Source organism: Typopeltis vanoorti, chromosome 19, assembly GCF_054136105.1.
Source record: "Typopeltis vanoorti isolate ZY-2024b chromosome 19, IOZ_Tvanoo_1.0, whole genome shotgun sequence".
NCBI classification, from domain to species: domain Eukaryota; kingdom Metazoa; phylum Arthropoda; class Arachnida; order Uropygi; family Thelyphonidae; genus Typopeltis; species Typopeltis vanoorti.
In genome coordinates this window covers 88,226,835-89,277,499 of record NC_143567.1, presented here as the reverse complement: position 1 = coordinate 89,277,499, position 1,050,665 = coordinate 88,226,835, and the positions used below count along the sequence as shown (strand labels likewise).

Genomic DNA, 1,050,665 nt, shown 5'->3' with positions numbered 1-1,050,665 from the left:
GGAGGTGTCAGCTAGTGCCTGAGTCAAGGCCAGCGCATGCTGGCCTTAATAGCACAATCCACACGCAAAGTGAGGAGTGCCTGATTTTCAAACATGTTTGAACTTGTGGCAGCATTTAAAACCATTCCAGGTTCATATTAATTTTGATAATTTTTTTACGGAACAGAACATAGTTTGGGAAAAGCTGCTGTAAGATATCTACATCACCTTTATCAACTATTGCCCTCTCTACTTTTGTATTATCGGCAAACAACTGAATAGCCACTTCGATTCTTCCATTATATCATTAATGTACAAATTAAAGAGTAACGGTCGTAGTACAGAGCTCTGGGGCACTCTACTAGTCACACTCATTCTCCTTGATTCCACTCCACGATACACCACCTTCTCATGTTTGTCTATCAGCCACTCCCCATATCCGTTCCCATTTGCTTCAACTTACGTAATAGTTTTCCATGCTGTATTCTGTCAAATGTCTTTGCAAAGTCCAGCAGTATCATGGTGTAGTCATTTCCTTCATCAAATTTTGCTATCACCTTATTATATAATGTGAATAAATTACTGACCTACCTTTAACAAAGCAATGCTTTTAACTATCACATTTCTATCCACCCATTCCTGAATTAATTAGTTTAATATTGGTGAGACCATCCAGGAAGTTTCTATGCTTATCGCAAGATCTAATTCATGCTCCTTTAGCTGTCTTCCAAATAAGAAAATATTAGTTTCTAGTGATTGATATTCCTCTGAATCAGGTTGGTGTGCTTGCAGCTGTTGCTTTAGTTCATGCAATTTCTCCCGTCCACTGAGACTTTACTTCTGCGTGAAGATCTTACGTTTGTTTATGCCAAAATCACAACCATCACTCGATGATTGGTTGTGATTTTGGTATATTACTATTGACAGCACTGATTTAGGTCCTTGAGCTGATTAAGTAATTTGTATCCTTTAATATCTTGTTGTTGAATATCTCTTATACTCCACCTGTATGTTTTCTGTGCTGTCTAGGAATGGGGATGTGTAGAACTGAGTTGTGATGGGAGACGTGAGATGCATCTTACTAAGGGCATGATGATAGTATCTGTCAAAATTGCTTGATATAGAGATTTGGTAAGGCAGCCCTTGCCTCCCTAGGATACTTTTTTTGTGTACGTGGATTTTGCTGTATGAATAAATCAGTGAGTTCGTGGTTATCGATAATTTTTTAGACAAATGGAACCAAAGTTTGGCAGTGCTTTTGACATTGACGTTGATCAAATGTTGTGTCCAGAGTTCAATTACAGTCTCTTGCAACTATGTCATGATCATCATTGACATTGATATGTGATTTTTGGGTGAAGTGCAGAAATTGAATTGCCAACTGTTCATCCTCACATATTTATATTTTATTTCTTGGATCGATGTAGTAGTCGGCGTTTTGATTAAGACATAAATTGCACACCCAGGAAAGGTATCGATATTTTGTAACTTTAGTGATGTTTTGTAGTGAGTGTCGATAGTTTTTATTTATTCGTATGGAGTTTCCTCCCCGTCCCTATTGGGGAAAGTTTAGCCCCCTCATGGGGGGTTAAGTATTTATGGCTGTAGAACCGTGTATGTTCATGGGGCCGATTTGCCTGCTTGGGGGTTGAAAAATGCCAGATAAACTGGCGGAAAAGACCCTACTACCTGCGCACAAGAGCCATAGCCAAGGCTAACTTAGCTATGGCTGAGGAAGACCCTCAAATGCCTCACGTTTTCGACGGGAATCGAACCCGGGACACTCCTTCCCCAGTCATATGGTTGAGAAGCGCACAGAAACTAGGCTAACCGCGCGGACAGTGTCCATAGTGACTCCTCATCAATACAGTTGTGTATGACAGGTCGTGATGCAAAATATGGCCATTGCTTTCACTAATTGGAAGATTTCTGTATGCAGTTAAAGTTCATTTCTTCAGCATTACTATTTTTGGAGAGTGTCAAAAATATGCTGTATGCTTAGCCTATTTCATTGTTGTGAGATGCATCTTCGGGCATTTAGCGACAGAAGGGTTATTGGAACGCTCATGATCTTTAGAATTTTTATTTTTATTTTTTTTAACTTGAGGCACTTATGGCTAGTTACACTGTCGTTGGGATTCTAGTCCCTTGATTAAGTAGTAGATCCATTTCACGGTTTATATTCCCTTTCTCCCCCGGCCAGAAGTTTCTCAACCATTCCAGTTATCACTGTTTGCAGTGCAGTTTAATGATTTCAGTGTAGTCGATGCTCTGAGCAATTTTTGTGATAAGCCTCAAACTTTCTCGAGAAAGCTGCTCTGCTGATAGCGACCCTCCTGTATGTGGGAGAACAGCATATCTGATTCCTCCTCGTCATCTGAGGATTCGAGGTGATCGAGCTCATCATCGCCCCTCTGCTGGAGTGATGAAACATACTTGAGTACAGCGTTTCGGCTGTGCAAGAGTGTTGGCGCGTTTTGGGCTATTTTATATATTTTTCTTATATCCTGCCTGCACCCCTTCCGTTGTTGTTTGGGGGATCACGGTTGTTTGATTATGCGTTAATAGGACGTGCGGTAGCTTTACCGGCGGAAGAGATTTGAAGTGGGGATATTTAAAACAACTATATTTGCATAGGAAGAAGAAACTACTTACCAAACAACACAAGTAGTTTCTCCTGATTGCGCAATGCAGTTCTAGGTGGCTTTTTCAAGAGATTCTATACAACAAAATTCAAATTCATGTTATATTCTGCAATCCAGGAGAGAGCACTGTTTGGGATCCGTTCTACATTAAATCTGTGTGTGTGTGTGTGTGTGTGTGTGTGTGTGTGTGTGTGTGTGTGTGTGTGTGTGTGTGTGTGTGTGCGTGAGAGAGAGAGAGAGAACAAAGTTTTTTTTTTTAAATGCAAGTATATTTCTTTTTTGATTTTTGCTATTATGTTGGTGTTTGAGGAGTTAAAGAGCAGGAATTGAATTATTTAAAAGAGTGTTTGGTGACTTCTAAGAGCAGACGTTTTAAAACCCACTATATTTTATCGATGTGGGCCAAGGATTTTTAAGGCCTCGCTCTCTGACCAAAAGGCTGCATATTCGAATCCCGCTGTGGGCATGGATGTTTGTCATTTCCTGTGAAAATACTAGTGGTGGTGGTGATGGACGATAGATGGCGTTGGTGTAGATCAGTGGTTCTCAAAGTAGGCGGTACCGCCACCTTGGAGGTGCTGGAACGATTCAGGGAGCAGCAGTGTCCTCATGAGCAAAAGGTGGGGTGGTGAATTGAAGTAAGGGAGCAGTGAAAGCATAAAGGACAAAAATTAGGTGCTGAAAAAAATCTATCATCAAAAATTTTGATTATATAATCTTGTGTAACGTAAGTAAAGATCGTAATGGTTGCTTTGTTTTTCAAGGAAATGTAGAAAATACAATTTACAGTCGATCGGCGTTGAAGTCCGACAACAGGTCTTAACAAGCAAAGTGTTGGCGGGCGCGCACTTTCAAGTGATCAGGATTTTACAAGTCCAGTACACATCAGCATGAACATGTTATGACTTGTTCATTGTATAATACTATAAATACGTGAGGCGTATGAAATCAGTTTTAGACTGTTTCTGAATTATGTGACAAGTAGGTAGCAATTTGATGTAATGCATAAAACTTTCTGTGCATAGTCGGTACCTTACTTACAAAAATACTTACATACAAAGCAAATTATGTTGTTCCAATAAAACAGTAGGTTTCACGTGAATATTTTTATACCTTTTCTTGTAAAAATAATTTGATTTAGATAGGGAGAAATTGCATTATATCAATTTTGTAAATGTAAATGTAACTTTTTTTACAGATAATATCATGGCTGAACCCAAGAAGAAATGTAGACAATATAATATCAAATATTTGAAATAAAGCTTTATCCAGTCGCTTACATATAAAACTTACCAGTGTAGGTATTCTTTCTGGGAAATTTTCCATGTTACTCCTCTAAGTAAACTGTTATTTTTTCAAATAATTCCCCACATTGGTTTACTCCTACTTTTCCCAAACCTGCTTCCTTCAACAGCTTAACAGCAGATGAATGCATATCGCCAGGATTAGGAGACAGCCAGCAACGTCCAAAAAGTTATGTCGGAATTTTCCTCCTATAGTATTCTTCATATATTGGTTTTTATAACATATCAGTAATGTCCTAAGATTTGAGTAAAAAGCCCATGGCATTGCAGAAAAGGGGCACACCTAAACGAATGTAGGCTACATAGCCATAAAAATACATTACCAATGTGCCTGGTTTACCAAAAAGTTTTTTTTTTAATGAATCTATGACGCCTTCAAACTAAAAGAACATTTGACAAAAGTTCATGTTGATAAAAAAAAGATAAGGATTTATCGTATTTACCGCATTTTTCAAACAAGTAAAGAAAATTTTTTTGAAACAACCAACATTGGCAGGTATGTTTTCAGCAACATCCAAACTAGCGCGCCTCTTTCAGCATTTTCTTACTGATTACTAAATCGGAAAACCCCATAATGTTCGTGAAGAACTAATCCTACCAGCTGTTAGTGAGGTCATACGCATTGTACTGCCAAGCCAGCCTCTGATATTATCAAGAAAATTCCTTTGAGTAATAATACAGTGTAACGAAGAATGGATGAAATGGCCCAGGATGTTGAAGACTCATTATGTGAGTATTTAAGAACAATCCAGCTCTCTATACAACTTGATGAGTCTACTTTACCAGGATACGAAGCCTCACATTTAGCTTATCTACGATACATAAAAGAAGAAAAAATTTGCTAACTGCCATTTATTCGCAGTCAGCAATCGATTTTTCATGCTTTGGAAGAGTTTTTTTTAAAGAAAAGAAATACCTCTGAATAACATCTTGTCAGTTGCTACCGATGGTGCTCCAGCGATGGTAAGGCGCTATCACGGTTTTTTTGCATATTTCAAAGAGGCGGTGCCAAATGGATTCACTGTACACTGTGTGATTCATCGTCATCATTTAGTTGCCAAATACCTGAGTGATCGCCAATACAGGTCATTACATTATGTAATTACATAGCAGACATTTATTACTGTCTTAATTACATTATGTAATTACAGTCGACAAAATCAAAAGTCGTTCATTGAATGACAGATTGTTTGGACAACTTTGTATTGAAAACGATGAAGAATTCAATCACTTGCTGTTCCATAAAGAAGTTCGTTGGCTATCAAAGGGTGCCTGTTGGAATCGATTTTATAAATTCTTTGATTTAATGCTACAGTTTTTAGAAAACAGTGATGATTCTTTTACGAGCCAACTTGATTAATTTCAAAAGTGACATACCTTATTTGACCGACTTGTATAACACATTTAATAAAACAGATCTACAGCTCCAAGAAGATGAGCCGAATTTTATAAAAACAAAAGAGTTTGTGCCAAAACTTGTCCTATACAAATGAAACATAGGACGAGGAGAATTCAGCCAGTTTCCAAATATAACAGTATGAAAATGTGATGAAGACCTTTTCAGCTATTACTAGCACTTGGAGGCTCTCCATTGTGATTTCAACCAACAATTTAAAGATATTCTTGAAATGAAAATATCCGATAAAGTTTTGGACCTGTTTTCGAGTACAAACACAGAAGAATCTTTTCAATTACAAGACGAACTGATAGAAGTAACATCCAATGAGGAATTGAAATTAAAATTAAAAAACAGGTACCAACAGTTCTGGTTGATACTTGGCACACACACACACACACACACACACACACACACACACACACACACACTTGGTCGTCTTCCGTTCTGGCTGACAGGTCCTAAGTCGATCTTGTCATAAGTGGCCATATATTTTATAACCTTTCTAATCTTTTTATCATCTTTATAATTTATTTTTATAATCTTTTAAATTTACAATTATGTATATTGTACATAATGTGTAAAATAATACTGTACTGTAAACATAAAAATACAATCTAAAATTAATGTAAAAATTAATACAAATGAAATTTACAAAATCAGGTTTTAATCTTTGCTTGTGCTGGGTTGTGGATCGTCAGGGTCATGTTCTTGGGTTGAGGTAGGAGATGTTCTCTTGATGAGGAACACGCTGAGCTTTGTTTGAACAGTTTGTTTCTTTTTTTCTTCATATACCTCACGATAACAACGCACAGCTTCTTGAATGATACGTTCAACCTTTGTGAATCGTTCGACATTAGGGTCCATTGCTTCGAAACTGGCGAGAGCTTTATTCAGTTGCGAAAAAGAATCTGATAAACTCTTTGCAGTGAATTTCTTTTCTGGTTCCTCTTCTTCCTCTCTCGCTTTTTCTTCTGACACTCTCTGTGCTCCCAATTCAATCAACTCTTCATCCAAAAGTTCTTTTATTTCACAATTTAGCAACTCCTCTACGTCTTCTATTTTACATTCTAATCTAAGATTTTTTGCAAGTTTAACTATTTTTTCTGTAAACACTTCCAGTTCCTCTCCTTTTCAAATCCTTCAAATGTATTCGCATAACATTTTAGACACTTTTTCCAAACTCCCGACATACAATTCTTTGTTCGTGCAAGCTCCAGATAAGATAAGTATCATTTTCAGTTATCGATACAAATTACTTAACATTGTGTAGCTTTGTTTTGTTTGCCTTGCGTATTTTAGTGCGTCTATTTTTGGTGTTATAACGTTTAATTTGACAAAACACGTTACAGATAAATATGGCACCTGTGCGTAGGAAAATGGCGGCCAGTAATGAAGGTTCGCCATCGTTATCAAAGAACGGTAGCATAAAAGAAATGAGTCAGTGTACTAGCTGTGAAATGTACGCTTTGCGGAGTGTGGTTAGATGATGATCAAGGATTGAATGTGTGCAGAAAATGTAGGGAGAATGCGGAATTGAAGTGTATTTCGGATCGTGAGTGTGATATTTTTGTCAACCTTCAGAATGAAGGAAATAGGGATATGACAAGAAACGGCAAGGTTGTACATGAAAATTGTGAGAGTGTGAATGTAGAAAGTGTGAATGATAGTATAAATGGTTTCTCAGAGAACAAAAAAGATGAGATAGATGCATTGAGTGAGATCGCGTTGTTGAATAGTGCGATAGAAAGAGCAAAACAGCAGCTAGAGTGCATGAACAAAAGTAGACTGAATGAACCAACCAATAATAAAAGGTATGACAAGAAAAATAGACGTATGAATGTGAACATGAACAAAATGAAGGATAGAGTGCTGTATGGAGACTCGTTAGTACGAGGTGTGTTAGTAGAGGATTTGACAAAATCGTCCCAACCTGGTGCGACCATAAAGGTCGTAACTGCGTCTATTAGAGAGCAAAAGGAAAGGGTGAAAGAAATGATTGTTGTGGCAGGTACGAATGATTTGAAAGGAGATAAAATGGAAATGATAGAAGACCTGAATGAATTGTTTGAGGTAGCAAAAGAAAAGAGTGAGAGAGTTAGAATGATTAGTCTTTTGCCACGGTATGACAGTGAAATGTTTAAAAGGAGGGCTATAATTGCAAATGACTTTATGCGTGGGTTATGTATGACGAGTGGTGTGGAATTTGTGGATGTGTGGAGTGAGTTTGATGGGCGAAAGGATCTATATAAGATGGATGGATTGCATTTGAATGGTTACGGTGTAAGAAGACTTGAGAAAATGTTGCTGAATGTAGTGGATGTGCAAATTCAGGGAAACTAGATTTGTTAGGGGGGGGGGTAGAGATACAGTCCTTATGGAGGCAGTTGAATGTAAGAATGAATATATATGCCAGAGCAAATAAGGACAATAAATCAGAGTGGGATAGTTAATGTAAGGCATCAAGGTAGGGTTGGGGCTAATGGGGATCTTAAATTCATGTACACTAATACTAGGAGTATTAGGAACAAGAAGGAAGAGTTTTTGGCCATGGTTGGCACTTCCAGACCACAGGTTATAGGTATTAGTGAAACATGACTGACTGTAGATGATATAACTAGTGGGATTGAATGTGATGGGTATAGTGTGTTCAGGAATGACAGAGAGAATAAAATGGGGGGAGGAGTATTGTTGATGATAGCTGATGAGCTACAGCCAAGGAGAATAGAAGTTGAATTGCAGGATAGAGAAAAGAGCACATTTGAGGCCATTTGGTGTGAGATTGTGGCTAGCAGAACTAAATATACAATTTGGTGCTGCTATAGACCAGGTGATGGAAAAGATGGTGGTGACAGTATGCACAAGCAAATAGAAGAAATGGGTGGAAGGAGGGTGATTATTATGGGAGATTTCAACTATGGTCGCATTGATTGGAGTGAGAAGAGGACACACGGGAGGAAGGGATTGGATTTTATGCGGTTATTAAGGGATAACTATCTGCGACAGCATGTAATGGAAAATACTAGGGGTCAGAGAGTGCTTGACCTAGTAATTACATCTGAGGATTTGGCTGTAACAAATATGACCACATTGCCACCAATCGGTGAGAGTGATCATAGGGTCTTAACTTGGGAGGTGGTTAAAGGTGTAGAATTTTCAATTAAGACAGGGTACATGTGGAATTATCGGGCGGGAAAGTATGACAAGCTTAGGAGTTTGATTGGTTCAGTGCCAGAAAAGGCATAATGAAGGAAGAGGATATCTGTTAGAAAGTAATTTAATGAGAGCGCGAGTTCACTCGCAGCAAATCAGAGATAGCTGGCCCAAGACTCTCACAAATTATAAGCGTAAACCGATGAAGAGACCGGCAATCAAGTGCTGCCATCTCGTGGTCCACAACCCTAACAGGATATGTTATTTTCTGAAATAGTGTGTGTTCTACGGTCAATTTTCTCGAGTTTACGGGACGAAAAAACCCGCTTGCCCGTGCCATACATCGACTGACTCGGAAACCAGTGCCTATCTCCGGGCAGCCTAGCGCATGCAAACGTTACATTCATTGAGATACACAGGTCTTCATCATCTCAAAAATCAGAACAGTATTCTTGTGTTGCGTCGAATTTGTACCTTGAGCAGGAAAAAAAAAACGAGGAACGTTTTTAAGAATGGGGTGTTATGAATGAGGAGAAAAAGAGAATATGATGCTATCTTTTGGGAAACGATGTATTTCGTGAGGAAAGTTTGAATATTGTTAAAGTTAGGTAGGGGAAAAGGTTGTTCTTGAAGTAAATAAGGACAATAGTTTTTGAGCACTGAAGTTGATAATTAAAAAAAACTTGTAGCTTAAAAATAACTACAACATTAAAAAATGAAAGAAGGAATGCGTTGCACGTGCTATTAGACAAATGAAGGATATAATTTTAAGTCGCTTAAACGTCAGTTATTTATTGAAGAGAGCGTGGGAGAAAATAGCAAGTCCTATCAAAATCTGGATTTGGTAGGAAATTGTTAAAAAAGGTCGCCATCCAAATGACCAATATTGAAAAAACCGGAGTGGAAACTTCGCCCAGTTACAGAGATCCAGGGTAATAAAATGGCAGTCTACTATGCAATCCTTTAAGGTATACCTGAAGAAATGCCCTGGAATAACAAAAGTGATCACATGATTGTGTTTAAATATGAATTTTATGATTACTTCTGTCTAGAAGAAATAAATTTTGCCTACCAGAGAATTATAGATTAAGGTTTGAATCCACAAATCGTAATCTATAATTCTATAATGGTATATGGATTTTAAAATATCAAGAACAGACATGCTTCCTTGTAGAGCAGATGCAAAATAAGAAAGATTATAATGATGGGGTAGGAATGGGGGATGGTAAGCATTGAACACAATCGGTATGGTAGCATTTTGAATGGAACTCTTTTTGGTATCCAAATAATTCAGAATTTTCCAATTCTCCTTATGCTTTGGCCAAAGAAGCAATTATAGGCGATTCTTTTGTAGTGTTTATAGTATTTATTCTATTATTTGTAGTACATTTTACAATAATACCGAAACTATTTATTGTATATTTTACTCTCATGCTGGAATTATGCCAGACTACTGATGAGAATACCATCTTTACTGCAATAGTATGTTACTGAATAGAAGGATATCAACTATGCATGGGAAGTTATCCCTAGATCCAAGAACAAATAGGGTGGGAGTGAAATGGATGTGCCACTAATTAAGCAAGATATGCATAAGAAAAGATGAGGTGTGTAGCTCAGTGGAAGTGGCAGTTGCATCCTCTGCGCTAGGCCGCACGAAAATAGACTATGGTTCGAGTCTAATCGCCGAATGGAGGAACTTTTTCTAAGCCTTTCTTGACTGGTTCCCCGACTGAGTTCATCTCTGACACGAGCGAGCAGGATTTTTCTCCTGGAAACTCAGGTTTTTCATCCCATAAACTCAAGAAAATGGACTGTAGAACCCACATTATTTCAGACATTAACATATCCTTTTAGGGTTAGGTACCAAGAGATGGCAGCACTTGTTTGCCGTTCTCTTCATCGGTGGCTGCCTATAATTAGTGATAGACATGGGCAAGCTATCTCTGATTGGCTACCGGTGAAGATTAAACTGCTTACTCAGTCTCCAAAAGCTAGATAGGATTAAAAGGCCTCGCCTATTCTCTATAAGGGAATAAAAGGTGTTAGCTTATTATTTTAGTTTTATTTATTATTACGATAATAGGGAAAGAATATCTTGAAAATTAGAAGACGTGAGTTATGAAATTAATCCACGCAGTTAGCTGAGTGGCTGTGCACTGCACAACCATATGCCCGGAAAGGAGTGTCCTGGGTTCGATTTCCATCGCTGACGTGAGGAGCCTTCTCAGACGTACCCGAGTTAGCCGGTCTTGGGCGTGGAAGCAAGACTTTTCCTCCCACAAGCAGGCAAACCAGTCTTGAGAACATAACGTTTCTACAGACATAGGATACACTGGGAGGCCTAGAGCCAACCACCTTATCCTCATATAATAGTTGCAGTTATAGGGAAGAGAAACACTCAACACCATAAAGGTAAAAGAGGGGAAAAGATTAAGCAAGAAGGAGTTATGAAATTTATAAATGGTAGACCAGAAAAGTTAAAAGTATTGTACTGAAAGATAAATTGGAATATTGTGTAGGCTAAGAGCAACTTAAAGGAATTTTATCTGTATGCTGCAAAAAAGAAAAAAATTGAATGTGAAAATAACTTTAATTAATGCTGACAGTAGCCTTTTGTCAAAAGCAGGTGAGATATTTTAAATAATTATGTTCATTTCGCTAAGATCTATCTACCAGGTGCATGTAACATGATGCACTATTCTTACACTACACTGGATGAAGAAATAGAGGTGAATGACAATGAGATTCAAGGGCGGTTGCATAACCTAGATATCAGTTCAGCAACAGAACTGGATGGGATGTTGGCACGTATGATAAAAGAAATCTTCAACCGAAATAACTTGGCCCTTGATATGTTTGTATAATTTGTATTTTTGCTCAGGAAAGATCGCACAGGGGAAATAATATATGATAATCCCATTGCACAAGATAATCCCATCCCATTGCACAAGAGTGGTGCAAAGACTGATGTGTCCTACTATCGACCTAACATATCAGTATCTCTGGAGTGACTGTGAAGATTTTAGAAAAGTTATTGTATCTGCATACAAAAATTGGCTGAGAGACAAGCTACACTTCGCAAAGAATACAATGGGTGCACTAAAGGCAGGTCATGTTTTAGCAATTTCCTCATATTTTATAATAATATTATGGATGAGATAGATGGACAGAATGGTTTCAGTATGATACTGTTAAACTTTGTTAAGTCAATTGAAAGGAAGGCTAACAGTATTATACTACATGAAAGGCTGTTGCATAAACTAGAGAATATAGGATTGGAATATATACTGTATATAGTATTGACTGTCTGCGCGGTTAGTCTAGTGGCTGTGCGCTTTGCAATCATATGCCTGGGGAAAGGAGTGTCCTAGGTTCGATTCCCGTCGGTGACGTGAGTAGCTGAAGGATCTTCCTCAGTCATAGCCAAGTTAGCCGGTCTTGGGTGTGGACAGTAGGGTTTTTTCCCTAGTTTATCCTGAGATTTTTCATCCCGCAAAGCAGGCAAACCGGCATTGAGAACTCAGCACTACAGGACATAGGATACACCGGAGAATAGGGCTGACCACCTTATCCTGTAAACGGTTTGAGGTCCAATGAGTAATAAACCCTTGATACCGCAAGGTAAAAGAGGGTAAAAGGAAGATGATATGAGATGAGATACTATTGACTTGGATAAGTGAGTAGTAGAGTGACAGGTATTAGAAAGTGTTATGTGTGAGGTGGTGTGTGGATCTGTTGATTAATAGCATACACTAGGGTCAGTAGCTGGAGTATTCTTGTTTAATCTGTACATTAATGATATTAGAACAGACAGAGATGATCATGTGTTTGCTAATGCTACCATACAAAACGATTTTAATCGGCTGGAATTGTGGGCAAATGATATTACCTATCACTTGAAAATTACTAAGTGTAAAGTCATGCAGTTTGGAGCAGAGATTTCCATAGGATATTCAAATTGTGGATTATGTTACAAGTAACGGATGGGGGCTAGGGATCAGAAAACTGATTTTTTTAAGATCATATTGCAAAAATTGCAAACACATCCCATATGATTATTGCGATGTTACCTCTTTACCAGCCCTTGAAACGACCGCACGTAGACTACAATGTGCAGATTGTCTTCTGCTTTCAGATGGAATTAAAGAGGCTGTAGAAAGTGTACAAAGAAAACATCGGGATTAAGCAACGTAGTTACAGTTTGAAAGCAATTGATAACAGGCCTGTTCCATACCAGGGTGCAATAAACCCAGGCAGAATATTTTAGGGGTGGTATAATCGAACACGTTCATAAAATTTATTTGAATATACATTCCACTTAATGTGCAGTATAATAAAATGATTCGTAACGTGTTATTGTATTTCGAGATCTTTTAATTTTTAATGGAAGCGGAAGGGACACAAAAACTTTGCACCCAGACGGCGCAAATCCACGGAATGGCCCTGATAGATAATAATTAGGAGGGATGAGTTGATAGACGTCTATAAAATTCTGAAATGATGCTATAGATTATCGGTGATGAAATTGTTGCTTTTCATATGATAGGTGTGGAGAGGACAAGAGGGCGCCCATGGAAGTTGTATGTGTGTGTAAGGGGAATTAAAAAATGGTGCACAAGATCTTCGTTCACAGAGCAGTGAGCGAGTGGAACAGTTTGCCTGGTGAATGAATCAGTGCATCTAATGTGAATGAGTTTAAGTGAAGGTCCACATCTTCACTTAAACTCATTGTCATCTGGGGGAGGGGGTGATTTATGGCCTCTCTCTTGATGACTCCTTGACTCCTGGAGGTCTCTGATGATGATGATAATAACAACAACAATAATAATAACGAGAAGCCTTTGAGTCTGAAATCTCATCCCAGAAAGTTCACATTAAGTGTTGTTCCACAGTACAGGGTGTGGATGTGAAGGATGTCCTGTAGATATCTTTTACCACAGTGTGTAACCCCATCTGTGAATTTCAGAGGTGGCAGGGTGATGTATGGTCATGGTTTATCTGGTTTGACCTCTGATCTATGTTTGCGGGATATATGAATATTCTGGAAAATGCAATTCATCCTACTTGTGGCGTTTCTATGGAAATGACGATTTTCTTTCAGCAAGACAATGCACCGTGTTACGAGGCTGTTGTAACTGCGTGAATTATGGACATGCATGCACCATATTTGACTGGCAGCCTCCACAGAACCCTGACTCAACCCTACTAAACATTTGTGGGATGAACCGGAGCATCAGGTGAGATCAGGGGACACGCACTCCACAACAATCCAGGACCTCATCACATACGCACAAGAAAAATGGTCCAAATTTCCCATTGATCACTATCATACACTTGTAGCATACCCCGTAAGATTGTTATAGTCATCGTAGCAAAAGGAAGTCCTATATCTTGGGGGGGGGGGATGCTATGTTTTGAGATAAGATATCTTTGAATTTTCCCAGGGTGACACACATCTGTCATTGTCGTCTGTGGGAATTCTTAGGGTATGTCGTGATGGCGGGTGGGATTAGATTTTTCTGAATAATTAATTATATACTGGTGTCACTCAAACATACGTTTTTTTTTTTTTTAATTTTTTATTTTATTTTATATAGATGGTTGTACTAATTTTCCAATACATTTGGGGTATTTGTTTCCTGTTAAAGAGTGGGTATTCTTAGAGTAACTCGTGATGGCGGCAGTCTTTCGAGCTTTTCTGAATAATTAATTATATACTGATGTCACTCAAACACACATACTTTTTTTTTTTTTCCATTCCTCATCTGTATTTTCTTCTATATTCATATTCTAATCAAGTTCATATTTTATTCATAATTCATCCGAATATTTTGATTTGTCTAAATTAAGATCATAAAGTTCAATAAATAAATAAATAAATAAATGAACAAATCGTATGTGAATTCACGACGATTTCAAATGGGTGGGGGGGGGGGGGGGTGGGGGGGGGGGGGGGTGGGGGGGGGGGGGGGTGGGGGGGGGGGGGGGTGGGGGGGGGGGGGGGTGGGGGGGGGGGGGGGTGGGGGGGGGGGGGGGTGGGGGGGGGGGGGGGTGGGGGGGGGGGGGGGTGGGGGGGGGGGGGGGTGGGGGGGGGGGGGGGTGGGGGGGGGGGGGGGTGGGGGGGGGGGGGGGTGGGGGGGGGGGGGGGTGGGGGGGGGGGGGGGTGGGGGGGGGGGGGGGTGGGGGGGGGGGGGGGTGGGGGGGGGGGGGGGTGGGGGGGGGGGGGGGTGGGGGGGGGGGGGGGTGGGGGGGGGGGGGGGTGGGGGGGGGGGGGGGTGGGGGGGGGGGGGGGTGGGGGGGGGGGGGGGTGGGGGGGGGGGGGGGTGGGGGGGGGGGGGGGTGGGGGGGGGGGGGGGTGGGGGGGGGGGGGGGTGGGGGGGGGGGGGGGTGGGGGGGGGGGGGGGTGGGGGGGGGGGGGGGCAAAACAATAACGTCACTTATTTACAACTAACAAATGACGTCACTTATCTACATCTCATAACAAACATTCGCGTCACGATTCCTTATCTTATCTTGATCTTGATCTTGTCAGAAGTGACCACCAATCACGACACGATTTCGTATCCACTAATATCATCCTTTCCATTCAAAACAACAACGTCACTTATTTACAAATAACAAATGACGACTTTTATTTACAAATAAAAAATGACGTCACTTATCTATATCTGAAAACAACACACACCCACGTCACCATTCCTTATCTTATCTTGATCTTCATCTTGTCAGAATTGCACCACCAATCACAACACGAATCCTTATCTCTACCATCACCCATAATCCCATACGCGAACCAAAACACAAGAACTGAAGCCAGTGACACATATGCCCACAGGGAAATTCCAAACATTCCACACCCATGAAGCCATGCACACAATGACGTCATCAACCAATCACGTCACGATTCCTTATCTTATCTTGATCTTGTCAGAACCGTCACCCCTACTACTTCGATTGCATCAAACTCAGTGACGGCTGATGAGAAGACGATAATTTGTCCATCGATCTTCTAAAAGTCAGGGCTACAAGAGTACCGTTGGCTCCATTTTGGAATAAAAGGTGTTAGACGACTAACATTATGATTCGAATAGCAGTCTTTATTTCTAATTGAATGCTCTTCAAGACAATAATGTAAATTATATCTGTAGCAATAATTTAGACTTGGTAAACATAAGAATCTTGCATTTTCCCTATTTTCATGACTTTCCTTTATAAATGATTGATTTTACTACCAAATGTAATAACTTCCCAATGGTTCAAACAGTTCCAAGAAGTGGTGCTTGTCAAGACCAATCGTTTCAATTCATATATTTCAATGATACCAGGTTATTTTTCAATACAAATGTATTCTTGTAAAACTGATATAACTCCTACAGAGCTGTTTGAATCAAGCTGCATCTCATACTCCCAAATACTGATTGCTCTAAGTGACTTAGTTGAGAAAGGACGATATAATTACAGAGATTGAATGTAAGGAATAGTCTGTTTTCAGTGATGAGGCACAAATTAGGAAAAGGAGGTGATGTTACTAACTATAAAACTGCAAGAAAAAAAAGCAAAGCAGATGGGAGTTATCGAAAACTTGATGCCTGTGTAGCTCAGTGGAAGTGGCGTTGGCCGTCTACAGCTAGACAACACGAAGGAAGAGCATCGCAAATTTATCGTAGACTAGAACTTCTACTAGGCCTTTTTTCGATCGGTTTCTGAGTTAGTCGATCTCTGGCAGAGATAAGCAGGTTTTTTCTCCCGGAAACTCGTTTTTCGTCCTGTAAACTCAAGAAAAACGACCATAGAACCCACACTGTTTTCAGACATTAAAACATAGTGGTAGGATCAGGGCCGCATGTACCATAAGGCGCAAGCTGGGGCCTCACTCTCTGTGGGGCCACATTTTAAAACTTTATATTTAAACAAAAATTTGAAAATTCGCCGAAAAATTTCTTCTATATTTCAGTAAAGTGAAAGAACATAAAGTTGTCTTGTTCCGTTGGAGGGATTTGAAAAATAAAAGACAGCAAATTTACTATTGCTAAACAGATTCATTGCAAAGGCTGATCTCTGGTCATTTCACGGTTGATTATTTTCGCACATGTGTAATTCGTTTTTATTTTTGGGAAGAGACACGATAAATTTTGAAGCAAAAAAGAAATAAACCAAAAAGGATCAAATATCGTAGGATAGTCAAGGAAATTCCATGTAACCAGTGGTGAGCTATAAGGGGCTCGAGCGAGCCCTTTGTTAAATTTTTCTCAAATTTGCGAGCCCCTTGTTGTTCTAGTTTACTTTTTTTTTTTTTTTAATTTTTTTTTTTTTGAAACATATTAAGCAACAAACTCATACGGTAACCTAACAGAAATTAATCTATTCAGCAGTGATTAGATTATTTGGAATTATTGTTTCAACTTCTCTATAACGAATGAGCCAAGTTTGAAAATAATATAAGCGCATGCGCTATCTTTACCCTTCTCCCTTCTAGTAGCCAATCAAATGTTTTATAAAATATTATAAAAGTTTTCATTCTTATTATATTTTAATAAGTAAAAAATGTTTTTCTTATGTAAGATAAATTAACACAGTTGATTGTGTGCAAATATTTCATGTTTAGATCATGAAATATTTGTTTAAAAATGATAACCTTTAAAGGTTGATTGTCCTCTCATACTTTTTGATTGGAATTTGTACACAAGCTGTATTTTATGGAATAGGAAGTATGGGGGGATTAAGAATGACAAAGTATGAGAATGACAGAAGTGAATATGTGCATGGAATAAATAGTGCAGAAATAGATACACACATATTGCTGAGTGATATACTAAAGAATGTGAGAGAGGTTCAGGAACAAAAACAAGCATCAGTGGGAGTAAACGATGTCAAGTTAAGAAGAAGCAGAAAAGATGTTGTGCTGTATGGGAATTCTATAATAAAGGGTGTGAAGGATGGTAGAGTAATTAAAGCGTGTTATCCAGGGCCAAAGATTAAGAATATAACTAGGGCTGTGAAATTGCAGAAAGATAGAGTGAGTGAGATTATTGCAGTTATAGGGACGAATGATCTACGTAGCGAAAGATTTTCTGTAAGACGAGATTTGAAGAATTTAATGATTGCAATGAATGCAAAGAGTGAGAGTGGAAAGATCATGAGTGTGCTACCACGATTTGATTGTGATGAAATGAACAGAAGAGCAATTATAGTAAATGGAATGGTGTCCTGATTAAGGTTTTGCAAAGAAATGAAACTGAATATTCATTTTATGAATGTCTGGGATGAGTTTGATAAAAGGAAGGAGTATTTTAAGAGAGATAGTTTGCACTTAAATGGATTAGGAGCTTGGCATTTAGAACATTTATTGATAAAGGACAGAGTAAAGGGTCATAAACAGGGAAATGGGATTTGCTAGGGAGGCAGGTGATAGAGTTAGCTGTAAATAGTACCGGGGTCATTAATCGTTGTGAAACTGGGATTAATTGTTCGCAGAATGTTAATAGTATACAGAGTGGGGTAATTCGCACACAGGGATATTATGGGAGGAAGGGAGTATTGCAGTTTATACCAATGCTCGAAGTATTAAGAATAAGTGTGAAGAATTTTTGTCATTACTTAGTGCAACATGGCCAAAAATTATAGGAATTAGCGAAACTTGGTTAACCAAGAATGATATAGTTATTGGGATTGAATGTAAGGGGTACAGTATTTTCAGGCAGGACAGAGATGACAGAATGGGGAGAGGGGTTTTATTAATGATAGACGAAACATTAAAGCCAAAAAAGATAGAAGTACCTCACTGTGACAGGTATGTAGAGGGCAGGTCATTAGAGGCTGTTTGGTGTGAGATAGAGATTAACAAGGCGAAATATGTAATTGGTTGTTGCTGTAATCCAAGGGGAATAAGGGAGAATGTAGATAGCATGTATTGGCAAATTAGCACGATGAGTAAAGGTCAAGTAATTATTATGGGGGATTTTAACTTTGGGGACATAGATTGGGGGAAGGAATGGTCACAAGGAACAAAGGAAATGGAGTTTATACAATTGTTAAGAGATAATTACCTGAGACAGCATGTGATGGAAGGGACAAGAGATTCTAGAGTGTTAGATCTGGTCATAACATCGGAGAACATATCAATAAGTAATTTAGTTACAATGTCTCCACTTGGGGAAAGCGATCATGTGGTCTTGACCTGGGAGATTGAAAGACGTACTGAATATTCTATTAAGAATGGGTATATATGAAATTACGAGGATGGTGATTATGGCAAGCTGAGAAGTCAGCTTTCAGCTGTATTATGGTATGAGAAATTCAAGGGGAGAGATGTTGATGGTGCGTGGGAGATTCTCAAGGAGTATTTGAAGAAAGCTGTATCAGACTGTATTCCCAGAGTCAGAAGGAGAAATCAAGTAGGAGTAAAATGGATGACTAATACTATTAAACAAGAGTTGCAGATAAAGAAAAGGTTGTGGAAGACATATAAAGAAAAAGGTGATGAGCGTTCCAATGAGCAATATAAGGTACAGGCAAAGAGAGTAACCTGTATGGTAAGGAAAGCCAAAGCTAATTATGAGAGGAAGCTAGCTGATGAATCCAAAAGAAACCCTAGAGAGTTCTTTCGCTATGTGGCTAGTAAAAGGAAGAATATCCATGGAAAGATTACTTTAAAAAGTGTTGATGGTAAGGAAATTACTGAAGCTAGTCAAATAGTTGAGTTGCTTAGTGATCATTTCGCAAAAGTGTACCATCTTCGTAGTGATAGTGCAGTGTCAGATGTGCCATTGACTGATGAGAGTATAGAAATAGATGAAATTGAGGTGCTTAATATATTAAAGAACCTTAATGCTAACACTGCCATTGGGTTAGATGGCATATCGGCCCATGTGTTACGAGAATGTGCAAGAGAATTAGCAACTCCTCTAACCAGGATGTTTAATTTAAGCCTCAGTTCTGGTAAAGTGCCAATAGAGTGGAAAGAGGAGAAAATAGTTCCATTGCACAAGGGAGGCTCTAAGACTGATGTTGCAAATTATAGACCAATCAATATATCTGGAGTGGTGGTTAAGATTTTGGAGAAATTAGTTAAAATTAGAATTCAGGACTGGGTGGACTAATAATGTAACTAATATTTTACTAGACCCTGTCAACTAGAGCCTGTGTAGCTCAGTGGATGTGGCGTTTGCACACCACCGCGCTAGGCCGCATGAAGGAAGTCTTGGTTTCGAGTCTAGTCGGCGACTAGAGGAAATTTTTCTAAGCCTTTGTTCGACCGGTTCCCGAGTTAGTCGATCTCTGGCACGGGCAAGCAGGTTTTTCCTCCCGGAAACTCGGGTTTTTCGTCCTGTAAACTCAAGAAAATCGACCGTAGAACCCACATTATTTCAGACATTAAATATATTGTGTTAGGGTTAGAGACCACGAGATGGCGGCACATTTGAGCCGTCTCTCTTCACTGCGTACCGCTTAATTAGTGATAGCCTTGGGCCATCTGTCTCTGATTGGGTACCAGTGGAGATTGAACTGCCCACTCAGTCTCCAAAAGTTAGATAGGGCTAAATGGCCTCGCCTACTCCCGTATATACGGGAATAAAAAGGCGTTAGCTGATTTTTTTTTTTTTTTAGCTGACTGGGTGGACAGCAATATTATACTTTATAAGGGGCAACATGGTTTTGTGAAGGGTAGGTCTTGCCTAAGTAATTTGCTTACGTTCTATAATAAAGTAACAGTGGAGTTGGATAAAGGAAATCCTTACTCAGTGATACTGCTTGACTTTGCAAAGGCTTTTGACAGGATTCCACATGGAACTCTGTTACATATATTAGAGCAAATGGGTTTGGATCCGAAGATGGTGATTTGGATTAAAGGATGGCTGGCGGACAGATATCAAAGAGTGGTTTACGGTGGAGCTGAGTCCAGGAAAAGGCAAGTGACTAGTGGTGTACCTCAGGGCTCAGTTCTTGGTCCTCTATTGTTTAATTTGTACATCAATGATATTGGAAATACCTTGAATGGAAATATCCACTTGTTTGCTGATGATGCAAAATTGGGAAGAGCGATAATCAATTCAAATGATGTGGATATTTTACAGGATGACTTAAATAGGCTAACGCTATGGACTGAGGTAAATGGCTGTCAGTTCAACGTGGCTAAGTGTAAGGTGATGCACTTCGGGAGGATGACATCGCATGCTGTTTACTATATTAACGGAACTGAACTGCAGGAAATTGATGAGACAAGAGACTTGGGAGTTATTGTGGACAGAGAACTTAAGTTTAAAGGGCATATTGCTAAGATTGCCAAAACATCACATCAAATTACATGGTTGTTGAGGAACACACTGACAAGCAGGGATAGGGAAGTTATTGTTCCACTCTATAAGGCATTAATAAGGCCGCATTTGGACTATTGTGCACAGATCTGGTCGCCAGGATTTCTTGGTGATGCGGAAGTGGTAGAGAGGATTCAGAGGCGGGTTACAAAGATTGTTGCAGGTCTGTTGGATGTTCCCTATGAGGTTAGATTGATGATCTGTGGGCTCCAAAAACTAGCTGATAGACGTAGGAGAGGAGATATGATAGAGGTATTTAAATTGTTAAAGGGATTTTACAGGATTGATACTGATGATATTCTTAAGACCAATGCAGGATGTGAGAGAACGAGGGGCCATCCCTGGAGATTGTGTAAGAGTGTGGTTAACAAGGGTGTTAGGACTAGATTTTTTACTTGGAACTTTGCCAGAACTGGTTGTGAATGCTTCAACTGTGAATGAATTTAAGGGGAGGTATGACAGGTATTGTGTAAATAATGGTTAGTGTGTCAATGTCGGGTCTCCCGCGATGAGTATTTTGACTCCATGGAGACACCGTTAAAATAATAATAATAACAGTTTGTGTGTGAAATACGGCCTTTTTTATTTCTTTTTTTGCTCGACGGTGCGAGACCTTTGTTAAAATTTGCATAGCTCACCACTGCATGTAACACAGTACACGTAAAGAAAAGTGACACAAAGGTCGCTCCTCCACAGTTAATTCGTTAAAGAGCTCTAACATCGCCGTTCAGGGATTAACGGTGTGTGTGTGGGGGGGGGGGAGAATTGCATCGCACATCATAACACTGAATGCAATAAGAGCATCATGCCTTACATAAGAACAATTTCACTGCTCGTAACATAAAAGAATCTACCATGGTCACATGTTCACAAAGCACACGCAATGAGAATCAAAGATTGGTACTATCTCATACTGCCTGCCAGCCTGGTTGGCATATTCGCTCTCCAGTCAAAAGGCTTTGGGTTTGAATCCTCCTGTGGGCATGGATGTTTGATTGTCTGTGAAAATACTAGTGGTGGTGGGCAGTAGGTGGAGTTGATATAGATGATTCGGTTTGCTGTAGTTAGTGGATTGAGTGGTGGAGACAGTTGTAGAGTAGGTGTCCTCCCTCCATTAGTCTTTGGATTCCTTGGAGGCATTACGTAATAATATTAATATTTGGAAATCGTTTATTAGATCTTTCTGCACACATTACTGAACAATAGTTAATTCCTGCAAGCTCCCATGTTACATATAGTTATTTTCAACTTATAACGGTTCCTACATAATTTTTTTTCGTATTTTAGTAATGTTATGGTTGGTGTTATCCTTTTATAGTATTTTGTTTTGCTTGCCCTAGCCCAGAGGAAGTCACAAGCACCTGTGGCAAAACTTGTGGATTATTTTTATACTGTCATGACTAAAAATAAACCCATACTCTTTCCTTTTTATAACTGATTTTTATCAGTCAAAAGTAACATAATCAACATATTTAAGGTTTAATTTTGGCAAATACAAGTGTTAGGAATAATTACTTTCCCCACGTTTTACCTTCGTATTAAGGTCATCATCTAGAGTATGCGCATGCCCACACAAAAACAAGCAGCTATATTACATTTCAAACAGTATGCCATAAGGCAATGATTTGATCAACTATTATTCTACTGGTCTTACTTCTAGTGAAGAAAAAAAATTACATCAAACCTATATCCTATTTATAACATCATCAGAGAACAAGTTCATATACTTTTAATATACATACAGCAAAATTGGTGACCTAATCAATAATTTGACTTATATTAATTTTAATTAATTCTTAGATCAAAACGTTATGCGAATAGAATACGTGCCATCCATACATGTTCTTGGGATTTTTTGACCATTATTGTTGAGATTAAGGTGGTTGATATGAATTTCTCATACCATATGTTGGCAGGGGCGCACCAGCCATATTGTGCAATGTGTGCGACACACACAGGTGCCAGGATAGTAAAGGTGCCAAAGAGGAAGAAATACTTTTAAAAAAAAACGTTTTTTTAAAGTGATTTTTTTATTCGAGGGGGGGGGATAAGGGCGCCAACTAAAGTTTTGCACACAGGTGCTGGACGCTGGATACTGGCTACTACTGGGCATAGGGGCGCCAACTAAAGTTTTGCACAAAGGCGCTGGACACTACTGGCGCACCCCTGTATGTTGGTATGGTGATGTAAGCACCAGGTGCCTTTCCAGTCAGTTCTATGTAGAGTATTCAGTGCATGATAAGATTTACCATAGTTATTAAATTTAATGTGCCGCTTATGTTCCTTTTTTCAGATAGGAATTGTGCGTCCTGTTTCACGTATATATATATATACACACACAGAGCAAATTACAAGTGCAGTGAATACGATTCCTCCACTGACCCACTCTGGAATATGTGGATGAGTTAAATAAGTTCTTTAAATTTTGCAGGACATTTACAAGTGGCATTAAGGTTGTATTATTATTAAAATCTCCATGGAGTTCAAAGAAGACTCATCATGGGAGATCCTACTGTTACAGTTTATCAATGATTTATCTCATCCATCCCACCAGGATGGGTAGAGTCCCCTAATGAGGGGCTTATGACGAATTTTTGTTTAATGCAACTGATTCACCACTAGTTGCCGCATCACCTAAGAACAGTATTCACAACTAAGTGTCCATGTGTTCATGGGGGCGATTTGCCTGTTCTGGGGGATGAAAACTCCGAGTTTCCGGGTTGAACCCCCGGAAACTCGGATTCCATATGAGACCGGCTAACTCATCTTTCATTGAGAGACCAGATAAAGGTTCTCATGCCACGGATGGGAACCCCAGGTCTTTCCAACCCAAAGGGCTTCATCTATACCAGTGGTCGATATCGACCCCTAGGGGTCGATAGAAAAATATAAGCATCAATTGTATGGGTAATATTTAATTCGGTTAACTTGGATTACCTCCATCCTGAATGACAACGCAATTAAGAGTGAATCGTGGAAACAGTGACATGAATAGGACCTGTAAGATGGAGCAAGGTCATGAAAATAGTTATGGAGGCCAATCATGTAGGCCAAAATGACGTATTTATCAATAAGCGGATGTCGATGGCGCGGCGGGAGAGAGAATGCAACACGTGCGTGGTTGCTTATTTACTTACACTTACACGCATTGGATCCCATTCTAATTTTTGCGCATCGACATACAAGTGAGCGTTCATGTTCTAAAATTCATAAACATACATATAATTCAATCGTTATTCATTCACGAACTAAACTTCGCTATGTTGAAGAGTTGAGCAGGGCTGGTAGTTTTGTACATCCTATATATACCTATAGGAAGATTGTATTATTGTTATTTTGTTATCTAGATTAAATTTTATATATTATTTATCCCTCCTATCAAATATATAATGTTAAGAAGGACGTCAAAAACGTATCCCTTTGACGTTAAGCCAATATAATAATATATACTATATTATACATACAGTACAAGAAACACAGTAACTATAAAATAAACAATCTAAAAAGTCACATAAGCGTCTTTTTTTTTGCTTGTCCTATTATAATTACGTAATAGTAAAATAGAGGGGATCGATAAGTCGAAGGTCAAAAAAGGTTGGCGACCCCTGATCTATACCGACTCCACGGTTTATCATACTGCACCTTAAATATGTTCATTGTCTCTGCACTTCCCACAATCTCAGGCAATGCATTCCAATCAAGCACCACTCTCCGTGCAAAAAAACCTGCTCCCTACACCCTTACTTATCACTCCTTATACAACTTCCAGGGATGACCTCTTGTTCTCTCCCTATCTTCACCCATTCTATGCAAAAACCTCCCTGACATTAATCTGGTAATAACCTCTTAACAGCTTATATGCCTCTATCATATCCCCTCTCCTCCTCACCAATTTCTGCAAATTGCATTTTCTCAATCTGTTTGTTTTCGTACTCAACATTTCAAAGACCAGAAACCACCTTAGTCAGTAGTCTCTGGACTTTTTCCAAAACATTTTTGCAAAAACCAGGTGACCAAATCTGTGCACAGTGATCCACATGTGGCCTGATCAAAGCTGTATACCAGGGAACCGTAATATCCTTACTCCTACAAGTCAGTATCCTACGCATCATTCCCATTATCTGCTGTAGTGTCCTCACAATTTTAGCAAATATGTCCACAAAATTTCAGGTCCTTGTCCACAAGCACTCCCAGATCTCTCCTCTCCTCTACCTCTTTCAAGATATTGAGAGTTTATTTTTCACTTGTTAGACTATAATAAGTTTAGTTTAATCCTTTATCCAAGTGTGAGCAAACAAAGTTTGCACCTGAAAGTATCTTCAGGACTGAGCTAAGGTGGTGCAACACCAAGGCAACTCATGGTAAAGGTGGAGAAAGCTATCATCACTCCTATCTCAGTATCTGCCATAATACAAAGCATATCTTAATGCATAGCATTAAGTGTTAGCTACACAGAGCATTAAGGGAAGGGCCACCACTCATACCAGTTTCGACCTTTATTGAGGTCTCATCAGTGGGAGCCAGGCCCAGTAGTGGAGACACTAAGGCAGAAGCTATGAAAGGTCATCCCCCACCTATAGGAGTTGCTAAAAGGTGTTCAACCTTATTATTAAATTACTCCGGATTCAGAGAAAGATGTTGAGAGTTTATTTTTCACTTGATTGGACTATAATAAGTTTAGTTTAATCCTTTATCCAAGTGTGTACAAAGTTTGCGCCTGAAAGTATCTTCATGACTGAGCTAAGGTGGTGCAACACCAAGGCAACTCGTGGCAAAGGTGGAGAAAGCTATCATCACTCCTATCTCAGTATCTCCCATAATACAAAGCACATCTCCTTGCGGATATGTGTAATGCTATGCATTAAGGTAAGGGCCACTACCCATTGTTAGATCCTGAATGGACAAATTTTAAGAAATTATTCATTCAAAATCTAACATGAGAATTCTAGCTAACATAGATAATATCTGCTCACCAGCAGAAAGTTCTGATTTGTTGTATAGGAAATTGTGCAATAATATATGAAATGTATCAGAAATATTTTGTAGTCAAAAACTAAACTGGAGAATTATCAGATTAATGGTCATTTTGTAAAAGGGAAATAGTAGTTAAATTTTGTCCTATTAAGCTGTCTAAAACTTCATAAATCGACACAGTAAAGAGCACCAGTGCAAAGGTTGTGTCTGAGATGCACATGTCAGCCATAATGCTGTAGGGTACTGCATACATGGAGGATGACGCAAGCGCACTTCCCTAGAAGACAGCACCTAACGGCAGTAAGGAAATTGAGGATCATCTTGAGGGCATAAAAATTAACGGTTGTGCGAAAAAGGAGGGAGAGAATATAAGGCAATACCTGCGATATTGCGGGGCTTTTTGTTCCTGATTTCATGTCGAGGATTCCTGACCAGTGGACGGAGAAAGGACGAGCCAGGGTCCTATGATGTTAGACAGCGGGCAGTCCTTCTGAGTATGCTGAGCAAGATCCCAAGATGAGCTGCATGCGAATCATCGGCCTATACAGAAAATGTGGCAGTCGCTGGAAGCCCCATTCAAGAACCAAGGAGCGGAGATAACCCTCAGTCGAGGCAGTAATAAGTTCGAGTCTGGAAAAATGTAGAAGGGACGACGTAGCCATAAGCCAGGTGCAGAAACAACTGATCGAAGGATGACCCGAACAACACGGGGCAGTTAACCGACCTTTGGGTAATGTAAAGACCTTTACTATATGTTTTGAAAGAGATAAAAATTAATGTTAGATTAAGTTATGTGGACAATCCATAGACTCTGATAAGAATTCGTAATTTGAGACCGCAAAATTCTGTTGAACAAAGACAAGTCAGGAATGAATCTATATAGTTGCATGTGACTGAAATTATATGTGTATTTGTATTTTGTGGATGACCTTTACCAGATAGTAACAAGTTGTATAAAATGTCTTTAAGAGTAACATGCATAAGAGAATTGATTTAGAGTAATATCGTCATTTAGTTCTATTGTTTTGTGTGATTAGCATTGTGATCTGAGTGCATTTTGATTAATTTAGCATTGTGTAACTAGCTTAGCATGAGATATTAACCTAGTAAGAGATTTGGAAGTCTTAGTATTTTAATCCAATTCTTGTTGTAATTGTCACTAGATCCAATAAACATGTTTTGTTGCATATACCTGACTCATGCCTGAATTCGAGAATTCAAATTACCACTTATTATTATTATTATTACCATGGGCTACTCCAGGAGTCCTTAGACTCATCGAGGGAGGCCCTAAACATCATGTTCACACAGCTGTTCAACATTCTCACAGTATCTATCATACCTTGCCTTGAACTCGCTCACTGTCATAGCACCCACAACAGACTCTGGCAGCTTATTCCACTCATTTACCACTCTAAAAGTAAAGAACCCAGCTCTAACACCCCTGCTAACCACGCTCTTGCCCAGCTTCCATGGGTGTCCCCTAGTTCTCCCACCACCAGTCCTGATCTCAAAAATATCATCTGAATTAATCCTATAGAATCCTTTTAGCAATTTGAATGTCTCAATCATATCTCCCCTTTTTCGCCTATCAACTAGTTTCTGCAACCCACAAATCTTCAACCTGTTCTCATATGGTGCATTCCATAGACCTGCTATCATCTTAGTCACTCGCCTCTGGATCCTCTCAACCTCCTCCCCATCAAGAAGGAACCTTATAAAAATTAGAACCATAGCGGGAGGGAATTTGATGAATATGTTTAAGTAATAGATCATTGGCCACGATTGCAATTAGTACCGATATCTATTTAGTGTGTGTTACAGTGAATACCTATCAATCTAGGAATATTCCCTGAACCTGAATTAAATCATGTTATAGGATACTGGCTGGCGCAGCAATAAAATATAAATTTGCCAGTATCCGAAAAGGAATCATTCCAAGGTAGAGTCGAGTTAGGCATGCATAAAGAAGTATATAAAAGAGGAGATTGTATGAATAAAAGGTATATAGTTAAGTTAATAGAAACAAAGACAATAGAAATAAAGAAAAATAAGATAATCATAAGATATAACACCATACTGGTTTGTGGGAGCCAGGCCCAGTAGTGAAGACACCAAGGCAGAAGCAATGAGAGGTCATCCCCACCTATAGGAGTTGCCAAAAGGTGTACAACCTTATTAAATTACTCCGGATTCAGAGAAAGATGTTGAGAGTTTATTTTTCACTTGGTTAGACTATAATAAGTTTAGTTTAATCCTTTATCCAAGTGTGAGTAAACAAAGTTTGCACCTGAAAGTATCTTCAGGACTGAGCTAAGGTGGTGCAACACCAAGGCAACTTGTGGTAAAGGTGGAGAAAGCTATCACCACTCCTATCTCAGTATCTCCCATAATGCAAAGCACATCTCCTTGCGGATATGTGTATTGCTATGCATTAAGGCAGGGCCACTACCCATACCGGTTTCAACCTTTATTGAGGTGTATTTAAGTAAAGACCTCTCTAAAAATTAGGCGATCCCGAAAGATCGCCCAACTTAGCATTGCTCCACTCAGTGATAGGCCCACCCTGTCACCAAGAACTTCTTAGCGTTGGCTCTACCCAGTGGTAGGCTCACCCCACCACCAGCCAGAGCCATAATTTCAGCAGTGGCCTTACTCAGAGACAGGCAAAAACCTATCCCAAGCAGAGCCTCTCATATGTCTCTTCAGTGGGAGCCAGGCTCAGTAGTGGAGACACCAAGGCAGAAGCAATGAGAGGTCATCCCCACCTATAGGAGTTGCCAAAAGGTGTATAACCTTATTATTAAATAACTCTGGATTCAGAGAAAGATGTTGAGGGTTTATTTTTCACTTGGTTAGACTATAATAAGTTTAGTTTAATCCTTTATCCAAGTGTGAGCAAAGTTTGCACCTGAAAGTATCTTCAGGACTGAGCTAAGGTGGTGCAACACCAAGGCAACTCACAGCAAAGGTGGAGAAAGCTATCATCACTCCTAGGTGGGGATGACCACTCATTGGTTCTGCCTTGGTGTCTCCACTACTGGGCCTGGCTCCCATTGATGAGACCTCAATAAAGGTCGAAACCGGTATGGGTAGTGGCCCTTGCCTTATGGGGATATGTGTAATGCATAGCATTACACATATCCCCAAGGAGATGTGCTTTGCATTATGGGAGATGCTGAGACAGGAGTGATGATAGCTTTCTCCACTTTTGCCATGAGTTGCCTTGGTGTTGCACCACCTTAGCTCAGTCCTGAAGATACTTTCAGGTGCAAACTTTGTTTGCTCACACTTGGATAAAGGATTAAACTAAACTTATTATAGTCTAACCAAGTGAAAAATAAACTCTCAACATCTTTCTCTGAATCTGGAGTAATTTAATAAGGTTGTACACCTTTTGGCAACTCCTATAGGTGGGGATGACCTCTCATTGCTTCTGCCTTGGTGTCTCCATTACTGGGCCTGGCTCCCACTGATGAGACCTCAATAAAGGGCGAAACCAGTATGGGTAGTGGCCCTTGCCTTAATGCATAGCATTACACATATCCGCAAAGAGATGTGCTTTGCATTATGGAAGATACTGAGATAGGAGTGATGATAGCTTTCTCCACCTTTGCCACGAGTTACCTTGGTGTTGCACCACCTTAGCTCAGTCCTGAAGATACTTTCAGGCGCAAACTTTGTTTGCTCACGCTTGGATAAAGGATTAAACTAAACTTATTATCTTTCAAGATATTTCCACTGATTGTGTACTTTACATCTTTACTTCCCAAATTTCAAAACTTTCTGTTTACTTATTAAAATAAGTAAACAGAGAATACTTATTGCTAAAACAGTCTTCCTTTAACAAACTCATGCTGACCACCAGAGTATTTTTCTGTTGTCAACACAATTCTGAATCTTGGTCTAACTAACCTCTCTTACACTTTATCCATGACTCCAGACACACATACTGGCCTATAATCAAAGCCTTTGCCTTATCACCTTCCTTTTAAATCAGAACAATTTTACCCTCTTTCCACTCCTTTGGAACTTGGCCCAGTGCAAGACTCATGCTAAAAACTAATGTAAAAGCTGCTAACCTCCTGAAACATTCCTTCAAAACACATGGTGATATGGCATCAAGTCCTACAGCCTTATTCACATCAAGTTTATTCAATTACTCATTTGTTCTGCTCACTTACAGTTCCTCCTCCTTTTTCACTGCATTCAAGTTCTGCAGGATGTTACATTCACAAGAATGAAATACTTTCATAAACTGCTCATTAAATACCTTAACTATATCCTCCACACGAGTTATCATTCCTCCATTTTCACCAATCAATGCCATCCTTCAATAATTATTCTTTCTTCTATTGGCCATATATCGAAAAATTTCCCTATGATTTTTTTAGCTGTATTAACTAACTGCTGCTCATACTGCACTTTTGCTACTCTTATCAAGCGAGTCGCCTTCCTCACCTGCTCTCTGAACTTTTCATGCAATTGATTGTATGAGAATACCTGCTTCCAGATTGCATATCTTACCTCTAGATTCATCAACTTCACACCTGCTCTATTTACCCTTTTGACCATTGGAATACATTTGATATTGCTTACCAAATAGTTCTTGAGTAGTGCACAAGCAGCACTGATATCCTTCTCATCCAGTACCTATTTCCAATTTATTGCTACAAGCTGTTTCCTGAGCTTTTCATAATTACCAGCCTTATAATTCCACACGAATCCCTTTCTAACAGACAACCTCAAATGACTAGTCACCCTACAATGATCACTGTCATCACCAACTGGTGAAAGATTTGACATTCCATTTATTTCATTCGATGAGTTGATCAAATCTAATACCCTTGATCCTCGTATGCCCTCTGTTACGTACTGTCTAAGGTAAATGTCTCTTAAAAACTTCAGAAATTCATTTTCTTTGCTGCCAGATGCAGTCTTTTGATTCCAATTCATATTATCATAATTAAAGTCACTCATGATGATCACTTGTTTCTTGCTAGCCAGGCTAATTTGCCTACACATTTCCTTCTCATTATCCTCCATATTACTAGGTCTAGCATCCCCAACTGAACATTTCATCCTGTTTACCTCTACTTTACACCATACTGCCTCAAAACTGCAGCCACTATTTGCACCTTAGATGGGCACAAGTCATTTGCTACCATCAATGGTGCTCCTCCTTCCTTTCTTTCCTGTATGTCTTCATGAAAAACATATCCGTTCATCTCTATTCCTGTCAGGATGTCATCCTCATCTATCCATGTCTCGCTTATACCTACAATTTTGGGGCAAATAAACTCAATCAATGCAACAATTTAATTCTCCTTATTTTGAATACTTCTGGCATTAGTAAATAAACATAAGAAATTATTTTTGGTTCTACAAGTCAATGTGATTAACATAACGCTTAGGTTAAATTATTGATTAGGCCACCAATTTTGCTGTATTAAAAGTAAACGAATTTGTACTCTGATGATGTTATAAACAGGATATAACTTTGATGTAGTGTTTTTTTTTTTTTTTTTTTTTTTTTCCCCCACAGGAGTTTAGGCAAGTAGAATAACAGTTGATCAAATCAATGCCACTTTGGCATACAGTCTCAAATGTAATATAGCTTGTCTTTGTATGTATCTAAAGTTTCTCTTTCTAGATATCTTTGATATACTATTCATATTCATTGCCCTTCTTCAAGGGTCCCTACATATGTTGAGAATACACTAACAACTCTATCCCTTGCATTTTTGAACTTAAACTATCTCTAATCTTACCTCTAGATTCATCAACTTCACACCTACTCTATTTACCATTTTGACCTTTGGAATACATTCTGATATTGGTTACACCAAATAGTTCCTAAGTAGTGCACAAGCAGCATTGATATCCTTCTCATCCAGTACCTATTTCCAATTTATTGCTACAAGCTGTTTCCTGAGCTTTTCATAATCACTAGCCTTATATAACAAAACAGACCTCAGGGGTCTGTTTTGGGGCCATTACTGTTTAACTTGTATATTAACGATATAGGTGAAGTTTTGGATGGAGATATTCAGTTATTTGCAGATGATGCAAAATTGGGACAAACCATGAAGTGTAGTGAAGATGTTGTGGCTTTACAAGAAGACTTGAATAAATTGAGTGATTGGGCACAGAAATGGAGATGTGAGTTCAATGTTGCAAAATGTAAGGTTTTAAAATTTGGAAAACAAAGATGGGATACAGAATTTATGCTTAGTGAGGATATATTGTTGGAGGTGGAAGAAATAAGAGATCTGGGGGTGATAGTGGATAAGGACTTCAAATTTAGAGGACACATAGCCAAAATTGTGACGACAACACAAAGGCTTCTGGGAATGATGCAGAGGACACCGACGTGTAGAAGTAGGGAGATTCTTGTTCTGTTGTATACGGCTTTGATTAGGCCACACATGGACTATTATGCCCAGATTTGGTCACCTGATTTTCAGGATGAAGAGATGTTGGAAAGGGTTCAAAGGCAATTGAATACAGTAGTTTCTGACCTGTGGAATGTCGAGTATGAGGAAAGATTGAGAAGATGTAATTTGCAGAGTTCTGGTGGACAGGAGGAAGAGGGGAGATATGATAGAGACCTACAAGTTGGTATGGGATTGTTATAGGATCAACTGGAGAAGTTTTACAGAAAATAGTGGGAGATCGGGGGAGAACCAGAGGCCATCCCTGGAGACTGTATAAAGTGGGAGTGAGGGACAGGTTTTTTTTTTTGTGCAGAGCTGTAAATGATTGGAATGCCTTGCCTGAGAGTGTGGTGTCTGCAAGGAGTTTGAATGTGTTCAAGGCACGGTATGATGAGCTGTGTGTGTGATAAAAGGACCTCCCAGATGAGTCTTTGACTCCATGAGGTCTTGGGATAGTAATAATAATAATCATAACACTCAAATCCCAAGCTACCTCATTTACACTCCCCCTTCATATCATTTGCACAAAGCAAATGATTAGGGAGGGGAATTGTGAATGAAATAATGCAGATGAATTAAACAGCATAGTCAATTCATCCGTGCTTCTCCCCTCAGTCACATCTTTTCATCAATTCAATCACATCTTTCACCATCTGCTCTATGTTTATATCCTTAGCAAATGAATGTATTTTAGTGCTTCGTTGCCCTCCACTATATGGTCTTTTAAGCTTCTCCTATGAGAAGGACTTTTCCTTTTCCCACTTTCAACAGCCAATCTCATTCTGCACCCACCTTAATTCATTGCTCACTCTCCTCCATTCAAATCATTCATTCCTCAATTCTTCCTTTTTTCCATTGTATAATTACCCAAATAGGAACTGGGTGAATGAATATCAGTGCAATCATATGCATACAGGTTACAAGAAGGATTCATCAATAAATGAAAGACACATAAATAAAGAGGTGCTGTATATTTTAAAATAATTTATTTTCATTCAAATTTAATTATATTCTGTCCAATATTATGGAGAACACTAATCTTATAATTTATTTGAATCAGCAATCTTTGGAATAGGAAAAATACAGAATAATGGTTTTTATGCTCATTTCTGCACTGGTTATTTTTGCTTAATGGGCCTGACAACTGACAGTGGTCTACCACATAATAAAGACTGCTATATTAACAAGTCTGCTCATTTGCTTCTGCTGGAAATCACCTTAGTAGGGATTATGAGACTAAATTAGGTTGCTGCACTATCATCTAAATATTCACCTTGTCTTCCTTAATGGCTTATCATTGAGGTAGTTTATAACCCTAATGCAATCAATGACGAGGTCATTAATCCCATCTGTAATTTATAAAATGCAAGTTCTCAGCTTATACTTTCGACTTTGCAGGGACTTTCATCACTGGAATTGGCAAGGAAGAAACCAGGTAGTGCATAATCTGTCAAATATACTGCATTAATAATGTTTGTCTCATCTTTAAAAAAAAAAAAATAGGCTCAATGGCTTATTAATGCTATGATATAAATTAAAAGCTGACAAATTATTATTTAGGTAAACCATAACATATTCAAAATTAAAAATACTAGGCAGATATTTGCACCTCTCACTGTATAGAAATTTTGCCATAATTTCTCTCCCCCCTACCCACCTAGTTTCTGTAATAGTTGACTGCAGCATTAATTAGACCTAGCTCCATTTTCAATAAACATATCAATGCTAAATAAGATATTTCTCTTCTATTTCTATGATGAGATTTTTATAAGAAAATAAAAATCTCATGATATTTATAGTACTAGTTAGCTGAATGGTCCGTGTATCTGCTCTCCAGCCAAAAGGCTGCAGGTTCGAATCCTGCCATGGGCATGCATGTTTGTGACTGTCAAAAGCAGTGATGATTTGCAGTAGACGCAGCTGATGATGGTGGTTTGTTGTAGTTGATGGATTGAGTGGCAGAGATAAAGAGTTGTAGAGCAGGTGCCCTCCCTCGATGAGTCTCTGGACACCCTAGAGGTGTTACATAATAATAATAAAATTTATAAAATTTAGAAACTAAAACAGATGACTAAGCTTAAGAGATACCTTTTGCAAATGATAATTTTATTATATTTTTATTTCATGAAAGAATTTTTCACGAAAATCATTAAAATTACATACATAAAAGTATGTAATTTTAACGAGTTTCATAAAAAGTTACATAAAAGTAGGATTTATCAATAAATGAAGAGCATAAATAAAACGATGTTGTATATTTGAAAATACTTTTTCATTCTAGTTTAATTATATTTTAAAACTGTCCTTTTTTATTATTTTTTGTAAAAAGAACTGTAGTGATCCATCAGTAACAATGTTTGAACTATTATCCGATACATGCAAATAACAGAAGAATACTATTATTCAATTACAATATTTAAAAACTGTACAAATGCATGGGAATGTTTATAACGTTACTTATTCAACTATAATTTCTTATCAGTCATATAAATGCATGCTTTCTTAATTCATAAAAATATGTGGATATCTCTGTGGAGAAAATACATTTGTTAAGAATACATGACCAATTCCTACCAAATAATATACATCTTATGTAAGGTGTTGGAAGCTTATTTTGCACTTGGTTTATAATAAATTTAGTCATCGTCATCATGCGTACAAGGATTTAGGCCTAGCATGGCCTGTTCCGGGCTTAGAAGTCATCGCTGAATCGTTTAAGAGAACGTCCTGGTTTTCTTTTTCCTAATGGCTTGTTTTGGTAATCTTTCTGTTTTCATTCTTTGAACATGCTCGATCCATTTATGTTTATATTTTTTAATTTTTTCTATTACTGCTTCTTGGTTTAATTCTTTCATAATTTCTTTGTTTCTTTTGTGATCAAATAGGGTATACTTTGCAGTTTTTCTCATAAACTTCATTTCTGCTGTTATTAATCTTTGTTTGTCTTTTTGTTTTATTGTCCAGATTTTGCTTCCATACATTAAGACTGGTAGAGCTAATGTACTGTATACTTTTAGTCTGGTTTATTTTTGAACTAGGTTTGGTTTAAATATAGAGTTAATCACACCTGTTATTTTTAGATATTTTGCAATTTTTACGTTTATATCTTTTTCATTTTCATATGTGATCATACATCCTGGGTAGGTAGTTAAATGAAATTCACCTGTTATATAATAAATTTAGTTTAATCCTTTATCCAAGTGTAGGCAAACAAAGTTTGCACCTGAAAATATCTTCAGGACTGAGGCAAGGTGGTACATCTGTTGGCAACTCGTAGCAAAGGTGGACCAAGCTCTTATCTCTCCTTGTCTTAGTATCTCCCATACTGCAAAGCACATCTCCTTGCAGACATGTATAATGCTATGCATTAAGGGAGGGACAACTACTCAGGCCGGTTTCGACCTTTATTGAGGTCTCGTCAGTGGGAGGCAGACCCAGAAGTGGTGACACCAAGGCAGAAGCAATGGAGGGGTCATATTTACCTATACGAGTTGCCACTGGGTGTACCACCTTATTATTAAATTACTCTGGCTTTAGAGAAAGATGTTGGAAGTTTATTACTTGGTTAGACTATAATAAATTTTGTTTAATCCTTTATCCAAATGTAGGCAAACAAAGTTTGTGACTGAAAATATCTTCAGGACTGAGGCAAGGTGGTACATCTGTTGGCAACTCATAGCAAAGGTGGACCAAGCTCTTATCTCTCCTTGTCTTAGTATCTCCCATAATGCAAAGCACATCTCCTTGCAGACATGTATAATTATTATCATCATTACGGGCAACTTGAGGGAGTCCTTAGACTCATCGAGTTGCCGTAGACCTCATCACAACTATTCAACATTCATACAGCATCTATCATACCTCGCCTTAAACTCATTCACTGTCACAGCATCCACCACAGACTCTGGCAGCCCATTCCACTCATTCACCACTCTAAAAGTAAAGAACCCAGCTCTAGCACCCTTACTAACCACACTTTTGCCCAGCTTCCATGGATGTCCCCTAGTCCTCCCACAACCAGACCTGTTCTCAAAAATATCTTCTGAATTAATTTTATAGAAACCCTTCAGTAATTTGAATGTCTCAATCATATCTCCCCTCCTCTGCCTATCAACCAATTTTTGCAACCCAGAAATCCTCAACCTGTTCTCATAAAGTTCATTCCACAGACCTGCTATCTTGGTCACTCACCTCTAGATCCTCTCAACCTCCTCCCCATCAAGAAGAAACCTAGGTGACCAAATCTGGGCACAGTAGTCGAGATGGGGTCTTATCAAGGCTCGATACAGAGGAACAATAACATGCTTGTCTCTGCTTGTCAACGTATTCTTCAGCAACCAAGTGATTTGACGAGGTGATTTGGCCACTTTTGCAATGTGCCCCCTAAACTTCAACTCCTTATCCACCAACACTCCTAAATCTCGTGCCTCATCAATTTCCTGGAGTACAGTTCCACCAATGTAGTAAATTGCTCATCTTTTCACCCCAACATGTATAACCTTACATTTTGCCACATTAATTTGACATCCATTCTCCTTAGCTTAGAACTCCAATCTATCCAAATCATCCTGCAAAATTTTGACATCATCTGCATTCACTATTGTACTACACAACTTTGCATCATCCACAAACAAATGAACTGTTCCTCTTAGATCCCTCCCTATGTCGTTAATGAACAAATTAAACAGCAGTGGTCCAAGAACAGAACCCTGCGGCACACCACTAGTCACAGGCCATCTTTTGGACTCTACTCCCGAATAAACTACTCTCTGATATCTCTCCGTCAACCACCCTCCTATCCATCTCACCAACCCTATATCCATCCCCATATGCTGCATTTTACTGATTAGAATCCCATGTGGTATCCTGTCAAAGGCCTTAGCAAGGTCCAGTAGAATCACTGTAAACCCATTACCCTTATCCAGTTCAGCCGTCACTGTGTTATAATACGTGAGCAAATTACTGAGGCATGACCTACCCTTCACAAAACCATGCTATCTCTGATACAGTATCCCATTTTCATGTATCCAATTTGTATTTTCCTCTTGACTATTTTCTCCAAGACCTTGATAACGATTCCTGTTATGTTGATTGGCCGGCAATTTTCAACAGCAGCCTTGGAACCACCTTTATGCAGCAGAACTATTTTCCCCTCTTTCCTCCCTTTTGGGACTGACCCAGACCCGAGGCTCAAATTAAACAAAATGGTCAAGGGCACTGACAATTCTTTACCCGCTTCACATACGACACGAGCTGGTATACCATCCAATCCCACAGATGTATTGACATTGAGGTTCTGTAATAGACTATTTACCTCTACTTCATTCATCACGAATTCAGTATAAGCTGTTGGTTCTTCCATTCCTGCAATGTCACCACCTGGATGATATACTCTTGCAAAGTGCTCGCTCAGTAATTCCACAATATCGACTGATTCGGTTACCACCCTACCTTCAGCATTTTTTAAAATCATTCTGCCATGAACATTTTTCCTTTTACTTGCAACATATTGAAAAAACCATTTGGGATTCTCTTTAGCCTGCATGGCGAATTTTCTTTCATAATCTACTTTTGCTTTTCTTACCACCCTTGTTGCCTTCCTGGCCTGAGCTTTATACTGTTCCTGCACCTGTTGGTCACCTTTCTCCTTAAATTCCCTCCACAATTGTTTCTTTTTTTGCAGCTCAAGCTTAATAGTGTTATTCATTCCATTTAACCCCTACTTGATTTATTATTCGGACTCTTGGTATACAGTCAACCATTGCCTCCTGAAAACACTTCTTAACCACCTCCCATGCACTATCAACATCCAGCCCTTGCAGTTTTATATGTTATGGCACTGAGCCAAGCACACTCCTAAGCTTGTCATACTTACCAGCCTGGTAATTTCACATGTACCCTGTCTTAATTGTAAATTCCACTCCTTCAGCCACCTCCCAAGTCATGACCTTATGATCACTCTCACCAGTTGGTGGCAACATAGTCTTATTCGTTACAGCCACATTCTCAGATGCAATTACTAGGTCAAGCACTCTCTGCCCCCTAGTATTTTCCCCTACATGCTGTCGCAGATAGTTGTCCCTTAATAACCCCATAAAATCCTGAAGATATTTTCAGGACTGAGGCAAGGTGGTACATCTGTTGGCAACTCATAGCAAAGGTGGACCAAGCTCTTATCTCTCCTTATCTTAGTATCTCCCATAATGCAAAGCACATCTCCTTGCGGATATGTATAATGCTGTGCATTAAGAATTGCCCTGTGGCAACTCGTATAGGTAAATATGACCTCTCCATTGCTTCTGCCTTGGTGTCACCACTTCTGAGACTGCCTCCCACTGACGAGACATCAATAAAGGTCGAAACCGGTTTGGGTAGTGACCCTTCCCTTAATGCATAGCATTATACATGTCTGCAAGGAGATGCACTTTGCATTATGGGAGATACTACGACAAGGAGAGACGACAGCTTGGTCCACCTTTGCTATGAGTTGCCAACAGATGTACCACCTTGCCTCAGTCCTGAAGATATTTTCAGGTGCAAACTTTGTTTGCCTACACTTGGATAAAGAATTAAACTAAATTTATTATTATCTCATGTAAGGAAATTACTATATATTGCTATATATAAATATGAATATCAGCTATATTGACTCAGTATCTACAATGGATATGTTCATATTATTTACTCACTGAATTCCGAGAATTAGAAAAACAAATTAATCTCACAAACAACATGTTTTGTCGGAATGCCGATTTCTTCAGGTGTGAGAACATTAAAAGCAAACACAAAAAACACTGTACACTACAATAACAGACTATAAACTGAAATTAAGTTTGAACTGAAGCTACAGTTCGGGTTAAAGTTCTATTGTTAGGCATATGCGAGCATGTGACTTCACGAGTGCACCAGTATCTGATGGCAGAGCTATGTGAGTCTAGAAAACTATAACTAAAGTTACCTGTTTATGTGAGAAGAATCTAGGATAATTTCTTTGGATTCAACTGTGCAGCGTTCTACTTCATTATCGCTTGATATTGTATTCCAGTCTATTTCGTGTTGATGGCCTTCATTATTTGTGTTCACTGAGAACAGGACATGGCTTGAGAGGGTGCTTGGTCTGGTTCTACTATAAGTGATGTCTCTCTGATGTTCTTCGAGATGCAGGAGGATGGATTCTCAGTTTGGCCATAATATGGCTTCCCGCAGTCACATGATTTTATATACACCTAGAAACTGAAGATGGTTGTGAGCCTGTTTTGGTTGGCTTAGAATTGAATTGAGTTTAGGAAGAGTGGAAAAGCTTGTTTTTATATTACATTTTTTTTAAATTTTTCTTAGTTTCTGGGAGTGCGAGCTGATAAGGTCCGGAGACACAGAACAACCCCAAGGGTTGTCCTGTGTCTCTGTGTTGTTTTAAGGACGGTGGTGTTTATTGATGGTTTTTGGAGAGTAGTAGCCATTATTTGTGAAGGTTCTTTTGAGATGTTGTAGTTAATTTTTCAGCTCCTCCTCATCTTACAATACAGACCTGGCACGATGAGCCAGAGTAGAGATGATACCTAACTTCTGTGCTGGATAGTGGCGTGAGGATGCATGCAGGTATCTATCCATGTGTGTTGATTTTCTGAAGATTGCGATTTTTAAGGAGTCAGACATCTTAGTAAGTTTGATGTCTAGAAACGGCAGAGATCCATTTTCATCAATTTCAATGGTAAACTTGATGTCTGGGTGGAAGTTGTTTAAATGATTTAGAAAGATGTGAAGATTATCCATACCATATTCCCAAATAAGAAATATGTCATCGATGTAATGGAGCCAGATTTTAGGTTTAAGTGTAGCAGTAGAGATGATATTTTCTTCGAAATCCTCAAAAATATGTTGGCTAGTATTGGAGACGGAGGGCTGCCCATTGCTAATCCCTTATTTTGTTTATAAATTTTTTCTTCAAACTTAAAGTAGCCTGAATTAATACAATGTGACAGCAGAGCAAACATCTTTTTTGAGATCTTGTTACTTAAAATATTGAGAACCTCTTGGGTTGGAACATTTGTAAAGAGTGCCACTACATCAAAGTTCACCATAATATCTGAATTATTGAGCTTTAATATTTTAATTTTAGAGATGAAGTCTTGAATTTTTAATGTAAGAAGGAGATTTTCCTGTAAAACCTTTTAAGGAGGATGCTAAATATTTTGATAACTTATATGTAGGTGAGTCAATACTATCAACAATTGGCCTTAGTGGATAATTTTCTTTATGTACCTTTGGAAGGCCTTATAATCTGGGGATAAGTAAATGTAGAGAACGAAGGGAAAGGAGTATGTTTCTTGGTAGTTCAATGATCTTTATTAGAAGGTTGTTGGTTCTATTATGTATCTCTCTCTCTCTCTAGCTCCGAGTATGTATCTAACTCTAATACGACAGCTGCATTACCTTTGTCAGCTTGGAAGATGATAACATCTTTGTTCTTCGTAAGATTTTTAATGGCCAGTCTTTCACCAGGAGAAATGTTGTCAACTGGGGATTTTGCATTGTTGATCGCAAAAATGGCTTCCATGTGAAGTAAATTCGCCTCTGCAGTAGCTTTCTCTATTTTAGTGAGAAACAATTCTCTAGGGATTGATTTAGGTGAAAGGACAAAATTGAGACCTTTTGAGAGAATATGTTCTTCTTCAGGACTAAGAATATATGACGATTTTTTTATCACTAATTTTTTGAAGCCTTCATGATGATTGTTAGGGGCGGATCGTTCTTGCGATGATTTGAGTGAATTAAATTTCCTAATTAGCTTACATTTATTAATTTAATTTTTTAACGATACTTGTGACAATGATTAGATACATTATGTAATACATTATCTAATCATTACATTTATTAATGTTCTGAGATCTTGAGGCCCGACGTGTGCTTATCTCTTGAATGTAGTTCCATAACACGTAGTCCTAAGGATATCGCTAATTGGTTTTCTAAAGATGATTTTTTTCGTAAAGAGAAAAGCTAAATTGCGTTTGGTATCGCCAATTCTTTCTGATAAAAGTTCTACTTTTGCTTTTTTTGTAAATTCTGTGTGCCCTTTCTGTCATTATGACTTATTGTAGGAATTTCGGAATGATAGAAAAGAACTTACAATGTCTAAAGAAGATAAGTCTGTTAATAAAAAGTCCAATGCTTCTAAGGGTCTTCTGATAAGCTTTTATAAGTTGGATTTTATCCTCATCATAAGGGAGATGATTATCAGCTATACTGACTCGGTATGTAGATATGTTCATATTATTTACTGACTGAATTCCGAGAATTAAAAAGACAAATTAATTTAATCTAACACACAATATGTTTTGTCGGAATGCAGACTTCTTCAGGCATGAGAACATTAAAAGCAAACACAAAAAACGCTGTAAAGAAACATTGTACACTACAATAACAGACTATGAACTGAAGCTATAGTCCAGGCTAAAGTTCTATGAGCGCGTGACTTCACGAGTGTGCCATTATCTGATGGCAGAGCTATGTGAGTCTGGCAAACTATAACTAAGGTTACTGTTTCTGTGAGAAGAATCCAGGATAATTTCTTTGGATTAAACTATGCGGCATTCTACTTCATCGTGAAATATATGAATGTTTGATGTTGTATTCCAGTCTATTTCATGTTCATGGCCTTCATTATTTGTGTTCACTGAGAACAGGACATGGCTTGAGAGAGTGCTTTCTCTGGTTCTACAATAAGCAATGTCTCTCTGATGTTCTTCGAGACACAGGAGGACTTCTCAGTTTGGCCATAATATGGCTTCCCACAGTCACATATGATTTTATATACACCTGGAAACTGAAGATGGTTGTGAGCCTGTTTTGGTTGGTTTAGAATTGACCTGAGTTTAGGAAAGTGGAAAAGCACATTTTTATATTAAATTTTTTCAAAATTCTTCTTAGTCTCCAGGAGAGCGAGCTGATGTGATGTAAAGAGATATAACCCTTGGGGTTGTCTTGTGTCTGTGTTGTTTTGAGGATAGTGGTATAGTTGTTTATTGATGGTTTTTGAATAGCCATTATTTGTGAAGGTTCTTTTGAGATGTTATAGTTCATTTTTCAGCTCCTCCTCATCTGACAATACAGACCTGGCACGATGAGCCAGAGTGGATATGATACCTAACTTCTGTGCTGGATAGTGGTGTGAGGATGCATGCAGGTATCTATCCGTGTGTGTTGATTTTCTGAAGATCGAGATTTTTAAGGAGTCAGACATCTTAGTAAGTTTGATGTCTAGAAACGGCAGATATCCATTTTCTTCAATTTCGATGGTAAACTTGATGTCTGGATGGAAGTTTGATGGATGACATATTCCTTATTTGGGAATACGGTATATCTTCACATCTTTTTAAATCACTTGAACAACTTGGTTCGCCGCGTGGTTAGCGTATCATTCTCCAGCCAAAGAGCTGCAGGTTCAAATCCCGCAGTGGGCATGGATGTTTGTGATTGTCTGTGGAAATAGTAACGGTGGTGGTTGGCAGTAGACGACGTTGGTGTAGTTGCAGTCAATTGGTGGATTGAGTGGTGGAGACAGAGTTGTAGAGCAGGCGCCCTACCTCGATGAGTCTTTGGACTCCCTGGAGATGTCAAATAATAATAACAACAATAATAAAATAAAACTCATTTTAAATTCGAGTACATAATGTGTACATATGAATTACTTATAAACTGAACAATCTGATATTATATATGATTTGTACAGTTGACTTTCTCTCTTGCTATAACAAACTCATGGGGATCACAGGAATGGCTTGTTATAACAAAATACCAACAAAATTTCCTATGGGGTTTTGTTGGAACTTTTCAGCAATTTGTTACAGTGAGTGAGTTTATTATAATGGTGCTTGCTATACTGATAGTTGACTGCAAATGACTCAGCATATAAAAGGATATCCATCTTCCACTATATATATTGTGCTAACCATCTGAATGCTTCACCATATCCTTGCCTTTTCAGCACACTACACATAAACAGTTCCAAAGGTCGGCCAGTAAGCTGAGATCTTGGGATTTTACCCTATAAAGAATTTCATCAAAACAATAAATTGAAAAGTAATTGTCAATATAATAATGTAAAAATCATGTGAGTAAATGTTGTTTCATCAAAATATAATTTGTACATGAGTAAAACCAATCAAATTTCACTACAGCAAATACTATTATCACAAACTCCCTAACTACAAATTACTGAAAGTACTTGTTAATCCAATAGCATCAATGTCATTCTAAAGGAAAAATACAAATGCCACCTTTCCATTGCAACAAATCCATTTTCATTCCTTCTTGAGTCTGCTCTTGTGAAGTTGAATATAAACACATGAGGATATTGGAAGGCTAAGCAGCCTTCCAATATCCTCGTTCTTCAGCCTTATATTCAATTATTTCCTTTGGTAGACTTTCATTTTACATTCATTGTATTTTATTTTTCAATTCTTTTGATATTATTTCATTTCAACATTTATGCCTTTACAGTTGACTCACTACAGCAAACTCATGGACCATAGGAATGGTTTGTTATGCTGGACAGTTTGCTATAGTGAATTTTTTTTTTTAGCATGGCTGTAGCTATGCTGTACTGGTTGGGACTTATCAGTAGTTTATTAGTAAGTTTTTTATTATTATCTTTTTTATAGCATAGTTTGTTATAGTGATGACCGACTGTATCTCCAATTATTTCCTCATTTTGCATTTTATCCATTTTTTATACTTCCTTTCACTGCTATAAGAACTTTCATTTCCACTGCTTGCATTCTGATGTCTTCTCCATTCTAATCAACTTTCTGAGTCATAAAATATTGTTGGTATTACTTTTATTGTAAAATTTTGTTTCTTTTGCTTTGCTGTTACTTATTCCTATAGTACCACAGACTGCTTGAAAACTAATTAACTACATTATTATTAAAATCCAATGATATATCACGTCATCGCAAATGCTGGAAAGCTCACTACAGCAAATCAGATAGAAAAACTCTATTGTTTTCCCACAAACAATACTTTTTTGTAAGCCCAAACATGAAGTTTACTATGCTTTTGTCTCCTACAAATATGCTTCCAACTTGCATACTTACTTCCATTTACAGTTAAATATGCGTAAAAGGGTAGTCGGTGTCTGCTGTGAGTGATTTGCCAGTCAATGCATTCAAGGAGACTACATGGAGATTTCTGTGCCATAATTTCAGTTCAAGAATAAGAATTAAACTTTGAGCATGAGAAATTAGAAATTTCTGAAATAACTATCTCACAAGTATATGTTATGTATTTACAACAGTTATGTATTTACTACACACTTTAAAACTTTGTACATTTGCAGATAGCTACTCAAATGATTTTGTGTTTGCTTTCAAATAAAAGCTGAAAGCAGAGATCTGCAAAAAAAAAAAGACACATTACAAAAGAATTTAAGTGGAATTCACAGGAAGCCCAGTTTAATACACTGTGTTTTTCCATAACTGATGATTTTGAAAGCAGCCTTGAGTTTGTGCTAATCTGTTTACATGAGAAAAATTACCAATGTTTAGAACCTCATACAAATGCGTGTTGTAGCATACAAACACAAATGAAATTTATGCTGATGAAAAATGCAAGTGTTCTATTCAAGGAAGCTATGAGAAAGAGATATATATATATATATATATATATATATATATATATATATATATATATATATATCTACATGCTTATGAAACTATATGCATCATTTCTACAGATCCACTTGACCAATTTTGTTTTAAACGTTAACACAAGTTGTATAGATGACACCAGCAAATTCCAAGTATTAAAAGTTTAATCTCGATTACAGCAAGCTTGCAATTTTTTACGTATTGCATCGTATTAATACGATGCATTTTTCCAATAGAAGAAAAGTTTGGAAACTTAACTGATCTATTTATTTTGCCAAATGACTCAAGAATCACAACATCTACACATTAAAAAAACACAATAACCACAGTAATAAACTTTAATAAAAAGCAGATATTTTGTACTGTATGTAGAAACAACAAGCAATTCAAAGAATAGGAATACAAGATAAATACAACAATTGGTTTACCAATTAAAAATAATTCATTGCTACATGCCAGAGAAATGATATCTAAAAAAAACTTTTTGACATTAAATAAAGTGAGAATATCCCAAACTTTTGGTAGAGAGAGAGAGAGACAATTATTCCAATTCAGGTTAGGGTGGTGTAAAAGGCCTTCATAACTGAAACGTTAAACCTTCTTTGAAAGGAATTCATTAAAACCGCTTTTAGGGACAAGATGAACTTCATCCCTGAGGATACTGTGTTTAGTATTGTATCAATACTAAATTCTTTCACATATTGTCATTGCCTATGGCAGATCAAAGTTTTGAGGTTTCAAGTATTCAATGTAGTATTCCCATCCAAGTGCCATCTCCTATGGCATTTGAATGGGAATACTACAGGAGTTGCTTATATAGTGAAACCTATAGAGTATCCATAACTATAGAATAACACATATAATATTTCGTCTTATGTCTCATGTCATCATCAGTACACTAATCGAACAACAGGAATTGAATTCAAAAAAGAGTAGTGCGCATGCTTAAATTGGAATCCCTCTACATATACAGTCATGTGTTCATGGATTAAACCTAATGGGCTGAAATTAAATTAAAATATTAATTTAATCCTCAACTGTATTAAATGAATTTAATACAGTTGAGGAAGACAACTTCCCAAAGTTTAGGAATAGTCAGACACTTGTTCCGATTAAGATTAGGTCTATGAAATAAAGCTTCAGCACTTTCTTTATATAAACATTCATGTTTATATATGGATCTATGTAGCAGCTTAGTGTTTTGTCATTGGATCCTGTGGTTAACATTTTCAATTCCATGTTGTGCAAGGTCAGATTTGTGAGATTTGAGAAGACAGATTATGGTCTTGATGTTCAGAGATATGAGATGTGGCTATTAAATAACGAGACTAGTTGCAAAAATGCGATTTATTATTATAACTATACAACTTAATTGTTATCCACTTCAACATACTCCCCTCCTCTATCTATAGACCGTTGCATATGTATTTTCCATTGTTGGAAGCAGTGCTGCAAGTCATCAGGTGTTATCTGCTTCAGTAGTGCTGCCATTTTCTCCTTTACCTCATCCACTGACTGAAAATGGATTTGCTTCAATGTGGATTTGAACTTTGGAAAAAGGAAAAGTTCCATGGAGATAAGTCTGGCAAGTAAGGTGGATGGTCCAACACTAGGATCTTATCTCTTACAGATTATCTGTACATATCTCTTACAGTATCTGTACTTATCAAGTACAGATACTGCTTTACAGACACTGTGAGCTGGAGTGTTGTCCTGATGGAGAATCCAAGCGTTGTTGTTCCACAAATCAGGTCTCTTCTTCCTCACTTGTTCTCTCAGCTTGGCCAGAACCTCAAGGTAACAATGTTGGTTAACTGTCTGACCCTCTGGTACCTATTCAACCATTACCATGCCATTGATATATAAAAAAAAAAAAAAAAACGATCAGCATTGCCTTCAGTTTTGACTTGCTCATACTTGCTATTTTCATTCTCAGTGAAGCGGGAATTTTCGATTGTCTCTTTGTTTCTGGATCGTACTCGACTTAGCTCCATGCAACTTTTACCTTTTCAGTCAGTGGATGAGGTAAAGGAGAAAACGGCAGCGCTACTGAAGCAGATAACACCTGATACTTGCAACAATGGAAAATTCGTATTTGCAGCGGTGTATAGATAGAGGAAGGGAGTATGTTGAAGGGGATAACAATTAAGTCATTCCCTTCAACAAAGAAATCACTTATTGATGATGTCTTTTTTTTTCGGGATGAAGAAACAAAGTAGAAACTTAAATGCTAGCATGGGCATTCTCATTTATATAAAGTTCACAAAGCAAATATTCCATTACATCTTGTGGTGGACTGCATTGGCTTTCCTTGCTACAAAAATGTTGAACACCTTTCTAAATTACTTTTAGTGTTTGTGAGAAAGTCCTCTTCATTTATCAAGAATACTTCATATTTCAGAGCAAAATATCAGAGCTTTGTCCTGGGAAGGTGATCTCCTTTTCAGCTTAGATATTGTGTGTTTATTCTCAAATGTTCCCTTATATAAAACAATTTCTTCAAGCAGGACTTTCTAGTAAGCATTGTAAGCCTACTTGACTTTGTCTTTCAACTATAGTTACATTTCATGCCAGAATAAGCTTTACCAACAAACTGAGGGTATATATCTATGGATAGTACTCTTTTTCCTACACTTGCTAACTTCATGAAACGGTTCAAACAACGGATACTGAACAGCATTTTTCCTAAACCATCCTTATGGTACAGATATGTAGATGATATTCTTGCAGTCTGGCATAGTACCTTTACAGATCTACAAGAGTTTATCATAAAATCAGTCCATCATATACAGTTCACTCGAGGTAGAAAAGGATAATTGGATTCCCTTTTTAGATCTCCTTTTACATCATCAACCAGATTGTAGCTTTCATTTCTCAGTGTTTGGGAAGAAAACCCATACTGGACTTTAAATTAATGCTCTTTCACCTTCTTTGGAAGAAGATTAAGGGTCTTCATAAAAATAATTATCTGATGAATGCTTATATAAAGAAAGCTGTGAAACCTTGCTGTATCATCCAAATCTAAAGTGATAAAATGAATTTATCCCTTTTATGGGAAATAGTACTTATCTATCCACAACAAGGTCTGGAATTATTATTATTATTATTATTATTATTATTAATGATCTCTTGTTAAAGTTACATTTTATTAGGACCTTGATATATTTATTGTGTGTGTGTGTGGTTCACATGTTTGCATTGTTAAATCTTCTGGTTTATGCTATAGTTATTAAATTTGAGAGTCATGCTGAAGATGCCCCTGCAACTAGGGTAAAAATTCTATGCCAATAAAAATTATGTAAATAAAACCTTTATTACATTTAATTAACAACTTAAATATAGACTATATCTTGCTCCATATGAAGCTCCATTTACACCATATAATTGTAGCCTCTGGAACATCATTTTTCTTGGCACTCAGTTGTGTACAATTTCTGGATCTACAAAACATAAATACAGATTAATATTCCCATGATTTCTCATAAAATAGACATTTGATCCTGAAAGCCCTTATTTGGGCTGAATTCAGCTGCCTCTTCCAAGTTTCACTTTAATTTTTTTTAGCCTCTTCCCACGTAAGTTTGCATAAATCTTGCATTTCCCTATTGAAACATTAAGCAAGGTAATTCATCTATAATTCTCACATTCAATTTCATTTCCTGTTTGATTGGTGAATATTATCTAAGCTCTATGGTTATTTGGAATTTTACCTTCTAACCAAATTCTCAATTATGTGAAGCCACTGCAACTTTTATACCTCTATATTTGAGAATTTCTAATTGCATATCATCTACTCCTGCTTTCCATATTTCCAGTTCTTTCTCAAGAAATTATGTCCTCCTGATTACATTCATCACATATATATTATATCACTCTTCTGTTTGTTTCATTTAACAATCTTTTGAAAGATTGTTAAATGATATCAAGAATGTTAAAAAATTGTTAAAAGATATCCAGAATGTCTTGATCTTTCGTTTAAGTTCTCTCTCTTTTCTATTTCCGATTCCTTTTATACAATAGCTTCCAGAACATTTTGATAATTTCCTGATATTCAATTTTCTATATTCTTACCAAAGTCTTCCTATGACTTGTTTAGCTATCTTATATTTTTCTTATATAGCTTTCTTACATTTTTCTCTGTATTCTCTCAGGGCACATACTGATATACCTGCTAAAGTAAATCAGCATGTGCTGATATTCTGATATTCGTTGTTTATTTTTTCAAGACTAACTTTTTAAGCTCACTATAACATTAGAATTTTCATATCCTTGTAAAGAATTTCATCATATGCTTCCTTGACTGAATCAGTCAATATTTTCTTTAGTCTGCCAATGAGTCACTGAGGTTTGGTTCTTGCTTTCAAGCTTTCATTTTTTTTTCTTGAATATTATTTGTATAACCGAGTCTATCATTCACCATTGAAAGCTACCTAACTTTATTTCTTCATATTTTCCTTTTCAATATGCATGCATTTTTTATCCTGTTCAAAACTATCGTCATAGTTTATTCACAATATGATATAATGTGAAAAGGAAAAAGAGATTTACATCAAAAATTAAAGATTGTAAATTATGGTCTTCCAAGTCTCTCTATCTTGAGCTAACTGGTAGATGTCAGATGGAGTTTTACAGTTCAGTCTATTAATAGCTTCACAGATGTATTGCCCAAATTGTTTGCATGGGCTTTCTCTATGACAATTGCCATCTTCTGGTTTGTACTGGATGAGGGATTCCAAAAAGGGTGAAACTTCAGGATGTCTGAGTTGATGTCCAAGTCATCTCAGTTGTAATTTTTTGACTATACTGACAGGTGGATCTTGCTTAGCCAGATTTAGCACAGTGGAGTTAGTGACATAGTCCATCCAAGCGTATCAAAGGATCAGTCTGAGACATGTAATTCCAAAGGAGTTAATTAGATCTGGAGTTTTTTTGGTGCTTATTGTCCAGGTTTGAGAACCATACAAAAAAGATGGATCTATTGGTTGCATGGTATAGTCTTAATTTGGTCTTTAATGATATTAATGATTTCCAGATTGGGAGGAGTTTGTTATAGAAGACTAGAGCCAGCTGTTTACGTATGTGATGATCATTCAAATCCCTGTATATTTGTGTTCTGAACCAGCATGAAGATATCACTATCAACCATAACATAACTAATAAGATTTTTTATTTCTTGCATTATCTCTCCATGTGAATCTATGTACGAGAGTTGTAAATGAAGTAGTGGCAACACTGTCAGGAGATGTAGCTGATAACTCAAATGTTACTTTTGACAGATAGAGGCACTAGTTGTATGTACTATACTGTACATATGCACAAGGTGGCAATGTCCATTCTAACAAGTGTCCTTCTGTAGAGAAGCGGTTAAAGTCAACATTCACTGTGCAATGCTATAAAGTATGTTCACAAGATTAAAACCACAATCCTGGATCAAGGTCTAGGTTGCACATGGTAAAACTGCAAGTGACTGTTATTGTGGCCTTAGGGAAGCTATGGTCACAGTTCCCCTACCGTACCGAAATGTCGCAAGATGGGTCAGTGTATTGCATGCAGGAAAAAATCACCCGGATGATAAATGCCATAGAGGACAACCTGATATTTCAGAAGAACATCTTGAGCTTGTTCGGGGACACCTTGCAGTTGATCGTCAATGGAGAGGCTCAGTATGTGCAAAATTTCAGCTCAATGGGTTCTGCATCACTTGATTGAGATACAAAAATGGCACAAGTATGCAGCTGCTGGCCTCCATCTGAAATGATATGAAAATAAGAGAGATGCATTCCTGGATTGTATCATAACTATTGATGAAACTTAAGGGCTTATGAGCCTGAATTCAAGAGACAAACAAATGGTGTCATTCAGGAACACCCCCATCCAAAAAAGCTTTGCCAGGAACCCAGCAAAGTTAAAGTCATGCTGATAGCCACTGATGATATTCAAGGTGTAATTCTTCATCATGCTGTGCTCCATGGGCAAACTGTTAATGCACAGACTATCGACAATTTCTGAAACACCATTTGCATCCAGCTTTATGGAGAAAGTGCTCAACTTTTATTTGCTTTAAAACTTTCTTACATGTTATTCTTTTCAATATGAAATGCAGTTTTATCCTGCTCAAGACTAAATAGTGATCACTTCCAATTTCAAATCCTCTGTACACTCTGGTGTCCTGCACCAGGGGAAAAACATCACTTTCAACAATAACATAGTCAATGAGACTTTTCTTATTCCTTGCCTCTTCTCTCCATGTGAATTTGTGCACATTTTTATGTTGGAACATGGTGTTAGTAATAACCAGTCCATGTCCTGAGCAGAAATTCAACAGGTATTTGCCATTATTATTATTATTAGGTTTGCTCTTTTCTCCAAATTTTCCCAAAATATTTTTGTATGTCTCACAATCATTTCCTACTCTGCTATTTAGATCCCCAACAAGGACCAACTTTTCCTTTTTCATTGTGTCAGTTGCTTTTTCTAAAGCATCAAAAAATTCCTCCACTTCTACCTTAGTAGAACCTTCTGTGGGACCACAGGCACAAATAAGTCTCATTGTCCAATTCCCCATTCTGCCCACATCACTCTACTTGAGACTGCCTGCCATTTAAGAAGATTAGCCTCATATTTTGTGTTGAATACTATGGCTACTCCTTCTTTTCCTTGATTGTTATTGCAATATAACATTTTATATTTATTGCTCAGAAAGATCTCACCAGTTTTTGTCTTTTTAGTTTCAGTCACCCCTATTATGTCGATATGGTACTTACTAATTCCTCAGCTAGCTCCATTTCTTTGCCATTCAGGCTTCTTATGTTGATAGTACCAATCTTAAACTCTGGTGATGTTGAGTTGGGGTGTGTTTTCAGATTTTTCCAGTAGCTGACTTTTCGCTGTTCGCCCTGGTTCCCTGGCAAAAACAATGGGGGCCTTGTTTAACTGGGCGATGCCCCAGTCAGCATGAAATTTTGTCATGCTGTACCATCATTTTTATTTTGGTTTAACCAATAAGAATACAATTTGGTCGCTAAATCCCAAATTGCTAGCCCATCCTCATTTGTTCAGTATCCAGGTAGATACCCAACAGGGTGCACCACGAGAAGGTGAGGATTGGACATTAGGTCAGAAGCCCTGGTCGGTTCTCGGCATTCCTTTAAAGGCTATGTGGAGGTCTTCTCTCAGTTATACAGCTTTGACCCTTAGGTGAAAAAGAAATTATTCATATTTGTTAATAGGTATAATGATTCATGCATTGATAACGAAGAAGCAGCAAATCGATACAATTGCTTCACAGTAGCGTAGCCTATACACTATTTAATGAATCATTATAAAATTATTTTATTCTAATTAAATAAATTTAACTAATTAATTTAAAAACAGTTAATTTTATGCAATGATGATTTAATACTGCATCTTTACATTTGTTTATATTTCTCTCAACAGCGAATGGCGCCATGAATGGTCTGTAATTGTTTGTGTGCATAAGTTTTGATAAATTTTAACTTTTTATAATAGATCTGTGTATATTTTATGGTAGTAAATGATAAAATAGACTAGTATCTACATATTTCATGAATTCATAGCATACTCAACTCTTTCTTAACTCTCAGCCCATGTCAGTGAGACTTTTTGTCCAACCAAAAACTATTAGTTGTAATATCTTTTAGGATTGGACGGGTAGCACCATCTGTGATAGCGGTCAAAAAACTTTAGGCCGAGCACTACAATGTAGGCTGGTAGTCTGTTAGTTTCAGTTTGTCCTTTCAGGTGTAAAGAGGCCTCGAAGTTGCTGAAAGACAAAAACGTCCCACCAACATGAGCAACGGGTGTCAAATGAAATATTAGTTTGTGCTCTTTTTCATTTTTTTACTGTGTCCGGTGATATTTTTGTGCAAAAATTACTAAGAAGGGTGAGGTAAGTGTTAAAAAAAATTTTTACAATAATTTTTTGAGAACTGCTCATTTTTCGAAATTTTTAGCTCCAAAAATGGCTCTTCGCAATTCAAATGAGATTGTTTATTCTCTCTGCGAGCATGAGCCCATTGTCGAGAGCAAGGTGTCCAAAGAAGAAAATAGAGTAGAAGAAGATGAACACTTAAAAACAAGAAGAAGATGATAATTTTTCCACCGACGAAGAAGATGAAGAGAACTTTGAGCAGACAGTTACTCCAACTGTGGGACGAAGACCTTATATTCGAGGTAGAAATGGTCACAAGTGGTCTTTAAATACCCTGGAAACACATGGTCATCGATCATTGGATATTCAAATGTATTTTCGGTCTCTATCAGGAGATGTTAAATATTCGCTGTCCATTAGACGCATGATATTTTGAACATTATTGTTTTGCATACTAATCAAAACATTCGATCTGTTGCGAGTAACGTAAATGATACATTTTGAATGAATATTTTTATTAAATAAATCATGTAAATAAAAAATCATGCATTTATACCATTTTTTTTTACCTTTTTACAATTGCTGTAAAATTAGCAACTTTCAATTGCAAAAATAATTATTGTAATTTAAAGATACGATTTTGTCATTAATTTTGTGTTAATGTACATACATTTACCTACAAAACTTAAAAAAAAACAAGGGTTTTGGTCTATTACAAGTGTAGATATGAATTTTTAAAATTTTGCAGTCTTTTTTGCACTTTTCTGATGCTTATTTGTTTAAACAATTATTTAAATAATTTGTATTAACAATATGCTCTGTGAACACCAGCTTAATTATTCAATAAAAATATCATTTAATAAGCTCTGGACGCAAAAGTCACACTGACATGGTTTACGTTGATCGAAAACAGTGACATGGGCTGAGGAGGTTATTTTTTTTCAATATTTCTAGGCTACGCAGTTCATCTGCGAGTTTTTCAAATTGTCGTAAATCTCCAAAATATTTTCTGGTGTATTCATTGAAAAAATCTGCGTATAAGTGGATCCGTGCAGTTCAAATTCCTATTGTTCAAGGGTCAACTGTATTTTGTTTACAAGATATATAAAAATGAATTTTACTTTGGAAGTATGTACGAAAAAAAAAATTAAGTTATATCTACTTCAAAATGCAACAGGTCAATCCTAGCAGTAAATTTATTTATTACTGGAAATATTTGCAATATTTTATTTTTTCATATCAGTGCAATAGAACATGCTATTTTATTCAGATCTTTTCACTTCACTAGTAAGAATGAGGATGCTTGTCATGTTACAGTTTTATGAAAAAAATTGCATTTTTTTCATAAACTGTTCTCAGCGCTAGGATTACTTCCCTTGTTCCCTGAATATAAAAAAAACTGGTCATTGCCAATATACCCTTCAGCCTTCTTTGTTAGTCATTTTTGCATAATTTTTAGTAGTATTTTCGAAGCATGTAATATTAAGCTTATTGTTCGATGATTTTCACACTTGTTTGCATTATTTGCTTTAGAAATGGGTATGATAGAGCATTGTGTAAAGCCTTTGGGAATGATCTCCATTTCATATATATTCTTTATCATCTTGAAAAATTATGACTTAGTTAAGTTTCCTGAATATTTTATTAATTCTGAGGGGATTTTATCAATGCCTGGTGCCTTGTTAGCCGACAATTCATTTAGCACTCATTCAAATTTATCTTTTAATATAGTTGGACCAATTTCTTCCACATCAAGTCCTATTTCATCTTCTATAGCCTTGGCATCTAGATCTTTTTCACTATATAGATCTTCTAAGTACTCCTTCCATCTTTACGAAATTTCTTCCTTATCTATAAGTATGTTCCCCTGTTTATTTTTGATAATTGTGCTTCTTGTCTTGTTTTGCTGGTTTATTCCTTTTATAAAGTTATAAGCCTTATCGATTCTCCAAGTCTTTATTAAATCTTCTATTTCTTTACATTTCTCTATACACCATTGTTCTTTTGCTTCTTTACACTTTCTATTTATCATATTTTTTATATGTTTATATTTGTCTTTGCTTTCTTCATTTAGGGAGGTTTTCTACAATAGAAGAAACATTTTTACCAGTAAAGGACTTGGCATCCAGCTCAAAAAAAAAAAAAGACTAGTGAAAACAAGTATATGGAGCATTGCATTATATGGTTGTCAGGCTTGGATGCTAACAAAACAAGACATCAAAAAGTTGGAGACTTTTGAACTTTGGTGTTGGAGAAAGATGATGAAAATTAGTTGGACAGAAAGAAAAAGTAATGAAGAAGTTTTAATATAGTTCATGAAGAGCAGTTACTAAAGAACCACATCAATAAGAAAAAAAGCCTGTTTGGACGCCATCTGAGGCATGGGGGACTGATTACAGAAATAATGGAGGGAACTGTAGAACAACAATGGCCTCTTGTTCTAATCCACCTCTCCCATTCTGTGAAAAATCTCTTTCATGTCAACCTGATAACAATCCCTGACTAGCTTGTATGTCTCAATTATACCCCATCCCTTCTTCCTATTCATGAGGCTCTGCAACCTACATTCTCTCAATCTGTCCTCCTACTCCACATTCCAAAGACCACTGACCAGCTTTGTGAATCTTCTCTGGACCCTTTCAAACATATCCTCATCACCATGAAAACCCAGTGACCAAATCTGTGCATAATAATAATCCATATGCAGCCTGATCAAGACCTCATATGGGAAAAAAAAAAAAAAAAAAAAAAAAAAAAAAAAAAAAAGCGAGTTTCTTTCTCCTTCTGTCTTACTACTAAAAACAATATATGATATCAGGCCTAGATATCAAAATATATATGTTTATGTCTATCTTCAATTATATACGGTTCCTTACATAACTGAAGAAAATAGACAGCTACATACATGGAACTGTGTTTCTTGTTTTCAGTAACAGACTTTGAGACAAAACTATGAACATGAATTAATCTAGTTAAGTGTTCTCTAGAGCATTATTACACTTTATTATTATTATTATATTATAGTCAGGAACCCATTGAGGGAGGCCACATACTACACGCATCAGCTATCATACTTATTCTTGAATTCATTCACATTGCTTGCACTCAAAACATCCAATGGCAATCCATTCTGATCATGCACCCTGTGAGAGAAAAATCTAGCCCCCCCCCCCTTCTTAGCAGCATTCATTCTCAGCTTCCAAGGATGCCCTATTGTCCTTTCCCCATCCTCCATAAATTGAAATCCTGTATGACCCTTTCAGAAGTTTGTAAGTCTCAATCATATCTCCCCTCTTTCTCCTGTTTGCTAGTGTCGGCAAACAGGAGAAAGAGGGGTGTAACGAGTTCAGTGGAATGGGATCGGTTGCTGGATGGGAAGCATTTAAATAATACTTAAATGGTGCAATATTAGAATGTGTCCCAAGAGTTCGAAGAATAAACAGGGTAGGAGTCAAATGGATGTGTAATTGTATAAAGCAAGAGATTTGTAAGAAAAGGATGATATGGGATAAATAATAGTCAGTGCTTCTTATTAATGCTATTTCAAACTGTCATTCACTTCACTTTGCATCTATACCCTGGTCAACAGATAGTCTTCTGAACAGTTTATAACCTATAAGGAATGCAGAGAATGAACCAGAGCTTCTGATTTGGTATCCGAGTAGATAGTAACACGCTGCACCACCTCCATGGTGCACCATGTTACTATCTACTCAGATACCAAATGAATGAGGATGGGATTGGCAGCCATATAGAAGACAAAACTGGATTCTATATGGGCTGAAACTCCACAAACATTTTAATGATACAATGCAATCAGATAATGTTATGGAGCATCAAGTTATAAAAGGTTCCTGCTGTTTCTATTAGGAAAGTAAACAATAAAAAGTTGCTGCAGCAGACTCAACAGAATTCAAAATATATACTTTTAATCAGAAGTATCAATGGAAAAGAGATGAAATTATAAGAATTACAGGAATACAATGACAAATAAACTGGTGTTACTGAGAAAAAGACAGGAGAGATATTTCTTAATATCTATAAGATGATTTTTTTTCAGGAAACAGTAATAAGGATAAAGGAGATAATAGTTATAGCATTCATGTTTATACATGAAGACAGCTATTTAAGTGAGTTATGTGGACAAATTTCAAAATGAGAAAGTGGACAATGTGACTTATTTGTGTCTAAGGATCCACAGAAGGTTCTAGTGGAGAAGTAGTAAAGGGATTTTTCAAGCCATCAGAGAAGAGCCAACATAAAAATGAAATCTAAGTAGGATATGAATTCCAGATGTAGAAATGTTTGGATAAAATGGTAGGGCTAATAATAATAGCAAAATCTGATAAATTGTTGTTAAGGACATGGATTGGTCACTACTAACACCATCTTCCAACATGAAAATGTGATATAAATTTACATGGGGAAATAATACTTAGGTTGCATTAATGACTATGCTGTTGCTGCTGTTGTTGATACTCATCATCATCAAATTCCTGCCATGTACCCTCAAGGGGTGTACAGGATATGATAGTACTAGATGAAAAATTTACATCATTACTAACTTCCTATCTACAATTTTCCTCCAAATCAGTCTGTTACTTGTCAAGACTCCAACATTATCAGGTCTTATATTTCTAATCAATCCATCTACTGTACTGTATCAATCCATCTATATCTTGGTCTTCCTCTGGGTCGTTTCCCTGCCAACCTGGCAGAGAACACTTTGAGGAAAGATTAGAATACTAATCTTTCCTTGCCCATTCTGTTTAAGTGACCATATCACCTGAGATTAGCTCTCTGATTAGTTGTTGATACTAAAGATCACAAATGATACAAATATGAGAATTCTAAGAAATATTAAGAACACGAACAGATAATATCAGTAGCAATAATCAAGCGCACACAGGGGATATGATATAGAATGTAACCGCAACTAATGTTAAATAAAATAAGCCTATCTGAGTGAAGAAAAAATACTAAGGTTTTGAGAAGAGTCAGTTCAACAGCTCTCAAAGTTCACACCCAAGAACTGTCAGTGGATTATCTGAAGTGACTGAAACCAGTCAGTTGGATGCATCAAATTGCAAGGTTTCAGAATTGCACTCCTAGTCCATCCAGGATACTTACGTGCAATAGTTTCATAACCTTCTGTGTGTGCGCGCATCATGTTAGAAAAGACTGAAAACCAAAATATGAGAATTCTAAGAAATATTAGGGATATGTACAGATGATATCAATAGCAAGAATCAATTCCGGATATATTCATTTTTTATAACTTGATGCATTGATATGTAGTAATGTATGAGCTGAGCTAATCTAGATAGTACTGTCACTTAAACAAAACTGTAATTAAAAGGTTAGCAAACTAAGTATTTGAAGCAAAAAAGCATTTAAATACCCAGAGGAAAAATGAAAGAGATGGGTTGATACAATTAAGAGTTAGGAGTACTTAAAATTTCCCACAGTCTTCTGATCCCCATGGAAATACCTATATAATAATAATAATAATAATAAAATTTAATCTAATCAAATTAGAGAACTGACAAATATATCAATTTGGAAGAAATTTGTTGATTAGAAACTATTCATAAGGCTACACTAATAACATCTAGTATACATCTTGAGGATAATATACATGCCAGAAAATAATGAACTAATTCTTACACACAGAAATAAATTAATCTGACCACTGTGTTTCAACACTGTACATTTACCAGAACAAATAATTTAGACTGGGGTGAAGGTATCTTAAAACAAGGCTCCTATGAATGAGATAATATATTATTTCGAACTCTTGAAGTTAAACAAGATGTAATATACAAAGAATTTATGTTTATCACCAATCAATAAAATGTGATTCAGGAATATTAGAACTTTGGCTTTTCTAGAGGGGGGTGCATAAGGGTCAAAGCTGTATAACTGAGAGGAGACCTCCACATAGTCTTTAAAGGAATGCCGAGAACCGACAAGAGCTTCTTACCTAATGTCCAATCCTCACCTTCTCATGGTGCACCCTGTTGAGTATCTACCTGGATACTGAACGAACGAGGATGGGCTGAAAATTTGGGATTTAGCCAACAAATTGTATTCTTATTGGTTAAACCAAAATAAAAAATGATGGTATAACATGAAAAAATTTCATGCCGGCTGGGGCATCGCCCAGTTAAACAAGGCCCACGTTGTTTTCACCAGGGAACCAGGGCGAACAGCGAAAAGTCAGCTACTGGAACAAATCTGAAAACAAACCCCAACTCAACATCACCAGAGTTAAAGATCGGTACTATCAACGTAAGAAGCCTGAATGGCAAAGAAATGGAGCTAGCTGAGGAATTAGATAAGTATCAGATCGACATAATAGGGGTGACTGAAACGAAAAAGACAAAAACTGGTGAGATCTTTCTGAGCAATAAATACAAAATGTTATATTTAGGCAATGACAATCAAGGAAAAGTAGGAGTAGTCATAGTATTCAACACAAAATATCACGCTAATCTTCTTGAATGGCAGGCAGTCTCAAGTAGAGTGATGTGGGCAAATATGAAAATGGGGAACTGGACAATGAGCCTTATTTGTGCCTATGGTCCCACAGAAGGTTCTAAGGTAGAAGTGGAGGAACATTTTGATGCTTTAGAAAAAGCAACTGACACAATGAAAAAGGAAAAGTTTGTATTTGTTACGGATCTAAATAGCAGAGTATAAAATGATTGTCAGACATACAAAAATATTTTGGGAAAATTTGGAGAAAAGAGCAAAGCTAATAATAATGGCAAATACCTGTTGGATTTCTACTCAGGACATGGACTGGTTATTACTAACACCAAGTTCCAACATAAAAATGTGCACAAATTCACATAGAGAGAAGAGGCAAGGAATAAGAAAAGTCTCATTGACTATGTTATTGTTGATAGTGATGTTTTCTCCCTGCAGGACACCAGAGTGTATAGAGGATTTGAAATTGGAAGCGATCACTATTTAGTCTTGAGCAGGTTAAAATTGAATTTCATATTTAAAAGAATAACATCTAAGAAAGTTTTAAAGCGAATAAAAGTTGAGCAGCTCTCAGATGTGAACTGTAGACTAACATACACAAAGATTATTGAAGAAAAAATGAAAGAGTTTGAGAACAGGAACCAAACCTTGGAGATTCAGGTGGCAAGCCTTGAAGAAAACCCTGATTGATTCAGTCAGAGAGGCATGTGGCGAGGTTGTCTGCAAGGATAGAAAAATCAGGACTCCATGGTGGACACAGGAAGTTAAAGAGGCAGTGAAGGAAAAGAGGAAATCATATCAAAAGTTCCTGGCAAATAAGTCAGCTTTTGTTCTTAGAGAATACACAGACAAATGTAAGAAAGCGAAACACTGTGTAAAACTAGCTAAACAAAAGTCATGGGAGGACTTTGGCAAGAACATAGAAAATAAATATCAAGTAGGTAGAAAGTTATTCTGGAGGTTGTCGAAGAAGCTTAGAAATGTAGGAAAGAGTGCTGTAAAAGGAGTTAGAGATGATAAAGATGACATGAAAACAGGAGAAAAAGATATCCTTGAAAAATGGAGTAATTACTTCGAAAAATTGCTAAATGAAACAAGCAGTGATAGCACAGGGTAAAAAAAACTCAACAGACATACATTCAGGAATACATATCCATACTTGAAGTAGAAAAAGCCATCAAAGGCTTGAAATGTGGAAAGGCAGCAGGAGTAGATCATATTCGACCAGAAATGGTGAAGTATGGTGGTATAAAAGTCTTACAGTGGCTGCACTGCAAAGTTCAGAAAGCCTGGATAGAGGGACGAATTCCCGATAATTGGAGTAGAGCTCTAATAGTGCCCATATATAAAAAGGGAAATAAAACTGAATGTGAGAATTACAGAGGTATTTCCGTACTGAGTGTTCCTGGCAAGATCTATACTTTTATATCTCAAGTATACTTGAGAAACGGTTGAGAAGAATTGTGGAAGAAAAGCTTGGTGAAGAACAAGCTGGATTCAAGACAAATAGAGGCTGTCAGGATCAGATCTTCACTTTATGACAAATAGCTGAGAAGTCATGGGAATATAACAAAGATCTGTATTTAAGTTTTGTCAATCTGGAAAAGGCATATGACAAGGTGCCAAGAGAGAAGCTATTCAATACACTACAGTTATATGGTTCAATGGAAAATTATATCAAGCAATACTTTGTCTTTATTTGAGTTGTAAGGCAGCAGTTAGAATTAAAGGATGTACAGGAAGATGGTTTAATGTTAAATCTGGTGTTCAATCTGGAAAAGGCATATGACAAGGTGCCAAGAGAGAAGCTATTCAATACGCTACAGTTATATGGTTCAATGGAAAATTATATCAAGCAATACTTTGTCTTTATTTGAGTTGTAAGGCAGCAGTTAGAATTGAAGGATGTACAGGAAGATGGTTTAATGTTAAAACTGGTGTGAGACAAGGATGTACATTATCCCCTCTGTACATTATCCCATATAGATAATGTGATCCATTATCTATATGGATCACATTATGAAGGAAAGTGGTATTAAACATGATATCAGAATTGGAGATGTTAATGTCAGCTCTTTGCTTTATGCGGATGATGTTATACTTCTAAATAAATCCGCTACAAGTTTGCAAGATTCCCTGACTAAATTGAATAACTGTTGTAATAGATATGGTATGAAGGTCAGCATTAAAAAGACAAAGACAATGAAAATAGGTAGAATTGTTGAAAATGTCAACTGTGTTGTGTACGGGGAACCTGTGGAACAAGTAAAACATTTCAGCTACTTTGGCATGATTTTTAGTGAAGATGGTAAATTAAATATGGAAATAGACAATAGAATCAACAAAGCTGGTATGGTAGGAAGTCAATTGAATAAATTCATATGGAATAAGACAGAAATTAGTCAGAACACTAAATTAGCTGTATACAAGACAGTGTTCAAGCCAGTTTTAACTTATGGATCTGAGAGCTGGGTCAGAAGTAAAACACTTGACCAAAGACTAGAGACCGCAGATATGAGAGTCCTGAGAAAGATTAGAGACGTGAACAGATGGCATCAATGCAATAGCATATTAAAAATGAAGATATTAAGGAAAGAACTTGACATTGTCGACATCCAGGAATGCATTAGCAGAGAAAATCTCAGGTGGTATGATCACTTAAACAGAATGGGCAAGGAAAGATTAGCAAAACAAGTGTTCTCTGCCAAGCAGGAAAATGACCCAGAGGAAGACCAAGATATAGGTGGGTTGATATGGTACAAAGTGCCTTAGACGATAGAAATATAAGATCTGATAATGTTGGAGTTTTGACAAGTAACAGAATGATTTGGAGGAAAATTGTAGATAGGAAGTTGGTAATGATGTAAATTTTTCATGTAGTACTATCATATCCTGTACACCCCTTGAGGGTACATGTCAGGAATTTGATGATGGCTTTTCTAGAGCAATTTCTTATGTGTGAATGGCTATTTATTGTCTACAATCAATCAAAAATAAAATTTGTTTAATTATAAATAGTCAAATTTCTTGTTTTCAGAACAGTCTCTTGTAATTAAAAGAGCTGGTATTCTGAGAAGAATACCAACTGTAATTAAAATACCTTTAATACCAGAATAACTCTCATCTCTTTTAGAAAATTATTCTGTAGTTTATTAAACATTTACATACACAGAAACAAAGTTCTTCTTCTAGATTATTACCTTTCCTGTAGTTAAACCAGCCAAAGAAAAAAAAGTTCTCAGTTCTTCTTCACTTACTGCTCCAGGTCGATCTATTTTATTTCCCAAAATTAATACTGGACAGTTCATCAACTGCTCATCTGTAAGGAGACTCTGAAATATTTTTGAATAATTTTAAAAGATAAGTTGTTTTATTTCTGTTTTATAATAAACTTCTACTTTTTTTTCTGTTACTCCCTTTAAAAGGGAGAGTATTCCAATAATATGTAGTTCTCAAAGAGGGAACATTTTTTTAGGCAATTTGACATTTTTATAACACTTCCCATTAGCATTATTATCTTTCACAAAAACTACATGTTCCAACTCTAGTACTGATTTAAATTTTGGTTTCCCATGTAAATTATTCACACTTGAGCAATTCCGAAATACAGACTGGTTTCTTTAAACAATAAATTACATGTAATAAATTTAGTTTAATCCTTTACCCAAGTGTATGCAAACAAAGTTTGTGCTTGAAGTATCTTCAGGACTAAGGCAACTCGTAGTAAAAGTGGCCAAGCTCTCATCTCCTTGCGGACATGTATAATACTAAGCATTAAGGGAAGGGTCACTACCCAGACCGGTTTCGACTTTTATTGAGGTCTCATCAGTGGGAGTCAGACCCAAAAGTGGTGATACTAAGACAGAAGCAATGGAGAGGTCATATTTACTTATACGAGTTGCCAAAAGGTGTACCACCTTATTATTAATTTACTCTGGATTTAGAGAAAGATGTTGGAAGTTTATTTTTCACTTGGTTAGACTATAATAAATTTAGTTTAATCCTTTACCCAAGTGTATGCAAACAACGTTTGCGCCTGAAGTATCATCAGGACTGAGGCAACTCGTAGTAAAGGTGGCCCAAGTGCTGATATGCTTTGCATTATGGCAGATACTGAAACAAGGAGTGATGAGAGCTTGGTCCACCTTTACTACGAGTTGCCTTAGTCCTGAAGATACTTCAGGTGCAAACTTTGTTGCATACACTTGGATAAAGGATTAAACTAAATTTATTATAGTCTAACCAAGTGGAAAATAAACTTCCAACATCTTTCTCTAAATCCAGAGTAATTTAATAATAAGGTGGTACACCTTTTGGCAACTCGTATAGGTAAATATGATCTCTCCATTACTTTTGCCTTAGTATCACCACTTTTGGGTCTGGCTCCCACTGATGAGACCTCAACAAAGGTCGAAACTGGTCTAGGTAGTGGCCCTTCCCTTAATGCATAGCATTATACATGTCCACAAGGAGATGTGTTTTGCATTATGGGAGATACTGAGACAAGGAGTGATGAGAGCTTGGTCCACCTTTACTATGAGTTGCCTCAGTCCTGAAGATGCTTGAGGTGCAAACTTTGTTTGCATACACTTGGGTAAAGGATTACACTAAATTTATTATAGTCTAACCAAGTGGAAAATAAACTTCCGAAATAAATTACACGATAACCACAGTAATTACCTTTAATGAAATGAAAGTACAGATATTTCATACTGAAAATGACAGTACATCATCATCAGTGTGTAGAAACAAGCAAATCAAAGGAACGGGAATACAAGGCACATACAGCAGTCGGTGGTTTATCAATTAATTTCTAGCAATTGCCATTGCTAGAAATTAATATTAATAAATAATATGATTAATAGGTATTATTTCTGGAAAAATTTATAATCGGCTAAATAGCCATAAAAATAATATTAAAATATTATTAAAAACTATTTTTGATGGTTACATAAGATACTAAGATAAGATAAAAGATAAGAGAGACAATCGTTCCAATTCAGATTTACATTCAGGTTTTTACATTGGCCAAATCTGCATTAGAACGATTGTCTCTCTTCCAAAAGTTTGGGAGATTCTTATCTTTTGTAACCATCAAAAATATTTTTTAATAATATTTTAATAATAATATTTATTAATATTAATTTCTAGCACATGGCAACAGTTTTTAATTGGTAAACGACGCTGCTATATGTATCTTGTATTCCCGTTCCTTTGATTTGCTTATTTCTACACACTGATCATGTGCTGCTTTCAGTACAAAATATCTGTACTTTAATTTCATTAAAGTTAATTACTGTAGTTATCGTGTAATTTATTATTTATAGTCATGCCACAGGTACCTTTAAAGTAGAGTGGTTCTTTACCTTATTTACCTTCAACAGTTGCAATTTTTTAACAACAGAAATAGTAGTAGTCTAACTGAAAAATTATTATTGAAAAATAAAAAATAAATGAAGTTTTTCAAAACCATTCTGAAATTGCATGAGTAAAATGAAGTCATCAGCAGGAATTTTAATATTACAAGTTTTATTACTTGTAAACATAACACAAACTTGTATGTAATCAATTTTGTTTACTTTTTGTATACATATTTATATATATACTGACACACACACACACACACACACACACACACACACACACACACACACACACAAACAAAATAATGCAAAAGCTATAGCACATTAGTGCTTTGAGTGAACAAGAGACTAACAGGAAAGAAGGAATTTATTCATGTTTCTTGAACAGAAGGTTGTAGTCTTTGGGAAAGACAGAGTGAGGGATGCTATTCAAGAATAAAAGGCAGATGGAATTGGTTCAGTGATGTACTATTAATACACATTAATGTGCTATTCCATTATAATCTTTTTTGTATATGGCGCACTTGAAAAAAAATTTGCATTTACTACACCAGTGAAAATATATCCTACATAATATCCTTTGTAGAAGGATATCAACTTGCAAGGAATAAGTATGTCGGTGAAATTTTCTTATTAATTAATCAAACCTTACAGATTCAATGGTACTGTTGTTAAGCAATATTATCTTGAATGAATGATGCAGTTCCATAGTGAGGAATATGCCTTATGATACATTAGCATACTTTCAACAGATTAGTGCATCTACTGGATTATGGGCAGTTTCAAATCAAGATCTTTCCAATTAATAAGCATGTATGAATTATTCTGAATGTACTGTGGAAGTGGTCACATGAGAATCATAAGTATCATGTATAGTAGCAAACAAATTAATCCGAACACTCACATTTTAAAGAAAAAGTTTTATTTCACAAGAAAATAAGTAAAAAAATTAAACTCCAACTTTACCAAATAATTCATATGTGCTTCTCTGTTCCTAATAAGCTCATTAATTCTCTTAGGTATGGACTCTACCAACATAGAACACATTTTTCTTATTTCTGCATCTCAAAACCATACTTTTATAATGGATTGTATTAAATTATCGTTTATATCACAATTTCATTTTCTAAGTCTCTTTTTCACTATGGCCCACAAATTTACCTGGCCACTAAAGTAATTGGATGTAATTTTTGAGGAACTCTAACTTTTTTTGAAATGTGGCATGGAGTGAGATCCTGTTGGAAGATGAGTTCTTTGTCTTTCTGGATGTGGGATCACTCTTTTCTCCAAAATTTTTATGTATTGGTCATTTTTCATCATAACATTAAACAGGCACAAGTGATCCTGGGACCATCATGGGTAAATCAACCCCAGAACACTTAGCTAGGTGTTTAGGAGCTTGATGAAGGTGGGGAGGAGGGACTTCTCAGCCACTGATTTGCAAACATAGGGTACCTTGGACAAAAAAATGGTTCTCATCTGAGAATATGACTTTCTTCCACTTCTCATCAGTCCACTCTTTGTACACTTTTGCCCACTGGAGCCTCTTTTACTACATAGCCTTCGTCAACAGTTATTTATTTTTTGGGCTGTGGGCAGTCCTCTCTGCTTCCAACAATCTTCAATGGACTGTCATGTCAGAACATTAATCCTATTAGCTGCAAAGTCTCCATTTAAGTCTACGGCAGACAATCTTGGATTTATTTTGTTTTTTTTAACTAGTAAATGATTTTGAGTAAGTGTAGTTTTCCTTTTTCGCCCACATTTTCCTTTACTGTCAGAAGAAAAGGTACCTGTCTCCCTAAACCTCTTTAAAATCGCATCAACAATACCCAAACCACAACACATTCATTGTCAATTTGTTGTTGAGTCATGGATGCGTCCTGAGAAAGAGTACATATTTTTGAACACTTAATTGGAGATGTGTCCATTTTATAGCTACATAAAATAAATACGAGGGTGGTCTGAAAAGTTCTCGGCCTCGACCATAGATGGCAACACTAGTGGCAAGATTTTTTTTTTCTAAGTTGGTACATCTGTCATAAGCATCCATGTGAAATTGCAAGTCATTCTATCAAGTAGTTTGTTTTGTACTCTGAAGCAAAAGTTGTCTGTATCCCTTGAAATGAATAAAATTGAGTATCGTGCAGTTATAAAATTCTTTGTAAAAGAAGGTTTAACGTCAAAAGAAATTCATTCGAAGTTCAAAAAAGTTTATGGGCACTCTTCTCCTTCATTTTCAACAATTAAGAAATGGGCTGCTGAGTTTAAACGTGGGCGCACCAGCATTGAAGATGATCCACGTGAAGGAGGTCCAAAAAGTGTAACACCACCAGAAATCATTGATCAAGTGCACGATATGATATTGGATGATGGCAAGTCAAAATGTGTGTAATGGCCAAGGCTATAGGCATTTCAAAAGAACGTGTAGGATATATTTTACATGAAGAATTGCAAATGAAAAAGCTTTGCGCAAGATGGGTGGCGCGGTTGCTCACAGCAGATCAAAAACGCACTCACGTGAGATTTTCATGTGAGTGCGTTTTTGATCTGCTGTGAGCAATCAAAAATCTCTGAACAGTGCTTGGAGCATTTTAACAAGAATAGAACTGATTCTGTGCATCGATTTATTACTATGGATGAGACTTGGATTCACCTTTACACACCAGAATTCAAACAGCAGTCAAAACAGTGGACAGAAGCCGGTTGTTCAGCGCCAAAGAAGACAAAGTCAGTTCCATCAGCAGGAAAGGTCATGGCATAGGTGTTTTGGGATGCTAAAGGCAGTTTGTTTATTAATTATCTTGAAAAGGGTAAAACAATAAGCAACTGGGGAATATTATTCCAATCTTTTAACTAGACTAGACAAAAAAATTCGTGAGAAAAGACCAGGTTTGAAGAAGAAAAAAATCATCTTTCATCAGGACAATGCACCTGCCCACAAAGGTGTTTTGGCAATGGGGAAATTAAGGGATCTGCATTATGAATTGTTGGAACATCCACCCTATTCCTCAGATTTGGCTCCCTCTGACTTCTATCTCTTCCCAAAACAAACTCTTCCTTGCCGGTCAGTGTTTTTCTTTGAATCAAGAGGTGATTGCAGCTGTAGAGGGTTATTTTGCAGATCTTACTGAGAACCACTACAGGTAAGGAATAATGGCACTGGAGCATCGCTAGAATAAATGTATTAGTCTTAAGGGAGATTATGTTGAAAAATAAAAATAATTTTGAAATTATAAATTCGTTTTTTCATTGTTAAGGCCAAGAAAAACTTTTTAGACCACCCTCATAGGCCAAGAAAAAGACTGATCGAGATATTTCACATTCTTAGACAAAGAAAAATAAGATTAAAGATATATAACCAACAGACCAATTTAGAAACAAACTGCTGAGAAATCTTGTTAATGCAATCTAGGACTATGACGTTGTCGGGCTAGCATACAAATTATTTTGCTGTAAACAAATCACAATTTAAGTTTTTTGACAAGTACTCCCATAAGGGTGCATTCTACCAAAACATTCTAGGAAAGAAGTCTCTCTAATTCAATCATCATAATACTTTGATTTCAAGTGCATGCATGATGAACTTGAAGCAGCCTTACCTTTCTCTTTGTGTTCAGAAGCTTTGCTTAAAACTGCTCATATGGTTGATTCACCCATTCTTGTGTTCTTGTCCTATCTTTGCGTTGGACTCACCTTGTTCATCTATTTTTCTTTATTATTTCAAATTTTTCTTCCAATGAGATTACTTTTTGAACGATTTTTACACTTCCACTTTTTTGCTCACTAATTCTTTTACTCAAGATAAAAAGGTTGGGAAAATACTTTAAAATAAAAACAAGTAAGGAAAACAATTGCAAAGGAGGCACAAGATATGATCATCAAAATGCCATGTAATTAGTAGACGACATAAATTTTGACAGTAAATTTCGAACAACATATTGTACATGGAAATAGTGTAGTATGTCATTAAAAAATAAATGTCATCATCATCATACGTATCAAGGATTTAGGCCTAGTATGGCCTGTTCCAGCCTTAGAAGTCATCGTTGAATCGTTTAAGAGGACGTCCTGGTTTTCTTTTTCCTAATGGCTTGTTTTGGTAATCTTTCTGTTTTCATTCTTTGCACATGTTCCATCCATCTATGTTTATATTTTTTAATTTTTTCAATTACTGGTTCTTGGTTTAATTCTTTCATAATATCTTCGTTTCTTTTGTGATCAAATAGGGTATACTTTGCAGTTTTTCTCATAAACTTCATTTCTGCTGTTGTTAATCTTTGTTTGTCTTTTTGTTTTATTGTCCAGATTTCGCTTCCATACATTAAGACCGGGTTAATTACATTAGGTAGGGCTAATGTATTGTATACTTTTAGCCTGGTTTGTTTTTGAACTAGGTTTAGTTTAAATATAGAGTTAATTACTCCTGTTATTTTTAAATATTTTGCAATTTTTATGTTTATATCTTTTTCATTTTCATAAGTGATCATACATCCTAGGTAGTTAAATGAATTCACCTGTTCTAAGATCTTATCATACCATAATCTTTGGATATCTCATTTAGATTTAAAATAGCTTTCTGTAAGTTATCTTCAGAATTTGTAATTATTATTTGGTCATCTGCAAAGAGGAGAGTGTTTAAGTTAACTGTAGGTGAAAGTTTAATTCCTTGATGTAAATTTTTACTCCATTTTATTATTATTTCATTTAAGTAGACATTAAAAAGAGTTGCTGAGAGGGGACATCCCTGTCGGACCCCTTGGTTTATCTCTCTTGTATATGATAGCTCATGATTTAACCTTATTTGTATTTGATTATTTTCATATATACTTGTGACAGCTTTTAGGATATTATTTGGTATTTGTCTTTCTTTTAATATGTTAAATAATATGTTTATTATAATATGTGTATTATAATTTAGAAACACATGTTTAGAATATGTGTTTCTAAATTATATTCTCTTCTTTTCTCTATTATTAATTTTAGGCAGAAGGCTGGGTCTATACATGATCGTCCTTTTCTAAATCCATTTTGTACCTCTAGAATAAAGTTTTCGGAATATTTCATTAGTTTGTTATTTAAGATTCTGCTGTATATTTTGTAACATGAATTTAGTATACTGATACCGCTATAGTTTTTAGGGTCATCTCTATTACCTTTCTTAACGATAGGAATCACAAATTGCTTTTTTCCATTCTATTGGGGGGATATCAGTTGAGTAAATTTTATTTAAAAATAATAAGAGTCTTCCTTTGAATCTTGTTCCTGCGTATTTATATAGTTCTGAACCTAGCTTATCTTCTCCAGGTGATTTTCCGTTTCTTGTTTCTTTCAGGCTGATTTCTAATTCTTCTTCAGTTATTTCCTTTTCATTTTTGTTAATTGTTTGCCAGTTGTCTTTTTTAAAATATTTGTCTGTCCACAGTTCTGTGTAGTAATTTAGAAATTCTTCTAATTTCAATTCAGTGTTTAATTTTATGTTTTCTTTGGTATCTGCATTTAGGTCTTTCAAAATCTTATATACATTGGGTCTTATTTTATATAAATCATGTTCTAAATTAGAAACAAATTTATTCCATGATTCTCTATGTCTTTTTCTGACTTCTCTTTTAGCTATGACTTATTCTTTTATATTCTATTTCACCTTCTAATCTTTTACTGCTTAACCATTTGTGATAGGCTTCGTTTTTCTTTTTGATTATTTCTTTGATTGTATCATCCCAGATCTTCAGTTTTTTTTCTTTTATTGAATTTTTTGGTCTTTCCTAAGCTTTCATTTGCTGCTGCATTTAGTATCGTTTTTATATTAAGCCATTCTATTTCTATTTCTTCATTTTGTTTTATTTTATCTAGATACTGGTTAATTCTTTGCTCATATAGCCATTGTACATTTGTGTCATTCAATAGTCTAGTTTTATAAACAAATGTTTCAATTTTTCTTTCTGTTCTTGTTACTTGTATCCATTTAGGTGGTAATTCTTAATTTTATTTTAACAAGGAAGTGGTCACTGCTTATTTCATATCCTCTGTGAACTCTAACATCTAGTGAAAATTTTGATGTCTTTTCATTTAATATGAAGTAATCTAATATTGATTTTCATCCTCTTGCTGCCCAAGTATATTTATGTATGTCTTTATGTTTATAGAAGGAATTCATTATTTTTAGGTTATTATAAACTACAAAGTCAATCAATTTTTTTACCATTTCTGTTTAGAGTGTGTTCTCCACGTATTCCTATATTATTATTATTAATTTTCGTGTTTCCAATTCTTGCATTTAAGTCTCCTGCTAAAATTATGTAATCATTTTTATTTATTTTATTATATATGTTTTGTAGCTGATTATAAAAATCAATATTATCCTGTTCTCTTCCTTCTTCTGGGGCATATAAACCAATTATTGTTAAATAGCCTCTATCTATTTTTATTCTAGCTTCTATTATTCTTTCATTCCATAATTTATAATGTTTTAACTGTTTTGAAAGGGAGTTATGAATCCAAATCATGACTCCTGCTTGTGCTCTTTGGTCTCTGTCGACTCCACTGTATATCACATTAAAATTTTCAGTTCTCATAATTCCTTTTAATTTCTTTTTTGTTTCAGTGATTACTGCTATTTTAAAATTTCTTTCATTTGATAACTGGTCTAATTCTATTTCTTTATATGCTATTCCTCTTACATTCCAGTTTGCTATGTGTATTATATTTTGTCGTTCCCATTTTCGTTTTCCCTTTTCCATTCCAGGGTCGTTTCCCACAGATTCAATCCGATTATCTTTTTCTGTCAGCTTACAAGTATGGTTATGTTCTCCACGTCAGGGAACTAGCCTGATGATGGAATAGTTCAGTGGTAGGGCTGCTACCTTAAGGCTTCTGAACTCGCCTTCTTACGAATTTAAACCCATAGGAGGAATAGGGTATATTGAAGGGGAAAGGGTAGATTATAGAAGAAATATAGTAAGGTTTATAGAGATGACATAGTTGTAAGGCCAGAAATGAAAAGACCACATGGCTCTCGAGTACTCTAATAGCACAAGGGTCATAAAGTAAGAAGAGTTGGCTGATAAGGCCTTATAGAGGAAAGATTAAAGTAAGTGGGTCTTCCTCAAAGTAGAAGAAGGAGAGGATAGATCCAGCTAGGGGTCCATGGGAGTGCCGCTTCCCTTACAATCAAGATGATTGCCCCTTATGGCCCTGTTGGTCCACGAGTCCTTATTCAGTATATTCGGACCACCCCACCATATATATATATATACACACACACGCACGCGCATGTACACATACACACACATGGTGGGCTCCCCTATCCACCACCCAGGGGACGCGCTCTCTAGGGGTTACAGGGTCCCCCGAGAGGGAAAAAATAACTGTTAAACGTTTTAATTCATTAACTAAATTATTTCATTCTGGTGAGCGATTTTTTTAAAATAGTTAGCCATAAAAAATGTATATATAGAAAATTTTTATAATCTGTAATATTTATTTTTAAGATGTATGTAAGTGCACTAATCGAATTTGGGTATAGAAAAAAAAATGACGCATTAATCAAAAACACACTAATTGGAGGCACGTTAATCGAGGGATTGCTGTAGTCTTATATTTTTCAAATGAAAGTAATCCTGGTTGTAGCTTGATCAATGTTTCAAGTCATTATCCTGCTGAAAAATCCAGTCTTTTAGCATATTTCTTTTTGCATAAGGTAGCATTTTCTTATCTAAATTCATGATAAATAAAACAATCCATGGTGCCTTCGATATGGTGTAATGGGCTTACACCTTTACGAGGTGTGGGCCCATTATGCCTCTTACTTTACCACAGTTACTTGATATCTGGAATTGTTCATTTGATTTTGGGGATGTCAACATACTGAATTCCATCAGATGAAATTGAATTAAATTTGCTTAGACCATTCAGTAACTGTCCAGTTAGAATGAATCAGCAAAATTTCATCAGGTCTTTGTATTCTTTGCAGAAAGAAGTGGCTTCTTATTAAGTCGACAATCTAATAAACCTTGTTCTGTCATATGTCATTTTACAGTTGAAATGTATACTTAGTCCATAATTTTCACATAATTCTATGTTAATAGCTGTAGCATGCTTTTGAGGATCTTACATGTATAATCCTTTAATAAGTTTTTTTCCTTGCTAGTCATTTTAATGGATGCCCTTGTTCAATTTTATTGTTTACATCTCCTCCAACCTTATGAAGTTGGTTCCAAACATTTACGAGTTGCTGCAATATGCCAAAATCATATGCAACATTTGCTTGTGTGCATTATTTTTGCAAAGCATAAATTACAGCTTAAGTCTGCAGAGTATTCTTTAGTCTTTGGGATGGTTTATTAATAATTAATATTCTTAAACTTATAGTAACTAATATTATATGCATTAAAAACAATATTTTCATAGATAAAATGTTAATAATACCTTGTCAAAATATTTACAAACCCAACAAATAATGAAAACTCAGAAAAACATGTAAACATAAGTTTCAGCACTAAACTACTCGTACTATAAATACTTCCAAACAAATTACAAATATGACTGACAGGGTCATTGTTTACAACTATAGTCTGAAGGATCTGAGGTCATATATTAGTTTGTTAAAATACTTTTGAGTTCTACTGTGTGTGTCAAAAAAAACCAAACACTTCTATCAGCAGTTGTTTCATAACTGCTAATAATGTTAATATGGATTAGTCACATGCATCATCTGATATATTAAGTGTGAAATGTTCATTCTCGGTCAAGGCCTTTAAATGGGTAATGGCATAATGGAGGTCTGATAATAATTACACAAATGTACAAGAGACTTCCATGTCATGTTGTATATGGCCCTAGTTCCTGTTTAAGTGCCAGGTGATCCTACCACCTCCAAGGCTCCCTTAAACACCTTCAAAGAAGTCTTCCAGACCATCATGGCAGGACCTTAAAACATTTCCTAATGTTCCAAGAAAACATTCAGTGAGGCCACTACTTTTGTTCTTCCTTGTTTTATGGATTTCAACACTTCTTCTGGTATGTATGACACAAACTGTGCTGTAGGAACATAAAATCCTGTATACTCCAGGACATTTTTCAAAAGGAACACTTTATCTTGAAACAACCAATGCAAGACAAGAAATGGTATCTTCATAGATTTATTTTTGCAGAAATTGTAAGAGTCAGTTTCTCAGAGAAGAGTAATTTCGTTACTACTTTTTTTAAGTAGGTAAAATAGAAGATTCATCTTTTCTTCTTCTTTTTTTTTTTATAAATTTATTCTTGTAGCACAGTTCTTTAAGATTGTGATAATTCCTAATTTTTTGTTGAGGATGATGAAATCAGCTGACATGGAGATATATCTCCATAACAGCTGGATTTCTAGAGACTTGTAACAATGGTCCTTGCCTTCTGTTATTGTTATATTAGAGAATTTAAAAATGGAAGTTCTTTATACTTTTTCAATATTCAGAGTAAACTTCACTTGAAAACAATTTTCTTTAAGGAAACTAGGTCTTGTTAAGTATGTTTCCAAAAAAAAAAATATTATCCATGTATTGCAACAGATGTAGTTTTAAGGCAACTTGTGATTAAACTTCAAATTTTTCAGCATATAAATTTGCAACAGGAAGCCCATTGTTAAACCATATTTCTGGTAATATTTTCAGTTCTAAGCAAAGAAAGATACTGAAGGCTGTGGTTGAAAATATTTGTGTTGAAAATATCAGAAGGGAAAAATATCTTAGTTTGTTAAAATACTTTTGAGTTCTACTGTGTGTGTGTCAAAAAATCCCAAACGCTTCTATCAGCAGTTGTTACGTAACTGCTAATAATGTTAATATGGATTAGTCACATGCATCATCTGATATATTAAGTGTGAAATGTTCACACTTAATATGATGTCCATTAATCTCTCTACAAGATGAGCAGTTTTTTAATGAAAAGGTTTGAGTGTTCAATATGGTTCGCAAGAAGCTTGGATAAATATTTAGAGAAGTGGTAGAACTTATGCCATCACCTGCTGAACAAAGAGGAATATCAAGCTTCATGTATTAGGCACACCACATGACCTAGGAGCAACAGGATGTCATCATAATTAATCCTATAGAAATCAACTGTATGTGAGGTAAGATCATTGATCCTAACATGTGAAGTAGATCACAATCTGTTTTTAAGTGAAACAGTGATAGCACAGATGAGATTTTGGCATCACAATCAAATGCCATTTAAGATAAATGTAGAATTTTCTTTATCTTTTTAGGATGATTATGTCTTGATTATTACACTAACTTTTAAGGGATTCCCCTTTCTAATACAGTAATATAATACTGCTTTCATGAGACACAAGTAATAAGGAGGACGCAGTAATTAATCTAGTGTTTAAAGCCTCTTCTAAAAATTTAGTGGCTCCTATAGTAGCCATGATATCTACTTTTGGAATGTGAAGAGGAGTAACTGCAAATCCAAAATTTTTACTTCAAGTTTTTATGTGGTTATGTTAGTCTCAACAGGGTCTCCCCTGTTGTGAGTAAATATAAATCATCAGTAGCTAACGCCTATGTTGTTCCCGTATAGGGAGTAGGCGGGGCTGTTTACCCTATCTAACTGCGTAAACACAGTGAAATGAAACTACAAGATCAACAGAAATTACAACTGAAGAACTTACTCAGATTTATTCTAAAAAAATAATGAACTGTGCTTCAACATGTTTCACTGTTTACTAATGGCGTCATCGGGGAGATAAACTTACTAGAAAATGCACACAAAAAAATCTGAACACTTCTATCAGTGATACTGCTGTTATTTCAAAATGGCTACTGATTTATTTATTTATTTAGCGTATGGCTCACACATGAAAAGTTACATTACATTAATCCTTAATATATATGTACAATAATAAGACATAATACAGTCATAAAAGAGACACTCAAGAATCAAGAATAGGCTACAGCTGAATGTCTAGGTTGATTATCCAGTCAGCTGCACTTGGTGTAGCATGGATGAAGTCTGACAGGTTTCCACTGTATGCACGTTGAACACATTCTGCTGTAATATGATTAATTGTCTGGTGGGGCAGTCGCACCTGGGTGAGGCAATCATGCCTCATTTGTAAAGGTGGTCTGCACATCTGCCATGGGTGGCGTGGATTCGGTTAAGGGCAGACCAAGTTTTCTGCAGTAGGTCAAAACCCGAAGGTATCTGTGTTGGGTTCACTAATTCATGGAAGATCCATGTTGAAGTGTTACACCAGGACTCTTTCCACTTCTCCTTCATGTTGAAACTTGTCTCTGCAAGATTTTTTGCTGTTAAGATTGAGGGTGCCTTGACTTTAGCCTGTTTATTTCTAGGGGTTGGATGTCTTCATGGATTGGAAGATTTTGGATTTCCATGATTTTGCTGTATTCATGTAGAAGAAAGTTGGATGTGTGGAGGTGGGATGCTGCTTAGCACTGGGAGCCAGTAGGTTGGGATTGATTTTACAGTTCCAGAAATAAGGTGCATAGTGGTGTTAAGCTGGGCATCAACCAAATACACATGGGTGCTGTTCAGCCATACGGGTGAGCAGTATTCAGCTGTAGAGTAAACGAGGCCAAGAGCAGTGCAGCGAAGCGTTGTTGCTGAGGCACCCCAAGTTTTTCCACATAGTTTTTGCAGTATGTTGTTTCTTGTTTTTTAGCTTGGATGCTGTGTTAATGAGATGTGGCTTAAAAGACAGTGTTCAATCCAGAGTGACACCCAGATATTTTGGGAATCTGTTTGTAGCATAGCAGTTTGTGGTTGAAGTAGACCATGAGTTCTTTGTTAGCCTGGTTATTGTTCAGGTGGAAGCATGAAACTTCTGTTTTGCTAGGATTTGGGCGTAATCTCCATTTGCTGAAGTATTCATCTAGGACTGCAAGGTCGTTTGTTAGTGTATCTTCCATTGTAGTAAAATTGGTGTGTCTGGTGGCTAGAGCAATGTCATCAGCGTAGCAAAATGTCTTGGAGGCTGTATTAGGCAAATCTGCGATGTATAAGATAAAAAGGAGGGGAGCCAGAACAGACCCTTGTGGTAGTCCATTATCCAGTGTTCTTTGTTTACTTTTTTTTTTCATCCATACACACTCGGAACAGGCGGTTGCTTAGCATGTTATCGATTAGTTTTGCTATTGTTCTGCATGGGACTGCACAGAGCAACTTGCAGACTGTGCCATGCCTCCAGACTGTATCATAAGCTGCAGTAAGATCTACAAAAGCTACAGCTGTTTTCCGGCATTACTGAAAAAATCACTCCTCTCTAAGAAATGAACCTGTATGATTGCAAAAAAGATAAAGGTACCATTTCCTTGCTCCTACATTAGCAGTTTTTTTTTTTTTTTTTAAAACACTGCTCCCACCCCATGAAAAGTTATTTGCAACCTATAGCACATTTTGTATTGTGAGTGGGTTAAGGATTTTTTATATATATACATATATTTATCAATTTTCTCTCTATATTTTTTTTCTATTTTTAATTTATTTTTTATATAGTTGGGAAACCCTGCTCTAGAGACCAAGCATGGAACATTTTCTTATATAGTGCAATTTCTAAATTAAGTCAATATTAGAGAATGCTTTTAAACCTGTTCACACCTGAATTTTCCAGGTTTGCTAAAGCACATCCTTACGAAAAATATCCTGGAGTATGGAAGAATTCATGAACCTGTAAACAAAGCTTATGTACAGAAAGAAATTTTGAATTCTATATAATAAGAAAAGGGCACCAGGATGATGGTAAACATAACAAGAAAGATAAAGGAAGCATCAATGCACTTCTCAGAAAATAATGAAATGAAATGGTCCTCTCTCTCTCTCTAGATGTCTTTATATGGAAGTCGATCTCTTTAAGGATGTTTAAGGAATTCTCGAAGGTGATGTGATCGCATGGCCCTTTAAACACTATATACATTTGGAAGTCTTCATTCATGTAACCTAAAAGATCTCCATTATGTCAATACCAAATTAAAGACCTTGCATAAGTATAAATGTTTCACATTTGATTTGTCAATTGCATGATTAATCCTTTTAATATTAGCCATTTTTTCAAAATGGTTGCCATTAGAAGTGGTCAGGTTTTTTGAATGTTCTCTAGTATGTTTATCTTCCTGACAAATCTGTTAACTATTGTCCTTATAGTTTGGTTTCAATAGTTCACTTTTTATCATACTTCCACATTAATATTCAGTGTCTATTTAGCATGAAACATAAAAAACAACTGTTTAGCATAACTTAATGATAAAAATCTGTTACATACATGTAGTTCTGCTCTAGACTCTGGCAGTCTGTCTCGATCACAGGCATCAATTAAAAATACAATAGCATCTATAGCTGGGAAGTAATCTTTCCACACTCTTCTTGCTAAAAGCAACATTACTCAAAATTAATAATCTAAATGGATGCTTTTTTTACTTCATTTCAAGCAAGATATTTCTATCAACTTAATTCAATATCAGTTATTTATCTAATCAATAAATAATGGTAAGCAATGAATTTATCCTAAATCAGGGTGCCAGATGTGTTTCTTTGGTGCTCAATTCACAAATCACCCAAATATTTTCATGGAATTCATAGTTTAGAATAATGTGCAATTTAATGATCATTGATTAGGATTCATGAAATACTTATGAACACCATAAATGAAAAGTGACCTAAGAGTTTGGTTTGGCATTTAATGTTTTTATAATATATTTTCATTTTTAGTATCTGTAAAACAAATGATCAGAATATAATAGACAAAAAAAAAAAAAAAAAATAGACACTAAAAGGCTTCAATTTGTTAAGATAGTAAATATAAATGACGATATTTGCCACTAGAGAGTTTATGCAAATAAACCTTCACCATAGGAATACTCTGCCCAGGAGCCCATGTAATCAACTTTATTAGTGCACTGAGTAGGTTTCACCAGCCTGATAGCTGCTTCAAGCTGTTAGCTCTCATCAGACTAGGCAGAAATCTATGGGGGCAAGAACCCTCTGTTCAAATACCACAGCAAACACTTGTTTTTATTCATTTTGGTGTAAAATAATGAAAGATATCAAATATCATCATTTATATCAGATGTTTTATTACACCAATTTAAGTACATGTTCTTAGAAAAAAATAATATATAATATATAAATTGCCTAAGTGAATTTTGTTTTACAACAAAATTCACTTAGTCTTGTTGTTTTGAGGTGAGCAGTTAAAATAGTTAAATTTGAGAACTTTTACATCACAGATCAAACTCAGGCATACAGCCAAAGCATTCAAAGTGAAAAGGTCAGAATACTGTGAAAAAAGAGAGCTGCATTTGAATAATTCAAAAACTTCAAGACCCGGAACATCACTCCTAAAGACTAATTCCATTCTACGTGAAAACTTAAGACTTAATTCAAAGACACTTGCCAAACTAATGAAGCTGAGCTAGCTAATACGCTACTAGTTTGAAGTTGTTGAAACATTCTGTGTGAACTGATACCAGAATAAAATCATCATCATGTTGACCCCCAAAAAAAAGAAGGAAATATATTCTTGTTGTTTGGAAAATTATATTATTCTCAATTACTGAAGAGGGTACATGCTGTTCTGCATGAGCACTATTCAGCACAAATTATTATCATTTGTATCAGAGTAAAGAATTTATGGAGACACAACACACGTTAGAATAATTACTTTACTTAACATTAGGAAAGTAACATTCAACGTTTCAACTTCTGTATTGAGGTCATCATCAAGAAAAATCCAAATGTATAAGATACAAGCTACATGACACTGCACTAGACAAAAGTAAAATGAATCTAAATGCTTGTTGATCTTTTAACATAGCCTGACCTCTTGTCAGAAAAAAATAAAAATAAATAAAATAAAATAAAATAAATAAATAAATACAATAAAATTAAAATAAATAAATACAATAAAATTAAAATAAATAAAATAAAATAAATAAATAAATACAATAAAATTAAAATAAATAAAATAAAAAAATTAAAATACAAATGAATTAAAAATGGAACAACATTAAACATTTCTAAAGTCCTCTCTGTGATTTTCTTCTAGTTGTTCTGTTGTGGTTGCTATAAGGGTTGCAGATGGGTCCTCCACATTCTTGGAATGATTAATCCATCATTTTTGTTCACGTTTGGATAATGTTTTAGCACTTCACAAGCTTCTTTGAATTCTCTATCAAACCAGGTTTTGGTGTGGTGTAGGGACTTGGTGCCTTTCCAGTCAATCCTGTGGCATGTTTGGAGTGCATGGTCTGATAGGCCTGTTTTACCATAGTGGAGGTATTTAATGTGTCATTTGTGTTCGTCTTTTCTGATTGGGATAGTGCATTGGATTTTGTATACCCTTGGATGGGCCAGGTATGGAAGAGGATCTTCCAAACAACACAAACGTATCCAATTCACCATCGAAATCAAAAACAACAACTCTCTTCCTTTTCTAGACACACTCGTCACACGTCTTCCCTCAGGCTGTCTCTCCTTCGCAGTCTGCCACAAACCTACACACACGGGCCAATATATACATAAAAATTCATCCCACCATCCAACACAAAAACTAGGAGTCAAAAGCACCCTCAAACACAGAGCCCTAACAATTTGCTCTAATGAACAAGTTCTGAACTAAGAATTCGAAATCATAAACCTAATATTTATAAAAAATACAATAAAAAAATGGTTCACAAAATGCTCCATAAAAATACCACTAAAAACAAAAAAATTACAACAATACTATAGCCATACCCTATATAAGAGGCATTTCAGAAAAAATAGACAGAACACTAAGAGCTAAGAAATTTACTTAGCTCTTCCAAAGATCCTCTTCCATACCTGGCCAACCCAGGGGTATACAAAAATCCAATGCACCTGTAACCTACCTTACATAGGGAAAACAGGATACACTATCCCAATCAGAAAAGACGAACACAAACGACACATTAATATAGATGATATAGCTAGTGGGATTGAATGTGATGGGTAGAGTGTGTTCCGGAATGACAGGGAGAATAAAATGGAGGGAGGAGTATTGTTGATGATAGCTGATGAGCTGCATCCAAGGAGAATAGAAGTTGAATTGCAGGATAGAGAAAAGAGCACATTTGAGGCCATTTGGTGTGAGATTGTGGCTAGCAGAACTAAATATACAATTGGGTACTGCTATAGACCAGGTGATGGAAAAGATGGTGGTGACAGTATGCACAAGCAAATAGAAGAAATGAGTGGAAGGAGGGTGATTATTATGGGAGATTTCAACTATGGTCGCATTGATTGGAGTGAGGAGAGGACACACGGGACAAAGGAATTGGATTTTATGCGGTTATTAAGGGATAACTATCTACGACAGCATGTAATCGAAAATACTAGGGGTCAGAGAGTGCTTGACCTAGTAATCACATCTGAGGATTTGGCTGTAACAAATATGACCACATTGCCACCAATGGCCTATGATCACTCTCACCGATTGCCATCAATTGGTGAGAGTGATCATAGGGTCTTGACTTGGGAGGTGGCTAAAGGTGTAAAATTTTCAATTAAGACAGGGTACATGTGGAATTATCGGGCTGGAAAGTATGACAAGCTTAGGAGTTTGATTGGTTCAGTGCCATGGCATGTACAACTGCAAGGACTAGAAGTCGACAGTGCATGGGAGGTAGTTAAGAAGTGTTTGCATGAAGCAATGGCTGATTGTATACCTAGAGTCCGAATAATAAATCAACTAGGGGTTAAATGGATGAATAACACAATTAAGCTTGAGCTGCAAAAAAAGAAACAACTATGGAGGGAATTTAAGGAGAAAGGTGACCGGCAGGCACACGAATGGTATAAAGCACAGGCCAGAAGGGTAACGAGTGTGGTAAGAAAAGCAAAAAAGGATTACGAAAGAACATTGGCCATGCAGGCTAAAGAGAATCCTAAATAGTTTTTTAGATATGTAGCAAGTAAAAGGAAAAATGTACATGGCAGAATGATTTTAAAGAATGCCGATGGTAGGGAGGTAACTGAATCAGTTGATATAGTTGAGTTACTGAGTGAGCACTTTGCAAGAATATTGGGATTGTGGGATTGGATGGTATACCAGCTCGTGTTGTACGAGAAGCAGCTAAAGAATTGTCAGTATCCTTGACCATTTTGTTTAATTTGAATCTCGGGTCTGGGTTAGTCCCGAGGGGGTGGAAAGAGGGGAAAATAGTTCCACTGCATAAAGATGGTTCCAAGACTGCTGTTGTAAATTACCGACCAATTAGCATATCAGGAATCATTGTCAAGGTCTTAGAGAAATTAGTCAAGAAAAGAATACAGGATTGGATAGATGAAAATCGGATATTGTATGGGGGAGAACATGGTTTTGTGAAGGGTAGATCATGCCTCAGTAACTTGCTCACGTTTTATAACACTGACGGCTGAACTGGATAGGGGTAATGGGTTTACAGTAATACTACTGGACCTTGCCAAGGCCTTTGACAGGATACCACATAGAACCCTAATCAGTAAACTGGAGCAGATGGGGATAGATATAGGGTTGGTGAGATGGATAGGAGGGTGGTTGAAGGAGAGATACCAGAGAGTGGTTTATTCAAGAGTGAAGTCTAAAAGACGGCTTGTGACTAGTGGAGTGTCACAGGGCTCTGTTCTTGGACCATTGCTTTTCAATTTGTTCATCAATGATATAGGAAAGGATTCGAGAGGAAGTGTTCGCTTGTTTGCTGATGATGCAAAGTTGGGTAGAACAATTATGAGTGTACAGGATGTCAAAATTTTACAGGATGATTTGGATAGTTTGGAAGACTGAGCTAAGAAAAATGGATATCAATTTAATGTGCCAAAGTGTAAGGTTATGCACTTTGGGGTGAAAAGAATAGCAGCAGTATATCGCATTGGTGGAACCGTACTCCAGGAGATTGATGAGGCCAGGGATTTGGGAGTGTTGGTGGATAGGGAATTGAAGTTTGGGTGGCACATTTCAAAAGTGACTAAAACAACTCACCAAATCACTTGGCTTCTGAAAAATACTTTAACATGCAGAGACAAACAAGTTGTTGTTCCTCTGTATCGAGCCTTGATAAGACCCCATCTGGACTACTGTGCCCAATTATGGGCACCAGGGTTTCTTCGTGATGGGGAGGAAGTGGAGAGGATCCAGAGACGAGTGACCAAGATGATCGCAGGTCTGTGGAATGAACCTTATGAGAATAGGTTGAAGATTTGTGGGTTGCAGAAATTGGTCGATAGGCAAAGGAGGGGTGATATGATTGAGACATTCAAATTACTGAAGGGTTTCTATAAGATTAATCCAGAAGATATTTTTGAAAATATGACTGGTGGTGGGAGGACTAGAGGCCATGAATGGAAGCTGGGCAAGAGCGTGGTTGACAAGGGTGTTAGAGCTAGGTTTTTTACTTGGAGAGTAGTGAATGAGTGGAATAAGCTTCCAGAGTCTGTTGTGAGTGCTACGACCGTGACTGAGTTCAAAGCAAGGTATGATAAATACTGTGTGAATGTCGAATAGTTGTTCTTGACATGATGTTATGGCCTCCCTCGATGAGTCTGTCGACTCCTTGGAGTTGCCTGGAACAATAATAATAATAAATAATAATAATAATTAATACTTCCACTATGGTAAAAGGAGCCTATCAGACCAATCACTCCAAACATGCCACAGAACTGATTGGAAAGGCACCAAGTCCCTACACCACACCAAAACCTGGTTTGAGAGAAAATTCAAAGCTTGTGAAATGCTAAAACATTATTCAAACCTGAACAAAAATGACAGTAATCATTCCAAGAATGTGGAGGACTCATCTGCAACCCTTATAGCAACTAGAACAAGCCCAGAAGAAAATCACAATACAAGAGGACTTTAGAAATGTTTAATGTAGTTCCATTTTTAATTTTTAATTTTATTTATTTAAATTTTATTGTATTATTTATTTATTTATTTATTTTTTTATCGCAAGAGGTCAGGCTAGGTTAAAAGATTAACAAGCTTTAGATTCATTTTACTTTTGTATAGTGCAGTGCCATGTAGCTTGTATCTTATACATATGTATTTTTCCTGATGATGACCTCGATACAGAGGTTGAAACGTCGAATCTTACTTTACATTGCGAAACATTACAAAGATCCCCCACACCAGCTATCATACCCTCTCTTAAATTCAGTTAGATGCATTCACCACTTCAAAAGGCAAACTGTTCCACTCACTGCTCTGAGGAAGAGAGAGAGAAATTAGTTTTCACTCCTTTCTTAACTGTACACAAATTTAACTTGGACAGATGTCTCCTGTTTTCTTCCACCTTTCATTAAAAAAAATTTTTTTTAAATTCCATCAACCAGTTCCCAATAATACTTTTTCAAAAGTTTATAAGGCTATCATATCACCTTTCTTTTTCTTATTTATCAGTCTCTTCAGTCCATGTACACTCCAATCTGTCCTTATATAATCTATATTCCATAGTCCAAATATCATTTTTGTAACTCTTCTTGATGAAAAATATTTAATTAAGATAGATTAACTACAAACATTTTGATTCACGTGTTGTAGATCTTTGTCAATTTGTTTCAACTGATCTTACAATTGAAACAAATTGAATTAATTTTGGAACTACTATTATTCCTTTTCACAGTCAAACTATTGCTCACTTTCTCCTGATTTTAACACTTATGTTGAGAGAGTTGTTGAAATTATTCTTACTGGAATGAAGGCCTTCTTTCTCCACTCTTCAAAATTTCAACCAACTGTCTAAGTCAATTTCATCAGAAATATATCAGAATATTAAATAACCTAGATTTAAGGAATGGGAGGGGGGGAGGGATCTCCTAATGATATATCCCCAGTTGTACTACATTGAGGTAAAGATGGATTAAGTTCTGATCACTTTCCTTAGTATTTCCCATAAATGTAAAACACATCTCCTAGGAGATGTATGATGTTATACAGTATGGGTGGGGGTCACTACCCAGACCAGTTTCAACCTTTATTTACGTTTTACATTTTGGGAAATACTAAGGAAAATGATCAGAACTTAATCCATCTTTACCACCAGTTGCCTTGGTGTTGCACCACCAGCACCATAAGTCTTGAACCACGTTCAGGTGCAAACTCGACTTACTTGTCTGTTTGCTTACTTGGGAAAAAGGATTAAAACCAAGGTTATAAAATTACTTGGTATCTTTAATATATATTATACCCAAGGTAAAAAACTTTTCACATCTTTCTCTCATCCGGAGATTCTTAATTAATAAGATCAAAGCACCTTGTGGCAACTTGCATAGGTAAAATTGATAAGCTCTGTATTACTTAAACCTTGGCTCTATTTCAGGATCTGCCTACTCACTGATGAGACCTCGATAAAAGTTGAAACTGGTCTGGGTAGTGACCCCCACCTATAATGTATAACATCATACATCTCCTAGGAGATGTGTTTTACATTTATGGGAAATACTAAGGAAAGTGATCAGAACTTAATCCATCTTTACCACGAGTTGCTTTGGTGTTGCATCACCAAGAGTTGCCTTAGTGTTGCACCACCACCACCATAAGTCTTGAACCATGTTCAGGTGCAAACTTGACTTACTTGTCTGTTTGCTTACTTGGGAAAAAGGACTAAAACTAATTGGTATCTTTAACATATAAACCAGTACATCATCATCTCTATACTCTTTTATACTCAGCTGGCATATATCTCACAGACAGAAGTAAGCCTATATTCAACCCATTCCTCAAAAAAACAAAGATAAAAGTCTGCAGTCATGCTACTGACCTACTATGCTCATCTTGATCCTCTCTAAAGTAATGAAGTCACTGACAATTAACTTTTTCACCACTCAGAGTACCCACCAGTTGATCAATGGCACTCCAAATCAACAACAAATCTCCTTGCCCATCTCCAACTATACATCATGTGGCACAGAAAGATTCAGCAAAACTTGTGCTGTCACACTGACAATTCCAAAGCAACTGATCAGGTCTGGCATTAAGGTTTGCTCAGCAAATTACTATTCTTTTGTTTACCTTCCACTCTCTTTCTTGGTTCATAGACAATTTTCTCTCTAGATGATCACTGTATCATTGCAGGAGGTTTTCTATCTAGATTTTCCCACCAATGCAAAAGTACCAGGGTTCCATCACCCCTAACCTCCATTTCTTATACATAACCCTCTCACCGACCAATAACACTATCCACTATCTACACTTTCACTGATTACTGTACATTCCATGTACATTTTATTCATTCTATATAAATAATACCTAGACAGCTGAAAATTATCTAATTAAGACAGATTAACTACAAGCATTTTGGTTCACGTATTGTAGATCATTGTCAGTGTAATACAAATAAAAAACTAAGCAATAATGAAGGTATATGGAATCCCTCCTTATAAGCAATCGTGAGACAGCCAGGTAAAAAACTGATACTATTTTGTACTATGAGATGATATAAACTGGGTTTAATAGGTTGGAGGTTTTTGATTCATAATGTTAGCCTAATAGTTTTGCCATCTGACTAGTGGCTTCGTCTGGGCAAGATAACTCTATACAAAACAGCTTAAATTACAACCAATACATAACCAAATGGATGAAAAATATCAAATTCATATGAAACATTACAAGAACACATGGAGCGCATGTATGTTAGCAGATGGTCAGTCATTGTTTAGCAGGTGCATCCTGTAACTGGCTGTGAAGATGAACTCTGATGTGCTGGGCGATCTTATGAGTGATTTCCAGCTGTCACCAAGCATCATCCCTTGGTTTCTGTTTAGGCTACCTCCTGAATGGATCACTACTGCAGCTTCTTTTATTGAGTGGGAGGTGTAGTCCTCTTCTATGTACAGCATAGTACTTTTATTCCATTCAATAATGTGGTTTGTATTTGAAAGCTAAACCAGAATTGTTTTCTCTATTGTTGTTAACATCTCCAACATGTTCCTTTTTTCTTATTTCTAAACTTCTAGAAGTTTGTCCTATGTAAATCAATCCGCAAGAACATGGGATGTTGTAAACTCCAGGGTGTTTGTAGAACTAGGTCTTGTCTTTTGGTGCTAACATATTGGGAATAGTCGTTATTGATTTGAAAGCAACTCGGATGTTATGACGGCTTAGCAGGTTGACAATTCTTTGTGAAACTGTGCCAGCAAAAGGAATGGAAATAGAGATCCTATAATAAGTTTCTTGGATTTGCTGTTGGGAGGGGTGAAGAAAAGAATCCTTTTTATTGATTTTTTTGGGTAACCATTGTTTGTTAATGTTTTGAGAATAAGATCTAATTCATATTTTAAAACTCTGTCATCTTTTATAATAAATCATAAGAGATGACAGAAACTCATTACAGGACCTCTGTTTCCATTCCTTTTGCTGGACAATTTCACAAAGAATTGCAATCCGTGTTCTTGCGGATTGAATTACATAGGACAAACCTAGAAGTTTAGAAATAAGAAGAAAGGAATATATCGGAGATGTTAGCAACAATAGAAAAGACAATTCTGGTTTAGCTTTCCATTTTTCCCAAAACAAACCACAATATTGAATGGAATAAAAGTACTTCATTATTGCTTAGCAAAAATTTTGCACAAATAATTTTGGAGTGAATTAAGAGTAAAATAGAAAAAGAAATTAATGAAGGACAGTTTGGTTTCTGAACCAACAGAGGAACTAGAGAGGCTATAACTTCTTTAAGAATTATTGGGGAGAAAACACTAAAGCATGGTGAAAAGGTGTTTTTGGGGTTTCTAGATTTTGAAAATGCTTAAGGGGTGCTTAAGGGTCAAAGCTGTATAACTGAGAGGAGACCTCCACATAGCCTTTAAAGGAATGCGGAGAACCGACCAGGGCTTCTGAATTAATGTCCAATCCTCACCTCATCGTGGTGCAACCTGTTGGGTATCTACCTGGATAGTGAATGAACGAGGATGGGCTGGCAATTGGGATTTAGCCGAACAAATTGTATTCTTATTGGCTTAAACAAATATACAAAATGATGGTACAACAGGACAAAATTTCATGTTGGCTGGGGTGTCGCCCGGTTAAACACGGGGAACCAAGGCGAAGAGCGAAAAGTCAGCTACTGGAACAAATCTGAAAGCACGCCCCAACTCAACATCACCAGAGTTAAAGATCGGTACTATCAACATAAGAAGCCTGAATGGCAAAGAAATGGAGCTAGCTGAAGAAATAGATAAGTACCAGATCGACATAATAGGGGTGACTAAAACTAAAAAGACAAATACTGGTGACATCTTACTGAGCAATAAATACAAAATGTCATATTCAGGAAATGACAATCAAGGGAAAGAAGGAGTAGCCATAGTATTCAACACAAAATACGAGTCTAATCTTCTTGAATGGCAGGCAGTCTCAAGTAGAGTGATGTGGGCTAATATCAGAATGGGGAATTGGACAATGAGACTTATTTGTGCCTATGGTCCCACAGAAGGTTATACTAAGAAGTGGAGGAATTTTTTTTTGCTTTTTCTAAAGCATCAAAAAATTCATCTGACACAATGAAAAAGGAAAAGTAGGTCTTTGTTGGGGATCTAAATAACAGAGTAGGAAATGATTGTCAGACATACAAAAAAAATATTTTGGGAAAATTTGAAGAAAAAGAGCAAAGCTAATAATAATGGCAAATACCTGTTGGATTTCTGCTCAGGACATGGACTGGTTATTACTAACACTATGTTCCAACATAAAAATGTGCACAAATTCACATGGAGAGAAGAAGCAAGGAATAAGAAAAGTCTCATTGACTATGTTATTGTTGATAGTGATGTTTTCTCCCTGGTGCAGAATACCAGAGTGTACAGAAGATTTGAAATTGGAAGTGATAACTATTTATTCTTGAGAATAACATGTAAGAAAGTTTTAAAGCGAATAAAAGTTGAGCAGCTCTCAGATGTGAACTGTAGACTAACATACACAAAGATTATTGAAGAAAAAATGAAAGAGTTTGAGAACAAGAACTAAACCTTGGAGATTCAGTGGCAAGCCTTGAAGAAAACCCTGATTGATTCAGCCAGAGAGGCATGTGATGAGGTTGTCTGCAAGGATAGAAAACTCAGAACTCCATGGTGGACACAGGAAGTTAAAGAGGCAGTGAAGGAAAGAAGAAAGCATATTAAAAGTTCCTGGCAAATAAGACAGCTTTTGCTCTTAGAGAATACAGAGACAAATGTAAAAAAACGAAACACTGTGTAAAACTCACTAAACAAAAGTCATGGGAGGACTTTGGCAAGAACATAGAAAATAAATATCGAGAAGGTGGTATGATATTCTGGAGGTTGTTGAAGAAGCTTAGGAATGGAGGAAAGAGTGCTGTAAAAGGAGTTAGAGATGATAAAGGTGACATGAAAACGAGAGAAAAAGATATCCTTGAAGTATGGAGTAATTACTTTGAAAAACTGCTAAACGAAACAAGCAGTGATGACAGCACAGTGGTAAAAAAACACTGACCAGGCATGCAGTCAGGAATATATATCCATACTTGAAGTAGAAAAAGCCATCAAAGGCTTGAAATGTGGAAAGGCAGCAGGAGTAGATGATATTCGACAGAATACTCTACTCCTGCTGCCTTTATATACAGAAATGCTGAAGTATGGGGGTATAAGAGTCTTACAGTGGCTGCACTGCATAGTTCAGGAAGCCTGGACAGAGGGATGAATTCCTGATGACTGGAGTAGAGATCTCATAGTACCCATATATGAAAAGGGAAATAAAACTGAATGTGAGAATTACAGAGGTATTTCCCTACTGAGTGTTCCTGGCAAGATCTATGCAAGTATACTTGAGAACCAGTTGAGAAGAATTGAGGAAAAAAAGCTAGGTGAAGAACAAGCTGAGATCAGGTCAAATAGAGGATGTCAGGATCAGATCTTCACTTTACGACAAATAGTTGAGAAAGCATGGGAATATAACAAAGATCTCTATTTAAGTTTTGTCGATCTGGAAAAGGCATATGACAAAGTGCCAAGAGAGAAGCTATTCAATACACTACAGTTATATGGTGTCAATGGAAAATTATATCAAGTAATATTTAGTCTTTATTTGAGTTGTAAGTCAGCAGTTAGAACTGAAGGCAGTACAGGAAGATGGTTTAATGTTAAATCTGGTGTGAGACAAGGACGTGCATTATCCTCTCTGTTATTCATTATCTATATGAATCACATTATGAAGGAAAGTGGTATTAAACATGATATCAGAATTGGAGATGTTAATGTCAGCTCTTTGCTTTATGCTGACAATGTTATACTTCTAAATAAATCTGCTACAAGTTTGCAAGATTCCCTGACTAAATTGAATAACTGTTGTAACAGATATGGTATGAAGGTCAAAAACAATGAAAATAGGTAGAAATGTTGAAAATGTCAACTGTGGTGTGAACGGGGAACCTGTGGAACAAGTAAAACATTTCAGCTACTTAGGCATGATTTTTAGTGAAGATGGTAAATTAAATATGGAAATAGACAACAGAATCAACAAAGCTGGTATGGTAGGAAGCCAATTGAATAAATTCATATGGAATAAGAGAGAAATTAGTCGGAACACTAAACTAGCTGTATACAAGACAGTCTTCAAACCAGTTTTAACTTATGGATCTGAGAGCTGGGTCAGAAGTAAAACACTTGACCAAAGACTAGAGACTGCAGATATGAGAGTCCTGAGAAAAATTAGAGGTGTGAACAGATGGCATCAATGGCAATATCATATTAAAAATGAGTATATTAGGAAAGAATTTGACATTGTCAGCATCCAGGAATGCGTTAGCAGAGCTAATCTCAGGTGGTATGGTCACTTAAACAGAATGGGCAAGAAAAGATTAGCAAAACAGGTGTTCTCTGCCAGGTTGGCAGGAAAACGACCCAGAGGAAGACCAAGATATAGGTGGATTGATACGGTTAAAAGTGCCTTAGATCATAGAAATATAAGATCTGATAATGTTGGAGTCTTGACAAGTAACAGACTGATTTGGAGGAAAATTGTAGATAGGAAGTTAGTAATGATATAAATTTTTCATGTAGTACTATCATATCCTGTACATGCCTTGAGGTTACATGTCAGGAATTTGATGATGATGAGATTTTGAAAAGGCATTTGAAACAGTGAAACATAAAAGACTTTTTGATATTCTAAAACTAAGGATTAACAGAAGACCAATATAATGATAATGGACAGAAAAATAGGAGATAATGCAAAGATAAGATGTGGAGGAAAGATTTTAGAAGTGGAAAGATTTCAATATTTAGGTAGTTGGATCTCAGAGAAAGGAACTTCAGAGTTGGACATTAGAAATAGAGTAGAATAGGTAAAGCTAAATTGTCATTTACAGAAATAAAGAGAATTTTAATAAATAACAATATTAAAATAGGTGTGAGAACTGGAATAGATAAAGCAACAGTTTGGAGTATTGCAAGTTATGGAAGTGAGTCATGGACACTCAGAAACAGAGATATGGAAAGAATTAATGCATTGGAAATGTGGTGTTATATAATGATGGTGTAGATTAGCTATACAGAGAGAATATCAAATCAAGAAGTTTTAAGAAGAGTTGGGATGGAAAGAACACTGCTTGAAAACATTATACAAAGAAAGACTAGATTTGCAGGATATCTTCTGAGAGGTTCCTCAGGACATCTGACAAGAACTATATTACAAGGGAAAGTTGAAGGGAAGAGAAGATATGAAGGTCAACCAAAGAGTGGTTTAATGACACTGTGGAATGAACTGCTTTAAGAATGGTGGAGGCAACAGACCGAGAGAAATGGAGAAGAGCTGCTCATCTGCTGCAACCCTCTTTTTAGAGGATGCTACCAGACGACGATGCCATCCTTTATGGTTTAGAAATGGATTGTGTCAAGTGGGAGAGTGACAGCTCAGTTCTCCACATAGAGAATCATGTACTTCCATGAAGACTCAGTGATATTATCAATACCTACAGTTCAAGTACATCTCCAGCCTCTCATCACACCCTACTTGCTTTTTATTTTATTTATATGTGAGTTTCACTCACGAAAGGTTAAAAGCCTGTAGTACATTAGTACCAGTGTCATAAGGATTTTTCTCTTATTTTTAATTCATTTTAGATATTTTTTTTTGTGTTTGTATTTTTTTTACACTGTATGGAAATTGAACATGGGACTTTTTCATATCACTTCACACCTGCAATAAGCAGGGTGATAATCTCACACTGGGTGATGAAATTCATCTCTCACCTAAAGACAATCAGAAATATCTACAGGGTGTCCCAAAATTCACACAAGATTTAAATTTAGCGTCATTTGTGCGGTAAAGTGTTGCCAACAAGAAAAAAAAGACAGCGTGACAGCTGACAGTTCAGGGTTATTAAAAATGGAGCACTACACGAAAGAACAACGCATTTTCATTGTTGAGCAATATTTTAAAAATAATGAAGGTTTGGCAGTTACAGTTCGCAATTTTCATACAAAATATGGGCAGAATAGTGATTTAACTTCATCAACTGTGAAAAGATTAATTAAAAAATTCAAGGAAGCTGGATCAATTACTGATCTTATACACTCTGGCCATCCTTCAACAAGTCATTCAACAGAAAACATCGAAGCAGTTCGTGAGAGTGTTGCTGAGAGTCCAGGAACCTCAATTTGGCACCGTGGTCTTGAATTGGGCATTTCGTGAAGCTCTCTACAGCGTATTCTCACGAAAGATTTGCATCTTTATGCTTACAAAGTTCAATTGACTGAAGAACTGAAGTGTACTGACCACACACAGCGAAGAGAGTTCGTTGAATGGATTATGGAACAACAACAAGTGAATGCTTATTTTTCGAACAAAATCATCTTCGGCGATGAGGCTCATTTTCATCTTGATGGCTTCATTAATCGACAAAATTGTCGCATTTGGGGTTTAGAAAATCCACGAGTGATTGTTGAGAAACAAATGCATCCACAACGTGTCACTGTTTGGTGCAGATTTTCGGCTAGAGGCATCATTGGTCCATTCTTCTTCGAAAATTAATGGTGCTCGCTATCGCGACATGATAATCCAGTTTTTTGTGTGCCTAAATTGCAAGATATGGATGTGGACAACGTGGTTTCAACAAGACGGTGCCACATGCCATACAGCCTGAGAAACAATTCAATTACTGCATGAGTCTTTGGGGTTTTTTGAAGGTTTATGCCAACAAGCCCACGACCACCCACGTCTTGAAGGAGGAAATTGAGCGCTGTATCAACGAAATTCAGCCACATTTATGCAAAACGGTCATGGAAAATTTCGACAAAAGAGTGCGTATGTGCCAGCAAAACCGTGGAGGCCATTTACCCGATATGCTATTCCATGCATAACCCTATACTGTATACTTTATGAATCAATAAGAAATTACAATTTTTAATTAGAAACCTGTGTTTTCTATCAAAATTACTTCTTGCGTGAATTTTGGGATACCCTGTATGTCCATAGTGGGATTCAAATCTGCAGCCTATTGGAGAATGGATCCTCTAACTACTCAGCCAACAAATGATAACATATTGTAGGATACTCGATAATTTTTTTTTAAGAGAAAAAACTTACTGAGTATCCTACAATATGTTATGAAAGTTTTTTCTCTTAAAAAATAAATAAAACCTTGCAAAGGTTTTTTTCATATGTATTAAGTAGTTCATCCCTCTCTCTCTTTCCATGCACTGCCCAGGAAACCAAGACTCTTTACAAGCACTGTAACAAAATAGTTCTGTTCTGAAAATGCTAAGGAAATTTGTCATTTAATATATCACATTCTATTGTTAAAGCATTAATCTGATTGAACAGTAATATATTGTGAATTATTGTAGTAGTGACTGTGTTAACTTATATTAAAGGAAGAAGAGGAGTCCAATAATCATTTTCAATGAAAATTAGTCAAATTGCAGCACCATCGCCTTATAATGTTGTATTATAAGGCGAAAACACATTCATATAAGCTAGTGGAAAAGTGTCCTTTGAATTTTCCATGTTACAAATAAAGATATTATAAAGGAAATTGGCATATTAACTTTCGATAATATGTGAACAGAAATAATCTGAAGTAAACAAATATGAGAGGAAATATTAGCAAAAACAGGTATTTGATGGTAGCAAAAAAAAAGACTGAGAAAGACCAAGATCTAGGTGGACTGATCACTCAGTAGCACCTTAAAAGATTGAATGGTAACAATAATGGAGTACTCTGACAATACTGGAGTATGCTGAAATAACAGATTAATTTGGAAACTGTTGATAAGAAGCTAGTAATGATGTAAACTTAATTGGGTGGTATTATCATGGTATCCAACAAGCCTTGAGGGAGCAAAGCAAGAATCTGATCATGTTTCCAGTAATAATATATTCTGCCTGCATCTATCAATGATTGGCACATGGTAGTCAATATATATTTCCATTCTTGATGATGCAACATGATGCATATGAAAATTTCAAAAGAAAGAAAAAAAAAGATATAATTTCAAAGAAAACACAATCAGATTATATATAATTGTGGTATTCCAGATCCTAAAAGTCTTTCACAGATGCACAACTGTGTTATGTTGAAATAAGGAATCTGTTTTCTTTCTTTTCGGAATTTCAAACATATATTTTAAAAACAAAATCATCAATAATAGTATCTTCAAACAAACAAATAAAAGTAATAATGGCTATGAGGAACAATTGCAACATACCCTGATGATGGCCTCCAAGATCAAATGTAGTAAATCTCATGTTGCCAATGGATAATTCTTCAGAAGCTAAACATTAAAAATTTATGTACAGCTTATCCAATTAAAAGGTTAATTAAGAAAATTAAAAATATAATAATAATGAAATGGCATGATTAAATTTGGCTAAGTACTTCCAACCAAAATGTAAAAAAAAATATATATATATATATATGATATAACTGATCGACTAGGCTGAGAGACATATTTCTGAAACAGATTAAATGACTAGAAGCTGAGAGATAAAAACAGAAACAGTATTTTAAGCAAACCACACAACTAATTTCATCTTCTTAGAAGACTTCATCAGATGCATAACATGAGAGAAATACCAACAAACATTGCGAGAGAAAATCTGTACATTAAAATGCTGACATATTAACATTTGAAGGGATTCTGTGTATCTCTTCATTGTTGGGCACGTGCACGCATTCCAGACCTCGTGAACACCAAAGTTGGATAGCAGTACAATAACAGTTCAAGAGATAATAACTGAGGTTAGTGTTGAAATGTACTGGATTGAAGACAATTTCTTTAGATTCTACAATTTGTCTTTCCAGTTCATTATAGCATCGAAAGTTGTTTTCCAATTTGTTCCACATGAGTGGGTGTGTGATAGTGTGTCATTAGCATCAGCAGAATTAAGGACGTGGTTAGATAAAGTGCTGGCTCTAGTTCTGTCACATAATGTCTCTTACGTTCTTCTAGACATAACTCAATGGATTTTTCAGTCTGGCCAAAATAAGGCATGTTGTAGTTGCACCAAACAATTTATGTAATCCATTTTTATAATTAATAATGCAAAACCTCCTACAGAGAATCTCTCTCCAGTAGAACGTCAAGCAGTAAAAAAGCTACAAAAAAACAAAGATATAATAATTCTACCTGCAGATAAAGGCAACTCAACTGTCATCCTGGATACTAAGTAATATAATAACAAAATATTCAATTATTACAAACAGATATGCTACTTGTGACAGAGATCCAACTCATGAACTCTATAACCATACCAACCTTATGAGAACCACTACAGAGTTTTCTAGAAATATTCAATTGTCTCTTTGTTCACTTCATTCTTTAACCTCCCAATTATGTGGATTACCAAAAATTCATAAAGAAAATACTCCACTTAGACCTACTGTGGAAGGCATTGATTCTTCTACATATAATCTCTCAAAATATTTAGCCAAATCTTTAAAATGCTTATTTGGGTCGACCTCCTCTTTCCTCAAAAATTCTGTAGATTTTGTTTTGAGTGTCAAGGATTTACACATTCAAAGAGAGGAAATTCAAAAAGAGGCTAGTTTTGATGTCATTTCCCTCTTCACAAATGTGCCTACAGAAGAAGTTCTAACTCTCAAAGGATAAATTATCGAAAAAAGTAATGTCTTTATTAACCCATTGTATTAATTCTAGTGATTTCCAGTTTAAAGACACTATTTACAAATAGAACTTTGGCTTAGCCATGGGTAACCCTTTATCTCTCATACTGGTGAATTTATATTTAGAATCTTTGAGAAAAAAGTTATATCTCTTCATTCCCATCGAAACCTAGGTTGTGGAAGAGATATATAGATGACATTTTCCTTATCTGGAGTCATGGTCTTGATTCCTTAAAGAATTTCTTAGACCATCTTAACAGTCAACACCCTAAAATCCAATTTACTGTAGAATTAGATTGATGGCTCTCTCCTGTTCATAGATGTCAAACTCACTTGTGTATCTGAAAAGTTGAAGATCTCCATTTACAGAAAACTTATTCACACCAATAGATAACTCCATGCACAGTCCCATCACTATCTGGCTCAAAAACTTGGCATTATCTGTATGCTAGGCAAATGTGATTACTCCCTCCTCTGTGAAGAAGAGGATAACAATGAAGAACTTCAGTTTCTTTTTACAACCTTTCAGCAAAATGGTTATTCAAAACAAACAGTTAGAAAGCTACTATTCAATACACCTCCTCACAATATCGAAGATAGAAATAATTAAAAAGGCTACATATCCCTACCATATATCAGTTCTATTTCACCTAAGTTAGCTGAAGTTCTCAAAAAATTTAATATCTGGACTTCTTTTAATGCTCTACCCAAACTCCGTTCCTTACTTAGTATGCCCAAACAAAACATAACTTAAAGTATCCTGGCATTTACCGTGTTTGGAGCTGGTGCAACTACAACATGTCTTATTTTGGACAGACTGAAAAATCCATAGAGTTATGTCTAGAAGTACATAAGAGACATCTCATATGACAAACTAGAGCCAGGGCTTTGTTTAACCACGTCCTCAATTCTGCTGATGCTAATGACAAACTATCACTCATCCAGTCATGTGAAACAAATTGGAAAACAACTTTCGATGCTATAATGAAAACTGGAAAGACAAATTGTAGAATCTAAAGAAATCAACCTCAATCCGGTACATTTCAACACTAACCTCAGTTATTATCTCTTGGACTGTTATTGTGCTGCTATCCAACTTTGGCATTTATGAGGCCTTGAACATGTGCACATGCCCAACAATGAAGAGATACATAGAACGTCTTGAAATGTTATTTCATTATACATTAGTGTTTTAATGTATAGATTTGCTCTCACAGTGTTTGTTGGTATTTCTCTCATATTATGTATCCAATGAAGTCTTCTAAAAAGATGAAACTAGTTGGTTGTGCGGTTTACTTAAAATAAAATAGTGTTTCTATTTTTATCTCTCAGCTTCTAGTCATTTAACCTGTTTCAAAAAAAAAAAAAAAAAAAAAATGGTTTCCATATAGGCATGTAACTGCCAATACCAATCCTCTTCAATTCCCTGAGCACAGTGCAGTGAGATATGGGTTGGAACAGCCTTCATTAAATGTTTTAGTCAATTGCTGCACACAAAGAAAGTTCTGTTTGTCCATACAAGCCTTCTCAGACAATGACATATATGCTATATAAGTAACATTTATGTACACCTGCATAAAGGTTTCTCATTCAGTGACCAGTGTGTGTGTGTGTGTGTGTGTGTGTACACACACACACACACACACAAGCTACTTTTCATTTCAAACAGCATGCCAAAGTGACAATGATTTGATCAACCATTATTCTAATGGTCTGACCTCTAGCAAGAAAAAAACTATGTCAAAGCTATATCCTATTTATAACATCGTCAGAGAACAAATTCACATTAATACCTTTAATACAGCAATAGTAGTGTTTTAATAACTTAATATTAATGTTCGTTAAAAATAAGGCTAATATCCTGTAGTACTATAGTACAAATTTATAATGAACTCTTAAAACAAAGGAAACATCCACAAGGAGACGTGTTTTGCATTATGGGAGATACTGAGATAGGAATGATGTTAGCTTGCTCCACCTTTGCAACGAGTTGCCCAGTGTTGTACTACCTTACCCAGTCCCGAAGATATTTTCTTGCTCACACTTGGATAAAGGATTAAACTAAATTTATTATAGTCTAATCAAGTGAAAAATAAACTTTCAACATCTTTCTCTAAATCCAGAGTAATTTAATAAAAAGGTGGCACACCTTTTGGCAACTTGTATAGCTAGAGATGACCTTGCTATTGTTTCTGCCTGGTATCTCCACGTCTGGGCCTGGCTCCCACTGAAGAGACCTCAATAAAGGTCGAAACTAGTCTGGGTAGTGGCCCTCCCCTTAATGCATAACATTATACATATCCGCAAGGAGATGTGTTTTGCATTATGGGAGATACTGAGATAGGAGTGATGTTAGCTTGCTCCACCTTTGCAACGGGTTGCCCGGTGTTGCACTACCTTACCCCAGTCCTGAAGATACTTTCAGGCGCAAACTTTGTATGCTCACACTTGGATAAAGGATTAAACTAAATTTATTATATGATTATGTGTGTAAAATATGTGCCATCCATATCCTTGGGATTTTTAGACCATCATTATTGTTAAGATTAGCATCATGGTAAGAATTTCACAGGTATCCTTAAATTTGCAATCATATTATGTTCTGGTGTGATGTAATGAACTGAGTTCATTACATCACACTGAGGCCACATGTGGATCGAGAATCTGATTTGATTATCTCATCAAAAGATATCATCATCAGAAGATAAGGCAGGTGATTATTGCCAACTCAGGTGGCAGCTTACAACGATATCATGGAATGAGGAATTGCATGGGAAGAAAATCAATGCTGCTTGGTCTCCACTCAGGAAGTAACTGGCAGAGGCAATGACTAAGTGTATTGTAAAGGTCAGGAGATTAAATAAGGCAGGTGTAAAATGGATGACTGAAGAGGCGAAGAATGCAATCTGAAAAAAAAAAAAAAAAAAAAAAAAAAAGGAATTGTAGAGCAGCACAAGATGAGTAGAGATAATCAGCTACTTTTTCTTCTGCAGCTTCTCCCACTTAAGTGGGGTCACTGTTTGTTATGAGTCTCCTCCACACCTTCCTGTCTTGGGCCGTCACCACATCCAAGTTCTTCATCTTCAAGTCCTCTTCTACCAGCTCCCTCCATCTCTTCTTTGGCCGCCCACGCTTCCGCCTTCCTTGCACATCCATCTGCATGACCCTTCTTCCCACATATTCGTCCTCCCTCCTCATCACATGACCAAACCATCTCAACCTTGCCTCCTGTATTTTCGCTCCTAAGTTCGTAACTTTCACTGTTCCCCTGACATAGTCATTTCTCAGACGATCCTTTCTGGTCACACCGCACATCCACCTAAGCATTCTCATCTCTGCTACTTCCATCCTGCTGATGTTATTTTTCCTCAGGGCCACAGTTTCTATAGCATATGTCATAGCTGGCCTCACTACTGTCCTATAAATTTTGCCTTTAAGATTGATCGGCACCCTCTTATCGCATAACACTCCAGCCATCTCCCTCCAGTTTCTCCAACCTGCTTGTATCCTGCATCCCACTTCCTTCTCAGCTCCTCCATCTTCTTCCACTGTTGAACCTAAGTATCTAAAGTCTCTCACCTTCCTGATGACATTTCCTTCCAGCTCCAGATCTGTCTCCTGGCCACCGCCCACTGCGCAACACATATACTCTGTCTTACTTCTGCTCAGTCTCATACCTCTCTCTTCCAGTACTTTTCTCCATCTTTCCAGTTTAGTTTCCACTTCTTCTCTTGAATCTACACACAGCAAGATGTCATCTGCATACAACATTGTCCAAGGTGCATCTTCTCTCACCTCCTCTGTTACCACCTCCATCACAATATTAAACAGAAACGGACTTAATGCTGACCCTTGATGCAAGCCAACTGTTACTTGAAAACTTTCTGTCTGTCCCAAACAGGTGTCCAAACACTTGTCTTCACATTTCTGTACATTTCCCGCACCAACCTGACATATTTCTCCAGCACTTTCTTCTCCCTCAGACACCTCCAGACTTCTTGCCTTGGCACTCTATCGTATGCTTTCTCCAGATCAATAAATACCAGATGTAGCTCCCTTTGTTTCTCTCGATATTTTTCCACCATCTGTTGTAACCCAAAGATAGCATCTGTTGTTGATCTACCAGGCATGAAGCCAAATTGTTCCTTTGCAATCTCCACCTCCTCAGTCAATCTACCATCAAGAACCCTTTCTAGGATCTTCATTGTGTGGGACATCAACTTTATTCCTCTGTAATTTTTACAGTCTTGTGCATCCCCTTTACCCTTGTAGATGAGAACAAGAGTACTCTCCCTCCATTCCTCGGGTATATTTTCCTGTTGGCAAACTTTCATGAACAGGTCCCACAGCAGGTCAATTCCCTCTTCCTCCAGTGCCTTCCATGCCTCCACTGGAATTCTGTCAGGGCCCACCGCTTTTCCATTCCTCATCCTCTTCATGGCCTCCGTCACTTCCATTCTACTGATGTTCTGCACCATCCCCTCAGAAGGCTGCCCATCTCCTCTGTGAGTCCTTGCATTTTCCTCATTCAAAAGTCCCTCAAAGTATATTTTCCATCTGTTTCTTATGTCCACATCCCTCCATAATACTCTTCCTTCAGCATCTTTGATCTGCCTCACATGTAAGATGTCCTTAGCTGCTTTATTTCTACATTTCGCTAGTTGGTAAATTTTTCTCTGTCCTTCCTTTGTTTCTAATTGATCATACAGATCTTGATATGCCATGGCCTTCGCCTGTGCCACAACTCTCTTGGCTTCTTGCTTTCTCTCTTTGTACACCTTTCTGACCTCTTCCACTCTTGACTCATCCCACTTCTGCTTTGCCTTCCTCTTAGCTGTCACTGCCACTTGTACATCATTATTCCACCACCAACCCTCCTTCTGCTCACTAATCTTTCCAGATGTCTCACCAAGCACCTCGATTGCACAGCTCAGGATTACTTTTGAATTATGTTTCCACCAATCTTGTACACTTTCCAGTCCATCCGAAATCCTCTCTAACACTCTCTCCCTAAATCGATTCCTCACGCTCTCCTCTTTTAAGCGAAACCACTTAATTGTCTTCATCCCATGGCAACCAGAAGTTCTTATCTTCGATCTTATTTTAAAGTATGCACACAGCAGTCGGTGTTGTTGTGCTACTTGATCTGTTGGAATTACTTTACAATTTGTCACAACCTTAAGATGTTTTCTTCTAGTAAAAAATGTAGTCAATTTGTGAGCTGTTGTTACCACTTCTAAATGTTATCAAATGTTCTTCCCTCTTGAAGAAAAACGAGTTCACAGTTGCCGGATCAAATGCTACTGCAAAGTCCACAACCCTTTCTCCTTCCTGGTTCATCATTCCCACTCCGTGGCCACCATGCACCCTTTCACAGTCTCTATTCTGTCTTCCTATGTGCCCGTTCAAGTCTCCTCCGACAATCACCATCTCATTTTCTTCCAATTCCCTCATTTCTTCATCTAACACGTTCCAGAACTCATCTTTTTCCTCTGCTGTACAACCAACTTGCGGGGCATATACACATAATACGACCACCTGCTCTTCTCCAAGACCCAATTTCATTCGCATGATCCTGTCGTTCCTTCTACCCACGTCCAGTACTTCACGCTTCATTCTGCCACACACCACAATTCCTACACCATTTCTTCCCTTGTTATTTGCTCCAGAGTAGAACAATTTATATCCATCTCCCAGTTCCTTTGCCTTTCCCCCTTGTCTCCTGCACACATAAAATGTCCAACTTCCTCTTCCTCATCATGTCTGCCACCTCTCTTCCCCTTCCAGTCATGCTTCCAATATTCAGTGTTCCCACGCGCAACATCCTCTCCACCTGCTGGGCTCGCTTCTTTAACCGCACCCGCCCTTGATGCGGTAGCCCTCGTCCACTTCTCACAGCTGTAGGGCGATGTGGCTGCGTGTCGCTTAAGGGGTACGCCCTAGCCCTTATATCATTTTCTCTTCGACTCATAATCATGGTTTTTAATTTATAATCATAATTCATAATCATAATCATAATCATACTCTCTGAAAACACAACCATCCGTCTGGATGGTTGTGTTTTCAAAGAGCTCCCGAAAGCTAAGTACAATTTTGAGTAAAAATTAGAATATAGGTTAAAATCATAACGTAATATTGCCTAATTTTGGTAGCTTGTTGTGTCTGTGGGATTTTGGTGTGAATTACGTTATTTAATTTAGTATATAATATTACGTTTCATAGATTTGAATATGGCGGCAATGCAACGTAAGATAATGGCATCCAAAAATACGACGGCATTGTACAAAAACTATAATGTGAGAGAGTTTGTCCAATGTGATGTGTGTGGGATGTATGCATTCCCGAATGAGGCTGGAATTTGGATTGAAAGTAATAGTGGTGGGAGAATGTGTAGAAAGTGTAAGCAAAGTGAGGAGTTGAAGAAAGCCAGAATTGCCAGAATGCGAGTGAAAATAGTGGCTTGATAGAGAATTGCGATGTACAAGATTGCAATGAGAGCGGTGATCTAAGAAAGAGTGAAAGCAACCATACTGAGAGAGAAAATGGTTTAGATGATAAAAATAATGAGGAATTATTTGTAGGAAGTGAGATCGCTAGGTTGCGCGTAGTGATACAAAATGTGGGGGGGGGTGGGGGGGGGGGGGGGTGGGGGGGGGGGGGGGTGGGGGGGGGGGGGGGTGGGGGGGGGGGGGGGTGGGGGGGGGGGGGGGTGGGGGGGGGGGGGGGTGGGGGGGGGGGGGGGTGGGGGGGGGGGGGGGTGGGGGGGGGGGGGGGTGGGGGGGGGGGGGGGTGGGGGGGGGGGGGGGTGGGGGGGGGGGGGGGTGGGGGGGGGGGGGGGTGGGGGGGGGGGGGGGTGGGGGGGGGGGGGGGTGGGGGGGGGGGGGGGTGGGGGGGGGGGGGGGTGGGGGGGGGGGGGGGTGGGGGGGGGGGGGGGTGGGGGGGGGGGGGGGTGGGGGGGGGGGGGGGTGGGGGGGGGGGGGGGTGGGGGGGGGGGGGGGTGGGGGGGGGGGGGGGTGGGGGGGGGGGGGGGTGGGGGGGGGGGGGGGTGGGGGGGGGGGGGGGTGGGGGGGGGGGGGGGTGGGGGGGGGGGGGGGTGGGGGGGGGGGGGGGTGGGGGGGGTGTTTAACCACGTCCTCAATTCTGCTGATGCTAATGACAAACTATCACTCATCCAGTCATGTGAAACAAATTGGAAAACAACTTTCGATGCTATAATGAAAACTGGAAAGACAAATTGTAGAATCTAAAGAAATCAACCTCAATCCGGTACATTTCAACACTAACCTCAGTTATTATCTCTTGGACTGTTATTGTGCTGCTATCCAACTTTGGCATTTATGAGGCCTTGAACATGTGCACATGCCCAACAATGAAGAGATACATAGAACGTCTTGAAATGTTATTTCATTATACATTAGTGTTTTAATGTATAGATTTGCTCTCACAGTGTTTGTTGGTATTTCTCTCATATTATGTATCCAATGAAGTCTTCTAAAAAGATGAAACTAGTTGGTTGTGCGGTTTACTTAAAATAAAATAGTGTTTCTATTTTTATCTCTCAGCTTCTAGTCATTTAACCTGTTTCAAAAAAAAAAAAAAAAAAAAATGGTTTCCATATAGGCATGTAACTGCCAATACCAATCCTCTTCAATTCCCTGAGCACAGTGCAGTGAGATATGGGTTGGAACAGCCTTCATTAAATGTTTTAGTCAATTGCTGCACACAAAGAAAGTTCTGTTTGTCCATACAAGCCTTCTCAGACAATGACATATATGCTATATAAGTAACATTTATGTACACCTGCATAAAGGTTTCTCATTCAGTGACCAGTGTGTGTGTGTGTGTGTGTGTGTGTGTGTACACACACACACACACACACAAGCTACTTTTCATTTCAAACAGCATGCCAAAGTGACAATGATTTGATCAACCATTATTCTAATGGTCTGACCTCTAGCAAGAAAAAAACTATGTCAAAGCTATATCCTATTTATAACATCGTCAGAGAACAAATTCACATTAATACCTTTAATACAGCAATAGTAGTGTTTTAATAACTTAATATTAATGTTCGTTAAAAATAAGGCTAATATCCTGTAGTACTATAGTACAAATTTATAATGAACTCTTAAAACAAAGGAAACATCCACAAGGAGACGTGTTTTGCATTATGGGAGATACTGAGATAGGAATGATGTTAGCTTGCTCCACCTTTGCAACGAGTTGCCCAGTGTTGTACTACCTTACCCAGTCCCGAAGATATTTTCTTGCTCACACTTGGATAAAGGATTAAACTAAATTTATTATAGTCTAATCAAGTGAAAAATAAACTTTCAACATCTTTCTCTAAATCCAGAGTAATTTAATAAAAAGGTGGCACACCTTTTGGCAACTTGTATAGCTAGAGATGACCTTGCTATTGTTTCTGCCTGGTATCTCCACGTCTGGGCCTGGCTCCCACTGAAGAGACCTCAATAAAGGTCGAAACTAGTCTGGGTAGTGGCCCTCCCCTTAATGCATAACATTATACATATCCGCAAGGAGATGTGTTTTGCATTATGGGAGATACTGAGATAGGAGTGATGTTAGCTTGCTCCACCTTTGCAACGGGTTGCCCGGTGTTGCACTACCTTACCCCAGTCCTGAAGATACTTTCAGGCGCAAACTTTGTATGCTCACACTTGGATAAAGGATTAAACTAAATTTATTATATGATTATGTGTGTAAAATATGTGCCATCCATATCCTTGGGATTTTTAGACCATCATTATTGTTAAGATTAGCATCATGGTAAGAATTTCACAGGTATCCTTAAATTTGCAATCATATTATGTTCTGGTGTGATGTAATGAACTGAGTTCATTACATCACACTGAGGCCACATGTGGATCGAGAATCTGATTTGATTATCTCATCAAAAGATATCATCATCAGAAGATAAGGCAGGTGATTATTGCCAACTCAGGTGGCAGCTTACAACGATATCATGGAATGAGGAATTGCATGGGAAGAAAATCAATGCTGCTTGGTCTCCACTCAGGAAGTAACTGGCAGAGGCAATGACTAAGTGTATTGTAAAGGTCAGGAGATTAAATAAGGCAGGTGTAAAATGGATGACTGAAGAGGCGAAGAATGCAATCTGAAAAAAAAAAAAAAAAAAAAAAAAAAAGGAATTGTAGAGCAGCACAAGATGAGTAGAGATAATCAGCTACTTTTTCTTCTGCAGCTTCTCCCACTTAAGTGGGGTCACTGTTTGTTATGAGTCTCCTCCACACCTTCCTGTCTTGGGCCGTCACCACATCCAAGTTCTTCATCTTCAAGTCCTCTTCTACCAGCTCCCTCCATCTCTTCTTTGGCCGCCCACGCTTCCGCCTTCCTTGCACATCCATCTGCATGACCCTTCTTCCCACATATTCGTCCTCCCTCCTCATCACATGACCAAACCATCTCAACCTTGCCTCCTGTATTTTCGCTCCTAAGTTCGTAACTTTCACTGTTCCCCTGACATAGTCATTTCTCAGACGATCCTTTCTGGTCACACCGCACATCCACCTAAGCATTCTCATCTCTGCTACTTCCATCCTGCTGATGTTATTTTTCCTCAGGGCCACAGTTTCTATAGCATATGTCATAGCTGGCCTCACTACTGTCCTATAAATTTTGCCTTTAAGATTGATCGGCACCCTCTTATCGCATAACACTCCAGCCATCTCCCTCCAGTTTCTCCAACCTGCTTGTATCCTGCATCCCACTTCCTTCTCAGCTCCTCCATCTTCTTCCACTGTTGAACCTAAGTATCTAAAGTCTCTCACCTTCCTGATGACATTTCCTTCCAGCTCCAGATCTGTCTCCTGGCCACCGCCCACTGCGCAACACATATACTCTGTCTTACTTCTGCTCAGTCTCATACCTCTCTCTTCCAGTACTTTTCTCCATCTTTCCAGTTTAGTTTCCACTTCTTCTCTTGAATCTACACACAGCAAGATGTCATCTGCATACAACATTGTCCAAGGTGCATCTTCTCTCACCTCCTCTGTTACCACCTCCATCACAATATTAAACAGAAACGGACTTAATGCTGACCCTTGATGCAAGCCAACTGTTACTTGAAAACTTTCTGTCTGTCCCAAACAGGTGTCCAAACACTTGTCTTCACATTTCTGTACATTTCCCGCACCAACCTGACATATTTCTCCAGCACTTTCTTCTCCCTCAGACACCTCCAGACTTCTTGCCTTGGCACTCTATCGTATGCTTTCTCCAGATCAATAAATACCAGATGTAGCTCCCTTTGTTTCTCTCGATATTTTTCCACCATCTGTTGTAACCCAAAGATAGCATCTGTTGTTGATCTACCAGGCATGAAGCCAAATTGTTCCTTTGCAATCTCCACCTCCTCAGTCAATCTACCATCAAGAACCCTTTCTAGGATCTTCATTGTGTGGGACATCAACTTTATTCCTCTGTAATTTTTACAGTCTTGTGCATCCCCTTTACCCTTGTAGATGAGAACAAGAGTACTCTCCCTCCATTCCTCGGGTATATTTTCCTGTTGGCAAACTTTCATGAACAGGTCCCACAGCAGGTCAATTCCCTCTTCCTCCAGTGCCTTCCATGCCTCCACTGGAATTCTGTCAGGGCCCACCGCTTTTCCATTCCTCATCCTCTTCATGGCCTCCGTCACTTCCATTCTACTGATGTTCTGCACCATCCCCTCAGAAGGCTGCCCATCTCCTCTGTGAGTCCTTGCATTTTCCTCATTCAAAAGTCCCTCAAAGTATATTTTCCATCTGTTTCTTATGTCCACATCCCTCCATAATACTCTTCCTTCAGCATCTTTGATCTGCCTCACATGTAAGATGTCCTTAGCTGCTTTATTTCTACATTTCGCTAGTTGGTAAATTTTTCTCTGTCCTTCCTTTGTTTCTAATTGATCATACAGATCTTGATATGCCATGGCCTTCGCCTGTGCCACAACTCTCTTGGCTTCTTGCTTTCTCTCTTTGTACACCTTTCTGACCTCTTCCACTCTTGACTCATCCCACTTCTGCTTTGCCTTCCTCTTAGCTGTCACTGCCACTTGTACATCATTATTCCACCACCAACCCTCCTTCTGCTCACTAATCTTTCCAGATGTCTCACCAAGCACCTCGATTGCACAGCTCAGGATTACTTTTGAATTATGTTTCCACCAATCTTGTACACTTTCCAGTCCATCCGAAATCCTCTCTAACACTCTCTCCCTAAATCGATTCCTCACGCTCTCCTCTTTTAAGCGAAACCACTTAATTGTCTTCATCCCATGGCAACCAGAAGTTCTTATCTTCGATCTTATTTTAAAGTATGCACACAGCAGTCGGTGTTGTTGTGCTACTTGATCTGTTGGAATTACTTTACAATTTGTCACAACCTTAAGATGTTTTCTTCTAGTAAAAAATGTAGTCAATTTGTGAGCTGTTGTTACCACTTCTAAATGTTATCAAATGTTCTTCCCTCTTGAAGAAAAACGAGTTCACAGTTGCCGGATCAAATGCTACTGCAAAGTCCACAACCCTTTCTCCTTCCTGGTTCATCATTCCCACTCCGTGGCCACCATGCACCCTTTCACAGTCTCTATTCTGTCTTCCTATGTGCCCGTTCAAGTCTCCTCCGACAATCACCATCTCATTTTCTTCCAATTCCCTCATTTCTTCATCTAACACGTTCCAGAACTCATCTTTTTCCTCTGCTGTACAACCAACTTGCGGGGCATATACACATAATACGACCACCTGCTCTTCTCCAAGACCCAATTTCATTCGCATGATCCTGTCGTTCCTTCTACCCACGTCCAGTACTTCACGCTTCATTCTGCCACACACCACAATTCCTACACCATTTCTTCCCTTGTTATTTGCTCCAGAGTAGAACAATTTATATCCATCTCCCAGTTCCTTTGCCTTTCCCCCTTGTCTCCTGCACACATAAAATGTCCAACTTCCTCTTCCTCATCATGTCTGCCACCTCTCTTCCCCTTCCAGTCATGCTTCCAATATTCAGTGTTCCCACGCGCAACATCCTCTCCACCTGCTGGGCTCGCTTCTTTAACCGCACCCGCCCTTGATGCGGTAGCCCTCGTCCACTTCTCACAGCTGTAGGGCGATGTGGCTGCGTGTCGCTTAAGGGGTACGCCCTAGCCCTTATATCATTTTCTCTTCGACTCATAATCATGGTTTTTAATTTATAATCATAATTCATAATCATAATCATAATCATACTCTCTGAAAACACAACCATCCGTCTGGATGGTTGTGTTTTCAAAGAGCTCCCGAAAGCTAAGTACAATTTTGAGTAAAAATTAGAATATAGGTTAAAATCATAACGTAATATTGCCTAATTTTGGTAGCTTGTTGTGTCTGTGGGATTTTGGTGTGAATTACGTTATTTAATTTAGTATATAATATTACGTTTCATAGATTTGAATATGGCGGCAATGCAACGTAAGATAATGGCATCCAAAAATACGACGGCATTGTACAAAAACTATAATGTGAGAGAGTTTGTCCAATGTGATGTGTGTGGGATGTATGCATTCCCGAATGAGGCTGGAATTTGGATTGAAAGTAATAGTGGTGGGAGAATGTGTAGAAAGTGTAAGCAAAGTGAGGAGTTGAAGAAAGCCAGAATTGCCAGAATGCGAGTGAAAATAGTGGCTTGATAGAGAATTGCGATGTACAAGATTGCAATGAGAGCGGTGATCTAAGAAAGAGTGAAAGCAACCATACTGAGAGAGAAAATGGTTTAGATGATAAAAATAATGAGGAATTATTTGTAGGAAGTGAGATCGCTAGGTTGCGCGTAGTGATACAAAATGCGCAGCAGCAATTAGAGCACTTGCAAAACTCTTTCCAGAGTGATTCGGATAACGTAAAAAAACAGTGCAAGAATGAGAGAGTTTCTGAAATGAAGGAAAGAGTGTTGTATGGTGACTCGTTATTAAGAGGGGTGATAGATGGCAGTGTAACTAAATCGTACTTACCGGGTGCGAAATTTAAGGATGTAAGCGAGAGTATTAGAGTGCAAAAACAGAGGGTGAAAGAATTAATAATTGTGGCAGGTACTAATGAATTGAAAGGTGATAAATTTTTTATGAGAGAGGACTTGAAAGTATTGTTAAAGGTAGCGAAAGAAAAGAGTGACAGAGTTAGAATGGTTAGTCTGTTGCCAGGGTATGACAGAGAGGAGTTTAGGAGGAGGGCCATAATTGCAAATGACATTATGCGTAGGTTATGCAGATGGTGTGGTGTGGAATTCGTGGACGTGTGGAATGAGTTTGAAGGGCGAAAGGACTTATACAAGATGGATGGCCTGCATTTGAATGAACTTGGTGTGCGGAGACTGGAAAGAGTGTTGCTGAATGAAGTGAAAATGGATGTGCAAAACCAGGGAAACTAGAACTACCAAGGAGGGGGGGGAATGGATATGCAGACATCAGTGAGACAGATGAGTGTAAGAATGTATATAATGTACCCGAGCCAGCACTAAGGACAAAAAATGGGAATGGGTCATTTAGAATAACGTATCAATATAGGGATGGGACTAAGGGATCACTGCATTTCATGTATACTAATGCCAGGAGTATTAGGAACAAGAAGGAAGAATTTTTGGCCTTGATTGGCTCTTCCTGGCTACAGGTCATTGGCATTAGTGAAACATGGCTGACGGAAGAAGATATAGTTAGTGGGATAGAATGTGTAGGTTATAGTGTGTTTAGGAAGGACAGAGAGAATAAAATGGGGGGAGGGGTATTATTGATGATAGCTGATGAACTGCAGCCAAGGAGAATTGAAGTTGTATCGCAGGATAGTGAAAGGAGCTCATTTGAGGCTATTTGGTGTGAGATTGAGACTGGCAGAATAAAATATACAGTTGGGTGCTGCTATAGACCAGGTGATGGAATAGATGGTGGAGATAGTATTCATAAATAGATGGATGAAATGAGTAGAAGGAGAGTAATTATTATGGGTGATTTCAACTATGGTAACATTGATTGGAAGGAGGAGAGGACACATGTGAGGAAGGAAATGGATTTTATTCAGTTATTAAGGGATAACTATCTGAGACAGCATGTAATTGAAAATACTAGGGGTGTGAGAGTGCTTGACCTGGTAATAGCATCTGAGAATTTGACTGTAATGAATATGACCATGTTGCCGCCTATTGGTGAGAGTGATCATAAGGTCTTGACCTGGGAGGTGGCTAAAGGTGTGGAATTTTCGATTAAGACAGGGTATATGTGGAATTACCGTGCTGGCAAGAATGACAAGCTTAGGAGATTGCTTGGATCAGTGCCATGGCATGTACAACTGCAAGTGCTGGACGTCGATAGAGCATGGGAAGTGGTCAAGGAGCATTTACAGGAGGTAATGGCTGATTGTATACCTAGGGTCCGAATAGTAAAACAAGTAGGGGTTAAATGGATGAATAACACCATTAAGCTTGAGCTGCAAAAAAAGAAACAACTGTGGAGGGAATTTAAAGAAAGGGGTGACCTGCAGGCACACGAACGGTATAAAGTGCAGGCCAGAAAGGTAACGAGTGTGGTAAAAAAAGCAAAAGCGGATTATGAAAGGAAACTAGCTTGGCAAGCAAAAGAGAATCCAAAACAGTTCTTTCAATATGCTGCAAGCAAGAAAAAAACTGTACACGGTAAAATGATTTTAAGGAATGACGATGGTAAGGAGGTCACTGAATCAGTCGATATAGTGGAGTTACTGAGCGCGCACTTTGCAAAAGCATATCATCCAGGTGGTGACATTGAAAAAATGAAGGAACCATTAGTTTATATGGGAATAGTGATGAATGAAGTGGAGGTGACTAGTCTATTACAGAACCTTAATGTGAACACATCTGTGGGATTGGATGGTATACCGTCACAGGTCTTGCGTGAAGCGGCTAAAGAATTATCAGTGCCCTTGACCATGTTGTTTAATCTGATTCTCAGGTCTGGCTTAGTCCCGAAGGTGTGGAAAGAGGGGAAAATAGTTTCACTGCATAAAGGAGGATCCAAGACTACGGTTGCAAATTACCGACCGATCAGCATATCAGGAGTCATCGTCAAGGTCTTAGAGAAAGTAGTCAAGGGAAAAATACAGGAATGGATTGATGAAAATGAGATACTATATGGGGGACAGCATGGCTTTGTGATGGGTAGATCATGCCTCAGTAACTTGCTCAAGTTTTATAACAAGGTGACGGCTGAACTGGATAAGGGAAATGGGTTTACAGTAATACTGCTGGACCTGGCAAAGGCGTTTGACAGGATACCACATGGAATACTAATCCGTAAACTACAACATATGGGAATGGATATAGGGTTGGTGAGGTGGATAGGTGGTTGGTTGATGGAGAGATATCAAAGAGTAGTTTATTCAGGAGTAGAGTTCAAAAGATGGCCTGTGACTAGTGGTGTGCCGCAGGGTTCTGTTCTTGGACCACTGCGGTTTAATTTGTTCATTAACGATATAGGGAAGGATCTAAGTGGAACAATTCATTTGTTCGCTGATGATGCAAAGTTGGGTAGGGCAATAGTGAATGCAGAAGATGTCAAAGTCTTGTAGGATGACTTAGATAGATTGGAGTTCTGGGCTAAGGAGAATGGATGTCAATTTAATGTGACAAAATGTAAGGTTATGCATTTTGGGGTGAAAAGATTAGCAGCAGTATACCACATTGGTGGAACTGTACTCCAAGAGATTGATGAGACCATGGACTTGGGAGTGTTGGTGGATAGGGAGATGAAGTTTACGGGGCACACTGCAAAAGTAGCTAAATCAGCTCATCAACTCACTTGGATGTTGAAAAATACCTTGACAAGCAGAGACAAGCAAGTTATTGTACCTCTGTACCGAGCCTTGATAAGACCTCATCTCGACTACTGTGCCCAGATTTGGTCACCTCGGTTCCTTCTTGATGGGGAGGAGGTGGAGAGGATCCAGAGGCGAGTGGCTAAGATGATAACAGGTCTATGGAATGAACCATATGAGAACAGGTTGAAGATTTGTGGGTTGCAGAAATTAGTTGATAGGCAGAAAAGGGGAGATATGATTGAGACATTCAAATTGCTAAAGGGATTCTATAGGATTAATTCAGAGGATATTTTTGAGATCAGGACTGGTGGTGGGAGAACTAGGGGACACCTATGGAAGCTGGGCAAGAGTGTTGTTAGCAGGGGTGTTAGAGCTGGGTTCTTTACTTTTAGAGTGGTAAATGAGTGGAATAAGCTGCCAGAGTCTGTTGTGGGTGCTATGACGGTGAATGAGTTCAAGACAAGGTATGATAGATACTGTGAGAATGTAATCGCATAGTTGTGTGGACATGATGTTTTGGGCCTCCCTCGATGAGTCTAAGGACTCCTGGAGTCGCCCGAAATAATAATAATAATAATAGTTTGAGTTGGCACTGAAGTTTTCCAACCGGATGCCCTTCCTGACATCAACCCTCGCATTTATCCAGGCTTGGGACCAGCACCTATTGAGGCTAGCTTGCCTCCTTCGGTGGCTGCATAAGACGAAATGACTTAGCAAGATAGGAAAGACTCGCCCCTAGCCCTCGAATACTCTAATAGCATCAGGGGGAAGGAGCAAGGAGAGGAGAAAGAAGCAAAGAACGAAGAGGAGGGACCAGTCTACAGAATAATATAACAGATATATATTACATGAAGTAAGGCATGGTCCAGCATCAGGTACCTTGGGTTTGCCATGCCCGTACTCACTAAAGTGAGCCCTTGAGGATAATCAGCTACATGAGGAGTAAAGAGAGCAAGCATGGAAGGTGATTCACTTAGGAAGGGAAGCAAAAGTGCAGTGTAAGCAACAGCTAGAAATTGACACTAAAAGAAATTCTAGGGAGTTATTTTTGATATGTGGCAAGTAGAAGGAAAAATGATTATGGGAGGATGATGATGGTCAGTGATAATGGGAGGATGATAAACACTGAGGAGGACATAGTAGATGTGTTTAATGAGCAGTTCATTAAAGTATTCCATCCTTGTGATTGTAACATAATGCAGACCCTGAGAGCAGTGGGAATGGGGAAGAACCAATGATGGTGAGTGAGCAGGAGGTGTATATAAGGAATTGAGTAAACTTGATGTCAACAAGGCCATAGGACTTGATGGTATATATCTCCACCTCAAAATTTCCCTCGAATATTTCCCTTAAGACACGTGGTGTCTTGAGGGAAATGTTCCAGGGAGTTAACAGCTTTAGTTTACATTTTTAACATGAGTCTTAGATTAGCCCAGGTTCAAAAGAAGTGCAAAGGTGGTAAAATTGTGATAAGTGATAAGGCTTTGAATTATGGCCAATCTGCTTGTCTGGAGTTGTGATCAAAGTGTTAGAGAAGCTAGCAAGGACAAGGTTTCAGAACTGGGTTGACAGCAGTAGGATTATCTTTAATGGACAGAAAATGGGTATGCTAAAAGAAGATAGTGTTTTAACATTCTATTTACTTATTATAATAAGGTGATGAATACGGAGGGGTGCATATACAGTAGTATATTTAGATTTTGCAAAAGCTTTCAAATTGCCAAATGACAAACTAATAGTTAAATTAGAACAGATAGGGGTTAGATAGTAGATTAGTGAATTAGATTAGAGACTGGCTGTCTGATAGGTATCAGCAGGTTATTTATGGGGAATGACATCCCAGAAGAGGAAAGTTACTAGTGGAGTGCCCCAAGAGTCTTTTTAAGTGCCATTATTGTTTAATTTGCATGTAAATGTCTCGTAGACAAGCTTATACGTTGGTTATGCATTACTAAATCACTTAAGGAATTGACAACGTACATAAGAATATAAATTAAATTACATTTTAATAAATATTTCCGATATTTCGGCAATGTCATGTTGCCATCTTCAAAAGGAACTTCCAAAAAAGGCACGTATACGTAGGCACTAACTACAACACAGTAACTGAAAATGAAGTGATGAAGCTATTGTTCTCCTAAAAGTCCTGATGGTGCCCCCCCTAGTAGGCTATGTAGGTGTTCTTGGCCATTGGGCTGAAGGTCTGCTGATGTAAGCCTCCTAAATTTAGGGCAGTCTCATGCAGCCAAATTTGTTAAGGTTTGGAGAGTTTCTTAGGGCTGAAGTAGATTCCATGAACAGTCTTTCGAATTTGAACTTGCTACGGTATATTACTGTAGCTTTCTTCCACCGTATTCTGTGGTGTGTATTCAGAGCATGGTCTGCAAGATTAGAGTGGCTGTACTTGTGAAACCGGATGTAGTCCTTGTGTTCCAAAATTCTGATATTTGCTTTCCTGCCTGTTGGCCAAAGTAAGACAGTTTACAGCTGCAAGGGACCTGGTATACACCAGGTAGGTCTAGGGAAAGTGACTGGTCTTTAGTGGAGTGGATAAGGGATGCCAATTTTCTGTATGGTCTGTAACAGGAGGTCAAGTCATGTTTTTTTAAGAACTTGGTAATATTTTCCGTGGTGCCTCGGATGTAGGGAATGGTGATGGATTTAGAGTAATCATTGTTGTGAAGTGGGGGGGGGGGGTTGTAGTTTGTTGGTTCAATATTTTTTGGATTTTTTTTGGGGGGGGGTAACCATTGGCTGAGAAAGTGTTGAGGATGTGATTTAGTTCAGTGTTTAGGGCCTTGTCGTTAGAACAGATTAGTTTAGCCCTGTTGTATAGTGTTTTCACCACTCCATATTGTTGTGAGGGGGGGGGGGAGATTGTTAGTGAATGTACTTGCCTGTATAAGTGGGCTTTCTATAAACTGGGAAAACCAAGGCAAGTTGCCTGCCAGCCTGATGCCTCGGCCCTAAGAAACTCTTCAAGCCTCAAGAAATTTGGCTGCATGAGACTGCCCCAAATTTGGGAGGCTTACATCAGCAGACCTTCAGCCCAACGGCCAAGAACACCTACATAGCCCGCTAGGGGGCACCATCAGGACTTTTAGAAGAACAATAGCTTCATCACATCATTCTCAGTTACTGTGTTGTAGTGCCTATGTGCACGTGCCTTTTTTGTAAGTTCCTTTTGAAGATGGCAACGTGACGTTGTCGAAATATCGGAAATATTTATTAAAGTATATTCTTATGTACGTTGTCAATTCCTTAAGTGATTTAGTAATGCATGTAAATGATATTGGAAAGGACTTAAATGGTGACATCTTGTTTGCAGATGACACAAAGTTGAGGAAAATTATGAGAAGTAGAGCAGATGTTGTAGTCTTGCAAGAGGACCTAAATAGATGGCCTAAATGGGCGAGAGTGTGGGGATATCAGTTTAATGTTGCAAGGTGTAAGTTTTAAAATTTTGGGAGCAAAGATGTGATGCAGAGTATAGGATTGGTGGGGATATTTTGGAGGAGGTGGAGAAGATGAATGATTTGGTGGTTGTGTTGGAGAGGGACTTGAAATTTCATGGACATTTTGCTAAAATTGTGAGCACGGCACAGTGGATTATGGATATGATGTCGAGAACACTGACGTGTAGAAGTAAGGATGTTTTGAATTCACTGTATTAGACTTTCAGCAAGCTGCACATGAACAGATTTGGACAAGCTTCATACTGTGCACAGATTTGGTTGCCAGGTTTTCAAAAGGATGATGAGATGTTGGAAAAGGTTCAGAGACGATTCGCTAAGTTGGTTTCTGGTCTCTGAAATATCAGAGACCAGATTGAGATAAGTTGGAAAGGGATAATTACCAGATTAACGCGGATGAGATTTTTCAGAGAACATCTGGAGATGGGGGGGATAACAAAAGACCATCTCTGGAAGCTGTATAAAGTGGGTGTGAGCAAGGGGATGAGGAGTAGACTTATTGCATGGAGGACAGTGTGTGATTGGAATGCATTGCTTGAGAGTGTGGTGATTGCAGGGACAGCATATGCATTTAAGTCAAGATATGATGAGCTGTGCATGTGAGAGTGGGACCTCCCACGTTGAGTCTCTTGATTCCATGGAGGTTGATGATGATGATGATACTGCCTGGAAAACTATTACAATATCGGAGCAAATGGGAATGAATGTGAAATTGGTAGCATTGATAAGGGAGGTGGCTGACAGACTGACAGCAGAGTAGTATATGGTGGAGTAACTCTAGAAAATGGTGACTAGTGGAGTACCTCAGGGTTCTGTGCTAGGGCCACTACTCTTTAATTTTCATATTAATTATTAATGATATAAGGGACAGCAAATGATAAGTTGGTAAGGGATAATTACTAGATTAGTATTATTAAATCATCAGAGATTTAAGGTGGGGAGATATTCAATTGTTTACTGATTATGCAAAACTGTGGAGGCAGTAACTGATAAAGATGATATAGATATCCAGCAGGATGATTTAACTAAATTGGCATTGTGGTCAAAGGATAATGACTGTCATTTTAATATTGCACAATGTAAGGTTATTTCAAGTTGAAAAAGTTACATACTGTGTATCACATTGATGGTATTGGATTGCAGGAGACTGATGAGGCTATGGGGGTAATGGTGGACAGGGAATTGAAGTTCAGAGGATATATTGCAATTCCTCTCAAGGATTCAGAGGATTCCTCTGAATCCTTGAGAGGAATTCTCCCTATAAAGATAGGTTGAAGGTGTATAGGTTGCAAAGTTTGCAACCTATTGCAAACCTTGGGGCAGATAATTTGCTTGTTGAAATTATCAGAGCTACTGGCAGTTTAGGATTGAATCATTAAATATCATCTTCTTTCTTCTGCTATCTTTAGAATGATCACGAGAAAGCAGATGATACTTAACAAATGAAGCAAGGCAATTAGTGTTCCAGTATATAAAGGAAATTCAAAGTGGGAATGTAGTAACTATACATACATACATACATATATATATGTGTGTGTGCTTCCAGGAACATTGACTCGGTTGTATTGATACATTTTTATAAAGAGATTTAATGATTAATACCAAGAATAATTGTAAGGCTTTAATGATACAAAACACTACTAGTTTCGGCTTTTGACAGCCTTCTTCAGGTGTCTTCTAAAAACAGGAAACAACAATAAAAACATTGAAGTTTAAAACTGATTCACAGTCGAACTTGAATATGACAATTCCCTACCATTGCTGGATATAAAACTTTCACGCTGCTCTGTAAAATTTAGAATCTCAACGTATAGAAAACCTACACAAACTAATAGATATCTTTACAGTCAGTCCCATCATTTTCCTCCACAAAAAACTTGGAACTATTTCTACCTTGGGACATAGAGCATGCTCTTTTCTGAATGATCCAGATGAACTTCAAAAAGAAATTAATTACCTCTCACATGTCTTTAGACAAAATGGATATTCTGATAAAATCATTAAACTTAAAAATTTGCTCGGTGGTAAAAAATTTTCTTCGAATGAGAATATCATCAAGGCTGTCAATGACTATTTTGCACAATTTTAAAAATCCTACTTTTTAGATGGGATGAAAAAATTGGAAACTCGCTGGACCAAATGTGTAGACCTCGATGGAGACTATGTTGAGAAATAAAGGTGATTTTTTCCAAAAAAAAATGTGTTTAACTTATTTTTTTACCAAACTTTTCAAACAACCCTCGTACTTTCCTACTATCCATATCCTAATTTTTGCCCAAATTGTCCTGAGTTTTATTTCCCTTCTTTGTATTCTGCTTGCTTCACCTTTTGTTCAATAAGATGAAATGGAAAAAAAAACACCTTCCTTCTATTAATTTGAAGGTTGCACTTCAGTGGGACTTTACTATCCCCCAATAGACTGTACTGTTAAAGAATCTTTGGCATAACAAAATCCTCCTTGATATCTCCTGATCTGAACATAACCACTAGAAAGTATGTTTTTCAAATAAGATTTTACTCTTCTTCAACAGTTGTCCACTAATCTAACCTGTAACTGTACATTTTCATTACAATTTAAAATCATTCTCTCATTCTCCCTTCTATTAATAAGTAACCCATAATTTTGTCTCCCCCTGTTCATTTGTCCAGCTTTTTTAGTTCTTCTGAATGTATCAAGATCACCATATCATCTATAAACACAGGTGGTATCATCTGCATTCCTCATTTTTGATCACTAACAGTATCTGACACTGTGGATCACATCAACAAACAGCAAACCAAATTATCGACTCTCACTTCTTTTACTATAACTCTTTTTGAAACTTTTCCAGCCTTTTTTTCATTGAACCCAATCAGTTTTTTTTTTTTCCAAATCATGAAATGTTACAAATAAGCATTTTCTAAATTCTTCTTTCTACTCCTTTATAGTAAGAATCAAATCAACAGTGTTGATCTGTTTGTTGTTGTTATGTTCCATCGAGTCATTTTTGACTCCTGATGATTCTATGAACATACATTCTCCATTCAGATCTGTCCCTGGCCATATCTTTCAGAATTTCTGGGTGCATTCCAGTTGCTTCTTTAACTCCATCCACCCATCTAATTCTGGGTCTTCCTTTTCTTCTACTTCCATCAACTTTAGCAAGCATCATCATCTTCTCCAAATTGTCATTTGTTCTCATATTTCCAAAGTATGACCATTTTTGCTTGATGATCATAGCTTCGAGAGAGCAATCTGGTTTTATTTTGTCTATCACTGATTTATTCGTTTGCTTTGCAGTCTATGGTATTCTTAGTAAGCGTCTCCAAACCCATAATTCAAATGCATCTATCTTCCTTCTTTTACTCTTTCTCAGAGTCCAACTTTCACATCCATACAGTACCACGGGGAATACTATTGCTTTCATGATTCTGGTTTTTGTTGTGAGACTAATATCTTTAAAGATCTTGCTTAAATTTGTCATTTCTTTCTTTCCGAGAATAATCTAACTTCTTCCATCTTTATCAATTCTAGATCCTAGGAGCACAAAATTGTTAAATACTTCCATATTCTCCTCATCTACTTCAAAATCATTAAGTTCAATGTGTTGCCATAACGTTTTTCTTTTTGAGGTTAAGTTTAAGGCCATATTTAGCACTTTCTTCTTTAACTTTCATAATAAGTTCCTCCAAATCTTCTTTGCATTCTGCTAGCAAGGTGGTATCATCTGCGTACCTCAAATTATTAATATTTCTTCCACCAATTTTAATTCCAACTGAAGACTCCTCCAGCCCTGCCATTCTTAAAATGTATTTGCTGTACAAGTTAAACAGGTATGGAGATAAAATACATCCTTGTTGCACCCCTTATTGTGAAATATTCAGTTTCTCCAAGATCTGTTTGGACAGTAGCTTCTTGTTCATAATAAAGATTTCTCAGAAGGATAATGAAATGCTCTGGTACTCCCATTGTTCATTCCTTGTCTCAGTATCTCATTCCTTGTATCAGTATCAAGATCTCATTCCTTGTCTCAGTATCTCCCATAATGCAAAGCACATCTCCTTACAGACATGTATAATGCTATGCATTAAAGGGAAGGGCCACTACCCAGACCGGTTTTGACCTTTATTGAGGTCTCATCAGTGGGAGCTAGACCAGAAGTGGTGATACTAGTATAGGTGATATTACTTCTCCATTGCAGAAGCAATGGAGAAGTAATATTTACCTATACGAGTTGCCAAAAGGTGTACCACCTTATTATTAAATAACTCTGTATTTAGAGAAAGATGTTGGAAGTTTATTTTCCACTTGGTTAGACTATAATAAATTTAGTTTAATCCTTTATCCAAGTGTAAGCAAACAAAGTTTGCACCTGAAGTATCTGCAGGATTGAGGCAACTCGTGAGGCAACTACAAATTGCCTCACAGTGACCATCACTTTCCCAGCTTACAAAACGGTCTTTGCTGTTTTGTAAGCTGGGAAGCTTACAAAAACAGCAAAGCTCTTTCACTGGGCATTGTTCACTGTTTTGACTGATACTTGGACTCAGGTGTGTAGTGGTGGATCCAAGTTTCATCTACAGTTATGAATTTGCAGGATTTTTTGCGTTGATTTGTGACTCTAGATTAAACTTGGATCCACTACTACACGTCTGAGTCCAAGCAGTAGTCAAAACAGTGGACAATGCCGAGTGAAAGAGCACCGAAAAAAGCAAATATATACCCATTCAATTGAGATTGTAGGAATCTCAACTGAACGGGTGTATAATATCCTGCACAAAAAAATTGCACATGAAAAAGCTGTGAGCGCGATGGGTGCCAAACACTGTGTTGAAATGTCTTTTCACACGCGTTTTTGATCGACAGTCAACAATCGCTGCACTCATCGCGCACACAGCTTTTTCATGTGCAATGTTTTGTGCAGGATATTATACACCCGTTCAGTTGAGATGCCCGCAATCTCATGCACTTTCACTCGCCGGTCTTCCATAAAGATACCATGGATTTTGTCAATTATTTGCTTCACAGTGACCTCAGTTGGGCGTCCAGAGTGTGCTTCATCTTCGATGGACTTACAACCACGTTTAAACTCATTTATCTAAAAATAAATAGTCTTTAATGATGGTGCCGAGTCCCCATGAATTGCATGTAACTCGGCTTTAATCTGTGCGGCCATCCACTTCTTCAAATAAAAGTGTTTTATCACTGCACGAAACTCGTTTTTCTCCATTTTTATGAAAAATGTGAACATGGTCATTTTAAATGTTTGCCAAATGAGAACTATACATCACATGTGGCTAAAATTTTGCCAGGGATCAAGAAAAAGATGATATGTGCCAACACTGGTATGAATGTACAAATTGTGTTGCCATCTATTGGAAATTTACCAAACTTTTCAAATAATCCTCGTATTAGAACTAGAAAGTGCTTGTAATTAGAACTAGAAGAAATGCTTGTAAATTCCTGTTTGGAATGGTCTATAAAGAGAACGAATTCAGAAAGAGTACTAGTGTCCCAGTACTAGGAAAAAGAAGAAGCATGAAATGAAAATTGAAGGGAAAAGGTCTCAAGGAATGTATCAGAAAAATTGGGGAGACCAGAAAAGAAAAAAAAAAATTAAATAATAATAATAATAATAAAACAAATAAATAATGAAATAAATAAAATGCCTTCATAAAAAATCTTTATGAAGAAAAAACATGGAAGGGTCAAAAGAAATGTAAAATCCTATCTGCCAGAAATGACAGTTTCTTGGAGGTATTGATGGGAATGATTATGTTATACAATGTTAATTTGTTTTTCCTCATCCATGGACAAACTTAAGTAAATACTCATACATAAACCTTAAAAATTATAATTACAAGAGACTTACTGATATTTATTCACAAGCATTACAATAAGCAGAGTTTGTATGTTGCTGAGCTTTAAAACAAAAACTCTGAAAACTTAATTCTTTGCTTTCTTATTCATTCTAGTCAGTAGAAAAAATAACTCGGACATTTTCATATTATTAACATATAATTTAACTTATGAAACCTACTAAATCTGAAATATTATTGCACTGACCTTAATATACAGCCAACTCTCACTATTAGCAAATAACATAACAAACTCACTCACTATAATAAGCTACCAAAAGGTCATAGCTACTGTAAATCTCCACTGCCACAAATACTAGTTGGTTGAAAATTTCTTCAGAAAATTCACTATAATTACTGATGTACCTATGAATTTGCTACAGTGAGAAGCAACTGTAAATATTTGAAATTTTCTGCTTGCTACTTTTAATGTGTAAAAATCTTAATGAAATATTAGCAGATAGCTATTTCAGTCATACCAAAGGTGGGAAGAGTAATGCTAGGACTTTTGAAGGTACTGTTAATAAACACATGCACCTATTAGTATTATACCACTCTCATATGAAACACAACCTTGATATTTAGTCATACTTACTTGGAAATTAAGCAATGTGCTGAATCTTAAATTCCCACTTCAGTAAAAAATGAAGTTATGTCACAGAAAGGTCACATTCAAGCAAGAGCTGTTTACCACGTATATTTGCAGTCTTACAGCATGCAAGGGGTAACAGCATGCAGTAAAAGTGATCAAGACTATGCACTGCAAGAACAAACATAAGTATTATTATCTATTACTGTTAATAAGCAGACAAAGCTTGAATACCTTAAAAAGCTGCTGCATGTCGATCATTTCAAATTGTATGTTAAATCAGATTCATTTATGAAAATGAAAGTGTAAAAAAAAAACCGGGCATATAGAAAATCATTATTCTTCTATAATAAACACAAAAGTGTCTTGCAGGACATCAAACTGATTATTAAAATTAATAATTACATTAAAGGTTCTAACAACAATGATGCTCAAATTTAGTCATCTGATATAGGAAGAAATACTGAGTAATCCTTGTGGCAGACAAGCTGAAATAATATCAGGAGTATCAAATACAAGTTATAAATATAAGCTGTTGTTGCAGAGCTTAGCGAACAAGGGAGAAAAATTATGTGTAGCAGAGACCCAAAATAGTAAAAGAAGTTTGCTGAATTAATACAAGGGAGATTTTTTTTAAATACTAGTAACAGGTGAAAAGAGTTAGAACCAGGTACTGTTCTTAAAAGTTGAGTAATGGTGTGTTTGCTAGGGGAAAAAAACTACAAAGGAAATTATTTACATATACTAAAAAAAGGTGGAATGCAGAGAAGATAGTGAGTACACATTACACAATGTCAACTATGATCACAGGATTAATATATGTCTGTTAACTGTCTGTTTTTATACTTATTACTGAGGTCTAACAGTTTTGCAGAAAAGAGGAAAATGGGGAGGGGGAATTTCAGATGCCAGGAAGGAAATAAATTGCTATCATGATGTGGATATCCTTTCAGGAATAAAATGAAGATCATGAGCCAAACAGTAAAGAGAAGCCTTCCATACTTTTCTCATCATCATCAAATTCCTGCTATGTACCCTCAAGGGGTGTACAGGATATGACAGTACTACATGAAAAAATTACATCATTACTAACTACCTATCTACAATTTTCCTCCAAATCAGTCTGTTACTTGTCAAGACTCCAACATTATCAGATCTTATATTTCTATCGTCTAAGGCACTTTGTACCGTATCAATCCACCTATATCTTGGTCTTCCTCTGGGTAGTTTTCCCGCCAACCTGGCAGAGAACACTTGTTTTGCTAATCTCTCCTCTCCCATTCTATTTAAGTGACCATACCACCTGAGATTAGCTCTGCTAATGCATTCCTGGATGCTGAAAATGTCAAGTTCTTTCCTAATATCCTCGTTTTTCATATGATATTGCCATTGATGCAATCTGTTCATGCCTCTAATCTTTCTCAGGACTCTCATATCTGCAGTCTCTAGTCTTTGGTCAAGTGTTTTACTTCTAACCCAGCTCTCAGATCCATAAGTTAAAACTGGTTTGAACACTGTCTTGTATACAGCTAATTTAGTGTTCTGACTAATTTCTCTCTTATTCCATATGAATTTATTCAATTGACTTCCCACCATACCAGCTTTGCTGATTCTGTTGTCTATTTCTATATTTAATTTACCATCTTCACTAAAAATTGTGCCTAAGTAGCTGAAATGTTTTACTTGCTCCACAGGTTCTCCATTCACAACACAGTTGACATTTTCAATGATTCTGCCTATTTTCATTGTCTTTGTCTTTTTATTGCTGACCTTCATACCATATCTATTACAACAGCTATTCAATTTAGTCAGAGAATCTTGCAGACTTGTAGCAGATTTATTTAGAAGTATAACATCATCCGCATAAAGCAAAGAGCTGACATTAACATCTCCAATTTTGATATCAGGTTTAATACCACTTTCCTTCATAATGTGATCCATATAGATAATGAATAACAGAGGGGATAATGTACATTCTTGTCTCACACCAGATTTAACATTAAACCATCTTCCTGTACTTCCTTCAATTCTAACTGCTGACTTACAACTCAAATAAAGATAAGTATTGCTTGATATAATGCCCCATTGACACCATATAACTGCAGCGTATTGAATAGCTTCTCTCTTGGCACCTTGTCATATGCCTTTTCCAAATCGACAAAACTTAAATACAGATCTTTGTTATATTCCCATGCTTTCTCGACTATTTGTCGTAAAGTGAAGATCTGATCCTGACAGCCTCTATTTGGCCTGAATCCAGCTTGTTCTTCATCAAGCTTTTCTTCCACAATTCTTCTCAACCGTTTCTCAAGTATACTGGCATAGATCTTGCCAGGAACACTCAGTAGGGAAATACCACTGTAATTCTCACATTTAGTTTTATTTCCCTTTTTATATATGGGTACTATGAGAGCTCTACTCCAATCATCGGGAATTCGTCCCTCTGTCCAGGCTTTCTGAACTATGCAGTGCAGCCACTGTAAGACTTTTATACCACCATACTTCAGCATTTCTGGTCGAATATCATCTACTCCTGCTGCCTTTCCACATTTCAAGCCTTTGATGGCTTCAAGTATGGATATGTATTCCTGACTGCATGCCTGGTCAGTGTTTTTTATCACTGTGCTGTCATCACTGCTTGTTTCATTTAGCAGTTTTTCAAAGTAATTACTCCATACTTCAAGGATATCTTTTTCTCCTGTTTTCATGTCACCTTTATCATCTCTAACTTCTTTTACAGCACTCTTTCCTCCATTCCTAAGCTTCTTCAACAACCTCCAGAATATTTTGCCACCTTCTTGATATTTATTTTCTATATTCTTGTCAAAGTCCTCCCATGACTTTTGTTTAACTAGTTTTACACACTGTTTAGCTTTCTTACATTTGTCTCTGTATTCTGTAAGAGTAAAAGCTGACTTATTTGCCAGGAACGTTTGATATGCTTTCTTCTTTTCCTTCACTGCCTCTTTAACTTCCTGTGTCCACCAGGGAGTTCTAATTTTTTTATCCTTGCACACAACCTCACCACATGCCTCTCTGGCAGAATCAATCAATGTTTTCTTCAGAGTTTGCCACTGAATCTCCAAGGTTTGATTCCTGTTCTCAAACTCTTTCATTTTCTTTTCAATAATCTTTCTGTATTTTAGTCTACAGTTCACATCTGAGAGCTGCTCAACTTTTATTCGCTTTAAAACTTTCTTACATGTTATTCTTTTCAATATGAAATTCAATTTTATCCTGCTCAAGACTAAATAGTGATCACTTCCAATTTCAAATCCTCTGTACACTCTGGTGTCCTGCATCAGGGAGAAGACATCACTATCAACAATAACATAGTCAATGAGACTTTTCTTATTCCTCGCCTCTTCTCTCCATGTGAATTTGTGCACATTTTTATGTTGGAACATGGTGTTAGTAATAACCAGTCCATGTCCTGAGCAGAAATCCAACAGATATTTGCCATTATTATTAGCTTTGCTCTTTTCTCCAAATTTTCCAAAAATATTTTTGTATGTCTCGCAATCATTTCCTACTCTGCTATTTAGATCCCCAACAAGGACCAACTTTTCCTTTTTCATTGTGTCAGTTGCTTTTTCTAGAGCGTTCAAAAAATTCCTCCACTTCTACCTTAGTAGAACCTTCTGTGGGACCATAGGCACAAATAAGTCTCATTGTCCAGTTCCCCATTCTCATATTTGCCCACATTACTCTACTTGAGACTGACTGCCATTCAAGAAGATTAGCCTCGTATTTTGTGTTGAATACTATGGCTACTCCTTCTTTTCCTTGATTATGTATACTTTTCTCATGTATTTATATATGTGGATGGCACTTCAACTCAGAACTCCTCCTTTCAAGTTGCAAAGAATATACTAATGGGGGGTCTTACAAATTTTGACAGCTACTTTAAACTGGTGCTTACAACTAAATTTGCAGAAAACTGAAGTCAGCTATCCATTTAAATAACATCAATCAAACTATGCTCCTAAGTCTATTTAGAAATAGCATGGTAAAGTACAATAGAATTCCAAAATATCTTGGTGAGACTCGTGACATATTCTTAAAATTCGAACATCACTTGACAGATTGCTGGCAAATTAAAAACTTGCAGTAACATCTTGTACATACTATCAGCTCTTCATAGGGTATAGGTGCTAGTATATTTTTGAACAACAGCTTTGACATTAGTGTTTTTTCCTAAAGCAGAATACTGTTCTTCAGTGTGCTCACACCTCACTGATTGATGTTCATCTCAACCAAGCCAAGAGATTTATCTCTGGGACAATAAGATTGACATCAAATTACTTGCTTCCAACACTTAGTAATATTTCTCCTTCTATATTATGGAGAAAAACGACTTTAGGTAATCTGTGGAATAAAATTATTAAAAACACTGACTTGGCCATACACACATAAATATCTGTTAAAGAAAAGTAAAATAAGGATCTAGTTGTTGCTTTTTTTTTTATTTCCATGAATTTTTCAAATATCTATTTTAAAATAAGAACTGATCCTTGCATTTTCTATTTGGTATGAACACAGCTTGTTTAGATTTTTTGTATGTTTGTTTGCATCTTTACTTACTTCCATCCATCCATCAGATTTCTCACACAGAAAGTCATTTGTTTTTTCTTCTTTTTTTTTTTTCTGAGATAAGATTGACATTAACTTTGGTTTCTCTATTAAAATAGCAAGGGTGCCAAACAGTTTGCTGGGAGCAGTGATTTTATCAGTTGTTCATTGACCCCACACAAGAATTCACATGACTTGTAACACAACAGTGTAATGTGTGGGAAGGAATCCAATAACATGTTTTTTGAAAAGCTAGATTGTATTCATTGGGAAAAACTGTATGGGAGACAGCTGTTCCAAAGAACAGAGGTAGGTGGAACGAAGAAAGAAGAAGATGATAGGTTGGTCCGATGTGTCTAAAGTTGGGCTGTGTAGGGATGTGGACCAGCAGCTACTCTGGTTCTTACATGATTAGAGGAAAGTGGAAATGTGGTAGCATCCAGTTCAGTGGAGTAGCACCCATGAAAGTACTTATAAAAAGGCACCACGAATGCCTATGGGGAAGAGGACAAAATGGACCCCCCCCTCGAGTAAAAAAACTTGACCTACCTCCGTATGAGACTGGCTAACTCACCTTTGGTTCAAAGAGACCAGATGAAGGTTCCTCGTGTCATGGATGTTCCTCCATCTCCACAACTTAACCAAAGGGCTTCGTTTATACTAACTGAGCTATGGAGGCTCTCAATTTAGGAAGTATTAAAATGTGAGGAATTCAAAAAGCCTCAAATGAACTAGAAACCTGAAAATTATAAAACACTAAATGATATCAACTTATAACAATGTACCACTTGTATCAATGCTTAGAGAGAGAGAAAGAGAGAGAGAGAGAGAGAGAGAGAGAGAGAGAGACTGAGAATAATGATATTATATGTAAAGGAGAAGGAGGGAAGGTGACTATTAATATTTATTTATTATTATGGGCTACTCCATGGAGTCCTTGGACTCATCGAGGGGAGGCCCTGAATACCATGCCAAGCACTATCCAACATTCGTACAACATCTACCATACTTTACTTTGAACTCATTCACAGTCATGGCATCCACAACAAACTCTGACAACCTATTCCACTCATTCACCACTCTCCAAGCAAAAAATCTAGTCTTAACACCCCTTGCTCAGTTTCCAAAGATGGCCACCTAATTCTTCCACTGCCAGACATGTTCTGAAAAATTTCCTCTGTATTAATCTTGCAAAAAAACCTTCAGTAATTTGTCTCTCAATCATATCACACCCCTTTTTTTTGCCTTTAAACCAATTTCTGTAAGCCATATCTCTTCAACCTGTCCTCATAAGGTTCATTCCATAGGCTTAATACCATCTTGGTCACTCGCCTCTGGATCATCTCCTCCTTGTCCACAAGAAACTAAAGGTCACCAGATCTGCATGCAGTAGTCAAGATGGTTCTTACCAAGGCTCTAAAAAGAGGTTTGTCTCTGCTCATCAGGATATTCTTTAGTAACCAAGTAATCTGATAAGCTGCTTTAGCCACTTTTGCAATATGCCCCCTAAACTTTAATTCCCTATCCACTAACAATCTCAAATTCCTAGATATATCAATTTCCTGAAATACAGTTGCATCAATGTGGTATATAGCTGGTAGCGGCCGAATGGTTAGCATATCCGCTCTCCAGCCAAAAGGCTGCGGGTTCGAATCCCGCCGTAGGCATGAATGTTTGTGACTGTCGGTTGAAAAAAACTAGTGGTGGTAGTTGGCGGTAGATGGTGTTGGTGTAGTTGCGACCAGTTGGTGGATTGAATGGTGGAGACAGAGTTGTAGAACAGGTGCCCCTCCCTCAATGAGTCTTTGCACTCCCTGGAGGTGTCAAATAATAATAATCTTTTCATTCCCAAATGCATAATCTTATACTTCATCATCATCATCATCAAATTCCTGCATTGTACTCTCAAGGGGGTGTACAGGATATGATAGTACTACATGAAAAAAATTACATCATTATTAATTTCCTATCTACAATTTTCCTCCAAATCAGTCTGTTACTTGTCAAGACTCCAACATTATCAGATCTTATATTTCTATCATCTAAGGCACTTTGTACCATATCAATCCACCTATATCTTGGTCTTCCTCTGGGTCGTTTTGCTGCCAACCTGGCATAGAACACTTGTTTTGCTAATCTTTCTTTGCCCATTCTGTTTAAGTGACCATACCACCTGAGATTAGCTCTGCTAACGCATTCCTGGATGCTGACAATGTCAAGTTCTTTCCTAATATCCTCGTTTTTCATATGATATTGCCATTGATGCCATCTGTTCATGCCTATAATCTTTCTCAGGAATCTCATATCTATGGTCTCTAGTCTTTGGTCAAGTGTTTTACTTCTGACCCAGCTCTCAGATCCATAAGTTAAAACTGGTTTGAACACTGTCTTGTATACAGCTAATTTAGTGTTCCGACTAATTTCTCTCTTATTCCATATGAATTTATTCAATTGACTTCCCACCATACCAGCTTTGCTGATTCTGTTGTCTATTTCTATATTTAATTTACCATCTTCAGTAAAAATCTTGCCTAAATAGCTGAAATGTTTTATTGTTCCACAGGTTCTCCATTCACAACACAGTTGACATTTTCAATGATTCTGCCTATTTTCATTGTCTTTGTCTTTTTATTGCTGACCTTCAATACCATATCAATTATAACAGTTATTCAATTTAGTCAGAGAATCTTGTAGCGGATTTATTTAGAAGTATAATATCATCTGCATAAAGCAAAGAGCTGACATTAACATCTCCAATTTTGATATCATGTTTAATACCACTTTCCTTCATAATGTGATCCATATAGATAATGAATAACAGAGGGTATAATGTACATCCTTGTCTCACACCAGATTTAACATTAAACCATCTTCATGTACTTTCTTCAATTCTAACTGCTGACTTACAACTCAAATAAAGACTACGTATTGCTTGATATAATGCCCCACTGACACCATATAACTGCAGCGTATTGAATAGCTTCTCTCTTGGCACCTTGTCATATGCCTTTTCCAAATCGACAAAACTTAAATACAGATCTTTGTTATATTCCCATGATTTGTCGTAAAGTGAAGATCTGATCCTGACTGCCTCTATTTGGTCTGAACCCAGCTTGTTCTTCACCAAGCTTTTCTTCCACAATTCTTCTCAACCGTTTCTCAAGTATACTTGCATAGATCTTTCCAGGAACACTCAGTAGGGAAATACCTTTGTAATTCTCACATGCAGTTTTATTTCCCTTTTTATATATGGGTACAATGAGAACTCTACTCCAATCATCTGGAATTCGTCCCTCTGTCCAGGCTTTCTGAACTATGCAGTGCAGCCACTGTAAGACTCTTATACCACCATACTTCAACATTTCTGGTCGAATATCATCTACTCCTGCTGTCTTTCCACATTTCAAGCCTTTAATGGCTTTTTCTACTTGAAGTATGGATATGTATTCCTGACTGCATGCCTGGTCAGTTTTTTACCACTGTGCTGTCATCACTGCTTGTTTCATTTAGCAGTTTTTCAAAGTAATTACTCCATACTTCAAGGATATCTTTTTCTCCCATTTTCATGTAACCTTTATCATCTCTAACTCCTTTTACAGCACTCTTTCCTCCATTCCTAAGCTTCTTCAACAACCTCCAGAATATTTTGCGACCTTCTTGATATTTATTTTCTATATTCTTGCCAAAGTCCTCCCATGACTTTTGTTTAGCTAGTTTTACACACTGTTTAGCTTTCTTACATTTTCTCTGTATTCTGTAAGAGTAAAAGCTGACTTATTTGACAGGAACTTTTATATGCTTTCTTCTTTTCCTTCACTGCCTCTTTAACTTCCTGTGTCCACCAGGGAGTTCTGATTTTTTTTATCCTTACAGACAACCTTGCCACATGCCTCTCTGGCAGAATCAATCAATGTTTTCTTCAGAGTTTGCCACTGAATCTCCAAGTTTTGATTCCTGTTCTCAAACTCTTTCATTTTTTCTTCAATAATCTTTGTGTATTTTAGTCTACAGTTCACATCTGAGAGCTGCTCAACTTTTATTCGCTTTAAAACTTTCTTACATGTCATTCTTTTCAATATGAAATTCAATTTTATCTTGCTCAGGACTAAATAGTGATCACTTCCAATTTCAAATCCTCTGTACACTCTGGTGTCCTGCACCAGGGAGAAAATATCACTATCAACAATAACATAGTGAATGAGACTTTTCTTATTCCTCGCCTCTTCTCTCCATGTGAATTTGTGCACATTTTTATGTTGGAACATGGTGTTAGTAATAACCACTCCATGTCTTGAGCAGATATTCAACAGGTATTTGCCATTATTATTAGCTTTGCTCTTTTCTCCAAATTTTCCCAAAATATTTTTGTATGTCTGACAATCATTTCCTAATCTGCTATTTAGATCCCCAACAAGGACCAACTTTTCCTTTTTCATTGTGTCAGTTGCTTTTTCTAAAGCATCAAAAAAAAAATTCCTCCACTTCTACCTTAGGAGAACCTTCTGTGGTACCATAGACACAAATAAGTCTCATTGTGCAGTTCCCCATTCTGATATTTGCTCACATCGCTCTACTTGAAATTGTCTGCCATTCAAGAAGATTAGTCTCGTATTTATTGTTGAATACTATGGCTACTCCTTTTCCTTGATTGTCATTGCCTGAATATAACATTTTATACTTATTGCTCAGAAAGATCTCACCAGTTTTGGTCTTTTTTGTTTCAGTCACCCCTATTATGTCGATCTGAGCAATAAATACAATTTTTTCCCTCTTTCCACCCCTTGGTGGAAAGGGGAAAATAGTTCCATTGTATATTGGAGGTTCCAAGACTGATGTAGCAAATTACTGACTCAGCATATCAGGAGTTGTAGTCAAGGTACTGAAGAAGTTGGTCAAGAGCAAAATACAGGAATGGAAAGATAGAAATAGGATACCATATGGGGGGGGGGGACAAGGTTTTGTGAAGGGTAAGTTGTGCATCACTTGTTCATGTTTTTTTATACAGTGACAGCTGGGTTCGATAAAGGTAATGGGTTTAGAGCGATACGGCTGGATTTTGTGAAAGCTTTTGACATGACACTGCAGGAATTCTAATCAGTTAATTGCAGCAAATGGGGATGGTTATGAAGTTCGTGAAGTGGATAAGAAGATGGCAGATGGAAATATCAGAGAGTAGTTTATTCAGGAGTAGAGTAGAGCACCAGTACAAGGCCTATGTCTAGTGTCATGCCACAGGGCTGTGTTCTTGGGGCACTACTATTTAACTTGTTCATTAACGATATAACAAAGGATCTGAGAGGAACTATTCAGTTGTTTGCTGACGATGCAAAATTGGGTATAGCAATAGTTAATATGGATGATGATAAAATTTTGTAGGATGATTTGGATAGACCAGCAGTCTGGAAAAGGAGAATGGTTGTCAGTTTAATGTGGCAAAGTACAACTCAACATCACCAGAGTTAAAGATCGGTACTATCAATGTAAGAAGCCTGAATGGCTTCTTACATTGATAGTACCGATCTTTTTACATTGATAGTACCGATTCTTACATTGATTTATATGATGATAAAATTTTGTAGGATGATTTGGATAGACCAGCAGTCTGGAAAAGGAGAATGTTTGTCAGTTTAATGTGGCAAAGTACAACTCAACATCACCAGAGTTAAAGATCGGTACTATCAATGTAAGAAGCCTGAATGGCAAAGAGGGGAAAAATTGTTCCACACTGAGTCAAAACTCTAATTAAACAATATGGTCAAAGGCACTGCCAATTCCATAACACCTCTCATAAAGCTCGAGCTAGTATACTATCTAATCCCATAGCTATATTCACATCAAGGTTCTGTAATATGCTTTACACTTCCAGTTCATTTGCCTCAGTTTCTATGTAAGCCTTTGCCTCTCTTGTTACTACAATGTCTCCACTTGGGTGATATACTCTTGCAAAGTGCTCACTTAGTAATTCTACTATTTTGCTTAATTCAGTTACCTCTCTACCACTGGCATTCATTAAAATCATTCTGCTATAAACATTCCTCCTTTTACTTGCAACATACCAAAAGAACTCTTTGGGATTATCTTTGGCCAGCACTGCTAATTTCCTTTCATACTCTGCTTTTGCCTTTCTTACCACACTGGTTACCCTTCTTGCCTGTGCTTTGAAGAAAAACAGATCTTCATCTATGGATGGAAGCATGAGTGCTATTTTATGGGACACACATTATGCCATAATGCATGAAGTTACTAACTCCTCTGATATCACAAAAAAATAAATGCAATAACATTGTGGATAAAATAAATAATCCAATAAAAACAATACCATTAAAAAAAAAAAATTCAACCGAAATAAAATTTCCATATTCACTTCGACACTGGCTTTGATGCAAACATAGAAGATATGCACCACCACCACTTAGATATCCAGGGTTGACTTCTTATTTCTCAATACCTTAACTTAAAGACACAACATATGCCTGTTTCAACTGCCCACTACATGATTCCTTCCACAACAAGAACAGCACTTATGCATTCCACAGTAGAGAACTACCCACTGGTTTGGCATTTCTGATTTTCATTTCCTCAACAAGACATGATTTCGAAAATCATGTCTTGTTTCTTTCTGATTATCATAAATGAATTAAGTTAATCATTAAAAATTTATTTAATTTCACACAGACAAAAAAAAGTGATGTTCCTGTTTTTTTCTATAAAATTCTCATAAAAAAGTAAGAATGAGTAAATTATTATTTTATATGTATCTGAAAAATAACAAAAAAAATGTATTTAATTATTAAAACTACGAAAAAAGTATATACAGTAAAACTCCTTTTTTAGACTTTTCAGGGAACTGATGGAAAAAAGTGTAAATAGCAGGAAATGTAAAAAAACATTAAAAAAAGGCTTAAAGATGACTTACTGCTAGTATGTGAGTCTACATACTAGATTACAAAATTTACTAACTGAAAATAAATGAATTTACAATTACTTACATTTATCTATTTAAAAAAAATCTCAATTGTTGATTGTTTTTGCTTTTCGTTGTTTTTTTTTTTTTGACATAGCACCAGATTGCTTTGCATTGAGTTCAATCCTTGACCTGTTTTTTACTATCGTGTTCAAAGTGGACATGGAGAGTCCAAGATCTTTTGCTAAATGCACACGTGTTCTGGCATGACAATCTACACGTCACAGAATTGCCATCTTTTCTTCTACCAAAATACATTTTCTGTCTTTTTTCTCCATGTTACTAACATGGATAATCCACCACCGCAACTTGAACAACTTTCACACACTAAATTACGTAGCAGAAATTCTGCAATATCAATTCGTACTGTGATTGAAAAATCACGGTATCGCTCATCACTAGATTACTGCTGCAAGCGTGCAAGTCACCGTGATGGCGGAAATGAAACTACACCTGAAAGCAATGCCATCTGGGAACAGAAATGCGCAGATTTCTGCAGAAATCAATTCGAAAATCAGTATTGCCACCCGAGAAAAAAACGCAAATCACGGGAAATAACGTCCACATCAAGTTGTTAATGGCGGGAAAACAATATATCGTAAGAATAGGCCTTCAGACGGGACCAACAGAAAATGACTTAAATGGCGGGAAAACATAAATTGCGAGAATGTAAAAATGGGGCTTTACTGTACTTTGTTTTTTTTTTAATCAAGTGCTTCAAGGTGCAAACTTACGAGAAAAATCTGGACTAACAGATTCAATAGAAGAACCCTGCAGAGAGACTTCTTCACTAGTTCAAATGAATATATGAGGATGTGCTGAAAAGTTGTGATAATCACCATGAAAGAATTGAGATAGAACCATGTAACTTACACATTATTCTACATATTCCCCACAAGGTGTTTTACACTTGTAACAATGCTGCTGCATCATTTGCAATCTTCTGAGAAAAAATAGTCTTTCCCTTGTTGCCCAAACAAGGTGCAACAAGGTTTCCTTAAATTCCGAAATTTAAGTGTTTCCTTAAATTTGGGAATAGGAAACGGCCAGATGGTGTCACATTTGGCAAATGGGTGAGGCAGAATTGAAAGCCCAAGTTATGTATTGTCTGTTGGGTTTCATGAGCAGTGTGAATAGGTGCATTGTCCTACAAAAGCAACACACCTCTGCTCAGTTTCTTGTACCATATTTCTTTCAGTACTCCCTTCAAATTCCTTCAGAGCTGTTGAATAAATTTGCTCCTCACCTTTTTTTTTTTTTTTTTTTTGAGGTACTTGGTAAGGATTACACCATCCATATCCAAAAAGTATAATGGCAACCTTCCTTGCTAACTTTTCAGAAGTTAGCAAGGAAGAACCTTTGTGTCTCCACTCCGTTGACTGGTCTCTTGGTCATAGTAATGAACCATGTTTCGCCAACATTCACAAAACAAGCCAAAAAATTTGCACTTGATTTCTCAAAATGACCCCAAATCCCTTAAGATGACAGTACATGTTCTCTCTTTTGGTCAGCATTCAAACATTTGGAGACCCACTTCACTTAGAGCTTCTGTATGTCCAGATGTTGGTGGATAATGACCCCAACTCGTTCTCTGGATATGCCCAGAGTCTTTGCAATGTTTTTGATCAGTATTTGTCTATCGTCGAAGGATCATGGAATGAATGCACTGCATTCATGTTTTCAGGTGTGATCGCTGTGGAAGATCTTTCTGACCTGAGGGTATCTGTTGTCTCAGGATGCCCAGTTTTAAACTTGGACACCCATCTGTTAGATATGCTGGGGCATAATCCCCTAACGACTCACACAAAGTTTGGTGAATCTCAGGTGTAGAATTTTCTTTCAGCACAAAAAACTTGATGACACAAAAAAAAAAAAAAGAAAAGAAAAGCCCACACCTCTGTGTCTTCAAATTTCTTCAAAGCCTCTGACATGTCTTCTTATATATTCTAAAAGAAAAAGAACAAACATCTTGGAAAAAGGAAAATCCAGAGATTTCCCTTTTCTGGAAATCACTATTATCTCATCATTCTCACTTCAGTTCTCTCAAAAATAATCAACTAATCTCATTGCCAACTGGAGGCAATCATTCTACTCAGCAACTGACCCTAGCATGGATTCTACTATTATGAATGGAGCCTATGCTTAGAATATCTCCTAGACCACACTGCTCATCACTAAATGCAAGTCATGGAAACATTTGAAGAAAGATTGTAGTCTCTTCTGTAGTTCCAAAACATTCTATCATTAAAGCATGCTTAGCAAACTATCTTCCATTCGCTTTAAATGAATGGCCAATTTCCTCTCCAGACGATAATTTTTATCTTCAGATTTTCTGCTCAATGGTAGGGTTCAATACTTTCTCCTGTCTTCTTCCTCCTATACATAAATGACCCGCCAATGCCTTCCATTCCTCTTCATTTGACAAATAAATACTACATTATATCATACTTCCATGGTTTTTCCCTAGAAGACATAACTGTTCATTTTTAGATGAGAAGAACAATTATATGAAGTATTCATCCACATTATCGTTATAAAAAACAGGAACAAAATTAAAGAGATGTAAAGAAACTACTACTAATAATAATAATTAGATTATCATTATTAACACCAGAACATCATAGAGTCAAAAGACTCATCACAAAAGGTGCATACACTATTGCGTGCAAATAGCTCGCAATATTTTAACTCACACCATATTTTAAACTCATTCAACGTGTCCCCATTTACTACACTCTCAGACCTGCATGCCAAGAGACAGCCAGGAACATGAGTTAAGTATGTTTAGTCTGTTAACTGTGTGTATTCATCAGCTGGTTTCTGTGTTTTGCAAGAGAGGAAGCCCCAGGTTAACAGGATGAGAAAAATCCTTGCATCATCTATGAGACTAACTTTAAGTTTCTATAACAGTTCCTTAAATCCTAGGATATAAGAAGTTATTATAAGAACTTTTCCCAAACAAGAGGTAAGTGGTTCTTTTAAGAATGTGCCATTTCTGTATAGCAATGCTTTGAGCAACCCAGATTCATAATAATGCTTACTTCTTAGAAGCATTATAATGGATATTTTATCTGTTGATTAATTTTAACGGTATAGATGAGAACAGACTAATAAGAAAATAGCTATTTATTAACTGATTACTGATATTCCACTGGTATCCTATCCAGTATCTTCAGAGCAAAAACAGTTTGTCACAGTATGCGAAACAACAAAAACAATCTGTTATAACAATGGGACTAGTTTGAACAACACAAAGACTAAAGTGTCCTAATTAAGTGCCATCTACGTTGAAAAAAACAGAGAGAGAGAGAAAGCAGGTATTAATTTCTTAAGATGACTGTTTCCCAAATCTTTGGCAAATTTATACAGCCATACTTGTTGAGGTTTGGGGTATGTTTCGAGGCTTCTGTTGATTCCAGAAACAACTTCTCTGACTTATAAAAGCTTCTGTGCAGCACTTTTGTTTTTTTTCTAATTGATCCTGTGTGCTGGGGTATCTAAAGCATGGTTTGCTAGACCTGACTTGCCACAGCAATAGTGCTGGATATATTTTTTTTTATGTTCACTCTGAGGTGGACATCCACAGTTCTTCCTGTCTGTCCATAGTAAGCTCAACACACGAACAGGGCACTTCATAGACTCCAGGATGTAATAAAGAAGAGCTTCTGTTCTTCAATATTTAATCTAATTATTAAAAGTGGTTTGAGAAAACAGTTGGAAAGAGCTCCATGTTTGGTCTCAATAGCAAGATTTCCAGGTAATTTAATCTGTGGTAGACTTATTAATCTCCTATAGGTTCAAAATGTTTTGTGTGGGAAAGACAGATGTCTTAAAACTTCGTGTTTCTTTTATACCACACCAATTAAGGTAACAAGATATACAGTGACAATATCTGTTAGAGTACTGGGTTCCTGTATGTTGATAAGGTATTGTGATTAAAAGTGAAAAACCATAACATCCAAGAAAATTTTAAAGTATACAATTATAAATTGTTTAAACAGACACATAAGACTGCACAAAGCAACTGTAACCACCCACTGCACCTCTAGCATACAAAATTGCCAATAAACCAAAATACAATTTCGTGCTTTTCAATTTTGAACCATAAGTCCAATACATTTCAAATTAGAGACATTATAATGAACTCAAAATCTTGAAATAAATGCAAAAGTAAATGAATTTTGTTAATTCGCAAGGAATTTAAAAATTTACTAAAAATGCATCTCAAAGGCAACAGTATTATTTTAATGTATAAATTTTATGTAAAATAAATTTCATTTTAAGGATAAAAGTGAAACTGTTAGAAATAAGTATTATTAATAATTATATTGATCATTAGTGACATCAAAATTTTATTCTAATATTTTCTGAATTAAGTTTTTTGGGAATTAATAATGAAGAGTAGATACAGATTTATTTATGTACTGTACACAAGTTACTCTTAATTATAAAAAATGAAATAAAATAAATACATTATAAAAATTTATTATAATAATAAGGGTGATGCTTTAATCATACTTACTTGGATGGAGTGTAGGAACTGGCTGAACCAATCTATCATCCTTAAGAACACTAAGTAATGTAGTTTTTCCTGCATTATCTAGTCCAAGGAATATCATTTTTGCCTTCTTATGATAAAGGCCTAAAATTATTTAAAAATTCTTTGTTTAAAAAATCTCCTATAAATCTATTTTCAAAACACAACTTATTCACAAGAAATGATCTAATAAAATTCGCAAAATGTAAAGCACCAAAAATACCAAAAAAAGTATATTAAATAATAATTACTATTATTGCTAAGGTATCTCCATGGGGTTTGAAGATTCATAACAGGCAGATTATGCTGACCATTATTTGCATAACACATCACTTGCTTCTCCTTTGCACACTCATAACTGATTTTGGCAATCCATTTTGCCACTTTCCAGGAAAAGCAAAAAAAAAAAAACAGTCCTCATGTACTTGCTAACCATACACACACACACGTCATTTCCAAAAATGACCTTTTATTCTCTCTCTTGTCATGTAGTGAAAATTTTCTTCTGCATCAGTACAATAAAATCCCTTTAGTAACTTATGTATTATCATGACTGTTCTTTTCTACCTACCAACTCAACTTTTCAACCCACAAACATTCAATTTATCTTCATATAAAGCATTCCATACACCTATCAATATCTTTGTCACTCAATCTCTAGATCTTCTGCACCACTTCATCTCTCAAGAAATCCAGGTAAACTAGATCTGCGCACAGGAGTAGAGATGTAGCTGTATCAAAGTATATCTTCATCAGTGTTCTATATTTGAGTAATCAAATGAGCTACTTTGACTACTTCTGCAATACACTCGCTAAATTAACTTCCTATTCACAATCATCCCCAAATCCTTATCCTCAATTTCTTGCACTCTAGTTCCATCAACGTAGTGCACAGCTTATAATTTTTCCATCCCAAAATTGAGAAGAATAGAGGAAATAGCTAATAATGATAATCCCAGACTTTACAAAGGGATTCAACAGGATACTGATATAACTCTTAAATAAATTAGAGAAAAAAAGGGATAGATATAAAGCTGGTGATATGGATAAGAGGGCAGGTGATGGAAAGACATCAGACTTGATAGTCTTAGTTAGAAGGGTGGATAGCATCTCTGCTTCCCAGCCAACAGGCAGTGGTAGATGATGGACTGAAGGCTGATGTATGTCTATCATTTACCTGTTGGCTGATGGACAGACAAAAAAATTATATATTAATTATTTTTTATTATATAATTCTTTATATAATATAGAAATTATAAATATTATACAGAAATTATTTTTAATTCTTTACCAGAGTATGAGCAAACAAAGTTTGAATGTGATGTATCTTCACCGCCAGCTATCTATATATAGAGGCTTCTGACTTCACATCAAACTGCCTTAGTATCAGTATAATTTCTTGTCAAACAATTTACTTATGACCAATTGAAAAAAAAAACTTGCTATAAGACATCAAACATTGCTTGGCTGATTTGAATTCCAAAGTGGGCACACTGAGGGTAGATGAACTGATCACCCATTTTGAAACCGTTACCACTATCCTGTTAACTGGAGGTCTGAAACCACTTGAAAATGTTTCATATTAGACATCTAGAACAAGGTTTCTGGATTATCACGTTTAGTCCTACCACAGTACTAATGTACAAAAGACCCATCCTTTCTTAGTTGGAAGCCACATAAAAAAACAGTCAATTTATTAGAAAAAGTGAGTAAATTACTAAAGCAAGAATTTTTCTTCTTTGTCCATCTTGTCAAATAACAGGTTGAGTCGAGTCCCATATGAAATCTTTGCCATCTGGCTCTATCTCTAGCAATTTCTGTCATCTCTCTGAAGCTCAATAATTGAGACCTTTCCTTCAAAGACTGTAGTCAAGTTCTGTTTGGTCTACCTCTTGATCATCTGCTTCCAATGATTCCATTCAAGACTATATTTGGTAATCACTGAAAGGACATTCTCCAGAGGAGTCCAAACCATCTTAACTGCTGTTTAAATTAATAGCTATCATATCTTCTCTATAGTTTAATTCATGTCTGACTTGCTAATTTGCTTTGTGTTCAGACCAGTGAGTCTTATTTATTTTTCTTAAGCATTTCATTTTGAATGCTCTGATTTTCTGTATTTCATTCTGATTGAGTCTCCATGCCTCAGATCAATAAGTTGCTGTAAGTATAATAATGATTTTATAGAGTTTTAGTTTGAGTCTTTTTAAAATGCTGTTATTTTTCCATATTTTGTTTAATTTGTATTTTACTGTTTCTTTGTTGTCGAGGTTGTGAGTATTGAGACTGCCAAGATATGTAAATTGCTTTACTTCTTCAAGTATATGATCTTCTAAATTTAATTAAATATTTTCCTCAACTCTTCCTACTTTTAATGGTTTTAGTTTTGCTTAGATTGATTTTCATTCCAAAAGTTGCACTCTTCATTTAAAATTCATGGTTTTTTCCCAATTGTGCTTTAGATTCTACAAGAATAATAATATCATCTGCATATTTAATGTGGTCGATATTCATGCCATTTATTTATATACTGGTTCTTCAGCTACAGATTTCCGCATTTTTTCGAGATGGTAAATAAATTTGGCGAGAGTGGACAACTCTGCATAACTCCTTTTTCTACTTTGAATTTGTCTGCTTTTATTTAATTAAATTTGTGAGTTGCTTTGGTATCTTTATAATAATTCATAATAAAGGTTTGTATTTCTGCATCTAACATCATAGATTTTAAGATGTTTATCATTTTGTTCCTGTCAATGGAATCAAATGCTTGTTTGAAGTCAATAAAACTGCAGTATATATAAAAAAATTAAAGTGTATATATATATATATATATATATATATATATATGGGAATAAATTTTTAATTTAGGTATATTGTATATTAGGATAACCAAGCAATTTTATATGCTTGGTTATTTTAGCTCCTAATCCCAAGTATGCAAACAATTAAGTTTGCGCCTGAAACAAAGTTCAAGTCTAAAGATGGTACAACACCAGGGCAACTCATTGTAAAGGTGGTTAAAGCTTTGATCACTATTCTTAGTATTTTCCCATAATGTAAAGCACATCTCACTAGAAGATGTATACTGCAATGCATTATGGGTGGGGTCACTACCCAGACCGGTTTCGACCTTTTTTGAGGTCTCCTCAGTGAGTAGCTAGACCCTAAATACCAAGGTTTTAGTAATACAAAGCCTTATCAACATTACCTATATAAGTTGCAACAAGGTGTATTAAGTTTTAATAAAAATCTCTGGAGGAGATATTGATGGGAATAAATTTTTAACTTAGGTATATTGTATATTAGGATAACCAAGCAATTTTATATGCTTGGTTATTTTAGCTCCTAATCCCAAGTATGCAAACAATTAAGTTTGCGCCTGAAACAAAGTTCAAGTCTAAAGATGGTACAACACCAGGGCAACTCATTGTAAAGGTGGTTAAAGCTTTGATCACTATTCTTAGTATTTTCCCATAATGTAAAGCACATCTCACTAGAAGATGTATACTGCAATGCATTATGGGTGGGGTCACTACCCAGACCGGTTTCGACCTTTTTTGAGGTCTCCTCAGTGAGTAGCTAGACCCTAAATACCAAGGTTTTAGTAATACAAAGCCTTATCAACTTTACCTATATAAGTTGCAACAAGATGTATTAAGTTTTAATAAAAATCTCTGGAGGAGATATTGATGGGAATAAATTTTTAACTTAGGTATATTGTATATTAGGATTAGGAGCTAAAATAACCAAGCATATAAAATTGCTTGGTTATCCTAATATACAATATACCTAAGTTAAAAATTTATTCCCATCAATATCTCCTCCAGAGATTTTTATTAAAACTTAATACACCTTGTTGCAACTTATATAGGTAAAGTTGATAAGGCTTTGTATTACTAAAACCTTGGTATTTAGGGTCTAGCTACTCACTGAGGAGACCTCAAAAAAGGTCGAAACCGGTCTGGGTAGTGACCCCACCCATAATGCATTGCAGTATACATCTTCTAGTGAGATGTGCTTTACATTATGGGAAAATACTAAGAATAGTGATCAAAGCTTTAACCACCTTTACAATGAGTTGCCCTGGTGTTGTACCATCTTTAGACTTGAACTTTGTTTCAGGCGCAAACTTAATTGTTTGCATACTTGGGATTAGGAGCTAAAATAACCAAGCATATAAAATTGCTTGGTTATATATATATAACAATTTGTAGTATTAACTCGGAATTGGGATATGTTCATATTTGTATATACTGACTATAACCGAGACTAGAATAACAATTAAATTTATTCAAAACGCAACATTTTTCATCGGATTTTCCGACTTCTTCAGGTGTGGAAACACAGAAAGCAAATAGACACTATAAGAAACATTGTATCACACATGGAACTCTAATCAGTAAACTGGAGCAGATGGGGATGGATATAGGGTTGGTGAGATGGATAGGAGGGTGGTTGATGGAGAGATGCCAGAGAGTGGTTTATTCAGGAGTGGAGTCCAAAAGACGGCTTGTGACTAGTGGTGTGCAGCAGGGTTGTGTTCTTGGACCACCACTTTTCAATTTGTTCATTAACGATATAGGAAAGGATCTGAGAGGAAGTGTTCACTTGTTTGCTGATGATGCAAAGTTGGGTAGAGCAATTGTGAGTGCACAGGATGCCAAAATTTTGCAGGAGATGATTTGGATAGTTTGGAGGACTGGGCTAGGGAAAATGGATGTCAATTTAATGTGTCAAAGTGTAAGGTTATGCATTTTGGAGTGAAAAGATTAGCAGCAGTATATCACATTGGTGTAACTGTACTCCAGGAGATTGATGAGGCCAGGGATTTGGGAGTGTTGGTGGATAGAGAGTTGAAGTTTAGGGGACACATTGCAAAAGTGGCTAAATCAGCTCATCAAATCACTTGGTTACTGAAAAATACTTTAACAAGCAGAGACAAACAGGTTATGCAGGTTATTGTTCCTCTATATCGAGCCCTGATAAGACCCCATCTGGACTACTGTGGCCAGATATGGGTGCAGGGTTTCTTCTTGATAGAGAGGAGGTGGAGAGGATCCAGAGCCAAGTGACCAAGATGGTGGCAGGTCTGTGGAATGAACCTTATGAGAACAGATTGAAGATTTGTGGGTTGCAAAAATTGGTTGATAGGCAGAAAAGGGGTGATATGATTGAGACATTCAAATTACTGAAGGGTTTCTATAAGATCAATCCAGAAGATATTTTTGAGAATAGGACTGGTGGTGAGAGGACTAGGGACCATACATGGAAGCTGGGCAAGGTTAACAAGGGTGTTAGAGCTAGGTTTTTTTACTTGGAGAGTGGTAAATGAGTGGAATAAGCTGCCAGAGTCTGTTGTGGGTGCTGTGACCGTGAATGAGTTTAAGGCGAGGTATGATAGATACTGTGTGAATGTCGAATAGTTGTTATTGACATGATGTTAGGGCCTCCCTCGATGAGTCTGTCAACTCCTTGGAGTTGCCCGAAATAATAATAATAATAACAACGAGTATTATAAAATTCAGTTAGCTTTGAACTGTAGCTGCAGTCCGTGTTGAAGTAATATTCTTAGGCAGCTGTGTGCGTCTGATTTCACGAGTGTGCCAATATCAGATAGCAGAGCTGAAAGAGTCCGGTAGATTATAGCTAAGGTTATTATTTATGTGATGAGGGTCCATAATTTCCTTAGACTCGACTAAGCGGTGCTCCATCTCGTCACGGCATATATGAAGGTTTGAAGTTGTTGTCCAATTTATCTCATGTTGATAGCCTTCATCATTTGTGTTTACTGAAAACAGTACATGGCTTGACAAGGCACTTGCTCTAGTTCTTTTGTAGGCAATGTCCCTCTGGTGTTCTTCCAGACGTAGAAGGATGGATTTTTCAGTTTGGCCATAGAATTGCTTCCCGCAGTCACAGATGATTTTGTATACTCCTGGGAATTGTAGATGGTTGTGAGCTTGTTTGTATTTGCTTAAAATCGATCTTAGTTTAGGAAGAGTAGAGATACAGGTTTTTATGTTGAACTTTCGTAAAATTCTGCTTAGTTTTGTGGAGGGCGAGCTGATGTATGGTAAGGAGATATAACTTTTGGGGTTGTCTTGTGTTTCTGAGTTGTTTTGATGGCGGTGGTATAGATGCTTATTAATAGTTTTCGACGAGTAGCCATTACTTATGAAGGTTCTTTGTAGATGTTGTAGTTCATTTTTTAGCTCTTCATCATAATTTACAGCAGTACAAAAATAGGCAAAAAGGGATTATTATACAATATGCATGGATGAAAATTAAATTTAGCAATGTAATATAAACAGAATTACTAGAAGGTACACAAACAGACAAGGTGTCCTACAGCACTACATGATTAGTCAAAAAATAAAGTAGTAAACAAAATGCATACACAAAATTTATGTTAAGCAATGCAGTATCTACATATAAACAAAATTACTGCAGAGGTTGCAGCAGTACATAAATAGATAACAGTACAGGTTAACATATGTATATACAAAACAAGTCAAGGAAAGCAATATCTACATATAGTAAGATTACAACATTCATTATTATACTAATACTTAAAGAGTCAGAAAGGAATTATTATACAGCATATATGCATAAAATTTATGTTTAGCATTATGGTATTTACATATTAACAAAATTACAGCAGGGTGACACAAATATATGATAATACATAATTGGTCAAATTTAACCTAATTAATAATATGTATTAACCTAATGAATAATTTGACTATAAATAAATTTATAGTCAAATGTGTTTGTACAAATTAATTCTTTCTAAAAAATTAAAACCATCATGCAATTTGCCTGAGTCCTAGAATAGCGATTGAGCATAATATGATGCCAGAGGTAATGTAAGTACTCTGTCAGTGAATGCATAAGAAGTATATGTACTGTGTGAATAATGTTTAGCACAATAATGTATATGTACTGTGTGAATAATGTTTTGAACTCAAATAGAGTTCATAGAGTTCAAATGCTTTAAAACAAGCATTTGAACTCTATGGAGATGCCAGTATAAGAATAAAAGAAAAGATTATCCAGAATAATCCACATCATCCTTTTTAGTATAAGCTATACAAAGTTTATATAAAAATGCAAAAATACATTTGAAATTAAGAGAAGAAAAGGAAAATAATCAAAGAATAAGGCAGGAATATCAAGTCTTTTCAACACACACACATCAAATTGTAAAACAATAAAACAAGTTATCCAGTTAATAATAATTGCTGTATATAAATGATTAGACCGTATTAAAAAAAATGATAAAGATGATCAACAACTGGGTCATGACTGTACTGTGTTAAACAAGGCAGTCAATAATAAAATAAAATAAAAATTCATGGCATTTAGAAGCAAAGACCATATCAGATAAAAAATAATCATAGATAAGAAAAAAAAGTGATTGAATCTATTTATTTAGGAGACAAATTATAGATGAAATAAATCTTCACACCAATTAAAAGACACTGCATAAGCATTAAAAAATGAATAAAGATATCAGAAGAGACATGTATATATTTAGATGCTCAGTTTAAATGAAGAGATCAAGAAATATAAAATGGAAAGAACATTTATTGCATGGAAAGCTTCTTTTCACTAACTATGGAAGAGGCTAAAGGAAAGAGGGAGATGTGAACCAATTGCAAAATGCAAAGAACGATAAAGATATTATAGGTAAATGCCTAATCTTAATGAGAAGAAATTAAAAGTGCTTTCAAATTCTGCATATAAATCCTGCTAAAGAGTCCTCCCACAATGGCATTTCTTAAAGTAAATTAAAGAATAAAGAAATAAAGAAAACATCAAAATCATTTAATTTACCATTTCTTATATAAACTAAATGATATTTACCTAGATAACTCAAGATTCCAGTGAACCAGCTTACAAGGAACATATTTTTTTCTGAAAAATAAGAAATAAATTAGTAATTCCTCATTTATTTATATTTAGTTATTCATTTTTTCTTAATTATAATTAGACAAAATATAACAATATAAAAAGTATTACGTATATCACATAAATATGAAAAGTCAATATATGATTATATTTAACAACAGTAACTTATTTTGATCAGTTAAATATGTAGAAGAGACAGTCATTCAATCATACCATATATAAAATAAACATTCATAGAAACACAATAGTTGGGAAGATCACTTGAGGTGCTTAATAAGAGAAATGGGAAATATGCATACCGCATACTTTTATACACAGTATATATAAAAATACAAATGAAATGAGACATTAAATGTCTACTATAGATATTCCTATGGGCAGTGTTTGAAGGAAAGTGGAGAAACAGTTTTGGCCAGGGTCTGTTCTAGAGATCTTGGCCAAAACTATTCCTCCACTTTCCCTCAAACCCATAAACACTTGAGCAGCTGCTGATAAACACTCATTCATTGTTCAGCTCTAAACATACCAAACAAACTTCTTGTCCCCCTCCCCTTTCTTCATACCTGCTATCTTCATTCTTCATGTTATGGTTCTATGGGACAGTCTTTCCAACACCGTTTCTCTAACATACACCTTCTAGTTGTTCAAAAAACATAAGATGCCTTCCTTCTTGACCACTTACCCACATATGGCACTGGAGTGCCGTAGGTTTCACAACTTTTGTGCATTGGACTAATATATATCATCATCATCATCAAATTCCTGATATGTACCCTAAAGGGGGGTGTACAGTATATATATAAATTTTTAAGAAATCATATTTAATACCAAACACAAACAATACTTGCACACAGAAACTTTAATAGCCTTAAAGTAAGTAATGAACCACAAACCTTAAGAAATGGGAAGACCTAGCTAGAGAAGACAGAAGTGAAAGTGAAGAAAAGGGACAAAAAAGTGTTTGAGGGAAAAGACTAAGGAATGCAATGAATATGTGGCAATTTTATGATTCAGGAAGTGTAGAATAGAATGTTATATACTGGTGTCTAAAAGCTAAGGACAAACTCCATTTTTACTTGTATGTGAAAAACTTTTCATGACTACAGCTAAATGTGGATATAAATTTATTGCCAGCAAACTAATAAATTACATAACACAAAAATTGCATTATAAATTTCATACAAATTAATATGCAATATGAGAGCAGACTTTAAAGTATTGTTAAAGGTAGCTAAAGAAAAGAGTGACAGAGTTAGGATGGTAAGTCTGTTGCAGGTATGACAGAGAGGAGTTTAGGAGGAGGACCATAATTGCAAATGACTTTATGCGCAGGTTATGCAGACAGTGTGGTATGGAATTCGTGGATGTGTGGAATGAGTTTGATGAGCGAAAGGATTTATACAAGATGGATGGCCTGCATTTGAATGGATTTGGTGTGCGGAGACTGGAAAAAGTGTTGCTGAATGAAGTGAAAATGGATGTGCAGAACCAGGGAAACTAGAACTACCAAGGAGGGGGGGGGAGAATGGATATGCGGACATCAGTGAGACAGTTGAGTGTAAGAATGTATATAATGTACCCGAGCCAGTACTAAGGGCAAGAAATTGGAATGGGATAGTTAGAATAACTATCAAGATAGGGGTGGGACAAAGGGACCTCTGCATTTCACATATACTAATGCCAGGAGTATTAGGAACAATGAGGAAGAATTTTTGGCCTTGATTGGCTCTTCCTGGCCACAGGTTATTGGCATTAGTGAAACATGGCTGACGGAAGATGATATAGTTGGTGGGATAGAATGTGTAGGTTATTGTGTGTTTAGGAGGGACAGAGAGAATAAAATGGGGGGGGGGGAGTGTTATTGATGATAGCTAATGAACTGCAGCCAAGGAGAATTGAAGTTGTATTGCAGGATAGCGAAAAGAGCTTATTTGAGGATATTTGGTGTGAGATTGAGACTGGCAAAACAAAATATATAGTTGGGTGCTGCTATAGACCAGGTGATGGAATAGATGGAGGAGATAGTATGCATAAACAAATTGATGAAATGAGTGGAAGGAGGGTAATTATTATGGGGGATTTCAACTATGGTAACATTGATTGGAAGGAGGAGAGGACAGGAAATGGATTTTATTCAATTAATAAGGGATAACTATCTGAGACAGCATGTAAGTGAAAATACTAGGGATTTGAGAGTGCTTGACCTGGTAATAGCATCTGAGAATTTGACTGTAATGAATATGACCATGTTGCCACCTATTAGTGTGAGTGATCATATGGTCTTGACCTGAGAGGTGACTGAAGGTGTGGAATTTTCGATTAAGACAGGGTGTAGGTGGAATTACCGTGCTAGCAAGTATGACAAGCTTAGGAGATTGCTTGAATCAGTGCCATGGCATGTAAAACTGCAAGGGCTGGATGTCGATAGAGCATGGATGTCGATAGAGGTTATGGCTGATTGTATGCCTAGGGTCCGAATAGTAAAACAAGTAGGGGTTAAATGGATGAATAACACAATTAAGCTTGAGCTGCAAAAAAAAGAAACAACTGCGGAGGGACACGAACGGTATAAAGCGCAGGCAAGAAGGGTAACGAATGTGTTAAAAAAAGCAAAAGCAGATTATGAAAGGAAAAAACTAGCTATGCAAGCTAAAGAGAATCCCAAACAGTTCTTTCAATATGCTGCAAGCAAAAAAAAAACTGTACACGGCAGAATGATTTTAAGGAATGACGATATTAAGGAGGTCACTGAATCAGTCGATATAGTGGAATTACTGAGCAAGCACTTTGCAAAGGGTATATCAGCCAGGTGGTGACATTGAAAAAATGAAGGAACCATTAGTTTATATGGGAATTGTGATGAATGAAGTGGAGGTGGTGAATAGTCTATTACAGAACCTTAATGTGAATACATCTGTGGCATGGGTCTTATGTGAAGCAGCTAAAGAATTATCAGTGCCCTTGATCATGTTGTTTAATCTGAGTCTTGGGTCTGGTTTAGTCCAAGGTGTAGAAAGAGGGGAAAATAGTTCCACTGCATAAAGGAGGATCCAAGACTACGGTTGCAAATTACTGACCGATCAGCATATCAGGGGTCGTCGTCAAGATCTTGAAGAAAGTAGTCAAGGGAAAAATACAGGAATGGATTGATGATAATGAGATACTGTATGGGGGACAGCATGGCTTTGTGAAGGGTAGATCATGCCTCAGTAACTTGCTCAAGTTTTATAACACAGTGACGGCTGAACTGGATAAGGGTGATGGGTTTACAGTGATACTGCTGGACCTGGCTAAGGCCTTTGACAGGATACCACATGAAATTCTAATCCGTAAATTGCAACATATGGGAATGGATATAGGATTGGTGAGATGGATAGGTGGGTGGTTGATGGAGAGATATCAGAGAGTAGTTTATTCAGGAGTAGAGTCCAAAAGACGGCCTGTGACTAGTGGTGTGTCGCAGGGTTCTGTTCTTGGACCACTGCTGTTTAATTTGTTCATTAACGACATAGGGAGGGATCTAAGAGGAACAGTTCATTTGTTTGCTGATGATGCAAAGTTAGGTAGGGCAATAGTGAATGCAGAAGATGTCAAAATCTTGCAGGAAGACTTGGATAGATTGGAGTTCTGGGCTAAGGAGAATGGATGTCAATTTAATGTGGCAAAATGTAAGGTTATGCATTTTGGGGTGAAAAGATTAGTAGTATACCACATTGGTGGAACTGTACTCCATGAGATTGATGAGGCCAGGGACTTGGAAGCATTGGTGGATAGGGGGAAGAAGTTCAGGGGGCTCATTGCAAAAGTGGCTAAATCAGCTCATCAACACACTTGGTTGTTGAAAAATACTTTGACAAGCAAGTTATTGTACCTCTGTACCAAGCCTTGATAAGACCTCATCTCGACAACTGTGCCCAAATTTGGTCACCTCGGTTTCTTCTTGATGGGGAGGAGGTGGAGAGGATCCAGAGGCGAGTGACCAAGATGATAGCAGGTCTATGGAATGAACCTTATGAGAACAGGTTGAAGATTTGTGGGTTACAGAAATTAGTTGATAGGCGGAAAAGGGGAAATATGATTGAGACATTCAAATTGCTAAAAGGATTCTATAGGATTAATTCAGAGGATATTTTTGAGATCAGTACTGGTGTTGGGAGATCTAGGGGGACATCTATGGAAGCTGAGCAAGAGTGTGGTTGGCAAGGGTGTTAGAGCTGGGTTCTTTACTTTTAGAGTGGTAAATGAGTGGAATAAGCTGCCAGAGTCTGTTGTGGGTGCTATGACAGTGAATGAGTTCAAGGCAAGGTATGATAGACTGTGAGAATGTCGAATAGTTGTATGGACATGATGTTTAGGGCCTCCCTCAATGAGTCTAAGGACTCCCTGGAGTCACCCGTAATAATAATAAATAATAATAATAACAATAATAATATGTTTTTGCAAAAGTTACAAATTTCCTAGGGACATAGTTAAGGAATTAATGTACAGTGCTTACAGAAAACTATGCAGAGAGACATTTCAGTATGGAATATGTCTGCCCCAAACTGTGATGAAGCTCTCACAACATTGTACCATGCTTAGCACCAAGTGATTCAGGAGTTGAGGCAAACTGGTCAACTCCTACTTCAGAGTAAGGATAATGCTTTGTTTGTTTTCTGGACAGGAATTTCGAGCCACAATGCATCTCCCCATTGCATTCCAAATGTGTTCTATGGGGTTGAGATCCAGGGAGTGTGCTGACTACTTGATTCAATTAATATCCTTGTCTCCAGAAGTATCTCCACTGCTCATGTATGATGTGGTGTGGCATTATCATCCATAAAAATGAATTCTTCACCTACGGAACAATCAAACATGACGTTAAAGAACGTGGTTGCAATATTGTTCACTAGTCATAGTCCTTTTCTCCAGAACTTTTATTCGGTGCATTCATTAAACATAATACCTCTCCACACTATGAACCCAGCACCACCATATCTATTCCTTTCAAGAACATTCTTGTGATGGTAAGTAATACTACTTTCATGTCAGATCAAGAGTCATCTAGAATTGTAGGAAAGACCAAAATGACTCATCTGTAAAGAGTACATTAGCTCATTGATGTCTTGTCCAATTTTTATATACAAACACCACTGAAAACGTGCGCTCATGGATAAAGGGATGCAGACTACAGGCCTTCAGGCATATAGGTCTACTTGTCACAGAGTATTGCCACAGTTTTTAGAGATACTTGTGTACCTGTGCAAGCTGATCTGCTGTGATGCACTGATTACATTTTATTGTTATAACCAAAACTCTGTCTTTATGCTCTATGATAGAGTGAGGGCAACTTCTTAGCAAACATGTGGAACACATTCCATTGGTTTGAAATGCTGTCTAAAGCCTGGATACAATGCTTGAGATTCCAAACTCTCTGACAATATCAATAATTCTGTGGCCTTCAAGCTTTCCAAAATCATCCAGATGATGTTTTTGAGACATTTCAAAACATCCAGGTTTGCAATTTTATTCCTTCATGAAAAGAGCTCTCTTCAAACACAATTTGCTGAGTACAGCCTTTTGCCTTTTATCCTGTTGAGTGCTAACACGTAACCCCTTTGCACGTGATTCAAAAAATTGGATATGTACCAGCTTTCTACTTGAAATCATCAGTTATACAAATTGCCACATGTTGATTCATCTGAATTTGTTGTATCTTCAGAAATTGAGTTCATCCATAGGTTTTGGACACCAACATAGGAATATTTGCTTGGGAGAATTTTCTTGGTCACTGCTTTGTAACCACTACATAAGATAAAAACTGCCCAAGAGGCTGTACGTTTGCCTTTTATTAGTGTTTTTTTGGTTAAGTTTCAGTGGCATAACAGCTGATTCAAGCTGTTATGTCACTGAATTAAAGCTGAAGTAAAGAAATGACTATGCATTCCATGTATTTTATTTCACCAGCTATCGGTAACTTGATTCAGGATGAGGGAAAAGGTAGAAAGTTGAATTAAGAATTAACAATGAACAGTGTAATAGGTGAAAATATCAGTTGTAATGGATGGTTTTGATATTAATCAGTGACAGGCGAAAGGAAGAGAGTGACTAGGGAGGTCGAGTAGAGGTCAGCTGATGGAAAGGACAGAGTACAAAAGCAAGTTGGGAGAATGAGAAAAAACAAAGACAAAAAGAGAGAGAGAGAGAGGAGGAGGGAAATCAAAAGATGAGAAAGAGAGAGCTCAAGCAAGTGAAATAGAGATGAGAGGAGAAAAAAGTGGACAAGTAAGAGAAGAAGTAAAAGTGAGGGAAAGGGACAAAAATTGTTTATGGGAGAGACTGTGAGGAGTGCAATGAATGTATGAAGATTCTATGATTCAGGATGTGTAGAATATAATATTACAGAAATGTTGGTTTGGGAAAACAAACAATGAGGTGAGGAGAGGATTGGAATATTGGTGAGATGATAGTGATAGATGATACATAGACTTGAAAGAAAATATGAATGAGCAAAATATTTGAGAGCAATAAAAAAAATGAAGATTAAGCAGGAAGAATAATGTGTTACCTCCACACAGTATTGCAGAACTGAGAAATGATAGAGAATGTGTAGGAAGAGGTTTAGAATATGTTGATATCTGGAGCATATTTGATGACAGAAGAGGTATGGCTGTATGCAAGAGAAGGTAACTGCATCTGAAGAAGAAAGAATGCAGGCATCTGCCTCAACTGTTTTCTGAGCAAGAATGAACATTAAGATATGAAAATTAAAGTTACCAAAGCGGAAAGTAACAGGAACTCATGTAAGGACTGTAGTTTGGATGATGGGAGATTGTATCATATATCACAGAACTAAGCAAAGACTCAGGAGAGGAATAATAGCTAATGGGACTAAAAGGAATGCGGCTTTTTCTATATGCAAATAGCAGAGTAACAAGAAACAAGTATGAAACTAATCAGAGAACCATAAAAAGGAGTATTTTATAATAATATTCTTGTATAACAACATAATGCATTATCACAATGATCTAATGTGATATCAGTGATCATAGGCCAAGTGGTCTATTCCAGTCTCATGCAAGAACTTAGTCAAATTCTTTATTATTATTATTACTAATACGGGTATCTCCATGGAGTTAGTAGACTCATCGCAGGAGACCCAAACTATCAAAACAATATCTATCATATCTCTTCTTGAATTCATTTACAGACGAAGAACTCACAACTGAGTCAGGCAATACATCCCACCCACTCACCATAAGGCAATGCATTCCACCCCTCCAAGGCAAAAAAACTCATTCTCATACCCTTGTTAACCACACTTTCCCTTAATTTCCAGGGATGAACTTTTGTTCTTTCATCACTATCACACAGCTGAAACATTTCCCCTGCATCAATCTTATAAAACCTTTTAGTAATTTAGATGTTTCTATCATATCCCCTCTTCTCTGCCTATCAACCAAACTCTGCAATCCACAAGCTCTCAATCTATCAATGCAGGGAGCATTTTTTACATCACTCACCAACTTAGTCATTCTCCTCTGAATCCTCTCCACAACCTCCTCATCTCGAAGGAATCCAGGTGATCACACTTGAGAACAGTAATCCAAATGTGGAAGTATCACCGCCTTATAAAGGGGAATAAGAACCTCTTTATCTCTGGATGTTAGTGTGTTCCTCAATAACCAAGTAATCCTATGTGCAATCTTTAACACCTTAGCAATGTGTCCCCTGAACTTCATCTCCCTATCCACCAACACCCCCTAAGTCCCTAGCCTCATCAATCTCTTGGAGTACCTTTCCATCAATGTAGTACACATTGATGTATACAAATCCCAAAATGCATACTTTACACTTTTCCACATTGAACTGATATCCATTACCTTTTGTCCATTTTGCCAGCTTATTTAAATCATCCTGCAAACTCTCAACATCAGCTTGATTTTTTATTGCGCTACCCAACTTTGCATCATCAGCAAACAACTGAATTTCTCCATTTAAGCCATTTCCTATATCATTTATACACAAATTAAACAACAATGGCCCAAGCACAGAGCCCTGAGGCACACCACTGTTCACCTGCCTCATCCTGGACTCTGCTCTTCCATACATCATCTTCTGGTATCTCTCCCTTAGCCATTCTCCTATCTATATCACCAGTTTAGTATCCATCCCCCATCTGCTCTAATTTGCACAAGAGTATTCCATGGGGTATCCTGTCAAAAGCTTTAGCAAAACCAGAAATACCACTGTGTAGCTATTTCCTTTGTCCAACTCAGATGTCATTCTATAATAAAAAGTTAATTGCTAAGGCAGGATCGACCTTTAACAAAACCATGTTGGCCTCTATAGAGTATCATATCCTGATCCACCCATTCTTGAATTTTGTCTTTAACCAACTTTTCCAATACTTTTACCACCACTCCTGAGATGGTGATTGGTCTGTAATTAACTACCACAGTTTTAGAGCCACCCTTATGCAAAGGAACCACTTTGCCTTCCTTCCAATCTCCAGGGACCATATATCACTTCACCATACCAGAGTTCAAACTCAAGTTAAATAACCAAGTAAGAGGCATTGACAATTCCTTTGCATGTTGACGCAACACTGGAGCTGATATTCCATCTAAACCTACAGCAGTGTTTGCATTTAAATTTTGCAATATACTAAGTACTTATGATTTCTTAACTTCAATTCCATTAGTTTTTGCTACAGGTACAGAGATATCCTCACTTGGCTGATAGACTTTTGAAAAGTGATCACTTAGTAGCTCTACTATTCCATCTGAATTTGTCACCTCAATACCATCAGCACCCACTAAAGTTATCTTTCCAAAGTCATTCTTCCTTTTACTTGCCACACAGCAGAAGAACTCTTTGGAATTACCCTTGATCTCCTTGGTTAAGGTCTTCTCATAATCTGATTTAGTTTTTCTTACAATGCTGGTAGTCTTCCTAGCTTGAGCCTTGTACTGCTCATGGATGTACTGATCGCCTTTCTCCTTGTAAATTCTCCATAACATTTTCTTTTTTTGCAGATCAAGCTTGATACCACTACTCATCCATCTAACGCCTACCTTGTTTGTCTTCCTGACCATGGGGACACAATCTGATATTGCCTTCCTCAGATACCTGCTGATTTTATCCTATGCACTGCAAACATTTTCTGCCACAGGACAGCTGCAAGCTCACTCTGAAGCTTGTTATAACTGCCTAACCTGTAGTTCTGTATGTTCCCCTTCTTAAGAGAGAAATCCACAAATTTTGCAACCTCCCAAGTCAATACCATATGATCGCTCTCACCAATTGGAGGTAACGATGACACCTTACTTATGCATACATCCTCTGAACCAATGACCAGGTCCAACACACTTGCACCACATGTCCCTTCAGTTAATTTCCAGAACCTCCTTACTGAGCACTTCCAAATCCTCTTGCAGAAGATGAAGGTCACTTTTCATTTTCATGAACTCCTGCCGTAGTTCTTCCGATACGGTCCCGACATCTGCTTCCATTCCTAATCACTCCAGCCTATCATGCCACTTCTCACATATGTCGACATTTTTATTCTTCTCATTTAGCCAAACAATCCACAGATCCTTCATTCTTCGGCGCATACATGTAGCAGTTTCTGCAATGCATCCATTGCAAAAAATCTAATGCAGAACCAGACTTTCGTATAGAAGTCCTCCAAGCCGCTGACCTACGTTTCTTGTTGGACGCCATCTTTAGATGCTGAAGTAGTGAAACAGCAGCGAAAACGCAATATATACAACAGAGTTTCAAACAATAACACCACTGAAGGACACTTGTATCCAACTGAAGCACAACTGCAGCACAATTTGAGACAAAAAAACCCACACTATACTTTAATTTAAAAAGATATTTTCTAGCATAACTCAACACGACCACCACGTTCACTAGCGACACTCACTTTTTTTTTCTATTTATTTTATAAATAGGAATAGAATTTGAATCTATACAGCAATTCCAATAGCCTGCTGTTGTCCAATAGACATTCTATCCATTTTTTACTTATGTAATAATTTATTACACATCTTAATAATAATAATAATGCTAAAGTCGTTTAATATTACTTGAGGGTGGTGAACGACCCACCACCCTCACTGGACATGACTGTAGGGTGTGACAAAAGATATATAAAAATCACCATTTGTTAGCTGGCATGTTGAATGTGGAATTCTGAGCATCAATTGAAACACAAATCTGCACAAAAAATATTCAGAACCGATGCTCACAACATGGGTTTCCATCATAGAACTGCAACATGCAAGCACATTACCCAGAGCAACAAGCAGTGTCATCTTCAGTGGTGCAAAAGCATGTACAATGGGATGTGGAAGTTTGGAAAGCTGCGTTATGGAGCAACAAATCATTCTACACCCTCTACTGAGCAGATTGATGGGTGTGGCGGATGACTGGTGAACGTCTCTTACCAGAGCGTGTGACCCCAGCTATGAAATTCTGAGGTAGTGATGTGACGGTATGATCCTGGTTTGGCCTTGTACATCTGTTTACGGTGCCATGACCATTGAACTCTGAGAGGTATCTGAACATTCTTGACAATGCAATGTTTCCTATTTTGTGGCATTTCTACAGTGCTGACTATTCTTTTCCAGCAGGACAATGTACTGTGTCATAAGTTTGCTGTAATTGTCGTTTGTGGACATGAATGTCACCACACTTGACTGGTTTCCACAGATCTCAATCATAGTGAACATCTGTGAAATGAATTGGAGCATTGAGTAGGTCAAGGGACATCTTCCCCCATAACATTCCAGGACCTCATTAAGTTGTTTTTGCATTTATACACATATATTAAAAAGTGAGAATATGTCCTGACACTCCTCTTGATATGTCTTTCCATTTTGATCTGTTCTAATTTGAGTGCTATTTTATTTCTTGTATACGAGGGTGATCTGAAAAGTTCTTGGCCTCGACCATAGATGGCAACACTATCGGCAAGATTTATTATTCTAAGTTAGTACATCTGTCATAAGCATCCATGTGAAATTGCAAGTCATTCTATCATGTAGTTTGTTTTATACAGCTGTCTGAAGCAAAATTGTCTGTATCCCTTGAAATGGATAAAATTGAGTATTGTGCAGTTATAAAATTCTTTGTAAAAGAAGCTTTAACACCAAAAGAAATTCATTCAAAGTTCATAAAAGTTTATGGGCACTCTTCTCCTTCATTTTCGACAATTAAGAAATGGGCAGCCAAGTTGAAACATGGGAGTACCAGCCGTGAAGATGATCCACCTGAAATATATCCAAAAAGTTACTACTATCATTACCACCAGAAATCATTGATCAAGTGCACGATATGGTATTGGATGACTGGCAAGTCAAAGTGCATGCAACTGCCAAGACTAAAGGCATTTCAAAAGAACTTGTAGGATATATTTTGCATGAAGAATTGTAAATGAAAAAGCTTTGCGCAAGATGGGTGCCTCGCTTGCTCACAGCAGATCAAAAACACACTCACATGAAAATCTCTGAACACTGCTTGGAGCATTTTAACAAGAATAGAACTGATTCTGTGCATCGATTTATTACTATGGATGAGACTTGGATTCACCTTTACACACCAGAATCCAAACAGCAGTCAAAACAGTGGAAGACGCCGGTTGTTCAGCGTCAAAGAAGACAAAGTCAGTTCCATCAGCAGGAAAGGTCATGGCATAGGTGTTTTGGGATGCTAAAGGCAGTTTGTTTATTAATTATCTTGAAAAGGGTAAAACAATAACCAACCGGGAAATGTTATTCCGATCTTTTAACCAGACTAGATGAAAAAATTCATGAGAAAAGACCACCTGGTTTGCAGAAGAAAAATAATAATCTTTCATCAGGACAATACACCTGCCCACAAAAGTGTTTTGGCAATGAGAAAATTAAGGGATCTGCACTATGAATTGTTGGAACATCCACCCTATTCCCCAGATTTGGCTCCCTCTGATTTCTCTCTCTTCCCAAAACTAAAACTCTTCCTCGCTGGTCAGCGTTTTTCTTGGAATCAAGAGGTGATTGCAGCTGTAGAGGGGTATTTTGCAGATCTTACTGAGAATCTACAAGTATTATAAATTCATTTTTTCATTGTTAGGCCGAGAACTTTTCAGAGCACCGTCATATATATATTTCTTGAATAGTTAAGAATAACTTTCATATATTTAAATCAGCCAATATTTTAAACATTTCTACATCTGTTAATTTTACTATAGGCTTTTTCATATTCAATAAAGACCATCCATATTTCTTTTTGAAATTCTCTTTCAATAATTAATTTTTTGGTAAAAATTAAGCCAACGTAAGTCTGGCCTTCTCAGAATCTAGTTTGTCCCCTACAATATTGTTTAGGCTATTTGGTTTTTAATATAATTATTATTATTTGACACCTCCAGGGAGTCTTGGGACTCCCTGGAGGTGTCAAATAACAATAATTATCGAGGGAGAGTGTGCCAACAGCATCGAACAATTGATTCCCTTCCAACTACTAACTGCGCTCAAACTTGCTTAACTTTTTTGTGTGAGCCATTAGTAGCAGAGGCTCTACCAATCGACCAACCTGCATATATCTTGTAACTTGCATTTAATAGGCTAATTCCAAATAGTCATTGCAGTCATCTTTATTTCCTTTTTATTATAAAACATATAACTAGTGCTAATTATAAACAATGTATGTAATAAAATCCTTCAACATAACATTAATACATAGTTATAAATCAAAATAATGCATACATTTCTGGGCAAGTGAGTGTTACAAAACAGAGAAACTAAAATTGCAAGGGGGGGGGGGAATATAGCAAGGATGATCTCATGTAGAGATACAACATACATACATATATATATATATATACAGGGTGTTCGGGATAAATTTGACAGTTTCGTAAGGAAAAAGAAAATCTTCTTTGTATCTATTAAATTTAATGAATTGACAAAAAAACATTACAGGCAGAGTTAATTACAATACTATCAACAAGATTTACTCAAAATAACCACCATTAGCATCGATCACAGCTTCAATTCTGCTTCGGAACCTCGAACAAGCTGATGCTACAGTCTCCCTGGGAAGGGCCGCAAAAACTGTTTTAATTTTATCCATTAACTGGGCTTTTGTATTACTGGAAGTGCGATTGGTGTCTTTTTCAACTGCGCCCCATACAAAATAATCCATGGGGTTAAGGTCTGGGGAGTTTGGAGGCCAAACATTTGGACTGGTGAAGTCGTAGAAATTTTCAGACAACCATTTTTGACTTTTCCCAGAGGTGTGGCAAGGGGCCGAATCCTGCTGCCATACATACGGCCTACCATTGGCTACCCTTGTTATCCAGGGCTTGACTACAGTTAGCAACTCCACGAACAAAGCCCGAATTCCAATGCCAGGGTTCTTCAACACCTGTTCCTGCAGATTTGCGAGGAATTCTGCTGTACGAACGCAATCAGATCGTCTGCTAGGGATCTTTCTTCTTGCTACATCCTCGTAGTCACCATTGCAAGTCTCTAGTTCATGCCTGATTGTTTTTACTGTATTCAGGGAGCATTGGGCAGCAGTCGTAATATCCTTATTTTGATGGCGGGCACGAATCATCATGATACAAGTTATTCTCTTCCATGATTCAGGTGGGTTCCAGCTATCCATCCTTTCTGACATCTTGTATATGAATGAAGAAGGGTCCAAACTTTTAAATGAAGAGAAGTGTGTGTTAATACATGTAACTTATGGAAAAATATAATTAATTATAAATATGTCAAATTTATCCCGAACACCCTGTATATATATATATATATATATATATATATATATATAACTGCCTTGTTTTTGTTTGTTATTTTCATCGCTGAACAAAAGCAAAACAAGTTCTATTTTTTTCCCCTTTGAACTGCGGACTAAATTACATGGGATTCATCTGTTTTGATCCCAGTTACAGAATCTTGTTGAGTGATATAATAAAAAAAAATCAAGAAAATTCAAAACAAATTCTTTCATTAAGTGTGACAAAAACACTAACAAACATAAAAATTATCACATTTTTTTCAGCATTAAATTTTGTGAAGTTATGCAAAGACTACTCTACCATATTAAGAGTAATAACTTTAATTTCCTGATATTTCAATCCTCACATTAAGGTCATCCATCATCTGGAGTACACACATACACACACATAAATACACACAAAGAGAAACAAGTTGGGAACATTGGGGGGAAGTTATTACTGTTAGCATAGTAGTTTCCATAATTTTTATTATGGAAACTATTTTAATTTTAATAGTGTCTAAGCATAATTAAAATCATTAGAGGCGATTACAATATGCCAAGATTCCATCAAATAATGGCTGACTTTCAGTGGATGAATCATTACTGAATACTATCAGTGCATTTCAGGATATTATATATAGAGTAGGATGGCATCTTTAATTCTGGCCAACTCTTAGGACCACACTGCTGCAACTGACATCACAATGGATTATACATGCTATGGTTCCACATAACGCTTTGATTGGACATTATTTGTATGAATATAATACATGAATTATTACTGGATGCAGATGGAATTGCCTGATTTTTAAGGGGATGCAAATAAAGTGGAAAGGGTTCAGAGAAAAGCAACCAAGGAAGTGTTAAGTCTCCAAAATGCTGATATGAGGACAGACTGAGGGAATACATTTACAGAGCACTGTGGATAAAGAATGCCTGAGTAGGGCTACTCCCAGATGGTATAAAGTCACTTAATTACAGTGGGAGAGGCAAGGTTAATTAAACAGGTGATCAAGCCCAGGATAGCAGGGAACAATGCCAGATGACTGAGAGCTGAGTTGTATGATGCAGTTAGTAATGCCTTAGATCAGCCTTTTGCAAAATGTGGTCCATGAACTACTAGCAGGCAGCAAAAGAATTTTATTAATAAATATATATATATTTTTTAAATCTTAGTTTGCAAACTTTCATATACAGTTCAAAATACAATATATTAAACATTCTATTAATTAAAATGTTTTTACATAATTCATACAAATTCAAAATCGTAACATGCATAATATTTCCCACATGCTGTACATCTCAACCTGTTGTGTACCACTGTATGCTCACAATACTGCACTGGTGAAAGGAACACAGTGCAGTATTCATTATGAACAACTTGTTGCTATGCACATGCTAGATGCCCTTAAAACAGTTATGAATGCAGTAAAAATTTTGTAAACTAAATAAAGGATTGTATTTTGAATGAAGGTATTATTAAAATCTTGTATGCAGAAATGGGCAGCAAACACGTGCAATTTTTATTTCATACTGAAGTTCGCTGGCTATTTCCAGAGCCATACTTACACTTTTCCTGAGGCAGGTACAGCCAGAGACACTAGAGTGCTCTGGGACCCCACCTCATTGTTTGGGGCCCTTAAATTGGCCCTAATTTTTTTTTTTTTTTTGTGGGGGGGGGGGTTGCAGCTAGGGCCTCATACACCTGTGCATAAGTATAATCCTGGCTATTTCGTGAAAAGAGTTCTACCTGTTTCTTTGAATTGTGAGACAAGATCAAAATCTACCTTTGAGATAGTGAAAGTCAAATATTTTACCTCTCCAATCGCATGCATGATTTCTCCTGGCTTGCCCAACTGGCATACCCAGTTGATATTTTCAGCATTTTCAATGGTTTGAATCTTGCATTGCATGTTACCATTTTATTTTAATATTCAAGATGAAGTAAGAGCAACTGGCACAAAATGGAACTATGACAGAAATACTTCATCAACAGAGATTTTAGAATTTCACAATGCTGGATAAAATATAAAAAAAAATAAAAAATTATTATCTGATTATCTAAGACTTGAAATGGCACTACAGAGCTATGTGAGCAATTTAAAAAATATTTTCCAGAACCAGAAACAGGATTTCAGTGGATCAGGAATCCTTTTATGTGGATGGCATACATAAAAAAAATATCAAGGTATGCTTTCATCAAACAAGATAGATAACTTACAGAACTGGCTAGAAACATGCCACTAAAGAGAAGTTTGATGTAACTCTTATCCAGCTCCACATTTAGGGGAAATCCACTAAATGTGGAGCTGGATAAGAGAGAACAGAACTCTCCACCTTGGAACCCCCCCCCCCACACACACACACAAAAAAAGCAGTACCATTCTTAACATCAATATATGTAAACTTAATACCTTGAATGTTTTAACTTGAATAAATGATTAAATACTTTACAAGTGTCTCCCTTTGGTATAATTCACAATATATCCCATTCCTATCCTAATTTTCCTCCTACTTCATTGTCTGCTGAAAAATATTAAGGTTATATATGTTATGGCAACCACTCTTTGTAATTAGGTGTAGCATAAATAAGGCTCATCTCTGGTGGTAGAATATGACTATCAGTATGGAGCTAGTTAGAAAGGGCCAGAAAAGTTTAAGAAACTCTGCCTTAGATAACCAAAATGTAAGATCTGAAAATACTGGAAGTTCTAATAAGCAACAGATTAATTTGGAAGAAAATCATTTATAGAAAGTTAGTAATATATATTTAACCATGTGGTAATTATTTAATATCCTGTACAGCTTTGAATGTGCATATCAGGAATTATGTACATTAGTATGTAACCCACCTATAGCATGTTAGTACCATGGGTAGTTTAAGATTATTTTTTTTTCTATTTTTATTAATTTTCTTTTCTTTTCTTTTTTTTTTTTGGTTATTCACTTTTTACCTGGTCCAGAAATCCTGCTCCAGAAACCAAACATGGAATATTTTCAAGCTGCCAGTTAACAGGCTGGTCTCACACCAAGCGATGAAATTCGTCTACCACCTAAAGACAATATATATATACCCCTGGCAGGATTCAAACCTGCAACCTATTGGTTGGAGAGCAGTACATACAGTAACCACTCCAACTAGGCTGGCAAGTCATGAGGCTGAGAGACATAAAATCAGAATAAAATACTTTGGAAATATAAAAGTCATGATTGTTGTGTGGTGTGAGGGATTGTAGAAAAGAAGTAAAAAGAATGCCATGATACAACACAAATAAATAAAACAGCTGGTACTGACTTTTCGTACTGTAAAAAGTATTTATTGTAAAAGTTGATGTGGCTACACTACCATTTGTCCAAAAAAAAAAAAAAAAAAAGTTATATCTAATATACATAAAGAAATTCCATAATGCATTCGCAGGCAGTCAATTAGAAACACAAGCAATAAGTGATGAACTGTATTTCTGTAAGGGCACAATGAAGAATTGACATTTATGACCAGATACCCTTTTACTAGTATATGACATGGTGTGGCTACCTCACATACACAAATACCATTCCTTGAAATGTCTGGCGTTCAGTACACAAAATGTTGCTTAAACTTTTACTGTCTAGCAAGTCCACAGAGCGGAATAACTACTGTCTAGTTATTCCATTCTCAAGGAAATAACACTTAATTATTCCTTGGATGATGATTGTTGGGAGGGGGAGGATGGGTTAACCATTTAACAACCCGCCTTCTTAAATGCCAATTTAAGAGTGCTACTGCTCGAAAATATATTATTTATTTTGCACTATAACCTTCAAACATAAGCTTATATAGTATCAGATAACAATTAAGTTTCTACAGAATCAGTTTCTTTTCGATGAGAATAGGAGGCCATTCTCTTTTTGAAATAACTATAATAGCATCTGTGATCAACTCAAATAATCAAAATGAGTATTAAATTTATAAAAAAAAATGCAGGAACTAATTAAACATTGTCAATAACTATTAAGTATCACTATTTAATTAAACGCAAAGAATACTGAGAAAATTCGTGAGAAGGACAATATAAACATCCCCTCACATAAGCGAAGTGAGAAATATTCACACACCTCACTAAACCTAATTTTTTGAATCGATTAACAAATTCAGCATCCCAGATTCTTCAAATACTCAAATTGACTAAGTTGCGCATGAGCACAAAAGTTCTTAAAGCCCCGATTCCCATATAATTCCTGGACTGTAAAATGTCTAATTATAATTATTGCAATTTAAGAATACAGCCTGCAAAGAACACATGTTATTATTATTATACATTATCGCCTCACCTACTCCTTATAAGGGAATAAAAGGCATTAGCTGATTTTAGTATTATTATTATTACATATGAAGGCACCTCCATGGAGTCAGTTTTATCACGGGAGGTCCAATTTAAAAACATTAATCAACAATTATCAATATCTGTCATATTTTGCATTATTTAAAGAATCTTAAATTATATTTTGCAAGAAATTATTTTCTTCTTTCCATCTTTAATTTATTGAAGCATGAGCTAATAAACATTTCTACGTGAAATAACTTCTCGACTAGAAGGCATATACCTACTGTACTTGTACAGTATATGCATTTTCTAGCGACACTGACCAATGTCTACAATATCATTCCATAAAGTTGTTCACTGATAAAGCAATCACGACAGCTTCAGGCAACCAAATCCATTCAGTTTATTCCAGAAGCTATAATCTTGATTTTTTTCTTTATATAAGTGTAAGCAAACAAACTTTGCACTTGAAGTATCTTCAGGACTGGAGCAAAGGTGGACTGACTTCATATCACTTGCCTTAGAATCCCATAATGCAAAGCACATCTCCTTGCAGACATGCATACTGCTATGCATTATGAGAAGGGTCACTACTCAGACCGGTTTCGAACTTTATTGAGGTCTCTTCAGTGGGAGCCAGACCCAGAGGTGATACCAAGGTTGAAGCAATGCAGAAGTCATATTTCCATATACGAGTTCCCAAAAGGTGTCACACCTTATTATTAAATTATATAGTCTAGAAAATGAAATTGAAAAAACTTCCCACATTTTTCTCTAATCCAGAGTAATTTAATAATAAGGTGTGACAGGGCTTAAAAACGGCCTTGCCTACTCCCTATACTGGAACAAAAAAAGGCGTTAGCTGATTTTTGATGATTTTGACCTTTTGGCAACTCGTATATCAATATATACGAGTTGCCAAAACTCGTATATGAAGCAATGCAGAAGTCATTGCTTCAACCTTGGTATCACCTCTGGGTCTGGCTCCCACTGAAGAAACCTCAATAAAGGTCGAAACCGGTCTGGGTAGTGACCCTTCTCATAATGCATTGCAGCATGTATGTCTGCAAGGAGATGTGCTTTGCATTATGGGATACTAAGGCAAGTGATATGAAGTCAGTCCACCTTTGCCACGAGTTGCCCCAGTCCTGAGGATACTTCAGGCGCAAACTTTGTTTGCTAATACTTGGATAAATGATTAAACTAGATATATAATTTATAGTCTAATCAAGTGTAAAAACTTCCAACTTTATTTTTCCAGCCAGTCATGTGTGAAATTATAAAATTTCTTCAGCAGCTACTGTATGTATAAAATCCCTTTAGTAGCTTGTATGCTTTTGCCATATGTAAAACTTTTTAACTCACTAACCTAACTATCTCATAGGAAACACTCTACAACTCAGCTAAATTTTGGTCTCCCGTCATATCCTCATCACCATTCTTAATCTCAAGAAATCTAAGCAATCGAATCTGAGTGCACAATACTCAAGATTTAACAACAGCCTCATTTATACGAATCAGTCTCATTCTTAGCATCCAAGTGATCTTTTTCAAGATAGTTTGCTCACCTCACAAAAATAGGCACAATAGCCATAAAAATTAATAATTTGCTCACTTTTGCAAAGTATATCCTCTAAACTATCTGTTCTCATTACCCAAAGATCCCCAGCCTCAGGCCAGCAAATAATAATAATAAAAATAAAAATAAAAAATAAATAAATAAATAAATAAAATAATAATAATAATAATAATAATAATAATAATAAAATGAACATCAAATTAAAATGAATATGATGAAGGTTCTTAAGTAAAGCCAGATGCTGCAAATGTCTGGATCTGATGTATCAAGAAATCACTTTCTGAATTACTGTGAATCTTGTCTAGGCCATTCAGAACTTTTATCAAGTCTCTTTCAGATGGAAGCGAGTTAGCTAGTCTCGGATGAGCCTGTGTAGCTCAGTAGAAGTGGCGTTTGCACTCTACGACGTTTGACCGGACGACGAAAGCCTATGGTTCGAATCTAGTCGCCGACTAGAGGAACATTTTCTAAGCCTTTTCTCCACCGATTCCCGAGTCAGTCGATTTTTGGCACGGGCAAGCGGGTAAACTCAAGAAAATCGACTGTAGAAACCACACTATTTTCAGACATTAAAAATATTGTGTTAGGGTTAGGAACCGCGAGCTGGCGGCACTTGTTAGCCGCCTTCTTCACTCCGTACCGAATAATTAGGAATAGCTTTGGGCCAGCTATCTCTGATTGGTTACCAGTGGAGATTGAACTGCCCACTCAGTCTCCGAAAGTTAGATAGGACTAAAATGGCCTTGCCTACTCCCTATGTGGAAACAAAAAGGCGTTAGCTGATTTTTTTCTTTTGAACTGTCCATATTTTTGAAACGTATAGTAGAGTAGGAGTGGTCATTAATTTATAAAATTTAGTTCAGTTTCTCGTCTTGTTTTCTTGTTGTTCCACAGATGTCCTGAAATTACTTCATTCTTTCAACTATATCTTTATCTTGTAGATATGATAATATGCAGCTTAAATAATTAGACTCTGTCGTTCTATTATTTTATTTTCTATAACTATTATTGATCTAATATGATCTCGACCTTTAAGTGCCATGACTTTTGTTTTCTTTTGTGAAATATTTAAATTGCATCATTCGCTTATTTTGTTTAATTCACAAACTAATTTTGGATGGTCATCTTCACGGTCTTGTAATATAATCTGATCATCTGCATAAAGCATTGTATTGATAACAGTTCTTCTAGTTAACTGGACACCTTGTTTTATTGGTGTTTTCCTTATTTCAATAATCAGATTATTATATGATTTATTTCAATCTCTTCTGTTAATTTATTACCTGTAACTGTATTTTTCTATCATTATATAAATCTCGTACAGCTTCTATAAAACCTAATGGCGATCTATGTTTATTCATTGTATTCCATAGTTTTTCTCTTGCAATCTAAAAAGGCCATATCAGTCTCTAAATTAAATTCTTATCTTTTTTATCACTAATTTATTTTAGTACATAAATATTGTCTATACATGATCTTCCATGACTAAAACCATTTCGTTCTTCTGAAAGTAGATTGTTCGCAATATTTCAAAGTCTTTCATCCAGAATTTTACTGTAAATTTTGTAAGCTGTATTGAATAAACTTATTCCTCTGTAATTTCCACAATAATCTCTATCTACTTAATTAAATATGTATAAAACCTTAGTTTTAACCAATCCGATGGAACTTCATATAACGTCCAACAGTTTATTATTATTATTATTATTATTATTATTATTATTATTATTATTATTATTATTATTATTATTATTATTATTATTATTATTATTATTATAGTATCAAAAGCCACAATAGTATCAAATACATTATAAAAACAATATACAGACTCCCAGATAATAATCCACTCAGTTTTCTTCACGAGTTAGAAACATGGCTAAGCGGCATCGAACCCCGTACAACACACAGGCTCATCCTAATAGGAACTATTAACATAAATACGCTTGACCACACTTCTTCAACCACTAACACATATCTAGATATACTAAGTCAGAACAACATAAACCCTACCATTAACTCCCTAACAAGAGAAGAAATACTCAATATCTCACTAACGAAATCGCGCATTGATCATACCGACATACGGGCTCCCATCCATACATATACATCATCAGTAATTAACGTCAAAATTGCCGATCACTACTTTGTCTCAACTTCGTTTTATTACGTTTCCAACCCCCCCCCCTCCCACTACCACAAAAGTCGACAAAACTCGATCATACTAAAGAGCATTGTCGATAACCAAGTAAAAAATACAGACTGGAATTCCCTACTTAAAATAAATGATCCTGTAACATTATACGAGAATTTTCAACTAAAGTTCACAGAAATATACAAAAAAGCAAGAAAACCTACACAGTTTTCTTGCTTTTTTGCAAGCAAAGGCGACAAACAGACAACAATCCATGAATAAATGATGACTTGCTAAATACTATTAATGTAAAAGAAAATCTATGGAAAAAACTTAAACAAGTCACCCAGTAGCACACATTTACAAACCATATACAAAAAATCAATTAACAACAAATATTCGTAGGGCAAAAAGACGCTACTACTTTCAAAAATTCATGGAATATAACGACAACATTAAGCAAACATGGGCTACACTCAACGAATTAGTAACTCGAAAAAAAGAAAACTTAAGCACAAGATTTTATTGCAAAAAGCTTCGGTCAGGACACAAACCAATGGAACTAGCAGACTCATTCAACCATGCTTTCACAAACAACATCACACAACTCGAAAAAGAGAAACTACCAACGATCAATAAAAAACTACCGACACAAAGTCAACCACAAACGATGTATTTTCCACCCGTAACAAAACAGGAACTGAAAGAAGCGATCCTACAACTAAAACCAAAGACCACTCCAGGAATAGACAAAATAAGACTCACAGACCTTATAACACACTTTGAACCAATAAATCCAATACTTTTGAAACTCGTGAACATAATATTCGACACAGGCATTATTCCACAACAACTAAAAACTGCAGTAATTACGCCAATGTACAAACACGGCAAAAGAAACGATACTAGAACCACAGACCAATAGCTGCACTACTAGTCATCTCAAAAATTCTAGAAAAAATAACACACACCAGACTACAGAACTATTTACAGAAGTACAATATCATCTCACAAAACCAATACTGCTTTCAGAAAACAAAAAGTACCATTACTTTATTAGAAGACATCGCCGACACAATAAACAAAGCTCTCGACAAAAACAAGTACGCCGTCCTTATACTGCTGGACCTAACCAAAGCATTTGACACACTTGAATATAACATACTACTCACCAAACTATACTCAATAGGTATAAGAGGAATACTGCATACATGGTTCAAGAACTACCTCTCAAACAGAACACAAGTGAAAAAAATAGGTACATGTTACAGTCGGAGTATACAAATAATACCCGGTGTACCTCAAGGTGCCATATTATCACCCACTCTATTCAACATATACATTAACGATGTTCATAACATATCCATAAGAAGTCAAATATTTCAATACGCAGATGATACTGCACTAGTAACAATGCACACAGACATTAACACAGCTCTCTGCAAAGTATAACAAGACCTAAACGAAATCACAATATACTTCCACCAAAACGCAATTCTAATCAACGGCACCAAAACACAGATGTTGATAATACACAACCCAAGAATCATACGCCCCGCATCACTATCGATACATTGTCACACATACCGCTACATTAACAACAAAAATACCTGCCAATGTTCCGAAATCAAACCTGTAACACACGCCAAATACCTCGGTCTCTATATAGATTCCCACCTTAAATGGACAAAACATATAGAATACCTACACACCAAACTCCGGATCATCGCAGCAAAACTCTTCCAAGTTAAAGACATTATTCCATTCAACATAAAAAAAAAAACTCCTATATCACGGTATCTGCGAATCCCTACTCAGATACGAAATAACAGTCTATGCAAATACATCAAACAGCCACCTAACAAAATTAGAAACACTACACAGGAAAATCGTGTCAACATTGATCTGGACACCTTACACGCAACAACCAATATCCGACAAGCACATGGCGATACACAGAATTCTGAGCATTAAAAACCTGAAACACTACAAGTCATTAACAAGGAATTACTTCAACATCACCTATCGAAACAACAGAGACACATATCGTATAACACGACCTACAACAACTCTCTACATCCCCGCACCCTTCAACAACGCATACTAAGGTTATTAGTGACGCTGTAAGTATCCAGAAGAATGGATCAAACGAGTTGATTGTATTGGCTGGTACAAATTATTCGAAAGGTTAAAAATATGCAATAATAGAAGATATGAAAGGATTGATAGTGGAAGTGAGTATGAATAACAAGAAAGTAAAGTTTGTGGGTCTGTTGCCTCGGTATGATAGGGCAGAACCAAGAAGAAAGGCCATTATTGCCAATGACTTAAAGCGAATATTGTGCAGGAGGGAATGGTGTGCAGCTTATTGATATATGGAGTGAGTTTGATGTACAAAAAGGCTTGTACATGCCTGACGGATTGCATCTGAATGGCTTGGAAATTAGATGGTTGGGGAATATTTTGTATAGTGAGAGTGTGGTAGTGCAAAACCAAGGAAACTAAACTGTTGATGGAATCTACCATGTGTCTCCATCCCCCAGTGATAAATTACCATAGGTACAGTAATGATTATGCAATGCCTCACAAGATTTTTCAGGTCCCCAATTTAAATGGGTTGGTAATGACTTTACACAAGGGTAACTATGGGTAGAAATGGACATTGAAATGCATGTACATGAATGCAAAAAAAGGTTGGTCGATTGGTAGAGCCTCTGCTACTATGGCTCAGCAAAAAGTTAAGCAAGTTTTAACGTGGTTAGTAGTTAGAAGGGATACGATCGTTCGATGCTACGCACACTCTCATTCGATGACCGCACCAGGGACCACCTTGTTTCGAATCTAGTGGGACTATTAGAAGAAATTTTTCTAAGCTTTTTTTTCGACCGTTTACCGAGTTAATACATCTCTGGCAAGGGCAAGCGGGTTTTTTCTCCCGGAAACTCAAGAAAATCGACCGTAGAACCCACATTATTTCAGACATTAAATATATTGTGTTAGGGTTAGGGAGCACAAGATGGCGGCACTTGTTAAGCCGTCTCTCTTCACTGCATACCGCTTAATAAGTGATAGCCTTGGGCCAGTTCTCTCTAATTGGGTACCAGTGGAGATTGAACTGCCCATTCAGTCTCTAAAAGTTACAAAAGTTAGAAAGGGCTGAAACGGCTTTTACTACTCTCTATACGGGAATAAAAAAAGGCATTAGGTGATTTTTATAATAATAATAATAATAATAATAATAATAATAATAATAAAGGTGAGGTAATTTTGGAATTGGTAAGCTCAACTTCGCCAAACATTATAGTATCAGTGAAACTTGGTTGACTGAAAATGATTTTCAATGCAGAGATAGAATGTAAAGGGTTTGATATTTTCAGTGATGATAAAAGGAACAGGATAGGGGGGGAGGTATTGCTCATGATAGCTGCAGAATTACCACCACCAAAATTTGAAGTTACAGCGGATATTAACTCTGAAGGAGATTGTTCATTTGAGGCTGGCTGGTGGGAGATATAGGCAAATAGGACGAATTACGTCGTTGGGTGCTACTATAGACCATGGAATCCATAGGAAGATGCAGATTCCCTGTATCAGCAAATGAGCACAATGAGTGAGTGTAGGCCGAATAATTGTTATGGAAGACCTTAACTATGGGGACAACGATTCAAGGGAGAAATGGTGGTATAGTATGATGAAAGTGGGATTTATACAGTTGCTCAGGAATAATTACATGAAACAACATGTTACACAGAGAGAGCGAGAGAGAGAGAGAGAGTAAAGGATTTGGGGGGGGGGGTTGGATCTGATAATATCATCAGAAGATGTATCCATAGCCAAGGTCGACACTAAATCTCAAATTGGAGAGATTGATCATTTTGTCGTGTTCTGGGAAGTTTCCAGGTACGCTGAGTTCTCTGTTAAGAAGCGGTGTCTGTCCGATTATAACCCGAGTGATTATGAGAGACTGAAGAGTCATCTTGTAACAGTGCCATGGCTTGAGAAGATACAAGGAAGTAATCAGACTGCATACTCAAGTCCAGGAGGATAAACCAAATTGGAATTAAGTGGATGAGTAAGGATATAAAGCAAGAGCCGCAAAAACAGTGAACATTGAGGAGGAAATATAGGGTAAAAGTCATCAGTATACTCGTCAGCAGTGGCTCCATGACACAGGTAGTAAACTGCAGACCAATGAACAAGTGGTTGCTGCGTGTTGGAAAAGTTGGTGAAAGGTAAAATACAACAGTGGATGCTTCCAACTCTATAGTTGGAAGCATGGCTTTGTAAAAGGTAGGTCTTGTCTTAGTAACCTTTTCATATTTTATAATAAAGTGACACAGAATTAGATAATGATAATGATCAAACCATGATAATGCTCGACATTCCCCAGAGATTTGACAGGATACCACAAGTTATAAACAATTACAAAAACTGGAGAGGATGGGAACAGTATGAGGCTAATAGCATGGATAGGGGTTGGCATACGGACATACACTAGAGAGTCGTGCATGGTCGAATGGGGTCTAGGGTAATAATGGAGACTAGTGGAGTGCCTCAGGGTTCCATACTAGTGCTATTACTCTTTAATTTGTATATCAATGACATAGCGAAATATTTAAGAGGGTATGTTCATTTCTTTGCAATGTAGATTGATTTAAATAAATTAGCATTGGGGGAAAAGGATAATGATTGTCAATATAATATTACAAAATTTAAGGTTATGCCATTCGGTTTGAAAACGTTGTGCATGGTGTATCATACAAAAGGTATTAGTTTGGAGGAAATTGATGAGGCTAAAGACTTGGGAATAATGGTGGACAAAGAGTTGCAGTTCAGAGAGTATATTGCAAAAGTTGATAAAATTCCTAAACCCAAAGAAATTATTATATTAGTTGGTACACATGATTTGAGAAGCGAGAAGTATTCTACGAGTGAGGATGTAAAGAAGTTGTTAAAAGAGGCAAAACTGAAGAGCGAAATTGAAGATCGTAAATCTCCTACCATGCTGTGATAGAGGCGAAATCAGTAGTGCAGCATTGATGGCCAATAAGTCAGTGCATGGATTGCCCATAAATAATGATGTAGAATATGTGAATTTGTGGTCTCTATTTGACAGAAAGAAGAATTTGTACAATGCTGATGGATTGCATCTAAATGATTTTGCTGTTAGATGTCTGGAGAGAGCTTTTGTTCACTGAGCATGCTGAAGTGCCAATTCAGGAAAACTAAGCAATTAGGGTGGATGCAAGGGAGTTTGTCTGAGGAGCTCCCATAAAGCGAGTGAGTGCGAGAATGACAATGTGACGAATTTAGTCTCTCAAGCAAAAATACTGAATAGCTTAGTCAATTCAGAAAATAAATGTAGGTGGGGAGCAAAAGGGATGCTTCAATTTCTATTTTCTAATGCCAGAAGTATCAGGAACAAGAGAAAGGAGTTTTTGGCATGGGTTAGTGCAACCTCTCCAAAGTTATAGGCATTAGTTGTACTTGGCTATCAGCAGATGAGGTAGTTACAGAGATTGATTTTTGTGAGGATTTAGTAATTTCAGTAAAGATAGGCAAGATATGTTTGAGCAGGAGCACTGATGATAGTAGTAAGTGAATTGCAACCATAATAACGAATAGGATGCAGACTCGAGGATGGCTGTTCATTTGAAGCAATCTGGTGTCAGATTAATTCAATTATGACATAATATTCAGTTGGTCGTTGCTATAGGTCCTAGTGTTTCACACACGATCTGGAAGACATGCTTCGCCAAATTAGTATGATGTATACAAGTCGAGTTATTATTATAGGGGGAATTCAATTATGGAGATAAAGACCGGAAGGAAGAAAGATCGCACGGGAGGAAGAAAATATAATTTAGACACTTGCCTGTTAATTACTTAAGGCAATAAGTGTGGAAGCAGACTAGGAGTGGAAGAGTATGGAAGCTGGCCATAGGTTAGGAATTGTTATTCACAACCAACGTGAAAACTTTGCCTCCAATTGGTGTAGTCGACATGCGGTATTGACTTGGAAGATTGTAAAACACGAGGAATATTCTATCAAGAATGGGTATTTGCGGAATTACAAGGAATATGATTAGGATATGTTTAAGAAGAAACTTAAATCTGTAACATGGAATAAAACACTGCAGGGTAAGGATGTTTTAGTGCATGGGATATAGGTAAGGTTCCTCTAGAGCAAAGGTCTTCAGCCTTTCAGACAGTGCGGGCAGCATTAAAAATTTCAATGAAGCGCGCGGGCAACTAAGCTATACTGCACTATTTAGAATTGTAAGATACTTACCAGATTCACAAGGAACGATGTGCATTTCATATTTTACATAAAATCCCTAAAAAAAGCAAACTCAGCTTTAAGAGCGTTCATGATAAGTAAATACAATCAATACTTGAAAAATCTTAACTTAATGAAGAAAACGTTCATTTTTACAATGTCAATGGGCAACTTGGCAGTGGATTTCCTTGACCAGCTTGTCGATGTTGGCATCAATGTTTGAAGTAGCTATGCTCAGAGCATTCTCGAGATGTTTGTCCGTATTATGATTTATTGTCTTCGACTTCACGTGCGTCATTCTGGAGAAGAACTGCTCACATAAGTATGTGCTTCCTAACAAAGCACACATCTTCGAAGCATGCCGGCGAAGATTAGGGAATGCGTCCTCAGAAATGTGGTCTTTGTAAAATGTAAGCAAGAGGATATTGAATAATTTTTATCTTAAAGAAGAGTTATTTTGGAGTTCAAGCAGCTCCATTTGTATACTGAGCTTGGCATTTCGGCAGAATTGACTCTGAATGGCATTGAAAATAAATATAAAGAAGGCTGTTCATTACGAAAATCAGTAAATCTCTCCCCTCGAACTCAATTCGTAATACAGCTAATTTTGTAGCGTATTCATCAAGAAACGAACAGTTGGACTCAGTGAGAAGATAAAAATGAGTTACCACTTTTCAATAAAAACCTGACAAGAATCACTTGATTTACGCTTTTTATTCGTAGACGCCATAGTGATGAATGTTAAACCCCAAAATATGATCCAAAATGCCCGTGTAACGGTTATTTTCCACTGAATATGGCTCACCCTAATGAAAAAACGTCTGGCAATATAAAACAACAATAAGCTATTGGAGTAGAGCTCTCATAGTACCAATATATAAAAAGGGAAATAAAACTGAATGTGAGAATTACAGAGGTATTTCCCTACTGAGTGTTCCTGGCAAGATCTATGCAAGTATACTTGAGAAACGGTTGAGAGAAATTGTGGAAGAAAAGCTTGGTGAAGAACAAGCTGGATTCAGGCCAAATAGAGGCTGTCAGGATCAGATCTTCACTTTACGACAAATAGTCGAGAAAGCATGGGAATATAACAAAGACCTGTATTTAAGTTTTGTCGATTTGGAAAAGGCATATGACAAGGTGCCAAGAGAGAAGCTATTTAGTACGCTGCAGTTATTTGGTGTTAATGGGGCATTATATCAAGCAATACTTAGTCTTTATTTAAGTTGTAAGTTAGCAGTTAGAATTGAAGGAAGTACAGGAAGATGGTTTAATGTTAAATCTAGTGTGAGATAAGGATGTACACTATCTCCTCTGTTATTCATTATCTATATGGATCACATTATAAAGGAAAGTGGTATTAAACATGATATCAAAATTGGAGATGTTAATGTCAGCTCTTTCCTTTATGCGGATGATGTTATATTCTAAATAAATCTGCTACAAGTCTGCAAGAGTCTCTGTCTAAATCGAATAGCTGTTGTAATAGATATGGTATGAAGGTCAGCAATAAAAAGACAAAGACAATGAAAATAGGCAGAGTCATTGAAAATGTCAACTGTTCTGAATGGAGAACCTGTGGAACAAGTAAAACATTTCAGCTACTTAGGCACGATTTTTACTGAAGATGGTAAATTAAATATAGAAATAGACAACAGAATCAGGAAAGCTGGTATGGTGGAAAGTCAGTTGAATAAATTTATATGGAATAAGAGAGAAATTAGTCTAAACACTAAATTAGCTGTATACAAGACAGTTTTCAAGGCAATTTCAACTCATGGATCTGAGACCTGGGTCAGAAGTAAAACACATGACCAAAGACTAGAGACCACAGATATGAGAGTCCTGAGAAAGATTATAGGCGTGAACAGATGGCATCAATGGCAATATCATATTAAAAACGAGGATATTAGGAAAGAACGTGACATTGTCAACATCCAGGAATGCGTTAGCAGAGCTAATCTCAGGTGGTATGGTCACTTAAACAAAATGGGCGAGGAAAGATTAGCAAAACAAGTGTTCTCTGCCAGGTTGGCAGCAAAACGACCCAGAGGAAGACCAAGATATATGTGGATTGATGCGGTACAAAGTGCCTTAGACGATAGAAATATGAGATCTGATAATGTTGAGGTCTTGACAAGTAACAGACTGATTTGGAGGAAAATTGTAGATAGGAAGGTAGTAATGATGTTATTTTTGTCATGTAGTACTATCATATCCTGTACACCCCTTGAATGTACGTGGCAGGAATTTGATGATGATGATAATTTCTTGGACGTTGAAATTCGCCATAACAAGTAAAGTAACAAAATTATTACTTCTCTTTATAAGGCTATGATTCGGCCACATCTTGACTGCTGTGCAATGATTTGGTCATCTGGGTTTCTTGGGGAACAAGGGTTGGTCGAAACGATCCAAAAACAAGTGTCCAAGATGGTGATATTTCTGTGGAATGAATGCACCATCCCTATAAAGGTAGGTTGAACGTTTGTGGGTTACAAAGTTTAGTTGAGAGGCGGAAAAGAATTTGCATTATAGAAACTTTTAAGATACTAAGGGGATTTCATAAAATTGATGCAAGTGAAAATTTTCAATATTATTATTATTATTATTATTATTATTATCTGGGACCACCAAGAAGTCCAGGAACACCAGCTGTCATAGCTTCCATTAAATTCCTTCACACTATGCTCTCACTCTAAAGCAAACTCATTCTGCTCTATGAGAGAAAATCATAGCTCTTACCGTTTCTTGACTGGGAACAAACTTACCTTTCATGGATGCCCCTGTGTTCTTTTCCCACCTTCCATATATAAACAAACATTTCATCAGACGATATCCTATAATACCCATTAAAAATTTATAGACCTCTGTCATATCACCCCCTCCCTCTTCCTCCTGTTAACCAAAGTCTATATTTGACATACTTGTCATCTGTCTTCATAGTCTAAAATCACATAATCTGCATATAATCTTTGTAACTCTCTTTTGCAGGCTTTCCTCAGTTTATTTTTATCCCCTTTGAATTCGGGAGATCAAATTTGTGCACAACAATCCAGATGTGGTCTTATCATAGCCTTATAATGAGGCAAAATTTCCTCCTTATTCTTACATGTCAAGGTTCACTTAAACATATATCGCAATTATCCTCGGAGTTGTATTTGCAACTTTTGCAATCTGCCTTTTGATCTTCAAATTCCTATCCACCAATAACCAAGATCCCTTGCCTCCTCAATTTCTTGTGGCATAACCGCGCTAATAGAATATGCCACTCGAAATCTAATCACGCCAAAGTGCATAACTTTACACTAACTAATTAACATTAAACTGATAGTCATTTTCGTTTGTCCAAATTTCGAGCCTTTTCAAATCGTTTTGTAAGTGGTGAATATCAGTAGCATTCCTTATTGCCCTGTCTATCTTCGCATCATCGGCAAACAATTGCACATCTGATGTTAGATCTTTCCTGATGTCATTAATGTATAGATTGAGCAATATTGGCCCAAGGACTGAACTCTGAGGTACACCATTGTTCACCTTAAATCTGGCAGATTCACACAGTATCCCACATTTTGATACCTCTCTGTCAATCATCCCCTGATCCAAGTCAAGAGTTTATATTCCAATAGAGTACCACACTTCCGACACTAGAGTATCATCTGCTTTCAATAAAGTTATTCTTTCACATTCATTCTTTCTTTTGCTTGCCTCATAAAGATAAAATTCGTTTGGATTGGCTTGCATGGCCAATTTCTTTTCATACTCCGATTTAGCTTTCCGCACAATACTCGTTACTTTTCTGGCTTGAGCTTTATATACTTAATAACTCCTCTTTCTCTTATTCTCACGATATTCTTTCCACATCAACTTCTTCTTGTGGATCTCTTGTTTAATAAGATTGTGCATCCAATTCACTCCTAACTGATGTTTTCTTCGAACAGTAGGAATACCTTCAGATACCATCTCATTTAAGCACTTTTTCAAAGATTTCCATGCATTGCTGACATTTTCACATTTAGTAACTGATACCAATGGGACTAAAGATAGTATTCTCCTAAGCTGATCATGATATCCAGCTTTGTAATTGAATATGCAACCTTTTCTATTCGGAACATCAATACAATTAAATACTTCCCAAGAAAGCGCAGTATGATCAATAACACCAACTGGTGGTAAAATAGCCATATTCTTAACAGAGACCCCCTTCTGACGCGATGATTACATCCAACACTTTTTGTCTTCTAGTTCCTTCTTTCACATGCTGCTTGAGAAAGTTTTCTAGCAACAATTCAATAAATTCCTCTTCTTTCTTATCATGAGATTTCTCGTTTACACAAGCAATATTTGAAAAATTAAAGTCACCCATAATGATGACTTGTTTGGTAGTGATATATATGACAAACAGTCAGTGAACTGGAAACCATCCCTATAAGTTGCGGAAGAGTGCAGTATGCCAACCTGATTTTTTGCGTGGAGAGTGGTGAGTGAGTTGAATGGATTGCCGGAATTGGTTGTGAATTCCCTGACGTTGAGTTGATTCCAAAAGAGGTATGATAGGATTTAGTGGTGCATCCAGAGGGGGACAAAGGAGCTCTGGAACTCGCAAAGGAAAAGGGAAAAAAAAAAAAAACTAGAAAATATTCCAAAAATGTTTTCCTAATTAAAATTCATTTTTTTTTATGTTGTGTTGTGTCTTATATTTTTATGCTACTTATGAATTAGCGGTCACATAAGGTGGGTATATCCTATAGCTCTCGGCAATCACGGCCGCTGTGAACACAAGGCGAACGAAGTAGTGCTCGCGCGTACCGAGCGCTAAAATTATCTTCATCCATTTATCTCGGCTCACTCCCCCCCCCCCCAACCCCAGATTAAATCCCGAGTGCTCCATTGATATGATCTGAGTATATGATTGTTGATTTGAGTCTCCAGCGACTCCTTCGCGATGCCGTAAATAATAATAATAATAATAATAATAATAATAATAATAATAATAATAATAATAATAATAATAATAACATATCTTCTGTTTCCTTTGTATGTTTTTGAAGTATTGATTTGTTTGCCATTTGTTTTCTTTTTAAACTGGCAGCCATTTAGTTTAACCCCTGAATTGCCTATCGTTTCTGATTTCTAAATCATATACATACTAGATTAGGAGTGATCACATATCTGTGACCAAATAATATAGCTATGGGAAATAAAAGACATCAGCAGATACGTAGATATACAGCATATATCTTCCGCTAATATTTATTTATGATTAATCTCAGCCTCCCCCCTCCTACATAGCTGATATTCTTGGGGCAGGTGGTAAAGGTAGAAATACACATAACTGTTTATTACTTCCCGTTTACACATGTAAAAGATAAATTTGCCTACGCGCGTTATATTCGTTTCTGCTTTAGCAATTGCACGTGGTGAGATGTTCTATAGTACAGTTTTTATCATAGCAGCAGTTTGAATAGTAATGTTTGCTGTTGATTTCATGTTGAAGTCAACGGCTTCATACCTTCTAATTATAGTTTTGTAAACATCCCTTAGTTCCTTCTATAATGTTCGTTTTTTTTCCCCTAAGATTATCTTTCAGAGAGCAGTTTTTAATAATTGAACACCAGTTATCATATTTATGTTAAATTTCTTTACTCTTTTTTTGGGGGGAGTGGGGAAAATGCCCAAGCGAAAAGCATCATCAAAAAATCCAAACAGCGATATTTGCGATTTTCTATTAGGTTAGTTACCTCTAATATTTTTTAAAGTTTCTTTGTGATAAGGTATGTTTATTGTTTGTGTTGTCACAATGGCATTAAAAGTTGCAAAAAGGCTATTGTTTTAATGTGACCAATTGCTTTTTTTTTTTTTTTTTTCAGTGCTACTTCCGTTATCTTCGAATACCCTTTAATAACAGATTGATGGATTTTGTGCAGTAGTTGAGAAAACTATTTGTAATTTCGTTGTAGTATACTTTTATATCTATTTTTATTTGTATAAAAAACAAAGACAATTTATAAAGTACCTTGATATTTTTTCGAAATTTGTTTCCATTTCCTCCCCCCTTCCCCTGCTATAGACTGCATAGCGTTCTTCCCTTTTGTAACGCTTGAATCAAATTTGGATAACTAGAGTAATCTGTAATATATTATACAAAGATTCTACAATCTAAGTAATCCAAGCACTGGCGATTAAAACGGTTTTTTTTTTTTTTTTTTTTACTTGGAAAAATTTTACTACTTTTATAACCAACCATTTCCTAGGAAACAAAAATATCAGTATAAGATTTCATTTTATATAAAAACTGAATATTATAAACGTGATTATTTTCGTAATATTTAACATTAAATGTGAAGCAATAAATATATTAAAGTTGTAATTTCACAAAAAAAAAGACAGTTTGAACTTAAAAAAAACAAAAAAAACACTAACTATTAGAAAGTTTTTGGAAGTTTATTTTGCACTTGGTTAGACTATAATAAATTTAGTTTAATCCTTTATCCAAGTGTAGGCAAATAAAGCTTGTGCCCGAAAATATCTTCAGGACTGAGGCAAAGTGGTGCATTTGTTGGCAACTCGTAGCAAAGGTGGACCAAGCTCTCATCACTCCTTGTCTTAGTATCTCCCATAATGCAAAGCACATCTCCTTGCAGACATGTATAATGCTATGTTAAGGGAAGGGCAACTACCCAGACCAGTTTCGACCTTTATTGAGGTCTCATCAGTGGGAGACAGACCCACCTTTGCTACAAGTTGCCAACAAATGCACCACCTTGCCTCAGTTCTGAAGATATTTTCAGGTGCAAACTTTGTTTGCCTACACTTGGATAAAGGATTAAACTAAATTTATTATAGTCTAACCAAGTGCAAAATAAACTTCCAACCTCAGTCCTGAAGATATTTTCAGGTGCAAACTTTATTTGCCTACACTTGGATAAAGGATTAAACTAAATTTATTATTAATTAGAAATTTTAATGGTGGGGATGCACTATTTGCCTCCATTTAACTTGTCTTTTCTGCTTGTGAAATATGAAAGATCTTTAAACACCAGGTCTGTGCTTTCTTACTCAGAACACCTTTATATAACATTTATGGATGTTTTTTTTCTCTCTCTCTCTCTCTCTCTCTCCCTCCCATTCTCTTCTGTTAGAGAATTTTCAGATGATCTATCAATAGCCACATTAGCTACTCTGCCTCTAATTGGGGAAAATGACCATACAAGCTTGTTCAGAGAGATTGTTAAACCTGTTGAATTCTTTGTCAAGAAAGAGTTTATGTTGAACCCCAAAGCTTATAATTATGACAGACTTAGGAGGCATCTAAGAGCAGTGCCATGTGGTTTAGGAAGCTAAAGGAAAGAATATCAGTGCACGCGCGTGTGTGTGTGTGGTAAGTAGTCAGGGCTTTTTAGAGAAGCCACAGACTGTATGGCCATGGTCATTAGGATAAACAAAGTGGGAATTAAGCAGTGATATCTGCAAAGAAAGAAATAAAAATAAATAAAATAAAACATTATGGAGGGAATATAAAGAACAGGGTAATCATATTATTATTATTTGACACCTCCAGGGAGTACATAGTCATCGAGGGAGGGCACCTGCTCTACAACTCTCTCCACCATTCAATCCACCAACTACAACTAACCGCAGCTACACCAATGCTGTCTACCGCCGACCACCACCACTAGTTTTTCCACAGACGATCACACCCATTCATGCCCATGGTGGGATTCAAACCTGCAGCCTTTTGGCTTGAGAGCAGATACACTAACCACTTGGCCAGCCAGGCCGGCGCCTAGCTGGTTGAGTGGGTGTAATATTTGTGAGCAGTCAAAGAATGTTGACTGGTATGGTGAGAAAGGCTAAATCAGGTTTAGAGAAAATTAGCTAAGCAGGAAATGGTTATGAAGGAAATAAGGAAATGGAAATGGTTATTCCATTGTATTAAACACAGGTTAAGAAATATCTTGACTGCTGGCAGATTTGATCATCTGGATTTAAATAAATGGAAACAATTCACTAGTTATATATATTTAGGAGTCATCAAAACCCTGCGCTACCAGTGGCATACCCTAGGATTTTGTTCTTGGGTCCTTGCTGTTTAACTTGTTTGTAAATGATATATCATGTGGACTGACTGGGGATCTTCAGTTGTTTGCTGATGATGCAAAGCTGGAGAGAATTATAAGTAGCACTGCTGATTTTAATTTCCTTCAAGAAAATTTTAGTAGACTTTTGATATGGACAGAGCAATGAGGTTGTAGTTTTGATGTTAATAAGCTGCAAGGTATTGTATTTTGGAGTGCAGAAATATAAAGCTCTGTACTATATTGATGGTGCTGTACAGCAGGAAGTAGATAAGATTCGAGATTTGGGAGTGATAGTTGTCAGTAGACTGAAGTTTAGGGAGCATGTTACAAGTGTTGCAAAGACTACACATCATAGTGCCACTATGATAAGGAAGTAGTTTTGCCCCTGTATGAAGCACTGGTTAGGCCACACTTGTACTATTGTGCTCAGATTAGGTCATCTGGTTTTCAGTATGATGTGGAGACATTGGAGATGATCCAAAGATGAGTGATTAAGACAATATCAGGACTTTGGAATACTGGCTATAGAGAGAGGTTGAAGAAATGGTGAGTGCAGAGTTTGGTGGATAGGAGGAAAACAGGTGATATGATAGAGATGTTTAAGTTAGTGAGAGGATGTTATTGGATTAATCAGAGAGGATTATAAAAAAAGAGTAGAAGGTGAGAGGGAAGAACCAGAGGCCATCCTTGAAAATCATGTAAGAGTGAGGTAAAGAGGGGTGTGAGGAGTAGATTTTTTTATGTGGAGAATTTTCAGTGAATGGAATGCATTACCAGAATATGTTGTTAATGCAAGGAGTGTTAAGGATTTTTAGATTTAGTATAATAAATATGTTGTCAGTTGAATGGACCTCTCACAATGAGTCTGCTGACTAAATGGAGGGTGTAATAATAATAATAAATCTATGGGATAATACTTCTGACACATTTTCTCAATCAATTCTTGTTGCCGGTACCCTATAGAACTGGTATTATATATATTACTTGTGATTTGTTTCCATTTTGTCATATATCATTAAATCCAGGTGATCAAATCTGCTTAGCAGTCAAGATATTTCTTGATCTGTGTTTAATACAATGGAATAGCCATTTCCTTATTGCAACCTGTCAGTTTCTTTATTGCTGTTGCAATAGTATTGTGTCATCTTTAGTGATGCCATTTGTTTTTTTGAATTTTGATTCTTTATCCTCTCTCTCATCCCTCTATTTCTTGCTTTCCACACATTACCCTGTGGTCTTACCAATATTATTATTATTACCCAAGCCCCCATGGAGTCAAAGACTCATCTGGGAGGTCCTTTTATCATACACATAGCTCATCATACCGTGCTTTAAACACACTCAAATTCTCTGCAGACACCACACTCTCAGGCAAGGCATTCCAATCATTCACAGCTCTACATGAAAAAACTTGCTTCTCACTCCCCTACTCATGCCCTCTTTATACAGTTTCCAGGGATGACCTGTGGTTCTCCCACTATTTTCTGTAGAACCTCTCCAGCATTGATCCTATAACAATTCCTTACTAACTTGTAGGTCTCTATCATATCTCCCCTCTTCCTCCTGTCCACCAGACTCTGCAAATTGCATCTTCTCAATCTTTTCTCATACTTGACATTCCAGAGGTTAGAAGCTACCTTAGTCAGTTGCCTCTGGCCCCTTTCCAACATCTCTTCGCCCTTCTGAAAACCAGGTGACCAAATCTGGGCACAATAGTCCATGTGTGGCTTAATCAAAGCCTTATACAATGGAACAAGAATCTCCCTACTTCTACACGTCAGTGTCCTCTGCATCATTCCCAGAAGCTTTTGTGTTGTCTTCACAATTTTGTCTATGTGTTCCCTAAATTTTAAATCCACTATCACCCCCAGATCTGTTATTTCCTCCACCTTGGACAATATATCCTCACCAAGCATAAATTTTGCATCCAATCTTGGTTTTCAAAAATTTTAAAACCTTACATTTTGCAACATTGAACTCACATTCTCATTCCCAATCACTCAATTTATTCAAGTCTTCTTGCAAGGCCACAACATCTTCTCTACTCTTCGTGGTTCATCCCAACTTTGTATCATCTGCAAACAACTGAATATCTCCATCGAAATCTTCACCAATATCATCAATATACAAGTTAAACAGTAATGGCCCTGAAACAGACCCCACGAGGTACACTAGTGACTTTCCTTTTCCTGGATATCTCCCCCCCCCCCATACACAACTTGTTGATACCTGTCAGATAGCCAGTCTCCAATCTACCTTAGTCAGTCAAGGTATTCTCAATCTACTTTAGTCAGTCGAAGTGCATATCCTGTCTCCAGCCAAAATGCTGCAGGTTCGAATCCTGCCGTGAGCATGGATGTTTGTGATTGTCTGTGAAAATACGAGTAGTTAATGGTGTTGGGTGTTGGTTATTATCAATTGAGTGGTGGAGACATAGATTTGTAGAGTAAGTGCCCTCCCTTGATGAGTCTCTGCACTAATCTAATATCCAACCCCACCCGCTCTAGTTCAATGATCAAACTTATCATGCGGTAATCTAAGTATATTACTGTGTATCCTTCTCCTCTGTCCAAGGAAGCAGCCATCTTATTGTAATAAATAAGTAGATTACTAAAACATGATCTCCCTTTAGCAAATCCATGCTGTCCATCAAAGATAATACCATTGTTGTTAACCCAATTCTGGGTCCTGGTTCTCACAAACTTCTCCAACAACTTAACTGCACAGTTGGAGAAGCTTGTGACAGATAGGCCTAGTTTGATGCTTGCATTCTATCACCTCCTTTATGAAGTGGCACAATCTTGCCCTCTTTCCACTCCTTAGGAACTTTACTCAGTGCAAGACTCGTATTAAAAAAATATGTCAAGGCCGCCGTGAACTCCCTGGCGCATTCCTTCAGAATACATGGTGATATATTATCAAGTCCCACAGCCTTATTAACATCTAGTTTGTTCAACTCTTCATACACCTCTTGCCATTAAGTATCTCCACCACACCTTCTGCAACAACTGTCTTTATACCATTTTTTCCAATCAATGTCATCCTTCCATAATCATTCTTTCTTTTGCTGGCTACATATCAAAAGAACTCCTTAGGATTCTTTTTGGCTTCATAGCTAACTGCTGTTCATACCTCACTTTAGCTACCCTCACCAACCAAGTCACCTGCCTTACCTGGTCTTTGTAATCCTCATGGAATTGGTTATTTCCAATTCTCTTATGCTGCCTCCATAACCCTTTTTCTCGGTATCGCATGCTTAATCTCTTTATTCATCCATTTTGCATCTACCTTATTTAACCTTCTTACCTGTTGAAAGGTTTTCCACTTGGTTATACTATACATGCCGGCCTGGTTGGCCGAGGGGTTAGTGTTTCCTCTCTCCAGCCAAAAGGCAGCAGGTTCAAATCCTGCTGTGGGCATGGATGTTTGTGATTGTCTGTGAAAATACTAGTAGTTAGTTGTGGTGGGCGGTGAATGGTGTAATTGGTGGATTGAGTGGTGGAGACATAGATTTGTAGAGTAAGTGCCCTCCCTTGACGAGTCTTTGGACTCCCTGGAAGTGTCACGTAATAATAATAATAAAGGTTGGTCAATTGGTAGAGCCTCTGCTACTAATGGCTTGCAAAAAAAAAAGTTAAGTAAGTTTGAGTGCAGTTAGTTGGAAGGGGATCAATTGTTCAGTGCTGTTGGCATACTCTTCTTCAATGAGTCTTTGGACTCCCTGGAGGTGTCACATAATAATAATAATAAATTAAAGATGGAAAGAAAATTATATTCTTTGTTTAATCCTTTATCCAAGTGTAAGCAAACAAGGGAAAATCTTTCAACATCTATCTCTAATCCAGAGTATTTTAGTAACATGGTGTGACACCTTTTGGCTACTTGTATATGGAAATATGACTTCTGCATTTCTTCAACCTTGGTGTCACTTTGGGGTCTGGCTCCCACTGAGGAGACCTCATTAAGGTCAAAACTGGTGACAGTCAGGATAGTGACTCTTCCCATAATGCATAACATTTTACATGCTTGCATGGATATGTGCTTTGCATTATGGGATGCTTAAGGCAAGTGATGTGAAGTCATTAGTCTCTATATTCGAGTTGCCCAGTTGTGAAGTTACTTAATGAACAAACTTTGTTTTCTTAAACATGGATAAAGGATTAAACCAAGAATATAATTTCATGGCATCTTTAATTTATTTTTATATCCTCTTGAAAGATATAGATTTTTTTTTCTTTTCGACTACTCATTTTTGCATTATTGTCAAGCAATTGCATATCTGCTCCCATTAAATCATTTGCCATATCATCAGTATAGAAGCTGAATAGCATTTTATCTTGTTATGCTTCGTTTGTCAGTTTTTCTGACACAGTACCTGTTTCCTGTCATAGTACACAATATTTTGGTATCTGTTGATGATTATCTGATATTCATATACTTGGCAGCTTAACCTGAATGGAATGGTGTTGGTTACTTGAATGGATAGATGAATGGAAGGTTAACAGTTATATTTTTGATGGACAATATGCTTGCATTATTAACAAGTTTTGAAAAAAGTGGAGAAATAAGTGCTGCTTCACATGAACAATACCCATGGAAATAGATGTGAAAAACACAATACTAAAGAAAGGGAGAGATCTATTATAGAAAATCAATGTGAGAAAGTTCATTAATTAATTAATTAACTTGATCTTTCATGGAAAGAAAGAATTTTTTGGTTAAGGCTCAATCCCAAATATGGGGAGAAGCATTTTATATTAGAATGGAGATGTTATATTTTTGCATAGCAAATAGTTTTTATTGTGAGAGAAGTAATGCCTGAAACAATACATAAAACTTGTTTTATCTGTGTCTTATTATCCACCAGACTTACTGATGTGGATACTAAGACAGCCATAAATGTAACATCTTTACATTCAGAGAATGAAATGCTACTTAAATGTTATGAGATACAACTCAGATTTTCTGTAATTTATTTATAAACAATCTTATTTGTTATAAAAGTTCAACATGATTCCTTCCACTGTACATGTATTGAGTCTATTTATCCTTTTATTATTATTATTATTCAGGCCTCCATGGAGTCAAAAAGACTCATCGTGGGAGGTCCCCCCCTAAGAAACACAAAGTCTATTATACCACTCCTTAAACTCATTGACCGTTCTTGCTCTCACCACTCCATCAGGCAATGCATTCCATGGTTCAACCACCCTCCATGCGAAGAAACCACTCCTCACCCTCTTGCTCCAGTTGAGGAATTATTGCCAAATTCCATCTTCATGAAACACTTCTGTATTGAAAAGTTGTCCATTTAATATAGTTTTCTTTCAGCAAAAAAAAAAATCTAGCGGGTGCTATAGTAGGAGAGCAGGGTTAGGTACATTGCTATGAGATTTTTTCTATTGTACTATGCATTAAACTCATTCACTGGTTGCACTCTTATCACTCTATCAAACAATGCATTCCATGGTCTAGCCATTCTCCATGCAAAAAATCCACCTCTTACTCACTTTGATTTGCAATTTCTAAGGTGTGGCCTCATGCTCTTCTTTCTTCCCTTTGTTCTGCAATATAAAAGGTCTCCCCCAGTATCATTCTTGTAACTGCCTCTCAACATTTTAAATGTATCAGTCATATCACTTTGTATTCCATTCACCAAACTCTGAAGTTTGCATACCCTAAGTCTTTTCTCATAACTAATATTGTACAGCTCTGATATCAGTTTTTGTTATTCACCTCTGTTTCTCCAATGTTAATTTATTCCCTTTAAATCCACGTGGCTATATCTGAGCACAACAATCCAGTGATTGTTGTATAAAAGGCTCTAATGAGCCTTTATAGAATCACCAACAGAATCAACACTCTTTTATCTCTGTTGGTTGGCATCCTACTCAGTATTGCAATGATCCTGTGGATTATCTTCACTACCTTCACAATGTCTCCTGAACTTCAAATTTCTGTCAATCATCATTCCGAGATTCCCTGCATCTTTTACTTCTAGTTTTAGTCCCCCCCTCCCATCCCAATAGGGATGCCATTTTCTATCAATTGACCTCAGATTTTAAGATCTTGCATTTCATTGCATTAAACTGATATCTCCTTTCATTTGTCAACTTGTCCAGCTTACTCAAATCCTCCTGAAGGGCCACATCGGCACTATCACTAATAACTCTTCCCAACTTCATTTCATCTGCAAACATCTGAATATCCCCTGCAATACTCAGCATCAGTGACACAAAGGTTAAACATTACAGAGCCCTGTGGAATCTCTACTAGTGACATTTTCCCTTGATACTGCTCCTTTATACATAACTCTCTGCTATCTATCAGACAGCCAATCTCCAATCCAGTTCACTAACCTGATGGAATTGCAACTTAAATATCACCTTATCAGGGTGCTTAAGAGATAAAGCTATATAACTGAGAGGAGACCTCCACATAGCCTTCAAAGGAATGCGGAGAGCTGACCAGGGCTTCTGACCTAATGTCCAATCCTCACCTTCTTGTGGTGCACCCTGTTAGGTATCTACCTGGATTTTGAATGGATGAGGATGGGCTGGCAATTTGGGATTTCGCCGACCAAATTGTATTCTTATTGGCTTAAACCAATATTTCAAATGATGGTGCATGACAGAATTTCATGCCGGCTAGGGCATCGCCTGGTTAAATAAGGCTCCTGTTCTTTTTGCGAAGAAACCAGGACAAACAGCGAAAAGTCAGCTACTGGAACAAATCCTAAAACTTACCCCAACATCACCAGAGTTCAAGATCGATACTATCAACATAAGAAGCCTGAATGACAAAGAAATGAAGCTAGCTGAGGAATTGGATAAGTACCAGATCGAAATAATAGGGGTGACTGAAACAAAAAAGATAAAAGCTGTTGAAATCTTTCCGAGCAATAGATACAAAATGTGATATTCAGGCAATGACAATCAAGGAAAAGAAGGAGTAGCCATAGTATTCAACACTAAATACGAGGCTAATCTTCTTAAATGGCAGGTAGTCTCAAGTACAGTGATGTAAGCAAATATGACAATGGGGAACTGGATAATGAGACTTATTTGTACCTATTGTCCCACAGAAGGTTCTACTAAGGTAGAAGCAGAGGAATTTTTTGAGGCTTTAGAGAAAGTGACTGACACAATGAAAAAGGAAAAGTTGGTCCTTGTTGGGGGATCTAAACAGCAGAGTAGGAAATGATTGTCAGACACATAAACATATTTTGGGAAAATTTGAAGAAAAGAGCAAAGCTAATAATAATGGCAAATACCTGTTGGATTTTTCCTCAGGACATGGACTGGTTATTACTAACACCATGTTTCAACATAAAAATGTGCACAAATTCACATGGAGAGAAGAGGCAAGGAAAAAGAGAAGTCTCATTGACTATTATTGTTGATAGTGATGTTTTCCCACTGGTGCAGGACACCAGAGTGTACAGAGGATTTGAAATTGGAAGTGATCATCATTTATTCTTGAGCACAATAAAATTGAATTTCATATTGAAAAGAAGAACATGTAAGAAACTTTTAAAGAGAATAAAAGCTGAGCAGCTCTCAGATGTGAACTGTAGACTAAAATACACAAATATTATTCAAGAAAAAATGAAAGCGTTTGAGAGATGAGTGTTTTCTTCAGTAGCAAGCCCTGAAGAAAATACTGATTCAGGCAGAGAGGCATGTGGTGAGGTTGTGCGCAAGGATAGAAAAATCAGAACTCCATTGTCGACACAGAAAGTTAAAGAGGCAGTGAAGGAAAAGAAGAAAGCATATCAAAAGTTCCTGAAGAGCACAAGCTGAAATAAGTCAGCTTGTGCTCTTAGAGAATACAGAGACAAATGTAAGAAAGCTAAACACTGTTTAAAACTGACTAAACAAAAGTCATGGGAGGACTTTGGCAAGAACATAGAAAATAAATATCAAGAAGTTGCAAGATATTCTGGAGGTTGTTGAAGAAGCTCAGAAATGGAGGAAAGAGTGCTGTAAATGGAATTAGAGATGATAAAGGTGACATGAAAACAGGTGAAAAAGATACTTCGAAAAACTGCTAAATGAAACAAGCAGTGATGATAGCATGGCGGTAAAAAACACTGACCAGGCATGCAGTCAGGAATACATATCCATACTTGAAGTAGAAAGAGCCATCAAATGCCTGAAATGTGGAAAGGCATCAGGAGTAGATGATATTTGACCAGAAATGCTCAAGTATAAAAGAAATTCATACAGTGGCTGCACTGCATAGTTCAGAAGGCCTGGACAGAGGACGAATTCCAGATGATTGGAGCAGAACTCTCATAGTACCCATATATAAAAAGGGAAATAAAACTGAATGTGAGAATTACAGAGGCATTTCACTACTGAGTGTTCCTGGTAAGATATATGCAAGTATACTTGAGGAACGGTTGAGAAGGATTATGGAAGAGATACTTGGTGAAGAAGAAGCTGGATTCAGGTGAAATAGAGACTGTCAGGATCAGATTTTCACTTTACAACTGGAGGCCTGGACAGAGGGATGGATTTTTTTTTGTTATATTCCCATTGAAAAATCATGGGAATCTAACAAAGATCTGTATTTAAGTTTTGTAGATCTGGAAAAGGCATGTCATAAGGTGCCAAGAGAGAAGCTATCCCAAAATGCTATATTGTGTTAATGGGGCATTATATCAAGCAATACTTAGTCTTTATTTGAGTTGTAAGTCAGCAGTTAGAATTGAAGGAAGTACAGGAAGATAGTTTAATGTTAAATCTGGAGTCAGATTGTATGAAGGTCAGCATTAAAAATACAAAGACAATGGAAATAGGTAGAAACATTGAAATTATCAACTGCATTGTGAATGGAGAACTTATAGATAAAACATTTCAGCTACTTAGGGAATGATTTTTAGTGAAGATGGTAAGTTAAATATGGAAATAGACAACAGAATCAACAAAGCTGCTATGGTTGGAAGTCAACTGAATAAACTGGTATGGAATAAGAGAGAAATTAGCTGTATACAAGATAGTGTTTAAACCAATTTTAACTTATGGATCTGGAAGCCAGGTTAGAAGTAAAACACTTGTCCAAAGATGAGGGACTGCAGATATGAAAGTCCTGAGAAAGATTAGGGGCATGAACAGAGTGATTGATTAAGGAAGGTGTGAGCAGGGGATTGAGGAGTAGGTTTTTTTCATGCAGAGTTGTGAATGATTGGAATGCCTTGCCTGAGGGTGTGGTGTCTGCAGAGAATTTGAACGTGTTTAAAGCACGTGATGATGAGCTGTGTGTATTATAAAAGGACCTCCCAGATGAGTCTTTGACTCCATGAGGTCTTGGGTAATAAAATAATAATAATAATGAAATTGGATCATTTGGCATTGTATGTGAACAGCATTATTTATCGAGTTTAAAATAATGTGCTTCTAGTACTACAGTGCAGTCTTGGCATAAACATTCAGTGAAGATCTGTCTGTTATGATGTTTGTAAAATCACTGTTTTGAAGTACTGAATAAAATGCATTTATAACCATACTATTTGCAATAAGTACAACTTCTCAAAGAAGCGGAATTGATCATGATCCATGGATGAACTGTTGTTAGATACTTGCACATCCTGATGGATGTAGGTACATATTATTCATAAATGAATTGATGATTACTTGAAATAATATGAATAACTAATAATGAGCATTTATGGGCTGGTGAAAATCCTTGTGATAGCTGGAATTAATTTCCAATTCGAGTTTTCAGTAAATGTGTGGTGTGGTCTTTTGTAATTAGTTAATAGAACATTAGTTAATATAACATTAGTCATTTCAGTGCAGAAATAGTTTTGCATTTTAGCATTTTGGAGGGTGCTCCTTTCTTGACATAATAGCACATGTTTTTCCACACGATTATGTACTACTGTAATTTTTCCAGTATGCTCCTGATTATTTAAATCAGGCATCCACATCCCAGTCATTAGTTTGGTCTATTTTAACCAATTATATCCACATCACCACATGTCTTAAGGGAATCTTCCAGAGCATTAGCATCATCTTGCTAAACCTACCTGTTTTGTTAAATGGAGGTCGTGTTTTACCAACCTGATTGTGTACTATAACAAGGTTACAAATGTATTGGACAAGGGAGATGCATATAAAGTAGTATACTTAGATTTTGCAAAGCTGTTGATAGATTTTGAAATAATAAATTTAGTTTAATCCTTTATCCAAGTGTGAGCAAACAAAGTTTGCGCCTGAAAATATCTTCAGGACTGAGGTAAGGTGGTGTAATACCGGGCAACTCGTAGCAAAGGTAGACCAAACTATCATCACTACTATCTCTGTTAGATAGTAATGATAGATTGACTATGTGTATAACTTTTGATAGATTGACACACCACAAGTTGGTAACTAAACTGGAGTACATGGGATGGGATGATAGAATAGTGAGTTGTTGTATAGACAACTGGCTCCCAGATAGGTATAAGCAAGTTGGTATGGGAGAGCAGTGTCCCACTGTACATTACTTTGTATATTAATGATAGTGGGATGGGTTTGACTGGTGATATACAATTGTTTATTTTGGTATACACAACAGATGTTGTGGCCTTACAAGAAGAATAATATATTGTCTGAGTGGGCAACAGTATGGAACTGTCACTTTGTAACACTTGAAATTTGGTAGGCAACAATGGGATTCAAAGTATACACTTGGTGGGGAAATTTTGGAGGAAGTTGAGAAGACAAGATGGTGTTTATGGTGATGAAGATATATTGGAAGGGGTCCAGAGAAGACTGACTAAGCTTATAATTGTTCTTTGGGATGGGATATGAATACAGATTGAGGGAATGCAGTTTGCAAAGCCTTGTGAATAGGAGGAAGAGAGGGGATATGATTGAGACATTTAAGTTGGTAAAGGGTTGTTACCAGATTAATGTGGAAAAATTTTTTTATAGAAATGGGAGAAGGGGATAAAACAAGGGGACACACCTGGAAGCTGTATTATAAGGATAGTGTGAGTATGGGCATAAGGAGCAGGTTCTTTGCATGGAGAGTGGTTGGTGAGTGGAATGCATTGCTTAACATTGTGGTGAATGCAAACACATTGAATAAGTTTAAAGCAGTTTGATGGGCTTTGTGTATAACAGTGTGTGTACCTCCCATGATGAGAGTTGTTTGACTCCTTGGAGGTCTGGTTATAATAATAGTGATCTGTTCAAAGTTATTTCTCCTCCTACTGACCACTTAGTTGAAAGACCTCCTTGATATTCTCATTTTGTATTCTAATTTTTCTCTCCGTATTATATTAGTCACTTTCCTATTCCAGAAAGAATCTTCCTGTTGAGAAATTGATAATTCATTCTTTTGCTTGTAGGCTGTATAAGAGTAAGAAAACATTGAAAAATCCAACACCTTTTTTACATCAAATTTAAATGATGCAAGAAACTAAAGTAAAAAGTAAAAAAAGAGAGAGATTAAAGTGAAAATCAGACTATGAAATTAAAGTGAAAAACCAAGTAATAAACAAAATTATTGCTTTGCAAAGTTTTAAAAGTTTGATTAGTATATAACAATGTGAGTTTTTAATTTTTATTACAGAAATAGCAGAGTATGAAAAGAACGTAAGCAGGAACATTTATAAATACAATGCTTATGTTAAAGCTGCAACTGTGCTGTCACAGCATCCTGTTCGCATAAAAAGTGGAGCTGAAGCCAGAAAACTGGTACAGTAATTTTAATTTTACTGATTAACTTGAATCTGTGTAGAGAATGTTTTAAGATTTTCATTTAAACTTTGTTATATACCACTCTCCAACCAACAGGCAGTGAATTTGAATCCTGCTCGGAGCATGGATGTTTGTGATTTTCTTTAGATGGGAGATGAATTTAATCACCTTGTGTGAGACTACCACCCTTCTTATTGGAGGCCTGAAATGACTTGAAAACATTCCATGTTTGGTATCTAAAGGGGTTCCAGACTATGTAAAAAATAAATTATAAATAAAAAATATATATATATAATTTGATAAAACAGAAAAAAATCCTTAGCGCATCCACTGTCCAAAATGTACCATCATCACCAAATTCCTGACGTAGCAAAAGGGGGTGTACAGGATATGATAGTACTACATGAAAAATTTATGTCACCACTAACTTTCTATCTCCAATTTTCCTCCAAATCAATCTGTTACCTGTCAAGACTCCAACATTATCAGATCTTATATTTTTGCCTTCTGAGGCACTTTTTACTGTATCAATCCACCTATATCTTGGTCTTCCTCTGGATCTTTTTCCTGCCAACTTGGCAGAGAACACTTGTTTTACTAATCTTTCCTTTCCCATTCTGTTCCATACCATCTGAGATTAGCTCTGCTAACACATTCCTGGATGCTAACAATGTCAAGTTCTTTCCTGATATCCTCGTTTTTAATATGATATTGCCATTGATGCCATCTGTTCACACCCCTAATCTTTCTCGGGACTCTCATATCTGCGGTCTCTAGTCTTTGGTCAAGGATTTTATGTCTAACCCAGCTCTCAGATCCATAAGTTAAAATTGCCTTGAACACTGTCTTGTATACAGCTAATTTAGTGTTTAGACTAATTTCTCTCTTATTCCATATAAATTTATTCAGTTAACTTCCTTCCATACCAGCTTTGTTGATTCTGTTGTCTATTTCCATATATAATTTACCATCTTCACTAAAAATTGTGTCTAAGCAGCTGAAATGTTTTACTTATTTTATAGGTTCTCCATTCACAATGCAGTTGATATTTTCAATGCTTCTGTCTATTTTCATTGTCTTTGTCTTGTTATTGTTGATCTTCATACCATAACTATTACAACCGTTATTCAACTTAGTCAGGGAATCTTGCAAACTTGTAGTGGATTTATTTAGAAGTATAACATCATCCGCATAAAGCAAAGAGCTGACATTAGCATCTCCAATTTTGATATCAGGTTTAATGCCACTTTCCTTCATAATGTGATCCATATAGATAATGGATAACAGAGGGGATAATATACATCCTTGTCTCACACCAGATTTAACATTAAACCATCTTCCTGTACATCCTTCAATTCTAACTGCATAAAATATACCATAGGTTTGCAAATAACCTTTTGTGGGTGAGAGCAACATTAAAAAAAAAACGCTAATTAATACTGTAATAGCTATTTTTTACATTTGGCATTGTTGACTCCTTCAAAAACAACAATAGAAGTCAATGCAATAACTCTCTGCTTCTAAAGAATAGATCTACATATTATTCACAACAGAAATGCAAGAATACACTGCTTCAAATCAGTATTTTAGTTTTAAAACTGAACCGATTTGTGAAAAATTAACCCAATACCCCATAAAGGATTATGATCCTTAATGTAAAACCAATTAAGGATCATAATCCTTTACGGGGTATTGGGTTATAGGAAGAAACTAAAATAGATTTATATACATCACATAAAATGTGTGTGTGTGTGAACGCACATTCTTAGGTACATATGAAAACAGTCCTTTTGGTCTTTACATTCTGCATATTTGTGGTGTAGGTTAGACTCAAATGTTGAACATTTTGAAGTCACGTGAAACATCTTATGTGATACTGTGACCATACTTACTATGATTAAACTATTGGAAGATTGTTGTGTTGAATTGCACACATACCGATTCTTGTTATGGTATAATAGTTGGAGTCTAACTGTCATTGCAAGTATTATTGTTATAATCCAGTTCCTAAGAATCATTGCTGATTCTTTCTGCATATCTTCCTTACTAATCATTCTTATTCCAGGAGTGATCCTTTGTTCATACCAGTCATGCTTCCTCTGTTGTTTCCTCCTGTCATGTATTGAAAAATTATTTCTTACATATATCTTATAAACCCCATAGTAATTTGTATTTCTACAATATTATTGTTTTCCTCTTATCAACCAAATCTTGTACTATGTAAACTTTCAGTCTGCTATATAGAAGCATTTCACTCTCCATTTTAGTCACTGGCATCTGCATCCTCCACTACCCCCTCATCCCCAGAAAACCCAAACAGTCTGTCAAAATCAGAACAATAGTCTATTGTTGTATCCAAGTCTTAAAAAGTGATAACTTTCCTCTCTCTATTTGATAATACCTTTTATATCATCCAAGCAATTCTTTGTGCTATTTTGCCCACTTTTTACACGCTCAAACATACTTAACTGAGCCATTGGTAGAGCCTCTGCTACTAATGGCTCAGTTAAGTATGTTTGAGCGCGGTTAGTAGTTGGAAGGGGACCAATCGTTCGATGCTGTCGGCACACTCTCCCTCGATGAGTCTTTGGACTCCCTGGAGGTGTCAAAATAATAATAATAATAATAATAATAATAATAATTAACTGAAATTCAACTTCTTATCCACCCACACATCTCTAGCCTCATTGTTTCTTGCAGTGTAAGGACGGTTGTAATCTTTTTAACCAAAAATGCATAATATGACACATTGAACTGGCAGCCATTATGCCTGATACATATCAGCCTACTTCATTTACTATTGCCCTCTTTAGTTTAGTATTAGCAGATGACTGAATATTTTCCCCTTCATAATGTCATTAATGTGCAACTTAAAAATAGCAACATATAGAAGCTTAGGCACTGGTGGCATGGTGTAGTGTTCTGTGTATAGCAAATTAAGTTTCAAGTCCAAGGAATTTTATAGATTCAAGGATGCACAAGGGGGTGCTTAAGGGTCAGAGCTATGTAACTAAGAGGAGACCTCCACATAGTCTTTAAAGGAATGCGGAGAACCGGCCAGGGCTTCTGACCTAATGTCCAATCCTCACCTTCTCGTGGTGCACCCTGTTGGGTATATGCTTGGATACTGAACGAATGAGGATGGGCTGGCAATTTGGGATTTAGCCGACCAAATTGTATTCTTATTGGTTAAACCAAAATAAAAATTGATGGTACAACAAGACAAAATTTCATGCCGGCTGGGTCGTTGTCTGGTTAAACAAGGTCCCCGTTGTTTTTGCCAGGGAACCAGGGCGAACAGCGAAAAGTCAGCTACTGGAACAAATCTGAAACACACCCCAACTCAACATCACCAGAGTTAAAGATCGGTACTATCAACATAAGAAGCCTGAATGGCAAAGAAATGGAGCTAGCTGAGGAATTAGATAAGTACCAGATCGACATAATAGGGGTGGCTGAAACAAAAAAGACAAAAACTGGTGAGATCTTTTTGAGCAATAAATACAAAATGTTATATTCAGGCAATGACAGTCAAGGAAAAGGAGTAGTCATGGTATTCAACACAAAATACGACGCTAATCTTCTTGAATGGCAGGCAGTCTCAAGTAGAGTGATGTGGGCAAATATGAGAATGGGGAACTGGACAATGAGACTTATTTGTCCTATGGTCCCACAGAAGGTTCCACTAAGGTAGAAGTGGAGGAACATTTTGATGCTTTAGAAAAAGCAACTGATACAATGAAAAAGGAAAAGTTGGTCATTGTTGGGGATCTAAATAGCAGAGTAGGAAATGATTGTCAGACATGCAAAAATATTTTGGAAAATTTGGAGAAAAGAGCAAAGCTAATAATGATGGCAAATACCTGTTGGATTTCTGCTCAGGACATGGACTGGTTATTACTAACACCATGTTCCACCATAAAAATGTGCACAAATTCACATGGAGAGAAGAGGCAAGGAATAAGAAAAGTCTCATTGACTATGTTATTGTTGATAGTGATGTTTTCTCCCTGGTGCAGGTCACCAGAGTGTACAGAGGATTTGAAATTGGAAGTGATCACTAATTTGTCTTGAGTAGGATAAAACTGAATTTCATATTGAAAAGAATAACATGTAAGAAAGTTTTAAAGCGAATAAAAGTTGAGCAGTTCTCAGATGTGAACTGTAGACTAAAATACACAAAGATTATTGAAGAAAAAATGAAAGAGTTTGAGAACAAGAACCAAACCTTGGAGATTCAGTGGCAGACCTTGAAGAAAACCCTGATTGATTCAGCCAGAGAGGCATGTGGTGAGGTTGTCTGCAAAGATAGAAAAATCAGAACTCTATGGTGGACACAGGAAGTTAAAGAGGCAGTGAAGGAAAAGAAGAAAGCATATCAAACGTTCCTGGCAAATAAGTCAGCTTGTGCTCTTAGAGAATACAGAGACAAATGTAAGAAAGCTAAGCACTGTGTAAAACTAGCTAAACAAAAGTCATGGAAAGACTTTGGCAAGAACATAGAAAATAAATATCAAGACGCTGGTAAGATATTCTGGAGGTTGTTGAAGAAGCTTAGAAATGGAAGAAAGAGTGCTGTAAAAGGATAATAAATTTAGTTTAATCCTTTATCCAAGTGTCAGCAAACAAAGTTTGCACCTGAAAGTATCTTCAGGACTGGGGTAAGGTGGTACAACACCAGGGCAATTCCTTGCAAAGGTGGAGCAAGATACCAACATTCCTATCTCTGTATCTCCCATAATACAAAACACATCTCCTTGCAGATATGTCTAATGTTATGCATTAAGGGAAGGGCCACTACCCAGACTAGTTTCGACCTTTATTGAGGTCTCTTCAGTGGGAGCCAGGCCCAAGTGGAGACACCAGGCAGAAGCATTAGCAAGGTCATCTCCACCTATCCTTTGCAAGGAGTTGCCCTGATGTTGTACCACCTTACCCCAGTCCTGAAGATACTTTCAGGTGCAAACTTTGTTTGCTCACACTTGGATAAAGGATTAAACTAAATTTATTATACTCTAACCAAGTGAAAAATAAACTTTCAACATCTTGCTATAAAAGGAGTTAGAGATGATAAAGGTTACATGAAAATGGGAGAAAAAGATATTCTTGAAGTATGGAGTAATTACTTTGAAAAACTGCTAAATGAAACAAGCAGTGATGACAGCAGAGTGGTAAAAAAACACTGACTAGGCATGCAGTCAGGAATACATATCCATACTTGAAGTAGAAAAAGCCATCAAAGGCTTGAAATGTGGAAAGGCAGCAGGAGTAGATGATATTCGACCAGAAATGCTCAAGTATGGTGGTAAAAGAATCTTACAGTGGCTACACTGTATAGTTCAGAAAGCCTGGACAGGAGGACGAATTCCCGATGATTGGTGTAGAGCTCTCATTGTACCCATATATAAAAAGGGAAATAAAACTGGATGTGAGAATTACAGAGGTATTTCCCCACTGAGTGTTCCTGGCAAGATCTATGCAAGTATACTTGAGAAATGGTTGAGAAGAATTGTGGAAGAAAAGCTTGATGAAGAACAAGCTGGATTCAGGGCAAATAGAGTCTGTCAGGATCAGATCTTCACTTTACAACAAATAGTCGAGAAAGCATGGGAATATAACAAAGACCTGTATTTAAGTTTTGCCGATCTGGAAAAGGCATATGCAAGGTGCCAAGAGAGAAACTATTCAATATGCTACAGTTATATGGTGTCAATGAGGCATTATATCAAGCAATACTTAGTCTTTATTTGAGTTGTTAGTCAGTAGTTAGAATTCAAGGAAGTACGGGAAGATGGTTTAATGTTAAATCTGGTGTGAGACAAGGATGTACACTATCTCCTCTGTTATTCATTATCTATATGGATCACATTATGAAGGAAAGTGGTATTAAATATGATATCAAAATTGGAGATGCTAATGTCAGCTCTTTGCTGTATGCAGATGATGTTATAATTCTAAATAAATCCGCTACAAGTCAGCAAGATTCTCTGACTAAATTGAATAACTGTTGTAATAGATATGGTATGAAGGTCAGCAATAAAAAGACAAAGACAATGAAAATAGGCAGAATCATTGAAAATGTCAACTGTTGTGAATGGAGAACCTGTGGAACAAGAAAAACATTTCAGCTACTTAGGCACGATTTTTAGTGAAGATGGTAAATTAAATATAGAAATAGACAACGTAATCAGAAAATCTGGTATGGTGGGAAGTCAATTGAATAAATTCATATGGAATGAGGGAAATTAGTCAGAACTAAATTAGCTATATACAAGACAGTGTTCAAACCAATTTTAACTTATGGATCTGAGAGGTGGGTCAGAAGTAAACACTTGACCAAAGACTAGAGACTGCAGATATGAGAGTCCTGAGAAAAATTAGAGGCATGAACAGATGGCATTAATGGCAGTATCATATTAAAAATGAGAATATTAAGAAAGAACTTGACATTGTCAGCATCCAGGAATGCTTTAGCAGAGCTAATCTCAGGTGGTATGGTCACTTAAACAGAATGGGCGAAGAAAGATTAGCAAAACAAGTGTTCTCTGCCAGGTTGGCAGCAGAGGAAGACCAAGATATAGATGGATTGATACGATACAAAGTGCTTTAGACGATAGAAATATAAGATCTGATAATGTTGGAGTTTTGACAAGTAACAGACTGATTTGGAGGAAAATTTTAGATAGGAACTTAGTAATGATGTAATTTTTTTCATATAGTACTATTATATCATGTACACCCTTTGAGGGTACATGGCAGAAATTTGATGATGATGAGGATGCACAAGAGCATGATGGCCATATTTGCAGATGTACCCTGGATATAGGGGATGGAAATACAGTTGACCGTTGAACAACACAGGGTGGTGGTGGTGGTGGTTGGGGACGCTGACCCCCGCATTGTTCGCAAATCCACATGTAACTTTTGACTCCCTAAAATCTTAACTACTAATTGCCTACTGTTGACTGCAAGCCTCTCCAATAACATCTCTTCTGGTTCCCATCTGCCATATGGCCGCGGGAGGGTAGCTATATGCTACCATTCTAGGGAGAGATGATTATGAGGAAGGTGGTTTCCCGTTGCCTTCCTTGCCGTAAGTATTTATGACTGTAACCTGTGTGTTCACGGGGCCAGTTTGAATGCTTGCGGGATGAAAAACCCCAGATAAACTGGTGGAAAAAACCCTGCTGCCCACGCCCAAGACCGGCTAACTTGGCTATGGCTGAGGAAGATCCTTAAGCTCCTCACGTCGTGGACGGGAATCGAACCTAGGACACTCCTTCCCCAGGCATATGGTTACGAAGCGCAAAGCCACTAGGCTAACCTAGCGGACTCCAATAACATAAATAGTCGATAAACAGATATTTTGTATGTTATATATAATATATACTGTATTCTTACAATAAAGTAAGCTAGAAAAAAGAAAATCATAAGGAAGAGAAAATATATTTACAGTACCTCCATCAATATTGTCTTATATGATGCAAAGCAGCATAGATGTTATATGTATTACTAGCGCTAGACATCAAAAATGAAATAATGTGAAAAATAATATTTATTTACAGGTATAATGATTCATGCCATGATCAACAAAAAAGCAGCAATACGATTGCTTTATGGTAGCCTAGTACAATCGATACTATTGTTTCGTGGTAGCCTAGCCTATACACTAATAAATGAATCGTTACACAATTTTGATTTTATTCTAAATAAATAAATTTAATAATTAATTAACAATAGTTAATTTTATACAGTGATGATTTAATACTGCATCTTTACGTTTGCTTACGTTTCTTTCGACTGTGAATGGTGCTTATGTTTTGATAAATCCTAACTTTTTATAATAGATTTGTGTTATTTTTATGGTAGTAAATGATAAAGTAGACTAGTATCTATATATATTTTATGCATTCATGATATGCTTAACTCTTTCTTAATTTTTTTGATATTTCTAGGCTATGCCGTTTGTCTGCGAGTTTTTCAAATTATCACAAAAATTTTCCAATATATTTATTGAAAAAAAATCTGCATATAAGTGGACCCATTCAGTTCAAACATGCTTTCTTCAAGGGCCAGCTGTATATTATTTGATCAACAATATCCAGATGCCCTTTTGTAGTAGGGGATATATAGCTATATATATCACAATAATGACTGATACAGGTATAAAAGGAAGCAAACAGTCTTTTAATCTTTATAGACAAACATTAACATCAAAATGGTTATATTGAATAGCTCTGACTTTCAATTTGGCACTATCATAGGATGCCTCCTTTTGTTATAGCTCAGGTTGGGAAATTTCTGCCCATCTCATCAGACTATTCCTGTACAGACCTTGTTTCGTGGACAAGAGCATTGTCATTTGGATACAGAAAAAGGCCTTCACCAAACTGTTGCGATAAAGTTGGAAGCACAGAATTTTTAGAATGTCATTATAGGCCTCAGCTTTAAGATTCCCTCTCAATGTAACTAGGGAAGGCCCAGTCCAAACCATGAAAAACAGTCCCAGATCATGACACCTCCTTCACCAAATTTCACATTTGCTGTGTGTGTGTGTGTGCGCGCCTTGATCAACTGTAAGCGATGATATTGTGAAGCAGAAATGTGTATCACAATCGCAACCTGATAGGCCACATAACATAAAATCAAATAGTGGGACTGCCGAGTGCTGAAGTTTTTTGGTGCCACTGTGTGGCACCAAAAAATTGCCTGTCCTCAGTTGAAACATTTGCTTCCAAGTTCCAACTTGCCTCTTCAAGTAACACCCAGCACCACAACTATTCATCAGGAACTGAAGAATATGGGTTTCCATGGCTGTACACAAGCCTAACATCAGCAAGAGCAGTGGCAAGTGTTGCATGAAGTGGTATAAAGCTTGTTGCCATTGGTCTCTGGAGCAGTGTAAACACATTCTCTAATGTGATGAATCATGCTTCACCACTTGGGCATTCCACTGAAGGAGTCTGGGTTTGGCAGTTGTCATTATTGAGGTCAGTCACTGATATCATGGAATTTTCCCCAGCAATCAAAATCTAGTGGAAAGCCTTCCCAGAAGACTGAAGGCTGTTATAGCAGGGTAGCAAAGGATGGACTAATTTCCTATTAATGCCTTTCATATTAAAGTGAGAGTTGAGATGAGCAGGCTTCCAGATATTTTTGATCAGGTAATGTAGTTTTGCGTTGATCTTCCATGTTATTTGTGCTAGCAATGGTGCTACCTTTGCTGATTCCATAAAAAAGATGTCCAAGTTTGTATTTGCTGCAGTGACGAACATTAGTTTATTCTCATTTGATTCTGTGTAAGGTGTCCAAGTCATGGTCAGCTAAATCTGACTGACTATAGTGTGGTGGCAGGTAATATTTCATGTGGTATACAAGATGGATGCTGCAGATTTTCCAGTTTTTCCATAATACAAGAAGTTATAAGAACACACATACATATACACACCTTGAACAGAGAGAGGAGGGAGTTGATCAGGTAAGAGATCAGGAAAGCAGGTAAGAGCAACTAACTTCATATGAGGATTGAAGGCAGTGCAGTAATTATATTTCTTTTAAAGTTTCTTTAAAGAAATATATTCTTTATTCAGTATTCCCTTCCTGACACCTTAACTTAAAAATGTTTTCCTCCCTTACATAACTGATCTCATCAATTTTGCTTCCCATACCAGCATACTAGTTACTTCACTTGAAAGGATACCAATTATAAACAATTAGAGGGCACACTAGTAGGTTCCTAGCTAATTTTTTATGGAACATTTAAAAAAGAAAACATGATCTTGATATTGCTGTTCTCAAACCTTCTGTCTGTCACAGATACATCGGTAATGTGTTTTCCACTTGGGTCAGTCACAGTAGGCTCTTTCCTCCTCTGTATCTTCAGCCAACAACCTAGAATCCAGTTCACTATAGAAATAAAAATTATAATAGTCTTTCTTTTTGAGATACTTTAATCATGTCTTCCCAACTGCACTCTTTCTTTCTCAATTTGCAGAAAATCTGCCACACTGATACATTCACAAATTTTCTCATCATCACTGCTCCCAACAGCATAGTATCATAAAAAAACTTGTTGACAGCCACCAACTTCTGTTGACATGAGCCTTTCCTCACAGCTGAGCAATTCTTTATTCACTGTAACATCCTAATCTAGTGGCTGCAATACCAAAAATAAATAGTAATTAATAAATAATACATGCATACATCTTCAAGGCCCACCTTTCCTAATTGGATTGTGGGGACAGCAGCTTCAAGAGGAACTTCCAATGGTCACGGTCCTCTGCCACCAAGCTCAGGTGTTCTGGTGGGACTCCCAAACATCTCCACCCAAGGTTTTGGATATAATCTATCCAGTGAGTCCTTGGCCTTCCACGTGGCCTCCCACCCTCTGACTTGGCAGAGGGGCCTACTGGGGGGGAGCCTTTCTTGTGGCATTCTGACCAGGTGCCTGTACCAACGTAACTGTGATCTCTCAACATGGAGAAGCAATGGTCGAGTATTGAGGGTTTCCCGAATTGCAGAGCTTCTGACTCTGTCGAGTCTTGTCAGCCCTGCAACCCCTCGAAGGAACCTCATTTCAGCCGCTTGGATTCCTGTCTGCATTCTTTCAGGGACTGTATTGAAGACAGCCAGCTTTGCCTTCTGGCTTACTCCCACTTCAATACTACTGAACGGCCAAGCTCCTGCAATATTGCACTTGCTGAGCCAATACGAGTATCTAGCTCTACGTCCCACTTTCCATCATTCGTGAATATGGACCCAAGGTATTAAAACTTCTCCACCTGCCTCAGTGGAACTCCACTCACATGTAGAGTGCACTGGAATGGTTGTCTTGAGACCACAAATGTTTCAGTTTTGGCCACACTGATCTTCATTCTGGTGTCTGCACAAACAGCTACAAACCTATCCAGGGTCCACTGGAGGTCATCTGTTGAAGAGCTAAGCAGAACTAGGTCATCTGCAAAAAGCAGACGTCCAATGCTACATCTTCCAATTCTGACACAGTCACTGTTTTAGCCATGCCTATCAATCCAGTCCATAAATATTATGAAAAGGAGGGGTGACTGAACACACCCTTGGCAGAGGCCAATGGAGACTGAAAGATTCAGACTTTGTGGTGCTTATCCTGACACAAAATTCTGGGCATTCATACAGGGACTTGATGGCAGCTAATAGTTGGCCATCCACTCCATACTCCTGTACTACTTGCCAAAGCTTATCCTGAGGAACCCAGTCATATGCCTTCTCCAAGTCCACAAAATGTGTAGACATTCTTGGCATATTCCCAAGATTTCTCGAAGACTTGCCTTAAAGTGAAGATTTGGTCAGTTGTTCTTCCTGTAACTTTGACTCAACTATGCTCCTGCACCTTCTTTCCAATCACCTAGCATATATTTTCCCAGGCAGGCTGAGAAGAGAGATACCATGATAGTTGCTGCAATCTCTCTGCTTTCCCTTCTTGACGACTGATATTATTATGCCTGTCTGCCATTGCTTTGGTGCTCACCCAGATATCCAAGCAGCCTGACACACTTGAGTCAGCCAAAGAACGCTGTCTCGATTTAAGGCTTTTAGCATTTCGGGCCAAATTTCATCATCACTAGCAGCCTTGCCTGATTTTAGCTATTTTATTGCTAAATGGATGTCTTCTGCTGTGAGACTAGTCATCGCCCTGAACTGCACCTCTTGGATGTCCACAACTGCTGGGCCACCTGGGTTAAGAAGGCTCTCAAAGTATTTCCTCCATCTGTGGAGGATATCCTTCTCGGTTGTTAAAAGTGCACCATCAGAGGCCTTAATTGCCCTTGCTGTGCACGATTTCCTCCCTCGAAGGCAACGGATGGTCTGCCAGAATACTTTGTTTGCATTTGCATAGGATGAGTCTAATCCTTCTCCAAAGGATTCCCAAGCTTTCTGCTTTGCTGTCTTTACTGCCTCAGCAGCAGCAGCTTTTCGTGCCTCAGTGTAGTGGAAACGCATCTCAGGTGACCTGACCCTAAGCCATGTTAGGTAGGCCTCCTTTTTTACCCAGACAGCTTTTTGGACCTCTTGGTTCCACCAAGGTGTCCTTTTCTTACTGCCCGTCGCCATGTGATCTGCTTTCTGCCACAGCATGAGAGTGCAGAGGCAGTGACAGCAGTTCTGAACAGCTCCCACTCCTCCTCATCTGCAGTATGCTTGGGAATCTCTTTGAACCTGGAGGAAATGTCATCTGTAAAATTCTTCCTCACAGCCTCATTTTCCAATGCCTCCCATTTCACGTGGTATAGCTGCCTAGGTTTACCAGCATTGATGGTAGCATCTGGTTTCTGAAGCCATAGAGTGCAGACAACAAAGTGGTGGTCAGTTGACAGTTCTGCCCCTCTCTTCACACGAACGTCCAGCACTAAGGAAAATAGGTCTGCTGAGACTATAAATAAGTCAGACCTTTGTTCAAGTGTATCCCTGTACCAGGTATACTTATGGACTTCTCGGTGCTGGAAGAAGGTATTCATTATGGACAAGCTGTTAGTACAGCAGAAGTCCAATAATTTCAACCCATTTGCATTAAGGTTAGGGTCTCCATTCCTCCCAACCACACCCATCCACGTCTGGTCATCTGTTCCCACATGTGCATTGAAGTCTCCCATTAGTAGGACTGATTCCAGGTCTGCCACCCTGTCAAAAGCAGCATCCACTTCCTCTAGGAAAGCAGAATATTCTGACTCCAGATTAGGTGCATAGGCTTGCACCACAACCAAGTCGTGGTTTTTCATCTGGAGCCTTAACATACAGATTATATCAACTTCTGTTACAACCAGGCTTTTGCCACAGCTGAACACTCCTTTATTCACTGTACCATCCTAATTTAGTGGCTATGATGCAAAAAAAAAAAAAAATCTTCCCTTCACCTCACATTCCTCTCAGCATTCAGGATTACAGTAATGCTAGCACTATTCTCTGTATCCATAGCACCTAAGACAAATAAACCAAATAAATGTAAAAGACTCGCCGGCCTATAAGAAGCACCCCTTTTTTTGTACACATTTTTTAGGAAAAAAACTTTATCACTGAATATTATAATGAATTTAGTATTTCAAATATGAAGTAATGAATAGTTCTTATCATTTTCTTAGTTGGGGAGGCCCGAAATGTCTCTCTGCAGTCCTGTTTTCATGTTCTTTAACATACGCAATCACACATAGCTTGTATGCAATATTGTAGCAATGCCGATGTTTTTCAGCCATAATTTACCAAGAAATTTAGAGAAAATTAGCGGCAAAAATTTATCACCCATTCACAACAACCGTGACAACAATTAGAAAGTTTAAACCAGGGGTGGCCAACCTTTTATAGTTCATGCGTCAATTTTTTCATTTTTTTGTTATGACGTGCCATACAAACTTATACCACTTTTCAGCCCTTTTAAAATATGGTAATATGGATATGTTTAATAGTTATGCATAAAATGATTTATTATATATATGGTAATATAGACACTTTTAGCACTTTTAAATAAAAGGATTTCATATAAAGACAAGATAAACACTAATTATTTTATTGAGACTTTTGAAATTGCTTTGCTTTTGCTAAGAAAGCATCAAACAGTTTTTCAAATTTGAATCAGTCAGTCGCGACAGTAGTTTGTTCTTAATCATTTTCATTGATGAAAATGCTTGTTCGCTTCTGTATGTAGTTCCAAAACAACAGATATAAACTCTGAGCAAATTTCTCAGTTCTGGAAAATGTTCACGGGGCAATGATCGCCAGAAATTAATTATATCAGAAACATCTGGGAGTGATGGAAGTTCATTAAATTTCATATTCAATAAAGAATTGGTTTTGAGATCAATAAGTTCCATTTGTATGTTACTAGGCATCTTCAAGATTTTTTGTTCAGTAAGTGAAAAGGGATTTATAAATGCAAGTATGCAGTCTTCTTCTTCTTCGGCAAAGTTGCTAAAACGACTGTTAAAGGACTCTTGCAATAATCTGAGTTTCTCAGTATATTCTGTAAAGTTGCCATTATCTTCAACAGATTCACTATGTTCTTTTAAATGTGGAAATTGACTTAAATCCCCATTTTCTAACTGTGAGATGAAGAGTTTTAATTTCATTTTGAATGCACTGATGTCATTTACTAAGCTAGGAAACAATTTGTTTCCTAGCTTAGTAAATTACCAGCCACCTCAATGATAGTTTCCTATCATTGAGGTGGCTGGTAACATCAACTAAAAATGCTAAATCAAATAGCCATTTCTCATTGCACAACAAGACTTTTTCCTCATGCAGCTCATCCTTCTCTTCCAGAAAATTACAAACACTTTCTTTCAGCTCCCAAAATCTACTGAGAACTTGTCCTTCAGAAAGCTAGTGCACCTCACAATGAAGGATGGAATCACCATATTCCATATCTAGCAGTTCACAATATTCTCTGAATTCTCTTCTGTTTAACCCTCTTGCTCTAATTTTATTCATACACTTTACAACTGGTATCATAACATGCTTCAAATTTAGAGTTTTTCCACATAGAGATTCTTCATGTATAATACAGTGATACTTTAGTAGAGAACGACCTAAAAACCTTTCAAGCGAAACTCTACCTACCATTGATGGTGCTCCATCAGTGCACACACTGATGCGCTTACTAGAATCTAGTTGTTGATTTTCTAGACATGACTTTACTTTGTCAAATATGTCTGACCCTCTGGTTTTTCCATGAAGTGACTCAAAACTGATAAGTTCTTCAAAGATGTTAAAATTACCATCAATTCCTCTTATTAAAAATGCTTAATTGGGCTACATCACATATGTCAGTGGATTCGTCCAAGGTTAAAGAAAAAGAACAAACATGGTCTTTCAATTGCTCAGTAACATCATGGGAAAGTTCTTTGATGCGTCTTGTAATTGTTTGCCTGGAGAGAGCAATTTCGTTTCCTTTTCTTTCAACATTCTTATCACCAGGACATTTTGCAAATTTTTCGAGACAGGGCTTAACAACTTCTTCTCCATCAGGGAAAGGCTTGTTTTTTTATTAGCTTCGAACTTATTTTTAGCTACAAATCCATTTAGATGCAAACCATCCTTCTCGTATAAGTCCTTTTGCCCATCAAACTCACTCCACACCACTCCTCCTGCATAACCTGTGCATAGAGTCATTCACAATTATGGCCCTCCTTCTCAACTCTACTCTTTCATACTGTGGCAACAGACTAATTATCTTAACTCTCTCACTTTCCTTTTGCTACCTTTAGTAATTCTTTCAAGTTCTCTCTCATAGCAAATTTTTCACCTTTTAAATCATAGGTTCACAAACTTTTTTGGGCCACCACCCAATTTGTAAGACATAAATTTTGTAATGCCACCCATTATATAAATTATATAAAATTGGGTTTATTTTTGTACAAATCAATTAGAAAAGTGGTTTTATATATTTTATATGTATTTTGAAATGAAATATAATGAATATATTTGCTACTGTAAACATAACCTATTATACACACATATATACATGCTCTATTTTCTTATTGACATAGAAAATTGACATCTATTTCTATTTGATATGGTAAATTTTCAAATGATTAAATAATTGAAATAGAAAATTGATAAAAAAAATAATCGTGTAAGATGGGCATAAGATGAATTAAAATGCAATATTTAAATTTTAAATGATTATCTAATCGCAAAATCACAAAAATAATTAATTTTTAAATATATTAATTTCCTCTATAAAGAGCCACCAACCGCCTGAACGCCCCAAATGCTTCTGATCCCACTATAGCCCCCTCCCAGAAGGCTTTAGCGCCCACTTTGGGAACCTATGTTTTAAATCATTCATTCCGGCCACTACTATCATTTCTTTCACCCTATGCTTCTCTGCTCTAATAGCATCACCTACATTATTAATTTTTTCCCCCCGAAAGCACTATTTTGTCAAACTCTCATCTATTACACCTTTTACTACTGAATCACTATATAACATTTGCTCCTTAATTTTTCTTTCACTCATGATCATGTTCTCATTTATCATATCACGCACTTGCTTCTTTTTGTTAACTGATCCACTCGGTAGACATTTTTGTAATCGCTTCAGCTGCCTCTTCACCCTATGTATCACTCAGTGTAACCAAGCTATCTCCCTCATTGCAGCTAACTCTTCGTTTTTTTTTATCAGTCAAAACATTCTCTTTCTATATACTTTTGCTATCAACTGTATCACTTTTAAACTCGCTCTCTATGCTATCTGGCATTACATCACAATTTTCTAATTTTGATGTAATGCCTGACTTTCATCCACTACATCAATCTCGTGACCTAAGACACATTTCAGATCCTCGCTTTCATGACACTTTCGACACACTTTCCCACTACTATCGCTCTCAAACCAAACTCCAGCCGCTCTCGGCAAAGCATACATTCCACAGACCTTACACTGGACGTCCATTTGGTTAAATTCTTCAAACAAATATGGCGATTTGGACACCATTGCTGTTCCTTGCTTTGGTGCCATGTGCTACACTACGTATCTACCACATCTTATCAAAATACTAAATTAACAGTATTTAAAGCAAACTTTTTAACCAAAACTAATTAACTCTGCAATATATTCTAATTCTAGCACAATTATTAAACTATTCAAGCATGTATGTTAAAGAGACTATGCAAGATGTTACTATGAATGTTGACAATATTGCCTGCTCCAAACATAACAGCATCCCTCCATGTTGGATTTGCACTCTATCTTGCAACCTCTCATTTGCCAGCTACAGAAATTTCATACTCCATCTGTCTACCTGCATTGTTTAATGCACACAGAACAGCCCATTCTGATTTCTTTGCCCATCTATACTGATGGTTCAAGAACTGACACTTGTGTTGTGGCTCTGCTGCTGCTGTGCTTCCTGACATTACTATCTCCAACCAGATACCACTTGATTGCAGCAATTATACAGCAGAGTTGCATGCCATTCATTTTGCACTTGTTCAAATAAAAGAAAACCACTACCAAAAAGGTGTAATTTATACAGACTCATTAGTTTTTTACATGCTATCTCCTCTTCAGTGTATAATCAACATCCACCGCTGTGAGGTGGTATACCTGTTGTACAAAATGAAGATCCTTAATTTGAATGTCTGGTTGTGCTGGATTCCCAGCCACATTGGAATTAAGGGAAACGAGACTGTAGATGTAGCTGCTTGATCAGCTCATACATATTCATGTACTGTTTGACAGTACCTTATACAGACTAGTTTATAATATCAAACCTAATTTCCCAGTGGCAGTCATCATGGCAGGAAACAATACTGACAAACACAATTACATGGTATTAATCTTGAACCTAAACCAAAATAACTTAAGAATGGAAAGACAAAAACTGAAAAAAAAAAAATAAAATAAAATAAAATAAATATAAATATTGCAAATGAAAGAAGAATTTCAGATAAATTTGGAAAAATACATTAAAAAATAGACCCAGTTTCGAATATTGAAAATTTATCTGGGAATTTGAAAAGAGCAAAAATAGACTAATTAAAAACTAAAGATGCAATAGAAAAAAGAAGAAACATGAAGTAAGGTGCACATAGTGTAAGAAACAAAGAATATACTCAACTTTGCAAAAAATCAGGAAAAAGATAAGAAAAGATATAAGACATTCCAATGCAAAAATGATAAGAACAGCAATAGAAAATAGCAGCAGTATAAAGAAACAAGAAAATTGCTTGATAATGCAGGTAATCTTTATATGACAAGTATAAAAGATGAAAATGGACTACTGATTATAAACAGAACAACCATGTTGGAGATTATAGCTAAATTTTATAAAGAATTTTATACAAATAAAGGGAAAGTAATAGAGAACAACAATAGAGAAAAGGATACTGAAAACTATAATCAGTATACAGTCAAAGATGAAGTAAAACATGCACTTGCAAAAATGAAAGATGGAAAGGCACCTGGACTTGATGGAATACTAATAGAAGTTTTAAAAATGGAGGAGACGTCTTGCACATAAAACTAGCAGAATTTTATGCCAAATGTTTAAGAACAGGAGGAACCCTTAAAAGTTGGAATACTGAAAAAATCATCCTTCTGTATAAGAAAGGTGATAAAACTGACATAAGAAATTATTTTATTATTATTATATCACACCTCCAGGGAGTCCAAAGACTCATCGAGGGAGGGGCATCAACTCTACAACTCTTTGTCTCACTACTCCACTAACTTTCATCATTTAACACCAATGCCATCTACCACCATTAGTGCTTTCACATACAATCACAAACATCCATGCCCACGGCAGGATTTGAACCCACAGCCTTTTAGCTGGAGAGTGAATACGCTAACCACTTGGCTAACTAGGCCGGCCTAATTAATTATAGACCTGTAACCCTTTTACTTTCTGTAAACATAAGCTGTTTACAGAAATTATAGATGGTAGAATAAGCAGTATATTGCATTTTCATAAGCCAAAAGAACAAGCAAGTTTCAGAACATCCATCTCAGCTTTAGTCTTTTACAAGCCTTAAATCTGGTAATAGAAAAAAACAACAACAAAAAATTACAATATACCAATTTCTTTGTCATTCATAGATTATGGAAAAGCCTTTGAATTAATAGACCTGTGTAAAATGCTTGAAGCTTTAAAACATATAGTAATAGATGATATTTATATGAGAGAGACTTATCACTAATACTCTATCTCACAAAATTATTTGCTACAGTCCTTGAATATGCTATGAGAAAACTGAACTGCAAGAAAAGAGGACTGAATATTGATGGAGAATACTTAAGCAGTCTATGATATCATTCTAATATCTGCATCAACAAAAGAACTAGAACAGATGATCACTGAATTAAATTAAGTAAGTCAGGATATAGGCCTACAAATAAATATGGATAAATCAAAAATAATGTATGGTGGAAATACTTTAGAACAAAGCAAATTGAAATAAATCAAAGACAGATTGAAATAGTGAATTCATACAATATCTAGGATAAATCATTATAAACAACCATAAATTATATATTTAGTTTAATCCTTTATCCAAGTGTAAGCAAACAAAGTTTACGCCTGAAGTATCTTCAGGACTCGGGCAACTCGTGGCAAAGGTGGACTGACTTCACATCACTTGCCTTAGTATCCCATAATGCAAAGCACATTTCCTTGTGGACATGTATATTGCTATGCATTATGGGAATGTCACTACCCAGACCAGTTTCGACCTTTATTGAGGTCTCTTCACTGGTAGCCAGACTCAGAGGTGATTGTATAGCATTATACATGTCTGCAAGGAGATGTGCTTTGCATTATGGGATACTAAGGCAAGTGATGTGAAGTCAGTCCACCTTTGCCACGAGTTGCCCCAGTCCTGAAGATACTTCCAGCGCCAACTTTGTGTGCTTTACACTTGGATTAAGCTAAATATATAATTTATAGCCTAATCAAGTGAAAAAACTTCAAACAACCATAAACCTTGATGAAAATGAAATTTCAGCTAGAATAACAGCAGGATGTAAAGTTTATAACCATTATAGAGAGATATTTAAAAGCAATTTACCAAACTGCCTAAAAAGAAAGATCTACAACCAGTGTGTACTCTCAATAATGACCTATAGCAATGAAACCTGAAGTCTGACTGAAAAACGCCTAGAGAAACTGAAAACAACAATAAAGAAACATGGAAAGAACTATTTGGGGAATTAACCTGGTTAGATAAAAAGAATAATACTTGGATAAGGAATCAAATAAAGATAATGGACATTATGTTAGTAATAAAATGCAACAGATGGCACTGGACAGGATATAAGAATGTCTGACAACAGATGGAGAAAGAGACTAACAGAATGAACACCAAGAACTGGTTATTGGAAACTAGACCTGTGGTAAGATGGGACAATGAACTAACAAGATGCTGTCAGCATTTATGGGGGGAGAGATGTGTAAAACTGGTTAAAATGGAAGCAGCATGGAGAGGCATTTGTCCAGCAGTGGACTGAGGAAAGCTGTTGATGATGATGATTAAGCCTATAATTAAGCATTGGCTGTCTAGTCAGTGTAGAAACAGGAGAAAGGAAGTTGTTCTTGCTAGCCCTGCATAGGTTACAGTCATCTTACACATTCTTGTTTACTGAAATCTGATGACCCACCTGTGTGTGAAAAATGTAACACGCATTTGTCTTATTCTGGTGGGGTACCAGCACTTCACATGAGAAAATAATGAATTTTTTTACCTATCTAACCGAGCCATATACATACAAATATACACCCAGGGAGATGTGATCAGATTCAGACAAATTCCATGACATTATTAACTTTTTTTTACAAAGGATTAATTCATACAAACATATTTGATTATAAATTTTATTTAGCTGTAAATACTGCAATGCTTAACTTAATTTATGTACATACATATTATTTATTAATTTATTCCTGACTATTTATTAAGACTGTGTACTGTTGTAACCATCACTATGGCGTAATATGACCTTTGCTGGCCTTTTGCCAATAAACCGTAAACCAATCAACCAATCTTTAAATAGTTATGCTATTTCACTGCAGAGAATGTCAGATGCCAATAAACATAAAGCTCATAACTCAAATGGTGTGCCTCTACTATATGTAAAGCATATGATTGAAATTAGTATATATTTTAAAGGGTAATGAAATTGTAGTGGCCTTCATGCCTTAAAAAAAATAAGTTTTGTAATTTCCTCGATTTTTTGTCACATCTTCAACAGTATGTGCACTGTTGAAGATGCACCTGGCATCTTCAACATGCACACACTGTTGAAGATGCCAAGAACATGTGAAATTTATCATGCATATGGATCACTGATGGGCTGCACAACATACAGTTACTCTAGCCAAGCTAACTTTACTTACACACAGTGTGGCTTGTTTCTGTAAGCAAGTATCTGAGCAGCAGGTGTATCATCTCCTTGGTGTGAAGTGGATGTGGGCAACACAGGATATTTAGTGGGGTGTTGCTACAGACCAAGGAGCACAGAAGGTGGGGACCAGGAGATGTTGAGACAGTTGAGCGTGGCAAGTGCAAAAAGAACGATTGTTATGGGAGATTTTAACTACAGGAAGATGCATGTAGCAATAAGGGAATGAATTTCTAGAATTCTTGAGGGACAAATGCCTTAGGCAACATGTAACAGATGGAACAAGAGGTTCAAGAGTTTTTGATTTGGTTATAGCATCAGAAGAACTGATAATAACTGAGATGACATCTCTCCCACCAGTTGGAGAGAGTGACCATATCGTTTTGACTTGGAAAATGAATAGACATGCAGGAGTATCAAAGAGACGGGAACGTATGTGGAATTATAAAGCAGGTGATTATAATAGTCGTCATTGTGATTATAAAGACATCAACTTGGGGAAGTTTCGTGGAGGGAGGAATTGGAAGGCTGGGATATCATTAGTGCGTGGGAAATTGTGAAAGAATATTTGTTAGCAGCAATAGTAAGTTGTTTACCATGAGTGAAGAAGAGGAGACACAATTTGGAGTAAAGTGGATGACAAACAATATTAAACAGGAACTACATGTGAAAAAGAGGCTATGGAAGAGATATAAGGAGACAGGTGAAGAGAAGATGCATGAAGAATATAAGACACAGGCCAGAAGAGTGACTAGTATGGTAAGGAAGGCGAAACTGGAATATGAAAAAAGATTGGCCCTTAGATCCAAGGAAAATCCTAGGGAATTTTTTAGCTATGTGGTCAGTAGGAGGAGAAATGACTGTGGAAGAATGACATTGTGGGATAAAAATGGGAATAGAGTGACTGATGCAGAGGACATAATGGAATTGTTCAACGAACACTTTATTGGAGTATTTCATTCTGGAGGAGTCAATTTGAATACTACAGGGATAGAGCAGTTTAGAGATGCAGGAGGAGAGTGTGCTCTAAATACTGAGTACTCTGGATGTCAGTAAAGCTGTGGGACTGGATGGTATTTCACCACAAGTTTTAAGAGAATGTGCTAAGGAACTGACAGTGCCCTTGACCTGGCTTTTCAATGAAAGTCTAGCTGTGGGAAAGGTGCCCAGGGAATGGAAGGAAGGTAAGATAGTGCCATTGCATAAGGGCGGTAGCAGACTGGAAGTGTCTAATTATAGGCCAGTTTGTGTGTCATCAGTAGTTAGTAAGATCTTGGAGAAAGTAGTGAGGGACCATATACAGCATTGGGCAGATGAGGATAATGTTATCAGTGAGAGTCAACATGGATTTGTGAAGAGGCGCTCTTGTTTTAGCAATATGCTAACCTTTTATGTTACAAGAGCATTAGATGAGGGAAAGGCATATATTGCCATTTTCCTAGACTTAGCAAAGGCATTTGACAGGGTGCCACATGATAAGCTGATATTCAGGTTGCAGCACATGGGTCTGGATGTCAGATTGGTCAACTAGATTCAGGATTGGCTGTCCGATAAGTATCAGAGAGTTGTGTATGGTGGAGCAATATCAAAGAGGTAGAAGATTACAAGTGGGGTTCCACAGGGCTCAGTACTGGGACCTATATTGTTTAACCTTTATATCAATGACATCGTCTGTGGAGTGCAAGGGGATATTCGGTTGTTTGCGGATGATGCGAAGCTGGGAAGGGTTATTGGTAATAGTGCAGATGTGGTAGTCCTGCAAGAGGATTTGAATAAGCTAGATAAATGGGCAAATGAATAGGGGTGTCAGTTTAATGCAGCAGAACGTAAGGTCTTGATGTTTGGGACACATCAGTGGGATGCTGCATACTCTATGGGAGGAGTTAAACTGGAGGAAGTAGGAGAGACAAGAGATCTGGGTTTGACGATCGATAGAAACCTGAAATTTAGGGGACATATTGCAAAGGTAGTGAAGGTAACACAGAGGATTGCTGCAATAATGAGAAGGACACTGACCTACAGAGATAAAATGGTTATCAGTCCATTGTATAAGACTCTGATCAGACCACACTTTTGACTATTGTTCTCAGATCTGGTCCCCAGGATTTGAAGGGGATAAATTAATTGTGGAAAAGGTACAAAGGCGGATAACAAAGATGGTGTCGAGACTGTACAATGTTAGTTATGAGCATCGGCTGAGGGGGTGTGGACTGCAGATTTGGTGAATAGAAGAAGGAGAGGTGATATGATTGAGACTTTTAAACTGTTGAGAAGTGGTTACAGGGTTGACACTGGGGAGTTCTTTCGCTTGGTCGAACAGCAGTAAGGAGTCATGACAAGGGGCCATCCCTTGAAGTTATGAAGGGAAACTGTGAGAAAGAGGATGAGGAGTGGTTTCTTTGCACGGAGGGTGGTTGAACCATGGAATGCATTTGCCTGATGGAGTGGTGAGAGCGAGAATGGTCAATGAGTTTAAGGAGTGGTATGATAGACTATGTGTTTCCTAGGAGAGACCTCCCTCAATGAGTCTTGATAGACTTGTGTTTCTTAGAAAGGACCTCCCACAATGAGTCTTTTGACTCCATGGAGGCCTGAATAATAATAATAATTAAAAATGATACTTTTGCAGTAAAGTTCATCAGATATTCCAAGTGATAGATGATAACATCACCTGGTGAAACATTACTATTTTGCTAATAGGAGGCCTGAAGTGGCTGTTGTGAATGTTTTATCTTCAGAACATGGTCTCTGTTTCCCCTGGATTTCTGTTCAGGACATGGATTAGTCATTACTACACCACGCTCCAACATAAAGATGTGCACACATTCACATGGATAGAAGACTGGAGGAATAAAAAAAAAGTCTTGTCTACGTTATTCTTGCTAGTGATATTGCTATATATATATATATATATATATATATATACACACACACACACACGGAGGCTGTTCAATAAGTTATAAGACTATATTTATACAGAAAACAGATTACCTTTAATCGTCATCATTTACATGGTCTTTTTCGAAGTAATGAGACGTGATGCATTTGTCCCAACGTTGCATCCACTTCTTAAACACATGTGAAAATCCGTTTTTTGAGAGTTCTTTCAAAACCGTCTCTGCAGCTTTTACACATGCTTTGTTGCTTTCGAAATGGCGGCCTCTTAGTGGTTTCTTGAGCTGAGGAAACAGCCAGAAATCGCATGGTGCGAGATCAGGACTGTATGGAGGGTGTGGTAGGATAGCTATGTTGTTCTTCTGCAAAACGTCCACTACTCAACCAGCAATATGTGGCCTTGCATTATCGTGGTACAATAAGCCATTCTTCAGCAATGGACGCTTCCTTTTGACGTGCTGTACCATTGTCCGTAAAACATCCACATAGTATGAGCCATTTACAGTATTCCCGGGTTCTACAGTGTGTGTTGGTAAACAATGCCTTCGTAGTCAAAAAACATTATGGTCATAACTTTACCAGCCGATTTTATAGTTTTTGCTTTCTTGGGGGTAGGCGAAGATGGATGCTTCCATTCACTGCTTTGTTGTTTCATTGTAGGGTAATAGTGATACAACCAAGCTTCATCTGCTGTAATGATGCGTTTTAAGAAGTTGTCGCCTTCTTGTTCCAGTCTTTCTTTCCATTCTGTGCACACATCTGCTGCATTTGCTCTGGTGTCAAGAGTTTGGGAATCCATCAGGTGCAAACATGTTTCAGTCCCAAATGTTCAGCCATGATTGAGTGAACACACATTTCCCACTGAAATATTCAGGACAACATGCAGCTGGCGTACTGTAATTCTGCAATCCTCCTTGATGATAATTGCTGCTGTGTTGATCATTGTCTCTGTGATGGACATTGAAGGAGGTCTTCCCTCACATTCAAGATCTTCCACATTTTGCCTTCCTTCCTTAAAAGTTTTATGCCAGCGAAAAACACTTGCCCTTGACATTGCTTCATCGTGGAAAGCTTCGCATATCATGTTAAAAGTGTCCGATGCCGATTTTTGCGAACGCACACAAAATTTTAATCGCATAAAGTTGTTCCAAGGACGCTTCCATTTCAATGACTGGTCGCGGCTCGTAGCGCACCAAAACAAGTTTGCATTTAGTTGCGTGACACTCTGGCACATCAGCCCGTATACGCCATCTATCAACCTCTTTTGTTAATACAGACAGCAACATTTCTTTATTCTACAGAAATTAATATTGTGATGAGTGGTTTCGCGATAGTAAAATTAGTCTTATTACTTATTGAACAGCCCTCGTATATATAATGTCATTCCATTTGGTCCTTATGTTTTTAATGTCTTCCCTTGTCATCTTGCCTTTTCAGGCTCAACAAAATTTAAATGTAGATTTGTTTTCATAAATCTACAATTCATACAAAATCTTAAATTTATTCACAGGTCTTGCACTTAGTGTGTGTTCTGAGTGTAAGGACTGTGAATAAATTCTAATCACCTACTCCCACTCTTTAACCCCCTTGCTGGCTGAGGTGGATGAAATAGTGAGACCAAATTGTACTTCTTATCCATGTTTTTCAATAGGTATTACAGAATTGTAACCAGATTTAGCTAAACGTCTATAGACATCATGGTTGTTTGGGGGATTAAACCCCCTAGTCATCCCACATGTAATGATGTTAATTTCTCGCTGGCTTAATGGTATTTATGCAAAATTTGTCTCTTCAGCTGGACCATTTTAATGCCAAATTAGATAAACAGAATTATGTCTACTAGGTTCAGTTGTTATGATAATCCAGTGATGTCACTAAGGATGTTATTATGAATTGCACTCTTTCTATGATTGTCTATAATCATTTCCTTATTTATTGTACATGAAGATCATCATATCCATACTTAAATTATTTGTACATTATCAATAATTCTGAACTTTTTATGAATAACTGATAACTAAGAAATGACTAAGAATTTAATATGTTATCTAATTCCTTCTTTTAGAAAGGTATTGGAGAAAAGATTTCAAAAAAAATAGATGAGTATCTTAAAACTGGAAAAGTTCACAAGGTGGAAAAGGTAAAATAATAAACAATAGCGATTTTTCTTAAAGTTAACGTAGTTATACTTTTTTAAAAATATTTAGATAACGCACTGTGTAATTAAGATGAAATGAAATTTAACATGTTATAGCAATACATCACTGAAATATTCAGGAATTAAAACAAATATACAAATAAGAAAACACGCCAAAATATTGCAAAATATACTGTAGAAATAGTAAGGACAATGCATAAAATTATTGTGACAATCAAGAGATGATAGCAAAGGTGTGAAATTCTTCTTTTTGATTAAGAAATACTATGCTGCATTAGGATTCCTGCTTATGGAAGGCATTACAGTAGACACTAAAGCTGTTGTCAGAGCTATTGTCAAACCGCTGTATCAACCTTGATATGTTTACACATCCATAAATACATGCATGTAAAGTGCTCACTGAAATCAAAATAACATTTGGATATCATTAGAATAACATGGATACAAAGCCAAAAGTAATTGATATACAGTAAACTACAGTTTATCAGACCTTCAAAAAAAACTATCCTTCAATTGATTGATCTTGCTGACTCAACTGACTTCTGGTGGAGACCCTTGTAATATGGCCATTTGGGTTTTAAATGCATAAGCGAGAGAGGGATATGACAATATACAAGTTTTTTTTCCCCCTTTTTCTTTGTAATGCAAAGTCTGAATGATATTATTATTATTAATATCTGACCTCCATTGGGTCAAAGGAATCATCGCAGGACGTCTGTACTCTCTCATGCCAACAGATCATCAAACCGTGCCGTGAACCTATTCATAGTTTCTGCACGCGCCACACTTTTAGGTACTGCATTCCACTCACCAATCGCTCTCCATGCAAAAAACCTACTTCTCACTTCCCTGCTCACACCCTCGTTATACAATTTCCATGGATGGCTTCTAGTTCTATGCTTGCCTCCCTCTACTCTATGAAATATCTTCTCCCCATTAATTTGGTACACCAACTCATATGTCTCAATCATATCCAGTTCACGAGGCCCTGTTAATTGCATTCTCTCAATCTCTTTTTTTATGACATTTCATAAAATTGATACTAACTTAGTAGGCCTTCTCTGGACCTTCTCCAATACTTCCCTGAAAACCAGGTGAAAAAAATCTGTGCACAGTAGTTCATATGTGATCTGATCAAAGTCTTGTACAAGGGAACGATAACCTCTTTGCTTCTGCATGTCCTCATCATTATTGCCACAATCTGTTGGGATGTTCTTACAATTTTAGCATTATGATCCCTCAATTTCAGGTCTGTCCACCATCATGCCCAGATTTCTCATCTCCATCTCCCCCAAAATTTCTCCATCATGTGTATACTCTGCATCCCAACCTTGCCTACCAAATTTCAAGACCTTGCACTTTGCTTGCAACATTAAATTGATAGCTCTACTCATTTGCCCACTCACATAGTCTATTTAGATCCTCCTGCAATGCCACGATGTCTGCTCTACTTCTCATAGCCCTTCCCAACTTTGCATCATTGGCAAACAGCTGCACGTTTCCAGTTAAGCCAGTCCCAATGTAATTAAAATACAAGTTAAACGATAACGGTTCCAAAGCAGATCCTTGTTGCACTCCACTAGTAACCCTTCCCTGTTTAGGATACTACTTCTTCATATGAAGCAGGTTGTATATGAAGGGATACTACTCCTTCATATACAACCTGCTGATACTTAGTAAACTATCAGCTATCTAACTTTCTAGTCTGTTATCTAATCCCATCTGTTTCAGTTTAGCTACTACCTTGTTGTGTGGCAGTATCAAAGACCTTTGAAAAATCCAAGTATATCACTGTATATGTATCTCCTTTATCAAGTGAATTTGCCAGCTTGTTATAATACTGTAATAAATAAGCTGTCTTCTGCATTATTTGCTTATTATATAATGTGATATCTTTACTCTATCTTTATTCTAATTTTTACTATTTAGCAATGCGTGCTTTCTCTCTCATAACCTTACTCACTTACTCTACTGCGTATTATGTTTATCCACCTTCTGTATTTATTAGTCGTATGCCTATGAACACACTGAAAAATTTATTTGTAAGACTGTGCCATCAGTATGTCAATTATTCGGCATAAGATTCAATAAAACGTCTGGTAGATTTCTCTTTCTAACGTAAATTCCTTCAACAAGGTTTATATAAACAGTCGTGGTTCTTAAGTAACTAAATTGCACTTTTATTGCCTTAATTGTTTCCTGCTCACAAGTCTGATTATTTTTAGAAACAGTGCAGTTGTAAAAGAAAGAATCAGGCAGCACTCTTTTAACAAATAATTAAAACACATTTATTTACATCGATATGAAATATACATGAATTAAACAATTGGGAGATTGCTTTCTCTATCCATTTATAAAATCTTTAGCATGAGATTAGAACCCTTTTACTTTAACACTAAATAATCTCTTTAACTCAAAAACTTATTTACTCTCTGCTTACAATTTCAACTTATTAAACTCTTAGTTTACTCGCAAAGAGGTTAGCTAGTGCTCTATTAAGTTATTTTTACAATTTTGATATCAACTTCCAATGCGTTTCCAAACTGCCAATTGAATCTCTTAAGGACACTTCTTATTACTATTAAAGAAATTCTTAATAGTCCATCTATAACATATTATAAGAGGAATTGTACAAAATTATGGAACTTACAAAGGCTCTGTATCACACATTCAGTCAAAAGTCTTGCACAAAAAGTTCTGTGGCAATTCTTTCATCTCAGATCTCGAGCTTCCTTCAGGAAAGTATCTTGTCGGGAAACTAGTGGGCTGTATCCTGCGGTACTCATACAGCTCTGGCAAAAGGTTTTTCTCCCACGGGGAAAAGAAAAAACTTCCGAGCGAAGCTGCTTCGGGTAATTTACATCTACATCGGCCTTTCTCCTTCTTGGGCTCGCCTGGATGACTGGCTCCTTTATCTGCCATCTCCAATAGCTCTAATTGCTTCCTCCAATACCTGTAACTGCTGCCAACTCGCTCTTTTGACTCTTGAATGGGACCCCCCCCCCCTCTTCTCGGCAACTGGACCTGGACACTCCTCTTAGTAACTGGGGGCCTTGCCTCTCCTCCTTCTCTGCTGCCACTGCTCTGGTTCTGACTTCTGATGATTCTCTGCTGATGACTCGAAGCCCCTTATGCTCGACTCTGTCCCTTTTTATTATGCCTTCTCTGAGACTTTGCACGTAGGGTTGTAACCCCCAAAGAATTCGGCATGGCTCTTTCATCTTTTAATTAAGGGGATCCAAATCCCTTGTTGTTCAACTACCAGTAAGCAAAACTCTAAGATCGAGAACTACGAATCTATGAGTTTCATATACACCGAAAAACTATCGGCGAATCCAAGTGTAAATGACCACTTGGTAGTACAACACCAAGGCAACTCGAAGCAAATTGAAATCAAATCGAAATCAACTCGAAGATCACTGATGAGACCTCAAAAAAGGTTGAAACCGGTCTGGGTAGTGACCTCTCCTCATAATGTAATTACAGTATTACATCCCCTAGGGGCTGTGTTTTTACATTATGAGAAAATATCAAGGATAGTGAGGGAGCTTGCTCCACCTTTGCTTCGAGTTGCCTTGGTGTTGTACTACCAAGTGGTCATTTACACTTGGATTCGCCGATAGTTTTTCGGTGTATATGAAACTCATAGATTCGTAGTTCTCGATCTTAGAGTTTTGCTTACTGGCAGTTGAACAACAAGGGATTTGTATTCCCTTAATTATTATTAAGGATGCCAGAAAAATAGCCATTTGGCTTTCAATTCTTTCATCTTCTTTTAAGTTCAACTCGCTCTTTTTGTTCTCGTCTGTGCACCCTTTTAATCGTAAGTTGCCGGCCAGCAGAAAGTTGTTTGAACCATTCAGACTGACTTTGGAGGTGTTTATGTGCAGAGCTTGTAAGCACTTTCTCATACACAAAAATTGTAAACAACCTTTTTTATATTGTCCTCATATAGAGCTATTACATAAAGTTCTGGCGGCAAAAACATTGCCTTTGTTTTTGTCATTCTAAAATATTCTTGTTAAAGGAGTAAATACAGTTAAATTCCATAGGGTTATTTACAAAAATATCTAGCATAAAATATACAGAGACAAATAGGGTTATTTTTACAACATTCTCATGGGACTTGACCTATGTAAAAATCAATGTAAAGCGCTTTGGTATTTTTAAGCTACATTGAGTTTTTACAATATGTAAGCAGATAGCTGAAATATGACCTACCCCGTTACAAACCTATGCTGACCATAATAAAGAAATACTACTGTTATCAACCCACTCCTGAATCCAATCTCTGATACCTTAACAACCCCAGACACACAGATAGACCTATAATTTGCAACCTTAGTGTTATCACCCCTCCCCATTACGAAGTGGAACAATTTTTCTCACCCTCCATTCCTTTGGGACTCGCCCTGTTGCAAGCTCATGTTAAACAGTTGTGCCAAAGGCACCATTAATTCTTCATATACTTTCTGCTGCTCATTCACCATCAGTCCCTCCTCTGTCATACCTTTTACACTCCAGCTTCTCCTGAGTTTACCATCACTAGGATGAAATACATTGATAAATTGATCATTGAATAATTCAATTATATCCTCAGCATTAGTTATCGATCTGCCAGTGTCATCAACTAGTAACATCCTTTCATAGTCATTTTTCCTTCTATGTTCCACATATTGAAAGAAGTCTAGGATTTTTCTCATCTTGATTGGCTAACTCCTTCTCATATTGCATTTTGCTGCTTTTATTATTGTTATACGGACATATTCATGGAGTCTGAAGACTCATTGTGGGAGACTCAAACTATTCACACAATTTATCATACCTCTCCTTGAATCCATTAACAACAGACGAAGTGCAAACAACTAATTCTAGCAACCCATTCCATTCATTCACAACTCATCTCATCATCTTCTCATCTTCTTTATACCCTCTTTTACCTTGCGGTGTCGAGGGTCCATTGATCATCGGACCTCACTCCGTTTACAGGATAAGGTGGGCAGCCCTATGCCCCGGTGTATCCTATGGCCTGTAGTGTTAAGTTCTCAAGGCTAGTTTGCCTGCTTTGCGGGATGAAAAACCCCAGAATAAACTGGGGAAAAAACCCTGCTGTCCACGCCCAAGACTGGCTAACTTGGCTATGGCTGAGGAAGATCCTTCAGCTCCTCACGTCACTGACGGGAATCGAACCTAGGACACTCCTTTCCCCAGGCATATGGTTGCGAAGCGCAAAGCCACTAGGCGCAAAAAACCTTTCACAACTCTAAAGCAAAAAATCTAGTCCTCATGCCCTTAATAACCAAACCGTTTACTCAACTTCCAGGGGAAAGTTGAGTAAACGGTTTGGTTTAAAAAGTTGACCTTGTGTCTGTCCTCTCTAGCCAAATGCAACATTTCCCATTCATCAATCCTATAAAATCCTTTAACTTGAATGGTTCATCATATCCCCTCTTTTTGCCTATCACAACTTCTGCTGTCCACACACCCTCAATCTAGTCATAGGGAATGTTCTACAGGCTGCTCACCATCCGGGTTGTTCACTTCTGAAACCTCTGCACAACTTCCTCATTCCCAGGAGACCAGACTTGAGAACAGTAATCCAGATGTGGATGTATCAGGGCCTTAATAACACCTTCCTTATTGCTACTTGGTGGTGTGTTCTTCAATGGCCAAGTAATCTTATGAGCAACCTTAGCAATATGTCCTCTAAACAAATAGTAGCAGATGAGTAGATTATGTCACCAGTGTGGGCATTGAGTATATTGAAAGTTCTAGGTCAGATGTGATATGCAAGTGGATGTATCTGCTGCAGTGACACCCTTTAACTCTATGGATACCTAAAATAATCGTTCCATGTTGGAAAATCATAGAAAGGACATCACAAAGCATCGGTGGCAAGGAAGAAAAATGTGAACCTGGAGTTATGCAACATACAGCAGGACATGTGTGGAGGATGAGAACGATTGAAAGCAGTAGTAAGTGGGGAGGGGGAGGTCCTCTTATGCTAAATATTTTTTGAAAAGTTATCTTGATATCAAATTACCATTATTATATTTTTATGATGTTCACATAGTAGCCATTTCTACAAAGTAGTTTAACTGATTGGTTTACCTGAAAAGCTTAAAAATATAAACCAGTATTTCTTATTTTTAGAAGAAAACCTTAGTCATACCAAGCATCATTTTTTTTTCTCCTGTATATTTACAATGTTTAAGGAATATCAACACACTTCTCTAGCGTACACAGAAAAATGATGCATGTCCTTTGGTTGGGAAGGTTTGAGTTCATATCCTTAAAGAACAATACAAGAGCTTTTTTTTTTTTTCTCGACTGGGGGTTGCTAAACTTTTTTCTCCCCACAGATTTGAGTTTTTCCTTGCACAAAATTGAACAGTAAAATTTAATCATGCAGTTGACAAGCACAGTTATTTGCCTCCTGGTTTTATTTTTAATTTCAAACATTGTTCTCTTCCCTCCCTACCACTACATACATTGAACAAATGACAGAACTGGTTTTTGTATCTTTGTTCTTCAGTCAGCTTAGAACTCTAATTTAATTTTTGTATTTTGATTTGCTCAGATTCGTGCCAACAAGGATAATGAAACACTGAATGTTTTAACAAGAGTATCAGGAATAGGGTAAGCATTTGTTATTTGAATAATTTACATTATTACTATTTATTTATATTGAAAATAAAAAAAAAAATAATTGTTGGTTAGCAGTGATTTGCTAAAATTGTTATTTATAAAAAAAAAATTTTACGAATCCAAAGGGTTTCATGTCACCCTTGACATATTTGTTTAAGAAGCATTTTGCAATTATATAGGCCAGTCTATCTGGAGTATTGGTAAAGGTGTAAAAGAGGTTGTGAGGGCCTAGCATCCAGAATTCGATTGATAACAGCAAAATTTTCTGTGATGGTCAGCATAGGTTTCGTAAGTGGAGGTCACATTTTAGCAACCTGCTACAATAGTGTCGTGACGACTCTTTTCTGTCGTGTTCTAATTCTATCTAGTTTCAAGTCACTTTTATGAATAATACAACTAATTACGAAATGATCACCGATCCAAAAGTAGGGAAATTTATATTTATACTGCGCCACCCTATTCTTAGATTAGTCTATATAATAGTAGGATCAGTTCTAAATTAAGTTAACAGTCATCTCATTAGGCCGAATCATCTATTATCATTTTTACTTGGGGTTCCCGCAAGATTCGAATATTTATGAACGGTGCAATAATAAGGAATTCAGGCAAACACAATATTTAGATCATCAAAATAAAACATTTAATATATGATATGGTCAACAAATACAAGAACTCTATTTTAAAATGGAACTATACAATTAACTTAACACATCTTCTTAGGTCACTGATGCTAATTCAATGTTCTAACTTTCATATACTATTCACAGTCTCAAAAACACAAATCTTCTTATCTCAAGTTAATATAACAATTTCACACTTATTCAGTCTTCACAAATCTATCAGCTCAATGTTTATATTCACAGCAGGCAATAAACTACGTAAGCTATATTCCAAGCAAATATATTCCCGGACCTTGAGCATCGGAGGTATATTACAGTTAATGCTAGAATAGAGAAACTTATACAACTACTCTTACCAGACAAATTCTTGAATACATCAAATTATTGAGAGAGCAATTATGAATTAACTTAATTAACATTAGCGGAACACACATAACAAATATTCTCCATAGTTTAAACTGTATTACTGTAAGTCGCACTTCACTATTCCAAACAACTGTAATTAGGTACTAATATCTTTTCCTGTTCACTTTTCTCCAAGTAACCAATATAACTTTTTCCTAGGGCAACATAGAATTTAATCGTAATCCAGATTAACTAGAACTAATCAGAATTTTCGCATTGACTGTCCAGTTTCCTTTTATCTGATTACGGTATCAACCTTTCTTCATAACAACAGCAGATTTCGCTTATAACATTAAACTTTATGTTTCACTACTTATAGGTTCACTTCCGAACACTATACTCATAAATCTCTGCCCTGAGGATTATATAATCTTGGTTCCGCAAAACTCTCTCCTCACTCCTTAATAATAATTCTTCTCTTCCTCTCTATCTTATCTATGACCTTCCTTCTTCTTTACCCTTTTTCTCTAACTTCTATATGACCTTCACTCCCACCTTACGTTCGAACGCCACGCTCTCTTCACTCGTGGTTGTTTACGCGTGCGTCTCCATGACAACAGACTAAACGTAAACATTTCGCTAATGTAATGTATGCTCTGTTACTACTACATTTGTGATTACATAACATTAAATATTTTACAAATAAGAACAACATAATATTTAAGCTACTTCATCAACCTTTCGATTACGTATACAGTTAAATATAAAATAACACTTTACGTTACATCATATATATTTGGTTATACAAAATTCTATACACTTTATTATTTTATAAATTAATAATAGGTCAGGGTTTGAATAAATATTTAATTAGTAATTCCTAATTAAGGAATAATAAATAATTTTATATAAGTCATGATTAATATTTAATAAGCAATGTTAAATGTGAATGAAAAATAATAAATTACATAACATAGCTTCATTCACAATTTAACATAGGCTCACCCTTTCTTTAAAAAATTTTTATTATAAGAAAAATTTTTCTTTTGACACTAGGCTCCTTTTTTTTAAAAAATCTGGATTACATATTTCCTTTTCGATTTCTCAAGTAATACCAAGTTTTACTGAAACTTGGTTCCTTATTATGATTTGTGCCTTTATTCTCTTTCACATTATCAACAATTCTCTTATTACTATTATCATCAATTTCTGTATGTCTTCTAAGTTTGTAGTATAGGATTCTCTTCTTTGAATTAAATTCACGTTCTCCATTATTAGAATTAAGTTTTTGTTGTCCCACAACTTGGTGGTTTGTTCTATGATATAGATTAGACATTTTACCAAAATTGACTTCAACCTTTAGTTTACTATTAGTGGTAACTTCTGATTTGGGTTTTGTCACTACTACTTTTTGCTCATCAGTAAGAAGAGGAGTATCAGATTGAATGTGTACATGAGAGTTATTACCACTATCTCTATTAGATGATTGATTCACAGCTGATTTTTCTTCAGTAGATGGTCCTGATTGAAGTGGCAATCTAAGCTGTTTTGTTTGATACTTAGACTTATCATAATTATGAATTTCATTTCTTCTAGTATATCTCCTTTTGTTCATCAGGGTTATTTCCTCCTTAGAAAAGTCACAAGAAAATTTATATCTTGCTAAGAAGTTTGTTCCCAAGATAATGTGAGAACTTAGATTGGAAGTAGTGGGGACAACAAGTAGGTCTTGCCACACGTACAGTCCAAATTCTGGCAGGTATATTCTTGCTCGAAGCTTTTCATATGCCACAAAGTTTGAGTCTGAGAGAGAAGTAATCCTCGCAGGTTGTCTCAGCTTGGCAGTGCTCTTCCACAGTTTGTTCTTTAATGTTAGGAAATAATCCATCCTGATGGTAGAGGCATTGCATCCTGTATCTAATAAGACGTCACATTTAGAGCCCAGGATATCACCTCTAATTCTCATCATTCTCTCATTAGATGTTTGATAATTCTGAATTCTTTTATTTCTTCTGTGGGGTTTGTATCCAAACTTTGAGTTCCATCTGTTATTAGAGTAGTTTCCCTTGTTATAGAAACAATTCCTGGCATAATGTCCAATTTTGTTGCAATTGTAACACTTAAGAGGATTTCTTTGCTTTGTCTCTGTCTTGGATTGAGGGATAGCAGACATTTGTTGTCTAACATCATTTAATCCTCGGATTACCTCATCTAGGCTACTTAAAATAGGTTGACTTTGTTTTTCAACCTCATGCTTGATCATCTCATCAATTTTATTTGTAGTGTGGTTTTGATTTTCTTGAGACTTCAGAGTAATAGCTGATAACTGTCTCACAACTTCATTAAGACTATCCATTATAGGCTGATTTAACTTACTCACTTCCTGGTGAATTAAAGTTTTTACTTCTGTCATCAGTTTCCTGTCCAATTGCTCTTTACTCTCTGTCACGTAGTTTACACTACTTGAATTTTCTCCAGTATTCTTTGCTTTTCCCTTTTCAGCTTTACTTCTCTTTTCTATTTCTGATTGGTTGAATGAACTATCAGTTATAGTCACGACATTCACAAGACTTGTATTGGTTGAGGGATAAAGGTCACCTAGTATTTGTTCTTTTTCCTTAACACTTTTGAGACACTCTTCTAAAGTAGAAATTTTCTTCTTATATGCTGTTTCTCTCAATTCTTGCCTAAGACCTTGCCTAAATTGTTGGAACACAGCCCAATCTAAGTGAGGTTTATCTTCACCAGTAACATTCAAACTGTTGGCCAATGTTAACAACCGATTGTGAAAATCAGTAACAGTTTCTTTATCCTTTTGAACAATTTTCTGCAATTTCCATAAGTTAGGACCTACACTTCTAAGTTTACAAAATTGAGACAATAAAGTTTCTTTAAATTTAGAGTACTCAAAAGTTTCTCGAAGTATTGGAGAAGAATGCAAAAATGTTTTTGCTTTACCTACTAATTTACTTCTAATCAGAACTAGCAGTTGAAAATCAGTCCAACCTGCAATTTCTCTAAGCTTTTCAACATAGGTAAAGAAAAATAGTACATCATCTGATTCTTCACCTGAATATTGGGGAAAAACCTGTTGCGGGTTTACCGTACGAAAGAATTCACTGTCATTCATTTCAGAGCTTGATGTGACAGCCATAGTGATTAATAAATTACTATCTCAATTAATTCAATCTTTTTACTTTAAAATTAATTTTTATCTTTGCCTGAGTCCAAATTATAACCAGTTCACTGTGATTTAATTATTTCACTTCCTAAAATTTCAGGGAGTAATTCTACGATTATTATCACTAAACTTAAATTCAATTTCTTATCTTATAGTTGTTAAACTTAATTCCTACCTATTAAATCACATCCTGCCGACTGCGCCATTTGTCGTGACGACCTTTTCTGTCGTGTTCTAAATTACCATCTAGATTCAAGTCACTTTTATAATTAAAATAACCAATTGCGAAGTGATCACCGATCCAAAAGTAGGGAAATTTATATTTATACTGCGCCACCCTATTCTTAGATTAGTCTATATAAATAGTAGGATCAATTCTAAATTAGGTTAGCAGTCATCTCATTAGGCCGAATTATTTATTATCATTTTTACTTGGGGTTCCCGCAAGATTCGAATATTTATGAACGGTGCAATAAAAAGGAATTCAGGCAAACACAATATTTAGATCAACAAAATAAAACATTTAATATATGATATGGTCAACAAATACAAGAACTCTATTTTAAAATGGAACTATACAATTAACTTAACACATCTTCTTAGGTCACTGATGCTAATTCAATGTTCTAACTTTCATATACTATTCACAGTCTCAAAAACACAAATCTTCTTATTTCAAGTTAATATAACAATTTCACACTTATTCAGTCTTCACAAATCTATCAGCTCAATGTTTATATTCACAGCAGGCAATAAACTACGTAAGCTATATTCCAAGCAAATATATTCCCGGACCTTGAGCATCGGAGGTATATTACAGTTAATGCTAGAATAGAGAAACTTATACAACTACTCTTACCAGACAAATTCTTGAATACATCAAATTATTGAGAGAGCAATTATGAATTAACTTAATTAACATTAGCGGAACACACATAACAAATATTCTCCATAGTTTAAACTGTATTACTGTAAGTCGCACTTCACTATTCCAAACAACTGTAATTAGGTACTAATATCTTTTCCTGTTCACTTTTCTCCAAGTAACCAATATAACTTTTTCCTAGGGCAACATAGAATTTAATCGTAATCCAGATTAACTAGAACTAATCAGAATTTTCGCATTGACTGTCCAGTTTCCTTTTATCTGATTACGGTATCAACCTTTCTTCATAACAACAGCAGATTTCGCTTATAACATTAAACTTTATGTTTCACTACTTATAGGTTCACTTCCGAACACTATACTCATAAATCTCTGCCCTGAGGATTATATAATCTTGGTTCCGCAAAACTCTCTCCTCACTCCTTAATAATAATTCTTCTCTTCCTCTCTATCTTATCTATGACCTTCCTTCTTCTTTACCCTTTTTCTCTAACTTCTATATGACCTTCACTCCCACCTTACGTTCGAACGCCACGCTCTCTTCACTCGTGGTTGTTTACGCGTGCGTCTCCATGACAACAGACTAAACGTAAACATTTCGCTAATGTAATGTATGCTCTGTTACTACTACATTTGTGATTACATAACATTAAATATTTTACAAATAAGAACAACATAATATTTAAGCTACTTCATCAACCTTTCGATTACGTATACAGTTAAATATAAAATAACACTTTACGTTACATCATATATATTTGGTTATACAAAATTCTATACACTTTATTATTTTATAAATTAATAATAGGTCAGGGTTTGAATAAATATTTAATTAGTAATTCCTAATTAAGGAATAATAAATAATTTTATATAAGTCATGATTAATATTTAATAAGCAATGTTAAATGTGAATGAAAAATAATAAATTACATAACATAGCTTCATTCACAATTTAACAATAGGTAGCAAAGAAGAGGTGTGGCTATTAAATAATGAGACTGGTTGCAAAAATATGGTTTGTTATTACAATTGTATGACTTAATCGTTACCCCTTCAACATACTCCCCTCTATCTATACACTGTTGCATACGAATTTTCCATTGTTGGAAGTAGTGCTGCAAGCCATCAGGTGTTATCTGCTTCAGTAGTGTTGCATTTTCTCCTTTACCTCATCCATCATGGAACAGCTGACAGTGGTGCTGGACTTACAGGAGAAGATCATCACATGTGACGAGATGTGATTTTCCAATATGATCCAGAAACAAAGAGACAGTTGATGCACTGGAAAACTCGCATGTCACCAAGAATGAAAAAAGCAAGAATGAGCAAGTTAAAACTGAAGGCAATGCTTGTCGTTGTTTTTTTTTTTTTTTTTTTATATCAATGGTGTGGTAATGGTTGAATGGGTACCAGAGGGTCACGTAGTCAACCAACATTATTACCTTGAGGTTCTGGCCAAGCTGAGAGAATGAGTGAGGAAGGAGACCCGATCTGTGGAAGGACAACGCTTGGATTCTCCATCAAGACAACGCTCCAGCCCACAGTCTGTAAGCAGTATCTGGCTGATAAGAAGATTCCAGTGTTGGACCATCCACCTTACTCGCTGGACTTACTCCATGCAACTTTTACCTTTTTCCAAAGTTGAAATCTGCACTGAAGGGCACCCATTTTCAGTCAGTGGATGAGGTAAGGGAGAAAATGGCAGCCCTACTGAAGCAGATAACATCTGATGACTTGCAACACTGCTTTCAACAATGGAAAATTTGTATGCAATGGTGTATAGATAGAGGGGAGTATGTTGAAGGGGATAACAATTAAGTTGTACAATTGTAGTAACAAACCTCATTTTTGTAACCAGTCTCGTTATTTAATAGCCACACCTCATATATTGGACAAAGGGGATGCATATCCAGTTGTATATTTATATTTTGCAAAAACATTTGATACATTTTCACATGTTAATTAATTGTGATGGATGCAGTTAAATGATATATTAATGAGTAGGAGGAGATTGGTCATATCACCATCTTTTAAATGGGATAGTAGTAGCCACATTAAAAAGTGGAGTGATATTCCTTATCCCAGATAAATAATATCACTACTTGGGTGCCTCAGAGATCTGTTTTGCGACTGTTATTCAAGTTAAATGTTAATGATACATATCATCATTAATATTCTGATATGTACCCCCAAGGGGGTGTTGTCATTACTATGACAGTGATACATGATCAAGTTTACATTATTATTAATCTCTTATCAATGGTTTTCCTCTATATCAATCTATTACTTGTGAGTATTCCAATATTGTTATATCTAACATTTTGTGCTTCTAAGGCACTTCTGACTGAATCGATCTACCTTGGTCTTTCTTTGGGTCTCTTTCCTACCATCTTGGAATCAAGCACCTGTTTTGCTAACCTTTCTTCATCTATTTTATTTAAGTGGCCATACTACCTTAGATTAGCAATACTGACACATTCTTGAAGGCTAATAATATCAAGTTCATTTCTAATATCTTAATTTTTAATATGATTCTGCCATTGATGTCATTGTTTCATTCTTTAATTTTTCTCAGAATCCTCATATCTGTGGTTTCTTGTCCTTGATCAAGTGCTTTATTTCTAACCCAACTCTCAGATCCATAACTTAAAACTGATTTAAACAGTCTTGTATATTGCTAGTTTGGTGTTTTGGCTAATTTCTTTCATATTCCATATAAATTTATTCAGCTGGCTACCCACCATATCAGCTTTGCTTATTCTGTTGTCTATTTCCAGATTTAACCTGCCATCTTCACTAAAAACTGTGCCTAAGTAGCTGAAATATTTTTCTTTTTCAATAGGCTCTCCATTCAGAATGCAGCTGAAGTTTTCTATGCTCCTGTCTATTTTCATAGTTTTCGTCTTTTTATTGCTGATTTTCATGCCAAATTTGTTACAGCTGTTATTCAATTTAGTTAGTGAATCCTGGAAACTTGCACTAGATGTATTATTTAGGAGACACCATCATCTGCATAAAGCAAAGAGCTACGTTTGACATCTTTAATTCTAATATTAGGCTTGATGCATAATGTGATCCATATAAATGATGAATAAGAGTGGAGATAATGTGCATCCTTGTCTTACTCCTGATTTTACATCAAACCAGCTTCCTGTATTTTCTTCAATTCTAACTGCTGACATACAACTTAAATATAGACTATGTATTGCTCTGTATAATGTTGCATTCACCCCATATAATTGTAGTGTTTTGAAAAGCTTTTCTCTGGGCACCTTGTCATATGCCTTTTCCAGATCTACAAAATTTAAGTGCAGATCTTGTCATATTCCCACAGTTTCTCAATTATTTGTCTTAAAGTGAAAATCTGATCTCTATTTGGCCTGAACCCAACTTGTTCTTCTCCCAGTTTCTCTTCCACAATCTTTCTCAACCTCTTGTATGCAAGTATGCTTGCATCAATCTTACCTGGAACATTCAGTAGGGAAATTCCTCTGTAATTATCACATTCAGTTTTATTCCCTTTTTATAGATGATGGGTACTATGAGAGCTCGTCAGCTGGAACCTTCTGACCAGGCCCTCTGAATTATGCAGTGTAGCCACTGCAAATCTTTATACCTCCATACTTAAGCATTTCTGGTCAAATATCTACTCCAGTTGCCTTTCCACATTTTAAGTTTTTGATGTCTTTTTCTATCTCAAGTATTGATATGTACTCCTCTTTTGCATTCGTCTTGAAAATTTTCTAGTATGATTCTGTCACTGCTTGGTTGGTTTAACTGTCTTTCAAAGTAATTACTACTTCAGACATCCAGGATATCCTTCTTCAGTTTTCATGTCATCTTTGATTCTTTTACACTACTCTTTCCTCCATTTCTGAATTTCTTCAATACCCTCCATAACATTTTTGCCACCTTCCTGATAATTATTTTATTATAATGATACATATTTGTATCATTAACATATGTGTTACTTACAATTGTTTTGTTTACAGATGATGCAAAGTTGGGGAGATCTGTGAAGAGTGGAACATGTCGTGATTCACAAGAGGATTTGAATTCATTCTTTGTGTGTTCAAATGAGTGAGACTAACAGTTCAGTGTTGTAGTTAGGTTTTGAAATTTGAAAAGGAAGGATGGGATGCAGTGTATATACCTGGTGAGGATATCTTGAAAGAGGTCAGTGAGATATGGGACCTGAGACAGTAGTATACAAGGACCTGATATTTGAGAACTACATATTGTTAGAATTGTAATTAATAATTAAACTGCAGAGCAGGGAATGAATACCAGACATCTAGTAATGTGCTTGAGAAAATTTGCAGAAAATGACAAAGCTAATTACTAGTCATTACTAATGGTACCCATGGTATACTAGTCATTACTAAGACCATGTCTCAACATAAAGATGTGCACAAATTCACATGGAGAGGAGAGGAGACACAAGGAAAAAAAGTTTCATTGACCACTATTGTTGATAGTGATATCTTCATACTTCTTCAGGATACAAGAGCATATAGGGGATTTAAAATAGGAAGTGATCACTATTTGGTTGTGAGGCAGGATAAAAGTGAATAGTATAAAAGAAAAGAGCAGCTTGTAGAGATTAATTGTAGACTCAAATACACAAATACTAATAGAGAAAAAAAAAATGAGGGTTTAAAAACAATACCAAGCTTTAGATAATTGGTGGAAACCTCTGAAGAAAACATTGATTCAGGTAGCAAGGCCTGTGGTAAGGCTGTTTGCAAGGATACAAAACTCTGAACTGAAAAATATTGGAGAATCTGAACTTCATGGTGAACTCAAGAAGTTAAAGAGACAGTCCTAGAAAAGACGGCATATCAGAAGTTCCTATCAAGTAAGTCTGGAGATGCCCTGAAAGAATATAGAAAAAAAATGTGAGAAAGCTAAATTGTGTATAAAAGTAGCTAAAAAATCATGAAAGTGGCAAACTGTTCTGTAGGCTATTCAAAAAAGTTAGAAATGAATGAATGAAAGAGTACTGTAAAAGGAGTCACTGATAATAAAGGGCACATGAAAACTGAAGATAAAGATATTCTGGATTTCTGGAGTAATTGTTTTGAGCGATTGTTAAATGAAAAGGATAGTGACAGAACAATAGCCAAGACTATTCAGGAGTCTATTAGTTATATATATCAGGAATATATATCAGCACATGAGATAGAAAAAGTCATCAGACACCTGAAATGTGGAAAAGTAGCTAGAGTAGTTGATATTCAACCATAAATGTTGAAATATGAAGACTTCTTGAAAGTTATTATATTTGAAAGTAGAATTCTAGAAAATTGGAGTAGAGCTCTAATAGTACCTATCTATAAAAAGGAAATAAAACTGAATGTGAAAAGTATAAAGGAATTTTCCTACTGAGTATTGTATTCCAGGTAAAATTTATTTATGCGTAGTTGAGAAGAGGATAAAAAAAACTGTGTGAAGGAAATTTGGAGAACATTCTTGGTTCAGACCAAATAGTAGTATGTGTAGAAAGTTTTTTTGCTTGGTTACAAAATATTATTATACTTGCTTAGAAATTGTATTCTTATTCAATCCTTTACCCAAGTGTAGAGCTCTTGACCTCACAACAGTTCCTATCCCATAATGCCAAGCACACTTTCTTTTGGATCCAAATATTGTTATGCAGTATGGGAGGGTCACTATCCAGACTGGTTTCAACTTTTATTGAGGTCTTATCAGTGGGAGCCAGACCCAGAAAGATAACAAAATTGAATTAATACAGATTCCATATATTATCCATATACAAATAGCAAACAGGTGTATCAACATAGTATTATAATACTCTAGATCAGAGATAGGAGTAGAAAAATGGTTACAAAGTAAATGATGCTTGCCAAGAAATTATATTCTTTTGTTTAATTCTTTCTGTAAGCAAACAGTTTGCTTGAAGTATTTTCAAGAGGTGACCACATTATGCATATCAGTATACAGTTCCGATACAACTAAAAGGAAAAACTTTGTTTGCTTACACTTGGGTAAAGGATTAAAGAAGAGTAGAATTTCTTGGCAGGCCAAACAGTAGTTGTCAAGATCAGATTTTCACTTTAAGATAGGTAGTTGAGAAATAATGGATCTTATTTAAGTTTTTGTAGATTGAAATAAGCATTCAACAGAATGCCAAAAGAAAAGTTGTAGCTGTAAGTCAGCAGTTAGAATTAAAGGAGGCTGAGGAAAATGATTTGATGTAAAATCAAGTGTGATATGCAGCTGAAGTATAGACTATGTATTACTCAACACATAAAGTATAGATACATGATCTGCATGAAGTAAAAAGCTATTTTGTATATCTCCAATTTTGATATCTGATTTGATGATGCTACTTTCTTTCATGATGTGATCCATCTCCACTCTTATTCATCATCTATATGGATCATGTCATGCAAGAAAGTGGCATCAAGCCTGGTATCAAAATTGGAGATATTATTACTTTATGCAGATAATATTATACTCTTAAATAAATTTGGTGTAAGTCCTCAGGATTCTTTGAATAGACTGAATAACTCCTGTAACAAACTTGATATGAAAATCAACACAGACAAAAAAAAACATAAATAGGCAGGAGCACGTGAAAACATAACTGCATTCCTGAATGGAGTACTTATGTAACAAGTAAAATATTTCAGCTATTTAGTACAGTCTTTAGTGAATATATGCAAATTAAATATGGAAATAGACAAGAGAATAAGCAAATGGTGGAAGCAAGTTGAACAAATTTATATGGAAGTGAGAAAATTTGTCAAAACACTAAACTAGCAGTAGACAAGATTGTGCAAACCAATTTTAACTTATGGATTTGAGTTAGAAAGTAGTTCACAAAATTTAACAGTGACAGATATAAGAGTTTTGAAGGATCAGCAAGTGGCATCAGTGGTAGCATCATATTAAAAATAATGATATTAGGAAATAATTTAACATTGTTAGCATTTAGGAATGTGTAAGAACTGTTCTAGTATGTCACTTAAACAGAATGGGAGAGAGGAAAGGTTATCAAAATCGGTGTTTGTTGCCAAGATGGGTAGGAAAAGATAGAGGAAAACTAAGATCTAAGTTATTTCATACAGTTAGAAGTATCATAAAGGACTGAATTATAAGATCTGACAATATTGTCAGATCTTATAATTCAGTCATTTGGAGGGATATCTTTGATAGAAGGTTAATAATAATGTAACCTTAAACATGTAGTGCTCACTTTGACTAATACACGGGGATTTTATAAAAACACTTTATAAAATATGATCTAATTTACTAATAGATTTCTGCACACAGAAATCTATTAGTAAATTAGATTTTGGAATTTCTGAAGATAACAAAAGATAGATAAAATGTCATGACTTGTTATTCTTTCTTTTGTTTTGTTTTACTAGGTTTCTTGTTCATATAGTATATCTTATTTTGGACAGACAGCAAAAGGTAATTTCAAGAGAAACCTAAGATTACATTATATTTTGTTAGGATAAACAAAAGAGCTCTCAACAAGCTTTTGGCACTATGCGTGGACTTGTTAATAAAGCCAAAATATTATATAAAAGTAAATTCTGTTATGACTATTTAAAGACCTTTGCAAGGCAAATGTACCGTTTCTGAAGAAAAACAACTGGATGTCAATCTAAGCTTTGGGAGACTTTTTTTTTTTTTTTTTTTTAAAAAATCAGCTAACGCCTTTTTATTCCCGTATACGGGGAGTAGGCGAGGCCATTTAGCCCTATCTAACTTTTGGAGACTGAGTGGGCAGTTCAATCTCCACTGGTACCAATCAGAGATAGATGGCCCAAGGCTATCACTAATTTAGCGGTACTTAGTGAAGAGAGACGGCTCAAATGTGCCGCCATCTTGTGGTCCCTAACCCTAACACAATATATTTAATGTCTGAAATAATGTGGGTTCTACGGTCGATTTTCTTGAGTTTACAGGACGAAAAACCCGAGTTTCCGGGAGGAAAAACCTGCTTGCCCGTGCCAGAGATCGACTAACTCGGGAACCGGTCGAAAAAAGGCTTAGAAAAATTTCCTCTAGTCGCCGACTAGACTCGAAACCAAGTCTTCCTTCGTGCGGCCAACCGCCGTGGTTGGCAAATGCCACATCCACTGAGCTACACGGGCTCTTTTTTTTTTTAATAAAAGCAAAATATGTAATTGTAGTTGTCCATTGCTACTTTCTGCCACTTCTCATTTTGTTCCAAGCATATTGTATTTTTTTTCTTTTTAATTTAAATATGCTCTGAAGATGCAGTAGTTATTATTCTGAAGTGTTAGTGAACAGTATTAAATAGCACATTTATTTTTTACCTTGTAGATTGTTAGGTTCAACTAAAAGTATTATTTCAATTGAAGTGTTAGTGAACAGTATTAAATAGCACATTTATTTTTTACCTTGTAGATTGTTAGGTTCAACTAAAAGTATTATTTCAATTGAAGTGTTAGTGAACAGTATTAAATAGCACATTTATTTTTTACCTTGTAGATTGTTAGTTTCAACTAAAAGTAATCACAATCACGCATTTCTTTCTTTCTCCATAGCAAATCTTCACATCTCTGCTAAAATGCAGCTCATATGATATTTTTCAAAAGGTTACATATTTCATGTGATAATTAATGAAAATTTAAAAATAATAAAATAATTTTTTTTACTATTTCAATGGATACCTGCTTTCCCACATTGTCTTAGTAACAGACAGTGGGTTCAAATTACTTGGCCTTTCATTATTCAAACTTTTAACTTCTAGAATTGATTAATATATATATGTGTGTATATGTATTAATATTGTTGGATCGTACTTCCTTGTTTTTGATCTGCCATCTTGTTTTAACTCTGTCCTTAAACAAGTAATAAGTTGTTGGTTGATTACTAATTTAAATATAGAGAAATATATATTTTTAGACTGTGCCACTCTATATCTAGATTAGTCTAATGAAATGTAGTGAAACCAAGCATCAACTAATTTTATATCAATATTATTTCTTATGTAGACAGAGTTTATCTCTTATGTTTGAAGCTCCCACTAGGTCCGATAATTTCATGAAGGGTGCAGTAAAGGAGATTCAGACAAACACAATTTTAAAATCATCAAAACAAAACATTTAATTCTGGGTTATAAATTATACATATAAACTCAATTCTGAGAACAAGATAATATAAATGTCTTAGCTTAACTGGTCACAACATCTTAAAGATTCGGTCTATGGGCATTCTGCTATCAGACTTATAGCTTTCACAATATTAAAATAACTTTTAATAGAGATCAATATCACAAAATCTCTTAGTAACAAATTTTACTATTATCACACAGTCAGTAAAGTCTCAATACATTAATGGTGGCAACAACTGCTTCATGAGTATACACTTTCATACTTCATACTTCGGCTGATTTCATCAAAAAACGTTAAAGTTAATGTGGGGAATAACAGGAGGAATTACACATATATCTCTGCACTGAAGTAACATAAAATTGGACGGGTCTTACTGGATAAATCCTTTGCTCATCAATTTCACTATGGGCACACTTTATAACTATATTTACTTAGCACACTATGACAACACTATTTAGAATAAATCTTCTCAACGATAACTGAACTATTTATGGTTGCACTTCACATGTATAGACATACTTGGATAAAGGATAATGCTCATTCCTTCTTTAACACTATTCGACCAATTCAGCTCTCTGTTAAAGTTCCATGAAACTAATGGAACACGTAGTAATTCTTTAACTTCTAGAATTATTCTCAGTTGCCTATTACTTTCCCGGTCCTTAAATAGTCCAATTACAGCACTAAAGTTCTAGGCACAACAATCCTTTGCATTCACTTTGCTGCCTCTCAGTATTCTCCTCGTCTGTCTGTGTTATACTCAGTGCTCTCAGTTTCCCAGAATGGTCAGTCCTGAAAAAGAGAAGACCCCTTATTTTCTCTGCTCTCAGCTTATATACCTCCCTTCTCTCCCCCCCCCCCCCCCCAAATTTTTCTCACCTTCTAGCTTATGTCAATTCTTTCTCTGCAGTTCAATACCATATCTTGCGATCCAAGCACGTGCTAGCTATTTCTAGCCTGTCTCCATAGTAACAAACAAAATAAAATAAAAACAGAAATATTGCGTAACATGATACCTTTTACATACTGGTAGTGATAAATAAAAAATTAAAATATTATAATTCACATAAGGCATATTAAACTTATATATACAATTCCTCATAATATTAAATTTGGAATAATCAAAATAAACAGAATAATATTTCAATACAAGCTCCTATTATTGCTAACACATATTTTAGATTAATTAATAAAATTTATTAAATAAACTCAAGGCAATTACATGAATAATAATTTACAATCATGGGATTAATATCAAATAATTTTTACAAGTATAGCCTTTGGTATGGTGGATTAAGTTGGATTCTGTAAGGAATATTAATAATTTAAATTTCTCCTTAATCAGAATCCAACAATATGTCTACATTTTATATATATATCATCATCATCATCATCAAATTCCTGCCATGTACCCTCAAGGGGTGTACAGGATATGACAGTACTACATGAAAAAATTACATCATTACTAACTTCCTATCTACAATTTTCCTCCAAATCAGTCTGTTACTTGTCAAGACTCCAACATTATCAGATCTTATATTTTTATCATCTAAGGCACTTTGTACCGTATCAATCCACCTATATCTTGGTCTTCCTCTGGGTCATTTTCCTGCCAACCTGGCAGAGAACACTTGTTTTGCTAATCTTTCCTCTCCCATTCTATTTAAGTGACCATACCATCTGAGATTAGCTCTGCTAACGCATTCCTGGATGCTGACAATGTCAAGTTCTTTTCTAATATCCTCATTTTTAATATGATATTGCCATTGATGCCATCTGTTCACGCCTCTAATCTTTCTCAGGACTCTCATATCTGCGGTCTCTAGTCTTTGGTCAAGTGTTTTACTTCTGACCCAGCTCTCAGATCCATAAGTTAAAATTGGTTTGAACACAGTCTTGTATACAGCTAATTTAGTGTTCCGACTAAATAAAAAATGATGGTACAACATGACAAAATTTTATATATATATATATATATATTATGTAGAAATCAGTAATGTACATATTTCATAAAAAGTTGACATTAATCAAAATTGTTTTTCTTTACCGATATTTTTAGTCCAGCAGCAGCAAAGAAACTTGCAAAACATGGAATTAAAACTATTGCAGGTAATGTTGTTATCAAGTTTTAAACATTTTTTTCAGTTTAAAGTTTTGTGTTAACTTTATTTTTAAAGCAGAAAGCACTAAGGTATGCCTGTTATTGAGAAAAGAATTAAAACAATGTTCCTTTTATTTAAGGCAATAAAAGGTTCCCCACTTCTCACTCTAGTAATCCACTATTTTGATTGTGTTAGGGGATAATTTTTTTATTTGAAGGTTTGTTAACTTGAAGGAATGTTGCATGCATTGCAGGAAATCATCAATCCTGGGGCTAAGGAATTTTTTTTTGTACATTATTATTAAATTAAAATATAATCACTGAATCTTTCAGTTGGTTTCTTCTTCATTTTAAATAGTAAATAGTAACATTTTTGGCATCATAGATTTCTCATAAGTTAACAAAAGAAGGTAGCAGTTAGAATCTAGACAAAACTCACATAATTAGCAAGGATAGAGTTATACAAAACAAACTGTATTAAACAAAAATTGTAGTTCCCTCTTGTTACATTTAGTCTGTTTCTGAGAAAAAGTGAAATGAAAAAAAAAAAATGTAAAACCTCATTTCTTTTGCATTGTTCTGAAAGAAATTACAGTAAGTATTTCATTCGATCTGCTATAAAAATTTCACTAAACCCATCTGCCAGCTTCCAGTGAATTAGAACAACAGGATTGATAATAGCATCACATTCCACACTGGTCATTATTTCCAAAACTGGTAATATTTTAGGAACAATAGCAAAATTATGATCCCGACTGAGTGCACTGATTGCATCTTCTGAGAGCGGCATCAAAGTGAGATTCACTACTATGTGTTCTTGACATAGTCCATAGTTGGTTACAAAGTATTTCACTATCAAAAGGCTTCATATTTTTTCAAATGATGGTTCTTCACGTTTTCAAATTCTTTAGTTGCAGCATTTTTCAGAGATGATATAGAGAATAAACCATAGTTCTGGATTTAGGATTTCAGAAAGCTCTTCCCATAATGCAGTAATGGCACCATTGATTTTTGCTGGTTCGATGCAGGTGCTGCCAGTCCATCCTTGGATTAATGCTTAGCTCCCCTGCACATAAATGTGTGCTGAATGGAGCTTCTATCTGAATCTTAGACAGTGAGTAATGGTATTAGTGTCTCAGCATCTTTTTAGGGAAGCAGATTGAGTTATGACAATTTCACTTTCTCATTGACATGCATCATGTGCAATTATTTCTCCATGCAGAATGTATATATGGAAATTTTTATACATAGTCTGCTTGTAGGTTTTTCCCTACCATGTAAAATAGTCAGAGCGTATGATTATATGCATGATAAAAGTGAATATGGCTGATGTGTCAGGAGGATAGAAAGTATAAATGAGTTCTGAGGTTTCTTTTAGGAGTATGTTAGTGAGTAGGGAGGCTGTATCAAAACTGAACATGTCAGTATCTTGGAGGATCATATCTGACAAACAAGATTTGAAGTGCACAGAGTTTTAACATGGGAGGAGGTGTGACCTATAATGAGATTGAGAGCTCTTGGGCTAAATGCTGTCCACTATGGTTCTCAAAGGTATGTTCTGTTTGGGTGTTTGTTTACCCATAAATTCAGAGTGACCTATGATTATATGTGCATTTCAAATCTTGTTTGTCAGATATGATCTTCAGATCTCAGAGATATTAACATCATGGTCAGTTTTCATGTATCCTCCCTATTCATTAATGTTCCCCTGAAAGAAACTTTAGAGCTCCATACTCTCATCCTCCCAACATGTCTGCCTTATTGACTTTTGTCGTGTACTCCAGATATTTTACATTGCAGGAAAAACCTACATGCAGGTTGAAGGCAAGTTGAAGGTCCCCTCCCCTGGAACACTTTGAAAATACTGCCCCAAATTCTGTCCCTCACAAACTCACAATATAGCTGTGCTGAGTTGACATGTTCTCCATTTGGTTACATAGCAGAGATATGTTAGAAACAGTTTTAGCACACCTTAACAGCTAATACCTGAGGATCTGTTTTGCCATTGAAAAGGAAAAGAATTGTCTGCCCCTTCTTTGACACTAATTACTTGTCTACCCAGTGGTTCCTTATCCTTTTGTGTACAGAAAACTTAACTGCACTGGGGAAGGTACACCCATCACCTATTGCATCACCACTCCTCCAAGCAGTATGGTGTTATCAAAAATTTAACTGACAAAGCTAGAACCATCTGCTTGAACCACACTAGCCTCTCCACAGAAATCAATTACACTGAGAACAGTTTTTTAGCTAATGGCTTCTACTTCACAAAATCAACAGAACTCTCCACCCTTTCACTTCCTTTGCCTGCATGCACATATCATATGGTACTGTTTTCCCTGATGATGATGGCAATTTGACTTTGCAAAAAAATAATAGGAAGTATAAATCAAAGTTATTGTAATTAATATTCAGTATACATTGTAATTTCCTCAAAAAGTACAGTTATGAATAGCCAACATAATAAGCCTTCAGCAGAATTTTTCAAGCTATTTCAGGCCTCTAATGAGTGGGGCGATTAAATTCATATCCAACCAAGTCACAAACATCCATGTCCATGGTGGAATTCAAACCCATAGCCTATTGGCTGGAGAGCAGATATGCTAACCACTCAGGCAACCAAGCTGGCAATAGCACAGTTGCATAGCATGTTATTTTCATTTTCCTGTATGTTTTACCCTAGCATAAATATTGCATATCAGACTATATATGAGGATAAGTTAGATGGGTGAGTAGTATCATTAAGTAGAAGCTGGAAAAAAAAAAAATGTTGTTGAGGATACATAAAGAAAGAGTTGATCAACAAGCTCATGAGCAACATAGAGTAATGGCAAGAAAGGTGCCCAGCATGGTAAGGAAAGCAAAATCAGATTATGAGAAGAAATCAACTGAAATCATAGTTTTTTCCATTGTGTTGCAAGTAAAAGGCAGACTGACTGTGGAAAAACAACTTTAGTGAGTTCTGATGGTAGTAAGATGACAAAGAAGACAAAATATTTGAGTTTCTGAGTGATCACTTTGCAAAGGTCTGTCATCCAGGTGAAGATGTTGCTGTGATAGGAATTGATATGAGAATACAGGTTGATGAGTTGGAAGTGCTTAGGATATTGCAGAATATTAATGCAAATATAGCCATAGGATTAAATGGGTTATCAACTCTCATATTAGAAGCATGTGCAAAGGAAGTATTGTCTCTGATTAGGATGTTTAACCTAAATTTCAGCTCTGGTAAAGTCCCAAGGGTATGGAAAGTGGGGAAAAATAGTTCTGTTGAATAAAGAAGGCTCCAAGAATGAGATAGCATATTATAGAGTTTTATTTTAGATACTTTGAAGATTTTGAAAAGAGAATACCCTGAAAAGAAATAGAGGAAATTAAGGTAAAGATTAATTCTCTGTAATGAGTCTCAGAGCAACATGTAGATGTCGTTTTCTAGTGTAATACTGTCATAGGATGAATCAGATATTGTGAAAATCTAACACAATTAAATAATTCATGACTAGTTCTGATCAACGTGTTTTTTAAATTAATTTATTATTTGTCTCTCTAGTTCACATTTTATCAGTGTTGACACATTGATCTTCTAAAGCACTCCTAACTGTATCAGTCCACTTGGTATTGTCTCTGACTAGGCTGTTTAACCTAGATTTCAGCTCTGATAACATTCCAAGGGTGTTAAAGATGTGAAAATAGTTCTGTTGAATAAAGAAGGCTCCAAGAATGAGATAGAAAATTATAGAACAGTTGTTATCTAGGAGTTGTGGAAAAGCTAGTGGAAAAGTTAAAGACAGAACTCACAAACTGATGGATAAGAATACGCTGCTCTTTGGGGGAGCAGAGAGAAGCATAGACTCTCTGAAGGGTAGATCATGCCTTAGTGATTTATTCACTTTTTATATTAGAGTGACAGTTCAGTTGGATAAAGGAAGTGACCAAATGGAACTCTATTACATAAAGAAGTAATAATTCTCCTTTATAAGGTTTTGATATTGCCACATTTGAATTACTGTGCACAAGTCTGGTCACTTGGATTCTTGAGATGTGGAAGTGGTGGATAAGGGTGGAGAGGATCCAGTAGTGAGTGAACAAGATGGTGAGTGGTTATAGAATGCTACCTATGATAATAGAGAGTGTTTATGGGCTACAGAAGCTGGCTGATAAACAGAAAAAGAGGGAATATGATAGAAATGTTTAAGATGAAACAAGTGGTGAAATTTTTCAGCCCTTGACTAGAAGGAAGCAGAACAGAGATCATCCCTGGAAGTTCAGTAAAAGTATGGTGTTAGGAAAGGTATGAGAACTAGATTTTTTTCACTTAGAGAATGGTTGAATGATTGGAATGAGGTTCCAGAGTCTATTGTTAGAGCTTTGTCTGTAAAATGCATTGAGAAGTACTGATATATGAATAGTGGGGGTCTCCTGTGACGAGTCTTTGGACTCCATTAAGGTTTCCTTGTAATAATAATAACCCCTTCCATTGAGTTCACTGTCACCGAGTCTGTCTTCCACTGATGAGATCTGAATAAAGGATGAAACTAGTTTGTTAGATGTCCTCACACCATGCAGGAAAGATATTTTTTCTATGGTTCTATATATAGGATATTTAAGAAAATTCCAGGAACTTTTTATACAGTCATCTGTTTTTATTTTTATACAAATAGTCATAAATGTGGTTCACATATATACCCATGTATCTAGGATATTATATAGATAAAAAGAAGATAACTTCTTGTCAAATATATGTCACTTCTTACAGAAACAAATGAAATAGTTTGTTATAGTGTATATTTTTTGAGTGAGCTCTTATTTCCTTTATAATATATTTGAGTTTGCAAGACTTATTTTTATTGTGGCAATTTGCTATAATCATTATTGAATTTCCGAGGGAAAGGAGTAATAATAGTCAATGTATTTAAAATAAGGGACACTCCTAAACAAAAACAGGCTATAATAGCCGTAATTATAATAATAGTGTATATTTTATTTATTTATTTATTTTGTATGATGATACAATGGCCGTGAGCCCCCTTTTAGGGAAAGGTATGGCACCATCTCAATCCCACCTATTTTTTTCTGGGCTTGGGACCGGCATAGCTGATGAATCAGGCCTATGGCTGGGTCTTAAGTATTCTTGACTATAATCCATGTGTGTTCATGGGGGCCAGTATGCTTTGTTCTGAGGGATGAAACACCCGAGTTTCAGGTGGAAAAAAAAAAAAACAACCACCCCTACCACCACATGAGACCGGCTAACTCAGCTTTCATCAAAAAAGACCAGATAAAGGTTCCTCGCATCACAGATGGGAATTGAACCCAGGTCTTTCTGACCAAAGGCCTTCATCTATGCCAACTGAGCTCTTATTTCCTTTATAATATCTTCGAGTTTGCAAGACCTATTTTTATTGTGGCAGTTTGCTATAATCATTATTGAATTTCCGAGGGAAAGGAGTGCATTTTTTTTTAAGCATCAAAATGAATGTTTTAAAAGCACAATCCCCCCCCCCTTTCCAGTGCAAATTTCTGTATAGCAATTTTTATTTGAAAGAAAATAATATTAATAGTGATTAATGTCTTACATTTCAGATTTAAGAAAACATCAACATTTGCTTAATCACCATCAGAAAATTGGCTTGAAGTAAGTTCTTAAGTTTTTTAGTTTGCTCTTCTGATTTTTCTCATAATGAATATAAAATAAATGGTTTTTGATGCCTTATGAAAAACTTAATTTCCCATATTTGCTTTAATTAGTGAATGTTGGTTCTTATTTTTATTTTAGATACTTCGAAGATTTTGAAAAGAGAATACCCAGAGATGAAATAGAGGAATTTAAGGTAATTAACTTTGTACTATAGTGGTTAGGATATGTTCTCAGGACAACACATAGATTTCGTTTTCTAGTATAATACTGTCATGGGGAGTGAACCTGATATTGTGAAAGTCTAACAAAAGTAAATATTTCATGATCTACTTTTTATTTAACCCCTAACATACAAAGACGTCTCTGACACGTCTTTTGTTTATTGCTCCAAAATTGATTTTGAATTTTGGTTTCACATATAAATACAACCAAATATAGACTCTAGACAATCTTGTGCCTATTTCCTTTCAGCCAAGAAAAGTTGCCAACGGCATGTATCGGCTATTTCATTTGCGTTTGCACAAATTCATCATTATTTTTCAAATAATGATGAATTAAAATCATTTTTCAAATAAAAATTCATCATTATTTTTCAAATAATGATGAATTTGATCCAGCAAATCGCCCTTGCCCAAAACTCACCCAAAAAATTGGCAGAAAAACGACCGCTTTCTGATTTTTAATTGGTACGTTAAAGGGTTAAGTGATTTATTATTTTTCTCTCTCATTTGATCATTGTTTATGCATTGACTGTCTAAAGCACTCCTAATTATATCAGCTCACCTGTATCTTTTGTCTTCCTCCAGATTTTTTTTCTTTCATTGTTGCCTCATATGTTTACTTTGCTAATCTTTCATCTTCCATTCTTTTTAAATGGCCATATCATTCTAGATTACCTCACCTTATATATTCCTGAATATTAATGTCATGTTCTTTTATATTTTCATTTTTAATATTCTTCTGGGAGTGCTTAAGGGTCAAAGCTGAATAACTGAGAGGAGAAATCCACATATCCTTTAAAGGAATGTGGAGAACCGACCAGGGCTTCTGACCTAATGTCCAATCCTTACCTTCTTGTGGTGCACCCTGGTAGGTTACCTGAATACTGAACGAACAAGGATGGTCTGGCAATTTGGGATTTAGCCAACAGAAATGTATTCTTATTGGTTTAAACCAAAATATAAAATGGTGGTACAACATGACAGATAATAATAAATTTAGTTTAATCCTTTATCCAAGTGTAGGCAAACAAACTTTGCGCCTGAAAATACCTTCAGGACTGAGTCAAGGTGGTACATTTGTTGGCAACTCGTAGCAAAGATGGACCAAGCTCTCATCTCTTCTTGTCTTAGTATCTCCCATAATGCAAAGCACATCTCCTTTTGCAGACACTTGGTTAACCACTCGGCCAGGCTGGCTTGCTGAGTTGTAAGTCAGCAGTTAGAATTGAAGGAAGTACAAGAAGATAGTTTAATGTTAAATCTGCATGTCAGACAAGGATGTACGTTATCCCCTCTGTTATTTATTATCTATATGGATCACATTATGAAGGAAAGTGGTATTAAGCCTGTATCAAAATTGGAGATGTTAATCTCGGCTCTTTACTCTATGCAGATGATGATATACTTCTTAATAAATCTGTTATAAGTCTGCAAGATTCTCTGACTGATTTGAATAACTCTTGTAATAGATTTGGTATGAAGGTCAGCAATAACATGACAAAGACAATGAAAATAAGCAAAAGCATCGAAAATATCAACTGCATTGTGAATGGAGAACCTATAGAACAAGTAAAACATTTCAGCTACTTAGGCACGATTTTTAGTGAAGATGGTAAATTAAATATAGAAATAGTCAACAGAATCATGAAAGCTGGTATGGTAGGAACTCAACTGAATAAATTTATATGGAATAAGAGAGAAATTAATCAAAACACTAAATTAGCTGTATACAGCTAATTGGTTTGACAAATTGGTTTGAACACGACAGTGTTCAAACCAATTTTAACTTATGGATCTGAGAGCTGGGTTAGAAATAAAACACTTGACCAAAGACTAGAGACCACAGATATGAGTCCTGAGAAAGATTAGGGGCGTGAACAGATGGCATCAATGGCAATATCATATAAAAAACGAGTATATTAGGAAAGAACTTAATATTGTTAGCATCCAGGAATGTGTTAGCAGAGCTAATCTCAGGTAGAATGGTCACTTAAACAGAATGGGAGATGGAAGATTACCAAAACAAGAGTTCTTTGCTTGGTTGGCAGGAAAAAGATCCAGAGGAAGACCAAGATATAGGTGGATTGATACAGTAAAAAGTGCCTTAGAAGACAGAAATATAAGATCTGATAATGATGAAGTATTGACAGGTAACAGATTGATTTGGAGGAAAGTTGTAGATAGGAAGTTAGTAATGGTGTAAGTTTTTCATGCAGTACTATCATATCCTGTACCCCTTGAGGGTACATATCAGGAATTTGATGATGATATTGTTCTGCCATTAATGCTATCTGTTTGACCTTCTGATTTTTCTCAAACTCATAGTTGCAGTCTCCAGTCAATGTTTTCTTTTTTACCCTTCTTTCATCTGTTTATATTAAAATTTGTTTGAACACTGTGGTCTTGTGTATTGCCAGTTCTGACTTTAATTTTCCTCTTGCTTCATATATATATATAGACTCATTTGACTTTTCACTTAGAATTTTTTTTTTATTATTATCTGTTCTGTTTTGACACCAGAGAAGAGTAAAATAACACTGGCAAAGTACAGTGTTATTTTAGTAACCTAACATTCTCATATAGTGTGGATGTTAGGTTCCATAGAAATGCTGCATTATATAAATCACGTTATGTGAGACTCAGATCACACAAAAAAAAGTAGGTTAGGTTCTGAAATCTTTTTATTTAAAGATTATATAAACAATTACGTATCCAACAAAAGTATATTTTTATTTAATTCAGGTAATTCATGTAAGTTAAGAAAACATATGAACTTTGAAACAAATACATAGTATAAAATTATAAAAAATTATAAATTGTACGTAAGCTTCATTGCATATAATGCATAAATGTGTTAGGCAAAATAAAATAAAGTGTATGTTTTAATCGTCATCACTCTTCAAAACTAACATTTTGTAGATGTTCTTTATTTACAAGTGGCCGGACGTCGTCATCACTTTAAATCTCTCGGACACCATTTGTATAATTCTCATTGCATATTTAAGCTGAATTAGTTATCAAGAAGTCAGTAATAAGACCTTGCTTTCCACTATGCTGCAATTTTTTTTATTAAGCTCATGATACTGAGCTAAACAAATATCCAATTGTCTCATGAATTTTCCGGAGAGCTCCATTGAGAGATCATTATCCATAAAATAATTTTCTCCAAGTTCAATCCTTCTGCTGATTTCTTTAAACTAAATTCTTTCACAGATTCATCACAATCAGAAACTTTGGCAGAACTTTCCCTGTTGTTTGGTTCAACGTCATCTATTAATTGTACCAGCTTCTCATTTAAATCTATTTCCCCATCAATTAATTCACTAATTTTGTTTTCAACAATATCGCAAAAGCGCTCTGAGTGGCCATTACTATAAAAATAAATTTTTTACCCAAAAAAAAGCATTACATATTGTATGTAACTCACCAAAAAATAAAGTGCTTAGCTTAGATTAACACACTTATGATTTTTAATGCACTTTCCTGGCAGAAAATGAAGACAACAATAAGCACTTTATATGGTAAACAATTGACGTACATGTGTGCTAAAGGGTATTTCCCCTAATATATCGCTACTTATAACTACATGCGTGATACGGGCAGACACAAATTTAACGAAGATAAAATTTGATTTTTAAGTCACGCGTTGAAAAATATATGAAAAGATAAAGGATTACTGTAGTTTGTAGATCTTCTTATATCGAAACCGTGTTGTATAAGTACTGCATTCAACAAAGGATGCTACAATTTGTAGACCACGTTGTATAAGTACCACATTATGTGAGGGTTACCTGTATTATGTTATTTTGGAAATTTTCTGTCTTCAATTAGTGTGCCTGCATCACCTGAATAGTTAAAATGTGTATACCATTCTATAGATTAATTAACTATTGCTAATTGTAATTGTTTTCATTTTTCTGCCTATTTTCTTAGTCTTTTTATTGGTGATTTTCATACCAAGTTTTACAGCAAAATTGGCTAAAGATTATTGAAGTCTTTCAGCAGATTTGTTTAATAGGGTAATCTACATACATAGAGAACTAAGCTTAATTTCTCCAATTTGAATATCATATTTATTACCACCACTTTCCTTTGTGATGTGATTCATATTGATTACGAATAACAGTGAAGGTAATGTACCACACTACAAAGAATGAAATAATCTGAACAAAATCATATGTTGGCAGCATGCAAAAGTTTAGAAATATAAATAAAAAAAATTAATAAAAAAAAAAAAATAAATGTATAGGATGGCAAAATAAAAATAGTATTTGAAAAAAAAAAAAAAACAACTAATATTGAATAAGGTAAAACTGGGTGTAATAGCCATTTTTTTCTTCATTAAAATTGACAGATATTGAACTATATGAACATCAAGGTAATTTACACAAACTTATTTCATAACCTCAGGTTGTGAAACATAATTACAAATTAAATCATATTTCAGGTTAACTGTTAGAATGATAACAATCAGAACAAGGCACTGATCAGAACTAATGCATTCTTCTGCATGCATCCATTTTCCATATTGTTATAGTAATTGTCGGAAAAGTTGGAATCAAGTATTTGGAGGGAAATTTTAAGATAAATAAGTAATAGTAATAACAAAAGAGCAGGATTTCACTCATCTGTTTAATAGAAACAAACTTCAGTATATTTACTGACTGTTATTGATAGCATCTTCAGAAAGTTGACCAGTCTAGAGAAATGTACAGAAAAGCTCTGAGATCTCCTAACAATTATGGATTGTTAGGAGATCTCAACTTAACATTCTTGTTAGGATGGATAATCCATCCTAACAAGAATGGATTATCTGAGTAATGTGGCATATCAGCTATAAGCTGTTCATTATTGTGAATAGCTTTTAGATGGTTCTTAGTGTAATGGAAGTCTGATATGTTACATAGGTGTAAGAGACTTCCAGATATCATGTAAAATTAGGCCCTGATTCCTGTTTAAGATGACTTGAGAGCATGAATATTTCTTCATGAATAAAGTTTTCAACAGCAGGTTGATCATATGGAGCAAGTTGTTGGCCTCTATCCCCTCCCCCCAAACCCTTAAAAATTGTGATCAAATGAACCTCAAGGTATTCCAGTTAGTAAATCAACATTCATTAAGCCAAAACAAACATATTTTCCAAGATGTATTTATTAAATCACTTAAGGAATTGAACAACGTAGATATGATTATAAATTAAATTACACTTTAATAAATATTTCCGATATTCCGGCAACGTCACGTTGCCATCTTCAAAAGGAACTTACAAAAAAAAAAAAAGGCATGTGCACGTAGGCACTACAACATAGTAACTGAGAATGAAGCTATTGTTCTTCTAAAAGTCCTGATGCAGGTTAAGTAGGCGTTCTTGGCTGTTGGGCTGAAGGTCTGCTGATGTAAGCCTCCTAAATGTGGGGCAGTTGCATACAACCAAATTTGTTGAGGTTTGGAGAGTTTCTTAGGACTGAGGCTAATTCCATAAATAGTCTTTCAAATTTGTATTTGCTACAGTTTATTACTGTAGTTTTCTTCCACCATATTCTGTGGCGTGTATCCAGAGCATGGTCTGCAAGACCAGAATGGCTGTACTTGTGAAAACGGATGTAGTCCTTGTGTTCAGAAATTCTGATATTCGCTGTCCTGCCTGTTTGGCCAAAGTAAGACAGTTTACAGCTGCAAGGGACCTGGTATACACCAGGTAGGTCTAGGGGAAGTGGTTGGTCTTTAGTGGAGCGGGTAAGGGGTGCCAATTTTCTGTATGGCCTGTAACAGGAGGTCAGGTCATGTTTTTTTAAGAATTTGGTAATTTTTTCCGAGGTGTCTCGGATGTAGGGAATGGTGATGGATTTAGAGTAATCCTTGTTGTGGAGGGGGGGGGGGTAGGTGGAATGTGGTTTGTAGGTTTAATATTTTTTTGGATTTTTTTTTTTTTTGGGGGGGGGGGGGTAGCCATTGGCTGAGAAAGTGTTGAGGATGTGATTTAGTTCAGTGTTTAGGGCCATATCGTTAGAACGGATTAGTTTAGCCCTGTTGTATAGTGTTTTCACCACTCCATATTGTTGTGGTGGGGGGGGGGGGGGGTTGTTGGTGAATGTATCTGCCTGTATGGGTGGGTTTTCTATAAACTGAGAAAACCAAGGTTCCATCAGGCTGGTGGGTGACTAGTGTGTCTAGGAAAGGGAGGCTGTTGTTTTCCTCTTTTTCCAGGGTGAACTTGATTCTGGGGTGTTGGTTATTTAAGTGTGTTATGAAGGAGAGGAGTGTTTCAGAGCCATGTGGCCAAATAGCGAACACATCATCAACGTAGTGAAGCCACATGGTTGGTTTTTGTGGGGCAGAGGCTAAGGCTTTTTCTTCAAAGGTCACCATAAAGAAATTGGCCAAGGGTGGGGAGAGTGGTGAATCCATGGCTGTCTCTTCTATTTGTTTGTAGAATTTTCTGCCAAATGAAATAGCCTGAGTTCATTGTGAACTGAAATAGGGCTGAGATATCAGGAAAAAATTTAGCTTGGATTAGCTCTAAAATTTCCTTGAGTGGGACATTTGTGAATAAGGAGGAGACGTCAAAGCTGACCATTATGTCAGTATGTTGGAGTGTAAGGTTTTCTCTGCTGGCTTTGAAGTGGGCTGAGTTTTATACGTGTGATGCCAGTATAGTGTGTGAGCTCTTTGGCCAAATGTTTAGCTAATTTGTATGTGGGGGGGAATCAATGCCATCCACTATGGGACGTAGTGGCACATTTTCTTTATGTATTTTTGGGAGTCCGTAAATATGGGGGGGGGTATGGAGTTAAATGGTTTTAATTTGTTAGTGATTTCTGCAGGCCAAGAAGTGACCTTCTTAAGGAACCTGTGAAGTTTTCTAATTTATGAGTTGGTGGGATTGTATTTGACAGGGAGGTAAGTAGCCCAATCGAATAGAAGAGCATTAAGCTTACCTGTGTAGTCCTTTTGGTTAAGTACTACAGTTGCATTTCCCTTGTCTGCTTTGGTGATAACTAATTCTTTATTATTCCTCATTTCCTGTAGAGCTTTATATTCCTTGTTGGATATGTTGGTTTTTGGTGGTCTTGCTTTGGAGAGGACACAAGCTACATCCAGTCTTAGACTGTTGGCGATTTGATGTGGAAGGTGGTGGATTCTGCATTCGATCTGGATCATAATATCCTCACTAGGTATTTTTCTGGGAGCAATGGCGAAGTTGTGGCCACGTGAAAGCGCATTGAGTGCTTCAGGCTTCAGAGTGACTGAAGAAAGGTTGATTACAATGTTGGTAGGAAGTTTTGGATTGACGGTAGAGTTCTTTTTTAATTTTTCGAATTTTTTCATCTGTCGGCCTTGTATTTTTTCAAATTCTTTGTCTGCAGCGATACACGAGACGTCATGTAAAATTGACCAAAGCTTGTGATTTAAAGTGCACAAAAGCTCTTCTATGAAGGCACGAATAGCTTCGTTAATGTCCGCTCAGAGAATATTCGGAAATATTTCCGAAATATCAGAAATATTTATTAAAGTGTAATTTAATTTATATTCTTATCTACATTGTTCAATTCTTTAAGTGATTTAATAATGCATAACCAACGTATAAGCCTGTCTACGAGATTCAAGATGTTTTATTTCAATGCTATATAGTAAATTTCAAAACAAAGGATATTGCAGAGGTCCTTAATCACATTCTCTGTACATGTACCTGGAATCAGTCCAGTTTTGAGGCTATTTTGTGCAATTTTTTTAACACAAAGCATCTTTGAGAGCTGCCGTCAATGAATCAGGAGTGCAGATCTTCTTCCACCTTTAGGCGACTTCCTTGGTTTACCGTACTCTTCAGTTAGCTGGTGAAATACCTGTAACCCGAAGTTTAGCTGCTGAGGTTTTTTCCCAGTTTTCACCAGAAATAGATTGACAGAAATGTTAAATGTCAAGCAGATGAAAAAAAAGTTTTATATACCATTTATTGATTTTCTCATGGTTTTGTAGAAACTCATTTACATGACACTTATTTTCAATCCAATTTACAATCAGGGTAAGTAATTTTTTTGCCCCTCTGTCGATATCATCTGTATTGACCATAACATTCTTATGAAATGAAGTCAACATAAGCACATTACATTTGTCATGCCATTTTGCAGACAGAGTTCATCACAAATCATTGATTTGTGTTCTCTTTTTATTTTTCCACAAAACTGAGGCTTTTTTTTTTTTTTTCCAATTTGCCATAACTATCACATATACACCTGTTCTTTCAGCCAAGTATTTAAAAAAATAAATAAATAATGCCCTTTATCCAATAGTGTATTATAACACTACCAGACACTAAAGCCATTGTTTATAACTTCTGGGGCAGAATCAGTATAAACAATAATGTCTAATATATAGTTTGTCTTCATGGTTATGAAGGAAAAAAACACTTATTCTAAAACATTGTCTTTTAGAAGGATCAGTATTTATGCATTGAACTTCTAAAGCACTTCTAACTGAAGATGAATTGCTTAAACTTTAGTATGCCCTTCCAAATAATCATACTTTCATCAGTACATATAGGTTTCTAAATGGGTAAAACATTCTGCAATTTTTTTTATTTTACCAAAAATTGGCATTGAAAGTAATGAGTGGGTTAACAAGTAGATTTTATTTACATGTGCTATCAGTATCATCAAACAAAAAAAAACAAATACAGTTCCTGAAATGTGCTTCTTATCCACTTCTTTATTTTCTCTTTATTTGGATTTCTCTTTTACCTCAGTGATTTTCATGATGAAATCAATACTTATTACTCGTAGTAGCAGTGTTTTTTTTACAAGTTCACTGTCAAAAAAAAAAGCTTGAAGTAGTCACTCTCAGTTGACTCTTCACTAATATTGATGCCAATTTTGTTGCATCAAAATCAGGTTGTTTCTAAACAAATATACTTTTTTTTTCAAGGCCCATTCAGTCTTTATTTTCTTGTTTTTTGGGCTGCAAAACTTCCTTGTCATTTTCATTATTAGAGAACAAAAACGCTGTCATCTGATTCACAGAAACTTGCATGGTTATCAGCAATGTTGCCATCATTGGCAGCTGCATAGCTATTGACATTATTGTTGTTGACACCTGCATGGTATCAGTAACATTGTCACTGATACCATGCAGGTGCCAGTAACATTGTCATTGGTCATTTCATTGTCATCAATAACTCCATTGTTGACAACTTTCCCTGCATTGTCAACATTTTTAGCTATCAAACACATCACTTATTCAGAATCACTTCTTATTATCTGAGTTTTGTTCATTTTTCTCTGAATCCAAATTGCCATAATTAGACCTCCAGTCCAGTCAAAATTACAATTTCCTCAGTACTAGGGGCAGTATTTTTTGGTGGACTTCTTTTAGACTACTTTCACAATCACAGAAAATTGGTCATTCTGAATTTTCACAATGACCAGTATACATTTAATGTATACATTTAATTACATGTAAAAGCTAATTTTATAATCATTCACAATGCTTAATGCTTGAACATTTTTATGCCTGATATTCCAAATGATTTTCATATTTTAATTCATGCTATGATGTTATAATTTTCAAAAAATAACTAGTGCTTTCAGAAGTTTTTTTTTTAATATTTTTGTAATATGGTCAACTTCTCAAAAATGCCATCAGTAGTAGTTAACAAAACATGCTGAAGTTTGTTTTTTTATTAAATAAAGTATGTTTAGGGATCTTATAAATGACTTGCAGACATCATTTAAGATCCTGAAGTGTTCATTCTTTCTTACTTATTTCAAAACTCTTGCTTGTCTGACCTATATTCAGAAGATCACAGGAACAGGGATTTCTGTAAACAACTGGATATTTAAGGAAGAAGTTATTGTCTTTTGGAAGTCTAAGGAGGCTTCAGATTGGAATAGGCTTGTAAACAAACTACGACATGATTTTTGAGTACGGTAACAATCCTGAGATAAAGATTCATGATGTATAGGTTTGAAACAGTCTCTTTACTGATTATTAAAGTTTTAGCAAGGAAGAGTATTGAAGATAGTTGTTGGCCAAGTGATTAACAGATCTACTCTGCAACCAACAGGATGTGGGTTTAAATCCTGCTGTAGACATGAATATTTTCTTTAGTTTTAAAAAGGGAATACCGTGAGTAGACATAATTATAAAATTAATAACAGAAAAACTCACGTAAAAAGATTATTTAATAGTATAATTTTCACCTGTGTGTCACAGACATCTTCAGTACATTTTAAGCTTAAATTAAACAATAACTGACAATTCCAAAAAAAGCTCCACCTAAGTAGCTAATGTAAGATAACTAAAAAGGTCAATAAAATTTCCTAATTAAAAAAAAAAAAAATTATATATACAATAAAAAGTTGGGAAAGATTAGCTGATTTATAAAGTACTATTTCCCATAAAGGGGATAGACATAAACCATCGGATCTGTTTAAGTTTGGAGAGTAAAGTAAAGTTTCTCATGTTTCTTTATAAAGCCGTTCCATTAGGAAACGACTTTTGTGAAGGACTCTTGTCTTTTTTCAATGAACTCTATGTCTAGTGAAGATGGCAAGTTCAGACTGTTCAGGTTTAAGGTATTAAATATAAGACTGGTGTTCTTCTAGCCGAATAGAGGCAGATCTTCCTGTTTGTCCGAAATAAGACAATCCACAAGAGCAAGGAATCTGGTAGACACCTGGAAAATTAAGGTATGGAAGCTTGTCCTTAGGAGAAGTGAGAAAGGTGGAGATTTTTCTGAATGGTCGAAGGGCAACAAAAATATTCAGTGGTTTTAAATCTTTTGCTATACGTTCACTGATGCCTTGTACATAAGGGATAGGAATGCGCATTATTTCTTCTGTATTTGAAGAGGAAGACATATTAAAACTACTCAAAGCTCTTTTGATGAAGGAATTCTTATATCCATTAGATAGAAAGGAAGCAGTAATATATTGCAGTTCTTTCTGTAAAAGATCGGCTGAAGAACAAAAGGAGTGAGTCTGATGAACCAGTGTTTTAATAGTTCCTGCCTTTTGACTGGGATGGTGATGAGATTCAGCATGGACATAATGGCCTGTATGAGTCTTCTTTCTATAGACTAAGAAATGTAAGTTACCATCCTAGTTGGCAAAGAATTAGAAGATCTAAAAAGGCTAACTGCTTATTTGATTCTACTTCTAGAGTAAACTGGATCCTTGGATGACGTGCATTTAACTTAGAGAGAAACTGTCGAAGTTCATCAAAAGAGCCATTCCATATAGCAAAAATGTCATCGACATATCTGAACCAATGAGTAGGTCTTGGAGAAATGTTGTCAAAGATGCATTGTTCAAAATGTTCCATAAAGAAGTTGGAGATAGCAGGAGAAAGAGGATTGCCCATTGCTGTTCCTTCAATTTGTTGATACAACTTATTTTTAAAGGAAAAATAACCAGAATGTATTACAAAATCAAATATTTTTACAATGTCTGAAAGAAATTCCTGTTTCAGTAATTCAATGCTTTCAGATAAAGGAACATTTGTAAATAAAGAGACAACATCTAAACTGATCATGATATCTGAAACGTCCAAAAGAAGATTTGAAATTTTATTTTTGAAATCCAAAGTATTTTTTTATATAAGTATCAGTTCTTCTAGTTGAAGAAGTGAATAAATTTGATAAAAATTTTGAAATTTTGTAAGTGGGACAACCTATACAATCTACAACTGGCCTCAATGGATTGCCTGGTTTATGAACTTTTGGAAGACCATACAATCTAGGTGGACAACCGAAGAAGGTTTAATTTTTTTTTAGAATCTGTTTCAATGACTGAAACTTTTAACACTATATTGCGCATATCTTCGAATTCTTACCTAAAGGTCTTTAATGATTCTCGTGATAAGTTAAAACGTAAGTTTTAATCACTGGCCAGCCTGCCTAGATCCAGTACTAATGTTATTAATAAAGATAAAGTAGTCATCAATGTTTCCGGACGTCCACTAACAGACAGTGAATGTTTTGTTTTATCAAAAGGACATGATTTCTCCGTTGCGCCTAATAAGGTGCCTCTGATGGATTTTTTTTTTTCATAACATAGACAGACGTATTCGATCCTTATCCCAAAAAAACAGCCAACAGGTTACGTTTTGAATGTGCGAAAATTCTTTTTAACGCCAAGCCTCCTCGTCCTAACCTTTCTTACTCTGAGTTTAAAACTTTGAAATTATTGAAGAAGAATAATAATTTAATTATTACAAAAATTGACAAAGGGAAGGCTGTAGTTATTCATGATAGGAAGGAATTTGAGAGAAAAATGTCTCTATTACTCCACTGCTATTCAACTTATAGGCCTCTTACATCGGATCCTACCGGGAGTCAATTGAAGAAATTTAATTCTCTCATAGATAATGTATATACATGGGATGAAGATCAAAAGAAAAAACTTAAAACCTTCTGTTGTCCACCTAGATTGTATGATCTTCCGAAAGTTCATAAACCAGGCATTCCATTGAGGCCAGTTGTAGACTGTATAGGTTGTCCCACTGCACAACTAGAAGAACTGATACGTATATAAAAAATACTTTGGATTTCAAAAATAAAATTTTAAATCTTCTTTTGGATGTTTCGGATATCATGATCAGTTTAAATGTTGTCTCTTTATTTACAAATGTTCCTTTATCTGATAGCATTGAATTACTGCAACAGGAATTTCCTTCAGACATTGTAAAAATATTTGATTTTGTAATACATTCTGGTTATTTTTCCTTTAAAAATAAGTTATCAACAAACTGAAGGAACAGCAATGGACAATCCTCTTTCTCCTGCTATCTCCAACTTCTTTATGGAACATTTTGAATAACGTATCTTTGACAACATTTCTCCAAGACCTACTCATTGGTTCAAATATGTCGATGACATTTTTGCTATATGGAATGGCTCTTTTGATGAACTTCAACAGTTTCTCTCTAAATTAAATGCACTTCATCCAAGGATCCAGTTTACTCTAGAAGTAGAATCAAATAAGCAGTTAGCCTTTTTAGATCTTCTAATTCTTCACCAACCAGATGGTAATCTACATTTCTTAGTCTATAGAAAGAAGACTCATACAGGCCATTATGTCCATGCTGAATCTCATCACCATCCCAGTCTAAAGGCAGGAACTATTAAAACACTGGTTCATCAGACTCACTCCTTTTGTTCTTCAGCCGATCTTTTACAGAAAGAACTGCAATATATTACTGCTTCCTTTCTATCTAATGGATATAAGAATTCCTTCATCAAAAGAGCTTTGAGTAGTTTTAATATGTCTTCCTCTTCAAATACAGAAGAAATTCTTATTTCGGACAAACAGGAAGATCTGCCTCTATTCAGCTAGAAGAACACCAGCCTTATATTCAGTACTTTAAACCTGAACAGTCTGGACTTGCAGAACATGCCATCTTCACTAGACATGGAGTTCATTGGAAAAAGACAAAAGTCCTTCACAAAAGTTGTTTCCTGATGGAACGGCTTTATAAAGAAACATAAGAAACTTTACTTCACTCTCCAAACTTAAACAGATCCGATGGTTTACGTCTATCCCCTTTATGGGAGATAGTACTTTATAAATCAGCTAATCTTTCCTAACTTTTTATTGTATATATAATTTTTTTTTTTTTTAATTAGGAAATTTTATTGACCTTTTTAGTTATCTTACATTAGCTGCTTAGGTGGCGCTTTTTTGGAATTGTCAGTTATTGTTTAATTTAAGCTTAAAATGTACTGAAGATGTCTGTGACACACAGGCAAAAATTATACTATTAAATAATCTTTTTACATGAGTTTTTCCGTTATTAATTTTATAAATATTTTCTTTAGTTGGAGGGCGAACTTTATTGCCTGGTATGAAGTTATCACTCTTCTTATTGGAGGTCTGAAGCGGCTTGAAAAAGTTCCATGTTTGGTCTTAGAGTAGAACCAGACTATGTAGAAAAAAATTAATAAAAAATACAAAAAATATTAATTAAAAAAAAGGGAAAAAAATAAACTTTTGACCACCCACAGTACGAATGTACTATAGGTTTGCAAAAAAAGTATTTCAAGGGCGGGAACCACATAAAAAATTCTGGATGGTGTTATTGGAATATCTATTAAGGATGAAATGACAGAGCAGGGACTGCTGTTCTTTAAATTTATCTTCATTTTTTTCAGAGATTAGAACATCAAGAAAGGATAATAGTTTTTCCTTCATTCTCTTATATGCATTTTATTTTTGAATGGATAAATTGAGAGAATAAAGAAAGTTATTTCAGAGACATATGTTTCCAAAGAACAAATATGTTGTTAACATATCTACCAGATGGCAGGTTTTGCTTCAAAGTTATCCACAAACAGATCTGTAGCAGTAGGTTTTGTCTTGTTAGGGAGGTAATGGAGACTCTTCATAGCTAGGCAATACATTATTTGTAAGAAAAGGTCATTCAATTTGAAGAAACTGGAGTTGAGACAGTGCATGAATAAGTTTTGTGACATCAAAAGAAGTAGAATTTGATATGACCAAGTAATTATTTTAAAGATACATTAGTGTAAAGAGAGAGATTAGATCTAAGCATGCAAGGATGTCAGATGATGATATAGAAATATCAGATAGTTTCTGAACAAAATGGTTGGGTTCTTGATTAAAATCAGAATGGCTATTTTATTTATTTGTTATAAATAAATAAAGTAGAGGAGCTTACAATTATAATCTCTCCTACTTACTTTCTGAACATACATAAGATGTTTGGATAATAAAATAAATCTTATTCAATTTGGAATGACTTCTAATGGGACTATATTGATCAAGTACATATAATAAACAACTATGTTTCACCAACTAAGGCTGTTGGCATCTTCAGGGTACATAACTGATGTAAGGCACTAAAAAGTAAAAAACTGTTACAAACTATAATCAACCGATTCCAATTATATTAGACAAAGAACAGAGCGCATACAATACGTGCATAAAGCGTGCATGATCCCACTTGTTGTTATTTAGAAACGTTCTATAGTTGGCACTGTAATTCAGTTCTGGTGAGTTAAGAGATCTAATAGGGGTCTTCCAGATCACAGGCAAGATTATTCCTTGGTTCCTGTTAAGGTTTTGTATACAGCAGGCAACTGCTGTGGCTTCTTTAAAAATTTGGGAGCGGAAGTCCTCTTCTATGTAAGAAATTGTGCTTCTATCCCACTCTATGATATGGTTCGTTCTTGAGAAATGAAAAGCTAACCCCGATTTTTCTTCTCTGTTATTATTGACGTCACCAATGTGTTCTTTTGCTTAATTTCAAGGCTCCTTGATGTCTGGCTGATGTAATTCAAGCCGCACGAGCAGGGTATGTTGTAAACTCCAGCATATTTGAAGAAAGGATGGCTATCTTTTGGAGATCTTAAGAATTGCCTAATCGTTTCTGTAGGTTTAAAGGTCACTCTTATTTTGTGTGGTCTAAGGAGTCTTGCAATCTTATTCGAAACTGTCCCTAAGTATGGAATGACGATGGTAGAAATATAACGTATGTCATCTTGTTGTCTTTGTGGGGGGTCAGAGAAAAGTATCTTGTGGACGAGTCTTTGAGGAAATCCATTCACAGTAAGGTTGTTAGATATCAGGGATAGTTCTTCCTGGAGGTCTTGTTGATCTGTTGTAAGGAGAGAGGCATGGTTCTTCAGCATGTGTACAATGCTAAGTTTATGAGAAATGTGGTGGGAGGAAGTGAAATATAAATAACGTCCTGTATTAGTAGGTTTGCAGTAAACTGAGAGGTTGATACCACTTGTTAGCTTCTTAATTAAAATGTCCAGAAATGGTAATTGGTTATCTTTTTCAAGTTCTAGAGTGAATTTGATTGTGTGATGTAAAGAGTTGGTCTTGTTTAGAAAGTCTAACAGGTCCTTTTTTGTGTGGTTCTGAACAATAAAGATATCGTCCACGTATCTCCACCATACTGTGGGTTTAGGGTCTACTAGAGATAAGATTTTACTTTCAAAATCCTCCATAAAGAGAGCAGCACAAGATGGAGAGAGGGGGCTACCCATTGCAAGGCCAGTCAATTGCTGACATATGGTTTTATTCCACATGAAAAAGTTTGATGTTAAATAATGACGGAACAGAGAAGTAATATCTTGTGGGAGCAAACTTCCCAAAATGTTGATCACTTCCTCCACAAAGATGTTAGTGAATAGAGACGTACCATCCAGGCTGGCGAGTAGATCTGTATTGGAGATTGAGATATTGTTCAGTTTCTCTACGAAATGTTGCAAATTTCATATATAAGTATCCGAATTATGGATGCGTGGTTTGAGGAGGCCTGCCAGGTGTTTAGATAACCGATAAGTGGGCGAATTGATCCCATCTACAATCGGGCATAGTGGTATTCCATTTTTGTGTACTTTAGGAGCACAATATAGTCTTGATGTAAGTGGATGCATAGATTTCAGTCTTTGTTATAAGTCTATAGGCCAGTTCACCATGTGACGTATTAAATCGTTGGTGTCATTGTGATTCTTTAGTGATGGATCTGTGACTAGGACATGGTAGGTTGATGTATCCGATAGTAAGCTGTTAATCTTATCTTCATAATCACTGGTGTTTAAAATCACTGTGTAATTTCCCTTATCTGCCTTTAATATTAGTATAAATATACTATATATAATATACCTTTAATATACCAGATTTCTTTTAAGCCAAATAGATTTGGAATGTTATCAGATTTATGACGATATCTCTAGTACTTTAGAGCAAGATATATGGTCACTATTAGCTATGATAAAGCCTTTACAACAAAATAAACCAAATAAAAACAATTCAATGATCTTTATACAAAACGTTTTAAGTCAAAACCTTCTCTACCAGATAACAAAATTATTTTTAATTTATCGGATCATGTATTAACAAAACCAGAGATCAGTATACTTAAAAAAAGATTTCAATTTTGCAATAACACCTGATCATGTCCCTAAAGTGGATATCATTTGTAATAGAAAAAACGGCAGTCTCGTCATTACCAGAACCCATAGCTAATGATATTAGATTAAAAAGTAGTATCATCTTCCAGAACTCCTAACAAAAACATCACTCCTCTGGAAAAAAGAACATTGTATAGTTTGATGAAAAAGAAAGACATTATCATATTAAAGACAGACAAGGGAAATTCCACAGTGATTTTAAAGTGAGACAGAAGCACAATTCCTTACATAGAGGAGGACTTCTGCTCCCGAATTTTTAAAGAAGCTACAGCAGTTGCCTGCTGTATACAAAACCTTAACAGGAACCAAGGAATAATCTTGCTCGTGATCTGGAAGACCCCTATTAGATCTCTTAACTCATCAGAACTGAATTGCAGTGCCAACTATAGAACGTTCCTAAATAACAACAAGCGAGATCATGCACGCTCTATGCATGTATTGTACGCGTTCTGTTTTTTGTCTAATATAATTGAAATCGGTTGATTATAGTTTGTAACAGTTTTTTACTTTTTAGTGCATTACATCTGTTATCTACCCTTAAGATGCTAACAGCCTTAGTTGGTGAAACATAGTTGTTTATTATATGTACTTGATCAATATAGTCCCATTAGAAGTCATTCCAGAGCTTTTTTTGGTCAGGAAAATTAAACGTTTCTTATTCAATCTGCTCATCTGCATTATTCACAGGTCTATTGCCTTTCAGCATCTGAGATATTTATCACTATTTTTTGCCATCCATTTCAGTCCATTGTTAGGTGAAACAACTTTTATAAACTCTCTTCACATCATCATCTAGCCACTCTCTTCTGGTTTTTCCTCTTCTGTTTATGCTATCCCTTCTTCCAACCAATGTTTTGTTCTTTCTGAGGTCATCCATCCTTCAGATATGTCCAGAAAGGCCGAGTTTTATTCTGATTATTTTGTGCATTAGATTATCATTGATTATCATTTTCAGTTTACTTCTCTGTAGAGTTTTCATTTGTAAACTTTTGCATCCATCCAGTTTTCTATAATATGTTCTTTTAAATGCCAGGATTAATTAGCCTGTCTTCTATTCACTAATAGAAGATAAAGAAAAATAAACTTATCTTTAAAGGATGGATAGGCAGTTAAACAGCTAGAGGAAAATAAATTGAAATGAAGGGCAATAGCAAAAAGAAAGAAGAACAGATATATTGGAACATTGTTTAGCATATTTTGAAATGATATATCTAGATTAAGACCCTAATACCTATAATATATTAAAACATATTAAAAGGTAACTGCAAATGTAAGCCAATGAAATAAGTTTATGCTTGATGGATATCTTGGTCTTCTCCCATCACCTCTTATCCTATGCACTATTTCCCCTCCATCTGTCTGATAGGATCCTCTCTCATCAACTTATCTTAGTATTAACAATGCCCTTTGGTGGGAAAGATCTGGATTTGAATCTCATTTAGGATAGCAAGAATCTTTACAAGAGCTTTTCAACTGAATGTGAGTTAACCAGTCATATATAGAGATGGCAGGGTTCTTCTCCCAGAAATTCATGCTTTTCTTCCTCCACTAAAGAGGTAAAGCAGCCAGAAGAACACATGCAATTAATAAACATATATATAATAAACTAGACTTATAGCCTTAGTTGCTTTGGCTATAATTTCAAAGCAACAGTCACCAAGTGATATATCCAAGTGATATCATTTCTCCTCTTATCTCACAATCTTTGGGAAAAGCACATTCTCCCAATTTACCCTCATATTAAACATTCACAGTGCCAATACTAACCTCCGAACTTCTCCCTGTTTTCTTGACTGTGTGTGTGTATGTATCATGTTTTTTTTTTTTTTTTCCATTATGCAGCAAATTTCTAAATACCTTTTACAACTTTTGTAGTGTGTTTACTGATTCTCTATTGACAACCTACACCCAAGTTTCACTAAATATAATATATCTCATTCCTTCTTCTATGGCCAGAGTGCATGACTTTGCACTTTTGAATATTGAACTTGTATCACTATTTATTACCCCATGGTACCAACCTATTCAAATCTTCTTGCAGCAACATCATACTTGAGCTGTACCAATTCAGCATCATCTGAAATCATGAAATCAATTGAATATTTCCTCTTAGATTTTCAGTTATATCATCAGTGTATAAATTAAACAACACTTGTCCCATAACAAAAATCCTGTGATATGTTACTCCCCCCCCCCCTTGGGACATCTTTTCCGATACAACTGGCCAATAACTTCTATCATCCAACTATCCCTGAATCCACTGTACTAGTTGACCATCCATGCCTTTTCCCCTCAATTTCAAAAATAATTTGTCAGTCAGTATTTTATCAAACACTTGCAAAATATAGAAAAATCACTGTGTAAGTTTTTCCTCTAATACAACAATATTAGAGAGGAGATACATCAGTCTTTGCACCACTGTGCATCCTATTATAAAATTCTGTGAATATAACTAACCTATTGAAATAACACCTCCACACTAATAAACCCTACTTCTCTCTCAAAAAAAATTCCTGTTTTCATCCATACACAGTATTGTATTCTGTATGTAACTTGCCTCACCACTGTACATTAATCACAACTACCGTGTAGTTTGTGTTGCTGACTCCAGGAGTATACAGGTTTTGTCCCATGATATGTATTGTTTGTTAGAAATAGGGAAACATCTAAAAAATACTTAAACATGACATTGGAACGTGTCTCTAGAATTTGAAGAATAAATAGAATAGGAGTGAAATGGATGTGTAATCTTATAAAACAAGATATTCATAAGGTCAGTTATTATGAAAATCATAAGAAGCAGGCCAGAAGAGTTAAAACTGTTCTACAGAAAGCTAACTATGAAAAGAAACTGGCTTTACAAGCTAAAGGAAACCCTTTTTGGATGAAAAATTTTTTTTTTCATCCAGCAAAGAGGTAGCAGTGAGATCGGCGCTGCATAAGCCAGGTTAGCAGCTTTTAGTAACAATCTCTTCTTTCATTGGTCACACATATACTATCTGCAGTCAGCAGACTTATATCGTTATGCTGCAAATAAAAGGAATGAATATGAAAGAATAACTCTGATGAATGCAGATAGTATGTGTGATCAATGCAGAAGAGATTGTTACTAATGAGTGCCCATTTTGCTAAAACTTGCTAACCTGATGTATGCAGCACCTCACTGCTACTTCTTTGCTGGATGAAAAAACTTAAGTGTATAAGGAAGAGGTACTAGACCTGTTACACAAACTGAATAAGAATGCAGCAATAGGGGCTGATGGAATATCAGTATAAATGCTAAAAGTGTATTCTGCTGAACTGGCTATTCCTTTGCCGAGGCAATATAATTTGAGCCTCAGAACAGGGAAGATTCCATAGGAGCAGAAAGAATGTATGATAATTGCATTGTACAAGAGTGGTGCAAAGACTGATATCTATTTATCTCTGGCTAACTATCAGTATCTCTGGAGTGTTGGTGAAGATTTTGGAAAAGTTAGTAAGAACTCTTATACAGAAATGGGTTGACAGAGAATCTGCACTTTGCAATGAACAGCATAAGTTTACTAAGGGAAAGTCATGTTTCAGCAACTTGTTGACATTCTATCATATACTTTTAGACTTGCTAAGGCTTTTGACAGGATACAGACAGCATAGAAGACAGTTGTCTAAATTGGAAAATATGGAATTAAATTATAAAATATTAGCATGGGTAAGATATAATAGTAATTGCTATTCAGTCTTTACATTATTATTATTATTATCATCATCATTATTATGTGACACCTCCAAGGAGCCCAAAGACCCACCGAGAGAGAGAGAGAGAGAGGGGGCACCTACTCTACAACTCTCTGTCTCCACCACACAGTCCACCAACTGCTGCAGAAAACTGCAGCTACCATCATCTACACCAACACCATCTACTGCCACCCACTAGTATTTTACTGACAATCACAAACATCCATGCCCACAGCAGATTTAGAATCCATAGCCTTTTGGCTGGAGCGCAGATACACTAACCACTCAGCCAACCAGGTCAGTCTTTACATTAATGACATTGGGAAGAATTTGACAAGTGACATATAGCTACTTGCTAATAATGCAAAGTAAGTAGGGTAATCAGGAATGTGACTGATATGTATTACTTGCAGAATGATATCCATATTCTGGAATTTTGGGCATGTGAAAATGACTCATTTCAGCGTTGTAAATAAAGTCGTGCACTCGGGTGTAATGTTGTGGATTGCAATGTTTATTTTGTTGGGATTATGCTAGAAGAAACTGCTAGAAGAGGCTAGCATCTTGTAGTTTTAGTAGATGGGAAGTTGAAGTTCAAGGGACATATAGCAAAGATTGCAAATACAACTCAAAAGATAATTGCAGTTTTGAAAGAACCTTAACATATGAGGATAAGGAAGTAATTTTGCCTCTTTATAAAACCTTAATACCACCTTATTTGGACTGTTGTGCACAGTTCTGGTCTTCTAATTCCTGTGGTGATGCTGATAAATTGAAGAGAGTTCAAAGGACAATGTTAAAGATGATATCAGGATTGTGGAATACTGATTATGAAGACCAATTGAGTGTTTTTTGACTGTAGACACTAGCAAACAGGAGAAAGAGGGATGACATGATAGACATACGAACTTCTAAAATGGTCATACAGGATGCCAGCAGATGGAATTTTTCATTTTATGGTAGATGGCAAGAGGAGGAGAGGGCATCCATGGAAGTGAAGAATGAATGCAGTGAAGAAAGGGGGAAGGTGAGCTAGATTTTTCTCTCATTCAGTGATACATGAATGGATTTCTTTTGGAGGTTGTGAGTACAAGTGGTGTGAATGAATTCATGAAAAGGTATGACAGCTGGTGCTGCTGCTATGTTGGACTTACTCGATGAGTTCCTGACTTCCTGGAAGTCTTTCCTTAACAATAATAATTCTTTATTATGAAGTTGAACTGTTTTTTCCTTGTACTTTTCAGGACTGTTCTTGTAACTAAACTCTTACTAAAAATAGTCAAGTTAAAAGCATCACCAGCTCCATCACATGCAACAGTATAGGCTGTCAGTTAGAACTTCGGGTTCCAGAGTTCTAACTGACAATGACCTTTCACAGTCAGTCTTTATTTGTCTTCTCACTTTGTTGCTTGAATGTACAGGCAGAGTATATATTTTTGGACAAGAAGATGTATTGGTGTCCAAAGCAAAATATTGATCTAATAGTTTACTAACTAAATAAAGTTACTTAGTTAATTGTTATCCCTGGACATGTTTCCATCTGAACAGTAACATTGAGTGATAATCAATGTCTAAGCATCCATATTAGATTAAAAATGATGATATTAGGAAGACATTACTATTCAACTATGTGTGAGCAGAAGTAATCGGAGTGGTATGGTAGTTAAACAGAATGGGAGAGGAAATGTTAGTAAAACAAATGTTTGATTTCAGGATAATAGGGAAAAAAGCTCTAAAGCAGGGATGCATAGCATATGGTCCATGGGCTGGTTGTAGCCCATTCAGTGATTCAATATATAGCCCTCATCTTAAATTGAATAAATAGAAGAAAAAATATTTGTATCGATATTAAATGATTTAAAAAAATCAGTAGTTCCATGTATTTTTATTGTTGATGTAAATAAACATTTTTATTTAATTGAAATCAAATTAAATGTACTTATTGTTGATTCAAAAAAAAAATGTAATGCATCACATTAAAATGCTATATGCAACAAACATATCTATTGAACCCTATGTACATTTTCTTTTTCCCTAAAAATGTAAATTTTAAAAAATGCAAGTGTAACAGCTTATGGCAGCATTTAACTTGGGCACCCCTGCTCTTGAGGATGACCAATATCTAAGTGGATTGATAAAATTATTAATGGCTTGGAAGACTAAAACTAGATTTTGCTATTGGAGACCTAATTAATAACATATTGATGTGAAAGAAAAGTTTACAGGATGCTAATAATAATGTAAAACATAATTCATTTATACTGTTTTAGTAGGTGGTTGTGCATTCCTTGAGGACATGTATCAAGATATGATGATACTTATCTGACAGCATTAGAATTTTCTAACATGTAATATCAAAATCTCCAAGCAAAAAAATATTTTTTGCTTGGAGAGTAGTGAATGAGTGGAATAGGTTGCCAGAGTTGGTTGTGGATGCCATGACTGTGAATGAGTTCAAAGCAAAGTATGATAGATACTATGCAAATGTTGGATAGTTTTTGACACAATGTTTAGGGCCTTCCTCGATAAGTAAGAACTCCCTGAAGTTGCCCATACTAATAATGATTTACCGTCATCATTCATGTATTTTAATAATGCACCTTTATGCAGTAAAATTTGCATTTAAATTTCGAAAACATGGATGCTCTTCTGGTGGTGGTGGTGGGGGGGAGTTTAAGCACACCATTATCAGTTTTTTATTAATTCAATTTTTATGAAATATAAATATTTCCAGTCCTTCTTTTATCTTGGTAAAAAAAAAAAAGCCAATTTTTGGTATTTCTTTTATGTATTTTGATAGTGTACTTAATTCAGTATAATTTCACTGTATCTTTCTCAACAGCAAAAAAAAAAAAAAAAAAAAAAAAAAAAAAAAAAACATACATTTTTTGCAAAATACAGTTAAATAGTTGTTTTAAATAATCACAAGAGCAAAAATAACAAAAAAAAACAGTAGTGATGTGCAAAACAGTTGCCATTGTTCTTTTGATGATTTAATTGATTCCTGTGTTTTTGAAGAAATTATATTTTGCCTTATTGATTGCAGATAATTCATCTGTTTCAGATAACAGATGAATTATATATACTAGATTGTATTAAAGTAAAGTGAAAATTAATGGTTATTATAAGGATTTAAAACAGATTAAAACATGCTTAAGGAAAAAACAAACTGCTTTTTATTAATTGAAAACTTAAAGCTAATATTGTTCTATGATTAGCATTTGCTACCCTGGTGGGCTTAGTAGTTAGAATACCACTCTTCCACCAACAGTCCATGGGTTCGAATCCAACTGTGAGCATGGATATTTGTGATTGTTTTTAGGTGAGAGATGAATTTTATTGTGTGGTGCAAGACCACCATACTGCTTATGTGGAGGCCTGAAGCGGCTGGACTATTTTACATAGTTCAGCCACTTCAGGATTATGTAAAATAGTCCTGAAGTTTCTTTCAGGACTATTTTCTATGTAAAAAATAAATCAAATATATATATATATATATATATATATATATATATAGTAAAAAAAACACCCAAAGTTAAATGTACTATTGGTCTACAAAAAACCTTTCATGGGTGAGAATCATATAAAAAATAATAAAAATATATGACTAATTATAAAAAAAATATATACAATATCAGATCATTTAGATCAGGTGCGGCCAACTTCATTCTATATGAGGGCCAATATATGATTAGTGGTAGCATCACAAGCTGCACACTTTTAGACAGAACTTAAATAAAAATAAATACTGCATTTTTTCGAGGAAATAGTTATATGTATTGAATTACTATATTTGTTAAATCATTTTACTACTGGGAGAACAATATAAAATACTTGATTGATTTAAATATAAGTTATTAAATTTAATTACATATTTCTGGTTTTTTACATGTAACACAACTTGATGAGAACACTGTGGGCGTTCATGTGTGGCAACAAGTTCATCAAAGTCTGTTTTCAACGATGATGACAATTTTACATACTTGTCCAACGTATTCTTGGTATTTAGTGGCATGGTGCTGTATTGAGTGCCGTTTGAGGTTATATTCCTTGTGCACAGACAATACTTGCAAACACACAAGGCACTGTGGTTTGTTGTCGTAATTGTTTATAAACAGAAATTCATTTTCCCATTTCTCTTGAAATGACCTGTTTTCTTCACAGATCTTACGTTTCTTACTCATAGTACACAAAGGCTGAAGTAACTGGCCAGGTGATATAAACTGCAACAATAACACTGTTAACTGTGAAACTGATCACTGTAACCAGAGCAGAGCAAGTGACTTTCAATGATGCGTTACTCTGGAGTGCATAAAATGTACCACTACTACTACAACTGGCATAGAGAAGCAGTAGATTTTATAAATTGAGTAATCTTTTTAAAGCAATTTTGATTTTGTATTGAGAATATAAATTGTTTCCATCATCAGAAATAATGAATATAACTAGTATATCAAACAGAAAATCTGCGGTTGAAACTAATAGCTAAATTGAAAATATATATAATTTAATATAATTTTTATCCTGCCACAGGCCACACAAAATCATGTTACGGGCTGCATGCAGCCTGCTGTTGGCCACCTATGATTTAGATAATCATGTTTAAAATGAAAAGTCATATTTCAATTTCAGATTTCAAAAAAAAAAAAAAAGATACAGCAGAAGATGTTAAGAACAACAGTGTGTTAATTGTTATACTAGGGAAAATATTAGGTTCTAAGATTTTAATGAACATCACTTTTTTTCTTTAAACTTGTTTTTAAAGAAAAAAATCCATTTTAAATCTTTATAATATGCAAAGCTTAAAATGTAGAAGGCTTTTTTTTCCCCATTGATGATGGTTTTATTGATGCAGTCAGAGCAAATGTTGAACCTAAAAAGGATGAAAGAAATTAGAAATATTATAAAATAATATCAGATTAATATCAGTTTCCTGAAATTAAATCTTTTCACTTTAATTTAAAAAAAAAAAAAACATAAAATGAGAGAGTTTCAGAGCAGGAACCAAACCTTGAAGATTCAGTGGCAAATCCTGAAGAAAACATTCATTGATCTGGCCAGAGAGGCATGTGGTGAGGTTGTTTGCAAGGATGGATAGAAAAATCAGAACTCCATGGTGGATACAGGAAGTTAAAGAGGCAGTGAAGGAAAAGAATAAAGCATATCAAAAGTTCCTGACAAATAAGTCAGCTTGTGCTCCTAGAGAATACAGAGACAAATGTAAGAAAGCTACACACTGTGTAAAACTAGCTAAACAAAAATCATGGGAGGACTTTGGCACGAACATAGAAAATAAATATCAAGAAGGTGCAAGATATTCTGGAGGTTGTTGAAAAAGCTCAGAAATAGAGGAAAGAATGCTGTAAAAAGATTTAGAGATGATAAAGGTGACATGAAAACTGGAGAAAAAGATATCCTTGATGTATGAAGTAATTACTGTGAAAAATTGCTAAATGAAACAATCAGTGACAGCACAGTGGTAAAAAAACACCCAACAGGCATGCAAACAGGAATATATATATTATTATTCATATTATTATTATTCCTGACACCTCAAAGAAGTCCGAAGACTCATCGCGGGAGGGTACCTACAACTGTCTCACCCACTACTATGAATCGTCTCAATCAACACCATCTACCGTCCACCTCCACCACCACCACAACTGGTATTCTATGTCTGTAAATTGCGTGTGTTCTGAAGGGCCGATTTGTCTGTATGCGGGATGAAAAACCAGAGTTTCTGGGAGAAAAAACCCTGCTACCTCCGTATGAGATCGGCTAACTCACCTTCGATTGAAATCGTCCAGATAAAGATTCCTCCCGTCGCGATGAGAATCGAACTTAGGCCTATTATATCCATATACTTAAAGTAGAAAAAGCCTGAAATGTGGAAAGGCAAGTGGAGCAGATGATGTTTGACCAGATATGCTGAAGTATGGAGGTATAAAAGTCTTACAGTGGCTGCACTGCATAGTTCAGAAGGCCTCAACAGAGGAACGAATTCCAGATGATTGGAGTAGAAATCTCATAGTACCCATATATAATAAGGAAATAGAGGTATTTCTCTACTGAGTGTTCCTGGTAGGATTTATGCAAGTATACTTGAGAAACATTCAGAAGGATTGCAGAAAGGAAGCTTGGTGAAGAACAATCTAGATTTAGGCCAAATAGAGGATGTCAGTATCAGATTTCAAATTAAGACAAATAGTTGAGAAATCATGGGAATATAACAAAGATCTGTATTTAAGTTTTGTAGATTTGGAAAAGCATATGACAAGGTGCCAAGAGGAAAAGCTATTCAAAACACAACAGTTGTATGGTGCCAATGGGGCATTATATCAAACAATACTTTGTCGTTATTTGAGTTGTAAGTCAGCAGTTAGAATTGAAGGAAGTACAAGAAGATGGTTTGATGTTAAATCTGGTATCACACAAGAATGTACATTATCCCCTCTGTTGTTCATTATCTATATGGATCACATTATGAAGGAAAGTGGCATTAAACCTGATATCAAAATTGGATATGTTAATCTCAGCAATTTACTTTATGCAGTTGATGTTATACTTTTAAATAAAAGTATAACATCAACTATTGAATAACTGTTGTAATAGATTTAGTATGAAGGTGAGCAATAACAAGACAATGAAAATAGGCAGAAGCATTGAAAATATCAACTGCAATGTTAATGGAGAATCTATAGAACAAGTAAAACATTACCTAAGCACAATTTTTAGTGAAGATGGTAAATTAAATATGCAAATAGACAACAGAATCAATAACACTGGTATGGTAGGAAGTCAACTGAATAAATTTATTTATATGGAATAATAGAGAAATTAGTCAAAATGCTAAATTATCTGTATACAAGACTATGTTCAAGCCACTTTTAACCTATGGATCTGAGAGCTGGGTCAGAAATATAACACTTGACCAAAGACTAGAGACCACAGATATGAAAGTCCTGAGAAAGATTAAGGGTTAACAAATGGCATCAGTGGCAATATCATATTAAAAACGAGGATTATTAGGAAATAACTTGACATTGTCAGCATCCAGGAATGCGTTAGCAGAACTTATCTCAGGTGGTATGGCCACTTAAACAGAATAAGAGAGAAAAGATTAGCAAAACAAGTGTTCTCCTCCAGGTTGGGAGGAAAACGACCCAGAGGAAGACCAAGAGATAGGTGGATTGATATGGTAAAAAGTGCCTTAGAAGATAGAAATATAAGATCTGATAATGTTGGAGTCTTGACAGGTAACAGATTGATTTGGAGGAAAATTGTAGATAGGAAGTTAGTGGTGACGTAAGTTTTTCTTGTAGTACTATCATATCCTCTAAACCCCTTGAGGGAACATGTCAGGAATAATTTAGTGTTCCAACTAATTTCTCTCTTATTCCATATGAATTTATTCAGTTGACTTCCTACCATACCAGCTTTGTTGATTCTGTTGTCTATTTCCATATTTAATTTGCCATCTTCACTAAAAAGAGTGCTCAAGTAGCTGAAATGTTTTACTTGTTCCACAGGTTTCTCCGTTCACAACACAGTTGACATTTTCAATGCTTCTACCTATTTTCATTGTCTTAGACTTGTTATTGCTGACCTTCATACCATATCTATTACAGCAGCTAATCAATTTAGTCAGGGAATCTTGCAGACTTGTAGCAGATTTATTTAGAAGTATAACATCGTCTGCATAAAGCAAAGAGTTGATATTAACATCTCCAATTTTGATATCTGGTTTAATACCTTTCCTTCATAATGTGATCCATATCGATAATGAATAACAGAGGTGATAACGTACATCCTTGTCTGACACCAAATTTCACATTAAACCATCTTCCTGTACTGCCTTCAGTTCTAACTGCTGACTTACAACTCAAATAAAGACTAAATATTACTTGATATAATTTTCCATTGACACCATACAACTGTAGCGTTTTGAATAGCTTCTCTCTTGACACATTGTCATATGCTTTTTCCAGATCTACAAAACTGAAATACAGATCTTCTTTATATTCCCACTATTTCTCAACAATTTGTCGAAAAGTGAAGATCTGATCCTGACAGCCTCTATTTGTCCTGAATCCAGCTTGTTCTTCACCAAGCTTTTCTTCCACAATTCTTCTCAACCATTTCTCAAGTATACTTGCATAAATCTTACGAGGAACACTGAGTAGGGAAATACCTCTGAAATTCTCGCATTCAGTTTTATTTCCCTTTTTATATATGGGTATACTATGAGAGCTCTACTCCAATCATTGGTAATTCGTCCCTCTGTCCTGACCTTCTGAACTATGCAATGCAAACACTGTAAGACTTTTGTACCTCTATACTTGAGTATTTCTGGTCTAATATCATCTACTCCTGCTGCCTTTCCACATTTCAAGCCTTTGATGGCTTTTTCTACTTCAAGTATGGATGTGTATTCCTGACTGTATGCCTTATGAGTGTTTTTTGTTGTTGCTTGTTTCATTTAGCAGTTTTTTGAAGTAATTACTCCATACTTCAAGGATATCTTTTTTTTTCTCCCATTTTCATTCACCTTTATCATCTCTAACTCCTTTTACACCACTCTTTCCTCCATTTCTAAGCTTCTTCAACACCACCAGAATATTTGCTACCTTATTGATATTTATTTTCTATGTTCTTGCCAAAGTCCTCCCAAGACTTGTTTAGCTAGTTTTACATAGTGTTTAGCTTTCTTACATTTGTCTCTGTATTCTCTAAGAGCTCAAGCTGACTTATTTGCCAGGAACTTTGTTATGCTTTCTTCTTTTCCTTCACTGCCTTTTTAACTTCTTGTGTCCACCATGGAGTTCTGAGTTTTCTATCCTTGCAGACAACCTCACCACATGCCTCTCTGGCTGAATCAATGAGGGTTTTCTTCAAGGCTTGCCACTGAATCTCCAAGGTTTGATTCCTTTTCTCAAACTCTTTCATTTTTTCTTCAATAAGCTTTGTGTATTTTAGTCTACAGTTCACATCCGAGAGCTGCTCAACTTTTATTCGCTTTAAAACTTTCTTACATGTTATTCTTTTCAATATGAAATTCAGTTTTATCCTACTCAAGACTAAATAGTGATCACTTCCAATTTCAAATCCTCTGTACACTCTGGTGTTCTGCACCAGGGAGAAAACGACACTATCAACAATAACATAGTCAATGAGACTTTTCTTATTCCTTGCCTCTTCTCTCCATGTGAATTTGTGCACATTTTTATGGTGGAATAAGGTGTTAGTAATAACCCTCCATGTCCTGAGCAGAAATCCAACCGGTATTTGCCATTATTATTAGCTTTGCTCTTTTCTTCAAATTTTCCCAAAATATTTTTGTATGTCTGACAATCATTTCCTACTCTGCTATTTAGATCCCCAACAAGGACCAACTTTTTCTTTTTCATTGTGTCAGTTGCTTTTTCTAAAGCATCAAAAAATTCCCCCACTTCTACCTTAGTAGAACCTTCTGTGGGACCACAGGCATAAATAAGTCTCATTGTGCAGTTCCCTATTCTGATATTTGCCTACATCGGTCTACTTGAAATTGCCTGCCATTCAAGAAGATTAGTCTCGTATTTATTGTTGAATACTATGGCTACTCCTTCTTTTCCTTGATTGTCATTGCCTGAATATAACATTTTATATTTCTTGCTCAGAAAGAGCTTACCAGTTTTGGTCTTTTTTTTTCAGTCACCCCTGTTATGTTGGTATGGTACTTATCTAATTCCTCAGCTAGCTCCATTTCTTTGCCATTCAGGCTTCTTATGTTGAGTACCGATCTTTAACTCTGGTGATGTTGAGTTGGGGGTGTGATTTCAGATTTGTTCCAGTAGCTGATTTTTCACTGTTTGCCCTGGTTTCCTGGCAAAAAAGAAACTGGGGCTTTGTTTAACTGGACGACGCCCCAGCCGGCATGAAATTCTATCATGTTGTATCATCATTTAATATTATGTTTTAAACCAATAAGAATACAGGTTTGGTCAGCTGAATCCGAAATTGCCAGCCCATCCTCGTTCGTTCAGTATCCAGGTAGATACCTAACAGGGTGCACCATGAGAAGGTGACGATTGGACATCAGGTCAGAAGCCCTGGTCGGTTCTCTGCATTTCTTTAAAGGCTATTTGACATTCTCTTCTCAGTTATACAGCTTTGAGCACCCCATAAAGGGATACTGTATTACAAATTTATTTACATTTGTTTGTTTATTACAGTATAACTAAATATGTGCACAATGTTTGCATATTGGTTATATATTTAGATTATAATAAATAAGCCTAGAAACTTTGAGGATTATCTTTGTATCAATGAGAATATTAGATAACTGCTAGTATTCGGAAGCAATATACTTTTATCCCACTTTGGCTGTGGCCCGCATATCTAAAGTGGCATAAACAATAATTCTGACCTGTTTAATAATTTTTCTCATTGGTAAAAAAAATTTCATGCTAAATATTAGGTGATTATTAAAAATATCCACAATGTATTTTATACATTTGAAAGGCTTAAAGAATTACTTTTATAAATTTCAACTTTTTTTAACATAAATTTTTAATATTGCATAGAGAATTGCATGATCTATATTTTCTCTTGCATTTCAGAAAATAATAATGAAAGAATGCAAGAAACTGGATAAAAAGTATGTTGTGACTATATGTGGTAGCTATAGACGAGGTGAGTTTAATTTAAACATATTTTTTTAAATCAGAATTGACCAAAAGTTGTAACTAGTAGATACATACATATACAGTTTTAAATTTTTGGGTGTCATCTAATGTTAATTCATCTCACTCAGAACAGAAATTATTTTTAGTTGTGACTTTGTCACCATTCTTAGTTCTCATTTTAGGAATATTGAATGAATAATCACAAGGTATTTCATTTGATAAATGAATGCAAGAAATGTTAGCAAATGATGAGAACTTTTTACCTAATTTTTTATATCATATGGGGAAAAATAAAATCATGGCATTGAAATGTGATTATATGGTCATAAATATTGGGACATTAACTGTTTTATTATGAAACATACTGATATACATATTCTTGTCACATGTTGGGTGTACTGCTGTATGCCAACTTGTTTAGCTGAGTGGTTAGCATATTCACTCTCCAAGTGAATTTGCAGTAGCTGTGATTTCAAATCCCACTATCAGCATATGTTTTGTGAATGTCTTTTAAATGGATACAAATTTTCCATTGCCTAGTAAGTGACTACTGCCACCCTTATTTGCAATTCTGAAGTGGCTTAAAAAAGATTATTTTTTGTTCTGTAGAACAGGGTTTCCTGATTATTTAACTCTTTGTCCACCCACAGTACTAGCAGTAATGTAAGTCAACAACCTTTTGTGAGTGTGGATTCACATTAAAATAATAATAATAATAATAATAAGGCAAATAGATACACTCCTAGAGTTAATTATTATGCTAGAGAAGAAATGGATTATTTCTTCTTTAGCATAATTTTCAGTATTATTGTAGAATGCTCTATCAGTGGCCTATCAGTTTAGCATGGATAATAAACTGCATCACCCAAAATCAAGGATGATGAGTAAATTCCTAATGAGTGACTTCTATGACTAGAGATATAGGCAGCCTTGGTTGTTGAGCTGAAAGACATTATAAAATTAATTTCCTAAACTTTGTTAATGCCATAAAGTATCAATTTACTCAATGTGCTTCATTGCTGTTGCTGCTGTGAATCATTGAAGCACACTGACTTTAAAAATGTGTCGTTTATGTTCCTTTTGTCTGATAGGAATTGTGTGTCCTGTTTCCCCTATATGTGGTAGATTACAGGTGCAATAAATACGGTATACTCCAGGGTGGGTCAGCGGAGGGAGTGGGTCTTTGGATGAGTTCAGTAAGCTTTTTAATTTTGCAGGAGGTTTAAAGGTGGCTTTGCGGTTGTATTTCTGTAGTATTCTGTTTATTTTATCTGATGTCCCTTTAATGTAAGGAATGGTTATAGTTTTATTATATTCTGGTTTATCTTTGTTTTTTATTGAGGTCTTGTAGAGAATTTTAATAGTGTTTTAATAGTGGCTGTAACCATTTTTTAGGAAAGTATTGCGCTGAAAGACGAATTTAAAGTTATCAGCAATACAATACCATTTCCAAAAAAATGGTTACCTGTAATCTACCATACATAGGGGAAACAGGACACAATTCCTATCAGACAAAAGGAACATAAATAACACATTAAATATAACTATGGTGAAGCTGGCCTTTCTGATCATGCCCTGAACACTTTACATAGAATTGACTGGAAAAACACCAGTTGTTTTACATCACACCAAAACATGGTATGAATGCCAATTTAAGGAAGCCTTTGAGATTCTTATCAACCACCCAATCTGAACCAATAATGATGGTCTAAAAATCCCAAGCATATGGAAGGCACATATTCTATCCATGGAACCTTTCTTCCTAAGAGCTAACTATAAACAGGACTGTAGATAATCCAGAATTTTAAATCTACTATAACAACTGTCATGCTAAAAATAGGACCTCATTGTTACTGTAAGAAAACTCTCAATATGAGAGAATGTTTCTCCCATGTTATCTTAAATAGAATTTAGCTTTGATGTAGTTTCTAAATATTATTTAGAAACTACATCAAACTAATTAATTTTTAATTTTATCTGTATTTTTTTTCTCACTAGAGGTCATGCCAGTAGAATAACCGGTGATCGAATCATTGTTTCTTTAGCTTACTATGTGAAATGTAACTCAGCTTGTCCTTGTATATTTGTATATACTCCAGATAATGACCTTAATATTGAGGTTGAAATGTTAGGAAAATTAAAATAGTTATTTATAACACGTTTGTAAAGTCCATAATTTCTAAAATGAATGCTGATCACCATGCAACACTAAAAGAAAACCATTCCTTGTTTGTTCAGTACCTAGTGGATACATGCTAACAGGGCACACCACGTGAAGGTCAAGATTGGACTGAATTTCTACAGTCCAAATACTCCAATATGGAAGTCATCTTCCTCATGGATTTCAACATCCATGACTCAAACTGGCTTACTCGATCTAATTCCGCTAACCAAGCAGGCAAAGATGTCAAGATATTTACTATTAATAATGCCCTAACACAGATGATCTAGCTACCCACCAGAATAATAGACAGTTCTCACCATCCTGTCAACATTTGAAACTTCTTAACAAACTTTCCTTCAAATATACTGTAAATGTCAGTTCTCTTCTTGGTAACTTGGACCATAACCTTGTCAAAATTTCCTTTGTTATGGAACATTCTTCACTCAGTCATTCTTAGTCTAGTTATCCAGCATTATTACAAGGATGTTGGGTTGAAAAATAAATACATTTATTTAATTACTAAGAAAGAGCCATACAGCTTCATTTTGGCAATGTAAAATACATTGTCAAATACATATTTTTCTAGGAAAAGCAGATATTAAAAGATCCAACTTATTTCAAAGCTTGAATGTTTGTAGAAACGTTGCCAGTTCGAAAAAAAAAATGCACTAATAAAAGGCAAACATGTGGATGCTTGGGCATCAATCGTTTTCTTTTAAGTAGTGCAAACTAAGGTAACTCTTATGCCGAAGACTGTATTCTTGTAATCTCTCAGGTCAAAATTTATGAAACTTTCATGACTTTCTACAAACTTTCTGCTTTGAAATAATGTCAGATCTTTAATAACCACTTTTCCTATGTACATATATTTAGTTTATTTACTGAAATAAGAGCAACAGGCTTCACTTCGGCAAAGTTAAATTATTAAAAATTATTTGGATATTGAATATCACATTATTTCTTAGCCGAATAAGAAACTCAAAGATAGGAAATGTAATGTAAGAGTTTCATGCCAAATATAGAAAACTATATAATAAAGATCGGCAAGTCAAAGCATAAGCCAACACCTGGTAGTGCAATGCTAGGGCGACTCATGGTAAAGGTGGAGTAAGCTTTGATCACAGGTTCTTAGTATTTTCCCATAATGTAAAACACAGCTCCTAGGAGATGTATTACTGTTCTACATTATGAGAGAAGGTCACTACTCAGACCAGTTTCGACCTTTTTTTTTTTTTTTTTGAGGTCTCATCAGTGAGTAGGTAGACCTAGATGTAATACTAAGGTTTCAATGGTCAGAACTTATATATTTACTGTACGAGTTGCCAAAAAAGGTGCACAAATACAATTACTGAAATAAGAGCCAACAGGCTTCACTTCGGCAAAGTTTAATTATTCAAAATTAAGTGGATATTGAATACCACATTATTTCTTAGCCGAAATGTGGTATTCATTTGTTCTGCATAAAGAGTTGTTCTGTAGTTAAAGATTGCAGTCCTTCAGGATTTGTTTTGAAACAGATGTAATTCTGCTTACTAGTGATTGTGCTGCACCTATGGAAAAATTAGGAAAATTGTCAGCCTTTCAACAGTTATGTTACAAGCATGAACTTCATCTTACTGTGATAAGTGTATTATGTTAATTGAAAGGCAGCAATAGTAATGAGAGTCGCAATGAAGATGATGTTGAATATGAATACAGTGACGAAGAAAACAATGAATTAGATTTTAATGATGTGGAATATGCTTTACAGGATGATGTTTCCCTGGCAATACCTAGTATAAGAAAAATTGTTGTTTAAATATTCTCCAACAAGAAATTTTATTTTACAAAAAAGAAGTAATGAAGAGTGAAAAAAGAGTTACAAGTCATATTAGACGGCAAAACACCTTGGAGTATGTTAAAAGTTTGATTTTAAGAATTTAAGGAGTTTTTAGATTCCTCTTTTGTAATTTGGAAAATGAAATTCTGTTTTGAGTATGAAACTTTTAAAAGAAACTAAACAGAAAAACAAAATTTTAGTATTAATTCTTCTTCTTCAGCTTATCCCACTTAAGTATGATCGCTGTTTTTAATTAGTCTCCTCCGCATTCTCCTATCTTGGGTTGTAACCACATCCACGATCTTCATCCTTAAGTCTTCCTTCACCAGTTCCCTCCATCTCCCTCCATTAATTATTAAATATCTGAATTACTGAAATTGTTTAAACAAGGTTAATGATGAGTTACTATGGCAAATAAAAATGAAATTGTGATATCTGCGAAATCAATAACAGAATGATTTTCATAAAACGTTTACTTCAGCAAAAGAGTTTGAAACAGAAAACAAATATGAATGAAGAAATGGGAAATTATGAACTTCGAGAATTAGAAGTGGATTTAAACACTATTAGATGCGTTATAACAATTAGACCAATGTTGCAACCCAAAATGAAAAATTTTCTACTTCAGATTTATTTGTGACTAAGCAAAGTTCCTGACTTTCTGACTTTTTTAGCCCATACACATGAGATTGGTTAATCAACCTGTAGTACATTGGTAGTGGGTTGGGAAAGGAGAAACATTTACATTTGATTTAAAAGCCTCTATATTGCATTCCTTGGCAAACACATCCAGGGGTGGAGGAGAGACTGTTCCGAAATACAGCAGTAGCAGGAATGAAGGAGGAGGAAAAGTAACTTGTTCTGTGGATTTCATGGTGTACTGTGAAAGGATGTTGGGTGGCAGCTGTATGTGTTCCAACAGGCTTAGTACTGAGTTGGGGAATTATTGATGCTATTTCAGATTAACATTTGCCATGGAAATATTTATAGAATAAATGTATGTTGAAAGTGAGGGGAGTGAGTTGGTAAGAGAGTGGTCATTTATATTTATCAATCTAATTGCTCTCTGTATTGAGTCAAGCATTTTGAGGGAGCTTTTAGGAACCCCACTCCAAATGTGAGAGCAATATTCGATAGCTGGGCAGATTTGTTAACAGCTGTTTAGAGGTGAAATAACATCTTGAGTGAAAGAGAAATCCTAGTTATTTGGAAGCTGAGGATGCAATGGTTGTGATGTGTTTATGCTGGGAGAGGCCTGATGTCATTGTAACTCCAAGAAGAGAAATCTCATCTTGTCTGGAAATTTGAGTGGTATCAAAAATAATACTGGTAGAAAATGGTTCTTTTTTTGTGAGAAATAAGACAGAACTGGGTTTTATTAGCATTGAAGTTGACGAGGTTATCTGAGCCCCATTGGAGGATGGCTTGGAGGTCAGAATTGAGGGCAGTGGTGGTTGATGTTCTATAGGTTGAAGTAAGTTGTGTAGAGTAAGCTTTGTCAAGTGAAAGGGGGGAGTACAATGTGCTGTCATCTGCAAAACTGTGTATTGGGTTGGAGGTCATTGGTGAGAGAACAGAACCTTGTGGAACCCCATCATTAATTGAATAGTGAGAGGATAAGGAACCAGCCACCATCACACATAATGTGCATCCAGACAGAAAGCTGGTAGTCCACCTGCAGAATTCCTGAGACAGACCAAATAAAGGGAGTTTGCTTAGTAGGCCTTTGAGCCAGACCCAGTCAAAAGCTCTGGAGATATCAAGTGCAACCACTTGAGATTCACCAAACTTCTCCATGGTATTTGTCCAGAGATGGGTGATATATGTAAGTAGATCTCCTGTTGATTGGTAGTGACAGAAACCATACTGGTGGTCATTTATTAACTGGATGCCTTTGAGATAGGGTGGGAGTTGGGAATTGATAGTTCTCTCCATTACTTCAGATAGAACTTAGGTGAGTGAGATAGAGTGGCAGTTTGATGGCAGTGATTTGTTGCCCTTCTTGGGAATGGGTTGAATATAGGTCAATTTCTAGACTGCAGGATAGATACAAGTGGAGTAAGAGTATATACAGGCAACATAGGATAGGAGTTAGTATTGGTGTACAAACCTTCAGGACAATTTGGAGGAATGACCATCAGGGCCAGGAGACTTTTGTGTCTAATTTGGACAATATTTTTCTGATCTCTTTCTGGCAAAAGGATAGGGAGCATTGTATTTTGGACATCTGGAATGGTTGGGGAGGAGGGGGGGGGCATTTACCATTGTCAGTTATGCATGCATTGGAGGCAAAGTGTGAAGCCAGGATATTGGATTTTTCTGTGGGTGATGATGATGCAATAGAACTATCTGTATATGATAGAGGTGGGAATAGTGTTGGGCAAAAGTTACGGCCAATTGCTTTGACAAGAGACCAAAAGGGTCAGCAGCCATTTTGGACAGGCCGTAAGTTTCCTGCTTCACTAGCTCTCTTTCAGACTCTGTTTTGGAAGCATTGATAATTTTCTTGTGGCTATTTCGGGTCAGCCCAAAATAGACACAAGAAGTCCTTGAAGTAAGCCAGTTGTGGTAGTTGTGGTATGCTTGATTTTTTTATTTGTACAGCATTGGCGCATGTTTTGGAGAACTAGAATTTAGTTAGGGGATGACAGTTCAGAGTAGTGTGGTGGAATGTATGTTTCTATGCCAGTAAGGATTACTTCGGGGATATGTTCGGTGCATATGTTTGTTGGAAGGCTGGAAACAATAGTCCAACCATGGGAAGAAGACATTAGACACGGAGGCTGTCCCACTTGCACTGTTATAATGCCAAACTGAGGAGATTTGTGGTCTGAATTACTTAGGTGATCCACTACATTCACTGTTTATTTGGAAGGGTTACCGGTGAGGAGGAGATCTAGGGTGTTTTGCAAGTGATTATCTGGTATTCTGGTTGGCATGTGAACAATTTGTGATGGCAAATGTTTTAGCATCTCTGCTTTCTAGACCTGCAACAGGAGGAGGAAAGCCAGTTGGTGTTGTGGACATTAAAATCTCCTAGGATGATGATTTCACTGGTAGGGAAGTTAGACTGGAGAAAAATCAATTTTTCATCATCATCATCAAATTCCTGACATTTACCCTCAAGGGGTATACAGGTACTATGATAGTACTTGTACACTCTGTACATGTGATATGATAGTACTACATGAAAAATTTACATCATTACTAACTTCCTACCTACAATTTTCTGCCAAATCAATCTGTTGCCTGTCAAAGCTACAACATTGTCAGATCTTGTATTTATATATCTGTCTTCTAATGCACTTTTAACCGTATCAATCCACCTATATCTTGGTCTTCCTCTGGATCTTTTTCCTGCCAACCTGGCAGAGAACACTTGTTTGTCTAATCTTTCCTCGATCATTCTGTTTAAGTGACCATACTACCTGAGATTAGCTCTGCTAACACATTCTGGATGCTGACAATGTTAAGTTCTTTCCTAATATCCTCGTTTTTAATATGATACTGCCATTGATGCCATCTGTTCACGCCTATAATCTTTCTCAGGACTCTCATATCTGCGGTCTCTAGTCTTTGGTCAAGTGTTTTACTTCTGACCCAGCTCTCAGATCCATAAGTTAAAATCGGTTTGAACACTGTTTTGTATACAGCTAATTTAGTGTTTTGACTAATTTCTCTCTCTTAGTCCATATGAATTTATTCAGTTGATTTCCTACCATACCAGCTTTGATTCTGTTGTCTATTTCCATATTTAATTTACCATCTTCACTAAAAATCGTGCCTAAGTAGATGAAATGTTTTACTTGTTCTATAGGTTCTCCATTCACAACAGCTGACATTTTCAATGCTTCTGCCTATTTTCATTATCTTTGTCTTGTTATTGCTGACCTTCATACCACATCTATCACAACAGTTATTCAATTTAATCAGGAAATCTTGCAGACTTGTAGCGGATTTATTTAGATGTATAACTTCTTCTGCATAAAGCAAGGAGCTGATATTGATATCTCCAATTTTGATATCAAGTTTAATACCACTTCATAATATAATCCATATAGGTAATGAATAACAGAGGTGATAATGTACATCCTTGTCTCACACCAGATTTAACATTAAACCATCTCCCTGTACTTCTTTCAATTCTAACTGCTGACTTACAACTCAAATAAAGACTAAGTATTGCTTGATATAATGATCCGCTGACACCATACAACTGTAGCGTTTTTGAATAGCTTCTCTCTTGGCACCTTGTCATGTGCTTTTTCAGATCTACAAAACTTAAATACAGATCTTTGTTATATTTCCATGATTTCTCAACTATTTGTCTTAATGTGAAATCTAATCCTGACAGCCTCTATTTGGCCTAAATCCAGCTTGTTCTTCACCAAGCTTCAATTCCATAATCCTTCTGAATGTTTCTCAAGTATACTTGCATAAATCTTACCAGGAACACTCAGTAGAGAAATACCTCTGTAATTCTCACATTCCGTTTTATTTCCCTTTTTATATATGGGTACTATGAGAACTCTGCTCCAATCATCTGTAATTCGTCCTTCTGTCCAGGCCTTTGAACTATGCAGTGTAGCCACTGTAAGACTTTTATACCTCCATGCTTGAGCATTTCTGGTCTAGTATCATCTACTCTAGCTGCTTTCCACATTTCAGACTTTTGATGGCTTTTTCTACTTCAAGCATGGACATGTATTCCTGATTGCATGCCTGGTATGTGTTTTTTATCACTGTGCTGTCATCACTACTAGTTTCATTTAGCAATTTTTCGAAGTAAATACTCCATACTTCAAGGATATCTTTTTCTCCAGTTTTCATATCACTTTTATCATCTCTTACATTTCTCTAACCTTTTACAGCACTCTTTTCTCCATTTCTGAGCTTCTTCAACAACCTCCAGAATATCTTGCCACCTTCTTGATATTTATTTTCTATGTTCTTACCAAAGTCTTCCCATGACCTTTGTTTAGCTAGTTCTACACAGTGTTTAGCTTTCTTACATAGTCTCTGTATTCTCTAAGAGCACAAGCTGACTTATTGGCCAGGAATTTTTTATATGCTTTCTTCTTTTCCTTCACTACCTTTTTAACTTCCTGTGTCCACCAGGGAGTTCTGATGTTTCTATCCTTGCAGACAACCTCACCACATGCCTCTCTGGCTGAATCAATCAATGTTTTCTTCATAGCTTGCCACTGAATCTCCAAGGTTTGATTACTGTTCTCAAACTCTTTCATTTTTTCTTGTATAATGTTTGTATATTTTAGTCTCTTTTATTCTATTCTATTTTAGTCACGTCTGAGAGCTGCTCAACTTTTATTCGCTTTAAAACTTTCTTACATGTTATTCTTTTCAATATGAAATTCATTTTTATCCTACTCAAGACTAAATAGATCACTTCCAATTTCAAATCCTCTGTACACTCTGGTGTCCTGCACCAGTGAGAAAACATCACTATGAACAATAACTTAGTCAATGAGACTTTTCTTATTCCTTGCCTCTTCTCTCCATGTGAATTTGTGCACATTTTTATGTTGGAACATGGTGTTAGTAATAACCAATCCATGTCCTGAGCAGAAATTCAACAGGTATTTGCCATTATTATTAGCTTTGCTCTTTTCTCCAAATTTTCCCAAAATATTTTTGTATGTCTGACAATCATTTCCTACTCTGCTATTTAGATCCCCAACAAGGACCAACTTTTCCTTTTTCATTGTGTCAGTTGCTTTTTCTAAAGCATCAAAAAAAAAATTCCCCCACTTCTACCTTAGGAGAACCTTCTGTGGTACCATAGACACAAATAAGTCTCATTGTGCAGTTCCCCATTCTGATATTTGCCCACATTGCTCTACTTGAAATTGTCTGCCATTCAGGAAGATTAGTCTCGTATTTATTGTTGAATACTATGGCTACTCCTTTTCCTTGATTGTCATTGCCTGAATATAACATTTTATACTTATTGCTCAGAAATAGCTTACCAGTTTTGGTCTTTTTTTGTTTCAATAACCCCTATTATGTTGGTCTGGTACTTATCTAATTCCTCAGCTAGCTCCATTTCTTTGCCATTCAGGCTTCTTATGTTGATAGTACCGATCTTTAACTCTGGTGATGTTGAGTTTGGGTGTGATTTCAGATTTATTCCAGTAGCTGATTTTTCCCTGTTTGCCCTGGTTCCCTGGCAAAAAAGAAACGTGGGCCTTGTTTTACAGTGTGATGTCCCAGCCAGCATGAAATTCTATCATGTTGTATCATCATTTAATATGTGTTAAACCAATAAGAAGGCAATTTTGTCGGCTAAATCCCAAATTGGCAGCCCATTCTCGTTCGTTCAGTATCCAGGTAGATACCTAACAGGGTGCACCATGAGAAGGTGAGGATTGGACATTAGGTCAGAAGCCCTGGTCGGTTCTCCACATTCTTTTAAAGGCTATGTGGAGGTCTCCTCTCAGTTATACAGCTTTGACCATAAATCACCCCAAAATCAATTTTTAAGGAAAGGAAATTAAAGAGCTCAAAGTGGTTGGTGGCTTTAGCAGTGATAGACAGCAAATGAATTTGACTGAGTGGGGAAGGGAGATTTTCAACTAAAGGATGTCAAAGTTGGGAAATTCTAGGTTGGGTGCTCTCTGGCAAGGTATGTCAGAGCAGATATATGCACAGATGTCACCTTTGGGTCAAAAACAGTTAGTGTGTATAGTTTGGAAAGTGACTGAGCAATTAACACTGTTTTTTTTTTAAAATTCTGTTTTCACAAAATGTAAATGTTAAATCTTGATTCTAACTAGTTTTAAGTTATGTAAATCTTGATAGTAGTAAAATATAATAATATATTTTATTATTTTGTTTACAATATTAATATATATTGTGAATTTCTGAGATTTTAATCTAAAATTTAAACTCTTCGTTTTTCAACAAATGTATAATGTTACCTATCAGTATGCTGTACCAGTATAGGGTTTTTACAATCATGAAACTTTGAATCATAATATTACGTATAGTGTTTTATTGCTAGATTAAACACAAAAACTCTCATTTGAAAGAAATTATGAATATTACATATAAAGTAAAGTGTTTGGAATTCTTAAACTGCAATTTCCCATTCTCAATTCCTGAAAATTAAAAAAATGCTGGGAATTTAGAAACTATATATGCAGACTTTGGTGATAGGAATAACTAACCTGTCATTACCAAATTAAAAGAGGTTACACTACTTCATTGAAATAGGACACTGTGCCCAATTTGTTGAGTAAGATGGAATAGAAAATCAAGTAAAGAATGATGAAACTTTTGAAAGTTCTGTGTATCCCATTTGATGTTCAACATGATGCTCTAAATAGAGCAAAATCAACAAAAGATAAACATAAATGTTTTGCTTCTCTGTTTCCAGGGCTATTTTTTTCTCTTTAAATGTTTTATAGCATTTCTCCTGTGCTGTCTCTGTAATTTTCTTTATTTTGCTTTCCTTGTATTTACTGTCCAACCTCAGATGCGAGATTCCTCGACACTTCTGCGCATGGCAGAAGAAGGCAAATCCATTCTGATAATAGGATAATCAGTGTCTTTCATGAGATGAGTATTTATTATTATATGTTGGACAAAAAAAGCTTTTTCTTTTATGAAAATTCTAGTTTTTAAAGTAGTAACTATTTTACTTGTACAACAGATGGAAAATTGTACGTATAAAGCACGTGATTTCGCGTGTTGATGATGAATCTGTATATTGCCTTATTCCTTTCTCCACTTTAACATGAATTAACTCTTCTTGGCAATCTGCCAGCCAGGATTCTCACATCTGTGGTCGAACAGTATCCTGATTGTTCTTGCATTCTAAGTTAACTTAACATTCATTCCCCCCCACCATAACCCCCCCCTCCAGAAAACCCAAGCTCATCAATCTACTTACCAGTTTTCAGCTATATATAATACTTGTCGTTGCCTTTGGTTTTGTCTTTTGCACTAATCAGAGAATGTTCAGCTGCTGTTATTTCCTGATTGTAATAGACTTATAGGAGCTGAAGGAATTGCTATAGCAGAAAGTTTTCTGTAGTGAATATCTGGAATATTTGGAAACCATCTGGGATGTAATGGTTCTTTGGCCATAAGTTTTTTTGGAAATTTGTTATACTGAGTAAGATCACTTTCGCTTAATATAGCACATATACCTTGATGCAGTACATGTGTTTTAGTGGAAACAGATTGTATATATTGTGTCAGAAGTATTTTAAAAGTGAGTGCCAGAAGTGTGAAGTGAGCAAGGAAGTAAAATAGTGGAATGGTAAAAGTTATTGCTGGAATGCAAGAATGCATGAGTGTTGTCAAGATTGTATATGTAATTACAGTGCTAACCAGTGCAGTATACATTGGCCACTGTTCTTTAATTTGTACATTAATGATATAAGAAATGATGTGAAGAGAAATATCCAGTTATTTGTTGCCGATGCAAATCTTAGTAAAGCTATAGTTAGTAAAGGTGATGTAGATATCTTGCAAGATGATTTCAATAGACTGACAATCTGGCAAGGGTGAGAATATTATCCACTTGGGATGAAAAGATTACAAGCTGGGTACCACACCATCAGAACTGAACTACAGAAAATTGATATGCAAGGGATTTTAGAGATGATAGTGGGCAGACAGAGTTAACTTTAGAAGGCATGTTGCAAAAAATGGTTAAAATGGTCATCAGATTATTTGTAGTTGAAAGAACACACTGACAACCAAAGAGAAGATGATAATTATCCTTCTCTTATAAGGCTTCGATACAGCCACATTTGAGCTATTGCAAATGGATCTGGTTACTGGTTCTTTGGTAATGAAGAAGTGGTGTACTGAATCCAAAGGCAAGTGACCAAATGCTGACAGGTTTATGGAATGCTCTCTACAAGGATAGATTGAAGGTCTGCTGTCTATTAAATTGATAGGTACAAAAAATTAGAATAGGATAGAAACATATAAGTTACTAAAGGGTTTTATAGGGTTGATGCTGAAGAAAATTTTCAGTACATGATATAAAGAGAAAGAACAGTTGGTCACCTATGTGAATAGTGTAAGAGTGTGTTTAGCAAAGTCAGGTGGACTAGATTTTTTTGTTTGGAGAGTGGTGTATCAGTGGAATGTCAGGAGCAGCTAATGAGTGCTTTGTCATTGAATGAGTTCAAAGAGAACTGTGATAACTGATGATAATATATGATGATTTATGGTTTTTTAATGGTGCAAGGACAGCAAAGGTCATACTGCATCATATCAAAGTTACAGCAGCACAAAAGGTAGGACAATCACAAACATCTGTGCTTACAACGGGATTTGAACCCGCAAACCTGTTTCATTGGAGAGTTGGTATGCTAACCACTCGACCGACCAGACTGGCACTGTGATAAGTATTGTATGAGTAATGGTCAGTATTAGCCATTACTTATACAGTGGTATGAGTAATGGCCAGAAGATTCACTGCATGGTGCAGTGAGTCTTCTGGCTCCACAGTGAAGCTTGAATAGTAACCATGATATTTGACTTTGTTCCCTCCTTTTAAAAAATTCATGGAGAGTGATTTTCTTGCCTGTTAATAAATCTAAGCTAATGATAATCATAACATATAGATTCTAATAAAGTAGTTAATATTGGTAAAATGTATGTTTATTATTATACATTTCAATAATTTATAAAAATTATAATATAAGAAGTTGTAAAACTTATTAATATATTGATGAATGCATAATTTTCTGTGGTTTAGCAGGTCTATAGTTTTTGTTATTGAGACCACATGTTTTAAGATAATGAGTTTAATAAAATATAACCCTGCAGGTTTCTTAAGTTGTCAGATTTACATTATCAGGGGTATTAGCAAAAGTTGTACAGAAAAGAGACTATAAACAACTAATTATTACATGTTATCAGAACTTTACAATTCATACATATAAATAACCAGAATAAAAACATTCAATTAATTACTGTATATGTGTTGGAACAATACTAGTTGCTGCTGTCACATTCTGTAGTATCGCACATATTGCATCCTAGGTCCGCAGCTGCTAGATTTTTAATGAAAACAGACCATGCTTGGTGTAGGATTAAGGTGTTATATTCCATCGAGTCGTTTTCGACTCCTGGTGATTCTATGAACATACATTCTCCATTCAAATTTGTCCCTGGCCATATCTTTCAGAATTTCCAGGTGCATTCCAGTTGCTTCTTTAACTCCATCCACCCATTTATTTCTTGGTCTTCCTGTTCTCCTACTTCCATCAACTTTAGCAAGCATCATCTTCTCCAGACTGTTATTTGCTTGTATAATATGTCCAAAGTATGACAATTTTTGCTTGATGATCATAACTTCGAGGGAGCAATCTGGCTTTATTCTATCTATCACTGATTTATTGGTTTGCTTTGCAGTCCATGGTATTCTTAGTAAGCAACCCCAAACTAGTAGTATAATTGCATCTATCTTCCTTCTTTCACTCTTTCTCAAGGTCCAACTTTCACATCCATACAGTACCACAGTGAATACCATTGCTTTCACAATTCTGATTTTTGTTGCGAGGCTAATATCTTTATCTTTAAAGATCTTGCTTCAATTTGTCATTGCTTTCTTTCCGAGTAATAATCTTCTAACTTCTTCAGTAAATACCCATCTTTATCAATTCGGGATCCTAGGAGCACAAAATTGTTAACTACTACCATTTTCTCCTCATCTACTTCAAAATCATTAAGTTCACATGTTGCCATAACTTTTGTCTTTTTGAGGTTAAGTTTATGGCCATATTTAGCACTCTCTTCTTTAACTTTCATAATAAGTTCTTCCAAATCTTCTTTGCATTCTGCCTAGCAAGGTGGTATCATCTGCATACCTCAAATTATTAATATTTCTTCCACCAATTTTAATTCCAACTGAAGACTCTTCCAGCCCTGCCATTCTTAAAATGTATTTGCTGTACAAGTTAAACTGGTATGGAGATAAAATACATCCTTGTCACACCCCTTTCACTATTGTGAAATATTCAGTTTCTCCAAGATCTGTTCAGACAGTAGCTTCTTGTTCATAATAAATTCCTCAGAAAGATAATGAAATGCTCTGGTACTCCCATTGTTCTTAACACATTTCACAGTTTCACATGATCTACAGAGTCAAAAGCCTTACTATAGTCAAGGAAACAAAGGTAGACATTCTTTTGATATTCTTGTGCTCTTTCTATTATCCATCTCACATTGGCCATCTGATCTCTTGTTCCTTTTCCTTTTTGAAATCTTGCCTGTTCATCTGGAATCTCTTTCTTCCTGAATGGTTCCAGTCTTTTCTGAATGATCTTAAGCAAGAGTTTACTTGCATGAGAAATCAGTGCTATAGTTCTGTAATTTTTGCACTCTCTTGCATTGCCTTTCTTCAATAAAGGTATCAAAGCCATGTAGTTGTGATCCAAATTTGCTGACATAGAGCTAAAATTTTAACTGCCTCTTCTCCCAGGGCTTTGAGCAGCAGGTATTCCATTCCCTCCTTGTGTTTTCTTACTGGATAGCTGTTGCATTGCCCACCTCACTTCACTCTCCAGTCGTACAGGCTCCTGTGTATAATCCAGCTCTTTAAATTTCTCAGTAATTTTGGAGTTCTTTCTGTAAAGGGCTTCTGTATACTCTTTCCATCTTTCTTTGATGTCTGCAGCTTCTGTAAGATATCCTTTGTGTTTACTTTTCAAAATTGTCACCTTGACACTAAACCTCCCTGTCAGTTCCCTGATCTTTTTGAAAAGATCTCTTGTTTTTCCTTTCTTGTTTTGGTCTTCTATTTGTTGGCATTCCTGGTTAAAGTATTTTTCCTTGTCTCTTCTGGCTTGTCGTTGAAACTCTGCATTCAAATGCCGCATTTTCTGCAAATTTCCTGTGGTCTTCATTTTCCTCCTTTCCTCAGCAGTGTTGATGGCATCTTCTGACAGCTATTTAAACTTCTTCTTACAAACTGTTGTAATATTCCTTTTTGCTTCTGTTTTAATTATATCTCTAATCTCTTCCCATAGTTCATCTGGTTCTCTTTCACACAAATTAAGTATGTTGAATCTGTTCTGTATACTAATATTGTATTCAGCCGGTAAGTTTCCAAGATCATATCTGATCGACATTTGTGATGTTTTCAGTTTCTGAATTTCACATGTATCTTTCATGGTCTGTTCTACAGTCTGCACCTGGAAAAATCTTGAAAGTCTTGACAGACTGAATTGCACTTCTCCATCTTCTTTGTCCAAGTATATAGTCAATTTGATTTCTGTATTGCCCATCAGGTGATATCCATGTGTACAATCTCCGTTTGTGCTGTTTAAAGCAAGTGTTAGCAACGAATAACGAATTCTCTGCACAAAACTCAATTAGTCTCTTCCCTGCTGTGTTGCGAATGCCTAAACCAAAACGACCTGTTATTCCTCAGTTTCTCCCACTTTTGCATTCCAATCTCTGATAAGTAGCCATAAATCTCACTTTGGTGTTGCATTTATCACTTCTTATAACTTGCCATAAAATTCTTCTGTCTTCTTCTGGTGCCTCTGTAGTGGGTGCATAACCTGTATGATGGTCATATTCATTGGATGTCCACTGACTTTGAGAGAAATGATTCTGTCACTCATTGGATTATAACCTAATGCATATCTAGCCATCTTTTTCTTAAGTAAGAAAGAGACTCCATTTTTACGACTTGTCTCATGTCCTGAGTAATACACACCATATAGTCCCATGACTGAAAGTGACCCATTCCTGTCCATTCTAAGGTCACTTATTCCCAATATATCCAGCTTTTTGCACTCCATTTCCATCTTTATTATTTCCAGCTTACCTTGGTTCATACATTAGTCACTGCAAGAGGGCTACACGGTGTGTAGTGTTTTCAGAGAGCTCCCGAAAGCTAAGTATAATTTTGAGTGAAAATTAGAATATAGATTGAAATCATAACGTAATATTGACTAATTTTGGTAGCTTGTTGTGTCTGTGTGTTTTTGGTGTGAATTCCGTTTTATTTAATTTAGTATTTTAATGATACGTTTCGTAGAATAACACATGGCACCAATGCGACGTAAGATAATGGCGTCCAAAAATACGATGCCTTTGTTCAAAAACTGTAATTTGAGGGAGTTTGTCCAATGTGATGTGTGTGGGATGTATACATTCCCGAATGAGGCTGGAGTTTGGATTGAAAGTGATAGTGGTGGAAGAATGTGCAGAAAGTAAGCAAAGTGAGGAGTTGAGGTATGTGTCAGGTTGTGAGATAATTATGGTTGAAGAAAGCCAGAATGCTAGTGAAAATAGTGGCTTGAAATTGCGATGTTGTACAAGATGGGAATGAGAGTGGTGATCAAAGAAAGAGTGAAAGCAACTATACAGAGAGAGAAAATGGTTTAAGTGAAAAAAATGAGGAATTATTTGTAGGCAGTGAGATCGCTAGGTTGCGCGCAGTGATACAAAATGCGCAGCGGCAATTAGAGCACCTGCAAAACTCTTTCCAGAGTGATTCGGCTAACGTAAATAAACAAGTGTTTGAAAGGAAAAATAAGCATAAGAGTGGGAGATGTTCTGAAATGAAGGAAAGAGTGTTATATAGTGACTCGTTATTAAGAGGAGTGATAGATGGGATTTTAACTAAATCGTACTTACCGGGTGCGAAATTTAAGGATGTACGTGAGAGTATTAGAGTGCAAAAACAGAGGATGACAGAAATGATAGCAGTGGCCGGAATGAATGATTTAAAAGGTGAAAAATTTGCTATGAGAGAGAACTTGAAAGAATTACTAGAGGTAGCAAAAGGAAAGAGTGAGAGAGTTAAGATAGTTAGTCTGTTGCCACGGTATGACAGAGTAGAGTTGAGAAGGATGGCCATAATTGCAAATGACATTATGCACAGGTTATGCAGACGGTGTGGTGTGGAATGAGTTTGATGGGCAAAAGGATTTATACAAGGATGGATGGCCTGCATTTGAATGGATTTGGTGTGCGGAGACTGGAAAAAGTGTTGCTGAATGAAGTGAAAATGGATGTGCAGAACCAGGGAAACCAGAACTACCAAGGAGGGGGGGGGGAGGGGGTATGCGGACATCAGTGAGACAGTTGAGTGTAAGAATGTATATAATGTACCCGAGCCAGTACTAAGGACAAAAAATCTGAATGGGATAGTTAGAATAACGCATCAAGATAGGGGTGAGACAAAGAGACCTCTGGATTTCATGTATACTAATGCCAGGATTATTAGGAACAAGAAGGAAGAATTTTGGGCCTTGATTGGCTCTTCCTGGCCACAGGTTATTGGCATTAGTGAAACATGACTGACGGAAGATGATATAGTTAGTGGGATAGAATGTGTAGGTTATAGTGTGTTTAGGAGGGACAGAGAGAATAAAATGGGGGGAGGGGTGTTATTGATGATAGCTGATGAATTGCAGCCAAGGAGAATTGAAGTTGTATCGCAGGATAGTGAAAAGAGCTCATTTGAGGCTATTTGGTGTGAGATTGAGACTGGCAGAACAAAATATACAGTTGGGTGCTGCTATAGACCAGGTGATGGAATAGATGGTGGAGATAGTATTCATAAATAGATGGATGAAATGAGTAGAAGGAGAGTAATTATTATGGGTGATTTCAACTATGGTAACATTGATTGGAAGGAGGAGAGGACACATGTGAGGAAGGAAATGGATTTTATTCAGTTATTAAGGGATAACTATCTGAGACAGCATGTAAGTGAAAATACTAGGGGTGTGAGAGTGCTTGACCTGGTAATAACATCTGAGAATTTGACTGTAATGAATATGACCATGTTGCCACCTATTGGTGAGAGTGATCATATGGTCTTGACCTGGGAGGTGGCTAAAGGTGTGGAATTTACAATTAAGACAGGGTATATGTGGAATTACCGTGCTGGCAAGTATGACAAGCTTAGGAGATTGCTTGGATCAGTGCCATGGCATGTACAACTGCAAGGGCTGGATGTCGATAGAGCATGGGAAGTGGTCAAGGAGCATTTACAGGGGGTTATGGCTGATTGTATACCTAGGGTCCGAATAGTAAAACAAGTTGGGGTTAAATGGATGAATTACACCATTAAGCTTGAGCTGCAAAAAAAAGAAACAACTGTGGAGGGAATTTAAGGAAAGAGGTGACCTGCAGGCACATGAACGGTATAAAGTGCAGGCCAGAAAGGTAATGAGTGTGGTAAAAAAAGCAAAAGTGGATTATGAAAGGAAACTAGCTATGCAAGCTAAAGAGAATCCAAAAAAGTTCTTTCAATATGCTGCAAGCAAAAAAAAACTGTACACGGCAAAATGATTTTAAGGAATGATGATGGTAAGGAGGTCACTGAATCAGTCAATATAGTGGAGTTACTGAGCGAGCACTTTGCAAAAGTATATCATCCAGGTGGTGACATTGAAAAAATGAAGGAACCGTTAGTTTATACGGGAATTGTGATGAATGAAGTGGAGGTGAATAGTCTATTACAGAACCTTAATGTGAATACATCTGTGGGATTGGATGATATACTGGCACGGATCTTGTGTGAAGCTACTAAAGAATTATCAGTGCCCTTGACCATGTTGTTTAATCTGAGTCTCGGGTCTGGTTTAGTCCCGAAGGTGTGGAAAGAGGGGAAAATAGTTCCACTGCATAAAGGAGGATCCAAGACTACTGTTGCAAATTACCGACTGATCAGCATATCAGGAGTCTTTGTCAAGGTCTTGGAGAAAGTATTCAAGGGAAAAATACAGGAACGGATTGATGAAAATGAGATACTATATGGGGGACAGCATGGCTTTGTGATGGGTAGATCATGCCTCAGTAACTTGCTCAAGTTTTATAACACAGTGACGGCTGAACTGGATAAGGGTAATGGGTTTACAGTGATACTGCTGGACCTGGCTAAGGCATTTGACAGGATACCACATGGAATTCAAATCTAAACTACAACATATGGGAATGGATATAGGGGTTGGTGAGATGGATAGGTGGATGGTTGATGGAGAGATATCAAAGAGTAGTTTATTCAGGAGTAGAGTCCAAAAGATGGCCTGTGACTAGTGGTGTGCTGCAGGGTTCTGTTCTTGGATCACTGCTGTTTAATTTGTTCATTAACGACATAGGGAGGGATCTAAGAGGAACAGTTCATTTGTTTGCTGATGATGCAAAGTTAGGTAGGGCAATAGTGAATGCAGAAGATGTCAAAATCTTGCAGGAAGACTTGGATAGATTGGAGTTCTGGGCTAAGGAGAATGGATGTCAATTTAATGTGGCAAAATGTAAGGTTATGCATTTTGGGGTGAAAAGATTAGCAGTAGTATACCACATTGGTGGAACTGTACTCCAGGAGATTGATGAAGCCAGGGACTTGGGAGTGTTGGTGGATAGGGATGAAGTTTAGGGGGCACATTGCAAAAGTAGCTAAATCAGCTCATCAACTCACTTGGTTGTTAAAAAATACCTTGAAGAGCAGAGACAAGCAAGTTATTGTACCTCTGTACCGAGCCTTGATAAGACCTCATCTCGACTACTGTGTCCATATTTGGTCACCTAGGTTCCTTCTTGATGGGGAGGAGGCAGAGATGATCCAGAGGCGAGTGACTAAGATGATAGCAGGTCTAGCGAATGAACCATATGAGAACAGGTTGACGATTTGTGGGCTGCAGAAATTAGTTGATAAGCGGAATAGGAGAGATATGATTGAGACATTCAAATTGCTAAAGGGGGATTTCTATAGGATTAATTCAGAGGATATTTTTGAGATCAGGATTGGTGGTGGGAAAACTAGGGGATACCTATGGAAGCTGGGCAAGAGTGTGGTTAGCAGGGGTGTTAGAGCTGGGTTCTTTACTTTTAGAGTGGTAAATGAGTGGAATAAGCTGCCAGAGTCTGTTGTGGGGACGGTGAGTGAGTTCAAGGCAAGGTATGATAGATACTGTGAGAATGTCGTATAGTTGTGTGGACATGATGTTTAGGGCCTCCCTCGATGAGTCTAAGGACTCCCTGGAGTTGCCCGTAGTAATAGTAATACTTCTAACATTCTAAGTATGTTGTGGTTTCCTTGTGAAACAGGGACCCTCCCTTTTCCATCTAGCAACTTCCGTGACCAAGCTTCCTTCCAGGTTTGACCTGGACACAAGATAAAAGCTAGTTCTACTTGTGGAAGCCCTCTGTTCTTCCCCAGTTGCACGTTTGGATGCCTTCAGGCCCTGGGGGTGGGGGTCTTACCATCCAGCACCATATTGTACTTTCTCATTTTTGGCATGTTCATAGAATGTTCTTGGCAAGGTACAGAAGTGGTTTGCCATTGTCTTCCTCTTGAATATTTTTCGACTTTCCAGTCTAGATCCGTACTGTTCTGTGAAAGCAGGGCACCTCTGGAAAGATGTGATTCTTCGCCATGCAGTATGGTCTTGATAAAGGAGAGGCTAGGTCTCTGTATTAGAGATGAATTGAGCATATCTTTACCCTGGAATAATTCCCAGTAAGGAAATTATTCCTTATCCCCGATTAAGGTGTAACATACTTGATTTTTGTTATATTTTATTAAACTCGTTAATTATCTTAACTAGAAACTATCTTACACATATTAATATGTATTAGCAGAATTGTATGAGGAGAAAGGAGTGCAGTTTGTTAATGTGTGAAATGAGTTTGAAGAACAAAGTGAACTGTATAGGAGTGACAGACTGCATTTGAGTGGTTTTGGTGTGAGTCGCTTGGAGAGACAGCTGCTGGAAGGTAGAGAAGTGAGTGTAGAGAATGAATCTGATGAAGTGCAAAACGATGTGGACAAATGGGAGAGTAAGACAGGAGAAATTGAAGAGGTGGTTATGAATGAAGAAGTGAGCGGCATGAGAATAGAGAATGAAAGAACAGGTGTGCAAGACAGGAAAATGGGGAGGCTCAGGGTAGACAGAGGAACACAGCATGAGAAAGGTAGATGCTCCAAGAGGATGTGAATGCATGTGTACACAAAAAGGGAAAGGGATGACCTGGGATCAGGGAAAAACAGGTGTCAGACAAGAATGGTTCATACTTCTAACATTCCAAGTTCCAATGTTGTGGTTTCTTGTGAAACAGGGTGCCTCCCTTTTCCAACCAGCAACATCCGTGACCTGGACCCCATCTGTTATTCATTATCTATATGGATCATATTATGAAGGAAAGTGGTATTAAGCCTGATCAAAATTGGAGATGTTAATCTCAGCTCTTTTCTTTATGTAGATGATGTTATACTTCTAAATAAATCTGTTACAAGTCTGCAAGATTCCCTGACCAAATTGAGTAACTGTTGTAATAGATATGGTATGAAGGTCAGCAATAATAAGACAATGAAAATAATCAGGATAGTTGAAAATGTCAACTGCATTGTAAACGGAGAACCTGTGGAACAAGTAAAATATTTCGGCTACTTAGGCACAATTTTTAGTGAAGATGGTAAATTAAATATGGAAATAGACAGCAGAATCAACAAAGCTGGCATGGAAAGAAGTCAACTAAATAAATTGATATGGAATAAGAGAGAAATTAGTCAAAACACTAAATTAGCTGTATACAAGACAGTGTTCAAGGTAATTTTAACTTATGGATCTGAGAGCTGAGTCAGAAGTAAAACACTTGAACCAAAAACTAGAGACTGCAGATATGAGAGACCTGCAAAAGATTAGGGCCATGAACAGATGGCATCAGTGGCAATATCATATTAAAACGAGGATATTAGGAAAGAGCTTGACATTATCAGCATCCACGAATGCATTAGCAGAGCTAATCTTCGGTAGAATATTAATTAAATCGAATGGGAGAGGAAAGATTAGCAAAACAAGTTTTCTCTGCCAGTTCGGCAGGAAAAAGACCCATATGAAGACCAAGGTATAAGTGGATTGATACAGTAAAAAAAAGTGCTTTAGAAAACAGAAGTGTAAGAGCTGATAATGCTTAAGTCTTGACAGGTAACAGCATGATTTGGAGGAAAATTGTAGATAGGAAGTTAGTGATGATATAAATTTTTCATGTAGTAAGTACTATCATATCTTATACACTTCTTGAGGGTACATGTCAAGAATTTGATGATGATATGGAAAAAAGAAATGCCTTCAGTTAATCATAGAAGTCGCATCAAATAAGTGGTATCAGTGGAAATAGCTTCAGATCCAGGAATAAACTGCTGTGTTTGTATACAAATGCTAGAAGTGTAAGAAACAAGGCAAATGAAACAGTTGCATTAATTGAGTCTGTTCATCCAAAAATTGTTGGAATAAGTGAGACATGGTTGGATGAGGACGACATTCTGACAGGAATAGTATGATGTTTTTTGTGAGGATAGAAAGGGTAAAAAGGGAGGGGGAGTGCTATTGATGATAGAGAAAGAGTTATCCTTACAAAGTAGAGATACAAGAGGGAAATAGTGCCAGTTGTTTTGAGGCAGTATGATGTGAGATAGAAGTCAATAGAATGAAATACTTAGTTGGATGTTGTTATAGAACTAGTAATGTGGATGGTAGTGACTATGAAATGTATAATCAAATTAGCCAAGCAAATAAGAAAAGGATGATCATTATGGGCAATTTTAATTATGGCAAAATAGACTGAGATGATGAGATAGCAACTGGAAGTAAAGAAAATGAGTTTCTTGAGTTTTTGGGGGACAACTACCTTAGACAGTATGTAACAGAAGGCACACGAGGATTGAGGGTCTTGGATTTGATCATCTCATCAGAGGATGTAATTATAAATGAGGTGTCAAATCACCCTCCAGTTGATGAGAGTGATCACAAAGTGATTACCTGGGTAGTTGCCAGCAATGTGAGGACCTCTGTGAGAAAAAGGTATATGTGGAACTGCAAGGCTGGTGATTATGAGGATCTCAGGAGAGATCTTGCAGGTGAAGCATGGAATGAGGAGTTAGCTGAAAAAGAAATTAATGCAGCTTGGGGGATATTCAAGAACTAAGTAGAAGCAATGTCCAAATTTATTCCAGGGGTCAAAAGGTTAAATAAGGTAGGTGTGAAATGGATGAATGAAGAGATTAAGCATGCAATACAGGGGAAAAAAGGCATTATGGTGGCAGCATAAGAGGAGTGGTAATAACCAATTCCATGAGGATTACAGAGATCAGGCAAGGAGGGTGACTTGGTTGCTAAGGGTAGCAAAAGTGAAGTATGAGCAGCAGTTAGCTAATGAAACCAAAAAAAAAAATCCTAGGAAATTTTTTCGATATGTAGCCAGCAAAAAAAAAAAAAAGGATTATGGAAGGATGACACTGATTGGAGAAAATGGTATGAGAACAACTGCTGTGGAAGATATAGTGGAGATGCTTAATGAGCAGTTAATAAAGGTCTCTCATTCTTATGAATGTGACATCATGGAGAAATTGAGTGCAGTTGATGATGGGGAGGAGAGACTGACTGTAAGTGGGCAAGAGGTATGGAGAATTGAGTAAACTTGATGTTAATAAGGCTGTGAGACTTGATAATATATTGCCATGTATTCTGAAGGAATGTGCCAGGGAGTTGACATCTGCCTTGACATATATTTTTAATATGAGTCTTGCAATAGGTTGAGTTCCAAAGGAGTGGAAGGAGAGCAAGATTGTGCCGCTTCATAAGGGAAGTGATAGAACTCAAATTTCAAATTATAGCCCTATCTGTGTGTCAGGTGTTGTGGTTGAGTTGTTGGAGAAGCTGGTGAGAACTAGGATCCAGAATTGGGTTGACAAATGGTAAGTTGATAAACTAGAGCAGATGTGGTTTGATATTAAATTAGTTCATTGAATTGGAGACTTGCTAGCTGATAGATATCAGAAAATTGTGTGTGTGTCGGGGGGGGATTTCCCAGAAGAGCACATTGACTAGTAGTGGTGTGCCTCAGTAGTCTGTTTTAGGGCCATTGATGTTTAATCTGTATATTAATGATATTGGTGAAGATTTGAATGGGGATATTCAGTTGTTTGCAGATGATGCAAAGTTGGGACGAATTATGAAGAGTAGAGAAGATGTTGTGGCCTTACAAGAAATCTTGAATAAATTGAGTGAATGGGCACGAGAATGGAGATATGAGTTTAATGTTGCAAAATGAAGGTTTTAAAATTTGGGAAACAAAGATGGGATGTAGAATTTACACTTCATGGAGATATATCATTCGAGGTGGAGGAAATAAGCGATCTTGTGATGTTATTGGATAAGGATCTGAAATTTAGGGACACATTTCCAAAATTGTAGGACAAAACAAACAATTCTGGGAATAATGCAGAGGACACTGACCTGTAGAAGTAAAAAGATCTCATTCCATTGTATAGAGCTTTGATTAGGGCACACATGGACTACTGTGCACAGATTTGGTCACCTGGTTTTCAAAGGACAGAGATGTTGGAAAGAGTCATAGAGCAACTGACTAAGGTAGTTTCTGATCTCTAGAATGTCGAATATGAGGAAAAGTTGAGAAGATGCAATTGGCAGAGTCTAGTGAATATGAGGAAAAGGGTGATATGATAGAGACCTACTAGTTAGTAAGGGGTTGTTATAGGATTAATGTTGGAGAGGTTTTACAGGTTTATCAAGAAATAGAAAACAATGACAAACCTCACAAAACTGGAGATATCAATATACAGGAAAGTAAAGAAGAAATAGTAATGGAAGATTTTGAAAAAGAATTTAAAAAAATCAAGAAATAGAAAAAGCCTAGGCTTAGATGGAATATGCATTGAAATTTTTAAATATGCAGACAATAGCTTAAAATAAAACCTACTTAAACTCTTCAATAATTTCAATGCTAATTCACAGTTGGAAGAAAGACTACAAATATACAATAGGATTAATGGCATATTTAAAAGAAATTTTGGAAAACAAATGACTAAAGAATCTCAATCAAAATTACGTAATATGTAATTTTAATTGAGATTCTTTAGATATGTAATATGACCTCTAAAACATCTCAAATTTGAAAGTGAAACTTGGATTCTAAAACAAAAAAAACTGACAAAGATTGGAAGCAGCACAGATGAAGTTTCTGAGACCTCTCCTGGGACTCACTAGATTAGATAAAAAAAAAAAAAGAGAAAAACACAGCATTAAGAGAATGATTACATACAAAAACATACAAGAAATAGAAGAATCCCAGCAAAATTAGCTACACCACAGAGAAAGAATGGGATTCCTAAACTAGCACTAGAATATAAACCCTACAGGAAGAAGAGATTGTGGATGTCCAAGATTAAGATGGAAAGATCAACCTCATCTGCAGAGCAGGAACAGGACATAAAAAGCCTATACCTAAATTGTTCAGATGACAAAGTTTTACAGAAAATGGTGGGAGATCAGGGGAGAACCAGAGGTCATCCCTAGAAGCTGTATAAGGAGGGAGTGAGAAGCAGGTTTTTTGCATGCAGAGTTGTGAATGATTGGAATGCTTTGCCCGAGAGTGGTGTCTGCAGAGAATTTGAGGCACGGTATGATGAGCTGTGTGTATGGCAAAAGGACCTCCTAGACGAGTCTTTGACTCCATGAGATCATGAGATAATAATAATAATATCTTGTTTAGGTCTTCCATCCAGTGGTGATATTGATATTTTACTCACCCATCCTACCTATACTTCAGAGAAGAAGAATAGTGTGAGTATATGTTTTAAGAATATCATGACCTTGTAATCAATAGTAAATTTTAAAATAAACTTTTGAGATTTAGCATTAATTATATGTAGTTAATTTGTGTGGCAAAATTTTTTGCATTATGTAGTGCTGAATCCATCCTTAATTATCTCGAATATTTTTTATGATGAATTGTGTTAATTATATCATGTCAATGTTGTAAGATTGAAGAGCAAGTCCATTTGATATGAAGTAATATGACAGCTGATTTTAATTTCCTTGGTGTCTTGATAAGATTTAAAATCAATACTATAATCAGCTAACGCCTTTTTATTCCCGTATACGGGGAGTAGGTGAGACAATTTAGCCCTATCTAACTTTTGGAGACCGAGTGGGCAGTTTAATCTCCAGTGGTACCCAATCAGAGATAGATGGCCCAAGGCTATCACTAATTAAGCAGTACACAGTGAAGAGAGATGGCGCAACGTGCTGCCATCTCGCGGTCCCTAACACAATATATTTAATGTCTGAAATAATGTGGGTTCTGTGGTCGATTTTCTTGAGTTTCCGGGATGAAAAACCCGAGTTTCCGGGAGAAAAAACCCACTTGCCCATGCCAGAGATTGACTAACTTGGGAACCGGTCGAAAATAGGCTTAGATAAATTTCCTCTAGTTGCCAACTAGAATCGAAAGCAAGTCTTCCTTCATGCGGTTAAGCGCACATATTTCAACATCAAATTCCTGATATGATAGTACTGCATGAAAAACTTACACCATTACCAACTTCCTATCTACAATTCTCCTCCAAATCAATCTGTTACCTGTCAAGACTCCAACATTATCAGATCTTATATTTCTATCTTCTAAGGCACTTTTTACTGTATGAATCCACCTATATCTTGGTCTTCCTCTGGGTCTTTTTCCTGTCAACCTGGCAAAGAACACTTGTTTTGGTAATCTTTCCTCCCCTATTCTGTTTAAGTGACCATACCACCTGAGATTAGCTCTGCTAACACATTCCTGGATGCTAACAATATTAAGTTCTTTCCTAATATCCTCGTTTTTAATATGACATCGCCACTGATGCTATTTGTTCACCCCTCTAATCTTTCTCAGGACTCTCATATCTGTGGTCTCTAGCCTTTGGTCAAGTGCTTTATTTCTAACCCAGCTCTCGATTCTGTAGGTTAAAATTGGTTTGAACACTGTCTTGTATATATACAGCTAATTTAGTGTTTTGAATAATTTCTCTCTTATTCCAAAAAAAATCTATTTTTGGAACAAGAAACAGTTCAGTTTGCCAATCGAAGTCGTCAAGTAACTAATGCACTACTATCTTAGCATCATTGATTTGCAGCCAACAATCTGTGGGTCAAATCTGCAGTGGCACAGATGTTTGTGAATGTCTTTATGTGATTCAATTTTTGTTATTTTGATTATTGAATGTCTCAAGTATGATGCCATGACAAAGACCATTCTTATTGGACAGAATCCCAGATTACTTAACCATTGAGCACGTGGCGGTGAATTTGAGCTGTGCAGAAGAAAGTGATTTTTAATCGGTGAATAGTCCTCTTTTTAGCCCGTTTTTCTACGTTTTTGAGTGCTAAATTGTTTCTCTGAATACGAGTGTACTTCAGTGGTTGTTTTTTGGAAGTTAGTTGCTGTCGCGATATAATATATTTTGGTACCGTCGGAATCGAACGCGTAACGGTGGAAGACAAAACAAAGCTAAGTTACTGTATTTAGTTATATTTCATTTTATTTAATTATATTTAGTACTTAAATGTTCTGATGTTTGTACTTTTTTTTCCTCTTATTTATTAATTGAATAATTATTAAAGATTATGCTACTCGGCAGTAAGGAATGATGGTGGATTCAGCAGCAGTCGCAAGTGGCGTAACGCCAAGTCCTCCGCCATTTAAGAACTCAATTATTAGCAATATCATAAGGGACCTTGTGGCATGCAGTACTTGCGGCGTGTATGTGTCTCGGGAATTACATATGTGGCTTGTTAAAGAGAGTTGAGAGCGTATGTGTGCAAAATGCAGGCAGTTGGAGGAAATAAGTACATTAGATATATCGATATCCGACTTTGTTGCTCCAGGAACAGGGAATCAATGTAGGAAGACAAGTAGTGTGATAGGAGAGAATGAGAAAATAATAGTTGATAGCGTGGAAGGTGTGAGTGACTGTGAAAGTTTAGGAGATGGTTTTGTTTGGGAGAGTGAATTTAGATTAAGAGTGACTGACCTGCAGAGGGAGATAGATGAGTTGAAAGAGGAGGTGGAATGTCTTGTGAATGAGAGCAGAAGTATGAAAGATAAGATTAGGAGAATGGAAGAGATAAATGCAAGGCGAATCAGAGTATGAGAGAGAGGTATGGGGGTGCTAGAAGAGGAGAGAATGGAAACAGTAGAAGAGAGGGAATGAGAGAGAGGTATGGGAATGCTAGAAGACGAGAGGATGGAAACAGTAGTAGGAGAGACACAATGAGAGAGGGATATGGAAGTGCTAGAAGTGGAGAAAATGGAAACAGTAGGAGAGAGGGAATGAGAGAGATGTATGGGAGTGCTAGAAGATGAGAAAATGGAAACAGTAGAAGAGAGAGGTATGGGAGTGCTAGAAGAGGAGAGAATGGAAACAGTAGAAGAGAGAGGTATGGGAATGAAAGAAGAGGAGAGAATGGAAACAATAGGAGCGAGGGAATGGTAAGAGGGATAATGTATGGCGACTTAATGATCCGTGGTGTTCAAGATAGGATGCATGAGGAGTGTTTGCCAGGAGGAACAATAGAAAGGGTGGCTATGGTAATTAAGAGAGGTGAAAGGGTGGATGAGATGATTGTGATGGTAGGAACGAATGACTTGAGTGGTAATGTAAGTCGGGCAGTGAGAGATATGAGATTTTTGCTTGAGACTGTACGGAAGAAGAGAGAGAGAGGAAAAATAGTGTGTGTGTTGCCTAGGTATGATAATGATGAGCTGAGCAGAAGAGCGGTGATATTGAATGGCATAATAGCAAGAATGTGTGACAAGAGAGGACTGGTATATGTGGATGCTTGGAGTGCGTTTGAGGAAAGAGAGGAATTGTATGCGAGAGACCGTTTACATTTGAATGAGGAAGGACGTAGGCATCTGGAGAGATTGCTGTTCTGAACGAGTCAGTGTGTCCCAGGGAGGATGATAGCAGGGGTGGCCTCTTGTGGGAATGGATACTTGGGAGAAGGGAGACAATGTCAGGTAACACTGAGACCAGTGGAGTCTAGAAGGGATAATGCTGGGTATAGAAACAATGGCATTTATATGCTTTATACTAATGCCAGGAGCATCCGGAATAAGGGAGAGGAATTGGTGGCGCAGATAGCATCAGCCTGGCCAAAAATTATTGCGATCACTGAGATGTGGTTGACAGAAGGGGATATAACAACAGGAATAGAAGTCGCTGGATATAGCATTTTTCTTCAGGATAGGAGGGGAAAGCGTGGTAGTGGGGTACTGCTTATGCTAAGTGATGACCTATGTCCTCTAAGAGTGGAGAATTTGGAAGGAAGTGAGACAAATGATTTTGAGAGCGTGTGGTGTGAGGTAGAGGTAGGCAAGAGAGGATATTTAGTGGGGTGTTGCTACAGACCCAGGAGCACAGAGGATGGGGACCAGGAGATGTTTAGACAGCTAAGTTTGGCAAGTGCAAGAAGAATGATTGTTATGGGAGATTTTAACTTCAGTAGTATAAATTGGAGAGAGGAAGATGCATGTAGCAATAGGGGAATGGAATTTCTAGAATTTTTGATGGACAAATGTCTTAGGCAAAATGTAACAGAGGGAACAAGAGGTTCAGAAGTTTTGGATTTGGTTATAGCTTGATAATAACTGAGTTGACGTCTCTCCCACTAGTTGGAGAGAGTGACCATATGGTTTTGACTTGGACAATGAATAGACATGCAGGAGTATCAAAGAGACGGGAACGTATGTGAAATTATAAGGCAGGTGATTATACTAGTTTAAGACGTCAACTTGGGGAAGTTTCATGGAGGGAGGAATTAGAAGGCCGGGATATCATTAGCGCGTGGGAAATTATGAAAGAATATTTGTTAGCAGCAATGGTAAGTTGTATACCACTAGTGAACAAGAGGACACAATTTGGAGTAAAGTGGATGACAAACAATATTAAACAGGAATTGCATGCGAAAAAGAGGCTGTGGAAGAGATATAAGGAGACAGGTGAAGAGATGCATGAGGAATATAAGACACAGGCCAGAAGAGTGACTAGTGTGGTAAGGAAAGCGAAACTGAATATGAGAGGAGATTGGCCCTAAGATCCAAAGAAAATCCTAGGGAATTTTTTAGCTACGTGTCCAGTAGGAGGAGAAATGACTGTGGAAGAATGATATTGTGGGATAAAAATGGGAATAGAGTGACTGATGCAGAGGACATAGTGGAATTGTTCAATGAACACTTTATTGGAGTATTTCATCCTAGAGGAGTCAGTTTTAATGCTAGAGGGATAGGACTGGTTCGAGGTCTGGAGGTACAGGAGGTACATCCAGAGTACTCAGTATATTTCAGATACTGAGTACTCTGGATGTCAGTAAAGCTGTGGGACTGGATGGTATTTAACCACGAGTTTTGAGAGAATGTGCTAGGGAATTGACAGTGCCTTTAATGTGGCTTTTCAATGAAAGTCTGGCTTTGGCAAAGGTGCCCAGGGAATGGAAGGAAGGTAAGATAGTGCCATTGCATAAGGGTGGTAACAGACTGGAAGTGTCTAATTATAGGCCAGTCTGTGTGTCATCAGTAGTTGTTAAGATCTTGGAGAAAGTAGTGAGGGACCGTATACAGCATTGGGCAGATGAGGGTAATGTTATCTGTGAGAATCAACATGGATTTGTGAAAGGACGCTCTTGTTTTAGCAATATGCTAGCCATTTATAATAAAGTTACAAGAACATTAGATGAGGGAAAGGCATATTCTGCAATTTTCTTAGACTTGGCGAAGGCATTTGACAGGGTGCCACATGATAAGCTGATATTTAAGTTGCAGCACATGGGTCTGGATGTCAGATTGATCAACTGGATTCAGGATTGGCTGTCTGATACGTATCAGAGAGTTGTGTATGGTGGAGCAGTTTCCAGGAGGCAGAGGGTTACAAGTGGGGTCCCACAGGGCTCAGTACTAGGACCTATATTGTTTAACCTTTATATCAATGACGTAGCCAGTGGATTGCAGGGGGATATTCAGTTGTTTGCGGATGATGCGAAGCTGGGAAGGATTATTAGTAATAGTGCAGATGTGGTAGCCCTGCAAGAGGATTTAAATAAGCTAAATAGATGGGCAAATGAATGGGGGTGTCAGTTTAATGCAGCAAAATGTAAGATCTTGAGGTTTGGGAAACATCGATGGGATGCTGCATACTCTATGGGAGGAGTTATACTGGAGGAAGTAGGGGAGACGAGATCTGGGGTTGATGATTGATAGAAACCTGAAGTTTAGGGGACATATTGCAAAGGTGGTGAAGGTAACACAGAGGATTGCTGCTATTATGAGAAGGACGCTGACCTGCAGAGATAAAAGGGTTATCATTCCGTTGTATAAGTCTCTGATCAGACCACACTTGGACTATTGTTCTCAGATTTGGTCCCCAGGATTTGAAGGGGATAAATTAACTGTGGAAAGGATACAAAGACGGATGACAAAGATGGTTTCAGGACTGTGCAAGGATAGTTATGAGGTTCAGCTGAGAGAATGTGGACTGCAGAGTTTGGTGGATAGAAGAAGGAGAGGTGATATGATTGAGACTTTTAAACTGTTGAGAGGTGGTTACAGGGTTGACACTGGGGAATTCTTTCGCTTGGTTGAACAGCGGGAAGGAGTGATGACAAGAGGCCATCCCTGGAAGTTACGAAAGGAAACTGTGAGCAAGAGGGTAAGGAGTGGTTTCTTTGTGTGGAGGGTGGTTGAGCCATGGAATGCATTGCCTGATGGAGTGGTGGGAGCGAGAACGGTCAGTGAGTTTAAAGAGTGGTATGATAGACTTTGTGTTTCTCGGGGGGGGGGGACCTCCCCTCGATGAGTCTTGACAGACTTTATGTCTTAGGAAGGACCTCCCTCGAAGAGTCTTTTGACTCCTTGGAGGCCTGAATAATAATAATAATAATAATTCTCACTTCATGGGATTATCAATATATATACACACTTCTTGGAATGAAGCCAACAGATACCATAGTGTGAGGAACAAACAGCCATAATGCCTACCTTAATAAGATGTAGGACATCCTTTCATAGTGATGATCCCGGCAATCTTATGGGGAGGGGCATACTTTTCACAACTTACAACAGTGATCAATGGAAATTTTGGACCGTTCTTCCTGCAGGCATATAATGAGGCCCTGGACTGTTGTGGGGCAGATGTTCCTTGACCTCACCCAATGCTCCAGTTCATCCCACAGATGTTCAGGAGTTGATCAGAACTTTGTGGATGCCAGTCAAGTGTGGTTTGTGGACATGAATTTATTTATTACTGACCATTGTCTCTTGCTGAAAGAGACAATGGTCAGTTCTGTAGAAACACCACAAAGTAGGAAGCATTGCATTTGTCCAGGATGTTTAGATACCTCTCTGAGTTCAGTGTTTGTGCCACCACAAAGGCTAAAGGCCAAAACAGAAAAACAGGACCATGCCATCACACTGCTACCTCCAAATTTCATAGTTGGGATTATGTACTCTAGTAAGAGACGTTCACTGAGCACCTGCCACACCCACACTTCTTGATATGCTCGGTAGAGGTTATAGCATGATTAGTCACTCCAGAACGCAGCTTTATATATATATCAGTGGCATTGCATGCCCATTTAGGTTGGGTGTGCTGTAGTGTGGCTTATGCAACTTGTGTTACAAAATTCACATCAAATTGACCATATGGTGAAAGTTTTAAGAGTGCATAGCAGTACATCAGTGCTCATTTTAATTAGTTCAATGTAGTTAATTGTAGGATAACTTTGAATACTTTAATTTATCAATTAATATAATTTAAAATTTGGAAGCAAGGAGATCAAATGAACAATAGATATGCTTCACACGTGCTGTTCACGTAAGAAACAGTGGGTTTACACTTAGTGGTGAGATTAGATTATCATTGACAAATATTAGAGTGAGACACAGATAATTTGAATTTTGATACAGTTTTTAAATACATCCATATAATATGCACATAAATCACACGTGCTGTTCATGTGTGATTTCTGTGGCATTGCATGCCCATTTAGGTTGGATGTGCTGTAGTGTGGCTTATGCAACATGTGTTACAAAATTCACATCAAATTGACCATATGATGAAAGTTTTAAGAGTGCATATAATATGCACAGAAATCAGAAAAAGTAATCATTTGGGAAATTATTTTACTTGATTGAATGAAAGAAAGGCTGAAATAACTTGTTTTACTAATTTCTTACCAAGTTCCAACATCCTTTGACTATAATCATACAATCCGCAAAAGCTCTGACAGAAAATGAGACATTCAGTACATCATCAACAATGTTTCACGTTGTAAATATGGACAAAAAAATTATAAATTATTTATATATTATAAATGTATTTTGATATAAAAATATAAAAAATATATATTTATATGAAGTGTGAACTGTCATATACATGTCGGTTCACACTTCATGCATGCCAAATGCATGAAACTCGGAAATCAAAAACATCATCTCATGTCAACATTTGATTAGTTTATTTCATACAATAACCAGTCTCAGCCACTAAAGACTTCATGCTATTGTCTTAGCGCACACCTGCCTCACCTTCTGGGCTATTTAAAACCACTGGAACACTAAGAATTTGACATCCACCGCCATCTGCATATCTGTTTAAAGGGCCCAAAGGTGTCCATATTTGTTACTGAATACCCAGGCTATTAACACAATTGCAATACAATGTTTACTCAATGAAATGTCCTCTTCATACCATTAGTATATTGTGTTTAATTTTATTAATAATGCAAAAAGCCAGGAAACAATTAGGGAGTCTAATTAATTTCTTACATTTATATTTATATTGTTTTTATATTAATAGGAATGAAAATAATGATATGATAGTTCCATTCTACAATGGCGATGCAAAAACTGATGTCTTACTACTGACCTGTCAGTATCTCTGTAGCAGATTTTAGAAATTAGTAAGATCTTACAGAAATGGGTTGACAGGCAACCTATGCTTTGCAAGGAACAGCATCAATTTACTAAAAGGAGATCATGTTTTAGCAATTTGCTCATACTTTATAATATTTCTTTATAATTCTTATACAGTATTAAAGGATTGCTTAACAGCTGAGGCACTCACATAATTGTATTATGTCAGTTAATTGCAAATATTTTCCACCTTGTCTTGTGCTGAGTTGGATAAAGGGAATGGATACACTGGGTTTTGCTAAGTCATTTGATATGAACCTACATCAAAGGCTGTTGCATAAACTTGAGAATATAGGATTGAAATATAAACTGTTAACTTGGGTAAGTGGGAGGGGGTTGAAGGACTGGCATCAAAGAAGGTGGTATATGGGATGGGTATGGATCTGTTAGATTTAAGGTGACCAGCAGTGTTCCCTAGGATCACTCCTTGGACCACTGTTGACGTTAATGACATCAGGAAGGATCTAACAGACGTTCAGTTGTTTGCCGATGATGCAAAGATAAGCAGAGCATTCAGGGTGGTGCTAATATCCTCAAGCATTTATGCAATGAATTGAATAGGGCAAAAAATTTAGGCAAATGATAATTGGCTATCAGTTCAATATTAGTAAGTGGAAAGTTATGCATTTTGGTGTGATAAGATTTCCAACGGCATATTATGATGTTTTCTTTGGTTAGAAAGATCAGCTGAAAGTGAATTATCTGGTCTGATATGGGACCCCCTCTCTCTCTCTCTCTCTCTCTCTCTCTCTCTCACACACACACACACACACAAGACAAGGTGGAAAATATTTGCAATTAACTGACATAATACAATTATGTGAGTGCCTCAGCTGTTAAGCAATCCTTTAATACTGTATAAGAATTATAAAGAAATATTACAAAGAATCCTACCTATTACAATTAGCAAATTAGAATAAATTATATTAGTTTAATCCTTTAAAGCACAAACAAACAAGTTTGTGAAAAATCTTCATGACTAGGCAACTTCTATGTGGTGGTTGCTTTGTAACTAAGCAGAAAACTATAACTGTCTCTCCAATTCCAGGGTATTTTAATATTAAACTTAGTAATTATGAACTAAGTCCTTTAAAGTTCATTATAATTACTATACTGCTCAAAACAATTAGGGGATATTTTGGTTTTCTTGTAAATTATAAAGTTATAAAAATAATTTACAAATGTAACACATTTATTAATTATATGAAGAGCCGAAGGCTTCAATTCGGCGACATGAACTTATTTAAGTTAACGGATATTATATCCCATATTGTTTCTTAGCCGAATAAGAAACTCAAAGAGTTTCGTGCCGAACATAGAAACTGTATAAAGTTCGGCAATTCCAAGCGTAAACAAATACTGGATAGTGCAACACCTGACCCATTTGGTAGTGCAAACTGAGGCAACTCATAGTAAGGGCGGAGCAAGCTCCGATCACTATTCTTGGTATTTACCCATAATGTGAACTTAGCTCCTAGGAGCTAAGTTCACATTATGGGTAAATACCAAGAATAATGGGTAGTGACCTTCTCTCATAATGTAGAACAGTAATACAGTTCACATTATGGGTAAATACTAAGAATAATGGGTAGTGACCTTGAGTCTCAATAGATCGCAGTATGGTGGCTGCTCTTCTAAGCACGACACCCAGACCAGTACCTAGGTTGTCTGCGGACGATTTGGTGCCCACACGTCACACCTGAATAGTGCGGCATAGGAAGCAGCTGCCGCATAGTCTCAACGGCTGCCTTGATGCTTCCATTCTAGTGGCCTCATCGCCAGAGCGATTACACCGTGACGGTATGAAAACAACTCTGGCTAGCGCTGCTTTTTAACGCACAAGGCATGAACGGTATCGTTGCAGTGGCTAGAGGGGATTCTGACTTAGAGGCGTTCACTCATAATTCCCACGGATGGTAACTTCGCACCGTTGGTCACTCGACCTTAGCACATGTACCAAGTATCCGAACCTGCGGTTCCTCTCGTACTGAGCAGGATTACTATCGCAACGACTGGTCATCAGTAGGGAAAACTAACCTGTAATCTTTATCATCAGGTTATACTTTCTTACAGTATACAATTGCACCAACATTGAGTTTCATCAATCACACAAGTAACACATTTAATTTAAAATATTCTTAATATACAACAGTGTAGAACACGCAACTGCATACAAAATCATGTTAGGACTTGTGGAAATGTATCAGTCGTATTAGCATGTGGGAGTGGGGTATAAAAGCATGGCTTGTTATGCTCACTTCCACAGTGCATAATTATCACTTCAATTGTAAACTTGTGTCACCTACCACCCATTATTTTGTTAAAAATGGCAGAGTAACATGATATCCTGGAATCCATGGCTTGGAGAAGCCATTGGTCGATTTGAAGCTGGACAAACACAAGTTGTTGCTCAAGCATGTTGTGTATCTCAAAGTGTAATTTTGCAACTTTGGAATAGCTTTCTGGAGACAGGAAATGTTTGCTGAAGACTAGGTTAAGGTCGCCCATCACCAACAACTCCAACATACAATCAATATTTGTCATTATTTGCCAGAAGAAATTGAACGTTTAATGCAACACAACTTAGAAGCGAACTTGCCGCATCAACAGGGAGGCTAGTATCGACACAGACCATACGAAATCGTCTTGATGCCATACATTTATATGCTCAAAGACCAATGGTTTGCATTCCACTTACTGGAAATCACAAAAGAGCCAGAAAAATTTGGGCACAGGAACACTGCAATTGGACAAATGAGGATTGGGCTCATGTACTTTTTAGTGGCGAGTCCAGGTTCCGTCTGCAGCCAGATAACCAACTTATCTTGATATGGTGTGAAAATGGAAAATAAATCATCCACAGTTTGTTCGTGAAAGACTCCAACATCAAGGTGGGAGTTTGATGGTATGGGCTGGAATAAGTATAGGTGGCCATACTGATCTCTGTTTTATCAGAAATGGTTCCTTAACAGCCGAAAGGTATTGCGGTGAGATTTTGGAATCTATAGTATGTCCATATGCTGCTGCAGTTGGCCAAGAATTCATTTTAATGGATGACAATGCTTGTTTACACCATGCAAATTTGGTACAAAAGTGGTTTGAGGAAGAAGGTATTGAACGAAAAGACTGGCCTGCCTGTTCACCGGATTGTAATTAATCGAACATGCCTAGGATACTTTAGGTAGGTGCGTTTCTGCTCGACTGGTGCCACCACGATTGCTTCAAGAGCTCAAAATTGCTCTCATAGAAGAGTGGGGAAATATCCCACAAGCAGTGCTTGATCATCTTATCTGGTCCATGCAATCAAAATGTACCACTGTTAATGGAGACCATATGCCCAAAAAATGAACAAAAGCGTTTTTGGCTATTCTTGTTGTTATTCTTGTTACAATTATTTCACGCTAAAATGTATAATTTGTTAAATTTTAATAAATATCGATTATTTAAACCATATCTCATCAATTACACTCTGCCCATAAGTAAGAAATATTTATTCGTGTATAAAGTAACCAATAATTATAATTATTTGCAGAAATTTATAATTATCTGACAGAAACTAAAATATCCCCTAATTGTTTTGAGCAGTGTATAATGTAAAGAGTCTTTCAGGACTTCCTTTTGTAATTATTTTTAGCACTTTTGCTCTTAAACGCCCCCCAGTTGGAGAGTGCTTAAGAGCCAAAGCTGGATAATTTGCAGGACATTCCCACATAGCCTTTTAAGGCAGGTATTTAACTAGATAATGAACGGATGAGAATGGGCTGGCAGTTTAGGATTTAGCTGACCAAATTGTATCCCTATTGGCTTAAACCAAAATAAGAATAATTTCATGACAGCTGAGGCATTGCCAGCTAAACAAGTTCCCCATTCGTTTTGCCAGGGAACCAGGGCAAACAGCTATTGGAAAAAACCCAACTCAGCATTATCAGAAGATCTGATAATATTGGATTCTTGACAGATAACATTTCATTTTTAGTAAGATTATCGATAGGAAGTTAGTAATGATGTAACCTTTTCATGCAAGTATTATCCTAATATCCTGTATATTCCTTATGGATGCATATCAGAAATTTGATGATGCATACATTTTTTTTTTTTTTTTTTTTAATTATGTAATTTTTGACATAGAGCTTTGGTTTCAAAGTGATACACAGCCTTCACTACATGCACTTGTTGGCCTAGTAGACAGAGTGGTTAACATACCCCTCTCCAGCCAGCAAGCTTTGGGTTTGAATCCTGCCACAAATATGGGTGATGATTGTGATTTTCATTACATGAGAGATAAATTTCATTTCTCAATGTGAGATCATCACTTCATATTTTGGAGGCCAGAAGTGGCTTGAAAAAGTTCCACATTTTGACCCATGGGTGGAAGTAGTTTTTTTTTTTCTAGTGTTAGTTGAGACACTATCACTAGATAAAGACACTATCACTAGGACACCTCTACAGTACACTATCTGTATACTGTAGAAGTGTTCACAATGGACACCTCTACAGTATACAGAACTTCAACACGTTCATCGCCAATCACGCGATATCGCGTGATGCGAGTTCTCACCTGTCGGCCGATCACGCGTTATCACATGGATGTCGCTATCAAGTTTCTAAGCGGAATAGTATAGTGGCCACAGTGAAACGCCGCGTAATATTTATATTGGCCACTAGGGAAGGGATCGACTTTCGTGGAGTGGGGATGGACGCCAGCCATTGTGTATTGTTTATGTTAGCCAGTGCGCACAGTGGTGGTGTTCGGACAAGGCGACGACGCGACGATTTTGTTTAGTTATTCGTTGATTTAGTGTGCTTGAAGGTTGGTTTTTATTTATTTTGAGTATTGTTTTTTTTTTTTTTTTTTTAGTAAGTTCCCTATAAATGTTGATTTTTGATAATTATTTTTTTCTATTTGTGTGTTATTTTTAAAAATTCTATGTGATTATAAAAGACTGATAATTAAAGTTATAATTATTATATTTAAATGTTTTTTATTTGTAAAATATATAACTTATTTGACCGGATTACATATCACGTGATATCGCGTAATAGATATTTAGAGTACATAAATCCTATGTACATAATAATAAAAGCATATAAATAATATATTTAACTTATTTTGAGCACAATAAAAACTAAATAAAAAAATAAAAAAAATTTGGCCACCACACGAAATTCCAATTTTCAGCTTGGCAATGAACGTGTTAACCCATTCAGCATGATTTTTGGGATTTTTCCTATTTAAGTGTAGCTATGCAGTTACCAGATGTCTCAAACAGCCTGTTTCTCAAAACAGCCTTTGGCATGTGTTAGAGAACTGTTGTGGAGTATCTCTGGTTTATAAGGTGATATTTGTGTGAATTGCTAGCTTTTAATAGATGAATCTAATGTAGAAAAAACTGAAGATCTGGGATGATACAATGAAAGAAATGATCAAAAAGAAAAAGAAAAAAGAAGCCTATCACAAATGGTTAAGCAGTAAAAGATTAGGGATTGTAGCCGTTGGCTAAGAACGTATGGCGCAGGTAGTGGAGTTCAGTGGTCAGAGCTGTATCGTTAGAACAAATGGCTCTGGCTCTGTGTGTAAGTGTTTTTAAAATGCCGTACTGTTGGACCGGATGATGATGTGATTGTTTATGTAGGTATCTTCCTGTGTGTGTGTGTGTGTGGGCTTTCTGTAAATAGAAAAAGATAGTGATCCATCTGAAAGGCGGGTGACTTTTAGCTATGGCTCTTATTCTTAAAAGAATAAGAGCCATAGCTAAAAGAAAAGTCAGAAAAAGACATAGAGAATCATGGAACAAATTTGTTTCTAATTTAGAACATGATTTATATAAAATAAGACCCAATGTATATAAAATTTTGAAACACTCAAATGTAGATACCAAAGAAAACATAAAATTAAACACTGAATTGAAATTAGAAGAATTTCTAAATTACTACACAGAATTGTGGACAGACAAATATTTTAAAAAAGACAACTGGCAAACAATTAACGAAAAGGAAAAGGAAATAACTAAAGAAGAATTAGAAATCAGCCTGAAAGAAACGAGAAACGGAAAATCACTTGGAGAAGATAAACTAGGTTCAGAACTCATGACTTATTTTTCACGGTATTAACAACATCACAAACATGCCGTGACAACGATATTATTCCATCTTTTCTGAAATTCAAAGAAAAGTTGCAGTCGGCAAAGGCACATCGTATTTATCGACGGGTGAGTTTAGCGCATCTTCGAGAACAAATCGCCGCTACTCGCATAGAGCTTAGTAAGCTAAACAGCTCTATCACAGCTCTACAACAAGAACTAATAAACGTGTTAAATCCTGAAATATGGACTGTCCTACAGCAGATCTCCGAAGTTGCAGCAAAAAAAGAATTCACAAAAGTAAAAAGCAAACACCTAAAGAAATTTGAACTACTACAACAGCACCAACATACGAAGTCCGACCACAACTTCGACGAGACCACGTGGTAGTAAACCTATCGTCAGAAACACTCACTGAAGAAGCCAAGAACGCTCTCAGTTTAGGACATAACTTTGCTGTCGCGCCCAAACAAATTCCTGAACTCGAAATTATGATGAAAGCAGAATGGGGTATCCACGATCTTCCGCCAGCAATGGCCAATAACGTGCCACTAGACATAGCAAGTATTACAAACAAGGCTAAGCCTTGTTTATAATACTTGCTATGTCTCCAAAAAGCAATATGCCACGTAAGCAAATAACTGCCCTAAAAAGTTATATAATAATCAAAATTTTATTATTACAAAAGCCGATAAAGGAAATGCAACAGTTATCATGAATAAAGAAAAAATGCAAGATCTCATATGTGACAGTTCCGCATATCAAATTATACATCAAGACCCTACGATGTTGCAAAAGAGTCATCAGGAAAATAAAACCAATTCATGTTAAAACACCCCGTATTTATGGATTATCAAAAATCCACAAAACTAATATTCCCCTTCGCCCCATAGTTGATAGCATAGATAGTCCCACATATAAACTGGCCCGGCATTTAGCTAAGTCGCTTGCCCCCTCTTACTGGCAACTCCTCTACTTTTGTAAAAAAATTATCCATTTCAAAACACTGGTTAAAAATCTAATCCTAAAAAATTCAGACATAATGGTTAGTTTCGATGTCACCTCCCTATTTACCAATGTACCACTTATAGACACTCTTGATTTAATCAAGTCTAAATTTCCCCCCAGATATTTTTGAATTATTTCAATTTACCATGAATGCAGGTTACTTTACATGGGGGGGGGATTCTACAAACATATTAATGGTACTGCTATGGGTTCCCCCCCTCTCTCCCCCGTTAGCATATTTTTACATGGAACCCTTTGAAAACAAAGTACTTACCACAGCTACATACAAGCCACAAGTGTGGTTGCGCTATATAGATGATGTGTTTGCCATCTGGCCCCATGGACAAGATACTTTGGATGCTTTTGTCACCTACCTAAACAGCCAACACCCCAAAATTCACTTCACAGTAGAAAAAGAATCAAATAACTGTTTACCATTTCTTGACACATTAGTCACCCGCCTTTCAGATGGATCACTATCTTTTTCTATTTACAGAAAGCCCACACACACACACAGGAAGATACCTACATAAACAATCACATCATCATCCGGTCCAACAGTACGGCATTTTAAAAACACTTACACACAGAGCCAGAGCCATTTGTTCTAACGATACAGCTCTGACCACTGAACTCCACTACCTGCGCCATACGTTCTTAGCCAACGGCTACAATCCCTACAAAATAGATAAAATACTACATAGGCCCATTACTCGGCCCTCCCCTAATACACAAGAATACAACATGACCATTTCTATTCCCTATTTCCAGAGGTACATCGGAAAAGATAGCCAAAGTATTGTTGAAACATGGCCTTCGCACCACCTTCAAACCTCATGTCAAGCTGGCAACTCTGATCCGCTCGCCAAAGGATAAACTTCACCCTTTAGCACACCCAGGAGTGTATGAAGTTCCATGTGACTGTGACTTGGCCTATTATGGGCAAACAGGAAGATCAGTGAACATCTGCCTGGAAGAACATGAAAGATACATTCGCTACTATTACTATGGCAAGTCGGGACTGGCAGACCACGCTTTGGACACTCCTTCACACAGGATTAGATGGAGGAAAACGAATGTGCTATTTAGGAGTCATTATAGATCTGAAAGATTATTTTTTGAGTCAGCAATGGCTTTGAAGAATTCTCCCAACCTTAACAAATATTCTTCTTCTGCAGCTTCTCCCACTTAAGTGGGGTCACTGTTTGTTATGAGTCTCCTCCACACCTTCCTGTCTTGGGCTGTCACCACATCCAAGTTCTTCATCTTCAAGTCCTCTTCTACCAGCTCCCTCCATCTCTTCTTTGGCCGCCCACGCTTCCGCCTTCCTTGCACATCCATCTGCATGACCCTTCTTCCCACATATTCGTCCTCCCTCTTCATCACATGACCAAACCATCTCAATCTTGCCTCCTGTATTTTCGCTCCTAAGTTCATAACTTTCACTGTTCCCCTGACATAATCATTTCTCAGATGATCCTTTCTGGTCACACCGCACATCCACCTAAGCATTCTCATCTCTGCTACTTCCATCCTGCTAATGTTATTTTTCCTCAGGGCCACAGTTTCTATAGCATATGTCATAGCTGGCCTCACTACTGTACTATAAATTTTGCCTTTCATATTGATCGGCACCCTCTTATCACATAACACTCCAGCCATCTCCCTCCAGTTCCTCCAACCTGCTTGCATCCTGCATCCCACTTCCTTCTCACCTCCTCCATCTTCTTCCACTGTCGAACCTAAGTATCTAAAGTCTCTCACCTTCCTGATGACATTTCCTTCCAGCTCCAGGTCTGTCTCCTGGCCACCGCCCACTGCGCAACACATATACTCTGTCTTACTTCTGCTCAGTCTCATACCTCTCTCTTCCAGTACTTTTCTCCATCTTTCCAGTTTAGTTTCCGCTTCTTCTCTTGAATCTACACACAGCAAGATGTCATCTGCATACAACATTGTCCAAGGTGCATCTTCTCTCACCTCCTCTGTTACCACCTCCATCACAATATTAAACAGAAACGGACTTAATGCTGACCCTTGATGCAAGCCAACTGTTACTTGAAAACTTTCTGTCTGTCCCAAACAGGTCCGAACACTTGTCTTCACATTTCTGTACATTTCCTGCACCAATCTGACATATTTCTCCGGCACCTTCTTCTCCCTCAGACACCCCCAGACTTCTTGCCTTGGCACTCTATCGTATGCTTTCTCCAGATCAATAAATACCAGATGTAGCTCCCTTTGTTTCTCTCGATATTTTTCCATCATCTGTCGTAACCCAAAGATAGCATCTGTTGTTGATCTACCAGGCATGAAGCCAAATTGTTCCTTTGCAATCTCCACCTCCTCCCTCAATCTACCATCAAGAACCCTTTCTAGGATCTTCATTGTGTGGGACATCAACTTTATTCCTCTGTAATTTTTACAGTCTTGTGCATCCCCTTTACCCTTGTAGATGGGAACAAGAGTACTCTCCCTCCATTCCTCGGGTATATTTTCCTGTTGGCAAACTTTCATGAACAGGTCCCACAGCAGGTCAATTCCCTCTCCCCCCAGTGCCTTCCATGCCTCCACTGGAATTCTGTCGGGGACCACCGCTTTTCCATTCCTCATCCTCTTCATGGCCTCCGTCACTTCCATTCTACTGATGTTCTGCACCATCCCCTCAGAAGGCTGCCCATCTCCTCTGTGAGTCCTTGCATTTTCCTCATTCAGAAGTCCCTCAAAGTATATTTTCCATCTGTTTCTTATGTCCACATCCCTCCATAATACTCTTCCTTCAGCATCTTTGATCTGCCTCACATGTAAGATGTCCTTAGCTGCTTTATTTCTACATTTCGCTAGTTGGTAAATTTTTCTCTGTCTTTCCTTTGTTTCTAATTGATCATACAGATTTTGATATGCCATGGCCTTCGCCTGTGCCACAACTCTCTTGGCTTAACAAATATGGTTGCATTAATTTGCCAAAAATTTGGGAGACGGTTATCCTAAGAAAAACTCCTGGATAACTGCTTTTTTTTTTTTTTTTTTTTTTTTTTTTTTTCATTAGAGGGCGCCAAAAATAGGACTTTAGATCTTTTGTCTTTTGCAATTATATTGTTTCACTCACTCACTGTCACGTTTACATGTGTGTTGTGCTCTGATGGTGCCGAGTTGAAAATCAGCGAAATATTAGCGTTAATAAAACATCTTTGTTGATAAAAGTATTTGTGGTGTTGTTAATACCATGAAAAATAAGTCATGAATTACCATCAACGCCTAAGCTTATCTGTTAGATAGGTTCAGAACTATATAAATATGCAGGAACAAGATTCAAAGAAAGACTCTTATTATTTTTAAACAAAATTTATTCAACTGGTATCCTCCCAATAGAATGGAAAAAAGCAATTGTGATTCCTATCTTTAAAAAAGGTAATAGAGATGACCCTAAAAACTATAGAGGTATCAGTATACTAAATTCCGTTTACAAAATATATAGCAGAATCTTAAATAGCAAACTAATGAAATATTCCGAAAACTTTATTTTAGAAGTACAGAATGGATTTAGAAAAGGACGATCATGTATAGACCCGGCCTTTTGCCTAAAATTAATAATAGAGAAAAGAAGAGAATACAATTTAGAAACACATATTGCATTTATTGACTTTGAAAAAGCATTTGACAAAGTTAAAAGAAACATATTATTTAACATATTAAAAGAATGACAAATACCAAATAATATCCTAAAAGCTATCACAAGTATAATAACAAGTATATATGAAAATAATCAAATACAAATAAAATTAAATCACGAGCTATCATATACGAGAGAGATAAACCAAGGGGTCTGACAGGGATATCCCCTCTCAGCAACTCTTTTTAATATCTACTTAAATGAAATAGTAATAAAATAGAATAAAAATTTACATCAAGGAATTAAACTTTCTCCTACAGTAAACGTAAACACTCTCCTCTTTGCTGACAACAACCAAATGATAATTACAAATTCTGAAGATAAACTACAGAAAGCTATTTTAGATCTAAATGAGATATCCAAAGATTATGGAATGATAATATCAACAGAAAAATCAAAAACTATGGCCTTTAAAGGACAAGATCCAGCAAGAACTAAAATAATAATACATAACAAGATCTTAGAACAGGTGAATTCATTTAACTACCTAGGATTTACGATCACATATGAAAATGAAAAAGATATAAACATAACAATTGCAAAATATTTAAAAATAACAGGTGTAATTAACTCTATATTTAAACCAAACTTAGTTCAAAAACAAACCAGACTAAAAGTATACAATACATTAGCCCTACCAGTCTTAATGTATGAAAGCGAAATCTGGACAATAAAACAAAAAGACAAAGATTAACAATAGCAGAAATGAAGTTTATGAGAAAAACTTCCAAGTATACCCTATTTGATAACAAAAAAAGAAATGAAGAAATTATGAAAGAATTAAACCAAGAATCAGTAATGGAAAAAATTAAAAAATATAAACATAAATGGATGGAACACGTTCAAAGAACAGAATGAAAACAGAAAGATTACCAAAACAAGCCTTAAAGTACAAGCCATTAGGGAAAAAAAAAACCAGGACGTCCTCTTAAACGATTCAACGATGACCTCTAAGACCGGAATAGGCCTAAATTCTTGATACGCATGATGATGATCTAATGTAGAGGAAGATTTTAATAAGTAAGATCTGTCTGTATGTTACATTTCAGTTTAAGTGCTAGCAGTAAAATTTATTGTGATTCAATCAATGGTAAGAGGGATTAAAAATATTTTATACAGGTTAGATTGCATGTATATCACTCGAGTGTGTTTACTTGGGGATAGAGTAAGTGGTTTAAATATAAACTTATATATAAAGGAAATAACACAAATTCTGAGGCATTAATGTTAATGGAATGAATGATCTAAAACACAGATTACTTAGAAGACTAAAGGCAGATTTATTGGCACTTATATGAATGCTAAATCAAGAGTTTAGAAAGGTTAATTTAATGCTCACATTTGCAATAGGAATCCATTGTCAGAGCAATAGCAGCTAATTAAATAGTAGGTTATGCACTTCACCTGATTGTAGCTTTTTTAATTTATAGAATCATGAATTCACCTGACTGTAGCTCAGTCAGTATATAGATGAAGCCCTTTGATTAGAAAGACCTGGATTTGATTCCCGTGAGTGAAGTGAGGAACCTTTATCTGGTCTCTTTTGATGAAAGGTGAGTTAGCTAGTCATATGGAGGTAGAGGTTTTTTCACCCAGAAACTCAGGTTTTTTTTGTTCCTCAGAACCAGAGGTCTTGTTTAACACACATGGTTACTGTCATGAGTATTGCCCTTATGGGATGCAGCAAGGAGTGACGAACTAGCACCATTAAAATTCTACATGAACCCCTCATTAGGAGGGACTACCGATCCTGAAGGGATGGATGAGATTAATCAATCAATCACTGAGTGCTAAATGAATGAGGATGGACTGGCAATTTGGGAATTAGCCGACTAAACTGTACTCTCTCTTTGCTTAAACCAAAAATAAACATGATGGTACAATATGATGAGATTTCATGTCATCTGGCTAAACAAGACTCCTGCTGTTTTTATAGGGGAAACAGTGAAACATCAGCTCTTGGAACAAATTCCAATTCAACATCTAGAAGAACAACAAACTCAACCTCAAAAACTTCAAAAGAACTGAAGATAGAAACCAACAACATAAGGAATTCAGTGGAAAGGAAATTGAACTTACATAAGAGCTGGAAAAGTATGATGTGGATTTTAATTGGTGTTATTGAGACAAAGAAGACTAATTAGGTAAGATCCTACTAAATTATAAGTATAGTATGTTATATTCGAGTAATAATGATCAAGAAAAAGGAAGGAAGCGACATTCAAACAACAAACACGAAGATAAACTCCTTGATTAGAAGCTCATTTCTAGTAGAGATTTTTGTGAACAAACTTCAATACTGGGAAATGGACAATGAAACGTTCCTTCTTATGATCCCACAGAAGGAAGAAGTGGAGGAATTTTTCAAGTCAATGAGAACAAGCAATTGAAATAAAGAAAATAGAAAAGGTAGTCATTATTGGAGATCTAAACAGCAGAGTAGGAAACAAATGGCACCAGACATATAGAAAAGTTTTGGAGAAAAGGACAATGCTGATAATGGAAGTACTTGCTGGATTCCCTCAGGGGAGCCTGAACTTGCTAGAGCTCATCCCCAGTTGGTGGATAGAGGAATGCCTCTCAGATACGAGTGGTAGAAGGGAAACAAAATACCTCCTGTGGACTAGCAGACAATAGCAGCATCAGATCCATAATGGGTGGCTGCAAACAGCATGCTCCCCATGTTAAGGAGCAGCTGAAAGAACCATTATGGTTGGTCAGATGATTATTAATGTCCTGACTATAAAAACAAAACATGATTGGAATCTGGTGAAATATGAAAGTGCAAAGGAAAAAAAAATACAACATGCTGGCTGGGACGTTGCCCAGATACGCAAGGTCTGCATATCCAACTGAGTGATTGGCGTTGGATTGACAGGTTAGCTGCCTAAAGAAGTGCAATAAAATTAAAACCAGCAAAAGACAGGCTATCAGTAGGAATCTGTTCTTTATGGACTCCTCAAAAAACTAGACTTACTTTGCAAGGAGATGCACAGGATAGAATCCAGGGCAATGAAAGTGGAAGAATCATCTGGTCTCAGAATAGTATAAAACATGAGGCTGGAGTTGGATTTCTTCTCAGTAAAAGAGAAGTCTATAAACCAGTAAATGAAATAATTTTTATTTTTATATATTATTATACAGTACCTCCATAGAGACTAGAGACTCATCATGAGAGATCCAAACTAACACTCGAAACTAATTCTGGAAATCCATTCCATTCAGTCACCACTCTCCATGCAAAAATTGTAGTCCACACACACACACACACACACATACACCTCTAATAACCATACCTTACACAACTTCCATGTATGACCCCTAGTTCTCTGAGTATTAGTCATATATTGGAAAATTTTATTTTTTATCAATTTCATAAAACTCCTTTAATATCTTATAAGTTTCTTTCATGTCCCCTCCTTTGTGCCTATCAACCAAACTTGAAATGCGGAAGCGGTGGGACCTCCACACACCTTCAACCTATCCTCATAGGAACATTCCACAGACCTGTCACTGCTCTCCGAATTCCCTCTGCCACCTGCTGATCCACAAGAAAAACAGGTAACCAAATCTGTGCACGGTAGTTTGACCCGAATCATAGCCTTATAAAGAGGGATAATAACTTCCCTATCTTTACTTGTTAGCATGTTTTTAACATCCAAGTCATTCTTTGAGCTAGTTTACCAACTTTTGCAATATGCCCTCTGAACTTTAACTTTCTGTTCACCATTATCCCAAAGTCCCTAGCCTCATCAATTTCCTGCAATCTGGTACCATTAATACGATACCACGTGTAACCTCTAACCCAGCGGTGGCCAACCTATGGCACATGTGCCAAAAGTGGCGCATTGCATGATTAGAAGTAGCGCACTGAATCCCAGAGAAAAATTTAAAAAAATGTTGTATACGATTTATATATATATAAACACATAATTTACCTACCACTGAATTCTAGAGTGCGCACTTATTATACTTGTTTGATCTTGAAGCAACAGGCACTAGCAAATGCTGACATGCTCACCAGTTACTCAATCGGTTTACAGCTGACTCTCGTCATAACGTTCGATGAACTTCTGATTCGATGTGAGTGAACAATTCTGTGTTTTCGAACTTATGTTTTTATTAACAGTTCTTTAAGTAAAAGGTAAGATTTCTGTTTTTATGAAGGCTTAATATAGTTCTGTAAATTTAAAAATAATTTTTTTCACTTTGAACGCGTATGTCAAGTTCTTGCCCGCTCCCTTAATTTGCTGATACTGAAACCTGCAATTATTCGGTGTATTTGCATGTGTGTGTTTTTATGTTTTTTTTTTTAATACAATATCTTTCCTTTTTATTTACGTATAGTAGATTTATTCCTAAAATTTAACTGATCATCAGCAAAGCTTTCGTAATGAGGATGTTTGGGTTGTGTGTGTGATTTCCAGCTGATCGACTCTTTTATGGCAGGAAGGATCTCATATTTCATTGGACATAATATATTACAAGAGAGAGATGAAAACACTCTATGAAAATATATATATATAATATTTTTAAACTTATAGAACTGCATTAGGCCTTCATGAAAACAGGAATCTTAAACTTGTAGAACTGTTTTTGAATGTTCATAATGTTTAAAACCATAAAATAATTTAAATAAATTATTTAATAATAAGCTTTACTTTTTGAAATAATTTTTTTTACAGTCAGTTACCCATTACTTTGCAAAAGAAAATGAGCAGAAGAAAAACAGAAGGTGATAGCAAACACCAGTTTAATGAACTGTGGGAAAATTAGTTCTTATTTAAGCACTCTCTCTCGGATAATAGAAGACATGATCTTAACAGACACTATAGAAAACATCAAGCTGAATTAGAAGAAAAACTGAAGTTAGTTCCTGGGTCTGAGTTGCAGAAAGAATAGGTGGTTAAGAAAAAGGAAGACATAAAAAAGAGACAAAATATATTTGTGAAACGAAGTTGTGAAAATGTGATGCTGGAGGCATTTTATGAAATTGCCTTTGTGTTGGCTAAAAAACACAAGCCTTTCTCTTGATAGAGAGGAAGTTATTAAGCCCTGTCTCGAAAAATTTGCAAAATGTCTTGGTGATAAGAATGTTGTAAGAAAAGTAAACCAAATTGCTCTGTCCAAGCAAACAATTACAAGATTCATTGAAGAACTTTCCCATGATGTTACTGAGCAATTGAAAGACCATGTTTGGTCTTTTTCTTTAGCCTTGGACGAATCTACTGACATATGTGATGTAGCCCAATTAAGCATTTTTATAAGAGGAATTGATGGTAATTTTAACATCTTTGAAGAATTTATCAGTCTTGAGTCACTTCATGGAAAAAACAGAGGGTCAGACATATTTGACAAAGTAAAGTCATGTCTAGAAAATCAACAACTAGATTCTAGTAAGCTCATCAGTGTGTGCACTGATGGAGCACCGTCAATGATAGGTAGAGTTTCTGGGACTGTAACTTTACTTGAAAGGTTTTTAGGTCGTTCTCTACTAAAGTATCACTGTATTATACATGAAGAATTTCTGTGTGGAAAAACTCTAAATTTGAGGCATGTTATGATACCAGTTGTAAAGTGCATGAATAAAATTAGAGCAAGAGGGTTAAACAGAAGAGAATTCAGAGACTATTGTGAACTGCTAGATATGGAATATGGTGATCTCATCCTTCATTGTGAGGTGTGCTGGCTTTCTAAAGGACAAGTTCTCAGTAGATTTTGGAAGCTGAAAGAAAGTGTTTGTAATTTTCTGGAAGAGAAGGATGAGCTGCATGAGGAAAAAGCCCTGTTGTATGATGAGAAATGGCTATTTGATTTAGCATTTTTAGTTGATGTTACCAGCCACCTCAATTATCTAAATTTGAAACTGCAGGACAAGAACAAATTGCTTCCTAGCTTAGTAAATGACATCAGTGCATTCAAAATGAAATAAAACTGTCAATTTCCACATTTAAAAGAACATAGTGAATCTGTTGAAAATAATGGCAACTTTACAGAATATACTGAGAAACTCAGATTATTGCAAGAGTCCTTTAACAGTCGTTTTAGCAACTTTGCCGAAGAAGAAGAAGACTGCATACTTGCATTTATAAATCCCTTTTCACTTACTGAACAAAAAATCTTGAAGATGCCTAGTAACATACAAATGGAACTTATTGATCTCAGAACCAATTCTTTATTGAAAATGAAATTTAATAAACTTCCATCACTCCCAGATGCTTCTGATATAATTAATTTCTGGCAATCATTGCCCTGTGAACATTTTCCAGAACTGAGAAAATTTGCTCAGAGTTATATCTGTCATTTTGGAACTACCTACAGATGCGAACAAGCATTTTCATAAATGAAAATGATTAAGAACAAACTACTGTCGCGACTGACTGATTCAAATTTGAAAAACTATTTGATGCTTTCTGTAACTGATTTAACTCCCAACATTACAAGTTTAGCAAAAGCAAAGCAATTTCAAAAGTCAATAAAATAATTAATGTTTATCTTGTCTTTATATGAAATTATTTTATTTAAAAGTGCTAAAAGTGTCTATATTACCATATATATAATAAATCATTTTATTCATAACTGTTAAATATATCCATATTACCATATTTTAAAAGCGCTGAAAAGTGGTATAAGTTTGTATGGCGCATCTTAACTAAAAAATGAAAAAATTGATGCATGAACTATAAAAGGTTGGCCACCCCTGCTCTAACCTGAAGTGCATAACTTTACATTTTGCAACATTAAATTGATAATTATTATCCTTTTCCCACAATGCCAATTTATTTAAAGCATCCTGCAGGATGTCTACATTGCCTTCATTGACTATTGCTTTCCTGTTTTGTATCATCAACAAATAACTGAATATCCCACCTTTAATCTTTCCCTATATTGATATACAAATTAAAGAGTAATGGCCCTAGTACAGAACTCTGAGGTACTCCACTGGTCAACCTCATTATCCTAGATTCCACTTTATCATATACTACTGCTGTTTTGTCTTGATGCAAGAACCATGATCCACTTTGCCATTGCTCCTGGCGTTTTTAGCAGATTTTTTTTCTTTTATACAAACCTCTTTGTAGAATGCATAGTTGACTGCTTGACTCTATGGAATAAATTTGTAATGGCCACACCTCAAAAAAAAAAAAAATTTGATATTTGACCACATGTGACTTTTTTTTTTTTTGTTCAGAAAAGTTCTTTGTTATCCTTTGAGATAACTGAGCCTTCATCTGTAGGTCAGAGTCATAAACCCACATCTTGTCACCTCTGATAAGATGTGGGTTTATAGTGAAACCTCCTGAAGAAATTTGGATCCTGAACAACACAATCTTTGAGCTCCTGACAAACTGCAACTCGATGAACTTCTTGGTCCGGAGTCAAAAAGGCTTTGCACAAACATTACAGCACTCCTCATTTCCAAATCTTTCATCAGAATTTGGTCTCAGGCTCTGAGATTCCTGTTTCACATGCTAGCTCTCAGACAGTAATTAATTGCTTGTTGATGACCTTTTGTGCAAACACAAGCCACCAAATTGTGGTTACAGGATGTTGATCATTGTCCAGAACAAGGGCAATCTTCATTTGAAGCTTGACCTTCTTTAAACCTTTTGAGTGGCTTCAAGTATCATCCACAAAAGTTGTTTTAAGCATGTAATAAGTTTCTATAGCTTTTTTTTTTGCTAAGTTTAATGCAAAACTTAATGCGTGCACACACACACATTGTTAATTCCTAACATCAGGATGCTCAAAAAGAAAAAAATTCATGTTCATTCATCAAAACACTGTGGGTGACTTGATATGACACAATGATTTCAGGTTGTTTTGTCATGTTAACACATCTGTATACCTATCTGCGTTCAAAACAATATGCTAGCATGTTCAGTTTCTTTATAATAATTGTCCGAGAACTTTTTGAATACCTCTTATGCATAACTAGACATTATTATACATAACCTGCAGTATGTCCTTGGGCCCACAACCGTCTCCATTCTGTTTTGTTACCTAAGAGACCAGATTCTGCATTTTTGCTAGATTTCATACTCATGCACATAAATACTTACCTGTACTCCCCAATAGCTTCAGTTTTCCTGATTTTTTTTGAGAAAGCATATAATCATTGAGAGTTTTTGCATACTTAATACAGAATACCTTCTCAAGACACCTAACTCCAAATCTGCTTAATTCTAATCCATCAGTCTTATATAACTCCTTCCTATCAAATTGAGTTCAAAGATCTACATCTGCTCACCATTCCTTCTGCATGATCTACATATTGACTCATTTCAATCACGATCCTCCTCCTTCTCAACTTGACTGTATTACAGTGTGGTAGTAGACTCACAGACTTCACTCTCTTACTTTTCCATGTCATTGAAAATGGTTTCTGATTTTTATTCTCCCACACTTTGCTAGTATTATCCATGCCATGTTATAACTTCTAGAATTCTTTTAATATTGACTTGTCTTCTCCTTCAGCTGCCATGAAACATTATTGGAACATCAGCTTATGGTACTTTTTCTAACAGTTTATGATGGCATTCTGATTCACTGGATGAATCAGTCAGGTGATGTTCAGAAACTAAAATTTCGCTTTTTTGACCCCTCGGAAATATCCAAGGTCTAAACTATTAAAAAAAATGCCTTTGCCAAGTTCTTAGTTGTTTTCATTCCGCTGCTGACATAAAATAATTAACCAATGTTCAGAATTTCACAAGTCACCCATGGCTTTCAGTTATTGAAACTTAATTGCATTCTTCAGTGCTTTCAGTTCTCTGAATAATTGATAAATTCAGAGTGGCTTTATTTTGAGGCATTTGATCCCAACATCAACATTAGACAATCATCCAGTGCATTGTATCTTGGCAAATGAGTTCTTGCTTACCTTTTATAATGTATACTCTAGGGGCATCTTTTCCAGAAGAGACCAGTTTTGTATAAGCTGAACACTTGGGAATGTGAATAATTTTGGATAAGTTCATAATTTCTCTCAAATTTGTTAACCACATCTTTATGCTGATGCTGCCTTTCAGTGTCTTGTAATTGGTTTGATCGATTTTCTATTTTTAAAATTCCTACCTTCTATGATTCTTGTGTAGAGGCTTAAGTGCTGTGAGGACGTTATGTTGGAGGTTTAATGGATTTTTTACAACACTCAAAAAGAATTAAAATAGAATTTAATACTTCCTATATTTCGTCCTAGTCACTAGGACATCTACGGGGATTACAAAGACAATTAATGTAACATGCACACAAAAATTTACAATACTAAGCCCAACCACGTGGGTGACAATAAAGTCCTATCTAGGTGGAGCGCCCTCTAAGGGCAGTAGTAGGTGGCCTGGAATGTAAGGTGGGACCTCTGGTGATGACTGTTTCCCAAATCTTCGGAAGCTTAATGCAACCGTATTTGTTAAGATTTGGTTGGTTTCTGAGAGCTGCTGCTGCTTCTAAGAAAAGTCTCGCTTTCTTGAATTTGCTGTGGTGGAGCATGGTGGTTTTCTTCCATGATACTCTGTGGGTGGTGTCCAAAACATGGTCAGCCAAGCCTGAATGGCCATAGTTGTGTTTAACGATGTACGACTTGTGTTCCTCCAGGCGGATGGATGCTGATCTGCCTGTCTGTCCAAAGTACGCAAGCTTACAGGAACAGGGTACTTTGTAAACTCCAGGCAGAGAGAGAGGAGGGAACTGATCTTTCGTAGAACGGATAAGGGTAGCCAGTTTGCGGTAGGGCTTATATGCTGTGTGTAGGTTATACTTTTTTAGTATCTTGGTTATTTTTCCCGAAGTGCCACGGATGTAGGGTATGGTGATGGCATTTTTAAATTCTTGCTGACGAGAGGGACGGGGAATGGGGGAGGAATTGATTATTTTTTTGATGCTGTGTTCGCTGTAGCCATTGGAGAGGAAAGTTCTGTGTATGTGGTTAAGCTCAGTAGTGAGGGAAGTTCCACTGGAACAAAGATTGTGGGCTCTCTTGGTAAGGGTTTTAATGATGCCATATTGTTGTGAGGGGTGGTGGTGGGAGAGTTTGTGAATGTACAGGGTGTTCGGGATAAATTTGACAGTTTCGTAAGGAAAAAGAAAATCTTCTTTGTATCTATTAAATTTAATGAATTGACAAAAAAACATTACAGGCAGAGTTAATTACAATACTATCAACAAGATTTACTCAAAATAACCACCATTAGCATCGATCACAGCTTCAATTCTGCTTCGGAACCTCGAACAAGCTGATGCTACAGTCTCCCTGGGAAGGGCCGCAAAAACTGTTTTAATTTTATCCATTAACTGGGCTTTTGTATTACTGGAAGTGCGATTGGTGTCTTTTTCAACTGCGCCCCATACAAAATAATCCATGGGGTTAAGGTCTGGGGAGTTTGGAGGCCAAACATTTGGACTGGTGAAGTCGTAGAAATTTTCAGACAACCATTTTTGACTTTTCCCAGAGGTGTGGCAAGGGGCCGAATCCTGCTGCCATACATACGGCCTACCATTGGCTACCCTTGTTATCCAGGGCTTGACTACAGTTAGCAACTCCACGAACAAAGCCCGAATTCCAATGCCAGGGTTCTTCAACACCTGTTCCTGCAGATTTGCGAGGAATTCTGCTGTACGAACGCAATCAGATCGTCTGCTAGGGATCTTTCTTCTTGCTACATCCTCGTAGTCACCATTGCAAGTCTCTAGTTCATGCCTGATTGTTTTTACTGTATTCAGGGAGCATTGGGCAGCAGTCGTAATATCCTTATTTTGATGGCGGGCACGAATCATCATGATACAAGTTATTCTCTTCCATGATTCAGGTGGGTTCCAGCTATCCATCCTTTCTGACATCTTGTATATGAATGAAGAAGGGTCCAAACTTTTAAATGAAGAGAAGTGTGTGTTAATACATGTAACTTACGGAAAAATATAATTAATTATAAATATGTCAAATTTATCCCGAACACCCTGTATCTGCCTGTGTGTGTGGGTTTTCTGTATACAGTGAAGGCAAGTGTATCATTAGGCAGGCACGTGACTAAGGTGTCTAGGAAGGGTAAACAATTGTTCTTTTCCTTTTCCATAGTAAACTGGATTCTTGGATGTAGGCTATTGAGATGACCGAGGAAGGAGTCTAACGTGTCTGGGCCATGGGGCCAAATAGAGAACACATCATCTACATATCTTAGCCAGATAGAAGGTTTGAGTGGGGCTGAGTCGTCTATTTGGCCCCATGGCCCAGATAGACGACTAGGTGAGCAGATGTAGATCTTTGAACTCAATTTGATAGGAAGGAGTTATATAAGACTGATGGATTAGAATTAAGCAGATTTGGAGTTAGGTGTCTTGAGAAGGTATTCTGTATTAAGTATGCAAAAACTCTCAATGATTATATGCTTTCTCAAAAAAAATCAGGAAAACTGAAGCTATTGGGGAGTACAGGTAAGTATTTATGTGCATGAGTATGAAATCTAGCAAAAATGCAGAATCTGGTCTCTTAGGTAACAAAACAGAATGGAGACGGTTGTGGGCCCAAGGACATACTGCAGGCTATGTATAATAATGTCTAGTTATGCATAAGAGGTATTCAAAAAGTTCTCGGACAATTATTATAAAGAAACTGAACATGCTAGCATATTGTTTTGAACGCAGATAGGTATACAGATGTGTTAACATGACAAAACAACCTGAAATCATTGTGTCATATCAAGTCACCCACAGTGTTTTGATGAATGAACATGAATTTTTTTCTTTTTGAGCATCCTGATGTTAGGAATTAACAATGTGTGTGTGTGCACGCATTAAGTTTTGCATTAAACTTAGCAAAAAAAAAGCTATAGAAACTTATTACATGCTTAAAACAACTTTTGTGGATGATACTTGAAGCCACTCAAAAGGTTTAAAGAAGGTCAAGCTTCAAATGAAGATTGCCCTTGTTCTGGACAATGATCAACATCCTGTAACCACAATTTGGTGGCTTGTGTTTGCACAAAAGGTCATCAACAAGCAATTAATTACTGTCTGAGAGCTAGCATGTGAAACAGGAATCTCAGAGCCTGAGACCAAATACCGAGGAAGGAGTCTAACGTGTCTGGGCCATGGGGCCAAATAGAGAACACATCATCTACATATCTTAGCCAGATAGAAGGTTTGAGTGGGGCTGAGTCGTCTATTTGGCCCCATGGCCCAGACACGTTAGACTCCTTCCTCGGTCATCTCAATAGCCTACATCCAAGAATCCAGTTTACTATGGAAAAGGAAAAGAACAATTGTTTACCCTTCCTAGACACCTTAGTCACGCGCCTGCCTAATGATACACTTGCCTTCACTGTTTACAGAAAACCCACACACACAGGCAGATACATTCACAAACTCTCCCACCACTACCCCTCACAACAATATGGCATCATTAAAACCCTTACCAAGAGAGCCCACAATCTTTGTTCCAGTGGAACCGCCCTCACTACTGAGCTTAACCACATACACAGAACTTTCCTCTCCAATGGCTACAGCGAACACAGCATCAAAAAAATAATCAATTCCTCCCCCGTTCCCCATCCCTCTCGTCAACAAGAATTTAAAAATGCCATCACCATACCCTACATCCGTGGCACTTCGGAAAAAATAGCCAAGATACTAAAAAAGTATAACCTACACACAGCATATAAGCCCTACCGCAAACTGGCTACCCTTATCCGTTCTACGAAAGATCAGCTCCCTCCTCTCTCTCTGCCTGGAGTTTACAAAGTACCCTGTTCCTGTAAGCTTGCGTACTTTGGACAGACAGGCAGATCAGCATCCATCCGCCTGGAGGAACACAAGTCGTACATCGTTAAACACAACTATGGCCATTCAGGCTTGGCTGACCATGTTTTGAACACCACCCACAGAGTATTATGGAAGAAAACCACCATGCTCCACCACAGCAAATTCAAGAAAGCGAGACTTTTCTTAGAAGCAGCAGCAGCTCTCAGAAACGAACCAAATCTTAACAAATACGGTTGCATTAAGCTTCCGAAGATTTGGGAAACAGTCATCACCAGAGGTCCCACCTTACATTCCAGGCCACCTACTACTGCCCTTAGAGGGTGCTCCACCTAGATAGGACTTTATTGTCACCCACATGGTTGGGCTTAGTATTGTAAGTTTTTGTGTGCATGTTACATTAATTGTCTTTGTAATCCCCGTAGATGTCCTAGTGACTAGGACGAAATATGGGAAGTATTAAATTCTATTTTAATTCTTTTTGAGTGTTGTAAAAAAGCCATTAAACCTCCAACATAACTACCTTCTATGACTTAATTTAAACTTGCATGTGCAACTTGGATCTTCTTTTTTCAGATCAGAAAATATGACCAGCTCCTTCTCACAAATAATTTCTGCTGACATATCTGTATCTTTTTCATGTCTGTCTGCAAACCGCTTCAGCAGTTTCTTTTCAGGAAGAATAAAATCCTCCTTAGCTTAACTGCTTTTATGCTGCTTTGTTCATGCTATGAAAGTTATAAAAGAAGAAAGAAACACTTTTATTTCTTTATAAATAAAGAAATGCAAATATAAAGAAATATGCAACCTGATGTTTTTTTTAATGTATTTTTTTTTGTTTTAATTTTCACACTTCAGTAAGGATGTAGTCTGTTTTAAAATAAGTTTTGAGATGGTTTATATTCTGTTCAGTAATTTTAAAGTTTTTTATTTGTTACATTTCTTATAGGGAAATTACTTGAAAAACGTTGTAAATCAGTTAATGGAGATTGATTTTATAACAGATATCATGTCGATGGGAGCTGTGAAATTTATGGTAAGTTTCTAGAAAACAGCTGAACCCTGCTGATTTGAATTCATGAGATATTAAATGTGTTTGCATTTTTTTGAGATGCATGCCATTTAGGTCTAAATGTGTTACTTTTGTATCTTTTGGTTAACTTTTATATGAGAGAGGGGAAAACAACTAACCAACTGATGGAATTTTTTATATCACTCGCTGCACATGAGAGGCTGAATGCTCGGCAGGGTCAAAAGAAAAGTTGTATGTTGATGTACTTTTTGAAGCTGGACCATCTTATGGGAAAGGCTGTTCTGCAGGACAGAGGTAGAAGAAATGAATGATGACTGGGAGCAGTAAGTTTATCTGAAATAGGGGGGATGATGAATGCTAGTTCTGCTGAAAAGCACCTATAAAAATATCTGTAGAAAACAATATGAAACTGATCATCTCTAAGACAGTGATTGGAGAAAGTAACTAAGAGAAGGGTTGTCAGTTAGCTGAACTGTCCTTTTCCTGGATCACATGAAGAATTTTTAGGATGATTTTTAGTGCACCACCCCAAATGTGAGAACAGCATTCAAAGGTTGGATTTGGTATTTGTACATCGTCAAAAGCTGGATATTGGCATTTTGAGTAAAAAAGGATACTAAGTTTTTTGCAACTTGACGATGCTATAGAAATGAGGTGTGTGTGTGTGTGTGTGTGTGTGTGTGTGTGTGTGTGTGTGTGTGTGTGTGTGTGTGTGTGTGTGTGTGTGTCAAAAAGGGTTATAGGTACAGAGTCAGAGTGATAATAGAGAACCAATCTTGACTATTATTATCAAAAGTGAGGGGAAAAACCAAAGTATTTTGTGAGAAAAAAGATGAAATTATGTTTTCGAAACATTGCCTTCACTTTATCAAGTGACTTAAGCTTCACAATTAGTGCTCTAAATGCTGATCTCCATATACTATCATTTAATAGAGTGAAGGCAATGTTTTGCTGTATGAGTAGGAATAATAGAGAGTAGTGAGAGAAGATTGTTTATGCATATAAGTAAGAGACAGATGAAATAACAGGGTGCTGAGAAATACCTGACACATACATTAGTAGGAAGATCTGAAGACAAACCCTCCACTATTGCATTCATTGAATGATTTGAGAGAAAACTAATGATACAATTAAAAAAAAAGGTGGAAGGTAGACCATAAGATGGTCATTTGCTGAACAGTCCTTGATGACAGACCCCATCACATGCTTTGGTAATGTTTGAAAGGAACAGTACAAGTGTTCTCCAAACTTTTCATGGTACATATCTAGAGTTAGGAGACAACAGGTGGAAGGCAAGAAGATTTGCTGTGGATCTTGACTAGTGGAATCCATATTGGTGGTCGCTGATTACTTGACAGTTATTTGAGATAATGTTGACTTTAATTTATGACATTATGTGACTCTCACACATGAAAGGTTATAAACTAACCTATAGTACATTTGTACTGTGGGTAAAAAGGTTTTTTTTTATCAATTTTATATATTTTTCTGTATTTTTTTTAAATTTATTTTTAAACCCAGATCCCTTACTCTAGAGCATGAACATAGAACTTTTTCAGCCACTTCAGACCTTCAGTAAGTAGGGTGGTGGTCTCACAACTGGTGGTGAAATTCATCTCCACCTAAAGACCACAAACATTCATGTCCAAGAGCGATTTGAACCTGCATCCTGTTGGTTGGAGAGCAGATATGCTAACCACTTTGACAACCGGATTGATAATTTCTTCTCCATGAGAACACTTAAAGTGAGAGCAATAAGCCAATAGTTTGATTGTAGATACATCTCATTCTCCTTCCCCCCCTTTTTTTTTCCCCTTTGTTGGAATTGACTACATATGGGCTTGCTTCATAGAAGATGAAGATGGAACTCCTATCACGATTAACCAGAAAATAGTTGATAGATGGAAATGTTACGCAACCAAACTTTTTCAAAAGACCCTCAACTGACCGATGATATTTTGGACGGAATTTTGCCAGGAGGTTCGGAGGAAGGAGATTACCCAATATTAAAAGAAGTTATTGCAGCAGTTAGCTCCTCAAAAATAGGGAAATCACCAGGAAGTGATGGTGTCACAGTGGAACTGATATGCGAAGGATACATCATCGTAAACACCTTGCTAAATTTATTCCAGGACATATGGAACACAGAGACTTGGCCCTCTGATTGGCAGACTTCTGTCCTTGTACCTATTCCTAAAAAGAGAAACAGCAATAAATGTAGCAACTATAGAACAATGAGCCTTATTAGTCATCCAAGCAAAATCCTGTTTAAAAATACTATTGTCAAGAATCGAAAAGAAAATAGAAAGCAGACTATCAGATGAACAAGCAGGTTTCCGGAAGTCCAGAAGTACAATTGACCATGTTTTTACAATACACATACTAGGAGAAAAATACATAGAACATAACAAAATAATCTGTCACAACTTTTTAGACCTTCAAAAAGCTTTTGACTCAATATGGCACGAGGCATTATGGAAAATTTTAGAACATTATGGTATTGACAACAAAATCATTAGGATTATTAAATCTCTTTATTCCTCATCTGATATGAGAATTGAAATTAAAAATTACAGCAGTGAACCGTTCCGGGCAGAATGGGAGGGTAAGACAGGGATGCATCTTGTCCCCTATTCTTTTTAATTGTTTTCTGGAATATGTCCTAGATGAAGCTCTTTATGCACTGGAATAGTAGTTGGCAGACTAAGAATAAATAACTTGCGTTTTGCTGATGATATCGATCTTCTGGCAGAAAGTGAAGAAGAATTACAAGGGATAACCAGTCATGTTTTTGGAACATTAAAAAAATATGGATTATACATAAACCTACAAAAAACAAAAACAATGATAACCTCAAAATCAGACATTGAATTTTTAAAGATACAAATTGGCAATAAGCAAATTGAGAATGTAAAGAAGTTCACTTATCTAGGAAGCACGTTGAGTCAAGATGGTCGTTCAAAAACTGACATTAAATACCGAATTGCTAAGGCAACCGTGGCCCTACAGAAGTTAAAACCATTGTGGGGAAATAACAGAATAGCAATCACAACCAGACTAAGACTAATTGACACCTTGGTGAATTCTGTCCTTTTGTATGGTTGTGAGGCCTGGACTTTATTGAAGGAAGATGAGAGGACACTCCTGTCTTTCGAAATGAAAACTTACAGAAGACTTTTGAGAATTCCCTATACTGCTCACGAAACCAATGAAAATGTCCGAAAACTGATTGATTCAATAGATGGGAGAAAAAGGGAAAATATTCTGACAGTCATCAAAAGAAGACAGATGAAATGGTTCAGGTATGTGGAGAGGACTAATGGCATTCCAAAGCAAGCACTAGAAGGAATCATTCCATGATCAAGGGTTAGGGGCCGACCTCGATTAAAATGGACAGATTCCTCCCTTTCTCAATTGACATCAAGAACAAGAGACTGAGACGACTGGAGGAGGCCAGCAAAGAGTATCACCTACCAGCCATGAATGACCTAATGGTTCATTTAGGACTACGGGAGAAGAAGGGCTTGCTTCTATGGTAAATGCTAGTTGAGTATAACAGAATATTAACATCCTTGAGCACAATCAGTGGAATACTATCAACATGGGAATCCTTTTTGGTATCTAGGCTGTTCAAGATGCTTCTTATGTATTTTTGGTAGAATGCCACAGGAGGCATGAAATGCATTGTTTAAGTTATAGTTGGAAGTGATACACCATGGTCATCTATGCAGGAATTGAATGAGAAAAATTATGCTAGGAGGTCTGTTATCTTTAGATGATGTTGCGATAGTTCCATCCGAGTGAGAGAGAGAGTGAGGGAGGAGAGCATGAACATATATGGATAGAAATTGCACCTAATAGCCTTTGCAAGGGACCAGAAAAGGATGGCTCTGCATTTGTGTGTGTGTGTGTGTGCATGAGATGAGTTTTTCATTTATTTCTTTTTTATTGGCTTTGTTAATGATTGTTTGCAGTTCTTTTGGGTTTCAGTTACAGCTGCAAAGCTGGAGTTTTTGTCTAAAGCAACTTACAATATAATATTTATCTCTTGGACTGCCTTTGTACTGTACACTTCTTAGAAAACCATGGTTTGGATATTGGAAAAATTTGGAAAATATGAAGACACTCATTACATTGTGGATAATTTGTTAACATTATTATTATTAATATCTGACCTCTATGGAGTCAGACTCATTGTGGGAGGTATACACTATTGCACACAGTGCTTATCCAACTATGCCCTAAACTGATTCAGTGTCTACATTCACACTCAGGCAAAGCATTCTACTTACTAACCACTCTCCATGCAAAGAACCTTCTGCTCACACCTTCCTTATACACTTTCCAGTGATGGCCTCTTGTTCTACCTCCTCTCCCATTCTATGAAAAATCTCTTCCATGTCAACCTGATAACAACCCCTGACTAGCTTATATCTTTCAGTCATATCCCTTCTCCTCCTGTTCACAAAGCTGTGCAATTTACATTCCCTTAATCTGTTCTCATACTCCACAATCCAAAGACCAACTCACTTTTGTGAATCTTCTCTGGAACCTTTCTAACATATCCTCACATTTTGGCCTATAATTAGTAGCCACATCCTTATCACCACCTTTATTCAGTGGAACAATTTTACCTTCTTTCTACTCCCTTGGAATCTGTGCTGTTGTAAGATTCTTATTAAATAGGCATGCCAATGTTACTGCCAATTCCCTGGAACACTTGGTTAAAATGTGTAGTGATATGTCATCACATCCTGTCATCTTGATAGGATGTGATGACATATCACTATTGACCATATAACCATATCACTATTGACATCATGGTTATTTATTTTCTCAAATGCCTCCTGCTCACTCCCAATTAAGCCATCCTCTCCTATATCCTCTACACTTAAGTTCCTCATGATTCCATTCTGATGAGGATGAAACACCCGTATAAATTGATCACAGAATACCTCAACAATGTCTTCTGCAGCAGTTATCATTCTACCATTTTCATCCATTAATTGATAAATATTTATTTTTTAATTTTCTATTTATTTTTATATAATAAATATATATTATATAAATGTTTAATATTTATTTTTTAATTATAAATATTCATTAATATTTAACATTAACATCCATTAATATCATAATCATTCTTCCTTCTACTTGCCGCATCTCTAAAAAAAAAAACTTTGCCTAAATTCCTAATTTCTGCTCATACTGACTTTTGTTTTCCTTACTGAGTCACTCTCCTGGCTTGTTCTTTATACTCTTTGTGTAACTGATTATTATCATTATTCATTTTATACTGCCTCCAAAGTGTCTTCTTCCAGATTTCATACTTAAACCACGCATTCATCCATTTTACACCTACCTTATTCAACCTTTTGGCTTTCAGAAAATATTCACACATTGATGCTGTTACATATTTCTTTGTCAGTTCCCAAGCATCATTTATTTCCTTTCCGCTCAACTCCTCATTCGACACTAATAGCTCCAAGCTATCTTTTAAGTTTATCATAATCACCAGCTTCCTACTTCCGTAAATATCCTTTCCTCACGGAAGTTTACATTTGGCTAGCCACAATCACCTTAGTGATCATGAAGTGATCACTCTCATAACTGGAGGAAATCACCTTTATCCTCTGATGAAATGAATCAGATCTAAAACTTCCAATCCTCACATGTCCTCCTTTACATCTTTCCTGAGATAGTTATCTCTCAAGAACTCAAGAAATTCATTTTCCTTATTCTCATATGCTTTCTCTTCATTCCAATCTATGCTGCCATAATTAACACAATACCACAATACTTACCCTTCCTTTGTTCACTAATCCAAGTTGTTTATACATTTCATCATCACCCTCCACATTTCCTGGTCTATAACAACATTGCACAAATTATGTCTTCCTGTCTACTTCCACTTTACACCACACTGCCTCATAACCTTTGCCACTGTTTCCTTCTTTCATGTCTACCTTATGTGGACACGATTCCCCTGCTATCATCAGCAGCACTCTCCTCCCTTCTTGTCCTTTCTATCCTCTTGAAAAATACTGTATCCTTCTATTTCTATTCTAATTAGAATATCATCTTCTTCAACCATGTTTCATTTATTCCAATGATTTTGGGCAAATAAACTCAATCAGTGAAACTATTTAATCTCCCTTATTTCTGATACTTCTGGCATTTGCAAAGAAACACAGCAGTTCATTTTAGGTCTATAACTAGTACTATCTGAGCCACTTGTTGGTTGTGAATTCCAACCAACTTGCCCTTTTCCAATCACCTTTATCACAACTTAACACATATCCACTGTCTCAGCTTCCCCATCCACATCGCAATATACTCTATCTCCATACATTCACTGCTACTTTCATCATCCACTCTCCCTGTTCACCTGTGCTCCCCCCCCAATTTCCCTGTTCTTGCATTCCTGTTCTCTCACACTCTATTACTGTTTCCACTGCTAGGCATTTGTCTCTCTTCTATACCACTCTCCTGATCTTTCACTTCATCTCTTGCTTGCATCACACACACACTGTACTTCCATCTAGCAGCAGTTTCCCAATGGCACTCATTCCAAAGCCATTAAAATGCAGTCCATCACATATATATAATTCCATTCTTCCCTCAAACATATGCCATAAACTGTACTCCCTTCTCCTCATAGCTCTGCTAGCATACATACCTCGGCAATACACTGGACAACCTTTCCCACTATACTATTATCTTTCACCCTTCTCAAAAACCTTGATATTCACACTTACATTCTCCTTATGTCCACTTAAATCATTTGTCCTCACAACCATGACCAATTATCTTGTTCATTCTTCCTCCTGGTTAACCTTATGGACTCTCTCATTAACTAATCCTCTAACAATGGAATCGTCATACAATACTATCCTGGAATCACTCATCACCTTTTTTATCCTTTTTTCTTTCAATCTATTCTTTTGAACATTTTCATTGGTTTCCAGTAAATGTCTAATATCACTCCACATATTCCTCGTTTCATTTTCAGTAACTCTTTATCAAATCTTGAATTCCAAAATTTTCACTCTGTCGCACCCATAGTCTCACTACCCCTTGTTCTGCTGCACTTTACTTCCATTTCCTCATTCATACTTATTTTCAGTCCCTTATCACTAACTTTCATTTCTACATTCTTGCATTGTTTTATGCCCCCAATTTCACTAGCTTTCATTCTATTTCTTTCATTTACACTAGCTTTTATTTCTTCAGTCTGTTTCGCATTCATTAACTCGTGGTCTAATAATATATTGCACTTCCTACAAATCCACACTTTCTCTCGTCTCCTATTCACCCTCTTCACAAACACATCTCTCACATTCCACCATGCATACATATTACACTTTCACCATCAAAACATTTTTGAAAATTCTATGTTGTTAATGCTACTTGAGTTGCACCAGTCATTGCCTGCATGGTGGAACTTGTGAGTACTGCCATTGTGTTCTGTTTAAAGAAGTCAATTTCAATTAATAAATCATACAGAAAACAATAACTTATCAAAAATAAACAGTACTACACTAAAATTCAAGCAATATTGCCAATTATTACTCAAAAGAGCACTTATCTTTTCCAGAACTCTTTTCTAACATCACCATATGGTCCTCTAGTGACCAAATATCAGTGGCAAGTTGCAACAAGCATCTGGATATGAAAATATAAATGATAGTTTAACCATGGAAAGGAGTTGTAAAAGTTAGATCATTGCATTTGGCACTGTTTGGCCAAAGGATAACAGATTGTGAATAATTGAAGACAAGGTGTTCTACTAGAGATGAACTTCTGTTTCTGAATTACAGAGTGGAGAGGTCACTTCAGCATTGTACCTGGAAAGAGAACTGGTCAGGAAAAATTCTGGAATGGAAAGGATTGTCGAATATTCTGATTAGTAGATGAAAAGTTTGCTTTAGGTCACTGCTTACAGCAGTGCTTCAGCCTCACTTCCATGTTTATTCTGTGGAATTGGAAAAAGGGAGCCAGTTGGAGTTGTGAACACATTAAAGTTACCAAGGAAAATAACTTCACTGGTTGGATAGTTGGATGATGTTAAATCAGGTTTCAGGGATAAGAAGTCATAGAGCTTAAAATGATTTTCAGAATTGGAGAAGTAGAGACAGCAGATGAATGTTGCATAATTCTTTAATTCTTCTTCTTCTATGGTTCTTAACGCGTCTGTAGGTGCTCATAACTGCCCAAGATAAGTATCTTTTGAATTTTGTAACCATGAATCCAGGATAAGGTAGTTAACCCTATTCCTACAAGTCTACTTTGTATGTAAATTGTGTGTGTGTGTGTTCTCCTGGCTAGTTTACCTGTATGTGGGATGAAAATCTTGAGCTTCTGGGAGGAAAAAATCCACCTCCATATGAGACTGGCTAACTCACCTTCAGTTGAAAAACCCTGATAAACATTCTTTGCATCCTAGATTGGATTTGACCCCAGGTCTTTCCATTCAAAGGGTTTCATCAAAACTGACTGAGCTACAGAAGCTTTGAATTCTGTATAATGTGGCATTGGAAATCTTAAGCCACAAAAGGCAAAAAAAAAAAGAGGAGATCCAAGATTAAGCATCCTCTGGAAGGAATATCACATGTAATCATATGGTGGGAAGGAATTAGAGCATAGTTTGGAGATTTAGGGTCAACTCTAGTCATTGTTGCATCGATTTGGAGTTAGGTTAAAAACAGATTTAAAATGTCTGTAGGTGATGGTGCACATCATTCAAGTCTGTGTTTATGTCAGAGACATTATTGAAGTGGATAAGGAAGAGATTTTTTATAAGTTTTTTTTTTAATTTTGTGAGGAAAGTTTGTATCTGTTTTGAGTTTTACTGTTATGTTAAGAAGTGAAGAGAAAAAGAGCTGGGAGCACATGCAGTGTGAGAAAATAACTATCACCCACATAGATAGTATGTAGTCTCCATGCCATAATGTAGCCTCAGATTGTCTGTAGCACAATTGGAACATTGAGGAATAATTGTATGGGCTATTTTGTCTTGACAAGAGAAATCTTTGTGGGTAAGGTCAGTTGAGGGTTAGTTTGCTGATCTCATACAGAGATAGTAATAATTTTTTCTTCCTAGGAACTTGGGTTTTTCATCCTGTTTATAAGGCAGATCAACCAGAGAACATAAACAATTCACAGACAAAAAATGCTGTTGGTGGTGACAATGTGTGTAGATGAGGATGGAATAGATGGTGGGTTGAATGGATGTATCCTGCTATAATGAGTCATTGGCCTCATTGGAGGTGTGACTTAATATGATAGTAATAATAGTGCATGTGTCTCTTGCCAGGTGTAGATGACAGTGGAATTGTGTGTCAGCTAATCAGGAAACCCCTAAACATGTTTATATCAGGTTTAAGCTTATACTGTGTTGTGGCCAGCCTGTGGAACTGTTTTACAACACTGTACCTTGAAAATGGAGGAGGCTGGCATGAAATTTGGCATGCTCTTAAGGGTACCATTCAAACTGCAGGTTTGAATTTGGGGGGGGGGGAGCAGAATCAGGAATCCCTTCTTTGAGAACCAACCCTAGCATTATCTCTTTTGGCTTTGCTTCCATCATTCAAGGTGGTGCTCCATTATGTAATGAAGGTTATCTACTGTCTAGTAGAAGTAGTTGGCATTTCTTTCAGCAACAGAAATGTCTTTGGCAGAGTGCATACTCGCTAATAGCACCAGTGTCCCCCTTGGGTGGTAATGTGCCACATCTTGAGAAAATAGGATTGACTTGACCAGAAGAGGCTGTTTATTGAATGTCAGAGGCCCATTAGTACTTTATTGTTTACCGGTAGGCATTGTGGCAAAACTGTTTATCAATTATTAAATGTTAATGAAATAAATATTCATTAACACTACTAAAACGTTTATCAAAATTAGTGTGGTCTTCTCTAAAAATAGCATAATTTTTGAAAAGGCACTTTTGCCAGTGTTGCTTAATGTCTAGTATACTATGTTAGTGTGTTATTTCATTGCCATGGAGAAAAAGTACCACTACTTCAGAGAGTTATTTCATTAAATTCACTAAATTTGTCACAGATATTTTGCAGAAGTAACAGAAAGATTGGTAATTGAAATTTCAAATTCGAATAGTTTCAAACTGTCATCATCAAATTCTTCATGTGTGTCCTCACTGGATTACTGCATTAGTACTACACAATACTAATATTACTAACTACTAATGTGCAATTTTCTCCAGATTAGTCTGTTATTAGTCGGGACCACTATTCTCTAATTTTTGCCAGCCCACATATGTACGAAAAACATTTTGTGCACAAGTTTCCAGTCTCAGACTTAATGTATGTGCTAATGCAATGTTTCTTATAATAATGTTACCCTTTTTTCATCTAGCTGTAACATGCAAAATTGCAAGCACTAAATTAATTCACTTAAATTCACTTAGCTGCAAATATCCATCACCATTTGTATGAGTTCAAGTGACTATACTGTCTAGACAGTAGATAGACACTCTAAACAAATATACTACTGAAACTTGCTGACATCAGTAACTGTTCACTAATGTTGCAGGCTAAAAGTAACTAATTAGAGTTGTATTGTTTGAATGGGCTAGAGTAGTGGAGTATTGCAGTGGAGACATTGGAGTAATTACCCAATGTAATTACCCAATTATATAATGAGTATGACTTATCATATAATTAGTTTTTATAGTATTTCAAAAAGTATTAGCTGTAAATTAGAAATTCTGAAAGGAAAAAATTTGTGTGTGTGCAGTACCATGCATGCACACTGGTCATATAAAAAAAAAAAAAAAAAAAAAAAAAAAAACTCCCTCTAAGCTTCTAAGCTGTTCACACACAAGCACACAGCTTAGAGGGAGAATTGGTTGGGACTCCAATAATGCCATAGGATGAGTAGCGGCCCTTTCCCCAGATGCTGTGTTCTAAGAGGTGCTATTTGTAGTTATGAAGGTTTTTTTTTTTTTTTTTTTAATATTATTATTACAGGTGCCAGCTCTGTTCTCTGTCCCAGGTGCCAATTTATCATGCTATGGTGCTGATTGCCAGATCACACTATTTTGGCCTTCTAAGACACTTCTGATAGACACTTCTGTCAGTCTACCTAAATCTTGACCTTCTTTTGGGTCTTTTAGAAAGCCATGAAATACCTGTTTGTTTACCTGTCTCTTACCATTTCTGTTTAAAAGACCACACCACCTTATATTAGGTCTGCTTACATATTCTTGAATGCTAACAGTGTCGAGTTCTTTTTTTAATATCTTCATTTTTCACCCATTATGCAGTTGATGCCATCTGTTTTATATGAGAAATATGTTTTGTCAAGTGTCATCTCCATCTAGGAGGTTAGCTATTATGGATCTCCAATTATTTCTCTCCTGGTCTATTCTTTTGCTCTCTGCATGGTTCAGGGGCTCAGCTAGTGCTTTACATTTTGAACCATGTGTGTTGCTCTTGTCCTTTCTTTCACTTGCCTTCAATTCTTCTCTCTAATAAATCTTTTTGAAGCCTTTCATATCTGACAATATGACACATATATGATATTTTTCTTTTTTGTGTGTTTTTTATTAGTACCCATCATATCCAAAATGTCTTTATTTCTCTTATTCTGAATCCACAAAGTCTTCTATGCTCTTCTATATGTCCACATCTTAAAAGCATCAATTCTTCTACTGTCTTCCTTGTTTTTTCTCCATACTTCTGAGAAAAGAGAAAAGTAGACCAAATAAAGCATTTGAACTACTTTTCTTTGTGGAGCAGAAACATGGGCAATAAACAAGAGAAATGAGAATGGAAAATACCAAGAATAGCGATCAGAACATGACCGCCTTTGCTGCGAGTTGCCCGAGATTGTACTACGTACTAGGACTACTTGCATTAGCTCACGCTAGTAATTATTATTATTATTTGACACCTCCAGGGAGTCCAAAGACTCATCGAGGGAGAGTGTGCCAACAGCATCGAACGATTGGCCTCCCTTCCAACTACTAACCGCGCTCAAACTTACTTAACTGAGCCATTAGTAGCAGAGGCTCTACCAATCGACCAATCGCCGATACTTTTATAGTTTACTATATTCGGCATGAAACCCTCTGATTCCAATCTTTGAGTTTCTTATTCAGTTTTAAAACAATGTGGGATTTAATATCCCCTTAATTTAAATAATGTTTATATTGCCGAAATGAAGCATATTGGCTCTTTATATTTAAGTAACTTAATGGTTGCACCTTTTTGACAACTCGGATAGCAGAGTATATAAGTTATTTTTGCTATACCCTTTGGTATTTATTTGGTCTAGCTACTCACTGATGAAGTCTCAATAAAGGCTGAAACCGGTAGTGACCTCCCACCATAATATAATAACAGCATGCATTTCCTAGGAAATGTGTTTTTACATTATGGAAAATACCAAGAATAGCGATCAGAACTTTACCACCTTTGCTGCGAGTTGCTCGAGATTGTACTACGTACTAGGACTGCTTGCATTAGCTCATGCTAGTAATCACCGATACTTTTATAGTGTACTATGTTCGGCATGAAACTCTCCAGTTCCAATCTTTGAGTTTATTATTCGGTTTTAAAACAATGTGGGATTTAATATCCCCTTAATTTAAATAAGAGAAGTGAGTTCTGCATTAATTTTCAGAAGTGCATTATGCACTTCTGAATGGAAGAGTGCTGTTCATTATGGGATGTTAAAACAATTGGAATGAAGTCATCAGTCTCTGCATACAAGTAGCCTAGTCTTGAAGATATCACTCTCAACATACACATGCTGGCTACTGAAATTAGAAATCTTTATGCAGATGTGCAAAAATACTTGGTCACATGCATCTTGTGTTGTAGGCAACTATTTAAAAATGCTGCTGATCACAATGAGAAAAACAAAGGAACTTTTGGAATTTTATAAAGAACTTATTGTGAGTGCTTGTCTGGCTAGAGCAGTGATGCCGAACCTTTTTACCCAGGTGTGCCAAACATCTTTTTTTTTTTTAAATATTGACGTTGTTGATGTGCCACTTGCATACATTCATTATAAATTTAACTACATAATCATAGATGGTGACTTATACATATCATATTAGGCTATTTATTTAATAGGACATTGATATAAAATCTATGAATTCATATTATACAATTAATTTAATAAAGTGAAATTACAAACTTACATTACATTTAATGACTTTTCTGTTGCTGAGTACTGGAAGAAAGTTGCTTTATAGAAGGGCTATAGTGTGTACATTTTAATGCTACACAGGCAGCGCTCATATCATTGCTCAATCTATTTCTCCCTTTCGATTTGATATTATTTAAGGCAGAAAATAGAGTTTCACAAGAGTTTGTAGAAGAGAAAATTGTTAGAAGAGCTTTAGCTCTAACTACAAAATAAAATAGAAATAGGCTAACTATAAAATATAATCCTTTCAATGAACCGAAACCTACCTTCGCCTTAACTGAGAGCGATCTTACACGATTTATCGCAGTTTTTTCATCAGAATACCAATATTTTTCAACATCCAATTTGTGTCACCTGAAACCATCAAGCGTGTCAGTGCTGACACGCGTGTCATAGGTTAGCCATCACTGGGCTAGAGCCACAATTTTGAAAACAGCAGAGCTGACTGGTTTCTCAAAAGGTGAGATATTTCTGGTGTTTAATCAGTGGAAAAGTAACCTATATTGCTTATCTAAGAGGCATAACTGTGGTCCTAAGATAGTCTGTCAGGAACAAGATCTTTATTTTCTGAGAAGACTTGTATGGACAAACAGAACTTCCTCTATGCAGCAATTGACCAAATCATTTAATGAAGGCTCTTCCTGATCCATATCTCACCGAACTGTGCACAAGGAATTGAAGAGGATCAGTTGCATGCAAATAAGGAAACCACTGATTTCTATAAAGAACTGGAAAGTTTGTGTACAGTGGTGTCAGGAACAATGAGACTGGAAAAAATTTGTGATCTGACGAGTCACGGTACGCCCTGTTTTGTACTGATGGTAGGCAGAGAGTTTGGTGGGAGAGCCCCTTGAAGCAATGAGCCCAAGTTGCCTTGTAAACACAACTCAAGGTTCTGGAGGTGGTGTGAGGCATATTCTGTTGATATGGAATAGGTCTCCGGATATTGCTAGAAAATCGGGTGTTGTCCAAGAAACATTAAATCATTGCTGCTGAAGCCCATCCTGCAATGTTGACTTTTTATTCAGCAGATGACATTTTTATATCATGGACGCCAATGCTACCTGTTCATCGCACAAGAATTGTTCAGTAGTGGTTCAGTGAGCATGACAGCGACTTTCTCTATCTTACTTGGCCACTGCAAAGCCCTGGTCTGAACCCCATTGAGACTGTATGGGACATGTTAGAAAAGCAGATCTGGGAGCAGAGTTCTCTTCCATCAAATCTGGATCAGGTAAGGGACTGTCTGGTGGATGCTTGGTATGTTGCAGACATAGATGCGATCCAGCACCTTATGGAATCTGTTTGGGTTAAAGGAGATATAACATGGTATTAAATAAAAGTTTTTAATTCAGTGGCCAGTATCTGTAGCAAAATCTTTCTATTTCTTGTGTTGTGTTCATCTTTCCACTTGAATTTGTGCATAGCTGTATGTCGGAACATGTTAGTAATGACTAGTCCATATCTTGAAAAGAAATCCAGCAGTTATTTGCCTTTATTAGCTTTGCTGTTTTTCTCCAAATTTTTCCAAAACATTTCTGTATATCTAGTATTCTCTTCTTGGTAAACCTAATATTTATTTTGTCAATGCATGTTTGTCAGATAGTGCAGGAATTTTCATTGTTGAACCAGTCCTAAGTAATATTGTTGAAGGAATCTTGCATGAACTAGTCTAATATAATTTTATTTGAGGTGATAATAATAAGAATTCCGTTTTCCTTTTATTCACCTCAATTGGATCATTTTTATTGGTAAAATGATTCAGAGTAATGTAAGACTTCTTTCCTGGCATGATGAAATATGATCTTTAAAATCATTCTTAAAACTTGTTTTTTTTTTGCTTCGGCCATTTTAATCAAGTAAAATTAGGCGAAATAAAGTTATGATAATGAATCTTTTCACAAGAATGCTTTTCTAAAAAGCATCTTTTTACTAAGTATTAATGTTGGCACATCAAAAAAAAAAAAAAAAGAAAAAGAAAGAAAAGGAAAAATCCAATGTCAGTTAAGAAGTGCTTTTCATTGCATTGCATTGTTTACTGATATTTTTTACATCATTAAAAAAAATGTATAAATACATTCATATAATCACTTCTAATATGCATAAGTGAATACTACTAAAGTGGAAATTGCCTCATTGATAGCATCTGTTCCTTCTTTTTAATAGGGAGTGTGCCACCTGGAAGATACGGCTAAAAAGAGAAAGCATCCTTTTCGAAGGATTGATATAAGGTAATATAGTATTAATACTAATGAGTGTAAAAGGAATGGAGTTATAGAAAACAGGTTAGAAATTTTATAACATAGTTAATGTTTGAAACTTTTTTAAACAAATTGACTCTCCTTTCAACATGCACTGGATTGGAAATAAAAAGTCCAAAAATATCATCAATTTCCTGATATGTACACCAAAGGGGTGCTCAGGTTGTTATGACAGCAGTACATGATTCATTTTACATTATTATTAATCTCCTATCACCAATTTTCTTCCAATTCAATCTGTTACTTGTGAGCACTCCAATATTATCATATTAAACATTTCAGGCTTCCTAGGCACTTCTGACTTAATCATTTCACATAGATCTTGGTCTTCCTCTGGGTCTTTTTCTTACCATCTTGGCACCAAACATCTGTTTTGCTAAATATTCCTCACCTATTCTATTTAAATGGCTATACCATTTTAGATTGACTCTCTCACACCTTCATCATCAAATTCCTGACATATACCCTTAAGGAGCATACAGGATATGATAGTACATGTGAAAAATTTACACCATTACTAACTTCTTTTCTACAATTTTCCTTCAAATCAGTTTGTTACCTGTCAAGACTTCAGCATTATCAGATCTTACACTTCTGTCTTCTAAGGCACTTTTTACTATTTCAATCCACCTATATCTTGGTCTTCATCTGGGTCTTTTTCCTGCCGAACTGGCAGAGAACACTTGTTTTGCCTCTCCCATTCTATTTAATTAATATTCCATCTAAGATTAGCTCTGGTAATGCATTCCTGGATGATGACAATGTCAAGCTCTTTCCTAATATCCTCGTTTTTAATATGATATTGCCATTGATGCCATCTGTTCATGCCTCTAATCTTTCACAGGCCTCTCATATCTATGGTCTCTAGTCTTTGGTTCAAGTGTTTTACTTCTGACCCAGCTCTCAGATCCATAAGTTAAAATTGGTTTGAACACTGTCTTGTACACAGCTAATTTAGTGTTTTGACTAATTTCTCTCTATCCCATATAAATTTATTAAGTTGACTTCCTACCATACCAACTTTGTTGATTCTGTTGTCTATTTCCATATTTAATTTACCATCTTCACTAAAAATCGTACCTAAGTAGCTGAAATGTTTTACTTGTTCTATAGGTTCTCCATTTGCAATGCAGTTGATATTTTCAATGCTTTTGTCTTGTTATTGCTGACCTTCATACCAAATCTATTACAAGGGTTATTCAATTTAGTCAGGGAATTTTGCAGACTTGTAGCGGATTTATTTAGAAGTATAACATCATCTGCATAGAGTAAAGAGCTGAGATTAACATCTCCAATTTTGATATTAGATTTAATATCACTTTCCTTCATAATGTTATCCATATAGATAATAAATAACAGAGGGGATAACGTACATCCTTGTCTGACACCAAATTTAACATTAAACCATCTTCCTGTATTAAGTATTGCTTGATATAATGCACCATTGATACCATATAACTGTAACTTTTTGAATAGCTTCTCACTTGACTCATTGCCTGTAATTTTCACTTTCAGTTTTATTTCCCTTTTCATATATGGGTACTATGAGAGCTCTACTCCAATCATCTGGAATTCATCCCTCTTTATAACCTTGCAGACAACCTCACCACATGCCTCTCTGGCTGAATCAATCAGTGTTCTCTTCAGGGCTTGCCACTGAATCTCCAAGGTTTGGTTCCTGTTCTCAATAACTTTCATTTTTTTCTTTAATAATGTTTGTGTATTTTAGTCTACAGTTCACATCTGAGAGCTGCTCAACTTTTACTCGCTTTAAAACTTTCTTACATGTTATTCTTTTCAATATGAAATTCAATTTTATCGTGCCCAAGACAAAATGGCGATCACTTCTAGTTTCAAATTCTCTGTACACTCTGGTGTCCTGCACCAGGGAAAAAACATTACTATCAACAATAACATAGTCAGTGAGACTTTTCTTATTCCTTGCTTCTTCCCTGCATGTGAATTTGTGTACATTTTTATGTTGGAACATTATGTTAGTAATAACCAGTCCATGTCCTGAGCAGAAATCCAAGAAGTATTTGCCATTGTTATTAGCTTTGCTCTTTTCTCCAAATTTTCCAAAATATTTTTACATGTATGACAATCATTTCCTACTCTGTTATTTAGATCTGCAAAAAGGACCAACTTTTCGTTTTTCATTGTGTCAGTTGCTTTCTCTAAAGCCTAAAAAATCCCTTCACTTCTTCCTTAGTAGAACCTTCTGTGTGACCATAGGCACAAATAAGTCTCATTGTCCAGTTCCCCATTCTGATATTTGCCCACATCACTGTACTCGAGACTGCCTGCCATTCAAGAAGATTAGCCTGATATTTAGTGTTCAATATTATGGCTACTTCGTTTTTTCCTTGATTGTCATTGCCTGAATATAACATTTTGTATTTATTGCTCAGAAAGATCTCGCCAGTTTTTGTCTCTTTTGTTTCAGTCACCCCTATTATGTCGATGTCGATCTGGTACTTATCTAATTCCTCAGCTAGTTCCATTTCTTTGCCATTCAGGCTTCTTATGTTGATAGTACCAATCTTTAACTCTGGTGATGTTGAGTTGGGGTACGTTTTCTGATTTGTTCCAGTAGCTGACTTTTCGCTGTTTGCCCTGGATCCCTGGCGAAAATAACGGGGGCCTTGTTTATACGGGCAATGCTCCAGCCATCATGAAATTCTGTCATGTTGTACCTTCATTTTATATTTTGGTTTAAGCCAATAAGAATACAATTTGGTCTGTTAAATCCCAAATTGCCAGCCCATCCTTGTTCATTCAGTATCCAATTAGATACCTAACAGGGTGCACCACGAGAAAGGGAGGATTGGATTAGTTCAGAAGCCCTGGTCAGTTCTCCACATTCCTTTAAAGACTATGTTGAGGTCTTCTCTCAGTTATATAGCTTTGACCCTTAAGAACCCCCTGCTCACATGTTATTGAATACTAATAATGTCAAGTTTCTTTCTAATACCTTCATTTTTAATATAATTCTAGCATTGATGCTATCTGTTCAGGCCCCTATTTTTTTCTAATAACACTTATATCCATGGTCTCCAATCTTTGATCAAGGTCTTTATTATTTCTTACCCAACTCTGAGAGTTGGGTTAGAAATGAACCACTTTATTCTGTAACTTAACACTGTCTTGTATATTGCTAGTTTGGCATTGTGGCTAATTTCTCTCTTATTCCATATAAATTTATTCAGCTGGCTATCTGCCATACCAACTTTGCTTATTCTGTTGTCTTGTACCAGATTTAGTGTGCTATCTTTACTAAAAACTGATCCTTTGTTCCTTTTAGTGATCAAAACAGCAGAGTAGGAAATGATTGCCATATAGAAATGTTTTGGGAAAATTTGGAGAAAAGAGCAAAACTAATAATAATCGTTAGCGCCTGCTGGATTTCTTTTCAGGATATGAACTAGTTATTACTCACCGCATGTTCTAACATAAAAACATGCACAAATTTACATGGAGAGAAGATGCAAGAAATAAGAAAAGCCTAATTGAGTTATATTATAGTTGATGTTTTCCCACTAGTTCAGGAAACAAGAGTATACAGAGAACTTGAAATAGAAAGCGATCGCTATTTAGTTTTGAACAGGATAGAATTTAATTATTTCTCTTATTAATAGGGAAATACCTCTATATTTACTCTTCTCTTCAATATGAAAATATTGAAGAGAAGAGTTTAAGAAAGTTTTAAAGTGAATTAAAGTTGTACAGCTATCAGAGGTGAACTATTGACACAAACATTATTCAAAAAAAAAATTAAAAGGTTAGAAAACAAGAAGCAAATGTTGGAGATTCAGAGACAAACCTTGAAGAAAATATTGATTGATTGATTCGGTCAGAGGGACATTTGGTGAGATTGCCTGTAAGGATAGAAAAATCAGAACTCCATGGTGGACTCAGGAGTTTAAAGGAGCAGTCACGAAAAAGAACATATATTGATTGTTCCTGGCAAGTAAGTTGGCTTGTGCTCTTAGAGAATGCAGAGAAAAATGAAAGAAAGTGAAGCATTATGTAAAACTAGCTGAATAAAAGTCATGAGAAGACTTTGGTAAGAGCATAGAAAATAAATACCAGGAAGGTGGGGAAAATATTCTGGAGGCTATTGAAAAAGCTTAGAAATAGAGGAAATATTGTAAAAGAAATCGGAGATGACAAAGGTGACATGAAAACTGAAGATAAAGATATTCTAGATGTCTGGAGTAATTACCCTGAAAGATTGCTAAATGAACCAAGCAGTGTTATGCATGGTGGTAGAAAATACCCAACAGGAATGCAGTCAGGAATACATTATTATTATTATTATTATTATTATTACGGGTATCTCCATGGAGTCAGTAGACTCATCGCGGGAGACCCAAACTAGCAAAACAATATCTGTCATATCTCTTCTTGAATTCATTTACAGACGAAGAGCTCACAACTAAGTCAGGCAATGAATTCCACTCATTCACCACCCTCCAGGCAAAAAACCTTGTTCTGACACCTTTGTTAACCACACTCTTCTTTAATTTCCAGAGATGACCTCTTGTTCTTCCATCACTATCACACAGCTGAAACATTTCCCCTGCATCAATCCTATAAAAACCTTTTAGTAATTTGAATGTTTCTATCATATCACCTCTTCTTCGCCTATCAACCAATCTCTGCAATCCACAAGCTCTCAATCTATCAATGTAGGGAGTATTTTTTATATCACTCACCAACTTGGTCACTCTTCTCTGAACCCTCTCCACAGCCTCCTGATCTCCAAGGAATCCAGGTGACCAGACCTGAGCACAGTAATCCAAATGTGGAAGTATCAATGCTTTATAAAGGGGAATAATAACCTCTTTATCTCTGGATGTCAGTGTGTTCCTTAACAACCAAGTAATCCTATGTGCAATCTTGGACACCTTAGCAATGTGTCCTCTGAACTTCATCTCCCTATCTACCAATACCCCTAAGTCCCTAGCCTCATCAATCTCTTGGAGTACCTTTCCATCGATGTAGTACACAGCTGGTAATCTTTTAATCCCAAAATGCATGACTTTACACTTTTCCACATTGAACTGACATCCATTTTCTTTTGCCCATTTTACCAGCTTATTTAAATCCTCCTGCAAACTTTCAACATCAGCTTGATTTTTTATTGCACTACACAACTTTGCATCATCAGCAAACAACTGAATATCTCCCTTTAAGCCGTTTCCTATATCATTTATATACAAATTAAACAACATTGGCCCAAGCACAGAGCCCTGAGGTACACCACTGGTCACCTGCCTCATTCTGGACTCGGCTCCTCCATACACCACCTTATGGTATCGCTCCCTGAGCCATTCTCCTATCCATATCACCAATTTAATATCCATTCCCATCTGCTCCAATTTGCGTAACAGTGTTCTATGGGGTATCCTGTCAAAAGCCTTAGCAAAATCCAGAAGTACCACTGTGTAGCCAGTTCCTTTGTCCAACTTGGATGTTATTCTATTATGAATAGTTAATAGATTGCTAAGGCAGGATCTACCTTTAACAAAACCATGTTGGCCTCTATAGAGTATCATATCCTGATCCACCCATTCTTGAATTTTGTCTTTAACCAACTTTTCCAATACTTTTACCACTACTCCTGAGATGGTGATTGGTCTGTAATTCAATACCGCAGTTTTAGAGCCACCCTTATGCAAAGGAACCACTTTGCCTAACTTCCACTCCCTAGGGACCATACCAGAGTTCAAACTTAAATTAAATATCCAGGTAAGAGGGGTTGACAATTCATTTGCACATTCACGCAACACCCGAGCTGATATTCCATCTAAGCCTACCGCAGTGTTTGCATTTAAGTTTTGCAATATATTTAATACCTCTGATTCTTTAGCTTCAATTCTCACATTAGGTATTGCTATAGGTATAGAGATATCCTCACTTGGGTGATAGACTTTTGAGAAGTGATCACTCAGTAACTCGACTATTACATCTGATTTTGTCACCTCAATACCATCAGCACCCACTAAGGTTATCCTTCCGAAGTCATTCTTCCTCTTACTTGCCACATAGCGGAAGAACTCTTTGGGATTACCCTTGATCTCTTTGGCTAAGGTCTTCTCATAATATGATTTAGCTTTTCTTACTATGCTGGTAACCTTCCTAGCTTGAGCCTTGTACTGCTCATGGGTGTCCTGATCGCCCTTCTCCTTGTAAATTCTCCATAACATTTTCTTTTTTTGCAGTTCAAGCTTGATACTACTGCTCATCCATCTAATGCCTGCCTTGTTTGACCTCCTGACCATAGGGACACAATCTGATATTGCTTTCCTCAGATACCCGCTGATTTTATCCCAAGCACTGCTAACATCTTTCCCTTGCAATATGTTTTGCCATGGGATGGCTGCAAGCTCACTCCGAAGCTTGTTATAATTGCCTAACCTGTAGTTCCGTACATACCCCTTCTTAATAGAAAAATCCACAGATTTTGCAACCTCCCAAGTCAATACCACATGATCGCTTTCACCAACTGGAGGTAACGAGGACACCTTACTTATGCATATAACCTCTGAACCAATAACCAGGTCCAACACTCTCACACCACGTGTCCCTTCAGTTACGTGCTGTTTCAAGTAATTATCTCGTAGAAGATGTATGAACTCCATTTCCTTTTTGCTACGTGATATTTCCTCCTTCCAATTGATATCACCATAATTAAAATCCCCCATAATAATCACTAAGCCTTCACTCATTGCACTAAGTTGCTGATGCATGAATTCAATATCTTCCCCCGTACTCCCTGGCCTATAGCAGCATCCAACTCTATATTTGGTTGCGTTGGTCACTATTTCGCACCAGACTGCCTCAAATGAACTCTCATTCACATGTCTATCATCATGATATACTACTTTCTTTGGCTGCAACACATCGGCTATCATCAACAGTACTCCTCCTCCTGTTCTATCTTCTCTATCCTCCCTGAAAATACTGTACCCTTCACATTCAATTCCAGTGACCACATCTTCTGCTGACAGCCAAGTTTCACTAATGCCTACAACTTTTGGTGAGATTTCACTGACTAATGCCAAAAATTCTTCTCTCTTATTTTACATATTCATATTACATATTCATACATTCATATTACATATTCATACTTGAGTAGAAAAAGCCATCAAGGCAGCTGAAGTAAATGAAATTCAACCTGAAATGCTCAAATATGGAGATATAAAAAGTTTTATAATAGCAGCACAGCATAATTCAGGCCTAATCAGAGGTTTGAATTCTGGATGATTGCAATAGGGCTTCTCATAGTACCCATCTATTAAAAAGGAAATAAAATTGAATGTGAGAATTAAAGAGGTATTTGCTTACTAAGTGTTCCAAGTAACATTTATGCAAGTATACTTGAGAAATGGCAAAATAAAATTGTGGAAGGGAAGCTTGCTGAAGAACAAACTGGATTCAGGCCAAATAAAGGTTGTCAGGATCAGATTTTTACTTTAAGACAAGTAGTTGAGAAATCTTGGGAATGTAACAAGCATTTGTATTTAAGTCTCATAGATCTTGAAAAAGGCATATGACAAAGTGCCAAGATGAAGACCTACATCTTCTTGTAAGTCATAGGAGATGGTTTCATGTTAAATCAGGTGTGTGTGCAAGGATGCACATTATCATCATCATCAAATTCCTGCATGTACCCTCAAGGGGTGTAACCTCAAGCATGTAACCTCAAGGTACAGGATATGATAGTACTACATGAAAAAAAATTACTCACACCAGCTGCCACACCTGTTCTTGAATTCATTCACACTACTTGCACGTAGCATGTTTTATGATATTCGCCATACGAAATAATTTGTTTCTTTTTAGTAGAAACAACATGAGAAACAACAAAGCTGATTCTTGCTTTGTTGTTTCTCATTTTGCTCCTTAACTTTCTTATCCTCCCTATGTTCCTTTAAATACTACTTAATTGTGTGCAACTTCCATGTCTTTAATCTGCTTTAACTTTGCAATATCAGAGGATATTAAATTATTTTTAATATCCTCTTTAGCGAGACAAGACTTCTTGTTTTTGACTTCGCTGTTCTTGTGTTTTCACTTGCGTGTTTATGGTGCCATTTTAGAGCTTTATTTTAGTATTGCAATATCTCATAAAAATAGGTTATAAATAAACTAAGTCCTCTAAAATCTATGCTAATATACTATAAAACATTAATATACTTATTTTCTAAGGAAAAAAATGATACAATATAAGAGGAAATCGCCAATTTTAAGTGAGTGCTTTGTTTTTATTCTGTTAAGATAAAAGCTTCTTTCAAATATCAGCTGTGAGAAATTTTGTTATCATTACTTACATATATTGCACTGCACACCAGGTCCAGAAACAGGTAGATGATTATCTTTATCAATGAAGTGAAAACTGTTCGCATAACTTTTGCTTCAAATATATTCTTTTGTCTTTGACAAGAAAGCTGAAATACCAGTACAAGATTCATTACTAAACACCACAAGAAAACAAACTTCATGTCAGACTTAATGTTTTGTTGTTATAATATTCTTCCAAGGAATTTTCCTTCTTTTTTAATTTAGATGCACTCGTTATATCTTAGTTGAAGATGATGCATATCGATTCCCTGTGTATTGTTTTATGTCCAGTTTATAAAGTGCACACACCATATTTTATGCTTACAGGACATCAACCGACTCAGCACCATTTCTTCTTTTGAAGTGCATCAACAGAATCATCCTCTATAATGCTTGCTAAATAATTTATATCAAATATTAATTTAGCAAAGACTGCATAAATGTTTTTGATCATTCATCTGTGATCTGATGATAACAGCACCATGTTCAATAATTTTTCCTTTTTGTCCCATCCATAATATAATGGTCAGCTAAGACTTATTTTCTGTATTCAATTATCTCTCATCAAAGTGTTAGACTTTTTTAAACCAGGATAGAAAATCTTGTCCTAGTTTCCTGAGTGGATGTCTCTACTCTCCATCAAACATGCTTTGCATTTAAATCTCTGTCATCTGTGGTTGTGAAAGTATTTAGGTAATAGGTGATTTTCATTATTTGATGTGAAACCATTACTCTGCTTATTGTCTTGAAGTGATTTGAAAAGTATCGTATTTGTTCTCTAGAGTAACACATTGGATTATGCAATAACTTGTAGTCAGTCATGCACTAAACTCATTTTAAAATATATGATAAGTTTACAACCTTTTGTGGATTCTATTTCCAAGCACACACAAAAAAAAAGTTTTTAATTATTATTATTTTCTTATTTTTTATAGATTATTTCCACAGGATCAGTATTATTGTGGTGTCCTCTATTTTACTGGAAGTGATGTGTTTAATCAACGGATGAGAGCTCATGCTCTCGAACAAGGATATACCTTAAATGAATACTGCCTACGACGTTTGGGAAGCACAGGTAAGTGGTTTGTCTTCTATGTTTCTAATTCCAATTACAAAATACTAAAATAAAAATAAAAATTACACTAAAAACTTGCATATGATTTAGATGATATAATAACAATGAATTAAAGGGCAACCTAAATAACATAAAAAAATCGGTAAGTCAGAAGGAAAAGATGTGATAAACTACAAGCTATATAAATTTGCTGGGAATAAATTTGATTCAGAGATTAAGTTTTAAGTTGTTTTTTTTATTTATTTATTTTTTATTTGACCAATACATGAAAGGTCACACAAGACCTATAGTAGCAGATTGGTGCCATGTGTGAGCAAGAGGATAAGAAGAAAAGAGGAATTTTTTTTTTTTTTTTTTTTTTTTTTTTTAACAACTGAGTTTGGAAGATAGGATGGGGGAGGCTGTTCCAAAGAACAGAAGTAGATGGAATGAAAGAGGAGACAAAAGTTGTTCAGTGAGCTTCAGGCTGGACTGGAAAATGGTATTGGGTAGCAGTAGTTCTTGTTCTTATGATTTTGGAGGCAAGTGAAGGAACAATAGTGACCAATTCAGCAGAGCACGGTCGATGAAAGTATCTGTAGAAGAGGCAGAAGGAGAAACTGAAGATCTATGAGGGGATTGAAGTGGATATGTAAGAGAGGGGTCATTAAATAACTGAATTGTCCTCTTCCAGATAGAATTTGAGTGATCTTAGAGAGGATGTTGAAGCACTACTCCAAATATGTGAGCAATATCCATGGTTGGACAGACATACAAGTGAACAAATATTATTATTATTATTACGGGTATCTCCATGGAGTCAGTAGACTCATTGCGGGAGACCCAAACTAGCAAAACAATATCTGTCATATCTCTTCTTGAATTCATTTACAGACGAAGAGCTCACAACTAAGTCAGGCAATGAATTCCATTCATTCACCACCCTCTGGGCAAAAAACCTTGCCCAGAGGGTGGTTTCTGACACCCTTGTTAACCACACTGTTCTTTAATTTCCAGGGATGACCTCTTGTTCTTCCATCACTATCACACAGCTGAAACATTTCCCCTACATCAATCCTATAAAAACCTTTCAGTAATTTAAATGTTTCTATCATATCCCCTCTTCTCCGCCTATCAACCAATTTCTGCAATCCACAAGCTCTCAATCTATCAATGTAAGAAGCATTTTTTACATCACTCACCAACTTGGTCACTCTTCTCTAAACCCTCTCCACAGCCTCCTCATCTCCAAGGAATCCAGGTGGCCAGACCTGAGCACAGTAATCCAAATGTGGAAGTATCAATGCTTTATAAAGGGGAATAATAACCTCTTTATCTCTGGATTTGTCAGTGTGTTCCTCAACAACCAAGTAATTCTATGTGCAATCTTGGACACCTTAGCAATGTGTCCTCTGAACTTCATCTCCCTATCTACCAACACCCCTAAGCCCCTAGCCTCATTAATCTCTTGGAGTACTGTTCCATCAATGTAGTACACAGCTGGTAATCTTTTAATCCCAAAATGCATGACTTTACACTTTTCCACATTGAACTGACATCCAATATCTTTTGTCCATTCTACCATCTTATTTAAATCATCCTGCAAACTTTCAACATCAGCTTGATTTTTTATTGCGCTACCCAACTTCAGTTGTTTGCATCATCAGCAAACAACTGAATATCTCCCTGTAAGCCATTTCCTATATCATTTATATACAAATTAAACAACAATGGCCCAAGCACAGAGCCCTGAGGCACACCACTGGTCACCTGCCTCATTCTGGACTCGGCTCCTTCATACACCACCTTATGGTATCTCTCCCTGAGCCATTCTCCTATCCATATCACCAATTTGGTATCCATTTCCATCTGCTCCAATTTGCGTTACAGTGTTCCATGGGGTATCCTGTCAAAATACCAATAGATAGATTAAAATAACTTGCACAGCTTGCACGTTTAATAAAAATTATATAGAATTTTATTCAAAAACTCCATTATATTTCATCCAGTGTTATGTGGACATCATCATAGAGACAGATCATTAACTATGTTCAAAATACAAATCACAAGAATGAGTCATAAATCATATGTATGACTTCTGCTCATGTCTCAGTCACAGCCAAAGTATATGGTATTAGACTATGAGAGTCCAAAGGAACAATTGTAAAAAGTTTGCATAGATAAAAAATAATTTTAAATAATTATTAATTAAAAACAACAAAAAATCAACTTATGGACTATTACTTATTATGGAAATTGCCCGAACTTTATTCGGGCAAGTTCAGATGATTTTGTAGCATTTCGCATGTTTCAAGGAAAAGATGATCAAATTTGAACTTGCCCGAATGAAGTTTTGTCAGGTTCCAAAGAACTCTATGTCTTGGGTCTAGTGTCAATAGTGTGAGAAGCAAGGCCAGACTTGTCAGATTCCAAGTCTGGCCTTGTTTCTTTGGAATTTAGATACCAAAAATATAATGTAGTTTTGTTGTTCTTCAGTTCTAATCCAGGCAGAATGACCAGTCTGTCCAAAATTGCAAAGGTGATGCAAGCAGGGTACTTGATAGACACCTGGTAAGGAAAGGGATGACAATGCATCCTTTAGAATTTGAAGGAAGCATATAGATTGAATTTATGAAGAATCCTACCTATTTGTTCTGAGGTTTCTTTAAGGTAGGGTATTGAAATTCTTTTCACATTGGATTGTAGTCTGGTAGAAGGATAATAATTATCAATAATTTTTTTAATGGTAGTTTTGTCATCTTTGCTATTTTGGATAGACTGGCCATTCTACCTTCATTAAATTGAAGAACTTCAAGATTATATTACAATTTTGAAATCTGACAAGTCTGGTCTTGCTTCTCATGCTGTTAACACTAGGCATAGAGATCTTTGGAACCAGACAAGACTTCTTCAATCCAGCAAGTTCAAATTTGTCATCTTTTCCTTGAAACACATGGGAAATACAGGTATCCCTTGATTAATGCAATTAATTAATCCCTCGATATTAACTGCGGGTGCTTAAGGGTCAAACCTGCATAACTGAGAGGAGACCTCCACATAGCTTTTAAAGGAATGCGGAGAACCGACCAGGGCTTCTGACCTAATGTCCAATCCTCACTTTCTCGTGGTGCACCCTGTTGGGTATCTACCTAGATGCTGAACGAACGAGGATGGGCTAGCAATTTGGGATTTAGCTGACCAAATTGTATTCTTATTGGTTTAAACCAATATACAAAATGATGATACAACATGACAAAATTTCATGCCTGCTGGGGTGTTGCCCCGGTTACACAAGGCCCGCCCGTTGTTTTCGCCAGGGAACCAGGGCGAACAGCAAAAAGTCAGCTACTGGAGCAAATCTGAAAGCAGACCCCAACTCAACATCACCAGAGTTAAAGATCGGTACTGTCAACATAAGAAGCCTGAATGGCAAAGTAATGGAGCTAGCTGAGGAATTAGATAAGTACCAGATCTACATAATACGGGTGACTGAAACAAAAAAGACAAAAAACCTGGTGAGATCTTTCTGAGCTATAAATACAAAATGTTATATTCAGGCAATCAAGGAAAAGGAGTAGCCATAGTATTCAACACAAAATATGAGGCTGATCTTCATGAATGGCAGACAGTCTCAAGTAGAGTGATGTGAGCAAATATCAGAATGGGGAATTGGACAATGAGATTTATTTGTGCCTATGGTCCCACAGAAGGTTCTACTAAGGTAGAAGTAGAGGAATTTTTTGATGCTTTAGAAAAAGCAACTGACACAATGAAAAAGGAAAAGTTGGTCCTTGTTGGGGATCTAAATAGCAGAGTAGGAAATGATTGTGAGACATACAAAAATATTTTGGGAAAATTTGGAGAAAAGAGCAAAGCTAATAATAATGGCAAATACCTGTTGGATTTCTGCTCAGGACATGGAGTGGTTATTACTAGTACCATGTTCCAACACAAATTCACATGGAGAGAAGAGGCAAGGAATAAGAAAAGTCCCATTGACTGTGTTATTGTTGATAGTGATGTTTTCTCCCTGGTGCAGGACACCAGAGTGTACAGAGGATTTGAAATTGGAAGTGATCACTATTTAGTCTTGAGCAGGATAAAACTGAATTTCATATTGAAAAGAATAACATGTAAGAAACTTTTAAAGTGAATAAAAGTTGAGCAGCTCTCAGATGTGAACTGTAGACTAAATACACAAAGCTTATTGAAAAAAAAATGAAAGAGTTTGAGAACAGGAACCAAACCTTGGAGATTCAGTGGCAAGCCTTGATTCAGCCAGAGAGGTATATGGTGAGGTTGTCTGCAAGGATAGAAAAATCAGAACTCCATGGTGGACACAGAAAGTTAAAGAGACAGTGAAGGAAAAGAAGAAAGCATATCAAAAGTTCCTGGCAAATAAGTCAGCGCTTGTGCTCTTAGAGAATACAGAGACAAATGTAAGAAAGCTAAACACTGTGCTAAACTAGCTAAACAAAAGTCATGCGTGAACTTTGGCAAGAACATAAAAAATAAATATCAAGAATGTGGTGGAGGTTGTTGAAGAAGCTTAGAAATGGAGGAAAGAGTGCTGTAAAAGTAGTTAGAGATGATAAAGGTGACATGAAAACGGGAGAAAAAGATATCCTTGAAGTATGGAGTAATTACTTCGAAAAATTGCTAAATGAAACAAGCAGTGATAGCACAGTGGTAAAAAAACACTCAACAGGCAGACAGTCAGGAATACATATCCATACTTGATGTAGAAAAAGATATCAAATGCTTGAAAAGTGGAAAGGCAGCAGGAGTAGATGATATTCGACCAGAAATGCTGAAGTATGGTGGTATAAAAGTCTTGCAGTTGCTGTAATGCATAGTTCAAATGGCCTGGACAGAGGGACGAATTCCCAATGATTGGAGTAGAGCTCTCATAGTACCCATATATATGAAAAGGGAAATAAAACTGGATGTGAGAATTACAGAGGTATTTCCCTACTGAGTGTTCCTGGCAAGATCTATGCAAGTATACTTGAGAAACGGTTGAGAAGAATTGTGGAAGACAATCTATGTGAAGAACAAGCTGGATGCAGGCTAAATAGAGGCTGTCAGGATCAGATCTTCACTTTATGACAGATAGTTGAGAAATCATGGGAATGTAACAAAGATCTGTATTTAAGTTTTGTCAATCTGGAAAAGGCATATGACAAGGTGCCAAGAGAGAAGCTATTCAATACGCTACAGTTATATGGGGTCAATGGGGCATTATATCAAGCAATATTTAATCTCTATTTGAGTTGTAAGTCAGCAGTTAGACTTGAAGGAAGTACAGGAAGATGGTTTAATGTTAAATCTGGTGTGAGATAAGGATGTACATTATCCCCTCTGTTATTCATTATCTATATGGATCACATTATGAAGGAATGTGGTATTAAACCTGATATCAGAATTGGAGATGTTAATGTCAGCTCTTTGATTTATGCGGACGATGTTATACTTCGAAATAAATCCACTACAAGTCTGTAAGATTCGCTGACTAAATTGAATAACTGTTGTAATAGATATGATATGAAAGCCAGCAATAAAAATACAAAGACAATGAAAATAGGTAGAATCGTTGAAAATGTCAACTGTGTTGTGAATGGAGAACTTGTGAAACAAGTAAAACATTTCAGCTACTTAGGCACGATTTTTAGTGAAGATGGTAAATGAAATATGGAAATAGACAACAGAATTAACAAAGCTGGTATGGTAGGAAGTCAATTGAATTAATTCATATGGAATAAGAGAGAAATTAGTTGGAAGAACATTAAATTAGCTGTATACACGACAGTGTTTAAACCAGTTTTAACTTATGGATATGAGAGCTGGATCAGAAGTAAAACACTTGACCAAAGACTGGAGACTGCAGATATGTGAGTTCTGAGAAAGATTAGAGGCATGAACAGATGACATCAATGGCAATATCATATTAAAAACGAGGTTATTAGGAAAGAACTTGATATTGTCAGCATCCAGGAATGCATTAGCAGAGCTAATCTCAGGTGGTATGGACAGAGGACTTAAACAGAATGGACGAGGAAAGATTAGCAAAACAAATATTCTCTGCCAGGTTGGCAGGAAAATGACCCAGAGGAAGACCGAGATATGGGTATTGATACAGTACAAAGTGCCTTAGACAATAGAATGTAAGATCTGATAATGTTGGAGTCTTGACAAGTAACAGACTAATTTGGAGAAAAATTGTAGATAGGAAGTTAATAATGATGTAAATTTTTCATGTAGTACTATCATATCCTGTACACCCCTTGATGGTACATGTCAGGAATTCGATGATGATATTACTGCGTATATCAAAATTCCGTTAATGAAATATAATAATCAATGGTAAAAATTGCAATTCGTCCATGATCGATTACTGTATTAATAATTTGTTTTATATGGTACCCATTTAAGAAAGATAAAAATGAATGCAAAGTAATTGTTTAATAAATGTTTGTACCTACATTAGTTATTGCAATTTTTTATCAAAAAAAGTTATCAAAAGTCGTTCAAACAGTTTGTTTTTTTCTTATTGGGATAAATTCTAATAACAAGCAAAATGACTCTCTAGACTACAGCAAACAAGCATTTTTCAATTAACATCTGGATCCACATCCATTACTTGCTGCTTAAGCGATCCTAAACTGTGAAATATTCCATCCAGTTCTTTGATTATTATCTCCCTTGGAACCTCTTCTTCACATTCCATTTGTTCATTGTCATCATATGCATGTTTTTGTTCAATTTCAAGAAGATCGTTGTCACTGAAATCTTTTGAATTTGAATTCAGTAATTCTTAACATCTTCTGCATCAATCTACACCATCAAAACCAAGGTCTTCACCAATTGCAACAATTTCTTCAACCACTTTCTTCACAGGATTTTGAAAATCCACCTAAGTATTAGCACATTCTGGCAAAAGGTTTTTCCAAACACCTCTCATGCAGCTACAAGATGCTTGCTCCCACAAATCATCAATGCTTTCAATTGTGTGTTTAATGTTAAAATTTTTCCAAAATTCTTGGAGTGCAATCGCATTTTCTCCCGTTGTTGTTTCTATTGCCTTTGAGAATGTCTTTTTAAGAAAATAGGCTTTGAAAGTTGCAATGATGCCCATTGCCATGGGTTGTAGCAATGATGTCGTATTTGGTGGAAAAAATAAAACTTTCACATTCTCATATGGATCATTAAGTGAATTTGGATAATGACCAGGTGCATTATCTAAAAGCAAAAGAGCTTTGAAAGCTAAGTTATTTCTCTTGCAATAAGCTTCAACTGCTGGACAAAAATAAGACTTAAACCAATCTTTGAATAGACTTCTGATTTGACCACCAAATTACAGGTAAAGAGTTCTTGTTATATTATCCTTTTAAAGCCTTTGGGGTCTGAGTTCGATAGACAAGCAGCGACTTCAATTTAAAATCTCCAATAGCATTCCCTCCAAGCATTACAGGTAAGCGATCTTTTGATACTTTATAGCCAGGCTGCACTGCTTCTTTTTTTGATATAAAAGTTCTAGATGGCATTTTTTTTCCACTTGAGGCCAGTTTCATCTAGATTAAAAATTTGATGGTGATCGTAATCATTTTCTTCGATAATTTTCTGCAGCTCAGCAGGAAATTTCTGCAGGAAATTTAGATGCAGCATCTTCATCGGCACTTGCAGCTTCACTTGTTATTTTCACCTTCTTTAGTCCAGTCCTACATTTAAAATTTTCAAGCCAGCATTTGCTAGCTGCGAATTTTGAATTGCTGCTTTATATTTAGTCTCTTTAAGTCTTGAAAAGAGGCTTAGAGCTTTGGCCGTGATATTATAGTCACTAATTAGAATTCTCTTTTGATTGCAGTCTTCTAGCCAAATAATCAACAGATCTTCCATTTTAACCATTATGGCACTTTGATTATGTGTGTTGCATACTTGCAGATGTAGATGCAACTTTGCCTTGCTCGCAATACTAATCAGCTTTGGATAAAATAGTTTGTACTGCAGACTTGTTAAAACCAAATTCGCTTGCAGTCCTACTTTCATGCTCACGACTTTCTTTCTTTCTCTTGGCCAGGAAACACTCCCCAAGGCTTGCATGTTTTTACTTGGTAAATTTAAAGGTGCATCAATTAAAACTCTTGCCACATATATAAAGGGATTGTCGCAATTAATTTCGCTTCATTAATGAAATCCAGCGTTAAGCAAGGGATACTTGTATTATGAAATCATCTGAATCTGAACCGATCAGACTGCATACCAATATTCACGTAGGGAAGTGATCACTTTTAATTGTTCATAAGTTGTTGTTTTTTTAATTAATAATTATTTTGAATTATTCTGGTGGAATATTATTATTATTTATACGGATACTCCACAGAGTCAAGACTCATCGTGGGAGACTTGCACTATCCATTAACACAATGCCTCTGGCAATCCATTCCACTCATTCACCACTCTCCAAGTAATGAACCTAGTCCACACAGCCTTACTAACTACACTCTTAGATAACTTCCAAGTGTGACCCCCCCCCTTGTTTTTTTCCTACTACCCATGTATTGTTATTGATCCTAAATTATAAGTGACACATAGAGAAGACAGCAGCAAAAACGCAAACACGTAATAATATTCTGCGCTGATTAACATCATATCAGTGGGATGCAAATCCACAAGTACTGCACCTCTGCACTGACACTCTGCTTTTCGACAGCCAAGTATGCTAGCCCTGTTTGGGAAAGATCATCACGTGTCAAAATTATTGATAAGGTTCTTAATGAAACATGTCGGCACATTACCTGCTGCCTTAAGCCTACAAAAATTGACCATCTATACTTGCTGTCTGGTATTGCACCTCGTCACATCAGAAGGACTACACAGAGTAGATATGAGTGGAAACAACTAAGTGATGAACGGCATCCTTTGTATGGACATGTTACAGTACATAAGAGGCTAAGATCAAGGAGAAGTTTTATTCACTGGAACCATTGGTTGATTGCATAAAAGCTACAAGGTCAACAATGTGGCAAGAACAATCTCTAGAGGCTCTAAACTTAAACGAATCTCTTCCTTCCGGCTTACATCTTGACTGGCAAAGATGGAAGACATTCTGCCCATTCTGGAATGAATAGACTTCATTCCAGAATGGGCAGATCAAAGCAGAATATGGCCAGATGGGGCTACACAGACAATGACAGCTGCTCATGTGGTGAAACACAAACCATGGATCATCTTCTGCAATGCTGCTTAATAGATATTAATAATATATGTACCCAAGAAGATTTAATGCAGTGTAATGAAACAGCTTTAAAGTATATTAATCACTAGATGAGTGAAATTTGACAGTTTATGTTTTTGTGTAATATTTTATGCAAGTGGCATTTTGGTCTCTTAATGTATGCTCTTAATCCCAATTTTTTTAATGCCTATTTCTTTAAATGTATGCTTTTAATCATTTATATGTATGCTTTTACATTTTCTGTAGTTCTCACACAAAATAAAATAGTTGAGAACAAAAGCACTTCATATTTTTTCTTTTCATTTTGTTCAGATATTTGCAGTAATTGTGTTATAATTTTTAGGTGTGAAACTTCATAAAATTTACAGGAACAAATTAGGTTGTTTACATAGATGAAGGTGTTTGCCTGTTTTGCTTAGATGATTTGCTTAATACTGTTATTTTCTTTAACTGCGTTTCATGCTTTTATTTTTTTGTTTTATATTTTATCGTGTGATATTTTGCTTTTTTGATTTTTTTTTTTTACCCCTTGAAATTTGTTTGGCTGCATGTGTTTGGTCGCCTGCTTATCGTGTTGTCACAAGGCTGAAGTCAGTGGTGTGGAATAAGTCACATGACTATTAAGTAGTTCACATGATTTTCTGGAATTCTCAGTTATTGGGGAGAATCCAGCCTCTGAGACTTGAACCAGTACTGCATACACTATTGCAGTAGTTACTTCCAGGAGGAGTGTCCTAGTTTCGATTCCCATCGACGATGAGGAGCTTAAGGATCTTCCTCAGCCATAGCCAAGTTAGCAGGTTTTGGGCATGGACAGCAGGGTTTTTTCACAAGTTTATCTGGGTTTTTTTTATCCCGCAAGCAGGCAAACCGTCCCCGTGAACACACAGGCTACAGTCATATGATATAGTACGGTGAGGAAAGCAATGGGAAACCACCTTGCTTAATTCATTTCCCCTAGTATGGTAGCATATAGCTATCCCCACCAGCTGTATGGCTGAGAGAAGAGAATAGAATAGAACTATATGAATCACTTTATGAAGAAAATTGCATGAGACCTAATGTCAAACTTGAAGATATTCAAGTTAGTTCTATTTTATGCAGATAATGGGAAAATCAGCAATAAAAAGAGAGAAACTATAAAAAAAAATAAGTAGAAACATGGACTACATTCTCAGTGAAGAACCTACAGAGCAAATAAAATATTTCAGTGATTTAGGAACAACTTTTAGCAAAAAAAAAAAAAAAAGACAAATTAAATATTGAAATAAATAGATAAGCAAAGCTAGTATTGGGCTTAGCCAACAGATTAACTTTATATGGATTAAGGAGAGATATTAATCTTCCCACTAAACTAGCAATATATAGACAGTGTTCAAACCAACTTAACTTATGAATCACAAATATCATTTTAAATTATAGGATCAAAGTTGGATTAGAAATAAAATAGCTGAGTAAACATATGCTAGAAAACATTTTTGAGATTGGAGAAAAATTAGAGAAGCAAATGGATGGCATAGATTGCAAAATCAATTTTGCTCGTATTTCCTTTCCTATTCTGTTTAAACCAACCATCTAAGGTGACACTGTTGGTCATTTAGAAGAGGATGGGTTAGCAAAATAGGTGTTTGGTGCAAGGATAATAGGAAAAGACCATGAGAGAGACAAAAAGATCTCAGTATACTGATGTAAATAGATGTGCCTTGGATGATCAAAATATAAGATATACCATTATATATGGGTCCTAACAAAAGGCTAATTTGGAAGAAAATTATAAGAAGGTAGTAATAATGTAAACTCAGTCATCTTGTACTATTACAATATCCTGTACATCTCCTGATGCACCAGATATATATATATATATATGGTGATGATGGAAAATGTTATAAAAAATGTCAAAAGTATGCCAACTTAAAACATATAAAAATCATAAACAAGACATAATATCTTAAATTTAATTAAATTCAAGTTTTTTTCAGAGAAACATCATCACAATGCTAAATATGGATACAGACCTTATGATCTGTTCTAGCCTCATTTTTAATCTAATAGCATCTTTTGAAGTCTACTCGGCTTCTCTTCCCAATTGGTTTATATTGTATTAACCATACTACCGGCCAAGACGTATATATACGTCCAGGTTATCGTGGATGCGAAATGCATATTAAAATTGTAATACAATTGATATTACATTGAAATATACGATGGATACGAAGCATATGAGGATGCGTATTTGATCCATAATGGCTGGTAAGGTGGTTAACTGAAGACTTTGCAGCAAGAAAAATAAAAAAAAAAAAACATTTTTCAACTTGAAACATTTTACCAGTATGCATAATCTACATTTCAATACACATTTGAGCACTATTATTAAGGTAATATTTATTTTCCTCAGAGCTGGATGAATTTTCAAAATCTGGAGCTGTCCCCTGCCTTTTTTTTTTTTTTTTTGCTAAATTGCATAAAAATATGTTAATCTGAAATAAATAAAAGAAGTAACAAAATTATTTATTGCTACTAGGGAATATAACAGAAAATATCAAACAATACCATTTAACAAATTACAATGAAATATTTACAAGAATTCATGAATAGTAATCTCAAAGTTGTAGGGTGCATGTACTATGATCATTATAACTCTGCACTGGCTTATTGAAGATGTCTCATTCTTACACCGATCTTTCAATGATTTTTTTTTACATAGAGTGAACCTATAACTCAATTTTTGACCAAAACTGGAGCTGACTCTTTTTTGCAGCAAAATCTTCATTTTTTTAGGATATCAGGTTAGCCATTTGGTTTACATGTTCTATCCAATTTTATTTATATCTATTTAGTTTTTCTTCTATTGATTTTATTTTTAGTTCTTTTAAAATATTTTCATTCCTTTTTTCATCTGATAACGTGTATTTTGTGGTTCTCGTGAATCTCATTTTGCTTGTTTTTATTCTTTTTTTATCTTGTTTATTTATCAACTGCATATAATAATGCAGGTATTGCTAATGTATTTAAGCATGTTTCTTTTTATAGAAGATTTGGCTTCAGAGATCTATTTAGCAGACCTATAACTTGTAAAAGTTTTGTCATTTTTAACTTGATGTCTTTTTCTCTTTCACATGATATTTCACATCCAAGATTAAAAGTATTCATCTGTTCCATTATTATTATTAAACTATTTTACTTCTAACTGGATTTTGTCCACAAAATGCATTATTTTATCTTTATCTATAGATATTTTCATTCCAAACTATTCTATTATAATGTTTAAATTATATATTTCTCTTTGTAAATTGTCTTCCTTATTTGATATTATTCTGGGAAATTTTTATACCATTTTATACCTGGTATTTCATTAATATAAATATTAAAGCTTTGGAGATTGCCTGGTTTATAGATTTCTTTTCAGATATATTTTTAATTTATTTTTATTTCATTATCTTTTGTAATAATATCTTCTATCCTTTAATTTTAATATTATTGATATTATTTTGTTATTTATTATTATTTAACATCCGACTGCTCCTTTGTAATGTCTTTTTCTTATCAGTCGTAATACCGAGTTTATCGTCATTGCTTGAGCTTAGTTCTTCATGCACAAAACTTGTAATTATTCTTAATCCTTTTAATCTATAATTTTTCCCTCCCCCCTCTCAAAGTCGTAGGTATGCTATTTCATGTGCTCGAAGTGTAGACACAAGAAAAGCTTCTGGCTGGAACCAATTCCTTTATCTACCTTGCTGTATTTTTCCTGCATTGATCCTTAAAAATTTATTTTTTGTTTTGACTGTGCCATTAAGGATTGCATAAGAGAATTGTTTTTCTTTCCTTCAGATGCAAGAGAAACATTCAGAAACATTCACGAAAATTATCTCTTAGATTAACTCTAGTTCAAGCAACTCCTAAATCTTATTATCAGTCCGTCGTGGTTATTGCTATTCTCAGGACACACAGGTTCTATATTTTTTTATGAGATAGTGTATTGATAAGACAAGATTTGGCAAGCTATTAACAAAACAAACATGTTTATTCATTCTAAGACAAATAAATTACAAAATTTAAACTGCACATATCAAGTGTCTGGTTCTGACTAATTCAACTAGATAATAATGAAGACAATACAAATCATGTGTCTAATTCTCCATACGATCATATAAGCATTTTTGCTTAACCTTTAAGACAAAAATAATATATATTCACATAACTTTTCAGACACGTGGATAGACTTAAAGACACTAACTTAACTCGCACTATAAACAGGAAAAAGTTAAAGCTTAATCCACATTCAATTTCTTTGCATTGCACAACATTAGCAAATTCCTTAAAACTATATATATATATATATATATATATATATATACACTGCTTATTCACATTCAAACAGAAGTACGGCTTTTCGACTTCTCTAATACTGTCTATGTTAATAGAAAATAGAACCAATTCGTCGCTTAAATTTTACAATCTAGGAATTTTACATAAATCATCTTACTTACAATCTTGCCAGCTGTTATGTATAGTCCTAGATCCTAGGGCACGTTCCGCTTCTTCCGAAAAATTTCCGATTTGGTACTAGTTTCCAACAGCAATTATACAGCACACATAGATCATCAAAGAACCATACGGTAGAATATCTCGAAAGGACCATCTCTGCTGCTATCTAACTTCCCATCATCGTCGGACTACTTGCTGGCAGGAACGTGACTCTCCCCGTCCTCGGAAAAAGCTTGGCACAGGAACCATCTCAAAGTGAGAGCAAGAGAGCCCTTTGGCCCCTTAATCTCTGCCTTTTAGCTTACTCTCCCAGCCCTTGGACCTTCTTCAAATTAAGTCCCCCGGATTTGCTGGAGAGTTTTTCTCCGCCACCCACGCTATCATTGAGTTTTGGCAGGAAAACTCGTAATCCGGTGACCTTTGCTAGCCTTAGGTCTATCTGCCTAATCCTGTTTGAGCTTATTCTTTTGTTTTAACAATTCTAGTGGCTCTTATTTAAAATAGTCTAACATTTGTTACCAGATCTAATACAGCAAAGTGAGTTATTACATTAATTTAATTATAAGTATTTTATGTAAATTTTATTTCCCATGTAAAATTGAAATTAAAAAAAAATTACTTCTGATTTTACACTTTGTATATGTTCATATAATGTGTGTGTTATTTAGGAATGTTATTAGGAATGTTTATTCTTTGTAATATATCAAACAATGCCTTTTTATTCTATCAAATGCTTTCAAAAGCTATAAACAAAAGGTGAATTTATAAATTAAATTCTCTTCTTTACTCTATAAGCAGTTTTCAACAAAAAGCTGTATCCATTGTTGGGAGTCATTTTCTAAGTCCATTTTGACATAGTTTTTCCCTGTATCTTTTCAGTTTTTCACTAATTATTCTACTATATATTTTATAGCATGTATTCAATAGCCTAACATCTGTCATTAGTAGGTTTTCTTTTATCCTTATTTTAAATATAGATATTACCATATTTGTATACCACTCTATTGGTATTTAAATAGTTTTAATGGAACATGCACTAGACATATTAAAATAATTTTCATGGTTTACACAAAATTTATAACAAAAATTATATAGAATGTGTAACAAAAATATTATATAGAATTTTATTCAGAAACTGTAATATATTTCATACAATGTTATGTGGAAATCATCAGGGAGACAAACTGCAAATTACATTCAAAACATGAATCACAAGAATGAGTCATAAATCATATACAGGGTGTTCGGGGTAAATTTGACAGTTTCGTAAGGAAAAAGAAAATCTTCTTTGTATCTATTAAATTTAATGAATTGACAAAAAAACATTACAGGCAGAGTTAATTACAATACTATCAACAAGATTTACTCAAAATAACCACCATTAGCATCGATCACAGCTTCAATTCTGCTTCGGAACCTCAAACAAGCTGATGCTACAGTCTCCCTGGGAAGGGCCGCAAAAACTGTTTTAATTTTATCCATTAACTGGGCTTTTGGTATTACTGGAAGTGCGATTGGTGTCTTTTTCAACTGCGCCCCATACAAAATAATCCATGGGGTTAAGGTCTGGGGAGTTTGGAGGCCAAACATTTGGACTGGTGAAGTCGTAGAAATTTTCAGACAACCATTTTTGACTTTTCCCAGAGGTGTGGCAAGGGGCCGAATCCTGCTGCCATACATACGGCCTACCATTGGCTACCCTTGTTATCCAGGGCTTGACTACAGTTAGCAACTCCACGAACAAAGCCCGAATTCCAATGCCAGGGTTCTTCAACACCTGTTCCTGCAGATTTGTGAGGAATTCTGCTGTACGAACGCAATCAGATCGTCTGCTAGGGATCTTTCTTCTTGCTACATCCTCGTAGTCACCATTGCAAGTCTCTAGTTCATGCCTGATTGTTTTTACTGTATTCAGGGAGCATTGGGCAGCAGTCGTAATATCCTTATTTTGATGGTGGGCACGAATCATCATGATACAAGTTATTCTCTTCCATGATTCAGGTGGGTTCCAGCTATCCATCCTTTCTGACATCTTGTATATGAATGAAGAAGGGTCCAAACTTTTAAATGAAGAGAAGTGTGTGTTAATACATGTAACTTACGGAAAAATATAATTAATTATAAATATGTCAAATTTATCCCGAACACCCTGTATATATATTAGCTTGTGTCTTGTTTGCAGCCGAAATATATGATATGGGAAAGGCAAATAGTTGATAAAGATGATATAGATATCTTGTAGGATAATATAAATAAATTGGCAGTCTGAGCAAAGGACAATGGTTGTTAATTTAATGTTGTAAAATGCAATGCACTTTGGGATGAAAAGATTAAATACTTTATATCATATTGATGGTACTAGATTACAGCAAATTGATGAGACTAGCGATCTGCAGGTGATGGTGGATAGAGATCTGAAATTCAGAGGACATATTGCAAAAGATGGCAGAATAGCTCAGTGGATTACTTGAATGTTGATAAACACATTGACAAGCAAAGATAGGGAGGTTATTATCCCTCTTTATAGGACTATGATTTGGTACATGTTGACTACTGTGCATAGATTTGGTCATTTGCATTTGTAGAGGACCGAAAGGTTGTGGAGAAGATTCAGAGACAAGTGAGCAAGCTTGTGATAGGTCTGTGGAATATACCCTATCATGATACATTGAAGGTGTGTGGGTTTCAGAGTTTAGCAAACAGGCAGAAGAGAGGGGATATGATAGAAACTTATAAGTTACTAAAGGGATTCTATAAGATTGACACAAAAGAAATTTTTCAATACATGGGTAGCAGGAAGAAAACAAGGGTCGCAATTGGAAGTTATCTAAGAGTGTAGTTAGTAATAATCGTTCTAACTACTAAGAGTTAATAGTTAAATGTCTATTAAATAGAATAGTTTTTCCCCTAATTTCAGCTTGCACATCAGCTGCAGTCTCCCTCACCCTGCCTGGTGTTGACCAGATACCTAGAATTGCAAGCTGTGCTACTAGGATCAAATAGGTATAACTGACAATATCAGAAATCAACAAGCACAAGGACTACATCCACCTTGCATTTGCAGGCTGTTCTCTATGGTCAAATAGGTATGACAGCCAATATCAGAAATTACCAAGCACAAGGACTACATCCAGCTCCAACACTGTGCCACTCAGGAGTCACCATGTTTTTGTACACCTTACTCCACCATACTAAGTATAAATGTGAGGGACTATTCCTAGAATCTGCTTTGGCTTTAAAAAAAACTATCCAAACTTCAACAGTTTGGAGGCATTCCTACTTCCCTCAAATTTCCTGGTTTGATTACCTCAGAGCATCAGCTCAAAAGTCAAAAACACCCATTTTAGTCCACTGAAGAGGGACTAAATTGGGTGTTCTTTTCCTCCCCCTTGACACAACAAGGGGAGGAAAGAGTAGGCACTATTTAGGACTTGCTCATTTTTGGTTCCCCTACTTTCAGTCTGTGTGTTGTTTGCTGATGATGGCAGTTTGATTTTCCTGAAATATTAGAAGTATGAAGCAAATTATTCTAACTAACATTTATTCTACATTGTAATATCCTCCTAAAAACTGTAGCCTAGATGCTTTTCAATTGTTTTCTCAGTTGCCATCACTAACATCACATCATTTGCCCTGTTCCATCTGCCTGTGTTTTGGAGCCAGTTATAATTCATAAAACTCACTAACAGTTAATGTGTTGACATAAAAGGGTTTTGACTTTTGAGGGAAAGGCCTATAATTCTAAGTTACAACTTTATTAGTTGTAACATTTCACTATTAGTTTTGCACGCATGTGTGTGCGCGCGTGCACACACACACATACCTTTTTTGTACAATTCTTTGGAAGAATTTGTTAGATATTAAACAAGAAACTTTTACTGTATCAAAGCTAGAATTTCATCAATAATTTTAAGGTGGTTTGAATGATGGATGTGTGATGACATATGTACTTAGCTGGAATTATCATATTTCAAAACATAATATGCAAAACATAAGATCTGAATTAGATTCGTGATAGATGATGACCAGATGTTATGTGTGATAATGCCTTGATTTTTATTCTATCGAGCAGATGTGCATAGTATTTCTGTTTTCACAAAAAAAAAATTTCACAGGTTATTTTATTATTTAACATAATCAAATTCCTGATGTGTACCCTCAGGGTTGTATAAGATACCCTTTTCCCCCCCCTCTCCCAAGGGTGGTCTACACCATTAAAAGTTTTACCATTTCAGGAATAAGATTGTTACAGTTAATGGATAACTGTAGTACTTTTTGCTTTATCTTATCTGCGAGGTTAAGTTTAGTCCACAGCAATGTTTCCTCTAAGCTGTTCGCATGTGCGCAAAGCAAAAATATGCACACACTAGATTTTCAAGATGAAATTAAAATTTATTAATTAAAGAAGTTCCACCTAAACATTAACCTATAAATTCTTTAAAAAATACGGTAACTCAGCAATGCTGAAGCCTATAACCTCGCATTTTTTATTACATTCTCGAAGTTGCACAAAACTTATAAATTATTAACAGTAACCCTATTTGAGGCAAGCGATTTGATGCCAAAGTGAAAGGGGTGTGGCATTAATGTGTAATTTTTAAGTAGCATATAGAATGGTGCGTGGTTTGTTTACATCTCATGCCTGACTCATGGAAAATTCCCAAACATGATTGGCTGATCAAATTAGTTCAAGATCATGACAAATTAAAACAATGGTTTCATAATTTTAATAAAAATAATTAAATACTTTTAAAAACTTAAATTAGAGTACAATTAAAAATATTGTAGTGTTTCAAAATTCTCTAATTTTTAAAAGGAATTTTAAAATAGTAGACTAAATAATAACATTCGTGTACATGCATTGAGATAGAACCAAGTTAATTAAATCTAGCCTCTAGGCATATCTTTTAGCTCTTGTGTTGTCCTCGGCAGTGTTTGGTGTTGGTTCAGCTTTTGCCTTGCCAAGTTATTCAGTGAATAGTGTACATTTGTAAATTTATAAAAACAATAAAAAACATTCTTCAAATAACAAAATTGCAAAAAACTGATGCAAATGTCAAATTCAAAGGAAGCAAAAGGTGTGAAGCGAAAACAAACTGCTAGCTGCTTTAAAAGTGAATGGTTGGATGAAATAGTGAAAACTGCTATGCTAAAAGCTCATGAGTTGATAAACATTCAGCTGCGTGAAATATTTATGTATGATGCTACAATTGGTGTTGTTTGTATTTATTGTCGTGATGCAAAGGTTGCTGGGGATTTTGCTAATGGGAAGAAGTTTGATGTCACTTGGAAGTTGGACTTTTTGAAATGCCATTTGACAAGTAAAATACATCTGGATGGTGTACACAAACTTAGGCAACAAAATTGTTCATTGCCAGCTACAGGAGTACTGCGTATGCTACGTTAAAGTTCAGATGGCTGAGAGAGAAAACGATCAAACCCAGAGCAGATTCAAGTTCTTATTGACAGTGTCTTATTAGTTGTTAAGATGAATAACTCTTTACTTTCAGTTCAACATATTAATGAACATATGGAAAAGTATGTTCAACTTCCAGACAGCTGGCGAAGCAAAAATTATACATTTGAATTTCTGGAAACAATCAATTTAATTGTTGAAAATGACATGTTTGAGCAAATTGCATCTGCAAATTTCCACACCTTAACGATTGATGAAAGCACTGATATAACTGTTAACAAATGTCTCATTCTCTATTTTAAGTTTAGACCTAAAGATTGTAATGAATATAAAACATATTTTGGTGGAATAATTCAGTTGCAGGCATGTGATGCCTCCTCCATTGTGTTAGCTATTAAACAGTTTTATCAAGAAAAGAAACTTGATCTCCAAAAAATGGTGATGTTTACTTCTGATGGAGCCACATTGATGCTAGGCAAAGTTAATGGTGTCGCTGCAAAACTTAAATTAGAAGTTACACATCTTGTCCAGCAACACTGTGTAACTCACCGTGAGGATCTGGAGATCTGTGATACATGGAAGGAAATTAAACTAATCAGAGATATTGATACATTAATGAGAACATTGTACACACTCTTTTCTTGTTCCACAGTGAAAAAACATGAATTTAAAGAAATTGTCAAGGCATCTGAAAATGAAGCTATTGCCTTCAGACCTCTCAATGAAATGCGGTGGCTATCCAGACATTTTGCATTACAGGCAATAATAAGAAACTATGAGGGACTGATCACATATTTTGAAAAAGACAAATCAAATGATCCTGTGGTTAATTATTGTCATAATAAATTAACTAACGTGACATTCAAAGTAGCTGTTAATGTTTTAAGTGATATTTTTGAAAGAAATGGCTTCCCTGTGCAAAATCTTATAAAGGAGTAACCTTACACCACTAGACAGTCATAATTTTACCAGAGGAAAGATTTAACAAAATCAGGAATCAGTATTTAGAAGGTGACGCTTGCTGGCGTGACAGAGTAAATGCTTTACTTAAACAAGAAGAGACTGAACCAGTAGATACTAGGCCCCTGTTAAATTTTATAAATTGTTTATGTGCACATTTAGAGGACAGATTCCCTGAGAATGAGATACAAGAATGGTCAGTGTTTGATATCTCCTCTATTTCACATTGTGATTTCTCATTTGGTAGTGAACATGTTAATGCCCTTTGTCTTAAATATCATGATTTTCTGGATGATACTACAAAAATAATTAGTCAGTTTAATGATTCAAATTTTCTGTACAAGAAAAAATTAAATGCAAAATGATATCAAATTTTACACAAATGGTTGTATTTGCTCTTCAAAACGAGCAGTTTTGTGATTTGGCAAAGTTGATGGATATTAGAGGAACCTTCCTTGCATCTAGTGCAGACTGTAAGCGAGGTTTTAGTCTAATGAATCAAATAAAAAACCAACTTAGAAACTGTTTAGGAGAATGTCATTTGGATATGCCAATGAGAGTGAAAAGTTACCAATTATATGGAAATTCAATTAATTTAGATAGTGTGTATAAAGAGTGGGTGAATGCCAAAGACAGGAGAGAGAAAAAATAAAGAGGTAGAAGCTAGAACTAAACAAGATGAGAATTAGTAACGGACTTAATATGAATGTTTAACAAGGTGAGAATTAGTAATGGGAATATTTTATTATGTATGTTTAGAGTTATTTGCAAAGTTAGAAAATTTAATTAAAGGCAATCAGTCACTAGTGTTATCTTTTTTTTTACTTTATTTCTTACTTCTAATCAGATCAATATTAAATACATATAAAATAGTTATGTTAGCTCTGTGATTTATATCACACAACTTACTTGGTGATGGTAATAATACATACAGTCGAGTCCTGCCCAAGGCTTGTGAATCGTGATTTCCGACTGTTTACTGGGGGAGGCTACTGTCATGTGTGGGAACACGGCAGGGAGTTGGGGTGACCTGGTTGACGTCCCATTGACACCAGAAGGTAAAGAGTGAACTAAAATCTTTTAACTTTTTTGCTTAAATGATCAGTATGGTGACTCGTATGGGTGCGCCATACTTTTCAAAAGAAGGCAAATTTTGCGCACACTCACAGCAAAAAATTAGAGAGAACATTGGTCCACAGCCTATCTCAGTGTTCAGTACACCATCACTAAAGTTAATAATATTAACCACAGTATGTAACGTAATAGATTTACTCATCTTCTTTTCACTGGAAACAATACTATCCTTACTTTCAATTTTATTGGCTGTTACTAACAGCAATGAATTAAAATAATAATTATAAATAGTTTATAATTCAGAGTAAAACACCAAAAACAAAGAGATGTAGTAAGCAATGATGTTGTAAATAAATAGTTCATGAAAACTACACATCAGTTTATTCACAGGAGCATCATGTCATCAAAACAGTCATTGAGCAAATGCAGCTTCATATAAATGATGATTGGTCATAATTAAAAAGTATTGTATGAGTGGATCATCGTAAGGCAGGATATTCCTGTAATTTATGACTGCTTAGAACAAAGGTCATGTGGTTAGGATATGTGCCATCCATATTCTTGAGATTTTTAGACCATTATTATTGTTGAGATTAGGGCAGTCAATTAGAATTTCTCAGGCCTGCTTAAATTTGCACTCGCACCACATTTTGGTGTGATCTAATGAACGGGTGCATTTCTAGTGAGTTCTGTGTAGAGTATCCAGGGTATGATCACAAAGACCAGATTTATCCTAGTTATTAAATTTAATGTGTCACTTATATTCCTTTTGCCAGGTAGGAATTATACGTCTAGTTTTGTCTCTATAAGGCAGGTGATAGGTACATTGAGCACGGTATACTCCAGGTAGATTAGGGGAAGAAGATGATCCTTCTAGCAGTGGAATAAGTTCTTTAATTTTTCAGGAGTTATATGTGGCATTAAAATGGTATCTGTGCAGTATTCTGTTTATCTGATATCCCTTTAATTTATCGAATGGCTACAGTTTTTTTTTTTATGTCATTTATTTTTATTATTAGGCACAGTCTTATGAGAAATTTTTGTCATAGTATTTTTAGTACTTTAAATTCAAGAACTTCTTCAAACTTATTCAAACAAAAAACATCATATTTTGTCCACATCGTGAGGAAATAGCAAATACCAACTTCTACAAACTATTTTGGTAGGAAGAATTAATGGCAAAGGAGCTAGAGAAAGAAAAAGAATATCTTGATTTGACAACCTCATGAAGTGGACAGGAAAGAGCAGCATACAACTGCTCAGATTAACGCAAGAACACAGTTTGTTCACCAAGATGGTTGCTGACCTTCGATAGAAGATAGTACCATAAGAAGAAGATTCAACTTCTCAGAGGATCCCCTTCCTTCCTTGGCCCACCTGGAGCATACTCATCTAGCTCTTTATAGGTAAAACTGGATGCACAGTTCCTGTCTGGAAAAATGTAAAGCTATAAACTTTACATTTTTCGTTTATTAATTTTGTTTATTTACATTTATTAATTCATCAAAATTAATAACTATGATATGATAAATCTTTTTCTGAACACCCACTCTAATCTCAATAGTAATAATGATTTAAAATCTCAAGAATATGGATGGCATATATTTTATCCACATAATCTTTTGTTCCAAGAGATTATTATAAATTATAATTAGGTCTGTAGTGCTCCAGGATCTTAGCCTTAATATGACAAACTTGTGTTAAATTATTAGTTAGGCCACCTCTGTTGTATTAAAAGATAATACGAATTTTGCTTCTGTGAAGAAAAGACATGCTGGTAATGTGTTTTCTGGTATTTTTCCACACACAAAAAAAAATATATATTATTATCTAACACCTCCATTGAGTCCATAGACTCATTGAGGGAAGGCACCTACTCTACAACTCTTCACCAACCATAACTAACTGCAACTACACCAACGCTATCTACCGCCAACCACCACCACCACTAGCATTTTCACAGAAAAACATCCATGCCTATGGCAGGATTCGAACCCGCAGCCTTTTGGCTGGAGAGCGGATACGCTAACCACTTGGTCAACCAGCCTGGCATATATCGCATAGAATAAGAAACTATTTTTTTTTTAATTTTCTTGACTAGTTTCATGAAAATTCTTTTGTTTCACTTCATCAGTATAATTACATGAACAAACTAAAAACATTTCAGAAACAAACGGGTCTTTACTGTTTTTGGATACAATAATTGAGGTATCTGAACAAACTGCATTCAACTTTATAATCTATAGGAAGACTACAAACATAGCACGTTACCTATATGGCACATCCCATCATCACCAAACACAAAAAATAGGTATCATCCATTCCTTAATGCAATAGGGCTTACAGAATTTCCACTAACATAGAAAAAAAACTGAACCAAGAGCTGCAATACCAGAGTTCAATCCTACCAAAAAATGAATACAATAGAACATTAATAAAAAGAAATTCTACTTCAACCTCTAAAACAATCAGATGAACAAAAAGAATCAAGACTTTAGAAAAACAGTAATTCTCCCATATATATACAACAGTCACAGACAAAATAGCAAGGTTTCTTTGCCAACAAAATTTAAAAGCCACTTTCTACCCAATCAAGAATTCTGATCACCTGAAACCTCCTAACCCGTACATCTGCCACTTATAAAACAGATTTCTACAAGATCAGTTGTAGTTGTGGTTTATACTACATAGGACAGACAGGCAGATCTGGAGAGGTACACCAATCGGAACATTTCAACAACATGGAGAACAAAAGACGAAACAAATCGGGACTGGCAGCATATACATGATAACTAATAATTAAGGAATTGACAGCGTACACTAGAAATATAAATTAAATAAACTTAATATATACTTTCCGATATTTCAGCAAATGTCACGTTGGCGTCTTCTTGGGAACTTATTACAAAGACAAGTGCACACAAGTACTACATAACAGCAAATGAGAACTGAAGCTAGGAAGCTAACATTTTCCTAAAGTCCTGATAGTGTCCCCTGGTGGGCTATATTGGTAGTTCTTGGCCTTTGGGCTGAAGTTCTGATAAATGTTTCCTAAATTTGGGGCAGTCTCATGCATCCAAATTTGTTGAGGTTTGGCATGTTCCTAAGGGCTGAGGCTGATTCCATGAATAGTCTTTCATATTTGAACTTGCTGCAGTGTATTACTGTAACTTTCTTCCATCTTATTCTGTGGCGAGTATCCAGAGCATGGTCTGCAAGCCCAGAGTGGCTGTACTTGTGATATCGAATGTAATCCTTGTGTTCTGAGATTCTGATATTTGCTGTCCTGCCTGTTTGGCCAAAGTAGGACAGTTTACAGCTGCAAGGGACCTGGTACACCAGGTAGTTACGTAATAATTATTATTATTATTATTAAACAAGACCTCATGGAGTCAAAGACTCATCTAGGAGGTCCTTTTATCTCACACACATCTCATCATATCGGGTCTTAAACACATTCAAACTCCTTGCAGACACCACACTCTCAGGCAAGGCATTCCAATCATTCACAACTCTGCACGAAAAAAACCTGCCTCTCACTCCCCTACTCACACCCTCTTTATACAGTTTCCAGGGATGACCTCTGGTTCTCCCCTGATCTCCCACTATTCTCTGTAGAACTTCTCCACCATTGATCCTATAACAACCCGTTACCAACTTGTAGGTCTCTATCATATCTCCCCTCTTCCTTCTCTCCACTAGACTCTGCAAATTACATCTTTTCAATCTTTCCTCATACTCGACATTCCAGAGGTCAGAAACTACCTTAGTCAGTCGCCTTTGGACCCTTTCCAACATCTCTTCATCCTTCTGAAAACCAGGTGACCAAATCTGGGCACAATAGTCCATGTGTGGCCTAATCAAAGCCTTATACAATGGAACAAGAATCTCCCTACTTCTACACGTCAGTGTCCTCCTCATCATTCCCAGAAGTCTTTGTTGTCTTCACAATTTTGGCGATGTGTCCCCTAAATTTTAGATCCTTATCCACTATCACTCCCAGATCTCTTATTTCCTCTACTTCCAACAATATATTCTCACCAAGCATAAATTCTGCATCCCATCTTTGTTTTCCAAATTTTAAAACCTTACATTTTGCAACATTGAACTCACATCCCCATTTCCGTGCCCAATCACTCAATTTATTCAAGTCTTATTGCAAGGCCACAACATCTTCACTAATCTTTATGGTTCGTCCCAACTTTGCATCATCTGCAAACAACTGAATATCTCCATTCAAATCTTCACCAATATCATTAATATACAAGTTAAATAGTAATGGCCCTAAAACAGATCCCTGAGGCACTCCACTAGTGACTTTCCTTTTCCTGGATATTGCACCTCCATACACAACTTGTTGATACCTATCAGATAGCCAGTCTCCAATCCAATGCACTAATCTAATATCCAACCCCATCTGCTCTAGTTTGACTGTCAACTTACCATGAGGTACTCTATCAAAAGCTTTTGCGAAATCCAAGTATATTACTGTGTATCCTTCTCCTCTGTCCAAGGAAGCAGTCACTTTATTGTAATAAGTAAGGAGATTACTAAAACACAACCTCCCTTTAGCAAATCCATGCTGTCCATCAAAGATTATACCATTGTTGTCAACCCAACTCTGGATCCTAGTTCTCACAAGCTTCTCCAACAACTTAACCACAACACCTGACACACAGATAGGCCTATAGTTTGATGCTTGAGTTCGATCACCTCCTTTATGAAGTGGCACAATCTTGCTCTCCTTCCACTCTTTAGGGACTTGACCAAGTGCAAGACTCGTATTAAAAAAATATGTCAAGGCAGGTGTCAACTCTCTGGCACATTCCTTCAGAATACGCGGTGATATATTATCAAGTCCCACAGCCTTATTTACATCTAGTTTACTCAACTCCCCAAACACCTCTTGCTCACTTACAGTCAGTCTCTCCTCCCCATCATCAACTGCTCTTAATCTCTCCATGAAGTCACATTCACAAGATTGAAAGATCTTTATGAACTGCTCATTAAGTATCTCCACCACACATTCTGCAACAGCTGTCTTTATACCATTTCCTCCAATCAATGTCATCCTTCCATAATCATTCTTTCTTTTGCTGGCTACATATCGAAAGAACTCCCTAGGATTCTTTTTAGCTTCATTAGCTAACTGCTGTTCATACCTCTCTTTAGCTACTCTCACCAACCAAGTCACTCTCCTTGCCTGGTCTTTGTAGAACTCATGAAATTGGTTACTTCCACTTCTCTTATGCTGCCTCCACAATGCCCTTTTTCTCTGTATTGCATGCTTAATCTCTTTATTCATCCATCTCACACCTAACTTATTTAACCTTCTCACCCGTGGTATACATTTAGACATTGCATCCGCTAAATATTTTTTGAAAATCCCCCAAGCTGCATTGATCTCTTTTCCAGCTAACTCCTCATTCCATGCTACACCTGCAAGCTGTCTCCTGAGCTCTTCATAATCACCCCCCTTGTAGTTCCACATATACCCTTTTTTCACAGGGGTCCTTGCACTGCTGGCAACCACCCAAGTAATCACCTCATGGTCACTTTCACCAATTGGTGGATGATTTGATACCTCATTGATAATTACATCCTCCGATGAGATGACCAAATCCAAGACCCTTAATCCTCGTGTGCCCTCTGTTACATACTGTCTGAGGTAGTTATCCCTCAAAAACTCAAGAAACTCATTTTCTTTACTTCCAGTTGCTATCTCTTCATTCCAGTCTATATTGCCATAATTAAAATCACCCATAATGATCACCCTTTTCTTATTTGCTTGGCTTATTTGACTATACATTTCACTATCACCACCATCCACATTACCAGGTCTATAACAACATCCCACCAAGTATTTGATTCTATTCACCTCTATCTCACACCATACTGCCTCAAAACCACTGGCCCCATTTCCCTCTTGCATCTCTGCCTTGTATGGACATAACTCTTTCTCTATCATCAATAGCACTCTCCCTTCCTTTTTACCCCTTCTATCCTCACGAAACACATCATACCTTTCCATCTCTATTCCTGTCAGGACATCATCCTCATCCAACCATGTCTCACTTATTCTGACAATCTCTGGGTGCACAGACGTAATTAGTGCAACCATTTCATCCGCCTTGTTTCTTATACTTCTAGCATTGGTATACAAACACAACAACTCATTTCTGGATCTACAGCTAGTTCCACTGATACCACTCACTATATGTGATCTCTCCATACTGGACTGGGGCCATTTCCCTTTCTGCTTCTTCATTTTAGAACCCTTTGCAATTCCATCTGTTTCCTTTTGATCCCTGATCATCCCATTACTTTCCTGCCTACACATTCTCTCACCTCCTCTTGGAGCATCCACCTTTCTCACGCTGTGTATCCCTGTCCACCCTGAGCCTCCCCGTTTCCCTGCTCCTCTTGCACACCCATTCTCTCATTTTCTATACTCATACCACTCACTTCCACATTCATTTCCACTCCTTCAATCTCTCCTGTCTTACTCTCCTGCTCTTCCACATCACTCCCCCTCTCGATCTGATTCATTCTCTCTATTCACTTCTCTACCTTCCAGCAGCAGTCTCTCCAAGCGACTCACACCATAACCACTCAAATGCAGTCCATCACTCCCATACAGCTCACTTCGTCCCTCAAACTCATTCCACACATTAACAAACTGTACTCCCATCTCCTCACACATTTCAGCCAGAATATCATTCATAATCCTTGCTCTCTGCCTCATTTCACCACAATCATACCTAGGCAACACACTGACCACCCTTCCTGTCACACTATTCTCCTTTATCTTTCCAAGCAGTCTCCTGACATTCATTTTGACATGCTCTTTGTTCTCTCTCAAATCATTCGTACCAATTAATACAATTAACTCTTTTGCTCGTTCCCGCCTCATATTCAATGCCTCAATCACTCCACTCATTTTACCGCCTGGAAAACATACCTTGTGCATTTTATCCTCTAGCACACCTTTAATAATGGAGTCGCCATACAACGCCACTCGCTCATCATTTGTTAACTCTTTCATGCCATCATGATTTATTTTAATAGTTTTGACCTGAATTCTCTTAATTTCATTCCGCATCCATTTCATTTCTTGCTTCATCCAATCCAATTCACCTTCTGAACCTCGCGACACATTCACTCTATCATTAAATCTTTCTAACTTTCTAACTCTCGACCCCCTCTTCTCACTTTCCCTCTCATTCATCCTTCTTTGTTTCTGTACTTTCGGTCCAACATACGTCCAACTTTCACTATCATTCTTCTCACTTTCACATATCTTTCTTTGTTTCCGTACTTTCGGACTAACATGCGTCCAACTTTCGCTATCATTCTTCTCACTTTCACATATCTTTCTTTGTTTCCGTACTTTCGGACTAACATGCGTCCAACTTTCGCTATCATTCTTCTCACTTTCACATATCTTTCTTTGTTTCCTTACTTTCGGACTAACATGCGTCCAACTTTCGCTATCATTCTTCTCACTTTTACTGTCATTCATCTTTCTTTGGTTCAGTACTTTCGTTCCAACATGCGTCCAACTTTCGCCATCAGTCATTCTTTTTTCACTATCATTCATTCTTTCGATTTTTTTTACTTGCGATTTCTGCACCACGCCATTTCTACTTTCATTCGTTCTCTCAATTTTGTTTCTTTCTGCCTCACTTTCGTCCCTTTTAATATCTGTTACGGTTGTCAAATCGCTCTTTTTCTTTTTTCCTGATTTTTTAACATTTTTTCGCCTGTCTTCCTCGCCATCCTTCTCTTTCAAACGTGCACTCGCGACACAATCGGTACTAGCACTTTCTGTCATCAACTTCATATTCGCATTCATCAATTCCTCGTTCAGATCACATTTCGCACACACCCTTCTTCCATCCGCACTAAACATCCACAAATCATTTATGTAATCGAAGGAATACATATAACAGACCTCACACTTAACGAACCGACTGAAATCCAAATTAAAATCATGGAATGACAATGCCGCCGCCATTTTTTTTTTTTTCTCTGCAGGTTACTAGGTCTAATATTAACGTTTTCGTATTTAGTTTAAGCAAGAAAAAAAAAACCCACACTAATAATATCGGTAGCGTACAACGTTTACAGCCGCTCTTACTTAAACAATTAAGCATATATACTTAATTATTCCTAGTAAAACTTATCTGAATCAGGAGCTCTTCAAAACACGTTCGTAGCGCTTGACCCACTAGCGCCCCCCTCAAGGGGAAGTGGTTGGTCTTTAGTGGAGCGGATAAGGGATGCCAATTTTACTATGTGGTCTGTAACAGGTGGTCAAGTCATGTTTTTTTAAAATTTTGTTGATTTTTTTCTGAAGTGCCTTGGATGTAGGGAATGGTGATGGATTTAGAGTAATCTTTTTTGTGAAGGGGAGGGGATGGTGGGGGTTGTAGGTTAAGTATTTTTTGGATTCTTTTGGGGGGGGTAGCCATTGGCCGAGAAAGTGTCACAGATGTGATTTAGTTCAGTGGTTAGGGCTTGATTCCTTAATTCCTTAATTATTAGTTGTCATGTATAATCAGCGTATAAGCCTCTCAACAAGAATAAAGGCAGCATATACAACTAAAACAAAACATCAAGTAGTATGGCAACAACCAAAGTGCCCCACATAGATTACCATTTTTTCTTAAGAGCATTCAAAGAATCAGCTGAAATGATGAAACATCATCCTCTATAGTGCAGTAAAAAAACAAGGGATGATTTGATATCATATTTGGTCTTTTAATTCATCACATCACACTCATATCTACAAGTAGTATACAGAAACCCATAAAAGAGCAGCCAGCATAACAGTGAATGCATAATTTCCATTGTTATCTATGTTCAGTGTTACTTGTTTCTATTTTTTTAGTTCTAGATAATTCATGTAATTATCCTGATGAAGTGAAACAAAAGAATTTTCATGAAACTTCTTAAGCTTTCATGAACCATTAAGGTTCTTAACTGCCCTTAGACTTGCAACCACAACTCCATCAGTTGAGGATAAGGTAGTTAGCCCTATGCCTCCCAGTGGGTGCTATTTCTGTAGATGCATGTGTTCACGGGGCCAGTTTGCCTGTTCTGAGGGACGAAAAACCTGAGTTTCTGAGAGAAAAAACTCGCCACCTCTGTATGAGACCAGCTAACTAACCTTTAGTCGAAGGAGACCAGATAAAGGTTCCTCACGTCATTGACTGGAATCGAACCCAGGTCTTTCTGACCAAAGGGCTTTGTCTATACTGACTGAGCTACAGATTCTCCATTTCATGAAACTAGTCAAGAAGATTTAAGAAAAAGTTTCTTATTATATGTGATATTTTTTTTTTTTATGGAAAAATACCAGAAAACATATTCCTATCATAATATGAATTTGTTCTCTGGCCATGTGAAACTATGATATAGCTTTGAAGTAGGTTTTTTTTTTTTGGTAGAGGTCAGTCCAGTAGAATAACAGTTGATCAAATTAGTGTCACTTTGGTATACTGTTGAATTGTAATGTGGCTTGTCCATGTATACTCCGTATGATGACCTTAATAACATTGAAATTTGGGAAATTAATTATTTTTCACATAGCAGTAATCTCCATAATTTTATCAGAACGAATGATGATCACTGTGTAACTTTAAAAGAAAAGTTTAATGTCACTGTCCTTCATGATATGACCTGTATAGATGATAAGTAACTGTGGGGATAATGTATAGATTTATACATTATCAGGTGAGAGATAATGCACCCTTATCTCTCACCTGATTTAACATAAAACCACCTGCTTGTATCTCCTTCATCTCTAACTGCTGACTTATACCTGAAATATAGACTTATACCTGTAAGTAATATCCCACTTACACGACATAACTGTAGCATTCTTTTCTCTTGGCACCTTGTCATATGCCTTTTCCACATCTACAAAACTTAAACACATTCTTATTATATTCCCATGATTTCACAAGTATTTGTCTCAAAGTAAAAATCTGATGCTGACAACCTCTGTTTGGCATGAAAGGTACTTTTTAGGAAATAGAAATTTAATTATGTTAGGGGAGAATATGAATAAGATATTGAAGGTTATCCTGATACTAATTATGCATCATGTTCACAATCAGATAACATGGATTGAAATAGTTGTTAACCTCACAATTCAAATACACAGTAAAGGAGGAGATTAAGAAAATTCAGTAAGACAAAACCTAATCACACTAGAAATTCCACCAATCCAAAAGCACATCTGAAGTACTTCACATTTCTTTAACATAAATATCAATTTCTTATTGGGCAAATCACAAATGACAATTATACATGGTTACAAAACCAAAACTACTAAAATGTTTAAAGGCAATCTAAATTATTTAAAATATTTTTTAAATTAGAATAATGAAATTGTTAAAAGATTTATAAGTTATGACTATTTTACATTCTGACTAGGCCTTATGAATTATGCAGTGTAGCGAAAGTAAAACTTTTATACCTCCATGTTTGAGCACTTTATTGTCGAATATAATCAATTCCAGCTGCCTTTCCACATTTCAGGTTTTAAGTGGCTCTTTCTACCCTCAAGTAGTGATATATATATATATATATATATATATATATACACACACACACACACACTTACTCCTGAATGTATTCCTGTTAAGAATTTTTTACTCTCGTCTTGTCACTGTCTGTTTCATTGAACTGTCACTCAAACTAAGCACTCCAGACATCCAGAATATCCTTAGCTTCCGTTATGTCTCCATAACAGAATTTCTAAGCTTTTTCATTAGCTCCAGAATATTTTGCCACCTTCTTGATATTTATTTCTGTATTCTTACCAAAGTTTTCCTGTGGCTTTTGTTTATCTAGTTTTATATAGTGCTTTGTTTTTTTACATCTTTCTCTGTATTCTCAAAGAGCTCAAGTTACTTTACTTGCCAATAACTTTTAATATGCTTTCTACTTTTTCTTAACTTCCCAAGTCCACCATGGAGTTCTGATTTTTCTATCCTTGCATACAATCTCATCACATGCCCCCCCTTCCTCTCTGGCTGAGTCGTTTTTTTCAGGAGTTGATAATAATTCAAGATGTGGTTCTTGTTTTCCAGAACCAAAATTTTACTATCATTTCTTCTTAGTCTTTGTTTTAATAGTGTTTATGTATTCTTTTTTTTTTTTTTTGGAATATACTTCCTATGAGAAGAACCAACGGAAGCCATCCCACTTGGTTCATTGTAGTGACAAAAGTCACAAGGGAGTGGCATTAATATTAATAAATGCAAGATGATACACTTTGGGGTGCAGAGATATAAGACTATATACTATATTCGTGGAGCTGTACTTCAGGTGAATGAGATTCAGAATCTTGGGGTGATGGTATACAGTGGACTAAAGTTTCGAGGGCACATTGCAAGTATTGCAAAGACTGCACATCATATTGTTGCTGTGATAAAAAAAAAAGTAAATTGACATGTTGGGATAAGGAGGTGGTGGTGGTGCTTCTATATAATGCATTGATCTGACCATGCATAGACTATTGTGCTCAGATTAGGTCACCTGGTTTTCATTGTGATGTGGAAACACTAAAGAGGGTCCAAGGACAAGTGACCAAAGTGATACCAGGACTCTGAAATGTTGGTTATGAGGAGCAGAGGGAATATGGATTGCAGAGTTTGATAGATAGGAGGAAAAGAGGAGATATGATAAGTCTTCGAGTTAGTTAAGGGATTCTACAAGATTTATACAGAAGGAAATGCTGTTATTATTACACGACACCTCCAGGGAGTCCAATGACTCATTGAGGGAGGGCACCTGTTCTACAACTCTTATCTCCACCACTCATCCACAACTGACTGCAACTACACCAATGTCATCTACCAATTAATTGACTCATAATTAACAAGCCTGGAATAATTAACATCCCTGGAAGATGTCATAATTAACATCTTCCGGGGATGGCCTCTCATTCTTCCTCGTTCAGATATGGTGAAGGAGGATGAGAGGAGTAGATTTTTTACGTGGAGAGTTGCTGATAAGTGGATGCATTTTCTGGAGTGCATTGTGTATGCAGGGAGTGTAAATAAACTCAAAAAATTAATAATGATAGACATGTTGCTGGTTAAGTGGGCCTCCCATGATGAGTCTGACTCCATGGAGGTTATTACTGAAATAATAATAAACTGAGCATCTAAGTCTTGGTTCCAAATAAATGCTGCAAGGTAGCAAAGAAAAAATTCAGCATATCAGAAGTAGTGCAAGACAAAAACTTCAACTTCATTCTTAGTCTATGCTGATGCTTGCAACAGCTGCAAGCATCAGCATAGACTAATAGCATTCATAGTCTAAATTCATAGCATTCTTGTGATGATGATGATGCAACATTTGTCCTTTTGAAAAGACCTGGGTTCAAACTGAGAACTCTTTATAAAGAGTTCTTTGCATCCTATAAAGGGTTTTCAGCAGAGCTGATGTTGCTACTGCAGCTTCTTTATGAGAAATCCAAAGTTTTACAAATTAATCTTTTTAGTTTAAACTTTTTGTCATTGGTTTTAAAATTCCTCTCTATGTTCATGTATTTTTTACACTTGTTGCTGTCCTGTATCCACCATTTTAAATTGCATACTCTCTGAGCTCCAATCAAGTCTTTAGTCAAGTTTTCATACCCATACCTTTAAGTAGGTGTGTTAATTAATATTATTCTTTCTAAACCTTATTAAATTCCAACTGTTTAAACCTAGTCATTTAGAAATGCAAGTATTTCTCCACTCCATTTCTAAATATAGCTTAGCTTTTTCTTTCATATTGTAAACATTTTAGGAGAAATTGGGATGCAATACTTATATTAAAAGAGAAATATGTAAATGCATAATTTTTTCTAAGTTTCTATCACTATAGAATTTAACCAAATATCTCTGAAAGCAAAATACTTATTAACAGAAAGAGTAAGTTTACTTAAGTGGGAGATGTTAAATCCCGTTTTATTTTATAGCCGGGTACGAAATTAGGGTCGAAATCCATCGACATCCATAGAGTTTCAATCCCGAAAAGAACTATCAGCGGAACCAAGTGTAAATGATCACTTGGATAGTGCAACACCAGGGCAACTCCATGCAAAGGTGGAGCAAGTTCCCTCACTAACTTTAATATTCTTTCATAATGTAAAACCCAGCTCCTAAGAGATGGGATTTAAAATAAAACAGGATTTAACATCTCCCTCTTAATTAACAAATTCGCTGGTAAAATAGCCTTTCGGCTTATTATCTTTGTAGAGTAAGTTTACATTTGCAGTCCCTAATTGCTGGTATATAAAAAAAAAAAGCATTTGTAAATAAACAACCTAAATTTTGTAACTATTATCTGTATAGTGTAGTCTGAAACAAGTGATATTTCTTTTTCATTTTGTAGTATAATAATATGCAAGCTTTTATCTAATATTTAACTAATTCTGTTATAAAACGTCTAACTGAAGCTTCTTTTCAGGAACTCCTGGTGAGCCACTACCTGTAACATGTGAAGAAGATATTTTTGAATATATTGATTTCCCTTATGTATCTCCAAATCAGAGGATTGCCTAAATTCTTTTGAACCAGCATGGAACTCAGATTAGAGAAAAAGAAAATATTTATGTAATTTTAAGATTAATTCTGCATTTACCGTATTACTTGCTGCTGCTGTTACTATTCTTCTTTTTTTTTTTATTCCAAAATTGTTGTTTCACATAATACTTAAATAATGAATTGGAAATTTATTTCTTGAAAGAATTAAATAGCTCACTCTTATTTACAAATTAAGCAACATTGTTAAATAGTTTATATGAAATGTGTGTTAAATGTATTAAATAATATTGTAAATTTTTTTTTATTTGGTATTTAAATATTCACTGTTATATCATCTGTGAATTTTTCATAGTATTTATTTTTTTTATTTTGTTATTCGTACTTCGACATGTACATTGCACCTTTTATTATAAGCTAGGCGTTACATTTTATATTGCTTATTTTTTAAACCGTGTTATTCATTGCAAACTGATTACAAACTAACAAATCTGCTTTTGTTAATAACAGCTGTGCTGTTTATTAACAAAACATGCTGGGATCCAGTATACTGAGTATTATGCAGCATACCATGTGATTGTTTATAGACTAATAGCATAAATAAAACTTGAGGTGTTATGTTTTAAGGATTCTGAGATTTTTATATCATGTAAATAATTTTCAGTTTGTGTCAAAGTTAAAACCGAAACACAAACTCCATCAAATTATATCACCACCATACGTACATTATTTTCATCTTTAAACAAAGAAAATTCTTTGACTATACATACATACTGTATATTATCGTGTATAATAAGAAAAATTTATTGTTAAAATTTATGGTCTAAAGTTAGGGGTTTCGCATTATATATGCAGATCTTAAAAAATATAACCTTTCATTAGACTTGCACACACAACATATACTACCTAATGCCTATGCAACCAAATCTACGGAGGCTGTTCAATAAGTTATAAGACTATATTTATACAGTAAACAGATTACCTTTAATCGTCATCATTTACATGGTATTTTTCGAAGTAACTACCGTGAGACGTGATGCATTTGTCTCAACGTTGCATCCACTTCTTAAACACGTGTGAAAGTCCGTTTTTTGAGAGTTCTTTCAAAACTGCCTCCGCAGCTTTTACACGTGCTTTGTTGCTTTCGAAATGGCGGCCTCTTAGTGGTTACTTGAGCTGAGGAAACAGTCAGAAATCGCACGGTGCGAGATCAGGACTGTATGGAGGGTGTGGTAGGATATCTATGTTTTTCTTCTGCAAAACGTCCACTACACCATCAGCAATATGTGGCCCTGCATTATCGTGGTGCAATAAGAAGCCATTCTTCAGCAATGGACGCTTCCTTTTGATGTGCTGTACCATTGTCCGTAAAACATCCGCATAGTATGAACCGTTTACAGTATTCCCAGGTTCTACAGCATGTTAGTAAATAATGCCTTCGTAGTCAAAAAACATTACGGTCATAACTTTACCAGCCTATTTTACAGTATTTGCTTTCTTGGGGTTAGGCGAAGACGGATGCTTCCATTTACTGTTTTGTTGTAGAGTCATAGTGATACAACCAAGCTTCATCTGCTGTAATGATGCGTTTTAAGAAGTTGTCGCCTTCTTGTTCCAGTCTTTCTTTCCATTCTGTGCACACATCCATTCGATGCTGCATTTGCTCTGGTGTCAAGAGTTTGGGAATCCATTGGGCGCAAACATGTTTCAGTTCCAAATGTTTAGCCATGATTGAGTGAACACTTCCCACAGAAATATTCAGGACAACATGCAGCTGGCATACTGTAATTCTGCAATCCTCCTTGATGATAATCGCTGCTGTGTTGATCATTGTCTCTGTGATGGACGTTGAAGGTCTTCCCTCATGTTCAAGATCTTCCACATTTTGCCTTCCTTAAAAGTTTTATGCCAGCGACAAACACTTGCCCTCAACATTGCTTCATCTTGGAAAACTTCACATATCATGTTAGAAGTGTCCGATGCTGATTTTTGCAAACGCACACAAAATTTAATCGCATAACGCTGTTCCAAGGATGCTTCCATTTCGACAACTGGTTGCGGCTCATAGGCGTGCCGAAACAAGTTTGCGTTTAGTCACGTAACACTCTGGCACATCAGCCCGTATATACCATCTATCAACCTCTTTTGTTAATACAGACAGCAACATTTCTTTATTCCACAGAAATTAATATTGTGATGAGTGGTTTCGCGACAGTAAAATTAGTCTTATTACTTATTGAACAGCCCTCGTACTTGACCCACTCTCATTCGGCGACCAAGCACGCATCATATCTGCACATATAGCCAGTAATGTAAGTAGTGCTAATATTATTATTATTATTCCTGATACCTCCAAGGAGTCCAAAGACTCATCGCAGGAGGACACCTACAACTGTCTCAACCACTACATCGAACCTCTACCGCGAATCATCTCCATCAACGCCATCTATCACCAACCCTTCACCACCACAACTAGTATTTTTTGTCTGTAAATCGTGTGTTCTGAAGGGCCGATTTGTCTGTATGCGGGATGAAAAACCCGAGTTTCCGGGAGAAAAAACCCTGCTACCTCCATATGAGATCAGCTAACTCACTTTCGATTGAAATCGTCCAGATAAAGATTCCTCCCGTCACGACGAGAATCGAACTTAGGCCTATTCCAATCGAAGGGTGCAATGTACCATTGTTCTTCCAATTGTGCTACGGAGGCTATAATATTAGCACAGTTATATTGGTTTAACCACAGTTCATTTTAAATATTATTCGTTAAACAAACCTAGCTGAAAATGAGCCAACAGAAACGTAAACGTTCATCTTTTGAAGCAGGATTTAATTTGCATGCCGTGCAGTTTGCAGAAGAACATAACAGTGTTGCTATGAGAGAATTTGGAGTAGCAGAGAGTAATATTAGACTTTGGCATAAGCAAAAAGACAGTCTTGAAAAAGAATTTAAAGGATTTTGACATTTTGTTTTAAAATAAATATTTCTTTCGTTAATTCGTATCGTTTTATTTATAATGTTAGGGAACAAGATTAACAGATCGCATTATACATGGACATGGCATTTTAGGGCTACATTTCAAAATAAAATTTCTAGTTCACATTATATGCGAAAATATACGGTAAATTTTTAGTAATGATAAATTGAGTCTCCCACGATGAGTCTTCAGACTCCATGGATGTGCCCACATAATAATCTCATGCTATATATATAGTTCCACAAAGCACTTTTCTTCCCTGAAATGGATACCAGTATTAAAATCATCCAAGTTAGGCTCACATGATCATGTTGTGTAATGTAGTCTTTAACAATATCAACTTTTGCAATGTTAGCACTAAATCCAACACTGTTTCCTCTTACACATATTTATATTTGTTCATATTTAAAGATTCTTAAACACTAAAAGATCAGAAGGAAAAACGGATGGCAGGGGGATGATTACTGCCATCCTCATCCACAAGTTTCTGTAATTATTGACCGTTTGTAGCCGGTTCCCATCTCTAGCTATGTAACCACACTTGGAAACATTGAATTGAACACTGGCATCATTTACCAGTTTGGACCAGTCAGCCCACAGAGATATATCCTTCATCACCATCATCAACAAATAACTTAGATATTTCCCAGACATTATATATACAGGATGATTCAGAACTCTTGGGCTAAACTTTAAGAGGTGATAGAACACACCTAAACAAGCACTTTTTGTCATACAATGCATGGTCCGAACTCAAGCGGTGAAGTGCTAGAGGTTAGCAACTACATGTCAGGAAATGAAGAAACACAAGAATGATAGAGATTTGAAACAATTGCAGAAATTACGGAACATAAAGAATTTTATTGTACAAATTCTGCACCCTCTGTGCATGGTAGGGGTGTAATCGTTTGTCTCGTAGAACTCTCCACACCGTGATTGGGGCACTGCATGCCGCTGACAAAAGTGCCCATTTTTCACAGATACCAGTGCAATCGCTGAAAGGTTTTTACGATCAGGCACACGTCTGGTCGGAAAGCGCTCTCGGTACAGTCTTTAGGCTTCCCCACATTCCCATCTGCAGCTCCGTAAATAAAATGCATGTCAGCCTTCTCCTGATTTGTGAAAGAATCCATCTTTTTCGCACTCCACGGTAGAAATAATGACGACTGCAAAAAACAGCACTTATATAAGTGTTTACTGGAAAGCGTCCTCTAGCACTTCACCGTTTGAGTTTGGACCATGTATTGTATGATGAAAAGTGCTTGTTTAGGTGTGTTCTATCAACCTTTAAAGTTTGGCCCAAGAGTTCAGAATTATTATTATATTATTATTATTATTACGGGCGACTCCAGGGAGTCCTTAGACTCATCGAGGGAGGCCCTAAACATCATGTCCACACAACTATACGACATTCTCATAGTATCTATCATACCTTACCTTGAACTCGCTCACTGTCACAGTGCCCACAACAGACTCTGGCAGCTTATTCCACTCATTTACCACTCTAAAAGTAAAGAACCCAGTTCTAACACCCCTGTCAACCACACTCTTGCCCAGCTTCCATAGATGTCCCCTAGTCCTCCCACCACCACCAGTCCTGTTCTCAAAAATATCCTCTGAATTAATCCTATAGAAACCCTTTAACAATTTGAATGTCTCAATCATATCTTCCCTTTTCTGCCTATCAACCAATTTCTGCAACCCACAAATCTTCAACCTGTTCTCATAAGGTTCATTCCATAGACCTGCTATCATCTTGGTCACTCGCCTCTGGATCCTCTACACATCCTCCCCATCAAGAAGAAACCTAGGTGACCAAATCTGGGCACAGTAGTCGAGATGAGGTCTTATCAAGGCTCAGTACAGAGGATCAATAGCTTGTTTGTCTCTGCTCATCAAAGTATTTTTCAACAACCAAGTGATTTGATGAGCTGATTTAGCCACTTTTGCAATGCACCCCCTAAACTTCATCTCCCTATTCACCAACACTCGCAAATCCCTGGCCTCATCAATCTCCTGGAGTACAGTTCCACCAATGTGGTATACTGCTGCTAATCTTTTCACCCCAAAATGCATAACCTTACATTTTGTCACATTAAATTGACATCCATTCTCCTTAGCCCAGATCCAAATCGTCCTGCAAGATTTTGACATCTTCTGCATTCACTATTGCCCTACCCAACTTTGCATCATCAGCAAACAAATGAACTGTTCCTCTTGGATCCTTTCCTATATCGTTAACGAACAAATTAAACAGCAGTGGTACAAGAACAGAACCCTGCGGCACCACTAGTCACAAGCCGTCTTTTAGACTCTACTCCTGAATAAACTACTCTCTGATATCTCTCCATCATCCACCCACCTATCCATCTCACCAACCCTATACCCATTCCCATATGTTGTAGTTTATGGATTAGAATTCCATGTGGTATACTGTCAAATGCCTTAGCCAGGTCCAGCAGTATCACTGTAAACCCATTACCCTTATCCAGTTCAGCCGTCACTGTGTTATAAAACTTGAGCAAGTTACTGAGGTATGATCTACCCTTTGCAAAGCCATGCTGTCTCCCATACAGTATCTCATTTTCATCAATCCATTCCTGTATTTTTCCCTTGACTGCTTTCTCCAAGACCTTGACAACGCCTCCTGATATGCTGATCGGTCGATAATTTGCAAAAGTAGTCTTGGATCCTCCTTTATGCAGTGGAACTATTTTCCCCTCTATCCACACCTTCGGTACCAAACCAGATCAGAGACTCAGATTAAACAACATGGTCAAGGGCACTGATAATTCTTTAGCCGCTTCGCATAAGACCCATGCCGGTATACCATCCAATCCCACAGAATCACCCTGTATAATCTTACATGGACCATTCTCAGTATCAATAAGAATACAAGTTAAACAATTTTAACCCAAATATAACCCTGAACCCAATCGCTGTCCTCCTTTTATATATTCACTATTTCCATACATCATTTCATACTGGTCAGTCAGCAGCTCTATTATCCATGAAGCAAACTTAGTCCACCGAGATTGTATAAAAAAAAACCGATGTGGATTCCTATCAAATATCTTAGCAACCAAGATCCAGAATTGGGTTAGCAATAGCAGCAGCATTTTTGTTGGACAGCATGTTTTACTAAAGGAAGATTGTGTTTTAGAACCTTGGGACAGTGTAGCAAATGGTTTGATCACCAGGATTGTGTGGTTATAAGAATACTGGCAATGCACTATTTTATATATATATATATATATATATATATATATATGTGTGTGTGTGTGTGTGTCCGCGCGGTTAGCCTAGTGGCTTTGCGCTTCGCAACCATATGCCTGGGGAAGGAGTGTCCTAGGTTCGATTCCCGTCGGAGACGTGAAGAGCTGAAGGATCTTCCTCAGCCATAGCCAAGTTAGCCGGTCTTGGGCGCGGGCAGTAGGGTTTTTTCCGCCAGTTTATCTGGTGTTTTTCATCCCGCAAGCAGGCAAACCAGCCCCGTGAACACACATGGATACAGCCAAGAATACCTTGAAGGCATAGGTGTGACCATTCTATCCTCGTATTTCGGTTACGAAATCCAAGCATGCTTGGAAGGTTGTGGGCCTTAAAGGCCTGGTAAAGCCATTGGGATAGATAGATAGATAGATATATATATATATATACGGAGTGCTTAAGGGTCAAAGCTGTATAACTGAGAGGAGACCTCCACATAGCCTTTAAAGGAATGCGGAGAACTGACCAGGGCTTCTGACCTAATGTCCAATCCTCACCTTCTCGTGGTGCACCCTGTTGGGTATCTACTTTGATACTGAACCAACTAGGATGGGCTGGCAATTTGGGATTTAGCCAACCAAATTGTATTCTTATTGGTTAAACCAAAATAAAAAAATGATGGTACAACATGACAAAATTTCGTGCCGGCTGGGGCGTCGCCTGGTTAAACAAGGCCCCCATTGTTTTCGCCAGGGAACCAGGGCGAACAGCGAAAAGTCAGCTACTGGAACAAATCTGAAAACAAACCCCAACTCAACATCACCAGAGTTAAAGATCGGTACTATCAATGTAAGAAGCCTGAATGGCAAAGAAATGGAGCTAGCTGAGGAATTAGATAAGTACCAGATCGACATAATAGGGGTGACTGAAACAAAAAAGACCAAAACTGGTGAGATCTTTCTGAGCAATAAATACAAAATGTTATATTCAGGCAATGACAATCAAGGAAAAGGAGTAGCCATAGTATTCAACACAAAATACGAGGCTAATCTTCTTGAATGGCAGTCAGTCTCAAATAGAGTATTGTGGGCAAATATGAGAATGGGGAACTGGACAATGAGACTTATTTGTGCCTATGGTCCCACAGAAGGTTCTACAAAGGTAGAAGTGGATAAATTTTTTGACACTTTAGAAAAAGCAACTGACACAATGAAAAAGGAAAAGTTGGTCCTTGTTGGGGATCTAAATAGCAGAGTAGGAAATGATTGTGAGACATACAAAAATATTTTGGGAAAATTTGGAGAAAAGAGCAAAGCTAATAATAATGGCAAATATCTGTTGGATTTCTGCTCAGGACATGGACTGGTTATTACTAACCACCATGTTCCAACATAAAAATGTGCACAAATTCACATGGAGAGAAGAGGCTAGGAATAAGAAAAGTCTCATTGACTATGTTATTGTTGATAGTGATGTTTTCTCCCTGGTGCAGGACACCAGAGTGTACAGAGGATTTGAAATTGGAAGTGATCACTATTTAGTCTTGACCAGGATAAAATTGAATTTCATATTGAAAACAATAACATGCAAGAAAGTTTTAAAGCGAATAAAAGTTGAGCAGCTCTCAGATGTGAACTGTAGACTAAAATACAGAAAGATTATTGAAAAGAAAATGAAAGAGTTTGAGAACAGGAATCAAACCTTGGAGATTCAGTGGCAAACTCTGAAAAAAACATTGATTGATTCTGCCAGAGAGGCATGTGGTGAGGTTGTGTGCAAGGATAAAAAACTCAGAACTTCCTGGTGGACACAGGAAGTTAAAGAGGCAGTGAAGGAAAAGAAGAAAACATATCATACAGAAAGTTCCTGTCAAATAAGTCAGCTTTTACTCTTACAGAATACAGAGACAAATGTAAGAAAGCTAAACAGTGTGTAAAACTAGCTAAACAAAAGTCATGGGAGGACTTTGGCAAGAATATAGAAAATAAATATCAAGAAGGTGGCAAAATATTCTGGAGGTTGTTGAAGAAGCTTAGGAATGGAGGAAAGAGTGCTGTAAAAGGAGTTAGAGATGATAAAGGTGACATGAAAACAGGAGAAAAAGATATCCTTGACGTATGGAGTAATTATTTTGAAAAACTGCTAAATGAAACAAGCAGTAATGACAGCACAGTGATAAAAAACACTGACCAGGCATGCAGTCAGGAATACATATTCATACTTGAAGTAGAAAAAGCCATCAAAGGCTTGAAATGTGGAAAGGCAGCAGGTGTAGATGATATTTGACCAGAAATGCTGAAGTATGGTGGTATAAAAGTCTTACAGTGTTTGCACTGCATAGTTCAGAAAGCCTGGACAGAGAGACGAATGCCCGATGATTGGAGTAGAGCTCTCATAGTACCCATATATAAAAAGGGAAATAAAACTGGATGTGAGAATTACAGAGGTATTTCCCTACTGAGTGTTCCTGGCAAGATCTATGCACGTATACTTGAGAAACGGTTGAGAAGAATTGTGGAAGAAAAGCTTGGTGAAGAACAAGCTGGATTCAGGCCAAATAGAGGCAGTCAGGATCAGATCTTCACATTACGACAAATAGTCGAGAAAGCATGGGAATATAACAAAGATCTGTATTTAAGTTTTGTCGATTTGGAAAAGGCATATGACAAGGTGCCAAGAGAGAAGCTATTCAATACGCTGCAGTTATATGGTGTCAATGAGGCATTATATCAAGCAATACTTAGTCTTTATTTGAGTTGTAAGTCAGCATGACTGCTGTACTTCCTTCAATTCTAACGAACTGAAGGAAGTACAGGAAGATGGTTTAATGTTAAATCTGGTGTGAGACAAGGATGTACATTATCCCCTCTGTTATTCATTATCTATATGGATCACATTATGAAAGAAAGTGGTATTAAACCTGATATCAAAATTGGAGATGTTAATGTCAGCTCTTTGCTTTATGTGGATGATGTTATACTTCGAAATAAATCCGCTACAAGTCTGCAAGATTCTCTGACTAAATTGAATAGCTGTTGTAATAGATATGGTATGAAGATCAGCAATAAAAAGACAAAGACAATGAAAATAGGCAGAATCATTGAAAATGTCAACTGTGTTGTGAATGGAGAACCTGTGGAACAAGTAAAACATTTCAGCTACTTAGGCACAATTTTTACTGAAGATGGTAAATTAAATATAGAAATAGACAACAGAATCAGCAAAGCTGGTATGGTGGAAAGTCAATTGAATAAATTCATATGGAATAAAAGAGAAATTAGTCGAAACACTAAATTAGCTGTATACAAGACAGTGTTCAAACCAGTTTTAACTTATGGATCTGAGAGCTGGGTCAGAAGTAAAACACTTGACTAAAGACTAGAGACCGCAGATATGAGAGTCCTGAGAAAGATTAGAGGCGTGAACAGATGGCATCAATGGCAATATCATATTAAAAATGAGGATATTAGGAAAGAACTTGACATTGTCAGCATCCAGGAATGCGTTAGCAGAGCTAATCTCAAGTGGTATGGTAACTTAAACAGAATGGGCAAAGAAAGATTAGCAAAACAAGTGTTCTCTGCCAGGTTGGCAGGAAAATGACCCAGAGGAAGACCAAGATATAGGTGGATTGATATGGTACAAAGTGCCTTAGACGATAGAAATATAAGATCTGATAAAGTTGGAGTCTTGACAAGTAACCGACTGATTTGGAGGAAAATTGTAGATAAGAAGTTAGTAATGATGTAATTTTTGCATGTAGTACTGTCATATCCTGTACACCCCTTGAGGGTACATACATGGCAGGAATTTGATGATAATGATGATACATACACACACACACACACAAATGCTACGAGCATTTGAAATAAAGGGAATCCGTTTGTGGCATCGATTGACTCAGCCTCTCCATGTTTCAATGATACCAACAACCTCTCCAAAGGTTGTTGGTATCATTGAAACTGGTTAACTGAGGAGGATGTTCTAACAGGGATAGAAATCAAAGGTATAGCATATTTCTACAGGATATGGAGGATAAACGTGGTGGTGGAGTGTTGCTCATGATAAGAGATTGTGTCCTCTCAGAGTATAAAACACATCATAGTGGAGATACACTAATGGCTTTGAGAGTATATGGTGTGAGATGGATGTGTATATGACAAGATATTTAGTGGGGGTGTTGCTACTGACTAGGGAATATAACTGGTGATGAGCAGGAAATGTTTAGACAAATTAGTTTGTTAAGGGCAAAGCAAGTATAGCAATATATAAACTGGGCATAGGAAACAGCATGCAACAACGAGGGAACTAAATTTTTGGTTTTAAGAGGCACAACTGTCTTACGCAGCATGTGGTGGAGAGAACACAAGGATCAAGAGTTTTGGATTTTGGCCATAGCATCAAAGGATCTGATTGTGATTGAGATGTCATACTTCCCTCCCACTCTTGAGAGTGAACATGTAGTTCTGGCTTTTGAGGATGAATAGGCATGTGGAGATATCAAAACAGAAAGAATTTATGTGGAATTATAAGGCAAGCAACCATCACAGACTTAGAAACTAGCTTGCAGGCAATGCAATGGATGAAAGAATTTGAGAGAAGAGGGGTCATTAGTGCATGGGAGATACTTAAGAAAAGTTGTTGACAGCAATGGCAGATTGGATACTCAAGTAAAGAAGAAGATAAAGCAATTTGGAGTCAAATGGATAAGAGAAATAAGAGGGGAATTGCAGAAGAAAAAGAGATTATGGAAGACATATAAAGAGAGAGAGAGAGGGGGGGTGGAGAACAGATGTATGAGTAATATAGGACCAAGACTAGGAAAGCAACTAGTATTGTAAGTAGAGAAAAATTAGAAAATCAGAGAAGACTGGCGCTACAATCCAAGGAGAATTCTGAGGAGTTTTTTCACTATGTGGCAAATAGGAAGAAAAATTAAACAGACAGATTACCTTACTGGATGGAGATGGTAATCAGGTGACCACAGCAGATGACAGAATTGAACTATTTAATGATCACTTTAGTACGCTTTCATTCTGGCAAGAAAGCTATATTCCTAGAAGGATAATGAGTGGTGAAGTGTTAGAAGCGAACGAACGGGATGTATTTTAAATATGGAGTATGCTAAATGTTAATATGGCATGGGACCTAGATGGAATTTCATGTGATTTACTGGAATGTCCCACGGAACTGACTGTGCCATTAGCTTGGCTGGTTAACGAAAGTCTTGCAATAGGAAGTTCCTAGAGAGTAATAGAAGGGTAAGATCATAGGTCATTGCATAAGGGTGACAGTAGAATGGAGGTATCAAACTATAGACCTGTTTGTATTTCTTCTGTTAAGATTTTGGAGAAATTTGTAAGAGCTCATATAAAGAATTGGGTAGAGGAGGGCAATAGTATATATGCAGGCCAGCATGAATTTGATAAAGGGCACTTGTGTTTTAGTAATCTTACAATAGAATAATAAGATCAGTGGATGTGGATAAAGTATATAATGTTTTTTTTTTTTCTCAAAGTCATTTGACAGGGTGCCACATGACATGTTGATTTTTAAGTTGCATCATATGGGTTTGGATATCATTAGTGGTTTGGATTGGTGATTGGCTCTCTGGTAGATATTCGAGAGTTGTATGTGGAGCGCAGTATCAGGGAGTAGAAAGTTTACAAGTGGAGTTCCACAGGGTTCAGTACTGGAACAATTGCTGTTCAATCTTAATCACCAGCCTGGTTGGCCAAGTGGTTAGTGTATCTGCTCTCCAGCCAAAAGGATGCAGGTTTGAATCCTGCTGTGTGGCATGGATGTTTGTGATTGTCTGTGAAAATACTAGTGGTGGTGGTGGTGGTTGGCGGTAGATGGTGTTGGTGTAGATGATGAAGGCAGTTGTAGTTGGTGGATTGTGGTGGAGACAGAGAGTTGTAGAATAGGTGCCCTCCCTCGATGAGTCTTTGGGCTCCCACTGTTTGATTCTAACTTTGGAATCAACTGATGCACAGCATCAGTTAATTCACAGCAGCATTGTATTGCTAAAATTGTTTGTATGGGTACAAGCACCTGCAGCATATAAGTGGGTAGTGGTCATAATCAAAAAGTGTCATATGAATGGATTGTCGTAAAGCTGCGTGTTATTATATTATATATATATATATAAATATAGGTGCTTCAAAGTTTTTACAAGAATTTTTCCTTTTGGCCTCTAAACATCTGGCACATTTAAAAAACTTATTAACTTTTGAAACATGCGAAATGTACAAAAAGTTATGCTATTTTCCTTGTGTGCTCAGACTTGCATCTAGTGATATATGTAATTTCTACTTTCCCCCCACCCTTTACTCACAAATATAATATTACAAAACAAAAAGATATTGAAATAAATATAAAATAGTTTGATAATCTAAGTTCATATTATTAAAATATACGATGATACACTGTCTTTAATGAAACAGTTCTGTCATCAAATTCTTGATATATACTCACAGGGGATGTACTGGATACAATGATAGTATTATATGAAAAGTTTACGCTATTACTAATTTTGTATCAAACATTTTCCCCAAAATTTCTCTTGGTGTATGGCAAACTTTGTTTGCTTCCACTTGAGTAAAGGATTGAACAAGAATATAATTTCTTGGGAAGTATAATTTACTTTGTAACCAAGTGAAATACTTTCTACAACTATCTGTGATCTAAATCTCTGATCACGATGAGTCTTTTGACTCATGGAGGCCTGAATAATGATAATAATAAAGTATTTTAGTAATAAGTTATCTTTTATCTGATATCCTTTCAAAAACATTATAAAAATCACTTTGAAGACAGTAGTACTGTGGTAAACTGAAACCCTCAGAACATTAATGACTTTTATGTTCACATCTAAGACAATAGACCTGTTACACCAGCTGAAGTTATTGCAGCCTATAATGAATGCCAGATATCATGTTGGAGGCTTAATGTAATATATACAGCACTCGGAAAGGATTAAAATTGATTTTAATATTTCTAATATTTCATCTCAGTCACTGAGACATCTTTGGGGATTACAAAAAACTAATTTAACAAACTCAAATACAACACAATACTAAGGGAAACACATCGATGACTCTAGTCCTATCTAGGTGGTGCACCCTCTATGAGTGTTTGTAAGTGGCCTATTATGTAAGGTAGGATCTCCAATAATTAATGTTTCCCAAATTTTGAGAAGTTTTATGCAACCGTGTTTATTTAAATTCAGTTGATTTCTGAGTGCCGCTGCAGATTCTAAAATTAGTCTTTATTTTTTTTGAATTTACTATGGTGGAGCATGGTGGTTTTTTCCAGGAGATCCTGTCGGCTGTATCCAAAACTTGGATACCACCCAACACAAAAACTAGGTGTCATTAACACATTAAAATACATGGCTTTGAAGATTTGCTCCAATGAACAAGCACTTAATGATGAATTAAAAGTTATCAGCAATATCTTCCAAAAAAATGGCTACAGCCAAAATACTATTAGCAAAATTCTTCACAAGACCTCACTTAAAAATAAACTAGACTACAATAAAATCGTAGCCATTCCATACATGAAAGGGATATCAGACAAAATAAACAGAATATTACAGAAATACAATCTTAAAGCCACCTTTAAACCTCCTGCAAAATTAAAGAACTTGCTCAACTCATCCAAGGATCCACTTCCTCTGCTGGCCCACCCTGGAGTATACCGTATTCATTGCACCTGTAATTTTCCCCTATATAGGGGAAACAGGATGTACAATTCCTATCAGAAAAAAAGAACATAAATGGCACATTAAATTTAATAACTATGGTGAAGCTGGCATTTCTGATCATGCCCTGAATACTTTACATAGAATTGACTGGAAAAGCAAAGGAAGCCTGTGAAATTCTTATCAACCACCCTAATTTTAACAATAATGATGATCTAAAAATCCCAAGAGTATGGAAGGCACACATTCTACTTACATAACCTTTCTCCCTAAAAGTTAATTATATATATATAAATATAAATAGAATTATAGGTAATCCAGGATCTTAAATTTAAGATAACAATTCTCATGTTAAATTAGGACATCACTTTTGTTGTAATAAAACTATATGAAAAAATTTTCTCTGATGTTGTCATAAAGATAATATATAGCTTTGATGTAGTTATTTTATATTTCATTTAATTTTTTTCACTAGAGGTCAGGCCAGTAGAATAGCCGTTGATCAAATCATTGTCTCTTTAGCATACTATGTGAAAAATGTAAAGCTTGTCTCTGTATGTATATATGTGTATACTCCAGATGATGAGCTTCTTCTTATTATTATTATATTATATGACACCTCCAGGGAGTCCAAAGACTCATCGAGGGAGGGCACCTACTCTACATCTGTCCATCTCCACCAATCAATCTACCAACTACAATGCACCATAACTAAATCAATGCCATCTACTGCCCATCACCAGTATTTTTGCAGGCAATCATAAACATCCATGCCCACGGCAGGATTTGAACCCCGAGCCTTTTGGCTGGAGAGTGGATATGCTAACTACTCAGCCAGTCAGACTGGCATACATATAATATGAAGGTCAAAATGTCGGGAAATTAAAATAATTATTTCTAACATGATTCTAGTCTCCATAATTTGTCTGAAATGAATGCTGATCAGCATGTAACACTAAGGAAAGGATTCTAGCTATACTGTTTAATTCTTTTCTCTCTACAGTCCACATACCAAGTGAATTTGTAGCAAGCCATACCATCCTCATTCCAAAACCTAATAGAGATCATACCTTAATCAACAGCTAAAGGTCTATTTCTCTATCTAATACTGTACAATTTTGACTACTGATGACAAGATCCAGGCCAAGCAGTAGAATTTAATCTGTTTTTGCTACATGATCTACTCTGCCTAATTAATGCTGAAAAGCAGCCAATGGCATTACTGTCTTGCTGGATTTTGCTTAAACATTTGATAATGTCCAGCATCCCTTTCTGTTCCACATTCTCTAGTAAGTTGGTGTGGGTGAAAGACTACCTGCTTCCTAGTTAATGGGTTCCTATCAGAACCAGTCAACATTCAAAATGGAGTTGAGCGAGGTTTTCCTCTTAGTCCATTGCTCTTTGCATTGGTTCTTGAACCTTTTTTTGCAAAAAGTTGAAATATTACCAGTTCAAGAACTTATATACAAAAATATTGAAACCTTAGAAGATTGGAAAATTGACCCACTTTCCTTTTCTTCCAAAGCAATAGTACTTAAGCCATGATTTTCTCTTCTCAGCTGTACATAATATTAAACATAGAAACTGATGAAAAACAATTATATAATCAACCTGTGCAATTTTTGGGTCCAGCTGATACCATGAAGTTAAAAAGGAAATTCATCAACTATCAAAGAAGCATAGAGGCATTGGGCTTCAAGTGTTAAAATTCTGGTATTTAAGCAGAATCTGTAAAAATCAGCAAAATATTGCTGAATACTACATCTGTGCTTAACTCTAAGACTGCTATGCCATTCTGGCATTGATATTCTTTCCATTAATAACCGTAAAACTTGGTAGAAGGAAATCTTTAGCCTCTTCCACCACAAACTTCCACATTTGGGTATTAATAATGACACTTTGTTTACTAACTTACTAAAGTTCTAAGGATACCCTAGCAGGAGGGATCTTCTTGGAGAATTGCATGTGGTCACCTTCCAGTAAATGCCATCAAATGGAGATACTGAACATCAGAGATCCAAGCTGTGACTTCTGTTACATATTGGAAGCAACAGAAGATGCATTCTACAGCTGTTCTCTTGCCCTGCATATTTGGACCAGATTATATGTGTTGAGCATTCCATTACTTAATAGAGGAGGTTCTTTTTTTGTAACATCTCCCACCTGTCAGCAACAGAAAGAAAGAGTATTTTAAGTTTTCTAATTGAGTTAAAATATAATTTATGAAGGTTAGAGAAAAATAAAAATGGATTTGAAAATAGCAATATGATGCACAAATGCTTGACAATATTGTACTATGGAAATTTTATTGTTCATCTGAAGATTTTTGTATTTAGAAACATTCTAGCAGATACCAACTTTTTGGCTAGGTGGTGTAGTCACATATATTATGCATATTCAGGAAGAGATAAAATTATTTTTATTATGAAAGGTTTTTAAATGGTTCCATCTCTGAAAGATGGAACCAATGAAATGATTCTGGAGAGGCAGTTAACTTAGTTAAATTATGTGGGTACCAGTCATCTCTCAATTTTAGTTTCAATTGCTCTTTTGGTTGTTTAGCTGCATGAAACTGGTGAAAAAAGGTAAAAAGATAGCCTTTGGTTACATAATGATATAAAAGAGCTGAGGCCTTTTTTCTCTGTATCATATTATCCATCTGACTTTTCTTTCTCCTAAATCTATTGTTCTGTCTTGCACTTCTATACTAACTATTCTAGGCCTATGATGAACACCCCCCTTTACTTTTTCACCTCAATATACATACAATATACACATCTGAAAGCAAGTGAATTGTGTTAGGAGATGCTGAGACAATTGATGTGAAGTTAACAGCCACTAACTTCACGACTAAACTTCAAGTAGTTTAGTCGTGAAGATACTTCATGTGCAAACTTTGCTTATGCTTGGGTGAAGGATTAAATAAGATCAAAATTTCTTAGTAAATATAACTTACATTGTCTGGTCTTATATTTTTGACTTCTAAAAGCACTTATTACTGTATCAGTTCACCTTGATCTTTGCTTTCATCTAGAGTGAAAAGACCTTTTTTTTTTTTTTTTGCTAACCTTTCCTTTTCCATTTTGTTCAAGTGATTGTACCACCTGAGATTAGCTCTTTTTACATCCCTGACTCGTGCTAACAATGCAAGTTACTTTGTAATATGTTCATATTTACTATGATTCTGCCATTGATTTCATCAGTTTTCATGCCAATAATTTTTTTCAGAACTCTGATATCTGTGCTCTTCATCTCTAATCAACTGTTTTATTTCTAACCAAGCTCTCTGATCCATACAGAGGCATAGCTAGGGGAAAGGGGACAGTCTGCTCCAGGCAGCACTTTGAACTTTTTTTGAACTTGTGCAGTTACTTCTAAAATACAGTCTCGAGAACTCAGTCCAAAATATTGTAATACTACTGCGAATTTTCCTCACAATTGCTGTAAGTGTTGCTAGTTGTGAGAGGAGTTTTTCTAAATAAAATTGATTAAGAATTACCTAGATTACTATGAAATAGACTTTTCCAATATCATCGACGATTTTGCTACACAGAAAAGCAAGAAAAATAGCTTTACTTCAAAAATAAACATAGTGTTTTAATTTATTTCCCTATACGTCGTTTTGACTTTTTGTAGTATTTTTGGTGTGTATTGAGAGGGTGTGGCAAACTCAGGAACCGGCCCACAAGGAAAAAACTAGCTACACCACTGGTTATCTAGGATATCGACTTCTCAGTGAAGCTATGCATTCCCAGTGAACCATGGAGCATTGCAAACCATGCAGATGCACTTCTTTTTGTATGTTTATATTTTATTTATTTATTATTATTTTTTTTATATGTTTAAGTCCTTAGAGTAGCCCTCTGTGCTAGACCTTGTTAAATGCAAACATCGAAATGAATGATGGCATTGGTGTGGTTTGCAATTGTATCCCACACCGGTGTGTTTCACGGCTCTCACAATTTGTTGTACAGTAGAGTGATTCTCAAGGAACCAAAATGCTCATCGAGTATGAGCCTCCCCCCCCCCCCACCTTCCTGGAGATTTTTTGCAACCTTTGTCAGTATGACTCGTTCAGCAATCTTTCCTAGGCAGGAGAGTAGGCTGATTGTGTGGTAGTTCTGGGAGTTTGCTTTCCACGAGTTAGGGATAATGTCAGCTTCATTCCAGCAGGGCAGAAAGTAGTGAAATTTTAGCATTGCATCAATGATTGCTACAAGGTGCATAATGGCTTTGTGGGGGATAGTTGTTTGATGACCTTGTTGGAAATTCCGTTTGGGCTTGGTGCTTTCCTGTTCTTTAGTATCTTAACTATTTCTCATGTTTCAGTGAATGACTTTAGTTGGATGTCATTTGGGATCTTTGTGTGCTTGAGCATGCAGTGCACACTTGCATGAACTTTTTTGAGGAAATCTAGGTCTGCATGCATATAGTTTGGGATGCACTTTTTTCTAAACTGTCAGCGAAAGCTTCTGCTTTCTTGGCATCATGATAAACCTGCTTTACCATGGATTGGTGGAGAGTTTTGTGGTCCATTCTGAGAGCCTTTGTCATCTTCTATAGTAAATGATCCTTGGTATTTAGGGACAAGCGGTTTCATTTTTCACTGTTGGTTCTGATAGTCACTCAGTGCTTGTCGGACTGAACAGGTGGTTCTGCTGTTCTTCAGCAGCTATTGCCTAGCTCTGTTCTCACAGATGAAATTCTTGATTTCTTCTGAGAGGCAGTTGGTGTTTGAGCATGGTATTGCAAAGTTAGTAGCTTGGAATGCTGTTGTTATCTGTTTTTCCAGATGTTTCTTGAAATCATCATTTTAGATTTGATAGTTGAGACTAGGCTTATGAACTCGAGGAGTGTGTTGGGTATCTTCCCATAGTTGATTACTGATAGATGGTCAGGAATGTTTTCCTCTTCCAAGCCTAAGTAGTACTAGATTGTGGTCAGAAAAGGTCATCCACTGCATACAACCTGTATTGATGAACTATGTTTCGTAATATGGAGATCTCAGGAAGTCTTGTCGTGCTATAGTGTGTGGATTCTAGAGGTCCCACAACCAGGATACCTTGTGGTGGCGAAATCATTGAGTTTTACCATTCTGATTAGTGGTCCTGCTATTCCAGGTTGGGTGCATAATGTTTAAGTCACCTGCTATTCACTGCCTGGTTCGTTTATCGCTAAGTCAGTTTCAAATAGCCATTTGCGGTGGTTAAATTGTACACAGAGTAGATTTCCAGGCTACCTGCATTGGCTATCTGGATTTTCAGTCCTGTGATTTGTGATTCAGTCCTGAGCAGCTGAGGGTTTTCAATTTCGCTGGGCTCAATGTTGCGTTTGATAAAGATGCTCGTTCCACCTCCCCTGGCATTGGGCCTATCGTCGCAATTAAAAACGTGGTTTCTGAGCCTTGGGTTGTCGGCTGAGAGGAAATATGTTTCATTTACAGGATTAGGTCTACGTCATGACACATCGCGAATTCTTGAAGCTCGTGCATTTTGTTTCCTATGACGTTGACATTCCAGAAAACAATTTGAATGAAATAAGGTCATCTACGTTCTTTAACCATTATTGATTAATGTGAGAATTGCTTACATTTGTTTCAAAAAAATTCTTGGCTTCTTGACTGGTATTGGATTTGTTATGTCCAATAACCATTTCTACCAGAATGGTTGCAATCGTGACAGTTTTATCGAATCCCTTAAGTTGTTGACGCTCTGGTTTTGTTGCTTTTTTTTTTTTTTTTAGGTACCATCATTGCTGCGTATTAGAGGCTTGTGTGCCTGTGCAGGTTTTGGTGTGTTTTCGGAATTCTCTCCACTCCAAAAACACCTTGTGCCATTTAAACACTTGACCACCTGATAAAGAATCTTACCATACGCCCTCTTATTTTTATCGAACGTTTCGTAGCGCTATCGTTCAGTTTAACACAAAATTTAATCTCACAAGGTTGTTCAAGATTTCGCATCTTCATTTCCTGGACGAAAACATCAGACATACACTTATTAAAAAAACTGAATAATTCGACAGGTGTTAACCCTACCGACGAGAAACTTGCACTCACGGAAAGTACGGAAATTCTGTTGAAAAAAAAAAACATTACTTTTTTTGCCAGGCCTTATATTTATTGATGGTTAATGCCAAATGGAATAGAATATGACCTTTTTTTAAAATCCACCACAAAAAGCATTTTTTCTTTGTAATTATGTTTATTTATTTGTGTGTTTGTTTTTTGTTATGTACAAGTTTTATATAATAAATATTAAATCTTCTGTTTGTGATTTTGTAAATATTGACGATGCCCTTCACTTGGAAAAACTAGTGCTCGAATGTCATCTAGGATTCTAGCCAGTCCCGTATGGAGTTGGAAGTTTTTTTTTTCTTTTTTTTTTCTTCCTCCTGGAAACAGATTATTCATTCCAAACTGGTTAGAACACTTACGATTTACAGAAATAGCAGGCAGATAAGATTACCTCCCCCCCCATCATAACGAAAGGGAAGAGGGGATATTTTTGTGATGTGAATTTATTTAACTTGCTGCAATTTTCCGTTATTAATAGGCAGGGCCAGCTCTAGGCTTAGGTTCATGCGGCACCGGGATAGAGGAACAATGGCTTTGGGAAGCCAACATCGTTTTTTTTTTTTTTTTTTTTGCTTTAAAAGCAATAGAATTATAGAGGACCAGAGAGTCGAAGCGTTGATAGTACGAGAAGTGACCCCAAAATGCTCTATACGCACTCTTTTTGGGGCAATAATATAAACTGCTTTTAACAATAAAGAATTTTATGATGCTGTCTTGTCTTACGATGCGTTGATAAAACTGGCCGAAGGGTGCCACATACCCTTGAGCCTGCACTGTTAATAAGTTATTGGGTTGACATAAGCAGAAGTTTCTAAAGTTTTTTTACCCATTCAGGGGCATCTTTGCAAATAGCTTAGTAATATTTTCAACCTTAAAATGCGATCATAAATTCATTCCAGAAAATTTCTGAAATTCATCAAATATCTTTGAAAGTGTATATGCTGGCTGCTGCTGCAAGGAGCTAGTTTTGGAATCCAAAACTAGAATCAGTGTGATGTATTTTGCAATTATCATTTGCCTGTGGCAAAATTTATTAAAATGGTGCCCATTTATATTTTAAAAATTCTAAAAAAGTCTAAAAGAAGTTTCAGTTCTGTTGATATCATTGAATTACATAAAATATGCATAACAAATACGAACATCTCCCATTTTGCTTCAAATTACAGTTAGCTGCAGACCTGATTATAGCAGCTCATCTTGCTAATTAGTACTTTTGAAAGTACTTTTGTTTTTTTATCACTATGTTTTCAAACTGCCGTAATCAAAATGAACAGAAGCACTTGTATTCCTTCTGACCGTTAATCATCCAAGTTCACTGACATCAAAGTTTAATTGGTGAGTGGCAGTAGATGGCACGTACTGCCGCTTGGCGGAAGCTCTCGTAAACCCACGCTTGTACTCCCTCATTCATGTTATTGTTTGCTACCCGCGATATTCTCAACGGAAATGAATAGATAATTTAGCGTTTGCGGATATGGGGAGTAGATCGTTATTATTTTAGATTATAATAGCCAAGTATCATTTACAAGCGTTCTGAGGTGGAAGTTGGCGTTCTGAATACTCAGCTCGAGTTCCATGAAAAAATGTGCTGAATATATATTCATATTATTATTTTATTTTTTTAATGTTTTAATTTTTTTTCTTTCAAAAAAAATAACTAATTAATAAAACTTAATAAATTAATAAAAGTTTATTAATAAATAATTAATAAACTTAATTCATCAGGGTTGTTGCTCGTGTCTTCTGTTGAAATTCTCCAGAAGATATAAAACTAAGCGGCTTTGCATCATTTTGTTATACTGCCTACAATTTTCGGCAATTTTATTTATGGACAGATAACGATTACACGGGGGGGGGGAATTAACAACACCAAGTCCTCTTGAAAAATTACGTCATAAATAATCTGCAGTATTTCCATCTCATTTATACATTTACTTTTTACTTTCCTTTTAATGATGAGGAGAAAAAAAAGTTTTGTAGATATTCTGGAATAATAAAAGGACATAATAGGGGGATTTTCTTCAGAATTTAAGAAAACAAAACTTGCAGATTTTTTAATTTAATTTTGTTTAAATTTTGTAATCAGAAAATCTCTCTTTAAACTCTTTTAAGGTGAAATTAATACTACATTCCCTCGCTTAATGACCATATAGTGTTGAAAACCTTCCTGTGATCATTATAACTGCAATGTAACTTGTTGAAAATTCTTTTTTTTTTTTTCTCCTGAAGATGTGCTACTGTTGATTCGCATATTCGCATACTTTGCACTGTTTAAAATAATCATCAAATTTATTGTGAAGGTCGCATTTATTGTTGACATTTACTGATACTACAGAACTTTTTTTGCAGAAACTCACTTGTCTGCATATTTTTTAATGGTCTTCCAAATACCAGTTGTTCTTAGAATGTGTTCATTGTAATTATATAACGAATCCAGCGCTGTTTTGTATAGACTATACCACCAGAGTGTTGAAGATCATCGCATCCAACAATGAAGTCCATATTGCTGTTTAAGGTGATGTTGGACTCGTAATATCACTCACATTCTGCAATGTTCCATTTTTATCATGAGAATCTTTCAAGAAAATGCGATTCTGTGTTGCCACAATGCAGTCTCTAGATGTTTCGTGGAGCTTAATGACAAAAAATTTTCCAACTTGCCCTCAATCCAACGATCTGAATTCAATTGATAGTATGTCTCAATGAGCCTGCGTTATTTTGTATCACTGAAAGAACTAGCAGCATTGTTGCTTCTGGGATAGTATGTCGAAACGAGAACTGGGCACGCTGCTTTGTGAAAGAAAATGAGAAAAAATATAATTTAACTTAAAAAAAAATACAGCTATCTATAGCTGCTATTATTGTTAATGAAATAATAGAAGAAGCCAGACGTTTAAAATGCTGTTATATAGCGCCTCAGTAGCACAGTCGGAAGGACGACAAAACATCGTTCCCTTCGATTGGAAAAGTTCGATTCTCATCATTACGAGAGTATATATACAGTATATATATATGTGTGAACTTTTTCAACTGAAGGTGAGTTAGCCGATCTCATACGGAGATGACAGGGTTTGTCATTCCGCACACGGACAAACACATGCTCTTAACAAGAAAAATACGAGGGCTGTTCGATAAGTCAATGCAAAGTCTAAGAGATGGCACCACCGGTACGTATCGAGGTTATTTTTAGTTGCTGGCAACTGTTGGAGGATCACACACTAAGTTTCAGTTAGATAGATCTATTGCTCTGTGTTTGGCATTCATTTGAATCGATCAAATACCGTGATTTGTGAAAAATGGACGAGAAAGAATTTCGTGTAGTGATTAAACATTACTTTTAGAGAGGAAAAACGGCTCAGGAAACCAAAGCTAAGCTTGATAAACATTACGGTGAGTCTGCACCTTCATTAGAATGGTTTATAAGTGGTTTAGTAACTTTCGAAGTGGCCATATGAGCAGAAGCGAAGATAAACGTTCTGGACGCCCTGTTGAGGTCACTCCTCCAGAAATTATTGAAAAAATCCATTATATGCTGATGGATGATAGAAGAGTGAAGGTGCGTGAAATTGCTAAGGCTGTTAGCATCTCAAATGACCATGTACATAATATTTTAAATGAACATTTACATATGAGAAAACTATCTGCAAGATGGGTGCCCGTTTGCTCACACTGGATCAAAAGCATCAATGTGAACTGTTGTAGAATTGTTCGATTTACGTAACGAAGTCCTTTCGCATCCCCCCTACTCTCCAGACTTGGCTCCATCGGACTACTGTCTGTTTCCAAAGATGAAAAAATGGCTGGCAGGAAAGATATTTTCATCAAACGATGAGGTGATTGCCGAAACAACTGCCTATTTTGAAGAGTTGGACAAATCATAGTATATGAGGGATCAAAAACCTCGAGCATCGTTGGACTAAGTGTATTGACATCAAAGGAGACTATGTTGAAAAATAAGAAATGTTTGTCCCAAAAATTACGTTTTCTTCATTTTTGCACCGACTTATCGAACAACCCTCGTACTGTTACGCGGCGGTAGTTGACGTGTTTGTGTGTGTGTGTGTGTGTTGTGTGTGTGAATGGAAGATTAAATAATCGAGGGGTGTCCTACTGTGATGGGTCCTTAGAGGCACCATGTAATAATAATAATGAAAATATTATTTCAGGAACAACTCTCAAATCATGCCAATTCAAAAATAATTCGGGAAAATTATGCCACTGTTTTTTGGTCACAGTTCTTATTTGGCTCATTAAAACAAATTTTTAAGAAAACATAACAATTATTTTTTTTATTGTTCTTGATGCATTTTTAAGTGGTAGGTGATGTCGGTCTGCATGAAACCTCCACACTCTCCTTATTAGAAGTATTTTATTATTATTATATATTTTTATAGGCACCATGTTTGTGCTCTAGCACAAATTAATAGATAATCTGAGTAAGATTATCTTACTTTTGTTTCTCCACTCCACTAATAGGCTATTCTTGTTGCATGAAATTACATCCAAAGCAAAGTCTGAAAGTGTATTTATATAATTTTATAAGCTAACGCCTTTTATTCCCTTATAGGGAGTAGGTGCCTTTATCTAGCTTTTGGAGACTGAGTGGGCAGTTCAATCTCCACCGGTAGCCAATCAGAGATAGCTAACCCATGTCAATCTCTAATTATAGGCGGCCACCGATGAAGAGACCAGTAAACAAATGCTGCCATCTCTTGGTAACTACCCTAACAGGATGTTACTGTCTGAAATAATGTGGGTTATACGGTCGATTTCTTTAGTTTATGGGAGAAAAAACTCACTTGCCAGTGCCAGAGATCGACTAACTCGGGAACCGGTCAAAGAAAGGCTTATAAAAAGTTCCTCCAGTCGGCGACAATAACTTATGCGGCTATCGCAGAGGATACAAGCGCCACTTTCACTGAACTACACAGGCGGTTGACAAAATGAATAATTAAATATTAAATAACACTAAGTTGTGAACAACAGTATTTAATAATTGGGAGATTGGGGTTTCATTCCTGATCAATGTGTAAGTGTTAAATGCAGAACAAACTGTCTTTAAGTCGAGATGATATCAAAATGGAATCGAGGGTTAAGGAAAAACGAGTGGTATCATATACGATGGACTGTATTTTACATTATAATCCTTACACGTTTGCGAAAGAGAATGTTATTCTCTATTCTTGCTGGTAGGATAGCATTAAATTGCCCATTAAGATACAGATGCCAGATTTTTTAGTAGTTCAACCAAATCAACTAAACAATTCTTTCTCATCACCCTCGGTGTTGCGATGTCTGTAGCAAACTGAAAGCAAATTCTCTACTTCACATCAAACACTTTCGAAACTATTCTCATTATTATCCCCCTACTTTCAACCGCTCCTGTCCATTTTTTATCATTTCTATCCTCCCTAGAAGCACGGATCCTACTTCGGTTTCAAACAAAATACCATTGTCAGTGACTGCTCAGATGTTACAACCAAAATCATAAATTCATCTCTCTTATTTCTGATGAATGTTTTGTATATAATAGCGAAAAGTTTTTGTGTTGTCCTTTAATCTTTAAATATCAATTTTCAAAGCAATCGCAACTCCTTCCTTCCCAGTAACCCTCGGTTTCCTGTTCTGACCTTAGCACGTTCTCATTGAGCTATCTTTTTGCAAGTATCTATAACCAGTGTTTATTTAAATACAGTATATAATTCTCAAGTATATAAATTTTTCCCATCAAAATTAGCCCATTCATCAGGGTTTCTCTGCTTAGATATTCTGATTAGTATCTCATCTACTAACCATGCTCTTTTTCAATTCTTCACTGTCATACTAGGCAGTACACTTTATCGTATTTCCCCTCAGTTTCTTCATCTCCCTGAAATATCTTATTATTGCAAGCTTAACACTTTAAGCTTTACTGCTCATATCATTTGTTCCAACCATTGCAATAATTTCACGCGCATTAGTATTCCTCTTCATTATTCGAGTTACACTTTCCAAAGTCCCAGCTCCGGCAAATATTCGCTTTTTGCTGTTGTATCGGTGAACCCGGGAGTAAGATTTATTTCGCTGTTCTAACTTTTCGCCTTTTTCTACCTTGTTTTTCCTTCTCCTACCCTTTCCTATTCTGCTATTTTCCTTTTTCCTCACTTGCACTGTCAACTACTTGCCCTCGACATCCCGTTTTTTTTAATTTTTTTTTAAAATCTCACTTTAATCTCGCTTTGGTCCTTCGGTCATTTCACGTCTTATATTCTTCCGTTTCTGCATTCATTCTCACTTTCAAATTCCTGTACAAAGTCCTCAAAATAGATTACAATCTGCACACATACTCAAACACATATCTTCCTTCATTTTATAATACATTCTCAAATAATTCATCAGTAAGAGGATTACCATATTTCTCCTGAGTTGAATTTTGTCCACGTGCACTGAAATTCTTTGAACTGCCTGATATTATTATTAGTATATTCATTTCGGGCTTCCACGAAATCAAAAGACTCATCATGGGTAGTCAGACTTTTTATAAACCATAATGCTCATATCTTTTTTGAATATATTAGCTTTAGTGCGCTCCAACCAATCTGGCAATGCATTTCATTCATTCATTCACTACACACACACACACACACACACACACACACACACACACACACACACACACACACACACACACACACACACACACACACACACACACACACACACACACAATAGTTTCTTCACACTTTCCTATTCACATGATCAAAGATATTTCAGGGGAGGTCCCTCATTCTACTACCGGGTATTATCCTGTGCAATAATTCCTATCCCCCTCTCACTCATAGGTTCTTACCAACTTATGTGTTTTAATCATCATTGTCTTCCTCTTCTATCTAATAATAGCACACATTCACTAAATCTGTTCTTCTTAACAGCATTCCACAGTCTCGAAATAGTCTTAGTCATTCGTCTCTGAACTTGTTCTGTTTTCTTATCACCCAGATACAGGTGACCGTATCAGTACACAAAAATTCAGCTATAGCCTGATCACTGCCTTATACTGATGCACCACCGCCTCTTTATTCGTGAATGACAACATTCTTCACATAATGGCAACAATTTTCTGAATAACTATTTAATTTTCTGCAAGGTTTTTCCTTAATTTCAACTATCCGCTAACACTCCCAAAGCGCATAACTTTACACCTAGCAACCTATTCAAATCCTTTTTCTCTGATATTATCCTTCCGAATTTAGTCACCAATAAAAAATGAATACTATCTCAAATAGTAAAATATGTCTTCAATATATAAATTAAACAACAGCGTCACAACCAGAAGTTGTACACGCTTGTTATTATTCTCGTTTTGAGACATTGTTTCTCCATGCGCAACTTTCTGACTTATATCAGCAAACCACCCATGTATGGACTACAACCTGATTGTTTTTTCTATCCAGTTTCAACAATAGTTATGCGATATTCTATCGAATGTCTTCTCAAAATCTACAAAAACAAAAATAAATCACTCTGTAAGTAACTGCCTTCTGGAAAGACTCCTATTCTAATGAACCCAATTTTCTATTCTATTCTAATTCTAACCACTCGTTCCAATGTAATCACTGTTCCTGATATACAAACCGACCTGAAGTTGCCGCTGTCTTTGGTGCTTCCTTAGCCATTGGCAGCTTTCTTTCTTTACACTCTTTCCTGGATTATTTTTATCTCAAGATTTGTTAAATCAAGCCAACGGCATTTTAGCTTCTTTATATAGTCCATTGATAAACGCGGTGATATCACACCCAGTCTCATAGCCTTGTTAATATTGTACTTATCGAAAATTCTCCAAACTTGACTTTCGTGAACTGCCAATTTCTTCTCTTTCTTTTCAGTTATATTCCGCCCAACTCCCAATTCTCCAACATAAAATGTAATGATAGGATACTCGCCAAATATTTCTACAGTATCTTCTGCGGATAGCACCCATATGCCATCTTCAACAACTAAAGCCAGTCTTCCATACTTACTTTTTCTTCAACCCACGTAACTGTAGTTTCAAGGATTTTGCTTTACTCCCCCAGTCCTGCTCCTTTTATAATACCACTTTATTCTCTTCACTACATTCACCATCCTTCTGGTCTTCACGGAGTTAATACTTTTCATGGAGTTAATAAATATTGTCCTTCAGTTGGTATCTCTTCCACAGCATTATTTGTGAAATGAATTTTAAAATTCCAGGAGTTGCAATATGCACAGTCTGTCTATTCATCATCATCATTGGCTCGACAGCCCTCTATGGGCCCCGGTCGTTTTTAGAAACTTCTACCAGTCTTCCTTATTCATTGCTCAGTTCCTCCAGTTTTTAACTCCCAAAATCTTAATATCCTGGAACACTCCATCTTCCCATCTCAATTTAGGTCTTCCAATTTTCCTTTTTCCTTCTGGCTTAGCATTGAATATCTTCTTAACATAATGTGCTCTGCCCAATTTAATCTATTGATTTTAATGTACTTATGAGGGGGAGGGGAGGCTGAAATTTTCTGATAAATACTCAGAACAAAAATGATATTAAAGCAACTGATATAACCACTAGAAAGAACATATCTTAAAACTCTTAAACCCCCATGTTTCATCAAATTTTATCTTTTTCTTTTAGGATATATAAGAAGAGATGTCAGAGTTTTTGAAGAAATTCGAAATTATCACAATTTGTCAGCACACCATCGTAATGTCTGGCTCATTAAATAATCTACACAATTCATAAGTGTATATTTTTCTCCATATCTCAGTCCCTTGTACTGCTCCAAAAATATGCCTGAGATCCCTTCTTTGAAATACACACCAGTCTTTCATCCGCCATCGATAATAACCAGATTTCAGAGGAATGAATTAATATTGGTCTTATAACCACTTTGTATATAGTTATTTTTGTTTTTCTTGAGATCTTGAGATTATTGTTTTTCTTGAGATTAATTGGGACTTTAAGTGTTTCTTAAGTCCATCGAAGCATCTATTTGCGGGAAGAATGCGTTTCTGAATCTCAACACTGATGACATTTTTATAATTTACTTCTGATCCTAGGTGCGGGTAACAGACAAAAAAAGAAAATGGACACACTGAGCTTTTCGGGTCATGTTATGCAGCATCTACGCTGCGCCAAACACAGATGCAGTTGATATGAAAATGTACCCCCCGACATTTCTGGGACATGTATATAAAGATAAATGGAGGCCTGCCGCCGTTTATTGCATTTTACAATGGAATCCAGAGAGGACCTCATGACTTTGGAAGGGTACATGATTGTTGAAGCCAGGCCGACAGGTGCATCTATGACTAGAACAGCCGAAATTGTACATGTTAGTCGAGAAACAGTCTCTAAGGTTATGTCAGCATGGTAGTCTACAGAGTAAGCATCATCTAAATGCAAAGTGGACGAAATCGCCTTCTGTAAGAAAGGGATGTTCGAGCATTATTGCGCTCTACCACGAAACTGCTGAACAGTTGTGTGAAAAATTCAACACTGGTTGTGAGAATCCCATTTCAACAAAAACTCTGCGCCGGAAACTACACAGAGTTGACATCACCGTCGGGTTGCCTTACACAAGCCTTCGATCACTCTCGTCAACGCACATCGCCGCGTCTAGTGGTGTAAAGATCACAAGCAGTTGACTGCACAACAGCGCAGGGATGTGATATGGTCCGATGAACCCACTTTCACACTTTTTGCTGCAAACGGACGAATACGTGTGTGGCGTCAGCTGAAGAAAACTTACCAACCAAAATACTTGTTTCCAACTGCGAAAGGTTTGGTGGTTCTGTAATGGTCTGGGGCCCATTCTCATGGGCCCTGTTGTATTGGACGGTAAAGTAGATGCTGCAACGTTATCTTTCAATCATAAGTGATCATCTTCATCCCATGTTGACACAATTTTCTCCTACGCAACCAGTCACGTTTCAACAGGATAATGCTCCCGTTCATCAAGCAAATATGGTCGCCCCAGTGGTTTGCGGAACATGACAGTGAGGTGTCCTGCCAACCATAGCCATCCCGACCCCCAGACTTAAATCCTATAGAACATTTTGGAGTGAGTGAGCTCTCAGACAGGGCTTCCCAACTCCAAAGAACAAAGGTGAATTGATCCAGTTTCTGTCTGACGAATGGTGTACAATTCCTCCTGTTGAGTTCCAAGCACTGACAGAATCTCTCCCTCGAAGAATACAGGCTGTACTAAGCGCCCAGGGTGGACTAACGCCATATTAACCGAAACGTGTCACTTTCTTTTTTTGTCTATTACAGGAATTTGCCCATTATTTTTGTCCATTCAAATTTATAGGAACTAATTTCGATTTTAGATGGATCATCATCACAGGTTTTTCTTGTTACTGGCATATTTTTCGTGGTTAATCTGCAGATGCAACTTCTTTGTAGCCTTTTTCTAAACCGATAAAAGTTTCTTTAATTGCTTCACTATTATTATTATTTATGTTTCGAACCATACTATATTTATCTCTCTTTTTTTGTTGTTTAATTCTGAAACGGTGTGTTATTAGATCTAAAGTCAAGCAGGACTTTTTTTTTTTCCTGTTAACTCGAAGCGCTGTCTTCAGTAGTATCTGATTTGATTTTTGTGGTTAGTAACTACAGTAGTAATTTTGTTCTAAACTTACAATAAAATGAAAAATAGTAGATTAATTATCTTAGTTGAATAATATGCTTCAGTATGATAAAAGTTGTATTTCGGTTTTATATATGTATATATCATAGCAGTAAAGTTTTAGGCTTAACTCATAATAAAAGCAGACCTAATTACTAAATCCGTTTAGCCAATATAGACGTGTTAATCGCATAGCTTTTTTGATAATTTTTCGATCATTCATAGTTTTTCCCTTGTCATATTTTTCTCCCATGCAGTGCTCTGGAACAAGTAATCGGTTATGCTGTGTACATCAGAGATACATATCACCATAAAAAAGGAACATTGTATGGAGGAAATATTTCCTATTTGTCTAACTAATAAGGAATAAAAGTATATTTGCGGTTATTAAAAACAAGTCATATTCAGTGGAACAAGTAATCGGTTATGCTGTGTACATCAGAGATACATATCACCATAAAAAAGTCGAAGGATAACGAATATTGCAAAAACATTAAGCACAGCGCAATTGGAAGACGGATAGTACGTTTTATTCGATTGGAAAAGAACCAAGTTCGATTCTTTTCGTTGCGAGAGGAATCTTCATATGGGATTTTTCAATCGAAGGTGAGTTAGCAGATCTCAAACAGAGAAAGCAGGGTTTTTTCCTCCTGGCACTCTGTTTTTTTTTATTATTATTTATTATCCCGCATACAGGCAAAATCGGCCATGAGAATATCGTTGTGGGCAGTAGATAGCTTTGTATTTTCATGGTAGTGGCGTGCAGCTGAAGAATCACGTAAGGATGACGGTGAGTTGTAGTGGCGCAGTGTGCCCTCTCACGATGATTTCTTGGAGGTGTCACGTAATAATAATACTAATAATCCAGTTCGATTATTTTTATACCGGTCTATAGTGAGCTATGCACAACGAATTGGTGATGAAGGCAAGTTACTCTTGATTTCACTGTCCAAACTTTGAAGTCGTATGTTGCTGTTAACCTTCAGACAATAATTTGAAGTAGGGTTAAGCACCATACCTTAATATTATATTTGATTGGCGTTTGTGACATCACGTAAAATCGATTAGTGTTATACCTTCTAAATGTTTAGAGGAGAGAGAGAGAGAGAGAGAGAGAGAGAGAGAGTCAAACTATTTTCATTGAGTGCATTCATTTTCCTGCAGTATTCGACGGTGTAGTAAACAACATGAAATGTCTGACTCGAATGCGCGCGCACACTAACTCCCACACCAAACACATCCATGTTAAAATGATAATTGTGATATTCTGTGAAATCGATCCGTGTTTGAGGAGATAATTTAAATTAATAATTTATTTAAAATAAAGAGCCAATAGGCTTCATTTCGGCGTTGTAAACATTATTTAAATTAAGGGAATATTAAATCCCACATTGTTTTAAAACCGAATAAGAAACTCAAAGATCGGAATCAAAGAGTTTCATGCCGAATATAGTATATAGTAACTATAAAAGTATAAAAGTATCGGCGTCTACTAGCGTAAGCTAAAGCACGTAATCCAAGTACGTAGTAAAAACTAGGGCAACTCGTAGCAAAGGTGGGGAAAGTTCTGATCGCTATTCGTAGTATGTTCTTAGGTTTTACATTATGGAAAATACTAAGAATATCGATCAGAACTTTCTCCACCTTTGCTACGAGTTGCCCTACTTTGTACTACGTACTTGGACTACGTGCTTTAGCTTACGCTAGTAGTCGCCGATACGTTTATAGTTACTATATACTATATTAGGCATGAAACTCTTTGATTCCGATCTCTGAGTTTCATATTCGGTTTTAAAACAATATGGGATTTAATATTCCCTTAATTTTAATTAATAATTTATTATTATTATTATTATTAACCACTTCATGCAGTGGTTATTATTAATCACTGCATGCATTCAGTCATGTTTACCTGAATATCCTTCCTCGACAGTGCAGTATTCTCTCTGAGATGTATGATACGGAACAATATTATTAAGTTTGGAAATATAATTTGAGCGTAATTTCTAGTTTAGCTGAAAATATATAAATAAAATTTTCATATGCTCATGGAATGAAGAAACTAAATATTGAACAATGTGCTGCTTTGTTTAATATTTTATTTCATTATGGTTGAGCATTAACTCGATATAAGATAAAGATGATTTTCGTTTAGTTTTAGAGTAAAATATTAATAAAAGTTAAAGTCTAAGCGAGGGGGAAAAAGTTATTTGTTTATTATTTTACAGTAAAACTGTTCAGAACTATTTCATGACTGCTTGAGAAAATACGGGAATCGAAAATGCAAGTTACTGGGCCAATACGCGTTGACTGTTATTGGTTTTAAATAGCAGCCACCAAATAAAAACATTTAAGAAATGTTTTATTTATTTTATTAGGACTTTAATAAAGTCCTAATTTTTCCCTACCCCCACATCTTTCTCTCTTTGTAATGTTTCTGAAATTCCATTTTTTCCTTGTAGGAAGCCTTTTACTTCTTTATCACACTTTCGCATCGCACACATTGTATACCTAAATGTTGACTGTTTTATTGCTTCACAAATAACTAAAATTGTAATTACTTATCATATTTGAAGTAGATCAAGTTCGGTTTTACAATCAGTAATACAAACATGATACATAAAGAAAACATCTCATAAGTAATTAAAAAAATAATTAGAAACAAACACACAAAAACTTTTTTTCTTGAAAGCATAAAATCAAAAATATACACATTCGTTTTACCTGAATAGTAAGGTGGAAGAATTCAATTTTAAAAGGTTGATTAAATGATAAGATTAATGAGAACAATAATTACAAGAAAATAAAAATATAATATAAAAATAACACAAATAAAACTGATAAATATAAATAAAATGATCAACTTCATCATAATAATAGTGATTAATAAATTTTATTTTAAAAAAAAAATATTGTTTTCATTTGTGTTTTTAAGTAGTATGCGAGGACTGTATTAAATTTTGATCTCAGTGTGAGCTCCAACAAAAATGGTTTTCAATACGTCCTAGCGATGCCACTACTTCTTAAACAACGGGAATTGAAGGCACTCTTTTCTGTAAAAGTCATACTCGGTGATCTACAGATAGATTCCATGTACGTAAATTGGAATGGTTGAAAAAAAAATTAATTATTATTATAAGCAGATGAGAAACTCGTATAAGAGTTTCTCATCTGCTTATTTGAGCTCATCTGATTTATTTTAATACTTCGATTTAGTTTGGATTTGAATATAACTCTCGAGAGCTGACAAACTTGCATCACTTGTGAACTGTCAGCATTAAGTTTGTCATTATGTGAGGGGAAATGTACAATTTTAGAGGCGAAACTTTAGTCCTAAATATTTTCTCTACCCTTCTGGAATCTTCATATTCCCTTCACCCCCACCTACCACCCCTCCTCACAGATGTTCTTTATAGGTTGAAGTCGCTGTTCGGCTCAGAGAAACGTTCGATCTTCCAGGTAGTTTGCATAATGAAGATTACATTTACCAAGAATATAACTGTTGACCTTTAAGGTTGAAAAAACAAAAATAGATTTATTAACAGGATAAAAATAATTACAGGAGTAAATTTTTTCCAGTATAACATAACTGGAAGCGATGAACTGGAGGTTCAATTAAAATACCGTAGCGAAATGTTGTAATGGACAAGTGTGTGTGGGAGGGAGGGGGGGTAGGCTGGTGTGCAACGAAGTCGGGAGGATAACCAAACGAAAATTTTCAAGATCTCAAGGAGGCCATCAGTAACTTGTTGAGGGAAGGCTCAAAAATCGTAGTGACGTCTGCTGTGACCGTAGTAAATATATTATTTTATTTATTATCATAAATGTAGATAAGACATATAAATTAACCGAACCTATTTGAAGCTGGATTCGTACGATAAAAGGAGACTAGCCGACGGTTACGTAAATCCAGTGCTGTAGCTCTAGCCGGTACAATATTGATGTGCTGTTTAGTGACCTTGTGAAATATCGATTGCCCGAGCAACTTCGGAATGCTCTACCATGTTTTCATTACCTAGGAAATAACGGACATCGCATTTAGGATTATCTTGGAATTTAGAAATCACGTTAAAAGAGAGATGCGTATACCGTTTTTAAATCTCACGGGAAATGTTTTACATTGTATTAAATGTATAACTTTAATGATGTATTCTATTGAAAATAGTTTACATTGTAATTGATAGATTAATGAAATCATTGTAAGTTAAATAAAAAATAAAGCGACTTTTATTGTAAATTGCAATTGTCCTGGATAAGAAATTGCATTTAAGTTTTTGCAGTATAACATATTAGGTTACATAGTAGTATTCAATACGTCATTCGCTGATGGCTGTAGTATCTTCCTTCCTCCTTCCCGAGTGGGGAATGGAGTAATCCCGGGGGGGGGGGATTATAAACTTGTTCCAAATCTTACAAGTTTGTGATCTCATTAAATGATTTATAATGTTCAAGTGGTCCGTTGAAACTTTTCTTAATCTTAAAACTGACAGTACAAAAAAGGAAAAGTCTTGTCAACTAGTATGCGATTTTTTGCACAAACTCTCATTAAGTAGCGTTAAATAACCAGAAAATGATGCAATTCTGTAATTCTTTAGTCACAGAGTTCTCTGACTAAATACATCCATTCAATAAATTGCTCTCTGTATTTGTTCATTGATAAATCTGCCCAAATTAGATGAACTTATTTTTCATAAGCAAGCTACTCATTGAACTTCCCTGCTAGCTTTATGTATGTTCCACGTGTTTATGCAAAATAGATACATTTCTTTGTGGATCTGGGTAAGCAATTTTTAATTAAGTAACCTCTATTGACATTTGTTAATATCTAATATAACAGATCTTTTTAAAGATCATTTCAGCTTTGGAAATGCCAAAGATTTTTCAAGATTGAAAAAACCATCACTTTAGCTTCGATATTTTTGCTATACTGTTCTAAGCAGGCCCGGATTTAAGGTTGTTATGATTCCTATTTATAACTTTTAAGCGGTCCCTCTATTGAGTAAATTTCAGATTATCTATACTGAGGCAGAGGTCTCTTGTAGTGTGAAGCCCTAAGCTGCGACTTTTCTAGTTTATGCGGCCATGATTCTAATTATCAATATTCTGGCGATAAAATAACGCTTAATTAGTTTCATACTTGAAAGTTTTCATCCCTTTAGTTTTATATAGGCTTCTAAATTCTCGAAAAATGAATTTTCCGTTCTTCCAATTGACTCTCGTCAATATTAAAAAAAAAAAAAAAAAAAAAAAAAAAAACATTCCTGAATAGTCAAATAGAGCCATGAAAATACATGACAAATTTATAAAAAATATTAAAGATTATATTTCTAAAAATGCGAATCTCGCAGGAAATTGTTTCGTTGACGAGTATAATATATACAGTATTAAAATATCTTGGACTTGATTCTTTTTTTTTTTATGTCTAGTATTACTAGACATTATTATCTGATAAAGAAGATACCGATAATTCTTGTTAAATTGCTTGTGTTTGTTGACAGTGCAGTTCTGCATTTTTTACTGTTTTAGTTTCTTTCACCTCTGCTCTTTCCACTTCCTCGTAAGCTGCTGGATGTCGATTATTTTCTCCGTCCTACATCTCCTATAGGGGAGGGGTGGGGAAGGATATCTCCACTGCTGCACCAGATGCGCACTCTAGTGGATGCGGCAGTAACAGCAGCCTTGACACTGAAAGTCTCATCAGTGGTGCATGTTATCGAACCATGAGCTGAAGCTGGGGAATGATGAGCGTTGCGACGAGTGGGAGCCGTTCATTCTAAATGACGGCACGTGCGGAACAACATTTAGATATTTGACCTAGTATTTTTTGATATCGTTTGCCATTTATTCACCTTGGTTACCGGAATATGCAAAATGACTGAAGACTGAGTTCATTCGGTTCTAATCTCGTCTGTAGTTCGTGAGTAATCTGTTTTTTCTATCATGGTTTTGCATTTAACACTAAAATGTGTATACCATTCATAAACTGTTTGTTTGAGTGAGCACTTATCAGTTTTTATTCGTTTCATAATCCTAAAAGTGGGTTATTACATTATTAAGTTAAGTATACAGATATCATATGTTGAAGCATTCGTGCAGATATAAATAGATAATTGGCAGACTGAAGCTTTTAGAAATGAGTTACACATTCGAAACATGTTGACTCTTTGTGATGTGTGTGTATGTGTGTTATCTATTCTAGGCTTTTAGTTTTTCAGGAGAGTCATTTTGGTTTCAAGGCTAACAGTTAAATTCTGTGTCGCTGTGATCGGATTGCGCTAACCTATATAACAATACTGCGTCGTAGAATTATTTTAGTACATATCAAGTAGGAAATGCGACCCCATCATCAACAACAAAAACATAAATTAAATATATTTTTTAAAAATAATAAAATATCCTCACTAGGTTATCTCTGAAAATCGAATTTTCAATTTTGATATTCCGAATTTGTCTACACATATTACAGGTTACGTCCTTTATTTATTTATTTTTGGTGGGGAAGGGTGAAGAAAGTCTGCTAAAAGTTATATTGATAATTTCTAAAAATGTGTGAAGGATGTTGGGAATCCGTGTGCGCGCGCGCGCGCTTGTTAATGTTTTAAGTTGCCATCAATCTGTTTCGAGATGTTGAACTGCTGACCTACTTTCATTCAGAATTTAGTTTGGTGTTTATGACCAAATAACTATAAAACTTCTGTGACAACAATTCTGATTCTGAGTATCAATTTATCAACAAGTGGACTGGCTTTAGCATCTTGTGCGATAGAGATGAGGAACAAGAAGTAGGGATATGGGAAAATACACCAAAAATCAATATGACAGCAGAATCTCTGCAGAGGAATTCAGCACTGTGATGATCATTACAGAATTTTTCATTGATAAATCTTAAGTAAAACTCAATTGTCTTACATTTTTACAAAAAAGAAAAACAAAAAAAAAAGAAACCATGGGATGATATGAAAGTACGGATAGACTGTCATTATAGTTATAACCCCAGGATATTTATTTTTGGCAACAAGTTTCTTTCTTCCTTCACATGAACCGACAATTTTTTTTTTTATTTGATAAATTCTTTAGATCTGTGTAGCATTAAAAAATAAAAATACACTCGAGGCCGCAACTTCCATTCGACTATTCTGTTATTATTGTTCTAACATATTTTTAATAGCTGGTTCAGTTCTTTTGACATATCTATAAATCGTGTTCAGTGTCACCTGCACTCCAATCGTCGAGTAGTTGAATTACTAATAAATAAGGTTTTGAGATTCACTGTGGTTATAAGGTTCTTTTCAGATAAATCGTAGTAAAATTGACCTAAGATAGATATTTCAACATTTTAAATAGTCACAGAACGTATAATTGAATTTATTACCGATTTACACCAAAGGAAAGAGTCTCCAGTGAACTGTATTTGCTGTACTTCAACCAGAGCAGTTCCTTTCACAAGGCCATATTCCTGGTTAAGTGTGCCCTCATTCTTATTAAGACAGCACATATTCTTAAATTTTGAATTTCAATTTTTTTTTTTTTTATTTTAGTGATCGCAAACACAAGAATTTTTGGCGCTCGTAGCAAAACAATAATTCAGCACGATTTTCAGTTAAAATTTTGCCACCCCGATGCCATTTGAGATCGGCTATTTAATTCTGTGCTTTGAGGGGAACTGTTTCACTTGCCTAGCCAGCCCTTTGTCAGAGACAAGAAGAAACTTGTTAACACGAAATATCTGTAGATTGTATTTTTAGGAAATAGATATAAACAGGCATTGTTCCATAGTGTAGCTAGTGGAGGAAATGAACAAAGAGAAAAAGAAATGTTTTCCCATGAATTTGGTGTTGAACTGTGAATAGAAGATTGCAGATGGCCTTATTGGGCGTGTGTGTGAGAAAGAAAGCAGAGGAAAAAATTGTGCTGTCTCAAATCATTGTAATATCGCTGTTAATAAATGTTTTAAGATTAAACTTGAATATGTATGTTGAAATGAAATATTGTCTTCTCATTCACAAATACTTTTGTTGCCATGTGTAGAGAGAGAAGAGAGATACATAGTACGCAGAAAATTAGTCATCCAAATAATTAGATATAAAATATTTATTCTTCAGACTAGTAAATAATTAGGAATATTTTATTATTATAAATAAGTTTGCTGCCTTTTCTGTTTCTTGCTACGGTGTAAGTGGAATAATCAGCATTCTTGCAAGGCATATTCAAACATTTATACTGAAGTACAATCAGAATGGTATATTTTAGTGAGAAAGAATATTTATATAAAAATAATGTATACCTGCTTTAGCATCAGTAATAGTTTTGAACTCTTTTAAAACAGCAGTGATACTCCATGGAAAAAAAAAATTATATTTTCTCTCTATTTGCTTGCCTGAAATGTATTAATGGTATTGTAAGAAATAAGTCATTTAATGATTCGAACTGAAGTCTAGCCCAGTATTTATTCCTGTAAACGTCAAGAATTTTCCAGGCAAACGAAATCGGTATTTTAAAACCTACGACGATGATAATCCCGAAAAAAATGTGAATAAATCATATAGTTGGGGCCCATATTAGTTGTTTATTTCAGAAGAATTTGATGTTAAATATTTAACCTAAGTTTTGTTAATGATTTTTGTCACGTCACAAAATAGCTTTCTCATCAATACACGAAGACTTAGATGACAATAAACAGGAAAGGAGATGAAACAGCATGTTTGAAATCTTAAGTTCATCTTGACGTCGATTTGAAATGCTGAATTCGTACAGTAACATGAGATTCAAGAAGTATGGAGTGGAAATATATATATATTATTTATTTATGTGGCTTTCGTTTTAACCTTCTAAGGTTACAAAAACCTCAGGTTTTTGTAACCTATAAGGCATTCTTACCATGAGTGGGCTAAGAACGTTTTTTTTTTTTATTTTTTATATATATATATACATACACACACAGTAGCGAACAAATTAATCCGAACACTAATATTTTAAAGAAAAATTTTAATTTCGCAAGAAAATAAATACAAAAATTAAACTGCAACTTTACTTAATTTATGTGACCTCTGTTCCTAATAAGTTCATTAATTCGCTTAACGATGGGCTCTATCAACGTAGAACACATTTTTCTTATTTCTGCATCTCGAAACTATACTTTTATAATGGATTGTATTAAGTTATCCTTTGTATCACAATTTAATTTTCCAAGTCTCATTTTCGCTACTACCCACAAATTTTCTATTGGATTAATGTCACGAGAGTTACCTTGCCACTGAAGCAATTGGATGTTGTGATTTTTGAGGAACTCTTTCACTTTTTGAAGTGTCACATGGAGCGAGATCCTGTTGGAAGATGAGTTCTTTGTCTTTCTGGATCTATAGAACTACTCTTTTCTCCAGTATTTTTATGTATTGGTCACTTTTCATCATACCGTCAACAGGCGCAAGTTATCCTGGACTATCATGTGTAAAAAATGTTTTTAGCTGGGTGCAAAAGTCTTCTCAGCCGCTGATTTCCGAACATAGGGTACTCGCTCTCCTCGGAAGAAATGGCTCTCAATCGAGAATATGACCTCCTTCCATCATTTCTCAACAGTTTAATCTTTGTACACTTTTTGCCCACTGAAGTCTTTTTTGCAGAGCCTTCATCAACGGTTGTTTCTTTTTTGGTCTGTGGGTAGTCCACCTTGCTTCCAACAATCTTCCAACGGACTGTCAAACACAATCTCACTAGCTGCCAAATTTCTATTTAATTTAATCTTGGATTCATTTTGCGTTTTTCTAACTAATAAACGATCTTGAGTTAGTGCAATTTCCATTTTTCGCCCACAGTTTCCTTTTATGTCAGGAAAAAAGATACTTGTTTCCCTAAATCTCTTTAAAATCGCATTCACAGTACCCAAACCAACACCACACTCATTGGTAATTTGCCTTTGAGCCATGAATGTGTACTAAGAAAAAGTACATATTTTTGAACGCATTCTTGGAGACGTATCCATTTTATAGCTACATAAAATGAATGAACCACTACGAATGGCAACTGGTTTACACTATTATAAACGTACAACACTTTTAATAAACATTATGGAGATAGTTAAAACGCAGTACTCAACCAAAAATAGTGAACCGAAAATAGTAAACAGAAACCAAAACTAGAATTATTGTTAATTGGAACAAAAACCAAACCAAAAAATGTGATGAAAATTCTGCTTGTTCGGATTAATTTGTTAGTTTCTCTCTCTCTCTCTCTCTGTGTATTACATAGTCTGAAAATTCTGTTCTAGAAACCAATTTTTTTTTCAAGCCACTTCACGCCTCCATTAAGAAGCGTGGTGGTCTCACTCTAGGTGACGAAAATCATCTATATGCCTTTTTAATCTGCAGCAATCTGTTCTGTTAATGCGATTAGTCATTAGTAGAAGAACAGTACCAGCTTTAACAACAGAAAAGTAGACTAAATTTTACCTGAAAATCTCTTGAACCTAAAACTCGCATTTGGCAGACATAGCACCCTGGTTCAGTCCATTATTGCTATATCAGATATTGCTAATCACTAGAAAGGAGTTCTTCTAACTCAATAATAGCCACCATATCTCACCTGGAATTCTCTCAGCGCTACTCACAATACTTTCATTCAACTTCTAGGGACGATCTCCTATCGCTTACAGTCTTACGAAATAGTTTTCCTAATGATATAAGCTTCTCCCTCTAATTTATCTCAATCATATATCATTTCCTCCTGTCTGCCAAATTCGGCAAATTGCATTCCCTCTTTATTTTTATCTATAGCTCATCTTTACATTCAGCATTTAATGCTGTAGAGCCTGTGGAGTCTCTTTAGCATTTTCATATCTTCTAGGTATTTAGGAGACTAGATCTCTGCAAATAGTTGCTGGCTAATCACAGTGTCTTATCAAATGGCATAATTACATTCTTAATGTGATTATGGTTGGAGACAATGAATTATCAGTGCTGTTGGTAATCTCTAGTTATCTTTCATAACGTTCATATAATAATGACGTTGCTGTGTGGCTTCATCTTTACCTCCACTTGCTGGAAGGTACTTAAACCAGTACAGTAGGCTATGCTGGTGAAATTACATCAGAATTTTCTTCAACCGAGTATCTCCCTTCAATATTAATGTCATCAAAATGTGAAATTAACAGCCGCAGAACAGAAATCGGTATACCATTTCTTCTGTCAGGTGGTGCTCTATACACAACTAGCTGATACTATTACCTTCCATACCAAAGCTACCAATCTTTCATCCATTCCTGGTCCCAATTTCAATATAATTGTCGCGTTGTTTTCTGTTCATTGCACCGAATGCACATTCTAAAATCCTGAAAAAAAAACACTATAGACATGTTCTGCAGAACGTAGTTACCACCATGTGTATCCGGATTATTGAACCAAAACCACAGGTCCCCGCAGGAGATTTCTGTTTTTATCAACTAAAACCGTGGATTCTTACATGATCTAACTTTCTAACACCTTCACTGCTACTCTTAAAATATCAACAATTTTAGATCTTTTAAATAGTGACACTACTTTCTACTCCTCGGATGCTTTCCCTGCTGCAAAACTCATTTGAAGAAAGCTGTTAGCTCCTGCATACATTTTTCTAATACCCATAGTCTTATTTTATCGAGTTTTTAATATCTTAAACACTTAATATACATGAACTTTCAGCTTCCGATCTTTCGCCACTGTTGTATTAAATGCTTCCTCCCCATCATGAAATCCACTGAACGAAATATTCATGAAATATTTCCACGAGATCTACTACTGTTATTCTGTAGTACTGTTCCTTCACCTGTGGCACTTGAAATTTCGACGTCTAAGTCACTCCGTTATCTCTCGCTCTCTCTCTAGCAGTAATTTCATGTTCTCCCATGAGATTCGACCAATCATACGATTTACAGACTCCTATTTCCTTCACTCAGCACATTTTTTTTTTTCATCCAACAGCAATCTCTCCCGCTAATCTGCACCCTTTTATCACACTAATTTCCCTCATCAAACATCCAAACTTCTCTTCCTGCATTCTAGCCATCCTATTGGTCTCAATTATCTGTCTTCCCTTCGCAGTTACCTCTCATCATAGCTAGGCAGTGGGTACACCTTATGCCTTTCGCATCTGTCTCTCTCTTCCCCCTCTCATTTCTCCCATCACTTGCAAATCTGTACATTATTTGTATTGTATTTTAAGTTAGTATTCTTTTAAGTCATTCATGTCAATGCATGACTTTTTTTTCTTTTTTTTTCTACAACCAGCCAACTCTTCGCAATACCCTACTCAAACACTTTTGACACTCATCTTCAACATTCCTTCCAAGAGTCGGCAGCGTATTGTTATTCCTCACTCTACCATCTTTCAGTACCCCTTTCACTTTATTTTTGACCACTTCTCACTCTCTCCCAAATCTCGTATGCATTCGCCAGATCATTTTCATTCATTCTTCTGTTTTCGTTTCATTCTTTCGTTTTATGAATGCGATCATGCTTAGCCTACTTATACCCTGACGCGATTGTTACATAAGCTCGTTTTATTTTATTTGTTTTGTTTGTTGAACTGTACTCGTACATATATTTATGCAATTCCTGCTGCATTTAAAGGTTGAGAATGTATAGTACGAATATATTAGTACTTGAGTGAGTAAAAATTTCATAACAAGAAATGTTCCACTCATATTTGGTGAAGTACGTTGCGCAGAAAAGCGCAAGCACCTATGAGATTTTTTTTTTTTTTTTTTTTTCAGCCGTACGCAATTAAGTCTTGCTTGAGTGATTTTATTGAAATTTGGTACTGGAAATTTACCACAAAAATTTGGCTGCCTATTCTAATTTTTATTTCAAAATGGAGAAATTGGAGAAATTATTCAGGGCCGCATTTTTTTGTTAAAGCGATTCGAAATGTTGATGAATGATAATCTCTCCATGACTCGATGAAATTTAATATTTAGGATTTGGAACAATTTTGAATTGGAACATTTTAATCTACTACATTACGGAAAACAGAATTACGTCCACCGTGCATATGCGAAAAGCGGCTCTAAATTCGATTGTTATAATAACGAATATTTCAGTATGCAATAATGATATTAAGAAACTAATCTTTCTGTGGTTGCGAAACATTTTATTTATTTTTTATGTTACTTGTATTTTTTTTAAAAAAGCGAGTACTTCTTCCAAGACGGAAGGATACTCACCTGTTGAACTGTCTCTCTTGATTGAAGATACTGTATTCAATTTGTAATTACGTAAAAAAAAATGCGCCTTAAATATCAGGTACTACGTGCTAGTTAAAGGATGACACATCATAACGGATGACGCGGCTTACTTTAATAATATTTTTATTTATTTACGAACGAATGCTTGGTTCCCCTTTGCAGTTAGTAAGTTAATATTGCCGTTTAGTTATAATGCATATACTGTACTTCCAAAGCTTACTGTTCCATGTTATCCTCAGACCCATGTAGCCTCATAGTTACTTTCACACCTGTCTGTATAAGAAAAGCCATTATAGGCTCGATTCTAATAACTGACTAGAGGAATCGTTTATAGGCTTTTAGTCAATTAGTCCATCGTTCGTACAATTAAGAAGGGTTCCCTCCCTGTCTCTGCGGAAAAAAAAATTAATGTTTAAATCCCACAACTTTGTAAAAACGAACATTTCCTTGACCTGCTACATAACAATGTTTTATGTATCAGATAAGTCATGGGAATGCGCTTACAATCGTCGATGATGGGAAGTGGTACTGGCTGCCTACCGATTTCCGACAACTGGCAGAACTTAAGAATGCCACCTATTTAAAAATGTCACTCCGTTTGGAGAATGAAACGACGTTGGGAATGTATTTATTTGAATAACTAGGTTGCGTTATAATACGAGGCTTGCAGAAGTTGTCTTGTTTGCTTGTTGTATTAGTGGAAAAAATTTTCAAGCTAGTGCTGTTTTTTAAGTAATTTTTCTCTGTATTGAACTTAAAGCATAAATAGCATGAAAGGCACTTATTCACTATCGTTTGCCTAATGGATTTTATTTCAACCTTTTGAGTTACAACTTAACAGCGCCAATTAGCTTCTTGTCTGTTCCTCCATTGGGCTGTCTGCAACACTCGAGAATTGCTGACCCAATTTCGTTGGCAACTTTATTTTAGACTTGGAGGAAAAATTGTTGAGCAGTTTTATTTGATTTATTTTTTCTTAATTATTGGACAGAAGATCAAAATGCATTTTTTGAACTGCTTGACACGTGTAGTAGGGTGCTGCAATTATCTTCTAATACTAATAGCCTTTTTTATATTTTTTAAAATATTTAAAAAAATTTTTTAATATTCCGAGTCCACCCTCAATATTGTTTATACATTTTCCCATCTTGTTTTGAACATGTTAAACTAAAGAGCAAAAACGATTCAATAGTTTTTCTTTCAATAAATGTTTGATCGACCTTCGCCTAGTTGGAATTCTTATTTTGCTCTTCTGCCTGCAGTGATGCTTCAGTGTATTTAAAAACGAATACAGTTCATAATGTCAAATTAGTTCACGAATGCCGTCCTGGTTGGCTGAGTGGATGTTTGTTAATACCCTGTCAGGAGAGAAAGATTGAATTTCACAAGAGACATGAAGTAGCATGGAAAAAAAGTTTCGTATGGGATCTCTGGAGAGCAGCGTTTTCAAATTATATAAAAATATTTAAAAAATATGCTAATAATTATTAGCTCACCCATAGTACCTAATGTACTGGATGTTTACAACCCTTCGTCGGTGGGAGTGTCATAAAAAATACTTTGTTGTAAACATGTATGAACATCTGCGTCCCCCCCCCCTTTTTTTTTTTAAGAATTGGATACTCACTGTAAGGAAGTATCCAGTGACATAATTGCTTTACAGCGAAGTATAAACGCAAAAGATTCATGCTAAATGACCAGTTGTGTAAAATACAGGAAATGTGAGGTTAGCGCTAACGACCAGTTTATGACCTCAAAAATCCACTTATTAGAAAGTTGAACTACCCAAGTCGCGAGCCACGAAGTGAAAGTTTTTTGGCATGTTACGCGGGCTATATAATATGCCCGAGACGAATTCTGTTCCGAGGGTAGTTTTAAACTCCCAGTCTTATTTACGATCACAATAATGGCTGCATATTCGGAAAGCATGAAGAAACTGGCAGCAATGATGATATTTTTCAAATATGAAATAAAGGAGAATTGGCAGGGTCGACGATAAAGGGTTGGAATCCCGATAAAAAAAAACAAACAAACTCCCATCCTCAGCAGGGACGGACTAGCTAATATTTAGTGTTGAGAAAGGCAAAAACATATGCAACATGGTCCATCCCCGGGCACCCTTCCATATCATAGGTCCCGGTATTTATAGTGACTTTTCCCTCTTGTTGGCCCCTACAGTTGTGAAATATTTTCATATTTAGGAGAGGAATTTTGCTACACCTGCCACACAGAAATAGAACGTAAGCATTTCAATGAATTTTGGCCATCAGAATTTTACATTATTCCATCAAGATTAGGTTTGCATGATAATACATTCCTCAGTGTTTGTTTTATGGTCTAAGGAACTGACCAACAAAGAAAAACACGTTTTTATAATACGTGCTTAGTTATTTAATGTATGTTGTGTAGCACGATTTAGGTGGAACAGTTTTAAATCTTCGCTTAGTTTGAAATCTACGAATATGTTAATGGAGGCACATGTTACAAATATTCATCAGGTTGCAGTTATGTAATATTTTAACCAGTCTGAAAAAAAAAAAAAATGCTTATCTTTGTATTTTTCGTTGATGTGAAACAGTACTTTGGGAAATACAAAATCTCTAGTAGAATGACTTGTATTATTAAAACAAGTGAAATTAAAAGTGATGAATGTGCATTCAGTACGATGATGTTGCATCTTTCAACCAATAATATTGAAACGTATGTGAATTTATTGGGTAAACGACGAAAAGAAAAGCTATCGGTAACAGCATAAGCAGAATTAATATGGCGAGACAGAAAAAGTAAGAACTGAAATGTCATATATGTGCTAGCGAAATTTATTTTTTGTTCTGAAAGTCGAATCTCCTCACAATTATAGAATGCAACGTGTTTTAAAAGTTGGCATGATTCCCGTAGAATACACTGCCTATACTCCCTTTGCTGTCTTTCCCCGCGCGTTGGCCAACGCTAGCAGTAGGACTTTTTTTTTTTTTTTTTTTTTGAGGCAGCTGCTATCGTTGTTTTTATATTACCTCATAGCAACTAAGGCTATTAGACAAGGTTATGCTTGTTAATTATGCGTCTTGTCTGACCAGTTTTACGGATGACAAAAGCAGTCTGGATGGGAAAAATTCTGTCGCTTTTCAAATTTCAGATATTTCACAAGCTGAGTTGCTGACCGTAACAAAACTTTTCACCATTATAATATCCATGCTTTAATGTCATGGCTCGTCCAATTGACAGTTCTGACACACTTCTAAAAACATCGATATATTGAGCGCCTTCCCAGCCTTGTAGTGGCGGTTTTCTCGACATTTGTCATTCATTTGGAAAGATCTGGCTTCGAATCCTGTCATGGACGCGAGGAATTTTATAAGTATATTTTCATCGTAATTGTTAGATGGTTTCATATACGAGACGAAAAACTCGAGTTTCCCCACCCGGAAACTCGAGTTTTTCGTCTCGCAAAACATGCAGATTCGTCAGAAGAACACTACTAACAGACATAGCACACTTGACTCATAACATTAGTTGCTTCCGCCATAATTCGCACCAAAAGAATATAAGAAATAACCCTTCTCAAAGATTAGTCGAAAGTTCTTTATAGTTGATCTTAATTCTGTACGACTTCTCCTTTTAAATACTTTAAAATACATTTTTAAATAATTTTTTACAAAAAAAAAAATAATAAAATAAAATCAATAAATGAACAAATTTTTATTCAATAATACACTTTTTTTATAAGATGCCCTTAATTATTATTTATTTTGATTTTCCTTCCCGTAATTTGAAGATGTCTAAATCGAGAAAGTTGCGTTATATCAACCCCCTAAAGTTGATATAACACAAAGGGGTTGATATGACCAAAAATTATAGTTTATATTGCAGGAAATTCAAGATATAAAATACCAACATTCAAAAAAATCCTTTAAGTTCGTCATCTCCTTCAAATAATAATAATAATAAAAAAAAATAGGTATATTTCTGCACATTAAGGTTATAAATGCTACCGGAATGTTTTTAAATATTTTTAGAACTTCACTGAAATATGGATGTCGATCCACCAACAACACGGAACTCCACTGTTGCCACCATCATCACACAACGCCATCTACTATCCATCACTAACGCTAGTATTTTTTTTTTGTTGTTGTTGTTGTCTGTAAATTGCGTGTGTTCTCAAAGCCGATTTGTCTGTATGCGGGATAAAACGATTTCCTGGAGGAAAAAAAACCCTTCCTCCCTGTGATATTAGCTAACTCACCTTCAATTGGAAACAAAACATATAACGATAAATCCATACTTATTGTTTGCAAACTAAGAAAATCGATTTATTGTAATTACGAAAGATAAACTTTAGTTTGTCTAAAATTTCATTTCATAAACTTCTTTAAATTATGAAATGAAATTTACAAAACATTTGAAATAGTTGAAAAAAGATTGTTTATCTTGCTATTAGCGGTCGAAAACGTTGCATGGTTACTCCAAATAATATAGTATTGCAGGACTCATTTTAATACTACTTAATATGTGAAATAATTTATCTTTCGTAATTAACACTAATTAGTATTATACATAATTTATTTTTTGTAATTAATGCTTAATTTCGGAACAAAAGTTCTGACATTGCATCAGTAGGGCAATGGAGGTGACACCCCATCTCTTTTTTTCGTATTCCATTAATAATGTAATTAGCAGTAACATCAAGAACAGGTTAAAAAAATGTTGCATAGTAAAAAAAGACAAGAGGAAGTCATAAAATGTAACAAATGATAATACACTAGTCCCGAAGTGAGGAAAATAATAATAAAAATGAGGCTAAAAGGACTGAGATGGGAGGGATGTTGACCATGATTGATTTCCCCTTTCAGTCCATAGGTGACTTTGTAAGCATTGTCCACAAAATACTCATGGTAAGATTTTGATAGAGTAGTTCACCATTGCTTTCCCCAACCTCCCAGTTTTATTCGGGCTCAGGACCGGCATATGGCTGAGACGTATTCATGACTGTAATCCGTGTGTGTTCACGGGGCCGGTTTGCCTGTTCAGGAGGACGAAAAATCCGAGTTTCCGGGTGAAAAAACCCTCTACCTCCGTATGAGACCGGCTAACTCACATTTCGTCGAAAGAAACCACATTCGATTCCCGTCGGTGACGTGAGGAACCTTTCGACGGGAATCGAACCCGGGTCTTTCCGACCAAAGGACTTCGTCCATACTGACTGAGCTACGGAGGTGCCTAGGTATTCACTATAAGACAAATAAATTATAAAAGCACTTAAAGATAAAAATGGAGTAATAATTAAAGATAGCGAACAGTTGAGAAGCATGACAGCTTTCTACGCAAAAGTATGTGATTATTCCGAAATCCTTGACCACTATGAAAGAAAAAATGTATTCCAAATATAAGAAAAGGAAATACGCCGAGATATTTTTTTTTTTAAGTTCAGTATGCGAACGAGCAATAGCTGAAAGGCACCAGATGAAGACGAAATACAGATAGGTTTAGAAAGCAAGTGATGAACTAGTCACGACTGTGCTGAGTAAAATTTGTACATCATGCCTACTACTGAAGATAATATCAAAAAATTGGAATAATACCATTCTGCTTTTTATTTTTAAAAAGGGAGACATGTTGAAAGAAACTGCCCCTTCGGTCCCTTCAAAAATATGTACTTTGTGTAAAAAAAACTATCACTTGTAGAATACAGAACAAATTAGATTTTTATCGCTCTTCAGAACAAGCAGGACACTGGATAAACTACAGTGTTGTTGATCATATCTGTAACAAGACAAGTTATTGGTAAGGTAAATGAAGATATATAATATAAAACCTTGGGTCCTGTCTTTATTGATTTTGAAAAGGCATCTGTTTCAGTCTCAACATTAGACATTTCAGAGCCTTAAAAAAATTAGGGAATTGAAAAGCACTTTTGTATAAATTTAACTGTAGCTATAAAAGTAGGAACAAATATGAAATTTCGGATGAAAAGGGGTTAGACAAAGAGACCATTTCAATGAAAGTGTTTTTCGTCAGCCATAAAGAAATATTCAAAAATCTGGAATGGAAAAATAGAGGTACTGCAGTAAATAGAAAAGGGCTCCTACGATTTGCCGATGATATTGTTCTTTAGCAACTCAGCAGAACTTCTAGAAATGATTAATAAATTGATTTCAGAAAGTGAAAAAGGAGGATTAAATATAAACAAAGACAAAATAAAGATGTATAATATATATATAACGAAAAGCAAACACTGATGGAAACAGTAGGACATTAATATATTCACTTCTTATATTACTTAGGACGAAAGGTTACAGTAGAGGGAGGCTGTGAGGAAGAAATGATAAGAAGAATTCAACTTGGTTGAGTAGCCTTTGGAAAATACCGTGAAACACTTGAAAGGAACACCCCCAATCTGCGTTGAAAGAAAAATATTTAACACCTGTTTACCTCCGATCATGACATATGGAAGTGAAACATTGACATAACCGAAAACATGAGGACCATGCAAAGGAAGACCGAAAGGAAAATGATATCACTGCTTAGTATTACCATTCAAGATAAAGTGCAATATTTGGGTAAGAGCTCATACTAGCATGGGAGACATTATACCACTATAAAAAGATCCAAATAACGCGTAATTCATATACAGTGTGGGTGTTCGAAGAGACCCCGGAATGGATCCAGAGATAGAAAGCAACCCACAGGAAGACTAAAGAGACGCTAGGAGGATGTGGTTAAAAGACATGTCCTGGACTCATTGGCATCTATCTATCCCAATGGCTTTAACAGGCCTTTAAGGCCCACAACCTTCCAAGCATGCTTGGATTTGGTAACCGAAATACGAGGATAGAATGGTCACTCCTATGCCTCAAGGTATTCTTGGCTGTATCCCTGTGTGTTCACGGGGCCGGTTTGCCTGCTTGCGGGATGAAAAACACCAGATAAACTGGCGGGAAAAAACCTACTGCCCGCGCCCAAGACCGGCTAACTTGGCTATGGCTGAGGAAGATCCTTCAGCTCCTCACGTCTCCGACGGGAATCGAACCTAGGACACTCCTTCCCCAGGCATATGGTTGCGAAGTGCAAAGCCACTAGGCTAACCGCGCGGACTCATTGGCATAGAAGAGATAATAGAATGGAGGAATTTGGGGAACACCCTTTGTTAAGCAATGAGCATGAAATGACTAATGAAGTCTGCACATAATAAGGTTTTTCAGACTTTTTCGTTTTATATTTTAAAGATTTATCATTCGGAACCATTTCGTGTTTGATAATATACACCTGCTTTTAAAAAATTATAACTAAATTGTTCAGAGTCACGGCAGACTCTTGCACTTTGTCAATGACTATTCTTATAATTCTAATTTGAATGTAAACGATTCCCCCATTTTCTTGAAAAGATTCAATAGGACACTAGATTTGAAGTCGTCATTCCAATTAATGAAAGAATTAGAGCACTGATAATATCAAAAGCTGCCAAAAAAGCAGTTATTCTTCCCTTTCCTTTCGCCTACCCAGGCATCTCTATAGGTCACCTTTTTCAATCAATATTTTAGATCCAATTTGGAATATGGCTGCTCCTTATGTTGAAGAAGGTTCCCTGAGAAATTCATCCTAATGACTGAAATGAGAAGGATTGGGGGAGGGGGGGAGTTTCACCCACAGATACTTCTACAAGTTAAACATTGTTCAAATGATTCTCAAATTTGGAAAAATGTTATATGCCCGCCAGTCGTTTTCGACTCTTGGTGATCTTGTGAACAAGGACTCTTCGCCCCACTCGGCCTCTTGTGTTTTCTTATAGCAATTGTAAATTGAAATTGGTAAGTTTCTTTGTTGTCCATCCTAATGCTTTCAGTCTTCCCAGATATAACTGCCTTTTCCATTGATTCATCTGCTCGCATATGTCCAAAGTACTTCAGCTTTAGTTTAGCAATCATTGTCTCCAAGTTGCATTATGTCTTTATACTCTTAACCTTATCATTGGTATAATTAATTATCATTCTTGTAGTCCCTGAGTTTCTTAAGAGTTTCCTCCATGCCTATAATTCAAATGAATGAATTCGCTTTCTATCTTCTTAATACTCCGCTTTTCACATTTATACACCGCTACTAGAAATACCATTACTTTGACAACTCTAACTTTCGTGTCCGGTGGCCTTACTCACACCTCTATCTTTTACATTTTTTTTTGTCAGATTTAACATAGCTTTATCCCCATGACCATCTGTTTAATTCATCTTTACATTTACTATCATTTCTTATTCTGCACTCCACTAAATCATAACTTTCAACAATCTCTATTTTATCTCCCACTATCATAATTTATCTAAATTGCCAGAAGCCACTACTTTTCTTTTGTTGATGTTTAATTAAGCCGGGATTTGTTGTTTTCTCTCTTAACCAATAGAATCACCCATTCCAGACTTTCTTAGTTTCTGCTATGAGGGTTGTATCATCTGCATATCTTAAAGTATTTATTTTTCATCAATCTTAATTCCAGCTTACATTATATTCAGTATAAATTTCATTATATTTCACTATAAATATTAAAAATACAGGGTGACAGTATACAATCCTGCCTAATCCCTTTTACTATTCAAACACTGTTTCTCTAGACTGTTTTTACTCGAAGCTTCTTGAGTTTTCATACAGCTCTGTTATCAAAAGAATTAGATGCTTCGGTATTCCTCTTGGATCCCATTACAATCCACAGTCTGTTGTGATCAGTGCAATCAAAAGCTTTCTTATAATCAATAAAACAGATGAATATTTCCTTCTAAAATTCTCTTGTTCTCTTCATAATCCACCTGACGTTTGCTATCTAGTTTCTCTACGAAAGCCTAGCTGTTCTTGTGGCATTTCTCTATTCACACATGGCTCAAGCCTTTGTTTTATCACTTTCAGCATAACTTTACTTGCATGTGAAATTAAAAGGATGGTTCTATAATTCTCACAATTTCTGGGATTTGATTTTTATTTTAGGAATTGGGATGAATATTGACATTTTCCAATCTCTAGGCTAGTATATTTTCTTCCAAACCTGTTGACAAATTTCAGTTAATATATTCACTACTTCATCCCCAAGTGCTCTCAATAATTTCGCTGACACTCCATCAGCTCCAGGAGCCTCTCCTCTTGGCATCTGTTCCATTGCTGATATCACTTCACTTTTTATTATCATGGGTGTTCCTCAACAAATTCTTTCCTTTCGAATCATCCTTCAGTATTATCATCTTTCTTGTACAAATCCTCTACACACTCTTTCCATCTTCCCCCCCCCCCTCACTGTTTCTTCTTCTAACAAACATTTTTCCCCAGTTTATTTACAATTCCTAATCTAGGGATAAACTTTCCTGCAACTTCATTTAAACAGATCTTGTTCTACTCGTAATGTTGCTTTTTTCAATTTCCTTGCACCTTTTGGTAAGATGTTTTTCCTTATCTTTTCTGTCCCTGGAAATCTGCACTCAGTTGTCTAACCCTTTCGTTATTTTTCTCTGAAGTTTCATTTTTCTTCTTTTTTCTGCTATTTGAATAGCTTCTTCTGACAATCATTTACAATATTTCTTGTTGCGTTACTTAATTTTCTATTACTACATGTTGTTTCTTCCCACAGTTCTAATTTTAATTCCTGTCCTCTCCAAACTTTTAGATTTCATTCCGACTTCTATTTTAAATGTTACATTATAAGATTCATCTCTGTTACTATCAGTTCCCCCCCCCCCCCCCAAAAAAAGTTTTCGGGTCTTAGGAAGAATTCGAATCTTAGTTTTTCTACTCAAACAACATCATCGTACTGGACTGAGCTACGGAGAATCATCCAATTTCATATCTACAGTACATTATTTGTATTAATAAATTGTATTAATACCCCTCACTTAATACTCTTCACAGATATGCCACCTATGTAGTCAGTCTTTTAAAAACAAACTTATGCATAATTTTTTCTCTTTTACAGATAAATTTTGTGACTTCAGTAATTTCAGATAATAATACCCACGTTACCATATTTGAAATCATATGGGAAATCTTTAACTGAATTCACTTTGTATACATCACTTCCAATTTTTGAGACAAAAAAAGAAGTCGCATTTTTCAGCCCTCCTAATAAAGCGGTTTAACATTTTAAAGACTCCTTAATTCTGCACATTATAATCTTAAATTAATTAGGTTGCAAATTTTATTATTTCATTAAAATCGCGTCAGTATTGTCTATCTTCCTGTTATATCGATGTACGAATACACAGTCGCGCAGACGCAGTGATAAAAGTAACATATTTATTGTTTGTGAGAAATACATTGCAATATTATGATAAAATATTATAAGATATCTTGTCGGAAGGTAGGTGAAAACAGACCGAGGCGTGACATCTGAAGCGAATAATAACATATTTATAAGTAACATATTTATTGTTTGTGAGAAATACATTGCAATATTATGATAAAATATTATAAGATATCTTGTCGGAAGGTAGGTGAAAACAGACCGAGGCGTGACATCTGAAGCGAATAATAACATCATTTGGACAACAAAAGCTTTTCCTGAAAACGCGTATAGTAAACGGTGAATTATTAATTGCGAATGCCGTGTTTGTTTTTCTAATCTCATGTTTTTTTTACGTCCAGGATATGAAATCAGATGGCCGTAAATATCTTCAGTAAATTGAAAGTAAATTTATCTTAGTGCATTAATGGCGGTGCGAAAATGAAAGAATATCAATAATTTCTCAAGAATTTATGCAAAGCAAAATTGGTCCTGTTAAATTTTTCATTTGGTGACAATTTCCCTAGTGACTTCATTATGTATGCTGTTTTCCAGGAAACGGCGCAGTGTTCACGCGCCATATTCCTATTTCATCATGAAAATGCAATTCTGTTAAACCTTTAGCGCAGCCTAGTGTACAGTATTTGATAAGATCGAACAATTTAGTAGCCCTGCGGAAGATTTTTATTGTTACGAAATTCAGTGAAGATACAGGTTCAGTTTGTTTTATACCTGATAAAGCAATTATTTTTTCCCCTTGTTTTATATAGCTATGATGTGGATGGCGGGAGACTTTCTCTGTGTCTTTTTTATTAGGTCAGCAACCAAACGAATCAATAATACCGAGAATTAATACGTCTACCCAGAATTTCATGTGATAGTGTGGCAGTGACTTCGTTTCTAAAGACGAAGTATTCGATTAGTGTGTACGAATTTATGAATTTTCTAAAACTAGAGGATTAATTTGTCTAGTTGGCTATCTCGGGAATAATCTGGTTTAACAGTGTTATTCTAACTCAAGATTCGGATTGGAATCGTTATGAGGTATGTAGTTTCGGCCATAATATTTTAGAAGTGACATGACTTTAATGGAAATCTGTTGATGAAATGTTTATATGTCGCCTTTGAAGATTCGACTGCGAAGAAAGTTCACATGCCTGCTACACGTCGATTTTTTTTTTTTTTTTTTGTAATGTTCGTTAATAAAAATTTTTATACTTTATTTTGCCATAGTTCATTCATCATAATTTTCCAAGGCGACCAAATATTTGATAAAGCTTTTGTGTAGTGGATGGAAGACATTGCATTATTATTTTGTTTTATTTTTAATTATTTATTATTTTTTCGTCAGAAGAATAATCTTGTGACGAAAAATCTTATGTACCAGGAAGAACGCTGCTGCTTAGTATTTTTCATGCTACTTCAGTAATCAAAATTAGTGGTCTCAGAGGACGATGAAAGTATTTATATGCTAACTACTTTCTAAAAACATAGAGGGTTGACGCATAATGTACGGAGCAATAGAAGCATTGCACGGAACTACTAACCTTTTCGAAATGGACACACCAGTCGTCATTGTTTGATAAATTATACAAATCCTTACTAGCCATGCAAAAACTTTACTCTCCCAAGATTCCCCCCCCCCCCGCAGTTTTTCTAATACGTCCACAAAAGTCGATAAGAATTCCACGAATCATTTATAGTGCTGTATTGTGGTTGGAGAAGATTTTTTTAAATTAAACTTTTTATTATTTAAAATTTTTTTTTTTTTTTTTTAAATTAAACTACGTTTTCCACTCAGTGGAAGGAGTGGAAAAAGTAGAGGTAGCAAGCAGGTAGGATTATTTACCCTCCAGTAGTACCTAATATACTTCTAGGAACTGGGATCAATTCATATTTTAATTGGTCATTTTTGCATATGCATATATTTTTCATTCACCTACTAGAATGTTATAATACGAAATTAGATACAGTTTTTTTCCTTTAAAAAAAAATGTAATTTAGTTCAGCTGCACACCATCTCAACTGAAGGCGAGTCAATCTGTCTCATATGTAGGCGGATGGTTTTTTTTTTTTTTTTTTTTTCATCCTACTAAACAGACAAACCATCCAGAACACATGCAGTTAACAGACATAACACACTGGTCTAAATAACCTTCGTTGCTTTGGCTGTACTTCCATCTGCCACTTATTGGAGGACTTTGATTAAAGATAAACAGTAGTGTAGTAGATTTTATGTCTTATGATATATTCAGGCTGTGAGGTTTGCATAGCAGGAATATAAGAAATACATATAAGAAAATGCACTTATTAGTTTCATACTTGCATTTTCTTATAATTCATTGAATTCACGCAAACCACATTTCTCAGCTAATATTTACATAGTAATTTATTATTAACATTTGTAGTTTTCGATAATAGTAGACTTTCATTATATTTAATACGGCAAAAAAAAATGAGAAAATATCAATTTATCTCAGTTTTTTAATTGGAATTTTTTTTTCCAATTAAAAACTTCCGTAAGTAGTAATCTAATCGTAATAGAAATATAATACAATTATGATACAGTATGAGTATTATTGTATTTTGCCTTTCGACTGGAAAAAGTTCAGAATTAGATTCTCGTCATGACGAAAAGAAACCCGTATAAAAGATTTTTATATATATATATATTTTTTTTAATTCCTGGCAACTCCGTCGGTGTCATATATTTATTCTTTATTATTATATGACACCGACGGAGTTGTTAACAGTAGAAAATAAGAATAGACAAAATAAAATAAATCAAATGATTTATGAAATATTTCTTTATTTTTCATAGTTAACTACTAGAAAAATTTGTCTGCGACCACAGACCAGAAACTATATTATGTACCGGAAATTTTGCAGTATAATATATTTCTTACAAAGAGCATATGGCAATATAAACGTTTTTTTGGGTGTGTGTGTGGGGGGGGGGGGGAGAGTAGTTCATAATTTAGTCGCCTAGTTGATAGCACACTCGCACGCTAACTACAAAAAAAGTTCGCCCCACCGATTAGAGATCCTTCGACACTTCTGCGCATGTCACAAAAAGGAGAATCCATTCCGATAATAGGATAATCAATCCGTATTGCAGGATGAGTTGTTGTTTATTATTACATGTCGGAAAATTAACTTCTGTTTTATGATCATTATAGATGTTGCTTGTATAACAGTTAGAAAAATTTATCTATAAAGCACGTGATTTCGCGTGTTGGCGACAAATTCGTACGTCCTTCATTTCTTTCTCCCCTTCAGCATGAATCGACTCTTCTTGGCAAGTTTCCAAGTGGAGATCTCAAAAGCGTGTGCATACTTATAGCAAGCTTCCGGCTCGAATCGTTTCGTGGTAAAGGATGTTTCTGATTGTTCTTAGGTGGGAGATGAATTTTACCGACAGGTGAGATCACTTGCCCGCTTATTGCAGACTAGAAATTGCTTGAAAAAACTTCGATGTTTAGTCTCTAGAGCTGGGTTTCTAGCAGGGGCGAATGCTGGTCGTGAAATCCACGCTTGCTCTTGTTATCATTCAGGAAGTGAGAGGTGTGATTGAAGTCTGATTAGCGGAATAATGACCATTTAAAAACTATATATTTAGAATGTATGTACATTTAATCATACATTTATTTTACAAATGATATTCTATCTTTTTAAATTTACTACTTGAATACAAATTCTACCCTACGGTTCTTCTTTATGAACTGGTCAATAACATCGTCATAAAAAGTTGGTTGTGACTTAATTTTCCCAAGTAACATGCACACTTGTAAAGGAAGGCTGGCTGAAGCTCACTGGTTAGAGCTACGTTGACTACGTATAGCCTGTGTTTAAGCAACAGAGTGAGACGACGTGCAATGGCAAAAAAAAAAAAAAAAAAAATATATATATATATATATGTGTGTATATATTTTATTTTTATTTTTTATTTTTCCTCAGTGGAAACCCCATTCTGCATTCTGCGAATTAACAGCTGGTTGAGACTGTACTATGAAATTACCTACAATCTTTTGTTTATCTTATGAGATAAACAACAAAAGCGTTGTTTATCTCACAATTAAGATATTATTCGAAATGTATTGATTTTTTTTTATGCATTAGTCTTTGTCTTTATGCATTAATATTTAGTCATAAAATTTGTTAATTTATTTAAATTTAGGTAAGTGCTAGCAATCGTTTAAAGTGAAGCTGTGTATTTCTTTTAAAAACAGTTACGCAGTTCTGCTAAAGCATTACTTTGATTCTAAGTCAGTAATAATACTTCAGACAACTAACTGCATCATAAAAATACAACAGTCATTATAGAAAAGTTGCCGAGCTTCTATGTTCCAGATATGTTACAACTACAATTTGAAAACAGAAATCTTGCAAAGTACGACCCTCTAAGAAGGGCGGGTATGCTATGAAAGAGAAATTCGTGTTCTGTATACCCCACAAGCCTAATGCAGTGAGTGCACTATACGATATCAGGCTTTCCAGTACAGTAATGTATTATCATATATATTCCTATGTATCGTACATGTTCCCCTATGTATGTATAATATGCAGCAGTGGCGCACCCGGGGGGGGGGGGGGCTGGCCCCTCCAAAGAAAAAAAAAACACTGAAAAATTTTCCAAAAATCTTTTCCTAATTGAAATTCATTTTTTAAATTTATGTTGTGTCGTGTCTTCTATTTCTATACTACTTACGAATTAGCGATCTTTGCAGATGCTCAGTCATAGGTCGTATGCGATGCGTAGTGTGTATTCTCAAATCGTCTACTCAACTCGGGCACCCCTAAGATGAAATCGTGAGTGCGCTACTGATATGCAGTATTACAATATAGATGCGCATATATAACATGTAATAGTATGTATGAAAAATCAAGTTTGATTGCGTGACATAAAAAATATTATGGCTCTTGGTTTCCAAGGTAGACAGAGATAGTCCAGTTCAAGTGTTTTTGTAATTCTGAAAATCGCTACCATTGCTATACATGTATTTTCAGTTTCATTAACTTAACAGGCATTTTGGTCTTTCGCTTGTAGGCGCAACAGTGAAACCCGGTATAGATAGAAATCATACACATCTTGCAGTAGCTCGTGCCAAAAGTGAAAGTTATTTTGTTTTTCCTTGTTTTCATCGATAAACTCAGATTTTTTCGTGCAGCAGTTTGTTTCGTTTCGTTTGTTCTAGCCTTCTTTTTATCTGATGTCAAGTAAACATATTTTAATATGTATGGACAGAATTCAGTTAGCATTGCAGTTGTCCTAACGTGATCGAGATGATTGCGTTATTCCAAGCACTGTTAGGAATAACATGATCATCGTTGATGTGAAATGTTAAGTAGTAGGAACTTCAGGTTTAGTAGACATGGCAAGCGAATAAATAAATCTTCAAATGGCTTTTCATTTTCTAAAGAGAATAGTCGATATTGTTTTTGATAAGAGGCGATGATTCTCTCTCCCTGACGAGTATTCTGTGTGTGTTCTGCGGTCGATTTAGGAATGTGCACGTGTAATTTTTTTTTTTTTTTTGAGATTATTAAAATTGAAAATAGATAAATTAAGAAAGACATCTTTTAGATAAAAATTTCAAAAAATCACAAGCAACACAAATGCTTAATTTATAAATATTTGTTGTCAAATAGCCTAGAGAATGAATCGGTTTTTTTATTTTTTATGTAAATATAAGTTTTAATTTTAGCTTTACTTTATGACAAACACGCTAGCATATGGGATTAGGCAGCGAGTAGTAACCGTAATTTAAAACGTACAATTTTTTAATTGACCGAATCATTATTTTCAATTAAAATCTTCATTATTCAATCCGATAATTGAAAGAATTCCAATAAAAACCAGTATAAAGTTTAATGTATAGAATAAATTATCATTTCGAATTCAAGTCTCCTCTCTCTCTCTCTCTCTCTGTTGGATCTACTGTAGAGTACTATAGAGAACAACTCCCACCCCATCATTTACTCGGAGGTATACGTCATGCAACTCCAGCTGAGTTTCATGTGCGACCTCCTGCTATGCAGTTTCGCTCCATATATTTCTTTCCCGAATCGGAACGTTCTCATACTACGTCCGTTATTAAATTCAAGGGAGAACCGTAAGGATGACGCCGCTTCCCTCCTCCTAGAAAGAAATATTAACGGTACCGCCTTCTGATTATCAAAGAATTCATCGACACTTTCGGAAGCTAATATAATTTAGGAAATGTAGAGATTATGAGGCATATAATCTGCTTTGGATCTAATTAAGTTTTCAGACCTTATATTCTGAAGTTATGAAGACTGTGAGCAATTTTTAGACACAGAATGATTTTCCGTAACTCATGCTTCAATGACGTAATTATCTCACATCATTGTGTCCTTATTACCATAAGTTACGTTACTCTTCAGAATAATAAATTATCATCAATCAAAAACAAGCATTTCAATAAGGGTTCATTAATAAATTATGTAACGCCGTTTATTCCGCAGGTTCTTATATAATTACTTGTATGTTTGACTTGTTCCTTCCTCCCCCCCCCCCCCAAAAAAAAAGTTTAATATCTGTTTTTTAAAAAAAGGCTTTACTTCATTTATGGAAGATATAATGAAAAAATATCCATTTTGTCATTTTTCAAGTCATTGTGTCAAGCAAAGTGCGATTTGCCTTCTCCCCTATCTCCTCCATCACACAAGTTTCATTTGGGTCTCTTTTGTAAGTCTTGACGCTCTGGCCGCTGCATTCCGGGTTTTGACGTTTGGTACTTATGCCACCAATTGAAATTATGTTCAAAACAGTCTTAATATTATTATTATTATTGACACCTCCAAGGAGTCCGAAGACTCATCACGGGAGGACACCTACTGTACAACACTCCGTCTCCACTACTACACAGAACCTCTACTACCAATCACCTACATCAACGCCATCTACTGCCCACAACCACTACCACCATAACTAGTATTTTTTGTATGTAAATTGCGTGTGTTATGAAGGGCCGATTTGTCTGTATGCGGGATGAAAAACGCGAGTTTCCGGTAGAAAAAACCTGCTACCTCCGTATGAGATCGGCTAACTCACCTTCGATTGAAAAAGCCCACATAAAGATTCCTCCCGTCATGACGAGAATCGAAGGGGGCAACGTACCGTCGTTCTTCCAATTGCGCTACGGAGTACATAAATATCCCACTGTTTTAAAGATTCGTCACGTATATTGTAATCTGCTTTTGCATCTAAATATTGTGACAACAGACACACACACCCAACCAATCACGCAAAATATGCCACAACTACTATTAATACTATTCTTTTCAATTATATTTAAAATGTTTGCATTTCATAGGAACACTTAAATTATTTCGTTTCATATTAAATTGGCATCTAGATGATATCACCGTCCCCTGATGCGAAGAAATAGTGATGAAAATTTAATACCGTAGTATTAATTGGATATGGGAGCACCTGCAGAGATTTCATTCGGAACGTTCGCTTTTATCAGATGTAAATATACTCTACCTGTTATTTTGTTTTAGATGCAGAGGATTTTTTTGAAAATGTGAATTCCATCCACGAAAGAGTAAACTTTCAGTGCAGAGGGTGAGCTGTGCTTTTTTTTTTTTTTATGATTTATCGACATAATCTTGGAACCGTGGTCTAGAGACAAAACATGGAACTTTTTCAGGCTTTCATTAAGCTGGGTGATGAAATTCATCTCCCATTTAGAAGAGATTCGCGATAACATCCATGTCCCGGAATTCGAACTCGCAATTTGTTGGTTGGTAAGTGTGCTTATCACTCTGCCAACTAGGCTGGCAAGTAGGGTACAATTAATTCCATAGGTGAGCTAAAGTTAGAAAATTTAGTTCTTCTCTGGACCAAATACATAACATTTTTTTAATTTGCTTCTAGCCCTCCAAATAAGCAGGGTGGAAGTCGCACATCGATTGATGAAGTCTGTGTATATATAATATTCATTCAAGCTTGATTTGCTTACTCAGCCTTAACTAAAATGCTGGTTATATTCCACTAATTCGAGCTCTAACCAAGGGCCTATATATTGTGGAAATACCTTCTGAGTATTAATGCCGTGCAAAGCAGCCTTTTGCAACTGCTCGGTTTTTAATCCATCTTACTCGAGTGCTTCTAGATGTTTTTTCAGTGTTTTGGGGATGTCGCTTAAAGCAGTGCTTCCCAAACTTATGGATGTCAGAGGCGGCATCCCTTGGAAAAATTAAGATTTCACGGCCCCCATAGGGAAAAAAATCCTAATACAGACATATATTAATGAAGGGGATACAAATCCTTTGATGTTTATCTGTCAGTAAGCGAAACTCTAAGAACCAAGACTAAGATCTATGAGTTTCATAAAAAAAAATCTCATAGAAACTCATAAATTTGAAACTCATAGATCTTAGTCCTAGTTCTTAGAGTTTCGCTTACTGGCAGATAAACATCAAAGGATTTGTATCCCCTTCATTATTATTAAGGTTGCCAGAAAAATGGCCTTTTGGCTTTTATTCTACAGACATATATTATTCTAATATATGTCTGTATTATGAGGGTGGAATATTGTATTTATGGAATGGAATGATTTCCTTTTCATCCTTACGGATGGTAGGGGAAGCTATGCTACCATACTAGGGAAGTGACTATGAGCAAGGTGGTTTCCCGTTGTCTTCCTTGCCGTGCTATGTCCTATGGTTGTATCCTGTGTGTTCACGGTTTGCCTGCTTGCGGAATGAAAACCCCCAGATAAACTGTAGGACAGCAGGGGAGAAAAACCCTGTTATCCACCCAAGACCGACTAACTTGGCTATGGCTAAGGAAAAATCCTTAAGCTCCTCACGTCTCCGACGAGAATCGAACCTAGGACACTCCTTCCCCAGGCGAAGCGCACAGACACTAAGCTAACGGCGCGGACATTGTATTTATATTCAATACAAAACATACACACCAAGTTTATTTCTTTCCCACGCATCGCCGCACCTGCGTACACTAGCAATGAAATATTAATTTAATGCACTAATATTCATTAAGCGCCGAAATACAGGAAGCAAAATTTGTGAACCAACACCAATGCGTGAATTTTTCCATTAAAAAATAAAAAATAAATAATAAAAATTAAATACGTTTCTTTTAAGATAAAAAAATCTACTTAGTCTTAAAAAATTTTAAATTTGTTTTCATTATTTCACTGTCCCCCCCTCAACAAAACTAACGGCCCCCAAGGGGGGCCGCGGCCCACAGTTTGGGAAGCTCTGGCCTAAAGCACCTATTATTATGGGAACTTTCGTTTTCTTTTGCCAAATTCGTTCAACTTCGACTTGCAACTCGCGATACTTTGTAATTTTTTCAGTTTCTTTTTCGTCAATTCGGCTATCTCCTGGTACTGATATTTCGAGAAACTGTGAAGACCTTGTTTCACTTTTTTCACCCACTGTTATATCGGGTGTATTACATTCCAAGCTTTTGTCACTCTGGATTTTGAAATCCCAGAGTATTTTAGCTTTTTCATTCTCAATCACCTTTTGGTCAACTTAATGCTTCCAGTAGTCTTTAGATAGTTTAAACCCGTACTTTACATAAATGCCAGTGAATTATCTTAACTACATTATGCCTTTTATGTACTCAATTTGTGCAGCACCGACTTATAATGTGGTCTAGCGTTTCTTCCTTCTCTTTACATAATCTGCATTTACTATCTTCTTGAATTTTTTTGCATTTTTGCCTTCATAACGTTGATTTTAATGGCCTGTTCTTGTGCTGCAAAAATTACCCACACTGTTTCTTTCTTTAGTGCTCCATTTCTCAACCATTGCCAAGTCAAGTTGCTGCCAGCGCCTGTCCTCTATGCTGTGAAGGTACTTTCCATGCAGCGCCTTATTTTCCTAGCTTTCAGTTCTCACTTTTACTTGGTTGGTCTTGTAATCCAATTTTATCTCTACGGGTTTAAATAAACCCTCTTGCCTTATCTCAATTAGAGATTTCTCCGTTGTTTGCTGCAGATAATCATTCAGATTTCGTTTTACTTCTTCAACAACTTGCTTTACATGTTGGTTGATAACAAGTAAAGAGCTTATCAATGTCACTGCGAGGATTGAGAGCATGGTGCATTGTTAGAAAATTCAGTTCTTCTCTGGACCAAACACATAACATTTTTTTAAGATTGCAAAGATCATTTTTAAGACTGAAAAGATAATTGCAATGCTGAAACGAACGTTCACATGCAAAGATAAGGATATTATTTTGCCTCTTTACAAGGTCTTGATAAGACCTCACTTGGACTATTGTGCGCAGGTCTGGTCTCCTGGTTTCCGTTGTGATTCTGATATATTGGAGAGAGTGCAAAGGAGTGTGTTAAAAATGATATCAGGATTGTGGAATACTGATTATGAAGACAGATTGAGAATTTGTAGACAGGAGAAAGAGGGGAGATATGATTGAGACTTACAAACTTCTGAAAGGGCATACAAGATTTCAGTTGATGGAAGTTTTCAATTCGATGAGTCCCTGACTCCCTGGAGGTCTATTAATAATACTAATAATAAGTCTAAAAATTATTGCATCTATGCAGGCGACCAATTACGACAGCGTTATTAATTTTCTTTGTTTTTCGTTGTTAAAATGAATTCAAAGTAATCGTTCGTTCATTCAGTTAGGTGAATGAATCCAAACAGGACTAGAGTACCTTCGAAATTTCTGGATGTAGTCCCACATTCGGTCCCAAGTGATTTGAAAAATGCATAGATAATAGCTGCCATATTTAACTCAAAATTGAAGGACCAATGACACAAAACTAATCAAATATTCACTTTGAAATTGAACTAGTAAATCTACTTTGAAGATATGATTTCAAAAACAGTGCACTATTCATCGGTACGTAGGTCGAACAAGTTTCCTTGTGGTATTCATGTTCAGAAATTTCATTTTAATGTTTACCTTAAGCAATTTTAGTTTGGCAGAGTCTAGCATAAACTTTTTAAATCTTAATTTCATTTATTAAATATGTTCATTTCGAGATTAATATTGTCAAAACGACTCAAGTTTCATTTGTGAAAATAAACAAGGTTTAACGTATAAGATTCTTCATTTATACATCGCTTTTATAGGAAGCCAAGTTTCTGAAAACTTGAGCTAATAAAATTCGTGTTTTGGTTTTATTCGGGAATATCATAATCTATTCCATAAAAAAAAAATGAGCATAGTTTCTTACTAAAAATGTTATTTCCTGTTTTTGCTAAACCGAGTTTCGCTTTAGGAGAAACATAAACATAGGGATTCTTGACATAGAAATGTTATTTACTTTCAGCTCTATTCCTTGATTTTAGCATGTTTGTTATGTTTGTCTGTACCACCCTCTCCTTACTGTGGGTCCGGATTTGCTGCTGAGCTATCGACCGCCATATCATGACACCATCAAGTATGATTAATGAACGTGAGAATGCGTCGTAAATGGAACGTTCCACTTAGATACCGCTGGGTCTCATTTCTGCCGAAGAATGATTTAGTAAGAGGTCATTAAGTGCCAACTTTGAAGAAAGCAGCTGGATAAAACTCCGCAGTTTTATTCAGCGAACTTTATCACGTATACTTCTTCATTATTTTCCGTTTTAATTTTTTTTTAAAAATTCTTTAATTCTGTTTGTCTATGTTACGCAGTAATTAGCTTTGCTACAGTTGAATATTAAAGTCGATGTCACAGCGTGAGAAAAGTATTATCTTTTTGCAAGTATTGTTTGTGGTTCGTTCCGTAACTTCTGTGTTGGATTTCCCTTCCCATCTCCTCCGAAAGGAGCAGGTGTGTGTGGGGGGGGGTACTTTTCTGATATATGGACAGATGGTTAAGGAAGAATGTTTTGGTTATTAATTACTTCAATAAAGTTTATATATATATATATATATATATATATATATATATTTTTTTTTTTTTTTTTTTTTTTTTTTTACGATATCAATATATTATAACTAAATTCTTATAAAATTAGAATATTTTAATATTCCTCCTGTTTCTGGAATGTGATTTCTTTACCTATGCCTAATGCGTCACTTATTAATTTCGAATACTGCATTAATATCTTCGTGCACTGCTTGCTTCTACATGTAGTCTTCTCTAGCTTCAGATAGTGTTTATCCATCTTAAGGCATGCATTTCTTTAACTTTATACTCTGAATAGCAGAAAGTGCAAGATATTAAAGTGATTTAGTCGACACTTTAATATTTTGTTCTTCTTCACATTCAGGCTCTTGGAAAATGTTTAAAATTTTCCTCTGGGCTGACTTCGACAGGTTTCTTTTTCATCACAGGTTTCATCGTAAAAAAAAAACAAGTAAAGTTTTTTCTATGCTTTATTGTATTTTCATATTATCAGTGGCCGTTGAGTGTTGATAAGTTAAACATCGAACATTTAAAAGCTTTAGAGAATGCATGCTAAACGTCATGCGGATTTATTTACTGTAAAACTATAACAATAATGCAAATTTCGAACAATGGTTTTAAATTCCTTTACGAAAAATTTAGTCTTCGAGATTATTTTTTTAAAATTTCCTATTTATTATTATTTATTTATCGTATGATTGTAAAATACAGCAAGAAACATAATACTGTACACCAATGTAACGGATGTATGACCACTAAAAGCCACATAAAAGAAAGTTTTACAAAGTAATTTTTAAAGCTAGTTTATGGCTTCCCTCGTAATATATATATATATATATATATATATATATATATATATTTTTTTTTTTTTTTAAATAGATTTAATGGCTTAAAAACCGAGATTACTTATAAAGATTCAATAAGATTAATACAACTAGTTTCGGCTTATAATAGCCTTCATCTGGTATTCTTAAAGGAAGAGAATAGTAATAAACATTGAAGTATCTAAAAACTTGAAAATACAGGTAAAAAATCGCCACACATAATTGATACATAAAAAACGTTGTATTTTTTCAAGTTGTTCTAACAGACGTGCCATTGTTTATTGCAAGTATGCGTGCAGACTCACGTGAACGCCAATATTGAATAACTGCAGCATGGCTATCTGGGATGTTATAACTCAAATTGTTGTTTAAGTGGACAGGGTTTAGAAGGATTTCCCTTGATTCTATAATTTTTCTCTCAAACTCATCATCAGAGCGAAAAATATTTTCTGATCTATCCCAGCAAACAGAGTGGCTTTGTTGATCATCATTAGGATTATTTGAAAAAAGAACATGACTGGATAACGCAGTTGCATGAGATCTTTCGTAAAATATGTCTTTTATGCTCTTCAATACGTTGCTCAGCAGATTTGTTAGTTTGTCCGAAATAAGGGATATTGCAATCGCACCATAATATATATACACCTGGATATTTTAGGTTGTGATGAGGAGGCTTTGGATGGCTGATTAGAGAACGAATTTTTGGAAGGGTGGTGAAGAACGTCTTGATGCTATATTTTTTAAGGACTTTTGCTAATTTGTGAGAGACTGTGCTAATATATGGGATGGAGATGCTGCCTTTAAAATTACTAGTTTCTGTTGTGCACTGTCTAGGAGGATCCAGAAGAAATTTCTTAATCGTTTTTTCAGAGTAACCATTTTGTTTAAAGATAAGAGAGAGTTGATTTATTTCTTTTTGTAGTTCATCTTGTTCATTCAAGAGAGAGCGTGCTCTGTGTGTCCTAAGGTAGATATAGTTCCAAGTTTTTGTGGTGGAAAATGATGAGAAAGATTATGCAGATATCTATTGGTATGAGTAGGTTTTCTGTATATAGAGATTTTTAATCTTTCAGAGCAACGTGTAAGCATGACATCCAGGAAAGGCAAGGAGTTATTATTTTCTAGATCAGCAGTAAATTTTATATTAGGATGTTGGATGTTAAGATGATTAAGAAAAGTTATGAGAGATGTGTGCCCGTGATTCCAAACAATGAAAATATCATCAACATATCTTTTCCAAACTTTCGGTTTAAATGAGAAGGAAGATATGGCTTTCGCTTCAAAATCTTCAAGGAAGATGTTAGCTAGAACTGGGGACAAAGGATTGCCCATTGCCAGGCCTTGTTTTTGTTGGTAAATGGAGTCCTGATATTTGAAGTAACTAGAATGAATGCAATGTTTTAATAAAGCGAACATTTTTTTGGATAATTTGTCCTTTAGTAATGTAAGTACCTCATCTGTAGGAACGTTAGAACAAAGATATAATGTCAAAACTTGCTAGAATGTCATTTTCATTGATGGGAATATCTTTTATATGCGAAACAAAATCTGTGGTGTTTTTGATGAAAGATGAAGATTTATTGGAGAAACACTTGAGGTACTTTGCTAGATATTTTGAAAGTTTATATGTAGGTGAATCAATTCCTTCCACAATTGAGCGAAGAGGGATGTTTTCTTTATGAATTTTGGGAACTCCATAGATGCGTGGGATAAGAGGATGTAGAGAGCGTAAAGAGAGGCGAACATTATGAGGAAGTTCACTCGCAGTCTTTAACAAGTTGTTTGTACGATTTTGTAATTCTCTTGTAGGATCTTCCTGAAGAATTGAATATGTCGAACTATCTCCAAGTAATTGAAGCATTTTGTTGTGGTAATCTTCGGAGATCTCATGCAACTGCGTTATCCAGTCATGTTCTTTTTTCAAATAATCCTGATGATGATGATCAACAAAGCCACTCCGTTTGCTGGGATAGATCAAAAAATATTTTTCGCTCTGATGATGAGTTTGAGAGAAAAATTATAGAATCAAGGGAAATAATTCTGAATCCTGTCCACTTAAACAACAATTTGAGTTATAACATCCCAGATAGCCATGCTGCAGTTATTCAATATTGGCGTTCACGTGAGTCTGCACGCATATTTGCAATAAACAATGGCACGTCTGTTAGAACAACTTGAAAAAATACAACGTTTTTTATGTATCAATTATGTGTGGCGATTTTTTACCTGTATTTTCAAGTTTTTAGATACTTCAATGTTTATTACTATTCTCTTCCTTTAAGAATACTTGATGAAGGCTATTATAAGCCGAAACTAGTTGTATTAATCTTATTAAATCTTTATAAGCAATCTCGGATTTTAAGTCATTAAATCTATTTTTAAAAATGTATCACAACAACCGAGTTGAAGCATATAATTATATATATATGAAAATTTTTTTACCTTGGGGATAATATATATTAAGGATACCAAGTAATTTTATAAACTTGGTTTTTTTTTTTTTTACCCTTTCTCCCAAGTAAGCAAAACAATTAAGTTTGCGCCTGAACGTAGTTCAAGTCTAAAAGGTAGTGCAACACCAGGGCAACTCATTGTAAAGGTGGGTAAAAATCTGATCACTATTCTTAGTATTTCCCATAATGTGAAACACATCTCACTAGAAGATGCTGTTAAACATTATGGGTGGGGGGTCACTACCCAGACCGGTTTCAACCTTTTTTAAGGTGTCCTCAGTGAGTAGCTAGACCCTGAAATACCAAGGTTTTTACTGAGGAGACCTCAAAAAAGGTTGAAGCCGGTCTGGGTAGTGACCCCCCCCCCCACCCATAATGTATAACAGTATACATCTTCTAGTGAGATGTGTTTCACATTATGGGAAATACTAAGAATAGTGATCAGAGCTTTACCCACCTTTACAACGAGTTGCCCTGGTGTTGCACTACCTTTTAGACTTGAACTACGTTCAGGCGCAAACTTAATTGTTTTGCTTACTTGGGAGAAGGGGTAAAAAAAAAACCAAGTTTATAAAATTACTTGGTATCCTTAATATTATATATATATCTACTCTATAATATAAAACGATAAGCCTGTTTTTGTAACGTTTTTGTGTCACGTTTTTTGTCAAGTTATTTGAAACGTTTTGAAACTCAGGGGCTACCCTGAGTGTCGAGTCTTCAAAATTCGAGTCATCAGAATTCAAGGAGAACCGGCCTACCAGTCCGGAACTCGGGGGGGGGGGGCGCCGTAGGCACCACGGGGGAGAAGCCCCCTAGTATATGTATATATATAAAATCTTGTATAGTACCCTCAAAAGCATATATCGGGCAGCCCAATAAAATATGGTAGATAGTTAGAGAGTGATAACCGTAGTCACAAGTAGGAGAGTCGGTCTATTTCCATTTATGTAGGTGGTGTTTACATCTGCCATGACTAGTTTTAATGCGTTTAAGGTTGTCCAAAGATGACGTGGTAGTCCAAATTCAGGTAGTTTAGATGTAGGATCCGATATAGCTAATCTGGAAATGTTATAGGAGCCATTCATCTTTTCTTTTATTAGTCTAGTTGAAAGATTCACCTATTAATTCCTTGCTATTCTCAAACTAGGATTTCCTGATATTAGTCTCCTTAGGGGAACGGGGAGGGGAGATTGTATATGCCTTCGTGGATCGGTAGGTTAACATTTGTGGTTAAATTTGTCAATTTAGCAAGAGCTGCTTTTCTGCGTAAGTTAGGAGATGCGATGTTTGATGAGACAGGGAGCCAATAATTTGGTGTAGATCTTATAGTACCTGTTATTATTCTCATTGATTAAGTTGGATGTCCACCTTAGAAGTATGACCACTGTTGAGCCATACTGGGGAGCAATACTCCGCAGTTGAATAAACCAAGGCCAAAGCTGATAGACATAAGGCTTCAGCATTTGCACCCCAAGTTGAACCAGCCAGCTTCTGAATTATGTTATTGCGAGTTTTTATTTTCTGAGCTACTTTCACTAGGTGTTCTTTAAAAGGTGAGTGTTCTATCTAGGGTAACGCCTAAATATTTAGGTGTACTGTTAACCTTCAGAAATGTATCTCTGAAAAAGATAGTAGGTTTGAAATTAGCCTGATGGCTATTAAGATGGAAGGTAGACACTTCAGGTTTTGATAGGTTTGGGTGTAGATGCCACTGTTTGAAATGAGTCCAGAATTTTCAATTCATTTGTAATTATTTTTTTAGCTTCATTAAATTTAGTGCTTTGTGTGATTATTGCAAGGTCGTCTGCATAATTTCCTTGAACTGGTTTGAGGAGGGATCATAAGTATATAAATTAAACAATGGAGATAGCACAGAGCAAAAATTTCCTGTGTGATGACGTGTTTTTAGGAGTAATGGATTTATTCTAATAAATAAAGCGTTATTCTAATCTCAGCACAGTTTAAATGCTGAAATAGTAAAGAGAAGTGGGCAATATCGTAAATCGAAAGAAAAGAGAAAGCAATCCCAAAAACATAGGGTGGGAAAAAAAAGTCCAATCGAAGTGTAAAAATGAGATATAATTGAAGTGCACTGTGATGAAATCGGTCTACAGATAAAAGCGTTTGCAAATACTCAATTACCCACGAATATAGAAACTAGGAGAAAACCGACCTACTAAAAGAATCAGCGCAATTGAATATGTGGTTAATGGACCTTATCAAAAATATTTGGCGCTCAGTGCTTGCTTAGGTCGCTTATACACTGTCTTTCCATAAATAGCGAAAACACGTGCATATATAAACAAAATATTCATTTTGTTGTAAAGAATTTGTTGCCTTCAAGGAAAAAGTTGGTAGTGATGTGCTCTACTTATTGAAAACATAAAGTTCGATCAATGAAGAAGCCGTTTTGTTGGCTTATTGTTTGTTCCATTCTTCCCCAGTATGGTGTAGAAGGGGCTAGCCCTACACCATACTGGTGTAGCTTAGGGCTCTCTGCCGACCACTGCAATGTTCCGATGCTATTCTCTTCAATCATCGTATAGCACAGCGACAGTGTAAATCAGCTACTTTTGGACGCGCAGCAGGTATGCAAGGTGTAAGGACTCGTATAGTGGCCCTAATCCATCTAATCAGTACCACGAGCAGCAATTCACACATCATTGCACTGTCACCTTTAAACTTCATCTCTGGAACAGCATACTGTTGTTCTCCCCCCTTTCTGAAAGTCTGAGTTTTTAACCCTAAACTCAGGTAAAAAACTACCATAAAACTTGCGCTATTTCACATAAATATCATTTAGGATTAGGAACACGAGATGGCGGCAGTAGGTAGTGATAATAAGTATGGCTCTAATAAGTTGTGATGTTGTCACTCTGGGTAGATGACTTTCATCATATACCACTTGTAGGTTCGTTCATTATGGTTATACCCTAAGTACAAACATGGAAAAAGAAAATCACAAATAATATATAATATTATCTAATTTATAATAGAAATATTTTGGAAATACTGTTGCAAGAGCGTTACTGTTATAATCTGGTTTTGGTTGGCTGAGTGGATAAGCGCACCAGTTCTGTAAGCAATAGGTTGTGAGTTCGAATCTCATCTGGGGTCTAGACGAGCATGATAGCTCTTTGAGCCTTAAGGCTTTTCTTAAAAAAAATTATAGATTAGGTTTTATGAATTAATTGAAAGAATACTTATTCGTGTATAACAGATGTAACTACAATATATACACTTAAGAATATTTATAAAACAAAATCTGTGTATTGGACATAATTTGTTTACATAACCAACTCCCAACATTGTAACAAACCAAACACAACTTCCATACCCACCGATTCTTTAAATACATCATAGGGATGTTGTCGCCCTCTTTGAGTACCACAGGTCTATGGATTACATTTATAAAACGGCATTGATATTCTGGTGGAGGAGGAAAAATGGCTTTGCAGAAAGTCGGGACTTGAAGTTTCTGAAAATCGATTGGATTTCGAGGAAGTTTGCAGTACTCCCTTTGGGGAATAAGAATGTGTGGACAACTCATTTATTTATAATCTCTCCATTGTGTGTTTGTAACTGAGAAAAACGGTGCACGGAAAAACAGTATATACCTATGAATGCAAAATACCCTAATCTAGCCCTTATTAAAGAGTTCCAGATTTTATGATGGTATGCCATTCCTCTGAAGTTTTGGTTTTGCTGTGTAATTCACAACGCCAGAGAAACAAAATGTTTATTTTTGAAGTCAGCAGCAATGGAGTACTTCTCAAACTTCAATAAATAACACTGCGTGTTAATTTACCAAAAATTTGAGCGGTAGTTATTTTCAGGATCAAACCCAAATAACTGGGAGAAGACTTCATCACTCTTACGGAATGTGGAGAACCGACTGGGGCTTTCACCAATTCTCAACCTCTAGTGGTGCGCCCTGTTAGTAAGTATCCACTGAATACTAAACGAATGAATTGAGCTGGCAATTTGAACCTTAGACGACCAAACGGCACTCTCTTAGCTGACATCAGAAATACATATGATAGGTGACATGAAATCTCATCATCTTATACTATGACCATGACTCCCCACATCCTGAAGCGGGGCCCCCGAACCAGGATTTTTGGCGATCCCCCTACCTGTCGCTCATGTTAAATACAACGCATTGCTCTACAAGGTTTAGGATCAACTAGTTTAAATGATAACGCAAAGGTAATATTTATTTTAAAAAATACCAACATGTACATAATACAAACTAATAATAATATTCAAAATTACTTCAAAGTATATTTTCTAGCTTTTGTCGACGCAAATTTATCAATAATGTCAGTAAAATCAACTTGCTTAGCCAAATCATTTTCGATGCACATAATTGCGAGGTGACTAAGTCGTTCTTGGCTACTTGTGCTTCTTTGCCATGTTTTCAATGAATTCAGTGGAGGCCATGCCTATGACATTTCCCGGTTAAACAAAGCCTCACCTATTTTCGTCAGGGTACCAGGAAGAACAGTGCAAAGTCATTTACTGGAGTAAACTCCAACTCGGCATTTAGAAGAACAACAAACCCAAATCTAAAGATAGGAGTCTTCAATATAAGGAGTATTAATGAAACGAAATCGAACTTGCAGATGAACAGAAAAGTATCACTTGGACATAATTGGCATCACTGAGACAAGTACAAAAATAGATTACTCGTAGATTTTACTGAGATAAGTATACCATATTATATTCGTACAATAATGATCAAGGAAGCGTTTTAACAATAGTATTCAACACAAACACAAACACAAAGTAACAGTTGGCTTGCATCAATGGTCAGCATTAAGTCCGTTTCTGTTTAATTTAACATTGTGATGGAGGTGGTGACGGAGGAGGTGAGAGAAGATGCGCCTTGGACAATGTTGTATGCAGATGACATCTTGCTGTGTGCAGATTCAAGAGAAGAAGTGGGAACTAAACTGGAAACATGGAGAAAAGTACTGGAAGAGAGAGGTATGAGACTGAGCAGAAGTAAGACAGAGTATATGTGTTGCGCAGTGGGCAGCGGCGGCCAGGAGACAGATCTGGAGCTGGAAGGAAATGTCATCAGGAAGGTGAGAGACTTTAGATACTTAGGTTCAACAGTGGAAGAAGATGGAGGAACTGAGAAGGAAGTGGGATGCAGGATACAAGCGGGTTGGAGGAATTAAAGGGAGATGGCTGGAGTGTTATGCGATAAGAGGGTGCCGATCGATCTGAAAGGCAAAATCTATAGGACAGTAGTGAGGCCAGCTTTGACATATGCTATAGAAACTGTGGCCCTGAGGAAAAATAACACCAGCAGAGATGAGAATGCTTAGGTGGATGTGCGGTGTGACCAGAAAGGATCGTCTGAGAAATGACTATGTCAGGGGAACAGTGAAAGTTACGAACTTAGGAGCGAAAATACAGGAGGCAAGGTTGAGATGGTTTGGTCATGTGATGAGGAGGGAGGACGAATATGTGGGAAGAAGGGTCATACAGATGGATGTGCAAGGAAGGCGGAAGCGTGGGCGGCCAAAGAAGAGATGGAGGGAGGGAGCTGGTAGAAGAGGACTTGAAGATGAAGAACTTGGATGTGGTGACAGCCCAAGACAGGAAGGTGTGGAGGAGACTCATTACAAACAGTGACCCCACTTAAGTGGGAGAAGCTGCAGAAGAAGAAGATTCAATACCAAACATGAAAATAAACTTCTAGCTGGAAAGTAATATAAAGTAGTGTTATGTGGTCATACTTCAAAATGGGGAAATGGACAATGAAACTTATTTGTGGCTATGATCCCGCAGAAAGTTCTCCTGAGGAAGAAATGGGAGAATTTGAGTCATTAGAGCCGGCATCTGACAAAGAAAATGGAAAAGTGGAACGCAAACTAAACAGCAGCAGGCATACAAAAATGTTCTGGAAAAATTTGGAGAAAAAAAGACTAGGCTAATAATAATGGTATCAGCTGGATTTCTGCTCAGGACATGGACTAGTTATTACTAACACCATGTTCCATTATAAAGATGTGCACAAGTTCACGTTGGGAGAAGACGCAAGAAATAAGAAAGGTTAGTAATTGTTGATAGTAGTATCTTCACGCTGGTTAGGGACATAAGAGTGTACATAGAATCTAAAATTGGAAGCAACCATCACTTAGTGCTAAGTAGGATAGGATAAAAATGGATATCACGTTGAAAATTATGCAAGAATGTTTTAAGAATTACAGTTGAGCAGCATTTACAAGTAAATTGTAAACTCAAACCTACAACCATTATTGAACAAAAAAATGAAACGGTTCAAAAAAAAGAACCAAAACCTTGGAGTCTCAGTTGTAAACTTTTGAAGAAAACATTAATTGATTCAGCTATGGAGGCATGTAGTGAAGTTGTCTACAAGTATAGAAAAATAAGAACACTATAGTGTACACAAGTAACAATTCCTAGCAAATAAGTCGGCAGATGCCTTAAAAGAATACAAAGAAAAATATAATAAAGCAAAAGCGTTTGTATTATCAATGAAGAATTTCATGAATTTGCATGAAAGGCAGAATCATTAAAAATGCAGATATTAGGAAGGAACTTAACATTGTTAACTTCAAGATCTAGGTGGATTGATTCAATCAGAATGACCGAGAAAATCGAAATATTAAATGTGACAAGTAATAGACTAATTTGGAGGAAAATTATTGATAGGAGATTAGTAATAATGTAAACTTAATCATGAAGTCAGAGTAGCCTGTACTCCTCTTGAGGGTAAATATCAGGAAATTGTTGATGATGGTGAGTCATCTTAAAGCCAATCCCAACCTGTAAACCTTTTGTTCAAAGTTATAGGGTACCAGAATAGGATATCAGTTCTTGTTACAGTTTTGAATTGTTGCTACTAATAATTGACTACCAGCATTTTTTGTACTGTGAGAGGTTGCTTCTGCTCTGAAGACGCTGTTTTGAAATCTTGCGAAGTATTAGTTAAATAATAATAATAAAATCTTACTTCTTTCCTTTTGGTTTTGTAAACTATACTGAAAAATCTCCAACACCTATGCATGTTTGAAGGTCAATAACTGTGATTAACATATAGCTCTTTGAATTTGTTCTGTATGCGATACTTCGATGCTTATTTTGTTGAAAAGCTGAACGAGAAGAAACGGAAGAATTGGATACACACTAATCAAAATCTTCTGTGAATAATAATAAATAATAACAAAAGGATATGAAACCAGTGTGCAGTTTTCCTATCCTTATATTATATTGTTTTTATGAGGAACATGATTTGATTGGCTTTCTTTGCCATTTGAATGCAGTGTACCGTATTAGCCATTTTTGATGTTTAAATGCAGTAAGAGCTTCCACGAAAAACTGCAGTTATCTGTTTCATATTCTTTTTTTTTCTGTCCCATTTCTATTCCAAACCACACAATGTAGTCAATGAAACAAGAAGCCAAATTAAAGGTTTGATAATATCAGTAAAGACAATTGTATCCCAACGACAAGACCGCTTGGCATTCGTAATTAAGTCTAGTCACGATTGTCCTACCATCTATTGCAAGAACTGCAAGGAGGTTGCGAGATTCGTGTGAGTAATCTTAATTGCAACATAGCATGAAATATCTATGCACAAAGCTATTAGAAAGAAGTATGCTTCCACTTTTATATTTCCAGTTCCTGTCTGTTTAATTATATGCGACTGGGATTAAATAAACAACTATTTATTGATTTTTGTTCTCTTGTAGCGAGATAAATTTATTAGGCATATTTTTTAGTGCTTTTAAAAACAAAAGTTAACTTCAGTGGAACAAGCGTTTTATTTTACACACACACACGGAGAGGCTGTGCAGGTTGAATTAATTGCTCTCCCACAGCATTGATTTAGGTTTCTATAAAGTTCACTTAGGTGGATGATAGGCTATTTGAACCTAAAACATTAATGGAAAGATGAAGTAATATATGCAACTGTTGTATTTTTATATATATATTTTTATAGACAAAGCATGATCAAAAACGCGCTTAACCTTATCGTTAAGCGCGTTTTTTACTCTTCTTTTGTTTTTAATACTTCTAAAAGGAACAAAATAGTTAAAACAGTAGGATAATAATAGAATGACTATTCATGTTACTAAAATAAGGTTCAATTATCAAGTTTTTCAAAGTACAGGATGATGAAAAGTAAAGTGTTTCTGTTTAAGGCCTTGTGGAGCGTCATCTAGTGATCCAAATACTGCGAAGCTTTGTAGGACTATATTATGCATCATTCGGAAGAGATATCTGAAACAAAAAAAAAAAAAAAAAGTAGTTCGAAAATTCACCACCGGGTTCATTGTAATCATCAAATGTATGAAATGTTCAGGTGCCAGGAGAGTTTAAAAAGATGGACACGGGATTTTCCCCATCATTCTGGATGTTAATATTGTCAACAATGATTGCACTAACCTTGCCAAAGCGTCCTTTGCTCGTAAAGCTCTACTACCAAAACAATTGCAATGATATAATAAATTTAGTTTAATCCTTTATCCAAGTGTAAGCAAACAAAGTTTGCGCCTGAAAGTATCTTCAGGACTGGGGTAACGTAATACAACACCGGGCAACCCGTTGCAAAGGTGGACCAAGCTAACATTATTCCTATCTCAGTATCTCCCATAATGCAAAACACATCTCCTTGCGAATATGTCTAATGTTATGCATTAAGGGAAGGGCCACTACCCAGACTAGTTTCGACCTTCATTGAGGTCTCTTCAGTAGGAGCCAGGCCCAGAAGCGGAGATACCAGGTAGAAGCAATAGCGAGGTCATCTTTTACCTATAGGAGTTTCCAAAAGGTGTGCCACTTTTTTATTAAATTACTCTGGATTTAGAGAAAGATGTTGAAAGTTTATTTTTCACTTGGTTAGACTATAATAAATTTCGTTTAATCCTTTATCCAAGTGTGACCAAACAAAGTTTTGCACCTGAAAGTATCTTCAGGTCTGGGGTAAGCTAACATCACTCCTGATAGGAGTGATGTTAGCTTGTTCCGCCTTTGTAACGAGTTGCCCGGTGTTGTACTACCGTACCCCAGTCCTGAAGATACTTTCAGGCGCAAAACTTTATTTGCTCACACTTGGATAAAGGATTAAACTAAATTTATTATAGTCTAACCAAATGAAAAATAAACTTTCAACTTCAATTGCAATGCTGTTGATGCACTCCGCGAATTTCGTCGCATGAACAAATGTTGACGAGGTCCACCATTTTCATGTGCTCTGCTACGAATGATTCGTCCTTTTGAAGAAACAGGATTGTTAGGATTTAGACCTGGCAAAGGTCACAAAGCAACAAGTGAATGAAATTGCTACTGCCGTTGTGGTGCAGGCCATGAAGAATAGCGTTAATTCCTGCAGTCACGCACTGTATCAAGACACATGGATATGTTTAACAGAACTGACTGGAAAATTCTGCGGAAGATTCTGCATTTCTACCCATTCAAGATAACCCTGACAGAGGAGTTGCACCCGCAGGACTTGGAACGTCGACTGATATTCGCTTTAACATTCCTTGCTCGAGTGGAGTTGGACGCTGCATGGCCTTGGGAGATGAGACTCACTTTCACCTGAAAGGAACTGTGAATAAATATTCACAATTGCGGGGTATGGGCTATGCAAAACCCGCATGCAATCCAACAAATTTCTTTGCATTTATCCAAAGTTACTATCTGGTGCGGGTACACAGCTTCGTTTATCATTGGACCATTCTTCTTTGAGGATATTCGCCAGTTTGGTCCTGTGACCTGCTCAGTTACTGCCGACAGGTATCGCAATATGATAAACAATTTTGTTGTGTTCCAGCTACAGCAGCGCCTGTGCATGGATTCAGCGAATTTCATCACAGGCGTTCTTTGAAACAAGAAGTTCTGAGAACATTTCACGGAAGCCAGAGTGATCAGCTGTGCCTTTCTCACTGCATGGCCACATCGTTCACCAGATCATCACCACCTGTGGCTTCTGGTTCTGGGCATTTCTCAAAGACAGAGTTTATCGAGATCATCTTGATGAATTTCAAGCACTGAAAGACAGCATAACGCAACATCAGTCCAGACCAGCTGCGTTCTGCCGTTGAACATACTGTGCAGAGGATTCTGGCATACCGGGAAGGGCAGCACATTGAACAGTCCGGGAATGCATAATAGACGTGAATAAAAATGTGTTATTTATGCTTGTGTCGCTTTTTCCTTTCTTACACACTCATACAAAAAAAATTTACTATGCTTACATTCGGTACATCATACATCACCCCCCTCGTGGTGAATTTTGGAACTTTTTTTTTTCAGATATCAATTCCTCATGATTTACAATGTGTTCCTGCAAAGGTTTTTTTTTTCCAGCATTTGGGTCACTGAGTGATGCACCAAAAGGCCTTAGAACCTTTTGGAGGAGCAAATTAGAACCATTCTTCGTGTAGTTTTCCATATCTCGTTTGCTCAACACCTAGATGAGGAGAAATCCTTCGTGTGTTTGCATGAGAACTCCGCTGTACCGCCCAATAATATTTTCTGGCCATAATTTGCTTATCAAAGACCTATTACGTAATCTTCCATTATATGGTCTGTAACAAGGTCGTCAGCTTCGTCTAGATCAGTGTCTCAACCTTTTTTGGATCATGCCCCACCTCAACGTCTCAAAGATTTTGATGCACCCCCTCTAGCATAATAGTCAGCCAAATTCTGAAAAAGTATAATATAAATATGTGCATTTTCTAATTGCCCCCAAATATTCAAATTTCCCCCTGTGGGGCATACGCCCCAAGTTGAGAAACATTGGTCTAGATGCACATTACGTGCTGCATTGGATGAGCTTTATCCTCAAACATTGTAACGAATGCTGATGTTCCACAAGGCTGTTCTTTCGCTTACTCTCTTCCTTCTATATATCAACAGCCTTTTCTAGTTGACTGCATCATTACACAGTTATTTTATGAAAGAACTGCATTCCTCTTCATCTGACAAGCTTTGCATTACACAGATCACCAAACTTCCAGGTTATCAGCTTCAGCAACCTTAAATTCTGGTCTCTAAATCTTTCTTCAATGAGGGTTCTGATAACCTTATCAGACAAGATGATATCTCTCTCTTTTCTTAGGATTATCGTAATCTCAAATGCCTCTTCGTATAAACGTATCACAAATATCGTCTCCTCAGCTTTCAAAAAAAGTAAGTTTCCTCTTTCACTCAAGGCTTTAATTTACTCCGAACAGCTTTTAACTTTATATAAATCACAAAACAGTTCAACTAACTGCTAAAATACGTATAGCAGCCATTCAGTTCCCCCCTTTACAGTTCAACTCCAAGTTCGCAGATTACTTTTTTCGTTGTCCTTCATTCTTTCTACTGCTTTCTTTTGTAATAGTTCTTGTGCCTCTTGTATGTTTCCTAAAGAGTACAATCAACATATCTTCAAATCCTTTGTGAACAAGTTTATTCTTTTTCCTCACTTTTTCCCCCCACTATGAATTGAACATCATCTCATTGATGGAATAAAAAAAAAAAAAAAAATCTGCATATTTTGACAGAATACGAACGCTAGGAAATGTTTCCCTTTCCCATTTATTCGCTTTTGTAATTTTTTGGAAAAGTCTACTAAATGTCTTATGGTATTCAGTGACTGCATCAATTTTAATTGCAGATTCCATAAACATAAATCATACTGTCCATTAGGAAACGTGAAGTGCATCCCGAATTCAGTATATAACGATAACTATGAACTAAGATTTGTTTCCAGTCTTAGTTCTTAGTTCAATCGGGAAATTCCACGCAATTTCCCGATTGCGAACTGCATGCGTGATACATGGATGTGCTCCATTGTGTGTGTTTGTGTGTTCTGAGGTTAGGATATGTTTTTGAAAACTTATCGTAAACAGCAATTCTTGGATAAATACATTATCGGATACTCATCAGCTTATTATTTATTTCTTTATTTGCGATTTAAAACTTCTTAGCTATTTTGTTAAATTCAAACAAAGTTCCTTAATTATTCGGTATTCCGACTCCATAGTTTTCTTTGCTCATCGTACATATAGAAGACTGGAAAAAAGGCATGTGGTCCGACGGTAGGCAGAGACTTTAGCGGGATCCCCCATGAAGTAATGAACCCAGCTTGCCTTGTAAACACAACTCAAGATTCTGGAGATGGTGTCATGGTGTGGGGCATATTGTGTTGGTACGGAAAGGGCCCCTGATATAGTTGGAAGGTCTGGTGTGTGTTATTCAGGGAATATTTGAACAATGTTGCCCATGAAGTCCATCCTGCAATGACTTTTTATCCTGCAGGTGACAGTTGTTTCATGGACGACAGTGCTACTATCCGTGGTGCAGTTGTTTAACGGTAGTTCAGGGAGCATGACAGCGATTTCCACCATCTTCTTTGGCCGCCACAAAGTCCGGATCTGAACCCATTGAAAATGTATGGGACAGATTTAGGTTGTTTGCTTCAGCATTTATTACCACAAAGATAGACTTCTGCAATGCAATGCAATGGCAAACAGATTTACAAACGTTAATCAGCGGTTAGGAAATTATCTGTCTTATAATGGTATCTGTGAGGATAATCTTCTAATCGTACCTGTAAGAGAGCGAAGCCAATGTTCATAATCGATTCATTCTTTTTAATCGTTATACTCGTATGTTCAATTTAAAAGGGAAAAAAATTGGAACAGTTCTTTCAAAACGGTCCTCCATGACAAGAAATCAAAAGGATTATTGTAATTCTAAACTCAGAGAAAAATAATTTTGTGGAGATTTAACTTATTGAAACTAAATAATTATTATTTAGTCATTTTTATTGGTGTTTATGAAGAGTAAAATACTAAAATATCAAGACACCCCTGCAACCTCAGAAAAAATTAAATAATTGGTAGATTGATCATATTTTCGAAATAGTACCTAACATGAAAATCAGAAGGAATTCTCAGTCATCGGAGTTAAATTGATTCTAGGATCTGTATAAAAGAAAATAGAACAAGTATATGCAAATACGAGTCATAACTACAATATTTCTGTTAAGATCAAAACACTTCTTGATCCAAAACTACAATGCCCCTTACATTAAGATTTAGAGATGCTTCTATTGCGCAATCGATATTTTAACTTCAGTTGTAAAAATCTGAGTTAAAATATCCTGTCTTGGATGTGAGGAACGTGTTTGTAAGAATCCTACGAAAAGACTTGGAGAAACGTGCTCTTGACATGATCATGCTCGGCATCGAGATCTACTAAGTATACCACTCTGTGCTGTAGTTCGCTCTCTGTAATCGACTTTGGGCGTTCACTTCTTATCATGGTGTGTGACTTCTTCTCGAACTTCTCCATCAATGTAGAAGTGTCTCAGGCCTTTGTTCTATACCTACCTTCTTTCTCCTATACAAAAATGACCTCTCATTGACCAATAATCATATCCACAGTTTGCTGATGATAATACACTCCATTTCTCCTACTCATTCAACAAACTTAGCAGAGCTCAAACATACCAAGTTCAAATCTTCTACAACCACTTTAGAGCTCCACACCAACCTTTAGTGTGGATAACGTCATATTCAGTGCCGCCCAAACAGCATTTTGCCTTTAATCCCCCCCCCCCCCCCAAAAAAAAACAGGACCTTAACTCAAATTTCGCCTAATCATATTAACAGTTTCTTAAAAAAAAAAACATTGGAGAATCCTTAAAAAAATGGACGAACCATCTTAATTTTCATATCAGTTGGACCATTTGTAGGGATAAAATTTAGCAAACTCTGAAATATATTAGCAATAATTCTGCTCAGGAATGGAAATTAATAAAATTTAGAATTTAAGATGTAAACTCAGCATTATCCGAGTGATTGGGTTTGAGGTTTCGACTCGATCTTTTTTTTTTTTCGGGGGTTGGGGTTATTTAGCAAAAGTTGGAATGATAGTAATAATTTTTCTATAGCTGGATGGTTTAAGATGATATTTGATTGTATCTCTACAAAATTTGTCCAGTCGTTTTTATGGTTTCAAATGGACTGTCTTACTGAAAAAATTAGCGAATATCAAATGTCGATAATACTGAAGCCAAAAAACTGCTCAATTAGTCCCACCTAAGACCTGCCAACAACCCAAAAGTGAGAGGATACACAATATACCGAACGGATAGACTCAGCTCCAGAGGGGGAGGCACTGCCATCTACATCAAACCATACCTCCACCACAATGCCATATCCAACCCACAGACTACAAACCTGGAAACCACAGGAATACAAGTCCACACAAACAATGCTGGAAGCCTCAAGATATTTGCTGGCTACAACTCACCAAGCAATCCTCTACTGACAACAGACCTAGATGCAGTCCTCGGCACCACAGATCCCACCATCATAGTAGGTGACTTGAACGCCAAACACACAGCATGGTTCAGCACCACCAACAACAGAAGTCGCATACTACACAACTATTCAACACTTAACTCAGTTGTGGTAGCAGGACCCACTGAGCACACTCATTACAGCCCTCATGGCAGATCAGATGTACTTGACATAGCTATCCTTAGAAATATCAGTTATCAATACAAACTAGAGACGCTCAGTTAACTATCATCCGACCACAACCCAATCCTGATCAAACTTGGCACGCAAGACCAACTGGCCCACCAGCACACCTTCATATCGTGGGATAGGCTAGCTAAAATCCTACCAGAATACATTGGTCCTGTACCAATCATCCACAAAAAAGAAGACATAGATGAAGCAATAAGCAATTTAACAAGCCAAATTAAAAAAGCACTAGAAGCAGTCACCAAAACCACAACCAACCACCCATCCGGTCGACTCCCAGAAAACATATTGGACCTCATCAGAACAAAAAACAAAGCCAGGAAAAGATACCACAACACAAGAGCCCCACAGGACAAGAAAACTCTGAACAAGTTGAACAACCAAGTCAGAAAAGCACTTCAAATCCACAGGAACCAGGATTGGGACAATAAACTATCATCACTCAACCCAGAAGATCACACAATATGGAAATTTCTGAAGATTCTGCGCACTAAACACAATCCCCTACCGCCCATGCAAACTGCTCATGGAATGGCGCACACTGATAAAGAAAAAGCAGAAGCAATAGCAGAAAACCTAGAAAAACAATGCAGCCCGTCATATGATAATATAAACATCACCCACATACATATATAAAATCCACCAGCAGGTCAAGCGTACCTTAAGTCAGTCCGAAGACAAACCAGCCAGTATCACCCCCACTACTCCAGTTGAAATAACCAACATCATAAAACATCTAAACAACAAAAAAGCTCCAGGGCTAGATGGAATTACTAACAGAATCATCAAATTACTTCCTAGAAAGGCTATTATGCACCTGGTTAACATAACCAATGCAATATTGAGGATACAACACTTCCCCTCTGCATGGAAAACAGCAGACATCATACCAATAAAAAAGCCAGGAAACAATCCGCAACTCCCGCAAAGCTACCGTCCAATAAGCCTGCTTTCCAACCTGGGAAAGACTGCTGAAAAAATTATCCTCTCAAGACTACAAGAAAAATCAGACCAATTAGGAATAATTCCAAACGAACAATTCGGCTTCCGCCGTATGCACAGCACAGTGCAACAAATACACCGACTAGTGGAGCATATCACTCAAGGATACAACTGGAACCTTCACACAGCTGCAGTTTTTCTTGATATTGCCAAGGCCTTTGATAAGGTATGGCATCAAGGATTACTCTATAAACTCATTCAGGCCAACATTCCAACAAACCTTACCCGTCTAATAAAATCATACCTCACTGACAGATCCATGCAGATAAAAATAAATGGCACCATCTCAACTAGGCGCAAAATCCTGGCAGGAGTACCACAGGGATCTCTTTTGGCTCCTTTACTTTTCACAATCTACGTGGCTGACATTCCACAGAACCTGAGGACTACCATCACAGCCCTATATGCTGACGACACAGCCATAATGACAAGATCTCCCCGCCCACACCTGGCGATCAATCGTCTCCAGGATACTATCACAAAGCTAGAGAAATGGTTCTCCGACTGGAGGATACAAGTAAACCCCGTCAAAAGCTCAGCTATACTGTTCACCAGACGCAAAGCCTTCATCCAAGATGATATTGAACTTCTCGGAAAAAAGATACCATGGCAGACAGAAGCCAAATACCTTGGAGTACAGCTAGACAAAAAACTAAATTTCAACAGCCATATCAAGCTCATAGGCACAAAGACATCCAGAACCATAGCCCAACTCTATCCCCTGATCAATCGCAACAGCAAATTGGATAAACGCAACAAGCTGTTATTATATAAGATGGTAATTCGACTAGTAATCACATATGCATCCCCGACATGGAGTCACACAACCAAATCTAACATCCAGAAACTACATAGGATACAAAACAAATGCCTGCGGATGATCTTAGACGCCCCATGGTTCGTCAGAAACACGCAGATCCACAGAGAAACCGGAACCCCTAAACATCCGTTCTCTCCTTCATGACCATGCGGAAAAGTTCTTCAGCAAGGCACATTCTCATCCCAATCCACTAATCAGACAAGCTTCCAGTTATAGTGAACATGACTATCAAAAACACAAAAGACCCAAGGCAATCCTGCTTTCAGCAGAACAGAGCTAACTCCATAGTTCAAAAAGGTCGAGCATAAGTCTCACAACCTCCCCCATCAAGCTTCTCCACACAGATAAAGGGGAAAATAAAAAGCATTCTATGCTTCACCCAGCAAGCCAGTAACGTTGTTGTTGTTGCTGTTGCTCAATTAGTATGATGTCACTCTGCAATAGGACTATTACAAAATGCTTATCTCTGACCATTTCCTTACTTTCTTGGATTATGCCCCTGCTTCAAGACATTAAGGTTTATCTTCAAAATCGTCACGCTTAATGCTGTTTTGAAACTAGTTAGTGTTCGCTCTAAATTCGAACACGCGTTGTAACAGCGGTTCGCGCCTGTCAGAAATATTACTGATTTTCGTAATGTCAGATCCGAAACACATAACTTATTTCCAGTTAAATGTTTTTTTGCAATTTCTCATACGCAAGAAGGTTTGTAAACTTCTAGTACATTTTACTACTTGGGTGGTTAAGCGTTAGCTCATCCAATATTTGTGTTTTAGAGACTAAACACGGAACTTTTTCAAAGTACTTCGGTGTAACACCACTACCCTGCTTACTTCAATAAATGTGGTGTGATGAAATTCATCTGTCACCTAAAGACAAACATCCATGTCACAATGGGATTCAAACCACATCCTATTAGTGGGGAGCAGAAACGCTATCTCCTCTGCCAACCAGGTCGGCATGCGATGAGTTATAGACGAACACAGGTCGACACCTGTTATGCAGAAACATTCTGTTATGGACTGTTCTACTTTACTACTAAGACAAACATCAAGACTGTTGACAACACTTTAATCAGACGCATGCCAAGAGGACTTGATTTTCCTGTTGCATTAAACTGCTGATTCTAGACCAACAGGCCTCCACTGGGAATATTACTCTTCGTTTTACGTGGCCAGTTACTGTCCCCATTGCTCTTCATTTGCAGTTTGTCAAATGTTTACTCCAACATAATTGATTGACAAAATTATTTTAATGAATGGAATTTCTTTAAAGATTTTTAAAACGAAGCCTTTTTTAAGTTAAAAACAATAATTGCAAATAATTTTCACTTTTTTTTTCCTTTTAATTTTTTCGAAATAGTGCGGTAAGCATTTCATTGTATTGTTCTGCACTACAAGATTGGCGCCACCGAAAAATTGGAAAAAATAAATAAATCAGTGAAACATTGAATGAATAAAACCACTGAACTGTCTAAATGTTGTCTCATATCTGCAGTATTACTACGTTATTATTATTATTATTTTTTTTTACCTTGACTCAATATTATGATTCATCTGCTATTTTTTTTTTTACCTTTACAAGCTTATTTTCGGTATGTATCAGCATCGCATATAATTTCTGTTGAAACTAGACAATTTCAAATTGACCGTGTTTAAATTGAGAAGATCGTGCAGCCCACTTTAATACAAAAATATATCATAGGTATTTTCTCCTTGTTTCTAATACATATTTGATTTTAAGAGTAGAATAATATGCGAAGAATAATTCTGTATATACCTCACCACGAGCCTTAATGACTGAAACAAATCTGCAGAGTATTGTCTGAATAACAGTTTTATGTAGAAGCACGACAGGTGGCTAAAATATATTACTATTCAAATTTTACTGTTGATTATACTGAGTTTAGTTTAATAGGTCATTCATCATGCTTTATCGCTTTTTTTCCTTCTTCACACCCCCACCACCACTTTTCGACCCCATTTCCACCCACACGACACACTTCCCATCATATATAACTTTGGATACATCCGAAGCAGCCAATATTCAGAAAAGTTAAATTACAGATTTATCTTGGTTTAACTAGTTCAGCAGTTTTAAAACGATATATGAACATGCCATTTGGTCAGGAAATTTGAAGCTACAAAACGAATATAACCAGGTTGTACATTATAATGAATCACTATCGTGAAAGAAAACGTTTTTATACTCATGCACATGGTACATGCCAGTAACATATAACAGTTTAAATCACTCAGTTAGAGATCTTCCAGTTATAACTATAAATATTCTGATTATATTTCTACCCTGATTACTGCAGGTCTGTAACTGAGTTTTGATAAACTGAGATATACCAGTCATAGTTATGACAATTTTCATAAATAGATTGCGAAAAAACTTGACATGCAACGCATATTAATACTCTGCACGATTTATAAGCTCTTGCATTATTTGTTTGACCATAGGTGGTAATTACTCAATATATGATTCATCTGCTATTTTGTTAAAGCATTAAATGAGTATCCTATGAATTAAGTTAACATTAACGATCAAAATAGCTGTGGTTGGTTTCCGCAGGGGGGGGTTTATGAGCTACGTGCTCAGCCCGAGTTAGGCAAGTTATATATCTTGAAAGGGAACTAGAATGGCTTAGGTCGTCTATATTTGCATAATTCCGATTTATTTGAATGGGAAGACGATTTTGAGAAGTACTTTACTGCGAGAGATTGCAGGAAATAGTAGATATAAGGGACATTTGTGTCTCGATGAAGTTGAACATTTCTGATGTACCATGGTGCATTTAAGATCAGGCGTAAGCATTTGTTTTGCAGTCCTTGCAGTTTAAGGATATTTGATCTTGAAGTATGGCTCCAGGCGGGGAACGCATAAGTGTTAATGGGACGAATCATCAACTGGTAGTAGAGGAGCAATTTGATATTAATATCTAGTTTGCTGTTCCTATTGATAAGAGGGTAAAGCTGTGCTATGACTTTTGATGCCTTTGCACATAAGGATTTTGTATGCGGGCTGAAGGTAAGTTTTCTGTCTAGCAGTACGCCGAGATATTTGGCTTCTATTTTCCAGGGAATCCTGATGTTAAATAGAAAGATATCTTCTTTGGGAGATGTTAAATTTTTTTGTGAATAGAAGAGCACTGCTTTTTTGAGGGTTTAATTGCAGTCTCCAAATGGAGAACCAGTTTCAGCAGGTTATCGTGTAGATTCTTTATAACAAGATGTGGTTTAAGAGATCTGACCAGTATTGCTGTATCGTCAGCATAGAGCGCAATGGTAGATAACATCGGGTTATGTGGGATGTCCATCATGTAAATCGAGAAATGTATCGGCGCTGGGGTGCCTCAAGGGATCCTTGAGGCACTCCAGCCAAGATCCGCCACTGGGTAGATACCGCCCCAGTTAGTTTAACTTGCATGCGTCTTCCAGAAAGAAAGGACTTAATGAGGTGGATCAGATCCAATGGAATGCCGGCTAAAATCAGCTTGTATAGGAGTCCAAAGTGCCACAATTTGTCGAAGGCATTTTCTAAGTCAAGAGAGACTGCTCCGGTGATGCCAGTTGAAGCTGGTGGTAATGTATTCAACTAGTCTATGGATCTGTTGAGTAGTGCTGTGGAGTTTTCGAAAACCAAACTGCTCTAAAGGTAGGATATTTAGCTTGTTTACAGAAACTTGAATTTTGAAGAGGATGACATTTTCAGCAATTTTGCCCAAATTAGAAATCAGACTGATGGGGCGATAACTTTGTGGAAGCTGTGGGTCCTTACCAGGCTTATAAATAGGGATCACATCTGCAAACTTCCAAGCATAGGGAAAGTATTTGAATCTAAGCATGGCATTTATTATTGTTGTAAAATGTACTATGGCCTTTCAGGGTAGCAGTTTAATAACTTTATTAGGGATGCCGTCAGGTCCAGGAGCTTTTTTATTTTTTAAATTTTGTATGATGTCGTAGATTTCGGCCGGAGAAGTAGGTGTGAGTTGGCTGGTACAGGTATCACTGTTTTAGTACGTATCTGACGTGTCGGTGGATTTTATAAATATGATTGAAGTTCAGGTTATCATATGAAGGGCTGCACTGCTTTTCTAAATTTTTGACTATACTTTCGGCTTTTTCAGCGGAAGAGTTTTATTTTTATTTTTGATATTTCTTAACAGTTTTCGAATGGTTTGATCACCGGGTGAAATGGAAGCTAATTTATCTTCCCATAGTTTGTTTCTGTGGGCTTCAGTGCATCCCTCACTGCACTATTCAACGGTTGAGTGACTTTTTATCTTAGGGAGCCCTGGTATTTAAGAATCTTTTTCTTGCCTTATTTTCCTCCCTGATGAAGCTCATAATATCTTCTGGAAACCTTTTAAGCTTAGAAGTAGGCGTATTTGAGGGATAACGCATATTGATTTGTTGAGTAAATTTATTGACTGCAGAATCAATTTCTTCTTTAGAGTTAATATGAGGAACAGGACCAAAGTAGTTTGGGAGCACATTGAATAATTTTTCCCAAGGTATGAAGGTGTGCGGTGTGTGTGTGGGGGGGGGGAAGCAGAATGGGGTTGTGGTCAGAGGTTAATTCGTCAAGTGAATCCAAGTTGTACTGCAATTTGACATTTTGGAGGACAACTACATCTAGGACGTCGGAGGAGCCAATTGGACTGAGATGAGTTGGTATTGAAGGATCAGGCACAGCTATGCAATTGGAAGAGTAGTTAAACAGTATGCGACCATTTTTGTTGGTAGATTTACTGTTCCAAGCAGGATGTTTTGCATTGAAGTCTCCAGCGATGATGACCGGTCCTTTTACGCCAAGGATGGCATCCAGATCTGAGGTCAACAATGTTTTTGTTGGAGGGTTGTAAGCAGCAAAAATTCTGAGTTTGTGAGGACATTAATGCCTGCGATTTCGAGGTTGGTGGTTGCAGGGTTGGTTATTGAATGATGGTTTATATAGTTTTTGATAAGGGTGGCTGTACCCCCACCTCTATACTCAAGTCTGTCGCTTCTGTAAACCTGATACCCTCTGATTTTTAGGTTGTCAGCAGGCCTCAGGTGAGTTTCATTGATTAGAAGTATATCTGGATTATATCTATTATTGAATTCCTAGATTTCCAACACTTTGTTTTTGATGCCATTGGCGTTCCAAGCGATAATCCTAAGCGAATTTGAATCTGAAATGATTTTTTCCTATGCACCAGAGAGTGCAGATAATATGGATTGAGCTTGCTGTAAAAATCTTTTTGTAACAATTAGTGATGGGTTTGTGTTGCTGAAATCCTGCAGCATATTTGCAAGAGAAGATGTGATAATAGCTGATAGATTTGAATGTGGATTAGCCAGGTTCTGGTTTTGTACTATCTGTTTGGAGCGGGCCACATCGGCATATGTTTTCGTTTGATATTGAAGATTCATTTTCTTAAGAGGCTCAGTTAATGATGAGCGAGCATCTGTTGTCATGTTTTCACTTTTAGAGGACTGAGGAGCTTGAATTTCAGAAACTTTCGCACTAGATGACGAGGTAGGTTGACTATTTGAATCATTCCATCTGTTTTTGGGGGGGTAAGGACGGACATAATTAGCGCACTTAGCCGAGGGAGGTGGTTTTTGCTTGGTGCAAGTGTTTGTGGGGTGATTCTGGCTACATTTTAAGCATCTATACTGAGCTTTGCACAACTTTTGGGCATGGCGAAACTTCTGGCATCTCTGACACTGCCCAGAAGATGCCCTTTTCCTCAGTGGTTCTGGGGGTGATTTTAAGTCCACGGATTGACTTTAGATTGTAAATATCCTTGTAAATGTTATGAATCGCTACTAAAACTAGAGGTATAAGTGTCTTATTTGATCTGAACCTTCTATTGACCTTTATGGGAGGTAGATCCTGTAAGTTGAGGTCAGTGACTATTTCATCCGTGTCAATATCCTCGGATGACCACTTTCAGATTTTTTTCGGACGTAAGTGAATATGTATGGTATTATATTCCTCTTGCGTCCAGCTCCTTTGTAAGATTTCTATAATCAGCCACCGTGGCAGGCTGAATTTTTATGCCCACATCTATATTTTTGGCCAATCTATAATTTATTTGTAGGCAAGCCATGGTGGTTCTTAGGGTTGTCCATCTCTGCTTCTCCCTTAGGATAATCGGTGGAACCTTCTCATTGGGAGAGGCAGAGGAGTCTGAATTGGGAGAGAGTCTTCGTCAATACCAACTTCATTTGTTGGTTCAGAAGCGAGAGTTTTTCACTTTTTACGAGCGTGAGTTACTTCTTGAGGCAGACACCAGTAAATTGAGCTTTTCCTCCATTTGAAGAGAGTTTTCATTTTCTTCATCATCAACTTCGGGTAAAGAATATAAGTTTAAGTAGCCGGGCCATTCTTGTTCAAATTTTTTAAGAAGCTTTTTAATAAAAGTGAGTGCTAGCCCTTTGTCAAGAGAGTCGACGATGATGTCGGGATCAATCAAGTTAGCAGGCCATTTCAGTTTGAACTTCTTTTGAAGTTTATTAATGAGTATGATAGCCGGCTCTTCGTCAAGCAAGTCAGTGACAACGTCCAAGTCTGGCACGCTCATATCGATTTAATTGCGTATGAGTGCAAATATAAATCCCGCAGGTCTAGAGACCTGCCAGCAAAATTTCTGTAGAGAATCCCGCAGCTAGAGAACTGTCAGCAATGCCAAGCGTTGGCTAACGCAATAGTCTACCAGCTAGATAATGAGTGCAAAAATAATCACAAAACGAAGAAAGCTTATCTCTAAAAATCATTCGGAATTCCCCCAAAAAAATATCGCATTAATCAAAACGCAAGATTAGTAACTTTAGTAACAAGTACACGTAAACTCTCTTCATGATAGGCGCCATTTTTCTGATTGGTTTTCTAAAGTAAACCAGTAGTAATATAGTTTCATAGTAATATAGTGCAGTATAATATGTTGCCAACCTACAAGGATTTATATCACCTGGTGGAAGACTTAATAATAAGGAGAAAATTTTACATGTCACGAAAGAAATACTGGATGAATTTTAGACTGGTTTACATCAAACTAATCAAATGGAACATACTTTAATGATTGAGCTACTTCACAATGGCATTTCTCTCTTTCAATTCAAAAATTTTAATTCAAATTTTTTATAAATTTAAATTCAAATGTAATATATATATATATATATATATATATTTTTTTTTAAATATTCAATATCAGTCAGTCTCTCTATTTTTGTCTACAAACTGCTGCACGTTTATTTCAAGCACAAAATAAAATAGTTAAACAGTAATTATTTCTGATGATAAAGATTAAAGGCAATTTATTATATAATTTATTATTATCATCATCATCATACGTATCAAGGATTTAGGCCTAGTATGGCCTGTTCCGGCCTTCGAAGTCATCGTTGAATCGTTTAAGAGAACGTCCTGGTTTTCTTTTTCCTAATGGCTTGTACTTTAAGGCTTGTTTTGGTAATCTTTCTGTTTTCATTCTTTGAACGTGTTCCATCCATCTATGTTTATATTTTTTAATTTTTTCAATTACTGGTTCTTGGTTTAGTTCTTTCATAATATCTTCGTTTCTTTTGTGATCAAATAGGGTATACTTTGCAGTTTTTCTCACAAACTTCATTTCTGCTGTTGTTAATCTTTGTTTGTCTTTTTGTTTTATTGTCCAGATTTCGCTTCCATACATTAAGACAGGTAGGGCTAATGTATTGTATACTTTTAGCCTGGTTTGTTTTTGAACTAGGTTTGGTTTAAATATAGAGTTAATTACTCCTGTTATTTTTAAATATTTTGCAATTTTTATGTTTATATCTTTTTCATTTTCATAAGTGATCATACATCCTAGGTAGTTAAATGAATTCACCTGTTCTAAGATCTTGTTATCTAATACTATTTTAGTTCTTGCTGGATCTTGTCCTTTAAAGGCCATAGTTTTTGATTTTTCCGTTGATATTATCATACCATAATCTTTGGATATCTTATTTAGATTTAAAAGAGCTTTCTGTAAGTTATCTTCAGAATTTGTAATTATTATTTGGTCGTCTGCAAAGAGGAGAGTGTTTAAGTTAACTGTAGGTGAAAGTTTAATTCCTCGATGTAAATTTTTACTACATTTTATTATTATTTCATTTAAGTAGATATTAAAAAGAGTTGCTGAGAGGGGACATCCCTGTCGGACCCCTTGGTTTATCTCTCTTGTATATGATAGCTCATGATTTAATCTTATTTGTATTTGATTATTTTCATATATACTTGTGACACATTTTAGGATATTATTTGGTATTTGTCTTTCTTTTAATATGTTAAATAATATGTTTCTTTTAACTTTGTCAAATGCCTTTTCAAAGTCAATAAATGCAATATGTGTTTCTAAATTATATTCTCTTCTTTTCTCTATTATTAATTTTAGGCAGAAGGCTGGGTCTATACATGATCGTCCTTTTCTAAATCCATTTTGTACCTCTAGAATAAAGTTTTCGGAATATTTCATTAGTTTGTTATTTAAGATTCTGCTGTATATTTTGTAACACATGAATTTAGTATACTGTTCTTCATGAATTTAGTATTCTCTATTACCTTTCTTAAAGATAGGAATCACAATTGCTTTTTTCCATTCTATTGGGGGGATACCAGTTGAGTAAATTTTATTTAAAAATAATAAGAGTCTTCCTTTGAATCTTGTTCCTGCGTATTTATATAGTTCTGAACCTAGCTTATCTTCTCCAGGTGATTTTCCGTTTCTTGTTTCTTTCAGGCTGTTTTTTAATTCTTCTTCAGTTATTTCCTTTTCATTTTCGTTAATTGTTTGCCAGTTGTCTTTTTTAAAATATTCGTCTGTCCACAGTTCTGTGTAGTAATTTAGAAATTATATAAATAATAAATATATATATAAGTTATATATATTGTAAGACAACATTATAAAGCTCCTTTTTCATTTTACCCTCAGAAATAATTACTGCTTAAAGTAAATAAATTATGAAACCAGATGCAAAAGATAGATTGTCGACTCCTAAGGGTATCATGATTTCGTTCAGTCGCACGCCCACAAAGAAACAGATATGAAAAAAAAAAAAGAAAAAAAAAAGAATGCTGTATAGAACTTCTGACTTGTAATAGTTGAAATGACGAGCCGAATTTCTACACCAGTCCTGTTATTTCCAAGGCAGTGATCCTTCCTCATTGTCTTTGAAGACACTCTTGTGGAGAGGATAATGCACTAAGGAGATTTGTTGTGCTGAATCGCGGTTCTGATATAAATTGCACAAAAGATTAATTGTTATACAGCATCTGTGCCATGTAGCTAGAAAAATTAGAAACCCTATTATCTTTTGAATTGTAAATTGTTTCAAAAGAAATTATGCAAAAATTAAGAATCCCAAATGAGCAAAGTAAGGAGCAAAAACTGTTACTGTTCAAAATGACAGCATGGTAAGTAATTGATATTTTGAGCTATAGGCGATCATTCATCTAATGGAACTGTCACATCTTCATTGGCAAAACGACTATCGCACAAATTCATCAATAAAGATTAGAAGATGGGATATCTGCGGCAGATAGAAATAAACATGGTAATCCAACAGAAGAACAATATAGTTTAAAGAAAATGTTGAAGTTAAATCCGTAATAACACAGACTACATACAAGTACCGTCCACTGAATTAGAAACCTTTATGCAAATATATGTAAACACCACTTACGCAACGTATACGCAAAATACTGATCACGTGCGTCACCTGGTGTTATGCTGCTGGTTACTATTTGTCAACAGTGTTCATCATAATGGATAAAACAAAGGATCTTTCGGAGTTCGATGTTTATTGTGGGTAACCATCTGGCTTGAGCCACATTTTGAAAACAGCAGAGCTGACTGGTTTCTCCAAAGGTGAGATATGCAGGGTCAGAGCAAAAATAACCCAAACTGCTTGTCTAAGAGGCTTTCCTGTTTCTTGTCAGCTTCCGCGATGATTATTTTGATTCCAGGGAGTTGTGCTGTAATTTCAATTACAGTTGTGCTGTAGTCAGACTAGTGTTTTCATTCTTCAGATGCAGATACTTGTTGTGGACTTATAGAAATATTCCATTTTGGAATGGAAACTTGTACTCCTCATTGTTCAGAATTACCACCCTATATCTAAACCATCGTTCTTAAAACAGTGTGACAGCACGGTCCAATAAAAGTGAACAGCCTATCAGGTGACTTGAGACCAAAACAACAGCTTCCTTCGCAGCCTACAGATCTGCCTGCAACACTTGTAAAACCATAATTAAAAGGCCTGTCTAACTTCGTCAGTGCTAAACTCGCTGCTTGTGCCACAGGCGATCGTGCCTTCTGAATGCCAGAGCTGTTGGATGCAACGTCTGTCCACTTCTGTTATCTTCTCATTCTTACCCCTCACGGTATCATTGTATCATTACTTAAAGACAAGGCTGACATACCAGCTTCATTCTTCTCTTCCAACTCCTCCATAAATGACCATGGAAAATTGCTTCCTTCTGTGCCTAGACTTTGCATTGCACTCTCATATGACCTTCCGTTACAAAGACATCAAATGAATATTGAAAACTAACACCTGTCTTTTTCATCTATAACTATATGGTAATCAGCTGGCATCCACCCACCCTACAGCACGGAAGCCACCAATATATATATAGATATAGATATAGATATAGATATATATATATATATATATATATATAAGAAATTCAACATCAAGACCGACTATACTACTCTGCCAAAACTTCGTTCTTTTCTGAGTCAACCAAAACACAACCAACTGCATTTTCCTAGTGTTTATAAAGTTTTGTGCGACTGTGGTCGACCTTATTTTGGCCAGACAGATAAATCTGTTTCACTTCGTCTTGAGGAACATAGACATGAGATCTCTTACAGTAGAACACGAGCGAGCGCTCTTTCCAGTCATGTCCTCTTCTCGGCAAACTCTAACCTTGAAGAACAGCCACATCAAGTTGACTGGGAACGCACTACTAATTTATATATATGCAAGGATGAATTCGAAAGAAGAATTATCGAATCAAAAGAAATAGTTCTGGACACTTCACATTTGAACAACAATCTAAGCTACAATTTGCCTGATTCCCATAGCGCAGTAATCCAGTACTGGCGCTCTAAAATTAGCTGTCGCACACATTCAACTCATGCCAACGGTAGCACGCGGTCAACTATTCAAATATGACTGTTACTATTCTACTTTTTATTAAGCTGGAAAGTCCATGTTTTTTACTTTGTTATTTTTATGTCTTATGTTTTTTATTTCTCACCTGAAGTCGGAGCACCGATGAAACTAGTCGTGATGTATTAAAAGTTTTTGTTATACTTTCTGGTTCTAGTCAGTTAAATTTATTTTTATAAATAAATATATATATGTTCAAGATACCAAGTAATTTTATATAAACTTGGTTTTTAATCCTATTTCCCAAGTAAGCAAACAGACAAGTAAGTCAAGTTTGCACTTGCACATAGTGCAAGTTTGAGGCAACTCGTGGTAACGTAGTGCCAGTTTGAGGCAACTCGTGGTAAAGCTCCGATCACTTGTTCCTTAGTATTTTCCCCCCTAATGTAAAGCGCATCCCCTTGCGGAGATGTATGATGCTATGCATTAAAGGCAATGGTCACTACCCATACCGGTTTCGACCTTTGTATAGGTGAAGCGGGCTCTATAAATAAGACGATCCCGAAAGATCGGCCAACTCAGCGTTGTTCCACTCAGTGACAGGCTCACCCCATCACCGAGAAGGACTTCTCAAGCATTGGCTCTACCCAGTGGCAGGCTCACCCCACCACCAAGCAGAGCCATAATTTCAGTGGTGGTCCCACTCAGAGACAGGCAAAAAACCTACCCCCAAGGGTTTTGTTTGAGCGTCTGAAATCATCAGAGCCAGACCTGCACCGGTTTCGACCTTTATTGAGGTCTCGCCAGAGGGAGCGAGACCTGAAAATGCTAAGGTTGAAGTAATGCAGAGCTTATGATTTTACCTAAACAAGTTGCCACAAGGTGCTTTGACCTTATTAAATAAAATCTCAGGATGAGAGATAGATGTGGAAAGTTTTTTAACTTGGATATATTATGTATTCAAGATACCAAGTAATTTTATATAAACTTGGTTTTTAATCCTATTTCCCAAGTAAGCAAACAGACAAGTAAGTCAAGTTTGCGCCTGCACGTAGTGCCAGTCTGAGACAACTCGTGGTAAAGGTGGATTAAGTACCGATCACTTTCCTTAGTATTTTCCCCCTAATGTAAAGCACATCCGCTTGCGGAGATGTATGATGCTATGCATTATAGCATCATAAAAACCAAGTTTATGTAAAATTACTTGGCATCTTGAATACATAATATACCCAAGTTAAAAAACTTTCTACATTTATATATATATGTATGTATGTATAGTCAATTCCCAAAAAAAGAAGGTAATAAATGTTTGCTATTAGCCTATTCTCACTTCAGTTTTGTACCAAGTATTGGAGAAGGTGAGCCCGAGTGGTTACGTGCTCTGTAACCATGCCTGGGAAAGGAGTCTCCTGCGTTCGATTCTCGTCACTCACGTGAGGAGCTATGAATCTTTCTCACACATAGCCGAGTTAGCCGGTCTTGGTCGTAGATTGCAGGGTTTTTCTCCCCAGTTTATCTGGGGATTTTACTCCCGCAAAGCAGGCAAACCGGTCTTAAGAACACAATGCTTCACAGACAGTTGCACATGGTTGAGCGTGGGGTAACGATCCCACCTCGTAGTGAGTTATAAAACCCAAAAATGGGAGGCCAAGGCCAAAGAAGAAGAATGGAGAAGGTGATCAACATTTAACTTTTTTGACATTGGAAAACTGCCATCTACTTAGTGACCACCAGTAAGGATTTTGCCAATCTAGATCCACAGGAGATCTCTTGGCTTATGATCACAACCTCTTCACTGATGCCATGTAAAGGTTTGGAGAAACCTCTCCTTGCACTCCATATTTTCAAGGTTTCTGATAGCGTCTGACATCGAGGGCTTCTCAACAAATTACTATCATATGGACTCCCTTCATCCTTGTCCATTTCAGATCAATCCTTATGTACACTGGTGTCAAAAATCTAAGGACGAACACTATTACAACTGCGAATTCAGGCGAATCAGCTTGAGCAAGTTGTAAAAATGACGATTTCGAGTAGAAAGTGGATACACATCCAATTTTTCAAATCGCACGCACAAAGGGGTCATGTGGTAGCACTCAACAGGCTGCTCTAAGTGAATTGTGTTTGAAGGAAGCTCTTTTCACGAAGGCATCAAGTTGCATACTTGGATGCCTTGTAATTTCTCAAAGGACATCATCTAGATGATTTCACACAAGGAAGAATTATGAGAAAGCTTGAAGAAGATTACAGAATTACTGATATTGCCAGAGAGTTTGAAATATTCACATAGCGTTGTATCCTGGCCCTGGGCAGCGCTTCAAACCAATGAAATGTATTCCAGACGTTTGGTAAAAGATCATTTTTGCTCTACCACATAGCACGAAGATGGATTTTTGGTTATAACAGCAGAACGTAATCGACGAACTGTGAGAGGTCAGCTTGCAAGTCGGCTCCATTCAAGCACAAGTATGCGGATATCTCGACAAACTCTGGCAAGATCCGTGACAAGTAGGCCTATAAACTGACGGCCTGTATTCTGCTTCACTTTTTCCACAGCTGATTGTATAGCAGGTTCTCAGTGGCGTGTATCCGTAAAAATTGAACAAGAAACTAATCTACTCTTTGCCGATGAGTCGTTTTAGTCTTTCCTCCGATTCTACACGACAGTTTATCTGGCGTGAAGGTGGTACTGCTTACTATCGCGGCAATGTTCTTGAAAGGGATAGATACGCTGTCTCTCCATATAATGTCATAATGTCTCTGATGGAGAGACATTATGTTTAATGGACGTTCCAAGCAAGAAGTGCTGGAAAAAGGGGACTATGACTGGTGAACGACATTGCAACGAAGAAGTTCTTCGTCACGTTCGATTATTCTGGTGCTCTAGGTGAAGCATTCGTTTTTATGGAATGCTACACCAGATCGTACACGAGCAGTGGAGATATTTCTGGAGACTGAGGATATTAATCGAATCGAGTAGCCAGCACGCTCCCCAGATTTCACCCTCATAGAACACGTTTGGGACGCAATAGGGCGAGGCATTACTTTTCGAAATTCCCTTCCAGAAAACAAAGCGTTATTCTTGCTCTGGTGGAGGACTGGTCCAGTTTGCCTCATGAACTCCTGGACAATTTGGTGCTAAGAATTGTACGACATTGTGAGAGTTGCCTCGCATTTCGGGATGGACATATTCCATATTGAAATGTCTCTCTGCATAGTTTTCTCTAAGCACTGTACATTAAATCCCTTAACTAAATCGTTAGGAAATTTTTTGCCAAAAATGTATTGCAGTTTAATTTGTACAAAATATATAACATATTTTGGTGTAATATATATATTTCTAGTGTGCTGACAATAAATTTATGTCCACATTTGGCTGTAGCATTGAATTTTTTTTCATATACATACTGGTAAAAATGTAGTCAGTTCTTAGCTTTTGGACACCAGTGTGACCCTCACGTTTTCCTGTAATTATAGGTGTCCTTTCCTAAAAATTGACGCCGTTCAGGAAAGGGAGGTTCGGTTGATTAATGACATCTCATACCTATTTTCTTCAGCCACTTCCTCATAGATCAGTTCCTGCATTGTCGGAAGGAATGCACAGATGTTTCCATCTTTTCATCAGAATTAACATCAATTATGTCTCCCGTTTCTGCCAAATCCATAGGAACTCGAGCAACAGCTGCTCAGCATTCCTTTACAGTTGAACTCATATTCATCCCTTCTACTCCCAGTCATGTTTCATTCTCAATATCTTAGCACTGTGAAAGAGTCTTCCCCATGAAGTATTTTCAAAGGACTACAATCGCCACCTGTTTCAGAAGAATATCTAGTGCACTCATGGTATTTAACTACTATAAGTCCGTTGCCTCTAATGTGTGAACGTTCTTTATATGCTGTGTGTGTGTGTGTGTGTGTGTGTGTGTGTGTGTGTGTGTGTGTGTGTGTGTGTGTGTGTTGTAAATCAAGTCTCATCGCTTTTATCTTTACTGACGCTTGGGGAATGGCGTGCTGGTCTCGAGCTGTGGCCGCTTTATGATTTCATGGGATATAACTAGGTTATGGTGAATGAAGTAGAAAAGACATGACATTAACCTTAGAGATGAACTACATAGAATGTACAAAGGCTACAAATGGATCCTCTTGGCATTATCCGTAGAGAGATTGAGAGGTACAGTATTGAATTGACATTTTGTCAATTATAGAGACCAAATGAAATGGAGAACGTCATTTCGGATGACAGGATGGCGAGCTAATTGTTCATTTAGAAGGTGATTCAAAGCATCACAGCGTAGCTGTGGTACTGACGAAAGACCTGGTCGTGCTCTCCTTGGTTTAAGCCCGCTAATGAGAGGATACTGTTTATTACACTTAAGGCTCCTTTTACCAATGTGTCAATCATGGTTGTTTATGCATCCCACACAGAACACAGATTGAGGCCTATCTGTGTGGGTTGATGATGATGAATAGAGTGAGAAGTTCTCTAAAGACTTATACTGTTGTGGATTGCTACCAAGGAGCAATATTCATTTCATCTTAGGGGGAATGCCACTGCAAAAGGACATTCAATGCACATTAGAAGATTAGAAATAATATAACAACAGTCATAGACTTGTCTAAAATCTGCGAGGACAGATCCTTGACTACAGGAACAAAGTTCATGATTCTGGGTGCAGCTGTTTTACAAAAACGACTTCTGGATGTGAAACTTGGAACAAGTTTGAATAAGAAAGAAGTATGGTAAGGAAAGGATAGCTGCTTTTGCGATGTGGTGTTTATAGAAGACTGTTAATGATCTTATATTCTGAAAGAATCGGTTGACCTTTAGCTCCTTAAGTGTATTCATAAAAGAAATGTGAAATGTTTTGAGCACATTGGAAAAATGGGACTTTTCAAAACAGTAACAGAAAGTAAAATTCCTGGAAAAAGAGAAAGTAGACCCTCAGTGAGATGGACTGCTTAGAGAGTTGAAGCCTCCAGAAAAGCCTAGACAACAACCAGCTGACAGTAGCGCATCACCAAGGAGTGGAGTAACCATACTGCATCTGATGTCTGGTGAATCAATTAACCACAGGTTTTAACAGCAAATGCTGAGATGTTAAGGGTCAGCTATAAGTTTTACGAACAAGTTGTTAGTAATGATGCAAGCATGCGAGCAGTTACTGCTGATATCAGTAATGACAGCGAAGAACTGCTAAATCCAGAACATCAGTTTATATTAAAAATCACAATCTCTCTCTCTTTAATGTGACTCCCACCCACAAAAGATTACAAATTATAGTGCATTTATACCATGGGTAGGCTAAGAATTTTTCTTTTGTTATGTATTTATTCTATTCTTGTTTTTTTTTTTAAATTTAATTCTTACCTAATCTGGAAATCCTGCTCTAGAAACCAATTTGAATCTTTTATAATTCGCCTCATACCTCCGAAGTGGAGCATTAGTCTTACACAGGGTGATGGAAAGGCAATTGGAAACATCCTGACTGTGGCATTTGAACCTTTAGTCTGTTGGGTGGGTAGTGGGTATACTAACCACTTGGCCAACCAGATTGTCAACTTTCAAGATAAACATTTATTTAATATAAACAAAAATAGTATGTAAATATACATGTAGTATTTAAAGTTATGGTTTTGAATAAGATATTAAGTGATATATTTCATCCTTTAAGCTTGTATTACGCTTATCTGATAATGATATTTGTTGTTTTTTTATTGTATTTTATTAATAATAAAAATTGTTACTATGTCTTGTTACATCAAGGGAGTAGCAAAGCTCTTTTGGCCATAGCCAGCTTTTTAGAAGACTGGTATTCAGCCAATTTCCATCCTTAGTCTTTACTGTCAGCTCGCCCAAGGCTCTTAGTGGTCAATTTTTGGAAATACAGAAAACATCCGCATCTCGTGATCCCTACCATTATATATTGTCTGAGATAGTGAATTGTACAATAGTCAGTTTTTGTGTTAAAAACTCAAGTTTCAGTGTGGAAAAAACCATACATGACCATGCCAAAGATCGACTAAATCTTGAACTGGCTGAAAAAATTCCTATGGAAAAAAGTTCCTCTCATCAGTACTATGAAAACAAACCTCATTACTATTATTACTGATGGATCCCTATGGCTGCATCAGTAATAATAGTTTCATTTCATTTGTATGATGTTATGTGCCATCAAGCCATTTTCGACTCTTAGTGATCCTGTGAGCAAAGGCTCTCCATCTCACTCGGCCTCTTGTCATTTCTTTCAGCAATTGTAAGTTCAAGTTGGTAAGTTCTTTTATGTTATCTAACTGTTTTGTGGTCTTCCTCTTCTCCTTCCCTCAATCTTCCCCAACACAACTGCCTTTTCCAATGATTCATCTACGCGCATAATATGTCCAAAGTACATTAACTTCTGTTTAGCGATCATTGCCTCCAAGGAACATTCTGTCTTTATATTCTCTAAAACCTTCTTGTTCGTCATTCTTGTAGTCTATGAGATTCTTAATACTCTTCTATACCCATAATTTAAAAGAATCAATTAACTTTGCATTTCTTCTTAATAATCCAGCTTTCACATCCCTACTAGAAATACCATTGCTTTGACAATTCTAACTTTTGTGGCCTTACTCACATCTCTGTCTTTCATCATTTTTGTCAGGTTTAACATCACTTTTTTCCCATGACTATCCTTCTTTTACTTTCATTTTCAAATTTACCATCATTTCTGATTCTGGGCCTATAAATTCATTTAAATTGTTAGATGCCATCACTTTTGTTTTGTTGATGTTTAAACTAAGCCCGGCTTTGTTACTTTCCATCTTAAATTAATAGAATCATTCGTTCCAGATCTTCTTTTGTTTCTGCTAAGAGGATTGTATCATGTGCATATCTTAAATCATTTATTTTTCTGCCACCAATCTTAATTCCAGCTGGATCTTTGTCTAAATCAGCCATTCTCATACTATATTCACTGTAAATATTAAAAAGGTAGGGCTACAGTATACTACCCTGCTGCACCCCTTTTTCTACTCGAACATTGCCTGTTTCTTCAAAGACTGTTTTTATTGGAGCGTCTTGGTTGTCACAGCTCTCTTATCAAGAGAATTAGATGTTCAGGTATTCCCATTGATCTCATTACAATCCACAGTATGTTGTGATCCACGCAATCAAAAGATTTCTTATAATCAGTAAAACAGATGAATACTTCCTTCTGAAATTCTCTTGTCCTTTCCATAATCCATCTCATGTTTGCTATTTGGTCTCCAGTTCTCTACCTGTCCTAAAAATGTCTTCTTTCAATAGAAAGAAGATATTTTTAAACAGGTAGAGGAACTAAAAACGTCTTCTTTCAATAGATGCAATATACAAATCTTTCGTCATAAGTTATATAATTTGTGAAACTCTAACCCACACACTCATTAGTTTCATCCTCTAACAGATCAGTGTACCTTTAATAGTGGTGCAATGTTTGTATGCTTAATTACAAAATGCGGTAGCATCACACCTTTGCGCACACTATAACTGTTGTACAAAAAGTTTAACTGTTTTTTTTTTTTTTTTTTGCGAGAGAAAAGAAAATTAAAATCATTGATTAAATTTTACTCAATATCCACACATTCCCTGTTCAAATTACTAGAATTTAATTCGAAACTCGTCTTACTGTTAAGTGTTCCAAGTTTTATTCCTAATTTATCTGTTGTCTGTCCGCACGGTTAGCCTAGTGGCTATACGCCTCGCAACCACATGCCTGGGGAAGGAGTGTCCTAGGTTCGATTCCCGTCGACGACGTGAGGAGCTCAAGGATCTTCCTCAGCCATAGCCAAGTTAGCCGGTCTTGGGTGTGGACAGGGTTTTTCTTCCCACTTTATCAGGGGTTTTTCATCCCGCAAGCAGGCAAACCGGCCCCGTGAACACACACGGATTACAGTCATGGATATCGCCCTTAGGTGATGCAGCAGAGGAGTGGCGAACCAGCTGCATTAATACGCCAGTAACCCCTCATTAGGGGTTACTGGAGTATTAAAGGGGATAAGATATCCTATGTGTATCCCCTCTAATACTGGAGTATTAGAGGGGATAAGATAGGATATCCTATCCCATATATCCTAAACTTACAGATTGTGTATAAGCAGGCATACTGTATAGTTATCAGTAAGTTTAGAATAAAAAACGGATCGAAGGTCTTATGTACAATGATGGCATAATCTGTATTATTATTCATTCTTTCCTATATAAATGTTTGCAAAATTAGATAAGAATTATATCATCCTCGTAATCAATATCATTCATGAAATCTAACAACGTTAATCATTTACAAAGCAGATTTCTGGAGAGGGGGGCACATCAGTAAGTTCACTATTATGGATCTCAGGTAGATATCCATAATAGTGAACTTGCTGATGTGTTCCCCATTTCCCTGTATGAGGCCGACTAACTCGCTATTTGATTGAAAACATCTGATAAAGGTTCCTGTCGTCATAGACGGGATTCGAACCCGATCTTTCCAATCAAAGGTCTCGTTACATTAACTAAGCTACGGAGGCTTTTCTAGACAGTACAGTCACTTAACTATGATGGATTTTTGTAGCTACGCGGATTTAAGCGAATTAATTTAGTTCTGTTGGCAGTTTTACAGGTTATAGCTAGACGGAAAAAGCGCGACATTAATATGAAAAATATTATATTAGCGTATACATTATGTCTGAGACTGAAGACTTGCACACGATGTTTTTCATGCGTATATGGGCTGGCAAACATTAGAGGGGGAATATTGATCCCCTCCTGTTTTTTTCTAATATTTTTGTTTTATTATGTGTTTATTTTTCTAAACCAACTCACCAGATCATCTTCTAAATTCATCTTTAAGATAGTTTCATAAATCCTTTCGAGCAACCGTAGCTCAGTCGATATAGATGAAGCCATTTGGTCAGAAAGACCTGGGTTCGATTCCTGTCTATGACGTGAGGAATCTTTATCTGGTCTCTTTTCAACAAGGTGAGTTAGTCGGTCTCATGCGGTAGTAGAGGTTTTTTTTTCATCCGGAAATTCCGGTTTTTCGTCCTTTAGAATAGACAAACCGGCCTGTGAACACACACAGATCTATAGTCATAAAATGCATTCCTAATCCCTCATTAGGAGGGCTCAATCAGTCCTAAGGGACGGTTAAGGAAAAAGGGGGGGAATCCCACACGATAAATAAAAAATTAACCCTTTTACATGGTTAGTGGTTTTTCAATATTTATCCCATGATTCACTTCTTGTTAGGCATTGGACTTTTTGTATTCGATGATGAATTCCTCTTAGGGAAATAGTTTCTCTGTTGATATATTCCCTACGTCTGACTATATCAACAGATATAGTCAGACGTAGGGAAAAATAAACACTACTAATGTTGTATCAGTAGTGTTATCTGTCATAAAATGGAAGGAAAATCAAATGAATTTCAGATCCGTCCCCCCCATTTCTTCATCCCAAGAATAATTGCATTATGTTTTTGTTTAATTCCACACTACAATATTTGAAGATGGGAAAATTCATTTCACCACAGAAGAAAGGTCTAGTAGCGTAACTGCCGAACTGAAAACCTTCGTAAAGCGAAGGAAGGGGGGATCCATGCAAGTGTGCGAAAGCTTTGTATTGTACTTTTATCTACTTATAAATGAGGAGGTGGCACATGGAAACTCTTACTTCAAGTGAATACAAGCGTTTTTGCTTAACGCATTCTTCCTCGACATTAGTCCTCCCAAAGAGTAAACTTTGTGAAGAGCCGAGACGGCATGCATCACAAAGCAAAACTCATCTGAAGCTGAGTTAGTTGTTCTAACATCGATATGACAAAGTTTTCTACTGAAAGCTAAGCTTTTTCAATACGCAAGAATATACAAGCCTGCAGGAGAGCACACAGTTAATAGACATACGCTGGCTTCGTTCAGCTGCTTTAATGCAATTTCAATTAATTCCAGATTAAGATCACTGAAGGCCACAAAAAAGGACCCAACGCTTGAAACGAAAATGGTATTTATATCCAACGCCCTCTCTCTCTCTCTTTTTTTTTTTTTTATTAACAGCTCCTCGGACCTGCTCTGCGCGGAAATGTTTACACGACCTAACGACTGCGTGGCACTTTAAAAAAGTGCTAAATGATTCGCTTTTCATATTGTCACTTGATAATCAAAACTTACACTATTCATCTTTCTTAAAAAAAAAAAAAAGTTCCTACACTGTATCCCCTCTTGTTTTCTCATTTTTTCATACTGTTGGAAACATATGTGCTTTACACCCAGAGCCGGTGCTAGGGTCTTTGCCGCCCACATGCAATTTCTATCTAAGCGCCGCTGTAACGATCCGGGCGTGTGTGGTTCTTTTACGACAATAAAAATTTAAATTATTTGAAATTTCTTAAATAAATTTTGACATAACAGCCACACGTTGGTTCGCTAAATGTAACGAACCGTGGGTACTGACTAGGCAGGATAATCGTTAAAAACCCCGAATATTCAAAAAATTCTCAAAAGTTAAAGCAAATTTTGATAAAGCCACTTCACTTTAGTTGAATATAATGATACAGGGATAATATATCCTTCTCACCGACCCGAATCACTAACAAAATTAAAATGAATTTTAATTAAAGTTAAAATTTATTTGAACTAAAGTTAAAAAAAAATTCTTGCATTTTACAAGTTACTAAATTCTTAGTAACTTGTAAAAAATTTTTTTAATAATTTTTATAAGTGGAACTACCTTTTAGGAAAATAAAAGAAACTCAAGATAGATGAGAAAATAAAAGAATTCTGAAATAATTAGAACATTTAATATAAGTATTCAAAAAATAACATCTTTACAGAATAACAGAAAATAAATTAAATTACATAAATATACTTGAAATTTTTTTATTAAAATTTTTGGGTTTTTAATTTCATATTCACAAAATTAGAAATAATGGTCTTAACGTCTAATTCCGCACATATATCATTTTCAATAGCTATTAACGCCAAACTAACAAGCCTTTTTTGTGACATACTTGTTCTTAAGTAGGTTTTAATCAATTTCAACTTGGAAAAGGAACGTTCACCGCTCGCTAAACTAACAGCTAAGGTTAATAGTATTCTTAAAGCAATTGAAAAGTTAGGGAAAGATAAATTACTGCACACAACAAAATTAAGATTATTGAAAGGGTTTTGATATTTAAATTATCCTTCCGAAAAATATCCTGGAAAGCACATAACTCGTCACATAGTTCTATTGTATTTACGTCTTTATTCTCACCGTCTTTCAAGAGAATCTCTAAATCGTCACAATTTTTTCGTAAATCTTCGTTATTCATTTGTAGTAATCTATACAAGAATTGAAATCATCATAATACGTTTTTAGTTGGTCAAATCGTTCTATTAACGAACACATTGCAATGTCTAGAAGTGTATAAAACACATTCACTCTAAATTTATCTTCTGGCGATTGTGGCGTTTCGCCATGATGCTCTTAGTCAAATTGTCGTGTCTTCTTTCGTCGTCGAACTTCCGTACCAGTTTTAAATTCTTGATCTCCATCCACCTCTTCACTCAGTTCTTTTGCCGTTTTTAGAACTACTTTAAAATTTGTATCTGATCGATATTCTTGTAAGAATATTTTTAAGTTTTCGATAGATTCTAAAGCAAGTGTAATGTTCATATTTTTGTCTGAAGCATTTTACTCACAGGGTTTATTCTGTTAAGTAAATCATGCCAAGTTATAAGAGAGCAAATAAATTTGTAGTCCTTTATTTTAGCACACGATGTTTGTGCTTCATGCTGAGTTTCTTTATTAAAATTTTCATTATTTAAAATTTCAAAAAGTGCATCGTACATTTCTCCTAACTGATATCATAGAGGGCGGATTGCATTAATTTTACTTTCCCATCGCGTTTCTGATGGCTGTTTCAATGTTAATTTTTTTACGAACTTTAAAAGGATTGCCCAACGTTTGTAAGAGAATGAAAAGAAATTGTATATTTCTTGAATAATTGCAAAGAAACTAATTGTATCTGCATTGACTTTGGCTGCATCGTTAATGATTAAATTTAGAGTATGAGCAGCACATGGCACGTAAAAAGCTCGAGGAGTTTTGTTCAAAAGCAAATTTTGGAGCCTATATTTTTTCCCTTTCATATTTGCCCTATTATCATACCCTTGACCTCGCATGTCTTCAATGGGAATGTTCCATTTTTCCAGTTGTCCCATTATTGTTGCACATAAACCACGTCCGTTCGAATCTGATATATCTGCAAAACCTAAAATGTTTTTCCTGATCTTGACAATTCCAGTGTCACAGGAAAGAAAACGAATAATAATGGCCATTTGTTCTATTTTACTTGCATACGGTGTGCAGTCTAAAATTATGGAATAATATTTAGATTTTCGAATTGATAATAAAATTGTATCCCTGATTGCGTTACTTAAAGTTTCCAATATTTCATTTTGACTTCTTTACTCAAATAGTATACTCTATTGTTTTTGTAGGGCTTTTTCAACATGATTTTCCATAACGGGATCAAACTTCGCAAACAATTTGACTAATTTTAAAAAATTGCCGTTATTCCTTTCATATAATTTATTAGATGATCCGCAAAAAAAGCTAACTTTTGGCTACCAAGGAATTTTATAATTTCAACCAAGTGTTCTAAAACACTCGTCCAATGTTTCTTTTCCATTTCATACACGCTTTGAGTCTGGAAAGCAATACTAGTTTTGTTTTTTAAATTTTTATCAAGTTCCTTCCATTTTAAGAAATTTTTCATGTGAGTTAAACTAGTCTCATGTCTATGTAAAGTTGTACTTACATTTCTCCAATCGTTATAAACCTTCTACAAGACTACTTGATTCAGTAGGTGCGAAAAGCTTGCAACAAAAGCAAAAAACAGCAAAAGGGATATATTATATTTTTCTTTTGAACAGGCCCCATTTCAATTAAAACAACTCCTAATTTTTCATCAATATTTCCCCATTCACCTGGATCTTCTAAATTTACAGAGACTAACAATGTGTTAGTTTCGTGGTCAACTGCAACTAAATCTTCTCCTAACTGTTTTTCACTTAAATCATCATGCGTCTTGTTATCTTGTTCAATAGTTGCAATAGTACTTCCATGTAAAACTGAATGATGTGCACGGTTCTTCAACTCTGATTTCTGATGTATCAAGTTGGTTACAATCTGCATCAGAATATTTTAATATTTTAACAAATTTATTAAGAGCCCTCGTTTGTTTCTTAATAGCTGCTTCTTTCGCAGCATGACGCTTACGATTTTGTGCACCAGATAACTTTTTTTTTAAATTTTTGATTCCATTTCTATTTTATACCCACAAGAAATTATTACACAACACGACACAGAGACGAAATAATAGTCCGCACTGCGCTACTGTCAGTAGCCTACTGAGATGTGTACCATATGACTGGTTAACTAGCAACAAATGTTTTGTACGAAAATTTGTTTCTGCGCATAAAAACCGTTCACCATTGCACTTGTACTTTTATCTACTTATAAATGAGGAGGTGGCACATGGAAACTCTTACTTCAAGTGAATACAAGCGTTTTTGCTTAACGCATTCTTCCTTGACATTAGTCCTCCCAGAATGTTGTATCTACATAGACTGCAGTAGATGCAACATTCTGCAAGCAAGCATTTAGCCTGCTCTCGCTGCAAAATTGTAAACAGCCAGATGATCAAAGAGGCGGCAATATACAATTTTTTTAAAAATTTTTATTCGGTGTATCCGGCCTTATTTATTTCAATATTGATCATTCTAAGAATTTTTTTGTTTTTATGATAAAAATTTTGTTTCTTAAAAATGAACTTATGAACCGTGTCCCGGCGGCGACGCCCGCAAACCGGCTTCCGCCGGCCCTGTTCACACCTATGTTCCAACAGTATGAAAAAAAAAAAAAATCCTAGTCCACTTAGGGAACAAACGTATATAGATTTTAAAATAACCTTTCGTGCGTAGTATCAATATAAAATCACTTGTAGAAAATAAATCACTAATTAGCCGGCAGCTGCGCTGCAAACAATTCAGTGTGCGTAGGAGCATTTCAGTTTGTGCGCGGCTGCGCAGTTTAGAGGGAGCGTCATTCACGTCGTAAGGTGCATTACAAAATAATTCGATCGCTGAAAGGATATCGCATCCTTGCTGCAATTGCGACATTTACCCTTTAGTTGTAAAACCTGTGGTCGAATATATTTCCAGTGCGCGAGGAATCATAAAAGAGTTCTGGCGCATTTTTCTGAAGTAAACGACTTTTCAGTTGACTAAGTTACCCTGTGGAATCCGTGTGCCCTATAACTGTCACTGGTGTGTGCCGACAGTTCTCTCTTTCTACAAAAAGAAAAAAAAAGCATACAGTCTTGAGAACGTAGCTTCTTATCATTGTAATTCTAGCCAAACCCAAAAATTGGTGAAAGCAAAGTTGAGAAGATTTTTTTTTTTTTTTTTGTTAGAAGTAACCATACCATGATGTATCCCTGTTGGCTCAAATGCTAACGCTAGTGAAACAAACAGCCACTAAGGGGCTAAATGAAGGTTTCTTTCACGGGTAGGGAAAGAAGCAAATTATTGCTACATAACTTCATAGAATCTCAGAAGTCAGAGGGAAGCTGTTGTACATTTACACGATCTGTAGTATACCACTCAACAGTCTTCCTTCTGTACTCATAATAGTTCGAATATATACTCATATATTCGAACTGCAATGCTCAAGGATAAGGAATAGGTATTAGATAAATCATAGAGCATCATGACTTCTCTTACAAAAATGAAATTCCCATATGGAATTGAAACAGACATAAATGGAATTTCCATATGAAATTAAAAAAGACATACATATTACAAATTAATGGGAAAAAGACTAGCTACTTTTCCCATACCAAACCTTGAAATTTCGCGGGCCGGTGGGAGGGAGAGGAGACTGATTGGACTCTCATCGGCTCGTTGATACGTTATGGAGGCCTGCGGGTGGAGGGGGTTACGGTTGTATCGGGGGTGAAATATGCATTATTTAATTTGTTTGGCTCAATTTACCTACTGTTTTGTGAATAACTACTAAGAAAGAAAACTTTGTAACGAGCAGGACAAGTTCATTATAAAGCACAGGTAAATCACGGTTGCACAGGTAAAGCACGTGTAGTTCGGCGGAACCTTTGAAGATATGTACATGGTCATGTGTATTACACGCGTGCGCATACTGAGAATAAACAGTGGAGGTTTATACTGATATGGTGCTTCCGTTGATTGTTTTTTTAAAATATCGTTGTAAGTTTATTTACTTGTTGGTTTTTATGTTAATTATGAGAACAGTTTATATCTCACGCCTTTTTTATATAATAGAAATTTTAGAAAGTGTACAACCTACTGGTAAGTATGTGTGTAAGCGTACCCCCATAGTGTTTATCATATCTGTGCACATCTTGCTAGAAGGCTAAAAAAACAGCATCAACCAAAAAATTCGTCTTTACTGTAACTCGTAGAGCTTCTGAGATTTAATCACATTACCGATCTTTATAAATAACCAGTATACCTTAGGTAAAACTTTTGATGATAATATATTAGAACTAGTTGGCAAAACTAAAAACTACGGTCAGTTTGTATGTCGTTCAGTTCAGCTATTACTTAATGAAGAAATTTAAAAAACCATGGCGAAAGGTAGTTTTTTTCTAAGTAATTAGGAGGAGTGGATTTATATTTTCAGAAAGACAGATTAATTTTGGGTACATATTGACATTCTATTTAGAACTTGTGTCTTGAACATATGATCATCTTCGAAGGAACGGGAGCTTGCGAAGGAAGAAAAACAAACAAATATATCCATACTGACATGTTATTTCAAATATTTCATATTTAACAATTCAATTACTTAAGGAGGTAAATTATTAAAAGTGGTTTCATCCCGAATCGAGTTTTTAATTTTGTGATTATGTTGTGCATTGCCATTTTATAATGGCTTAAGCATATTTTAAATCGCCAGACATGTTATATAATTCCCATCATTAGAATCCTGATATGAACCTTCACTGGGTGTATAGGATACTATGACAGTAATACATGAAAGCTTACGTTATTGCTAACTTCCTAGTGTCAGTTTTTTTCCAAGTAGTTTGTTATGCCAGAACTCCATTATTGTCAGATCTTCTGATTCAATTTTCTGAGGCATGTCTAAAACTCCACATAGACAACAACGAGATCATCTCTAATTTGATATCAGGTTTACTGCCACTTACCATCATAATATGATCCATGTCGATAATGAATTTTACATCATTTTTGTACTTCCTTAGATTCTGACTGCCAACTTGCAACTCAGATTATAGACTGCATATTGTTTAATATAATGTACCATTTATGCTATATAATTATAGCCTTGTGGGCTGCTTTTTTTCTTGGCATCTTATCATATGCCTTTTCCAAATCTACAAAACTTAAATTCTTGTTAAATACATATAATGCGGATACGTGATTTCTCAGCTATTCGTCTTAAAGTGTGTTCCTGACAACTCCTATTTGGACTGAATACAGCTTATGGGTGCTATGAGAGCTCTATTCTAATAATCTTGAATTTGACCTTCTGCCCATGCTTTCTGAATTATTTAGTGCAATCACTGTAAAAACTTTATCTTCATATTTGAGCATTTGTGGTTGAATATTGTTTTTTCTAGCTGCTTTTCCACATTTTAGAGTTAGATGATTTTTTTTCTGCTTCAAGTATTGATATGTCCTCCTGTTTGCATTCCTCTTGAATGTTTTTTACCTGTTCTGTCACTGCTTTCTCCATTTAAGTTTTTCACATTAATTATTATTATAATAGCATCTCCATGGAGTAAGTGGACTCATCGCAGGAGACCAAACTATCCACACAAAATCCATCATTCCTCTTCTTGAACTCATTGACAGACGAAGCACTCATTACTGAGCCAAGCAAAATTACTCCAGATATCTTGAATATCCTTATCTTCAGTTTTCATATTGCCTTTTATCATCTTTGACTACTTTTACAGTACTCTTTTCGATACCCTACAAAATATTTTGCAGCCATTCTGATATTTATCTGCTTTATTAGTGATTCAACCAGGATGCCGCTATGCTCATATTAGGCTGTGATTTTTGCCACTTCACACAATATCATTATACCACTATCAATCCTTGCCTAAACATTCTTGCTTCCTTCTCTGCACTTTTATTGGTATTTCCAATGGAGGGATATTATTTTGATGTCATACACTAGAAAGATGGATGCCATAGAATTTTTAAAAAGGTCACTAGGGTTCTAGAGATCAAAAAAAGTTAGCTATATTCTTACCCAAAGTCTCTCTGACTTTTGTTTGGCTACTTTACATGCTACTTCCATTTTTCTCTGTATTCTCTGAGCACGTGCTGATTTGTAGGGATTTCTTTTTTCTCATGACTGCCCCTTTTAACTTCCTGATTCTACAGCGGAGTTCTGATTTTTCTATCCTTGCAGACAATTTCACCAAATGCATCTTTGGGTGAATCACAATATTTCTTTCTTCAAAATCTGCCACTGAGTCTGTTATTTGATTATTGTTTTCACTTCAGTAATATTTGTATATTTGAGTCCATAGTTCACATATGAAAGCTATGCTTCTTTGATTCTTTCATTCTACGTAATTATTTAATTAATAATTATTCATTAATGATTATTATTAAAATTGGATGCTAGAAAGAGAAATGTCATGAAATTTTTAAAAAGATCACAAACATAAATTTTCCATATAGCATATTAATCAATCCTTTGGAGCAGATGATACATTTAAAAAGGTCTTCTGAAAATCATTCAGTGAGATCTCTTCCCCCCCCCCCCCCACCTTCCCCGTTGAGAAAGTGAGACCCTCTTTAATGCTGTTTGATGATAACTAACCCATCAATAAAGATGAAATCCTTATGGATGTTAGTACTGGGTAAGGTACTCTAAAATGTACTTCAAGTAGTACCCCAAATACCCCATACTAGTTTTCAAAAGCACTTCAAGAACTTTTCTACTTGTTCTGATACATTTTTTATCAGACATTTACTGGCTAATCTTTCTGTTATGTTCGTATTCTGCCTTTGAGTAAATATTTATGTAGAATGATCATGTAAGCCACTTAGACAGCATATTCTGGCTACTTAATCTTGTGATATAAATTGTATTTTATTAAGTACAACATGCAGTGTTGTCTGTTGTCACCCATGATGTGTATGATGAAGTGCATGTCTGTAGATATACACTTCCTCTTGTCATTATATTTCAAGCAGATTGGTGATCTTTCTGTAATAGGGCTCTCGTGCTTTACTCTAAGGTTCCATTAAAGCTTTTTACAGTAAAATTTCTGCTTGGCGGCAAAGTGTAGAATTTCATTATTACATTAATGAAATTTCATGAGCAGCTCTTAGAATTTGCTTGAACTATTTATATCAAATGTCTCGTTTGATTGCAGTGTGATCTTTCTCACTGAGAGATAACTTTGTATCACTGACCAGTTTGTTATTTTATCAGATTTCCACATATAATTTAATATTTCACACTTTTATTACAATTTGAAAACATAATCTCAGATGTTTTGTAATATGTATAGAATTTTCTTCAGCAATTTTAGTGTCAGATTGTAATAGCAACATTTATAATAAAAATAACGAACATGATTTGTCCTGAAAATCCAGTGGTTTTGAGGCAGTATGGTGTTGAGATAGAGGTGAATGGAATGAAATACTTGGTTGGATGTTGTTATAGACCACGAAATGTCGATGGTAGTGACTATGAAATGTATAATCAAATTAGCCAAGCAAATAAGAAGAGTGATCATTATGGGCAATTTTAATTATGGCGATGTCTAAATGTATTCCAAGGGTGAGAAGATTAAATAAGGTAGGTGTGAAATGGATGAATAAAGAGATTAATCATGCAATACAGAGAAAAAGGGCATTATGGAGGCAGCATAAGAGAAGTGGAAAGCAGTTCCATGAGGACTACAAAGACCAGCCAAGGTGGGTGACTTGGTTGGTGAGGGTAGCTAAAGAGAGGTATGAACATCAGTTAGCTAATGAAGCTAAAAAGATCCATCCTAAGGAGTTCTTTCGATATGAAGCCAGCAAAAGAAAGAATGATTATGGAAGGATGACATTGATTGGAGAAAATGGTATAAAGACAGCTGTTGCAGAAGGTGTGGGGGAGATATTTAATGAGCAGTTTATAAAGGTCTTTCAATCTTGTGAATATGACTTCATGAAGAGATTGAGAGCAGTTGATGATGGGGAAGAGAGACTGACTGTAAGTGAGCAAGAGGTGTATGGAGAGTTGAGCAAACTAGATGTAAATAAGGCTGTAGGACTTGATAATATATCACCACGTATTCTGAAGGAATGTGCCAGGGAGTTGATGCCGGCCTTGACATATTTTTTTAATACGAGTCTTGCACTGGGTCAAGTTCCTAAGGAGGGCAAGATTATGCCACTTCATAAAGGTGGTGATAGAACTCAAGCATCAAACTGTAGGCCTATCTGTGTATTTGGTGTTGTAGTTAAGTTGTTGCAGAAGCTTGTGAGAACTAGGATTCAGAATTGGATTGACAACAATGGTATTATCTTTCATTGACAGCATGGATTTACTAAAGGGAGGTCATGTTTTATTAATCTACTTACTTATTATAATAAGGTGACTGCTTCCATGGACAGAGGAGAAGGATACACAGTGATATACTTAGATTTCGCAAAGCCTTTTGATAGATTACCTCATGATAAGTTGATAGTCAAACTGGAGTGGATGGGGTTGGATATTAGATTGGTGCATTCGATTGGAGACTGGCTATCTGATAGGTATCAACAAGTTATGTATGGGGGAGCGATATCCGGGAAAAGGAAAGTTACAAGTGGTGTGCCTCGGAGGTCTGTTTTAGGACCATTGCTGTTTAACTTGTATATTAATGATATTGGTGAAGATTTGGATGGAGATATTCAGCTTGCAAATGATGCAAAGTTGGGACGAACCATGAAGAGTAGAGAAGATGTTGTGGCCTTACAAGAAGACTTTAATAAATTGAGTGATTGGGCACGGGAATGGGGATGCGAGTTCAATGTTGCAAAATGTAAGGTTTTAAAATTTGAAAAACAAAGATGGGATGCAGAATTTATGCTTGGTGAGGATATATTGTTGGAGGTGCAGGAAATAAGAGATCTGGGGATGATAATGGATAAGGATCTGAAATTTAGGTTAGGTTTGTGAAGACAACACAAAGGCTTCTAGGAATGATGCAGAGGACACTGACTTGTAGAAATAGGGAGATTCTTGTTTCATTGTATAGGGCTTTGATTAGGCCATACATGGACTATTGTGCCCAGATTTGGTCACCTGGTTTTCAGAACGATGAAGAGATGTTGGAAAGGGTCCCAGAGGTGACTGACTAAGGTAGTTTCTAACCTCTGGAATGTCGAGTATGAGGAAAGATTGAGAAGATGCAACTTGCAAAGTCTCATAAGGAAGAATAAATCAGATTATGAGCAAAAATTAGCTAAGAAAACCAAAGTAGATCCAAAAGAGTTTTTTCTTACTTTTTTTTTTGCTGTGTAGTGAGTAAGAGGAAGAATGATTATGGAAGAAGAACTTTGTAAGTGATAGAAGAAATAGAATTACTAAGTGATCGTTTTTTATGGTGTCATCCAAGCGGAGATTTTGAACTTGCTAATGCAGCAGACCAGTGTGAACATTGAGGTAAATTAAGTGGAGTTAATATTGAAAAGTATCAAAGTGATACAGTAGTGGGACTGGATGACATGTCAGACCATGTGCTATGAGTATGTGCAAGAGTAATGCTTCTGACAAATATTGTTTAATCTAAGTCTAATCTTAACATTGTGATTAGAGGGAAAGATGTGCCATTCAGTAAAGGTCTCTCCAAGAGAGAAGTAGCAAATTAAAGACCCGTTGGCAAATCAGGAGTGGTAGTTAAGGTATTAAAAAAGTTGGTTAAATGTAGAATTCATGTGAATAAGTGTATAGGAATTTGATACTCTGTGGTGGGAAGTGCAGCTTTATAAAAGATAGTGCTTGCTTTAGTAATTTACTTCATTTTACAGTAGTGACAGCAGAATTATATAAGGAAATGGCTATACTGCGATACTTCTGGACTTTACAAAGGCATTTGACAGAATGCTGCAAGGGAAAGCTATTATGGAAGTTGGAACAAATGGGAATGGATATAAAGCTATGAGTGGCATGGGTGGGGGAAGTGTCTGATAGACACCAGAGTATATGGTGGAATGGAATATAAGAGGATGAAGGTGATTAGTGGATTGCCTTAAGGCTTTGTATTAAGGCTACTGCTCTTTTATTTGTATGTTATTGATATAGAGAATAATTTAAGGGCATATATCCATTGTTTGCAGCTGATGCAAAACTGAGGAGTGCAGTAGTTGATAAAAGTAATATAGATTCATCCTGTAGGATGATTTTAATAAATTGGCAGTATGTGAAGGATAATAGTTGTCAGCCCCCCCCTCAGATCCATGCCTCACATTGAGGCAGGAATCTGAGGGGGCTGATAGTAAAGACATATTGCAAAATTTAGCAATTACTTTTTTGATTACTTAGAATACATTGAACAGACATAGAGGTTATTATCCCTGTTTATAATTTATAATAATGTTTGATATGGCTACATTTTGACTAATATGGACAGATTTGGTTATTTGTTTCTTGGAGAGGATTAGAGAGGATCTGGAGATGAGTGACCAGACTAGTGACAGGTCTGTGGAATGTGCATTGAGGATAGATTGAAGGTGCGTGGAGTTATAAAGTCTATTGAACAGGTGGAAAAGAGGGGACATGATAGAAATTTATAAGTTACTGAAGGTGTTCTATAAGATTGACACAAAAATGTTTTAATATATAACAAGTAGAGAGAGAAACTAGGGGTCACACCTGGAAATTGCATAAGAGTGTGCAGACTTGATTTTTTGCTTGGAGAGTGGTGAATAAGTGGAATGGATTACCAGAGGTAGTTGTGAGTGCCCTGATGGTGAATGAGTTTGAGTGGTATAGTAGGTATTGTTGAATAATGGTTAGTGCAGATCTCTTACTGTGAGTCTTCTGACTCCATGGAAATATCCATATAATAATAGTTCTTCAAAAGAAGGCAATGCAACCATTTCAAACTCTGAAATATATGATCATAATTATTTACAGATGGGTGCACTACTTTCTTTGAGAATCTTGGAAGTAATCAGCTGTTCTTTGAGCATTGTCAAGTTTAATCTAGTTTTCTAGATTTATTATCATTCTCTCTGTATAGAAAAGCTTATCTTGCTGTAAATGTTTCCATGGCACACAACTTTTGATGGGATTGGCCTCTTGTTTTCTCCTTTCTTTCCAGTCATTGAAATCTCTTTAATGACTTATGTTTGTCTTGTATTCCTTCTTTTTTACCTATTAGCTAACTTTTTAATTCTCAGATCTTGAGTCTATCCTTGTCTTGAGCATTCCATCTCAAACCTTTCTATCCCTGAGTAATCTGATGAGCTATTTTGGCCTCCTTTGCAATATGCCCTCTAAATTTTACTCCCTGTCCCCCCCCCCATTAATCCCTTCTGTCTCACCAGTTTCCCTCAATCCAGTTCTATTAGTGTAACAAACAACATCCCAAAGTTCATGACCTTACACTGTTATTTTAAACTGGCAGTTTTTTGTCCATATTGCTGGTTTGTTTTAACTGAAGTGGGGAAAGCAGAACAAGGTAAAACACTGCTTTCTCTCCTTCAAGATGGTAGTAAATATTTTATGTAAATGTTATTGAAACTAATCTCAACATTTACATTTTAGTGTAATACTTAAGTATAATATATTCTGCCATCCTTAGGTAATGGTGCTTGCTGTCTTGTAAATGTGCAGAAAAAAAAAATTATTAACATTTTTCACTGTTTCTTGGATCATTATTAACTTGAAATCATGTTTGTCAGTTTTTTGTTCTTAGATGTTTAAAGATATAAACTAAATTTAAGGAAATGTTCTGTAGACATTGAGATAAATAATGGTTAGCATATGAAAACAATACATTCAAAACCGACACCTCACATATGTTTACAAGTAGTAAACATATGTGAGGTATCAAAGTAATTCTCAAAGGTTAGAGTTCAAAGGAAACGGTGATTATTTGTAATTCATGCTCATGTGTTATTTGTAATTCAGTATAGAGTTTCATAAATCATTCATTAAAACTATAATCGTTTGAGATAGGCACGCAGTCATAGCAGTTGTGATTTGGACAGTGTGACAGAGTTAGACATTTCAAGGAACACATTCAAATTTAAATCTTAGTGCAGAATCTTGGTTTGATTCCAAAGAACTTTGTAATTATGTCAATGACATCAAAGGCAAGACTTTTATTTTATGTATTGCTTCCACACATGAGAGGCAGCAATGGCAGGCCCTGACATCAGAACTATATCATATTCTTTTGCAAGAATATGATATAGTTCTGATGGTGTTGGATTTTAATCTCAAGAGATGCTTATTTGTGTGAAATAATATAATTGACAGGAACTTGATAAACAGGGAGAGGGAAAGATGTAAGTCATCCTTGGTGGATGGTAGAAAAAAGAGAGCAGTTTTCAAAATGATTTGAAGGTGGTTTCATAGATTAAACTTGGAAAGAATCCATGCTATTTGTTCTGATGAGCATATAAGATAAGAAGTGGCAACTCTGAGCATCCAGTTGCAGTCTAGTTGAGGGATAATATTTAACAATTTTCTCCCATGGAGTTCTGTTTATAATCATCAGCAGTCATGGTATGTTTTATATTTTTAAAATTCTTCTACAAAAAGTAAATCAGTAGAACAGATCACATGTGTCAGCATACTTTCTCACACCATCACAAAAGACTGTGATGGGGTGAGAAAGGATGGATGTGTCTGCCAGAAAAAGGTTTTCAATAAACATAAAAATTAAATATTTTGGAAATGTAGATTATTAAATGTCCAGGAAGGAAAAGCTTTGTTAGACACGTTCACAAGTGAACTTGATACTGAAGCATCTGGAGTGTCTTTTATCTAGACATTGTAGTAAATCAGTCTCTGAGTGTAGGTAAATTGGAAATAGGTTGAGGAAAAAAATCTTGCTGAAGACTTTTCTAATGCTCCATAAAATAGTCTGCCAAAACTGTTGAGATAGGGTTGCTAGTTACTGTTTCCTAAGTTTGTTTTAATAGCTTATTTTGCTAGGTGAAATAACGCTCATTGACAGTGAACTTTATAAGTTAACGGTATCTTCAGGGAAATCAGCTCGTAAGAATTTCTGAGATGTTTTAGGCAAATTAGTTGGGTTGAAATCGCTTATTAGGATAATCTTCCAAAAGGAAGGTGCATGAAGAATATAAAGCAAGCCAGAAAAGTGACAAGTATGGGGGGGGGGAAACAATATGAGAGGAGATTGGTTGGTCAGATCAAAGATAATCAGAAAATTCTGATTATCTTTGATCAGACAAACAAGAGGAAGAATGATTCTGCAAGGGTGATATTGGTGAATAGTTATGGTAACAAAGTGACTGTCATGGAGTTATTTAATTAGCTCTTTATGTGTATAGCATGATGGCGTAAATGATGCTGTGCAACATAGAGAAGGGAGGCAAATATTAGGGGAATTAAATGTGTATCAAGTGTTGCTTTGGTCAGTTAATAAAGCTATGGGATTGGAGGACATATTATTGACATCTGACCTCCATGGAATCAGAGGCCCATTGTGGGAGCTACACACTATCACACACAAAGTTAAACCAACTGTGCCTTAAACTGATTCAATGTGTCTACATTCACAACACACACACACACACACACACACACACACACACACACACACACACACACACACACAGGCAATGCATTCCACTCTCTTTTTTGCTCACACCCTCCTTATACTGTTTCTATGGATGGCCTCTGCCATTCTATGACAAATTTCTTCCTGGTAACAACCCATGACCAACTTATGTGCATCAATCATATCCTCCCTTCCTCCCCTTCATGAAGTTTTGCAAATTAAATTCTTTCAATCTGTCTTCATACTCCACATTCCAAACACCAGTTACTACCTCTGTGAATCTTCTCTGGACTTTTCTTAATATATCCTCATAACCATGAAAACCCAGTGACTAAATCTGTGCACAATAATTCATATGAGGCCTGATCAACGTCTTATATAGTGATATCATAACCTCTTTATTTCTGCATGTTGGGGTCCTCCACATTATTGCTATTATCCAATGTGACGACTTCGCAACTTGTGCAATGTAGCCCTTGAATTTCATTTCCTTATCCACCACCATTCCCAGATCTCTCACTACTTCTACCTCCTTCAAGGTTTCCCCACCAAGTTTATACTTTGCATCTCATCATTGTGTACCAGATTTCAAAACCTTATACTTTGCTTACTAGTTCTACTTACCTACCCATTCATACAGTCTATTCAACTCCTCCTGTAAAGCCATGACATCTGCTTGACTCTGCATCTTCCATTGATCTTCCCAATTTTGCATAATCTGTAAACAGTTGCATATCACTGGTGAAACTCATCCTAATATATCATTAATATATAAATTGCACAACAATGGCTACAATATAGACCCATACAGCAAACAACTAGTGACTTTCCTCTTTCAGGATACTGCACCCCCATGTGCAACTTTTGGATATCTATATGACAGCAATTCATCGATTCAACTCACTAGTTTGTTATCTAATCCCATCTGTTTCAGTTTATTTAACAGCTTGTCATGTGGCAGTCTATCAAAAGCTTTTACAAAATCTAAGTATAGCATTTTATATGTATCTCCCTTGTCCAATATATTTGTCACCTTGTTATAGCACATAAGATAGTAAAGCATGATCTCCCTTTAACAAACCCATGCCTACAGTTAATACTGCTGTTATCAACCCAAGAACTAGGATACATTATCTGTATCCTAGTTCTTGCTAATCTTTCTAGACCTGAACTGCAACTCCAGATATACAGATCGGCTTATAATTTGTAGCCACAGCCTTATCACCACCTTCACGCAGTGGAACAATTTTACTTTCTTTCTATTCTCACACTTGCACCGTTGTAAGACTCTTAATAAACAGGCATGCTATTGCTACTGCAAGTTCCCCAAAGCATTCCCTTACGATATGTAATGATATGCCATCAAATCCTATCGCCTTATTGACATTAAGCTTATTTATTTCTTCACATGCCTCTTGCACACTCACAGTTAAGCCATTATCTCATCATTTTCTCTACATTTGAGTTTGTCATGGTTTCACCCTGATGAGGATGAAACACCCTTATAAATTGTTCACTGAATCAATTATATCTTCTGCAGCAGTTACCATTCTACAATTTTTATCTTTTAGCATCATCTTACCATAATCATTCTTCTTTCTATTTGCCACATATCTGAAAAACTCTGGGATTGTTCTTGGCCTGATTTGCTGATTCTGCTCTTAATACTGATTTCTGCTTGTGAGTCAGTCTCTTGACCTGTCCTGATGCAATTGATTGCTACCATTATTTATCTTGTGCTTAATCCCCTCAATTCATCCATTTGGTCAATTCCTATGCAGCATTTATCTCACTCCCACTTAACACCTCATTCCATACTATAGTTCCAAGCCGTATCCTGAGCTTTTCATAAACACCAGCCTTGTAATTCCACACACATCCTTTCCTCACAGAAGTCTTTATATGGCTAGCCACAGCTCAGGTGGTCACTGTCATGAACTGGAGGTAAGTGTAAAACCCACTCCCAGTAACATCCTCTGAAATGATGAAATCTAAAACTCTTGATTCTCATGTGTCCTTTATATACTACCTAAGATAGTTGTCTTTCAAGAAATTCATTTTCCTTATTTCCAAATGCTGTCTTCTTATTCCAGTCTATACTGCCATAATTAAAATCATTTCCTTTGTTCACTAACCCAAGTTGCTTATACATTTCTTCATCACCATCCTTCACATTCCCTGCCTATAGCAGCATTCAACTAAATATCTCTTGCTGTCAACCTTCACCTCGCGCCATACTAATTCAAAACCAATGCCACTATTTACATTTTGCATCTCCACTTTGCATGGAATAAAATATTGAGTTTGCAGATATACTCTGTAATATTCAACAGAACAGTGGCTTTATCTTTATCAGCTAGTCATTAATTATATCTCTTATTAAATGGTCCTGATTTTGCCTTAACCTCTTTGGATGCTATACATAGAAATTATATATAGCATCCAAAATTATAGTAGTAGTAGTAGTATAGAAAAGGCAACAATTACACAGAAGCAAATTAAGTATAAACTCACCTTGAATCTATACAGAGCAGAAGTCTTCCTTTTTGATATACTTTTCTCAGAACTGCAAGCACTTCTTTTTTTTTTTTGCACTGCAACGATAATATCACAAGAGCTAACAAAAGCAATTCTACTGAACTGATGAATACTGGAGAGTATAGTTGTAAACTCAATATTTTAACTTAAGGATAGTTCTATTGACAGTGCAATTAGCACAGATCCAGCTCAGTCAATTAAACCATTTAAATAAATTAGTGCACCTATAACAATCTTGGGATACATCCACTATTGATAAACTTGCAGATTCATCATGCTCAGACTATGGATCTATGATTTTCCCAAGTGCACAAAGTTATCCCCTTGTAGTCAATTGTATTGATTGATTCTTCCATGGACTGTCTTGCTAAATATCTGTATGGCTTTTTTACTGGCCACTCTAATGCATATATTAAAAACAGCAAATAATTTCAAAGATAAGATAAAATTAGAGTGGACAGTTATGTTGGAGCTAGTTCACTGTGTTTGCAGTTGGGAATTATGAATGTTGAGCAACTGTTGATGCATGTATTATTATTATAGGCTTAAAGGAAACATAGTGAAGTTGTTGATATCAGTTCAGCATAATCAAAACAAAATCTGAAGGGAGAAAACCTTTCACTGTGACATGTAATTTCTTATCTGTGTGTGGCTTGACGGTGTCTCCTGCATACTTCTTCTGTATTCTGGCTTTCTTCTGTCATGATCTAGCAGAGTTACTATGTAGTCTGCAGTCTTTGGAACATCACAATTATTTGCTAGCTGGTGAGGAAGCTTCTTGATGGAGTAACATCAAGTTCACTTCTGTGCACTATCTAGCAGCAGGCCTGCAACACCACTTTCCTACTCTTCTCTAAAATGGAGATTCTGGCTCCCTAGTTACAGTATGTTAGGGTTACATGCTCTACATAAAGAAGAGAGGTGACAGAAAATAAACCTTGCAATAGAGACAAAAAAAAAACAATCACTTCAGGATTCCATGGAAGGAAGGTGATAGTATTTTTCTGTGTAATGTAATCAATTTCATTTTGTTAAGTGAAAGGATTATTTTCTCTTGGATTATGAGTTCTGTATCTTTTGCACTAGTGATTATATGTGGATAAAAGCTTTCTTCTTTTAAGATGTTAGAGAAGAAATTACCAGATGAGTTGTATTTTTCTAATAATATTTCCAGTTACCTAGTTTTGAGAATCTTTTATGGTGAGTGGTGAAGGAATGTAGTCTTTGGTAATGTCTAACTATAGAATAGAGAAATTTGGAATTGTAATGTAAATAGACTTCTGTACATTTGTCTTCTTTATCACAGGTTGGTAATGATATTATACAAGGGGATGTTGAAATGCATGTAAACGAATGCAAGAAGTATCAGGAATAAGGGAGAAGAGTTTTTGGCATTGGTCAACTCTACTCGGCCAAAAATTATTATAGGCATCAGTGAGACCTGGTTGACAGAAAATAATATAGTTACAGGGATTAGAATGCAAAGGGTATTGTATTTTCATATGATAGCTGAAGAATTACAACCAACAGAATTAGACATTAAAGAGGATTTTAGGTGTGTGTGTGGGGGAAATGGTTGAGATAGAGGCCAGTAGGAGAAAATATGTTGGGTGCTGCTTTAAACGTGGGGGGTCCACATGGAGATGTAAATACCATGTATCGACAGATTAGCACAATGAGTGCAGGATGAACAATCATTATGGACTTTAACCATGGGGACATAGACCGGAGGCAAGATGGAAGTGGAATTTATACAGTTGCTAAGGGATAATTACACGAAACAACATGTTATAGAGGAGACAAGAGGTATTGAGAGTGGTTGATCTGATAATAGCATTAGAAGATATATTCATAACCAAGTTAGACCTCTGCTTCCAGTTGGAGAGAGTGACTATGCGGTCTTGTTCTGGGAAGTTGCTAGATATGTGGAATTCTCTGTCAAGAAAGGATTTATGTTGAATACTATAAAGTTGGTAATTATGACACACTTATGACCCATCTTGGAGAAGTGCCATTACTTGAGAAGCTACAAAGAATGTCAGAGATTGTTTGAGAGAAGCATTATCAGACTTCATACCCAAGATCAGAAGGATAAACCAAGTGGGAATTGAATGGATGAGTAGAGATATAAAGCAAGAACTGCAAAAAAGAAAACACAGTGGAGGGAAGGAATACATTGAAAAAGGTGATCAACATCCTGATGAGCAGTATAAAGTGCAAGCAAGGAAGGTAATTAGTTTGGCGATAAAGGCCAAATCAGATTATAAAAGAAAATTAGCTAAGCAGGCCAAAGTAAAACCAAAAGTTTTTTTTTTTCGTTATATGACAAGTAAGAGAAAAAATGACTGATAGGATTGACTTTAATAAACATTGCTCATGGTAGGGAGACGACAGAGACATCAGAAATAGTAGAGTTGCTGAGTGATCATGTTGCGAAGATGTATCATACAGATGGAGACTTTGTAGTTGCTGATGTGACAAGACACATATCAAAATTGATGTAAATAATAAGGAAGCGTCCAGCATATTGAAAAATATGAATGTGAACACAGCAGTGGAACTTGATGGCATGTCGGCCCATATACTGCATGAATGTGCAAGACAATTGGCATTGCCTGTAATGAAGTTATTCAATCTGAGTCTCAGCTCTGCAGGGTTCCAGGGGAGTGGAAAGAGGATAAGATATGAGGGTGGTCTGAAAAGTTCTCGGCCTCAACCGTAGATGGCAACACTATTGGCAAGAGATTTTTTTTTCTGAGTTGGTACATTTGTCATAAGCAGCAATGTGAAATTGCAAGTAATTCTATCAAGTAGTTTGTTTTATACAGCTGTCTGAAGCAAAAGTTGTATGTATCCCTTGAAATGGATAAAATTGGATATCCTGTGGTTATAAAATTCTTTGTAAAAGAAGGTTTAACACCAAAAGAAATTCATTTAAAGTTCATAAACGTTTATGGGCACTCTTCACCTTTGTTTACGACAATTGAGAAATGGGCTGCTGGGATTAAATGTGGCCGTACCAGCATTGAAGATGATCAACATGAAGGATGTCCAAAAAGTGTAAAAACCTTCAGATATCACTGATCAAGTGCACAATATGGTATTGGATGACTGGTGAGTCAAAGTGCGTGAAATTTCTGAGACTATAGGCATTTCAAAAGAACGTGTAGGATATATTTTGCACGAAGAATTTTATGTGAAAAACCTTTGCGCAAGATTGGTGCTGCACTTGCTCGCAGCAGATCAAAAACACACTCTCATGAAAATCTCTGAACAGTTATACTAGAGTTTTAACAAGAATAAAACTGATTTCGTACATCAATTTATTACTATGGATGAGACTTGGATTCACCATTACACACCAGAATCCAAACAACAGTCAAAACAGTGGATAGAAGCCGGTTTTTCAGCCCCAAAGAAGACAAAGTCGGTTCCATCAGCAGGAAAGATCATGGCATCTGTGTTTTGGGATGCTAAAGGCATTTTGTTTACTAATTATCTTCAAAAGGGTAAACAGTAACTGGGGAATATTATTCCAATCTTTTAACCAGACTAGACGAAGAAATTCGTGAGAAAAGACCTGATTTCCAGAAAAAAAAATCATCTTTCATCAGGACAGTGCACCTGCCAACAAAAGTGTTTTGGCAATGGGAAAATTAAGGGATCTGCACTATGAATTGTTGGAAAATTCATCCTATTCTCCAGATTTGGCTTCCTTTGAATTCTATCTCTTCCCAAAATTAAACTCTTTTTCGCTGGTCAGCGTTTTCTTCGAATCAAGAGGTGATTGCAGCTGTAGAGGGGTATTTTGCAGATCATACTGAGAACCACTATAGGGATGGGATAATGGTGCTGGAGCATCACTGAATAGTCTTAGTCTTATTATCTTTGTATTAGTCTTTGTATTTGTATTAGTCTTAAGGGAGATTATGTTGAAAAATAAAAATCATTTTGAAATTATAAATTCGCCTTTTCATTATTAGGCCGAGAACTTTTCAGACCACACGTGTATTTAATTAATGTAAATATTGAATTTTTGAAGACAGAGTGCATTCTCTGTCATACTTCTTGGTTTATAGATTGTTTTCAGACTTTTATTTAAATTTTTATTTCATTATCTTTGTATATATCCAATATTGTATCATCATCATCAAATTCTTGACAGGATATGATAGTACTACATGAAAAATTTACATCATTACTAACTTCCTATCTACAATTTTCCTCTAAATCAGCCTGTTACTTGTCAAGACTCCAACATTATCAGATCTTATATTTCTATCGTCTAAGGCACTTTGTAACATATCAATCCACCTATATCTTGGTCTTCCTCTGGGTCGTTTTCCTGCCAACCTGGCAGAGAACACTTATTTTGCTAATCTTTCCCCATTCTGTTTAAGTGACCATACTACCTGAGATTAGCTCTGCTAACACATTCCTGGATGTTGACAATGTCAAGTTCTTTCCTAATATCCTCGTTTTTTAATATGATATTGCCATTGATGCCATCTGTTCATGCCTCTAATCTTTCTAAGGACTCTCATATCTGCGGTCTCTAGTCTTTGGTCAAGTGTTTTACTTCTGACCCAGCTCTCAGATCCATAAGTTAAAACTGGCTTGAACACTGTCTTGTATACAGCTAATTTAGTGTTTTCACTAATTTCCCTCTTATTCCATATGAATTTATTCAGTTGACTTCCTACCATACACACTTTGTTGATTCTATTGTCTATTTCCATATTTAATTTACCATCTTCACTAAAAATCGTGCCTAAGTAGCTGAAATGTTTTACTTGTTCCACAGGTTCCCCAATCAAAACACAGTTGACATTTTCAATAATTCTACCTATTTTCATTGTCTTTGTCTTTTTAATGCTAACCTTCATACCATATCTATTATGACAGTTATTCAATTTAGTCAGGGAATCTTGCAAACTTGTAGCGGATTTATATAGAAGTATAACATCATCTGCATAAAGCAAAGAGCTGACATTAACATCTCCAATTCTGATTCATGTTTAATACCACTTTCCTTCATAATGTGATCCATATAGATAATGAATAACAGAGGGGATAATGTACATCCTTGTCTCACACCAGATTTAACATTAAACCATCTTTTTGTACTTCCTTCAATTCTAGCTGCTGACTTACAACTCAAATAAAGACTAAGTATTGCTTTATATAATGCTACATTGACACCATATAACTGTAGCATTTTGGATAGCTTCTCTCTTGGCACCTTATTATATGCCGTTTCCAGATCTGCAAAAGTTAAATACAGATCTTTGTTATATTCCCATGGTTTCTCAACTATTTGTCGTAAAGTGAAGATTGATCCTGACAGCCTCTATTTAGCCTGAATCCAGCTTGTTCTTCACCAATCTTTTCTTCCACAATTCTTCTCAACTATTTCTTAAGTATACTTGCATAGATCTTGCCAGGAACACTCACTAAGGAAATTCGTCTGTAATTCTCGCATTCAATTTTATTTCCCTTTTTATATATGGGTTAGAGCTCTACTCCAATCATCGGGAATTTGTCCCTCTGTCCAGGCTTTCTGAACTATGCAGTGCAGCCACTGTAAGACTTTTATACCACCATACTTCAGGATTTCTTGTCGAATATCATCTATTCCTGCTGTCTTTCCACATTTCAAGCATTTGGTGGCTTTTTCTACATCAAGTATGGATATGTATTCCTGACTGTATGCCTGTTGAGTGTTTTTTACCACTGTGCTATCACTGCTTGTTTCATTTAGCAATTTTTTGAAGTAATTACTCCATACTTCAAGGATATCTTTTTCTCCCGTTTTCATGTAACCTTTATCATCTCTGACTCCTTTTACAGCAGTTCCTCCAGTTCTAAGCTTCTTCAACAACCTTCAGAATATCTTACCACTTTCTTGATATTTATTTTCTATGTTCTTGCCAAAGTCCTTCCATGACTTTTGTTTAGCTAGTTTTACACAGTGTTTCGCTTTCTTACATTTGTCTCTGTATTCTCAAAGAGCAAAAGCTGACTTATTTGCCAGGAAATTTTGATATGTTTCCTTCTTTTCCTTCACTGCCTCTTTAACTTCCTGTGTCCACCATGGAGTTCTGATTTTTCTATCCTTGCAGGCTACCTCACCACATGCCTCTCTCGCTGAATCAATCCGGGTTTTCTTCAAGGCTTGCCCTGAATCTCCAAGGTTTGGTTCCCGTTCTCAAACTCTTTCATTTTTTTTTCAATAATCTTTGTGTATTTTAGTCTACAGTTCACATCTGAAAGCTGCTCAACTTTTATTCGCTTTAAAACTTTCTTACATGTTATTCTTTTCAATATGAAATTCAATTTTATCCTGCTCAAGACTAAATAGTGATCACTTCCAATTTTAAATCCTCTGTACACTCTGGTGTCCTGCACCAGGGAGAAAACATCATTATCAACAATAATGTAATCAATGAGACTTTTCTTATTCCTTGCCTCTTCTCTCCATGTGAATTTGTGCACATTTTTATGTTGGAACATGGTGTTAGTAATAACCAGTCCATGTCCTGAGCAGAAATCCAACAGATATTTGCCATTATTATTAGCTTTGCTCTTTTCTCCAAATTTTCCCAAAATATTTTTGTATGTCTGGCAATAATTTCCTACTCTGCTATTTAGATCCCCAACAAGGACCAACTTTTCCTTTTTCATTGTGTCAGTTGCTTTTTCTAAAACATCAAAAAATTCATCCACTTCTACCTTAGTAGAACCTTCTGTGGGACCATAGGAACAAATATGTCTCATTGTCCAATTCTCCATTCTCATATGAGCTCACACCACTCTACTTGAGACTGACTGCCATTCAAGAAGATTAGCCTCGTATTTTGTGTTCAGTACTATGGCTACTTCGTCTTTTCCTTGATTGTCATTTCCTGAATATAACATTTTGTATTTATTGCTCAGAAAGATCTCACTAGTTTTTTTGTCTTTTTTATTTGACTCACCCCTGTTATGTTGATCTGGTACTTATCTAATTCCTCAGCTAGCTCCATTTCTTTGCCATTCAGGCTTCTTATGCTGATAGTACCGATCTTTAACTCTAGTGATGTTGAGTTGGGGTGTGGTTTCAGATTTGTTCCAGTAGCTGACTTTTTTCTGTTCGCCCTGGTTCCCTGGCAAAAACAACGGGGGCCTTGTTTAGCTGGGTGACGCCCCAGCTGCCATGAAATTTTGTCATGTTGTACCATTATTTTGTATATTGGTTTAAAATCCTAAATTGCCATCCTCTTTCGTTCAGTATCCAGGTAGATACCCAACAGGGTGCACCACGAGAAGGTGAGGATTGGACATTTGGTTAGAAGCCCTGTTTGTTTCTCCACATTCCTTTAAAGGCTATGTGCAGATCTCCTCTCAGTGTTATACAGCTTTGACCCTTAAGCACCCCCAATATTTTATATAGAAATATTAGGGATATTTATTCTTTGTAATATCAAACTGTATATATCTTTTTTACTTTGTCAAATGCTTTTTCATAATTTATAAACAAAAGATGGGTTTCTAAATTAAATTTTCTTTTTTCTGCAAGTACAGTCATACCCCGAGTTACGCTGTTTCTTATATGTGCATATTCCCGTCCCTCTTCACACATCTAGTCGTATTTTTCCAGCGCCGGCCGCCTTCATCACTGTCGCACATGCTGTGAACAAGCAATGACGTGTTTCTTGCAGTCTCCATTCATACACGATTTTTATAGTCTACAAACCTTGTGATTGTTTAATGTTATGTTCTTGATAAAAATTTTATCACATAAAAAATAATTATGTCATCCAAAAGAAGCAAGTCTGATTCTTCTACAGCTAGCAAGAAAAGAAAAACATTGACTTTGGAAACAAAACTCAACATTATTAACAATTTTGAAGGCGAAATGAAAATTTGTGAGCTAGCAAAGAAGTTCGATCAGGAATCCACAGTAAGAACAATCATAAAAGAAAGGTTTACAGATTTTGGAGGACATAGATTCTAACTAGGAATGAATTGTAGCCACAAGGCAAGGAATAAAAAAATCATTAGCTTGCTATGAAGAAATTTTGCATGACAAGAAAAAGACATTATTCCGTCAGACGAATCTATTAGATTTTATGAAACATCGACATTGAAATAACTTTCTTTCTTTTATGTACGAAAAACTACAATTATGATTATATTTCTTAAAAAATATAGGTGTTTTTGTAAACCTTTTTTTATGTTTATATATATAAATCACATGCAAAATTATACCCCGACTTACGCACTTTTTGTTGGTCCCACCTACAGCGTAACTTCGGGGTATGACTGTAGTCTTAAACAAAAAGCTGAATCCATTGTAAAGTATCCTTTTCTAAATTTATTTGACATTCTAGTAATACTTTTTATTTTTGCAAGTATACTTGAGAGAAAGTTGAGAAGGATTGTGGAAGAGAAGCTTGGTTAAGAACATGCCGGATTCAGGCCAAATAGAGGCTGTCAGGATCAGATTTTCATTTTATGACAGATAGTTGAGAAATCATGGGAATATAACAAAGATCCGTATTTAACTTTTGTAGATCTGGAAACGGCATATGATAAGGTGCCAAGAGAGAAGCTATTCCATACACTACAGTTATATGGTGTCAGTGGGGGCATTATATCAAGCAATACTTAGTCTTTGTTGGAGTTGCAAGTCAGCAGTTAGAAATGAAGGAAGTACAGGAAGATGGTTTAATGTTAAATCTGGTGTGAGACAAGGATGTACATTATCCCTCTGTTATTCATTATCTATATGGATCACATTATGAAGGAAAGTGGTATTAAACATGAATCAGAATTGGAGATGTTAATGTCAGCTCTTTGCTTTATGCAGATGATGTTATACTTCTAAATAAATCTGCTACAAGTCTGCAGGATTCCCTGACTAAATTGAATAGCTGTTGTAATAGATATGGTATGAAGGTCAGTATTAAAAAGACAATGAAAATAGGCAGAATCATTAAAAATATCAAATGTATTGTGAATGGAGAACTTATACAACAAGTAAAACATTTCAGCTACTTAGGCACGGTTTTTAGTGAAGATGGTAAGTTAAATCTGGAAATAGACAACAGAATCAACAAAGCGTCTATGGTAGGAAGTCAACTCGATAAATTTATACGGAATAAGAGAGAAATTAGCCAGAACACGAAATTAGCTGTATACAAGACGATGTTTAAACCAATTTTAACTTATGGATCTGAGAGCTGGGTTAGAAGTAAAACATTTGACCAAAGACTAGAGACTACAGATATGAGAGTCCTGAGAAAGATTAGGGGCATGAACAGATGGCATCAATGGCAATATCATATTAAAACTTGGATATTAGGAAAGAACTTGATATTATCAGCATCCAGGAATGCATTAGCACCATACCACATGAGCTAATCTCATGTGGTATGGTGACTTAAGCAGAATGGGAGAGGAAAGATTAGCAAAACAAGTGTTCTCTGCCATGTCATCAGGAAAAAGACCTAGAGGAAGACCAATATATAGGTGGATTGAAACAGTAAAAAGTGCCTTAGAAGACAGAAATATAAGACCTGATAATATTGGAGTCTTGACATTTAATAGACTGATTTAGAGGAAAATTGTAGATAGGAAGTTAGTAATGATGTAAATATTTCATGTAGTACTGTCATCCCTTGAGAGTATATATCAGGAATTTGATGATGTTACACTTTTTACTGTATGTCTCAATTTTTCTTTAAGTATTCTACTATATATTTTGCAGCATGTATTCAATAAACATTTTCCTATTTTCCTTTACTGGATGAAGGTGTGTTTGTAGGTAACAGATTTTTACTTCCAGAAAGCTCTGAGCTTTCATCCCTACTCCATTCTTTACTTGCAAAACAGAAAAAACTGGAAAAGATTCATGCAGTTGAACATGACATATTTAACTGCATAGATGATTATCATCAATGGTATTTGCAGCTGACCAACCTGCAAAGTGTCCTTGGCTTCACAACCTTAATTTTTAAGATAAGGTGGCAGTTAGTCTTAAGTCTATTAAATTCATTCCCTGTAAGTTGCATGTATTCCCCTTGCAGGTTTTACAGGAATACATGCAATTTTCTGAGAGTAAAAACTCTGACTCCATAGAAGAAAAACTTGCATTCAGTTGAAAAGCCATTTAAAAAGTTCTTCACATTCTGGATCAAATTTGAAGCCAGGTGTTTTCAAATAAAGCCAGCTGTCATGCGGAGACTGAACTGGATATTCCTGGTCTTACCACCATTCTGAACATCTAATAAACAACGGTGCCTATTTACCTTTAACGGAATACATATAAAACAGAATTAATACAAACATAAGAATGAATAACAGAGCTTATATTTATTAAAATAAGAATTAATGGATTTCATCCAGATTGTATGTTTTTGTCAAACTACTACTCTCTTAAAAAAAAGTCTACTATCAGAATAATCATGCATTAATTCTTTTCCAAGGTCTATAACAAGAATCACATGAATAACTTTACATAAGTGCAGAGCAGTATAAATACATATTTACTTAAATGTGTATGCAATTTAATGCATACAGAATTGCACAAACTATCATTAACTGGATTAATTTCATTACAATTTTAAAAAAAAAACTTTAAAAAAGTTGTTTAAAAAAATGCAACAACTACAAGGACTATCAGTTATATAAATAATAATTCAAACAGTTCAACACTTAGATTTTTAAAACGAAATATTTTTTTCTGCATATTTTGTGCTCTTTCATTAGCTGAGAGTTTGGGTTATCATAATAATAACATTATTATGATAATCAAAGTTTTGTCTTATTACAGGCAGAGCTACAAACTACCAGATCAGAACTGTTCTTCACAGAATGTCAAGCATATAATCTACATAATGTTTTGGTGAATTCAAGGACTGCATATATTACTTTATAATTTGCAAAACTGTGAAACCCTCTGTTCTGAATGTCAAAATCCATTATACTGCTGAACTGGATATATGAACTTCTCTTTTATAAGATCCAATTAAAATTTCATCAAAAAAGACACTAAGTAAAACATTTCAAACCAAATTTGGAAAAACTTCACTTGGATATTGTTAAAAAGGCATATAAAATAAGATTAGTCATTGTACACAGGAAAGAAAAAAATAAGGAAGCAGATAATGTTGAAAATTAATGGAATTTTCTGAAAAATATCATAAGCCCAGCTGACAGATTTTTAGGGAAAAAACAAACAAACAAATAATCACTGAATAACACCTGAAATAACGAGATTATAGGATAAAAAGGATAGGCTCAAGAACATCTGAATAAATCATAATGACCAAAACAGAATATATTACAAAAGCCTACAAAACCAGATAGACAGGATGTGAAGAAATGCAATAGACTGGCTGAATGATTATTATCATACGGTATCTCCATAGGTTGGAGACTCATTGTAGGACACTCATATCAACCATCATTCACAAATCCTATTACACCTCTCCTCGAATCCATTAACTCTCAGGGAACGTACAACTAATTCTGGCAATCCATTCTACTCGTATTCACCACTCTCCATGCAAAAATCTGGTCTGTACACACTCTTCTACTAACCACTCTTACACAACTTCCATAGATTGCCCCTAGTTCTCTGTCTACTTGTCATATATTGAAACATTTTTTCTTATCAATTTTATAAATCCCCTTTAATATCTTAAGTTTCTATCATGCCCCCTCTTTTCTACCGATCAACCAAACTTTGTAACTCACAAACCTTCAACCTATCCTCATAGGAGCATTCCACAGACCTGTCATCAGCTTAGTCAATCATCTCCACCACCTCCTGGTCTCTAAGAAACCCAGGTGACCAAATCTGTGCACAGTAGACAAGATGCAGCCAAATCATAGCCTTATAAAGGGGAATAATAACGTCCCTATCTTCACTTGTTAACTTTTTTTTTTCAATATCCAACTAATCCTTTGAGCCATTTTATCAACTTTTGCAATATGCCCCCTGAACCTCAATTCTCTGTCTGCCATTATCCCCAGATCCCTAGTTTCATTAATTTCCTGCAATCCAGTACCATCATAATATGCTGTATGCAACCTGAAGTGCATAACCTTACATTTTGCAACATTAAATTGACCATCATTAGTCTATACCCACAATAAAAATTTATTTTAATCATCTTGCAGGATATTTACATCACCTTTATCTACTATTGCTCTCCTAGTTTTGCATTAGAAAACAACTGAATATACCCTCTTAAATCTTTCTCTATATCATTGATATACAAATTAAAGAGTAGTGACCTTAGTATAGAACTTTGAGGTACTCTACTTGTCACCCTCATTCCCCTAGATGATTCCACACCACCATACACCACCCTCTGATGTCTATCAGTTGCCCCCCCCTCTTCCCAGCTTTATATCCATTCCCATTCGCTCCAACTTTTGTGATAGTTTTCCATGTGGTATTCTGTCAAATGCCTTTGCATAGTCCAGCAATATCATGGTGTAGCCATTTCCTTTATACAATTCTGTCACATTTATTACAAAATGTGAATAAATTACTAAGACAGGACCTACCATTTACAAAGCCATGCCACCCGCTATAGAGTATCGTATTCCTCTCCACCCAATGTTGGATTTTACCTTTAACCAACTTTCCAATATTTTAGCAACCACTCCTGATATTGGTCTGTAGTTTGCTGCCTCTGTCTTGGAGCCCTGTTTATAAAATGGAATTACGAGGGTGGTCTGAAAAGTTCTCGGCCTAACAATGAAAAAACAAATTCATAATTTCAAAATTATTTTTTTTTTTTAACATAATTTCCCTTAAGACTAATACATTTATTCCAGCAATGCTCCAGCACCATTATCCCTTCACTGTAGTGATTCTCAGTAAGATCTGCAAAATATCGCTCTACGGCTGCAATTGCCTCTTGATTTAAAGAAAAAAACGCTGACCAGCAAGGAAGAGTTTTAGTTTTGGGAAGCCCAAAGTCAGAGGGAGCCAAATCTGGGGAATAGGGTGGATGTTCCAACAATTCATAGTTCAGATCCCTTAATTTTCCCATTGCCAAAACACTTTTGTTGGCAGATGCGTTGTCCTGATGAAACATTATTTTTTTTCTTCTGCAAACTGGTTACAAGATTGGAATAATATTTCCCTGTTATTGTTTTACCCTTTTCAAGATAATTAATAAACAAAATACCTTTAGTATCCCAAAACACAGATGCCATGATCTTTCCTGCTGATGGAACAGTCTTTGTCTTCTTTGGGGCTGAAAAACCGGCTTCTATCCACTGTTTTGACTGCTGTTTGGATTCTGGTATGTAATGGTGAATCCAAGTCTCATCCATAGAATTAAATTGATGCACGAAATCAGTTTTATTCTTGTTTAAAACTTTAGTACTGTTCAGAGATTTGCGAGTGCGTTTTTGATCTGCTGTGAGCAAGCACACCACCCATCTTGCACAAAGCTTTTTCATATAAAATTCTTCGTGAAAAATATATCCTACACATTCTTTTGAAATGCCTATAGTCTCAGAAATTTCATGCACTTGGACTCGCTGGTCGTCCAATACCATATCGTGCACTCGATCAATGATTTCTAGTGGTGTTACACTTTTTGGACCTTCTTCACGTGGGTCATCTTCAAGGCTGGTACGGCCATGTTTAAACTCTGCATCCCATTTCTTAATTGTCAAAAACAAAGGTGAAGAGTGCCCATAAACTTTTATGAACTTTAAATGAATTTCTTTTGGTGTTTAACCTTCTTTTACAAAGAATTTTATAACCACGTGATACTCAATTTTATCCATTTCAAGGGATACAGACAACACTTTTGCTTCAGACAGCTGTATAAAACAACTACGTGATAGAATAATTTGCAATTTCACATTGATGCTTATGACAGATGTACCAACTTAGAAAAAAAAAATCTCTTGCTGATAGTGTTACCATCTATGGTTGAGGCTGAGAACTTTTCAGATCACCTTTGTATTAATACAGTGAAACACCTTAAACAATCCAGGTATAGAAATTTTCCCAAACAAAATGTCCTCTAAGAGTGGAGGCTTTGGAAGGCAGTGACACTAATGATTTTGAAAGCATGTTGTGAGGTAGAGGAGGGCAAGACAGGATATTTAGTGGGGGTGTTGATACAAACCAAGGAGCACAGAGGGTGAGGACCAGGAGATGTTTAGACAGTTGAGCTTGGCAGATGCAAGAAGAATGATTGCTATTGGAGATTTTAACTACAGCAGGAAGGAGGAAAATGCATGTAGCAATAAGGGAATGGAATTTCTAGAATTCTCGAGGGACAAATGTCTTATGCAACATGTAATAGAGGGAACAAGAGGTTCAAGAATTTTGGATTTGGTCATAGCATCAGAAGAGTTGATAATAACTGAGATGACATCTCTCCCACCATTTGGAGAGAGAGAGTGACCATGTGGTTTTGACTTGGAAGATGAATAGACATGCAGGAGTATCAAAGAGACAGGAACGTATGTGGAATTATAAGGCAGATGATTATAATAGTCTAAGATATCAACTTGGGGATAGTATCATGGAGGAAGGAATTGGAATGCTGGGATATTTAGTTCTTGGGAAATTGTGAAGGAATGTTTGTAAGCAGCAATAGTAAGTTGTATTCCACGAGCGAAGAAGAGCAAACAATTTGGTGTAAAGTGGATGATAAACAATATTAAACTGGAACGGCATGTGAAAAAGAGGCTATTGAAGGAATATTTGTAAGCAGCAATAGTAAGTTGTATTCCACGAGCGAAGAAGAGTAAACAATTTGGTGTAAAGTGGATGATAAACAATATTAAACTGGAACGGCATGTGAAAAAGAGGCTATTGAAGAAATATATGACTAGTATTGTAAGGAAGGTTAAACTGGAATATAAGAAGAGATTGATCCTAAGATCCAAAGAAATCCTAGAGAATTTTTTAGCTTTGTGGCCAGTAGTAAGATAAACGATTGTTGAAGAATGTCATTGTGGGATAAAAATGGGAATAGAGTGACTGATGCAGAAGATATAGTAGAATTGTTCAGTGAACACTTTATTGGAGTATTTCATCCTGGAGGAGTAAATTTTAATACTGAATGGATAGGCCAGGTTCGAAGTGCAGGAGGAGAGTGTGTTCCAAATGCTAAGTATTCCAGATGTCAGTAAAGCTGCAGGACTGGATGGTATTTCACCACGAGTTTTGAGGGAATATGCTAAAGAATTGACAGCTCCTTTGACCTGGCTTTTCAATAAAAATCTGGCTACAGGAAAGGTGCCCAGGGAATGGAAGGAAGGTAAGATAGTGCCATTGCATAAGGGCGGTAGCAGACTGGAAGTGTCTAATTATAGGCCAGTTTGTGTGTCATCAGTAGTTGTTAAGATCTTGGAGAAATTAGTGGGGAACTGTAAACAGCATTGGGGGCGTTCTTGTTTTAGTGATATGCTAGCCTTTTATAATAAAGTTACGAGCAGTTGATGAGGGAAAGCATATACTGCCATTTTCTTGGATTTAGCAAAGGCATTTGACAGGGTGGCACATGATAAGCTGATATTTAAGTTGCACACACACAAAACATGGGTTTGGATGTCAGATTGGTTGTTCGATAGGTATCAGAGAGTTCTGTATGGTGGGGCAGTATCAAGGAGGCAGAAGATTACAAGTGGGGTCCCACAGGGATAAGTACTGGGACCTGTGTTGTTTAACCTTTATATCAATGACATTGTCAGTGGATTGCAGGGGGATATTCAGTTGTTTGCGGATGATGTGAAGCTGGGAAAGGTTATTAGTAATATGCAGATGTGGTAGTCCTGCAAGAGGATTTGAATAAACTAGACAGATTGGTAAATGAATGGGGGTTTCAGTTTAATGCAGCAAAATGTAAGATCTTGAGGTTTCGGGCACTTCATACTCTATTGGAGAAGCTATGCTGGAGGAAATAGGGTAGTAAGAGATCTGGGGTTAATGATTGATAGAAACCTGAAATTCAGGGTACATATTGGAAAGGTGGTGAAGGTAACACAGAGGATTGCTGCAATACTGAGAAGGATGCTGACTGCAGAGATAAGAGTTATCATTCCTTTGTATAAGACCCTGATCAGACCCCACTTAGACTATTGTTCTCAGATTTGGTCCCCAGGATTTGAAGGGGATAAATTAACTGTGGAAAGGACTGAGGTGGATAACAAAGACACTTTCACGACTGTACAATGTTAGTTATGAGGATCGGCTGAGGGAATGTGGACTGCAGAGTTTGGTGGATAGAAGGAGAGGTGATATGATTGAGACTTTTAAACTGTTGAGAGGGGAGTTCTTTCGCTTGGTGGAACAGTCGAAAGGAGTGATGATGAGGTGCCATCCCTGGAAGTTGCGAAAGGAAGCTGTGAACAAGAGGATGAGGTGTGGTTTCTTTGCATAGAGGGTGGTTGAACTGTGGAATGCATTGCCTGATAGTGGTCAGAGTGAGAACGGTCAAGGAGTGTTATGATACTTTGTGTTTCCTAGGAAGGACTTCTCACGATGATTCTTTTGACTCCATGGAGGTCTGAATAATAATAAAATAAGATATTATATGCAGATGATCAGGTAATATCAGATAAGGAAGACGATTTACAAAGAGCAATATATAATTTAAACATTATAGTAAACAGTTATTGGAATAAAATATCCATAGGCATCCGTAGTGCAATTAGAAGAACAGTGGAACATTGCACCCTTCAATTAGGAAAGACTTGGGTTTGATTCTCGCTGTGACGAGGGAAATCCTTGTATGGGCTTTTTTAATTTAAGGTGACTTAGCCAATCTGATATAGAGGTAGTAGGGTTTTTTAATCCCAGAAACTCGGAATTTTCATCTCAGACAAATCAGCTTTCAGAACACTTAATTTACAGACAAAAAATACTTTGTTAGTGATGATGGGCGGTTATTGCCGTTGGTAGTAGTTATGTTGTAGTAGGAGAATTAAGTAGTAGTGGAGAGGGTGAGATGCATTTAGGGAAGTAGAGTAGATTGCCCTCCTGCGATGAGACCAAGTGCCTCCCTGGAGGTGTCACATAATAAAACTAAAACAATGGCATTTTGTGGACAGACTCCAGTTAAAAGTAAAATAGTTATTAATAATAAAATTATAGAACAAATAAATACTGTCAGTTATCTTGGATGTGAAATATCATATGAAGGAGAAAACAGCATAAAATTAAAAAAAAAAACTTCAAAATTTTTACAGATTATGGGCCTGATAAATAGAACACTCAATCCAAATATTGTACAAAAAGAAACATACTTGAAAATATACAATACTTTAGCAGTGCCCACATTATTATATAGCAGTAAAATTTGTGCAATAAACAAAGAATGAAAACAAGTGAAATGAGATTCATGCAAAGAACTGCAAAATACACTTTATTAGACCAAAAATGGAATGAAGATATTTTAAAATAACTAAAAATAAAAATTAAGAAAACTAAAAAATAAGAACTAAAGAAAAACGAAACAATTACAAATAAAATTGGATAGAACATGTACACTGAATGGCCAACACCCAGTATCCTAAACAATTAATAAATTATATAACTGGAAGGAGAAGGCAAAGTATATTTCAAAAGAAGATATTAGATGGATAACGAAACTGGAACAGACTAATATGGTCTATATCTGTAATTAACATTATGAATGATGATGAAAAACCTCTATTTTCCTTTTATTTATACTAAAGATTGAAATAGTTGCAAGCAAAATATCAACACATCCAAAACTGATTTTGAAAAGGTCAAAAGCAAAAAACTTTCATGTCCAAATGCCAGTCATACTTTCTGGTCACTTCCCAGAGTTATTGGGCATAATTTTTGTGTGACTCTCTCTCTGTCCCTTCTTCTTTAGCACTTAAATAGTTTTGTGGCATTTGTAACCCATTATTATTACCCATGGGAAAATGCAACTTCTGACTTTACTTTTCTTCCAATTCTTGGATTAATACTCTTATTTGTTTTCTTTCCATTCCAAGCACATAACATTCAATTTTCCCTTTGATTTTTTTTTTTTTTTTTTTTTTGTCAGAAAGAGATCAGAAGTATCCTACCCAGGCTGGATAAAGAAAAGTTTCCTGGTGTTGATGTACTTCTCAGTTCTGATGATTGATATTCCAAAGTTCTTTTGTTCTGGTGTAGCCTTTCTATTCTGTCTTGTAGCTTGAAAATTAGCTTCTATTTGATCCATTCATAATGGGGGAGTGGGGAACAAATTTTTTAGTTTAATTACTGTTTTCTTACACTTCAGTTCTAAAGCAATGGAGAAAATTTAATAGTCTATTTCTAACTGCCTGTAAATATCAGAGCTAATAAATTCTTGCCAGTTTGGGTTTTGTCAGTGTTCATCCACAAGGGATCTTCTTGCTTATGGCACTAATCTTTGGCTAAAATGTAATGGGGAATTTTTTTTGAGAAATCTCTAGATATTTCTAAGGCATTTTGATCATGTTTGGTATGAAGATCTATTAAATATTTTCCGATCACATGATCTGACTTTTGCAACTAAGTTTCCAGCTTTCTCTCATTCCATATTATATTATATACTATGGTGGATGCATTTTTATTCTCAGACCATGGGGCCTGCAGTTTGTGTTTTTCATTCACTCCATTTGACTACAAATACAATCCACAGTTTTGCCAATGGCATTTCACGTGCACCTCTTTCTCATTTTGACAAACTAGGCACTATATAAGGTGTTCTATTGTGTGTTTTTATCGTATGAAGCTGCTGGTGGCCAGAAGTAACCAGCTACAGATTGGTTACCCAAGATGTTCGCCTTTTATTTATTTGCCGGCCTGGTTGGCTTGAGTGGTTAGCGTATCCGCTCTCCAGCCAAAAGGCTGTGGATTCGAATCCCGCCTTGGGCATGGATGTTTGTGACTGTCTGTGAAAATACAAGTGGTGGTGGTCAGTGGTAGATGCCATTGGTGTAGATGATGAATGTAGTTGTGGCTGGAGACTTAGACACTTGGATAAAGGATTAAACTAAATTTATTATATTCTAACCAAGTGAAAAATAAACTTTCAACATCTTTCTCTAAATCCAGAGTAATTTATTAAAAATGGGTGGCACACCATTTGGCAACTTCTATAGGTAGAGATGACCTACGAATGCTTCTGCCTGGTATCTCAGCTTGGGCCTGGCTCCCACTGAAGAGACCTCAATAAAGGTCGAAACTAGTCTGGGTAGTGGCCCTTCCCTTAATGCATAACATTAGACATATCCGCAAGGAGATGTGTTTTGCATTATAGGAGATACTGAGACAGGAGTATTGGTAGCTTGCTCCACCTTTGCAACGAGTTGCCCTGGTGTGTACCACCTTACCTCAGTCCCGAAGATACTTTCAGGCGCAAACTTTGTTTGCTCACACTTGGATAAAGGATTAAACTAAATTTATTAGAGACTTAGAATTGTAGAGTAGGTGCCCTCTCTCAATGAGTCTTTGGATTCCCTGGAGGTGTTACGTGATAATAATATAGATCTATACAAATCAACAAAGTTATCAGAATATTAGTTTCTGGAATCTTAAATTCTGATCTCAGAATCATTTTTCATCGAGTCTCTAATAGTGTTATTAATTTTGATGCTAGCAGAACTCAGTCATGTATTTCTTATTTGTTTATGATTAAAAATCACTTCCAGTCTTATTTTGAATAATGTTCATATCTCTAGATAAGAAGCAATTTCTCTTAGTGAAATAGTATAACTTTCAGTATCTTCACATAAACATATTGTTTCCTCATCATCTGTGAAATTAGTTTTTTTCTTTTGCTCAAGGTGTTATTTTACCTCTGAACAGGTTTTAACTTTATTCAAATGAAATCCATTCAGTCATTGAATATTATGCTCATATGTGGGAGTTGACCTTACCCAGACCTTGCCTACTGCTTGCATTTTCTGCAAATATCCCCATGATCATTATTCATAAAAATCGAACATTAGTATCATTTCCTCCAATTTCCTCTAAGTCTGGTAAAGCACATGCAGCAGCTATTCATCTTCAGACTTGCAGAATAGAACTGTCTTCCCTGTCATTAATTCTGTCTACTGCAATTGTTTGGATAGTTTTCCCTCTTATAATTATTATCATCTGACCTCCATGGAATCAGTAACTTATCGTGTGAGTTACACACTATTGCACACAATGCTCATCCAACTGTGCCTTAAACTGATTCAATGTGTCTATATTCACAACACACTCAGGTAATGCATTCCACTCACCAACCACTCTCCATGCAAAGAAACTTATCCTCACTCCTCTGCTCACACCCTCCTTATACAGTTTCCAGCGATGGTCTCTTGTCCTATCCCCCCTCTTCCATTCTATTAGAAATCTCTTCCATGTCAATCTGATAACCCCTTTGATCAGGTCTCAATCAATTCCCCCCCTCTTCTCAATCAATCCCCCCTGACCATTCTTCTTTCTGCTTGCTACTTATTTAAAAAAAAAAACAAAAAAAACTAAGGTTTTTCTTTACCTGATTTTTCCAACTTCTGCTCATACTGCACTGCACTTTTGTTTTTCTTACTGAGTTACTCTTCTGGCTTGTTGTTTATAGTGTTCATGTAACTGATTGTTACCATTTTTCATCTTTTATTTTCTTCTAGATTTCATTCATCATTCATCCATTTTACACCTACTTTATTCAGTCTTTTGGTCTTTGGAATACATTTACACATTGATGCTGTTATATATTTCTTTGTCAGTTCCCAAGCAGCATTTATTTCTTTACTGCTCAAATCCTCACCCCATACTATAGCTCCAAGCTGTCTCCTAAGCTTGTTATAATCACCAGCCTTATAAATTCCACATATATCCTTTCCTTACAAAAGTCTGTATATGGCTAGCCACAATCCAGGTGATCACTTCATGATCACTCACCAACTGGAGGAAAGTGTGAAACCCTACTCACAATTACTTCCTCTGATTAGATGATCAGATCTAAAGCTCTTGATCCTTGAATGCCCTTCTTTACATGCTACCTGAGACAGATATCTCTCAAGAACTCGAGAAATTCATTTTCCTTATTCCCAAATGCTATCTCTTCATTCCATTTGATACTGCCATAATTAAAATTGCCATTAATAATTACCTTTCCTTTGTTCACCAATCCAAGTTGTTTATGCATTTCTTCATCACCACCTTCCATATTTCCTGTCCTATAGCAACATCCAACTAAATATTTCTTCCTGTCAACCTCCATGTTACACCACACTGCCTCATAACCATTCTTATGAGGTAATGTGGCAGACATGATTATATGGACATGATTACCCTACTATCATCAGCAGCACTCTGCTCCCTTCTTGTCCTTTCTATCCTCGAGAAAAATACTGTATCCTTCCATTTCTATTCTAATTAGAATATCATATTCATTCAACCATGTTTCCCTTATTCCCAATGATTTTGGGGTGAATAAACTCAATTAGTGAAACCATTTCATCTTCCTTATTTCTGATACTTCTGGCATTTGTAAACAAACACAGTAATTAATTTTTAGGTCTATAACCCTATCTAAGCCACTTGTTGGTTGTGATTTCTCCACCTCACCTGCCCAATTACCTTTATCACCATTTATCTGCTCACCATATATCACCATATATCTGCTCAGTCTTAACTTCTCCATCCATATCGCAATATACTCCATTTTCATATATACATTCAGTACCACTTTCAACATCCACTCTTCCTATGCCATGTCTACCTGGGCTCTATCAGTTTTCCTGTTACTCTTGCATTCCTGTTCTCCCTTCATCTATCCCACTACTGTTTTCACTTCCAAGCACTTCTGTCTCTTCAGTACCACTCTCCTGATTTTTCACTTCATCTCTTGCTTCTGATCTCTTATGCATCACACACTGTACTTCCACACACTGTGCTCTATCCAGCAACACTTTCTCTTATGCACTAACCAAATGCAATCCATCACACCTGTATAATTTCATTCTTTCTTCAAACACATGCCATACATCCACAGACTGTACTCTCTTCTCCTCACCCAGCTCTACTAACATACCATTCATGATTTTGGCTCTCCATCTCGATTCATCATTGTCATACCTCGACAACACACTGACAACCTTTCCCACTACACTGTTATCTTTCACTATTATCAATAACTTCCTGATATTTGCCCTCACATGCTCCTTATGTCCACTTAGATCATTTGTCCCCACAATCACCACTAACTCTCTTGCTCATTTCTTCCTCATGTCCAATGCCTGAATTATCATTCTTGTCATATCTTGTCAAATATAGTTATATTTGACAAGATATTATATTCTTATTTAAACCTTTACCTGAGTAGAGTTGCCTGGTAAATATCTAATAAACTGAACAGAATATTACACTGTCACAGTACAGTCAAACAGTAGAAGTGGTATGTGTAGAAAAAACCTTATTTAAAAAACTTTTACAGTTTACACGTAACAAAAAAATACAGAATTTTATTCAATAACTCCAATATATTTCATCCGTTGCTACATGGACATCATCAGGGAGATAAACCATTAACTATATTCAAAGCGTGAATCACAATAATGAAAAACCTGGTGCACCTGGTTGCCTAGTTACGACCCAAATATTGCTAGAATATAGGATAGAATATCAGAAACTTGATTGAGATGGAGGAGGGGGGGGTCAGAAACTTGGATTAGAAGTTGCAAAACCAGCAACCTCAGACAGAAAGGTGTCTTAAGTAACAGATCAAGAGACTGGATTGAACAGTACTAGACCACTTCCCATCTCTTTCATGCTATAACAGTCTAAGCATTAATTCAGTGTACATGGGTTGATCATGGCCTAATGATGATGTTTATTTATGGGAAATTTAGAAGGAATTAATTAAATTTAACTCTGCTCAGAGTTGTTGTACAGCTATGAGTATATGTTGTACAGTATGTGCCATGCACTGTCCAGTTTCTCATCTTGGTTTCATTGTTATTTGCTTCCTTGATAATCTTGAATATCTGTGTATACTTATTTGTGCATGCTGTGAATCCCAGAGAATACTAAATTTAAATGGTAGTCACCTCAATTTGGTCTAGATCTAAGCAGTGCAGATCTACTTTAAGGAAAGTAGATGAATTTAAACCATCAGTACATTGCATGTATATTCTTATAAGCCACACTGCTCTTACTGATGGTCCAACAATAAGCTTTTACTAAATATCTCCGTAAGCAGTCTTGCTGGGAAGCAAAACTCTGTCAATTATTATAGGTCCTAATAAAATTACATCTTTGCTGTTTCTGATCTCATTTAAAATTTGTTTTCATCACTTAGGAGCAAGTGACAAATCTTTTCACTACATTGTTCTGTACTCATTTCTTCATTAAATACTAAAGTCAGTTTCAATTTCATAGTGTATGTTTTTTTTTTTTTTTTACAAATATTTAACTCAGTGCTTTTTTTTTTATATTAAAAATTTTTTCCCATGTAACTGCACATGATTTAATTATATATGTATATTTATCTTTCAGTGGGCTGCTAATGAGAACTCATAACTGCCTGGAAAATCATCATTAGCATTCTCAGTGCTAGACATCTAAGAAGCGATAATAAAACGAATGTTGTCCTTGCGTTTAGTGTCCTGCAGAACTTTAAAGCAGCCATGAATAAATGTCATCTTTTTCCTTATTATGCTGTACAGTTAGTTATTATTGTAATGTATTATCAGTGTTCTTCTGGATAGCAGATTGCTCTTATAAACAGTTTCAGTTTTAACAATTGTAACTTTTCTGCCCAGAAGTAAGACTCTTTTAATGATATTGCTCTATCATTCATTCTTTATTCATTACTTCTGCTCTGGTAAGTGATGTACTTATATAGCAATTCTTTACACTTAGAAAATATATCTTAACTTCATTAAATATAAAACGAATCCTTATTTTATTTTTTACTTTTCATTTTGTTCACTTTACTGAAAACTTGGTACAGGATAAATTTAATGTTTAAGTTATCATTCTGAAGGTGCTTCCACAGTTCATTCATCCACATATTAAGCAGTAGCAGTTTTGTTTGAGGGGCAATCAGTTGTTATAAAATGAAACTATTATTAGCAACTGCTCCTAAACTATTATAACAGCAAAAAAAATCGCCAAAGATACCCTTAAAAAATATCATATCCATTCCACATGTAAAAGGAAAGAAATAACAGAAGGCTTTACAGTTATCCTATTCTTACCTTTTAAATCTCTTACAAAGTTAAAAAAAAAAAAAAAAAAAAAAAAAAAAGCTTACTCAGTTTTCTGCCCTTTTCTCTTTTAGCCTATCAAACAGGAGAAAGGGAACATTGATGTACTATATCAAGTGCACTTGTAACTTCCCTTATATTTGGCAAGAATAGGAGATGATGTTATTGGAGCAAAATGGTAGATTGGTAACTATTGCAGAGGGATATAGTTGAGGTATTCAGTGAGTAGTTTATCTTGGATATTTCATTCTCATTAATGTGACACCATGAAGGGTATAGAGGGTATGGTGAAAGAGATATAATAGGAAGCAAGTATGAGGTATATATGAGGAGTTAAGCAAATTTTGTTAATAAGCCATAAGACTTGACAACATATCAGTGCATATCTTAAGGAATGCTCCAGGGATTTAAAAGTATGTTTGGCATCCCTTTTATATGCACGCGCACACACACCCTTCCAACAGGGCTAGTCCCAAAGGAGTGGAAAGAGGGTAAAATTGCAATGGTTCACAAAGGGAGGGGGGTGAATTCTTTGATATTAACAGTATTTTCTGTAATGGTCAACATGGGTATGTAAAAAAAAAAAAAAAAAAAAAAAAGGAGGTAATGTTTTAGCAGTCTGTTTCTGCATTACAAGGTGACAAATTTATTGGGCGAGAGAAATGTATCCACTACTATACTTGGATTTTTCAAGGATTTTTGATAGATTGCCACATGATAAGTGTAATAACTAATCGGAACAGATGGGATTGGATAATAGATTGGCAAGTTGGGTAGGTGATTGGATATCAGCGGGCTATTTTAAGGGGGGGGGAGGGTATCCCAAAATAGGAAAATCACTAGTGGTGTACTGCAGAGATCTGTTTTTTAGAACATTATTGTTGAATTTCTTTGATATTGGGACAGACTTAACTGGAGATATGTGGCTGTTTGCAGATGTGGCCTTAGAGGAGGATCTGAATACATTGTGTGACTTTGTCAAGTGAATGCAGCTGTCAGTTCATTGTTGTAGACCAAATTCCTGAACGCTAGTAGGCAAGGATGGACATGCAAAGAATACAATTAATGGAGACATTTTGAAAGAAAGTGGAGGAGACAATAGACTTGGGAGTGGTAGACTTGAAATTCAAGTGTCACATCACAATGGATTATGACAATGATAAGGATCTTGACCTGCAAAAGCAAAGAGGTTATGAATCCCTTGTATGAGCCTTGATTAGGCTATATATATATATATATATATATATATATATATATATAAATTACTGTGCAGAGATCTGGTCACCTGATTTGCAGGGGGGGGATGAAGATATCCTGCAAAAAGATCCAGCAAAGATTTACTCAGGCTGTGTTGGAATATGGGATATAAAAATTGATTGAGGGAATGCAATATACATTACAACATAATGTATCTGACGTGAAAGTCAGATACATTATGTTGGTTATCTGGTTATCATATACAAATGAGTAGCGCTGTCATAAGTCATGGATTATAATAATAATCCATGGTAAAAATACAGAACAAATGAATGGATTAATGGATCATAAAAATGATGAGACAGATGCAATCAGTGAGATCACACAGTTGCATGGAGCGATACATAGGGTGAATTGGCAGCTGGAGCGTTGGCAAAAATGTTTACCAAGCGTACCAACTAATAAACGGCATAAGTATGATAAGAAAAATAAGGGTATGAACGTGAGTATTGCCAAAATGAAAGAGTGAGTGTTGTATGGAGATTCTTTAGTAAGAGGTGTGATAGATAAAAGTTTGACAAAATCGTACCAACCTGGTGCGAACATTAAGGATGTAAGTGAGTCTATTAGAGCACAAAAGCAGAGGATGAAAGAATTGATAGTAGGAGGAACGAATGATTTGAAAGGAGACTAAATGGCTATGAGAGAGGATTTGAAGGAATTACTTCAGATAGCAAAAGAGAAGAGTGAGAGAGTTAGGATGGTGAGTCTGTTGCCGCGGTATGACAGTGAAGAGTGTAGAAGGAGGGCCATAATTGCTAATGACTTTATGCATGGATTATGCAAGAGGAGGAGTATGGACTTTGTGGACATGGGGAGTGAGTTCGATGGCGAAAAGATTTATATAAGATGGATGATTTGCATTTGAATGGATTTGGTGTATGGAGACTTGAAAAGGTGTTGTTGAATGAAGTGGAAGTGGATGTGCAGAATCAGGGAAACTACAGTTATTAAGTGGGGGGGGAATAGATATCAGACTTTAGGGAAACAGTTGAGTATTATGACCGAGCGAGTACGAAGGACATCAAATCAGAATGGGATAGTTAATATAAGGCATCAAAATAGGGATGGGACAAATGGGCTTCTGCAAATCATGTATACTAATGCCAGAAGTATTAGGAAAAAGAAGGAAGAATTTTTGGCCTTGGTTGGCACTTCCAGGCCACAGGTTATTGGCATTAATGAAAGATGGCTGACAGAAGGTATAGCTAGCGGGATTGAATGTGAGGAGTATAGTGTGTTCAGGAGTGACAGGGAGAATAAAATTGGGGGAGGGAGTGTTATTGATGATAGCTGATGAGCTGCAGCCAAGGAGAATAGAAGTGGAACTGCAGGATAGAGAAAAGAGCACATTTGAGGCTATTTGGTGTGAGATTGAGGCTAGCAGAACAAAATATACAATTCGGTGCTGCTATAGACCAGGAGATGGAATAGCTAGTGGAGATAGTATGCATAAACAAATAGAAGAAATGTGTGGAAGGAGGGCAATTATTATGGGAGATTTCAACTATGGTAACATTGATTGGAAGGAGGAGAGGACACACGGAAGGAAGAAATTGGATTTTATACGGTTATTAAGGGATAACTATCTGCGACAGCATGTAATGGAAAATACTAGGGGTCAGAGAGTGCTTGACCTAGTAATTCCATCTGAAAATTTGGTAACAAATATGACCACATTCTCACCAATTGGTGAGAGTGATTATAGGTTCTTGACTTGGGAAGTGGCTAATGGTGTGGAATTTACAATTAAGACATGGTACATGTGGAATTATTGGGCTGGTAAGTATGACAAGCTTAGGAGTTTGATTGGTTCAGTGCCATGGCATGTAAAAACTGCAAGGGCTGGATGTTGATAGTGCATGGGAGGCAGTTAAGAAGTGTTTACAGGAGGCAAAGGCTGACTGTATACCTAGGGTCCGAATAATAAATCAAGTAGGGGTTAAATGGATGAATAACATCATTAAGCTTGAGCTGCAAAAAAAAAACGCAACTGTGGAGGGAATTTAAGGAGAAAGGTGACCATTAGGCACATGAACGGTATAAAGTGCAGGCTAGAAAGGTAACGAGTGTGGTAAGAAAAGCAAAAGTGGATTATGAAAGAACATTAGCCATGCAGACTAAAGAGAATCCCAAACAGTTTTTTTGATATGTTGCAAGTAAAAGAAAAAATTGCAGGAATGAAAGAACCAACAGCTTATATGGGGATTGTGGTCATGAAGTGGAGGTGAATAATCTATTACTAAACCTCAGTGTCAATACATTGTGGGATTGGATGGTATACTAGCTTGTGTCGTATGTGAAGCGGCTAAAGAATTGTCAATGCCCTTGACCATTTTTTTTAAATTTGAGTCTCGGGTCTGGGTTAGTCCAAAGGGGGTGGGGGGTGGAAAGAGGGGATTCCAAGACTGCTGTTGTAAATTACCGACAGATCAGCATATCAGGAATCGTTGTCAAGGTCTTGGAGAAAATAGTTGAGGAAAATACAGGATTGGATAGATGAAAATGGGATACTGTATGGGGGACAGTATGGTTTTGTGAAAGGTAGATCATGCCTCAGTAACTTGCTCACGTTTTATAACACAGTGACTGCTGAACTGGATAAGGGTAATGGGTTTACTGTGATGCTACTGGACCTTACTAAGGCCTTTGACAGGATACCACATGGAATTCTAATCAGTGAACTACAGCATATGGGGATGGATATAGGGTTGGTGAGATGGATATGAGGGTGGTTGATGGAGAGATATCAGAGAGTGGTTTGTTCAGGAGTAGAGTCCAAAAGACAGCCTGTAACTAGTGGTGTGCCGCAGGGTTCTGTTCTTGGACCACTACTGTTCAGTTTGTTTTAACGATATAGGAAAGGATCTGAGAGGAACTGTTCATTTGTTTGCTGATGATGCAAAGTTGTGTAGAGCAATAGTGAGTGCACAGGATGTCAAAATTTTGCAGGATGATTTGGATAGTTTGGAAGACTGGGCTAAGGAGAATGGATGTCAATTTAATGTGGCAAAATGTAAGGTTATGCATTTTGGGGTGAAAAGATTAGCAGCAGTATATCACATTGGTGGAACCGTACTCCAGGAGATTGATGAGGCCAGGGATTTGGGAGTGTTGGTGGATAGGGAATTGAAATTTAGGGGGCACATTGCAAAAGTGGCTAAATCAGCTCATCAACTCACTTGATTGCTGAAAAATACTTTAACAAGCAGACACAAACAGGTTATTGTTCCTCTGTATGAAGCCTTGATAAGACCCCATCTAGACCACTGTGCCCAGATATGGGTACCAGGGTTTTTTCTTGATGGGGAGGAGGCGGAGAGGATCCAGAGATGAGTGACCAAGATGATAGCAGGTCTTTGGAATGAACCTTATGAGAACAGGTTAAAGATTTGTGGGTTGCAGAAATTGGTTGATAGGCAGAAAAGGGGTGATATGATTGAGACATTCAAATTACTGAAGGGTTTCTATAAGATTAATTCAGAAGATATTTTTGAGAATAGGACTGGTGGTGGGAGGACTAGGGGCCATACATGGAAGCTGGGCAAAAGTGTAGTTAGGAAGGGTGTTAGAGCTAGGTTTTTTACTCAGAGAGTGGTGAATGAGTGGAATAAGCTGCCAGAATCTGTTGTGGGTGCCATGACTGTAAATGAGTTCAAGTATGATAGATACTGTGTGAATGTCGAATAGTTGTTCTTGACATGATGTTAGGGCCTCCCTCGATGAGTTGATGGACTCCTTTGGAGTTGCCCATAATAATTATGGAGTGGATTTCCATTTCATTTCTGGAGTGAGAATAAGACATTTTATGATAGCAAAATAGCTCTTTTTTCAAACTTCCCAGACTTTTCCCTGTTGAACCTAATTAGTGGCTTTTTTGGAATCAAGAAGTGTGCCATAAAACTGTATTTTTTCCAAATTTTTAGTGTCTTTCCATCACAGCAGAAATCAGATCAACATTTGATTTGTCTTTTTTTTTTTTTTTTTCTAACAAAAAAAAAAAACGGCACTTCTCTTAGACTTTTGTCTGTTTTTTCTCTTATTCTTTTTGCCATTATTATTTTATGAATCTTTGCACAGTTTTGAGTCTCCTTTGTATATTGGGACAGTAATCCACTTGACCCCATTAATTCTCTGTAAATTAAAGATACAAAGAAATTATATTCTTGATTTGATCGTTTATCCAATTATAAGCAAACAAACTTTGTGCATGAAGTATCTTCATGATTGGGCTATTTGTATATAGAGGCTGATGACTTCACATCAATTGCCTTAGTATCTCATAATTCAATGCTCACATCCTTTTGGGTATTTATGATGCAATGCATTATGGGAAGGGCCACTAACCAGATCAATTTCAACCTTTATTGAGGTATGTTGAAGTACAGGGATACCTCTCCAAAAATGGAGTGATGTACAAGATCACTCTAAATCTCACTGAGTGACTAAAGAATCACTACTAAACTTATCACTCCTGATCTGAATCACTCCAGGACAGGAAACTCATCAGTGGCTTCATGCAGTGATAGGCAAAATCCAACTTCAACCAAGGTTGAAGTAATGCAAAAGTCATTTCCCATATACAGGTAGTGAAAAGGTGTATCACCTTATTATTAATTTTTTTTTTTTTTTTTTAATATTTGTCACACACCACCTATAGCACATCAGTGCCACATGCGAGGTGCAGATGAGGGTTGAGTAAGAAGAAACCTATTGGTATTCTTTTTAAAGAGCCGTAAGTTGAAATTGTTGAGAAACATTGTGAGGAAGGCTGTTCCAGAGGACACGAGTAGATGGAATAAATAAGGAAGAGGAGAAGCAGGTTCAATAAGTTTGCAGTTGTACTGTAAAGGGATGTTGAACAGTAGCTGCTCTTGTTTTAACAGGTGTAATGGCAAGTGGAGGAATGATTTTTGCTAATTCACTGGAGCAGTGACCATGACAGTACCTGTAGAAGATACACAGAGCTGAAACATTGCATCTGTGAGATAGAGGTTGAAGTAAGATGGTGAGGGAAGGGTCATCTGTGAGCAAATTGCTCTCTTCTGGAGAGCATCAAGAATTTTTAAGGAGGTTTTAGGTGCACCCTCCTAAATGCATGTACAATATTCTAAGGATGGACAGATTTGGGATTTACATATGGTTAACTATGGTTATCTTGGTGGGTGTAAATTACTCTAGATCTTTACTTCAATCTTGGTATAGCTTCTGGGTCTGACTCCCACTGATGAGACCTTAATAAAGGTCAAAATTGGCTTGGGTGGCAGCCCTTCCCATAATGCATAGCATTACACACACCTGAAAGGATCTGTGCTTTGCATTATGGGACACTAAGACAATTGAAGTTATCAGCATCTGTATACAAGTAGCCCAGTTGTGAGATACTCCATGTGTAAACTTTGTTGGCTTACACTTGGATAAAGGATTAAACCAAGCATATAATTTCTTGGCATCTTTAAGTTATAGTATAACCAAGTACAAAAAAAACTTTCATCAAATAATTCCCTTTGTCCAATCATCAGGTATCATCTACTTTCTCTGGATCTGAAGATATCATACAACCATTTCAAACCTGTACTGCCAGAAGCTCTGATCATTTCAACAGGCAAATTATCTGTCCCAGAGGATTTTCCATTCATCTTCATTAATGCTTCTTCTTCAACCACTGCCAGACTTATTTCCTTATTATTTCTCTCACCACTGTAATCATCAAATTCATTTCACTATGGCTTTCATCTTTATTTAACAGATCTCTAAAACAATATTGCCATGTCATCCTAATCTCTCTTCCAATAGTTACAAGATTTTCATCCTCATTTATTAAAAAAACTTGACTCTTCATTTTCTTCTACTTCTATTCTTCAGTAGTTCATCTTTTTTTGTTCCCATTAACATCTTTTAAGTTAACTGTAAATTCAGTCCAGCTTTTAATGATTTTTTTTTCTTGCATGGCTCTTTCTCTGATTATAAACTTTCCTTTCTTTGATTATCTTTCTTTCTTCATTTAAAGTCAGCACTGTTCTTACAATTCCTCTTCATCTCCTTCAGCAATGATTATCATCTGCAAATTGTAAATTATTTATTTTTGTACCTTGAATTGAAATTCCCTAAATATTATCCTTTATGAAATTCATTATTCTTTCCAGAAGCATGATAAAGATGTTTTTGGGATATTGGATCTCCTTATCTTGTACCTTTTGTTGTCCAGAACTATCTTCCTATTTCTACAGTTTCTCATTGTCGCTAATGTTCTGCATAGACATATCAAGTTCCTGTCTACTCCATAAGATTTGAATACAGCCTCTTTCTGATCTATTCTGTCAAATGCTTTCTGAAAGGTAACAATAATAGCTATAAACATTCTTATTTTAATGTAGAGCTTTTTCCATAATTGATCTTAACATTAATATTTGGTGCATAGTTTGTCTGTAATCACCTTTGCCACTGCATCTCTTTGGTGATCTCATCATTCTTGGGGCTTTATGTTTTTTTTTTTTTTTTTTTTTTTTTCCAGATGTTTTACTGCCTTTATGACTTTGTCCCTGTGTGTGTGTGTGTGTGTGTGTGTGTGTGTGTGTGTGTGTGTGTGTGTGTGTGTGTGTGTGTGTGTGTTATAAATTATTTTAAATGACTGATACCGAGAGATAAAAGAGATGACATGGTTTATTTAAAAAAGATACTACTAGTAAATTACTATACTACTAGCAGTCTTCTTTGCTGGATTTTTGTTGCAAATTACCGTTTCATGCTTCAAATCAAATTCAAGCATTCTTTCTCCATATCTGTATTTGCCCAGTGATTAGTATATTTTAGTATGTATATTAGTATGTTTTTGCATTTAGGGGGATTGAGGCAAGAGTTGAGAGTTCACAGCCTCTATACACAAGTAGGCTAGTCGTGAAGATATTTTGCTTGCTTACTTTTGGGTAAAGGATTAAACAGGTATACAAGTATCTTGTCAAATAAAATATAATGGCTATTCAGAAAGTCAAATCTTTAGTCAAAGGAACTCATAAAATATGTTCAACCAATTCTCTTTTAAACAAGGAACTGTCTATTAGAACTATTTTTATTTCTAGTTTTTGGTTATAATACAAAAACTATGAGTAAAATAATAATTATGGTCTTCATCTTAACCCACTTCAAGAAGTTTCCAGAATTTTCTTCCATGTGTTTAAAGGACTTTCAGAAAGAATAGTACGACTTCTGTGCCAAATTGATGTACAGATCTCCTTCCATCCAGTTCGTAAACTAAATACTTATCTCTCCAAAAGACAAATTTTCTCCTCTTTCTTATTCTGAAGTTTACAGAATCCCCTGTTCTTGTGGCTTATATTATTATAGATAGACTGGTCATTCTGCACAAATTCGTCTTGAAGAACATCAAGAATATGTTGCACTTAAAGAGCCCAACAAATCTGGTTTAGCAAGCCACTCCTTATCTACAGAATACAGAATTCAGTAGAATAATACCCAAGTTGTTCACAAAAGCTATTTTCTTCTGATAAGACTATGAAGAAAGCTGTGAAGCACAGATGAAGGGTGCAACGTATCGTCATTCTTCCAATTGCGCTACGGAGGCGCTTAAAGAAACCGTCCGCTACAGGACTTGAACCTGCATTCTTCTGATCTGAAGTCAGATGCCTTATCCATTAGGCCACACGGACATCTGTTATGTTAGTCACTTCTGTAATATATTTAGTATTATATGTTACCTTGTTTATTGCTGAGATATTTATTGATGCGTTTTAACCTTAGGTGTCCTTGTGCCATTAAATGCAAAACTAAACTAAACTATCGGTGTTGTCCATTACATTTTTAAACCATTCACGCTATTAACTAATTATTGCTGTTTGTGTTTGAAAGATTCTGGGTATAAAACCAGTGAAATATTAAGTCAGTAATCTTCTTATCCACACCAATAATTTATAATCTAATTCCATGTTCTCCAATTTATGCCCCACTTCATGCTGTATTCTGTCAAGAGCCTTAGCAAAATCCAAAAGTATCATGGTGTATCCATTCTCCTTGTCTAACTCAATGGTAATGTTATTATAGAATGTGAGAAAATTGCTGAAACATGAACCCTAAGTAAACCTACTGTTCATTGTGAAGTGTAGATTCTTTGTCAACTCCTTTCTGTATTCCAGTCCTAACCAGCTTTCTTAAAATCTTCATCACCACTCATCGATAATTGTATACATCACTCTTCCCCCCCCCCCTTGAGCAATGGTATTTCCATACATTCTTTCCATTCTTGTGCAATCTTTGCTCTTCTGAGACTCAATATTATATGGCCTTGTAAAAGGCATAGCCAATTCAGCTGAACTTTTTTTTTTTTTTAGCATCTGTGATAATCCATCAGTCCACGTTGCTAAATTCTGATTTGATTTGTACAGCAATCTTGTAACTCCTCCTCATACACTTGCATTTCTTCATTAAGTGAAGAAGTAGCATTGAGCTCTCTATATAGCAAACATTAGGTTTCTAAATAGTTTTGTTGGACGTTTTTCCACTTGGTTATACTATAAATTAAAGATGCCAAGAAATTATATTCTTGGCAGTCACTAGAGCAAGGGTTTCATTTTTTGTCCCCCCCCCTCCCACTCTTCTCACATGCAGTGAGAGTGATACCTTCAGTGACATACCAACTCACTGTTAGGGGCATGTTACTGATTTGTCACAAATCAGTTAATAACGAATCTGGAGGCTTTCCAATCAGCCAGTGTCACATCCTGCAACCATGTATTTTGCCAGCTTGTGACTGGAGGGAGACCAAATACTGCAGGAGGACCTGTCAAGGCAATGCACAAATTCATGTTTATCTTTTCCTCACCAAACAATGAACTACAACCCAAAGAAATGCAATTTTACTGCATATCTCAAAAATTCTCCCACAAAAAGTTAGTAAAAAAAAAAAAAAACATAAAAAACAAAATCCAGCCACAAAAAACATCAAAAATCCAACCAAAAAATCTTAAACAGAAATCTAATCAAACAACCCACCAACACAACTTATTATTATTCCTGATACCTCCAAGGAGTCCGAAGACTCATCGCAGGAGGACACCTACAACCGTCTCAACCACTACACCGAACCTCTGCTACGAATCATCTCCGTCAACACCATCTACCGCCCACCTCCACCACAACTAGTATTTTTGTCTGTAAATTGTGTGTGTTCTGAAGGGCCGATTTGTCTGTATGCGGGATGAAAAACCCGAGTTTCTGGGAGAAAAAACCCTGCAACCTCTGTATGAGATCGGCTAACTTACCTTCAATTGAAATCGTCCAGATAAAGATTCCTCCTGTCGCGACGAGAATCAAACTTAGACCTATTCCAATCGAAGGGCACAATGTACCGTTGTTCTTCCAATTGCGCTGCGCAGGCTTCTTATCAAAAAAAAAAAAGTTTTCACATCCACTTCACCAACATCCATGTTCTAAACAGCAGTATAAAGACATGCACCACCACCTACAGTCATCTAAACCAGAATTACTATTCCTGTCAGAACCCCAACTGGCAACCTCAACAGCCACTGTCCACATTACACAGCTCCTTCTGATACAAGGGAAGCACTTGTACATTCATCAGAACCAACAATGGATTGTTGTACAATCCATTTGGCTGTGCTATCCTGCTTCATAAGTACCTTTTGATTGTTAGCTTCATTAACTTCTTGATTTTGTGCCTCCTTAGAAAACAGTAATCTTTCAAAATGCCAACATCAAATCCATTTTAATGCAATTCATCAACTTTAAGCCATTCCACCTTTCCTTGAAATGCACTCCAGATTCCAAAACTGTGAAGCCCTCTTTGCCTCACGCAACTCGACCATTTTGCTGTTCGTTATCTCTGCTCTTCTTTTCAATTTTTTATTGTCATATCCAGGTAACACACGCTAACAATTGTCCTTTACCTCCCACAACAACTTCCTTAAGCCTCTATCAACATTCCTTTTTTTTTTTTTTTACAGACTAAGTCATTCGTGCCTACTATTACCACTAATTCTGTTGCTCACTCTTTCCTTCTCTGCAAAGCACATTAGTGATCTTTTCAATGTTCCACCTGGAAAGCATGTTTTGTGTATTTTATAAGTCATCACACTTCTAGAGATTAAGTTCTCATACAATGATATATGATTATCCTCTAACTCTTTTTTTTTTTTTTTGTAATATTTGCCCCATCTTAATTCTCATCTTCTAATCTTTTTATGTGTTTTATCTCATCTTCCAGATACTTCATTTCACTTTTCGTTTTCAGTAGGTCTTGCCTAAGCTCTTCTACTTCAGTCCTGATGCTAGCTCTAATTTCAAAATGCTCTAACCTGTCAATATGCTTTCACATGCAGTAATGGGTCTTCTTTTTGTTCAAATTAACAGTCCACATATCTTTTACGCTTTTAGCATGTACATGAAGGAATTCTCACAACACATCTACTGGGATAAATCTAGGACTTCATGCCAAAGCTTTTTGTGCACATGTGTTTCTTTATTAAACCATTTTCAGAAAGCAGAAGCTGTCTAAACAAACAAGTAGCATAACGTAAATAAACAAAATTCTAACAGTGAACACTACTGAAGGACACTTGTATCTAGCATGAAAATGTGAAGCATAGTTTTACGAAGAAAGATACACTATATACTATTTAAGAAACACCTTTCTACACTAGAGACACTCAAGCAACACTTTTATTTCCCTTTTTTTTGTTAACTAATAGTAGTATGAATTATATATTTGGTTTAATCCTTTATCCAAGTGTAAGCAAAGAAAGTTTGCGCCTGAAGTATTTTCAGGACTGGGGCAACTTGTGGTAAAGGTGGAATAAGTTCTGATCACTTGCCTTAGTATCTCCCATAATGCAAAGCACATCTCTTTGTTGACATGTATAATGCTATGCATTATGGGAAGGGCCACTATCCAGACCAGTTTCGACCTTTATTGAGGTCTCATCAATGGGAGCCAGATCCTGAGTGGTGGATCTGGCTCCCACTAAGGATCCATACTAAGGTGGAAGTAATGCACTAGGGGAAGTAACCTCTCATAGTGCTTTGCATCATGGGAGATACTAAGGCAAGTGATCAGAACTTATTCCACCTTTACCACGAGTTGCCCCAGTCCTGAAAATACTTCAAGCGCAAACTTTGTTTGCTTACACTTGGATAAAGGATTAAACCAAATATATAATTAGTAACATAGCCAAGTGAAAAAAAACTTCCATCAATTAATAGTAGTATGAGAGCTCTACTCCAATTCTCTGGAATTCAGTCTTCTAACTGGGCCTTCTGAATTATGCAGTGCAGCAACTGTGAACTTTTATTTCTCCATATTTGTGCATTTCTGGTCAGATCATCTACCTCAGATGCCTTTTTCACAATTATACGTTTGTGATGCCTTTTTCTACTTCAGGTATTGATATGTACTCCTGATTGTATCTCTCTTAAATGTTTTTTACCAGCATTCTCACTGCTTGTTTCATTTATGTCTTTCAAAATAATTAATCCAGACAGCAATGATCTCTTCATTGTCAGTTTTAGTGTACCCTTTATCATTCCTGGTTCCTTTACGGTACTCTTGTTCCATTTGTAAACTTTTTCAATAACCTCCAGAACATTTGTCATCTTTCAGATGTTTTTTGTGTTCTTACGAGTGTTGTCCCATAGCTTTTGTTTATCTACTTTTACAATTTGTTCTTACATTTTCTCTATATTCTCTTATTCTGCAGACTTACTTACCAAGAACTTTTGATATGATTACTTAATTTCCTGAACTGTCTCTTTAGTTCTTGAATTCTTAAGAGTTCTGATATATATATATATATATATATATATATATCCTTTCAGACAGTTTTGCCACATGCTACCATGTCTGAATCAGTGTTTTATTCAGATTTTGCTACTGTGTCTAAGGTCCAGTTCTTGTTTTCAGACAAGACATTAAAACACAAATAAGTCCCATTGTTCAGTTTCCCATTTTGAAATTGGTTCATTTCACTCTACTTGAACATGATTTTTTTTTTTTACTTTAAACAGTATTTTTTTTACTTTAAATAGTAAGTGAAATTAATTTAAAAAGTAAAATTAATTTCAAGTAGAGTGAAGTGAACTAATTTCAAAATGAGGAAACTGTATAGTTTACTCCTTTCTTTTCCTAATCACTGTATTGCCAGAAAATAATATTGCAGTTATTATTTTTATGACTATTTTGCCTGCTTTTGTTTAGGAGTGCCTGTTTTTAATGTCATTGGCTTTTTACTCAAGAATTCTTAGGGCATTGCAGATGTATTTTAGAGACAAATAAATGTAGCATAATAGAAGAAAATTTGTACATACCTTTTCTTGGATGTTGTTGCCTGTCTTCTTTCTGTGGTGTGCATACTTCTGCTGTTATGGTGTTGAAAAGGGAGTTGGGGGGGGAGGTTTAGGCAATGTGGGAGAATTAATTTGAAAAACCAGTGTTTTTTTTTTTTTTTTGATATATAATATATACATATATTATTGTTAAGGGTGTGCGAAGCGCTTTTATTAACAATAATATATGTATATATTATATAAAAAAAAAAAAAACGGGTTTTTTCAAATTAATTCTCCCACATTGCCTAAGCTCCCCCCACTCCCCTTTCAACCATAACAGCAGAAGTATGTACACCGCAGAAAGAAGGCAGGCAACAACATCCAAGAAAAGGTATGTATTTTCTTCTATTATGCTACATTTATTTGTCTCTAAAATACATCTGCAATGCCCTAAGAATTCTTGAGTAAAAAGCCAATAACATTAAGCAAAAGCAGGCAAAATAGCTGTACAAATAATAGTTTTTTAAGAGGAGTAACATGGGAGTTTTCCCAGAAAAAATACCTAATATTGTAGTATTATTTAGCTGTATCATACCTATTTTGTTACCTTCTACTGGCATCTTAAATGCTGATAATTTGTATTGTTACTTATTACACTGCATTCAAGTTATTATTATTTATAGCATCTCCATAGAGTCTGGAGACTCATCACGGGAGACCCAAATCAACCATCATACACACAAATCCTATCATACCTCTCCTTGAATCCATTCACCATCAGAGAACTCATAACCAAATCTGGCAATCCATTCCACTCACTCACACTCTCCATGCAAAAAATCTAGTCTTTCCATCCTTACTAACCACACTCTTACACAACTTCCATGGATAGCCCCTAGTTCTCTATTTGTCATATAGTGAAAAATTTCACTTTCATCAATTTTATAAAACCTCTTTAATATCTTAAAAGTTTCTATCATGTCCCCTCTTTTCTGCCTATCCACTAAACTTTGTAACCCACAACGTCAACCTATCATCATAGGGAGTATTCCACAGACCCATCACAATCTTGATCATTTGTCTCTGAAGTTATCCCAAAACTCTTAAAAAAAAATAAAGAAATAAAATAAAAAAGCAGGAGTTCTGAAACAGTGCAGCATCAGAACTGTTTTTATGCCTTATGAAAAATTAGCTGTCCTTGTATGCCTACTAAAAGATTTTAACCACTCAGATAATTGCAAACCTTGACATAATCATATCATCACAACCATTACATTAGAGGGTGTTCTTAATACCTTACAAGAACACTGCAACATTCTTGCAATCATTCTGGTGTTGACAGTATCTTATACTCTTGTAAATTTCTTATTTTGTCCATATTAAAAGAACTGCTAACATCTATATGGATGAACATGATGAATATGGCACCTTCCCACACCGAAGCTGTTTAGTTAATTACAAACCTTGACATAATCATATCATCACAACCATTACATTAGAGGTTGTTCTTAATACCTTACAAGAGCTCTGCAACATTCTTGCAACTATTTAAGTAGTTGTTTCAAATGGTCACAAATCTGGATGATTATTTATGAAATTATTAACGTAACGTTCACAACCACCTTACCATGCCAGGTTTGAACTATAGGATTCTCATCCATTGTGTTCGTTTTCCTTTGTGTATCTGTATGCATGTGTGTGTGTATATGTATATATATATATATATATATATATATATATATATATATATATCATTATCTTTCTGAAGATATCTTGGTGACAAATAAAATATCAACATAAGGATTAAATATAATTATTATAATAATTGCATATTTTTAATTATAACAATGTCTATAATTATTATAGAATCTGAGATGTTTGTTTAATCCATAATTTACAACATTTAATGATTATTAGCACAGAAGAAGGCTGAATAGTCAAATTAGTTGATTCAGCTCCCTTTAATTCAAGAGATATTTATGTAAAATGTTAGTTGAAATAATCAACTAAAAATTAAATTATGTATAATTAAAAGTTGCAGTTTAATTGAAACTAGAAGAATGAGGAAACCATCAATTTGTGCTGATGTTGATATTATAGAAATGACAACTTCCAATCAGGTAAATCTTTGGATATCCTATTTTTGATTATATTTACTAAATAATTTTAAAATTGTATTTTGTTAATACATTTCTGGATTTTTTTTTTTTTTCATAAAAATATGCGTGTTCTTTTCTACAGTTGAATGTTTAAAAAATCAGACATACGGTGAGCCTACTTCAAGTAATTCATCCATTTGATTTATCTTTTTAGTAGTAATTTTTTAAATGAATCAAATATATGAGTGTTATTCTTGGTATCATAGTTAAAGTTTGAACTGCTTCAACTTTTATATTTATACATTTGTCATGTAATAAACAAAACAGGTGTGGTTGTTTAAAATTGTCAAAATGTTCGTTATGAGCTGGAGTACATTATCGAACTTCAAGGACCTTATGCTGTTAATCTCAACTGTTATTGGAACATTTATAACTTAATGTGATATTGGAGTATCTCTGTGTGTCCTTTGGTTTGAAAAATCTAGCTCAAATAACCTGGAATGTAAGGAACATTTATGAATATGTTTCAGCTGAAGGTGAGGTAGCTGTTCTTAATAAGAGTAATTTTAACTTTCTTAATGGACTGTTTTTCTTCCTGGAAACTGATATTTCTATCTCCTTGTAAAGAAAAAAAAATTCTTCCATAGTATAGGTGCAAGATTAATATAGCATGTACTTCTTTCCATCTGAGGATGAATTAACTGTTCTTGTATGGAGGTAGACAACCTGAAAATTTAGGTTTTTCATTCTAGTAGTAACCTTTTAACAAAATTTTTATATTTATGTATCTTAGTTTGATAAAAAAATTGATATTGATGCTTCTTGCACCAAGCTGTAGATATATATAATTATTTTTAAAAATGCCATTAGAACCCAAAGCACATTAAAACTGTGCTTTTGTCATTTACACGTAGTTCGAGTTCTTATTGTCGAATCTTTATTTTTGTCATATGAAGGTTTAATTTGAATTAATCTGACATTTTTCTTGATGCTTGGGTGAAAATTTTCCTGAAATAAAATTCTTGTGTTATTTCCTCCATTTTAATTATTGTGTTTAATTCAATGTCTGCTTATGTTCCTATTCTTTGTAATAAGTTAACCCACATTATGGAAGGCTTTGGAATTAAACTTAATGAAGTGCCTTAAAACATAAGAGAAACTGCTTGAGATTCCCCCTTTCTGTTGCATTTCCAAATGTAGGTGTCACAAGCAAGAGAATTCCTTCTTTAATTTGCCATTCTAGCTAAAAATTCTACCTAATTAACTAAAATGTGTAACTTGTTCTATTATTATTATTTGTAGGCATCTCTTAGGAGTTAGACTCATTGAGGGAGGGCCCTTTGCAGGTCACACAATGCATAATTACTTATAATTCTCATTGAAAATATTCACTGTAGACATGCACAATAACACAATGGCAGTTTACTCTATTCACTCATTGCATGGTAATGCATCAGGAAGATTACTGATCAGCTGATGAATAATCCTGTTGTTGCTACTTGCTTTGCCAGGTACATGCCTGAATGGAGTTAGAGTATATTAGCTTAATGGGGGCACTGTCACAGCTATGCATGGATTGGAGTCTGGGTATCCCCTGTGTAGGAGTTATATGCAAAAAAAGTCCCTCACCCTGTTTACACTCTTGTTCAGTAAGTTTCCTGCACCATCGCTACCATAAAAAAATAAAAAAAAAAATAAATAAATACTAATATCACTGGAGATCTTTTAAAAAAGAAAAAAAAAAGCTACCGAAAAAAAAATTATACATATACAGGCATATATCCTGACTTATGGTACTTTTCTTTTCACTTTTTTTTACATCACTTGCTTCAGAGTTATAGCGCTTCAGAAAGATGAGGAAGCGAAAGATGCTGAATTTGGAGCAAGTAGTGGATGATTTAATAGGTTCAAGAAGAGGCCAAACCTACATCTTCTGGTACCTTAAAGCCCAAGTATTTGAAGATCATCTGGCACTTGAAGAGGAGGAAATTTACTACATTTCAACCTTAATATTGAGGTTGAAATATAGTAAATTGATTATTACTCTTAACACCATAGTAATTTCTATAATATTAACAATTGAATGCTGTCTACTGTGTAACATTAAAAGAAATAATTAGCAAAATAAGTGTTTGATGGCAAGAAAACAGACTGAGAGGAGACCAGGAACTATGTTGTTTGATGCAATTAGAAGTGCCTTTGAAGACTCAAATATGAGATCTGATAATATTGGAATACTGATAGATTGATTTGGAGAAAAACTGTCAGTAGGAAGTGTGGAATTATGAAAACTTATATAGTGTTATGTAGTCTCCTGTATACCTCTAGAGGATACATATGAGGAATTTGGCAATGATGAAATCTGTTGAGAACTGTATTGCTCCTTAAAATAGTATAACAAGCATTCTCTGCATTGTAGTACAGTAAAGCATTAACTAATTGTAACTACAGTTTATAGTAGTGTCCTGCATCATCAATTTGTTAAATATTTATTTTAGGACAAATGAAATGAATATCATTATTTTCTTTTAAATTAAGTTTATTCATAATATGGTTTTGAGAAAATGCTTTAATAATCAGTGAAAGTCGATTTGAAACAACTTCTTCAAAATTTTATGTAATGGCCACTGCTAATCTTCAAATAGGATACATCTCTATTTTTTAATTAATTTTTTTCCTCTCCATAAAACAGATTGTGTGTTTCAGAATAGTATGTTCCCTGCTGATGTCAGAACTGTCATTTAATGTTTATCTTACGAGACTTATGATCATAATCCCCCCCCCTCCAATGCAGAAACCTGAAAAATGTAGCTCAATTTTCCTTTCCATGTACTTTAACTTGATCATGTCTGTAAATTATAGTGCAGGTTCCCAATTTATATATGCCTAAAAATTTGCATTATATAATTATTTATATATATTTTTTAAGGCCCAAGATGCTGGTGAGAGTCGTATTGAAAGAATGCGTAAATTTTTAAGTTCTCCACTGACTAGAAAGAAATCTCCAGTTACACAGACTAAAATATTTGGCACATCTCTTGAAGTTCTAAATCAGAGGGCTCCTACAGATTCATGTGTACCATATGTCATTACTCGAATTTGTCACTTTATTGAAAGCTGTGGTAAGTTGATTACATTTATTTTCTCTTAACCATAATAATAATAATATTATTATGAAAAATATACTCTTATTAATGTTGTTTTTAACATTATGTTCAGCTTTTTTTTTTTTTTTTGTAAGTTTGTTCTTTTATAATAGTACCTAATAATTAATATTTTGCAGTAATTTTAAGAAATTAATACCCTATTAATTGTCTGTCTTTTCATTGACTTCTCAGTCCTCCATAGCAAAGCTTGATGAATATTTTCTTTAGTTGGAAAGTCATAGGTTTCAGCTGATGAGCATACGTATGTACATACATACGTACATTTGCACATACTCATACACACCATTAACAGACATGACAAAACTAATTTCTCTAGCCTTGATACAAATTATGTTTATGGAATTGGTATATGCTACCTCAAGTTTTGAATATTGACAATATTGCACATGATTGCACATCATTGACTTCTCAGTCCTCCATAGCTTGATGAATATTTTCTTTAGTTGGAAAGTCATAGGTTTAAGCTGATGAGCATACATACGTACATTTGCACATACACACCATTAACAGACCTAATTTCTCTAGCCTTGATACAAATATGTTTATGGAATTGGTGTATGCTGTCTCAAGTTTTGAATATTAACAATATTGCACATGATTGTATTGACATGGAAGTGTGTTAGAGTATTAGCTGATGTATAGTCTTAATATCTGCATACCATGATTTTCCTTTTTTTAGATGGGAAATGAATTTCATTGCCTGGTTGAGAGAGAGAAAAACTTAGCTCACCCACAGTACTAATATACGATATTATTATTATTATTATTTGACACCTCCAGGGAGTCCAAAGACTCATCGAGGGAGGTTAGAGCACCTGCTCTACAACTGTCTCCACCACCCAATCTACCAACTGACTGCAACTACACCACCACTGGTATTTCCACAGACAATCGCAAACGTCCATGCCCACGGCAGAATATGAACCTGCAGCCTTCTGGCTGGCGAGCGGATACGTTAACCACTTGGCTGGTCAATATAGCTTCCTAATCATTTACAGATGGGAACCATGTTGGGAAAAAACTTCACTCTATATGCAGTCCTTTTACTGAGACTGTCACATGCAAAACATGATACCACAATTTTTTTTTTTTTTAAATTATTTCTACTGACACATCTTTTTCATGTCTATCTTCAAACCACTTCAGCATTTTCTTTTCAAGAAGCATTAAATTTCATCCTTTATATATTACCTAATTTTATGGAATTTGTATATTTATGTTTATGCATTTCTGCAAAGTTTGCAAGTCTTACAAATTAATCGTGTCTTTCCCAGTGAACTATGATACTTCTAGTTTTCTACTATGAGTGCAGCCTCTTCACTGAGAGAGTCATGCACAATACATTATCTAGAATTCATCATGTAGAATTTATGGAAACAAAAGCACATGTGTTGGAATAATTACTTTACAATTAAGAAAATAACACTTGTCATTTCAACCTCTATATCATGGTAATCATCAGGAAACATACATATGCACAGGACACAAGCTACATGACACTACACAGAAGTAAACTAAATCTAAATGCTTTGTTAATTGTTCACACTAGCCTGACTTCTGATAATAAAATTTAAAAAAAAAATTTGATCATCAATTTCCCAATATATACCCTCAAGGGGTGTTCAGGCTACTGTGACAGCACTACATGATTAAGTGTACATTATTAATAATCTCTTATCAACAATTTCCCTCCAAATTAGTCTATTACTTGTCAACACTCCAATATACTGACTTGTAGAAGTAAGGAGATTCTTGTTCCATTGTATAAGGCTCTGATTAGTCACACATGGACTGCTGTGTACAGATTTGGTCACCTGGTTTTCAAAGCCATCAAAGGCTTAAAATGTGGAAAGGCAGCAGGAGTAGATAATATTCGACCAGAAATGCTGAAGTATGGTGGTATAAAAGTCTTACAGTGGCTGCACTGCATAGTTCAGAAAGCCTGGACAGAGGGACAAATTCCCGATGATTGGAGTATAGCTCTCATAGTACCCATATATAAAAAGGGAAATAAAACTGAATGTGAATATTACAGAAGTATTTCCCTACTGAGTGTTCCTGGCAATATCTATGCAAGTATACTTGAGAAACGATTGAGAAGAATTGTAGAAGAAAAGCTGGGCGAAGAACAAGCTGGATTCAGGCCAAATAGAGGCTGTCAGGATCAGATCTTCACTTTATGACAAATAGTTGAGAAAGCATGGGAATATAGAAAGATCTGTATTTAAGTTTTGTCGATTTGGAAAAGGCAAGGTGCCAAGAGAGAAGCTATCCAATACGCTACAGTTATATGGTGTCAATGAGGCATTATATCAAGCAATACTTAGTCTTTATTTGAGTGTAAGTCAGCAGTTAAAATTGAAGGAAGTACAGGAAGATGGTTTAATGTTAAATCTGGTGTGAGACAAGGATGTACATTATCCCCTCTGTTATTCATTATCTATATGGATCACATTATGAAGGAAAGTGGTATTAAACGTGATATCAAAATTGGAGATGTTAATGTCAGCTCTTTGCTTTATGCGGATGATGTTATACTTCTAAATAAATCTGCTACAAGTCTGCAAGATTCTCTGACTAAATTGAATAACTGTTGTAATAGATATGGTATGAAGGTCAGCATTAAAACGACAAAGACAATGAAAATAGGCAGAATCATTGAAAATGTCAACTGTGTTGTGAATTGAGAACCTGTGGAACAAGTAAAACATTTCAGCTACTTAGGCACAATTTTTAGTGAAGATGGTAAATTAAATATAGAAATAGACAACAGAATCAGCAAAGCTGGTATGGTGGGAAGTCAATTGAATAAATTCTTATGGAATAAGAGAGAAATTAGTCGGAACACTAAATTAACTGTATACAGGACAGTGTTCAAACCAGTTTTAATTTATGGATCTGAGAGCTGGGTCAGAAGTAAAACACTTGACCAAAGACTAGAGACCGCAGATATGAGAGTCCTGAGAAAGATTAGAGGCGTGAACAGATGACATCAATGGCAATATCATATTAAAAACGAGGATATTAGGAAAGAACTTGACATTGTCAGCATCCAGGAATGTGTTAGCAGAGCTAATCTCAGGTGGTATGGTCACTTAAACAGAATGGGCGAAGAAAGATTAGCGAAACAAGTGTTCTCTGCCAGGTTGGCAGGAAAACGACCCAGAGGAAGACCAAGATATAGGTGGATTGATACGGTACAAAGTGCCTTAGACGATAGAAATATAAGATCTGATAATGTTGGAGTCTTGACAAGTAACAGACTGATTTGGAGGAAAATTGTAGATAGGAAGTTAGTAATGATGTAAGTTTTTTCATGTAGTACTATCATATCCTGTACACCCCTTGAGAGTGCATGGCAGGAATTTGATGATGATGATGGTGGTTTTCAAAAGGATGAAGAGATGTTGGAAAAGGTCCAGAGGTGACTGACTAAGGTAGTTTCTGATCTCTGGAATGTTGAATATGAGGAATTTAAAGTCTAGTGAATAATAGGAAGAGGGGGGGGGGTGATAGAGACCTACAAATTAGTAAGGGGTTTGTATAGGATCAATGTTGAAGAGGTTTTACAGAAAACAGTGGGAGATCTGGGGAGAACCAGAGGTCATCTCTGGAAGTTGATAAGGAGGATGCGAGCAGGGAAATGAGGAGGTTTTTTTGCATGCAGAGTTGTGAATGGTTGCAATGTCTTACTTGAGAGGGTGATGTCTGCAGAGAATTTGAGTGTGTTTAAGGCATGGAATGATGAGCTGTGTGTATGACAAAAGGACCTCCTAAATGTCTTTGACTCCATGGGGATCTTTGGATAATAATAAAATAATAATGTTGTCTCTAATATTTTGCTTTTCTTAGGCATTTCTGACTGAATCAATCCACATAGTCTTAGGTCTCCATCTGGGCTTTTTTCTGCCATTTTGGCATCAAACAGCTGTTTTGCTAAACCTCCTTTGCCTATTCTATTTAAGTTGCCATACCACCTTAGATTAGGTCTGTTGACACATTCTTGAATGCTAATAATATCAAGTTCCTTTCTAATATCTTCATTTTTAATATGATTCTGCCATCTGTTCACTCCCCTAATTTTTCTTAGAATCCTCATATCTTTGAGTGTTCAATTTCTAACCTAACTTTCAGATCCATAACTTAAAACTAGTTTGAACACTGTCTTGTATACTGCTAGTTTGGTGTTTTGACTAATTTCTGTTATTTTATATAAATTTATTCACCTGGCTATCCACCATACCAGCTTTGCTTATTTAATTGTCTATTTCCAGATTTAACCTGACATCCTCACTTGTTCTATAAGATCTCCATTTAGAATGCAGCTGAAGTTTTCTATGCTTCTGCCTATTTTTTCCATAGTTTTGGTCTTTTTATGAAAACAACTGAAATAAACTAGAATGAATATAGAGGTGAGAGAGTTAACAGGAAATAGGTCTAGCAGTGATGGTAAATTGGAGCAAATGGGAATGGATCTGAAGCTGGTGATTTGCATTAGATGGTGGCTGATGGACAGATATTGAAGAATGGTTTATGGAAGAGTTGAGTAAAGGAGAAGGCAGGTGACTAGTGTTGTACCTCAAGGCTCAGTAATTGGTCCTCTGTTGCTTAATTTTATATTAACAATACTGGAAATAATTTCATGGGAAATATTTACTTATTTGTTGAAGATACAAAACTGAGAACAGCCATAGTCAATGAAGGTGATATAGAAATCATGCAGGATGACTTAAATATGCTGGCAGTTTGGACAAAGTTAAATGAATGCCAGTTTAGTGTGGCTAATACTACCATGTAATGTGAGGTACATGGTAGTATTAAATCACATGCTGTGTACTATATTGATGGAAATGAACTGCAAGCTGACAAGACAAGGGACTTGAGGGTGATTGTGAACAGGGAATTGACATTCAGAGGACATATTGCAAAGGTGACCAAAACAGCACATCAAATTAGATAGATGTTGAAGAACACACTGACAAGCAGGGATAGGGGAGTTATTATTCCACTCTGTAAGTCATTAATAAGGTCACATCTGGAATATTGCACATATGTCTGGTCATATGTGCAATATTCCAGATGTAATTCCTTGGTGATAAAGAAACAGTGGAGAGAATCCCGAGGCAAGTGACAAAGATTGTTGTAAGTCTGTGGAATGTTTCCTCTGAGGATAGATCGAATGTCTGTGGGTTCCAAAAACAATCTGATAGGCATAAGAGAGGAGATATGATAGAAGCATATAAGTTCTTAAAGGGGTTTTATAGAATTGATAGTAATGACTTTTTTCTGTACAGTGCAAGAAGGGAAGAGGAGAACGAGGTCATCCCTGGAAATTGTGCAGGAGCGTGGTTAACAAGGTTGTTAGGACTTATATATACACACATGCTATCTACTGATAATTGTCCAGATACTCCTGTTATTTGAAGTTATGGAACATTCCAGGTTTGTTAATAACATAAAAACCAGTGTACAGTTAGTAGGAAGCAGTATTTCATTGTAGCAGTTGAATACAGGTGGTATTTCAACATGATGACACCTCTTTTGATGACTTCGAGAGAGGTATCATCGTGGGCTGTTACATTGGTGGCATGTCCATATGTGCTCAACTAAAGCATTCAAAATCAACAGTTGGCAATGTGATCAACCAAATGGAGATCAGTATCTTGATATTCTGGATAATCAGATGCTGCCTACACTGTGGAGTTTTTATGGAATGGACCTGTGTTACTATCAAGACAATGCCCCTCATGCCACAAAGCTGCAACTGTTATGGAATGGTATGAAGTTGGGTGTTAAATGACTGCCCTGACCTTCGCAGAGTCCTGAATCCTGTGGAACCCCTGGGAGACGAATTGGAGTGGCGATTGAGGTCCAGAGCAGCATGTCCTTGATCTGTTGTGAACTCAGTGCTGCTTTGATGGAGGAATGAAGACAAATTCCACCTGATGTGTGCTGCACTTTGGTGGAAAGCCTCTTTCAAAGAGTGCAGGAAGTGATCAAAGCCAAAGGTGAACATACCTGATATTAGGGTTTGCCTGTTGGTATCAATTGTAAATTTCTAAAATGTCTGGGCAATTATTGGTAGATAGTGTATATATCAGTGGTGTCGCATGTCCATTTCAGTTGGGTGTGTGTGTGCTGTCATGTGGTTTATGCAAACCGCACTACAAAATTCACATCAATTTGACATTGACCACATTTTTTTTTTATGTATGAAAGTTTTAATAGTGCATAGCACATCAGTGCTCATCTTAATTGGTCCGATGCAATTAAGTGTTGGATAACTTTGAATTCTTTAATTTATCAATTAAAGGAGAATTGTAGGAGAATGCTATATTTTGTTGGTATATTTGAATTACTCAGAGGTGTAAATATGTGAACCATCATTGTGAGAATGGAGACAAATGGAGTAAAAGAAAGAATAACTGTGAGTAGAAATACTTTCATTAATGGCAAACGAATGATTAATAATTAGCATTTTGATGTGTGTCCTATAAGTTGCTGGGTAGAGCAAATAGCATGTGAACCTATGAACTCTATTCTAGTAGCAAGACTTATACGTTGGTTAGACATAACTGGTAATTAGTTTACGGAATTAACAACGCATATAAAGTATATTAATTAAAGGTAACTTTAATGAATAACTTCTATATTTCGGCAACGTCACATTGCCATCTTCAGGAACATAAAGATATGGTATGTGCACTCAGGAACTAACACAAAGCAAATGAGAAAGAAAGCAAGAAACTAATATTGTTTCTAAAGTCCTAATGGTGCCCTCTTGCAGGCTAATTTGGTAGTCTTGGCAGTTGGGCTGAAGTTCTCATAATGAAAGTCTCCCAAATTTGGGGCAGTTTCATGCACCCAAATTTGTTGAGGTTAGGAACGTTTTTTAGATCTTTAGAATCTTCAGCAGCTCTAAAAAACGTTCCTAACCTCAACAAATTTGTGTGCATGAAACTGCCCCAAATTTGGGAGACTTTCATTATGAGAACTTCAGCCCAACTGCCAAGACTACCAAATTAGCCTGCAAGAGGGCACCATTAGGACTTTAGGAACAATATTAGTTTCTTGCTTTCTTCCTCATTTGCTTTGTGTTAGTTCCTGAGTGCACATACCATATCTTTATGTTCCTGAAGATGGCAATGTGACGTTGCCGAAATATAGAAGTTATTCATTAAAGTTACGTTTAATTAATATACTTTATATGCATTGTTAATTCCGTAAACTAATTACCAGTTATGAACTCTAGACACGAATAAGTGAATTTATGATGGCATAATTAAAAAAAAAAAAAAAAACTTATGAGAAAGAGAGAAAGAGTTTTGTTTGTGAAGTGTAAATAACTAACCAATAATAAACAGTCACTGTATACATTTAATAGTTCAGTTAAAAACTATAGGGAGGGGCTAATTCAATGAACTAATAATGTTGATGAAGTGATTCAATCCGGCATGTCAGGAAGACTTAGTTTGATGAAACAGCAAATCATCTTATAAAATTTGTTGTGCATGTTATATGCATTTCTCTGGTTTATGTATATTTTTTTTTTCTAAGAATTTTCTTTCATTACCAAAGCTCAGTATATATTTACGCAATGATAGGACATAATATCCGATCATTATTGGAATTATACCCGCTTTTGGGAATCCTACATTCATTATTTATTTATTTATTTATTTATTTATTAGTGTCAACAGCTCTTCTGTCTTATCAATAATAGATATTTCACATGCTAGTATCACATGGCAGGAAGGAAATAGAATTTATATGCCTGCTAAGCGATAATTACATGAGGCAGCATGTGATGGAGGGGACTAAGAGTGAGAGAGTATTGGACCTGGTCATAGGATCAGAAGAGATAACCAAGGTGACCACATTACCTCCAGTTGGTGAAAGTGACCATGTGATCTTAACTTGAGAGATTGTAAAACATGAGGACTATTCTATCAAGAAGGGGTAACTAAATTGCAGGTTAGAAAGAAAGAAGCATAAATCTGTTCTATGGCATAAAACACTGCAGTGTAAGGATGTTAGTAGTGCATAGGATATAGTTAGGTTCATCTAGAGAAAACAGTATTAAATTGTATACCTAGCGTAAGGAGGGTTAATCAGGTAGGAGTTAGATGGATGCATAATATCATTAAGCATGAACTGTAGAAGAAGAAAACAGTGGAGGGTATATAAAGATAAAGGAGACCAGCAAACACATGAACAGTACAAGGCTTAGGCAAGAAAAGTGACCAGCATGGCAAGGAAGGCAAAATCAGATTATGAGAAGAATCTAGCCAAGCAGGCCAAAGGAAATCCCAAAGAGTTCTTTCATTATGTGGCAAGCAAGAGAAAGAATGACTGTGGAAGATTAACTTTAATGAATGATGATGGTAACAAGGAGACAGAAGTGGATAAAATAGTTGAGTTACTGAGTGACCACTTTGCAAAGGTATATGATCCTAGTGAGGATACTGCTTTAACCTGCGTCATAGACACTAATGTGGGAACAGAGCTGGATGAACTGGAAGTTAATAAATTTAGTTTAATCCTTTATCCAAGTGTAAGCAAACAAAATTTGAGCCTTAAGTATCTTCAGGACTGAGACAACTCATGGTAAAGGTGGACCAAGCTCTCATCACTACTTATCTTAGTATCTCCCATAATGTAAAGCACATCTTGTGGACATGTATAATGCTATGCATTAAGGGAAGGACCACTACCCAGACCGGTTTTGACCTTTATTGAGGTCTCATCAGTGGGAGCCAGACCCAGAGGTGGTGATACTAAGTATAACATATAACGTTACTGGCTGGATGGGTGAAGCAAAAATGCTTTTCTTGTTCCCCTTAATCTGTGTAATTGATTAAATGGATGAGATATTATTGAGCTTTTTGCTCGCCCTCTTGGGGCATGAAGTTAGCTATGTTCAGTTTGTAGTAGAATTGATTTTGGTCTTTTATATTTGCAGTGTGTTGCTTACTGTAGTTGTTAGCTTGCTTGATCAGTGGATTTGAGTGCAGGTTTGCCTTGGGAAATAATTTTTCAGCTAAATCACGAAGATGAGAAGAGATGTAAGGGATGTTTACTTCTCGATGGATCTGGGAGTTTCTTATATACCATGGAGCATCCAGTATCATTCTTAGGCACTTATTCTGGATTCTTTGTAGTTTCTGTATGTTAGTTTCTGAGGTATGACTCCATGCTGGAGAACCTTAGGTGATAACTGGGTGAATTACAGTTTTGTACAGATTTAGCTTGTTTCATAGATCTAATTTGCTTTTGTGGTTGATCAGAGGTTAGAGTTGTGCAATTACTCTGGATGTCTTCACTCCTGTTAGGCAAGAAAAGTGACCAGCATGGCAAGGAAGGCAAAATATGATTATGAGAAGAATCTAGCCAAGCAGGCCAAAGGAAATCCCAAAGAGTTCTTTCGTTATGTGGCAAGCAAGAGAAAGAATGACTGTGGAAGATTAACCTTAATAATCTTAAACTTAATGATTAACCTTAATTGCTAAATATGAGTTTGTTATCTAGTTTCACTCCAAGATATTTAACTCCTGTGATACTAAGGTGAAAGCAATGGAGACGTCATATTTACCTATACGAGTTGCCAAACGGTGTCTGACCTTATTATTAAATCATTCTGGATCTAGAGAAAGATGTTAAAAGTTTTTTTCCCACTTGATTAGACTATAATAAATTTAGTTTAATCCTTTATCCAAGTGTAGATTTGCGCATGAAGTATCTTCAGGACTGAGGCAACTTGTGGTAAAGGTGGACCAAGCTCTCATCACAACTTGTCTTATAATGCAAAGCACATCTTCTTGCGGACATGTATAATGCTATGCATTAAGTGAAGGGCCACTATCCAGACTGGTTTCAACCTTTATTGAGATCTTAGTCAGTAGGAGCCACACCCAGAGGTGATGATATTAAGGTGGAACCTAAGAACTTCCAGTTCTTAGGATATTTCAGAATCGCAATGTAAATACAGCTGTGGGATTAGATGGGATATCAGCTAGGGTTTTTGCAAGAATGTGCAAGGGAACTGGCAATGCTTTGACTAGACTGTTCAAGTCTCAGCTCTGATAGTTCCAAGGGAGCAGAAAGAGGGCAATATAATTCCTTTGCATGAGGTAAGTTCTAAGACTACAGTAGCAAATTATAGACCAATCAGTATCTCAGGCATGGTGGTTAAAGTACTAGAAAAATTGGTAAAAAAGAGAAATCAAGAATGGGTAGTTAAAAATATGATGCTGTGTATGAGGGTCAATTGTGCCTTAGTGATTGACTAACTTTTTATAATAGAGTAACAGCTGAGTTGAACTTAGCGACATTGAACTCTGTTATGCAAATTAAACATATGGGAATGGATATTACACTGGATAAGAGGATAACTGCTGGACAGATATCAAAAAGTGGTATATGGAGGGGACAATCGAGGTGAAAACAGATGACGACTAGTTGTGTGCTGCAAGGTTCAGTGCTAGGACCAGTGCTTTTTTTCTGGTGTAACGCACTGGAACAGCGTTCTGGCACCTATTTTTTTACAGTTTTTTCAATTTTTCAAAAGTAATTTGTGAAATAATGTTCACACGTACATAACATGAATGCGCACACCATTAGCATCCACATTTGTGGCTGTATGGCCGTGTGATTGACAATATGTGAAAGATTTTTGGTACAACACTTATCTAAAAAAAAATCTTTATTGAATTGACGTAAATTTAACGTCATTATTTTCATATCCTTTTAGCATTTTTTTTTTTTTTTTTTTTTTACTTTTTAGTGTAAAAGTCTGACCTCAAGTTTGAAAATGAAAAAGATTTCCAATTACTTCTCAACCACCGGTTCCATTATTAAAAAGCCCAGAATAATAACAGACATGACATCAAAAAATATGGAAATAATGGTGCCAGTTGATGTTTTTGAATCATCTCAAACTAATCTTGAGGAGCAAGGCCAAACTGAAAATGACTGGCCGAATTACTGGACATTAGATCAAAAAAATGATTTTTGCTCGAAAAATGACTGGATGTATATTTGCAAAAAGAAAGTTGGCTGTACACCTTGCAGAAAAGTTAGAACTCTTGGAATTGAAACAAAGATGGGAATGAAAATTTCCAAAGAATGGGCCAACAATGAGATTACACATTCTGGCAAAGATAGGAAGCTACAGATGAACTCACTTCAAAAAAAAAATGTTCAATCACAGAGAATCTGCTGCACGCAAAGCAGTGTTAAAAATTGTTTCTGCAGCCAAAAAAAAGACCCTTGAAAAGATTATTTTCAAATCATTATCTCCTGAAAAAGAATAACCGCAAAAATTTTTCAAACTGCATATAAAGTAGCAAAGGAAAACCAATCAGTCCATAATTTTGAAAGTGAAATTGATCTGCAAGAACTGAACGGAATTGAAATGTGTCGTATTCTTCATTCAACAAATTCATGTATTAATATTGTGAATCATGTAAGTTGAAGAAATTAGAAAAAATGTGTTTAAAGAAATCGTTCAAACCAAAAATATAATATCATTGATTATTATTATTATTATTATTTATTATTATTATTATTATTACGGGTATCTCCATGGAGTCAGTAGACTCATCGCGGGAGACCCAAACTAGCAAAACAATATCTGTCATATCTCTTCTTGAATTCATTTACAGATGAAGAGCTCACAACAAAGTCAGGCAATGAATTCCACTCATTCACCACCCTCCAGGCAAAAAACCTTGTTCTGACACCTTTGTTAACCACACTCTTCTTTAATTTCCAGAGATGACCTCTTGTTCTTCCATCACTATCACACAGCTGAAACATTTCCCCTGCATCAATCCTATAAAAACCTTTTAGTAATTTGAATGTTTCTATCATATCCCCTCTTCTTCGCCTATCAACCAATCTCTGCAATCCACAAGCTCTCAATCTATCAATGTAGGGAGCATTTTTTATATCACTCACCAACTTGGTCACTCTTCTCTGAACCCTCTCCACAGCCTCCTCATCTCCAAGGAATCCAGGTGACCAGACCTGAGCACAGTAATCCAAATGTGGAAGTATCAATGCTTTATAAAGGGGAATAATAACCTCTTTATCTCTGGATGTCAGTGTGTTCCTCAACAACCAAGTAATCCTATGTGCAATCTTGGACACCTTAGCAATGTGTCCTCTGAACTTCATCTCCTTATCTACCAATACCCCTAAGTCCCTAGCCTCATCAATCTCTTGGAGTACCTTTCCATCTATGTAGTACACAGCTGGTAATCTTTTAATCCCAAAATGCAAGACTTTACACTTTTCCACATTGAACTGACATCCATTTTCTTTTGCCCATTTTACCAGCTTATTTAAATCCTCCTGCAAAGTTTCAACATCAGCTTGATTTTTTATTGCACTACACAACTTTGCATCATCAGCAAACAACTGAATATCTCCCTTTAAGCCGTTTCCTATATCATTTATATACAAATTAAACAACATTGGCCCAAGCACAGAGCCCTGAGGCACACCACTGGTCACCTGCCTCATTCTGGACTCGGCTCCTCCATACACCACCTTATGGTATCTCTCCCTGAGCCATTCTCCTATCCATATCACCAATTTAATATCCATTCCCATCTGCTCCAATTTGCGTAACAGTGTTCTATGGGGTATCCTGTCAAAAGCCTTAGCAAAATCCAGAAGTACCACTGTGTAGCCAGTTCCTTTGTCCAACTAAGGACTTGATAATTGATGAATCAAAACAATAAGCAATAAAACCACTCTCATAATGTATATTCAATGCTGTATTGAAGGTGTTGGAATTAATTCACCAATAAATTTATTTTTGGACTTCATTGAACTTGAAAACATAATGGCAAAAAGTGTATTGGATTCCTTACTCCAATGTCTTAACTATTATGGGATGACAGAAGATTATTTAAAAAAATATTTAGTTTCTCTAGCATGCGATGCTGCTGCTGTAATGTTAGGGTGTAAAAGTGGAGTGAAAAAATTGCTGCCAGAAATATCCTTCTATTATAGTTTGGCATTGTGCTAATCACAGACTAGAATTATCAGTAAGTGATGCTGTAAAGGAAATTTCAGGAATCAATAGATTCAAATCATTTATTGATAAACTTTATGTCCTATACCATGCTTCGCCAAAAAACAGTAGAGAGTTGCATTTATGTGCAGAATCACTAGAGGTTGAGCTACTGAAAATTGGAAGAATTTTAAGTACTTGATGGGTGTCATCTAGTTTCCGTTCAGTTTTGGCTGTGTGAAATAATTTTGAATCTCTAGTGCATCATTTTGAAGATGCGATGCTTGATCCTAGGAGAGATAAAAATGATAAATGTACTTATGATGGCTTAAGAAGAAAAATAACATCTGCAGACTTTTTATTGGATCTAGGATTGATGTGTGATTCTCTCCAAGAATTGTCTGAATTAAGATTGGACCTGCAAGTCGGTGACATGAACCTTTACAAGACAAATCAAAATATAAATGCATTTGTACAAGTTTTTGAAGAAAGAAGCAGAATTTTGGACCTTATTATAGATATGCTGCAGCTGCTGTATGCAATCTGCACTTTTGTGGAGTTTTACTTCACGAAAAAGCTCCAAAAAATAATCCTCCTATTGACCCAAAAAACATTTTATACCAAATTGAAGGAGTCAATTGAGAAAAGGTTGCTTGATAGTGAAGATGTTGAGCTAGCACTTCGGGCTCGCGTGCTTGACCAAAAGCATTGGCCTGAAGATATTGATGCTCAGCTAACATTCGGAGAGGTGGAAATTAGAAATTTGTCAATCAGACTGCAACTAAATGAAAGAGAAATGATTCGTGGATTCTGAGAATACATTCTCGATAAGACATACCCAGAAAAACTGTTGCATTTAGCTCTGAATACCATTCGCATTTCATCAAGTGAATGTGAACACTGATTTTCGCAGATGAATTTAATTATCACTCCCAACAAGAGCTTTGTTGAAGACTAAACTTTCAGCACTTTTATTCATCAAACTTGTTGGACTACCTTTAAGACTTTTCGATCCTTCAAAGTATGTTGATCTGTGGTTACTTAGAGGACGACATTCGGCCTTAGATATTAAGAGCAAAGAAAGGAGTCGAGACAATTTGTTCGACGAGAATTGGACAAAACTTTGGTAAACACTATAATCAATTTTCTCTTAAATTATATAATGTTTTTACAAATTTACTTTTATATTTGGTCTTTGGTTGTATATCTTAATTTGTTTGTTTAATTTTACATTTGATCATGTCTAAAATAAAAAAATATTGAAGATACATTATATTTAATTCATTGATGCGACTCCGTGACAGCAACGGCTGCTTTATATTTCATTTAAATTAAGATTTGAATTTAAATCTTAATTTAAATAATATCATTTTCTTCAGTAAAAAGCTTAACAAGATGCGAGTTCTGGCTCCTTTTTTTCTAGAAAAAAAGCACTGGCTAGGACCATTGCTCTTTAATTTGTACTTAAATGATATAGGAAATAATCTGAAAGGAAATATTCAGTTGTTTGTTGATGATGCAAAATTAGATAGAGTAATAGTTAATCAAGGAGATGTGAAGAGCTTGCAGGAAGATTTAAATAGGCTGTGAGTATGGGCAAAAGATAATGGGTGTCAATTTAACGTGGAGAAATGTAAAGTAATGCATTTTGGGATATATCGATGACAAGCCATGCATCACATTGATGGCACTCTACTCCAGGAAATGATGAAGCTAAAGATTTAGGGGTGGTGGCAGATAGATAATTTAGAGGACATATTGCTAATGTTGCCAGGGTAGTCCATGAGATTACTTGGCTATTGAAAAGCACATTAATAGCCATTAACACTTCCTATCTTTTCAACACAATAACAACTTCTTTATCTCTTCTTGTTAATGTGTTCTTTATAAGGCCGTGATATGCCCACATCTGGATTACTGTGCTCCTCGGTTTCTTGGGGATGAGGAAGTGGTGGAGAGGATTCAGAGATGAATGATCAAGATGGTGAGTTGCCTGTGGAATGTTACCTATGAGGATAGATTGAGGGTATGTTGATTGCAGAAGTTGATTGATAGGAGAAAAAGATGGGATATGATAGAAACATTTAAGTTGCTTAACGGGTTTTATAGGATTGATGCAGTGGCTAGAGGGTGCAGAAAAAGAAGTCGACTTTGGAAGTTGAGTAAATGTGTGGTTAGTAGAGGTGTGTGGACTAGATTTTTTGCTTGGAGAATTATGAATGAGTGGAATGTGTTGCCAGAGTTAGTTGTAAGTGCTTTGTCTGTTAGTGGGGTCAAGGAGAGGTATGATAGTTTGTGTGGATAGATTGGATCTCGTGTGATGAGTCTTTAGACTCTATGGAAGCACCCATATAATAATAATAATTTTGTTGTAGATCAGCGACTTCTTATAATACACAGAAGTATTCATTTTTATTCATGAATAAATACATTTTTACTACATCTGTTGTTTCTGAAGATTAGAATAAAAAATGTCCTTATACCTGTTAAAAGTACTTTTCAACCTCATTAGATGCTATATTGTACAAGCTAGATAAACAAGTAGCTTTTGTTAATCACTCAATACAGTAAACAGGCTGTATTTAGTAAACATCTGTTTACTAAATAAAGTACACAGAAGTAAACATCTGTGTACTTTATTTAGGACAATTAGCGTAATTAGAGAAAACTCAAATGACACACTTAATGGAAAACATTCCCTTCCTACAGACTATGCGGCATGCATGTGTCAGACACAATAGCTGATCACAGCTACTGATTTCAAAGTGTTGTTGCTGTCTCAGAGCTTGCCCTGTTTTGCCTTCTGGGTGGTTTAAGACCACTGGAACATTAAGTATTTGACCTCCTGTGCCATCTGTATGTCTGTTCATTGTGCTCAAAGGTGTATATATTTGTGATTCACACCCAGGGCTATTAAATGCAAATATGCTGAGATATTTACGTGTCAAAGTGTCATCTTCATGAATCATTAGTACATTGATTGTGTTTAATTTGAGGAATCACTCAAAGCAAGGAAACAACTAGGGGAGTATTTAACAGGAATTAATGCAAAAATATAATATCAGTGATATTGCTATTCCGTGGATGTGCGCCGCACACCTGGAATATTTGCCCATAAAAAATATATAAATATAATAATATATAGATTATTAAAAAAAGTTCCAGTGAAACTACATCAAACACATTTTTCAATCCTCTTATCTTTAGGTTTTCTTGTGTTGAGGTTCTGCCATGTTAGTTAATTAATTACTTATATATATCCTTTCTTTTAGTGTTACATGGTGATCAGTATTCATTTTAGAAATTATGGACTTTACAACCGTGTTATAAATAACTCTTTGAATATCCTCGCGTTTCGATTTTTCAAAATAAGATCATCATCTGGAGCATATACAAATATGCTCCAGGCATGCTAAGCTACATTACATACAGTAAGCTAGAGAAACAATGAATTGTTTCTCTAGTGAGAAAAATAAAAAAATTAAAAAAAATAATTATTTATAAACTACATCAAGCTAAATTCTATTTATGATAATATGAATAAACATTCTTTCTTGCAGATAGTTTTTTTTTTTCTTTCAGTAACAATGATGTCCTATTTTTAATATTACAATTGTTATTTTTGATTTGGGATCCTGGATTTTCTACAGTCCTGTTTATAGTTGCTCTTAGAGAGGAAGGTTCCGTGGGTTGAATATATGCCTTCCTTTAGGATTTTTAGACTCATCATTATTGTTCAGATTGTGGTGGTTGGTAATAATCTCACAGGCTTCCTTAAATTTGCATTCATATCATGTTTTGGTGTGATGTAGACAACTAGTGCTTTTCCAGTCAATTCTATGTAAGGTGTTCAGGGCATGATCAGAAAGGCCAGCTTCACCATAATTATTATATTTAATGTGTCATTTATGTTCTTTTTGTCTGATAGGAATTGTGCACCCTGTTTATCCTATATATGGCATGTTACAAGTGCAATAAATACAGTATACTCTAGGGTGGGCCAGCAGAGGGAGTGGATCTTTGGATGAGTTGAGTAAGCTTTTTAATTTAGCAGGAGGTTTAAAGGTGTTCATGTTCGAGGCTTAATGGATTTTTTACAACACTCAAAAAGAATTAAAATAGAATTTAATACTTCCTATATTTCGTCCTAGTCACTAGGACATCTACGGGGATTACAAAAACAATTAATGTAACATGCACACAAATATCATACAATACTTAAGCCCAACCATGTGGGTGACACTAAAGTCCTATCTAGGTGGAGCGCCCTCTAAGGGCGGTAGTAGGTTGCCTGGAATGTAATGTGGGACCTCTGGTGATGAGTGTTTCCCAAATCTTCAGAAGCTTAATGCAACCGTATTTATTAAGATTTGGTTGGTTTCTGAGAGCTGCTGCTGCTTCTAAGAAAAGTCTCTCTTTCTTGAATTTGCTGTGGTGGAGCATGGCGGTTTTCTTCCATGATACCTGTGGGTGGTGTCCAAAACATGGTCAGCCAAGCCTGCATGCCCATAGTTGTGTTTACAGATGTAAGACGTGTTCCTCCAGGCAGATGGATGCTGATCTGCCTGTCTGTCCAAAGTATGCCAGCTTACAGGAACAGGGTACTTTGTAAACTCCAGGCAGAGAGAGAGGAGGGAACTGATCTTTCGTAGAATGGATAAGGGTAGCAAGTTTGCAGTGGGGCTTATATGCTGTGTGTAGGTTGTACTTTTTTAGTATCTTGGCTATTTTTTCGGATGTGCCACGGATGTAGGGTATGGTGATGGCATTTTTAAAATCTTGTTGATGAGAAGGACGGGGAATGGGGGAGGAACTGATTATTTTTTTGATACTGTGATTGTTGTAGCCATTGGAGAGAAAAGTGCTGTGTATATGGTTAAGCTCAGTAGTGAGGGCAGTTCCACTGGAACAGAGATTGTGGGCTCTCTTGGTAAGAGTTTTAATAATGCCATATTGTTGAGAGGGAGTGGTGGTGGTGGGAGAGTTTGTGAATGTATCTGCCTGTGTGTGTGTGGGTTTTCTGTATACAGTGAAGGCAAAACTGGTGATTAGTTTACGGAATTAACAACACATATAAAGTATATTAATTAAAGGTAACTTTAATGAATAACTTCTATATTTCGGCAACGTCACATTGCCATCTTCAGGAACATAAAGATATGGTATGTGCACGCAGGCACTAACACAAAGCAAATGAGGAAGAAAGCAAGAAACTAATATTGTTCCTAAAGTCCTAATGGTGTCCTCTGGTGGGCTAATTTGGTAGTCTTGGCAGTTGGGCTGAAGTTCTCATAATGTAAGTCTCCCAAATTTGGGGTAGTTTCATGCACCCAAATTTGTTGAGGTCAGGAACGTTTTTTAGAGCTGCTGAAGATTCTTTGAATAATCTTTCGTATTTAAACTTGCTGCGATGAATTATTTTTGTTTTCTTCCAATGAATTTTATGGTGGGTATCTAAGGCATGGTCTGCCAGCCCAGAGCGGCTATGGAATGTGGTGGAACCGGATGTAGTCTTGGTGTTCTGAAATCCTGATATTTGTTGTTCTGCCTGTTTGGCCAAAGTAGAACAATTTGCAGCTGCAAGGGACCTGGTATACACCAGGTAGGTCTAGGGGAAGTGGTTGGTCTTTGGTAGAGCGGATAAGGGATGCCAACTTTTTATATGGTCTGTAACAGGAAGTAAGGTCATATTTTTTGAGGATATTGGTTATTTTCTCAGAGGTGCCCTGGATGTAGGGGATGGTGATAGACTCGGTGTAATCTTTATTGTGGAGGGCGGGAGGGGGGTTGTGGCTTACTGGTTTTAGTATTTTTTGGATTTTTTTCACATATTTTTTTTAACCCCAGATATGGGGTTACATTTTTTAACCCCAGATATGGGGTTATAAAAACACTATATAACAGGGCAAAATTAATCTGCTCAGATGACAAGGCCCTAACTACTAAACTAAACGACATCCTCAACACTTTCTTAGCCAATGGCTATAACCACAAAAAAATCCAAAAACTACTAAAACCAGTAAACCACAACTCCCCTCCACAATAAAGATTACACCGAGTCTATCACCATCCCCTACATCCAGGGCACCTCTGAGAAAATAACCAATATCCTCAAAAAATATGACCTTACTTCCTGTTACAGACCATATAAAAAGTTGGCATCCCTTATCCGCTCTACCAAAGACCAACCACTTCATATATAAAAGGTGTACAGGATATGACAGTACTACATGAAAAATTTACATCATTACTAACTTCCTATCTACAATTTTCCTCCAAATCAGTCTGTTACTTGTCAAGTCTCCAACATTATCAGATCTTATATTTCTATCGTCTAAGGCACTTTGTACCGTATCAATCCACCTCCCCTAGACCTACCTGGTGTATACCAGGTCCCTTGCAGCTGCAAATTGTCCTACTTTGTCCAAACAGGCAGAACAACAAATATCAGGATTTCAGAACACCAAGACTACATCCGGTTCCACCACATTCCACAGCCGCTCTGGGCTGGCAGACCATGCCTTAGATACCCACCATAAAATTCGTTGGAAGAAAACAAAAATAATTCATCGCAGCAAGTTTAAATACGAAAGATTATTCAAAGAATCTTCAGCAGCTCTAAAAAACGTTCCTGACCGCAATAAATTTGGGTGCATGAAACTACCCCAAATTTGGGAGACTTACATTATGAGAACTTCAGCCCAACTGCCAAGACTACCAAATTAGCCCACCAGAGGGCACCATTAGGACTTTAGGAACAATATTAGTTTCTTGCTTTCTTCCTCATTTGCTTTGTGTTAGTGCCTGCGTGCACATACCATATCTTTATGTTCCTGAAGATGGCAATGTGATGTTGCTGAAATATAGAAGTTATTCATTAAAGTTACCTTTAATTAATATACTTTATATGTGTTATTAATTCTGTAAACTAATCACCAGTTATGTCTGACCAATGTATAAGCCTTGCTACTAGAATAGTGAAGGCAAGTGTATCATTAGGCAGGGGTGTGACTAAGGTGTCTTGGAAGGGTAAACAATTGTTCTTTTCCTTTTCCATAGTAAACTGGATTCTTGGATGTAGGCTATTGAGATGACTGAGGAAGGAGTCTAACGTGTCTGGGCCATGAGGCCCACCTATTTTAATTCTTTTTGAGTGTTGTAAAAAATTCATTAAGTCTCCAACATGATGTCCTCACAGCACTTAAGCCTCTATACATGCGGTTTAAAGGTGATTTTGAGGTTGTATTTATGTAGTATTTTGTTTATTTTATCTAGATAAAAAGGGTAAAAAAGATAAGAGGGTAAAAAAAAATGAGATAACATTAAAACTGTTTTTGATGTTTACAAAAAATGAGAATCTCGCATACATTTTGGAGACAGAGACAATTATTCTACTTCAGGTTAGTCATTATAAGAGAGCTTTGCCGCTTTCTTCTCAAGTTGGGAAGAAAATTGCAAAAGTTGTTCAAAAAACTTTTTTTTTTGTTACAATGTAGTTCAAGAACTAGCACTAGTTTTGTATTAGCTAATTTCCACACCATTTTGTATTATATATATAATTTTGTATTATATATATAATTTCCACACCACTAGTCTAATGATGTGGCTCTTACCGCAAAATGCTCAAATATCTTTGCTGCACATTTTTATCCAGTGATTACAACTAATAGGTAAAGTATTATAGAACTCCTCCCCTCCATTCTGACACACAAGTCTGAAGCAAATCCATTTCCATCCCTATATTTATGATATATCAGAAAAGACAAAAGTTATAATTTTTTTTATTTTTTTCAAATGTGAAATGTACCACAGATTTTGAGGATGGGAGACATTTATTCGTTATATTCATTTAGCACTTAGGATAAATTATTATAATTTCCACACCACTTTTAAACCACACCTGTCTAAATAGTAACTTTCACTGCTTATTCAAGGACAAAAACTCCATCCTCTAACACATCCAGGAGTGTATAGTGTCTTATACCTACAAATTGGTCTGTTGTGTATGGACAGGAGATCTGTCTACTTCTGCCTTGAAGCACATTAGTAGGACATTCACTGCCATTAATAAAAAATCTGGATGACTGTAATTTTATGACCTACTTCAAGCTAACAGTTGTAAATTTCTTTATATCTGACATTTGAGGATTCCAAGATAGGACATAAGTTCTTTTTGTCTATTAAATTGCTGAAGTGTTTATGCTTTGTGTACTGCAAAAATTTTATAGTGCTCCAAAGGTGCTGGTTTGCCTTCCAGTGAATATTAACAGTACAGTAAGTCTGATTTATTTTATGTTTATATCTTAATAAACAGTAAGAGCAATCGAAAAAAAAATGAATGAAAAACGAATCAGAATAAAATTAAACCTTTTAATTTCATTCCTCTTTACTCTTCTTCATTTCTTATTAGGTATTAATGTGAGCCTTAACCAGCACTTAAGGCTACATTTATTTTTAAAGTGAATCATCCTTGAATATTCTAAAGAATATTTTACAATTTGTAAGAACATCCATTATCACTTGTTTCCTGTTGATCCCACAGATGATCATTCATAAATAGGATGAACTGAAATTATTAATTATCCACAATCTAGGCTTTATGAACATCTACTGAATAATTAAATTTCTTCATCTGAAATATTCTTTTAACCTTGACCTGCACTGTATTTTATTATTTTATCTATAGTGAGTTACATGAGATCTTGTCCCCTTGGTTCCAGTTAGCTATTTGGAATAAATTGGATGATCAATTGACGAAGGATTTGATGTTTCGATAGCCTAATAAATTGACATTACAATAATCTGTTTTTTTAGACTCTTTGGATCTTCTTTTTTGAGTTTTGAAAGTTGGAGAACAGAAGATTAAATGTTGCTTAATGCGCTGTATTTCTTGTTTTTGTGAAACACATTTCATATCCTCTCTTGAAAAAAAAAATTGAATGAATTACTTTAAGAAGGGAATTGAAATTTATTTTTTTTAAATGAAAGTATTTCATGTGTTCAGTGTATCACACTTTGAATATCCTTAAATGAAATCCTAAGACTAGTTTGTGAAGTATGAAAATCATAAGATATTTAGAAATGAGCACCTTAATTTGCATATATTTATAGACATATATTTTATAGGAATGAATTATGAAGGCCTGTTTCGTACTAGTGGAAATGCCAGATTGATAGAACGGTTAAAGGTTTCATTTGATCAGTCAGGGGATGCTCCTTTGGAAACAGAAGGAGATATTCCATCTGCTGCTGCACTCTTAAAATTATTTTTAAGAGAGTTGCCAGATCCAATTATCCCATTATCCATGCATCAATTCTTCTTAAATGCTGTTAAAGGTAATAAGGATTTCTTTTATTTAATAAATATAAAATGTGTATTTATACAAAATGTTTAATGATGATTAATGAAAAAATTTTCATGTTAGTCTCACCCACATGCACACAGTCAGGATATGCATGTGGTTCCAGGTTCACATCAGAATATCAACCTGGGACCACATGCATACAAAGCGAGAATCATATGTAACCAAGATCCCATATCTGAGAGTGGAATGGAAGCTAGGATTTTTACAGATGGCCTCATGAAATGCCACTGCCACCTTGCTTATTTGGAGATCTCAGATGACTGTTGCTATACTTGGTTTTCAGAGTAAAGTCTTTGGTTTCTGTTTTCCCAATCCTTCAAAGACATGTTGAACACATTCTAAGAAGTCAGAATGTTCTTTATTTTAAGTTACAGCAATTCTTTCTTTTAAGGTTACATGGTGGTCAGCATTAATAGTGAAGAATTTATGGAGATAACAACACGTGTTAGAATAATTGCTTTACTTAACATTAAGCAAGTAACAATCAACGTTTCGACCTCTGTATTGAGGTCATCATCAGGAACATACATATGTACAGTATACAAGCTACATGCTGCTGCACTATACAAAGGTAAAATGAATCTAAATGTTTGTTAATAATTTATCCTAGCCTGACCTCTGGTGAGAAAAAAAAAATGGAACTACATTAAATAATTTCTACAGTTCTTTCATATTGAGTTTTTTTTTTCCTATCTGGGGTTGTTCTAGTTGCTATTTGGTTTTTCAAGATGGGTCCTCCACATTCTTGGAATAATTAATCCATCATTTTTGTTCAGATTTGGATGATGTTTTAGCATTTCACAAGCTTCTTAATTTTCATTCAAACCAAATTTTGTTGCAGTGTAGTGACTTAGTGCCTTTCCATTCAGTTCTGTGGCATGTTTGGAGTGCATGGTCTGATAGGCCTGTTTTACCATAGTGGAGATATTTAATATGGCATTTGTGTTCATCTTTTCTGATTGAGATGGTGCGTCCTGTTTTCCCTATGTAGGGTAGGTTATACGTACATTGAATTTTGTAAACCCCTGGGTGTGTAAGGTTTGGAAAAGGATCTTTGGGGGAGCTAAGTAAATTTCTTAATTTTGCTGGAGGTTTGAAGGTTGTCTTGATGTTGTATTTAAGTACTGTTCTATTTTTATTTATTTATTTTTATTTTTTTTTTTTAAATGCCCCTAATGTAGGGTATGGCTATTGGCATTCTTGCAGTCTTTTTTGCTTTTAGTGGCATTTTTATGGAGAATCTTGTGAACTGTTTTTTTATTTTAGCCATTTTTTACAAATATTTGGTTAATGATTTCAAATTCTTGGTTCAGAGCTTGTTCATTGGAACAAATTGTTAGGGCTCTGTGTTTGAGTGTGCTGATGATTCCTGGGATTTGTGTTGGATGGTGGTATCAATATGTTTTTTATGTATTGGCCTGTATGTGTAGGTTTGCAGTAGACCATTAAGGGATACGTTTGTGTTGTTTGTTCAGGTGGCTTAGGAAAGTATTTAATGTTTCGAGCCCGTGGGGACAAATGGCAAAAATATCATCAACATACCTGAGCCAGACTTCGGGTTTTAGGCTGGCCGAATCTAGAGCTCGTTGCTCGAAGTTTTCCATGTAAAAGTTAGCTATTGCGGGGGGGGGGTTAGCCCATGGCTGTACCTTAGATTCATTTTACTTTTGTATAGTACAGTGGCATGTAACTTTTATATTGTACATGTGTATGTTCCTGATGATGACCTCAATACACAGATTGAAACATCGAATGTTATTTTCTTAATTATAAGTAATTATTCTAACACATGTTGTGTCTTCATAAATTCTTCACTTTGAATGTCGACTGCCATGTAACCTTAAAAGAAAGAATTGTCATAGTCCATGGAGATTTGGCCCAGAAACAATGCAGCCAGTACAGTAAGATGAAAATTTGTGTTTCTATGTTAATCAGCTAGTCTTTCTAAAACAATGTAGAGGCAGCGATGTGATACCAAACTGCATCAAAATAAAAAGTTTACTTCAGCCAAAGAAGTGCTCCGTATTTATGCCTGTTTGGGAAAAGCTTTGTTGAGAGAACAGATCCATGAGGCTCGCTAAAATTTAGCAGTTACTCAAGCTAGCATTTTACAACAAAAATCAGAGCTATTGAGCTACTTAAATCTCAATATTTGGGAAATTCTAGAGAGGATTACAGACCACTCAGCAAGGCACACGTTACAACAGCAACAAAATTAAATTAATAGCAAAGTTTCAAGCACTTAAACAACAAGAAAGCAACAGACAATCTAGATTGGCTACAAGGAGTAGCCAATCACCTACAAGCGAAGTTTGGAGTCACCAACGACCACAGCCATGTGATCAACAAATCCAGCTACAACCTTAATGCCAGGGAATTCTTGCTTCTAGAGAAAGGCCTGAACTACGTCATTGCACCAAGGTCAGTTAACAAATTAGATTTTATTTATAACATTGAAAGAGGTTTAAAATCCCTCCCTTCCAATTTAGCCTTAGTGTGGACTAAAAAGACATAGGTGCTACCGAAGCGTCTATGGATTTGCCTTTTATTAGTCCCTGTTTTTTTATAAGATTTCACTCACTTCGAAACAGCTGTCAGGCTGTTTCAAACAGGTCGGTTCTTTTCAGAGACCAAGCAGAAACCTTAAAAAGCAAGAACTCTCATTCAGTGCCATGGAACTTGAAATGTCAGAGAAATGTATTTTTCGTAAGCGAACTCTCAGCTAGTGCTTAAAAGTAATTACTTAAATAAAGAGCCAAAAGACTTCATTTCAGCAATGCAAAATTAAAATTACATTAGCAAAGTGGATATTAAATCCAGCATTATTTCAAAGCCGAATGTAGAACCTATGGAAGTTGCATAAGTTGAAGAGAGAGCTTGCAGGAATAAATAGGTGCTTGGGTAGCACCTATGTCTTTTAATCCACACTAAGGCAACTCGGGTATGCCGAGGAATGTGTTCTCCCAAGCTCTCTGGTCAACTTACAAAACTTTCATAGTTTCTACATTCAGCTTTGAAGTAATGCTGGTTTTAATATCCACTTTGCTTATGTAATTTTGCATTGTTGAACTAAAGCCTTTTGGCTCTTTATTTTGGTAATTACTTTTATGCATCGACCAAGAGTTCGCTTAGGAAAAATACATTCCTCTGACATTTCAAGTTCCTTGGTACTGAATGAGAATTCTTGCCCTCATAAGGTTTTTACCTGGTCTCTGAAGAGAACCAACCAGTTTGAAACAGCTGTCAAGCCAGTGAAACCTTATAAAAAAAAAAAAGAGGGACTAATAAAAGATGAATATATATAGACTCTGGGGCATACCTATGTCTTTTAAGTAGTCCATGCTAAGGTTACTTGGGGATGCTGAGGTATGTATTCCCGCAAGCTCTCTGGTCAACTTACGAAACTTTTCATAGTTTCTACATTTGACTTTGAAATAATGCGGAATTTAATATCCACTTTGCCTATGTAATTTTGCATCACTGAACTGAAGCCTTTTGGGTCTTTATTTTAGTAATCCCTGTTATAATAGTTTGGGCATTTCAGAAGTGGGGAAAAGGTAAGTAAAATTAAAACTTTGCATCTTGTTAAAATGTGTTGAAACAATTCATTTTTTAAATTCAGGAAAATGGATCATATTTTTATCATTGCAACATCTATATTTTTTTAAGCTACTGATATTTAAACATGTACTAAAGCTGTGCCTTCATTTCTGAATTAATATATAAGAAAATTCTCAGAAAAATATTGAAGAAATGCTCTATGTTATGCAATATTTTTTAAATATACTATTCTAAGTGAACAGTATCAATTTATGCCAGCTTTGTTTGTATTTGATTTTTATGGTACAAAGACATCAAAGATCATACTGTGTCAGGACACAGGTTACAGCAGTACCTATTGCTAAATAGTTAGTTTGCAAATATCCATGCCCTTGATGGGATTCGAACCCATAGCTTATTGGTTTTTCCAGTTTTATCATATCAAACATCATAAACCTAATGGGTGACTGACTGACTATTGAAATTTCATGTTATTTTTGATTTTAATGGTACAGAACTGCACATATTTAGTTTATTATGAAAATTTCAGGTAAGTGACATTAATTTAAGCTAACATAACTTTCTGAAATTTAAATAATAATTCTGGATTTTAAATTTTATAATTTTGTACTCTTTTAATTCTTTCTTAAGTCATATATATATTCCTGTTAAGGAGACCATACAAATTTCCAAAGAAAGAATTGTTTATATGTGTGCTTTTTCATTTTATGTGGGGTGTGTGTTTCCTGTCAGTCCTTTGTGTTCTGTTGTCAGTGTACAATTTCCCTTGATTTTCTTTGTTTCTCCCAATTACTGTTTTTATTTTCCACAATTTCTTTTGTTCTTTTTCTGCCATTTTTTTTTGTGGAAATGCTACCTTTCACTATAACAAACTTTCTAGTCTTGGGGTTTACTATAACAAGAGTAATGTATATAATTATGTATACCTTATATTTGATTAACAAAGTTAACAGATGGTACCATTGTAATAATACTTTGGGTATTATTACAATGGTACCATCTGTATGTGGGGAGGTAGAAACATTGAAGGGCAGAAGTTACACCAAATGACCTTCAGAAGGAAATGAATTGGTAGTTGGTAGCTTGCTACACCTTTGCAACGAGTTGCCCTGGTGTTGTATCACCTTGCCCTAGTCCTGAAGATACTTTCAGGCGCAAACTTTGTTTGCTCACACTTGGATAAAGGATTAAACTAAATTTATTATACTCTAACCAAGTGAAAAATAAACTTTCAACATCTTTCTCTAAATCCAGAGTAATTTATTAAAAAAAGGGTGGCACACCATTTGGCAACTCCTATAGGTAGAGATGACCTACGAATGCTTCTGCCTAGTATCTCAGCTTGGGCCTGGCTCCCACTGAAGAGACCTCAATAAAGGTCGAGACTAGTCTGGGTAGTGGCCCTTCCCTTAATGCATAACATGAGACATATCTGCAAGGAGATGTGTTTTGCATTAAAGGAGATACTGAGACAGGAGTGTTGGTAGCTTTCTACACCTTTGCAACGAGTTTCCCTGGTGTTGTATCACCTTGCCCTAGTCCTGAAGATACTTTCAGGCGCAAACTTTGTTTGCTCACACTTGGATAAAGGATTAAACTAAATTTATTATACTTCAGAAGGAAAGTCCACTTCTGTGTGAGCTGGAAGGAAGTTTACAGTTTGACCTTTAAATGTTTTTTTTTTAAAATCTCTTTTATATATATATATATATATATATATATATATATATATATATATTCTGTACATGATAAAACAACCTGAAAAAGGGTAAGTGAAAGAATTTATATTTATGGTATTGTTAATTCTCAACATGTCCATCATCATTATGCATATAAACCGAGATACAGTTCCAAAATTCTATAAACATGTTATGCAGTTGATTTTCAGTAATACTTTGAATCATATTCGTTATCCTGGTCTGCAGATCGTCTAAAGAGCGAGAGTTTGTTGAATCAACAATAGTCTTAACATGTTCCTAACATCTCTCTCTCCCTAGAGAGAGGGGAAAAAATTCAGTAAGCTCAAATCTGGTGAATGTGAAGGGCAAGAGGTGGTCAACATGTCCACCTCTTCCAATCCATCTGTTAGGAAGGTTTTCATTCAGAAACTTCCTAAAACTGAGAGCAAAGTGATGAGGTGCATCTGATACACTGCATCACCTATGAGTCTGAAACATGTTAGTTTAGGAATAAAGTAATTCTGCAGCATTTCCAAATGACACTCACTGTTAACAACCCATCCTTGAAAAAAGAATAGCACAGTTATGTGATCTTTCCTAATGTACATTAACCTTAGGGAAATCTTTCATGTTCCTTGATTTCTTGTGGTTTTTCAGTGCCCCAAATAGAGCAGTTATGTCTGTTGATTTTACCACTAATGTGAAATGTTGCTTCACAAGAAAACATTAAATGGCCCATAAATGAAGCATTACTGTCAAGTTTTTTTGTTAAATTGGTGACAGAAAATCATAATAAATAATAAATGTTTAGCTAAACTACAATAAAATAAACAAATTGCTCTTAGTACGTACTAAACTTCACTAAATTACATTTTTAATGTTTTTTTACAGATTGATTTTATTAATCTGTAACTGGAGTTATAAATATTTATAACTGTACAAGACTTTATAATAACCCTGTGTAATCTTTTCAGCTGCTGCTGCTTCTTGATATTTTTGTATTAATGTATATTATAATATCTTCTCTATTAATGGTTCTCTATTATATTATTATTATCCTCTACTCTTTATCTTTTACTACTTGTATTAATTTCTCTACTCTACTACTTTATCTTTACTTTCTCTACCTTCTATGCTTCTTTTACTTTATCCTTCTATATCCTTTATTAACTCTACTCTACGGATTAGTATTTTTCCGATACGTAGAACTCTGGAAATTTATTTAGATTTATCGACTGCACCACCAGTGTTCTCCTTATGGTATTGGATGTAATTATACTTCCAGTAGAGTATATTCTGAAAGTATCCTAAAGCTTAATTAAACAGTCACGGCTAATATTTAATTCCTTCGCACACAGGTCCGGTATTTTTTTTTGGGAACAGTGCATTGCATAAAGATCAGGCAGCACACTTTGTAAACAAACATGTTTATTTAAACTAAACTGCAATCATATTACATCATACAATAAAAAGGGTTCTCTCTTAGCTTTACTCTAAGCATAGAATTTCAGAAATTAAACATTAGTATATGCACAGAGTCATGCAACATATTATATTAACACTCAAAGAAATCCATCAGCCCTTCTCATTTCCAGGATTATCATGCTCTATAATTTATAACAAGTATTTCCAACTATATTTGCGAACAATTTACTCTTAGATTAATTTTGCAGTCCTGAACTATGAACCATATTAAGCACAATAAATGTCCTGTGGACTCTCAGTCAATTTCACATATCTTAAGCAATCACAACAAACTGTACTCGCATATCTACTTTAACGTGACTATATACCCATTCCCAGTTCCTTCGTAGGTTCCTTTGGCTTCTGTTCTGTTTCAGGTTTTGATGTCCACGCAAAGATTTTGTCGTCACCGTCGTCTCACATGGATGACTCCCAGGGCTTGAAGCACATTTTTACTGCTGTTACTGACTCGGCCAAAGGGGCCTGACGTTCAAGGCACTTAGCAGGCTGTCCTACTGGCAATGCATCCTGGTCCTGCTTCTCTTCTCCTTCGGTGGCTTTACAGCTTCCGTGGCTATCCCTCTTGGCTTCAACGGGCTTACAATGCATGCCGAATGGATTGGATCTGAAGTTCTCTTTTCTCTTCTCTCTTCTTTCCTTTTTCTTACTGGCAACTCGTATAGATAAATATGACCTCTCCATTGCTTCCACCTTAGTATCACCACCTCTGGGTCGCTCCCACTGACGAGAGCCCAATAAAGGTCAAAACCAGTCTGGGTAGTGACCCTTCCCTTATTGCATAGCATTATACATTTCCGCAAGGAGATGTGCTTTGCATTATTATTATTATTACCGAGACACATTATTACCTCATGGAGTCAAAGACTCATCTCAGAGGTCCTTTTATCACACACACACAGCTCATCATACTGTGTCTTAAACACACTCAAATTCCTTGCAGACACCACATTTTCAGGCAAGGCATTCCAATCATTTACAACTCTGCACGAAAAAAACCTGCCTCTCACTCCCCTACTCACACCCTCTTTATACAGTTTTGAGGGATGACCTCTGGTTCTCCTCCGATCTCCCACTATTTTCTGTAGAACTTCTCCAGCATTGATCCTATAACAACCCCTTACCAACTTGTAGATCTCTATCATATCTCTCCTGTCCACCAGACTGCAAATTACATCTTCTCAGTCTTTCCTTACTCGACATTCAGGAGGTCAGAAACTACCTTAGTCAGTCGCCTTTGGACCCTTTCCAACATCTCTTCATCCTTCTGAAAACCAGGTGACCAAATCTGGGCACAATAGTCCATGTGTGACCTAATCAAAGCCTTATACAATGGAATAAGAATCTCCCTACTTCTACACGTCGGCGTCCTCTGCATCATTCCCAGAAGCCTTTGTGTTGTCTTCACAATTTTGGCTATGTGTCCCCTAAATTTCAGATCCTTATACACTATCACCCCCAGATCTCTTATTTCCTTCACCTCCAACAACATATCCTCACCAAGCATAAATTCTGCAACCCATCTTTGTTTTCCAAATTTTAAAACCCTTACATTTTGCAACATTGAACCCACATCCCCATGTCTGTGCCCAACCACTCAATTTATTCAAGTCTTCTTGTAAGGCCACAACATCTTCATGGTTCGTTCCAACTTTGCATCATTTGCAAACAACTGAATATCTCCATCCAAATCTTCACCAATATCATTAATATACAAGTTAAACAGTAATGGACCTAAAACAGACCCCTGAGGCACTCCATTAGTGACTTTCCTTTTCCTGGATATTGCACCCCCCATACACAACTTGTTGATACCTATCAGATAGCCAGTCTCCAATACACTAATCTAATATCCAACTCCATCTGCTCGTTTGACTGTCAACTTATCGTGAGGTACTCTATCAAAAGCCTTTGCGAAATCCAAGTATATTACTGTGTATTCTTTTCCTCTGTCCAAGGAAGCAGTCACTTTATTGTAATAAGTAAGTAGATTATTAAAAGATGACCTCCCTCTAGCAAATCCATGCTGTCCATTAAAGATAATACCATTGTTGTTAATCCAACTCTGGATCCTAGTTCTCACAAGCTTCTCCAACAAATTAACCACAACATCTGACACACAGGCCTATAGTTTGATGCTTGAGTTCGATCACTTCCTTTATGAAGTGGCACAATCTTGCCTTCCTTCCACACCTTAGGAACTTGACCAAGTGCAAGACTTGTATTAAAAAAATATGTCAAAGCAGGTGTCAACTCCCTGGCACATTCCTTCAGAATACATGGTGATATATTATCAAGTCCCACAGGCTTATTAACATCTAGTTTACTCAACTCCCCATACACCTCTTGCTCACTTACAGTCGTCCGTCCTTCCCATCATCAACGGCACTCAATCTCTCCATGAAGTCACATTCACAAGATTGAAAGACCTTTATGAACTGCTCATTAAGTATCTCCACCACACATTCCGCAACAGCTGTCTTTACACCATTTTCTCCAATCAATGTCATCCTTCCATAATCATTCTTTCTTTTGCTGGCTTCATATCGAAAGAACTCCTTAGGATTATTTTTTGCTTCATTAGCTAACTGCTGTTCATACCTCTCTTTAGCTACCAACCCTCGCCAACCAAGTCACTCTCTTTGCCTGGTCTTTGTAGACCTCATGGAATTGGTTATTTTCACTTCTCTTATGCTGCCTCCACAATGCCCTTTTTCTCTGTATTACATGCTTAATCTCTTTATTCATCCATCTCACACCTTCCTTATTTAACCTTTTCATCCTTGGAATGCATTTAAACATTGCATCTACTAGATAGTTTTTGAAAATCCCCCAAGCTGCATTGATCTCCTTTCCAGCTAACTCCTCATTCCATGCTACAGCCGCAAGCTGTCTCCTGAGCTCTTCATAATCCCCCCCCCCCCTTGTAGTTCCACATATACCGTTTTCTCACACATGTCCTAACTGCTGGCAACCACCCAGGTAATCACCTCATGGTCACTCTCACCAATTGGTGGATGATTTGACACCTCATTTATTATTACATTCTCTGATGAGATGACCAAATCCAAGACCCTCAATCCTTGTGCCCTCTGTTACATACTATCTGAGGTAGTTATCCTTCAAAAACTCAAGAAACTCGTTTTCTCTACTTCCAGTTGCTATCTCATCATTCCATTCTATATTGCCATAATTTAAATCGCCCATAATGACCAAATATGCTTGGCTAATTTGATCATACATTTCATTATCACCACCATCCACGTTACCTGGTCTATAACAACATCCAACCAAGTATTTGATTCTATTCACCTCTATCTTACACCATACTGCCCTAAAACGACTGGCACGATTTCCCTCTTGCATCTCTACTTTGTATGGAAAATAATTCTTTCTCTATCATCAGTCCCTTTTTACCCCTTCTATTCTCACGAAACACATCATACCCTTCCATCTCTATTCCTGTCAGGATGTCGTCCTCTTCCAACCATGTCTCACTTATTCCAACAATCTTTGGGTGATCAGACACAGTTAGTGCAACCATTTCATCTGCCTTGTTTCTTATACTTCTAGCATTTGTATACAAACATAACAGCTCATTTCTCGATCTATAGCTAGTTCCACTGATACCACTCCCTTGATGTGATCTCTCCATGCTCAACTGGGGTCATTTCCCTTTCTTCTTATTCATTTTAGAACCATTTTCAATTCCAATTGTTTCCTCTTGATCCCAGGTCATCCCATTCCTTTCCTGTCTACACATGCCCTCACCTCCTCTTGGAGCATCCACCTTTCTCACACTGTGTACCGCTGTCCACCCTGAGCCTTCCAGTTTCTCTGCTCCTCTTGCACGCTCATTCTCTCATTTTCTATACTCATACCACTAGCTTCCCCATTCATAACTACCTCTTCAATCTTGCTGTCTTACTCTCCTGCTCTTCCACAAACCTTCCTGCTTGATCTGGAAAGCAGCAGTCTCTCCAAACGACTAGCACCGTAACCACTCAAACGCAGTCCATCGCTCAATTACAGTTTACTTCGTCCTTCAAACTCATTCCACACATTAACAAGCTGTACTCCCATCTCCTCACACATTTCAGCCAGCATATTATTCATAATCCTTGGTCTCTGCCTTATCTTACCACAGTCATACTTAAGCAACATGCTGACTACCCTTTCTGTCACACTATTCTCATTTATCCTTCTAAGCAGCCTCCTGATATCCATTCTGACATGCTCTTTGTCCTCTGTCAAATCATTCGTACTTATTAAAACCATCACCTCCTTTGCTTGCTCTTTCCTCATATCCAATGCCTCACTCACTCTACTCATTTTACTGCCTGGAAAACATACCTTGTGCAGCCTATCATCCAGCACACCTTTAATAATGGAGTCGCCATACAACGCCACTCGCTCATCTTTCGTTAACTCTTTCATGCCATCATGATTTGTTTTAATAGTTTTTACCTTAATTTTCTTAATTTCATTTTCATCCATTTCATCTCTTGCCTCATTCAATCCAATTCAACTTCCAAATCTCCTGTCACATCCTCTCCATCATTCAATCTTTCTAATTTTCTAACTCTCGACCCCCTCTTCTCACTTTCACTCTCATTCATCCTTCTGTGTTTCTGTACTTTCGGTCCAACATGCGTCAAACTTTTGCTATCATTCATTCTTTTGATTTTTTCCACTTTCGATTCCTGCGTCATGCCATTTCCATTTTCATTCGTTCTCTCAATTTCATTTCCTTCTGCCACTTTCGCCTCACTTTCATCCTTTTTTAACATCTGTTATGGTTTTCAAATCACTTGTTTTCTTTTTTACTGATTTTTTAACATTTTTTTGCTTCTCTTTCACACCATCCTTCTCTTTCGAACATGCACTCATTTTCCCCGAGACATTCTCGCTACTAACACTTCCTGTCATCAATTTCATATAAGCATTCATCAATTCCTCATTGGATCACACTTCGCATACATCCTCCTTCCATCTGCCCTAAACATCCACAAATCATTTATGTAATCGAAAGAATACATATAACACACCTCACACTTAACAAACGACTGAAGTCTAAGTTAAAGTCATGGAATGACAAAGCCGCCACCATGTTTCCTCTGCCGGTTACTACTATAAGGTCTAATAATAACGAATTCGTAATTAAGTTTAGGCAAAAAAAAATCCTCCACACTAATAATACTGGTAGCACACAACTTTTACAGCAGCTCTTACCCAAACAAATATTCATATATACTTAATTATTTCAAGAATAACTTATCTCAATCCAAAGCTCTTCTTACACACATCTGCCACACTTGACTCATGAGACAAGGAGTGTTGACAGCTTGGTCCACATTTACCATGAGTTGCCTGTCCTGAAGATACTTTAGGGGCAAACTTTGTTTGCTTACACTTGGATAAAGGATTAAACTAAATTTATTATGAAGAAAATCATCATTTAAGAAAAAAAAGCCTCCCAAAAAAAAAGCAAAAGTAGGCAGCATTAGTAGAGGAATAGACAGACAAATGAATTCGATAACATGGTGCAGAGCATTTTTCAGCCAAATATTTGGTTAATTGATCATATTGTAGTTAAAGATATCACAACAACCGAATGGTATATCTGATTTTCTTACAAAAATCAGATATACCATTAAAAAAAATAATTAAATGATATCGATTTTCATTTATTTCATTGACAACTGTAATTCAAAATGAAATGAATTGAATGGGGTGAAGATAATCTAGTGAATTTTAATGCTACCAAAACACAGTCCTCTCTTTCTTCATATACCCTCTTTATGACATGTGCAATCGTAATATAATATTAGTGTAAGCTTATTTTAACAATTCACAACATGAATTTCTTATTGTAATTAAATACATGAGCATTTTACATAATATAAAAAGCATTTTTAATACTGTTTTTAAGAAATAATTATCTTGTAAAGATGAGTTGGAGACGGATCACATGAATGATAACTACTTTCTTGTTATCTTTGTGAATTTTATTATTTGTACTTTAATAAATGAAAGGAAACACCAAGTACACCTTTTTTTGTAAAATGACTCAAATCTGCAAGCCAATGTAAGGGTCTCCAAAAGTGTTGAAAACATAAAGAAGAGTTTAAGTTAAATATACCAAGAAATTATATACTTAGTTTAATCCTTTATCCAAGCATAAGCAAACAAGTTTGCACCTGAACTATTTTCAGAACTGAGGCAACTCGTATATAGAAGCTTATGACTTCACATCACTTGCCTTTAGTAAGTTTGCTTACACTTGGATAAAGGATTAAACCAAGTATATATGCTCCTATTGTTTAACTTTATAATTTCTTGGTATCTTCAATTTATAGTATAATCAAGTGGAAAAACTTCCAATAGAGCAGAGTTCTTCTGTGTCATCAAGTAAAAACAATCAAGTAAGATGTGCTTTCCAAGAAAATGGCTCGAGTAATTCAGGTGTTTGCATACAAAGATGAAGTTGCATTTTGTAATGTATATAAAAATATCCTTGGGCCTTGTTGTAACTTGGTTACTACAAGGTTTTCAGAGACTTTTTCAAAGTGGCGAGATTTAGGTTTTGTGAGCATCCAATTCTCACAAAAAATGCTGGCACAAATTACCTGGAAAAAAACACATCTCGACAAAGAAAGATGGATTCTAAAATGTTTGAATACTTTAAGAGATTTTATGTGGCTAATTTCATTAATTGACTTAAAAAAAAAATTTAATAGCTCTTCTAAACATGCATGTGGATACAAGTCTGTTCCAAGTGAGTGGAACAGTACCAAAATGACATGAAATGCAAAGAGTTTGTGTTAGTTATTGCTGATACCATTAAACAAGAATTCGTTAAGGAAATCAGATTTTAGTAGCTTGAGTCTTCTAGATGTTTCTACAGATATTTCATAGGAGGAGGAACTTGCCCTTTATGAGCTACATAGATAAAAATTGAAAGATGCATTTGCTTCTGCAATTCCTCTCCAAAACTCAACAGTTGCAGAACACTTTAATACATCAGAGAGTGACATGAACAAGTTCTTCATGGCATGGGAAAAAAAACTAGTAATTGGTTAACAAGTATGGGACAAGTTAGTGTAAAAACTGACACAATCCTGATCTTATATATCAACATAATGTATTCTACATAATTTGGAATATGGCTGTTTTAGTTTCTATTAAAGATGTTCCCTTTGTTGTTGAAAGTGAAATGGTGGTTAAACAATTATATACCTTTTACTAGAATTCACCAAAAAAACAAATAGATTTAGGAGAAGTAATAACTGTGTTACACACAAAAATCCTTAAATTAAGTATATGAATTCAATGTCTAATAGAGTAAGATTACAGATGCATTTATTAACAATTGCTGTGTAGTGATAATGCATTTTGAGTTAATCGACAATGTAAAAGTAAGTGATGCTGCAACACCAACTACTTATTAGAGAAATTAAGACATATTCCTTGGCAATAAGAATCCATTTATCTTAGCTTGTTTAACTTTATTCAAGCAACTAGCACTGAATTTTCAAAAGGCAAACTTGCTACTTAATCAAACAAAATACCATATGTTGAAAGTTTATTTTTCACTTGGTTAGACTATAATAAATTTAGTTTAATCCTTTATCCAAGTGTGAGCAAACTTTGTTTGAAAGTATCTTCAGGAGTGGGGTAAGGTAATACAACACCGGGCAACTCATTGCAAAGGTGGAGCAAGCTAACATCACTCCTATCTCAGTATCTCCCATAATGCAAAACACATATCCTTGCGGATATGTATAATGTTATGCATTAAGGGAAGGGCCACTGCCCAGACTAGTTTCGACCTTTATTGAGATCTCTTCAGTGGGAGCCAGGCCCAAGTGGAGATACCTGGCAGAAGCATTAGCAAGGTCATCTCTACCTATAGGAGTTGCCAAAGGTAATAAGGTAGTTGTACTACCTTACCCCGGTCCTGAAGATACTTTCAGGCGCAAACTTTGTTTGCTTACACTTGGATAAAGGATTAAACTAAATTTATTATAGTCTAACCAAGGAAAAAATAAACTTTCAACATCTTTCTTTAAATCCAGAGTAATTTAATAAAAAGGTGGCACACTGTTTGGCAACTCCTATAGGTAGAGATGACCTTGCTAATGCTTCTGCCAGGTATCTCCACTTGGACCTGGCTCCCACTGAAGAGGCCTTAATAAAGGTCGAAACTAGTCTGGGCAGTGGCCCTTTCCTTAATGCATAACATTATACATATCCGCAAGGAGATGTGTTTTGCGTTATGGGATATGGGAGATACTGAGATAGGAGTGATGTTAGCTTGCTCCACCTTTGCAACAAGTTGCCCGTTGTTGTACTCTTACCCCACTCCTGAAGATACCTTCAGGTGCAAACTTTGTTTGCTCACACTTGGATAAAGGATTAAACTATATTTATTATAAAATACCATATGGAGAGCACCTTGAATGCCCTGAAAGAAATGAAACTCTACAATATTTAGGGGACACATTGCAAAAGTGACCAAAACAGCTCATCAAATCACTTGGTTGCTGAAGAATACGTTGACAAGCAGAGACAAGCAGGTTATTGTTCCTCTCTATCGAGCCTTGATAAGACCCCATCTAGACTACTGTGCTCAGATTTGGTCACCTAGGTTTCTTCTTGATGGGGAGGATGTGGAGAGGATCCAGAGGCGAGTGACCAAGATGATAGCAGGTCTGTGGAATGAACCGTATGAGAACAGGTTGAGGATTTGTGGGTTGCAAAAATTGGTTGATAGGCGGAGGAGGGGAGATATGATTGAGACATTCAAATTACTGAAGGGTTTCTATAAAATTAATTCAGAAGATATTTTTGAGAACAGGGCTGATTGTGGGAGGACTAGGGGACATCCATGGAAACTGGGCAAAAGTGTGGTTAGTAAAGGTGTTAGAGCTGGGTTCTTTACTTTTAGAGTAGTGAATGAGTGGAATGCGCTCCCTGAGTCTGTAGTGGATGCTGTGACAGTGAATGAGTTTAAGGCGAGGTATGATAGATACTGTATGAATGTCAGATAGTTGTGATGAATATGATTTGGGGCCTCCCTCGATGAGTCTAATGACTCCCTGGAGTTGCCCGTAATAGTAATAATAATATTTTATTATTATTATCCAAGACCCCATGCAGTCAGACTCATCTAGCAGGTCCCTTTTGTCATACACACACAGCTCATCATACTGCGATTTAAACACATTCAAATTCTCTGCAAACACTACTCTCTCAGGCAATGCATTCTAACCAATCACAACTCTCCATGCAAAAAACCTGCTTCTCATTCCCTTACTCACACCCTCTTTATATAGCTTCCAGGCATGACTTCTTGTTCTCTCCCCATCTACTATCATTTTATGAAAAGCTTCATCAACGTTAATCCTATAACAACCCCTTACTAACTTGCATGTCTATCATATCACCCCTCTTCCTCCTATCCACTAGACTCTGCAAATTGCATTGTCTCAACCTTTCTTCATATTCAACATTCCAAAGATCAGAAACTATTTGGTCAATCACCTCTGGACCCTCTCCAACATCTCTTCATTCTTTTGAAAACCAAGTGACCAAATCTGTGCACAGTAGTCTATATGTGACCTGATCAGAGCCTTATACAAGGGAAACAGAATCTCCTTAGTTCTACTAGTCATTGTCCTCTGCATCATTCCCAGAATTTGTTGTTGTCCTCACAATTTTGGCAATATGTCCTCTAAATTTCAGATCCTTATCCACCATCACCCCAAAATCTCTTATATCTTCCACCTCCAACAATATATCCCCACAGAGTAAATTTCACATCCTATCTTTGTTTTCCAAATTTTAAAAACATTACATTTCAGCACGGGAGTAGAGATGCTGTTGAACTGGCATCTCCACTCCCGTGCCCATTCACTCAGTCTATTCAAGTTTTCTTGTAAGGCCAAAACATCTTCTCTACTCTTCATAGTTCATCCCAACTTTGCATCATCTGCAAACAGCTGTATATCCCCATTCAAATCTTTTTCAATATCATTAACATACAGTTAACAGCAATGGCACTAAAACAAATTCCTGAGGCATGCCACTAGTGACTTTGCTCTTCTGTGATGTTGCTCTCCCATACACAACTTGTTGATACCTATCAGATAGTCAGTCTCCGATCCAATGCACTAATCTAATAACCCACCCCATCCGTTCTAGTTTGACTATCAACTTATCATGCAGTAATCTATCAAAAATCTTTGCAAAATATAAATATACTACTATATCTTTCTCCTCTATCCTAGGAAGCTGTTACCTTATTGTAATAAGTAAGTAGATTACTAAAACATGACCTCCTTTTAGCAAATCTGCTGTCCATCAAAGATAATACCATTGTTGTCACCCCAATTCTGGATCCTAGTTTTCATCAGCTTCTCCAACAACTTAACCATGACACACAGATAGGCCTATAATTTGATGCCTGAGTTCTATCTTTTGAAGTGGCACAATCTTGCACTCCTTTGGAACTCAACCCAGTACAAGACTCATATTAAAAAAAAATATGTCAAGGTAGTTGTGAATTCCCTGGCACATTCCCTCAGAATACATGGTAATATATTATCAAGTGCCACAGCCTTATTAATATCAGGTTTGCTTAAATTCCCCATTATACCGCTTGCTCACCCACAATTAGTCTCTCCTCCTCATCATTCACTGCTCTCAAACTCTCCATGATGTCACATTCACAAGTATTAAAGACCTTTATGAACTACTCATTAAATATCTCAACTATATCCTCTGCAGCAGTTATCTTTATACAATTTTCTACAATCATTGCCATTCGAAAGTGTCACTCTCCTTGCTTGTTCTTTGTATTCCTAATGGAATTGATTATTACTGCTCCTATTATGTTGTTTCCATAATGCCTTTTTTTCTCTGTATTGTATGCTTAAACTCTTCATTCATCCACTTCACACCTCCTTATTTGATCTTCTGACCTTTGGAATACATTTACACTTTGCTTCTACTGGATAGTTCTTGGATGTCACCCAAGCAGCACTGATCTCCATTCCACCCAACTCCGCATTCTCATGCTACAGCTCTGAGCTGTCTCCTGAGCTTTTTATAATCACTAGCCATGTATTCTACCTATATCATTTCCTTACATTAGTCCTCATATGGCTGTCAGCCAACCTCATTTATAACATCTTCTGATGAGATGATCAAATCCAAGATCCTCAATCCTCGTATTCCTTCTGTTACATACTACCTGAAGTAGTTGTCCCTCAAAAACTCTCTCGTTTTCTTTACTTCCAGTTACTATACCATAATTAAAATTGCCCTTTTCCCTTAAAACCATTACTACTATTTCCTTCTTGCATCTAACTATCTTGTATAGACATAACTCTTTTTCTATTAAATAGCACTCCACCTTCCTTTTTATCCTTTTTGTCTTCATGAAATACATCATATCCTTCCATCTCTATTCTTCTCAGGATGTCATTTTCACCCAACCATGTCTGATTTATTCCCATAATTTTTGGGTGAACAAAATCAATGGAACCATTTCATTTCCCTTATTTCTGATACTTCTAGCATTCATATAGAAACATAACAGCTAATTCCTGAATCTATAACAAGTTTCACTGATGCCACTTATGAGATGTGACTTCTCCATACTTTCCTTGAGCCATTTCTTTTTCTCCTTACTCATCGTATTCATGTGTTACGAGTAGGAGCAAAACAGTTTGCAGTGTCCCTACGTAGGCTGTTTACATATTAGATCTCAGTGCTGACATCCCAGAGGAGTAGAAAAAGGAAAAAAAAATTATTTTATTCTTTAGATCTTCGGATCTATGGTTAAGATATTGGAAAAATTGATTAAGGGCAGAGTTTGCGAATGGATGGTTAGAAATATGATATCTATGTGGTGGTGGTTGGAGGGTGAAGTAGCATGGCTTTGTGGGTAGGTATGTTTTAGTAATTTCCTCACTTTATATAATAAATATTTGAGTTGGTTTAAAATAGTTACCCCATGATATTGCTAGACTTTGCAAAAGCATTTGTCAAATACTACACAAAATTCTAACATTGTAAGCCAAAATAAATGGAGTTAGATGATGAAATTGGTGATATGAATAAGAAGGTAGCTAATGGAGAGACATGAAAGAGTAATAAGCAGTGGTGGTGTAGAATCCAAGTGATCTTTGATGTGTAGCAGGACTTTTCACTAAGCCTGCTTCTATTTACTTTTTTATATAAATCATATTGGGAGTGAGTTGAATGAAAATAATTAACTGCTTTCTGATGATGCAGAGCTATGTGAATGGTACATAGGAACTGGTATTAACTAATATCAACAAAGAAATTATTATTCTTTGCCACAATGTCAGTGTGTCAAAAGTATAAGATTATGCACTTTGGGATGAAAAGATTACATTGACAGAATTGGGGAAGGTGGTAGGTAGGGATTTGAATTTCAGAGTACATATTGCAAAGGTGGGTAAAAAAGCTCGAAGGATCACTAGAATATGGAAGTGGAGAGAGAGAGAGAGATGTTGAATCGAGATGTAGACAGCTAAGATGATGACAGTTATGTGGAATGCTCTTTGTGAGGATAGATTGAATGTTTTGGATTGCAAAATTTTGTTGACATGTAGTGAAGATAGGATAAGAAACATTAGTTATTAAACAGATTTTAGGAAATTAATGCAGAAGAAATTTTTTAGTACAAGATTAGTGGAGAGAGAACAAAGGATTACTTCTGTTAGTTATGTAAGAGCTAGTTGCAACAGTATGAGGATTAGATTTTTTGATTGGAGAGTAAGTGAATGAGTGGCATTGTTTACCAGAAGCAATTCTTTATCAGCGAATAATTTCCTGCACCGAGTCTTCAGAATTGTAATAATATTAAAATATTCATTTCTAAATTGAAATAGCTCTAGATGATTTATATGGAATAAGATGGTTAGAAAATGTGTTTTGCTAAGGACCTGCTTTTAATAATGCATTTTCTTATATTAAAAGAAAAATGTATTGTTTATTCTTTTAGATAGCACAAATGATAAAGAGTGTGCTGATCATCTTAAAATACTAGTGGAGAAGTTGCCATTAGTCAATTTCAATGTTCTCAAATATCTTATCCATTTTCTTGTGAGTGTTATGGAGCATGAAGAACAAAATAGGATGGGAGCATCAGCATTGGGAATTGTTTTTGGTCCAAATCTTTTCAGGTAAGAGTATCCATTATTAAACGATTAAACAGTCTTTCCTTTCTTTTAGGCTTACACGGTGATCCGAATGCATTTTTGAAAATTATGGAGACAACTACCGTGTTTGAATAAAAACTTTAGTTTAATATAACTAAAATCTACATTTGACGTTTTGACCTTTATGTCAAGGTCATCTTCTAGAGCATACAACTATACACAGGAAACAAGCTACACTACACTTCAACTGGTTTGTTAAAGACACTGACCAACTGCTGCAACAATTGTTGGCCTGACCTCTGGTGGAAAAAAAATCACAAAATCCTGATAAACCACCCAAATATCAACAACAAAGATGGCATGAAAATTCCAAGGATCTGGATGGCACACATTCAGCCTATCTAATATATAAGCTCCAGCATAAGTCAGGACTCTAGCCAATCCTCAGCTAGTATTAGAAACCATTCTATACCAACTGGCTGGAATGTGTACATAATGTTAATATATGTATATAGATAGATACTTGTTGTGCCCAATGTATTTCTACAACCAACAGATAACACTAATAATAGGACTCTAGCGTTGATGTATAATTTTTTTTTCCACCAGAGGTCAGGCCAACAATTGTTATTGCGGTTGGTCAGTGTCTTTAACAAACCAGTTTGATTGTAGTGTAGCTTGTTTCCTGTGTATAGCTGTATGCTCCAGAAGATGACCTTGACATAAAGGTCGAATGTAGATTTTAGTTATATTAAACTAAAGTTTTTATTCAAACACGGTAGTTGTTTCCATAATTTTCAAAAATGCATTAAACAGTCTTTCTTTACTCATTCACCGAATTCATTGTTACTAATTTATCCTTTGCTATGTACAGTTAATTACCAGTCTTACAGTCCAGATGGAGCTTAATTTTTGCATTTGTGCATAGGTAGATTGAAAACAGATTAACTTTCTAGTGAACACATTAAATTAAGAGAGAGACATGTTAACCCTTGTGACTTCATTTCCCTTTACTGTGATTCCAGCTATTCATAGTTTAATCTTAAGCTTAGTAGTGACATTATATAATACTTTTGGTGTTGAGGATCATTATTACTTTTTGGTACTTTTAAATGAATTGATAATGACATATGTTCACATGTTGAGCATTGCTAATTTAATTATGTAAGCAAGTATTTTAAATCATTTCAGTTCTTATTTAGAAAAAATTCACTTTAAAATTGTGAAAGAAATATACCTGCAAAATTTCTTAAGTGTCCATAAGGTTGAAAATTAAATCAGTGATTAAATGAAGACATGCAACAACTCTTTCCCCAGCTCCCCCTTTCACTTATGGTTCATTTTAGCTGTCATTTGTTTTATAGTTCCAAAAATGGCTTTAAATTAATTCTGAAAAATGGGTCATAAATATGATTCCACTTCGTAAATCTTGGCCAAGTTAGCCAAGTGGATAATATGTTTGCATTCCGATTATCTAGCTGTGGGTTTAAATCACACTGGGTATTGTTGTAACTGTTAATATTTGGTCCCGTGACACTAAGTATGATAAATTTTCTTTTTGGATTTATTAGTGAACCATGGTTCTTTATAAATATATACAGTCTTCGACAAGTTTCACCAGTGAAAGTCTGTCTGGCTTCTTCAGGACAAGAAATGGGTATACTAACGTTAAATGCTAAAAAAGAATGGAGTAACAACAGTTAAATTAATTAAAATTTAATTAAATTTAATTTAAGATCTGCTTGATGAACTCTCACTCATATCTCAAACTCTAGTCAGAAATGGTTACCCAAAAAATATAATCCAAAAGATTCTCAATAGAAAACAATCCACAGCGACAACCTACAGTCACACAGTATACATCGTCCATTGTCATACCTTATCCTGGCTCAGTTTCAACAAAAATAGCAAAAATCATGAGTTCTTTTAGCGTCGGGGTTGCCTTCAAACCTATTCAAACTACACGATGTATGTTAAGATCTAAGGACAACATCGCCTTCTACAAGTACGCAGGTGTATATAACATCCCATGCTCCTGTGGACTGAATTATATAGGCCAAACATCCTGAAGCCTAGAAATCCAAAAAAAAGAACATATAGGGATGTCAACAACAACAGAACAGATACCTCAGGATTAGCCCATAATTTCTCGATTTCGAACCATCAATTGGGACAACAGCTCCATTCCGTACATTGAAGAAGATTTCAGATGTAGAAACTTTAAAGAAGCTGCAGTTGTTAAACTGTGAATGAAATTATTATGTATATTTTGTCCTTCATTCACATTTAACATAACCTATCATATATTAAGCATGACTTGTTTAAAAATTATTTGTTAATCCCTTGCTTAAGAATTATTTTTCATGTATTATTCCTGAATTTCATCAGCTATTATTGATTAAATAATTTTAATGTATATTTTACTATTGGAAGGACCCAGTGATAAATATCATTTATCTTATTTACTTTATTCCTTCAATAATATTATGAGAAATTATATGTATATAATTTAATGTACCTTATATATATACTGTAACATATATTTTATTATTATTAATTGTAAATGAAATGAAAGAGAAAATTAAGTAACTGTAATATTTTATTAATGTTTTTCATTACTCAATGTAAAAGTATAGCCTTATGTAACATTAATGCGAATGTTTACATTTTGTTCGTTGCCATGGAGAGAGAAATAAAATAGAATGCACGTGGGTAGACCGTGAGCTTCGATAATGAGGAGAGAAGAAAAATATATAAGTGGTAATATAAGAGTAAAGGGAGAGAGTTTTTGGAAGGGGAAAAGGAAGGATATAAGCAAGGGGGTGAAAGTAAATAAAAAGGACTGAAGGGCAGGAATTCAAGAGAGTAGTATTTAGAAGTGTGCAGAGACGAAGGGAAAACTTATAGATAGCTGAAGGTAAAGTCAGCAGTGGCATTAATAGGAATTTGGTGCCGTATTTGGATAATTAAAGGACTGAAAGGTTAATGAAGGATTCAGAATAGATCCAGTTAGCTTAGAATTACTACTTATTTCTATATTGCTTTTAGGAAGAATTGTACGGAGCTTAATTTGTTGTGAAGTAGTAAACAAGGATATCAATCTGCCCTATAGTTGCCGTCGAGAATTGTGAAGCACGACAAATAATAATCTAGTTATGACCTTGAAGAATTCTTTTTAAATGTGTTCCATAGGTGTGATAAATATAATTTGAAGATGTACTCACATTAAATCTGACGTGCTGAAGATTAATTCCGGTAAGGACAGTCATATTTTATTTGTTTCTGTGTATGAAGATTTGAGTGATAGTTCCATTTCGCTTATTCTAACATTTACTGTGGCATATCGCCGAAGTCAGAAGTTAAAAATAATTTGCCTTGAAATAATATCTGCCGTATTTAATGATATGATAAGTGCCTGCTGAGAGTTAAGTGTGGAGTATAACTGAAAAATATGAGCAAACTTATTAAACAAGAAATTCTGTTGTATTAATCTGAGTAAGGAATCTTGTAATTGAGAAAACTGTGAAACTTGTATGTGAAGATTTTGAACACTGAATTAGCATGAATGATTTGACCTAATGTACTAACTTGGTTGTAATGTCTTATTTTAGAAGTGGAATTCATGTATTTGTCATATAACCTTATATTAAATGTTTTGTTTTGTTAAATTCAATATTGTGTTTGCCTGATTCTTTTTTATTGCACCGTTCATAAATAATTCGAATCTAGCGGGAGCCTCAAATGAAAGATATTGAATTCGGCCTAAATGAGTAAAGAGACTGCTAATTTAATTGAAAATTGATTCTACTATTTTATATAGACTAATCTAAATATAGGGTGGCGCAGTATAAATATAAATTTCTCTATATTTGTATTAGTGATCAATTGGCAATTAATAGATTTTATTAATAAGAGTACGTTACAACAAAATGGCGGATTCGAAACTAGGATGTACGTTACAACACAGTGGTACTCCGGACAGGAGACAATCTCAACAGAAATCAAGGCAAGATACTAAAAGACATTTGGAAAAGTTTAATAAATTCACTATGCTTAGCAGAACTCAACTTCGAAAAACTATAAAATGCGATCAACAGACAATGTCTAAGACCATACTCCATGCTCTTGATATTACGTTTCATATCAACTTTAATTAATTTAACTGTTGTTACTCCATTCTTTTTTTAGCATTTAATGTTAATGTACCCATTTTTTGTTCCTGAAGAAGCCAGACAGACTTAAGCTAGTGAAACTTATCGACGATTGTATGTATTTGTAAAGAATTATGGTCCACTAATAAATCCAAAAAGAAAATTTCTCATGTTCCCGCTGGGTATGTTCAGCTCAACTTCAAAATTTAATCAGAATTTAATTATTTCTTTGAACACAAGTAAGCAAACCAAAAAAAAAGTGGTATTAGCAAATATAGCATCCAGTTTAATTTAAACTCTGAAAAATGGACTGGTTTTGAAATTAACTTCATTTGTGCCTCTTGTGGATTGCTGGCCTGGTTGGACCAGTAGATAGTGCTCCAGCCACTATGTGCAGGTTTAAATTCAATTATGGACTTGGAAGGATGTCTTTGGGTGGTATGCAAATTTCATTGCCTGTTCATTTTTTAGAAATTATGGACTTTACAACTGTGTTATAAAAACTGTGTCGAGTCCATAATTTCTAAAATGAATGCTGATCACCGTGTAACACTGAAAGAAAGGAGTCATTGCCTGTTATGGACTGCTACTACTCTTGTAGCCCTTTTATAGGTATCATAGGGTTAGAAAAGAGTTTGCTTAGTTTAAAAAAAAAAAAAAAGTAGCATTTAATTTTATTCAATTGCCAAGTGGACAAGATTATATTTAGACTTTAGAATCTGTGGTTAAGATCTGGGCCGGCAGAAGCGGGCATGCGGGTGCCGCTATGAAGGGGGCGCCGCCGCCGCCGGGGCACTGTTGGATTCTGAATGAAGAGAAATTTAAATTATTAATACTCTCCTCAGAATCCAACTTAATCCACCATGGCAAAGGCTACATTTGTAAATATTATTTAATGTAAACAACTTATTTTGCAAATTAATATTCATATAACTACCTTTAACTTTATTTAATATTTAATTATTTAAACAAGATATATGTATTAATAATGAAAATACTGTATTAAATATTATTAAGCTATTTTATTTATTACTATGTTAATATTATAAGAATTTGTATTTGATAAATTAACTGCATATTATTTGAAATGTAAATATTCCTTATTTATTCCTGTTTGTAAAGTTTAACGTTATGTAATAGCTCAATTTTATTATATTTTGTTTTGTTGTCATGGAAACGTATGTAAGTGAGCGAGCACGTTTTGGAACACCACGTAAGGTTGATTGAAAAGAGTTTTTAGAAAGAAATAACATGAGCAATGGAGGGGGAAAAACAGATATATAAGCAACGAACGCTGGAATCATTAATTAATGATTCCAGCGAGATTCCAGGAGATTAGAGCATTAGAGATTTATTAGAGAGAGAAGGATTGGCATTAGGTTGGAATCGGGCATTCGGCAATCACAGTGCGATAATAGCGAGTCGGCAAGACACTCAAGCAACTAAATAAAGTCTACAAGGTGAGAAGCAGTTAGCTAATAAGTTTCTGAATAACAAATAAAGCAACGGAAGATAGCTGAGTGACTACTGAATGACTAGCGATATTTTAGTTGAGATTTATTTTCAGGGCCGACCTTTCAAGGACACACTGAAACGTGAAGCATAGTAAGAAGTAACTAGAGAATAAATAGAGGCAACAGGGTTGTGTTTAATGATAGCGGTGTTTAGAATTATAGTGCCAAAAGAATTATTTGAATGCCAGAGGAATGAACATCTGTACATATAAAACCCCAAGTTAAAGAATTATTATGTATTGCCCTAATTCAAGAGTAATCAATAGTGCTTCATACAAGAACATCTGATTATATGTATTGTGCCCGTAAATTAATTCAGTTAATGCTAGAAGATTTATTTTAATGAGTGCTGTTTATTGTTAAAAGTGTTTACAGTTATAAAAAGTGTTTGTGTGTATGTTGATGAAGGAAGAAGATTAACGGTAAGATTATTCCAACTTTAATATTTCTGTTCAGAGAAGTGTGCGAGTTTCATCTTAGAATTCCCTGATGTTAACAGTAACTATCGCGGAGAATTAAAAGAAGCGTAAAATTAAAAGTGTCTGTTTATGAAGAGGTATTACTGCAATTTTTATTGTATTTGGAACTTAAGGAACTGTGAAAAGACTGTGATATAGAGATAACAGATTTATCTTGTCAGAGTTTGATTGTACTTATTGGAAAAGTTGAAGTGTTTCTAATAACTTAATTAGTGATTTGAAGTTAAGTGTAAAATTTGTTATTTTAAAATTAAATGTTTGTTTTGTTAATCTAAAGTTGTATTTTGCCTGAATCTCTTTTACTGCACCATTCATAAAATATTCGAACCATAGCGGGAAAATTAAGTAAGTTAAATATACTCGGCCAGTATATATAATAACATCATATAAAAGAGGATAGTTGTGAGTTGGTTTTTCTTCAATTCTTGAACTAATTCAGATATAGAGTGGCGCAGTCTATAAATATAAATTTTCTCTATATTTGTATTAGAAATCAACTAGCAACAACTATTTTTTTAGGTTAAGAACATCGTGATAACTAAATGTCGGATCCAAAGTACAGATTAAGAAGAAGTAGGATCCAACAGCACCGTTCATAAGTTCATTTTTAAGAAACAAAATTTTTATCATGAAAACAAAAAAATCTTAGAATGATCAATATTAAAATAAATATTGGCTGGATACACCAAATAAAAATTTAAAATAATTGTATATTGCCGCCTCTTTGATCAGCCGGCTGTTTACAATTTTGCAGCGAGAGCAGGCTAAATGCTTGCCTAAAGAATGTTGTGTCTACTGCAGTCTATCTAAAGTGAAATGGTGAACGGTTTTTATGTGCAGAAATGAATTTTCGTACAAAACATTTGTTGCTAGTTAACCAGTCATATGGTACGCATCTCAGTAGGCTACTGACAGTAGCGCAGCGCAGACTATTATTTCGCCTCTGTGTCGTGTTGTGTAATAATTTCTTGTGGGTATAAAATAGAAATGGAATCGAAAATTAAAAAAAAGTTATCCGGTGCACAAAATCGTAAGCGTCATGCTGCGAAAGAAGCAGATGTTAAGAAACAAACTGGGGCTCTTAATAAATTTCGTTAAAATATTAAAATATTCTAATACAGATTATAACCAACTCAATACATCAGAAATCAGAATTGAAGAACTGTGTACATCATCCAGTTTTCATGAAAGTACTATTGCAACGATTTAACAAGATGCATGATTTAAGTGAAAAATAGTTAGGAGAAAATTTAGTTGTAGTTGACCATGAAACTAACACATTGTTAGTCTCTGTAAATTTAGAAGATCCAGGTGAATGGGGAAATATTGATGAAAAATTACGAGTTGTTTTAATTGAAATGGCACCTGTTCAAAAGAAAAATATAATATATCCCAGAGATACATATGGTCATAAATTTGGCGACACGTATTATAATTGATAAATGGAAAACGGTGACCTCATGCCAAGAACATGGCTCATTTATTCCGAAACTTTAAATTCTAGAAGGCTGTAACGATTGGAGAAATGTAAGTACAACTTTGCATATACATGAGACTACTTTAACTCACATGAAAAATTTCTTAAAATGGAAGGAAGTTGATAAAAATTTAAAAAACAAAACTACTATTGATTGAGAGACTCAATGGCAAAGAAACATTGGACGAGTGTTTAGAACGCTTGATTGAAATTATAAAATTCCTTGGTAGCCAAAATTTAATTTTTCGCAGATCATCTGATAAATTATATGAAAGGAATAACGGCAATTTTTTAAAATTAGTCGAACTGTTTACGAAGTTTGATCCCGTTATGGAAAATCATGTTGAAAGGACCCTACAACGAAACAATAGAGTACACTATTTGAGTAAAGACAGTCAAAATGAAATATTGGAAATTTTAAGTAACGCAATCAGGGATACAATTTTATTATCAATTCGAACTAAATATTATTCCATAAATTTAGACTGCACACCTGATGTAAGTAAAACAGAACAAATGACCATTATTATTCGCTTTATTTCCTGTGACAATGGAATTCTTAAGATCAGGGAAAACTTTTTAGGTTTTGCAGATATATCAGATTCCACAGGACGTGATTTATGTGCAACAATGATGGAACAACTGGAAAAATGGAACATTCCCATTGAAGACATGCGAGGTCAAGGGTATGACTATGACAATGGGAAAAAATATGTGCACCAAAATTTGTTTTAAACAAAAATCCTCGAGCTTTTTACGTGTAATGTGCTGCTTATACTCTAAATTTAATCATTAATGATTCAGCCAAAGTGAATGCAGATACAATTAGATTCTTTGCCATTATTCAAGAAATATACAATTTCTTTTCATTCTCTTACAAATGTTGGGCAATCCTTTTAAAGTTCGTAAAAAAAATTAACATTGAAACAGCCATCGGATACACGATGGGAAAGTAAAATTAATGCAATCCGCCCTCGACGATATCAGTTACGAGAAATTTACAATGCACTTTTTGAAATTTTAAATAATGAAGATTTTAATAAAGAAACTCAGCATGAAGCACAAACATAATGTGCTAAAATAAAGGACTACAAATTTATTTGCTCTCTTACATGATTTACTTATCAGAATAAAGCCTGTGAGTAAAATGCTTCAAGACAAAAATATGAACATTACACTTGCTTTAGAATCTATCGAAAACTTAAAAATATTCTCACAAGAGTATCAATCAGATACAAATTTTAAAGAAGTTCTAAAACGGCAAAAGAACTGAGTGAAGAGGTGGATGGAAAACAAGAATTTAAAACTGGTATGGAAGTCCAACGAAGAAAGAAGACACGGCAATTTGACTACAAGCATCATGATGAAATGCCACAATCGCCAGAAGATAAATTTACAGTGAACATGTTTTATACACTTCTAGACATTGCAATGTGTTCTTTAATAGAACATTTTGAACAACTAAAAACATATTATGATAATTTCAATTTCTTGTATAGATTACTACAAATTAATAACAAAGATTTACGAAAAAATTATGACGACTTAGAGATTCTCTTGAAGGACGGCGACAATAAAGACGTAAATGCAGTAGAACTGTATAACAAGTTATGTGCTTTCCGGGATATTTTTTGGAAGGATAATTTAAATATTCAAAACCCTTTCGATATTCTTAATTTTATTTTGTCCAATAATTTATCTTTCCCTAACTTTTCAATTGCCTTACCTGTTTAGTGTAGCGAGCGGCGTACGTTCCTTTTCCAAGTTGAAATTGATTAAAAGTAGGTTTTAATTTAAAACCTACTTAAGAACAAGCATGTCACAAAAAAGGCTTGCTAGTTTGGCGTTAATAGCTATTGAAAATGATATATGTGCAGAATTAGACGTTAAGACCATTATTTCTAATTTTATGAATATGCAATCAGAAACCCTAAAATTTTAATTTAAAAAAATGTCATGTATATTTATGTAATTTAATTTATTTTCTGTTATTCTGTAAAGATGTTATTTTTTGAATACTTATATTAAATGTTCTAATTATTTCATAATTCTTTTCTTATTTTCCCATCTATCTTGAGTTTCTTTTATTTTCCTAAAAGATAGTTCCACTTGTAAAAATTTTTTAATAATTTTTACAAGTTACTAAATTCTTAGTAACTTGTAAAATGCAAGAATTTTTTAAACTTTAGTTCAAATAAATTTTAACTTTAATTAAAATTCATTTTAATTTTGTCAGCGATTCGGGTCGGTGAGAAGGCTATAATCCCTGTATCATTATATTCAATGATTAAAGTGAGGTGGCTTTAACTTTTGAGAATTTTTTGAATGTTCGGGTTTTTAATGATTATCCTGCTTAGCCAACACCCGCTGTTCGTTACATTTAGCTAACCAACGTGTGGCTGTTCTGTCAAAATTTATTTAAGAAATTTCGAATAATTTAAATTTTTAATATCGTAAAAGAACCACACAAGCCTTGATCGTTACAGGGGCGCTTAGATAGACATTGCATGCGGGCGGCAAAGACCCTAGTGCCGGCTCTGGTTAAGATAATGTCTATGCAAATTTATTTTCACAGACAATCACAAACATCCATGCCCACAGCGGGATTCTAACCTGCAGCCTTTTGGCTGGAGAGCAGATAAGCTAACCACTCAGCCACCTAGGCCGGCAATGATTATGATTATATGTTTATGTTAAATTGTTTATATATGATGTTAAATGTTTATATATATTTTGTTAAATTATGATTATATATTTTTTCAAACATGAGTTAATCATGTTTAACTCATGTTTGAAATATAATTAAACTGTTTGCATAAAATTAATTGCAAAAAAAATTCAGTTTGTCTTGACTTTGACAATTAAGTCTCATTAGAGCAATCTTATAGGAAGTACAGAGTTAATTATAGTGAAATGTTTGCCAAAATCAATATCATTTAGAATACCATTGATACTACAGGTTGTTTTCTTTGATTAGAACATTTCATTAGTTTGTTACAGTGAAATGAGTTCATTCTAATGTTTGCTGTAGTGAGAGTTGACTGTATTAAGAATTGTACTAATATAATGTGCATTGAAAAGTGTTCTTCATTATTAATATTTCAGGGTTACGGATGATTTCAATGGACTTAAAGAACAGTCTTTAACCAATCAAATAGTTGCATGTTTTATCAGCAACTATCACATAATATTTGAGGAGGGAACTCAAGTATTTTCACTAGATAATTCATATGATTCTCTAATTGATATCCCTTTGAAGCCATTTTGTCCTACATTATCAGAAAGAAAAAAGGTATTTTACTTAATAGCAAGGTTGCTTTTTGACTTTGTGCTTTGTATGTGTGGGTGTGTTTATAGGATTGCTGACTTACGTTGTAATATCTTAATTATGTTTTCTTATTAAAATTTAAGATGGAATGTCTTGTAATAAACCCATATTATAAGATGATTATGCATTTTGAACAGTAATTTTTTTTTTATACCTTAGTTATGTGATATTATGCTATGTGTTATTTATCGGTCATAAGAATCACTGGTGTCCAAAAGTTAAGGATGAACTACATTTTTACTTGTATATGAAAAGATGTTCATGACTACAGTCAAATGTTTAAATTTATTGCCAACATAACTGATAAATTATATTACACAAAAAATGTGTTATAAATTTTGTACAAATTAAATTGCAGAGTTTTTGGCAAATTTCCCAAGTTACAAATTACAGTTACAAATTTTCCAAGGATGTAGTTAAAGAATTAATGTACATTGCTTACAGAAATCTGTGCAGAGAGATATTTCAGTATGGAATATGTCTGCCCTGAACTGTAATACAGCTCTCACAATGTTGTACTATGCTTAGCATCAAGTGATTTAGGAGTTCTTGAGGCAAACTGGCCCACTCCACCTTCAGAGCAAGGATAAGGCCATATTTGTTTTCTGGAGGGGAATTTTGAGCAGCAATGCATCTTCCTATTGCATCCCAAACATGTTCTGTGGGGTTGTGATCTGGAGAGCTTGCTGGCCACTCGATTTGATTAACATCCTCAGTCTACCAGAAGTATCTCCACTGCTCATGCACAATGTGATGTCGCATCGTCATCCATAAAAATGAATTCTTTGCCTACAGCACCACTCAACAATCGAACATGATGTTGAAGAACTTTGTTGCAATATTGGTCAACATTTTCCAGAACCACTTTCACGCCAGATCAAGTGTCATCTAGAATCTGAAGAAAGACTAAAAATGACTCATCTGTAAAGAGTACATTAGCTTGTTAGTTTCTTGTTCGTTTTTTTATAGATACAACACCACTAAAACCGTGCTCTATGATGAGCTGTGGATAAAGGGATGCAGATTGCATGCCTTCAGGCATATAGACCTACTTGTCACAGATGTCTTGCCACAGTTTGTCAAGATATCTGCTTATCTGTGATTGAATGGAGCCAACTTACAAGCTGATCTGCTGTGGTGCATCAGTTACGTTTTGCTGTTATAATCAAAAATCTGTTTTCATGCTGCATGGCAGAGCAAGGGTGACCTCTTAGATAACGTTTGAAACACATCCCATTGGTTTGAAATGCTTCCCAGAGCCTGGATACAACGCTATGTGAGATTCCAAATTCTCTGGCAATGTCAGTAATTTTGAGGCCTCCTTCAAGCTTTCCACTAATTCTTCTCTATGTGAAATCATCTAGATGATGATTGATTGTTGGTTTCATTGATTGAGTTTAGTCATCCCAAAATCATTGGAATAATTGAAACATGGTTAACATGGTTTTAGACATTACAAGACATCCAAGTGTGCAACTTTATTCCTTCATGAAAAGAGCTTCAACAACTCGCTTAGTGCGACCTTTTTCCTTTTATCCTGGTGAGTGCTACCATCCATCTGACCTCATTGCACAATTTGAAAATTTGAATGTGTACCTGCTTTCTACCTAAAATCGTTAACTATACAAATTGCCACAAGCTGATTCATTTGAATTTGCAGTTTTAATCTTCAGAAATAGTATTTGTCCTTAGGTTTTGGACACTACTGTAGTTGAGCAATTTTACTTTTATTGCTTATTGAAAACTACAAAAGTGTAGTTTTCAATAACTACACTTACAGGAACATAAAAACATCTATATTTGGTTCAATCGTCCTTAAAACTAGCATATTTTTTTATACCTTCTAATCCAATCAGGATGATCAGATATAAAATAACAGTGATCAAAAACTATCTTCTGCTTTAAGAAGGAGATGCCTTTCATGTTTGGTGTTGAAGACTATAGCTACTCCTTCCTTTTCTTGATGGTTGCCTGAATATAACATTTTGTAACTGTTATTTAGAAGAATTTTACCTGTTTGTCTTCTTTGTTTCCATAACAAAAGTGTCGAAATGGTACTTCTCTAATTCTTCTATTAATTTCACTTCTTTTTCATTGATTTCTTTATGTTTATGGAGGTTATCTTAAATTCTGCTGATGTTGAGTTTGTTCCCTTAGCTGTATTTGCTGTTCACCCTATTTCTCTGAGGGGGGGGGGAGGAAAGTGAACTGTTGTGTTTATTTACAAATGACAGAAGTATCAGAAATAAGGGAGATGAAATGGTTTCATTGATTGAGTTTAGTCATCCCAAAATCATTGGAATAATTGAAACATTAAATGAAGATGATATTCTAACAGGAAAAGAAATTAGAATGGTACTGTGTTTTTCACAATGATAGAAAGGACAAAAAAAAAGGGGGGGGGTGAGTGCTGTTGATGATAGCAGGTGAATTATGTTTCTTCTAAAGAAGTTTTAGAGGAATATTTGAGTCATTAAAGAAGGCTCCTGATATATATATATATATATATATATATATATATATCATTTTTATTTTTTTATAAAGTTCTTGTTGGAGATAAACAGCAGAGTACGAAAAGAATATCAGACATACAGCAATGTGTTGGGAAAATTTATAGAAAATACAAAGCTAATAACAATGCTAATTACCTGCTAGATTTCTGTACAGGTCATGGACTAGTCATCACTAACACCATGTTTCTTCATACAGATGTGCACAAATTTCCATGGAGAGTAGATAAAAGAAATAAAAGTATCTTGACTATTATTGTGGATAGCATATCTTCATGCTGGATCAGATAACAAGAGTATACAGGGAACTTGAAATAGGAAGTAATCACCATTTAGTTTTGAGCAGAATAAAACTGAATATCATATTGACAAATATGTAAGAAAATTGTAAAAAGAAACAGTTGAACATCTTTCAGATGTGACTTATAGATATAGTAACTTATAGATATTAGGTATACAGATTTTATTGGAAGAAAATAGAGTTTGAAAACATTAATCAAACCTTGGACACTCATTGGCAGATTTTTAAGAAAACATGGATTAATTCAACCAGAGAACATATGTGGTGATGTATGCAAGGGTAGAAAAATCATAACTCCATTGTGGATTTGAGAAGCTAAAAAAGCAGTCCTGGAAAAGGAAAAAAAAAAGCATTTTGAAAGTTCCTAGTAAATAAGTAAATAAATTGGCAGATGTCCCAAGAGAATACAGAGAAAAATGTAGGAAAGCAATGCAGTGTATTAAAGTAAATAAACAAAAGTCTGAAGACTTCATTTATAAATATAGAAAATAAATATCAGAAAGGTGACAAAATTTCTGGAAGCTATTAAAAAACTTAAAAATGTGGGAAGGAACGAGTACTATAAAAGGAATCTGAGATGATAAAGGCAACATGAAAACTGAAGATAAATATGTTAAATATTTAAAAAAAAAGTAACAATGGAATGTGTGTGAGCTATGTAATAACATGATGGTTAGTGGTATTATGCTTGCAACTGATGTCTGTGTACATTAGATGTTTTATGACAGAGAACCAGAATCGGTGTTAGATCATATCTTGTTTCTTGGTGCACTGTTGTGAATATATTAACATTTCAGATGACTCTTTAAAAGCTCTTGAGTAAAAATTGTAATCTACATAGATCATTTCAATTCGTTTACCACATTATCTTATGTTTGGATTTATTGTGTATACTGCCAATCCTGATTGGTGTTTTCTTTCTGTATGTCCTTAAAATGTTCTGATTTTAAGGAAGGTTTCTTAAATGACAGATTGGGAGGTTTTGGAGGCCTAAAAAGACTTGAGATATTGTTGAATCTCTTTTTAACATAGTAACTTTGAAATCTGGTCTTTGATTGACCAAATGTTGTGGAGAATCACTGCTACTAAAGAATGGCTATAACAGAACATTGGGTTAATAAAATCTTACTTCATTAGCCACCAAATAAAAAAGAAAAACAAGATTGCAGAGGAGTAGTAATTCTTTCACACATATGGTTAGTCACATGCAAGATTTCAATTTATTACTTCAACAAGAGATTAACAAGTCATTTGAAATATTAAAATATTACCAGCAGTTCAACTAGAAACAAGGCACAATCTTACACCAAGTCTAGTTATCTGTCATCAAACATCTAACATATATGCACACACACAAAGTGGTGCATATAACATCACTAACCATCAAGCTACTACATAGCACATGTGCACATTCCATTTTTAGTCTTTTTTAAATATTTAACATTGAGAATGTTACCCGCTTGTAGCTTAACTGTTTGTTTTATTCACTTTTATTGCCTGAAGATGAAACATTGTTATTTGATGATGTATTTTTTCCATCAATTTGTCTTGTGTGGTTGAACTATTGGCGTTATTATTACATCGCATTCTCCTACCACAGAAGTCTTTGAAATGAGATGGCTATGCTCAATTGATTTATTCTCCATTTGGTCATGTGGCTTTAGATATGAAATGTTTTTTAGCACACTTTGACACCCAGCACCCTAGAATCCATTTTACTGTTGTGGGGGAGGAGGAGGACAATTGTCTACCTTCCCTTGATGCTCTGGTTTCTGTTACACAGCAGAAAACTTAACCACACTGGTAGGTACATTGATCATCTATCATGGCCCTCCAAGCAGCATGGTGTTATCTAAAGTAAATAGAGCTAGAACCACCTCTTTGGACTGTAACTAGCCTATTCACTTAAATCATTCACATCTAGGACACTTTTTAGCTAATTGCTACCTTTTCCAAAATCGATATAACTCCACACACACACTGGCAATAGATCCTACGTTAAAGTTTTGAAGTTGACTGGAAAAAAACTTTGCTAGTCAATACACGGGAGCACAACAACAGTTTACACTTGAGGAAGATGAACTCCTGGACCACGAGCATAATGAATACATAACTTGCTTGCTGTAGACATATTGCAGAATTGCATTTCTTCTAATAATTTAGACAATTTAATTTGCTTTGCATTTCTACCAATGCAGGAGTTCCTCAGGAGTCTGTTCTATCACCTGTCCTCTTTCCGTTATAGACAAATGACCTACTATCAGTCACTAATCTTATCCAAAGCTTTGCTGATAGTACACTCTGTCCATCCTACTCATTCAACAGGCCATGCATGCTCAGACATCTGAAGCTTCAAGATCATCTGCAGCTGTTGTCTTAAATACCAATTCCATACACCATCTTCAACAGGGAGAGATAACATGGACATCTTCACATCAGAAAGGGATCTCAGCTCACTCACTCACTCTCAGTGATACACATGACAAGATTGGCCCTTTCTCTCCTTTGACATTTACCTCCATCCTCACCTGGCATATCAGCAGGTTCCTCAGCCTCTAAAAAAATTAAGCATTATTTTCTGCTATAAATGCTTCTTTCCACCTATCCAATTACTTACACATCTCAAGTCCACCCACCCTTAGAATACTGTTCATATGTGTGGGTGGTACACCTAAAACTTCCTTAAAAATTCTTGATGCTGTTCAGAGGAAAGCACTTTGGCTGATAGGTGTTACTTTCCTCCCTGAGTCACTTCAATCATTGTTGCACCCATGCATTGTTTCTGCTGTCTTTTTCTATAGGTACTCCATGGACACTGACAGCCATCATTCTTCCACTTTCTTGAGCTTGTTAATACAAGAACAGAACATCCTTTATCAGTGCAAGTACAAACACCCTGACTATGCTTCACCTCTTTCTCTTTTCTTTCATCTTCCTCTATCCTCTGAAATGCCTTTTCTTTTGAAGTGTTCCTCTTCACCTTGCAAAGGCAGTCCTTTCTAAAGCAAAAGTGACTGCAGCATTTTCCTCTTAATTGGCTCTCATATGGAAGAATTTAAATAGAAACATTTAATTTTTTTTTTAATTTTCAATCAAACCTAAATGACATAGTATTGATCATGACATTCTTTCACCATGAGAGTTCATGCTACCATAAGGCTGAAGGGGAACAACTGCATTTTATGGTGATAATTACAGGGATATGTAGATCAGCATGTTCACTACAAAAGATAATGCATTACAGTATCCATATGTAGCAGATGGTTTACCTATTAATAATGACTGATCTATTACTAAACATTTCGTAGAAACATTTGTGGTCAATGTAATAATATATTTTAAAAATGGTTTACATTTGTAAAGGAAATTAGAATTTAATATGAACTATGTATTTGGTCCATTGTAACATGAGCATCATATGAGTCACACAGCATGAGTATACTTCCTCATGTTTCAGTCACAGCTGAGTGAACAGAAGAGTGCACCGTTAGAGTTCAAGGGAATGAATAATTTTAAGTTAACCTTGACTAAGTATAACTCTGTAATTCTAGGTTTAACTTAAAATTATTCATTCCTTTGAACTTTATTGGTGCACTTCCGTTCACTCACCTGTGGCTGAGACATGAGACAAGTGTGTCTCACTCTTGTGATTCATATTTTGAATATTCTAACTTGTCTTTTAGATGCTTCATGAATGATGCTTATGTTACAATGGGTGAAATATGTGGCTAGTCATATTCAGACTTTTTTTTTGTGAGGAAGGATATATGTGGAACTATAAGGCTGGTGATTATGACAAACTTAGGAGACAGCTTGGAGCTATAACATGGAACGAGAATTTGAGCGGTAAGGAAATAAATGCTGCATGGTAATTGACAAAGAAATACATAACAATATCAGTGTGTGTGAATATATTCCAAAGGCTGAATTAGGTAAGTGTAAAATGGATGAATGTGGAGCTTAAGCATGAAATCTGGAAAAAGAAGGCACTTTGGAGGAAGTACAAAATGAATAATGGCAATGATCAGTTGCATGAAGAGTATAAAGAACAAGCTAGAAGAGTGACTCAGTTAGTAAGGAAAACAAAAGTAGAGTATGAGCAGAAATTCGCAGATCCGCAAAGAAAAACCCTAGAGTTTTTAGATATGTGGCAAGTACAAGGAAGAATGATCATGGTAAGATAATGTTAATGGATGAAAATGGTGGAATGGTAACTGTTGCAGAAGACATTGTTGAGGTATTCAGTGATCAATTTCTAAGGGTGTTTCATCCTGATCAGGGTGGACCCATGAGGAACTTAAGTGCAGGGGACATAGGAGAGGATGGCTTAATTGTGAGTGAGCAGGAGGTATTTGAGTAAATAAACTTGATGTCAATTGGGTGATAGGATTTGATGACATATCACCATACATCTTAAGGGAATGTTCCTGGGAACTGACAGTAGTATTGGCATGCCTGTTTAATAAAAGTCTCTAGGGTTCCACAAATAGCACAGGTTCCAAGGGGAGTGGAAGGAGGTAAAATTGTTCCACTGCATAAAGTTAGTGATAAGGCTGTAGCTTCAAATTATAGGCCGGTCTGTATATCTGGAGTTGTGGTGAAGGTACTGGAGAGATTGGTGAGAAGTAGGATACAGAAATGTGTTGATAACAGTAGTGTTGTGTTGGAAAAAGGACTGACTCACTCCGTAAGTCAATTTGTTTCCGACCCAACACAGAGACAATGAAAATCTAACGATAAAGACATGCTTATAGTGCCAAGAACAGGGTTAGGGAGTACTGTATATATATTCGCTCAAAGGTATATCAACTCGACTGAGATTATTAATATTAAATAAGCTAAGGAAATCTGTGTTTAGAACTAATATTGTCCTTGTAAAGTAAGCAAAGGAAAACTGTGTTTCAGGACCAATATTGTTGTTATTAAATGTGCTTAAGAGATCTATGTTTTAGAACCATGTTAGAACAGTTCAGAGTTAAAGTGACCAATCGGCTGTAGCTAAGTATATGACGTAGTCAACGAAAGAGGGCGCTGGGAAGGGAAATATAAGGCGCCGCACGAGACTCAAACGCTCTCTTGGTTTTCTGTTCCTGTGTTCCCGTCCAAGCCTGGATATCTGAGGAAGCTTGTCGACGGTGCCCAGCAATAATCTCCCGGTTGTTGTTGTAACCGAGTCGAATAAAGCTACCTGAGGAATGAAGTCAGAATTTCAGTAAGGAGCCATTGGTGAACCATGCCAATGTAAAGCCGGCGAAGGGCAACCTTTGAAGAAAGCATAAGTAAGTCGCAGAGGCCATAGAAACACGTGGCTAGGGAATACGGAAGTCTGGCCATATCGGAAGTGAAAGACAAGATGGTAATGTACAACCCTTTCATATATATTCTAGAATTGTAAACCTAAGAAAAAAAAGGAGCCAAGGATTTGAGGAGCTCCATACATTATCTTACCCATAGTGCCTTAATGACTGTTTGGACTAATTGTCTGTGTCAAGTAAGCTGGTGCCATTCCAAGCTTGGGCCGAGAAGGGAACCTAACTTTTGAACTGTTTGTCAGGAGGAAGCTATTTGCTGTAGTGTTAGATATTAGCCTGATTTTCACTTAAATTGTGGGGCATAGAGACTTTAAAGAATTGAAATTTGTTTTCCATGTTAGAATATAAGTCAGAAAGAGTTTGATATGCCATGTATAAAGTTTATATCTGATTGTGCTTAGAAAATGAGCATTGAGTAACCTTGTACGGATAAGTCGAGTCTGAGCTTAATCATAAGAGAGAGATATATTATTGAATTACTTAAGCATAAAGATTGAAATTTTGGATATCTTAATCTAAAAAAGGGGGGGAGTTCAGACTCTCAATTTAGTTCAAAGAAGATAACTTAGCATTGATAATTTTACTTAAAATGTGTCTTGAATGATTATTCAAAAGGGTTTCCATACTAATGTTTTAATAAATGTATTCTTTTATATCAAAGTTCATGAGTTCTGTTGTTCTGAGACTGAATTACCACTTATAAAAAACTTTCAGACCTGTGTGAGTAAGGGGGGGGGGAACAATTCATGTAAGAAAGAGGGGGGGGGGAACCACGACTGCACATCACATAATCCCCATATTAATTAATGTTAACTATTTGAATATCAGAAATTAGTTGCCGGCTGGCGCAGTCGATCTTAAAATAAATTTGTCGCCAACGTAATCCCTGATACATATGAGAGATAAATAAAGCATAGAATTTAAGGAAAGATAAGATAGAAAGTATAAAGAAAAAACGTAAAGGAAGAGACACGAGACATAACAGTAGTATTCTCTGTGGTTATCAGCATGGGTTTGTCAAGGGGAAATCATGTTGTTATTATTATTATTATCATCATCATCATCATTCAGGCCTCCATGGAGTCAAAAGACTCATCGTGGGAGGTCCTTCCTAAGAACATAAAGTCTGTCAAGACTCATCGAGGGGAGGTCCCCCCCCCCTGAGAAATACAAAGTCTATCATACCACTCTTTAAACTCACTGACCGTTCTCGCTCCCACCACTCCATCAGGCAATGCATTCCACGGCTCAACCACCCTCCATGCAAAGAAACCACTCCTCACCCTCTTGCTCACAGTTTCCTTTCGTAACTTCCAGGGATGACCTCTTGTCATCACTCCTTCCCGCTGTTCAACCAAGCGAAAGAACTCCCCAGTGTCAACCCTGTATCCACCTCTCAACAGTTTAAAAGTCTCAATCATATCAACTTTCCTTCTTCTGTCCGCCAAACTCTGCAGTCCACATTCCCTCAGCCGATTCTCATAACTATCCTTGTACAGTCCTGAGACCGTCTTTGTCATCTGTCTTTGTATCTTTTCCACAGTTAATTTATCCCCTTCAAATCCTGGGGACCAAATCTGAGAACAATAATCCAAGTGTGGTCTGATTCAGAGACTTATACAATGGAATGATAACCCTCATCTCTGCAGGTCAGTGTCCTTCTCATAATTGCAGCAATCCTCTGTGTTGCCTTCACCACTTTTGCAATATGTCCCCTAAATTACAGGTTTCTATCAATCATCAATCCCAGATCTCTTGTCTCTCCTACTTCTTCCAGTATAACTCCTCCCATAGAGTATGCAGCATCCCATCGATGTTTCCCAAACCTCAAGACCTTACATTTTGCTGCATTAAACTGACACCCCCATTCATTTGCCCATCTATCTAGCTTATTCAAATCCTCTTGCAGGGCTACCACATCTGCACTATTACTAATAATCCTTCCCAGCTTCGCATCATCTGCAAACAACTGAATATCCCCTTGCAATCCACTGGCAATGTCATTGATATAAAGGTTAAACAATATAGGTCCTAGTACTGAGCCCTGTGGGACCCCACTTGTAACCTTCTGTCTCCTTGAAACTGCTCCACCATACACAACTTTCTGATACCTATCAGACAGCCAATCCTGAATCCAGTTGACCCATCTGACATCCAGTCCCATGTGCTGCAACTTAAATATCAGCTTATCATGTGGAACCCTGTCAAATGCCTTTGCTAAGTCTAAGAAAATTGCAGTATATGCCTTTCCCTCATCTAATGTTCTTGTAACTTTATTATAAAAGTCTAGCATATTGCTAAAACAAGAGCGCCCCTTAACAAATCCATGTTGACTCTCACAGATAACATTACCCTCATCTTCCCAATGCTGTTTACAGTCCCCCCCAGTAATTTCTCCAAGATCTTAACAACTACTGATGACACACAAACTGGTCTATAATTAGACACTTCCAGTCTGTTACCACCCTTATGCAATGGCACCATCTTACCTTCCTTCCATTCCCTGGGCACCTTTGCCGAAGCCAGACTTTCATTGAAAAGCCAGGTTAAAGGCACTGTCAGTTCCCTAGCACATTCTCTCAAAACTCGTGGTGAAATACCATCCAGTCCAAAAGCTTTATTGACATCCAGAGTTCTCAGTATCTGAAACACACTCTCCTCTTGTACCTCTAAACCTTGAACCTGCCCTATCCCTCTAGCATTAAAACTGACTCCTCCAGGATGAAATACTCCAATAAAGTGGTCATTGAACAATTCCACTATGTCCTCTGCATCAGTCACTCTATTCCCATTTTTATCCTGCAATATCATTCTTCCACAGTCATTTCTCTTCCTACTGACCACATAGCTAAAAAATTCCCTAGGATTTTCTTTGGATCTTAGGGCCAATCTCCTCTCATATTCCAGTTTCGCTTTCCTTACCACACTAGTCACTCTTCTGGCCTGTGTCTTATATTCTTCACGCATCCTCTCTTCACCTGTCTCCTTATATCTCTTCCATAGCCTCTTTTTCACATGCAATTCCTGTTTAATATTGTTTGTCATCCACTTTACTCCAAATTGTGTCCTCTTCTTCACTCGTGGTATACAACTTACCATTGCTGCTAACAAATATTCTTTCACAATTTCCCACGCACTAACAATATCCCGGCCTTCCAATTCCTCCCTCCATGAAACTTCCCGAAGTTGACGTCTAAGACTATTATAATCACCTGCATTATAATTCCACATAAGTTCCCGTCGCTTTGATACTCCTGCATGTCTATTCATTTTCCAAGTCAAAACCATATGGTAACTCTCTCCAACTGGTCGGGGAGAGATGTCATCTCAGTTATTATCAATTCTTCTGATGCTATAACCAAATCTAAAACTCTTGAACCTCTTATTCCCTCTGTTACATGTTGCCTAAGACATTTGTCCCTCAAGAATTCTAGAAATTCCATTCCACTATTGCTACATGCATCTTCCTCTCTCCAATTTATACTACTGTAGTTAAAATCTCCCATAACAATCATTCTTCTTGCACTTGCCAAACTTAGCTGTCTAAACATCTCCTGGTCCCCACCCTCTGTGCTCCTGAGTCTGTAGCAACACCCCACTAAATATCCTGTCTTGCCTACCTCTACCTCACACCATATGCTCTCAAAATTTGTCTCACTTCCTTCCAAAGCCTCCACTCTTAGAGGGCATAGGTCATCACTTATCATAAGCAGTACGCCACCACCACCACGCTTTCCCCTCCTATCCTGACGAAAAATGCTATACCCAGCGACTTCTATTTCTGTTTTTATATTCCCTTCTGTCAACCACGTCTCAGTGATCCCAATAATTTTTGGCCGGGCTGATGCTATCTGCGCCACCAATTCCTCTCCCTTATTCCGGATACTCCTGGCATTAGTATAAAGCATATAAATGCCATAGTTTCTATACCCAGCATTATCCCTTCTAGACTCCACTGGGCTCAGTGTTACCTGACATCATCTCCCTTCTCCCAAGTATCCATTCCCACAAGAGGCCACTCCTGCTATCATCCTCCCTGGGACACACTGACTCTTTCAGAACAACAATCTCTCCAGATGCCTACATCCTTCCTCATTGAAATGTAAATGGTCTCTTGCATACAATTCCTCTCTTTCCTCAAACACACTCCAAGCATCCACATATACCACTCCTCTCTTGTCACACATTCTTGCTATTATGCCATTCAATATCACTGCTCTTCTGCTCAGCTCATCATTATCATACCTAGGCAACACACACTATTTTTCCTCTCTCTCTGTCTTCTTCCGTACAGTCTCGAGCAAAAATCTCATATCTCTCGCTGCCCGACCTACATTACCACTCAAGTCATTCGTTCCTACCATCACAATCATCTCATCCACCCTTTCACCTCTCTTAATTGCCATAGCCACCCTTTCTATTGTTCCTCCTGGCAAACACTCCTCACGCATCCTATCTTGAACACCACGGGTCATTGAGTCGCCATACATTATACCTCTTACCATTTCCTCTCTCCTATTGTTTCCATTCTCTCCTCTTCTTTCATTCCCATAGGTCTCTCTCATTCCCTCTCCTCTACTGCTATTCTCTCTTCTAGCATTCCCATACCTTACTCTCTCCTACTGTTTCCATTTTCTCCACTTCTAGCACTTCCATATCCCTCTCTCATTCTGTCTCTCCTACTACTGTTTCCATCCTCTCGTCTTCTAGCATTCCCATACCTCTCCCTCATTCCATCTCCCCTACCGTTTCCATTCGCTCCTCTTCTAGCACTTCCATATCTCTCTCTCATTCCGTCTCTCCTACTGTTTCTATCCTCTCGTCTGTTAGCATTCCCATACCTCTCTCTCATTCCCTCTCTTCTACTGTTTCTATTCTCTCCTCTTCTAGCATCCCCATACTTCTCACTCATACTCCCTAAATTCTCTCTCTCTCCTACTCTCATTCTCCTTGCATTTATCTCTTCCATTCTCCTTATCTTATCTTTCATGCTTCTGCTCTCATTCACAAGACATTCCACCTCCTCTTTCAACTCATCTATCTCCCTCTGCAGGTCAGTCACTCTTAATCTAAATTCACTCTCCCAAACAAAACCATCTCCTAAACGTTCACAGTCACTCACACCTTCCACACTATCAACTATTATTTTCTCATTCATATATATCTTTTTTTCATTCTCTCCTATCACACTACTTGTCTTCCTACATTCATTCCCCGTTCCTGGAGCAACGAAGTCGGATATCGATATTTCTAATGCACTTATTTCCTCCAGCTGCCTGCATTTTGCGCATATACGCTCTCCGTTCTCTTTCACAAGCCACATGTCTAATTCCCGAGATGCATACGTGCCGCAAGTACTGCATGCCACAAAGTCCCTTATGATATTGCTAATAATTGAGTTCTTAAATGGCGGAGGACTTGGCGATACGCCACTTGCGACTGCTGCTGAATCCGTCATCATTCCTTACTGCTGAGTAGCATAATCGTTAATTATTCAATTAATAAATTCCGTTAAATAAATAGAAAAAAAAAGTACAAACAATTACAAGCAAAACAAAACATTTAAGTACACTAAATAAAATGAAATATAACTAAATACAGTAATGAAAACTTAGTTTCGTTTTTTCTTCCACCATTATGCATTCGATTCCGAAGGTAACCAAAATATATTATATCGCGATAGCAACTAACTTCCAAAAAACAACCACTGAAGTACACTCGTATTCAGAGAAATGATTTAGCACTCAAAAATATAGAAAAACGAAAAAAAAAACCGGACTATTCACCAATTAAAAATCACTTTCTTCTCAAAAAACCCGCTTGCCCGTGCCAGAAATCGACTAACTCAGGAATCAGTCGAAGAAAGGCTTAGAAAAAGTTCCTCCAGTCGGCGACTAGACTTGAACTTAAATCTGACTTTGAGCAACTAAGCACAGAGGACGCAAGTGCCACTTCCACTGAGCTACACAGGCCTCAATATTATTATTCGTGACGCCTCCGAGGAGTCTGAAGACTCATCGCAGGAGGACACCTACAACTGTCTCAACCACTACACCGAACCTCTACTACGAATCATCTCCATCACCGCCATCTACCTCCCACCTCCACCACTACCACAACTAGTATTTTTTTTGTCTGTAAATTGCGTGTGTTCTGAAGGGCCGATTTGTCTGTATGCGGGATAAAAAAAGCCGAGTTTCCGGGAGAAAAAACGCTGCTACCTCCATATGAGATCGGCTAACTCACCTTAGATTGAAATCATCCAGATAAAGATTCCTCCCGTCGCGACGAGAATCGAACTTAGGCCTATTCCAATTGAAGGGCGCAATGTACCGTTGTTCTTCCAATTGCACTACGGAGGCGCTACTTGTTTCACTAACTTATGTACTATAACAAGGTGACAAATTCCCCAGACAGGGGAGATGCATATACAGTGTTCTACTTGGATTTTGCAAAAAGCTTTTGATTGACTGCCACATGACAAGCTGTGAAATAAATTGAAACAGATGGGACTGGATAATAGACTTCTGAGTTGGATCAGTGACTGGCGGTCAGATAAGTATTAGAAAGTTGTATATGGGGGTGGCATATCCTGAAAGAGAAAGGTCACTAGTGGTGTACTGCAGGGGTCAATTTTAGGACCATTGTTCTTCAGTTTGTATTTTAATAATATTGGGATGGGTTCTGTTTGTAGATTATGCAAAATTGGGTAGAGCAATGCAGAGTGAAGTTAATGTTATGGCCCTGCAAGAGTTCTGGATTAGATTGCATGTATGGGCAGGTAAGTGGAACTTTCAGTTCATTGTTGCAAAGGGTAAGGTTTTGAGATTTAGTAAGCAATGATAGGATGCAAAGTATACGCTCAGTGGGAAAACTTGAAAGGAAGTAGAGGCGATGAGAGATCTAGAAATGATAGTGGACAAGGATCTGAAATTCAGGGACCACATTGCACAAGTTGTGAAGATGTGGAGGATCCTAACATGCAGAAATAGAGAGGTTATGATGTCATTGTATAAGGCCTTAATCACGCCTCATATAGATTATTGTGCACAGATTTGGTCGCTGCGTTTTCATGCTGACAGTCATATGTTGGAAAGGATCCAGAGAAGATTCACAAAGATTGTCAGTGGTCTTTGGAATGTGGAGTATGAGGACAGATTGGGAGAATGTAAGTTGCAGTCTTGTGAATAGGAATAAGAGGGGAAAATGATTGAGACATATAAGCTAGTTAGGGGTTGTTATCAGGTTGACATGGAAGAGATTTTTCATAGAATGGGAGAGGGAGGGGGGGATAGAAAAAGAGGCCATCGCCGGAAACTGTATAAGGAGGGTGTGAGCAGAGAAGGTTCTTTGCATGGAGAGTGGTTGGTGAGTATCTGGAATGCATTCACCAACCACTCTCCGTGCAAAGAGTGGTTGATGAGTTGAATGCGTTGCCTGAGTGTGTTGTGAATGTAGACACATTGAATCATTTTAAAGCATGGTTTGATGAGCATTGTGTGCAATAGTGTGTACCTCCCATGATGAGTTTCTGACTCCATGGAGGTCAAATATTAAAAATAATAATAATATGTAGGAGTTTATATGAAATTCTCATTTCCTTTACACGTGTAAACTGTTTGTAACATACATATATTACATGATTTGCAAAATGAATGCTTTCATACTTATTGTTTGAACGATGTGTATAGATATTTGGATTAGAATATTGGAAATGTTAATTAGCCAAGGAAATGAACATGGAAATCATCCCATTTGGCTTTCTTATGATACAAGGCTATAGAATAAATCAAATGGGCAATTTATGCCAAAATATTTCATTGAATTTAAAGCAACTCTCTTTAATGAAATTACCTGTCAGAACGAACCTTTTTTTTTTAATTTAAATCCTGTGAGGATGATAAAAATTTTATAAACTGCTTTGTACATATCACTGATATTTTCCTTTGCTTGAAATTTTTTGAATCGATCAAACTTGTTCATGATATTATTTGATTCTCATAGACTTATGTTAATATTAATTCTTAGCTTCAACTCCTGACTGTGCATATTTTGTTTCCTTAGGACTACCTTCACACTATTTCTAATTTATTAAAACACATTACAATGTCTTGGCATATTGTTTGCCAAGACATTTCACTTTATAAGTTGTTTAATGAAATTGGTCTTGTTATTTTATATCATATCTCTCATTATTCAGTTATAGTCATTATTTGAGATATTGCAGTGTTGAAAAGTGTCGAAACTTTTCATTTATTTAGCTAACAGTTATTCCTTCAGGACTGGCAACTTCTTTGACTTTGGAACCACCAGTGTTTCCGATGGCAACTCTAGAAAAATTTCAACCCATGCAGTATGCAGCTTTAACAGAAGTTAAAAATAATTCTCATGCACCCATGGTAGAGAGGTGAGTATTCTATCCTCCCATCCCCCTTAAAGGCTACTTTTGTTCACTGAGTGTCATTTTTGACTTAACCTAAGAATTTAGTTGATTTGACAAATATAATGCAATTATCAGTAGCATGTATAATCAGCTTTTGCTGTAGTGAATTACTTATTACTTTTAGAATACCATTAATGCTATGGGCTTTCACCAGTACTTTTTAATCATTTATATATAATTTACTCAGTTGCAACTCTCACTGTAGGATATACTTGGAGGAATCAGTCAAGCTTGAGATTGATTCTTTGCATGAATTTTTAAGGAAAACATTGCTTAAATTTCAGTCTGGATCATTCATTTTTTAAATATAGCATTGTAAGTGGGAGTGGAAAACAAAAAAAAAACAACTAAATACCATGTTTATTTTGAGTTTGAAGTTGTAAAATATTTTAATATCATCTTAAAACTTATTGCTAAGTCAGAAAATCAATTATTTTAAGAATCAACATCAGTGATATCAGTCAGAAGGTCTGCCTTCTACTTGGATATGTATTTTTGTTCTATCACTGGTTGGTCATTTACAAATTGTAAAGTAATTCCAACAGATCAAGTAGCACAGCAACACAGACTGCTGTGCACGGACTTTAAAATAAGATTGAAGATAAGAACCTCTGGATGCTATGGGATGAAGACAATTAAGTGGTTTCGCTTAAAAGTGGAGGGTGTTAGAGAGGATTTCGGATGGACTGGAAAGTGTACAAGATTGGTGGAAACATAATTCAAAGTAATCTTGAGCTGTGCAATCGAGGTGCTTGGTGAGACATCTGGAAAGATTAGAGAGCAGAAGGAGGGTTGGTGGTGGAATAATGATGTACAAGTGGCAGTGACAGCTAAGAGGAAGGCAAAGCAGAAGTGGGATGAGTCAAGAGTGGAAGAGGACAGAGAGGTGTACAGAGAGAGAAAGCAAGAAGCCAAGAGAGTTATGGCACAGGCAAAGGCCATGGCATATCAAGATCTGTATGATCAATTAGAAACAAAGGAAGGACAGAGAAAAATTTACCAACTAGTGAAATGTAGAAATAAAGCAGCAAAGGACATCTTACATGTGAGGCAGATCAAAGACGCTGAAGGAAGAGTATTATGGAGGGATGTGGACATAAGAAACAGATGGAAAATATACTTCAAGGGACTTTTGAATGAAGAAAATGCAAGGACTCGCAGAGGAGATGGGCAGCCTTCTGAGGGGATGGTGCAGAACATCAGTAGAGTGGAAATGACGGAGGCCATGAAGAGGATGAGGAATGGAAAATCGGTGGGCCCCGACAGAATTCCAGTGGAGGCATGGAAGGCACTGAGGGAAGAGGGAATTGACCTGCTGTGGGACCTGTTCATGAAAGTTTGCCAACAGGAAAATATACCCGAGGAATGGAGGGAGAGTACTCTTGTCCCCATCTACAAGGGTAAAGGGGATGCACAAGACTGTAAAAATTACAGAGGAATAAAGTTGATGTCCCACACAATGAATCCTAGAAAGGGTTCTTGATGGTAGATTGAGGAAGGAGGTGGAGATTGCAAAGGAACAATTTGGCTTCATGCCTGGTAGATCAACAACAGATGCTATTTTTGGGTTACGGCAGATGATGGAAAAGTATCGAGAGAAACAAAGGGAGCTACATCTGGCATTTATTGATCTGGAGAAAGCATACGATAGAGTGCCAAGGCAAGAAGTCTGGAAGTGTCTGAGGGAGAAGAAGGTTCTGGAGAAATATGTCAGGTTGGTGTGGGAAATGTACAGAAATGTGAAGACAAGTGTTCGGACCTGTCTGGGACAGACAGAAAGTTTTCAAGTAACAGTTGGCTTGCATCAAGGGTCAGCATTAAGTCTGTTTCTGTTTAATATTGTGATGGAGGTGGTAACAGAGGAGGTGAGAGAAGATGTGCCTTTGACAATGTTGTATGCAGATGACATCTTGCTGTGTGCAGATTCAAAAGAAGAAGCGGGAACTAAACTGGAAAGATGGAGAAAAGTACTGGAAGAGAGAGGTATGAGACTGAGCAGAAGTAAGACAGAGTATATGTGTTGCACAGTGGGCAGCGGCCAGGAGACAGATCTGGAGCTGGAAGGAAATGTCATCAGGAAGGTGAGAGACTTTAGATACTTAGGTTCAACAGTGGAAGAAGATGGAGGAGCTGAGAAGGAAGTGGGATGCAGGATACAAGCAGGTTGGAGGAATTGGAGGGAGATGGCTGGAGTGTTATGCGATAAGAGGGTGCCGATCAATCTGAAAAACAAAATCTATAGGACAGTAGTGAGGCAATCTATGACATATGCTATAGAAACTGTGGCCCTGAGGAAAAAAACATCAGCAGGATGGAGGTAGCAGAGATGAGAATGCTTAGGTGGATGTGCGGTGTGACCAAAAAGGATCGTCTGAGAAATGACTATGTCAGGGGAACAGTGAAAGTTACGAACTTAGGAGCGAAAATACAGGAGGCAAGGTTGAGATAGTTTGGTCATGTGATGAGGAGGGAGGACGAATATGTGGGAAGAAGGGTCATGCAGATGGATGTGCAAGGAAGGCAGAAGTGTGGGCAGGCAAAGAAGAGATGGAGGGAGCTGGTAGAAGAGGACTTGGGGATGAAGAACTTGGATGTGGTGACAGCCCAAGACAGGAAGGTGTGGAGGAGACTCATTATCAACAGTGACCCCCACTTAAGTGGGAGAAGCTGCAGAAGAAGACTGGTTGGTCATTTACAGTGTAGTCTGTAACATCCAAAGTTTGATTCAATAATGCACTGCATTTCCTCTCATTAACCTTTTGTGCAAATTAATATTTTAATGTAAATCCATATGAAATAGTCCAAAGGAGATCTGTTAATTGGTTTTTATAAGTATGCTCTATATATATTTACCATAAACCAGTTGTGGAAATGCATTCCAGCTACTTCATGAGAATTTTCACTTGCGTGCAACTTTTTTGATTAATGCTATGTTTAGATACTACCCCCAAATGATACCAGTTTTCTGTTATGGTTACATCAGTAACAAATTCAGTTGGAGACAATAGGTGGAAAATTACCTCAGTACTGGAATAGAGCAACAGTTGACCAAATTTTTACAGATACTAGAAAAAAATTAAATATAATCTACAGATCCATATTTTATTATAGGTTTTAGAAAAGCTTATGATAGCATTCATAGAGAAGGCCTTTGGAGAATATGAGATGAACTAGAGATACTTTATAAGATAATATATAATAAAATTTTTAATAAAAATATATGCCATTGACAGCTGAAGCATGGTATTGGCTAATTTAATTAGATAAGAACTTTTTGATGTTAGTCAGGATTAAAGCAAGGAGAGATGGGAGAGCCATTCTCCCATCCTTTTCAATTTAGCATTAGAAAAATGTAGTTGAGAAATTGCAAAAAATAACACAAATATAACTATAATATTAGGATATGTAGATGATATATGTCTTGTTGGAAAAAATGCCAAAGATATTAGGTTAACATTTTGAAAATGCAAAACTGCTGATGAAAAACTAGAATCACAAATCAATCAGAATAAAACTGAATATTTAAAAGTATGCAGAATTTACAATCAAGATGAAAATTACCAGTTTACATTGATAACCTGAAATTTAAAATTGACACATCCTCAAATATCTTAGAACATTTATTATGCGAGATAATAAATTAGTACAGAAATAAAAACTAGAATACATGCCTCCAATAGATCTTATCATGTACTATTTGTTATATTTACTATTTTTTACTATTTACTTACGAAAATTCTATCAAGCAGAGTTAATAAAAAAAAATAGTTAAGCAGAGTTAAAATAGAAATATACAAGACAGTCATTAGACTTATAATAACGGCTATTATAGCCTGTTTTTGTTTAGGAGTGTCCCCTTATTTTAAATACATTGGCTATTATTACTCAAAAAAGGGGGTATATATATTTTAGGGCATTATGGGTGAGTATAGAAGGCAATTATAACGGAATAAAAGAGGTAGAAAAATTTTGTACATACCTTGTTTTGATTCCAGGATGTCTTCCAATTTCATGATCCTGCTTAAGGTTGTTTATAAAGAGGGGGGGGGGAGCGTGGGTGTGTGTTTTGACGTGGGAAAATAAATTTGGAAACCTGGGTTATGTATTAATAATATATATATAAATATATATATATATATTATTGTGTTTAGGGGCACATTTTGTGGGGGGGGGGAGGAGAGAAGGGAAAGGGTTTACTTATGTAAAAACTGGGGCAGGGGAGAGGATTAACGGAGCGCGGACCGTTTCGGTTGACTGACCATCATCGGAACTTTTTTTCAGAATGAGTGTGGGGCTATGTCAAGACTGTAAGTTGAATCTGCCAAATAAGGGCGTTTGTTGTCGCTAAATGGCCGAAGGCATGGCTTAATTTGTAAGTTCTGGATCGTCCAACATTCGGAAATTAGGTAGGGGCAGTGGACGTTGATTGAATTTTCATCGCATTTTATGGCGATAGTTTTGGATATTCTAAGCATTGTTTCGTTGTCCATGTTGGGATATTATTCTCCCAGTGCAGTAGCAGTCTACCTCTAGGTTGCTTTCCATCAGGTTTCATCTTGAATACTTGTTTAGTCATTCTTCCTCACCCATTTTTTTCTACATCCAAGCCATCTCAATCTGCAAGCTATGATTTCATCAGCTAAAACTGGGGATCTTTCTTGATAGTTCTTGATTATGTTTTCTACATTCATCAGTTGTGTTATTTCTTACAGTTCGATAGACTTTTGTGAGGATTTTGTTTTCCAAGATCTTGGTCTGCTATGTTTCAGGGTTCTGCTCTACATAAAAAATAAGTCTAATGATTAGGTATAGTTTCTGGGGGAAATTCCCCATGCTACTCCTCTTAAACACTATTATTATAATAACCGGCTATTATAGCCTGTTTTTGTTTAGGAGTGTCCCTTATTTTAAATACATTGGCTATTATTACTCAAAAAAGGGGGTATATATATTTTAGGGCATTATGGGTGAGTATAGAAGGCAATTATAGCAGAATAAAAGAGGTGGAAAAATTTTGTCCATGCCTTGTTTTGATTCCAGGATGTCTTCCAATTTCATGATCCTGCTTAAGATTGTTTATAAAGAGGGGGGAGGAGGAAGGGAGCATGGGGGTGTGTTTTGACGTGGGAAAATAAATTTGGAAACCCGGGTTATGTATTAATAATATATATATATATATATATATATATATATATATTATTGTGTTTAGGAGTGCATTTTGTGGGGAGAAGGAGAGAGGGGGAAGGGTTTACTTATGTGGAAACTGGGGCAGGGGAGGGGGTTAACGGGGTGCGGACCGTTTCGTCGACTGACCATCATCGGAACTTTTTCGGAATGAGTATGGGGCTATGTCAAGACTGTAAGTTGAATCTGCCAAATAAGGGCATTTGCTGTCGCTAAATGGCTGGAGATGATCCAGAACTTAATTTGTAAGTTCTGGATCATCCAGCATTCGGAAATTAGATAGGGGCGGTGGACGTTGATTGAATTTTCATCGCATTTCATGGTGATAGTCGGATATTCTAAGCATTGTTTCGTTGTCACAAAAAATCACAAAAAAAAAGTTTATGGACACTCTTCTCCTTTGTTTTTGACAATTAAGAAATGGGCTGCCTAATTTAAACATGGCCGTACCAGCCTTGAAGATGATCCATGTGAAGGACGTCCAAAAAGTTTAACAACACCAGAAATCATTGATCAAGTGCACGATATGGTATTGGATGACCGGCAAGTGAAATTGCTTAGACTATAGGCATTTCAAAAGAACGTGTAGGATATATTTTGCATGAAGAATTGCATATGAAAAAGCTTTTCGCAAGATGGGTGCCATGCTTGCTCACAGCAAATCAAAAACACACTCACATGAAAATCTCTGAACAGTGCTCAGAGCGTTTTAACAAGAATAAAACTGATATTATGCATTGATTTATTATTATTATCATTGAATTATTATTATAAGCCAATTGGAAAGAGAAGGCAGGTAGACCTCAATAAAGGATATTGGATGGATAATGAAACCGGAACAGACCAATATGGTCTATACCTGTAATTAGTGTTATGAAGATGATGATGATTTATTATTATGGATGAGACTTGGATTCACCGTTACACACCAGAATCCAAACAGCAGTCGAAACAGTGGACAAAAGTTGGTTGTTCAGTGCCAAAGACAAAGTTGGTTCCATCAGCAGGACAGGTCATGATATCAGTGTTTTGGGATGCTAAAGGCATTTTGTTTATTAATTATCTTCAAAAAGGGTAAGACAACAACCGGGGAATATTATTCTGATCTTTTAATCAGACTAGACAAAAAAATTTGTGAGAAAATACCTGGTTTGCAGAAGAAAAAAAAATCATCTTTCTTCAGAACAATATACCTGCTCACAAAGGTGTTTTAGCAATGGAAAACTTAAGGATCTGCACTATGAATTGTTGGAACATCCATGCTATTCCCCAGATTTGGCTCCCTCTGACTTCTTTCTCTTCCCAAAACTAAAACTCTTCCTCGCTGGTTAGCATTTTTCTTCAAATCAAGAGGCGATTGCAGTTGTAGAGGGAGTATTTTGCAGATCTTATTGAGAATCACTACAAGTGACCGGATAATGGTGCTGGTGCATCGCTGGAATAAATGTATTAGTCTTATGAGAGATTATGTTGAAAAATAAAAGTAATTTTGAAATTATAAATTTGTTTTTTCATTGTTAGGCTGAGCACTTTTCAGACCACCCTCGTATTAGGGGAGATGGTGAGATGTAGTGGAGTAGAACGTCCTCCCGTGATAAGTCCTTGGAGGTGTTACATAATAATATAATAATGTTGCTCATGTCCTAAAGTAATTTCCATCTTGCAGCTTTGTTTAAGTCTATCAACGAAGTCAATTCTTTGTTACCTTGTCTAAAAGATAAAGAATACAGCCATTATTGTTACCTGTAGTATATATCAGATTCCTTGTAATTGCAATTTATTCTACTTCATACAAACAGGCAGATATGGATCTGCCCATTCGTATGAAATAGGACAAATTTCAGAAGATAATTGCAAAACACTTATTTTAGAAGATCAATCTTGTATTGAACTAAAACAAATCTGTCTTTAATGAACATGGAATTAACAATACTAGCCACAAAATCCTCTGGAATGAGCTAAATTTCTGCATAGATGCAACTAGAAATTCAATTGTCTTTTCAAAGAAAGTGGCTTTGCCCATGCTCAAAATTTGGGAAATTGTTATCAGTAACCGTATTAGTTATTATTATTTTTTGAAATTTATTTTTTAATATACTCTCTCCCATACCTCCTTCCTCACATGCATCCCCACCTATATTGAATCCCATTAGTATAATATTTACCTGGTACTCTTGCAACAGCATGCAAAAAGATAATTCTACACGCACTTGCGTTGTTATGTTTGAATTTACCATTATTTACTTTCTAACACTGAGCTTGGTTTAAGATACTTAAACCAAAATATCTGTGTAATTGTACTTTATTAGACATTTCTTACACATGTGTAATCTACATCCATGTTGTGCATAGCTCCATCCCATCCATCAGCTGTTGAGTGATATTTAGAAGGAAAATTTGAAACTTGACTTTTGGGAATTTGTGGGATAGGGAGAAAGAGAGATAATGTTGTCTATTCTGCTGAATAATAAAACATTTTGGAGGACCTTTCTTGAATCATTTGTAAAGGGGAAAAAAAAATTCCTTTTCATTTCAAAATTTTTCTCCCCTTCCTCCAATAAGGTACAACTCAAGATCTTGGATATTTGTATATTCTTTGCAAGAGAATCACAGTGAGTTGCATACTGCCTAACATTTCCAAACTAATGTATGAAAATTGATCATTCTTGCATCTGTTATTTTGTTAAAATGTTAAAAAATCAGGAAAAAAGAAAAAGAGCGATTTGACAACCGTAACGGATGTTAAAAGGGACGAAAGTGAGGCGGAAAGAAACGAAATTGAGAGAACGAATGAAAGTAGAAATGGCGTGGTGCAGAAACCGCAAGTAAAAAAAATCGAAAGAATGAATGATAGCGAAAAAAGAATGACTGATGGCGAAAGTTGGACGCATGTTGGAACGAAAGTACTAAACCAAAGAAAGATGAATGACAGTAAAAGTGAAAAGAATGATAGCGAAAGTTGGACGCATGTTAGTCCGAAAGTACGGAAACAAAGAAAGATATGTGAGAGTGAAAGTGAGAAGAATGACAGTGAAAGTTGGACGTATGTTGGACCGAAAGTACGGAAACAAAGAAGGATGAATGAGAGGGAAAGTGAGAAGAGAGGGTCGAGAGTTAGAAAGTTAGAAAGATTTAATGATAGAGTGAATGTGTCGCGAGGTTCAGAAGGTGAATTGGATTGGATGAAGCAAGAAATGAAATGGATGCGGAATGAAATTAAGAGAATGCAGGTCAAAACTATTAAAATAAATCATGATGGCATGAAAGAGTTAACAAAAGATGAGCGAGTGGCGTTGTATGGCGACTCCATTATTAAAGGTGTGCTAGAGGATAAAATGCACAAGGTATGTTTTCCAGGCGGTAAAATGAGTAGAGTGATTGAGGCATTGAACATGAGGCGGGAACGAGCAAAAGAGTTAATTGTATTAATTGGAACAAATGATTTGAGAGAGAACAAAGAGCATGTCAAAATGAATGTCAGGAGACTGCTTGGAAAGATAAAGGAGAATAGTGTGACAGGAAGGGTGGTCAGTGTGTTGCCTAGGTATGATTGTGGTGAAATGAGGCGGAGAGCAAGGATTATGAATGATATTCTGGCTGAAATGTGTGAGGAGATGGGAGTACAGTTTGTTAATGTGTGGAATGAGTTTGAGGGACGAAGTGAGCTGTATGGGAGCGATGGACTGCATTTGAGTGGTTATGGTGTGAGTCGCTTGGAGAGACTGCTGCTGGAAGGTAGAGAAGTGAATAGAGAGAATGAATCAGATCAAGAGGGGAGTGATGTGGAAGAGCAGGAGAGTAAGACAGGAGAGATTGAAGGAGTGGAAATGAATGTGGAAGTGAGTGGTATGAGTATAGATAATGAGAGAATGGGTGTGCAAGAGGAGCAGGGAAACGGGGAGGCTCAGGGTGGACAGGGATACACAGCGTGAGAAAGGTGGATGCTCCAAGAGGAGGTGAGAGAATGTGTAGGCAGGAAAGTAATGGGATGATCAGGGATCAAAAGGAAACAGATGGAATTGCAAAGGGTTCTAAAATGAAGAAGCAGAAAGGGAAATGGCCCCAGTCCAGCATGGAGAGATCACATCGAGTGAGTGGTATCAGTGGAACTAGCTGTAGATCCAGAAATGAGTTGTTGTGTTTGTATACCAATGCTAGAAGTATAAGAAACAAGGCGGATGAAATGGTTGCACTAATTGCGTCTGTGCACCCAGAGATTGTCGGAATAAGTGAGACATGGTTAGATGAGGATGACATCCTGACAGGAATAGAGATGGAAAGGTATGATGTGTTTCGTGAGGATAGAAGGGGTAAAAAGGGAGGGGGAGTGCTATTGATGATAGAGAAAGAGTTATGTCCATACAAGGTAGAGATGCAAGGGGGAAATGGGGCCAGTGGTTTTGAGGCAGTATGGTGTGAGATAGAGGTGAATAGAATCAAATACTTGGTGGGATGTTGTTATAGACCTGGTAATGTGGATGGTGGTGATAGTGAAATGTATAGTCAAATAAGCCAAGCAAATAAGAAAAGGGTGATCATTATGGGTGATTTTAATTATGGCAATATAGACTGGAATGAAGAGATAGCAACTGGAAGTAAAGAAAATGAGTTTCTTGAGTTTTTGAGGGATAACTACCTCAGACAGTATGTAACAGAGGGCACAAGAGGATTAAGGGTCTTGGATTTGGTCATCTCATCGGAGGATGTAATTATCAATGAGGTATCAAATCATCCACCAATTGGTGAAAGTGACCATGAGGTGATTACTTGGGTGGTTGCCAGCAGTGCAAGGACCCCTGTGAAAAAAGGGTATATGTGGAACTACAAGGGGGGTGATTATGAAGAGCTCAGGAGACAGCTTGCAGGTGTAGCATGGAATGAGGAGTTAGCTGGAAAAGAGATCAATGCAGCTTGGGGGATTTTCAAAAAATATTTAGTGGATGCAATGTCTAAATGTATACCACGGGTGAGAAGGTTAAATAAGTTAGGTGTGAGATGGATGAATAAAGAGATTAAGCATGCAATACAGAGAAAAAGGGCATTGTGGAGGCAGCATAAGAGAAGTGGAAGTAACCAATTTCATGAGTTCTACAAAGACCAGGCAAGGAGAGTGACTTGGTTGGTGAGAGTAGCTAAAGAGAGGTATGAACAGCAGTTAGCTAATGAAGCTAAAAAGAATCCTAGGGAGTTCTTTCGATATGTAGCCAGCAAAAGAAAGAATGATTATGGAAGGATGACATTGATTGGAGGAAATGGTATAAAGACAGCTGTTGCAGAATGTGTGGTGGAGATACTTAATGAGCAGTTCATAAAGATCTTTCAATCTTGTGAATGTGACTTCATGGAGAGATTAAGAGCAGTTGATGATGGGGAGGAGAGACTGACTGTAAGTGAGCAAGAGGTGTTTGGGGAGTTGAGTAAACTAGATGTAAATAAGGCTGTGGGACTTGATAATATATCACCACGTATTCTGAAGGAATGTGCCAGAGAGTTGACACCTGCCTTGACATATTTTTTTAATACGAGTCTTGCACTTGGTCAAGTCCCTAAAGAGTGGAAGGAGGGCAAGATTGTGCCACTTCATAAAGGAGGTGATCGAACTCAAGCATCAAACTATAGGCCTATCTGTGTGTCGGGTGTTGTGGTTAAGTTGTTGGAGAAGCTTGTGAGAGCTAGAATCCAGAGTTGGGTTGACAACAATGGTATAATCTTTGATGGACAGCATGGATTTGCTAAAGGGAGGTCGTGTTTTAGTAATCTACTTACTTATTACAATAAAGTGACTGCTTCCTTGGACAGAGGAGAAGGATACACAGTAATATACTTGGATTTCGCAAAAGCTTTTGATAGAGTGCCTCATGATAAGTTGACAGTCAAACTAGAGCAGATGGGGTTGGATATTAGATTAGTGCATTGGATTGGAGACTGGCTATCTGATAGGTATCAACAAGTTGTGTATGGGGGTGCAATATCCAGGAAAAGGAAAGTCACTAGTGGAGTGCCTCAGGGATCTGTTTTAGGGCCATTACTATTTAACTTGTATATTAATGATATTGGCGAAGATTTGGATGGAGATATTCAGTTGTTTGCAGATGATGCAAAGTTGGGAAGAACCATAAAGAGTAGTGAAGATGTTGTGGCCTTGCAAGAAGACTTGAATAAATTGAGTGATTGGGCAAGCAAATGGGGGTGTGAGTTCAATGTTGCAAAATGTAAGGTTTTAAAATTTGGAAAACAAAGATGGGATGCAGAATTTATGCTTGGTAAGAATATATTGTTGGAAGTAGAGGAAATAAGAGATCTGGGAGTGATAGTGGATAAGGATCTAAAATTTAGGGGTCACATCGCCAAAATTGTGAAGACAACACAAAGACTTCTGGGAATGATGAGGAGGACACTGACGTGTAGAAGTAGGGAGATTCTTGTTCCATTGTATAAGGCTTTGATTAGGCCACACATGGACTATTGTGCCCAGATTTGGTCACCTGGTTTTCAGAAGGATGAGGAGATGTTGGAAAGGGTCCAAAGGCGACTGACTAAGGTAGTTTTTGACCTCTGGAATGTCGAGTATGAGGAAAGATTGAAAAGATGTAATTTGCAGAGTCTAGTGGAGAGAAGGAAGAGGGGAGATATGATAGAGACCTACAAGTTGGTAAGGGGTTGCTATAGGATCAATGGTGGAGAAGTTCTACAGCGAATAGTGGGAGATCAGGGGAGAACCAGAGGTCATCCCTGGAAACTGTATAAAGAGGGTGTGAGTAGGGGAGTGAGAGGCAGGTTTTTTTCGTGCAGAGTTGTGAATGATTGGAATGCCTTGCCTGAGAGTGTGGTGTCTGCAAGGAGTTTGAATGTGTTTAAGACCCGGTATGATGAGATGTGTGTGAGATAAAAGGACCTCCTAGATGAGTCTTTGACTCCATGAGGTCTTGTTTAATAATAATAATAATAATAATAATTTGCAGTTTTACTAATTATTCCAACCTTGGATAATTAGTAAACATCTGCCTAATATTTGAAGCAAATTTTCCCAAGTTAGTAAGGGAATTTTATTAGTTAAATATAATGGAGAAAGAAAAAGAACCAAAAGCAGTCTCTGAGAGTTATATGGTAAATGAAGAGAAGATTTTTTTTTATGGAGAAGAGTGGCTAAGCAAAGTGCTTGGCTATAAAGCATTGAGAATGAGAAAGAGTTTTCAAAAGATATGTTGATAATAGATAAGCTGCTGATGAGTGAGAGACCTCTTACAAAGAGTCTTTTGATTTCATGAAGATCTGTTGATAGCAATAACCATCATCATAATGCTAATTAAGGATATAGACCTTATGATCCAGGCTCATTTTTAATCTAATAGCCTCTTCTGAGATCTACCCAGCTTTCTCTTCCCAATTGGTTTATATTTTATCAATTGTTTAAGATAGCAGATGTTGGCCATTCAGCTTGCATGTTCTATTCAATTTTGTTTATATTTAATTAGTTTTTTTCTCTTATGAATTTCATATTATTTCTTTTAAAATAACTTTATTCCTTTTTTTGTTTAATAATGTGTATTTTGCAGTACTTCACATGAATCTCATTTCAGTTGTTTTTATTCTTTAGCTTGTTTGTTTATTGCTCATATTTTACTGCCATATAATAATATAGGTACTGCTAAAGTATTGCATATATTCAAGTGTGTTTCTTTTTGTACAATATTTGGATTGATCATTCTATTTATCAGGCCTATAACCTGTAAAATTTTAAAGTTTTTTAATTTTGTCTTTTTCTCCTTCATATGATATTTCACATCTAAGATAAAAGTTCTTATGTCTTTTATTATTTTATTATGAATAACTATTTTACATCTAACTGGAGTTTGTCCACAGAACATTTTTTAGTTTTATCTATGGATATTTTCATTCCAAACTGTTCTACTATAATGTTTACATAATAAGTTGCTCTTTGTAAATTGTTTTCCTTATCTAATATTATTACCTGATCATCTGCAAATAATAATGTATTTATTTTATTATTCCAGGAAATTTTTATACCTGGGTTATTTAAAGTGTTACACTGTATTGCTATTTCATTAATATAAATATTAAAAAGTGCTGGAGATAGAGGACATACCTGTCTTACTTCTTGGTTTATAGATTGCTTTTTCATTTATTTTTGTTTCATTTATCTTTTTATTATATATTCAGTATTGCCTGTAGTAAAATATTATGTATATTTATTCTTTGTAATGTATCAAACAATGTCTTTTTTACTTTATCAAATGCTTTTCATAGTCTATCAACAAAAGATGAGTTTCTAAATTAAATTCTTGTCTTTTCTCTAAAGTAATTTTAAACAGGGATTGAAATAAATATCCAAAAGAATGAATCTTTTTTGATACTTGGACAGTTATTCCAGAGTGGAATGAAATATATTTTTTGTAAATATGTTTCTATCCTACTGAAACAATCGATGTTTAGGCTCTAGCATATCTATCTTTGAAGATTTAATCCAGAGGAGTGAAATTTTTTTTTTGCTCCAGTATATCATTTTTATATTAGGGCCAATCACTCAATATGTGGGTATTAAATGATTACGAAAGGAAATGAGATAATACCAGCTACTTCCACACAAACTTGTGCTTGAACTGCTGATACAGTTACTGTGCATACCAAGGATTAAAGCCTTCCAGGAAGTTCTTGGTTGAATAAAGGTACAAGAAAGTGCGATCAAATTAAATTATGGAAATCTAATCTCATCTTCTCAACATATAACGTAAGGACACTCAAGAAAACTGGAAAATTTTTTGAGCTACTTAGAGGAGCAGAAAAAGTCAGCATAGACATTATATGTATACAAGAACATAGATGGAGAACTGACAATCATGAAGTGAAGAAAACATCATCAGCTGACAAAAAATGGAGATTTATTTATAACTCAGCAAACAATGATGGTACTGGAGTGGTTGGAATAATGCTCAAGAAGGAACTAGCAGAAAAAGTAACATCAATTGAAAAAGTGTCTGAAAGAATTCTCCTCATAACCATAAGCACCAACCCAAAACTGACGATAATATCTACATATGCTCCTACAGAATGTGCTCCACCAGAAGACAAAGACACCTATTATAAAGATCTTTCTGAAACTGTCATGAACATCCCAGTTCACAATGTCACACTCATTGGTGGTGATTTTAATGCCCAACTTGGTAGACATTGCCAATACTACTAAAAACGTGGGGAAATACACTTATCATGAAACCACAAATAATGATGGACATTCTCTTATGAACTTCTGCAATAGTCATAACATGTTAATCACCCAAACCAAATTTCCCCATCCAAAAGGAAGACTGTAGATCTGGGACCATCCAGATGGTTCTCATTCCCAAATAGACCACATACTAATTAATGAAAAGTGGATCAGATTAATCAAGAACTGTCGAGCATATAACACGGTTGAAACTCTGACCACAGAATAATCAGTGCCCACATTAAACTTTCACTAAAAGCCTCTAAAAATAACAAGCCTAAAAAGAAACAATACAACTGGGATGAACTAAATAAGCCACAAATTGCAGCATCTCTCCACAGCACATTAGAAGACAATATGGAAAACATTCTTAAAGATCCAATTAATGAAAAGTATAAGGGTATTATTGAAGCAATAAACATAACATCCAACAAAATTCTTGGAAACAGCAACAAAAAAGACTCGGGGAAAGTTGGAATACCCCTGAAACTGAAAAATATATAGATGAAAGAAATAAAGCAAGGAAACTCTACTGCTTAAACAGGAATGAAATAAATAAAGATAAACTAGTCATTTTAAATAAGGTCAATGAACTGATGACCAGAGACAAAGAAAATCAAATAAATAAATACTGCGAGGAACTTGAAAATTATAATAAAACTGGGGATACTAGAAACACTTCAAATGATAAATTATATCTGTCACCATAAAACAAAAAGAAGTGGAAATTTTGTCACACATGACAAAAATGGTAGACAACTATCAGTAAATTCAAACTTGATGAAAGAATGGAGAAACTACTTTCAAGAATTACGGAATGTTGATAATCCCCAACATTCAAGTCAGCTAGCAGACCTGCATCTAACCATCACTCTACCAATAAATTGTGAAGACTTCACTGAAAAGGAACTAAAAATGACAGTAGATCAAACCAAAGCAGGAAAGTGGATTTGCTCTAATTCTGTCAATCCCCAAGGATTGACGGAATTAGAGCAAAAGCCTTCAAAAATGCTGGGTTTTTGCCATAATGAATCAAGCTTTAAACACTGGAATAATACCTCAACAATGGAAACAAGGCCTTATTGTCCCTATATCCAAAAAAGGGCAGTCTTAATAGAATGGATAACTACAGAGGTATTACTTTGCTATCAACCACAGTTAAAATCTACAATAGGATGATACTCAATAGAAAAGAACCTTACTTAACACTACTTTTAAGAAAACACCAAGCTGGATTTCTCAAAAAACAATGTAAAATAGAACAGATACATTACATCAGAAGAATCATAGAAGGTTCAACTTACCAATCATTTTAACCTTTATAGACTTCAAAAAAGCCTTTGACTCCATTAATAGAGATGCAATGTTTAAAATACTCAGCTTCTATGGTCTACCCTCAAAACTCATACAAGCAATCACAGCACCTTATAAAGATTACAATGCTATAGTAATCTTTAAAACAGAAACATTAAATAATTCCAGTGACAACAGGAGTCCTGTAAGGTGATGTACTAGCACCTTATTTGTTTTTAATATGCTGGGACTACATCTTCTGGACCATCAACACAGAAGATCTTGGTTTTAACATTAAAACATCCACCCACACCATGCAAATAACTGATCTTAGCTTTTCCGACGATGTTGTACTTACTGATACAGAACCAACAAATGCACAGAAACATCTTAGTCTACTAGAGGCATAGGCTAAACTTATTGGTCTGCAGATCAACATTCAAAAGTCCAAAGTATTCTCAATAGGTTGTGAAAGCTTTATACTTCATATCAACAATAAACCCTTAGAAAGAGTAAAGGACTTTCAATACCTTGGATCGTACATCAGCAATACAGAAAATGATATCAGAAAACGTAAACAGCCTGCTCTAGGCTGTTTACGTTTTCTATAACAAACTCTGCCCCATCTGGAAATCATCATTAGTATCATTAAAGACAAAAATAAGACTATACCATGCAACCAGTAGATCCATTTTCTTGTATGGTTCTCAAACCTGGACTATAAGCACCAAAAAAACTACAGATCTAATTAACTCGTTTGGAACTACATGTCTCAGACCAATCCTTGGATACACCTGGATGGATTGCGTCACCTAAATCTGGCTAAACAAGAACCACTTGTCAGTATAGTCAAAAAACTACAACTCAGATGGCTTGGGCATCAACTCAGACATCCTGAAGTCTCCCCCTTTTTGGAATCCCTCATCCTGTACAAACCAGAAGATGGCAAACGCAGTAGAGAAAGACCATGCAAACAATTTTGGCAATACATATGTGAAATCATCAGTAGGCTGAACTGCAAAACTCTATCTGACATCTACCAGTTAGCTCAAGATAGAGAGACTTGGAAGACCATAATTTGCAATACTTATTTCTAATATAAATCTCTTTTCCCTTTTCACATTGTATCATATTGTGAATAAACTATGTATGTATATCGTTTTTGGTTTGGAGCAAAAAATTTCACTTTCAGAAAATAATGTCCATCTGAAAAAAAAAACATATGTTATATATTTATTTTTTAACTAAGAATTCTACTATATTTGTAGCATGTATTCAATAAACTAATACCACTGTAATTTAGCATAATAAATTTAGTTTAATCCTTTATCCAAGTGTGAGCAAACAAAGTTTGCGCCCGAAAGTATCTTCAGGACTGGAGTAAGGTGGTACAACACTGGGCAACTTGTTGCAAAGGTGGAGCAAGATAACATCACTCTTATCTCAGTATCTCCCATTATGCAAAACACATCTCCTCGCAGATATGTATAATGTTATGCATTAAGGGAAGAGCCACTACCTAGACTAGTTTTGACCTTTATTGAGGTCTCTTCAATGGGAGCCAGGCCCAAGGTGGAGATACCAGGCAGAAGCATTAGCAAGGTCATCTCTACGTATAGGAGTTGCCAAACGGTGTGCCACCTTTTTATTAAATTACTCTGGATTTAGAGAAAGATGTTGAAAGTTTATTTTTCACTTGGTTAGACTATAATAAATTTAGTTTAATCCTTTATCCAAGTGTGAGCAAACAAAGTTTGTGCCTGAAAGTATCTTCAGGACTGGATTAAGTTAGCACAACACCAGGCAACTCGTTGCAAAGGTGGAGCAACTTTTTGCTCACACTTGGATAAAGGATTAAGCTAAATTTATCATAGTCTAACCAAGTGAAAAATAAACTTTCAACATTTTTCTCTAAATCCAGAGTAATTTAATGAAAAGGTGGCACACCGTTTGGCAACTCCTATAGGCAGAGATGACTTTGCTAATGCTTCTGCCTGGTATCTCCACTTGGGTCTGGCTCCCACTGAAGAGAGACCTCAATAAAGGTCGAAACTCTGCAAGGAGATGTGTTTTGCATTATGGGAGATACTGAGATAGGAGTGATGTTAGCTTGCTCCACCTTTGCAACGAGTTGCCCGGTGTTGTAAAAATTACCCCAGTCCTGAAGATACTTTCAGGCGCAAACTTTGTTTGCTCGCACTTGGATAAAGGATTAAACAAAATTTATTATAGTCTAACCAAGTGAAAAATAAACTTTCGATTGTAATTTAGTAGGTTTTCTTTTATCCCCTTTTCTAAATATAGGTATTGCTATATTTGTCCATTTCCATATATTTTATTTAAAAATTTTAATCTCTAATGAAATTTTTTTTCCAGCAAATGTATACACTTTAGAGTTTTTCCCATCTTCCCCTACTGATTTACCATTTTTTATTTTACTTTATTTTACTAAAGTTTGTAAATTTTTGGTGTAAATTATTTATTTTTATGTTAATGTTATCTCTTCAAAAATATATGATGTGTTCCCCAATTTTCTTACTTGGTTTACTGAAATTATGTAGTGATAGTCAATAATGAATTGACTTACTGGCTGATTTCCCAGTGGAATTTTTATTAAATATGCGTTTCAATACATAGTTTGTTTTGAATAGATACTTGATATGAGAGAGAGCAATTCTTATATGTTGCACTAGATACCTCATAATGCAGAGCACACATTTTTGACAATTATTATTCTTTCATTATTAGTGCATAAATTTTAATGCATCTGGTTTTGTGAATCTGGTTAGGTCCGGGGTCGGCAACCTTTTGAGTCGGAAGAGTCAAAAATTACAATTTACAAAATTTCAAAGTTTTTAAAGAGCCACAAAATTTTAAAAAGTTTTTAAAGAGCCACAAGATCTTATTGTCTTCAAGGCATTTTTGCACGACATTCGCTATATCTTCCCCTCTAGTTTGTTAGATACTACAAATATTAGATACTTAGTTTACGAGTAAAGGTGTTATGCCCAGCTATGCCGAAATCAATGAAAATTGCCAAACATATAAACTTCCGAGAGCTTCCGACGGACTGACGACAGTGACGATGCGTGTCACGGGGGAGGGGTGCGGTGAAAAGCGAGTACAAGTGGCTGAGAGAGAGAATCGGTGCCTAATCCTCGTTAATCGATTCAGAACGATTTTTAAATTTTTTTTTTGATAAAATAAATAATATTTGCGTATGGAACTAAAGAGCCGCAGCTTCACATCCAAAGAGCCGCATGTGGCTCGCGAGCCACAGGTTGCCGACCCCTGGGTTAGGTCAAACTCATTGCATTTGTGTTGTTGCCATGTGTAAAGTGTGAATCTCAATTCCTATGAAGATTAGAAATAAAAGTTGAAAATTTAGAAACTGTATAGACTAAATCTGATGGCATTTTTTGTTCAGCATGATGATTTTATGGCATTATTTCATTTATTTATGGCATTGGTAAAAATACTTTACCGATGCAAGTCAAATATTTTACTGCAATAATTTTTTTTTTTTTTTTTTAATTTGAATATATAAAATGTAATTTTACAAATTATGTTAAACATTAAATAGATATACAATTGGCAGTTTTACTAAACACCCACAGATGTTGAACAGAAGACAGTTGTCACAAATCCTTAGGGTAATATTTAGAGGCCACATGCATATGTAATTTAGTGCATATGCTTTTAAATATTAACCCCTCCCTCCTTTTTAACCGACCATGATGTCTATAGATGTCCAGCTAAATCTGGATACGATTTTGTAACACCTATTGAATAACACGGATAAGAAGTGCAATTTGGTCTCACTATTTCATCCACCTCGGCCAGTAGGGAGGTTAATATTAGGAACTGTTAGTGATCATGAAATATTTTGGTTGCATTTCTTATTGTTGAAGTGATTTAGTTTTTTCTGTAAAATAGTCTGTTTAATTTATTAGAGAGAGAGACTTAATAGCATTTTCTGTATAAAATGTGTTATTTACTTGAACTCAATCATGGTATATTTAATTAAATAAGTGACTTTTTTTTTAGTTTAATTGAAAAGACAATAAGTGAAACAGTTACTGAGCATCTCTTTGGGCGAGAGAGGAGCCTTGGAAATGAAGGTAAACAACAAGATTGCAGGTTTCTTCTGTTAGGATTTTAATATTCATTGTGCATAATTTTTTTTTTAAATTTGGATTTTATTAAATACTAAATCACCATTTAGCAGCTGAAAAATTAAACTTATCTAAAATATATAAACCATTTATATATTTCATTAAATGTGATGTAATTCATAAATAGAATCATTACATAAAATAACAATTATGTAATGATTCACTTTATGAATTACATATAGTTTTGTTAACCAGTTGATATTAAATGGTCAAAGCTACTCTTGAATCTCTTTGCTATCCATTCTCAGTATTTTTCCAATCCATTCCTATCTGTTTGTATTTATTTCACTGGTGATACTTTCATTTGCTCAGTCCATTTATATAATTTATTGTTTTTATACATTAGCCCAAAATATTTTTAATATTTCATGCACATGCTTTGTTTGAAAGCTATTTAGTTTATCTTCCTATTTGTTGGTCATTTTCCATATTTCTGATCCATGTAATAATTCAACCTATTGAAGATCAGGTATTTGAGTTGATAGCTCTGTGATGTGCATTGGATGGGTAATTAAAGCAAATGCTTCTACATCTTTTCCAGCTTTGTCAGTGGATTTGGAAGAGGGGAAAGCCATTTGAAGATGTGGACATTGAGATCATTAGGAAGTTGATCTTGCTGTTTGACTTCCAGCAATCCAGTTACCCAATCTTCAGGGATAAGAAGTCAGAGATTAGAATTGTTGTCAGAATTCGGAGAGCAGTAAACAAAGCAGATGAATATTACTGAAAAGAGCAAGGAAACCTTAAGCCAGTAGAAGTTCAAAGCAGAAAATTCTAAATTTGACATTCTCTTGTGAGTATTGAGATCTTACAAAGATACAGCTGCACCTTTGTGTCAAAGGATAAATTGGACAGTTAAGGTGACCTGTGTTATAGCTGCAATTTGGGGTTCTCTCATAAATAGAGGGCTGTTCTTAAATATCTGCAAGTATTATTTATTTATATTGGCATGGATGTTGGTGTAGTGGACTTTTCTAGCCTGTGAAAATGTTCTCCCTGTTTCCGTTTAAATGGAGAAGATTTTGGTTTTCTAGCATTCAGCGGCATTTTAGGGTATCATTCACACTGCATAGAAAATAGGGGGGGGGGGGTGAGTCCAAAGCCTCTTGCTCCAGAGACCAGAATTTTCATCCTCACTTCATTGTCTGCTCTTCCAGTCTTTTAAGATTATTCTGAAGAGATTTGAAATCTTTACTACAATTTACTTTTCTACTGTATTTTGCATCTTCAGTCAAGAGAGAAATTTTACTATTAATATGGAAACTTGAATCATTGACAGTTAAATAGTTAGATAGTTTCCCATTAAACTCTAATATTTGTAATCTTCCTGTGAATTAATTATCCATTTAACTTATTGTTGATACCCAATTGATACATCTTTATCTGCAGTTTCATATGTGGAATACTGTCAATGGCTTTGCTGAAATTGAAATAAATCACAGCCATTACAACAATCCACCCCCCCTCCATTCTCGCTTTCTCTTCTAACCTCTTTATAAAAAAGTTCAGAGATTTATCCAGATCAGCAGACCTGATATGAAACCATGATTCATACTGCTAAGATTTATTGGACACAGTTTCTAATTAATTTTTCCATTAGTTTACTACAACTCCTATGAGACTCTCTTGTAGTTTTATACAGTGAGCTCCCTGCTTCTTATGGATTGGTATTATCCATGGGAATGATGGATGGGAAATTTGCAAGGAAATTTGATTTTTTCAATAAGTCTCTAATATTAGTGACTTATTGAAAAGTGATCATAAATAATTTAATTTATCTGTGATTATACATTTATTTACTACCAGTGGTGATATTTCATTTCTGTATGCAACCTTTGATTGCCAGACATTTTGAAATATCAGTAAGTTCCTTATCCTATCTATTAAAATTTTTCAACAGGTATTGTTATCATTAGACCTCCAGGGAGTCGAGGACCCATCTAGAGAGAGATCATACATCACTCACACCAGCTGTCATACCTTCTCTTAAATTCATTCCCACTAGATGCACTCACTACTTCAACAGGCAAACTATTCCAATCACTCACAGTTCCGTGAGAGAGAAATCCTAGTTCTTATGCCTTTCTTAACAGTATGCAAACTTAATTTCCATGGATGCTCTCTTGTCCTCTCCCCAACTTCCACATAACAAAAAATTTTATCAACACAGTTCCTAATAACAGCTTCTCAAAAGTTTATAGACCTCTATCATATCCCCCCCCCTCTTTCTTCTGTCTACCAATATCTGCAGTCCACATACTCTTAATCTATCCACGTAATCTACATTCTATAATCCCAGTATCATCTTTGTAATTTTTTCAGCCTTTTTGCAGCTTCTTTATCACCTCTGAACCCAGCAGAAGTCAAACAGTTGGGGTGCAAAGTTCAACTCTACCTCCCTGGGGTGTTGGGAATCCTAACCATTATTGGACCTGGACCCAACACCACTAACAGAACTCTGGCGAACACTTTAGAACCTTCGTCAGGAGAAGTGTATATGCGAACACAGCAAAGATGCCACTACAACAACAGAAATGGCCTGAGTCCTGCACGGCCCACACACTCACCTTTCTACGGCGGAAGTAGGACATTAAGTGAGGCCAGGAGTGCTAAGAATCTTGCGGATGAAAACAGGCCGCCTCTTAAATCTAAAATAGCAATCAGTACCCTAAATACTCTAACTTTGGCAAGAGACTACAGAATAGATTTATTAATCAAAGAACTAATGGATTATTAGTTCTTTGATTAATAAATCAAAGAACCAATATCAGCTTTGATATCCTGCTAGTGAATGAAACAAGAAGATTGAAAGAACTGACAGCAAGATGGTACAATGGCTCACAGAGATACTCTTTGGAGCATCCTCAAACAATGGCAAACAAGGTGGAGGGAGCTTCATTGTTAAATCTAAGCTCACCAAGTCAATTCTTTCTTGTAACATCATATCTGAGAGAATAAATGTACTTGTAATTGAATAGAGAACAATATAACAATAAAATTAATATCTGCTATGCTCCAACATCTGTAGCTGATAATCAAGAAATAGAAAATTTTTACATGAACTTGAACAGGCATTAAATTACAAGTCAATATACACATTCGTTGGTGGTGATTTTAATGCCAAAATAGGAAATGGAAAAGAAAACAAAAAGTTTATAGGACCATATGGCCTGGGAGAAAGAAAGAGAAGAGGAGAGAGATTAGCTGAATTTGCTGCAGCTGAACAACTCTTTATCATGAACACTTTTTTCAGCAAATACCTAGGAAGATGGACTTGGCAATCACCGAATGGAGACACAAAAAATGAAATTGACTACGTTTTAACAGACTGTAAAAGACTGGTACACAATGTTGGTACAACAAGCGAAACATACTTCAACATAGATTCTGACCACAGACTCCTCAGAGCCATTATAAGAATAGACCAAAAAAAGAACAACATATCAGGGCAACATCACACCACAAATAGACTACCAGGAAGTACATAGAAGAGACCGAATGGGCTATTAAGAACTGTAATTACATAAATGGTGACTATATTGAATTTATTAATAAATTCAATGAGTGCACTAAAAAATCAGAAATTCCTGTGGAAGAAAATAGAACAACTCTCACCTCAAACTATAGAACTACTGAAAAAGAGAAAAGAACTGAAGAAATCTGAAGAAAATTTTCTAGAATACAAAATTATCTGTAAGTTACTAAGGAAAAGAATTCCAGAAGACTACAAAACTTTCAGGATACAAAAACTAAGAGAAGCAGTCCTGGCAAAAACCAACCTGAAAAAAATAGAGAAAGACTTAAATTTTAGCAGTCAATTTCATCTGCTTTACAGGATCAAATGGAGAAAACATACTAATAGAAAAAGGATAGAAGAAATTGTGCAGAATTTTTATAATGATCTCTATGCAACTAAGTGCCAAGTTTCAGAACCTATCATTCCAAAACCAAGCAATATACCAGATCTACTTCCAGAAGAAATAGAACATGCCCTTAAGAAAATGAGTAAAGGTAAAGCCTCAGGACTTGATCATGTTAAGGCTGAAGAAATCTAACAAGGTGGACCAATTATTTTCAAAGCCTTGGCTACCAGATTCATATGATACTTCAAAGAAAGAAAGATTCCAGAGGAATGGAAGACCTCAAAAACCATACTTCTTCAAAAAAGGGAACAAGGAAGACAAAAAACTATCGTCCCATCTGTCTACTCTCTCACATATATAAAATCATGATCAGAGTAATACTGAACAGAATCCAAAACACTCTCGAAGACAACTCCAGTAGAGAACAGGCAGGATTCAGAAGAGGCTTCTCTACAATAGATCATATCCAGGTCCTTTCACAACTAACAGAAAAATTTAGAGAATATCGAATCCCTCTATATTTCATCTTTATTGATTTTAAAAATGCATTTAATACCATAGAACACAGTGCAGTCATCAGTGCCTTACTGGAAATAAATGTGGACCCTATTTACATCCACATGATAAAAGAAATTAACAAAAATCAGACCACACAAATAACCCTATTTGATCAACCTATGAATATAGATATAAAGAGAGGGGGGTCTGCCAAGGTGATGTGATCTCCCCAAATCTATTTACCAGCACTTCAGAATACATTCTGAAAAAAAAAATAGACCTAAATGGAGGAATAAGCATAGATGGTAAAAAACTACAAATTCTTATGTTTGCCAATGATCTAGTACTGATATCCCACAACCCAAAAGACCTAGAAGAAATGGGTGAAAAAATATACACAAACAGCAGTAAGATAGGCTTAGAAATGAATCTAGAAAAAACAAAATGGATCAAAAACATCTACACAAGTGACAATCACTTATGTATTGATAACATCCCTATAGAACAAGTTGACTCCTGCAATTACTTGGGACAAACAATAAAAATGAATAACGATTTATCTGAAGAACTAGCAAAAAGACAGAAAGCTGCATGGCTATCATTCAACAAACTAAAAGAAACACTGATCCAAATCTTGACATCTCTGTGAAGGCAAAACTATTTAATAGTGACATTCTTCCATCACTCACATATGGATCAGAAACATGGAACATGACAAGAAAAGAAGAGACTCTCAGAATACTCAGCGTGCAATAGAACACAGGATTTGTAACATCGGCAAAATGGAACATGTTAGAAACACAGAACTAAGAAAGAGATCAGGCATAAAAGATGTGGTAACTGCAGCATATGAAAGCAAGATGAGATGGGTAGGTCACATAGCCAGACTCAGGGATAAGAGATGGACATATAGAATACTCAACTGGCAACTAAGAATAAAGAGAAAACCAGGAAGACCACCTACAAGATGGGAAGATCCACTAGTAAAATCTATGGGTATAACATGGAAGATAGAGGATCGAGATTGATGGAGGCATCTTTGTGACCTGCACTCATGGAGAAATCCTGAGTGAAACACAGGTCCATCAAGGTAATCAGCAAATTGCTCAGATATGATCTCCCTTTAGTAAACCCATGCTGTTTGCTGCAAAGTATTTCTTGTTTGTCCACCCATTTCTGTATGCATGTTCATATCAACTTCTTTAAAATCTTTACAATTACTCCAGAGATGCTGATAGTTAGACACATCATTCTTTGCGCCATCCTTGTGTAATGGAATCCGTCCCAATTGCCAAATTCTTATCCAGGTTGTACAACAGCTGTACAACCTCTTTCTCATGCACCTTTGTCTCTTCATCCAATGTAGTACTGGCACTGTACAGTATCTTACATACACTAGGTTGATAGATCTTGGTGAAGTGAGCACTCATTTTTGAACTACCTCATCTGCTTCTGATACTAAGGTACTGTCTACATTTTTTCCATTATTCCTGTTGAAACAATTTTATACATTGAGGAATTCCACAGTTGGGTCTAGCACACTCAATCTACTTAATTTACTTCCATTGCTCTGACTATATGTTCTTCACTCTCAGCTCTAGGTCCCTCCATGTTAGGCACCTGCTTGTGGTTGGAAGGGACCTGCCAGTGATGGTACTGATCTTTTTCATTCTTCCTCTTTTGCTTTGCTTCTTTCCTTATTCCTTGCCATACTTCTTCCAAGTCTTTTTTGCTATCCTATCTTCCAGCATACTGGGATCCAGTGCCTTGCTGGCTGGCATGTTTGCTGGTGGTGTGACATATGGACATCTGGAAAGGGGATCATGGTAGTGTTGCACTACTTTTGCCTCTGCTTTGGCAAGATGGATGGTCCTGAAATCAGTTGATCCAGGTAACAAACCTGGATCAATCAGCTGGTGGGCTTGCGCAGTAAGTTTCCTTTCCCATGATCCGGGGGCATGGTCCAAGGCTTGCTGTTGTGCTTGTATAATGTTTTCTGCTCTTGAGTGCAATCATTGCTTGCCAGTCAGTGGACAACTGTGTGCAGCTATATGGGAGGTTGGGGTGCTCTGGCACTGAATTAAACTCCTCCTGTAAATGAACACTTCATCTTGTTTACTGGGGGCCCCTCAACAAGCCCCAATCAAAATTCAGAAACCATATTTTCATCAACAGAGAACTAAAATAAGACACAAAAAAACAAAAAAAATCAGAAGCTGCTATAAATACATCACTGTTCTTAATATTACACTCAGCAGGTGAACGTCCAATTGGAAAAATGTCACCCTTCTTCATCCAGAAGGGAGTTCAAGGGTCGGCAGATCTCTAGAATTTTAAAGAAACTGCATTCAGGAGATATGATTGAAACAGCTACAGTAGCACAGTCAGAAAAATTACTCCATGCAATAACTGTCGGAGGAATATCAATTACAATTACCCCACACAAAACTTTAAAATTTTCTAGAGGCATAATATCCAAGTGGGACCCTCTTTATGTTTCCGCTGTTCTTCTGAACTCAGGGACCAAGAAGTGACAGCCATAAGAAGAATAGCAATACATAGGGATGGCATCTGGTTCCCACTAGAAATATCATCCTTACCCTTAACAAACCAAAACCACCAACATCTGTCAAAGCAGGATATCCCAACTGTCTGGTACAGCTCTATATCCCCAGATCCATTATGTGCTTTAATTGTCAGAAATATGGTCATTCTCAAACTGCCTGTCTTAGCTCTGCCATCTGTGTCTGATGTTGGCAGTAAAGAACATGACAATAAAGACAAAGAGCAAAACATCAAAATGCTCTGTGAGGGAGACTGCCCAGTATACTCTTATGAATACCAAAGGGTGGAAAGACAAAAAAGAGATACCAAAGTTAATAAAGTAATGCATCACGTATCAAGAGGCAAAGAGTCAGTATACCATAACAATAGCAATAGCATCTTCTAAATTCTCTTACATTGGGAAGGCAACTGTAAAGAAACTGTCAGTTGGATCATTGGCAAGGATGTCAGTCATACTTTCTCACAACTACAACATTCCTGAAAAATATGATTTGCTCGCTATCTCCTTTGAGCAAATGAAAGAGAGATCATTATGGACTCAATCCTGAAGATATGCTAAAAAGGGTCCCACTGAATGAAAACCTTATTATTTAAAAAAATAATGGAGCATACATTGTATGGATGAAAGATATGCCTTCAGACCTTTCATTAACAGATGGCATGGATACCCTACTCCCCCTTAAGAAGATAAAACAATTAATATGCTGAGAACCCTAGAGGAAGTGGAATTGCTTTGGATATTTTTCCAGGAGAAGAAATGATGGGTACTGGCAGTCACAATCCATTCCCCCCCCCCAAAAAATATATATATATATATGATTAGTACTATTAACTCGGGGTTGGGATATGTTCATTTTTCTAAATTAACTGACTTAAAACCCGAGAATTATAACACAATGACATTTATTTGAAAAAACGCAACATGTTTCGTCAAGAAAGACTTCATCAGGCGATAAGAACATAGAAAGATATTAAAAGACACTGAAATTAACATTGACACACTCTAAAGCTATACAATTTCAAAGCCATAATATTCGACTGTAAATTACAGTTATTATGAGCTTGAACTATAGTCCGAGTTAAAGTTCTATTGTTGTATTAGATACTGGAGATCGCGTGATTCCACACACGCACAGGTGTACAACAATAGAACTTTAACTCGGACTGTAGTTCAAGCTCATAATAACTGTAATTTACAGTCGTATATTATGGCCTTTGCAACCATTTTCCCATTAATTAGTATGGGAAAATGGTTTCAGTTTTCAAACAATTGGTTTCTGAACAGCCTTCGGGAACGAATTAAGTTCGACAACCGAGGTTCCACTGTGTGTGTGTGTGTGTGTATATATATATATTAATTTTTCTAAATTAACTGACTTAAAACCCGAGAATTATAACACAATAACATTTATTTGAAAAAACGCAACATGTTTCGTCAAGAAAGACTTCATCAGGCGATAAGAACATAGAAATATATTAAAAGACACTGAAATTAACATTGACACACTGTGTCAATTGACACATTGATACAGTGTAATATTGTCATTGATGACAATATAATATTGTCATTGATGCTATCTGTTCACACCCCTGATCTTTCTCAGGGCTCGCATATCTGTGGACTAGTCTTTGGACAAGTGTTTTATTTCTAACCCAGCTCTCAGATCATTAAGTTAAAATTGCTTTGAACACTGTCTTGTATACAGCTAATTTAGTGTTTTGACTAATTTCTCTCTTATACCATATAAATTTATTCATTTGACTTCCTACCATACTAGCTTTGATTCTGTTGTCTCTTTCCATATTTACCATTTTCACTAAAAATCATGCCTAAGTAGCTGAAATATTTTAAAAGGTTCTCCATTCATGATGCAATTAATATTTTCAATGTTTCTGTCTATTTTCATTGTCTTTGTCTTGTTACTGCTGAATTTCATACTAAATTTATTACAACAGTTATTTAATTTAGTCAGGAAATCTTGCAGACTTTGCACTGGATTTATTTAAAAGTATATGACATCAACTGCATAAAGTAAAGAGCTGATATTAACATCTCCAATTTTATAATGTGATCATAATGTGATCCATATAGATAATGAATAACCGAGGGGATAATGTACATCCTTGTCTGACATCAGATTTAACATTAAACCATCTTCCTGTACTGCCTTCATTTCTAACTGCTGACTTACAACTCAAATAACAATTAAGTATTGCTTGATATAATGCCTCATTGACACCATATTACTGTAGTATTTGGAATCGCTTTTTTCTTGGCACCTTGGCATATGCCTTTTCCAAATCAACAAAACTTAAATACAGATCTTTGTTATATTCCCACGGTTTCTCAATTATTTGTCTTAAAGTGAAAATGTGATCCTGACAGCCTCTATTTGGCCTGAATCCAGCTTGTTCTTCACTAAGCTTCCTTCTACAATCCTTCTCAACTGTTTCTAAAGTATACTAACTTTGCCTAACTTTAACTAATTTAACTAACTTTGCCAGAAAATATAGCCGTTTGACTTTTCATCTTAATTATAGCATGTAAGAAAGTTTTAAAGCAAATAAAAGTTGAGCAGCTCTCAGATGTGAAACATAGACAAAAATACCCAAACATTATTAAAAAAAAATTAACGAGTTTGAGAACATGAACCAAACCTTGGAGATTCTGTGGCAAGCCTTGAAGAAAACATTTGATTCAACCAGAGAGGCATGGGGTGTTGTTGTTTGCAAGGATAGAAAAATCAAAACTACATGGCAGACACATGAAGTTAAAGAGGAAGTGAAGGAAAAGAAGAAAGCACATCGAAAGTTCCTGGTGAAAGTATGGAGTAATTACTTCGAAAAATTGCTAAATAAAACAAGCAGTGACAGTGATAAAAATCACTCAACAGACATGAAATAGGAATACATATACATGAGGTAGAAAAAATCAAAAGCCTGAAATGTGGAAAGGCAGTGGGAGTAGATGATATTCGACCAGAAATGCTCAAGTATGGTGGTATAAAAGTCTTGCATTGACCGGACTGCATATTTCAAAAGAGAGAAGACATCCTGGACAGAGGGGCGAATTCCAGATGATTGGAGTAGAATTACAGAGGTATTTCCCTATTAAGTGTTCCTGGTATGATATATGCAAGTATACATCATACCAGGAACACTTAATAGGGAAATACCTCTGTAATTCTACTCCAATCATCTGGAATTCGCCCCTCTGTCCAGGATGTCTTCTCTCTTTTGAAATATGCAGTCCGGTCAATGCAAGACTTTTATACCACCATACTTGAGCATTTCTGGTCGAATATCATCTACTCCCACTGCCTTTCCACATTTCAGGCTTTTGATTTTTTCTACCTCATGTATATGTATTCCTATTTCATGTCTGTTGAGTGATTTTTATCACTGTCACTGCTTGTTTTATTTAGCAATTTTTCGAAGTAATTACTCCATACTTTCACCAGGAACTTTCGATGTGCTTTCTTCTTTTCCTTCACTTCCTCTTTAACTTCATGTGTCTGCCATGTAGTTTTGATTTTTCTATCCTTGCAAACAACAACACCCCATGCCTCTCTGGTTGAATCAAATGTTTTCTTCAAGGCTTGCCACAGAATCTCCAAGGTTTGGTTCATGTTCTCAAACTCGTTAATTTTTTTTTAATAATGTTTGGGTATTTTTGTCTATGTTTCACATCTGAGAGCTGCTCAACTTTTATTTGCTTTAAAACTTTCTTACATGCTATAATTAAGATGAAAAGTCAAACGGCTATATTTTCTGGCAAAGTTAGTTAAATTAAGGGGATAAAAATCTCTTATTATTTTACAGCCAGTATGCGAAACTCTAAGATCGAAAACTACGATCTACGAGTTTCATGCCGAAGAACTATCGGCGAATCCAAGCATAAGTGACCACTTGGTAGTACAACACCAAGGCAACTCGAAGCAAAGGTGGAGCAAGATCCCTCACATATCCTTGATGTTTTCACATTATGAGTTATATTTTCACATTTTCACAAATAATGTTTTCACATTATTTCACATTATGATATTTTCACATTATGAGAAAATATCAAGGATAGTGAGGGATCTTGCTCCACCTTTGCTTCAAGTTGCCTTGGTGTTGTACTACCAAGTGGTCACTTATGCTTGGATTCGCCGATAGTTCTTCGGCATGAAACTCGTAGATCATAGTTTTCGATCTTAGAGTTTCGCATACTGGCTGTAAAATAATAAAAGATTTTTATCCCCTTAATTTAATAACTTCACCAGAAAATATAGCCGTTTGGCTTTTCATCTTAATTATTATATAATATATATGGGCACACCACTCTGGCATTCATATAGTGAAGGTATGTAAGTTCTTTTCACTTAAACTTTGATATCATCCAGGTGTACCTACTCACTGATGAGACCTCAAAAAAGGTTGAAACCGTCTGGGTAGTGACCTCTCCTCATAATGTAAAGCAGTATTACATCTCCTAGGAGTTGTTTTCACATTATGAGAAAATATCAAGGATAGTGAGGGAGCTTGCTCCACCTTTGCTTCGAGTTGCTTTGGTGTTGTACTACCAAGTGGTCACTTGTGCTTGGATTCGCCGATAGTTCTTCGGCATGAAACTTGTAGATTGTAGTTTTCAATCTTAGAGTTTTGCAGACTGGCTGTAAAATAATAAGGGATTTTTATCCCCTTAATTTCCTTACATGCTCTTCTTTCAAGTATGAAATTCAATTTTATCCTGCTTAAGACTAATTTCAAATCCTCTGAACATTCTAATGTCCTGCACCCGTGAGAAAACACCACTATGAACAATAACATAGTCAATGAGACTTTTCTTTTTCCTTGCACTTTCTCTCCATGTTTGTGCACATTTTTATGTTAGAACATTGTGTTAGTAATAACCAGTCCATGTCCTGAGCAGAAATCCAACAGGTATTTGCCATTATTATTAGCTTTGCTCTTTTTTCCAAATTTTCCCAAAATATTTTTGTATGTTTGACAATCATTTCCTACTCTGCTATTTATATCCCCAACAAGGGTCAACTTTTCCTTTTTGATTATATCAGTTGCTTTATCTAAAGCCTCAAAAAATTCCTCTCCTTCTACCTGAGTAGAACCTTCTGTGGGACCATAGGCACAAATAAGTCTCATTGTCCAGTTCCCCAATCTGATATTTGGCCACATCACTCTACTTGAGACTGCCTGCCATTCAAGAAGATTAGCCATGTATTTAGTGTTGAATACTATAGCTACTCCTTTTTTTCCCCTGGTTGTTATTATCTGAATATAACATTTTGTATTTATTGCTTAGAAAGATTTCACCAGTTTGTCTTTTTTGTTTCAGTCACCCTATTTTTCTGCTGGTTCCATTTCTTTGCCATTCAGACTTCTTATGTTGATAGTACTGATGTTGAGTTGGGATGTATTTCAGAATTTGTTCCAATAGCTGATTTTTTTGCTTTCGCCCATTTAAACACTCCCCAGCTAGCATGAAATATGTTGAGTGCATGCCTATGTATATAAACTAATGAAAACAAAATTGCTTATCTTATGAAGCCAATACGCTTCTGCTTGCAGGAAATGTACCTGAAGTGGAGTGGGTTCTGAGTCTGTAATGTTGCCATTATTCATAAGGACAGGATAATTGATGGTCCTGCCGACAGAGGATCACCATCCTTGTGGGCACCTTCCAACAAATCCAAATTAACACCAGCATAGAAGCAGTTGTTATAAGACTGTTAGTTGGAAATATAATAACAGTATGCTGCATCTACCTTCCTCCTGCCACAAAGATTTCTTACCATCATCCTTACTTTAATGATGATTTAAATGGACATGACACTCTGTGGGGGGTAGTGCCTGAACAAACATCGGAGGAAGAGTTGAGTGTATGCTTGACTACAACAATCTCTCTCTCTCTCTTAAACACAGGAAGCAACACCTTTTAGATGTTGCACAGGTGACAATGGAAAGTATTGGAACATCCTTATTCATTGGATATGAGCCCTTGCAACTCTGACCTGTTCCCCAAAATGAACGAACCCCTCGGAGGTCTGCAGTTTCGTGATGTTCAAGAGGTTCTTCAAACAGTAAGTCTTAATACCATCAGCAGGCAACACTCTGCTGATAGTATCCAGCGACTCCCACAAATTTGGAAACGTGCAGAAAATTGCAGGAGATTACATTGAATGGACGTAATATAGACTTGATAAATAAATATTTTTTTGCATTTTGCAGTTTTTACATAGTTTTACATTTTGTTCACGTGTTGCCACTACTTTATTTACAACTCTCACATATTGCTTTAACATAATTTAAACATGTTTATATAACTTGAGTCTCAGCTCAGGAAAGATCTCCTAAAGAAATGAAAAGAATGTATGGTAGTTCTGTTGTACAAAAATGTGCAAAAACAATTGTCTAACTACTTATCAGTATCTCTGCAGTTGGTGGTAAATATTTTCTTCTTCTTTCACTCTGCCTTATCCCATGTTAAACGGGGTCGGCGCACCAATCTTTAACCTTCCTCTTCCAAGTTCTCCTGTCCAGGGCATCCTTCGGACTCCATCCTTTCTCCCTAAGATCCTCTCTCATCTTATCTCTCCACCTGAGCTTGGGCCTGCCTCTTTTCCTCCTGCCCTCCAACTCCATATACTCCACTTGTTTACCAACATACTCCTCACCCTTCCTCTCAACATGTACAAACCACCTCAACCTACTTTCTTGTATCTTCTTGCCAATTGGTCCCACCTTAACCGTCCCTCTGATGTAGTCATTCCTTATCCTGTCCTTCTTTGTCACACCACTCATCCATCTCAATATCCGCATCTCTGCTACCTCCATCTTCCTCTCCTGTGCCTTGGTTATAGGCCACGTCTCCGCACCATGGAGCATCGCCGGCCTCACCACCATCTTATAGAGCTTTCCTTTCCTCTTATAACTCACTTTTTTGTCGCACAGGAGCCCGCTCATCTTCCTCCAATTCATCCAACTGCATGTTATTCGGTGCTGTATTTCCTCATCCAGGTCACCATTCCTCTCGACAACTGACCCAAGGTACTTGAATTTCTTCCCTGAAATTAGCCTTTCACCCTAGAGTCGTATGATGATATCCTTGTCACTCCCCGTTGACATGTATTCAGTCTTCACCCGGTTAATTCTCATGCCGCTCTTCTCCAATGCCTTTCTCCACTCTTCCAGGGTATTTTCAAGCTTCTCTTGGGATGATTCGCATAGAATAATGTCATCGGCAAACAGCATGCTCCATGGTGCCTGCTTCTTGACATCCTCCACTAGTACATCCATGACCAGGTCAAAGAGGTAGGGGCTCAGAGCTGACCCTTGGTGTAGCCCTACGACAATAGGGAACCCTTCTGTCATGCCGACACTAGACCTGACCTGAGTTTCTGTTCCCTCATACATCTCCTTCACCAACCTCACGTACTTCTCTGACACCCCCTTCTTCCTCATACACCTCCATACCTCCTGCCTGGCCACTCTGTCATATGCCTTTTCCAGATCTATAAACACCATGTGCAGATCCACTTGCATCTCTCTATATTTCTCCATCAATCGCCTTAGCGCAAATATTGCATCCGTTGTCCCTCTTCCTGGCATAAATCCAAACTGCTCCTCACCAATTTTCGTTTCCTGCCATAACCTTGCTTCAATTACTCTTTCCCATATTTTTAATGTATGTGACATCAGCTTGATTCCTCTATAGTTGCCACAGTCTTGAACATCTCCTCTTCCTTTGTAGATTGGGACTAGAATACTTTTCCTCCATTCCTCTGGTATCTTATCCTGTTGGGCTATTTTACACATCAGATCCCATAACATATCCATGCCCTCACTGCCCAAACTTTTCCATACTTCCCCAGGTATCTGGTCTGCTCCCACAGCCTTTCCATTCTTCATTTTTCTCAGTACCCAAACCACTTCCTCTCTACTTATGTCTTGCACCGGTCTCTCATTTACCTCTCCATCCTCGCACCTCTCTCTTGGATTCTCCTCATTTAGTAGTTTTCGGAAATATTCTTTCCATCTTCCTCTGATTTTGTCCTCATCTTGTAATACTACTCCTGAGGCATTCTTTATCTGCTTGACTGATGTTATGTCTTTCGAGGCCTTATCTCTTGCTTTCGCTATTCTCAACAACTGAGCTTCGCCACCGTTTCTCTCCAGTTCTTCATAAACCTCATCAACTGCCCTCGCTTTCGCCCTTGCCACAGCTCTCTGTGCATTTTTCTTTGCTAATCTATATACCTCCTTGTCAGCTCTAGTTCCAATCATGTTATCATAATTATCCCAAGACCCCATAGATTCAAAGACTCATCTAGGAGATCCTTTTATCATACATACAGCTCATTATACCTTGCCTTAAACACTCAAAAACACACTCAAATTCTCTGCAGACACTACACTCTCAAGCAAGGCATTCCAATCATTCACAACTTTGATTCAAAAAACATGTTTCTCACTCCCCTGCTCACACCCTCCTTTATCCAGCTTCCAACGATGTCCTGATTCTCCTCTGATCTCCCACCATTTTCTGCAAAACCTCTCCAACGTTGATCCTATAACAATCCCTTACTATCTTATAGGTTTCTATCATATCATCCCCTCTTCCTCTTATCCACTAGACTGTAAATTGCATCTTCTCAACCTTTCTTCATATTCGACATTCCAGAGATCAGAAACTACCTTAGTGAGTCATCTGTGGACCCTTTCCAAATCTCTTCATCCTTTTAAAAGCCAGGTGATCATATCTGTGCACAGAAGTCCTTGTGTGGTCTAAGTAAAGCCTTATACAATGAAACAAGAATCTCCTTACTTCTACAAATCAGTGTCCTTCGCATCACGAAACTGCAGACCTTCGAGGGGTTTCCTTCATTTTGGGGAACAAGTTGAAGTTGCAAGGACTCATATCCATTGATTATTCCCAGAATTTTTTGTCCTGTTGTCCTCACAATTTTGGCAATGTGTCTCCTAAATTTCAGATCCTTATCAACTATCACTCCAAGATCTCTTATTTCCTTCACCTCCAACGATATATCCCCACCAAGCATAAATTTTACGTCCCATCTTTGTTTCCCAAATTTTAAAACCTTACATTTTGCAACATTCAACTCGCATCCCCATTTCTGTGCCCATTTACTCAATTTATTCAAGTCTTCTTGTAAGGCCACAACATCTTCTCTACTCTTCATAGTTCATCCCAAATTTGCATCATCTACAAACAACTGAATATCCCCATCCAAATCTTTGCCAATATCATTAACATACAGGTTAAACTGTAATGGCCCTAAAACAGACCCCTAAGACACACCACTAGTGACTTTTCTCTTCCTGGATATTGCTATATCCAGGAAGAGGAAATCAGCAAGTTGTGCATGGCACAACTTGCTGATACCTGTAAGATAGTCAGTCTCTGATCCAGTGCACTAATCTAGTATCCAATCCCATTCGCTCTAGTTTGACATGTTATCATGTTATCATGTGTTAATCTATCAAAGCCTTTGCAAAATTTAAGTATACTACTGTGTATCGCTCTCCTCTGTCCAAGGAAGCTGTCACCTTATTGTAATGAGTAAGTGGATTACTAAAACATGACCTCCCTTTAGCAAATCCATGCTGTCCATCAAAGATCATACCATTGTTGTCAACCCGCTTCTGGATCCTAGTTCTCACCAGCTTCTCCAACAACTTAACCACAACACCTGACACACAGATAGGCCTATAATTTGATGCACGAGTTCTATCACCTCCCTAATGAAGCGGCATAATCTTGCCCTCCTTCTGCTCCTTTGGAACTGGACCCAGTGCAAGACTCATATTAAAAAAACTATGTCAAAGCAGTAACTCCCTGGCACATTACTTCAGAATACATGGTGATATATTATAAAGTCCCACAGCCTTATTAACATCAAGTTTGCTCAATTCCCCATATACCTCTTGTTCACTTACAGTCGGTCTCTCCTCATCATCAACTGCTCTCAATCTCTCCATGATGTTACATTCACAGGAATGAAAGACATTTATGAACTGCTCATTAAGTATCTCCACTATATCTTCTCTGCAGTAGTTGCCCTTTACCATTTTCTCCAATCAGTGTCATCCTTCCATAATCTTTTCTTTTTTTTTTTTTTTTTGCTGGCTACATATCAAAATAACTCCCTAGGATTCTTTTTGGCTTCATTAGCTTACTGCTTCTCATACTTCACTTTTGCTACCCTTACCAAGCAAGTCAACCTGCTTGCCTGATCTTTGTAATCCTCAATGAATTGGCTATTACCACTTCTCTTGTGCTGCCTCCATAATGCTTATTTTTCTCTGTATCGCATGCTTAATCTCTTCATTCATCCATTTCACACCTTATTTAACCTTCTGACCCTTGGAATACATTTAGACATTGCATCTACTAGATAGTTTTTGAAAATCCCCCAAGCTGCATTGATCTCTTTTCCAGCTAACTCCTCATTCCATGCTACACCTGCAAGCTGTCTCCTGAGCTCCTCATAATCACCAGCCTTGTAGTTCCACATATACTCTTTTCTCATAGAGGTCATCACATTGCTACTGGCAACCACCCAGGTAGTCACTTCATGGTCACTCTCACCAACCGGAGTGTGATTTGACACCTCATTTATAATTATATCATCTGATCCTCTGATTTTAGAGAAATTGGTAAGAACTTGCATACAGGAATGGATTGATAGACAAACTATACTTTGTAATGGACAACATGAGTTTACTAAAAGGTGCACATAGCAATTTGCTTACATTTTATAATAATGTTATCTTTGAATTTGATAAAGGGAATGGATACACTATAATACTGTTAGTTTTGCTAAGGCATTTGATAAGATGCTGCATCAAAGGTTGTTGCATAAAATGGAGAATATGGGATTGGAATATAAACTATTGACTTGGATAAGTGGGCAGTGGATAGGTATCAGAAGTGGTATATGGTAGGTGTGAATCCACCAGATTTAAGTTTGGTCAACTTAAATATAGAACCATTGTTTTTCAATATGTACATTAATGATATTGGGAAGGACATAACAAGAGATATTCATTTGCTTGCTGATAATGTAAGCAAAGATAGGCATGGTGATCAGGGATACTACTATTATGCAGCAGTTACAGTATGATTTGAATAAACTAGAACAGTGGGTAAATGATAATGACTGTCTGTTCAGTGTTAGTAAGTATAATATTATGTACTTTGGTGTGATGAGATTTCCAATGGCATATTATGTTGGTGGGATTATATTACTAGAAATTGAGTCTATGGATAGAGTCCTTGTGACTTCGACTCGTACAATTTTTGTAGCATTTCAAAAATTGCAAATACAACTCAGAGGATAATTGTGAAGTTGAAACACAGATTGACAAGTAAGGTTAAAGTATTAAGGATTAAGTAAGGAAGTCATTTTGCCTCTTTACAATGCCTTGATGCAACTGCACCTGGACTACTGTATGTAGATTTGGTTTCCTGGATTCAGAGGTGATAAAGAAGCTGTGGAAAGGATGCCAAGAAGAAGGACAAAGATGATATCAGGATTATGAATGTACATTATGAGGACAGATTGAGAGTAATGTTGAATGCAGACATAGGTAAACAGAAAAGGAGAAAAAGGGATGATAGAGGTCTATAACGTTCCGAAAGGTAGCAATCTTTCCGAAGGTTCAAACCTAGGTTCACTTACGAAATTTCTTGTTATATGGAAGGCAAGTAGAACACAAGGGGACATCCATGGAAATTAAGTTTGTGTGTTTAAGAAAGGGTGAGAGCTAGAGTTTTGTGAGTGAGTGAGTGGAACAACTTGTCTGAAGTGTTTAGTGCAACCATCCAGGTAATTTACATCAGTGTGAATGAGTTTAAGAAAAGATGTGAAAACTGGTGTGGATGAGCTTCAGCCTCCATTGATGAGTCCTTGACTCCCTTATGGTCTAGATTACATTTTTGTTCTGAGTCTGGCTCCCACTGATGAGACCTCAGTTTTTTATAACGATTAAAGATGATATTTACCTATATTGTTTAATGATATTGTTGAAATTTCAAATGACTGAAATGTAATAATCTTTGTTTTTAGTACCTGGATAATTTCAATACGTCTAAAATTTTATTATTTTCTTATTGTACATGTCAGTAAATAATTTGTGTGATCAAACACCTCTGTTTTGTTTAATTTAAATTGCAAATTTAATTTAGTAACAGCTAAAAGAAAAAGAAAAGACAGAAAATTGTGTCGGAAAGAAAAAGAAGTGTCACAAGTATTTCATTCAGATTCCCAAGAAACACTCATAATTGGTACTGAAGGTGATCCGTCCTTACCTTGGGAAAATCAAATTTGCCATTTCAATAATCATGATGAAATGATTCTTAGTAAAGAAAGTGCTGAAGTACTTGATGATCTTCATTTATATGAAGTAAGCAACTGAAAATATTGAATTAATTTGGACTTTCTTCATATATAGCATGCTATCTGTTACCCTTTTATCTAATGATTTACAACGTTTTTTTTTTTATTCAGTTTATACCTTATATTGCAGCTGTTTGCAATCAAGTTTTATGGTTTTACATTAGCTAACACTTATTTTTTAACACTACTCTGTAATTTTTCGATAACTTTTCATAGTCTTCCCTTGGTTATTTTTACCAGCAGTCACTAATACATTGATTCACTACTATGTATCACTTTCCATGCTTAACACTAGTTCATAAAGCATTTTCTTTAGTATTTTTATTAATCTTATTATTGATCTCCATGCACTTATCACTCTCTACAGTGCATGCTATTCTGCTTTTCCTTGAACTCATTCACTGAAGAGGCTGGCAACCCATTCTATTTATTCATCACTCACCATGAGAAAAAAAATATATACTTTGCACTTTATTATTATTACTACAAAACAGTATTATAGCATTCTAAACGAAACAATAGTAAACGATGAAATCAGAAAAACAGACTGGATGGAGATAGCATCTTTAGACTCTTCTGAAGCTGTATATAATAATCTTAAACTTGCATTTAACAAAATATATAATAAAGCATTAACAAAAATAAAAATATGCCCCCAAACAAAATAAAATCCATGGATAACAGACAACATATTAACAGACATACAAAGAAAAGATGCCCTATGGAAAGAACTTAAGTAGTTGCCAAACAATATCGCTTTAAAAGCTGAATACAAAAGAAAACGGAATCTCCTAACAACACAGATTAGAACGGCAAAAAGAAACTATTACAATAACAAATTAACAACAGCTCAGAATGACATAAAGGAAACCTGGCACCTGATTAACGAAATGCTGGACAATTATACACAGAACCACTGCCTCAGAAACAATAAAACACAGTTTTGCCTGTGACCCCAAATCCCTCAAACAGTTGGCAAACAACTTTAATCAGCACTTCATGAACTCTGTCCACAAACTACAAGAAACGACCTTTCCTCACACAAACAAACATTCTCCACTAGGTCCACGAGCAACCCAATCGATGTGGTTCCCCACAGTAACAAAAGAACTGTCACTGGCAATTCAACAAATTAACCCTAACAGAGGACCGGGGATGGGCGGAATCAGACCAAACACATCAAGAAACACTCAACCAACCTACTTCCAGTTATACAAAAACTGTTAGATAAAATCTTCCAAATTGGACACATACCTGAAACACATGAATGAAAATAAAGACTGCGTTAATCACACCCATACACAAACATAGAAAAAGAAACAAATAATTATAGTCCCATCGCCACATTGTCTGTAATCAACCAAATCATGGAGCGCATCGTGCATCACAAACTCTCCATATACGTTGAAAAATTTCAAATCATACCCAAAACGCAATATGGCTTTCAAAAAAATAAAGAAACAGCAACACTCCTGGAAGATTTCACAGAACCTAATAAATGACGCATTGGATAAAAACAGAATAACATTAGTGGTATTCATTGACCTAACAAAAGCATTTGACACACTAACACACAAAACCTTGTTAATGAAACTAATGCATATCGGAATTGGAGGTCATCTACTCCAGTGGTTTAAAGCATACATGAAAAGCAGAAAGCACACCACATGTATAGGATCAGCGTACAGCAAAGAGGTACATGTAACCTGTGGAGTACGTCTTCCACTAAAAAGTAAAATCTTCCATTACGCAGACGACACGACCATAGTATCCATTCACAACAACGCAAATATCGCTTACACAAATATGCAACATGACATCAATCAAATCAGTAACTGGTTAACCAAAAACAGCATATATATAAACCCTGGAAAAACAAAGCTAATGATATTCAAAAACCCCCAAACCCTGCCCATAGAAACTAAATATCTCACTATCCGACATTCATCCTCCTATACACAAAGCGCAGAACCTAAAACCATAACTATCACACAGGCGAAAACAACATGCTATCTCGGACTTCACTTCGATGCTGATCAAAGTTGGAATAGCCATACAAACTACCTACATATCTAGTTTAGGATAATAGCAAGCAAACTATACAGATTAAAAGACATTGCCCCAACCCACATAAAAATACTAATCTATAAAGCATTATGCAAAAACATTTCAAGATATGCAATCACGTCATATGCATTCTGCGCAGACTACAGACTTAACAGGTTACAATGGTTGCAAGATAAAATGGTAAAACTGACATTCTGGGAACAACCCACACTTATGCAGGAAGCATGGACAAAACAAAATATTTAAAGTGAAACACTTATGTCACTACACTGTCATGTTAAAACATTACTACAGCCCAACCTATAGAGTAACCAGAACAACATATCAAATAACAAGACCACAGTCAACAAACTACATAACATATAAGTACAACAATCACTACGGCAAAGCCACCCGAAACTTCTACGTACCTGACATGATAAACAAATTGCCGTTCGACAACAGAAACCTAGGAACATTAAGAGAGCTGAAACAGGCGCTATATAAATATTATAGCGTTTCTAAATAACTTAGGGAATTAAAACAACGTAGATCCGAATATAAATTAAATAATACTTTAATAGATATTTCTGATATTTCGGCAATGTCTCATTGCCATTTTCTAAAGGAACTTAACAAAAGGCAGGAGCACAAACAAGCTCTAACAATATAGTAACTGGAAATGAAGATATGAAGCTATCTTTCTCCTAGAAGTCCTGATGGTGCCCTCTGGCAGGCTAAGTAGGCATTCTTGGCCGTTGGGCTGAAGGTCTGCTGATGTATGCCTCCCAAATTTGGGGCAGTCGCATACAACCAAATTTGTTGAGGTTTGGAGAGTTTCTTAGGGCAGAGGCTGATTCCATAAATAATCTTTCGAATTTATATTTGCTCCGGTGTATTATTTTTGCTTTCTTCCACAGTATTCTGTGGCGAGTATCCAGAGCATGGTCTGCAAGACCAGAATGGCTATATTTGTAAAACCGGATGTAGTCCTTGTGTTCAGAAATTCTGATATTCGCTGTCCTGCCTGTTTGGCCAAAGTACGACAGTTTACAACTGCAAGGGACCTGGTATACACCAGGTAGGTCTAGGGGAAATGGTTGGTCTTTGGTAGAGCGGATAAGGGATGCCAATTTTCTGTAAGGCCTGTAACAGGAGGTGAGGTCATGTTTTTTTAGAATTTTGGTAATTTTTTCTGAGGTGCCTCGGATGTAGGGGATGATGATGGATTTAGAGTAATCTTTTTTGTGGAGGGGGGGAGGAGGGGGGCTGTGGTTTGTAGGTTTTAATATTTTTTTTGGGGGGGGTAGCCATTGGCTGAGAAAGTGTTTAGGATGTGATTTAGTTCAGTGTTAAGGGCTATGTCGTTAGAACAGATTAGTTTAGCCCTGTTGTATAGTGTTTTTACCACTCCATATTGTTGTGAGGGGTGGGGGGTGAGATTGTTGGTGGATGTATCTGCCTGTATGGGTGGGTTTTCTGTAAACTGAGAAAACCAAAGTTCCATCAGGCTGGCGGGTGACTAGTGTGTCTAGGAAGGGGAGGCAGTTGTTTTCCTCTTTTTCCAGGGTGAACTTGATTCTGGCGTGTTGGTTGTTTAAGTGTGTGAGGAAGGAGAGGAGTGTTTCAGAGCCATGTGGCCAAATAGCGAACACATCATCAACGTAGCGAAGCCATATGGTTGGTTTTTGTGGGGCAGAGGCTAAGGCTTTTTCCTCAAAGGTCTCCATAAAGAAATTGGCTAAGGGTGGGGAGAGTGGTGAGCCCATGGCTGTCCCCTCTATTTGTTTGTAGAATTTTCCCTGCCAAACGAAATAGCCTGAGTTCATTGTGAACTGAAATAGGGCTGAGATATCGGGAGAAAATTTAGCTTGGATTAGCTCTAAAGTTTCCTTGAGTGGGACATTGGTGAATAAGGAGGAGACGTCGAAGCTGACCATTATGTCATTATGTTGGAGTGAAAGGTTTTCTATGCTGGCTTTGAAGTGGGCTGAGTTTTTTATGTGTGATGGTGTGTTGCCAGTATAGTGTGTGAGCTCTTTGGCTAAATATTTAGCCAAAGCCAGCATAGAAAACCTTACACTCCAACATAATGACATAATGGTCAGCTTCGACGTCTCCTCCTTATTCACCAATGTCCCACTCAAGGAAACTTTAGAGCTAATCCAAGCTAAATTTTCTCCCGATATCTCAGCCCTATTCCAGTTCACAATGAACTCAGGCTATTTCGTTTGGCAGGGAAAATTCTACAAACAAATAGAGGGGACAGCCATGGGCTCACCACTCTCCCCACCCTTAGCCAATTTCTTTATGGAGACCTTTGAGGAAAAAGCCTTAGCCTCTGCCCCACAAAAACCAACCATATGGCTTCGCTACGTTGATGATGTGTTCGCTATTTGGCCACATGGCTCTGAAACACTCCTCTCCTTCCTCACACACTTAAACAACCAACACGCCAGAATCAAGTTCACCCTGGAAAAAGAGGAAAACAACTGCCTCCCCTTCCTAGACACACTAGTCACCCGCCAGCCTGATGGAACTTTGGTTTTCTCAGTTTACAGAAAACCCACCCATACAGGCAGATACATCCACCAACAATCTCACCCCCCACCCCTCACAACAATATGGAGTGGTAAAAACACTATACAACAGGGCTAAACTAATCTGTTCTAACGACATAGCCCTTAACACTGAACTAAATCACATCCTAAACACTTTCTCAGCCAATGGCTACCCCCCCCCCCCAAAAAAATATTAAAACCTACAAACCACAGCCCCCCCTCCTCCCCCCTCCACAAAAAAAAAAATTACTCTAAATCCATCATCATCCCCTACATCCGAGGCACCTCAGAAAAAATTACCAAAATTCTAAAAAAACATGACCTCACCTCCTGTTACAGGCCTTACAGAAAATTGGCATCCCTTATCCGCTCTACCAAAGACCAACCACTTCCCCTAGACCTACCTGGTGTATACCAGGTCCCTTGCAGTTGTAAACTGTCGTACTTTGGCCAAACAGGCAGGACAGCGAATATCAGAATTTCTGAACACAAGGACTACATCCGGTTTTACAAATATAGCCATTCTGGTCTTGCAGACCATGCTCTGGATACTCGCCACAGAATACGGTGGAAGAAAGCAAAAATAATACACCGGAGCAAATATAAATTCGAAAGATTATTTATGGAATCAGCCTCTGCCCTAAGAAACTCTCCAAACCTCAACAAATTTGGTTGTATGCGACTGCCCCAAATTTGGGAGGCATACATCAGCAGACCTTCAGCCCAACGGCCAAGAATGCCTACTTAGCCCGCCAGAGGGCACCATCAGGACTTCTAGGAGAAAGATAGCTTCATATCTTCATTTCCAGTTACTATAATGTTAGAGCTTGTTTGTGCTCCTGCCTTTTGTTAAGTTCCTTTAGAAAATGGCAATGAGACATTGCCGAAATATCTGAAATATCTATTAAAGTATTATTTAATTTATATTCGGATCTACGTTGTTTTAATTCCCTAAGTTATTTAGAAATGTATAACCAACGTATAAGCCTATCTACGAGAAACAAATATTATAGCGAGAATGAAAATTAGAGCAATTCCTGTTTCTCTCTCTCCTCCACACACACACATGCGCATACATGCACACACACACACACACTCACAAACCTATGACAACCCCCCCATCTCAAAAACCATTACTACAAGAACACAAAGAAACAAACACACCATGTCCAAATCCACTCCTCTTTGCGGGGGAAAAAAAAAAAGAAAGTTAAACTGTAATAACAGTTGAAGTCTTCCAAGCACCTACCAACAAACAGTAAAATCAACACCTGGCTTGCAACCAGCATAGAAACATAACCATGAAACCACCACCATCTATTATCTTCCTCAGATAAGCTTTGCTATGCTTCGAGGAAGAAATCAGAAATGCCTCCCAAAGAAAGAATATAATACATTATACAGAAAAAAAAAAAAAAATTATTTAAAAATATTAACTTGCAAGTATCTGTTCTTCACAATTGTAATGTATTATATATATATTATAATTATTACTATATCTATGTATGTAATTTATCTGAGACAAAAAAAAATAAAAAAAATAATTACGTGACACCTCCAAGGAGTTCAAAGACTCATCATGGGAGGGTACTTACTCTTAACTCTCTGTCTCCACCACTCAATCCACCAACCAACAAACCATCATTATCTACAATAATGCCATCTACCTCATAGACAGTTGCAAACATCCATGCCTGCGGTGGGATTCGAAACCGCAGCCTTTTGGCTGCAGAGCGGATATGCTAACCACTTGGCCAATCAAGCCTTTCGGAGATGATTCCCTTGTTCTTTTATCATTGTATTGAAAAATGTTCCTGAATCTGTTATAAAACTCTAATAATGACATGTATGATTGTTAAAATCCACTCTCCTTTGTCTAATTTCCATATATTGAAGCTGACATTCCCTCAGTCTCTCCTCAAACTCATCATTTCACAAACATGATATTATCTCCTCATCCCTGAGAAAGCTGGATGACCATAGTTGAGTAAAAAAAAAACATCTCCAGATGTTTTTTTACCCAAGGTCTTATGAAGAGGTAGAGTTGACTCCCTTGTCCCTTCACTTTATATAAGTATAGCTGAAATAAATTATATTCATATAGGTATTAATGGTCACTTTAATGTTTCAGCCATTATAATGATGTGCTTTAGTATTATGGTTCTCGAACTTCATCTACTTGTTTCACTATCATTCCTGTCTCCAATCTCAAACTATTTTCAATTTTTCATCAACATAGTACTTAGCTTACAGTGTTCTCAATCAAAAATGATTAACTTCTCACTTGGAAATATTCAATAGATACTTATCATTATTGCTAAGTCATCCTGTAAAGATCACATTAGATTCTTTGACTTTTCCCAACTTGCCTCAGCATGCAATTAGATATCACTTTTGAGTGCTCCCACTATAATTAATATACAAATTGTACAGTAAATGTCTAAACACAAGTCCTGAGGTAGGCCACTTGCCTTTGTGCTCTTCGACTCTACCTCAATGTACTGTTTTCTGATAGCTGTCATTCAACCACTCACCTGTCCAAACAACTGTCGCATTTTATCTCCATTTATCCGAATTTATATAACAATCTATGTGATATTTTGTCTGATGGCCTTTGCAAAGCAGAATAATGTAATGACATATCCATATCTCTCATCCAAGTCATTTGTCACATTTTTAATAAAATGTGAGCATATTGCAATGAAAGGACCTCTCCTTAACAAGTCTGTGCTATCCTGTATAGAATATTATAGCCATATTCCCATCAACCCATTTCTATGCACAAATCCTAATCATCTTCTCTAGAACATTATTGTTACCTAAGGGTAACAATAGTACCAATAATGTTCTCTAACTGCTACAATAACTTTGTGCTGTAGAACTATTTCCTTTCCTTCTCTTCCTTTTGGACCCTACATGTGTTAAATGCATTCTCTCACATTCTCTTATCATGTGGGCTCAGTGTTAATTCTTCTAATCCCACAACTGCATTTACCTGAAACTCTTGAACTATCTTTAATATCTCCAGGTCATTCTCTTCTATTTTTAATCACCTTGTTTCATTGCATTTGGAATAAAATATTTATACATAGGATTTATAGCTGCAAAAATGCACTGTCCATAATTCTATTTCTTCTGCATCTCTCACTTTCCTACCATTTGTGTTCATTAAGACTGACTTTCAATGATTGTATTTTTTCCCCCTTTTTGCTTTGCTGGTGTATGTGTTTGTGGTTGATGGGGTGTATAGTGACTGCTTGTCAGTCAACAGGTTGTGGGTTTGAATAGATTCGAGGAAACATCTTTAGATTGATAAAAGATATCTCATTTGGTGAGAGACTACCACTCTGTTTATTAGAGGTCTGAAGTGGCTTTGAAAGTTCTATGTTTGGTCTCTCTCTCGAGCAATGTTCCACAATTGTTTAACCATTATTACCCATGCCACTAAATGTGCTATAAATCCTACAGATTTCTTAAGTAAAAGAAGTCTCTAGTAAGATTTCCTTTTGCTAAGTCCAGTAACACTACATTTAATCACTATTTCCTGTTTACTGCATCAAGCTATCCTTAAAGTTTCTCATAATTACCTGCCTTGCATTTGAGAGAAATTAGGGATTTGTAGAAAGTACAATATTCTATAACTATGAGGTATCGGTAAATATGAAAGAAACTGATGGAACAAAAAAACAAATGTACTTTCTGGTGCAAAAGACAATACAAATAATGAAACAAAAACAGGCAAGATTGCAGTAGGGAAAGAGTACAAATGACAGAACAAAAGCAAGCATGATTTCATTAGAGAAAGAGAGTATGAATGCAAATAATAGAACAGGAGGGAGCATGATTGCAACAGAGAAAAAGTATGAATATAGAACAAAAGCAAGTGTGATTGCAGCAGAGAAAGATTATTAATGATGGAACCAGTGTGATTTCAAGAACCAAAGAAAGTATGAATTATGCCATAAAAAGCTAATGAGACATGTTTGAGCAAAATAGATTACAATTGTCAGAATACAAAAAATTTGAAGAAAGAACTGAACAGGATGAGAAATTAGGAATGTGCCCACTGAGATTAGATGTTTGGTGGATAGGAATGAGAGAGTGCAAAAGGATAGAATGAAGGAAAGTAGAGGGGGGGAAAAAAGATATGATGAATGACTGTCGACTGTCAGTATAGAGATTCCGTTATTTAAAAATGCAGTAAATGAGAGGATCCACAGAGTTTGTTTTCCAGAAAGGAGAATGAATTGCATAATTTATGATTTGGATATAAGAATTAAATAAGTAAAAAGAGCTACTGGTGGTTGTGAGAACAAATGATTTGATGAGGACAATATGAGAATGAATATTGGGAGGTTATTGATGGTATGATGGTGACGAGAACAAGTAAAATTGTTCTCGTCACCATCATGGAATTACACAGAGGCAAGCAATTGTATTTAAATAGATAGGCCAGGGAATGTGGGAGGGTAGGTATGAAGAAAGAAATGTATAAGTAAGTTCAGCTAGTGAACAAGGGAAGGATGATCATTATGAGTGATTCAAATAGATTGCAATGAAGAGATCTTCAGTACATTTTAAGCTAAAATTAAACAATAACTGATAATTCCAAAAAGCGCCACCTAAGTAGCTAATGTAAGATAACTAAAAAGGTCAATAAATTTCCTAACTAACTAAAAAAAAAAAAAAATACAATAAAAAGTTAGGAAAGATTAGCTGATTTATAAAGTACTATCTCCCATAAAGGGGATAGACGTAAACCATCGGATCTGTTTTTAAGTTAGGAGAGTGAAGTAAAGTTTCACGTTTCTTTATAAAGCCGTTCCATGAGGAACCGACTTTTGTGAAGGCTTGTCTTTTTCCAATGAACTCTGTCTAGTGATGATGGCATGTTCTGCAAGTCCAGACTGTTCAGGTTCAAGGTATTGAATATAAGACTGGTGTTCTTCTAGCCGAATAGAGGCAGATCTTCCTGTTTGTCCGAAATAAGATAATCCAAAAGAGCAAGGAATCTGGTAGACACCTGGATAATTAAGATGTGGAAGCTTGTCCTTAGAAGTGAGAAAGGTGGAGATTTTTCTGAATGGTCAAAAGGCAACAAAAATATTCAGTGGTTTTAAAACTTTTGCTATACGTTCACTAATGCCTTGTACATAAGGGATAGGAATGCACATTATTTCTTCTGTATTTGAAGAGGAAGACATATTAAAACTACTCAAAGCTCTTTTGATGAAGGAATTCTTATATCCATTAGATAGAAAGGAAGAAATAATATATTGCAGTTCTTTCTGTAATAGATCGTCTGAAGAACAAAAGGAGTGGGCCCGATGAACCAGTGTTTTAATAGTTCCTGCCTTTTGACTGGGATGGTGATGAGATTCAGCATGGATATATAATGGCCTGTATGAGTCTTCTTTCTATAGACTGAGAAATGTAGAAATGGCTCTTCTAATACTTCGCCATCTGGTTGGCGAAGTATTAGAAGATCTAAAAAGGCTAACTGCTTATTTGAATCTACTTCTAGAGTAAACTGGATCCTTGGATGTGCATTTAACTTAGAGAGAAACTGTTGAGGTTCATTAGAAGAGCCATTCCATATAGCAAAAATGTCATCGACATATCTGAACCAATGAGTAGGTCTGGGAGAAATGTTGTCAAAGATACGTTATTCAAAATGTTCCATAAAGAAGTTGGCGATAGCAGGAGAAAGAGGATTGCCCATTGCTGTTCCTTCAATTTGTTGATACAACTTATTTGTAAAGGAAAAATAACCAGAATGTATTACAAAATCAAATATTTTTACAATGTCTGAAGGAAATTCCTGTTTCAGTAATTCAATTCTTTCAGATAAAGGAACATTTGTAAATAAAGAAACATCTAAACTGATCTGATATCTGAAACGTCCGAATGAAGATCTGAAATTTTATTTTTGAAATCTAAAGTATTTAAGTATCAGTTCTTCTAGTTGAAGAAGTTGAAGTTTTCTTCATACATCGTACATTAGCAACAGAACAATATCTGTGTGCCAATAAGCATAGCATAAAGAAAGGAAATGATGAACTGATGACAGAACACAAGGATTGGCAGAAACCAGACATAAAGAATACAAAACAATAAAGTGAAAAAAGTACAAATACAATCGGAGACATAAAGAACTGGAGTATGAAATTATGAAAATTCATAATTAATGTTTATATTTTGAAATCTTACGTTAGCTTAAATTAATATCATTTGCTTAAAATCTTCATGAGTAACTAAATATGTGCAGACTCTATCACTGCAATCAAAATTTTGGCTAAAAAAATCATAATTCTAAAAATCAGAATAGTTTTTTACCTTGAGGATAAAGAATCTTTCAAACACAAGGTGAACCATAAATGTTACCCACATAACTTTATAACTTTTAATTAAATGGTATATATTTTGTCACATTTCTTTAATTTATAGTTTTAAGCAAACAGCATCAATTCATGTGAACTGTCCATTGTTGAATCTCTTTTCCTAGGAAGCTGACTTGTTCACTGCACCGTGCCAATCACTTTTCCCCTCTCCCTTAATCTGACAGTGCTGATTAACATAGACTAATGTTCATCACTTCTGTCCTCTCCCTTGTAATTGGAGGTGATCAATAAGCTGACTATCAATTTCCTAATATGTATCCTCAAAGGATATTCAGGATATTATGACTGCATGATTAAGATCCCATTATTAATAATCTAACTGCTGAAGTTTCAGGTTATTTTTTTATTTTAATAGTATAGACTGCACATGTTTACTGTGTGAAGATATCAGATAAGTGGCATTCATTTAAGCTAACCTAACATTTCAAAATTAAAATATTAATTCTGCATTTTCATTTCTATTAGTTCATACTTTTTTTTTAGTTATTCCTTATGTTTCCCATTATTATTTGCATTTGTACATTTTCAGATTTTTGTTTTGTTTGCTCTTCCTGTCAATCCTTTGTATTCAGTCATTAGTGTACGATTTCCCACCATTTCCTCTATACTTTTCCCCATCACAATTTCCTTTGTTCTGTTTACTGATGTATTTTACCTTCATTTCTAGCACTTTTCTGTGTCTTCCCCCCCCCCTTCATTTCATATGATTTTGTTTATCCTGTTTCCCACCATTTCCTTTGTTTCATGGGAATAGAATGAAGGGGAGGGGATAAATATTTCCCCAGCCATAAAGTTTGTGCTTTGACAAACTATTTCTCTGGTCCTTAGGGGTTCACTGTAGCAAGTGCTGTACTGCATACTACACAACCTTATGAATTGAATGTGTATAATTACCTATTGTTTCATTCACTCCTGTCATATCATGGTAGATTACATTTGAATCATCTTTTCACCTCTTGTAACAATTATTTAAATCATAATTTTATTCTTAAAATCAAAAACAACAAAACTGCAGCAGAAAGAAAAAAAATGAAGGTGAGTTATCCAATCTCACAGGAAAATGGCAAGATTTTTCCTCAATGATGCTAGTGGCTTGTTTGCATCCTGGCAGTTAGAAATGTGGCAGGGAAGAGAATGGGGGAGTGCATGCCTAGATAAAATGTTGGAAATGGCAAGTGGCAACTTAGATATTAAGATTGATTTAAGTGGCTGCGGTAGTAGTATGTTAGAAACCAGTGAATTCCAGCAGAGAGAGAGATAGAGTGATTGAGGTTTGATAACTAAATACTTAAGGAATTGACAGCGTACACTAGAAATATAAATTAAATCAACTTTAATATATACTTTCCAATATTTCGGCAACGTGACGTTGCCGTCTTCATGGGAACTTGAGATAAAGACACATGCACACAAGTACTACATGATAGCAAATGAGAAACAAAGCGAGGAAACTACCGTTTTTCTAAAGTCCTGATGGTGCTCCCTGGTGGGCTATATTAGGTGTTCTTGACCTTTGGGCTGAAGTTCTTCTGATATATGTTTCCCAGATTTGGGGCAGTCTCATGGATCCAAATTTTTTGAGGTTTGGTATGTTCCTAAGGGCTGAGGCTGATTCCATGAATAGTCTTTCATATTTGAACTTGCTGCAGTGTATTACTGTGGCTTTCTTCCACCTTATTCTGTGGCGAGTATCCAGAGCATAGTCTGCAAGCCCAGAGTGGCTGTACTGGTGAAATCGGATGTAGTCCTTGTGTTCTGAGATTCTGATATTTGCTGTCCTGCCTGTTTGGCCAAAGTAGAACAATTTACAGCTGCAAGGGACATGGTATACACCAGGTAGGTCTAGGGGAAGTGGTTGGTCTTTAGTTGAGCGGATCAGGGATGCCAATTTTCTATATGGTCTGTAACAAGAGGTCAAGTCATATTTTTTTTAGGATTTTGTTGATTTTTTCTGAGGTGCCTTGGATGTTTAGAGTAATCTTTTTTGTGAAGAGGGGAGGTGGGTTGTGGATAACTGGTTTTAGTATTTTTTTTGGGGGGGGGGGGGGTAGCCATTGGCTGAGAAAGTGTTAAGGATGTGATTTAGTTCAGTAGTTAGGGCTTGGTCATTTGAACAGATTAGTTTTGTCCTGTTGAATAGCATCTTAATAACTCCATATTGTTGTGAGGGGGGGGGGGGTATTGTTGGTGAATGTATCTGCCTGTATGGGTGGGTTTTCTATAAACTGAGAAAACCAAGGTTCCATCAGGTTGGCAGGTGACTAGTATGTCTAGGAAGGGGAGGCTATCGTTTTTCTCTTTTTCCAGGGTGAACTTGATTCTAGGGTGTTGGTTGTTTAAGTGTGTTAAGAAGGAGAGGAGTGTATCTGGACCATGTAGCCAAATAGCGAACACATCATCAACGTAGCGAAGCCGTATGGTTGGTTTTTGTGGGGCAGAGTTTAAGGCTTAATCTTCAAAAGTCTCCATAAAGAAATTGGCCAAGGGTGGGGAAAGTGGTGAACCCATGGCTGTCCCCCTCTATCTGTTTGTAGAATTTTCCTGCCAAACGAAATAGCCTGAGTTCATTGTGAACTGAAATAGAGCTGAGATATCAGGTGGAAATTTAGCTTGGAATAGCTCTAAGGTTTCTTTGAGGGAGACATTTGTGAATAAGGAGGAGAAGTCAAAACTGACCATTATGTCATTATGTTGGAGTGTAAGGTTTTCTATACTAGCTTTGAAGTGGGCTGAGTTTTTTTTTTTTTTTTTTATGTGTGATGGTGTGTTGCCAGTATAGTGTGAGAGTGCTTTGGCTAAATATTTAGCTAGTTTGTAAGTGGGGGAATCAATGCCATCCACTAAGGGATGTAATGGCACATTTTCTTACTGTATTTTTGTGAGCCCATATATACAGGGACGTCTAGAGTTATATGGTTTTAGTCTGTTAGTAATCTCCACAGGCCAAGAAGTGACCTTCTTAAGGAACCTATGGAGTTTTGGAGTTTTCTAATTTGTGAGTTGGTGGGATTGTATTCAATGGGAAGGTAAGTAGTTCTATCTAATAGTAAAGCCTTAAGCTTACCTGTGTAGTCATTATGATTGAGCACCACAGTGGTGTTCCCCTTATCTGCTTTGGTGATAACTATTTCTTTGTTTTTCTTCAATTCCTGTAGAGACTTGTATTCACTAATGGATATGTTGGTTTTTGGTGGTTTTGATTTTGTGAGAACACAGGCTATATCCAATCTAATATCGTTGGCGATGTGGTTTGGAAGTGGCGAATCCCACATTCAATCTGTATCATTAATTCCTCGGCCGGTAATTTTCTAGGAGCAATAGCAAAGTTGTGACCACATGACAGAGCGTTGAGTGCTTCAGGATTCAAGATGACTGAAGAAAGGTTAACTACAGTGTTGGTTTGTAGTTTTGGTTTGGACTTTGAGATCTTTTTTAATTTATCAAACTGGTTGATATGACATGACTTCACCTCTTGTTACAGACCATATAGAAAATTGGCATCCCTGATCCACTCCACTAAAGACCAACCACTTCCCCTAGACCTACCTGGTGTATACCAGATCCCTTGCAACTGTAAATTGTCCTACTTTGGCCAAACAGGCAGGACAGCAAATATCAGAATCTCAGAACACAAGGACTACATCCGATTTCACCAGTACAGCCACTCTGGGCTTGCAGACTATGCTCTGGATACTCGCCACAGAATAAGGTGGAAGAAAGCCACAGTAATACACCGCAGCAAGTTCAAATATGAAAGACTATTCATGGAATCAGCCTCAGCCCTTAGGAACATGCCAAACCTCAACAAATTTGGATGCATGAGACTGCCCCAAATTTGGGAAACATATATCAGAAGAACTTCAGCCCAAAGGCCAAGAACACCTAATATAGCCCACCAGGGGGCACCATCAGGATTTTAGGAAAACGGTAGCTTCCTCGCTTTGTTTCTCATTTGCTGTTATGTAGTACTTGTGTGCACGTGTCTTTATCTCAAGTTCCCATGAAGATGGCAACGTGACGTTGCCGAAATATTGGAAAGTATATATTAACGTTGATTTAATTTATATTTCAATTTCTTAAGTATTTAGTCATCATGTTTAATCAGCATATAAGCCCTTCTGCAAAAAAGAGTGATTGAGGATAAGAACGATGAGAAGCATGTGTAAAGGGATATTGCATCAGGGAGAGTAGCATTAGAGGATGATAGCTCTTTCTTTTAAGGTTACAATGTGGTCAGCATTCATAGTGAAGAATTTATTAAGACAACACACACACATACACACACAGTGTTAGAATCATTGCTTTACTTATAATTAAGAAAATAACATTCGATGTTTCATCCTCTATATTGCAGTCATCATCAGGAAAACATACATATGTACAGGACACAATCTTCATGACACTACACAAAAGTAAGATGAATCTAAATGCTTTGTTAATCATTACCCTTGCCTGACCTCTGGTGGAAATAAAAAAAAAATAAATAAAATAAATATAAAAATAAATTTTCAAAAATATTAGTAAATAAAATGTATAAAAAATTAAAAATTAATTTGCAAAATAAACTTTTCATACATATAATAAAAAAATGGTATTATAGCAGAACTACATTACACAATTTGTAAAGTCCTCTCATATTAGGGTTTTCTTCTGTTTGAGGTCTGGATGCTATATGGGTTGAATATGGGTCCTCCAAATTCTTAGAATTATTAATCCATCATTCTTGTTCAGATATGGATTTCAACCGTATTTCAACCACCAGATTTCAGCATTTCAAAAGCAAGCTTGGAACTTTCTTTCAAATCAGGTTTTGGTGCAGTGTAGGAACTTCAAGCCTTTCCAGTCAATTCTGTGATGTTTGAAGTGCATGATCTGACAGGTCTGTTTTACTATAGTGGAGGAATTCAATTTGGTGTTCATGTTCATCTTTTCTTATTGGGATGGTGTGCCCTGTTTCCTCCTCTGTAAGGTAGGCTGTATGTGCAGTGAATTTTCTAAGCCTGTGGGTGGGCAAGGTATGGCAGAGGATCTTTGGATGAGTTGAGTAAATTTCTTAATTTTGCAGGAGGTTTTAAGATTGCCTCAATATTGCATTTATGTAAACGTTCTATCCATTTTTTCTGATATGCCCCTAATGTATGGTATGGCATGCTTGTAATCTTTTTTTGCTTTTAATTGCATTTTTGTGGAGGATCTTGTCAACTGTTTTTTATTTATTTTTTTATTTTTTATTGTAGCCATTTTTTATATATGTTTGGCTAATAATTTCATATTCTCAGTTCAGAGCCTGTTCATTGGAGTAAATTGTTAGGGCTCTGTGTTTGAGAATGCTAATGACCCCTAGTTTTTGTGTTTGATGGTGGTATGAATTTAATCATCATCATAATCATCAAATTCCTGATATGTACCCTAAAGGGAGGTACAGGATATGATAGTACTACAAGAAAAATTTACTTCATTACTAACTTCCTATCTACAATTTTCCTCCAAATCAATTTGTTACCTGTCAAGATTCCAACATTATCAGATCTTATATTTCTATCTTCTAAGGCAATTTTTACCATATCAATCCATCTATATCTTGGTCTTCCTCTTGGTATTTTTCCTGCCATTTGGACAGAGAACACTTATTTTGCTAATCTTTCCTCTCCCATTCTGTTTGAGTGACCATACTACCTGAGATTAGCTCTGCTAATACATTTCTGGATGCTAACAATGTCAAGTTCTTTCCTGATATCCTAGTTTTTAATATGATATTGCCATTGATGACATCTGTTCATGCAAAATTGGTTTGAACACTGTCTTGTATACAGCTAATTTAGTGTTTTGACTAATTTCTCTCTTATTCCATATAAATTTATTTAGTTGACTTCCTACCATACAAGCTTTGCTGATTCTGTTGTCTATCTCTATATTTAATTTAACATCTTCACTAAAAATTGTGCCTAAGTAGCTAAAATGTTTCACTTGTTCTATAGGTTCTCTATTCACAATGCAGTTGGTATTTTCAATGCTTCTGCCTATTTTCATTGTCTTTGTCTTTTTATTTATTGACCTTCATACCATATCTATTACAACAGTCATTCAATTTAGTCAGGGAATCTTGCAGACTTGTAGCAGATTTATTTAGAAGTATAGCATCATCTGCATAAAGCAGAGAGCTAACATTAACATCTCCAATTTTGATATTGGTTTTAATATCGCTTTCCTTCATAATGCAATCCATATAGATAATGAATAACAGAGGGGATAATGTACATCTTTGTCTCGCACCAGATTTAACATTAAACCATCTTCCTGTACTTCCTTCAATTCTAACTGCTGACTTACAACACAAATAAAGACTAAGTATTGCTTGATGTAATGCCCCATTTACACCATACAACTGTAGCGTTTTGAATAGCTTTTCTCTTGGCACCTTGTCATATGCCTTTTTCAGATCTACAAAACTTAAATACAGTTCTTTGTTATATTCCCATGATTTCTCAACTATTTGTCATAAAGTGAAAATCTAATCCTGACAGCCTCTATTTGGCCTGAATCCAGCTTGTTGTTCACCAAGCTTCTCTTCTGCAATCCTTCTCAACTGTTTCTCAAGTATACTTGCATAAATCTTACTAGGATCACTTAGTAGAGAAATACCTCTGTAATTCTCACATTCAGTTTTATTTCCCTTTTGATATATGGATAATATGAGAGTTCTACTTGAATCATCTGGAATTTGTCCCTCTGTCCAGCCCTTCTGAACTATGCGGTACATCCATTGTAAGACTTTTATACCTCCATACTTGAGCATTTCTTGTTGAATATCATCTACTCTGGCTACCTTTCCACATTTCAGGCTTTTGATGGCTACTTCAATAGTATGAATTTTTATGTATATATTGGCCCGTGTGTGTGTGTGTAGTTTTGCAGTAAACCATGAAGGAGAGGCAGCCTGAGGGAAGATGTATGAGAAGTGTGTCTTAAAAAGGAAGAGAGTTATTGTTTTCAATCTCAGTGGCGAATTGGATACGTTTGTGTTGTTTGTTCAGGTAGCTTAGGAATGCATTTAATGTTTCATGGTCATAGGGCCAAATGGCAAAAATATCATCAACATATCTGAGACAGACTTTGGGTTTTAGGCTTGCCTAGAGCTCCTTGCTGTATGAGAAGAGTAGTATTATCGATCGGGACCAGGGTGACCAACTTTTGAACATGAAAATAAGGGAGATTGGGTCATGACAAATTTTAGCGAAATTTTTGGGATGCGAATCCTACATTAAGTGATAGGATGGTTTATATTTAAAATATACAAATAACAATTTAAATTATAGCACATCAAAATATTTAATATAATTTTAAACATTTATACTTATATACAATTAAAATATCCATACTTCTTAGATTAAACTTATTTATATTTATCAATAGATGCTGCAGCAGCTTTTTGATTTTCTTGTCTCCTTGTGCAAACTGCAAAAACTCTTTACAATCATAATCAAAATTGATCACTACCATTAGTTCTAATTTAATTAATTCTAAGCTACTTTGATTTTTCTGATCTGTCCATTTATTGTTCATCATTGAGAACATTCTCTCAGTGTGGTCATTTGAGCCTGGAATACTTAACACAAAGCCTAAAATTTTACCAAGAATTGGAAAATTGATTTTCTTGTTACAGTGGAACCTCGGTTGTCGAACGCACCTGTTCTCGAACAATTCGGTTCCCGAACATAGTTTCTGAACAAAAAACACCCCTGTTTCTGAACAGAATTTCGGTTCCCGAACAGACAAACGGCAACCATGTACTCCGTGTGCTGAGCTGTAAGGCGGGAAAGCGTCAGTTAGGCGGCAGCCTTCATTCAGTGCAAACAGGTGCTCGAATTTGCAGCGAGTTTTCTTGATCTTCTTTATGTTTTGTTGTTTTTTTTTTTCATAAATTATTATTAATTAAGCCACCATGGGACCACAGAAGAATAGTGATAACAGCAAAGCGAAAAGAAAAGTTGTTAGAACCACCACGATAGAGATGAAAAAAGAAATCATATCCAAACATGAAAATGGCATTCGTGCCTCAGATCTTGCTATGCAGTTTGGTATCGAAGTCAACGATATGTACAATACTCAAACTTAAAGAGGTGATCAATTTTCATTTATATTTTATCTATTTATTGTGTTTATTCTTTTTATGTAAGATTTTATGCACTTTCATTATGTTTGTATATGATCTTATGCATGAAGTACTGTTGTAAAGGTTTAAATAAACAATCATCTGCAGTTCGGGAACGGATTAATCCATTTTACATTAATTCTTATGGAAAAATGGTTTAAGTTTTTGAACAACTCGGTTTCTGAACAGCCTTCGCGAACGAATTAAATTCGACAACCGAGGTTCCACTGTTTTTAATTCAGTAAATATATTCATCCATTTTTGTTCAGTACTTCCTGATTTCACCATTTTCACAACACTCACTGCACTACAAAACTCTTCATACAGATTGTCTTCATTTACAATATCAGTATGAAATTGTTGAACAATGGCTTGCAAATGCCAGAAAGAAAGTTCACTGTCCAAATTTAGGGGCACAAGATAATGGATGGGATTTGCATCATATAAATCAAAATTCTTGGAAATATGCTTGTACAATGAACACTTGATAAATATGATTTTGTACTTGTACGAAATCATCTTTAATTTTTTTTTTGTAGGGCTTGGGTCATGCAGTTTAAAATCTTTTCAGTGGCATTACCAAAAAAACTTCCTTTATCCTCTGTACATAAATGATATAGAAAATGGCTTAAAGGGAGATATTCAGTTGTTTGCTGATGATGCAAAGTTGGGTAGCGCAATAAAAAATCAAGCTGATGTTGAGCGGTTACAGGATGATTTAAATAAGCTGGTATAATGGGCAAAAGGAAATAGATGTCAGTTCAATGTGGAAAAGTGTAAAGTTATGCATTTTGGGATTAAAAGATTACCGGCTGTGTACTACATTGATGGAATGGTACTCCAAGAGATTGATGAGGCTTAGGACTTCTGCAATGAGTCTACTGACTCCATGGAGATACCCGTAAGAATAATAACATTGCATTATACTGTAGCATTCAATGATACTAAGATCTGCAGTTTCAAGGGATTTGGCAGCTTGAACAAGTATAGCACCAATATTGGAAATAAAATTAAGGTATACTTTAACAACACATTCCTTTTCTGGATCCTCATCACTGAATTTTTTTTTCAAGATTTTTGGACAGTCGTTGACACTTCTAAAATAACTCTTAATAGGTAACCAGTTTTTTATTAACCTTTCTACAGCTGATGTCAAAGAAAGCCACTGAGCGGGAACATGATGAAGAATTTCAGACCATTCTGCTTCAAGAAAATCAATGAATGATTTTAATTCTTCTTTTCTTTTTGCAGATGATGCGAAGTGTACATAAATTTTTAAAACTATCATTTCAATATCCAATCCATCAGAGGCATGTTTGGTTGCATTATGCAAAATATGATTGCAGCCGTTTGCTTTAACCATGTTTTCATTGTCTTCTGTGAGCAGCTTCATTACAGAATTATGTTTCTCGTAATTCACGTGTGTATTATCTGCACAATATGAAGTAACATTTTTTACATCTAAATTGCACTCATCAAGGGATGACTTTATCATGCTATGAATGGAGTTAGCTGTCTCATCAGCTTGCTCAATGAAGTTTAGGAGTCTGTTTTTTATGCCACTTAGAGAGTCAAAATATCTCGCAACTAAAGGAAACATCTTTCTATTTTTATGGTTCGAGGCATCAGTTGCGATTGAAAAAAAGTTGCTGGTTTTTGAAGGATTTTTTAAAACATCAATAAAATCCTGCACACTTCTTGGAGCCAGAACATTTTTCACAATTACTTCTGCCTTTTTTGACCACATGAAATCTTTTTCCCAAATTTGAGTCGTAGAAAATGCTACTTGATAGCTTATTTGCACAGTCTATGCTTCTATAACTGAGGTTGTGTTTCACAATGTGAAAAACTAATGCTAGCTCACCTGCAGTGTTGTTTAAGTCCTTACTTGTATTACCAAAAAAGAGGTTCAAATTCGAAGACATCTTCACATCTTTCTCTTTCCGTTTATGTCCTTCAGTGCTAGAATGTTGCTTGCAGTTATTATTATCCCCCATGGGCAACACTGAAGTCACGTTTGCATAATATACAATTACCGTATTTTCTGGTGTATAAGACACACCCAAGAAATTTAATACAATTTTCTGGAAAAAATCTAAACTTTAAACCATTTCAAAATTGTAATTTTTTCGATGTTGAATCACATATTTATGAAAAGAAATAATTTTGTCTTCATATTCTTTTGGCATTTTTTGACTGATTTTTGTTTTTGTACACATGCAAAGTCCACTGCATTTCATGAAACGGTAACACCATGACGCACCACCTTTAAAATCTTCATTGTTACACTCACAGGCTACTTTGACTGCATGTGTACGAATCATTTTTGTTGAAATGGCAATGCCATTTTGCTGATTTTCTTACACCCATTTCAAAACTTCGGTCTCTAGTTCTGGCCACTTCGCAATTTTTCCACGTTCCACACGCTTTTCATTACGCAAATTGTACAAAATCTCCTTCTGACCATGCCAAGTTCTAATCATTTTTTCTGTAGGCAGAGGTCCAAAATGTCTTTCAGCTTCCCTATTCCCGTGTTCTTCCGCATATTTTACAACCTGCAATTTGTAACTTGAAGAATATGAATGTCGCCTATTTTTTTTCCATCACTAAAATCTACGGGGAAATATCAAACAGAACACAAAATATCTCAACACGTCAACTCAATACTGATAAACATCGGTAACTGATTACTCAGATAAGATGTTATGAAACTTGAACAGGGACTCCCCATTCTTAGCCAGTGACGCGCTAGAAGTCACGTGAAGGTCACGCATCAACTTAATTGCACCATTAACTGCCTACAAAGATCTTGTAACATAAAAGGGAGTGCATATGACTTTGAAAAGAGGAAACAATCTTTACCTTCATTATATAAGACTCACCCCATTTTTATAAGATGAATTTTTAAGGTAAAAAATTGCATCTTATATACCGGAAAATACTGTAGCTTTGTGAACGTTGGATGGCACAGGTTTTAACCACAAGTACTGTTCTTCCCATTTCTTCAGATAAACACACAAATATTTACATTTCTTTTTTGGTGGCGTTTTTACATTATTGCTTTCCGTTTCACCATTACTCTCCATCACGAAAATAAACTATCGCACTTGTTGCTTGCAGTCATTATTACCCCCATGGGCGATGTTGAAGTCACATTTACATAATATACAATTGGCTTTGTGAACGTCGGATTGCACGGGTTTTAGCCCCGAGTACTGTTCTTCCCATTTCTTCAGATAAACACAAATATTAACATGTCAGATTTGAAATGTAAATATTTGTGTATTTATCTGAAAACACACCCCATTTCAGCATCACCAGAGTTAAAGATCGGTACTACTAATCGTATGATGATACATGACCGTGAGTCCCCTTTTACGGGGAGATACAGCACCATCTTAATCCCACCCAAATTTTATCCAGGCTCCGGAACCGGCATAGCTGACAAATCAGACCTATGGCTGGGTCAGTATTCCTGACTGTAATCCGTGTGTGTTCACTGGACTGGTTTACCTGCTTGCAGGATGAAAAACCCCAGATAAACTGGGGGAAAAAACCCTGCTGTCCATGCCCAACACCAGCTAACTTGGCTATGGCTGAGGAAGATCCTTAAGCTCCCCTCATCATCGATGGGAATCAAACCTAGGACACTCCTTCCCGAGGCATATGGTTGTGAAGCGCATAGCCACTAGGCTAACGACACAGATAAGATCGGTACTATCAACATAAGAAGCCTGAATTGCAAAGAAATGGAGCTAGCTGAGGAATTAGATAAGTAACAGATCAACATAATAGGGGTGACTGAAACAAAAAAAACAAAAACTGGTGAGATCTTTCTGAGCAATAAATACAAAATGTTATATTCAGGCAATGACAATCAAGGAAAAGCAGGGGTAGCCATAGTATTCAACACTAAATACAAGGCTAATCTTCTTGAATAGTAGGCAGTCTCAAGTAGTGTGGGCAAATATCAGAATGGGGCACTGGACAATGAGACTTATTTGTGCCTATGGTCCCACAGAAGATTCTACTAAGGTAGAAGTGGAGGAATTTTTTAAGGCTTTAGAGAAAGCAACTGACATAATGAAAAAGGAAAAGTTGGTGCATGTTGGAGATCTAGATAGCAGAGGAGGAAATGATTGTCAAACATACAAAAATATTTTGGGAAAATTTGAAGAAAAGAGCAAAGCTAATAATAATGGCAAATACCTGTTGGGTTTCTGCTCAGGACATGGACTGGTTATTACTAACACCATGTTCCAACATAAAAATGTGCACAAATTCACATGGAGAGAAGAGGCAAGGATTAAGAAAAGTCTCACTGACTATGTTATTGTTGATAGTGATGTTTTCTCCATGGTGCAGGACACCAGAGTGTATAGAGGGTTTGAATTGGAAGTGATTGCTATTTAGTCTTGAGCAGGATAAAATTGAATTTCATATTGAAAAAAAATAGCGTGTAAGAAAGTTTGAAAGTGAATAAAATTTGAGCAGCTCTCAGATGTGAACTGTAGACTAAAATACAAAAAGATTATTGAAGAAAAAATGAAAGTGTTTGAGAACAGGAACTAAACCTTGGAGAGTCAGTGGCAAGCCTTGAAGAAAACCTTGATTGATTCAGCCAGAGAGGTTGTGTGCAAGGATAGGAAAATCAGAACTCCATGGTGGACGCAGGAAGTTAAAGAGGTGGTGAAAGAAAAGAAGAAAGCATATCAAAAGTTCCTGGCAAATAAGACAGCTTGTGTGCTCTTAGAGAATACAGAGACAAATGTAAGAAAGCTAAACACTGTGTAAAACTAGCTAAACAAAAGCCACGGGAGGACTTTGGCAAGAACATAGAAAATAAATACCAAGATGGTGGCAAGATATTCTGGAGGTTGTTGAAGAAGCTTAGAAATGGAGAAAAGAGTGTTGTAAAAGGAGTTAGAGATGATAAAGGTGACATGAAAACTGGAGATAAAGATATCCTTGAAGTATGGAGTAATTACTTCGAAATATTGCTAAATGAAAGAAGCAGTGATAAAACAGTGGTAAAAATCACTCAACAGGCATACAGTCAGGAATGCATATACATACTTGAAGTAGAAAAAGCCATCAAAGGCTTGAAATGTGGAAAGGCAGCTGGAGTAGATGATATTCGACCAGAAATGCTGAAGTATGGTGGTGTTAGATCCTGAATGAAGAAATCTTGCAAAGAAGTCATTCATTCAGAATCCAACATATTAAACTTACAAACAAAGAGAAATACCTGCACATCAGCTGAAATTAAAAGTGAAACTTCTTCACTTTATGTATAAAATTTGTATTCTTTATTTCATGTACCATATATTTAAGCTATTGTGATCATATTAAGATTTTTTTAGAGTATGTCTTAAAAGAGGGATAATCTGATTTAATTTAAGCCTCACTTAAGCTGTGTAAAAATAACTGTGAGTAATCAAATAGTTACTAAATAATAATTCTTGGAAGGTATAAAACTACACATGTACAGTGTAACGCTGCTGGTAGTTGCATACATGGAACGTACTTTGATACGAATTCTGGGAATGCATGAGCATAACAGCATCGGGAGAGCAAGGGATGAAACCAAGGGGAGAAAAGAGATGGGTCGTGTGCAAAGGGAACTCCGAAAAGGAGGGTGCTCTATCAAAGAATATAAGGGCATGAGCGCCATATCGGGGGTCTCTCTTGTCGTATCGTTTTCCTGTTTGGTGGCTCAGAAGTTAGCGGGAGTTTGCGTAAAGGGGGGGGATGAAGCGTCTGTGCTAAGATAAGATGTCAGACAGCAGGCTTTCTTGAAAATGGAAAAGGATTCTACGCAGAGCTGAAGGTAAAAATTTCCAGTCCTAGCAGAATCAAGCCGTCACTAAGAAGTCCCATCGAGTTGTTCCTGAAACGCAAAGATTTAAGTCCGTTTTCGGCAGAAATAATGAAGATAGCGTAACCCCCTACGTTGGCATATGGACAGCCAACAGACAAGAAGTAACCAGATGTGCACGTGGTGCTGAAAGACGCGGAAAAAGTTCAGTAAGGTAAAATTACTCTATTTTGTGTATAAAATTCATTAGAAGAGAGAAGATTGTTTGCGAATGTGAAATTAAGAACAGTATTCTAAAGAACTCTGTGGACAGTCTCTAATTAGAAAGTTAACCTCCTTTGAGAGAGTAAGAAGAATTGTTTGGAAGAGACCTTTGTAATTGTATGTGATAGGATTAACTTAATGAGATCAGAATCGTCGATTTTAGTAACTGAGTAACATTAGAATGTTTGTTTATATTATCTTATGAATAGCATTACAGAAAGGAATTTTAGTTTAACTTCATATCATTTGCTATCTATCCCTATATGCAGTTATTGTGTTTCGCATGCTTTATGACCTTTAATTAATTTAGAATATGTTAACCTCTTAACTCGAGTTTCATTTAGTATTGAGTCATAATTTGAGTGTATGAATTTTGTATTCTGTTTAGATATTCCAATAAACTTGTCATATTTACCTGAATCTGAGTCATGCCTGATTAAGATTCCAAACTACCACTTATAAAATTAGAACCTATTTATTTATTAGAAGAAATTAGAAAGATTATGTAATTATAGATTTTGGTCACAACTGCAGTCTGAATCTATACAGCAGCATTAAAATAAAGTATTGTGTGAGAACAGCTAAGAATCTAGTATTATCTCCCTGAGTAGGAAACCTTTTCTACTATAGGATACTGGCTGGCGCAGCATAATAAAAATTTGTCAGTATCCGAAGAGGAAACAGTCCAAGATATAAATAGATGTAAGCATATTAGGCCCGATATCTGAAGAAGAAAAATAGCAATAAAAACATAGAATAGATATATATAAAACAGAAAATATATAGAGAAAGCAGTGACATAACGATAGAGCAGCCGGTAGGATTAAATTGAATAAGGTTTTAAATAAGAAAGGATTTCATCAAGTAACAAACTAAGTAAGTGTAAATCATATAAATAAAAATAAATATATATAACAGTGGTATAAAAGTCTTACAGTGGCTGCACTGCATAGGTCAGAAGGCCTGGACAGAGGGACGGATTCCTGATGATTGGAGTAGAGCTCTGATAGTACTCATATATAAAAAGGGAAATAAAACTGAATGTGAGAATTACCGAGGTATTTCCCGACTGAGTGCTCCTGGTAAGATATATGCAAATATACTTGAGAAACGTGAGAAGAATTGTGGAAGAAAATCTTGAAGAACAAGCTGGATTCAGGCCAAATAGAGGCTGTCAGGATCAGATCTTCACTTTATGACAAATAGTTGAGAAATCATGGGAATATAACAAAGATCTGTATTTAAGTTTTGTCGATCTGGAAAAGACATATGACAAGGTGCCTAGAGAGAAGCTACTCAATACGCTACAGTTATATGGTGTCAATGAGGCATTATATCAAGCAATATTTAATCTGTATTTGAGTTGTAAGGCAGAAGTTAGAATTGAATACAGGAAGATGGTTTAATGTTAAATCTGGTATGAGACAAGGATGTACATTATCCCCTCTGTTATTCATTATCTATATGGATCACATTCTGAAGGAAAGTGGTATTAAACATAATATCAAAATTGAGGATGTTAATGTCAGTTCTTGGCTTTATGCGAACAATATTATACTTCTAAATAAATCTGCTACAACTCTGCAAGATTCCCAGACTAAATTGAATAACTGTTGTAATTGATATGGTATGAAGGTCAGCAAATAAAAAGACGAAGACAATGAAAATAAGCAGAATCGTTGAAAATGTCAACTGCATTGTGAACAGAGACCTGTGGAACAAGTAAAACATTTCAGCTAATTAGGCACGATTTTTAGTGAAGATGGTAAATTAAATATGGAAATAAACAACACAATCAACAAATCTGGTATGGTAGGAAGTCAATTGAATAAATTCATATAGAATAAGAGAGAAATTAGTCAGAACACTAAATTAGCTTTTAAAAGAGGTATACCGTGAGCAGACATATCGATACAAAATTAATAACGGAAAAAACTCGCGTACAAAGATTATTTAATAGTATAATTTTTTTTTTTTTTTCATGTACTGAAGATGCCTGTGACACACAGGCAAAAATTATACTATTAAATAATCTTTGTACGTGAATTTTTTCTGTTATTAATTTTGTATCAACTAAATTAGCTGTATACAAGACAGTGTTCAAACCAGTTTTAACTTGTTTATCTGAGAGCTGGTTCAGAAGTAAAATTCTTGACCAAAGACTAGAGACTACAGATATGAGAGTCCTGAGAAAGATTAGAGGCGTGAACAGATGGCATCAATGGCTATATCATATTAAAAACGAGGATATTAGAAAAGAACTTGACATTGTCAGCATCCATGAATGCGTTAGCAGAACTAATCTCAGATGGTATGGTCACTTAAACAGAATGTGCGAGGAAAGATTAGCAAAACAAGTGTTCTTTTCCAGGTTTGCAGGGAAACGACCCAGAGGAAGACCAAGATATAAATGGATTGATACAGTACAAAGTGCCTTAGACGATAGAAACATAAGATCTGATAATGTTGGACTTTGACAAGTAACAGACTGATTTGGAGGAAAATTGTTGATAGGAAGTTAGTGATGATGTAATGCATTTTTGGAAATTATGGAGACAACTACCGTGTTTGAATAAAAACATTAGTTTAATATTACTAAAATTTTACAATTCGATGTTTCGACCTTTATGTCAAGGTCATCTTCTGGAGCGTACAAATATACACAAGAAACAAGCTATACTACAATCATACTGGTTCGTTAAAGACACTGACTGACAGCGGTTAGCTGGAACAGAATTGTATCGATTAGAATTTTCCAAACTATCGATATTAGTGTCAAATTGTATTTGGCAGTTATAATATACATTGAAAAATTAACGACAATGATTGATTATGAAAAATATAGGAGTATTTGAAGATCAATACGTGAGCCAGGATTGTCCAAAAAAATTAGCTAAATACAGGAGTTCCCGGGAAATACTGAGAGTTGGTCACCCTAATCGTGACATTAGTGAAAAGGGCAATTATGTCAAAGCTGACTAATAAATCTTTGTCATTGAGCGTGATGTTTCCTAATTTTGTTTATGAAGTGTTGTGTTATGTACGAGTGAAATGAGTAACCAACTCCTTGAGTTTGGTTGCTAGTTTCTTGGCTAAGTGATAATTAGGGCTGTCAATTCCTTTAACTATAAGTCATGGTGTATTGGTTTTGTGTATTTTTGGCAAGCTATAAATTCTGGGAGCGTGGGCATAATGCAGTATTAGTTTTTTAGTTTCCTCTGGCCACGTGATCACTGATTTTTTTTTTTCTTTTTGAGGCATTTTGTTGGGTTGTAGCTAACCAGTTGGTTCATTTTTTCCAGGTATGCTGTCTGATCAAGGATGATGGTAGAATGCCTTTATCTGCTTTGGTAATAACGATGTCAGGATTGGTGGTAAAAGTATGGGAAAAGTTGGTCAAATATAGAATTCAGGAATGGTTAATAAGAATATGAATACGAATCTCAGGTCTGGTCTCCTGAGTTTCTTGGAGATCAGAAAGTGATGGGAAGAGTATTCAGAAGCGAGTGACCAAGATAGTGAGTGGTCTGTGGAATGCACCATATGATGATAGATTGAGGGTTGGTGAGTTGCAGATGTTGGTTGATGGGTTTCAATACTTAGCTAGAGGAACAAGTTCAAGAGATCATTCCTGTAAGTTGAATACAGCCATTGGAAGTCTGTACTCAATGCGAGGACAAGATTTTTCACTTTGAGAGTTGTGAATAAATGGAATGGGTTGCTAGAGTCAGTTGCGAGTGCATTGTCTGTTAATGGGTTTAAGAAGAGGTATGATAGATATTGCATGGATAGTTTGGGTCACCTGCAAAGAGTGTTTGGACTCCATGGAGTTCCCAATACAATAATAATAATAATGCACTTCTTTACTTCAGTACTTTTGGTCTTTTGTTTTCAGATGAATTCCTTAAACTTTGATTACTATTTAGCTTGTTTGTATTAAAAAAATGAAAGAAAAAAAAACACTTCCCAGTAAAGTTCCAATCAACTTCAAATTAAATTACATTTATTCTGCTTTCCTCAGTCTGGATTATTCCCTGTGCCGTAGATAGAAATTGATTTATGTATTGTTAAAAAGGAAGTAAACATGTGATATAGTGATATTTTTGTTGTTTGTTCACTTAGGCTTCAGAATACTTTGCTTGTTATTTGAATATAAGTTAATTTAATAAAGAGGCCATTTTTTAAAGAAGAGTTTCTTTTGCAAGCTTCATCTATAAATGATTCTGTAGGCAATGAAACCATTCTGAATGCGTGGATCTATCTCTGATTAAAAATTGCTGAAAGAGAAGGATAATCTGAATTAGTTTTAATAGTTATTCTGAATTATATTTTCTGAGTCTATATGTTGAATCTTCATTTGGCTTAATAGCTTTTTTGTTAGGAAGCTTGTTCTTATTATATTAATGAAAAAAGTGTATTGTCTGCTAGTATTAAGATTTAATCCGTTTATTTCGAGCTCTTTTGAGAAGAAAAATATACTTTTAAAACTATTAGGTGAATTGTCAGTTTGATTTAATTTGAGATTTATAGCAGTCATAATAAAATTACTTAATTAATGAAAGATAACAGGATTTTCTTTTAAGCCACATGTAGGGCATTTGAGTATAGAAAACATAGGTATTATTGAGAGTTGAAGGAGAATAATAGATTTTCTTTCAACTTTTATTAAATTTTATATTTGACTTTTTTGTCTGTCAAGTTAAAATTGGAAATTTTCTTTTAAAAATTTTTGTTTTTCCCTTTCAAGAATAGATTGACAATAAGTTATCTGCCTTATTACTAGTTTTGTATTTTGCCAGTGTGAGATATGCTTCCATTCTTCCAAACTGTTAATAATCATATGCGAAAACTACTTTTTCAGATTATTTTCTTTGTTATTATTATCTTCTTGACCACTGTGAAGTCTCAAGACTCATCATGGGAGGTCAGCACTAGTCAATACAAGTACCACTCCTTAAGCTCATCTACCATTTCCACTTTCCCCACCCTCCTACCACTTTCCATGCAAAAAACTAAACTGCTTACCTTTTTACTTGCTGCTTTCTTTTGTAACTTCCAGGGATGGCACCTTTTCTTTGTTCCTTCCCCTCATTCTAGCATATGAAAATCTCATCAGTGTTAATACGATAATAACCCTTCAACAGCTTAAATGTCGCAATCATAACTTCTAACAAACTGTGCAGTCTGCATGCCCTCGGTCTATCCTCCTAATCAGCATTGTGCACGTCATTCTCTTCAAATCCCATTGATGAGATCTGAGCACAGAAATCCAGATCCCTTCACTTGTTTCAGCATGATGCCACCAAGTGAGTATGAAGCATCCCATCTTTGGATCAAAAATTTCAAAAACTTACATTCATCTGCATTAAACTGATATCCCCAGTTATTTGTCCATATTTCCAGCTTGTTCAAATCCTCTCAAAGAGCCAAAATATCAGCACTGTTTCTAATAACTCTATGAAGATTCATATCATCTGCAAACAACTGAATATCCTCCTGTAGTCCTGTGACCCTATTATTGACATAAAGTTGAATCATAATAGTCCCATTACTGAATTTATGGAACTCCACTTGTAACCTTCCTACTCCCTGATACTGTTCTCCCATATACAACCATATTATCCAGTGATATGGTTGTATGTATAAACACTGGATGATATGCAAGCATATCATCCAGTCCACTAACCTGGTATCTAAACCCATATGTTGAAACTTAAAAACCAACTTGTCATGTGGCATCCTGTCAAATGCCTTTGACAAATCCAAAAAAAGACTTTGTATGCTTTACCCTTATCCATTGCTATTACTCTGTTGTAAAACGTAACCAAATTACTTAAAAATAAGCACCCTTTAACAAAGCCACGCTAGCCTGCATAAATAATATTGCTTTCATCTGCCCAATTCTGTATACGAGTCCTTACCAATTTCTCCAAAATTTTAACTGCAAAGAAATACGAACAGACCTATAGTTTGATACCTCCATTGCAATTATACAAAAAGTTTGAAAGGAAGAAAAAACAAACAAAAATAATCATGTATTATCCATATACCTTAATCCTCTCTCTCTGTATATATAATATCGTCCCTTTCAAAATGCTTGTTAGTTTACTAATCATTGATTTATTTAATATTATTGGCTGGCCTGGTTGGCCGAGTGGTTAGCATATCTGCTCTCCAGCTGAAAGGCTGCGGGTTTGAATCCCACCATGGGCATGGATGTTTGTGATTGTCTGTGGAAAGAGTGGTGGTGGTCGGCGGTAGATGGCACTTGTGTAGATGATGAATGTAGTTGCAGTCAGTGGAGTGGTGGAGACAGAGAGCTGTAGAGTAGGTGTCCTCCCTCGATGAGTCTTTGGACTTCCTGAATGTGTTATATAACAATAATAATTATTATTATTATTGTAATTTCAGCATGTTGCCAAGGTATGTAGTGACTTAGTTGATTGGGAGAGCAATAATCATGAATAGTATATTGACAGAGCTATGTGAGGAGAAGGAAGTTCATATTTTAGATGTGTGGTATGCATTTGAGGGAAGGATGGAGTTATACAAAAGTGAGGGTTACATTTAAAAATAGATTTGGCGTGAATCAGCTGGCGAGACTATTGATGGAAAGGAGTGCAATGAGTGATGTGAGCAAGAGATTAGAGGAAGTAAGAGGTGAAGTGAAAGATCAGGAGAGAGGCACTGGAGAGATTGAAATGGTTGAAAATGGGAATCAGTGTGAGAGATAATGATGAGAAAACAAGAATGCAAGATGGAGAAGGAAATGGAGGGGAAGTTATGTGGTGATAGGAAAATGTGGTACAAAGAGATTGGATGTTGGATGTAGTAGTGAACGTGTATTTGTGAGAGAGGGATCATTTGCATAGGAATGGGATGACCTGAAATATAAGAAGAATAGTTGAGTCTGAAGAGATATATCGAGAAAGTGGTGATAAAGGTGATTTGGCATGGGTAGATGTGGCAATCTACCCATGCCACAATCAAAAAGTGATTACCTTTTGGTTTTGATAGATTGTCACACAACAAAATGATAAGTGAATTAAAATTGAAGGGATTGGATAACAGACTAGTGAGTTGGATGATGGCTAGCAAGTTGTATATGGGATGCAGTATCCTGAAAAAGGAAAGTCACTAGTGGAGTACTGCATGGATCTGTTCTATGGCTAATGCTGTTGTTCAGCTTGAATATCAATGATATTGGGATGGATTTAACTGCAGTGATGTGAGCTGCAGAAAGATATGCAAAATTATTTGCATACAAGACAAAACTAGGGAGTAAAATACAGATTCACAAATTTTGTCTCTTTACAGGAGAACTTGAAACAGTATGAATGGGCAGACAAATGGAACTAGTCTGCCCGTTCATCAACAACGAATTTCATTGTTGCAAAGTGTAAGGTTTCAAAATTTGGTTAGCAGTGGCGCTTGTTTTAATGATTTTGGAGGAGAGTGGAGGAATAATAGTGGCCAATTCATTAGGAGCACTGTCCATGAAAGTATCTGTAGAAGAGGCACAAGGCAGAAACTGAACATTGTGAGAGAAGGATTGGAGTGGATTTGTGAGAGAGGGGATCATTAAGATAGATTGCCCTCTTCTGGATAGAATTTAGTAATCTTAGAGAGTATTTTGGTGCATCACCCCAAATACGGGAGCAATATTCCATGACTGGGTGGATTTGGGCTTTGTATAGAATTAGCAGGTGTGAAGTAGTGTCTTGTACGAAAAAGTACATAAAGTTTTTTGGCAGCTGCAGAAGCTATAGATGAAATATGGTTGTGCTAGGAAAGATTGGAGGTGCAATTCAATCCAAGAAGAAAAATCTGATCATGTTTGGATGGATATCTCAGTATTATTGATATTAAGAGGGAGGGATGCAAGCTCTTTCTTGTGAGAGATCAGACAGAACTGAGTTTTGGTGGCTTACAAGACTGTCCTTGCCCCACGATATATAGCCAAGAAATCTGAGTTCAGTTCCCTGGTCATGGTAGAGCTTGAGAATTCTAATATTTGAGCTCTAACAGGTTGTAGAATGAAAAGGAGGAAAGGCGTGTACTGTCATCAACAAAGCTATGGATAGGATTGGAAGTCTGTGAGAGCAGGTTGTTTATATGCAAGAGGAAGAGAGTGGGGGAAAGAACAGAACCCTGGGATACTCCTGCATTGTGGGGGAAATTGGAGGAGTAAGTCGTCCACCATGACAAATAGTGAGCAACCAGTGAGGAAGTTTGCGATCCAGTTGCAGAGTGAAGAAAGCAGCTCATAGGATGATGGTTTGGTGAGCAGGCTCCTGATCCAAACCCAATCAAATGTCTTTGAAATTTCTAGGGCAACCACATAAGTTTCTCCAAATTTCTCCATGGCCTGAGTCCATAGGCAGTTGGTGAAAACAAGATCAACTGTAGATCACAAGTGACAGAATTCATACTGTGGTTGCTGATTAATTGTCTCTGTGGTTCATGAGTTTGTTGCTGATGACCTTCTCCATAATTTATAGAGAACAGAAGTGAACGCTATTGGACATTAGTTCATGTTTATCACCTTTTTTTTTTTGGATGGTCTGGATGTGGATCTGTTTCCATGTTGTTGGGTGGATGCCAGTTGAATAGGATAAATTAAAGAGGTGATACAATATAGGCATTAGTTTTAGAGCACAACTTTTTAACACAATAGGTGAGATACCACCATCAGGACCAGATGACGTGTTTGTGTTCAGGTTATTAAGGATTCTTGGGATTTCTTTTTTATCAGACTATGGGAGACATGAATGGAGCTGTTTTTTGTGGAGTGGAGGACACTTTTCCTAGGTCATCAATACAGGAATTGGAAGAGAAGCATGATGCAAGTAAGTTGGCCTTGACTTTTGGTGAGATGACCACAATACCATCTGGATGTCAGAATGGTGAAAACCTAGGTGAGCAGAAATTGCACCCAATGGCCTTGGCAAGGGACCAGTAGGAGTGACTGCTATTTGGGCAGGAGGTGAGTTTACAGCATTTGGCCCTTTCAAAGTATGACTTGGTGATGATTCTTTTGCACTTACAAGCTACAATATAGGCAGAGTGGGCAGCTGGAGTTTTGGTCTTGAACCGTGCATGGTAAGCAGAGGTTTTTTTCTTTTACAGCATTGCCACACGTCTTTGAGAACCAAGGCTTGGATGGTGGCTGAGAATTTGGAGTGGAATAAGGGATGAAAGCCTTCATTCCTGTCAGAATGATTTCTGTTAATCAGTCTGAACAGGTGTTTAGATCAGAAGAACTGAAGCAGTAGTCAGACCATGGGAAGGAGGAATAGAAGTCACAGAGGTCATCCAGTTGGCATCCTTCTAGTGCCAAATGACACAAGACTGTCAATTAGTGAGTGCAGGTTGTTCTGCAGAAAAAGAGACGTATGAGGTTGTTGTCCAATAATCACAGTATACCCGGAAGGGAAGCTTGTTGAGAAGGAGTCAAGTGTGTTGGCAGATTAGAGGGGATTGTCCAGTATTCTGGTGGGAAGATTGATCTGAACACCTCAGCATCCCTGCATGTTTGATAGATGAAACTGAAGAAGGGGAGCCAGTGTGAGTTGTGAACATTGAAGTACCCAAGAAGGCTCACTTCACTATTTGGGTAGATGACTTAGATGACAGAAACTCAAGCTTCAGAGAGAGAAAGTTGAAGAGGGCAGAGTGGTTGGTGGAGCTTGGAGAGCAATTGAGGGAGCATATGAAAAGAGCAGGTTGATTTGGTAGAGAAATTTTGAGCCAAAACAGATCAAATAGAGTTTCAAGGATTTGCAGTCTCTAGCATGGTATGTCAGTTCTCATGAATGGACAAGTGCCATGCTTGTGGCAGAAAGAGCTGTGTAATATGTAATTTGAGCAGTTGAGGTTGCCAGTTAGGAATAGTAGTAATGGTTTTAGATGACTGTACGTGTGGTGCATATAATTTCTATTGCTGTTTAGGCCATGAATGTTGAAGTGGATGTGGAAACTTTTTTTTGGTAAGAATTAGTGTTGGTGGGTTGTTTAGTTGCATTTCTGTTGTCTTTTATGATTTTTTTTTTTTTTTTGATGGTTTTTATGGATTTTTTTAACCATTTCCTATTGGAGAATTTTTTGAGATCTGCAGTAAAAACACATTTCTTTCGGTTGTGATTCACTGGTGTTTGGTGAGGAAGAGATTAAAAAAAAAAAAGGATGTGGGGCATGCAGTGAGAGGTGACAGACTTGCAAACCTACACAGATGGGAGACTCCCATCTGTTTAGTAACGAAGTCTCCAGGTTCGTTACTACCTGGTTTGGTCCCTTGTACTAACCAGCGGCTGACCTGTAGAACTATTTTACTGCTGTACCTTCAAATTCGGGAGGGCCTGGGTTCCCCAGAGACATTGTTGCTGCAGAGGCATATCTTCCCTAGTTGGAGGAAATGCCAACTTAACTCTAGGTGGTTGATGTCTTTCATCACCCAGTGAAATACCACCACCTTGTTTATTAGAGACCTAAAGTGGCTGCAGCCATGTTTGGTCGCTAGAGCAAGGGTTCTGGTTTTCTGTCCTCCACCCACTCTTACCACATGCAGTGAGAGTCATATCCTCAACGACATGACTCTCACTGCATGTGGTAAGAGTGAGTGGGGTACAGAAAACCGGAACCTTTGCTCTAGCGACCAAACAAGCAAGTATTTCACTGGGTGATGAAAACCATCTGCCACCTAAGGTTAAGTTGGCATTTCCTTCATCTAGGGAAAATATGCCTTTGCGGAAACAGTGCTTGCCAAGTTCGCCAGACCCCCAATCATAGAAACAGGCTATGACGGTGGAAGGTGGGGGGGATGACTTGACTGCTAGAGGCTATATATTGTGCATCGACAACCCCTTTAATAGCCCAAATTTTATTTGTTAGAAAATGAAGATTTGTTATTTTCCTTTTATTAACATTCATTTAAGTTGGATTTTTAGGCTCTTTTCTTCATTAATTACCATTCATGTACTAATTTAAAGTTATGAAAAATGCATGCTTTGCACATATGAATTAATTGAAATGATTTTTGTTTCAAGACCAGAGATTACTTTTGTTCTTCTGCTTGGTTTGCAATGAGAATCAGTAACTCAAAAAAACAACAACTGTAGATCTGTTGAAATCCTAAATAAAAGGCAGATATGTGGATTCATGGAAGAGAGATTATGCCTTTTTTTTTAAGTAATGCATCACCAAGGTACTTTATCCCAAATGCAATTTTGTAAGCTGTCTCAGTCACCTTCGACCATTTTACTGTTCAAATGCTATTTGTTAACTGTGCATTTTTCTTTCCTTTTAATATTTAAAGATATTTTGGAACATTATATATTTGAAAAATTATATATATATATATATATATATATATATATAACATGTTCTGTTTTACTGCTGTATATATATAATCACTAACTTGACAATCTTGCTAGAAATCTTTGTATATTTAGAATAGCACATGCCACTTTCACAAGGAACACTAAAATTTTAAGATTTTTTATAGTCTTTCACAGTGTACACATGGATCTTTTATTTCAGAAGAACAAAAGTATCATTTGTATTCTTATAATTTTCCAGTGCTTTTTATTTTCATAGCCTGTACTTCCTGGTGAACTTCAGGTAAAACAAGAGATTTCTGTTAGGGAAAATTTTATGCAGCATGATACGGTTGAACTGAGTCCACACCCACCAAAACCTAAAAGGAGAGAAATAGATTCTTTTGTTTCTTCAGAGCCATTACTTGATCCTCAGGGACAACATAGAAGTCAGCCACCAGTTACTGACTTAAAATACTGTGAAATCAAGCAAAACCATGAACACTTCACTCCTGTAAGTGGCATTTATAATTAAAAATTGAACTAGATAAAATACATTATCTGATTAGAAAGGCCTTTCTTCATTTTATTGTGATATAGTTTTCCAGATGTAATTTTTAAAGTAAAAAATACTTATTAGAGACCACATAATAACTTTGGTTATATTTATCCTTTGACTCTATTTGTATGAATGTAGGATAAAGTTTCACTTTGAAGTTTATTTGGTGATAATTTAAAATCACACATTCTGACATGTCACATCTGCAGGTGGAATCTGATAATACATTTTTAAATAAAGAAGTGTGTAGTAGATGGTCTAAATATAAAATTTTCTGAAACAGCTTATTTTTACTTGGGTGGTGGTGTTGAGAAGCAGGTGCCATTAACATAATTTTCTTTATAAAATTTACCAGCTAAGGATACAGGTTATACTATAATACAAATATACTGTTACTATTTTTTTTTTTTTTACTATGAGTTTTCTTCCAAATTGTTCTCTTATTCATTAGTTCTTGAATATTGGCTCTTATTCTTGTCTGTTAAAGCAATCCATCTGTAACTTTTCTTCCTTTGAGTAAAGGATTATTCTTATAATTTTTGCTTCAGATATATTTTTGTAAATCTTCTGTTGCCTATTCTTTGACTGATTCTGCTTTGTAAATTCAGTAGTGCAAATGATCAGTTCATTACCATTTTTTTTTTTTCATTTTTTGATACCCAGTGTTCTTTATAATACCGAGATTCTTTTTTGTGTTCTTTCTCTGACTTTTTTTTTTTTTTTTTGGTCTCCCACCCACAAAAGATGTATCATTTATTTATATTTTTATTTATTTATTTTTGCATAGTCTGGAAATCCTACTCTAGAGAATTAACATGGAACATTTTTCATGCCTCAATAAACAGGGTAATAATTAATAATAGTAAAGTTTGTGGACATATGACCCATGTTTGACAGAAAGAAGGATTTGTATAAAGCTGACGAACTGTATTTAAATGGTTTTGGTATTAGGTATCTAGAGAGAATTTTGCTCACTGAGCATGCGGAAATGCAAATTCGGAAATTTAAGCGATTAGGGTGGATGCAGGTATATGTGTGTAAAGACACCCATGAAGCAAGTGAGCGTGAGAATGACCAGCAAGTGCAGAATCGACTCTCCCCAAAAAAAATATGGAATAGGATAGTCAATTCAGGAAGTAAAGGTGATTGGGTGTAGGGACCTAAAGGGATTTGCAGTTTCTATATATATACTAATGCCAGAATTATCAGGAACAAGAGGGAGGAGTGTTCGGTATTGGTTAGTGCATCTTCTTCAAAAATTATAGCATTAGTGAGATGTGGTTAACAGCAGATGATGTAGTTACAGGGATAGAATATGAAGAGTTAGTATTTTCAGGGAAGATAGAGAAGAAAAGATGGATGGAGGGGTACAGTTGGTGACAGCATCTGAATTGCAGCCAAAATATAGTTGGTTGCTGCTATAGGCAGGAGGTTCCAGGGATGATCTGGAAGTGCAATTAGTACAATGAGTGCAGGTTGAGTGATTATTACTGGGGGTCTCAACTATGAAGATATCGATTGGAAGGAAGAAAGATCACATAGCATGAAAGAAATGGAATTTACATACCTACTGGAAGATAACTGTTTGAGGCAACATGTCATAGAGAGGGGACTCAGAGTGAAAGAGTATTGGACCTGTCATAGGATCAAAAGAGCTATCCATAACTAAGGTGGCCACATTGCCTCTGATTGGGTAAAGTCTTGATTTAGGAGATTTGTAAAAATGATGTCAAGAAGGAATATATGTGGAATTACAAGGCAGTTAATTTTGACTAGTGTACGAGGAAACTCGAAGCTTTGCCATGGCACAAAACCCTGCAAGGGTTTTATGCTATGGCACAGCTTTGAGCCATGTAGTAGTGCATGAGAGATTGTCAAGGGACTTCTAGAGAAAGCTGTATTAAATTGTATACCTAAGGTAAGGAGGGTTAATCAGGTAGGAGTTTAGATGGATGAGTAATATTATTAAGCATGAGCTAAATGATATTACTCATTCATCCACCCCAATTATAGACCAATCAGTATCTCAGGAGTGGTGATAAAAGTACTGGAAAAATTGATCAATAAGAAAATTCAGGAATGTGTGGATAAGAGTGTAATACTCTGTGAGAGTCAACATGGTTTGTGAAAGGTCGGTCATGCTTTAGTAATTTACTAACTTTTTATAATGGAGTGGCAGCTGAGTTGGATAAGGGAAATCACCACATGATGATTTGGCTAGATTTTGCAAAGGCATTTGACATAATACCACATGGAACTCTGTTAAAGTAAATTAGAATAAATGAAGATTGATATGAGACTGGTTATGTTAAAGACTGCTACTGGACTGTGGTATACACATGTGCAGAATCAAGGCAAAAGCTGGTGACTAGTGGTGTGCTGCAAGGTTCAGTGCTAGGAACACTACTGTTTAATTTGTACATAAATTATATTGGAAATAACCTGAAATGAAATTTTCAGTTGTTTGCTGATGATGCAAAATTAGGTCAATAATAGCAATTCCAGGCAATGTTGGAGAGCTGGCATGGTGATTTAAATAGACTGTCAAAATGGGTGTCAGTTTAATGTGGATAAATGTAAAGTTATGCAATTTGGGATAAATAAATTACAAGCTATTCTACCACATTCATGGAACTGTACTCCAGGATATAGATGAAGCGAGGAGTTTTAAGAGTAGTGATAGAAAGAGAGTTGAAGTTTAGACGACATATTGCTAAGGTAGCTCATAAGATTACTTGGCTGTTGAAGAGCACATAAAACATGTAGAGATAAGGAAGTTGTTATTCCACTTTATAAGACCTTGATATGCCCACATCTGGATTACTGTACTTAAGTCTTGTCCCCTGCATTTTTTAGGGATTAGGAAATGGTGGAGAAGATTGAGAGGCAAGCAACCAAAATGATGAATAGTCTGGAATGTTCCCTATGAGGATAAATTGAGGGCATGTGGATTGCAGAAGTTGGGTGATAGGCAAATAAGAGGGGATATGATAGAAGCATTTAAGTTACTTATAGGGTTTTATAGAATTGATGCAGGGGGGAAATGTTTCAGCACTTAGCTTACAGGTGGCTAAACAAGAAGTCATCCCTGGAAGCTGAGTAAAAGTGTGGTTAGTAGAGGTGTGAGGACTAGATTTTTCACTTTGAGAATTATGAATGAATGGAATGGGTTTCTAGTGTCAGTTGTTAGCACTTTGTCTGTTAATGGGTTTAAGGAGAGGTGTGATAGATTGTGTAGATAAATTGGGTCTCCTGTGATGAGTCTTTGGACTCCATGGAGGTGACCATACAATAATAATGTTAGATGTGATTAGTGCCTTTTTTTGTTAACTTGTGCTCATTATTTGCCAGCAGGAAACATTGAAATTATATATCAAAAAATAATAAAGTAAAATAAAGATAAAAGAGAAGATTAGCTAAGTTAATATATATATATATATAGGCCATCCTATAATTAGGTGGAAAATTTCATGGCACTGATATTAGTTGGCTCCAATGGTGATTATTCAATATAATATAGTACAATAATAATGTTAGATGTGATTAGTGCCTTTTTTTTGTTAACTTGTGCTCATTATTTGCCAGCAGGAAACACTGAAATTATATATCAAAAAATAATAAAGTAAAATAAAGATAAAAGAGAAGATTAGCTAAGTTAATATATATAAAAAAAAAAAAAAAAAAATCAGCTAACGCCTTTTTATTCCCGTATGTACGGGAGTAGGCGAGGCCATTTAGCCCTATCTAACTTTTGGAGACTGAGTGGGCAGTTCAATCTCCACTGGTACCCAATCAGAGACAGATGGCCCAAGGCTATCACTAATTAAGCGGTACGCAGTGAAGAGAGACGGCTCAAATGTGCCGCCATCTCGTGGTCTCTAACCCTAACACAATATATTTAATGTCTGAAATAATGTGGGTTCTACGGTCAATTTTCTTGAGTTTACAGGACGAAAAACCCGAGTTTCCGGGAGGAAAAACCTGCTTGCCCGTGCCAGAGATCGACTAACTCGGGAACCGGTCGAAAAAAGGCTTAGAAAAATTTCCTCTAGTCGCCGACTAGACTCGAAACCAAGACTTCCTTCATGCGGCCTAGCGCAGTGGTGTGCAAACGCCACATCCACTGAGCTACACAGGCTCGTTAATATATATATATATATATATATATATATATATAGGCCATCCTATAATTAGGTGGAAAATTTCATGGCACTGATATTAGTTGGCTGCAGTGGTGATTATTCAATATAATATAGTGTTGGATTCTGATTATGTAGAGATTTAAGTAATTATTATTTGCTTCAGAATCCAACATGATCTTCCATCACAAAGGCTAGACTTGTAAACATTATTTAATGTAAATAACTTGTTTATAATTTAATATTCATATAACTACCTTTAATTTTATCTAATATTTAATTATTTAATCAAGAATATGTGTATTAATAGTAGAAAAACTCTGTGTTAAAATATTATCAAGCTATTTAACTTATTTCTATGTTAATATAGAATTTATATTTGATAATTTAACTGTGCATTAATTGAAATTAAATATTCTCTATTTCTTCCTGTTTGTAGAAGTTTAACGTTATGTAATAGCTCAATTTTATTGTTTTGTTTTGTTGTCATGGAGATGCATGTAAGTAAGCGAGTGCAAGTTTTGGAACACCACGAAGATTTATTGAAAAGAGTTTTAGATCACGAGAACAATTTAGGCGGGAACAACGGATATAAAAAGGGAAGAACGCTGAAAATTAAGGGGAGATTAGATAGATTATTAAGAGAGAGAGAAAGGAGAGGATTGGCATTAGGTTGGAAACGGAGCATTCGGGAATCACAGTACGTTAATAGCGAGTCGGCAAGTTACTCAAGCAGCTAAATAAGGTCTATTAGTTGAGAGGCGGTTAGCTAATAAGTTGTAGAATAACAGTTATAGCTACGGAAGACAGCTGAGTGACTACTAAATAAACTAGCAATACTTGAGCTGAAATTTAATTTCAGGGCCGACCTGTCAAGGACACAGAATCTTGAAATAAAGCACGGAGTTACTAGAATAGTAGAGGCTGTAAAATTGAAGTTTACCGTTAGCTGTGCTTAGAAATATATTGCCTAAAGAATTAAATGAATGCAGGAAGAATGAACAGCTGTGCATATAAAACCTCAAGTTAAGGAATTATTGTGTATTGCCTTAATTCATAAGTGATCAGTAGTATTTCATGCAAGAACGTTTGTTTATGTGTATAGTGACTGACGATTAATTCAGTTATTGCTTAGAAGATTTAATTAACGAGTGCCGTATACTGTTTAAGTGTTTACAGTTATAAAAAGTGTTTGCGTGTAAGTTAAAGAAGAAAAAAGATTATCGGTAAGATTATTCCAACCTTTAATAATTCTATACAGAGAAGAGTGTGAGTTTCATCCTAGAATTTCCTTATACTAACAGTAACTATTGCGGAAATTAGCTAAAGTATAAATTTATAAGTGTTTGCTTGTGAAGAGGTATTACTGCAATTTTTATTGTATTTAAAACTTAAAGAACTATGAGATATTGATGTGAATGATCATTAAGGAACTTTATTAAATAGCTAAAAGGAACTGTGAGAAGACTGTATTACAGATAACAGAATTACCATTGTCTGAGTTTGCATGACTTTATTATCAGAAAGGCTGAAGTATTTTGATCTTAAGTGTATAATTTGTGATTATAAAATTAAATGTTTGTTTTTGTTAATCTAATGTTGTATTTTGCCTGAATCTCTTTTACTGCACCATTCATAAAATATTCGAACCAAAGCGGGAGTGATAAAAAGGTTAAATATACTCGGCCAGTATTTATAATAACAACATATAAAGGAAAGGTAGTTGGGAGTTGGTTTATCTTCAATTCTTGAACTAATTCAGATATAAAGTGGCGAAGTCTTTAAATATAAATTTTCTTTATATTTGAATTAGAAATCAACTTACAACTTATCAGTTAGTTAAGAACATCGTAATAGTAATCATGTCGGATCCAAAGTATAGATTAAGAAGAAGTAGGATCCAACAATAGTACATCATACCTTTCCATTTCTATTCATTCCAGGATATTATTATTATTATTCAGGCCTCCATAGCTTTTCTCTGAACTTATTTTTGAAGCTCTTGCCAATTTTTACAAAATTCAGCCCACTACTCCTGAGGCTGTTGAATCAATAGTTGATGCATCAATCTTTCCACAACGTTTATTATCATCTAACAATGTTTCACTTGTTCCAACTGTTTGTGTATGAATAAATTCACTTAATGCACTAATTTCATCCTTATTTCTGATGCTCCTGGCATTTGCAAATAAGCAATTCATTTCATGGTTTGTAACTAGTATTGTCCATGTCAGCTGTGACTTCTTTACTCTTTATCCTTGTATCTCTCCAGACTGAACTACTTCCCATGTATCCTAGGTTGTCCCATTTCTATGCTGACCATTCTCATAAATGCATTCACTACTGCTTTCAAAATTCACTCTACTCACACTGTCTGCCTCCCTGTTTCCCTGCCCACCTTGTATTCCTGTTCTTACATTATCATCTCTTTCATGCTACTCTAATCTCCATTTATAGTGATCACGTGAGACTTTGGTCTCGCCTAGTTCACTCTTGCTCATTTACCTTACCTCTGACTTCTGCTGATGCCTTGTTTGCATAACTCATTGCACTTCCTTCCAACAGCAGCCTTTCCAGATAACTCATTCTCAAACTACTCAAATGCAGTCCATCACTCTTATACAGTTCCATTTATCCCATGAACTTATGCAATAACATTCCATGCTGTATCCTCAAAAGCCTTAATAAAATCCAACAGTATCATGGAGTATCTATTCAACTTGGCTAACTCAGCTGTAATATTATTTTAAAATTATAAAGTTACTCAAAAGCATGACCTTTCCTTAGTTAACCATACTGTTTATTACAAAGTATAGCTTTCTGTGAACTCATTTTTGAAGCTCTTGCCAATTTTTCCAAAATTCAGCCCACAACTCCTGAGATTCTGTTGAATCAATAGTTGATGCATCAGTCTTTCCACAACCCTTATGCAATGGAATTATCATGCATTCTTTCCACCTCTTTGGGGCCTTCTCTTTGCCGAGACCCAAATTATGAGCCAAATCAAAGGCAATGCCAGTTCAATGGAACAGTCTTTTTAGAATCTGGACCAATATTCCAACAGTTCCCATTTGTCAAATTCTTACTCAGTTTTGTGCACCAACAACTCTAGTATCTCAGTGTCAACTCTAGCATCAAAAATCAGGTCAGAGACTGATATTTGGTTGTTGGTTAGGGATTGCTTGAGAGAAGCAGTATCAGACCCGCATTCACAGGTCAGGAGGATAAACCTAGTGGGGGTTAAATGGATGAGCAGTGCAAAGTACAAAATGCAAGCAAGAAAGGTGACTAGTATGGCATGAAAGGCTAAATCACATATCACATTACGAGAGAAAATTAGCTAATCAGGCCAAAGAGTTTGTTCATTACGTAGCAAGTAAAAGGAAGAATAACTTTAATCAGTGGTAATGGTAGAAAAGTGACAGAAGTAAAAAAAAAAAAAAAAAAAAGTTGTTGAGTGACTTTGCAAAGGTGTATCATCCAAGTGGAGATTTTCTTTTTTCAGTTGCTGATGTGACAGAGTCTGATCTCAGAATTCAGATAGATGAAAAGGAGGTGGGTGCTCAACATATTGAAAAATATCAATGTGAATACGACAGTGGGACTGGATGGCATGTCAACCCAAATGCTACATAAATGTGCAAGAGAATTGGCCTTGTCACTGATGAAATTGTTCGATCCAAGTCTCATCTCTGGGAAGGTTGAAAGGGAGTGAAAGGAGGGCAACATATTCCCTTACATAAAATTAATTCCAAGACAGAAGTAGCAAATTACAGACCAATTAATATCTTTATAGTAGTAGTTAAAGTTTTGCAAACGTTAAAGGCCAAATTCAACAGTGGGGGTTGATAGGAATACACTGCTTTATGTTAGGCATCATGGCTTTGTGAAAAGTAGGTCCTGCCTTAGTAATTTGCTAATGTTTTATAATAGAGTGACATCAAAATTAGAGATAAGGGAATGGCTACACCATGATACTACTGGATTTTGCAAATGCATTTTACAGAACACTGCATGGAAAACTATTATAGAAGTTGGAGCAAATGGAAATGGATATGAAGCTTGTAGCATGGATAGGGGTGTCTGACAGGTATCAGATAGTAACATATGGTGGACTAGAATCCACTAGAATCTAAGCGAATGAGGGTGACTAGTGGGATGTCTCAGGGTTCTATGCTAGGGCCAGTGTTCCTTAATTTATATATTAATGATATAAGGGATGATTTAAGGGGAGAATATCCAGTTGTTTGCTGATGATGCAAAACTGGGGATGGCAATAGTTGATAAAGGCGATGTAGATATCCTGTAGAATGATTTGAATAAATTAGCATTGTGGGTAAAGGATAATGATTGTCAATTTAATGTTACAAAATGTTGGTGGTGCACACTGAGCTGAAAAGGTTACATACTGTATATCACATTGATGGTACTGCTGCAGAATTAGCTGTAGGCAGCTAAAAAAAATCACCAGTCAATGAAATGTTGAGAGTATCAGCCAAGTATCACCTCAGCCAAGAAAAACACACAGCAAGCTAAGATACCAAAGAGCACCCAGATGGGCAGCACGGCTACTCACGCAGTGTGGTGTGGAATGCAATCAACCAAGAGAATTCGTAGGCTCTGCATGGATTTAGGTTAATAGTAGGACACAATGTATAGAGCTGTTCTTTCTTTCTGTGGAAGAGGGAGCTGTATGTATGCAAAACATCAATCATGACAAACAGCAGTGGAAATTGTATGCTAGTTAGTGTATTGGTGACTGATCCATAGAGCACTGGAAGTCTGTGATATGATGCCTAGGAACATCTTATGCTTGAGTGCATCCACCAGCTATGAAGTTTTGATGGTGGAAGTATAATTCATACGAAATTAATGATCCAAAATACTTTGCTCATATTATTACAGACTTGGAGTAAGTATTCCCAGAATGATAGAAAGCATGATGTTACTGTCGAATGCTATTGAAGTGTATAGTTTCTTTGAAACATAGTGCTGTCCCATACATATCTTAACATAGTGTATAATTTAGAACATGTAAAATCTCTAGCTTGGAATATTTACTGTTAACTGTGAGAAATGGATTGTTTTGTATTTATTTAAATTTTATTGACTATTCTTCAACAAATGCTTGATGATGTTATATTTTGGTACTAATAATATTTCATTTAGGTACAACGGTCACAGGAAAGAGGTGGATATTTATCTCATATTCTTCATGAAAAAAGTGGATTGTTATCAGAAGAAACTGGAATGGCAGGTGAAAACAGTGCCACTAGTTATAAACAAACTTTCTGTGACATTAATGGATTCCATATACAAGAGAAAGCAAATGTCTTTTTGTCTGATGGAAATGAAATGGATAATGTTACCAGTCCATTAAAAGCAAATAAATCATCTGATAATTTAACTTTTGACAATATTACTGAAGTGGAATCTATGTTGATACCTGATGAGAGTAAACGCAATGTACTGTCTGAACATAAATCATTCCGCCGGCAGTGCAAAAATTACTATAAAGATGAAACCAGGTTGCTTGATCCTTTTATTGAAATACATTCTGAACCTTGCAATTTTACATTTGAAGAAAATTCTGAATTAGGGTTGAATCAAGTTAATTACGATGAAGATGTAGAAAGCAACAGCAAAGAATATGTTCCACCATCAAGTTTAGATCTTATAACAGATAATGAGGATGGAATAGGTGAGTGTTATCAGCAGAATGTTTTCAAGCAAAGTATTTTTTGGATGTCATTTGTTTGGAAACAGTTTAAATTTTATGTGTTATTTATTTTGCTTGACTAATTAATTCCAGTGTTGTATTTTTGTGCTGCAGAAGAACCATATATATACTATGCTGTATTTTTAATTTATACATTCCAGTGCATGGAAACAGGAATACAGGCCTTTCTGACCATGCATAAGAAGCCTTCCATAGAATCGATTTGAAAGGTACTCAACTCTTACACCACACAAGATTCTGGTATGAAAAAAAAAAAAAAAAAAAATTAAAGAGGCATGTGAGACATTCATTGAACAATTTAAACAAAAATGATCTATAAATCTCCAGTTCTTGGACAACATATGTACAACCTTGACAACAATTCACATCCTCAGCTTGCTTAGAGTACTCGCTATAGGTAATGCTGATCTTAACGACAACAGAAGAAAATTAACATCAGATAATGGTAACATGAAAGTAAGAGTAACTTCAAAAAGAAAAAGCCAAGGGAGATCCTAGTGCCTCTCTTTTGATATGTGTAAAAAACGATCTAGGCTAAATACCATAGGTGAAGAAACTGAATGAATACCATAATAAATCAAGATCAAGACTGAAAGTTAGGTCTAAGAACCAGATGTCAGAAATAAGAATGATCTGATTGGCTGATGTAATTATTTATTACTTATTAATCTTACTTTGATTTTGAAAATTTTGTTATTTATTATTCTATTAAATTATTTTTTTTTGTGCCACTATAGGTCGGGCCAGGTGGGTTAATTACCATATTTGCCAGCATATAAGATACACTTCTTTCTTTGAAAATAGGTCTGAAAAACAGGGTGCGTCTTATACGCCGATACTCAGTTTTTTAATTACTTTCATTTCTGTAAATTTTCTCTGTTCCGAGTTACACGATTTCTTTCTTGCTTCCTTGCAATGTGTGAGAGCATTCCAATTACGTAGAGTTCAGTGGATGCGCATGCGCTGTCATCGACGATCACAGCTATGTTCCTGTTCGTTTAAACTTTCCAATTGTTGTCGCAGTTCTTTTGAACAGTGATAAATTTCTGCTGTTAAATTTTCTCTAAATTTCTTGGTAAATTATGGCTGAAAAACGCTGCATTGCTACAATATTGCATACAAGCTATGTGTGATTGCAAATTAGGTATTTGTTGATTACTTATCATCATCATCAAATTCCTGCCATGTACCCTCAAAGGGTGTACAGGATATGATAGTACTACATGAAAAATTTACATCGTTACTTACTTCCTATCTACAATTTTCCTCCAAATCAGTCTTTTACTTGCGAAGACTCCAACATTATCAGATCTTATATTTCTATTGTCTAAGGCACTCTGTACAGTATCAATCCACCTATATCTTGGTCTTCCTCTGGGTCGTTTTCCTGCCAACCTGGCAGAGAACACTTGTTTTGCTAATCTTTCCTTGCCCATTCTATTTAAGTGACCATACCACCTGAGATTAGCTCTGCTAATGCATTCCTGGATGCTGACAATGTCGAGTTCTTTCCTAATATCCTCTTTTTTAATATGATATTGCCATTGCAGCCATCTGTTCATGCCCAAATGTTTTAGAAGTAAAACACTTTGGTCAAGTGTTTTACTTCTAACCCAGCTCTCAGATCCATAAGTTAAAATTGGTTTAAACACTGTCTTGTACACAGCTAATTTAGTGTTCCGACTAATTTCTCTCTTATTCCATAAGAATTTATTCAATTGACTTCCTACCATACCAGCTTTGTCGATTCTGTTGTCTATTTCCATATTTAATTTACCATTTTTACTAAAAATCGTGCCTAAGGAGCTGAAATGTTTTACTTGTTCCACAGGTTCTCCGTTCAAAACGCAGTTGAAATTTTCATCGATTCTGCCTATTTTCATTGTTTTTATCTTTTTATTGCTGACTATATATGACTATACTATATCTTTTACAACAGTTATTCAATTTAGTCAGGGAATCCTGCAGACTTGTAGTGGATTTATTTAGAAGTATAACGTCTGCATAAAGCAAAGAACTGACATTAACATCTCCAATTTTGATATGTTTAATACTACTTTCCTTCATAATGTTGATACATATAGATAATGAATAACAGAGAGGATAATGTGCATCCTTGTCTCACACCAGATTTAACATTAAACCATCTTTTATTGCTGACTATATATGACTATACTGTATCTTTTACAACAGTTATTCAATTTAGTCAGGGATTCCTGCAGACTTGTAGCTGATTTATTTAGAAGTATAACGTCTGCATAAAGCAAAGAACTGACATTAACATCTCTAATTTTGATATCATGTTTAATATTACTTTCCTTCATAATGTTGATACATATAGATATTGAATAACAGAGGGGATAATGTGCATCCTTGTCTCACACCAGATTTAACATTAAACCATCTTCCTGTACTTCCTTCAATTCTAACTGCTGACTTACAACACAAATAAAGACCAAGTATTGCTTGATATAATGCCCCATTGACACCATATAACTGTAGAGTATTGAATAGATTCTCTCTTGGCACCTTGTCATATGCCTTTTCCAGATCAACAAAACTTAAAAACAGGTCTTTGTTATATTCCCATGATTTCTCAACTATTTGTCATAAAGTGAAAATCTAATCCTGACAGCCTCTATTTGGCCTGAATCCAGCTTGTTGTTCACCAAGCTTCTCTTCTGCAATCCTTCTCAACTGTTTCTCAAGTATACTTGCATATATCTTACCAGGAACACTCATTAATGAAATGCCTCTGTAATTTTCACATTCAGTTTTATTTCCCTTTTTATATATGGGTACTATTGGAGCTCTACTCCAATCATCGAGAATTCGTCCCTCTGTACAGACCTTCTGAACTATGCAGTGCAGCCACTGTAAGACTCTTATACCACCATACTTCAGCATTTCTGGTCGAATATCATCTACTCCTGTTGTCTTTCCACATTTCAGGTCTTTGATTGCTTTTTCTACTTCAAGTATGGATATATTCCTGACTGCATGCCTGGTCAGTGTTTTTACCACTGTTCTGTCATCACTGCTCGTTTCATTTAGCAGTTTTTCAAAGTTATTAATCAATACTTCAAGGATATCTTTTTTTTTTTCTCCCATTTTCATGTCACCTTTATCATCTCTAACTCCTTTTACAACACTCTTTCCATTTCTAAGCTTCTGCAACAACCTCCAGAATATCTTACCATCTTGATATTTATTTTCTGTTCTTGCCAAAGTCTTCCCATGACTTTTGTTTACCTAGTTTTACTCAGTGTTTAGCTTTCTTACATTTGTCTCTGTATTCTATAAGAGCACAGGCTGACTTATTTGCCAGGAACTTTTGATATGCTTTCTTCTTTTCCTTCTTTTCATTTGCCACCATGGAGTTCTAATTTTTCTATCCTTGCAGACAACTTCACCACATGCCTCTCTGGCTGAATCAATCAGTGTTTTCTTCAAGGCTTGTCGCTGAATCTCCAAGGTTTGGTTGCTGTTCTCAAACTTTTTCATTTTTCTTCAATAATTTTTGTGTATTTTAATCTACAGTTCACATCTGAGAGCTGCTCAACTTTTATTCACTTTAAAACTTTCTTACGAGTTATTCTTTTCAATATGAAATTCAATTTTATCCTGCTCAAGATTAAATAGTGATCACTTCCAATTTCAAATCCTCTATACACTCTAGTGTCCTGCACCAGGGAGAAAACATCACTATCAACAATACCATAGTCAGTGAGACTTTTCTTAATTCTTGCCTCTTCTCTCCATGTGAATTTGTGCACATTTTTATGTTAGAACATGCTGTTAGTAATAACCAGTCCATGTCCTGAGCAGAAATCCAATAGGTATTTGCCATTATTATTAGCTTTGCTCTTTTCTTCAAATTTTCCCAGAATATTTTTGTATGTTTGACAATCATTTCCTAATCTGCTATTTATATCCCCAACAAGGATCGACTTTTCCTTTTTCATTATGTCAGTTGCTTTCTCAAAAGCCTTAAAAAATTCCTCCACTTCTACCTTATCAGAACCTTCTGTGGAAGCATAGCCACAAATAAGTCTCATTGTCCAGTTCCCCATTCTCATATTTGCCCACATTACTCTACTTGAGACTGCCAGCCATTCAACTACTCTTCCTTGATTGTCATTGACTGAATATAACATTTTGTATCTATTGTTCAGAAAGATCTCGCCAGTTTTTGTCTTTTTTGTTTCAGTCACCCGAATTATCTCATTCTGGTACTTATCTAATTCCTTAGCTAGCTGTATTTCTTTGCCATTCAGACTTCTTATGTTGATAGTACCAATCTTTAACTCTTGTGATGTTGAGTTGGGGTGTGTTTTCATATTTGTTCCAGTAGCTGACTTTTCGCTGTTCGCCCTGGTTCCCTGGCGAAAACAACAGGGGGGGCCTTGTTTAACCGGGCATGCCCCAGCTGGCATGAAATTTTGTAATTATTATTATTATTATTATTATTTCGGGCGACTCCAGGAGTCCATAGACTCATCGAGGGAGGCCCTAAACATCATGTCCACACAACTATGTGATTACATTCTCACAGTATCTATCATACCTTGTCTTGAACTCGTTCACTGTCATAGCACCCACAACAGACTCTGGCAGCTTATTCCACTCATTTACCACTCTAAAAGTAAAGAACCCAGCTCTAACACCCCTGCTAACCACACTCTTGCCCAGCTTCCATAGGTGTCCCCTAGTTCTCCCACCACCAGTCCCGATCTCAAATATATCCTCTAAATTAATCCTATAGAATCCCTTTAGCAATTTGAATGTCTCAATCATATCTCCCCTCCTCCGCCTTTCAACTAGTTTCTGCAACCCACAAATCTTCAACCTGTTCTCATATGGTTCATTCCATAGACCTGTTATCATCTTAGTCACTCGCCTCTGGATCCTCTCCACCTCCTCCCCATCAAGAAGGAACCGAGGTGACCAAATCTGGGCACAGTAGTCGAGATGAGGTCTTATCAAGGCTCGGTACAGAGGTACAATAACTTGCTTGTCTCTGCTCGTTAAGGTATTTTTCAACAACCAAGTGAGTTGATGAGCTGATTTAGCTACTTTTGCAGTGTGCCCCCTAAACTTCATCTCCCTATCCACCAACACTCCCAAGTCCCTGGCCTCATCAATCTCTTGGAGTACAGTTCCACCAATGTGGTATACTGCTGCTAATCTTTTCACCCCAAAATGCATAACCTTACATTTTGTCACATTAAATTGACATCCATTCTCCTTAGCCCAGAACTACAATCTATCTAAGTCATCCTGCAAGACTTTGACATCTTCTGCATTCACTATTGTCCTACCCAACTTTGCATCATCAGCGAACAAATGAATTGTTCCACTTAGATCCTTCCCTATATCGTTAATGAACAGATTAAACAGCAGTGGTCCAAGAACAGAACCCTGCGGCACACCACTAGTCACAGGCCGTCTTTTGGACTCTACTCCTGAATAAACTACTCTTTGATATCTCTCCATCAACCAACCACCTATCCACCTCACCAACCCTATATCCATTCCCATATGTTGTAGTTTACGGATTAGAATTCCATGTGGTATCCTGTCAAACGCCTTTGCCAGCTCCAGCAGTATCACTGTAAACCCATTTCCCTTATCCAGTTCAGCCGTCACCTTGTTATAAATCTTGAGCAAGTTACTGAAGCATGATCTACCCTTCACAAAGCCATGCTGTCCCCTGTACAGTATCTCGTTTTCATCAATCCATTCCTGTATTATTCCCTTGACTACTTTCTCTAAGACCTTGACAACGACTCCTGATACACTGATCGGTCGGTAATTTGCAACCGTAGTCTTGGATCCTCCTTTATGCAGTGAAACTATTTTCCCCTCTTTCCACACCTTCGGGACTAAGCCAGATCTGAGACTCAGATTAAACAACATGGTCAAGGACACTGATAATTCTTTAGCCGCTTCACGCAAGACCCGTGCCGGTATACCATCCAATCCCATAGATGTGTTCACATTAAGGTTCTGTAATAGACTAGTCACCTCCACTTCATTCATCACTATTCCCGTATAAACTAATGGTTCCTTCATTTTTTCAATGTCACCACCTGGATGATATGCTTTTGCAAAGTGCGCTCTCAGTAACTCCACTATATCGACCGATTCAGTGACCTCCTTACCATCGTCATTCCTTAAAATCATTTTACCGTGTACAGTTTTTTCTTGCTTGCAACATATTGAAAGAACTGTTTTGGATTCTCTTTTGCTTGCAAAGCTAGTTTCCTTTCATAATCCGCTTTTGCTTTTTTTACCACACTCGTTACCTTTCTGGCCTGCACTTTATACCGTTCGTGCGCCTGCAGGTCACCCCTTTCTTTAAATTCCCTCCACAGTTGTTTCTTTTTTTGCAGCTCAAGCTTAATGGTGTTATTCATCCATTTAACCCTTACTTGTTTTACTATTCGGACCCTAGGTATACAATCAGCCATTACCTCCTGTAAATGCTCCTTGACCACTTCCCATGCTCTATCGACGTCCAGCCCTTGCAGTTGTACATGCCATGGCACTGATGCAAGCAATCTCCTAAGCTTGTCATACTTGCCAGCACGGTAATTCCACATATACCCTGTCTTAATCGAAAATTCCACACCTTTAGCCACTTTCCAGGTCAAGACCTTATGATCACTCTCACCAATAGGTGGCAACATGGTCATATTCATTACAGTCCAATTCTCAGATGCTATTACCAGGTCAACCACTCTCACACCCCTAGTATTTTCAATTACATGCTGTCTCAGATAGTTATCCCTTAATAATTGAATAAAATCCTTTTCCTTCCTCACATGTGTCCTCTCCTCCTTCCAATCAATGTTACCATAGTTGAAATCCCCCATAATAATTACCCTCCTTCCACTCATTTCATCAATTTCCCTATGCATACTATCTCCACCATCTATTCCATCACCTGGTCTATAGCAACACCCAACTGTATATTTTATTCTGCCAGTCTCAATCTCACACCAAATAGCCTCAAATGAGCTCCTTTCACTATCCTGCGATACAACTTCAATTCTCCTTGGCTGCAGTTCATCAGCTATCATCAGTAATACCCTTTCCCCCATTTTATTCTCTCTGTCCCTCCTAAACACACTATAACCTACACATTCTATCCCACCAACTATATCTTCTTCCGTCAGCCATGTTTCACTAATGCCAATAACCTGTGGCCAGGAAGAGCCAATCAAGGCCAAAAATTCTTCCTTCTTGTTCCTAATACTCCTGGCATTAGTATACATGAAATGCAGTTGATCCCTTAGTCCCACCCCTATATGATAGGTTATTCTAAATGACCCATTCCCATTTTTTGTCCTTAGTGCTGGCTCGGGTACATTATATACATTCTTACACTCATCTGTCTCACTGATGTCTGCATATCCATTTCCCCCCTCCTTGGTAGTTCTAGTTTCCCTGGTTTTGCACATCCATTTTCACTTCATTCAGCAACACTCTTTCCAGTCTCCGCACACCAAGTCCATTCAAATGCAGGCCATCCATCCTTGTATAAATCCTTTCGCCCTTCAAACTCATTCCACACGTCCACGAATTCCACACCACACCGTCTGCATAACCTACGCATAATGTCATTTGCAATTATGGCCCTCCTCCTAAACTCCTCTCTTCATACCGCGGCAACAGACTAACCATTCTAACTCTGTCACTCTTTTCTTTCGCTACCTTTAACAATACTTTCAAGTCCTCTCTCATAAAAAATTTATCACCTTTCAATTCATTCGTACCCGCCACAATTATTAATTCTTTCACCCTCTGTTTTTGCACCCTAATACTCTCACTTACATCCTTAAATTTCGCACCCGGTAAGTACGATTTAGTTACACTGCCATCTATCACCCCTCTTAATAACGCGTCACCATACAACACTCTTTCCTTCATTTCAGAAACTCTCTCATTCTTGCACTGTTTTTTTACGTTATCCGAATCACTCTGGAAAGAGTTTTGCAGGTGCTCTAATTAATGTTGTACCATCATTTTGTATTTTGGTTTAAGCCAATAAGAATACAATTTGGTCAGCTAAATTCCAAATTGGCAGGCCATCCTCGTTCGTTCAGTATCCAGATACCCAACAGAGTGCACCACAAGAAGGTGAGGATCGGACATTAGGTCAGAAGCCCTGGTCAGTACTCTGCATTCCTTTATAGGCTATGTGGAGGTCTACTCTCAGTTATATAGCACCCCTTGATTACTTATTTATAAAGTAATAAGTAGGTCTACTTATTACTTTATATTTCAAATACTGTAAATTCATTATAATATTCAGTGATAAAATTTTTTTCCTAAAAAATGTGTTCAAAAAAGGGAGAGTGTCTTATATGCTGGCAAATACGGTAGTTTAGACTTCATGTACCTTACCATGATATGCTGTAGTTATTGTAATGTAGTGTACATATAAATGTATACATTACTAAAGATGACTTGAAAGTCAAGTTGATATGTAGAATTTTAATGTTACTGAAGTTTTTTTAATCTCAAATGATAGTTAACTTCATAAATCTAGTATAATGTCCTGTTCATCTTTTCTGAGGATATCATGTTTAATGAAAGGAAACAGTGACAATCAGATATGGATACTGTTATTGAAATCAGTAAGGGAAGAGCTCTTTACTCACGAAATCTAGATTTGGTTCTTGAAGAAACCTACATGTAGAAATATTATTACTTCTACCGCTTCTGGTTGCTATTTCTGAAATAATCTGTCTTAGAAATACTCGATAATAATAGCTTAGATTAGATTACTCTCACTGCTATTGAGAAAGAAATCGCACTAATGCCACAAGCTGTCGTGAAGAATACATCAGCAGTGTCTTGTTTTCTTTTCAATTATTGATTAGCAGACATCCTCAACAGAAATACTGATATTTTTTTCTTTTAAGCTTACATGGTGATCCGAATGCATTTTTGAAAATTATGGAGACAACTACCATGTTTGAATAAAAACTTTAGTTTAATATAACTAAAATCTACATTCGATGTTTCGACCTTTATGTCAAGGTCATCTTCTGGAGCATACAACTATACCCAGAAAACAAGCTACACTACAATCAAACTGGTTTGTTAAAGATACTGACCAGTTGCTACAACAATTGTTGGCCTGACCTCTGGTGGAAAAAAAAAAAAAATTATACATCAATGCTAGAGTCATATTATTAGTTTTATCTGTTGGTTGTAGAAATACATTGGGTGCAACAACAAGTATCTATCTATATACATATATTAACATCATGTACATTCCAGCCAGTTGGTATGGAATGGTTTCCTAATACTAACTGAAGATTGGCTAGAGTCCTGACTTATGCTGGATCTTATATATTAGGTAGTCTGAATGTGTGCCCTCCAGATCCTTGGACTTTTCATGCCATCTTTGCTGTTGATATTTGGGTGGTTTATCAGAATTTCGCAGTCTTCCTTAAATTTCCTTTCATACCAGGTTTTTGTGTGGTGTAAAGAGCGGGTGCTTTTCCAGTTGATTTGGTGTAAGGTGTTGAGCACATGGTCTGAGAGGCCTGCTTCACCATAATGGTTATATTTAATGTGTCTAATGTATTCTTTCTTGCATATAGAGATTGTCCGTCCTGTTGCACCATTGTATGGTAAGATGCAGTGGATGCAATAGACTCCAGGATGTGCTAATGGGAGGAGAGTCATGACTTATTTTTCACGGTATTAACAACACCACACACACACACTTTTATCACAAAGATGTTTTATTAACGCTTATATTTCGCTGATTTTCAACTCGGCATCATCAGAGCACAACACTCTTCTATACGTGACAGTGAGTGAGTGAAACAATATAATTGCAAAAGACAAAAGATCTCAATTCCTATTTTTGGCGCCCTCTAACGGGAAAAAAAAAAAAAGGCAGCTATCCAGGAGTTTTTCTTAGGATAACTGTCTCCCAAATTTTTAGCAAATTAATGCAACCATATTTGTTAAGGTTGGGAGAATTCTTCAAAGCCATTGCTGACTCAAAAAAAATAATCTTTCAGATCTATAACGACTCCTAAATAGCACATTCGTTTTTCTCCATCTAATCCTGTGTGAAGGAGTGTCCAAAGCGTGGTCTGCCAGTCCTGACTTGCAATAGTAATAGTAGCGAATGTATCTTTCATGTTCTTCCAGGCGGATGTTCACTGATCTTCCTGTTTGCCCATAATAGGCCAAGTCACAGTCACAAGGAACTTCATACGCTCCTGGGTGTGCTAAAGGGTGAAGTTTATCCTTAGGCGAGCGGATCAGAGTTGCCAGCTTGACATGAGGTTTGAAAGTGGTGCTAAGGCCATGTTTCAACAATACTTTGGCTATCTTTTCTGATGTACCTCTGATATAGGGAATAGAAATGGTCATGTTGTATTCTTGTCTATTAGGGGAGGGCAGAGTAATGGGCCTATGTAGTATTTCATCTATTTTGTAGGGATTGTAGCCGTTGGCTAGGAACGTATGGTGCAGGTATTGGAGTTCAGTGGTCAGAGCTGTATCGTTAGAACAAATGGCTCTGGCCCTGTGTGTAAGTGTTTTTGAAATGATGTACTGTTGGACTCGATGTTGATGTGATTGTTTATGTAGGTATCTTCCTGTGTGTGTAGGCTTTCTGTAAATAGAAAAAGATAGTGATCCATCTGAAAGGCGGGTGACTAATGTGTCAAGAAATTGCAAACAGTTATTTGATTCTTTGTGAAGTGAATTTTGGGATGTTGGCTGTTTAGGTAGGTGACAAAAGCATCAAAATTCATTACTTATTTTTTCACGGTATTAACAACACCACAAACACTTTTATCAACAAGGATGTTTTATTAACGCTAATATTTCGCCGATTTTCAAATCAGCATCATCAGAGCACAACACACATGTAAACGCGACAGTGAGTGAAACAATATAATTGCAGAAAGACAAAAGATCTAAAGTCCTATTTTTGGCGCCCTCTAACGGAACAAAAAAAAAAAAAAAAAAAAAAAAAAAAAAAAAAAAAGCAGCAGCAGTTATCCAGGAGTTTTTCTTAGGATAACCGTCTCCCAAATTTTTGGCAAATTAATGCAACCATATTTGTTAAGGTTGGGAGAATTCTTCAAAGCCATTGCTGACTCAAAAAATAGTCTTTCAGATCTATAACGACTCCTAAATAGCACATTCGTTTTTCTCCATCTAATCCTGTGTGAAGGAGTGTCCAAAGCGTGGTCTGCCAGTCCCGACTTGCCATAGTAATAGTAGCGAATGTATCTTTCATGTTAAGAACATGAAAGATACATTCGCTACTATTACTATGGCAAGTCGGGACTGGCAGACCACGCTTTGGACACTCCTTCACACAGGATTAGATGGAGAAAAACGAATGTGCTATTTAGGAGTCGTTATAGATCTGAAAGACTATTTTTTGAGTCAGCAATGGCTTTGAAGAATTCTCCCAACCTTAACAAATATGGTTGCATTAATTTGCCAAAAATTTGGGAGACGGTTATCCTAAGAAAAACTCCTGGATAACTGCTGCTGCTTTTTTTTTTTTTTTTTTTTTTTTTTTTTTCTTCCGTTAGAGGGCGCCAAAAATAGGACTTTAGATCTTTTGTCTTTCTGCAATTATATTGTTTCACTCACTGTCGCGTTTACATGTGTGTTGTGCTCTGATGATGCTGATTTGAAAATCGGCGAAATATTAGCGTTAATAAAACATCCTTGTTGATAAAAGTGTTTGTGGTGTTGTTAATACCGTGAAAAAATAAGTAATGAATAACCAGCAACGCCTAAGCTTATCTGTTAGATTAAAAGCATCAAAAGTGTCTCGTCCATGGGGCCAGATGGCAAACACATCATCTACATAGCATAACGACACTTGTGGCTTGTATGTAGCTGTGATAAGTACTTTGTTTGCCATGGACAAGACACTTTCGATGCTTTTGTCACCTACCTAAACAGCCAACACCCCAAAATTCACTTACATCGGAAAAGATAGCCAAAGTATTGTTGAAACATGGCCTTAGCACCACTTTCAAACCTCATGTCAAGCTGGCAACTCTGATCCGCTCGCCTAAGGATAAACTTCACCCTTTAGCACACCCAGGAGTGTATGAAGTTCCTTGTGACTGTGACTTGGCCTATTATGGGCAAACAGGAAGATCAGTGAACATCCGCCTGGAAGAACATGAAAGATACATTCGCTACTATTACTATTGCAAGTCAGGACTGGCAGACCACTCTTTGGACACTCCTTCACACGGGATTAGATGGAGAAAAACGAATGTGCTATTTAGGAGTCGTTATAGATCTGAAAGATTATTTTTTGAGTCAGCAATGGCTTTGAAGAATTCTCCCAACCTTAACAAATATGGTTGCATTAATTTGCTGAAAATTTGGGAGATGATTATCCTAAGAAAAACTCCTGGATAGCTGCCTTTTTTTTTTTCCCGTTAGAGGGCGCCAAAAATGGGAATTGAGATCTTTTGTCTTTTGCAATTATATTGTTTCACTCACTCACTGTCACGTATAGAAGTGTGTTGTGCTCTGATGATGCTGAGTTGAAAATCAGCGAAATATAAGCGTTAATAAAACATCTTTGTGATAAAAGTGTGTGTGGTGTTGTTAATACCATGAAAAATATCATGAATCTCCTCCCATTAGCACATCCTTGAGTCTATTGCATCCGCTTATACTTTAAATATAACCAATATAATGGTTATATTTAATGTGTCTAATGTATTCTTTCTTGCGTATAGAGATTGTCCTTCCTGTTTCACCAATGTATGGTAAGTCAGGATGGACAATCTCTATATGCAAGAAAGAATACATTAGACACATTAAATAAAACCATTATGGTGAAGCAGGCCTCTCAGACCATGCGCTCAACACCTTACACCAAATCAACTGGAAAAGCACCCGCTCTTTACACCACACAAAAACCTGGTATGAAAGGAAATTTAAGGAAGCCTGCGAAATTCTGATAAACCACCCAAATATCAACGACAAAGATGGCATGAAAAGTCCAAGGATCTGGAGGGCACACATTCAGACTACCTAATATATAAGATCCAGCATAAGTCAGTACTCTAGCCAATCTTCAGTTAGTATTAGGAAACCATTCCATACCAACTGGCTGGAATGTACATGATGTTAATATATGTATATAGATAGATACTTGTTGTTGCGCCCAATGTATTTCTACAACCAACAGATAAAACTAATAATATGACTCTATCATTGATGTATAATTTTTTTTTTTTTTCACCAGAGGTCAGGCCAACAATTGTTGTAGCGACTGGTCAGTATCTTTAACAAACCAGTTTGATTGTAGTGTAGCTTGTTTTCTGTGTGTAGTTGTATGCTCCAGAAGATGACCTTGACATAAAGGTCGAAACGTCGAATGTAAATTTTAGTTATATTAAACTAAAGTTTTTATTCAAACACGGTAGTTGTCTCCATAATTTTCAGAAATACTGATATTTCTTTTGCAGGATGATACAGTATTTATGCCAAAGTTATTTCTTAATTTATAATAATCACACTTTCACTTTTATTATCGAAAAATTATAAATTATTTGATGCAATTATCTTGACCAAAAAAAAAACAAAAAAGGAAGGGATTTGAATTCTTTAATAAAAGGTGCATATGTGTTACAGAATTGTTTAAATTTTTGGGTGGGTGTTTGACCTATTCAACTTGCAGATATTTCAGAGAATTTATTTTCAAAATTATTTGCAAGAAATTGTTACAAATATAAATCACTTTGGAAATATGCTCATAAACTCTAGTGTAAAATAGTAAAGTATATCTACTCTAGCAATGCCACTCTAAATATCTAAACTAGAAGAAAATGTACTTTTAAAATGTGCAGTGATTTCTTCTTTGTATTACAAGAAAAAAAAAAACAGATAATATTAAAAAAAAAAATATGTGCTATTTTTCACTTAAAAAGGTACTGTCCAACCACACCTTAGCTGGTACAATGCCAAGAAGAGTCAGTTCATATTGAATGGGAGAAAGGAATAAGGTGATGTACGAATTTTTCATCAACACATGAAATCATGTGCTTTATACATAAAATTTTCTAACTGTTGTACAAGCAAAATAGTTACCATTTTAAAAACTAGAATTTTCATAAAAGAAAAGCTAATTTTCTGATCTATAATAATAAATACTCATCTTTCATTATCCTATTATCAAAATGGATTCACCTCCTTCTGACGTGCACAGCAGAAGTGTCGAGGGGTCTCACATCTGTGGTCGGACAGTACTGTTATTAGCCACTTCGAGAGGAAGAATATATTATTCTGTGTGTTATAAAAACAATTTAAACAAATTCATCTTCAAGACGAATTGGAATCAGTATAGTCAGGCATCTTTCTATCAATATTTTGTAATCAAGAAAAGGACTGTTTTGATGACCCTGAAATGAACATTTTTTTATCATACTGCTCCAAATTTATATATCTTAAACAGTATGAAATGCCGTAAAGCAAGGGTGAATGCACAAAGCAGTTTTGCATTCAGGACACCAGACTGCAGACATAACATTTGCATGTTTTTTTTTTTTTAACTGCGAGTGATAAAGTTTCTGGGAAATGGTTAGAGTTAGCAGCACTCAACCATAAAAGTCTGCAAGGATTGCCTGTTTACTTGCTTGCTGTGGAAGGAGCATTAATCTGTAGCAGTGCCTTCTTGATTTCTACTCTGTATTCTAGATATGTTATGGTAGACATATTTTTTCTTATACAGGAAGAAACTGTTCCTAATAATAAAATCCAAAATATGTCCAAATACTTTTTTAAAAATATGTTTTATATTGTGTCATCATTACAGAGTAAAATAATAGCTTCTGATTGCACCTGTAGAGTCCACTCATAGTGTCGTTGTATGCCCACATAGCAATTGGTTTGTCTTTCATGAAACCATGCTTCCATGTGGATTCCATTGATGGATTGTGCAGGGAAGACAGCAGAAAAACATCTTTTTTGACTTTTCAACATAGTGCAAAGCCTTTCCCTTGCTGATAAGCTCAGATTTCCTTCTTCGACAGTTTTCTTGATGCCAGATCTGGAGGCATGTTTTGCCTTTTTGCATTTACGGTATAATAACTATCTCTATGATGCAGTAAAAGCAAATCAGCGAGTTCAGGACACATAAGCAGTTATCCATTATAACTCGGTAACCTTTACCCAGTAAGGGGTCTAGTAACTGGGTAAAGGCTAGCATCGACAAGGGAAGATCCAAATATTTATCATGCTCGAGTATAGTCTGCTGTCCGTATAAGATTTGAAATCTCAAAGATATCCACTTTGCACTTCTCAAAACATAGATTTTCCCCATACTTTGCTGTATTTTGAATATACTGCTTACATTTCAGTCTTCCTTTGAATGGCATAAGGCTTTCATCAATACTTGCATCTCTCTCTCTCTCTCTCTCAGGAATATATAGTGATCTAAATTTCTGATGAATTTTCATTAAAAAAATCATAAATTTTCTTGAGAACTAAGCAAGGATGTGATACCTGATCTTATGCCTCATTATTCTGAAAATGCAAATACTTCATGATGAGAATGAATTGTTTTTCAGTCATAACATCATGAAACATTGACGTGTTCAGAATCCATTCTGTAGAAATGCGTTTCGAGAGTGGGCTTTTTCACGATACCTTGCACAATCAAGAGTGCTATAAATGTAAGTAACATGTTGATGTTATTGGGCTCTAAAGTGTACTCTGGAGAATACAGACTGTAGTCAACTTGCTGATGTTGGTAGGGTAAGTATTTCAGAATTTTTGTACATTGAAAGATGTACAAATAGTTGAATCTTAGAGAGAAATAGTAAGACTTTGGTACTTTCAGGCACACAGAATGTAAAAGGGAGCTTCTGTAAACAGTAATAGAGGGTAGTATCTGAGAAAAAGTAGACATGAGATTGATGGATAATATATAAAAATATGTAACATGGCTTAGCCAAATTTTTGACCCAAAGAAATCTTCACTCACATATGACCATATGATGAAGATTTAACAAGACAAAAATTGATTTTTCACCTTGTTCACTTTTTTCCCGACTGTATTTTGATAATCTTATTCAATATGCATTCATGTCATCTTTCAGTATGTATATATACATATATAGAAATGCATCAGATCTACTTATTTTAATATTTCTTATATCTAATTCCTGTATGAAAATGTAATCTGCATCATCTGGATGACTTGTGGTAGGGGATATGTTGTAAGGAATATTGTTGTATACATGAACTAATTTGCCAACTTGGTTGGCTGATTAGAGAGCTTACCCACCCTCCAACCAACAGGTTTGAATCTCACCATTGTCATGGATGTTTGTAAATAGCCTGATCTGGATGGGTGTGTATAACTTTCTTGAATTTATAAAGCTTGTCTTTTTTAAATGGTGTGGCATTCGACTTAAGAATCATTTAATGTTGCTATGAGAGGAATTTGTCAATATATTTCATTTTAGTATAATTTTAGTATATTTCATTATTGCTTATTACTGCAGATCATTCCAGCAAAGCCATATATAGTATACACTGAAAGCTACTGTATGTGAAATGATTCACAGTGTTTGAGGCAGCTTGCTGTTTCAATGTAACAATACAGAACTATTTTGATGAGGAACATCGCCTTCAGCCTATCACAAATGGTTAAGCAGTAAAAGATTAGAAGATGAAATAGAACATAAAAGAATAAGAGCCATAGCTAAAAGAGAATTCAGAAAAAGACATAGAGAATATATCTTTTTCTGTCATGGAATAAATTTGTTTCTAATTTAGAACATGATTTTTATAAAATAAGACCCAATGTATATAAGATTTTGAAACACTTAAATGCAGATACCAAAGAAAACATAAAATTAAAGACCAGATTGAAATTAGAAGAATTTCTAAATTACTACAGAATTGTGGACAGACAAATATTTAAAAAAAAAGACAACTGGCAAACAATTAACGAAAATGAAAAGGAAATAACTAAAGAAGAATTAGAAATCAGCCTGAATCACCTGGAGAAGATAAGCTAGGTTCAGAACTATATAAATACGCAGGAACAAGATTCAAAGAAAGACTTATTATTTTTAAATAAAATTTATTCAACTGGTATTCCCCCAATAGAATGGAAAAAAGAAATTGTGATTCCTATCTTTAAAAGGACGATTATGTATAGACCTGACCTTTTGCCTAAAATCAATAATAGAGAAAAGAAGAGAATACAATTTAGAAACACATATTGCATTTATTGACTTTGAAAAAGCATTTGACAAAGTTAAAAGAAACATATTATTTAACATATTAAAAAGAAAGACAAATACCAAATAATATCCTAAAAGCTATCACAAGTATATATGAAAATAATCAAATACAGATAAGATTAAATCACGAGCTATCATATACGAGAGAGAGATAAACGATGGAGTCCGACAGGGATGTCCCCTCTCAGCAACTCTTTTTAATATCTACTTAAATGAAATAATAATAAAATGGAATAAAAATTTACATCAAGGAATTAAACTTTCTCCTGCAGTTAACTTAAACACTCTCCTCTTTGCCGACGACCAAATAATAATTACAAATTCTGAAGATAACTTACAGAAAGCTATTTTAGATCTAAATGAGATAGCCAAAGATTATGGTATGATAATATCAACAGAAAAATCAAAACTATGGCCTTTAAGGACAAGATCCAGGAAGAACTAAAATAGTAATAGATAACAAGATCTTAGAACAGGTGAATTCATTTAACTACCTAGGATGTATGATCAATGATCACATATGAAAAAGATATAAACATAAAAATTGCAAAATATTTAAAAATAACAGATGTAATTAACTCTATATTTAAACCAAACCTAGTTCAAAAACAAACCAGACTAAAAGTATACAATACATTAGCTCTACCAGTCTTAATGTATGGAAGCGAAATCTGGACAATAAAACAAAAAGACAAACAAAGATTAACAACAGCAGAAATGAAGTTTATGAGAAAAACTGCAAATTATATCCTATTTGATCACAAAAGAAACGAAGAAATTATGAAAGAATTAAACCAAGAACCAGTAATAGAAAAAATTAAAAAATATAAACATAAATGGATGGAATACGTTCAAAGAATAAAAGCAGAAAGATTACCAAAACAAGCCTTAAAGTACAAGCCATTAGGAAAAAGAAAACCAGGACGTCCTCTTAAACTATTCAATGATGACTTCTAAGGCCGGAACGGAATTATAATGCAGGTGATTATAATAGTCTTAGACGTCAACTTCGGGAAGTTTCATGGAGGGAGGAATTGGAAGGCCGGAATATCATTAGTGCGTGGGAAATTGTGAAAGAATATTTGTTAGCAGCAATGGTAAGTTGTATACCACGAGTGAAGAAGAGGACGCAATTTGGAGTAAAGTGGATGACAAACAATATTAAACAGGAACTGCACGAGAAAAAGAGGCTATGGAAGAGATATAAGGAGACAGGTGAAGAGAAGATGCATGAAGAATATAAGACACAGGCCAGAAGAGTGACTAGTGTGGTAAGGAAAGCAAAACTGGAATATGAGAGAAGATTGGCCCTAAGATCCAAAGAAAATCCTAGGGAATGACTGTGGAAGAATGATATTGTGGGATAAAAATGGGAATAGAGTGACTGATGCAGAGGACATAGTGGAATTGTTCAATGAAAACTTTATTGGAGTATTTCATCCTAGAGGAGGCAGTTTTAATGCCAGAGGGATAGGGTTGGTTCGAGGTTTAGAGGTACAGGAGGAGAGTGTGTTTCAGATACTGAGTACTTTGGATGTCAGTAAAGCTTTGGGACTGGATGGTATTTCACCACGAGTTTTGAGAGAATGTGCCAGGGAACTGACAGTGCCTTTAACCTGGCTTTTCAATGAAAATCTGGCTTCGGCAAAGGTGCCCAGGGAATGGAAGGAAGGTAAGATAGTGCCATTGCATAAGGGTGGTAACAGACTGGAAGTGTCTAATTATAGGCCAGTCTGTGTGTCATCAGTAGTTGTTAAGATCTTGGAGAAAGTAGTGAGGGACCGTATACAGCATTGGGCAGATGAGGGTAATGTTATCTGTGAGAGTTAACATGGATTTGTGAAAGGATGCTCTTGTTTTAGCAATATGCTAGCCCTTTTATAATAAAGTTACAAGAACATTAGATGAGGGAAAGGCATATACTGCAAGTTTCTTAGACTTGGCGAAGGCATTTGACAGGGTGGCACATGATAAGCTAATATTTAAGTTGCAGCACATGGGTCTGGGTGTCAGATTGGTCAACCGGATTCACGATTGGCTGTCTGATAGGTATCAGAGAGTTGTGTATGGTGGAGCAGTTTCAAGGAGGCAGAGGGTTACAAGTGGGGTTCCACAGGGCTCAGTACTTGGACCTATATTGTTTAACCTTTATATCAGTGACATTGTCCGTGGATTGCAAGTTGATATTCGGTTGTTTGCGGATGATGCGAAGCTAGGAAGGGTTATTAGGATTTGAATAAGCTAGATAGATGGGCAAATGAATGGGGGTGTCAGTTTAATGCAGCAAAATGTAAGGTCTTGAGGTTTGGGAAACATCGATTGGATGTTGCATACTCTATGGGAGGAGTTAAACTGGAAGAAGTAGGAGAGACAAGAGATCGGGGATTGATGGTTGATAGAAACCTGAAATTTAGGGAACATGTTGCAAAGGTAGTGAAGCGAACACAGAGGATTGCTGCAATAATAAGAAGGATACTGACCTGCAGAGATAAAAGGGTTATCATTCTGTTGTATAAGACTCTGATCAGACCACACTTAGACTATTGTTCTCAGATCTGGTCCCCAGGATTTGAAGGGGATAAATTAACTGTGGAAAGGGTACAAAGACAGATGACAAAGATGGTTTCAGGACTGTACAAGGATAGTTATGAGGATCGGCTGAGGGAATATAGACTGCAGAGTTTGGTGGATAGAAGAAGGAGAGGTGATATGATTGAGACTTTTAGACTGTTGAGAGGTGGTTACAGGGTTGACACCGGGGAGTTCTTTCGCTTGTTTGAATAGTGGGAAGGAATGATGACAAGAGGCCATCCCTGGAAGTTACGAAAGGAAACTGTGAGCAAAAGAGTGAGGAGTGGTTTCTTTGCATGGAGGATGGTTGAACCATGGAATGCATTGTGTGATAGAGTGGTGAGAGTAACAACAGTCAATGAGTTTAAGGAGTGGTATGATAGACTTTGTGTTTCTTAGGGGGGGGGGGACCTCCCCTCGATGAGTCTTGACAGACTTTATGTTCTTAGGAAGGGCCTCCCACAAGAGTCTTTTGACTCCATGGAAGCCTGAATAATAATAATAACAGGCCATGCTAGGCCTAAATCCTTGATACGCATGATGATGATGAATTGATACGATGCATATATCCTCAATGTTTGAGGAAAGTATTGAATTCAACAAACAACAAAAACTTCATAACACGAATTATGATGTCACTTAAATTTTGCTTCTCTAATATATACTGCATTAATTAAGCTCTTTTCCCTAAAATTAACAGTTGTGGTATACATTATGAAAAATTGGATCATTGGCATTCAAAATTAATTAAATTTGAATTATCAGATATTCCTGCAACACTGATTCACTGATAACATGACTTTATAACTTGCTGTATCCAGACATGGTGTGATTTTGACGTGATTGTTTTTACTTTGATAATGATGGAAGTATGATATGGGTGCCATTTGGTAGATCTTAGGATGGTGAAACTTGAAATAGGTGGTTGTTAGAAATGGTTTCACCATATTTTAAGATTGTTCAAAAAAGAAATTTAACAAAACCAAAGAAAGAAGAAATTATCAAGTTTTTATCCCTTCCTTCCCTTTTCGCCCATCTATTGTATTACTGTATGTTTTATCAACCTACATACTATAGGTTGGGAAATGATAGTACACATCAAATCTCTCTTTCTCTCACCAGCAGTTGGGTGTGAATGAATCTGGGATCCACATCTTCCTCTCGAACCCCAAGTTCGTAGCAGCATCCAACAACAAAAATTTGTCCTTTTGGCCTTATTCTTACACCAAGTAGCCTCAAATGAAACCATCTAGACACATGCTTGGTTGCACCCCCCCCCAAGATCTTTAGTTTCCTGATATTGCACTTGCAACCTCTTACTAAACAACAGTTTCTATAAACATCTAATTCCAAAATCATTCAAATGCATTCTGTCAAGCATACAAGACTATTTTCCCATCAAATGCATGCCATACAGCTATAAACTGCATACTATTCCTCCTGCATTACCTTTTTATTAGCTTATTAGTAATCATTACCCTTCTCAATTCATAATTCATGTTACCAACTGTTTGCATTCAGTACTTTCCTCGTTTGAGTAAGTGCACTGAAAATAATGAGGATATATGCATTGCCTCAATTATTTTTTATTTATTTATTTATTATTACCAGAATTATGAGTTGACAATAACAAGAAATAGTACAGAGATGAAGGCAATGTCCCTCATCAAAATAGTTCTGTATTGTTACATTGAAACAGCAAGATGCTTCAAACACTGTGCATCATTTTGCATATGTTTCAGTGCAGCCTAGGTCTGCAGTACTGGAATGTCTAATTGAAATATACTAAAATGAAATATACTGAAAAATTCCTCTCATAGCAACATTGAATGATTCTTAAGTCAAATACCATGCCATTTAAAAAAGACATAAATTTTATAAATTCAAGAAAGTTATACACACCCATCCAGATCAGGCTATTTACAAACATCCATGACCATGGTGGGATTCGAACCTGTTGGTTGGAGGGTGGGTAAGCTCTCTACTCAGCTAACCAAGTTGGCAAATTAGTTCATGTATACAACAATATTCCTTACAACATATCCCCTACCACAAGTCATCCAGATCATACTGAGGCATCAGATTCACAATCTTTACTTTCCCACTCTTCATTGTCATCCCTTTCATCAACTCTTTTCATATCATTTTTTAAATTAAGGGGATATTAAATCCCACATTGTTTTAAAACCGAATAAGAAACTCAAAGATTGGAATCAGAGAGTTTCATGCCGAATATAGAATAGTAAACTATAAAAGTATCGGCGACTACTAGCGTGAGCTAATGCACGTAGTCCAAGTACGTAGTACAAACTCTGGCAGCTCGTGGCAAAGGTGGTAAAGTTCTGATCGCTATTCTTGGTATTTTCCATAATGCAAAACACATTTCCCAGGAAATGTATGCTGTTATTACATTATGGTGGGAGGTAACCTCACACCATAATCTTTTCATATCTATTCTCAGTGCATAATATTTCTAACCTGTGAAATCTTGTACTTGCCAAAACAATCAACTCTTTCAACTTCCTTCTGCAAACTAACAGCTTCACTAACATCCTTGATCTTTGTACACTTGGGAAACACGCTTTCATCACTTTCTCATTAAATATACCACATATCATCAAAACTCCATGCCACACTTTTTCCTTACTCTCAGTTTCTCACACTTTTATACCTTTTCTATTCTCTATACTTTCTTTCATTCTTCCACCTGCTATACCACATGCATATTGTTTTTCCAGTCACATATATAAAAATTTCTATCAAGAAATGTAACATTCTAAGATTATTATTTTTTTTATCTCCTTAGATCCTCATGCTTTAGAACATCGTTTTAGCTGGCCAACATTAAAAGGGCTGCAAGATGATGACTGTGCAGTTCTTTCACCATTTCCTCGTCATCTTAGGAAAACTAGGTCAGTTATGAAATTTTAGTAGTTAAAAAATTCTCTTTGATTTAAAACATTCACGCTTGAGAAAATTTTTCATTAAAAAACTTGTACCTTCATTCAATCACCTTACAAGCCATGATCTGCTTAGAGATTAGTCAAAACCATGGATGTGAAATGTAACATTAAAATTGAAATGCCATTTTGAAATAACTTAATATGAAGCATAACATGGTTGATATTTTATTCACTATAGCCAGTTGGGCAGTTAAAGAGCATTTCTTAAATGTAAGAAAATGTAATCTTTTCCAGAATTTGAGCACGTCACTTTTGAAAATGTTCAAAGCATTCATTAAACATACATCTGTTCATTAGTCGTGTCAGGAAATTATTACCTTATGTTCTGTAGTGATCTCTTGCTATAAAACTGCCCACTGTGATAAAACCTTTGTCCCAGCTAAAAATGACAAAAGTGCTGTTTAGAAGAAATTTGCTATAGCACATGGTATAGTGTGATTTGGACATGATTTGACTGTTATAACGGTTAACATTTTAAGTTTTTAGATAATTTATTCCCATTCATATTGACTTATTTTCATTTTTATAGACTGCCAGACTACATAATTTATATATTATTGCATTGTGTATTTTCACGAAATGAATTTTTAATATGCTTGGATATATTTTCCACTAGAATAGTGGGATAAACTATTTGAGCAGGTAAAATTTTAATTAACTTGAAAATTGATCATTACTAGCTTTTTTTCTATAAAAGTAGTGCACACATACATTTATTAAAATATAAAACTAAAAATATAAAATGAAGTGTAATTAGGCTTGAGGGTTGCTACACTGATAGACTCTCATATATTTCAGTAGCTAGATTAGTGTTGTCATTTTCATATATGTGATCATTTTTATTATATTCCACATAGATAATATTGCACTGACAAAAAGTTCATTGTTGCATAGGCTTCTGTGGAGAGAGAGAGAGGACATACTAGTTTTTTTTTTTTTTTGCTGGTACTACTCCACAAGAGCGAACCATATAGGATATAATACTAATTTTATTGACTATTCTACTAGTTTTGTTAAAATTCTTTTGTTACAGATCATTAAGAGTAATACATGAGTAAATAAATAAACAGGTGATATACATAATGAAAATATTTGAACAAGAATAACAATGGAAAGAGCCCATTTGTTACGATATTGTTTGCTGGTTCGTTGTCTGCTGCATACTACTGGTAACTTGGCGTGTTTCCTGTTGAATTAGAGAAGACTAAACCTAATGTAAAATCATCCTTCGTTTTTTCTTTTTGTACTATTGACAGTGTATCCTCATTTCAGCTGATTCTTAGTAAGTATTATAGTATGAATGCTCAGGAGAAAAATCTGTAATGGAGCATTTTTATTTGTTTCCATAATACTCAATGTTTGGTTTCAGTTGTATGTGCTGCCTGTCCTAATTTGTGTTTTGTTTCTTTCTCAATCCCCTTGATGTGTTCAGATTGGTGCACCTATCCCAACCTGCCTATCTGGCCAATGTGGCATAAACCATAGCTGTAGCTGACCTTGTAGACACCTGGTTTTTTAAGAGGTGGATGGGGAGGTTTTGGAGGAATGGAACACAATTTAAAGTTTGACTCAGATATGCTGATGATGTTTTCATTGTTTGGTCCAGTTCCAGTACCCAGTTGGAAGAATTCTTCCCATACCTTAACAGCATTCACCCTCAGATTAAATTCGCTGTTAAATTGGAGATAAACAGGTTTTTACCATTTTGGAATGCATTTGTTGCAGTATCCGAATAGATCACAATCAATTTCTCAGTTTATAGGACGCCAACAAACATCAAATGTTACTTACATGCTACATTTTATCACCATCCAGCACAGAAAATAGGCATTATTCATTTCCTACGTGATAAAGCTTACATAATGTCCACTAATATGGATGAAAGAAACCAAGAGTTAGCTTACCTGAGTTCCATCCTACAAAAGAATGGTTACAATTGAACATGAATCAACAAAATTCTCATCAATCTCAAGATGGCCAGATGAATGTGTAAACTACAATCAGTCACAGATAAGATAGCAAGGATACTGCACAAACAAATTTTAAAAGTTGCATTCTACCCCATGAATAAAATCCCTAATCTCCTGAAAACCTTCATATTCACCACTCAATAAAAACCATGTGTCTACAAGATCAGCTACAGCTGTAGTTTATATAGGACAGATAGGCAGGTTGAGAGATGTATGCCAATCTAACACATCAAGAGCAAAAACACAAATCAGGACTGGCAACACACAACTGAAACCAAATATTAAGTATTATAGCAACAAACAAAAATGCTCTACATAGATTACTGATTTTTCTCCCAAACATTCAAAGAATCAGCTAAAATTGATGATGCATCATCAATGGTACAGCAAGAAAAAACAAGGGATGATTTTACATCAATTCTGGTCTTCTCTAATTGAGCATGACATGCACCTAGTTTCAGTAGTATGCAGCAGACCACAAACCAGCAATCATCATAGCAAATGAGCTATGATCGTTGTTTACTGGTTCAAATATTTCCAATGGAAAGAGCCCATTTGCTATGATGCTGTTTGTGAGTTTGTAGTCTGCTGCATATGACTGGTAACTAGTATCCTCCTCTCAGCTGCATAAAAATTGATATATATATATATATATATATATATATATATATATATATATATTATATATTAGGATAACCAAGCAATTTTATATGCTTGGTTATTTTAGCTCCTAATCCCAAGTGTGCAAACAATTAAGTTTGCGCCTGAAACAAAGTTCAAGTCTAAAGATGGTACAACACCAGGGCAGCTCATTGTAAAGGTGGTTAAAGCTTTGATCACTATTCTTAGTATTTTCCCATAATGTAAAGCACATCTCACTAGAAGATGTATACTGCAATGCATTATGGGTGGGGTCACTACCCAGACCGGTTTCGACCTTTTTTGAGGTCTCCTCAGTGAGTAGCTAGACCCTAAATACCAAGGTTTTAGTAATACAAAGCCTTATCAACTTTAATTATATAAGTTGCAACAAGGTGTATTAAGTTTTAATAAAAATCTCTGGAGGAGATATTGATGGGAATAAATTTTTAACTTGGGTATATTGTATATTAGGATAACCAAGCAATTTTATATGCTTGGTTATTTTAGCTCCTAATCCCAAGTGTGCAAACAATTAAGTTTGCGCCTGCAACAAAGTTCAAGTCTAAAGATGGTACAACACCAGGGCAGCTCATTGTAAAGGTGGTTAAAGCTTTATTCCCATCAATATCTCCTCCAGAGATTTTTATTAAAACTTAATACACCTTGTTGCAACTTATATAATTAAAGTTGATAAGGCTTTGTATTACTAAAACCTTGGTATTTAGGGTCTAGCTACTCACTGAGGAGACCTCAAAAAAGGTCGAAACCGGTCTGGGTAGTGACCCCACCCATAATGCATTGCAGTATACATCTTCTAGTGAGATGTGCTTTACATTATGGGAAAATACTAAGAATAGTGATCAAAGCTTTAACCACCTTTACAATGAGCTGCCCTGGTGTTGTACCATCTTTAGACTTGAACTTTGTTTCAGGCGCAAACTTAATTGTTTGCACACTTGGGATTAGGAGCTAAAATAACCAAGCATATAAAATTGCTTGGTTATCCTAATATACAATATACCCAAGTTAAAAATTTATTCCCATATATATATATATATATATATATAATATTTTTTTTTTTTTTTTTTTTTTTAAGTACAATAGTGATATATTGAAATAAGTATTATGTACTATTTTAACATACAATTTTATTCTTAGAACTAAAACTGCATGTTGCACATGAGAGGAATGACCATCAAAAATAAACAATCACTGTAGAAGTTACCAGAACATGCTAGAAACTCGTGTCCAAGGATATGGCAGGGTTTTTTTTTTTTTTCCTGTTCTTGAAGCTTAGAATGTTATGCAAAGGATTAGAAGTATGCACAAGCTGACTTGTTTTGATGAATACAGTTTTGAGTAATTTGGATGTTTATAAACATTGAAAGTGAATGAGATTTTACTACTTGTTTTAAGAAAATGTGCTCAAGAATTAAGTGCTAAAGATGGAAGGCACTTATCATAGAGAATCTGTTTATTCACAGACTCCTGTTTTCTTCATTTATTATCATTAATGATTCAAAAATTTTATCATATTTATATAATAAAACCAGATAGTATTATTATAAACAAATAATTACAAACAAATGTATTCTGAAGGCCAAAAGGCTGAATAAGGTAGGTGTAAAATGGATGAAAGGGGAGCTTAAGCATGAAATCTGGAAGAAGGTACTTTGGAGGCATTACAAGATGAATAATGGTAATACCCATTACCATTATTCGTCTTGGTAATTTTAGCTGGGTGTCTATAATGTTAGTGCATGCACTTCTTTCCCAGTTACACAAAGAGTATAAAGATGATATACTGTACTCTTACTTTCATGTAGTACTATCATAAATTATGATAGTACTATATGAAAAAATTACACCATTACTAACTTGATCATCGATTTTTCTTCAAATTAATCTGTTTCCTGTCAAAACTCCAGCATGCATCATCAGATCTTATGTTTCTCTTCTAAGACACTTTTTACTGTATCAATCCACGTACGACTTGGTCTTCCTCTGGGTCTTTTTCCTGCTAACCCGACAAAGAACACTTGTTTTGCTAATCCTCTCCCATTCTGTTTAAGTGACCGTACCACCTGAGATTAGTTCTACTAACACATTCCTGAATGCTAACAATTTATTTATTTATTATGACAAAAGGAATACAGAGCAGCTACAGGTCAGTGTCCAGTCTGGAAAGCCAATCCAAGGCCTCATCTGTCACCTTGTGGATGTCCTGTAGGCCACCACCGTGAAATTGGCACCTTGGACAGTCGTTCACAATATGAGTAATCTTCTGAGCCACGGGAGAACAATCACAATAAGGGTGGTCTAACAGCCCCCCCATTTGCTCTGGTTAGTTCTGATTTTGGATTGATGACCAAATCTTCCTAGGAAGAGCAAAACCAGGCCGAGAGCACAGGGATCTTCTACCAGAAAGCCGTTTGTTGGGAGATTGTTGGACCAGTATTCTCTCCACATGTCAGGTGTTTATGGCAGGGCAGCTGAAGAGGGTTCGTCCATGGACCAGAAAGGCTTTCTAGATTTTAGGCAAAGACTAGGTGGATTTATGAGAGTCTGGTGCAGGAGCGGGTTGCCCACTGATTTATTAAATTCTTTAATCGAGGCTTGTCTTCTCTATATGTTTGGTGGAGCAATGTTAGATAGGACAGGCAGCCAGGAGAGAGGAGTGCTTCTTACTGTCCAACTAATGGTGCTCATGGTAGAGTTTAGCTGGGTGTCTATAATGTTAGTGCGTGCACTTCTTTCCCATACAGGGACACAATATTCTGCTGCAGAGAATGCGAAGGCTAGCACAGACGACCTTAGGACTTCTGCACCACAACCCTAGGTTGTTCCAGCAAGCCTTGAAATGATATTATTTCTCTTTTTAATTTTGTTGGACAGGTTGGTGATGTGCCTTTAATAGGTTAGGCTTCTGTCCAGGTCACTCCAAGGTATTTCGAGTGAGGCTCGTGTTCTACCATTTTTCCACAGAAAGAAAGGTTGAGGTTAAATCAGGTTAAATACTGTGGGCACAGTTTTGTTGGATTTGGCTTCAAGTACTACTGCTTGAAGTACTATTCCAGGATGTTCAGGTCTGTGTTCAAGGTTGATTCCAGGTTGACAAAGGAGGTAGATTGATGTAGGATCGCTAGGTCATCAACATACATATACTTGCTTGAGCTGGTATGTGATAAGTCGTACACGTAGATGTTAAAAAGTAAAGGGGATAACACAGAGCCCTGTGGGAAACCGTTGTGAAGAAATCTGGGCCTGCTCTTTTTTCTGCCAATATGCACCCAGATCTTTCTGTCGGAGAGAATGGATTCAAAAAGCTGGAAAGTTTTTTTTCACCTTATGGTGTTTCCTGGCTTTAGGAGGAGGCCCCTGATCCAGACTGTCATAAGCTGATGTTAGATCATTGAAAGTGGCTCCAGATTTGAGTTTCTTCTGGAAGCCTGCTTTAATCTGTGTTGTCAGGACCTCGTTCACAGCAACTTCTTCCTGGTCTGAAGCCAGCTTGTTCAATCAGGAGTGCTCTTTCGATGAGTGGTGAAATTCTTTTAAGGAGAATTCTTTCAAAGAGCTTAAAGGTGGAGCAAAGCAAGGAGATAGGTTATAGATTTTTCACATCATTTGGATCTTTCCCTGGTTTGGGCACAGCAATTATTTTGGCTTCCCACCACAGATTTGGTAGTTTTTCAGCCATTATAAATTTCTGAGAAAAGGGTGGCCAGTCATGTTTGGCCTTATTGACCGAGATGTTTTAGAAACTCAGGGAGGATACCATCCACTCCTGCAGCCTTGCCATTCTTAGTGAGTTTTAAGGCTACCTATACTTCTTCCTGAGATACTGGGTGTACACGTTCAGGAACCTCGGGGCCCATCTTCAGGATTTGTCTGATGGAAGATTGCACAGTAATTTTCCTGATGGAGCTGGGACATATCTTGGAGATATTCAATAAATGATTAGCCATTTGATCAGGAATTATCTCTGTTATTTTCTGTGTTGTTGGTTGCTCCAGCTAATTTTCTCAGAAGTGACCAACTTTTCCAACTAGATGTGGTGAAATTGAGTTCATGGATGGTTGAGATCCATCTTTCCTTTCTGTTTTTATCCAGTGTTGCTATGAGCTCCTTAGCAACAGTTGGGTCTTCAATTTCTTCATATTTGGCTAAAAGTTCTTCAGTTTTTCTACTCCAGCATGGGATGTATTGTTTTCTGTAGCCTCTAGGAATAGGGACTTTGGCTGCAGTTTTGATTAGTTTAACAAATCTAGGATAGCAATTAGGAATGGGTGGAATTGCTCTAATGGTTTGCTCGATTTGTTTCTGAAATGCATTCCAGTTGGACCTGCGAAGGTTCCATCTAGTGATTGGTGTTCCGCTGATGAATGGGATTGATGTGCCTGTCTCTGTTAGTGTAGGACAATGCTGACTATTAGGGAATCTGTTGAGGATGGTTCTAGTTGTTGGCAGAGGGCAGTCTTTAGAGACTATGCACAGTTCTGGGATGTAGGTTCTCTTCCATCTGGCTGAGTGGAGAGTACCTTCCTGCTTGGCATCATAAATCAAATACAGGTTATATGTATTTTTTACTAAATAATTTAAGGAAATTAGAACGTCAACTAGGATATACATTAAAATAAATTTTAATATACTTCGATATTTCGGCAACATCACGTTGCCATTTTCAAGAAACTTAAGAACAAGACGTGCATGCAGGCACAACAAACAGTAAGTGAGGAAGTAGCAGGAAGCTGTTATTTCTCCTAAAGTCCTGATGGTGCCCCCTAGCGGGCAATGTTGGTATTCTTGGGTGATTGGGCTGAAGGTCTTCTGATGTAGGTTTCCCAAATTTGAGGCAGTCTCATGCAGCCAAATTTGTTGAGGTTTGGATTCTTTCTTAGGGCTGAAGCTGATTCCATGAAAAGCCTTTCATATTTGTATTTACTATGGTGTATTATCGTGGCTTTCTTCCACTGTATTCTATGGCAGGTATCCAGCACATGGTCAGCAAGACCAGAGTGGCTGTATTGGTGAAACCGAATGTAGTCCTTGTGTTCTGAAATTCTGATATTTGCTGTCCTGCCTGTTTCGCCAAAGCAGGACAGCTTACAGTCACAAGGGACCTGGTATACACCAGGTAGGTCTAGTGGGGAGGTTGGTCTTTAGTACAACGGATAAGGGATGCCAATTTTTTATATGGTCTGTAACAAGAAGTTGTCATGTTTTTTTAGGATTTTTGTAATTTTTTTCCGAGGTGCCTCGGATATAGGATATGGTGATGGATTTAGAGTAATCCTTGTTGTGAGGTGGGGGGGGAGGGGATTGTGGTTTACTGGTTTCAATATTTTTTGGATTTTTCTTGGGGGGGGGGGGAAGTAGCCATTGGCTGAGAAAGTATTGAGAATGTGGTTTAGTTCTGTGGTTAGGGCATTGTCATTTGAACAGATAAGTTTAGCCCGGTTGTGTAGTGTCTTAATGACTCCATATTGTTGCGAGGAGGGGTGGTGGGATTGTTGGTGAATGTATCTGCCTGTATGGGTTGGTTTTCTATAGACTGAGAAAACCAAGATTCCATCAGGCTGGCAGGTGACTAGTGTGTCTAAGAAAGGAAGGCAGTTGTTTTTTTCTTCTTCCAGGGTGAATTTGATTCTGGGGTGTTGGTTGTTTAAGTGTGTTAGGAAGGAGAGGAGTGCATTGGAGCCATGTAGCCAAATAGTGAACACATCATCAACATAGCGAAGTCAAATGGTTGGTTTTTGTGGGGCAGAGTTTAAGGCTTTCTCTTCAAAAGTCTCCATATAAAAGTTGGCCAAGGGTGCGGAGAGTGGGGAACCCATGGCTGTCCCCTCTATTTGTTTGTAGAATTTTCCTTGCCAAACAAAATAGCCTGAGTTCATTGTGAATTGAAATAGGGCTGTGATATGGGGAGGAAATTTAGCTTGGATTAGCTCTAAAGATTCTTTGAGTGGGACATTTGTGAATAAGGAGGAGACATCAAAACTGACCATTATGTCAGTGTGTTTGAGTGTAAGGTTTTCTATACTGGCTTTGAAGTGGGCTGAGTTTTTTATGTATGAAGGTGTGTTGCCTGTATAGTGTGAGAGAGCTTTGGCCAAATGTTTAGCTAGTTTGTAAATTGGGGAATCAATGCCATCCACTATGGGACGTAATGGCACATTTTCCTTATGTATTTTTGGGAGTCCATAAATACGGGGGGGGGGGGTTAAAATGGAGTTAAAGAGTTAATGGAGTTAAACAGTTTTAATTTGTTAGTGATTTCCACAGGCCAAGAAGTGACCTTCTTAAGAAGCCTGTAGCATTTTCTAATTTGTGAGTTGGTGGGATTGTACTCGATAGGGAGGTAAGTAGCCCGATCTAACAATAGAGCTTTCAACTTAGCTGTGTAATCCTTTTGGTTAAGCAATACTGTGGTGTTCCCTTTGTCAGCTTTGGTGATTATTATTTTCTTGTTTTTCTTTAATTCTAGTAGAGATTTAATTTCCTTACTGGGCATGTTGGCTTTTGGTGGTTTAGCTTTGGTCAGAACACAAGGACTACATCTGGTTTCACCAATACAGCCACTCTGGTCTTGCTTACCACGCGCTGGATACCTGCCATAGAATACGGTGGAAGAAAGCCACGCTAATACATAGTAAATACAAATATGAAAGGCTTTTCATGGAATCAGCTTCAGCCCTAAGAAACAATCTAAACAAATTTGGCTGCATGAGACTGCCTCAAATTTGGAAAACCTACATCAGAAAACCTTCAGCCCAATCGCCCAAGAATACCAACATTGCATCCTAGGGGGCACCATCAGGAATTTTGGAGAAATAATAGCTTCCTGCTTCTTCCTCGCTTACTGTTTGTTGTGCCTGCGTGCACGTGTCTTGTTCTTAAGTTTCTTGAAAATGGCAACGTGACGTTGCCGAAATATTGAAGTATGTTAAAATTTATTTTAATGTATATCCTAGTTGACGTTGTAATTTCCTTAAATTATTTAGTAAAAAATGCATAACCAATGTCTAAGCCTTTCCACAAGAATTAAGGAAGGTTATATGTATCCATCCAGTTTGCTAGATTATTACCATCCCTGTTGTTAGAGGAGTAGCCCCACATGGTGTGATGAGAGTTGAAGTCACCAACATAAATAGCAGGGTGAGGTGGTGGCCAGTCCATCTGATCAGGCCAGGATTGTGATGGTGGTATTTTGAACTTTAATACCTATGGAGTATTCTGCATTAGGTACACATTGGGTTATGTCCTTGAGGCTAGGCCAGATGTAGGTTGCCAGGCCATGCTTGGGATGACAGTTATAAGGTACGAGAATTAGGCCTGGGAACTTTAGTCTATTGGTAACAATGGTGAGTTCTTTCCCAATATCCTCGTTTTTGATGTAATTCTGCCATTGATTCCATCTGTTTATTTCACTAATCTTTCTCAGAACTCTCATATCAGAGATCTCCAGTCTTTGATCAAGTGTTTTATCTCTAACCCAGCGCTTTGATCCATAAGTTAAAATTGGTTTGAATACTGTCTTTTTGACATTTTGATTGTCAAAATTCTCATTCCTTTGTCATAAGAATTCTAAGGCAAACGTTATTTCTTTTCCATACTAGGTAATGATTAATCCTTGTAGTTGTAAAAAAATTAACAATAAATTATAGAATAATCTTTATTTTCTGAATAATTAGTAGACTAGATGTTCAAGAATACTAAACTAATAATTTTCTTTGTTTGTTTGTGTTTCTGAAAAACTTGAAATTCAATGTTAAATTGTAAAGATATTACTTGTCAATAAATCCCAACTCAGCATTTCAAGATTCTAGATTGGCACGGTCAACATAAGAAGCATCGATGGAAAAGAATTGGAACTAGCAGAAGAATTGGGTAAATACGAGATCAACATGATAAGTATAGTCAAGAAGACAGAAACATAAGAGATTTTTCTAAGCAACAAATGAAAGATGTTCTATTTAGGCAATAATGATCATGGGATAAGAAGCAGTAGCCATAGTATTCAACACTAAATATGATGAAAATATTTTCTGAAGATATTTTCTGGTGCAAACTTTGTTTGCTCTCACTGGGATAAAGGATTAAACTAAATTTATTATACTAAATATGATGATGGTTATCTTCTTGAATGGCAAATTCAAGTGGAGTGATGTGGACAAATATTAGAATAGATAATTTATTTATATGCATGAATTGTGTAGCTATGATAACATCTAATATGTGTAATTAATTGTTTCTAGTCTCTTTTCTGTACAATTTTACTGATACTCCTGATATAAGTCTGATGAATTGCGAAATTTGTAGGGTTATATTTTATTGAACTCATTATCTTAAAACTCATTATCTTAAAAAAGGGTTTTGAGAGAATGTACTAAAGAACTGACAGCTCCTTTAATCTGGCTATGGGAAAGGTATCCAAGGAATGGAAGGAAGGTAAGATAGTGACTTTGCATAAGGGCAGTAGCAGACTGGAAGTGTCTAATTATAGGCCAGTTCAACATGGATTTGTTAACAGGCACTCTTGCTTAAGTAATATGATCGCCTTTTGTAATAAAGTGACAAGAGCAGTTGATGAGAAAGGCATACACTGGTTTTTTGGATTTTGCAAAGGCATTTAACAGGGTGCCACATGGTAAGCTGATATTTAAGTTTCACTGCATGGGTTTAGATGTCGGGTTAGTCAACTGGATTCAGGATTGGCTGCCTGATAGGTATCAGAGAGTTGTGTATGGTGGGGCAATATCAAGGAAGCAGAAGGTTACAAGTGGGATTCTAGAGGGCTCAGTATTGGGACCTGTATTGTTTATCTCCCTGCAATCCAATGACATTGTCAATGGATTGCAGGGGGGGGATATTCAGTTGTTTGCAGATGATGTGAAGCTAGGAAGTGTTATTAGTAATAGTACAGATGTGGCAGCCCTGCAAGAGGATTTGAATAAACTAGACAAATGGGCAAATGAATGGGGGAGATGTCGGTTTAATGCAGCAAAATGGTGTCTTGAAATTTGGGATACATCGATGGGAGGCTGCATACTTGATTGGAGGAGCTGTACTGGAGGAAGTAGGGGGAGACGAGATATGGGGGGGGGGTGATTGATAGAAAACTGAAATTCGGGGGGGGGGGGAATATTGCAAAGGTGGTGAAGGTAACCCAGAGGATTGCTGCAATACTGAGAAGGATGCTGACCTGCAGAGATAGAAGAGTTATCATTCCATTGTATAAGACCCTGATCAGACCACACTTAGACTATTGTTCTCAAATTTGGTCCCCAGGATTTGAAGGAGACAAATTAACTGTGGTTTCAGGACTGTGCAATGTTAATTATGAGGATCGGCTGAGAGAATGGGGACTGCAGAGTTTGTGTATAGAAGAAGAAGAGGTGATATGATTGAGACTTTTAAACTGTTGAGAGGCAGTTTCAAGGTGACTGAGACACTAGGGAGTTCTTTGACTTGGTGGAGCAGCAGGAAGGAGTGATGACAAGGGGCCATCCCTGGAAAGTAAAGCAAGATGATGAGGAGTGGTGTCTTTGCGTGGAGGGTGGTGAAACCATGGAATGCATTGCCTGATAGAGTGGTGAGAATAAGAATGGTCAATAAGTTAAGGAGTGGTATGATAGACTTTGTGTTTCCTAGGAAGGACCTCCTGCGATTAGTCTCTTGACTCCATGGAGGCGTGAATAATAATAATAATAATTAGACAGTGAGGCTTATTTGTGCCTATGGTTTTGAAGAAGAATCTCTTAAGGAAGAAGTGGAGAAATTTTTCAAGGAGCTGACAAAAATAAATCAAAAGTTGGTCCTTGTTGGAAATCTAAACAGTAGAGTAGAAATGATTATCAGGCATATTGAAATATTTTGGGAAATTTCTGAGAAAAGAGCAAAACTAATAATAATGGTTAACACCTGCTGGATTTCTTCAGGGCATGGATCAGTTATTACTAACATCACGTTCCAACATAAAGATGCACTCAAATTCATAAGAAAAGAAGATGCAAGAAACAAGAAGAAAAGTCTCATTGGCAGTGTTATTGTTGATAGTCATATATTAAAGCTCAACAGAAATGTTCAGCCTCAACAGAGAAGCTCTTGCAGAAGAGCTCTTTCCCTCTAAAAGTTAGAAATATGATTCAGAAACCTCAAATCCCCACTTTAGAAGATGCACCATATGAGATATGAATTACTGCCTTTGAAAGAAAAGGATTACCCTTCAATTATTGAAAATCCTTTCCCACAATTTCTTTGCATTTTATTATACTGAAACCATTGATGAAATCTGCCTCTGTACAAAGTAGACAAATCACAAAGACACTTATCGAGAAAACTAGGTTTTTCTATCAACTGTGTAAAATATTTAGAAATTCATTATCTTAAGGGGCAATCAACTTGATAGTAAGGGAAGCGGCACTCCCATGGACCCCTAGCTGGATCTATCCTCTTCTTCTTCTACTTTGAAGAAGATCCACTTACTTTAATCTTTCCTATAAGGCCTTATAAGCCAACTCTTCTTATTTTATGACCCTTATGCTATTAGAGTACTCGAGGGCCATGAGGTCTTTTCATTTCTGGCCTTACAACTATGCCCTCTCTATAAACCTTACTGTAATTCTTCTTCTACTCTTTCCCCCTTCAATATACCCTATTCCTCCTATGGGTTTAAATTTGGAAGAAGGCTAGTTCAGAAGCCTTAAGGTAGCAGCCCTACCACTGAACTATTCCATCGTCAGGCTAGTCCCCTGACATGGAGAACATAATTCTACTTGTAAGCTGACAGAAAAATCGGATTGAATCTATGGGAAACGACCCTGGAATGGAAAAGGTAAAACAAAAATGGAAACGATAAAATATAATACACATAGCAAACTGGAATGTAAGAGGAATAGCATATAAAGAAATAGAATTAGACCAACTATTAAATGAAAGAAATTTTAAAATAGCAGTAATCACTGAAACAAAAAGGAAATTAAAAGGAACTATGAGAACCGAAAATTTTAATGTATATGTGTTTACTGATGATGCAAAGTTGGGTAGAGCAATAGTGAGTGCACAGGATGTCAAAATTTTGCAAGGTGATTTGGATAGTTTGGAGGATTGGGCTAAAGATAATGGATGTCAATTTAATGTGGCGAAGTGTAAGATTATGCATTTTGGGGTGTAAAGATTAGTAGCAGTATATCACGTTGGTGGAACATACTCCAGGAGATTGTGAGGCCAGGGATTTGGGAGTGTTGGTGGATAGGGAGTTGAAGTTTAGGGGGCACATTGCAAAAGTGGCTAAATCAGCTCATCAACTCACTTGATTGCTGAAAAATACTTTAACAAGCAGAGACAAACAAGTTATTGTTCCTCTGTATCGAGCCTTGATAAGACCCCATCTAGACTACTGTGCCCAGATCTGGGCATGAGGGTTTCTTATTGATGGGGAGGAGGTGGAGAGGATCCAGAGATGAGTAACCAAGATGATAGCAGGTCTATGGAATGAACCTTACGAGAACAGGTTGAAGATTTGTGGGGTGCAGAAATTGGTTGATAGGTGGAAAAGGGGTGATATGATAGAGACATTCAAATTACTGAAGGGTTTCTATAAGATTAATTCAGAAGATATTTTTGAGAATAGAAATGGTGATGGGATGACTAGAGCCCATCCATGGAAGCTTGGTAACAGTGTGGTTAGCAAGGGTGTTAGAGCTAGGTTTTTTGCTTGGAGAGTGGTGAATGTGAGTGGAATAAGATGCCAGAATCTGTTGTGGGTGCCATGACTGTGAATGAGTTCAAGGTGAGGTATGATAGATACTGTGTGAATGTCGAATAGTTGTTCTTGACATAATGTTAGGACCTCCCTTGATGAGTCTGTCGACTCCTTGGAGTTGCCCGTAATAATAGTAATACAGTGGAGTGACATAATGTTAGGACCTCCCTTGATGAGTCTGTCGACTCCTTGGAGTTGCCCGTAATAATAGTAATACAGTGGAGTCGACAGAGACCAAAGAGCACAAGCAGGAGTCATGATTTGGATTCATAACTCCCTTTCAAAACAGTTAAAACATTATAAATTATGGAATGAAAGAATAATAGACACTAGAATAAAAATAGATAGAGGCTTCTTCTTCTTCTACGCGTTATTCCCGCTTCCTATGCAGGGTCCGCGTGTTACTTTTAGATGCGACTTCTTGTTAGTACTACTCCCAACCGACCCGTCACCTGGTCTGCTGCTGGAGGGGGATATATTTTTGACTGTAGAGGCGTATGTTCACGGGGCCGGTTTGCCTGTTTGCGGGATGAAAAACGCCAGATAAACTGGCGGAAAAAACCCTACTGACCGCGCCCCAGACTGGCTAACTTGGCTATGCCAGAGGAAGATCCTCAAATTCCTCACGTCTACAACGGGAATTGAACCTGGGACACTCCTTCCCGAGGCATATGGTTGCGAAGCGCAAAGCCACTAGGCTAACCGCACGGTTTATCATCATCATCATTAAATCCTTTATTTTATGGTTACATGGCATTCATTATTAAAAACTAATGGAAACAACTACCTTGTTATAGTAAAACTTCAGTTTAATAAAAATCAAAATAATCACCCAACGTTTCAACCTTCATATGAAGGTCATCATCTGGAATATGCACATATATACACAATACACCTAGTATGCTAAAGTTGCACTAATTTGGTCAGCCATTTACTGGGCTGGCCTCTGGTAAAAAAAAAACAAACTTACTGCATCAAAGCTAGAGTCCTGTTATTTGATTACAAATTACTAAGAGATATATTAAGCTAAAGAGAAACGTGCTGTCACATAATTGCAGATAAATTAGAGCAAAGCAATACATTATTATTTAGAATCTTAAAGTAGAGGTTTGCTGGAGAACTTGAAAGAATCTATGTTGTGGGCCGAAAAATTGTTAAATTTCATTTCTGTTCGTTTTTACGGATTGGAATTGAGCACCCTGTTTTACCAATATAAGGTAAGTTACAGGTGCTACGGATTCAGTATAACCCAGGGTGGACCAAGGAGAGACGGGATCACTGGAGGAGTTGCATATATATTTTTAATTTTATAGGTGGTTTTAAAAGTAGCATTAAAATTGTAATGTATAGAATTCTATTTATTTTATCTGATAACCTTTTAATGTATGGGGGATAGTTATGATTTAACTATAATTTATATTATTTGCATTTTTGATGAAGCTTTATGATTAATTAATTAGCATAGGCTAGTTAACAATAATTTGTTTATATGCCCCAGAAGAAGGAAGAGAACAGGATAATATTGATTGTTATACTCAGCTACAAACCATATATAATAAAATAAATAAAAATTATTACATAATTTTAGCAGGAGACTTAAATGCAAGAATTGGAAACACGAAAATTAATAATAATATAGGAATACATGGAGAACATACTCTAAACAGGAATGGTAAAAAATTGATTGACCTTGTAGTTTATAATAGCCTAAATATAATGAATTCCTTCTATAAACATAAAGACATATATAAATATACTTGGGCAGCAAGAGGATGGAAATCAATATTAGATTACTTCATATTAAATGAAAAGACATCACAATTTTCACTAGATGTTAGAGTTCACAGAGGATATGAAATAAGCAGTGACCACTTCCTTGTTAAAATAAAATTAAGATTACCACCTAAATGGATACAAGTAACAAGAACAGAAAGAAAAATTGAAACATTTGTTTATAAAACTAGACTATTGAATGACACAAATGTACAGTGGCTATATGAACAAAGAATTAACCAATATCTAGACAAAATAAAACAAAATGAAGAAATAGAAAAGAATGGCTTAATATAAAAATGACACTAAATGCAGCAGCAAATGAAAGCTTAGGAAAGACCAAAAAATTCAATAAAAGGAAAAAACTGAAGATCTGGGATGATACAATGAAAGAAATAATCAAAAGAAAAAAGAAGCCTATAACAAATGGTTAAGCAGTAAAAGATTAGAAGATGAAATAGAACATAAAAGAATAAGAGCCATAGCTAAAAGAGAATTCAGAAAAAGACATAGAGAATATATCTTTTTCTGTCATGGAATAAATTTGTTTCTAATTTAGAACATGATTTTTATAAAATAAGACCCAATGTATATAAGATTTTGAAACACTTAAATGCAGATACCAAAGAAAACATAAAATTAAAGACCAGATTGAAATTAGAAGAATTTCTAAATTACTACAGAATTGTGGACAGACAAATATTTAAAAAAAAAGACAACTGACAAACAATTAACGAAAATGAAAAGGAAATAACTAAAGAAGAATTAGAAAGCAGCCTGAAAGAAACAAGAAATGGAAAATCACCTGGAGAAGATAAGCTAGGTTCAGAACTATATAAATACGCAGGAACAAGATTCAAAGAAAGACTTATTATTTTTAAATAAAATTTATTCAACTGGTATTCCCCCAATAGAATGGAAAAAAGAAATTGTGATTCCTATCTTTAAAAAAGGTAATAGAGATGACCCTAAAAACTATAGAGGTATCAGTATACTAAATTCCTATTACAAAATATATAGCAGAATCTTAAATAACAAACTAATGAAATATTTCGGAAACTTTATTCTAGAAGTACAGAATGGATTTAGAAAAGGACGATTATGTATAGACCTGACCTTTTGCCTAAAATCAATAATAGAGAAAAGAAGAGAATACAATTTAGAAACACATACTGCATTTTCTTTTAACTTTGACAAAGTTAAAAGAAACATATTATTTAACATATTAAAAAGAAAGACAAATACCAAATAATATCCTAAAAGCTATCACAAGTATATATGAAAATAATCAAATACAGATAAGATTAAATCACGAGCTATCATATACGAGAGAGATAAACCATGGAGTCCGACAGGGATGTCCCCTCTCAGCAACTCTTTTTAATATCTACTTAAATGAAATAATAATAAAATGGAATAAAAATTTACATCAAGGAATTAAACTTTCTCCTGCAGTTAACTTAAACACACTCCTCTTTGCCGACGACCAAATAATAATTACAAATTCTGAAGATAACTTACAGAAAGCTATTTTAGATCTAAATGAGATAGCCAAAGATTATGGTATGATAATATCAACAGAAAAATCAAAAACCATGGCCTTTAAAGGACAAGATCCAGCAAGAACTAAAATAATAGATAACAAGAAAAAATAATAATAAAAGATAATAATAGAACAGGTGAATTCATTTAACTACCTAGGATGTATGATCACGTATGAAAATGAGAAAGATATAAATGTAATAATTGCAAAATATTTAAAAATAACAGGTGTAATTAACTCTATATTTAAACCAAACCTAGTTCAAAAACAAACCAGACTAAAAGTATACAATACATTAGCTCTTCCAGTTTTAATGTATGGATGCGAAATCTGGACAATAAAACAAAAAGACAAACAAAGATTAATAACAGCAGAAATGAAGTTTATGAGAAAAACTGCAAAGTATATCCTATTTGATTACAAAAGAAACGAAGAAATTATGAAAGAATTAAACCAAGAACCAGTAATAGAAAAAATTAAAAAATATAAACATAAATGGATGGAACATGTTCAAAGAATGAAAACAGAAAGATTACCAAAACGAGCCTTAAAGTACAAGTTATTAGGAAAAAGAAAATCAGGACGTCCTCTTAAACGATTCAACGTTGACTTCTGAGGCTGGAACAGGCCATTCTAGACCTAAATCCTTGATACACATGATGATGATGTTTTAAGATAATGTGTTTAATAAAATATAACCCAACAAATTTCACAAGTCATCAGACTTATATCAGGAGTAGCAGTAAAATTGTACAGAAAAGAGACTAGAAACAATTAATTACACATATTAGATGTTATCATAGCTTCACAATTCATGCATATAAATAAATAACCAGAATAGAAACTTTAAATTAATTACTGTGATACATGTTGGAAAAATGCAAATTACTGCTATCATGTTCTGTAACATCGCATACATCATATCCTAGGTCCACAGCAGTTAGAGTTTTAATTCCTTCATTGTAGAAATTATGAACTTTGCAACCATGTTATAAATAACTCTTTTTAATTTCCCCACGTTTTGACCTTCATATGAAGATCATCATCTGGAGAATATACAAGGACAAGCTGAGTTACATTTCACACAGTAAACTAAAGAAACAATGATGTGATCACAGGTTATTCTACTGGCATGGCCTCTAATGAAAAAAAAAATTTACAGATAAAATTACAAATTAATTATTTAGAAATTACATCAAAGCTAAATTCTATTTAAGATAACATGAGAAAAACATTCTTTCTTATAGATAGTTTTCTTACAGTAACAATGATGTCCTATTTTTAACATTACAATTGTTTGTAAGTACAAGTTTCTGTGGTTTAGAAGTTCATAAGGCATATTCTGGTAATTGGATCACATTTATTTATTAAGGTAAAAGCACAATAAAGAAATAAAACCCGGCAAGTTTCGTAAGTCGTTTGACTTACATCTTCAGGGGTAAAAGGTAACTGAAAGTTAAAACAACTAAAAAGAGAAATTAATAGTTCATACTATACAAACATAACATCAAAGTAGCCTTTCTGCTGCTGGAAAAAATTTCAAGATTTTTATATCCCCCCCCCCCCCGAAACCTCCACATCATCTTTTAAAAAAACCAGGTGTTTATAAAATTTATTGTTCTTGCGGCATCTGCTACATAGGACAGACAGGAAGATCTGGGGAAATATTCATGAACGAACCCCAAAAGGATGTACAAAACAGAAGAGAACACAAATCAGGTCTAACTTTCCATACCACTTCCACTGGCCACAATGTACTCTGTCAGAAAACAAACATGTCTTATATAGAAAAAAAAACTGTTACATAAGGAAATTTAAAGAAGCTGCAAACATGCAATGCAATAAAAACCAAGGCTTAATTCTACACCAAGTTTGGTCAGCTTTGATAAAAAAATATACCTCAGTCAGACCTCGGACATTATGATCATGAACAACAGAACGTGGCATCATCCAGCATTGTTTAAACTTAGCACTGCTTTGAATCTGCATTCTGATTTTTTAATTTTATAAACAGTCAGACGGCCAAAACTGTATAGTATGAACTATTAATTTCTCTTTTTTGTTGTTTTAACTTTCAGTTACCTTTTACCCCTGAAGATGTAAGTCAAACGACTTATGAAACTTGTCAGGTTTTATTTCTTTATTGTGCTTTTAGCTTAATAAAAAAATGTGGTCCAATTATTGCAATATGCCTTATGAATTGCAATTGTTATTTTAGATTTAGGATTCTGAATTATCTACAGTCCTGTTTATAGTTAACTCTTAGAGAGAAAGGTTCCGTGGGAAGAATATGTGCCTTCCATATGCTTGGGATTTTTTAGACCATCATTATTGTTCAGATTGGGGTGGTTGATAAGAATCTCACAGGCTTTCTTAAATTTGCATTCATACCATGTTTTGGTGTGATATAAACAATCGGTGCTTTTCTAGTCATTTCTATGTAAAGTGTTCAGGGCATGAACATAAAGGCCAACTTCACCATAGTTTATTATATTTAATGTGTTCTTTATGTTCCTTTTGTCTGATAGGAATTGTGCATCCTATTTTCCCTATATATGGTATATTACAGGTGCAATTAATACGGTATACTCTGGGGTGGGCCAGCGGAGGGAGTGGATCTTTGGATGAGTTGAGTAAGCTTTTTAATTTTGCAGGAGGTTTAAAGGTGGCTTTGAGGTTGTATTTGTGGTGGTATGTGTATGTGAGTTTATGTGTGTGTGTGTGTGTGTGTATATATATATATATATATATATATATATACACATACATTACATATATACATACATACATATATACACACATACATACATACATATATATTACATGCATATATAAAGGGACATCAGTGAAAACCTGTGATCAAATCATTGTTTCTTCAGTTTACTGTGTGAAATGTAACTCAGCTTGTCCTTGTATATTTATATATACTCCAGATGATGACCTTCATATGAAGGTCAAAACGTTGGCAAATTAAAAGAGTTATTTATGACACGGTTGTAAAGTCCATAATTTCTAAAATGAATGCTGATCACCGTGCAACACTAAAAGAAAGGAAATAGAGTTTTAATGAATGCAGACCAAACTTAGTGTAGGAATAAGCGTTGATTTTTGTTATATTGTGTGGGGATCTAAAACATTTCAGAGGCTTCTTTGAACTTTCTTGTAAAGCAGTTATAATCAATATAAGGCATTTTTATTTGTTGCCCAGACTACTTGATGGCCTGTGGTAGTTGCATATTATACCAAACCTGATTTATGCTGTCTTCTTTTTTCGATATCTCTTGCATGTTCAGACATGCAAATCTCCCCCAACACTTCCATTTGGCCTACATAGCAAATACCACAAGTGCAATGAATCTTATAAACTACGGTTTTTTTTCATGGGATGATGTGGTTTCTATTTCTAAAATTAAGGCATTACACCATGTTCCTAACATAAATGTACACAATGAATGAATCTTTTGTTTATTGCAGATTTTATAGGCTCTTTTTTAAAGTAAACTGCAAAAATGACTCCCTGAACCAAAGACATTTCTGATTCATATCTTTAATCATCACAAGATTAATATTCTCTGCTGAACTTTAATTTTCAAGTAAAATTAGAAGAGTTAAAAGCCTTTAAAGAAGAATTTGAAGTATATTTTAAGAGATTACAAGCCATCTTGCCATCAAATGCCCCTGTTTAGAGGTAGCAAATGCACATAATGAGTAAGATTAAAGGCCCTAGGGAAGAAAATCTTGAAATATCGATGTTGTCAAGGTATATAGCCCAGTAAGGATTTATTATACACACATATTCACAAGAATATAGTAGTTTTATTACTGCAAATATTTCAACCAGAAACTAACAGGTCATCATTAGTGCATCAGCATAATCACAAGGGCAAGCTACAACAAAGAATGTTAATCCTGTTTCTAGGATTAACTATTAAATAGGATTAACATTCTTTGCAATGCTGATGCACTAATGATGACCAGTTAGTTTCTGGTTGAAATATTTGCAGTAATAAAACTATTATTATTCCTGTGAATATGTGTGTATCTTATAAATGTTATGATGGCACAAGTTCCATTAAATAATTAGGCCAATAAGGAGTATGCAAAGAATTTTCATCACAGAATAATATACCTGTTACCTCTGCTTTTGAGACTCTCTGAATGCAATAATATATAATGTGCATGTATGTACACTGCTTGGAAAGAAGTCAATAGACATCATGAACAAGGTACATTGTGCCATGTGTTTGTAGCTGGTACAAATTGGAGGAATATGTTGCTCCCAAGTCAGTGCACCTGTGTCTGGGTGAAATAACTGTGAGAAGGAAACTGATGAAGAGGCATTGTGAGAGAATACCATGTTGCAGGCCTATCCATTAGACAAACTGTCGAACGGATAGGCCTGCAAATTGGACCATCTCAGGTCAACAATCAGTGATACTATGCTGAGATGAAAGTGCAGGCAGTCAACTGCAAATGCTATTCACAGTGGACAACTCACCATGCTCACTGAACATTACCATAGAGTACTACGAATGATAATATGAGAAAAACTGCCATTCGTTGGCCAACACAATGAATGCCAAGTTTGGGGCATCAACTGGAACGTGAATCTACACAAAAGCATGCAGAACCAAGGCTCACAACATGGGTTTGCATGGTAGGACCGTAATATGTAAGATGTAATATGTATTCACAGTGGACAACACACCATGCTCACTGAACATTACCATAGAGTACTACGAATGATAATATGCAAAAAACTGCCATTCGTTGGCCAACACAATGAATGCCAAGTTTGGGGCATCAACTGGAACGTGAATCTACACAAAAGCATGCAGAACCAAGGCTCACAACATGGGTTTGCATGGTAGGACCGTAATATGTAAGACCCACATTACTGAAACCAACATGCAACATGGTTTTCAGTGATGCAAAGAGCATGTATGTTGGGATGTGCAGACTTGGCAAGTTGTGTTAGGGAGTGACAAGTCATGCTACACCCTCTACCGAGAAAATTAAAGGGTATGGGCGTGGTGGATGCCCAGTGAATTACCAGATTGTGTAACTATCTATGAAATTTGGAGGTGGCAGTGTGATGGTATGGGCCTGTTTTTCCTAGTTTGCCCTCAGACCTCTGTATTGCCATGAGCATTGAACTCAGAGAGGTATCTGAATATTATGGAGAATGCAATGCATCCTACTTTGTGACATTTCAATGGAACTGACCATTGTCTCTTTCAGCAAGACAATACATTGTGTTATAAGGCTGCTGCTGTAACTGCATGATTTGTAGACATGAACATCACCCTTGACTTGCCTCCACAGAGCCATAATCTCAACCGTGTTGGACTGGAGTATTTGGTGAGAACAAGGGTCATCCCCCCCCCCATAAACAATAGTCCAGGGGTCTCATTACAATTGCCTACAGGAAGAATGGTCCAAAATTTCCATTGATCGCTATCGTATGCTTGTGGAATGCGTGCCCTGTAGGATTGCTACAGTCATCGCAGTGAAAGGGGGATCCATCTTATAAAGGTGGGTTCCATGTCTGTTTGTTCCTCACACTGTGGTGTCCATTGACTTGTTTTCAAGCAATGTATATGTATGTACTTTATCAGAATACAGTTAAAGCAGCACACAAGTTTAGCCTTGTAATCACATCACTAATTTCCATTATTGCCAGTGACTTACGGAAGTTATAACTCAGTGTAGAGGAGTTAAATTATTTACTCTGGTCAGATGAAGAAGAAAAAGTTGAAGTCAGTTATATGATATCATAAAAGAGAATCTTCATTGGTTTCTCTTATGAGATGGTAAAAATAATCATTATTGTAATTATGCTAAATTCAGTAGTTATTACTACCGGGTTAATTTCTAGAAACAGTTTCAGCATGACAATATATAGTTGTTCCCATCTCGTGCAGTATATGTGAAGTGTACATGTTGTGAGCAGCTAATTTCGAATGTTAGTGTTTCATGGAAATGACATTGTACGTGATGTAATAAACAAAATAATTTATTTCATGAATTTTTCCAAAATCATATTGGATCTTCAGAGAACAATACATAAATAGATGTGTATACAAGCATCAGTAAGTGAGGACTGAAGTACAGAAATAAATCAAGCCTAAAGACCCAAAATATGGCACCTTGATTGGGTGCTCTAGGACAGTGGTGGCGAACCTTTTTATGTGCGTGTGCCAAAAATTTACAAGTTGAGTTGTAGACATGCCGACATGTGCCAACAATTTACCAATCAAATTGCTGACATGCTGGGCAGTTTTTAATAGGCAAAAATTAATAAAAAAGTAATCTTCTTCTTCTTCTGCAGCTTCTCCCACTTAAGTGGGGTCACTGTTGATGAGTCTCCCCCACACCCTCCTGTCTTGGGCTGTCACCACATCCAAGTTCTTCATCCTCAAGTCGTCTTCTACCAGCTCCCTCCACCCTTCTTTGGCCGCCCACGCTTTCCTTCCTTGCACATCCATCTGCATGACCCTTCTTCCCACATATTCGTCCTCCCTCCTCATCACATGACCAAACCATCTCAACCTTGCCTCCTGTATCTTCGCTCCTAAGTTCGTAACTTTCACTGTTCTCCTCACATAGTCATTTGTCAGACAATCCTTTCTGGTCACACTGCACATCCACCTAAGCATTTTCATCTCTGCTACTTCCATCCTGCTGATATTATTTTTCCTCAGGGCCACAGTTTCTATAGCATATGTCAAAGCTGGCCTCACTACTAATGTCCTATAGATTTTGCCTTTCAGATCGATCGGCACCCTCTTATCGCATAACACTCCAGCCATCTCCCTTTAATTCCTCCAACCCGCTTGTATCCTGCATCCCACTTCCTTCTCAGCTCCTCCATCTTCTTCCACTGTTGAACCTAAGTATCTAAAGTCCCTCACCTTCCTGATGACATTTCCTTCCAGCTCCAGATCTGTCTCCTGGCCGCCACCCACTGTGCAACACATATACTCTGTCTTACTTCTGCTCAGTCTCATACCGCTCTCTTCCAGTACTTTTCTCCATCTTCCCAGTTTAGTTCCCGCGTCTTCTCTTGAATCTGCACACAGCAAGATGTCATCTGCATACAACATTGTCCAAGGCGCATCTTCTCTCACCACCTCCATCACAATATTAAACAGAAATGGACTTAATGCTGACCCCTTGATGCAAGCCAACTGTTACTTGAAAACTTTCTGTCTGTCCCAGACATGTCCGAACACTTGTCTTCACATTTCTGTACATCTCCTGCACCAACCTGACATATTTCTCCAGAACCTTCTTCTCCCGCAGACACCTCCAGACTTCTTGTCTTGGCACTCTATCATATGCTTTCTCCAGATCAATAAATGCCAGATGTAGCTCCTGTTGTTTCTCTCGAAACTTTTCCATCATCTGCCGTAACCCAAAGATAGCATCTGTTGTTTAATAAAAAAAAGTAATCTAACTTAATTAATTTATAATATATATTTATTTATAATATTTTATAAATAATTATTATTTTATAAAAATATTTATAACTTTATAAATAATTTTATTTTATTTATATTTATTTATATATAAATTTACAATATTATTCACTGTAAAATTTATTATTGTATTATTAAATTGATTTTAATGATGTTAGTTTGAAAAAAAACGTTAGTGAGAAAAATATTTATGCATTGTAACTCACCATAGAAGTCAGCTGAGCAGGGGAAGCAGCAGAAAGATGTCAACTTGTCTGCGAAAGACTTACCGTATTTACTCGAATATAACTGGTCCTTGCGTATAACTCGCACCCCTGATTTTACTTTACAAAAAAAGACATTAAAAAGTTTTGCATATACCTCGCACACGATAAATGTTTAAACATGTTCTCGTCGAGGCGATATAACTAGCTCCCCGCAGCAAACACCATGCTCTCTCCAACAGCCATTACATTGCAGATGCAAGAAAAACAAGTTTTATTGTATCCCTGAATAGGATACAAAGCCTTTTGCAGTCTGTGTAATATATTTCTCAACAAATAGTGCAATTACAGACAGCTGGAATAAAAACGGCGCTAATGAATTGCATGATCCCCTGTCACAGAAACTATGCTGTACAGACTGAAGCAAAACCATATGTTGCACCAGAAACACATTATCTAACTAAAAACTATTGTCCAATTTTCAATTACATGACCGGCTGTCTCAACTCGCACAAGTTGTGTGAGTTGAGCCTCCCGGTAATGAGCCATTCCGTTGGAACGATAAACGATACCCTGTTGTGAATGTGTTAAAACTAAGAAATATATAGTGAATGTTGTTATGATAGTTTCAGATGTTATGGAATTCGGTTGATGAGAATAAGCATTGCAACACGACCCAAAGACATAAAGGCAACAATTGCTGGTTGCCTTTGTCTTTGGGTCGTGCGATCTTTTGTTAATACCATACCAATCATATGCACATCTTCGTAGCTGCTCTCTCGTGTAAAACAAAATTTAACTTGTACGTATTCTAACAATTAAAAAAAAAGTTGAATAATTTATAAGCGTATATAAGGATGTCACCTGTAAATCGTTGACGTGCCAGTAAAATTCTGGGAGGTGCCATCTCTGGTACGTGTGCCATAGGTTCACCATCTATGCCCTAGGATATTGCTGATGGTTGAGTGCTGAGGATATGTACTGAGAGTTTTCTCCAATGTAAGACAATTTTATGTATCCAAATTTATTGAAGTTAGGATAGGTTTTTAAAGCAGAGGTAGATATATTAAAGAGTCTTTCTTTCTTGTATTTACTTCTGAGAAGCAGGGGGTGGCTTTTTTTGCCAACATATTCTGTGATTGGTTATCTATGGCATGATCTGCAAGACCTGTGCAATATAAGGATGGTATTGGATGTAATCTTTGTATTCGGAAATTCTGATGTTTATTATCTTGTTGGTTTGACCAAAGTAAGTAATACTGGATTATAGCTCCAGGACACTTGATAAATGCCATGCAAATATAGGGATTGAAGCTGATCTGTAAGAGATGAGATAAGTGATGACAGTTGTGTGTGTGTGTTGATGTGTACATGCATGTGTGTGTGAGAGAGAGATCTACAAGTTGTGAAAAGATTGTTGGGGTGGGGGATAGCTACCTTTTGAGAAGACACATGGATATTTGGGATACCAATAGATTTACATTAGTCATAATTTGAGGGAGGGGAGGAACATGAGTATGGAATGTCAAAAGTATTTAATCCAAGAGTATCTCTCAACCATACTGAAGAACTTCAAATCAACAAAGGTAGAAGGTAAGAGGGCATTTGAGATCTGGAGATGTTTCATTTGAGAGTATCTGGTATGAGATTGAGACCAATAGAACCAAATTCATTGTTGGTTGCTGCTGTAGACTAGGAGGTCCAGAGGAAGATGTGGATGCCATGTATCCACATCTTCCTCTGGATGGAGAGCATGAGTGCAGTCCGAGCCGTCATCGTGGGAGACATCAACTATGGGGATATAAATTTTTCTTCTCTCTTCCATTATCTATGTGGATGATGATGAGGCTGAATGAATTCTTTCCACTTATGGGGGATATAAATTGGAAGGAGGAAAAGGCACAAGGTAAGATGGAAATGGAATTTATACAGTTACTGAGGGATAATTATCTGAAACAGCATGTCATGAAGAGGACCAGGGATTTGAGATTATTGGATCTGGTAATAGCATTAAAAGATGTATCTGTAACCTAGGCAGGCACTCTGCCTCCAACTTTGGAAAGTGACTATAGCTTCTGCATCCCCACCACCCACCTTGCCATGAGCACGCTCATTTACTCCCATATACCATCGCATCGGTCAAAGGTTGCTGCTCTTCTAAGTCTTACGGGAATTATTTTGGTTCCAAAAGGACGTGTAGTTGGCCACCCCTGTTATAAAGCAATCAATATTTCAGGAGTGGTGATAAAAGTACTGGAAAAGTTGGTCAAAAAGAGAATTCAGGAATGGGCAGATAAGAATATACTCTGAGGGGCAGCATGGCATTGTGAAGGGTAGGTCATGCCTTAGTATTCTATTAACTTTTATAATAGGATGACAGCTGAGTTGGATAAAGGGAATGGCTATACTATGATACTGCTGGATTTTGCAGGGGTGTTTCACAGAATACCACGTGGAACTTTTATGCAAACTGCAGCAAAATGGATATTGATATGAAACTGGTGATATGGATAAAACGATGGCTGATGGACAGATACCAAAAAAGTAGTATACGGAGGAGAAGAATCCAGTAGAAAGCAGATGACTAGTGTGCTACATGGCTCTGTGCTTGGACCCCTGCTGTGTAATTTGTATGTAAGTGATATAAGAAATAATTTGAAGGAAGATATTCCATTGTTTGCTGATGATGCAAAGTTGGATAGAATAATAGTTAATCAAGGTAATGTAAAAAACTTTCAGGATGATTTCAATGTGACAGTACAGTAAAACATAATTGATGTTGATTTGATATGGAAGAGTGTAAAGTTATGCATTTTGGGATACAAAAATTACAAGCTGTATACCACATAGAGGGAACTATACTCTGAGAAATTGATGAAGCCAGATATTTAGAGATAAGGTAGATAGAGTTGAAGTTTAGAGGTCACTGAAAGTAGCCAGGATAGGTCACAGGATTACTTGGTTATTGAATAACAGTAACAAACAAAGATAAGGAAGTTCTCATTCCTCTTCATATAAAGCCTTGATACGACCACATCTGGATTACTGTGCTCTGCTCTGGTCTGATCACTTGGGTTTCTTTGGGATGAAGAAGTGGTGGAGATGATCCAGAGGCAAGTGATTGAGATGGTGAGTGGTCAGTGGAATGCCCCTTATGAGGATAGATTGATTGTTTGTTGATTGAAAAGTTGGTTAATAGGTGCAAAACAGGAGATATGATAGAAACATTTAAGTTACTTGAAGAATTTTATAGGTTTGATGCAGAAATACGGAAATATGAGTGGTGAATTACAGCCACCACAATGTTCAGACGTTATAGTGTCTACAATCCTGTAATTTGCAAGGTCTAGTGATCAGACTTATAACTGATTATTAATCACATTGATCTTTTAAGGAGAGAGAGAAACATTGTTGATATAATACCTTTCTGGCCTGGTTATCTGATAGGTTGAAGTCCAACTTTGGGCATGGATATTTTTATATAAGTAAAGTGAATATTAGATCCAGTATTATTTCAAAGCTGAATGTAGAAACTATGAAAGTTTCGTAAAAATAAGTTGACCAGAGAGCTTACCAGAATACGCTTGCCAGCATTCATGAGTTGCCTTAGTGTAGACTACTTAGAAAATATAAATGCTGCCCAAGCATCTATATATTCGCCATTAGTCCATTTTGATAAGGTTTCACTGGCCTGACAGCTGTTTCTAACTGGTTGGTTCTCCTCAGAGACCAGTCAGAAACCTTAAGAGAGCAAAAACTCTCATTCAGTACTAAGGAACTTGAAATGTCAGAGAGGTGTATTTTTGGTAAGCGAACTCTCGGTCAGTGCATTAAAGTATTTACTAAATTAAAGAGCCCAAAGGCTTCATTTCAGTGATCCAAAATTATGTAAGTGGATGTTAGATCCAGCATTATTTCAAAGCCAAATGTAGAACGAGAGTTTTTGCTCTCTTAAGGTTTCTTCCTGGTCTCTGAGGTGAACCAACCAACCATTTCTAAACAGCTGTCAGGCCAGTGAAACTTTATTAAAATGGACTATAGAAATTGAATATATAGCCATTTGGGCAGAGTTTGTTTTCTAAGCAGTCTGCACTAAGGCAACTCGTGAATGCTGATGAGTGTATTCCAGTAAGCTATCTGGTCAACTTATTTTTACGAAACTTTCATAATTTCTACGTTCGGCTTTGAAATAATGCTGGATCTAATATCCACTTTACTTATATAATTTTCCATTGCCAAACTGAAGCCTTTTGGCTCTCTATTTTAGTAAGTGGATATTTTTGATTCTTTAGGTGGGAGATGAATTCATTGCTCACTTCATTCCACTTACTAATGCCTTGAAAAAGTTCCATGTTTTCTCTCTAATACAGGGTTAGATATAATACAGTAAAAATTAAATTCTCGTAGAAAGGCTTAGTTGGTTATACATGCTTATTAGATTACTTAAGGAATTTACAACGTGCAAATGATATAAATTAAACTTTAATCTCTATTCCAATATTTTGGCAACATCAAGTTGCCATTTTCACAGGAACTTAATATAAAGACGTGCACACAGGCACTACACACAGTAACTGAGGATGAAGCAGGAAGCTGATGTTTCTCCAAAAATTCCTGATGGTGCCCCTTAGCAGACTATGTACATATTTTCTGCCGTCGGGCTGAAGTCTTCTGATGTAAGTCTCCCAAATTTCGGGCAGTCTCATGCAACCAAATTTGTTGCGGTTTGGCATGTTTCTTAGGGCTGAGGCTGATTCCATGAATAGCCTTTCAAATTTGAATTTACTGTGGTGTATTACCATGGCTTTCTTCCACCATATTCTGTGGCGGGTATCCAGAGCATGGACTGAGGTGCTGTACTGGTGAAAACGGATGTAGTCCTTGTGTTCTGAAATTCTAATATTCGCTGTCCTGCCTGTTTGGCCAAAGTAGGACAGCTTACAGCTACAAGGGACCCGGTATACACCAGGTAGGTGTATACCATGTCTAAGGGAGGTGGTTGGTCTTTAGTGGAGCGGATAAGGGACACCAATTTTTTATGTGGTCTGTAACGAGAGGTCAAGTTATGTTTTTTTAGGATTTTGGTAATTTTTTCCAAGGTGCCTCGGATGTAGGGAATGGTGATGGATTTAGAATAATCCTTGTTGTGAAGGGGGATTGTGGTTAACTGGTGTCAATATTTTTTTGGATTTTTTTTTTTTGGGGGGGGGGGATAAGATTGGCTGAGAAAGTGTTGAAAATGTGGTTTAGTTCTGTGGTTAGGGCATTGTCATTTGAACAGATAAGGGAATGTAGGGAATGGTGATGGATTTAGAATAATCCTTGTTGTGAAGGGGGATTGTGGTTAACTGGTGTCAATATTTTTTTGGATTTTTTTTTTGGGGGGGGGGTAAGATTGGCTGAGAAAGTGTTGAAAATGTGGTTTAGTTCTGTGGTTAGGGCATTGTCATTTGAACAGATAAGTTTAGCCCTGTTGTGTAGTATCTTAATGACTCCATATTGTTGCGAGGAGGGTTGGTGGGATTGTTGGTGAATGTATCTGCCTGTATGGGTGGATTTTCTATAGACTGAGAAAACCAAGGTTCCATCAGGCTGACTGGTGACTAGTATGTCTAAGAAAGGGAGGCTGTTATTTTTCTCCTTTTCCAGGGTGAACTTGATTTTGGGGTGTTGGTTGTGTCGGTGTGTTAGGAAAGAAAGGAGTGAATCAGAACCATGTGGCTAAATAGCGAACACATCATCAACATAGCGAAGCCATATGGTTGGTTTCTGTGGGGCAGAGTTTAAGGCTTTCTCTTCAAAAGTCTCCATAAAAAAGTTGGCCCAAGGGTGGGGAGAGTGATGAACCACATGGTTCACCACTCTCTATTTGTTTGTAGAATTTTCCTTGCCCAACGAAATAGCCTGAGCTCATAGTGAACCGAAATAGGGCTGTGATATGGGGAGGAAATTTAGCTTTGATTAGCTCTAAGGTTTCTTTGAGTGGGACATTTATGAATAAGGAGGAGACGTCAAAACTGACCATTATCAGTATGTTGGAGTATAGTGTTTTCTATGCTGGCTTTGAAATGGGCTGAGTTTTTTGTGTGATGGTGTGTTGCCAGTATAGTGTGTGAGCGCTTTGGCCAAATGTTTAGCTAATTTGTATGTGGGGGAATCAATGCTATCCACTATGGGACGTAATGGCACATTTTCTTTATGTATTTTTGAGAGTCCATAATATATATGGGGGGGGGGGGTATGGAGTTAAAATTTGTTAGTGACTTCTACAGGCCAAGAAGTGACCTTCTTAAGGAGCCTGTGGAGTTTTCTAATTTGTGAGTTGGTGGAATTGTACTCAATAGGGAGGTAAGTAGCCCGATCTAATAATAGAGCGTTAAGCTTACCTGTGTAGTCTTTTTGGTTAAGTACTATTGTGGTGTTACCTTTAACCTTTAAAAAATTAAAAATAAACTAACAAAATTATAAAGAATAAAAAATTTTTTTGGAATTTTTTATTTTTATTTTTTAGCCCTCCATAGTACTGTTATACTATAGGTTTTACAACATTTTCATGGTGGTAGATGCACAAAACAATAAATAAAAAACTAAAATAATTTTGTTATTTCCTATATTTCACATAAGGTAAATTAATATCTTTAAGGAACCATACACAAGTAAAGATGTATTCATTGATTTCAGCACTGCACAACAAGTGAAGAAACAAAGTCAAGCCTAAATTCTTAAAATATTCCACCCAGTGGGCTTGCTAGTGTGCTCTTGGAATGATTATCTGTGAGTGTTTCTCAGATGTAAGGCAGTTTTATGGATTCAAATTGCTAAGGTTGATAGGATGCTCTATACAAGAATTTAAAAACAAAACTATTTTGATCTTAGAGTAAGCCAGTTCAAACACAGTAGAACACTAACAATGGATTAAAAAAAAAAAAAAAAAAAAAAAAAAAAGACCGATGGAATGTAGGCAAGATACAGTAAAATGATATATAGATGACAAAAAAAACAAACAGAAGAATGATATTCCCAGCATTTTGGTAACTCTAGACAATCATTCCAATTTAAATGAGGGTGCTGACCATTATTATCTTTGCTCCAAATTTTTCTGAAATATTTTCTGTGCTTGATATTTATTTCCTATTCAGTTGTTTAGATCTCTAACAATGACCAACTTTTCCTTTTCCTTTGTGTCAGCTATTCTCTAATGATATGAAAAATTTCTCCGTTTCTTCCTTATTAGAGCCTTCTGTGAACCATAAATACAAATAAGTCTCATTGTTTAATACCCCATTTTGATGTTTGTGTGCATCACTCTGCTTGATGTTGCCTGCCATTCAAGATTATTCTCATGTTTAATGTTGAATACTATAGCTACTCCTTCCTCTGATCATTAATGCCTGAAGAAGAATCTCACCTTTTTTTTTTTCTTTGCTTTGGTAACACCAAGTGTATTGACTTGTCACTTGGTACTTTTCATATTCTTCTGTCAGTCTCACTTATTTTCCATTGGTTCTCCTTGAATTGATAGCACCGATCTTGAATTCTGCTGATTGCAATTTAAAGTTAGGATGGCTTATCAAGAGATATATTAAAGTATTCCATAGCATGATTTATTGTTTATACTTAAGTAAGGAGAAATAATGGATATCATTTTCATCCATATCTATAATGTAATAATTCTCCCTATTCCTTTTTTTATTTTATTTTAGATGTATTTGTTTTGGTATTTACTGAATTCTACAAGTACAGTTATGTAAATAATTAGTAGATACAGGATTGGGCTGTCAGTTACATGTTATGGTATGTTTGTAGGAGGACTAGGAAGAGGACAACTAGTGTAGACTTCAGGTGCTGTTCATGGCTGTTTTGGTTTACAGTGGTATATTAATATTGTGAATAGCTTGTGTCTGTGGGGTTGGAGTTGGGGAAATGATTCCATTTGTAGAGAAATCAGGAATAATGCTGACAATGACCCTTAAAGAGGATTTAGACTGACGAGATTTAAAAATGAGTGGGTGATACCAATTAAATATGGACACATTGAATCAGTTTAAGACGTGGTTGGATGAGCATTGTATTCAATAGTGGGTACCTCCCACGATGAGTCTCTGACTCCATGGAGGTCGAGTGTTGATAATAATAATAAATGTAGCTGATTGCAAAATCTTGCAATCAGCTACATTTAAGTGGCTGTATTGGTATAGCTGTTGTGGGATTGGCGGGGGGGGGGGTCATCTTGAGATGGAGTTAATGCTCAGGGACAGCACACAAGTAGGATAATGATGCAATAATGGGGAATACACTGAAAAATAGTGACAAAGGAGCTATGTTGCATATGCTGTGTGCAGTTTTGATATCAGATCACATCTGGATTAATGTGTGCTGATTTCATATCTCAAATTAAAAAAAAAAAAAAAAAAAAAAAAAAAAAATGAGGAAATCTGGAAGAGATTCAGAGGATAGAGAAAAGTATTAGCTACTGCTCTCTTGTTAAATGGTTTAAACAAAAGAAGAATAAATCATATAATTCAGGGAGAGGCAAAAAAAAAAAAAAAAGATTAGTTGAACATGAGTATGAAGTAATTTTATTATAAGGAGAACAGTAGATGGGAAAGGAGAACAATAAATATTTCCATGACAAATGTTCATCCGAAATATCATCAATACTTTCCCCACTCAGTGCTGTGTCCTTTGGAACACATGCAGCTGCTGCCCAACATCCCTTTGCTGTACACCTTGAAACCCACAGAACACGTTTCTTTTCCTCCTTACTACTGCTGTATTGTGGGAAACTGTTCCACAATACAGCAGTAGTAAGGATGAAGGAACAGTTTCCCAAGGAATACAATATACAGGCTTTTAAATCAAATGTAAACAAGTTTATCCTTTCCCAACCCACTAACATACTATAGGTTGATTAACCAACCTGTCATGTATGGACTCAACATAAAAAAGATGAAGTTTTTTCACTTGGTTATACTATAAATTAAAGATGCCAAGAAATTACATTCTTGGTTTAATCCTTTATCCAAGTGTAAGCAAACAAAGTTTATACCTGAGATTTCAGGGTCTGGCTCCCACTGGTGAGACTTCAGAGGTTGAAACCAGTCTGGGTAGTGACCCTTCCCATAATGCATACATTATACATATCCGAAAGGATATGTGCTTTGCATTATGGGATACTAAGGCAAATGATGTGAAGTCATTAGCCTCATTAGTCATTGCCCAGTCCTGAAGATACTTCAGGTGCAAACTTTGTTTGCTTACACTTGGATAAAGGATTAACTCAATAATATCATTTCTTGGCATCTTTAATTTATAAAAAAGATGAGTATAATGCACTGCCAGAAAAAAGGGTTGAGAGTGCATAGTGAATGAAATTTGGTTATGTATAGTGTTTAGAGTAGATCCCTCATTGGATTAATTATTAATATCTAAATTTTAAAACTTATCACTATTCTCTAAGCCTTTCAAGCACTGTAATGTCTTAAATAAAAATCTACAACTCATATTTGCCAGTTATTAACATTTTCACAAGTGTTTTCCATTGCAAAGGAGTGTTTTTTTTTTTTTTTTTTTGGAATTGTGTTGACAATATTGATTATTATTACTATGTGACTCCTCCAGGGAGTCCAAAGATTCATTGAGAGAGAGCACCTTCTCTACAACTGCCCACCAATCAATCCCCCAACTACAACGAACTGCAATTACACCAATGCCATCTACTGCCCACCACCACTTCCACAGACAATCGCAAACATTCATGCCCACGCCGAGATTCGAACCCACAGCCTTTTGGCTGGAGAGCAGATATGCTAACCACTCGGCCAACCAGGCTGGCTTGATTAGTTTCTATAGTTATAAAGGTTACAATTTCGTAATGAAATATTGATAAACTGCATTCTCTGTAACTTGCCTTAACATTGGTTTAAATACACCTAACATTATTAAATTCAGAAATGACTTAAAATTACTGTCAATTCCATATTATGATCCTATATTCCAATTGTACATGTTTTTGGTCATAAAGTGTTACAAAATAAAGACTTATTGTTACATAGACCATATATTTATAACGTACTTGTGTTCTTACAAATTGCCTATCGGTTTCGCTAGTAACTGACTAGCTTTCTCAAGGCTTGCATAGTACAAAAAAAGGTAAATGCAAAAAAGGTTTAAAAATACAAAAAACCGTTAGTATCTGTTAGGTAGCTAGGGTGACACGTTCGCATGACATAACTACTCAGGCTGAGTAGTTATGTCATGCGAACGTGTCACCCTAGCTACCTAACAGATACTAACGGTTTTTTGTATTTTTAAACCTTTTTTGCATTTACCTTTTTTTGTACTATGCAAGCCTTGAGAAAGCTAGTCAGTTACTAGCGAAACCGATAGGCAATTTGTAAGAACACAAGTGCGTTATAAATATATGGTCCATGTAACAATAAGTCTTTATTTTGATCCTATATTCCATTTTGTATTTTCCATCCCTCCTCTAGTTATTCAAAATCTGCAAGTTTAATTGTTTGCTTTTCCTAATTAGTATTGTTACATTCTACCTCAGTATTATATAACTCTGTTTCCTTTTCTAGATTCTAGTTTTAGAATTCTCCCAGTTAAGTTTGCCAAGGTCCTCTTTCTAGCTAGCAGCCAACATTACTAAAATGAGATGAAACATTTGTATTTTGATTTTGAAAGCTTTATTAACTAAAAAGTTGGATTGCTTGTAAAAAAATAATTTTTAAAAAATGGAAGTATGTTTTGTTTGCATTATTTCTTAGTTACATTTCTTATTTATTTTAAAGAATTTAACATTAAAGCATGCACTCTCATTAAAGAAAAGGTAGAAATCTGTACGTATCACTCATGTACCTTATGAATCCACTCACAGAAACACTTAATATGTATTAAATTAACTTGCATCATCATCAATTTTTATATTCTTGTTTATAGTTCTTTATCAAGTGTAAGGCAAACCATGGTTTGCATGTGAAGTATCTTACATGACTAGGCTACTTTGTCACATAGACTGATGCATCAATACATCAGTAAATTCTTGCATATTCCATGATGCAAAGCACACTTCCAGATGTGTATATTGCTATGCATGATAGAAAGAGTCACTGTGCCGACCAGTTTCCAGTTTTGACGTTTATTGCGATCTCATGAGTGGGAGCTAGACCCAGAAGAGATACCAAGGTTTCTGAATTAATGCAGAAGTATATTTGTTATATACTGATACTTGTAGTAAGAAGATGTATCACCTTATTAAAATACTCTGATCGTAGAAAGTTTTTTTTAACCTTATTTTATTTATTAAGTCATATTAAGACAATTCATGTAAAGTCGTGTCTTTATATACAAGTAGCCTAGTTGTGAAGATATTTTACACACAAACATATGTTTGCTTACACATGTATAAAAGGTTGTAGGTAGTTTAGTTTAATTTCTGTTTAAACTAGTGGAACTTTCAACAACTTAATATATATATATATATATATATACACACACACACACATACATACATACTTGCAAATGGGTTAATGAAAAAAAGTTCACTTCGATTTGTTGTTTTATTGAATTAAAATTAACAGTTTTTGTGGGGAATCTAAAAATCCATTTGTAAATGACTTTTCTTTGCATTATCAAGTTAATTTCAGTTTTTAGATCACATTAGCTGCCTGAGGAGGGAGGTAAAACCATTCATATCACTCATGCAGCTGTTTTATCAGTTAATTTGTTTACTGCATCATCATCATTTTTATTTATTTTTATAGTTCATATGAGGCACCATTGTCACCAAGTGCTTACAAAAGCTATTTGTCACATAGATGGTAAGCATCAATATAAGTAAATTATGCATATTTTATCGTGTTTAAAACAATATTTTTTTACAAACATAAAAAAACGGAATTACAATGGCATTGGCCATAGAAATAAACAAACTATATTTATTTAATTTTAAATTTGTATTATTAGTAAAAGGTAATCTTGCTCATGCTTCAATATTAAAATGATTAAATGTTTTGTTTGATTCATCTGGCTATGATTTTTGTTATATTTGGAGCATACTTTAATTGCTTAGTATGACAGAAGCAGGTTTTGTGGTATTTTCAAGAAAGATTCATTGTTTTGTTGTTTTTTTTTAATGATTGGATGGGTAGGAATGCTGATTGGCACAATATGTGCATAAATATTAGTTTTTAGCAGGTACGTGAATTGTTAAAATGGCAATAATTGGCCCAAGTTTAGGACAAGAGAGTGATAAAAATGCAGTCATCACAGATGGTAGGTCAAAATGGATTGTGGCATGAAATTTTCAAGAATGGTTCGATATTGGGAGTGTTTTACATTGTAGAAAACACTGAAATAATTCCTGGATTTGTAGGAAGTGCATATCTTAATGGATTATGTTTCATCAGTGAGAGTGGCAGGTGAATAGTGGCAAATTGAAGTTGAAAGATAATAGTGATGGAACAAGTTTTCAGTGGCAGCAAGCAGAACGGTAAATAGAAGAGTATGATTGGTATACAAATGTAAGTGAAAGTATGCAAGTGAATGCAATTAAAGGAATGCAAAAGTTTAGAGTTGAAGTTGAGAAATGAAATACACAAATGCATTTCACATGGAGAAATAATGAGTGTTTGAACATTGAAAAGAATCGAGTTAAAACTATTGGGAGAAAGAGATAATGAATGATTTGCAGTGGCATTATATAGGAATTCCATTATTAAAGGAGTAGTGAAATAAGTGGGAATATACAAGGTTAGTTTTCTAGGGAAGAAGATGAGTAAGCTAATTAAGGCTTTGACTATTGAGGAATAAATAATCAGGAAAGTTTGGTGATAATATGAGGAACAAATGATTTGAATAGACAGAAGAATGAGGATTGATACCATTCAACCTCTCCTTTATTATGAAAGAGAGTGGAAGACAATGTGGTGGGGGAAAATGGTCAGTGTGCTTCCTAGGTATGTGAGATAGTGAAGCAAAAATGACCAATGATTGTAAAGTATTTACAAAAAAAAAGGGTTATTTAAAAAAAGTTCTGCATGGTTTATCCAGTGAAGTGATGTAATAGTTTCCACCTTTATATCAGTTGTAAGCTGGACTGAGTAAAATTATATGCTCATTTTCTGTTTCCGGTGTTCTTGTTTTGCAAAATAAGACTCCAAAGTGGAAGAATAATTGGATACATATCAGATATGTGCAGCATCCAGCATCCACACATCATAATTGAAACCTTACATGGGAAAAAACTCAACTGAGATTCATAATGCTTTACTTGAAATTTGGAGATATTGAAGTACAGTGTCACAGTGGGCATCTTGCTTCTATGAAACTTTTTCCACTTGGTTACAAAATAAGTTGTACTAGACTAAAAATCATATTCTTCTTTTAATCCTTTACCCAAGTTTAAGCAAACAAAGTTTTTGCAAGTTTCCTTTATGGGATACTGAAGTAATGCATGGGAGGTCTACTCACATAGTCTAGTCATGAAGATACATCACATAAACTTTATCGAATCATAAGCAAACATTGTTCACTTATGTTTTGATAAAGATTTAAAAAGAATTTTATTATTTTTTCTAGTATAATTTAATTTATTAAGAAGAAATCAGTCATCTGTTTTCAGAATTCTGACTGATAGTTTGATGAAGAGAAGAGTTGCTTCCAAATGAGTCCCATACTACCTGACAGACCAGCAAACAGCTTACAAGAGGATTGCAGAAGAACTGCTGCATCACTGAGACTTCAGTATTTTGTTTGGCCCTTCCCTTAATGCATAACATTATACATATCTGCAAGGAGATGTGTTTTGCATTATGTGTTGGTAGTTTGCTCCACCTTTGCAAGAAGTTGCCCGGTGTTGTACCACTTTACCCCCAGTTTTGAAGATACTTTCAGGCGCAAACTTTGTTTGCACACACTTGATGAAGGATTAAACTAAATTTATTATGAGACTTCAGTAGCAGTTTTGAACAGAATTGTTATCATAGAATGAAAAGTTGGATATGAGATTTTGAACCAGAAATGAAAATCAATCCTCACACATCTAACCTATCTTCATCCAAAAAAAAAAAAAAAAAATGTCATTGTCAACAATCAAAGGTTAAGTTAGTGATGACAGTAGCTTATAAGCAGGAAGTGATGGTCATAGAAAATATTTGTAGGGTTGACTCTGACAGCAGTATGCTACAGTAAGTTTATGTGAGGCATTTGAAAAAAAAAAAAAAAAGTGAAATTAATTATAAAGTTGGCAATAAAAAAAAGAGTGCAATTAATAGTAAGGTGGCAAGCTGAGTTGACAGCAAACAAATATGTATGATTTGATTTCTGGGAGGTAAAATGAATACAGTGATTCAGGCATTGGGTATTAGGAGTAAGCAAGCAAAGGAGTTGTTGTTGGTGGTGGTGGTAGAGACAAATTACTTGACTGATAACAAGGAGAAATGTAAGATTGGAGATCAGGAGGTTGTTGAGAAGGATAAAAGATAATATTGTGATAGGAAACTTGTCAGTGTGTTGTCCAGTATTACAGTGATGAGATGAGGCAGAGAGCAAAAATTATGAATGATATATTAGCAGAAATGTGTGAAGAGAAAGACGCTGTATTGACCTGTATAAGAGTGATGGACTGCATTTGAATGGGCTCAATGTGAGTCATTTTGAGAGATTGCTGCTGCTGCTGGAGAATCTTACTTGACCAGAGAATCTGATCAAGTAAGAAGTGATGTGAAAGAGTGGGAGCATAAGGAAGGAGAGATTGAAGTGGCTCTTATGAATGAAGAAGTGGGTAGTATGAGTGTAGAGAATGAGAGAACAAGTGTTCAAGACAAACATGGAAATATAGATACTAAGCGTGAACAGGGAACACAACATGAGAAAAGTTGGTGCTCCAAAAGGATATGAATGTGTGTATAGACAAAAAAAGAGAATGGGATGACCTGGGATGTAGGGAAAACAGTTGGATTTGAAGAAGGTTCTGGGATGAGTAAAGGAGAAAAGAAATAGCTTGAGGAAAGTATGGAGTATCGGTGAAATTTCTATCTACAATCATCCCCAAGAACTCTTGCTTCCTCCATTTCTAGCATAGCATCATCAAGTTAATACGAATCATTCCACCTGTAGATCCCGAATTTCAAAAACTTACATCCATCCATCCATCGTCAAGGCCCATCTTTCCTAATCAGGTTGTGGGGGTAGCAGCTGCAAAAAAACTTGCATTTGTTTGCATTAAACTGACACTTCACTCATTTGTCCATATTTCCAGCTTATTCAAATCCTCTTGAAGAGCTAAAACAGCACTATTACTAATACCCCTCCCCCAAGCTTCTTATGATCTGCAAACAACTGAATATCTTTCTGTAGTCCTGTTACAAAATTATTGACATGAAGTTGAACTGTAATAGTCCCACTATTGAACTCTGTGGTACTCGTAAACTTCCTGCCTTCCTGCTCCCTGATACTGCTTTCCCATATACAATTCTCCGATATACAACTCTCTATTAGAAAACCAGTTACCAATCCAGTCCACTAAGTTGGTATCAAGATCCCTATGTTGCAATTTCAAAACCAACTTGTCACATGGCACCCTGTCACAAATGCCTTTGGGGGGGGGGGAGACTTTGTATGCCTTAACCTTATCCACTGCTGCTATTACTCTGTTGTAAAAGATAACAAGAATGCCCTTTAACAAATCCATGATGACCTGAAAGAAATCCAATTTCTCCAAAATCTTAACAACTACAGAAGAAATACGAAAATTCCTATAGTTTGGTATCCTTTCTACATCCACCTTTATGCAGTGTTATTACTATCATACCCTCCTTCCACTCTCCACAAATCTGTCCCATTGCAAGGTGTTCATTACACAGCGAAGTCAATAGCGTGGTCAATTCCATAGCACATTTCATTAAAACAAGTGGTGAAATTCCATCTAGTCCCCCCCCCCCCCTGCCTTATGACATTTTGTGCAGTCAGTTTTGGAATACATTCTCTTCTAACACATTGCCAGTCAATATCCTTCTAGGATGGAACTCTTATAAAGTAATAATTAAATATCTCATCTCAGTAATCTGCACTGGCCACCTGATTCCCACTTCCATCCAGCAGGATAATCTGTCCATTATCATTTTTCCTCCTACTCACAACATAGCAAAAAAGCTCCTTGGATTGTAGCGCTGGTCTCTTCTCATCTTTCTCTCCTTATAGTACTAGTCACTTTCCTAGACTGAGCCGTATATTCCTCATGCATCCATTTACTACCTCTCTTTATATCTTCCATGATCACCTTTTCTTCTACAATTCCTCATTAATTTCACGAGTCATCTATTTCTTCTTCACTCAAGATATACAATTTGCCATTTCTGTCAGCAATTTTTTTAAAGTATCTCCTATGCACTACTTACTCCTTTTCCTTTAAATTCTTTCATCCATTATACTGCTTCAAGCTGGTTTCTAAGTCTATAATAGTCCACTGCCTTATAATTTCATATAAATTCCTTCTGTCTTGATACCTCTACATGTCTATTCATTCTCCAAGTCAGAACTACGTGGTCACTCTCACCAACTAGGGGCAAGTATGACATCTGATGCTATGACCAAATCCGAAACTCTTGATCTTCATGTTCCCTTCACCAAATGGTGAAGGGAAGAAGGGAACACGAATCAGATGTCCCTTAATACTAAAGGCCAGTTACTAAGACAATTGTCCTTTAATAAATACAAAAATTCAGTTACCTTAATGGCGAATGCTGCCCTCTACCATTCCATTTATTCCCAAAATGAATAGAATGATAGAGGGCAGCAAGGTTCCTAGCATCTGTATACAGATGGTATACAACTTATTTTCTTTAGTGTTATCAGCATTCATTTTACACAAATTATGGACTCCACAACCGTGTCATAAATAATTATTTTAATTTCACGACGTTTTGACCTTCATATTAAGGTCATCATCTGGAGTGCGCACACACACACACACACACACACACACACACACACACACACACACACAGAGAGAGAGAGACAAGCTAAATTACATTTTACATAGTATGCTGAAGAGACAGTGATCTGATCAGTGGTTATTCTTCTGACCTGACTTCTAGTGAAAATAAAATAAAATTACAATAAATAAATGAAATGAAATAAAATAAAATAAACTACATCAAAGCTATATTCTTAAGACAACATCAGAGAAAAACATTCTTTCATATTGATAGTTTTGTTACAGTAAAAATGATGCCCTAATTTAATATGACCTTTGTTATATTAGGTTTAGGATCCTGGATTACCTATAGTGCTATTTAATATTAACTCTTAGGGAGAAAGGTTAAGTGGGTAGAATATTTGCCTTCCATATGTTTGGAATTTTTAGACCATCATTATTGTTAAGATTAGGGTAATTGATAAGACTCTCACAGGCTTCCTTAAATTTACGTTCATATCATGTTTTGGTATGATGTAAACAACAGGTGCTTTTCCAGTCAATTCTATGTAAAGTGTTCAGGGCATGATCAGAAAGATCAGCTTGACCATAGTTATTATATTTAATGTGTTGTTTATGTTCCTTTTTTCTGATAGGAATTGTGCGTTCCTGTTTCCCCTATATATAGGGCAAATTTTGAAGGAGGTTTAAAGGTGGCTTTAAGGTTGTATTTTTGTAGTATTCTGTTTATTTTGTCTGATATCCCTTTAAAAACAGAACACACGTCTGTTTCTAGATACACTTGTCACACACTTTCCTTCTGGTAGTCTTTCCTTCATTGTTTACTGGAAACTGACACATGCTGGCCAATATATACACAAAAACATCTACCACCACCCAACACAAAAACTAAGGGGTCATTAATACACTTAAAAACAGGGCTTTGAAGATTTGCTCCAACGAACAAGCCCTTAAAGATGAATTAAAAGCTAGCAGCAATACCTTCCTAAAAATGGTTACAGCAAATACTATCAACAAAGACCTCATTTAAAAATAAACAAGACTATAATAAAACTGTAACCATTCCATATATTAAAGGGATATCAGACAAAATAAACAGAATACTACAAAAATACAACCTTAAAGCCACCTTTAGACCTCCTGCAAAATTCAAGAACTCACTCAACACATCCAAGTATTAAACTGGGATTCCAATATTAATTTAATATTTGTATTCATATTTATATATATATCTTCTGTTCTGACTTGCCCCCTTTAGTAATTTCTTAATCTAACATCAGTGAGTCATGTCTTAGCTATCAATCTAGGCTGATGAGCAAGACAAAGGAAATGTTGTTAATTGGCGGCAATTCCTTTGTTTCAATTCTGGTAGTGGTTGCTTTTTAATTTTAGGGAAAATTTATATTTATACCACCCTAAAATGTACTTGATGAATATTTATTCATGGAACCAAAGTCTAGATCAGCACTGTCTCGTAATTCTTAAATACTTAGCAGAGTATTCTCAATTAATCTCACTGTTAGGATTTTTCCCACAGTCGTAACCCCCTATTTTATGTTTGTTATTCTTACCTCCTGTCTTAGTTCGAACTTTTATGAACGGTTCAGTAAAATGAAAATCAGACAAGTCTTCATATTCATTTCAAAAGAAATTAACATTTAATTCACTGAATAGACATAATACATGTTATAAGAAATTTTTACTGACATAAAATTAATCTTGATAATATTGGGAAGTGAGTAGTTTCACTTATGATTGCTAAATCTCCTTTAACATATTAGATCATAATTTCATACCATTAATTCTAACAAAGATGTCACTCTCATCTATATATGACCATTAAAGACTATTCTTTCTATAATTCACATACATTCACAAATATCTTCACACTATTATTCCAATTAAAGTATAGAGTTCCTAAGTTTCATCAGCATAACTCCTAAAGTTCTTTCAGTGAGGGCTCAGTCCTGAGTTGAAGATTTTACCTATATCTAATTATTGTCCCCTACACAATTTTACATAACAAATAAGAGTCTACATCACCCGTAGTTGGGGATGCACTAGGCCTTCATGTGTATCCCTACAGCACCTTCAATTTCCAGATTTACCTCGGCGCAGTTGAATTTGGACACATCGCTGACAGGTGAAGCAATTCTGGCTCCCCACTCGCTCATCAATCGGTTGGGCATGGATCTTCGATCTCCGGCGTGATCTGGAACTTTACCGTGTCAGGTCATTCCATAGCCTAGAACTGCCCATGGACACTGCCGCTTGCTGCGATGACCTCACGATGGATTTCTCCGCCGATGACCATTCCAGTACAGGAAACGAAAAAAAGCTATGAGCTGGTGCCACAGCACCTTTTAAAATGCGTGCCCTATGTTTCTTGCCTACGTCATCCTGATTTCTCCCTTTGCTCACGGCACGTCACTCCTTTCAGCACCTAGCGCCAATCTCTCCCCTAGCATGCTCTTCAGAGTACATCCGCATGCGCGTTCTATTAGGTGCACATGTATGACTTCAGGCCATTGCTGTATAATCTGATTGTCCTTTGCCTTCAACATTGTAATAGCACTTACATAGATTACACATAGTTTAAACTTCACAAAAAACTTAATTATTTTCAATATGATGCATTAGGTAAAATTTTTTAAATATTAACGTAACTGATAAATTACAGTTGGTTATTTCTCTCTTGATATATTAATACTGGCTCCGGAATTGATAAACCATGTTAAATCAGAATGAAGGTAAAGGTTTTGACTTTTCCTTTCATTCAAAGTATAACACAAGTATCCACTCCTCCCCCCCCACACACACCCTGGGGTATACCGTATTCATTGCACCTGTAATTTGACCTATATAGGGGAAACAGGACGCACAGTTCTTATCAGAAAAAAGGAACATAAATGACACATTAAATATAATAACTATGGTCGATCTGGTCTTTCTGATCATGCCCTGAACACTTTACATAGAATTGACTGGAAGAGCACCTATTGTTTACATCACACCAAAACATGGTTTGAACATAAATTTAAGGAAGCCTGTGAGATTCTTATCAATCACCCTAAACTTAACAATAATGATGGTCTAAAAATCCAAACCATATGTAAGGCACATATTCTACCAATTTAACCTTGCTCCCTAAGAGTTAATATTAAATAGAACCATAGGTAATCCCAGATTCTAAATCTAATATAACAATGGTCATGTTAAATTAGGACATCATTTTAACTGTAACAAAACTATCTATATGAAAGATTGTTTCTCTGATGTTCTCTTAAATAGATTATAGTTTTATCATCATCAAATTCCTGCCATTTACAGGATATGATAGTACTCCATGAAAAATTTACATCATTACAAACTTCCTATCTACAATTTTTCTCCAAATCAGTCTGTTACTTGTCAAGACTACAACATTATCAGATTTTATATTTCTATCGTGTAAGACACTTTTTACCATATCAATCTACCTATATCTTGGTCATTTCCCTGCCAACCTGACAAAAAACACTTGTTTTGCTAATCTTTCCTTCTCCATTCTGTTTAAGTTTCCATACCACCTGAGATTAGCTCTGCTAACGCATTCCTGGATGCTGACAATGTCAAGTTCTTTCTTAATATCCTCGTTTTTAATATGATATTGCCATGCCATCTGTTCACATCCCTAATCTTTCTCAGGACTCATATCTGTAGTCTCTAGTCTTTGATCAAGTGTTTTACTTCTGACCCAGCTCTCAGATCCATAAGTTAAAACTGGTTTGAACACTGTCTTGTATACAGCTAATTTGATGTTCCGACTAATTTCTCTCTTATTCCATATGAATTTATTCAATTGACTTCCTACCATACCAGCTTTGTGGATTCTGTTGTCTATTTCCATATTTAATTTACCATCTTTACTAAAAATCGTGCCTAATTAGTTGAAATGTTTTACTTGTTCCACAGGTTCTCTATTCACAATGCAGTTGACTTTTTCAGTGCTTCTGCCTATTTTCATTGTCTTTGTCTTGTTATTGCTGACCTTCATACCATATCTATTACAACAGCTACTCAATTTAGTCAGAGAATCTTGCAGACTTGTAGTAGATTTATTTAGAAGTATAACATCGTCTGCATAAAGTAAAGAGCTGACATTAACATCTCCAATTTTGATATCATGTTTAATACCACTTTCCTTCATAATGAGATCCATATAGATAATGAATAATAGAGGGGATAATGTACATCCTTGTCTAACACCAGATTTAACATTAAACCATCTTCCTGTACTTCCATCATTTCTAACTGCTGACTTACAACTCAAATAAAGACTAAGTATTGCTTGATATAATGCCCTATTGATACCATGTAAAACAGTTGCGCATTGAATAGCTTCTCTTTTGGCACCTTGTCATATGCCTTTTCCATATGACACCTTGCCATACACATATGATAGGGTGTCATATGGCACCTTATGACATATTATATGACAAGGTATCATATGGCACCTTGCCATATGTGTACTGTAAGACTTATCCCTCCATACTTCAGCATTTCTGCTGAAATATCATCTACTCCAGCTGCCTTTCCACATTTCAAGTGTGGATATGTATTCCTGACTGTATGCCTGTTGAGTGTTTTTTGCCACTGTGCTATCACTGCTTGTTTCATATAGCAATTTTTCAAAGTAATTACTCCATTCTTCAAGGATATCTTTTTTTCCAGTTTTCATGTCACCTTTATCATCCTTAATTCCCTTTACAACACTCTTTCTTCCATTTCTGAACTTCTTCAATAACCTCCAGAATATCTTGCCACCTTCTTGATATTTATTTTTTATGTTCTTACCAAAGTCTTCCCATGACTTTTGTTTAGCTAGTTTTACAGTGTTTAGCTTTCTTACATTTGTCTCTGTATTCTCTAAGAGCACAAGCTGACTTATTTGCCAGGAACTTTTGATATGCTTTCTTCTTTTCTTTCACCACCTCTTTAACTTCCTGTGTCCACCATGGAGTTCTGATCCTTGCACACAACCTCACCGAATGCCTCTCTGGCTGAATCAATCAGGGTTTCCTTCAACACTTGCCACTGAATCTCCAAGGTTTGGTTCCTGTTCTCAAAACTCTTTCAATTTTTCTTCAATAATTTTTGTGTATTTTAGTCTACAGTTCACATCTGAGAGCTGCTCAACTTTTATTCGCTTTAAAACTTTCTTGCACGTTATTCTTGTCAATATGAAACTCAATTTTATCCTGCTCAAGACTAAATAGTGATCGCTTCCAATTTCAAATCCTCTGTACACTCTGGTGTCCCGCACCAGGGAGAAAATATCACTATCGACAATAACGTAGTCAATGAGACTTTTCTTATTCCTTGCCTCTTCTCTCCATGTGAATTTGTGTACATTTTTATGTTGGAACATGGTGTTAGTAATACCAAATCATGTCCTGAGCAGAAATCCAAAATTTATTTGCCATTATTATTAGCTTTGCTCTTTTATCCAAATTTTCCCAAAATATTTTTGTATGTCTGACAATCCTTTCATACTCTGCTATTTAGATCCCAAACAAGGACCACCTTTTCCCTTTTCATTGTGCCAGTTGCTTTCTCTAAAGCCTCAAAAAATTCTTCCACTTCCACCTTCTGCTCCATCCGTCACAAAAAAAACTCTAAAATAAGATCGTTTTAACACACGCTCCAAACACTAGGCTATGTCATGGGCTCACGTCATACATTCAACGAATGTATAATTTTCACAAAAGAAACCTACCAGAGAACCATTCTTACATACACTGTGCAAAAAATACACATAACATTCCTTAAGAATTGCCTACATGACAATGTCACGCCAAACTTTGCTACAGTATGCAGTAACCACTCCATTCCCGGGAATAAAAAAAATTTGCTACCGGGCATCACGTGCACTCATTAAACATGCCATACATGACAGATTCAGAAAGAAAAATCAAGCATATTCATATATCCACAATACAAAACGTAGATTGAAAACCTTAATGACCCCAAAAGAATGGGCAGTTTTCTCTGAAAGTACCCAAACACATCAACGACTACGAGCTGTTAATTGAAGCCCAACACGCAAAAAAATGGAATGCCTTAACAGGCACCAAATACATAATACATACAGTCCCCAATCCTTCAGACATCACCGCCTCACGACCCACACATGACAACTCCATCGTAAATCTGTCACACCACATGCTTACACCCGACGAATTCACCATCCTAAACAAAGGACTTAACTTCGCTATATCCCCTAAATATGTACCGAAAAAAAGACATCATTATTGAAGTCCAAGCGAAACTTGAAAATGATTCAAACAGAGATATTATATTCCAAAAAATGAACAATGTTATAAATAGCAAAATAATAGTGAAACCCAACATTACTCCCAACGTGCAAAAAACCCTATTATCCTTAAGAAAGAACCCAGATATCATGATCACAAAAGCTGACAAAGGAGACACTGTAGTCATCATCAACAAAACCGATTACCATAACAAAATAACGGCCGTCTTAAACGACCAACACACCTACCAAAAAATCCATAATGATCCCACCCCTGACCTCGTAAACAAATCAACAGTACCCTGCACACCTTAAAAAGTCAAAACAAAATAAACAAAACCACAATAAGACACCCCCCCCCATATGTTTGGGAACATCAAAACCCACAAAGACCGTTATCTGATACGACCCATAGTCCCCTACAAGAACACCACCATAGCTCCTTTATCAAAATTTGTTGCTTAACTCATCAAACCGTTACTTACAACGTCTAACTGTATGATTAAAAATACGGACGACCTATTCCAGAAAATAAATAACATTGCGTCATCCCGAGATGACATCCTCACCTCACTAGATGCAACTTCATAATACGCTAATGTGGACGTCCCCAGAACATTAGACATTGTACACACACATTACTCACAGAGGACCACACACACGCACAAAATTAACACCAAATGACATCATTAACTTATCATACTCACAATATCCGCCAACTTCTTTAAGTTCAACAACTCCATATATATTCAAATTTTCGGTCTTCCAATGGGCCAAAACATCTGTGGACAACTAGCAGAATTATTCCTGGCACACATAGAATCACTCCTATTCCCCCCCCCCCCCCCAGCATCACCTTTATGGCAGATACGTAGATGATATTCTATGCATTGGTAAATCCTCACACATCACTGCCTTACAAACATCCCTCAACGATTATAGCAACAGACTAAAATTCACCATGGAAAAGAACAGAACAAATCCAATTTCCTAAACCTGACTAATCAGAACCAACAACAAAATAGCTATGAAGATATTCCACAAACCCACACATATCGGAAACTACCTCCATTTCAATTCATACTACCCATATTCCATTAAAAAATCAGTCCTCCTATCACAATTTATCAATGCTTACAAATTCTCAACCAACAGTAATTATCTTAACATGGAATTAAAGTATTTAACACAGGTTTTTAAAAATCGCAACTATTCCACACTTCTAATAAATTACGCGAACAGTACGGCAAAAACCCGTCATAACAACAATACAACCAAAACAAACTTCCTTACACATATGGTCATCAAATTGCCATAAATCAAAAACACATACAAAGCCTACAAATACATTTTCAAACACACGGACTATAAGCTAGTATTCACCATGAATCAAACATTAGCAACTCTCCTAAAACCCACTAAATCTCTCACACACAAAGAACTATTCGAATACCGCAACGTAGTCTACAAATTTCCTTTTCAAAAAGACTTTGACATCACCTACACTGGCTTTACCATTAGGTCTTTTTGGACTAGACTACAAGAGCACTTCTGGGATTGCAACATCCCAATTCCAGAACATCTAAACACAAAAAAACATTGCAACATCAAAAAGAAAATACAGAGTACAGGGAAGACAGAAATTGCAGTTCACACCTTTTAAACTGAAACATATTCCGCAAATCGACAAGGCCATAATCATAGACAAACAAGACAACGAAACAATGCTTAGAATATCTGAAACAATTGCTATAAAATGCAATGAAAACTCGATCAACGTCCACCGACCCTACCTTATTTCCGAATGTTGGACGATCCGCAACTTACAAATCAGGCCATTTAGCGACAACAAATGCCCTTATTTGGCAGATTCAACTTGCAGTCATGACATAGTCCTATACTCATTCCAAAAATGTTCCAATGATGGTCAGTCGATCGAAACAGTTCGGACCCCGTTAACGTTCTCCCCTGTCCCAGTTTTCCCATAAGTAAACCCTTCCCCAGAAAAAAGTGCCCTTAAACACAATAATATATATATATATTATTAAAATAAACCCGGGTTTCCACTCTATTCTTCCTGCGTCAGAACACCCTCCCATGCTCCATTCCCCCTTGTTATAAATAACCTTCAGCAGGAACATGGAATTCGAAGACATCCTAGTATCAAAACAAGGTGTGTACAAAATTTTTCCTCCTCTTTTATTCTGCTATAATTGCCTTCAATACTCACCCGTAATACCCTAGAATATATATATATATATAAATTTTTTTGAGTAAAAATAGCCAATGTATTTAAAATAAGGGACACTCCTGAACAAAAATAGGCTATAATAGCCGTAATAATAATAACAAATAAGTCTCATTGTCCAGTTCCCCATTCTGATATTTGCTCACATCACTCTACTTGAGACTGCCTGCTATTCAAGAAGATTAGCCTCATATTTAGTGTTGAATACTATGGCTACTCCTTCTTTTCCTTCATTGTCATTGCCTGAATATAACATTTTGTATTTATTGCTCAGAAAGATCTCGCCAGTTTTTGCCTTTTTGTTTCAGTCACCCCAATTATGTCGATCTGGTACTTATCTAATTCCTCATCTAGCTCCATTTCTTCGCCATTGAGGTTCTATGTTGATAGTACCGATCTTTAACTCTGGTGATGTTGAGTTGGGGTGTGTTTTTATATTTGTTCCTGTAGCTTACTTTTTGCTGTTCGCCCTGGTTCCCTGCCATAAACAACGGGGGCCTTGTTTAACCGGGCGATGCCCCAGCCGGTATAAAATTCTGTCATGTTGTACCATCATTTATGTTTTGTTGTGGAAAGGCTTAGACGTTGGTTATACATTCCTACTAAATAGCTTAAGGAAATTACAACATACAATAGAATATAAACCAAAACATTTATGTTTTGGCTTAAGTCAGTGTTTCTCAACGTTTTTTGGATCATGCCCCACCTCAACATCTCAAAGATTTTGATGCCCCCCCCCTCTAGCATAATAGTCAGCCAAGTTCTGAAAAAGTATAATATAAATATGTACATGTACATTTTCTAATTGTCCCCCAAAATATTCAAATCCCCCCTCCCCCCGTGGGGGCATACACCCCACGTTGAGACACACTGATTTAAGCCAATAAGAATACAATTTGATTGGCTAAATCCCAAATTGCCAGCCCATTCACGTTCGTTTAGTATCCAGGTAGATACCTAACAGGGTGCACCACGAGAAGGTGTGGATTGGACATTAGATTAGAAGCCCTGATCGGTTCTCTGCATCCCTTTAAAGGTTATGTGGAGATCTCCTTTCAGTTATGCAGCTTGATCCTTAAGCACCCCAAAATATAGCTTTGATGTATTTAATTTATTTAATTTATTTATTGTAATTTATTGATCATATCATTGTCTCTTCAGCATGCTATGTGAAATGTAATTTAGCTTATTTCTGTGTGTGTGTCTGTGTGTATAGATAAATAGGTGTGTGTGTACTCCCGATGATGACCTTAATATGAAGGGCGAAATGTTGGGAAATAAAAATAATTATTTATAAGATGGTTTAGAGTCCATAATATGTGTAAAATGAGTGTACAACTTCTCAATGCTGAAGACACTATCCCCACATAAGGCCATCCCCTACATTCCACCTATGCCATTCTAGTTTCCCTTAGTTATATTTTCACATGATCAAAGAAAAATTATGAACTTTTTTCTTAGTGTTAGCTTCATTCCTCAGCAGTGTTGTAGAGAATGAGCTAATTAGATTTCCTAGCATATCATTAAAGATATCAGAAGTTATGGTTATTCATAATTAGCATAGTAAGTAAAATCAAGAAATGTAATCAAGCAGAAGAAATGTTCAAATCTATAAAATGTAAAATACTGTCAAACATAATTTGTCTCTCTGTGCTGCAGAATTCTTCAGTGTGTGTGTGTGTTAAGAGTAAACAGTAAATTATATGCACACGTACTTCAACTAATTCTTATTGCAACTTGTTCTAATGAAGTTGAGGCAAAAATGTTTTTAGTAATTTGTTATGAGTTTTCTAATACTGCTTGCCGTAGAGTTGGTTAACAAGAAACATAAAAGATAATCACGCAATCTCAATAAATTTATGTATCAGATTTGTCAGTTTCCTTTCACAAAAAAAAAAAAAAAACTCTGTGAAGAATGAAGTATATACTAATAAAAGCAAATTTCACTTTTAGTTTAGATTTAGATCCAAATCTTCCTCCTTCTCCACCTGTTGAGCAAGAGAGTTTTCCTAAAAAGTAAGTTACCTATAAAAATGCCTTCATTTCTTTTTTTTCCTTCTTTATTGTTTAAAGTTCCAAATACAATAATATCCACTTTTACAGTATTAAAGAAGAACAAGCTACCTCAGCATCTTCAAGACATCTAACAAAGAAAATTCATAGTGAGTAAAATTTTTATATTATGGGGGGAAAATATTTTTCAATATTTTATAAGTGAACAAAAGCTGCATTTTAAACAATTATATCTTAGATTGAGGTTCTTGTAGATAAACTTATACGTTGGTTACATATGACTTTAAATTTTTCAGGAAATGACATCATTATCAAATTCCTGACATGTACCCTCAAGGAGTGTATAGGATATGATAGTACTACATGAAAAATTTACATCATTATTAACTTTCTATCTACAATTTTCCTCCAAATCAGTCTGTTACTTGTCAAGACTCCAGCATTATCAGATCTTATATTTCTATCATGTAAGGCACTTTGTACCGTATCAATCAACCTATATCTTGGTCTTCCTCTGGGTCGTTTTCCTGCCAACTTGGCAGAGAACACACTTGTTTTGCTAATCTTTCCTTGCCCATTCTGTTCAAGTGACCATACCACCTGAGATTAGCTCTACTAACGCATTCCTGAATGGTGACAATGTCAAGTTCTTTCCTAATATCCTCGTTTTTAATATGATATTGCCATCGATGCTATCTGTTCATGTGCCCCTAATCTTTCTCAGGACTCTCATATCTGTGGTCTCTAGTCTTTGGTCGAGTGTTTTACATCTGACCCAGCTCTCAGATCCACAAGTTAAAACTGGTTTGAACACTGTCTTGTATATAGCTAATTTAGTGTTTCGACTAATTTCTCTCTTATTCCATATGAATTTATTCAGTTGACTTCCTACCATACCAGCTTTGTTGATTCTGTTGTCTATTTCCATATTTAATTTACCATTTTCACTAAAAATCGTGCCTAAGGAGCTGAAATGTTTTACTTGTTCCACAGGTTTCCCCATTCAAAACACAGTTGGCATTTTCAACGATTCTACCTATTTTCATTGTCTTTGTCTTTTTATTGCTGACCTTCATACCTTATCTATTACAACAGTTATTCAATTTAGTCAGAGAATCTTGCAAACTTGTAGCAGATTTATTTAGAAGTATAACATTATCAGCATAAAGCAAAGAGCTGACATTAACATCTCCAGTTCTGATATCATGTTTAATACCACTTCCCTTCATAATGTGATCCATATAGATAATGAATAACAGAGGGGATGATGTACATCCTTGTCTCACACCAGATTTAACATTAAACCATTTTCTTGTACTTCCTTCAATTCTAACTGCTGACTTGCAACTCAAATAAAGACTAAGTATTGCTTGATATAATGCCCCATTGACACCATATAGCTGTAGTTTATTGAATAGCTTCTCTCGCTTGGCTCCTTGTCGTATTCCTTTTCCAGATCGACAAAACTTAAATACAGATCTTTATTATATTCCCATGCTCTCTCAACTAATTGTCGTAAAGTGAAGATCTGATCCTGACAGCCTCTATGTGGCCTGAATCCAGCTTGTTCTTCACCAAGCTTTTCTTTCACACATCTTCTCAACTGTTTTCTCAAGTATACTGGCATAGATCTTTCCCGGAACACTCAGTATGGAAATACCTCTGTAATTCTCGCATTCAGTTTTATTTCCCTTTTTATATATGGGTACTATTAGAGCTCTACTCCAATCATAATGAATTCATCCCTCTGTCCAGGCCTTCTGAACTATGCAGTGCAGCCAACTATAAGACTTTTATACCCTCATATTTCAGCATTTCTGGTCAAATATCTACTCCTGCTACCTTTTCACATTTCAAGCCTTTGATGGCTTTTTCTACTTCAAGTATGGATATGTAGTAGCGGATTTAGGCATTAAGGGGGTCTGAGGTGTTTGCAATTTTCGGGGCCCTTTAAATTATTAAGTTACAAACAATTCATTTTAATTTTTTTTTAAAATATTTTATGTATCATTGCACGATGCATACACATACATACATAACAATAATTACTTCACAACAAAAATTATAAAATGTTTTGTATACATACAAATATGAAAATAGGTAGGTAACTTTAATTTAATTTAAGGGGCCCTTTAAATTATTAAGTTACAAACAATTCATTTTAATTTTTTTAAAAATATTTTATGTATCATTGCACAATGCGTGCACATACATACATAACAATAATTACTTCACAACAATAATTATAAAATGTTTTGTATACATATAAATATGAAAATAGGTAGGTAACTTTAATTATATATTACATATTATAGGAACAATTCGATAATATTATAATCACATTCAGGTACAGTCTGTATTTTGTACATAAGTATTTTATGAAATTATAATGGCACTTTTCTACTTTTTGCAGCAGCAAATTTGTCTATTAATAAATCAAATTCTAATTCATGTAATACAGAATTTTCAATAAACATCAGTGACAATTTTGATAGTCGATCTTGCCTCAATGAATTTCTTAAATAATTCTTGACACGCTTAAGGACGGAAAAAGATCTTTCTTCAGAAGCATTACAAATAGGCATTGTTAAGAAAATTTTTGGTATTGTTTCTACATTTGGAAAAGTTGATTGCAATCCGTTAATGATTGTTTTGTACATTTGAAATGGACAGTGATTTTTTCTTCTTTTATGTATTTTAAGAAATGATGTACTTCTTCATTGAAATAGCTAATTTCAATATCATTCTTATATATATTTCCCAATTTAGAAATGCAATCGTTTATGTTGTCTTTACTCATATCGTGATCAAAAAAATAATTGAAAATGACTTACCATATTAGAATACATATTAATTTTGGTGGATATTTCAGTACTCAATCTATCACAAATCATTACTAAAATTAAGGGGATATTAAATCCCACATTGTTTTAAAACCGAATAAGAAACTCAAAGATAGGAATCAGAGAGTTTCTTGCCGAATATAGTAAACTATAAAGTATCGGCGAACACTAGCGTTAGCCAATGCAAGTGATCCTAGTACGTAGTACAATCACGGGCAACTCATTGCAAAGGTGTGTAAAGTTCAGATCGCTATTCTTAGGTATTTTCCATAATGTAAAAACACATTTCCAAGGAAATGTATGCTGTTATTACATTATGGAGGGAGGTCACTACCCAGACCGGTTTCAGCCTTTTACACACCTTTACACACCTTTGCAACGAGTTGCCCGTGATTGTACTACGTACTAGGGATCACTTGCATTGGCTAACGCTAGTGTTCGCCGATACTTTATAGTTTACTATATTCGGCAAGAAACTCTCTGATTCCTATCTTTGAGTTTCTTATTCGGTTTTAAAACAATGTGGGATTTAATATCCCCTTAATTTTAGTAATGTTTTCATTGCCGAAATGAAGCTTATTAGCTCTTTATACTTAAATATCACAAATCATATTATGAGTTTCTATGATGAACGATTTGCGACCTATTAGAATTGTCTCGTTCGTGTAATTTGATGGTGTATTTAATTCATCAAAATGTCTTTTTTTGTTTCTTTATCTGGTTTATTTCATAATTTGTTTCATCAGTTAATAGATGTCGTTCTATGGTTTCAAAATCATTTCGTACATCCATTATAAAATTATGCAAAGATTTTAAAAGTTTTACACATTGCAACAAATGTGCTTGGACTTCTTTGAAGCGAAAGACTTGTGTTATTTATTCTTTGCAATAAACTATTCCATAATATTGCTAACACTGCAATTTTGTATTTATCGAAATATTTTGACAATGTTTTGCTTGTAATCTATTATCTGGTTTTTCAAGTTCATTTTCGCCTATTTTAATAAGAACAGTTTTAATACATGTATAATTTAATCACAAAGCAGATACGGCATCAGCTCGTGATGACCATCTTGTGTCACTGATTCTTTTAATATGTTTGGAATTTGTATCGGCAAAACTGTCTGTAAGTAAATTCCATCGTTGCGTAGATTTAGAAAAAAATTATATACGTTCTGTATGAAATCGAAATAATAAACCGCCTTTGAACAAGCTTCTGCAGCAGAATTTCCAATAATGTTAAGTGTGTAAGTGGAACATGGAATGAAAATTGCTGATTCATTCAACATCTTAATTCTTGCTTGTAGACCATTATATTTGCTAGCCATAAAGATAGAACATTTAAATTGTTAAAAACGAGTTCCTCTAAATTTTTTGCATAATGGTTATTTAATTACGGAAAACCAAAAAACTGTTCCAGCACATCTCCTTTACTATTTACATATCTCAATATAAAAGTTAACTGGTCTATATGGCTCATGTCAGGTGTGGAATCCACAATCAACGAATAATACAGAGTTTCTCTAACTTCCAAAATTAATTTCTCCTTTACTTCAGTTCCCATTAAAGCAATAAATTCATCACATATCATATGAGATAAGTAATTAACCATCCCGCTTCCGATATTATCATATCTTGTTAAATGATTTTTAATAAACTCATCAAACTGTGTTAAATATTCTATACAAGTTATAAAATTTCCTCTTTTGTTAACACCAACAACACTTTCATCTTCTCTGTGCCCTCCGAAATCCTAAACCCAAACTTGCTAACAACTTTGCTGTGGCTACAATTCTTTTTAAAACATCTCGCCAGTATTTTTGTTCAATATTAATCTGATTAATCAAATGAGAATCATTGCGTCCAGTTATCGACAATCTTTTTTTTAAAATCAACATTGAGGAAATATGTTCTTTAGAGCATTCGTGTTCTTTCCATGCATGTTTAAGATTTTTCCACTCATTGTATCCTGTACTAAATTTAGTAATAGAACGTGTAAAAAGTTTGCAAACATGGCAGTAAATCATTTTGCTACTTTCTGAAAAAATAAGCCATTCTCGATATTCTTTTGTGGCATTTGCTTTTTCACAGTAAAAATGAACACCTGAAATATTTCTGTAGTACGTCTGATTTCTGTCATTATATTCAACTTTTAAAGTTGTTATGTCTCCAATATTGCACGGTTTATTATTTATAAAGTAATTTACCATTTTCTCCGATATTTTGCACGGACATAAAGCGATATCTTTAGGAAAATTATCGGAGTCTGGTTGTTTATGTTGATCTGCATCAGCACCTCGGTCTTTTTCTTCTTTCGCATTTTCCTCTGTGTCTTGCACATCTCGTTCAAGTTCAGCATTGTCGGTTGTTTCGTCATATTTAGCACCTTCTTCTTCCTTAGCAGAATTTTCTTCATTTCATTCAGCGTTTTCTATTATATTATCATATTTTAGACTATCTTCTTCTTTTTCGTCTCGTTCATCATGTGTTGGTTGACAATCTTCGTTGCTCTGAAATTTAGATGAAGATGAAGTCAAAAAAACTCCAAGGAGGTTTTTTTTTGAAAGAGCAATAATTTTTCTTTTTCCTTTCGTCATTTTCTTTTTTCTGCCCCGGACAAGTACATTCGTTTCATTGCTAAAATATTAAATATGCATATATATTCAAAACAATTATTTTATAATTACAATTACAACAACCAAACCAATAAAGGATACTGAAGTTACAAGAATTTCATTGGTTCCTTAAAGGCAGTATAAACGGTTATTTGAAGTGGTCAATTTGGAAAACAAAAATGAAAATAGAATTTATTTTATTATATGGGTATCCCTTGCTTAACGCGGATTTGATTATCATGGCGAAATTAATTGCAGCAATCACTTGATATACGCGGTAAGAGTTTTCATTAGCGTGCCTTTAAATTTGCCACGCAAAATCATGCTCACACAACAAGGCTGCTAGCCGCGTGGTCATCCAAATTCTCTTAATGATCTGTGTGAGAATGTGAAAGTTTTATTTTTCCCACCATATACGACATCATTGCTACAACCCATGGACATGGGCGTCATTGCAACTTTCAAAATCTATAGTGTCCCAAAATTCACGCAAGAAGTAATTTTGATAGAAAACACAGGTTTTTAATTAAAAATTGTAATTTCTTATTGATTCATAAAGTATACAGTATAGGGTTATGCATGGAATAGCATATCAGGTAAATGGCCTCCACGGCTTTGCTGGCACATACGCACTCTTTTGTCGAAATTTTCCATGACCGTTTTGCATAAATGTGGCTGAATTTCGTTGATACAGCACTCAATTTCCTCCTTCAAGGTGTGAATGGTCGTGGGCTTGTAGGCATAAACCTTAGACTTCAAAAAACCCCAAAGAAAAAAGTCCAATGGCATTAAGTCACATGATCTGGGCGGCCAATTCTAATCACCAAAACGGGAAATTACACGACCAGGAAATGACTCATGCAGTAATTGAATTGTTTCTCGGGCTGTATGGCATGTGGCATCGTCTTGTTGAAACCACGTCATCCACATCTATATCTTGCAATTTAGGCACAAAAAACTGGATTATCATGTCGCGATAGCGAGCACCATTAACTGTTATTGCCTTACTAGCCGCATTTTCGAAGAAGAATGGACCGATGATGCCTCCAGCCCAAAATCCGCACCAAACAGTGACACGTTGTGGATGCATTTGTTTCTCAACAATCACTCGTGGATTTTCTAAACCCCAAATGCGACAATTTTGTCAATTAACGAAGCCATCAAGATGAAAATGAGCCTCATCGCTGAAGATGATTTTGTTCGAAAAATAAGCATCCACTTGTTGTTGTTCCATAATCCATTCAACGAACTCTTCGCTGTGTGTGGTCAGTTGAACTTTGTAAGCATAAAGATGCAAATCTTTTGTGAGAATACGCTGTAGAGAGCTTCTCAAAATGCCCAATTCAAGACCACGGTGCCGAATTGATGTTCCTGGACTCTCAGCAACTCTCACGAACTGCTTCGATGTTTTCTGTTGAACAACTTGTTGAAGGACGGCCAGAGTGTATAAGATCACTAATTGATCCAGTTTCCTTGAATTTTTTAATTAATCTTCACAGTTGAAGTTAAATAACTATTCCAACCGTATTTTGTACGAAAATTGCAAACTGTAACTGCCAAACCTTCATTATTTTTAAAATATTGCTCAACAATGAAAATGCATTGTTCTTTCATGTAGCGCTTCATTTTTAATAACCCTGAACTGTCAGCTGTCACGCAGTCTTTTTTTTCTTGTTGGCAACACTTTACTGCACAAATGGCACTAAATTTAAATCTTGCGTGAATTTTGGGACACCCTGTATTTTCTTAAAAAGACATTCTCAAAGGCAGTAGAAACAACAACGGGAAAAAATGCGATTACACTCCACGAATTTTGGAAAAAATTTAACATTAAACACGATTCAGAACATTCGTAACTCGTGGGAGCAAATGTCTTCTAGTTGCATGAAAGCTGTTTGGAAAAAACCTTCTGCCAGAATGCGTTAACGACTTATGTTGTTTTCAAAATCCTGCGAACAATGTGGTCAAAGAAATCATTGCAATTGGTGAAGACTTGGTATTGATGGTGTTGATGCAGAAGATGTTAAAGAATTATTGGATTCAAATTCAAAAGATTTCAGAGATAATGATCTACTTGAAATTGAACAACGCACATATGAAGACAACGAACAAATGGAATGTGAAGATATTTCTAAAGGAAATAACAGTCAAAGAATTAGATGGAATATTTTGCAGTTTAGAATCACTTAAGCAGCAAGTAATGGATATGGATCCAGATGTTAATCGAAGATTGCTTGTTTGCCAGAGTCTGGAGAGTCATTTTGTTTGTTATCGTAGAATTTATGCTGATAAGAAAAAAACTAAAACTGTTCAAACGACTCTTTATAACTTCTTTTGATTAAAAAAAATTGCAGTAACTAATGTAGGTACAAGTATTTATTAAACATTTACTTTGCTGTCATATTTTATCTTTCCTAAAAGAGTACCATATAAAACGAACTATTAGTACAGTAATCGATCAGGGACAAATTGTACTTTTTACCATTGATTATTAGATTTGATTAATGCGATTTTGGTATACGCGATAACATCGAGGGATTAATTAGCCACGTTAATCGAGGGATACCTGTATAGTTACAATTAAACAACAGTACAGACAGTAGTTCGAAGAATTAAGACTAAATTGCAACAAAATGGAATATTGGTTTTTCAAATTTTTACTAAAAAAATATATATAGTGTGGGTGGGGGCCCCCCTAGCCTTGCAGGGCCCGTAAGGTTAGGGGGGGGCGACTTAGGCACAGGCGAAGGAGGCGTGGCTGCTTCGCCTGTGCTTAAATCTGCCACTGTGCTATCACTGCTTGTTTCGTTTAGCAATATTTCGAAGTAATTACTCCATACTTCAAGGATATCTTTTTCTCCCATTTTCATGTCACCTTTAACTCTAACTCCTTTTACAGCACCCTCCATTTCTAAGCTTCTTCAACAACCTCCAGAATATCTTGCCATCTTCTTGATATTTATTTTCTATGTTCTTGCCAAAGTCTTTCCATGACTTTTGTTTAGCTAGTTTTAGACAGTGTTTAGCTTTCTTACATTTGTCTATGTATTCTCTAAGAGCACAAGCTGACTTATTTGCCAGGAACTTTTGATATGCATTCTTCTTTTCCTTCACTGCCTGTTTAACTTCCTGTGTCCACCATAGAGTTCTGATTTTTCTATCTTTCCAGACAATCTCACCACATGCCTCTCTGGCTGAATCAATCAGGGTTTTCTTCAAGGTCTGCCACTGAATCTCCAAGGTTTGGTTCTTGTTCTCAAACTCTTTCATTTTTTCTTCAATAATCTTTGTGTATTTTAGTCTACAGTTCACATCTGAGAGCCGCTCAACTTTTATTCGCTTTAAAACTTTCTTACATGTCATTCTTTTAATATGAAATTCAATTGTATCCTGCTCAAGACTAAATAGTGATCGCTTCCAATTTCAAATCCTCTGTACACTCTGGTGTCCTGCACCAGGGAGAAAATATCACTATCGACAATAACATAGTCAATGAGACTTTTCTTATTCCTTGCCTCTTCTCTCCATGTGAATTTGTGCACATTTTTATGTTGGAACATGGCGTTAGTAATAACCAGTCCATGTCCTGAGCAGATATCCAACAGGTATTGCCATTATTATTAGCTTTGCTCTTTTCTCCAAATTTTCCCAAAATATTTTTGTATGTCTGACAATCACTTACTACTCTGCTATTTAGATTCCCAACAAGGACTAACTTTTCCTTTTTCATTGTGTCAGTATTTTTCATTGCTTTCTCTAGAGCCTCAAAAAATTCCTCCACTTCTGCCTTAGTAGAGCCTTCTGTGCTACTATAGGCACAAATACGTCTCATTGTCCAGTTCCCCATTCTGATATTTGCCTACATCACTCTACTTGAGACTGCCAACACTAAATACGAGGCTAATCAAGAAGATTAGCCTCGTATTTAGTGTTGAATACTATGGCTACCCCTACTTTTCCTTGATTCTCATTGCCTGAATATAACATTTTGTATTTATTGCTCAGAAAGATCTCAACAGTTTTTGTTTCAGTCACCCCTATTATGTTGAGCTGGTACTTATCTAATTCCTCAGCTAGCTCCATTTCTTTGCCATTCAGGATTCTTACGTTGATAGTACCAATCTTTAACTCTGGTGATGTTGAGTTAGGGTGTGCTTTCAGATTTGTTCCAGTAGCTGACTTTTCACTGTTCGCCCTGGTTCCCTGGCAAAAACAACGGGGGTCTTGTTTAACTGGGCAACCCCCCAGCCTGCATGAAATTTTGTCGTGTTGTACCATCATTTTGTATATTGATTTAAGCCAATAAGAATACAATTTGGTAGGCTAAATCTCAAATTGCAAGCCCTTCGTCGTTCGTTCAGTATCCAGGTAGATTCCCAACAGGGGTGCACCACGAGAAGGTGAGGATTGGACATTAGGTCAGAAGCCCTGGTCGGTTCTCCGCATTCATTTAAAGGCTATGTGGAGGTCTCCTCTCAGTTATACAGCTTTGACCCTTAAGCACCCCCAGGAAATGATGATGTATACTAAAATATGAATTGAAAAACTTTAATCAATAGTTAAAGTCAGTCTTAGATTGAGGGATAGAATGACAAACTGGTTCCTTTAGTCATAATGATTTTTCTTCCTTTGAATTAAATATAATGTTTTATATGACTCCCTACCACAAAATGTTGTAAACGTAAGTTATGAAGAAATTTAAAATGTGATTAACTCATAACCAGTAGAAATTTCCAGGTTCTGTATTTCATTATAACAAAAAAAATAATAAATAAAAAAAAAAAAAAATTAATAAATAAAAAAGTTATTAAATATTTAAACCCCTTTATGACTTATGAGCCACACTGTACCTCAGTACCATGGATTTGCTAAGATTATTTTACTTTTTTGATATTTTTTACCTAATTATAAACATTATTCTAGAAATCAAACATGGAAAATTTTAAGCATCCGATAATAGCAGTTTTCATTTAAGATAAACTATCTGAACATTGTTACTGTTTTTGTGTTCTTTAATCTAATTTTCTAAAATGCATCTGTAGTGAACTTGCAGGGATGTAGTGCACTTCCTAATCTTACAGCATTTGCTATTAGGTTAGAAAGACTTGAGTTCAGATCTCATCCATAGTGCTACAAACCTTTAGGGCTCTTCAATTGATAATAAGTGAACCAGTCTCATACAGAGTTATATGTTATTCAAAATTGAAAGGTGTAGGAAGATGGTTTGATGTAAGATCAAGTGTGAGACAAGAGTGCTCATTATCTTTCTAAATATGATGGAAAGTAGCATTAAACCAGATAGGAAAATTGGAAATATTCAGCTTAACTCTTTATTTTATGCTAGAAGTGTACTAAATAAATCCAGTATGCTGGTGTTCAGGATTCATTAACTAAACTGAATAACTACTGTAACAAATTTGGCATGGAAGTTAGCAATAAAAAGGCACTTTGGAAATACAAAGGAAGGAACATGGAAACCATCACATGCATCCTCAGTGGAGAACCTACAGAACAATTAAAATATGTCAGCTATTTAGGCATTATTTTTTAGTAAAGATAAATTAAATATGAACATAGACAATAGAATAAATAAAGCTGGTATGATGGGTAATCATTGTTCAAACTGATTTTAACTTATGGATATAAGATTTGGTTTAGAAATAACAGTTGATCAAAGAGACAACAGACATCAGAGTTTTAGGAAAATTAGGGGAGTGAACAGATGGCAGAATTATATTAAAAATGATAACATTAGCAAGATAAACATGACATGTGGAATACAAGAATGTGTAAGTAGAGTTAGTGTTCATGTTTTATATATATTTTATACATATAAAATATATTATATATATATGTATATGTGAAAAGTTTTTTACCTTGGGGATAATATATATATTAAGGATACCAAGTAATTTTAAAAACTTGGTTTTTTTACTCCTTCTACTAAGTAAGCAAAACAGTTAAGTTTGAGCCTGAACGTAGTTCAAGTCTAAAGGTAGTGCAACACCAGGGCAACTCGTTGTAAAGGTGGGTAATGCTCTGATCACTATTCTTATACTGTGTATAAGAATAATGATCAGAGTGATGTATACTGTTATACATTATGGGTGAGGGTCACTACCCAGACGGTTTCAACCTTTTTTGAGGTCTCCTCAGTGAGTAGCTAGACCCTGAAATACCAAGGTTTTTAGTAATACAGAGCCTTATCCACTTTACGTATACAAGTTGCTACAAGGTGGTTTCACTTTGAATAAGAAACTGTGGATGAGATAAAGATGTGAAAAGTTTTTTACCTTGGGGATAATATATATTAAGGATACAGAGTAATTTTATAAACTTGGTTTTTTTACTCCTTCTCCCAAGTAAGCAAAACAGTTAAGTTTGCGCCTGAATGTAGTTCAAGTCTAAAGGTAGTGCAACACCAGGGCAACTCGTTGTAAAAGTGGGTAAAGCTCTGATCATTATTCTTAGTATTTCCCATAATGTAAAACATATCTCACTAAGAGATGTATATTGTTATACATTATGGGTGTGTGTGGGGGGGTCACTACCCAGACCCGTTTCAACCTTTTTTTGAGGTCTCCTCAGTGAACAGCTAGTATTTCACGGTCTAGCTACTCACTGATTCCAGGAATAATTTTTCATATTTATATTTGCTACGGTGTAGTAAAGGGGCTTTCTTCCAACGTATTCTGCGGTGGGTATCTATTGCATGATCCCCAAGTCCTGAGTGGCTGTATTGATGAAACCAGATGTAGTCTTTGTGTTCGGATATCCTGATATTAGCTGTCCTGTCTGTGTGGCCATAGTAGGACAGTTTACAGCTACAAGGGACCTGTATACTCCAGGTAAGTCTAGGGGAAGTGGCTGGTCTTTGGCAGAGCAGATAAGGGATGCCAAGATCTTATATGGTTTGTAACAGCTAGTCAGGTCATATTTTTTTAGTATTTTTGTTAGCCTTTCGGATGTGCCCCGGATATAAGGAATGGCGATAGATTTAGTGTAATCTCTGTTATGAAAGGGGGTGGGTTGTGGTTAACTGGTTTAATATTTTTTGGATTTTTCAGGAATAGTAGTCATTGGCTAAGTTCTTAAGGGTATGGTTAAGATCAGTAGTGAGGGCATTGTTATCTGAACAGATTAATTTATCCCTGTTATATAGGATTTTTATAATCTCATATTTTTGCGAGGGGGAGTGGGTGATTGCTGGTGTATGTATTGTATGGGTTGGTTTTCTGCGAACAGAGAAAGCCAGGGATCAACCAGGCTGGCATGTAATCAGAGTGTCTAGGAAAGGTAGACTGTTGTTGTTGTTTTCTTTTCCAAGGTGAACTGGATTCTGGGATGTGGATTGTTTAAGTGTGTTAAGAAGTTGTAGAGAGTGTAGCTGAGTCGTGTGGCCAAACAGTGGACACGTCATCCACATAGTGTAGCCAGACAGTGGGTTTTCGTATGGCTGAGTTTAAGGCTTTTTCTTCAAAAGTCTCCATAAAGAACTTTGCCAGGAGTGGAGAATCCATGGCTGTCCCCTCTATCTGTTTGTAGAATACCAAATGAAATAGCCTGAGTTCATGATGAACTCGGGCTATTTCATTTAGATGGAGCTGAGATATCGGGAGTAAATTTGGCTTGGATGAGATTGTCTACCTCTTTCAAATTTTTATATACATTTGACAGCATCATTTAAACGAACCCGATGGTGACATTTGAGTATCAGTTTTCACGTCTCAAAATCCATTGCTTCTCAATGGATTTTGAGACATGACGAGACTTGCTGAATAAAATTGAGCATGATGCAAATTCATCCGAATTAGTAGTATCCTATTTCTGCTACTTTCAGTCAGTACCTATCAGGACATATGCTATGAGTTTTGCAAAGTATTTGAGTTCTTTTCTAGTGTCTTGTCTCAAGGTGATGATGATTTGTTGATTTTTTTGTTTATTATATCAGTTAATTCTGAAGTGATTATACACAGTGGTAATCAGAGTTCAATATTTTGAGTCCAACCTGAAGTGCGTATTTTTTCATGCAAATTAGATTGTTCGGTAAATAATAGATCCCTGTGCTATATCAGGTTCTATGAAATTCTAGGTCAGTATATTCAGCATTATCTGATATTTCTGTTTGTATACCTAAAGAGATTTGAAGCTGCCCTGTACCTCATTTTTGGTAGCACATATTTGTGAATGAACATTTCCAAAAATGAAACAGTCAAATCAGTGTGTAGAACATGACTTTCAAATGATTATTTGCATAATATTTTAAGATTGTATGTCATAAACCTTGAAGCAGAGGCGTAGCTAGGGGGGTGCAGAGGGGGCAGTCTGCCCCAGGAAGCACTTTGAACCCTTTTGAACTTTTGCAGTTAATTCTAAAATACAGTCTCGAGAACTCAGTTCCAAATATTTCCAAACTAGTTCCAAACTGCGAATTTTCCTCACAATTGCTGTAAGTTGCTAGGTGTGAGAGGAGTTTTTCTAAATAAAATTGATAAAAAATTACCTACATTACTATGAAATAGACTTCGCAAATGTCATCAACGATTTTGCTAGCAGAAAAGCAAGAAAAAAAACATTTTAGAATGATGAAATTAAAGTTTTACTTCAAAAATAAACATAGATTTTTAATTTATTTCCCTATAAGTCGTTTCAACTTTTTGTAGTATTTTTGGTGTGTATTGAGAGGGGCTACAAACTCAGGGGCTGCCCTGGGTGGCAAAAGCTCTATCTACACTACTGCCTTGAAATAAATATTAATAAACTTTCTGATAATTTGAGCCTCAAATATTGCATTGAATGTATGTATATCTTTTGATAAATAAATGTATTCATTTCCTAAGTTTAATTTTATCATTTGACTACGACAAATTATTTTTCATTTTTGTTTTGTGTACACACACACACACACACACACACACACAAGGGCTGTTCAATAAGTAATAAAACTAATTTTACTGTCGCGAAACCACTCATCACAATATTAATTTCTGTGGAATAAAGAAATGTTGCTGTCTGTATTAACAAAAGAGGTTGATAGATGGCGTATACAGGCTGATGTTTTTAAATGTTTTGCTTTGAACTTCAGAGTGTTAGTGGATAGGGAGTTAAAGTTTAGGGGGCACATAGCAAAAGTCGCTAAAGCAGCTCATCAGATCACTTGGTTACTGAAGAATACTTGGACAAGCAGAGACAAGCAAGTTATTGTTCCTCTCTAACAAGCCTTGATAAAATCCCATCTTGACTACTGCTTGCAGATCTAGGTCCAGGGTTTCTTGGTGATGAGGAGTTGGTGGGAGAGGATCCAGAGGCAAGTGACCAAGATGGTAGCAGATCTATGGATTGAACCTTATGAGAACAGGTTGAAGATTTGTGGGTTACAGAAACTGGTTGATAGGCAGAAAAGGGATGATATGATAGAGACATACAAATTACTGAGGGCGGGGGGGTTTACAAGATTAATTCAGAGGAAATTTTTCAGAACAGGTCTGTTGTTGGGAGAACTAGGGACCATCCATGGAAAACGAGTAAGAGTGTAGTTAGCAAGGATGCTAGAACTAGGTTTTGTGCTTGGAGAGTAGTGGATGAGTAGAGTAGGTTGCCAGAGTCCGTTGTGGGTGCTATGACTGTGAATGTTCTGAATGAGTTCAAAGCAAAGTATGATAGATACTGCGCAAATGTTGGATAGTTCTTGACATGATGTTTAGGGCCTCCCTCGATGAGTCTAAAGACTCCTTGGAGTAGCCCATAATAATAATAATAAAATGAATCAAGTATGAGAAAGGTGATTTAAAAACTGGAGTCATTATGAGGATCAAATATTATGTCAGAAGCCCTGGTGGGTTTTCCACATTCCTTAAAATACTACATGGAGGTCTCTTCTCATGTAGTATTATCCAGCTTTTGACCATTAAATACTCTTAAGCTGAAATGCATAGGTATAAAAATTTTATATTTGCTATACTGTGTAATTCAGGTCATATTTCTGTTGATTGTAGTTCTCACATTACCATCTATTAAATGGGAATCTGCATGATAATTACAGAGAAACTTCCTTTCTTAATATTCTATGTGAGTCATGTAAGCACGATTGGGGGAAAAAAAATCTTGTAGAAGAACAGGCTAGTTTTAGGTCATGTCGGACCTATCAGGACCAGATTTTAATTTCAAGACATGGTAGTTGAGGAATGAAAATAAAACAATTTGTATTTGTTATGTAGATTTGGAAATGATACAAAGTCTCAAGGTAAAAGCTCTTCAGAATCTTACAGTTGGGGAACCTGGGTGAACAGGGAGACGTGGCATAGCAAATGTGTGTATGAGGATGATCAGCATAGAAATTGAATAGATTGGAACGTGAATGGGGTAGTTTAGACTGAGCAGACTTATGTGGTAAGTGGTGATAAAGGTGACTTGGCAAAGGCAGGTGTGGGGATATCATAACAAGTGGCTTGTGTAAGACTGGTTATAGACCTAAAAGTGAACTGCCGTGTTTATTTACAAATGCCAGGAGTATCAGAAATAAGGGAGATGAAATGGTTTTACTTATTGAGTTTATTTGTCCCAAAATAATTGGAATAAGTGAAACATGGTTAAATGAAGGTGGTATCCTAACAGGAATAGAAATGGAAGGGTACAGTGTTTTGCATTAGGAGAAAGGAATTACGTCCACATAAGGTAGATACGAAAGTGGGAAATAGTGGCAATGGTTATGAAGCTGCGTAGTGTGAGGTGGAGGTTAACAAGAAGACATATTTAGTTGGATGTTGAGGGTATGTGGAGGATGGTGATGAAGAAATGTATAAACAACTTGGGTTAGTGAACAAATGAAAAGTGATTATTATGGGCAATTTTAATTATTGGGTATAGATTGGAATGAAGAGATGGCATTTGAGAATAAGGAAAATGAATTTCTTGAGTTCTTCAGAGACCGCTATCTCAAGCAGCATGTAAAGGAGGGCACACTAGGATCAAGAGTTTTGGATCTGATCATTTCATTAGAGGATGTAATTGTGAGTGGGGTTTTGCACTTTCCTTCAGTGGCGAGAGTGATCATTAATTGATAATCTGGCTGCTGCTAGCTATATGCAGACTTCTGTGAGGAAAGGACATGTGGAAGCTCAAGGCTGGTGATTATGATAAATTTAGGAGACAGCTTGGAGCTCTAGTATGGAATGAGGAGTTGAGTGTTAAGGAAATAAATGATGCTTGGAACCGATAAAGAAATACATAATATCAATGTGTCAGTGTATTCTGGAGGTCAAAAGGCTGAATAAGGTAGGTGTAAAATGAATGAATAAGGGGGTTTAAGAATGAAATCTGGAAGAAGGCACTTTGGAGGCAATACAAGATGCATAATAATAATAGTCAGTTACTTGAAAAGTATAAAGAGCAAGCCAGGAGAGTGACTCCATAAGGACAACAAATCGTCTCATAATATCATTTCATATGTACACAATTAAGTATGTTGCCACAATGTCACCAGTTGGGGAAATTGGTTATGTGGTTTTGATATGGGGAGTAGCTAGGCAGGTGCAAGCCTCATGAAAGAAGAGAAATGTGTGGAATTACAGAGTAGGAGTTTATGATAAATTAAGGAAACATATTGTCATGTGCAGTGGCTTAATCATTTGAATGGGAGAGAAATCAGTAGTGCCTGTGACTTTGTCTAGAATGAATTACTTAAGGCAATGCTAGATTGTATTCCTAAGGTTCAGGGGATAAATAAAGTAGGAGTAAAATTGATGTATCATGAAATTATGCAGGAGCTTCTGAAAAATTGGATGTGGTGGAGTATAAAGAACAGCAGTAGGAGGAGTATAATGTGGAAGCTAGAAAGGTGACACACAAGGTGGGGGAGGTCTGGAAAGTTCTGATAAACACCTAAAACAAAAGTGATATTTTCGAAAATATCATTTTTGTTCAAGAAAGAAAGGAACATTTTATTATAATTGAATGAAGCATGGTAATTAAATGAGTTTACGATATGTTCTTTCTTGTGGTTATATCAGATATATAATGCAAGAGAAATTGGCATATGAAAAAAGATTGGCTGAAGCAATAAAGCAAAACTCTAGAGAATTCTAGTTATGTTGCACTAGCAGAAGACAGGGTGAGTATGGAAGATTGATTTTAATTGCTGGAGATGGAACACCAGTCACATTTGCTGAAGATATAGTGGTTATGTTTAATAATTTTAAATGTTCAATTAAATTCACCACCAGAAGTATTTAGTGTTATAACTAAGATGAAAAGCCAAACGGCTATTTTTCTGGCAAGGTTGATAAGTTAAAAAGAGTTAAGAGTTTCGCTTACTGGCTGAAAAACAATTAGGGATTTTTATCCCCTTAACCTAAAAGTATTTAGTGTATTTTGTAGGGAGATGACGAGTGGCGTTGAATAGCAATAGGAGGACGGAAGACTAACAGTACAAGAATGGGAGGTATTTAATTAAATAACTTTGATGTTAATAAGGCTGCAGGACTGAATAGGATATTGTCACCTACGAGGTGTGACAATTTAATTCCCAGAATGCACCTGTAAAAAGCTACATTTGGAACTATACATTAGTGGCTACTATAACCTTCGAAGTAGACCCCTTGTGCATTTATACACCAGTTTAGACAGTGTTTCCATTTTTGAAAACATGCCTGGAACTCTTTTTCCAGAATACTCTTGAGTTCCTTTATTACATTATGTTGGATAACAGTGCTGTCAGAAAATCTTCATTCTTTTAGTGCAGTCTTTAATTTTGGAAACAGCCAGAAATCACAGAGAGCTAAGTCAATTGAATAAGCACGATGACTAATTCGGTAATCAATTTTTTAGCCAGAAACTCTCACACAATGAGTGCACTATGGCTGGGCGCATTGTCATGATGGATGATCCACTTGGCAGGCCACAATTCAGGTCTTTTTCTCCAAACAGAATCTTGTAATCTCTTCAGTACCTCTAAATAGCATTGTTGGTCGACTGTTTGTTCAATGAATTCATAGTGGACTATCCCTTGTGATCAAAGAAACACACCAGCATGGTGTCTTGAACTGCAAACATGACATGAGTGCTTTTTTGTGGGTGTGGTGAACTTGGGATTTTAAACTGCATGCTCTGGCATTTTGTTTTGTGGTCGTACTAGAAGCACCAGGTTTTGTCACCTGTAATTACTCTCAGAAATCTGCTTATTTGCAGACGATCTGCTACTTCTGTTCATCCGTCAAGATCTCAGGCACAAACTTCACAAATCTTTTGCATACCCAATTCTTCAGTTAAAATTACCCTGACTGTTTCTCGATTCATTTGCAATTTATCAGTCATTAATTGCACTCTGTTCACATTTGCAACCGTCATTTTTTTATTTTTGGTTGCCTAATTCTGAGGTTATTGTTCACATCTTCTCGCCCACCTTTGAATCTCTTATGCCACTCAAAGACATTTGACTTTTTTTTTAGAGCATCCACACCATATGCCACTTTCAACAGCTCCGTTTCAGTAGCAGTTTTAACGATTTTCACACAAAATTTGATGTTAACACGCAGCTCCAAATTTTGATAACACATTTTTACACCAAAGTTTACATGCAGATCTCTATTGTTTTTGCAATAGCTAACTAGCAAATGGCTCTATCGGCTTGAGGTTTACGAACACATTAAGTAAATGATGTACAAACACAATTACTTACATGACTCCAACCAAATCAGCACACAGAGGATACTACGCGGTCATTCCGGGAATTAAATTGTCACACCTCATATACTGAGTGTGCAAAAGAACTGGCAATGCCCTTGACTTGATTGTTCAACAGAAGTCTGGCAGTAGGAAAACAGTCTCAGAAGAATTGAAAGAAGGGGGCAAAAATAGTGTCACTGCATGAGAGAGAATCCAACTTAATAGTCAATTATGGGCAAGTGTGTACATTAAGTGTAGTGGTAAAGATGGTAGAGAGGTTGGTTAGAGACAGAATACAACTCTGGATTGACGAGAATGGGAATCTTTCGAGAGTATCATGGGTTTGTTAAGGGCAGAGTCATTCTCTAGTGACTTGGTTACATTTTATAATAGGGTAACTCTGTTGGACAGAGGAGATGCTCGTACTGTGGTTTATTTGGATTTTGCTAAAGCATTTGTTTGACTGAGTATCACATGATAAACTACTGTCGAATTTGAGCAGGATGGGGATGGATAGTCATTTGGTAGCTTGGTTACAGGGATGGTTCATTAATGGGAGCCAGCAAATTGTGCATGGAGGTGCAGTGTCCCAAAATAAGGAAGGTGATATATGGGGTATTATAGGGTTCTGTTTCGTTTATAGCGTGAAAGAAGATATGGCAGATGGTTAATGATGCATTGTCATAGTGGGTAGTGAGTGCTCTAACATTGAATGTCTTCAAGGCAAGATATGATAGATATAAGGATAAATAACTTTCTAGTATTTTATTTGAGAATATTAGGTTAACTTATTGTAGTTTTATTTTAAACTGGTGTTGGGATTGACTGAGCTAGTTAGTTTGTAAGTAAACATCTTATTTTTTATTTTTTGGTTAAAATACAATATTATCAGCATGGCACTAATGCATCAATGAACAATGGTGGCAAAGAACACGTTTTTGGTCGATTTGAATTTGTGGAATTTTATTCATTGCAGCATGTGCAAAATGTATTCATCGAGAAAATTAAAGGATATGTGGAAGGAAATCGAAACAGGAGAGAGAATGTGCATTAAGTGTACTTATAGTAGGCTGGAAAATGTTATTCATTTCGAACATGTGGCTGTGGAAATAGAGGAGAATGAAATGGACATTAACAAAGAAATTGTGTATTTGAATGTTATTCTTCATAGGACAAAACGTGAAATTTAAAAATTAGAGATTAGTGGGACTGAAAAGAGAAAGAAGCAGGCGGTCCGAAGGAATAATAAAGACTGACTGAACAAACAAGAAAAACAAGTTAAGGAGAAAATTATGTACGGAGACCCAATGATCAGAGGAGGAGTACTTAACGAAAGTATGACAAAAAAATAGTGTTTCCTGGTGCAAAAATTCACTATAAATTAAAGATACCAAGAAATTGTATTCTTGGTTTAATCCTTTATCCAAGTGTATGAAAACCCTACATTTGGATAAAGGATTAAACCAAGAATATAGTTTCTTGGCATCTTTAATTTATAGCATAACCAAGAGAAAAAGCTTTCAACTGCAAAAATTCATGATATCAGCCACTTCATCCGGATGCAAAAAGGTAAGCCAAAGGAAATGATTGTCTTGGCTGGCACAAATGATTTGAGAGGCGAGAAGTATTCTATGAAGGAAGATGTAAAGCAGTTTTTAGAAGAGGCAAAAATGAAGAGTGAGAAGATGAAGATTGTGAGTCTCCTACCACACTATGATAGAGGCAAACTGAGGAGGAGGAAGACATTGCTAGCTAATGAGTCTATACGCAGATCATGCAGAAGAAATGATGTAGGATATGTGGTCTGTGTTTGACGGAAAGAAGGATTTATACAATGCTAATTGACTGCATCTAAATGGTTTCGGTGTTAGGTGTCTAGAGAGAGCTTTATGCACAGAGTATGTTGAAGTGCATATTCAGGGAAACAGACAATTAAGGTAGAAGCAAGTGAGTTTTTGTGACACTCATGAAGCAAGTTTGTATGGGGGTGGTCTGAAAAGATCTTGGCCTAACAATGAAAAAACTAATTTATAATTTCAAAATTATTTTTATTTTTCAACATAATCTCCCTTAAGACTAATACATTTATTCCAGTGATGCTCCGGTGCTATTATCCTGTCCCTGTAGCGGTTCTCAGTAAGATCTGCAAAATACCCCTCTACAGCTGCAATCACCCCTTGATTTGAAGGAAAACGCTGACCAGTGAGGAAGAGTTTGTTATGGGAAGAGATAGAAGTCAGAGGGAGCCAAATCTGGGAAATAGGGTGGATGTTCTAACAATTCATAGTGCAGATCCCTTAATTTTCCCATTGCCAAAACACCCTTTGTGGGCAGGTGCATTGTCCTCATGAAAGATGATTTTTTTCTTCTGTAAACCGGGTCTTTTCTTGCAAATTTTTTCGTCTAGTCTGGTTAAAAGATTGGAATAATATTTCCTGGTTGTTTTGCCCTTTTCAAGATAATTAATAAACAAAATGCCTTTAGCATCCCAAAACACCACTTTCCTGCTGATGGAACAGACTTTGTCTTCTCTGGCACTGAACAACCGGCTTTTGTCCACTGTATTTTGGTGTGTAATGGCAAATCCAAGTCTCATCCACAGTAATAAATTGATGCACAAAATCAGTTTTATTCTTGTTAAAATGATCCGAGCACTGTTCAGAGATTTTCATGTGAGTACATTTTTGATCTGCTGTGAGCAAGTGTGACACCCATCTTGCGCAAAGCTTTTTCATTTGCAATTCATCATGCAAAATATATCGTGCATGTTCTTTTGAAATGCCTATAGTCTCAACAATTTCACGCACTTTGACTCGCCGGTCATCTAATACCATATTGTGCACTTGATCAATGATTTCTGGTGTTGTTACACTTTTTGGACGTCCTTCACATGGATCATCTTCAAGGCTGGTATGGGCGCGTTTAAACTCGGCAGCCTATTTCTTAATTGTCGAAAATGAAAAAGAGTGCCCATAAACTTTTATGAACTTTGAATGAATTTCTTTTGCCGTTAAATCTTCTTTTACAAAGAATTTTATAATCACACTATACTCTATTTTATCCATTTCAAGGGATACAGACAACACTTTTACTTCAGACAGCTGTATAAAACAAGCTACTTGATAGATTGACTTGTAATTTCACATGGATGCTTATGACAAATGTACCTTTGAAAAAAAAAATCGTGCTGATAGTGTTGCCATCTATGATACAATACGAGTTGCCTGGTGTTGTACTGATAGTACAACACCAGGCAACTCGTAGCAAAGGTGGACCAAGCTAACATCACTCCTATCCCCAGTATCTCTCATAATGCAAAACACATCTCCTTGCAGATATGTATAATGTTATGCATTAAGGGATTGGCCACTATCCAGACTAGTTTCGACCTTTATTTAGGTCTCTTCAGTGGGAGCCAGGCCCAGAGGTGGAGATACCAGGCAGAAGCATTAGCAGGTCATCTCTACCTATAGGAGTTGCCAAATGGTGTGCCACCCTTTTTTAATAAATTACTCTGGATTTAGAGAAAGATGTTGAAAGTTTATTTTTCACTTGGTTAGAGTATAATAAAATTAGTTTAATCCTTTATCCAAGTGTGTGCAAACAAAGTTTGCGCCTGAAAGTATCTTCAGGACTGGGGTAAGGTGGTACAACACCAGGGCAACTCGTTGCAAAGGTGGAGCAAGATACCAACACTCCTATCTCAGTATCTCCTATAATGCAAAACACATCTCCTTGCGGATATGTCTAATGTTATGCATTAAGGGAAGGGCCACTACCCAGACTAGTTTCGACCTTTATTGAGGTCTCTTCAGTGGGAGCCAGGCCTAAGTGGAGATACCAGGCAGAAGCATTAGCAGGTCATCTCTACCTATAGGAGTTGCCAAATGGTGTGCCACCCTTTTTTAATAAATAGGAGTGTTGGTATCTTGCTCCACCTTTGCAACAAGTTGCCTGGTGTTGTACCACCTTACCCCAGTCCTGAAGGAGACTGATTTAAAGTTTAGGAAGGTATTGCTAAGGTAGCCCCTAAGATTACATGGCTGTCGAAGAACACATTAACATGTAGAGATAAGGAAGTTGTTATTCTGCTTTATTAGGTCTTGATATGCCCACATCTTGATTACTGTGCTCAAATCTGGTCCCCTGGGTTTCTAGGGGGATGCAAGCAGTGGAGAGGATTGAGATGCAAGTGACCAAGATGGTGAATGACCTGTGGAACATTCAATATAAGGATAGATTGAGGGTTGTGTGGATTACATAAGTTGGTTGATAGGAGGAAAAGAGGGGATATAATAGAAACATAAGTTGCTTAATGAGTTTTATAGGATTGATGCAATGGAAATGTTTCAGCACTTGGCTAGCGGGACCAGATCAAGGGGGTCATCCCTGGAAGTTGAATAAAGATGTGGCTAGTAGAGGGTTGTTGGGACTAGATTTTTTGCTAGGAGAGTTGCAAATGAGTGGAATGAGTTGTCAGAGTCAGTTGTGAGTGCTTTGTCTGTTAATGGGTTCACGGATAGGTATGATAGATTGTGTCTCCTGCAGTGAGTCTTCAGACTCCATGGAGGTGTCCATATAATAAGATCCTGTACACCCTATTTGGGTGTATGGCTGTGCTAAGCAAGTTGTGTTTGAAGGATGCTGTTTTTGTGAAGGAATAAAGGTGCAAACATTAGATGTGTAATGTCTCAAAGTCATCATCTGGATGATTTCATGTGGGGAAGAATTGTTGGAAAACTTGAGGAAGGCTGCAGAATAATTACTGATATTGCCAGATAGTTTGGAATCTCGCATAGTGTTGTATCTAGGATCTAGGCATCATTTCAAACCAATTGAATGTGTTCCAGACATGTGCTAAGAGGTAGCCCTCACTCTACCACGGAACATGAAGACAGATTTTTGGTTATAACAACAAAACATAATCGACGCACTACAGTATATCAGCTGACAAGCTGGCTGCATTCAAGTACAGGTACACAGATATCTCAACAAACTGTGACAAAACATCTGCAACAAGTTGACCTATATGCCTGAAGGCCACAGCCTGTATCCCTTTATCCACAACTCATCATAGAGCACGTTTTCAGTGGTGTTGTATCCATAAAAATTGGAGACGACACACCAATGGGCTAATGCACTCTTTACAGATAAGTCATTTTCGTCTTTTTTTTCTCTTATTCTAGATAACACTTGATCTGATGTGAAAGTGGTACTTACCATCATGAGAATGTTCATGAAAGGGATAGGTATTATTTTTAATGGCTGTATCTACAAGTTCTGGAAGAAGGGGACAATGACTGGTGAACAATATTGCAATCAATTTCTTCAATGTCATGTTCAATTGTTACATGATGCTGTAGGTGAAGAATTCATTTTTATGGATAACAGTGCCACACCACATTATGCACAAGCAATGGAGATACTTCTAGAGACCTAGAATATAAATCGAATCAAGTGGCTAGCATGCTCCCCAGATCCTCATTCCCGTAGAACATTTTTAGGATGCAATAATGAGACACATCTCTGCTCAAAATTCTCCTCCAGAAAACAAACAAGGCTCTGAAGGAGTAGTGGGCCAGTTTGCCTTAGAACTCCTGAATCACTTGGTGCTAAGCATGGTACGACATTGGGCTGCATCGCAGTTCAGAGTGGACATATTCCATACTGAAATATCTCTCCGCATAGTTTTTTGTAAGTACTGTACATTAATTCCTTAACTACATCCTTAGGAATTTGTAACTTTTGCCAGAAATGTATTACAATTTATTTTGTCCAACATTTATATGGACATTTTTTGTAATACAATTTATTAGTATGCTGGCTTCAAATTTATGTCCACACATTTGGCTGTAGTTATGAAAATTTTTTCGTATAAGATAAAAATGTAGTTTGTTCTAACTTTTGGACACCAGCGTAAATCCATTAATATATTTCTAATTTCTATTGATATAGCTTTTCATTAATATTTTGGTCACATTTGGTTCTTGTAACTTTATTCTTCTGTACACTTTCATTTGCATGTAGAATGTAAGTATTTCAGCTCATCTAATTTCATTTTATTGTGTTTAAGTGAATGCATCCATTAATTTATTGATATATTCCCAGTTAAACTGCTGTAATTGGCCTTCAGTACTTAGCTATGCACATTCTTGAGAAACATTAAAAAAAAAATGCAGCCTAGTTGGCCAAATGGTAGTGTATTTGCTCTCGAACCAATAGGGTATGTATGTTTGAATCCTGCCATGCACATGGATGTATGTGATTGCCTTAAGGTTGTAAACCTATAAGGCTTTATTATTATTTGAATTTTTTTTTTTTTTTTTAATAATCTAGAAACCCTGCTCTAGAGACCAAACATAAAGCTTTTTCAAGCTACTTCAAGCTTCCAGTAAGTGGAGCACTGGTGTTACACGAAACAATGAAATTCATCTCCTTAAGACACTTAAAGACAGTCGCAAAAATTCATGCCAACAGCAGGATTCAAACCAGCAGATTAAAATTATCATTCTTAGATGTAGACTGGTGATACCTATGACCAGTTTTCAAGTCATCATGCCATGCATTGACTAATCTCTCCTGTTCCCTTCCTCCCTCTCTCTCTCACACACACACACACACACACACACACACGTCCCTTCTTCCTCCTCCTTCATACAAAGCATACCCATCTCACGCTGCAGCATTCCACTACTAAAAGAATTCTCTAAGTCCTCCTTTTTGCAATCCTAAGCAAAATTCTATAGAAAATTTTAACTCATAAGCATTATTTCAAACTTGTTATGCTTCAATTTTTAATCACTAAGTGACAGTTGACTCTGTTAATTTAGCTAATTTAAGTAAAGTAAATGAGCTAAAAACAAAGGTCCCTAAAATTGAATTTGTTGTAGTATAATAGGTTTAAAATCTGCATTTCTAATAACTAGAAATCATTGTGCTGTAAAATAAGTTTTTTTTTTATAAATAGTTATTGATGTATATTAAAAATATTATTTTAATTTTGAGTAAGTGATATTGTAAGATTATTCCAGTTGTATTACTCTAATGTATATATAAAATTATCTTGCATATATTCAGTATATTCTTGCATATAAAAAGAACTACTGACTCCATAGAAAAAGTGAAGATTGGTTCCAAACCTGAAATATAAGCAAAATAATGAAAAAAACAAACATTAAATTCGTTAGGATCATAAGATTTTTATTTACATTTCATGGAGAACACACATACATATAAAGAATTTTAATAACTTTAAAAAAACGTATTTCAATTGTTTGCTAACGATTCTATAAAAAAATTATGTTATTCGCTATCAGTTTCTGTTAGCGAATAACATAATTAGACAATAATAAGACAATAAACGCGAAAGCTTTCGTTTTCGTGAGACTGTAATATTACTAGAACTACTAGATATGATATTATCGTCATCGACTTCCGCCTCAACTTGTGGAATTCTTCTTGTCATGTCTTGAACAAAAGTACCACTGGTTGTTTCAGTAGTTTTAGGCATGAACTCAGTTATAAATTGCTTTGTTGATGCTTTAGATAAGTCGCGATATAATTCTCTGTATGAATACATTAACAACTTAAGCTCATGTGAAAACTTCCCAGCATGTTCTTCATTTGGATCATGTCAGGCAAAATAATTGCCTAAATTACTGGCCAGTTTAAGACCTCCTTTAATAATATCAGCAGTAAAAGTAGGATTATCTTGATCATTATCATTAACTTCTTCGCTTTCAGGAGTCTCAGAAACAATCTCCACTATTTCGTCTTCGCTAAGAGGTTTATCAATTAACAATTCTTCGATATCTGCCGAAGTAAGCTCATCGGATCCTTCTCTGCCAATTTCACATGCCAAACTTATTATATTGGGGAATTCTGCAGTATGATTGAAGGGAACAGGAGCATTCTCTTTAACACATGCGGGCCAAATAGCTTTCCAGCATGCGTTCATAGTTTCTGGTCTCAATTCAGATAACGATAATCGAACCTGATCAATACAATCCATAATTGAAAATTTTTTCCACACATCCATAACTGACGGTGTTTCATCATCATTTAGCTTGTTCAAAACGTACTGAAATGTTCATCTGACATAATATGTTTTAAAAGTCGCAATTATACCCTGATCTAGGGGTTGTAGCAATGATGTGGTATTGGGCGACAGAAAAAAAAAAATTGCACATTTGGGTGTTCTATAGAAGGATGACCGGGTGCATTATCAAGAATCAAAAGCACTTTAAATTCAAGACCCTTGTCATTCAAATAGCATCTAACCTCTGGCATAAAATGTTTGTGGAACCACTCAGTGAAAATATCAATGGTCACCCAAGCTTTTTTGTTGGCCATCCAATGAACTGGCAATTTTTAAAAATCTTCGCCTTTCATTAAAACCACTGCTCATAAATCTTAATGATCAATTTATGAGCAGTGGTTTTAACATCCAATCTCCTAAAGCGTTCGAACAAAATAGGAGTGTTATGCGATCCTTTGCTGCTTTGAACCACCAACAGTTTTTTGCATTTTTGATGCTTAAGTTCTGTTTGGCATTTTTTTTCCAGAAAAGGCCTGTTTCATCCATATTCCAAACTTGTTCACGAGTGTAACTTCCATCTTCAATTATTTTAGCAAGTTTTTGTGGAAATGCTAAAGCATTTCCACAAAAACTTCTTCTGCTGTTTCATCAGCAGAAGCCGTTTCACCTTTAATTTTTATATTATGAAGAGCATGTCTTTTAATAAACTTAGCCAGCCAACCAACCATTGCTTGCATGAAATTCATATTTTTTCCTCGATTGAGATGAAGTATCTGGCTGCAGTTTTTTAATCTGTTTATAAAATCTCAATGCTGATTGCTTGATGGAATTTCTGTCAACTGGCATTCTTTTTTGTACATCACTAAAGCTTTTTCGGCCTTTTCTAGAACAACATCTCTTGTGTATGATGATAAATTCGCACTTGATTTTGTACCAGAACATACCGCATTTCTAATAGATGCTTCATTTTTCTTTATAGATCTGACAGTTGATTCACAGACTCCAAAATGCTTACCCACAGCTGTCGCACCTTCCCCAGTTTGAAGACAATCTAAAATTTGAATTTTTATATCCAAGGAAACGGCTTTCCTTTTTCTTTTTTTTTTTGTTATCAGCAACATCACGTGAGGGCTGGATTAAAATCTTCGGTTAATGAAATTAAAGTTTGAAAATTACATATAGCTTACCATTTATTATTTCTTGGCAAAATTATTAATTTTATAACGTGATTTTTATTTTGATTTCACTTAAAAAAATGCGGTAACTGTGTTGTCTACTCAAGCACCAAATTCAAACTGCTAAGAACTGCTTTTTTATGTGCAGTCAGTTATGTAATTCTGGGAATTCCCAATAAATGAAACTCATAAGAATTTAGAATTTTCTTAATTGAAATGAGAATGCAATTCTATAAAATCTCAGAATTTTCTTGAATTACGGATTTTTTCCTAACTTAGACTTTAGGTTGGTCGCGTAAAAGTGAATAAAAATCGCATAAAAAAATTAGTTTTGATATCCCAATTTGCGTAACTCTGAATCCGTGTAAAAAAAATTCGCATAAAAAGAGGTTTAGGTGTACTCCACTATCAAGAAAGCATGTGTACACACATCCACTTACAAGAGCTGTGATAGACAGTAATATCAATAGATAGCATTTACTTTTGCTACATTCAAAGATGGAATTAATATTAGAGACATATACCCTTATAGTTTTTATAAATAAAAATATCACTTCCTTCGGTCTTTGTTCTCAGTAATTACTTTTCTCTGCATTTTAAGCATGCATGAAAGTTGAGGAGTTGGCTTTCAGCAGAACCATAGTATAAGAATTTGGAGGGGAAAGATGTTGGTAGTGTATGGGAGATGGTTGAATGATGTTTGAAGAAAGTATTATCTGAATATATAGTGAGAGTCAGAAGGATAAATCAGGTAGGATTAGATGAATGAATAATTTCATTAAACAGGAGTTGCACATAAAGAAAAGGTTGTGGAGGGATTATAAAGAAAAAGGTGATAGCATGCCCATGAGAAGTATAAGGTGCAGGCAAGACAGATGACTAGTATGCTAAGGAAGGCCAAAAGTATTATGGGAGAAAGCTAGCTAATGAGGCCAAAAGAAATCCTAAGAGTTCTTTTGGTGTGTGGCAAGTAAAAGGAGGAATGACTATAAAAGACAGACTTAAAAAAGTGCTGATGGTGCAGAGGTAACAGAAGCAAACAAATTAGTTGAATTACTGAGTGAGCATTTTGCAGAGCTGTACCATCAAGGTGATGACATTGACTGATAGGAGAATAGAGGTTGAAGATATGGAGGTGCTTAAAATATTGCAGAACTTCAGTATAAACACAGCAATGGGATTTAGATGGCATATTGGCCTGTGTTATGAGAATGTGCAAGAGAATTATCGGCTCCTCTGACCAAGCTGTTAAATTTAATCCTCAGTACTGGGAAGGTGCCAGTGGAGTGGAAAGAGGGCAAAATAGTTTCATCGCATAAAGGGAGGCTCCATGACAGAAATAGCAAATTATAGGCCAGTCAGCATCTCAGAAGTGATGGTTAAGGTATTGAGAAATTGGTGAAAGACAAACTTCAGGATAGGAATGTGATACTCTATAAGGGATAACATGGTTTTGTAAAGGGTAAGTCTTGCCTTAGTAATTTGCTTACTTTTTTCTAATCAAGTAACAAAGTTGGATGATGGAAATGGCTACTCACTGATGGATGGATATAAATCTGGTGATTTGGATTAGAGGGTGGGTGCTGATATCTGTTCATCACTCACCCCCTAATCCAAATCAGGTAATGTATGTTTATGGAAGAGTTGAGTCCAGGAGAAGGCAGGGCTCAGTATTTTGTCCTCTGTTGTTTAATTTGCACATCAGTGATATAAAAAATGATTTGACAGGAAATATTCAGTTGTTTGCTGATGATGCTAAACTGGGAAGAGCAATGGTAAATGACAGTGATGTAGAGATCTTGCAGGAAGATTTAAGAGTAAACAGACTAGCAGTATGGACAAAGGTAAATGACTGCCAGTTTAATGTGGGCAAGTGTAAGGTGATGCACTTTTGGAAGAGATCAGGAGCCGTGTACTATATTGATGGAACTGAACTGCAAGAAACTGATGAGGCTAGGGACTTGGGTGTGATTGTGGACAGGAGGGGTTGAAGCTTAGAGGGCACATTGCAAAGGAAACCAAAACAGCATATCAGGGATAGAGAGGTTGTTTTTCCCATATATAATAAGGCTTTAGTAAGGTTACATCTGGACTACTGCATACAGATCTTGACTCAAAGATTCTGTAGGGATGAAGTTGTAGAGAGAATCCAAAGGTGAGTGACAAAGATTGTGGTAGGTCTGTGGAATGGTCTCTATGAGAATAGATTGATGGTCTGCAGGCTTCAAGAATTAGCGTATAGGTGAAAAAGAGGAGATATGATAGAAGCATTTAAATCATTAAAGGGGTTTTATAGGATTGACATTGAAGATATTTTTCAGTACATGGCAGAAAGGGAGAAAACAAGGGATCGCCGCTGGAAGTTGTGAACGAGTGTGGATAGTGAGGGTGTTAGGACTAAGTGTTTTGCTCAAAGGGTGGTGAATGGATAGAATGAGTTGCCAGAGGTGGTTATGGGTGCTTCATCAGTGAATGAGTTTAGAAGTATGATAGGTTTTGTGTGAATGATGGCTAGTGTTTAAATAATGGATCTCCCATAATGAGTCTTCTGACTCCATGGAGATACCTGTATTATAATAATAATAATAAACATATAGCTGGAAATTCAAAATAGAAATGATATTTCTGCTTTGATTTTCTGGCCATACTTTTATGCATGCTTGTAGTACATCTTACAAATTTAGTTACCTAAACTGGTGTGCAACATGAAGTCAATGTAACACCCAAAGATAATATACTTAACACAGCCATTAATGTAAACAACTAAAAGTTTTTTCTTGTGAACTTTGGGTAATTCTAAAAGGTAAGAATGAATAAAACAGAAATAGAATAGTGCTATGTCGTTACTTTTCTTTAATTTATTCTTTTTATTGTATTTTCCTACTTATTTCACTTATCTTATTCGGAGTTAAAACTATCCACACAATTTGGCTGATTCTTAGAAAGATTAAGTATATTAAATAAATTGACAAAGGGTAGACTTCTGAATAGAGTCCGATCCTCAGCAATGACGGTCTGGAGTTACCTCCTATTCAGGTTCTGGCAATATTTATTTGATCAAGCTGTGCCAGCCAGATCCCTAGGTCAGAAATTCCTCTTAACCAAGGAGTAGCCCTCAGAAAATATACTAAGTAAATCAATCTATTGGTTATTCTTTATCTCAATCTTATCTATCTCTCTTATAATGCTTTAGTTGGCAGTTGTGGTCTCTGTCATATAATTCACTCCCGCTCAGATTCAAATGTTAGCAAGTGGTGCATTGGATTCAAATCAAGGCACAAAACAGGTTAAGATAATCAAGATACATTTATTAGATTCCAAAGATTACACATTTTTACAATAAAAAACACTCAATAGGAATAGAGTTATCCCAAGTTATAAGATTAGACATAACTGTAATTCACATATCACTACACAAACTTCTAGCTAGCATCCTTTAAATATCTTTACTATCTTACACATATTCTTAAAACATTCACATCGATAATTTTATAGATCATTACTTATAGCAAATTAACTACTACTCATTCAGACAGATATTAAGGAAACAGCCTATAGATTCTAGACACTGGTATCTAAATTTCACTATAGTCCTTCTTCCTACAAGTTTAGAGTTTTATAATCTAACATCTCGTTTCTTCCATAACACAATATTCCGTTCTTTCTTAACAAAGGAATTATAAAAGGGTTTTACATTACCACATTCCTGTAACTTATTCCGTCTATTCTTTTGTTATAATTTCCCTCTGAATGTTCAATCTCGTCCTTGGTGATTAACTCACGGGCTATTTTTGGCCTTCATTGTTCTGTCCATTCATTGCATTCTTGACTGGAAACAGCATGGATTGAATCGATCCATGTGGATGTATGTGCTGGCCAATTTCTTCAGGCTTACTCGTAAGAATACCTAATATCTCTTCGTCTATTCTTTCCGCCCGACATCGCGAACCGACAGCAGAGAATAGCTGCCTGCTATCGACTAGATTTCGAACTGGAACTCTTCCCGACTCCACCAGAAACTCTCCAGCAACTCCAGATGAAAAAACCTAAAAAGCCTTGAACGGGGGGGGGGGGGACCCGTTTTATACCTTGTATCTCTAGCACCCTCTTTCACCCAAAACTTTCTGCTCGACTTTCTTTTTTGTGCCCAGCTCCTATTTTCATTCCTATCTTCCTGGAATACTTCATACGCATGCCGCGTCTTCCCGGAAAACACTGTGTGCGTGCCGTTCGCACGTAAGCAATTTGCCATACAATTTATCCGAAGTTGTCATTAATGGACAACGACATTAACGTTGTCCATTAACGACAACGTTAATATCGTTAACATAAACGTTGTCGTTAACAACATCGTTTATGTCGTTAACATAAACGATTAATCGGCTATACAATTTATCCGAAGTTGTCGTTAATGGACTTTGATCCTTCATTATTATGCTCTAACATATATCTTATAGAGAAACTTCTTACATTATAATCTTTTTACAAATAAATGACATCTTTCACCTTTAATTAATATTACAAAAGTTGTATTAGTATAATTCTTTAAACAAAATTTGTATCTTCACTTATTTACAAGCATTTTCGTTATTGTTTTAGCTAAATTTGTTGGATCTTGAAACAAAATAATTTTCCAAGGAAATCGTTTCATTCAAGATCCAACAATAGTGATGAAAGTTAGTAAAACAGGGTTTAGATAGAATAATGACGTAACTTCAAATTGACTGATAGTATGGCTACTGTTAATTGCAGAAATATGATTTGTGATATACATTGCTCAATATTTTTCATGCATATATTCACTTGTGTTTAGGTTTAAAAAAGAAGATCAAGCTATTTGAAGAAAGTTTTGAATTGGAGCATGGTTATAGAGTAAGTGTATATTTTATATTAGTGGTTCATTATCTTGTAAACTACAGTTGGACCTTTCCATTCATGGTAAATGTATTGTTATGCCATTTACAGATATATATATCTGTGGAGTGAATGTGTGCAGAAAATGTAAGGAAAATGAGGAATTAAAGTGCATTTCAGGTCATGAGTGTGATATTTTTGTCTTCAGAATGTAGAAAATAGCGATATAAGAAATTGTGAGGTTGTACCAGAAAGCTGTGAGGGCAGTGTAGAAAGTGAGAATGAAGGTGTTAATACAGATCAAATTAATGGTTTAACAGATAATAAAAAAGATGAGATAGATGCAATGAGTGAGATCGCATGGTTGAGCGGAGCGATACATAGGGCAAAGCGGCAACTTGAGCATATGCACAAATGTCTACTGAGTGTAACAGCCAATAAAAAAAAAGTATGATAGGAAAAATAAGAGTATGATTGTGAACGTAAACAAAATGAAGGAGCGAGTGCTGTATGGAGATTCATTAGTACAAGGTCTGATAGCGCAGAATTTGACAAAATCGTACCAACCTAGTGGGACCATTAAGGACGTGAGTGAGTCTATTAGGGAGCAAAAGCAAAGGGTGAAAGAAATAATAGTGGTGGCAGGTATGAATGATTTGAAAGGAGATAAAATGGAAATGATAGAGGACCTGAAGAAATTGTTTGAGGTAGCAAAAGAGAAGAGTGAGAGAGTTAGGATGATTAGTCTTTTGCCGCGATATGACAGTGAAGAGTTTAGAAGGAGGGCCATAATTGCAAATGACTTTATGTGTGGGTTATGCAGGATGAGTGGTGTGGAATTTGTGGACGTGTGGAGTGAGTTCGATGGGCAAAAGGATCAATATAAGATGGATGGTTTGCATTTGAATGGGTTCGGTGTAAGGAGACTTGAAAAAGTGTTGCTGAATGAAGTGGATGTGCAGAATCAGAGAAACTAGATTTATTAGGGGGGAAGTAGATATGCAGACCTTAGGGAGGGAGTTGAGTGTATGAATGAGTATAATATGCCCGAGCAAATAAGAAGGACAACAAATCAGAATGGGATAGTTAGTATAAGGCATCAAGGTAGGGATGGGGCTAATGAGGGTCTGCAATTCATGTACACTAATGCTAGGAGTATTAGGAACAAGAAGGAAGAATTTTTGGCCTTGGTTGGCACTTCCATACCACAGGTTATTGGCATTAGTGAAACATGGCTGACTGAAGATGATATAGCTAGTGGGATTGAATGTGAGGGGTATAGTGTGTTCAGAAATGACAGGGAGAATAAAATGGGAGGAGGAGTATTATTGATGATAGCTGATGAGCTGCAACCAAGGAGAATAGAAATTGAATTGCAGGATAGAGAAAAGAGCACATTTGAGGCCATTTGGTGCAAGATTGAGGCTAGCAGAACAAAATATACAATTGGGTGCTGCTATAGACCAGGTGATGGAATAGATGGTGGAGATAGTATGCATAAGCAAATAGAAGAAATGGGTGGAAGGAGGGTGATTATTATGGGAGATTTCAACTATGGTAGCATTGATTGGAGGGAGGAGAGGACCATTTGGTGCGAGATTGAGGCTAGCAGACAAAATATACAATTGGGTGCTGCTATAGACCAGGTGATGGAATAGATGGTGGAGATAGTATGCATGAGCAAATAGAAGAAATGAGTGGAAGGGGGGTAATTATTATAGGAGATTTCAACTATGGTAGCATTGATTGGAGGGAGGAGAGGACACATGGGAGGAAGGAATTGGATTTTATGTGGTTATTAAGGGATAACTATAGTTCGCCCACCATTTCTAGATCCCTTGTTGGATTTGTGCCAAGAATAGTCGATTCATGCTGAAGGGGAGAAAGAAATGAAGGATGTACGAATTGGTCGCCAACATGCGAAATCACGTGCTTTCTTGTCTGTCGCTGTACTAGTACTAGCTTGATTTTTGTTGTTCTCTTTTTGCATTTTTTTTTATTATTAATTTGTATGATGGATCCAGTACAGTCAACAAGTTCTATTGTTACACGTTTCAGTAGCTCTTGCAAAAGAATATTGAATAATGTGCTGACATTCTGCGAAAAAGAATCGTCAGAAGGCCGTCTTCTTGTTCCCCTTTCTCAAGTCATAAAATGTGCAAGTGCAATTGCGGGCGTATCGGGGTCGACTGTTAAAAGAATTCGTAGGGAATCAAAAGGTGAAGGTAAGCCAAAATTTAAATCTCCTAAAAAAAAAAAAAAAAAAAAAAAAAGCGCCAGAGTAAAACCATCGAAACCGTAGCTTTGAATGATTTTGATGTAGACGTTATAAGAGGAGCTATTCACGAATTTTACGTATTCGAGAAAAGAGTGCCAACTGTTCCGAAATCGATTCCTGTGCTTAAAGAAAAAATTAATTTTCCTTGGAAAAGAGAAACTTTAAGGAAAATACTTAATGAAATCGGATTTTGTTTTAAAAAGTCCCAGAATAAAAGGAAACTTATCATGGAGCGAAGTGACATTGTTTTATGTAGAACGTAGTATTTGCACGTATTAACACTCTGCGTACATTTTTCCAACTGTTATACGAGCAAAATAGTTACACTTTAAAAACAACAATGTTCGTAAAAGAAAAGCTAAATTTTCCGACCTGTAATAATAAACAAACTCAGTTTGTTTATTATTACCTCCCAGAAGACAGACTGATTACCCTATTATCGGAATGGATTCTCCTTTTTCTGACATGCGCAGTAGTTTCGAGGGACCTCAAATCGGTGGGCGAACTATATCTGCGACAGCATGTAATGGAAAATACTAGGGGTCACAGAGTGCTCGACCTAGTAACTGCATCTGAGGATTTGACTGTAACGAATATGACCGCATTGCCACCAATTGGTGAGAGTGATCATAGAGTCTTGACTTGGGAGGTGGCTAAAGGTGTGGAATTTACATTTAAGACAGTGTACATGTGGAATTATCGTGCTGGTAAGTATGACAAGCTCAGGAGTTTGATTAGTTTAGTGCCACGGCATGTAAAACTGCAAGGGCTGGATGTTGATAGTGCATGGGAGGCAGTTAAGAAGTGTTTGCAGGAGGCAGTAGCTGACTGTATACCTAGAGTCCGAATAATAAATCAAGTAGGGATTAAATGGATGAATAATACCATTAAGCTTGAGGCAAAAAAAGAAACAAGTATGGAGGGAATTACAGGAGAAAGGTGACCGTTAGGCACATGAACTGTATAAAGCCCAGGCCAGAAGGATAACAAGTGTGGTAAGAAAAGCAAAAGTGGATTATGAAAGAACATTAGCCATGCAGGCTAAAGAGAATCCCAAACAGTTTTTTCAATACGTTGCAAGTAAAAGAAAAAATTTATACATCAGATTGATTTTAAAGAATGCTGATGGTAGGGAGGTAACCAAATCAGTTGATATAGTAGAATTACTGAGTGAGCACTTTGCAGGAGTATATCATCCAGGTGGTGACATTGCAGAAATGGAAGAACCAACAACTTATACGGGAATCGTGGGGAATGAAGTGGTGGCGAATAGTCAACGACAAAACCTCAATGTCGATTCATCTGCAGGATTGGATGGTATACCAGCTCGTGTCATATGAGAAGCGGCTAAAGAATTATCAGTGCCTTTGACCATTTTGTTTAATTCGAGTCTCGGGTCTGGGTTAGTCCCAAGGGGGTGGAAAGAGGGGAAAATAGTTCCACTGCATAGAGGAGGTTCCAAGACTGCTGTTGAATATTACCTGCCAATCAGCATATCAGGAATTGTTGTCAAGGTCTTGGAGAAAATAGTCAAGAGGAAAATACAAGATTGGATAGATGAAAATGGGATACTGTATGGGGGACAGCATGGTTTTGTGAAGGGTAGATCATGCCTCAGTAACTTGCTCACATTCTATAACACAGGGACGGCTGAACTGGATAAGGGTAACAGGTTTACAGTGATTCTACTGGACTTTGCTAAAGCCTTTGATAGGATACCACATGGAATTCTAATCAGTAAACTGCAGCATATGAGAATGGATATAGGGTTGGTGAGATGGATAGGAAGGTGGTTGATGGCGAGATATCAGAGAATGGTTTATTCAGGAGTAGAGTCCAAAAGACGGCCTGTGACTAGTGGTGTGCCGCAGGGTTCTGTTCTTGGACCATTACTGTTTAATTTGTTCATTAACGATATAGGAAAGGATCTGAAAGGAACTGTGCATCTGTTTGCGGTTGATTCAAAGTTAGGTAGAGCAATAGTGAATGCTCAGGATGTCAAACTTTTGCAGGATAGTTTGGAGGGCTGGGCTAAGGAGAATGGATGTCAATTTAATGTGGAAAAATGTAAGGTTTTGTATTTTGGGTAAAAAGATTAGCATCAGTATATCACATTGGTGGAACTGTACTCCAGGAGATTGACGAGGCCAGGGATTTGGAAGTATTGGTGGATATGGAGTTGAAGTTTAGGGGACACATTGCAAAAGTGGCAAAATCAAATCACTTGGTTGCTGAAAAACACTTTAACGAGCAGAGACAAACAGATTATTGTTCCTCTGTATCGAGCCTTGATAAGACCCCATCTGGACTACTGTCCCCAGATGTGGGCACCAAGGTTTCTTCTCATTGGGAAGGAGGTAGAGAGGATCCAGAGATGAGTGACCAAGATAATAGCAGGACTATGGAATGAACCTAATGAGAACAGGTTGAAGATTTATGGGCTTCAGAAATTGGTTGATAGGCAGAAAAGGGGTGATATGATTGAGACATTCAAATTACTGAAGGGTTTCTATATGATTAATTCAGAAGATATTTTTGAGAATAGGACTTGGTGGTGGGAGAACTAGGGACCATCCATGGAAGCTTGGTAAGAGTGTGGTTAGCAAGGGTGTTAGAGCTAGGTTTTTACTTGGAGAGTGGTAAATGAGTGGAATAAGTTGCCAGAGTCTGTTGTGGGTGCCATGACTGTAAACGAGTTCAAGGTGAAGTATGATAGATACTGTGTGAATGTTGAATAGTTGTTCTTGACATGGTGTTGGGCCTCCCTCAATGAGTCTAAGGACTCCTTGGAGCTGCCCATAATAATAATAATATATATAACTATATTTAATATTTTCAGATCAGCTGGATAAGTGCATTTACAGTTTCCGTGATATAACTTGGTCAAGTGTTACCATGAAGATCAATCAAAAAACAGAAAGCCTAAAAGAAGCTTATTTAAACTTCTGGGAGACTGTTTTTGGAATCACTACAAAGTCACATTTAAAAACTTTCACAGCTAACACATAAAAAAATATATATATATATATATTTATAAAATTAATATTTAACTGACTAGAACCCGAGAAAGTATAACACAAACTTTAATAAATCACAACTAGTTTCATTGGTATCCCGACTTCTTCAGGTGAGTAAGAAATAACACAAAACTATAAAAGTAACAAGGTAAAAAACACGGACTTTCCAGCTTAATAAAAAGTAGAAGAATAGTAACAGTCATATTTGAATAGGTGACTATGTGCTATTGTTAGCATTAGTTGAATGTGTGTGACAGCTAATTTTACACCGCCAGTACTGGATTACTGCGCTATGGTAATCAGGCAAATTGTAGCTTAGATTGTTGTTCATGTGTAAAGGGTCCAGAACTATTTCTTTGGATTCTATAATTCGTTTTTCAAATTCATCCTTGCACATATATAAATTGGTTGTGCGGGTCCCAATCAACTTGGTGTTGACATTCTTCGAGGTTAGAATTGGTGGAGAAAAGAACATGACTTGAAAGGGCGCTCGCTCTTGTTCTACTGTAAGAGATGTCACGTCTATGTTCCTCAAGACGTATTGAAATAGATATATCTGGCTGGCCGAAATAAGGTCGACAGTCGCACATAACTTTATAAACACCAGGAAAATGCAGTTGGTTGTGTTTTGGTTTTGGTCGACTCAGAAAAGAACGAAGTTTTGGCAGAGTTGTATAGTCTGTCTTTATGTTGAATTTCTTCATAATCCTAGATAGTTTTGGGGTAAGAGAGCTAATAAATGGTAACTGTATGTGAGTGATAGAGTTGGATTCATCGTCTTGTTGAGGTTGTTGGCGTGGTCTCAAATGTTTAGAGATGTTACGAGATGAATATACATTATTTAAGAAGGTGTTTTTCAGGAAGTTAAGTTCTGTTTGAAGGTCTTCTTCTGTGGAAGTAAGACATTTTGCACGATGGGCAAGGGGGGAGATGATGCCCTGTTTTTGAGGAGAGAAGTGATGAGAAGAGGAGGAATTTGAAAGATGAATTATAGAATCCAAAGAAATAGTTCTGGACCCTTCACACATGAACAACAATCTGAGCTACAATTTGCTTGATTCCCATAGCGCAGTAATCCAGTACTGGCGCTCTAAAATTAGCTGTCACATGCATTCAACTCATGTTAACAATAGCATGCAGTCACCTATTCAAATATGACTGTTACTATTCTTCTTCTTTTAATTAAGCTGGAAAGTCCACGTTTTTTTACCTTGTTAGTTTTATAAGTTTTGTGTTATTTCTTACTCACCTGAAGAAGTCGGGACACCGATTAAACTAGTTGTGATTTATTAACGTTTGTGTTATACTTTCTCAGGTTCTAGCCAGATAAATATTAATTTTATTAATGTATACATCCTGAGTCAATCCTAATAATAATATATATATGTGTGTGTGTGTGTGTGTGTGTGTGTGTGTGTGTGTGTGTGTGTGTATATATAGAATTTTATTTAAAAACTCCACTATATATATTTATTTATTTCATCAAATGTTACATGGACATCATCAGGGAGCCAGATCGATAACTACATTAAAAACATGAACCATAAGAATGACTCATAAACAAGAGTATACTAGCTCATGTCTCAGTTGCAGCTGTAGTATATATTTGAGTTCAAAGGAACAATTGTAAAAATCACATAGATAAAAAAAATAATAATTTAGAATAATTATTCAAAAAAAAAAATGGCATATCGTCTGAGCAGGTAAGGTGTTCAGACGATTTCATAGCATTACGCCTTTCAAGGAAAAGACAAACAAATTTGATGTTTCTAGAATTAAGACCAGACAAAGAACTCTGTGCCTAGTGTTAAATAGTATGAGAAACAAGGCCAGACTTGATAGATTCTAAAAATCTAATATAGTTTAGAGGGTCTTCGATTCCATTCAAAGCAGAACCAGTCTGTAATAGCAAGATGACACAAGCACGGTAGTTGATAGAAACTCATTAGGTAGAGGTGGTAATATATCCTTTGTAGATACTAATTAGGAAGACATTTTCTCATATATATTGATTTTGTGAAGAATCTATGCTATTTGTTTGGAGGTTCCTTTAAGATAACCTTAGCTGCTCAAACTGTATGCCTGTCTTTAAGTTTTGGGAAGTGATTACTATTAATATTTCATAAGGCTTTTAATAAGTATTTAAAATTATTTTTTATCTACACAACTTTTACAATTGTTCCCTGAATTCTAATAGTGTAATCATATATTTCAGCTGTGACCAAGGCATGAGCTAGTATGCACAGGCTTTATGATCCATTCTTATGATTCATATTTTGAATGTAGGTTACAGTCTGTCTCTCTGATGATATCCACGTAATAATAGATAAAATTTATTGGATTTTTTCAATAAAATTCTATGTATTTTTCTATTTATTTTTTTCTGCCCTCTTTGGCATCACAAGAGTTCATCATGGGGGGGGGGGGGTCAACACAGTCTATCATACCACTCCTTAAACTCATCATCCACTGTCTGCATGTTCACCACCTTCTCAGACAATGTATTCCATGCTATAATAATAATAGCTCTTCAATAGCTTAAATGTCTTGATCATATTCTCTCCCCCTTTGTCTTCTGTCCACCAAACCCTGCATTCTGCATGCCCTCAGTCTGTCCTCATAATCAACATTGTACAGTCTTAATATCATTTTTGTTATCTGTCTCTGCACCCGCTCCAAGGTTACTCCATCCTATTCAAATTCCCATGACCAAATCTAAGCACAGAAATCCAGATGTGGTCTGATCAAAGCTTTATACAACAGGACCAGCACACTTTTATCACTCGTGGTCAATGTTCTCCTCAACATTGCCACAATTCTCTGAGATGTCTTCACAACCATTGCAATATGTCCTCGGAACTTCAAATCTCTTTTTTCTAAATTCCCTTTATTCCTAACACCTGGCATTTGTATACAAAAATAACCCATTGCATTGCCAGTATTCTTATAGCCATTAGTACACCCTTCATATTCCAATGGCTCTGTATATATCATACACTAGCCCACATGAGGCAATCCCTGTAAAATTCCACCTGTGCAGTTCTAATTTCCCTTTGCCAACACTCATTTGCGCTCTCTTCTATTCTCAAATGTACCCCATGCATCCACTTATTCCAGAAGACCTCTTTTCCTGTGCATTCTCACTATCATCTTATTTGTCATCACTGCTCTTCTTCATTCTGCATTATCACCAGGGCAACATGCTCACTATCTTTCTTCAAACACATTTCTGCTGCACTATCTCTAACATCAACCAGAAATCTTGCACTACAATGTTTGTGCTTCCTCTCAGGTCATTTGTCCCAAACCATTATTATCATCTCCTATACACATTTACCCCTCTTTACTGCCATTATCACATTCTCTATTGTTCCACCAGGTAAGTACTGCTCTGGTACTCTACTCTGCACACCCTGAATCATTGAATCTCCATACATAATGCTCCAAACAGATTCATTAATCTTTCTCTCACTGGCATCCCTGACTCTTTTGTTTCTCACCCTCTCATCTCTCTATCCTGTGCTTCCATGCTCTCTCTCTCTGCTTTCTGCAGTTTCCTCTCTTCCACTGTCTCTCCCATTCTCTCACCATCCTGTCTCCCTTACTCTTTGATGCCTTCCTTCTACACTCTATTGACTTTCTGCAATTTCTTCTTGTTCCCTGTCTCTCCCTTGCTCTCTGATGCTGTTTTCTTGCACCTACTCTCATTCCTCTCACACTAGTCACCCAAGATTATTCACCCTTCTCAACTTGGTCTTCATTTCTTCCATCTCCTTTCTCAGCAGTTCTTTTTCTCTCTCCACACATTCGGATTTCAATTTACATGTGCACACACAATCACAGCAAGCAGACAAACCATCTCTGCCTGCTAAACTGCCAAAGGCTAAATCCATGTTTACATCTTTAACATTCTCTCCACCCTCCAACACACTACTGGCTTCCATTTCTGAAGCACTATCTCCACTGCTGTTAAATCCCGAGATCAAGATATGTCTCCTCACTGTCTACATTTCATGCACACATACACATTCTTGTCTCGCACCTTCCACATTTATAAACAATGGAATGCATACATACCTACAAAATCATCAACTATGTTATGAATGCAGCCTTTATAGGGTGTAGTGCAAAAACTGGCAGCTGCCATGTTAAATATAATCGATGCATGTATAGATAATGAGACAGTAAAATCCTAACAAAATGCCACACAATCATACAAAAAACATCACTTTGAATAGCATACACTGAAAAACCAGTATTTTCATGAAATCAGCACAATAATATCTTTCCCTACTAATATTTATCTTTAACAGCTCATGTTATGCATTGCATCTGTCTTCATGCAGTAGCAGCACCACCCTGTGTCTTGTATGCGTGCTTCATTAAGCTATTTATTACAAAATAATATTTTTTGGATCTGTACTACTTACCTCCTGTATAAGAATCCACGGAGAATATTTTAGAATGTGTATATTATTAGCAAAGAAGAATAAAATATATCTATTTCTTAGTAAAGTTAAGTAGGACATATTTTTTATGCTAGTTTACAGAATTTTAGCTACTTTTATCATGGGTTGCCTTGAAAGGGTTATCCTAAAGAGATCATATTTTCTTTTATTAGTGCATTTTAATTACAGTAACCTAGCATAATTTCCTCAAAGCTTAATTTCATAAAATAAAAGAAACATGAAGATGAAAAGAATTGTTTTAAATTTAGAAGTGACATCTTCTTAATAACTAAATAACTATATTTTGAAAGAAAGGTATGTTCTTTCCATATTGAATGCCATCTAAAGGTCCATATATTCAATGGAAAATGTGATGTGACTATTTTTGATGTAAATAATTCTTATATTTCCATTAAATCCTGTTTTAGTTTAAAAAAACAAACAAAAAAACTAAGACTTGTTGGTATTTTTGTCTCAGGTTTAAATGTACCCAAACATGAGAGAAGATACCTACAAATAAACTTCTAGAAGTTTATAACTTTCTCTGTTGATGTGGAACTCAGACTCAGTATTTTGGACAAACCTGATAGAAATGTTTAAGAACCTGCTCTAGAAAATGACCATCTTATGGGAAGAATCTGTTCTGTACTAGGGAGTGAGCACCTTTTGGCTCTTTTCATTCTTATTTTTTTGAGTGTTTTACCTTATTATTCTCTGGATTATTATCAGTTGTACTACTTTAATCATCTAGACTGTGCAATGTGATCCTTAAACATCTGTAAAGATTTGGGGGGGGGGGATCCTTGATGGCATTCATGCTCTTCTTTAGCAAGATAAGGTGGGCCTGGAATGGTTTGGTCTATTCTTCAGACCACTATCACACTGTGATCTACCATCCTCCTGATGTACATACACTGCTATCACAAGATGTCAGTCTGGAATGGCTCAGTCAACAGCAGTCAGTTAGTAGATTTTGCTTGTGAAAGTCACTAGTGTTGCAATGAATATGCTTCATTGTTGATCTTGAGAAAGGCCCACCATAGCGCTGATATTATTATTATTATTTGACACCTCCAAGATGTCCAAAGACTCATCGAGGGAGGGCACCTGCTCTACAACTCTGTCTCACTCAACCCACCAACTGACTGCAACTACACCAACGCCATCTACTGCCGACCACTACCACTGGTATTTCCACAAACAATCACAGACATCCATACCCATGGCGGGATTTGAACCAGCAGCCTTTTGGCCGAAGAGTTCTGGCATTCCACTACCAAGCATATTTATTAAATACAGAATAGTGAGTGTTCTTTTCTGGTTCCACAGAGGGTTGGAGTGGTGTGGAAGGGTGTGGTGCCAAATGCATCTCTCCAAATATGATCCCTTTTTTCTCAAAAAGGTTGTAAACTTGTAATATACATGGGTATTTTAGACAATCCAAAAACCCTGATTTAGAGACCAGACATGGAACTTATTCAGCCATTTCTGGCCTCCAATAAGCAGAGAAATGATCTCACACCAAAGAGATAGAGAGAGAGAAATGGGATTCAAACTTACAGCCTGTTGGTTTGAGAGTAGATACGTTATCCATTCAGCCAGACTAATGATTTCAGGAACCCCTAACATAGCCTTGAACCATTTTGAGAAACTGCCAAAGAAATAACTGATCCAAGAAAGAAAAGAAAAAATAATTGAAACATACAACATATCATTCTGAGTTATTCACCTTATTCCAAAATATATATTCCTTACACAAGCAAATCCCCAACATTTCTAAAAGCAGATTGCTTGAATTTCCCTATCTGATTGTATGAACTAAACTCACTGAATGTCAGGTGCCAAAACTATGGAGGGGTAATATTAGATGAACTAGGATTACCTCATGAGATAATATGTTTAATCAAAATTGGCACCACTGACAGCTGAAGAATGGCATTAGCTAATGGAATTAGATCTGAACTTTTTGATATTAAAACAGGATTGAAGCAAGGAGATGCCTTTCACCCATCCTTTCTAATATAGCATTTTCAAGAAATTGTAAAAGATAACATAAATAGAACAGTAATAGTAGGATATGCAGATGATATATGCCTTGTTGGAGAAAATGCTGAAGACATTATAACATCATTTAGAAAACTCGAAACTCTACTAAAAAACCAGGATTACAAATCAACCAGGATAAAACTGAATATTGAAATGCATGCAGAAATCACAATCAAGGGGAAAGCTAAAGACAATCCACAAGAATTCTATCAATATACTGCAAGTAAAAGAAAGAATGAATATGAAAGAATAACTCTTCTGAATGAAGATAGTGTATAAGGATGATTGATGCAAAAGAGGTTGTTCAATTAACGAGTGCTCATTTTGCTAAAAGTCATCAATCTGGTGTATGCAACATTGAGTTCACTGCTATCTCTTCACTGAATAAAAAAACTCAGGTATATGAAGAGGAGGTATTAGAGCTGTTGCACAAATTGAATAAGAATTCAGCAATAGGAACTGATGGGATATCAGTACATTTGCTAAATTGAGTGTTCAGCTAAACTGGCTATTCCTTTGATCAGGCTATATAATTTAAGTCTCAGAACAGGGAAGATTCTGCAGGAATGGAAAGAATATATGGTAATCCCATTGCACAAGGGTGGCAAAGACCAATGTATCCAACTATCGATGAACTACTTACAGTTGATGAGATTCAAGCAAGCAGATGGCCTGGACATGTGGAAAAAATGGGTGAGGAGAGAATGGCTAAACAAGCATTTAAGATGAAGCCTAATGGAAAGTAACCTAGAGGTATAATGCAGATTTGTCGGCAAATAATATCCAAAAAGACTTAGCTGAGATGGGAATCCAGAACTGGAATGAAAAAGCTCAAGACGGAAAGGAATGGAAGAAGTTGTTACATGCAGCAAAGAACCATACAAGTTCAGCTAGCTGAAGAAGAAGAATATATTTTTCCAAAAGGAAGTGCTGTGTATTATTATTATGATTCAGGCCTCCATGGAGTCACAAGACTCATCATGGGAGGTGCACCCTAGAAAATGCCAAATCTATCATACCACTCCTTGAACCTGTTGACTGTTCATGCTCTCATCACTCTAACAGGCAATGCATTCCATGGTTCAACCTCCCTCTTGCTCACAACTTCCTTTCATAACTTCCAGGGATGGTCATAGTCTTTGCTCCACCAAGCAAAAAAATTCCCTAATGTCAATCCTTGAACTACCTCTCAACAGTTTAAAAGTCTAAATCACATCACTTTTTCCTATCTACCAAACTCTGCAGCCACATTCCCTCAACATATCCTCAAAACTAATATTGTACAGTCCTGATATGTTGTATTAAGTTGGTTCATGTACTGGTAATTAATTGACTGGTTTCCAAACTGTATTGAAAACTGGATAGGATGAACAGGTTATTTGATTCTCACACAGGCTAGTTGTTAATTTCATTAGAAACAGATTGTTGAAGTAGTTGAACTCAAATTAAATAGGCCAATTGTATGTATGTAAAATTTATATTCTGTTATGTTAGCAATGAAAATACAGAAGCTAAAGGCCAGGGGTGGGTGGGAGCAAAGTAGAGTTAAACATACTAATTATATATTGGGCTTTATTCGAGTGTTAGCAAACACTTGGATAAAGGACACTTGGATGGTCAAAATTTAGCTTAATCTGATCCTTTCTTAAATATTTATGACAGTGGATTTTTTTTTATGTGTAAATATTTTGCAAGTATAAATATAATATATAATTCATTATTTTTATAGCCTTCTCATGCTGAGAAAATGAATTACCACGAGGTGAAGAAGATGATGAGTGAGTTGAGCAAAGCAAGAAAAGAGTTAAAAAGTAATTTCATATTTTGCTTAATAAATATTGTTTCTTTGTATTCTAAATTCTCTCTTCTCAAGCAAGCAGTTGCAGCTTCTAGATGTTATCATACACAACATGAAATTAATTTAAAAGTTATCTTATTCTTATCTGAAGTGCATTTTTGTGTTTTAATGCATATACAAAATTTATATGTTGAAACATTTCATCCTTATTGTAAACATAATAAAGTATAATACTGATATTGAGAGTTTATTTTTCACTTTGTTAGACTATAATCAGTTTAGTTTAATCCTTCATCCAAGTGTGAGCAAACAAAGTTTGTGCCTGAAAGTATCTTCAGGACTGGGGTAATGTAATACAACACCAGTCAACTCATTGCAAAGGTGGAGAAAGTTCTCATCACTCCTATTTCAGTATCTCCCATAATGCAAAGCACATCTCCTTGCGGACATGTGTAATGCTATGCATTAAGGCAAGTTTAATCCTTCATCCAAGGATTTGCAACAAGTTGCCTGGTGTTGTACTTCCTTACCCCAGTCCTGAAGATACTTTCAGGTGCAAAATTTGTTTGCTCACACTTGAATGAAGGATTAAACTAAACTTATTATAGTCTAACCAAGTGAAAAATAAACTCTCAACATCTTTCTCTGAATCCGGAGTAATTTAATAATAAGGTTGTATACTCTTTGGCAACTCCTATAGGTTGGGATGACCTTTCATTGCTTCTGCGTTGATTTCTCCACTACTGGGCCTGGCTCCCACTGACGAGACCTCAATAAAGGTTGAAACCGGTATGGGTAGTGGCCCTTGCCTTAATGCATAGCATTACACATGTCCGCAAGGAGATGTGCTTTGCATTATGGGAGATACTGAAATAGGAGTGATGAGAGCTTTCTCCACCTTTGCAACGAGTTGCCCGGTATTGTTACTACCTTACCCCAGTCCTGAAGATACTTTCAGGCGCAAACTTTGTTTGCTCACACTTGGATGAAGGATTAAACTAAACTTATTATATAATACTGATATATTAGAACATGAATGTATCATATCTATAGACTACTGAGATTATTGTGTGTGTACACATGCTTACATGTGCAGGGATTCATTCACACATGCATTTATATGTGTACTACAAATATGATTTCTCTATCTCATTTTCATGTTAGATTATTATTGTTTCTGTTCTTTAGATTGAAACATTTACCCTGTTGAAGATATATCACTGAATTGTTATAGGCATGGAAACATTTTCCATTTTGCTAAAAATATTCAACTTTTATGCAACCTGTGAATCTCTTAACAAGTGCACTTCTATAATATCTGGAAACCTCTTAACAAGTAAATAATTGTCAGATTTTGTTATAGTTGATTGACAAGAGCCTGATTGCTTTTATGTTACCTACTGTGCTAGATCAGTGCGATTTGGAAAAAAGAAAGACACTTGGTAGCAGAGAGTTCAATGTTGCCCACACCAAGTTGCTAGCTTTTAGCAAAATGGACACTCATTAGTTGAACAACCTCTATTGCATCTGTCAATCTGCATTCTATACAGTTATTTTATTCTTTCACATTCATTCTATTCTTTGTTTTACTTGTAGCTATAAATAAACTTAAGCACCTCCATAGTGCAATTGGAAGAACAATGGTGCTTTGTGCCCTTCAATTGGAAAAGGCCTGAGTTCGATTCTGATCGTGATGACAGTAATCTATATATGGATTTTTTTCAATTGAGAGAGAGTTAGCCGATCTTGTATGTAGGTAGCAGGGTTTTCCTCCTAGAAACTCGGGTTTTTCATCCCATATACAGACAAATCTGCCATCAGTATACACGCAATTTACAGACAAAAAATGCTAGTGGTTGGTGGTGGGCAGTAGATGGCATTGGTGTAGATCATATGTTGCCAAACTTTTTCGGGCCACCGCCCACTTTGCAAGACATAAATTTTGTAATGCCCCCCATTATAACAGTTTGAATAAAACCATATTTCGAATATTTGAGACTGAATAAAACCATATTTCAAATACTCAATACTGTACTGTCGACATTTCTTCTTATATTCAGACATAATGAAGTAATAAAATTTGCAAAAATATTCACAAAATAAAAGATTTAATTTACACTTTGTATGACTCCACTTATCTATCATACTTTCGACTGATGATTGTTGGCAAAGCACACAAAAAATAATGAAACTTATTCCTAAACCACTGGTATTTATAGATTTGAAATCCCGAATCGACTTGCATACATTGACTTGTTTGCGATACCATCGTACTCATGCTTTGAACAAGTCACTGCAATCACCCATATTCCTGTCAAAACATGCTAAATTGAGTGAATTACCTACGTAATAGTTGACCGACATATTACTAGTTAAGACTCGTCTGCTGCGTGAATAGACTAAAGCCTGTATGCCACGATCAATTTTTACAATAGCAAAAAATGAATAAATTTTTTAAGTATATAAAAAATAGAAGTTAAAATGTCATGTATGATATGTTCAATTTTCTCATTGACATAGAAAATTGACATCTATTTCTATCTGACATGGTATTTTCAAATGGTTAAATAATTGAAATAGAAAATTGATAAAAAAAAAATTGATCATGTAAGACGGGCATAAGATGAATTAAAATTCAATATTTAAATTTTAAATGATTATCTAATCGCAAAATTACGAAAATAATTACTTTTTAGATATATATTATTAATTTCTTCTATAAAGAGCCACCGACCCCTAGACCACCTGAACGTCCCCAAATGCTTCTGATCCCACTAGAAGGCTTCAGCGCCCACTGGGGGGGTGGTACCACCCACTTTGGGAACCTATGGTGTAGATGATGAGGATAGTATTAGCAGTTCTGTGTAGTTGGTTGATTAAATAGTGGAGACAGAGTTGTAGAGTAGATTGGACTCCTTCGAAGTGTCATGTAATAATAAATTCTTTTTGTTGGCGAAATGGCAAAAATATTGTCAATGTATCTGAGCCAAATTTTGGGCTTTAGACATGCTGTCTCTAGAAACAACCACCTTTAATCACCCGAATATAATAAATTTAGTTTAATCCTTTATCCAAGTGTGAGCAAACAAAGTTTGTGCCTGAAAATATCTTCAGGACTGGGGTAAGGTAGTACAACACCAGGCAACTTGCACCAAAGGTGGATCAAGCTCTTATCACTCCTTGTCTCAGTATCTCCTATAATGCAAAGCACATCTCCTTGCTTTGACCTTTATTGAGGTCTTGTCAGTGGGAGCCAGGCCCAGAAGTGGAGATGTCAAGGCAGAAGCAATGGAGGTCATCTTTACCTGTAGGAGTTGCCAAACGGTGTGCCACCTTATTATTAAATTACTCTGGATTTAGAGAAAGATGTTGAAAGTTTATTTTTCACTTGGTTAGACTGTAATAAATTTAGTTTAATCCTTTATCCAAGTGTGAGCAAACAAAGTTTGCTCCTAAAAATATCATCAGGACTGGGGTAAGGTAGTACAACACTGGGCAACTCGCACCAAAGGTGGATCAAGCTCTCATCACTCCTTGTCTAAGTATCTCCTATAATGCAAAGCACATCTCCTTGCAGACATGTATACTGCTATGCATTAAGGGAAGGGCCACTACCCAGAGCGGTTTCGACCTTTATTGAAGTCTCGTCAGTGGGAGCCAGGCACAGAAGTGGAGATGTCAAGCCTTGACAAGTCTAACCAAGTGTCAAGGCTTGACATCTCCACTTCTGGGCCTGGCTCCCACTGACGAGACTTCAATAAAGGTCGAAACCGGTCTGGGTAGTGGCCCTTCCCTTAATGCATAGCAGTATACATGTCCGCAAGGAGATGTGCTTTGCATTATAGGAGATACTGAGACAGGGAGTGATGAGAGCTTGATCCACCTTTGGTGCGAGTTGCCCGGTGTTGTACTTTTGTATGGAATATTTCCATACAAAAATTTTTGTATGGAAAATATCCTGAAGATATTTTCAGGTGCAAACTTTGTTTGCTCACACTTGGATAAAGGATTAAACTAAATTTATTATAGTCTAACCAAGTGAAAAATAAACTTTCAAAAACCCCCGAATAAGTTAAGACATCTACTCAGTTCTTCTAAAGATCCTCTTCCATATCTCTTCCACATGTAACATACCATACATAGGGGAAGCAGGACCAACTATCCCAATCAGACAAGACGAACACAAACGACACATTAAATACCTCCATTTTGGAAAAACCGGCCTTTCTGACCACGCACTCTAAACATACCACAGAATTGATTGGAAAAATACCAAGTCCCTACACTGCACAAAACCTGGTTTGAGAGAAAATTTAGACAGTCATGTGAAATGCTCAAACATAACCCAAATCTCAGCAAAAATTATGGCCCAACCATTCCAAGAATATGGAGGACCCATCTACAACCTGTATAACAACCTAAACTAGCCATAGAAAAATCCTAGTACAAGAAGACAACCTGGTGAAATGTTTGTAACATTCAACAGCAACTGAAGAAAATCATATTATAACAATCAGAACTGTACAAATCCAGAAGAATATTAATACGAGGACTTTAACAGTTTATTGTAGTTGTATTTTTTTTTTTAATATTTTTTTTTTATATTTTTTATTTTATTTTATTTAATTTTTTTTTTTTTATCACTAGAGGTCAGGCTAGGGGAAGGATTAACTATAGATTTAGTTTACCGGTTTACAGGGCTAGAGCATGTAGCTTGGTTTCTTATACACTTGTATCCTTCTGATGATGACCACGATACAGGGGTCGAAACGTCAAGTTTTATTTTATTAATAATTAATAAAATAATATTCAACACGTGTGTTTTTGTGTCCCTAAATTTATAAATATGAATGTTTTCATATACAAAGTGGTGTATCGTATCACCATATTATTAAAAATATTCCATACAAAAGAAAGTTTTAGTAAGTTTTTTACTTGGTTGCACAGTACATTATACTTAAGAAGGAATTATATTCTTGTTTTTTTTTTTTATCCTTTACTGGAAATAACATTAGTAGGCTGTTTGTATATGGTGGCATATGACCAAAGGCATGGGCTTTGGCACATTGGAGCAGTTGTCCAGAGTATCGGTGTCAGGAGAACATTCAGTAGCAGGATATTTTACCAATTTCAAATTTATCACCCTTTTATAAGGCATTTATCTACAAATTTTATGAGGGTGCTGAAAGCCTAGTTACTCTGTTAAAGATGACTTGACATCATGTTGCCCCAGTTCAAATAGTTCCTGCTTAATGAGACCTCAATAAAGATCAAAATTGGTCTAGGTTAGTGAGCATGTCCAGAAGAAAATGTATTATGGGTTACTAGGATAATTTGATAAAGTCATCTACCTCCATTCTATTGAGTATTGACTTGCTTTGCAACCAAGCTATTTTGGCTTCGTTAAAAAGAAATAAAAAAATGGATGTGGGGTTTGCACACCAATGCGCTTGACCGCACGAAGGAAGACTTCTTGGTTTCGAATCTAGTCGACGACTAGATCAAGTTTTTCTAAGCCTTTTTTTGACCGGTTCCCGAGTTAGTTGATCTCTGGCACAGGCAAGCTGGTTTTTTCTCCTGGAAAACTCGGGTTTTTCATCCCATAAAGTCAAGAAAATCGACCATAGAACTCACGCTATTTTAGACATTAAATATATTGTGTTAGGGACCATGAGATGGCAGCACTAGTTGAGCCATCTCTATTCACTGTGTGCCGCTTAATTAGTGATAGCCTTGGGCCAACTATCTCTAATTGGGTACCAGTGGAGATTGAACTGCCCACTCAGTCCAAAAGCTAGATAGGGCTAAAATGGCCTCGTCTACTCCCTATATTGGAATAAAATGGCTTAGCTGATTTTTTTTCTTTCTCTGACTATATCTAGCTACATTTAATGACAATAACAAAAATTTAAAATCCCCTTTAATTACAAATTTTTGCTTTATGCAGAATGGACAGAGCATGCTAAATAGCTCAGAAGAATGTGACATAATGGAATTATGTCATATTTGTCCCAAAAAGTCAAAGCTTAAAATATGAACGTTTCCATAGGATCTAAGTACTCATTACAGGGCCACACACACACAGTATTTTTTATATATGCTTCTCATTAAACTTATTCACTGACCACATACACTCATGACGACCTCCAGCAATCTGCTCTGCTCGTTCACCACTCTCCTTGCAAAAAATGTTGTCTTTGTACTTTCACTCCTTTCAAGGGTAACCCTCATGTTCATTCCCTTGTCATATATTCACAAATTTCTTTTGCATCAGTCCTTTAAAATCTCTCTGGGTATCTTAAATGTCATAACCTCTCTTATCCACTAAAATTTGTAATCCAAATATCATTCTATCCTCAGAACATTCCAACTTGTCACCATCTTGGTCCATCACTTCCTAATCCCAGAACATTTCAGGTGGCCAAATTGGTGCAGAACAATTAGGGTGGCCATAGCAGAGAGGGATAATAACCTCTTAACTCTACTTTTAATGTTTTCTTCAGCACCCAAGTGATCCTTTTAGGTATTTTGCTCAGTTTTGCTGTATGTCATCTGAACTTCATTGTTCACCATTACCCTCAAATCCCTATCATTATCAATTTCCTACAGTTCAGTCAGTAGTACTTATCTCGTTATCTCTGATGACCTTATATTTTGCTGCTCAATGTTAGTCTATTTAAATCATCCTTCAGGATCTCTACATCTTTATTAATTATTGCCTTCCCATCATCATCACGAAACAATTGAATATTCCCCTTCAAATCATTCTTTATACCATTAATGTATGGATTAATTAGTGCCAACACCAGTTCATTACCCCATGTCACACCACTAGTCATTTGCACTCTTGGATTTTAATTAATGTACTACATTTTGATGTCTATCAGCTATATTTTTTTCCTGCATCACCAGCCTCATATTCATCCCCATTTACTCTGTGTTAAGAAGGGATTGGTATGAGAGGAGGGATTAATATGAGAGGAGATTGGCCCTAAGATCCAAAGAAAATCCTAGGGATTTTTTAGCTATGTGGCCAGTAGGAGGAGAAATGACTGTGGAAGAATGATATTGTGGGATAAAAATGGGAATAGAGTGACTGATGCAGAGGTCATAGTGGAATTGTTCAATGAACACTTTATTGGAGTATTTCATCCTAGAGGAGTCAGTTTTAATGCTAGAGGGATAGGACTGGTACGAGGTCTGGAGGTACAGGAGGAGAGTGTGTTTCAGATACTGAGTACTCTGGATGTCAGTAAAGCTGTGGGACTGGATGGTATTTCGCCACGAGTTTTGAGAGAATGTGCTAGGGAATTGACAGTACCTTTAACGTGGCTTTTCAATGAAAGTCTGGCTTTGGCAAAGGTGCCCAGGGAATGGAAGGAAGGTAAGATAGTGCCATTGCATAAGGGTGGTAACAGACTGGAAGTGTCTAATTATAGGCCAGTCTGTGTGTCATCAGTAGTTGTTAAGATCTTGGAGAAAGTAGTGAGGGACCGTGTACAGCATTGGGCAGATGAGGGTAATGTTATCTGTGAGAATCAACATGGATTTGTGAAAGGACGCTCTTGTTTTAGCAATATGCTAGCCTTTTATAATAAAGTTACAAGAACATTAAATGAGGGAAAGGCATATACTGCAATTTTCTTAGACTTGGCGAAGGCATTTGACAGGGTGCCACATGATAAGCTGATATTTAAGTTGCAGCACATGGGTCTGGATGTCAGATTGGTCGACTGGATTCAGGATTGGCTGTCTGATAGGTATCAGAGAGTTGTGTATGGTGGAGCAGTTTCCAGGAGGCAGAGGGTTACAAGTGGGGTCCCACAGGGCTCAGTACTAGGACCTATATTGTTTAACCTTTATATCAATGACATAGCCAGTGGATTGCAGGGGGATATTCAGTTGTTTGCAGATGATGCGAAGCTGGGAAGGATTATTAGTAATAGTGCAGATGTGGTAGCCCTGCAAGAGGATTTAAATAAGCTAGATAGATGGGCAAATGAATGGGGGTGTCAGTTTAATGCAGCAAAATGTAAGGTCTTGAGGTTTGGGAAACATCGATGGGATGCTGCATACTCTATGGGAGGAGTTATACTGGAGGAAGTAGGGGAGACAAGAGCTCTGGGGTTGATGATTGATAGAAACCTGAAGTTTAGGGGACATATTGCAAAGGTGATGAAGGTAACACAGAGGATTGCTGCTATTATGAGAAGGACACTGACCTGCAGAGATAAGAGGGTTATCATTCCATTGTATAAGTCTCTGATCAGACCACACTTGGACTATTGTTCTCAGATTTGGTCCCCAGGATTTGAAGGGGATAAATTAACTGTGGAAAGGATACAAAGACGGATGACAAAGATGGTTTCAGGACTGTACAAGGATAGTTATGAGGATCGGCTGAGAGAATGTGGACTGCAGAGTTTGGTGGATAGAAGAAGGAGAGGTGATATGATTGAGACTTTTAAACTGTTGAGAGGTGGTTACAGGGTTGACACTGGGGAGTTCTTTCGCTTGGTTGATCAGCGGGAAGGAGTGATGACAAGAGGCCATCCCTGGAAGTTACGAAAGGAAACTGTGAGCAGGAGGGTAAGGAGTGGTTTCTTTGTGTGGAGGGTGGTTGAGCCGTGGAATGCATTGCCTGATGGAGTGGTGGGAGCGAGAACGGTTAGTGAGTTTAAAGAGTGGTATGATGGACTTTGTGTTTCTCAGGGGGGACCTCCCCTCAGTGAGTCTTGACAGACTTTATGTCTTAGGAAGGACCTCCCTCGATGAGTCTTTTGACTCCTTGGAGGCCTGAATAATAATAATAATAATAGTCACGTGCAGTCTCCTGTCAAACTGATTGGTTTGTAATTTGCTACCTCTGTCTTCCAGCCTCTTTTCTTCTTCTTTAGGAACACATGTTCTGACAGGTATTCCTAATTCTCTCTAGGTCTTCTCCTATGCAATTTCTCTACCTTTTCCCATGGTCTTCCTCTTGATCTTTCAAAAAATCAAAAATCAGCTAACATCTTTTATTCCTGTATAGTGAGTAGTTGAGGCCGTTTTAGCCCAGATAGGGCTAAAACGGCCTCAACTTTTATCTTTATTCTTAGTTAGATAAACTTTAAAGTTTATCTAACTTTTGGAGAATGAGTGGACAGTTCAATCTCCACTGATAGCCGATCAGAGATAGATTAAATTAGTGATAATCCAAGGCTATCACTAATTTGATGAACATACAAATATAAACTAAAAAATCTTTGATTACGAATCAATACATAACTGAAAAAATACCAAATGCATAGGAACTGTCACAGAATATAAATACGTGATCAGTCATTGTTCAGCAGGTGCGCCCTATAATCAGCCACGAAATTAAAATCTGAAATGTTGAGAGATCTTATATGTGATTTCCAAATACCAGATAGGATCATCCCTTGGTTTCTGTTCAGGATACCTTGTGAGTGGATTATCACTGTGGCTTCTTTTATGTTGTGGGAGCTGTAGTCATCTGTTAGATGACTACAGCTCCCACATCTTATAAGAATGGGATAGAAGATCTGTGCCATACATTTTTGTGGTGAGTGTTGGAATAATAGAATGCCAACTGTCTTAGGACAAACTTCAAGAATTCTAGAAATATGTAATTAAGGCCACAAGAACATGGGATGTTGTAAACTCCAGAGTGTTTGTTGAAAGCGTTGTGGTCTTTAGTCGTGAGACTTTGGGAGGTTGGTGTACTTTCACAAAAAATTGCCAGCAAAAGAAATGGAAATTGAAGTCCTGTAATGAATGTCCTGGATTTGCTGTGGAGAGGGATTAGAGAGTAGTATTCTTTTTGTTATTTTTTTAGGATATCCATTGCTGGTTAATATTTGGAGAATAAAATCTAATTCTTCTGTTAATATTCTCTTTAGAGATTGCCCTGTTCTTCAGCATATATATATAATGCTCAATTTCTGTGAAATATGGTGTAATGAGGAGAAATGTAGGTAACGACGTGTGGGGTTGGCTTATGGCACACATTGAGAGAAATGCTTTGACCCGCTTGTTTTGTAATTAAAATGTCCAGAAAAAGGTAATTTTCTTTCATTCTGAAGTTCTAAGGTGAACTTGATTTTATGGTGAAATGAGTTTATGGATGCTAGAAAATCATATAACTCTACTACACTGTGTTTCCATGTTAGGAATATGTCGTCAACATATCTCCACCAAATTGACTGTTTAGGATGTGTACATAATAAGATGTCATTTTCCATGAGCACAGGGAGGAGATAGAGGGCTTCCCATCGCAAGGCCTGAAAGTTGTTTGTAGATTTTTCCATTCCATTGGAAAAAATTTGAGTTGAGACAATGTTGATAGAGTTGGGAGATGTCTTGAGGGAACAGATTATCTATAAGAACCATAACTTTGTTTACCAGGACATTTGTAAATAATGACACAACATCTAAACTAGCTAGAATGTCTGTTTTTGAGATGGAGATTTCTCTTAGCTTTTTTACAAAGTGTTGCATATTTCTGATATATGTATCTGTGTGTGTGTCTGATGTACACACCTTTAGTAGATGTGCAAGATGTTTTGTTAACAAATAAGTTGGAGAGTTGATCCCATCCACAATCGGTTGAAGAGGCATATCAGTCTTGTGTACTTTCGGCGATCCATATAAACGTGGAATTAACGGATGCATGGATTTTAGTTTTTTTCTCAAGATCTGTGGGTCATGTTACGTAGAAGTTTGTTGGTTTCTACATGGTTCGTCTAAATGGGATCAGAATCTAATTGACAGTAAGTAGATGTGTCAGAAAGTAAAATTGAAATTTTTGACACATAATCCCTTGTATTCAAGATAACAATAGAATTGTCTTTGTCAGCCTTAAGTATTATGATATCTTTGTTCTTCTTCTTTAAATTAGACAGTGCTCTTTTTTCTAAGGAGCTAATGTTCTTTTTAGGAGGACGAGAAGATGAGAGAAGAATCATAGTCTTTAATCTAATATCATTTGCAACAGGTTCAGGTAAAAAGTAAAGAGTCTTTTTGACATTACACAATATCTATTTTAGGTATGTGCTCTGGTGTGTGACTGCAAAATTGAAACTTTTTTTAAGATGCTAACTTCTATGTAGGTGTTAAATTGTGATCCGAAAAGTTGAAAGGGTAGCTGTTGAATTAAAACTCTTCTTGTATAAGGCGTTAAATTTGGAAATCACTTATAAGACCTCTCAACACATCAGAGTTTAATTTTGCTGCTAACTGCAGGGTGCACCTGCTGAACAATGACTGACTATATGCTAGCATCCACATATTTATATTCTGTAATGGTTCCTATGTATTCGGTATTTTTTCAGTTATGTATTGATTCATTATCAAAGCTTGTTGTTTTAAGTTTATATGTTCATCAAAACCCCAGATGAAGCCACTAGTTAAAGTGGCGAAACTAATCAGTTACTAGTTGTATCAAATTCCGACCAATAAAACCCAGTTCAGTTATTTTATTAATCTTTCCTATTGATGTGGAAAGCAGTATTTTGGATAAACCTAACAGACTGTTTAAGTACCTGTTAATTATATCCTAGAACTATCACAGCATGCTCTAGAAAATAATCCTCCTATGGGCAGAATCTGTTCTATAGTGGATGATCACCCTTTTCATTCTTCTTATTTTTGAGTTTTTACCTTCTTATCCTCCAGATTGCTATCAAGTACTCTATTTTCCTACCAGTCTGTATAAACAGACTGGTAGGCCTAAGTTCCACATCATTTATTGAAGCTGCTGTTGTTTTCCTGATTTGTTTCCAGCCTGACATGCAGCATATTGAATATATCAAACATCAGGATGAAAAGGCTGGTCCATGTGGAATCATACAGGGATTTTAATTTTAGACCTATGACTTATTTGTTCTAATGACATTTTCAGCAAATGATTTAGATTTCTATAAGTTCTTTATAAATATAATCTTGTGGTCACTTTGAAACTACATATCAAGCCTTCATCCATACTCCGAAGAATCAGCCTTCTCCTTGTGCACGTCCTGCAGGAGATAGAAGGCTTCCCATCGCAAGGCCTGAAAGTTTGTAGATTTTTCCATTTCATCAGAAAAAAATTGAGTATAAGATTCCTTGTGTCTACAGCTTAGCTTGCATTAGTTCAGACAGGTAGAGCTGTTAACATTCACCTTGAAAAAAGTAAACTATATTTCAATCATCTGTATTAAAATTCAAGACTGGTAGACCATGATTTGTATACTCCTTCACATAGTAATCCTGAAGAAAAGAAGATGGCTGTGCTGCATTGAAGTCACTAAAGGTCTGAGAAACTTTCTTAGAATTAGCATTAGCCATGAAATAATTCCCTTACCTCAATATGTATTGCTTCATTAATTTGCCCAAGATCCCAGAGACGGTCATTCTGAGACCACATCTTGAGGGTGATATGATCAGACATTAGTTTCTTTTCAGTTGTAATTTGAATTGTTTCTGTAGCAATCTAATTGAGTGCTTTATATCTTATCATAGTTGTAATTTGTACTCTGAAGATTACTGATACTGATCATATCAGTAATATGATCAGACATTAGTTTCCAGAGTTACTCTGGTTAGTAGAGTTAAACATTAGCGTTAACTATAAACAGGATTGTAGATAATCCAGAATCCTAAATCTAATATAACAATTGTCATGTTAAAAACAGGACATCATTGTTACTGTAAGAAAACTATCTATATGAAAGAATTTTTCTCTTATGTTTCTTAAATAGAATTTAGCTTTGTTTTTTGATGTAATTTCTAAATAATTAATTTTTTTTTTTTTTTTTCACTAGAGGTCATGCCAGTAGAATAACCAGTGATCAAATCATTGTTTCTTTAGCTTACTGTGTGAAATGTAACTCAGCTTGTCCTTGTATATTTGTATATACTCCAGATGATGACCTTAATATGAAAGTCAAAACATTGGGAAATTAAAATAGTTATTTATAACACTGTTGTAAAGTTCATAAATTCTTACACGAGTTGCCTTGGACTTGCACTACGTGCAGGGTCAGCTAGACTTGCAACACTTGCAGGTGCAAACTTGACTGACTTGTCTGTTTGCTTACTTGGGAAATGGAGTAAAAAAACCAGGTTTATATTTAAAATAACTTGGTATCTTTAACTTCTGAAAGAATGTTCACCTGAACTGGTTATTCCTTTGATTAGGCTACATAATTTGAGACTCAACAGGGAAAATTCCACAGGCGTGGAAAGGATGTATGATAATCCCATTGTACAGTGGTAGTACAAAGACTTTTGTCTTTGCACGACCACTGCAACCTATTCAGTATCTATGGAGTGGCGGTTAAGATTTTGGAAAAGTTAGCTCTTCTACAGAAATGTGTTGACAAAGAATCTATCCTTTGCAATTGAACAGCATGGATTTACTACAATAATGTCATGTTTTGAGCAACTTGCTCACAATTTATAATAACGGTATTGTTGAATTAGGCAATAGGAATGAATACAACATAATGCTTTTGGACTGTGCTAAGACTTTTGACAGGATACAGCATGGATTACTGTTGCACAAGTTGAAAAATAGGGTATTGAATTATAAAATATTAGTGTGGATAAGAGGATGGCTGAACTGACAGATATCAAAAAAGTGATATATTGAGGATATGAATCTGCAAGATTTAAAGTGACTGTTGGTATTCTATAGAGATCATTCCTTTGTCCATTGTTATTTTATCCTTACATTAATGACATTGGGAAGGATTTCACAGGAGACATGCTATATTTGCTGATGATATGAAGATAGCAGAGTAATCAGGAATGCAACTAACATGCAGTACCCTTGCAGAATGCTTTGAATAAACTGAAATTGTGGGCATGGGAAAATGACTATCAGTTCATCGTTAGTAAATGTAAAATTATGGACATTGGTGTAATGAGATATCGATGGCATATTAACATCAGCTGGATAATGCTAGAAGAAACTGACCACGTTAGGGAACTTGGAGCTTTAGTAGATAGGAAGTTGAAGTTAATGGGCTTGTTGGATTCTAATTATGTAGAAATTAGAATAAATGTTATTTGATTCAGAATCCAACATGATCTTCCATCACAAGAGCTAAATTTGTAAATATTATTTAATGTAAATAACATAAATTATAATTTGATATCATATAACTACCTTAATTATATCAAATATTTAATTGTTTAATCAAAGGAATGTGTTAATGATAATAAGATTCTGTATTAAATATTATTAAGCTATTTTATTTATTGTTATGTCAATATTATAAGAACTTATATTTTCAATTTAACTACGCATTTATTGAAAAGCAAATATTCTAATTATTCCTATTTTGTGAAAGCTTAACGGTATGTAATGACTCAATGTAGTAGTATAGCCTTGTCTAACATTGACGAGAATGTTTGTTTGTCTGTTGTCATGGAAATGCGTGAAATAAACAAAGCGCGAGTGGAACAGAGCGTGGGCTAAAGAGAGAAAAGAAAAAAAAAAATAAAGTATAAAAAAAGTAAGGAGTTGGGACGGAAACTGGGAAGTGAAAGGAAGCAGGGTGATAAAATAAAGAAGTAGAAGTAAATAAAAGGTTCTTAAGGGTAGGAGTTAAGTGGATAATTTTTATAAGTGAGCAAGAACGTAATGAATTTTATAGTTAGCTGAAAGTGAAATCAGCAGTAATAATAGAAGGAAAATTAAAGCTACAATCGGATAAAGTAAAAAGCTGAACATTCAAGGAAGAATTCTGGATAAACCCAGCTGTCTAGTATTGCAACTTATTTCCAATTTGCCCTAAAGAGAACCTCACAGTGTTTTAATTAATTTATGAGTAGTAATAAGGATGGTTGAAGTGCCCTGTAATTGATGTCAAGAATTCTGAAGCGTAATTGATAGTGCTTTAAGTATAACTGCGGATAAGTTTTGTAGATGTGTTTTTATTCTTTAAGTGTGATAAGTAAATTCCAGAAGTTTGCTCACAACATAATAGATGTTCTAGGAACCATTTCCGGTAAGGTCTATCATAGTGAATTATTAACTTTAACTGTGGAAACCCTTCGTGATTGAGAGTTGGAGATAAGAATTGTTTGAAAGATAATTTCAGCTATTAGATCCTGTAATATTTTGAACTTATAGCATGACTGAAAAATGTGTGAAAACTAATAGATTGGATGTTCTATTATATTCATTTAAGTGTAAAAACTTTATAACCCAGAAGCTAAGAAGGTGTATGTGAAGACTTGGAAGATTGTGCTAATGTAATTGACTTGACTTAATGTTTGACTTATTTCTATTGTTTAAAATTAGAAGTAAAATTTATGTAAGTGTTATATGACCTATATTAAATGCTTTTTTTGTTAACCTAACTGTCGTATTTGCTTGAAATTCTTTTTACTGCACCGTTCACAAATATTCGAATCTAGCGGGAATCCCAAAGAGAGAAAATAAATACTTCGGCCTGAATGAATGAAAAGACTGCTAACTAATTTTGAATTGATCCTACTATTTCATATAGACTTATCTAAGGATAGAGTGCCGCAGTATAATAGAAATTTCTCTACCCTTAGATCAGTGATCAATTTACAATTAGTTTTCCTTTATTTCATGAAAGTGACTTTTAACAAGATGGCGGATTCGAACATCAAGAGAACAACGTCATGACAGGGCTGTATAGCAGAGATTGCAAATACTTGAATAGATTGCATGAATGGGCAGGCAAGTGGAACTATTAGTTCAATGTTGCAAAGTGTAAGGTTTTGAAATCTGGTAAGCAACAATGAGATGCAAAGTATACACTTGGTGGGGAAACTTTAAAGGAGGTAGAGGAGATGAGAGATCTGGGAGTGGTGGTGGTGGACAAAGACCTGAAATTCAGAAGCCACATTGTATAAGTTGTGAAGATGTCACATTGGATAATGACAATGATGCAGAGGAACCTGACATGCAGAAATAAAGAGGGTATGATACCATTGTATAAGGTTTTGATCAGGCCTTACATGGATTATTATAGACAAATTTGGTCACTGGGTTTTCATGGTGACAAATATGTTAGAAAGGGTTCAGAGCAGATTCACAAAGGTGGTCAATGGTCTTTGGAATGCAGTGTATAAGGACAGATTGAGAGAATGTAAATTACAAAGCCTCTTGAATAGGAAAAGGAGGAGAGGGGATATGATTGAGACATATAAGGTAGTTGGGGGTTATCGGATTGACATGGAAGAGATTTTTCATAGAATGGGAAAGGGGGAGTAGAACAAGAGGCCATCACTGGAAGCTGTATAAGGAGGGTGTGAGCAGAGGAGTTAGAAGTAGGTTCTCTTTACATAGAGAGTGGAATGCATTGCCTGTATGTGTTGTGAATGTAGATACATTGAATCAGTTTAAGGCACGGTTTGGATGATCATTGTGTGAAATAATGTGTACCTCCCTCGATGAGTCTCTGACTCCATGCAGGTTAGATGTTAATAATAATAATACTATCTGAAATGTTAAACAATTTAGCACGCACATTGAGACTCACCAGATTGGATACTATTATCTAATCTAACTAATTCGTTGCTTCAAGGAATTTATTACCTTAACAGAAAATTATTCAAAATGTAAAGAAAAATAAAATCATACTAATTCTGGTATTGTTTATACTATAAAGCACTTATTATGAATAACCACCATCACCTCAGCATATCATTATGTTCACAATTATAAATACATTTTTCAGAATTAGTAAGGTGTTATTTTTCTTTATCTTCTGAATAATTCTGTGTTAAGGAATAAATTTTTTGAAGCATTGGAGTGGATGATGGTATCTTCTCCAGTGAGTCTTATTTGCATCTTAAGCTATTTAACACTTCAGATATTAAAATATGAAGAAAAATTCTTGAATTAATTCATTATATTATTGAATTTTCTATTACCTGATTGTTTTAAACAAAGGAAATTATTCTTTCTTTTAGGCTTGCACGGTGATCCGAATGCATTTTTGGAAATTATGGAGACAACTACCGTGTTTGAATAAAAACTTTAGTTTACTATTACTAAAATTTTACAATTCGACATTTCGACCTTTATGTCAAGGTCATCTTCTGGAGCGTACAAATATACACAAGAAACAAGCTATATTACAATCATACTGGTTCGTTAAAGACACTAACTAACTGCTACCACAATTGTTGGCCTGACCTCTGGTGAAAAAAAAAATTATACATCAACGCTAGAGGCCTATTATTTGTGTTGTCTACTATATACATATATTAATATCATTCCAGCCAGTTTGAGTGGAATGGTTTCTAATACTAGCGGATTGGCTAAAGTCCTGACTTATGTTGAATCTTTCATATTAGGTTGGCTGAATGTGTGCCATCCAGATCCTTGGAATTTTCATACCATCTTTATTGTTGATATTTGGGTGGTTTATCAGGATTTTGCAGGATTCTTTAAATTTTCTTTCGTACCATGTTTTTGTGCGGTGTAAGGAGCAGGTGCTTTTCCAGTTGATTTGGTGTAAGGTGTTAAGTGCATGGTCTGAGAGGCCTGCTTCACCATAATGGTTATATTTAATGTGTCTAATGTGTTCTTTCTTGCGTATAACCTCAATGCCACCTTTAAACCACCCACTAAACTTAAGGTTATATAACCTTAAGTTTAGTGGGTGGTTTAGGTTATATAAGTTAAGGTTATATAACCTCAATGCCACCTTTAAACCACCCACTAAACTTAAAACCATATTCAGCTCCTCTAAGGATCCTCTCCTCCCATTAGCACATCCTGGAGTCTGTTGCATCCGCTGCACCTGTAACTTACCGTACATTGGTGAAACAGGACGGACAATCCCTATACGCAAGAAAGAACACATTAGACATATTAAATATAACCATTATGGTGAAGCAGGCCTCTCAGACCATGCACTTAACACCTTACACCAAATCAACTGGAAAAGCACCTGCTCCTTACACCGCACAAAAACATGGTACGAAAGAAAATTTAAAGAATCCTGCAAAATCCTGATAAACCACCCAAATATCAACAATAAAGATGGTATGAAAATTCCAAGGATCTGGATGGCACACATTCAGCCAACCTAATATGAAAGATTCAACATAAGTCAGGACTTTAGCCAATCCGCTAGTATTAGAAACCATTCCACTCAAACTGGCTGGAATGATATTAATATATGTATATAGTAGACAACACAAATAATAGGCCTCTAGCGTTGATGTATAATTTTTTTTTTCACCAGAGGTCAGGCCAACAATTGTGGTAGCAGTTAGTCAGTGTCTTTAACGAACCAGTATGATTGTAATATAGCTTGTTTCTTGTGTATATTTGTACGCTCCAGAAGATGACCTTGACATAAAGGTCGAAACGTCGAATTGTAAAATTTTAGTAATAGTAAACTAAAGTTTTTATTCAAACACAGTAGTTGTCTCCATAATTTCCAAAAATGCAAAGGAAATTATTATTGTTTAAAAAAAAAAAAAAAATCTGTTATTGATTTTGTAGAAAATCACAAAATGAATTAAATTAAATTTGCCTAGAAATTAAATTCTTCTTTAAACCTGTATTCAAGTGTATGCAAACAAAGTTTGTGCATGAATTACCTTCAAGGCTAGGCTGCTTGTATATAGAAGCTGATGACCTCATATCAATTGCTTTAGTATCCCATAATGCAAAACACACTTCCTTTCAGACAGAAGACCCATATCAGTGTCAACCTGTATTGAGGTCTCATCATTGGGAGCCAAACCCATAAGAGATAGCAAGGTTGAATTAATGCAGAAGTCATATATTTCTCATATACTAATAGTAAAGAGGTATATCATCTTATTAAAATACTCTGAATCAGGTATAGTGTAGAAAGATTATGGCAAATTTAATTTCTGTCTGAGTGGGAAAATTTTCAGAGTGCATACTGTTGGTGCATTATGGGAAGGGTCACTACCGAGACTAGTTTTGATCTTTATTGAGGTCTTATCAGTGGGAGCCAGAAGCAATATCAAATTTAAATTAATGCAGAAATCATATATTTCCCATATATAAGGTAGAAATGTGTATCACCTTATTATTAAAATACTCTGGATCGGAGATAGTTATAGAAAGTTTTGTTTTATTTCTATCCAAGTACTGATATCAACAGCACATATAATGAATCAACTATGGTATCTATAATATAGAACAAACTTTTCCATGTTAGATTTTTTTTATGCCTTATACATTAAATATTGAAAATATATTTAACATAAAAAAGATGCTTTGTTTATGTAGAGATATTTCATAATTGCATTTGGTTTAAAACCAGATTTGAAAGAAGAAGCTCAAACCAGCAGCACTGTGGAAAGAGAAACACTGCAACAAGGAATTTATACAGAAGAATGGCTTTCTTCAATAGAACGTCCTCTCTCTGTAGACAAAAATAATAAAGGTACCACTACTACAAGAATAGTAGATAACGGTGCAACTGGAGAGAAGCTTAAACCAACAGTGGAAGAGTCTGTGAAAGAATCATTAAAAATTTTGTCAGATAAGCGAAAATTAAATAAAAGACCAGAAATACTCGAGGTAAAACTTTTTGTCAATTTTTTTTTTTTTGTTGTAATGATGCAGCTCTAAATCTTTAGGGATTATGTTTTTATATGAATGAATATCCATATTTTAATTAAACATCGAATGTGAAACATAAACAAATTTTTTGTCTTTGAAACCTAAATTATGTTTAGTATATGAAAAAGGTTCACTCATTCAATGTATTCAAACTGATGCTAAAATTGCATATTATAATTTATATTGAACTAAAATGAGCTGTAAATGAGTGGAATGGGTTACAAAATTTGAGCGCTTTGTCTGTTAATGCAGTGCTTCCCAAACTTATGGATGTAAAGGCCCCTTTGGAAAAAATTAAAATATTTCATGGCCCCCATTGAAAAAAAAATTCGTAATACAGACGTGTTATTGTAATATTTATTGTATTTATATTCAATACAAAACATATACAGCGAATATTGCAAAAATCAAATGCAAATATTACATTTTTAGCATCTTACATACACATTTGACAGGGCACACTTACTCTTAAAACATTTTAAATTTGTTTTCATTATTTCACGGCCCCCCATCAACAAAACTAACTGCCCCCAAGGGGGCCACGACCCACAGTTTGGGAAGTGCTGTGTTAATGGGTTCAAGGAGACGTATGATAGATTTGTGTGGATAGATTGGGTCTTCCATGATGAGTCTTCGGACTCCATGGAGGTGCCCGTATAATAATAATGAAATATCAGTATTAAATGAGTCTTTTTTTTTTTTTTTTTTCACAGCTTAGTTGGTCTATTAGTGCTCAGAGACCAGCTTCATTGATCTGCATGTTAAAGGCCTTTTTCATTTTTACATAATTATGAGTAATTTCAGCCATGTTTGTACAGTTCCATTAATACTCTTCTGAATTAAATTTACTGAGTGAGTTAGTTTGTCTTCCACAGTATATTTTCTGAGCAGGATTCAAGTATGTTTCTTAAGTGTAATGTGTGCAGGAAACAACTCAGATTAATGGGAAGAAAATAGTACATACAAATATAATTATAAGTAATATTTGAAAGATGTCTAGTGGCCATTATTAGAGTTAAATGCAAAATAAGAGAGTGATTAATTGTCTTGTGTTTAGGCAGATTTTCCAGTTTTATTGCTGTGTGCATTAAAGATGCCAAGAAATTATATTCTTGGTTTCATCCTTTATCCAAGTGTAAGCAGACAAAGTTTGCATATGAAGTAACTTCACAACTGGGCTACTTGTATATAGAAGCTAATGACTTCACATCAATTGCCTTAGCATCTTTAATATATAGTATAGTATAGAAAAGTGAAAAAATTTTCAACATTTATTACTATGTGGTGTCGTCTAACAGAGCAAACACCCAATAAGAAACCTAAAAGTATGCTTGGTGTCTAGGTATGAGTAGTTTTGAGTACATTAATAAGAAAAGAAAGAATTGTAAAGTAATGAGATGTTATTTACTTGGTATAAAAGAAAAGAATATGTAGGAAAAGTGTGCAAATATTATGTGTATAATTTAATACTGAATTAAGGTCGACATTATCTTTGGTATGAATTAACCTTTATTGTGAAAATACATGCAAGAACAGACCAATGTAATCTGGGTAAGCATAAGCTCGAAGTTCTGGGGGGGGGGGGAAGCAGACAGTTGCCCCAAGCTGTCTCGTGCTCGCGGAACGTGATTAGAAGTGGCGGGTGACAATCGGACAATATGAGGTCAGACACACATGACGGCAAATTCTACGTGCCGTGTGAACAGCCAAAGTTACGGTGATAGCCATCAGGGAGGAAGTATAAAAGGGTTAGAAACTCCCCCTTTCCTCTCTTGTTTTCTTAGTCTCAACGTGTAGTTGATCGGAGCTCTGGGTGCATGGTCCATCGCTGGCATGCGATCGGATGGTTTCCAGTGGGAAATCTAATCCCGAGATACGGCAGCAGGCTATGCCGCATGGAACGTCAAGGAATGTACGTGTCTGGAATGCTGTGATAATAGAGGTCAAGGAGATGATTGCGTTCAATTAACGACAATCAGAAAAAGAGGAACAAAGGAGTATAGATAAGTAAACAATTTATTCTTTGTTATGTGTGTGAATCCAGAAATTAATATTATGTAAAACTTTAATGACAAGAGACTCAGGGATAGCAACTAAAAGAAACTGTATGAGAAAGGACTTGTTTGTTGTAGAAGATTATGAAAGGACAGGCACCGTATGAATCTGAATATTGTGTGTAATTAAGAATGCTTAATGGGATTTGATCTATAGAGAAAAAGTTAACTGAGATTGTAAAGACTAAGATCATAGTGTAAGAAATATGTTTTGTATAGAGTAACTTAGATTGATTGAAATTTGACAGAGTTGTCTGTAGAAGGTATAAGAGTTATCAGAATGATTTATGCCTTAGCTAGACTTTGAATGGAACCTTTTTACTTGTATTATTAGCAGTATGTATATTATGCTTAATAAACCTTGCTATTCTTTAACCAATTTTGTCTCTTTATGGAATTCGATGCACCACTTGTAAAAATTAGTTACGAATCTGAGTGGGCGATTTATAGAAAATAATTCATGGTCACGATTGCATATCTTTGTTCACTTCTTGCCAACTTCTTGATTAACATTCTAATTAATCTAACGGTCCTAAGTGGCGCAACTGAAATAAATAAATTTTCTTAAGACTTAACGAGAAGTTGGTAACAAAGAGTCCACCACACAGATTTTGGCTCGACCCTTGGGCTATTCCTTTGTGACCCAGAGATACCACATGCCACACACACATAAGCAAGACTTTAAGGAAACTCATAAAACGTAAGATTTAAAGGAAGTGGGACACAACAGTAGTCTCTGGATATTAATTCTTCTGTTAAATAAAACAGAGTTGTGAGAAATGATAGTTGTGACAGCGGTTGGGTGGCTTCTCTATGTGGAGAAAAAAAAAATCTTGGGCTTTAACCTGACAGGTCGACTCCGTCAACTTGACTGAATAATCAATCCAGTCCTCTTTTCTTTTTATCTTATTCTAATGCTTGGTTATCATTCACACAGAAAAAACTTTCTCCTCCTTAATTTATAAGAATCTTGTTATTTGCTACTACTAAACTAAAATCTACATTTACTGCTATATCTTGGTTTCAGGTGCTAATTTCTGGTAGGGGACTATCAAGAATTGCAAAAATTTTCATGCCATATTGCATCATAATTAACTTGAAATTTAGAAAAATTACTCTGTGTATCCAAGATCTCTCTCTCTCTCTCATCTCCATTGCCTCATGGAAAACAACCCACTGGTGAACACAGCTACCAGACAATGACCAACCCAACCTATCCTGTTTATTTATTCTGAATCACCTTTTTAAATTTAATGTTGATAAATTAAATATGCATGACATAAGAGTAGGTAATATAAACAGAATAATATAAAATTATTTAACTCTTATCATTTCATACTTTTTTCAGGAAATGACAAAAGATGAGGTCATGGAAGAAAAATTAGCTATTCAAAAAATATTACTAAAATTTGAAAGTGTCCATGGTAGGCCAACATCTAAAACAGACAGAGATGTTGTGCATCCTTTGTATGATCGCTACAGGAGTGTGAAACGCATAATTTCTAGGTTTGGTTCTCTTCGATCAGCATCAAAAGGAAAGGACCCTTCAATGGAGCTTCAACCTATTCTTGAGCATGAAGCAATGGATTTCACTTCTCCTGAACATAAGAGAACATTAGAGGTACCAAGTAAAGCCAATAATTCAATAATTTTGAAGTATGCAGTCAATGAATGTCTTTGTGCATATTTACATTTGTTGATTATTTGTACCTAACATTTGCTATAGCTAACACAATTTTAGTGAACTTGCTGGATCTAACAAGCTACTGAAGAGTCCTGAGCAAGCACCATATCTTCATTGCTGTTCTACATGAAATTTTCCATGCAAAGAACATTAGATTTGACTTATTTTTTGTTCATTCAGTATTCATTAGTAGCAAAACATGTTACAACTGCACATGGTTTATTATTATTATTAAAACCAGACCTGCATGGAGTCAAACAGACTCATCACGGGAGGCGCACACTGTTACACACAAAGCCCATTAAACTGTACTTTAAACTCATTCAATGTATCTGCATTTACCACAATGTCAGGCAATACATTTCACTCACCAACCATTTGGCAATCAAAGCACCTGCTCACACCTTCCTTATACAGCTTTCAGGGGTGTCCATTTATTCTACTCCCTTTTACCATTCTATGAAAAATTTCTTCCACTTTAATCCAATTTATTTATTTGTATAGGGTTCTTCCTCGACCATCCCTTAGTACTGGTTGAGGCCTCCTAGTGAGGTATTATATATATTTTATGACTGTAGATCCATGTGTGTGTGTGTGTGTGTGTGTGTGTGTGTGTGTGTGTGTGTGTGTGTGTGTGTGTGTGTGTGTACGGGCCAGTTTGCCTGTTCTGAGGGACGAAAAACCCAAGTTTCCAGATGAAAAAGCTCTCTCCCTCCATATCAAAGATGGTTAACTCACCTTTAGTTAAAAGTGACCAGATAAAGGTTCCTCATGTCATGGATGGGAATCGAACCCAGGCCTTTCCAACCAAAGTGTTTTGTCTTTATTGACTGAGCTACAGAGGCTGTACTTTAACCCAGTAACAATCCTTTACCAACTTAAATGTTTTAATTATATCCCATCTCTTCCTCCTATTCACAAGACTTTGCAAACTGTATATATTTATGTGTGTGTGTGCGCGCGCGCACGCATGTATACACACACACACACATATATATATATATATATATAAATAAAAGGCCAGAAGTCCTATAGCACACTAGTGCCATGTGTGAGCAAGAGGAATAGTAGAAAGGAGGAGTTTGTTCACATTTTGCTTGATCAGCATTCCCTCAGTCTGTCTTCATAGCCTTAGTCAGTAATTTCTGAAGCTTTTCCAATATGTCCTGATCACCACGAAAACCAAAGGACCAAATCTCTGCAAAATAATCCACATTAGGCCTCATCAAGGCCTTATACAGTGGAACCAGAACCTCTTTATTTCTTCATGTTAAGGTCCTCTGCATCATTACTTCACAACTTGCAATTTGACATCTGAACTTCAGATTCTTGTCTGCCACCACCACTCCAAGGTCCTTTCTCTCCTCAGACCCCCCCCCCCAAAAAAAAAATATCCCTATCAGGTATATACTCTTTATCCCATTGTTGCCTACCAAATTTTAGAAACTTATTTTGCAACATTTGAACTAGTAGTTCCATGCTGTTTCCCACTCATACAATCTATTCAAGTCCTCCTGTAAGGCACATCTGCTTGATTCTTCATCACTTTCCCAAGTTTTGCATCATCTGCAAACAGCTGTATATCAAGGATTAAACCCATCCCAATATCATTAATATACTCATTAAATGACAATGGTCCCAGAACGGACACCTTGCAGCACACCTCAATTGACTTTCCTCTTCCAGGATACTGCACTCTCTAATAATACCTATCTTTTAATTTTGATATTATTGATATTATTTTGTTATTTATTATTATTCAACGTTGGACTGTGCCTTTGTAATGTCTTTTTCTTATCAGTCGTAATATCAAGTTTAACATCGTTGCTTGAGCTAGTTCTTCATGCACAAAACTTATGATTATTCTTAATCCTTTTAGTCTATAGTTCCCCCCCCCCCCCTTTCTCTCAAGGCCGTAAGTAAGCTATTTCACATGCTCGAAGTGTAGACACAGGAAAAGCTTCTGGCTGGAATCAATTCCCTGTCTACCTTGCTGTATTTCTCTTGTATTAATCCTTAAAAATTTATTTTTCTTTACGACTGCACCATTAAGTATTGCATAAAAGAATTGTTTTTCTTTCCCCTACATGCAAGAGAAACATTCAGCTAAGCACGAGAAATATCACTTAAATTAACTCTATCTCAAGCAACTCCTAATTCTTAATATCAGTCAGTCGTGGCTATCCCTATTCTTTGGTCACACAGGTTCTATATTTTTATGAGATAGTGCATTGGTAAAGCAAGATCAGGCAAACTATTAACAAAACAAACATGTTTATTCATTCTAAGACAAATTAATTACAAAATCTAAACTGCACATATCAAGTGTCTGGTTCAGCCTAATACAACTAGAAAGCAATGGAGACAGTACAAATCAAATGTCTAATTCTCCATACGATCATTCAAGTATTTTCGCTTAAGCTTTAAGACAGAGACATTAAAATTTCACATAAATTCTCAGACACGTGGATAGACTTAAACACACTTTATCTTTACTCACACTATAAACAGGAAAAGGAAAACCTTTTTAACCACATTCAATTTCTTTGTATTACACAACATTAGCAAATTCCTTAAAACTCTCTATAATACTTATTCACGTTCAAACAGAAGTACGGCTTTCCGACTTCTCTAATACGTTCTTTGCTAATCGACAATAGAACCAACATTCGTCGCTTAATTTTCACAATCTAGGAATTAACATAAAACATCTTACTTACAATCTTGCCAGCACATTACATATAGTCCTAGATCCTAAAGGTATACAGGCAAGTTCCACTTCTTCCAAGAAAAAAATTTCCGATCTACCTCTCTAGGTTACGGCAGCAGTACTACAGTACACACATAGATCATTGAAGAATCATACGGTAGGACATTTCTAAAATACTGTCTCCTCTGCTGTCTAACTTTCCATCTTCGTCGGAACTGCATGCTCATAGGAACATGACTCTCCCCATCCTCGGAAAAGGCTTGGTACAGAAACAAACTGCGAATCGAGAGCAAGAGCCTCTCTGCCTTTTATCTCCTTCTCCCCGACCTTGTCCCTCCTTCAAATTAAGTCCCTCAGACTTACTGGAGGGGTTTTCTCTACCACCCACACTATCGTTGTGTTTTGGCGGGAAAACTCATAATCCGGTGACCGCGTCGCTAGCCTTAGGTCTGTTTGTCTAATCCTGTCTGAGCTTATTTTTTTGTCTTTACAATTCTAGTGGTTCTTATAAAATTATTCTAACATTTGTTATCAGATTTAATACAGTAAAAGTGAGTTATTATATTAATTTAATTACAAATATTTTATCATCGCCATGTACCCTCAAGGGGTGTACAGGATATGATAGTACTCCATGAAAAATTTACATCATTACTAACTTCCTATCTACAATTTTCCTCTAAATCAGCCTGTTACTTGTCAAAACTCCAACATTATCAGATCTTATATTTCTGTCGTCTAAGGCACTTTGTACTGTATCAATCTACCTATATCTTGATCTTCCTCTGGGTCGTTTTCCTGCCAACCTGCAGAGAACAAATGTTTTGCTAATCTTTCCTCGCTCATTCTGTTTAAGTGACCATACCACCTGAGATTAGCTCTGCTAACACATTCCTGGATGTTGACAATGTCAAGTTCTTTCCTAATATCCTCATTTTTAATATGATATTGCCATTGATGCCATCTGTTCACGCCTCTAATCTTTCTCAGGACTCTCATATCTGCAGTCTCTAGTCTTTGGTCAAGTGTTTTACTTCTGACCCAGCCCTCAGATCCATAAGTTAAAACTGGTTTGAACACTGTCTTGTATACAGCTAATTTAGTGTTCCGATTAATTTCTCTCTTATTCCACATGAATTTATTCAATTGACTTCCTACCATACCAGCTTTGTTGATTCTGTTGTCTATTTCCCTATTTAATTTACCATCTTCACTAAAAATCGTGCCTAAGTAGCTGAAATGTTTTACTTGTTCCACAGGTTCTCTATTCTCTATTCCCAACACAGTTGACATTTTCAACGATTCTGCCTATTTTCATTGTCTTTGTCTTTTTATTGCTGACCTTCATACCATATCTATTACAGCAGTTATTCAATTTAGTCAGGGAATCTTGCAGACTTGATAGCGGATTTATTTAGAAGTATAACATCATCTGCATAAAGCAAAGAGCAGACATTAACATCTCCAATTTTGATATCAGGTTTAATACCACATTCCTTCATAATGTGATCCATATAGATAATGAATAACAGAGGGGATAATGTACATCCTTATCTCACACCAGATTTAACATTAAACCATCTTCCTGTACTTCCTTCAAGTCTAACTGCTGACTTACAACTCAAATAAAGACTAAGTATTGCTTGAATATTGAATAGCAAGTATTTTATGTAAATTTAATTTTCCATGTAAAATCGACATTGAAAAAATTTACTTCTAATTTTTCTCTATACGAGATTTTACAACTCCTATAAACAACTTGCTGGTACTTATTTTGAGAGGCAGTTACCTATCTCACTCACTAATATATCATTGTCTCAATTTCTTCAGGTTAGTTAACAACTTGTCTTGTCCCTTTATAAAAGGTATACTTCTGTATATGCATCTCTTATACATTGTTAATAGTGTAAAAATTGTCTAATACATTTTTAATAAGTAAGTCGGTAAGATAAGACTTCCCTTTAAAAAAAACCCATGCTAACAAGAACTGAGAATACAACTGTTATCAGCCCACTTTTCTATCCTACTTCTCATGAGTCTCTCCATACCTTAACTACAACTTGAGATATAAATATTAGCCTATAATTTGTAGCCTTGGCCTTATCACCACTTTGAACTAGAACAATTTTACCTTCCTTCCACTCCTTTCAGACTAGTGCTATGCAAGATTGTTGTTAAACAGGCGAGCCCAAGGCTGATGCTAACTCTCTGGTGCGTTTTCTTAAGACACATCATCAATTCTCTTCATTTGAGATATAACTTCTGATTCACACTGATGATTAAAGACCTTGATGAACCACACTGAATACCTTGACTGTGACCTCTGCAACAGATTTACCCCTTTCATTCATTTACATCATCTTTGCCGAAATCATTCTACTTTCTGTTTGCTACATATTGAAAAAACTCACAAGGGTTTTTCCTGGCCTGATTTGCTAATTTCTGCATGTCTGCACTTTTGCTGTCCTCACCAAATGAATCACTCTCCTGGCCTGCTCTTTATACTCTTCATGTGACTGGTTATTACTGTTGTTCATCTTCTACTTCCTCCTCAATTCCTTCCTCCAGATTTCATGCTTAATCTCCTCATTCATCCATTTGACACCCTACCTTATTCAGCCTTTTGACCTTTGGAATACATTCACACATTGATGCTGTTAAGTATCTCTTTCAATTCCCAAACAGCATTTTTCTTTTCTGCTTAACTTCTCATTTCATGTTAATGCTCCAAGCTTGTCTCCTAAGCTTCTCATAAACACCAGCCTTGTAATTCACATATATCCTTTCCTCACAGAAATCTTCACATGGCTAGCCACAATCATGTTGATTACTTCATGATCACGCTCACCAACTGAAGGTAAATGCAAAATCCCAATTGCAGTCGCATCTTCTGATGAAATTTATTGGATCTAAAACTATTGCTCCTTACATGCTCAGGATCCTTTGCATACTGCCTAAGATAGTTCACTTTCTCAAGAATTCATGAAATTCATTTTCCTTATTCCCAAATACTATCTCTTCATTCCAATCTATACTTCCCTAAGTATCCTTCTCTTGTTCTCTAACCCAAGTTGCTTATACATTTTTGCATCACCATCCTCCACATTCCCTATCATGTAGCAACATCCAACTAAATATCTCTTCCTATCAACTGCCTCAAAAACATTACCAATGTTTCTGTCTTTCATGTCTGCCTTCTGTAGCATAATTCCTCTGCTATCACTTCAGCAGCACCCCTCTCCTCCCTTCTTGTCCTTTCTATCCTTGTAAAAAAACACTGTACCCTTCAATTTCTATTCCCATCACTACATCATCTTCATTTAACCATGTTTCACTTATTCCAACAATTTTTGGGTGAATAAACTCATTCAGTGAACAATTTCATCCCCTTTATTTTCTGATATTCCTGGCATTTGTAAATAAACACAGCAGTTCCCTTTTAGGTCTGTAACCAGTCTTATTGGTTGTGATTTTCCCACTTGTCCTTTGCTGATCACCTTTATCACCACTTATCCTACATTTCTCCTCAGTCTCAACTGTCCCTTTCTCATCCCTATCCACTCCTATGTTGATCATCTCCCTCCCCCCCCACACACATTCGCTACCACTTCCAACATCCACTCTCCCTATGACATGTCTCCCTGTTCACCCTGATTTCCACCCCTCCCACACATACACACACACACTTCAATTTCCCTGTTTTTCTAGTATTCCTGTTCCCTCTTCATCTCTCACACTATTAATATTTCCATTACCAAGCACTTCAGTCTCATCTATTCCACTCTCTTGGTCTTTCACCTTCAGCTCTTGCTTCTATCACACACTGAACTTCCTTTTGCAAAAGTTTTTCTGGTTCACTCACTCCAAAGCCATTCAAATGTAGTTCATCACTTTTTTACAAATCGATTCTTCCCTGAAAAGCATGCCACGCATCTACAAATGCACTCCCTTCTCACACAGCTCTGCCTTCACATACCATTCATGATTCTTGCTTTCAGTCTCAACTCATGATCATACCTTGGTAACACAATGACAACCTTTTACACTATATTGTTATCTTTCACTCTCCTCAATAACCTCCTGATATCCATCTTTGCATTCTTCTTATGTCCAACTAAATCATTTGTTCCCATAACCTCCACTAACAGTCTTTCTCATTTCCTTCTCATATACAAAGCTTGAATTATCTTGCTAATTCTCCCTCTTGGAAAGCAGACCTTATAAACTCTTTCATTAACCACTAATAATGGAATCTCTATACATTGTTATTCTCAAGTCATTCATCACCACTTCTATTTTTCCTTTCATTCTATCCTTGTGTGCTCTTTCATCTGTTTCTGCTAAAGTTCTAATTTTAGCATTTTGAACAACTGTTCAAAAACTGCTGTTTATTTATTTCATTTCCTCATTCCTACTTCATTTCACTTCCATATTACTTACTTTCGTTTGTTAATTCTTATTTTATTTCACTCCCTTAGTCTCACTAGCTTTTGTTTCATTATTCACACGGTCTGTATGAATAATGAAATACTCGCATATATGCTTTCATTCCTTCAGTCTGTTTTGAAGACTGAAGGAACTGCAATATTTTGTTAAACTACAATAACTTGTAGTTTAGTAAAATATTTCACTTCTTACAAATACATCTTTCCTATTTCATCAAGACACTGAACCATTTTTGAGAAATCTATATTGTTAATTGCATTTGATCTTCACACTGCATGATGTTGAGATCTTGGTCATGCTGCAGTTGTGTTCTGTTAAGGTAAGATTCAAAAATTCAGTAAAAAAAAAAAAAAAAGTAACAATCATGCATTTACACTAAGCTATCAAAAATAAACAACATTATACTATAATACAAGTAGTATTGCTAATTATTACACAAAATGGCACTTAACTTTTTCTGGAGCTCTTTACCAACAACCACATATGTTGAATCCCTCAGGCAGCTGATATTATTAGTGGTTTGCATTATTATCATCATTATCATTTATTTCTGGTGTGTAAATGAGTATTTCTTTTTTCTAAGTTTATACCTAGTGCATTTTCCATATTGATTTTATGCCTGTATCTGTTTTTTTTGTGTGTGTTATATTCTGCAGTTCACATCCTGGAATTTGTTCTCATAATCAATATTCCAGAAGTCAGCTTTCTGTAATCTCTCTGACATAGTCCCATCAATTTGTTCAACAGCTCAATTAAGTTTAAAATAATAAGTTGTGTAACTATTAGGTATCTAATTAAATCTTTCCATAGCTCAGTGGAAATGACGCTTGCATCCTCTGCGCAAGGCTGCCCAAAGATAGACTTTAAGTCTAGTCATCGAGGAGGAACTTTTTCTAAGTCTTTCGTTGACCAGTTCCCAGCTAATTCAGGAACTGGTTGAAGAAAGGCTTAGGAAATCGACCGTAGAATCCACATTATTTCAGACAGTAACGCATCCTGTTAGGGTTAGGTACCAAGAGATGGAAGCACTTGTTTGGCCATTTTTTCATCGGTTGCCACTTATAATTAGTGATTGTCACGGTCCAACTATCTCTGATTGGCTATCGGTGGAGATTGAACTGCCCATTCAGTCTCCAAAAGCTAGATAGGATTAAAAGGCCTTGCCCACTCCCTATAAGGAAATAAAAGGCATTATCTGATTTTAGCAAAAGGGAGAGGGTTATTTCTTCATTCTTGCTTGTTACTATCCACTGATGATCCTCTGGGTTGTCTTTTTTTAGGTGCATTTAGTGCATTATTTAAGTTCCGTTCATCTTTGTGCAAGTGATTTCAGAATTCTGAATTAATGGATTTTATTGAAACTTAGTATTTAGAATTTTTACAAAAACGTGTCAAGCTATTCCAATTTTTATTTTATTTGGAATATTTTCAGTTCAAGGTCAATAAAAGGAATAAAACATGTTAAAATTATATATTTGTAAAATTTGACATCTCAAAATTTTCATCATTATTAATTTCCTGATATGAATGTGAGAATTACAGAGGTATTTCCCTACTGAGTGTTCCTGGCAAGATCTATGCAAGTATACTTGAGAAACGATTGAAAAGAATTGTGGAAGAAAAGCTTGGTGAAGAACAAGCTGAAATCAGGTCAAATAGAGGCTGTCAGGATCAGATCTTCACTTTATGACAAATAGTTGAGAAAGCATGGGAATATAACAAAGATCTGTATTTAAGTTTTTTCGATCTGGAAAAGGCATATGACAAGGTGCCAAGAGAGAAGCTATTCAATACGCTACAGTTATATGGTGTCAGTGGGGCATTATATCAAGCAATACCTAGTCTATATTTGAGTTGTAAGTCAGCAGTTAGAATTGAAGGAAGTACAGGAAGATGGTTTAATGTTAAATCTGGTGTGAGACAAGGATGTACGTTATCGCCTCTGTTATTCATTATCTATATGGATCACATTATGAAGAAAAGTGGTATTAAACATGATGTCAAAATTGGAGATGTTAATGTCAGCTCTTTGCTTTATGCGGATGATGTTATACATCTAAATAAATCTGCTACAAGTCTGCAAGATTCTCTGACTAAATTGAATAACTGTTGTAATAGATATGGTATGAAGGTCAGCAATAAAAAGACAAAGACAATGAAAATAGGCAAAATCATTGAAAATGTCAACTGTGTTGTGAATGGAGAACCTGTGGAACAAGTAAAACATTTCAGCTACTTAGGCACGATTTTTAGTGAAGATGGTAAATTAAATATAGAAATAGACAACAGAATCAGCAAAGCTGGTATGGTGGGAAGTCAATTGAATAAATTCATATGGAATAAGAGAGAAATTAGTCGGAACACTAAATTAGCTGTGTACAAGACAGTGTTCAAACCAATTTTAACTTATGGATCTGAGAGCTGGGTCAGAAGTAAAACACTTGACCAAAGACTAGAGACTGCAGATATGAGAGTCCTAAGAAAGATTATAGGTGTGAACAGATGGCATCAATGGCAATATTATATTAAAAACAAGGATATTAGGAAAGAACTTGACATTGTCAGCATCCAGGAATGCGTTAGCAGAGCTAATCTCAGGTGGTATGGTCACTTAAACAGAATGGGCGAAGAAAGATTAGCATAACAAGTGTTCCCTGCCAGGTTAGCAGCAAAATGACCCAGAGAAAGACCAAGATATAGGTGGATTGATACGGTACAAAGTGCCTTAGACGATAGAAATATAAGATCTGATAATGTTGGAGTCTTGACAAGTAACAGACTGATTTGGAGGAAAATTGTAGATATGAAGTTAGTAATGATGTAATTTTTTTCAAGTAGTACTTGCATATTCCTGCCATGTACCTTGAGGGTACATGGCAGGAATTTGATGATGATGATGATATGTACCCTCCGGAGATACTATGATGATATTACATGAAAAGCTTACATTATTACTAACTTCATATCAACAATGTTCATCCAGATTAACCTGCTATCTGTCAAGACTAATATTATCAGATCTTATATTTCGATCTTTTAAGACACTTCTAACTACATTAGTCTTGGTCTTCTTCTTGCCATCTTGTTATCAAACACCTGCTTTGCTGATATTTCCTTTCCCATTCTGTTTAAATAATACCACCAAAGATTAGTTCTGTCGACACATGCTAACAATGTCAAATTTCTTCTTAATGTCTTCATTTCTAACATGATTCTTCTACTGATGCCATCTGTTCACTCCCCTAATTTCTCTCAGAATTCTCATATCTGTGGTCTCTAGTCCTTGATCGCTAGTTTTACTTCTAAATGACTTCTCAGATAACTAAGTTAAAACTAGCTTCAATATTATCTTGTGTACTACTAGTTTAGTTTACTTTCTAAAATGTGTGGGAAGGCTTATGTGTTCATTGTATGTGTTGATTAATTTTAATAGTATAGATGACAACATAGACTGATAAGAAAATAAGTATTTATTAACTTATTTCTGATATTTTGCTGGTATTCTATCCAGCATCTTCAGAGCACAAAAACAGTTTGTCACAGTATGCGAGACAACAACAATCTGGTATAACAATTGGACTAGTTTAAGCAATTGGAACGTCACCCATCTCAACAATATGGTATCTTAAAAACACTAACCCACAGAGCTAGAGCAATTTGGTCCAATGACATTGCTCTCACTGCTGAACTCACTTATGTCACACCTTCTTGGCTATAATCCCCATAAGATAGACAAAATAAATACTAAATGATCCCCAGAAATCCCCCTCCACTGTCTACCACAGAAGACTACAAGAAAACTGTCACTATCCCATACATTAAAGGCACATCTGAAAAGATATCTAGTTAATAAACATCAACTATGTACTGCATGTGAAATTGGCAACTCTCATCCGTTCATCCAGGGACAGAATCTCTCCTTTATTACATCCAGGAGTCTGTGAAGTGCCCTGTTCATGTGATCGAGCTTACTATGGACAGACAGGAAGAACTGTGAACATCTGCCTCAGTGAACATAAAAAATAAATCCGTATTTTTTATGTTCTATGTTCTTGCCGGCACTGTTGCTATGGCAAGTCAGGTGTAGCAGACCATGCTTTAGATAAAAGTGCTGCACAGAAGCTTTTATAAGTCAGAGAGGTTATTCCTGGAATCAACAGAAGCCTTGAAACATACTCCAAACCTCAACAAGTATGGCTGTAATATAAATTTGCCAGAGATTTGGGAGACAGTCATCTCAAAATCAAATTAATACTTTTTTTTTCTCCTCCTCAACATAGATGGTACCTAATTAGGACTTTATCTTTGTGTTGTATGTTACAATTGTTCAAACTGGTCCCACTGTTATTCCAGATTGTTGTTGTCTCGCGTACTGTGGCAAACAGCTTTTGTACTCCGAAGATGCTGGGTAGAATACCAGCAAAATATCAGCAATAAGTTAATAAATAGTTATTTTCTTATCAGTCTGTATTCTCATCTATACCGTTAAAATTAATGAAGTTTACTTTCTAATTTCTCTCTTATTCCACATAAGATTATCTTATACCAGATATCCTCAAATGTGCTGCCTCTGTCAACTCAATCTGATAAACTTCAGCTTTTGCTAGTTGCAGTTCTACTAACATCGACAGTACCCATCCCCAAGTCTTTTTATTTCTTGTCCTCCTTCAAAATTCAGTATCCCTGCTTTATATCCTTGTGATAATCTTTCTCAGTCATCTATGTCTCACTATACCTATAATGTTTGGCCAATTCGAGCTAACCACTGCCAATAAAAACTCCTTACCATTGTTCCTGATACTTCTTGTATTATCATATGTGGATTGTAATATTCCTTTAGGGCCCAGAGATATTCTTCAATCTTTTAATGACGGATTTATTCAAATTTGAAACCTGAGAAACTACATTTAGCATTCTATTAACTTTCTCATTTTCATACCTGTTCTTCCTCAAGGGAGCCTACACACATGCTCACCTGCATCCTATCTGATAATTTCCTTTATTTTGCATATTTATTCTCTCACTGAACAAAATGTCTGATTATATTAAAAAAAAAAAAGTCAAGTAAAAAAACAATGCATCAACAGTAATTGCTTTTGTAGACATTTTAAAAATGTGTCATGGTATTTTCACTGGCTGTATTGGGAGGAGGGGGGGGGGGGAATAGAAACTGTACCTTTCCATTTAACATTATCATGTTGAACAACCAGTAGTTGTTTATAATATAAACAACTACTGGTTGTTCAAATAATTGCTTTATTATTATTATTATTTTTATTGCAAAATGACTTGCATTATCCTTACTCGTCAATGTTTGTTTTAGCATCACAGTTATCTTCTGATCTGTATTTGCAATTTCTGCTTTCTACCTTTGAGCTTCAACTTCCTCTCCACCATAGCTCCATGATCCCTAGAATTATTACTTTCTCCAAACATAATCCCACTGATGTAGTGTTGAAAATCTCATCATATGAAGGTACATGACTTGTACATTTGCTACCATCAAGCTGATGGCCATTATCATTTGTCTACATTTCCAACCTATTCAAATCATTCTGTAAGTACTATATATATCAGTAGCATTTTTGATTGCCATACAATCATCAGCAGACAATTGAACATCTCCTGACAGTCCATCCAACATCATTAATGTATAGATTGAACAGTGGTCAAAGGATTGATCCTTGGGATATACTGCCACCTTAAATCTGGCAGTTATCCCCCACCTTTCCACATACCACTTTCTAGTACCTGGCCATCAACCACCCAACTCATCCAAGTAAATAGTTTATATTCCAGTTCCATTTTATCATGCATCAACTTTTTATGTGTAACTGGTAATTAGTTTACGGAATTAACAAAGCATATAAAGTATATTAATTAAAGGTAACTTTAATGAATAACTTCTATATTTCGGCAATGTCACATTGCCGAAATATAGAAGTTATTCATTAAAGTTACCTTTAATTAATATACTTTATATGCGTTGTTAATTCCGTAAACTAATTACCAGTTATGTCTAACCAACGTATAAGTCTTACTACTAGAACTTTTTATGTGGTATCCTTTCATATACCTTAGCAAAGTCCAGTGATACAATAAATGAGCAAATTGCTTAGACGTGACATCCCTTTTGTAAATCCATGCTTTTCCTTGCAAAGTGTAGTGTGTATGTCAACCCATTTCTGTATGAGAATTCTTACCATCTTCTCTAAAATCTTCACATTCACTCCTGGGATACTGATAGGTCTGTAGTTAGACACATCAGTTTTTGTACCATCCATGTAGAATGGGATATCACATATTTTAGCATTCCTGTGGGATCCTTGTGGAGCAGACTTAAATTATGAAAACATGTCAGGGGCTTAGCCAGTTTAGCTGAACATTCGTTTGGCACGTGTGATGATATCCTGTTATCAAATTCTTATATCTCGTACACCTCTATCTTTTCATCTGAGTGATCTTAATGGAGCCAGCACTCATTATTTTAATGACTACATCTGCTTCTGACACAAGCATGTCTCCATTCAGGTGTTTCCATTCAAAATAAAGGTGCTTGCATCTTTTCAGAGATTTGGTCTTTTTTTATTGTTAATTTTCATGACAAACTTGTTACAACATTATTCAGGTTAATTAGTCTTCTGAAAACTTTTACTGGATTTATTGAGGAGTTAATTAATTCTCCTAATATTTGCCTTTTTTTATATATTGCATGGCATCATGGAATATATAGAAGGGAGGCGAGTATTAGGAGCACTTTGTCAGCACTATGTGCTAATAAAGTGCTCATTCAATAATTCCACTATATCCTTTGCAACAGTCACTCTGCTGCCATGACTATCCACCACTGTCAACCTGCCATAATTATTTTTCCTCTTTCTTGCCATATAGTGGAAAAATTCTTTTGAATTAACCTTTGCCTGACCAGCCAGTCTCCTCTCACATTACTTTTCTTTTCTTTCTTTATGTACTCGTCACCTTCCTAGCTTGTACTGTATACTCTGCATGGATCTGATTGCCACTGTCTTGTACCTTCTCCATAGCATTTTCTTTTAAAACATACATGGCTTGAGTTCACTGTTCATCCATTTTACTCTTACTCTATTTACTTGCTTAACCCTTGATATACAGTTGTACATTGCTTATGTCAGATACTACCTTATGAATTTTCATGCACTGTCAACATTTTTTCTGCACAGCTTATCTACTCAACATATCCCATAATCGCCCACCTTTATAATTTCATATACAGAGTGGCCATAATTAAACTTCCCCTATTCGGATCCTTAGGTAGCTCGATCTAACAACCAAATTTGGTAGGTAGACTAATCAAGACATGGGAAGAAGAATTCCATAAAAAAAAAAAAAAAAAAGTTGGAAAGGTCACTGATAGGGAAAATATGGCACTGTACAATATAAAAGAGGTATCAGACAAATTCATTCATTCATTTCATATGGTGATTCCACAGCCGTGAGCTCCTTTTACGGGGAGGTACGGCACCACCTCAATCCCCCCCCCCCCATTTTTATCTGGGCTCAGGACTGGCATAGCTGACAATTCAGACCTATGGCTGGAGGATTGTCTTAAGTATTCCTGACTGTATCCGTGTGTGTTCATGGGGCCGGTTTTCCTGCTTGCAGGATGAAAAACCCGAGATAAACTGGGGGGAAAACCCTGTTGTGGATGCCCAAGACCAGCTAATTTGACTTTGGCTGAGGAAGATCCTTAAGCTCCTCAGGTCATCGAACCTAGAACACTCCTTCCCCAGGCATATGGTTGCAAAGCACATAGCCACTAGGATAACTGCACGGACGACAGACAATTGATTAATAGAGACTAAACTGAAGTGAAATATTACTTTTATGTGTTGCATTTATGATAATGCAGCAATAAAACATTTAATATCATTTGAATTTAGCACAATAATTATGGTATTACAGTTATTGGAGCATAATGTTGTCACAAACCTGTTACACAACTTGAGCATGTGGAAAGTTTATTTTTCACTTGGTTAGACTATAATAAATTTAGTTTTATCCTTTTTCCAAGTGTGAGCAAACAAAGTTTGTACCTGAAAATATCTTCAGGACTGAATATGGTGTTGTACTACCTTACTGGGGTAAGGTAGTACAACACCGGGAAACTCATAGCAAAGGTGGACCAAGGTAGCATCACTCCTATCCCAGTATCTCCCATAATGCAAAACACATCTCCTTGCAGATATGTATAATGTTATGCATTAAGGATTGGCCACTACACAGTTTCATTATAATGAAGATTGTATGCAAAGGGATCATGAGGGGGGGAGAAACCGTATATCAGTCCTGAAGATATTTTCAGGTGCAAACTTTGTTTGCTCACACTTGGATAAAGGATTAAACTAAATTTATTATAGTCTAACCAAGTGAAACATAAACTTTCAACATCTTTCTCTAAATCCAGAGTAATTTAATAAAAAAAAAAGGTGGTACACCTTTTGGCAACTCCTATAGGTAAAGATGACCTTGCTATTGCTTCTGCCTGGTATCTCCACCTCTGGGCCTGGCTCCCACTGAAGAGACCTCAATAAAGGTCGAAACTAGTCTGGGTTGTGGCCAATCCCTTAATGCATAACATTATACATATCTGCAAGGAGATGTGTTTTGCATTATGAGAGATACTGGGGATAGGAGTGATGTTAGCTTGGTCCACCTTTGCTACGAGTTGCCTGGTGTTGTACTACCTTACTGGGGTAAGGTAGTACAACACCATATTCAGTCCTGAAGATATTTTCAGGCACAAACTTTGTTTGCTCACACTTGGATAAAGGATTAAACTAATTATTTAATCAATTGTGGGATTTAATACCGAATAAGAAACTCAAAGATTGGAATCAGAGAGTTCATGCCGAATATAGTATAATAAACTATAAAAGTATCGGCGACTACTAGCATGAGCTAATGCAAGTAGTCCAAGTACGTAGTACAAACTCAGGCAACTCGCAGCAAAGGTGGTAAAGTTCTGATCACTATTCAGCCTTTATTGAGGCTTCATCTGTGAGTAGCTAGACCAAATTAATACCAAGGCTCTTAGTATTGGCTCTTTATATTTAAGTAAAGGATTAAACTAAATTTATTATTGAGCATGTAGAGTTCACCCATTCAAAAATGGACCTGATTTGGTGTTGCCATTGTTCTCATGGACCATAAATTGCATCTTGTACACAGCATTCTCAACAACAGAATGTAACATATCTGAGGAAATGTTCATCACAGCCTGTGGTATGTTGTCCTTCAAGGCTGCCAAGTTCAAGACACTGAACTTAGCAGCCTTAAGCCCAAAGGCCACAATAGATGTTGGCCTTCAGGTAACCCCACAACCAAAAATCACATGGAGTGATCAGTTGTTATGACTGTCTATCACTGTCAACCTGCCATAATTATATTTCCTCTTTCTTCCCATATAGTGTACTTTTCGTGTAGTGTGGGGAGGTGCTCTATCTTGCATAAAAATGGTCTCATCCAGACATTGTCATTGCTGAAGTTATAGAATGATGCAACTTTTCATCATATGACGATATTTCAATCCAATAATGAATGAAGTTACTGGTCCTGTCAGAGTGGAGGCTTCAAAAAAAGAATGACCCTATTATAAAATATGCTGTGAAGCCACATCGAGCAGTACTTTTCAGTGAATCTAATGGGAGTTCCTCGAGCACATGGGGTGGTGATTCAGAAGCCCAAATTCACCAATTTTGGATATTTATAGTTTCATTCAGATAAAAATGCACCTGAACTCCCTACAGAATTTTCCAAGGCCAAACATTGTCAACTTCCAGTCAGATCAGAAACATATGCGACAGAGCAAATGTCAGTCGCATATCATAATCATCATGTAGCAGCTGCTGTATGTGGCTGATCTTGTATGGATAAAATGTAATAATTTTGTGCAAGACTCCATACCATGGAATAAGGCATATCCAATTGTTGCACTACTCCATTGGGACTGCTGCTACAAGCGACATTTTCATGTGATCTGTCAACAATCATGACAGAAACTTCTTCTACTAGTGCCAGGTCGAACTTCCAAAGATCCTATTTTTCTTGAAATTTCCGAATCGTCGATCTGACTGCGTTAGCTGACAGAGGACCTTTGCGCAAGTTCTGTCAGGTTCTAAACTTGTGAACAGCAACTGATGCATTGCACTCGTTAAGGTAAAATAAATTTACAAGTAACATGTGCAATAAGGTAAAGTGAGGTGCGTGTTGAGCACAACTATCAATAGGCATGTGCTTGTGAAGTTTTCTCTTTACTTTATAGCTCTTATGATGCCAGCAGAGCAGGTGATCAAATTCGTTTTATGCAAATTTTTGGGTGACTGAGCTACAACAGTGCCATATTCCCCTTATTGGCAAGTTTTCAAACTAAATTTTTTTTTTCTCCAGAATCCTTCTCATGTCTTGATTAGTCTCTCTACCAAATTTGGTGACATTCTGGTTGTTAGATTGAGCTACATAAGGCTCTGAATAGGGGAAATTTAATTATGGTCACCCTCTATATCCTTTTTTGGCAGTAACCTTTTCTTGTTTCACTACTTCCCAAACAAGTACCTCATGATCACTCTCACCAACTTGCCAACTGGTGGCAGTATCATTACCTCATTAACAACTGCATCTTTTGAAGTTGTCACCAAATCCAAAACACTAAAGCCTCTAGTTGCTTCAGTCACATGCTGCTTAAGATATTTATCCCTCAGAAAGGGATATTTTTATATCTCTTTGTTTTATAATGTCATCCACATAGATGATGAATTATAGTAGAGATGGTGTGCATGCTTGTCCTGAAAGAGAAACAAGATGGTTTGATGTAAAATTAAATGTTCGTTCTCTTGGCACTCTGTCATATGTTTTTATAGATATACAAAACTTAAATACAGATCCTTGTTGTATTTCCATAATTTCTAAACTATTGATTCTCATAGAGACCACTGGAATAGTTTCTTATAGTATAGTGAATTTCCTATAGAATGGCATTGTACATGGGGAGCTGAGGTTGAGACTTCTCAGGGATTAATTATAATGAGTAAATTTGTTTTAACAGTGTTTGCCAAGCAAGAGTCAACTATATTTGCCTTAAAGTAAAAATCCAATCCTGACAACCCCTGTTTGCCCTGAACTCAGTTTTGTTTTACCTCATGTTTCTTTTTTACAATTTTTCTTCACATCTTTTAGAGTATGCTTGTGTAAATCTAATGTGGAATACTAAGTAGTGAAATTCCTCTGTAATTAGTTTTATTCTCTTTTTATAGATGAGTATTTTGAGAGCTCTATCCTCTGATTAGGCTATCTGAATTATGCACTATTCACTGTAAAATTTTTATACCTACATATCTGAGCATTTCTGTCAAAATATTATATACTCCAGCTGCCTTTCTACATTTCATATTTTTGATGGGTTTTTTTCTTAATACACACATAAATAAACAAGCATCTGAAAAAAAAATTCCATTCCTTTTTTATTCTTGCCACTGTTTTCTTGCTTCTTTTTTCATTTAGCAGTCTTTCAAGGTAATTACACCAGTCATCCAAAATATCTCAAGTTTTCATGTTGTCTTAATTATCTCTGATTCCTTATTATTATCCATGCCTCCATGGAGTCAAAAAGACTCATCGTGGGAGGTCCTTCCTAAGAAACGCAAAGTCTATCAAGACTCATCGAGGGGAGGTCCCCCTAAGAAACACAAAGTCTATCATACCACTCCTTAAACCCATTGACCGTTCTCACTCTCACCACTCCATCAGGTAATGCATTCCATGGTTCAACCACCCTCCATGCAAAGAAACCACTCCTCACCCACTTGCTCATGGTTTCCTTTCGTAACTTCCAGGGATGCCTCTTGTCATCACTCTTTCCTGCTGTTCAACCAAGGGAAAGAACTTCCCAGTGTCAACCCTGTAACCACCTTTCAACAGTTTAAAAGTCTCAATCATATCACCTCTCCTTCTTGTATCCACCAAACTCTGCAGTCCACATTCCCTCAGCCGATCCTCATAACTAACATTGTACAGTCCTGAAACCATCTTTGTTATCTGCCTTTGTACCCTTTCCACAGTTAATTTATCCCCTTCAAATCCTGGGACCAAATCTGAGAACAATAGTCTAAGCGTGGTCTGATCAGGGTCTTATACAATGGAATAATAACTGTTTTATCTCTGCAGGTCAGTGTCCTTCTCATTATTGCAGCAATCCTCTGTGTTACCTTCACCACCCTTGCAATATGTCCCCTGAATTTCAGGTTTCTATCAATCATTAACCCCAGATCTCTGGTCTCCCCTACTTCCTCCAGTATAATTCTTCCCATAGAGTATGCAGTGTCCCATCGATGTTTCCCAAACCTCAAGACCTTACATTTTGCTGCATTAAACTGACACCCCCCATTCATATGCCCATCTATCTAGCTTATTCAAATCCTCTTGCAGGGCTGCTGCATCTGCACTATTACACTATAATCCTTCCCAGGCTTCGCATCATCTGCAAACAACTGAATATCCCCTTGTAATCCACTGATAATGTCATTGATATAAAGGTTAAACAATATAGGTACCAGTACTGAGCCCTGTGGGATCCCACTTGTAACCCTCTGCTTCCTTGAAACTGCCCCACCATACACAACTCTCTGATACCTATTGGACAGCCAATCCTGAATCCAGTTGACCAACCTGACATCCAGACCCATGTGCTGCAACTTAAATATCAGCTTATCATGTTTCACCCTATCACATGCCTTCGCTGAGTCTAAGAAAATGGCAGTATATGCCTTTCCCTCATCTAATGCTCTTGTAACTTTATTATAAAAGGCTAGCATATTGCTAAAACAAGAGCGCCCCTTCACAAATCCATGTTGACTCTCACAGATAACATTACCCTCATCTGCCGATGTTGTATACGGTCCCTCACTACTTTCTCCAAGATCTTAACTACTGATGTCACACAAACTGGCCTGTAATTAGACACTTCCAGTCTGCTACTGCCCTTATGCAATGGCACTATCTTACCTTCCTTCCATTCCATGGGTACCTTTCCCTCAGCCAGACTATCATTGAAAAGCCAGGTCAACAGCACTGTCAGTTCCCTAGCACATTCGCTCAAAACTCGTGGTGAAATACCATCCAGTCCCACAGCTTTACTGACATCCAGAGTACTCAGTATTTGAAACACACTCTCCTCCTGTAACTCTAAACCTCGAACCTGCCCTATCCCTCTAGTATTAAAACTGACTCCTCCTGGGTGAAATACTCCAATAAAGTGTTCATTGAACAATTCCATTATGTCCTCTGCATCAGCACTCTATTCCCATTTTTATCCCACAATATCATTCTTCCATAGTCATTTCTCCTCCTACTTGTCACATAGCTAAAAAATTCCCTAGAATTTTCTTTGGATCTTAGAGCCAATCTCCTCTCATATTCCAGTTTCACCTTCCTTACCATACTACTCACTCTTCTGGCCTGTGTCTTATATTCTTCATGCATCTTCTCTTCAGCTGTCTCCTTATATCTCTTCCATAGCCTCTTTTTCGCATGCAGTTCCTGTTTAATATTGTTTGTCATCCACTTTATTCCAAATTGTGTCCTCTTCTTCACTCGTGGTATACAACTTACTATTGCTGCTAACAAATATTCTTTCACAATTTCCTATGCACTAATGATATCCCGGCCTTCCAATTCCTCCCTCCATGAAACTTCCCCAAGTTGACGTCTTAGACTATTATAATCACCTGCCTTATAATTCCACATACGTTCCCATCTCTTTGATACTCCTGTATGTCTATTCATTTTCCAAGTCAAAACCATATGGTCACTCTCTCCAACTGGTGGGAGAGATGTCATCTCAGTTATTATCAACTCTTCTGATGCTATAACCAAATCCAAAACTCTTGTAACTCTTGTTCCATCTATTATCATGTTTCACATGTTAATAGATGGAAGTAACATGTGAAATACATGTTGCCTAAGACATTTGTCCCTCAAGAATTCTAGAAATTCCATTCCATTCCCTTATTGCTACATGCATCTTCCTCTCCCCAATTTATATTACTGTAGTTAAAATCTCCCATAACAATCATTCTTCTTTCGCTTGCCAAACTGAAATGTCTAAACATCTCCTGGTCCCCACCCTGTGTGCTCCTGGGTCTGTAGCAACACCCCACTAAATATCCTATCTTTCCCACCTCTACTCACACCATATGCTTTGAAAATCATTAGTGTCACTGCTTTCCAAAGCCTCCACTCTCAGAGGACATAGGTCGTCACTTATCATAAGCAGATTTTTTTTTTTTTTCAACTTCCATTTTTTTGCCTTCATGATATACACCTTTTGTGTTCCTCTATCTTCTGTTTTGCTATATTCATAATTATTTTAATATTAACATAATTTAATATTATTAAATAACTTTTACAAATAATAATAATATTATATTATAAAGACAACTATTTTTTTATCAATATTTATTCAGTACACATATGAAGATTAAAAAATTTGCGGATGTGAAAATAAAATTAACATTTCTCATCAATTTTTAAATATAAATAGGTAATTTATTTCTTTATTGTTATAAAAATATTGGCTTGCTTACAAACTTGATTAAAAAAAATAAATGAAGTTACTCCCCAACTTGAAAACTTTGTGCATATATCCTCATGTTTAGGCTAACGTTGATTCTCCAGCATATTGTCAATTTCCTTAAACAATATACAATTTGTACACATATGATATATCTCATTTTTCTTCATAATGGTTAGGGCAGTTTCATTTCCTCTTTTTTCATGGCTCTTTTAGTTACTTCATAAATCATCACATGTTAAGTGAGAAATGTTGTCTCTTCCTAACATGCACACTCACTCATCCAAGCTGCAGCTTACAAACTGTAATAAAAGAATGGAATAGTTTCAATAAAACAGTATTTTCCGATATTTCCTTTTTTTTTTTGTTTTTTTTTTTGCTTAATTTTCAACAACTCTCTGAGTTAAATTATGATATGGTCAATTTTTATGTTCTTGTTTAGTGCACTTTAACACAGTAAGATATTTTTACTTCTTTCAAAAGTTACAAGAATTATTTTGTAAATAGGAGATCAATAAATGTGAGGTCACTGAAGATAAGGCAGTAGATGAACAAGAAATTAATCCAGAAAAAATAATAGATGGTGAATGGACTGATATTCAGGTTACACTGCCTACTAACTATCAAAGCTCTAATGTCCATGAACTTCCATTGTAAGCAATGTGATTTTTATTATAAATGTTTCATTTTTTATTATATAACTAAATCTATTATATAACTAAATCTAAACATCCATTATTATGTTGTTGTTCATGACTTATTTTTCATGGTATTAACAACACCACACACACTATTATCACAAAGCTGTTTTATTAACGCTTATATTTCGCTGATTTTCAACTCAGCATCATCAGAGCACAACACACTGGTAGACGCGACAGTGAGTGAATGAAACAATATAATTGCAAAAGACAAAAGATCTAAAGTCCTATTTTTGGCACCCTCTAATGAAAAAAAAAAAAAGCAGCTATCCAGGAGTTTTTCATAGGATAACCGTCTCCCAAATTTTTGGCAAATTAATGTAACCATATTTGTTATGGTTGGGAGAATTCTTCAAAGCCATTGCTGACTCAAAAAATAATCTTTCAGATCTATAACAACTCCTAAATAGCACATTCGTGATTGTGTTTGTTTATGTAGGTATCTTCCTGTGTGTGTAGGTTTTCTGTAAATAGAAAAAGATAGTGATCCATCTGAAAGGCAGATGACTAATGTGTCAAGAAATGGTAAGCAGTGATTTGATTCTTTTTCTACTATGAAATGAATTTTGGGGTGTTGGCTGTTTAGGCAGGTGACAAAAGCATCCAAAGTGTCTTGTCCATGGAGCCAGATGGCAAACACATCATCTGCATACCGTAAACACACTTGTGGCTTGTATGTAGCTGTGGTAAGTACTTTGTTTTCAAAGTGTTCCATGTAAAAATTTGCTAATTTTTACATGGAACACCTGTTTGTAGAATTTTCCTCCCCATGTAAAGCAACCTGCATTCATGGTAAATTGAAATAATTCAAATTATTTCAATTAAATTAACCATTATGTCTGAATCTTTTAGGATTAGATTTTTAACCAGTGTTTTGAAATGGATTGAATTTTTTACAAAAGTAGAGGAGTTGCCAGTAAGGGGGGGGGGGGGGAAGCAACTTGGCTAAATGCCAGGCCAGTTTATATGTGGGACTATCTATGCTATCGACTATGGGGCATGGGGGGGAGGGATATTAGTTTTGTGGATTTTTGGTAATCCATAAATACGGGGTGGTTTAACATGAATTGGTTTTATTTTCCTGATGATTTCTTTGGGCCATGATGTCACTTTTTTCAGTAATTTTCGGACTTTTTACTTTTGAGACATCATAGGGTCTCGATGTATAATTTGATATGTGGAACTGTCACATATGAGATCTTGCATTTTTCTGTTATGCTCTTCTTGATTCATGATAACTGTTGCATTTCAAAATCAGCGAAATATTAATAAAACATTTTTGTGATAAAAGTGTGTGGTGTTGTTAATACTGTGAAAAATAAGTCATGAATAACCATCAACACCTAAGCTTATCTGTTAGATTATATTGTTGTATGACTGTGGAAGTTAAATCTACTAAATGAACTGGATAATTTAACTAGATAATTGGTATGAAAGCCATTTATTGCAAAAATTTTTGGCCTAATATCAGAGCCATTCTTGTTACAGTAATAAATGAAATAGAAACCAAAACAGAGAAGAACAGAATTTTTCAGTTTAACAATAAAATTCATTGTGGTTTGGATTTGTTGAGGCATTACAAGTGTAAGCTAAGTCTGACATTTCATTACAGTCCAATAAGAATAATTAATTGGATATATAGAATTATTAAAAAAAAAGTCTTGTTTTTAGTTGTTGAACAGAATTGCTTCCTAAAATTGCAAAAGCTTACATAAATCATTCAAATTTAAATTTGTGTTGTGAAACACTTCCTTTGGTTCTGTTGAATTCACTATCAGAGATTGCATGCTGAGCAAGACTCTGACCTCATAAATGCCACTTTTCTGTTTGACAAAATAGGCCATATAAGTAAGGCAGCTACTTAACATAGGACAGTAGATCCAACTATTTTTAGGAGAATGAAAGATGGAATCTAACTCACTAATAGCATGAATGGACTTATATGTTTTCAAAGTGCAGTCTAGCTGTCTTCTGAGGCACCTTGTTTGTATGGAAGATTCTTATGGATATTTCCAAAGGAAAGAGTGAATGGTGATTACATGTTCTTATATTTTCTATGAGATGAATGTCATAACCATTAAAATAAAATGTGGAGATGAGTTTAACTCCTGTTGTAAAAGTATATCTCTGAGGTAGCATGTGTGAGCATGATGAATTAATTTTGATGGAATCTGACTTTTGCTTAGAATGATAAAATCAACCTATCAATTCATGGTTGTGAATGTATAGGAAAGTTTTTAGTAAGGATGCTCTGAACCAGGATTTGACTCAAACATTGAATATCAAATATTCAGTTTGAAATTTGGCCAGAGCACTGAAGATTTGGTCGAAGCATACTGAATTAAATTTTGTAAAGAAATATTTTGGAAAAAATATATATATATACTCATTAAATATTAATAAAAATTTTTAATGAGTGTATATTTTTCTCCCAAAAACATTTGTTTATAAAATTTAATTTGGAATGGCTAAAATTTAATTCATTATGCCTTGGCTTAATTTTTCTGATAGGAAACAGATCGCTTCTTTTGAGATGTGGTGTTACAAGAGATGCTCTCATAAGCTCTCTGGTAAATTTTCAAAATTTCGGTATCTTTCTACATTTGGCTATAAAATGTAGATGGATCCATAATATCCTCCATTTCAATATAAAGTATCATTTAATTTCCTACAGAACATAGCATTGCATTGAAGAAAAAAAAACAATGCAGTATAAAATTAGAAAAAATATTGCACTCATTTCTTCAGATAACAGAAATATGAATGAAACTTATTTTAAGTTGTAAAATGTAGAGAATAATTATGGATTTAACAATCAAAATTAATTTATGATAAATTATGATATAGGAAAAGAAATTTTTCAGCATTTTGTGAAGTTGCAATGACTGGTTTCTTCATAAATATTTCTAGCTTCTGAAAAAATGATTTTGATGAATATGCTGGTCACTTCCATTTCTCAGTGAAGTGTCATACCAGTCCTTACCAGGTGGTCTTGTATGCTTTTCTGGAGGCTTCAACTCTCTGGAGATATCATCTGCCCATCTTATTGAGGATCTACCTGTTCTTCTTTTTTCCAGGAATTTTACTTTCTATTATTACTGGTTTGAGAAGTCCTTCTATGTTTTCAGTGTATCCAAAGTATTTCAACTTTCTTCTGTCAGTATCCTTAAGGAGCCTTAAAGTTCTAACAATCCTTTCTAGTATCCATCAGTTTGTCTACCTTTCTGTATATGATATCCTCAACCGCCTTCTGTAACACCACACCTCAAAAGCAACTATTCTTTTCCTGTCAGAATTCTTTAGGTTCTGAGTCTCACATCCATAAATCTCTGCTGGAGAAACAGCTGCATTCGAAATCCTCAATTTTGTTCCTGTGGAGATAGATCCATCCTTCCAGATTTTAGACAGTTCTCTGACTGTTGTTTTAACCATTCCTAATCTTCTTTTTCTTACATCTTCTGAACAGCAATTCTTCACATTAAAATTGCATTGCGGAATAAATTCACTCGTGAATCTTGGGTAACCTGTTATTTGAAAAGTCGATCACAATAAGCAGAGGCTTTTCCTAGTTGTTTCCTATTTTTATGATACATATAACAGGAATATCTCTGCTTTGGTTGGCTGAATACCAAATCCTTCTTTTCTCACTAGCTAATTTTTGTATGACTTATCAGATGTATCTCTCATCATCTTATCAAAGATATCTCAGTTTTAGATATATAATTCATCTAAAAAATATATAATTATGCAGTTACACCTAAACAGGTTTGGCCAAAACTGAATATTTGAAAAATACACTGAATCAGCCAAATACTGAAGCAAAACTGAATGTTTGGCACATCCTTAGTGTATAAATTCGTTTACTAGATTACTGTTATTGGATTTAATTTCTAAAGTAAATTAGAAATCTGTTTTTCAGTAATTCTGTTGTAACAGCCAACAGAATGTTTGTAAAGAGAGAAATAGAGGTTGTGTCTTTGGTAAGAGGAGGTAGTCATTTTTGAGTTTTATGGTGCAAAGACATCAAAGGTGAGCCTGTGTAGCTCAGTGGATGTGGCGTTTGCACACCACTGCGCTTGGCCGCACGAAGGAAGTCTTGGTTTCGAGTCTAGTCGACGACTAGAGGAAATTTTTCTAAGCCTTTTTTCGACCGGTTCCCGAGTTAGTCGATCTCTGGCACGGGCAAGCAGGTTTTTCCTCCCGGAAACTCGGGTTTTTCGTCCTGTAAACTCAAGAAAATCGACCGTAGAACCCACATTATTTCAGACATTAAATATATTTGTGTTAGGGTTAGGGACCACGAGATGGCGGCACATTTGAGCCGTCTCTCTTCACTGCCTACTGCTTAATTAGTGATAGCCTTGGGCCATCTGTCTCTGATTGGGTACCAGTGGAGATTGAACTGCCCACTCAGTCTCCAAAAGTTAGATAGGGCTAAATGGCCTCGCCTACTCCCGTATACGGGAATAAAAAGGCGTTAGCTGATTTTTAAAAAAAATTTTTTTTTTTAACATCAAAGGTCATACTGCAGCACCAGGACACAGGTTACAGCAGTACATATTGTAAATAGTAGGACAATCACAAGCATCCATACCCTTGGTGGGATTCACTAACCTCAGCCAACCAGGTGGGCTTAGTAAGAGGACAAGCAGCTGTTGACAAGCCTTTTCTGTATTAGATATGGGGTTAGATTAATTCTTTTCTCACTAACTAAATATTTGTATGACTTATCAGATGTATCTCTCATCGTCTTACCAAAGATATCTCAGTTTTGGATATATAATTCATCTAAAAAAGATTCAATGATGCATTTAAACCTAAACAGGGTCAGATTATGGATTTCCTTTATAGCACTGACAGAATTATACATTTCTGTATTAGATGTGTTGTTAGACTAATTATTTTTCTCATTAGCTCAATTTTTGTATGACTTATTAGATGTATCTTTCATCTTATCAAAGAGGATATCTCAGTTTTAGAACTTTTTTTTTTTTTTTGAATACCATGTTTTCTATGAAATTAATTATCTCTATGATATTTTAATATGACATTTTATATTTGTGCTCCTGGTTGGCCAAGTGGTCAGCGTATCTGCTCTCCAGCCAAAAGGCTGTGGGTTTGAATCCCGCCTTGGGCATGGATGTTTGTGATTGTCTGTGAAAATACTAGTGGTGATGTTGGGCAGTAATGGCATTGTTGAAGATGATGATGATGATAGTTGCGGTAAATTGTAGTTGGACAGAGAGTTGTAGAGTTGGTGCCCTCCCTCGATGAGTCTTTGGACTCCCTGGAGGTGTTATGTAATAATAATAATATCAAAATGGAGGATATTGTAGCTCCATCTATATCATACATCTAAAAAAAGCTACAATTATACAATTAAACAGGTTTAGATTATGGATTTCCTTTGCAGCACTTTGCATAATTCACGTAAAGAATTATGCAACATGCCATATAATACTGCTAGCCAAATATATTTTTGAAGCTATTCAAATTTTTATAACAAGCACCATCTTCTAACTTATCTCAATCTGAATTTAAGATATTTTCTCAAAAGGAACTATCTGATCATTACTCAGGTAGTATATACAGAGAATATACTATATGATAAATAGAGAATATATGTTATGCAGGAGAAAATAAAAAAGTATAAAAAACTTTTTGTTTTTAAGCGATCACTCTATATCCTTCAAGTGGTCCTACTGAATCACAGATCAACAAATTAAATAAGCTTTTATGTCAAGTATCTGAGCATACAAAGTTTACAAGATTAGGTTAGGAGACACACTTTGCAAGAATTTCTAGGATGCATCAATTACCAAATATTCATAAAGTTAATATTCCACTGAGATGAGATGTTCTGATATAAGGTGGGTAAAAGCTGTTATTAGTCTCTCTCTGGCTTCATAGATGGTTCTTCTCCTTCACATATTAAAAATGCTGAAGAATTCAAGAACAGTAATTCTCACCAGATATTTTGATCATTTCTGATTGTTTCTCTTTTTATGTATATTCCATTCACTTGATCCTGTGGAATTATTTGCAAAATATTTTCCTCCATATAATTCTAAACTGCTTAATTTACTATTGCTATTGGATACTCTGAATGTTGAAATAAATCACACAAACAAGTAGAAGAAACAGTAAGGATCCTCCTATCTAACCTAAATCTTATTGTGTAAGATTTAGGTTAGATAGGAGGATGTTACTCAAAGTTCTGCTATATGCAAAACTTTGAGTAATACATCCTTAATCTATCACTCCTTGACCTTCATTATGGTTGTATTTTATTAATGTAATTTTTGTAACCTGGATATCCTCACAATCAGAACTACAAACATTGCTACATAAAATCAGTTCCTTTCACCATATGATCCACTTTAATTTCAAAATTGAATTGAGTAACTGTCCTTGCTGTCCTTAAAACCTTCTCAAACTCAGACAACTAAGTGGTAGTCTTCAGTTTCATCAACAACAAAAAAAAAATATAGTGAAAGTAAGTTTCATTATCCTAGCCAAAAGTCAGATGGAAAGCTTTAATTTAAATAAATTATAATACCAGAATTAACTCATTTAAAATATTATTTATTAGTATAATTTTTGCCTGAGTATCAAAGGCATCTTCAGTACAAAGCTAATGGAACAACTGACAATTCCAAAAGGCACCACCCAAGTAGCTAATGTAAGATAACTAAAAAAGGTCAATAAATTTTGTAACTTATTATTCAAAAAAATTTAATTAAAAATAAATAATTAAATAAAATAATATATATATATATATATATATATGTGTGTGTGTGTGTGTGTGTGTGTGTGTATACAATTAAAAAAAGTTAGGAAAGATTAGCTGATTTAAAAAGTACTGTTGTTGTGTCGTCCATCTTCTTAATTGATCCATTTATTTTGGTTAGTTGGATCTATTCTTATTTCTTTAAATTCCATTTTTATTTTGTTAGATGCTGATTGATACTGATCCGAATATAAGGAAATTTATATTATACTGCGCCACCCTATAATCAGAATACTCTATATAATAGAGGAATCAATCATGAACTAACTTTTGCAATCTCACTTTATACAGGCCGAGGTTAATATTATCATTTAAGGTTCCGTAAGGTTCGAATAAATTTTATGAACGGTGCAATGAAGAAAAATCAGGCAAACTACAAATTGAATTCAATAAAATAAACATTTAATACAGGGTTATAGAACATGTACATTTAAGCACAATTTTCTAAGCAAGATAATCTAATTGAACAATATTCAAAATATCTTTGAGACACTAGTAGCCACTCGGTTTGGTTTAAAGATTAAAGTTAAATTTACATATCTTTATTCTTCAATGCTTAAATACTATTATCACAACTTGTCTCTATTTAATGAAATAATTCAATTCTTTTATACATCAACTTAGTTCAAATACTCATAACAAACATGAAACATTAGGCATCAAACATTCAGCTGTCAATTCTATATTCTTCAGAATAATTAAAAATGGTTCACACAGTTCAATGTTCCAGAATTTTACAGTAATTATTCTTAAGGTAGAATTCTCTCTTAGTCAACAAACACTTAATTTAATTATGAGGCAGTTATCATTTCAAGGGGGGAAACACTTTAAAGCTCCATACTTCGGCTATTTTTAGTAGAACACCACAGTTAATGTTAAGATATATCAGGCGGAGCTAACTCTTATTTCTTCACACTGAAATACAAAAAGGACTGCTCTTATCGGGTTACACCTTTTACACACTGGATTTACTATAGGCACACTTAAAACTGTGGTTAACTATTACTTTGAAGTAACACTATTCAAAAGAAATCTTCACTATAATAACTGAAATATTAAACATAGAATTTCACAAGTCTTGACGCACTCGTTTTAGGTAATCTACTTATTCTTTATTTTCTTCTATGCATTGAATTCAGCTTTGCACTATTCTTCCTCAAAACAATCGGAATCCGTTGTAATTTTAGAATTCCGTAGAAATATTCCGAAGTGCCTATTAAATTCCCAGTCCTTTCTTAATCAATTTACGGTATTTCCCAAATCCCCTTACTGCCACCCGTCACTTCACTCCTTGCTGTCCTGAATGCTTCTCCTCCTCTTTACTTTCATTTTCCAATTAAAATCGTTCATTCTTCCCGCCAAAATCCGGTTCTAGCCAGTTCAGCTTGCATCTACTGGCTTCACTCCATATCACAGCCGTTCACGTTCTAAACATGCGCTGACTAAAACAAACTCCGTTTCTCCCTCAACAGCCAATCAAATTCAATCAGAAGAATTACATAAAATCACGCTTACATACAGAAATAAAATAAAAGGATATTTTACAATTCATGTAATATACATTTAAATATGATAAATACTAATTCTTATAATATTAACACAGGAATAAATAAAATAAATTGAATGACATTTTAACACAGAGTTCTGTCATTACTAATACATATCTCAAAATTATATAATTAAACAGCAAGAGATTAGCATCAAATAATATTTACAAGTCTTGCTTAAGTTATGACAGATTATGTTAAATGTGAATGAAGAGTTATAATTCCCAAATATCTTCATTCACAATTTAACACTGTCACCCATAAAGGGAATAGACGTGAGAGTGAAGTAAAGTTTCACATGTTTCTTTATCTCATCATGTTTTGTGAAGGACTCTTGTCTTGTTCCAATGAACTCTGTCTAGTGTTGATGGCATGCTCTGCAAGTCCAGACTGTTCAGGTTCAAGGTATTGAATATAAGACTTGCGTTCTTCTAGCTGAATAAAAGCAGATCTTCCTGTTTGTCCAAAATAAGATAACCCACAAGAGCAAGGAATCTGGTAGACACCTGGATAATTGAGATGTGGAAGCTTGTCCTTTGGAGAAGTGAGAAAGGTGGAGATTTTTCTGATGGGGCAAAAGGTAACAAAAATATTTAGTGGTTTTAAAACTTTTGTTATGCTTTCACTAATGCCTTGCACATAAGGGATAGGAATATGAGTTATTTCTTCTGTATTTGAAGAGGTAGAGATACCAAAACTGCTTGAAGCTCTTTTGATGAATGAATTCTTATAACCATTAGATAAAAAAGAATATGTATGGAAATAATATGTTGCAATTCTTTCTGTAATAGCTTAGCTGAAGAACATAAGGTCCTGATGAACCAATGTTTTAATAGTTCCAGCCTTTTGACTGGGATGGTGATGAGATTCAGCATGGATATAATGGCCTATATGAGTCTCCTTCCTAAAAATTGAGAAATGTAGGTTACCATCTGGTTGACGAAGAATTAAAAGATCTAAAAAGGCTAACTGCTTATTTACTTCTTCCTCTAGAGTGAATTGGATCCTTGGATGAAGTGTGTTTTATTTAGAGAGAAACTATTGTAATTCATAAGAAGAGCCATTCCAGGTAGCAAAAATGTCATCTACATATCTTATCAACAAGATATTTACTTTTTTATGGTTAACTAAAGACAAGCTTCCACCTTTAGCTTACCTTGGAGTGCATTAAATTCTTTGCTAATGTATATTATCGTATTTTGGCCAAACAGGTAGATCTGTAGCCATGCATTGTGGTGAACATTTAAACTATGTTAAGTTCAATGAACCAAAACAATTGGGACTTGCAGAGTCTTGCACTATCACCACAAAACATCATTGATATCTTTGGAAGAAAATTAAGGTTCTCCATAAAAGTAATAATCTCTTGGAATGTTTATACAAAGAGTTCCAAGACCTTCCTACATCAACCAAATCTAAATAGAAACAATGGACTTAAATTACCTCTTATGGGAAATAGTGTTCCTTCACAAATTTCAAAATTAACTTCATTAACTTAAATTTATTTCTGTATATTTTTTTTGTCTAATAATAAACCAAAAATGAAAAAGACAATGACTGCAAACAAATTAAATCTCCCTCCAGAACTAATTTATCCAAACAATTCAAACCAAATACGATATTCCAAATTTACCAGGATCCCTACCAAAAAAAAATAATAATAATAATAAAATATAATAAATAAAAATATTCATGTGCATTTTACAAACATGATCATCACTACTTACAGACATTCATCCCAGACCTCCTCCTCTTAACAGAAACCCAAATTTCAGCAACATCAACTACAATTTTCAATTTTAATGCCCAAATTATACTCTTCATGATTTCATGATTCATTTTACTGCAAAGGTGGCACTTGTATCTTTGTATGTTCTGACATTGCCTGCCAGAGAATGCCAAATTTGGAATCCCCTGCTTTTGACATCCTCTGGCTGAAGGTTTCCTTGCTCCATTTAATAACATTCATCTGCTGCATTTACCAGTCTCCAAACTCTGAAAAAAACCACAAAGACTTCTTCACCTTCTCTCCATAAAACTCAACCATCTATAATCCAGCTATCCAAACAGCAAAGTCATCATCATATGTGACCTGAATGTCCACAACTCCAACTGGCTCCAACATTACCAGTCAAGCTGGATATGATGCAGAACGTTTTACTATAAACAATGATCTAACACAAATTGAGTTCAATAAAGGACTTATTGTGGGATTGTCTGGCTGGAGGAACAATTTTGAAAATCAGAGCCTACTTGGTTTCTCAAAAAGTTAGATATCCTGGGTGTTTAAATGGTGGAAAAATGACCCACTCTGCTTGTCTAAGAGGCATAACTGTGGTAAATAAGACAGTCTGTCAGGAAAGAGATTGCTGTCATCTGAGAAAGTTTGACAAAGAACTCCCCATGTGCAGCAATTGACCGAAGCACTTAATGAAGGCTGTCCCTGACCCATATCTTGCCAAACTAATGTGCAGCAAATTGAAGAGGATCAGTATTAGCAGTCTCATGCCTATGTGGAAAACCAGAAAGTTTGGCAACAGTGGTGTCAGGGACACTGGAAAGCTGGAAAAAAAAGTCGTGGTCCCAAAATCATGGTGCACTTTGTTTTATATCAACTGTAGGCAGAGTGTTTGGCAGGATCCCCATGAAATAACAAACCCAGTTTTTTTTTTCCTTGTAAGCACATCTCAATGTTCTGGAGGTGGTATCACAGTGTGGGGCATGTTCTGTTGGTACGGAATGAGTCTTCTGATATTACTGTAAGGTCAGATGTCCTCCATTGAATATCTGAATGTTGTTGCTGATCAAGTACCTCCTAATGTTGATTTTTTATCCGGCAAGCAATGGTTGTTTTGATAAAGATTGTTATTGTACTGAAGAAGTTAGAAGATTATTACTCGGAAAGAAAGCAATGACAAATTTAAGCAAGATCTTTAAAAGATGAAGATATTAGCCTCGCAACAAAAATCAGAATTGTGAAAGCAATAGTATTCCGTGTGGTACTGTATGGATGTGAAAGTTGGACCCTGAGAAAGAGTGAAAGAAGGAAGATAGATGCATTTGAATTATGGGTTTGGAGATGCTTACTAAGAATACCATGGACTGCAAAGCAAACCAATAAATCAGTGATAGATAGAATAAAGCTAGATTGCTCCCTCGAAGCTATGATCATCAAGCAAAAGTTGTCATACTTTGGACATATTATGCGAGCAAATGACAGTCTGGAGAAGATGACGATGCTTGCTAAAGTTGATGGAAGCAGGAGAAGAGGAAGACCAAGAATTAGCTGGGTGGTTGAAGTTAAAGAAGCAACTGGAATGCGCTTGGAAATTCTGAAAGATATGACCAGGGACAGATCTGAATGGAGAATGTATGTTCATAGAATCACCAGGAGTCGAAAATGACTTGATGGAACATCACAGCAACAAAATGGTTGTTTTATGGATGACAATGCCACTGTCCATCATTCAAGAAGTGTTCGGCAAGCACGACAGTGGCTTCTACCATCTTCCGTGGTCATCACAAAGCCTTGGTCTGAACAGCATTGAGAATGTATGAGACATGTTAGAAAAACAGATCCAGGAGCAAAGTCCTCTTCTGTCAAATTTGTGTTGTCTGTTAAAGGACCATCTGGTGAATGGTTGGTATGTTGTAAGCATGGATGCAATCTATGCTTACAACATACCAACACTTCTGGAATCTATGCCAAACTGCATATGTGCTGTTATTCAGGTTAAAGGAGGTCTAACATGATATTAAAAAAAAGTTTCTAATTCAGTGACCGGTATGCTGTACATCTCTTGAGGGTATGCATGTGAAGAATTAATTATGATAACATAGAAATTATTTTTAAAAAAATAAAGCTGCTAATGCCTTTTATTTTCCTATAGGGAGTAGGTTAGGCCATTTTAGACCCGTCTAACTTTTGGAGACTGAGGGGGACAATTCATTTTCCACTGGTAGCCATTCAGAGATGGCTGCCAATTATATATGGCATCTGGTGAAGAGAGGCAGCTGACAAGTGCTGCCTTCTCGTGGATCCTAATCTCACCACTATTTTTTACTGTCTGAAAATAGTGCGGATTCTGTGGTTGATTTTATTGAGTTTACATGACAAAAAAAAATTTATTATATAATTTTTGAAATACGTGTAACCCTCATATAACGCATTTCAATGGAACCTAACATCTGTGTTATACGAGGGTTACCTATATATATTTCAGTGTTATTGCAATACAGTGATTTTGCTTTCTATACCAGTTTGAGATATTACAACCAAATGTGGTTATAGAACTAGGTTTGTTTTGAACTTATGTTTGTTGACATGTGTTTATTATTATCATTAAGAGAGACTACCAGGGATTCAGAGACTCATCGAGGGAGGACACATACTACACACACACACCAGCTATCATACTTATTCTTGAATTCATTCACACTGCTTGCACTCACAACATCCAATGGCAATCCATTCCAATCACGCACCACCCTCTGAGAGAAAAATCTAGCCCTCACACCCTTCTTGGCGGCCTTCATTCTCAGCTTCCAAGGATGCCCTCTCATCCTTTCCCACCCTCTATAAATTGAAAAATTCCATCAATTGAAATCCTGTATGACCCGTTCAGAAGTTTGTAAGTCTCAATCATATCACCTCTCTTTCTCCTGTTTGCTACTGTCTGCAGTCTACAAATTCTCAATCTGTCTTCATAATCAGTATTCCACAATCCTGATATAATTTTTAACTCTCTCCAATATATCAGAATAGGCGGAAACCAGGAGACCAGACCTGCGCACAATATTCCAAGTGAGGTCTTATCAAGACCTTGTAAAGAGGCAAAATAACATCCTTATCTTTACATGTGAATGTTCGTTTCAGCATTGCAATTATCTTTTGAGTTGTATTTGTAATCTTTGCCACATGGCCCCTAAACTTCAACTTCCTATCTATTAATACTCCAAGATCCCTAGCCTCATCGGTTTCTTCTAGCCTAATCCTACCAATATAATACGACATTGAATATCTAATAATGCCGAAGTAAACGACTTTACATTTACTGAAGTTGAACTGACACCCATTTTCCCACTCATTCACACCCATTCCTGTTTACCCTACCTATTTTTGCATCATCAGCAAATAACTGTATGTCGCTTGTCAAATCCTTCCCAATATCATTAATGTACAGATTGAATAACAGTGGACCAAGCACTGATCCTTGTGGTACACCACTTGTTACCTTAAACCTTGCAGACTCGGATCCCCCGTATACCACTTTTTGATATCTGTCAGTCAGCCATCCTCTTATTCATGCTAATATTGTATAACCCAAACCCATTTCTTCAATTTAGGCAGCAGTCTGCCATGCTGTAATCTGTCAAAAGCCTTAGCAAAATCCAAAAGTATATTGGTATATCCATTCCCCTTGTCAAGTTCAATGGTAACATTGCTATAGAATGTGAGCAAGTTGCTAAAACACGACCTTCCCTTAGTAAACCCATGTTGCTCATAACCAATTTTTCCAAAATCTTCATCGCCACTCCTGAGATACTAACTGGTCGATAGTTGGATGCATTGGTCTTTGCACCACCCTTGTGCAATGGAATTACCATACATTCCTTCCATTCCTGCAGAATCTTCCCTGCTCTGAGACTCATATTAAACATCCTGGTCAAAAGCATGGCCAATTCAGCTGAACACTCTTTTAGCACACGTGCTGATATTCCATCAGTCCCTATTGCCGAATTCTTATTCAGTTTGTGCAACAGCTCTAATACCTTGGCCTCACACACCTGTGTTTCTTCATCTAGTAAGAGTAACAGTGAGCTCAATGTTGCGTTCACCAGGTGATAGCTTTTAACGAAATAGACACTCATTAACTGAATGTCTTCTGCATCTGTAACCTGCATGCCATCTAGATTTTAGAAGAGTGTTTCTTTCATGTTCATTCTTTCTTTTACTTGCAGCATGTCGATAGAATTCTTGTGGGTTATCTTTAGCACGCAGAGCCAATTACTTTTCATAATCAGACTTTGCAGTTGTGACTATTCTAGCCTGCTGTTTATAACAGGCGTCATCCTTATGCAAATGGTATTCCTTCCACATCGTCCTTTTCTTACGAATCTCTTGCTTAATAAGATTACACGTCCATTTGACTCCTACTCTATTTATTCTTTGAACTCTCGGGACACATTCTTATATCGCATCATTTAAGCATTGTTTAAATGCTTCCCATGAACTGTCGATATTCTTTCCATCCAGTAACTGATCCCATTCCACTGAACTCAGTATACTCCTCAGTTGGTCATAATTTCCTGCTTTGTAGTTCAGCATGTAACCTTTTCTGAATGGAACATTCATGAACTTAGTCACTTCCCAAGTGAGTACCGCATGATCACTGTCATCAACTGGAGGCAGAATAGTTACGTCTTGAACTGAAATGCTCTCTGACACTATAATCAAATCTAACACTCTTTGACCTCAAGCTCCTTCTGTCACATGCTGCTTGAGGAAGTTGTCCTGCAACAGCTCAATAAATGCATTTTCATTCTTCTCATGAGATTCTACTACTACCCAATCAATATTTGGATAATTAAAGTCTTCCATTATGATTACTCTTTTTGTACTCACCTTTTCTATTTGGTGATACATTTCTTCATCACCAGCAACTGATCCACCAGATCTGTAACAACATCTCACTATGTAATTTGTCTTGTTAGATTCCACCTCACACCAGATGGCTTCAACCTCACTGCCACATGAAATATTGTTAATAGTATTACTACATTCATAGGTCTCAACTCTAACTGGATTTAAGTCATCCAATATCATTTGCAGCACGCCCCCTCTCCTATCCACTTTATCCTTCCTAAAAATACTGTACCCATGACACTCGATGCCAGTTAATAGGTCTGATTCTGATACTAATTCCTACAATCTGAGGTTGCAACATATTGACTAAGGCAACAAACTCTACTTATATTTATCAACTCTTCTCTACTTATTTGTGCTTATGGCAATGACAACATAGTTGAAGTATTGAGTTGTCATGTTATTATAGTTCTGATAGTTATAATTTCTCTGTAAAAAATTAAAAATACATATACTTAGGTTATTCATGCCAGAATATGGAATCATGTTCAAATTTATTTACCACTGGACTGTTTTTAAGTGGCTTCTTTTCCATGTATAAATTTATGCATGAAAAATAGTAACAGATATAAATGAAAAAGCTAATACTAGGGCTGCATTTCTTTCTTCAGTATTCTGATTACTAATTTTATTTTATTTTAATAGAAATGAATTGATAAAGCAACAGCAAAGAGCTAAGACAGAGAAATATAGATTAAGGAGACTGCTCAAAGATTTTGAAGAACAGTTTTTCAAAGATACTGGAAGGTATCAAAATATTTGTTCTAAATAACTTATGATATATTATTGTTGTATTTTGGTAGCATGTTTTATAGTTTGTTGTTTGGAAATGAAAATATAATTTCATTATTTGTTTGATAATTTTATTCCATTCAGTTTTGAAATCCATCTGAAATTTAAGTGAATTAATATAACCTTTTCTTTGCATTTTTAGGAAAGCCCAAAAAGAAGATAAAGTGCCAATGGAGACTATCTATAATGAATATAAGGTATCTTTGTTCATTTTGGTCTATAGTTAAATTACTTGACAAGATTGCAAATATTTATTATATCTTTGTGGCAGAAATTATAGAATTATGTTGGATTAATAACATTCAGAAGAAAGAGAATATCATGGTTTGACAACATCAAGACGTGGACAGGAAAGAGTAGTGCACAACTGCTCAGATTAGCACAAGACCGCAGTTTGTTCGCCAAGATGGTCGCTGACCTTCGATAGAAGATAGCACAATAAGAAGAAGAAGAATAACATTCATTTAAAATAAAATAATTACTAATGGTTAAACCTTCATATCAAGGCCATCAGAAACACACAAACAGAGATATACAAGCTGCATTGTGATTAATTACTATAGTATTCTACAACTTCAACCTTGACCATGTTGAAAGTTTATTTTTCACTTGGTTAGAGTATAATAAATTTAGTTTAATCCTTTATCCAAGTGTGAGCAAACAAAGTTTGCGCCTGAAAGTATCTTCAGGACTGGGGTAAGGTGGTACAACACCAGGGAAACTCGTTGCAAAGGTGGAGCAAGATACCAACACTCCTGTCTCAGTATCTCCTATAATGCAAAACACATCTCCTTGCAGATATGTCTAATGTTATGCATTAAGGGAAGGGCCACTACTTAGACTAGTTTCGACCTTTATTGAGGTCTCTTCAGTGGGGGCCAGGCCCAGGGCCTGGTAGCTTGCTCCACCTTTGCAACGAGTTGCCCTGGTGTTGTACCACCTTACCCCAGTCCTGAAGATACTTTCAGGTGCAAACTTTGTTTGCTCACACTTGGATGAAGGATTAAACTAAATTTATTATCAACCTTGACCAGTTAGTGATCAACAGCTGATTCTACCCTGACCTCTTCTAAACTGTATCATTAATTGTTGGCTGATGTTTAACTACTCTGAAATGTTATTTTAGTACTGTTGCCTTGCTTGACGTTCACTGAAAATCCTGGATTGTTGAGAAGTTAAAGTTCTATTCTTTCATTTGTAGTTGATCAAATTATGTTATCCTTGGGCTCTTGAACCAGATGTTAAATGGGCCATCCATATCCTGGATATTCTAATACCATATTTCTTGTTTTGATTTGAGTGACCAATTAACATTCAATTTCTTTAATTCTGACTTCTTTAATTTCTTTTCATACCAGGTTTCATTGTGATGGAAAAATAATTTGGTACCTTTCTGGTCTCTTCTGTAGCACATTTGAAGTGCATGTCATTTGTGCATAATCTATATGTGTTACAGAAGTATTGGCTGTTGTAAACCCTACATGAGTTGATATTTTCAGGAGCTTGGTAGGCTGCTTAATTTTTACGGGTGGTTTAACTGTAGTATAAATGTTATATTTGTGTAGTATTCTATTTATTTTTATTTTCTGATATTTCTTTAATGTATGGAATGGCTATTGCCCTATTCTAATCTTTATTATTTTTAGATATATTCCTATGAGAAAATCCTAACTGATTGCTTTCTTGCTCTAGCCATTTTTATAAATTTAAAGAATGAATATCAATATTTGATAGCCATTCTTTAAATCTTGTTCATCAGAGAAAATTACTAAGGCAATTTTTGAGGGTGCAAATGGCATGTAGTTTCTGTTTTGGATGGCAGTAGAAACCTATTATTATTATATGGTTATCCCCATGGAGTCAGAAGACTCATTGCAATAAACTCACATTAACCTTTATACACATAATACTTGTCATTGTCATATCTCTCCTTAAACTCATTCACTGTCAGGACACTTTCAACTATCATTCTGCTATTCACAACTCTCCAAGCAAAAAATTTAGTCATTACACCCTTACTAACTACACTATTATACATTTCTAGTGTGACCCTTGGTTTCTCACTGGTCACTCTGCAACTCGCACATATACCTTCAGTTTATCCTCATAGCTAGAATTTCACTGACTTCTGGATTCTCTTTACCATCTCCTGATCCCCAAGAAACCCAAATGACCAAATCTGTGCCCATTAGAGACACATATCTTTGCTTGCTAGCTTGTTTTTCAATATCTGAGTAATCCTTTTAGCTATTTTGCTAACTTCTGCATTATGCCTCAACTCTCAACTATTTTCAACTCTCTCTACATCATTATCAATTTCCATTCCACATACTCAACATAGACCTATAATGCTTCAATTCAACCAAGCTGTTATGCCTAACACAGTCCCTTTCAGATGACAATTTAATTTTAGTAAAGCTAATTAGAAGGGTTTCATGGAAGATTCTGACCACTCCATAGGGCCTTTCCCTCCAAACCTTCAAGAGTATCCTCGATTCATAAAAATACTGAGAAAAATTTCCACCAAACATATCCCCTGAGGATGCCATACAAATTATATTCCAGGCCTTTCCAATGATATACACCTGGTATGCTAATTACTTACGATTTTACAACACCATCTCCTTCTCAGAAGAGACTATTCTTGCAGGAGAAAAATTATGTTCCACGATGGCAGTGGAAAGAACTTTAGAGGAAACTGAAGTTCTGAATCTTAGAGGAAAGGTATTCCTCATGGAAAAAAGAAATAGAAGCCCTTGATGTGACCCACAATAGCAGAAAGGAATGGAACTTGTTATCAACAGAATTAGGAAGGATTTCACTAATCCCAGGTAACAACTAATCAAATTACTCACCAGTTGCTGCTGAATGGAAAATTCCCTAAAAAACGCCCAAAAAATAAGATATTTAGAACCCCAAGTGAGGAACAAAATATGATTAACACAGATTTCATGATCACTGAACGTGCTGCAATAAACCTATTAAAATATATAGAAAATCTGCAGGTCTTAAATGATATCTGTAATGAATAAATTAAACATTTTGAATCCAGGACTAAAGAGTGGTTATTAAACCTATACACCACTTGACTCAGAACCCTAAGCTATCTGAAGGCATGCTAAAGTGGTGGCCTTTCTGAAACCAGGGACAACTCCACCCGGAGCAAAAAATTACAGCCCTATATCAGTATACCTCTTTAAACTGTATGAACGGTTAATTTTGAATAGGCTACGACCCCTAATCGAACCCCATCTTATTGCTGAGCAGGCTGGTTTTAGACCAGACAAATCCTGTACATCACAAATTCTCAACCTCACTCCAAATGAGGTGCAGACCCTAGCATCTTCTACCATGACCCTTTGTTATTCATCTGCTGATGAATAACAAATGGTCTGCTGATAAATATACATGTCCTGTATGGGCCAGATCCTGCCATGCGAAAAATCTTGACCGAGCATTGAATGACTGCTGCTTAATTACAGGATGCCTGAAACCAACACCATTAAGAGACCTGTATACTTTGGCTGGTATTGCTCCCCTTTAAATTCGAAGATCTGCATTCTCAGCTGACGAAAGAAGCAGACAAATGAATGATGAGTGCCACCCACTGTTTGGCCAGACTACAATGCCCCAAAGACTAAGATCCTGACATAGCTTTCTAGTAACCGTTGAACCACCTATAAACGGTCCAGAGACAAGACTTCAACAATGGTTTGCACTATGCCCTGAGAGTAACACTGATATTCCAACAGCCGAACATCTTCCACTTGGACTGGAATACTTGGAAAAGCCTCAACAGACATGAATGATAGGATGCTCCAAACAAAACTTCATCAGATAGGGCTACCTCATTAGCACAGATAATTGTGAATGTGGGGTAACCCAGTCCATGGAACACCTTCTTTCTTGCCTCCTCCTTCAGTTGCCTTTCACAAAAGAGGACCTTGCATCCTGCACAAAAAAAGAGCAGTTGATGGCATAAGATACTGGAGGAACAGATAAGCTTAGGTGTTTATGGTCATTCATGACTTATTTTTAATGGTATTAACAACACCAAACTATTTTATAAACAGATATTTTATTAACTTGCTTATATTTCGCTGAATTTCAAATCAGCATCATCATCAGAGCATGTATATGTGACAGTGAGTAAATGAAACAATGCAATTGTAATGGACAAAAGATCTAAAGTCCTTTAGATCTTTTGTCCATTACAATTGAACAACGATTTTACAGATTTGTTGCTTTAGTATCCCATAATGCAATGCACATATCCTTACGGACATGTATAACGTGCTGGTTTCAATCTTTATTGAGGTATGTTTAAGTGTGGGGATACCGCTCCAAAAACTGAGTAATCCACAGAATCACCACTCTAAATCTTACTGAGTGACCCCTAAAGGATCACTACTAAACTCATCACACCTGACCTGAGAATCATTCCAGTACAGAAAACTCAGAATTGGTTCCACTAAGTAACAGACAAAAAGCAGCAACCAAGCAGAACCTCTCTACTTCCCAGGAAGCAAGCTACCACCATAGGGAACTGAGGTCTCATCAGTGGCAGCCAGACCCAGAAGTGATACCAAGGTTAAAATAATGCAAAGGTCAAATTTCCATATACAGGTAGTCAACAGGTGTCACACCTTATTACTAAAATACTCTGGATTAGAGATAGGTAATGAGAGTTTTTTCACTTGTTATACTATAAATAAAAGTCATTCAAATGTAAGCAAACCAAGTTTACACGTGAAGTCATATCACTACTGGACTACTTGTATATAGAGACCGATGACTTCACATCAATTGTCCTATTGCCTTGGTATCCTTAGTAACTTTAGTAAGCCTTTAGTACCTTAGTAACCTTGGTATCGCTACTGGGTTTGGCTTCCACTGATGAAGCTCTCAATAAAGCTCAAAACCAGGCTGGGTAGTGGCCCTTCCCATAATGCATAGTATTATACATGCTCCTGTGAGGATATGTGCATTGCATTATGGGATACTAAGGCAATGGATGTTGAAGTCATTAGCTTCTATATACAAGTAGCCCAGTTATGAAGTGACTTCATGCACAAATTTTGTTTGCTTTCACTCGAATAAAGGATGAAACTTCTTGGTGTCTTTAATTTACAGGCTACAAGAACATCTATAACTAGTGCCTTAAACATTGATCTACATACTATCCTCAAATGGAGTGAGGATAACCTTGTTATGTTCAATGCCACCAAAACACAGTCTTGCCTTTTCTTCATGCAAAAGAGATCCCAGTTTGTCTACTCTTACCCTAAGTAATACACAAATCACCAGACATTATCAGATCTCATTACTTGGACTGATGTTTATCTCCAGTCTTTCTTGACATTTATAGCCCTCTCAGCATATAAGAAACTTGGCATTTTCTTTCATTCAAGAGCCTGTTTTGCACCCACCTAACTCTTCATTATATACAAATCCCAAATCCTTCTGTGTTTAGAATGTTGCTCACATGTTTGGGGCAGTGCACTTAAAACTTCACTTAAAATCCTTGATTAGGCTTATAGTTGATCCCTCTCTTACAGACTCACTTCAACCTCTATCTCACAGGTGCATTGTTTTCAGCACTGTATCTATTCTATACGTACTTCCATGGTCACTGCTCCTGTAAATTGGTATCTATCTTTCCTCCACTTTCTGTTGCATCTGTAAATATAAGAGCTGCAGCTGCTGAACACCCCTTTATTGTGCAACTGCAAACACACCGAAGCTGCTTCTATTCACCCTCTTTTATTCTGTGTACCTCTGTCCTCTGGAACAGACTTCCTCAAGAAGTATTCCCAAACAACTACAAATTTCAACTCTTCAAAAAAAACATCAATAAACTTCTATCACAGTCGTCTTCTACACCTCACACGCAATACTGATGTGCCTATATCCCTTGACCTGTTGTGTATGGAATTAATACATGTGTGTGTGTGTGTACAGATACACACACACATATATATATGTGTGTTATAAAGAGAAAGAAAAATGCCCTTCTGACTGAATCAATCTGCATAGACCTTGGTCTTCCTCTAGGTCTCTTTTTTGCCATGGCATCAAACACCTGTTTTGCTAACCTTTCCTTACCCAGTCTATTTAAGTGGCCAATACCACCTTAGATTAGCTTTGCTAATTATATTAGCTTCAGTGCTCACAATGTGAAGTTCCTTTCTAATATCTTTATTTTTAATATGATCCTGCCATTGATGCCATCTGTTCACTACATTCATATCTATGGTCTGTAGTCTTTGATCCGGTGCTTTATTTCTAATCCAACTATCAGATCCATAACTAAAACCTGGTTTGAACAGTGTCTTATACTACTGGTTTAGTGTTTTGGCTCATCTCTTATTCCTTATAAATTTATTCAGCTAGATAACCACCATACCAGTTTTGCTTATTCTGTTGTCTATTTCTAGATTTAATTTGCTATCTTCACTAAAAACTGTGCCTAAATACCTAAAATATTTTACTTGTTGTTATATATATGTTACGGTTAAAGTGATAAATCCGGTTATTATTAACAATAACCGGTTAAAGTGAATAATTCCTAGAGGAGTCTGGTACATGTAATAAAAACATGTTTGTAGGTTTTATATATAGGTTTTCATTCTCAATAGAAATTATAACAGGTTAGGTTAGTTTATAATTAAAAAAGTAAGGAAAGTACTTTTTTTGTACTCAATGAAATCATTATAAACTAACCTAACCATTTTTGGTTGGAAATCATTATAAACTAACCTAACCTTATTAATATAATTAACGGCTATTTTAGCCTGTTTTTTTAGGAATGTCCCTTATATTTAATACATTGGCTAACATAACTCAAAAAGGGGTATGTATATATTTTAGGGCATTATGGGAGAGTATAGAAAGCAATTATGGCAGAATAAAAAATGTGGAAAAATTTGTACATACCTTGTTTTTGGTTTAAAGATGCCTTCTAAATCCAAGCTCTTGCTGAAAGGTTGTATGTAAACGGGGGGGGGGGGGGGGGGGATCATGGGGATGTGCTTGAGACATGGGAAATAAGTTTGGAAACCCGGATTACTATTAATAATATATATATATATTATTTTGTTGTGGGAAGAGGGAAGGAGAAGGGGGAAAGACGAAGGGGAAGGGTATCCTTATGTGGAAACTGGGGCAAGGGTTTACGGGGTGTGGACCGTTTCGGTCATCGTCTGACCATCGTCGGAACTTTGTGGGAATGACTGTAGGGCTATGTCAAGGCTGCAAGTTGCATCTGCCAAATTTGGGCATTTGTTGTCGCTAAATGGCTGGAGGCATGGCTTAATTTGTAAGTTTTCGAACGTCTAACATTCGGAAATTAGGTGGGGTCGGTGGACGTTGATAGAATTTCCACCGCATTTTATGGCAATAGTTTTGGATATTCTAAGCATTGTTTCGTTTTCTTGTTTGTCAATGATTATGGCTTTGTCAATTTGGGGGGGTGTTTTAGTTCAAGGGCGTGAGCTGCAATTTCTGTCTTTCCTGTATTCTGTGTTTTGTTTTTCTTTTTGATGTTGCGATGCTTTTTTGTGTTCAAATATTCTGGAATGGGAATATTGCAATCCCTGAAGTGCTCTTGTAGTCTAGTCCATAACGACCTAATTGTAGAGCCCGTGTAGGTGATGTCACAGTCTTTTTGACAAGGAAATTTGTAGACTACGTTGTGGTGTTTGAATATTTCTTTGTGAGTGAGAGATTTGGTAGGTTTTAGGAAAGTTGCTAATTTTTGGTTTGTGGTGAATATTAGCTTGTCCGTGTTTTTGAAAATGTATTTGTAAGCCTTGTATGTGTTTTGGATGTATGGCAATTTGATGACCATACGTGTTGGGAAGTCTGCTTGTGTTGTATTATTGTTAAGACGGGATTTTGCCGTATAGTTCGCGTAATTTATTAGATGTGTGGGGTAGTTGCGATTTTTGAAAACGTGTTAAATACTTGAGTTCTGTGTTAAGAAAATTGCTGTTGGTTGAGAATTTGTAAGCATTGATAAATTGTGATAGGATGACTGATTTTTTAACGGAATATGGCTGGTATGAATTGAAATGGAGGTAGTTTCCGACATGTGTGGGTTTGTGGAATATCTTCGTGGCTATTCTGTTATGGCTTCTGATTAATGTAAGATTTAAGAAATTGATGGATTTGTTCTGTTCTGTTTCCATGGTGAATTGTAGTCTGTTGCTAAAATCGTTGAGGGATGTTTGTAAGGCGGAGATGTGTGAGGGTTTGCCAATGCATAGAATATCATCTACGTATCTGCCATAGAAGGTGATGCCGGGGGGTGGGGGGGGGGGTGGAGTAGAAGTGATTCAATGTGTGCCAGGAATAATTCCGCTAATTGTCCACTGATGTTTTGGTCCATTGGGAGACCGAAAATTTGAACATATAAGGAGTTGTTGAATTTAAAGAAACTGGCGGATATTGTGAGTTTAATCAAACTAATGATGTCATTTGGTGTTAATTTTGTGTGTGTGTGTGTAGGGTGTGGTCCTCAGAGAGTAGTGTGTGTACGATGTCTAAAGTTTTGGGAACATCCACGTTGGTGTATAATGAAGTTGCATCTAGTGAGGAGAGGATGTCATCCTGGGATGGAGTAGTGTTGCTTAATTTCCAGAATAGGTCATCTGTATTTTTGATCATACAGATAGACGTTGTTAGTAGTGGTTTGATGAGTTTGGCAACAAATTTTGATAAAGGAGCTGTGGTGGTGTTCTTGTAGGAGACTATGGGTCGTATCGGATAACCGTCTTTGTGGGTTTTGATGTTCCCGAACATATAGGGGGTGCATGTAGTGCGGGTGGTTGTGTGTCTCATTGTGGTTTTATCTATTTTGTTTTGACTTTTTAAGGTGTGTAAGGTGCTGTTTATCTGTTTTATGAGGTCGGGGGTAGGATCATTGTGGATTATTTGGTAGGTTTGTTGGTTGTTTAAGACAGCCATTATTTTGTTGTGGTAATCAGTTTTATTGATGATGATAACGGCATCTCCTTTGTCAGCTTTTTGGTTGATCATCAATAAAACTGTCATTTGTCATCAATAAAACTGATTTATTTATGTGTGATGAGTCTCTGACTCCATGGAAGTCAGATGTTAATAATAATAATATCCCTCACATTATTGTTTATTTTTATTTTAATATCCCTGCATGTAGTAGACTAATTCCTCTATATACAGGGGGAGATATTGAATTCATGCAAATGCAAATTAGTGCATGAGTCCAATCACCATCTCGGGAGTAATGGTAAAAGTATTGGAAAAGTTGGTTAAAGACAAAATTCAAGAATGGGTGAATCAGGATATGATACTCTATAGAAGCAAACATGGTTTTGTTAAAGGTAGATCCTGCCTTAGCAATCTATTAACTTTTTATAATAGAATGCATCTGAGTTGGACAAAGGAACTGGCTACACAGTGGTACTTCTGGATTTTGCTAAGGCTTTTGACAGGATACCCCATGGAACACTGTTACGCAAATTGGAGCAGATGGGCATGGATACTAAATTGGTGATATGGATAGGAGAATGGCTCAGGGAGAGATACCAGAAGGTGGTGTATGGAGGAGCCAAGTCTATGATGATTCAGGTGACCAGTGGTGTGCCTCAGGGCTCTGTGCTTGGGCCATTGTTGTTTAATTTGTATATAAATGATATAGGAAATGGCTTAAAGGGAGATATTCCATTGTTTGCTGATGATGCAAAGTTGGGTAGCACAATAAAAAATCAAGCTGATGTTGAAAGGTTGCAGGATGATTTTAAACAAGCTGGTAGAATGGGTAAAAGGTGATGGATGTCAGTTCAATGTGGAAAAGTGTAAAGTTATGCATTTTGGGATTAAAAGATTACCAGCTGTGTACTACATACTACATTTGATAGAACAGTACTCCAAGAGATTGATGAAGCTAGGGACTTAGGGGTGTTGGTAGATAGGGAGATGAAGTTCAGGGGACACATTGCTAAGGTGTCCAAGATTGCACATAGGATTACTTGGTTGTTGTGGAGCACACTGACATCCAGAGATAAAGAGGTTATTATTCTCCTTTATAAAGCATTTGGATTACTGTGCTCAGGTCTGGTCACCTGGATTCCTTGGTGATGAGGAGGCTGTGGAGAGGGTTCAGAGAAGAGTGACTAAGTTGGTGAGTGATGTAAAAGATTCTCCCTACATTGATAGATTGAGAGTTTGTGGATTGCAGAGGTTGGTTGATAGGCAGAGAAGAGGGGATATGATAGAAACATTGAAATTAATGAAAGGTTTTTATAGGATTGATGCAGGGGAAATGTTTCAGCTGTGTGATAGTGATGGAAGAACAAGAGGTCATCCCTGGAAATTAAAGAAGAGTGTGGTTAACAAGGGTGTGAGAACAAGGTTTTTTGCCTGTAGGGTGGTGAATGAGTGGAATTCATTGCCTGACTTAGTTGTTAGTTCTTCGTCTAAACGAATTCAAGAAGAGATATGATAGATATTGTTTTGCTAGTTTGGGTCTCCTGTGATGAGTCTACTGACTCCATGGAGATACCCGTAATAATAATAATATATTTGTTGCAGTCATTTTTATTTCCTTTTTTTCCCCATGGATTTGTCTAATCAGTACCTTTTCCAAGAGGTAGGTGTTTTTCCAGTAATACAAACCTTATTAAATAATTTCAGGTCATTCTTTTAATTTTTCTTCTGTGTTTTTGTATAATTCCATTTATATATTGTCTTGGCCTCTCCCCCCAGAAATTCTGGTTTTTCTTATAACAACCATAGAACTCATGCAATTTCAGATATAATATATATTGTTATAGTTAGGGAACACAAGATATTTTAATTTGTCTGCTATACTCACATTCCTGGATGCCTATCAAAATCATTGATAACTTTGAATCAGTTGTTAGCCCCTGGTTGCCTATTAAAATCATTGATAGCCTTGAACCAGTTGTCAGTGATTCACTAAAAGTGGAAATTGGCTACCCATCATTCTTCAAAAAAGTTAGTTAGGATTAGATGGCTCACTTATTCTCTTTGAGGAATAAGGCATTGGAAGACTTGTTTTATAAATTTTTACTTTTATCATCAGTCCAGAGATTCTAAAAATAAGTTACCAATGTTTTTTAAGTCTATTATTTGTACTTTTATGTTTTCTTTTCTTTATTCATGTATTTTATTATTTTATAGGTTTTTGGTTGTGGCTTTGATATATACTTTTCTGATTCTGTTATAGAATTGCTCCATTTTTATCTATGTAACTTCTCTTTTTGCAGTAGTGCTATTTTTTGTGTATTCTATTTCTGTTTCTGTTGTCTTGGAATATGACAATTTCTGGTAACTGCCTTTTTTTGTGATTATATTTCTTTCTCTTTTTCATCTATTCTGTATTCTGAAGTTTTCTGTTACTGCTTTATCATGATATCGTGATTAAGCAGTAACAGAATTTGTTATCAGTATTGTGATAGCAAATCGTGATAAAGCCCCCCCCCCCCTTCCCCACTGTCATTCGATTCTTCTGTAGCTTCTGTTTTTTGCATCATATTGGATAATGGGAGAGATGCTAATACAGTGATTTATTTGGATTTTTTTTTAAAGTATTTGATCAAGTATTGCATGATAAACTACTATTGGAAGTAGCAGAATGGGAATCGTTAGTAATTTGGTAGCTTAGTTCAAGGCTTCTTGACTAATAGGAACCAGTGAGTTGTGTATAGAGGTGCAGTGTCCAAAAAAAAGGAAGGTAACAGGTAGGGTGCCACAAGGTTCTGTTCTGGGATCACTTGTTTAACTTATATGTTAATGATATAGTTTATGGTGTGCATGGAGATATTCACTTGTTTGATGATGATGATGCCAAATTAGAAAGACTTCTATAGTTATTCCGGTTTTGTGACCACATGTTTATTAAAGAAAACTGTTTTTAAAACTAAACAAAATTTCTTCATCCTCCGAAACCTCCACATCACCCAATGAAAAAAACCAGGGGTTTATAATATTCACTGTTCCTGTGGCATCTGCTATATGGGCCAGACAGGGAGATCGGGAGAAATCCGCATGAGCAAACATCAAAAGGACGTACAAAATAAGAGAGAACATAAATCGGGATTGGCATTTCACACAACCTCTACAGGTCATGATGTACTCTGGGATAGAACAAACATTTCCTATATAGATAAGAATTGTTTCATGAGGAAATTCAAAGAGGCAGCAAATATGATTAAAATTCCTACTCAATGCAACAAAAAGCAAGATTTAATTTTAAATCAAGTTTGGTCATCGTTTATTAAAAATTTACCAATTTCAGACCTAGGACAGAGTTAGCGTGAACAACAGAACGCGACAACAAATAGCATTGTCTCCAGCTAACATGCATTAATGGTTGTATAGATCTGTTATTCAGTTTTTTACCGAACTTCTTTGATGTTCATAATATCAACACCCCCCCCACACACACCACCACCACTTCTGGTGCTTAAACAACAATTATTATGTAGTCTCTTGATGTTTTGAGTGTAATTTCTAATCTTTTAAATAATTTGATTATCAAATTACTTAGAAGTTTCTTATTGTTTCTTTAGTGCCTTCTTACTTTTTATGTTTCTGCTTTTAGATAATTTGTATATTGGCTTGGTTTAGTTCATAAAAATTCATCTTTATGTAAAATACTCTTTGCATTCTATGTAGTAGTTTTCATTATATGTTCCTTTTTCCTGAGTCTTGGTCTTTTTCCAGATTTTATTATTATTTTAATATATTATATATTGTTATTATTATTATTATTATTATGTGACACCTCCAAGGAGTCGAGAGACTCATCGAGGGAGGGCACCTCTGTACAACTCTGTCTCCAACACTTAATCCACCAACTGCAGCGAACCGCCACTACTATCATTTTTGTCTGTAAATTGTCTGAGTTCTCAAGGCAAATTTATCTGTATGCGGGATGAAAAACCTGAGTTTCCAGGAGAAAAAACTCTGCTATCTCCATATGAGGTAACAGGGTTAATTTAACTAATTGAATTAAATTTTTACACTTTGACAGAATGAAAGTAGTCTGTAAAAATTGAGAAAAGTTGGTTACCATAGGAATAATCCCTCATTTAACAGTAGAGTTGCTATTTATTTATTTTTATTTTTTGAAACCATTGTATTTATATCAGTTTGTTATATCTAAATATAAGAAAACCGGTTTTACTTTGTTTTTTTTTTTTCAGCATCTGAAAGCCAGATTGAAGTTATTGGATGCTTTAGTGACTAAACATGAACAAAAACATATCTAAAGCCTTTTCATTTATCAAATTTTATAAAAATTCCATTGTCATCAATGTAAGGTATCTAGCAGTGAGATGTTTAATGACTTTATCATGAATTGAAATAAAAAAAATTCTTGATATCTGTGTGCATGTGCGTGTGTGTATATTCAAGAGGAAAAAAGTGAAACATACAACTTTTCTTTTAATCTTTGTTAAAATATCAACTTGAGAAAAATAAATATTATTTATTGTCCTGTATTATTGTTACAACATTGATTTTTTGTAGTTGTTAAAGCATTGCAAAGTGTTTTCATTTATGTAGTTAACAGTTAAATAATGTACATGTGCAACGCTTGTTATGAAGGTGCTGTATGTTGCTATAGTCATATCCCTCCATTGAAATGTCAATTAATAAGAAACTTAGATTCTTTGAATGTATGAATAGCTATAGATGTTAGTGTGTACACTTAAAAATATATTTTTAATCAATAAAAAAAATCAATTGCTTATAAATTTAATATCTCTTTCTGGTACTGTATTCATGTCCCATTATTTTAATAGGATATGAACTGACTTCATTTTAATGTGATATTTTTTCCTTATTTAACAGTTTTAATGGTAAATGTGTCATAAGAAAGGACAGTAAACTTTTCTTAGTAATACCGATGTACATAAAATTGTTATATGAATATTGGTTATAAGAAGTTATTTTAGCTATTTAAATATTCTACATTGCAAGAATTTTTTTTTGCTATTATGGTGGTGCATAGTATGAAAATTTTAATGGCAATGCGAGTAGAAAATGGTCAGGAATATTTTAACAAAAATATATTTTTTTATCATAGCTTGAATTTACAAATATTAAGTACTGTTGCATAATTTAAAGTTTATGAGAAATATTCAGTTTCTATGCATATTTCAGTGATCAGACATATATCTCAATTTTTGTATGAACTCAAGAACTAAATTTAATAGAAATTATACAACAAACTGGTTAACTGGCATGTTATTCTAATTTCATTCCTAGTGAAATAAGCAGTCAGTTTACAAGAGTATTCTTCTTTTAAACCATTCATTTTTTCCTCTTCTCCTCCTCCTCCAAATAAAATAAGTTCTTTTGGCAGCTTGGAGTTCTGAAACTTACGTGTAGCATTTATGAAATGCCAGATATTGAACACATTACAATTAGTCTAATAAACATTTATACATCCAGTTAATTTGCTACTCTAAATTAACTGGCAAAATAAAACAATTAAAGTTGTGTTGCTTTGTTTACTTTCAGCTCACTTCTAGCATTATGTAAATCATTGGTTTGCTTCATATATTCAAAGTAGTACCAGTAAATTCTTGAAAATTTTGATTAAAAGAAATGAAAATTTACAAGAATTTTACTAATATTCAGATTCTGTTTACTGAATATGATGCACAACCAATTATGTTGAATGTACTTTAACTGATTTTTGTAAATGTTGTTTACTAAAACAAAGTTACTTCATTTTCATATTTTGGTATCAAGTTATGGCTTTCAACATTATATGTAAATGTATAATGAATATTTGGAAGCAAGCGATGATAGAATTATACTCTGAAAGAACTTTTTAGTGACAGTACTCCCCATGAAAAACTATAGCATATTAGCACCCAAGAGTGGGCTGAGGATTTTATTTGTAGTACTATTTTATATAAAATTCTCTCCTAATTCCATTTCTTTTGATTATACTCTGAAGGATGTAAATTGGCATAATACAGATTTTTATTTTAATGATATGTTAACAAAAAAGAAAGTATCAATAAAAGCTATAGGTTGATTCATTTGTTTGAAGTTTGCATCAGAACTGTCTATAATACATTAGATACTAAATTTATGTGGGTATAGTTTTTTTTTACTCTAAATTTGCTTTTATATTTCATGGGATGAAAAGTGGATTTCCTATAATCCAGCTGCTTTTTCTGGTAATGACTAACTCAGACTAGCTGGAAATTCTATAGCTTCTGTTCAGATGAGGTGAAACGTGTAGAGCAGAGATTTTTATTGACACCCATGAAATTCTTTCTGAGATGTTATCCAGGCTTGTTGTTATAACTTGCTGCATGTTTTTTGCACTTTATTTGCAGTTATTTGGTTTGTTTCAGTTTCCCTTGTGTTTTCATGTGTAATTTCAGCTGTGCATCTGAATATTATAGGGTGCTAAGAACATCTCATTTTTGATTGAGATGATGGCACAAATTAATATATGGGTATAGGTAATAAATAACCCGTGTGTGTGGGTTTGAAGCAGAAGAAAAATAATGTAATACTGATAGGAAAATGTGTAACATTTATGAAACAAGGAAGGAATCATTTTCTACTTCCATGAAGTAGTGCTATATCTCAGCCAAACCCTATATTTTAAAGAGGAGAATCTAACACCAATTATTTCAAAAATTCCTCATAAAATTCTTTTTTTTTTAGGTCAGATTTGTTTGTCAAACAAAATGATTTCCTGGGTGAAGGAAGTAGGAGAAACATTACAACTGATTAAAATGTCATTCATGCTAGTTCTAAGGTTCTTAATTTTGTTGAAAAGTTTTATAGTTTCTTGACTATATAAATTATATGTGGAGCTGTCTTAGTAGTTTTTATATACTTTGAATAAACCATAAATTCTAAGGAATAGTAATAGGGAATCAATTTATTGTTTCTATAATAAGTTTAGTTTAATCCTTTATCCAAGTGTGAGCAAACAAAGTTTGCACCTGAAAGTATCTTCAGGACTGAGCTAAGGTGGTGGTGTTGCACCACCTTAGCTCAGTCCTGAAAATACTTTCAGGTGCAAACTTTGTTTGCTCACACAAGTGATAAAGGATTAAACTAAACTTATTATAGTCTAACCAAGTGAAAAATAAACTCTCAACATTGTTTCATTTGGATATGTAGTGAATAACTATAGTGATTACTCCAGTTTATTTTTTCTGTTGATGGATTACATAGTTAGGTTTTGCTGTCAGAGACCAACTATCTTTCTATCAAGATTGAACATTGTATTATCCTTATCAGTTGTAATGATCCCCCTCCCTTCCCCTTGTTGGCTATTTATTTTTCTTGAAGCCAAGATTCCTTCATTAATAAATTGGCATTCAGGCAAATATTTTTGGCTAAATTCATGAAAATGGACATTGATCATGTGGTAGTGATTAGCAAACCCACATTTCTGGCCTAAACAAGAAGTAATAATTATTGACTTCTCTTAATTCCTTTACCTCCCGGAAGTTGATTATTCAGTGAAAATATATTTAAAAGTTTGTCAGTCTATAAAGGTAGACTTATGTATGTGTAAAATATATTACAATTGTTAATTAATTTTTGTCATGCTATAATGAGTTGTGTGAAGGTCCAATAAAATGTATTTTTAATAAAATTTTCTGTCAGAAGTATTATTATTATTTATTACAGTGAATATTTTTGTTGAATTGCATGTAAAATGTTATTCTTTGTGTTTTGTTCAAATATGAACAACAAAAAATGTAAAAAAAAAGTGAAGCTTGCAAAATTTAATGTGAATCTTACTTTCTCTGAATATCAGGGAAAATATATATCAGATTACATTCAACTCTCAGTATAGTAAATATAACAAATTGCTGGGGAAAAGAAAAACTGTCCATTAAAAGCTTTATTTAAATCTCTTATAAAACAGTAAATCATCAGGATATTGAATGATTTGATATCCTTTATCAATAAATTTTGTTATCCTGAGCTGTGTAATATATATATATATATATATAAATATATGTATAATAGTGGTGCTATTAATTGTAAATAATTCATGTAGAACATTCAATATTGATTCACTTGCATTTGTAAATTTTTCTTTATTGCAAGATTTCGCAATCATGAGTAAAGTATATTTCTTTGAATTTTGTTTTCTCATCATTTATATATAAGGCAATGATTTGTAAGCTGATCCAGAATTTAAATACCAAATTGAGTAAAATATTTATTCAGATAAATGACATCACTTTTAGGTATGCTAGGAGTCGTTTGCATTCATTCACTTTTGAGGATGTCACATTTTTGAATACATGAAGCTCACAAATATGAAGGGAACTCCAATAGCATCATTTCTTTCATTTCAGTACTGCAAATTAAATAAATAAATAAAAAAGGAATGAACATAGACTGGCCACCCAATTACAAAGAATAAAACAATTGTATATGAGGGATTTCTGAAAAGTAAGGCAACACATTTTTTTTTTTTTTTTTTTTAAATTTATTGATACACTTTTTCCAACAATAGATTCACTCATCAATACCAGTACTAAAGAAGTTTGTGTCCATACTGTAACCTACATTGCACTGCCTGATGAACTTCTTCATGTGTAGTGAAATGCCTTCCAGAAATGTGCTTAAGGGGGTGGGGGAACAAATTAAAGTCTGAAGGCACTAAGTCTGGGCTTTGGAGGGGTGTGGGCAGCGTTTCCCAACAATGACATCAACCATGAGTGACGTGTGGTGTAGCATTGTTGTGAACCAAAATCAGGATGTTTTTCATTAGTTGTTTGTATCGAATGTTAGCTTTCAGTTTTTCCAATGTTGCACAGTAAAGCTTTGCATCCATTGTTCCTCCCTTTGGCAAGGAGTCCACCAACAAAGCGCCTTAGTGATTCTAGAATACTGTGCCCATGATGTTTCAGAGAGTCTTGAATTTTTTGTGCACAGGAGATTGTGAATGTTTCCAGATCATGCAATTTTGTTTGCTTTCTATATATATATTTAAAGTGATGACCCATGTTTTGTCTCTCATGACTAGGAGAGCAAAAAAATCCTCACCTTTGTTGCTGTATTGCAACAGATTCTCCAGCCTCATCCCAGTGTGTGTGTTGCCTTGTGCTCATCACAATTGTTCGGGTGCCCAACAGGAGCACACCTTTCAAAAGCCAAGGACATTGCGAATAATTTCGTAAATAGTGGACTTATTTGAGTTCACCCCTTGTGAAATTTCAATTGCAGGTCTTCAAGAATGATGCCCTTTATCTGTGAAATGTCTTTTCAATGAATGCTCACCTGCCCACCTGATGTCAATCTTCTATGTCACAATGACCTGCTTTAAATTCGTTGCACCAAAAACACACCCAAATGTCACTTGGTGAAAGCCCTCTTTGCTTGCATAAAACAACTTCACGGACACCTGTTTTGAACTACACTCGCATGGTAGCCACCATCTTGCAATTGGAATTAGCAGTGAGGCGATAGTAGTGCCACACTGCAATGGCAATCTTTTTGAACATATTAACAGGTCTATCTGTCTACCATGTTTTATCTCATTCCCTTTCACCATTATTAAGAGGAAAAAAAAGTGTCATCTTACTTTTTGTTTTTACTTTTAATCTTCAATGTCACATGATCTGCTTTAAATTCCTTGCACCAAAAACACACCTGAATGTCACTTGGTGAAGCCCCATTTGCTTGCAAAAAATGAATGACTTCACGGACATCTGTTTTGGACCACACTTGCATGGCAGCCATCATCTTGCAACTGGAATTAGCTGAGATGATAGTAGCACCACACTGCAATGGTGGTATTTTTGTGAATAAGATGGACATTGATCTTAGAGTACTGGGTTTAAGAACAACTCAGAAGACTTTTTCATGTGAATCCCATCTAAAAAAGCTATAGTTTGCTGGTGAATGATAATCTGGGAACCCTGTTCTAGAAACTAAACCTAAAACTTTTTAAGCCATCTTCAGGTGTCTAAAAAAATAGAGCAGTCTCGCATAAGGCAGTGAAAAATGTTTATAACCTGAAAGATTTTCACAAATTCATAAAACATGGGATTTTTAACTTGCAGCCTCTTGGTTGGTGAGCAGATGCATGATTCATCCAGTCAGACTGGCATCCTTTTGAGGTGAAGAATTTTTGGCATCCATAATGTTCAAGATTCTTCTGATTGGTGGAGATTGGCTATTGGAAATGGGGATGCTATAGAAAATAATGCTTGCGATATCAGTTTTGTCTTCAAGTGATGTTACAATGATGCACAAAATAAGCAAGAAAATACATACACTTTACAGGACAGTGGCCTTTATAGCCTCAGTTAGATTGTAGGTGTATAGTTTTGTGTGTGTGGAGGGGGAAGGGTATTGAACCAAGAGCAGTAGCCTGACTATGGAAAGTAAGCTATGGTTATCCAGCTTGCTGTACATAAAAAGACATAACATTGAGAGAGGGCTTCTTTTAGTCAGCACCCCCAACAACATACTGCACACTATTCTCCAATGCAGTATTCGTTGAATTACATCTCTCCATCCCAGAACCTTTGCAGTTCAGTTAGTATCAACTATGCCATTTTTGGTTGGAAAGAACTGGTTCAAATCCTGTATAGAATGAAAAGAACTTTTATAAAGTTCTTTGCATTTGGGAAAATAAAAATAACCTTGATGTCAATAAATCAATAGGATTTGATGACATATCATCATGCATCTTAAAGGAATGTTCCAGGGAATTGGCATGCCTGTTTAATAAGTCTTGCAACAGCACAGGTTCCAAGGGAGTGGGAGGAGGATAAAATTGTTCCACTGTATAAAGGTGTTGATAAGGCTGTAGCTTCAAATTATAGGCCAATCTGTATATCTGGTTGTGGTGAAGGTACTGGAGAGATTGGTGAGATTCTCAACCCATTTCTGGGATACAGAAATGGGTTGAGAACAGCAGTATTTTCTGTGGTTATCAGCATGGGTTTGTTAGAGAGAAATTACTTTCATTTTAACAGAGAAATTAGTGTTGACTTTTAGTAAAGGTTCCTTAAGGTGACAAATACCTTGGACAGGGGAGATGCATATATAGTGGTGTACTTAGATTTTGCAAAAGCTTTTGATAGGCTGCCACATGACAGCCTATCACATGTTTTCAGCATGAGTTTGTTAGAGGGAGATGATCTTTCACCAATTTATGTGGTATTACAAGGTGACAAATACCTTGGACAAGGGAGATGCATATATAGTGGTGTACTTTGATTTTGCAAAAGCTTTTGATAGGCTGCCACACCACAAGCTGGTAAATAAATCGAAACAGATAGGATTAGATAACAGACTTCTGAGTTGACAGCCAGTCAGATAGGTATCAGAAAGTTGTATTGGGGGGGGGGGGGGGCAGTATCTTGTATGAGGTAGGTCACTAGTGGTGTACTGTTGGAGTCAGTTTTGGGACAATTGTTCAATTTGTATGTTAATTTTAATGGGATAGGTTTAACTAATGATATGTAGATGATGCAAAATTGGGGAGAGCAATGCAGAGCCATAACATCTGCTTTGCAACATTGAACTGACATTTCAATGTTGCAAAGTGTAACGTTCTGAGCTTTGGTAAGCAATGATGGGGTGCAAAGTATACACTTGGTGGGGAAACTTTAAAGGAAGTTGAGGAGATGAGAGATCTAGAAGTGATTTATTTCAATGGTGCAAATCTTCATTTCTAAAAAAACATGTTTTTGTTTATTCCTACAGCATGCCCTTAATCATGAAATCACCATATATTGTCATATCTTTTTTTCACTGTTTTCTTTTGTAATTTTCTTGCCTCTTTCTTTCCATTCCCAATATTAAGCACTTTTCTAGTCTCTCCATCTCCCAGCAGGTATTATGACGCTCAATGAATCTGTGGATTTTCTGACATAATATAGTTTTTTCTATGCTGCTACTTTTATTATATTATTATATATTATATTTCATGTTCTCATTTCTTTCATATCACTGTTACACTCTAATGTTTGTACTTCATAATTGCAATGTTTGTTTTACTTAGCTGTCCCATTAGATGGTAGCAGGCTTTCTTCTTCAGAGAAATTGAAGGTTTTTCATTCCATAAAACCAGCACACTGCAAGAAGTACACATGCATTAAAAAGACATAATAACATGTCTGTTAATTGCATGTGCATCACTACCTACCATGCCATGTTAGTTCATATGATCCTTTGTTAGAAATTACTTGCATTTAAAACCACAGGTTTCTCTGTCTTAATCATTGATATTTTTTGATAAATGCTCATACCTTCTTACTCCCATAAACTACTTGCGTTTGCCAATGAATACATCTCATATACACTGTGTAAAACTACTCTTAGAACCCTCACATCTTTTATATGTAGGTGAATCTCTACTTATATACTTTCAAAATAGGAAAAATGTGTACACCACACAGGTTAATAAATTGTGACCCCAATTCATTTAATAAACACAGAACCCTATGCTTACAAACATTTTATGATGCCTGAAGCTCACTGATACAGAAATAAGTTTCATAAATATATCTTGTGAAAAAAAAATAATAAATTTCAACTTGCAAACATTCAACTAATCAACATATGTTTGTAAGTAGAAGTTTACCTGTACTTATGGTCTCAGTTACCTAGAAGACAGTAACAGTTTCCATTTTCAGTCCTATGTGAAATAAAGATAATAGCAGGAAAGTCTGAGGATTAATGTTTTGGTCGATGAATGATTTTCATGGACCAAGCTTATTATTATTCAGGCCTCCATGGAGTCAAAAGACTCATCGTGGGAGGTCCTTGTAGACATATTAAATGAAAACATATTTCTTTATGTATAAATTTATTAAGCATTAATATTTCAGCTATATTCTCCCATATTCCTTTCAATGTAAGAATTAACACAGCAGTTAATTCTTTATTTTTTTTTAAATAAATTCAACATTTTTTGCTATATATTATTAGCATGTTCCTGAAACTTATTTTGTATTTCCAAATAATTGGATAATTTTTTTTTTTTTTTTTTTTTTTTTGTATATTTGAATTTTCTTCTGATAAACTTCTCTCCCTTCCATATATAAATAAGGGAATTAATTCAAGGGAACTAATTTTCATAATCATTTCTATCTGCCATAGGATATTTCTTATTCCTTTTTTGAAAATAATTTTAAGTCAGAGTGACCTAAAATTATTATTATTATTACCCCAAGACCTCATTGGAGTCAAAGACTCATCTGGGAGGTCCCTTTATCTCTCACACACACACACACACACACACACACACCTCATCATACCATGTCTTAAACACACTCAAACTCCTTGCAGACACACTCTCAATCAAGGCATTCCAATCATTCACAACTCTGCATGAAAAATACCTGCCTCTCACTCCCTTACTCACACCCTCTTTATACAGTTTCCAGGGATGACCTCTGGTTCTCCCCTGATCTCCCACTATTATCTGTAGAACTTCTCCACCATTGATCTTATAACAACCCCTTACCAACTTGTAGGTCTCTATCATATCTCTCCTGTCCACCAGACTCTGCAAATTACATCTTCTCAATCTTTCCTCATACTCAACATTCCAGAGGTCAGAAACTACCTTAGTCAGTCACCTTTGGACCCTTTCCAACATCTCTTCATCCTTCTGAAAATCCGGTGACCAAATCTGGGCACAGTAGTCCATGTATGGCCTAATCAAAGCCTTATACAACGGAACAAGAATCTCCCTACTTCTACACGTCAGTGTCCTCCGCATCATTCCCAGAAGCCTTTGTGTTGTCTTCACAATTTTGGCGATGTGTCCCCTAAATTTTAGATCCTTATCCACTATCACCCCCAGATCCTTATTTCCTCTACCTCCAACAATATTCTCACCAAGCATAAATTCTGCATCCCATCTTTGTTTTCCAAATTTTAAAACCTTACATTTTGCAACATTGAACTTGCATCCCCATTTCCATGCTCAATCACTCAATTTATTCAAGTCTTCTTGCAAGGCCACAACATCTTCATTACTCTTTATGGTTCGTCCCAACTTTGCATCATCTGCAAACAACTGAATATCTTCGCCAATATCATTAATTAATATACAAGTTAAACAGTAATGGCCCTAAAACAGACCCCCTGAGGCACTCCACTAGTGACTTTTCTTTTCCTGGATATCGCACCCCCATACACAACTTGTTGATACCTATCAGATAGCCAGTCTCCAATCCAATGCATTAATCTAATATCCAACCCCATCTGCTCTAGTTTGACTGTCAACTTATCATGAGGTACTCTATCAAACATCTTTGCGAAATCCAAGTATATTACTATGTATCCTTCTCCTCTGTCCAAGGAAGAAGTCACTTTATTGTAATAAGTAAGTAGATTACTAAAACATGACCTCCCTTTAGCAAATCCATGCTTTCCATCAAAGATAATACCATTGTTGTCAACTCAACTCTGGATCCTAGTTCTCACAAGCTTCTCCAACAACTTAACCACAACACCTGACACACAGATAGGCCTATAGTTTGATGCTTGAGTTCGATCACCTCCTTTCTGAAGTGGCACAATCTTGCCCTCCTTCCACTCCTTAGGAACTTGACCAAGTGCAAGACTCATTAAAAAAATATGTCAAGGCATGTGTCAACTCCCTGGCACATTCCTTCAGAATATGCAGTGATATATTATCAAGTCCCACAGCTTTATTTACATCTAATTTACTCAACTCCCCAAACACCTCTTGCTCACTTACAGTCAGTCTCTCCTCTCCATCAACTGCTCTCAATCTCTCCATGAAGTCATATTCACAAGACAGACTGAAAGATCTTTATGAACTACTCATTAAGTATCTCCACCACACATTCTGCAACAGCTGTCTTTATACCATTTTCTCCAATATCAGTGTCATCCTTCCATAATCATTCTTTCTTTTGCTGGCTACATATGAACTCCCTAGTATTCTTTTTGGCTTCATTAGCTAACTGCTGTTCATACCTCTCTTTAGCTACTCTCACCAACCAAGTTACCCTCCTTGCCTGGTCTTTGTAGACCTCATGGAATTGGTTATTTTCACTTCTCTTATGCTGCCTCCACAATGCCCTTTTTCTCTGTATCGCATGCTTAATCTCTTTATTCATCCATCTCGCATCTACCTTATTTAACCTTCTCACCCTTGGAATACATTTAGACATTGCATCTACTAGATAGTTTTTGAAAATCCCTCAAGCTGCATTGATCTCTTTTCCAGCTAACTCCTCATTCCACGCTACATCCACAAGCTGTCTCCTGAGCTCTTCATAATCCCTCCCCCTCTTGTTAGTTCCACATATACCCTTTTCTCACAGGGGTCCTCACACTGCTGGCAACCACCCAGGTAATCACCTCATGGTCACTCTCACCAATTGGTGGATGATTTGGCACCTCATAATTACATCCTCTGATGAGATGACCAAATCCAAGACCCTCAATCCTCGTGTGCCCTCTGTTACATACTGTCTGAGGTTGTTATCCCTCAAAAACTCAAGAAACTCATTTTCTTTACTTCCAGTTGCTATCTCATCATTCCAGTCTATATTGCCATCCTTGTTAGTTCCACAAATACCCTTTTCTCACAGGGGTCCTTGCACTGCTGGTAATCACCTCATGGTCACGCTCACCAATTGGTGGATGATTTGACACCTCATTTATAATTACATCCTCTGATGAGATGACCAAATCCAAGACCCTTAATCCTCTTGTGTCCTCTGTTACATACTGTCTGAGGTAGTTATCCCTCAAAAACTCAAACTCATTTTCTTTACTTCCAGTTGCTATCTCATCATTCCAGTCTATATTGCCATAATTAAAATCACCCATAATGATCACCCTTTTCTTATTTGCTTGGTTAATTTGACTATACATTTCACTATCACCACCATCCACATTACCTGGTCTATAACAACATCCCACCAAGTATTTGATTTCATTCACCTCTATCTCACACCATACTGCCTCAAAACCACGCACCATTTCCGTCTTGCATCTCTATTTTGTATGTACATAGCTCTTTCTCTATCATCAATAGCACTCTCCCCCTCCCTTTTTACCCCTTCTATCCTCACGAAACACATCATACCCTTCCATCTCTATTCCTGTCAGGATGTCGTCCTCTTCCAACCATGTCTCACTTATTCCGACAATCTTTGGGTGAACAGACGATTATTCACAATTAAATTCACTCTGAATTGCTTTGTTAACAGCATACATGTGAAATCAATTCCTGAACTCTAGGAAGAGAGAGTCAAGGTTCCTAAACTCTAGAAAAATAAATCTGAAAAAGGAGAAAAAAAAAACCAAAAATTAGATAACAAAAAACATTAAATTTGAAAACAATTCCAAGATGTTGGAATGAGAATTTTCCTTTGTAGGACTAAGCTAAAAACAAACTTCTGTAGTTTGAAAAAATTTTGCATTTGTCAAAAATTCCATATATTAAAAAAAAATACATCTGTATCTCAATAGTCTATATCAGTGGCGCACTCAGGATTTACTCTTGGAGGGGGCCGAGTGCTCAGGATTTAACCTTTGGGGGGGGGGGGGGCAAGTTGAGTAGACATTTTGTGAATACACACTACACATCGCATACGACCTATAACTGAGCATCTGCAGTGATCGCTAATTCATAAGTAGCACACAACATAAATAAAAAAAAAAATGAATTTTAATTAGGAAAACATTTTTGGAAATTTTTCTAGTGTTTTTTCCTTTTCTTTGGGGGGTGCCTGGGCCCCTTTCCCCCCCCCCCCTCTGGGTGCGCTACTGGTCTATATTCCTTATTGAACAAAAGGAATAAATTTATATTTTCCTGGAGAAATTATTTTGAAAATTCTTAAACCTAAACTTTTATTTCTTTTCACTATGAAGATGTACAAACATTACTTTAATCTCTCCCACTCAATAAATGGCATGGAAATTAAACTGTTTTAAGTATAATCAAAAATCCAAATTTTGAAAATATTAATACACTAGTAATACTAATAATCATAATGCACTAATTAATCATTTCCTGTCAAGGGCATTCATAGGATTTGTCTGTTTCCTTCATAATTAATTTGATATTTGTCAGGCCTCCAATTTTTTCATTTATTTTGTCTCATTTCATTCTAATATACTCATCAGTAACTGTGTTAATGCATCTAATCTTGAAATTCCATGCTAGTTTCAAACAATTTTGCTAACCTTTTCTCTCCCATTTTGTTTACATGCATAACCCAGTAGGAAAATGTGTATATCTCTAATGCCACACTTCTGCAGATAAGTCTGAATTCATGAATACACAATCATCCTCCCATCATAATCATCTGAGTGACTGCACATTCTTGTCATTAATCATTCATTTGCATAATTGTGCTCATAAGCATAGATTCCACCATAGTTTAGTTTTCCTGATTCCATATTATTATTATTATATATATACATACACACACTGGCCACTGAATTAGAAACCTTTATGCGATAATAAATTAGTTTAATCCTTTATCCAAGTGTAAGCAAACAGTTTGCGCCTGAAGTATCTTGGACTGAGGCAACTCGGTGAAGGTGGACCAGCTCGCATCATTTGTCTTAGTATCTCCCATAATGCAAAGCACATCTCCTTGTGATCATGTATTGCATTAAGGGAAGGGCCACTACCCAGATCGGTTTCAACCTTTATTGAGGTCTCGTCAGTGAGAGCCAGACCCAGAGGTGGTGATACTAAGTAACGGAGAAGTCATTTACCTATACGAGTTGCCAAAAGGTGTCTCACCTTATTATTAAATTACTCTGGATTAGAGAAAGATGGAAGTTTTTTTCCCACTTAGTTAGCAATAATAAATTTAGTTTAATCCTTTATCCAAGTGTAAGCAAACAAAGTTTGCACCTGAAGTATCTTCAGGACTGAGGAAACTCGTGGTAAAGGTGGACCAAGCTCTCATCACTTATCTTAGTTTCTCCCATAATGCAAAACACATCTCCTTGTGGACATGTATAATGCTATGCATTAAGGGAAGGGCCACTACCCAGACCAGTTTCGACCTTTATTGCAACTGATGAGATATTTACAAGTGATGAGAGCTTGGTCCACCTTTGCCACGAGTTGCCTCAGTCCTGAAGATACTTCAGACATAAATTTTGTTTGCTTACACTTGGATAAAGGATTAAACTAAATTTATTACAGTCTAACCAAGTGGGGGGAAACTTCCAACGTCTTTCTCTAAATCCACGGTAATTTAATAAGGTGAAACACCTTTTGGCAACTCTCCATTACTTCCATCTTAGTATCACCACCTATGGGTCTGGCTCCCACTGATACCTCAATAAAGGTCGAAACTGGTGGTGAGTAGTTTCGACTGGGCAGGCCCTGCTGGTGGCGTGTACGAAGTGTGCAATATATATATACAGGTGCCACAGAAGAAAAGGCGCCTAAAAGATGTCAAAAAATACGATAAGAATTTAAACGAACAACGAATGGTACATATAATTATGAATGTACGTAGTCTTCCGTTCGGGCCCCTTCAGATCTTCCCGAAAACGAACAAATAAATTCTGAAATTGTATCCTGGACCCGATTATATCTGTAATTGTTTAAAATGTATTATATATATACCGAAAATATACCTGAAATAGTTCTTTATTTTTTGATGTATCACAAATCAACTTATAATTAATTGTTGAGTTCCGTGTAAGGGCCATATCCTAATTTTAATCGGATCGGATGCATGTGGTCCGGCCCTAAAAGTCGGCTTACTACTGATAACTCATTTTTCTCGACACTCGAACCTGTTATATTAGCGGGCTGTTAGAGCGCCGTCAGCGACACAAAATAAGCGGCGAACTCTCGGGTCAACATTCTTGTGAAATTCTCTTATCTATTTTCGTTGAATCTTCCTCAGAGAACTAAGTAGGCTAGTATTTTGTAACATTTCCTATAAGTTATATTGAACAATCGTTGGTATAAAAGACATAAAAGTAGGATTCACTTGTTCTTTTCTTTTCTTTTATGTTTGCACGGTGATCCGAGTACATTTTTTAAAATGATATTTCACTTGCTTTAGAACAAATGTACCTATGTAACTAGGTTGAAATAGATTTATAGAAATATGGGGTGAAGTTGAATTCCTGGGTTTTTTGAAATTTTCAAAACAATTGAAGCAGAAGAACAGCAAATAGAGCTGAAATTATTATCTAGAAAAATTGAAGAAAATAGTACACCAGAAATGGGTTTGAAGTGGATTTATAACAACAACCTTGAAGAACTCTGCAAATTCACTGATTGCATTGAGAATACTATTGACTTTGCCCGTTTCGGTTGCTAAGGGAGAGAGAACATTTTCTAAATTACTATTAATAAAGAACTACCTGCGATCAAGCATGAGTCAAGAAAAACTAAACGGTTTGGCACTAATTTCAACAGAAAATAATATTGCTCAGTCTATCAACATTGATGTACTTCGACAGGATTTCGCTAAAATGAAAGCCAGACGAGTCCCTTTTAGCAAAATTAATGTAAAGAATATTTGAATAAATCTCTTAACTTTATATTACTATTTTATATTATTTTGAAATTTATATAACGTGAAAAAATTTGCATAAGTAGGACTAATCCGTAGGTAACATTATGCTGTAAAGCGGTTTTCATTTATTCAAAAAAAAAAAACTTTTATGGAAAGGTGCCGAACATTAATCACGCGCACACAAGAAAAATACTATGTGCCGGTCCTACCTTAATGCATAGTATTATACATGTCCGCAAAGTTTAATCCTTTATCCATGTGTAAGCAAACAAAGTTTGCTTACACTTGGATGTGCTTTGCATTATGGGAGATACTAAGACAAGTAATGAGAGCTTGGTCCACCTTTACCACGAGTTGCCTCAGTCCTGAAGATACTTCAGGTGCAAACTTTGTTTGTTTACACTTAGATAAAGGATAAACTAAATTTATTTTAGTCTTACCAAAAATGGAAAAAAAACTTCCAACAAAAATCTTTATGTGGATATACATAAATGTCACACAGCATATATACAAAATATTTGGTCGTGTGCAGCACCATGTCTTCTAGGCAACTATTTAAGAATGTTGCTGGTTAGTAATTGTAGTATTGATCACAATGGGAAAACAAAGGATCTCTCGGAGGTCGATAAAGGGCTTACTGTAGGTGTCCACATGGCTGGAGCCTCGATTTTGAAAACAGCAGAGTTGACTGGTTTCTCAAAAGGTGAGATATCCTGTATGTTTAATTGATGGGTAAATAGCCCACTTTGCTCCTCTAAGAGGCATAACTGTAGTCTTAGTCTGTCAGGAACAAGACTGTCATCATCTAAGAAGATCTATATAGACAAATGGTACTCTCCGTGTGCAGCAATCGACCGAAGCATTTAATGAAGGCTGTTCGCAGCCCATAACTTTCTGAACTGTATGCAGTGAATTGAAGAGGATCGGTATTGGCAGTCTCATACCTCTGTGGAGACCGATTACTGCAAAGAACTAGAAGATTCGTCTACAGTGGTGTCAGGAACACCGTGACTGGACACTGGAAAAAAGTCATCCCATGAGTAACGGTACATCTTGTTCTGTACTTATGGTAGGCAGAGAGTTTGGTAGGATCCTCGGCCCTGCTTGCCTTGTAAACAAAACTCTATGTTCTGGAGGTGATGTCATGGTGTGGGGCATGTTCTGTTGATAAGGAATAGGTGATTGTTGTTTCCTGGATGACATTTCTACTGTCCGTTGTGCAAGAATTGTTCAGCAGACTTGATTAGGGATCACTATGACTGCTAGAAAAAACACACTTCACTGTTGAATCCCATCAGGCAGTGATGTTCAAAATGCACTGCTTACATGATGATATGACTCAGATACTGGCACTGAAACAGCAATATCTGTTGTTAACATAAAAAAAAAAAAAATTAACAGCATATTTTTCTACCCACTACAGGATGAAGGCCTCTGTCATTGCAGGAGGTTTTGAGTCTACTACTCCCATGGTGACCCAGTCCATATTGGTAGAAGACAATCGCAAACATCCATGGCTATGTAGGATTCGAACACACAGCCTCTTGGCTGGAGAGCGGATATGCTAACCACTCGGCCAACCATGCCGGCGTCGTTAACATATACAGAGAGGGTCTTTGGCGCCCGCATGCAATTTCTATCTAAGCGCCCCTGTAACGATCCGGGAGAGTGTGGTTCTTTTACGATAATAAAAATTTAAATTATTTGAAATTTCTTAAATAAATTTTGACTGAACAGCCACACGTTGGTTCTCTAAATGTAACGAACCGGGGGTACTGACTAGGCAGGATAATCGTTAAAAACCAGAATATTCAAAAAATTCTCAAAAGTTAAAGCAAATTTTGATAAAGCCACTTCACTTTAATCGTTGAATATAATGATACAGGGATTATAGCCTTCTCACAGACGCGAATCGCTAACAAAATTAAAATAAATTTTAATTAAAGTTAAAATTTATTTGAACTAAAGTTTAAAAAATTCTTGCATTTTACAAGTTACTAAATTCTTAGTAACTTGTAAAAAAATTTTAATAATTTTTATAAGTGGAACTATCTTTTAGAAATATAAAAGAAACTCAAAATAGATGAGAAAATAAGAAAAGAATTCAGAACTAATTAGAACATTTAATATAAGTTTTCAAAAAAATGACATCTTTACAGAATAACAGAAAATAAATTAAATTACATAAATATACTTGAAAATTTTTTAAAAATTTCAGGGGTTTTGATTTCATATTCACAAAATTAGAAATAATGGTCTTAACGTCGAATTCCGCACATATATCATTTTCAATAGCTATTAACGCCAAACTAACAAGCCTTTTTTGTGACATACTTGTTCTTAAGTAGGTTTTAATCAATTTCAACTTGGAAAAGGAATGTTCACCGCTCGCTACACTAACAGGTAAGGTTAATAGTATTCTGAAAGCAATTGAAAAGTTAGGGAAAGATAAATTATTGGACACAATCAAATTAAGAATATCGAAAGGGATTTTGAATATTTAAATTATCCTTCCGAAAAATATCCCGGAAAGCACATAACTTGTCATATAGTTCCATTGTATTTACATCTTTATTGTCGCAGTCCTTCAAGAGAATCTCTAAATCGTCACAATTTTTTCGTAAATCTTCGTTATTAATTTGTAGTAATCTATACAAGAAATTGAAATTATCATAATATGTTTTTAGTTGTTCAAAACGTTCTATTAACGAACACATTGCAACATCTAGATGTGTATAAAACACATTCACTCTAAATATATCTTCTGGCGATTGTGGCGGTTCGTCATGATGCTCTTAGTCAAATTGTCGTGTCCTCTTTCATCGTCGAACTTCCGTACCAGTTTTAAATTCTTGTTCTCCATCCACCTCTTCACTCAGTTCTTTTGCCATTTTTAGAACTTCTTTAAAATTTGTATCTGATCGATACTCTTGTGAGAATATTTTTAAGTTCTCGATAGATTCTAAAGCAAGTGTAATGTTCATATTTTTGTCTTGAAGCATTTTACTCACAGGGTTTATTCTGTTAAGTAAATCATGCCAAGTTATAAGAGAGCAAGTAAATTTGTAGTCCTTTATTTTAGCACATAATGTTTGTGCTTCATGCAGAGTTTCTTTATTAAAATTTTCATCATTTAAAATTTCAAAAAGTGCATCATAAATTTCTCCTAACTGATATCGTCGAGGGCGGACTGCATTAATTTTACTTTCCCATCGCGTTTCTGATGGCTGTTTCAATGTTAGTTTTTTTACGAATTTTAAAAGGATTGCCCAACGTTTGTGTGAGAATAAAAAGAAATTTTATATTTCTTGAATAATTGCAAAGAAATTAATTGTATCTGCATTCACTTTGGCTGCATCGTTAATGTTTAAATTTAGAGCATGAGCAGCACATGGCACGTAAAACGCTCGAGGATTTTTGTTCAAAAGCAAATTTTGGAGCCCATAGTTTTTCCCTTTCATATTTGTCCCATTATCATACCCTTGACCTCGCATGTCTTCAATGGGAATGTTCCATTTTTCCAGTTGTTCCATTATTGTTGCACTTAAACCACGTCCGTTCGAATCTGATATATCTGCAAAACCTAAAACGTTTTCCCTGATCTTGACAATTCCATTGTCACAGGAAACAAAGCGAATAATAATGGTCATTTGTTCTGTTTTACTTGCATCAGGAGTGCAGTCTAAAATTATGGAATAATATTTAGATTTTCGAATTGATAATAAAATTGTATCCCTGATTGCGTTACTTAAAGTTTCCAATATTTCATTTTGACTGTCTTTACTCAAATAGTGTACTTTATTGTATTTGTTGTAGGGCCCTTTCAACATGAGTTTCCATAACGGGATCAAACATAGCAAACAGTTCGACTAATTTTAAAAAATTGCCGTTACTCCTTTCATATAATTTATCGGATGATCCGCGAAAAGCTAAATTTCGACTACCAAGGAATTTTATAATTTCAATCAAGCGTTCTAAAACACTCGTCCAATGTTTCTTTTCCATTTCATACATGCTTTGAGTCTGGAAATCAATAGTAGTTTTTTTTTTTTTTTTAATTTTTATCAAGTTCCTTCCATTTAAAGAAATATTTTTCATGTGAGTTAAACTAGTCTCATGTCTATATAAAGTTGTACTTACATTTCTCCAATCGTTATAACCTTCTACAAGACTCAGTAGATGATTCAGTTGATTTAGTAGGTGCGACAAGTTTGCAGCAAAAGCAAAAAACAGAATTTAAAGTTTCGGAATAAATGAGCTATGTTCTTGGCACGAGCTCCCGTTTTCCATTTTTCTATTATAATACGTGCCGCCAAATTTACGACCATATGTATCTCTTGGATATATTATATTTTTCTTTTGAACTGGCCCCATTTCAATTAAAACAGCTCGTAATTTTTCATCAATATTTCCCCATTCACCTGCATCTTCTAAATTTACAGAGACCAGCAATGTGTTAGTTTCGTGGTCAACTACAACTAAATCTTGTTGTAGTTGACTAAATCCTAACTATTTTTCACTTAAAGCATGTTCAATTATCTTGTTCAATAGTTGCAATAGTACTTTCATGCAAAACTGGATGATGTGCACGGTTCTTCAACTCTGATTTCTGATATATCGAGTTGGTTGCAATCTGCATCAGAATATTTTAATATTTTAACAAATTTATTAAGAGCACCAGTTTGGTTCTTAATATCTGCTTCTTTCGCAGCATGACGCTTACGATTTTGTGCACCGAATAACTTTTTTTTTTTAAATTTTTGATTCCATTTTTATTTTATACCCACAAGAAATTATTACACAACACGACACAGAGACGAAATAATAGTCGGCACTGCGCTACTGTCAGTAGCCTACTGAGATGTGTACCATATGACTGGTTAACCAGCAACAAATGTTTTGTACGAAAATTTGTTTCTGCGCATAAAAACCGTTCATCGTTTCACTTTAGATAGATTGCTGTAGACACAACATTCTGCAGGCAAGCATTTAGCCTGCTCTAGCTGCAAATTGTAAACAGCCGGCTGATCAATGAGGCGGCAATATACATTTAAAAAAAAATTCGGTGTATCCGGCCTTATTTATTTTAATATTGATCATTCTAAGAATTTTTTGTTTCTTAAAAATTAACTTATGAACCGCTCCCTGGCGGCGGCGGCGCCCCCATCGTAGCGGCTCCCGTATGCTCTGCATGCCCGCTTCCGTCGGTCCTGAACATATACAATAAAAAATCATGCCAAATCATCGGTGTAGGCACGTATTTTTTTGTCCGTACTGAGAAAACATCAGTCTACAATATAGTTTAGTGCAAATTCTGGATACTTCAAACTTGGATTATTGTATATGATAATTATCCAAATGTAACTAACTGGATTTCACTGTATTCTGAACTAGAGTTGTTACATTAGGGATGCCCCTACTATAATGATACATAACACATGTCCATTAGCATCATATAGCAAAATACGGTTCCCATAGGGGTATGGAAAAATATACTCCTTGGAAAGAAATTGACAGACACCTGATGTAACAAGTCATATTTATAGCCTGTATAAATTGGAGGAATATGATTCTTCCAAATCTGTAGCTCAACATTCAAAACTGAGGCTCACAGCATGGATTCCATGGTAGGATCACAATCTTCAAGGCCCACATTACCTGAACCAACATGTACGAGGGGTGGTCTGAAATGCTCTCGGCCTCGACCATAGATGGAAACAGTATCAGGAAGATTTTTTTCCTAAGTTGATAACATCTGTCATTAGCATTGTGAAATTGCAAGTCATTCTATCAAGTAGTTTGTTTTATGCAGCTGTCTGAAGCAAAAGTGTTATCTGTATATCTTGAAATGAATAAAATTGAGTATCGTGGTTATAAAATTCTTTGTAAAAGAATGTTTAATGCCAAAAGAACTTCATTCAAAGTTCGTAAAAGTTTATGGGCACTCTTCTCCTTCCTCTTCGGCAATTAAGAAATGGGCTGCCGAGTTTAAACGTGGCCGTACCAGCCTTGAAGATGATGCACGTGAAGGACGTCCAAAAAGTGTAACAACACCAGAAATCATTGATCAAGTGCACGATATGGTACTGGATGATCGGCGAGTCAAAGAGCGTGAAATTGCTGAGACTATAGTCATTTCAAAAGAACGTGTAGGATATATTTTGCATGAAGAATTCCATTTGAAAAAGCTATATGCAAGATGGGTGCTGCACTTGCTCACAGCAGATGAAAAATGCACTCACATGAAAATCTCTGAACAGTGCTTGGAACATTTTAACAAGAATAAAACTGATTTTGTGCATCGATTTATTACTATGGATGAGACTTTGATTCACCATTACACACCAGAATCCAAACAGCAGTCAAAACAGTGGACAGAAGCCAGGTTCAGCGCCAAAGAAAACAAAGTTGGTTCCATCAGTAGGAAAGGCAGGTCTTGGTGTTTTAGGATGCTAAAGGCATTTTGTTTATTAATTACCTTGAAAAGGGTAAAACAATAATTGGGGAACATTATTTCAATCTTTTAACCAAACTAGATAAAAAAATTTGTGAGAAAAGACCTGGTTTGCAGAAGGGAAAAAAATCATCTTTCATCAGGGCAATGCACCTGCCCATAAAGGTGTTTTGGCAATGGGAAAATTAAGGGATCTGCACTATGAATTTTTGGAACATCCACCCTATTCCCCAGATTTGGCTCCCTCTGACTTCTATCTCTTTCCAAAACTAAAACTCTTCCTCGCTGGTCAGCATTTTTCTTCTAATGAAGAGGTGATTGCAGCTGTAGAGGGGTATTTTACAGATCTTACTGAGAACCACTATAGGGATGAGATAATGTATTAAAGGAGATTATGTTGAAAAATAAAAATAATTTTGAAATTATAAATTCGTTTTTTTTTTCATTGTTAGGCGAGAACTTTTCAGACCACCTTCGTGGTGGTGGAAAGAGCATGTTCAGTGGAAGTTTGGAAAGCTGTGTTTTGAAGCAACAAATTATGTTAACCCTCTACCAAGCAGATGGACGCATGCCCGATGAATGTCTTACCAGAGTAACTTCAACTATGAAATTCAGAGGTAGTGGTGGTGTGATGATATGGTGCTGTGTTTTTTTTTCGCTCCTGGTTTGGTCTCAGACCTCTGTGATGCCAAGAACACTGAACTCTGAGAGATATTTGAACATTCTGGACAATGCAATGCTTCCTACTTTGTTTCTACAGAACTGATACGTAATGCAATTGATCACTGTCATATACTTGTGGAAAGTATGTCTGGTAGGATTGTTGCAGTTTAATTTAATATACAGGTAACCGTCGTATAACGCTGTCTACAATTTGTAGTAACCCTTGTTGAACACGGTTTCACCATTAGATGATCTACAAATTGTGGTAATCCTTTATCTTTTCATATATTTTTCAACGCGCGACTTAAAAATCAAATTTTATCTTAGTTAAATTTGCGTCTGCTCTATAGCGCATGTAGTTATAAGTAGCTAATTTATATTAGGGGAAATAGCCTTTAGCACACGTCAATTGTTTGCCGTATAAAATATTTATTGTTGAAAATTGAAGTCTTCGTTTTTTTGCTAGGAAAGCACAGTGTGTTAATCTCAAGCTGAGCATTTTATTTTTTGGTGAGTTATATACAATATGTAATACTTTTATTTTTATGTAAAAAAATTATTTTTATAGTAATGGCCACTTAGAGCACTTTTGCGATATGGTCGAAAACGAAATTGGTGAATTAATTGATGGGGAAATATTTAAATGATGTCCAAGAGATTTCAAGTGATGTCGACGTCCGGCCACTCGTAAATAAAGAACATCTACGAAATTTTAGTTTTGAAGAGTGGCGACGATTAAAATATACACTTTATTTTATTTTGCCCAAGACATTTATGTATTATGTGCAATGGAGTCTACGTACAATTTATAATTTTTTATAATTTTATACTACGTATTTGTTTCATAGTTAATGTTTTCTTAACTTACATGAATTACTTGAATTAAATAAAAAAAATATTTTTGTTGGATATGTCATTGTTTATCTTTAAAAAAAAAAAAAACGATTTCGGAATCTAACCCTATTTTTTCTATGTGATCTGAGTCTCGCATAACGCGCCATTTCTATGGAACCTAACATCCGTGTTATACGAGGGTTACCTGTACATTGCCTCTTTCAGCAAGGCAGTGTACCATATAAGGCTGCTGTGTAACTGCATGGTCTGTGGATATAAAATGTCACCTCACTTGAGTGGCCTTCACAGAGCCCCTATTGAACATCTGTGGGATGAACTGGAGCATCAGATGAGGTCAAAAGACTTCTGCCTGACAACATTCTAGGACCTCATTACATGTATATTGAACATCTGTGGGATGAACAGTAGCATCAGGTGAAGCCAAATGAGGTCCTAGTCAAAGGTCTAGGATCTCATTACATGTATATATATAGGAAGAATGGTCCAAAATTCCCATTGATCGCTATCATATACTTGTGGAAAGTATGTCTCGTAGGATTGCTGCAGTCACTGCAGGAGGTCCTACACATTAAAGTGGATACCGTGACCGTTTGTTCCTCACACTATGATGTCTGTTGACTTTTTTTCCAAACAGCATACAGATGCACACAATAGCAAGCTGAAGAATTGTCTCATAAAATCCTAAAATCCATTTAAAGAGTCAGGGACTCAGAGGGAGGTGACATATCACCCTTATCAGTTGTAATACCTTTCTTGAATTAATTCATGCTACCTTTATTTACCATCTCCAAAGGCAATCACACACCACTCTTTGATAGAAAAATCCAGCTCTCACTTTCTTCTTGACTGCATTCACTTTCATCTTCCATGGATGTACTTTCCCCACTCTCTATAAAATGAAAAATTCCATCTACTGGTTTCCTCTATGATGCTTTCAGAAGTTTGTAAGTAACAATCATATTACTACCCCTCCCTCTCCTGTTTAATAGTGTCTGCAGTAAACAAATTCTCAATATGTCTTCATAATTTGCATTTTACAATCCTTGCCTACTGATAAGTCGATAGCCAAAACACATCAATCTTAACCCTGTTTTGAACTCCCTCTCTCCCCACTGTATTAGTGGAGTGGTGCAAAGATTGATGTGTCTTAGCTATAAACTTATATCCATAGAGTGGTAGCAAAAATTTTGTAGACATATTTTTTTGTTAACCTTGAGAAGACCTGTATAATACATAGTTTTCAGAGGACATTTCATTTCATTTCAGCATTGATCCTGAGTTGTATAGCAATCTTTGCTATATGGACTCTGAGCTTCAACTTCCTATCTACTAAAATTCCAAAATCCCTAGCTTGATAAAAGTACTGCATATCAGTCACATTCCCCAATTACTCTGCATTCTACCTACCCTATTTATTCTTTGAACTCTAGGGACACATTCCAATATCGTATCATGAGACAAAACCTAGTATATTATTTGGTCAGTCATAATTTCCTGCTCTGTAGTTCAGCATCTAACCTTTCCTGAATGGAACATCCACATATTTAGCCACTTTCCAAATCAGTACAGCATGATCATTGCCATCAATTGGAGGCAGGACAGTCACGTCTCTAAGTAGAATATCTTCTGACACTATAATCAGTTCTTGCGATCTGTCACATGCTGCTTGAAGATACTGTCTCACAAGAACTTGATAAATTCGGATTCATTCTTCTCATTAGACTTCACCACCACTTAATCAGATAATTAAAGTTGACCATGATGGTTACTTATTTAGCACCCATCATGTTTATTTCATGATCACCAGAAACTGATCCAGTAGATCTGTAGTAGCTTCTCAAAATATTTAATCTTATTAGACTCAACATTACACCAGATGGGTTCAAACTCACTGCCACACAGAAAATTGTTACTAATATTTAGCCATGGCTTTCTAAAGGGACTGAAATCATCAATTATCATGGGCAGTGCACATTCCCCCTCTTCTTGCATTCTGTCCCTCCTAAACATACTGTACCTTTTGGATTCAATACCAGTTAGTATATCTGCGTTTGATAGCCAGGTTTCACTAATGCCTGCAATCTGGTCCCCAAACCAACATATTTACAAAGGCAACAAACTTTAGCCCTTTGTTTATGATACTCTTGGCATTCATATACAGGCATAATAAGTTAGCTACATGTGTTTTAGTACACTCACTTCTGTAGCCTGCATGACCAGTTGGACAAGTTCCAGATCTCTGTTCATATCTAACATCTTCATATTTATGAATTTAGGGACAAATTCATAAATGGATACAATAAAATTCAATACGTGTGTTGAAATGACCATTTTACTTATTATTAATAAAATAACACGACGTTTCAATCCTGTATTGAGGTCATCAGAAAAATACATGTATATATGAAGACAAGCTACATGCTTTTGCACTTTACAAAGGTAAACTGAATCTAAGCTGTTAATTGATCTTTTACTTAGCTGACCTCTAGTGGTAAAAAAAAAATAATAATAAAACCTGCTAAAGTCCTCCCATACTAAAGCTTTTTTTCAGGACTTGTACAGTTCAGGTTGATATACTAAGATTTTCTTCTGGACTTGTGCCGTTCAAGTTGCTATTGAATGTTAAAAAAAGAAAAACTTCACCAGTCTTCTTGTATTGAGATTTTTCTTTGGCTTGTTCCAGTTGCTATAATGGTTGTAAATGGATCCTCCACATTCTTGGAATGGTTAGACAGTCATTTTTGTGAGCATTTCACATGCTTCTTTAAATCTACTCTCGAACAGGTTTTGGTGTGGTGTGGTGTAGGGACTTGGTACCTTTCCAATCAATTCTGTGGTGTGTCTCTGGAGTGCGTGGTCTGAAAGGCCAGTTTTTCCAAAATAGAGTTATTTAATGTGTTGTTTGTGTTCGTCCTTCCTAACTGGGATGGTTCGCCCTATTTTTTTCCCCATGTATGGTAAGTTACATGTGCATTGTATTTTTGTAAACCCCTGGGTGGGCTAGGTATAGAAGAGAATCTTTGGAAGAACTGAGTAGGTGTCTTAATTTTGTCAGGGGTTTAGAGGTAGTTTGATGTATTTGTGTAGTGTTCTATTTTTTCTGAAATGCTTCTAACATAAGGAATGCAATGGCATTCTTGAAATCCTTTTTGTTTTTAGTGGTGTCTCTGTGGAGGATCTTGTTAAAAAAACTTCATCAATAGTTTTTTTATTGTATCCATTTTTTATAAATGTATGGTTGATGATCTCGTATTCCTGGTTTAGAGCTTGCTCATTTGAACAAATAGTTTGAGCTCTGTGTTTAAGGGTGCTTATGACACCTAATTTTTGTGTTGGGTGGTGGTAAGAATTTTTGTGTATGTACTGGCCTGTGTGTGGGTTTGCGGTAGACGAAGGAGAGACAGCCTGAGGGAAGACATGTGACAAGTGTGTCTAGGAAAGGATGAGAGTTATTTTCTATTTCAATGGTGAATTGGATACGTTTGTGTTGTTTGTTTAGGTGACTAAGGAATGTATTTAGTGCTTCGCGGCCATGGGGCAAATGGCGAAAATATCAACGTATCTGAGCCAAATTTTGGGCTTTAGGCGCACTGACTCTAGAGCTCGTTGCTCAAAGTCTTCCATATAAAAGTTAGCTATTGGGGGAGGGGAAGTGGTGAGCCCATGGCTGTACCTTCTTTTTGAAGTAAAAATTGTTTTGCCACACGAAATATTTGGAGCGGAGTACGTGGGCAAAGAGGGCTGTGATGTCGTGTGGCAATATGTTCTATAGGAGCACAGTAGCATTCCCTTTATCTGCTTTTATTGTTTTAGATTGGACAACCTACATAGAAAAAATGAACCATTTGGTATCGGACCACACCTACCAAATGGTAAACTACAACCCCACGAAACGCATCAAAAAGAAAACAACTGAATGGTCAAAATGTTGAATGTTATTTTCTAATTGTAAGTAAAATAACTGCTCCAACGTGTGTTTTTGTCTCCATAACTTCTGCACAATGAAATCTTTCACAACAGTTAAGCCATACATTTTTAGAAGGGTGGTCCTTATTTTGTGTTCAGCGTGCTAAAACATTCATGAATTTTAATCAGTGTCCAAGTAGACTCCTGATTTTATGTGAAGTTCATAAGAACCTGCATGGTACTTGATTCAATAAATTAATGCTCTGACTGGAGTTGATATTCCCATGGCATGTAGTATTCATAATTATGAAACTAATACTAGCAATAAACATGTAAAAAAGTAAAATAATTTAATACATCAATTACTAGTTTTGTATACAACAATATTGTGTACTTCAGATTAATACAATAAAACACAAATATGAAAGAGGTAGAGATTTCTAAGTAACAAACTGTAACTTTTTAAATCCATTCTACATGCGACAAATGTTAGATGTAATAAGAAACAAGATATCGTGAGCATGGATCATATTATAACATGGGTCGTGTTATTATCCTGTTGGCTGGATAACATCTCTGTTCCCTCAACTACCAGCGTGAGTTCAAATACCAATGCAACATAAAATAAATGCCCTACTTATTAGCGGTCTGAAATGACTTGAAACATATCATGTTTAGTCTAGAGCCTGGGTTTCTAGATTATGTAACTCTTGGTCCATCGTTCACAATGATGGCAGAATATGAAGAAGCAAGATTTTCAAATGAGTTGTAATAAAAAAAAAAATCCAACCTTTTAACAAGAATTTGAATTTACAGTTTCCCTCTTTTTTTCATGCTCAAATAGAAGAGAAAAATTCCAAAAGCCTGTTTTTTTTTTAACTATTTAAAAATCCAATAAACATGGTTGAGTTTGCTTTAGTTTTTAATATATTAAAGATTCTAACATGAAAAAAAAAAATACATACACACATACACAAATTAAAACTCTGTCATTTGCTAAGATCCACTGCTGTAGTTTTCAGAAAAATAAATACTGGGAACTTCAGACTGGTTCCAACTAGGACTAAGTAGTACAAAGTCTGAATCCTATAGAGCACATTTGGAAAGAATCAGAATGTCTGGTTCTGACATTCTATTTTTTCTGAAGTGTACAGAATAATTTTTTGTTATACTTCTTTCTCCTTTCACAAATCTAGGTTAAGGTCTTCCTCGTTTGTAATTTTTCTTCCTGGGTATTCTTTCTATTTGGTTCAGTTCTTTTCACGTCTTCATTTCTCTTTTTATTTAGTCATGTATAACCTGCTGTTATCGATTTCATTTCTTCTGCAGTAATTCTTATCTTCTCCTCTTGTTGTCTGTGCCTTAACATCCAACCAACAAATGGTAGTGGTTTTGATAAAATATTATACATTATTAGTTATCTGACCTTAAATGTTTTTATTATTATTATTATTATTATTAACAAAACACCTCCATGGAGTCACATCATGGGAGGTATACACCATTACACACAAAGCCTATCAAACCATGCTTTAAACTCATTCAAATCTGTGTTGAGTCCTTGAAGGTGTCACGTAATAAATAATAATGTATCTGCATTCTTCACAATGTCAGGCAATGTATTCCACCTTCCATGCAAAGATTCTACTTAAACAGTATCTAAAGATGTCCCTTTATTCTAACCCATTTTACCATTCTATGAAAAATTTCTTCTACCTAGTAGCAAACCTTTACCATTTCAATCATATCCTCTCCTATTCACAAGGTTTTGCAAACTGCATTCCTTCAATCTATTTTCTTATTCCCAAAGACCAGTAACCACCTTAGTCAGTCTTCTCTGGACCCTTTCCAATAAATAAGACGCCTGATCAAAGTGGCCACGTATGGATGAGGATGAGTCTCAATAGATTGTGATGATGGCCACTTATCTGCGAATGATTTGGTGCATGCCATACCTGAATGGTGTGGTGTTGGAAGCAGTGGCCTCATATTCTCAAAACCCTTGATGCTTCTATTCTGGTGGCCTCATTGCCAGAGTGATCGCACCGTAACAGTACGAAAGAAATTTATAGTCTCATTCCTTGCACATTTGTGACTTTCAACATGCAAGGCACAAGTGGTATTGTTGCAGTGACTAAAATGCAAGCAATATTACCAATTATTACACAAAATAGCACTTAACTTTTCTGGAGCTCTTTACCAGCAATCACATACACTGAAGCTCTCTAGCATCAATCCAGAATGGAATTATTATTCCATTTACCTGAGGGAATTGTTAATTTTATGAAACATCTAATTCTTTACTGTAACTTAATTTATAGTCCAAATAAAAAAGTACTGGCTGGTGAAATTATTTTGTCTATTACTAATTTAGTTTGGATGGTCACTTTTCCTTTGAATGCCATAATTTTAGTTTTTTCTTGAGTGACTGGCACATTACACTGTTTAATTATTAAAAATAAATTCATATGTATCTTTTTGTAGATTGTTCTTGGCTGCTTCAAATATCACTTGGTCACCTGCAGAGAGTATGGTATCTGAGATGATATTTCCTATTTAGATTTCTTCTTTACATTAAGATTGCTTATACATTAAACAGAATTTGCAATCATGGGTATGTACATAATTTTGACAATACTGTTGCAAGAAGTATAATAGTATACATAAATACTATACTTAAAGTATTCAAAACAGCACAGCCAAAACAAATATTTGCTTTAATTACAGTAAACGATAACATGTCTTTCTCAGGCTTATAGATCAACAGTTTATAAATTACGTGATGAATAATAGCATTAAAGTTTAACAATTGACATTCACAAACATAGATTTAAAGATGAGGCAGCATTACTTAAACAAGTGCATAATGTTCGGAAATGAAACATTCTATGAATGTGTTAAGATCTTCAACAACAATTAACTGCATGTCATGTTTTTTATTTACATAATTATGTATATTACTCTTTAAAAGGTTCTCAAAAATACTTTTGGACTGCAGCATATTGCTGATGTTCTTCAATATTCACATGGATCACAAAGGAGTTCACAAAAAGTGTTTTAAATTATCACATCATGATGCTGAATCTCTTATGAGCTTAGCTGCTTTGTGTAGTTCAGCCATTTCCATTGCATTAATGAGCATGTCCACATCATGTTCTTTCTGTAAAAAAGAATAATTTCTATAAGAATCATTAAACAACTAAAGAAAGATAAGTTTATTAACAGTGAGATAACTAATATCCCTTCTCTTGGACTATAGAGAACTTATACACTGCAAGCTGATCTTAGAGTTTCCTTACATTCTTAGTTTAAAAAAAAATAGCAGCAAGTTTTTTTTTTTTTTTTTTTTACATAAAAAAAATCTAAGATCAGCTTGCAGTGAATGAGTTTCTTACATAATTACAATTATGTAGATGCATGCAGGAAGAACACATAGCATTATTGAACACGAAAACCAAACAAGTGACAATACTAATTGAATTGTCAGCTAGTGTATTATTTCTGGTCTTAACTCATTGCTAGAGAGAGAGATGTAATATCTCCCAATATCATCATTTTTTTAACAGCCAAGCTTCACAGAACATATTTGTCTTAATCTGTCCTCACATTCAACATTCCAGAGTTCTGGTAACCTGCTCCTATCCTTATCACACAGCCATCCCAGGTTTGGCCTTATACAATCAACTGTCAGCAATTTTCTGTGTAACCTCTAATAACTTTTGCAGCATGTCACTGAAATTCAGCATCCTCTCCTCTAATACTATCAGATCCCTTACCCTCCTCTACCACCTGCAGCAAAGTTCATTCAATACAATACATTTCATTCCATCTTCTCTGGCCAAAGTGAAGTGTATAACTTTACAATTAGCAAGATGTGCCCATCCCCAAACCAACTTACTCAAATCCTCTGAACATCATCACTTCAGAGATTCCTGAAATTAATTTTTTCTTAGTATCATGTGCAAACATGATATGCAAATAATACAAACATGTTCAAACTAAATATCTAAACTCAAAATTTGAACTACATCAACCAATGTCATGTAACTAGGCTACCAAATGACCATTCATCCCCCTTGACCATATTTGCAAATTTGAGAAAAATTACCATATAAGTATCTTCCCTGCCTGATGGATGGACACACATGCATGCGCGCACACACACACACACACACCACCTATTAGAAAATGTAAGCAGGTTATTGAAACAAGAAATCCCCTAAACAAACCCATGGTGCTCTAGGATGATATATATTCTCATCAATCCAAGTTTGAATTCCATCTCAAATTAGCAATAATCTAACATCATCACCACCACCACCACCACATCTGATACACAAACTGGCCTGCAGTTTAATGTACCTTTGCTTCTGGAACTGTTCTTACTGCAAGACTAAGTCAGCTCTTTTGCATGCTGCCTTAATATATGTGGCAATGTCCCATTCAGTTCCACAGCTTAATTAGCATCTAACTTATTTAAAATTTCAAACTCCACTTTCCCTGCTAGAGATCTCTTCTTTCCTGCTGCTATTCCAGCCCCTGAACTTGAAATATGCTGACATGACCTATGTGTGCAACTTCTTGACAACTAAAGTCAACCTACCCTAACCCTTCCTTCTTCTACAGGTCATAAGGACTTCTCATGCCAATTTTTCCTTCCTAAGTACATTCAACTTCTAGCTGTGTTTTATATTCCTTATTCCAGTATGCTATGGTTTTTTTTTTTTTTGGCTTTACAGTGTAATTAAAATTACCTAAAAATCAAGTAAACATGATTTCCAGTGGAAGGGTGGTTGTTTTATTGTGCATTACTTTGGTCCCTGCTTCAGCAACACTGTATGTAAGGGTCAATGGTGTTGCATTAAGTCTCCTGCCCCATGGGCTGAGGACAGAGCAGAAGGCTTGCTGCAGTGCTGGCATAGTATCTGGATTCACCCTGGCATTTCACTTCTGAACATTTATTGCTTGTCAGATAGTGGACATCCATGTATGGCTCTGTAGTGGGTGAGTATCTCTGGTGCTGAACCAAGAAATAAAAATCCTTTTGAGCATTAATCCTTTGTCCCCAAATGTTCCAGGTCCTTCACAAGGCTGCAACTACAAATACTGCAAATATAAGATGACAGAAATAAGAAGGAAATGACTTTAGACACACATAAATCTACCAGTGTCTCTCATTATCTGTGGAAGAGGTGAAATGGTCACTCTTCTTTACTCAATAAAAATGGCTTAAGAGGTTTGGTAGGTATATTCTTGGACATGAAACTTATCAAGGATATCAAAAACTGTGACATTAGTTACAGCATCACCTCATAAAACTCAACTACTCTATATAAATTATACATATTTGGTCATGGGGTGTGGATTGGACATTAGGTCAGAAGCGCTGGTCAGTTCTCCGCATTCCTTTAAAGACTATGTGTAATGCGGAGAGCCAACCAGCGCTTCTGACCTAATGTCCAATCCTCACCTTCTCGTGATGCACCCTGATGATGGTACAATATGACAAAATTTCATGCCGGCTAGGGTGTCGCCCATTTAAACAAGGCCCCTATTGTTTTCGCCAGGGAACCAGGGTGAACAGTGAAAACTCAGCTACTGGAACAAATCTCAAAACACACCCCAACTCAACATCACCAGAGTTAAAGATCAGTACTATCAACATAAGAAGCCTGAATGGCAAAGAAATGGAGCTAGCTGAGGAATTAGATAAGTACCAGATCAACATAATGGGGTGACTGAAATAAAAAAGACAAAAACTGGTGAGCACTTTCTGAGCAATAAATATAAAATCTTATATTGAAGCAATGATAATCAAGGAAAAGAAGGAGTAGCCATAGTATTCAACACTAAATAAGAGGATAATCTTCTTGAATGGCAGGCAGTCTCAAGTAGAGTGATGTGGGCAAATATGAGAACGGGGAACTGGACAATGAGACTTATTTGTGCCTACGGTCCCACAGAAAATTCTAGTAAGGTAGAAGTAGAGGAATTTTTTCATGCTTTAGAGAAAGCAACTGATACAACGAAAAAGGAAAAGTTGGTTCTTGTTGGGGATCTAAATAGCAGAGTAGGAAATGATTGTCAGACATACAAAAATATTTGGGAAAATTTGGAGAAAAGAGCAAAGCTAATAATAATGGCAAATACCTGTTGGATTTCTGCTGAGGACATGGACTGGTTATTACTAACACTATGTTCCAACATAAAAATGTGCAAAAAATTCACATGGAGAGAAGAGACAAGGAATAAGAAAAGTCTCACTGACTATGTTATTGTTGATAGTGATGTTTTCTCCCTGGTGCAGGACACCAGAGTCTACAGAGGATTTGAAATTGGAAGCGATCACTATTTAGTCTTGAGCAGGATAAAACTGAGTTTCATATTGACAAGAATAACATGCAAGAAAGTTTTAAAGCGAATAAAAGTTGAGCAGCTCTCAGATGTGAACTGTAGACTAAAATACACAAAAATTATTGAAGAAAAAATGAAAGCGTTTGAGAGCAGAACCAAACTGTGGCAATTCAGTGGCAAGCCCTGAAGAAAACACTGAGTGATTCAGCCAGAGAGGCATGTGGTGATGTTGTGTGCAAGGATAGATAAATCAGAACTCTGTGGTGGACACAGGAAGTTAAAGAGGCAGTGAAGGAAAAGAAGAAAGCATATCAAAAGTTCCTGGCAAATAAATCAGCTTGTGCTCTTACAGAATACAGAGACAAATGTAAGAAAGCTAAACAAAAGTCATGGAAGGACTTTGGCAAGAACATAGAAAATAAATATCAAGAAGGTGACAAAATATTCTGAAGGTTGTTGAAGCTTAGAAACGTAGGAAAGAGTGCTGTAAAAGGAGATAGAGATGATAAAGGTGACATGAAAACAGGAGAAAAAGATATCCTTGAAGTATGGAGTAATTACTTCGAAAAATTGCTAAATGAAACAAGCAGTGATAGCACAGTGGTAAAAAACACTCAACAGGCATATAGTCAGGAATACATATCCATACTTGAAGTAGAAAAAGCCATCAAAGACCTGAAATGTGGAAAGGCAGTAGGAGTAGATAATATTCAGCCAGAAATGCTGAAGTATGGTGGTATTAAAGTCTTACAGTGGCGGCACTGCATAGTTCAGAAGGCCAGGACAAAGGGACAAATTCCTGATGATTGGAGTGGAGTTCTGATAGTACCCATATATAAAAAGGGAAATAAAACTGAATGTGAGAATTACAGAGGTATATCCCTACTGAGTGTTCCTGGTAAGATTTATGCCAGTATACTTGAGAAAGTGTTGAGAAGAATTGTAGAAGAAAAGCTTGGTGAAGAACAAGTTGGATTCAGGCCAAATAGAGGCTGTCAGGATCAGATCTTCACTTTGCGACAAATAGTTGAGAAAGCATGGGAATATAACAAAGATCTATACTTAAGTTTTGTCGATCTGGAAAAGGCATATAACAAGGTGCCAAGAGAGAAGAGCTATTCAATACTCTACAGTTATATGGTGTCAATGAGGCAATACTTAGTCAAGTTAATCAAGCAATACTTAGTCTTTATTTGAGTTGTAAGTCAGCAGTTAGAATTGAAGGAAGTACAGGAAGATGGTTTAATGTTAAATCTGGTGTGAGACAAGGATGTACATTATCTCCTCTGTTATTCATTATCTATATTAATCACATTATGAAGGAAAGTGGTATTAAACATGATATCAAAATTGGAGATGTTAATGTCAGCTATTTGCTTTATGCAGACAATGTTATACTTCTAAATAAATCCGCTACAAGTCTGCAAGATTCTGTGACTAAATTGAATAACTGTTGTAATAGATATGGTATGAAGGTCAGCAATAAAAAGACAAAGACAATGAAAATAGGCAGAATCATTGAAAATGTCAACTGTGTTGTGAATGGAGAACCTGTGGAACAAGTAAAACATTTCAGCTACTTAGGCATGATTTTTAGTGAAGATGGTAAATTAAATATAGAAATAGACAACAGAATCAGCAAAGCTGGTATGGTGGGAAGTCAATTGAATAAATTCATATGGAATAAGAGAGAAATTAGTCGGAACACTAAGTTAGCTGTATACAAGACAGTGTTCAAACCAGTTTTAACTTATGGATCTGAGAGCTGGGTCAGAAGTAAAATTCTTGACCAAAGACTAGAGACTGCAGATATGAGAGTCCTGAGAAAGATGAGAGGTGTGACAGATGGCATCAATGGTAACATCATATTAAAAACGAGGATATTAGGAAAGAACTTGACATTATTAGCATCCGGGAATGTAGTATGGTATGTAGGGGAGGATCTGCCATCCACAATCGGATGCAGTGGAACACCATCATTATGCACTTTGGGTGCACCATAAAGGCGAGGCGTTATGGGATGTGCGGATTTGAGTTTCTTTTTAATTCCTCAGGCCAACCAGTTATATTCCTTATCAGCAGGTTTGTTTCGTGGCTTGTCATGATAGAATTTTCCTTTAGTATTTTATATGTGGAACTGTCTGGCAGGAGATTGTTTTATCTTAGTGAAATAGTCTTTTCAGTTAAGAATGACTGTGGAGTTCCCCTTGTCAGCTTTAGTAATGATTATCTCTTTGTTGTTTCATAAGTTACAAATGGCCTTCCTATCGTACGGAGTGGTGTTCTGTTTGGGTTGTTTTGCTGTTGCAAGGATAATCGTGGTCTGGAATCTAATATCATTAGCTGTAGCCTCTCCCAGAGGCTACAGCTAATGATTGAAAAAGGCCTCCATCCTTTTTCAATTCCACAAATGAAGTCCATTTTTGGAATGAAATTAGGGGTGATGGTGATTTCGATGGTGTGGAGATTGAGATGGTGATGGTCATTCCAAAAATGGACTTCATTTGTGAAATTGAAAAAGGCCTCCGTCCTCTCCCAAAGGCTACAGCTAACGATATTAGATTCCAGACCACGATTATCCTTGCAAAAGCAAAACAACCCAAACAGAACACCACTCCATACGACAGGAAGGCCATTCGTAACTTACGAAACAACAAAGAGATAATCATTACTAAAGCTGATAAGGGGAACTCAACAGTTATTCTTAACTCAAAAGACTATTTCACTAAGATAAACAATCTCCTGTTGGACAGTTCCACATATAAAATACTAAAGAAAAATCCTATCATGACAACAATAACACCAACTGCAATTTCTGTACCACTAGTTAGCTATAATAAATACACATAGCAAAATAAATACTGAGTGGGAGCTTAAATAGTAGCCCGCGTAACCACGAAACAAACCTGATCAAAAATATAACTGGTTGGCCTGAGGAATTAAAAAGCAAACTCAAATCCGCACATCCCATAACTCGTCGCCTTTATGGTGCACCCAAAGTGCATAAGAGGGTGTTCCACTTCGTCTGATTGTGGATGGCAGATCCTCCCCTACATACCTATTGGCTAAACACCTTGCCAACTTACTAAAAGGAAAAATTAGACAAACAGTCCTACATTAAGATCTCTTAACAATTTGTAGAGAAACTGAAGTACGTTAAGACATCACAAATGGACATAATAGCCAGCCTGGATGTAGTTTCCTTATTTACGAATGTTTCAGTGGAGGAGGTCATTAACATTATTAAAGATCTCTTCCCTACAGACATTACACAGTTGTTCAATCACTGCCTGAAATCAAATTTCTTCAAAGTAAACAACACAATTTACCAACAATTGGAAGGCCTAGCAATGGGTAGCCCACTGTCACCACCTTGTGCAGACTTATTCATGGAAAAGTTGGAAAATGAAAATTTTACCAAATTTACACCTAAATCATCGATATGGTGGAGATACGTTGATGATATTTTCATCATTTGGAATGAAAACATGGAAAACCTACAGGCGTTTTTAGAGAGAATAAACTCACTTCATAACAAAATTAAATTTACTCTAGAAGTTGAAAAAAAAACAGACAACTTCCCCTTCTAGACATACTGGTGAAAAGGCAAGAGAATAATTTTAAACTTTCCATATACAGAAAACCTACAGATACTGGACGTTATTTACATTATTCTTCTAATTCTTCCATCATAGATCACAAAAACATAGCATCATTCACATGTTATATGGAACAGAGCCAAAAAGTTTATTTCAGACGAAGAAGAGGTACAGACAGAACTTTCTCACATTGCTATAACATTATCGCAGAATGGTTTTCCTACAAACATCATCAACAAATTCCTTTATAAAGACAACCTCCAACAACAAGGAACAGTCGCCCAGTACGCTTCAACAGTAGTCATCCCTTATGTTGATTCAGTCTCTTCAAGATTAGTGAGAATGTTAAAATCTCACAACATCAGAGTGGTATTTAAGCCAACTACTACCATCAGACAAGTATTTAGATCTCCTAAAGACAGTGTACCATATTTCAAATATCCAGGTGTTTATAAAATTCCATGTACATGTGGTCTTTCATATATTGGGCAAACTTCAAGAAGCCTGGAAATCAGACAGAAGGAGCATGTTGGGGATGTTAATCACAACAGGACAGTCTCCTCAGGCTTAGCACATCACTTTTCTACTTCCAACCATGCAATTCACTGGGAAAATAGCTCTATGCCGTATTTAGATGATGATTACAGTTACAGAATTTTAAAAGAAGCGGAAGTGGTACTAAGAACGGGTAACAACCTCAAGAGAAATCAGGGTGCCATACTGAAAGATATATGGAAAAACTTAATCAACTCACTCAGTTTAACGGAACTACAATATGCGAAAAATCATGTAACGCTTGTGCATACAACACGTATCCATGATACTGACTGAAGCTTCTCAACACATGCACGCATTGTCACGCATATGTTCAAACTTAACTGCCTAACAGTTAGCAACATTTCTGTATTCTCTCATATTTTTTTGTATGTACCGTTCGCGCCTTAACAAAGCTGGACAGTCGCTAGCGAAACTAGTAGGCGGGATTATACTAATCTATGTATTAATTAAAAACCTATGGTCTCATAACCACAAAAAGTCTCATTTTTTTAACTCAACTATTCTATTAGAAGTGTGATATCAAATGGGATCTCCATGTTCCAGCTGAGATATGCTCAGAGCTTAAAGAGAGAACAGGTATGAGCCACATCTTGATACATAAGGATAATCACTTAGTTCCAACCAGGAATATCATCATGGCATAAATACTGTCTGTTGTGAATGTGTAAAGAGCATAATAATAAATTTTCCTCTGCAAAAAAACCTAAATGTGTCAATGTGAGGGAGATAATCCAACCTACTAGCACGAGACAATCTAACCTACTAGCATGCATGACAAAAGAAGATGAAAAAGGGATACAAAAGATCCTCTGAAATCCTTTTACACAAGTTGAGTGGCAGTTAAGAAAATAACATGAGTGACACAAAGCTGTGTGTCTATTTTGCCACCCCTGAACTTTATAATTGTGAGTACTTCTCTTTGGAGCACATCAGTTGCCCAACCTATTATGGTCTCACACCTAAAATAACTCTTCTCAAGAAAATTATGGCAAGGGCCATCACTGAAAGAAAACCTCATACTGCCACAGAAAAAAATAATACTTCTATATCCACTGAATTAAACAGAAAAAATAACACAAAATACAGTATCAAATGATGCATTTCAACATTTTTCCATAGCCATCTGTATTTCTCAAAATAAACTGAACCTCTTGAATTCTGATATGTCTAGAAAGCCAAAACAATAGAGAAATTCTTACAGTGGAACTGTCATGGATTCTGCAAAAATATCGAGGATATCAATGTTCTTCTGTAGAAACATAAATCTGTTTCTATGTGCACTAGACATATTATGGCATTTCACTATAATTTGTAAGGACAGAAATGGAGATGAACCTGCACATGGAGGAATCGCTGTCCTAGTGGGCAATCGTACTCCTTTTCAGCATGTCTATATGTGCTTGTCAGTGTGATTTCTTATTACAATATGTTTCACTCATTTACCACCAGGTTCCATGTCAGACCAACCTTGATATTATATTGCAACTGCCTCAGCTCATACTTTTCATGAGTGACATTAATGGGCATAATATCCATATAGTAGTGCCAAGAAAAATAGGTGAAGCAGCCCTGTTGAGCATATGCTTGAAAATAATGATTTTTCTCTTTTTAATGATGGATGCAATACTTGCTCTCATATGCTTATCCACTCATAATCTGCAAAAGATCTTATTATATGCCCCTCCCCCACAGACTATTCTTCTGCTGTTCGTGTGTTATGTTGAAGAGAAAATATATAAAAGTAATAATAATTTTCCTGTGATTTGTGTTCTGTCCTCACAGGAACTATGTGGAAAATTGGCCATCTATATCTATATGTTCACTGGGCATCTACGGATGACATATGGTCGCTCCGATGCTTGGTGATGTGCCACACCAGGCCTCGCCATGTAATCCTGTTGTTTGCTTTTCTGGAGGCCTCAACTCTCTGAAGATCAGTCACTCCATACACACACACACACACACACACCATTCATCCATCTCATTGATGTCTACCCCTTCCTCTTTTTCCAGGAACTTTACCTTCTATTACTGTTCTGAGAAGTCCCCCTTCCATACTTTCAATGTGTCCAAAATATTTTAATTTTCTTCTGTCAATATTCTTAGTAGAACTTTAAGGAGCCTTAAAGTTCTACTGATCTTTTCTAACACCCATTCATTTGTATGCCTTTCAGTATATGATGTCCTCAACAGCCTTCTGTAACACCACATCTCAAAAGCAGATATCCGTTTCTTACCTGATTTCTTTAGGTTCCAAGTTTCACATCCATAAGTCGCTGTTGGAAAAACAACTGCATCCAAAATCCTCAACTTTGTTCCATGGAGATAGATCCATCCTTCCAGATTTTAAACAAGTCTCTGACCGTTTTTTAGACATTCCTAACCTTCTTCTGACATCTTCTGAACAGCAATTCTTCACATTAATAATGGAGATCCAAGGTGACTGGAATTCTATTTCTCATCTTGCAAAATTTAAGGCTGAAGCAGCGATACATATATATATATATAACTGATTGTACTGCCCAAGAAGCAGCAACAACTGCAATTTGAAAAATATCACCCTGATATTTTTCAAATCCTTAGCCATGGTGGAACCCTAAGCACAAATCAGCAAGACAGCAAATGGGGTATATTTCAGAAATACTCTGCTCCATTAAATCTCACAGCTTTTCAATCTGCTCAGGCCAAAGCACATTGTGACATCAGAGTCAAAACCAATAAGGAGGTCAAGTTTATGTCACCTATTAATTATGCAAACCAGTGCAAAAGTTGTAAGGGATAAAATCTGTAAAATGAAGGATAGATAAAGAATACACCATTTGTCTGCCCTGGAACATAATACGTATGCGTGTGTAATTGTGGAAACCAAAGCAATTGCAGATATTTTAGGAGAAAGCTTTGTCCTCCTGAATAACTGATAATGAAAGAACAAGCAACAGTGGGTCAGCTTTTCTACAAATGGGCTAGAGTCATGCTAATCAGTCATTCACGAAGGATGAACTGAAAAGAGCACTTTGTCATACTAGTACAGCAGGACCAGATGATAAAACATCTCCGATTGCTCAACTCCTTTTACTATACAACAGAATACTTACTGAGCATGAATTTCCAGATTCACAACATAAGTCAACTATCATTGCATTCCTGATTTATTATTCTAACTAGTTGTCTTTGTAAGATATTGGAGAAATGGTAAATAACAGACTTCTTTGGTGGTTAGAAAACTGATTTTCTTCTATCACCATTTGACATTAGATCTCTGTCCAGAAACATATCTGAAATGTAAATATCTGGTTTCAGTTTTCTGTGACATGAAAAAAACTTATGTCACAGCCTGAAAATATGGAATATTAAAAGAAAATTTTCTTTCCCAGCCGAGTCTTCTAAGGCCATGTCCAAATGCATTATCCTGGGGATATTACCACATCACCAAAAAGAGGGTGTTCTCTAAGGCTCTGTCTTAAGTATGGCACTCTTTACTAACAGAGTAAATTCAATCACTGAACAGTTTTTTCTTTCACAATAGGCAAATGTTCTATAAACTGATGACATCACAATTAAAGTTTACTGTCATACTTGTAACTTCAACAACTAATTGATCACATCTGTTCATAGGATGGAACAAAACTATTATTCCAGTAGCAAAATAAGATATGTTCTTAGGACTCATTTTTGACACGCATTCATCAAATAAGAGAGAACTGAATATCGTACAGAATGGTGTGTAGGTTGTTCTTCCCTCTTCCCCTTTATCATACACTTTTTTGGGTTCAAAGCTTGGTTATGGATTACAATACATCTGCAGTGCACTTACACTGCAATGGTTAGATCACTTCCCTCAATGCACATTGCTCATTCACAGTGTTTATCAAAGCAAATTAGCCTGCTCTGTCACTTCAAAAGCAGTTCTCTTAACTATACTAAACAATCTATGCATATTTATTTCCCCATGTCAGAGGGTTCAATAATTATACCTGTTTTTGCCTTCTTTGTTACAGTAACACAATTATGTTGACAAATTCTTTCCCACCAATGAAATCTATCTTGAAGTCTGCTAATGCCAAGTATTTGAATTTATTCCAGTAGCTGAAATTTCAATATATGCCCTGGTTCTCTGATGAAAACAGCAGGGACTTTGTTTGATTGGGACAATACCCTTAGTCAGTATGACATTTAATTTTTTACTCAACCATTTTTTTTTTTGGTTTAAGCCTATACAGAATGCCATTTGTTTGACTAAATCATGAACTGCCAGCTCAACCTCATCCATTTAGTATCCAGGTAAATATCTTCTAAAAGGGGAAGCAACACTTTGAGAAGATATTGGAGAATATCTTCTCAAAGTTTTAACCTGTTCATATGTCTCTGGCACATGAACAGGTTAAAACATGCCATATACCATGAAGATTTATGCAAAATGTGCATTTTGAATAATGCAGATTTTCTATAAACCTTCCCAGTAACTGATTCCACTTCCACAACTTACCTCTAGCACTTTCCAAAAATAAAAAATAAAATAAATAAGATTAGCAATTTTTTTCTTGGAACTTTGAAAAATGAAGTTTTTTCCTTTCTCAAGCAAAAGTATAGGATGTGAGATAGTCAAAACTTCTCAGAATAATTTTCCTTTATTTCTTATACTGTTAGGAAATTGTACTGTATTGGATACTATGGTAAAATTTCCACTTTGCTTTGTTTACATCTGTTACAGTGTAGGTGTTGGGAGGACATTTTTTTATACAGTTTCATTCTGGTCACATGGGAGTGGAGATGTCTTACGTAAGAAAAGAAGGTGTGCCATAATTCAATGTCAGCTTGAATGCGTGAAACCAAACTGAATCAACATGTTTCAGTAATGATCTCCTAATCCCCCCCCCCTCGTGAATTCTGCAAAGAGCGAACCTCTTATACAGCAGACAAAACTGATTCTGCCTAACAAAGATTTTACAACAAACTATGTTTGGATATCTGATTTCTGCATTTTTTTAACGTGTAGTTATAAAAATAATAAATAAAGGAATCTGCTAACTCCTTTAGTTTCCAAAAAAAAGTAGGCAGCTGGTTTCCACCCTTAGCCAATCAGAAAATAGCTGGAATGAGTTTGGCAGTGATTTTAATTGAAATCCATGGAGGAGAGTACACAACTGCTGCCAACTTTTCCCCTAACACTAAATATTATTGTCTGAAATAGAGATGGAAAATGAAGAGTTTGCAGGAGAAAAAAAAACAATTTGCCCATGCCTGAGATACACTAACTTGGGAACCAGTTGAAGAAAGGCTCAGAAAAAGTTGCTCTAGTCCAGTGGTTCTTAACCTGGGCAGAAGCACTCTCCTGGGAGCACTGTGAATGTTGAGGGGGTGGTAAGCATTATAATACTACTAATATAATAAAAGCAAAAAATTCCATATTTAATCTAGCATCCTTATTTATATTGCATATCTGGCAATATTGTTCACTGCTTATTTTTTAGAATTTTTACATTGAGAGTTAAGTAAATTGGACTACTTTTTGGTCTGAATTTTCTACATTGAAAATAATTAATTTGGGCTATTTTTAGCAGAATCCACTATTTTTATAAGTTTTATAAAAGTAGTGGATTCTGCTTTTCCTAATGTCTATCTGACAATCCCAGTTTGCAGTTTACATCTAGCCTGTGGTATCGTGTGGCACACTTTGTTGATATTGTGTAGGCACTGTAGCCCATTAAAATGAGTGAAAAAAGAAAATCCTCAATATTCAAGTGAATATTTAAATGGAGTTATTCCATCTATAAATAATGAGCAGTTACTAATGTGCTTAATATGTGAAAAAACTTTCTCAAACGAAGGAATGAGGCCTTCAAGAATGATTGACATTCTCGTATTATTATATATGCCACACATACATAATAAGTGTGTGTGTGTGGAGGGGATGGGGGAGACTAAGAGAAATTAAAAGTTTAGTCATCGTTTTAGTGCATTTTCATTGAAACATTACATTATGGAAAAAAAATATTCTTTTAAAATACACAATGAAATTTCTATAAAGCTATTCTTACCTCTAATTCAAATAAATTCATAAAATTTACCTCAAAATGTTCGATGATTGATTTACAAGGACTTTTTGCACCACGTGTGCTGAGTTTAATTCCATTTATTTCATTTTCTTCAAACCCCAAAAACAATGCTAATTTTTCCCAGTCATTTGATGGGGGATCCAAAAGTTTGCACACAGCACTCAATGTGCTTTCTTCCAGGATAGAAATTTTCCCTGGAAATTAAGAATTTTCATTATAATACAAACTGTACTATTTAAATATAAATGTTAAGTGTTTTTCCTCTCTTAGGTAAAAAAAAAAATGAAACAATTACAGAGAAGTACAACATAATTTATATGATTAATGAATGAAATTATTCAACATATCACATTGGCTTAAATATAGCAGCACTTCACTAGCAAAATGAGGAGAACAAAGTAATGGGAAAACATCACAAAGGTTTGTCTTTCAGTGCTTTGTGAGAATAAGTTTCAGCCCTATGATATGAAATTCAGCAATTATTGATAGACAAGGATGTTGATATTATCCAAGTGTGACAGGAGCTGGATTCTCAAATTACTGTTTTTACAGATTAATATAATCTCCTGGTGCTTCCATCATTTCATTCTAATGTTTTTTTTTAAAGGGTTCTCCCTGTAAGATTTCAAGAGAGAAAAAGAACAAGGCATCAAAATTTGAAAAATTATTTGTGCTAGCTTTTTTCTTATGGCACAAAGACATCAAAGGTCATACTGCACCAGAACACAGGTCACGGCAATACACATGGTAAGTTAGTAGGACAATCAAAAACATCCATGCAACTGGCAGGATTCGAACCCACAGCCTCTTATCTGGAAAGTAGATACGTTAACCACTCAGCCAACCAGGCTGGTGTGTTACAGAGCGAAGATAACACAAATGGCAATTGCGACATAGTAGTATGGTCAATGATTTATAAAGGAGCTTTGTTCCAAAAACCCGTTCAAAAAAAAGGGGAGGGGAGGAAGGGGGACGATTAGAGACAATAATTATTACATGGGAATCTTAGACCATTAATACAATACCAATTATAATTCTTCTTGATTGCATTCACCACCAAAGCACCCACAACAAACTAACAACCCATTCATCACTCTCTAAGTGAAAAACCTAATCCTAAGGCCTTTGCTACTGATTACACTGTTTTGTTCTTCACTCTCAAGCCAAGTGACAAAAAAAATTTCTTCTGTATCAAGCCTATAACATCCTTTTAGTAATTTAAAATGTGTCTGTCATATCCTGTTTTTTTTTCCCACCAATTAACCAACTTTGGCAACCCATAAACCTTCATTCTATCCTTATAGGGTACATCCCACAGACCACTTGTCATCTTCATCACTCACCACTGGATCCTCTCCAAGAAACCCAGCCATGACCATATCAAAGCCTTATAAAGGAGGAGTGATAACTTATCTCTGCATGTTAGCATATTCTTCAATAACTAAGTAATCTTGTGATCTGCCTTGACCACTTTTGTAATATGCCCTCTGAACCTATCCACCAGCACACCCAAATCCCTAACTTATCAATTTCCTGGTGTACAGTTCCAATGTAGTACAAAGCTTGCAATCTAGCTAGCCTCATTGGTATGTCTGCTCTCTAACCAATAAGCTGTATTTTATCATCTGGTGTGAGGCTACTGTCTTACTTACTGGAGGTCTGAAGTGGCTTGACAGTGTTCCATGTTTTGTCTCCAGAGCAGGGTTTCTGGATTATATAAAACAAAATTAATAAAAAAAAAATTTCAGTTTGTGGGGAGTCAGCACAATAAGAACCAGGATGCTATCCTGCACCAATTTAGGTCTTCATTCATAAAAAATTTCACATTTACAAACTAGCTATAACATGCACTGCATTGTAGAACGTAACTATTAATACTAGTATACATACTTTCAGGCATTCATAGTTTATTTTAATTTTTATCCATTGCATTCTTTCACTGCTAATGTGTGCATTTTATGTCTCTAGGTATTTAACTCTTTTGTAATATAAGCATGCTCCTTACAAAGTGTAACTCATGCAGGGCTTGACAATATGCTCACTCATGATGAGTAGCTTCAGACTGGACAAAATAATATTTTTTATTTAATAAAAAATAACCTTTTTTAACTTAATAAAATACAGAAGAATATGCATAATATAAAAGGGCATCTGGTAATAAAATTTAATGTAGTACATTATATTTTTCAAAAAAAATCAATGTTATTTTTATTATTCTTCTTATTTAATGACTTCACCTTCTTGGAATGGTTCTCATATAATGGAAATCTCTTTTTGTGGTAGGTAGGATTTTGCATAATTTGTGAAACACTACCTGTTGGCACATGAAACTAGTTGAGATTTTTAGGTTTAATAAAGTTTTTTATATTAATTCATACGCCTGTGTAGCTCAGTGGAAGTGCCATTTGCATCCTCTGCACTAGGCCACCCAAAGAGAAACTTAAGTGCTAGTCTAATTGTCAACAAGAGGAACTTTTTCTAAGCCTTTCTTTGACTATTTCCCAAGTTAGTCAATCTCTGGCACGGGAGTGGGTTTTTTCTCTTGGAAACTCAGGTTTTTACTCCCATAAAATCAAGAAAATCGACAGTAGAATCCACGCTATTTCAGACAATAACACATCATGTTAGGGTTAGGCACCATGAGATGGCAACCAACCAACCAAGCCTGCTCTCTGGCAAGCAAGGACTGTGCTTGGGAGTGGAATGTCAGATCTACTCTGGATGCTATACCAGTAACACAGCAAGCTTTGGGAAGAAGACTTACAGCAATACTGTTGGCTGTTGCAGTAAAAAAAAAAGACTGTAAAGAAAAAGGGGAGAGTGCCATCACTGGGAGATCCCATCCACCATCAATAAGTGTCTGACATTCAGATGAAAGGAGGGATTGATGGAATGTTCATTAAGGAAAGAGTGAGTGAGGAGAATGAGAGAACAGGAGTGCAAGATAGATGGAGAAACAGGGAACTGTATGGGAAAGCTCAAGGCTGAAAGAGGAAGTGAATGTGAAGTAGACCAGAAAGGAATGAGATGAGCTGGGGAATAGGGGAAGCATTTGAGTCTGGAGGGTTGTAGGAATGGGTAATGAGAGAAAAACGGCAGGGGAAAGTATGGAGTTTTATCTAAGAAGTAATATCAATGGAACTTATTACAAATCCAGAAATAAACTACAAATGCTAGAAGTATCCGAAATCATTGCACTGATTGAGTTCGTTTACAAGAAATTTCTAAAAAGTACCACCACCTTAGTGCCTAGTGTAAGATAACAAAAACAGTCAACTGTGATGTAAAATAACTGACACTGGGTTTTATTAGGCCGTAATAACACAGATGATTATACTCATCAAACAGTTAAGTTGCAAATAAGTAATTAGAAGTAAGAGAATGTGGACTGATGTTATCAGTTAGAAAGATAGAGTTGCATGCTATCTCCACAGTTATTTATAATCTATATATTTTTCCCTTCACACATGTTTATATGAATCCCATCCACAAAATGTAACACACCTATAGTACATTAGTACTGTGGTGGGATAAGGGTTTGAAGAAGTAAGAGAATATGGACTGATGTTATCAGTTAGAAAGGTAGAGTTGTATACTATCTCCACAGTTATTTATAGTCTATATATTTTCCCCCTTCACACATGTTTATGTGAATTCCATCCACAAAATATAACACTTATAGTACATTATAGTACATTAGCACTGTGGTGGGATAAGGGTTCAACAATACATACTCATCAAAAATAGTCAATATTTTCCTAACTAAAAAAAAGTAATTACATATAATTAAAAATTAGGAAAAATCAGCTCAAAGTAATAAATTCTCTCACAAAGAAGATAAATGTAGACCACTGAAGCTTTCAGATTAATTCAATGGAGCAATAGTTCACAAGTTTCTTTATAATTATATTATATCTGCCTCTTCATGAGTAGAAGAGGCAAAGATCCTATAACTTCTATATGTTTTTTTTTTTTTTTTGGGATGAAGTCATCACTAAAACCATTTGATAAGAAAGTTGACTTAACATGCTGTCACTCTTTCTGTAGCTAATAAAAAAAAAAAAAACTAGGACTATCAAGATCTTAAATATCTCATGCCCATTCATTGTGTTTTTCGGACAAACTTCCAATTCAGGCTATCCAAAATATGACAACTTACTTGCCTATAGCAATGCCTGCAAGACAAATGCAGGCATTGCTACAAATAGCATGACAAATGAAATGAACAAAACATGCTGAATATAATTTCTCAAGTTACAATAATTTTTTTAATATCTAATCCAATCACAAAAGGTCACAAGACATATAGCACATCAGTGACATATAGCACAAATGAAATGACCAAAACATGCTGAATATAATTTCTCAAGTTACAATAATTTTTTTAATATCTAATCCAATCACAAAAGGTCACAAGACATATAGCACATCAGTGCTATGTGTGGGCAAGAAGAACGGCAGGATCTGTTTACATCTCTTTTTTTTTTTTTGAACAGCTGAAGGCTGTAGTCTTTGGGGAAGACAGAGTGAGAGAGGCTGTTCTTGTTCTCAAGAACAGCCTCTCTCACTCTGCCTCAGAAAGTTGGCTCAGCAAGTTCAGAGCTAGGCTGTAAATGGGTGTCAAGAGAGCAGCTGCTCTTGTTTTTATGGTTTTGGAGGATAGTGGAGGGGGATGAATGACAGTGGCTAATTCAACAGTACAACAGTAATTCATGAAGTACCTGTAGAACAGGCATAAGGCAGAAACTGGTATGTCTATATATTTCTTCCCTCCAGTCGCTTATGTGAATCCCATCAACAAAATGTTACAATCTTATAGTACATTAGCATTGTGGTGGGATAAGGGTTCAACAAAACATACTCATCAGAAACAGTCAATATTTTCCTAACTAAAAGAAAAGTAATTTCCTAACTAGAAAGTTAGGAAAAGTCAGCTGAAAGTACTAAAATCCCCATAAGGAGATAAACATAGACCAGTAGAGGGCAATCAGGTTAAATGACGATCCCTCCCCTTTCATTATATTTAGGTTAATACAATGGCAGAGTTAATACAATGATAGAAGAGGGATCATCAATTAACCTGATTGTCCTCTACTAGATAGCAAGAGGCAGTCTTAAGAGCAATTTTAATATACCACTCCAAATGTGTGAGCAGTATTCCACAGTTGGGTGGATTTGGGATCTACACAGTCTTTAGCTGTATACAGGTGAGAAGTAGTGCCTTGAACAAAAATTCCACAAAGTTTTTGTCAGTTGCAGAAGCTAAGCTAAGATGCCAGGAAAGGTTAGGTAGGCAGTGGCAGCCCATACATAAGCATTTCGACACTGCAGCACCCCCAAGGAAAAAGTGAAAAAATTAAATTTTGTTTGTGTTTATAAATAATAACAATGCTTACAACATTATATAAATACAATACAACATGTTAAAGGTTACAGCTTATGTTTTGACATTGATTGAATAGTTAATAATTGGAATTGTTCGATTAATGCTTTAGATTACGAAACAAATCACTGCAATCTAACGCCGATATTCGCTTGCGCTTGTCATCGCACATTACGTTATTCCCACACTGCCCAAATGGCAGTGTATGTTTAGTATGCTTACGTGCATTATTTCTATGAGATATGAAACGTTTATTATTGGTGTATGTGTGTGTGTGAACTAATTTTTGTCAATCTTATTTTATTTTGTTAAAATAACATATAGTTATTTATTAATTATATGAAGAGCCAAAGGCTTCAATTCGGCGACATGAACTTAATTAAGTTAAGGGATGTTACATCCCATATTGTTTCATAGCCGAATAAGAAACTCAGAAGAGTTTCATGCCGAATATAGAAACTATATAAAGTTCGACGAGTCCAAGCGTAAGCAAATACCTGGATAGTACAACATCTGACCCATTTGGTAGTGCTACACTGAGGCAACTCATAGTAAGGGTGGAGCAAGCTCCAATCACTATCCTTGGTATTTACCCATAATGTGCTACATTATGAGAGAAGGTCACTACCCAGACCGGTTTCAACCTTTATTGAGGTCTCATCAGTGAGTAGGTAGACCTAGTAATACCCTACTATGAGGATAGCCAAGAAGGTGTCCTAATAAATTATTAATTATATGAAGAGCCAAAAGCTTCAATACGTTTATGTCGCTGAATTGAGCAAAAAATGGAAAGAGCCATGCTAAATATCAAACTGCAAAACAAAATAAGGAATGAAAATAAGAAAAGGAAAAAAAGTGATGGATATAGGGGAAGAGATTTTAAAACTGAAATGGGCAGGACACGTTGCATGGATAAAAAGTGATAGATGGACAAAGACAATCACTCAGTGGCGTTCATATGAAGGAAGATGAATACCAGGATGACCAGAGAGAAGATGGAAAGTTGACTTTGGTGGATGTGGATAGAGAATGCTGGAATAAGATAGTTTTCAACACAGAAAGGTAGAATTCTAGTAGCAAGGCTTATACGTTGGTCATACAAAACTGGTAATTAGTTTACGGAATTAACAACGCATATAAAGTATATTAATTAAAGGTAACTTTAATTAATATACTTTATATGCATTGTTAATTCCGTAAACTAATTACCAGAAAGGTAGAAACAAATGGGGGTTTTATAACCATAAATAGTTATAAAAAGGGCTCAAAAAAAAAAAAAAAACTGCTAACATTTTATTTGTACAGCCCCGTGAACTCCAAACCTTCAGTCTAATTGCCAAGATCATCTAGAATAGTCATCTCAGAGGATTCACTTAGACCAGTGACACAGATGATAATAATTAGGTTGAATGAAGGCACTTTATGCCTCCATGCAGATATAGGCTCAATTTCTCTGATGCTTTCTAACAAGTAATTTTCTGCACCTCATATATGAAACAAAGAGATCTCAATTCTGATTCACAAGTTCGAAAAGGATCTTTAATGTTTCATGCATGATGTGCAATTTACCATCTTTGTCATGGGGCACAGCATAATATATCCCAGAGAAGAGAGTTCATCATAGTTTTCTGTAAGGAAATTCCTTCTTGTTATGCATTTTTCTTTGAAGAGAATTTGATGATCATTTAGGATCTCCGTAAAAGAAGTGAATTTGTCTGTTGAATGAAAGCATTTTACCCATGAGCAAGCTTTATCAATTAGAGAATAAAACACAATACTATTTTAAAAAAAATAAATCTACTAACTGAAATACAACTAGCAGTATAATAAATAAGAAAACAAAACAAATGAGGCAAGCTAAGTATTTTTAGCCATCAATAAGTGACATAGGGGAAAAATTGTACTAAACTGGCAAATCTCCAAAATATGTGGATCTCATGCTTAAACTAGAAATGCTGGCAGCTTTGTATATGGTATATACTTAATAGAAATCAGTAGGCAAACTGATGATGAATAGGATTTCATGTTAAATGAGATGTAAGGCAGTGTGTGTGTGTTACCATCATCAGTTATTTTAAGCTGATACACACCACATTACTAAGGCAAGTGGTGTTAAACCTTATGTCAAAATAGGAATATTAGCCCAGTTTTTTAGTCAATGTAGATAATGTCATGTAACATTATTAAATAATAAATTAAATAAATCTGCAATGTATAACTATGTGCATATCAATAACTGGATGTCATATGATTAGCATATGTGATTAATCTCTGATGCTAATACTGCATCAGTTCAAATTAATGCTAGGTTTGTTGGTTCACTAACTGTAACTTAAGTTATAGGCCTTCAAGTAACTAGTTTTAAATATACCATTTGTATGAACAGGTCAATGAATGACAGATAAAAACATGAAAGACACAAAAAAATGAAATTAATATAAAAAAAAAAAAAAAAGAGAAACTCACCACTCAGGTATCCTGAATCAGGAGATACATTTTCTTCTTTCTGACATCTTTCTTCTCTTTGTGTATGCTTATTTTTGCTCTGTAGTGTGGGTTTAACTTTGTAAGAAGAATGATGAATGGGCTCATATTTTTTCATGTTATGTGTCTTAAGCAATCCCAAACACTAAAACAAAATGAAAGAAAAAAAAATGCTTTGAATGAAACACTGCAGTAACAAATTTATTAAATAAAATCACACAGTTCAACTTTTTAAAAAATATTACTGGATTGGATTAGTGAACAAACGAAGGGTAATTATTATGGGCAATTTTAATTATGGCAGTATAGATTGGAATGAAGAACTACCACTTGGGAATAAGGAAAATCAATTTCTTGAGTTATTAAGAGATAACTATCTCAGGCAACATGTAAAGAATAGCTTGTGGGGATCGAGAGTTTTAGATCTGATCATATCGTCAGTAATTGTGAGTGGTGTTTTGCACTTTCCTCCAATTGGTGAGAGTGATCACCTGGGCTGTGCCTAGCCATATGCATACTGCGAGGAAAGGATATATGTGGAATTATACGGCTGGTGATTATGACAAGCTTAGGAAATGGCTTGGAGATATAGCATGGAAGGAGGAGTTGAGCTGTAAGGAAATAAACGCCTCCTTGGGAACTGACAAAGAAATACATAACAACATCAATGTGTGAATGTATTCTGAAGATCAAAAGGCTGAATAAGGTAGGTGTAAATTGGATGAATGAGGGGCTTAAGCATGAAATCTGGAAGAAGAAGAAGGTATTTTGGAGGCAGTACAAGATGAATAATGGTAATAATCAGTTTCCTGAAGAGTATAAAAAACAAGCCAGGAGAATGACTCAGTTAATATGGAAAGCAAAAGTGCAGAAATTGGCAAAACAGGTGAAGAAAAACCCTAGACAGTGTTTTTTTAGAGAAGTGGCAAGTAGAAGGAAGAATGATCGTTGTAAGATGATGTTAATGGATGAAAATGGTAGAATGGTCACTGCCAAAGACATTGTTGAGGTATTCAGTGATCAGTTTATAAAGGTGTTTCATCCTGATCAGAGTGGAATCATGAGGAACTTAAGTTTAGAGGACATAGGAGTGGATGGCTTCATTATGAGTGAGCAGGAGGTATATGAGGAAATAAATAACCCTGATGTCAATAAGGTGATAGGATTTGATGACATATTACCACACATCTTAACCAAATGTCCCAGGGAATTGGCAATAGCATTGGCATGCTTGTTTAATAAGAGTCTTACAACAGCACAGGTTCCAAGGGAGTGGAAAGAAAGTAAAATTGTTGCACTACATAAAGGTGGTAATAAGGATGTGACTTCAAATTACAGGCCAATCTGTATATCCGAAGTTATGGTGAAGGTAAGAGGTGAGAGGTAGGATAGAGAATTGGGATGAGAACAGCAGTATTCTTCGTGGTTATCAGCATGGGTTTGTTAAGGGGAGATCACGTTTTACTAACTTACTTATATACTATATAACAAGATGACAAATATATTGGACAGGGGAGATGTACAGAGTCCATCAGAAAAAGGTACACACACTTTAACAGATGTCATCTATACACTTTTATGAAGTTGGATCAAATTACGGTACAATGTGTAGTATGATGTTCTCACAAAAGATGTCATTACTCACATCAATACGAGCATCAACACATGACTGGTAGGAGAGTCAAACAAAATGGCTGAGGCACGACTATCATTCAAGGAATGCAAGACCATTTTGAGTTCCCCCCCCACGTTCTCCTGATTTAACACCCTTGGACTTCTACCTATGGGGGACTGTAAAGGATGTAGTGTATCGTAGAAAACCAGCTACACTGGTGGCCCATCGGAAAGAAATTGAAACGATGTACAGCAGTCCCGCTGGACACTTTGGCCCATGTTGACCAAGCAGTAGTCACGTAAAAATAAGTGTCTGGATGCTAATGGTGACCACTTTGAGCACCTCATGTAATTGTAGAAGTCAAAGGTAACTTGGATTCATCCCTTGATGTCTGTATACGAGGGTGGTCTAAAATGTTCTCGGCCTAACAATGAAAATTTATAATTTCAAAATTATTTTTATTTTGCTAAGACATTTATTTCTAATATATATATATAGACTAACACATTTATTCCTGTGCCATTATCCTGTCCCTGTAGTGTTCTCTGTAAGATCTGCAAAATACCCCTCTGCTGCAATCACCTCTTGACTCGAAGAAAAATGCTGACCAGCGAGGAAGAGTTTTAGTTTTGGGAAGAGATAGAAGCCAAAGGGAGCCAAATCTGGGGAATAGGGTGGATATTCCAACAATTCATAGTGCAGATCCCTTAATTTTCCCAAATTTCCCATCGGCAAAACACCTTTGTGGGCAGGTGCATTGTCCTGATGAAAGATGATCTTTTTCTTCTGCAAACCTGGTCTTTTCTCACGAATTTTTTCCTCTAGTCTGGTTAAAAGATCGGAATAATATTCCCATGTTATTGTTTTATCTTTTTCAAGATAATCTCATCTCTCATCTTCTTTTTACCCTCTTTTACCTTCCAGTGTCAAGGGTTTTATTAATCAATGGACCTCAAACTGTTCAAAGGATAAGGTGGTCAGCCCTACACCCCGGTGTATCTTATGTCCTGTAGTGTTGAGTTCTCAAGGCCGGTTTGCCTGCTTTGTGGGCTGAAAAACCTTCTTTCCAAGCCAAAGACCGGCTAATTTGGCTATGGCTGAAGAAGATTCTTCAGCTCTTCACATCACCGACAGGAATCGAACCTAAGATTCTCCTTCCCAAGGCATATGGTTACAAAGTGCACAGCCACTAGGCAAACCATGCGGATTTCAAGATAATTAATAAACAAAATGCCTTTAGCATCCCAAAACACCTATGCCATGACCTTTCCTGCTGATGAAACTGACTGTATTTTTTGGCACTGAACAACCGGCTTCTGTCCACTGTTTTGACTGCTATTTGGATTCTGGTGTGTAATGGTGAATCCAGGTCTCATCTATAGTAATAAATCGACGCACAAAATCAGTTTCATTCCATAAAAAGCTCCAAGCACTGTTCAGAGATTTTCATGCGAGTGCATTTTTGATCTGCTGTGAGCAGGTGTGGCACTCATCTTGCGCAAAGCTTTTTCATTTGAAATTTTTCGTACAAAATATATACCCTACACATTCTTTCGAAATGCCTATAGTCTCAGTAATTTCATGCACTTTGACCTGCCGATCTTCCAATACCATATTGTGCACTTGTTCAATGATTTTTTTGGTGTTGTTACACTTTTTGTATGTCCTTCATGTGGACCATCTTCAAAGCTGAAAAATGTTTAAACTCAGCGGAGCCCATTTCTTAATTGTCGAAAACGAAGGAGAAGAGTGCCCATAAACTTTTACGAACTTAGAATGAATTTCTTTTGACGTCAAACCTTTTTTTAAAAAAGAATTTCATAATTGCACAATACTCAATTTTATCCATTTCAAGGGATACAGACAACACTTTTGATTCAGACAGCTGTATAAAACAAACGACTTGCAATTTCACATTAATGCTTATGACAGATGTACCAATTTAGAAAAAAAAATCTTGGCGATTGTGTTGCTATCTATGGGCAAGACCGAGAACTTTTCAGAACTACTCGATAGAATGACTTGCAATTTCACATAAATGCTTATGACAGATGTACCAACTTAGAAAAAAAAAAATCTTGTTGATGGTGTTGCCATCTATGGGTGAGGCCGAGAACTTTTCAGACCACCCGCGTAAATTTAGTATTACGATTTTTATAGAGGTTTTTCTTTGGCTGAACTATGTATACATTTTTTTGACGGACACTATATATATATATAGTGGTGTGCTTGGATTTTGCAAAAACTTTTGATAGGCTCCCACACGACAAACTATTAAATAAATTGAAACAGATGGGATTGGATAACAGTCTTCTGAGTTGGATCAGTGATTGTCTGTCAGATAGGTATTAGAAAGTTGTGTATGGGGGTGCAGTATCCTGTATCCTGAGAGGAGACCTCCACATAGCCTTTAAAGGAATACGGAGAACCGACCAGGGCTTCTGACCTAATGTCCAATCCTCACCTTCTCGTGGTGCACCCTGTTGGATATCTGCCTGGATACCGAACAAACGAGGCAATTTGGGATTTAGCTGACCAAATGTATTCTTATTGGCTTAAACCAAAATACAAAATGATAGTACAACATGACAAAATTTCATGCCAGTTGGGGCATTGCCTGGTTAAACAAGGCCCCCCATTGTTTTTGCCAGGGAACCAGGGCTAAGAGCAAAATGTCAGCTACTGGAACAAATCTGAAAATACACCCCAACTCAACATCACCAGAGTAAAAGATCGGTACTATCAACATAAGGAGCTTGAATGGCAAAGAAATGGAGCTAGCTGAGGAATTAGATAAGTGGGTGATTGAAACAAAAAAGACAAAAACAGGTGAGAACTTTATGAACAATAAATACAAAATGTTATATTCAGGCAATGAAAATCAAGGAAAAGAAGGAGTAGCCATAGTATTCAACACTAAATACGAGGATAATCTTCTTGAATGGCAGGCAGTCTCAAGTAGAGTGATGTGGGCAAATATCAGAATGGGGAACTGGACAATGAGACTTATTTTTGCCTATGGTCCCACAGAAGGTTCTACTAAGGTAGAAGTGGAGGAATTTTTTCATGCTTTAGAGAAAGCAACTGATACAATGAAAAAGGAAAAGTTGGTTCTTGTTGGGAATCTAAATAGCAGAGTAGGAAATGATTGTCAGACATACAAAAATATTTTGGGAAAATTTGGAGAAAAGAGCAAAGCTAATAATAATGGCAAATACCTGTTGGATTTCTGCTCAGGACATGACTGGTTATTATTAACACCATGTTCCAACATAAAATGTGCACAAATTCACATGGAGAGAAGAAGCAAGGAATAAGAAAAGTCTCATTGACTATGGTATTGTAGATAGTAATGTTTTCTCCATGGTGCAGGACACCAGAGTGTACAGAGGATTTTAAATTGGAAGTGATCACTATTTAGTCTTGAGCAGGATAAAACTGAATTTCATATTGAAAAGAATAACATGCAAGAAAGTTTTAAAGCAAATAAAAGTTGAGCAGCTCTCAGATGTGAACTGCAGACTAAAATGCACAAAGATTATTGAAGAAAAAACAAAAGAGTTTGAGAATAGGAACCAAACCTTGGAGATTCAGTAGCAAGCCTTGAAGAAAACCCTGATTGATTTAGCCAAAGAGGCATGTGGTGAGGTTGTCTGCAAGGATAGAAAAATCAGAATTCCATGGTGGACACAGGAAGTTAAAGAGGCAGTGAAGGAAAAGAAGAAAGCATATCAAAAGTACCTGGCAAATAAGTCAGCTTGTGCTCTTAGAAAATACAGAGACAAATATAAGAAAGCTAAGCACTGTAAAACTAGCTAAACAAAAGTCATGGGAGCACTTTGGCAAGAACATAGAAAATAAATATCAAGAAGGTGGTAAGATATTCTGGAAATTGTTGAAGAAGCTTAGAAATGGAGGAAAGAGTGCTGTAAAAGGAGTAAGAGATGATAAAGGTGACATGAAAATGGGAGAAAAAGATATCCTTGAAGTATTATTATTATTAAGGGCAACACCAAGGAATCCTTAGACTCATCGAGGGATGCCCTAAACATCATGTCAAGAACAATTGTTCAACATCCACACAGTATCTATCATACTTTGCCTTGAAGTGATTCACAGTCATGGCACCCACAACAGATTCTGGCAGCTTATTCCACTCATTTACCACTCTCCAAGTAAAAAAAAAACCTAGTTCTAAAATCCTTGCCAGTTTCCATAAATGACCCCTAGTCCTCCCACGACCAGTCCTGTTCTGAAAAATATTGTCTGAATTAATCTTATAGAAACCCTTCAGTAATTTGAATGTCTCAATCATATCACTCCTTTTCCACCTATCAACCAATTTCTGCAATCCACAAATCTTCAACGTGTTCTCATAAGGTTCATACCATAGACCTGCTATCATCTTGGTCACTCATCTCTGGATCGTCTCCACCTCCTCCCCATCAAGAAGAAACCCTCGCGCCCAGATCTGGGCACAGTAGTCAAGATGGGGTCTTATCAAGACTCGATACAGAGGAACAATAACTTGCTTGTCTCTGCTCATCAAAGTATTCTTTAGTAACCAAATGATTTGATGAGCTGATTTAGCCACTTTTGTAGTGTGCCGCCTAAACTTCAACTCCCTATCCACCAACACTCCAAAATTCTGGCCTCATCAATCTCCTGAAATACAGTTCCACCAATGGGGTATACTGCTGCTAATCTTTTCACCCCAAAATGCATAACCTTACACTTTGCCACATTAAATTGGCATCCATTCTCCTTAGCCCAGTCCTCCAATCTATCCAAATCATCCTGCAAAATTTTGACATCATGTGCATTCACTATTACTCAACCCAACTTTGCATCATCATCAAACAAATGAACAGTTCCTCTCAGATCCTTTCCTATATCGTTAATGAACAAATTAAATAGTAGTGGTACAAGAACAGAACCCTGCGGCACACCATTAGTCACAGGCCATCTTTTGGACTCTACTCCTGAATAAACTACTCTCTGATATCTCTCCATCAACCACCCTCTTCTCCATCTCACCAACCCTATATCCATCCCCATATGCTGCAATTTACTGATTAGAATTCCATGTGGTATCCTGTCAAAGCCATAGCAAGGTCCAGCAGTAAACCACCCATTACCCTTATCCAGTTCAGCCGTCACTGTGTTATAAAACATGAGCAAGTTACTGAGGAATGATCTACCCTTCACAAAACCAATGCGTCCCCCATAGAGTATCCCATTTTCATCTATCCATTTCTGTATTTTTCTCTTGACTACTTTCTCCAAAACCTTGACAATGACTCCTGATATGCTGATCGATCGATAATTTACAACAGCAATCATGGAACCTTCTTTATGCAGTGGAACTATTTTCCCCTCTTTCCACCCCCTCGGGACTAACTCACATCCGAGACTCAAATTAAGCAAAATGGTCAAGGGCACTGACAATTCTTTAGCTGTTTCACATAAGACCCGAGCTGGTATACCATCGAATCCCACAGATGTATTCACATTAAGGTTTTATAATATACTATTCACTTCCATTTCATTCACCTCAATTCCCGTATAAGCTATTGGTTCCTTCATTCCTGCAATATCACCACCTGGATGATATACTCTTGCAATGTGTTTGCTCAGTAATTCCACTATATCAACTAATTCAGTTACCTCCCTACCATCATCATTCGTTAAAATCATTCTGCTGTATGCATTTTTTCTTTTACTTGCAGCATATTAAAAAAACTGTTTGGGATTCTTTTTAGTTGCGTGGCTAATTTCCTATCATAATCCGCTTTTGCTTTTCTTACTACACTCGTTACCCTTCTGGCCTGTGCTTTATACTGTTCGTGTGTCTGCAGGTCACCTTTCTCCTTAAATTCCCTCCACAGTTGTCTTTTTTTGCAGCTCAAGCTTAATGGTGTTATTCATCCATTTAACCTCTACTTGATTTACTATCCAGACTCTAGGTATACAGTCAGCCATTACCTCCTTCAAACGCTCCTTTACCGCTTCCCATGCACTATCAACCTCCAGCCCTTGCAGTTTTCCATGCCATGACACTGAACCAAGCAATCTCCTAAGCTTGTCATACTTACCAGCCCGGTAATTCCACATGCACCATGTCTTAATTGAAAATTCCACGCATTTAGCCATGCATTTATCAATAAGGTTAAGACCTTATGATCACATTCACCAATTGGTGGCAACGTGGTCATATTCAATACAGTCAAATTCTCAGATGCAATTACTAGGTCAAGCACTCTCGAACCCCTAATATATTCCATTACATGTTGTCTCAGGTAGTTATCCCTTAATAACTGCATAAAATCCAATTCCTTCCTCCAATGTGTCCTCTCCCTTCCAATCAATGTTACCATAGTTGAAATCCCCATAATAATTACCATCCTTCCACTCATTGCATCTATTTGCTTATGCATTCTATCTCCACCATCTATTCCATCACCTGGTTTATAGCCACACCCAACTGTATATCTTGTTCTGCTAGTCTCAATCTCACACCAAATAGCCTCAAATGTGATCGTTCAACTTCTATTCTCCTTGGCTGCAGTTCATCAGCTATAAGTTCATAAGTATGGAGTAATTACTTCAAAAAATTGCTAAATGAAACAAGCAGTGATAGCACAGTGGTAAAAAACACTCAACAGGCATACAGTCAGGATTACATATTCATACTTGAAGTAGAAAAAGCCATCAAAAGCTTGAAATGTGATAAGGCAGCAGGTGTAGATGATATTTGACCAGAAATGCTGAAGAATGGTGGTATAAAATTCTCACAGTGGCTGCACTGAAGGCCTGGACAGAGGGATGAATTCCTGATGATTGGAGTAGCTCTCATAGTACCCATATATAAAAAGGGAAATAAAACTGAATGTGAGAATTACAGAGGTATATCCCTACTGAGTGTTCCTGGTAAGATTTATGCCAGTATACTTGAGAAAGTGTTGAGAAGAATTGTAGAAGAAAAAGCTTGGTGAAGAACAAGCTGGATTCAGGCCAAATAGAGGCTGTCAGGATCAGATCTTCACTTTGCGACAAATAGTTGAGAAAGCATGGGAATATAACAAAGATCTATACTTAAGTTTTGTCGATCTGGAAAAGGCATATAACAAGGTGCCAAGAGAGAAGAGCTATTCAATACTCTACAGTTATATGGTATCAATAGGGCATTATATAAAGCAATACATAGTCTTTATTTGAGTTGTAAGTCAGCAGTTAGAAATGATGAAAGTACAGGAAGATGGTTTAATGTTAATCTGGTGTTAGACAAGGATGTGCATTATCCCCTCTGTTATTCTTTATCTATATGGATCACATTATGAAGAAAAGTGATATTAAATCTGATATCAAAATTGGAGATGTTAATGTCAGCTCTTTGCTTTATGTGGACGATGTTATCCTTCTAAATAAATCTGCTACAAGTCTGCAAGATTCTCTGACTAAACTGAATAACTGTTGTAATAGATATGGTATGAAGGTCAGCATTAAAAAGACAAAGACAATGAAAATAGGTAGAATCGTTGAAAATATCAACTGCATTGTGAATGGAAAACGATTTTTAGTGAAGATGGTAAATTAAATATGGAAATAGACAACAGAATCAATAAAGCTGGTATGGTAGGAAGTCAATTGAATAAATTCATATGGAATAAGAGAGAAATTAGTCGTAACACTAAATTAGCTGTATACAAGACAGTGTTCAAACCAGTTTTAACTTATGGATCTGAGAGCTGGGTCAAAAGTAAAACACTTGACTAAAGACTAGAGACCACAGATATGAAAGTCCTGAGAAAAATTAGAGGAGTGAACAGATGGCATCAATGCCAATATCATATTAAAAAAGGATATTAGGTAAGAACTTGACATTATCAGCATCTAGGAATGCGTTAGCAGAGCTAATCTCAGGTGGTATGGTCACTTAAACAGAATGGACAAGGAAAGATTAGCAAAACAAGTGTTCTCTGCCAGGTTGGCAGGAAAACGATCCAGAGGAAGACCAAAATCTAGGTGGATTGATACAGTACAAAGTGCCTTAGATGATAGAAATATAAGATCTGATAATGTTGGAGTCTTGATAAGTAACAGACTGATTTGGAGGAAAATTGTAGGAAGTTAGCAATGATGTATATTTTTCATGTAGTACTATCATATCCTGTACATCCCTTGAGGGTATATGGCAGGAATTTGATAATGTATCCTGTAAGAGGAAGGTCGCTAGTGGTGTACCGAAGGGATCAGTTTTGGGGCCATTGTTGTTCAATTTGTATATTAATAATATTTGTATATTATTAATGATGCAAAATTGGGGAGAGCAATGCAGAACCAAGCAGATGTTATGGCCTTGCAGAAGGACTTGAATAGATTGCATGAATTTGCAGGTAAGTGGAACTTTTGAATGTTGCAAAGCGTAAGGTTTTGTAATTTGATAATCTTGGTGGGGAAACTTTAAAGGAAATAGAGGAAATGGGAGATCTGGGAATGGTGGTGGACAAGGACCTGAAATTTAGGGGCCACATTACACAAGTTGTGAAGACATCACATCAGATAATGGCAATGATGCAGAGGACCCTGATATGCAGAAACAAAGAGGTTATAATGCCATCGTATACTGCAGCCTTGATCAGGCTGCATATGGATTATTGTGCACAGATCTGGTCACCAGGTTTTCATGGTGACAAGGAAGTGTTGGAAAGGATCCAGAAAAGTTTCATAAAGGTTTTCAGTGGTTTTTGGAAAGTGGAATACGAGGACAGATTAAGAGAATGTAAATTACAAAGCCTCGTGAATAGGAGGAAGAGGGGGGGAGGGATATGATTGAGACATATCAGCTAGTCAGGGATTATTATCATGTTGATATGGAGGAGATTTTTCAAAGAATGAGAGAGGGGGGATAAAACAAGAGGCCATCACTGGAAACAGTATAAAGAGGGGTGAAGAGTGGATTCTTTACGTGAAGAGTGACTGGTGAGTGGAATGCATTGCCTGAACGTGTTGTGAATGTAGACACACTGAATCAGTTTAAGGCACGATTGAATGAGCATTACGTACAATAGTATGTTCCTTCCATGATGAGTCTCTGACTCCATGGAGGTTGGATGTTAATAATAATAATAATAATTACTATGAACAATTCCACACCAGGGGGCAGTTAGCAGCATCTTACACATTAAGCTAGGGGTTTAAGAAAATGACCAGCATATATAATAATTCCCATGAGTTCAAAGGACATTGGGAGCAAAATATTTATTTATTTAGGAAGTAAGGATGATAGAAACAAATTATGCTTAGCCAAGTACTCATGATTAATTCTGACTGATCCAACTATGGTTGCAGAAGAATTTAAATTTTGCAAGTGGTCAATCAGAAGAAACTGCTCATAATGAGCAAAATTTACCTAATGAAATAATACAGAGGGAAATATTTGGTATCTTAAGTGATTTGGCAAATGATAAAGTTAGAGGCAAGGATGATATATCTTCTTTTGAAGATCACTTTTGATCTTCAAGGCTACTGAGATTGAGAATAATACCTTATGTTTGGAAGCCTGCAATATTCTAGTTTCCTAAGGTATTCATCAGATAAAATAGAAAATAATAGACCAGTTAGTCTTAAGTTCTTTTTGAGTTCATGTGACATAAGAATGAGAGCAACAGACACAATCTCTTGTGCTTATGTGTTCTCACCATTAATTATGTCAAAAGTATTTCCAATTATTTCTGCTAATTTTTCACGGAGAAGAAATTTGATAACAGACTATTAATTTAGATAACCTTCATCGTCAGATTACTCTCTCAAGGACTGCTATGATTCACAGATCATTCCTATTTTCTAAGATTAAAAAGACCATCAGATCTCCTGGAGCTCATTACATTATTACTGTGAGCAATGTTCAATGGAAGAAGAGTAAGGGACAACAATACAGCCAATATACTTAGAAGAATCAATGATGGGAACAAGGTAAAGAGTGTTTGAAGAGTGGTTAAGATTTCAGGTGTCATGTGAACAATAAGTGGAAACTCTTAAGCACTATCAGTTTACTTGTTTCGGAAATAACTATTTCTATTTTAAAACTGCATCCATGAAAAGAAGAATCACTGATCTCTTAATGGTTCTATCATAACTCTGAAAAAATCATTCATACTACATGGTAGAAGAAATGGAGGTTAAAAAACTGAGACTTCACCCTGGAATCCAAACATGGCTTTTGATTGCTTCAAGCCTCTAGTAAGCAAAGTGATAGTGTTACACTGGGCAAAAAATTCATCTACCAATTACTAGTGCCTAATTTCATCTTTTCTCTTAGTCATATGGAAAGACATACCTTTATTTTCTACCTATGACAGTTCATTCATTCATAGTTTCTAAAGAATGATAAAAGTTAATATCAGTGTTGTCAACCCAATTCTGGTTTCTGTTTCTCAGTAACCTCTTCAATACTTTAACCACAACACACAGATTGGTTTATAATTTGATGCCTGAGTTCTGTCACCTCCATTATGAAGTGGTACAATCTTGCCTTCCTTCCATTCCTTTCTAACTTGACCCAACTTAAAATTCATTTTAAATAAGTAACCAAGGCAGAGGTCAACTCCCTGGCACATTTCTTCAAAATACATGGAGATATATCATCAAGTCCTACAGCCTTATTAACAATAAGTTTACTCAATTCCACATATACCCCTTGCTCGCTCACTCAGTCAGTCTCTCCTCCTCTTCCACTGCTCTCAAACTCTACATGATAACAAGGATGAAAGACCTTTATGAACTACTAATTTAATATCGTTATATCCTGTGCAACAGTTATATCATTTTCTCCAATCAATGTCATCCTACCATAATCGTTTTTTTTTCTACTGACTACATGTCGAAAGAACTCCCTAGTTTTTTTTTTTTTTTTTAATTTATTTTATGATTCATTAGCAAACTGTTGCTCATACTGCACTTTTGCTATCCTTACCAAATGAGTCACCTTCTTTGCCTATTCTTTGTACTCCTCATGGAACTGATTATTACCAGTCATCTTATGTGGTTTCCATACTACCTTCTTCCTCATTCATCCATTTCATACCTATTTTATTCAACATTCTGACACCTTGGGATACATTTAGACATTGCTTTTACTAGATAGTTCTTGAACAGCACCCAAGCAACACTGATCTCCTTTCCACCCAACTGTTCATTCATGCTACAGCTGCAAGCTGTTTCCTGAGCTTCTCATAATCACCAGGCTTATAGTTCCACATATACCTTTTCCTCAAAGAAGTCCTCTCATGGCTGGCAATGACCCAGGTAATCACTTCATGATCACGCTCACTAAATGGAGGAAGATTGAACACCTGATTTAAAATAACATCCTCTGATGAGATAATGAAATCCAAGACCCTTAATTCTTATGTTTCCTCTGTTACATACTGCCTGAGAATAAATGTCCCTCAAAAACTCATTTTGTTTACTTCCAATTGCTATCTCATCATCCCAATCTATATTACCAAAATTAAAATCACCCGTAATGATCATCCTTTTCCTATTTGCTTGGCTAATTTGCTTATACATTTTGTGGTTGCCGCCTTCCACATTACCAGGTCTATACCACCATCTGACTTAAGTATTTCATTGTATTCACCTTTATCTCACACCATACTGTCTCAAACCCACTGCCACTATTCATACATTTCATCTCTACCTTGCATGGTTGTAACTCCTCTGTTTATAGCATTTCTCTCTTCACTAAAACCATCATACTCTTCTGTCTCTTCCTGTCAGAATGTCATTCTCATCCAACTATGTCTTACTTATTCCAACGATCCTTTCTAACTTGACCCAACTTAAAACTCATTTTAAATAAGTATACTAAGGCAGAGGTCAACTCCCTGGCACATTTCTTCAAAATACATGGAGATATATCACCAAGTCCTACAGCCTTATTAACAATAAGGTTACTTAATTCCACATATACCTCTTGCTCGCTCACTCAGTCAGTCTCTCCTCCTCTTCCACTGCTCTCAAACTCTACATGATAATAAGGATGAAAGACCTTTATGAACTACTCATTTAATATCTTTATATCCTTCGCAATAGTTATATCATTTTCTCCAATCAATGTCATCCTACCATAATTGTTCTTTTTTCTACTGACTAATGTCGAAAGAACTCGCTTGTTTTTTTTTTTCAATTTATTTTTTGCTTCATTAGCAAACTGTTGCTCATACTGCACTTTTGCTATCCTTACCAAATGAGTCACCTTCTTTGCCTGTTCTTTGTACTCTTCATGGTACTGATTATTACCAGTCATCTTATGTGGTTTCCATACTACCTTCTTCCTCATTCATCCATTTCATACCTATTTTATTTAACATTTTGACACTTGGGATACATTCAGACATTGCTTCTACTAGATAGTTCTTGAACAGCACAAAAGCAACACTGATCTCCTTTCCGCCCAACTGTTCATTCATGCTACAGCTGCAAGCTGTTTCCTGAGCTTCTCATAATCACCAGGCTTATAGTTCCACATATACCTTTTCCTCAAAGAAGTCCTCTCATGGCTGGCAATGACCCAGGTAATCACTTCATGATCACTTTCACTAACTGGAGGAAGATTGGACACATGATTTAAAATAACATCCTCTGATGAGATGATCAAATTCAAGATCCTCAATTCTTATGTTTCCTCTGTTACATACTGCCTAAGAATAACTGTCCCTTAAAAACTCAAGAAACTCATTTTCTTTACTTCCAGTTGCTATCTCGTCATCCCAATCTATACTACCAAAATTAAAATCACCCGTAATGATCATCCTTTACCTATTTGCTTATACATTTTGTGGTTGCTGCCTGCCACATTACCAGGTCTATACCAACATCTGACTTAAGTATTCACCTTTATCTCACACCATATTGTCTCAAAACCACTGCCACTATTCATATATTTCATCTCTACCTTGCATGGTTGTAACTCCTCTGTTTATAGCATTTCTCTCTTCACTAAAACCATCATACCCTTCTGTCTCTTCCTCTCAGAATGTCATTCTCATCCAACTATGTCTTACTTATTCCAACAATTTTTGAGAGAACGAAGTCAATGAATGTTTTCACTTGGTTGAACAGTGGAAAGGAATGATGAAAGGAACAATTTGATTCTTCTTGTTTCTGATACTTCTAGCATTCATATACAAACAAAACGTAATTTCTGGATCTATAAAAAGTTTTGCTGATACCACTTATTAGATGTGCCTTCTGCATGCCTTCCTGGAGCCATTTCTTTTTCCTTACCCATCCCAGAAACTTCAAACCCATCTGCTCCACTTACATCTTGGGCAATCCCATTCCTTTCTACACATACAGGTATCCCTTGATTAAAGGGTTAATTAATCCCTCAATGTTACCGCGTATATCAAAATCGCGTTAATCAAATCTAATAATCAATGTTAAAAATTACAATGCATCCATGATCAATTACTGTATTAATAATTCATTTTATATGGTACTCTTTTAGGAAAGATAAAAAATGAATGCAAAGTAAATGTTTAATAAATGCTTGTACCTACATTATTTACTGCAATTTTTTTTATCAAAAGAAATTATCAAGAATCGTTTGAGCAGTTTTAGATTTTTTTCTTATCAGCATAAATTCTATGATAACAAGCAAAATGACTCTCCATACTTCGGCAAAAAAGCAATAAAACATAAAGAAAAACACTGCAAATATAATACATGATGGTACAAATTAAGTGGATATTGAATCCAATATTATTTCAAAGTCGAATAGAGAAACTACTAGAATTTTGTGCCGAATACATAGAAACTAAAAGTTTCGGCAGATGCAAGCATAAATAATCTTATGGGAAACTCATACTAAAGGTGGAGTAAGCTCCAGATCACTTTCCTTAGTATTTTCCATAAATGTAAAGCGCATCTCCTAGAGGACATGTATGATAAATAAGTCTTTGGCTATCTATTGTAATACATGATGGTTTATTTATTTTCAGTTACAATCTAAAAATTATTGAACAAAGAATAAATAAATAAAAAAAATAAAATAAACTATACTGACATCGGAGGTCGCGGTATCTCTCAGATACAGTTTACTGTCAAATATCACAAACCTTTACATAACATGTGTTAAACCAAACTGACAGTGCAGAATATCACTCGTAACATGTGAATGCACAGCTACTCATGAACTCCAAGCTATAATGAATTGTGTAAGAATATTTATATTAAACATTTTGCTTGTATCTGTCAGATCAGCTGCGAGCTCCTCAGGGTTAAAGCCGAGTTAATCAAAATTCTTGCCATGTATACCAAGGGATTGCCACAATTAATTTCGCCGCGATAATCAAATCCGCATTAAGCAAAATCATGCTAAACAAGGGATACTTGTACATTCACTTCCCCCTTTGAGAATCTCCCTTTCACACAAAGGGGGAATGTACAAGGGATACTTGTACATTCTCAAAGGGGGAAGTGAATGTACAAGTATCCCTTGTACATTCAAAGGGGGAAGTGAATGTACAAAGGATACTTGTACATTCACTTCCCCCTTTGAGAATCTCCCTTTCACACACAGTGTTCTCTGTACATCTAGAGTGCCTACGTTTCCCCATTTGTTTGCACAGTTCTCTTATTCTCTACACTCATTCTTCCCACTTCTCCATTCAAAAGCACCATTTTAATCCCTCCTTCCTTACTCTTCTGCTCCTTTACTTACTCAGATACATTTTCTACAGTCATTACTCTCCCTTATTCCATTCAAATACAGTCAAATTCTGTATTTACAGAATGATATAGAAATGGTATAGAAATACACAGAATGATAAAGAAAGAATCCAGTTCTTATACATTCTATTCATCCTTCAACTATATTTCACACATTAACAAACTGCACTCTTTTCTCTTCACACATTTCTGTTAGCATATTCATAATCTTTGCTCTCTGCCTTCACTCATCACTGTCATACATGGGTAATAAACTGAATATCTTTCCTGTCACACTATTATCTTTTATGCTTCTCAACAACCTCAAGATATCCAGTCTTACATTCTCCTTGTTCACAGTTAAGTCATTTGTTCCTACTTTCATTATCAACTCTTATGCTCGCTTAATCCTCACATTCAACACTTCGATCACTCTACTTATTTTATCTCTCAAAAAACAAACCTAGTGAATCTTCTAGGTTTCACCATCTCTAATAATTGAATCCCCATACACCACTCATGAGCCTTTAGTTACCTCTTTCATACCAAAACATCATTCGCTTCCATCTCCTTCACTCTGCCATTCTACAATTCTCTTCATTTCACTCTGCATCCGCTTCATCTCTTGCCTCATTTTCACCAACTTGGCTTTCAAATCTTTCATCATTTTTTCACTACCATTCAGTCTCACTATCTTACCATCAGCCACACAAACTTTTCACCACCACCCCTGCTTGCCATCTTACCATTAACTGCACTGTTTTTTCACTGTTGCATACTTTATTGTCAACTGCACTCTTTTTTCATCATCAATTTCACATGCTTTCATAACATTTGAACAAACATTTCACTTATGTCAAAGATACCAAGCAATTTTAAACTGTGATAAAATACTTACAAGCTCTGCATTACTAAATCTTGGTATTTCTAGCCTGGCTCCCACTGATGAGACCTCAATAAAGGTCGAAACCGGTCTGGGTAGTGGCCCCTTGCCTTTAATACAAAACATCATACATCCCCTTCTTGGAGATGTGTTTTGGCATTAAGGGTAAATATTAAGATTATTATTATTATTATTAAACAAGACCTCATGGAGTCAAAGACTCATCTAGGAGTGATTAGTGATCAGAGCTTGCTCCACTTTTACCACGAGTTGCCTTGGTCTTGCACAACCTGTGGGATCAGCTAGTCTTGCATAAATTGCAGGCACAAACTTGACATTGTCTGTTTGCTTACTTGGAAAAAATGGAGTAAAACCAGGTTTAAAATTGCTTGGTATCTTTAACATACAGGGTGTTCGGGATAAATTTGACAGTTTCGTAAGGAAAAAGAAAATCTTCTTTGTATCTATTAAATTTAATGAATTGACAAAAAAACATTACAGGCAGAGTTAATTACAATACTATCAACAAGATTTACTCAAAATAACCACCATTAGCATCGATCACAGCTTCAATTCTGCTTCGGAACCCCGAACAAGCTGATGCTACAGTCTCCCTGGGAAGGGCCGCAAAAACTATTTTAATTTTATCCATTAACTGGGCTTTTGTATTACTGGAAGTGCGATTGGTGTCTTTTTCAACTGCGCCCCATACAAAATAATCCATGGGGTTAAGGTCTGGGGAGTTTGGAGGCCAAACATTTGGACTGGTGAAGTCGTAGAAATTTTCAGACAACCATTTTTGACTTTTCCCAGAGGTGTGGCAAGGGGCCGAATCCTGCTGCCATACATACGGCCTACCATTGGCTACCCTTGTTATCCAGGGCTTGACTACAGTTAGCAACTCCACGAACAAAGCCCGAATTCCAATGCCAGGGTTCTTCAACACCTGTTCCTGCAGATTTGCGAGGAATTCTGCTGTACGAACGCAATCAGATCGTCTGCTAGGGATCTTTCTTCTTGCTACATCCTCGTAGTCACCATTGCAAGTCTCTAGTTCATGCCTGATTGTTTTTACTGTATTCAGGGAGCATTGGGCAGCAGTCGTAATATCCTTATTTTGATGGCGGGCACGAATCATCATGATACAAGTTATTCTCTTCCATGATTCAGGTGGGTTCCAGCTATCCATCCTTTCTGACATCTTGTATATGAATGAAGAAGGGTCCAAACTTTTAAATGAAGAGAAGTGTGTGTTAATACATGTAACTTACGGAAAAATATAATTAATTATAAATATGTCAAATTTATCCCGAACACCCTGTAACTATACCCAAGTTAAAAATACTTTCTACAAACATTTCACTTCTGATGCATGTTCCCTACTCAGATTCAAACAAGCCCTGTGGTTCATCAGCACATTGCACTTCCTGCATACCCACACTCACTCTTTTTTTTATCTTATTCAGCCACTCCACAAACATCCTCAGCATCTTCCAATGAATACATACTATTCTTGAAAAATCATGCCATTCACTTTATATTTTGCACTGACCTACGCAACGACCTGCTTTTCACTGCCATTTTGTACCAGAGCACTAACAAGAAACAATGAATTTAAAATAATACTGCCAAAGAAATTTAACTAAATGCTGCATTCCACATACAAATATGACACAGCAACACTCAATCTAAAAATTACACAATATCATCACACAATAAATATAAATTAACTTATCTTGGTGCATCCCTCATGATGGCTGATATTTAACACTTGTCACCTAGTGGGAAAAAAAAAAAAAAACTTAACAAGAAACCGTGTTTCTTGTTTTTATCCTTTTCCCCAAGCATGAACATGTGAAGTAACATCGCAGTATTCTACTCATATAAAGGCAGATGACTATATCAAATTGTCCTAGTATCCCATATAATGAACAGGACACTTACCTTTGGATATATATACTGCCATGCATTATGGGAAGGATCACTATCCTGATAAGTTTTGACCTTTACTGAGGTCTTTTCAATAGAGGCTAGAGCCATGAACTAACAACTAAATAAATGGAAAAAGTCATATTTCCAAACACAAATAGGAAACTGGTGTATCCATATTATTAAAATAATCTCACAGTTTAGGGAGTTTTTCAGATGATTACAAAGTAAACTGTATTTGCAACAAAGTGAAAAAACTTGCTACAACTGTTCCTTATCACTTTCCACAAATTAGCATCATTGGCAAATAACTAGTTATCATGCTCTAGACCATTTCCAATATCATTAACATACAAGTTTAACAACAATGTCTCAAGTATAGAACCTTGTGGGAGATCACTGGTTCACTGATTCTCAGCATCACCATATATCACTTTCTAATGTATGCAGATGTCATTTTGGCACTCTCCTATCCATGTCAAATTTATTTTGCATACACATCCCTTTGTGTTTATATAATAACCTCTAGTGGAATCTTGTAAAGCACATTAGCAAAATCCCAAAATATCATGATACATCAATTTCTCTTATCCAACTCTGCTATTACAAAACATGAACAAATTGCTAAAGCAAGATCTACAATTATAGGCCCATTGCTGTCTACCCACCTTTGGGATGTGATTCCTGAATGGCCTATCCAATACTCTGATAACCACACTAGAGATATTGACTAGTCTATAATTCTTTCGTTTCACTCATCAGGAATCATCCACATGCTAAGATTCAGGTTGAACAACCAGAGACACTGCCAACTCTTCTGGACATTCCTTCAGTCAATATTCCATCTGGTGCCATATCTGAATCAAGATCTTGCAATATATTTAATATCTCTTAACTCATCTACCTTTATTCTCTATTTTAATTTTTAATTGCAATAATTTCACCTTAGAATTATTGCAATTAAAAATGTTTTGTATATTTTTCTCCTACTTATATTTGAATGATATGCCCATAAGACACATTTCTTTGAGAATGATATTTATATTCATTTTGTGAAACAGTAGAAAATATGTAGGTAATGTTATACTACATAGTAGAAAATATGTAGTATAACATTACCTACATATGCAATCCACACATCATGTGTCACTGTTAATAAAGGTGCTAGTATAGCATAGTATTATGTACCATCCTAAAAAAAAAGCACTGCATTTAGGAGAAAGAAATTAATCATAGCTATATTTTGAAGCAATATTTGCTTCAAAAATTCTTGTTGAGTTTTTAACAGAATATATAACATATTAACAAAATTAATTATTCTGATTTCTTTATTCCCCTCACCCCCAAGGATTAATAATCCAGAAATCCTGCTTTAAACACCAAACCTTTTTTGAACTTTAACTTTTATTTCAAGTTATTTCATGCCTCTAGTAAGCAGGATGGTGGTCTCATACCCACATAAGGATTCATTCCCCTACTGTATGGGAAGAAATAGCACTATTCACTCAGCTACCCACATATGGGCTATATATAATTTACTGTATATAATGTGGATTTTTTTTCTTTCTAAATACCGTATTTTTCAATAGATAACACGCGCGTTATCTATACAAAAAAGTCTAAATTCGTTAAAAATTAACATGCATGGTATGCATTTGAAAGGTATGAGAGGTAAATCAAATGTAATAACAAAACTAAGGTAGAAGTATTACTTAATATTTATTGAACATTACACTATTCAAATCCAAAAAATTCTTCATCAGACTCAATATTGAAAGAATCAATTGCGTTAAAAATTTCGTTTCGTATTTCTTCAGCTTCATAATCATTGTCACCGGACACCACTGCATTCCCTTGTGCTTTAATGAAACCATTTCTAACACAGTTTTCACTTACAGCAGCCCAACTTTCTACAATTCATGTAACTATATCTTTATATGACGTTGTTTTCATCTGCCCTGTTTTGTTATATATTCATGGATGCCATTCATCATCCAGTCTTCCCACTTCGCCCGCAAATTGTCTTTGAATGGTTTATTTACTGCAAGATCAAGGGGTTGGAGTTTTTTTTTGTTAAACCACCTGGAATGACGGCCAATTCGGAATACTTACAATTGTTTTAACTTCTGCTGTCGTGTATGTATATGCCCTACAACGAATCCAACACTAACAAAGATTTTGGGTTGAAAAATGCCATTTTTCTCTTTCGCCACACATTCTCCAACCAAAATTTCATAACCTCAGAACTTATCCAACCTTTATCATTAGCAGTAACAATAATATCGTTGGAATCACAACCTTTTGGAACAGTCATTCTTTTGAAAATCACCATCGGTGGCAGTTTGGAACCATCTGCAGTTATGCAGAGAACAACAGTAAAATTAGACCTTTCGTGCCCTGTTGTAGCAACTGAAACCTCTTTTGCTCCCTTCAGATTCACAGTCCTGGAACTAGGCATGTCAAAACTTATGGGAACCTCATCCATATTCCCAAAGTGACAAGCATCAACCCCACACAAGTTTTCTCTCCAAACGAAATTTAGCTACTTTCGCTTCCCAGTGCACACTCCTCCAACACTAGTGGAGGAGTGCACACTTAAATTGTTTCTCTTCATAAATCCAAAAACCCAAGATTGGTAGGCCTTGAAATCCCTTATATTATTGTTTTGTGCAATTTTTTTCGATTTCTACAACACATGGACAGTAGATATTCTCATACCTTTAGCTCTTTCACCAACCCAATCAAACAGTTTTTTTCCTATGGTTGGCCACAAGCACCGACTAAACCTCATAGCACGTTTCCTCATATGTAAACATTTCAGGACTGTTTCAGCCTTTTGCCATTCACGAACACTACTTTCTCCAACACTGAACAATCTACCAGCTTCGCAATTCCCTTTTTCCTTTGCTACTTCTAGCTCTTCAAGCTTGAACTGCACTGTGTAGGATTTTCTCCGAGAAGTACTTCTGTCTTCCATGTCAACCACTGCTACTAACAATGCACGTGTTTATAAAGAATTCCTCCGTTCTCTGTCTGTACTTCCTAAATCTACCGCTAGTTGGCGCATGCGGGTTATCTATACAGCAAAAGAAGTGATGAAAATGGTGGGGGTGCACGTTATCTATCGAAAAATACGGTACATGAATTATTTATTTATTTTAAACACATGCCTGTCTAGTTTCATGATTATGAATTACTCACATGGATGTATTCTTGCTATAATTCCAGTTATCAGTAATCAATCACTTAAATGGTAAAATTATCATTATTATTATTTTCAACTAAAAAAAGCTGTCAGGCCAGTGAACCTTTAAAAAAATGCACTAATAAAAGGCAAATATACGAGCATCACTCGTCTTTTAAGTAATGCAAGCTAAGTAAACTCCGATGCCGAGGATTGTATTCTCATAAGCTCTCTGGTCAATTTTACAAAACTTCATAGTTTCTACAGCCATTCAGCTTTGAAATAATGTTGAATCTATTATCCAGTTTGCCTATGTAATTATTATTATTATTTTTAATGTTTTTTTTTATTATTTTTTATTATTTATATAGATATATTTATATCTTTTTTTTTTTTTTTAAATCTCTATGGAGTCACAAGACTCGCTGTGGAAAAGGTACCTTTTCTGTTAAATAAACAGCACTTGCTAATTTGACAAGTATGGAATGGCATAGCATAAACTCTCCCTCCCCCCTTCTCCCTCTCTCTCTATATATATATATACACACATTACATACTACAAAATATTAGTAGCATTCTTATATTCTGTTACCCACACTTTTGTCCTTGGTTGAAATTATGGCCAAACCAACAAAGCCTATGAGGCCAGTATATTATGTCTGTTAATTACATGTATTCCCCTGCATATTTCCCTATTTTATAAGGTAAAAATCTGACTGAGAGTAAAACACATTATTATCATTCTTCTTATTACTGCATGAGAATCTCCATAGGGTTCAAAGTTTCACTGTACGAGAACCGCAACAACTGCTATTCACACAATATCTATCATACATCTGTTTACTCATTCACTGACAAAACATATTTTGTGACTACCTTTTGGCAACTCATTTTGCTCCTTCATCACTCTCCAAGCAAAAATTCTAGTCCTCATATCCTCGCCAACCACCCAAATATATGATTCAAATGAACATAAATATTCTAAACTCACTTTCTTACTGAGAAGGCTTTAACATATGCCAAGCCAGCTGGGATGTGCTAAATACCTTTCTTGCATTGTGGAATATAATATAAAGTTTAATTTATTTTTAAGGCTATTTTTCTTTTTCATGAGACAAATCATATTTAGTTTTCATTACAAATATTTTGACATCAATTTAAACTATTATAACATTTTGAAATTTGATCACTAATTCTTCTTTGTGCATTAATAGAATACATGTCATAAATTGTGTATGTAAAATCCGAATCTCCTATTTCTTACTTCTATAACTAAATTTAAACCATAATACATCATCATCATCATCATCATCAAATCAAATTCCTGACATGTACCCTCAAGGGGTGTACAGGATATGATAGTACTACATGAAAAATTTACATCATTACTAACTTCCTATCTACAATTTTCCTCCAAATCAGCCTGTTACTTATCAAAACTCCAACATTATCAGATCTTATATTTCTGTCGTCTAAGGCACTTTGTACTGTATCAATCCACCTATATCTTGGTCTTCCTTTGGGTCATTTTCCTACCAACCTGGCAGAGAACACTTGTTTGACTAATCTTTCCTCGCCCATTCTGTTTAAGTGACCATACCACCTGAGGTTAGCTCTGCTAACGCATTCCTGGATGCTGAAAATTTCAAGTTCTTTCCTAATATCCTCGTTTTTAATATGACATTGCCATTGATGCCATCTGTTCATGCCTCTAATCTTTTTCAGGACTCTCATATCTGCGGTCTCTAGTCTTTGGTCAAGTGTTTTACTTCTGACCCAGCTCTCAAATCCATAAGTTAAGTTAAAACTGGTTTGAACACAGTCTTGTATACGGCTAATTTAGTGTTTTCATTAATTTCTCTCTTATTCCATATGAATTTATTCAGTTGACTTCCTACCATATCCACTTTGTTGATTCTGTTGTCTATTTCCATATTTAATTTACCATCTTCACTAAAAATCGTGCCTAAGTAGCTGAAATGTTTTACTTGTTCCACAGTTGACATTGTCAACAATTCTACCTATTTTTATTGTCTTTGTCTTTTTAATGCTGACCTTCATACCATATCTATTACAGCAGTTATTCAATTTAGTCAGGGAATCTTGCAAACTTGTAGCAGATTTATTTAGAAGTATAACATCAATCGTATAAAGCAAAGACCTGACATTAACATCTCAATTCTGATATCATGTTTAATACCACTTTCCTTCATAATGTGATCCATATAGATAATGAATAACAGAGGGGATAATGTACATCCTTGTCTCACACCAGATTTAACATTAAACCATCTTCCTCTACTTCCTTCAATTCTAACTGCTGACTTGCAACTCAAATAAAGACTAAATATTGCTTGATATAATGCCCCATTGACACCATATAACTGTAGCGTATTGAATAGCTTCTCTCTTGGCACCTTGTCATATGCCTTTTCCAGATCGACAAAACTTAAATACAGATCTTTGTTATATTCCCATGCTTTCTCAAATATTTGTCGTAAAGTGAAGATCTGATCCTGACAGCCTCTATTTGGCCTGAATCCAGCTTGTTCTTCACCAAGCTTTTCTTCCACAATTCTTCTCAACTGTTTTTCAAGTATACTTGCATAGATCTTGCCAGGGACACTCAACACGGAAATACAGTCATACCCCGAAGTTACGCAGTAGGTGGGACCAACAAAAAGCACGTAAGTCGAATTCGCGTAACTCGGGGTATAATTTTGCATGTAATTTATATATACAAACATACAATTGGGACCAAAGGTTTACAAAAACATCTATAATTTTTAAGAAATATAATCATAATTGTAGTTTTTCGTACATAAAACAAAAGAAAGTTATTTCGATGTCGATGGTTTCATAAAATCTAATAGATTCATCCGATGGCATAATGTCTTTTTCTTGTCACGCAAAATTTCTTCATAGCAAGCTAATAATTTTTTTATTCCTTGCCTTGTGGCTACAATTCATTCCTCGTTAGAATCTGTGTCCTCCAAAATCTGTAAACCTTTCTTTTATGATTGTTCTTACTGTAGATCGAACTTCTTTGCTAGCTCACAAATTTTTCATTCTGCCATCAAAATCCTTAATGATGTTGAGTTTTGCTTCCAAAGTCAATGTTTTTCTTTTCTTGCTAGCTGTTAGAAGAATTAAATTTGCTTCTTTTGGATGACATTATTATTTTTTATTCGATAAAATTTTTTTATCAAGAACATAACATTAAACAATCACAAGGTTTGTAGACTATAAAAATAGTGTATGAATGGAAGCCGCACGAAACATGTTAGTGCTTGTTCACAGCATGTGCGACACTGGGGAATGCAGTCGGCGGCGGAAAGATACGACTAGTGGTGAGGCGTGAAGAAGGATGGGAATACGTACGTATAAGAAACTGCGTAACTCCAGATTCACGTAAGTCGGGGCATGACTGTACCTCTGTAATTCTCACATTCAGTTTTATTTCCTTTTTTATATATGGGTACTATTAGAGCTCTACTCCAATCACCGGAAATTCGTCCCTCTGTCAAGGCTTTCTGAACTATGCAGTGAAGCCACTGTAAGACTTTTATACCGCCATACTTCGGCATTTCTGGTCGAATATCATCTACTCCTGCTGCCTTTCCATATTTCAAACCTTTGATGGCTTTTTCTACTTCAAGTATGAATATGTATTCCTGATTGTATGCCTGTTGAGTGTATTTTACCACTGTGCTATCACTGCTTGTTTCATTTAGCAATTTTTCGAAGTAATTACTCCATACTTCAAGGATATCTTTTTCTCCTGTTTTCATGTCACCTTTATCATCACTAACTCCTTTTACAGCACTCTTTCCTCCATTTCTAAGCTTCAACAACCTTCAGAGTATCTTACCACCTTCTTGATATTTATTTTCTATGTTCTTGCCAAAGTCCTCCCATGACTTTTGTTTAGCTAGTTTTACACACTGTTTAGCTTTCTTACATTTGTCTCTGTATTCTCTAAGAGCAAAAGCTGACTTATTTGCCAGGAACTTTTGATATGCTTTCTTCTTTTCCTTCACTGCCTCTTTAACTTCTTGTGTCCACCATGGAGTTCTGATTTTTCTATCCTTGCAGACAACCTCACCACATGCCTCTCTGGCTGAATCAATCAGGTTTTTTTTTAAGGCTTGCCACTGACTCTCCAAGGTTTGGTTCCTGTTCTCAAACGCTTTCATTTTTTCTTCAATAATCTTTGTGTATTTTAGTCTACAGTTCACATCTGAGAGCTGCTCAATTTTTATTCACTTTAAAACTTCCTTACATGTTATTCTTTTCAATATGAAATTCAATTTTATCCTGCTCAAGACTAAATAGTGATCGCTTCCAATTTCAAATACTCTGTACATTCTGGTGTCCTGCATCAGGGAGAAAACATCACTATCAACAATAACATAGTCAATGAGACTTTTCTTATTCCTTGCTTCTTCTCTCCATGTGAATTTGTGGACATTTCTATGTTGGAACATGGTGTTAGTAATAACCAGTCCATGTCCTGAGCAGAAATCCAACAGGTATTTGCCATTATTATTAGCTTTGCTCTTTTCTCCAAATTTTCCCAAAATATTTTTGTATGTCTGACAATCATCTCCTACTCTGCTATTTAGATCCTCAACAAGGACCAACTTTTCTTTTTTCATTGTGTAAATTGCTTTTTCTAAAGCATCAAAAAATTCTTCCACTTCTACCTTAGTAGAATCTTCTGTGGCACCATAGGCACAAATAAGTCTCATTGTCCAATTCCACATTCTGATATTTGCCCCCCATCACTCTACTTGAGACTGCCAGCCATTCAGGAAGATTAGCCTTGTATTTTGTGTTGAATACTATGGCTATGATTGTCATTTCATGAATATAACATTTTGTATTTATTGTTCAGAAAGATCTCACCAGTTTTTGTCTTTTTTGTTTCAGTCATCCCTATTATGTCGATCTGGTACTTATCTAATTCTTCAGCTAGCTCCATTTCTTTGCCATTCAGGCTTCTTACATTGATAGTACCGATCTTTAACTCTGGTGATGTTGAGTTGGGGTGTGCTTTAAGATTTGTTCCAGTAGCTGACTTTTTGCTGTTCATCCTGGTTCTCTGGCGAAAACAATGGGGGCCTTGTTTAACCGGGCAACGCCCCAGCCGGCATGAAATTTTGTCATGTTGTACCATCATTTTCTATAATACCATAATACATAATAATAATAACAATAATAACTATTTGAGAAACGTAAAATGGAATTGCAAACACACATGTTAACTAGCATGAGGTTTTACATAAAATGCAGTCACTTGCTATTTCAGAATAAATTCAGAATGCTTTACCAGCTGAAGTTCACTTTAAATTACACTTAACACACATTTTCTTCTCTGTCTTTACTATATATAACAAAATTTTGATGATTTCATCCATGATAATATTAAAGATGATTCACAATATAAAATTAGATTTACACTTATGTTAATATTCAAAAGAAAAAAAAAATAAATAAAATAAAAGAGAGGCAAAGTTCCTGCATTCATATTTAAATTTGTTTTGCTGAAAAGAACTAGGTGACAAAGGATTCAAATTTTACTTTATATATTCAAGACTTAAAATATCACATGTTATATTGCTATTGGCATTTGTACATGAAATCCTATATGTCAGAGGGTAGATAAAAAAAAAAAAAAACCCAAAGCTTATGGACTAAGATCACAAGAGACCTAACTGGAACCTTAGTACCGAAAAATACCAAAACATTGTAGTTACAGTCTCAGATATATATTCCAAAATAGTCAAGATAGGGAAATGGAAAGGAGGAGTGAGGGATGGTGGTAGAGAGCATATTTCACTATGATAAACTGTGCTGAATAAATTACTGTTTCGTTGGTTCCTATGCGCTCACGTATAGTGAGTAGCAAGTAGTACTGTAACATTTAGCTTCAGATTTATTTACTTCTTAAGAGGGGGGGGGGGAATTCACATCTCCACTGATTACTTACAAATAAAAATTAAAATGTGCCTGTGGAAATGGTGTTTGCATCCATATATGGCTGCCTGAAAAAAAGATACTGTTTTAAATTTGATTCTAGTCAGACAAAAGAGTCTTCAGCCTACTGTTCCAAAGTTGGTCAACCTCTGGCATGGGCAAGTGGGATTCCCCTCTTGAAAACTCACACAATCAGAGACAGTAATACCAAATGTTATGATTTAAGGCCAGTATCGGTACACTACCAGTCGAATTAGAGCCTACTAGTCCTCAAAAACAAGAATAAAAGGCTTTGGAGGATTTAAAAAAAATTAGAAGCATAATATAATAAATTATTATATCATTTGATTTGAAATATTTTTTTGATATACAAATATATTATGTCATCAAACTGGAACATATTATACAGGAATAACCTAACAAAATTAAGAGGTTAATTTTCCAATGCTAAGTATAGAAAAAATATTACCTCTTCATTATCTCTAGCAAAATCAAATGAAGTTTTTCCATTATCCTCATCATGTTCACTTCTGTCAAAGTTTTCAATTGTAGGATCTGCTCCTGCTTCCAGTAACATATGAACAGTACCAGTCAGATTTTTACTACAAGCCAAATGTAAAGGAGTATTCCCAGCATAGCTCTGAGCATTTATGTCTGCAAAGTTACTTTCCTGAAAGAGAGAAGATATATAATTAAACACTTGTGTTTCAGTTATATGTAAATCAGTTAAAAAACTGTCAATTTTTAGGGAAAGACAATGCATACTGTTATATTTATTAAAAAGCTTTAATTAATACTTCCTATATTTTGGTAATGTTACATTACCATCTTCAGGGAACATAAAATGAATGGTATGTGCACACAGGCACTAACACTGAACAAATATGGCTGAAGACAACAACTGAAGTCGGTCCTAGAGTCCTAAAAGGTGCCACCTAGTGGGCTAAATTGGGTGGTAATCTTGGCTGTTGGGCTGATGTTCTAAGAACGCAAGCTGAGACTGATTCTAGGAATAATCTCTCATATTTAAACTTGCTGCGGTGTAGTAAGGTAGCTTTCTTCCAGTGTATTTTGTGGCAGGTGTCCAAAGCATGGTCAGCTTTGGACACTCTAAAAAACTACCCAAACCTCAACAAACTTGAATGCAGGAGACTGTCCCAAATAAGGGAAGCTTGCATTCTTAGAACATCAGCCAAGACTACCATCCAATTTAGCCCACTAGGTGGCATCTTTTAGGACTCTAGGACTGATTTCAGTTGTTGTTGATGATGATATTTATTCAGTGTTAGTGCCTGCATGCACATATCATTAATTTTATGTTCCCTGAAGATGGTAATGTAATATTACCAAAAAAAATAGGAAGTATTAATTAAAGTTTTTTAATTAATATAACAGTATGCGTTGTCTTTCCCTAAAAATTGACAGTTATGTATCACCGTATAAGTTTATCTAAAAGAATTAAATCTGTTAAAGTAGCCTATAAGTGATTTTTTTTATAAAGTTTAAAGCCAGTCAAAGAATTTTTATGTTGTTGCATTTAATAAATACTTCTCTGTGTTTTATTACTTTGTACTCTTCGAAAAGGACAGAAAACTGGAATGTAGCTCACTTTTGAAATATAGTTATTTTTCCTTCTTGAAATCCCCTAACAGAAATACACTATACATACCAATATCTCTTTTATGTGTAGGTCTAAGCTTGTTCATTTTTCACTGTTGATTTGCTTATTTGTTGTTCTTGGAAAGAATAGTTATAAATGAATATTTAAAGGAAAATTATATTTTAGATATAAAATTTAAAAAAACATCTTTCATCTGACTTACAGTGAAGATTATACTGCATTTATGCAAGGTCTAGAAAATAATTTGATCTCCATAATTTTTTGATATTATATGTGTGTATGTTTGCATATTTTTCTTTGTAGTTTTTCTTTATGTTTCAAATGTCTAAGTTAAGACTCATGATACAAATTGAATTATTAGCTAAATTATAATATGAGATTAACATTATTCATAAATTAATATGATGAACTGTGCCTTGTGCCTATGCATTTCTAATAATCATATATATATATATATGATTATATGATTATTATATATATATATATATATATATATATATATATATATATATATATATATATATATATATATATATACAGGGTGTTCGGGATAAATTTGACAGTTTCGTAAGGAAAAAGAAAATCTTCTTTGTATCTATTAAATTTAATGAATTGACAAAAAAACATTACAGGCAGAGTTAATTACAATACTATCAACAAGATTTACTCAAAATAACCACCATTAGCATCGATCACAGCTTCAATTCTGCTTCGGAACCCCGAACAAGCTGATGCTACAGTCTCCCTGGGAAGGGCCGCAAAAACTGTTTTAATTTTATCCATTAACTGGGCTTTTGTATTACTGGAAGTGCGATTGGTGTCTTTTTCAACTGCGCCCCATACAAAATAATCCATGGGGTTAAGGTCTGGGGAGTTTGGAGGCCAAACATTTGGACTGGTGAAGTCGTAGAAATTTTCAGACAACCATTTTTGACTTTTCCCAGAGGTGTGGCAAGGGGCCGAATCCTGCTGCCATACATACGGCCTACCATTGGCTATCCAGGGCTTGACTACAGTTAGCAACTCCACGAACAAAGCCCGAATTCCAATGCCAGGGTTCTTCAACACCTGTTCCTGCAGATTTGCGAGGAATTCTGCTGTACGAACGCAATCAGATCGTCTGCTAGGGATCTTTCTTCTTGCTACATCCTCGTAGTCACCATTGCAAGTCTCTAGTTCATGCCTGATTGTTTTTACTGTATTCAGGGAGCATTGGGCAGCAGTCGTAATATCCTTATTTTGATGGCGGGCACGAATCATCATGATACAAGTTATTCTCTTCCATGATTCAGGTGGGTTCCAGCTATCCATCCTTTCTGACATCTTGTATATGAATGAAGAAGGGTCCAAACTTTTAAATGAAGAGAAGTGTGTGTTAATACATGTAACTTACGGAAAAATATAATTAATTATAAATATGTCAAATTTATCCTGAACACCCTGTATATCTACCCTATATATATAAAATGATAAGCCTTTTTATGTCATGTTTTGAAACTCAGGGGTTACCTGAAGTGTCAAGTCTTCAAAATTTGAGTCATCAGAATTCAAGGAGAACTGGCCTACCAGTCCCGAACTCGGGGGGGGGGGCTTTTGAAAATTTGACACTCAGGGTAGCCCCTGAGTGTCGAGTCTTCAAAATTCAAGTCATCAGAATTCCAGGAAAACCAGCCTAGCAGTCTGGAACATGGGGAGGGAGGGGCACCACAGGTGCCAGGGGGAAATAGCCCCCCTAGAGTGTGTGTGTGTGTGTGTGTGTGTGTGTGTGTGTGTGTGTGTGTGTGTGTGTGTGTGTATATATATATATATATATATATATATTTTTTTTTTTTTTTTTTCATTCTCATTGCATTTTTTCCCATTGACTGGCTGAGTGATTTATGTACCCATTCTCCTCCTACTTTTCATTCTCATTGCATTTTTTCCCATTGACTGGCTGAGTGATTTATGTACCCATTCTCCTCCTACCAACAGCCTGCAGAGTTTAAATCCTACCATGGATGTTTTGTGATTGTCATCAGGTGGGAGATGAATTCCATTACTTGGTGTGAGAAAACTACACTGCCTACTCATAACTTATTTAAATGGTATTACAACACCCAACCAACTAAATTATAAAAAAGTTGCTTATTAACTGGGATATATTTTGCTGGATTTCAAACCAGCATCTTCAGAGCACATTACATGTTTCAATTAACATGTGATAACGAGTAAGTCAAACAACTCAAATTGTAACAGACAAACAATCTAAAGTCTTATTTTTGGTACCCTTTAATGTTGTAAAAAAAAAAGAAGTATTATAGCTATGTAGGAGTTAGTCTTAACAGTCTCCCAAAGTTTTGGCAAATAAATGTAACCAAACTTCACATGGCATATTCCAGTAATTGGACCACATTTTTTTAATAAGCTATATAAAACACAATGAATTAAAAGACCCGACAAGTTTCGTAAGTCATTTGACTTACATCTTCAGGGGTAAAAGGTAACTTGAAGTTTAAAACACAAAGAAAAGAGAAATTATTAGTATTAGTTCATACTATACAGTTGTAGCCATCTGACTATTCATAAAAGTAAAAATCAGAATGCAGATTCAAAGCAATGCTGAATTTAAACAATGCTGGATGATGCCACGTTCTGTTGTTCACGTTCATAATGTCAGAGGTTTGATTGAGGTATATTTTTTTATTAAAGCTGACCAAACTTGGTGGAGAATTAATCCTTGATTTTTATTGCATTGTGTTGGTATTTTAAGCATGTTTGCAGCTTCTTTAAATTTCTTCATATAACAGTTTTTTTCTATGTACGACATGTTTATTTTCTGCCAGAGTACATTGTGGCCGGTGAAAGTGGTATGGAAAGCTACACCTGATTTGTGTTCTCTTCTGTTTTGCACATCCTTTTGGTGTTCGTTCATGCGAATTTTCCCAGATCTTCCTGTCTATCCTACATAGCAGATGCCGCAAGAACAATGAATTTTTTAAACACCTGGTTTTTTTAAAGGATGATGAGGAGGTTTCGTGGGGATGTAGAAATCTCGAAATTTTTTCCAGCGGCAGAAAGGATACTTTGATGGTATATTTTTTAAGTAATTTAGCCATCTTGTCTGTAACATTTTTGATATATGGAAATGTGATAGCGTTTTTCAAATCTTGTTTCTGAGAGATGCTTGTAGGAGGTGTGTGGAGGATTTTTTTTGATAGTCTTGGTTTCATAACCATTCTTTTGAAAGATCTGTGTTAGATATTCTAATTCTTCATTTCTCTGTTTTTCTGTGCTGGAAATATTATATGCACTGTCCCTTAGGGTTTTTATTTGACATATATTTTGCGAAGGGTGGTGGTGTCAGGATGCATTAAGAAATCTTTCTGTGTTGGTGGGTTTTCTATATATTGAGAAAGAAAGTTTATTATCCTTTTCATTGACTTCTAATAGAATGTCTAGAAAAGGCAGTTTCCTAAGTTCTTCTTGTTCTAAAGTAAATTTTATATTATTATGCAAATTATTTAGGTAATCTTTGAAAGCAACAAGTTCATCTGTTGTTCCTGGCCATATAATGAATATATCGTCTACATAGCGTAGCCATATTTTTGGTTTATTATGATAATTTTCAAAGTTTTCCCTAAATAGGTTAGCTAAAGCCAGAGAGAGGGAAAAGCCCATAGCCAATCCTTCTTTTTGTTCCCAAAATTTGTCTTGATACATGAAAAAAGTATTATTTATACAATGTTTATAAAGATCTACGATGTCCAGAGGAAAAAGGTTTTCCAGGAGATTCACAGTTTCGTTTCTTGAAACATTTGTAAATAGGTTGATAACATCCAAACTTGCTAAGATGTCTGAAGGTCCAATATAGATATCTTTTATTTTTTCAATAAAATGTGTACTGTTCTTGATGAAAGAAGATGTTTTTGCTGTATGAGGTAAAATCATGTTGGTGAGATGTTTTGCTAAATTAGAAGTCGGAGAGTCTCTACCATCTACTATTGGTCTTAAGGGGAATACCTATCTTATGAATTTTTGGTACACCATAAATTCTTGGAACTAATGGGTGTTTTGAATGTAGAGTTCTTTTGAGTTCTTCAGTCCAATTATCACGCTATCACGTTTCCATATATCAAAAATGTTACAGACAAGATGGCTAAATTACTTAACAAATATAACATCAAAGTGGCCATTCTGCCGCTGGAAAAAATTTCGAGATTTCTACATCCCCCGAAACCTCCTCATCATCCTTTAAAAAAAACAGGTGTTTAAAAAATTCATTGTTCTTGCGGCATCTGCTACATAGGATAGACAGGAAGATCTGGGGAAATTCGCATGAACGAACACCAAAAGGATGTGCAAAACAGAAGAGAACACAAATCAGGTCTAGCTTTCCATACCACTTCCACTGGCCACAATGTACTCTGGCAGAAAACAAATATGTAGTACATAGAAAAAAACTGTTACATGAGGAAATTTAAAGAAGCTGCAAACATGTTTAAAATACCAACACAATGCAATAAAAATCAAGGATTAATTCTCCACCAAGTTTGGTCAGCTTTAATAAAAAAATATACCTCAATCAGACCTCGGACATTGTGAATGTGAACAACAGAACGTGGCATCATCCAGCATTGTTTAAATTCAGCATTGCTTTGAATCTGCATTCTGATTTTTAATTTTATGAATAGTCAGATGGCTACAACTGTATAGTATGAACTAATACTAATAATTTCTCTTTTCTTTGTGTTTTAAACTTCAAGTTACCTTTTACCCCTGAAGATGTAAGTCAAATGACTTACGAAACTTGTTGGGTCTTTTAATTCATTGTGTTTTATATAGCTTATTAAAAAAATGTGGCCCAATTACCAGAATATGCCATGTGAACTTTTAAACCACAGAAACCTGCACTTGTAACCAAACTTGTTCAAGTTAGGAGAATGTTTCATAGCCATGGCTGAATCTAAAAATAACCTTTCTAACCTGTGACGACTTCTATAAAGCACACTGGTTTTCTTCCATTTCTTCTGAGCCTGTGTGAAGTGATGTCCAAAGGATGACTTGCCATAATAATGGTAGTGTTGTGGTCAGAGCATAGTACATTGATGCTGTTGTAAGATTTTAATCAAATTCAAAATTCAGTCAAATCCTACAACAGTGGCAATGTACTATGCTCCAGCTGCTACTTCAATGAGATCACATGGTCATAAATTTATTGTCACAGGTACTTACAGAAGAAGTTAAGAACACTCTCAGTCATGGTCATAACTTTACTGTTACACCTAAACAAGTTCCAAATCTAGAAATTATGATGAACATAGAATGGAACATCTACATAACCAATAATGTGTGTGTAGACATAGCTAGCATCCTAAACAGTCTAAACTGCCTAAAAGTAATATACCACAGAATGAAATAACTGCTTTTAAAAAGTTCTATAAGAATAAAAATATTGTGATTACTAAACTTGATAAGGGTAATGCCTCAGTTATCATGAACGAAGAGGATTATCAAAAAAGCAGGATCTCCTAAGTGACAGTTCTACTTACCAAATTATTAATCAAGACCCCCACTATGCTTCAAAAGAAAAAAAGTCAGTAGATTATTGAAAAAAAAAAAAAAAAAAGCACCCCATATTTTTGGGGTACCCAAAATCCACAAATCTATGTGGATTTGTGGATGTGATTTTTAACTAGTGATTTGAAATGGACAGATAGTAAGAGTTTTTTCTATAAAAGTAAAGGAGTTGCCAGTAAGGGGGGGGGGGGGCAAGTGACTTAGCTAACTGTTCAGCAAATTTTAGTAGGACTGTCTATGCTCAACATTTAGCTAAGTCACTTGCCCCCTTACTGGCAATTCCTCTACTTTTATAAAATAATTCTGTCCATTTCAAATCACTAGTTAAAAATCACAGCCTTAAAAATACAGACATAATGAATAGTTTAGATGTCATGTCTTTGTTTACTAATGTACCACTAATAGACAACACTCTTGAATTAATAAAGTCTAATTTCCTCCCAGATATCTTCGAATAATTCAAATTTACTATGTATGGAAAAATCTACAGACAGACTAATGGTACTGCTATGGGTTCCCCCTTTAGCTAACCTTTACATGAAACCCTTTAAACACACAAAATACTTACCACAGCTACATATAAGCCCTAAGTGTGGTTGTGCTTTACTGATGATGTGTTTAACATTTGGTCCCATGGACAAGATATCTTGGATTCTTTTGTTACTAACCTAAACAGCCAACACCCCAAAATTATTTACTTCGCAGCAGAAAATGAATCCAATAACTACAATAAAGAACCAAAAGGTTTTTTTTCAGCGACGTAAATTATTTAATTAAGGGGGTAATAAATCCCTCATTATTTCAAAGCTGAATAAGAATCTGAAGATCGAAATCTACAAAGAGATTTGTAGATTTGTAGAAACTCGATCTTCGAGTTTCTTATTTGGCTTTGAAATAATGAGGGATTTATTATCCTCTTGATTAAAAGACTCCAATAACTGTTTGCTTTTTCTTGACGCATTAGTCACCTGGCTTTTAGATGGTTTGCTATCTTTTCTGTTTATAGAAAGCCAACACACACACAGGAAGATGAAGATATCCAAATGAACAATCATATCATCCAGCCCATTCTAAAACACTTATACACAGAGCTAGGACTATTTTATTCTAATGATGCAGCTCTTTCCACAGAACTTAAATATCTTCACCATATTTTCTTGTCCAATGGCTAGAGTTCCTACAAAATAGATCAAATATTACATGGCTCTCTTAGTCCCCCCCCCCTTCTCAAACACACAAGAACAATCTCTGTTTTGGTGTTTCACTGTGAATTATAAACAGCTGATAACTATTCTTTTATTTTACTGTAGTTAACAATGGAAGATAACATTCAAACTGAAGGCGCTGTTCCTTCCAGTGAAAAGAAAAAGACACACAACCTATTACATTACATGCTAAGATTAAAATTACAAAATTTAGTAACAATGGTGTATCAAATGCTGAGACAGGCTGCTGGCTAAACTTATCTCACACTTCTGTTATTAAAGTTGCTAAGAACAAAGATAAAGTTCTAGTGAAATGAAAAATACTACACTAGTTAATACTAGTTATTCATAAATGTGGGAATCTCATTGCCAAAATGTAAAAACTTTTACTGGTGCTAAATTGATGACCAAACGGTCAGTGGCATGTTCCTTTAAGCTAAGATCTTGTTCTTAAGATCTTAAGCAAAAATTGTTATATTTTATTTACACATTTAACATAAATAAATATTCTATTTCTATCATTTGTGCACATATATGACTGTTTAAAAATGTTATGCACACGAGAAAACAAAACACTGATTCACTATACAATGGTAGTGGTCTGGACCTTACACGATATTATTATTATGGGATACTCTATGGAGTACTTAGACTCATCGAGGGAGGCCCTAAGCATCATGTCAAGCAAAATCCAACATTTGCACAGTATCGCATACTTTGCTTTGAATTCATTCACAGTTATAGCACCCACAACAGGCTCTAGCAACCTATTCCACTCATTCACCACTCTCCAACCAAAAAACCTAGGTCTAACATCCTTGCTAACTACTCTCTTACTCAGTTTTTCCAAGGATGGCCCCTAGTTCTCCCAACACCAGAGCTGTTCTGAAAAACTTTCTCTGAATTAATCTTGTAAAAATCCTTCAGTAATTTGTATGTCCCAATCATATCACCCCTTTTCCCCCTGTCAACCAGTTTCTGTAACCCACAGATCTTCAACCTGTTCTCGTAAGGTTCATCCCATAGATATGCTACCATCCTGGTCACTCGCCTCTGCATCCTCTCCACCTCTTTCTTATCGCCAAGAAACCTTGGTGACTAGATCTTCATGCAATAGTCAAGATGGAGTCTCATCAAAGCTCGATAAAGAAGAATGATAACCTGCTTGTCTCTGCTCATCAAAGTGTATTTAGTAACAGAGTAATCTGATGAGCTGATTTAGCCACTTTTGTTATGTGCCTTCTAAACTTTAACACCCTATCACTAACATTCCCAAATCTCTGGTTTCATCAATTTACTGTAGTACAGTTCCATCAATGTGGTATACAGCTGATCATCTTTTCACCCCAAAATGCATAACCTTATACTTTGCCACATTAAACTGACATCCATTTTCCTTTGCCCAGACTGCGTCTATCCAAATTGCCCTGCAAAATTTTAACATCATCTGTATTAGTTATTGCTCTACCCAAGTTTGCATCATCAGCAAAACACTGAAAAGTTCCTCTCAGATCCTTTCTTATATCATTGATATACAAATTAAACAGTAACGTCCCAAGAACAGAGCCCTGTCACATGCCACTAATCACGAGGCTTCTTTTAGACTCTACTCCTAAATAAACTACTCTGATATCTCTCCATCAACCATCCTCTTATCCACCTCACCAACCCTATATCTGTCCCCATGTGCTGCAGTTTACTGATTAGAATTCCATGTGGAATCCTGTCAAAGGCTTTTGCAAAGTTCAGCAGTATTGCTGTAAATTGATTACCTTTATCCAACTCAGCTGTCACAATTATAAAAGGTGAGCAAGTTACTGAGACATGATCCACCCTTTACAAAACCATGTTGCCTCTCCATACGATTCCAGTATTTTGCTCTTGATCAACTTGTCCAGTACCTTGACAACAACTCCTGATATGCTGATCAGTCAGTAATTTGCTACTTCGAGCCTCTTTTATGCAATGGAACTATTTTCACCTCTTTCCACCCACTTGAGACTAATCTAGAGCTGAGAATTAAATTAAACAGCATGGTCAAAGGGATTGCCAATTCCCTAGCACTTTCTCATAAACTTGAGATGGTATACCATCTAATCCCATATTAGAGTATAGATAATCTCATATCAGCTGTATTAAGGTTCTGTAATATGTTATGCACCTCCATTTCATTTACCTCAGTTCCCATATAAACCTTTGCCTCTCTCTCTCTCCTTACAGCAATATCTCCACCCAGATGATATATTCTTGCTAAAGTGTTCACTTAGCAATTCTACTATTTCAATTGATTCAGTTATCTCCTAACCACTGGCATTCATTAAAATCATTCTCCCATAAACATGCTTTCTTTTATCTGCAGCATATCGAAAGAACTGTTTGGGATTATCTTTGGTCATCATAACTAATTTCCTTTCATACTCTGCTTTTGCCTTTCTAACCACACTGGTTACCCTTCTGGCATGTGCACTGTCCTACTCATGTGACTGCTGGTCACCCTTTCTATTTGAATTCCACAATTTTCTGTTTTTTTTTTTTGTTTGTTTTTTTTTTTTGCAGATTCAGCTTAATGATGATGATATCCATCCACTTAACTCCCATTTGACTTACTCTCCTGACTCTAGGTATGCAGTCTGCTATTACTTCCTTCAAACACTCTTTTATCACTCCCCATGTACTATCAACATCCAGCCCCTGCAGTTTCACTTGCCATGGAACTGATCCAAGAAACCTAAGCTTATCATACTTACCAGCCCTGTAATTCACATATACCCCCCCCCCAGCTCTTAACTAAAAATTCCACATATTTAGCCATGACCATATGTATGATCACCCTCACCAATTGGTGGCAACATCATGTTGGTTACAGATGCAATTACTAGATCGAGCACTCTCAAACTCCTACCATATTCCACCGCATGCTGTCTCAAGTAATTATTTCTTAGTAACTGCATAAATTCCATTTCCTTCCTTCTATGTGTTCTCTCTCCTCCTTCCAATCTATGTTCCCATAGTTGAAATCCCCCATAATAATTACACACTCTCCACTTATTGAGTCTATTTGCTGATGAATACTATCTCCATCATCTTTTCTATCCCCAATCCAGAGGCAGATTAGCTGGGTCTTCTGGCAGTAAAATTTACTGGGTCCCTAAAAATTTCTACATTTGAAAAGTTGACAACATTTTTCTTGCAGCCTGATATACTTGTGTGGTAGTATTGAATTTGTCTTTATCTTCTTATAAAAATTGTAGAAACTGTTCCAATTCATCATCGAAATACATAATATCTATATTGTTCTTATATATTTTTTTTAATTTTTCCACATCGCTCAGGATCTCTGGTGGCCACCAGGTTGTCCACCCACTTAATCAGCTTCTGCCCTGGTCTATAGCAGCTGATGTTGCTGGGGCTGGTCTATAGCAGCTTCAAATGTGCTATTTTCAGTGGCCTGTAGTTGAACTTCTACTCTCTTTGGTTGCAGTCATCAGCTATCATCAATTACTCTTCAAATAATCAAAATCATCAAATACTCTTCTCCCTATTCTTTTCTCTCTATACTCCTGAACACACTATACCCTTCACATTCTATCCCACTAACTATATCATCTTCTGTCAGCCATGTCTCACTAATGCCAATAGCCTCTGGCCACTATGAACTAATCAATGCAAAAAATTCCTCTTCCTTGTTCTGAACACTCCTGGCATTAGTGTACATAAAATGCAAAAGTCCCTTAGGCCCACTTCTATCCTGATGCTTTATACTAGCTATCCAATTCTGGTTTGCCACCAGTGGTGCTAACTTAGGCATATTATACACATTCTTACACTCAACTGCCTCACTGGTATCTGCATATCCATTCAACAGTTTCTCTCCTAAAAAGCTTTAGTTTTCCTGATTATGCACATCTGCTTTCACTTCATTCAACAACACTTTTCCAGATTCTGAATACCAAATCCAATCAGATGCAAACCATCCTTCTTGTATAAGTCCTTTCATCTGTCAAACTCACTTCATACCACTCCATTTGCATAACCTGTGCAATCAAGTCATTTGCTATTATGGCCCTCCTTTTCAGCTCTGCTCTGTCATACTGCGACAACACTCACTATGCAGCTCCCTTAACTCTCTCACTCTTTTCTTTTGCAACTTCTTTCTTTTTCATGTCCTCTCTCATGTCCTACTTTTTTCCTTTCAAATCTTTTGTTTCAGCCAAAATGTCAATGCTTTCACTTTATCATTTTGTGCTCTAATAGCCTCACTAACATCATTCATTTTTGCACTTAGAGAGTATGATTTTGTCAATCTCGCACCAATCATGCCTCCTATGACAGAATCGTCGTACAAGACTCATTCTTGATTTTTCCTTGTCTCTTAGTCAAGCACTCATTTCTCTTATCTCACACTTCTTTCTTTCTTTCTGATATCAGTTGGCTTACTTGCCAGATGTTTTTGCAGTTCCCACTTTGTCCTGCATGTAACCAAGCTATCTCCCTCATTACAGCCAACTCTTCATTCTTTACATCTGTCATACTACTATTCTTTCGATCAACACTTTTACTCTCTCTCTCAATCAGTTCACTTGTCTCATCTCTTTCAATCTTATCTGCAGTTACATCTCACACACACATTTTCATGCATATTCTCAGTTCCATATGAGAAGGGTAATGCCTGTACAAGTATATAATGTTTTTGAATTAGAACCTTTCTTCTCATGTTCTCTGTACATGTATGGCGAGAAAAAAAAAAAAAAAAAAAAACCACCCCCTTCAATACACATGGTATGAGATATGCCATTCGACTGCATGCACATTAATTGCAGAGCACATGTAGGGTCTGCACCATTGCATTTAGCTGTATCAATGGTATTGACATTGGAAGAAAAGATTTTATTGTTGGGCATTATTTTCGTTTATACACAGTTGGTAGAGCAAATGCTCCAAGCCTGCGACATGTCTGTAAGCAGTTTGTTCATTGATTCTATAAGCATGCTCCAAGCAACAGTGTCACCATTGCCTTAATTCAGAGGTCTGATGTACAGGAAGTGTTCGGCCCCAATACAAAGGGCATTCGGGGAGACCACAAATTGTTAACACAAATGAGAATTACAGGCATGTGCCAGAGCAAGTGTTACGATCTCTGAAAAGCAGTCAACACCAAACAGTGGTAAAACTTGGGGTACTGAGGCAGTCACTACAGCGAATCCTTAAGGAGCTGGGTGCCTTTTTGTAGGTCATTCAGGCGGGTCAATGTTTAATAGCAATGAACTACACTGCAAAGCAGGAATACTATATACTCGTGCTGGCCAATGATGAAGATCTGTCATTCCTCCATAATGTCTGGTTCTTGGAGGAAGTACATTTCCATCTAAGGGGTCGTGTAAACAGATAAAGCTATGAGTTCCTTGGTATCTTGAGACCTGAATTTGTCCAAGAGAAACCTCTCCACAGTGAGAGGGTCATTGTATGGTGTGCAGTTTCCAGCCAAGGCATAATTGGGTTCTACTTCATTGAAGAGGGTGGTGTAACTGTGACCTTGAATAGCAAATGCTACACATCAAGAATGTGTTGGTTAACCCAGGATATGCATAGGATATTTGTGCAAAAAAAAATATTCTATTTCATGCACATGTATTCCAACAGGATAGAGCAACCTGTCACACGTCACATAGTTCTAGAACATATTTATCAGAACACTTCCCCCGGGAGGCTCATTTGGAGGTTCACAGAATTCCCGTACTCTTCACGTTCTCCTGATCCCACATCACTTGATGCCTTTGTTTGGGGCATGTTGAAGGAATGGGTATTCCACCATGACCTGCCTTTAAACCTTGATGAACTAAGGATAAAATTATACATGTACAGCAGATGTCCCAACCCTTGTTCTCCAAGATGACAGAGAACCTTCGCATGCACTATGAAACCCGTCTTGAAAGACAGGTTTCATAGATTCACAGGTTTCAGAGTTAATAATCACACACACACACACACACACCAGCATATACAATACAAAAAATATATAAATATAAATAATAATAATAAAAGTTAACAATGGAAGAAAGGGAATTTCTAGGAATACTATTTCAATAAATAATTTTGCTAAACCAGACATGTTAGGAAGCCTGGCTGGCCTGATAATTACCTGTACTCCAACCAACATGCTGCATTTAAATCTCACAGTGGTATGAATGTCTTTGGCCAAAGATAATTTTTGTTGTATAGTGTGAAACCATCATGACTCCCTGCTCAGTAAAGATCTGGAGCAACTTGAAAATGTATTATGTGTGATCTCTAGAGCAGGATGTCCAGATTATCTAACACTTGCCCCCCCCCCCCCCCAGTACTAAATGCACTGTAGGGGGGGTGAGGCATGCAATTTAGTTTGATTACCTAAATAACATGAACAGCGTACCAAAATCAGATAACAATAGCAGTATTGTGAACATCAGCTTTTGACAAACAATTCACGTTTGTTTGAATCTAATTCAAAAAAATTATAATAATAATGATTTGTGATACTTACAGGTCCTTGAGGCCTTACTAGTATCCTTGGCTTTTGTAACCAGAGTTTTAGGATAAGATGATTAGTTCTGATGTCTATATTTTCTGGAGTCTTTAACTCTCTGAAGATCAGTCACTCCACACACCATCCATCTCATTGATGGTCTACCCCTTCCTCTTTTTCCAGGACCTTTACTTTCTATTACTGCTCTGAGAAGTTCTCCTTCCATCCTTTCAATGTGTCCAAAGTATTTTAACTTTCTTCTGTCAATATCCATAAGGAATCTTAAAGTTCTACTGATCTCTGTAAGCATTACTGAAGAAATTCTTATTGGTATAAAAACATTTATTTCCTATTCTACTTTGTCTCTTATATATTTTGGTTCTGCAAGAAACATGCCAAGGCTGTACGAAGAGGAAAACAACTGAGCATACTGCAACTGGCTTTCACCAAAATCTACATCTTCTTTTTCTGTTTATATCAAAGTCCCAAATAGCTGAAAGTAGAGTGTAAGCACATTCAATAATGATGACTTTGAAAGGGTTAAGAACAAGAACTTTCATCATGTCCAAATGGCAGTCATACTTTCTGGTATCTTACTAAAGCTAATGGCCACAACCATGTGTCCAACTGTGCTTCTATTGCACTTGGGTGGGTTACTGCATTGTTATCTACAGAAAAAGGGCTTGGCTAATCTTAGTATATGTTCCTCCTACCATTTTAAACACTTTTTTTTTTTTTTTTGCCAGAATGAGATGAGAAAAATCTTGTCCAAACTGGATACTAAACATCTCCTAGTTGATTGCATTTCTCTGATTGTACTCAATATTTGAGCTCTAGAGCTGACTTCTGTTCTATATTAGATTTCATTCTCTCCTTTTCTGCTGGTAAGTATGTTGGAGCCTGAAAATTACCCATATTCAAACTCATTCTTAAAAAGGATAAGAAACCGTTATCTAATTACCATCTAATTCTGCTCACTTCAATTCTTTCAGTAATGGAGAAAGCCATTAACACTCAGCTTCTATACCCCAAAAGCCTCTCCAGCATAGATTCAGCCACTATCAATCAACAGGGGATCTTCTTGCTTATATTACCAGCCTTACAAATAATATGGGAAAAGTTTAAGGAATCACAAGTGGTTGAGCTCTTGATACTTCTAAGACATCTGATTGGGATTGATACAAACCCTATTAAGTATGCTTTCATCATATAATCTATCTGAAGAAGAAAGCTGGCAACTCAGTTACCAGCTTTCTTCTGGCCACACACATGATACGTGATGGTGATTGGATCTTTTATTCTCAATTTTTAAATATCATTTTTAAACTTGACATGTCTGGGTAAAATGCTATATTAAATTAATGAATAAGATGCAACAAGAAAAAATCAGTCCATTAATAAACTCTATTTCTTTGTTAAATTAAACATTTGTTAAAAATTAATTACAGTGATAGGAATAAATAAAATTACTATATATTAATCTTCTGGATAACTCTTTCCCACAAGAAACAGACAGAGAATCAATTTTGTTAAGATCTGGCTGATGTAGAAAGTCCTTAGAGGAGTCTTTAAATAATCTTGAAAATTTATGAAGACTATGACTAAGACTAAAGGGTCATATCATGCTATTTAATGTGGTGATATGTGTCAATGCCAGATCTATTAATCAAACTCACCAACTTTATAGAAGAGGATGCAAGTCTTGTCTTCTTCATGCCTAGCCTCAACAAAACAATCAGTATGATCATAATACATGAGGATGCATAAGCATAAATGCTGTAAACACCAAAGAGACCAAAGGTGTATGTACTTTGTCTTTTGTAGAAGAAAACAAGGTGACAAGTTTTTTAACTGAAGAAAAGGAAACAGCATCCCATGTTTATGCATAAATCTTGTTATGAGACATGACATGACAGAATTTCATGCTGGCTGGGGGGCATCACCCGGTTAAACAATGCCCCCCCCCATTACTGTCATCAGGGAACCAGGGTGAACAGCACTAAGTCAGCTAACAGAACAAATCTAGGAACACATCCTAACATCAGCAGAATTCAAGATTGGTACTATCAACATACAATACATCAATGGGAAAGAAATGGAGCTAGGAGAAGAATTGGATGAGCACCAGATCAATATAATAGGCATGCCAAACAAAGAAGACAAAAACAGGTGAGATCTCTCTAAGCAACAATTACAAAATGTTATATTCAGGCAATAACAATCAGGGAAAAGAGGGAGTAGCTATAATAGTATTCAACACTAAATATGAAGATAATTTTCTTTAATGGTAGTCAAGTAGAGTGATGTGGGCAAATATCAGAATAGGGAACTAGATAACGAAACTTATTTGTGCTTATGATACTTCAGAAAGTTCTAAAAAGAAACAAATGGAAGAACGTTTTTGAGGCATTAAAGAATGCAGCTGGCACAATGAAAAAGAAAAAGTTGGTCCTTATTGGAGATCTAAACAGCAGAGTAGGAAATGATTACCAGACATATAGAAATATTTTGGAAATATTTTGAGAAAAGCGCAAAGCTAATAATAATAATAATAACGGTAAATGTCTGCTGGATTTCCATTCAGGACATGGATTAGCTATTACTAACACCATGTTCCAACATAAAAATGTGCACAAATTCATATGGAAGAAAATGCAAGAAATAAGAAAAATCTCATTGATTAAGTTATAGTTGATATCAATGTTTTTTCACTGGTTCAGGACACAAAAGTATACAGAGGATTTGAAATAGGAAGTGATCACTATTTAGTTTTGAGCAGGATGAAGTTGAATTTTATATTGAACAGAAGAGTGTGTAAGAAAGTTTTAAAATGAATTAAAATTCAGCAGCTTTCAGAAGGGAACTGTAGACTCATATACACAAACATCATTGAAGACAAAACGAAAGAGTTTGAAAACAAGAACCAAACCTTGGAGATTCAACAGCAACCCCTAAAATAAACATCGATTGATTCAGCCAGACAGGCATGGGGTGAGGGTGTCTGTTAGGATAGAAAAATAAGACTCCATATTGTACTAAGGAAGTTAAAGAGGCAGTCAAGGAAAAGAAGAAAGCATATAGAAAGTTTCCAGCAAGTAAGTCAGTTTGTGCTCTTTGAGAATACAGGGAAAAATGTAAGAAAGTGAAGCACTATAAAACTAGCTAAACAAAATTCATGGAAAGGCTTCAGTAAAGAACATAGAAAATAAATATCAGGAAGATGGTAAAACATTATGGAGGCCATTGAAAAACCTTAGAAAAAGAGGAAAATGTACTGTAAAATGAATCAGATATGATCACGATAACATGAAAACTGAAGATAAAGATATTCTAGATGTCTTGAGTAATTACTTTGCAAGATACTAAATGAAACAAGCAATATCACAGCACAGCAAAAGAAAACTCCCAACAGGAATGCAGTCAAGAATACATATCCATATGAAGTAGAAAAAGTCATTCAAAAACCTGAAATGTGGAAAGGCAGCAGGAGTAGATGAAATTTGACCAGAAATGCTCAAATATGAAGGTATAAAAGTTTCACAGCATAATTTAGAAGTCATGGACAGAGGATCAAATTCTGGATGACTGCAACAGAGCTTTCATAGTACCAATCCATAAAAGGGAAATAAAACTGAATGTGATAATTACAGAGACATTTCCCTACTCAGTGTTTCTGGTAAGATTTATGCAAGTATACTTGAGAAATAGTTAAGAATAATTGTAGAAGGGAAGCTTAGTGAAGAACAAGCTGTATTCAGGCCAAACAGAGGATGTCAGTTCCAGATTTTCACTTGAAGACAAATAGTAGAGAAATCATTGGAATATGACAAAGATCTGTACTTAAGCTTTGTAGATCTGGAGAAGGCATATGACAGTGATAAGAGAAAGTTCTTCAAACCGCTGCAGTTATATGATATAAATGGGACATTATATCAAGCAATACATAGTATCTATTTAAGCTGTAAGTCAGCAGTTAGATTTGAAGGAGATACAGAAAGATGGTTTGATGTTAAATCAGGTATGAGACAAGGGTTCACATTTTCGCCACTGTCATTCATTATTTATATGGATCACATTATGAAGGAAAGTGACATAAAATCTGATATCAAAATTGGAGATGTTAATCTTAATTCTTTAATTTATGCAGATGATGTTATATTCTGAATAAATCCAATATAAGTCTGCAAGATTCCCTGACTAAATTGAATAACTGTTGTAATACTGTTGTAATAATAAATTTGGTATGAAAATCAGCAATAAAAAGACAAAGACAATGAAAATAGACAGAAACATTGAAAACATCAACTGTATCCTGGATGGTGAACCTATAGAACAAGTAAAACATTTCAGCTACTTAGGCACAAGTTTAGTGAAAATGGCAAATTAAATATGGAAATAGACAACAGAATTAGTAAAGTTGGTATGGTAGGAAGTCAGCTGAATAAATTTATATGGAATAAGACAGAAATTAATCAAAATACTAAATTAGCTGTATAAAAGACAGTGTTCAAACCAGTTTTAACTTATTGATCTGAGAAAATAAAACACTTAATCAAAGACTAGAGACCTCTGATATGAAAGTTCTTAGAAAGATTGGTGGAGTGACCAGATGGCATTAATGGCAGTATCATATTAAAAATGAGGATATTAGGAAAGAACTTGCCATTTTTAGCATTCAGGCATGTACTAGTAGAGCTAATCTCAGGTGTTATGGTCACTTAAATAGAATGAGAGAGAGAAGAAAGATTAGTTAAACAAGTGTTCTTTACCAAGTTGGCAGAAAAAGATTCAGAAGAAGACCAAGATGTAGATGGATTAATACAGTAAAAAGTACCTTAAAAGACAGAAACCTAAGATTTCATAATGTTGGAGTCTTGGTAGATAACAGATTAATTTGGAGGAAAACTGCTGATCGGAAGTTAGCAATGGTGTAACTTTTTCATGTAGTACTATCATAATCATACTGTACCCCCTGAGGTATACATATATCAGGAATTTGATGATGATGATCTTTCCAACCAAAGAGCAACCATCGAAATATTTTTGATGGTTGCTGTTTGGTAAAATCTAAACATTTTTAAAGTTTTCAACAATATTTCATTTATTTAAAATGAGAACTGTACAGATCTGCAGTAATACCAACTGTATATTAATTTAGAATTCTGAATATATAAAGAGATAGACATGCTTACCTTTTGCAGAAATAATGTAAGTAATGTTGGACTATATTCAATTGTTAGGTGTAACGCTGTTTGCCCACTAGTGCCATCAGTTGTATTTAAGCTGGCCCCAGCATCATACAATATCTTTGCAGAAATATAAGAACTTTGTTTTACTGCCATGTGCAATGGACTATAACCTAAAATGCAAAAGGTTAAACAGCATTTACAGTTAATATAGATGTAGACAATAAACATTACAATATGGTATATTTTTTATCAAATTTTAATGGAATGGGTACTATACATATTTAAAAACTTTCACGGCTTACAAATGTATATATTACACACACACACACAGTATTTTATTCAAAAACTTAAACAGATTTCATCCAACATTACATGGACATCATCATCAGGGAGATCAGTAACTACATTCAAAACATGAATCATGAGTCAAAGCATGAAGATACTAGCTCATCTCTCAGTCACAGCTGAAGTATATGATTACACTATTAGAATTCAAAAGCACAATTGTAAAAGTTGCGTAGATAAAAAATAATTTAAAATAATTACTGATCACTTCCCAAAACTTAGAGAGTGGAATGCAGTCTGATCAGTAAGTAGAGGTTCGGATTATTTTGTAGTGTTTCATGTGTTTAAAGGAAAAGATGATCAAATTTGAACTTGCTAGAATGAAGAATCTGTCTGAATTCCAGAAAACTCTGTCCCTAGCATCAATAATGTGGGAAGGAAGGTCAGATTTGGATTCCAAAAATGCAATATAGTCTTGATGTTCTTTAATTCTAATCAAAGCAGATAGACACCTATTACTACACCTGATCATATCCATTGTATATAGCAAGAAGGAAGACAGTTTCAGAGCTCATTTGAAGGAAACAGATTGAATTTACAAAAAATCAGTGCCATTTGTTCCAGGATTACTTTAAGGCAGGGTATTGAAATTCTTTTCACATTGGGTTGTAGTCTGGTAGATGGATGATAATTATCAATAACATTTTGACTGGTAGTCTCCCTGTATCCATTAAACATCAGACTGCTTTTAATTTTATTCTGTTCATCTAACCAAAGCGAATCAGAATAGTAGGTGGTGTGAGGTTTGCGTACAAGACTCTTGATCATTCCATACAGTAGTATTGATAATTATCTATACAGTATACATCCTGTAATACATTACAGTAGTAATGTATTACAGGATGACCAACCATCCTCTTGTGAATGGGCTCAACATTAAAAAAAAAAAGCAAACTTATCTTCTATGAAGAATGGTGTAAGGATGAGTGGATGTATCTGCCAGTAAAACTTAGCTTATAATAAACTAAAAATTCAGCATGACCTGTGGAATTTTGAATTATTAAGGTATCCAAACAGAGTAAATAGTTATTGGATTCAGGTTCAATACTGAATGTGATACTAGAGTGGAAGGAGTTTATGTTCTCCCGGAACTGAAGTAATTCCGACTCAGAGTGGGACTAGAGATTGCAAATATATCAACAAAGCATAACATATATGAGGTTGATGAGAAATATAGTGTGAAAGAATTGTTCTTGATGCTCCATAAAATAATTAACTAAGGCTGATGAGATAGGACTGCCCGTTGCTGTTCCATCGACCTGTTTGAACAACTTATTAAAAATAAATAAACTCGTAACACTCCTGTGTCAAGGTCACTATTGTAAGTGAATCCAATAACCATCTACTCTTTTTGGTTAGCTTAATAATGTGAAATCCAACAATTACTATACTAACAAATACTATAATGTATAGTATTGTGGTTAGCGTGTCTGCTAGCGAGTAGTTAGTGTGTCTGCTCTCCAGTCAACAGGCTTCGGGTTTGAATCCTGCTGTGGGCATGGATGTTTGTGATTGTCTGTGAAAATACCAGTGGTGGCGGTCGGCAGTAGATGGCGTTGGTATAGTTCGGTCAATTGGTGGATTGTGAGTGGTGGAAGCAGAGCTGTAGAGCAAATGCCAAAATATCTCACAAATACTACACTATATGATCAAAAGTATCCAGACACCCACTCTGTAATTCGTAAACTGATGTCTAGATGTCACTACAATCTCACTTACCGGTATAAAAGGAGGCATGGAACTGTGTGTTGTTCAGTGATAAGAAGTACGAGCAGAATGAGTAGGTCAAGGGAGCTCAGTGACTTTGAACGTGGACTAGTTATTGGTTGCTACATCAGTAAGAAATCTGTCAGAGACATTTCAACCCTCCTCAAGTTGCCCAAGTCAACGGTTGGTGACGTGATTGTGAAATGGAAATGTGAAAGCACAACCACAACAAAACCATGGTCGAGTAGGCTGTGTTTAATGGCAGACAGGGACCGTCGAGCGTTGAAGGTGGTGGTTCAAGGAAATTGCCGGACAATGAGTGAAACAATCACCCAGGAGTTCCAAAGTGCTACTAACTGTCCAGCCAGCACCATGACTGTGCATCGAGAGTTAAGAGGAATGGGGTTCCTCTTAACATGGACAACTGGAAATGTGTGATTTGGAGTGATGAATCATGCTTTACCATGTGGCAGTCCGATGGGAGGATCTGGGTGGGGCAAATCCCTGGAGAAAGATTCCTACAAGTGTGTGTGTGTAGTGCCAACAGTGAAATTTGGAGGAGGTGGCATTACATTACAGTGTGGGGGTGTTTTTCATGGAATGGACTTGGTCCTCTCGTAACACTACACGGAAATCTAAATGCGGAAGGATAAAAGGACAATTTGACCCATTGCGTGTTGTCTATGGTAGAACATCAATTCGGTGATGACTATTGTTTGTATCAGGCATGACAATGCTACCTGCCATAAAGCAAGATCTGTGAGGGAATGGTTTGTGGGCAATAACATTCCAGAAATGGACTGGCTGGCCCAGAGCCCTGACCTGAATCCCATAGAATACCTTTGGGTTGAATTAGAATGCCAACTTCACTCCAGCCCCCAATGATCCATATCACTAACTGCTCTGGCTACAGCTCTTCAGGAAGAATGGGCTGCCATTCCTCCAGAGATGTTCTGATACCTGGTAGAAAGTCTCTCTGGCAGAGATAGAGCTGTCATAGAAGCAATGGGTGGAGAAAAATTGTAAAAACATCATACAATCTGAGTTTTATCTATCTAGCTAAGATAGGGTAAAACTCGGATTGCATGATGTTTTTAACTTTCTACAAAGAATTAATTTGTACAAACACATTTGACTGTAATTTTATTTATATGTAGATACTGCATTGCTTAACTTAATTTTTATACATACATACAACATATTATTTACTAGTTTATTTTTGACTGTTTATGTACTGTAACCTTTGACCTTGTTAATGCGACCTTGCTGTAATTTTGTTTATATGTAGATACTGCATTGATAAAAACTTTAATTTTGTGCATGCATATTGTTAATAATTTCTCTCTGACTTTATGTACTGCTGTAATCTTTGCTGTAATTTTATTTAAATGTAGATACTGCATTCCTTGACTTGGTTCTTGTACATGAATTTTGTTTACTAGTTTGTCTTTAACTATTTATGTGCTACTGTAATTTTTGACCTTATGTATTTCTGTAACCTTTGCTATAATTTTATTATGATGTATATACTGCATTGCTTGGCTTGATTTTTGTACATGTGTATTGTTCAGAATTTTTCTTTGACTGTTTATGTATTGCTGTAACCTTTGCTATGGCGCAGTATGACCGTTTGTGTGTAAACTGCTGCTGTTCCTGTGCCAATAAATTATAAAACAACCAACCCTTCAGGCATGTGGTGATATGTCATCAACTCCTACTGCCTTATTGATATCTAGCTTACTTAACTCTTTATATACCTCTTGCTTATTCACCATTAAGTCTTCTCTTATTTGTTATAATAGATTTGGTATGAAAATCAGCAATAGCAAGACAAAGACAATGAAAATAGGCAGAAGCATTGAAAATATTAACTGCATTGTGAATGGAGAATCTATAGAACAAGTAAAATGTTTCAGCTACTTAGGCACAATTTTTAGTGAAGATGGTAAATTAAATATGGAAATAGACAAGAGACTCAACAAAGCTGGTATGGTAGGAAGTCAACTGAATAAATTTATATGAATAAGAGAGAAAGTTAAGGGGATAAAAATCCCTTATTGTTTTTCATTTATCCCCTTAACTTATATCAACCTCGCCAGAAAAAAATAGCCTTTTGGCTTTTCATCTTAGAATAAGAGAGAAATTAGTCAAAACACTAAATTAGCTGTATACAAGACACTGTATTCAAACCACTTTTAACTTATGGATCTGAGAGCTGGGTTAGAAATAAAACACTTGACCAAAGACTAGAGACCACGGATAAGAGAGTGCTGAGAAAGATTATGGGCATGAACAGATGGCATCAATGGCAACATCATATTAAAAAACAAGGCTATTAGAAAAGAACTTGACATTGCTAGCATCCAGGAATATGTTAGCAGATCTAATCTCAGGAGAATGAGTCTCAATAGATCGCAGTATGGTGACTGCTCTTCTAAGCAAGGCACCCAGACCAGTACCTAGGTCTACGGAAGATTTGGTGCCCGCACATCACACCTGAATGGTGTGGCATTATTATATTTCATTCTTTCTATCATGGACAAGCACATGATTTCTTATTTGTTCCCATCTTACAAACTAGCTTATAAGTAGCTTACAGACTAACTTAGCTAGCTTACATCTAGGAACTAAATTCCCACCTATTCCTATCTGGGAACTTCAAATATTAATAAAAGAGTCTTCATTCATCTCAGAGTTACTCATTATTGGGCATATCGACTCAGCAAGACCACGTTCCACAATTCACCGAGAAACCCTATGTCTGGAGTCAGAAAGAACCTCCCTACAGTGTGTGCGTGTAGGGGCACAGTGAGTCTTTAAGGGCACTCTCACTTCTTCACAACAAGACATCGCTTGGTCTTAGTTTCCCCGTGATGGGCACACAGGTAAGGCATGGTGGACGACCAACTCCACATTAAAGACAGCACATAGGCCCAATCCTTCTCGGATCTCACAACAGAGCCAGGCATGTCTCTTTGGGATCCTTGATGGTCACCTAGACCTGGTATAATGAAAGTAGTCACCGGGAATTACTATCAGCAGCTATCAACAGGAACCCTCTGATGACGTATGCTACTGAAAAACTTTATATTATTATCCTGTAATATCTTTATAAAATTGCTCGCCAAATAATAAGTTGTGCAATCTTGCTCTCATCAGGCTTCCCCTGATGATTATTTTCAATAGATAGTAGGCAACCTCAATTAGCTAGACTAGAGCTCATCCCACATGTCCACCTCAAGGAGAGTCAAGTTTACTCCTGCCAATTACCTGCAATCTTGATTGATATTCTTTCACTTAAACATTCAGACCACTGGGCAAAAATCACATTGGCGGCAACACCTCTCAACATCCATTTTGCAATATGCTTTGCTTTAATTAGACAATCGGATTCCCCTGGTCCATGCCAGTTCTGAGTTGGCTGTTAGTTGCCAGCCGTAGTCATGCCAGATGGGCCATCCGGAGTGCTACGCAGCTGTGGCATTCCACGAGAAGGCCCTGATGCTGGTCTGGGCTCAACCGTTCCATCACTGGACAGTTTCGCCCAGTCCCAGTGCAGTGCCATAACCGCTTCGGACCCCAGCCCGACCGGCTCAGTCTTCAGAGCCAATCCTTGTCCTGAGGTTATTACAGATCCATCTTGCCGACTTCCCTTACCTACATTATTCTATCGACTAGAGGTTGTTCACCTTGGAGACCTACTGCGGATATGGGTATGGTCTGGCACAAAAATCACACTTGAAATAGAATGGGAAAGCAAAGTTTAGCAAAACAAGTGTTCTCTGCCAAGAAAAAGACCCAGATATAGGTGGACTGATACAGTAAAAAGTGCCTTAGAAGACAGAAATATAAGTCTGATAATGTTGGAGTCTTGACAGGTAACAGATTGATTTGGAGGAAAATTGTAGATAGGAAGTTAGTAATGATGTAAGTTTTTCATGTAGTACTATCATATCCTGTACACCCTTAGAGGGTACATGTCAGGAATTTGATGGTGATTATGATTTCATTCTCTGCACTTGCTTCTGATTTCACACTGAGGATGAAATACTTTGATGAACTATTCACTGAATACCTTGACCATGTCCTCCACAGTCCAACTTACCAATCTACCACTTTCATCCATTAAAATCATCTTGCCGTAATCATTCTTCTTCTTTCTGCTCACCACATATTGAAAAGAACTCCCTAGAGAATTTTTCTTGTTCTGAATCGCTAATTTCTGCTCATACTGCACTTTTTGCTGTCTCCTTACTGAGTCACTCTGCTGGCCTGCTCTTTGTGCAACTGTATTACAACTGTTGATCTTTTTTTTACCTCCAAAGTGCCTTGCTCTTCAAGATTTTATGCTTAATCCTCTCATTCATCCACTTGACACCAACCTTATTCAGCTTTTTGACCTTAAGAATAATCCACACATTGATGATGAAGTATTTCTTTGTGAGTTCTCCAATAGCATTTATTTATTTTCTGTTCAGCTCCTCACTCCATGCTATTACTCCAAGATGTCTTCTATGCTTCTCATAATCATCAGCCATGCAATTCCATATATAAATATCCATTTTCACAGAAGTCTTCAGTGGCTACCACAACCCAGGTGATCACTGCCACCAATTGGAGGGAAGTGCACAATCACATCCTCTGATACAATGATCAGATCTAAAACTCTTGATCCTCATGTGCCCTCCTTTATATGCTGCCCAAGATAGATGCTTCTCAAGAACTCAAGAAATTCATTTTCATTTATCCCAAATTCCATCTCTTCATTTCAATCTACTGCCATAATTAAAATCACCCTCCCCTTGTTCACTAACACAAGTTCCTTATACATTTCTTCACCCACCATATTCCTTGGCCTATAGCAACATCCAACTAAATATCTCTTCTTGTCAACCTCCACCTAATAACACATTGCCTCAAAACCATTACTGCTATTTCCCTTTTTCATGTGTACCTTATGTGGACATAATTTCTCTGCTATCATCAGTAGCACTATCCCGTCTACTTGTCCTTTCTATCTTCGTGAAAAAGGATACACTGTACCATTCCATTTCTGTTCCAGTCAAGATATCATCCACATTCAACCTTGTTTCACTTGTTCCAACAATTTTTGCACAAATAAATGCAATCAGTGAAACAATTTCATCTCCCTTATTTCTGATGCCCATAGAACTTGTAGATAAATGCAGCAGTTCACTTTTAGGTCTATAACCAATCCTATCCAAGCCACCCTGTTGATTATGATTTCCGCACCACAACTACCAATCACCTTCATCACCAATTACCCCCACATATCTTCTCAGTCTCAACTACCCCCCTCAGAATCTGATTAATTCCATTTCTAGGCTGAGCATTCCCATACTCATTACTACTACCAACATCCACTCTACATATATCGTGTCTCCATGTCCACCTAGATTTTCTACCCCACCCCAATTTCTTTTGTCCTCTAGCATTCATGTTCTCTCTTCATCTCTCACACTACTACTGTTTCCATTCCACTCTCCTGATTTTTCACTTCACCTCGTGCTTGCATCACACACTGCACTTCCTTCTAGCAACAGTTTCTCTAGTTCACTCACTCCAAAGCTATTCAAATGAAATTCATCATCTTTTTTACAAATCCATTGTTCCCACAAATACATGTCACATAACTGCCCTCTCTTCTCCTCACTCATGCTGGCAGATCACGAATGGTCTGCCAGCATGCCATTTATGATTCTCACTCTCCATCTCAACTCAGCAAAATACTGACAACCTTTCCAACTATACTGTTATCTGTCATGCTCTTTAATATTATTAATAAATCTTTTATTAATAAATAAATCCACCACCACAACTATGATCAATCAGGTCTAGCAGATCTCACTGACCACATCCAGATGAAAGAAAACCACCATGCTCCATTGCAGCAAATACAAACTTGAAGACTCTCTTTAGAATCAGAGCAGATTTAAAAAAACAGCCTAATCTATATAAATATGGTTCTGTTAAACTTCCCAAGATCTGAAAATTTTCAATTCTTAGGTTTCCTGCCCAACAGCACCCATGCCCCTCATAGAATTTTAGGCTTTAAATAATCTAATTTCTTCTACTTATTGTTTTGTGTCTGTTATTACAAGGCTAATATTGTATTCCTGAAGATATCTCTGTGAAAGAGACGAAATATCAGAATGATTAAACCTGCTGTTTAATTATTTCTCTTTGTGCTGTATTCATTCCATTAAATTTTATATGAATGTAAACCAGCACATACGCCCAAATAAGCATTTAGCTATTCCAATCTCCACAGGAATAGCTAAATTAGTTTGCTATTCTTGTCAACATGGATTTACTGCTCACTTGGGTCACATATAATTTGTAAAATTTTTGCATGTTAATAAATACTTTATATGTTTGTGTAAATTTTAATCAATTAATTGATTAAAATACACACAGTACAATATTAATATATACATCTAACACCAAAATTTCTTTCTTACTGATGATAAATTAATTACCTAGGGAGAAAAAAAAGTAGGGAAAGTAGGGAAAGTGTATGTATCACTTACCTTCATAATTTAAAGCTTCCAGATTAGGATGAAATTCTAAAGGTCCTTGGGCGTAGTTTTCTTTATTTAGTAGTTCCAAAAGACAATCACAACGATTTTTCAACACTGCTAAATGCACAGCATTGTTACCATGATTTTCCTGGATGTTGGGATTTGCTCCATGCAAAAGCAAATTCTTTACAGTTGATGGTGTAGAATTTACAACAGCAATATGAAGAGGTGTCTACAGGAGGGAGAACATATTATTCTCATTAGTGTGCATTTTATAGATATAACAGACATATTTTGAAATTAGATAAGTGGATCAGGGCAACACATTTATTAATTATGAATTATGAAATGAAGAAATTTTACTGACAGTGAGTAAATATGTACATTTATATTCCTTGTATATTCCTTGCTCAGTACACCCAAGCAAAAACATAACTTGAAATATCTCAACATTTAACGTATTTGGTGTAACTGCAACATGCCCTATTTTGGCCAGACTAAAAAATCCATCAAATTATGTCTAGAGGAATATAAAAGAGATGTCACGTATGGCAGAACTAGAGCAAGCACTCTGTTCAACCACATCCTGAATTTTGTTGATGCTAACGATGAAAACTCTATCATTCATCCAGTCATGGGGAACAAATTGGAAAATATCTTTCAATGCTATCTATGATGAACTGGAGAGAAAATTGTAGAATCTAAAGAAATAGTCCACAATCCAGTACATCTCAACACTAACCTCAGCTATAATTTCTCAGACTCTCATTGCGCTGCTACCAAACTTTGGCGTTCACGAGACCTTGAACATGTGCACATGCCCAACAACGAAGAGATACACAGAATACCTTCAAATGTTAATATGTTAGTGTTTTAATGTTTAGATTTTTTTTCTCACACAATGTTTGTTGGTATTTCCCTTATGTTATGCACCCAAAGAAGTCTTTCAAGAAGACGAAACTAGTTGTGCAGTTTACTTAAAATAGTGTTTCTATTTTTATCTCTCAGCTTATAGTCATTTAATCTATATATAAGGTCCTTGTTTAAAATTATTAAGTCCTTGTCCAAATTATTTAAAGAGGATTAAACTAAATTTATTATAGTCTAACCAAGTGAAAAATAAACTTTCAACATCTTTCTCTAAATCCAGTCATTTAACCTGTTTCAAAAATGTCTCTCAGTGAAGTCAATCAGTTATATCTTGTATCATATATATATATATATATATATATGATACACACACACACACTATCTACCAATAATTGTCTGGACAATTATTGGTAGATGGTGTGTGTGTTGTAAATCAGTGGTTCATGATGTGATCAATAAATGGAGACATTCTGGCATCACTAGTGCAGGAAAGCACCCAGCAGGGCTGCCGAAAATGATTGACAGAGACAGAGGGTGTTAAAATGGGTGGCACACAGAAACCGGCTACAATCGGCACAGACTATCTGTGATGAATTCCAGAGTACCAGTAACACCATAGTGAGCACCAATACCGTACAAAAAGAACTCCATTTACTGGGTTTCCACAGAACAACAGCAGCACACAAGCCGAACATCACAACAACAAACAAGGTGGTGCATCTGGCCTGGTGCAAAGAGCATGTGAACTGGACAACTGACGTGGAAAACAGTACTCTGGAGTGATGAATCAAGGTTAACCCGTTTCCAGTCTGATGGCAGGGTGTGGAGGCAGCCTGGTGAACTCTTGCTACCACAGTGCGTTGTACTCACAGTAAAGTTTGGTGGTGGTGGTGGTGGAGTAATGATGTGGGGTGCATTCAGCTGGCTTGGAGTGGGACCACTGGTCGTTGTCTGCTGTTGCATGAACAACAGAAAAATACATGCGTATATCAGAAAAATATATGCATATATGAAAGCAAGCTACATGTTCTTGCACTCTACAAAGGTAAACTGAATCTATGCTGTTAATTGATATTTTACTTAGCCTGCCCTCTAGTAGTAAAAAAAAACTACAATAAACCCTATTAAAGTCTTCCCGTACTAAGATTTTCTTCTGGATTTGTAGAGTTCAGATTGTTATTGAATGTTTAAAAAAAAAAAACCTTCCAAGTCTTCTTGTATCGAGATTTTTCTTTGGCTTGTTTTGGTTGCTATAATGGTTGCAAATGGATCCTCCACATTCTTGAAATGGTTAGACCGTCATTTTTTGTTCAGGTTAGGATTGTGTTTGAGCATTTCACATGCTTTTTTAAATTTCCTCTTGAACCAGGTTTTGTCCCTATGCCGACAAAAACCTGGTTTGAGAGGAAAAAGGAAGACTTGGTGAAGTGTTTTTTTATTTTATTTTTTTTTAACATTCAATAGCAACCTGAACTGTAAAAGCCTTATTACAGGTATCCCTTGCTTACCGTGGTTTTGCTTAACGCGAGATTTGATTAATGCAGCGAAATTAATTGCAGCAATCCCTTGATATACGCGGCAAGAGTTTTGATTAACGTGCCTTTAACCCTGCAGAGCTCAGCTGATCTGACAGATACATACAAAATGTTTAATATAAATATTCTTACACAATTAATAATAGTTAATAATAACAATTATTAATAATTAATAATAGCTTAATTTTTACCTCCAAGCTATACACTTAATTGGAGGTCATGAGTAGCTGTGCATTCATATGTTATGAGTGATATTCTGCACTGTTTTTTGTCAGTTTGGTTTAACACATGTTATGTAAAGGTTTGTGATATTTGACAGTAAATTGTATCTGAGAGATACCGAGATCTCCGATGTCAGTATAGTATTGTTTAGTTGTTTTGTTTTTTTATTCTTTGTTCAATAATTTCTAGATTGTAACTGAAAATAAATAAACCATCATGTATTACTGAAATAGAGAGCCAAAGGCTTATTCATCATACATGTCCTCTAGGAGATGTGCTTTACATTATGGAAAATACTAAGGAAAGTGATCTGGAGCTTACTCCACCTTTACTACAAGTTGCCCATAAGGTTGCTTATGCTTGCATCCACTGAAACTTTTAGTTTCTATATATTCGGCACAAAATTCTTGTAGTTTCTATATTCGGCACAAAATTCTTGTAGTTTCTATATTCGGCTATGAAATAATGTTGGATTCAATATTAACTTAATTTGTACCATCATGTATTATATTTGCAGTGTTTTTTCTTTATGTTTCATTGCTTATTTATCGAGGTCTGGAGAGTCATTTTGCTTGTTATCATAGAATTTATGGCAATAAGAAAAAAACTAAAACTGTTCAAACGACTCTTGATAAAAAAAAATTGCAGTAAATAATGTTGGTATTTATTAAGGTATACAAGTATTTATTAAACATTTACTTTGCATTCATTTTTTATCTTTCCTAAAAGAGTACCATATAAAATGAATTATTAATACAGTAATCGATCATGGACAAATTGTAATTTTTACCATTAATTATTAGATTTCATTAAAGTGATTTTGATATATGTGGTAACATTGAGGGATTAATTAACCTCTTTAATCAAGGGACACCTGTATGTGTAGAAAGGAAGGAAAGGAAGGGGATTGCCTAGGATGTAAGTGGAGCAGATGGGTTTGAAGTTTCTGGGATGGGTAAGGAAAAAGAAATGGCTCGAGGAAGGCATGCAGAAAGCATATCTAATAAGTGGTATCAGCAAAACTTTTTATAGATCCAGAAATTACATGTTTTGTTTGTATATGAATGCTAGAAGTATCAGAAACAAGAGGAATCAAATTGTTGCTGTCATCATTCCTTCCCACTGTTCAACCAAGTGAAAACATTGATTGACTTCGTTCTCTCAAAAATTAGGTAGAGAAGAAAAAGAGGGATGACATGATAGAGATCTATACATTTCAGAGAGGATGTTATAGGATAATGAGTGATAAAATTATCATAGAATCACATGTGTGCTACAGTAAAAAATTAATTTATTATACAGTAGACTCTCGACTATCCGGCCTAATGTGGCGGAGGGGCAGGCCGGATAACACCAAAGCTGGATAGGCCGGAGTTCTAGGCCTACCTTTTCACACAAATGTGAAAAGGTAGGCCTAAGATGAAAAAGTCAAAACTTAGTTTTTAGTTTTTGAAAAAGTCCTTGATAGATGACTGCTTCACCCTTTTAGCCCTCTTCCGAGACGCAATGTCCCTCCACTTATGCAAACAGATGATATCAGCTGGTATCGCTTCCTCCTACTCACTAATGTATTGCAGTGCTGCCTCAATCATCTTGAACTCTTCCGAATGTGGGATGAGATTTTTCCTGTCATCTAAGGATGCCTCCTCCTCTTCTTCCCCCTGTGTCACCATTTCCACAATATTATTGTCAGTTATTTCATCGACTTCATCGTTTGACATCCATTCTGTAATGTCCTCTGTATTGACATCATCACAGCTCGGTACATTTTTGAGCAACGAAACAAGTTTATCGTTTTCATCTTCCACTTCGGTTTCACACACAAGTTCAAGTTTGAAATATCCACCTTCATGGTCCAAAAGAATTTTCCAAGACTTTATGAGTGATATGTTTCGAATCTCTTTACTAACAATTTACTAACATAACCAGGAACAGTGGCAAATGTATTCTGCACTTGTGGACATCCGATACACAACTGACGAAGCAGGGAAATCCACACTTTGCATGTCTCAACTTGTGTTATGCACACGGCATGTAGAAGGATTGTAGCAGACGCCCGCTTGCAACGCCTTGGCAAAGTAAATTACAGTACGTATTCCTCATTTTATCACGGAGAATTACTGTATTATTATAATTCTCCGTGATAAAATCCGGGCTCCGGATAGTATGGAGGCCGGCTAGTCGCAAGCCGGCTAGTCGAGAGTCTACTGTACTATGTAATGTAAGACATAATCATTGTAGATAGAGAACAACAATAAGGAAGTTAAATAAAACAAACAGTAGAGTGCATGTGTCACTGGAATCGCTATATATATATGTATACACACACATCGCATATTCATTGGGTTATTACAAATTATTAGACTGAAAATAAAATTAAAGTGGATAATTTTGAGTAAAAAAAAGACTTGAGAATACAATTCAGTTAAGGATGACAATTTTCCACACTTGAGAAATGGTGAGGCAGTTATTACAACTGAGGTTTGGGCTTCAGCACTTTCCTTGTATAAACATTCACATTTATACATGGATCTGTGTAACAGTTTAATTTTCCAGTTGGATCCTGTAGCTGGCCAATAAGGTTGTGGGACTTTATAATATCTCACCCCATATTTTGAAAGAATGTGACAAGGAGTTGACATCTGCCCTGAAACATTTGTTTAAATTGAGGCTTACACTGGGTCAAGTTATGAGGGCTGTTCAATAAGTAATAAGACTAATTTTACTGTCGTGAAACCACTCATCACAATATTAATTTCTGTGGAATAAAGAAATGTTGCTGTCTGTATTAACAAAAGAGGTTGATAGATGGCGTATACGGGCTGATGTGCCAGAGTGTCACGTGACTAAATGCAAGCTTGTCTTGTTTCGGCACGCCTACGAGCCGCGACCAGTCGTCGAAATGGAAGCGCCCTTGGAACAGGATTATGTGATTAAATTTTGTGTGCGTTTGCAAAAATCGGCATCGGACACTTTTAACATGATACGCAAAGCTTTCCATGATGAAGCAATGTTGAGGGCAAGTGTTTTTCACTGGCATAAAACTTTTAAGGAAGGAAGGCAAAATGTGGAAGATCTTGAACGTGAGGGAAGACCTTCAACGTCCATCACAGAGACAATGATCAACACAGCAGCGATTATCATCAAGGAGGATCGCAGAATTACAGTATGCCAGCTGCATGTTGTCCTGAATATTTCTGTGGGAAGTGTTCACTCAATCATGGCTGAACATTTGGGACTGAAACGTGTTTGCGCCCAATGGATTCCCAAACTCTTGACACCGGAGCAAATGCAGCATCGAGTGGATGTGTGCACAGAATGGAAAGACTGGAACAAGAAGGCAACAACTTCTTAAAACGTATCATTACAGCAGATGAAGCTTGGTTGTATCACTATGACCCTACAATGAAACAACAAAGCAGTGAATGGAAGTATCCGTCTTCGCCTACCCCCAAGAAAGCAAAAACTGTAAAATCGGCTGGTAAAGTTACGACCATAATGTTTTTTGACTACGAAGGCATTGTTTACCAACACGCTTTAGAACCCGGGAATACTGTAAACAGCTCATACTATGCGGATGTTTTACAGACAATGGTACAGCATGTCAAAAGGAAGTTTCCATTGCTGAAGAATGGTTTCTTATTGCACCACGATAATGCAAGGCCACATATTGCTGGTTGTGTAGTGGACGTTTTGCAGAAGAACAACATAGATATCCTACCATACCCTCCATACAGTCCTGATCTCGCACCATGAGATCAGGATACGATTTCTGGATGTATCCTCAGCTCAAGAAACCACTAAGAGGCCGCCATTTTGAAAGCAACAACGCATGTGTAAAAGCTGCGGAGGCGGTTTTGAAAGAACTCTCAAAAAACGGACTTTCACGTGTTTAAGAAGTGGACGCAATGTCGGGACAAATGCATCGCGTCTCACGGTAGTTACTTCGAAAAAAGACCATGTAAATGATGACAATTAACGGTAATCTGTTTTCTGTATAAATATAGTCTTATTACTTATTGTACAGCCTACGTACAAAGAAGTGGAAGGAAGGCAAGTTTGTACTACTTCATAAAGGAGTGGACATAAGTCAAGTATTAAATTATAGACCAATCTTTGTGTCAGGTGTTGGAAAGACTGGTGAGACTCAGGATTTAGAATTAGTTTGACAACAGTGGTATTATTGTTGATGGACAGCATGGATTTGCTAAAGGGAGGTCATGTTTTAGTAATCTACTTATTAAAACAATACGGTGACAGCGGAATGGCATATGGGAGATGGATACACAGTAGTATACTTAAACTCTGCAAAGACTTTTTGAAGATTACTGCATGACAACCCTATCTGGTTGTCAAATGGGTTTGATAGAGCAAATGGGGTTGGATATTAGATTAGTGCACTGGATTGGAGATTGGCTGTCTGATAGAAATCAACAAACTATATGTGGAGCAGCAATATCTTTGAAGAAGACAGAGTGGGGGAAGACTATTCAAAAGGATAGAAGTAGATGGAATAAAAGAAGAGATGGTGAAGTTGGATCAGAGAATTTTCAGATGGACTGTAAAAGGGTATTGGTTAGAAATGGCTCGTATTAGCGATTTTGGAGGAGAGTGGAGGAATAATAGTGGCCAATTCAGCACAGCACTGTCCATGAAAGTATCTGTAGAAGAGGCATTTCCTCATTTCAAAATGAGTAATTTTGCAATGTTTCCATTTTAATGGTATTAATATCTGCTTTTTCTCTAGTTTCATTGCTAAGATCTTTAAGGATTTTATATGCATTAGGTCCTTTGAACATACGGTCTCTCTCTAATTTTGTTACAAAATTGTTCCATCTGTTTCTGTTTATTCTCCTGCATGCTGCTTTTGCTATTGCTTTTTTTTTCCTGCTGTATTCGATTTTTGATTCTATTGTTTTTAGGTTGAGCCAGTTTTTACATGCTTTTTTTCTTTTCTTCAATAATGTATTTAATTTCATCATCCCAATCCCTAAGGCCTCTTTTTCTTTTCCACTTTTTCTTTGTTCCTAAACTTTCTTTTGCAGCTTTTTTCATTATGGTTTTTAGGTTTGACCATTCTTCTTCTATGTTCTGATTTTGTTTTATACTTGTCATCTAGTTCTTTATTCTTTTTTGGTACAAGTCTTTAATACTACTGTCGTCCAAAAGTCTAACTTTGAAAGATTCAAAATTTATATTTTCCTTATGCTTTTTTGTTGTTTTCCAACTTGGTTCCTATTTTATTTTTCCAATGAAAAGGTTCTATTTGATTCTATTTATATCTGATTTATATCTGATTCTATTTCAGATCCTCTGTATACTCTTGTATCTATTATCATTTCTGACATTTTGATATTGCTGATTATGTAATCAATAATGCTTCTTGTGTCTCTTGCTTCCCATTGAAGGTGTTCATTATTTTAAGATTATTATTGCTTATAGTAAAATCTCTTAATCTATTTCCATTTCTATTACAGTTAATTTCTCCAATAGGTCCTATGTTTGGTTTATATGGTTTATTGCCAATTCTTGCATTGAGATCTCCTATTACCAAAATGTGATCCTTAGGATTGGTCTTATTTAATATGTTCTGCAGTTGGGTGTAGAAGTTTCTGAGTCCTCCTCTTTTCCTTCTTCAGGTGCATAAGTTCCAATTACTGTCATATAGCCTCTGTCTATTTTAATTCTCATTTCTATTATTCTATCGCTCCAAAATTTGTAATGGATTATATTGTTTCTAAGAGATTTATGTAGAAAGATCATTACACCAGATTTAGCTCTCTCTTCTGCTTTTACCCCACTGTATATATAGATATAATTTTCAGTTTTGTCTGGTTCCTCTCTGCTTTTTTTTTAGATTCTGTAATTACTGCTATTTTTACATTTCTTTCTTCTAGTGCTTGGTCCAGTTCTATGATTTTGTGGTGGATACTTCTCACATTCCAGGTGGCTATATTCCAACAGGTGTATTTCTGCTTTTTTTTTTTCTCGATAATTTTCTTCTCGAATCCTTATTCCAAGCCGGTTCATTACCAAAGTAATGAGGTAGTGTCCCCAAGATAATATCCCAAACCCTCCAGGGAGGATATTCTCAGATGTCCCTTGTCTGAAAACCAGGAGCAATCTCTTGAAAATAGTAACATAGAATGTCAGAACACTCTACGAGGCAGGCAAATTAGATAACCTACTCCAGGAATTAGAAGGTCGATATTGCAGGTATCAGTGAAGTGAGGTGGACAGATACAGGCATAATAATAAGAAAAAAAATCACATTATAATCTACTCTGGCAGTGATTTACACCTTAATGAAGTAGCGCTTGTTCTAAGTAATAGAATTGCAAAATCTCTACAGGGATATTGGCCCATAAATGACAGAATCATAACAGCCAAAATAACTGCACAACCATTCAACCTGTATATTATCTATGCATATGCACCACCCCAAGATCACCCAGATGAAGAGTTGGAACAATTTTATGAAGACATCCAAACTGCAATCTCCAGTGCTAAGTCAGATGATGTTATTATAATGATGGGTGACCTAAATGCAAAAGTGGGCTCAGAAAAAATCTCATTTTGCATGGGAAACCAAGGGCTTGGAATCAGAAATGAAAGAGGTTAAAGATTAATTCAATTCTGTGAAACCAATGACCTAATAATTGCCAACACACTGTTTAAACATCCTCCCAGAAGACTATATACATGGAAAAGCCCTGGGGACATCTATAAAAACCAAATTGACTATATGATAATAAGCAAAAGATTCCGAAATGCAATAACACAAACAAAAACATATCCTGGAGTAGACATAGGATTGGACCAAAACCTAGTGATTGCAAAAATCAAAATAAAACTTAAGATACCAAGCCAACCATTCATAAGAGAAACAATTCAGACTCACTTAACAACCAAGAAGTTAAAGACTGCTTTATAAAATTCACAAAATCCCTTAACAAGTCTGACACCACAACTCACACAGAAAATAGAACATCAACTGATGAAATTAACACGAGCTGGCAAACATTCAAGAATAGCATCAATGAAGCAGCCAAAAATACAATTAAAAAGGAAAAGGAATAAACCTTGGATGAATGAAAAAATACTGACGTTGATGGAACAAAGAAAAAAGTTAAAGAACAAACCTGAATATAAAAGCATGAATAAAGAAATAAAAAAGAATGCAGGAAAGCCAAAGAGGAATGGTTTAAATATAAACGTATAGATATAGAAAACCTTAATAGAAAACACAGAAGCAGAGAAATGCATGAAAAAATCAGAGAAATGACAAGCAGGACAAATACAGCAAACCATGCAAGTGTCATTAGAGACTCAAGAGACCATATTCTAATGGATAAAAAAGAAATCATGGAAAGATGGATTGAATACACAAGGAAATTATATGAACAACAAAGAAATGATATTCCTGAACACACTGATTTAGAAGGATCATCCTTTATTCTATGAAGTTGAAAATGCCATCAGAAAACTAAAACCACATAAAGCTGCAGGAATGGATAACATCTTGGCAGAATGGTTGAGGGCTCTCGATGAAGGAGAACTGAAATTTCTAACAAAATTATGCAATAAAATATATGAGACTGGATTTCTACCCAAAGACATTAATCACTCAATTTTCGTTCCAATTCCCAAAAAAAACAAAAGCTAGTTGTGAAGAGTTCAGGACAATCAGCCTCATCAGTCAAGTATCAAAAGTCCTCCTATACGTTATTCTTGAAAGAAATAAAAGAAAAATAAACATAGATATAAATGATACACAAAGCGGCTTCAAGGAAAATGTAGATACAAGAGAAGGTATTTTCAACGTCAGAACCATCATAGAAAGATATCTAGAAAAACAAAAAGATGTGTACATCTGCTTCATAGATTACAAAAAGGCATTTGACAATTTTCAACATGAACAATTAATTGAAATCCTTTCAAAAATAGGCATGGATGGAAAAGACATTAGGCTATTAACTAATCTTTACTGGAAACAGACTGCATCTTTGACAGCATTTAAGACATTGTATATGAAGCAGCAAAAGAAGCATTAGGAGAAAAGACAGTTAGTACAAAAATTAATCAAAAGTGGATACCATGGTTTAAAGAAGAGAAAAAGTTTAGTGAGAGAAAAGAAAATTGCAATTCGGGATACCTACAAAACAAATACAATGATTTCTAATGTTCAACGGCTTATATTAAAAACTCCAACTTCTCATTCAGCTTGCACAACAGCTAGAAATGTGTGTAAAAAAGTTATCAACAATTCCAAAGCAGACTTCAGAAGAATGAAATGCAATAAATTCGCCTCCTGATCAACTGGCAGTCAAGCCTTCTGGTCGCTTGCTAAGCTGCTGGGAATAACTTCTGTTGTCACCTATCTTGCATCCCGATTGCACTATGGCAACCTCATGCAATGAAAAGGCAGACTTCTTAGAATCAGTTTTTTTCTCCAACTTCTTTTTAAGAAAAACCCTAATTAATCTTGATACTAATAAGGCTCCTGGTCCAGATGGAATTCCTCCAGTTGTGCTACATCCTTGTGCTCCAGAATTGACACTCATCCCGTATCGCTTATATAAACTATCATATTCTACTGGCATCTACCCAACAGCAAGCCTACATCCATCCTGTACCCATAAAGGGAGACAAAAGTCAGCCATCTCACTATCAACCCAGTGCTTATACTTCCGTACCTTCAAAAGTGATGGAGAAGGTTAACAACCAGCTTCTTCATTACTTGGAGACTCAACAGTTAATTAGTGATCGCCAATATGAATTCTGCCATTCTCGTTCTACGGCCGATCTCCTAGCTAATCTTGTCCACGTTTGGATACAGGCCATGGAAAGATTTAGAGAGACTCATGTTATCACTCTCGATATTTCAAAGACATTGGATCGTGTCTTGTACCGATGCCTCCTGAACAAACTACCATCTGATATCCTCTCTGTAATGCTCTGTGATTGGATTGCCAGCTTCCTCACTGGTTGTTCATTGTATATCATGGTGGATGGCTTCCTTTCATCAGATTTCTCTATCAATACTGGAGTGTCCCAAGGTTCAGTGCTCTCACCTATGCTCTTCCTCCTTTATATCAATGATTTCCTTTCTCTGATCTCAAATCCTATCGAAATCAGAGAAAGATGCTGATGTGTTTCTATGAGTATACTGTTCGCCAACAACAGTATACTCTTCATTCCTCTTCCTCATCCAATAAAGCCGGTAGTACTCCAATGTTAAATGCTTCAAGATCTTCCATAATCAGTGACTTGACACTGACTTCCTCAACATCCTCAAATGGGATGAAGACAAATTAAATTTGAATGCCAAAAAAACTCAAGCCTGTTTTATTATCTGCAAGAAAAAAGCCTACATCACCCTCTCACTTTTGATAATGTTACAGTTCAACATCAGCTTTATCTTCTTGGGTTGACTGCTGCATCCAGTTTATCCTGACACAAACATATTACTTACATAGCCTCTAAAAAGCTTGGTGTTCTTTTCCATTCTAAACATTACTTCTCTTCTTCTCAACTCCTAACATTTTAAGTGTTCGATCCAACCAACCTTGGAGTACTGATCCCACATTTGGTGGCGCACCCAAGACCTTCCTAAGAATTCTTGGTGATATTTAAAAGATGACCCTTCCCTCACAGATTCCCTTCAGTCACTTTATCATAAGTGCTCTTAGTGCTATAGGTACTTTCGTGGGAATTGCTCCTGTGAATTGGCTGCCACCATTCCTCCAATTTCTTCTAACTACAGAGAACTAAACCAGTTACTGGCCAAAACCCATATAATGTCTAGCTTCGAACACACTGAACTAACTTCTTATCAGTTTCCTTCATTCCATTCACCTCTATTCTTTGAGACAATCTTTTCCATACTGTTTTTCTCACTGAATACAACCTCCACTCTTTAAGAAACATATTAACAGGCTACATTTTCTCCTTAATCACTTGCCCACAGATGGCACTGTAGTATTATAGATCTTGTGACCTTTCATGTGTGGGTCATCATAAAAATAAATAAATAATTTAAAAAAAAAACTAAATGAAAGTATAAAGCTAACAAATTGGACTGGATACATAGAAAGCTTATTTTCAAAATCTATGCACAGAAAAAAAACAAAACAAAGATAATATAATCAAAGATAACAATGCTTACAAAGAGGATAATGTAACTTTTGAAATAACAGAAAAGTTATTATTATTAAATTATGATAATAATAATAATATGTTAGATCTGAAACAGGCGACCTCATTCTACATGACATCACCATTCCGGAGTCTAACAGAAAATAACCATAAATTGAACATACTTATCATTTAGCACAGTGTAACTATGTTTTTGAAGAAAATAACATCTTGCAAATTAAATTTAGAATTGTTTAAAATGAAGTTAATGTATTTATATATCAAATGTAACTGTGAGTCAACAAAAGGGGGCAATTGTAAGAGAAATTATCAGTAATATTCTACACGTAAAAGAATGCAAATTATTCGGCAAGATGGGGCAAAGGTCGCCCTAACGCTACAAGAGCAGCGTAAGCGCCCATGGGTGTTACATCTGAGAAAATTTCATGATACACACATTCCCGGAATTAGAAAGCCCCCGTATGAGGATTGGTGAGGTTACGCAGTCGGAGACCAATCGAAAGGACAATAGGAGAATTCAAACTCGGAAAGGTGGCACTCTTGGGGAGCGTATAAACCCACAACACTGAATTGAAACCCCCCCCCCCCGTTTTGTTTGTTCCTGTATTCTCACCGTGTGCTTCGAGTGTTCATCGTGGTTCAGTTCTTATTTTTAAGAGCTGACCTTCGAGAAGTTCCAGCATGGCACCGCCACAGAACATGACAAGATCGAATGTAGGCAGTCAATGAGAAAAAGCATTGACGTAAATCCATAGCAAAGAAACAGCACCTGATTCAGGAAAAGCACGTGAATCCCACATGGCGGTAGATTCAAGATAGTCAGAATTCCGAAAGAAAGAAGGACGGAGAGAATCCCAAGAGAAACTGAAATAGTGAAGATAAGTACTTTTATATGTTCTAGCCCCTTTTAGAGAAATTGCCTAACAGTATGGAAGAGAGTGTATTTCGAATTTGTGATAAAAGGAAGTATGAAGAATTGAAATTTATGTGAATAACTCTATACCTTTGGACTGAATTTTCAGAACTATTAGTTTATTAGATATTTTGTAGTGACCCACTCAGGGGAAACCAATAATGTGCTAATTGCCTAGCAGGCCTAATGAGTTGTAAACTAAAATGTCAGATAAGTTGAGGAAATTGAATTGTAAAGATTTAGAATCCATGTTTGTTTTAAGAATGAGAGAGTGAGAGGAAAGTAAGAGTTTAACTTAGTATTAATATCTGTTTTGTTCCTGTACTATATTTAATAATGAATCCATTAAAATTGTTTGATACCTTTCATGCTTGTATTTCTGACCATGTTGACTGACCCTTCATAAAATTACAAACCTGTGATCATATATGTGCGCGGGGATATCCCGATCAAGAAAGGAAAAGGGGAACGACTGCAAATAAACTAGAAAACCTAAGGCTTCTGAATTTTAGTGAATGATATTAGTAGAACCTGATACCCTATAAATATCCTTAGGCTGAGTTTAACTCGACCCTTAAGGCCCAGGCTGGCGCAGTAAATAAATTTGCCTGAGTGAATGAGGATAGCTTATAGTGATCAGGGAACAGGTATTTTTTTTTTTTTGGGGGGGGGGGGCCAAAATTGAGAAATTTGCTAGGTAAGCGATAAGATCACAGATTCAAGTAAGATAGACAACTTAGGGATACATGAAGTTAAAGATAGCAGATAGAAGTCAAAGTATATACAAGAAAGTAAATCACGTAAAGAATATTATAAAACGATAAAGATAAAAGATATAACAATGACGCAGAGTAAAAACGTAATAAATAATAACCTAAAATAAAAATCAGTTGGAATAGACAATACACAGAATGAACTATTAAAATGTGGAGGAAAATAATTAGCAAAAGAACTATGTCATATTCTAAATAAAGTATTTAAAGAAAGAAAAATATTAAATGACCAGCAAAAGAGCTTTTTTGCTGATCATAAATCTGTTCTGCACCTACATTAAAATTATGCACAAAAATAATTTGAAATATGATAAACAATTTAATTGAATTATCTGATGAGCAACAAAAAACAACAAAAAACTTAAAAAACAAAGGAAAAATAGAGCAACAACAGATGAATTTTTTTATATTAAAGTAAGTAATAGAGAAATCAATGGAATACAATAAAATTCTTTACATGTGCTTTATTCATTTAACAAAAGCCTTTGATGGAATATAGTCAAAATGCATAATAACCACGTTAAAAATGAGAAAAATACCAAATCAGATTTTAGAACTAATTAACAATATATATACATATAACAGTGCTATAATAAATACAGACCAAGGGGAAACTGAAAACATTAAAAAACAAAGGAATTAGACAAGCTGATTCACTAAGTACCACATTATTTAATTTAGTGATGGATGAAATAATAAATGAAATAAAATGTAAAAGTATGAAATACAAATTAAAATTGAAAATATAAGACTAATTGGGTATGCTGATGATATGACGGTGGTTTGAAAAGTTCTCAACCTAACAATGAAAAAACTAATTTATAATTTCAAAATTATTTTTATTTTTCAACATAATTCCCCTTAAGACTAATACATTTATTCCAGCGATGCTCCAGCACCATTATCCCATCCCTGTAGTGGTTCTCAGTAAGATCTACAAAAGACTCCTCTACAGCTGCAATCACTCTTGATTCGAACAAAAATGAGGAGGAGTTTTAGTTTTGGGAAGAGATAGTAGTCAGAGGGAGCCAAATCTGAGGAATAGGGTGGATGTTCCAACAATTCATACTGTAGATCCCTTAATTTTCCCATTGCCAAAACACCTTTGTGGGCAGGTACATTGTCCTGATAAAAGATGATTTTTTTTCTTCTGCAAATCGGATCCTTTCTCATGAATTTTTTCAAAATATATGCTGCATGTTCTTTTGAAATGTCTACAGTCTCAGCAATTTCATGCACTTTGACTCGCCAATCATCCAATACCATATCGTGCACTTGATCAATGATTTCTGGTGTTGTTACACTTTTTGGAAGTCCTTCACGTGGATCATCTTCAAGGCTGGTAAGCCCACGTTTAAACTCGGCAGCCCATTTCTTAATTGTCAAAAACGAAGGAGAAGAGTGCCCATACACTTCTATGAACTTCAAACGAATTTCTTTTGCTGAAGAATTTTATAACTACACGATACTCAATTTTATCCATTTCAAGGGATACAGACAACACTTTTGCTTCAGACAGCTGTATAAAACAAAATACCAGCCTTGAAGCTCATCCACTTGAAGGACATCCAAAAAGTGTAACGACACCAGAAATCATTGATAGATAAAGTGCATGATATGGTATTCGATGACCGGTGAGTCAAAGTGCATGAAATTGCTGAGACTATAGGCATTTCAAAAGAACATGCAGCATATATTTTGTACAAAGAATTGCAAATGAAAAAGCTTTGTGCAAGATGGATGCTGCACTTGCTCACAGCAAATCAAAAACGCACTTGCATGACAATCTCTGAACAGTGCTCAGAATGTTTTAACAAGAATAAAACAAATTTTGTATGTCGATTTATTACTATGGATGAGACTTAGATTCACTATTACACACCAGAATTCAAACAGCAGTCAAAACAGTGGACAGAAGCCAGTTGTTCAGTGCCAAAGAAGCCAAAGTCAATTCCATCAGCAGGAAAGGTCATGGCATCAGTGTTTTGGGAAGCTAAAGGCATTTTGTTTATTAATTATCTTGAAAAGGGTAAAACAATAACCGGGGAATATTATTCTGATCTTTTAACCAGAATAGATGAAAACATTCGTGAGAAAAGACCGGTTTGCAGAAGAAAAAAAATCATCTTTCATCATTACAATGCACCTGCCCACAAAGGTGTTTTGGCAATGGGAAAATTAAGGGATCTGCACTATGAATTGGTGGAACATCCACCCTATCACTCAGATTTAGCTCCCTCTGACTTCTATCTCTTCCCATGAGCTAAAAGTCTTCCTCACTGGTCAGCGGTTTTCTTCAAATCAAGCGGTGATTGTAGCTGTAAAGGGGTATTTTGCAGATCTTACTGAGAACCACTACAGGGGTGGGATAATGGTGCTGGAGCATCACTGGAATAAAGGTATTAGTCTTAAGGGAGATTATGTTGAAAAATAAAAATAATTTTGAAATTATAAATTCGTTTTTTCATTGTTAGGTCAAGAACTTTTCAGACCACCCTCGTAAATAATGATGTCAGAATAGCGAGACTTAGCTAACAGCAGATGTAGTTACAGGGATAGCATGTGAAAGGTTTAGTATTTTCAGGGAAAATAGAAAAAATAGGAAGGGGGAGGGGTACTACTGATGACAGTGCATGAATTGCAGCCAAAAAAGAATACGAGAGAGGTGGAAAGGTAGTTGTTCACTTGAAGCAGTCTGGTGTGAGATCAAGATCAGTAATACAAAATATATGGTTGGTTGCTGCTATAGGCCAGAGAGTTCCGAGGATGATCTAGAAGACATGCATCAGCAAATTAGCATGAGTGGAAGTTGAATGATTATTATAGGGAACTTCAACTGAGAAGATATAGATTGGAATCAACATCACATGGCAGGAAGGAAATGGAATTTATACACCTACTGAGAGATAATTATTTGAGGCAGCATGTGATGGATGGGACTTAGGGTGGAAGTGTATTGGATCTGGTCACATGATCAAAATAGCTATCCATAACCAAGCTGGCTACATTGCTTCTAATTGGCAAAAGTGACCATGTGGTCTTGACTTGGGAGATTGTAAAACATGAAGAATATTCTGTCAAGAAGGGATATATGTGGGACAACAAGGCAAGTGATTATGACAAGCTTAGGAAGAACCTGAAATCTGTGTCATGGCATAAAACACTGCAGGGTGAGGACTTTAGTAGTGCATAGGTAAGGGGCATCTAGAAGAAGCAATATTAATATGGATTGGTATCAGAAAGTGATGTATGGAGATGCTAAGGCTAAGAGAAAGAGGATTGCTACAAGGTTCTGTACTACAGTTGTTTAACATGTAGTATATTGACGATATTAGAGATGGTCTTAAGGGTGATATGCAATTATTTTCTGATGGTGCAGAGTTAGGGAGGATGATAACAGATATATATGATGCAGGGCAGATTTGGTTCCAAAGGAAAATGAAATGAATATCATAGTTCAATGTTGCTAAGTGCAAGGTTAATTATTATGTTATAAGGATATTACAGACTGAGTATTATATTAATAGGAATTTGTTGCAAGTGGTCAATGAAGCTAGAGATCTAAGGTTGACAGCAGACAGAGTTATAGTTCAGAGGCTACACTGCAAAGGAGGATAAATGATTACATTGGATAACATAACTACAATGTTAAAGAGAACACTAACATGTACGAATAAGGAAGTTATTCTCCCATTTCACAAGGCATTGATAACACCTCATCTGGACAATTGTGTTCAGATGTGGTCACTTGGATTCTATGGTGATGGGAAGACTGTTAATCATGTTCAGAAGTGGGGGTAACCAAGAGAGGATAACACCCGGCCTATGGAATTTTGCACACAAAAAGAGAGTGAGAGAATGTGGTCTTCAAAGTCAAAGAAATTGATTCAAGGAGACAAAGTATGATAGACACAAGTTGGTAGGGGGAGGGGATGGATTTCACAGCACAGATACAAAAGTGATTTAGCAGGGAAGAAAAAGATCATCCCTGGAAGGCAAGTATGCATATGGTTATGAAAGTATGTGAGATCCACATTCTTCAAATAATATGTAGTCGAATATGATGGCAGAAGGAAATTACATTATTCTCCATGAATGCATTCAAGAGATATGACAGACACTGAGGCACTGTCTGATCTAGAAGAGCCTGATGAGTTTATTTAAGCTTATGTGTTGGTTAAACATGAAATAAAGAAATTTCATGGTTATTCACAACACACAGTTTTTAAAGAAAAATATTAATCATTTTGCCTAATAGCAACTTTAGCATTATCAAGAATAAAGGTAACATAGTAGACAAAGTAAACTGAATAAAAACAAAGGACATCAAGTAAGTATCAAGTATTGATGACAATGCCCCAGTTACTGTTAGGCAAAATCTTAAGATAATTATTATTCGGTTTTCTTTTTTTTTTTTTTTACTTTATGTCATAAATTACCATTAAATTCCTTTATTATACAGAAGAGTCTCTCCTTCAATAAGTTATCTGACTCCTTGTAGGAGTCCATATAATAGGAATGAAAATAAATGCTTATAATGTGAAATTTATATTATTAGCATTTGCATACATCAATTCCATATCTATAATGTCAGCCTGGTTGGCTGCATGGTTAGCGTATCCGTTCTCCAGCCAAAAGGCTGCAGGTTAGAATCCTGCAGTGGGCATGGATGTTTGTAATTGCCTGCGGAAATACTAGTGGTGGTGGGCGGTAGATGACGTTGGTGTAGTTGCAGTTAGAATGAGGTGTAGAGTGGACAGAGCTGCAGAGTAGGTACCCTCCCTTGATGAGTCCTTGAACTCCCTGGAGGTGTCATATAATAATAATAATAATAATAAATGGTTCAAGTACATCATTTTAACTCAAGAATATCCATCTATGAAGTTACAAAAATAAATAACCAGAGCACTTACCTGTTGCAAATTATTAGTTTGATTAATGCATTCACCAGGAACATCTGCAATCATTCCAAGCAGAGAAGTCATTAGCTCTGAATTATTTGGTTGATATATACTAGCAAGATGAAGCAAGCTAGAAGGGAAAGGAAGAGAAGAATACTAATAAATTCATATATTAAATTCAGACTATTAAATTCTTCTATTTATTTCTCTATTTCAAAACATTTTCTTATTTTAAATATATTATTTGTAGTAGTTTATATCATGCTTATGTCTCTCAAGCAATGAAGGTAACTTGGCTTATTCCTCTATTTCTTTTTTTAATCTTATGTATCCTTTTTCTTTGATCTCCTGCATACTTATGCTAACACACATATGACAGAGGAAAACAAATTAGTTTGTTTTCCACAATCATATATGATAATTGGTTTCTAATCCTGTCCATAATCTTGCCACATGCCCTATTCTTCATAATCTTTGTTCGCTTTATTGAAAGGTATTCCTTGCTAATTAAAGGTCATTTCTCTGATTAATTGACTTGTTTTGGATTTATTGGTGCAAGGAGGACATCAAAGGTGATAATGCAAGATGAAGCTAGAAAGGAAGGGAAAAGAAGAATACTAATAATTTCATATATTAAAATTTCAGATGCACCATTAGAAAGACTAAAGCAGTAAACAAGGTAAAAAAAAAAAAAAAAAAAGCTAAATAAGTAAACATCTCACGTACAGAAAAATTATTTTGAAGACTTAAACAATGGCAGGAAGCAGATATAGTCCTTACATCCAGTCATTCTGATGTTGGCTGTCCTGCCTGTTTGGACATGGTAGGATGTTTTCAAATTGTGGCTCCAGACAACAAGGGCATCCACAACAAGCCCTTGATTGAACTCCAAAAGATCCTTTGTTTTTCTCATTGTGATCAACACTACTGACGATTACTGACCAGCAGCATCCTTAAATAGTTGCCTAGAACAGCGCTTCCCAAACTGTGGGCCACGGCCTCATTTTGGGGCCGCAAGTTTTGTTGAGGGGGGGGGGGGAATAATGAAAACAAATTTAAAATGTTTTAAGACCAAGTATTTTTTTTTTTTTAATCTTAAAAGAAACATATTTAATTTCTATTATTTATTATTTCTTTTTTGTTATTTTTTATATTTTAATGGAAAAAATCGCACATTGGTGTTGGTTCACAAATTTTGCTTACTGCATATTTCGGCTCTTAATGAAAATTAGTAAATATATGCTTATTCATATAAGTTTCATTTCAAAGGTATTGATAAGAAGCTTACAAACGCAAAATCTTGAATATAAATTGTATTGAATATTATTGAACTGTATTACGATTTTTGATGGGGGGGGGGCATGAAATATTTTAATTTTTCCAACGGGGGCTTTTACATCCATAAGTTTGGGAAGCACTGGCCTAGAACAGATGGTAATACACATGACCAAGTATTTTGCATATATGCTGCATAAGTGATATTTACATACATGTGAATAAATGTTTCTAATTCAGTGGCCAGTATGTGTAGAATAATAGTTTGTCTCAGCTGTGTGGGTGAAGAGTGAGCTTTTTAGCAAAAGTCTATACAGACTTTTTTCTGTTGAAACCTGAACCAATTACTAAGGACCCATGAACATGATCAACTGCTTGCTGAAGATGCTTTTCAATGATCCTCACTGGATTTTAAATATGTCTCCTAGACAAAAACTGATAGGTTTATTAATATATGCGGGATATTATAAATACTTCCATTTTTTATAGCCAAATGCCCTCAAAACTTAAGTTTTGAAATATACCAGAGAGATTATGAGAATTCCTTCAGAATCAAAGTTGCTTTGGATTGCACTACTTAAAAAAGACTCTGACCCAGGAGTTCATATATTCACTTTTTATTATATGTATTAAGTTAGGGTTATGTTTCTGAAGAAGAATCTTGATATAATCAACATTTTGCAGAATCTATGACAGATTGTAAGAATTTCCCTATTCCTTTGGCTTTTTTTTTTAGATTTATCCACGAGGCCAATTTCTTCCCTTTGTATGGCTTATATTTGTCATTTGATTTTGGGAAGGCTGGACATTCAGCTCTTTCTCAGGAAAAATAAAAATGTTTAATACACCAACTGATGCATCATGGCCAGTTCTTGTGTTTGCTTGAATTCTGTAGATATAGAAGTATCCTATTTTTTTTTTTTTTTCTTCCTGTGGAGGTTTCTTTATGAGGACTCATGCCACAATTTTTTCAAAAGTGGGTTCCCATTTAGCAGGATCATTTTAGGACCTATTTCAAGAATAACCATAATAGCATGGTCTATTATGGTCTCTCCTGAAACAATTAGCATGCTCCAAAGAGAAACTTTCATCCCATCAAGTTCAGACCTTCTAAAATTATCAGACAGTAAAAAAGACATCAGGGATATCTTCTTAATTGCTTGCTATCTTCTCATAACATAAGAGGGATTGGTGTTATGATAGACAACTTCTTTGCATCCTGATATTAGATGTTCTGTTTGAGTTTTGTATCTCTTTTACAACCTTTGGCATGCTCAGGAATGATTGGATGGTTTCTGTCAGTTGATGCATTTAGTCTATTTATTCATTTATTTTGCAGAGCACAATTTATTATTATGTCCTTTACAACCATAATGGGCACAAACGGAAAAGCCACAGTGAGCAGTTTTGGCATATCTGTATTCCTGAAATGTTAACCATCTTAGTGGATTAGGATATAGAGCCTAACAGGAAGGTTTAATTATCCTGCTTTTACTGATGATGGAAATTTTAAATGTCAAAAGTAAGAGGATATTCCTGATGGGAACCAGACCTCCATCCTTATGCATCAGGATACATCGCTTCTTGATCTTTAAGCCACAAACATATCTCCTCATCTACAACACCAAAGAAATTCCATTCTGATATTGACTTCTCTAAAACAGTCGACACCATCCTTATGTATCAGGATGCATCGCACACATCGCTTCTTGATCTTTAAGCCACAAACATATCTCCTCATCTGCAACACCAAAGAAATTCCATTCTGATATTGACTTCTCTAAAACAGTTGAGTGTTTTATGGGTATTACCTTAATTGGTGTTCTTCCTAATGGATATTACTTGCAGTGGTTTTCCTAAATGTTGATGGCATGATGTTTCCATAAGAATATCACCAAATGTAATTTTTTCATTGTTTTCAGAGATCCTGTCAATACTGCAAAACCCTTCTAAACAAAGAAGCCCAATGTTTCCTGTATTGGCCATTCACCTGTTGCAGAGATGAGATTGCATATTTCTGTCAGATGCTTTCCATTTTTTATTTCTGTTATGAGATGATGTATCTACAGTATCTGTGTTTGGCTAGGACCTTATGAGGATCTCTGCAAAATCAATGGAAGTCATGAAGAGATTTTTGGATTCAGTGCCAGAGATCCCACCTATTACTGAGCCACAATGGAAGTGGAATGCCAAGATTATCCCAGATGCTATACGAGGCTGCAGCAAGCTATGAGCCCTATCCTCAGACCATTGGGGAAGGAGACTCACAACACCATTGTGCCTTTACAGCTCACTAGCCAACTCATCCTGGCTAGGCTACCCAGGATATTCCTGATGGGAACTTCCTGTCTTGCTGAAGCTGTGGCCAAAACAGTTTCTTCAAAGTCTGTCAAGGTATCCCTTTCTGGATATCCATGGGTCACACTACTATATATATATATATATATATAGAGAGAGAGAGAGAGAGAGAGTCTGTCAAAAAAATGTATACACACTTTAAAAGATGTCATCTATGGACTTTTTTCGAAGTTGGATCGAATTACGGCAGCAATGTGTAGTATGATGTTCTCTCAAAAGATGTCGTTACTCACATTGCCATTCATGCACTTCATGGGAATGATCAATTTCTCTTCCAACAAGATGGCACACCCCCACACTATCACCGAGACATGAGAGCTTACCTCGATGAGAGTTTGCAGGGACAACAGATAGGACGAAGAGGTAGAGTTGAGTTCTCTTCACATTCTCCTGATTTAACACCCTTGGACTACAGAGTCCCCCTATGGCAGTGGTGTTCAACCTTTTTTACTATGTGAGCTACTCTCTTATATATAAGTTATTCAGCGATCTACTCTATTATATAGATCACATTCCCCCAACCTGATATCTGATTACGCACAAATAAACAACTAAAAAAAAAATACACAACTAAAAACTTTATTTGTGTATTTAAAAATTCATTTCATCATCATCATCATCAAATTCCTGCCA

General features: G+C 36.1%; 4 protein-coding genes across 12 annotated transcripts in view; 2 read left to right on the top strand and 2 right to left on the bottom strand.

The window, feature by feature from the left end:
• Positions 1 to 42,841: 42,841 nt before the first annotated feature.
• LOC150096322 (small COPII coat GTPase SAR1-like) lies at positions 42,842 to 163,388 on the bottom strand. Its single transcript, XM_090408893.1, has 7 exons — positions 163,245 to 163,388; positions 145,350 to 145,400; positions 137,469 to 137,588; positions 94,245 to 94,310; positions 77,854 to 77,957; positions 62,436 to 62,567; positions 42,842 to 43,249 (listed from the first exon to the last, which is right to left on the bottom strand). Exons 2-7 carry the CDS (start codon positions 145,390 to 145,392, stop codon positions 43,136 to 43,138), a joined length of 579 nt encoding a protein of 192 aa, XP_090265019.1. The 5' UTR covers positions 145,393 to 145,400; positions 163,245 to 163,388; the 3' UTR covers positions 42,842 to 43,135.
• Positions 163,389 to 178,805: 15,417 nt separating this feature from the next.
• Positions 178,806 to 398,699, top strand: LOC150096321 (DNA polymerase beta-like). Of its 2 annotated transcripts, XM_090408924.1 has the most exons (13): positions 178,812 to 179,175; positions 193,090 to 193,214; positions 219,047 to 219,121; positions 225,720 to 225,778; positions 241,998 to 242,047; positions 247,623 to 247,674; positions 247,816 to 247,870; positions 279,156 to 279,228; positions 305,729 to 305,799; positions 338,430 to 338,516; positions 353,856 to 353,920; positions 363,235 to 363,374; positions 398,000 to 398,699. In XM_090408924.1, the coding sequence occupies exons 1-13, from the start codon at positions 179,073 to 179,075 to the stop codon at positions 398,092 to 398,094; spliced, it is 1,050 nt and encodes a 349-aa protein (XP_090265050.1). In that variant the 5' UTR covers positions 178,812 to 179,072; the 3' UTR covers positions 398,095 to 398,699. The 2 variants fall into 2 exon arrangements, with proteins under 2 accessions (XP_090265051.1, XP_090265050.1); XM_090408925.1 differs by lacking the exon at positions 338,430 to 338,516 and having other exon boundaries at positions 178,806 to 179,175.
• Positions 398,700 to 434,378: 35,679 nt separating this feature from the next.
• LOC150096320 (protein FAM13A-like) lies at positions 434,379 to 921,233 on the top strand. Of its 4 annotated transcripts, none has more exons than XM_090408851.1 (24): positions 434,379 to 434,587; positions 545,624 to 545,951; positions 561,923 to 562,007; positions 564,916 to 565,108; positions 587,301 to 587,510; positions 607,301 to 607,481; positions 618,184 to 618,370; positions 634,791 to 634,936; positions 654,723 to 654,796; positions 673,988 to 674,205; positions 711,036 to 711,269; positions 720,623 to 721,154; positions 743,856 to 743,961; positions 781,163 to 781,219; positions 796,833 to 796,895; positions 796,983 to 797,041; positions 830,039 to 830,097; positions 843,598 to 843,679; positions 862,947 to 863,206; positions 866,651 to 866,923; positions 889,252 to 889,397; positions 905,074 to 905,175; positions 905,363 to 905,417; positions 918,432 to 921,233. In XM_090408851.1, the coding sequence occupies exons 3-24, from the start codon at positions 561,948 to 561,950 to the stop codon at positions 918,495 to 918,497; spliced, it is 3,363 nt and encodes a 1,120-aa protein (XP_090264977.1). In that variant the 5' UTR covers positions 434,379 to 434,587; positions 545,624 to 545,951; positions 561,923 to 561,947; the 3' UTR covers positions 918,498 to 921,233. The 4 variants fall into 4 exon arrangements, with proteins under 4 accessions (XP_090264977.1, XP_090264980.1, XP_090264979.1 ...); XM_090408853.1 differs by lacking the exon at positions 434,379 to 434,587 and adding an exon at positions 509,903 to 510,040; XM_090408852.1 differs by lacking the exon at positions 434,379 to 434,587 and adding an exon at positions 510,084 to 510,142.
• A 24,718-nt stretch (positions 921,234 to 945,951) lies between these two features.
• The window catches only part of LOC150096319 (nuclear factor NF-kappa-B p105 subunit-like), a 378,899-nt gene continuing 274,185 nt past the window's right edge, over positions 945,952 to 1,050,665 (bottom strand). For all 5 annotated transcript variants that reach the window (XM_090409204.1, XM_090409205.1, XM_090409208.1 and 2 more), the window contains exons 13-19: positions 1,046,412 to 1,046,529; positions 1,027,037 to 1,027,259; positions 1,018,437 to 1,018,603; positions 998,827 to 999,027; positions 970,035 to 970,197; positions 962,198 to 962,379; positions 945,952 to 948,778 (exon numbers count right to left, since the gene is read on the bottom strand). In XM_090409204.1, the coding sequence (XP_090265330.1) occupies positions 948,689 to 948,778; positions 962,198 to 962,379; positions 970,035 to 970,197; positions 998,827 to 999,027; positions 1,018,437 to 1,018,603; positions 1,027,037 to 1,027,259; positions 1,046,412 to 1,046,529 (1,144 nt within the window). In that variant the 3' untranslated portion in view covers positions 945,952 to 948,688. The remainder of the gene's footprint in view (positions 948,779 to 962,197; positions 962,380 to 970,034; positions 970,198 to 998,826; positions 999,028 to 1,018,436; positions 1,018,604 to 1,027,036; positions 1,027,260 to 1,046,411; positions 1,046,530 to 1,050,665) is intronic.

Bases quoted from the DNA above. Each gene is read 5' to 3' on its own strand.
- LOC150096322 (XM_090408893.1), bottom strand. From the start codon at position 145,392: ATGTTCCTTGTAAGCTGGTTCACTGGAATCTTGAGTTATCTAG. The intron at 94,311-137,468 runs GTAAGTATGATT...TTTAATGTTTAG, and splicing joins AGTTCCTACACTCCATCCAA to CTTCTGAAGAATTATCCATT. The intron at 62,568-77,853 runs GTATGTAACAGA...AAAATATTTCAG, and splicing joins AGTCTAGAGCAGAACTACAT to AGTCTCCTTACAGATGAGCA.
- LOC150096321 (XM_090408924.1), top strand. From the start codon at position 179,073: ATGTTAAATTTCTTTACTCTTTTTTTGGGGGGAGTGGGGAAAATGCCC. The intron at 193,215-219,046 runs GTACAGTAATTT...TCCTTCTTTTAG, and splicing joins GAGCTGAAGCCAGAAAACTG to AAAGGTATTGGAGAAAAGAT. The intron at 353,921-363,234 runs GTAATATAGTAT...TATTTTTTATAG, and splicing joins TTTCGAAGGATTGATATAAG to ATTATTTCCACAGGATCAGT.
- LOC150096320 (XM_090408851.1), top strand. From the start codon at position 561,948: ATGAGGAAACCATCAATTTGTGCTGATGTTGATATTATAGAAATGACA. The intron at 634,937-654,722 runs GTGAGTATTCTA...CTTTTTTTTTAG, and splicing joins CATGCACCCATGGTAGAGAG to TTTAATTGAAAAGACAATAA. The intron at 797,042-830,038 runs GTGAGTAAAATT...ACTTGTGTTTAG, and splicing joins TCTAACAAAGAAAATTCATA to GTTTAAAAAAGAAGATCAAG.